Genomic DNA, 1,153,433 nt, shown 5'->3' on the forward strand with positions numbered 1-1,153,433 from the left:
TAGAACAGTCATATGGACTCTATGGGAGAGGGAGAGGGTGGGAAGATTTGGGAGAATGGCATTGAAACATGTAAAATATCATGTATGAAACGAGATGCCAGTCCAGGTTCGATGCACGATACTGGATGCTTGAGGCTAGTGCACTGGGACGACCCAGAGGGATGGTATGGGGAGGGAGGAGGGAGGAGGGTTCAGGATGGGGAACACATGTATACCTGTGGCGGATTCATTTTGGTATTTGGCAAAACTAATACAATTATGTAAAGTTTAAAAATAAAATTTTAAAAAAATTAAAAATAGTATTATGCTAAGTGAAATAAGTCAGCAAAAGACGAATAGTGCATGATCTCATGTATAATGTGGACTCTAAACATAGAAACAAACAAAACAGAAACAGATTCATAAACACAGAGAACAAACTGGCTGTTGCTAGAGGGCAGGAAGATAAGGGATTAGAAAACAGAGGTGAATGGGACTAAGAGGTGAAGACTTCCAGTTATTAAATAAACATATCATAGAGAAGTAACACACAGCATAAGTAACATGGTCAAAAATATTGTAATACTGTAATAACTGAATGATGACAGATGGTTACTAGACTTATTGTGGTACATATTTCATAATGTATTTATTTAAATGTCCAATCAGTACATTGTACACCTGAAAAATAACATAGCAGTGTACATCAACTATACTACAATTTAAAAAGTTGGGAAAATTTTTTTTTTAGTTACTGGTTTGAAAATTTTAAGCACATCATTAAGAATATCTTACTTGTTTACATTTTAACAAAAGCCTTCTAGTGACACACTTTGTCACTTTCATAGGTTTCAGTACATGATGAAAGAATAGTAGAAAGCCTGACAAACCCTTAATCACTACTTTTAAAAACACACACACATTTCTTTCATTTCTGTATAATGCAAGTCCAGAGGTCAACATTTCTCAAAAGATACCCTGGAATCCAGCTGCTGGAAGACAGGACAGACTTATGTTAGCATCCCATGTGGTGGAATCAGGGTTAAAGGAGCTATTCTTAGGTATCTACCACTCCTTCCTCCAATACCTTAGGTTACATCTCCTTACACTTGATGAGATCTGGAAAACACGTGGGCAAAATGTCCTTATTACATTCAGAGATAACAGAGGAGCCAGAAGGTGATTTAAAACCCCAAACTTAGCATATTAGGAACTGTGGTATTCTTCTCAACTGTGAGACTCAAGAATCCATGGAATGTCAAATCAAGCAGCATTTTATAAAACTGTGACAACACTGCATTGAGTGAAAGTTGCTAAATACGCTTACTATATTGCATTCTCTATTTTGAGAGAAAACATTAAAAATATATATGTAACATTTGGTGATTATATCTTTGCCAGTTTGATGTAAGAAAATGTTCAGTTTTTATTACTTGTATTTTAAATAATGAAAATGCATAGAATATATTGAATTAATCTCTCCAATATACTATAGTAATGACATAAAATATTACTATGGTATACCATGTATTGTGCATATAACTATGCTGCTGTTGCTTAGTCATTCAGTTGTGTCCAACTGTCTGTGGCCCCATGGACTGTAGCCTGCCAGGCTCTTTTGTCCACAGAATTTTCCAGGCTAGAATACTGGAGCCAACTGCCATCTCCAAACCCAGGAGATCTTCCTGATCCAGGGAATTAACCTGCATCTCTTCCATCTCCTGCATTGACAGGAGTATTCTTTACCACTAGTGCCACCTGGGAAGCCTGTATATAACTATACATAGCTACAGCTTGACCACTATGATTGTCTTTTCAAATTTAATCTTCATAAAATAGAAACTTTTCTGTGTTGCACACACTGTATCCCCTAAGGATGGCTATGTGTCAGGCATATATATGTATTCATTTAATAAATACACGTGACTACATACTATTAACAAGGAAACAAGTTACAGAGACTAATATACTCAGGTTCACATAGCTAGCCTACATTGATTAGAATTCAAGATTATACCTAAAGTAATTCATCATCACCACCAAGTAGGAGGAAAAAGTTTACAGTGACAGATAGAACTCTAGAACTCACACAAACCCCTAGGTCTACCCTAGAAGTGAATGTAAATGTATTAGTTGCTCAGTTGTATCCAACTCTTTGCAATCCCCTGCCAAGCTCCTCTGTCCATGAGATTCTCCAGGCAAGAATACTGGAGTGGGTTGCCATTCCCTTTTCCAGGGGATCTTCCTGACGCAGGGATAATACGCAGGTCTCCCATATTGCATACAGATACTTTACTGTCTGAGCCACCTGGGAAGCCCTAGAAGAGAGCCACTAGAAAATATTTTCAGTCACAGAATTTGAATCATTGTCAAGATCCATATCTCTACCTGCTTATATTATGGGTATTTTTGTTTCCAAAATATGTGACTTCATAAAGAATACACATTACGCCTTATTCATATACATTACTATGGAGCTAGTTGACACAAGAGACCTAGTAAAGTTCTAATGAATTGAATTAGAGATGAACAGTATGTTAGTGGCACAACTGATTATAGAAATGAATATCCTTTTTATAGGACAATGACAATCCATTAGACACATGTATGTACAGGCATGCAGATTGATCTACTATCAATACAGGATCAAACTCCAAACCAAAGGGTTATAAAGTGATGTTTCTCTCTGAATTTTATAGAAATAACCTGTGGTGGATTCCTTTTGATATTTGGCAAAACTAATACAATTATGTAAAGTTTAAAAATAAAATAAAATAAAATAAATAAAATAAAAATAAAACCAGCTTGAACATCAAAAAAAAAATAATTATAGAAATAAAACAAAACTGGATTTTCCATCAATGAAAGGAATACTTCCCATGAGTTGAAGCTGGCAGTGATGGGCCTGAATCTCAAACTAGACATAGATGCTGAGTTGTAAAAGGTACTTCAAAGGCAAATAGTATCGGAAAAGTCAACCAAGTAAAATATGGTGCAGGTAACAGGAACCATGGTTAGCATTGATGTAAATACATACCAGCACCTCCTATTGGACTTTCTTATACCATTAATATGCATGTATGTGTATATATACATGTGTGCAATACAGGTATGCTTGTATACAAAAAACACATAGCAACAGATAGATGGACAGAGAGGCTCACATTCAGAATTGAGTCTATCAGGCCAAAGGTAACAAGACCACCTATGTAGATCTGGCCTTTAGAAGGGATACAATTGGGAAGAAGAGAGATTATAGAAAAAGTTTATCAAAATAAAGAAATGCTCCATTCACAGAGGAAATGAAATATGAAGATATGTAGTCAAGCATAAAAGAGTAAAGCAGCTGTCCCAGCTACTCCAAGTTGGATTCAGAGCAAAAGCTTGTTCAGTGAATCAAGGGAGAAATCATTAACTTAAATGGAAGAAAATTAGGCAGAACCAAACCTGAAATATTGAAAAAAATGTTAAAATTTCTCACGTCTCTTTCTCTTTAAGTCTCTTTCTCATCTTTTTCTTTCTTATCTTCAATAGGAAAAGTAGGTACGGTACAAATTAAGGTCACAAATGACAAAACTGTAACATCATTTAAATAATTACAAGAGACAAGTAATGATGGGAACAATAATCATCTCAGACAACGAAGTCTAGGGAAATTCTTACTATTGTGCACAAAACCAAATGCTTATCTTTCAGGCATTCAAAGCAAAAGGGGAACATAATAGGATACATAGCTTTCAATAGCTAATAAGTAGAAAAACCAAATTATCAGGAAAGAGATATGCCCCTAGCTCTGAAATCTGAGAAGAAACACTGCATGGATCTACACTGAAACTTTTCAAAACCACACAGACAGTATTGCAATAAGGTCTTTAAGGAGGAGGGGAAAAAGTCATAAACTTTGGATGAAATGAGATGAAATCATAGAAATAAGATAGAAAAAAATCAGCAATGCAAGTGACAATGAGACATGTAAGACTAAAGAAGAGAGGCAGAAATAAATAATTACAAAAGGTAAAGAAGAACCAAGAAGATAAAAGTGGTAGAATCATTTTCACAATTGAACTGGACATGAAAAAAAATACAGATTTTAAAATGATACAAAATCCAGTGGCTAATATCTGTCATTGTAAATGTCTCCATTTTCCCTAGGAATGTATTCCTCATTTTCATATAGGTCTCTCTGGCAAAAAATCATTGCTTCATAATTATTATTTTAATGCAGTGGCTACTAACTTAAAATTTCAACTATTTTATAAAAATTCATTTATGTTATCTTTCAACATCTTGCTTTAAAAGATTGTTTTATTCTGAAATGCTATGTTATTTTGTAGAGTTGATCTTTCGCTAATCTGAACATGTAAGTGAAGGAACATAGGTTGTAGAATTAGATAGGTTTAGGTTTGAATTAAGCCCTTCAACTTAATGGCTGTTTGACTTTGAGCAAGTTAGCCAGCCCTTGGCCCTCTAAATTTACAATATGAAGTAAATAACTCCTATACCTCAGAGTTGTTTTTATTGTTAAATGAGATCATGTATATAATGTTCCCGGTAAGTTTCAAGGCAAGTATTAGATAAATGATACTGCTACTCTGATAGGCTTCAGATTCCATATCTTAAATAGGTAAATGAAATACACTTGTGGCAGGTAGTAAAAAAGAAACTTTCAAAGGAAATAATTTTTTAAATAAATACAATAAAATTTTTTAAATAAATACAATAAAAACAGCCTTAAGAAAATAACCTTAAAAAAAAAAAAGAAAATAACCTTAGTTTATAGTTTTTAAATTGTTTCACATTCAATGGTTCAATCACTGAATATCTAGTCAATATGAAAGGGATCTTACTGGGTAATATATGTACTAAAATAAATTTTAACTGCTTCCCCAAGAGTCTAATGGAGGACAGACATTTTAAACTAAATACTGAATGTTAGCCAAGTTTTGAGAAAGATACATGAGGCTGTGGAAAGTAGAACGAATGGGAAATTTTAGAGTAGTTCCAGAAAGAGTCAGGAAATACTCATGAATGTTCCTGATCAGCTGTACATTTAAATATTATGCATATTAATAAATGTATGCAGCACTGTAATGATTTTTGCTTCTCCCCACATTCCTCTCAAAAGGATTTCAGTGACTGTATGCTAAGAAATTCATAAGTACTAGGATACTTCAGTACAAAATCAGCAATATTTATACCCCTGCAAGTTTAACTTTAGTTTTCCCAAATCAGATTGGAGGTTTGATCTCTCCTTCTCTAATAAATACAAATCACATTTAGTGATTTTTTTATCCTTGCTCCACCACCTGAGACCCACCAGTTTCATAGAGCTGGGTTTTTTTTTTTTTTTTTTTCATTAAAATAAATCTCTGTAATACAGCAACCACACTATAGTTTAGTTCTATAAAATTATCTAAAGTTTTTTTTCATGATTTACTTTGTTATTTAGAAGATATTTCAAGATTATGGTTTATCTCTAGGTAACAGCAAATTTTTTCTTATAATTATTCAAGGAAGTTTTTCTAATTTCAAAAAATATCTGTGTGATATTTGTAATAACTTATTGACAGAGTATATAACTTGCCTGGGACCAAGGTGGGTTATAGAAAAGTAATTCCTTCAGCTCACTTACCATAGCTTCCCAAGGTTCCCATGAGTTGTATAAGGCTAGAGTCCTGCGGTTAGTTCAAAGGCTGGTTAGCCTATTGCAGAATTATTCTTGAAGTTTTAAGTGCTGAAGTGGAAGTAACAGTACATTCTAGGTTAAGCCACACAAACCAATTTCACTAAGGGAATGGAAAACTAATTCTAATGGAAAACCAAGGTGATATTTTTAGCCATTCATATGTTCAGTAAATATTTATTGAACATTGCTATATGCAGTTCCTGTTTTACTTGTGGAGAAATATCAATGAGTAAAACAGAAAAAGTTCTCATCCTCCAAGAGCTTACATTCTGATGGGGAGACAGTTATAAACCAAGGCCAACTTATCCATTCATAAAGAGCCTAAGGCCCATGGTACTTTAGGGCCCATAAATATGTTTTAATTTTGATTCATTTTAAAACTAGAAGAAAAATGTGAATGTTATAATAATGTACCCATCCTGCATTATATTTTTCTTTATATCAATGCAGCTGTAAAATATAATTTAAAAAATTTTTTTGAAGAAGGGGACCATTAAAGCAGAAGTGCCTTGAGACCATAAAAGTCATATAGCAGACCAGTAATAAACACATATGAACAACTAAATTATGTGGTATATCAGAAAGTGAGAAGTTCTGTGGAAGAAAAAAAAAAAGGAAGTGTGATGAGTCTGGGATAAAACTGTTGGCAATTTTAAATAGAGGTGAGGGAAAGCATCCCTGAGAAGTAACATTTGTGCACAGACTGGAAGGAAGCAGTGCAGACCTCTGCAGGTAAAGAGTGCTCTAGGTGCAAGGATGAGCAGATGCAAAGCCCTGAGACAGGAGTGTGCTTGGAAAGTGGATAAGCAGCAAGGAGGCTGTTACTGCTGCAGCAAAGTGATCTCTGGGGAAAGGAGCTAAAGGTCAGGCTTTAGGGGTGTTGGGAGTTAGACTGTATAGTGCTTGGAAGGCCACTCCAGACCTCTCTGAGTGATAAAGGAACAACTGGAAGATTTAAGGCAAGGCCACTGTTAGGTGTTAAATTGAGCACCCTAAAAAGTTACGCTGACGTCCTAACTCCAGGTACTCGTGAATTAGATATTTGGAAACAGGGTCTTTGTAGATATGATCAAGTTAAGACGAGGTCACTAGATTGAGTCCTATTCCAACATGACCATTGTCCTTATAAGAAAAGGAAAATAATATGGAAAGACAGAGACATACAGGGAGAATGCCATGTGATGACAGAGGCTAAATTTGGAGTGATGCAGCTGGCAACTGGAGAAGGCCAACAATTGATGGCCACCATCAGAAGCTAGGAAGAGGAAAGGCAGAATCCTATCCAGAGCCTCAGCAGGAGCATAGCTCTGCTGACATCCTGACTTCTAGCTTCTAGTAGAACCACTAGACAGTGAACTTCTGTTGTTTTAAGTTACCCAGCTTGTGGTACTTTCTTACAGTAGCTCTAGGAAACTAATACAGTCACTTTGCTCTCACAGTATGTATCTGACTAAGTGTCAAGAAAAAACTATAGCAAGGGCAAGTGTAGGAACTAGGAGGCTATCTTATGTCAAGTGTTCTGGGAAGCAGATTCTAAATCAAAGACTTGCAAACAGGTTTATCCAGAAGTATGCTCAGAAACAATACTGGGTGGGAATGGAGGTGGATGGGGGGATGAGGGACTCAGAACTAGGCAGGGGGAAGAGTGGAGCTTGCAAAACACCCAGGCAATTCAGTGGGTCTCACTGAATGTGAGATGGTCCTTCAGGGTCAACTTGAAGGAGGTGAGCCTACTATAAGTATCCCTGTGAAGGACACGTATTGAATTACTTTCCTGGGGAGGGAACATAATCTTGAGTTAGAGGTCTCCCTTCAGTAGCAGGAAGGAAATACTTGAGGAACTCCTCTGTGAGCAGCCCACATGCTTCAGGCTGTTGAAACAAATACTTTGGTCCTGGGGAGAAGGAATATGCAAGGTGCTTTATATCATCTCCAGAAGAGGATACTGCATTTATAGAAGAGAGATTCAAACAGCATGGGAAAACTGGAATTGGAGTATAGCTATGGAATTCTGTGTGTGTAAATGGTGTAGTTGTTTATGGGGGGTGTGTGTGTATGTGTGTGTGTGTATCCTAGCAAGGATCTTCCATTTGCACAGTACTCTAACTTTATAATATATGTAATTTGATGGCCACATTAACCTTATAGTGCAGGTAAGACAGGTTTTTAAAATACTAATTTCTACAATAAGGAAAACCCCTAGAAATATCAACTAATTGCCCAATACTTGGTGAGTTAATGGTAAAGGCAAGACTGAATATATGCTCTTCTGAATCCATGTTCTGAGTTGTTTGTTCCAAGTCATATGGCTTAAATATCACTTCAGATATGTGATAGTGATTGTACTACACCATTCTGCATATTCTTTTACACCTTGTTATGTTGCAGTACTCCAAGAAAGTATGTGGAAAGAACTACATAATTGTTTATCAAATTCACAGCAGTTTCTTCCTGGATCCAAAGCTAGACCACATTTGCCAACTTCCTTTACAATTAGTGTAGCCATATGACTGAGTTCTCATGAATGGAATCTGAGCAGTGATAAGGATCATTGTTGTTGTGATCTTATGGACTATAGCCTGCCAGGCTCCTCTGTCCATGAGATTTTCCAGGCAAGAATAGTGGAGCAGGTTGGTATTTCCTTCTTCGGGGATCTTCCCGGCATATGGATCAAATCCTTGTCTCCTGCATTAGCAGGAGGATTCTTTACAACTGAACCACCAAGGCAGCCCACCATACCATTCATTTGTGTGTGTGTGGGCATGCTCAGTCACATACAGACTGTAGCCTGCCAGGTTCCTCTGTCCATGGAATTGTCCAGGCAAGAATACTGGACTGGGTTGCCATTTCCTCCTCCAGGGGATCTTCCTAATCTAGGGATCGAAATCCCATCTCCTATGTCTCCTGCATTGCAGGAGAATTTTTACTGCTGAACCACCAGGGAAGACTGCAATAAGAATCCTGCAGGCGCATAAATAAAATGCTAGGGAATCATCCCTCTCTGTTCCCCAGGGTCTACCCAGTGCAAAGCCATGTGTTAAAGATGGACGAGTATCCACTAGCCTGGATCTCTGAGTGTTTGAAGGGAACAAAGATACCCATACACTAGCTCCTGTTTCAGTTTAGATTCCTAATCCAGTGATTTTTTTCTTTTTTTTTTTATGAGTAGAGAATTGGAAACACAATATGTTTACCTTAGTGTAAGATACGTAGTAGAGTTTGGGGGTTTTACTTCATGACATTTCACATAAGCCTAACTAATGTATCTTATTAAAATATAATGCTAAATAACTTAAGAATATACCAAGCTGTTTATATATGTATATTTAATTGTTTCACCATTTTGTGAGAAAATCATTATTTTATTTTTCTAGTTGTTAAATCCCTGAGAGATGAACTAATTAACTGATAACTAAGCAAACGTGAGTTTGAGTGAACTCCGGGAGATGTGATGGACAGGGAGGCCTGGCGTGCTGTGATTCATGGGATTGCAAAGAGTCGGACACGACTGAGTGGCTGAACTGAACTGAACTGAAGCAAACAAAAAACACTTGAGATTTAAACCATTCCAGCTTGAAAACACACCAGAGAAGGTGGGAAATTTACTCAGTGTTCATATTTTAAAAACTGCATGGAAGAACTCTGAATAGCCTGGCTTAAGTCACATGGCCATCTATAACAAAACACTGGGTAGAGCTGGTTACAATATGTGATTTGACCTGGTTCATCTGCCTTCCCTGGGTACCACAACGCACAGATCATTACCAATACATAAGTGCAGAGGAAAAGTACACCCAAGAAATAGGCATGCAATTTGCAAAAGCAGGAAGAGGGAAATGACCAGACAAAATCCATTGATGACTATGACTAAGTTATGCTGGCTTCATCAAAAAGGAGAATGTACTGTAACATCTCAAGGGCTGTTTTCCAGAAACTAAGTATAGCAATGTAGCTGGATCTTATAAAAGAAATAGAACTCATGTCCAGACAGCCATTTAAAAACGCTCTCTGCATTTCATGTAGACTCTTCTCTGTGCATATGTTTTATGACTCTTTCTGCAGATTATCATCATTTTCTTCACTTCTGCTGGGTGCCTAAAGGCAAGTTTAAATGGTGATAGAATAGTCCAGGTCTCCCATCAAACACGAACCATCTCTGATTCTTGAATTAAAATGGCAGGTAAATGAGGGCCATGTCACAATTTGGTAGCTTACCTGGCCTATTCAGAGAAACAATGACTCTCTCAAGGCCAATTCCCTGGAAACAAGACTTGTTTATCCTGCTAATCAAGCAACCTACCTCCTTCCCTTCCTGATTCAAAGAACCATAACCAAGGAGCAGTGTTCTCATTGGAAAAATTCACTTTCAGGATCTCTACGAATGTTGCCAAAGGTTTAATAAGATAAATGTGTCTAAATGCTGTACTCTATTAATACTAAATGTTCATCCTTGAGAAAGATATTATACTCTATGAATCTTAGTATCATTATTATTAAAGTAGAAATAATACCTATGTCGCTGGTTTCTTGGGAGGATTAGGCCTTGCCCATAGAAGGTGAGGATGAGAGATGGACATGAGTTTGAGTAAGCTCCAGAAGTTGGTGATGGACAGGGAAGCCTGGCATGCTTCAGTCCATGGGGTGGCAAAGAGTCAGACATGACTGAGTGACTGAATTGAGCTGATAGAAGGTGAGGGTCATTACTTTAAAAGAGTTTCAGTGCAAAAATAATCCACATAAAAATTAGTCATGCTTTATTTTGAACAACAAAACATATTTTTTCCTGGCTTGATGGCTAATTAGATGATTTCCAAGCTCTTTTCCAGTTCTTTAATGCAAGTGATTTTTTCCAGCGGACTCCAAACCATTAGCCAAAAAAACAGTGCTTTCAAAGCAAGAGATTCACTAATATCTCAAGGATATTCCAAAGCATGTCATAGCATAAAATTATTTCAGAGGATTCAATTTGTTTTAAGCAACAGCAGCCTCCCCTTGTCAAGGTGACTAACTTGAATTTGATAGCTTTAATTTAGATGTATAACTTTTATTAATATATAATCTTAATAGAGTGATATATAATATTAATCAGATATAACAGATAAATCTCATATATTTTATAACATATATAATACTTGCCTTGAATTTTTTCATCACCAAACATTTATTAAATATCTAATATGGTCCTGAGCACTATATTTTTAAGTAGACAATAACTATTATTTTTCCTACACTCTTCATTTTGCTTTTATAAGAAAAGAGGTGAGGTGTATGATTGAAGCATATATCAGAAATGAGAAAATTATCTAACTGGGAGTTAGATAACTATAAAAATATTATTATCAACATTCCAAGAGGAACAATGCAATATGTGTTCTACAAGCCAAGCTTATAGGAAAATCCAGCAGACAGTATTATAGGGAACCTAATTTCCTAGATATCACCATAATACAGGCTGCATGTTAGACTATAACATGTCCATACAGAATTTTCCCTCTGTGTACATCTTTATTAGGAGTTTAGATATAGATGCCAAATAAAAAATAATTTATTAAGGCTAGCAGTATTTTTAAGATCTGATTGCTTTCTTCAAGAATATATTGCACTAAATCAGTCTTAGATATATAGCAGAAAATGTGACCATGTACCCCTGATCCTCCACTATCAGGGGTGTTGAGACCCTTTGCATAATATAGTCTGAAAACTCCTAATGAAGGATACTGATTAGCAAAATTTGGGCCAGCTGCCCTTGCCTGGTCAAACATAGCCAAGGGACAGGGCCAAACGGTATGGCGAAAGCCTCCTCATACTTATGTTGAGGAACCACTCTGAGAGAAGGGGGAATAATGAGTCAGTCAGGAAGATCCCCTGGAGAAGGAAATGGCAATCCGCTCCAGTGTTCTTGCCTGGAAAATTCCATAGACTGAGGAGACTGGTAGGCTACAGTCCATGGGGTCTCAAAGAGTCGGACATGACTGAGCGATTTCACTTTCACTTTCATCTCCTATTGGTGTCTAAAAAGAATAAGGTTGAGGAGCAGAACCTAACAGGGTGCAATATTTTACAAAGAAACAAAAGTATTTCCCTTTTGTTCTAGGCCATGACAATCATTATTAAATACCTGGTTGACCATGGTATTTTAATTTGTAATGCATAAGCATGTTTGCCTTTATAAGAGGGAGATCTTAAGAAAACAGTTTTGGGTTTTGGAATATTTTTATATTTCTAGAGTCTAGAAGTTAGATACTGTGTTGTGATACTTTAACAGCAACCATGTTTATAAGAGTGCTGAATACTTCTCCAAGGGCCAGTGTTCTATTCGTAACATTTATAGTAAGTAGTTTAAAGCATTTGGTGTTGAACCTAATTTAAAGTTATGAAAGGTAATTTAATTGTGGGATCTAAGACAAAGTAGCAGGGAAAGTTAAAAAGAAAAAAACTAAAAAAGAAAAAGCTTGTTGTTTCTTTCACAGTCATGCAGAACTGGCATGCATGTATGCAAGCATTAGGGAAATTATGAAAAGGAGTTCTAGAGAGACTCTCCACTGAGAAGAAAAAAGGATATAAAAAGAATGTTAAACAATTAGGAGAAGCTCTTTATAGAAAGTATCTATATCTAGATTTATTTTATATGGGTCTATTGATAAATTTCCAGGTTATTTAGAATGTATAATACATAGATCCTCTTTTGTACCAAAAAAGACTAAGGCTGAATTGCTTTGAATCAAGGTAAGAATAGATGATACCAAATCAGTAGGGATATATAACCAACCTTTTAAAATGGGTCCTTTGATGTACATCCCAAGAAATGAAGAACATCACTGGATACTTCTTAGAATTAAACTATCCCTTAGTCAGTCAAATATGTTCTGATAGTATATATAATCTTCACTTGAGTCATCATTCTAGTGAACCCCAAATCCCTTAGACTTCTAATCATACCATGGCATACTAGGAATCTGAATATTAAGCTCTGGTACATACTTTGCTTGCAGGTATGATTAACGCTGCAGTGTATTTAGGCCCAGTAGCATTTAAGATGATACCTGTCTGCTGATAATTGATTAGGTATTAGAAAATATTTTTCCTAGTAACAAAAGCTTAGTAATTTATAATCTTGTGAAAGTTTACATCTGGTTGAAATACAAGGTCATTTCATGTGAAGGTGCATTGTCTAGTGTCTGCAGAAGGGACAGTTTGGTTACTAAAAGCCTCAAATATTTGAAGCTCAGCCCAGGGTAGTACATGTCAAGTCATAGGGTAAGGAAGAGTTGAATCATTAATGAATCCTGATTTTCACTTGCATGCATGCCTGCCTGGAATAGTCAACATTTCTCATTTTACTTGTAGCTGGGTGTTACCAGCTCACCATTTCAGAAAATGAAATGAAAGGGCAAATGGTGTGTGCAAGTTTAGGAAAATGTCTCTGGGTGTGTCTTTCTTTTCTTCCTTTTCTTCTCAGCTCCTGCAGTGTAGGCATGATAGCGAGAACTGGAATCAGGAATAACTACCCTGCGTGGCTGAGCAAGAAGATAAGGAAGGTGTCTATTATAGGTTGGAATGCTGCAACAGCCCAGGATCACTAAATACTATACTTTAACCTGAAAAAATAAATAAACTTTTATCTTATTTATTGTTGATGTGTGTTTCTGTTGCTTGCAGCCAAAGTGAATCCTAACTAATATAGAATAAATTATTAAAAAAAAAAAACTTTGTTAACTTTAACTAACTTCCCCTAATTGAATAACTATCAATTCCAATCAGGTAAGAAGGCATTTACTGAGTATGCAAAAACAAGGTATCTTACATACTTACTTTCTTTATACAACAATTACAACTGAGAGGTATGCCACTGTGCAAAAGCCTTGTCCATACCTCTGTTTATTTCTGTAGAAGTGACATCTGTGAATAGAAACCATGGATTAGTGACATATATTATTCTAGTAGGCAGTTGACATAATATCAGCTTTCTTTCTAGAAAAATTGTGTCAGTAAATATCACTAGCATAGAGGCAGGCATGTCTCAGTTCAGTTTTGTTAGAGTTTAGTAGTACGAAACTGCTATTTTTCAGCTAATTTCATGAGTGAAACAAAATGGATCTGGTACTTGTATATATTTTTACGTACTGGACTTACATTGACAGAATATATTTCCTTTTTTTTGGCCATTTGTATTTATATTGTGAACATGTTATGCATGTTCTTTTCCTACATATCATGTGCTGGAGATTTTAGTGTATTTATTTGAAAAGTCTTTTGGTCAGGAAATATTTTAAATTATTAAAATATTTTAATTGTGATTATCTTATTTGATTGGCTATTCAGCTTTTAAAAATTTTTGGGGGAGGGGTTCTTTTCAATTTTATAAATATTGATTTATTTTTCAATTTTAATGTAGTTAAAGTCAACAGTGGGAACTTTTTTTGAAAACCACTCTTGCACACAGAGCTACCACATATAATAGCTTCTTTGCTCAAACATCATCTGTCCCGAGAAGAAGGTGTTAAATAGAGTTGTGTAGCAAAGAGGGCATAGCATTTTATTTGATGGTATTTTCGTGGAAGGTTCACCTTAGAAAAATATTGGCAAGAGTCATGGATTTCCTGGCAATGGAGTATTGACACTTTGTATCTTAAATCAAATAGAGAAGACTATGCCCATCAGATTTAAAATGATTTGGAAGCATGAGGTTTGAACCTAAAGTACAGGGAGCTGCTGTAAAAATTGTTACCTTGACATTTGATTAAGTTGTATAAACCTTTAACCTATTCTTTTCTTTTTAGTGCTTTTCATTAACCATCAGCTATTTTTATTCACACATTTTTTCCCCTTTTTGGTTCTTTCTTCCTCATTATTTTGTTTGTAATTTTGTTTGTTTGAATCAACTCCTCTGTGGTGAATACTTTAAATTATTTATTTAACTTACAATGCTTAGTTTTCACTTCTTATATCTCGCATGTTGATAAACATATTAATTATATTTTAAAATTTATTTTTCTCACATATCCTACCAGACCTGCCATATCATGATGTCTGATTCTAAAAATTGGTCTATAGGTGCTGTTTATTTATATTTCTTCTGCTACCACTTATACCATTTAATATCTATATAGCACCTTTCATTCTATATTCTGTTCTATTACTTTTCTACATATCTACATTTGGGGGATGAATTGAGTACTTTCCATTTTTCCTCCTTTACAAATAAGAGCCTCTTGTCACAATTGGTTAGAGTCTACTCTTTCCAAAATCATTTAAGTAAAAGTGACTCCAGATGTCAGTTTACAGTTTCTTTAAGTACTCTGGGGAATTCATGGATGCCCCATATTAAGCAAATTCAAGTAGCCTAACTTAAGCCTGTGAATATTTAGTTGGTCAGAATTCAGCAATATCATTCAACCTCTTTCCCATTTTTTTTCCAAAATAAAAAGAATTATAATGTGCAAAATAATGTGGGTACAGATTAATCTTACACAGATGATTGAAATTTGTAATTTAAATTCCAGGAAGATACTCTAATGTGAGAAGGCATACAGCAAGCAACTAATACCTTTAAAAGAACAAGAAAAAACCAGAATGAGATGAGTGTAGAGATACAATCAAAGTGCTATGGGAATATAATAGAAGGGGTGATTATTTTGAATGGGTAGCAGTTGGTACTGGAATTGAGTTTTGAAGACTGAATGAGATTTTGATAGTCACTTGTATTGGGTTTGGTCTGTTAATTCGAATGCGGTTTTATGTTCTTCAGATGTTGACTCTACCTCCCTAATAACTGAGAGGGCATTAGATCATTCTGAATATATTATATACACTCAAATGTAATTTGGATATAATGTGCTTGTTGAATGCATATAATAAATCTTGGTTTCTCTTATAATTGCAACTCGAATGTACTGATACAGACAATAACACCTTAGCCATTTCAAATTATGAAATTTTAGAGCAGGAAAAGACCTTAGAAATTACCTACTTAACCCTCTAATTTACAAAGAAGGCAGAAAAGGGCTCAGTAATTGAACAAGGTCACTCAGTTAACTTGAACAGACTTTTCCTCCATCAAAAGGCACTGCTTTGGAAGCGACACCTTTCCATATCCATTATGGTAATTTTTACTGATGTGAAATAAAATCATTTAATCCCCACATCGGATTATCAGAAGATACTTTAACGACTACAATGAACTTGCACGCTGTGGTAAGTTTGAAGGAACATAAAATGGACCAAAGGCAGAAAACGCACTGGGACTGGAAACCTGCATAATGAAAATATGGAATAATTTGAACCTGTAAAAAGAGACGCTGGCAGTAGTTTCAATCTGATGTCACTTATTCACCTGGGGTGGAACGAAGGAAGAAGAGAAGAGAGAGAGGGAGGGGGGGAAGAAAGAAAGAGGGGAGAGGGAAGCTCGAAGGGGGAATGGGGGGGGCGAGAGAGAGGAGGAGGGAGAGGGAAAGGAAGACAGAGGGGGAGAGAGAGAGAGAGAGAGAGAGAGAGAGAGAGAGAGAGAGAGAGAGAGAGAGAGAGAGAAAGCTTGTCTCAAAGCCGCGAGGAGAGGTACCCTTTGTTTGACAAACCCTGAAAGGAAAGCCTCTTGTAGCAGCTCTCTCGTTCCCACCTCCAAGCGTTTGTCGAGCTGCTAGGTGGAGCCCGCGCGGCGGAGCCCGAGCGCACTCCAGATCCGGGTTTTGCCTCCCGCCACCCCTTCTCGCGGCGCGAGCCCCCTCTTCGGCTCTCGGCGCTCGCTTGCCCGCGGCTCATTCTGGGCTCGGCTAGGGCCCCGGCTGCGTCCGCGGCACGCAGGCTGCTCGGCCTCGGCGCGCCCGCGCTCCGACCGGTTCTCGGCGCGTCGCCCGGTTGTCTGCTCGCCCCAGTTCCCAGGAGCGGGGATGCAGATGGTGCCGCTGGTCCGGGTGGGCGCCGCCGCAGCCGCTGCCGCCTTTTCCCGGACTGCTCGTGGCCTCAGCTCCCGCAGCTGCCGCCTGTGACTCGCCCCCTCCCCTTTCTTTCTTCTCTTTTTGCCTCCGTCCTCTTTCTCCGGGTGTGCGCGCGCGCGGGTTGCACGGCTGGCTTTGGCAGAAGCTCGCTCGTGTGTGCGTGTGTGTGAGTGTGCGTGTCTGGAGAGCGCCAGAACCTTGCTCCCTCGCGGGGAGTCGAAGAAGAGAACGAAGCGAAGAGGCGGCGGAGGCAGCGGCGGCAGCGCCGAGCCCGGGGCCGCGCGATGAAGCTCCCACATGTCCGCAGCTGCCCGGCCGGGCCGACGAGCTAATCAGCCACCCTCCGGGCTCGGGGCTCCGCGGCCCCCGGGAAGCAGCCCTAGGCGGCCGGGCTCCCGCTCCGCCGGCAAGCCCCCGCTGTGCACCTGGGAAGGAGTTTGTGGGTCCCTCGCTCCCGCTCTCGGCGGAGGTTTCGGACGCGTGGGGGAGACCCTCGGCGGCGAGAGAACCCCGAGAGGAGAAGGAGGAGGGTTTGGCGGAGAAGGATCCACCCCTAGCCCTCGCGGCTCCCCCTACCTTTTCCATCGCTCCCGCTCTCCAGCGGAAAGGGGAGGACGAGGAAGAAGAAGAAAAAGAAAGGGGGTGGGGTGGGAGAACTGGATATAAAGATCGACTGGGGGGATGGTGGCAGATTTTTGGTCTCTTCAGCAGCGTGTTTCCTTAAGCGGTAGCAGCAGCAAGAGGAAAAGCAGCCCCAGCTATGACTGCCGCATGTTAATAGCTGCCGCTGGGGTCCCTCGGCTGCTGCTGGAGCCAGAGCCTGACTCCGAAGTTGTGCAACTGTGGACTGGGAGAGACATTTGAACCCTCCACTCTTTGCTCCGTTTTTACTCCCTTGGTGTGTGTGAAGCGAGGAAACGTAAAGGAAGACAAGCATTTGGCTCCCCCCGCCACCCCACCACCCCGTCGCTTTTCTTCATGGCTGTGTAGCAGAAGAAAAGGGGGAAGGAGACTTTTCGTTGTTTCCTTGGCCGGGGTCTCCACCCTCCCGCTGCCTTCTCTGCGCTCTGGTTATAATTCCTGGACGCGTGTGCTGGGGGTGTCTACGCTGGGGCTGCTCGGTATTTTGCCCCGGGCTCCATGGTTCGATTGTGGAAACTGCACCAGGCTGCAGGTTGTTGAGCAACTGATGGGACGAGCTCAGGGACCGGCGGTTACGAAAGGTAATTTATTCTTCTCACTCTTCCTAATAGTGGTGGCCCCGGCCCGGCGCAGGCGTCTGCGTCCGCGGGGCAGGCGACCGAGGGGGCGCAGGATTCTCGCACACTCAGCCTCCCACTTGCACACTAGCCCGCACACACACTCATCCAGTCGTGATGTGGGGCGGGAAGGGAATCTCAAGGCTGGTGGACGCTGGGGGTTGGCACGGGTTCGAGGTTTTTCCAGCTACTGGGCGGTTTGGCGGCTGAGAGAAATGAAGGGGAGAGTGGCCGGTGAGCATTCGCAGTCCAGCACTCTGGGGGATAGGAACGGTTTCCACCCTGGGAATTTTCCCTCCTGTCTCACCCCAGTGTCATTCCCCTGGTGGGAGCCCAAAGCAAACCAGGGGGCGCCTTCTCGCTGCCGGCCCGGAACCTGTGCCGCTTGAGGCCGGAGAGGGCTGGAGGACCCACAGGGACCTGGTGAGGAGCTCGGCTCAGGGGTGATGGGGACTGAGGGGACCCTCTCAAGACACCTGCCTGAAGCATCCATGGGGGTCGCGTTTGCCCAGTTCGTGTCCCGGAGTCGCGGAGCCTCACCACCTCCCCATACCCCGCCCGCTGTGTCCCCTTCACGGGCAGTTTGGTTTAGACCTGCTTGCTCTGGCTTTGTTAGGCGGTTTTGGCTGGAGAAAGCGGCTACTTTCGTGGGTGGCCGGGGGCGGCGTGGTGTTGGGAGTGGGCACTGGGCGGGGGTGGGGGCGGCGGTGTTGCAATAATCAGTCCGGCCGGGGCGCCGGGGCAGGGTGGTCAGAGCATTGGTGGCCGCGGTCGGCTAGGTTACAGGTAGGAACGCAGGCGCCCTGTATTTTTTCACCAGTGAAGGGAAAGCTCCGGGCTGCGGCGGAGCTTCAGTGTCACCGCACCCCGGGCGATGGTCCCGCGTCGGAGCTCAGAGGCTAAGCGTGCCAGGCCCCCTGGCACTATAGGTGGGTGGGTGTGTATGTGTGTGTGTGTGTATAGGAGGGAACCTCCGCTACCGGGGTTAATCGGCAGCGGGATCGGCGTGTTCAGGTCTACGTGTGCGCGCGTTAGTGCGCTCCGGGGATGGCCCGGAGATATTTGCCGGGATGACAGAGCTGATGATACTTGAGCTGAGCTTGCTTATCGAAATCGCCTGGGATCCGCTTAACCGGAAAATCTGGTTTGAGGAGGCCGAGAGGGAGGTAGGGGTTCTGAGGAAGCCCTACTGTGTCCCCTGTCCCCTAGTGAGCACCTCTAAGAGATGCGTGCTGCGCGTGAGAATCTCTGGTGCAGCGCGCGATGCACCCCAAATTGGCCCTGGTGAGGACCAAGCGATAGAGTAGTCCTCTTTCGGTCAGGTTGAAATAACCAAATCAAGCCCGTATAACCCTTGATCCTCAGAATTCTCTGGCCACTCTCAGATAGAAATGTGCGCTGCATAATTTATGGCCAGAGATATCACAGCAATTGGGCGAACTCGAGGCGTGTGAGCCACCTCTGGGTGTCTCCTTCCTGTGCCTGTGTGTGATCCTGCCTGCGGTAGTTAGAGCACATTGTAAACAACGGTGTAAGCAGCCCTGCCAGTCTCCTTCGGAGCCCGACCTGGTGATGTCTGTTGTGTTTACTTTCTTGGGTGGATTACTCATTAGGAAGTATAAGCCTTCTTGGACCTCCGATTTTACATCCTTTCAGCCAGCTGCTGGGGAAATGAGGAGATGCACAGACTCTGGCAGGAAGGAAAAATTGCCTTCTGTGTTTTGCTCTGAAGTAAATAGGCAGTCTGCTAATTTAGTGTCATATGGGCTATCAACACTAGTTAAAAGATGTCACTGTAGAATCTACAGAGAAATAGTTCTTCTGTAATTTTTCATTTGGAGAATGTACTTTGTTTCCCTGAGATTAAACAGAATTTAGCTAGATTTCCCTGGTATATTTTTCAATCTGTAATGGTACTAAATGACCTAGAGTTCCAGCATTCAATTTGTCTATATATGGATTATAGATAGAATTGTCAGTTCTTTTATAGAATCACCAAAAGAGATTCCCAGATATTTGTCTAGGAGTTAGAATATTTGTAGTGAAATATCTCACCTTTGTTTCACCCAATCTTTTGTTGTTGTTATTGTTGTTGCCAAGGGTTAAAAATGTACAAAGACAGTTTTAAAAAGTTGGAAAGCTAATTACTTTTCAGTTTCAATAATCAGAGACATGAAATTCTTTGTTGTAGATTAGCCCTGACTGCTTTCATGTTTGTTGTCCATGGTTTTGTTGAAAGAAAGTATAGCACTGTAAATGTAAAAGGGTACTTTGATTCTGGGTACCATCATTTTCATATTTCTTTCAATTTTAAGATACTGGCATCTTGGAATAGCTTAGATTACCCCTCAGTTCCCTCACCAAAAAAGGAATACTGAATCACTGATGCCTGATTTTGATTGTTATATTTGTATGGGATAGGGCTAGTGGAAAACTTAGGAAATTGTGATTTCATCCATGCGATTCTAGCTTCTTACATTTCTTTCCTTTCTAGAGGGTATGTGTTAAAGCCTTTGCCCTTGCAAGTATTTCTGAAGATTAAAGAGTACTTGTCCTCTTATTTTAGATCTAATCACAGTGATTCCAGGTCCTGTGTTAGAAGATTTGATCAGATCTGTTCTTTGTTTCCTAGCAGCATGTGTTTCCTAGCAGTCATACATTCCACAGGTCCTGATGTCATTAGAACTGTGTCTGTCAGGGTATTGTGCTGTCTTTAGCTGAAGGTGAATGTGTCACAAGTGCCTGAATGCCATTCCCTAGCACTTCTTCATAACTAAGTGTTCAGTAACCTGCTCTGTTGGTGTGCATGGTTGATGAGACTGTTTCCGTAAACTCAGGGTAGGAGGAATGATTACTATGAAGGTTTATGTGAACTATTTAAAAATTTTAGATAGATACATTAGGTTGCTCCAGGCATCCATGGCCTAAAGAGTGATAAGCCAGCATGTGATTTGCTTAATGGATAAATGCTTTTGATGTCTCATTTTAAGTTGCTTGGTGTGATTATCCTTCAGATTGGGAGCCCTCCATGAAAATATGAATGGAAGGTCTTTTAGAAATGAGTTTATTAATGATGATCTTCTTGCATTTTGGAGATTTTAAACATTCCTTTAAAACATTCCTTTGCACAGGGAATAATAGTGAGTATGAGACTTACTGGCTCCAGCTACTGTGCCTGGCATTGTTTCTAGTAATTAGGAAAGACAAATTTTTTATGGACTTGTTTTCCTTTTGATTTCTTGCTGAGCTCTAGTGAAGTTAATCCTAAATAGCAGATTTTAAAAAAAGTTATCAAATCGAAAGAATTGAAGTCAGTCAAATAATATTATGCTAAACTGAAATGTTTTTTCAGATTTCCTTTGGATAACTTTAACTGCTGGATGAAACTCTGTTTGAAAAGAGCTGCCAAGTAGGAGTGATAGTTACTGTTAGAAGTGGGGCATTTTTTGCCCAGAAATCAGCAAGGAAAACTGCTTGTGTACTTAAAAACAAAATAATTTTGAAAAATGCTGTGTAGCTTTAATTTAGCATGGTGTGAATGGCTATAGCATTTGGAATTAGAGGGAGAATATCTTTCCTTAAGTTTTGCAAATGACTATTTTCCCTTTGATTTCTTAGATTTGCATAGCATTCAAAATATACTCTTGTTCACATAGGGAGGAACCCTAAAGACAGAGGCTGTATTGTAATTTAGCATTTGTTTGCCTTCAAGGACATGTTTGCGCTTTGATCACTATTGCATTTATGTCTTTTTCTTTTATGCAAATGAATTTCCTACTAGAATATCCTATTTTATAATAAAATATAAACAAAAACTTTAAAATATGAGTAAGGGCTTCCTGACATGCTTCCTTTCTTATCTTTGAGTGTGTGTTATTAGGAATTTGCTGATCAGTGGGAGAAAAACTCAAATTTTTCGTTGATTATGATTTTGATATTGATGTTTATTAGCCAGTGTGAAAGAGTAGTACAGGTGTGCCTGTGAATAGCATTTATGAGCCCAAAGATGTGCACACTGTCCCCCAAATTCTTTCATGTCAGTACCCTGGTCTGAGTCTACGTGGCCCACTGAAATTAACTTTTCTACTGCATAAAGTAACCAGGTGTCATTTTTTTCTTAGAATTGTTAAGTGTGCCCATGAGCTCACAAATACAAATATATATATAAAAGACTTAGCTGTTCTACTCTGAGTTCATTGAAATTCTCCATCTGTTTTTAGAGAGTGGGTGAAAGGAAGAGTCCTTTCTGTATTTGATAATAACAGATTCTATGTGTGTTAGTCACTCAGTCATGTCTGACTCTTTGCAACCCCACAGACTGTACCCTGTCAGGCTCCGCTGTCCATGGGATTCTCCAGGCAAGAATACTGGAGTGGCTTGCCATACCCTTTTCCAGAGGATCTTCCTGACCCAGGGATTGTCTCCTGCATTTCAGGCAGATTCTTTACCCTTTGAGCTACAGGGAAATCCTAACAGATTCTATAGATCTTAATAATTTATGTCTTACTAATGTCTTGTTGACATTTAAAACAAGAATTTAGTTAAATATTAACGAATTTCTTCAGGAGTGATTACATATACACATTAGAAGTTGTTAGCATTTGGTCCATATTCAAGAACTTAAATGGAATACTGTTGGTGGTAATCATAGTTATTGTGAACATTATCTCTGGGATGGAGATTTGATTCATCCAACTGAATATTTCTTTCTGGTAAACTTCTGTGTCAGTTATTTTGTAGAGCAGACAAACTTCTCTTTTCAAACTTTATTCTGGAGAAATCTGTGGGTTTGTGGGACCCTTTCAGGGGTACTCTAAGAAGAAAACATTTTCACAAAAATGCTAAGATTTTTTTTTTAAACCTTTAAATCTCATACTTTAACAAGTTTATGGTAGAGTTTTCCAGAAGGTATACAATATGTGATGGCATCATTACTTTGATGGCATATGGCATGCTGGTGTATTCTTGTGTTTTAAAATTTTATGAGCTTAACTATTATTATTTAAATATTGATGGTTGTAACCAATATAATCAACAGTTGCTTTAGGTCACCAATTTTAAGTGTGTAAAAGGGTCCTGGAACCGGAGAATTTGAGAACCAGTGAAGTTGACTTTTCAAGATCTGCCTCCTTGTATTCCAAAGTTCACCTCACTGGACCATATAAAGAGTCATCTAGGATGAGAAAACAAATTGTTCAAGTTTTAAAAACACACAAGCCACACGGGTATTTTATTAATTATTTGACATTTTCACTTTTCCCTTCCCAGTGTAGAGAGCTTCTTTCTAGTTTCTTTGGTCCCCAGTTAGTGGAATGGAAACATTAAGGCTACGGGTCTCCAGGGAAAATTTAAAATCTAGGCCCCAATTCTTGATATTCTGCTGTCTGGACAGGCAGAACAGCTTGGTGGTGATGAGAAGGAACTCTGTGATGTGTTTGCCGAGGTTTGATAAATTATTTGATTTTTGCCAAGATATTGGATCTCTCTCTCTATGCCTTAATTTCCTGGTATGTTTTTATGGGTATAACAATTGTTCCTAATTCATAGGTTTTTCCCATTCTTAAAATTTAATGGGAAAATATATGCAAAGTGTTTGAAGCAGTTATAGGCACAATTGTAACTACTTGCTACTGTCATTATTATGATTTTTTAGGTCTCATGAGGGGCCCAGGAAACTTTAATCAATTCTCCATGTGACTATGTGATTGAAATTTACAATTATGTGTTATCTCATTGCTTTATAGCATACCTTAAAATGCGATTAAATTTGAAAATTTCATATAAAAGATAATCTTGGCTGTATTTTACACTTGCACTTGAAAACTTAAGAGTTACTGGATTTTTTTTTTTTTTTTTCCTGTATTGTAAGAATGAATCAAACACCTTTTTAGTCTGGGCCAAGTTTGAAGTTTGGTAGAGGATGAATGCCCAATTAAATTGAGATTTCAAAGACCCTAATTGAATATTTATGTATCTTGGGAATTATTAGGGAGGAAATCACTTTTCTGAAGTGATATCAAGACGATTCACTACACTCTTAGTCTGTTAATCACTATCTAAACAGGCCATTTTCAGTGAAAAACATCCTTGGGGTAATTATACACTGCAGTTCTGTTTGTGAGTGGTCATATGCTTGACGAGTAACAGAAACCCCACACAGAGATTACTTTTAATAGATGCTAAAGTTTAAAGATGACCTGTAATACTTCCGAATGGCACTTTGACATCTATTGGAAAACTTTCTCTCTCTCTCTCTTTAGTCACTAAGTTGTGTCCGACTCTTGAGACCCCATGGACTGTAGCCTGCCAGGCTCCTCTGTCCATGGGATTCTCCAGGCAAGAATGCTGGAGTGGGTTCCCATTTCCTTCTCCAGGGGATCTTCTTGACCCAGGAATTGAACCTAGTCTCCTGCATTGCAGGCAGATACTTTACCAACTGAGCTATGAGGGAAGCCCTAACCTTATAGAGATATTTATAAATTCCATACATATATTTGAACATATTTCATGGCTAGTTTTGGAGAAGGAAATGGCAACACAGTCCAGTACTCTTGCCTGGAAAATCCCATGGACAGAAAAGCCTGGTAAGCTATAGTCCAAGGGATTGCTAAGAGTCAGACACGACTGAGGGACTTCACTTTCACTTTTCACTTTCATGCATTGGAGAAGGAAATGGCAACCCATTCCAGTATTCTTGCCTGGAGAATCCCAGGGACAGAGGAGTCTGGTGTGCTGCCTTCTCTGGGGTTGCACAGAGTCGGACATGACTGAAGCAACTTAGCAGCAGCAGCAGCATGGTTAGTTTAATTTCTGACTTAGGGTGACCACTATGAAATGAGTGCTGTAGCACTGATCTCCAGCTCTTTGGCAAAACCTGACTTTTTCTGCAGAAACTATACTATACTCCTTAGATGGGCATACCTGGACAGTGTTCCTGATTATGAACTGCTTAGAAATGGTCTTTGGAAAGAGAGACACTTGAATACAGTCTCAGATCTGCAACTTTATAGCTATATCATCTCTCTTTGTGAAGTAAAGGTAATAAAATCTGCATTGCTGGTTTGGGGTGAGAAATAGGAAATGAGCAGAAAAGGACCTGATAGAGTGAGCATTTAATAAATGGTACCTATTATTATTAGAGTGATATTAGAAATGTCCTCCGCTACTGATATTAAGAAAACTTAGCTAAATCAAATATCATTTTTTTTATGGAAGAGTTCTCGATGAGCTATGAAAATCAATAGCATTTTCTTAAGAAATTGAGAAAGGTTTCACATGTATTTTTGTCTTTTCCATTATCTTTCCCTCTCTCTTGTTTTAATCTTTTAGTAAGTACCTATTTCTGAGCTCTTCCTTGTAATGTTAAAATGTTGTATGTACTTTGCTACTAATTCTGCCCCCCTCCATCATAATCCTGACAGGAAAATATTTTTGACAGCCACAAAGTGCTGTGTCTGAAGATTGACTTTAAATCAGGTATAAAATGAAAGTAGCAATTTAACTTAAGACATTTTAAATTAAACTCCTGATCATCTTTTCACATGGCGTCAGCAGCTCTTTAAGCTTTAACTGCATCAGAATATTCTACATGTTGTAACCAAATCATCATAAACTTCCAAGATTTAAGGATTTCTCATATTTTTGAAGGATTTATAATCTTAAAGTTTAGTCCTCATAAGATTGCTATAAATGCAGATGAACCCTTAAAATTCAGATCCCCAAATTGTTTTAAAGACTAGAAGTATAGAAGGGGTCATAAATAAGTCCATGTTTTAGAATGAACATGTGTATTTCAGTGACAGTTGCCATTAAGAGAAGCTATTAAAATGTGTGACTCATATCTAATCATTCAAAATGTATGTTAAAATGGAAAGAGTACAACATGGTTGGTGGTAAAAATGAATGAAATAATAAACTGCACGTTGAACGGCTGACTTGCTAAATTGTACCAGACTTAAGTGTCTTAAAGTATGACTCAAGAAAACGAAAGCCAAGTAGAAACGACCCCCCCTTTTGTTTGATCAGCTTGTGTTGGTGTTTATGCATCCCGCAGAGGCAAAGTGTGTTACTATTCAAGACAGCCCCAGTGGCTCCACAGTAGCCTGAGCCTGTGAGAATAGGGGAGAGACTTAAGCCCAGTTTTTGATGTTCTGCATGGGTGGGTAACCTGAATACTAAAGTGCATTCCATTGACAGCTGACCCTCTAAGAGGGTTTTCAACAGTCTCTTGTTTTGTTTTGGTCCCCCCTCCCCATTTTCCTTTCCTCAGAGTTCTTCCAAATACTTTTGGATAAGAGGAAATGGTCCTGACGGATGATTCTTTTTTTTGTATGAGATTTTATTTCTGGCCAGAACGGAAGGGCTCAACTGGTTAACATTTCTGTCTCTTGTTTTTTTTTTTTCATATTTTCAGTGTTGATTTGTCAGTGGCTGATGGTTGTTGTTTGAACCTTAACTCAGAATACTGATCATGACTTCAAGGAGTAGACAAAGAGTCTATTGAGAAATAGGTTTGTATTAGCATGAGGCATGTGTATATCTATAGACTTCTTTCTGCTGGCTTTAGTTGTTCAGTTGAATTTGTTGAGTTTTAATCATAATATTAACAGTAGTTGACTTTGGAAGAAGAACTTAGGAAATCCATTTTCTTTTAAAATAACATACCATCATGATTTGAATTTTAGGCATATTCAATTAAATTTCACTTTAGTTTTCAATAAATTTTATGTGTGACAGTTAAATATTATTTTGCAGTCATTCCAAATGAAGCATAGTTTATAACGTCTCAGTTGATGCTATATGATATATCATATGATAATATCTTCATTATTATGATTACATATGATAACCATCATATGATATATCATATGATAACATCACCATATGATAACATCTCAGTTGTCAAATGGACTTAAATTTAGCTTAAATGATTTAGCAGAATGGGTGTGCTCATTCTTTTTCTTTTAATTGCAGACACCTCCCACTAGCTTTAGGCCATAAATGATTAGGGGGAGGTTTTTGTGTTTCTCACCTGAAAAATCTTGGGGAAGGATGGAGGTTTACCTAGGCATCATAAAAAATTAGCACCTTGACTACCACTAGGATTCCGTTCCAGTTTCATGATCCTGAGCAGACTGTCTCTTCCTTCTCTCTGGCTTCACTCTGGATTCTTAACCTTTCACCACAGTCTTAATTAGGTATTCAGCTTTAGATCAATCTATTATCACCAGCTTATGGAGTCAGTAAGAACACTGCAGTTCCTCTGTCGATGGACTAATATCTAGAAGAAAGAAAGGCTCAATTAAGAGAGGGATATTGTCGACAGAAAAAGGTAGAGGGACTGATGAAACCTGAATGTCCACTGCAGTGATCCTTTGTTAACTCATATCAGGCATTAGGAGAATTGGTTAGAAAAGCCATTTAAAAGGGATGTATTCTTTTCTTTTCAGTAGCCAAAGTGATCATTGGATCTCCTTTTACTTGACTCAGAAAACACAACAAAAGCATGCTGATCAAAGGAATTCAAATTTTCAGATTCAAGAACATCTGTGAAACTGTCTAATTTGTCCAGGTTGTCCATGTCTGAAAAGCCATTAAATATCTGCAGATATTATTTACATAAACAGTGTATGCCATTCCATCATTTGATGGCAGAGTTGCCTTCCCACAATGCCGAACAGGGGACACTGGAGACAGATTCCTTGGTACACAGAGTGCTAACTTTTTGCTACTCTTCCCCACAGTGCTGATCTTACTGGTTAGATCGTTTAGGCATTGAGTCCTAAAATCCAGGTGAAAAATCCCCTAACGTGCCACTGGGCATGGAACTCATGGTTAGGTTAATTTATGTATAAGCTCCATTAGCCATATTTAGATGGTCCTTAATGAAAAGGAATAAATTGTTCCTAAACCAGAAATGGAAGTTTCACAGAATAAAAAGTTATCCCAGAAGAAATCAAAGAAACAAAAATTTATGTCATGGGATTAAATACAGCATAAAATAAATGCAAGTAGAAGTAAAAGGAGAAAAAAGTGGATTTACAGATATAAATCCATCCATCTGTTTGAAACATCTAATTATTTTACACTTGCTAGTGTACTCATTATGTCTTGCTACTGATGGGAATATATTTTTATTCAAATTAACCTTATGTTTAGAGGCAGATGTAGGATATTTCAAATAATTGAGTATAGATAGCTTTATTAGCTAAGCATCCAATGAAAATGTATCTTCAATGTATCCATTAATAATGTTATTGAAATGATAGACATCTAATTTGGATCCATGATCACAAAAACTAGAGCCTAGGTAGTGTTTAATCCTGACACTTGACCAGCTGAAGTTAAATGGTGCTTTAGAGCTATTATTTGTGTAAGATGGGAAATCTTAAATTTACTGTGTTTTATGTTTTTTGTATTCAAACAGAAAGTTATTGTTGACTTTTCTTTTAATATGACCAACTTGATATAAATAGTAACATAGGAAAATTTGGGAGAGTTTTTAAAGGTTGATAGAAGCCTTAGTTAGAAGAACTCCTGTGTACTTTCCTTATTGTTGTGTATCTTTGAAGAAGAAAGAGTCCTAAAAATTAGTAGGCTGTCAGCATTTTATTTTTGTGATCTGACGCTATTAAGCAAACTTTGGGAGTATTTCTTTTTGTGGTGCATTTGATTAAAGGTGTGATCTTATCTTGGTGAAATAGCCTGCTGGGCTGCAGACAGTAGTATTCAGAAACGAAATTTGCTTAGAGCCTCTGAGCAGACGTTTATTCATTGAGACCCTTACTGAATAATGGATGATAGTGAAATTGCAGGAGTGTGTATGTGTGTTTTCTTGCCTGAATATAAGGGTTGAGATAGAGCAACAACAAAAACGTAATGGTGTATGAAAGGTAGAATAGGTTTATAAATGAGAAATTAACCTACATTATTGCAAATGAATGGACTCTCTGTGTGGAGGACTCAGAGTATCATATCAGGATGGTGTGCTAGTCCATTTGCTTTGTTTCAGTATTCTTGCTGAGTTCCTTCCTTTTCTGCTATTCCTCATAGCTTGGTAGATGTTATTCTGGGATTTGTGCAACAATCTCAGTGTATATCCTTTATGTATGCTCTTTTGATTCTACTTGGGTGCCAGTGATAGCTGAATTTTGATTTCTATTCATTCTTCCTAGTGCAACTTATTCTACATTCTTAGTGATCACACTTAAAAATTTTTTTTTTCCTATGGCACATGCTCCTAATGAATACTTGTGAAATATAGTGATACATAAAGTCAAAACAGAAATCAACCAGTATATCATAATATAATACTACATTGCAGTGTTCACAGAGGTTATGTCACACATTTTTAGGCTGATTATCCATGTATTTATCTATGTATTATCTGCATTTTATGTGTGTTTGTGTCTTTGTTTTAGAAGAATTGAGGCTAAAATATATATAGTTTGTATAATTCTCTTCAGGTTCCCAATGGCATTAATTTTTTACAGCATCATTTTTAATGTTGTAAAATATTTATTTTGTAATGTGGATATACTCTGATTTATTTAAACATTTCCTGAGAAATTCCCTGACAGTCCAGGGGTTAGGACACTGTACTTCCACTGCAGGGGGTGTGGGTTCAATCCCTGGTCAGGGAACTGAGATCCCACATGCCACACGGTGTGGCTGAAAATAAATAAATAAATTTAAAAAAATAAAAAAATTTGGACATTTCCTTATTCATGTGAGTTGTATTTTGTGATGATAAATAATATGAAGCTTGGCCTATTCTCTGATCATTTTTGTGGTGGAGATTCCTTGAAGTACAGTTATTAAGACAGAGTAAATAATGACTGTTTGACTTTTACCACTTGGTTATAGTACTCCATATGCATCATTGTCTAACTGATTTTCATGGGAAATTTTGAAGAATTATCAACTGTTGATTGTGTAGAATTAGTAGTTATTAACTTTTCATTATTTATAAAGTTAGTAACAGTTGTAATAATTAACAAAGTTGTTTGATAATTCTAAAGAATTACTAACTCTCATATTAATGCATAAAAGCAGAGGTCAGTAAACTGCTCAGTAATAAAACAATTAAATATACTGGCTATTAATATTTAAATAAGAAAGGTAATGGCAAAGAATGCGCAACCACACAATTGCACTCATCTCACACACTAGTAAAGTAATGCTAAACATTCTCCAAGCCAGGCTTCAGCAATATGTGAACCGTGAAAATTCAGATGTTCAGGCTGGTTTTAGAAAAGGCAGAAGAACCAGAGATCAAATTGCCAACATCTGCTGGATCATCGAAAAAGCAAGAGAGTTCCAAAAAAACATCTATTTCTGCTTTATTGACTATGCCAAAGCCTTTGACTGTGTGGATCACAATAAACTGTGGAAAATTCTGAAAGAGATGGGAATACCAAACCACTTGACCTGCCTCTTGAGAAACCTGTATACAGGTCAGGAAGCAACAGTTAGAACTGGACATGGAACAGACTGGTTCCAAATAGGAGAAGGAGTACGTCAAGGCTGTATATTGTCACCCTGCTTATTTAACTTATATGCAGAGTACATCATGAGAAACACTGGGCTGGAAGAAGCACAAGCTGGAATTGAGATTGCTGGGAGAAATATAACCTCAGATATGCAGATGACACCACCCTTACGGCAGAAAGTGAAGAGGAACTAAAAAACCTCTTGATGAAAGTGAAAGAGGAGAGTGAAAAAGTTGACTTAAAGCTCAACATTTAGAAAACTAAGATCATGGCATCTGGTCCCATCACTTCATGGGAAATAGATGGTTAGACAGTGGAAACAGTGGAAACAGTGTCAGACTTTATTTTTTTGGGCTCCAAAATCACTGCAGATGGTGATTGCAGCCATGAAATTAAAAGACGCTTACTCCTTGGAAGGAAAGTTATGACCAACCTAGACAGCATATTCAAAAGCAGAGACATTACTTTGCCAACAAAGTTCCATCTAGTCAAGGCTATGGTTTTTCCAGTAGTCATGTATGGATTTGAGAGTTGGACTATAAAGAAAGCTGAGTGCCGAAGAATTGATGCTTTTGAACTGTGGTGTTGGAGAAGACTCTTCAGAGTCCCTTGGACAGCAAGGAGATCCAACTAGTCCATTCTAAAGGAGATGAGTCCTGGGTGTTCATTGGAGGGACTGATGTTGAAGCTGAAACTCCAGTACTTTGGCCACCTGATGCGAAGAGCTGACTCATTGGACAGGACCCTGATGCTGGGAAAGATATAGGGCAGGAGGAGAAGGGTTCGACAGAGGATGAGATGGCTGGATGGCATCACTGACACAATGGACATGGGTTTGGGTGGACTCCCGGAGTTGGTAATGGACAGGGATGCCTGGTGTGCTGCTGTTCATCGTGTTGCAGAGTCGGACACGACTGAATGACTGAACTGAACTGATCCTTAATGTCTTTGATTTTAACTTAATATTAAGGTAAAACCGGGCAATGAAACTAATTTATGAAGAATTAAGAAATCCACCATCCAGTTTATGTCCCCATAAAATTTCTTAGTTTTGTTCTCTGCTCTGAATTGACTTAATCTCTCAAGTTCATCTGTAAATATCAATTTTTAACAAAGCTCTTCTTTTCCAAACCTCTCATGGAGCAAGAAAATTGGTGGACTAGATTTGGGCTATTGTAAATTTTAAGAATGAAAAGCAGGAATAAACTGTCAATAAACACATTTATAGTAATTGAAGATTGCCTATAAAAGGGGAATGAGATCAGTAAAGAAAGTAACTGACTGAATAGTATGGCTCATAATTAGTAAATGTCAGCTCAGTTTTTGCTAGGTTTAAGTTTAGTTAGAGATCTGTCCATTGGATAAAAAATGACTACAAAATATTAATGTGTTCAGTAGCACTGAAGTGAAATAGAAGAGGAAAACAGTAGGTTTGTAATGCAAATTTTTATCATTTTAACAATAATGCCAATACCTACTGAGTTTAATTTCATTATTTCATTCTTTGTTCAGAGGGACCAGTTGTTCTATTTTTAACCATATCTTTTTGATTTCTGTGTCTGTCATAAAGACATTTATTTAGGATATACATCCTAGCAGTCAAGTTGGAGACCAGTTCTTACTTCACTTTCTATATTTTCTTTAAAAATACGTACCAGAACATAGTTATGGGACCGAGTTTAATGCTGGATTAATAATGAATGTATACCTGCATGAGTGTGCTTTATGGACCTAGAAGAAATAATTGAACATGAAAGCAGTTTTTGAAGTTACTGTTGCAGGATAAATTCAAGTGCCATTCAAAATTGCTTTGCACCTGCAAGTAGAATAATCAAGGCATAGAAGGAATCCTAAATGACACAGTCTTGCACACTTTGGTTCCTTGAAAAAAATTAAAATGTTGCTTAGCAATTCCCCGTTTACTAATCAATGTAACTATAACGTTTCAGTTATGAAAAATAAGTAAGTTCTAGAGCTCTGCTGAATAACATTATGTCTGTAGTTAATAATATTATATTGTCTGCTTAAACATGTTGTTAAGAGGGTAAATCTCAAAGGTTCTTACCATAGTAAATCTTTTTAAAAAGTGACATGTCTGATGACTATGAGCACATAGCCCGAGGCCTCCTAGAACCTAAAGACTGAAAATGTTAACTCCGGTGACACCACCTTGTTACCTATGTCAGAGAATTGTATCCATTCTGATCACATACCCTGTGACTCCCACTGCCCCTGCCTTTACCTGGCTTTTAAAGTTGCTTTGTTAAAACCCTTCAGGAGCTTGAGGCTTTTTAGGGCATGAGCCACTTCATTTCCTTGCATGGCCCTGCAATAAACCTTTCTCTGCTCCAAAAAAAAAAAAAAAAAAAAGTTACTTGTTAGGAATTGAACTGACTTGCCCAAAGTACCATGACTGGTTTATAGCATATGCTGCCTTTTGTTAAGTGTATGCATTGATGTATTTAGTGTATACTTAGATGTATACTTAGTGTTTCCTTTTCACTTGTTTTTTTCTCACATGGATGAATTTACTTACATAAAATTATTATAAATTATTGTAAGGTTTAAGTATTAACTTGCATTTAGTTCTATATTAATGCTCTTTACCCAAAGTAATAAATACACATGTGGAGAAATACAAAATACAAGAACATATAATGTATATTAATGAGAAGCAAAGTGGTAGAATAGCAGAAGCTTGGAGTCAGAAGTGCATGATTTCCAACCTGCTGTCTGTTGTGACTCTGAAAACGTGACTCAGCCTCTCCATGGCTTCGTGTAAAATGGGGATAAAAATAATGCTTACCTTTCCAAGTTATTTTGAGGATTAAATGAGATGATAAACATAAAACATATACCACACTGATAGCTTGTATAACTTGTGTTAGTTTTTCATAGATTTTTAAAGCGGATATCTTCTTTTAAGTAGGACTCTAAATCATTCTGCTTTTTCTGCAGTTCTCAAAAGACCAGCTTTATGAAGTCATTAATTTTGTCATTCACTATGTATTTGTTAGCACCAGATGTCTGCATGATGTTGGGGATGTGGAGCATAATATGGCAAAAAGAGCCTCTGACTTTAGTACTTGCACAGACATAGAAATAAAGAGGTATTAAGCAATGTATCTATCATGGATTGTTAAAATTCTGGTAAGTGCTACAAAGGTCAGGTTCAGGATACTATGAGATAGCAGCAGGATCAGACCTTGTCTGAGTTGACGGGGTGAGTGAGTCTGCAAAGACTTCCCAGAGCAAGGGGCATTTGAACTGAGATATGAAGGTTGAGTAGGCAGCCCTAGAGAACGTGCTGGTTCACTGCTTCCTTCACATTCTGTCATCAGAAGAGCTCATCACAGACCCAAGCATGTTCAAGTGGAGGAGGTTAATAGAGGTGAGTAAAGGGAAGAAAATCGAGCATAGTTACCTTGATTTGACAGTAGAGACAACACATTACAACACACCTGAATTGTTCATTTTACCTGAGTTAACACAGAGAATGGTTTAATATCAGTTGTCTGGCTATGATGCTAAATTTCAGAATGTCATAAACTGTCTAATGACCATAAAGTATGATCAGGCACTGTAGATTTGAGATGAGGAGAGTACTTAAAATATGTGTGGATACTGAAACCACAATTTCCTAGTTTAGCTTTAGGCATGTGTATCTGTGTGTGTGTGACCGGGAGAGAGTTTTACTCCAGAAGGTTGGTTTCTGTTCATTTTTATCCTAACTTCTCCCCTTGCCCATTGTCTTAGTAAGTGTGTGGTGTCTTTTTTCTGAAACTTTAGAAATGGAGGAACTAGTTTTAGGAATACCAGTTCGATAGTTTGGCAGTGGTTACAACTCTTTACTTGTCAAAGAAAAGTAGTAATACATCAATATGGAAAATGATTGTTAAGAGAGATATAGTATAATCATTTAGTAAAGACAGATTTTCTCTAGCATCTCTCCACTGTGAGGATTAAGCTTGTTATTTATTTTTTGAAAGCTTTCCACAGTATATGATGATAAAACTGGTTTTACTGTTATTTAGAACAAATCATTGAATGTTAATAAAGTAACAATGAAGTAAGTTCTACAAAAAAATGATATTAAAGTCTATGAATGAAAAGATAAATAAGTGTGGTTTAAGAAAATTATCTTAGAATAAAAAAATTAATATAGGACAAATGCTATAATAAGAAGATAGTAACTTTGGAATCATTAATCTTTTGCATCCGTTTATCAACATTTTACTGTGTACTTCCTGTATGATAAAATTAAACAGAATAGTGATAGAGATTAGAAAAAAGTAAATAGAATAATTGCCCCAAGAATCTCAGGCACTCCAGGTAAATGTTTTTCTCACCTTACCAAGCCCTGGAGGATTTGTAAGAACTGGCTAAGCAGACAATCTTCCTGCAGAGGGGATCCTCCAGTCTCAAGGCCTAGAGTGAGACTGGAGCTCAGCTCCTGTGAAGAACTCAGGGAAGGTTCTTGTGCTGGAACATCAGGATTGAGAGAGGCATGAAATATAGCTAAGGGAGTAAGTACGAGTCCAGAGTTTATAGGTTTCTTTTTCTTTTTTTAAGTATTTTGGATTTTATCCCAGGAGCAGTGGGAAAATCATGAAAGGTTTGAAGTGAAGTGAAGTTACATGAAGTTACTCCATTGTGTCCAACTCTTTGCGACCCCATGGACTGTAGCCTACCAGGCTCCTCGGTCCATGGGATTTTCCAGGCAAGAGTACTGGAGTGGGTTGCCATTTCCTTCTCCAGGGGATCTTCCTGACCTGGGAATCGAACCCAGGTCTCCCGCATTGTAGGCAGACGCTTTACCATCTGAGCTACCAGGGAGGCCCTAAAGGTTTGAAGCAGAGTAATAACAAGATCAGATTTTCATTTTACAAAGATCATGTTGGCTCTTCTGTGTAGATGTCATTGGGGGAGGCTTAGTGAGGGGATGTGAAGAGACCAGTTAGATGAGAGTCTAAGCTTCTGCCTCACCCCTTCTCAGTTGGGAAGTGTAGTCCAGAGCTTTATGTATAAGAAGGGAGTTTGTATTATATGATACCCCTTTCAACTCTAATATGCTGTGCTGTGCTTAGTCACTCAGTTGTGCCCAACGCTTTGTGACCTCATAGACTGTAGCCCACCAGGCTCCTCTATCCATGGGGATTCTCCAGGAAAGAATACTGGAGTGGGTAGCCTTTTCCTTCTCCAGGGGATCTTCCAAACCCAGGGACTGAACCTGGGTTTCCTGCATTGCAGGAAGATTCTTTACCTTCTGAGCTACTAGGGAGCCCAAAGTCATTCAAAGGAATTCCTGTTTTAATGACACCTGAAAAGACAGTACTATAGGTTTATTGCAACACTACAGTGGTGTGATAGTCTGAGTGACAAATGCAAAAATGTTGACAGGATATTATTTAAGAACTTCTAAGACATTTTGCCCCTTATACACTTCATTAACAATTTAAATACTATATTTTCCCCTTGTATTCTGTTTTCTAATTTCCCATAACACTTTTTAAATATCTCTTTTATATTTATAAATTTTATATTTATCTCCCAGCCTTCAGAATGGGAGAAAATAATAGCAAATGAAGCAACTGACAAACAACTAATCTCAAAAATATACAAGCAACTCCTACAGCTCAACTCCAGAAAAATAAACGACCCAATCAAAAAATGGGCCAAAGAACTAAATAGACATTTCTCCAAAGAAGACATACAGATGGCTAACAAACACATGAAAAGATGCTCAACATCACTCATTATCAGAGAAATGCAAATCAAAACCACTATGAGGTACCATTTCACACCAGTCAGAATGGCTGCGATCCAAAAGTCTACAAGCAATAAATGCTGGAGAGGGTGTGGAGAAAAGGGAACCCTCTTACACTGTTGGTGGGAATGCAAACTAGTACAGCCACTATGGAGAACAGTGTGGAGATTCCTTAAAAAACTGGAAATAGAACTGCCTTATGATCCAGCAATCCCACTGCTGGGCATACACACTGAGGAAACCAGAAGGGAAAGAGACACGTGTACCCCAATGTTCATCGCAGCACTGTTTATAATAGCCAAGACATGGAAGCAACCTAGATGTCCATCAGCAGCTGAATGGATAAGAAAGCAGTGGTACATATACACAATGGAGTATTACTCAGCCATTAAAAAGAATACATTTGAATCAGTTCTAATGAGGTGGATGAAACTGGAGCCTATTATACAGAGTGAAGTAAGCCAGAAGGAAAAACATAAATACCGTATACTAACGCATATATATGGAATTTAGAAAGATGGTAACAATAACCCTGTGTACGAGACAGCAAAAGAGACACTGATGTATAGAACAGTCTTATGGACTCTGTGGGAGAGGGAGAGGGTGGGAAGATTTGGGAGAATGGCAATGAAACATGTAAAATATCATCTAGGAAACGAGTTGCCAGTCCAGGTTCGATGCACGATGCTGGATGCTTGGGGCTGGTGCACTGGGACGGCCCAGAGGGATGGTATGGGGAGGGAGGAGGGAGGAGGGTTCGGGATGGGGAACACATGTATGCCTGTGGCGGATTCATTTTGATATTTGGCAAAACTAATACAATTATGTAAAGTTTAAAAATAAAATAAAATTAGAAAAAAAAAATCTCTTTTATAGAATTTATAACACTCTGCCGTGGTAAGTCACTTCAGTCTTTTCTGACTCTGTGCGACCCCATAGATGGCAGCCCACCAGGCTCCCCCATCCCTGGGATTCTCCAGGCAAGAACACTGGAGTGGGTTGCCATTTCCTTCTCCAATGCGTGAAAGTGAAAAGTGAAAGTGAAGTCGCTCAGTCCTATCCGACTCTTCGTGACCCCCTGGACTGCAGCATACCAGGCTCCTCCATCCGTGGTATTTTCCAGGCAAGAGTACTGGAGTGGGTTGCCATTGCTTTCTCCAATGTCGTTTGATTATTTGTCTTCTTGTCTTATACTTGTATGGAAATATAATTTCATTTATAGTTGGGACTGCTTTTAGTCTTTTGATAACCTAGAGTAGGTGATTATGTAAATAGAGTTTATGTTTTATATTGATAGGTTATTTTTTTTTAAGGATGGAGTTATAGTTGCTAGGTAAGCATCATTCATGAAATATATCTTGGGTGATTTAAAAAATTAATAGTATAACCTCTAATAACTTGACTGTGTCCATGAGACTTACTGTTTTAGAACATAGACTTTAGAGTCAGATGAACTTAAGTCTAAACTTTAGAGCTGCATACCAAGTAAGAGCTGTGTGATTTTGGGTCATTTTTTGAGTCTCAGTTTACTCTCTGTATCAATGGTTTAATGATATCTATTTCACAGTGATATTATGATAATTAGATTAGTTTCTGTTATATAATACAAGGTTTATATATTGCATATGAGAGTCAGATGGGAAAAATAGATACTGTCACGCTTGCATGTAGCAAGGAGTGAAACATGGTGGTTCAAGCCATCTCTTTTTATCCTTAAATCCCAAAATTTTTGCAAGATTGACATCACTTTACATCTTGTCTTCAATCTTCATGGCCTTCCATTTGGGATTATTTTGTCGTGTTCCTTCATATATACCATACTATTTTTTTTTTTAATCTCTGACTTACTATGAAAGGAATGATTATCTAGTAGTTTATGAGATACAAATGAAAGCCTAAAAAAAGAAACATTTTAAAATTTGAAGAAAGTTGCTTATTTTAAAAAGGGACAACTTAAGAAAATAGCATTACTCTCATAAAGAATTAACTCTTAGGAAGAATAGGGTATGAACTCAGTGTTGAATGGAATACAGTTTTATAAAAACCTGAAGCAATGGGGAATTATAATTAGGTAATAGTTACCAAAATTATTGGCGGTTTTGAAAAAAAATTGTACAGTTGGTATGCATAATAAGAGCAGTACAGTTTTCAAAAATATTTTGTAGCCAAGTATTCTGAGAACAATTGCAGATGTGTAAGAACTAGGGCTTGGTACCCTTTGTACTTAGCTTGTGAGAACTTGTTCTTCAGAGGTAGCCTTGTAGTATGTCAGTACTTGTATCCTCATGAAGAACTGCTCTTTCAATTTAAAGTGAAGTCGCTCATTGGAGCCCGACTCTTTAAAACCCCATGGAAAATAGTGTGCACCAAGCTCCTCAGTCCATGGGATTTCCTAGGCAAGAGTCCTAGAGTGGGTTGCTATTTCCTTCTCCAGGGAATCTTCCTAAACCAGGGATTGAACCCAGGTCTTCTGCAATGTAGACAGACGCTTTACCATCTGAGCCACCAAGGAAGTCCATTTCAATTTAAGATATTCTCTATTCTCTAATTGTACTGGGTAGAAGAGTTGCAATTTTAAAACTCTCTTGACAACTAAAAGGACTTTTTGAATGCAAGTAAAAACCCTAAGTTCTTCTTCTGGGTAATTGAATATCTAATATTATTTATAATCCTGCCTGCTCTAAACATGAATTAGTAATTTTTCCATAAGTTTTTGAGTCTTTCATTGGAATTAATATTTTATTCTGTAATTGTTTTATTGTTTTTTCTGAATGTTGTATTAAAAAGAACTGTTAAACACAGAATGACATAGTTAAGTATATCAAAAAAGAACTTATTTTGAATAATTTTGGGTAATTGTAGCAAACCAGATGTTGCTAAGTTCTTATTTAATCAAAGATAAAAAATATTCACAATATAGTTTTGTCTAGCTGTCAGCTTAGATAAATGAATCCATTTCAATCAGCATGCTCCTAGTGAAAAAAGGAGAGGATATAATAACATTTTTCTAGCTACATTTGTTGAAAATAAATATTAATCTTCTATGTGGTTAAAACCATGCTGAGCCAATTTCATCATAACCATAATTGCGGAGAAGCCATTTAGATTTTTTATTTTTATGAAGTTTGCTTCTTTTTCTCCTCTGGAGGCATTGAGTTAAATTCTACTTTTCATTTAGATTATATGTCCATGTAGGTTTGTGTTAATCGTATATAGTCTTGAGGCTACTTGTTAAGACACTATTGGGTGATTTATTCTCCAAATATAATGCTGTGACGTGGCCAAGATTTTTTTTTCCCTCCCAAACCTAAACTTATTTAAAAAAAATGTTGTAATTCTTGTGAGAAATTTAAATATTAATACTTTAAAGATTCCCTGTTCTCTTTTGTTCAGTGGCTTTAGTTAAGAGAAACTGCATCTTGAGCTGTGCTGATTTCTTAGAGAATGATGTATAAGATAAAATACTAAATGAAAACAAAAATCAACCTAATACAACAAAATAAAATAAGATGTTAGGCCAGGAAAAAAAAAGTTATTTTCAAGCTCCATTAGAAATGCCAGGGAGAAGAATGGCAGAAAAGGATGATAGGTTTCAGGACCAAGTTGGTAAGTAATGAGTTTATATGTTTTTGTCTTTTTATTGTGCAGTCAGGGAAGGTGGAAAGAAAAATCTCAGACCATAAAATGAATAATATCTTCTTAAGAAAGTATTAACAATGTCATACTTTCCTGAACTGATAAAAGTTTTGAATTTATGTGCTGTCTTAAGGGATTCCCAGATGGCACGGTGATAAAGAATCCACCTGTCAGTGCAGGAGATGCAAGAGACTTCAGTCCATTCCCCGGGTTGAGAAGATCCCCTGAAGGAGGGCATGGCAGCCCACTCTAGTATTCTTGCCTGGAGAATCCCATGGACAGAGAAGCCTGGTGGGCTACAGACCATGGGGTCTCAAAGAGTCTGACACGACTAAGCACACACACACACAAACACACTGGGCCTCCACTATTGTTGTATACAGGAGTTGTAGTGAGGGGTTTGATATTATGGTTGCAATTGTTGATTTTTATCAAATACATGGAATGCCTGTAGGGAAAATTGTTGGAGCCTTCTAAATGTGGCTCAGAGGGTAAGGAATCTGCCTCCAGTGCAGCAGACCCAAAATTTCTATGAGCTGTAATAATTGCCAGAACAAATTGATTGTTCCAGTTTATGCAGATGCTTGTCTAGGCTATTCATAGAGGAAATATAGAAAATAAAGATTGAGTTGCAATTTTATTTCTACCTCTAAGAATAATTCTTAAGGATGTGTCTTAGATTATTATTATTATTTTTTTTGAGTCAAACTCTTATCTCAGTTTTGTGTCCTTTTCAGAAAGCAAGTTTTAAAGTGTTCTTAATTGGTAGTTAGGAAATTGGTTGGAAACATCACAAAAATCTCTTTGGAGAGAGATTGGGATGCCAAGGAAGAAGGGGGAAATCATAGGTATAAATTTATCTCTTTTTACTTTTATTATGGAAGTTTGAGAGAAGAGCAGAAAGCATATTTAATGGTCTTTCTGAAGTTATGACTAGTAGTACAATTTGAGCAGTGAGAAGAGAGTGATGCAAAATTGTCCTTTTATGGATTTCTCATTGGTCTTGCCGCTTCAGTGACTTTGAGAGAGAAATAAAACAATTCTTTTTGCTTCTCCTGGAACACAGTGGTTTTGAATGTAGGTGTAGAACCAGATTGGTGAGTGGTGGTGTCAGTCAAATGCCTCTACTTGTGGTTAAGATTCATATGCCAACAATTGTGGGTGTTTTGCCCACACACTATGGGGTAACAACCTGTATTTGATTTTTATTTTCTTCCTACTGTGCTGAGGGTGTATGTCTGAGTGTTTGTGACTTACTGATTGTTCGGGCAGAAGAGTAGGTTTCTTTGAGGTACCTTGTCATTCTTATACTGCCTAGTTTCTGCCTGCCTCCCTATGCCTTTTGAAGCACAATAGAAATGACAATCTAGAACCAAGCAATCGGCTTCCAAGGGCAAATACTATCAGATCCCAGACTTTAAATGCATCTGAAGAAATCTCCAAATATTGCAATCAAAAATGTGATAGGAAAAAAGGTAAGTGTCTTTACATTTGCCACCCTCTCTTTTAAAACTCTTGCTGCTGCTTTGTTTTAAGTGGTCAGTACTTTTTTCACTCATAACTTTTTTATTGGTAAATTATAACTTATTTTTAAATACTGTTTACAAATCATACTTTAATTTTTTATTTCCAAAAATAATCCTTGCGTGAATATCTAAGTGGGGTCTCAAAGATGGATCTGATGAGAATTTCATATCTAACAAAGTCTTTATCATTACTCTTTTTTTTCCAGCTTTGAGAAAACTTTAAATATGTTTATTTTCCATAGTTATAATTTTTGGGGTGGACATACATATCTAAAATTTATTTAAGAGCCTTTATTTAGGTCTTTGTTGACAATGTATTCTACATGAATGTAGAATCCACTCTTTTGTTCTTTTAAAACTGATTATAATTTGATATAGTAGTGGCCAGAAACTTGAAATGTATGGATGTTCTTCTGGTATCATGATATGACATGAGTCATTTCCTGGCAGATACTATGGGCTAGTTAATTTCCAATCAAACACACCTTCCTGGAGTTGATAGCCCTGTGGCTGAAAGGGCTATGTAAGACTGAAACTTTTCGGAACATGTCCAGTTTTATGTAGTTGCTGGGTCAATGTCTGGTTTTCCCATTTCTTCCCTTCTTATCTCTATGCTGTTAGGGGCATTATCCTTTCTGCCTCATCTTCCTTAACCTCAGTGTTGTCCCCAGGCAATATAATATCACTTAACTATCCTCTGCTAGGGAAAAATAGTCCTAATACCATAGTCAGTGTTTCTCTGTGCAGATAATTACAAATATCACCTTGTTGTTCACCCTAGCTGTATGTAGCTTCATATATTTTAACAGGCATCTGGTTTTTTAGGCATCTCTTTTTACTTCCTTTGCTCTTTTAGTGACATCCAATTTAATTCCAGAGCTGAGCTTAGTTCATTCTTAGAGGAGCAGGGCCGTTTCTTCTGAGCCCTAGTCAACAATCAAAATTGGTCTTCCAGCAAGAACTCTGGCTCATCCAGTTATTTGGATTCAGTCCTATGTATCTATTGCTTTTCCTGGCCTATGGTCAGAGTGAAAATCCACTGACTGTTCCCCTGGTTTCATTTGTTAATAACATCTTTTCCATCACTGTTTTCTACCATCTTGTTATCTGACTTTTTTTTTGCTAGTAGCTCTCAAGTTCTCATTTTTCTCTAACAGCCTCTCAGAGTGCTCCCCACCCTTATTCTTTGTCTCCCCCAGAATAACTACCTAGAATTTATAATGACTCCTCATGGGTTATAGGAGAGTCACTTTGTCTAGCTTAGAGTTAGTTCTTTATTGTTCCTTTTCAATTCAAATATCAGCATATAAACATCAACATTTCTAAACCCAATTATAATTATCATGTTTTCCATCCAACCTTAGCACAACTTTTCCTCTTAGCTTGGTGATGGGTGTCTCAGTATCTGTAGTTATCCTAGTGGCTGAGCTTAAGGACCACTTCTTTAAAAGAAAACACTGAGAATCTATATTAGCTGTAACTGGACACATGTTAGAATTTGTAACAGTAAATAAATCATTTCACTTTGAAGTGTGGTAGGAAAAGTCTTTTTTTTTTTTTGAAATATCACATTGGTTTCCACATGGTCAGAAATCTCTTGTTTTTTGTGCATATATGATTATTTTAGCTTCAGGGTCATTGATAGAGCTGAGATTTTGATGAGTGGATAGCAGAAATTCATTCATTTTATGGGACTCATTTTAGATTTATGACTTTAGGTGAAATGCAAATACCACTACTTAGGTGAATAATCTCTGAATTATAAAGTAGGATATATTTGACCTTTGTTTATTGGCATCACTTTATGAGAAGATGGAGGAGGGGAAAACCCTGAGAGATTTTCTACTTTGACTGCAAATTGCCTAGCAAACAACTAGAGGGACAGCTCAGGTGGGAATGCGGCATGAAGTTGTCATTTCAACTCACTCTGGAGAAATGTGGGTGTCAATTAGAAAAAATTAATGGAAGGTAGATAGCCTATAAAATCCAACTCTTGTCTTCAATCCTCAGAATAATTTAAAGGTATATGAAAGTAGAGCCTCATTATCTTTGTAAATTGAGATTATTTAAGCTCAGTGACGAAGAAACAGAAAATATACCCTTCTGAGAAACCAAATTTAACTCTTTTAGGTATTTAAAACTAGATTATTTTACTAATTTGTGCTTTGGGAGCAAGTTATATATCAAAATGATAATATTTTTATTTAAGATTTTGTTTTCTGGAGCTCAACATGAATGGCAATACTAGCATATAATACATGCTTCATAAATGCACATTGATGAATGAAGAGGTAAAACTTTATTTTGCCTTAGCAAAGATATCTGGCAAAGATGGAGTGGGGAATTTTAACCTTTTCTTATGGCAATGTATTTCCTGTAAGTGTTTCTTTTCTTTTAGAATTATATTACAATCCTAATGGAAAAGTATAATCTATTCTTTAATTCTGCCCTTGGCTGAACTGAACCTTGGAATTGTATAACTAATGAGATACAGTGTTTTGCTTCTCAGGTTCAAATGTAGCACTTAGGTTTTCATTTTTCATTCATGGCTCTATCTTTGTAAAACCATTCCTTTGTCAAAAATCAAAGGTTAATAAGCCCTAATTGTTAAACACAGCCAGTAGAAGCTATGTTATGCTGGTATTCTAAAGCTCAGAATATTTGAAATGGTCTTCATTTGATGTTCTGTGACATCTGGACTGCTCAGCAAGCTACTCTAAAATTTTCTGTTAAAAGAACTGGCAATTTTCTTAAATGTTTTATTTTGGATCAATTTCAACTTAGAAGTTGTAAAAATAATAGAAGAGTTCCCATATACTCCTTAATTAGTGTCCCCTAATGTTATTGCTATGGTTTGAAGGTGTCCTAAATTTCATGTGTTGAAATCCTAATACCTAATGTAATGGTATTAGGAGATGAGGCCCGTAAGAGGTCTTAGGTCATGAAGGTGGAGCCTCATAAACCAATGGAATTTACGGTCTTATGAAAGAGACCCCTCAGAACTCCCTACTGCTATTGCTAAATCACTTCAGTCGTGTCCGAATCTGTGTGACCCCATAGACAGCAGCCCACCAGGCTCCCCCCGTCCCTGGGATTCCCCAGGCAAGAACACGAGTGGGTTGCCATTTCCTTCTCCATGAAAGTGAAAAGTGAAAGTGAAGTCGCTCAGTCGTGTCCCCGACCCTCAGCGACCACATGGACTGCAGCCTTCCAGGCTCCTCTGTCCATGGGATTTTCCAGGCAAGAGTACTGGAGTGGGGTGCCATTGCCTTCTCCCGAGCCACAGTGAAAAGACTACCATCTATGAACCAGGAAGCCCTACCAAACACTGAATCACTGCACCATGAACTTAGAAGTTCTATCTCCAGAACTGTGAGAAATAAATTTCTACTTTTATAAGCCACTGACATCTCTGGTATTTTGCTATAGTAGCTTGAACAGCCTAAAACAGTAACTATAGTTCAGTTATCAAATCTGGAAATTAATGTTGGTAAACTACTATTAACTAAATTCTGAGCAGATGTAAAATAGCTTATGCAAATCGAGTCATATAGCTAGTACATCTTTGAGGAAAATCTTTCAAATAGGTAGTAATTAGGCAATGAAAAGAGTTATTCAGGTAGTCATATCTAGACATTATTTGCTTCATAATATTGTTTTGAGAAAACTTGAATTTGTGGATAAGATTTTGTACATTTGAAATGTAATGTAGATGTCTCAGATTCACACTGGACATATGACTTTTTTAACTTAATTTTTTCTTTCAACCATACATGTATTAATTTTAATTTGTAAATATGTGAAAAAGAAGCCAGGCTAACATCAAATGAGTATGAATCGAAAATTCAGAATGTATTTTTAAAAAACTTATTTTGGTATCAGATATTTATGTGAGGGCTGAATAATGTGTGGAAGTCAAAATGTCCAAAGTATAGGCTGTGGCTCTGGCAATGGCTAGTTAGGTGATATTTGCACTTTCCTGTGTCTCTTGCAAGTTGGGAATACTAAATAGTACTTACATCCATAGTATTAAGATTCGTGAGACTATATATCTAAAACTTATAGCACAGTTTGGTCCACAATAAAAACAGTAAATATTAATTTTTATAATTCTTTAAAGAAGGCATCATTTTAGGATTTTAAATCACTGTATACCATATGACATGTTTTGAGAGAGAATCAAGGACAAATCAGCAGAGGTGTCATTGTTAGGTAATTAGAAGTTACATTGTTAAATTTTGGTATATTTTTATTATTTTCATTTTAGCTAAGGAAGATATTTGTTAACTTGCTATTGAATGAATTTAGAAATTATCATAACATGTAACTATTTTATCCAAGAATGGGTAGATAATCAGGAAGCCTTAGAAGTAAAGAGAAGTAGAGAGGTGGGAATAAATTAGAAGTGGTATGACAATAAGAAAAGAAGAAAACTATTAAATAATAGTGACTAATAAAATTTCCCCTTAGTATTGTAGTAGTTAAAATACTGCCATGTGCTCAGTTGTGTCCAACTCTTGTGACCCCATGGACTATAACCTACCAGTCTCCTCTGTCCATGGAATTTTCCAGGCAAGATTACTGGAGTTGGTCACCAGTTCCTACTCCAGGGTATCTTCCTGACCGAGGAATCAAACCCACATCTCTTGTGTCTCCTGCATTGGCAGGTGGATTCTTTACCACTCTGATACCTGGGAAGCCCTGAATATTGCCATAGAGGCATTTTAACTTTACCAGGCTCCTAGAATAAGAATATTGCCAATTCAACAAAGTAAAAATCCAGATAAGACAATGCATGCAAATACCTAGAGATTTAACTAAATATAGTTTTGATTTTTTTCATGCAAAAATAGTTCCAGAAGTGAGTAGTCCAGTGCTAGTGTAAAATGTTTTTGATGACAGTGAGACCGGAAGCTCCTATTGCTTAAGCCTAGTCATGTTGCTCTTACATCCTGTGTATTCTCATAGTTGGCCTTCACATCAGCCATGGGAAGAAGGAGAAAAAGTTGTGTGGAGGTATTGGAACTAGTAAAGGTAGAGGAAAACTTTTCTAGAAAATACTCAGTTTCTGTGTCTTTCAACAGTGGTGAGTCATAGGACCACTCCTAGCTAGAGGGGTGTCTGGGGAATTAAGTAATTTTTAAATAAGTGTATTCTTACTCTGAACAATGTGAAGTTTCTGCTACTTAGGAAAAGGGAGGTGAATGACAAGCAGCTAATACTGTCTGCAGAATCCCTTGGCACCGTTCTCAGCACCTAGTGAGTCCTCATCGTCTGATAGGCATTCTGCTTTGTTATTGTTGTTGCTCTGTTGCATGTAAATTCTTTCAGATCATCAGCATTAGACCCAGTTTGGTTAAATGAAACAGTACTTAGTAGAACTGTCAAGTGTTGTGAAAATATTCCAGATGTTTCAGTCTTTCCTTATCTTTTCTGAATTTCTAATGTGGGCTTCACTGCATAAGTTGTTAAGAAACTGTAGTAAGGTCGTTTCCCCAATTTCCTAAAACCCTTTCACCCCTGTTGTTGTTTTTTTATTTGTATGTTATGATTTGTAAAAAATGTATTATTGTTGAGCCCAACCACCTGTCACACGAGTTTCATAGTAGTAGAGCTTTATTTAACCATTCAACAAAATATTTATTGTGCACTAATTAGAAGTTTATATCATGATATGCCTAATAATATCTTGAGGCTTATCAAACTTGCAGATAGGTTGCAAAGATTTTAGTCCTAGATGAAAGCCAGTAGTTTCCTGGAGAGAAGTACTGATAAGAACTAGGTTAGTTGGCTTGGGCACTGTCCCAGGCAGTCCCCCAGCCCAAGCAGGTGTTGTTTGTGCTATACAAGGAGACTGAGGCAGCAGCCCAGTTGGATAAAATGGTCCAATGTGAGGATTGTTCTGTCTCTAGGAGACGATGGTTTCCGTGTGTGCAGGACTGAACTCAGGCATGCCAGATAAGCAGTTTCTTGCAATAAGGGTAGATTCATGTGCCTCCATGTGAGGTGGTTGTTATGCTTATCTTCTCTGGAGGCTGGGTAGGACAGAAATTAAAGTTGGAAGACATCTTATGATTCCAGGTGAGAGGTTTTGTAGAATGAAGAGGCCGCTAGCTAGTAATTCATGCAGGGAAATAATTTATGGAGGGTATTGGGAGGGGACAAAACACAAAAACAAAGCCTCTCCCAGAGTTTGGCCTTGAAAGTGAAAGCATTAGTCACTTAGCTGTGTCCGATTCTTTGTTATCCCATGGACTGTTATCTGCCAGGCTCTTCTGTTCATGGACTTCTCCAGGCAAGGATACTGATGGAGTGGGTAGCCATTCCCTTCTTCTGGGGATCTTCTTCACCCAGGGATCGAACTCTGGTCTCCTGCATTGCAGGCAGGTTGTTAATCATCTGAGCCACCAGGGAAGCCTGAGTTTGGCCTTGGTCTTTTCTTTTCTTCCCGGTATACTTTACTGTACTTCCATCTCTCCACCCTTCCCTCTTCACTGGGTGATTTCAGGCTTATCATTTAGGACTCAGTTTAGATGTCACTCAGCTCCCAAATCTGGATAAGATTATCCTTTTCTGCATTTCTTAGCAACTGCACTTTCTTTGCTGTAGCATTTCTTAAGGCTTTTTGTCGCTATCTACTTATTGTATTTTCCACAAATAGTATCTGTGTTCTACATTTTATCCCCTAGAGCAATCTCACTGCCTAGGACATGGTAAATGATAAACATAAGGTACCTGTGGTGTCAGATATCTGCATTGCAATGTACAATACCTGGATAGGAGTTTATTTGAATGTATAGCACTGAGGAGGTAATGGTGACTGTGCCATGCTATTATAATGCAAGAATGAGGCCATTAGATAGAAAGGAGGAAAGAAGCATTGTTCAACAGATAGAGGTGGGAAATTTAGAGATATGAACTTGTGCAAGTACTTAACCTCCCAGAGGCCCAGTGTCCTAATCTGAAAATGGTGGAGAGAATGGTGATTTCTCCCTCCTGGGATTGTGTGGAGATTAAATGTGATGATGTGTATGGAGAAATCAGAGAAAGGCTTGCTACAGAGTAAGTGATCAATTATTGTTACACATATTGTATTACACCTCTTATATATTCTTATCTAGATTTAAAGAGGTAGGATGTCTATTCTAATGTTTGCATAGGTTTGAATTCCAGTTCTTTCAGTTACTAGCAGTGTCACTTTAGAAAAGTAAGTTTATTCATCCTGAAAATGAGCTAATGATAGCAGCACCTTCACATTGCTGTTCTAAGGATTGACTGGCTTAAAGTATGTAACATGTTTAGAACCGGGCCTGGCATTTCGAAAATGTGCTTTAAGATAGTTGTTATTATAGCGAAAGTCTCTGAAAGTACTGTATTAAGAGACGGACCTTCTGCTTTCATTAGAGCACTCACCAGAATAGAGCCAAAGGAGGCCACACCATGTGTGTGGAACTGCCACCAGCACAACTCACCCAAAGGTGTCATCAGCCAAGATAATTTTGTTGCCTCTGTGTCAGCCTGAATGTAGATAGTGACAAAGCCTCAACATTCTGTAATATTGCTCTATTACAAAATTATTTGCTTGAGTATTTATTATTATAGACTTTTAAAACAAATTTAAAATTTTATAATTAGTACTAAAATTCATTATGAAAAAAGCCATTTGGTTTATTTGAGTACTCTAATGAAAAATCCCTTAATAATGATAACATGTGGCACAGTGGTAAAGAATCTGCCTGCCAGTGCAGGAGACACTAGAGATGTGGGTTTGATCCCTGGGTTGGGAAGATCTCCTAGAGGAGGAAATGGCAACCCATTGCATATTCTTGCCTGAGAAATTCCATGGACAGAGGAGCCTGGAGGGCTAAAGTCCATGGGGTCACAAGAGTCAGACATGACTGAGTGTGCACATGCACACACACACACAATAATAATAATAATAAAACCTTATATTCAACATATTAAACTTAATTTTAGTTAAGTGCTTCTGCACACATATTTTCATTTAGGACCAGGTCATCTCTTTAGGCCGTCGTGAGTGGTTGAAGTGATATGGGTTAAATTCCTACAGTTCTTCTTTTATAAACTATTCTCCTTTATTTTAGTTTCCTGTGCTTTTGTCTTCTTTCTTTTTAAAAAGGCTGTTGTGCACCCCTGCTTTATGCCATATATCTCTTCTATATTTTTTCTTCCTTTATCCCTTTGCTTGCAAGAGCGTTAGCTGTTCTTCCCAAGCTATACTGTTAGAATAATACAGTGTTTGTACTTACCATCTAGATCCTTCATTTTATAGACTAAAAAGTTGGAGTTGTGGAAAGGAGAAAGTATTGGAACAGAGTGCTCAGAGGAACACACAACAATAATGAAGTTACCCTGAAAGCCTGCATGTCTCCTGACCAGTCAGCAGCCCTTATGTCAGTGCTATCTCCGCTGTGGGAATTGGAGCCCTGGAGAAGGGTACTGAGTGGTGTTCAAAAAATCCCATGGGCAGAGGAGCCTGGCGGGCTACAGTGCATGGGGTTGCAAAGAGTTGGACACGACTGAGCGATTGAGCACGTAGCACTGGGTGGTGGGCTGTATGATATGCGAGACGATATAATAAGGTTGACTTCTCTGGTGCTGACCATGGGAACGTTCCCATCTTACAAGTACCATTTTCATCATAGATTACTGCTTATTAACCAGTTCAGACAAATAGGTGAAATGAAATTATGTATTTAATATACAACCAATGTATATTTGAGTACCTATTCAAAACCAGATGCTGATCTGGTTACTTGGGATGAGAAATGAGCAACAGCCAAAGATTACTGTCTTCCCAGAATGCTTTTCTGTGGTGGAGAATATATGTAGTAGTAAAGTTAAAAAGTGAGTGAATTACACTGCCTTTTGGAAGGTAATAAGTGCTCTAGAGAAAAGGCAGAGCAGGATAAGGGGATTAGAGGAATAGGTTGAGGGGAAAGGAAGGCAGGTTGTCATATTAAACAGGGTAGGCTTCATTGAGAAGGTCACATTTGAATAAAGACTTGGAGGATGTCAGAATGTATAAGGAAGTTTAATCCAAATTTCTACACAATTTTAGTAGTATAGAAGTTAGAAAATGAATAAGGAAGTTAAAGCATGTTACTTACAGTCTCTCCTGCTTGGGGCATTGAGATATATCATCCATAGCTATAGATATGAACTATGTTCTACAGGTAAATAGCCAAATTCAAGGCCATTTGTTAGGGAAAATTTTAATATTAATAAGGAGAGATGCATGTTTTGCTGACAGAATGAGAATGATATATAAAATGACCTGCTTACGTTAAGAATTTTGGCATTCTCCTTAGTCCCACAATGAAAAGGACCTCTTTGTAAAGGAAAGATTTTTTCTTTTGAAAAATTACATTTTCTTCACTTTATAGTAAGTTCATTATATCTTAAAATGTGTTTTGTATAACGGTTACTGTATATATCTTTAGTGACATTTGCATCAATGTTTGTATCCAGTTGGGTATGGAAGGCAGTGTTATGTTATCTGAGGGAATGCATGGCCTTGCTCTCAAGGCTCAGCATCAAATTTAAGTTGCTTCTTGACACTGGAAGTTATAGAATATCAGAAGTGCTTGCTAGTACCTCAGAGCAACATACTCACATATTCAGTATTCACAGTCTTAGTAACATTAGCATTCTATTGTCAGTGTAGGGGTTTATTATTATCGTGAGCTAAAACTGCTAAGAAATTCAGAAGTTCTCATATAGTAAGGTATGAGCCCTGTTATTACTGGTGGATGTAGATAGAAAGCTTCTTAATTTATGACAGTGAAGAACATGATAATACACTGTGTCCATAATTCTTGTTATGGTGGAAGTTGTGGTTTGGCAGTTGTGGTTTGGCATATCTAAACTGGCGACGTGAGAATTATTTCTGTTGACACTTAACTGAGAAGAGAACTCTGCAATTTTTATAATCATGCCTTGGTTTTAAAACATATTGTGGATCAGGTCAGTCAACAAAGAGGTTGAAATTGGCTTCCTGAGACTCCATTAGGTGTTGGATCAATGTGGCACTGACCTGAATATTGTGTTGAAAGGTGTAGCAGAAAGAGGATGAACTTTAGGATAAATCTGGTGTGTGTGCACAAGCATGGGTGTTGTATTGATGTGGTTTACAAGAGGGGTCTGGAATTCTGATGAATAAAGCTGGAGCGGTATGGGGACTTCCCTGGTGGTCCAGTGGCTAGGGCTCTAAGCTCGCAGTGCAGGGAGCCTGGGATGGATCCCTAGTCAGAGCACTAGATCTCACATGCTGCAACTAAGAGTTTGTACGCTCCAACTAAAGTTCCCAGATACTGCAGTGAAGATACTGTGTACCAAAGCTAAGATCTGGTACAGACAAATAGATAAATCAAATATATAGTTTCTAAAAAGCTAGAGAGGTGAGTTTGAGCCAGGTTCTGGGGCTTGGACTTTCTTGTGGTTAACAGGTGTAGGACATGGAGGATAAGAAGTTCTGCAAGAGGGGCCAGTCTTAGGTGCCTCTTGGCAAGATGTTAGGGACCTCACCAGGCAGTAGCCATGGGAATGGTGAGAAGGTTGTAAGAAAGTAAAATATTTCGGAGCTAATGACTAAATTGTGGATGGACAGTAAAGGAGAAGAAATCCAAGTTGATTATATGTTACCTGAGTGATAGAGAGGATGGTGGAATCATTTTATGGTGTTAGAGGACCATTAAAAAAAATGATGGGAAAGGTATTGTATTCAGTATAGGACGTTTCTTTCACTTCCTCATGGGTATGATCTGGAGATAGATTTCTGAAGCTATGGGGAGGATTTGGGCTAGAGATACAGATTTTGGCATCTTTGGGGTGGAGGTTGAGGCCAAGGTTATGGATTAAATTACTAGGAGGAGTCATAAAGTACAGGCACAGAAAATAGCCAAGGATAAATTCATGAGGAACTCTGAGGGATCCAGATAAGAAAAGGGAAACAAAAAGATATGGTCACAGAGTGTGGAGGAAAAACACTTAGATTTTAAAATAGAAGCAAAGAAAGAGTATTTCAGAAGTTCTTGTTCAAATCTAATTAGTGACCTTTTTCCAGAGTGTTTCAGTGAAAACTGGCACTGGCCAAAAAAGATCATTGCAGAGGGTTTGTGATTGAAGGAGAGGTGGGTAAGAACAGACAGCAAGTATAAATTATTTCCCCATTTGTTGGGAAGAGCAAGATAAATTTTTGGCAGTGTCCAGAGGAGAGTTATAGATGGCTGTGAGGGTTGGTTTTTTGTTTGCTGCATTGCTCACTTGCACTTTGAAGATAAGAGAGGGTGGAACATAATTGTGAGTTGTAGAAGTCAGTCTGAAGAGAATATGTGAGCAGACGAAGAACTTAGCTAACAAAGCAAGGTCTCAGGAACACTTGGAAGGAGAGGCTTAGCTTATTCTTCTGCTCATGGAGATAATGCCCACCCTATGTCTATAAGGAATTAATGAGAGAATAGGTTCTCATTTATCTAGTTATATGTCTAGAGGTAAGAGGCATTCAGTAAATGTTTGATCTATTCAGCTCCCAAATCCTTACTCCTGAAATGTGCTTGCTGACCTAGAGTTTGTATTGGCAGATATGTATTAAGTGTTGAACTGCACTCTGTTAAACATATGATAATCTTAAGAGGGTGGAACTAGTTGATCTGTAATTCTTAATTTGCTGTTCAACCCTGTTTTTTGGCTAATCTTTTTTATTACCACATCTTTTCTGGCTATGCCACTGATTGTACCAAGCTTTACAAATATAATCCTTACACTGCAGAATGATAGTGCAGTGTGTGAGAGCTTATAGACCAAAGTGTTGCTTATATAAGTAAGGAAGAAGGGAAATAAAAATTCCTCTAAAGGTGAGATAAGCACAGAATGGATAAAGCATAGGTGTGTAAAACTATCTCCAAAGTGACTGAATTGCACTTTGGCCTATAGCTCTTTGCTAGATTAAAGTATGATTAGATCTGATGAATACTGTGTCACTCAGGAGAAGAGCTGGTTAACTATGGTTGTGTAGAAAGGAAATTCTTCATCCATTGGTGAGACCATCTGCCCTTAGAGAAATGGGCTGATGGCTGAGACTCTAGTATCTGGGTCCCTGTGAAGGTTATTTCTCCTTGTAAGTTAGTAAGGTGATATTCTGCTTATCTATGTCAATCTCTGTGGGCTTGGATATAGTGAGTCTGCTTTTGAGAGGCCTTTTCTTCCACTCTAGATGTTCAGCTTTCATTAATGTTTCTAAGTATATGAGAATGAATCCTTCCTGTAAATGGTCAAGGAGGAGACATGCTTTTTTCTTTGGTGAATCCATCAGCCATTTTTCTACTCAACAGCACAGAGATAAAATAATACTACTGAAACTTTTCTTCTTTATTTTTTGGTATTTTATGAAAACAATCTTTACTAGATTGAACATGACTGTTATTCTAATAAAGCTTTTTAGGGCTTATACATATAAAATGAACTTTTATGAGCATGTATCAATATTATGATAGCCAACTAATTATTTTAGTGATTATTAGCATCTGTAAGTGGAGGTCTGTTTAAGAAAAGCATGGTAAATCCTAGTAATAATTCCTCTGAATAACAGTTGTCACATGAGGTTGTTTTGGAAAAAGTATTATTTATTTCATAATTCAATAAAGTGAATTAGAACTGAGTTTCCTCAGTGTAGTATATATCAAAACTTTTTTGTCCACCCAATGAAATCATAATTGTAAATCTGTCTAGGCTTGCTTTCTTCCTATCTTTTAAGATAAACAAGGCTATGAATTTGACTTTCTCTTTCAGATTTTACTACATTAATAGCTTTTGCTCTGCATGTGAATTTACATATAATTCTTTACTCATTCCTTTTTCAGAATGCAAAGATATTTATTCATCTGTAGTTGTGTTCCATCAGAGTTACAGTTTCATATTTTACTTTATTGTTGTTGCTGACTACTAAGAGATTGCTTAAGCTTATTTTCCCTAAAGTTTTTTCTTTTTTTTTTTTTTTTAATACATGAGCAGTACATTCTGAAGATGTTAAGAATCTTTTCATTTTCCAAGTGTATATTCATTTGGACTGCCAGGACTTTGACATAGATTGAACTTTTAAAATGTAAGGAATCCAGAAAAATGGTACCGATAAACCTATTTTCAGGGCAAGAATAGAGACACAGATGTAGAGAATTGGTATATGAATGTGGCGGGGGATAGAGAGAGGATGAACTGAGAGACTGGAATTGATATATATACGCTACCATGTGTAAGATAGATAGCTAGTGGGAAGCTGCTGTATGGAACATGGAGCTCAGTTTGCTGCTCAGCGATGACCTAACAGGGTGGGATATAGGGGTTGGGTGGAGGAGGGGAGGTCCAAGAGAGAGGGAATATATGTATACATATAGCTGATTCACTTTGTTGTACAATAGAAATTAAAACAGCATTGTAAAGCATCTATCATTTCAGTTCAGTCAGTCATGTCTGACTCTGTGATTCTATGGACTGCAGCATACCAGGCTTCCCTGTCCATCACCAACTTCTGGAATTTGCTCAAACTCATGTCTATCAAGTTGGTGATGCCATCCAACCATCTCATCTTCTGTCATCCCCTTTTCCTCTTGCCTTTAGGCTTTCCCAGCATCGGGGTCTTTTCCAATGAGTGTCTTGTCAAAGCTATGGTTTTTCCAGAGGTCATATGGATGTGAGAGTTGGACTATAAAGAAAGCTGAGCACCGAAGAATTGATGCTTTTGAACTGTGGTGTTGGAGAAGACTCTTGAGAGTCCTTTGGACTGTAAGCAGATCCAACCAGTCCATTCTAAAGGAGATAAGTCCTGGGTGTTCATTGGAGGGCCTGATGTTGAAGCTGAAACTCCAATATTTTGGTCACCTGATGTGAAGAGCTGACTCATTTGAAAAGACCCTGATGCTGGGAAAGATTGAGGGCAGGAGGAGAAGTGGACGATAGAAGATGAGATGGTTGGATGGCATCACTGACACAATGGACATGGGTTTGGGTGGGCTCTGGGAGTTGCTGATGGACAGGGAGGCCTGGCGTGCTGCAGTTCATGGGGTTGCAAAGAGTTGGACATGACTGAGCGACTGAACTGAACTGAACTGAAAGCATCTATACCCAGATGAGAAAAAAAAAATTAAGGAAAGCATTGCATGTATGTTTTCTATATCTTGCCATCCCTTATGCCACGATTTTTAGTTTTTTGGGGGTGGATTCCTGTTGAATATTTAAATAAACTTTTGGCCAACAGAGCTAGGTTAGCTGCATTTTCCCTCACTTTAGGGGGAAGGGGAGAAGGGAGACAGTAGGTTCCTAATAGTCTTTGTTTTTTGACACAGGGAAGAAGACAAAATGTGATGGAAGAGATCACCATTGACCAAATCCTAGATCTTTTGTCTGTACCAACTCCTTGAGTGAAGCTGAGAAATGCCATTTTTTTATTTGACCTGAAGTATAACCCTGTCTGCTTTTTAGATGTCGTGAATATTGATAAACATTATAAAAGATAGACCTATTGGTTAGCTTTTAAAAAAAAAGAAAGCAGCTGTATGATAATTAATGCAGCTGAGGTTTTCTGCAGTTATTAGTATTCTGGAAATACCTCACTAAGTTGCATTAGCTTTTTGAAAACTCTGCAACATCTATTTTTAAAATCTGGTTAGTAGTCATATCTCTAGTATATTAAATGTAAAACAAGATCTCCTTAAAAGGCAGATTATATTATAATATTGTATATAGAAATAATATGTAAGTGAATGGTCAGAGTGAAATATAAAAACAGAATAAAAAGCATTTCTCTTATAACAATGTGAATCCGTGTAGCTGAGGCATATATTAATAAATTGACACTAGCTCTTTTGCGCTCTTGATATTTCACTGGTATCAATTCATTGGAGGCTGACAACTTTCTCTTTTCAGTTGATTGATTTTGAATTTTTCAAACTGATTAATGTTTTCATTTGAATGGTAATGCTGACTTTGCAGAAGATGTGATCTTTTAATTAGCAGATGCTGAGATTAGCATTAGGGCTGAACAGTAATTAGCATTTGTTCTTATAGTACAAGAGCACAAACTAAGTGCTGAAGCAAATAGAGCTCCTGTGTCTACTTTCCATTGTTCTTTAGATCTCATTTATGAGAGAGGTTAACAATTATTGAAATACTTAATTACTGTGGCTCTAAAAACATTTTAATACATTGAGGATTCACTTAAGAGAAAAATATTTTCAATTCCTTAAGAATTTCTGTGTGTGTATATGTATTGTTTTGTTCAGTCGCTCAGTTGTGTATGACTCTTTGCAACCTCATGGATTGCAGCACACCAAATTTCCTTCTCCTTCACCATCTCCCGGAGTTCGCTCAAACTTATGTCCAATGAGTTGGTGATGCCATCCAGCTATCTCCTCTTCTGCTGTCCCTTTCTCCTCCTGCTTTCAATCTTTCCCTGTATTACAGTCTTTTCTAATGAGTTGGCTCTTCACGTGGCAATCCCACTCATAGGCATATACCCTGAGGAAACCAAAGTTGAAAAAGACACATGTATTCCTTATTCATTGCAGCCCTATATAGAATAGCCAGAACATGGAAGCAACCTAGATGTCCACTGACAGATGAATGGATAAAGAAGTTTTGGTACATATGCACATGGAATATTACTCAGCCATGAATAGGAACACATTTGAGTCAGTTCTAATGAGGTGGATGAACCTAGAGCCTATTCTACAGAGTTAAGTAGTACAGAGAAAGATAAATATTTCATCAGTCAGTTCAGTTCGGTCAGTTCAGTCACTCAGTCATGTCCGACTCTTTGCTACCCCATGAACTGCAGCATGCCAGGCCTCCCTGTTCATCACCAACTCCCGGAGTTCGCTCAAACTCTCGTCCATCGAGTCAGTGATGCCATCCAGCCATCTCATCCTCTGTCGTCCCCTTCTCCTCCTGCCCTCAATCCCTCCCAGCATCAGAGTCTTTTCCAATGAGTCAACTCTTTGCATGAGGTAGCCAAAGTACTGGAGTTTCAGCTTTAGCAGCATTCCTTCCAAAGATATCCCAGGGCTGATCTCCTTCAGAATGGACTGGTTGGATCTCCTTGCAGTCCAAGGGACTCTCAAGAGTCTTCTCCAACACCACAGTTCAAAAGCATCAATTCTTCAGCGCTCAGCTTTCTTCACAGTCCAACTCTGACATCCATACATGACTACTAGAAAAACCATAGTCTTGACTAGATGGACCTTTGTTGGCAAAGTAATGTCTCTGCTTTTGAATATGCTATCTAGGTTGGTCATAACTTTCCTTCCAAGGAGTAAGCATCTTTTAATTTCATGGCTGCAGTCACCATCTGCAGTGATTTTGGAGCCCCCAAAAATAAAGTCTGACACTGTTTCCACTGTTTAACCATCTATTTCCCATGAAGTGATGGGACCGGATGCCATGATCTTCGTTTTCTGAATATTGAGCTTTAAGCCAACTTTTTCACTCTTCTCTTTCACTTTCATCAAGAGGCTTTTTAGTTCCTGTTCACTTTCTGCAGTAAGGGTGGTGTCATCTGCATATCTGAGGTTATTGATATTTCTCCCGGCAGTCTTGATTCCAGCTTGTGCTTCTTCCAGCTCAGCTTTTCTCATGATGTATTCTGCATATAAGTTAAATAAGCAGGGTGACAATATACAGCCTTGACGTACTCCTTACTAACATATATATAGACCTTAGACAAATGGTACTGAAAAATTCATTTCTATGGCAGCAGTGGAGCAACAGACATACAGAATACACTTATGGACATGGGGAGAGGGGAGGAGAGGGTGAGATGTAGGGAGAGAATAACATGGAAACTTACATTACCATATGTAAAATAAATAGCCAATGGGAATTTTCTGTGTCTCAAGAAACTCAAACACCCTAGAAGGGTTAGATGGGGAGGGAGATGGGAAGGAAGTTCAAAAGGAAGGGGAAATATGTATATGTATGTCTGTTTCATGTTGAGGTTTGACAGAGAACAACAAAATTCTGTAAAGCAGCTATATGTCAACTAAAAAGTAAATAAAAAAAAATTGGGGTTTGGAATCAGACTTAGAGTAAAATCCCTACTATGATACTTTCGAGGGTGTATTACTTGACAGTTTTATTCACAGTGTCTTTGACTGTGAAAACGGAAGAGTGTAATAGAATTGCTATGAAGATTAAAACTGTATTTTACATAAAGCATGTGCATGCTGCATGCTAAGTTGCTTGTCATGTCCGACTCTGTGTGAACCCATGGACTGTAGTTCGCTAGGCTTCTCTGTCCATGGGATTCTCTAGGCGAGAATACTGGAGTGAGTTGCCATACTCTCTTCCAGGGAATCTTCCCTACCAAGGGATCCAATCCATGTCTGTTATGGCAGGACAGTTCTTTAACACATCCACCACCCAGGAAGTCCATATAAAGCATGTAGTATACATTAAATAATGAGTAACTATTACTGTTCTAGGGCTTCCCTCATAGCTCAGTTGGTAAAGAATCTGCCTGCAATGCAGGAGACCTGGGTTCAATTCCTGGGTCAGGAAGATCCCCTGGAGAAAGAATCCAATGGACAGATGAGCCCGGCAGGCTACAGTTCATAGCATCACAGGAGTTGGACACGACTTAGTGACTAAACCACCACCATTACTGTTCTAAAAAAACCTACTGTAAGTAATGTTAAGTAACATTATTTGGCAAGAGTACTAATTGGTGCCATTGCCTTCTCCGATTATATACATAATATAATCATATATATAAATATATGTATATACAAATTATATACATATAATATATATGTATAGTATCTATAAATATATAACATATAATGTATGTGTATGCAAATTATATACATATAATATATTTATAATATATAGTATAATGTTAGATAATATGAGATAGGAGAATGAGATGGTTAGATGGCAACACTGACTCAATGGACGTGAGTTTGAGTGAACTCTGGGAGATAGTGAAGGACAGTGAAGCCTGGCATGCTGCAGTTCATGGAGTCACAAAGAGTGGGACACAGCTTATCGACTGAACAACAACGTGATGACCTACATTTAAAAAATACAGAAACACCATTTATTTTAGCTTAGTTAAGCCTAACAAAGAAAATAAGTGATAAACACCTGTAGCCTAGCTAAATTCCCTTGCTGTACTCTCTTGTGAGCATCATGTATGCCTTTGCCTCCTCTCCAGAAAGCCTTGTTCTGCTGGTCATTGTATCCATCCTAGCTCTTCTTCATATAGGATTTCTTACAGATAAGCTGAGGTGTCCCCTCCAGAATTGCTGCCTAGCAGTGGCAGTTTCTGTTTTGTTTTTTATGTAAATGGTTTCCAGAACAAATGACAGGAGAAAATAATCAAACCATGAATGGTGAAATACTTATATAAACTGAAGGCTCTTTTTCCACATATACAGTGTGGACTGCATTTTTAGGCTAAAGGTAGAGAAGAGAGTGATAATGTATAGGGATGCTAAACATGTTGTTGACTCAATGTATATCAAACATCAACATCGTGAGAGTTTAGCCAATGACATTTAAAGGGAAAAGTGCCGCTAATCCCCAGTGCCTGGGAGACATGTTGCTATATAGAATTTTTTTTAATCTAGTCATACCATTTAAAATAGCCCTAAAGTAAGTGCTTTTACATCTGTTACTATGGATGTTAGTTTCTCCCAGGAGACATCAAACACAACACTTAAGCTGAGTGAGCAGAATAATTGACAATCTAGATCTCTATTCTCACAGTTTGCTGCCTGCCCACTTAAATACAAACAGAGGGAAAGAGCAAAAAATGAGTCAAAGAAGATTTCTAGAAAAGAAAAAAAAGAAGCTTCAAGATATAATGCTTTATTTCTTTGGAGGGTTTAAATGGTACTTGAATGTAATGAAATTTTAACATAGAGAGAATAAGATTTTCTTTCAGGGTATCACATCCATTGAAAATAGGTAAAACTAAATATGACATTGAAGCAGGAGAGTTTTTACTTTAGAATTAGAAAATAGTTGAGAACCACATTCTTGAGAAAAAAACTGGCTTAAGTTCGTAAACTGAAATATCTTTTTACTTGAGTGTGTATTTAGTTGAATATCAAAAGATAATAAGGTGATTGACTGTTTGGCAAGCATTTCAGTTTTCAGACCTAACTAACAGGAATGTTTCCAAATAGATCTCAGATTTCCTTTTCTGCTCATCTCGACAAGAACTTTTATTCCCTAAGTTCAATATAAAGAAAAGTCCATCTTCAGCACCATGTAAATCAATGAAGTTAGGACATTCCCTCACGCCATACACAAAAAATAAACTCAAAATGACTTAGAGACTTAAATGTAAGACATGGCACCATAAAACTCCTAGAAAAGAACATAGGCGAAACATTCTCTGACACATGTCATACCAATAATCTCTTAGGTCAGTCTCCTAAGGCAACAAAAAATAAATAGGACCAAATCAAGCTTATAAGCTAAAGGAAACTATAAATGAAACAAAAAGAACCTACAGAATGGGAGAAGATAACTGCAAACGATTTGACCAACAGCTTAATTTCTAAAATATACAAATAGTTCATACAGCTCAATAACAACAAAAAAACCGCAAGCAATCCAATCAAAAATGAGCAAAAGATCCAAATAGGTATTTCTTTAAAAAAGACATGGAGATGACCAATAGGCACATGAAAAGATGCTCACCATCTCTAATTATTAGATCAATGCAAATCAGAACTACAAAGAGATATTACTTCACACCAGTCAGAATGATCATTATGAAAAGATCTACAAATAACAAATGCTGGAGAGAGTGTGGAGATAAGGGAACCATTGAATACTGTTGGTGGGGATGTACACTGGCACAGCCACTATTGTAAATAATATGGAGGTTCCTAAAAAATCTAAAAATAGGGTTGCCACATGAGCCAGCAATCCTACTCTTGGGTATATATCCACAGAAAACTAATTTGAAAAGATACATACACCCCAACGTTCATAGCAGCACTGTTTTCAGTAGCCTCATACATGGAAGCAACCTTAATATCCATTGACAGATGAATAGATACAGCAAATGTGGTGTATATATGCAGTGGAATACTACACCACAACAAATGAAATAATGCCACTTGCTGAAACATGGATGGACCTCGAGATTATCACACTAAGCATATGTAATCTTGAATTAGGCATCAATATATTGAAATTACTTTTGTCAGTATCCATTTTAGCCAGGTTAATCTCTATGTGGCTTGGAAATGCTTTTGCTAGGCAATTACTTTTCCATAATTGTTTCTGTTTTTAGGATGGGTAATATAAAGGAAAAAAATTAAATTGTGCTTTCTATCAATACATTTGGTTTTTATAAAATTTGTAAATTACTTATAAGCAGAATATGTAGTTTGAATTGGGAGTGACCTCTCTTCCATTGTCCAATTTTACCTTAGTCTTTCTGGTACTTTAGTAAGCATCACCATATTTATCACTTGGTTATAGCATAATGTAACTTTTTTTACTTGTGCATACAAAAATACACTCGCTATACCATGTACTCTAGGCATGGTTTGAGATTTATATTCTCATATTTTGTTTAACAATATATTACTTGAGAGAAGTAGGTTTTATGTTTCTTAATATATGTAAATGTTAAAAGTTACTAAATTTGTTATGATATATGGCACAATTTATATTATTAGAATATTCCTGATCGTGTAATTCTGTGCTCACTACTCTCACCTAATTCCTTTTTTTCTGGGCAAACCTAAATCATAATTTTATTCGCTTGATTATCTGTTTAATATCTAGGACTTTATACCAGTTGTAACCTCAGTGAGGCTGGGATTTATGTCTATTATGTTGCACTGCTGTACTTCCAGTCCCTGTAGAGGACTGGGCATGTAGTTGGTGTTCAGTAAATATTTGTTAAATGAGGTGAATGAGTGCCTTTCAGACTGATGAAATTGTGCTTCAGTGTTTTTTAAACATTGTTAATTGCCACAAGGAAGCCTATGTATAATTATTAGAATGCTTCTGCAATTTTCCTTTTTCCCAGTATTTCATAAACTGATTTTTATTTGAATCAAAGGATATTTGCATTATTTTGAACATAAAATCTCTTATTTATATAAGCATAAAATTAGGAATAATGTCTGAAATCTCATGAAAAACCAAGGCCTGGGTTAATCAGTGAGGAGCTTTCCATTGAAAGACTTGTATAAATTTTTCATAAACATTAGAACTAGCAGTGCAGAAAATACATAGAAATTCCTAGTGCACAAGTTATCATTGCCTGAAGGCTGCTGGCTAACAGTTTCCCCTGAACTATTCAGGAATGCAGTCTTATTTGTTGGCTAAATAGAATATATATGATGAGTTCATTTTTACAGACTGTCATTCTCTTCATAACACATTCTTGATTTCAATATCCTCCCATTGAGGAATATATAAATTTTAGAATTTAATTTTACAATTATTGAACAGTTCCACGCAAGGCATTGTTTGAAAAACACACCAATAATTTATTGTCTCTGGCTTTATTTGTAAGCTAGTGAAGAAATAGAACAAGTGCTATAAGCAAACTACAAAGTGCCCTGGGAACATTGAGGAGAAAGTTAATTTCAACAAGAGAATCAATGAAATGTTTACTGAAATCGGTGATACTAGACATGAACATTTAAAGATGAGTAGAATTTCAGGAGGTGAATTGGTAAGAACACCGTGACCCCACTGTGTATTTGGTAGGGAGTTCAAATTCAAAACAAATGGGAAATAAACACAAGTCAGGTAGAGATCAAACCATCTACTTTATTATTACTGGTTATATATTACTTTATTATTATATCAATTAGAAACCACAGTCTGGCAAGGTAGCAGTGGAGATGCAGACAGAGAACAGACTTACGGACATGAAGGCGGGGTGTAGGATGAATGGAGAGAGTAGCATGGAAAGACACCATCATGTAAAATAGATCAGATAAGATCAGTCGCTCAGTCGTGTCCTACTCTTTGCGACCCCATGAATCGCAGCATGCCAGGCCTCCCTGTCCATCACCAACTCCCAGAGTTCACTCAGACTCACGTCCATCGAGTCAGTGATGCCATCCAGCCATCTCGTCCTCTGTCGTCCCCTTCTCCTCCTGCCCCCAATCCCTCCCAGCATCAGAGTCTTTTCCAATGAGTCAGCTCTTCGCATGAGGTGGCCAAAGTACTGAAATTTCAGCTTTAGCATCATTCCTTCCAAAGAAATCCCAGGGCTGATCTCCTTCAGAATGGACTGGTTGGATCTCCTTGCAGTCCAAGGGACTCTCAAGAGTCTTCTCCAACACCACAGTTCAAAAGCCTCAATTCTTTGGCGCTCAGCCTTCTTCACAGTCCAACTCTCACATCCGTACATGACCACAGGAAAAACCATAGCCTTGACTAGATGAACCTTTGTTGGCAAAGTAATGTCTCTGCTTTTGAATATGCTATCTAGGTTGGTCATAACTTTCCTTCCAAGGAGTAAGCATCTTTTAATTTCATGGCTGCAGTCACCATCTGCAGTGATTTTGGAGCCCAGAAAAATAAAGTCTGACACTGTTTCCACTGTTTCCCATGAAGTGGTGGGACCAGATGCCGTGATCTTCGTTTTCTGAATGTTTAAGCCAACTTTTTGACTGTCCACTTTCACTTTCATCAAGAGGCTTTTGAGTTCCTCTTCACTTTCTGCCATAAGGGTGGTGTCATCTACATATCTGAGGTTATTGATATTTCTCCCGGCAATCTTGATTCCAGCTTGTGTTTCTTCCAGTCCAGCGTTTCTCATGATGTACTCTGCATATTAGTTAAATAAACAGGGTGACAATATACAGCCTTGATGAATTCCTTTTGCTATTTGGAACCAGTCTGTTGTTCCATGTCCAGTTCTAACTGTTGCTTCCTGACCTGCATATAGGTTTCTCAAGAGGCAGGTTAGGTGGTCTGGTATTCCCATCTCTTTCAGAATTGTCCACAGTTTATTGTGATCCACACAGTCAAAGGCTTTGGCATAGTCAATAAAGCAGAAATAGATGTTTTTCTGGAACTCTCTTGCTTTTTCCTTGATCCAGTAGATGTTGGCAATTTGATCTCTGGTTCCTCTGGCTTTTCTAAAACCAGCTTGAACATCAGGAAGTTCACAGTTCACATATTGCTGAAGCCTGGCTTGGAGAATTTTGAGCATTACTTTACTAGTGTGTGAGATGAGTGCAATTGTGCGGTAGTTAAGCATTCTTGGCATTGCCTTTCTTTGGGACCGGAATGAAAACTGAATTTTTCCAGTCCTGTAGCCACTGCTGAGTTTTCCAAATTTGCTGGTATATTGAATGCAGCACTTTCACAGCATCATCTTTTAAGATTTGGAATAGCTCAACTGGAATTCCTTCACCTCCACTAGCTTTGTTTGTAGTGATGCTTTCTAAGGCCCACTTGACTTCACATTCCAGGATGTCTGGCTCTAGGTGAGTGATCACACCATCGTGATTATCTGAGTCATGAAGATCTTTTTTGTACAGTTCTTCTGTGTATTCTTGCCATCTCTTCTTAATATCTTCTGCTTCTGTTAGGTGCATACCATTTCTGTCCTTTATCGAGCTCATCTTTGCATGAAATGTTCCTTTGATATCTCTGATTTTCTTGAAGAGATCCCTAGTCTTTCCCATTCTGTTGTTTTCCTCTATTTCTTTGCATTGATCGCTGAAGAAGGCTTTCTTATCTCTTCTTGCTAATCTTTGGAACTCTGCATTCAGATGGGAATAATCTTTCCTTTTCTCCTTTGCTTTTCGCTTCTCTTCTTTTCACAGCTATTTGTAAGGCCTCCCCAGACAATCATTTTGCTTTTTTGCATTTCTTTTCCATGGGAATGGTCTTGATCCCTGTCTCCTCTACAGTGTCACAAACCTCATTCCATAGTTCATCAGGCACTCTATCTATCAGATCTAGGCCCTTAAATCTATTTCTCACTTCCACTATATAATCATAAGGGATTTGATTTAGGTCATACCTGAATGGTCTAGTGGTTTTCCCTACTTTCTTCAATTTAAGTCTGAATTTGGCAATAAGGAGTTCATGGTCTGAGCCACAGTCAGCTCGTGGTCTTGTTTTTGCTGACTGTATAGAGCTTCAGGGAACTCAAACCAGGGCTCTGTGACAACCTATAGATGTGGGGTGGGAGGTGGGATGGAGGCTCAACAGGAAGGGGACATATGGATACCTATGGCTGATCCATGTTGATGTATGGCAGAAACCAACATAATATTGTAATTATCCTTCAATTAAAATAAAAAAGAAATCACGGCCTGGACCTGCTGCCAAATGGCTTCTCAAATACTTCTTCCCTGGAGTTAAACTTATTCAGACCAAGTGGGAAAAGACACCCAGGTTTTGGGCAAACTTTTTACACCTTTTCTCACTAAATTGAAGTACATGAAATTACCCACTAAGTAATCTCTGCTTCTCGCAAGGGCAGCAGTGACTACAGAATGAAGAGATTGTTAAATATGTTTTCCTCTTGGGAGTAGAAATGTCAGCATGAGAGAGGGGATTATGGTTCCCCCTAATAGTAGGTATCTTGATAGAAACTAGCTTAAGCTTTAAATACTTACTAGTAATATTTAAAGAAAGCTTTATTAATTCTAATGTTGGCTTTTTTTTAGAGCTGTCATTTTGTTTTGATGGAAAGCTATTTAATATCCATTCTAGTTCCTTTTCCTTCAGAGACCTTTCAAGGGAAGTCATGTTTGTATTGGTGGAAATCTTCAGCAAATAAAATTAAAAGTCTCTTATGTCTGATTTGTGAATGAAATCCAAGGTTGATTTTAATACCATCATCATAAAATAAGTTAAAGGACATTATATCACTGTGCAATCAAATGAAGTTAACCATGCTATTAAGATTAATTTAAATTAAATTTTACTTCATTACTAAAATATTTTGATTAAATTCTATCCTTGGACTTATGATTTTTTTCTCCATTGAAAGTAAATTTGTACTGGCAATTTCAAATACAACTCATTGATAGAATACAAAAATTAGGATCATTTATTGCTGTCCAGATCTACCTAACTTTCCCAACCTGTCATATTTTATAGAGCAAATATTTGTGGGTTATGGAGTTCAGCATGAGACCTTTGCTTGTGAAAGTTTATTAGCTGACTCCAGTTACACTGATTTATGCAGTAGTAAATTTGATGAAAGGGGAGGGATTGTGTTTTACTGATCAGAAAACACATTGAGAGTTAAACTTGTATTTCAAGTCTTCTGGGGGAATATTTTCCTTATAAAAATGTTTTAATGACATAAATACCCATTTGATAGAATAGAAATAAAAGTCACTTAAATAGTATTATAGAAGAGTTGCTGACCTTGGTTTGCTTTTTCCATGAGGCCTAAATAACTGTACGAGTAATAAACATAAAACTGGTGTTTCCTTTTCTCTCTTTAACTAAATGTACGCATATGTAAATATATGTAGGGCATATTCTCTTATATTATGTGCCTCTGATCTGGTTTTCTTCTCTATTTTCTGCCACTCATCTTTGCTTTTTACACCTTATACTGTTTTTCTTTAATAAAATAATACTTGTTCAGAGAGATGTGAAGGGTTTTGAAGGGTTTATTAAGAGGGGTCCTTTCCACATCATCCTCTCCTTGCCCTACTCTTCTGCAGATCCTCGTGTGAAGAACTAAGATGTAAACAAGAGAGAGGATCGGGTAGTAGTAAATGGAGAGACAGCATCTTGGCATTGTCTTTCTTTCTCATCGTTTCTCCTCTGAAGCACATTCAATTTTTTTAAACAAATTTATTTTTTATTGATTTTTGGCTGTGCTAGATCTTCCCTGCTGTTAGGTTTTTCTCTAGTTGTTGTGAGCAAGGGTTACTCTTTGTTGGGGTGCGAGGGCTTCTCATTGTGGTGGCTTCTCTTGTAGGGGAGCACAGGCTTTAGGGCACGCGGATTTCAGTAGTTGTGGTACATGGGCTCAGAAGTTGTGGTTCCCTGGCTGCAGAGGACAGGCCCCATGGCTGTGGCCCAAGGGCTTAGTTTCTCCTCTGCAAGTGGGATCTTCCCAGACCAGGGATCAAACCGGTGTCCCCTGCATTGGCAGATGGATTCTTTACAATGAGCCACCAGGGAGGCCCCCAGCACATTCGGTTTTGCTGTCCTTACTCCTGCTTTCTTTGGCAGACTGTCAAGAACAGCTAAAGAAAACCAAATAGACTTGTGGATCAGTGCTATTACACATGTAAGGTTTTTAGCCTCAGCTGAACCTCAGCAGATCTTTCACTTGTCTCCCAGTCAGCTTCCTTTGCCCATCTATCATGGTGCTTATATTTGCATGTGCTATTCTTTTCCTGAAATATCTTTTTAAAAAGTTCCTCTTCAGATAAACCCCAGTCATCCTTCAAGACTGGCTGGAATGTTACTTGAATTTATGAAGTTTTGCAGCTTGCCCCTTTTTTCTTCCCATCTTCCCCAGGTCCTTCGCCTAGCCTAGCTACTGTCTTTCTTTTGCATGCTTTTAGTGTGTCACAGGTAGCATTGTTATTAGTGTTGAAACCTTTCTCTCCCACATGCAGTTTCTGGAGGCCATGTCCATGCTTCATTCATTTTCTAGTCCAGTGGAGGGCAGGGGGTGGGGGAAGCATGGTTGACATCAGTCTAGGTTTGCTGAGTTAACCAGTGCCTTTGAATAGGTTGTTGGTCTCAAAATATGGTCTGCTGGGGAAGCCAGAGTCATCGTCTTCTTGACCTTTGTCACAAATATCTACCTGTTTATAATGGCCATAGTTTATTTAAAACACATCACTGCATGGTAATAGCATTAAGTGGTAAACGGAAGGGTGAGGAAATAGTTCAAATAATAATCTAGCTTTGCTCCATTTAGATAAGGCAATAAAATACCTTCAGGCAGATATCTGTTTTTTTTTTTTTTTTAAACAAGGTCTCTCATTAGCTCCCATAATTTCTATAAGTAGTTCCTCCACTGTGTGTTCGCATCAGTAGGCTATTTCTCTGTGTTTCTCTTCTTCCTGTTTCTTTTCCACCCTCCTCTTTTTCCCTCTGTGCTACTCTCTGTTGCCTCCTGACTATGGCTCTCCTCTAAAAATCTACATAAAATCTATAACTCCTTTCAGATCTCTTTCCATCGGCCACCTGCCAGCTGTTGAGGCAACAGCTGATTCTCCTTATATAGTGAAAGGGTGGGGCCACAGATTCACAGGTGCCAGGCTTCTGGTTCTTTTCCCTCACCATATTGAAGACCCAAGTTCCTTATTACACAAAATAGCCCAGCTGCCATCTGTCTTGTTACTGGTGATCAGGGAGGAGTTTTCTGTAGAATGGTTCATAGTGGGACTCATTCTGGGGGGAGTAACTAGCAAAACTTACAAGTATCAGGCATTGGCATTGGAGGTAAGTTTAGTCATTGCTATCCTGCTGCAGTTTGGGACCCTAAAAGGGTATTGTATTATGAAAATGTTCACAAACCTTAATAATTGTTTGTCCATAATTATTTAGTTTCTCCATAAGTTTAAATTTAAATATGTATTTAGGTTGGAATTTGGCATTATGACTTTGACTATGTCTCAATCTGTAGCAAGTTTCAATTGATTTTGTCTTTTGTCATGTTATTACTTTAATTTTATTTTGCCCAGAACAAATGAAGATTACTTATATCCTAAATAATAGATTTATGCTAATAACCCTTTTCCTATACAATATTTTAACCAAGATGAGTTTTCAAATTTTTCAGGGGAGGGGGTAATGGATCAGAATTGGGGTGAATGTTTTTACTCTGATTACCTATTTGTGGAGCATCAAATTTTATCATATGCTTATAGGAAAGAAACTAGGTTTACAGTCTATAAGGCCACACAATTGAGTGCTTCTACTGATTATCTTTTAAGCAAACACTAATGATGTAACAATCTGAGATTGAGATGTTTCTAAAGAAAAAGAAAGGAAGCAAATAGTTAATTTTTTTCCATATGCTTTAGTTTCAGATATTTTTGTCAGGAGCATATTGGCTTTTTAAAGCATGATTGAAAGCAGGCACTTTTAGTTTTAGCTGAATTCATTTAGCCATTAATAAAAAATATAATGTTCCTGACACTGAGCTACATCGAGGGGATAGAGAAATGAGTACAGCAAACAAAGAGCCTTCATCATATTCTATTCCTATTCAGGGGGTGTTTTTATAAATAGAAATCTCCCTTGTATACTACCTGCTATGCTGCTGCTAAGTCACTTCAGTCGTGTCTGACTCTGTGCAACCCCATTGATGGCAGCCCAACAGGCTCCACCATCCCTGGGATTCTCCAGGCAAGAACACTGGAGTGGGTTGCCATTTCCTTCTCCAGTGCATGAAAGTGAAAAGTGAAAGTGAAGTCGCTCAGTCATATCCTACTCTTAGTGACCTCATGGACTGCAGCCTACCAGGCTCCTCCATGGGGTTTTCCAGGCAAGAGTATTGGAGTGGGGTGCCATTGTCTTCTCTGACTACCTCCTATAGGCAGACCAAAATGTATATGACAATTTGTGCATTGTAAGTTCTATAAAGTTTAGCTCTTTTGTAAAAGTTCATAGGGCATTTACTTTTTGATGGTGTGGATTGTAAAACTTAGGTAGGTTTTTAAATACCCCATCTGCATAATTTGTGATAGGAGTTAAAATATATTGAAGGGCATATTTTGCACTATGCTGCTGCTGCTGCTAAGTTGCTTCAGTCATGTCTGACTCTGTGCGACCCCATAGATGGCAGCCCACCAGGCTCCCCTGTCCTTGGGATTCCCCAGGCAAGAACACTGGAGTAGGTTGCCATTTCCTTCTCCAATGCATGAGAGTGAAAAGTGAAAGTGAAGTCGCTCAGTCGTGTCCAACCCTCCGTGACACCATAAACTGCAGCCTAACAGGCTCCTCCGTCCATGTGATTTTCCAGGCAAGAGTACTGGAGTGGGGTGCCATTGTCTTCTCCGATTTTGCACCATACTTCCCACCTAATGCCATAATTGACAGTTGTTCATTTTCTTGCCCCACAATGATATTTAAGTAATGACACTTTTTGCTAAATTTCAGTCAGTTGTGGGGTTTGAATAACAGAATAATTCTACCATTATTTACATTATATAGCATTTTATGTTTTAATGCATTTTCACATTAAAAAATCTGATTGCATTTTCCCAACCTCCATGAAATTTAGCTTTACCAGAAACTGTTATTCCTTTCCTTAAATAATAAAATGATACTCAAAGATGTTAATAATAATAATAATAATAATAGCAGCTTTTCCTTTTAGATCAAGAACAAAGGTTTGTCCAGAACAGTACCAGGAACAATACATCACAGTGGCTATGGAAGTTATGCATTATTAACTTTTTCTTTACAGTTGAAAAAATGGAAGAACAGCCATGGTAGATCCCGCCCTACTGCCTGGCTATATCAGGATTTGAACCTAGATCTATCTCAAACTTGATTGGAATGTCTTTATTATATATTCTAATATATTAAAATACGAATATTCTTTATTATATATTCTAATTATACCCTTCTGTCCCCCTTGTGTGAATTAATCAAGTCGTTCAGCCAGTTATTAGAGCTGGAATATCCAGATCTTATGGGACATAATCTGGTGCATTGTCATTCACTGACTCATTATTTATTCAAAGGTTATTTATGGCATGCAGACTTTATTTCTGTGATTGTGTCTTAGCTCACAGAGTTAAGAGCAAAGACACTGATGTGAATTTACAGTTTATTAGTAATGCTTTAAGGAAACATGAAACCGTTCAAAACAGAATTAATGTGATTTACGTTTTAGAGCTTTTCTATTTGTTCCAGACATCCCCCACAAGGAGAGCAGTAAACTAATTTGAATACCATTTAAAAGTTTCAGAGAGGGAGGGTCAAAAGGGAGGGCATATATGTATACCTATATCATGTTGAGGTTTGACAGAAAACAACAAAATTCTGTAAAGCAATTATCTTTCAATAAAAAGTAAATAAATTAAAAAAAGTTCCAGAGGGGTAAACTGCTACATGTGTGAAATGCAGTGTTGACTTAGTGAATTGAAGCTTTCTCATTTACTTGTCGTTGCTTCTTTAGCAGTTCGATCAAGTGGTACTATATATTTTTTGTCACTCTCATAGATTTTCAGATTATCTTCTAAAACAGACCCATGGTGAGTTGTTGAAATGCTTCATTTTAGAAAGTTACATATGACTAGGCATGCTGTAAATTGAAGTTAAATTACTATTATGTAACATTTCTTTCCAAGTATATTGAGTTTGATTTCCATTATTTTCTAAGCTATTTCCACTGCCTTAGTCTATTTGTTTGTTTAAAGTCTTTTAAAAAACAAATTTAACTGCTGATTTTATAATCAGTTGACTAAATGGCAAATACTGATATATTGATTGATATAATTTGATCTGCAGTAAAACCTAATCTGACGTGATTTTTCTGTGGGTTGATGATACATGGGCAGAAATGGGTAATAGCTAAAGCATCTAAAATTAGCTGTCTTATATTTGTCTAAAATACTCTTTTTTTAGACATCAACCAATTTTTCTTTTAACAGTACATCTAATCAGTTTCAAAGTGAAGAAAAATAAAGCCTGAGCCAGTTTTGAAAATTATTCCTCCTTGAAATGTTCTGAGTGTTGGAATTTATTTTACAGTTCCAGCTAAGTAGGCTTCTAGGCTGAAAAGAAGGGGATGAATAGTGTCTAAATCTGCTTTAGCAGAGAGCTTGTTTATCGAGCTACACCTCATTTTCCTTTATCTGTCACTGGGTAAATAATGGGTAGAATTTCTTGGTTGGTTGTATTGTACGTGCACAGCATAAAGCTTTGAGTCAACTAACTGTAGCATTTCTGATTCTTCCTCAAGCTGTCTTTAACTTGCTTAGCTCCCTTCTCCATCTCACCTCCCTGCCTGCAATATGATCCAAGCAGAATTATGCAGTTTAGACAATTATAGTCTTCAGTGTCTATCTTTAAATTTGTACATTCAATCTTGAAGTATAGATCCTTTGCCAGATGAAATAGAAATTACAGTGAAGTAGATTCTTAGGTATGAATTGAGTTTTAATTTTTTTAGGAGCTTTCAACATTTTGTTTGGCAATATTTTTCTGTAAAGGTAATACATTAGTAAGGATTTGCAGTGTCTCATAGCATTTATCAGAAAACCCAGCATGTTAGGAGCTTAAACAGTATAGAAGTTTCTCTGTCTTAGAAAAGAAATCTCTCAGTGGGCATACATGGTTGTAGGTTATTTCCATGGTCTTCAGAGACCAAGGCTCTTGCCTCCTTCCAACTTTTGACTCTGGCTTTCATTCTCAGGATCACCTTATGTTATGCCATGGCTTCTGGAGCTGAAGCGACCTCATCTACATTCCATATTGCAGGAAGGAAGGGAAAATGCAAAGCAGGAAGCACAAAAGGAATGCATTTTTCAGCTGAATCAAGGCCTTCTAGGAAATTCCACACAGCATGTATATATAGCCTGAATGTAATAACATGGCCACACCTAGCTACAAGGGTGGTTGGGAAGAAACCTAGTCTTTAAGTTGGGGACATTGCCCCCTTCGATGAAATAAAGAAAAAAAAGGAGAATGAATTTAATATGCAACTGTCATTGTTCATATACATGATGGTTGCTTCTCCAGTTTTCAGTTTTTTCAACTGTAATTTTGGCAAAAGAATATCCTCCCCATGGTGTTTGTGTGAGGGTTGAGGGAGATAGTGCATGCGTGATGCTTAGTCCTGGGACAGAGTAAACATCACCATGGTTACTTTTCTAATTCTCTTTCCCTTGTCATTATTGCAACATTAGAGCAGCAGGAAGTCTCAGGGCTTTATGGACACTTAGGATATGATGATCCACATTAACTTGTGAATTACTTCACTTTCGGGACTAATATGTGCTTTGTTTGCAATTGGTGTCTCCTTGTATTGTCTCTCTTCTATAATGCCTTACATAGCAAAGGCACATTCTATCTTCATGCCCTAAATATAACCGATAACTGGGGATTAGTCACCCTTTGAAGTGGAAAAGGATTAGCCACAGCCAGGATTAATCTATTCTGAAATTTTGGAGACTATGGAGTTTACTGAAATAATCAGTCTCCTTAAAGAAGCAGGCTGCTCTTTAGTCAAGGATTCTAAAAGAGTGTCAGTAAAGAAGGGCAGGCCTGGGCAAGCCACATGGCTAGTCTCCTTGTCAAAGGAGGCATTGGATTGGCTGATCTTTAAGGTCCTTCTTTTTAAATGATGTAATTGTAGAAATTCCATTCTCTTTAGGGCTGTTAAGACCATGTAGGTCTTTGTGGTGTTTGCTGATTTTTATATGAAGAAGGATAGTGAGGGTGGGCTGATCTGGTGGGCTTTAAGCAGCCCTCACAATTTTCTACCATTAAGTTTTGTTTCCTGAGGTATCAAATTGTTTATTTTCCTCTCTGGAGTTCTAAGAATTGCAGATTTAATCAGATTTGAGCTATTTCAAGAAAATACTCTTGAAAATAAAAGTTCAGTGGCATATACATTAATACATTTTTTTGTTACTGTAAAATGGTACATTATTTTCCTTTCAGTTCAGTTCAGTTCAGTTGCTCAGTTGTGTCCAATTATTTGCTACCCCATGAACCAGAGCACACCAGGCCTCCCTGTCCATCACCAACTCCTGGGGTTCACACAAACTCATGTCCATTGAGTCGATGTTGCCATCCAACCATCTCATCCTCTGTCATCCCCTTCTCCTCCTGCCCTCCATCTTTCCCAGCATCAGAGTCTTTTCAAATGAGTCAGCTCTCCGCATCAGGTGACCAAAGTGTTGGAGTTTCAGCTTCAACATCAGTCCCTCCAATGAACACCCAGGACTGATCTCCTTCAGGATGGACTGGTTGGATCTCCGTGCAGTTCAAAGGACTCTCAAGAGTCTTCTCCAACTCCACAGTTCAAAAGCATCAATTCTTCAGTGCTCAGCTTTCTTCACAGTCCAACTCTCACATCCATACATGAATGCTGGAAAAACCATAGCCTTGACTAGACGGACCTTTGTTGACAAAGTAACGTCTCTGCTTTTGAATATGCTATCTAGGTTGGTCATAACTTTCCTTCCAAGGAGCAAGTGTCTTTTAATTTTATGGCTGCAATCACCATCTGCAGTGATTTTGGAGTCCCCCAAAATAAAGTTGGCCACTGTTTCCACTGTTTCCCCATGTATTTGCCATGAAGTGATGGGACCTGGTACCATGATCTTAGTTTTCTGAATGTTGAGCTTTAAGCCAACTTTTTCACTCTCCTCTTTCACTTTCATCAAGAGGCACTTTAGTTGTTCCTCACTTTCTACCGTAAGGGTAGTGTCATCTGCATATCTGAGGTTATTGATATTTCTCCCAGCAATCTTGATTCCAGCTTGTGCTGCTTCCAGCCCAGTGTTTCTCATGATGTACTCTGCATATACGTTAAAGAAGTAGTGTGACAATATACATCCTTGATGTACTCCTTTTACTATTTGGAACCAGTCTGTTGTTCCATGTCCAGTTCTAACTGTTGCTTCCTGACCTGCATATAGGTTTCTCAAGAGGCAGATCAGGTGGTCTTGTATTCCCATCTCTTTCAGAATTTTCCACAGTTTATTGTGATCCACACAGTCAAAGGCTTTGGCATAGTCAATAAAGCAGAAATAGATGTTTTCTGGAACTCTCTTGCTTTTTCCATCACCCAGCGGATGTTGGCAATTTGGTCTTTGGTTCCTCTGCCTTTTCTAAAACTAGCTTGAACATCAGGAAGTTCACGGTTCATGTATTGCTGAAGCCTGGCTTGGAGAATTTTGAGCATTACTTTATTAGCGTGTGAAATGAGTACAGTTGTGCAGTAGTTTGAGCATTCTTTGGCATTGCCTTTCTTTGGGATTGGAATGCAAACTGACTTTTTCCAGTCCTGTGGCCACTGCTTTTTCCAAATTTGCTGACATATTGAGTTTAGCACTTTCACAGTATCATTTTCTAGGATTTGAAATAGCTCAACTGGAATTCCTTCACCTCCACTAGCTTTGTAGTGATGCTTCCTAAGGCCCACTTGACTCCACATTCCAGGATGTCTGGCTTTAGGTGAGTGATCTCACCATCGTGATTATTTGGGTCATGAAGATCTTTTTTATACAGTTCTTCTGTGTATTCTTGCCATCTCTTCTTAATATCTTCTGCTTCTGTTAGGTCCATACCATTTCTATCCTTTATTAATACATTTAATTTAAAAAAATTATTTATTTTCAATTGTAAGATAATTGCTTTAAAATACTGTGTTGGTTTCTGCCATACATCCATGTGAATCAGCCTTAGGTATACATATGTCCCCTTTCTCTCAAACCTTCTCCTCACCTCCCACTGCATCCCACCCATCTAGGTCATCACAGGTCACCCTTTTGAGTTCCCTGAGTCATGCAGCAAATCCCACTGGCTATCTATCTATATATAGTAGTGTATATGTATTTGACATGCACTTTTATGAAAGGAATTGGACTATTTTTCCTCCCAAATGAGCAATGGACTACTAATAACTAAATTCTTCCAAATAACTCCCAAGTAAATACTTGTTCTGGTATGTGTTCTGCCATTTTCAGAGACTACTTACTATCTCATCTGCATAAATGGGAATATTTATTATACTTGTTTTTTAGGTCAAGGAGGGAGAGTTAAAGAAAATCATGAATGTGAAGTTTGTTAACCATTTATCTGGAGCTAGAGATCATGACTATTTATTACTGGTACTAAATAGTATTCTTCCTATTATGGAAATGAACTTGATAGCTAGCTAATTTAATTGGGGAGATGATCATTTATCTACTGCTAAATAACAACTATCAATAACCTTTTTATTTTGCTCACACACTATATGGGCAGAATTCTGACAATATGCGGAGGGCTTGCCTCTGTCCCACACTTGTCCGGGCACTCAGTGGGGAAGATTCCAAAGGCTGAGTGTGCCTGAGGTCTGGGACCTGGATCATCTGGAGGCTCCTTCACTCACAGGTCTGGTTGCCGGGGTGTGGTGCCTTGAAGGCTATGTCCAGCTGTATGATTGACTAGAGAACCTATACATGGCCTCTCTGTGTGGCTTGGATTTCTCCCAGTATGACAGCTGTGTTTGGAAGGGGACATTCAGAGATCAAGTGTTCCAGGCGACCCAGGGGAAGTGGCATGGCACTTTTTGACCTTGCTTCAGAAGGCACGTAGCATCACTTCTGCCACATTCTATTAGTTGATGAATTCTCAAGCCCTCCCAGGTTCAGGGGGCAGGGCATAGACCTTCTGTGTCCTTGGAAAATGTGTCAAAGGACTGTAAGGCCATCCCCACTGCCCTCCTGTCCTTATAGAAGGTTGAAAGTGATGAGGGACAAGCATGATTTCATTTGAAGATAGTTTGTGTGTAAGTTATTCTCAGAAGTAATGAAACTCTAATCTGTCAACATTTTAATATGACCAAGCAGGTAAAGTTTTTCATCAAAGGTGTAAAATTGCTGAAAATACAATCCTAGCTTTTAATCCTGCTAATCTTCGACCTTTACACTCTCAACTCTATGATAAATCTTTTTCTAAAAGAAAATTTAAAAGTCATTGTGGTGGTCAGGCACATTTTATTTTTCTCATATAGGAGTTATATCTTCCTAAGGTTTTTGAAAAAATAATTTATTTGTTTATATTTATTTTTGGCTATACTGGGTCTTTGCTGTGCAGACTTTTCTCAACCGCAGTGAGTTGGGGCTACTTTCTAGTTGCAGTGTGTGGGCTTCTCATTGTGCTGGCTTCTCTTGTTGCGGAGCCCAGAATCTAGGGCACGTGGACTCAGCAGTTGTGGCTTCCAAGCTATAGAGCTCAGATCAGTAGTTGTAGAGTACTGGCTCAGTTGCTCCATGACATTGGTCCAGGAAAGGATTGAACCCATGTCTCCTGCATTGGCAGGCAGATTCTTTACCACTGAGCTACCAGGGAAGCCCCTAAGGTTTTAATGAAGATTAAATTGTCTATTTTTAAAATGCTTAGAACAGTACCAAGTATATATATTACAAATCCAAAATAAGTGCTTATTATACTTTAAAAAGGCTTTCCAGGTGACTCAGTGGTAAAGAACCTGCCTACCAATGTAGAAGATCTGGGTTTGATCCCTGGGTGCGGAAGATCCCCTGAAGGAGGAAATGGCAACTCTTTCCAGTATTCTTCTCTGTCTCCCATGGACAGAGGAGCCTGGTGGGCTATAGTCCATGGGGTCGCAAAGAGTCAAACACGACAGAGCGATTAAGCATGCACACATGCACGCATGCACACTTACAAAATGCTTGTAAATCCCTTTTAAAATGGCATAAGGAATAATTAAATTATTGTTAAATCAACATAATATTTACCAATATTTGTACCATCAGGATTGTTACTACATAATATTTCTGCAGATTTGATAAAAATGATTTTGTTAATTTGTTTTAAAGGTCAAAATTTATTGTCAACTAATTAGTGATTCTGATTTTTAAATTACAATGAATATTCTTTCTCAGATCTGTAGTTAAAATTATATTTCCAATGTGAATGTCTCATTAATTTTCCAAATTGATCTCACTTATTTTTTGGAAGCAACAGCATATCATCAAACTTGTTCAGATTTATTTTGGATCATTTCTGACTTGTATTTTAGTTTTCTCAAATTTAAAGTACATTTTCTGAGGGGCCCCAGTCGAATGTTTTAAAACCTGAGATTATAGCACCTGGTGGCTGATGATGCTCTTCTAAACTTACTCAAACCAGAAAGCAAACTTATTTACATCTAAATGACCATACTTTCTTTTGCTCAGTATCAAGCCTGCTGTTTCATTTTTATTTATAGTGACCTCATGCTTAGAGTACCTTGCATAAGTAGGAGTTTAAAAATTATTTGAATAGCCAGGATGAATATATCTTTTCTTGATGTTTTGATTTCTGAGTGAAGTGAGGATACTGAGGTTAAAATGTGTCGTGCATATTTTTTTAGTTATCACTCTCAGTCTAAGCCAGGCATATGGACAGTTCTGACAGTTAATTTTGTAAATCATTCAGGAATCTGACTGCTTTCTCAAAACATACCTGGGTCTTTCAGGCAGAAGTCTACAGGTGATTGCCCCTAGATATTTGCCTAGAGATGATTTAGAAAATTGGTGGGGAGCTTTGCTCTTCCCCAGCTATCAAAAATTAACCTGCCAGAAATTTGCAGACACAGCAATGATATGTTAATGATTCTGCACAGGATTTTTTTTTTTTTTAAGAAGTTGTCTATTCCAAATTTCAGAGATTCAGCATTTATTATTTGGTAATTTACTTCTTTATTTGCGCTATGAACAGGACATTAATTATCAGGCTCCTTGACTGTCTCAAACCTCTAGTGTACTGATTGTATTTATTGAACTCAGGTAACCAGCGTTCTGTTACTCCAGTGGTCAACATAGTTCTCATTTGCTGGGAGAAAAGAGAGGAAAATCTTTGCACCAACAACTTAACTCCAAGAGGGACTGTTGTCTGATTTCCAAACAGGCTGGGGAGTAGTACACTGTCCTGCCGGATCCCCTTTGGTATTCATTATAGCATCCTGACTGGGTCACAGGGTGAGAGCCCAGAGAGTGAGAGGGGCTGAGGTTGTGACGTTTTGTTTATATGTTCAGTTCCACTAAGTCATGTATTTATGACTTAGTATACCGTCAGAGCCTTTTATAAATTTAAAAATTAAAAAAAATCATTGCTAAAAATTTTATGTACTTTGTAATTAAAGTTAGCTTCAAATGCTTTGAGCTTTTACATGTGAGTTGGTTAATTTATCTCTGTGAGGATCGAACCAGGTGATCTCCAAAGGCAGTTCTAAATCCCTATGTTTCTATAATACTGGTTATTTTTCTAAACTTTAGCCTCCAGTTTGATTTTTTACCTTTGTTTAATTTTTGGCATAACCATTATTCTGATCAAAGTGCTGTACAAGCGATCAAGGTGCATTATCAATATTATTGGTTAAAACAGGAAAGCTTTTTACCTTTAGCTTTTGCTGTTTTAACTACTTTTCAACCTCCTTGTGCATTTTTTGTTTGCTTGTTTGTTTCATTTACGGGAGTTGATTTACATTCAGCATCTTCAGGGTTAGTCAAAGTGCGTGGTTACTCTTCCATCCCGCTTATACTCCTCATCCTATAGAAGTATGTGAGTGGCTCAGTCCTTTGAAAGTTTGAAATTTGATCATAAACTCAGAAGCTTCAAGATCTTAGCAGAGAGTCTTAATAAACTAGGAATATATTGTGTAAGTGCTGCCAGCTCCTCAGATTATTTTACTAGAAACTGGAAACCTAGATTTTTACTGTTACACATTTTACCTACTTGGTGCCATTTGAAATGATTTTAAAACTCTGAGGGAAGAAAGATAAAAGAAATTAAAAGTGATACGACTTTGGAAGACCAGGTCTACTAGTCCTTTAAGTTCTAAACCTTAAACCTTAAAAGGCACACTTTTCAGCTTTGTGCTGACTGCTACTCTGTTGTGAATCATTCCCCTCAGTAGACCCCTCCTCTGGGGACTCTCCATTCCTGAGTGCTATGTTTTACAAGTGTGAACTTGCCTAGGAACTATAATTATCCCTGGACTTCAACATGGGTTCCTCAGTAGTAGTTGCCATGCTTATTAAGTTCCTGAAAAATGTCTGTCTCCTGAACTAACATCAATTTCACAGGCATCCAGGATTGATGCTGATCCTTAGGTCATCCTCACACTCAAAGCTCTTCCTTTTTACTAGTCATTTGTCTTTCTGTCTTCCGGATCAACCTACAATATTTTGCATGTTTTCTGATTTATTCTTCATTTTTCAGAGTCATTGCCACTCCTGACTCAGTGCTCATCTCAGCACCAGTGATTGCTTTCATTCTTGTTATCTTTTCACTTCTGTCATTGTGTACTCCTTCTTACTACTTTTTACACTCTTGCACTTTCTACGTGAATGGAAAAAATGGAAGGGATAATGTCAATAAAGTAACTTAAGTTATAGCATAAATATAGCAACCACATGTTAGATTAAAGAAGGATGCTGTGGGTTGGTATTAGAATGACATTACCTGACCACTGAATGCATTTGTTTTTGGCAAATCAGGTTTGATATCCCATTGTTCTTCAACACAGACTTGCTCACTTTTGTGAAATTTTGAAAGTGGTAAGTTCTCAAGAAAAGAGCTTCTGTTCCTAGGTAGCTTTTACACACAGAAGTTACAGTATACACAGTATACTGTATATATTCAGTATTTATAGACTGGTGCATTAGAGGTCCTGAAATTGTTCAGCTGGCCCTCTTATTAAATGCTTTTTGGGTTTCTCTTACTAAACTTGGAGCATTTTAACACTCAGCTTCAGTCATATCCAACTCCTTGTGACCCTGTGGATTGTAGCCCTCCAGGCTCCTCTGTCCATAGGATTCTCCAGGCAGGAATACTGGAATGGTTTGTCATTTCCTCCTCCACGGGATCTTACTGACTCAGGAATCAAACCCACCTCCCTTATATCTCCTGCATTGGCAGGTGGGTTCTTTACTGCTAGCACCACCTGAGAAGCCTTGGCTTGATTTTATTTCTGTACATCCCATTGTGAGGACAGGACTGTCATGAGTGTTCTCACCAATTGCCTTGTGTTGTTGTTTAGTCTCTAAGTCATGCCCGACTCTTGTTGTTTAGTTGCTAAGTTGTGTCTGTCTGTTTTGACACCCCTTGGAATTGTATTCTGCTAGACTCCTCTGTTCGTGGGATTTTCCAGGAATACTGGAGTGGGTTGCCATTTCCTTCTCTGAGGAATCTTCCTGATTCAGGGATCGAACCCACGTATCCTGCATTAGCAGGTGGGTTCCTTACTGCTATGTCACTAGGGGTAGGACTGGTTAAACTCAGTCTTCTTTGCTTCCCTCTTTACATATCTGATATGTTTAGAAAGGATGATGTTGTAGTTAGAGATGCCATTTTTAATTATTTATACTGAAGAAGATGTGCATTATTGTTTTATGTCATCACTATTAAATACATTTATTTTTCATAACTCTGTTATGAAGAGGTCCTGTTATTACTGTTGTACAAATAGGAAATCAAATTGTAGGGAGTGGAAATTACTTGCCTGGATCACAGGTTGTACATAATTCCTGGGAGCTCTCACTATTCACCATTGTTCTGTGCTGTCTGTGTCTCAGTACTTCATTTCTGGTAACTCATGGTTAGTGTAGCCAGGTGGCCCCTGGTAAACAAGAAATCCTTTTCTAGCACCATGCAAATCAATTCCTAATAAGTTGTTATGTAAGCTTTTAAAAGAATAATGTAAAATTCTTATGTCAATATCTTGAAGAATTTACTGTTCTCTTCTTTTGCAAATTGAAAATGCATTTGTCTGAGTCTGCCTGGTGACTCAGACCCCTCTCCAATCTTTTAAGTTCCTTCAAAGATAACTGCGTTTGTTGGATCTATTTTGCAAGTCCTTTCAAATAATCTGCTCTTTAGTCAAATGGTCTAGGAGATTGGAATACTTTCCTAGTAATACAGTATTTCTCAACACATTTTCACATTTTCTTACCGTTAGCTCTACTTTTCCTTCTGACCAGTTTTTCTTCTGCTCTTTACAGTCAAGTGATTATTCTCTGATAGAGAATTCTGAGGCAACATGAATATTAGTTGTTTGGCTATCTTTTAATCATCCTTTTATATCCTTTATATCATTAATTTTAAAATGTATGTCTCCCTTGCCTTCCTTTGTGGGTATTTGCTTATTGCTTTAAGTTGTTGCAGCACATAGTTAGTATTTAGTTGTTAGAGAATTTAAAAGTAAATCAGAAATTATTTTCCTGCCAAACTGAATAGAATTTACTAGAATTATGAGTCTTCTCTGAGGTAGTATCAATAATTACAGACACTTTTTTTCCTCTGCATGAGTCAGTAAAAATACTCGACATTTTTAGGAACATCATATCTTTCAAGATAAATCTTCAAAGTTTAGCTTCTTTTGTTTGTTTGTTTTGTGTGAAGGAGTATTGTGAGTTAATCAACACTAAATCAACCTGAGAAAGCACATTTTTACTGTGCTTTGCCAGTGATTTACTTTGTGTTAATTTTTACCTTTCATTACTTGTAATCTAGAACAAACCAAGTTTATAAACTCTAAAGATGATGAAGGACATCCAGGGTAGAATCACATTTTAAAAATGCAAAGCCAGCTAAGTGTGTCATGCATTTGACTATGTGTATTCTCACATCCTGTCATTTGTATTTATGGAAAAATCTTTATATTTGAAAACTAACTTTAATAGGTGGTGCACTGTTAAAGAATCTACTTGCTAATGTAAGAGACACAAGAAATGTAGGTTTGATCCCTGGGTCAGTAATGACCTCTGGAGCAGGAAGTGGCAACCCACATCAATACTCTTGCCTGGGAAATCCTATGGACAGAGGAGCCTGGCAGGCTACAGTCCATGGGGTCCCAAAGAGTCAGACATGACTGAACACAGCATATACATTAAAAATTCTAACATTTTGGTGATTACTTTTCTCATTTCTTCTGTTTCTAGTCTTTTATACATACAATCAAATTTTAATATGAACTGAAATATGAAAATTATAATATTCCCAGCTGTACACAAAAGTACAGGAAAAAATCTTAACATGCTTAGAGTCCGTTTCATTGTAAAATATATTCAGTGCTTTTATTTCACCTTTCACTATTTTTAATTCTTTGGCATTGAAATCCAGTATTTCCATGAGGTCCATGTTTCCAAGTCTATTGCTAACATACTTGCCCTCCTACAAATAATATCATAGTAGTTTATGATAGATCACAATGTCAAAAAGATCACAAGGTCACACTGATCTTGGTCTAATTTTTTGCTCTGTTGAAAGAAATAAGAAATTCAGTTTGGCTCCAAATTTTGGAGAGAGGATAATGTTATTCAAACCAGTGAAGTGGCTCAGCTGTGTCTGACTCTTTGCTATCCTATGGACAGTAGCCCACCAGGCTTCTTCATCCATGGAATTTTCCAGGCAAGAGTACTGGAGTGGATTGCCATTTCCTTCTCCAGGTGTTATTCAAAACAATAGTTTAAATATTTACTCATGATATCTAATTAGTGCTATTTATAATTGTTATTTTAAAACCATAATATTCCTTTGGTATCAAGTTTATGTTATGGGGACCAGTGAACAACTAGGTATATATTTAGACAGATCTGTGTTCTTTGAACTTAGTTTTAGACACACTGACTAGGATAGCTTAGGAATACTTTAAATCTATTCTGTGAGTACCAAATTTAAATAGTGAAGATAAATATTAAAATTAAGTTAGAAAGCCTCACTACTGATGTTAACAGTCTTGAAATAAAAGTCAAATAAAACATTGTAATGCTCTTATGTTGTCCTTGCTGTTATATAGTTGTGTCATATGAACTTATTAAAGATTATTTCACTTTATAATATTTTTGGATCCATTTTTCTTACTGAAGGTATGGATGTGTGTGTGTGTGTGTGTACCTGTGTGTACATGTGCATGCACACTTTTGGGCAGAAGGCACAGTGGTTTGTGGGGAAAATGTGTATGTGGTTTCAACTGCCTGTTTTTCTCCAAAGTAAGAAGAGATGTATGAACAGGTACAGGTTAGAGTCCTTTAAGGTTAGGGCTACCAGCTGCCTGGGGAGCCCTAGGACAAATATTTTTGTAAACCTGAGTGTTAAAATTTCTACCCCACCAATACTAAAATGTTGGTAATACCAGGAGATCTTGCTTATTAGCACTGAATGAACTAATGGACCAGGTCCCTTGATAAAATTTAGTCTTGGTTCCAGTCAAAAAAAAAAAAAAAAAGCCCTTATAACATCAGAGGATCCCCAAATGAGGATATACTTCGCTCTATAAGCCTCCATGGTTTTGGTATTGATGATGATTTTTCCAACTGTAATAGAATCTGCATATTGCTTTTCCAATATTTAGGACCCACCAGAACCCTGGGGTGTGTTAGCATGTGTGTTACATCATCCTAATGTGGTTCATGTGGCCTTTGGATCAAGTTCTTGATCTATTCTGGGATGTGTGACATTGGGGATATTATTTTACCTCCTTGATTTCTACCTTGTAGAAGGGGAATACAAATAGTAACTGCTTCTCGATTATGTTAAATAACAGAATGCATATAAAGTGATTAGTTCTGTATCAGGGACATAGTAAGCGCTCAGTATTATTGAAATCAACTAATTGTCATTGACACTCCTGAGATGTTGTCCGACTGCTTGAAGAGTAAACTTACAGTACTATTCATAACTATTCATTGTAGACCCTAAACCTATAAAATTAATGTGTCCATAACAGTAGGTAAGGTGTTTACCTCAGGATTAATCATATATTCTTATATGAATATATAATAAAAATAAAGTAATTCAGTTTTGAAATATAGAGAGGTATTTGGGTATCACAAGTATTAAAAAAAAGCCCTCATAATGGCACCCCACTCCAGTACTCTTGCCTGGAAAATCCCATGGACGGAGGAGCCTGGTGGGCTGCAGTCTATGGGGTCGCTAATAGTCCGACACGACTGAGTAACTTCACTTTCACTTTTCACTTTTATGCATTGGAGAAGGAAATGGCAACCCACTCCAGTGTTCTTGCCTGGAGAATCCCAGGGACGGGGGAGCCTGGTGGGCTGCCGTCTATGGGGTCGCACAGAGTTGGACACGACTAAAGTGACTTAGCAGCAGCATACCTCATATACTAATACTTTGCATAATTAAATCCTATGTCTAAGATAAGAACATACAAACTAGTGCTTTCTTTTCTGTCATGCCAAGATTTTTAAGCATTCCCATATTTGCCTGATTCGCTCCCAGTATCACTTCAGGCATGCTTCTTCATCAATTGAATTTATTTCAAAACTAATTAATGATATATTCCAATAAAATCTTTCACCAGCATCCTCCCATTCCCACCATATTTAATTATTTTAAAATCAAGACAAATAACAATTTGATATAAGATCATCACTATTCAGAACTGGTCAGGCTTCTTCCTCAATGTAAGCAACTCAGCAAAGCAGTTTTCCTCACAGCCTGGAGTCTTGCAGTTTTATCCTCCCAGTGTTTGTGTTGCATAAAGTCTGACCGAAATGCAAGTTAGTCCTTGTGTCTCACTGACATGATGACATAAAGGAGAAAAATGGCATAATTAGCTTTTTGTATCTTGTACATTTTTTTCTTTGAACATATTTATGTTCTAAAACACTTACTTTCATTGGAAATATATGAGTTTCTGTTATAAAGCGATGCAAATCAATGCATACTCAAATAGGTTACCAAGATATATGCCATTGACACATTAGATTTCCTCTTTTCTACAGTTTCAAAAATCATTACTTTATGATTCAATTTAGAAGACATCTGAGTAAGTACTTAGTATCTAACATTGTGCTAGAGGCTTCAGGGATTTGCAAGGAAGTATAAAAATGCTTCTTGCAATCAAGGAACTTCAATAAGATGTATATGATTAAATGTTAAAATATATGATGAGCATGAAAGTGAAGTCATTCACTCGTGTCCGACTGTTTGCAACCCTATGGACTGTAGCCTACTAGGCTCCTCCGTCCATGGAATTTCCAGGCAAGAGTGGGTTACCATTCCCTTCTCCAGGGGATCCTCCCAACCCAGGAATCGAACCCAGGTCTTCCACATTGCAGGCAGATGCTTTACCTTCTGAGCCACCAGGGAAGGCCATGATGAGCATCAGATCAGATCAGATCAGTCGCTCAGTTGTGTCCGACTCTTTGTGACCCCATGAACCGCAGCACGCCAGGCTTCCCTGTCCATAGATATTAATACCATACAAGGTCAGAGTTGAAAGAGATCAGAATGATTTAGATATTTGAAGATGATTTCATTGCATATTAAACCTGTAAATTTGTGAAGCTTATGAAGAATATTGGAAAACTGATAATGGTTTAGTTGTTTTATACTTTTTGGACAAGAGAGAGACTAGATAGAGCCTCAAACTTTATATCTTCTACCAAAGCATTTAGCTAAAAGCTGTTTATAGAAGGAAACAAAATGTGCTTTTCTGTCTATTATTTTCCCTGGGCATTTCTTGATCTACTTGTTAATAAATAATGAAGCCTAGAGACAGTCTAGTACTTGATGGCAGAAGTGGAGTTAATGGTAAGATCACAGGCTTTGATGTAAACAATGTGATTTTGGCTCTTAATTTTGATACTTACTACCTTTCCAATTTTGGAAAACTTATTTAATATCATCATGTCTCTTTTTTCATACATAAATAGTATTTCATGGTAGTTGTGAGAATTAAATAAGTAAGTGAAAAGTACTTAGCAAAAAGTCTGGCACACAACACACCTCAACACATACAAATTTAGCTCTATGTTAAACTAAGAGCCTGGTTTAAGATCTTTGTAATCATATGAAACCAGATCTGGTTTTTTCATCTCTATGAAGAGAACAATAGTGATTTACCAAGGTGTTTCAAAGGATTGAAACATTGGTATTTTGAAATTGGCCATGGAGTGTGTATGTATGTGCAGTGGTGGCAGGAAGAGAATGTTTTGCCATGGAAATTGATAAACACTTCAAATTAGAGATCCTTATTTTTTTCAAGAGTTGACTTACAAGCACACTGCTGGATAAAAGAAACATACGATTAAAGAATCACTGTAAAAACTATGATACAACTGTAATGCAGTGTTTCAGTTTAGTATTTACAAGTACGTTGAAACCAGCCAGGAATGTCAAGGAAGAATATCTCCTTTGAAAAGAAGTAATGTCTATATTGAGGATTTGCCATGTGATAAGTGAGGACAACAGTTTCTGAAACAGAAGGAAATAACCTATGTGAGGTTCTAAAGCTAAGAGAGAATTGTTCTTTCAAACAGCTGAGTTAATTGGGGCTTGGTCTTAGACTTCTATGGAGATAGAGATGTTAGGAAAGGAGAGGTTGCAGAAGTAAAATAAAGATCAGGGAAGGACTTAGCCATGGTTAGAAGATTGACTTTTAACGTTATTCCATGTTAAAGTATAATAATCCAGCCTTATTCATGAGAATCATCTTTATAATAGTTATGAAATTTATTATTTGCAATTTTAAGCAGTTCCACAATCTGTGGTAATTCATAGCCATCTATGTGGTATAGTCATTCACCCATCTCTACATAATTATGATCTATTTTTCATTCTTTTGTATTATATATTTTATTTTTTTAAATGGAAGACTTTATGAAATTAAATATATGCATATCTGAGTTCTACCTGATAATATTAACTCTCAAAATTAGAAAATGAAGTTAGTTTGGTATGACTTTCCTAGGAACCTCTGTAAGTGGTAATTCTATTTTATACCTGTTTGAGTTTTGCTAGGAAGAAATATTAACCTCAGAATTGTGTTATTTTTGGGCTTCACTCTTCTGAAAAAAACTCAGCTAATGCTTTCTTTCACATTCACTAAAGAGCATATTAGTGATCACCACTGTTAGATCGTTAACTAACCTGGGCTGCTTCTTGCCTGGCCAACCACCCTGAATTAAAAATAAATAAATAAAAAAAAATCTGCCTTGGTTTCTTTTCATTATATTTTGAATTTGGAACACTAGTTTCTTCCTGATCATATTTATTTTATAATAGTTTTACAAGCATTTATCTTGTTATAGAAAGGAGAAAAAAAAATAAAAGTGAAGGACTTCTGTCTCCTCTAATTTTGCCCTACTTTATACAATGCCACCTATACATCAAGAACTAGACTTCTTGTCTGTTTTATTTTGAATAATAAGGAACCAGTTCATTATTTTTGTCCTGTGATGCACTACCACTCTTAAAAACTTCTATGACTCAACCATAAAGGAGTGTATCTTTTAAAATATTTCTGGAAAAATGATCAGCATATCAGCTGTCAAATGGTAATGCTAGGGAAGATTTAAAAAATAGTGCACAGATGTATTAGGAACTGTGCATATTTAGATGAGTTTAAGATGTAAAAGTGGGGATTCCATATTTAAAGTTTCTGAAAATTGTTCAATACAATCTTGATATAAAGAGTCATTGGGTAAATTATGAATTCCTGGATGGCTCAGTGGTAACGAATCCCCCTGCCAATGCAGGAGACTGTATTCCTGGGTCTGGACAGTTTCCTGGAGAAGGGAATGGGTACCTACTCCAGTATTCTTGTCTGGGAAATCCCGTTGACAAAGGAGCCTGGCAGGCTACAGTCCATGGGATTGCAAAAGAGTTGACTTAAGACATGACTTAGCCACTGAGCAACAACAACAAACTGAAAAGTTAGGTAAATGTAAAATCATTGCAGAAACAATTCATAGTCTGCTTTCTGCTGTGTTATTTTCCAAGTAAAGTATATACCATTTTGTTAGCATTATTAAATGAAAATAATTGGAATGAAATCAACAGTATGCAATATATTATTTAATAGGAATTGAACTTTGTAGTAAAGATATCCCTAATTTTCCCAGAGAGAGGGGATTTAAAATAGTTTATTAATTCACTTTGATATTTTGAAAAGTTAGGAAATTCTTAAGAGGAGGAACCTTGTGGTTGGGGTTTAATCTTTTTAATCTTATCTGTAATTAAATATTAATTATAAAACACTTGTCTTTATATATAGTACCTTATGGAACCTGGAAAATCTGGTTTCTTTGAATTTTTATGTATAGTTCTAGCTCTTCATTTTGCAGGAAGAAAAAATACTGCTAAAACTTTCATATTTGGATGGAATATCTGTCTACTCTGAAGTGCCAGAAAAAGCCTTAAATGACGTGTGATGTGCTGCTAGTCATCTAATGAGGCATTGAGTGCAATGTGATTATGACTACATTACATGGGTACTGTGGATACTGGTTTCTCAAATGAATCAAAAAAGTTTCCAGGACCTGCAAGTACTGAAATAGTGCTGCTGCTAAGTCGCTTCAGTCGTGTCCGACTCTGTGCCACCCCATAGACGGCAGCCCACCAGACTCTGTGATCCCTGGGATTCTCCAGGCAAGAACACTAGAGTGGGTGGCCATTTCCTTCTCCGATCCATGAAAGTGAAAAGTGAAAGTGAAGTTGCTCAGTCATGTCCGGCTCTTCGCGACCCCATGGACTGCAGCCTACGTCTGTCCATGGGTATTCTCCTGGCAAGAATACGAGAGTGGGTTGCCATGCCCTCCTGGAGGGGATCTTCCCGACCCAGGGATCGACCCAGGTCACTGGCCAACAGCAAATGTAATGGAGACAGCATTGTGATTGCAGATAAAACAGACTGTATTTGTCCATTTAGGGTGGACTTTTACTCATTTGCTTCAAGATAATTTTGACTTTCCTTGAAATAAATGGAAGTTATAGACTTGTTGGTATCTTTTATTATCCATGTGGTGTCTGCATGAAAGAAGAAGCAAGTAGATTTCAGGAAGTTTCCATAGCAGTAACAGATGCAATCAAACCGGCCAATATTGGGAATTATTGTTCCATAAGTAATTGTGGTTGGTTTCTAACTTTGATTTTATTCAGTCTAATAACAAGTATTGCTCTAGAGATAATTGTTGATGGTTGCAGACACTGATTTCATTCAATTAAGCTGGTAACCTTTTTAAGAAACTGCCTGGGAGAAAGCCAAGAATTCCAGTCAACTGATTTCTAGGGGAAGTGAATTGCAGTTGTCTTAGCCTAGAAAATGTTCCAGGTAGACCACAGCTGTGTTAATTAACCTTTTCTTTAAACTACCTTCTCTACACAGAACTCCAGATGAGCAACATAGCTGAGGACCATGTTATCTGGATTCAGATTTTGCTCAGAGTGATTATAAAGTTGGTAAGACTTATAAAATATGTTTGAGACATATACTAAGAGTGTGAAGGATGGTCTGTCTTTGTAAATCACATCAAAATTCAGATTCTCCCTCCTTTCTTCCTTTCTAAAAATCATTGATGTGTGTATTCAACAAAAGCAGAACCAGTGTGTATTATACAAAGGTTTGCTTTCTTTATGTCAAATTATAAATCCATAATGATAGATAATATGGTTGGAAGACATTGGAAACCTGGTCTGACATACTTTTTCTTAATGAAATGTAGAAATATTGGAGTAGTATAATTGGCTTATGACTAATGTGGACAATACTGAAACTTTGCTGTTTATATCTTTTTTGTTTCCTGGAATGGGAGAGTAAAAAATTCTTTGTGTTGAAAGTATACATTATATCTGGGGAAAAATGTTTCTTTAAATAAATGAAGCCTTTTGTGTAGGTACCAATGCAAAAGTCATAGGTCCCAGTGACCATGTGTGTCAATAAAAGGCATTTATGTGTCATAGCTACACCTAGTCATCTATGAAGTTATATTGTCCATCAAACTAGTAAGAGGCAGGGAAGTATTAATGTGATTCCACAACCATCCATCCTTGCCTAGGTAAGGTAGGAAGAAAACTGATAAACTCTTCAAAATATACTCATTTGAGTGATCTTTATATACAGAATCAGTTCAGTTTAGTTGCTCGGTTGTGTCTGACTCTTTGCGACCCCATGAGTTGCAGCACACCAGGCTTCCCTGTCCATTACCAACTCCTGGAGATCACTCAAACTCATGTCCATCGAGTCGGTTTGAGCTAAGTTTTATTAACTGTATCAACCTGATTAATATTTTTATATTTTTGAACAAATAGAATCTACCAAAGAACAACTTGCTAAAAAAAAAATATTCCTGACATTGCTATTGATACTGGGTTTTAGTAGGTGAAGATTCATCATCTGCTGATGATATTCAGGTTCACAATTAAAAAGATTATGTCCAAGATGATTTTGATTGATTGACTTTTCCCTGGCTCATGGCCAGGGTTGCCGCATATGTGTATGGCAACCCACTCCATTACTCTTGTCTGGAAAATCCCATGGACAGAGGAGCCTGGTAGGCTGCAGTCCATGGAGTCGCTAAGAGTTGTGCACGACAGAGTGACTTCACTTTCCCTTTTCACTTTCATGCATTGGAGAAGGGAATGGCAACCCCCTCCAGTGTTCTTGCCTGGAGAATCCCAGGGACGGGGGAGCCTGGTGGGCTGCCGTCTCTGGGGTCGCACAGAGTCGGACACGACTGAAGTGACTTAGCAGCAGTAGCAACAGGCTGTATCTTTTAGGTTTTGCTCTAACTCATGACAGCAGCAATTATTTTCTATCTTCCTGGGCTGAATAAAAGGAGGAGAGTAGTTAATAAGGTGACTTTGAACAGTGACAGAGGAATGTAGTGGGTATATGTTATGCTGTAAACAAGTTCTAATCTCTCTAAGAGTTGTAAGTAATATAAGATAAAAAGTATAAATCAGAAGTTTTTGCTCGGGGAGGGAAAAGTGAGATAATTGGCTAAAATGGACAAGTTTTGAATTTTACCAGCCTTAAACATGATGAGAAGTTTAATTTCAAACTGGCTTTTGAATTAAAGCAATATAGCATACTGTGGGGGTCAGTCAATTCCAGTAAGTGGGCGGTACTGGCACACATAATAAGATAATGTGAAAAATTAACTACAACCCAAGATTTTTGACCTTCAGTGCAACTTCAAAGTTGAAAGAGATTAACTTAAAATAATGATCTTTTTAATTTGCATTTTGGAATTTATCTTTTCCTTAGTTCTTGCAAAAGCACATTGATGCACATAGATATTTGGGATATTATCTATAGTGGTATAAAATTAATAAGGAATTTTATCATATTACCTTTTCAATTTTACATCTTTTAGTCTTTATGTGTTTCTAGAATTCTTCTTTAGGTAGTTACAATTTGATAACAAATCCAAAAGTAATTTGTAGCATTTCAGGTTAAGTTTTTATTTTGTAATGAATAGATTTTCAGAAAGTTTGTCTGGTCTTCCTCCTTCATGCCTCTGCTAGTCGCCTGGCACAACTATATCCAAAGGGCTTGGACTCGATTCTTCACGTTTTTTCTGACTCAGGACTACTTTAGAAAGAGCTCTGTTTTCTAGGCTTTTCCTGTGCTTCACTACAATATTACCTTTAAAAAGTGCATTTAGGGATACTTTAGAAAGATTAAATTGTACTCATACATATTCATAAGGCAGAATAAAGAGCTGACTCTTATTTGGGGTGACTTTTAGAGAGTAGGGATTCTAGACTCTTAAGAAGATGCCATTCAGTTTTAACATACTTTTGTAGGAAAGAAGATTTGTTATATATTGCTTTGATTCACTAAATCTTTACTGGATGTTTTTGGACATATTTGGACAAGCATTCATGACTGGAAAATCCCACAGATGGAGGAACCTAATGGGTTACAGTCCATAGGGTCGAAAAGAGTCGGACACGACTGAGTGTCCAAACACATAGGCTCGTGTGAACTAGGACAAGCATTTGTGGGCAGGGAATGTTCTACAGTGGATTTTATACTGTGATTTTTCTTACATACAATTTACAGACTGTTCTAAAAATATAGGGATAAAGATTCTCCCTTTATCTTTAAAAAAAGGAAGTAGTTTTTCTACTATAGTTGCTCATTCTTATAGAATGAAATAGTTTTATATATAAGAATAATCTAATCATTCCAAAAATATTTTATGCTTGACAAAAATTCTATTGATCCGAATTGGGGCTTCCCTGATTGGCTCAGATAATAAAGAATCTGTATGTAATATGGGAGACCTAGGTTCAATCCCTGGCTTGGGAAGATTCCTTTGAGAAAGGAATGGCTACCCACTCTAGCATTCTTGCCCGGAGATTTCCATGGACAGAAGAGTCTTGTGTGCTGCAGTCCATGGGGTCACAGAGAGTCAGATATGATTGACACTTTCACTTTCACATTGTAGTCCGCTAATTAAAGTAAGCCATAGGCTAGTGTCAGTGCCTTTGTTTTTAATAATAAACTCATAGAAACATTACTGCTGTAGAACAATGGAGAGTTAGTGTTCAGAATTGTATGTTCATTGATGAAAATGTCCTGGACTATTGCTAGTAAATGAATTCAGTTTAGTTTTGAATAGTATTTTTGTAAATATTCTTCATTTTGATGTATTGTATTTTGTCTAAGTATTATAATTCTGAGCTCAGTAGCAATTTTGATGTGTTGAATGCCATGTTTTTAAATACATTTAAAAGATTGAAACAAACTCAAACAAGTTACATAAATGAAAGCAATTGCAGTTCTTGTTGGAAAATTAAGGTTTCAACTCTGTTGGAATATATTTTTCATAACCTTTTCTAAAAGCAAACACCCTATACAATAAATTACTGGCGTGTGATATTTAAGAGACATCAATCAGGATTTCTTTTTTTTTCAGAGAGGGTCCCAGCTGCAACTTAGCATGAATAAAAATCTCTATCCCTTTCCCTCAGAAAGATTTATATGGTTAAAATATGAGTTATATAGTGAGTTCTTATATCACCACTGATCATCATTGATCTCAGAGACTGGCCAATCTGTAGACTTCGTCCTCATTTCTGCTGTACAGTAGGCCTGAGAAGTTGAGGCAGCCCGGATTTTATTCATTTGCATGTAGAGGGTCAGTTTTCTTATCCTTCTTTACCCTTCAGCATTCCAGTACAGACTAGAAAGAATATTTAAAGTGAGTTGATGTCAGTTTGGTAAAAAAGAAAAATACTGTCCGTCTACTAATACCATGGTTCAATTTAAAAAAAAAAAAAAAAGGAGGAAAAGGTGTTTTCTTTTCTCTGTCCCTCTCTTACGTACTTGCTCACAGAAACTGAGAGCTACTCAATTAAAAGGCAGGCTGAACATGGACTACGTCTCTCCATCTGTTTCAGTAAAGCATTGTCCACCTCAAATTTGGATAGGGTGTAGAATATTTTAGTTGTCTTCCCTTTTTATTTTGCTACTTTGATTCAAGTATTGTAATTATATAATAAATAGTGTACTGGTATTTTCGGGGAGGTATTGATGGAAATGCTTTTGAAAATACAGACTATTAAGTAAGTTTTGTGGAAGTATATGAGCATGCTCTTTGTCCAAAATCTTGGCAAGAAAATATTGATAACTGATTATTTAAATTATGAATATGTATAATTATTAGTGGCCAACATGCCATTTTTTAATGAGCCCATGTAAATGTTTGATTGATTTCCTAAAACATGGGCTTCACTTTTTAGTCTATAACATTTAGTTTGCTTTCGTTATGAATCCAATGTATTAACTGATCCAAAGGGAAAAAAATAAAGTAGTTTATGGAGAAGTTAATATTGCTTCAATTCTTTTGAAAGTTATTCATATTTTGAGTGGACAGTGTCCACTTATTAGTGTAAAAGTCACAGGCCTAATATTCCAATTTGAAATCATTGCAGGTATTCTCTTCTGAATTCAGTTTTTCCCTCTTTGTAGATGCAAGGTAAAGAACTTCATCCCAAGGTTAGCTATCTGTTTTTACTTGCTGATTCACCCAATTTATATCTTCCTACTATCAGGTATGTTTTAGTCTAGGGTCTAATAAAGTATATAAGAATTTATTGGACTAAGCTATTTTGAGCGAGGTAAATTCTATCGTTTAAGGAAGATATTTGTATATCATTATTTCCTGTGGAAATGCCCTGTGAAATATTTAGCATCAAGTTGCTAGCATACCTTTTTAGTACTTAGTACTAACAGCCTCCTCTAAAGAAAAAGAAATGGGCTTCCTTTTCTTTTTTTCTAGTTGTGTGTGATGTATTAAAATATGACCCATATTTGGGAAAAACATTATGTAAAATTAAATGTTAGACCTGTAGTACATCATTTATTAATTGGCAAGATAATTTCTTGAGAAACACTGCTACAATACTATAGAAAGTGTGACCGAGTTTCTCAGGTAGCAAAAACTATCTTAATTCTTTAAAACAAAGGACATTTATTTGGAGAGCACTCTTGGGAAAATGAATAATTTTGTCAACTCATTCATTATTTGCCCTTTATACTTAGGGCTTTAAGAAGTGAAAGGCAGGTGATAGTATATCCACTGTTTCTTGGTCATTCAGATGGTAACTTGTTCAATTAAAAATTCTTGTTAGGTCAGACATAATGGATTCTTGTTGTTACTTTAGTATTTATTCAATGAAAGGGATCAATATTTTGGGCCCGGGGGAGTAAAAACGGATAAGACACTCTGCAGTAAGTCTCTCTCTTCATTATAAACTTTTGGCTGGCAGGTGCAGTGTCTGCTGTAGGACTTATTTTAATTAGAAGATCAAGGTGGAATAAAAATTCACATATTCTTTTTCTCCCTTTTTAATAGCACATAAGCTTTGTTAGTGCATTTTACATTCTCCTCCCTGTTCTCTTCTCTGTGTGCTCTTTTTAGAAAGGATTTCTAAAAGAGAATTTGAGAACAATAGATCTGATTTTGAGAAATTTAACTATCGTGCATTTGAACTCTGTACAGAGCCCATTTGTTTCGAGTTTGAATAGATTAAATCTTATCGTGGTAATGTACACTCTGGTGGTACCTGATAGGTAGAGAAGTAATCATTCTTCATTAGCATAGTCACCTTTGCCAAGTTTTAAATGTATCTTTGTTTAAATTTAATGAAACTGATTTGTGATTTTTCTGAAGCATGGCATTAAATAAAGCTATAATAAATTCTATTTTGCTTTGCTAGTTGAAGTACTTTCCAAATATGGCCTAATGCTCTATTCAAGTAATAATGTCATTTGCAGAACAAGCTGTCAAATTTGACTTGCTCTAAATTTGGCAAGAGCCAGTATTTAAAAAATTAAACCAAAATGCAAGTCCTTGCCATTCTGCAGCAAAACCTTACTCAGACCATTACATTCAATCTAATAGATGATTTATTAACTTGCCATTTAATTCATCTAAGTAAAAGATTTAAATGAGATCATCGATCTGAGAGCTGGCACGAACCTTTCCAAATCCTTTAGTTCTGCTCCCTGGTTTTACAAATGGAGAAACTGAGACCAGGAGAAATTAAGTGGCATGCCTAAAATTACATAGCAAATTGTTGCCAGGAAAACCCGATTCCGTCAACCGAGTCTTCTTTTCAAATCATCATGTCAAAGAGATTGGTTGCTGTTTATAAGAAACAATAATGGTTTAAAATTTATTTATGTGAGGACTTCCTCGGTGGTCCTGGGGTTAAGACTTTGTCTTCTAATGCAGGGGGTGTGGGTTCGATCCCTGGTGGAGGAGGTAAGGTCCCAAATGCCCTTTGGCCATATATAATCAAAATATAAAGCAGAAGCAATATTATAACAAATTCAATAAAAATTAAAAATGGCCCACATCAAAAAAAGAAATATGTAAGCCAGTTTGTCTTCAGATCCCAATTTACTTAGAATTACCACAGTACAAATAATTTAGACATGTGCAGCTTGCAAAAACCATCATATTTAAGGGTCAGAATATGTAAAGAATAAAGGTTAGAGGCTCAGAAATGTTAGGTATACCCTATAAGACTAAATTTAAAATTATAGGCTCTTGAGTGCAGGGCCTCTTCCTGAGTGCAGGTTTACTTCCATGTCTTTATACAAGAAAACCTTTAGGGGTAAAATTCTAACAGGATGTTGTTGTATGACTGATTGAACTCCATAAAGAGTGAGAATTTGAGAAAATGTTACTTGTGACTAGCACCAATATTTCCCATATGGGAATCACATTATTTGTATCACTTTTCAGTTAATCTTCTTATTAAGAAAAATATTGTTTATCTGACATTAGACATTCCTGGAAACATATCCTTGTCTAATTGTGAAGGTCCTAAGCAACGTAGGAGAGTGGCAGTCATAGTAGTTTAGATTTGCTTGTGAGATAACACTGCATCAGAGGAAAGAAGTTTGAAATACAAAGGCACTTGGAGAGGTTGTCAGGAAATTAATGTTACCCGAAGCGTGTTTTTATTATTGCTGCCAATAGGCAGATGAAATGTAAGAATGGCCAAGAAAATCAGAATGTCCTAAACACCTGCCATTTATAGCAGCTAATGCAGTAAAAAAGCAAGCATTTCCTTAAATATGGAATCGAGCTCTTGCAATGCCATGAATATCTGATATTATTTGAATGACTTTTCTGATCACTTCCTTCATTGGCTACAGTTATGTTGAAACTTAATTTTGGAAGACTTGATGGTGGTAGGTGACAAATTCTTTTCATATCATGGGTATGGGAGATGATAATATTTGTATGGCATATGCATTCCTAGAAAACTCCATCTTGTAATAGACTGTCAAAACCTGGTAGTTAAAGGAAACAACAGAAAAGCAGTAGTGGTTATTGAGCATCTCTTATATGAGACGAATATGAACCCTTTTCTTGGAAAGTGATAAAGATGGGTATCAGTGTTCTTTTCCTATAAAATTAATGCTCAGGAAATACAGCTAAGAAGTAATAGAACAATAATTCAAATCCAGGTGTTTAGTATCCAAGTCAGGACTATATAAACTCAAATGCCTTTAGGAGACAAGAATGTAAAATGAAACTGAAATTTATATATGTTGTAAATCTTTGCTCTTACTATGGTATTATATTGATTGTCCAAGTCCTTGATCTTAGACAAAGATTTGACAGAATTGAATGTTACCCAGTTTTACAGATCTCTCAAATGAGGTCATACTATGGCATTAAAAATATAATTATCCTAGGGCTTTTGGTTTCTTAGAGTAAGCATTGTTTAGGTTTTGTTAGTATTTCAGATATTTAAATAAATGGGAAAAGTTTGTGAAATACAATCTATCGTATGTCCATAGCACTTCATGTACACATCATTGTGAAGTAGGTCTTTCTAAGATTGATTTTGTGGCATTTAAGAAAAGAAAGTAAATTACTAAAATCAGAAATGGATGTGGAAATGGAGAAGCCTACTCTTTTCTGAACTCTTTGCTGAAGGCAGCTGCACTGCATCCCATAGCTAACTAATTTATGGTAGAGTATTCACTGCTTTTGAGCTTCAGATTATTCAGAAGCAGCAATCAAGGCCAGCCCAGAATTAATGTGCAAGTGACCTTTCTCAGAACTGGGTCAGAGGAAAACATCACTTATCATTGGAAGAGGTAGATTTTCAGATGTCATGAACTTCTCTTGCCTCTGTTTGAGCTAAATGGTAGAAGGGTTTCCCTTTCATAGATGTTCATTCTCAGTAGAGAATGAATGGGTGATATAGATCCATCTAATTCTGAATTGTTGCTGTTCATTTGTGTGACGTTTAATGCAAAGCCATAGGGAAGAAAGTGATGTGTCCATTTAAAAAAGGACTTTTCAGTGCATATTAAGTTTACCATTAGAGGTGAAAATACATTGTTTTTTAAGTGCTTGATATTTGTGAGATCTTCAAATACAAGAACGAATTCAGTCAAGTCCAGGTAGTTTGAATATGTGGGAATTATTTGGAACATCTGATTTCTCTAAGTAACGGTATCTCATAGGACACTAAAACATTTAACTTTCTCATATAAATTTGTGCTTATGCTAAAATAGAGCTTCTAGAGTTTCAAACATGATATGGTTTTATGATACTAAGTTTAAAATTTTTGTGTTCATTTTTTTGATTTCTGTGACAAACTTAAAATGTTAATGAAAAAACTATGCCTGGAAGCAGAAGTATGTTCAGAAGTCATGATTTAAAAATAAGCAAAGAGAGTGAATCTAAAAAAAGGGGGAGGTAGGGTAATAACTTACATTTTTCAAATGAAATTAAAGTAATTGGTAAGATTAATGTTGCATTCATGTGTATAAATCAAATATCTGTGTAAGCCTTGCATTCTGTGTAATGAGGGCTTTGGATAGATTTTACTTTTTGAACAGCTTTTTAAAATTAGAAAACAATGCAGTCATGATTTTCATGGAAAAAAAAAAAAAAAAAACCTGTTCTAACATTTCTCCAAACAGCTTGGGATACACTGCTAGTGAGAATACTACAGACTTTTAAGTCTGGCCTCTACAGACTTTTAAGATGAGATGGTAACTAAAATCATCATGGATACAGCTATAATCCTAATTAATACTTAGAATGAAAAGTAGATTTTGAATAACTTTAACTGTCAGTCATATTGAATTTATTTTGATATTATTAAGATAAGACTCTTCATTTAAAGTAAATTAGGGAGATTTTGTGTAATCAAATGCCCACTGAAGAGCATTCAGACTGCTGTATAAAGTATATTCTTCATAGACAGTAAGTTGAAAATAAATAAACTTTGCTCTAAACTATTATATGGTATTCTGGAGTGATTTTTTGGGTTGACAAAGAAGTTCTATAACATCTTATGGAAAAACCCAACCAAATTTTATGGTCAATCCAATAATATATTTTGGATTCTATTGTCTACTGTCTAGATTTGCTTCCTTCCCAAACATGCTAGCTGTTTGAGTAAGTTACTGTCTCAAGTCTCAATATCCTCAGCAATATACAGGAGATAATGAGAAAAACTACTTTTGGCGGGACTTGGGGCTGGAATGGAGAGGGGAATGGCAAACCACTTCAGTATTCTTGACTTGAGAACCCCATGAACAGTATGAAAAGGCAAAAAGTTAGGACACTGAAAGATGAACTCCCCAGGTTGGTAGGTGCCCAATATGCTACTGGAGGTAAGTGGAGAAATAACTCCAGAAAGAATGAAGAGATGGAGCCAAAGGGAAAACAATACCCAGTTGTGGATGTGACTGTTGGCAGAATTAAAGTCCAATGCTGTAAAGAGCAGTATTGCATAGGAACGTGGAATGTTAGGTCCATGAATTGAAGGCAAAGTGGAGGTGGTCAAACAGGAGGTGGCAAGAGTGAACATCAACGTTTTAGGAATCAGTGAACTAAAATAAACTGGAATGGGTGATTTTAACTCAGATGACCATTATATCTACTACTGTGGGCTGGAATCCCTTAGAAGAAATGGAGTATCCATCATACTAAACAAAACAGTCCAAATGCAGTACTTGGATGCAATCTCAAAAACGACAGAATGATCTCTGTTCGTTTCCAAGGCAAACCGTTCAATATCACATTAACCCAAGTCTATGCCCCAACCAGTAATGCTGAAGAAGCTGAAGTTAAATGGTTCTATGAAGTCCTACAAGACCTTCTAGAACTAACACCCAAAAAAGATGTCCTTTACATTATAGGGGACTGGAATGCAAAAGTAGTAAGTCAAGAAATTCCTGGAGTAACAGGCAAATCTGGCCTTGGAGTACAGAATGAAGCAGGGCAAAGGATGATAGAGTTTTGCCAAGAGAACACACTGGTCATAGCAAACATCCTCTTCCAACAGCACAAGAAAAGATTCTGTATATGGACATCACCAGATGCTCAATGCAGAAATCCAACTGATTATATTCTCTGCATCCAAAGATGGAGAAGCTCTATACAATTAGCAAAAGCAAGACTGGGAGCTGACTGTGGCACAGACCATGAACTCCTTATTGCCAAATTCAGACTTAAATGGAAGAAAGTAGGGAAACCACTAAAGCATTCAGGTATGGCCTAAATCAAATCCCCTACGATTATACAGTGGAGTGACAAATAGATTAAAGGGATTAGACTTGATAGACTGAGTGCCTAAAGAACTATGGTTGGAGGTTCCTGACACTGTACAGGAGGCAGGGATCAAGACCAACACCTAGGAAAAGAAATGCAAAAAGGCACAATGGTTGCTGATGTGGCCTTACAAATAGCTGTGAATAGAAGAGAAGTGAAAGGCAAAGGAGAAAAGGAAAGATATACCCATTTGAATGCAGAGTTCCAAAGAAGAGCAAGGAGAGATAAGAAAGCCTTCCTCAATGGTAAGTACAAAGAAATAGAGGAAAATAACAGAATGGGAGACTAGAGATCTCTTCAAGAAAATTAGAGATACCAAGGGAACATTTCATGAAAAGAAGGGCTCAATAAAGGACGGAAATGGTGTGGACCTAACAGAAGCAGACAATATTAAGAAGAGGTGGCAATAATACACAGAAGAACTGTACCAAAAAGGTCTTCATGACCCAGAAGATCATGATGGATTGATCACTCACCTAGAGCCAGATATCCTGGAATGCGAAATCAAGTGGGCCTTAGGAAGCATCACTGTGAACAAAGCTAGTGGAGGTGATGAAATTCCAGTTGAGCTATTTCAAACTAAAAGATGATGCTGTGAAAGTGCTATACTCAATATGCCAGCAAATTTGGAAAACTCAGCAGTGGCCACAGGACTGGAAAGGTCAGTTTTCATTCCAATCCCAAAGAAAGGCAATGCCAAAGAATGCTCAAACTACCGCACAATTGCACTCATTTGACATGCTAGTAAAGTAATGCTCAAAATTCTCCAAGCCAGGCTTCAGCAGTACATGAACCGTGAACTTCCAGATGTTCAAGCTGATTTTAGAAAAGGTAGAGGAGCCAGAGATCAAATTGCCAACATCCCTTGGATCATCGAAAAAGTAAGAGAGTTCCATAAAAATGTATACTTCTGCTTTATTGAAAACACCAAAGCCTTTGACTGTGTGGACCACAACAAACTCTGAAAAATTCTTCAGGAGCTGAGAAAATCAGGCCACCTGACCTGCCTCTTGAGAAATCTGTATGCAAATCAGGAAACAAAAGTTAGAACTGGACATGGAACAGCAGACTGGTTCCAAATAGGGAAAGTAGTATGTCAAGGCTGTACATTGTCACCCTGCTTATTTAACTTATATACCAGTATATCATGAGAAATGCTGGGCTGGATGAAGCACAAGCTGGAATCAAGATTGCGGGAGAAATATCAATAACCTCAGATATGCAGATGATACCATCCTTATGGTAGAAAGCAAAGAAGAAGTAAAGATCTTCTTGATGAAAGTGAAAGAGGAGAGTGAAAAAGTTGGTTTAGAACTCAACATTCAGATTATTAAGATCATGGCATCTGGTCCCTTGATTTCATGGCAAATAAATGGGGAAATGGTGGAAACAGTGACAGACTTTATTTTTGGGGTTTCCAAAATCACTGCAGATGGTGTCACTGCAGAGATGAAATTAAAAGACACTTGCTCCTTGGAAGAAAAGTTATGACCAACCTAGGCAGCATATTAAAAAGCAGAAACATTACTTTACCAATAAAGGCCCATTTAGTCAAAGCTATGTTTTTTTCCGGTAGTCATGTATGGATGTGAGAGTTGGACTATAAAGAGAGCTGAGCGCTGAAGAACTGATGCTTTTGAACTGTGGTGTTGGAGAAGACTCTTGAGAGTCCCTTGGACAGCAAGGAGATCAAACCAGTCCATCCTAAAGGAAATCCATCCTGAATATTCATTGGAAGGAGTGATGCTGAAGCTGAAACTCCAATACTTTGGCCACTTGATATGAAGAATTGACTCATTTGTAAAGACCCTGATGCTGGGAAAGATTGAAGGCAGGAGGATAAGCGAACGACAGAGGATGAGATGGTTGGATAGCATCACCAACTCAATGGATATGAGTTTGAGTAAACTCCGGGAGTTTGTGATGGACAGGGAGGCCTGGCATGCTGCAGTCCATCAGGTCACAGAGAGTTGGACATGACTGAGTGACACTGAGTGACTGAGCTTAACGATGAAAAGTACTTCTTGGGGTGGAGTTGGGCTAGAATGAGGTAGATGGTGCGTGTAAATGCTTAGTACAATTTCTGGCATAAATGTTAACTCACTTATTGTTTTGTTTGCTGAAGTTGTTTTTAACAGAGTAAGGACACATGTTGATGCACTCAGAGCCAGATTTTAGTTTCCTTTGTTGAATTTATTTAATTTGGAAAGGAACATAAATATTTAAGTATGACCACTGTCATTAGCCCAAACCTCTCTTTCCTAAGTATCGTATTTGGAGGAAATTGTGCAGTATGTTGTCTTTCTGCAATTAGCAGAGGCAAGGCAGCACTAAGATCCGTGTCCTGTGTATGGAGAAAGCTGGAGTCATGCCTTTGCCTCCATATGAGTGGCAGAGTTGCCACTTTTGCTCCCATATGCTTGTCTATCCAGCTGATGTTGCAGAATTATACAAAGGTCCTGTATTTGCTGAAAAATATGCTTGTATGGAAAAGACTTTGTGACATACTTTGTGTCTTCGAATTACTTCCATCTGTTTCTTAGTCAATGTTAAAAGACAAAGAAAAAAAAAAGAGAAGTGGTGTTAGAAAATGGAAGTGTAGTTTCATAAAAACTGTGGTAAAATTTTTGTTTATGACCCATTCCCCACCCTCCACCATGAGACATTTGAGAGGAAAATGGCTGCCACACTCACAATTTCAATTTTACCAATTCACAGCTGCATATAATAAAAGCATTTAGAGGTTTTAAAGAATACCTTTGCTGTTAACTAACATCTATTCCCCCAAATGGAATTTGTGATGCAAGTCTTAAATGGTTCTTTGTTATTTACCTAATATATATTTTAAATGTATTTCCTCCTACAAATATATCTGTTCCTAGGCATAAAGAATGCCATTTTAAGATAAACTGATGTAATATATTTTAGTGGTTTTAAAAATTGTGAAAACTGTGACTTTTTCCGTATAATCTTCAGCAATATTGACTACAATAAAAGATTCTAAAATAACCTTCATCTTTTTAGTAAAAAGAGAATCTACATGCAACATAATAAAGAGAAATTAAGAAACTTTAAAGTGCATACGTAGCAATATTAGAAGAAAGTTTCTATAATTTGGAAAGATTTGGCAAGAAAAAGTTAAAGTGTGGAAGTCAGAAATATTCGATGACAGAGTTCTGGCAGGAGTGGTTTTTCCCTACCTTTCAACATGAAGAGTCTCTAGCAGTTTAATGAGCAAATATAAAAATGATAAATGTTGGCATTATTATATAAACCACAGGAGAGACTGCTATCTCCACTATGAAATTGAAGAGTTTTAAATCGTATCCGATTAGTGGAAGACAAGAAGGGAAGAATATGTTACAAGCCTTCAACTACATTGCCCCCAAGTTGTAGACATCTAATTCCCCAGGGTACTGCCTTTCCATGAGGGCAGGGCTGTTTATGTTGTGTTTAGCAACTTACACCCAGGGTCTAGCCTAGAACTCCTCAGTAAATGTGTTGAATGAATGACTGTATTTATCAGAATGAATGATTTAAAAACTAACGTGTTTAGGGTTCATAATCTGTCTTCTCTGTATGTTTCTTTTGTTATCGTAGGTGGAGTGCTGGTTAGGGAAGAATACAAGATGGACACTTAGAAATTGGTTCCTGGCTTTGCCCCTCACTGGTTTTGTGACTTTGAATAAGTCAGTTTCTTTTTCTGGGCTCTTTCCTGGAAGACATTGGTCTAGAATTAAAATTAGGAAAATTTTAACCTTCAGACTTGTTTCTTTCCTTCAGCTTTATTAAGATGTAATTTGTGTAAAACATTATGTAATTTTAAGATGTACACCATGTTGATTCGATTCATTGATAAACTACAAGATCATTACTGCCACCCAAAGGAGGTTTTAAATAAGGGTCCATTATATGGTTTAGGGCTACATGTGTGATTGTATTCATCTTCACCCTGGTCCTTAGCCTTCAGAGGATAGGACATCTGTATCTATGTCTGTATTGTCCCACAAACTACATGCTCTCCATACTGCTGGAACTAAGTGTTTATTCCTTTCTGTCAGTATTGCCTGCTGTACTACTTAAGCCTAAACTTCACTCCCTTGCATTATCAGATAACTATATTCTCCGTGACACTACAAGTTTATCTGAAGGTAGGAGTTTTGCCTTTATCAACTTTGAATGGTACCTGTGCTGTGTTACACCTAACGAAATACATTCTTCACTAACAACAAAAAGTACCTTTCGGTAATAATTATTTTTTCAAGAGCATCTGTACCAGCTGAAGGGTATTTGTTTCTAATTTCTCAGGTTGTGCATATACAAGTTCATATTGATAAAGGGTCTGCTACCGTGTCACTGTGTTATCTGAAAGGAAATACCAGGTCTCTAGTTCTTCTCTTTTCTCCAGGCATCACAGAATGTCCTACGGGGTCTACTCAGTCTGCAAAACTGTCTCTAGGTGCTCTTTACAGATTTTAATGAGATCCCTGTTGAGAAGCATGCGGGCTGTAGTGTACTTGAGTTTTCACTACTTCTCTTTGCTTCTGCCCTGTCCACTTGACTCATTTAAACAACCTGCCAGGTTCCTGCAGGGCCTTGTGTTTGAACCATGTCTAGACAGATCAGGGTGAGCATTCAGTTACTTACGTATCTAAAATAAAAGCGATGTCTGTTGGCCTCAGGGGACACTCTGTTGAATCTATTTATTCTCTTAAAAATAGAAGTAGAAAACTAAATAAGGATTTAAGAAGTAGGCATGTGTGTCTCTACATTTTTTATTTAAGCAAAAGGTCTGAGACTGTACCACAGGCCAAAGACAGATGTTAGGGAAAAGACAGTAAGCTGCCATCAGAGTTCATGATAGAAGAGTGTGTGCCCAAAACAGAAAGATAGGAGTTATTCTGCTAAATGAGGAGTAGGTACCTGAGGGCAAAGACTGAGAAAAGAAGTTGATCATCTTATTCAGCAAAACAATCTATTTCAATAAAGGTCCTGATGCTGGGCAGAAAGGAATATATGATTTTTAATATCTTCAAAACGTTGCTGTCCACAACAGAGGGTTCTTTCCTTATCTTAACTTCAGAGCTTTCCTGACCAACTCCGTTAAAAGCAAGTCATCCATAAATTTAGACATTTTAAAGCCATTTATGATTTCAGTCCATACAACTTCTTGGGTTCACATATAATGGTTTCAGTGTAGAGAATATGTCTTTTGTTTGTTATGTATTTACCTCTTTCAAACTTAAAAGAATGGCACTCAGTTCTACAATATGTGGCTATAGTAAATTCCATGTAGTCATGATTTTACAGATCAGATTTTGATTGTATTTATTTTTTTGTTTTTGGCTTTCTGGGCTATATGAAGTAGTTCATTCTTTAATGGAGTTTCCACAGATGTGTTTAAAAGATTATTTTATATCATAGATTTTAGAATTCTTGCTGTTCATTTATAATTCCTTTTAATCAACTTAGGTGGTAACGTATAACTGAGCTCTGAACTTTATTTTATCTTGATATGCCTATTTTTCTTATTTAGACAGTTTTCTCTATTCTTTTTTCAAGCTGACATGTTAGCAAGAAGATATCTCAAATTTAGAAAAAGCTTGCGTTTTATTTTTTCTCTAAAAATTTTTAACCATCAAATCTTAAGCTTATTACTTAACTTTTTAAAATGACAGTGCACTCATCTCTAAAATAGGGATAATATACAAATATTGGATTAGACAAAAAGTTCATCCAGATTTTTCTGTAAGACAACGTAGAAAAATCTGAATACAGTTTTTGGCCAACCCAATAGATACTGGTATATACATAATTTGCAATAATAGGTAATATACATAGCAGATATAACCAATACACATGCTATACATAGTAGATACTGTTGTGAGAATCAAATGATTTGTGAAATAAACTGGAAACTGAAGGACTAAATAAGTTGAAAAGTTTTTTTTTTCTTTTTTAATGTAGCTATTATTAAAAAATAATGTCTGGACATTCAGTTCAGTTCAGTTCAGTTGCTCAGTCATGTCCAACTCTTTGCGACCCCATGAACTGCACCACGCCAGGCCTCCCTGTCCATCACCAACTCCTGGAGTTCACTCAAACTCACATCCATCGAGTTGATGATGCCATCTAGCCATCTCATCCTCTGTCGTCCCCTTCTCGTCCTGCCGCCAATCCTTCCCAGCATCAGAGTCTTTTCCAATGAGTCAACTCTGCATGAGGTGGCGAAAGTATTGGAGTTTCAGCTTCAGCATCATTCCTTCCAAAGAACAACCAGGACTGATCTCCTTTAGAATGGACTGGTGGTAGTGATGCTTTCTAAGGCCCACTTGACTTCACATTCCAGGATATCTTATGCTATAAAGAGCAATATTGCATAGGAACCTGGAATGTTCGGTCCATGAATCAAGGCAAATTGGAAGTGGTCCAACAGGAGATGGCAAGAGTGAATGTTGACATTCTAGGAATCGATGAACTAAAATGGACTGGAATGGGTGAATTTAACTCAGATGACCATTATATCTACTACTGTGGGCAGGAATCCCTTAGAAGAAATGGAGTATCCATCATGGTCAACAAAAGAGTCTGGACATTCAGCAAGTGTTTTTTGATCATTTCTGGCTTCCTATGGGTGGGGTTTATAACATATACATTTTATTTACTCAAACTTTACTAGAGCCAGCAACCTGATTTCAGTTTCTGATATTGCCATATAATGATGTGCAATTTTGGGAAAAATAAGTCATTTAACTTCTTGAACCTCAAGTTATATATTTTGTGGATGATAAGATAGGACTGACTGATATGGGTTAGAATTATGCCTGTGAATCTTAGAATAGCACATGGATTAAAGTAGTTCAGCAGGGGTTGATGTTGATTTATCTTGATGAATGTGGGTAACATATAAAGCACCTAGCATGTGACAAGATCTAGGTGGACACACATCAATATTAATTGCTTCACTTTCTTGTGAAGTTATGGCATTTTTAAAAACTATGAATACCATTTTGGTCAAATTTTCATTTACTTCAATAAGAGTCAACATCTTGGCAAAGAATTTCAATAGAATCCAGAATCTAAAATCACAGGGATGTAGTGGAAAGAATGTTTGAATAGAGAGTCTCAAGATCTTAATTCCAGTCCCAGAGCCACACCTTACCAGCTGTGTTGTTCAGAACAATTTACTTTACCTTCCTGAAATCCACCTCTCATTTACAAAAATAGGATAATAATATCTATCCTATGTACCAGCAAAGATTGTTGTGAGAATTAAATGAAATAAATACATGTCAAAATGTTTCTTTAAGCTCCATTGCACTACAAATGATGCTATTGTTCCTATTAGGCCAAGCAATGCAAAAGTTAAGAAGGAACACTCAAAAGAAAATAGGTACACCCTCAGACCTGTAGAAGAAGCAGTGATGGGCTAATTCCATGAGGGAAGCCAGCCAAGAATTTATACCTGTGGGGTAAATTCTCAGTTGTAAGGGTCTGTGGCTGTGAGCAGTCAACAATTTTCAAGAGGCTGGTTAGGAAATTAAGAGAACAGATTAAAGTAAAATTGGGTAATGTTTCCCCTGGATCTTTATACTTGAAAATTTTCAACTGAGATACAGCTGATCCTTTCATTTATTTTTTAACGGTAGCTAAGTTTGGCTGCCTGCAGTGACACCATGAATCATGTTTATATTCTGAAAAAAATGGTCTCTTTCATCTGCCCTTTCCCTTGCCCCACAACATGCAACTAAGATCTAAAAGTATTTTTCCTCAAGGGAATTTTCTCATCAGATCAAAACTCTGAAGTTCTGTGCAAAGATAATGAGCTAGTAGCAAATTGAATTTTAGCTTTTCCAAGAGTATTGAAATATTTCTTACAGTATTTCTGGTAGGGTTCACAAGTGAAAATATGAAATATGACATTAAATTGCAAAATATCTTAGGAAACATTGCAGTGGTGTTTTGAAGGGAAAATGAAGCACTTCATTAGTAAGAAATGCTTTTGAATCCATATACAAAAGGACCAGATATGAGCATGTACAGTATCATTCTGATTTATACCACAGGTTTTAGTTCATTTTGTATACAGACATGCCAACTCTTAATTCACATTGAACAAGATTCCTTTAATAATAAAGTCCTTATGTGGCTACAATTTAGTGCCTTAAGTTTGTTGCTGCTCCATGTCTGTTCATGATCATAAAAGAAAAATATTTCAGACTCCAGCAGATTCTGTTTGTCTAGACTGGTTTCAAAAAAAGTATTGCTTTATTTGATAATGGAAGTTGTAATATTTCAGCTTAGAGGCAGTTCCTTTTAAAATATAGATCTATTTGGACTGTCTGGAGGCCAAAAATGTATCACTTCTGAAACTTAGTTTACTGGTACACAAGTAAACTGCTGCATTGAAAACTAGGTATTCATTGACATTTCTGAGTGGGCTTTTTTGTGTTTATTAAGTAAAAATATTTGTTTCCATGAATTAGATCCTTTGTTTTGTATTAGCCAGCCGACTGTCTTCCCGTTCATCTGTTCAGAGTACATTTACTGAACACCTTATACAAATGGCATAATAGCAGACGTTGTTGAGAGTGTGATCAAGGAAAGCATCTTTAAAGAGATGACATTTAAGGTCATGCCTAAAACATTAGAGCTGGCCCTTCATTTCTGTAAGGCTGAACTTAATGATATCTAAAGTCATATCTGTGATTCTGTGTGTGCCTGAGTAGTAGAATTATCTGCTGTGACTGACTTTATCATGTCTCGTTATGGCCTTATATTCCTTCCAGTTTGAGAACTTAAGAGGTTTCTGCTGATGTTTTTTCTTTGTTTTGCTTTTTGCCTCATTTTCCATCTATTATTTATTTTTTCCCATCTCCCCTTTCTCCCTTACCTTGTGACAGAAACTATTGGCTTTACGAGATTAATGTTAAATGTGTTGTTCTTATTTGGTTCTGTTAATAAATGTATGCTTATGGCCAAGTCACTTAACCTATTTGGGACAAAGTTTCCTCATCTGGAAAATGAAGGTAATTAAGCTTTGTAAACTACTTCAGAGTATTAGAAGGTTACTGATAGTTCAGTATTAAATATACTTGTGAAGGATTCTGAGAAGTATAAAATATGTGGGGAATATAATGTATGTTGGTAATTTCACCCCAGGAGACACTAACACTATCAAAGAAAATTTAAACCATTGGATGTATCGCTCTCTAAAATACATTTAAAGTATTATTTTTAAGAAAAAGGACAAATAAATGGAAGTAAAGTAGGTTTTTATATAAGGTACTGTTTGTTATCTCTAATCCATCTATATACAGCGTTGCCTTTATAAACAACACGTAATTTTGGGAGACATTAATAGGGATTACATATTGAATATGTAAATTAAATATTAACATTTTATTTATTTATTTTTTAAATGTTAACATTTTAATGTGAAATTAAAATCCCCTCTACAAAGTAGGGCTTCCAGGTGGCACAGTGGTAAAGAATCCTGCCACGTAGGAGATGCAAGAGATGCAGGTTCAATCCCTGGGTTGGGAAGATCCCCTGGAGGAGGAAATGGCAACTCACTCCAGTACTCTTGCCAAGAGAATTCCATGGACAGAGGATTCTGGAGGGCTACAGTTCATGGAGTTGTGAAGAGTTGGACACAACTGAGTGAGCATTCCAATGTATAGTTTGTTATTATCTGATATTATTTTTCCTGAGAAGATTATTTCAGAGTAGATAGGCTTTCTGAATTACAGCTTTGTTATTATTTAATGAATCAAAAGGTATATCTTTTTTTAAAACTGAAAGAAAACACAGAAGTCCATGAAAAGATATATATTTTAATAGCAAATATCAGAATCAATTTGTTTGCCTAACAGAAGAGCTTAATTAAATGTATTGTGAAACATTCACTTAGTGAAATGCTTTGCAGCAATTCAAACTTTTGATGCAAAATTTAAACATGCTGACCCAGAAAACAGCTATTAGTTGATTGACAGATAAATGTAAAAAGAAGATCTGGTATATTACACACACACACAATATTACTCAGCTTTAGTCTAGAAAAAAAAAAAAAGAATGAAATAGTGCCATATGCAACAGCATGGATGGGCCTGGAGATTATCATACTAAGTGAAATAAGCAAGACAAAGACAAACATCACATGATATTGTTTATATGTGAAATCTAAAAATATGATACAAATGAACTTATTTATAAAAATAGGCTCTAAAAAAATAATAGGCTCTAATACATAGAAAACAGTATTCTGGTAAGGAAGAGGAAGACAGGGATAAATTTGGAGTTTGGGATTAAAATATGCATGTGTGCTGTGCTTAGTTGCTCAGTCGTGTCTGACCCTTTATGACCCCATGGACTGTAGCCCCCCAGGCTCCTCTGTCCATGGGATTCTCCAGGCAAGAATACTGGAGTGGGTTGCCATGCCTTCCTCCAGGGTATATTCCCAACCCAGGGATCGAACCTAGGTCTCACACATTGCAGGCAGATTCTTTACCATCTGAGCCACCAGGGAAGCCTAAAATATGCGTACTGCTACTGCAGCTGCTGCTGCTAAGTTGCTTCAGTCATATCCGACTTTGTGCGACCCCACAGATGGCAGCCCCCCAGGCTCCCTCGTCCCTGGGATTCTCCAGGCAATAACACTGGAGTGGGTTGCCATTTCCTTCTCCAGTGCATGAAAGTGAAAAGTGAAAGTGAAGTTGCTCAGTTGTGTCCGACTGTTAGCGACCCCATGGACTGCAGCCTACCAGGCTCCTCTGTCCATGGGATTCCCCTTATCAGTCAAAACAATAAAGCTGCTTTCTGTTTTTCTTTTTCGTGGAAAGGCTTTTTATTTTAAATGTAGCAGTATGTGGATTGACATGAGTTTGAGCAAACTCTGGGAGATAGTAAGGAACAGGGAATCCTGGTGTACTCCAGTCTATGGGGTGACAAAGAGTTGGGCACAGTTTAGGACTGAACAACAGCAACAGTGTATACATGTCCATCCCAAATTCCCAAACTATCTCCCCACCCCTTCCCCCTTGGTAACTCTTAAGTTTGTTCTCTAAGTTGTGAGTCTGTTTCTATTTGGTAAAAAAGGTCCTTGAATCATTGTTACAGTTTCTTTGAAAAAAAAAAAAAAAAGATTGGACTGTTTGAATTACATTGGAATGTTACTCCAAAGACCAGTGAGATTACCATAGTCTAAACCAGATTTTTGTTGTGATTATTGTAGCAAGTATTTTTTAAGCTTTTCACATGTAAAGCTCCTTGTGTTATGATTCTTGCAGTATTTCTTTGATATAACCTTTTGGCACCTCAAGAATAGTATTTCTTGTGCATTAAATTGCATTGTGATGAGGAGGTAATATTTTAAGATGATTTAACATACTTGGGAGTAGTTATATTTTTTCAATAAGGAATTGTTAATTGTTAAGAATATCTATAGAGATTTTTTTCTTGGATGAAGCATTAAGAACAAGGTGTGGAAAAGAAGGCAGGATTTAGACTTTAGAATCTTCAGACTGAAACACTCCTTACCTTTGATTTCTTCTAAATGCCTTAAGGCCAAAGGAGCAAAGGCAGGAGAGAATCCTGAGAAGCAATTCTATAGAATTGGATTTTTTATATCTGGGCAAGTTGGGTGACCTCTACTGAGCCTTGGTTGTTTTTCTGGTTACAGTTTTCTTGTACAGCATTCCATTTCTTTTATTTGACAAAACCATAATAATGATTTGGGAAAAAGCATTTTTAATGAGAAATATTAAATTACAAAAGTAGGTATGTTTCAAAGTTGAGAAAATCTTTTCAGTTTGTTATTGTCAATATCTATTTAGAGTCACTGAAGTGAATGTGACTTTCAAAACACCTACTTAGATTCTCTGTGTTGATAAGGTACTTGGTCCTTATTCTCTAGGTCTTCCAATTCAGAACTATATCCAACCTATTTTTTATTTTGCTATCAAGATTCTAAATAGGGTACGGTATCTGCTTTTGCTTGCCTTTCAAAAGTGGAGCATTGTAGTAGACTCAGTTCAATTCAGTTGCTCAGTCATGTCTGACTCTTTGTGACCCCATGGATTATAGCACGCCAGACCTCCCTGTCCATTACCAACTCCCGGAGTTTACTCAAACTCATGTCCATTGAGTCGGTGATGGCATCCAACCATCTCATCCTCTGTTATCCCCTTCTCATCCCACCTTCAATCTTTCCTAGCTTCAGGATCTTTTCAAATGAGTCAGTTCTTCACATCAGGTGGCCAAAGTATTGGAGTTTCGGCTTCAGCATCAGTCCTTCCAATGAATATTCAGGATAGATTTCCTTTAGGATGGACTGATAGGATCTCCCTGCAGTCCAAGGGACTCTCAAGAGCTTTCTACAACACCACAGTTCAAAAGCATAAATTCTTTGGCCCTCAGCTTGCTTTAAAGTCCAACTCTCACACTCACACATGACCACTGGAAAAACCATAGCTTTGACTAAACTGATCTTTGTTGGCAAAGTAATGTCTCTGCTTTTTAATAAGATGTCTAGGTTGATCATTGGAGAAGGCAATGGCAACCCACTCCAGTACTCTTGCCTGGAAAACCTCATGGACGGCAGAGCCTGGTGGGCTGCCATCGATGGGGTCGCACAGAGTCAGACACGGTTGAAGTGACTTAACAGCAACAGCAGCAACAGGTTGATCATAGCTTTTCTTCCCAAGGAGCAAGTGTCTTTTAATTTCATGGCTGCAGTCAACATCTGCAGTGATTTTGGAGTGCCCAAAAATAAAGTCTGTGACTGCTTCCATTGTTTCCCAATCTATTTACCATGAAGTGATGGGACCAGATGCCCTGATCTTAGTATTCTGAATATTGAGTTTTAAGCCAACTTTTCACTCTCCTCTTTCAATTTCATCAGGAGACTCTTTAGTCCTTCTTTGCTTTCTGCCATAAGGTTACTATCATCTGCATGTCTGAGGTTATTGATATTTCTGCCGGCAATCTTGATTCCAGCTTGTGCTTCATCCAGCTCAGCATTTCTCATGATGTACTCTGTGTATAAGTTAAATAAGCAGGGTGACAATATACAGCCTGAAGTTCATCTGGAAGTTCATGGTTCACATACTGTTGAAGCCTGGCCTGGAGAATTTTGAGTATTACATTTCTAGTGTTTGGGATGGGTGCAATTATGTGGTAGTTTGAACATTCTTTGGCATTGCCTTTCTTTGGGATTGGAATGAAAAACTGACCTTTTCCAGTCCTGTGGCCACTGCTGAGTTTTCTAAATTTGCTAGCATATTGAGTGCAGAACTTTCACAGCATTATCTTTTAGGGTTTGACATAGCTCAATGGGAATTCTATCACCTCCACTAATTTTGTTTGTAGTAATGCTTCCTAAGGCCCACTTGACTTCTCCTTCCAGGATGTCTAGCTCTAGGTTGGTGATCACATCATCATGATTATCTGGGCCATGAAGATCTTTTCTGTATAGTTATTCTGTGTATTCTTGCCACCTGTTCCTAATATCTTCTGCTTCTGTTAGGTTCATACCATTTCTGTCCTTTATTGTGCCTATTTTTGCATGAAAAGTTCCCTTGGTATCTCTGATTTTCTTGAAGAGATCTCTAGACTTTCCCATTCTATCGTTTTCTTGTATTTCTTTTCTTTGATCACTGAGGAAAGCTTTCTTATGTCTTCTTGCTATTGTTTGGAACTCTGCATTCAAATGGGTGTATCTTTTCTGTTCTCCTTTGCCTTTCATTACTTTTCTTTTCATAACTGTAAGGCCTCCTCAGACAACCATTTGCCTTATTGCATTTCTTTTCCTTGGGGATGGTATTGATCCCTGCCTCCTGTACAGTGTCATGAACCTTGATCCATAGTTCTTCAGGTACTCTATCAAATCTAATCCCATGAATCTATTTGTCACTTCCACTGTATAGTCATAAGGGATTTGATTTAGGTCATACTTGAATGGTCTTAAAGAGATGGGAATACCAAGACCACCTGACCTGCCTCTTGAGAAATCTGTATGCAGGTCAGTAAGCAACAGTTAGAATTGGACATGGAACAACAGACTGGTTCCAAATAGGAAAAGGAGTATGTCAAAGCTGTATATTGTCACCCTACTTATTTAACTTATATGCAGAGTACATCATGAGAAACACTGGGCTGGAGGAAGCACAAGCTGGAATCAAGATTGCTGGGAGAAATGTCAATAGCCTCAGATATGCAGATGACACCACCCTTATGGCAGAAAGTGAAAAGAAACTAAAAAGCCTGTTGATGAAAGTGAAAGATGAGAGTGAAAACATTGGCTTAAAGCTCAACATTCAGAAAACGAAGATCATGGCATCTGGTCCCATCACTTCATGGCAAATAGACAGGGAAACAGTGGAAACAGTGTCTGACTTGATTTTTCTGGGCTCCAAAACACTGCAGATGGTGATTGCAGCAATGAAATAAGAAGATGCTTACTCCTTGGAAGGAAAGTTTTGACCAACCTAGACAGCATATTAAAAACAGAGATGTCACTTTGCCAACAAAGGTCTGTCTAGTAAAAGCTATGGTTTTTCTAGTAGTCATGTATGGATGTGAGAGTTGGACATAAAGAAAGCTGAGCACCAAAGAATTGACGCTTTTGAACTGTGGTGTTGGAGAAGACTCTTGAGAGTCCCTTGGACTGCAAGGAGATCCAACCAGTCCATCCTAAAGGAGATCAGTCCTGGGTGTTCATTGGAAGGATTGATGCTAAAGCTGAAACTCCAATTCTTTGGCCACCTGATGTGAAGAACTGACTCATTTGAAAAGACCTTGATGCTGGTGAGAGGAGAAGGGGACGACAGAGAATGAGATGGTTGCACGGTATCACCAACTCAATGGACATGAGTTTGAGTACACTCCGGGAGTTGGTAATGGACAGGGAGGCCTGGCATGCTGTAGTCCATGGGGTCACAAAGAGTCGGACAGTACTGTGCGACTGACCTGACTGATGTTTAACAGCTGCTCTCAGAAGATCAAATTCAGGACTGTATAATGAGGTTTTACCTCACATTTAAAATCTATCTTTGATTATTAAGTTGATTGGTAATATTTTAATTTTCATATTAGACAATTTTTGTGTTAGAGTTTTTTGGAGTATGTGGTAGTGTAGCATAATGGGAAGTTGGCTTTGAGATTGAGGAAGTTAGATTCATAATGCTTTTAATTCATAACATTTTAGGTGTTTTTTGAGTAAATTTTTTGGATATTTTGTGGATTCACTAAAGAGATCCCACACCTTTTATTATAATTAACCTGATATATCCTTTCTAGTTACTTTTTTTAGTAATCTTTTTATGTTATATCAGAGGAACTGTTTATCAATGGTGAATACGGTTGATATAAATAAAATCTGAAATTCTGCAGTAGCTGACATTCAAATTTGATCTTTAGACTCATAATTCAAATTTACTGAATAGTTGGAACCTTTTGCTTGGAGTGTGACAACCAGTGGTTATTTCATTCATTCACAATTACTTGGTAGACCTAAAGTTTTTGTTATTCATTGAAAGTCTTCGAATGTGAAGGACTTCCTCATAATATGACATAAATTTTCATATTTGAGATTGTTTTGTTTAATCATGGTCCAGCTACTTTTCATAGTGAAGAACACATCTCCTTTTTCCCCCATTGTTTAGTCATGGTCCTGCTATTAAAAAAAAAAAAAAATCTACACTGTTGTTTGTAATATGTTCTCATGCCAAAGAGAATCCTAATAGAAGGTTGCATTTAGCTTAGTAGCCAATCACACATTGTAAAGGTCTTCAATAAAGCCACCAATAATTCTATCACATATTGCCTAATATAATTTGGAAGAACGAAAGTACTCCTCTCTGATTCCTTTATGTTTATGTTTTTCTTGCAAATAAAGTAGTAAGTGTATAACTTTGGTTTATTGAAATTGATTAGCCTTCCTGCTCTTCATAACTATAGGTAGCACTGGCTTGATGGCTAAAACAGTCTTTCCTCAGAAATGGCTAATTAGCAATTGAGTTTTTTTTCAGGGACCCCTTTTCAGTGGTAGTCATGAATAGGACTTTCAGGTCTTTTAATTCCATCTTTTTCTATTTTTTAACTTTTTCTTTCTATTTTTTTCTTTTTGCAGCAGCTGCCTCACTCAGATGCTGATGATCTCAGTTAGACCTGCCCTAGTCTATTCCTTCTGCTCTGCTGCTTATAAATTCTGTTACCTTGTGCCTAGGAATTCAGAGACACTACTCTCTGTTAACTAAATTTCAGAAATGGTGCCAACTCTTCAATTCTCCAAAGTATAGTAGAGAATCGACTCCAGTGGTTCAGACTTTACTGATAAAGTTCAAGGATAACAAAAGAAAAATAACACACAGTACAATATAGATGTTGTTAAAGAAATTTCATGTCTCAAAGGCTTACGTTCATCCTAAGTCTTCTAGCTCCTTACCTGTTTCCAGAACCCTGGGGCAGCTTACTCTACTAAGTGGAGTACTTTATGCACCCACCTCACTGCCCTCTACATTTTGGTACAAATTTGAGAGGACCGTGCCCAGAGTCCTTAATCTCCCTGGATATTGAAATGATTCATAGGGCTAAGGTCCACACTCCAGAGCATCCCCCTACAATTATGTAACTATATGCACTTCATCCACAATTACACAGTTGTGGTCCTGTCCCTAATACATGATCGAAGCCAGTGCATTCTGGATTGTTTATTCTTAATAACATATCCTGACTATTTCAGTGTCTTTCCATGCATCTTAATTGATGTGAAGTGACACCGAATGGTCTTTAATTCCAGGTCTCCTACAAACATCTATTCAAACAAGCAGGAATTTTCATAGAGCCTTCTCCAGAAGGAACAAAACACCGTAACCTTGTAACACATTTATACTTAAGACATATGATTGACTTTCTTAACCAGAGTCCACTGTCTCTCTTTCTAAAATATCTGTATCCAGTGATTCTATTGCTTTTAAGTCTCCTGTGAGAAATAATGGACAGTTGTTCGCTTTATATTAACCTAATAGGGCCATATTCTGCACCTATATGTACAGAAAAGTGTATGGCAGATATAAATAAAAGCTCAGTGCCTACTCTCTACCAAAGCATCTCACCACATATTATTTATGAGCTACATATGAATGATGGATCCAGAGATATATTTTTCCTCATTCTAAAAGTATGCAGCATTTTATCTATTAATTGGTGTTTTTTGATTATCAAAGAAATCAGTTTCCTATTTATTAAAATATTTTCATTGTATTCCTATGGAAAGTTTAGAATCTATTATCAGTTGCTCTTAAATTAACTTTATCTAGCTGTAAAAATAATTTAACTTTATCTAGCTGTGAAAATAATTGGTGGAACATATCCAAAGTTTTAGCATTGGGGTATTCACTTATATTATATAATGGAAGAATTCATTGAAAGAATGTGTGTTTTCTTAAAATGTCTAAAGAAATAGTGAGATCTCATCATATTGACGTGGGTAGGAGATCAAACTGGAAAATATATCAGCATATGTGAATTGACAAGACACTATCTGTGCTTCCTTTCCTTCCTTTCTTTCCTCCCTCCCTCTATCCCTTCCTCTATTCGCCTTCAAGTTATCCTGAGTTCTCCCTATTTTATCGTCTTATTTTACCAATGGCTTTGTTTCATCATTCCATGTTAGCTTAATGATCTTAATGTTCAAAAATATGTATTTGTGAGATGGTTGGCCACAGGTAGATGGATATGGTTTCAGGCAATGAAAGAGAAACTACTTAATCTGTCAAGAAAGAAAGAAATATGACCCTGACTTTATTTAGTATAGTGCTTTAGCCAGCTGGAATACCGTACATTAAAAAAAAGAAAAAAGAAAAAATCCCGTCTCCAGATGCTAATTACAACAGAAGGGTTTACCACCTGCACTGATTAAATCAACCTTAAAAAATTATGCATTTATCTTACTGAGTAAAAATAGAGAATATTTATCAACAAATGGAAGAGCAGATATATGGGGATATATATATAACTTAAAACTGCTGAGTTTTAAGTTATACATGTAAAATGAGGGGTATATGTCTTACAATTTTTGTTGGTTGCTGGAAATAGTTAAGTAATTTTCTTGATGTTAAATTGGACAAAATATAATTTCTAAAATATAAAATGCATATCAGTACTTTTTTTCAGTTTCCCTGGCTGTGTATCTAGACTGATAAATAGTCCATGGATTGATCCTCATGCTGTCCCCTTGTGGAGCAGCCTCGTCCCTCAGTCCCACTTTGCAAATCCGAGTGTCAGTGTCTTGCTCAGCGCTTTTCTGTGCCACTAACTAAATCATGCTTCAGGCTTATGAAACAGGACAGTCATTCATTGTTGCAAACAAAGGAAAACGTGTTCTCCAGACTCACTTTTAACTTATCCTTGCTTCAGTCAGAGGTTTAAAGGGATCCAGTTTGGAGCTCAGCATTATATTAAAAATCATCTTAGGTTTTGTGAAATGCTTTCTCCTTTTGGTGCTTTCCCTGTGTTCCAGTGATCTTGAATTAATTAATATGGTACCATTAAGAACAAAGAGGGGCTATTCCTTCTTAGGAATTTAAAAATCATTTTCTTTTACTTGGTGCTTCCACTTGGACTTCTAGTTTAACTTTCCTTATCTTTTTTTTTTCTTTTTTTTCCTGCAACTCATGCATAGGAGAACTGAAGAAGAGTGTTTAATTCTCTTAAAATTAAAAAAAAAAATAAACATGATCTTAAATATATTAAAATAGTTTGATTTATTCTGCTGTAAAATTAATTCTCTTTGTGGTCAACTGTTTCACAGCATCTTGGCATGTGGATATATAGTGTGTTTTTAAAAATATAGTTATTTGAAACTTGATTTATCATTTTGGCTCAGATATGTGAACCCATAGAATATTTCACATGGATTGCAGTGCCAAATTCATGTCATCCCCCAGAACAAAACAACAAAGTTTGTTTTTTGATTGGAGCTTGGAGTCACTTGTTTAGTATTTTTTCTTTTTTTCCCAACATTTAAGATTTTTCACTTCGACATGAAAGCCGATGGGCCTTGGCAATGAACTTTTAAAATAATGTTTGACTTTTAACAATCCTGTTTTTTTGGAAGTAAAATTTAAAAGTTTTTTTCTAGAATATTTTAAAGCATTTCAGATGGTGACAGAAGTCATAAAATGAAAGAAGATAAATTCAGTCTGACACTTTAAGATGGTATCTGTGTAACTAAGGCAAATTGGTGAGTTGTATATAAATACCCAGTGAATTGGGAAACTGCAAATAGTTACATATAATAATTCAGTCCGACATGAATTTTTCCCTCTTTTGTATACCCAGACGAACCATGTGTATCTTTGTAAATTCTTTTGTAAATTCATCATATTCATTGAATTTTTTAGCAGTATGTTATTTCTAGAAGTCCTAATTTGAATAAAATAAGAAAAGGAGGGGAAAAATCCCCAAAATTCAGTACACACACATTCTTTCTCTCAATATATAGTGTTGGAAATAATATTTCTTTCAAAGTTATAACATCCACAATTTTTCTTTTTAAATGTGGTCACCAGTTTTATGCACATTTCTTCCCCCCCCCCCAAATTTTATCCTCTTGTTTTTGGTAAACAAGGTGTCTGTGAAGTGAAAGTTGCTCAGTTATGTCCGACTCTCTGCGACCTCATGGTCTATACAATCCATGGAATTCGAATACTGGAGTGGGTAGCCTTTCCCTTCTCCAGGGAATCTTCCCAGCCCAGGGATTGGACCAAGGTCTCCTGCATTGCAGGCAGATTCTTTACCAGCGGAGTCACAAGGGAAGCCCAAGATGTCTGTATTCTTTTATAATTACTAAAGGACTTAAAATTACTAAAGAAATTTTGTAATTACTAAAGTCAAAGGACTCCTTAAATTTATAAGAAAAAAAGCAGTGTCCAGCTTTACTTTCACTGACTCTTATTTAATGACTGAATATCAGCAATAAATATGGAGCTCTTTATAGTCATGATTTTGCATAGGTAGAAGAGACCAAGTTCTCAGTTCTTGAATAGAAGATACATTATAACACATCAAAGTAGAAACAGTCCAAGCGCAAACTACTTGTGGATATTGTGGTTATATTGTAGAAGTGTAGCTATGTAGAAGGTGCACTTCAATCATCATTTGCCCCCTTTAACATCTTAGTATTTTAATAATAGACCATTACTAATGTAGTCTTCTATACTGTGGTCTTGCACCAGAGCATAAATATGTTTGACGCTCTTGTTAAGGTGACACATCCTTTTCTTGTACATTGAGATTTTCATCTTAATGCATTATACCTGTCCGGTGAGGAAAACTGTAATGTGCTCTTCAGACGTGGGTTTGGGTGAACTCCAGGGGTTGGTGATGGACAGGGAGGCCTGGTGTGCTGCAGTTTATGGTGTTGCAAGGAGGTGGACACGACTGGGCGACTGAACTGAACTGAAACATTTAAAAAAAAACAAAAAACCTGGAAAGTAAAAATGTCCACTCTAAGGGATTAGAGGTAATTTTACTGTATTTTTTCTGTATTATAGAAAAATGATTGTTTGAATGAATGTTACTATTTTGTGTAGATTTATTAAATTGTATAAGAATTCTGTAAGCAGCTTTCTCAGTGGTGATCAAAAGCATAAAAATATGGGCTATGCTTGTGTGATGTTTTTCAAAGGTACTGTTTATAGCTCTGCCTCTTTAGGAGAAATTGAAAATATAGGATGATGGATACAGATTTTTTGCTAGCTTGAGAAAACTTATCTTTGAGGACAGATAGTACCTGTCTTTTGATATATAACTTTAGTAAGTTAAATTGTTTAATATGATTAATGGTTTTGAGGTATTATAGTTGAAGTAGTGATAATGATTTTAGGAACAGGTAAAAATCTGACCTAGGTAACTTGATAAAATATGTGAATGTATTGATTTTACTAGTGAGTTGAAGGATATATCTGGCTTCAAGCAGGATGATCAGAACTAGCATTTCTCTTTTTCTATTTCTTGGTGCTTCTCCCTCACTGTTGACTCTGTAGTCTAGTGACCCGAAGATAGTGTGGCCACAAGCTGTAGGACTACAGGATTTTTCTTCAAAATCCTGATCCAGAGGAGAAAAATCTGCTTCTCATATTGTTTTGTAAAAGTCCCAGGATCAATGCTATTGACTCCAACTGGCCTAACTGGGAGAAGAGACCTATCCCAGTCCATCTGTAGGTCAGTGAGGATGGCATGTACTAATTGACCTCAATCAATAAAGGGTTATATTTCAATGAGTATGAGACCAGTTTCCTATTGCTGAGAAATTTGGGGTACTATTTAGAAAAGATAATGGATGCAGGGTTGACAACCACAGATTTTCACTGTAGTCTTAATTGTTTTATTTTTAGAGCTCATGGACAGTGAGACTACTGATGGGTTGTGAGGGCTTAGCATACTTGTTTTTTAATGTTTTGAACACTGACATTCACCTCCTCGTCCTTATTGTTGTTTAGTCGCTAAGTAGTACCTGACTCTTTTGCAACTCCATGGACTATAGCCCACCAGGCTGCTCTGTCCATGGAATCCTCCAGGCAAGGATACTGGAATGGGTTGCCATTCCCTTCTCCAGGGGATCTTCCTGACTCAGGGACTGAACCTGGGTCTCCTGCATTGCAGACAAATTCTTTATGGTCTGAGCCACTAGGAAAGCCCAGAAGCAGACTATAACGTAATTCTTTTAGACCTTACCCTAATGGGCTGCTGGAGAGGACCATTTTCTCAGTTCTGTACCATCAATAGTAATAGTATGCCATCAGAAGTTCTGCTGGGAGAAAAATGTTTCTCTGTGCTTTCTAGCTGCAATGTGCCTCCCTTCATAAATGGATTTTTTAACCTAGTCCTTAAGATATCTCCTTGGTTTAGCAGCTTTTGGTTCTATATAACAGAAGATCAAGCTAGCAGTGACCTTATCCAAAGGACACTTGCTTACTTCAAAAGAATTCCGAAAGAAGGTGGTACCTGTGATTATTTGGTTTTTCAACTGAATCATCAAGGACCTTTTCTCTTTTCAGAGGCTTTGGTATATAATTTTGCTAACTCTAGGTAGTAAAATGGCTTTCAGATATCTTGGCATCAGGTCCTGACATAACAGCATTCAAAAACAGAAGTATAGTAAATTGCACAAATATTTTTCTAAAGTCACCCGATACTCCACCCCTGCCCCCAATTCCATATCATTAACTAGAACAATAGACCGTAAATAAATGTTATCATTTTGTATATTCATAATAGAGACTGCCAGGTAGAGTGTGACTGAGAGCAGTTGTGTGGCTGGTATCTCCCACAACTGCTCAAAGTAAATAGGAGATAATTGCTTCATTTTATGTAGAGTCATGGGGGTGAGAGACTAGTCCCATACTGAAGACTTTGTAATGAAAACCACTTTTTTATCTGTTTTAGTTCTTGTGCTTTTTCAGTGGTTCTGAATCTTTAGAATAATGTCATTTAACAAAGTATTTCACATAATAGAAGCAAGTTCTGCTAAACTTGTTATCCTTGCCTGCTTCCTCCATCAAGATGCTAATGATGAAAACAGGATAGGTCAAAATAAATTAGGCAAAAAATTAAAGTAAAATTATGCATATATGTACATGTATACACATAGAATGTTATACACACCTAGATATGTATATGTATTATCATGTATTTTGGAGGTGAGCATTGCCATGATGTAGCACAACTGAAGAATTCTAGTAATTTTAAATAGCCTTATCATGTTTTCCTTTCATTTGCTGATTTCCAAGATTTCTTCTTTCATAGGCTCAGATACTGCTCTCTTTCCATTCAAAATCACCCACAGAAAGTATTAGCATCATCTTAGAGAAGTGTTTGCTTATTACACTTTGCACCATCTTTCTGTTTCACTTCATGTTTGATTAATAAGATACTTATCATTGTACTAGACTTAAATAAATACAATGTAGATAATTTTGCTTCCCTGGTCACTTCCAACATTAGAAGACTATTAACATGTTGTGTACTAAATTATATAGATATAAATTATGGCAATAGTTGTCTTTATGACATGCTCATGATTTATATTATAAAATACATGTTTATAGATAAGTTATGGCAGAAAGTGAAGAGGAACTAAAAAGCCTCGATGAAAGTGAAAGAGGAGAGTGAAAAAGTTGGCTTAAAGCTCAACATTCAGGAAATTAAGATCATGGCATCTGGTCCCATCACTTCATGGGAAATAGATGGGAAAACAGTGGAAACAGTGTCAGACTTTATTTTTCTGGGCTCCAAAATCACTGCAGATGGTGACTGCAGCCATGAAATTAAAAGACGCTTACTCCTTGGAAGGAAAGTTATGACCAACCTAGATAGCATATTCAAAAGCAGAGACATTACTTTGCCAAGAAAGGTCATCTAGTCAAGTCTATGGTTTCTCCAGTGCTCATGTATGGATGTGAGAGTTGGTCTCTGAAGAAAGCTGAGCACCGAAGAATTGATGCTTTTTAACTGTGGTGTTGGAGAAGACTCTTGAGAGTCCCTTGGACTGCAAGGAGATCCAACCAATCCATTCTAAAGGAGATCAGCCCTGGAATTTCTTTGTAAGGAATGATGCTAAAGCTGAAACTCCAGTACTTTGGCCACCTCATGCGAAGAGTTGACTCATTGGAAAAGACTCTGATGCTGGGAGGGATTGGGGGCAGGAGGAAAAGTGGACGACAGAGGATGAGATGGCTGGATGGCATGATCGACTTGATGGATGTGAGTTTAAGTGAACTCCAGGAGTTAGTGATGGACAGGGAGGCCTGGTGTGCTGCAATTCATGGGTCGCAAAGAGTCGGATACGACTGAACGACTGAACTGAACTGAACATAATAGTATTTTTTTCTTATGCTATCAGATTCAGAACTTCTAAGTCAATTTTTTCAAACTTTTGAATGAGCCAGATATTTGGATGTTGCTACACGAAAATTTTTCTCCATGATTATTAATTTGTTCAGGTGAGATATATTTTTAAAAAGAAAGAAAAGGCAAATTTAGTGATTCCAATATAATGTAAGGAGATAGTAATAGGATACTAAAGACAAAATGTTTTAATTAACATTAATTTTTAAGTCTAATCTGCCTGCAATGCAGGAGACCTATGTTCAGTCCCTGGATGGAGAAGACGCCCTGGAGAAGGAAATGGCAACCCACTTCAGTATTCTTGCTTGGAGAATCCCCTGGACAGAGGAGCCTGGTGAGCTACAGTCCATGGGGTGGCAAAGAGTTGGACACAAGTTACCAACTAAACCACCACCTTCAATTTTTAAGTCATGCAACTAAGAAGGGTGAAGCAAAGAGTGCTCCCATTAGAGTAGAGTAAATGAGATGGAATTGGAGTTTCTCCAGTGTCCATTGACTGGTTTAGAGTTTGTAGGGTCAAAAGTATAGAGCCACAATTATAATGTAGTCAATATAAACCTCAGTACAGAAACAGTTATAACTTATAGAGTGTCCGTGATCTCTTCATAATTAAAACTACCTTATATATACTGAAATATACTTGTTTTTCATTATGGCTCATGTATAAAATATCGTTCTGGGTATTTAATCCAGTTTGTTTAGTTCAAAGAGAAAGTCTTCAAACTTTGATGAAAGAAAGCAAAGTAATAAAATAATCTCTGTGGGTTTGGGGACTATAGTTATAAAACTGGTAACATTTTTTGCGGTTTATCTAGAAAGTACCGATAGTGTTTGGAAATTAGATTATTGTTCACCTAGATGGCGAGCTTGTACATGTTTGTAATTACCTTTTGTTTATATGAAAATATAATTGTGTATGTATGTGTAACTTTGTATCCATAATTTGAGCATTAAAAAAAAAAAGCAGTCTTAAGACTGCCAACAATATAGTCTTCATGACTCTCCTATGTATCCAATGAGTGCATGGTGGGACAGGAGTGAATCAGTCAAATAAAGAAGGTCTGCCCCAAGGCTTTTCTTTGTTAATAGCAAAGTAAGAGACCTGGAGTCTGAGAAAATCCTGAAAGCTAGGAGGAAGCTGGAAGGCAGGAAATAATCTAGCTGACAAAGGAGGAGAATTTTAGAGACTTTTCTATGTTCTCTTAGATGCCTTTTCTCAAAATGCCTCTTTCTTCAGATTGCACCACTGGGAAAGCAAATAGAACCTCCTTGACCAACAACCAAGATTCATTTTAACAAAATATGTACCCAAGTGGCTTGACTATAGTTTCCTGAGACTACCTGTCCAATTTGAGGCTCCAAGGGAACAATAAGGAGAGATTTCACAGACTGTTCAGGTGAACCTCTTCTTCCTCTGTTTCAGTCACAAACACAGCTAGTTATCAGCACCAAGCACTTGCCTCAGCAAAGCCAGGATGTGCAGAAAACAGAGGTGGTGGATTGCTGAGATAGGTTATGTACCAGCTGGGGGTTTTGTGAAATGAAAGACACCAAGTCAAGGTATTTGGAGTGGAGAGAACAGTAGCATTCCCCTTCCTCTTTTGTCTTTTAAACCATTATGAAGCCTAAGATATTCTACTAGGTTTATATTAAATATGATTGTTGAATAAAGCTTTCTTGATTCACTTGCGAGTCATATGATTTAAAGCAGTTGCTCAGACATTTCCAAATGGATTTATTTTCATTTCCTCACAATGATATTGAAACTCTACCTTTTCCTGTAAATGGAAGTATTTAAATAGATGAGGTACTCAGAATTTAGACTTATGATTTATTTTACTTGTGATGATATATACTGCAGTACTGAATATGATGTTAGCTAATACCTTACCTGTCTGTGTGCATCACAACTGCATTCATTAATCAGAAATTAATAAACTCAGATAGGAATATTCTGATTGATGCTATACTAGTTGATAATACTTAGAAGAAAGTGACAAAATAGAGAGGTATAATCTATTGGCCCCAGGTATTTGTTTACTCGCTTTTTAATAAGTGAATCCAATTTCAAGTCTGTTGATGAGAATTCAGACCTAGCAAGCAGTAGGAATTGAGGAAGGTTTAACCAATGTGGGATTAATTTAACATCCTAACTGTAACCTTCCTAGTTGTTCTGTTAGAACACGTAAGTAAATCTCCCTCTGCCATTTTCTCTACTTTATAGGTATGAAATGCTGTCTTGTGGTTTTCAGGGATAAAACGTTAATGACCTTAAGAGTTTTGTACAGTGACTGGAACATACTATAATTTATCCACTCAAAGGCATACATTATATTCTTATTTTTGTGTATCTGAAAATGGATGCCTTATAATATTTGATAGTCTATCAATGTAATTGGTAACATGCATTTCCCCTTAATGGTGCATAAAATTATGTTCTATCATATAAGCAGTGGCATCATGTGTTTTTTGAAATATGAGTCATAAAATGGCTTCTAAAATAATACTCCACCCTATAATGAAAGGTGTCTTAATGTTTTACAAATGGAGAATAGATGTGCCCAAACTGTTAGTTCCCTTTCCTTTTCTGTAGAACTGTTATTTGATGTTAGACATTGTTCAATACTGATGGCTAATTTAAGCCTCAGTCTATGCTCCGTTTGTGATGTTTCAGATTATATATATGTGTGTGTGTGTGTGTGTGTGAATTATTTTTGATTAATAAATATAGACATCACAAATATGAAGCAAGTAATAAAAATAGTTAAATTCTTGTAATTGCACTTAATAATAGCTGTGCTTTGATAAAGATATTTTCACACATCACCAAGTTTATGATGAAACAGCTGATCTCTACATAAAACATGGGGGCTATAAACAGAGTGAAGAATGGCGTGGCAAACTACTCCAATATTCTTGCCTGGAGAATCCCACGGACAGAAGAGCCTGGTGGGCTACAGTCCATGGGTCACAAAGAGTTGGACACTAATGAAGCGACTTAGTGCTCACACATGCATTAACAGAGACTCTATTCAGTATGGAATTGATAATATATGTTATGTGTTTTTAAGTGGACTTTGCCATGGTGTCTCATCTAAAGTAAACTGGTTTTTGTGGCTGTGTTGTATGGATGTGTGCAGTATGAAAAGGATGCTATGAAATAGAGGCTATTGGATTTTTCTGATAAGAAACTAAACAAAGCTAGCTTAATAACACTGTTATTTTTTTTTTCCCTGCCACCTCAGCAGGTGATGTGATGAAGGAAACTTGAGTGCAGTGATGAAATATCAGGACAAGAACGTGAAAGGTTGAGTTATAGGAAATGAGACAGAAGGTAGACTGACTCTTTACCCAGATCAAATCTCAGGTTAACTGAAATTCTGGTGCTAGGAACAAAGAACAACTCATTGCCTTTTCATGGTAAATGTCTGTTAACCCAGTCGTGAGGGAACTTCTGAGAAGCCCTGGTGTGCTTTTCAACAGATTTGTAAATTCAGTCAATACATGAAATAAAAATCAGCAGTTGGGAGTCAGTGCTTTGCCTAATATTTTGGTAGATCAATTGCTTAAGGATTTAAAATCCATCCACAGTAAGGATGATACATACTGGATTAGAATTAAGGGATTTATTTGGTCTTCTTTTCCCAGAAAACCAGGATTACTTCATGTCAAAACAGTGTCTTGAGAAAGTGTAAATAGCAAAAGGCTTTACTTGAAACTTCATTTGGAGATGAAGACTTTTATTTCCAAAATATATTATCATTATAAGATGTGATTTTGTGTACCGGTATTTTTGAAAGTAAGTAGCTTACTTTATACAAAGCAAAGCTTGTTAAATTGTGTTTATAAAATGCTTCTTGTGAAAGTAGCAGTGCTCAAATACATAATTTATATCTCTCTTCTTTGGCTTCCTACTTTAAAGTTGTATTAATTATATCTATGGAATTAAAAATGCTTTATTATGGTATATTAGACATATTGATATTATTTGAAAACTTTCACCAAAGTATTTTGCAAAGAGAACATCAGTTTTATAGCAGTTGATATTCTCCCTATACCTCCTTAAACTATGCCTGTGTGTGTGTGTGCCTACTTGCTCAGTTGCTCAGTTGTGTCCAACTCTTTGCAACCCCATAGACTGTAGCCTATCAGGCTTTTCTGCCCATGAAAATTTCCAGGCAAGAACACTGAAGGGGTTACCATTTCCTTCACCAGGGGATCTTCCCAACCCAGTTATCAAACCTGAGTTTCTTGTGTCTCCTCCATTGGCAGGCAGATTCTTCACCACTGTGTGACCTTGGAAACTATAAATATTAATAACATGAAAACAATAGATCAGGCACCATGATTAATACTGTTTGTTGTGCTATTTAATTGCATAGGTAGCTATTTATTTTTAAAGTGTTGTTTTATTTCCTGGATAAAATGGATAATTCTGATTTCTGAATAGATACATTGAAAATCATTGCTGGATACCGGAAATGTTTCTGGGGTCCCTTTAATTGCATTGAATAGACTGCACCTTATCGGTTTTTGATTTCAAGTCGTTTGTCAATAGAATGGTGATGTTTATATGTACTTTGAAAACTGTAGGGAAGACAAAAACACTGAAAGTTTATTTCTAATTTATTAGTAATGGTGATAAAAATCTGCTGCATTTTTAAGTTTCTGCCTTGAATTTTTGTAAAGTGTGAGACTGCAGATCTTATGTACTAACATAAGATTAACAACAAAAGATTTTTCCCCTTCTGTTTGTTTTTTAAACAATTATTTATTTTTAATTGTAGGATGATTACTTCACAGTACTGTGTTGGTTTCTGCCGTGTGTGTGCATGCGCGTATGTGTGTTAGTCACTCAGTTGCGTCAGACTCTCTGTGACTCCATGAACTGTAGCCTGTCAAACTCTGCTGTCCATGGAATTCTCTAGGCAAGAATACTGGAGTGGGTTATGTATGTCCCCCTCCCTCTTGAACCTTCTTCTCACCTCCCACCCCATCCTACCCTACTAGGTTGACACAGAGCACTGGGTTGAGCTCCCTGAGTCACACAGCAAATTCCCAGTGGCTATCTACTTTTGAATATGGTAATGTATATGTTTCCATGCTACTCTGTCAATTCATCCCAGCCTCTCCCTCCCAAACTCTGTCCTCAAGTTTGTTCTCTATGTCTGCATCTTCATTGCCGCCCTACACATAGGAGCTGATCAGTACCATCCTTGTAGATTCCATTACATCCATTAATATATGATATTTGTCTTTCTCTTTCTGACCTACTTCACTCTGTAGCTTCATCCATCTTATTAGAACTGAATCAAGTGTGTTCCATTTTATGGCTGGATAATATTCCATTTTCTATATGTTCCAAGACCTTTTTAATCCATTCATCTGTCCATGGACATCTAGGTTGCTTCCATGTCCTAGCTATTGTAAATACTGCTGTGATGAACACTGAGGTACATGAGTCTTTTCCAGTTATGGTTTTCTGAGTGTATATGCCCAGTAGTGGGATTATTGGGTTATATGATAATTTTATTCCTAGTTTTTAAAAGAATCTCCATATTGTTCTCCGTAGTGGCTGTTGTCAATTTGCATTCCTGTTAACAGTGTAGGAGGGTTCACTTTTCTCCACACCCTCCCTAGCAATGAATGTTTGTAGGCTTTTTAGATGATGACCATTCTGACCCATGTGAGGTGATAACTCATTTTAATTTTCATTTGCATTTGTCTAATAATGAATGGTGTTGAGCATCTTTTCATGTGTTTATTAGGCATCTTTATGTCTTTGGAAAAACTGTCTCTTTATGTCTTCTGCCCAGTTTTTGACTGGGTTGTTTGTTTCTCTATTATTGAGCTGAGTGAACTGCTTGTATATTTTGGAGATTGACCCTTTGTCGGTTGTTTCCTTTGCTATTTTTTTTTATCCCATTCTGAAGGTTGTCTTTTCACCATATTTACAGCTTCCTTCACTGTGCAAAAACTTTTCATTTTAATTAGGTCCCATTTGTTGATTTTTGTTTTTATTTCCATTACTCTAGGAAGTGGGTCATAGAAAATCCTGCTGTGATTTATGTCAAAGGGTGTTCTGCCTGTGTTTCTCTTAAGAGTTTTATAGTTTCTGGTCTTACCTTTAGGTCTTTAATACGTTTTGAGTTTATCTTTGTGTATGGTGTTAGGTGGTGTCTTAATTTCATTCTTTTACACAAAGCTGTCTAGATTTTGCTGTACGACTTATTGAAGAGACTAAATTTTCTCCATTGTATATTTTTGCCTCCTTTGTTAAAGACAAGGTGCTCATTTGTATGTGGTTTAACTCTGGACTTTCCATCTTGTTCCATTGGTCTGTATTTCTGCTTCTGTGCTAGTGCCATACTGTCTTGATGACTGTAACTTTGTCTGAAGCCTGAAGTCGGGCAGGTTGATTGCTCCAGCTCCATTCTTCTTTTTCAAAATTTGTTTGGCTAACTGGGATCTTTTGTGTTTCCATATGAATCTTGAATTTTTTATTGTAGATCTGTGAAAAATATCATTGGTAGTTTGATAGGGATGGCATTTAATCTTTAGGTTGCTTTGGTCATTTTCACAATATTGATCCTTCCAATTTAGGAACATAATATATCTCTCCATCTGTTTGTATCATCTTAGATTTCTTTCATTAGCACTTTATAGTATTCTCCATACAGGCCTTTTAACTTGTTAGGTAGGTTTATCCTTGGTATTTTATTCTTTTTGTTGCAGTGATGAATGGGATTATTTCCTTAATGTCTCTTTCTTATTTTTCATTGTTAGTATATGATAATGCAAGGGATTTCTGTGTATTAATTTTATATCCTACAACTTTGCTATATTCATTGATTAGTTTTAGTAATTTTCTGGTGGCATCTTTAGGGTTTTCTATGTATAGTATCATGTCATCTGCAAACAGTGAGGGTTTTACTTCCACTTTTCCAATCTGGTTTCCTTTTATTTCTATTTCTTCTCTGATTGCTCTAGCTACGACTTCTAAAACTATGTTGAATCATAATGGGCACTCTTGCCTTGTACCTGATTTTACAGGAAATACTTTCATGACGGTGTGATCACTCACACTCACCTAGAGCCAAATATCCTGGAATGTGAAGTCAAGTGGGCCTTAGGAAGCATCACTACCAACAAAGCTAGTAGAGGTGATTGAATTCCAGTTGAGCTATTTCAAATCCTGAAAGATGATGCTGTGAAAGTGCTGCACTCAATATGCCAGCAAATTTAGAAAACTCAGCAGTGGCCACAGGACTGGAAAAGGTCAGTTTTCATTCCAATCCCAAAGAAAGGCAATGCCAAGAATGCTCAAACTACCGCACAATTGCACTCATCTCACACGCTAGTAAAGTAATGCTCAAAATTCTCTAAGCCAGGCTTCAGCAGTATGTGAACCATGCACTTTCAGATGTTCAAGCTGGTTTTATAAAAGGCAGAGGCACTAGAGATGAAATTGCCAACATCCGCTGGATCATGGAAAAAGCAAGAGAGTTCTAGAAAAACATCTATTTATTTCTGCTTTGTTGACTATGCCACAGCCTTTGGCTGTGTGGATCACAATAAACTGTGGAAAATTCTAAATGAAATGGTAATACCAGACCACCTGACCTGCCTCTTGAGAAACCTCTATGCAGGTCAGGAAGTTAGAACTGGACATGGAACAACAGACTAGTTCCAAATAGGAAAAGGAATACGTCAAGGCTGTATATTGTCACCCTGCTTATTTAACTTATATACAGAGTACATCATGAGAAATGCTGGACTGGAAGAAGCACAAGCTGGAATCAAGATTGCTGGGAGAAATATCAATAACCTCACATATGCAGATGATACCAGCCTTATGGCAGAAAGTGAAGAAGAACTAAAGAGCCCCTTGATGAAAGTGAAAGAGGAGAGTGAAAATGTTGGCTTAAAGCTCAACGCTCAGAAAACAAAGATCATGGCATCTGGTCCCATCACTTCATGGGAAATAGATGGGGAAACAGTGGAAACAGTGGCTGACTTTGTTTTTCTGGGCTCCAAAATCACTGCAGATGGTGATTGCATCCATGAAATTAAAAGATGCTTACTCCTTGGAAGGAAAGTTATGACCAACTTATACAGCATATTTAAAAGCTGAGACATTACTTTGTCAGCAAAGGTCCATCTAGTCAAGGCTATGGTTTTTCCAGTAGTCGTGTATGGATGTGAGAGTTGGACTATAGAGAAAGCTGAGCACCAAAGAATTGATGCTTTTGAACTGTGGTGTTGGTGAAGACTCTTGAGAGTCCCTTGGACTGCAAAGAGAACCAACCAGTCCATCTTAAAGGAGATCAGTCCTGAGTGTTCATTGGAAAGACTAATGTTGAAGCTGAAATCCAATACTTTGGCCACCAGATGCTTACAGCTGACTCATTTGAAAAGACCTTGATGCTGGGAAAGTTTGAATGTGGGGGAAGGGGACGACGGAGGATGAGATGGTTGTGTTGCATCACCGACTCAATGGACATGGGTTTGGGTAGACTCTGGCAGTTGTTGTTGGACAGGGAGGCCTGGCGTGCTGCAGTTCCTGGGGTCACAAAGAGTCAGACACGACTGAGCGACTAAACTGAACTGAAATGAACTTTCAGTTTTCACAACTGATAATGATGTTTGCTGTGGGATGTTGCATACAGTGTTTAATATGTTGAGGTATGTTCCTTCTATGCCTACTTTCTGCAGGGTTTTCATCATAAATGGTGTTGAATTTTATCAAAAGCTTTCTCTGCATCAATTGGGATGATCACATGAATTTTATCTTTCAATATGTTAATATGATGTATCTCACTGATTGATTTGTATATATTGAAGAATTCTTGCGTCCCTGGGATAAAGCCCACTTGATTATGATGTAAGATGCTTTTAATGTCTTGTTGGATTCTTTTTGCTAGAATTTGGTTAAGGATTTTTGCATCTATGTTCATCTGTGATATTGCCTTGTTTTGTTTTTTTTGTGGCATCTTTTCATGGCTTTGATGTCAGCATGATGGTGGCCTCATAGATTGTATTTGGGAGTTTTCCTTCCTCTGCTATTTTCTGAAGAACTTGAATAGGATAGGTGTTAGCTTTTTTCTAAACTTTTGGTAGAATTCACCTGTGAAGCCATATGGCCCTGGGCTTTTGTTTGTTGTTAAATTTTCTATTAGTTTAAATTTCTGTGCTTGTGATTGGTCTGTTTATATTTTCTGTTTCTTTCTGGTTCAGTTTTGGAAGGTTGTACTTTTCTAAGAATTTGTCCATTTCTTCCAGGTTGTCCATTTTATTGGCATATAGTTACTTGTTGGAGTCTCTTATGATCCTTAGTATTTCTCAGTTGTCTATTGTATCTTTTTCATGCTAATTTTATTGATTTGGGTCTTCTTTTTCTTGATGGATCTGGATAATAATTTGTTAATTTTGTTTATCTTCTCAAAGAATTAGCTTTTAGTTTTATTCATCTTTGCTATTGTCTCTTTCATTTCTTTTTACACTGATCTTTACAATTTATTTCCTTCTACTAACTTTGGGGTTTTCTTTTTTTCTTTTTCTAGTTGCTTTAGGTGTAAGGTTAGGTTGTTCGTTTGAAGTTTTTCTTGTTTCTTGAGATAGGTTTGTATTGTTATAAAATTCCCTGCTATAAACTTACCTCTTAATACTGCATGTATTGCATCCCATAGGTTTAGAGTTGCAGTGTTTTCATTGTCATTTGTTTCTTGGTATATTTTTGTTTCCTTTTTGATTTCTTCAGTGATCTGTTGGTTATTAAGCAACTCATTGTTTAGCCTCCATAAATTTTGTGGGTTTTTTGGGTTGTTTATTTCTTGTAGTTTTATATATTCTTATAGCATTCTGGTTAGAAAAGATTCTTGAAATAATTTCAGTTTTTTAAAATTTACCAAGACTTGATTTATGACCCAAGAAGTGATCTATCCTGTAGGCATTTCCATATGCACTTGAGAAAAAAGAGGAATCTATAATTCTAGTATTGGTACACTTAATAGTGTCCCAGAGATCTCTGAGATTGTCCCCATTTCTTTTTATCCTTTTTTTGCTGTATTCTGCTCTGCCTCAGTGTTTCCACCATTCTTTCTTCCAGTTCACTTATTCGTTCTTCTGCCTCAGATGAGACTACTATTAGTTTTATTGGTTCCCTTTAGTGTGTTTTTAATCTCAGTTATTGTGTTGCTCTTTGCTGATTGTCTGTTCTTTAATTATTATAGTTCTTTGTTAAACATTTCTTGTATCTTTTCTGATCTGTGCCGCCGATCTATTTATCTGTCCTCCATTTTATTTCCATGATTTTGGATCATTTTTGCTATTGTTACTCTGAGCTCTATTTTAGATAGACTGCTTATTTCCTCTTCATTTGCTTGGTGTTGTGGATTTTTACCATTTTCCTCCATCTGCTGCATGTCTCTCTGTCTTTTCGTTTTTTTTGATTTACTGTGTTTGGGGTCTCCTTTCTGCCTGCAGGGTCGGGGGTCATAGTTCCTTTTAATTGTGGAGTCTTTCCCCTCATGGGTGAGCTTGGAACAGTGACTTGTGAAGGTTTCTTTGTTGGGAGTACTTGTTCTGTGTTCTGGTGGATGGAGCTGCATATTATCTCTCTGAAGAGCATTGACATGTCCAGTAGTATGTCTTGGGGTGTCTGTGTGCTTGGTATCACTTTGAGTAACCTTTCTACTATGGGGGAGGGTTGTGTTTCTGTTTTGCTAATGGTTTGGCATGAGGCATTCAGCACTGGAGATTTCTGGCTCTGGGGCTTGGTTTTAATGCAGAGGTCCTATTGATTAATGGTCCATGATGTCAGGAGTTCTCTGGTAGTCTAAAGTCCTAGACTTGGATCTCCCACCTTGGGGATTCAGGCCTGACACTTTATTGTAGCATCAAGACTTCACAGGCCTCACAGCACAGAAGACAAAACCCCGAGGGTAACAATGAAAGCACCCCTCAATAGCCAAGGACACCCAAAGAAACTTGCACACTTACAAAGGGAAAATAAGAAAAAAAAAAAAAAAAAAAGAAGAAGAAGAAAAAAAAAAAGGATAAAAACAAGAGCCAAAAAAGAAGAGATCAATACTGTAGAAATAAGGGAGAACAATTAATGAATTTATTTAGAAATAAGACTTTTTTTTTAGGTAGTAAAAAATATATATTAAAAAATTTTTAATATAAATTTATTTATTTTAATTGGAGATTAATTACTTTATAGTATTGTATTGGTTTTGCCATACATCAACATGAATCCTCCACAGGTATACACATGTTCCCCATCATAAAAAGTAAGTTATAAAAAATAAAAATTAAAGACATAATAAAGAAGATGAACAATGTGAAAAAGAAAATACTAAAGGGAAAAAAGGAAGGAGAAAAATGTATATAAGTGGTAGTTCCACCTCCACCTCCCTAGAAGGCCCTCCAATACTATACTATTCTCTGGACCTGCTGTGGGGACAACTCAGACTCTAATTTGACTCCGCTTCTGTGTGTACTTGCCTCCAATGCCCAAAGTTGCCAGAGCTAGGGCTTTTTCTTTTGTGTGACCACTCATTGTCCTTTTATTTATTTTTTTCCCCATTTTTTCTCTTTTTATTTTTTAACTTTACAATATTATATTGGTTTTGCCATACATCAAAATGAATCCGCCACAGGTAGTCTACTTGGTTGATCATATGGATTTACTCTGCAGCTTGTACAGCTGGTGGAAAGTTTTTTGATCTTCTTCCTTAACTAGAGGACCCACATCCCTGTTGAGGTTATGTAGGGCTGCAGTACAGATTTTCTGTATGGTTCTCACTCCATTCAGACTGTCACAGATCAGCTGCTTCACTCTCCAAGATCCCATATGCCTCCTCTCTGTCCCAAACTATTACTTTGATGTGGGAATCTCACCCCTGCTTCAGTTCCTCTATCCCCCAGGTACAGGTCCAGCCCTGCTCTCTCTCCTCCTCTTTTCTCCTCCTCATTTTCCCTTCCTTCCTTTGCTCTACCAAGTTTTGTGTGGTTCCATATTCCTTTCTGGTGGTCAGGGACTCCTGCCAGCTTTCAGCTGGTGCTCTGTGAGATCCTCTGCTTTTGAATATGTATTCCTAATATATCCCTGGAGAGAGAAGTAGTCCATGTTCAGCTATTCCTCTGTCATCTTGGTGTCTTATTCCCTTCTGTATTTTTCCTGAATCATGTTTCTATAACTGAAGGCACAGGGTGTCCTGGGGAAAAGGAGGGTTTTTGAGGAGACAGAACTTACTGAATTTTACTACCTTATTTTTTACCTTAGTTAGAATACCCTCTTCTCTCCTTTCTGATGTGTGGGTATAAGGGAGGAAAAGTAATTTTCCCTCTACCGGTGTAAGTTCACAGCTGTGACTCCTGTAATAAAAGACAGATAACAAGAAAAAAACAAAAGAAGTTTATTACCTTGTATACCTCATGTGTATATAGGAGATATCCAGAGAAAAATGACTAGTAACTCCCTGAAGTGGCTTAGAATTCAGTCTTGAATGCCATCTTAATAGAGAAAGGGTAGAGGGATTTAGATCTATAAGTTGGAGAGAATAGATGATTTTAGGGAAGATGAATGGGCCCTTGGAAAAATAGATGTGGGGATGATAGTTTGAGACAAACTTTGGTTTGTCTTGGTGTGGTGTCAACTTTTAGTCCCCTATCCTGTGACAAAAGTCAGTCTTTCTTGGGGATGAAGTTCCCAGGAAGTGATTTCTGACGTTGAGTTCCTCTTGGGAGATCTATCATTAGGCAGATAAGAGAAATTCAGAGAAAGCCTGTCCCTGCATTTGCTGTTTTTCATATGCCTATAGCTGAAACTAATCAGTGTTTCAGAGCAGTATAATTTGTGGTAAGATATCTTGAACTCCTGTAGTCATATTTTGGGGTAGTATATTTTGATATCCTTCAAGGGTTTGTTTTAATTAAGTCAGGAGATTCTTGTGAAGTTTAAATAAGATACCTTCTAGAATGGTCCTTAATACTCATATATCACTGTTACCACCACCACTCAGTTATTAAAACACATACAATTTGCCAGGCTTTCTGTTATGTGTTTTATTTTTAGAATTTTGTATAATCTTCCAAATTGCCATTTTACATGCATGGAAAAAGGTTTGAGGAGAATCAGCTCCTCAAGATTACATAGTTAGTACATACTATAACCAAGGATTTCAGCTATTTAAAAAACAAACAAAAAACAACAACAACAAAAAATTTTTTAATGATTTTTGACATGTTTGTTGCAAACTAATTTGAGCATGTTTTAATTATTAAATGATCTGGAATTCATTATAAACTTGTTCATGTGAAAGTTATTTAAATTGTTCCTATTTCTATGTGCTTTTTTTCTTTTTGGTAAAAGCATGAAGATATTAAGAAAGCTGTCATGAGACTATCATAATAATATTAAGGGGATAGAATCAGATTAATACTATCTATGCTGTGTTAACCAGCCTACATTTGTGATCCATCTCCTTGGGCACACAAGCTGCTTGCTGTATTGTGCTGGTAAAGATAACCCTTAATTCCTCTGTATCCTGTTTTTGAATCATTTCATTAAACAAAAGCCTTTGAGTCTTCTTTTGTTGTGGAGAACAAATGGTTAGATTTTAGGAACTGTAGCTACTTTTGTTGTTCACAAATTCCAGAGCCTTTCAAAATTTATCATTCACATTCTCAGCTCTGCACACAATCAGTCATTATGTCAGCAGCTGCCCAGGGAGCCTCACTTCAATTCATTCAGCCAAATAATAACCATCAGGACAACCATTGCTACATTAAAAATAATAATAAAATCAAATCCTTAAATAGCAGAGTTCTTTACTTCTGTAGCTAAAAAGCTTATATTGAGTAGAAAACCCATTGTACATTTTGACAGGAAGAGAAAAGTAATATCTGTTGAAAGTTAAATTGATTAGATTGATATGTTTTAATACTAGGAAAGGTTAGAAAGGGTTCCATTTCCAAATAAATGACTTCAAATGATTTATTACAGGGTACCATAACTTAATCAGATGTTGGCTTTGGTTTTTATAGTCTAGAGAGCGAGCAATCAAAAATCTGTAACCATGTGAATAATTATACATTTTGAAATAACTTTAGCATAAACGCATATCTTTTGTACTTTTCTTCATTAGTGGTAATGGACACATTGTATATTGAACATTTACCTTGTTTTTGAATATGTGATATAATCTATTTGTAATTAAATAATTAAGAAAATAATTTCTAAAATTATAACTTGAGTGTTTGTCTCCATCCTTCTTCCACCGTGTACACTCTCCTCATCTTTTTTCTCTGCTTTCCTGTGATGTGTCACTTCCTACATTCCCTGGCATATCACTGTTTAGAACACTGAAGAAGCACTTCATATATTGCAGGCAAAGCATAAATATAAATATTAATTTATACAGCATCATTGTGAGGCTGTGTCAGGAACACTTTCACTGAACTGTTTTGTGTAATGTCAGGTTCTCCCTATTTTAAATGTCCTTGATCATGTTCTTTACTGGTGTCTTAAACGAAAACCTATGTTTTTGTCAGCATCTTCACTTAATTTCGTTCTCATGCTAGAAATAAAGAAAATGAGAGGTAAGTGCTGACTCAGATGATCAGTTTGCTGGCAACTTGCTTTTAAGTCACATGGAATTTGAGCCATTAATTTATGCACAATATTGCCACCTTTTGCATAAAACTTTACATCTTTGAAAAGATCTGTTTTACTTTCTGAGTTACTAATAACTTGAAAAAAAATGAGAGGTTTTATGTGAATTTAAATTCAGTTTTGGTTACATAAAAATTAGATGCATATGTCAGGTGACCTGAAGACTTGTTTCTTTTTTTTTTTGATATATGTAAGGTCTATTGTTAAGAATCTGGATACTTTTCCTTAAAGATTTATGTTGTATATTTTCTCAGCTATATGCAAAGACTTAGTAATTAAAATTTCACTGTTCATTAGCAAATCTGGTATAATAGATGTGATTTCTTAAAAGGTAACCAAGATAATTTTGGTGTTTATAGTAGAAAATCTATATGGTATCTTTTATTATTTATTATTATTATTACTCGAGTATCCAATGGGCAGAGAAGCTTGGTAGACTGCAGTCTATGGGATCGCAAAGAATTGTACATGACCAAGACACTGAGCCCCTGGATAAGGAAATGGCAATGCACTCCTGTATTCTTGCCTGGGGAATCCCATGGACAGAGGAGCTTGGTGGGCTACAGTCCTTGGGGTCACAAGAGTTGGATACCACTTAGTGACTATACCACCAGCACCAAGAGACTGAGCACAGCACAGTCTCTCTTATTATTATTTTTACCTTGAATGTTTTTAGTTACTGTCTCATTTACCATCAAATTTGGGATCCAGTTTTCTATTTTAGACAAGCATAGCAGCTTGCTGAAGAGTGGCTTTTTAAATTTAAGAATTATTTAGCTTATGCTTTTTAATAATGGATAATTCTGATATTTTCTTTTATTGATCTTGAAAGAAATAACTCATTTAGTTGAAATACAAGAACTTCTTAAGTTATATTTGCTAAGTATATCATTCTCATATATAATGCCAGTATTTTATCTCCATTTAATCTCAGGTTACTGCTGTCATAGCCTTCATTCAGTGTTTCAATGCAAATGTTTCTAAAGGGTTGCTATGATTTTGCAAATACTTTAAAATCTGCCAAACAAATGTACATGCTCTAAATGCATAAATCTTCCAAACAGATCTGATATGGGATTAACATGAAACTGGAATAGACCGGACTAGTGAATGCCAAACTTAATGTACAGTCTTTTTTGAATAAATTTTACAGGAGAATTGCAGAGTTTGTAAATTACATAGCCATCATAAATCAATACCCTTTAGATTGCTCTGCCTTAGATAAGGAGTTGCCTTGCAAGAGGCCATGACATACTTGAAAGTGAATGTGAAGAAAGCAGTTAAAAAGACAGAGGAACACCCATTAAGGAAAGGGAATGCTTAGGAAATTATTATAAAAGTTGAGGACACAAATTACACATTCCTGGGCACTGGTTATTTTATGCAGAGTGCATGGATGAATGAAATGGCTCATGCTGGATTTTACTCTAGACTGTTATAGGATTAAGATGTTTGAACTGGTCTTGTAAATTTGTCCTAATGCTTGAGAACGAGTCCTCAAATCTTAATGTTGTTAGTTTCTTAATAAAGATTTTGTACTTATTGATGAGGGGCTTCCCAGGTGATGCTAGTGTAAAGAACCTTCCTTTCCATTCAGGAGACATAAAACACGGGGTTTCTATCCTTGGGTTGGGAAGATCCACTGGAGGAGGGCATGGAGAATCTTATAGACAGAGGAACCTGGCGGGCTATAGTACACAGGGTTGCAAAGAATCAGACACTACTGAATCAATTTAGCACACACGTAGTTACTGATAAAGTTGTAGATCATGGTCTCTATTCTCATCTCAATGTTGTGTAAGAAAATTAACTTCCATGGAGGATACTGGTAATCTCTTAAAAATATTTCACTATGAGCCATCTAATCATTTTATTATAATAACTTACTCTGCCATCCACTTTATAATTTTACTGACTAAATGAAAAGTATTAGCAGAAAAAGATTGTAAGGTTAAAACACTACTTTTTAAAAATACTGTCTATAGTGGCAAAACAAGTTTTGTGAAGAGATGTGAACACTTTTTATTTTATTTTTTTTTTTTAAAAAGCGTTTTCACAGGATCAAATTAACTGCCAGAAAGTTTTGCCAAACAGATTTTAAGGGGAAAATCAGGCTATCCTAACTGTCCAAATGTTTTCTCACGTTTCAAACAAGCAGCTGCTGGGAGTTCATGCCAGTAGTAAACCTTTCAAGGCAGAATGTGAGCAGCTGTCAATCTTGTGTCAATATTTTAAATTCACTTACAACTATCTTAACTGGTGTAAAAATGTCTCTTTCCCCCAAAAGGACTAATAGATAATTCCTTTTCATACTTTGCCTCCTTTTACTTCCCTAGTGGTGAAATAGCCAAATAAGAAGCTTTGGAAGAGAAAGAGAGATTTCTTTTGAGTATTAGGAGTAAGAACAAATCTCAATTTGTCTCTTGATGAGGGTAAATAAAAAATACCAACAGCAACTAAAATATACTAACAATATGAAAAATGTTAAAAATTATAATCTATAAATAGTTTAGCAAATATTTGCATAATAAATTTTAGGGGTTATTGCTAGAACTTTTTTATTTTTATTTTTTTGTAAAGACAGTCTAGAATTTGACCTTCAGAAGCTTATAGGTAAAGATTGGCAGAAGAAAGAACAAAATGCTTAGAAATTAGTTTGAAGATATCTATTAAGCTTAAACACTGGTGCATAATTATCACCTTGACTCTTAGATTATAATACAAAGATTATATTGTAATCCTTGGTCTAAAGAAGTTTTCTTTAAAATAGATAAGACTCAAAAGTGCCAGATATTATTGTGTATGTAAATTGAGAGGAAAATGTAAAAGATTGTGCTTGAGATATGATTGTATAATTTTTGTTCACTAGAGTAGGAGGATTTTATTAAAAGCATGATGATGGATAATCGTAGGGTGAGTAATGAGGGGAAAAGATGAAGAAACAGCAAACTGAAGCCACTTGTTTGCCTGGAGAGTGAGGATTTGTACAGAGCTAATAATAGGGAAGTGAAGGCTATCGGTGGAGACACTGAAGCAAATGGTTAAATCTCATCCTATCCTTGAATGTTTTTATCTAACAAGTAGGCATTGGGGAATTTTTCTATAAAAAGCTGAATTATTTATGGAACTAAACATTGTTTACTTCTCCTTGAACAACTTTTCACTTTCTTTTTTTTCCCCCTGCTTAATACTGAAAAAAATTCCTTTAGTCATGGAAAATTTTTATAAGATTTGATTTTACCTCTAATGTTACATTTTTGCTATCCAGGTTCAAAAACTATTAACATACATCATTATGCATATTGATGATGGTTAAAAAGTAGCCATAAAACAAAATCCTAACTCATTATTCATATTGGATTATGAGATATAACTACAAAGTATGTGATTTAGGAAAAAAAACAAACTTTCATAATTGCAACAATTCATGCAAATAAGACAATCTTTTAAAATAGTCATTTTGAGATACTATACTCTTATTCTAGTGATAAGGATATTGCTAACCATTTTTGAACTTCTCACTGGAATTGTCTATAACTGGTAATAAATAAGAAAGTAAGAACCACTGTTTTGTCAATACTTATGAAATATTTCTGTCACATCATGATCTGACTTGGCTCAAAATATATTTAGCCTTTCAAACGTGAAATCTATTTCTTACAGTTACTATGAAATGTAATATGGACCTCATCAGTATCCCTGAAACTTTAGTGAGTAATGAATATGAAAATGAATTCTGTCAGAGGTGCTAAATTGAAAAAGGGGTTCCAGCATATCTTTTTAAAAAATTGATGGAAAAGTTGCTGTATTATTGCATAAATTTTTAAGGTAAGTTATAAGGAATCACATTCCTTATCATGTATAAATTCTAAGAAACTGTTAAAATTTTCTTTTATAGTATCAACTCATATGACTATGGGAGAAGGCAATGGCACCCCACTCCAGTACTCTTGCCTGGAAAATCCCATGGATGGAGGAGCCTGGTAGGCTGCAGTCCATGGGGTCACTGAGGGTCGGACACGACTGAGCGACTTCACTTTCACTTTTCACTTTCATGCATTGGAGAAGGCAGTGGCAACCCACTCCAGTGTTCTTGCCTGGGGAATCCCAGAGACGGGGGAGGCTGGTGGGCTGCCGTCTATGGGGTCGCACAGAGTCGGGCACGACTGAAGTGACTCAGCAGCATATGACTATTCAAATTTATAACTTTTCTTTATGGAGTGAAAACACCAAACATCTGCATCTTGAAAGAATAGTTTATATACTAGTTGTGTGGTACTTAGGCTCTCAGAGCTTGTGAGATAGAATGGCTACTTTGAAAGCCCAGCTTCAGCTTTTACTGAAAAAAGCCACCTTGGCTTCAGAGGTGGTGCTAGTGGTAAAGAACCTGCCTGCAAATGCAGGAGACACAAGAAACGTGGGTTCGATCTTCGACCCCTGGGTCAGGAAGATCCCCTGGAAGAGAGCATGGCAACCCACTCCAGTGTTCTTGCCCGGAGAATCCTATGAACAGAGGAGCCTAGTAGGCTACAGTCCGTAGTGTTGAAAAGAGTCAGACACAACTGAAGTGATTTAGCACGCAGCACACACATAACTTTTACATGCTGTGTGGTCTTAGGGGAAAAATATCACTTCTTCTTCCTGTAACTCCGATTCCTCATCTGTGTTTTGGGAATAACAAGAGTGTCTCATAGGTTTTAAAGATTAATAACAGTGTATGTGAAGTATTTAGAATGGTGCCCTGAACATGGGAAATGTTATCTAATGTTGACAGATGTTAATACTGATAAATTTGAATTTTTTTTTCTTCACCAGCAAATTTAATATTAAGTGATCCTATGTGTGATTTTCATCTGAAAGTAGTTATGACAGAAACTGTTTCTGGAAGAGTACTGTTATATGCCTAAATCTGTAATTTCCTTTGATAGTTAGGAGTCTTACACTTTTGTAGTAAAAAATTAATTAGATATTTATACATTTTTTTGCATTTCAGGTGGCATCATTAAATGCCAGAAATGTGAGATTTTTAAGTTTAGCATAGCTTTCTTTCTCAGGATTTTAAAGTAAATCATTCTGTGTTCATATACTACAGTAGTGAATTTTATGCATGGTTCCACAAACTACCTAGTATAGTTTGATTTCCTCATTTAATTTAGTAAATATTGAAGAGTGTACACCAATCTTGGATGGCTACCTAAAACATGGATGTGATGAAAAATAAAGATAGGTTAATCTTGCAGAAATCACAGTTTAACTGCAACACAGAATCTTTACTCTCTTCACAAGGCATTATGTTCAGTATTAGCAGATGATAATAGATAGCTTGTTTTTTCAAGGGTGTGAACATGTTCGTTTCTGTGCCTTGGGTAGCAGCTGTGGCTGCTGTGCACAGATGTAACAGACTCTCCAGGTAAATGAGAGCTACAATGTTGTTTGTGTAGCTGCTGCTGCTAATTGTAGAATATTTGTGCAGTAGCCCTGCTGCCTGACTCTTCTGCTGCTTTCATAGTGGTGAAGACCTCATTGTGTGATTGCTTTTGCCCTCATGTAATTGATTCACTCCTTGTTTTTTGTTTTGTAGTGAAATGCATTTGATTTTAATCCAGGAGTTGTGCAACTCTCAAGGGAATAGACATTGTTCTATTGTAGGTGAAATACTCCCTGTGCTCTTGAGGTCTTGGGACTTCCAGTTTGTTTGTTTATATTATTTGGTAAAGTGATTAAATACTTCACCCCTCCTTTAGGTTATGCCATTGAAAAACAAACTCCTGAATTGTAACAGGCAGTGAGGAGCCCTTATTTATTTATTTTTAATGTTTACGTTTTATACCTGAGGTCACTTTGTGCATTCTCACATTTAGTAGCTTTGAATGTTTTTTGGCTTTTGTATACTAATTAGTGCTTTCCTCTTCTTATGTTGGTTAAAATTTTCAGATTTTCATTTTAGAAGTTATTTGTGTGTGTGTGCGTGTGTGGTGCACATAGCGGAATGGTGAGTGCTTCCTTGTAATAACATGTTTCTGATCATTTCTGTTTTAACAAGCTCCAAAGGACCTTGGTATAATGTTTCCTGGGTGTCTTATTGATTTAAATCTCAGTATTAGTAATACAGTGAGTGTTTATGGAAAATCCCAGAGCAAAGGAATTTTGATAGGGAGGTTCTTCCCATCTTAAAAATCACCTGAAATAATCCTGGTAGTCTTAGCAGCGAATCAGTTTCAACAATGGAACACCAGTGCCTACCCTAGAATCCTTTGTCTTTGGCTCAAATTTTAGTCAAAAAAGCAGAGTTCTGTGTCATATGTATTAAGTTATGAGGCAAGATTAAATTGTTAAATTATGAAGTCAGATTCTGTTATTCAAAATCAATCAACTACTGTTTGTTATCAGTCCTAAGCCTTATGCCTCACATGAACCATTCACAGGAATAATTTGAACCATTGATTCTTTGAAACAAAAGATTTTACAAATTTTTTCCAACTATTTTACTTCAAGTATATAATAAACAAGACATAGTGTCCATGCTTAGTCACTTCAGTTGTGTCCAGTGACTTTTTAAGACCCCATGAACTATCGCCCGCCAGGCTCTTCCAGTATTCTTGCCAGGAAAATGGGATTTTCCTGGCAGAAATACTGGAGTGGGTTGCCATTTCCTTCTCCAGGGATTTTCTTGACCCAGGGATGGAACCTGTGTCTCCTGCATTGCAGGCAGATTCTTTACCACTGAACCACTAGGAAAGCCCCCATACGTCAGTTCCAACACTTAAATTGTGAATATTTTCCTTGAAAAGTGAGTTTTAATCTACATTTGGAGCTTTGGTAGTAAGAAATACTAATACTCATGTATTAAAATTTCTATATTATTATATCATTCCAGAACTTATAAAGTATCTCGTGCTCCTTCTAAGGAAAGTTCAAGTCTAAAGTAACAAAACAACTATATTATATATTGTTGTAGATTGTATTATAATATCAGTGAGAATTTGGTTCACAAAAGTATGGTATGTTGGTGTAGGAAATGCTAGAGTTGGTAGGGTCTGGGGAAACTCTAAAAGGTTCTCTTTTATTTGTCTTTCAGTTCAGTTAAGTTCAGTCGCTCAGTCGTGTCTGGCTCTTTGCAGCCTCATTGACTGCAGCATGTCAGGCTTCCCTGTCCATCACCAACTCCTGGTGCTTACTCAAACTTATGTCCATCTAGTTGATGATGCCATCCAACCTTCTCATCCTCTGCCGTCCCCTTCTCTTCCTGCTCCCAGTCTTTCCCAGCATCAGGGTCTTTTCAAATGAGCCAGTTCTTTGCATCAGGTGGTCAAAGTATTGGTGTTTCAGCTTCAGCATTAGTCCTTCCGATGAATATTCAGGTCTGATTTCCTTTAGGACTGATTTTTAAAGAAAAGTAGAGCATCTAGATTTCCAAGTAAACTTTCCTATTTTTTTAAAATTGTTTAATAATATGTGGTTCATAGAAGAAAAGATGTATCTTTCCAAAAAGTGTTTTGATTTTCTGACTCTCAGATTAGCTTGAATTTTTAAAAAATTGAGATGTAATTAACATGAAATATACACACCTCTTCAGAGAAGGCGATGGCACCCCACTCCAGTACTCTTGCCTAGAAAATTCCATGGATGGAGGAGCCTGCTAGGCTGCAGTCCATGGGATCTCGAAGAGTCAGACACGACTGAGCAACTTCACTTTCACTTTTCACTTTCATGCACTCGAGAAGGAAATGGCAACCCACTCCACTGTTCTTGCCTGGAGAATCCCAGGGACGGGGGAGCCTGGTGGGCTGCCATCTCTGGGGTCGCACAGAGTCAGACACGAATGAAGTGACTTAGCAGGAGCAGCAGCAGCAGCAGCATACACACCTCTTAAGACAGCTCTTTAATGACTTCTGACAGTATACATACAACTGGATAACCACCACTTAAAACCAGGTTTAGAACATTCTCACCACCCTAGACAGTTCCCTGGTGTACCTTTCCAGTCAATTCCCTATTCTCCAAGTGTGCAACCACTTTCTGGAACCTTATCATAAAGGACAAAGAAATTCTGTCTCTACATCAATCTTTAAAGCTCAAGGGCTAAAACTTCCAATGGCCATTTTCTGCTATAAAAGAAAACAAAATGAACTCAAAGTGAACTTCCTTTGGTCAAGGGAAGGAGGGAAAGAAAATAACATTTGTTTAATGCTTACTCTGTGCTGACCACTTTACATCCATTATTGAAGGCTTGTGTGCAAAATAATGCAGTTTTTAAAGCCTCTAGATGCAAGGACTGAGGCTTGTAATGAAACGATGACTTGCCCAGTGTCAACAATTAGTAGGTAAGGTGAGAAAGAAAAACCAGAATCATAATATTAAAGATTTATTTTTCCTAGTATAAACTTGGAAATGTGTTTTTGAAAATTAATATAATAATAAAAATGGTTTTCTATGGTTAGATTAACACATGGTGACAACAGCATCTAAAATATTACTATTGTTGTTCAGTTGCTCGGTCATGTCCAACTCTTTGCGACCCCATGGACTGCTGCACGTCAGGTTTCCCTGTCCTTCACCATCTCCCGGAGTTTGCTCAAACTCACATCCTTTGTGCTGATGATGGCATCCAACGCCCTCATGCTCTGTTGCTCCCTTCTTCTCCTGCCTTCAGTCTTTCCCAGCATCAGGGTCTTTTTCAAAGAGTCAGTTCTTCGCATTTAGGTATCCAAAGTATTGGAACTTCTGCTTCACCATCAGTCCTTCCAATGAATATTGAGGGTTGATTTCCTTTAGGATTGATTGGTTTGATCTCCTTTCAGTCCAAGAGCCTTCTCCAACACTGCAGTTCAAAAGTATCAGTTCTTTGGTGTGCAACTCTCTTTATGGTTCAACTGTCACATCCATACATGACTACTGGAAAAAATGATAGATTTAGCTATATGGACCTTTGTAGGCAAAGTGATGTCTCTGCTTGTTAATAAGCTATCTAGATTTGTCATAGCTTTTCTTCCAAGGAGCAAGCATCTTTTAATTTCATGGCTGCAGTCCCTATCTGCAGTGATTTTGGAGTCCAGGAATATACAGTCTGTCACTGTTTCCAATGTTTTCCCATCTATTTGCCATGAAGTGATGGGACTGGATGCCATGATCTTAGTTTGTGGAATGTTAAGTATTAAGCCAGCTTTTTTCTCACCTTCACCTTCAATAAAATATTAATATATTCATTTATTAATTGCCTGATGCTATTCTGACATACTAATTTTGACCTCACAATCAAATTTAAGAGGTAGTATTTTTATTTGTATTTCATAGATTAGGAAAATAAGGACTATAGAGTGTATAGTCAGGCCACTCAAAATGGCTGCTGTATGGCTTTCTGTATGTCTCCTTCCTGACATGGGCCTTGCTTCACTTGTATCCTACACATATGACTGACCTTCTTAGATACTTGCCCCAGGACCTAGCTAGTGATTGTTCTCATCTAAGGGGCTGTGAAGGCGTGGTGCCCATCTACTGGTTTCCCTGGTAACTAGTGAGCGCACCTGACATGAATTCCCCTCCCACTGGTAATCTCACCCCCCAGCATGCCCTATACTGCCACCGTGTCCTTCCTGCCTTGGGATGCAGAAGATGGGGTGTCGCTCTAGGATTTTGCTTCATCCATCCAAGCTTCCCTATCCATCTAAACGACTGATGTTTCTGTTGCTGACTCCAGTCTCTCTTATGTCTTAAATCTGGGCAAATACAGACCTTGTAGGCCTGGGGGTGGTGGTGCAGCCCAACAGAGTTATTAATTACCTTTTTCAAATTCACATATCAAATTAATCAATTAGCCAGAATTTAATCAGGGATCGTTAACTCTAAGGATTGTACTTTTTATAAAACTTTTGTTATTTGTTATATTTTATTGATTTAATATTACTGACTTTTACTTTGAAAGAAAACTTGACTTATTCTGTGACAAATGTTTATGGATTACAGATATCAATTTTAATGGGATATGAAGTGTGAAAGTACACAAACACTATAAATGTTTCTAAAAGTGTGGAAACGATATGGGTGAAAGATTATATATTTTATATATGTGTAATATAGTAAAAAAAACTGTTTAAAGTGCAATTAAGATGTATATCATAATTTACTGAATGGTGGTGTCTGTAGTCCAGATATTAAATAATTAGCAGTTTAATGTTTTGTCTCATTGGTGGGGTTGAATAGTACACAAGTCCACCCTTGGTTCTGTCTCATTTAGGAACTAATTGGCAAATTAAAATCAAATTATTTTTTGAATCATCAAGGCTAATTTAAGAGAAGGTAGCTTGAGTAAAATGTGCTGTTTTAAACTATCCCCCTGAAATGGTCTCACCTACCTCTTTATAGAGGAAGAAGCTGGAGAACCAAGATCTCCCGAAAGCAAGCTCAAGACTTGTCTTAGTAATTCTCTTCCCAGTGGGAAGAGAAAGATGCTTAAGGGCATAGTGGCGTGTGGAGAAGGGAAAGAGCCAGGGACAGACCCACATAGAAGTGTTACCTGAACATTTTTATCTCTGCTGAAATTGAGTACATAACGGACTTAAAGTTAGCGTCTTGCCAATTCTATTTCTCCTATTTGGGGAACAAATATAGGATGGAGACATAGTAGGATTTTCCAGTGATTCTGCCCCTGAGAGTGGAAGGGTGTTGAGGGAATGCAAGCACCTCCTTGGAAGGATGGCAGAGAACAGAGGGACGGAGGGAGGGTGGTCCTTTATTAACTATTCCTTATTGTTTTCATGTACCTTGAGGTTATGACACTAAAATGTTTGTGTATTTATAGTTTAATGTTTTTAAGACTTCCTTCGGGGACACTTGCTGTGCTTAACCTGCTTATTCACTTCAGTCAGCTGCTAGTGTGTTAATTCATCCTGACACTATAAGTGCATTTGAAGTTCACAATAAAATAAAAACCATTAGTGAAGGTATCAGTCAGTAATAAAAATAAGATCTGCAAAACTTGTACTTTAATTAAAAATGGGGGCTGTTGAAATGAGAGATTAATGGAGCCATAAAGTAGAAAAATTAAAATGCATATGTAAAACTGAATGGAGTAATAGTTCCGAAGATTTACCTTGTCTTAAAATGGTTTTTGAAACCTTACTCTCATTAGATTGTAATTCAGAAGGTCATGAAGCCACAGAAGCAGGAGTTTGCATAATCATCATTATTGGATTGATGATAGGTATTATAGTTTACTGTCTTATTTAAAAAGGTAATAGTGGAAAACAATACCATTTTGCCTTTTCATTTTATTTTTCTTAAAAACAAAGTAAAATATTTATTTGTTTGGCAAGTTCTTTAATTATATGTTTGTTGCACATATAGAGAAAAGACTCCTTCAAATTATATGGTCTCAAAGTATATCAAATGTTTTGAGACATTCAAATGTAAAGCTTTAAATGATGCTCATTTCTAATTGATTTTCCAAAAGGGAGAATGATAGGAAGGAAGAAGGAAAGTCACATCTGTCAATTACTTTCCTGGAAATCCATATGAATTTGATAAATTAAGAGATGTCTTGGTCCACTGTATGGGCCAGTATCTGAGGTCAGGACATCTGGTACCCTAATTTGGCTCTGTCATATTTGTACGGTGGAGATTTGAGTCAAACCATTTAAACACTTTTTGTTTTGCCCTCTACCAAGCCTCTACAGATAAACATGCTGGAGGGTAAAAGCTGGGGTATGATACTAGCATCTTATCTACTCCTTGTTTATGTCTGAAATTAATAAGACATTTACTTCCATTTTGATGCTTCCTTAGTGCTATATAGCAATGATCACTTATCGTACTAAAGAATCTCTGATACATGTACACAACTCTAATAAATCATGTTTAGCATAACAGTGTCTTCAGATAAGAATAACAACCTTATGCTTTAAAGAGGTTGCTGCTGCTGCTGCTGCTAAGTCGCTTTAGTCGTGTCTGATTCTGTGCGACCCCATAGATGGCAGCCCACCAGGCTCCCCCGTCCCTGGGATTCTCCAGGCAAGAACACTGGAGTGTTGCCATTTCCTTCTCCAATGCATGAAAGTGAAAAGTAAAGAGGTTAGCAGGAAAAAAAAAGATTGCTGATAATTCACTGGTTCAGAGTACTGGTTTTTAGGTATTTTCACCAGTGGACATTCTCCACAAAAACCTCCCTACACAGTCTTCCACCCCTCAGAAATGAAAGATATGAGTTGGTTATCCCATAAATCATCTTTCCAAGAAAGCGAGCTGTTCTTGCAATAGGATGGCAGATGGAACAGCTTTTTACCAGTGGGGGATTGTTCTCTGCTGCCAAGTATATTGAGGAAAGAAGGAATTATTTTAATTTGTCTGTTATTCTCCTTTGCAAGCAATTTTATATGTATAAGAAGCTCACTCATTTTGGGATCTAAGTTATTATTTTTGGCACTTTGTGTGATGAATGTATATGCACTGGTTAACCTTTAAACAGATATAAATGCAATACACTATTAAAGGGTCTTCTGCTTGTTGAATTTCAAAAAGTCATGGGAGGTTAAGGTGTAGAAAACATTATAGGTAGTCTCTCTTGCTGCCCAGTTTCTCAAATGTGCAGAGTAGGAAAACTCTTATGAGAGGAGAAGTTTTCTTTACCCTGGCTAAAGCCTAATGAAAAAATAAAAAATGGTCCAGCTCTTACTCTGATCAAGCATGTGAAGATTATTTTATTAAATGACCAGATTTATAGAGGGATAGAATGCTTCAGCTCTTGGTAAACTTTATTCGTGGTATTGACTTTTGATATACATACAGATAGTTTTACTGTCTCTCCTGACTTTATACAATGACTACTTAAATGCAGAATCTGTTTTCTTTCTGTGAAGTACAATACCAATGTTCTAATCTTTGCCAAGGGCATGGGTTATTCCAGGGTGTAGTCAAGTGAGCAGTCCATTGGGACACATAATTATATCCTGCTCTTTGGTGACTTCAAAGAGAATATTTTGAGAGAATTATTAGTTTTCTCAAACAGCCACACATGTATTGAAATAGCAAGATCAAGTCCAAAATCCTGTGAGCTCTTTTGCTAAAAAAGATAACATGTAAAATGCTGCACATCTTCACTATAGTTACTGCTTTCTAAGAAACCCCTTTTCCATGCTGTCTAAGATCAGCTTATTTTTTTAGAGTTCTTCTTTTTTTCTTTCATTTCTTTTTTCACTTGTCCCACTTGAGGGGAAGATAACTGAATCACCTCAGGCTCTGTGCTTGTGGACCCTATGAATTTAATGCCAATAAATAAATTATGCATGAGTATATTCCAGTCTAGGTTGTGATTTCAGGTGAGTAGTTAGTATCTTAGGTGTTTTGTGTTATTTGATAGGAAGGAGATAAAAAAGGATATCCAGATCTTAGGAAGGGACATTCTACATTGTGCCAGATTTTAACTTTAAGTAAAATACTATGCTTTAAAATAGTATTTTAAAATACTGTCTTCTGTGTTCTGAATGCGTATCAGGTGATTTTCTTGAATATTTCTCTAACACCTTATTTGTAGATCCAGGTTACTTCCATTGTGTTGTTATTCTTTCTGGAATATGTGGTTTCTAATATTGCTGTGGGGCTTCCCAGGTGGCTCAGTGGTAAAGAATCTGCCTGCCAAGCAGGAGATGAGGGTTCAATCCCTGGGTCGAGAAGATCCCCTGCAGAAGGAATGGCAACGCGCTCCAGTGTTCTTGCTTGGGATATCCCAGGGACAGAGGAGTATGGTGGGCTACAGTCCATGGGGTTGCAAAGAGTCGGGCATGGCTTAGTGACTAAATAACAACAACATTGCTATGGTAGTATAAAGAGAACTAGAAGACCAAGAACTGTATTTTGTGGGCCAGGTCTGACACATTTCATAATGCAAAACTTACTTATTCTGCAACCTCACTGCAAGGAGAACTGGGAATAGCCCTCTTTTGGTATGCCTAGGAAGTAGTAGCAATGGGTTACTAGGCTTCATTGTCTCTGCCAATAGTGCTTTTATAAATTCATAACACAACCTATAATATCATCATCAGAGTCAATTTCAAATTATGTTATTCACACCTGGATACATTATGTATCTTAGTGTTCATGAAACTCTAAGAGAAAACTAGAACTTAAGACTGACACTACTCAACTTCAAGATTTTACAAAGCTACAGGAGTTGAGGTAGTATGGTATTTGGTGAAGAGTGGACAGACTGTTTTTGTCAAGATTAATGGAACAGAAAGAAGAATCCAGAAGTAGACTCACAGAAATACAGTTAACTCATCATTCACAAAAGAGCAAAGGCACTTTAATGAAGAAAAGATAGCTTTTCAACAAATGGTAGTGCAGCAACTATATATCCACATGCAAAAAATAATGAAATTAGAAACAGCCCTTAAACCTGTCACAAAAATTAACTCAAAAATGGATCAAAGACTTAAGTGTAAAACCAGAAAAAACTCCTACTCGATCACATAGGATAAAGTCTAGGTGACCATGGGTTTGGTGAATAATTTATATACAACTAGAGCACAGTATCGGAGAAGGCAATGGCACCCACTCCAGTACTCTTGTCTGGAAAATCCCATGGATGGAGGAGCCTGGTAGGCTGCAGTCCACGGGGTCGCTAGGGGTCGGACACGACTGAGCGACTTCACTTTCACTTTTATGCATTGGAGAAGGAAATGGCAACCCACTCCAGTGTTCTTGCCTGGAGAATCCCAGGGATGTGGGAGCCTGGTGGGCTGTTGTCTCTGGGGTTGCACAGACTTGGACACGACTGAAGCAACTTAGCAGCAGCAGCAGAGCACAGTATATGAAAGAAAAATACTGACAAGTAAGGCTTCATGGAAATAAAATCTACTCTGTGAAAGACACTGTTAAGAGAAATGAAAAAAGAAATTATGCCTGGTAGAAAAATCTGTAAAACCTATTTGTGACAAAACTGATACCCATTATATACAAAACTCTTAAAAATGCAATATGAAAAAAAATCCAGTTAAAAAGTGGGGAAGAGAACTGAACAGACTGCTCTGTGAAGATGATATGTAGTTGATAAATAAGCCTATGAAAATATGCTGAGCATCATTTGTCACTAGAATATTCTAAATTAAGTATTCTATTTAATTACTATTACACACCTTTTAGAATGATTAAAATCCAAACCACTGACAACACCAGTTTGTTGACAAGGCAGTGGAGGAACAGGAACTCTAATTTGTTGCTGATGGGACTGCAAAATGATACAACTATTTAGAAGATAGTTAGTTTAACAGTTTTTTTAAACTGCATTATTACTGTGTGATACAGCAGTCATGATCCTTGGTATATATTCAAATCAACTGAAAACACATGTTACACAAAAACCTACTCACAAAAGTTGATAGAACCTTCATTCATAATTGCTAAAACTTGTTAGATATCCTTTAATAGATGCGTGTATAAACAAACTGTGGTACATCCAGACAATGGAATATTATTCACAGATAACAAGAAATGAGGTATCAGGGTGGTCCACTGGTTGAAATTTCACCTTCCAATGCAGGGAGTGTGGGTTTGATCTCTGGTTGGGGAGAGAAGATACCACATGCCTCATGACCAAAAAAACGAAGTATAAAACAGAAGCAATATTGTAACAAAATTAATAAAGACTTTAAAAAATGGTCCACATCAAAAATAAAATCTTAAAAAAACAATAAAATGAGCTATCAAGGCACAAAAAGACATGGAGAATTTTAAACACATGTTGCCCAGTAAAGAAGCAGTTTAATTCCACACAGTATGATTCCAACACTGTGGCATTCTTAAAAAGGCAAAACTTACCAGTAAAAAAATCAATGAGTGATGTTGAGCATCTTTTTATGTGTTTGTTAGCCATTTGTATGTCTTCTTTGGAGAAATGTGTGTTTAGTTTTTTGGCCCATTTTTTGATTGGGTTGTTTATTTTTCTGGAATTGAGCTGCAGGAGTGGTTTGTATATTTTTGAGATTAGTTCTTTGTCAGTTGCTTCATTTGCTATTTTCTCCTATTCTGAAGGCCATCTTTTCACCTTGCTTAGAGTTTCCTTTGTTGTACAGAAGCTTTTAATTTTAATTAGGTCCCATTTTTTAATTTTTGCTTTTATTTCCAGTATTCTGGGAGGTAGGTCATAGAGGATCCTGCTGTGATTTATGTTGGAGAGTGTTTTGCCTATGTTCTCCTCTAGGAGTTTTATAGTTTCTGGTCGTATGTTTAGATCTTTAATCCATTTTGAGTTTATTTTTGTGTATGGTGTTAGAAAGTGTTCTAGTTTCATTCTTTTACAAGTTGTTTACCAGTTTCCTCAGCACCACTTGTTAAAGAGATTGTCTTTTCTCCATTGTAGATTCTTGCCTCCTTTGTCAAAGTAAGGTGTCCAATAAATGCTGGAGAGGGTGTGGAGAAAAGGGAACCCTCTTACACTGTTAGTGGGAATGCAAACTAGTACAGCCATTATGGAGAACAGTGTGGAGATACCTTAAAAAACTGGAAATAGAACTGCCTTATGACCCAGCAATCCCACTGCTGGGCATACACACCGAGGAAACCAGAATTGAAAGAGACACGTGTACCCCAATGTTCATCACAGCACTGTTTATAATAGCCAGGACAAGAAAGCAACCTAGATGTCCATCAGCAGATGAATGGATAAGAAAGTGTGGTACATATACACAATGGAATATTTCTCAGCCATTAAAAAGAATACATTTGAATCAGTTCTAATGAGGTGGATGAAACTGGAGCCTATTATACAGAGTCAAGTAAGCCAGAAAGAAAAACGCCAATACAGTATACTAACACATATATATGGAATTTAGAAAGATGGTAACGATAACCCTGTATGCGAGACAGCAAAAGCGACACTGATATATAGAACAGTCTTTCGGACTCTTTGGGAGAGGGGGAGGGTGGGATGATTTGGGAGAATGGCATTGAAAGATGTATAATATCATATATGAAACGAATCGCCAGTCCAGGTTCGATGCAGGATACAGGATGCTTGGGGCTGGTGCACTGGGATGACCCAGAGGGATGGTATGGGGAGGGAGGTGGGAGAGGGGTTCAGGATGGGGAACATGTGTACACCCATGGCGGATTCATGTTGATGTATGGCAAAACCAGTACACTATTGTAAAGTAATTAGCTTCCAATTAAAATAAATAAATTTATATTAAAAAAAAAATCAATGGTTGCCAAGGACTCAGGAAAATGGGACAGGATGAACAGGTAGAGCACCAGGGAGCTTTAGGGCACTGAAAAGATTTCATAGGACACTCTACTGTTGGATCCATGTTACTATATATATATTTAAGTTCTAAGAGTGAAAGTTCTAAATATGAGATAGGAAAGATTATGGTGAGCAAAGGGTACTCCGAGTGCTGGTCACATTCTCAGAGATTGGTAAAAATCAGTTTAGATTTCTCAAGATGAGGAAGTCTGCTCAATTCTTGCCCAAGATCTTAACTCACAGTTGCCTTGTCTCTGAATCCCCTCCCTTCCTTCTAATCTGATATCTAAACCCTTGGTTGTCTATGGACAGTATGTGTTTGATCCTTTATCTCATTTCCATGACACAGAATTAATGACTATTCTTTTAAGTACCCCCAACCTATTCATGGGAGTTGAGTGGAAGTTCTTTCTAACTTAGATTAGTCACAAACACACTAGTGATCAGCCTTGGGATATTAGACAAAGGCTCTATATAACACCTTCTTCCCAGTGGCTCAGTTGGTAAAGAATCTGCCTGCAGTGCAGGAGGCCTGGATTTGATCCCTGGGTTGGGAAGATCTCCTGAAGAAGGAAATGGCAACTCCAGTATTCTTGCCTTGGAAATCCCATGGACAGAGGAGCCTAGCATGCTACAGTCCATGGGGTTGCAAACTACAATGAGGCCAGAGACTAAGTCTCCAATGGTAGTGTTAAAAGTGTAGTTAAGTGATCTTGAAGGAGGTGCTGGAGAGGCAAGGAATCAGGCTGGTCTTGATTTGAAGTCTTGGATATATAGATTAACAGGTACCTTTTGCCATCAACTTCTGGAAACCGTGAATGATCAAGGTTAAGGACCAAGAGTCATATATATGTACTAGGAGTTAGACTAGGTTGGATTTTGTGCAGCTCTTGACTGCTGTAAACAATCATAAGACCATATTCAGATCTCAGTCTAGGTACTAGAGTCGTCCAGATGACACTATTTTTTGGCAGCAAGTTAAGTGAACTAACAGAATAAATGTGTCTCATTTTCTCTCTGTTTTCAAGATATGTACCATGTGTAAAAATAGTTTTGAAATATAATTTAGAGTTTTCATAGATATTAATTGAGTATCTGCTATGTACCAAATAAGTTTGAGGCACTGGAATGTTGTTGTTGTTCAGTCACCAAGTTGTGTTCAACGTTCTGTGACCCCATGGACTGCAGCACACCAGGTTTCCCTGTCCTTCACCATCTTCCAGAGTTTCCCCTAGTGCATGTCCATTGCATCAGTGATACCATCCAGCCATCTCATCCTCTGTCACCCTCTTTTCCTTCTGCCTTCATTTTTTTCTCAGCATCAGTGTCTTTTCCAATGAATTGGCTGTTCTCATCAGCTGACCATAATATTGGAGCTTCAGCTTCAGAATCAGTCTTTCCAATGAAAATTCACGTTTGATTTCCTTTAATATTGAATATAACAGTAAGTAAAATTTACCCTTTCTGTCATAAAACTTCCTCTACTTGAGGAAGACTGATTATGGAAAACATTTATAAATAATCTAGTGAATAATTCCCAGAGAAGGCAATGGTAACCCACTCCATTGTTCTTGCCTGGAGGATCAGGGACAGAGGAGCTGGATGGGCTCCCGTCTATGGGGTCACACAGAGTCGGACACAACTAAAGCAACTTAGCAGCAGCAGCTTCTTTTTTATACATTTTTGGAAACTACATAAACGGAAGTAGAGAATTTTAGACCATTTTTACTGTCATTTTTCCAAGATGTGCTTTATTAAAAATATTAGGAAAATTATTGATAATGTAGAACTTGAGCAGTGTAAATTGATTTTTTTGAAGTTTTTTTCTTCAGGCTTGGGAAATTTTAAGCATTCACCCAGACTTACTTGTTGGGGGTATATATTTAATTATCCAGAAATTTATAAGACGGACACAAACTCTGAAACTTGTAGAAATAAAAGCAGTACTGAAAATTTTGGTCATGTTCTGATGTGTGACCGTTGTGGAATAAACCATGAGGCTGGATTGTCTGTGCTTTAAGAATGCTAGTACATTTTTGAGAGCTAAATCTGGGGGTGGATCTGGCAGACCAACATCCTAGCTTCTGGTATCACTAAAGAAGTAGCAATTATTTTCAATTTTTAAAATATAAAGCAGATTTTTGTTGGAAGCATGTGCAAGTACCCAAGTAGATTGCAGGACAGTTTTGGCCCAAAGATTAATGGGACCATTACAAAGGCTTTCACCAGGTTGTAATTCTAAGGGTGGTTAGAGTACATTCATTATGTAGTGCCAGGATCCTTAAGGGGTTTTTGGGAGAGCTGGAAATGGATCTTTCTACATCAAAAGCTATTAACTTGTTTTTCCCTTCTTATGTAAGGCATACATTAGTGACTTTTTAAAAAATGCATTGAATTGGTTACTTTTTTGAAGTGCAGAGTAAAAATGAATTGTGAAATATGAGTACAGATTAGTTGAGAGCAAATTAACTCAGTTCCCAACCATATTTTATCACTGGGTAAAGAAATGCAAAACTGAGAAGTGTATCTTCTATCTTTATAGAATAACGAGGGACTGTATTAGCTTTCCAGGCTGCCACACTGACAATTTAAATAACTGAATATCTTCTTAATTTCTTTTTTTTCCCTCTTCTGTACCCTGATGTAACACTCAAAAAGAGAGCTATTATTTCTGTGCACTATAGGAATAGGATATTATTGTAAATAAATGATTTTTTCAAATTCAGTCTACTCAACTTTGGAAGAAGATTGTTACAAACAACACCACATGAGGAGACTCAAAATAAGGATTTTAGCTCTGGTTTTGCTAATGGGCCAGATTATTACCTTCTTAGAAATCCAGTTCCCTTAGCAGCAAAAGGGCCATAGTATTAGTTTGCTGTGAACATAATTGTGGTTTCAGACCATGCATTTTAAATCATTATAACTATGCTCAAACAGATCTTTATTAATCAAAATAGGAACTCTTAAAATCAACATATTTTTGCCAATGAGAAATAAGTTTGTTTATTCCTGTAGTGTAAAAGTCATGCTTCAGGATTCAATGAACTCTTTGAAAGCATTTTCTGCCTCCTGTTGGCTGTGGAAGTGTTTTCGCTGAAAAATGTTGTTGAGATGCTTGCAGAAGTGGTCATTGGTTGGTGAGTGGTCAGAAGAATATGGCAGATAAGCAAATCTTTGTAGCCCAAACATTCAACTTTTGTAGCATTGAATGTGTGACATGCGGTTGGATGTTATCTTTGAGAAGAATTGTGCCCATTTTGTTGATGGATGCCGGCTGCAGGCCTTGAAGTTTTGGGGGCATCTCATCGATTTGCTGAGCGTACTTCTCAGATGTAATGGTTTCACAGTGAATTAGAAAGCTGTAGTGTACCAGCCCCAAGCTTCCTGTATCTTGCATTGAACCTGGACTGGCAATTCCTTTCTTATATTGTACATGTTTTAATGCCATTGAGGGATGGTATGGGGAGGGAGGTGGGAGGGGGTTTCAGGATAGGGAACACGTGTACACCCGTGGTGGATGCATGTTGATATATGGCAAAACCAATACAATATTGTAAAGTAAAATAATAATAATAAAAAATAAATAAATAATAAAAAAATAAAACTGTAGTGTTTCAGACCAGCAACAGATCACTAAACAGTGACCATCACCTTTTTTGTGTGCAAGTTTGGCTTTGGGAAGTGCTTTGGATCTTCTGTTCCATCCAGCCACTGAGCTGATCATTGCTGGTTGTCCCATGCAATTCACTTTTCATTGCAGTTCAAAATCCAATTGAGAAATGGTTTGTTGTTGTGTAGAATAAGATGACACTTCAAAACGGTGATTTTTTTTTTATTTTTGATCAGCTCATGAGGCTCCCACTTATCAAGCTTTTTACCTTTCCAATTTGCTTCAAACGCCAAATGACCATAGAATGGTATGGGTTGAGTTCTTGGGCAAGTTCTTGTGTAATTGTAAGAGGATCAGCCTCGATGATGCTCTAAGTTGGTCATTATCAACTTCTGATCACGGGCCAATACGCTTCTCTTCAAGGCTCTTGTTTCCTTGGCAAAACTTCTTGAACCACCACTGCACTGGACCTTTGTTAACAATTCTCAGGCCAAATGTGCTCTTGCTGGTGCAAGGTGTCTCTGGTGCTTTATGACCCATTTTGAACTTGAATAAAAAACTTGCTTGAATTTGGCTTTTATCTAACATTATTTCCCTAGTCTAAAATAAATATAAAATACACAGCAAGTAATAAGTCATTAGCAAAACAAAATAAAGCAAGAAATGTACATAAAGATTATGTGTGACATAGCCACATTTATTTAAGAATGTATTCCAATATAAAAAGGCTAAGCTCAACAATGCAAAACTGCAGTTACTTTGGCAGCAGCCTAATATATGCCTTGCCTTCATGTCAAGACGTTTTGAGGATCAAATGAGGTAATTCTTGGACAAGTTTGTGAATTATGAAGTAGTATAAAATCATTATAGTTTTCTTGATTTGAGTCATCACTCCTTTTCAGAAGAATTAGCCACACACTGCTGAAGTTTTGTTCTGTGGAGTTAACCCCTGGTAGTCGACAGAATGACAGAGGCACTATGAATTAGTCTTCAGATAAGCATCAGATCTCTCATCAGTGTAACAGCTCTGTAATCACCCCAAGACACTGCAAGTACAGTTATAGTGCACTGCTGCTGCTGCTGCTAAGTCGCTTCAGTTGTGTCCGACTCTGTGCGACCCCATAGACGGCAGCCCACCAGGCTTCCCCGTCCCTGGGATTCTCCAGGCAAGAACACTGGAGTGGGTTGCCATTCCCTTCTCCAATGCATGAAACTGAAAAGTGAAAGTGAAGTTGCTCAGTCGTTTCCAACTCTTAGCGACCCCATGGACTGCAGCCTACCAGGCTCCTCTGTCCATGGATTTTCCAGGCAAGAGTACTGGAGTGAGGTGCAATTGCCTTCTCCGGTTATAGTGCACAGTTTTGTCCTATTATAAACAGTTTCATTCTGCATATATGAAAACTCCCTCAGTTAAATATTCTGTTTTTTTTTTTTTTCTTGACAAATTTAATGTTCTAGAGAATTTGAAATATTTTAAATGGAATTATTATGTTGACAGTCACAATGCTAACTAAATGTCATATTTATTTAGTAATTATTGGTTGTCAGATATTTGACAAGTCCTGTAAATTCTCAAATTTAATCCTTACAACAACCTTGTATTATTATGCCCGTTTTACCTAAAAGAAATCTGAAACTTCAAGATATTAAATAACTTGTGCAGGTTACAACTGGTTAAATGGTGTAATTAAGAACCAGACTGCCTGGTTTTAAAATATGCCCTGAAATACTACGTTTTACTACCTTGCTAGAGTCATTTTCTGGTAAAAATATTTCAGAAAAAAATTAGATAGAAAGACAGCACTTTCATAAACTCAAAGAAAACACCACTTAAGAAAAACACATGATAGTTCTTCACTTTTATTTCGTTCTGGGGAGAGAAAATTTTAGTCCTCTCTACAAACACTTGGAATAAGTTATTAAGTCGTTTGATAAAAATCTTCACATCAGTATTACTTTCAGTCCCATGTGCCCAATATATTTAAAGTTTATCTTTTATTCTATTAAGAACTCTGGATATATTTACATATTTATACTTGACTTAGGATACTCTGAGCTAAGAAATAAATGGGAAACTGGATAATTCTTGAAAATTGACTTTATTATGTTAGTCTCTAGATTCTCCCACTTTCTCTCTCATATCACAGTTGATGATTAGTTCTGAATATGTAGAACCTATGGTATTTAGAATCAATGCATGTAGGCTCAATTCCAGCTTGCTCTTTGTGAGACTATAGTATTGAGATTTAGTGTATCCCACTGAATTCTAATTTGATCATACATAACATGAGAATAACTATTAAATTTTTCCTAATCTGAGAGAATTTTATAAAGTTTTAATGGTATATAAATTATATTATGTAATAAACTATAGGATTATAAGCAATTGAGTAAGAGAAGGTGTTCATATCTGTGTAACTGTCGTAAATTTTAAATATAAAAGCTACTAAAATATGTGCATGTGCTTTGAAGAACTGTTACTTCTCTGCTCTGGACTGAATTGTTCTCCATTCTTATGTTGAAGTCCTAACCCTAATAATGTGACTGCATTTGGAGTTAGGAGCAATCAAAGAGTGATAAAGGTTACAGGAGGCCATAAGTGTGTGGCACTAATTAAATACTGTCAATACCAGTGCCTTTATAAGAAGGGGGCTTCCCTGGTGACTCAGTGGTAAATAATCTGCCTGCCAACGCAGAGACATGAGTTCGATACCTGAGTCAGGAAGATACCTTGGAGGAGGAAGTGGCTACCCACTCCAATATTCTTGCCTGGTAAATGACATTGACAGACAAGCCTGGTGGGCTACAGTCCATAGGGTTCAAAGAGTTGGACACAACTGAGCACAGATGCATATACACATGCATGTGTATATGAGTAGGTGAGAGACAGCAGAGTTCCCTCTTCCATAAGAGGGCACAGTGGGAACCCAGCTGTCTGCAAGCCAGGAAGGGAGTCTCACCAGGAACCAAGTTGGCTTGCACTTCGATTTTGGACTCCTTAGCCTGTGAGATATAAATTTCTTTAAACCACCCAATCTGTGGTGTTTTGTTATGGCAGCCCAAGCTCACTAATATACCTTCCTAAGTATACTAATAAACCTAAGGATAGTTGTAATAAATAGAACTAGGAGCAAGTTACTTACTAGTAGTAAATTACATATATAGTGTGAGATTGGGTGAGGGGGGGAGAAAGAGACAGAGAGATTTTGACTTTAAGGAACTGGCTTAGTCTGGAGAGTCAGTCAGGTAAGAATTGATGTTGAATTTTTAAATTGCAAGACTGGTCATCAGAATTTCTATGTTGTATCCTAGAGGTAGAATATTTTATTCTTTGGGAAAACATAGTATGTGGTCCAAAGGCCTTCATCTTATTGTGTAAGACCCACCCGTTTTATGAAGAATATTCTGCTTTGCATAGTTGCTGCTGCTGCTAAGTCGCTTCAGTTGTGTCCAACTCTATGCGACCCCATAGACGGCAGCCCACCAGGCTCCGCCATCCCTGGGATCCTCCAGTCAAGAATACAGGAGTGGGTTGCCATTTCCTTCTCCCGTGCATGAAAGTGAAAGGTGAAAGTGAAGTGGCTCAGTCATGTCTGACTCCTAGGGACCCCATGGACTGCAGGCCTCCAGGCCCCTGCATCCACGGGATTTTCCAGTCAAGAGTACTGGAGTGGGCTTTGCGTAGTTAACTGATTATAAATGTAAATCACATTTATAAAGCACCTTTACAGGAACATCTAGTCTAGTATTTGGCCAAACAATTGGTAAACCATTTTGTTAGCCAAGTTAACATACAAAATTAACCATTGTATTGCTGTAATAAATAAGTATAAATTTAGTAGCTTAACAGCACAGATTATCTCACAGTCTGAAAGTCAGAAGTCTGAAATGGTTCTCAGTTGCCTAATACCAAGATGTTAGCAAGACACAACTTCTGGAGAAAATCCACTTCTTTGTCTTTTCCAGCATCTAGAGGCTGCCTCCATTTCTTTGCTCATGGTTTCATCCCTCTGTCTTTAAAACTAAGTATGTCTTACATTATCATCTCCCTATTTCTTTTCTTCTGCCTTTTCTTCCATTTGTAAGAATCTTTATGGTTACATTAGCCCTACACTGATAATCTTAGATATTCTCTTAATCTAACAGTCTGAAGAGTAAATTCCTTAATTCCATTTGTAATCTTAACTCCCCTTTGCTGTGTAATTTAAGATATTCACAAATTTGAAGGGTTTGGAACATGGATATCTTGTGGCGAGATGGGGTGGCTTCTTCTACTGACTTCACTAGCTGACTTATGTGGCCTAAGAAGGGTATGGTAGTTGTTGAGACCAGACATTTAAGCAAAAGCACCTAAGTTGGTAGTTCTAGCTCTTCCTTTGAGTTTAACAGGCAGATGACTTTATTTTTTCCCAGATTGAAGTGATAGTTGCTAAGTTATGTTTGACTCTTTGTGACCCCATGGAGTGTAGTCTGCCAGGCTCCTCTGTCAGTGGGATTCTCCAGGCAAGAATACTGGAATGGGTGGTCATTTCCTTCTCCAGGGGATCTTCCCAACCCGGGGATTGAACCTGGGTCTCCTGCATTGCAGGCAGATTCTTTACCATCTGAACCAAGAGGTTTGCTCATCTATAAATTGAACTGAAAGTGTTTGAAAGGATAAGTGGTTTGATACTTGTAAAGCATCTAGAGGAGTGATTAACACATAATAAGAAATCAGCTCATTTATCTGTTATTATTTTGATTACATAGTTCATCTGTGTTTTTTTAGAAAATTAAAAGTAATATAACTTGGTTCGGGGAAATGAGAGATATATAATTATTATCACTTTGTTCCATGACTTTTCTTTAGGTTTTATGCAGTCCAAGATAACTTACTTTTTCTGTTTTAAATTATCTTAAAATCTAGAGACACAATGATATTTTATGCATATACATATGCATCTAGTAAATAAAAGATACTTCATGCCTGGCAATGGAAACAGGAAAACAAAGCATCACCAAAAATATTGAGCACATTAAAATAAGAATTTGAAAGAAAATTGATTTTTTCCCACCGCCTTCTTCTGATTTGAAGGAGGTGGAAGTTTTAGAAAAAAGATAGAGTAAGGCAGACTTGATTATTTTTAAGAATATATAACATTATAATTAAATGTAAAATATTCTCAATAGAAAATCAAAAGCAAAACCAGACTATATTACAAAATCAACTTTAGTCATACATATGTGTTTGTGTGTGATTTTTATTGTTAGAAATGAGACTTAATCTGCCAAATGTTTTATCTGTTAGGCCCTGGCAGTTCAACAGACAAATATGGAAGCCACAAAAATGATATATCTTTATTACATTGAATTTATAAATATTTACAGAATATTTTGATGTGCACTTTTTAGATTTAATATTTTTGACAACAGCGGCCACATATTGAACTTTTCTATACTTTTTTTTCTTGGCTTTGACAATTCCTGTCTATAATAAATTTTGTGAATTTAGTTCTTGCATTGACATAGCTAGGTACCTGGGTAATGTAACCCATTAAATCATACATGAAATAGAATGTTAAATTCTGAAAGCCTCAAGTAATAACCTTATTATCACAATCACAATACAGTTCTTCTGTGTGGACCTCTCACTTATAGAGTACTGAATGCATTGCTTAAGAATAGTGTTTGCAAAATCTGTAACAGATTTTGTACTGATAATTTTATTTATGTTGTAGTCCAGTATTTAGATATTGATATATGGTCATATACTAAGGTGGAAGTACCTTAGTATATGAAATGTGAGTAGAAAAACATTTTTAGTAGCTTAATAGAAAGCTATCACTTTGAAAGTTACGTGTGAGTTCTCATTTTACAGGCTTTTTCTTTTAAATATTTTTCATTTAACAGATATTTGTTGAACATGTTCCAAAACAAATTCTACTGGTTGCTGCTGCTGCTAAGTCGCTTCAGTCGTGTCCGACTATGTGCGACCCCATAGACGGCAGCCCACCAGGCTCCCCCGTCCCTGGGATTCTCCAGGCAAGAGTACTGGAGTGGATTGCCATTGTCTTCTCTGCTAGTGGTCGAGAAGTTAATAAAATAGAAGACACACTTTTTCTATGCATCTTATATTCTAGCCTTTAAAAAAACCAATATGATGGCTTTTAACCTTTTCTGGTAATTTTATAGTAGTATTCCTCTGTTATTGGATTAGAGGAGTAAACATATATTTAATATAATTTATTATATAAAAAGTTAATTTTGAACTAATATGATTAAATAGATTGCTGTGAAATAGAGAAGGGCTTCCCAGGTGGTACAGTGGTAAAGAAACTGCCTGCTGAGGCAGAAAACATAGAGTTCGATCCCTCAATGGGGAACGTCCCCTGGTGGAGGGAATACACTCCAGTATTCTTGCCTGGAAAATTACATGGACAGAAGAATGTAATGGGCTATATAGTCCATGGAGTCGCACAGAGTTGGACATAACTGAGCATGCACAACCTCAAACCACAAAAAGAGAAGGGGATCATTGAGCAAATAGTTATTGATTACTTACATATTTAAAAGGATTATGTCCCTTTAGGAATACTAGAACCTATTATACTGAACAGTATAACTTCCTCATAGCAAACTAAGAAGTAGGGCCATACAGAAGCTGGGACCTTAGAAACTGAATTATTTGCTGTGGTTGTGCATTTGATGAAGCTGAGTCCAGAAACCAGGTATGTTTTATTCCAGGGTAGAATACTCTTGACCCAAGTGCAATGTGGTGTCTAAGTTTGTAAGTTTTTTAAAGTATTTTATTGAAATATCGTCGATTTACAGTGTTATGTTGATTTCTGCTGTGCAGCAAAGTGATTTATATATATATATATATACACACACACACACATATTATTTTTCATATTATTTACTATTATGGTTTGTCACAGGATATTGAATATAGTTCCCTATGCTACACAGTAGGACCTTGTTGTTTATCCGTCCTGTATATAATAGTTTGCACTTGATAATCTCAAACTCCCAGTCCTTAACTCCTGCACCCTCTTCCATGTTGGCAAGCATGATTCTGTTCTCTATATCTGTGTCTGTTGTGCTTCACAGATACATTCATTTGTGTTGTATTTTAGATTCCACATGTAAGTGGTATCATGTGGTTTGGTCTTTCTGATTTATTTCATTTGGTATAATAATCTCTAAGTCCATCTGTGTTGCTGCCAATAGCATTGTTTCATTCCTTTTTATGGCTGAGTAGTAGTCAACTCTATGTATGTGTGTATACGTGTGTGTGTGTGTGTGTATCGTACATCTCATATCTTCTTCATCCATTCATCTGTCGGTGGACATTTAGGTTGTTCCCATGACTTGGCTATGGTAAACAGTGGTTTTGCTGCAAACGTAGAAGTGTATGTATCTTTTGAAATTATAGTTTTGTCTGGATATCCCAGGAATGGGTTTGCTACAGCATGTACTAAGTTGCTTTAGTCATGTCTGACTCTTTGTGGCCCTGTGGACTTTAGCCTTCCAGGCTCCTTTGTCCATGGGATACTTTAGGCAAGAATACTGGAGTGGGTTGCCATGCCCTCTTCCAGGGTTTTTTCCCAACCTAAGGATTGAACCTGTGTCTTTTATTTCTCCTGTATTGGCAGGTGGTTCTTTACCACTAGTGCCAGCTGGGAGGCCCAGGTGCAGCATATGGCAACTCTATTTTTAGTGTTTTGAGGAACTTCCATGCTGTTTTCTATAATGGCTGTACCAGTTTACATTCAGTTTGGTTTGTAAATAACTCATTCTCTTGAGTGAGATGTTTCTACTTGTTAATATGTGTTGTGTTATGAAGAATTTGAAAGTCTCTTTGGCCATGGTGTTTGTATGTATTATCATACAGAAGAAGTCCTCTGACTTCAAGCCGTTATAACCTATTGGAATCCACATGCAGGGAAAAAAATGGTCTCTTTTATCTACACGTCAATGGGAATTCTAGGAAATATATGATTTGTATATAAATTTCAAGTGAGCACTTAAATATTTGAAAATTGTGTAGAAAAATTACTATTTATTACTTGTCTAAGTTGTAAGCTGTTTTTTAATCAACAAATTTAAATTTCTATAAGCATGAACTTATTTTCTGTAGTTGAAATTTATTTCTAGTTTTTCTCTTTAATTTTTCATACATGGAAAATTTTTGTCAATGTAATAAAAAGTTACTTTGTTTATGTGAAAAATACTACATGTTTAATATGTTGTTAATGTAAAAAAAATGGAGAAGGAAATGGCAACCCTCTCCAGTATTCTTGCTTGGAGAATTCCATGGACAGAGGAGCCTAGTAGGCTATAGTCCATGGGGTTGCAAAGTGGGAAATGACTGAGCTACTATCACTAATGTAAAAATACTACATGTATAATAAGATCTTATAGTAAGCATTTCTTGAGTAGTTACTCTTTGCTCTTTGCTGGATGTGAGGAGGTGAATTTGCCAATCTCTTTCCTCAGGGGGGAAATATTTAGGAATACAGTCATTTCATTCAAATGCTGTCTGAGACACAAAAATATGTATCTGGTCATATGCTATATTTTATTAGAATTTTTATCAGAGAAAGAATTTATAGTCATAACTATTTTGCTGTTTTAAAACTATTATAAAAATTAGAAAAATTTAGGTAGCTATCTGTTATTTCTCCTAATAGTAGACAAAATTAAGTTTAGTATGACAAAGTCTATGAAATTTTATTAAATTTTATTTAGAAGAATTAATTTAATCATGTTTTTTCAGTGTTAATAATCTTCAGCTACCCAGTTATTCCAGTTTAAAAATGTTATTACAAAAAGAATTTAAAATTTGATATTTAGAATATGTTTCACTCAGAATTACTGAGAATTAGTACCATCTGACTAATTTTTTGCCAAACTATCATAATAGTCAACAGAAAAGCATTTAGTGAAAGTTGCGTATTCTGGTAAGCACAAGATTACTAAGCCATCTAATTTTTGAGTGAAATCTCCAATTAAAATATTTGGAAGAGTTTCTCTATGAGATTAATCTTAATGGGCTATAGACCTATACTTATTAAAACTTGCTAGTCCTTTGTTTTTGCTTTGAAAATCGAATGCTTATTTTTATGGAGAAGAATTTATATTCTGAATTCAAGAATGGTGAATTGTAGTTATATCAGAAAAAGACAGATTTGTGTTGGAAAATTTTAAATTTCTTTTGGGGAGCTTTTGTTTACATGCTTTGGGGTAAATTTTCAACACAGTGTGTGTTAAGATTGAACCATGCAGCTCTCACTGATGTTATTGGGAATCTCTAGGCTACATTTGCTCATGCTGTGCTGAAAATGTACCTCCTAATGTTTGAGTAGTTTTCTGGCTATCATACATGCTAAAATAGAGTGATTATGGCCAACAGTATAAATATATACTTAGATAGTTTTAAAATATGTGTTTGATAAAGGGTTATATGAATTGTTATATAGAGCTCCAATCTAATACACTGCAACTTAACATTGAAAATAGTAGCATTCAGTGAACCATAGCTTATATTTCACCAGGACCAGATGATATGGTTCGTTTTGACTTCATTTTACTCCTTGCTATGATTCTGAACAGAAGCCACTATGGCACAAATGGAGAGCACCCCAATGGATTCGTTTATGAAATGCCATATGCTAAGAGAATTCTTAGAGCTTCCCCCTCTTTCCCCTTGTCCTTATTTTTAATCAGTACATCCAAGGCTTCAAGAACAAGGCTTCTATCTAGTGTAAGCTACACAATGAATTTTGCTAATTTTTATTCCTCATTTTGCTTGTTGAGGCAAAGTACAGAAGTATTTTCTGGAAAGTGTGTCCCTAGATTACTTTCTTTTTCTATTTAAGTGCAAGTAGATGCTTTATCATTAACATACTTGTCCATGATTGATTTAGAGAAATTAAAACTTATTGTAAAACTGATTTATCAGATATTTACTGTATTTTGTGTGATTTTTGAATGGTTTTATATACTTATAGAACTCTATGATTCTTTAAATAGTAAAAAGTCTATTTTTTTGGTCACTGAAGAATGATTATAGAATATTTCTTATCTAGTACTTTCAGGTTAGTAAGGTTCACATGAGAAGCATCCTAAGTTTTGCTTTGCTAGTTTTTAGTATTTATTCAAAGAAACATTGATATATGAAATTTTACAAGAAATATAAGAAAGAAATGTAACCTGAAAATATACCTATATTAAGCCATATGCATTTATTATTGTGATAAATTAAGGAAAAGGAAATGGAGAAGATTGATTTTTTTTTTTTTTTACTTTGGAAGACAAATCAGACTAATTCCACAACATGTCTGATTTTAAATGTTTGGCTTTCTCCATGTCAAAAATGTTTTCTCTTTTATACACTTTACTGAAGTTATTGAATATTACTATCCAGAACTAAAGTACCATTAGATACTCTCCAAGTTAGAAAGATGAATAAAGCCCTTGGAATTAGAGTAAGATTACACATTTAAGAGTGATGAAAATGAGTTTGGACTTCTTCAATTCATCAAGCCTCTTGATGCCATAAGGAAAATCTACCAGCCTGATTAAAATTGAATGTCCTGGATTTGGGGGGGGGGAAGTCAATTCAAGGGACAGATTTAGATGTCACAGAGTGGTAGCTGAAATTCTGGGATTAGAGTAGATCACTCAAAAAAGGAAGTAGAATAAGAAATGAAATGTCTAGGGAAACCATACAAATAAAGAGAAAGAGAAACAGAGAAAGACAAGCAGAATTTGAAGAGTTAAGAGACTGTGAAAATGATAGACAAGAAAGAAGCAATTTTAAGAAAATGAAGAGCTCAAATATCTAATGTTTCATGTTGTTTTTGGCATATTGAGTGAAAAAAGGGAATTTAATTAATTAATTCACGGAAATGTTTAGTAGCTTTAAAGAGATATAACTTGAGCCCTAAAATATTGAAGCTCAAATGGAAAATAAAATGGAAACTGTAATTAAGACTGTCAAAAATTATTTCAGTACATTGGTTAGTCCCTTAGACTGCAAGGAGATCAAACCCGACAATTCGTAAAGGAAATCAACCCTGAATATGCATTGGAAGGACTGATGCTGAAGCTGAAGCTCCTATACTTTGGCCACCTGATGCAAAGCGCTAAGTCAAGTGCTTGGAAAAGACCCTAATGCTGGGAAAGATTGAAGGCAGGAGGAGCAGAAGGCTGCAGAGGATGAGATGGTTTAATGGCATCATTGACTGAATGGACATGTGTTTGAGCAAATTCCAGGAGATAGTGAAAGGCAGGGAAGCCTGGTATGCTGCAATCCATGGGGTCGCAATGAGCTGGACACAGCTTAGTGACTGAACAACACTGGCCATGAGAAGAAGGAATCAAGTATAATGGTGGTATGAAACAGAGCAGGAGTTGTGAGAGGATGTTTTGATGTTGATTTATTTCTTTTTCACGGGCAAGATTTGCACTAATTTTTCACTAGGAAGATAATGTTAATTTATAGTCCACTGTCACCTCTGACAGTGAAAAGGGGCTATTAGTATTTGTTTCAGGATGATAGGCATATACAGGAACTCTGAGTAGCAAACTAGGATATAATAGTTACCCTATTAAGTAGAAGGAATTAAGCCTAATAATTTTCAGTTCTAGACAGACTAAGGTAGCATAAAAAGCTTTTAGGTGTCTGGATGACATAGAGAGCAGAAACATTGCCACATTCATTCCGGAGATAATTGGATCCAGTGACAGTTTCCCAATGATTGACTATAAAGTAGAGGCAAAACATATAAGGCCTATGCCAATTTTTTCATTATATATTTTAAAGAGTATCTTCTTTGCATGAAAGGGAAAGACAGAAACAGCATTTGACACTCTAAACAGTTGTTACAGAGGCATGTATACACAACCCATAAAGGAAAATGACAGAGAATATCATCCATTACAAAAGAAAGCAGCCAGATTTGCAGTTTTTTTTTTTCCTTCGTTTGTTTGTTTTTTAAGTTCAGGTTAACTATTTTGGATATATTAAAGGAAACTATATGAGATTTCAGTGAAACTTTATTTGCATATTTTAAGTTTTTTTTTTTTTTTTCTAAAGCAAAATGTTTTTCTGTAAATATGGTAGGAATGTTAGGTGATACAAATGGCCTCTCTTTATACTAAGAGGATCACATTTGGTTTGTTTTGTTACACTATTGAATTCTCCTGGTCCTCCTCCTGCTTTATTGTGTACTGTTCCCCATAGTCCCTCAAGCTGAAAATTGATCTCCAGTCAATAGTGTGCATTTATTCAACCTGCTTCGTAATCGGTCCTACTCTGTGAATGAAATTCATCGTGGGAGACTTGTTTACTATCTCTGTTAGGACTGACCTGGTTGAAAGCCCTGTCAAGCTGTCTGAATTTGGATGCTTTGGACGTTTGCCGTAAGGAATTCTTTGCTCACCAAAGGAGCTAAATTGAGCAGAGATGAAGGACTGGTGTTCATTGATTTTTTTTCCTCCTTGCTTCTGAACAGCTTAGAGGACAGGGTACAAATTTAAAAGCTGTACCATAAGCATTTAAATAAAATACTCTTCTACTCTTACAAGTCTAACTGATGTGGTTTATAAAATAAAACAGGTTTATAATTGGGAAAGCATTTAGCTGGCTAATAGAAATTCAAAGAAATCTTTGGCAATATTGTATCATTTCTTGTACCTGCTCTTGAAAGCTGTTAGTAATGCCAGGGTTTCCTTCTTAGAGGGATCAAACCATCCTTTGTTTGAAAATAAAATTCAGTCCTTTGATGTTTCACTGGGCCTTTTCTTCCTCTTGCTCTTTTCTTTTTTTTTTTGATTCTATTCTGATTTATTTTAATTGTAGAAATTCTATTTTTTCTGACATATAAAAAGATAAATGCTCAATGTAAAGCCAACAATACAGGAAATTAGAGAGGAGATAAAGTCATCTGACATGTCTGAAAAATTAATTTTGTTAAGCTTAGGTCACTATCCCTCTGTGCACATATATTGAATTGATGGTGTTCTGTAATCTGCTGTTTTTTATTTTTTTTAACTCAACAGTGTGTTGTGACCATTTTCTAGAACAATAAAGATAGGTCTGTGTTATCTTCCTATGACTTAAAGGATTCTGATTTACAGGATTCAGATATTTTACTGATTGTCTAAAGATGGACATTTCTAAAATCATAGAAGAATAACTTTGTGTTAATCCTTGTTTCATGTCAGAAGAGAGGTATTCAGGCTGTCTGAGCACAGGGGAATGTGTTAGCCAGGGACAGGTGCACCTCAGAGAACCTGAGGATATTCAGTACAGTTGGGTCTTCTTTAAAGTCTGGAATCAAGGAATAAATTTGGATTATTTTTTGGCACATTTCATTGTCTTAGCTTCTTTTCTTGCATCTGCTCACAGTGTTTACATCTCTGTGGTTGTTCAGTGGCCCAGTCGTGTTTGACTCTTCGTGACCCCATGGACTGCAGCATGACAGGCCTCCCTGTCCCTTATCATCTCCTGGAGTTTTCCCAAGTTCATGTCCATTGCATTGGTCATGGCATCCAGTCATCTCATCCTCTGACACCCTTTTCTGCCCTCAGTCTTTCCCAGCATCAGGGTCTTTTCCAATGATTTGGCTCTTCACATCAGGTGACCAAAATATTGGAGCTTCCGCTTCAGCATTAGTCCTTCCAATGAATATTCAGGGTTGATTTCCTTTAAGATTTACTGGTTTGATCTCCTGCAGTTCAAGGGACTCTCAAGAGTCTTCTCCAGCACACAGTTCAAAGGCATTAATTCTTTGAATGTCATGCTTTCTTTTGGGTCCTGCTCTCACAACCATATGTGACACTGAGAAGACCATAGCCTTGACAGTATGGACCTTTGTCAGCAAAGTGATGTATTTGTTTTTCAGCACACTGTCTAGGTTTGTCATAGCTTTCCTGCCAAGAAGCAATCATCTTCATGTCTGCTGTTACCATCCACGGTGATTTTAGAGCCTAAGAAGAGCAAATCTGTCACTGCTTCCACCTTTTCCCCTTCTATTTGCCATTAAGTGATGGAGACAGATGCAATGATCTTAACTTTCTTGTTTTTTAATATTTAAAAAACTGGCTGTTTCACACTCCTCCTTCACCTTCATCAAGAAGCTCTTTAGTTCCACTTTGTTTTCTTCCATAAGAGTGGTATTATCCACTTACCTGAGGTTCTTGATGTTTATTCTGCCAGTCTTAATTCCAGCTTGTATCTCTTCTAGCCCAGCATTTCTCATGATGTGCTCAGCATATAGGTTAAATAAACAGGGTGACAACAAAGAGCCTTGTTGTACTCCTTTCTTAATCCTGAACCGGTTAGTTGCTCCATACAGGGTTCTAACTGCTGTTTCTTGACCTGCGTACAGGTTTCCCAGGAGACAGGTAAGATGGTCTGGTAATTCCATCTCATTAAGAGTTTTCCACAGTTTATTGTGATCCACACACTTGAAGGTTTTAGCGTAGTTGATGAGACAGAGGTAGATAGTTTTCTGGAATTCCTTTGCTTTCTCTATGATCCAGAGAATGTTGGCAATTTTGTCTCTGGTTCCTCTGCCTTTTCTAAACCCAGCTTGGACATCTGGAAGTTCTTGGTTCCTGTAATGCTGAAGCAAAGCATGTAAGATTTTGAGCATTACCTTACTAGCATGGGAGATGAGTGCAACTGTCTGGTGGTCTGAACATTCTTTGTTACTACTCTTCTTAGGAATTGGGATGAGGATTGACTTTTTCCAGTCCTGTGGCCATTGCTGGGTCTTTCAGATTTGCTGACATGAGTGCAGCACTTTGATAGTATCATCTTTTAGTGTTTTAAATACCTCTACTATAATTCTATTGCATCCACTAGCTTTATTGAGGAGAAGGCAATGGCACCCCACTCCAGTACTCTTGCCTGGAAAATCTCATGGACAGAGGAGCCTGGTAGGCTGCAGTCCATGGGGTCGCTAAGAGTTGGACATGACTGAGCAACTTCACTTTCACTTTTCACTTTCATGCATTAGAGAAGGAAATGGCAACCCACTCCAGTGTTCTTTCCTAGAGAATCCCAGGGACGGGGGAGCCTGGTGGGCTGCTGTCTATGGGGTCACACAGAGTCGGACACGACTGAAGTGACTTAGCATAGCATAGCATAGCTTTATTGACAGCAGTGGTTCCTAGGGCCTAGTTGACTTCATACTCCAGAATGTCTGGCTCTGGGTAACTGACCTCATCATCGTGTTTATTTGGTTCCTTGATAGCTTTTTTGTGTGTGCAGTTTTCTGTGTCTGTGTATTCTTTCCATCTCTTCTTGATATCTTCTGCTTCTACTAGGTCTCTACCATTTCTGTCCTTTATTGTGTCCATCTTTGGGTGAGATTTTCCCTTGGTATTTCCAGTTTTCCTGAAGAGATCTCTAGTCTTTCCCCTTCTGTTGTTTTCCTCAATATCTTAGCATTGTTCATTGAACAAGGCCTTCTTGTCCCTCCTTGTTATTCTCTGCTGCTGCTGCTGCTAAGTCGCTTCAGTCGTGTCCGACTCTGTGCGACCCCATAGATGGCAGCCCACCAGGCTCCCCCGTCCCTGGGATTCTCCAGGCAAGAATACTGGAGTGGGATGCCATTGCCTTCTCCATGTTATTCTCTAGAACTCCACATTTAGTTGAGTGTAACTTTCCCTTTTCCCCTTACTTTCTACTTCTCTTCTTTCTTCAGCTCTTTGTAGAGCCCTCTCAGATAGTCAGTGTTTACACATTTTCCCAGGGTTTCTTCCTTCTGTTTAAATTTCACAGATGAATTTTTCTATGATCATCTTTGGCTCAATTTGCAGGGCCTTTTTTTCTTAACATTTGGGTTATTAATACATTATCATTGATTAGAAATTACTTTCCCACTTAGACTTTCAGCCTTGTTTATAATAGCTTTGCTATATGGGCATCTAAATTGTTTTATTTCAAAAGTTTTTAAGCATGACAAAATTTTGGGTTAGAGAAATATACATCCAAGTAAAATTAACTTTAGCTGTAAGTAGTAGTTTCTGTTATTGCTAGGTATAAGTTGCTAATGCCAATATATAGTCATTATTCTAACTTGAATGTACATTGCAATTCCAGACCAGTCTTTTCCTTTTTGATTTGGGGAAATAGGAGCACAAACTTAGAAGCTCCCTCATAGCACTGAGACTTAAAAAGGTGGGCACATTTACTGCGTTGAAAGTAGACGAATCTCTTAGATATCATGGGTTTCATCTCATCTGCTGTAAAGCAAGGCATTTGGAATTGTAATCTCTACCAATGTGTATTGAGCATCTATAATTTATTGGCTTATTTACATGTGCTCTTTATTTATTCATCATTTCAACTGCATAAGATGAGTGTTGCTACCTGCTTCCTATGTGTTGAGAATCTATGGTTCAGAGAAACAAATTAAACTTTATCATCATATATTTAATAAATGGTAGAATTGAAATGTGAATTTAGTTCTTTCAGAACTTAAAACCTGTTGTTTCCCTGATTATATCGTATATTTATGTTAATTTATATACCCTGTGTGCTCCAGAAACTTAGTTTCTAATTGGACAGAGGGAATATTGGGTTGGCCAAAAAGTTCATTTGAGTTCCCAGAGTAACTTTTTGACCAACCCAATATTTATTACTTGCCATCCAGACCAGTGATGCTTAACTAGAATGGTACCACCCCTGGAGCATTTGAGAATGTGGGAGAACATTTTCATTTGTCACATTGACTGGGAGTTGCCACTTGCATTTAGTGATTGAGGCCGCAGGAATATTAAACATTTTACAGTGTCTACTTCAGGCTCCTGGAACAAAGAATTTCCCCCTACAGTTGCGCCCTTGGTGCCCATGTTTAGAAACAGTATTTTTCTGTGATATCTGTGAGGGCAGGAGACATTTCTTCTTGTTGTATTATTACTGCCTAGTAGAAGTGTAATGCTTTAGTTTTTCATAATGTGTACTGAAAACTTCCTGGAGTCATAGCCACAAGTAGGAGTAGCCATACCAATAGGATAGTAATTATTACTACCACTTAACCTACAACCCAGAGTTTCAGTGCTGAGCACATTTGTTTACTAAGAGAATATCCAAAGCCTTCATGATGTTATAGATTTTACATCATAAACCCTCCTGTGATATTAATTGTTCTCTGCCAGAGTATTTCACTGGTTACTTCCTTCACACTTATATTCTGTTGATAGTATCTACCAAAGAAATTGTGCTCTTTCAGGTTGCCCTTTCTTGGGTCCTTTTTTTTCTATACTAGGAAGGGGAAGTGTTAGTCGTTCAGTTGTGCCCGACCCTTTGTGAGTACATGGAGTGTAGCCCACCAGGCTACTCTGTCCATGAGATTCTCCAGGCAAGAATACTGGGGTGGGTGGCCATTTTATTCTGCAGGGAATCTTCCTGACTCAGGGATCGAACTTTGCTCTCTCACTTTGCAGGCATTCTTTACCGCCTGAGCCAGATTCTCCTTTGGCGTGCAGTTCCCATTTTTTATTACCTTGGTAGACCTAACTCACTTTTCCTTATCTAGTTTAGGTATGTAGCTGTTCTTCTTGCACAATTCCAGAATACCCTGCTTGTACTGCTATTAAGGTGTTGACCGCAGTGCTGTGTTTTAGTTTTCTGATCTTGTTTTTCCTCTAGCCTGTAAGCTCCCTAAAGGTAAGGGACTGTGTTTACTTCAGTAGATAAAAGATTATAGGTTACTTTCCCCATAACTTGAACTATTCTTGATGAGAGCAGTTTTAGAATGAGTAGTCCTTCAGCCAGTTCAGACTATCCAAACTTTGTATTATGTCTTGGCATTCTTTTCATTGGAATGAGTCTTGTAAAAATCTTAGTGTATAGTCTCTTCACAGAAGATATATATATATACGGCTTTAAATCCATCACTGATTTTTAAATCTGTCATCATTGGGCAGTAGACACATTTTTTTTGGCTTAATAAGGCTAATTTTTTGTTAAAATTTACTCTCTGTAAAGGCTCCATTCCAAAAATATTTAAATCATTTGCTTTAAAAAAGCATTTAACCAGTATAGAAGATAACCGCATATACTTTGAAAGTAGAGTATGAACAGGAATTAACAACTGTGAATAGGAGAGAACACTTGAAAATTTATTATTTCTATTTTGTACTGCTATCACAAATTGACTTAAAAGCAAATTGTTTCTTGATTAAATCCTTAAAAGGAAATCTTTAGTGGGCCTGTGCCACTATTAAAAATGCAAATATTTTAAATTCAAACTTATGAGAAACCACTTATAAATAGAATTCTTGGATATTAACTGCTCTGACTTAAAGGATCTTCAAATTTATCACAATAAAGTATAAACTAGTTACCTCAATTTTTCAGTTGTATTAAAAATACTTCTATAATACTTTAGTCCATTAAATTAAGGATAGAACACTATAGAAATGATATATCCTCTTTGATTTAGGCTCTTACAATTTTTGAAACATGAAGTTCTTAATTGTAATTATGGGTTATAAACAGAATTATGTTGTACATTTCTTGAGTCTAGGATATACTCTGGGTGATAATGTTTTAAGAATAATAATTTATAATATACTTTCTTGTGATTTATCTTTCTCTTAAAAACTATGTACAATAAGAAAGAGTTTATCTTAGTTGGGACTTTGTTGATAATTAAGGTTTTAATATGTCTGTTAAATATAAGCTCATTTGCTGATGAGTGCTAATGACCAAAATGAACTATAGAAATATTAATTCAAATTAAGTGGTTAGAGGATGAGAAAAATAGTAAAGTATCACTAAAATTAATGAAACAGTCTTTCCTATTATGATATATATATATATATATATGTATGAACTTATTTTAGCTTAAAATTATGTATACTTACATACAGTAGTGAAGGAAATCAAGCTGTTCCATAATTCTCTTTAAAATGGTGTATTATTTTATTCTACTTTTTATAATTAAATTGAAATGATGTGTATAAACTGAACTTCAGTGAAAATAAAAGTGTCATCTCAAGCTTTGTGGATTTTGTCTCAAAAAAACACATGATTTAAACATGTTAGATCAAGGTTAATGGATGTATTGTCTTTGAAGGCTCTGACAGTTGAGTTGCTGGCATGGTAAAAGAATTTGTATTCCATTAATGGGTGAACTTCTTACCCATGTAATAAATAGTGTATTTTACAAAGAAGTAAAATGATGAATTTATTTCCTTTGCTTCAGGGAGATGAGGCAAGGTGCATATGGCTATCTTGATGGACAAAGTTGTCCCCTTATCAAGAAATGACACATAAAAATGGCTAAATTCCAAATCATGAGCACTTGAAAATATTTATTGAAATTTTATTTTATTTGAACTCCTTTGTATATAAGTAAAAAATAATACATTGTGAAATTTTAACTCTGATATAAACAATACTAATATTGTTGACAGTATTAATAACTTTGTTATAAGTTAAGTATATTCTATGTCTTTAGTACATAGAGCTGTGATAACTCAGGGAACATGGTTTGAAATCTGGAACTTTTGCACCCTTACAAATATGAACTAATGGAATTTTACTTTATTTTTTGTTCTGTTTCTCAAAGTACAGTAAAACAGCATGAAATAAGTAGTATAATAACTTGGGAATGTACTGAGTTAGAAGCTGCACTGTTTTATTTTGGAATGTCACTTAAATGTGTTGTGTTAAATCTGGGTACATTGAATTCTTACTTAACCTTTCAACTTTATTAAATGTCCTGATCTTATTCTCAAAATATCCTTTAATATAAATTTTATTTGCAAAAAATTAAAATAGATTTCCATAGTTTGCAGATAATTTAAATTTATTTCTCTCTTCAAGGGTTGGAATAGATTTTTCTGGAGCACTGGGGAGAGAACATCCACCCTCAGAACTAGTTGATCTCCTTCCTCTGATATGATCAGGAAAGCAGCTCTGAGAAAACTGTATTGTGAAGTGATATTAATTACATGTAGCAAAATGTAAAAGTGTGCATTTGGCATGAAATGAAAGTGAAAGGAAACATTTTAAACTTTAGATACCTAATGCATTCCAAGAAAAAAACAAGTGATGTGACTATCAAGAACCATCCGTAAGTGTTGTCAGGGACAGCCTTTTCTTCCTCATACAAAGTGATAATTCCCACAAATCTAGAAAATGTACCTTAGAAGCAAAGTTTTTCTAATTACATTTTAGGACACTAGGGAAGCTTCTGTAGATGTCTCTGCTTGCATTTTACTGTGTTAATCTCACCTTCCCTTCCCCTTTTTCTTTCTTTGGTTAGGAATAACCAGTGTGACTAGAACGTTATACATTTTAAAAAGACTCCTAGACAAGACTATAAAATATGTCTTTTTCAAATTCTTTTGAGTTAGATTTGTGACAGCTTTGGTTGAATTTTTCTATTTATCAAATTGGATTTAGAAAGAGATTTATCATCCTAATTGGTTAAATGGGGACAAAAATCTCATCTTAAGTTGTTTTCATTGAATAAAAGTTATCAAATTTATATAGTAGATACAATATTTGCTTCCTCATTGAAGAATGCCTATTATAATCCATACGAAAAATTCTTAACTCTTCCTTTTAACAGCACATTTATAAGCTATTCTTATGAAAAAAGTAGAATGATTTCTGTCTTTTCTTGGTGGAGATTGCTTAAAGTAATGAAACTGGTTTGTTAAAATACTAGTATAATGCTCAGTTAATAACCAATTATTGTGGTTTTTGTTTGAAGAAGAGACATTTAGACGAACCTCATCTCTTTGTAGAGAATATACCTCTGGGATATGACACTGGACTTTTCTCATATTTCTGGGTAATACCTAAAAAGCAGTGCCTAATGCATAGATTCCTTTTCATTCTGTTTAACTGTTAAAGTTATTCAGCTTTTAAAGGAATATCATTACTGCTTGAGATTATCCCTATAATGAGAAATCACAGCATGCATCTTGAAAAAATGGTTCCCCTTCATCTCTTCTCATTCATCTCCTTGTGAAATTATAAATGCATGAGTGCAGTGTATGGCTATTCAGGTCAAATTCTCTTTCAGGACTGATGTTCCTGTTATACAGTTTATCCATCTATTAGCATGCTGAAATGTCAAAAGCTTCATTTTTTGAGAGTAGAATGTCAGTTTCTTTTTTTACTTAGAGCAATTTACCCAGGGAAAAAGCAAGAGATTTGACAGTTATAGCCATCAGGGCAAAGTCTGGCTGATGATTTGAGAAAATAGGAGTAAATGTTCAAATACAGGGTGCTCTAAGTTTATATGTTTTCAGGATGGTGTATGAGGTAAAAGGGACAGTGCATGCAGTAAAAGGTAAATAGAGATCAGAATAATCTGTGCCTGTGTATATAAAAAGCTGCATCTCATTCCTAAATTTCAGGTTTTGAGAACTATTTTTTCACTCCTCTAAACTCTTGAATTCAAACTCTTGAGTGACTTTTGAATTGCAGCCAAGGGTATCATTGTGATTGCCTGTAAGTAAAGAAGTTTTCAGTTACCTGTTGTTTACATCTAAATATTTAAAACTGTGATTGAGAGCTTTTCATTGATAATTAGAATTTTATTTATTGTATGTATATGGGTAATTAAGAAACTAAAGATAGCATATGTATGTGGAAAAGAAGTTGGATAGAGTACAAAGATTCTGTATATTAATGTAGAATATATAAGATGTATTCAACAAGTACTTCATTAGAATATATAAAGTGAAATTATTTTTAAAATACTATAAATATGAATATTAACTCAGTTGTGTTGATCATTCAGTAGACAGTATTGAGATCAATGAACAATTACACAAGAGCACAGTTTTCAAGGTGCCAGTCAAAGCCAAACAATGAGCTTCCCCTCAAATTTCTGAAAATTCTCCCTTTGTGAGATAATGGATTGGGGTGCCTCTTTTTCTTTCCCACTTAAAAAGTCACTTGGCACTGAGGAATGATGTGGTTGTTATCCACATTCCACATGGATTGAAAATCCCTTCCTGCATGCCCATGCTCTGGGATCTGTATGAGTCCACGAGATCCTGTATGGTCTGTGAGCCTCTGCTCCTTTATGTTCTGTCTCTGGATGGGACTGTGCTGTCTTGAGAGGTCTATCTGTTGAGGGTATTTCCCCCATGAAAGGAAAGTGAAGAGCTTGGAGGGTAGCAGGTTATTTTGCAAGCTTCTGAGCCTCAGTGTATAAGTGTGTGAGGAGGTGTTAGGGTGGAAATTGGGCTCATTATGCTTTTCAGTTTATTCGTTTGTTGGTTCCCTGTCAACCTGCCAGCCTCTCTGTGGGACAACTGCCCTTTGTATCATAATCTGCCAACATTCATGGTGGTTGCATTCACTGTACCCATTGTACTTTGGAACTCCATTACAACTGGGGTTTGAATGCAAAGCTTCATGATATCTGGGTATATAGACAGTGTGCTGAGCCACAAAGGCACCCTTTGTATTTCTTAGTCTTATAATCCTTTAAAACAAAACAAAACACAAAAATGCCCAAACCAGCTTTGAAGAAGGGATTTTCTGAGAATAGGAAGGAAAATATGCTTTTACCATGCTGTTCCATACTTTCATAATACAGTGTTTGGGAAGAAGGGGAAATTTCTAATATTAAAGCTAGATTTGTTTCTTGGGCTAAAGTTGGCTATGTCTAAGACTAGTTTTCTACCTGTGGAGATGTGAGTGACTTTGCACCTGTCTTCATCTGTTACCTTGCCTAGGCAGGTGGCTACATTGATTATTTTTGGCATATGCTTTAGAAGTACCTCCATGACCCTTGTGAGTTCCTACTTTGTCCACAGTCCTGGACAATTCTTAACTTTGAACTTCCTTTTCAAAGGAAGATGTGCCTCTGACCTCTTTATGGTCACCTCCTCTGAGTCTTTTGTTTATCTTCTCTTTTCTGTGAGTGTGCAATTTGGTTTTGAGAATTAAGAATAACAGAATCTTCAATCGGCAGACAGGTGACAATTACAAATGAAATAAGGAAGGCTTGTTTTTCTTCGTTCCACACCCCCTCCCATTACTTTAGAGACAGAATTCCAGTTCTGAGGTATGAGGAAAAGCGACACAATTGGGATGCTACAGCAAGCTCAGATAAATGCTCTGCTCTGCTTCTGTCCTTCCTCCCTCTCCAGGGGCTGACGCAAGCTTTGTGAGGGTCAAGGTACTCTCTTCCTTTCTTCCTCCTTTCTGTTGAAATACTTGACATAATTGGGAATGATATGTTTACTCTTTTTGTTCAATATCAGTTTAAACTGATATTTAAGTTAGTGCATTAAAGCATTGAGCACTTGCCCAGTACTCTGGTTCACATGTACTTTTCTCATTTAACTGATAAACTTGCATAGGACCATGGAAGTCAGAGCTTCCTTTGGAGATTCTTTGGCTTCTTAAGAATCCTGAGTCTGTTCATGCTACTGTAGCTTGTTGTTTTGGCAGACCATTGACTTTCATAAATTCATACACATGCACACATGCGTGCACACACACACACACACAGAACACACTAGTTATAGTAGTGTCTGTTACGGTCTTCATCAGTATGAATACAAGCAGATCCTAGGTCCTTTAGTTACTGTAATTAAAAGAAAAGAAAGTCCCTGTTACATGGTGGTCTCTCTAGCATTGACTTTTACTAGAGTGGTATTTTCAGGACTTCAATGACAATATATAAAAGAAAGAAGGTGTCTTTCTGTTCTTCCTGTTTGTAGATGGTTCTCAAAATTTAGTGTGCATTTGGTTCACTTGTGTTATGGTATGTGTGACAGAGATAAGACTGATTTGATTTAATAGCTATTATGTGGCACAAAGATATGCATATTAAATAAACATTCTGATTTTCAGAAAAGAGGCTCAGAAGACACAGTTTGAGGACCACTGAGGAAAGCCTTCCTGTGTGGTCTCTAGTGTGTTATAAATGAATCATTCTGTGTGAGGCTTTGATCATCTAAGCTAGTTTATCATTTCTAAGTTTGATCACCATAAAGGCCATTTAATCTATACATAGTCATTATATATATGTATATATGTAAATATATTTTAGATAATATCCTATATTGGTTTCCATTCATAATTCAAAATTATTGAATAACTATTAAATGAATGTCAGTGTACAAATCATAATGAGCATTTTATGTGAATGTAGATTATTATAATCTTCTGACATTGTAGGTAAACTAAACGAATAGTACAGTATTATGAAATTGTCTTTTACATTAGGTAGAGCTTATCCAGTACCCTATTTCCATGTGTCTACAAACTTAACTCATGATCATTCCATTTCACACATATGTATGATTCCTAATCCTTACCTCCTTGCTCATTAATGAGTACTGAAAAAATTTGTTCTTTGTAGGCCCACCGATAAAATATTTAAGTGCCTTCTCATCAGACTGACTCTAGCAGTGATTGATACAAACTCACTCTTTTCTAGTCTTTGCTTAGGATCCTTAACTTCTCAGTTGTTGCTGTTGTTCAGTTACCCAGTCATGTCCGACTCTGTGAACTGATGGACTGCAGCACACCAGGCCTCTCTGTCCCTCTCCATCTCCTGAAGTTTGCCCAAGTTCATGTCTAGTAGCATCCAGCCATTTCATCCTCTTATGCCCTCTTCCCCTTTGCCCTCAATCTTTCCCAGCATCAAGGACTTTTCCAGTGAGTCAGCTGTTTGCATCAGATGACCAAAATACTGGAGTCTGATTCAGGGTTGATTTCCCTTAAGATTGACTGGTTTGATCTCTTGCTGACCAAGGGACTCCCAGGAGTCTTCTCCAGCACCATAGTTTGAAGACATCAGTTCTTCAGACAAGAGAGGGTGAGATGGTTGGGTGGCATCACTGACTCATTGGACATGAGCTTGAACAAGCTGTGGGACATGGTGATGGACAGGGAAGCCTGGCATGCTGCAGTCCATGGGGTCGCAAAGAGTCAGACACAACTGAGCAACTGAACAACAAAAACAACTGTCCAGCTCTCACAACCATACGTGACCAACGGGAAAGCCATAGCCTTGACTATATGGACCTTTGTCGGCCTTCTCAGTACTTGGCATTAAGAAATTACAAGAATAGTTCCAATTTACAGGTTTATTTTGATGCTTGATGAAAATATATTTGCAGAACCCTTAGCATAGTGCTTCACACATATTGAACCTTCCTTAAATGTTTAGTTAGGTGGTCAAGAGTGTCTAGGAAACACATACTGTCTCTGGATTTTTTATTTTTTTTGATTGTGGGTATCAGCAGTTTTGTTTTTATTTAGGTATTTGTTAAATTCAAGAAGGCAGTTAGATTGGTTTACTTTATACTAAAAGAGATCTTAGAGATTTTTAAGTGAACACCCATGCCACCATTTTTCATTTCAGAACCTGAGGAACTTCATGTAGAATAATTAATAAGCTGGCACTGAAAATGGTTTACTTGCTCCAGCTATGGAATACACATCTCCTAGCCTCATTATACTTCTGAATATTAAAGTATGGTGTTCGATGCATGATACAGGGTGCTCGGGGATGGTAAACTGGGATGACCCAGAGGAATGGGATGGGGAGGGAGGTAGAAGGGGGGTTCAGGATGGGGAACACATGTACACCCGTGGCAGATTCATGTCAATGTATGACAAAACCAATACAATATTATAAAGTAATTAGCTTCCAAAAAAAATAAAGTGAAAAAAAAAAAAAAAACATATGGTGCCTTAATTCACAGAAATTGGGCTATTGTCATCAAATAGCACACATTTGATAATCACTTACACTGTATAAGATATTTTGTGGTAGTGGTTGGTGGTTTAGTCATTCAGTCACGACTGACTCTTTGTGAACCTATGGACCATAGCCTGCCAGATTCCTGTTCATGGGATTCTGCAAGAATGCTGGAGTGGGTTGTCATTTCCTTTTCCAGGGGAACAAAGACATTTTGTATGTATTTTAAATATTTTCAGGAATATAAAACTGTTTTATACTAAATTTTTAACATTTTTCTCTTTGAAAAATGCTGTTGGGTCTAATAACAGCATACAGCATATATCAAACAGCCTTGTAACTACAATTGTCTTGCGCTTTGTATATTAATAAAAATTGGAAGACCCGGTTCTATAGTTTGGCAGTGGTTTTGCATGATGATGGAGCCCAGGGGGACAGTCTTAGACCTCTTGGTCCTTGAGTTTGTGAAGCTCAGGTGTTTTGGAGCCAGTTTGCTGCCAGCTGGCTTATTCTCAGAGGCGGTGCTCTGGCAATAATTCTTCAGACAGATAGAAGCAGTCAGATTGGTCAACAAAACTGAGAACCAAAGTTTTGGAATCCCTGTTCAGGATAATTCCTTTTCAGATGACACTGGCTGCCATGTAAAGAAAAGTACAAAGTTGGAGGGGTGTTGACAGACCTTGTTCTGTACTTCATAACATAACTCCATCTGAAGATGCAGTGCTTTATTTTGGCAGCTGTGATGTGGTGATTAGGCACATATTTTAGACAGGACATGCATCAGAGCCATCATCCCTCAGATTCAAATGGGCATTTTCCTCTAGGGAGTAATTCTGCCCTACTCACCACATCTTACTACTTGCCACTTATCAGAGAGTGGCCCAACTGGCCCAATTAATCCTCATTTTAAAGTCCAGACCAAAATATTACCTTCTCAGTAAACCCTTGTCCACTGTTCTCTTTTATACAATATCTGCCATGCTGCTCTCTATTTTAGCAATCACTGATTTCTAACTTTTTTGTCTGATTTTTGTCTCACAGTGTAAATGATTATCAGAAGGTTGTTATTTGATGACAAGTGTGAGATGGGCATTCTCACACTTTTACTGTACAGCTTTATTTTTGTTTTTCCAAGTCCCCAGTGTAATGTCAGGCACATTCTCAGTGCTTAATAACAGTGGAATGAATGAATGTGCCATTTGGATACTTCTTTGTAAGGTAGAATTTAATAGATATAACTGATCTTGAGTGAACAGTGTTGCTATTGTACAGTGTAATTAAATGTACTTTATGAAGTTCCATCTCAAACTTTCTTGCTCTGAAATAGTACAGATCATCTGGAAAATTTTGCTCAACTTTCTCCTTTAAAGACACTTTTACAAAGCCGTTTTTCACTATTATTTAACAGTAAATCAACATTCACAAAGCTAAGATCATGGCATCTGGTCCCAACACTTTATGGCAAATAGATGGGGAAAAAATGAAAAGAGGGACAGACTTTATTTTCTTGGGCTCCAAAAGTGACTGTGGTTGTTGACTGCAGCCATGAAATTAAAAGACACTTGCTCCTTGTAAGAAAAGCTATAAAAACCTAGACAGTATATTAGAAAGCAGAGACATTACATTGACAGCAAAGGACCACATAGTTGAACCTATGTTTTTTCCAGTAGTCATGTATGGATGTGAGAGTTGGACCATAAAGAAAGTTGACAAAGATCCCACAAAAAAAGAAAACTACAGGCCAATATCACTGATGAACATAGATGCAAAAATCCTTAACAAAATTCTAGCAATCAGAATCCAACAATACATTAAAAATATCATACACCATGACCAAGTGGGCTTTATCCCAGGGATGCAAGGATTCTTCAATATCCGCAAATCAATCAATGTAATACACCATATTAACAAATTGAAAAATAAAAACCATATGATTATCTCAATAGATGCAGAGAAAGCCTTTGACAAAATTCAACATCCATTTATGATAAAAACTCTCCAGAAAGCAGGAATAGAAGGAATATACCTCAACATAATAAAAGCTATATATGACAAACCCACAGCAAACATTATCCTCAATGGTGAAAAATTGAAAGCATTTCCTCTAAAGTCAGGACAAGGGTGCCCACTTTCACCATTACTGTTCAGCATAGTTTTGGAAGTTTTGGCCACAGCAATCAGAGCAGAAAAAGAAATAAAAGGAATCCAAATTGGAAAAGAAGAAGTAAAACTCTCACTATTTGCAGATGACATGATCCTCTATATAGAAAACCCTAAAGACTCCACCAGAAAATTACTAGAACTAATCAATGACTATAGTAAAGTTGCAGGATATAAAATCAACACACAGAAATCCCTTGTATTCCTATACACTAATAATGAGAAAACAGAAAGAGAAATTAAGGAAACAATTCCATTTACCATTGCAACGGAAAGAATAAAATACTTAGGAATATATCTACCTAAAGAAACTAAAGACGTATATATAGAAAACTATAAAACACTGGTGAAAGAAATCAAAGAGGACACTAATAGATGGAGGAATATACCATGTTCATGGATTGGAAGAATCAATATAGTGAAAATGAGTATACTACCCAAAGCAATTTATAGATTCAATGCAATCCCTATCAAGCTACCAACGATATTCTTCACAGAGCTAGAACAAATAATTTCACAATTTGTATGGAAATACAAAAAACCTTGAATAGCCAAAGCGATCTTGAGAAAGAAGAATGGAACTGGAGGAATCAACCTACCTGACTTCAGGCTCTACTACAAAGCCACAGTTATCAAGACAGTGTGGTACTGGCACAAAGACAGAAATATAGATCAATGGAACAAAATAGAAAGCCCAGCGATAAATCCACGCACATATGGACACCTTATCTTTGACAAAGGAGGCAAGAATATACAATGGATTAAAGACAATCTCTTTAACAAGTGGTGCTGGGAAAACTGGTCAACCACTTGTAAAAGAATGAAACTAGAACACTTTCTAACACCATACACAAAAATAAACTCAAAATGGATTAAAGATCTCAACGTAAGACCAGAAACTATAAAACTCCTAGAGGAGAACATAGGCAAAACACTCTCCGACATACATCACAGCAGGATCCTCTATGACCCACCTCCCAGAATATTGGAAATAAAAGCAAAAATAAACAAATGGGACCTAATTAACTTTAAATGCTTCTGCACATCAAAGGAAACTATTAGCAAGGTGAAAAGACAGCCTTCAGAATGGGAGAAAATAATAGCAAATGAAGCAACTGACAAACAACTAATCTCAAAAATATACAAGCAACTCCTACAGCTCAACTCCAGAAAAATAAATGACCCAATCAAAAAATGGGCCAAAGAACTAAATAGACATTTCTCCAAAGAAGACATACAGATGGCTAACAAACACATGAAAAGATGCTCAACATCACTCATTATCAGAGAAATGCAAATCAAAACCACTATGAGGTACCATCTCACACCAGTCAGAATGGCTGCAATCCAAAAGTCTACAAATAATAAATGCTGGAGAAGGTGTGGAGAAAAGGGAACCCTCTTACACTGTTGGTGGGAATGCAAACTAGTACAGCCACTATGGAGAACAGTGTGGAGATTCCTTAAAAAACTGGAAATAGAACTGCCTTATGATCCAGCAATCCCACTGCTGGGCATACACACTGAGGAAACCAGAAGGGAAAGAGACACGTGTACCCCAATGTTCATCACAGCACTGTTTATAATAGCCAGGACATGGAAGCAACCTAGATGTCCATCAGCAGATGAATGGATAAGAAAGCAGTGGTACATATACACAATGGAGTATTACTCAGCCATTAAAAAGAAAACATTTGAATCAGTTCTAATGAGGTGGATGAAACTGGAGCCTATTATACAGAGTGAAGTAAGCCAGAAGGAAAAACACCAATACAGTATACTAACGCATATATATGGAATTTAGAAAGATGGTAACAATAACCCTGTGTATGAGCCAGCAAAAGAGACAGTGATGTATAAAACAGTCTTATGGACTCTGAGGGAGAGGGAGAGGGTGGGAAGATTTGGGAGAATAGCACTGAAACATGTAAAATATCATGTATGAAACGAGATGCCAGTCCAGGTTCGATGCCCGATACTGGATGCTTGGGGCTAGTGCACTGGGACGACCCAGAAGGATGGTATGGGGAGGGAGGAGGGAGGAGGGTTCAGGATGGGGAACACATGTATACCTGTGGTGGATTCATTTTGATATTTGGCAAAACTAATACAATTTGTAAAGTTTAAAAATAAAATAAAATTAAAAAAAAAAGAAAGTTGAGAACTGAAGAATTGATGCTTTTCAAACTGTGGTGCTATAGAAGACTCTTGAGAGTCCCTTGTACTTCAAAGAGATCAAACCAGTGTATCCTAAATGAAATCAACCCTGGTATTCTTTGGAAGGACTGATGCTGAAGCTCCAGTACTTTGGCCACCTGATGTGAAGAACTGAGTTATTGGAAAAGACCCTGATGCTGGGAAAGATTGAAGGCAGGAGTAGAAGAGGATAGCAGAGGATGAAATGGTTAGATAGCATCACCAACTCAATGGACATGAGTTTGAGCGAATTCTGGGAGATAGTGAAGGATAGGAAGCCAGGTGTGCTGCAGTTCATGGGGTCATAAAGAGTTGGACATGACTGAGTTGACTGAACAATTGAAAGACAACAATAATAAATAATGATACACCAAGAGCCAAAGGACTTTCTTTAGTTTTTTTTGTTTGTTTGTTTTTATAGCTTTCTTTCTTTCTATTTTTAATGCAGTGTGTCTGTGTGCAAGGGGTCATGTGGTATGAACAGTGGCAACAACTGCATTAGTTTGAGGAATCAAGACAATTTTGAAGTGAAAGATTTAATATCAGTTCTTTAAAGGGAGTTTGCTTTAAATGTACCCTTAGATGAATTGTACCAAGGTAACATTGAGGTTTTTAAAATGCATATTTGGTCTAATGATGTGTGTGTGTGTGTGTGTGTGTATTTTTGTTGTTCTTATATTTATTGCAAAACTGTTTTGTTAAATCTATAATGTACTGGAATTAGTATAATTCTGAGGAATAGCTACTTTCATATTTCCAAAGCAGTTAATCTAAAGAGAATTTGTTAACATTGTGATAGTAGTTACTATTTCCTTTGGGAAATTTTAATTTTAATATATTATAATTACAAAACTAATTTATAAATACTTATAAAAATTAAGGACTACAGAAGTGTATCAAGTTGAGTAAAAATTAACAACCCTTCTTATTGGCCATAAGTAAATATGGTAAATGATTTAGTATGTATTTTTCTAGATTTTTCTTTATGTATACAGTCATGTGTGTGTTCAGTTGTGTCAAACTCTTTGTGACCCTTTACACTATAGCCCACCAGGCTCCTCTGTCCATGAAATTTTTCAGGCAAGAATAAAGAAGTGGGTTGCATTTTCCTCCTTCAGGGGGTCTTCCCGACCCATTGACTGAACCCACCTTGCCTCTGTCTCCTGCATTGCAGGCAGATTCTTTACCACTGAGGTATCAGGGAAGCCTTATATAGTCGTATATAGGGTAGTGTATTTATATATGGGCTTCCCAGGTGGCACAATGGTAAAGAATCCACCTGCCAATGCAGGAAATAGAAGCGATGTGGCCTCGATCTCTGGATCAGGAAGATCTCTTGGAGTAGGAAATGGCAACCCACTTCAATATTCTTGCTGGAAAATTCCTTGGACAGAAGAACTTGGCGGACTACAGTCCAAATGGTTGCAGAGTTGGACATGACCGAGCACACATATACACAAACACATTTATATATGCAATATATGCTGATACATATATGTGGTATATACCTATAAAGCCAATAGAATATTCATAAAAATGGAAATGGTATTGTTATTCATAACATTCTCAGATGTTTTTGTTGCTTCAAAACTTATCTTGGAAATCTTTCTGTCTTAGTGTAGATAAATTTGTTTCTTTCCTTTTTATCAGTCTCTGAAAGTGAAAGTTGCTCAGTCGTGTCTGACTCTTTGTGACTCCGTGGACTGTATAGTCCATGGAATTCTCTAGGCCAGAATACTGGAGTGGGTAGCCTTTCCCTTCTCGAGGGGATCTTCCCAATCCAGGGATTGAACCAAGTCTCCCACATTACAGGCAGATTCTTTACCAGCTGAGCCACAAGGGAAGCCCAGGAATACTGGAGTGGGTAGCCTATCCCTTCTCCAGGGGATCTTCCTGACCCAGGAATTGAACTGGAGTCTCCTGCATTGCAGGCAGATTCTTTACCAACTGAGCTATGCTCTAGTGGTTCTTTATTTACCAGGTCCACAGTATAGTGATTCAATCTCCTTTTCTTGGCCTTTTGCATTGTTTTCAGGTTTTTCCTACTTTGATTTCTGTTACAGCACACATCATGGGCATATTTATTGGTGCAAGTATTTTGGGAGATTATATTTGTAAAGTGGAATTATAGGGGAAATTATGAAATATATAATAAATGCTTTTGCTAAACACAATGCAAATGCATGAGTTCTTTCTTTCACATGGTCGTTTTAATAACAGGATCTTGCTATTTTAGAGTAAGTACACTTTTTTCTAATTATATAATAATGTATATCCATTATAGAGAATTTAGAATTATAGAAATGTTAAGGGATAAAAAGAAAAGCTGTCTAATCCTACCATCTAGAAATAAGCACTGTTGCTCTTTTGATACGTTTAGTTCCAATCCATATTTTCCTATGCATAATTTTTACTGTACTGATAGCTCAGATTTTCTTATTTATCATTATAGTGCATTTAACCCTGCATCCGGAGAAGGCAATGGCACCCCACTCCAGTAGTCCATCCCATGGATGGAGAAGCCTGGAAGGCTGCAGTCCATGGGGTCGCTGAGGGTTGGACAGAACTGAGCGAATTCACTTTTACATTTCACTTTCATGCATTGGAGAAGGCAACGGCAACCCACTCCAGTGTTCTTGCCTGGAGAATCCCAGGGATGGGGGAGCCTGGTGGGCTGCCGTCTATGGGGTCACACAGAGTCGGACACAACTGAAGTGACTTAGCAGCAGCAGCAACCCTGCATCATTAGAAATATTAAAACATTGATATACTGATTCCCTCATTATTCATTATATAGCACTAGCATGATACTTAAACTATATTTCTGTTTTATATTGATACTTAATATGTCTCCATTTTCAGCAGTCATAGATAGTAAGAAATATCTTTCATGTAAAGCTTTCTATGTGTTTTGTATTAGTCTCTTAGCACACATTAAAAGTCATGTAAATACTGGGTTAAATAGTAGTAATACTATGATGTATTTAGATGCCAAATTATTTCCCACAAAGACTGTATCAATTGCAGTCCTTTTTGTACGGTTTAAGTATGCCTATTTCAGCATTCTTAGGCTGCTACTGATGGGTTTTTATGATGTTTGGAAGGCTACGATCCATTTCATTTTTAGTCTTAGAATATTATTTCTTATTCGTTATAGGTACTCCCTTATGGTTTTGGCTTTAAGTTAAAACTTGTTTTAAACCTCTTGAACTTTGCCAGTTGGCCCAAATTATTAGACATTTCAGGACTATTTACTTATTGTGTAGTTTTACATGCATCATGTGTAGTGGGGTAATCAATGATGAACAATTCAATAACATAAATGTTTAATAGTAATAATGAAAACCTAGAGTCTCCAGAGAAATTCAGTATGCATGAAAGTTCCTTTCAACTTTGTGTGTTTCTTGGTGCTCCCTTCGGAGACCATGTCGTCTGCATCCATTCGTCATACACACTGTGCACCTCAGAGAAGGAAAAAGTGTGTAAGTTTCTTTTTCTGTTGCTGTTTCCTCCTTCATATATGTCTTCTTTTTGTGAAAAGCCATATTCCCTGGTGGCTCAGATGGTAAAGAATCTGCCTGCAATGTGGGAGACCCTGGTTCAATCCCTGGTTCAGGACAATCCTTTGGAGTAGGAAATGGCTACCCACTCCAGTATTCTTGCCTGGAGAAGTCCATGGACAGAGGAGCCTGGTGGGCTACTGTCCATGGAGATGCAAGATTCAGACACGACTGAGCGACTAACACTATGTTTTTTTGAAGCTTTTGCCACTGAGCTTTACCGCTTTTCTTTCCTTTTATTGTTGACATGACTGAGCTCTTATCATTTTCTAATTCAAGGAACCTTCTAGGATTATCTCATAGCTTTCAACTTACTGAACCTGTAACTTCAAACAGCCATGATTTCAATACAGCTCAGTTATTAAACTATCTCATATAAATTTACTCATATGCCATGATTATCATAAATCTTATCAACAGATTATTTCAGTTTTCAAAACCACAGAAACCAGACCTACCTCTGATTATAGTCTTCTCTTCTTCCAATTAACTTTCTCAGGTACTGTCATAATATCACTACCATTAATACGTTGATTTTTGCCCTCACCATGTTCGATTCATTGATCATCATTTTTCTTACAATCTTGCAAATACTCTCAAATTCCTTGTTGCTCTGTTTTCATCACACTAGCCTGGCAAGATGCCTTACCGTATGTCAAAAATGATGTGTTGGAAGGACCCTGGCCACATCAGGGTTTAGTCCTTGCTCTCTGTGCTGACTAACAATATAACCTTGGCAAGTCACTATACTAATCTAGCCTGTATAAATTTTAGTGTTTAGACTAGATCATCCTTTTCTAAAATATAATAGACACTAGATCCAGATGTTATATATAAAAATTTTCCATAGTCAAATATATTTGGTAACACAGCGTATTATTCCCTCTTACACATTCACTCTGCATAATAGCATTTTAAAGGCTCCGAGGAATCCTATGGGGAGGAAAAAGCAATTTGACATTATTTATCCTACTATTTCTCAAACTATTTGACTGTGGAGCCTCACACACTTAATTTCTATCTGCAGAACTTGAATCACATTGAGCACACATTTGGGATTGCTAGGCCAGATTATCTTTGGCATTGTTTATTTTTGGTCTTTAATTTTCATGATTCTGTAATTTGTTTTATGTGCTTGTTTTAGTCACTAAGCATATCTAGGATAGATACAATCCAGAGTGTCCATAATTCAGTGAGATGGATTTATACTACATATCACCCACAAATAGTGCTTGACAGTGGTCCTTCCTTAAGAAGTATTTTTTTTTAGATCAGTGGTATTCTATATACTGTATTAGAGAGGGAGAAAAAAATGCCTATGACTTATTAACTACAGTGTGGCAAGTAATCCCTTATTCCACAGTCATCAGTCAGTGAATAAGGTTTCTTTAAGTCCTTCCTTCAAAGTCACTTAAATGGAGAAGTAGATGCATTTTTGTGGGGGAGGCAATGCATATATGTAAGAATTGCCAATACTTGCTTTGCATAATGTAGTGATTCTGATAGGTTGCTGGAGTAAGTACAAGTTAAAGAGATGCATGCAAGTACAGGATTGTACAGTTCAAACGAAATGGAAACTTGATTAACAGAAGTCACTGTCATAGACTAATTGTAATTCTGCAGCATATGAATCCTTGAAAAATGTCCCCTAAAAGGTCAGCCAAAAGTCCTGCTTCTGTCTACTGTTCCCCTGAAGAGAATTTTCAAACTTAGGTATTTCCTGGCATGGTAAAAACCAAGGGACCTTTAAAATAATTTTTAAAATATTTATATAAGTTAAAACAACATGAGTTTAGTGGAAATGATAGTAGAGCCTTTCTGGTCATTAAGTAATATGAGATTTAGCTTTCAATTTATTTAACTAAATGTACTATATGCAGGAGACCTGGGTTCGATCCCTGGGTCATGAAGATACCCTGGAGAAGGAAATGGCAACCCACTCCAGCATTCTTGACTGGAAAATCCCATGGTCAGAGTAGCCTGATAGGTTACAGTCCATTGGGTCGCAAAGAGTCGGACACAACTAAGAGATTTCACTTTCATTATATGTGAATGAGAGCTCTTTAAACTATATATCTCTTTATTTTTTGTTCCTATGTTTCATTGTCTTTAATTTACTTTTTTGAGAAAATATTTCTAAATTTGTCCTTTTTCGTGTATTAAGTTAGCATATAAAAGATTCATGCAAATGTTATTAGTTATGCATTTTAAAATAATTATGTTGGTTTTATTATAAATATGGGATATAATTCCCCAAGAGCATGGCAGAAATAATGAATTAGTACTTAGAGATTTTTCTAGTGCTAATGATTAAATGATTGCTTCAGTAGTGTAATTTTTCAACTCTACATAATTAATGACTCTGAGTAAGCAATTAAATTATGTTTAATTTTGATAACTGTTATGATTAAATAATTACATATTTTGTTATTTCTAAAAATTAATTGTTTTATTGGCTGTGATGTTGATTGAGTCCTCACTTAATTTATTGATTTTTGTTGTATGGGAAATGTTTTTTAAGTCAAACAAATGCCCATGATACAACTAGGCAAAATCTCTACGCGTTTACTACAATAGGCAAGAATAAAAACTGTGGTTCAAATACAAGAGCAGTTCAATGTATTACTAACTGATTCACGAATTATACCAACAGGACGGTCATTGATATTTTCTGAAAGGAAATCCTTAAGTGGAATACTACACTTTTCTGTCTCTTTTGCCCTTTTATAAAAAGTTCAACATTTTATTAATGACTTGAAGAAAGACATCAAAGGGAATATTTTCAAGATTTGAGGAGGATATTTATTTGGTAGCAAAAAGTTATGTTTCAGAAATAAATTCCAAAATTAATCTCTATAGGCTATAAAATTTGTATGAGTTATACAAGAAGAGGTTTATGTCATCTTATTTCTTCAAGAAACCATCTGAGAAAATACTCTATCACGATGAAGTGAGTTAGGAGCTGCAGGGTGAGATAGGACTGAGGATTTTTTTATTCATTCATCAAACCTGATTGAGCGCTAACTACATGCTAGGTTCAGCTCTTCCTGAGCCCCTAAGGAACTCGTAGAACAGTTGAAACAGGTATTTGCTAAATGGTGGTGTTAGTGAAAATAGATGCTCTTTCAGAAGTAGAAGGTTTGTGTAGACACAAAATTAAGATAGTTTTAATACTGACATTACTTAGGATGTTTGAGGTTTCAATTACCGTACCACAGTTTGACCTTGTGGTGTTATCATTAATGACAATTATTAATATTATTCAGAATAAAATGTTGTATTGAAAATTGAAAAATTGAAACTTAAGAATTAGGGTCATTATTACAAACCCTAACTATGAAAAACACAGTGGTGTAGAAGGTCTAGACTGTATTATATAAAGAAATATTGAAAGACTGTTTAGCGTAAGCAAGAGAATGCTTAGGGATATGAAAGCTTTGTATTGATATGTGCAAATGCCATAATCCATGTTTTTATTATTCTTTGTGTTCTGAAGTGTAAGTGTCCTGAAGATGTGTGCGAGTTAGAACAGTTTTCAGTTTAAAACTGTTTAAGTTATATACAGTGAGGATATTAGGAACCATAAGCTTCTCTATTGGTATGTGAAACTTTCTTTGAAATGATTGTGAGGGAAATTGCTTTAAACTCTTTATGTACCTTTCATTACACCAAAGTGAATATTTCCAACTGTAGGAAGAAAGAAAAGAGGTATAAATATATATATACTTCATGATATTGAGTAGGAAGACAGTATATTCAATTTGATTAATCCTTGTAACTAAGTCTCTTCCTATTGCTATTGGAAGGCACATTAGCTCTTTTAGGCCAGCAGGTATCACTCAATGCATTATTCAAATAATAGAGCCCATTGGGTTATTAATGCACCAATCTGGTTTTCAGTATATAACTCATAACTACTTAGAATGGTTCTTAGAACTACAGTCTTCGAGTATGATGACTGAGTTCACCAAAACAAACAAACAAACAAAAAAATCAATGTATGCCTGGGTTAAACCTGATTCATGTTTAAAGTCTCAGGGAAAGCAATGACTTGATTCAGATCAAAGGACCTATCACAGGTACTTGAAAGTCTTAGATATTCTGTGAGGAAAATTGCTGAAGTTTTATACTTGCTCAAACCAAAATCAAGAGATGCCTTCACCAGTTTGAGCCATGCTGTATTTCTTCATTAACCCATATTTTTACATTTTATATATGGAGAGTTTGCATTTGTTTAATCATGGTAAACATTCAACTGGAGATACTTGTTAAAATATTATTAGAAATTTTATATCTTTATACTTTCTGTATCTATGGATATAAGCTCTATGCAGAATTTTTCTTCTTATATCTTAAGAAGAGTCTGTTAGTGAATTATTGGACCCCTAATGGATCATTTGTCTATCATTTATTGAAATCAGACAAACTGATTTGTTAATATTTCTTCATCACCTGAAACCACTGTAGAGCACTCTTAGAAAATTTTAGCACATTTTCTAAGCTTGTAATAAAAGCAGATATTATTGGAAAAGCAGAGAACACGATTACCAAAGAGAAGAAACCAAATCAAACCCCCAAACCCAAGGACAGACACTTTTTATTCTTAAATGCACATATGAATATTTTAATCAAAATGATTACAAAGTGATTATTTTCCTATGTAATTGATTCTTTATTGTGTATATATTTATATCATAGAATTTGAAATTACCTCGAGGGTAATTTTTGAATGTTCATTGAGATATTTGTTGATATTTTTATTTAAAACATAAGTCACAGTTGCTCATTCAAAATTTTGTAATATTCTTCCAGGAGTACTTTAATCAGATCATGTAATAAATATTCTTTATTACTGCAGAGCAGAGTTGTGGAGAAAGCATGGTATATTCAAATGAGTATCCTAGTAGTACTATCAGAATAAATCTATGTTCTTAAAACACAAAACTTATGTTCTTTGGAACGTGGAAGCCTAATTCCAAACTTAAATTTTTACAAGGCAGAATTAAGATTATTTAATTGGCAAAAATAAATTTCTATAATACAGAAAGCTTAAATCTGAGAAAATGAATAGTCAAAGGTGTAAAATATGGTAGATATAAAAATGAAATAAAAACTCATAGTAAATCATGACTCTGCCATTTTATTAAACTTTGTTTCATAAACTGGAAGACTTGGCAATCTGATAAATTTGCCTTTTAATATTCAGTGGTTAATTTTTAAAATAAATGATTCCTTTGTCTTCTACTGCAGTAGTTAGCTAAATCTGTCTTAAGGAATGTGGAAATCTGCAGTCTTGACTAAGTAATAATAGAAGATATAAGCAGAAAAGTTCTGGACTTAAATCCAGAACTGTTATTTTAACCGTATTCTTGATATGATTTAAGAAGAGAATTTGAAATGAAGATGACTAAGTTGGAAGGGTAGTTATTTAGGATATGTGCATTTCATTTAACTGCCTTAAGGTATTTCTATAAGATCTGATTATGTTTGAGTGCTAAGAAAAAAGCTTGTATCATGTTACTAGTTTCAAATACAAAGGCAGTGTTATTCTTAAAAACTTAAGGAACATTTTGAATCTTATAAAGTAGTGAAACTTGATAAACAGACTTTTGATTTTAGTATTTAGATATATGTTCCAGATTCCCTGGTGGCTCAGAGGGTAAAGAGTTTGCCTGCAATGTGGGAAACCTGAGTTAAATCCCTGGATTGGGCAGATACCTGAAGAAGAAAATGGCAACCCACTTTAGTATTCTTGCCTGGAAAAATCCCGTGGATGAAGGAGGAGCCTGGTGGGCTACAGTCCACAGGGTCGCAAAGAGCTGGACATCACTGAGCAACTTCACTTTCACTTTCCACTTTTGTATGTTGATTCCTTTCCTATATTCTCTGAATTGCAGAAAAGAATAACAATTTTTGAATATTTTCATTCTACCGAGAACCACTTATGATACATTTTTACTTTAAAGATAATTAAGCATTTGGTTATTGCTTTTCTGTGATTATAGAAAATACAATGCAACAATAATACCCTATGATTATTTTAGAAATAAACCTCTTCCCTCTTCCTAAAATGCCACACCATAATTATCTGTATTCTCTCTATTTGGGTCACCATACTATAATATAGAGTGTCCCTTTATAAACTTTGATCATGTCCAGAATCCTGGCTGCATCATACACAATGCTATGACTTACTTCTTTGATCATCTGTTGGACAGCACAATATTAGTACTTGTCTTGTGGGTTGTAGTGGGAAATGATGAAATAAGGCTTAATAAATACTAGTACCTTTACATAAAGTAACCAATCAAGAATGTTAGATGCCATTATTTTCCTTTAAATATGGGTGCATGGGGCTTCATTTTCTGTAATATTTATCCATGGCTTCCGAAATTGTGACTCCCTAGAGTCAATGATTTTTAAATGAATCAGAAAATAAATGAATGAGTGGTTCATAGATGGACTTTTCATTCTATACCTCACTCCTACTCATTTTTGAGATAGGCATTGAAAATTTAAAAACATGCTTTACTTCCTACATTTATTCTACAAATGTTTCTTGAATAATAACTTAGATCCATTGCACAGTCTGAGGTTGTCTATAAATTGGTGGTGGTGTTCAGTCGCTGAGTCATGTCTGACTCTTTGAGACCCCATGAACTGCAACACACGAGGCTTCCCTGTCCTTTACTATCTCCCAGAGTTTGCTCAAACTCATGTCCACTGAGTTGATGATACATCCTACCATCTCATCCTGTCACTCTCTTTTCCTCCTTCCCTCAATTTTTCCCAGCATCAGCATCTTTTCCAATGATTCAACTTTTCACATTGGGTGGCCAAAGTACTGGAGCTTCAGCTTCAGCATCCGTCTTTCCCATGAATATTCAGGGTTAATTTCTTTTAGGATTGACTGGTTTGATCTCCTAGCAGTCCAAGGGACTCTCAAATGTCTTCTCCAGCACCACAGTACAAATGCATCAATTCTTTGGCACTCAGCCTTCTTTATGATCCAGCTCTCACATCAGTACATGACTACTGGACAAACCATAGCTTTGACTGAACAGACCTTTGTTGGCAAAATGATGTGTCTACTTTTTAATAAGCTGTCTAGCTTTGTCATAGCTTTTCTTCCAAGGAGCAAGTGTCTTTTAATTTCATGGCAGCAGTCACCATCTGCAGTGATTTTGGAGCCCAAGAAAATAAAATCTCTCACTGTTTCTATTCCCCACCCCCCATCTATTTGCCATGAAGTGATGGGACTGAATTCCATTATCTTAGTGTTTTGAATATTGAGTTTTGAGCCAGTTTTTTCACTCTCTTCTTTCACCTTCCTCAAGAAGCTCTTTAGTTCCTCTTCGCTTTCTGCCATTAGGGTGGTGTCACCTCCATAGCTGAAGATACTGGTATTTCTCCTAGCAATCTTGATTCCAGCTTGAGTTTCATCCACAATGGCATTTTGGATGATACATTCTGAATATAAGTTAAATGAAATAGTAGATTAGGATGTATTTATTTATTTTAAAGGTTCAGTCATTTTATAAATACAAATTGAGTATTTACTGTCGGTTTGGGCCAGATGTGATAGAGAGTGTTTCAGAAGGGACTCAAACTGGAAACAGGGAAAAAAATTCAAACACAATGTTGATAAAAATTAGAGAACACTATTTGAGATCTGTTGTCAATGGAGCATGAATCCGTATCTGTAATATTTTCAGTTAATACAGACTTTATTTTCCTTTTTGTATTTTGAAATTTATACTGAAGAGTAATTGCAAAGAGAGTGTAATTTTTCCAAAAAAAGGATGCCTCCTCCCAAATATTCTCATATAGAATATTTTCTTTCTGTTTAGGCAGATGTATACCTTTATAATGATTGTTCTGTCAGAACTATAAAATTAAAAACAGTGAGGTGGTGCTCTTTTTGTTATTCATAAATACTACTTTAGTACATTCAGTCACCTAATGATTTAAGTTATGAATTGAAAGTACTTTTAAAGGTGGCTTAGAGGTAAAGAATCCACCTGCAATGCAGGAGATTTGGGTTTGATCCCTGGGTTAGGAAGATTCCCTGGAGAAGGAAATGGCAACCCACTCCAATATTCTTGCTTGGGAATTCCCATAGACAAAGAAGCCTGGGAGGCTACGGTCCTTGCTATTGCTGAGTCGGACACAACTGAGCATGCATGCATGAATTAAAATATTCAATGCATGTTAGTTTCCAGACATGTCATTTTGACATGACTGGAAAGGATCTGAGTCTCTCCATCTTTTTAATTCGTGGCTCAAAAGTCCCAAGAGAGAAGTCTTTTCTGTCTAACTACTATAGCTTAGGCTGGTCCTAGCATTTCCAAGGAGGATTTTGGTGATGTTCTGGGCAAAGTGCTCCAAGTTTTCTAAATTGTCATTTATTTGTGTGCTGTTTTTTTTTTTTTTTTCCTAAAGCCACATCACAAGACTTGTGGGATCTTAGTTCCCAACCAGAGATCAGATCTACGTCCCCTGTAGTGGACTACCAGGGAATTCCTTTGTGTGCTATTTTGAATAGGTGCTGCATGTACTTATATATTTGCATGCGTGCATATATATATATACACACATGTCTATGTGTGTATAGCTATGTACATATATAAATATACGTTACACCGTGCCATTTTACAGAATTTCTGTTTCTAGTGCATTTTAAATTTATAAGTTCAGTTCAGTTCACTCGCTCAGTCATGTCTGACTCTTTGCGACCCCATGAACTGTAGCACGCCAGGCCTCCCTGTCCATCACCAACTGCCGGAGTCTACCCAAACCCATGTCCATTGAGTCAGTGATGTTATCCAACTATCTCATCCTCTGTTGTCCCCTTCTCCTCCTGCCCTCAATCTTTCCCACCATCAGGGTCTTTTCCAATGAGTCAGCTCTTCGCATCAGGTGGGCAAAGTATTGGAGTTTCAGCTTCAGCATCAGTCCTTCCAATGAACACCCAGGACTGATCTCCTTTAGGGTAGACTGGTTGGATCTCCTTGCAGTCCAAGGGACTCTCAAGAGTCTTCGCCAACACCACAGTTCAAAAGCATCGATTCTTCGGCGCTCAGACTTCTTCACAGTCCAACTCTCACATCCATACATGACTACTGGAAAAACCATAGCCTTGACTAGATGGAACTTTGTTGACAAAGTAATGTCTCTGTTCTTTAATACGCTTGTCTAGGTTGGTCATAACTTTCCTTCCAAGGAGTAAGCGTCTTTTAATTTCATGGCTGCAGTCACCATTTGCAGTGGTTTTGGAGCCCCAAAACATAGCTATTTCCATAAAAAACCTTGTTAAAGGCCCATTGCTTGCTCAGTCACTTCAGTCATGTCTGACTCTCTGCAACCCCATGGACCATGGCCCGCCAGGCTCCCCTGTCCATGGAATTCTCCAGGCAAGAATGCTGGAGTGGGCTGCCATTTCCTTCTCCAGTGATAAAGTACGAAGTGAGTGAAGTGAAGTCACTCAATCGTGTCCGACTCTTTATGACCCCATGGACTGTTGCCTACAGGCTCCTCTGTCCATGCGATTTTCCAGGCAAGAGTACTGGAGTGGGTTGCCATTTCCTTCTCCAAAAGCCCGTTTAGTAGTTTAAAAATGTTTATGAACAAGGATTGTATGCTCAATCATGTCTGACTCTTTGTGACCTCGTGGACTGTAGCCTGCCAGGCTCCTCCATAGAATGTTCCAGGCAAGAATACTGGAGTGGTTTGCCATTTCCTTCTCCAGGGGATCTTCCCAAGCCAAGGATTGAACATGTGTCTCTTGTCTCCTGAATTAGCAGGTAGATTCTTTTACCGCTGTACCACCTGGGAAGCCCAGAGAAGAGAGAGAGATTTGTATTCATGTAGATTAAAAAAATCATATAAAATTACCATTAGTACCCCAAGGAGGTGCCTTAATAGGTAGCTTTATCTTTCAAACTGTTTTCATGAAAATATCTGTGTTAGTTTCTCTGGCCATTTTCTAGTCAATTTTGTATAATTTTCTAAGTTACTTACAACTTTGAGAATAAAAAGAAAACTATTTGGTTTTCTATATATCATTTTAATGTTTATATTAAGGTTTTGATATTAAATTTGTTAATGGATAATAGACAAATGAGGAATTTGATATGTGACATAACTGAATATAATTAATGAGAGTTGTAAATGTTAAGTGATTGGTAAGAATGTGAAACAGTTGTTCTGATCCTGTTTTGGGAAGTTGTGCTTCTTTTAGCAGGTGTGTTGAAAGAATTGAAAAACTTGGAAACATTTTGAAAAGTAATTTTGATTAGATTAATAAGTCTGGAAAAATGTTATATAAGTCTGAAATAATTGGTGGTTGTGGCATATTAATAAACTAGTTAAGATTAAATAGGAAAGATATAACATTAAAATGTACTACTGTGGGAGAAGCTCTCTTCTATACTAAAAAATCATTAAAAGCCATATTTAAATATTGACTATAAAGCATTTTAAGATACTTTTTTTAGACAAATCAGCAGTAAAAAATAAATTAATAATGTGTGATACTAAATAGTGATTGTTAAATCAGGTTTGAGAATAGAATGTTGGCTAAATAGAAAGTATTCTTGTTTTTTGATTATTGGGACTGAAAGGCATTCTGAATGTAGTTAAATTTAAAATAACCTCCAACCACCATTCTGAAAGAGATGAAGGGACAAGATACTTAGCAGTTTTCAATATGTAGATGATTTATATAAATTCATACTTAGCATTTTTCTCTACAATTCTCTAGCTGGAATTAATTTTTTGAAGTAATAATGTTTACCAGTATGATTTCCTACTTTTCTTTCTAATACCATAAATGGGTTAAAAGGATCATTTTCATTTTCTTGGTAGAACCTACCCCCAGCCATACTTTTATGTAATATAAAAGTAAAACTACCCCCATAGTTTTAGAGTCTCTCTTTTCTCTCAGAGACATACTATATAAATCATAACAAATACCAGACATTTAATTGGTTGCCATTTGCCAGATATTGTTTAAGTGATTGACTTCTGTTAAATCTTTAAATCCTCATAACATCCCTATGATACAAGTAATCATATATTGCTTTTTCAAAGGGGAACACCTTGATATACAGATAATCAAGTGGCTTATCTTAGGTTGCACATCTAGTCTTTGGGGCATCAGGGAATGGCGTCATTAGCCATCTAACTACATTGATCATGCTATGAACCATTGAACTATTCTGCTTCTTATGAAAAATTTTATTCCATCACAATATAAAATTTACATTACAAAATAAAATTTGCATTACAATATAAAATTTACTTCCAGAAACAAAATTAAGAAAAATGATATGTCAAGGGCAATGCAAATAATTGTAGAAATGAAGGAAAAGTTAATGGCCAAGATTGTTTATTTGGGTATCAAAGGATGATGGCATATGTTACATACTTCATATAAAGTTCTCTACTATCCACAGTGGATAAGACTTTTTTTTCCAGTGCTTTACTGACCCAAATAAAATTCTGACTTTGAACTCTGACTCAATAAACTATTGTAATATATATATAACATTTTAAAAATTACTAATCAGGAATGTGAATGATCTACCCATTACCTGTGGGTTCAGAGAGGCCAGGACAGTGGTTTCTGAAGAAATTAGCATGATTTATTAGTAGTTCCAGGTTGTATTCATTTCAATTTATCAGCATGACCTTGCTTAGACTCTTTAAAAAGCTTCTAGTTCACCTTGAGCCTCTGTTCTGCCTTGGTTTGAACAGTGGTATAGTTTTATGGCCTCTTTTCAGTTTATACTTACTAGAGCAGGTCAGTCTCTGGTTTCAACATTTCCTTCTGTCATAGTCTGAATTGATCGGAATACTTAAGGTCAATGGAGCAGAATAATTTGTCCTTGGCCCTTTCTTTAGTTCCTTAAAAGTAAAAATATAAAGGCTAGTTTCATTTTATAAAAATAGGAGTATAGAGATCTCCTTTCTCTTATCAATTCTTTAACTGCCTGATGGGTAATATTAGATGAGACACTTAACTAAGCAGGATTCATTCTCATCTGAAAGTCTGGTAAGATGAAAAGTTTACTATCAGAAATGTGAAACCCAAGTAAGATAAAACATATTCATCAGCTACAAACAAATCCCATATTGTATTATTAAATTATCATTATAACTGATTTTTGTTCTTTTTAAGCCTCTTCCAAAAAGACTTCCTCTAAGATACATATTTTGCTTTTATAATATATATATATTAGGATATATATATATTCTATGTATACTATGTATATATATATATGTGTGTGTATGTGTGTGTGTGTGTGTGTGTGTTTGGGGATGTTTGTGTAGTCTATCTTTTTTGATAATTTCTTAATCTTTTAATAATAGTAATATATTATTCATGTAAATTAGTTCCTGTTATATAAGCACAGCTATTGTGCTTGGTTTAAATGCATTTATAAGTTTTGAATGAAGAAGGTACATATCCAACTATGGAAATCTCCTTTGGTAAACTAGAAAAGTAATAGATAATATCTTTCTATGGTAAAGGAGTACCTTTCTAAGAAAGTTAATAGATGATATTTTTCTAAAAGTGACAATTTGGGAATTAAATTGAGTGTTTTCAATTTATGGAAGAAATGTAAATGAGTCCTTTTTGGCCATGTTTGTTGACAAAATATGCCTTGGCATTCAGAGCAGACATTGACCCACTCTCTTTAAGTATATATGTAGTTTTATTTGCTGATCATTTCATTTCTTAGCACAGCTATACTAACTTTCCTATGAGAGTAATGTATCTAGCAGAGAAGAAAAGGAATGAAAGATTTTCAATAAATGTTGCTTACGTGAATGAAGAGTAAATTCAAGTATATGTTTCACTGGTAGTCTGTGGCTTCAGAGATAATTTTCATGGTTATATTCAGATTTTAAAGTGTTATTCTAAATCTGTTACTTCAGTTCAGTTGCTCAGTCCTGTCCAACTCTTTGTGTCTCCATGAACCTCAGCACGCCAGGCCTCCCTGTCAATCACCAACTGCCGGAGTCTACCCAAACCCATGTCCATTGAGTCAGTGATGCCATCCAACCATTTCATCCTCTGTTGTCCCCTTCTCCTCCTGCCCTCAATCTTTCCCACCATCAGGGTCTTTTCCAAAGAGTCAGCTCTTCACATCAGGTGGCCGAGTATTGGAGTTTCAGCTTCAGCATCAGTCCTTTCAATGAACACCCAGGACTGATCTCCTTTAGGGTGGACTGGTTGGATCTCCTTGCAGTCCAAGGGACTCTCAAGAGTCTTGTCCAACACCTCAGTTCAAAAGCATCAGTTTTTTAGCACTCAGCTTTATAGTCCAAGTCTCACATCCATACATGACCACTGGAAAAACCATAGCCTTGACTAGATGGACCTTTGTTGACAAAGTAATGTCTCTGTTCTTTAATATGCTGTCTAGGTTGGTCGTAACTTTCCTTCCAAGGAGTAAGCGTCTTTTAATTTCATGGCTGCAGTCACCATCTGCAGTGATTTTGAAGCCCCAAAAAATAAAGTCAGCCACTGTTTCCCCTATTTCCCCATCTATTTGACATGAAGTGATGGGACTGGATACCATCTTAGTTTTCTGAATGTTGAGCTTTAAGCCAACTTTTTCACTCTCCTCTTTCACTTTCATCAAGAGGCTCTTTAGTTCTTCTTCACTTTCTGCCTTAAGGGTGGTGTCATCTGCATATCTGAAGTTGTTGATATTTCTCCCGGCAATCTTGATTCCAGCTTGTGCTTCTTCCAGCCCAGCGTTTCTCATGATGTACTCTGCATATAAGTTAACTAAGCAGGGTGACAATATACAGCCTTGATGTACTCCTTTTCCTATTTGGAACCAGTCTGTTGGTTCATGTCCAGTTCTAACTGTTGCTTCCTGACCTGCATACAGGTTTCTCAAGAGGCAGGTCAGATGGTCTGGTATTCCCATTTCTTTCAGAATTTTCCACAGTTTATTGTGATCCACACAGTTCAAAGGCTTTGGCATAGTCAATAAAGCAGAAATAGATGCTTTTCTGGAACTCTCTTGCTTTTTCGATGCTCCAGCGGATGTTGGCAATTAGAAAGCATCAATTCTTTGATTCTTAGCTTTCTTTATGGTTGAACTATGACATCTGTACATAACTACTGAACAAAAAACACAGCTTTGACTATATGGACATTGTCGGCAAAGCATTGTCTCTACTTTTTAATACTGTGTCTACGTTTGTCTTAGGTTTCCTTTCAAGGACCAGTGTATTTTAATTTTATGGCTGTAGTCACTGTCCGCAGTGATTTTGGAGCCCAAGAAAACCTCTGTCACTTTTTCTATTGTTTCTGCATCTATTTGCATGAAGTGATGGGACCGGATGTCGATGATCTTACTTTCTTAAATCTTGAGTTTCATGTCAGCTTTTTCACTCTACTCTTTCAGCTTCATCAAGAGGCTCTTTTATTTTTGCCATGAGAGTAGCATCATCTGCATATCTCTGGTTTTTGACATTTCTCTCAGCAATCTTGACTCCAGCTTGTGATTCATGCAGCCTGGCAATTTACATGCTGTACTCTGCATAGAAGTTGAATAAGCCAGGTGAGAGTAACAGCCTTGTTGTACTGCTTTCCCAATTTTGAACCAGTCTGTTGTTCCATGTCTGTTTCTAACTGTTGCATCTTGACTGGCATTAAGTTCTCTCAGGAGACATGTAAGGTGGTATGGTACTCCTATATCTTTAAGCATTTTCTGCAGTTTTTGTGATCCACACAGTCAAAGGCTTTCACGAAGTCAACAACGCAGGCATAGTTGTTTTCTGGAATTGCCTTGCTTTCTCAATGATCCAATGGATATGGGCAATTTGAACTCTGGTTCCTCTGTCTTTTCTAAACCTTTATATATCTGGAAGTTCTCTGTTCAGGTACATCTGAAACCTAGCTTGAAGAGTTTTGAGCATTACTTGACTAGCATGTGAAATGAGTGCAGTTGTATGGTAGTGTGAACATTCTTTCACATTGCTCTTCTTTAGAATTGGAATGAAAATTGACCTTTTCCAGTCCTCTGGTCTCTGCTGAGAGTTCCAAATTTGCTGACATATTTAGTGCAGCACTTTAACATCATCATCTTTTAAATATCTCAGCTGGAATTCTGTTACCATCTCTAGGTTTGTTAGTACTAATGTGTCCTAAGGCCCACTTGACTTCATACTCCTGGATGTCTGGCACTAGGTGAGTGACCATGCCATCATGGTTGTCCAGGTCATTAAGACTTTTCTTGTATAGTCCTTCTGTGTATTCTTGCCCCCTCTTCTTATTCTCTTCTGCTTCTGTTAGGTCCTTACGATTTCTGTCCTTTATCATGCCCATGCTTGATGTCTCCAGTTTTCATTGGAGACATCTTTAGTTTTCCCCATTCTATTTTTTCCCTCCATTTGTTTGCATTATTCATTTAAGAAGGCCTTCTTATCTCTTCTTGCTATTCTGTGGAACTCTGCATTCAGTTGGGTAAGTATATCTTTCCCTTTTTCTCTTGGCTTTTGCTTCTCTTCTTTCCTCAGATATTTGTAGAGTCACCTTGGACATCCATTTCACTTTCTTACATTTCTTTTTCTTTGGGTTACTTTTGATCACTGCCTCCTGTATGATATTATGAACCTCCATCCATAGTTCTTCAGGCCTTCTGTCTACCTGATCTAATCCTTTGACTCTAGTCATCACCTCCACTGTATAATCATAAGTGATTTGATTTAGGTCATGCCTGAATGACCTACTAGTTTTCCCTGTTTTCTTCAGTTTGAGCCTGAATTTTGCAATAATGTGCTCATGCTCTGAGCCACAGTAAGCTGCAGGTCTTTTTTTACTGACTGTATAGAGTTTTTACATCTTCAACTGCAAAGAACATAATCAGTCTAATTTCGCTATTGACCTTCTGGTGATGTCCATGTGTAGAGTCACCTCTTGTGTTGTTGGAAAGAGGTGTTTGCTAGGACCAGTGTGTTTTCTTGAATAATATAGATTAGTATATAGTAATATAGTTTATTGTTTCCACTGTTTCCCCATCTATTTGCCATGAAGTGATGGGACCAGATGCCATGATCTTAGACATAGGAATTTTAGACATAGGAATCTTTTTAGACATAGGAATCCTAAAAATGACCAAAACCCTTAGGAAAGATGATACATGTTAAATCTGTAAAAAATTGAGATATTTAGCCTGAAGAAGAGAAATGTCATACGGATATGACAAAGGGTATTGATGAAATGGTTTCTATAACTACCAAAAACAGAAAAAAGTAAGGTAAGAAATGATCTTTGGCCCCGATTGTATTATTTGCCTTTAAGATAGAATTGTTGAATATGAGGATATTAAAATAATAAAATTATCTATATAAGAAAATTATCTTTCCATGATCAGTTCAGTTCAGTAGTTCAGTCATGTCCGACTCTTTGTGACCCCATGAACTGTAGCATTCCAGGCTTCACTGTTCATCACCAACTCTCTGCTCCTGCTGCTGCTGCTAAGTTGCTTCAGTCGTGTCCAACACTGTGCGACTCCATAGATGGCAGTCCACCAGGCTCCCCCATCCCTGGGATTCTCCAGTCAAGAACACTGGAGTGAGTTGCCATTTCCTTCTCCAACGCATGAAAGTGAAAAGTGAAAGTTAAGTCGCTCAGTCGTGCCCATCACTTAGCGACCCCATGGACTGCAGCCTACCAGGCTCCTCTGTCCATAGAATTTTCCAGTCGAGTACTGGAGTGGGTTGCCATTGCCTTCTCCTACCAAATCCCTAGCTTGCTCAAACTCATGTCCATCGAGTCAGTGATGTCATCCAACCATCTCATCTGCTGTTGTCCCCTTCTCCTCCTGCCTTCAATCTTTCCCAGCATCAGGGTCTTTTCAATAGAGTCAGCTGTTTGCATAAGGCAGCAAAAGTATTGGAGTTTCAGCTCCAACATCAGTCCTTCCGATAAATATTCAGGACTGATTTCCTCTGCGATGGACTGGTTGGATCTCCTTGCAGTCCAAGGGACTCTTAAGAGTTTTCTCCACCACCATGGCTCAAAAGTATCAATTCTGTAGTGATCAGCTTTCTTTATGGGCCAACTCTCACATCCATACATGATTAAGGGAAAAAAAAACATAGCTTTGACTAGATGAATCTTTGTTGGCAAAGTAATGACTCTGCTTTTAAATATGCTGTCTAGGTTGATCGTAGCTTTTCTTCCAAGGAGCAAGCTTTTTTTAATGTCATGGCTTCAGTCGCCATCTACGGTAATTTTGGAGCCCAAAAAAATAAAGTTTGTCACTGTTTCCATTGTTTTCCCATCTATTAGCCATAAAGTGAAGGGACTGGGTGCCATGATCTTCATTTTTTGAATGTTGAGTTTGAAGCCAGCTTTTTCACTCTCTTTCAGTTTCATCAAGAGGCTCTTCAGTTCCTCTTCACTTTCTGCCATAAGGGTGGTGTCATCTGCATAACTGAGATTATTGATAATTCTCCTGGCAATCTTGGTTTCAGCTTGTGGCATCCAGCCCAGCATTTAGCATGATGTACTCTGCATATAAGTTAAATAAGCAGGGTGACAGTATACGGCCTTGATGTACTCCTTTCTCAATTTGGAACCAGTTTGTTGTTCCATGTCTGGTTCTAACTGTTTCTTCTTGACCTAAATACGGATTTCTCAGGAGGCAGGTAAGGTAGTGTGGTATTCCACTCTTTTAAGGATTCTCCACAATTTGTTGTCAAAGGCTTTGGCATAGTCAATAAATCAGAAGTAGATGTTTTTCTGGATCTCTCTAGCTTTTCCTATTATTATTCAATGGATGTTCGCAATTTGATCTTTGTTCCTCTGCTTTTTCTAAATCCATCTTTTACATCTGCACATTCTCGGTTCATGAACTGTTGAAGCCTTGCTTGGGGGAATTTTGCGCATTACTTTTCTAGCGTGTGAGATGAATGCAATTGTGTGGTAGTTTGAACATTCTTTGGCATTGCCTTTCTTTGGGATTGGAATGAACACTGACATTTTACAGTCCTGTGACCACTGCTGAGTATTCTATATTTGCTGGCATATTAAGTGCAGCTCTTTAATAGCATTATCTTTAGGACTTGAAATAACTCAGCTGAAATTCTATCATCTTCACTCTTTTTGTTCTTAGCTACGCTTCCTAAGTTCTGCTTGACTTCAGACTCTAAGATGTATGGCTCTTGGTGAGTGATCACACCATTGTGATTATCTGAGTCATGAAGATCTTTTTTGTGTAGTTCTTATGTGTATTCTTGCCACCTCTTCCTAATAAATCTGCTTCTGTTAGGTCCATTCAGTTTCTATCCTATATTGTGTCCATCTTTGCATGAGATGTTCCCTTGGTATCTCTAATTTTCTTATAGACATTTCTAGTCTTTCCCATTTTATTGTTTTTCTCTATTTATTTGCATTGATCACTGAGGAAGGCTTTCTTATCTCTCCTTGTTATTCTTTGGAACTCTGCATTCAGATGGGTATATCAGATGGGTATATCTTTCCTTTTCTCCTTTGTCTTTAGCTTCTCTTCTTTTCTCAGATATTTTTAAGGCCTCTTCAGACAACCATTTTGCCTTTTTGCATTTCTTTTTTAGGATATGGTCTTGATCACTGCCTTATGTACAATGTCAAGAACTTCTGTCCATAGTTCTTCAGGCACTCTGTCTATCAGATCTAATCTCTTAAATCTATTTGTCACTTTCACTGTATAATTATAAGGGATTTGATTTTTGTCATACCTGAATGGTCTATTGTTTTTCATTACTTTCTTCAATTTAAGTCTAAATTTTGCGATAAGGAGATCATGATCTATGCCACAGTCAGCTCATGGTCTTGTTTTTGCTGACTGTATATAGAGAATCTCCATCTTTGGCTGCAAAGAATATAATCAGTCTGATTTTGGCATTGGCCATCTGGTGATGTCCATGTGTGGAGTCGTCTCTTCTGTTGTTGGAAGGGGGTGTTTGCTATGACTAGTGCCGTCTCTTGAGAAAACTCTGTTAGCCTTTATCCTGCTTCATTTTGTACTCCAAGGCAAAACTTGCCTGTTATTCCAGGTATCTCTTGACTCCCAACTTTTGCCTTCCAGTCACCTGTGATGAAAAGGACATCTTTTTTCACGTTTCCATGATAGTTTTTTTTTTTTTTTTTTTTAATGAAAATCCTTTCCCTGAGATTTGGCTTTTCAATTCAGTTTAGTTGCTCAGTCTTGTCTGACTCTTTGTGACCCCGTGAATCACAGCACGCCAGGCCTCCCTGTCCCTCACCAACTCCCAGAGTTCACTCAGACTCACGTCCAGTGAGTCGGTGATGCCATCCAGCCATTTCATCCTCTGTCATCCCCTTTTGCTCCTGCCCCCAATCCCTCCCAGCATCAGAGTCTTTTCCAATGAGTCAACTCTTCTCATGAGGTGGCCAAAGTACTGGAGTTTCAGCTTTAGCATCATTCCTTCCAAAGAACACACAGGGCTGATCTCCTTTATTTTTTTCTTTTCTTTTTTAACTTTACAATATTGTATTGGTTTTGCCATATATCAACATGAATCCATCACAGGTATACACGTGTTCCCCATCCTGAACCCTCCTCCCTCCTTCCTCCCCGTACCATCCCTCTGGGTCATCCCAGTGCACCAGCCACAAGCATCCAGTATCGTGCATCAAACCTGGACTGGCGACTCGTTTCATGATCTCCAGTATTCTTGCCTGGAGAATCCCATGCACAGAGAAACCTGGTGGACTACAGAGCATAGGTTCACAAAGAGTCAGACAAGACTGAGTGACTTAACACTTCACATGATGTTGAGAGGATTCGATGAGTCCCTGCATGCAAAAAGGCTTAGTGCAGGGTCCAGCATATAATAAAGTTAGGCATTTTATTTACAAATTTACCTGTATTTTAGAACACATAAAGCAATAAACAGTGTGAATCAGTAGAGAATGGAGATATATTAGTAAAAAACTATGATCATGCTAAGTCGCTCAGTTGTGTTCAACTCTGTGACCCCATGGACTGTAGCCCACCAGGCTCCTCTGTCAATGGGATTCTCCAGGTAAGAATACTGGAGTGGGTTGCCATTTCCTTCTCTAAATAACGATGATATATTTTTATAAATTAAATTTAGCAAAAATGTTATTAAAAATACCACAGAGTTTACTTAACGTTTAAAAAAATAAACATAAATGGTGAAACATACATATTTGGTCATAATATTGAAGACAAATATACAGAAACAATTAAAGGAGTTATGAAATATTGTGTTAATGTAGAAAGTATTTTGAGGAAGGATGTATTTTCTTGTATGCTACTAGGATATATTTGAAAGTGCTATTTTTATTATATGTGTGTATGCAAAAAAGGTTACTTTCTAGTATTTCTGTTGTAATATATCCCAGGGTCTATTGTTAGTATCTGTTTTTAAAGTTTGTTGAGACATTTACCAATGACAAGCTCATGTTGCTGTGTTTTAATTCAGAGCATGACATTGATACCAGTGTCCGAGGGCTAGCCCTTAACTACTTTTTCTCTGATTTTAAATTCTATATTGTTAATACAACTGCCTATCATGAATAATTTAAAATATTTCTTTTGCTGCTGCTGCTGCTAAGTCAATTCAGTCGTGTCTGACTATGTGTGACCCCATAGATGGCAGCCTAACAGGCTCCTTTGTCCCTGGGATTCTCCAGGCAAGAATACTAGAGTGGGTTGCCATTTCCTTCTCCAATGCATGAAAGCGAAAAGGGAAAGTGAAGTCACTCAGTCGTGTCCTACTCTCAATGACCCCCTGGACTGCAGCCTACCTGGCTCCTCCATCCATGGGATTCTCCGGGCAAGAGTACTGAATTGGGTCGCCATTGCCTTCTCTGTACAATATTTCTTTTAGAACTTTATATTGGATGCATGTTCAGATCAGATCAGATCAGTCACTCAGTGGTGTCCGACTCTTTGCAACCCCATGAATCCCAACAGGCCAGGCCTCCCTGTCCATCACCAACTCCCAGAGTTCACTCAGACTCACGTCCATCGAGTCAGTGATGCCATCCAGCCATCTCCTCCTCTGTCGTCCCCTTCTCCTCCTGCCCCCAATCCCACCCAGCATCAGAGTCTTTTCCAATGAGTCAACTCTTCGCATGAGGTGGCCAAAGTACTGGAGTTTCAGCTTCAGCATCATTCCCTCCAAAGAAATCCCAGGGCTGATCTCCTTCAGAATGGACTGGTTGGATCTCCTTGCAGTCCAAAGGACTCTCAAGAGTATTCTCCAACACCACAGTTCAAAAGCATCAATTCTTCGGCGCTCAGCCTTCTTCACAGTCCAACTCTCACATCCATACATGACCACAGGAAAAACCATAGCCTTGACTAGACGAACCTTTGTTGGCAAAATAATGTCTCTGCTTTTGAATATGCTATCTAGGTTGGTCATAACTTTCCTTCCAAGGAGTAAGCGTCTTTTAATTTCATGGCTGCAGTCACCATCTGCAGTGATTTTGGAGCCCAGAAAAATAAAGTCTGACACTTTCCACTGTTGCCCCATCTATTTCCCATGAAGTTATGGGACCGGATGCCATGATCTTTGTTTTCTGAATGTTGAGCTTTAAGCCAACTTTTTCACTCTCCACTTCCACTTTCATCAAGAGGCTTTTTAGTTCCTCTTCACTTTCTGCCATAAGGGTGGTGTCATCTGCATATCTGAAGTTATTGATATTTCTCCCGGCAGTCTTGATTCCAGCTTGTGTTTCTTCCAGTCCAGCATTTCTCATGATGTACTCTGCATATAAGTTAAATAAACAGGGTGACAATATACAGCCTTGACAAACTCCTCTTCCTATTTGGAACCAGTCCGTTGTTCCATGTCCAGTTCTAACTGTTGCTCCCTGACCTGCATACAAATTTCTCAAGAGGCAGGTCAGCTGGTCTGGTATTCCCATCTCTTTAAGAATTTTCCACAGTTGATTGTGATCCACACAGTCAAAGGCTTTGGCATAGTCAATAAAGCAGAAATAGGTGCTTTTCTGGAACTCTCTTGCTTTTTCTATGATCCAGCGGATGTTGGCAATTTGATCTCTGGTTCCACTGCCTTTTCTAAAACCAGCTTGAACATCAGGAAGTTCACGGTTCACATATAGTTTCTCTTTAAACAATTTGTCAATACTCTGTATTTTTCTATCTAAATTTTATATGATATAGTCTTACTCCAGAAGACTGAAGATATTATCAATTTGAATATTTTATAATAGGCATAATATAAAATATCAGAAATGATTACTTAATGTTCTTGTTTGTTTACTAATAAAGAAGGCAATGATATCTATATTTTGTTTAGATCTCTGAGACAAGAGTCCCAATTAAAAAAAATCTAAAGCTAGTGGTATTTGAATATCTATGATTTTTTTTTAATGTCTGAAAAAGAATGTTTTCCTTTGTTTACTCTGGCTAGTTTTTTTTTTTTTTCTTGTAGTGATACTCACTTATTTCTTGAAATCGCTAGAATTGTAAGCCCATAACTTATGATACCCAGCATGATATAAGCATGTCATTTACTCTATCCTTTTTGAATACTGTAGATCTATATTATCTTTTGACTCTACCATTTAGTATTTATCTCATGTTTTGTAAGTTTTACATTCTCTATGCTGTAGATTCTTCATCTGTTGAATTGGTGGTACTCTTCTTTACTTTGTAAGCTCTAAAGTTTTAAAAAATAAAATAAAAACTTACACATAAAACATGGAGTGTAACTTTTATGGCCTTGATAGCAAAAAATAATTTGTGCCTATTATGTGCTGAAAAGGGTTCCAGGTTTTTCATATTGTTTATTTAAAATCTTCTCAATAACACTTTAAGATACTTCAAAATAGCTCATTTTCCCAGTTTTACAGATGAACAAATAGGAACATAAATAACTTAATCCAGTTATTGTCAGAGTTAGAATTTTAAATCAAGTAGCCTGGTTCCAGAGCATATATTTTATGTTTCTTTTTTTTTTTTACTGTTTTTACATAGATATTTCATATGTTGTATGTATAATTTATAAATAATTGGGGTGTAATAAATCACTCAGTAGTTATATATTGTGTGGTGCTTGAAATATGAAATAGAGTATACAGAACAACACGATATTATGCTTATCTTATATAAAATCCTATTGAACGTCTTTTCTGCTTTCAGTTCTTTTTCTAAAAAACAAGATATTTACCTTATGTTTTTGAATATTTATTTATACACGTTTCCTCTGTTGGGTGTGGAGCTTCTTAGTAAACCAGATTCTCATTTTTTATTTTGTATCACACATAGTAGCATAGTGACTTCCACCCAGTAGATTTTGAATACATTTTGTAGGATGAATGAGTGAACAAGAAAATGAAACCATTAGCATAAATGGAGAATTAGGAAAGGACAGTCTAAATGTTTCTCATGATATGTATAATACAAACAGTTTGGAGTTTGAAAGGGGGACATTTGCTAGATAACCAAAATGCAGTAGTAATACTAATGGTTACTGTAATGTGACTTGCAGTAGTCTTTTCATTAATAAGTGCACCTTGATGTTATCAAGTTTTGAACAGCTGTATTTTCGGTAATGTTGTAGTAGATGTAATACACAGTAATTGTGCACTTGTTCTTAAAATGATGAGATGGTTGAATGGCATCACTGACTCTATGGACATGAGACTGAGCAAGCTCTGGGGGTTGGTGTAGGACAGGGAAGCCTGGTGTGCTGCAGTCCATGGAGTTCCAAAGAGTTGGACATGACTGAGCGACTGAATGTTGTCATTCTTAAAACCATTGTAGCAAATATGATAAGCCTTACTTTAGCCTTAGTTTGTATTTATAGAGGGAACATTAAGCAGCAGAATATTCTCTAAATGACAAAAAAAAAAAAAACTTGTCTGGTAAAGGAAATGAAAGATAAAATATAAGCTGATATCATTATACTCAAGCCATTAAACAATAGTTATGATACGATTTTCGTGCAGATGCCACTGCACAGGTGTTCTAACTAAAGTTGGTTGTTCTAAACAGGAGAGGGGGAAAACATCACTTTTAGTCTTGAGTTTACTTGACAACTTGACTTTGGAGGTGACAATGCCAAATGCTACAAAACTTCAATCTACCACTAGAAGTTTGACTGACTTTTCTAAAATGTAAAAATGTATATTTTAGCTCTAAAGAGACTGCTGAAAAGACCAGTACTCTGGGAATTAAACACTTATAGAGAGCCTCTCAGCAAAGACAGGTTAATTGATGTTCAATATCATTTGAACTAAACTACATCAAAGGGAGAATTACAGGCTCCACGTACTGAAGACACTTACTGTGTCCTCGGTGCCACCCTTGCCATACATTTTCAGGTGGTACAGGGATAGTTTGCTGTCATCCTCTTGCACGTCAGAAACTCTCAGTTTTTGGATCAGCCAAAGTTTTGAGGGGGTACTTCATGGTAGCAAGCTAAAATTGCTTCTGCTTCAGAACTAAGAGCTATTCCTAGAACTCTTCAACTTTTGCACCACAATATTTTTTGTCTAAAATATATGTGTGTATGTGTGTGGGGAGCTGTGTCCGACTCTGCAACCTCATGGGCTGTAGCCCCCCACACTCCTGTGTCCATGGGATTTTCCATGCAAGAATACTGGAGTGGGTTGTCATGTTCTTCTCCATAGTATCTTCCTGACCCAGGGATTGGGTCTCTTGCATGCCCTGCATTGACAGGTGGATTCTTTGCCATTGTGCAGCCTGGGAGGTGCCTAAAGTGTAAACTGTAGAACAACAGTTAGTACCCTTAGAAGTTGCAAATGTTAACCCCAAAACTATTTTGCCTTCTCTCTTGCTCCCCAAAAAACATTAAAAAATGCTTATTTCTGTTTTGTAAGAATTCTATATAATGGCTGCAACATTTTCAACACATGATGAATATAAATTCATGAGAATAATGATGAAGGGAGGTTTAGGAAAGCTATTATTCTAATTGTGTTATGAAGTTCAGTGAGTTTTTCAACAAAGTAGACTACTTATTGAATAACTGATTTGAATGGGAGTTTACAATTTACAATATAATGAAATGCCAGATAATTTTTCCTAAAAGTAGGGTAGTAATTTTAGGGGGAGAAAATTCATTTTATTTTTTAAAAAGAGATAATGGTACTTAATAACTTTATTTTAAAACAACTCTTCTTCCAAATTGTATAGAATCACTAGAAAGGCTGGAAAGTTTTGAGATTTCTATAAAGCCATAATTTTATGGAACATTTAAGTGTCAGTAGTTTGACTAGCTGCCATAGACACATAAACATCAGTGTCTGTTGAGACACTGTAAAGGCACAAGTGGAATGTAGCCTGTCTTGGTACTGTCTGTGCTGGGTTTTAATAGTGCATCTGCACCTATTTTTCCCAGTGGAAAATGACTGCATGTCACATGGTAGTTTTTTTTTTTCTATAACTACTGTATAATAAAATATAGCCATGATAAATATCATCTAAGTGAATAAAGCAGATTTGGACTGAATCCATTTTGCCTTCATCACTCAGGCTTTGAAGTAGTTGTGTATCCTAAATCAGTTTAATTGGATCAAGTTGTATTTGCAGTGAAGTTGAGAAAGATTTTATTTGTTGTTTAGGTAATGTTTTCAGTTTAGTTTCCTCTACACTCCACTGTGTTTGTCCAGATTGTAATGTAAATTGCCATTTAAGGTAGTTGACCTCTTCAGCTATTTTTTTTTTCTTTTCTTTTTTGTTGTTACTATTATTATTGTTATTCTATTACTTTGCCAACAAAGGTCCGTCTAGTCAAGGCTATGGTTTTTCCTGTGGTCATGTATGGATGTGAGAGTTGGACTGTGAAGAAGGCTGAGCGCCTAAGAATTGACGCTTTTGAACTGTGGTGTTGGAGAAGACTCTTGAGAGTCCCTTGGACTGCAAGGAGAGCCAACCAGTCCATTCTGAAGGAGATCAGCCCTGGGATTTCTTTGGAGGGAATGATGCTGAAGCTGAAACTCCAGTACTTTGGCCACCTCATGTGAAGTGCTGACTCATTGGAGAAGACTCTGATGCTGGGAGGGATTGGGGGCAGGAGGGGAAGGGGATGACAGAGGGTGAGAGTCTGAGTGAACTCCGGGAGTTGGTGATGGACAGGGAGGCCTGGCGTGCTGTGGTTCATGGGGTCGCAAAGAGTCGGACACGACTGAGCAACTGAAATGAACTGAACTGAACTGAACTGAACTTAATGAAGGAAAGAAAGTGAAGTTGCTCAGTAGTGTCTGACTCTTTGTGACCCCGTGGACTGTTTGTTGCTTACCAGGCTGCTCCCTCCATGGGATTTTCCAGGCAAGAGTACTGGAGTGGGTTGCCATTTCCTTCTCCAGGGAATCCTCCCGACCCAGGGATCTAACCCGGATCTTCTGCATTGTAGGCAGACTCTTTATCATCTGAGCCGCCAGGGAAGATTCCTAATGCTGGTAATTAAATACCTCCAAGTTAGGATTTTGTACGTTGTTAAGAATTTGCACAATTGCTCTGAGTGTCCTGGGAACAGGAATAATGTTTGATTGAATTTTGTAGCTGTTACCTAACTCAGCGTCAGATTTTCTGTGGTTTTGTATATTGGATTGATTATTGAATGAAAATGACTATGAATAGTTTTCTTAGTTAAAAATCTAAATATATAAATAGTTTTGCTTTATAATATATGTAAACTTTCCATACACTTTAATGTAAAATTACAAGGTGAAAATATAGAATTTAATTTTGTGGGTGAAAAATGATTCCAGCCGTTTTTCAAACCCTTTCTTACTTACTCTTCCAAAAATACCTTATTCATCTTTGGTCTTGATTTTTAACTATGAAAAAACCATAGCATGCTATGTTTGCAGTTATAATAGGTCCATAATTGTCATATAAGAGGGATTAGATATATGACTGTGTTTTCTATAAGGCATGGTCTTTTAGTTCTAAATGCTGTTGGAAGGAATGAGAAACATTAAAAACTTTATTTTCATATAATAGTTAAAGGTAAATTTATATTTACATATTTTATCACATATGAATTTGAGAACTTAACTTTATTTTTTAAGAGGAAAATACAAAATTTTTGAACAGTTAGTATTAATATTTCCTGTATGTTTTGCCTCCTGAAAGCATAATTTACAGTAAATTGATTGTATTCAGTAACAGTGGAGACTAAAGTCAATTTCAAGTAAATTTTAAAAGCTCAATATTTAATTCAGTGATTTTCTTTGTGTTATAGTCTTTGATTTGTTAATCTGAAAAGTGCTGTTTTGGTTTGATCAACCTTGCTTTTTAAAGATTTGTGTTGATTGTTTGCAAGCAACATGTATTACTTTTAAAAGATCTGTGAATAAATATGCTTTCTGCCTGTTTCCTCCCAAAATCTCAACTAATTAAAAAAAAAAAAATTGCCTGGACAATATTTAGAAGAAGTGATATGAATTTCCCCCTTCATGGGTATGTGGTATTTAAATAACTTAAAATGTGGGTTTATATGCTCTTCTTTTGATATACATAATACATATAAATAAATTAGATATACTTAAAATCATGTCTTGAAAAGGCATGGACAAAACACACTTATGTATATACATATCCTTTAAACTTTATCAAGGGTGTTAACTTTTAATTGTATTTAATACCAGCATAGTTTGACCTTACTGAATTGAACATGAATAAAAATGCAGTTGTATAGAGTCTGGTTTGGATATTGTGTTCTTTGCAGAGAAAAACTTCCGAAAATTGGAAGCAACCCCCACCTGATAAAAATGGCAAAACTCCGAATGTTTGATACTTTGAATAAAACCATTTCCAAACTTCTTTGTGGGTAGATTTCAGTTTTCTTTAGAGCTTTAGGTGTTTGTGCGGGTGGTTAGTCTGTCAGTGTCATAGTGCTGCCTCTACTTCTGATTTCTACTTAATAGACCCTATAGAAAATAAACAATAAGAGTTGACTGAAGGCCTCTCTGTGAGTCAAGCTCATTGGGTTTTAGTGCACTGTATTTTCTTTTTACACCATATTTCATGATTAAGGACTGTGTGTTAGATTGATCCGATTTCCAGATGGTAGAGTCTCAGATAAGGAACTTATTGCAGTGGCATATAATGTATATCACTTTAAAGATCTCAGTGCTCAAAATTTTCTGCTTGAAATCTTACACAAAGTGAAGAATAAAGCTATAGGCAGTGTAAGAATGGAACAGGAAAAAAAAAAAAAGGAGAAAGCAGAGCAGTGTGGTACAATGGAAATCTGATATTTGATATGTTAGCTAATCTCTTTTGGTCCTGCAGCCAGATTTTTCTCTTTTTTTCTCTTGTGAGAAGCATTTCTTTATTTCTTTCTTTCTGCTTTTTGATCCCATACTCTGCCCCTTGCACAGTTGGAATGTCCCCAAAAGACTTTGGCAGAGGTCACTTCTCAGAGCTTTTTAAACTTTAGTTAGAATACATTTATTGATTTTTTTAATGACCAGTGGAATGAGAATTTTTGGAAAAAGCTCATCTGAGATTCAATGTCTGACTTGGCAGTCCGAACTCTTTTAAACCTTTGAGAACACTTCATTAGATGCCAGGTCTTCATCGTTAGTAAAACTCTGTGAGGATTCTGGCATATTGGATTTTCCTTGGGATTGGTATCAGCTGACAATTTGGCCTTACAGACATTGGAGAAAAAAATCATTTTTCTGGAGCTGACTGTCAGAAACTGCATAAGTATGTGAAGTTCAGTAACACTTTTTAAAAAAATTCAATCATGTGCCTGTTGACATTATTTCGTAGAAAGAGTTGACACGATAACTTGTTCTTAGACTCTTTTCCTTATTTATAATCATTTGAAATTAAGCTATTTTGTTTGTCTAAATTAGCCATAAAGGGAAAGTACATTTTTGTCAACCGAAAACCTGGTAACTAAGAATAGGATAATGCTTAAAGGAAAATATCTTTTTATATTTCAGCATTTCTGCTTCAGTGTACTTTAAAGATTTTTGTTAAATTTTTCAACATAAGATAAAACATGACAAAATTTTCTACATCCATATTTCTGAGATAATTCTCATATGAATCCATGAGTGTACTAGCTACTTTATTCAAGTTAATACCATTCTAACACTCATGCTTCATGTTAGGCTCTAGTGTCTGCTTGACTGGTATCAAAGGCAATGAGATGTATTGATTGGAGGGTATTTAAATAATATACATTGAGGGTTGATTATTATGCATTTTATTTAAATGTTATTTGGAGATCATTTAAATAGGAAATATCTGTAATATATTCAAAATGAATGAATTCATATGCAACCATTCAAAATTACCTATAAAGAATAAGGTGACTATTTTTTTTTTGTAATCCACCTTCAAAAGGATGCATTATGAGCTTTAAAATGTATATTCAAAGAAGCAGTGGCAATCAGTATCACTTTATTGAGGTATGTATTTTGAAAATTAATTCTGTATAATTTAGGAATCATAGTTTCATATTTTAAAAAGAATTCTGAGACCACATTTTTTCTAACTCCTGTATTTAGAAGAAAACATTTATTATTCAAAGTTTGATATTATATATTGCTACTGAAGTTGAAACAAATGGACATGGATCTAAATAATCCTCTTTTAAGAAAAATTCTTGGATAATCAATTATTGTATATTTCATTACTAATAATGCAAACTGTTCAAATTATTTTGCACTGCTCTGTTAGAAACCATATAAATATATATATTTTTAACAGCTGATACTTCATGATATCAGTAATGAAGTGGATTTTAGTGTATTCTACCAGAAAACAATTATTTAAAAGTATATAGAGTAGGCACTTTTTACTATAAATGACAGAAGCGAGATAACGCCTATTATTATAGAACTTGCAAATTATGACTAGGAAGCAAATATGTGTTATGGTTAAAACATAACCATTTTTGAGGGTTAGAAAGAGATTAAATTGGATGATTGTTTTTTATATTGATAACTTGAAAGCTATTTCTCAAGCAGAGAATGCAAAGAACATTCATTGCTTAGGAAATAATCTTCCTAGAACACCACCAACTCTTCTTAGGGTTAGAGCAATGGGCTGCTGACTACTTGTAATGCAGAAATGTTAAAAGGAAAGCAGAAAACCCTTCAGACATCAGCCATTAATCCATCTTCCCTACACAGAGTTTCTATTATGAACTGAGTCCTTTAAAGTATTGGTTCTAACCTTCAATAGTCACATCTGTTGTATATTTTACCAACTTTTCTCCCATCATGGGAACTTTCTCATTTTTCCTGTAAGCAATAGAGTGCTTGAACTCCTTTTGATGGTGAATTATTCACAGCAGGTCATATTTTCTTCCTTATGCCATAGGTTGATAGCTGCAGAGTTCCTTACATAGGAACAAGCTAAAGCATCTGTGACTCAGTGCTAGGCCAAGCCCTAAGAAGGAGGTACCTGTGGGTGTGAAAACTTGGGTGAGATTAATATTCTTGCCTTTTAGTATCATAATCAAGGCCAAAAGAATACAGTGAAAGCAGACCCCTGAAGGAATTGCCAGTCAAATGCAATGCCTTAACCAAGATGAGAGTTTCGGTATTATATATGCCATGAACTTTTAATTATCAGGAAATTACCATTTCTGTGGGGCAGAAACAATCTTTGTGTGTAATTGAATTACAAAGTAAAAGGCCTGTTCTTTGGTTTTGATTTTAATAAATAAAAACTTTAATAAATGCTGGGGAGGGTGTGGAGAAAAGGGAACCCTCTTACACTTTTGGTGGGAATGCAAACTAGTACAGCCACTATGGAGAACAGTGTGGAGATTCCTTAAAAAACTGGAACTAGAACTGCCTTATGATCCAGCAATCCCACTGCTGGGCATACACATTGAGGAAACCAGAATTGGAAGAGACACGTGTACCCCAATGTTCATCGCAGCACTGTTTATAATAGCTAGGATATGGAAGCAACCTAGATGTCCATCAGCAGCTGAATGGATAAGAAAGCAGTGGTACATATATACAATGGAGTATTACTCAGCCATTAAAAAGAATACATTTGAATCAGTTCTAATGAGGTGGATGAAACTGGAGCCTATTATACAGAGTGAAGTAAGCCAGAAAGAAAAACATCAATACAGTATACTAACGCATATATATGGAATTTAGAAAGATGGTAACAATAACCCTGTATACGAGACAGCAAAAGAGACACTGATGTATAGAACAGTCTTTTGGACTCTGTGGGAGAGGGAGAGGGTGGGATGATTTGGGAGAATGGCACTGAAATACGTATAATATCATATATGAAACGAGTCACCAGCCCAGGTTCGATTGCACGATACTGGATGCTTGGGGCACTGGGACGACCCAGAGGGATGGTATGGGGAGGGAGGAGGGAAGAGGGTTCAGGATGGGGAACACATGTATACCTGTGGCAGATTCATTTCGATATTTGGCAAAACCAATAGAATATTGTAAAGTTTAAAACTCAAAAAAAAAAAAAAAAAAAAAGACACCAAGATCAACATGCAAAAAAAAAAAAAAAACAAAAACCTGTTCTCTGTAAGAACTTCATATACACTGTTCTATTCCTTGATATTAACCACAGAGACTGGGTATACAGTGGACACAGATGAAGAGCTTTTCCCTTTCCTTCCATGTGTCTATTGACCCTATATTCTTCTACTTTATTTTATCTAACAATCCTATTAAAAATGCACTGGTCATAACAAACACCCTCTTCCAACAACACAAGAGAAGACTCTATACATGGACATCACCAGATGGTCAACACCAAAATCAGATTGATTATATTCTTTGCAGCCAAAGATGGAGAAGATCTATATAGTCAGCAAAAACAAGACCAGGAGCTGACTGTGGCTCAGACCATCAACTGCTTATTGCCAAATTCAGACTTAAATTGAAAAAAATAGGGAAAACCACTACACCATTCAGGTATGGCCTAAATCTAATCCCTTATGATTATACAGTGAAAGTGAGAAATAGATTTAAGGGCCTAGATCTGATAGACAGAGTGCCTGATGAACTATGGAATGAGGTTCGTGACATTGTACAGGAGACAGGGATCAAGACCATTCCCATAGAAAAGAAATGCAAAAAAGCAAAATGGCTGTCTGGGGAGGCCTTACAAATAGCTGTGAAAAGAAGAGAAGCAAAAAGCAAAGGAGAAAGGAAAGATATAAACATCTGAATGCAGTGTTCCAAAGAATAGCAAGAAGAGATAAGAAAGCCTTCTTAGGCAATCAATGCAAAGAAATAGAGGAAAACAACAGAATGGTAAAGACTAGAGATCTCTTCAAGAAAATCAGAGATACCAAAGGAACATTTCATGCAAAGATGGGCTCGATAAAGGACAGAAATGGTATGGACCTAACAGAAGCAGAAGATATTAAGAAGAGATGGCACGAATACACAGAAGAACTGTACAAAAAAGATCTTCATGACCCAGATAATCATGATGGTGTGATCACTGACTTAGAGCCAGACATCCTGGAACGTGAAGTCAAGTGGGCCTTAGAAAGCATCATTACGAACAAAGCTAGTGGAGGTGATGGAATTTCAGTTGAGCTATACCAAATCCTGAAAGATGATGCTCTGAAAGTGCTGCACTCAATATGCCAGCAAATTTGGAAAACTCAGCAGTGGCCACAGGACTGGAAAAGGTCAGTTCATTCCAATCCCAAAGAAAGGCAATGCCAAAGAATGCTCAAACTACTGCACAATTGCAGTCATCTCACACACTAGTAAAGTAATGCTCAAAATTCTCCAAGCCAGGCTTCAGCAATATGTGAACCGTGAACTTCCTGATATTCAAGCTGGTTTTAGAAAAGGCAGAGGAACCAGAGATCAAATTGCCAACATCCGCTGGATCATAGAAAAAGCAAGAGAGTTCCAGAAAAACATCTATTTCTGTTTATTGACTATGCCAAAGCCTTTAACTGTGTGGATCACAATAAACTGTGGACAATTCTGAAAGAGATGGGAATACCAGACCACCTGACCTGCCTCTTGAGAAACCTATATTCAGGTCAGGAAGCAACAGTTAGAACTGCACATGGAAGAACAGACTGGTTCCAAATAGGAAAAGGAGTTCGTCAAGGCTGTATATTGTCACCCTGTTTATTTAACTTATTACAGAGTACATCATGAGAAATGCTGGACTGGAAGAAACACAAGCTGGAATCAAGATTGCTGGGAGAAATATCAATAACCTCAGATATGCAGATGACACAACCCTTATGGCAGAAAGTGAAGAGGAACTCAAAAGCCTCTTGATGAAAGTGAAAGTGGAGAGTGAAAAAGTTGGCTTAAAGCTCAACATTCAGAAAATGAAGATCATGGCATCCGGTCCCACCACTTCATGGGAAATAGATAGAGAAACAGTGGAAACAGTGTCAGACTTTATTTTTCTGGGCTCCAAAATCACTGCAGATGGTGACTGCAGCCATGAAATTAAAAGACGCTTGGAAGGAAAGTTATGACCAACCTAGATAGCATATTCAAAAGCAGAGACATTACTTTGCCAACAAAGGTTCGTCTAGTCAAGGCTATGGTTTTTCCTGTGGTCATGTATGGATGTGAGAGTTGGACTGTGAAGAAGGCTGAGTGCCGAAGAATTAATGCTTTTGAACTGTGGTATTGGTGAAGACTCTTGAGAGTCCTTTGGACTGCAAGGAGATCCAACCAGTCCATTTTGAAGGAGATCAGCCCTGGGATTTCTTTGGAAGCAATGATGCTAAAGCTGTAACTCCAGTACTTTGGCCACCTCATGCGAAGAGTTGACTCATTGGAAAAGACTCTGATGCTGGGAGGGATTGGGGGCAGGAGGAGAAGGGGATGACAGAGGATGAGATGGCTGCATGGCATCACTGACTCGATGGATGTGAGTCTGAGTGAACTCTGGGAGTTGGTGAGGGACAGGGAGGCCTGGCGTGCTGCGATTCATGGGGTCGCAAAGAGTCGGACATGACTGAGCGACTGATCTGATCTGATTCTTTATATGTAGGCAACCAATGTATTTTTCACCATAATATTTCTTCCCTTGTCTTGTTTTAGTTATACTTTACTTTTTATTAATCTAAAGAAAATGTGAGAAATTCAGTATTTGACCAGTTAAAGTGTTGGATAATATATTGATCTTTGAAGATTATTGTCTATTTTGCATTATCTGTGTACTTTTCCCCTAATAAACTAAGAGTTGTCATATACTGTATATAATTTATACCCTTTGTAGGTCTGTTGACTGTTCCAAAAAATATGTTATATTTTTATTGATGGGGAAGAAGTTTATGACTAATTTATTCTAATTTATTAAAATTGAAGACACTTTAGGTCTTAAAAGACATGGATTTTTTTGTAACATAAAATATATAATTAGTGGGAGTGTGTTCATCTTAACGTTGGTGTTTGGTCAACATTATCCCTTCTTTCCTTTATTATTCTCTCATTTTTGTTAACTTTGCATTTAGTTTGCTCTTCTTGTCAGCTTAGTTATTGGTTTGGAAACTTCTTTTGTAATATAGGTGTTTAAAACTATATATTTGCTTTTAAGCAGTACTTTAGCTGCAATCCATAAACTTTGTCATGTCGTGTTTTAGTTTTTCATAGTTGAAAATATTTTTAAATTTCTCTTGTGATTTATTCTTTGATGCACTGGATATTTAGAAAAATTTTTAAAATTTCCAAATATCAGGGATTTTCCAAACTTCTTTCTTTTTGATTTTGATTTTAATTTTGTTTTGGTTTGACAAATGACTTTGTATACTTTTCTGTTCTTTTAAATTAGGAAAGAGATGGTAAAATTCCCAGATATAAATGCCACAGCATCCCTACTGTTCTTACCAAAAGTAGAATAGTTTTTCTGGCTTAAGCACTTAATCTGTTGTATAACTAGTCACTTTCCATGCTCCTGAAATAGCTAATTTTTGACAGTGTTGTCTAGTTTTATAATTGATTTAGAAGTCTGCCTTAAGACACTCTCCTTTATATGCGCTAAGTCACTTCAGTTGGGTCTGACTCGGTGTGACCCTATGTATAGTAGCCCACCAGGCTCCTCTGTCCATGGCGTTCTCCAGGCAAGAACACTGGAGTGGGTTGCCATTTCCTGTGTCAGGGGATCTTCCTCACCCAGGGATGGAACCCATGTCTCTTATGTCTCCTGCATTGGCAGGTGGGTTCTTTACTACTAGCACCACCTAGGATTTCTCCTTTTGACAATGGCATACATTCGTGAGTCCTTAAACTATCATGTGTGAAAAATATGGTGCATTTAGAACTAAAGTTTGTACTGTCAGTTTCAAATGCACCATGTTTAGAGATGTGTTTGTACCCGAAGTATTCAGGCTAAATTCATGGGGTTTACATTAACAAGGTACTCTATCTTAGCTGCATTCTGTCTGAGGAGCCAGCCAGCCAGCAACCCAAGCTGGCTGATGGGAAAATTCTATTTAATGGTATAGACAGTGTCAAAAAGACTCTATGGAAAATAATAGGGACATTTTTGGATTATTGAGGAAAATGAGACCTTAGATTATTCTGGCAGATAGATTTAAGAGAGGAATAGATGGTAATCCAAGAATATCAAGGCCTATTGCAGTATGACAGGAGGGGCCAGTGGTAACAATATGTAATAACAGGTGGCCAAACTAAGTGTCCACTGCTTTGGATTCCTATTTTGGCACTTTTACTTGATAGCCATGATAATCTTTATGAGTTGCCTTTTCTAATCTGTAAAATAGGAATTTTTTTTTTTTTTTTGTCTCTGCCTGCTTCACATGGCTGGGATGATTATGATACTGGAAACAGAGGTGAAAAACAAATCTAAAGACTGCACAGAGAGAATAATATAGTGGTGCATAGTAACACTCATCCATAAGGACTTAAAGTAGAAAATATTTGAAGATAACTCATAGACTAGTAGATTGAGAGATGAAAGATGGTAGTTGAAAAAATGATTTGAATAATATGATCTTATAGAGGTAGAATGTCAATAGTGTTGTTACTGTATCTATTTATAAAGCTTTATCTTTTATTTTCTTAACTTTCAAACAATTTGAAGTGATAGATATGAAGACTATACACTTCCTTTTACAGTAAGATAATAAATTGTGGTACCCAGTGTTTATTTATTTAATTTAAAAATGAATTGAGCTCTAACTCATAGATAAAAATTTGCCTTATGATAATTTGATTCATTGTATTTTTATATGAATCTAAGTTCTCATTAATCTTTTAAAAATATCTGTCCTGTTAGGCTGCAGATCATCTATTAATTGACATTAAAATGATCTTTTAATTATATGTTTGTGCATGTCACTTCTTTATCACTTCATGAACCTTTCCTGGGCAGTTGAGCAGGAGTTGTCAAATACTTTTGAATTAATGCCACACAAGGATATGGTGGCATTATAAAAAAATGTTATTTCATCTTAATTCCAGACTGATTTTTACTGAGATTTCCTGGGGAATCTCATTTAAGTATCAGAATATGAAGGTATCTTCTAATAGTCATGAATCCTAGGAAATTCTGAGATGACTATTTCCTGAAAAATTCACTTAAGGAAGCTTGTTTTCTGTCTTCCATTGTAAATGTGCTCTTAACATATATGGACAGTAATAATCAGTATTAATGCTATTTGAGCAGCTTGAGGGTTTAGACTCTGAATCTGGAATATTTGTGATCAAATTCTAATTTTACCATTCAGTGTCTCAGAATATTTATTTGTAAAATAAAGAAGATAACATTTATACCAACCTCAGAAAATTTTTCTAAAGATTAAGCAGAATATAAAATTTTACAGTATTTAAATATTTTTAAGTTCACTGAGAATATTAATTGTTCAGAAAATAATGTTTAAAGTTTAAAAATATTTTCAAAATGTCTTAAGAATATAAAGTCAAACTTACTCTCTTCCCCTTCCTCTCTTTTTCTCATTTTGTTCTTAGTTCCCATTGAGAACCAAGTCTAAACTCTGTAAGTGATATTTTTGTCTGTTTGGTTCATTTCTGAATCCATAGTACCTAGATCAGTGCCTTGACACAGGGTAAATAACTTAATTGCGTTTGGAAGAAAGGAAGGAAAAAAGGGAGAAACGAAAGAAGCTAGTCTATTTTTTAAACTTGCTATCTCAGGATCAGAAGATTTATCTTTAACTTTCATGTCTTTATCTTGGGTTTTTTTAAATTAGAGACTCAAACTTTATTGTTATGTTATTTTCCAATTTGATATATATGTGTTTATTTACATTTTATCAAGAGCAGGGTCTAATTTAACTTTATTTTTTAATTTAAGCACTCTAGTATTCATATCAGAGAAGGCAATGGCACCCCACTCCAGTACTCTTGCCTGGAAAACCCCATGGACAGAGAAGCCTGGTAGGCTTCAGTCCATAGGGTCGTGAAGAGTCGGACACGACTGAGCGACTTCACTTTCACTTTTCACTTTCATGCATTGGAGAAGGAAATGGCAACCCACTCCAGTGTTCTTGCCTGGAGAATCCCAGGGACGGGGGAGCCTGGTGGGCTGCCGTCTATGTGGTCGCACAGAGTTGGACACGACTGAAGCGACTTAGTAGCAGCAGCAGCAGTATGCATATCCAAAGTACTTCATCTAACTAACTCTTACAACTGACATTCAGTTTCAATAATTGATCATGAATTAGTTTTTATATAACTTTTATTTTTGGATAGGGAAAGTTTTCATTTTTAATAATGTTTTCTGGTGAACACTATAGAATTCCTATTTTAATGCTATCATATTTGCAAAATATTTAATTTAAAAATATACCTTCTTTTGACAGAAAAGAAAGACCCCAAAACAAATAGAACTGACTCCAAAAGTATATTTTTAAAGTAAATATTTTGCAAATTTGATAGCATTAAAATAGGAATTTGATGTTCATCAGAAAATATTATTAAAATTAGTGAAACGACAGGCCACAAATAGAAGGTATTTTTACCACTTAACCAAGAAAAGATTACTTTCAGAATTAGTATATAACCCTAAAAGTCAAAAGGGAAAGACAAAGGAAAGTTTATGGAAGTCATGAGTAGATACTTTATTAAATGTGAAAGGGCAATGAAATATTGCAGTGATACTCAGTTAATTGTATTTGTATAAATTTTGAACAGTAGTGAAAACATGTCAGTATAAATACATTGAACTGTTATATCCTCCTGTGAGTGTTTTCCTTCAAAGTAATCACTTTGATCAAAAATAATTCTAGCAACTCTTCTTTTAAAAATCCCTTTTAGACATGTTTACTAATTAGAAAGAAATTCAGCCTTATTGCTCTATACTGATAGAACAGTGTTATTTGGTGTGGTATCTCTGTTTGCTTTTCTAGTCCCTTTGTCAGGTCTGTTTGTTTTGCTCCTTTGGTTTTTGTCTTATTACAGCAAAGATTTCAAATGATGGACTAAAGGGTTTAAACCAACAGAGAAGTTACAGCTCAGTTGCAGCTCAAGCAGACAGAACTTTTGTTCAAGAGACCCTGCCAAGACATGGGAGCAGTCCAACCCTGAAGGAGTCATAAAGATCTCTCTTGGCTTCCTTTTTCATACTTCAATCTCATTTTCTCGGTTGTGCACTGTGTAAAACGGGACTTGTACCCATCACCAGTCAGGAAAGGGAGTGCAAATGGGTATATGTATGACTGACTGACAGTTGGCAAGCTTCCCTGGTAGCTCAGAGGTTAAAGCGTCTGCCTGCAATGCGGGAGACCAGGGTTCTATCCCTGAGTTGAGAAGATCCCCTGGAGAAGGAAATGGCAACCCACTCTAGTACTCTTGCCTGGAAAGTCCCATGGATGGAGGAGCGTGGTAGGCTAAGAGTCGAACACAACTGAGCGACTTCACTTTTCACTTTCTGTTGTGTAAGTCTTCTCAAAATTCAGTCTGTTATAATCAGATGTATGTATGTATATAAAAAGGAGCCTGGTAGGCTACAGTCCATGGGGTCGCAAAGAGTCGGACATGACTGAGCAACTTCACTTCAATGGGCTCTTAGCTGCCTAAGGTTACTTGAGGAAGCACCGGTAGTTTGTATCTACTGTGTGCCTCAGGCCCAAATTCAATAGTTGGAAAAGTCTCTGTGGGTTTTTTTTTTTTTTTTTTTGCAGCATTATCTGTGAGCTCTCCTGGGTGTGTCTGGGATGGGTTTTAAAGATCAGCTTGCAATCCTTTTCAGCTAGGCCACTCCTTGTTGCTCATGCCTAACATGAGTTGATGTTAATTGAAGAAAACAGCCAGTCCCATTGCTTTAATGTTTTTAAATCCTGAAATAAAATATAGTGCTTCTATTAGTGACTATTTTCCACTGGCTTTTTTCATATATATCTGATGGTAATCAATAATGTCTGTAAATAAAAACTCAATTTTTATTTTATGCTAATGGCTTTCTGCCTATAACTAATTCTTAATCCATTTGAGGGACAAGATACTAGAATAGATAATAGATTTTGTCATTGTTTTGGCATGTACATGATTACTTAACCTCTGCTAATAGCACAATACTAACAGCATAAAGAATACCAAATATTGTAATAATTGATATAGGTGATGCTTGTATAAAGCATTAAATGGACTCACTGTAAAGTTCAGAAATTAAACTTGTTGCATGACAGTGAAAACACTGAAATACGAAAGAAAATAACCTTGGAGGACATTATTCCTTTTAAAAATTTATGTGTGTGTGTGTTTATATTATTTCTTTTTTGATAAAATGTCTGACATTGATAGTACTTTAATAATAAGATAAATAGGAGAAACTATAGTAATTTAGAGAAAATAAAGACTAAAATTTGCCATTTAAGGAAACTTTAATGTTATTGTTTATTACTTCATAATATTCTTAAAGCCTGAATTTCTCTGAATTATTATAATCACATTCTGTGTGTGCTGTGCTGTGCTAAGTCAATTCAGTCATGTCCTACTCTTTGCAACCCTATGAACTGTAGCCCATAGGCTCCTCTCTCTGTGGGATTCTCCAGGCAAGAATAGTGGAGTAGATTGCCCTGCACTTCTTCCTTCTTCCCAACCCAGGGATCAAACCCTCATCTGTTATGTCTTCTGCATTGACAGGTGAGTTCTTTACCACTAGCACCACCTGGAGAATCCCAGAGACGGGGGAGCCTGGTGGGCTGTCGTCTGTGTGGTCACACAGAGTTGGACAGGACTGAAGGGACTTAGCAGCAGCAGCAGCACCACCACCACCAGCACCACCTGGGAAGCCCCTAAACACTATCTATTTATTCATAAATACACAGAGCATGTATATTTTGGGGGCTTGTGTGTATATGTATGATAGAGTAGCAAGATATACTAAGGCCTTCCTCCAGTATTTTCTCACAATAGTTCTAGTAATAAATGTGATTAAACATATCCCAGGATCTTAGCTAAAAGTCCCTATGGCAAGAAGTAAGAAAGTTTCTTGGAAATCTCAAAATTTATTTTAAAACCCTGTGTGTTCATTTAATTAGGAAAATATTTAAGCTCCATACCTATCAAATTCATTCACTTTTCCCACTGAACATTATAGTAAATTAGATGGTAAAGGAAGATAAATCACATGTGAATTGAATTTTGTTTTTATATGTGGTTCTGCTTCTCTGGACAGAGAAGCCTGGAGGGCTTGACATGACTTTGTGACTAGCTGCTATACCCTAACCTTTGTTGGAGAAATACATTTGACAAACGATAAGAAATACATGTCTACTCAAATAGTCCTACACCTATAACTATAAAGTGTATATTTTTTCTCATCATCTAATTAATTTTTTTTTTACAGAAATGTTTAAGTGTTCAGTAAATCGGAGGAAAAAAAACATGGAGTTTTAGCAACTGAAGCGCAAATTAAGGTAATTATTAGATTATTGCTGCCAATCATGATTGTTAGTAATTTCAAAGTATATTTACTATATTCAAGTTAGAATATGCTTTTATGTGTTTCACTGAAAGTTGAACATATTGTTTGATGGGCTACTGAAATGCAATTTTACATAGTTTTGGAAAATAAATTGACTGCTTGTGAACAAATATGTAAATAATATACTACAAAGTACTTGTTGTTGTGAAGAATTATACTCTAAATATTTGAACACTAATGGGCTGCTAAAAATAATTTCAGCAGTGTTCTACTTTTGAAAAGCATATGGCTATCTTACACTCCTATGTAATATTGGATAACTATACAGATTTTTTTAAAAAATTAGTACATGTATATGACAATTCATGAAAGTCACTTTTGCTTAATTCGTTCTATTTGCTCTCAATTACCTATCCATGATGGTGAAAATGTATATTAGGAAATAAAATGTATGGATCTTATAGATCAGACTATTTAATGTAAAGCACATTCTTTTCAAAAGTAATGTTTTTATTTATCATAAATATATGTATGCAGTTGAACATAAGAGCCTTTAAGGTGTATGACAGTAGGCCAGTACATGTAGTTTGTTTTGCAGCAAATCATTTGAAGACAAAATAATCAATGGTAAAATTGGAATATCCTTTCTTCTTGAAGTTACTAAAGTTAAACTCCTTAAAGTGATTTTGAAATTTCTAAAATGTACACTATTATAAACATGCAGCTTGAAAGTAGAAATATTAACTTTATTTTCTTTATAAAATCATATTAATCTAATTTTGAATTGAGGATATAATTGGTATGTATTATAAATCATTATAAGCCTGTCTTCAAAGATTCTGTATTTTGCTTTTTAGTCTAAGAAGAATATTGAGTGACCTAAGACTATAAAAGTATCGCACTCACCTTTGTAGATATAAATTTTCCCATTGATTTTGTTTCTTATAGATATTTTGTTTCAGTTTCTTTGTCACTGTTCTCTTCTGCCCGTTCCTTTACAAATGCAAGCAAATAACATTATCCCTCTTTTCCAGAATAGATATGATTTAATCTACTAGCTTATCTATACATTGACATATAAATTTCACAGAAGTTCTTTTATTGACTTGAGTAAAGTGGTTTTTCCAGCACTTAGTGAAAGAAATAAATTTTAAAACAGTCTGAATCATTTTTTAAAAAATTAATCCAAGATAAACTTAGATGTGCTTGCTATAGAGAAATTAAGGCTAATGAGAAAGACATGAAGGTCTATAGAAGTGATTATATATATTTTAAAAGCATCAGTAGCAAACTGCTAAGGACACAGACATGGGAGAGCTTACTTTTGCTGGAGGCCCTTAAAACCTTCATGCATGCTGTGAAATTCACTGAGAGGGGTTGCTGATACAGAGAAAGGGAGGCCATGTGGGAGACCATGCATTCCAGATCAACACAATACCTTTTGAAGGGGTGCATAAAGGAGAAAGGGATGGCCATTGAAGGACTGAGGGATTACACATGTGGCAGTACTATGTTAAGAGATGAGTCTGGAAAAGTAGATTTGGAGCAGCTCATATAATATATCGTGTTTACCAGACGAAAGCTTAATTTTCCATCTTAGCTGTCTCTAGAGTGCTTAAGTATCCATAAGGTTGTGAGGAAAAATTTTCAGAATCTCTCCTGATGCCTATTTTCGTTAAGAAATATAAGAAACAGCAAAAACCTTATAATATTTAATATCATGATTGCTACTGGCCCCCAAAATATGAAATTTCTGGAAAAGTTTTGAAATTTTTACAGTATTAAATAGTAGACAGTATTTGCTTCCTGGTTTTTTAATTGACCTATAATACATATACCATAGGTTCATCCTTTTAAAGTGTATAATTCTGTGATTTTTAGTGTATTTGCAGAGTTGTGTACCTGTCACCGCTATCTAATCTAGAAAAAGTTTCTCATTCCTAAAAGAAACATTGTACCCATAAGCAGTTACTCCCATTCTTCTCTCATCTCATCTGCAGGAAGCCATTAACATATCTTCTGCTTCTATGGATTTACCAAATAAAGGGAAGCATACAATATTTTTGTATCTGCTCTTTTCACTTAACATAATGTTTTCAAGTTTCAAGTCTTGTGTAAATTAGGACAATTATTTTATGCATGGATAATAGTAATGAAATCACATTTTGTTTATCCATTTATCAGTTGACGGACCTTGGGTTCATTAACACTTTCTGGCTATTATCAATAATGATGCTATGAACATATATGTCCGAGTTTTTGCATAGACATAATCGGACACGACTGAAGTGACTTAGCAGCAGTAGCAGCAGCATGTATTACTTTCTCTTGGGTGGATAGGTGGGGTGGAATGGTAACTGTATGTTTCACCTTTTGAGGAACTTCCAAATTGCTTTCCAAAGCAATTGGAAGGATTTTACATTCCCACCAAAATTATGTATGTTCTAATTTCATCATATTCTTGCCAAAAGTTTTTATTGTCATTTTGATTACAGCCATTCTAATGGATGTCAAGTGGCATCTCATTGGATTTTGATGGCAGTTGTATTTTTAAGAGTATTTTAGTATACTGCTGTTACAAGTGTTTTGATAAGTGTGTTAAGTAGAATCATTGTCTATTTTCAAGTAGACTGATTCTCATATTTAGACAATAGTCTTTACAAAAGTAAAAGTGAGAGTCACTCAGTCATGTCCAACCCCTTGCGACTCCATGGGCTATAGAGTCTGCGGAATTCTCCAGGCAAGAATATTGGAGTGGGTAGACTTTCCCTTCTCTAGGGGATCATCCCAACCCATGGATCAAACCCAGGTCTCCCACATTGTAAATGAATTCTTTACCAGGTGAGCTACAAGGGAAGCCCAAGAATACTGGACTGGGTAGCCTATCCCTTTTCTAGTGGCTCTTCCTGACCCAGAAATAGAACCGGAGTCTCCTGCATTGCAGGTGATTCTTTACCATCAGAGCCATCAGGGAAATTTGAGTTAAACTTATAAAGGTTATTTGATTAATCCCATGCATAAATTAACAACAAATGGTATAGCTGGCATTTTCTCTATTTTTATTAAAATATATTTTCAGATTCATTATAAGCATTGATAATCACCATAAATTTATTCAGGGTATCAAAAACAACATAATCTCTTATATGTGATTAAACTTGGCCTAAAAGCGTATTTGTCTTGAGGTATAGGTTAGTGACAGTACACAGCATCATTAATACCAAGATTTTAATAATATCTGGAACACAACTGCACCCCTTTCTGGGTTTTTCAGCAATGTTTGAAGTCATGCTCAATCTAGCCATTTACAAATTTTCACTAAATTTATGATAAATGTTTGGAAGTTGTATTTGAGATTTCCTGCAGGGAAGGAATGAAATCATTGGAGAAACCATAGTTCTTCCTGCTGTGGTAAAGATGGTTGAAATCACACAAGATAAATTACATGGCAACAAATAAAATTATGTTACTTTATCACTAAATATTCTTAGAAAATTACATGAGAAACATTGCTTTAACCAGAAAAAAAAAGTAATTGTAGAACAAATTATGTAGTATGAGAGATTTGTTTTGCCTTTGGACAAAACCTGTTTTTCCAATATCAATCAGTTTATGATATTTGCTAGATTGCTTGTTAAATTCATATTTATTGATACATAATTATGTATATTAAACATATTCTTTTTAATGTACAATTATATTTTGATGCAGAAAATTGTGTTAGAATGTACCACCAAAATCCAGATGTAGACTATATCCTTCACCACAGGTTCTCTTGTGCCTGTTTGTAGTCATTCCCTCCTGCCAGTATCATTCCTGGGAATCTCTAGATTCTTCTTTAGTAATGAAATACAACAAAACAAACAATAACCCGAGAGGAAGCTGACTGAAGAAGATGCTGATTAAGTTTTGAAGAAGGATTCTATATATGACCTTCAAGGTGTTACTTATCTTCTCTCTGCTTCAGTTTCTTTATTAGAAATATGGAGTTAACAACATCATCTACCACATATCATTTAGAGTAGAGCTAGGTATATTTAAACACTTCTGGACACTCATGTTTTTTTTTAAAATTAACTATAATTTTTTGAATCTTGTACGAAAGATTTATTGGAGTATATTTTCCACCGTAAATGACTTCTTAGTATCAATTCAGTCACAAAGAATCAAATCACATTTTTCAAAATAATACAAGTAATTCAGAACCATGATGATCACACAAGTTTTGGTTAATGGTTCCATTCTTCCAATTCCTTAGGCACAGATGCTAAGAGTGACTCTTGAATTTTCTTTCAATTGCATTGCATATCCATCAGCATCTTTTGTTGGGCTACTGAGTACCTCTTTTGCTACTACCTTCATCCAATCACAATCCACTTGACTGGAGAATTGCAGCAGTCTCCTGTTTTTCTTGCCTCACTGTTTTCTCTCTACAACACTCAGTCTTTCTTGCTCTACCTTCAACCTTATCTAAACTCCAACTGCCCTGACACCATTTTCATTCACTGACCACAGGAGCCCTCTCTACCAAGGAGCCTTATCCCAAGATATCCCATGGCTTATTTCCTAGGCTTCAGATACCCTCTTCTCATGGCAGCCTTCCTTGAACAACCTATTTAATATTGAAACTGTCTGGGGGCATACCCCACCCTCCTCTCTTGCTTTCTTTTTCTCCAGATCATATAATACCACATTACACACAATTCTGTTTATTGTCTCATCCTATTAGTCAATATATTTGAAATATTTCCTCTTTATAGCATTCTTTTAATTTTTACTTTAATGTGTCTTTTATATTGTTACACTGGCCTTGCTCATGACTTTGAATATTAGAAAATTAATTCTGGAGGCATGCAGTGTGGGGGATTGTCTGACTTGAGGCAGGAGAATTATCTGGGAAATATTTGCAATATCTCATGTAAGAGATAATAAAGATTTGATTTAAGGTGACAACACTGGGGATTGAGTAGTAATAATGCATTTGAGACTCTGTATTTAAAGAAAATTGACAAGTAATAGTGACTGATTATATTTGATTAGTGAGAGTTGAAATCTCAGTGGGACAAATCTCAAGAAGCTTGAAACTGATGTCTCCATGGATGGTGGCACCATTTACTGAGCTTTAGGGAGCAGGGTTCTAGAGAACCCTGTATGTTTCTTATAGAAAAACAATTATCTTCATAGGAATAATAGAGTTTGTTTTTTTACAGAAATTATTTCCAAAGCTAGATGTTAATTTTTATATCTAGGTAGGAATGATCTCTGAAAATAGAACACTTTTAACTGAAGGTCATTTCATTAATTGTCTCAAATTATTTACCCACTTGTTTATAGAAATTAAGAAAAAAATGTTTTTGTATGCTCTGAAAGTACATTTTTTAATTTCAAAACCACAGTCAGAAAGTGTAAGATGTATAAACTGGCCATGGGCAGAGTAAAAACACATTAATTATTCAGACAGTCATCCTTACTTATTCCATTCTTGGAGATATAGTGGCTGTCAGAATCTGTCAGCTGTATAGTTAGTACCCTTCAGAATTTACATGCATAAATGGTGACCTTTGGAAATTTGCATAAAGATAAGTCTGGCATTGGAATGATAGCTGCCAGTCAGTTTTGCAAGGCAAAAGTTGTCAGCCACCATTTAAACGACAAAATGGGCAATGAAGCAGGGATAGCAAATGGAGTATATACAAAAACAGCAATTATACCTATTTGACCAAAACAAAAATATAACTTGGTTATAACTAGAGCTTTATGAAGTTAAAAAAGTTATAACCAATTACTAGATATCTTTGGAACAGTATTTTTGCTTTTCTCACAACATATTCAAAGTTTTGTTTTATAATATCAGAATTTAAAAATTTAATTATTTAATATGTTTACTAGATTTTGTATTATAAAATCAGTGTATAATTATTATAGACAATTTAGAAATATTGCAAAGAAAGCTTATAATTATCTATAGCCTCACATTCAGAGAAAGCCATAGTTAATGTTTTAGTGTTAATTCTTATTTATCCTTTTAAATAGATAAATATACACATATATATTTATTTATTTAAATAGATAAGCATATTCATAGCCTCATAAATGGGCAAGGACTTTCTTACTGTCATTATACTATATTTTATTCATCATAAATATGACAGATAAACATGTATAAATCCTTTGATACATAGTGATTATTTTTTGAATAGATTTTTAGTGGTGGAATTATTTGATTTAATTTATGACTCTCTTTAAAACTTTTGATGTATATTAAAATTTCCTTACAGAAAGTCAATTTATTGAAATACCTTCTCCCTTTAATCATTTTCAGATGTTATATTTTAAATGTCTGATTAAAGATTGCCATTTAGGGAATGTTGTACTAAAATCAAAATCTATGTAAGGCATAAAATCATTTTCAACTAAAAGTATCTTTTCTTTTATTATTGTTACTAATTTCAATTTCTATGTTTCTATATATGCATGTCACTTACTACTTAACACACTCATCACCCTAAACCTGAAACATTCATATTTCAGAACAGTGCTGAATACCTAAACCAAAGTAAAAAATGAGAAACAAAATTTAAAAAATTTGTGCATTCAAAAGAATTATATATAAATCATGTGATTTATAGAATGTATAGAATATTGAGATTTGTCCCACTGAGACTTCAACTCTCACTAATCAAATACAACCAGTCACTAAGACTTGTCAGTTTTACCCTTTAAATACAGAGTCTTAAATGCAGTACTGTCACTCAGTCCCCAGTGTTGTCACCTTACACTAAATCTTTTTTATCCCTTACATGGGATATTGCAAATATTTCCCAGATAGTTCTCCTGCCTCAAGTCACACAATCCCCTACACTGCCTGCATAATTTATGGCGTTGAAAATATTGTGGTGGTTCAAAAAAGACTGGTCATTTCTGCCTGAATTAGAGATATTATGTGGAGTATAGAGAGGACTGCTCTATAATATGAATATTTATAAGTTGGAAGGAATGGAATTTTTGTTTTGTGCCATAGTGAAAAACTAAAAATAGTTTACTACTGACGATTTTTATTTATTTTTTGCAGGAGAGGGATTTTTAAATAATTTTTAAATTGAGTATATACATTTAAAATGTTTTCCTAAGTACATGTATTTCAAATTATGAAGTAATTTGAAAATACTGGAGGAATTTTATCAAATGTGTACACCCATGAAACTGTGACTGTTATTTGTCTGTCTTTATATCTGTCTATATATCTGACTATGTATCTATGCTTATAGTATTTGTTTTGTTTTCTACATTCTATTCTGAGATTTAAGACTTGTATAGAACTATGTTTTTATCACTATAAGTAGGATACAAAATAGTTATAGCACCTAAAAGTTTCTCCTTGCTGCCCATTTTTAGTCATTTTCTGCCTGTGTCTCTAATCTATAGCAACCACTATTATGTTCTTCATTCCTACATTTTTAGGTTTTTTAGAATACCATATAAATGAATCATACAATAAGCAGCCTTTTGAAACTGACTTCTTTCACACATCATAATGCCTTTGAGATTCATCCTTGTTTTTGAGTATATCAACAATTCATATGTTCTTTATTGTTGGCAGTATTCCAATCTATAGATGACTCACAGTTCATTTATCCATCTGTTCCCTTGTTGAAGATATTTGTGTTGTTCGTAGTTTTTGGTGAAATTAAAATTCCTGTAAAAATTCATATGTATGTGTGTGTGCATAAATTTTCATTTCTTTAGTATAAATACCTAAGGATTGTAGTGTTGTGTCATGGTAAGTGTATATATTATTTTTTTTTATTGTTTCTGTTTTGTATTTCCAAGTTTATTTTCTTCCTGTTGCTGTTTTATTTGTATCTTATGTGACGTTGTTATATAAATTGGTGCTATGCAAAGATTTTAATATTCAAGTGCTAAGTTAACCTGTTATTTTTTAATGCTAACTTCAAGACCTGCTTTTCTTTATCTCTGATTTTAAATAGAAAAAATTCTATCATCCAAGTGGAAAATGCTGCTTTCATGATATTTCCTTCCATAATATTTTTCACTTTTCTTTAGGATATGTCTTGTTTCCTTTAGTAATTGATCCCCAAACAATTAACCATAGGAACTGCAGTTTAACTGTTTATCCACTAGGTACAATATTAGCTTGTATTCTAATTAAGCAAATTAGTTTTATTCTAACTAAAGCACTTTTTACATAGAAAAGATCCTCACTGAAAAAAAAATACAATATATTTTAACAAATTTGGTCATTTAGCATTCAAGACTTAAGAAGTGAAAATTTTTAAAAAACCACATATAAAACTTTAGAAATACTAAAAGCTAAATGTTAATCTGTTTATCAAGTATGAGGCATGAATAGCCATTGAAAGTCATCATAAAAAATCTTGTAAATGTAGCAGTCTATTATATCTCAGAGTAAAGTTTCCATATGTACCTAAGAGTCTCTGAATTATACGTAGTTTAGAAATGTGGTTCCCATTAGGAACACCTCTGAATCAGGTTCTGTTCCCTCTAGGCTTGGTCTTGCCATTAACTTGCTATGAGACTCAGGGCACATCATATAATCTCTCTGGATTATAGTATTCTCCTTTGTCCAATTAGTGAGGGTAGTGCTAGATTATCCATAAAGGACCTTCTTGCTCTTAAAAAAAAAAAAAAAAATAGGATGCTGCAATTCTGTAGTGATCTTGGGTCATTGAGAAGAAAAGTTAGTTTGTGTGTGTTTAATATACTTTGTCAAAGGCAAGGATATATACAGTATGTTGTAAAAAACTTAAAAATATGTATAACTTTGAAAAACAGTTTTGGTACTTGGAAGAAATCCACTAACCTAGGAACCTTGACTATTATCAAATCATTAATTTTCTTACTATTTTTCAAAAGTTAAGTAATTTTAAAAATTCTAGAATTTGTTTTAAGTATTTACTTGAGTAAATATAAATTGATAACTCCTTTTTTAGTACAATAGAGCCTTATTGAAAATAGCATTTAATCATTTTTTCCCAGAATTTCTGTCAATACAAATTTATTGAATTAGTACCTCTCCTTAATTATGAAACATAGACTTCATAATGATTTCTCAAATTTTTTTCAGAGTAAATATGAGGTTTTTTTTTTTAAACAGAATTTTCACTTATATAATCACAAGGAAAGGGGACTGATTAAAAACATCATCTTTGGTTACATTTACTTAATGCTGGGTAACTACTACCTCATTAAGTAAAATATTTCAAATGCTGAAGAATGTCATTGTGAATCTTGAAGAGGAATAAAGGTTAAAATATTAAATTTGTTTTTAAAAAATTATTTAGTGGGTATTATGTTAATATCTGGGATACTTAAGACCTCTGGTGTGGTCTATAGGGATTGTGCTGTCCTTGTCCTGACACAGAGAAAATCACAACTCTAGCAGGGGATAAAGGATCATGTAAAACTAGCTACATTATAATGTCCTAAATACTATAATAGAAACATGAGAAAAAGGACATAATTAATTCTGAATAAAAGGCCTTAGGAAAGCTTTGCAAATTGCTAGCATATGGGAAGGATTTTACTTTCTGAGAACAGAGAATGGACATTCTAAAAGAACAGATATTCTTTATAAAATACTGTATTCATTAGAAAATAGTGAATATTCTATTTGAGGGACTGTAGGTTTCCTCAGTGATGGAGTATTAGGTAAAGATACCTGAGGAAATTTAAGAATAATAAGAGATCCTTTTGATATGATTATATATTAAGTAGAGAACTATATAGCTATATTGTCATGCTTTTTTTTTTTTTAAGAACAACATCTCTTGAAAGTGTTCGAGTTGCATTAAAGGTGGGATATAACCATCAGATAAGAAACATTAACTAGAGGGCTAGAACTGATAGCTATTGTCTTCTGTAAGCTGATCGGAAACACTAGTGTTTTTAGCATTGATGAATTCCAAGTGCTTAACTTCCTCCCCTGTATTTTTATATAAACCTTCGACATATATACCTTTAGAACATACTTAGTTGAGGGGGACTACAGTTTTTCTTCTTTAAAACATTATAAATTTTACACATAAATAAAAATTTCTTTCATATCTTTCCAATTCATCTCACGTACATTATATACATTTTGTTCTTGAGTCCTAAAATGTGTTAGTGGAGGAGAATTTAATTCTTTAAGAAAAAAGAATAAAGAAATTGAATTTCTTGGTTTGGCTTAGTGTTGCCTTCAATGTTCTGAGAACAATAATGCAATTAGATAAAATGTTTATCTACAAAATTTAATTCCTGGGGAGTAGCTTCTCAAATTGCCTGTTACAAGTGTAATGGAAGCAAGCAGTTGTTTGCTGGCTTTGTTGCCAAAAATTGTGAATGGCTAGATTTTTATAAAACGTGGTGGTAATGCATATATAATCATGTAAACTCTCCATTGTCAATTTGAATGAAGAAACTGAATTTTGTAGACAAACAGTTTTTGTTATATTGTCTCAGTGTTCTCAGCCATGAGTGAAGAAATCTTTGATGTTATTAATTATTCCACAAATGAAGTTCTTAATAGAGTTCTTTTTCATTTCAATTTAATTTCATCCTTGATTAAATACACTGAATTAGTACTATTTTGGATTGTTATTTTATGGATAATCTAGTAATAAGTAGTTGAAAAGGAAAGTTTGATATTTATTCTGGGAATATGTAAATATCCAAAGAAAACAAATGCTTCTTATCATTATACCTCTATCAATAAATATTGTAGCAGTAATTCCCTCCCATTAGCAGCTAATGATGACATAGCTGAATATATTTTAATTGGCATGAACTTCCATATAATGGACTTCCCCACTGGCTCAGAGGGTAAAAGCATCTGCCTACAATGCGGGAGACCTGGGTTCGATCCCTGGATTGGGAAGATCCCCTGGAGAAGGAAATGGCAACCCACTCCAGTATTCTTGCCTGGAAAATCCCATGGACCGAGGAGCCTGGCAGGCTATGGTCCATGGGGTCGCAAAGAGTTGGACACGACTGAGCGACTTTACTTCACTTCACTTCCATATAATGATAAGGAATAAATTTAATAGAAAACAATTTGGAAAACATTGATACGGAGGGGAATAGCCCAACCATTCATTTAGAAAGAGTGACAGACACAGTGAAAGTTGCTCAGTTTCCCCGACTCTTTGAGACCCCATGGGCTATACACTTCATGGAATTCTCCAGGCCAGAATACTGTGGTGGATAGCCTTTCCCTTCTCCAGGGAATATTCCCAACCCAGGGATTGAACCCAGGTCTCCCACATTACCACATTACCAGAGGATTCTTTGCCAGCTGAGAGACAAAGGAAATGCTTAGAAAGGGTAGCACTGTTTTTAGTCCCATCTTTAAGATTATCCCACCTTGCTGCTGCTGCTGCTAAGTCGCTTCAGTCGTGTCCAACTCTGTGCGACCCCATAGACAGCAGCCCACCAGACTCCCCCGTCCCTGGGCTAATGCTAACAGATCAACAAGGAATGAGCTAATGGAATGTCCAACAAACTGTATTCATCATAAATTGAAGACAACATCTGAACTGAGATCATTTCCAAATTGCACTTACTATAGCTTTTGTTACCTAAAGGGGAAAGGATGTGTTTCTGAAGTGCTATTATGTGTGTTTTTACTCAAATGCTTGATACATTTCCTGTACATACATGATGCCCACTGATAAAATTCTTTTAACTTTAATTACAGCAGAAAATAAACATCTAGCATAGTTTAAATTAATGAAATAATATTAGATTTTGTTATGATTATGTGTATTTGTCTTTAATATATTTAGAATGTAAACTCAAAGTTCTGGTCCATTTCTGCCATTAATGATGATAACGTCTTAAGTTTTATTTATGTATTGCTATCTTTCATAATGTCATAGATCAACAAAAATTGGGTACTCAGAAACTTTTTAAAGAACGTATATATATCAAGTTATATTAAAACACATTTCTTTTTTTGCCATTTAAAAATTTTATTTAATTTTATTGAAGGATAACTGCTTTACATAATTTTGTTGTTTTCTGTCAAACCTCAACATCAATCAATCATAGGTATACAAATACGCCCTCCCTTTTGAACCTCCCTCCCATCTCCCTGCCCATCCCACCTCTCTAGGTTGATGTAGAGCCCCTGTTTGAGTTTCCTGAGCCATACAGCAAATTCCCATGGGCTATCTATTTTACATATGGTATATAAGTTTCCGTGTTACTCTTTCCATACATCTTACCCTCTCTTCCCCTCTCCCCATGTCTGTAAGTCAATTCTCAGTGTCTGTTTCTCCATTGTCACCCTGTAAATATATTACTTTTGTTTTTATTTCCCTTACTGTAGGAGGTGGGTCATAAAGCATCTTGTTTGATCTTGTTCTGCCTATGTTTTCCTCTAAGAGTTTTATAGTTTCTGGTCTTACATTTAGGTCTTGAATCCACTTTGAGTTTATCTTTGTGTATGGTAGTGGAAGTGTTCTAATTTCATTCTTTTATGAATAGCTATCCAATTTTCTCAGCACCATTTATTGAAGAGGCTGTCTTTGCCCAATTGTATAATCTTGTCCCGTTTGTCAAAAATAAAGTACCCATAGGTGCATGGGTTTATTTCTGGGCTTTCTGTCTTGTTCCATTGGTTTATATTTCTGTTTCTATGCCAGTACCATATTGTCTTGATGGCATAGCTTTGTAGGATAATCTGAAATCAGGAAGGTTGATTCCTCCAGCTCCATTGTTCTTTCTCAAGACTGCTTTGGCTATTCGGGGTCTTTTGTGTTTCCATATGAATTGTGAAATTCTTTGCTGTAGTTCTGTGAAAAATGCTATTGGCAATTTGATAGGGATCACACTGAATCTGTAGATTGTATTTGGTAGTATAGTCATTTTCACAATATTGATTCCTCCTACCCAGGCACACGGAATGTCTCTCCATCAGTTTATGTCATCTTTGATTTCTTTCATCAGTGTCTTATAATTTTCTGTGTACAGTTCTTTTGTCTTCTTAGGTAAGTTTATTCCTGGATATTTAATTCTTTTTGTTGCAATGGTGAATGGGATTGATTTGTTAACTTCTTTTTCTGGTTTTTCATTGTTAGTATATAGAAATAGAAGTGATTTCTGTGTATTGATTTTATACTCCTGCAACTTTGCAACGGAGAAGGCAATGGCACCCCACTCCAGTACTCTTGCCTGGAAAATCCCATGAATGGAGGAGCCTGGTAGGCTGCATGCAGTCCATGAGGTCGCTAAGAGTCGGACACGACTGAACGACTTCACTTTCACTTTTCGCTTTCATGCATTGGAGAAGGAAGTGGCAACCCACTCCAGTGTTCTTGCCTGGATAATCCCAGGGACGGGGGAGCCTGGTGGGCTGCCGTCTATGGGGTCGCACAGAGTCGGACACGACTGAAGCGACTTAGCAGCAGCAGCAGCAACTTTGCAAATTCACTGATTAGCCCTAATAATTTTCTGATACTATCTTTAGGGTTTTCTATGTACAATATCATGTCATCTGCAAACAGTAAGAGCTTTACTTCTTTTCTGATCTGGATTCCTTTTATTTCTTTCTCTTCTCTGATTGCTGTAGCTAGGAATTCCAGAACTGTGTTGAATATCAGTGGCAAAAGTGGACACCCTTGTCTTGTTCCTGACCTTAGTGAGAGTGCTTTCAGTTTTTCACCGTTGAGAATAAAGTTTGCCATAGGCTTATCATACATGGCCTTTCCTATGTTGAAGTAGGTTCCTTCTGTGCCCATTTTTTGAAGAATTTCAATCATAAATGGGTGCTGAAATATGTCAGAGGCTTTTTCTGCATCTGTTGAGATTATCATATGGTTTTTGTCTTTCAATTTCTTAATATGGTGCATCACACTGTTTGATTTGCATATATTGAAGAATACGTACATCCCTGGAATAAACCCAACTTATTCATGGTATATGAACTTTTTGATGTGTTGCTCAATTCTGTTTGCTAAAATTTTGTTGAAGATTTTTAAATCTATGTTCATCAGTGATATTGGCCTGTAGTTTTCTTTTTTGTGTTATCTTTGCCTGGTTTTGGGTGATGGTGGCCTCATAGAGTGAGTTTGGTAGTGTTCCTTCCTCTGCAATTTGTTCAAAGTTTTAGAAGCATAGGCATTAGCTCTTCTCTAAATGTTTGATAGAATTCTCCTGTGAAGCCATCTGGTCCTGAGCTTTTGCTTTCTGGGAGATTTTTGATAACAGCTTCAATATCAGTGCTTGTGATTGGGTTGTTCATAATTTCTGTTTCTTCATAGTTCATTCTTTGAAGATTGAACTTTTCTAAAATCTGTCCATTTCTTCCAAGTTATCTATTATATTGCCATATACTTGTTCATAATAGCCTCTTATAATCCTTTGTATTTGTGCATTGTCTGTTGTAACCTCTCCTTTTACATTTCTAATTTTGTTGATTTGATTCTTCTCTCTTTTTTTCTTAATGAGTCTGGCTAAAGGTTTGTCAATTTTGTTTACCTTCTTAAAGAACCAACTTTTAGTTTTATTAATTTTTACTGTTGTTTCTTTCATTTCTTCTCAGTTTATTTCCACTTGGATCTTTATGATTTCTTTCCCTCTACTAATTTTGGGGTTTTATTGTTCTTTTTCCAGTTGTTTTAGGTGTAAAGTTAGGTTGTCTATTCGATGTTTTTCTTGTTTCTTGAGGTAGGATTGTATTGCTATAAACTTCTGTCTTAGAACTGCCTTTGCTGTATCCCATAGGTTTTGAGTTGTCATGTTTTTATTGTCATTTATTTCTAGAAATTTTTTGAATTCCCTTTTGATTTCTTTAGTAACCTGTTGGATATTTAGGAACATGTTGTTTAATTTTCATGTGTTTGTGTTTCTTACAGGTTTTTTTTTTTTTTTTCTTTCTTGTAATTGATATCTAGTCTCATAGCATTGTGGTTGGAGAAGATGCTTGATACTATTTCAGTTTTCTTAAATATACTGAGATTTGATTTGTGACCCAAGTTGTGGTCTGTCCTGGAGAATGTTCCATGTGTACTTGAGAAGAAGGTGTATTCTGCATTTGGATGGAATGCCCTGAAGATGTCAATGAAATCCATCATATCTAATGCATCATTTAAGACTTGTGTTTCCTTATTAATTTTCTGTTTTGATGATCTATCCATTGGTGTGAGTGGGGTTTTAATGCCTCCTACTACTATTGTGTTACTGTCAATTTCTCCTTTTATGTCTGTTGGCGTTTGTCTTATATATTGAGGTGCTCCTATGTTGGGTGCATAGAAATTTACAATTGTTATGTTTTCCGCTTGAATGATCCCTTGATTATTATGTAGTGTCCTTCCTTATCTCTTGTAATCTTCTTTAATTTAAGGTCTATTTTCTCTGATATGAGGACTGCTACTCCAGCTTCCTTTTGTTTCCCATTTCCATGAAATATATTTTTCCATGCTCTAACTTTCAGACTATATGTGTCTTGGGGTCTGAAGTGGTTTTCTTGTAAATAGCATTTATGTGGGTCCTGTTTTTGTATACATTCAGCCGTCTGTGTCTTTTGATTGGAGCATTTAATCCATTTACATTTAAAGTAATTCTGTTCAGTCACTCAGTCATGTCTGACTCTTTGCGATCCCATGAACCGCAGCACACCAGGCCTCACTGTCCATCACCAACTCCCGGAGTCCATCCAAACCCATGTCCATCAAGTTGATGAAGCCATCCAACCATCTTATCCTCTGTCATCCCCTTCTCCTCCTGCCCTCGATCTTTTCCAGCATCAGGGTCCTTTCCAATGAGTCAGCTCTTCACATCAGGTGGCCAAAGTATTGGAGTTTCAGCTTCAACATCAGTCCTTCCAATGAACACCCAGGACTGATCTCCTTTAGGATGGACTGGTTGGATCTCCTTGCAATCCAAGGGACTCTCAAGAGTCTTCTCCAACACCACAGTTCAAAAGCATCAATTCTTTAGTGCTCAGCTTTCTTCACAGTCCAACTCTCAAATCCATACATGACCACTGGAAAAACCATAGCCTTGACTAGACAAAACTTTGTTGGCAAAGTAATGTCTTTGCTTTTGAATATACTATCTAGGTTGGTCATAACTTTCCTTCCAAGGAGTAAGCGTCTTTTAATTTCATGGCTGCAATCACCATCTGCAGTTTATTTTGGAGCCTAGAAAAATAAAGTCAGCCACTGTTTGCACTGTTTCCCCATCTATCTGCCATGAAGTGATGGGACTGGATGCCAAGATCTTAGTTTTCTGAATGTTGAGCTTTAAGCCAACTTTTTTACTGTCCTCTTTCACTTTCATCAAGAGGCTCTTTAGTTCTTCACTTTCTGCCATAAAGGTGGTATCATCTGCATATCTGAGGTTATTGATATTTCGCTGGCAATCTTGATTCCAGCTTGTGCTTCCTCCAGCCCAGTGTTTCTCGTGATGTACTCTGCATATAAGTACAGGGTGACAATAATAATAATAATAATAATAAGCAGGGTGACAATATACAGCCTTAACATACTCCTTTTCCTATTTGGAACCAGTCCAGTTCCATGTCCAGTTCTAACTGTTGCTTCCTGATGATATATATGTTTGTATTTCTGTTTTCTTAATTTTGGGGGGTTGATTTTGTAGGTCTTTTCTCTTGTATTTCTTAACTATACAAGTTCTGTTAACATTTGTTGTAAAACTGAGTTCTCTTAACTTTTGCTTATCTGAAAAACTTTTTATTTCTCCATCAATTTTGAGTGAAATCCTTGCTGGGTACAGTAATCTTGGTTGTATATTTTTCCCTTTCAGTACTTTAAATATATCCTGCCATTAACTTCTTGCCTGCAGAGTTTCTGCTGAAAGATCAACTTAAGTGTATGTGGTTAAGTGTATGAGGTTTCCCTTGTATGTTATTTGTTGCTTCTCCCTTGCTGCTGTTAATATTCTTCCTTTGTGTTTAGTCTTTGTTAGTTTGATTAGTAAGTGTCTTGGCATGTTTCTCCTTGGGTTTATCCTGTATAGATCACTTTGTGCCTCTTCAACTTGATTGACTATCTCCTTTTCCATGTTGGAAAAATTGTCAATTATAATCTCTTCAAAAATTTTCTTATACCCTTTCTTTTTCTCTTCTTCTTCTGAGACCCTTATACTTCAAATGTTGGTGAATTTGGTATTGTCCCAGAGGTCTCTGAGACTATCCTCAGTTCTTTTCATTCTCTTTTCTTTATTCTGTTCTTCAGAAGTTATTACCACCATTTTATCTTCCAGCTCACTGATTGTTCTGCTTCAGATATTCTGCTATTAATTCCTTCTAGAGTATTTTTAATTTCAATAATTGTGTTGTTTGTCTCTGTTTGTTGATTCTTTAATTCTTCTAGGTCTTTGTTAATGGATTCTTGCATTTTCTCCATTTTGTTTTTAAGGTTTTTGATCACCTTTACTATCATTATTCTGAATTATTTTTCAGGTAGTTTGCCTATTTCCTCTTCATTTATTTGAATTTCTGTGTTTCTAGTTCGTCCTTTCATTTGTATAGTATTTCTCTACCTTTTCACTTTTTTTTTTAACTTATTGTGTTTGAGGTCTCCTTTTCCCAGGCTTTAAGGAAAGTTGAATTCTTTCCTTGAAGAAATTTGAATTCTTTCTTCCTCTTGGTTTCTGCCCTCCTAATGTTGGTCTAGTGGTTTGTGTAAGCTTTGAGTACAGTTTGTGCTGAGTTTTTGTTTGTTTGTTTTTCCTCTGATGGGCAAGGTGAGTGAGGTGATAATCCTGTCTGCTGAAGATTGGGGTTTGCATTTTTGTTTTGTTTGTTGTTCAGCTGAGGCATCCTGCACAGAGTGCTACTGGTAGTTGGGTGATACTGGGTCTTGTATTCAAGTGGTTTCGTTTGTGTGAGTTCTCACTATTTCTTACACCCTAGGATTAGTTCTCTAGTAGTGTAGGGTCTTGGAATCAGTGCTCCCACTCCAAAGGCTTGGGGCTTGTTCTCTTCTCTGTTTTCCAGTCTGTCTTGCACTCAGCCAGTGAGGCATGAAAGATTCCCAGTGAACAAATTAAAGACAATCACTTTCTCCTTAGGGTCAAGGGTCACTCCCTTCTGTCCCTGTAAGTTCTAGATCTCTGGCTCATTACAAAAGATTAATCTCAGTAACAGCCACATGGGAAAGGTGCAGTGTGGGCAAGGTCTGAGAGGGGAGGACTCTTTCCAGGCTGCCATTCTCCCCAAATCTCCACATGATCACCTGAAACACATTTTTAATATCAATCTTGGAAGAGAGATTTTTGACATATATGAAAATTATTGTCATCATGACTTGCACTGAATTTTTGAGTAGTTTATCATTTGAAAGGCTTTGATCTCTGACAACATATTGTGTAGTATAGGTAAAAATAAAGAGTAACCAAGACGCTTTGGCTTTCCCAGACACTGTATTTTCTGTAATATCCAAGTTTAACTCATCTAAGAAGAAAATTTTATTTGTTGTTTTATTAATGTATAATGTAGTTACTGAAAATTTATTCTAAATCTAGATTTTTTCCAGATAATAAATTAGTTTTTAAAGTTACATGGTAGCACGTATTTGTGTCATGCTTTGGTGTTTTTGATGTTTTTCACATTCAAATTGATATCGCTGAGTATATATTATTTTCCCAAATAGTAGGAAACATATTTTAATGAAATTTCTAGTAACTCATTACCTAGTAAAGAAGAGATTGTCACTCTAGACATTGCGAGGAATGGAAATTTGATTTAGTAGAATAACATTTGATATTTCATAATTAGTTTCCAATATAATAAAATTATATTAAAACTATAAAATAATACATAGCAATAACAATAATGCAGTTTACAGCATTTATTATTTATTATTATATTAAAAATTAATCAAATCATTACATCATCATTCACTAATTATTACAAAATTATATAAAGTTAGGATTTTTAAACGATGAACTTTTCTTTGTTGCATGTTGATATAACTTATGGTTTTTATCCTGTGGCAAAGCCTTCTTGTTCTCACAGAACTTTCTCAATTTAAAATTTAAATTGTTTTACAAGATCAGTTAAGGAATAGAACTAATGTGACTGAAACAGAATTCCCCTTCATTTCTGTGATCTGGCCAGCATTAAAAACCAAATGGTAAAAAAGATACCCAAAAGGGAAATGGGGCAAATGTGGGCATATGAAAATATGAATGTACATTTTGCCTTTTAAAACTCGTTTAGATACCGCCTTAATCCTCCAGAAAATTTTGAGTTTCATAGCATCTTCCTACCTCTTAGTTTCTAGTTAGCTATGTTGCCTATATCTTCACCAACTTTTCTTCCCTCTTTTGCATCACAAAGTCGAATGCCAGTATTTCTAAGATGGTCCTTGAGACTAGTCCTGTTCTATTCTTTGTGTTTTCTGAGTGCCACATGTGAGTACTATCTTTAGAAAAATTAAGTAACTGCAGGAGTTTCTAATCTGGAGTAAAAAAAATAAATAAATAAAAATAGTAAATGGTTTTTTCAGGCTCCAGGGAAGTATACTGAATTTCTTATCTCTTAAGAATCATTTCTTTAAAGAAGGAATTTTAAAGCATAAAGATTCAATTTCTCTTCTGTATTGAACTCCAAAGATATTTTGAATGTATATTTGTAGAAATAGAATGGATGAGTAATACATCGTTCACTGGAGAATAGTACTAAACCATGTTTTGAACAGGTAAATAAATCTGGAACTGTTGAAAGCTCTAGAGTGAATCATTTTTCATAATATTTTAGAAGACTTTATCACACCCAGGAGGTTAGACTCTGAATGATGAAATAATAAAGTTATGTTAGTTTTGATAAATTTATTTTGCCTTGAGAAAAAAATTCAATGAACATTTCACTAAACTAATCCTGAAAATTTGTCAGAGCTCTTTGTGAAATGTCTAAAATTAAAATTAAGTAAGGAGTCGAATGTGATAAAGTAATTAATTAAATAAGAAATCAGCCTTTGTGAAGCTGAAATTCCATATAAAATTTGAGATTTTAACTTTGGATTTTGATTGATTGAAAATACACATTTAAGCAGACCTTTCATTAGATATCAGAAGATGAGAAATTTTAGCCTCTGTAAATATATTGATGGTGCATAGCATCGCAGTTCAACTTGAACCATATTTTTTTTTCATTGAGATAAGTTATCTTATCTTTTTTCTTGTCTATTAGCATTTAAAGCATGGCAAAGAATTTCATTTAAAGTCATCATCTGAACTTGGTTAGCAAGTTCAATTCATGATAATCCTGTCCATCAACCTTACTCTGATTCAGTTAATACCTGGGAAAATAGTATCTTCTTTTCTACCTTTCCTGACTTCCCTAGGTTTGCTGACCACACCACCTTTTTGGCTTCCTTTGTACTTTTGCCTTCTGACACCATATATGGAGCCGGTAGTACTAAACACTTTCTACACTTTCTTTAAAAACATGTTTGACTTTATTGGTATACTTCTGAAATATGAACCAACATATTCAAAGGATCTGTCAAAATCTAATATTCAGTTAAAAAAGTGAATCAGATCTGATGTCTAGAACATTTAAATAAAGGAATCGTCTCTTTTTTCCTCTTCTCTTTTGCATTGTGTTTTTCTCCTTTCATAACTGTCTCCCTAACAAACACACATGCACATATACACACCCAAGTGCTTTTTTTACTCCTTTATTTTTTCTTACAGTAAAGAAAAGAATAATGTATACTAAAAATAACAGCAGTGAATGGACCATTTATAGGATAGGACAATTCCTTACTTGTAAGTAGAAAGTATATGGAAATAGAAATTGTCCACAGAATTGAACATTACTAAAATTATTCTTATTCAAATGTCAACAGGATATTTGATATGAAAGTATCTTAGTTCAGTTAGTATTCTGTTCTTCATTAATATATAAATAACATGAAATGAACTGTGTGAAACTCTCAGGAACAGAGATGATTTTTTTGTATGTTTCACAATAGAAATTAAGATTATTTAGGAAAGGGCACTGGTGAGTAGTTTGACATTGACTTTGAAAGTGTGTTTTCATGGCTAAAGATTTAATTTTTAAAGCAGATTATTTTCCATATGAAATCTAATTTTTAAATGATATAGACCATATATTAGACTAATTTATAGCAGAATTATTAATTCATTATTGTTTCATCTTTTTGGCTAATTTGATTAAGTTTCAAGATCTATTTTAAAAATACTATATATACTTTATATTTTTAAAGTTTAAAGTTTTTAGGTTTGTAAGCAAAAGTAGAAAAAGGTATCAATTAATAATAAGATATTTAACTCTTCATAGTGAATAAAAATGCTAAATGAGTATTTAAAACTACTAATACTGGTTCTTTCACTGTACATATTAAAGATAGGGTTTCACTTCCGTGGACTTGAGTTTCTGCTGTAACTTTGAGAGCACTGAACTTAATGACTGAGATATCTTTCTGATGTTAAATGTTTAATATTTAAATGTTCCTTTGTGCTCTACAAACTTAAACTCTTGCCTTTGGGAATTTAGAAGTGAGAAAGAATGTCATTTATGTTTGCTCTTATATATGATAAAGTAGACAAGAACTTCAGTCGGAATGACAGGGTATGATTTCCAAATTTAAAATGTTGCATTGACAAATGCAATAAATTTATACTTAGTTATAAGTAGAGGCAGTGAGTAGCAGGGCACATGATAAGTGCAAATATGCTCCTGAGATAATATAATTTTCTATAAATCAAAATAATCAAGAGAGCATATATTTAATGGATATGGAGAGTTTATCAGCTTGTATTAGAGTATTCATTTAAAATAAATGAAGAAAAGGGAAAAGATCTAGTTGAATTTTTAAATCTCAGTTAATTAGAAAAATTTTGCGTATATAATATCTTAATGATTAACATATCTGGAGAGATCAATTCCTTGTTGAAAGTAGTATAATAATGATAGAAATGAGTATGCTACTGCTACTACTAAGTCACTTCAGTCATGTCCGACTCTGTGCGACCCCATAGACGGCAGCCCACCAGGCTCTCCTGCCCCTGGGATTCTCCAGGCAAGAACACTGGAGTGGATTGCCATTTCCTTCTCTAATGCATGAAAGTGAAAAAGTGAAAGTGAAGTCGCTCAGTCGTGTCCGACTTTTAGTGCACCCATGGACTGCAGCCTACCAGGCTCCTCCATCCATGGGATTTTCCAGGCAAGAGTACTGGAGTGGGGTGCCATTGCCTTCTCCAAGAAATGAATATAATTATTATAAAAAGCTTTTGCTCCAGTGAAAGTCAAATGAAATATAAGAATTAAAGACTTACAGTATAAGAAGAAATAGGGTGTATATATATATATATATATATATATATTTTTTTTTTTTTTTTGTAAAGGAGACTAGTAAGACAACTAGAAATGATTCCTGTTAAAACCTGGCATTTAGTAAAAGAAGACTATCACTATATATTGTCTATGAGATTCCTTGTGAATAACTGGCAATGTGAGGCTATAGTAGTCAGAGCTCTTTATTCCTTCCAAACCAGTTATTGTGCTGCTAATTAGAATTGGATATTGCTGGTAGTGGAAATGAGGGAGACTATCAATGTTACTTTGTGTTAAATTTTAATCACACAAGTTAGGACATTCAGAATTATGGTTTCCGTGGTAACCACAACACTAAGCCCTGTGTGAAGGCATTACAGTGGGGGTCTTTGATTAAAAGAAAGTAAACCAGAAGTGAAACAAAATGCTCCATATGTGCAGCTAAAGTTACAAAAAAAAAAAAAAAAAGTTCAGTTCCCTTGTCCTTAATTATATTTGTTTAATAGTATGTCACGTGTTTGTGCAGTATACTGAAAGGTCTGTTGTAATTCTCATGTGGATGCTGTGTTTTCATTAGGTTTCAAATGATTATTTTTATAGCAGCTTTTGCATTTTTAAAATTTATTCAATTTATGATTTTCATTTTTAACATCTGCAGAATCCGACCCTAGGGAATTTGTGATAATTCATGTGGAAGAGAATTGTTTTTCAGCGAAAAATTTTTATAAAATGTGTAGATAGAATTGTGTGTTGTGTGCTAGTCGCTCAGTCATGTTCAACTGTTTGTGACCACATGGACTGTAGCCCACCAAGCTCCTCTTGTCAATAGGATTTCCGAGTCAAGAATATTGGAGTGGGCTGCCATTTCCTTCTCCAGGGGATCTTCCCAATCCAGGGATTGAACCCACGTCTCCCACATTGCAGGCAGATTCTTTATTGTGTGAGCCACCTGGACTTTTGCTTGTAAGGTTTTTATTTTTTTTTTAAATAAAAATAGGTTGACAGCTATTTAAAGTTCCATTTTTAGTAAGTTAATTTTTACCATCAAAGTGAAAAGAGTCCCAAGGAAGAAACGAGATTGACTAATTAAAGGCATTAAAGAGCATTGGAACCGTAAAGAGAATGTCCTGGTGGTCTAGTAGTTAGTAATCTGAGCCTTCACTTACAGGGGCTTGGGTTCAATCCCTGGCCAGGGAACTAACAACCTGCAAGCCAGGCATTGCAGCCAAAACAAAAACCAACAAAACAGTGAACCCATAAAGAGATTGGTATAGTTTAAAAGCAGTTGAAGACACCAATCACTATAGAAAAAATGTACTTACAGAAGATTTTATTTTTGAAGAATACATTTTGGTCAAGAATGGGGATAGAAATCACTAAACCATTGTGTCGCATTCATGTCTAATTTTTACAGAATATAATATTTAGCATATACTGGAAAACAAATGTGTTTCATACAGTTGAATAAAAATACACATATATGTATAAGCATGACAGAGTAATGTTTGTGCTGTAAAAATAGAGGAGATATACTCTGATGAGGATTTTTTCCTTTTACTATAGTGGTGATTTATTGAGCATCTATTATAGGGTTAATTATGCTAAATTTGTCATTATCGAAATTGAAATGCTTTAAGAAACAAATGATGTGGTGACATTTTTGACAAGAATAAGTAAAAATAAGAAAAATAGTTTTCTACATTTTCATCTGTAAATATAAAACATTCTAATCATACTATTACTTCCCATAAATATCTCAAAATATAGACTATAACATATATTCAAATCAGTAACGTAGATAAAGTACTTTTCTATGAATACATAATCATGAAAGAAATGCCAATGGGTCAGACTTGGGCCCATTTTTATACAGACATTTAGTCTGTTGCGATATCAGCAAACTTTTTCTATAAGGGCCAGATCAGATCAGATCAGATCAGTTGCTCAGTGGTGTCCGACTCTTTGCAACCCCATGAATCGCAGCATGCCAGGCCTCCCTGTCCCTCACCAACTCCCAGAGTTCACTGGGACTCATGTCCATCGAGTCAGTGATGCCATCCAGCCATCTCATCCTCTGTCGTCCCCTTCTCCTCTTGCTCCCAATCCCTCCCAGCATCAGAGTCTTTTCCGATGAGACAACTCTTCGCATGAGGTGGCCAAAGTACTGGAGTTTCAGCTTTAGCATTATTCCTTCCAAAGAAATCCCAGGGCTGATCTCCTTTAGGATGGACTAGTTGGATCTCCTTGCAGTCCAAGCGACTCTCAAGAGTCTTCTCCAACACCACAGTTCAAAAGCATCAATGCTTCGGCGCTCAGCCTTCTTCACAGTCCAACTCTCACATCCATACAAGACCACAGGAAAAACCATAGCCTTGATTAGATGAACCTTTGTTGGCAAAGTAATGTCTCTGCTTTTGAATATGCTATCTAGGTTGGTCATAACTTTCCTTCCAAGGAGTAAGCGTCTTTTAATTTCATGGCTGCAGTCACTATCTGCAGTGATTTTGGAGCCCAGAAAAATAAAGTCTGACACTGTTTCCACTGTTTCCCCATCTATTTCCCATGAAGTGATGGGACCGGATGCCATGATCTTTGTTTTCTGAATGTTGAGCTTTAAACCAACTTTTTCACTCTCCACTTTCACTTTCATCAAGAGGCTTTTAAGTTTCTCTTCACTTTCTGCCATAAGGGTGGTGTCATCTGCATATCTGAGGTTATTGATATTTCTCCTGGCAATCTTGATTCCAGCATGTGTTTCTTCCAGTCCAGCATTTCTCATGATGTTCTCTGCATAAAGGGCCAGATAGTAAACATTTAAGTTTTTGCATGACATATGGTGTCTGTCCTATCTTCTGAGCTCTGCTGTCATAGTGCAATGGCACCTGTAGTCAATATGTTAAAAAATAAGCATAGCTGAGTTCTAATAAAATTAAGTAGATGAAATTTGAGTTTCATCTAATTTTCACAACATGAAATCTTCTTCTTCTTTTAACTACTCTGAAAAATATAAAATAAATCTGAGTTTGTGAGATGTACAAAAACAGGAAACGTGGCAGGTTAGTCATGTGGGCTGTAGTTTTCCAAACCCTTGTCTTTATCACTTTCTGATATTTGTTTCATTGTTATATTTGGAAAGGGTTTGTTTCTTGGTTTATCAAAATACAAATATAATTTAAATACAAATATACTATCAACCTGCATGACAAAAATTAGTACTTAAAACACTAGACACTTATGTATTCAAAATTGCTTTTTAAAATTCTACATCAATTTCTGCTTATGATGTGAATATTTTATGACCCATTCTATTTTCAAACAATGGTAATATCATCTACCTAGCTTTAATAGTATCGCAAAATGGCAGTTTTTTCCCCCCACTTATGAAGTTTAATCAAGGTAAGAGCTAGGCAAATATTTGGGTAGGTGGAGATCAAAATGTGAATAAAGTGATTGGAGAAGGTAGTGTATACATATAGGTGCAGTGCGCATTGCAGCCCAGAATTAAGCAGATGAATACATATAGGCCTCCCCATGTAGATTGTTGCTGCTGTAAAATTTATTGAATGAAACACTGGAATCTGTGTTTCCAGTGTGTGTCTGGTTGCTCACAGATGGAAGAGAGAGAAGAAACTAGTCAGGTATGTCATGTTCCTTTTCTGAACTTGTCAGATAAGTCTAAAATGTTTTTTTTCCCCTACAGCAGAGTGAATAAAAGCTGGCAAATGACAGAAAGTTACATTAAATGCTGTTCTTTGTCTGAAAAAATACATTTAGAGGAAAGGCTTTTGTTTTTCCTATCTTTTATTCATTCATTTATTCAGTCATTCAACACATCTTTTTAGTTACCTACTCTATTAGTTGTAGTTACCTACTCTATTAGCCTTACAAATAGCTGTGAAAAGAAGAGAAGCAAAAGGCAAAGGAGAAAAGGAAAGGTATACCCATTTGAATTCAGAGTTCCAAAGAATGTCAAGGAGAGATAAGAAAGCTTTTCTCAGTGATCAATGCAACGAAATAGAGGAGAACAATAGAATGGGAAACACTAGAGATCTCTTCAGGAAAATTAGAGGTACCAAGGGAACTTTTCATACAAACATAGGCACAATGAAGGACAGAAATGGTATGGACCTAACAGAAGCAGAAGATATTAAGAATAGGTGGCAAGATTACACAGAAGAACTGTACAAAAAAGATCTTCATGACCCAGATAACCACGATGGTGTAATCACTCACCTAGAGCCAGACATCTTAGAATGCAAAGTCAATCAGGCCTTAGGAAGCATAACTAGGGAAAAAACTAGCAGAGGTGATGGAATTCCAGTTGAGCTATGTCAAATCCTAATAAATGATGCCATGAAAGTGCTGCACTCAGTATGCCAGCATATTTGGAGAACTCAGCACTGCCCACAGGACTGGAAAAGGTCAGTTTTCATTCCAGTCCCTAAGAAAGACAATGCCAAAAAGTGTTCCATCTAGTGGATAATTGCACTCATTTCATACGCTAGCAAAGTAATACTGACAATTCTCCAAGCAGGCTTCATCTGTACATGAACCGTGAACTTCCAGATGTTCCAGCTGGATTTAGAAAAAGCAGAGGAATCAGAGATCAAATTGCCAGCATCTGCTGGGTCATCAAAAAAGCAAGAGAGTTCCAGAAAAACATCTATTTCTGTTTTATTGATTACACCAAACCCTTTGACCATGTGATTTACAACTAACTGTGGAAAATTCTTAAAGAGATAGGAACACCAGACCACCTTACCTGCCTCCTGAGAAATCTATATGCAGGTCAAGAAGCAACAGTTAGAACTGGACATGGAACAACAGACTGGTTCCAAATCAGGAAAAGAATACATCAAAGCTGTATATTGTCACCCTGCTTATTTAACTTACGTGCAAAGTACATCATGAGAAATGCTGGACTAGATGAAGCACAAGCTGGAATCACAATTGCCAGGAGAAATATCAATAACCTCAGATATGTAGATGACACCACTCTTATGGCAGAAAACAAAGAACTAAAGAGTCTCTTGATGAAATAGAAAGAGAAGAGTGAAAAAGTTGGCTTAAAACTCAATATTCAGAAAACTAAGATCATGGCATCTGGTCCCATCACTTCATGGCAAATAAATGGGCAAACAATGGAAATAGTAATAGAGTTTATAGAGTTTATTTTTTTGGGCTCCAGGTCACTGTGGATGGTGACTCTAGATATGAAATTAAAAGACACTTTCTCCTTGCAAGAAAAGTTATAACCAACCTAGGCAGCATATTAGAAAGCATAAACAATCCTAACCTAGATAGGTTCAGAGAAGGTCTCCTTGAGGATTGAAGAGGAATCTTCTAAAGAAGAAAGCAGCTTGTGAAAAATAAAAAAAAAGTCCTGTTACAGTGGGGAGCATGCTCCTATAGTCTTTCTTGTTCAGTTACTATGGGGAATAGTACCTTGCTTTTTTCCAATTGTAGCTTAATTTTTGATCTGTATAAATGAAAAAAATAAATCCATAGTCTGAAAATATTTAGCTATATTTGAAACAAATTATCTGAAGAAATTTAGAATCACATCATTTGATATTTGTTTATCTTGGCTTTAATGCTTATTAACAGAGGATGCCTCAACTAGGTGTTGCTCCTACGAAGTAGAACATTCTTTCAATTGATCCATTTTTTATTACCACTTGGAATGCAATATAAAAATCCAGATAGTGTATATAAGTAGTTTAGTCTAAGCTGATATCGTATTTCCTCTTTTCCTTTGCAAAAAAAAAAAAAAAGAAAAAAAAAGTCTGGTTAATAGTCAAAGGGAAAAATCTATTATTATTTTAAAAATTCAAGTCAAAAATATCAGAATTTGATATTTTTGATCAGAATATCAGAATCATTAGATAATGTCTTAAATAAAAACTTTGTTTTTTTTTTTCTTGAACTCTAGTGTGTCAGTAGTCCTAATATTGCCAAAGAATATAAAATAGTTGAAATATTCATGAGAATAACATAGAAAGTGATGATAAATTCATATACCGACAACTGAGATATAACTAAAGATGTGGTGAAAGTGAAAGTGAAGTTGCTCAATTGTGTCTGACTCTTTGCGGCCCCATGGAATGTAGCCTACCAGGCTTCTCCATCCAGGCAAGAATACTGGAGTGGGTTACCATTTCCTTCCCCAGGGGATCTTCCCAACCCAGGGATCAAACCCAGGTCTCCCGCATTGGAGGCAGATGCTTTAACTTCTGAGCCACCAAGGGAAGCCCATATACTTAAAATGCTCTTCGTTTGACCAGTTCTTTGCTAAACGCTTTCCCAGACTGGAGCTTGGATAATTTTCATATAACTACTTACATCTTTGAAAAGAGATGGGGTTAATTGAAGAGGGAAGCTGTAGATGTCAAGAGTGTTTGGAAACACTGCTACTTGCTTATTATGGGGAATACTAAAATATTGACAGATTAAAAAACATGATTTTACAGTGAATAAACAATTCCATTTGGAAAGGAAGCATAAAATTTTATACACTTTGATAAATTTTTCCATGTGTGACAGAAGCTCAGTCTTAATTGCACTTAGTATTGTAGTAACTATTTACATTTCTTATTACTATATGTAAAAGGGCATAGTTCTGTAAGAGGTACAATTTATAGACTCTTAGCACTTAATCTCAGAGAAGGCAATGGCACCCCACTCCAGTACTCTAGCCTGGAAAACCCCATGGGTGGAGGAGCCTGGTAGGCTGCAGTCCATGGGGTTGCAAAGAGTTGGACACGACTGAGCGACTTCACTTTCACTTTTCACTTTCATGCATTGGAGAAGGGAATGGCAACCCACTCCAGTGTTCTTGCCTGGAGAATCCCAGGGACGGGGGAGCCTGGTGGGCTGCCATCTCTGGGGTCACACAGAGTCAGATAAGACTGAAGGGACGCAGCAGCAGCAGCACTTAATCTTAATTGTATTAGTTATGACCTACCTAGTCTAGATACATATCTGGAGTAATACCAAAGGAGTTCTTTAGCTTGAGATTTATGATGACAATAGCAACTTTTGTTCAGAGTGACTTAAGCATTCCTATGGCGTGAGAACTATCCATGAAGCCCAATGAAACACCAGGTAATATTTTGGTATACATCACTTATTGTAGTTGATTCAAATTCCTCCTAATTATGAAAAATATCTGATGTGAAATTACAAGTAAATATTAGTACTGACTATGAGACAGATTGTTTTTTGAAATTTAGGGATGCAAAATGAAATTTAGATGTGATCCTAAATTTATCAAATTCTTATGTTGAAAGGCTTCTTTGTATTAAATGCAAAATATATTTTTCAGATTGCCAAATGCTAACCTTTCTAAGTAATGAATGTTACTCCGTGGTCAGCCACAACAGGAAAATAATGCATTTTGATCTGTGTATTTCAACATCTGGTTGTCACTATGATGCTAAACCTATCAGAAATACTCTTTGCCAGATGTGACTTATGGTTATGTTATATTTTATTTAGTTCAGCAAAATGTATTTAAAAAGAAATCAAAGATATTACAGGGAATAAGCAAACCTAAGCAGTCTGTTCTGAAGGAGATCAGCCCTGGGATTTCTTTGGTTTTGGCCACCTCATGCGAAGAGTTGACTCATTGGAAAAGACTCTGATGCTGGGAGGGATTGGGGGCAGGAAGAGAAAGGGACGACAGAGGATGAGATGTCTGGGTGGCATCACTGACTCGATGGACGTGAGTCTGAATGAACTCCGGGAGTTGGTGATAGACAGGGAGGCCTGGCGTGCTGCGGTTCATGGGGTGCAAAGAGTCGGACATGGCTGAGCAACTGAACTGAACTGAACTGAAGCAGTTTATTCATTCATTAATTAAAACAGTAAAACATTCATAATGAAAACAGTTAACATTTATTGAGAAGGACCTACACACCTTCTATTTGTATACATAACAATTGTTTAATTTTTACATCAACTGTATGAGAGCAGATTCTATCTGTTCTTCATGGTATAGATGAGGAAACTAAAGAGAAAAACGTGGGTAGTCATATAGCTAATGTGGGCTTTCCCACATTATATGGCAAGCTTTGAATCTGAGCTGAGGCCAAAATGCTATACAATACAACCTCAGTGTATGCTGCTTTAGTTTCTACTTGACTTTGACCCTACCTAAAAGAAGAACAAATGGTTAAATTTTACAGGTCTAATGACTTTTTAATATTAATGACTATATGCTGCTTTTATGAATAACTAGTACATTTTAAAGATGGTACATATTGAGGGAGATAGATAAGGCAATATTTTATTAAGGTATTTTTCTCTGATGAACATATACCTTTTTTTCTGTATTTAAAATTATTTCTAACATGTGTTGATAGATAATGCACTTTTATTTCTAAAAGATCATTTCTTGATTTGTATTATTTTAAATTTAAGTCATTTTCTTTTATTTATCAAAATATAACAGGGTAAATAATGTGGCTGATAAATCATTGAAATTATTAAACATTTTCAATGTTACACATTCATGTTTGGAGAGGCAAAGGTAGTTCAAATATTTTAACTATAGTGTGTTTGTGGAGTAAAATATTCTGTGCAACTTATTCATCATGTCAATTTAGTAAAAATATAAAACACTGTTAGTATTGTTCTTTAATAGGTGAGCTTATCTAGTATAATTGCTGAATGATGTCATTGGTATTTCCCTTAGCTAAGAACAGTATGCGTTATGCCACAAATCATTCCATGGAACCAACTGTCATAAAATACTGTATAGGGTTTTACATTACAACTAAGGTTAAAAATAACAAAGTAGAATGTTATGAATTTGATTACTTTAGTCAGATTTGTATAGATTTTATTTCATTCCAATGGTATGCGAGTTAGGCAAATAATTGTATAAGTAATTCAACAGGACTTCTATACTTGGATTTCAGTGATAAAATTTATATTCAGTGCCTAAGTCTGATACAATGAAATCTCATAGTACTTTATTGTACTTTTGCAGAATTAATAATAAAGATAATTTGAGGTAATATTTTTCTAACTGGAAGCCAAGATTTGAGCAATATGGAAAAAACTATTGAAGAATTATACTAAAGAAATATGTTTAAAATAATTTATTTTGATATTGCAAAAGAGGATATGTCATTAGTCTTTCACATATTAATTTTCTCTTTGCTCAAATCATAATGATAGAATAGTGCCAGACCTTTAAGGTTTGGACTTCGTCTGACAGTGTAATTTAATAAATATAGTAGTTAATCCTTTAATTTCCCTCTTTTATATCCTATGAAACCCTCCAACTTCAAGGTTTGAGGTTCTCATAATCTTTCTTTATTTGTAACATCTTGATTATGTCTTAGAGTTGCCCATAAGAAACAAAAGAAAACGCCAGCTGTGTAAACCAATCCTGAGTTTACATTGCATCTGGTTTTACCTTCCAAACAAAGTTCTCTATAACAAGGTTCTCTGTCATCATCATAGCTTGAAGGATTGGGAAATAATAGAGAGTCGAATCCCAAGAGATGAAGGAGACTGGATTAGCTCATACATAATGTACATACTTTGCCATTAATTTCAGAAATGCCTGTACTTAAAGCTATAAAAATTATTGGGGACTTCCCTGGTGGTCCAGTAGCTAAGACTTCAGGCTCCCAATACAGGGGGCCTGGGTTTGATGCCTGGGTAGGGAGCTAGATCCCACATGCTGCAACTAACACCTGGCATGGCCAAATATATAAATAAAAATATTAAAAATTCTTTTGACTTGTATTCTCATGTTTATATGTGTATAAATTATAACTGAATGAATGAATTCATTAGAGAATGACAATATATTAGTAAATGAAGGGACTCTTATAAATCATAAATCACAGACTCAAATTGTAAATTAATTTTCCATAACAAACATTTTGTACACTATATTAATAGAAATGCATCTGAAAAAAAAGAAAAAAAAACATTTAAATAAAGAAGATGGTGAGCCTGCAGTGCATCATATTTTCTAACACAGAGGACAAAGGACAGGAGGGAGAAGGAAAGTAAAAAGATAAAACTTTAAAATAAGGAGTCTTAACTGCTGATTCTAAGATGAATCTGTGCTTCTCAAAGAAATTTTACAAATTTAACATCCAGCAAAGTTCTTTTGAACATTACACTAAATTGACTATTATACTCTTCAGTATTCTTACTTTTTTGTGTAAAGTTTCCCTGCTCTTTGCCTGTAATGGATTCCAAATGTGCTAGGCTTGTTAGTATGGCCCTTCTCTTCTGGGCCCCAGTTAACCAATGAGAAGGTTATTTTAAACTACTAAAGCTGCACCTGGGTGTTTGTAGCCCATGGAGATATTAGATCTTTCCCTTTCTTTCTTGCTTGTAGAGATTTGCCTGGGTGTATTAACAGACTATACAGAGATTAATTTGATCATTCCCTGCTTGTGAGAGGGAGAAGGCACTGGTGACCCACTCCAGTACTCTTGCCTGGAAAATCCCATAGACAGAGAAGCCTGGTAGGCTGCAGTCCATGGGGTCGCTAGGAGTGGACACGACTGGGTGACTTCACTTTCAGTTTTCACTTTCATGCTTGGAGAAGGAAATGGCAACCCACTCCAGTGTTCTTGCCTGGAGAATCCCAGGGACGGGGGAGCCTGGTGGGCTGACATCTATGGGGTCGCACAGAGTTGGACACAACTGATGCGACTTAGCAACAGCAGCAGCAGCAGCAGCAGCTGCTTGTGAGAATAGGTTACCGGAAGCTGCACATCAGTTTTTCCAGCTCTTACTGATTTTTTACTGAATCGTGGTTTTGCCTCTTTAAGCCTTGTGCAAATGTCCCATGCATACCAGTATTTAACTTGGAATTTGCTTTTTAAATGTAGATTATTCAATTTATATAAGTTTCATGATAATCAGTAATCATAAATCTCAAGATTCTTGAAACTAATATGTATGGTTTTAGATGGACTGAGGTTCAAACCTAGATTCAATGATAGCCTGATTTATTTTCCTGGAAGTTGAATAAGAAAACACTGAATTTAAATAATACCAAGGTGTTTATATTGTCTCTTGCTAAATCTAATATAGTATTGTGTGTGTGTGTGTGTGTGTGTGTGTGTGTGTGTTAGTCACTCAGTCATGTCTGACTCTTTGCGACCTCACAAACTGTAGCCCGCCAGAATTCTCTGTCCATGGAATTCTCCAGGCAAGAACACTGGAGTGGATTGCCATTCCCCTCTCCAGAAATATACTATTAAGTTTACTTTTTTCTGAGTTTTATAAATTATTCTTATAGATTAATTTAGAAGAGTCATTAGTAATGCAGAGAGCTGCTGATCAGATTTACATGTATTGACTTTTAAGTCTACATAATGTAGTTTACTTATTAATTTTGTCTTCTTTTCTCTTAGTGTGTCAGAGCAATTATTTTGTGTATGGAATTCAGATCTGGCATTTTATGCCTCATGACTAGCTCTGCCTGGTTCATTAGTTTGTTTTATTTTTTTCCCCAGTTTTTTGTATCTTATACCAGTATTTTATATTTTATTATATTATATATATTTATATTATTTATTATATAAATATTTTTATATTTATATATTTTGTATCTTATAAAACAAAGATATGTTTAGAAAAGTCACTAAAAATTCTAATTTTGTTGAAAAAATTTATGAAGATTATGTCTCTTCTCAAACTTTTCCTCTTAATATTTATCAAGTCGCTAAATCATGTCTGACTTTGCAACCCCATGGACCCCCTCCAGGCTCCTCCTCCTATGGAATTTACCAAGCAAGAATACTGGAGTGGTTTGCCATTTCCTTCTCCAAGGGATCTTCCTGACCCAGGAATCAAACTTGTGTCTCTTGCATTACAGACATTCTCCTGCATTGAAGGCAGAGTCTTTCTCATGGAGCCACCCAGGAAGTCCACACATCAAGCAGTATACATACCATTTATTTTACTTTTTGATATGTCTTAAAATTAGGCGTTGTTCTAATCCTAATTCATAACCCCAAAACTCTTGACGAGTTGAGCCAAAAAAAGGAAAGGCATCTTAAAAACAAAATTGTGTACAGAGTTCTAAATGTTTCAGTCATACACAAAGTGTTTTCCATTGAGTTAATTCCTTGCATCAGGTAGCCAAAGTATTGCAGTTTCTGCTTCAGCATCAATTCTTCCAATGAATATTCAGGACTGATTTCATTTACAGTTGCCTGGGTTGATGTCTTTGCAGTCCAAGGGACTCCCAAGAGTATTCTCCAACACCACAGTTCAGAAATATCAATTCTTTGGTGATCAGCTTTCTTTATGGTCTAGCTCTCACATCCATACCTGACTGCTGGAAAAACCATAGCTTTGACTAGATGTACCTTTGTCAGTAAAGTAATGTCTCTGCTTTTTTTTTTTAAAGCTTTGTCATAGCTTTTCTTCCAAGGAACAAGCACCTTTTAATTTCATGGCTGCAGTCACCATCTTCAGGGATTTTAGAGTTCAAGATAATAAAATCTGTTACTGTTTCCATGTTTCCATATCTATTTGCCATACAGTGATGGGACTGGATGCCATGATCTTTGTTTTTTGAATTTTGAGTTTTAAGGCAGTTTTTTACTCTCCTATTTCATCAAGCTTTCATCAAGAGGCTCCTTAGTTCTTCTTCCATCAATCAACAGAAAATTTGATTAAAGTTTTACTGAACATGGCCCTCCCCATCAGAGCAAGAACTAGATTCCCTCACAGCCAGTCCCTCTCATCAAGAAGCTTCCACAAGCCTCTTATCCATCAGAGGGCACACAAAATGTAAACCACAATTGCAGAATATTATGCAGACTGATCACTTGGATCACAGCCTTGTCTAACTCAATGAAACTATGAGCCATGCCATATAGGGCCACCCAAGATAGACAGGTAATGGTAGAGAGTTCTGAGAAAACATAGTGCACTGGAGAAGGGAATGGCAAGCCACTTCAGTGCTCTTGCCTTGAGAATCCCATGAACAGATTGAAAAGGCAAAAAGATATGACACTGAAAGATGAGATCCTCAGGTTGGAAGGTGCACAACGTGCTACCTGAGACAAGTTAAAAAATAGCTCCAGAAAGAATGAAGAGGTTGAGCCAAACGAGAACAACACCCAGTTGTGGATGTGACTGGTGTTGTAAGAAAAGTCCCAAAGCTGTAAAGAACAATATTGCATAGGGACCTAAGATGTTAAGTCCATGAATCAAGGTAAATTGGAAGTGGTCAAACATGAGATGGCAAGAATAAACATAGACATTTTAGGAATCATTGAACTAAAATGGACTGGAATGCACAAATTTAATTCAGATGGCCATTATATCTAGTACTGTGGGCAAGAATCCCTAAGAATAAATGCAATAACCCTCATAGTCAAAAAAAGAGTCTAAAATGTAGTACTTGGGTGCAGTCTCAAAAACAACAGAATGAAGTCTGTTTCCAAGGCAAACCATTCATTATCACAGTAATCCGAGTCTGTGCCCCAAAAACTAATGCCAAAGAAATTGAAGTCAAATGGTTCTGTGAAAACTTACAAAACCTTCTAGAATTAACAGCAAAAAAGATGTCCTTTTCATTCTAGGAACCTGGAATGCAAAAGTAGGAAGTCAAGAGATCCCTGGAGTAACAGGCAAGTTTGGCCTTGGAGTACAAGATGAAGCAGGACAAAGACTAAAAGGGTTTTGTGAGGAGAATGCACTAGTCATGGCAAACACCCTCTTCCAACAACACAATGGATGACTGTACACATGGACATCACCAAATGGTCAATACCAAAATCAGATTGATTATATTCTTTGCAGCTGAAGATGGAGAAGCTCTATACAGTCAGCAAAAACAGACTGGGACCTGAATGGGGCTCAGATTTTGAACTCCTTATTGCAAAATTCCCTCTTCTGTAAAGATGATATTGAAAAATCAGGATTCTTTCTTAAAAGTTTGCCACAGTTTTGTGCACCTCTTATGTGGATAACTGTCTGATTCACACTAATATAATGCATATTAACACAAGAGCAGTATTTAGCTTCTAGGTTTGAATCATTAATATTTCCAATCTTTCAGATTACAATTTTAGCCAGTACCTCTTTCAGTCTTTATATTTTTTGGATAAGTGATCAATTCTCTTTACCTTACCTTGAAATTTTATTCTTTACACTTTTCTGACTTGTCAGAAATTTCAAGTATATCTTAAGCTGAGCTGCTGAAATGACTCCTTATATGTAACTTACTGGACATCAGGATATACTTGGGAGATTTGAGAGATTTCCTGGACACTTTCAATTGTAGTGATATTACTGAGAAAACCACTTTAACAATTCAGCTAATGGAAGGATAATTCTATTTTAAGATGAGAACCAATTATTGAAATGATTTAAATATAAAGTCATTAAAACTTTTCTTAGTTTTTAAATTAAATAATAAGAATGTGTTAATATGAATGCTAGCACTCATTTATTCATGTTAATACACATGAATTGAGTTCTGGTAATACGTCACCTCTCAAATGTCCATGCTTGATGACTACATGCTGTGATACCTTTTTTCAAAAAGCTCAGTATTTGGCTAGAGTCATAGACAGGTAACTCAATAATTTTTGTTTAGTGGGGCTAATTCTTATGACAGGGGCAGGCAGAGGATGTTCCTGAAGCACTGATATGGGTGCCTGACTCAGCTTAAAAATGTACTGAAGTGTTGTTTCCCAGTAATATTGCCTGAATATTTAATAAATTTTAAAGGATGACTAGAGGCTGGGGGCCAGAGAAGGCAATGGCACCCCACTCCATTACTCTTGCCTGGCAAATCCCATGGACGGAGGAGCCTGGTGGGCTGCAGTCCATGGGGTCTCTGGGAGTCAGACACGACTGAGCGACTTCACTTTCACTTTTCACTTTCCTGCATCGGAGAAGGAAATGGCAACCCACTCCAGTGTTCTTGCCTGGAGAATCCCAGGGATGGGGGAGCCTGGTGGGCTGCCGTCTCTGGGGTTGCACAGAGTCGGACACAACTGAATCGACTTAGCAGCAGCAGCAGAGGCTGGGGGCAGCACTCTAAACAGAGTAAATAAATTGGAGATCTCATTCTTTTATCATCTCTAATGGTTATTCATTTTATAACATTGATTCTCCAAAAGAGGTTCCATATCTCCATGAAAATACTCCACCTAACTTATGCAGAAGCAGAAATTTAGGATTAGTAAATAATGTATGACCAACCTAGACAGCATATTAAAAAGCAGTGACATTATATTGCCAACAAAGTTCCATCTAGTTAAAGCTTTGGTTTTACCAGTAGTCATGTATGGATGTGAGAGTTGGACTATAAAGAAAGCTGAGCATCGAAGAATTGATGCTTTCGAACTGTGGTGTTGGAGAAGACTCTTTAGAGTCCCTTCGACTGCAAGGAGATCCAACCAGTCCATCCTAAAGGAAATCAGTCCTGAGTATTCATTGGAAGGATTGATGAAGCTGAAACTCCAATACTTTGGCCACCTGATGCAAAGAACTGACTCATTTGTAAAGACCCTGATGCTGGCAAAGATTGAAGGTGGGAGAAGGGGATCACAGAGGATGAGATGGTTGGATGGCATCACCAACTCAATGGATATGAATTTGAGTAAACTCCAGGAGTTGTTGATGGACAGGGAAGCCTGGCTTGCTGCAGTCCATGGGATCACAAAGAGTTGGACATGACTGAGTGACTGAACTGAACTGAACGGAGGTACACTGAATCTGTAACTAATGCTGCAGTGAATATGTGGATGCATATAACCTTTTTGAGTTAGTTTTTTTTTTGTATTATTTGAATACATAATCAATAATCAGAAGTGTAATTGCTTGATTATGTAACAGTTCTGTTCTTAATTTTTTAGCAACAGTCTTCATTTTGTTTTCCACTGTGGCTGAACCAATTTACATTCCCATCCACAGTGCACAAGCGTTCCCTTTCCTCCACATCCTTGTCAACACTTGTTTTTTCTTGTTTTTTGGTAAGAGCCATTCTAACAAGTGTGAGGTGATTATTCGTTGCAGTTTTGATCTGATCATCCCTGATGATTAGTGGGCTTTTACATTCTTACTTCACTCTGCTGCTGCTACTGCTGCTGCTAAGTCGCTTCAGTCGTGTCCGACTCTGTGCAACCCCAGAGACAGCAGCCCATTAGGCTCCCCCGTCCCTAGGATTCTCCAGGCAAAAACACTGGAGTGGGTTGCCATTTCCTTCTCCAATGGATGAAAGTGAAAAGTGAAAGTGAAGTCGCTCAGTCGTGTCTGACTCCCAGCGACCCCATGGACTGCAGCCCACCAGGCTCCTCTGTCCATACGATTTTCCAGGCAAGAGTGCTGGAGTGGGGTGCCATACTTCACTCTACTATAGTTTAAAGTAAAAAGTTAGATTTTTTTTAAGGTAGTCTTTTTATTTACTTGTTAATCTCAATTGAAGTCTCCCAAATGTTTTGGGTTTTCAAGGAAAGGGATTAAAAAGACGATGTGACTTTATTGCAACTAAGCCTTGATATCAAGCTTGTGATATTCCAAATAAACATCACCATCTTGGGGGAAATTTTTCCATACACCTTAAAAGTACATAAAATGTTTAATATAGTGAATAATTTAAAAAGTATATTCAGTTCAGTTCAGTCGCTCAGTTGTGTCCGACTCTTTGCGACCCCATGAACCACAGCACTCCAGGCCTCTCTGTCCGTCACCAACTCCCGGAGTCCACCCAAACCCATGTCCATTGAGTTGGTGATGCCATCCAACCATCTCATCCTCTGTCGTCCCCTTTTTCTCCTGTCCTTGATCTTTCCCAGCATCAGGGTCCTTTCCAATGAGTCAGCTCTTAACATCAGGTGGCCAAAGTATTGGAGTTTCAGCTTCAACATCAGTCCTTCCAATGAGCACCCAGGACTGATCTCCTTTAGGATGGACTGGTTAGATCTCCAGATAGCAGCCTATAACAGGAGGCTTAGATTTGATAATGCTTTTAAAATAATAAAAATATAAAATACTATAAAATTACCCACATTAAAATATTCCCACATATTAACTGAAAAATTTGGTTTATTGATTTCATACCAAGGATTTCAAGTACATCAAGTATATTCAATATATATTATTGCTTAATATTTCCATAGCATACAGTGTTTGGTATCAACCGTGTACTAAAAAATACAATGTTTTTTTTATTAAATTATATCAATTTTATAATCTACATGTAATTTTAAGTAGTATGTAAACAGAAAGAGACAGACATAATGCCTGAAGTTATCCTTACATCTTAAGAAATGATACCAACACTTTTTGCAATTTAAGAAATAATTAATGATGTGAAATTTATTCTTTTAAAGTAATACTATAAGTAATTTAATTGTCTAATAAATATATAATTACTTTTATTTAATTTAAAATTATGTATTATAAATGTTTCTATTTTGAAATACTGTATGTTTTATGTATATATCTAATATTAACAGTTGAATATGTATGCACATTTTGGAAATTTAATTATACAATTCCCCTAGGATTTACTGTACTAATCATTTTGGTAAATATTTGAACATTTTATTACTTAGATAAAATTTTTGATGTCATTTTGAAAATTATTGGAAGAACCTAATATTTGTATTAATTTACAAATATGCATAATTATAGTGCCTCATTATTCCATATTACAGTTCCTATTGAAGGCCCTGTAGTAAAGTATCATAAGCAAACATTGATTTAAACAAATTTTAATATTAATTTTTTATTTTGTTTTTTACTAAAACATACATACATTTTACAGATAGATGTAGGTTGACATGTAAGAAGTACAATGGAGAGACTTCCTTTACTAAGTTTTCCCCAATAGTGATACATGGCAGACTGCTGTAATTATAGACTGGGTGTGACATTGGTTCAGTGAAATACTTTTGCTTTGTATATGCCTATCTCCTTATATCAATATTTGAAGAGAATTTCTTATAGATACCATATCTGCCAATCTTTGTATTTAATTTGGTTTAAATTTTCATAGTATAATTATTTAATATGTTAAGGCTTGCATCTTCACTGTTGTTGGTTTTGTGGTGGCTGTACTGTACAACTTCTGGGATTTTAGTTTCTTGACCAGGGATTAAAACCTGGACTCTTGGCAGTAAGAGTGTGGAGTCCTAACCACTTTGTCTTTTATGTGTCTTTATATAATTGCTTTCTTTAGGCATTATATTATATATAAATAACATCATGGTGAACTTTTGTCAATTTTTCACCAGTACAAGTTTCTCCACCAAAATTGTCGAGACGTTATATCCCTTACGATCCCTTTACCCTCCCTCATGTATAAATAGTTGTCTTATTTTCTCTCCATACATTTAGAACCACATCAGTGTCAAAATTTTGCTACTAAAGTCAAATATAACTTAAGAAGAAATGGAAAATCTGTTTTATTAACACTTATTTTTATCTTACTGTTTTCCTTTGTAATCAGTGATTCCTACTTTTATTATTTCCATTCAATTTAGAGAACCACTTTCAGGCATCCTCTTAGAATAGTTTGTTTGGCAACACATTTCTTTAGGATACCTTTATTCCCTGTGATTCCTGAAGGAAATGTTCATATGTTCCTTGATATATAATGTAGTGTGTTCACAGGTTCCACTGATTAGTATTTGGTGGGGGTTGGGGGGAATTTTGTGTCTATCAAAATGAGGATAATAGATCTTTTATTATAGTTTCTAAGACTTTTCAAATTTTTGTTTTCATTTGTTTCTCCTCTGTGGTTTAAATTGGATAATTATTTTGCTGTATATAAAATTATATATCAGTTCAGTTCAGTCACTCAGTCGTGTCCGACTCTTTCCAACCCCATGAATTGCAGCACGCCAGGCCTCCATGTCCACCACCAATTCCCACAGTTCACTCAGACTCATGTCCATCGAGTCGTTGATGCCATCCAGCCATCTCATCCTCTGTCATCCCCTTCTCCTCCTGCCCCCAATCCCTCCCAGCATCAGAGTCTTTTCCAATGAGTCAACTCTTCGTACTGGAAAAACCATAGCCTTGACTAGACGGACTTTTGTTGGCAAAGTAATGTCTCTGCTTTTGAATATGCTATCTAGGTTGGTCATAACTTTCCTTCCAAGGAGTAAGCGTCTTTTAATTTCATGTCTGCAATCACCATCTTAAAAATCTTAAATTAAAAAAAAAAGATCACATGATATCAATGATGTGATGACATCTGACTAAGCTTTTAAGGTGACTATCACAAAAAATGTCCCAAGAGCAATTACAGAAAAACCTGAACCAAGAAAAAAAAAAATAGCAAAGAAACAAAAAGTTTCAGTAAAGAAACATAAGATGTAAAGAAGAAATAAACAGAAAATTTAAGGCAGAAAAATATAATAATCAAAATTTAAAAACTCAATGTATAACCCCAAGAGCCTAACAGATAATTCTCTTTTTTTATTTCTTTGAGATTTTATTGGTTATTCATATGATGAATAATTTTCTTTTAAACTTGAACATTTTGTGTATTATGTGATGAAGCTCTGGATTTTGTTTAAATCTTCTCTTTTAGCTGATTTCTTTGGTTACTGCCCCAACTGGGAAGATTGAGTACTGCTCTGTTATTTTATTATGGAGATAGAAGTACTCATTTGGCCATTGTTAAAACCTGAAGGGGAGCACCTTATCACTGCTGGATGAGGCTAGAATATGAAGTTCCCAGGAGTCCTCTACTGATATCTCCCTGACTGGGAGGAAGAAGAGTACTCCATTATTACTATCTATGTGGCTTCCACTTCCTGTGTGCACTGGTAAAATCTTGCTTGGCCTCTGCTCACCAACCTTATAAGGGGTATTTAATTACTCTTGTTGAGTGTGGGTATCCAAGTTCCCCATGTAGCTTTTATTGATAACATGGAGTTAAGAGTTCTTATTATTGCCTAGAGGGGATGAAAGTGTGACCTCCCCACTATACCTTCTCTGATATCACCCTTGTGGGGAGAGTATTGAGCTATATTGTTATAATCTAATAGGAGCTGAACTTTAGACATTTCTTGGTATTTGATGATGTCAATGGTGATGGGGTACAATGAGTTCAATGTTGTTTGCCTTGGATAGAGTGTTTTTGTTAAGTTTCCTGCATTGCTGTGATGCATTTTTCCTTATTCCTTGGTTCAAGAGAGGACGCTTTAGTTGAACAGTTTGTTGTTTGCATCTTTTCTTTTTATAGGTTCCTAGGTTTTTGTGTTCCAAGCCCAAACTCTATAAATCCAAGAGAAAACCCAAGGATTCACTACCATATTGTTCCTTGAATCTTGAGGACCATAGCTTGTCTGCCTCTTCTCTCTAGTTTTCAGGGTCTTCTTATATTTGTTTATGTATAGTGTCCATGGTTTTAAGTTTTACTTGACTGAAGAAATAAAAAACAAACAACAAAAAAAAAGCAACAACAGCAAAAACTCATGTACCTTCTCACTGGGATCAGAGTTCTCTTTACCTTGTTGTTAAGCAGATCAGTCCCAGATACTGCTCTAATTTCCAAACATCTATTCATTTGGATTTATTTAATATTCTGTGTGGACTCAGGATCAAGGAGAGTGAATTGGTTATTGCTAAATTTTTTACTATTAATGAAAATATATTAAAATCATGTCCCACTGATATGAAATATCTTTGTGTATAAAGACCAGATTAGTATGAAACTTTATATTTAATGGAATGCTTTCATGTTACCAATCTACAACTTTACTATTAGCTTCTAACTTTATATTGTTTTAATTTTATTTTTGTTATCTTATTCCCTTTCTATGAGAGTATTTACTTTAGTGATTCATACTAATTCAGGCTTTGACAAATTTTTCATTCTTAAAATATTTGTATGACCAAGTTTTTTTTTAAATCCTTGCTATTAATGTGCTAGCAGTTTAATGATAGATATGTTGAAGAATGAGAAATTATTGTGGTTTTTATTTTGAAAATATGAGAAAATATACATGTAAACTTAATTCCCTTCTATTTGCTTTCTATATTCTTTTTTTGTATTAAGTCTTGGTACCTCGGATTAAGAAACCAAATAAGAGTCAAATGTTCACATGGCATGTCATAAATCTTATTGTTTATTAAAGATATGCATTTTCAAATAGTAAATGTACATTTGGCAGCTATGTGTGATTTTCCTGTATTTATTGGGAATATTTATGCCCCAAAGTCCTATTTCTAATATTAAGTTAAACCATATTGGTGTGACTGAAATTCATCAACTTTGTGGAAAACATTTCAGAAAATTATCCCAGAAGACCCTCTTAGGCTGTCATAGATAATTGTGATGAGAAAAAAGCATTACATAGAAATAGGAGCCCAGAAGCTAATTCATCTGGAAAAATGGAAAAAATAATATGAAAGGATTTCACTTTCATAACAAGTTTCATAACTAGTGAAGTGAAAGTCACTCAGTCATGTCTGACTCTGTGGGACCCCATGGTATATACATCCATGGAATTCTCCAGGACAGAATACTGGAGTGGGTAGGCCTTCCCTTCTCCAGGGGATCTTCCCAACCTAGGGATTGAACCCAGGTCTCCTGTGTTGCAAGCGGTTTCTTTACCAGCTGAACTATGAGTGAGACAGATGAAGTTTAATGAACTCTTCAATAAAAATGCTTCACTAACTTAAGATACATCGTCCCTTGTATGTAATATAAAGAGGCACTGCCAAGACTATTCTTCCTACTACTCAGTGCATGTTAATTATTTTGAACATTGGAGCTGATAATTGAAGATTTGAAGATTTTATTTATTCTTTTATAAGTATATGTCACTCTTTTTCCAGAGAATAATTTTATTGCTTAAATTTTCTTCTCTTCTGGTAAAGGTAACATGATTCAAGTGAATATTATCAAAAGTTTTTATTATTATGTTTGATATTTTGCCTAACTCTTTGACTATTATTCTGTGCTCTGTGTCAGTTTTTGCATTTTGTGAGGGTTTCCTTTTTATTTATTTTGTTCTTATTCCACCTATAAGTGAAATCATACAGTATTTGTCTTTCTCCATCTGACATATTTTACTTAGCATAACACACTTTAAGTCCATCTGTGCTGTCGCAAAAGGCAGATATGTAGCATATCCTGTTTATCCATTTATCTATTGATGGGTACTTAGGTTGCTTCCATATCTTTACAGTAAATGATGCTGTGATGAACATAGAGCTGCATTTATCTTTTTCAATTAGTGTTTTCATATTCTTTGGATAAATAGCCAGAAGTTGAAATATGGATCATATGGTAGTTTTGTTTTTAATTTTTTGAGGAAACTCCATACTGTTTTCCATATTGGCTGCAGCAGTTTACATTCCCACAAACAGTGTATAAGGGTTCCCTTTCTCTATATCCTCGCCAGTATGTATCATCTTGCCATTTTGATAGTAGCTATTTTAACAGGCATGAGGTGATACCTCATTTTGGTTTAGATTTGCATTTCCCTATTAATTAGTGATTTTAATATCCTTTTACATGCCTATTACCCATCTATATGTCTTCTTTGGAAAAATGCCTGTTTAGCTCCTCTGCCCAATTTTGTTGTTGAGTTACATGGATTCTTTATACGTTTTGGATATTGGATATCCATTTTATTTGGATATATAATTTGAAAATATCATTTCCCATTCCATAGGTTGTCTCTTTGTTTTGTTATTCATTGTTTAGTTCCTGAAAAGTTATTAGTTAACCTGTGCTTATGCAGTTATATTAAGAGAAATGGAGGAGAGGAGGCAGCAACAAAGAAAATATGAGAATGGTTTTGTTTTTTGTTCGCACTAGTGGTAAAGAATTTGCCTGCCATTGCAGGAGATGCCAGATATGGGTTCAATCCCTGGGTTGGGAAGATTCCCTGGAGAAGGAAATGTCTACCTACTCTAGTATTCTTGCCTGGAAAATCTCATGAACAGAAGAAAGAGCCTGGTAGGCTACAGTCCATAAGTTTGCAAAGGGTCAGACACGACTGAACACACAAATACTTAACTTTGTCATAATATAGTAAATCCAAGAATTGTATTTATGAATTTTTCCTTTTGGTTTTTCTCTGCTTGTTTACAGGAGTTGATATTTGTTATAAACTGTAAAAGTGATTTTTCACCTAATTTTTTGTAAAAGACATAAAAATTTTATTTTTCCAACCTTAGTCATCAAAATAATGGTATGGAAGTTTTTCTGTTATTATTTCAGCTTAAATTCTCCAACCTTTCCTGGCAATCTTAAGCAAATACAATATTTACTTGGACTTCCTAGATTGCTCTGTGGTAAAAAATCCACCTGCCAACGCAGGAGACATGTGTTTGATCCCTGGGTCAGGAAGATCCCCTGGAGAAGAAAATGGTAACCAACCAACCAGTATTCTTGATTGTGAAATCCCATGGACAGAGGAGACTGTCAGGTTACAGACCATGAGGTCACAAAAAAGTCAGACATGACTTAGCAACAATAACAATAATATTTACTTAATCTACCTTATAGCTTTCTGGTTGTCGTAAAATAGTTGGAAATGTGCAAACCAATATTCTAAGTAGGTTTCTGAATTTTACCTGAGTGGAAGGAGTGTTTTTATTTCCAGCTATTTCTTGTTTTGTTTTGCTTTGACTTTAAATAAAGTTCTATATGTCTTGAATAAAAAGACGAGAGCCATTAAAATAGGCTTTACTAAGATATATCACTAAATGCTAACCAAATTTATTGTGGAATACTTTAATACAGTATCCTATGTCAATTATAGATAATTAAAACTAGGAATTGATTAAATTACAGCCTACTTCCTAGGAGTCACATAATAAGAAACTTATATTGATGTAGTTTACCTTTCACGTATTGGTAAATCACTTTTGAAAATTTTATTTATTTGTAAATAGTTGCCTATTTTCAGGAATTCTTTTTATTTTAGGAAGACTTTTTTAATGAGGAACTAATGAATTCTTGAGAAAAGACAAAAGTGGTTTTTTCTCCCCCCCAAAGTTGTGTATCTGAAGCAATTTTTGTAGAATGTTAATACTAGTTAGGAAAACTTTAGAAAGTTATCTCATGAAGGCAACAATAATTTAAATTTGTATCATCTACTACATCATTATTGAGGTGCTATTTTTATAAAGATGATAAAATTCTAATGAGTACTAGTAACACATATAATTGACCATTTTAAGTTTATCTCATTTTCCTCTATCTTTGTTTCTACTTCCTTTTGCCAATCTTTTCTTTTTCTATTTATTCCTCTTCTTCATCCCCATTAAAACAACGAAAACAAAAACACAAACCTCTGTTTAAAGTACCTTTTTTCCCCCAATATAGTATATATTTTCAGCTTTTCAAATAATCACTTTATAGAGCCAGGGACATACACTTCAATAATAGGGGCTGTGATATATCTCAGTGTAGGGAATCTAGATAGCATTTTTCCCGTGTTCTAACACTAACATATTATTCTCGTTTTTGAGCTATTCTCCAGCAGTGTTTCAGAAGTTAATAATGGTCTGTGCCTTTTAAAGGCAATTTTTCCCTTTCTTCTGTCTCTTTTGTGGTTTAATTAAGACATTCATCAAGATTCCTCAGTCTCACTAATAAGAAGCTTAGATTATTATAGAAAGTAATTTTCAGAATATTAAAAAATACATCTTTCGGTTGTGTTTTTCTATGTGCTCATTTTTAGAATTGGCAAATTATGTGAAATACATTATAATGTATTATTTGATGTTATTGTTAGTATATATTCACAGGCATAATATTGACTTACATCGGTCTCAATTTTGGCTGAAAACATAATGGGAGATAAGAAATTAGTACTTTTTCAGTAAAAGCTAAAATGTTGAGTATTTTTAATATTTATATACCTATTAGAAAAAATAAATAAATAACTATGAACTTCTTTCAAAAGTCATTGAACTTCCTTTTCTTCTTCATCCAAGCCTTCCCCAGATTCCTCAAAATGATGCTGCTTTATTCAGTTTCAACTTGTGATAAATAAAAAAGGATAATTGAGTACTAAACTGGGTCAACGTATGTAAGAATTATGTTTAGAAAAATATTTTTGCTTGTATTTTTAAATTCCAATACAAATGATTTTGAAAAATGGTATAATAAGTATGGGCTTTGGATCAATTCCAAAGTGCTAATAACTGCTTATTTCTAGTGTGCACCAAAGCAAGAAAAAATTGAGATTAATTTTTGGAAAGTGTTATTGCACTTTGATGTCTGTTGTAATCTCTAAACATATAATCAGTAGGCTTATTTTGTTGAGAGGGATGTATTTCATAAAAGAATTGGTCTGTGACACATTGTAATGAAAAAAAGAAGTCCTTCACCACAGATAGTTTGTAAAGCAGTGGTTTATAAAAACAGTACTCTGGTTTAGTTTGAATGGCTATTTTTGAGAAAACTTAGAAATGTTTTCCTTAGTGGTAAATATAATGATAGCAGATGTTGTAGTTTAAGTTAAATTTTATTTTTTAGTTTAAATCAAATTTTATTTTTTCATTATAAGAGGAGTTATATAGAAATATAATTGAGAATGCAATTTTGTGCTTAAACTCTGTCTACTCCATGACTGACTTACGGAGTTTGAACTTTGGTGAGGCAGATAGTTTTAGGGCAAAACCTTTGACTGCTGGAGTAATAGACCCAAAGGAATCAGATTGATTGCATGTTGATAGTATAGCAGTGAAGATTTTTGGTAAAATATAATTTCATTTTCAATGAGATACACATTTTAGGCACAAGTACTAGTTAGCAGTTGAACTTGGTCCAACCTGATTAAAGATAGAATTTAAAAGTTTTTACTATGATGAATCATACAGACACAGGGAAACAATGTAGTTTCCTAGGACTAAGCTTTTCTGTTGTCCTTAGTATGTAACCTTCATTCTCATGCGTGCAAACTGGTGACTGTCTAGTGCCAATCACCATGTTCTGGCTGGAAAGGGATGCAAAAAGCATATTTCATCTAAGGCTACCATTCATTTTGGAGATTTTCTAGATGTTGTGCTTAATAGCTTTCATATTGTATCCTTTTGTATCTGAAAGAGTTGAAAATATTAATTTTTATGCTTAGAACAGAGCTTCTGCCACAAGAAATGAAGTTCTGTTAGTAAGGAGACACTAGAGAAAGGATATTGGGTGATCATCTGGAAGTCTCTGTCATCGGAATGGCTTGATATTCCCCAGTTCAGCATATGTCGAGCTCTGAACATCTGGCCTGGTTTTGTCTTCAAAATGGAAGCAGATTGATATAAAATTTTGTTTAGGGTCATCTCTGTTCATTACTTCAGTATCTTGAGTGTTATCTTCTTTTTTTTTTTTTAATGTTCTTGCAGTACTTTATTCCTGACAGTCTTCCTGTTACCACCATATCTTTTTCATTTTTTGTTGGTTTTGGCAAGGGCTATGTTCTTTGATAAAATGATATGTATCGATAAATTATATAAAAGAAAATACTTTAAATGAAAACAGACCACTTGAATAGGGAAATAACATCCTGCTCAGAAAACTCTCAGTAACGCCCAATGTTTGTTTTGTTAATTTTTTCATAAAATGTTCTTTTCATATCAATATGCATTCATATAATACATCTAAGTACTAATTGTATTAACTGTGTTGAATATTCATGCTTCTATGAGTAGAGTTTAAGAGGAAATTCTTGATTGGATATACAGGTCAGATCAGATCAGATCAGATCAGTCACTCAGTCATGTCCAACTCTTTTCGACCCCATGAATCGCAGCACGCCAGGACTCCCTATCCATCACCAACTCCCGGAGTTCACCCAGACTCACGTCCAACGAGTCAGTGATGCCATCCAGCCATCTCATCCTCTGTCATCACCTTCTCCTCTTGCCCTCAATCTCTCCCAGCATCAGAGTCTTTTCCTTGAGTCAACTCTTCGCATGAGGTGGCCAAAGTACTGGAGTTTCAGCTTTAACATTATTCCTTCCAAAGAAATCCCAGGGCTGATCTCCTTCAGAATGGACTGGTTGGATCTCCTTGCAGTCCAAGGGACTCTCAATAGTCTTCTCCAACACCACAGTTCAAAAGCATCAATGCTTCAGCGATCAGCCTTCTTCACATTCCAACTCTCACATCCATACAAGACCACAGGAAAAACCATAGCCTTGACTAGATGAACCTTTGTTGGCAAAGTAATGTCTCTGCTTTTGAATATGCTATCTAGGTTGGTCATAACTTTCCTTCCAAAGAGTAAGCATCTTTTAATTTCATGGCTGCAGTCACCATCTGCAGTGATTTTGGAGTCCAGAAAAATAAAGTCTGACACTGTTTCCCCATCTATTTTCCATGAAGTGATGGGACCAGATGCCATGATCTTCGTTTTCTGAATGTTGAGCTTTAAGCCAACTTTTTCACTCTCCATTTTCACTTACATCAAGAGGCTTTTTAGTTCCTCTTCACTTTCTGCCATAAGGGTGGTGTCATCTGCATATCTGAGTTTATTGATATTTCTCCCGGCAGTCTTGATTCCAGCTTGTGTTTCTTCCAGTCCAGCGTTTCTCATGATGTACTCTGCATATAAGTTAACTAAGCAGGGTGACAGTATACAGCCTTGATGTACTCCTTTTCCTATTTGGAACCAGTCTATTGTTCCATGTCCAGTTCTAACTGTTGCTTCCTGACCTGCATACAAATTTTTCAAGAGGCAGATCAGCTGGTCTGGTATTCCCATCTCTTTCAGACTTTTCCACAGTTTTTTGTGATTCACACAGTCAAAGGCTTTGGCATAGTCAATAAAGCAGAAATAGATGTTTTTCTGGAACTCTCTTGCTTTTTCCATGATCCAGCGGATGTTGGCAATTTGATCTCTGGTTCCTCTTCCTTTTTTAAAACCAGCTTGAACATCAGGAAGTTCATGGTTCATATATTACTGACGCCTGGTTTGGAGAATTTTGAGCATTACTTGACCAGCGTGTGAGATGAATACAACTGTGCGGTAGTTTGAGCATTCTTTGGCATTGTCTTTCTTTGGGATTGGAATGAAAACTGACCTTTTCCAGTCCTGTGGCCACTGATGAGTTTTCCAAATTTGCTGGCATATTGAGTGCAGCACTTTCACAGCATCATGTTTCAGGATTTGGAATAGCTCAACTGGAATTCTGTCACCTCCACTAGCTTTGTTCATAGTGATGCTTTCTAAAGGCCCACTTGACTTCACATTCCAGGATGTCTTGCTCTAGGTCAGCGATCATACCATCGTGATTATATGGGTCATGAAGATCTTTTTTGTACAGTTCTTCTGTGTATTTGTGCCATCTCTTCTTAATATCTTCTGCTTCTGTTAGCTCCATACCATTTCTGTCCTTAATAGAGCCCATCTTTGCATGAAATATTCCTTTGATATCTCTGATTTTCTTGAAGATATCTCTAGTCTTTCCCATTCTGTTGTTTTCCTCTATTTCTTTGCATTGATTGCTGAAGAAGGCTTTCTTATCTCTTCTTACTATTCTTTGGAACCCTGCATTCAGATGTTTATATCTTTCCTTTTCTCCTTTGCTTTTAGCTTCTCTTCTTTTCACATCTATTTGTAAGGCCTCCCCAGACAGCCATTTTGCTTTTTTGCATTTCTTTTCCATGGGAATGGTCTTAATCCCTGTCTCCTGTACAATGTCACGAACCTCATTCCATAGTTCATCAGGCACTCTATCTATCAGATCTAGGCCCTTAAATCTATTTCTGACTTCCACTGTATAATCATAAGTATTTGATTTAGGTCATACCTGAATGGTCTAGTGGTTTTCCCTACTGAGCCACAGTCAGCTCCCAGTCTTGTTTTTGCTGACTGTATAGAGCTTCTCCATCTTTGGCTGCAAAGACAATAATCAATCTGATTTTGGTGTTGACCATCTGGTGATATCCATGTGTAGAGTCTTCTCTTGTGTTGTTGGATATGGGTGTTTGTTATGACCAGTGCATTTTCTTGGCAAAACTCTATTAGTCTTTGCCCTGCTTCATTCCATATTCCAAGGCCAAATTTGCCTGTTACTCCAGGTGTTTCTTGACTTCCTACTTTTGCGTTCCAGTCCCCTATAATGAAAAGGACATCTTTTTTGGGTGTTAGTTTGGAAAGGTCTTGTAGGTCTTCATAGAACCGTTCAACTTCAGCTTCTTCAGCGTTACTTGTTGGGGCATAGACTTGGATTACTGTGATATACAGTTAGCATACAGTAAAATTTAAAGACTCCATATTATTAATATATAGGAAGAAAAAGTATTTGATTTAATTCAAATACTATCTACATGCTACTTAATTCAGATACTCTCTACATGCTACTGATTATAAATTGAAATCATTTTTCATATGTCACAGTAGTATACTTGATTTAGAGTGGTTTCCATGGTTTTACACTTTTATAAATTCATATATGACACTTATTTTATTAAAAATGTATGTATAATACATTTGTGATACATGCAAGTAGATTTTTAGAATTATAATACTATATTTTGGTATTTTCAGAGAAATAAAATATATTCAGATATGTTAAAATATCTATGTTTTACAACTTGATATAGATCTGACTGTTCATGACTACAAAGTTAAAAGTTTTAAGATACACCTTTCTATTTTATTTTTTTTTTCTTTACATGGTATCTTTTACATTAGGGAGTATGGCTCTGTGAATGTGTATAAGAATTACTAATCAGGAATTTTAAAACATTTTGGTTTCTCTAAATGCACACATGGGTTAATGTATCTGTAGACATATTTTTATCATGATAAATTCTAATATAATACTAAAACATTTGCAGTGGATAAAAGTGTGGTAATTTATTCAAAATCTCATTTCTATAGATGAAGAAACTAAAGTATAAAGTAATTTGGAGTCATACCCAAGTTTATAAAAAGCGACTTATTGGGTGAGGTCAAGTAAAACGTCATCCTCTAAATCTTTATTTTTCTATCACCTGTCTTAAAGAGGAAATTTGCCTACCAGATAAGAAATGCCAGTCTGGTTGTTTTAGAATACTATTGGAAGACCTATCTTCAAGTTTTAGCTCTGGTTCTTAAGAACTGCGTAACTTGGAGCAAAATACATGTTATCAGTTTTCTGTGAAACTGGCAAGTGCCATCTTAGTAACAAATTCACACAATTGCTGTGAAGATCAAATAAGATGTGTGTGAAAAACACTAGAAGTCTTATAATAGTATCCACAACAAGAGTAATTCATATCTCTATGGCACTTTTAGAAAGTACTGTTTATTATTGCTCTCATGCCTAATTCATTTGACCTGCTTATTTATCTTTCACTTTATAGAATTGTTAGTTGAGTGTATTCTCCTTGGTTCCAACTCGTCTCAACAAAAATTTGAAGTGAAGGACGTTAAAGCCCTCAGTGCATCACAGCTCTTGGACAGACGGTGTTATAGCTCTGAGGTCTTGAACAGACCGTGTTATAGCTCTTAGACAGATCAGTGTTACAGCTCCATGTTACAGGTCAATTTTATTTAGAAAATAGCAGGAAAATACATCCCTGAGGCGTGAGGGCATGCAGACCCAAAGACTGGAAGAGAAGAAAGGGCGAGCATGTGAGTGCATGTGCTGGTGGTGGTGGGGGGGGCCGGAGAGAATGATCTCAGGAGAGAAAGAAACCCCTAGCCCTATGGCTTCTCTTTTTATATGTTTTTTTCCTCCCCCCAGGCCTACCTTATGTAAATTGGGCTAGCCAGGAGTGCTGTTTGTTCTACCTGCGGTCCTCACTCCAGTCCTCAGACATTCCTTTGACCTTCCATTGTTCTATTTTCCTGGACTTTTCCCTTCCTTGTCTTTTGGCCACTGCCATTTTGGACTCCAGTTTCCTATTCTAACTACCTAACAGGTGTATAGCCGTTTTTATGCAAGTGTTAATTTTAGTATCTCTAAAAAGGTTGGGTAAACTCTGGGAGTTGGTGATGGACAGGGAGGCCTGGAATGCTGCGATTCATGGGGTCGCAAAGAGTTGGACACAACTGAGCGAATGAACTGAACTGAACTGAAAAAGGTTACCAACTAGAATATCCTGTTTAAAACATCTTCCTTAATACATTCTTAAAATTTGGTTTTTCTAAATGTTAGTTTGATTTCTTCAGTTCAGTCACTCAGTCGTGTCTGACTCTTTGTAACCCATGGACTGCAGCACACCATGCCTCCCTATCCATCACTAACTCTTGGAGTTCACTCAAACTCATGACCATTGAGTCAGTGATGCCATCCAACCATCTCATGCTCAGTTGTCCCCTTCTCCTCCCACCTTCAATTTTTCCCAGCATCAGGGTCTTTTCCAATGAGTCAGTTATTTGCATCAAGTGGCCAAAGTATTGGAGTTTCAGCTTCAGCATCAGTCCTTCCAATAAATATTCAGGACTGATTTCCTCAGTCTATTTGATTTTTTGTCACGTATGTTCAGTTAAAATTTTAATAAACATACGTCATTATTATGCTTGTTAATATATGCAAACTTATTCACAAACATAGCCTGTTTATGTATACACACAGATAAGACAAAATGGTTTATGGTTAAATTATGGAGCATCTTACTTTTTACTAGGTTATTAAGTACTGGGGCTTCACTAGTGGCTCAGTGTTAAAATATCCAACTGCAGTACTGGAGATGTAGTTGACACAGGTTTGATCCTTGGGTTGGGAACATCCCCTGGAGGAGGAAGTGGCAACCCACTTCAGCATTCTTGGCTTGAAAATTCCATAGTTAGAGGAGCCTGCTGGGCTACAGTCCATGGGTTTGCAAAGATTCAGGCATGACTAAGCTGTAGAGCATATTGTGTACTAAGGATTCCAAGATATTTTTTAAAACATGATAAAATCAAAATTGATCTAAGATATTTTTCTGTGTAGTATATTCATATAAGAATTTTTGAGGCTAATATGAATGCTGCTGAATATCTAATTTATTGGTATTGTAAATTTTGATTAAATCTGGCATGGGGGTATTACATTGTCTAATTAATTAGTAAATGTTTGGTTATCACTGGTGGTTTTATTTTCTTATGAATAGTGTTCAGTTCAGTTCAGTTCAGTTCACTTCAGTCACTTAGTCGTGTCCGAGTCTTTGGATCACCTTGAATCGCAGCACGCCAGGCCTCCCTGTCCACCACCAACTCCCAGAGTTCACTGAAACTCACGTCCATCAAGTTGGTGATGCCATCCAGCCATCTCATCCTCTGTCATCCCCTTTTCCTCCTGCCCCCAATCCCTCCCAGCATCAGAGTCTTTTCCAATGAGTCAACTCTTCGCGTGAAGTGGCCAAAGTACTGGAGTTTCAGCTTTAGCATCATTCCTTCCAAAGAACTCCCAGGGCTGATCTCCTTCAGAATGGACTGGTTGGATCTCCTTGCAGTCCAAGGGACTCTCAAGAGTCTTCTCCAACACCACAGTTCAAAAGCATCAATTCTTCAGTGCTCAGCTTTCTTCACAGTCCAACTCTCACATCCATACATGACCACAGGAAAAACCATAGCCTTGACTAGACGAAACTTTGTTGGCAAAGTAATGTCTCTGCTTTTGAATATGCTATCTAGGTTGGTCATAACTTCCCTTTCATGAAGTAAGTGTCTTTTAATTTCACGGCTGCAGTCACCATCTGCAGTGATTTAGGAGCCCAGAAAAATAAAGTCTGACACTGTTTCCACTGTTTCCCCATCTATTTCCCATGAAGTGATGGGACCAGAGGCCATGATCTTCGTTTTCTGAATGTTGAGCTTTAAGCCAACTTTTTCACTCTCCTCTTTCACTTTCATCAAGAGGCTTTTTAGTTCCTCTTCACTTTCTGCCATAAGGGTAGTGTCGTCTGCATATCTGAGATCTTTGAGATTTCTCCCACCAATCTTGATTCCAGCTTGTGCTTCTTCCAGCCCAGCATTTCTCATGATGTACTCTGTATAGAAGTTAAATAAGCAGGGTGACAGTATACAGCCTTGATGTACTCCTTTTCCTATTTGGAACCAGTCTATTGTTCCATGTCCAGTTCTAACTGTTGCTTCCTGACCTGCATACAGGTTTCTCAAGAGGCAGATCAGGTGGTTTAGTATTCCCATCTCTTTCAGAATTTTCTAGTTTATTGTGATCTACACAGTCAAGGCTTTTGCATAGTCAATAAAGCAGAAATATATGTTTTTCAAGAACTCTCTTGCTTTTTCCATGATCCAGCGGATGTTGGCAATTTGATCTCTCATTCCTCTACCTTTTCTAAAACCAGCTTGAACATCTGGAAGTTCATGGTTCACATATTGTTGAAGCCTGGCTTGGAGAATCTTGAGCATTACTTTACCAGCATATGAGATGAGTGCAACTGTGCAGTAGTTTGAGCATTCTTTGATATTGCCTTTCTTTGGGATTAGAATGAAAACTGACCTTTTCCAGTCCTGTGGCCACTGATGAGTTTTCCAAATTTGCTGGCATATTGAGTGCAGCACTTTCACAGCATCATCTTTCAGGATTTGAAATAGCTCAACTGGAGTTCCATCACCTCCACTAGCTTTGTTCATAGTGATGCTTTCTAAGGCCCACTTGACTTCACATTCCAGGATGTCTGGCTCTAGGTGAGTGATCACACCATCGTGATTATCTGGGTCATGAAGATCTTTTTTGTACAGTTCTCTGTGTATTCCTTCAACCTCTTCTTAATATCTTCTGCTTCTGTTAGGTCCAAGCCATTTCTGTCCTTTATTGATCCCATTTTTGCATGAAATGTTCCCTTGGTATCTCTAATTTTCTTGAAGAGATCTCTAGTCTTTCCCTTCTGTTGTTTTCCTCTATTTCTTTGTATTGATCGCCGAAGACGGCTTTCTTATCTCTTCTTGCTATTCTTTGGAACCGTGCATTCAGATGGGTATATCTTTCCTTTTCTCCTTTGCTTTTTACTTCTCTTCTTTTCACAGCTATTTGTAAGGCCTCCCCAGACAGCCATTTTGTTTTTTTGCATTTCTTTTCCATGGGGATGGTCTTGATCCCTGTCTCCTGTACAATATCACGAACCTCATTCCATAGTTCATCAGGCACTCTATGAGATCTCGTCCCTTAATCTGTTTCTTACTTCCACTCTATAATCATAAGGGATTTGATATAGGTCATACCTGAATGGTCTAGTGGTTTTCTCTACTTTTTTCAATATAAGTCTGAATTTGGCAATAAGGATTTCATGATCTGAGCCACAGTCAGCTCCTGATCTTGTTTTTGCTGACTGTATAGAGCTTCTCAATCTTTGGCTGCAAAGAATATAATCAGTCTGATTTTGGTGTTGACCATCTGGTGATGTCCATGTTTAGAGTCTTCTAGAACACATATTATTCATATATAAACTATGCACATATGATTAAATATACTTAAGAATAGGTCATATGATTGAAAGAACAAAATTAGAAGTCACTGTTTTTCTTTAGCTAAAAAGTATTGTTAAACAGATAATAGGAAAAGTATCAATTTTAATTGTGAAATCTGATGAATATAAATGTAGGTGAAACATTCAATCTTAGCCTTAATATTATGAAGAGGTATTGCTAAAATTTCTATAGCGATTGTATTTTGTGATTTTTAGCATTATTTCTGGTGTGTGGGGAAGTTTGCATGAGACTTTTTAAAATTAATAGGAACTAGATTTTGTTTTGAGTTAATATATAGTTTGTGTTGGCTACATGTTGAATACTCCCAAAGTTTTATACTTCTTTAATCTGTTCTGCATAATATTTGTTTTGCACATAAACCTTGTATTTGAGAGTCAACTGCTCAGAAAAAAACAGCAAGAAAGGCATTGATCATTTCACTAAAGAAACTGAGCTATTAAAATTCTGTTAAGTAGATAAGTAACTGTGGGAACAGTAGGATAAAACAAGAAGCCATGAACTTTCTTTATATTTGGGGGAACGTTGAATCTAGTATGAAGCAGATTAGCAAGAGATGAGCTAGAAAGGTATACTGAGGTTGAATTTCAAGAGTTCTTTAATGTTATGGTAGGGAGTTTGGGTTTCATCCTACAGCAGTATGAAGTCATCTGAAACTTGATGAAGAGATAGGGAGAGGTCTTTTCAAATAAGCCTGGCTGATAGCAGTGTAGAAGATGAAAGTCAGACAAGAGTTCACAGGGCCCTGAACTTGTGGAATGACAGAAATCGAATGAAGGAGGTGGTGTTAAGAGGTATTCTGGATTTGGTTTAAAGGAATTCACAGGCTTACATGTGGAGAAGAAGGAGGAAGAGGGAAATCTCCACAATTATAGCAGGATTTGTAATGTGACTGACTAGAAGACCAGTGATGATATTTTAATAGGTTGAAATCACAGGATGTGAAAGAGTTGGATTACTGGGGGAGGGTGATGATTGTGGGATGTTTCAGAACTGCTGAAGATCTTGGTTGTTTTCTTCCTTACAAAGTTGGAAATGTGTTGTGTTGGAACTTAGAAACAAGACCACAGTTAAATTAAGATATGAAGAATGGGATGTACTGTTTATTTTTTTCATTTTTATTTTTTTTTAATTTTATTTTATTTTTAAACTTTACAATATTGTATTAGTTTTGCCAAATATCGAAATGAATCTGCCACAGGGGGATGTAGTGTTTACAGTAGCCATAAGCCACGGATGGACTGTAGGGTAAAACCATGTTTAAAAATGGAACTTTGATGAAAACCTTCATATAAAGATGAAGTAGAGGATGAGGCGTTAAGTGAAGGAAGCTGAGAAGGGTTAATATTAGAGATTCAGAAGGAAACACAGAAAGGGAGGACAATGTCACAGAGGTAATATTGAAGAAAGATTCACGGAAAACAACCCACAGTGTCAAAGGTTGCAAAAGTTAGATCTGAAAAGATTCTGTGGTCTGAAAATAGAGTTTGTATTTAGATATTGAGAAGAAGTATAATAGTATATCAAGTGAGAGTTAGCTCAAAATCCCAGGAAATAAAGGAGATTGGTGGTTGAAAATTTTAAAATGAAATTTAGCAAAGCAACTTTTGTTGCCTAAAAAAATACTTCCAGCAATGGCAAATTAAAGACACACAAGAGTATTTAATGAAATGTCACCCTCACGTTGTTTCCATTGCACCCTGTCACTCCAGAAAAGAGTGTGTGGGTAGAAAGCACGCTGAAAAATTAGAGGTAAAGGAAGATCAAGCATATGTTAAGTAAATAGAGAAAGAAGACTCTTCGGACGATCATCTTTAGTAGTATGTGGGTTCATATATTGGAGAAGGAAATGGCAACCCACTCCAGTGTTCTTGCCTGGAGAATCCCAGGGACAGAGGAGCCTGGTGGGCTTCCGTCTATGGGGTTGCACAGAGTCGGATACGACTATTGTATAAGATATATTATATTCTAAAATTGCATGTGGTCATTTTACATTCAATATAATTGAACTGATTTTTACCCCAGTACTCTTGTTTAGAGTTGGGGAAATGCTTATAGCTTTATCAGTTTTTCTGTGAACATAAGAGGAAGCTCTGTAAATTCTCATGTCTACATTTCAAGAATGTCAATAAATGGTTTTAAAGAAAGTTCCTGTTTGTAGGCATTATGAGTGAAGAAATTAGGGCATTAGCTTGCCTGAGTACTGGATATTCAGACTCTCAAGTTATTATCAATTACAGTTCAGAAATATGGATGGGAAATAGTCATTTTAATTAGGAAGAGACTCTTGGAAATGAAGTAATTTTTTAAGGTAATTTTCTTGGTGAATGATCACTTGAATTTATTTATCACATGAATGTCACAATGAAATAGATATTTATTGGGTAGTTTTTAATTAGAAATAATGGCTTGTGGAGTTGAAGTGCTGAATCATTTTATCTGTTTCATGGCTCAAGTGTCCCCTATTGAAAGATGATCCCATTGATAGGTTTGGAGTATCCTATCTTAATGCTTTGTCTTCTAAAACACAGATAAATCAGTCTTATATTGATATTCAAAAACTACATCAACAGTGAAGTACAAAGATAATCAAATTATTAACCTGTACTTTGGAAACAAACAGGTAATTTTGCCTTTCATCATAACTGAAGTACTTTATAAATTAATAGAAAAATAAGTTATATGGCTACCTATTTCTAAATGTAAATAGGATTGGAAGCGAATCAACCAACCTTGTCAAATTTATGAGCATGAGTGCAATAGTGTAACTGATGAGATGGCTTCACTGGATGAAGGATGTGTCATTCGGAAGGACACATTGATTCAAGTTAGTTCTTTTCTGTTTGTTTGCATTTAATTATGTCCTAAAAAGATTGGTATAGAGAATAAAATATACATGAACTAGCACTTCTGATTTATAAAAGTACATCAATGACATTTCAATTTTGAATACAACCTCTGTAGGGAGAATAGGACTGAACATGCAACTTGCATTAACAATATTGAATTCAAATGAAAATTTATTCCTATTTCTCATTCATCTTTTAGCCAAGATATTTCATCCATACTGAAATGTACATTTTAACATTGCTTGTACTTAAAACCCACAATCAATAAAACTGAGATACAAAAATAAATGAAATTGAAAAAATTATGTACTTAGTTTTATTATTTGTTCATCCTTTATATAAATGTGGTGTTTCTCAGTGCCCTTTAGGAAATAATGGGATTAAAGAATTGAATCTGCCACTAACTGATTATGGATAGTTAAAATTTTTCTTGTGAACACAGTATATATCTGATATGTTTATATCATATCAAAATATATTCTACCTAGTATTTTGATATTAAGGGTAGAAGAGGTTTAGTGGCAACATTAAAACCTCAAGCTCAGGAAAGCCTCAGGGTGATTATAAAAAGAATAATGAATGTTAAACAGTAGTTTCAATCATAATGTCTTAGATGTTTAAGTAGCCATTGAATGCTACTAACAGCCTTCTCCTTCCATAAGTCTTGGTTTGTTTCTCAAAAGTTTGTGCCCCACCAGGGTAAGATAAACTGGGTCTCTCTTTAATTGTAAATTATTTGTCTTTGTAATCATTATTATCATCACTTGAAACCAAAGAAAAGAGGTGGATTGGGAATGCAGTCTCGGTATATTTTCTGTCATTTTAATTGAAACAGTCTGTCTTTGTGAGGAATCTGAGGTAAACTGTACGAACCATGAAATAGGATCTTTGAAGTGCTTAAACAGTCCCTCTATAAAACAAAACCAATGGACGTGAGGGCCATCTGGCAGAAGCAGCTGTCCCCTGTCTCCCCTTCCTTAATGGGTATTCTCATTCCACAGTAGGTACCATTCCTTTGTCCAGGGAAGCTGTTGTCTCTTTTGAGACTGAACACTCAACACAAGATGGCCTACTGAGATAGAAAACTATTTTTTTGTAGGAGTTTTCAGCCTCAAAGGGGCTTGAGACTGATTCTGATGGATCAGACAGTAAAGAATCTGCCTGTATTGCAGGACACCCGGCTTCTATCCCTAGGTGGGAAAGATCACCTGGCAGAGGAAATGGCAACCCACTCGAGTATTCGTGCCTGGAGAATTAAATGGATAGAGGAGGCTGTCAGGTTACAGCCCATGGGGTTGCAAAGATTCAGACACAAATGAATGACTAACACTTTCAGTCTCAAGAGCCTGGACCTTTTTGTTACCTATAACAAGTTCTACTGATATTGAACTGTTCTAATTGTGTGTGTGTGTGTTATACAGAGAGCAAACTAAATATAGTTGACTATGGAACAATACCAGTTTAAACTGTGTAGGTATACTTATAGGAGTTTATTTTTCAACAGTAAATAACTCCAGTACTAAGTCCTTGATTGGTTTAAATTGTAGATGTAGGGGAATGGAGGTTACCTGCACTGAATATAAATTATAAGAGGATTAACCTCTGCATTGTTCATAGTTTATATGTATCAACAAAATGAACTGGGATAAACAAATGTCTATTGTAAATTCACCATGTAAGAAATGATTGGGAAAGAATGAAAGCAATAAAACCTGAAAAGATAGATTTTAATATTAAATTTTCCTCAGGAAGGAAGATATTTTAAGTCATATTTTTAATGTCAGTAGTAGCTTATAATGTACTTTTCTCATAGAGTCAGTATTTTAAAAATAACTATAAGCTCTTACCAACAAAGGTCCGTCTAGTCAAGACTATGGTTTTTCCAGTGGTCATGTATGGATGTGAGAGTTGGAATATAAAGAAAGCTGAGCACTGAAGAATTGATGCTTTTGAACAGTGGTGTTGTAGAAGACTCTTGAGAGTCCCTTGGACTGCAAGGAAATCCAACCAGTCCATCCTAAAGGAGATCAGTCCTGGGTGTTCATTGGGAGGACTGATGTTGAAGCTGAAGCTCCAATACTTTGGCCACCTGATATCAAGAGCTGACTCATTGGAAAAGACCCTGATGAGGTTGAGGGCAGGAGGAGAAGGGAACCACAGAGGATGAGATGATTGGATGGCATCACCGATTCGATGGACATGGGTTTGGGTGGACTCTGGGAGTTGGTGATGGACAGGGAGGCCTGGCGTGCTGCAGTTCATGGGGTCACAAAGAGTTGGACACAACTGAGCGACTGAACTGAACTGAACTTAATAAATTAATAGCAATGCTATCCCCTGTTTCAGTGACCATAGATAAGCTAATTAATTTATCTCTGCTTTGGATTTCTCATAAGTAAGATAGGGATAGTAGGTACTTTATAGTTTTGTCATGGCAATTGAGCCAGTATATGTTGAGTATTCAGAAGGGTTCTAGGGAAGTAAGTTAAGTATTTACTATTATTTTTTAAAATTAGTAGTAGCAGAATCACTTGTTTTGTTTGATGCATGTAAGCAAATTGATCTTTTCCCCTGAAGAATTAGTGTAAGACCAAGTTCTTGAAACTGGCTTATTTTAAAACATAATTGAAAATGTGCTGCCATTTTATGATTCTATAAATGTAATAAATTTTTGCTTATAGCAACTGTACATATAAAAGTTGACTCTTTTAAATCAAGTTATTATGTCATGTTGGCCTGGTTATGACTATTCAGCCATGATGTATTTCATCCATGCTCATCCATTTTTAGTCCATTTCACATGTCTAAATTACCCATTATGTAATAAGATTATAAGGCAGGCTTTAACTTTTAAAAGACAAGAGAAGCCTGATAAATAGCAGGTACATTAGACCTTGTCCTAATCCTAAATGAGTATCGCTAATGTCTCATTAATTATAATACTTTTCTTACTCACACTTGGTGTTTTCTGTGTTTCTAATGCTCCATTTAGGCATGAAGTTACTAACTTCCTTAAGCAAAGGATCAGGGTATGCTACAAGACCAACAGCCTTATAAGGGCTCTCTTAACATTTAGTAGTGGCAGTTCTAGAATAAAAATATATAGAATAGAGATATGATTATTTTCCTGCATTCCAATGATCCTGGTACTTCGTTTATGCACTGTTTCTATCTGGTATTTTCAGTGTTTCTTATGTATATTTTTTCATGATGTTTTGGGCTCATTATATGTAAGAATTGTATCTTGTGTATTATTCCTCTGAGTTGCCATCTCACAGCAGATGACGTGTCAGTAGAAACTTAATAAAAGTTTGTAAAGTTTAATTTATGAATGTATACATGGTGGATAAGATATGTAGGTATCATATTAGTGAAATGTTTACAAAGGCATGACATGATAATTTACAGAGTCAGGATTGTGAGTGGCTTTTTCTTTTTTAAATTAACCTAGCAAGTCACCTAACTCAGCACAAATCCTGTAACTTCTGTGTTGCTAAATATGATGGATAATCTCCAGTCTCATCTTAGTTAAGTCTCAGTAGTATTCAAAACACATAATAACTCCCCTTATTTCTGACACTTTTATTTTTTCATGCAATGAACTAAATCACATCTCTGGAATTTCCATATCAGTTTCAGGCACCACCATTCAGTATTCCCCTTTGCCTGTTTATTGAGTTCTTTCATTGAGTTTTTTTTATCCTCCTTGTCTTCTTGCATTCCTACTCTGTAAATACTATTTCTGGCTCACAAATTTGTATATATATGGTCTTAATTACAGACTCGTATTTAGCTATCCCCTGACATCTCAACTTGGGTATCTTATAGTCTTCAAGGGAACCTTTCATGCAAACATGGGATCGATAAAGGACAGAAAAGGTATGGACCTAAAAGAAGCAGAAGATATTAAGAAGAGGTGGCAAGAATACACAGAAGAACTGTACAAAAACAAATCTTCATGACCAGATAATCATGATGGTGTGATCACTCACCTAGAGCCAGACATCCTAGAATGTGAAGTCAAGTGGGCCTTAGAAAGCCTCACTACAAACTGGAATTCCAGTTGAGCTATTTCAAATCCTGAAAGATGATGCTGTGAAAGTGCTGCATTCAATATGCCAGCAAATTTGGAAAACTCAGCAGTGGCCACAGGACTGGAAAAGGTCAGTTTTCATTCCAATCCCAAAGAAACGTAATGCCAAAGAATTCTCAAACTACCACATAATTGCACTCATCTCACACGCTAGTCAAGTAATGCTCAAAATTCGCCAAGCCAGGCTTCAGCATTACATGAACCGTGAACTTCCAGATGCTCAAGCTGGTTTTAGAAAAGGCAGAGGAATCAGGGATCAAATTCTCAATATCTGCTGGATCATGGAAAAAGCAAGAGAGTTCATCTTGGAAAAAGCAAGAAAAACATCTATTTCTGCTTTATTGACTATGCCAAAGCCTTTGACCTTGTGGATTACTATAAACTGTGGAAAATTCTGAAAGAGATGGGAATACCAGATCACCTGACCTGCCTCTTGAGAATACTCTATGCAGGTCAGGAAGCAACAGTTAGAACTGGATATGGAACAACAGACTAGTTCCAAATAGGAAAAGGAGCACATCAAGGCTATATATTGTCACCCTGCTTATTTAATTTATATTCAGAGTACATCATGAGAAATGCTGGGCTGGAAGAAGCACAAGCTGGAATCAAGATTGCTGGGAGAAATAGCAATAACCTCAGGTATGCAGATGACATCACCCTTATGGCAGCAAGTGAAGAGCTAAAGAGCCTCTTTATGAACGTGAAAGAGAAGAGTGAAAAAGCTGGCTTAAAGTTCAACATTCAGAAAACTAAGATCATGACATCTGGTCCCATCACTTCATGGGAATTAGATGGGGAAACAATGGAATCAGTGTCATACTTTATATTTTTGGGCTCCAAAATCACTGCAGATGGTGATTGCAGCCATGAAATTAAAAGATGCTTACTCTTTGGAAGGAAAGTTATGACCAACCTAGATAGCATATTCAAAAGCAGAGACATTACTTTGCCAACAAAGGTCCGTCTAGTCAAGGCTCTGGTTTTTCCAGTGGTCATGTGTGGATGTGAGAGTTGGACTGTGGAGAAGGCTGAGTGCCAAAGAATTGATGCTTTTGAACTGTGGTGTTGGAGAAGACTCTTGAGAGTCCCTTGGACTGCAAGGAGATCCAACCAGTCCATCCTAAAGGAGATCAGTCCTGGGTGTTCATTGGAAGGACCGATGTTAAAGCTGAAACTCCAGTACTTTGGCCACCTCATGTGAAGAGTTGACTCATTGGAAAAGACTTTGATGCTGGGAGGGATTGGGGGCAGGAAGTGAAGGGGAAGAAAGAGGATGAGATGGCTGGATGGCATTACCGATGTGATGGACATGAGTTTGAGTGAACTCCAGGAGATGGTGATGGACAGAGAGGCCTGGCGTGCTGCGATTCATGGGGTCGCAAAGAGTTGGACATGATTGAATGTCTGAACTGATAGTCTTCTCAAGTTAACATTTTCAAAAAGATAAAAAGTAAAAAAAATCAAAAACAAAAAAACCCTCTCTTTCACACCTGTTCTAACTGCCAATCTTCCCATATCAATAAATAAAATTTCCATCGTGCCAAAGACTGTTGAATCATTTACGATAACTCTGTGTTGATTGGACACTGCCAGAATATGTCTTCAATGAATCTGATTTTCATTATATTTCTAAAAGCCATCTGCTTAGTCCAAGCCACTTAGTTTTCTGATTTAGTCTCCTTCACTAGATTATAACCTCTTAAGCACAATACTTAGATATTTTGAGGTTCTTGTTATTTTTCAAGTGATTAACCCAGCACCGGTCTCACAGTAGTTATTGGAATATATTTGTAAATGAATGTATTTGTTAGGGCTTCCTGGAGGAAACTCTTCTATAACAACTTGTAAATGATACTTTGATAAAATTTTGCCGCAGTCATGGTGGAAAGACTGCTGGCAGATAGTGTATTAATTGACTCTGATATTATTCAAAATAAATTCCAATGCCCTTTTGATGAAATCTCTCTAGAACTTTGACACAGTGATAAGTTTTGACAGAGCAATTCATGATTTAAATAAAATTGTTGTGAAAGCCATGAGCGTATATATCTTTAACTCAAAAATATATGAGTTAGCTTCATAGCTTCTCACTATGAAACTCCATACATTTAATAGTAATAAAGTCAGGTGATATGTGTACTAATATAATCAGATCATATTCTGATTTTAACCCTTTGTTTTATAGTCAGAATAGATAATGTAGTCATAGAATGTTTTCCTTCTTTAGCATAAATGAGAGCTTAATGATTATCCTGAATCCTGCTATTTTAAAACTTCTCAATTTGACATGTAGTAATTTTGAATCAGAAAGAATACTTTATACTACTGTATTTAGTGAATATTTATATTCTTATTCTTTGAGTAATTTCAAAATTAACCGAAGTACTTCAGATATGCTGTGTTTTTTTTTTTAGTTTTAGTTTTTTTTTTGTTAAAGCTGATTTTAAAACATACACATAGCTTGATTTTAACTAACATAAACTAGCAAAATGAAGATTTGTAAATTTGAAGATGTGCATTTAGCACTCCCATTTTTTGATTCAGTCAGACTTTACAAATATTTTTAAATATTAATTAATAATAATTTACATTTATAAAACAGAACTCATTCATTTGAGATATTTTCAATTGAGATAAATAATATGGCCACTGAGACTTAAAAATGATATCACTCAAGTTTTGAAGAGAAAGTTTTCAAACATTAAATTGAAGAACATAGATTTTATAATTCCATTTATTATAAATTGTGAAATAAAAACAATGTAATTCTTAGTTTTAAATGTAAGAACAATTTACCTTATTAATTATGTTATAAGTATTTTAATACTTTTATATTTTAATACTTTTAATATTTTTTGTTAATTTGTGTGATGTTACCATTTAAATGTAATATCCTTTATGTAGCTAGAACTATCATTTTTATGGATTGTAGACCCTCAAATTAAAAAAGAATAATTGATTTTGCCATTTATCTCATGTTTTTTCATGATTAGAACTATTTTTCACTGTCTATAAAGGAGTTCAAGGTTACTAATAAATATCAAAGAAAAAAATAATAGCAAATATAGAGAGTAAAATATAGAGATCCCTTTCTAATCCTCTGCTTAAATTTCAACTACCACCAGACATTCATGGATTCATCATAAATATAGTAAATTCTCTATACCAGTTGATTTCTTGGTTAATGTATCAATACATGTGCCCATTTTCAGTGTGAAAGTAGAAAGGTTAACTTAGGTTTCTATGTATTGTATAGGCTTGACAAGGTATTCTATTCTGTACAGTGTATTCTATTCTGTATTTTGTTGTCTATATAATATCATCTCTTTCTAAAATATGTATTAATCGGTATAGTATTCATCATCTCCTTTAATCAATGCATAATCTAGATGTTTAATCCTTCCCCTAGGAAACTGTACAAGTCTTCTTTCTGGTCCTCTACCTTGTTCCCAGACAGTCTTTCATCCTTAAAACAGCAAGTGAGGGAATTCCTTGGTGATCTAGTGTTTAGGACTTTGTGCTCTCATTGTCAAGGACCTGGGTTTGATCCCTGGTTGGGAAACTAAATTCCTTACAAGTCACATGGTATGGACAAAATAAATACACATAATATAAAACAGCAAAAGGAACCTCTCAATTTTTATAATCTAGCATATTTCAAAGAGTGTATTAAGAAGTTAAATTAATAGTAGTTCCAAACTTATAATATTTATACATAAATATAAACTTGCATAATAGACTCTGTTTATAAATTTGGAGTTTATTCTAGGAATTTAATTAGTATATAATTCTTGTAGACCTGATATACTCTGAATAACTTCATTAGTATGAAAAGCCAAAAAAAATTAATTTCATTTAACATGTAATCAAGAGTAAGCCAGGATGGGTATTGAATATAGCTTATGATTCTAGATGTCAGCAACTTTTCATAATAATAATTTTTTCAATACAGATTAATTCACATCATTAGCATCTATTCGTTGGTTGATTAAAATTTATTCTTTGTTTCTTGGGAAAATCAAAGATGACAGCTTCATTCATTTTTGCTTTTCTTTGAATTTTAAACTGTTTTAAAATTTTGATTTTATATATGGAATAAATGTTTGCTGCTGCTGCTGCTGCTAAGTTGCTTCAGTTGTGTCCAACTCTGTGCGACCCCAGAGATGGCAGCCCACCAGGCTCCCCTGTCTCTGGAATTCTCCAGACAAGAACACTGGAGTGGGTTGCCATTTCCTTCTCCAATTGAATAAATGTTTATGGATATACAATTTGATCAGTACCTCATGCTATAAAAGAACGTGATTAATAGATCACTCACCATGTGGATAAATTCATTCTGGTTCTTCTGTGTTCATTCACGTGTTCATCCATGAACAGTTCCTGAGTGTCAGTCTGTTTTCTATATCAGTACTTGTGATGCCCATCTGTCTCCTTCTACATAATACAAATATGTCCTTCTACATAACTTACACTTCAGACAGACTTTCTCCATACTTAGTTCATCCTTTTATTCCTGCTTACAATTTCCTTTGTCCTCCTCCCTCCCTTTGCAACACTTGCCCTCAGTTCACGCTCCAGATCATATCCTATTCTTCACTGGACATCAGTGACATTTTTCTCTGAATTCTTTTCAAACTCATCCACACTTAGAAGTTGATCCAAATGAATTGTTAACATTATTAACAAATCTCCATAATTGACTTCTCAGCCCTGTGTACCTTGTTTTTGCTAGCTACCTGGAAAACTCCACTAGGACTGGCTGCACATTTTTTTGTTCTTCTTGGAGTTCCTCATACTTAGTGTTTTGTCTGTCAAAATACAGTCTTTCTTTAAGCATTTTATGATAGAATGATAAGGCAAATGTGCCCTCAGTGAAGTGATGAATATGAATATGACATAGTGGAAAGAAGCTATGAATATTTTAATACACTTTTTAGGAATTTGCATGCTAAAATGCATGCAAACCTATAAAACTGTCTGTAGGTATTCAAGTCACTCTATCACTCTCTTTCACATTAACCTATTTCAGTTCCTTCAAAGTACTAAATATCAGGAATGAACTTATTTCTTTACATATTTAGTTGCATTTCTGTCTAGGTGATACATAGACTAGGCTCGATAGGAGACTTGTCTGTCTTCACTACTGTGTTTCCAGCACAAGCATAGTTAGTACCTGGAACTTAGTCAGTATAAGATTAAATTATTAATCAATTAACCAAGCAAAAATATACAATTTTAATACTCTAAGATGAGGCCTACAGATGAAATGATGTGCTTGTGCTCAGTGGCTAAGTCTTGCCTGACTATTCTATGACTCCATGCCCTGTGGCCTACCAGGCTCCCTTGTGCATAGAATTTCCCAGGCATGAATACTGGAGTTACCATTTCCTTCTACAGGGGATCGTCCCTACCCAGGAACTGAACCCTGCATTGCAGGTGGATTCTTTACCACACAGTCACCTGGGAATCGCTTCTCCAAAAATGATATTGAATACCAAATTTAAGGTATTTGGGAAAACATCATTATGTTGTAATAATCTCTTCAATTTAATCTTCCTAATTCAGACTTCATTTGATAAAGAAGTTTCTCTGTAAATCTTTCTGAGATGTATTAACTTTCCAGTCACTGTACTTTGAAATTATTGAAAGAGTAGAACAGACCCTTGGAGGTTGAAAGACAGTAGTTGATAAAACCAACTTTTTCTCAGCTCACATTTTTGTCAACATTTGGTCTCAAATAATTCTTGAGAGTGACCCCCTTATAAATAAAAGGTGACATTTTTCTTGTAAGAAAATGTATAAATATATTGGCTGAGTTTTTTTTTTAATTTTAAACAAATTCTTTTTTATCTTAAAAAGATGACCCTTAGAAAGATGCATTTCAAAAAAATATGCTACTTTTTCTTTTTTTCCTACACTCATTCTATACCTTCACTCCCTTTTTATCCATTTTGATACCTGTTTTACACATGCATATATACATAAATATATACACAAATAGATTGAACATGTATGTATGTCATATGCAATAAATATCATTGTATTAGTTGTTTCTATCAATTATATATCTGTCCTATCTTTCTTGTAATATAAAGTTTATGGTTCTTAAATTTAGAATATTTTTTTCACACTTCATATGGAAACTGACAAAGTTTAGAAGAAGCACTTAGTAATTGGGCTGCTCAAGTCATGTAACAGGTGATTCAAATCCTATTTATAAAACACCATCTGTTGTCTCAAGGGACTTCTCAGATGTATTAGCCATGTCAGTAGATTTCTTAAAGTTTGTCAGTGGCTTTTCTTAAGAGAGCATGAGGCAGATGATTTCATAAAAGGGTAACATCTGCAGATGGCAGAAGTTGAGTTGCTATTTGAAAATTTGAAGTAGAAATATATATAATGTATCATAATGTGCTGTTGACCTAAGATGTCCAACTCAGTTTTCCTATCATGGTTTGTATTGTGCTAAGTGTCCTGCACCAAATCACCTGACCTGCCTCTTGAGAAGTTTTTTTTTTCTTTTTTAAAAAAAAATATTTATTTTAATTGGAGGCAATTACTTTACAATATTGTAGTGGTTTTACCATACATTGATATGAATCAGACATGGGGGTACATGTGTTCCCTATCCTGAACTCTCCTTGAACCTCCCTCCCCATCCCATCCCTCTGGGTCATCCCAGTGCACCAGCCCTGAGCACCCTGTCTCATGCATCGAACCTGGACTGGTGATCTGTTTCATATATAATAATATACATGTTTCAATGCTATTCTCTCAGATCATCCCACCCTCGCTTTCTCCCACAGAGTCCAAAACTGTCCAATACATCTGTGTCTCTTTTGCTGTCTCGCATATTGGGTTATCGTTACCATCTTTGTAAATTCCAAATATATGCATTAGTATACTGTATTGGTGTTTTTCTTTCTTGCTTACTTCACTCTGTATAATAGGCTGCAGTTTCATCCACCTCATTAGAACTGATTCAAATGTATTCTATTTAATGGCTGAGTAATACTCCATTGTGTATATGTACCACAGCTTTCTTATCCATTCATCTGCTGATGGACATCTAGGTTGCTTCCATGTCCTGGCTATTATAAACAGTGCTGCGATGAACATTGGGGTACACAGGTCTCTTTCAATTCTGGTTTCCTCAGTGTATATGCCCAGCAGTGGGATTGCTGGGTCATAAGGCAGTTCTATTTCCAGTTTTTTAAGGAATCTCCACACTGTTCTCCATAGTGGCTGTACTAGTTTGCATTCCCACCAACAGTGTAAGAGGGTTCCCTTTTCTCCACACCCTCTCGAGCATTTATTGCTTGTAGACTTTTGCATCGCAGCCATTCTGACCAGCATGAGATGTTACCTCATTGTGGTTTTGATTTGCATTTATCTGATAATCAGTGATGTTGAACATCTTTAATGTGTTTGTTAGCCATCTGTGTGTCTTCTTTGGAGAACTGTCTGTTTAGTTCTTTGGCCTATTTTTTGATTGGGTCATTTATTTTTCTGGAATTGAGCTTCAGGAGTTGCTTGTATATTTTGGAGATTAATTCTTTGTCAGTTGCTTCATTTGCTATTATTTTCTCCCATTCTGAGGGCTGTCTTTTCACTTTGCTTATAGTTTCCTTTGTTGTGCAAAAGCCTTTAAGTTTAATTAGGTCCCATCTGTTTATTTTTGCTTTATTTCCATTACTTTGGTAGGTGGGTCATAGAGGATCCTGCTGTGATTTATGTCGGATAGTGTTTTGCCTATGTTTTCCTCTAGGAGTTTTATAGTTTCTTGTCTTACGTTTAGAAATTTAATCCATTTTGAGTTTATTTTTGTGTATGGTGTTAGAAAGTGTTCTAGTTTCATTCTTTTACAAGTGGTTGACCAGTTCTCCCAGCACCATTTATTAAAGAGATTGTCTTTTCTCCATTTTATATTCTTGCCTCCTTTGTGAAAGATAAGGTGTCCATAGGTGTGTGGATTTATCTCTTGGCTTTCTATTTTGTTCCATTGATCTATATTTCTGTCTTTGTGCCAGTACCATACTGTCTTGATGACTGTAGCTTTGTAGTAGAGCCTGAAGTCAGGCAGGTTGATTCCTCCTGTTTCATTCTTCTTTCTCAAGATTCACTGGTTCCAAATAGGGAAAGAAGTACATTAAGGCTGTATGTTGTCACCCTGCTTATTTAACTTATATGCAGAGTATGTCATGAGAAATGCTGGGCTGGATGAAGCACAAGCTGGAGTCAAGATCGCTGGGAGAAATATCAATAACCTCATATATGCAGATGACACCACCCTTATGGCAAAAAGTGAAGAAGAACTAAAGAGCCTCTTGATGAAGGTGAAAGAGGAGATTGAAAAAGTTGGCTTAAAGCTCAACATTCAGAAAACGAAGATCATGGCATCTGGTCTCATCACTTCATGGGAAATAGATGGGGAAACAGTGGAAACAGTGTCAGACTTTATTTTTCTGGGCTCCAAAATCACTACAGATGGTGACTACAGCCATGAAATTAAAAGACTCTTACTCCTTGGAATTAAAGTTATGAACAAACTAGACAGAATATTAAAAAGCAGAGACTTTACTTTGCCAACAAAGGTCCATCTATCAAGGCTATGGTTTTTCCAGTAGCCATGTATGGATGTGAGAGTTTGACTGTAAAGAAAGCTGAGCACCAAAGAATTGATGCTTTTGAACTATGATGTTGGAGAAGACTCTTGAGAGTCCTTTGGACTTCAAGGAGATCCAACCAGTCCATCCTAAAGGAAATTGGTCTTGAATATTCATGGAAAGGACTGATGTTGAAGCTGAAACCCCAATACTTTGGCCACCTGATATGAAGAACTGATTCATTTCAAAAGACCCTGATGTTTGGAAAGATTAAAGGGGGGAGGAGAAGGGGATGACAGAGGATGAGATTGTTGGATAGCATCACCGACTCAATGGACATGAATTTGAGTAAACTCTGGGAGTTGGTAATGGACAGGGAGGCCTGACGCTGCAGTCCATGGGGTCGCAATGAGTCAGACACGACTGAGTGACTGAACTGAACTGAAGTTGTCCTGATTCTCATTGTTCCTGCCTTTCCTCTTTTTGTCCCTGATGGTAGGGGATGTGATAATGATTATTATAACAATATAGCAACAACAGCAAAAAGTAATGATCAAATTGTGTTAAAAACTATAGTCCTAATATGTAATAGGTCATGTGGTATTTAATTTAAATATTGTGACAACTGATCATAATTACATTTTAAGACTTATGTTAAATTATTTGTGCAGTGCTTGTATGTTTAATCATTAAGTTGTATCTGACTCTTTGGTCTCATGTAGCGACCCCATGGTCTGTAGCCCACCTGGCTCCTGTGTTGATGGGATTTTTGCAGGCAGGATTACTGTAGTGGGTTGCCATTTCCTCCTTCAGGAGATCTTCCTGACCCAGGGATTGAGCTCTCGTGTCCTGAATTGGACATCCTGCATCTCCTGAATTGGAAGGCTGATTCTTTAAAACTGAGGCACCTGAGAAATACATTTGTCTTGTATTGTGCAACAACAATAATAATAATAATAATAATAATAAATATCAGAACCAGTGTCTGAGTTCAGTTCTCTTTGAGATCCTATAGAGTGACTCTCTAAACTTTATTTTTTCATTATTCCTCTTCTTTTTGTACTTTATATTTCCTGCCAAACTAATTCACTCTTACTTCATCAATTTTCATGTCTTTGTAGATAATTCTTAAATTGATATCTATAACCCCATTCCCCTCTTTTTTCTGACTTCTGCGTCTCCAAATCTGACCAATGCCTCTGCCTGAAAATACTCTAGAAATATCACAATCTTTCTACAGTATTTAAAATTAATTCTTCTTGGTTAAATCATCCTTATCCTTTTAAATACCCTTACTCAGGACATTGTCTTTGTCTCTGTTCTCTCTTTCAGTTGTTATCTACAAGCAGGAGGCACACAGTGTTGATTTTTATCTTGTTCCCTAGTTTCCTGCATTGTTATTCAGATGTATAGCATTTTTGTAAATATTATTGCTATTCAGCATGTTCTAAAGCCTACAAATAGCCCTACAAATTACGTCTATATGTCATTGCTGAATAATCTTTCTGAAATATTGAAAAGATTCTCTTTATGCTCTTAACAGTCTTCATTGCCTACACCTTTTCAAAAATAAATAGAGAGAGCATGTTTGCCATATTTCCATTTTGGTGTTTACTATCTTATGTAACTGCAAGCCAACACATATTGGTTACATCCAGAGATCTCCTTCACAATTCATAAACTGAAGCTGGACAACTTTTCATTACTTATCGATGTATCCAAGTCCTTGTGCATGACTCTTTCATCTTCCTGAATGTCCTATCCTCCCCACCCTCTGCCTTTCTGAATTCTACCCTTTATCCATTCTATTTAGGTAACTTTTCCAATGGGAAGTAATCTCTCCCATGAACAAATTGACCATGGTTGGCTGAACTTTGTTCTATCTGTTCTAGGTGTTTAATGAATGTCTATTGAATTGAACAGGCCTCATCTAAATTCTAACTTTGGCTATTAATATATAGATAATTTTACAGCTCTAAGATCACATATAATACTGTTTTTGCTGCCATCATATTAATTCTGATTTTGAGCATATTGTTTGAATATGCTTTCATTTTTTACTACATTAATATAGTTTGAGATGATGTTCATGAAACTCTTGTTTAAAAACTGAGAATATTTTTTACTATTTATTGAAAATTTGGAAGAGCAGTTTCAGCTAAAGGAATAATTTGATTGCAGTAAGCAAATACTTTTCTTCATCAAAACTATTAATATTTTATTTTAGTGCTTATAAAGTATTACTAAACTGTAAAACATACTAATTAATTTTTTTTTGATCTTGAGAAGATATTTAGAGCACTTAGTAGGTGCAGTGTTCTGAATGTCAGGAAGATGAAAAAGAAGCCCAGTCTATACTTAAAATAGAACTCCAATTATTAACAAAAATCCTTTGATAATAACTATAATACTAGTTCAAATAAAGTATTTGAGAAACACTGAATAGATACAGTTGGTTATTTCACAGAAAGAGTTATATCTGAGTTGAACCTTGAAGCATAAACCTGAGTATAGGAAAGACATTACAAGTAAAAAGTGTTAGTCAATCAGTCATATCTGATTCTGTGACCCTATGGACTGTAGCCCACCAGGCTCCTATGTCTATGGGATTTCCCAGGCAAGAATACTGTAGTGGTTAGCCATTCCCTTTTACAGGGGATCTTCCTGACCCAGGGATGGAATCCTGGTCTTCTGCAATGCACGTGGATTCTTTACCATCTGAACTAGCCAGGAAGCCCATTGCAAACAGACAGTTTTTGGAGGGATAACTAGTGTGTTGTGCTAGAGAAAAAGTAAGTCGAGCTGATGAGGTAGAGTATTAGATGTGTGTGAAAAAATGACAAGAGGTTAGGCTTAAAAGTAGGCTGGAATAGGTCAAAGAAAACCAGGCTCTTCTGTCCATGGAATTCTCAAGGCAGGAAACTGGAGTAGGTTGCTGTTTCCTTTTCCAGGGGATCTTCCCAACCCAGTGATCAAACTCGTGTCTCTCATGTCTCCTAGTTGGCAAGCAAGTTCTTTACCACTAGTGCCACCTGGGAAGCCACAAAGAAAGCCATTAGATCATTTTAGGCAGAGAGACAACAAAGTCCTAGTAACAGCATTATAAATTCTGGATTTGAGAGGGAGAACTGGTCAGAGAGATCATTTAGGAACCACTTCCAATAATTTTGGTAAGAATAACATGCGTAGACTGGGATTTAGAACAAGAATGGAATGAGACAAGTGTGGAAAGTCAAAGAAAATAGTACTCCCCTGAGTAAGGATTTAAAAGAGAGAGTTAGGTTTCATCTTGAACTCTGGCTGGGTCGTAATAATACTGCCTACTTAATAGAGAAAGCAGGGGAGTTTAGGAAGGGAAGCAATCATAATGAGTTTGTCTTGAGTTTATTAAATACTTAACTTTATATGTAGGTTCCTTGAAGTCAAAACATGCTTATGTATCTTAATCAGTTCAGTCATTCAGTCGTGTCTGACTCTTTGTGACCCCATGGACTGCAGCACGCCAGGCTTCCCTGTCCATCATCAACCCCAGACCTTACTCAAACTGATGGCCATCGAGTTGGTGATGCCATCCAACCATCTCATCCTCTGTTGTCCCCCTCTCCTCCCGCCTTCAATCTTTCCCAGTATCAAGGTCTTTTCACATAAGTCAGTTCTTCCCATCAGGTGGCTAAAGTATTGGAGCTTCAGCTTCAGCATCAGTCCTTCCAATGAATATTCAGGAGTATTCAAGACTCAGTTTTCCCCGCAGTCAGTCTTTCCCATCAGGAAGCTTCCATAAACCTCTTATCATTATCCATCAGAGGGTAGACAGAATGAAAATCAAAATCACAGAAAAGTAATCAAACTGATCACATGGACCACAGCCTTGTCTAATTCAATGAAACCATAAACCATGCTGTGTAGGGCCACCCAAGACAGACGGGTCATCGTGGAGAGTTCTGACAAAACATGGTCCACTGGAGAAGGGAATGGCAAACCACTTCAATATTCTTGCCTTGAAAACCCCATGAACAGTATGAAAAGGCAAAAAGATAGGACACTGAAAGATGAACTCCCCAGGTCGGTAGATGTCCAATATGGTGCTGGAGATCAGTGGAGAAATAATTTCAGAAAGAATGAAGAGCTAGAGCCAAAGCAAAATAAATAAATAAATAAACCACCCAGTTGTGGATGTGACTGGTGATGGAAGTAAAGTCTGATGCTGTAAAGAGCAATATTGCATAGGAACCTGGAATGTTAGGTCCATGAATCAAAGCAAATTGAAAGTGGGCAAACAGAGATGGCAAGAGTGAACATCGACATTTTAGGAATCAGTGAACTAAAAATGGACAGGAATGGGCAAATTTAACTCAGATGACCATTATATCTACAACTGTGGGTAAGACTTCCTTAGAAGAAACAGAGTAGCCCTCATAGTCAACAATAGAGTCTAAAATGCAGTACTTGGATACAGTCTCAAAAATGACAGAATGATCTCTGTTTCCAAGGCAAACCATTCAATATCACAATAATCCAAGTCTTTGCCCCAACCAGTAATGCTGAAGAAGCTAAAGGTGAACGATTCTATGAAGACTTATAAGACCTTCCAGAAATAGCACCCAAAACAGATGTCATTTTGATTATAGGGGACTGGAATGCAAAATTAGAAGTCAAGAGATACCTGGAGTAACAGGCACATTTGGCCTTGGAGTACAGAATGAAGCAGGGCAAAGGTTTATAGAGTTTTGCCAAGAGAACGCACTGGTCATAGCAAACACCCTCTTCCAACAACACAAGAGAAGACTCTACATGTGGACATAACCATATGGTCAATACCAAAATCAGACTGATTATATTCTTTGTGGCTGAAGCTGGAGAAGCTCTATGTCAGTCAGTTCAACCTCTCAGTCATGTCCAGCTCTTTGCGACCCCATGAACCACGGCATGCTAGGCTTCCCTGTCCATCACCAACTCCCAGAGTCCACCCAAACCAATGTCCATTGAGTCAATGATGCCATCCAACCATCTCATCCTCTGTCATCCCTTTCTCCTCCTGCCATCAATCTTCCCAGCAACAGGGTCTTTTCAAATCAGTCAGCTCTTCGCATCAGGTGGCCAAAGTACTGGAGTTTCAGCTTCAGTATCAGTCCTTCCAATGAACACCCAGGACTGATTTCCTTTAGCATGGACTGGTTTGATCTCCTTGCAGTCCAAGGGACTCGCAAGAGTCTTATCCAACACCACAGTTCAAAAACATCAATTCTTCAGTGTTCAGCTTTCTTTATAGTCCAACTCACATCCTTACATGACTACTGGAAAAACCATAGCCTTGACTAGACAGACCTTTGTTGGCAAAGTAATGTCTCTGCTTTTTAATATGCTATCTAGGTTGGTCATAACTTTCCTTCCAAAGAGTAAGCGTCTTTTAACCTCATAGTTGCATTCACCATCTGCAGTGCTTTTGGAGCCCAGAAAAATAAAGTCAGTCACCGTTTCCACTGTTTCCCCATCTATTTGCCATGAAGTGATGGGACTGGATGCCATGATCTTAGTTTTCTGAATGTTGAGCTTTAAGCCAAATTTTTCACTCTCCTCTTTCACTTTTATCAAGAGGCTATTTAGTTCTTCACGTTCTGCCATAAGGGTGGTGTCATCTGCATATCTGAGTTTATTGATATTTCTCAGGGCAATCTTGATTCCAGCTGTGCTTCTTCCAGACCAGGGTTTTCATAATGTACTCTGGATATAAGTTAAATAAACAGGGTGACTATATAAAGCCTTGACATACTCCTTTTCCTATTTGGAACCAGTCTGTTGTTCTATGTCTAGTTCTAACTGTTGCTTCCTGACCTGTATACAGGTTTCTCAAGAGGCAGCTTCTCAAGAGGAGAAGCTCTATATAGTCAGCTAAAAAAAGACTGAGAGCTGCTTGTGGCTCAGATCATGAACTCCTAAGGCTACCCACTCCAGTATTCTGGCCTGGAGAATTCAGGGTCACAAAGAGTCAGACAGGACTGAGCAACTTTCACTTTCACTTTCTACATTTTAATAACTCATACTTTAAAAAATACAACATAACCATTTACTTGTTAATAGAGTTTTCCATTCATAAGCTAGGATTTTTTTTTTTTAATTTTAATCAGGAAAAGGAAATGTAGAATATTTTTATTCAAGGCACTTACTGATATGGGGCATTTTTCAATTTGAATTCATTTTTATCTAATGTATCTTGCACTGTGTAGCATTTTAAACAGTAGTTGAAAGACTCTAATACAAAACCATTTTGTTCTAAATCTAGCGCACCATTTCTGACCCCTTTCCTACCAAATTCAGCCAGTGATATCAATGAAATCTTATAATTTTCTCAACTAAAGGCCACTTAGTTTTGTTTTATGCAAAACAGTCTGTTTACCAGCAAGTGAAGTAATTTTCCAAATCCCTTGCAGCTTACACAGCTACATTCTTTGCAATTACTCCACTTATTTTTAGATGTTAAATGAGGATTTACAGGAACTCATGCTCTAAAGAACATTTCAGGACTTGCTATTCAATCTTACTTAAAATTTAAGTAATTTTTTTTTTAAAGCATTAGGTTCCATGTAGTTTTATGTTTAACAGGGATGTTATATATTATCACTGTTCAGTCTTTATGGTTATTATCTTATCTAAGTAATCCTTTAAAAAGCCCAGGAACTTCCCTGGCAGTCCAGTAGTTAAGATTAAGTGCTGCCAATGCAAGAGGCATAGGGAAATGGGAACCCTCATGCCATACAGCAAGATAAGGAAAAATTAAAAACTCCAAATAAACTTAACATATAAACCAGCCAGCCTTTAATTCTGTTATTTAAAAATATTTCTTTAAATTTGAAGATATTTTTGATCATGTTTTTGCACTTCATGTGATTGTGGTTTTCCTTACTTCAGACCAGTGGTGTGTGAGCAGTATATTGGGTTTGCCAAAAAGTTTGTTTGGGTTTTTCTGTAACAACTTATGGGAAAAAACTAATGAAGTTTTTGACCGATGCAGTAAAAATTTGTTCACATGTTTTGGCCCTTCCTACTCTCTGTAGTCATTGAGTAAACCACCTATCAATTTTTCAAAGAAAAACAGAATGAAGATAAGCCATAACTAACGTCTAACATGAAAGCCTTTTGTTTTTGTTTACAGTAAATGTGTTTATAAGGACAGAATTTATTATGAATAATGTGAGATTTATATCAAAAACATTAATGTATTAACACTAAATTTGATGGTTTCATTCTCAATGGATATCACTTTAAAAACATTGCAGATATATCTGATTCTGATGGCTGAATCAGTGTGTGCTGTTAGATGAATAACAATGACAGGAATTTATATTATTCAGTATAGGCAAGGGACTCCCTCTATTTGCTGCAATAAAAAGGCATTCCTTGTTCATAGTATCAGATCAGTTCTATGCATTTAATAATCATAATAATTTGGGATGGAATGACATTCCATATATGAAGGCATATTTGCATTGCTTCTTGGTGTTTTTTCAGTGTAATGTCATTAATTCTTTCAGGTGAGCAGCTTTTAGAAGTACTTTGTCTCTGGTCATAGGCTTTTTATTCTTTTTTCCTAGCTTATGAATTGTTGAATCCTTAGCTCTGTCTCCTTTCCAAACTCTTGGATTGGTCTATGGACACCTTTATCACCATGTTCAGCCCTCCCCCTCAGGCACCAAATTCCGTAAGTGACTTTTATCTTGATATCTGGGCCCAGCCTCTGATTTGAACCCACTTTGGCTCAACCTGAATTTTGTTCCCATACTCCAGTCCCTGCATTCATCTCTTTTTTAATCTTCTAATTAATTACAAAGATTTTGGTCATAGTCCTAGATCTTACCCTAAGGTAATTCTTAGATTCTGTATATCATGTACTTACATAGTTTAATCTCCTATTATAGATATCCCTTTGGGTCACTTTTTCTCAGTTCACTCAACTTGTACTTTATTTTTTTATAATCCATCACTGGCATTCAACCGACCCAGTATGGTCTGTATTACCAGAGGCCATACCATGGTTATAAGCTCATCATGAACCAGGTTTCATGGTTTTTCCCCCCTTCAATAATTCTTGGTCTTAGGACAAATACTTTAGATTAGCTTTCTTGAACCTATGAGATGGTATTGACAGCTGACAAATTACTAAAATGTGGTTGTTCTATATGGAATTTCCTTTCATGTTTGTAGGTTCTGCATCTTGAAAGACAGTCTAAGCCCCAACCCAGTCTCAGTGCTAGTAGCACTGCCTGTTGGAAAACATGTATTCTGTGTGTCTGTCTAGGGTAGTTGAAGAAAATATAGATGAGCATGACGGAAGTCAGAGAAGATTTATATAAAGGCAAGGGCAAACTTCTTTTTGTTTAAATCCCAGAATTTTCCTCAGTGGCAGGCATAGAGCAGTGATACATATTGGTTGAAATCACTAATATTGTGCTGATATTACACATTACACAGGAGAAGCAGGAAGATTCTCCTGATTCCTTCTCAGTTGTTGGCAGCCAGGTGTATATTTATTTAACTGCTTTTAGGCTTAGCCTGGAACAACAGTAACAAAAAAATGTATTTGCCAGCAAATCGTTTGCTGCTACAAAGCTGATAATATACCTGTTAAGAAGAAGTGGACACAGGGACAATACTAAGAGATAGAAGACTTTGGACAATAATTCTAAGCAACCTAGCTGTTTAGGATGAGATTCTCTTGGGGGATTTTGGACAAGTGATTTTCCTGCTTGTGCTTTAGTTCGTCCCTTATTTGTGGAGTAAAAATAATAAAACTGCTATATAGATTATTGTGAGGGTTAAATGACAATTACAAGTGCTTAAAACACCTCTCAGGAGAAGGCAATGGCAACCCACTCCAGTACTCTTGCCTGGAAAGTCCCATGAATGGAGGAGCCTGGTAGACTCAAGTCCATGGGGTCATAAAGAGTCGGACACGACTGAGCGACTTCACTTTCACTTTTCACTTTCATGCATTGGAGAAGGAAATGGCAACCCACTCCAGTATTTTTTGCCTGGAGAATCCCAGGGATAGGGGAGCCTGGTGGGCTGCTGTCTATGGGGTCGCACAGAGTCGGCCACGACTGAAGCAATTTAGCAGCAGCAAAACACCTCTCAGCATATGCATCATTTGATCAATCTTACACCTTCTGTCCTGTGGACTTCAAACAATTAAGTTGAAATTTGATTCAAATGCACTTCATTAGCAGCTTTAAAGGGCAAAAATGGCATTGAAGATTGAGTGTTGGGAGGTTGAAAAACCCTTCATCACCTAATTTTTTTAAGCAGACCTAGATTCTTAACTCGTCTTGATAATTATTTAGTGACAAATTTAATTTAGAATTTATCTTGATAAACTGTTTCTAGAATTTGGAGTGATGCTGTTAGAATATATCAGGCCAGAGAATAATGTACATATAGGGAAAAAAAATAACCTATTGTTTTTCCACTCTTTTGGAGTCTTTGACCACAGGTATTTATAATCTGTAGAGCGTATGACTTGCTAAGAATAATGGTGTATGAAACCACCATTTCATTTACTTTGTCTTAAATGAAACAAAGTGAAGAACTTTGAGAACATATAGAATAATATATATATATATATATATATATATATATATATATATATATGTATTCTATTTCTCTCTGCTGATGTTCCATTTGATTTTTCTCATAGCAGTACAGTTTCAAAGTCAGTTAACAGAATATGTAATCTCAAATTTTGTACGACATTTTCATGGGCACTACTTTCTAATATTTGCAGGGTTCTCATGTACAATGTATAGTTTGTTTACTGTGCAAGTCAAGGAGGCAAATAAAGTCTGAAACCAGACTCTGCTTTACTTCCCAAGGCATATGCTCTAGTATGGGCTGAGTGTGCACAGACGGGGCATCTTTTTCAAATGAATTTGCAGTTACCCTATGGGACAGAAATGGTATGGACCTAACAGAAGCAGAAGATATTAAGAAGAGGTGGCAAGAATACACAGAACTGTACAAAAAAGATCTTCATGATCAAGATAATCACGATGGTATATTCACAGACCTAGAGCCAGACATCCTGGAATGTGAAGTCAAGTGGGCCTTAGAAAGCATCACTACAAAAAAAGCTAGTGGAGGTGATGGAATTCCAGTTGAGCTATTTCAAATCCTGAAAGATGATGCTGTGAAAGTGCTGCACTCAATATGCTAGCAAAATTGGAAAACTCAGCAGTGGCCACAGGACTGGAAAAGGTCAGTTTTCATTCTAATTCCAAAGAAAGGCAATACCAAAGGATGCTCAAACTACCGCACAATTACACTCACCTCACATGCTAGTTAAGTAATGCTCAAAATTCTCCAAGCCAGGCTTCAGCAATACATGAACCGTGAACTTCCAGATGTTCAAGCTGGTTTTAGAAAAGGCAGAGGAACCAGAGATCAAATTGCCAACATCCGCTGGATCATTGAAAAAGCAAGAGAGTTCCAGAAAAACATCTATTTCTGCTTTATTGACTATGCCAAAGCCTTTGACTGTGTGGATCACAATAAACTGTGGAAAATTCTGAAAGAGATGGGAACACCAGACCACCTGACCTGCCTCTTGAGAAACCTATATGCAGGTCAGGAAGCACCAGTTAGAACTGGACATGGAACAACAGACTGGTTCCAAATAGGAAAAGGAGTACGCCAAGGCTGTATATTGTCACCCTGCTTATTTAACTTCCATGCAGAGTACATCATGAGAAATGCTGGGCTGGAAGAAGCACAAGCTGAAATCAAGATTTCCGGGAGAAATATCAATAACCTCAGATATGCAGATGACACTACCCTTATGGCAGAAAATGAAGAGGAACTAAAAAGCCGCTTGATGTGAGTGAAAGAGAAGAGTGAAAAAGTTGGCTTAAAGCTCAACATTCAGAAAACGAAGATCATGGCATCTGGTCGCATCACTTCATGGGAAATAGATGGGGAAAGAGTGGAAACATTGTCAGACTTTATTTTTGGGGGCTCCAAAAGCACTGCAGATGGTGACTGCAGCCATGAAATTAAAGTACGCTTACTCCTTGGAAGGAAAGTTATGACCAACCTAGACAGCATATTAAAAAGCAGAGACATTACTTTGCCAACAAAGGTCCGTCTAGTCAAGGCTATGGTTTTTCCAGTGGTCATGTATGGATGTAAGAGTTGGACTGTGAAGAAAGCTGAGCACTAAAGAATTGATGCTTTTGAACTGTGGTGTTGGAGAAGACTCTTGAGAGTCCCTTGGACTGCAAGGAGATCCAACCAATCCATTTTGAAGGAGACCAGCCCTGGGATTTCTTTGGAAGGAATGATGCTAAAGCTGAAACTCCAGTACTTTGTCCACTTCATGCGAAGAGTCGACTCATTGGAAAAGACTCTGATGCTGGGAGGGATGTGGGCAGGAGGAAAAGGGGACAACAGAGGATAAGATGGCTGGATGGCATCACCGACTTGATGGACATGAGTTTGAGTGAACTCCGGGAGTTGGTGATGGACAGGGAGGCCTGGTGTGCTGCGATTCATGGGGTCACAAAGAGTCAGACACGACTCAGCAACTGAATTGAACTGAACTCTGGGCTAAGAGCAGCCCTTTATATTTGGGTTTTATATTCATCTAAGTCACAAATAACAGTAAGCATTAGATAATATAATTGAATTCTGTCACAGATGTGTTATGTTCTAGAGTTATTCAATGGCAGAGTTAATTATTCTACAGAAATACCACTCCCAAAATACATGGCACATTCTTATACTCTTCTTTAACTCTTTGGGAAGAAGAAAAGAAACTCTTCTTAGATATTTTATCATTCTCCCTCTGTTAAATAGATGAAGGTGGATCATGCACTTGTAATCATGACTAGAACTTAGTATTGTAATGTAGACCAAGAGTTGAATATTAAGATCAGCTTTTTTTTTCTTGACTGCTTTAGATTGATAAAATATTCAAACAAATAATATTAAAGGTCCTAGTAGAATGTTAAGAGAAAATGTCAGATTATAAGGCATTGATGTGTAATTTGTGAGAAAATTGAAATTTTTCATGTTTGTTTTTTTCACATTTCAAGGGAAGCAAAGGGAATTTAATGAAATATGGATAATTATGAAGAAGTGACTCTTAAGTGCAAACTTTATAGAATGAATAGAAATCATATAGCTTCTTTTACCTTCAGTGTGGATATACTCAGAGTTCCAGACTTTTAATATCATTGCAGAGTTTGATTTATAGCTCACTATTTGGTTAATTTACTTTGCTCCTTGGTTTCACAGTTTATAAAAATAAGATGATAATAGTGGATATTGTTTGGATTTTTCTAAGAGTTAAATATCATAATGTACATGAAGAACTAAAAACAATGCTAGTTAAAATTTGTAGACTCAAAATGTGAGGTATTATTTTTATAATTATTGGTTTTAACTACATCTTGCATAGCTGTTTATTTACTCTTTCATCTGTAAGTTTAAGCCAATGCTTATTTTAGCATTTTAATACCATACCATATAGTAAGATGATAGAAATACATATATTTTCTCTTCATTGTCACTTTCAATTTAATGAGAGCATTGGTGTTAGGGGTGTTTAAATAACAAATGAATAGACATGAAAAAAATAATCACCAAGAATTCATTCTTTAGAAGGAAATTATTGTATTATTATTACCTTCATCATGCTGTGTTGTGGTATGCTTAGTCACTCATGGTGTCTGACTCTTTGCAACCCCATGGACTCTAGCCCATCAGACTCCTCTGTCCAAGAGGCAAGAATACTAGAGTAGGTTGCTATGTATTCTTCCAGGGAATCTTCCTGAACCAGGGATCAAACCCAGGTCTCCTGCATTGCAGGCAGATTCTTTTCTGTCTTAGCCACCAGGGAAGCCCAAGTCGGGTGCCATGGACTACCATTCGCTGTATTTAGCGAAGGTGTTAAATATGAACACTTTACTTTTTGTTAGTTTCTAGAGTTCTTATTTAGTCAACTAAAAATTAGATATATAAAAAACCTTTAGCTAAAGAAATTACATTTCTGCTATCTAGATGATAACTTGTGTGAACATACTTTAAGTAATTTACATCATGTTAGAGAGTGTTACATACCACAGTGGTTATGTTCATGGTCCAGACTCGGCATACAGGAAGTTGCATGATTTTGAGCAAGTCGTATCTCTTTACTGAATCTAGTTATGCTTTGAATAAATAAGTGAGACTTAGAGTTTTCAAAATATCTTCCTAGTCACACAATCTGATATTTATTTTTAAAGACAGTCTCACAAAGGAAGGGGAACCTTTGTTCAGATTCAGGTTCCCCTGCCTTTAAATTCTAAGTGCTCTAAATAAATTATTTTGTCTCTTAAAATTTTCTTATTTAAAAAGGGAGGGAGCATAAATCACTATTAGGAACATTGTTTTCTTTCCCAAAATCTACCAATTATTTACTTTATTAGTTTTTGCCATTAGTCCTGTTTTCTATGAAGTTAGCATTTTGGAGCCACACAACTTATAATACAGTCTTTTTGTATAGATATATTCTTTTAAAAATATGTTACTTTTTGTTACATGACACAATTTTGTGACAGTATTTATTTTAGTCTTAACCTTTTATACAGTTTATCAATCTCTGCCTGTTGAATTGGCATATTGAGTTTTGTTGTTGTTGTTCATTCACTAAGACCTATCTGGCTCTTTGTGACCCCATATTCTGCAGCATGCCAGACTTGCTTGTCCTTCACTGTTTTCCAGAGTTTGCTCATATTCATGTCCATTGAGTCAGTGATGCTATCTAACCGCCTCACCCTCTGCTGTTCTCTTCTCCTTTTGCCTTCAGTCTCTCCCAGCATCAGGGTCTTTTCCAGTGAGTCAACTCTTCGCATCAGGTGATGAAAGTATTGGTGCTTCAGCTTCAGCATTATATCTAATATAATTATTTATTTTGGTATAAGACTATTATGTTCATGATTCATATCTATTTGCCCCATCTGTTTTTGTTCTCTCACCTCATTTAAAATGCAATTGTTTATTATTGAAATCTATGTTTAATAAAGGCATCTGATAAAAATAAAGATAGAAAGTTTCATTATATATAGATTTAATATGTATAAGCAAAAGAAATTTCAAATTTTGCTGTCTATAAATTTCTGTACACTACAGTCTTAGACGTTTCAAACATCTATGAATAATTAATAAAAATATTTGAAAACCATTTAATGATCACTTATTGTTTGCTGACTCTTTTGCTTATTATCTAACAGGTTAAATATTCTTGAAGGAGTAAATCTGATACAAGAATAGTCAGACAAGTCATTAGAATAGAATAGGTAGCCTAGAAATTGACCTTGATTTGTATGTGATCAGATTATATGATAAAATAGATGACTCAAACAAAAGAGATTGAAGTATTTCAGAACTGGTGCTCTGTTAATTTGTTAGACAGCTCTATAAAAATATATTTCCTCTCTTTCAAACTGTATAACTAATACATTTAAAAGACGTAACATTTTAATGGAAAAAAGGGGCAAAGGGCAATGCAGCACTTTCTCTGAATGGTGAAGGATGCTATGAGCTTGCAGGTAATGAAACGTATCACGAAAGCTGTACAACCACTGTGTTGAATATCAGTAGATTCAACAATTTCCAGATTGATGGATTGGCCAGGTTAGATACTGCTAAGGTACATAGAAGAGGTTACTTATATAGCATGTTTTTAAAAATCTCAGAACAGTCTGGGTACAGCGAGATGGGCAATATTTTCTATATAAATGGACATTCAGACTTTGAGCTCATGTTCCTCACCAGAGAATACAATGGAGAAGAAAGTAACATTTGTAAATATTACATTATGTCTTTGGAAATCCAACTGAAAACCTCCAACTCTCTCTATAGATGGATGCAAATGTCCACATGTTTGGAGTAGTCAGAATCATAGCCTAATCTGAACATATTCTGGACACCACTTCAACTGGCCAGCCTTCCTTAATTTTTTCTGCTCTATGTGGATCAGAAAAGGGGTCAGCTTCCCAGAAGTCACAAGAAGTCACAGTAACAAGACCAATAAAGAGTTTTTGCTAAAGTAGACTAAGGTTAATACGTACTGAACTCTGATTTTGTATCACATCATTTTCAAATCCCCTTATTTTCTCCCTACATAAAAGAGATCACTGATTGGTGATTTATGTTTTATACAGGGTCCAGAGTCCCCTCCTTTTGAGCTGATTCCCCTAATTGACTGGGGTGTGGCTGCTTTGGGCTGACAGCCAAATCTTTGAAGGAATTTTCCTTAGACATCAAGGTTTTGTCTCTGTCCTAAGGAAGTCTCCAATAAGTGATCCATGCTCGGGTACTCAGGCCTTCTCCCTTGCTGTACATGACTGCCCTTAAGGGCCATCTTGCTTTGAAGTCTCTTCATTATTAGGGTGAAGCCTCTGTATTCTTCTTACAATTCAGCCTTGTCCTCTGCTTAGCTCAGCTTTCCTAATTTCTCTTGGTTACCCCCCCTCCCCCTAGTATTCTTCCTGCAAATATATCTTGTACTCAAGGTGTGCTTCCCAGGGAATCTGACCTAGAACTCTAGTCATATTCATGATAATATTCCAAACCTTGCAGATACTATTTCAATTTTTGTTGATTCCTAGAACAGGAAGACAAACTTGTTCTTAGATGAACTTGGAGTGATGTTTGAGAATTTTTTAAATGTACCTTACTTAAGCTAAGCTAAGCTAAGTCACTTCAGTCGTGTCCGACTCTGTATGACCCCATAGACAGCAGCCCACCAGGCTTCCCCATCACTGGGATTCTCCAGGCAAGAACACTGGAGTGGGTGGCCATTTCCTTCTCCAGTGCATGAAAGTGAAAAGTGAAAGCGAAGTTGCTCAGTCGTGTCCGACCTCAGCAACCCCATGGACTGCAGCCCACCAGGCTCCACCGTCCCTGGGATTCTCCAGGCAAGAACACTGGAGTGGATTGCCATTTCCTTGTTTGAAATTATCGTTGGCATCTTTTTAATCCTTAGCAGGGCTTTACAGCACAAAACATGTAAGACTAATTCTGTATTCTCCTCATTCTCACTAAGATTGTACACATAACTAGAATGATTATGATGTGTTCACAATCTGTTTTGAGACTTGGAGTGTTTGTGACATGAAATTTCATGATGTACTTTTACTTGATAATGGAATAGGCAAGTGAGACAGCTCTTTTTTCACAAAATGCCTGAAACAAAGATGACAGAATGTAAAACAGCTTGGCAATTTATGGACAATTTGTTATTATTTTTTCTTGGTTTTTAAATTATATTTTATTGATTACTTTGGAGAAATTCTCCAGAAGTTTAATGTTGACTTTGCAATGACTTAGAGAGACATGCATATAGTCCTTGTTTAGGAATCATAAATGAGAACTGATTAAATTTGTAAGTGCTACTGTAGTTCAGAAGTATCATACTATATGATTGGGAGACTGTCATAAAAGAGAAGAGACTAGTTCAGTAGTGAAAGATTTGGATACAGCATTGGTAGAACATCTTAAGTTTGAATACAGTCAAGTAAGATGGAAGTAAGTTTAAAAGATTTTGACTGTTAGTCTAAGGATGCTGAACTTTACCTTTTAGGTAGTATGCAGTTTTAAACGATTTAAGAGGCAGGTTAGGTAATATATGAAAAATATATTACAGAAGAAAAAGTGATACAAAAGGGAACTGGTAAAGGAAGAGAATGGTGGAAGGGCCATATTTAGGATGGGATCACAATATGGCAGGATATAAGTCTTCTTGATGGTCATATTCTCAATTCCATTATTTGGAAATCTTACAAATATATTTATGTTACATATCCCTTGGAATGATTCCTATGGTTACTGTTGACGTGGACTATCTCAGATGATTGTGTGGCTGACAGACCCCTTTTAGGCAGTGGGACTAGTGATGTATTTGGTCACAAAATTATAATTTTGGGATATAATGGTTATATTATTGATTAAAATCAAAACAGCCACTGAAGTGCACAGATTAAATATACTGCTTTCTCCTTATCTTCATTGCCTCAGAATTTATCCCAGGAGAAAATTAAATTGGTTTGGAAACATTTATGTTTTACAAAGCCATGTTGGATTTACCTAGAATCTCATGCTTATGTAAATAATGGAAAATTGATTTGAACTTAGATATACATTAATCTGTACTTAAAATTATTGTCCATTTCTTATACAAAGACTCAGTTTATCACTAGATTTCTGTTGTCTCCACTATCTTGCTTATTTCATTTAAAGACATTTTGCTAGGTAGTAGCCCTAGGAACATGGACATGGAATAACAGACTGGTTCCAAATAGGAAAAGGAGTATGTCAAGGCTGTATACTGTCACCCTGCTTATTTAACTTCTATGCAGAGTACATCATGAGAAACGCTGGACTTGAAGAAGCACAAGCTGGATCAAGGTTGCACGGAGAAATACCAATAAAGTCATATATGCAGATGACACCACCCTTATGCAGAAAGTGAAGAGAAACTAAAAAGCCTCTTGATGAAAGTGAAAGAGGAGAGTGAAAAGTTTGGCTTAAAGCTCAACATTCAGAAAACAAAGATCATGGCACCTGGTCCCATCACTTCATGGCAAATAGATGGGGAAACAGTGGAAACATTTTCAGACTTTATTTTTTTGGGCTCCAAAATCACTGCAGATGGTGACTGCAGCCATGAAATTAAAAGATGCTTACTCCCTGGAAGGAAAGTTATGACCAACCTAGATAGCATATTGAAAAGCCGAGACATTACTTTGCCAACAAAGGTCCATCTAGTCAAGTCTATGGTTTTTCCAGTGGTCACGTATGGATGTCAGAGTTGGACTGTGAAGAAAGCTGAGCACTGAAGAATTGATGCTTTTGAACTGTGGTGTTGGAGAAGACTCTTGAGAGTCCCTTGGACTGCAAGGAGATCCAACCAGTCCATTCTAAAGGAGATCAGCCCTGGGTGTTCTTTGGAAGGAATGATGCTAAATCTGAAACTCCAGTACTTTGGCCACCTCATGCGAAGAGTTGACTCATTGGAAAAGATTCTGATGCTGGGAGGGATTGGGGGCAGGAGGAGAAGGGGACGACAGAGGATGAGATGGCTGGATGTCATTACTGACATGATGGACCTGAGTCTGGGTGAACTCCGGGGGTTGGTGATAGACAGGGAGGCCTGGTGTGCTGCGATTCATGGGGTCGCAAGAAGTCGGACATGACTGAGCGACTAAAGTGAACTGAACTGAATTGTATAACTATAAATGTAATACATTCAATGTAAAATGTATTACATTTATAATACATATACAAATATATATATTTATATTTATGATTGTATAAAAGTATACATTTATAAGGAGAAGGCAGTGGCAACCCACTGCAGTACTCTTGCCTGGAAAATCCCACGGACGGAGGAGCCTCGTGTGCTGCCGTTATGGGGCTGCACAGAGTCAGACACGACTGAAGTGACTTAGCAGCAGCAGCAGCATACATTTATAAATGTATTAATTTATACAAATAGAATTGCATTTATACAACATGTGTGTGTGTGTATAAATGTATATACCTGTACACCTGTGACTGATTCGTGTCGATGTGTGGGGAATACCAACATAATATTGTAGAGTAATGGCCTATTATTAAAAAAAAAAGTATGTGTTTATAAATGTATTACAATGTACACTTCTACAATTATAAATATATAAATATGCATATATATAAATGTATACACATGCATATATGTATTATAAATATAATACATTATATAATAAGTATATTACATTTATACAGTCACAAATGTATAAATATGTTTATATAGATATATATATTGACTTGAATTCCTTTGACATCAGATAGCTAGCATTTCAAATTTTAAAAAAATGTTTGGCATCTGCATTTATATTTCACTTTTCTAGATTCCATGAATTCACATTTGCTAACTTGTTTTCCATGTGGTTAATGGAAATAGTATTACCTTTCCAACTATAGGTAGGCATCATTCTTAATGAACTTGTATCTTCCTCATTCCCAGATCTGTCACTTAATTGTAAATATGTCATTATTAAAAGCTACGTGACTTATGTAAGCAGAGATCCTGTTTATGTTAACAGAGAGGTATCATTAAGAGATAAGTAAAAAGTAAAAACTTGAAGTATATGTAGGTAGAATCTTTCCAAACTATTTCCAACTGTGAATAGCAGCCCCAATGAGAAGTAATTATCAGGCTTGCCATGACTCTACAGTGGCTTGCTTTGTTCCACCGCTTCACCTAAGAATCAAGCAGCACATTTTATACTATTTTTTTCTGAAGTGTCATTTATTCTTAATTTTATGTATACAACATCAAGCTAGCTATTACTTACTAGCTATTTTGAATATAAAAAAAAGTTATTAATGCTCACAATTTTTAATATAATGTTCTAAGCAACAATTCTACCTGTGTGCTCATTGCTCAGTTGTGTCTGACTCTTTGAGACTCCATGGACTGTAGTGCTCCAGGGTCCTCTGTATATGCAATTTTATAGGCAAGAATACTAGAGTAGTTTACCATTTCCTACTCCATGATTTGACATTAATACATGTTCTTAGGGGGCTTCCCAGGTGGTACAGTGGCAAAGAATTCACCTGCCAATGCAGGAGATTCAAGAGACTCAGGCTAGATCCTTGGGTCAGGAGTATCCCCTGAAGAAGGAAATGGCAACCCACTCCAGTATTCTCACCTGGAAAATCCCATGGACAGAGGAATCTGGTGGGCTACAGACCATGGTGTCACAAAGAGTCAGAGATGACTGAGTGTGAGCATAAACATGATCATGAGCAAGAAATGTTTATAATGAAAAGTAAAATGTCAGAGTGAAGAGAATGGATGTGGAACATTCAGGTCTTAAATACTGGCCCTGCCAGCTACTTGGTGAGTGGCCTTGGGCAAGTCACTTATAGTCTCAGTTCTTCATCTTATTTGCATAAAGTTCAGGGATACTAAAAGTTCTACTTTGTAAGGTTGGGGTGAATATTAAATGGATTAACATATGAAGAGTGCTCAGCACAGTGCCTGTTACAGAGGAAAACTTCAGCTATCTTGTTGCCTATCCTGAGTTATAATTCTCCCTACAGCTGTAAATCTCCATGAGGCTTTATTTAAATAGCTCCTATAACTAAGTTTCACCTTCATTTAGTGAAATTGGAAAAGAATTGAAGAGAATACCCTAGCAGTCCAGCGGTTAGGACTCTGTGCTTTCACTGCAGGGGCCTTAGATTCCATCCCTGGTAAGATCCTATCAAGTGGCCCAGCAATTAAAAAAAAAAAAAAGAAGTTAAGAAAATAAATCTGTACTACTTTCTGAATACAGGTTTCACTGAGAGAAAAGAGAAGAACATCTTTAGGAAAGATAAATTCTTTTGCTCGATTTTTTTTTTTTTTGTTTCCTCGCTTGAGTTGTTTTTCATTCCTACCTTCTGTTTAGGATAATATTTAGATAAATTATAATATGACACAAATATTTTACATTTTAAATTCAAAAAAAAGATTTATTTTTAAAACAAAGCTATGAGAATGTATACAAGTAAGATGGGTTTTTTTTGCAAAAAATGTGATCTATTTTTACATTGTACTGGAATGTGAAGAGCTTGATTTATAACCATGGATAGTTAATATGAATAAATCATACATTACAACAGTGAGCTTCTTCTGAGATTTAGAATGCATTTTTTGCATATAATCAGAATGAATTTGGCTGAACAAGTGGTAGCTTTTTGTTTGTGTGATATATATATATATATTTGAGTGTGTGTGTATGTATGGTAAGTATATATGTATACGTACCTATAGTCTACAATCTTTTGTCCATGTAGATACATATATAAATATATATAATCACAAACTAAATCATACAAATATATGATTGGACAGAATGTAAGATTTTTTTTTTCCCCTTAATATGTGAGAGGAGTATTTATCTTTGGAATTTCTTTTGTTTAGAGCTCACTTTATCAGGAAGCATGAAGGCCTTTCACATTGGAAATCCTTCTTCAGTGACAGTGGTATTATAGTTTAAATATGAAAAACTTAATTATGTAGCCAGTAATATATTTTACCTGTTTGTTAAGGCAAAACAAAAGAAAACTCTTAAAAAGTGACTTCATGATTTTGGGCTTATATTTAGTCTATTTTCCTTTTGTGTAACTAAAAGTAATCAGTCAAACATGGTGGTGGGGTGGGAAAAGACATATTTTAGATTTGAAAGACTTCAACGACATTATTTTCTAACTAATGATGACAATTGCAACAGAAGGAATATCCCATTAAGGTTGGAGGACTGGACAAGGCAGTGGAGAAGCATCAAAGCACTATTATTAAAAATAAAAAAGAAGACTTAATCATAACTTTGGAATATTTTCAAATTTGAAGATGTTTTCCTATGACAGGGATTATAGATGATGAGACTTCTAACTAGAAAAGGTAAAAATACGGCCAGAGCTTAGCTATATCTTGAGGCTGAATGCCGAGACCATTGTATTCTAAGTAGTTTATTTATTTATTCAACAAATGAATATCAGCCATGTGCCTGGCCCAGAGAGTGTAGGTACGAACAAAATAGACAGCAAAAATGCTTTTCTGTAACTATTACTATATTACTATAGTATACACAGTATATATATATATATATACATATTATATGGAGTATGTATAGTATATAAGGTATATGCTATAGTAATATAATAATGGCCTATACATATTCAACTCTAGTAATAGTCATCTATTCAACTCAGCTATTTTTCTATTCTGTTCTATCCTATTCTACTACATTTTCTTCTTTATTTGGTTATAAAATAAAAGCATTTCCAGGTAATAGCCCTTTGGACTTAAAGAAACTCATTCTTTTACATAACTGAGGTATTTCAAATTGAATAAAACTGTTACTTCAAAATTAGATGTAAAACACTTTTGATCTATAACATTATAGATATATGTGTTTAGTTGTTTGGGGCTTCCCTCAAGCTCAGTTGGTAAAGAATCTGCCTGCAATGTAGGAAACCCTGGTTTGATTCCTGGGTCGGGAAAATCTGCTAGAGAAGGGATAGGCTACCAAGTCCAGTATTTTTGGGTTTCCCTTGTGGCTCAGCTGATAAAGATTTCATTTAGTTATTTGTTACAGACAAATTTCACTCAAGTACTAGGCCTTATATCTATATTATTTGTTTGATCTCTACTAAATTGTCTTTTTGTTTCACATGTATTTAATAATAAACCTGATGATTGAACAAAGTATTATGAAACAAATGTTAAAGGAGTTCAGTGACTTATTTATTCCATACGTACTACCTGTATTCAAATCTAAAATATGCCTCTTCCAACAACACAAGAGAAGACTCTACAAACGGACATCAACAGATGGTCAGCACCAAAATCAGATTGATTATATTCTTTACAGCCAAAGATGGAGAAGCTCTATACAGTCAGCAAAAACAAGACCAGGAGCTGACTGTGGCTCAGATCATGAACTCCTTATTGCCAAATTCAGACTTAAATTGAAGAAAGTAGGGAAAACCACTAGACCATTCAGGCATGACCTAAATCAAATCCCTTATGATTATAGAGTGGAAGTGAGAAATAGATTTAAGGGCCTAGATCTGATAGATAGAGTGCCTGATGAACTATGAAATGAGGTTTGTGACATTGTACAGGAGACAGGGATCAAGACCATCCCCATGGAAAAGGAATGCAAAAAAGCAAAATGGCTGTCTGGGGAGGTCTTACAAATAGCTGTGAAAAGAAGAGAAGTGAAAAGCAAAGGAGAAAAAGAAAGATATAAGCATCTGAATGCAGAGTTCCAAAGAATAGCAAGAAGAGATAAGAAAGCCTTCCTCAGCGATCAATGCAAAGAAATAGAGGAAAACAACAGAAAGGGAAAGACTAGACATCTCTCCAAAAAATTAGAGATAACAAGGGAATATTTCATGCAAAGATGGGCTCGATAAAGGACAGAAATGGTATGGACCTAACAGAAGCAGAAGATATTAAGAAGAGATGGCAAGAATACACAGAAGAACTGTACAAAAAAGATCTTCATGATCAAGATAATCACCATGGTGTGATCACTCACCTAGAGCCAGACATTCTGGAATGTGAAGTCTAGTGGGCCTTAGAAAGCATCACTATGAACAAAGCTAGTGGAGGTGATGGAATTCCTGTTGAGCTATTTCAAATACTAAAAGATGATGCCATGAAAGTGCTGCACTCAATATGCCAGCAAATTTGGAAAACTCAGCAGTGGCCACAGGACTGGAAAAGTTCAGTTTTCATTCCAATCCCAAAGAAAGGCAATGCCAAAGAAGGTTCAAATAACTGCACAATTGTACTCATCTCACACACTAATAGGTAATGCTCAAAATTCTCCAAGCCAGGCTTCAACAATAGGTGAACCCTGAACTTCTGGATGTTCAAGCTGGTTTTAGAAAAGGCAGAGGAACCAGAGATCAAATTGCCAACATCTGCTTGGATCATCGAAAAAGCAAGAGAGTTCCAGGAAAACATCTATTTCTGCTTTATTGACTATGCCAAAGCCTTTGACTGTTTGGATCACAATAAACTGTGGAAAATTCTGAAAGAGATGGGAATACCAGACCACCTGACCTGCCTCTTGAGAAACCTATATGCAGGTCAGGAAGCAACAGTTAGAACTGGAAATGGAACAACAGACTGGTTCCAAATCAGAAAAGTAGTATGTCAAGGCTGTATATTGTCACCCTGCTTATTTAACTTCTATGCAGAGTACATCATGAGAAACGCTGGGCTGGAAGAGGCACAAGGTGGAATCAAGATTGCCAGGAGAAATACCAATCACCTCAGATATGCAGATGACACCACCCTTATGGCAGAAAGTGAAGAGGAACTAAAAAGCCTCTTGATAAAAGTGAAAGAAGAGAGTGAAAAGGTTGGCTTAAAGCTCAACATTCAGAAAACTAAGATCATGGCATCTGGTCCCATCACTTCATGGCAAATAGATGGGGAAAGAGTAGAAACAGTGTCAGACTTTATTTTTTTGGACTCCAAAATCACTGCAGACGGTGATTGCAGCCATGAAATTAAAAGACGTTTACTCCCTGGAAGGAAAGTTATGACCAACCTAGATACCATATTCTAAAGCAGAGACATTACTTTGCCAATAAAGGTCCATAGTCAAGGCTATGGTTTTTCCTGTGGTCATTTATGGATGTGAGAGTTGGACTGTGAAAAAAGCTGAGCACCGAAGAACTGATGCTTTTGAATTGTGGTGTTGGAGAAGACTCTTGAGAGTCCCATGGACTGCAAGGAGATCCAACCAGTCTATTCTAAAGGAGATCAGTCCTTGGTGTTCTTTGGAAGGAATGATGCTAAAGCTGAAACTCCAGTACTTTGGCCACCTCATGTGAAGCGTTGACTCATTGGAAAAGACTCTGATGCTGGGAGGGATTGGGGGCAGGAAGAAAAGGGGACAACAGAGGATGAGATGGAATCAGGGACTCAATGGACAGGAGTTTGAGTGAACTCCGGAAGTTGGTGATGGACAGGGAGGCCTGGCATGCTGCAATTCATGGGGTCTCAAAATGTCGGACACGACTAAGCAACTGAACTGAACTGACTGCCTGTCTTTACTTTGTTGCTTAGACAGGTCAAATATAATGTAAAACACAGTCCCTCAGATTTTGGGAGGGCTTCACTGATGGCTCAGTTGTTAAGAATGCACCTGCAAGGCAGGAGACTGTGGTCCATCCCTGGGTTGGGAAGATCCCTGGAGCGGGAAGTGGCAACAGACTCCAGTATTCTTGCCTGTGAAATCCCATGGACACGTGAGCTTTGTGGGCTGCAGTCCATGGGGTCCCAGAAGAATGAGTCACAGCTTAGCTTCTCAGCAACAACAACAGAGTTTTGGGAACAAGTGAGGACAGACAAAATGATATATTGGTCAGATAAAAGTATGTAGGTTTACTTTTGGGTCTAGAAGAGTTAAATAAAGGTTTTTACAAATTGTGTAATGAGGTGAGTCTCAAAATTTGCATAAGGATTTGTTGAAAAGCAAAGATGTTTAAAATTTAGTCATACAAATTTTATTATATAATAAAATGTCGAGCTTTCCCTGGAGCTCAGTGGTAAAGAACCTGCCTTCAATACAGGAGACACAGGAGACTTGAGTTTGTGTCCTGGTGAGGAAGATTCTCTGGAGTAGCGAATGCTTCCTTGGAGAATCCCATAGACAAAGGAGCCTATGTCTACCAGTCTGTGTTGTTGCAAAGAGTCGGACATGACTGAGTGAGCACTCACAGCACAAAATGTAGGGAGTTATATTATTTACTTTCTCTCTAAATTCCTTTTTGATGTTTTCTACCAGTGACTATCATTTATATTTTGATATACATTTTAGTCTTCTGAAAAAAAAATGTACCCATGATATTTTTTTCTAATATAGAGTCATTATAGATGAGCATGCATGCAAAGGTTGTATCTTTTACTTATGTCAAAATATATCATGAAGTACTCTGCATCCCCATAAATGTTTTTCAAAATGTTATTCAGTGGCTGTTTGCATTGTTTCTAGTGTCCCTTTATTAAACCATGGTTTGAAAATATATAATTGCCCAAGTTAATATATTTTCCAATGTAAAATGGTTACATAGTAATTAAAAATTTTATTTCACTCAATTGTATGTAGTTATCCTGAAATACTTAGGGGTTGGCATATGGTGGTCATAGTGCTTAATTTGGAAAATGGTTGGAAATTGATCATTAAACATAAATTAACAAAAATATAATTTTAATTAAATTACTTACCATCTTATATATTAACAAAAAGTCAAGAAAAATTTAAAATTCAGAAGACTCTGTTCATTGTCTTACTCTTTTCTGAGAATACAATTTTGAAAGCAGAGCCCCCCACCTTAAATCATGTAATAGTCATGTTCTGAAGTAGATTAGTTTGAAAACCTATGTTAAGATACAATTACATAGTTTAATAATGGAAATGTAATCAAACTAATGGAGACTTAATTTACATTTTTAATTCCTTCTGACTTGTTTTTTGTTCTTTGTGACTGGTTAGATTCAGTATATTATTCTGAAATATAAACTGGCAATTAAGATTCATGTATTGGCTTTTAAGGTCTGTGTCAATTTTCGGAAAGTCATTTAGCATTTCTTATTTTACTAACATAAAATGATTCGATTGGACAAGGTTAGAATTTCTTAGTTATTCACAAAGATCTTGAGTTTTTGGAGTTCCTAATTCCCCAATATAAATAAATAAACATTGATTTATAATGCCTCTTGCAAATATAGAATTCAGTCTTTCTGGAAGTGTTCAGATTTCATGAAATGCTTTTTGCCATAAATTTGTCAAGATGCTTTGTCAGAGTTAATGTGTTTGTACATGGTAACTATCTAATAATAGTTTGCATATGATAACATTCTTCTTTTTGTCATAATAAGAGGGGTAGTTTGCAATATGATTTTTGACCACTGCAGTTTAATTTGTATCTTTTTCATGGGAAGTGAAAATAACTAATTGGATATGTCCATAGATATGAATAGTGGTGTTTTAATTCATTAAAATATCATAAAACAATTGTTAGTTAATGTATAAAAATAAAAGTGTTCTTTATTTAAAAAATCTGAATAAAATGAATTATTCTGCTTGATTTTCATGGAGATTTCTAAAAATGCAGTAAGTAAAATCTTCATTGTTTGGTTAGAAGAATTAATATAATTTCAAGACTAGAAATATCAACTCCAATGATGTTTATTTTTACATTAAATATGTTCTAGATATATGATTTATAAATGTTCTTAAAATATGAGTGTGATCTAATAATATTCACCTTTGCTTTCAAATAGTGATGTGTCTTATTTATTTGGAAAAATAATAGAAATAGATAAATTCCTAAAATTTAATCCTTGGATACCCATTTAACTTAAAAAAAAAAAAACATTTTCTTGCCCTGTAACTGAATTTTACCTTATCAAATTACCCAACACAAATTATTCAGGTCATCTAATATTACTGACCAAAATTAATTTTAAATTATATAAGAAATACAATTTTAAATTATGGATCTTTTATTTGTTTTCTTTTTGGAAACCCATTATCCCTAAGTGTTCTTGAGACAATTTATTTTTTGAAATAGTGATATTGTAATGTGACTTGGTTGACACTAGCATCTCAGAAATTCAGTTCCATTTATTTTTCTAATTCCTATTTTTCATGTTTACTTTTAAAGGATTTGATACTTTTAGAATAGCACCAAGAAGATAGTTATTCAAAAACATGTTTATATTTAGTGATATAATGGTAATTTTTTAAGGCTGAACTTTATATCACAGTCAAAATAAATATTTCTCTTATTTAGCTCATCTTCTACTGTATAGAGATTATCTTTATAAATTTGTCTATTAGATATTAAGGATATACATTTAATCCTAAGTTTTAAACCTTTTCTCATTTTTTGACATTATATTTTTGGGTATTTATCTTAAAAATCAGTAGTAATTAAAAAAGTCATTAGGAACTGAATTGTTTCATCTTTCTAAGTCACCAGCACAGATCTTAGTAGACACCATATTTCATGGATCTATATAAATGTGGTATGGTAACAAATAAAACCCAAGTTGAATCAATGATTCACCTCCAGATCACACCTAGTGTAAGTTCCATGTGTGATAGCTGATATGTCAGCTTATAAGTGCATTCTTTATTTTTTGTTTCATCTGTTCAGAGAGGCTGCCTATTCCTAATCAAGGAAAAGAGTAATTAAAAAAAATCAAAAACATCATAAATGCCTGAGCATGTATTATTAACTGCATGAGGTAGAGTAAAATGCAATATTTATACATGTAATTAAATAGCATCTTATTATAAAATTTACATTTGACCTTTAATTTTTATAGCCCTTTTAGGAGCCTGGTTATCTTCATTGCATATGTAAATGGGGATAGGAAGAAGTATGATTTCATCAAGTGTTTCTAATTTGACCTGTTCTTAATAATAGCCTAGTAAATTGTTGTCTATTGTTATTTCTCAAGGGTTCCAGAAGGGCCCTGGATCCACTAATCCTTTCTGCTCTGATGAATTTAATGCCCAATAAGATAAATTCTTGGTTTTCATTGAAATGCAGATGTTCCAGGGGAGGATAACAACTTGAGCCCTAGAAGAACTTTATGCTTTATAAAGGAACTATTCACATTATCCTTAAGTAAGGCAGGTAAGAAAGGAGTGAGAATTTGAGAAAAGGGTGCCTTTAAAGGAAAAAGACTTAGTGTGGGGACAATAAGTTTGAAATAGAGGATACTGGGCATCAGTCCCCTGGATGCTTTGGGCTTGGTTTGGTCCAGTTCACCAAATCAGTAAAAAAAAATTGTTACGTACTAAAACATAAACTAAAACTCAAACTACTGCACAATTGAACTCATCTCACAGGCTAGTAAAGTAATGCTCAAAATTCTCCAAGCCAGGCTTCAACAATACATAAACCCTGAACTTCCAGATGGTCAAGCTGGTTTTAGAAAAGGCAGAGGAACGAGATATCAAATTGCCAACATCCGCTGGATCATTGAAAAAGCAAGAGAGTTCCAGAAAAACATCTATTTCTGCTTTATTGACTATGCCAAAGCCTTTGACTGTGTGGATCACAATAAACTGTGGAAAATTCTGAAAAAGATGGGAATACCAAACCATCTGACTTGCCTCTTGAGAAACCTATATGCAGATCAGGAAGCAACAGTTAGAACTGGACATGAACCAACTGACTGGTTCCAAATAGGAGAAGGAGTACATCAAGGCTGTATATTGTCACCCTGATTATTTAACTTATACGCAGAGTACATCATGAGAAACGCTGGGCTGGAAGAAGCACAAGCTGGAATCAAGATTGCCGGGAGAAATATCAATAACCTCAGATATTCAGATGACACCACCCTTAAGGCAGAAAGTGAAGAGGAACTAAAAAGCCTTTTGATAAAAGTGAAATAGGAGAGTGAAAAAATTGGCTTAAAGCTCAACATTCAGAAAACGAAGATCATTGCAACCACTCCTATCACTTCATGGCAAATAGATGGGGAAACAGTGTCAGACTTTATTTTTCTGGGCTCCAAAATCACTGCAGATGGTGACTGCAGCCATGAAATTAAAAGACACTTACTCCTTGGAAGGAAAGTTATGACCAACCTAGATAACATATTGAAAAGCAGAGACCTTACTTTGCCAACAAAGGTCCATCTAGTCAAGGCTATGGTTTTTCCAATGGTCATGTATGGATGTGAGAGTTGGACTGTGAAGAAGGCTGAGCGCCGAAAAATTGATGCTTTTGAACTGTGGTGTTGGAGAAGATGCTTGAGAGTCCCTTGGACTGCAAGGAGATCCATCCTGTTTATCCGAAAGGAGATCAGTCCTGGGTGTTCTTTGAAAGGAATGATGCTAAAGCTGAAACTCTAGTACTTTGGCCACCTCATTCGAAGAATTGACTCATTGGAAAAGTCTCTGATGCTGGGAGGGATTGGGGGCAGGAGGAGAAGGGGATGACAGAGGATGAGATGGCTGGATGGCATCACTGACTTGATGGACATGAGTTTGAGTGATCTCCAGGGGTTGGTGATGGATGGGAAAGCCTGGCATGCTGCAATTCATGGGGTTGCAATGAGTTGGACATGAGGGAGCGACTGAACTGAACTGAAAACATAATTAGGCAAAGGTATGATGACTTGAGAGTGTCCTTGTCCCTTGATAAACTGTTTCTTTACTGTCAACAGCAGGAAGTAATGGATCTGATTATTTGAGAGAAATTAAAAAAAAATAGTAGAGAAAGAAAATAAAAAACTTTTGTTGAGTTTTGTTTTTGCCTTGCCCTAGTATATTGGGCGAGTCAGCCCAGCCAGATTACATGGTGTTACTTAGGATACGCAGTCATTGTTCATTGAGTATAATCGTTGTACAGTACCTGCTTCTTGGCAAAAGGCAAAAGCCAAATCCAAGTAGCACAGTCCCTACAACCAAGGAGATTAATACTCAGTCACATTGGGGGCTAATCAGAACTGTTTCAATGGCCTCCTGCTCAGATGTTTGCTTATTCCCACCTCCAGGGTGTTTGGTAGAAAACTATAAGCCTTAGTTACACAGCTAATAGTCTTTCCAAGGTGGAATAATTTAAAAGTAAAGTGAATGTAGAAAGGCAATGTGAAAAGGAGCAGATGAAGCCCCTTTTAATTTTTCTCTTTGGAAGTTCAAGGGATTGGCAGGGTATGTGTTGCTGCTGCTGCTAAGTCGCTTCAGTCGTGTCCAGCTCTGTGCGACCCCAAAGACGGCAGCCCATGAGGCTCCCCCGTCCCTGGGATTCTCCTGGCAAGAACACCAGAGTGGGTTGCCATTTCCTTCTCCAGTGCATGAAAGTGAAAGATGAAAGTGAAGTTGCTCAGTCGTGTCTGACTCTTAGCGACCCCTGGCAATACTCAAGACATACAGTTATACACCATTTAAAGTATATGCTGTTCCCTTGTAACTAAAATTTTCTAGCATCCTGCATATTTTACTATAATCTGGCAATCCACATTTAGGGGACAAATTAAAAAAAATAATAAAGCAACAAAATACACACAATTCATGTGGTACTTTACCTTGAAAAAGATTTTAAATTTTTTATGGAAGTGGGGGTTAGTTTGTGAGTTGTGAGGAAAGAACTGATATAAAGTGTATGTGAAAATGAGAAGGACATGGCAAACCACTCCAGATTCTTGCCTGGAGAATTCCAAGGGCAGAGGAGCCCAGTGGGCTATAGTCCATGGGGTCGCAAAGAGTCAGACACGACTGAGCGACTAACACTTATGTGAAATTGGATAGAAAGTTTCAACATCATATTAGATCCTGAAGCCACCTGTGGACATTTGAAGTTGTGTCTGTTCATTTTCCTTGAGCTAGAAAAGGCTGTGGTCCAAGTGATCAGTTTGGTTAGTTTTCTGTGAGTGTGGTTTTCATTCTGTCTGCCCTCTGATGGATAAGTATAAGAGGCTTATGGAAACTTCTGATGGGAGAGACTGTAAGGGGGAAACTGGGTTTTGTTTTGATGGGCAGAGCCAAGTTCAGTAAATCTTTAATCCAGTTTTCTGTTGATGGGTGGGGCTGTATTCCCTCTCTGTTACTTGATTTGAAGCCAAATGTGGTGGAAGTAATGAAGATAATGGTGACCTCCTTCAAAAGGTCCCATGCACCCACTGCCGCACTCAGTGCCTCCGACCCTGCAGTAGGCCAGTGCGGACCCAAGCCTCCACTGGAGACGTCTGGACACTGATGGGCATGTCTGGATCAATTTCTTGTGGGGTCACTGCTCCTTTCTCCTGGGCCTTGGTGTACACAATGTTTTGTTTGTGCCCTCCAAGAGTCTGTTTCCTCAGTTCAGTACAGTTCAGTCATTCAGTTGTTTCCGATTCTTTGCAACCCCATGGACTACAGCACACCAGGCATCCTGTCCATCAACAATTCCCAAAATTTAACCAAACTTATGTCCATTGAGTTGGTGATGCCATCGATCCATCTCATCCTCTATCGTCCTCTTATCCTCCCACATTCAATCTTTCCCAGCAACAGGGTCTTTTCAAATGATTCAGCTCTTTGCATCAGGTGGCCAGAAGTTTCAGCCGTAAGATCAGTGCTTCCAATGAACACTCAGGACGGCTCTCCTTTAGGATGGACTGGTTAAATCTCTTTGAAGTCCAAGGGACTCTCAAGAGTCTTCTCCAACATGACAGTTCAAAAGCATCAATTCTTTGATGCTCAGCTTTTTTTATAGTCTAATTCTCAAAGCCATACATGACTACTGGGAACACTATAACTTTGACTAGACAGACCTTTGTTGGCAAAGTAATGTGTCTGCTTTTTAATATGCTGTCTAGCTTGGCCATAAATGTCCTTCCAAGGAGTAAGCTTCCTTTAATTTCATGGCAGTAGTCACCATCTGCACTGATTTTGGAGCCCCCAAGATAAACTCAGCCACCGTTTCCACTGTTTCCCCATCTATTTGCCATGAAGTGATGGTACCAGATGCCATGATCTTAGTTTTCTGAATGTTGAGTTTTAAGCCAACTTTTTTACTCTCCACTTTCACTTTCATCATGATGGTCTTTATTTCTTCTTCACTTTCTGCCATAAGGGTGATTTCATCAGTGTATCTGAGGTTATTGATATTTCTCCTGGCAATCATGATTCCATCTTGTGCTTCATCCAGCCTGGCATTTTGGCCATGTAATCTGCATATAAGTTAAATAAGCAAGGTGACAATATACACCCTTGACATACCCCTTTTCCTGTTTAGAACCAGTCTGTTGTTCTATGTCCACTTCTAACTGATGCTTCCTGACCTGCACACAGGTTTCTCAGGAGGCAAGTCAGGTGGTCTGGTATTCCCATCTGTTGAAGAATTTCTCAAAGTTTATTGTGATCCACACAGTCAAAGGCTTTGGCATAGTCAATAAAGCAGAAATAAATTTTTTTCTGGAACTCTCTTGCTTTTTCAATGATCCAATGGATGTTGGCAATTTGATCTCTTGTTCCTCTGCCTTTTCTAAAACCAGGTTAAAAATCCAGAAGTTCATGGTTCACATATTGCTGAAGCTTTGCTTGGAGAATTTTGAGCATTGCTTTCTAGCATGTGAGATGAGTACAATTATGCAGTAATTGATTTCTTTGGCATTGCTTTTCTTTGAGATTGGAATGAAAACTAACCTTTTCCAGTCCTGTGGCCACTGCTGAGTTTTCCAAACTTGCTGGCATATTGAGTGCAGCACTTTCATAGCATCATCTTTTCGGATTCAACTGGAATTCCATCACCTCCACTAGCTTTGTTCGTAGTGATACTTCCTAAGGCCCACTTGACTTCAGATTCCATGATGTCTGGCTCTAGGAGAGTGATCACAGTATCGTGATTATCTTGGTCATGAAGATCTCTTTTGTACAGTTCTGTATATTCTTGTCACCTCTTCTTAACATCTTCTGCTTCTGTTAGCTTCATACCATTTCTGTCATTTTTTAGATTGCATCCAAGTACTGCATTTTGGACTCTTTTGTTGACTATGATGGCTACTCCATTTCTTCTAGGGAATTTTTGACTACAATGTTAGATATAATGGTCATCTGAGTTAAATTCACCCATTCCATTCTGTTTTAGATTGCTGATTCCTGAAATGTCGACATTCACTCTTGCCATCTCCTGTTTGACCACTTCCAATTTGGCTTGATTCATGGAGCTAACATTCTAGGTTTCTATGCAATATTGCTCTTTACAGCATCAGACCTTGCTTCCATATCCAGTTACATCCACCATTGGGGGTTGTTTTTCCTTTGGCTCCGTCTCTTCATTCTTTCTGGAGTTATTTCTCCGCTGATCTCCAGTAGCATATTGAGCACCTACTGACCTGGGGAGTTCATCTTTCAGTGTCCTGTCTTTTTGCCTTTTCATACTGTTCATGAGGTTCTCAAGGCAAGTACACTGAAGTGGTTTGCCATTCCCTTCTTTGGTCAGTCCTCTGCAAGTTCTGTTGGTTCCATTGTGGGATTAATAGCAACCTCCTCCAAGAGGGCTTATGCTATACTCAGGTCTGCTGCACCCAGAGCCCCTGTACCAGGCCACTGCTGACCTGTGCCCTTCCGAGGTCTGAGAACCTCAGGCGACCAGGTGCTTGGTGAGCTCACTGTCCTAGGTGGGCCATGCGTCTCAATCACTTCCTTGGGCCCCACTGCTCAGTTTCCCAGGTGTGCTGTGGGAGCACTGTCTCAGGTGTGCCCTATGTCTCCTCTGGAACGCTTGAGGAATCACTAAGAACAAAGCTAGTGGAGGTGATGGAATTCCTGTTGAGCTATTTCAGATCCTAAGATGATGCTGTTAAAGTGTTGCGCTCAATATGTCAGCAAATCTGGAAAACACAGCAGTGACCACAGGACTGGAAAAGGTCAGTTTTCATTCCAATCCCAAAGAAAAGCAATGCCAAAGAAATTCAAACTATGGCACAATTGTACTCAGCTCACACACTAGCAAAGTTATGCTGAAAATTCTCCAAGCCAGGCTTCAACAGTATGTGAACTGTGAACTTCAAGATATTCAAGCTGGGTTTAGAAAAGGCATAGGAACCAGAGATCAAATTCTCAACAGCTGTTGGATCATTGAAAAAAAATACAGCTCCAGAAAAACACCTTCTTTTGCTTTATTGTCTATACTAAAGCCTTTAATTGTGTGGATCACATCAAACTGTGGAAAATTCTTAAAGAGATGGGAATATCAGACCACCTGATCTGTCTTTCAAGAAATCTGTATGTAGATCAGGAAGCAAAAGTTACAACTGGACCTGGAACAGATTGGTTCCAAATAGGGAAAGGGTTACGTCAAGCCTGTTTATTGTCACCCTGCTTATTTAACTTATATGCATAGTATATCATGCAAAATGCCAGGCTGGAAGAAGCACAAGCTGTAATCAAGATTGCTGGGAGAAATATCAATAACATCAGATACTTTGATGAGATCACCCTTATGGCAGAAAGTGAAGAAGAAATAAAGAGCCTCTTGATGCAAGTGAAAGTGGAGAGTGAAAAAGTTGGCTTAAAACTCAACGTTCAGAAAAGTAAGATCATGGCATTCTGTCCCATCACTTCACACTAAATAGATGGGGAAACAATGGAAATTATGACAGACTTTATTTTTTGTGGCTCCACAATCACTGCAGATGGTGACTGCAGCCATGAAATTAAAAGATGCTTGTTCCTTGGAAGAAAAGCTATGACTAACCTAGACAGCATATTAAAAAGCGGAGACATTACTTTACCAACAGAGGTCCGTCTAGTCAAAGCTATGATTTCCCAGTAGTCATGTATGGATGTGAGAGATGGACTATGAAGGCTGAGTGCCAAAGAATTGATGCTTTTGAACTGTGGTGTTGGAGAAGACTCTTGAACGTCCCTTGGACTTGAAGGAAATCCAACCAGTCCATCCTAAAGGAAATCAGTCCTGAATGTTCTTTGGAAAGACTGATGCTGAAGCTGAAACTCCTACACTTTGGCCACCTGGTGCAAGGAACCGACTCATTGAGAAATACCCTGATGTTGGGAAGGATTGACTTCGGGAGGAAAAGGGGACGACAGAGGATAAGATGATTGGATGGCATCACCTGCATGATGGACATCAGTTTGCGTAGGTTCCAGGAGTTGATGATAGACTGGGAAGCTTGTATTGCTGCAGTCCATGGATTCGAAAAGAGTTGGACAAGACTGAGCGACTGAATTGAACTGAACTGAACTGTTCATTTTGTGTGTTCTTCTGCAGGTGAGTTCAGTTTAGTGCAGCCATTTACCTAAGGGGCTAGAGAGGTCAGTTAAAGTTATTGGACCTTTAAGCCTGAAAGTAGTAGACAATACATGAAATGATGGTCCTGGCTGTCTTCCAATAAAACTTTTTTTTAAAATGAAAACATGTCACTGCTGATTTCACATGAGTTTGTAGATTTTGGCTTAAAGTTTTCTGCCTACCAATTCTTAAATAAGCAAATCTAAAAATTGCATTATGTTTAAATGGTTCCTGAACCACATCAGTTGCATCAGAACAAATTTATGTTTTCAAACTGAGTTTTCAATTTCATTCTTAAGTTTGGCATATTGGAGTACATGGACATATGTATATAGCAAAAGAGTAAAACTTCAAGAGTCATTAATGCCTGTACTAGGAATATAAATATGAACATTTGTTCACTGCAACATGCTAAGTCAGGTTACTCTCTCTGCCAAGGTGTCTTCATATTTTCATTTGTTACATTTAATTTCTTAAATTTAACTTTTGGCTTACAGTGTTTAAGTATGTGGTATTTAAAAGTATCTATTTACTCTAGCAAGCTTGGTAGTGCCTTTTGCATTTAATTTAGACATTTGGAAACATTTTAACTAAAGTTATAAAATCCAAACATTTAAAATATATATTTCTATTATTTTAAAATAACATATAACTAATATTATAATGCCTAAAGAATGTTTGTTTTGTAATACACATTTTAATATTGGAACTAGATATATGTATTGCTTGCATTTGATATGGAAGGTATTCTTTCTTCACCTCCTGATTTAAAATTGCTTTATAATTTAGGTAGCATATTTATTAATTATATATTCCTTAGAAAACTTATCAAGGTTGGAACATATGAATACTTTGTTTACAACCTTCTAATGCAGGCAAGCAGCTTGTGTTTATGATATGTATCATATCATGCAAATATGTTTTCTTTGTGGGCATATATATTCAAATATAAAAATAGTGTTATTTGCAAGACTGAAAATATATTTCATTTTAATAAATATTTTTTTTGTTTTAAAATTAGTAAAGCTTGTCCAGAAGAAGATGGGAAGGATTTTAGGAAATAATTGCAAGAAATTTTTAAATAGTCTAAATACAACCTACAAATAGCTACCTTTTTGTCCTAAACAAACAGATTAATCAGCTGTAATACAGTTCATAATCCTATGATTAAATATAATTGGGATACAATTGCAAATATATTTATTTGTCCACTTTATAAATAATCTTGATGAATTTTTATTGTAGTTTATTGGAAAAATACAAATATTCTTTCTATGTATATTTCTTATAATTTTAAAATTAAATGTTCAAAAAAGTCCGGTAATTACTTGAGTATGAATTATTTCTAACTGCCAAATGATTTTTCCAAAAAGTTATTTTTTCTTGGTAAGTTAAGTTAGTTCAACAGGATTGTTGAAAATTAAAGTGTGGTTTGTTTTGCGTTTTCGGGCTGGTTCTTGAATGGTTCAGTTTGGTTCAGTTCAGTTCAATCACTCAGATGTGTCCAACTCTTTGTGACCCCATGAATCGCAGCACGCCAGGCCTCCCTGTCCATCACCAACTCCCAGAGTTTACTCAAACTCACGTCCATCAAGTCAGTGATGCCATCCAGCCATCTCATCCTCTGTTGTCCCCTTCTCCTCCTGCCCCCAATCCCTCCCAGCATCAAAGACTCATCAAAGAGATGAGTCAACTCTTCGCATGAGGTGGCCAAAGTACTGGAGTTTCAGCTTTAGCATCATTCCTTCCAAAGCAATCCCAGGGCTGATCTCCTTCAGAATGGACTGGTTGGATCTCCTTGCAGTCCAAGGGACTCTCAAGAGTCTTCTCCAACACCACAGTTCAAAAGCATCAATTCTTCAGTGCTCAGCTTTCTTCACAGTCCAGCTCTCACAGCCATACCTGACCACTGGAAAAACCATAGCCTTGACTAGACGGACCTTTGTTGGCAAAGTAATGTCTCTGCAGTAATATACATTTAAATATGAGATACATAGTTTAGACACATTGTATCCCATTCAGTAAAGATTACTTCACCTTTAATGTGAGAACTAAAATTATTTAATATTTGACAGTAATATTTAAAATAATTTCCACTTACTGATCCTTTTCAATCTTATTTCTAGATTGTCTCATACATTAGCCAGTATCAGAAAACAAAGCCATGGGGAAATACGTCATCTCTAAAATGACTGTAAAATACTTTTCATACATTATTTTCTTATATGAAAAATTTTTTTAAAAATTCTGAACATTTTGTATCTTTAGTGTCTCATGTGAATATAAAGAATGATGAACACTGGATAATTCTGCTGTAGTTTTTCTAGTTTGGTAGACCAGGGAGGATACAAAAATCAGATTATGGATGAGTATGATTTACATTACCTTCTTCATGTTATTAAATTGCCAGTCAATGTGTCTAATACCATTGGAAAATTCAGTATCCTCAAGAGACTGTATGTTCCATAAGCTCAGAGACTGCTAGCTTCATTCCCTGCTCTCTCCCCACTTAGAATGTCTGGTATAAAGTAGGCACTGAGTAAATATTTGTTGAATGAATGATGTCTTCCTGTGTTTGTTAGACCAATAAAAGTTCAATTAAACAAATAAATCATTTGTGAAAATTTAGTGTATGAAAAACGATGGAGTCAATTTAAAATCAAATAGAACCCAGCTTGACTGTTAGCTGTGTTGATTTTAGAAAAGCACCTGAGTGGCCACATTAATAAAGTATGGATGATGATATGTAAATTATAAAACTATTATAAGGGCCAAATGAAAAAAAAAAACATGATTTTAAAGCATTTAACAGTGTGTGTATAAGATAGAAGGGCTTCCCAGGTGGGTCAGTGGTAAAGAATTAGTGCAGGAAACACAGGAGCAATGGGTTTGATCAGAAAGATACCCTGGAGAAGGAAATGGCAACCTACTCCAGTATTCTTGCCTGGAAAATCCTTTGAACAGAGGAACTGGAGGGCTACTGTCAATGGGGTCACAAAGAGTCAGACAATACTTAACAACTAAACATCAATAGACCATACAATTAGTTTAAGCATTCCAACGCATAATACACATTTAAAGAAATTGTGTCTACTGCTCTATAAATAATTTTTGAATGAATGAATAAACTTATTAATGTGAGGTTTGATTGAATTTCAAGTGTGAACACAGTGAGTGAGTTAGTGAATGAAAGTCACTCAGTCATATCTGACTCTTTGCAACCCCATGGACTGTAGCCTGCCAGGTTCCTCTGTCCATGGAATTCTCTAGTCAAGAATACTGGAGTGGGTTGTCATTTCCTTCTCTAGGAGATCTTCCCCACCCAGGGATCAAATCCAGGTCTCCCATATTGAAAGAGGAATCTTAACCATTTGAGCCATCAGGGAAGCACATATATATGTGAATAAATGAAATTTGAGGCTTATATAGTTGGAGAACAGTTTCTTTGAGAAGTGAGGCAGTGAAATACACTCTTATTTCAAGTTAGAACACTAAAGTAGAAGTGATCTGTAGTTCTCTTCTCACAGTTAATATGAATGTAGCTCAATCACCACCTAATTATTTTATACCTTTTTCTCCCATTTGTAACTTTGCAGATCTTACTTTGTTTGAATATTTTCCCTTTTTCATTAAAAAAAAAAAAATCTTTGATTTATTTTCACGGTTCTCCACCTCTTCCTCTCTTTCTCTCTTTTCCTCCCTCCTCCCCTTCCTCTTTCCTTTCATCAATTTTTGATTTTTGGACCACTGTAAATATTTATGAAAAACCACCTATATTTTCTTCTCTATGCATGACTACTGGCTGCGTGTTTGTCTGTCTATGTCTGTCTTATTAATCACTGAATTGACATGTACACTTGGAAAAATGTTCTAATTATTGTAGAAAATTATGTTCTTATTTCCTGAAAATGTTTTGTCACATCTTTGACCTTTGTCAAAGGAAGGATAGATTAGACCTTAGGTAAGGCAAGTATACCATGATATCTCAGGTAACACAGATAAAAAGGGACATGGAGAAGAACACAGGTGTCCAGAGAAGAGAACTTGGGGTAAGGGGGTGAACTGGAATAAGAAGTAGCTACCTTAGATATGATCTATCAAGCATTTGTCAATAAGACAAATGTGTGAGACACATGTTCATGTTTTAAACTTTGGGGTAATCTGGCTGGTCAAAGTGTCTCTTTTATATGAATAAGTCATAACTGTGGAAAAAAGCCAACATAAAACCTTGAGAAAGCTTTAAAATGGTAGCATTGAATATTGATGCAAAGTTTTAAAGATATCAATCAAATTATTTGTCTTTGTTTGTTTTTCTGTTGCCATCCTTACAAAATATTGAGTTGTAGAAGATCACATATAATAGTTTTATGCTATGTATAATGTACAGTAATTTAGGATTAAGTAATTGAAGATACATGGACTTATGTTCTGACACATTCATATGTAATACTTATTACTTTCCTTTACTTGTATGTTAGGGAAGCAATAAATAGCTAGGCTCCAACAGGTTTTTGCCCTGTAGTCTTTATACTTATAAAATCACTTCAGAGTAACAGCTTTCTAAATCATAGCAGCATATAGTATATTGCAACAGGTGCTACGGAGGAAATAAGCATAAAAGGGAATAAAACAAAGTAAAAACCCCATTGTTGAAAAACAGTTATTACCTCAGGCATAATTTCTTCCACACCTTCTCCTGAGCCCCTGCCTGTATAACCATCCCAGTCTCTTAAGCAGCAGTCAGGTCACTTTGTGAAACTGTATCTATGTTTTACTGCCTAGCATATAAATACCAGGTAGCTCAGCTTTAGCAGTTGTTTTCCTGACTTCATAGCTTTGCTAAATCATTATGAGGTGCAACTGGGATGCCAGTGCTAGAAGGCTAGAGAGGGATCTCTTTTTTCAAAAAGGTCTGCTTTTGTCAAATCACCCTGAAAGGAACTGTTTTTCTCAAAAAGACTTTTTCAGAATGTCCCAAATAGTCTGTCATATATAGGGTGACTAGAGTTTAGAGAAAGATTTCACTTTATCAACAACATCTTAAACTCAACTGAATTCAAATTCTTTCCTTTGTCCAGAATAATAGTGTCTTAGGAAGCCACATGTTGGAAATAGTAGAGAGCAAACTGAGCGAGACTTACACCAAAGGCTGGAAATAGGACTAGGATGATGATTAACTGTAAGAAGCCATTGTTTCTTATTTAATGGACTTAATAAAAAGGGCTCTGTTGCAGTGACTAGCATCAATAGAGGGAGTGTCATTTAGCAGAGCCTGCACTGTAACCTCAACCATGGAAAGGACACAACTTTTCAACTTCAATCATTGGCTATGAACCCAATCACCTCTTAGTACTGACAGAACTTCTCATTTCTCAAATGAAAGTGAAAATGAAGTAACTCAGTTGTGTCCGACTCTTTGGGACCCGATAGACTGTAGCCTATCAGGCTCCTCTGTCCATGGGATTTTCCAGGCAGTAGTACTGGAGTGGATTGCCATTTCCTTCTCCCGGGGATCTTCCAAACCCAGGGCTCAAACCCGGGTCTCCTGCATTGTAGACAGACGCTTTACAGTCTGAGCCAAATAGGTAAAATGGAAAATAAAAGTAAAATAGGTTACCAAATTATAAATATGTTGTAATTAAACTCTTCCTACTTCTTGGTGTCCCTGGAGCCAGACTCAGATTTCTGGCTTGTGTGCTCTATTTGGCTGAGCTTTGTCGTCTTACCCTGCCCTCACTCCAGGGAGCATGGCATTTTTCTCTGTTCTTATGAGAGGTCCAGCTACCATTACTCCTTGCTGATTCCCAGTCTTTGGATCTTAAAAGGAAAGGCAGTACACTGCCTTGTGGTCCTGAGTTTAGACTCGAATCAGACTACCTGGTTTGAATCCCTTTTTGGCCACTGTGTGACTATATGGACAGAGATGTCTTCTTTGAAAATTCTTAATTGTTCTATATTTCAATTTTTTTAATCCATAAAGTGATGAAAATAATGTTTAAAGAATGTTTATGAAGAATGAATTAATTAACCTTTGTCAGGTATTTTGAATGAAGTTGAGTACACTGTAGGTATTCAGATAGGAAAGGCTTTCCTAATTAAAAACTTCTGCTTATGAGCACACAGCCCCATAGATTTCTGTTTAGAAGCACTGGTCAGAGTTGCACCTTTCTGTTTGTGTGTGCATATGTGTGCGTTTGTGTGATTCAATTTTGTCCCTTCATTTGAAAGCTATGCTCTTTGACATTTAAAAACCTGTTTTATATTAAAACTTGTTTTTTGCATCATCCTAATAACATTTTATCCCTTGTAAAATATTTTCAGTTTCTCTTTGGAGATTGAATTTAGAAAAAAGAGATAAATTTGGCTGTACGAAGATTCATAATTTTTAAATGCTATCTATTTTCAAGACCAATTGTAATTTACATCAAGAGAATATTACACAGAATACAAGTGACAAGAGAATATATAATGTGGACATTAATTTAGGATATAGTTATTTATGAATTGTTTTGAGAAGTCAAATACAACTCTATTGTTTGTGCTTAGGAAGGAGAAGATATTATCTTATTTCAGATAGGTCAGGAGGTTGTGTCCTCCATAAGACCGTTTACCTGTCTTATTTGTTTAAAGAAGAAAAATACACTGAAGGAATGCTTTGATATTCTACCAGGTGGGTGCCTTATTTTTCACTATTAACTATATACATTGATTAGGTAAGGCAAATTTAAATGCTGCTTTTTCATTCTAATCACTTTGTCACACTTTTAGACAGTACATCATAGTAAGATTCTAGACAGCTCATAGGAAAGGCTTTTCCTAAAATTGGAAAAAAAAAAAAACTATGATTTTGAACATCTGTTTCTCCTTTATTGACTATGCCAAAGACTTTGACTGTGTGGATCATAATAAACTGTGGAAAATTCTGAAAGAGATGGGAATACCAGACTACCTGACCTGCCTCTTGAGAAACCTATATGTAGGTGAAGAAGCACCAGTTTGAACTGGACATGGAACAACAGACTGGTTCCAAATCGGAAAAGGAGTACGTCAAGGCTGTGTATTGTCACCCTGCTTATTTAACTTCTATGCAGAGTACATCATGAGAAACGCTGGGCTGGAAGAAGCACAAGCTGGAATCAAGATTGCCGGGAGAAATCTCAATAACCTCAGATATGCAGATGACACCATCCTTATGGCAGAAACTGAAGAGGAACTAAAAGCCTCTTGATGAAAGTGAAAGAGGAGAGTGGAAAAAGTTGGCTTAAAGCTCAACATTCAGAAAACGAAGATCATGGCATCTGGTCCCATCACTTCATGGGAAATAGATGGGGAAAGAGTGGAAACAGTGTCAGACTTTATTTTTGGGGGCTCCAAAATCACTGCAGATGGTGATTGCAGCCATGAAATTAAAAGACACTTGCTTACTCCTTGGGAGGAAAGTTATGACCAACCTAGATAGCATATTCAAAAGCAGAGACATTACTTTGCCAACAAAGGTTCCTCTAGTCAAGGCTATGGTTTTTCCAGTGTGAAGAGTTGACTCATTGGAAAAGACTCTGATGCTGGGAGGGATTGGGGGCAGGAGGAGAAGGGGACGACAGAGGATGAGATGGCTGGATGGCATCACCAACTCGATGGACATGAGTTTTAGTGAACTCCGGGAGTTGGTGATGGACAGGGAGGCCTGGTGTGCTGCGATTCATGGGGTCGCAGACATGGACACAACTGAGCGACTGAACTGAACTTAACTGATAATTTTGAATGGGGAGAAAAATCTTGATCCTCAGTATTTTTTGAGGCAGAGTCATTTTAAAAATTGAACAGGTTGAATTTTAGGTTCTGGAAATTGATTATCTTAAAGCTATCTGAATCCTATACCTTTTAGAGAGTCTTTCCGTATTCCCAGAGTAGGCGTACCTGAGTTTATTTTACAGCTTCGGTAACAACTGAAAATAGCAGTAGAGCCAATGATACAGGATGGCTCTTATCTGATTTACAAAACATTTACGTAACAGTGATTTCATAGAATTGCAGAAATCTTCAAGGTAAATATTATTGTACAGAATTTTTGTTATTTTTGAACATTTTAAAATAATATTTAAATACCTATTCTAGGGTTGCAAATGTTCCAATAACAAATAGCAGAAGGAAACCACTGTTTATATTTGAGAAACAGTAAACCAGTTAACACAAACTGGAAGACTTTGGTTGTCTTTGGGTAATAGACTCAGTATTTTTAACATATCTGTGTTTGTTATTATTTTTATGACATTGCTTATTGGGACATTGAGTAACAGAAAAACATGATGTGTGTGCTGGTGTTGGAAGGATAATGGAGTAGAACAATACAAAATGGGGTGAAGAGATACTTGAATTAATAATATTACAAGTAGTTTCAGGATAAGATGTATTATCTTTGATGCATGAGAAAAAATTACTCAAAAATAAGCATATTCTTGTAGTTCTGTGGGTTATGAGCCTTAGTATTACTTACTTGAGTGTCTCTAGCTTTGTCTCTCTCAAGAGATTGCAGTCAGGCTATTGGACACAGTCTCATCTTTAGGCTCAATTGGACGAGAATCCACTACTAAGCTTATTCACTTGGGACTCTCTACTGGCTACATCATAACGTCATGACATCATACCAATAACATCATGACCTTACATCATATATCATGAGGTGGCAGTTGGATACCTCCAGAGTAAACAACACAAAAGGCCTAAGACAAAACCGCAGGATTTTTATAATCTGATCTTTAAAGTGACATCCTATCACTTCTGCCATTCTGTTTATTTGAAGTGAGTCAGTAGATTCAGTTCACCTACAAGGGGATGGATTACACGCGAGTATAGATACCTGCAGGCAAGAATCACTGGGGGTTCATCTTGAGGCTGCCCACCACAGATATGAAAGCCTGAGATGTAGATTTGGTAAAAGTACTGAAACAAAGATCTATGTTGAAGAAAGTATTAATAGACTTTGAAAAGATAGCCCTAAATTTTAAACATAACTCTGTGTCAACTCAAGATATGACCTCGAAAGAGTTAACTTAAGAGTTCCCATTGTAAAGTGAAATGTTGGGTTCAATTATACCTGTTTTCATTATTATTTCATATTATTTCCTTTTATCCTTTGTATATCATTGAATTTTAGGAACCAAGGAATCTGAGTGGTATAAAGGTCTTCTGTGCTACTAATACATGAAATAGATTGAAAACTATGAAGAGACTGCCGGATTTGACAATTAGGGAATTTTTTGACAGAATTCTCAGTGAGTGAAGAAGACAGACCTGACTGGAAGTAATTAGAGGGTGAAGTGGCTGTGAGGTATTGGAACCAATAATTTTTGGTTGCTAAGGTGAGAAATTTGACAGTGAAATGAAAAAGATATGTATGTTTTTGAATGTATGTCTTTTTTTTTAAGCACTAGAGACTTTCAATATTTCTGAGAAAGATGGTGACCAGAGAGCCTCAGCTTGATTCACCTTTGTGCCTTAGATACTTGTGTAATGCCTGAAGCAAAGCAAATGCAGGACAAGGGGATGGTCGACGAATGAAAGCAGCTTTTCCTTCTCCCTTCATTAGAGGCAGGGCTGTGTGCCTAAGAACAGGCACTAGATTGAGATTGCTTGGACTGAATTAGTTTGGTGACACGTATTTGAGCAAGTTCCTTAAAGGTTTTGTGGCTCAGCTTTTCCATTAGTAAAATGGGTATAATTCCAGACTGAACAAGAGACAAATGAAGAAAAACAAAGACAAACCAAAAACATTTATATTGTTTATAATAGGGCATAAGACCTTGATATGTGATTAATTTTATTATTAAATACTTTTATTTAGGAAAAATATTTAGAGTCATTTTCTCTTTGACCTAACCAACTCTTAACTTTTCTTTTATCTGAAACTTTAATCATTTGCTTAATTCTACTACATACTAGTGAAGCAGAAATTTATTCACCTTCTATTAGATGCCAAGCTTTGTGCTAGTTGATGCAAATGTAGAAATGAATGAAATATGACCATGTATTTTTGGCCTGTTCTCTAGGAAGAGACACATATACGTGAACAAATGAGAATAGTAAAATATTCTTGACTTTGTGATACAATTGTGAATAGAAATTTTTATGAAATTGTCAGAAAAAAATTTACAGGGAAAGAGATTTGTAAATATTATAGAAGTAAGATTTACTTTGTAATCGACAAGATTAATGAATGTATTATTAATACTGATGATTACGGAGCTATTGCTGAATCTTTAATTTTACAATAGAGCAAGCAGAAAATTTTGCAAGGCTCAAGTTCTAGTGTACAATAAGAATGTTAGGATTCTGATGTACAATAAGAAGTTAGGATTCTGATGTACAATACGAATGTGGTACAAATCCCTCTGAAATATTAACAATGTAATCTTGACATTTAGGTACAACTGTCTTATATGAATAACATTTAACTAAAGGAAAGAAAATAATTTGAAGATCCTATTTTATCTTTTGTGAATCACAGTGAAAGCAATTAATTTGAGTCTTTTCTATGGGAGGCTTTGTTTTTCCATCAGATCAGAGATCAGATCAGTTGTTCAGTCATGTCAGACTCTTTGCGACCCCATGAATTGCAGCACGCCAGGCCTCCCTGTCCATCACCAACTCCCAGAGTTCACTCAAACTCATGTCCATCAAGTCAGTAATGCCATCCAGCCATCTCATCCTCTGTCGTCCCCTTCTCCTCTTGCCCCCTATCCCTCCCAGCATCAGAGTCTTTTCCAACGAGTCAATTCTTCGCATGAGGTGGCCAAAGTACTAGAATTTCAGCTTTAGTGTCATTCCTTCCAAAGAAATCCCAGGGCTGATCTCCTTCAGAATGGACTGGTTGGATCTCCTTGCAGTCCAAGGGACTCTCAAGAGTCTTCTCCAACACCACAGTTCAAAAGCATCAATTCTTCGGTGCTCAGCTTTCTTCACAGTCCAACTCTCACATCCATACATGACCACAGGAAAAACCATAGCCTTGACTAGACCAACCTTTGTGGCAAAGTAATGTCTCTGCTTTTGAATATGGTGTCTAGGTTGGTCATAACTTGCCTTCCAAGGAATAAGCGTACTTTAATTTCATGGCTGCAGTCGCCATCTGCAGTGATTTTGGAGCCCAGAAAAATAAAGTCTGACACTGTTTCCGCTGTTTCCCTATCTATTTCCCATGAAGTGATGGGACCAGTTGCCATAATCTTCGTTTCTGAATGTTGAGCTTTAAGCCAACTTTTTCACTCTCCACTTTTACTTTCATCAAGAGGCTTTTTAGTTCCTCTTCACTTTCTGCCATAAGGATGGTGTCATCTGCATATCTGAGGTTATTGATATTTCTCCCGGCAATCTTCATTCCACCTTGTGCTTCTTCCATCCCAGCGTTTCTCATGATGTACTCTGCGTATAAGTTAAATAAGCAGGGTGACAATATACAGCCTTGACGAACTCCTTTTCCTATTTGGAACCAGTCTGTTATTCCATGTCCAGTTCTGGTGCTTCCTGGCCTGCATACAGATTTCTCAAGAGGCAGGTCAGGTGATCTGGTATTCCCATCTCTTTCAGAATTTTCCACAGTGATCCACGCAGTCAAAGGCTTTGGCATAGTCAATAAAGCAGAAATAGATGTTCTTCTGGAACTCCCTTGCTTTTTCCATGATCCAGCGGATGTTGGCAATTTGATCTCTGGTTCCTCTGCCTTTTCTAAAACCAGCTTGAACATCAGGAAGTTCATGGTTCACATATTGCTGAAGCCTGGCTTAGAGAATTTTGAGCATTACTTTACTAGCGTGTGAGATGAGTGCAATTGTGCGGTAGTTTGAGCCTTCTTTGGCATTGCCTTTCTTTGCGATTGGGATGAAAACTGACCTTTTCCAGTCCTGTGGCCACTGCTGAGTTTTCCAAATTTGCTGGCATATTGAGTGCAGCACTTCCACAGCATCATGTTTCAGGATTTGGAATAGCTCAACTGGAATTCTATCACCTCCACTAGCTTTGTTCGTAGTGATGCTTTCTAAGGCCCACTTGACTTCACATTCCAGGATGTCTGGCTCCTGGTCAGTGATCACACCATCGTGATTATCTGGGTCATGAAGATCTTTTTTGTACAGTTCTAAAAGTTAAGGACACGTAACAACAACAACAACAACAACAAAATCAGTGAGTGTTACGGTAAATAGTACTTTTGTGACACAGAGATGGCTTATTTACATTATTTTTTTTACCACAAAGGTTTTATAGAATATTATTAGTTGCTAAATTCATAGGAAACAACGTTATATCATTGAACTTAAATGCTGATAATTTTTTTTTAAGGGAGAACCTGTAACAAGAAGGTAGAGTGAGAACATTTCAAATAATAAACAAAAAATGAGAAAAGTCCTCATTGTTTTATTTTTACAGTTTTTCACCCTAAATAGTAATGAGTATATTAACTTCATCAATTCCGTAATAGATTTTATTAACAGGAAAAGAACTGCCTATCTCAAAGCTATAGCAATAAGGAATTACCTGCTGTTTAGTATCTAAAGCATAAATGTATTTCACTTGAGTGCTATTATACTTCATCTATTTATCCAAATGTAGTGTATCTCCTCCAAAGATAAATCTATTTTTCCCTGCAGGACTTTGTTGCTGATTAAATTAATATAAATTGCTGTCCAACTCTCATTAAGTCACTGTTGTCCAATTGTACAAAGTTACATTTTACTTGAAATGATTATTTTCTCTCTAAAGAACGTGTGTGCTTAAAAACAATCCAACTATTTTAGGCTAATCTAACAAACTATTTTAGAATGCGATGGAAAATGTAAAATAAGTATCTTCTCACTGTGCTCTAATTGAACATTCTGAAGAGAATTTTCACAAGCTGGGGCATTTTCTTGTGCTTCTTTTTTTTTTACTATTGATTTGTTCTATAGCAGTATCTATTGCATGTCACATGTCAAAGGGTCCCTTGATTCTCTGTGTAAAAGATAATGATATTTGAATCATGGAATTTTAAGCATTTTTTATCAGAACCTGAAGGAGATAAAATAAATTGGGATACTGTTAACAGCACTGCTGTATTACTTTAGCTAAGAGAAAAAGAATACGGTTCATTATGATTGAATTCAGGGCTCATTTCTAAAAGTGACATAGATTTATAGTTTCTTTTCTGTCCGTCCTGCTTGGTCCCCATGGTACTAGATCTTTTTTGAAGTATGTAAGAAAGAGTTAGTGCTAATGGCAAGATTTTTTTCTATAAAGTTGTATTTTAAAGTTAGATTTGGGAAATGTTAGCAAAACGACTCTGATTTTTTGAAACTGATGAATTATGACTACCAAATATAGGTTTTGATTAATATTCATAAGGCAGATCTTACATTTTCTTTGTTTTTTCAAAATACTTGCCAAGATCTTATGTTAACTGCTGCAACCATAGAGATTCCTTAGAAACCTTGATAATATTTCAGGGATTTAAACTTCAGTTCAAGAATATTAAATCAGGGGTAAATGAAGCTTCTAAATTCTATTACCTCAGTAGATTTACAGACCATGTGTGTTTAGTGAAATCTATAGACATCATCCTATTCATATTGAAGCAAATATGTAGACTGTATAATGATGAAAAAAATAATGACAGCTTTTAATTTCAAAAAGCACATGATGTTACACAAGAATTTTAGTTAAGAATTTAGACTTTACTCTTACAAGATTAAATGGCTTTTCAGAAAAATCTGGCAGCATCACAATCAGTCTTGGCCCAGGGGCATTTTGTGGGTTGTGTTCAGTTTGGGTCATAAGGTTCCCAATATTTATCATTGTATTTATACATCAGATTTTCTGTTGTGCAATAGCTACTCTTCTATCTTCTGGTGAATTCCTTTCTATATTAAGTATTTGAAAACCTTCATTAACATAATCAAGTATTCAACAAATATCCTTGCATATCAGTACTTTTTAAGAGTGAGTATTTCTTCTCGGGAATTTCAGTCCCACCTCCTACTTCCCATTTTATTTATTTATTAAGCAAGAACTTGAACTCAGCTCATGCAAAAAATACTGATGACATATACAGAAATAAATGAAAAGATAATGCACTAAATCTTTGTAGTTTGGAAAAGAAATGTATTGTAATATGTCTGATACCTAATTTTAAAAATCTTTTATAGCTTTTCAATAATTTTTTGTTCAATTTATCCAGTTTCAACTACAGTGTAGGTCTCCATGTATGTGCAGGCTTGACTCTTGCAATCCCACGGACTCTAACCTGCCAGGCTCTTCTATCCATGGTGTTTCCCAGGCATGATTACTGGAGTGGGTTCCTTCTCCAGGGGATCTTCTCCTACATTGGCAGGCAGATTTGTTTTACCAAGAGATACTTGGGAACCCCATAAAAATAGTATAAAATCAACAAAGTCAACTGAATTAGAAACATTAATGAAATTCCTCATTATTATGTTAGAGTATTCATGGTCAGAATTTTTATCTGGTAATATGGTCAAGCTTTGGCTTGGTGGCCATTTATGTTTTGTTATTAATAAGCTGCAATAACATTTACTTTATTTAAAGAGGTAATGATCCATATCAATAATTATCAAAAAGAGTTGAACCAAAAAAGCCTGAAACTTTTTTTTTTCTTTGTAAAATCATTAATGTTACAAGAACAATTTAATTCTCTGAACAAAACTACTTGGTACAAAAATGTGTGGAATCAAGAATTTGAACTATACCCTTTAGCTCCTTGGCTTCCCTGATAGCTCAATTGGTAAAGAAGCCTTCTGCAAAGCAGGAGACCTGAGTTGGATTCCTGGGTTGGGAAGATCCCCTGGAGAAGGGAAAGGCTACCCACTCCAGCATTTTGGCCTGGAGAATTCCATAGACTGTATAGTACATGGGGATGCAAAGAGTCTTGGACAAGACTGAGCAACTTTCACTCTCACTTTAGCTCCTTGTAAACAGAAATCTATTCTTACTGTATTTATATTTTCTTTGTAAATGTGTTTCAATACTAGGAAGCATGTATAGGGGAAGGATGCAGAGAGCTTAGGGAAGTTTATAACATTATCTCCTTCTCACTTGGCTTAGGGGATTTAAAAGTTTGTGCATACATACCGCTGTATATAAAATAAACAACAAGGATCTACTGTATTGCACAGGGACCTATATTCAGTATCTGGTTAATAACTTATCATGGGAAAGAATTTGAAAAAGAATAGATAGATGTGGGGGAGTGGGGATTGGGGTGTGTTTGTGTGTGTGTGTATAAAATTGAGTCACTTTGCTGTTTACCTTAAACTAATACAGCATTTTAAATACACTATACTTCAGTTAACAATTATTTTGAAATATATTTTGTGTTTGAGTTACTACTTTCTATCTTAGTCTTATAGTTCCTCTTTATCTTTATTAATTTAAAAACTATATTTTGGCATACAATGTATAAGAGCTCATTGACTTTTAATGTTTAATTCATTTCATTTCTCCTCTTTAAAAAAGGCTTGAAGAAGATGATTGCAAGAGTTTTCCTTTGTTCTGACACATCAAAATTACCCAAATATGGAGTTTGCACTTTTTACATATATAAAATAATTTCTAGTTAATTTCTCCATAGAGTATCTTAAGTGTCATATGTTTCATTTTTATTTCCTTATAAATTTTCTTTGCGAATAGAGCATAGAATAATAATTACTTCACTTGCAATGTGATCTCCCAAAACCAATAAATTGTTGATCCTTATCAGAGTAATTTTTATAGGTGTCTAGGATTAACACTATGCTAAAAGGATTAATGCTATATTTCTTTCCAGATAATTTTGTGTCTTCTGATTAATTTTTAAGATACACACTCTCACACTGAGACATGTATTTGTATCAGAGGGTGATTCTGGTAATGGGGTTAGTGATCCTTTGCTTCCTTGGCTAGACCACTGTAAGTCAACAAAGCAAAAGATGAAGAAAAAAAGAAGGAAACTTAGTGGGGTCATGTCTGAGAGGGGCTAATGGATGCTTTTGGTTTAATGATATCTGAAATGTATTTTTCAATGCTCCTTAGAATTCAAAGAAACTTTTCCATTAACTGTTTTAGTCCCAGGGAATACTGATGTTCTCCTCAATGCCATTGTTTCTGCTATGTATTTTCATTTCTGAATCTTTTATATTTAAGAAATCCATTGTGGGGCTATTTGACTCTTTTCTGTTTGAGATGAAGTGAATCATTTCTGTATCTTTGTCTTGGATTTGCATGGTGAAATTGTTTTACATTGGATGTTTACTGGCAATATTCAGCAAATTTTCCCTTAAGTACTAATTTGTAATAATACATCCATTTCCATCTAAGATTTTTAAAGGTGCCTGTGAGTACACATGTGTGTATGTCTTATGTTCAAATGAAATAATAATATTATTTCAGGTAATATTTCACTGATGTAGAAAATGTATAGATACACTGTAAAAAATGTTCTTTTCTTTCTATAGCATGGGTCACATAGGAAATATTCACTGTCTTTTCACTGTTTGATTGGTTGGTTAATATTTGTTGGTATACTTCAGCTGAACTGGTGAAGTGTTTCCTTTTTTTTTTTTTCTTAGTTATGGGCAGATTAACTCTATACAAGATTGTCAAATAGATGCCCCTTTGACATCTTGATTCCCAAATAATTTTTTTCTTTTTTGACACCAGGCTCCCAAATAGATTGAAATTTTTCTGTTAGAAGAAAGTTAATAAACCACAAATACCTTAGTATAAATCAACTACTCATGCTTTGTTGTTATTGTTGTTCAGTCACAGAACCTTTCGAGCTCTTTGTGACCCATGGGCTGCAGCATGCCAGGCTTTGCTGTCCTTCACTATTGCACTGAGTTTGATCAAACTCATATCCATTGAGTCAGTGATGCCATCCTACCATTTCATTCTCTGTCACCTGTTTCTCCTCCTACCCTCAATCTTTCCCAGCATCAGGGTCTTTTCCAGAGTAGACTCTTTGCATCAGGTGGCCAAAGTATAGGAGACTCAGCATCAGTCCTTCCAATGAATAGTCAAGGTTGATGTCCTTTCAGTTCAGTTGCAAAGTTATGGGTAACTCTTTGTGACCCCCCGGACTGTAACACACCAGGCTTCCCTGTCCATTACCAACTCCCGGAGCTTGCTCAAACTCATGTCCATCCAGTCAGTGATGCCATCCAGCCATCTCATCTTCTGTCTTCCCCTTCTCCTGCTTTCAATCTTTCCCAGCATCAGGGTTTTTTTTCCTAAGGAGTCAGTTCTGGGCATCAGGTGGCCGAAGTATTGGAGTTTCAGCTTCAGCAAGTGTCCTTCCAATGAATATTCAGGGCTGATTTCCTTTACGATTGACTGGTTTGATCTTGCAATCCAAGGGACTCTCAAGAGTCTTCTCCAGCACCACAGTTCAAAACTATCAATTCTAAAGTACTGAACCTTCGTTATGATCTAACTCTCACATCAGTACATGAGAACTGGAAAAATTAAAAAGCAACAACAACAAAACAACCATAGCTTTGACTGTATGGACTTTTGTTGGCAAAGTGTTGTCTCTGCTTTTTAATCACTGTCCTGGTTTGTCATAGCTTTCCTTCTACAGAGCAAAAGTCTTAAGTTCATGGCTGCATTCACCACCCACAGTGATTTTGGAGCTGAAGAAAATAAACTCTGTCACTGCTTTCACTCTTTCTCCTTTTATTTACCATGAAGTGATTGGACTGGATGCTATGATCTTAGTTTTTTCACTGTTGAGTTTTAAGTTAGCTTTTCCATTCTTCTCTTCACCCTCGTTAACAAGCTCTTTAGTTCCTCTTCACTTTCTGATATGAGAGTGATATCATCTGCATCTGAGGTTGTTAATATATCTCCCTACAATCTTGATTCCGGCTTGTGATTTATCCAGCCTGGCAATTTTGCATGATGTACTCTGCAAAGAAGATAAATAAGGAGGGTGACAATATACAGGCTTGTCATACTCCTTTCCCATTTTTGAACTAGATTGTTCTATTTCTGGTTCTAACTGTTGCTTCTTAACCAGCATACAGATTTCTCAGGAGACAGATAAGGTGATCTGGTGTTCCAATCTCTTTAAGAACTTTCCTTGTTCATTGTCATCCACACAAAGTCTTTAGAGTAGTCAATGAAGAAAAAGTAGATGTTTTTCTGGAACTCCCTTACTTTCTCCATAATCCAATGAATGTTGGAAATTTGATCTCTGGTTTGAGAGTGTATTTATCTGTGTGTTTTTTTTTTTTCCTGTTTTATTAGATAAAATTGACATAATGTTCAGTTGAACATTAAGTTGTACAGCATAATGATTTTATATATATATAAATTTCATATAAATATAAAAATTATTTATATATAAAACATATATATAAATGATTTATATATATGTTATGATACATATATATACTGCTACTGCTAAGTCACTTCAGTCATGTCCAACTCTGTGTGACCCCATAGATGGCAGCCCACCAGGTTCCCCCGTCCCTGAGATTCTCTAGGCAAGAACACTGGAGTGGGTTGCCATTTCCTTCTCCAATGCATGAAAATGAAAAGTGAAAGTGAAGTCACTCAGTCATGTCTGACCCTCAGCGACCCCAGAACTGCAGCTCTCCAGGCTCCTCCATCCATGGGATTTTCCAGGCAAGAGTACTGGAGTGGGTTGCCATTGCCTTCTCCAATATATCATATATATATATGTTTATATATATATATATATATATATATATATATATATAAATAAAATATAATGATTGCCACAATAAATTTAGTGAACATCTATTGCCTCATACTGGTATAATAATTAAAACGATTCTTTTTTTTTTTGCAATGAGAACTCTTAGGATTTACTCTGTTGATAATTTTCATAGATAAATACAACAGAGTTAATTATATTGATTGTGCATTATATCTCTAGTATTCATTTATCTTATAACTGGAACTTTGTGTCTTTTGACTACCTTTGTTCCTATACAAAGATACTAAATTGTTATTGACTATGTTACCCCTCTGTACATTTCATCCTTCTAACTCATTTATTTTGTAATTAGAAGGATCAGATACTAAACTATACATTTTCATTAAAGGTAATAAATAAGACTTAACATAAAGAAAAAAAGAAAGAAGAGACCCTTTTCAAAAGGCCATTATTTTATTTGACTAAATAATCTTGTTGCTTTACAAAGAAAAATAATTATCTGCCTTTTAAGAGGTTTAGGAAAGAAAAATAAGGGCTATAAGCTTTGTTTTTAAACTGTGTTATGTTTCATGAATAACATTAAAAATTATTGCAATGGTAAATATTCCTAAAAGCAAGACTATGTTTCTTTGGAAATTCAAGTTTCTGAGATACTCAGAGCATACCTTATTTTTTTTAATATCCTTGAAAGGTAAATCAATGTCTCCAAAACAAGAAGAAATAGTCTTTTGGGTGCTTTCAAGTATATCTTATTCAGTAGTCATAGATGTACTAGGAAATGAAAAAGCCAGAACATAGATAATTGTTGCTTCTAAAAAGTAAAGTTTTGTAATTATTCTAATTCACAAAATTTTAACTGCTCCAAAGTTAGTGCAAATATAGTTATTGTTTCAAAAAATATTTTTAACCTAAAGATGCCTCAGCAGTTTGCATGGTAGAAAATCATGTACTTTGGCTCTTTATCTGCCTTCACTATGAATTATATTAGAAGAATAGTTAAATAAAATGTTGGTTAAAAAGGTCCAGATATTACTGTGTATAGTAGTCTTCCAGCTTTGTTGTTTCTGATGGATTTTCCATCACAGTTGATCTGTGTTTCTTTACTATATTTCTAGCTAGAGCCAAGTGTTGAACAATTACGCTATATATCTTTTTTGTACAATTTGCCAATTTTGGTTATTTTAGAACCTAGGTGTTCCTGAATTGTCCTTGTGAATCATCACCATTCTGCAGAGAAAGGACTGAAGAAAGAAATGATTTATGTACTGAAGCATCAATGTGATTTTTAAACTACATAACTCAAAGATATTTTTACCAAAGACAGGGAGAAAAGCTTTTTCTAGGGGATCAAAACTGCAGTATCTTTAAATAAATAGAAGCCATTAAGCCATTTTAGAAATATTAATTATTAAGAAAGTCAAATTTTATGAAGAAAGTTTTTTACAGGCAATATCTTAAATAGTACTCTTTGTCCCAATAATTTTAGGCAGCTACTTTTGTACTGCTCGTTTCCAAGTTTTGTTTCCTTATGCTTTTTCAATTGCATAGTTTCTAGAATGGATTACTTTTAGCCTAAACTCAGTTAAATATAACTTAGAAGTACTTCTATAGCATCCTCTTATCTAATGGGAAATAAAAAAACAGTTACTGTATATAAAAGAGTATCTTGCTCAAATTTCATTTGATTTCATTGATGTGTGTAGATTTTGAACACTTTGAAAAGTATAGACAACCAGAGGATGGAGTGTAAAGACTTCTAGGTGAGATGTGTATGGTTTGTGTGGCTTGGTCTTCATTCATTTTCACAGGTCTTAATGGGACTATTTTTTTCCACAACAACAAGAACAACTTGGTTATTCTTCCCACTAAACAAGACTCTCTTTTTTTCCTTTGTTTTTACCAGTTGTCTTAATTAAATCACCATATTTGATTGATTTAATTATCTTTCTACATCAGAAAATGTGTGCTGTTATTTGTGTAGACATCTTTAGGAGTCATTCAGTTTAATTTTTTAAATGAAAAGTCTTGACATTATTATAATTTAAGATGACACTTATTTTTATCATTATAAAATATTCCAGATATATAGAAAGTACACTGAGAGTTAGAAATTGACTATTTGAATGATAAGTTTCCAGTACTCTTGCCTGGAAAATCCCATGGACTGAAAAGCCTGGTAGGCTTGGGGTCCCAAAGAGTCGGACAGGATTGAGCGACTTCACTTTCACTTTGTTTTATCTATTCATATGCATTCTGTTTTATTAGGTTACTAAAATAATAATATTTATTGAATAAAATGAATATGATAAAATATATGTTATCATTGTGTTAATATTATATATTTATATAAATTGTTACATATATATGAATCAATAAATTAGTATATTAATGACTAAGTATAATAAGTTCTGTTATAAAATTCTTTAATTATGGGAATCTTAACAGAACCTGACTTACTGACTTACTTTTTTTTTGTTTGTCTAAATACATCCTTTATTATTCTATAGTTAAGGACATTACTGAAACCTGTTTAGGGTTTCCTTTTCTGTTGAGGTACTGCCACTAGGAAATTTTCAATTTCTTTCTTTTCCTTGACATTTTCTTTCCCAGGCTGTTGGTTACTGATTCCCAGATGTAATTGCTTTTTAGATTTTTCCCATGTTGCTCAGGTCAGCTTCTATAGTGATAGGGCTAGAAATATGATGAATGGAACATAAAGATGATTTCATTCTTGTTTTGTTTAATTCCTGTTGACCGTTTTGCCTACTAGTTAAACCCTGGAAGTTGAGGAAATGTTGCTGATATGAAAATACATTTCTTTACCCTAAGCAGCAATACCCATAGCTCCATCATATACTTGTTTTATAATTCCTGAAGAATAGATGTTATAATGATTATTATTTCTACTAAATTATACATATTTTATTATAAAGATTAAATAGAGTTTAGATATAATTTTCTTCCCCATGAAGAATATACTTTGAGGTACAAGCAGCTGTCTTAAAAGTTGAGTTTTGTAAAATGACTGTTTCATAATTTGGTAGCTACCTGTAAATGCTATACCATCAAAATATTAATATAAAAATGTATTGATGCATTCAAATTTTTAATCTGTGTTTTGGTGTTGTATTAAACCAGACTATGGTAGCTATTGATTTTAAAACCATTAAGTGTATATTTAAATAAACTCTCAGTCATATTAAAGTTACAGCATAAATATTGCATCATATGCTACAACCTTAGAAACTCTCCCTTAGCATTAATGGTCCCTGACTCCCTTTGGGTATTTCAGGAATTGATACTCCATAATGGGCCATTAAGGAAGATGTTTAATTTGAGACCTATCCAGGTGCACCCTACTGAGATGAGATAATTTCAAAACCTCTGATTTTCCTCCTGCCTAGTTACTACTGATACACTAACTGCAAGGAATGAAACATAGCAAAGTTATCTGTATGACTCTTAAAGGGCACTACATTTCTTTCATAATCTCAAGAACAAGGCATGTAGAATATATAGATATCCTTATGTTAGGAGGTTCTAAAGGAATTATTTTTAGACCTTATCTGTTACACATTTTTTTTAATCCACTATTGTATAGTAATCTCTTTATTATCAATACTTGTTTAAACGTCTTTTGAAAAGATACATACTGATCTTTTTCTTTTTAATGTGAATATCAAGGGTTTAAAGTCAAACTGTTTATATGAAAGAGATGAATGGGACTGACTAGTCATGATAACTAAACCCCAGTGAAACTCTGATATAAGCATCTAGCTCATAACGAGATTTAGCTCCCCCTGCATTCCACTTGGTTTTGGAAAGTCTTCAAAGAAACTGTAAGTAGATGTGTAGTTTTTTTTTTTTTTTTTTTTTTCTTGTGTGCCTGAAGGAATTGGAATAGAATGATAGAATGAATTTGATATTACTACCTCAGTTCTGTAGCTTTCTTATTCTAGAATTTACTTTTAATTAAGTCAGTTATTTAGTAACTGTCATTGTTTTCAGAGAAGTAGTGTTAAGATTCCCCACCCTCCCCATTCAGCCTTCTAAACTCATTCTACAGCTTGATATGAGTCTAGCATCTAAGTTGACTTTTAAAGTTTATTGTTCCCAGCTATGCAAATAGCTTTTTACCATTGTCAACTGTATTACTATCTGCATTGGTATGATATTTTTAAATTTTGCTAGAGAAAACATAATCATGTTTTCTATTTCTCCAGCAAACCCTGGTACTTAATTTGTAACTAAAACTTACGCTAGATAGAATATATTATCATGATTGTCAATTATGAAGTACCCAGGTGATTTCAGTTATAAAATTGTCAAAAAGAAAGCAACATAAGACAGTACTAATCTATCCCAATCATGGAGTCAGGGCAGAAAATAAAAATCCAATAAATATTAGAAATGTTTGAGGTTCGTGACCTAATCACCTCTCAAAGCCCTCACCTACAAATTCCATCACATTGGTATTTGTATTCAACATATAACTCCTTGGGGAAGGGGGACAAACATGCAGTTTATAGTATGTAGGTTGTAGAGTCAGTAGTCAATGGGAGTGATGAGAGAGAGTAGGATCTTAAGAATGAAAGTACACACCATGTATCTAGACTGCTGCTGCTGCTAAGTCGCTTCAGTCGTGTCCGACTCTGTGCGACCCCATAGACGGCAGCCCACCAGGCTCCCCCGTCCCTGGGATTCTCTAGGCAAGAACACTGGAGTGGGTTGCCATTTCCTTCTCCAATGCATGAAAGTAAAAAGTGAAAGTGAAGTCGCTCAGTCATGTCCAACTCTTAGCGACCCCATGGACTGCAGCCTACCAGGCTCCTCTGTCCATGGGATTTTCCAGGCAAGAGTACTGGAGTGGGGTGCCATTGCCTTCTTTATTCAGGTGCAAATCTGAGCATTTATTTTTAGCTTTGTGACCTCAGCAAACTCTTTAACCTCTTGGTCTTGCAATTTCCTCATTTGCCAGTTAGGAATAGCAATAGCCCCTTTATTTGAAGTTGTTACAGAATTAATATTAATGTTTATTTTTAAAATAAATTAAGGGTATTAAAACAGTACCTGATAGTAAGGAATCAGTAAATGTTCATTGTTATTATGAGGAGGACTATTATTTTGCCTCATGCTCTAGATTTTGGAATAGATTCACCTTCTCCTGTCAGAAGTAGAATTACTTACTTTGAAATAGAAACCCGATGAATCTGCATGTGTTAAATATAGCTTGCTTGCCTTTGTTAATTTCTACTTCCCTTGGAAATAGAAACCAGTCCTTGAATATTATCATAAATGACATTATAAAACAGTTGTTGATTTTTTGAATATCCTTTTAAATAATGGCTGTGTTCATCAGGCTTATTTTTAACAGCTAATATTGATGATAAAAGTTTGAGATTCTATTGATGACAAAAGTTTTCATTTGTAGAGACCATAGTATCTATTTTACAAATCATCTACATGAAAAGAGTGTGAGATCTGGTTTTCAGTTTTCCTTATCTCATTTCAAATAGCATTATTTCTCAAACTGGTTGCATTAATGCTATTATTTATACTTAGGTTAATTTCAAACTCACTGATTTTATTTCCTATTGAACATATCAATGGAGGCAAATATCTTATCCAAAGCCTATTGGAAATAACCAGATGCTTTGTAGAATCTCAGGGAAAAGGTTAATTCAAGGACACTTTGCAAGGAAATGATCCTTAGTAAAACATCAATCTATTTCATGGTTAAATGATATGCTGCCCTAAAGCTAAAAATAGCATTGCTCATTAAATCCAAATTTGTTCCCAAACATTAATAGACACTTGTTAGATCATAACATCATCTGAAAGACAATTAGATGGGACTTTTACTCTAGAGGACTTTCTTATAAAAGTTACCTTTCTGGATTACCTGTTTTCTTACATAATATCAAATTATGTTTGAAATATAATTATAAGGCAATATGTGTTTTACTTAAGCAGTAGAAAATACTTTGTTAGGATTTCAGACAATGGGTAGAGACTTAGCATTTCATTGTTTGAAAAGTGTGGTGGGTAAATTAAAAAAATTAATTGAATACAAATGGATCTTTTTTCTTATCACTTTGTAGTTTGTGGGACAATAGTAGGGAAGGAATGAGGAAAGAATGAAGACTTCAGGAAAGTTATAGTGAAAATGTAGTTTTACTTTTGGACTATTCTAACTCTAATGTTTTTTTCCTGTATCTTCTTAACTATCTTCTATTTTTTTCTTTTTATTTTTCATCCTGATTTATTCTTTTTCTTTCCACCCTTACAAAATATATAACTTTGATATTCTGTAATATGAGAAATTGTTGTCTTGACTTTCTTCAAGTAATCTATACTTTAAATCACAGTCCTACACTTGGAGGTGACTGTGAACTCCCAAAGTTCATACTCCGGTAATATTGTTACTAATACCACTAGCCTAATTTTCTTTCCTCTCCATTTTCTTCTCGGTATGCCAGGACGAATTTAATCTTCTAAAAGTGTGGTGTTTACATTATACTTTCTGATTCTATCCCAGTTCTCACACAACCAATCATCCATTCCTATTGAACACTCTTCTGTCTCAGTCACCACCAAATGTAATCTCTTCTACCATTTATAATCCTACTTTTGAATATAAAACCCTTCATTAAATCAAAACATGGATTTTTCTTACATTTTGAATGCCTGCTCTTGCCAGGTATCTTTATAGGTCATGTATGTGTATAACTTTTATTTAAGCCTTCTAACCATATGGTGGAATAAGTATTAATTTTAGGTGTGAACATTAGAGTATAGAAAAATTAAGTCATCTGCCTGTGGTCATACAGCTCACAGCTTGAAGAGAGAACTTTAAAACTTTCTCACTCCAAAGCTCATATTATGCCTTCTATTCGTGCTGATTCTGATGGCTCTGTTTAATACTTGATAATAGGAGTTTTTTTTTTTTTTTAATGTGCAGAAAAAAGGGACTAAGAAAGATATGGCCGCATCTAGTTCTAGGTCAATTCAAACATATACTTAGTGTATGTGGAATTTCTTCCAGGTTGTATTTGTCTTGAATGTGTTATAAAATATGCATCTGAACAGATAAGTAGCAGAGTTAAACACATAGTCTATTATTTGGTTGTAATACACTTCTGAGTGCACACCACTGCCATTGTATCTGAAAGTGTGGTAATTTTCTGAAATCAGTATTTTATCTCAGATAGCATAACAGCTGCTTAGAGATGTTATGCAAGTTTAGAACCCTGATAAATGCATCATATTATGAAAATGCAAAGTCTCTGATATTTTTGTGTGGTGTCATGTTAGGTACTACCTAAATACTAATTAGTTTATTAATTTGACGGTTCACTTAATACTTCTATTTTATTTAATATCTTAACTCAGTTTCTCTATATCAAACCAAAGATGATTCACATAAATTACTTTCAGAGCAAAATGCTCAAATGTTTAAGAGTAATTTAGAAGATTAAAAAAATTTTTAAATATACTTTGTATAAATATTTGACTTCCCTGGCTGCTCAGATGATAAATAATCTGCCTACAATGTTAGAGACCCAGGTTCAATCCCTGGGTTGGGATGATCCCCTGGAGAAGGGAATGGTTACCCACTCCAGTATTCCTGGGGCTTTCATGGTGACTCAGAAGGTAAAGAAACTGCCTGCAATTCAGGAGACCTAGGTTTGATCCCTCCGTGGGAAAGATACCTTGGAGAAAGGAAGGGCTACCCACTACAGTATTCTTGCCTGGAGAATTCCGTGAATTGACTAACACTTTCACTGGAAATATATACCCTCATTTTTGAAAGATAATGTTTGCAGTGATTTTTATTTATGCAAATTGTGCTTTTAAAATAAAGAAATTAAAATTTCAAAATTCATCATTGGAAACTAAGTAAATTGAATTCAAATTCTTTGTATAGCTTTCACAACCTTTTCTCTTCTACCCAAATCCTTCTTTATATGATATTCCCTTGCTCCTTACTTACTCAGTAGACCTCACATACTAGACAAATTAGAGTTCTATAGCATGCTGTTTTTTATCTGCTCTTAACTTTCTTCATAACAACTCATAACCTAGAAAAATCCTTCTCCAACCACTGTTTAGTCAAATTTTATCTACTCATGCTCTAGCACAAGTATCCTTACAAACTTAAAAATTCCATAGTCTACTCAAATGCACTCTCATTTGAGAAGTTATATATAATAATTCTCTTGGCAAGCAGCAAGAAAACTTTAAAGAAAAAGTACTCTTTTTTAAGTTTTAGACATTGTGCTGCTACTGCTAAGTCGCTTCAGTCGTGTCCGACTCTGTGCAGTCCCATAGACAGCAGCCCACCATGCTTCCCTGTCCCTGGGATTCTCCAGGCAAGACCACTGGAGTGGGTTGCCATTTCCTTCTCCAATGCATGAAAGTGAAAAGTGAAAGTGAAGTCGCTCAGTCCTGTCTGACTCTAAGCAACCCCATGGACTTCAGCCTACCTGGCTCCTCCATCCATGGAATTTTCCATGCAAGAGTACTGGAGTGGGGTGCCATCGCCTTCTCCATTAGACATTGTAAATTATAGCTAATATTTTTAAAATATGTATTTTACTCAATCTGATCTTTAAACCTTATTTTGCTTCTACTCAGTGATCATTAACACCAGACGTTTAAATATTTTATAGGATGGTGATTGGGAGAAGTTGTGTAATAGTCATCTAATTTTTCATTTTACTGCTCTACTTCTTTTCCCTAAGAGTTAATTATAACTTGGAGCATCCATTCACAGCAGAATGAGTCTTCCATGTAGAACCATGTTAGAAAGACATGTTTGTGAGAATAGATACCATGTATCGTTTTATAGGACATGGATTATGGAGCACTGACCTGTATGTGCTTATGATTATATAATATTAATAAATCATGGAAATATTGCCATATTAAATTTGAATATTTAGCACTTAAACTCCTTATCTAAGCATCTATGCATAATTAAATACTCTATTTGAAATATATTTTCCATCCTTGTTAAATATTTCTCAGAGACACTTGATTCTTTTTGGTTAATATGGATAAACTTTTTTTGAAAATGTATCACTTTCATTAAGTTACCATATGTCAGTTTTATATTGCTAAGAAGTTAATATTTGTTAATGAATGTAATTGCAAATCATTCAAATTTCAAAATCTGTCTAATAACCTGGAAGAATACAGATTACACTCAAACAATATTTATAAACATTTCTAAAGTAAGAGGATTTTTTTTTGCGGGGGGGAGGGCGGAAATAGCTGCAGTTTAGCTATTTGGAATGGGGAAATGTTGCTGAATGGGAAACTGTTGTTTTATAATTAGCAATGGTGTTATAGGACTATGTACCAATCAGTTATTAAAACAGTGCCACAAGGCATTTTAAACATTCGGCATGTGCCAAACATGTAAAAAAAATCAAGCTCTAAAAACACTTAAATGGCAAACATGTAAATATATAAAATGAAATGTGGATTAATATAAATTTTTAAGGTAGATATGAAATGCAATTTGTAGTTAGCAGAATTTGTAATAAGTGAATATTTAACCGGTGGAACCAATACAATATTGTAAATTAAAAAATAATTAAAATAAATAAAAAGAGGATATAAAAACATTGTAAAGAAGATATTATAGTGTCTTTAGTAGGTTATTATGAGGGAAAAGTACAATAATGACATGCAATTTAATTTGGAAAAGATTGAGGTTAAGATATTTTATAGATATGTACTTAAGAATAGCTTAAAAGTAGAAGCAACAATTCCAAGATGAATGGCATTCACAGGCTAATACTAATCTTTATTTAGAGTATAGAAAGATAGCAAATATAAAATAAAATTTCAAATATGATTTGAGAAGGATGTATGAAAAAATTAAATTGAGAAAAAATTATGCCATCAGAATTTAAGGTATCAGTTTCCTCAAAGTAAATCAATGTCCAAGTTCAGAAGAACTTTTATTTCAGCAGTAACAAAAAAAAATAGTTTTAGCATATAATTATGCTAGATATGAATTAAGTTTAATCTGAATTAAATAAATTTTATTAAATTTTAATCTGAACAAATAAGGAATTTTCCATGTAATTTATGAGGAAAGATTTTACTTTCATAAAGCATTTATAGAATGTTTTCCATATTGTGAATTTTTTTTTAATGTTTAGTTGAAAATGAGTCAAATCACAGTTTCCTAACTATAATCTTAAATATTAGTGATATAAATTAGAACACTTTCATCAACCTCAATTTTTCCTTTATAATATTGTTAAGTGTAGTGAAGTTATATAGTTTTGATGGAGGACAGATTACCTAATCAAGATAAATATATTCCTTCCAAGTTTTTGAGAGCTTCTCTGGTGGCTCAGACAGTAAAGAATCTGCCTGCACTGCAGGAGACCCAGGTTTGATCCCTGGGTTGGGAAGATCCCCTGGAGAAGGAAATGGCAACCCACTCCATTATTCTTGCCTGGAGAATTCCATGAACAGAGGAGGTTGATGGGCTACAGTCCATGGGTTGCAAAGAGTCCTTCATGACTGAGCGACTTTCACTCACTCCAGATTTTTGATACCATAACAGGGAAAACTGTCTGCCATCTTCTGATAATCTTTGATATATCTTAGAAACTATCTTTCAGTAGTAATTTTTAAAGCAACTTAATTTTAAATTAATTTAATATGTTTTATTACTAGAAATTAATATCCTAAGTAACATAGTGTGTTTCAAACAAGAAGAACATACTGAAAATTCTTTTTAAAAAATAAAATCTTACATTGTCTTAGTATCCATTACTCATTCATAGCTTTCTTTAGGACAGTGCGCATCTATCTCAAGGAGACTGTGTATGATTTTCCTAAATATGTAAGTGAGATTTAAGGTGTGGGAGTCAAGCATATGGTCTGTTCCTCAGTTCTGAAGAAATTAAGGAAACAAAGGAATTGGTGAGTGACAAACAAGCATTGGTAGACATGCATGATGACATGACATCTCTGCATCATGCAATGTGTGTGCTAAGTTGCTTCAGTCTGACTCTGTGGACACTATTGACCATAGCCCGCTAGACTTCTCTGTCCATGGGGATTCTCCAGGCAAGAATACTGGAGTGGCTTGTCATACCCTTCTCCAGGGGCTCTTCCCAACCCAGGAACTGAACCTGCGTCTCTTACGTCACCTGCATTTGCATGTGGGTTCTTTACCAGTAGTGCCACCTGGGAAGCCCCAGTAATTTATGGTATGCTAATCTTCTCAGCAAAATACAGGTGTATATTTTTCTCTTATGCAGTTGAAGAAACTGAAATTCAGAGAGCTTTGTAAACTTGCCTAGCACCAGAATGTTCAGTCAGCATGTTTTTAAGTCCTTTGCTGTTTTTTTCAAAAGACTTTTTGGCAAGTTGTGTGTGTGTGTGCACATGTTTCTAGAATATCTCACTTAACACATATCACATTTTGCACAGCACTTTAAATTATTGGTGAGTACACCTTCTGGCATCCATATTTTACTAGAAGTTTTTTAAAAATAGTGATATTTTAGACTCTCAGCCACATTCTCCTATTTTGACCCATAGTATTAACATAGAGCTTTGTACATGGAAAAGTTTAAAGAAATTCTTTAGAGTTGGAAATATATGTTGAACTTGACTTGTCAAATTCTTTTTGTTAGTAGTAAATTTTTTTGAGTAATCATTTTGTTCAAGAGTTATTTAATGAGTCTTATATCTTTTCTTGGTTTTTCTCCTTTATGTGTTTTTGAAGAGCTATGTTTCCAAAATGATTTGAGTAAAAATCCCCTTTATATGAAAACTGATTGGTTTGGCTAATAACAACGTGTAATTGGAAAAGAAAAACATTCCAAAAAGTTTTCTTTCTTTCTTTTTTTTAATGTTAGTATTGAAGGAGTAATGGCTTATTTTTCTGTAGATTATCAACAGTCTGGTCTGGAACATTATCTACTAAAATTTCTATATTATTATTTGTACCTCCAAATTAGCATATTATTGTGGGACTGTGAGTGAAAGGTCCATGGATGGTGAGGCTAGAGTGTGAGAACATGTCACTGTCGTCAAATAACAGCTTCCATTCATCTAAATTCCTTTCCTCACCTCTGTTTACACACAGGTGTTTACATAGTAAACAGTACATGGTTACACTGTAATTGTGAAAACAAATTTTTATGCATAAATCAAGTTCAAAGTAATCTTAGTAGACATGACTTTATGCCCTGCCATGATATCCTAAAATAAGTCATTATTATAGATAATCACTTTCTTATACTTCCTATCATTTTCTCCTGTCCCTTCATCAAGTTGAAAATACATGAAATAAACTGCTGGTTTTCACTAAAACTGGACTTAATTTACTTCATAATTGTGTTACTCATATTTCACTATGGAAATAATTTTTTGATTCCTTCAAAGGGTGCAATATTATAATTTGTCCAGTTTCCTTTTAAGCATGTCTATCTTCTTCTTTCTCTTTGTCCCTCCAGACCTACTTCATATATCCATGCTGTTCCTTTGTTCTTTACTCAGCACAATTGGGTAACATGTTTAAGCAAAGCCTAAGTCTTTCATCAAAACTTGCTATATTTTGTCTATTCCTTTCCACAAGTAACACCCCTGATTATGATCATAAGTAAGTAAGTGTTATTCGCTCAGTAGTGCCTGACTCTGCGACCCCATGGACTGCAGCCCACCAGGGTCCTCTTGTCCATGATATTTTCCAGGCAAGGATACTGGAATGGGTTGCCATTTCCTTCTCCAGGGGATTTTCCCAACCCAGGGATCGAACCCGGGTTTCCTGCACTGGAGGCAGATTCTTTACCAACTGAGCTATAAGGGAAGTTCCATACATCTTGTTTATTTCTACCATAGAGAGAAGAAAGAGCACTGATGTTGGAGGCAGACGTTCAGTTTGAAATTCTTGCTCAGTAACATGTCTGATTTCCTTCTCAGTAGACATGAGACAATATTATCTGCATGATAGATCTGTATGGATAATTTAATCATATAATTGTGTAAATACCTATAAAATTAGTTGTCATATGAAAAGAACTGAAAAATGTTAATTCTTCTCTTTATATTGAGACTTCATGTATTATGATTTTCCCATTACAGGAGAAGTTGTGGGAAAAATTTTTCTACTTTAATTACATTCTCAATAGTATCCACCAAGGAAGATATTTAGTATATATTTTTGAAATAGTGAATAAATAACTCACCTAGAAGAGTTGCTATTAAATTAGTATTGTATATATTTATCTTCTTCATACACGTGTGTGTGCGTGTGTTTGTGTGTATTTGTTTGTGTACATATACATGTCCCTTGATGCTATAGAGGGGAAGAAAAGATAATTGAATGTTGAGGGGGATTGTTTACTTATTGATGGGTCAGTCAATTTATGTATCCTTATTTAAGTATCCATAATCATATTCATGTAAAAGAAGGCTATTTTAAATTAGTACCTGCTTTCAAATTTATTTTCAGAAAGAGTTATATACTTGTGACATGACAATTAAATATAAGTTCTAAATGTTTTCTTATAAGTCACAGTGTTAATTAAAAAAACAAGCAAAATGTTACACAGAAATTCTTTTCACATTATTTATCTCAACCTCATTTTTTCTTGTCAATGCTTTCTCTGTTTGTAAAAGTAAAATGTTATGAGAGTGTTTATTATGAGCTTAGTTTTTCTATTATGTCTGTGAGTTTAGAAAGAAAATTATTATATCTGTTGTTTCCAGATTTAGTTTATTCCATGCCTATCTTTACAATTGTGACTCAGTAAATAGTTTTGCTTGAATTTTCAAATGTCTTGCTTCTTACACAACCACATTAAAAAGTAAAAGTAAGATAAAATTGAAAACTCATGAGATGTATAAGAATTGTTAATATATATAGCACTTTCATACTTACTGTTCTGAACAACACATATTTTTATGTATTGCATATAATATGTGACAAATTTTAACATAGTTAATGTTCATGTAACCATATGAATTAAGTAACATTGCTTCCCCACCATTAACAGACAGGAAATCAAGGAGCTGAATGCTTAAATGACTTACCCAAAGTCTTAGTACTAGTAGAGTTGTGTGTATGTTAGTTGCTCAGTTGTGCCCGACTCTTCGCAACCCCATGGACTGTAGCCTGCCAGGCTCTGCTGTCCATGGACTTCTCCAGGCAAGAACACTGGAGTGGGTTGCCATTCCCTTCTCCAGGGGATCATCCCAACCCAAGGACTGAACCTGGGTCTCCTAAATTGCAGGCAGATTTTCTTTACTGTCTGAGCCACCAGGGAAGCCCACTAGTAGAGCTAATAATTCAAATTAGATGGTCTTGCTTCAGAACATGTGCTCTTACTTACATACTGTGAATAGTAGTGCCAGAAATTCAGATAAATCTGTGTAATTTTGCCTTATAATGAATGTGAGCACTTCAGAAATATTTTCCAATGTGTTTTGATAGAATGAAGGTTATTATAATCCTCAGTAAACTATCTCTATTTTGAATATTTCTTTCCAGAAAAAAATTTAGATTTATACTCAAAATATGAAATATATTTCACACTATTTCACAATAGTGAAATATATACTATCAATAATTACTTGAATAGAGGGAAAGAGAGAGGAAAGAAAAGAAAGAAAGAAAAGGAATACCTAGTTAGTACTTGATTGATCAGTTTTAAAGATGTTCACTGTAAAAAACAACATCTTCAAAATTGAGGTCATGTACCTTCAATACTTTTACTTTCTAACATATATATCTGCAAACTTTAAAGAGAGGGCAGCTATATCAGTTTGATTCAGTGAAATAACTTTACAATGCTTAAAATTTTTAGTGTCTTCTATATGTATTTAACACTTTTAAGCAAAATTCGTCATTTTGAGTTGTAGGATCCTGGAAGATAGGTTGCATGTTTTATTCAATATTTTGCCCTATTTTCTTAGCACTGTACTTTGTAATTTAGAGGACACTCAGTAAACTTTTGCTAAATGAATTGATTATGATTGAGCATAATTAATTAACATAAATTATAATTTTCACAAATTTAATTACAAAAATAATTAGAAAAGTAATATAGTTAAAATTTAGAATAATTTCTGAATTATTCTCAGGGTCTAGAATGAAAGTAGGACTCATACATTTAACTTTTTTGTTCACACATATAGTAATCATAATGAATGGTTTTTTAAAAACTTTTCTGTTATTAGTAAAAATTATATTTGTGGATAATATTTACCCTAAGTAAACACCAAATGTTTAAACCTATTGACAAATTATACAAATTAATTATTATACTAATGAGTATAGTTTATTTATATTAATTTGTCCAGTGAGACTGAATTACTTGTGTCAGTAAGTTTGGGGGTTGGGAAATAAATACTGTGGTAATACGTAAGTTAATAATGTCTTTTAGGTTACTTACTTATTTTTATGTATGATGTGTGTATTGATTACAATGAGGAAGGGAGGAGGTATACAGATGTTCTTGTCAGCAAGGAAACTTTCAAGGAAATGATAAAACCTATATTTAATAACTTTTTTTTTTTTCTTGTTTGCAGGATTCTGAATTGGGTATTGGTGTTTCTGTTTTGAAGAATATTTCTTTTTGAGCTGTTTTATTTTTAATCATCCATCTTGGGATACAGAAAAAGAATCAGAAAGACACTTATTTTAAGTTTAGAATACTCACTCCTGAGGCATCCTCACTGCCGAGCTCACGACAATGTGGCCATCACAGCTACTAGTCTTCATGATGCTCTTAGCACCGATAATTCATGGTAAGACTTTTAATTATATTTTTCTGTGACACTTAATGTTGTCTCAGTAATTTACATTAGATCCTTTATTTTAAATTTTTGTGCTATGATTTTTCAGTTTTTGCCTACCATGTAATAATAGCTGTAAGTAATGTACTTTAAGCTGTAATAAATAGAATGTTGAGTTTTATTTCTTAAAATACCATTTAAAATGTGTATCTAACCAAATTATTTTTTTAATTTCATGTTTTATTATTTTTTATCACCCTTAAAGAGTATCATTTAAATTATTAACTATCATTTATTATGAATTTAAATGACCTGTTTTGCTAAGTAAAATAGCTTTTAATATAGTAAATGCCCTTTCGAAAGAAAACACTCCCAAATTCTACTTTCCTGAACCCAGTAATTATTTGTTTCTGAGTGTTTAGTAACATGCTCAATCCTTAACACACAAAATTAAATTGAAACCTCTCATTAAGACAGAATTGTGATATCCCTTTTAACGAGAAAAGAGATAAAAAGCATTATCAAAACAGTATCAACATAAGCAAAAATGTATTTTTCCTGAAACATGCTAATATACTCATGAAAGACTGTATACATGTTCATTTAGACATCTTGGTACTTATAGCATGAGTATGATAGTTAAGAAATAATCTATCTTTCTTTGCAAATTTTTATAAAACATCTAATTAGTCAATAAATAAGCAAAACAAATTCTGTACCACTTAGAATAATATTTATTTAATCCCTCTAAAAATTGCCAGATTAAAGTCTATACATATGTTACTTTTTCCCAATTTAAAGTTTTCTACTGATTATCATTGGTTTTGCCCTTAGATTAAAATGGCATAATACAGTCACTGTCGCATATGTTAATGATAATTATAGCAAAGAAAAAAGGACACAGCTGTACTTGCCACTGCTTAGGAGGTCTCAGAGTATTAGAGTTTAGCAGGCAGCTGAAATGACTTTTTAGCCTCCTTGGCTCATTTTTGGTTTTTAATTGACTGTAGAAATCTATTGTAGTTTTTCAGTGATGCAGTTCTTAATTTGACTCATTCATATGTTTTAACATGAATTGCATTCTACTGTCATTATAAAAATGGGATAAAATCACTTGTCTTTTGACATTTCCCCTAAAGTTTCCCTGCTTTCACAACTTTATTTCTAACAAATTGCTATAAGATAGTGCTTTTTTAAAAAATAAAAGTAAAATTATACAACCATCTCATTTTAAACAATGTAAAATTGTTAAATATTTCAAATTTTTCCCTCAATTCTTATACTGATGTGACACTTGCACATTCATATACTTGGGCATGTATAACATTTTGTGATATGGCACAGTATAGGAATTATGTTCTTTTAAACAAATGCTTTTCTAATTGTCAGTGTACCTAAAGATGATTCTACTTAGCCTTTTTGATATTATGAAAATGTCTCACTCGTAAGTTTATTTGAAGATTAAATAAATAGGATATGTAAAAAATCTAGCACAGAACATGACTGATATTAAGTGATTGAACATGTTAATTTCCTTCATCATACTATCTACCCTTCCCGTATATTTTTGTTCTAGTAAATTGTAACAGCTAAGAATTAGCTTACCCTGAGAGCTTCTTCATTTGATACTGATATTCAGGAAAAAAACCTCTTAAGTATATGTACAATTCATGTTTACAAAGTCAGTCTAAAATTGTACTATTAGAGCAAGGTAGGTTAAAAATAGCAGAAATACACATTGTAAGAAAGACTTTCTTTTCAGAGGTGCAGTTTCTGGTCTCCTAAACCTGACACCTACTTTGTACCTCATGGGTCCCAAAGATCACTGAGCCTTACACCATGATTCTTGAGTTGAGACCTGTATTGAATAAGCATACAGAAACACACATATAATCTCTTCAAGCAACTCTAATAAGTATTTAAAAACTAATAAAGTACAGAAACTATTGACCCTGGTATATAAAAATATATAAAATATTTTGACTAAAAAACTAAAATAATGTTTTCATTTTCTGTGAACTACTTTATATCATCCTATGCATATCAGGCTAAACAGTATAGAAACTTTCCACTTATAAACTTTATTCTTATTACCTTGTGTAAGTATTTTAAAATTTTTCACCAGAGAAAATACAAGTCAGTTTTGACTGCCTTCTGTGGAAGGCTTTCTCCATTGCCTTGTGATGCCACTTCAAACTTGTAAATGAAGGGCTCCATGTAAGCAGATTTTTTGAGTTCAGCTTGCTCATAAACAGAAAGTGTGTGTGCCTTTGATCAGTGCAGAAATATAATGGAATTAGACATTTTTGGAGTCCCCACCAGTCTTGGCTTGAAGGAATACCATATAGCTTGAAACCTGAGAGGACTGAAATAAAATAGATGTCTTAGTAATAGAGGTACTTTTTTTCCAAAACATCCCTGGATAGCATGTCCTTGCCTACTGTTGATGCAACGCCTAGCTATATTTCTTCTCCTGATCAGAGAGAATTAACTTTTCTGGACATGACCCAAATTTCTGGCCTTTTCTCCAGAGTATATAATAATGATGACTACTTCCCTGGTGTCTCACACAGTAAAGAATCCACCTGCAATGCAGGAGACCCGGGTTTGAGACCTAGATCAAGGAGATCACCTGGAGAAGGGAATGTCTACCCACTCCAGTATTCTCGCCTGAAGAATTCCAAGGACAGTGGAGCCTGGCATGTTACAGTCCATGGGGTCACAAAGAGTTGGCCATGACTGAGTGACAAGGACATAGTGATTCAATAGCCATAAACTTTAAATGTATTTGGTACAATTAATTATCACAGCATTCTCATGGGTTTAATATTACTTATTATTATCATCACTACTTTGTATATAACTTTTTATAGTGAAAGTATTGGGGTACCAAGTGACCAAACAACTTGACTAAAGTTGCACATGAGACCCAGAGAGGTCTTAAAATGAAGGATTTAGCTTCTTGAGCTCTGGTCTTAACTGCAGGTAAATAATCAGTTCCTATTAAAGCCATTCTTCCCTGTAGAAAATTCCACATCAGCTCTCCTGGTTCTTGTGAACAGATGAGGTAAAAAGGTAGATTTCTGCCTCTTCCATGTTCTGGGCATAGACCAACTGGGCTTTGAAGTCTTAACAGATCTGAGATAAAATTTCAGCTCTACTGCCTACAAGTTCTGTAACAGTTACTTGGTAAATTAGGTAACAAATAACATTTATCATAGACTGTGAGTCAGATGACTGTGCTAGCTACTAAAGCTATGGTAATGAACAAGGGATTCTAAATTCTTCCCTCAAGCTTATAGTAACTTAAAATTTGTAATCCTGCTTTTCATCTGTAAGAACAAACACTCCATGTAGGGTTATTTTAAGAAATGAATGATATACACATAGTTCTAACATAGTGCTTGGCACTCAGTTAATCTTTTTTCTGTTTTATTTTCCTACCCCTAATTACTTTGAAATAGAGCTAAACCTCTCAGCATTAGATAAGGAATATATACAATTATCCTTATTCTTACCCTGAGAATTGAAGTCTTTTGCTACTAGAACCTCAGCATTTTGATTTTGCCAGAAAATTTTAATACTAGAATCTAAACAAAATTATTGTCAAACTGATTATATATATCAGATATATATATAAAGACTTAATATATAATTGTCAGTATATTATATTTTAGTATATAATTCTCTATTGTCAGTGGTAGTAGTATGTAATTGTAAGTGATGCATTTTTTGCATGATTTCTGCATGGGTAAAATTAGAAACTAAGCTAAATAATTAATTCTGAATAATATTTACACTAGTTGAGTAATCTCCCACATCATCCTAGAGAGTCTGGCCAGTATTTTTTATAGGAAAATAAACTTAATTAGTATATCCACATTTTGTGTATATATATATATATATATATATATATATATACAACTTTAAACTTAAGAAATGTCTCTGGTTCTATGTTTATCTGTCCATATTTTATGTCTCTGTGTACCTCTGTATTTCTATTTTTCTGTTTTCCATGACTGTGTCTCCTTCCTGTATAACCATAAAATCCTTATCTATAATGCAATGAGACCTGGCAGAAGTAAAGAGAAGTAGTGAAAGCAGATGGCCAGTTCTTTGGTGTTAACTAATGTAGTGTTGCATGAAGATAAAAGACTTTTTTGTTCTAATGATGTGGTTGGGAGCAAGGGAAAATAGAGAGATCAGAGAACAAAAATCCAGTGATACCATGAGCACCTGGGACTCATCCTGACTGGCGGTAAAACAATATCATGGTTCAGTATAGGACCCACACTAGGAGACCTGTTCTTGGGAGGTACGTCACCCAAGCCATAATGGGTTGGGAGTTGAGAAGGTGATTGCGATGCTCAAATATTTTAACTGCATCTTGTGTTCATTAAACTGTACTTAGCAAGTGTATCACAATGATAGAGATAGAAAACAGGATCATTGTAGCTTACTATATGTAAAAGGAAACAGTATTTTTAATGATATCTTTGCAGAAAAAAGTAGAATTTAGAAAATTCTTTCATGAGCCACCATATATGTACTTTTTCCCAAGTTTATTTTGTGTTGGTAAAGTTGCATGTGTATTTATATATTAATGAACTTTAAAGCTAACAAATTAGTTATTATAAACAGTTCTTAGCAGGGACAAAACAATGATCAAACACATATATATTGTACTATTATGGTTTTTGTAATTTGTTTTATTATTAATCTATTTTTAGTTATAGTAATATTTAATGTGCCAATGATTTAAAATAATAATTCAAAATATTTTAACCTCTAATAATATGTGAAGCTTGAGAAAGTACCAAATTATATTTTACCACAGAAAATATTACCATATAAATTTTTTTATGAAGTCATGTTTTATTAATGGTGAAAGTGGTAGGTTGACTTCTAAGCTCTGCTTAGCTATTTTTTTTCTAGAAATTAATCATCCTTTAAATGTTTATAATGCTTGCCAGCCTAGATAATTTGTAATACTTGCAGTAATATCACTATCTGTATGGTCAAATATGTTATACTGAGAAATCTTTGTCATCATCATGATACATGAGATTATTGAGAACACATCCAATAGCATCTATTAATGCATTAGCCACTTGGTACTGAAATTCAAAATAAATATTAATATATATTTCAAAAGTTAACTATGCAGTCTCTAATACAACAGTATGTACTACCAATATGTACATCTGACAGCTTTCCTTTGTAAGAATGTGTTTAGGAGCCTTCTCTGTGCATTCAGTATGCAGTTTGGCAATTGGAAAATAATTTTATTTTGTCTTTGCATCTGCAAAACATGTTATGTGTGAATTTTATTGTGGTAATACTCCTCTACAAGTAAGAAATGTGCACTTTGAGAGCAAAGTAGCATTTTCTATCTTCAGATTTTATGTACTATGACTGTTTCAAGGGTTTAGAATCATATATTATTTTTTGTGCTTCTTGGCTTTGGGGTAAACTGATTATACTAGGATGGTCGTTGTGCACTTGATGTTGAATACATTTCAAGTAGTTTGATGTGTAATATATAAGTATCTAATTGTCTCCCTCTTCTTTGCATTGCTATTTATTTTCATTCTCAATGTAAGAATAGTGCTCTTACATTTATAATTTCATGTAAATAGCCATAGGGCATTTTTCATACAATTATTTCCTGCATTCAGATTGGAAAATAATTGCTTAATGACCAATCAAAAAATTGAAATGCAATAGGAAAGAGTCTTATCATGCAAATAAGATGCTATATATCAATGTTACATTATGATCTGTTTTGACAGTTCAGAATAAGGCCCTGTTGAAAACTAGAGTTAAGTCATTCTCTAATTTATTTCAGATTTTTAATTGATGAATTAAAAATAAACTTTATTTTAATAATTATATTTTTATTTTATTTGAATCTATGTTTCTTTACCATCATAGCAGAACTAGTTTCTTTAAATATAAAAACTTGTCTTTGTATCAGAAAAACTGTGTATGAATTATTTGACCAAAGGAGTTAGGCTAGCTAAGGATTTGCAAGAGAAATATGCTGGTTGTAATTTCCAAAAGTAATGGCTAGACACCTTCAAACAAAACTAGGCTCTCACAGTGACACTTGATAAACTTTCTGTGTTTATTTGATCTATGCACACTGTAGTTTGTGGTGATATGAATGTCATGAAGTCAAGGTTATAGCTTGATAAAGTATAAGAACATAGTCTCGTATATTTCTTTGTCTGTCATTACCAGTGTCACCTATTTTATTGTTTAAGTAATCCTCTTCAAACAAATTTATATCAGAAGGCAAAAATTCAATAATCCCATGACCTGGTGGTACAATTAATACTAATGGTTGTTAGATATTTTTTGCAGTCGTGCAAGCGCATATTTTTAAAAAGTGGATTAACTTTAGAAATAAAAGTTGTGTCTTTAATACTGATTTCACCTTAAAATTAAGACATTTCTAGCCCTTCATTAAAGTTTAAAAAATTATGAATGCATGTTATATAAGAAATAATTGTGTATATAACCATAGATTATTGGCTCAGCACTGAAGGTCATTGATACATTACAGTTACAAATCGCAGTATAAGGGAACATGGTTGTATATAAAATTTGACTGTATCTTTGTACCCATAGAAGAAAATCTCTTGATAATATGGAAAGTAAAAGAATGACTCATTTTTGACTCACAACTATATAAAATAAATGGTCATAAATGATCAAAACAGCCTTACTTATTATCACCACCATTTATTTAAAATAATTCCACAAGTTTTGGCTACTATAATAATCAACAAATGTAAACAAGAATAAATATTCAAATATTAAGATATAATTGTTATTTGCAGGTAGATTATGATGCATTCAGAAAATCAATAATATAATAACTTTCCAGAATCAATGAAAGCACTAAGTTCAGGTTTATGATTCATACATGCATATATGATTACATCACAGTAGAAATGAAATGCCTGAGTTACTTAGGAAATATAGGAGGAGCTACATTAAACCTAGGAGAAGAAAACTGTGAAACTTACTGTGAATTATAAAATAAAACACCCAATATACCATGTTCCTGAATAAAAAAAGACTAGGAACAGCAAAATTGTAAGTTATTTCCAAGTTAAATTTTATGTATGTTCACACAACTGCTTTCAGAGTACTGATGTGAGCTTTTCCATGTAGAAATTTAACAAAATTATTCTAAAATATATATTGATATATATATATAGAATATTAAGCAAAATTTTACAAAAGTGAAAAGAATAATAGGTAGATATAAATTTAACATATATATTATGAAAGAACAGTAATTAAGATATAATATCAAAATTAGTGTAATTGATCAATTTTGAAAATGAGATTCCTGAAAAATCACTGCACTCTATATTTGTATTGTAATTTTCAAGGAATGACTCAGAAAATCAAATATCTAAGACAAGAAAGAGTCAAATAAGGATCAAATCAATTGTGTGTGTATGTGTTTCGAATTATATACTATGGAACTTCTGGAGAAAGACTTCTTTGAGTTGCCTACTTTAATTTCCATTCTTAATGTATTAGATAGCGTAAACTTTGGCTGTGGTCACAGTAGAATTCAAAATGAATAATAGCTTCTAGAGAATATATTCTTGTTCACCAAACGTTTCAAGAAAGATAAATGTTTCTGGTTGGGCAGTATATGTGTGTGTGTGTGTGTGTGTGTGTGTGTGTGTGTGTGTGTGTGTTTGTGCACGTGTGTGCATATCTCTGTGTTTGAAGGACAGAGGGGATGCCATTCTCTTGTTCTCACAGTTATTTATAGACTCAGTCTATTAATGGCACAAGAGTTCCAATATCTTTCTGAGGCTCATTGTCATTCCCATCCACAGAAGGAAGAAGAGTATTGGGAGGATTCCAGTGGGAGGTTCTTATATGGATATGCTTGGAAATAGTGCGCATTACTTTTGTTTCCGCTTCCATTAATTAAAACTCTGCCTCATAGCCACACCTATAAATAAGTTTGAAAATCTTGTCCTCTTGTGATGAAGGAAGAAGAAAATATTTTTAAAATATATGGTAGTTTTTTAAAAATTAGATTTGATGCATCAATATCTTTTTTAATGTATAAATGGGTACTTAAAATATCTTTCTTGAGATATATTTCATATACCATAAAATTTAGTTTAGTGGATTTTAGTGTTTGCATAGTCGTGCACCTTTTAGAGTGTAATTAGTCCTCCAAAAAGAAATCCTATATCCATTAGTAGTCACATCCATCTTCCCCTTGGGAAGACCCAGTCCCTGACCATCAGTAATCATTGTATCTATGCTTTTCCCTATTGTAGACATTGCAACTTGCTTCTTTCATTTAGCATAATATTTTAAAAATATATGTATACCATGGCATGTATCAGTGGTTCTTGTTTGTTTCCAAGTAATCTGTTGTATAAATATACCACATTATATTTATCTGTGGATGGAAATTTGGATTATTCCCCACTTTTGGCTATTCTGTATAATGTTTTTATGAAAATTCATGCATAAATTTTTGTGTGGACGTTTTCACTTTTCTTGGGTATAAACCTAGGAGTGGACTTGCTGAGTCACATGATTACTATATTTAACATTTTGAGGAAGTGCTAAACTACTTTCCAAAGTGGTTGCACAGTGATACGTTGCAAACATTCTTGCATTCTCAACTATATTTGTTACTGTCTTTTTTCTTTTAATCAATCTGGTCAAAATGAAGTAGTATCTCATTGTATAATTTTTTTTTTTTTTTTCTACTCAGTAGTTTCTTTTTGATGATCTATTTTAAATATAGTAGTTTGTACATGTCAATCCTAAACTCCCAATCTTGACTTACATTTGTCTAATGTATAATCTTGAGCTCATTTTCGTGTACTTGGTTATTTGCATATCTTACTTGAAGAAATATGATTTAATCATTTCTTAATTTTTATTTTTCATTTCTAAGTATTCTTTATATAAATATATTTTTTGTAAAAAGGTCACAGGGTACCATTGTTACAGTACATTTGGATTTAAGAAATCTTTAGATGCATTTTCTAAGAGGCTTTTTGCTTGGATTTGCCCACTTAAATCTCAGCTATTTTAAATTCACTTTGAAATCATATATCATTTGTCTAGCCCCACTCCACCTTCTTTTTTACTTATTCCTAAAAATAGTTCATTAACTTGTTTTTTTATGATTGCAAAAACTACTAATTGACAATGATTGAAACTTTATTCTGATATGTGAATTGAATAGTGGTGAATGATACACAGAATAGTTAGGTAATTCATTGAATTCTTCTAGTTAGTTTCCAATTACTCCTCCTTAAGAAAATGATAAAGAACATTAAGCTTTAATTTGATGGCCAGAAGCATTTCTATTTTTGTTCTAGTCTGAATTCTTCTACCAGATTCGGAAAGCCCTCTTTTTTACATTTTTTGTGTCTTTGCTCAAATTATAAACAGTGCATCTTTTATTTCCATACACTTATTTTCTCTGGTATGTTCTACAAACAACTCAATGCCTCTTTAAATCTTAAGAAAGTTATGCTATTTCTTGTGTCTGTCAAATCTACACATGTTACTTAGTATCCTTTGGACTCACTCATATCACATCTTTAAACAGAAAAAGATGAGAAATGGAAAAGGACTTGAAATATTATTTGGAAAGAATCCTAGTCAACTTGCACTATTTCAGCCCACTGGACTTATCTGAAATAATACTATTTCAGGAGAAAAGATTAGGACTAAATAAAGATAATGATTTATAAATGTTATTACTGAACAGCTGTTACATTTTTAAGAAACCTTGAATAAAGGAAGATGTCCTATTTAGAAAATAATGCTTACATGAAGCCCAGAACTGAAGTTTACAGTATTATTCAATTTAAACTGCTTTGGAATTCTAATTTGCATGGTTCTATTGAATGAAGTGAAAAGATTTCAGGCCTTAGAATCTAATTCCAATTCTGTTACTTCCAAGAAACATGACCTTAACCATGTGAATCACGGTTTTCTTATTTTTTATAAGGGTAATTAGGCCTACTTTGTTGTACTATGAGGATTAAGTAAAATAATGTATAGAAAGGCCTTAGAACCAAGCTTCACACATTTAATCTTGGGAAAATGTGGTCATTAAAACATACCTTTAAGAATTAGACCTAAAAACCAAATGACCTGGATAGTTAGCAAATTTTAAAATACTACACTGTCTTGGGTCACTTACTTTCCATAGTGTTTTTCAAATACTGCATTGTATATTCTTAACCCCCAAATGTGACAGTTTCTCTAATTATGAGTCTACACATTTGTACACACATTCCATCATTATATTCAGGACTCACCACTGAACTGTAACTAAGTCTTTAATGAGTTACTAATGAACATCTTAAGCTTAGATAAGCAAAAAAAGAAAAAAAAGTTTGAGCGTTTTGAAAAACTATTCATAGTTAAGCCTGTTGCTTTTAATTAGGCTATAAGCCCAGTGAAATTTCCTGTCTTTACTAATCTTCCCAGGTTTGAAGAAATTGAATAATAAGTGACAGATGTACCCTCCCTTTGATATTATTAATGTGAGGTAAAAAGGGATAAATACATTGAGCTAAATTAGAGAAATCATTGTTTGATTAAACACAAAGATAATATACAAATTCAAAATAGTATATTTCAATGATTCATTTTTTTCCTTAGACTCTGATAACTTCAAAACCAGTTAATTTTGTTGTTGAATTAGAAAATAACAGATGTCATGAGGAAAAAAGATCCAGAGATGATTAGACCTTGTAGATGAAAAAAAAATCCTCTATATGGATGAAAGAGCAAACAGCTTTTACATATAACTGCTTCTCTCCAAGCTGTTAGAGATACTGTGAAAATAGTGATCACAGACACTACCTGAATTAGATCAGGACTATTATTTTCTGTAGCTCTTGTTATAAATCAACAATGGTGGTGACTGTTTAGCAATGATCCATTTAAAAAATTCCTTTTGATAGTGAAGTTGATGAAACCATGCAGACCTTAAGGGCACATGATTAAATAATGAAGACAGATAATACATAAAATTCAAAGCAACAGGATGGCATGATGCTCCCTCCAGGGAACACTCATATTTGTTTAAAAGGAACCCTTTTATATCAGTCACAGTGGCTCAGGACAGTGGGAAGAGCTGAGATAGCCCAGATGTTTTACGGGTTACACACTGTTGTTAGAGGCAAGCTTGACATCATGCCTCTGTACACAAATTAAAAATCAGCATGTCAGTTTTTAAAAGTAAGTGTCCAATAATAATTACACTCTCTATATATGTATCATAATATAAAAACACAGTCAGTTGTTTTGACCTGTGAGACTGTTAACATGTCTGCTTGCTTGTGAACCAGCATTTAGGCATTCATTTTGTATATGTGCTGAGGATGGGGTTGATTGGTAAAAGTCCCTTATTATTTGGAAAAATAATACCAAAAACATTTTCATTCTTCTCAACTACCTTCAGAAATGCCAGTTATGATTAGCTTAGGATGGGGAGAAAGCACTCACTAACAAGACAGATCTCTGTCAAAATATGTATAATTTTTGCTGCTTTTTTTTTTTTTTTTCCTACATGTCAAGTACAGGTGTCAATGGGATTAAGGTAAAGTGCCTCATTACTATCGTTATAAAGATTTTCAAAGAAATTATCTGGAATATTCTGAAGGCACATTTTCTCTACCATTAAAATGTTAACATTCTTTAAGAGGAGAGTAGACGAAGGGAAATTAAAGGAATATTTGTATTCTCCAAAGAATAAATTCCAGAGTTATACTTTTGTTATCATTAATTGAAATCTGTTTGCATTATGTTTGCAAAGAGACAGTTGTGACATTTTATTTAATTTAAATGAAAATAATGTGCTTTCAAGAGCTGATTTTTTTTCAAATTTGTATCAGTACCAGAATTTTATTCTCTGCTTATTCATTTTAACAAATATTTGAGATATTTCTATTGCAGTATTTCAGTATACGCAACCACAGTGAGCCACAATTTTTCTTTTATTTTTAGAACATGGAAGATATCATGGTTGAAAGACAATTAAAAATAATCTTTTAATGTTGTTTCTTTTGTTTTTTAACACTGGGAATTTAATTTCCCTTTAGCTTTATTCATAACAGGTGTTTGCTTTTTCCACTAGTCTCAGGATGTCTTATATTGCTTTCAGAACTTGAAAGTTCAGTCTTTTGATGAAAGTTTAAAACATTTAAAAGTGTTTATTTTCCTGTAACAAGCTCTGTTTTAGAAAAGAGCAAGAAACTCAGTTTGCAAGGAAAGATGCATGTACACATAGAGCATATGAACACTACATAAGACAAGGAATAATCTGTTGAGTTAAATAATATATGCATATACTCTAAAGGTTGCTTCGTCATATACAGGTAGAAAAGTCATCACTTCTGAGCCATTTCTTCTAAGACCCAGAATTAAATCAGAGTTTTCTCTGTATTAGAACTCCCATGATGTAGTTTCTACCTGGTATTTTCTACCTTAGTCAGGTAGAAGTGGAACATTTATGACAATTGTTAGAGATTACTTTGTTGTTGTTAAATTGCTAAGTCGTATCTGGCTCTTTGCCACCCTGTGGACAGCAGCACCACAGGCTTTCCTGTCCTTCACCATCTCCCGGAATTTGCTCAGATTCATGTCCCTTCACTCAGTGAAGATATCTAACCATTTCATCCTCTGCTGCCCTCTTCTCCTTTTGCCTTCAATCTTTCTCAACATCAGGGTCTCCAATGAGTCAGTTCTTCACATCAGGTGGCCAAAGTATCGGAGCTTCAGCTACAACATCAGTCCTTCCAATGAATATTCAGGGTTGATTTCCTTTAGGATTGACTGGTTTGATTTCTTTACAATCCAAGGAACTCTCAAGAGTCAAGGGACTCTCCAGCACCACAACTTGAAATCATCAATTCTTTGGTGCTAAGCCTTCCTTATGGTCCGAGTCTTATATCCATACATCACTACTGGAAAAATCATAACTTTAACTATATGGACCTTTGTCAGCAAGGTAATGTCTTTACTTTTTAGGTTTGTTATAGCTTTCCTTCCAGGGAGCAGGTGTCATTTAATTTCATGGCTGCACTCACCATTCACAATCATTTTGGAGCCCAAGGAAATAAAATCTGTTACAGCTTCCACTTCTTCCCCATCCATTTGTCATAAAGTGATGGAACTGGATGCCGTGATCATAGTTTTTTGCATGTTGAGTTTTAAGGCAGCTTTTTCACTCTCTGCCATTAGACTGGTATCATCTGCATATTGGAGTTTGTGACTAGTTCTCCTGGCAGTCTTGATTATAGCTTTTGATTCATTCAGCCTGGCATTTTGCATGATGTACCCTAAATATAAGTTAAATAAACAGGGTGACACTAGAGCCTTTTCTTATTCCTTTCCCAATTTTGAATCAGTCTGTTATTCCATTAAGGTTCCAACTTTTGCTTCTTGACCTGCATACAGATTTCTCAGGTAGCAGGTAAGGTGAGCAGGCAGGTAAGGTCTCATATTCTTATCTTTTTAAGAATTTTCCAGTTTGTTGTGATCCACACAGTCAGTGGCTTTAGCATAGTCAATGAAGCTGAAGTAGATGTTTTTCTGGAATTTGCTTGCTTTGTCTATTGCCCAAGAAATGTTGGCAATTTGATCTCCGGTTCCTCTGCCTTTTCTAAATCCAGTTTGTACATCTGGAAGTTCTCAGTTCACATAGTGCTGAAGCCTAGCTTGAAGGATTTTGAGAATAACCTTACTAGCATACAAAATGAGTGCAATTGTACCCAGCCTATAAAGCAATTTTGCAGCTGTCATACTTACTTTAGGGAGAAATCAGGAAAGAAGTAATTTATTAATACAGCCAAGATGAAGGTGATGGCAGGAAGGTAGAGTCTTTCAGTTATGCATAAAGAAACACAAAAAAATGGGAAATGACAGTTACTTAAAAGCAAAGAAATAATAGCAGTCATCTCTCTCTCTCTCCTCCCTTTCCTTCCTGCTTCCTCCCTCCTCTTCTACCCTTTCTCTATGGATAGATAGATAGATATAGATATGGCACTAAATTGGATTAGGTATTTTGTATCACTCAGTCATTTTTTGATAACAAGCATTTCAATATAATTTGTAGCATTTATGTAGCATGTTGCCATTAGTTGAACACTTTTTCACACAAAAGCTCAGTGACTACTCATAGCAACTCTTTGAATCATACATAGTAATATCATTAATTCTAAGATGCACAAATAAACTTGGAACTGTCAATCTAATGATGTAATGACATTTCACATAGTTATTAGAAGAGAAACTCAAATCAAAATCCCTTAACCAGCTCTTAGAGGCTTCTCCCAAAGCATTTTAATAACCTGTTGAGAATCACCTTATTTTGTAGACCTGTGATTTTAATTAGAAATAAACCATCAGAGCAGCACATGTTAATAGAAGAATGAAGTAGAAATAAAAGAAGAAAAGGAAAGAAGTAAAGTTTGATTTAAGGAAAACGATATTGTATTTGCTTAAATCTTGTAAATAAAAAGACAAATATTTGAAGACAGGTGTCTTCTAGAACTAGATTAATGTGTTTTATACATAGCCTATTTGCACTGAATTTAGACAAGTGGGTAGAGAATGCCATAGTACAGATATCACATGTTTCTCAACATGAAGAAGGACTTGTTTCTTCATATGTAATTGGGTGGGTGGCTCAAGAACAGAGTGAATTTGTAGTCACAGTTTCCTCATATGAAACTTAGTGATTTTTAGCAGACATAATCTTAGAGTTATTATCTATTGTGTGAGTTGAATGGTTCTTTCCAGACTTGAGATTGCATATTTTTAATGGAATGCCAGACATATAACTGCAATATTTATCTTGAAGACTTAGTTTTATAATAGCTTCAGGAAGAAAAATTTGATTTATATTTATAACTCAAATATTTCCCCAGAATTTATATAATAACTTAGGGGATAACATATACACTATTTTTTTAAAACAAAACTTAAGATTTTAGCTCTGTTCTAAGAATATTAGAGATACCAAGGGAACATTTCATGCAAAGATGGGCTCAATAAAGGAAAGAAATGGTAGAGACCTAACAGAAGCAGAAGATATTAAGAAGAGGTGGAAAGAATACACAGAAGAACTGAACAAAAAAGATCTTCACAAGCCAGATAATCACCATGGTATGATCATTCATCTAGAGCCAGACATCCTGGAATGTGAAGTCAAGTGGGCCTTAAAGCATCACTACGAACAAAGCTAGTAGAGGTGATGGAATTTCAGTTGAGCTATTCCAAATCCTAAAAGATGATGCTGTGAAAGTGCTGCACTCAATATACCAGCAAATTTGAAAAACTCAGCAGTGGCCACAGGATTGGAAAAGGTCAGTTTTCATTCCAATCCCAAAGAAAGGAAATGCCAAAGAATGCTCAAAGTACCACACAATTGCACTCATCTCACACACTAGTAAAGTAATGCTCAAAATTCTCCAAGCCAGGCTTCTGCAATACGTGAACCGTGAACTTCCAGATGTTCAAGCTGGTTTTAGAAAAGGCAAAAGAACCAGAGATCAAATTGCCAACATCCACTGGAAAAAGCAAGAGAGTTCCAGAAAAACATCTATTTCTGCTTTATTGACTATGCCAAACCTTTGACTGTGTGGATCACAATAAACTGTGGAAAATTCTGAAGGAGATGGGAATTCCAGACCATCTGACCTGCCTCTTGAGAAACCTATATGAAGGTCAGGAAGCAACAGTTAGAACTGTCATGGAACAACAGACTGGTTCCAAATAGGAAAAGGAGTACGTCAAGGCTGTATATTGTCACCCTGCTTATTTAACTTATATGCAGAGTACATCATGAGAAACACTGGGCTAGAGGAAGCACAAGCTGGAATCAAGATTGCCGGGAGAAATATCAATAACCTCAGATATGCAGATGACACCACCCTTATGGCAGAAAGTGAAGAGGAACTAAAAAGCCTCTGGATGAAAGTGAAAGAGGAGATTGAAAAAGTTGGCTTAATGCTCAACATTCAGAAAACTAAGATCATGGCATCTGATCCCATCACTTCATGGCAAATAGATGTGGAAACGGTGGAAACAGTGACAGACTTTATTTTGGGGGCTCCAAAATCACTGTAGATGGTGACTGCAGCCATGAAATTAAAAGTCTCTTACTCCTTGAAAGGAAAGTTATAACCAGCATAGACAGAATATTAAAAAGCAGAGGCATTACTTTGTCAACAAAGGTCCATCTACTCAAAGCTCTGGTTTTTCCAGTAATCATGTTTCATTGTGAATGTTGGACTCCAAAGAAAGCTGAGTGCTGATGAATGGATGCTTTTGAACTGTGGTGTTGGACAAGACTCCTGAGAGTCCCTTGGACAGCAAGGAGATCCAACCAGTCCATCCTAAAAGAGATCAGTCCTGGGTGTTCATTGGAAGGACTAATGTTGAAGGTGAAACTCCAATACTTTGGCCACCTGATGCGAATAGCTGCCTCATTTGAAAAGACCTTGATACCTGGAAAGATTGAGGTCAGGAGAAGGGGACGACAGAGGATGAGATGGTTGGATGGCATCACTGACTCATTGGTCATGGGTTTGGGTGGTCTCCGGGAGTTGGTGATGAACAGGGAGGACTGGTGTGCTGCGGTGCATTGGGTCGCAAAGAGTCTGACATGACTGAGTGACTGAACCGAACTGAACAGACTTCGTCCATGTGGGCCGTGTTACAGCCCCTCCACTTTTGCTGCTAGTGGTCGGTGACTCAGATTCCTTTGTAGAGATGGTCAGTTTAAAGATTAGTTTGATCTATTCACACAAGATACCCCGACTTCATGGAACACCTTGCAGTCTAGTCTCCTTCAATTTAAGAGTCAAAATCTATTTAAATTCACAGTATTTTTGTGCTTCTCCATCTTACCACATGAAATAATTTTATCATCTGATCCAGACCTATTCTTTGTAGGTCCACAGACCTTGCTTTCTGGTAGTTTAAGCACTCTTATTTCTTGTTTAAGGTGAGATTCTTTCATTTAATGCAGACACTCATATTTTTCAACTGACAGTGAGTCCATTCCACATGCGTTTTCAATCACAGTTTTCTGCCTACTCTAGCATTTTACCTTTCCTGAAATAATTGATCTCTAGTTCCGTTCTTATGTCTTTTTCCCTTTCCTGCCCTAGTCCTTTTTTCCCTAGAAGCTCTATTCAGTATCCTAACCAAGTGGCTGGTTGTTCCCAAACTAAACTCCTTAACCTGGTTTACAATGCCAATGATCTGGCTGTTGCTCACCTCTCTGATCTCAGCCCAGAACATTCTTATCCCAGTCCTGTACAGATTCATTGGCCATTGTGATAATTCTTGATCAGCCCAAGGCGATTCCAGATTGAGGCCTTCGGAATGCTCTTTACTCCTGAGTTTTTATGACTAGCAACTTCTAATTTTGCTTCCATATGTAAATCTGTAAAAATCTAAACATAGTAGCATTTATTATTCTATTTAAACTTTCTGTGGATTACTCATATCTATATGATAGTAAAATTATTTATGTATTTGCATCTTCTCTGTCTTCCATACAAGAATGGGTGATTCATTAAAGTAGGTATGTAATCTCTCTTTTTCACTAAAATCTCCAGTACCTAGAAAAGGACTTGACATATAATTGCAACTCGAAACATATTTGTTGAATGAATGAACAAGTAAATGCATGCTCCATCACTCCAGATCTTCTTGCTAATTTGGCTGAGGGTGAAATCTCTCAACTTTATTATAACTGAAGCTTGAAGGATACATAATAGCTTCATAATCTTTTCCTAATTCCTTCCATAGACCATAGATATTTTAGGGAAAATATACCTGTATATATGTTCATGTGGCCTTCCCTGGTGGCTCAGCAGTAAATAATTTACCCCCAGTACAGGAGACATGGATTTAATCCCTGGGTCAGAAAGATCCCCTGGAGAAGGAAATGGCAACCCACTCCAGTGTTCTTGCCTGGGAAATCCCATGGACAGAGGAGCCTGGTGGGTTACAGTCCACAGGATCACAAAGAATCAGACATGATTGAGTGATTGAGCATGCACATGTTCAAAGAATCAGACATGATTGAGCGATTGAGCACGCACATGTTCATGTAAAAATAATTTAAAAAATAGTCACATTGTCAACTTGGGTATAAGGAGAATGATATTTTGGAAGTTGAAAGATTGGAAAAGATGTCACTGGAGGTGATTTTTTAGATATTTTCATTTTTGTCACAGCTGTATTTGGCCTTAAAACTTGCTACTTCTTTTGATACCTTTTCATTCACACAAACTGTCAAAATAGCATTCAGATTAACTTTTGGCTAGATATTTTAGTGTACATACATTATAATGAGTTTAAATAAAAATTTGTTTTAGGGTGGTGCCTTAAAGATATATTTTAAACTTTGTCATTGTGGACAAATTTCTTAATATCATTTTTGCTTTTTATAAGAGCTATATCATTTGTCATGATTTGGAGGAGAATGTGTTTTTCACTCTTAATTTTCAAATACTTTAGACACCAAGAAGTTGTAGCACTACTGTATAAGCTTCTAGTATTAGAAAGATGATTATAAAATTCTCTTACTTTATCGGATTTCTTAGTTTCTCTCCTGACTGTTGAATGGTAGCCATATAGAATCCTTATCATGTTTTTAATATGCATGTTATGTTAAAATAATTGTGTAATGCAAAATTGTTTTCCCTGTAAAGTCTTTTTCTTTCTGTTAGCAAGAACATTATCATTATTACTCCTATTTATTACACTAGTTGCAATTAGTATAGAAAAGTGTATCTGTAGCAATTCACACACAAAAAAAGAAGTCCTGTACTTAAACCGTTCTGTTTTTCATAGCATAAAATGTATGGCTGTTCTGTGAATATTAAAAAATAATCATGTGTGTGTAATTTTATTTTTTCATTATTGTCTTGGTCTTCCATATTTATCCATTTATGTAATATGTACCATTTGTCAGTAAAATCACTGTGTATATATATGGCAAAAATGTATGTATATATTTTTCATCCTAATGTCCATCACAAACCTTAGTACAGCATCTTTCCAAAAATGTTAAATAACCTGAAACATATAAATAAATATAAAACAATCCATGTAACAATTCCACAAACAAAATTAATAAAAAACTTTCTGAAAGTTTCTTCACCCATTATTATATCAAGCTTTTTGTGTGTAAATATTTAATTCAATAACCAATATTTTCATTGACACAAACATGAGTGCCCATAAATTAGAACAGAATGCTGTGAATCTATAACAAATATAATCATTATATTTTTTTCAGGCAGCTTTTTCTGCTTTCCATAATTATAGTTAATTTTCTAATGGTTGTTAGGAGTTAGGATGAGGTTTTTGGCTTACTTAAGATCGTGATTAACTAGGACAGAGTTACACAGTCCATATCACACTAGCAACCAGGAGATGTGAGCTCCTTAGCTCCAGGGTTGCCTGTGGGGCCTGGGGTGGTGGAGTCCACGGCCTAGGGCCTTCAGCAGAGAGCAGCCTTGGAAATAGCCCCAGTAGGGCTCCTCTGAGGCTGGCCTGAGCTAAGCGGAGTCTGATGGTGCGCCCTGCGGTCCCCGCAGGTGGCAAACACAGTGAGCGACATCCAGCCCTTGCTTCTCCACTGCGACATGCTGAGCGCGGCCCAGGAGGCGCTCTACCTCCCAGACATCTCCTTCAGCAGCCAGCTGCGGAGCGCGCCACTGCTCATCGCGGACCAGGGCCCCGTGGAGCTACCAGAGGAGTTCGTGGTCCAGGTGCCCATGGAGCTCAGATCTCAGCCCAAGGTGCGGCCAGCGGTGGGGAGAGAGGGCTGGGGGTGGCTGGGTAGGGGCCCCTAGGAGGCTCGGCCCCAGGCAGTGCCCAAAACGTGTCTTCTCATAGATCTCTGCATTCACTCATGTGGCTGATGTTTACACCCAGTGAGACACTGACATGTTGTTGAACAATGCATGCTTGTTCTACATTAGAACCTCATTGCTATTTCAAAATGTTTGACTTTAAATTTCCTATTCGGTTTGAAATATTTTCACTGCAAGTTTAAAATTACTCTTAGTGACCATGTCAACGGTTGTAAATTTGAATGGTTGTAAAAGACACATTTTAACATTTCCGATCATCTGTTTGAAAATATATTCCCATCAATGGAAACTGGAAAGAGTTTTGAGATTATGGTGAAAACATCTTGATTAGGAATTGTGTGTAGTCATTTAAAGAATACATCCTGATAGGAAAGTGATAGTTGCAGAAGCAACCAAATTTTTTAATGGAAATGTTGGAAAGTGCTTTCTTTTTATTATTGTCTCTTCAGTTGGCAAGTACAGTGTGAGACACCCAGCCTTTGAAGTTCCAATGAGGAAAGTTATATAATATTTTTAGAAAATCCAGTTTTATTCTTTTCCTCAGTACTTCATATATATATATATATTTTATCTTTACATAATATTTAGTCAATAGAGTTTTTTTCTTTTCACTCATCAAACTTTATGAAGACTGTCTTATCTCTCTAATTTCCCTCAGGGAACATAATATGTATAATGTAATATGAAATAATATATACACTATTATGTGCTTATTATACACTATTTATATACTTTATTTATAATTTTCTTTGTGTCTGCAACATGAAGAAGGTTGAGAAACATTTGGCAGGTGGAACCATGAGTATCAAGCTTTATCCCAAAACACACATCTCCTACACCATAATTTAATAATACAGGAAATACTGTCTAAGGAATCTGAAATGCCGCTATATTAACTGAGCTTATCTTCTGAGCACCATTACAGAACTCTCTGGTAAAATATGTTGGAATACTGTATTTTAGTTCAGCGACAAAGGGTTATTCAACACCTTTTTATCAATTTGAGATTTAAGAGACCTGTGATATTTAAACCTAATTCTTCAATTACTTCAGCCATGTAGAGTAAGTGTGTGGTGATGTTGGCACTCACAGTGGCTCCTTCCACTCAATCACATATTTTAATCAGTGGCCAAGAGTCTTTCAATTCGGATTAGCACTACTCCCCTGATAGCGATGATTGGGGGTCATTGCTGGGAGGTAAGTGCATGTATTTCTACAGAAGCACATAGAATTGACTCCAGAGTGTTTAGAAAAATCGCAGAAAAGATATAATAAATATTCTTTAAGAATTCATTTTTTTTTCTGTTTTGTATTATCATTTTAAATCTGAAATTCTCTAAATTGAGTACAGTTATATTTTTCACAAAATGTGCTTTAGCAATCAGAAAGTTTTCATCATGACATTGGCTTTTGATTTATATTATGAAAGAGTAACACAACATTAATGTTTTTTTTTAATTTGCTCAACTACATATGTGTTCATCACAATTTCTAGTACTAGTGAAGAAGAAATCTAGAAATTAATTTTACTTTTTGAGTAGATGTTATAAATGTTTAAATCAGCAACTGTAACATAAACACAGAAACACACACAAACACCTGCTGGCAATTCAAAATAGCAGTCAATTAGCTTCCTTTTTTTCCTATAGTACTTTTACTAATATGTTGGCTGAATTTATACATTCCCCAGCTTTTACAGCTTAATAAGATTTTTCTGTATTACTAGCTTTTACTTTTTGCCATGTGTGTGTCAGGTTACATTGTAGTAAGGGGATTAAGTCACATTTTTCTATCTATTTACAAATAGGAAAATTGAATTATATTCTATTTTGGGCAAAGACAAAAATGAGGGTATCAGGAAACCTTTACTTGATCTTGTAAATGAACACTTAGGTAAATATCATGTGATTTAAAACGAGCCTAGGTTATTATGTTAATCTGCTATGATGAGGTAATACTTTCTGAGAGTCACTTTTGTGCAAAAGTAATTTTATCAGTCAGAGAGCAACTAAAGGTCATCTTTGAAAGCTCTCTATAGAAAGAATAAAGAAGATGAAGTAAATATTACAGGGGCATAATCTTTATTGATATGGAAAATAGTACATACAGCTAGAACACATGAACTGGTATTAAATATGAAATTAAAATAAGAGATATCACATTACTTTGAGCTCTTCAAACTGAAAAAACATGAAAGAATTCAAACTGGAAAATGTCAATGAACTCCAGCTTCCTCCCTTCTTCTACCTGCCTTTCTAAAAGAGAAACAACAGTCTGTTATAGAAACAAGATATTTTAAGATACAGAAAACTCAGAAAAATATAAATAGTAAAGCTTGATATTAATGCAGTCTTTGATTGGAATACAAAATTGATATTACGTTAAAAAAAGTTAACCTCTGTTCTGTAGATAGCCAAAAGAGCAAATAGAAACACAACAAACTCAGCCTTCACAGCATAACAAAAACCCTTTTATTTGTTTGAAATTAAACTTTGCCATTTTTTCCCCCTTTATATTCAATTCCAGATAGCTAATAGCAGTTCTTGAGAGTTAACGAGTGTTTGGATTCACAGGAATTAGGACTTCACAGTAGAGCAGCAAAGCATAAAGAATTAAAAAATATTGTTCTCAGAAGACATTTTTCTCTTTAGCATATTAAGGCAGAAGGATGTCTGAGGGCAGATTGCATGCTTAATGACTAGATATCAAGACTTTTCCTTGAAGCTAAAGGAATGTTAATGTGTTTTTTATCAGCATTTTCCTTGCTTTAATTGTGATTTTCATGCAGATGCATAGAAAGTTCATTGAGATGATCTACAAATAAGCCTCCTGCAAGCCACATGTATAGTGTGCAGGGTTCATACAGGTGTTCTCTCGGAGTATAGCTGAAGCATTTCAATCCTGACAGGTCATAAAAACTCTAGAAGTCTGTGATCATTTTTAAGCTTACCTTTTGCAGGAGTCAAAATGCTTTTACAAGTGGCTTGTGTAGTCTCTCAGTCTCTTGAGGAATCACATCCACCTCTGCCATCACTATTTTTTTTTTCCATTTTCTCCCGTTCTTTCTTCCATCTTTTTATGTTTATAGATGAGAATTCTTTCATGCTAATTAAGCTCCATTTGATTTTTTTTTTATTGCTTTACACAAGTAAGTCTTTAAATTAGTCTGCTGTTGTTGCTCCTAAGTCACTTCAGTTGTATCTGACTCTGTGCAACCCCCTAGACGGCAGCCCACCAGGCTGTGCCATCCCTGGGATTCTCCAGGCAAGAACACTAGAGTGGGTTGCCATTTCCTTATCCAATTAAATTAGTCTGAATACTGGTAATTCCTTTATTCATTCTTACCTTCATTATGTTTTCCTCTTTTGATTGTTCATAGATGCATGCTGGGCCTTGCTCTAAAGTGGCAGGAAGGCAGAGATGGAGAACTAACAAACTTTAATGGTACTGGGAGATAAAAATAATACATTGTGACAAAAGTTTGCTAGAGGATATCTTTTCCTTGCACCCAAAGAGCCAAGAGCTTTGTTTGTAAAGTAGTGATTAACTTATGTCTTTGTATGTGTGTGTGTGTATTTGATGGTAGGTGATACCTGTAGGAGCAGTGTTTTAAGAATTCATAATTCTGACTTCCCTGGTGGTCCAGTGGTTATGCAATGAAGGGAACACTGGTTTGATCCTGGATCAGGGAAGATCCCACACGCTGCGAAGCAACTAAGCACACATGCCATGACAATTGAACACATGGGCCAGAACCCTTGAGCTGCAGGAGAGAAGCCACCACAATGAGAAGCCCTCACAATGCAACTAAGAGTAGCCCAAGAGCTTGCTTGCTGCAAGTAGAGAAAGTAAAAGTGAAGTCACTCAGTCGTGTCTGACTCTTTGCGACCCCATGGACTGTAGCCCACCAGGCTCCTCCATCCATGGGATTCTCCAGGCAAAAATACTGGAGTGGGTTGCCATTTCCTTCTCCAGGAGATCTTCCCAACCCAGGGATTGAACCCGGGTCTCCCACATTGTAGACAGTTGCTTTATTTACCATCTTAGCCACCAGGGAAGTCAAGTAGAGAAAGTTCAAGAGCAAAATGAAGATGGAGCACAGCCAGTAAATAAATAATTAATTCATTAAAAAAAAAAAAAAACATAATTCTTATGGAAATCTAAGGACTATTAAGCCCTGGACCTTGGTGATCAGTAAATGATACCAGGGAATTTTTTTTTTTTTCCCCCAATGGGCCTAGTTCCTCTTTGATTCTTCTCTAGCTTTCTGACAGCTTTCTTTGCTCATTAACATTGTAAATGACTGCCTTCCTGAATTGTACACCACTGCCCTTAGCAATAGCACTAAGCACCAACTAGCACTTGTCTTACCTTTTAGTTTGAATTTCCAAAAATAATATTTAATCTTCATTGGTTAGGCCTGATTAAACCCCTGATTTAATTATTCATGTCCCTGGCCATCTTAGGATGTAGGGCCACATAGAAGCAGTTTTGTAGCAAAGAGGAACTACAGAGACCCTATTACAAAAGTGAGTATAAAGTCCTATGGTACACGTAAGGAGAGTATCAACTCAGTTTTGGAAGATTGGAAGAGATGCTTGTGAAGAAACATGACATTTAACCTGGGATCTGACAGCCAAATAGTAGTTAACCAAGTATAGCGGTAGAAAAAGAAAGATACTATTAATTTTTAAAGAAATGGTACCAGACCACCTTACCTATCTCCTAAAAAACCTGTATGCAGATTAAGAGATAACAGCTAGAACCAGATATGGAATAACTGACTGGTTCAAAATTGGGAAAGGAGTACAACAAGGCTATATGTTGCCATCCTGCTTATTTAATTTATATGCAGAGTACATCATGTGAAATGCCAGGCTAGATGAATCATGTGGGGAGAAATATCAACCTTAGATACACAAATGATACCACTCTCATGGTAGAGCGTGAAGAGGAATTAAAAAGTCTCTTGATGAGGATAAAAGAGGAGGCTTGAAACTCAGCATTCAGAAAACTAATGGCATCTGGTCTCATCACTTTATGGCAAACAGAAGAAGAAAGAGTGTAAGCAGTGACAGATTTTCTTCTTTGGGGCTCCAGAATCACTGCAGATGGTGACTCTAGTCATGATATTAAAAGACACTTGCTCCTTGAAAGGAAAGCTATGACAAAGCTAGACAGTGTATTAGACAGTAGACATTGCTGACAATGACCATATAGTTCAAGCTATGGTTTTTCCAGTAATCATGTATGGTTGTGAGAGTTGGAACATAAAGAAGGCTAAATGCTGAAGAAATGATGCTTTTGAATTGCAGTGCTGAAGACTCTTGAGAGTCCCTTGGACTTCAGGGAGATCCATCAGTCAATACTAAAGGAAATCCATCCTGAATATTTATTGGAAGGACTGATGCTGTAACTGAAGCGTCAGTACTTTGGCTACCTGATGCGAAGAGCCAACTCATTAGAAAAGACCCTAATGCTGGGCAAGGTTGAAGGCAAAGGGAGAAGGGGGCGGCATAAGATGAGATAGGTAGATAGTATCACTGACTCAATAGACATAAATTTGAGCAAACTTTGGGAGTTAGTGGATGACAGAGGAGCCTCGTGTTCTGTGGGGATGCAAAGAGTTGGATATGACTCAGCAACTGAACAACAGCAACTAATATAGATAGGAAACAGTAGTACACAGGCCTAGTTCAGAAAGGATAATTTCTATTTGTTTGCCCAGAAATAATCTACAGAAGGTAAATCTGGCATGATATAATGTTATGAGGAGTTTGGAATTTCTCTGATGGCAGTAAGGGTAATATTAAGTTAATTTTAGAGGAATTGAGGGAGGAATGAACTGCCACCTGCATTTGACAAATAAACTAGAGGCTTCAAGGCTTGAAATGGGAGATTATTCTATTAATTCAGATAAGAAATGATGTGGCACTGACTCTGGGAACCAATGACATTGGTGATAATGAGGATCTATTGACAGGAGTTATAGGATTCATTGGGTAAGTGAGTAAGACAGAGGGAAAACCCAAAGAAGACTACCAGGTTTCTATCTTGCATGAGTATATGAGGAATGATCCTATCACTTCCTGAGATAAGAAAGACAAGAGGAGACAGAGAATGTTGATAAGGAATGATGGTGGTGTTACCCAAACATTTATAAATGACTTCTTCAATATATTCCTGTGAATAGAAACCCAGGTTTCTGGCTCTGAATTTAAGAATGCTCAACTTAAAAATAATATGTTAGTCTGAAAATATAAATATAAATGCTATTAATTGAGCATGACATTCTCATTAAAAAGAAGAAAAATATTATTATTCTTCATTAGGTATTCTATTTTGCCTTAGGTATAATAAGGTTCTTCAACAAATGAGCATCTGGTAGGCATTCAGGCATTCCTTCTATCTAATACTTGCCAGTAATACCTAGCAGGGCTATAATGGAGCCAAGATGAGATTTGATTTTGAGCTCTCCTGTGTTGCCATGAAACAGCTGGAAGAATTCTTCCTATATATATTCTTTTGGAATGTATACTTTTCAGTACTATGGCAAAGAGGCAAATTGAATGAGGTTAAGACAGTTGATCTGCAGGCCTAAATATATTTGGCATTCATTCAGTTCTTAGTACAATGTTCCATGGCAAAATTCAGAAAGAAAGTAGGAGACTAGTCTCCTCATATTTGGGCTCGTTAACAATGTAACAGAGAGCATAGTTTAATGAAATAATAACAAAAAATAATCTTCATGTGCATGTGAGAATACCTCAGAAATGAATCTTTATTTATACTTTTGCCTAATTAAAAATGATTAATAAAACAGAATATCTCTTAATGTCATTGTAAAATGATGTTTTATCTTAAGGAAATATTTAATCAATTATTACTCAGCTATTAAAAAGAATACATTTGAGTCAGTTCTAATGAGGTGGATGAAACTGGAGTCTATTATACAGAGTGAAGTAAGTCAGAAAGAAAAACACCAATAGAGTATATTAATGCATATATATGGAATTTAGAAAGAGGGTAACAATGACCCTATATGTGAGACAGCAAAAGAGACACAGATGTAAAGAACAGACTTTTGGACTCTGTGGGAGAACGCAAGGGTGGGATGATTTGAGAGGATAGCATTGAAACATGTATATTGTCATATGTGAAATAGATCACCAGTCTAGGTTCGATGCATGAGACAGGGTGCTCAGGGCTGATGCACTGGGATGACCCTGAGGAATGGGATGGGGAGTGAGGTGGGAGTGGGGTTCAGGATGGGGAGTGGGGTGGGAGGGGGGTGCAGGATGGGGAGTACATGTAAACCCATGGCTGATTCATGTCAATGTATGGCAAAAACCACTACAGTATTATAAAGTAATTAGCATCCAATTAAAATAAATAAATTAATTTTTAAAAACAATTGATTAAAAGTCTCAAAAAATAAAAGCTGCACTCCCCCAAAAATAAACACTTTCAAGTCATAGATCACGACCACAGCTGCAGAACTCACCTAGTTGTACATATGAAGGCATTAATATAAACTGATGGAGGCAGGGGGAGGTTAGCAAAAACTCATTTACTGTGATAGTTGTAAGACAGTGATTTGGAAATGGAGCCAGTTATACCATGATCTCATCAACATGATAGGGGAGGTCATGGACACTGGAATAAGTGAAGAACAGGAAGAGGTAACATGGGATGCTTTAAAACTTACAAGCCAAAGTACATGCATCCAGTAAATGAGATTAGTACATGCATGCTCAGTCATTCAGTTGTGTTGAACTCTTTTTAACCCTGTGGGCCATGAGATAATCCAGGCAAGAATCCTGGAGTGGGTTGCCATTCACCACTCCAGGGGATCTTCCAGACTCAAGGATCAAACCAGCAGCTCCTGCATTGGAAGGCAGATTCTTTGCCATTGAGCCACCTGAGAAACCCAAAACAAGATTAGTAGGTAGCACACTTTTTTCTTACCTCACACTACATCTCCTTCCACACATTTCTTATCTTTCAATCCCATGGAGTTTCTAACAATTTGTTAGATAAGCCCTTCCCCCTTCCTTCCACATCTTTGGCAAGTGATCTTATTTTTGCTGGTTGGCATGTCCTATACTACCTGAGTCCTCTTCAGCTCAGCTAAAAAGTCAATGTAGGACAGCCCTGAATTGATTTTTCTCTCCTTGCACTCATCCTTAGCTGTATTCTTGACCAAACAATTTCTATCCTCCCTCTAATTCTGAATTAGAGTGGCCTGAAGATGTGTGTGTGTGTGCATTTGGTAAATAACTTCTCTTCACTTCCTCCTTGCTTTTATATTTTCATTTTATATAAGTAATGATCACAGGAAAACCTGAGACTTTTTTACTCTTAATATGTTTTTATATGTGTTATTTATATTGACTTTGATGAGTTATCCTTCTAGCATGTTCTAATGTTCTTACTCCCCAAGTTCTGAAAATCTGATTTTTATTTTGTTATTACATTGCAGTCTGAAGTGTATAGGTTAAGTCCCAGAATTCAGGGGGAGCTAGAGAGATGAAAGAACTTATAACAGAACAGAGATAAATGTTGCTACAAAAATAGAAACCCTCTGTTTTACAATCTCAGTCTTTTGGATATAACTGTTACTGCAAGTGAATAGTATAACATGACCTTCAAAGTGCTGTGTTAGCTTCTTGTTTTACATGAAAATATAATATTTCAGATGAAAGCCCCTGTTCATATTTGTTTCTTTTAGTGAGGTTTGCCAGTTTAAACAAAATGTCAGGTCTAATTGATATGCAAGATTTATCATGTGGACACCACCCTTTAGAATTATTGTGTGTGTGTGCTAAGTTACTTCAGCCATTTCCGACTCTTTGCAACCCTATGAACTGTAGCCTGCCAGGCTTCTCTGCCTGTGGGATTCTCCAGGCAAGAATACTGGAGTGGGTTGCCATGCCCTCCTTCAGAGGATTTTCCCTACCAAGGGATTGGACCTGAGTCTCTTAAGTCTCCTGCATTGACAGCCAGGTTCTTTACTACTAGGCACTAACTGGAAAGCCCTTTAGAATTATTAGGTACACAATATTATATTTTTATATGGGAAGGATAATAGGTATTTAGAAAAATAGGTATTTAGTTTAAAAAAATAATAAAATTTCTGGCCTAAAACATGATATTTTAAAACATTTCTTTAGGATCTTGTTTCTGTCCCCAAATAGTATAATACTAGAATGATGTATACAATGGAAAATAAATGTATTAATGAGATTGGCCTTCAGATATTTCCAGGAAAATATGATAAACACTTTTGTTTCTTTATGTTGCATAAATTATATTTTCCCTTTCCATCTGACAAGTAAATTTTTAGTAGCTTTTCAAAATGCTCATAGAAATTATATTTTTTGCCACTGAAATTTTCTTGTTACCAAGAATTTGTATCATGAAAAAATTCAAATCCTTGACATTCTAGCCCCAAAAGAGTTACTTAGGGATATATAAATTGTTTCATTATTTTATTGTTTGCCACATAATAACAATTGTGTATATGTTCCAAAGAAATAGGTTTTACCCTTCCAGTCACAGGTGCTTTTCAGAATAAATTATTTACTGGAAAATCTTTTCCTTTTTCTTATGTTTCCCTTCAACTCAAATAATACGTGATAATGAGAAAGATCTGAAGTATATTCCAGATATAGAGAGGAAGCTTCCATTATTTTTATAAAAGCCTTACTTCAAATTAAGATGAAAGGGAAGAGGAGGGCAGGTGTTGTTTTGCATAGAATATCATACATTCATAGATTGGTTTATGTCTGGTTTTTAGATTTTTGCATTATTCATGTATGTCTCCAGCACAGAAATGCAAACATTTGGCCAGGCACTCTAATTTATTATTTTTCTCTTTCATATGTATAGTTAGCCAAATTGATAATTTCCCTCCCGAGTAATACATCCTAAAGAAGCAATTCTTTTTTCTTAGTCATTATACATGTCTTTAACTCTTCACCATTTTGTTTTTATTGCTATTGAGAGAGTAGTATTATGGAATTACAGTAACTATATGAAATTTAGAGTCTGACAGATTTGAGTTCATTCTCACCAGGGGCTTCCCTGGTGGCTCAGATGGTAAAGAACCCACCTGCAATGCAGGGACCAGGGCTCAATCCCTGGGTTGAGAAGATTCTCTGGAGAAGAAAATGGCAGCACACTCCCATATTCTTGCTGGGAAATCCCATGGACAGAGGAGCCTGGCCAGTATAGTCCATGGGGTCACAAAGAGTTGGACACAACTGAGCAACTAACAATTTCAGCTTTATTGTTTATTAACTGTATCAACTGAGGCCAAGGTCTTACATTTTAAAAAATCTTTGTTATCTCATCCATATAGTGTACTAATAAAAGTATATACATTGTTGTTCTTATGATTAAGCATCGTATGTAAATATATCAAATATGATTAAGCTCATAGTTTTTGAGACCTAGTATGCATTCCTTTTTTTGGTGTCATTTTATAATAATCTTACCATAGATAAATAATGCAAGATCCATGAAAATTTTTCAGTGAACTGTTTAGTTTCTTTTAATATTTTTGTTGACTTTGGAAGAGACAAAATGCTGTACTCAATTACTGGCTTCATGTTTCTGTCACAATCATGGGTTCATAGCTAGGGTAATTGAACACTGAGTGTAAGTATTCTGATGAGAAAATAACTTCAGTTAGTTTACATGTTGTTTTTTTTCTATAATGCACATAGAACCCTCTATAAGGCTATTTCTTTCCTCAAGGATTTACAGTCAGTTGCTGGTGACAGAGAGAGTTGGCAAACCATAGGCATTCGACTCAATGATTTGGTGAAATGGGTGTCATACAACCCCCGGAGAATGGAATGGCTACCCACTCTACTCTTCTTGTTAGGAGAATCCATGGACAGAGGAGCCTGGTGGGTTACATTACCATGGAGTAATACAAATGCTGTAGTATTTTAAAGGAGGAAGAAATGGCTTCCCTGGTATGAGCTGGGGATTTTGGAGAAAGGAGTACAGGTAAAGCTAAGACAATGTGGTATTTTTTTATTTCTAGATTTTGATGTGAAGCCTTTATTGAATTTCTTATGATATTGCTTCTGTTTTCTGTTTTGGTTTTGGCTGCAAGGCATGTGGGATCTTAGCTCCCTGACCAGGGATTGAGCCCACATGTCCTGCATTGGAAGGCAAAGTCTTGAAGCACTGGACTGCCAGGAAAGTCCTGATAATGTGATATTTTAACAAACTCTTGAAAAGTCCCCAGAATCATTTGCAGCCTTAGATGGGAGGTGCTGGCAGTGGACGATGCTCCAGGGAATTGAATTATGTGAACAAAGTTATAGGTGAAGAAAATTATGACATTTTCATCAAACAGTGAATAGTTTAACCCACAATAAGGGAATGAGAAAAGAAGTAGTGAGGCAGGAAGTTTGAAAAGTAGTCCGTAGCCATATTATAGGGGGTCTTAAATGCCTGGGTGAGACTTTGTATGTAATTTTGTCTGTAATAGGGATTGTTTAGAAGCTTTTGATCAGAGTTGCAGTTCAGAACTTGTCAGGATTATGTAGGAAGGTTTGTGGTAGAGAGAGACTTGAGCATGGAGAGATCAGTTAGGTTGTTGCCCTAGGGCAAAAGGTAATGAGTGACTGAACTGGGGAGAAAGCAATGGGGATGGAAAGAAGAGGAACGATATGAGAGATGCACAGAAATTGAATCTGCAGTGGTTGACTACTAATTGGATGTAGGGAGTGAGGATAAGGGAAAAGTCAAAGATGGCTAGATGACTAGGCCATTCATAGAATTAGGATGACAAGAGTAAGCTTTGGTTTTCAGGGGGAAAATGATGAATCTGATCTTAGAAATATTGAGTTAGATATATAAATGAGAACCAGACTTTGAAACATTAATCTAAATATTGGGAGAAGTTATTGCTAGTAATAGAAGTTAGACACTTTCAACATAAAGGTGATGGATAGTTAAGGTTACTGGGGTTTAGGAGATTGTCAGCGCAGAAAAGAGAATGAGCAAGAAGATATCCTGGGGGCACACTTTCGTTTAGAGGAGGGAATATTATAAGCCAGTGGAGGGGTAATCATATCATAGGTTGATACAACTGGCAAAGGGAAGTCCCAAACTTTTAATATGCTTTACCACTCTGGCAGTCTCTGCTGATGTGAATCCACAGAAAGTTCATAAATGCATGATAAGATGATGAGAGAGTGTGAGCTAATAAGTGACAAAATGCAAGTATTTTTGATTCTCACTGATAGATTTGTGATGTGGCAATCTTTCTCAAATATCCTCTACCAAGTAGAGCATATGATAGATGATTAGATTTATTAGTATGTATGTTAGAATTGGGGGGGGGAATGATTATGTCTAGTGATTTTCTTCTATTTTGGAATTTTCACATATTCTTTTCTCATCATGGTTTAGTTGTGAATCATCAGGCTAAAGTAGTGCTGGAGTGGACACATGTTACAAGTATGTAAAATTTTTTAAAATTTTAATTTCTAGAATGTTGTAATACTGTTTGAGATTCATAGAAAAATGCTGGGATTTTTTTGATGAGACTTGGAAATCAGTAATTAAGCTAAAAATTATATACTGTAATAAGTTTTGACTGGCTGAATCTAAATATATGCAGTCAATAGCAAAAAAAAAAAACTTGTTTAAACACTTATATCACTTTAAAATTTAAGAATTATACAAAGCAGATTGATTTTTAAATTTTATTTGAAACTGCTGATCTTGTGAAAGAGTAACTTATTCCCACAGTTCACATCTGAAAGGAAAAAGATACCATTTGTTCATCTGGTATTTATAAATTTTCTTTTATTTATATTAAGTAATGTGATTATTTATAGCATTAGAAAACTAATATGATTATATTGGGAAGATATTCTACCAGAATTATTTGACTAGCCTATGAAGATGTGTGTTTTGTTGGTTTTCTTCTTACTCCTTACCTATATTTTATTTGTCCTGTTATACAGATTGATTTACCATCTTAAACATCTATGACAGCATAGTATTGTTGAAAAGCTACTTGTATGAGGTCCATTTTTTCATTTCTCACGTTTTTAGTCAACATACACATAAATGCATATTCACAGGAATTTAAACAAAATAAACACGGTTATGTAACCCATGGATAGGACTACGCTAGATTAGATGTAAGTTAAAAATCTTTATTTGTATTCATTGTAGTTCGGAGAACGTGAAATTTTTATAAGATATTGCCTTACATTAAAGGAAAGTCGTCACTAATTGAAAACTTCAAGGCTTGTTTTATTTTTTGCGTTTCATTCTGCATGATGTATTCACTTGTTTTCCCCTAAAAATATTGTAATGTACACATTGAGTTATGGGGACACCTGACAAGGAAGGTGATGAGGCATTTTGATAAAGCCTAAGGTAATCTCAGTTTCTGCTGCTGCTGCTAAGTCGCTTCAGTCGTGTCCGACTCTGTGCTACCCCATGGACGGCAGCCCACCAGGCTCCCCCGTCCCTGGGATTCTCCAGGCAAGAACACGGAAGTGGGTTGCCATTTCCTTCTCCAATGGATGAAAGTGAAAAATGAAAGTGAAGTTGCCCAGTCGTGTCCAACTCCTATCGACCCCATGGACTGCAGCCTAGCAGGCTCCTCCATCCATGGGATTTTCCATGCAAGAGTACTAGAGTGGGGTGCCATTGCCTTCTCCCCTCATATCTGTGCCATGTTTTGAACTCTGTTGAAATATGGTGGTTGTCTTCATTTGGATTCTCACTATGCACTTTTCTCCCTTTTTTGCATTTCTAATTCCCATTCATATTGTAGTGCTTGGCACCTGGGATATGACAGTGTAATTTGGTGATGAAGAGGGTGGTTTCTTGGACCAGAATGCTCTGCATTCAGTCCTGACTCTTCTACTCTACTTCATAGAGATGTGTCACCTCTCTATGCCTTCCTTCTCTTATTTTTCAGATAGGAGTAATAGCAATACTAATTCATAGGGTTGTTATGAGGACTGATATAGAAAATGGTACAGCATGCAGTAACAATAAATGTTAGTCCTTGTTTCCTTCTTTTCTGTTTTGTTCTATACTGTATCCTTTTGTGTCCCTTTCTCCGCAAAGCCTTCCTTGATCCCGGGAGGCTAGGATATAACAACATTATTGTATCTTGTCTGTTTACTCATGTGTTTTCCTCTTTGGACTCTGTTTAAGAATAGAGGCTATGTCTTTCATTTTTATATCCCAGGCACCCAGAAATGAGCATACTGGGTGGTAGACACTCATATTTGTTGAATGAGTAAATAAATTAATGAGATTTTAGAGATATGTGCTGTTGTGTGGGAATTTATATCAGTGCAGTAAAAGCCTCTACATAAACTACCAGACAAGTGAAATTATGACTGCAAGGCACACAGACCAAGGCATCAAGATTCTGGAATTACATGCTTTATATATTCTGTCATCGGAAGCCCATTACAAAGCTGTAGGATACATTTGCACAGATAGGAAGAGTTCCATTGGATGGTTGGAAAGGTCACACTTTCTTAATTCTGTTTATGCAGTGTCGCAATATCCTCATTCACTTTCTGCTTCATCAGCTATTTCTGCTACTGATGTGATTACAAAAAACAGATAAACAAGGAAGTTCAATGTTTGGGAAGTATCTACAGGTAACACTAGCTTAGTTTATTGGAGAGATGCAGAGACTTGTACACTTGACTGCAGCTATACCCTGCTGTTTAATGTATTGGGCTGCTGTGGCTTATATCTGCCTTTTTCAAGAGAAGAACACATGGAATCAGAAATGGACCATAACAGATGTAACTAAGAGGTGCAGATGTAGCTGCTGCTAGTCACTTCAGTCGTGTCTGACTCTATGCAACCCCATAGATGGCAGCCCACCAGGCTCCCCCGTCCCTGGGATTCTCCAGGCAAGAATACTGGAGTGGGTTGCTATTACCTTCTCCAATGCATGAAAGTGAAAAGTGAAAGTGAAGTCGCTCAGTTGTGTCTGACTCCTAGGGACCCCATGGACTGCAGCCCACCAGGCTCCTCTGTCCGTAGGATTTTCCAGGCAAGAGTACTAGAGTGGGTTGTCATTGCCTTCTCCTCAGATGTAGAGGGGAGGTAACTATTAATCTAGAGGTGATATAATCTGGGCTTTATGAGTGTTTAAGATGTATGGTCTTTATATCCCTTTCTAAGTAACACTCTTATTTGTTCCATTCTTGTAATTGTTTCATTAATTCTGTAACATGTGTAAGGGTTAGTAACTTACTCATTTTATAAATTTTGCCTGTATCTCCCAAGTTACTTGCTTATACTTAATGTATATTTAACATATAAATTTTACCTATACATTTGTTTCTTATATCTATAGCAGATTAAATGTTCTCAATTGAAGTAGCAAATACACACTGCATGTGTTATGGCTAACCATAATCTCTGGTTTCCAAAGAGACCCAGTTTATACCTGTTGTCCTCCAATAATCCTTAATAGTATCCTCTCCCATTCTCAAAAGTGTCCTGTTTTAAATGATAATGTATTGGGTTGGCCAAAAATTTTGTCTGGGTTTTTTCATATGATGGTGCAGAAAATCTGAATGAACTTATTGGCCCACCCAAAATATTGCCACCTTAGTATTAATCCACCATCTGTTACTTGTGAAACTATGTAAATTGAGGTAAGTTATGGAATACCCCATCTATACAATTAGTGGATTAGCTGTTATTTGTAAGCCCTTGTGAAATCCAAAAGTCTTTGATACTTAGGAAAAAATGTATAAACCATTTTACTTCATTGAGTCTATTCATATAACTACTACCCTAAAGACAAGAACATTTTTCCATTAGAACTGGACCTAAATGAAGGTTACATGTAAATGTTTGCATTAACTACTTTGAATTGTACAAAATTACAGTTTTAATTTATACTTGAGGTGAAATATTTGAGACATTGTGACCATCGACTTAAGTTGAAAAACTAAAAGCACTTTTATTAATTTGTTTAAAAATGGAGTATATTAAATATAACACTTTGAAACTATTATATGTGGTTTTTAAAATACTTTATGGCTATGAGTTCAACCTCTGCTTGTATTCTATCTATATATTGAATTAAATGGTTGGCAAGGAATACTGTTTTTTGAGGAAGGTAATAACTTCAGTTTTCAATGTGATATATTTTCAGATATCCATAGCCAGTTCTGTAGGGATTTTGAGAATAATGAGAATTAAAGTAAATCAGATTTTTAGCAACAGATTTGTATGTCACCTACAGAGAGGAAATCACATAAATATATGAATTGTCCCAGAAGGGTTAGTGTAGATGTAGAAGGGAAGTGAAGAAAAATTTGGATAGCACATTTTTTACCGGTGAATTAATTCTTGCCTTGTGGATCTTTCAAGATTGACAACTAAAAATCTTACCAGAGAGTAACTGAATTTTCTCTACTCTGTAAAAAGAAATCTTCCTGGAATATATGGATATCTGAACTATTTCGTTTTAATGCAACACTGTTTATTTTAGTTTTTTTCATGGGTAGAAAATCCCATGGCCCAGGATTGAGTTTGTTGAACACAGATTATCGAGAGGTTTTGCTGTTTGGAATTTTGCACTTATATATGGTTATTCCAATTTGAAGGGGCTGGGAAAATACAGTCAATGTTATTCAAGTGTCCCTACTCCCTTGCTTAGCTGATAACCTGATACCACTGAAAAAAATGATTCTACCAGTGTGCTCTTGTACCACATTAAATTTGAAAATACCAGGAGATTTGATGGGTGATTAAATGACTTGAGCTCAGCGGAAACCCTCCTTTTTGTAGGTGGATGGAGAAGCAAGATTGATGGAAATATATTGATCTGTGTGTACATAGCAGTTTATAGGAATTCGTATAGGTGTAGATGGTAACACTTGGCACTCAAATGTAGTAGAGAATTTATCACATTGTCACATTATAGTTATTTATATATGTACCTTTTCCTCCTTACCTGATTATAAAAGTCTTGAGGAACTTTTATTCATCATGCATTTGCCTAGTTTCTTAATATTATATTATCTATGGCTTTGGGTATTTATCCAATAAATATGTCTCTAATCATATATTAACTGTAATACAACCAGTTGGTGATGGACAGGGATGCCTGGTGTGCTGAGATTCATGGGGTCGCAAAGAGTCGGACACGACTGAGCGACTGAACTGAACTGAACTGAACTGTAATACAAAGAGCACAATGTTTGTGAGCTGTAGACAACCATTTATGAAAGCAGGAGCTAACTGATAAAATACTGATATTCTTGTATGGCGTATCACTGACAAGCGTATTAAGCAAATAAAACGAGTGTGCGTGTTTGCACACATGTTCTTTCACAGACCCGAATCTCACTTAAATAATTAGATGCTTTGCTCCCATCTCTACCCTGCAGGAAACATGTTTTTCTCCTGGTTTAACTTGTGTTATACTAACAGGCTGCAGTTCTGATTTTAGTTGTTTGCTTCTGGGCTTTGTGGAAGCTGCTCATTAATTCCTTTGGGGTTGTGGAGGGGAGGAAAGGTAAGTACCTTTCATCATTCTGTGATAGCCTCGGGGGTTCATTCAAGAACCTTAGTGGCATGCTGTGGTGAGAGCAATGAACAGCTCTCCAGTTGGAAAGACATTATAATTAAAGCATTTCATTTCCTTCATTCAGCAGGCATTTACTATGAACCTAGTGTGTGCAAATGAATGACTCTCTTTACATAAATAATAGGGATCTGAAGATGTGACTCCTGCTTGGGAAGAAATGATAAACCAATAAATAAGACAGAAGATGGAATAGAGAGGAGAGCAACCCTGTTGTAAATCATTAGAGGAAAAGGGATAATTATTGGAATAAAATTCCCATATATGATGTGCTCTCTGATTTTCTAATAGTATGTCTTGTGTTTCCTCCTGTTTGCATGACTTTGCCCTTAGTAATTCCTAAGAAAAGCAGACAGGTCTTGTTATTCTCTAGTATACTTTTGTTAGCCTGTGGAAGTATTATGTTTTACCTCCCATGATACAGTGTCTGTGTTTCAAATTAAGGTGGTATGTTTTCTACCACATGCATGTAAAATAAGGAAAGGATCATTTTGGCTGTCTGAGCAAATTACTTATTTGATTCAGTTCTGTCTGTTTTATAATACCGATCGTTAACAAGCTAAAACAAGCTAAAAATATTTGGCAGAGTTGGTGATCCCTTTCCTTAGGTGAGATCTTGGAATCAGAAATCGTGCCTCAATTTATATGAAGGTCACCGGTTTATACTGAGTGTGTGAGGAAAGGAGGCAGTCAGATATGCATGGCTGCATCTGGACAGGAAAAGCATTGCACATATAGCCACACCAGCTCTTGCTTTATCTTCAAAGTTGGAATAAAAGCTTGTGTGACTTGGAGTGAAAAAAAGTTTATCAGCAAGATCATTAATAACTTGGTACTCAGCTTTTCAAGTTACAATTAGCTGCTCAACAGCTGTGACCTTCAAGAACTACTCATTATTGTTGGTCTGATTGTTCACTCCCACTCAAGTTCTCCTTTCAGAAATAGTTTCTCTGACATCATTGACCCCAAGGGGTCAGAGTGAGAAATGAGTCTTCAAGCATCCATTTGTAAGTCTTGCTTTTGCAGAATGCTATACATGTGTGGATGTGTGTGTGTGTATGAGGAATTCAGCCGATGGTTAATGTTTCACTGTAAATCCAGCTGTTTGGTCAGATCCCAATTAGGATGATGCCTGTTGGAAGAGGGGGCACCCCTGGGAGTAGGGAGAAGATTTAGTGGCCTCAAAAACAAAGTAAAACTGATGGTAACACAGACTCCATTTTATTTAGATTTTTTTTTTTTTTTTTGAAGTCTCAGTGTACATGCTTGCCAAACTCTGTCATGCACTGTGTAGCATCTCAACGGATCAGCAGGGATTTTAAACATGCTGTGTGTTTGGCATACACTGCAACCCAAAGAGAAAGTGAGGATTAGAGCAACTGTAGTGAAGTATGAAATGAAAGCTCAGCTGGAAAAGGAGGACTGGATTATGTTCAGCTTCTTTGCCTCAGTTCCTTTGGATATTAAGAACATGGTGCTCTTAGTAAAAAGGGGTTTGCTTTCTCAAGGTGCAGCGCCTAATCTCTGTGTTCTGAAAGGAGGCTTAATTAGGGAAAAGCTATCTGTCATAAAACAAAGAATGAACAAATCGACAAGAAGGTTGATAGAATTTGATGATGAAAAGGACTTTTTTGCCCAATTATGACTCAAAATCCTATCTTTTAGTCTTTAGGGAGTCTGGTCAGTAAAATGTATATATAATGAAGTTCGTGAAAATGCAGCCTTGGCAGTTTCAACCTAAGATTTCAAACATGTGAAGTCATTGTGACTCTGGATGGAGATGTCTGGAGAGGACAAGATGGTCTGGTTTCTAGTTCTGACTCATTTGCTTCTACATCATGTGGTCCAGGACAGCATCTCTGGCCTGTGTGCTTTTTAGTTTGCATTTGAGAAGATGGTGGGACTTGGTTAGACTTGCATAGTTGGTGAAGTTTTTGAGGAACTGCAGTTCTTGGCATTGTAATCTCTCTGAATGCAGTTGTATTTCTCTATCGCCTCTATTTTAACCATATTCACTGGTTTTACTATTATTAGCTTTAGTGACCAAAAGAACCACCAAATAAAATCTAAATAAATTTCAAAGGTCTCTTCCTTTGTTCTCTGACTTTAGCCTTTCTACCACAAATCTGTCATTTCTTTTCATGTCTAATATCAAATGGTTAGGTTACTATTTTCTATTTTTTGAAATGTCCATATTCATGAATTTTTTCATATAATGATTTCTAAAGCACAGCTTTTTCATACCGTTCATGGGGTTCTCAAGGCAAGAATACTGAAGTGGTTTGCCATTCCCTTCATGAGAAATGCTGGGCTGGATGAAGCACAAGCTGGAATCAAGATTGCCAGGAGAAATATCACTAACTTCAGATATGCAGATGACACTACCCTTATTGCAGAAAATGAAGAAGAACTAAAGACCCTCTTGGTGAAAGTGAAAGGGGAGAGTGAAAAAGTTGGCTTAAAGCTCAGCATCCAGAAAACTAACATCATGGCATCTGGTCCCATCACTTCATGGCAAATAAATGGGGAAACAGTGGCAGACTTTTTTTGGGGGGGCCCCCAAATCACTGCAGATGGTGGCTACAGCTATGAAATTAAAAGACACTTACTCCTTGGAAGGAAAGTTATGAAATAGACAGCATTTTAAAAAGCAGAGACTTTACTATGAAAACAAAGTTTCGTTTAGTCAGGGCTATGGTTTTTCTAGTAGTCATGTATGGATGTGAGTTGGACTATAAAGAAAGCTGAGTGCTGAAAAATTGATGCTTTTGAACTGTGGTGTTGGAGAAGACTCTTGAGAGTCCCTTGGACTAACCAGTCCATCGTAAAGGAAATCAGTCCTGAATATTCATTGGAAGGACTGATGATGAAGCTGAAACTCCAATACTTTGGCCACCTGATGTGAAGAGCTGACTCATTTGAAAAGATCCTGATGCTGGGAAAGATTGAAGTCAGGAGGAGAAGGGGACCACAGAAGATGAGATGGTTGGATGGCATCACTGACTCAATGGACTTGAGTTTGAGTAAACTCTGGGAATTGGTGATGTACAGGGAGGCCTGGCGTGCTGCAGTCCATGGGTTCTCAAAGAGTCGGACATGACTGAGCGACTGAACTGAACTGAACTGAAAGCATGGCTTTGCATTCAAATATCTAAGTATCCTCTAAAACATAACTTATTATGATGAAATTGAAACTTCATCATTAAAGTTGATACTTTCAGCTAAAAGACTGTACAGATGAACAGCAGCAGCAATAAAAATAGCTTGCTTATTAAAAGTGTACTGTGTACTGGGTGCTTTTTGTTAAGTACTTCACATTAATATATGTATTTCATGCCAACCTATGCTGTAGGGACTATTTTTATTCCTTTTACAAATTAAGAAATTGAGACACAAAGAAATAACTTATTCAAAGTCTTGCAGAAGTAAGACTTAACCCCAGGCAATCTGTAGCAAAGTCTGAAATCCTTTCCTCTATAACCATACTAATATTGAGTGAAATACAATGGACTTTCTTCAGGAAATCTAAGATTTCCATATGTTTTAGATATTAGAATTATTAAACACATCCCTAAAACTGAATTAAATATAGTAAACTTTTGAGGGATAAGATTTGAGAATGTAGCAAAATTGTCAAGATGAATTCATTGCATTTGAAGATTAACCTGAATTTAATACCCCAAGTTGATATTTCAAAGGTATATTTTAAGAAAGTTTATATTTGTGCATATTGGAAATCTATCACTGATTACTACAACTGATTAATGTAGAAAGGAAGTTGAAATATACAACGTTCATTCACTAGATTTTTATCAAAGGTTTCATATGGTAAAAAGGGAAATAGTCACCAAAATAAAGAAAAAAAAAATAGCCACACACCTTTAGTCACAATGTAATTAGGATCAGCTGGGTTGAGCTGGGGCACTAATGACTTTGAAGCTTGGTATGTAAGCAGAAACCTCTGCTGCTGCTGCTGCTAAGTCGCTTCAGTCGTGTCTGACTCTTCACAATCCCATGGACTGCAGCCTACCAGGCTCCTCTGTCCATGGGATTTTCCAGGCAAGAGTACTGGAGTGGGTTGCCCTTGCCTTCTCCCAAGCGGAAACCTCTAGGACATTGTTATCAGAGACAGAATAGGAGAAACATTCCAAGTTCATAGAAACTGCTGGCAGCCTAAAGAGTCCTAGGAAATGAAGGTCCAGGGCAAGATGGGCAGGAGTTCGTGGCCCCAGCAGCAAAGGAAAAGCACTGAAGCAGCTTGATTGCTCACTGTTGGCCTGTTTTTATTTGTTTCACCCCCAGTGAGAGTTAATCCTGAGAGAACCTGGCCAGCAGGTGAGAATAACTGAAAACAGCTGGCTGTTATGAGGGCAGGGCTAGAGCAGATGCTATTTTCTGGTAGATTTTTTTTTTTTTTTTTTTTGACAATTGGATAAGTCACATGTAGTTTACTCTTTTAGCCAGACATTTTAGTGGTTCTTCCAATAATCCCATGCCCACAAGCCTGCCATTCTTATGTGCTTGAAGCCTGATCTAAGGCATTATAAAGGAAGGACTGGGAATGAAGCATTGATATTCTTCAGTAAGGTTGATTTACTTCCATCTCATAGTTAACCTCCAAAGTCACCTTGACAGGGAAGCTCTCATTGGAAAGAGGAAGAGAGCTCCCAAGAAAGCGAGAAGGAATAAGTGTGAGTTCTGTTCAGCTGGACTACCTGGAGAGCAGTTCCTCTGTACATTTCCAGAGGGAGCTCTGGGCTAAAAGAACTAGATGATGATACAGAGTTCCCTTGAGCCTGTAAATGTATCCTCTTCCCTCTTTTCAAAGCAAGCAATCTATAAAGAAAGACAACCAACCAGGCAGATGAAATGGATATATTGAGACATATATACATATCCTAGTATTTCAGTGTCCATGCTGGTTGAGTTTTGAAACCTTTTTATTTTATTTATATTTATTTTGAATTTTATTTTTTATTTTTATCACCAAAAACATTTTGTATTGGGATATAGGAGAAGGCAATGGCAACTCACTCCAGTACTCTTGCCTGGAAAATCCCATGGACGGAGGAGCCTGGTGGGCTGTAGTCCATGGGGTCGCAAAGAGTCAGACAGGACTGAGAGACTTCACTTTCTCTTTTCACCTTCACGCATTGGAGAAGGAAATGGCAACCCACTCCAGTGTTCCTGCCTGGAGAATCCCAGGGACTGGGGAGCCTGGTGGGTTGCTGTCTATGGGGTCGCACAGAGTCGGACACGACTGAAGTGACTTACCAGCAGCAGCATAGCTGATTAACAATATTGTGATCATTTCAGGTGAACAGCAAAGGTACTCAGCCATACATACACATGTATCCATTCTCTCCTAAAACCCCTCCCAACCAGGCTGGCACGTAACAGTGAGAAGAATTCCATGTGCTATACAATAGGTCTTTGTTGATTATCCATTTTAAGTATAGAAGTGTATACATGACCTTCCCAAAGTCCCTAACTATCCTTTCCACCCCACCCTCTGGCAACCGTAAGTTCATTTTCTAAGTCTGTCTCCTTCTGTTTTGTAGGTAAGTTCATTTGTATAATTTCTTTTAGATTGCACATATAAGGTATGCTATATGATATTATTTAAATTGGCTTGTCTGTCCTTGCCTGTGACCATATTTAGTGACGTAGTACTGTGGGGTTATGGCAAGTGCATCCAAACTGTCACAAGCACTAATTACCAGAAGTGTAGTCAATGAGAGTGTCTTTTTTTCTGATGATTTTTGATCTAGGTAAATTATATGACTTTCTTAGTGTGAATATATAATAATTTATTCATCATTTGAAGTTGACAAGTAATGCCATGTCTGCACATAAATATCATTTCATTTGTTCCAGTGTATTTTTTAGATAAATCTTTGAAATTTGAATTGCAGGCTACACAGGTAAAATGTGTGTATTCATTTCACTAGTTATTTCCAAACCAGCTAGATCTGAGCGTGTTTGCTCTACCATAGCCCCACCAAAAGAATATACTGTCAAAGTTTTAGGTTTTCCAATCTGATAGTAGATAAAGGAATATTTCAATGAGTTTTAGTTAGCAGTTTTCTTAATGTGAGAAGGCTGGACAGTTTTTTTATCATGAAAGGCTTGGGATTAGTTTCTTAAGGTTCAGGTCCATTTCCATTTCTTTTTTGTGTGGACTATCTATTTCTATAATGTTGTTGGCTTTATCATCTTTGTTTTTAGAAGTTTTATATACTAGGGATATCAACACTGTAAGTTGTCATTATTCCCAGTTCTTCATTTATCTTTTATAGAATTTTATATAAATAAAATTTTTATAAATATTTTATAGAAACAAAAATCTCTGTTTTCCTATTTGAAAGTAGGAATGTAATTTGAATCTGGATATTCTCAAAAATATTTAAGCTTAGAAGGGTCGTTTGAGATCATGTCTATAATCCACTTATTTATAAATGAGAAAATTGTGGCTCAGAAGCTTCATGTAATTTCCCCATAGTTAATGGGCTGACACCAGACCCAGTTTGATCTCTAAACAAGTTTTAGTTTCTTTATTGTGAACACATATGCTTTTTAAGTGAACTAATTATATTTTCATTTTAGTTGTTTAAACAAAAACAATTTTGAGGAATCTAGCTATGTCTAAACATTTACATTATTTCTAGAAATTAAAAAAATAATTCATGTGCATAATATTGGTAAAACGTAGGAAACTTAAAGAAAAAAGCATATATCTAGCTGCTATAGGCAATCATTATGAAGAGCTCTACATACTTTTTTTATCTTTTTATCTATGCTGTTTATGTATCTATGTATTTAATGCAGTTGTGATTATACTATAGTTTTTATCTTTTTTCAAGAGTTTGAAAACATCAGACTGGTTCAAAGTGTTTACAAAGTTATATTTGCATGATATTCCATTAAGAAATAGAATAATTTGTGTGTTGTCTACTTTTGTGACATTTCATTTTTACTAATAGACTTTTGCATAATATAAATACATCTTAGAGAAGTGACATTGTGTTTTCACACCATTGCTACACCTAACATTCTCCTTAGTTTTAATTAATTAATTAAATTCACTTTAATTCAGATTAATTCAATTTAATCCTGCATTCTTTGCTACCACTGTACTCAGATTGCTTTTTTTAAGTTCACCAAGAATTTCCATTTTGTCAAATTCACCGTTTGTTCCCTCTGTCATCGTCTTAACTGACTTTTCAGCATCATCTGACATAGCTGATAACACCACAGTCTCATAGTCCTCTTTTTTCTACACTATTTTAGGATATCAGGTTACAGAGCATTCAGATATTATTTGATTCCTCATGGGTATCACACTATCATCACTCTTCCAGCTTGTTCAATCTTTGTTTTTATTTATTCATTTTTATCTTTCCCTGTGGGGGGCAGAATAATGGCTTCCCTAAGTGGTCATCATTCTAATTAATTTCTAACTACTGTAAATCCCTAACTACTTCCCTAACTACTCCAGAAAGGAACACAGCCCTACTGGATTTTAGCCTGTTGAGAACCACAGCAAATTTCTGACTAGAGAACTGTAGAATGACATTTGTGTTGTTACAAGCCAGTTAGTTCATGGTAATTTGTTACTTCAGAAGTAGAAAACCAATATATGCTTCTCATCTTCCTTTCTCAAACTAATTCTCCTTCTCCACTCTAGTGCTTTGGATATATATTCTTTTAGTCATACTTTCCACATTTGTTTAAATGTACCTATATTCTTATAAAATTAGGAAATATTTCATGAGTTTTTTTTTTTTTTTTTTACATACATGAATGCAGAGATGGTATTGTGCTATTCATCTTATTTATTACTTTTTTTTCACTCACTATTATTGTTGAGCTTTATCCATATTGCTGTAATGTTTGTTCAGTTATTCAAACATACTCCATCATCAAGTATTCCACTGTTGTATCATATTTCATCATATGAATGTACTGCATTTACCCATCCAATCTTGTAGTGATTCTGTCTGCTTATCTTAGCCCATCATATGGGTGGTTCACATTTTACTAATCCAATAATGGATACTTTGCATGCTTCTAACTCTTCATAATCAAAACCAATGTGCTACACATTGTCCTAGTTGTCTCTTTGTGTATCAGTATAAGTTTCCTTGGGAATAAATACATTCCACACAGATAGATCACACACAGATAACTAACTTCACTAAGCAGCAACAAGTTGCTCTTCAGAATGGTTGCAGCAGTTTTCACTTCAACAAACAGGTCAGAATTTTTCTTTCAAGCTTAATTATAGAAGCCAGCGTTTTATTTTGTCTATGGATAGATATTAAGTGGTATTTCAGTGTTTTAATTTGGATTTCTCTGATTACTAGTGAGATTGAATATTCTCTTTCAAAATTAATTGTCCAATTGGACAGTAACTTCTGTAAATTGACTCTTCACAGTCATTACCTGTTTTTCTCCGGGGTTGTTTTTTTTTCCCCCTAGGTTGTAAGAACTCTAATGGTAAGTCTTTGAGATTTTTAATTGTGCAAATATCTTCTTCCTCTCTTTTGACATTTAGATAGATTTGAGCATAAATCTTTCATTGAAATATAGTCCGAAGATGCCATTTTCTCCCTTTTGGTTTGTGATTAAGAGGTATTTCAAAACCATTCCTCACCCAATATCATACATATTTTACCTTTCACATTTAGAGCCACTCCTAAAATTCAAATAAATTAGCTTGAAGTTTTTAATATGTTATGAGCTAGAAATAAAATATTTTTTGAATGTAGTGAGCCAATTTTTTTCAATACACATTACCAAATAATACAAGCTGTCTTCAGTGGTTTGTGATGTTATTTCTGTATAACAAATTCTCGTGTACTCATACCTTTTTATTCTCTTTCATTGGTTCATTAGCCAGCATCTAATCCAGTATGCCACTATGACTTTGTAAAACTCTTGTAGGAGCAAATTCCTTCCTTTTACTCCTTTTTAAAATCGGCTTAAATTTTTTAAACTAGATTTTCAAGTTTCCGTCCAGATTTTATGATTAAGTTTTAATTAGAAATACACTGAATTTAGATTGACCTGTGGGACACTGATAAAGTGAATCATATTAATAGCTAGTAAAAATTCTAGAAGTTCTCTTCAATTTTTATTTTTGTTTACCTCCTACTAATGCTATGTTATCTTTAATATTTGTGGAGCTAGAACAGGGGCTTATGTGGAAGCCTGCATATCATACATTCTAGTTGAAAGTTATCAATTAAGCTATCTTCCATACTCTGCCCATGTTACTACCCTGAAATATAGAGGCTAAAGGAGTTCCCCTCCTTGTGGGGCAAATGATAATAAGCTTGAGGGTGGTTCTGTTCTGCTTGTAGGAGATGCTAGGAAGCTGGGCTTATCCAGGATCTACCCAGAGGCAGGACTGATACTATCAAACTTTAATGAGACAGGGTGGGTAATGCCTTTCCTCTGTATCTCACTTTTCCCACTTCGGGTTTCCAAGCAGTTCTAGGTTCTTCCAAGCAGAGGGGAAAAGAGAAGGAACTCTGTCTTCCTAGACATTGATTTCAGCTAATTTGAGAAAGACAACTTTAAGCAAGAGTTGTTTAAGCACTCTTTTCTCTGATTTTCTACTGCAGAGTTTTTCCTCAGTTCTCTCCTTCTACCACCACTGTCCCACCCTTCCCTTCCAGTGCTCAGACTTGCAAGTACTTTGGAGACAGTTCCTGTATCTTTCCCAGTGATTCTCTTTGGGTATGGAGCTTTCAAAAACTCTTTCTTATGACCTACAAAGGAGTTTCTGTGAATGTTAGATGTGGATCTTCTTAGCTCGACCCAAGGCCTCTGCTGCCTCCACTTCAATCCATCAATAAGTCAAGTTCCCTCCAAAACATCATTGCAATGAGTACTTTCTTCCCTAAGCCATTATTATCTCTCACCTAGGCTTTTATAGTAACTTCTTTCTGGTCTCCCCGTATCTGTTTTTATGTTTTGGGAATTAATTCTCCAGAGTACTGAGAAGGAATGTTTTAGAATACAAATTGTTACAGCTCTCCCCTGATTCCCACACTCTAGTGGTTTTTCCTTGTTCTTTCAATTAAATAAAAGCTCCATCCATTGGTTTATAAAACCTTTACTGGCTATGTCCCTGTTTATATCTGCAGCCTTATTTATATCACCTTATATCAACATTGAACTGGAGTTGGCTTGTACTGACTGTGAGAATGAATTGATAAATTTTCAAAAAATTTGCAAGTCAGTTGTTAAAATAAACTATTAAAATATTATCTAATCTTACAATAAATTAAATTACATGGTAAACAATAACTAGTTCAAGCTCATCACTTCCTAATTATTTTATTGCATTTTATTATACTATTGTTTAAGCTCTTGGGGTCTTTTCATGTATATTGTATGGGTATGGTTGAATATTTTCTAATGGTTTTACTTAGTGTATAGTGAAGTCATGTTGATAGCTTGATATCAGCTCTTGAGAGAGAATTTTCACCATAGAAAAGAACAAATATTACAAATCAGTGCTTACTTAATGTTTTGTTGATTGTCTAGACCTAAAAATGTGTTGTAAACAGTTGTTAATGCATAGTAAACTATGAGCGGGGCTTCCCTGGTGGCTCAGATGGTAAAGAATCTGCAGTGCAGGAGACCAGGGTTCAGTCCCTGTGTTGGGAATATCCCCTGGAGAAAGGAATGCCTACCCACTCCAGTATTCTTGCCTGGAGACTTCCATGGGCAGAGAAGCAAAGTAGGCTATAGTCCATGGGTTGCAAGGAGTTGGACACAACTTGAGGGACTAACACTTTCACTTCACTTCAAACCATGGATAGCACAAAAATTTGAGGAGCTATTCCAGAATTTAGAAGCTACTGTGCAATATAACACAGAAGTTACATTACTAATGAACTAGTCAAGTTTCAACATTTGTCTTTTTTATGTTTTCATCTTGCTCATTAAATAAATAGAAATATCAATCAACATTAACTTTAACTACACTTGTTCATCAGTTACAACTTACTTTGGCTACAGATATAAGAAGTTAGTGACAGAATTCCGTGAGAGTCAATTGGTTGTATGTAATTTATAACATAGGGTATTGTATACGTTACTATTGTTTACAGATTGTACACTGTACATCTTTTATATCAGTAACATTTATAACAAATTTAATATTTGTATTATACCCATGGTTTTCTAGAAAGCCAGTCAAACATTTGTTAGCACATCATTGCTCTTCATGCAGTATTTTTATCTTTGTAAGTAATATTTTTTTATTAGAATCATTTTACTTTGGAATTCAGTTAAAGTCCAAGAGATAAGTAAATTCATGGAACTAAGTTGTTTTTTCTTCTATTGTGGTTTCCGAGTTAAGAAAATTAACTGAAGGGTGCTAAAAAAAGACAATACTGTTAATAATGAGAGAGTCAGCATGACAAATTGCTCCCCAGGTTGCTCACTGGTAAATAATATGCCTGGCAATGCAGGAGACATAGGAGATGCATGTTTGAATCCTGGAAAGATTCCCTGGAGGGGGAAGTGGCAACCTACTCCAGTATTCTAGCCTGGAGAATCCCATGGACAGAGGAGCCTGGTGGGCTAAGTCCACAGGGTCACAGAGTTGGACACAACTGAGCAGCTGAGCACACACACATATAGTGTGATAAAGTAATTCACTTTTCTTAGATAATTTTGAGCTTGTGTACTTTTGTTATCAACCCTCTCACATTGTTCCTCAGCAAGAATCCTTCTGCCTAGTATTGTTTGAGCTAAGAGAATGAGACTGAGTTTGGTTCAGAAACAAAGGAATGTTTCATTCTTTGATCAGAGGATGGAGGGATGCTAGCTCATCTTTAGTCCACGCTCTTTCCCACAGGCTGTGGGCAGAGCTGCTCATAGGGCTGTCTTTAGTGGGGAGTGGTTGCTTTGGGCAGGGGCAGCTGTGCTTGCTTCCCCTTCAGATCGCAGCGCCAGGCACAGTGTTTTGTCTTCTTGCCTGCTGACATCATCTTGAGTCTGTGTGTCCTCTGCTTTGCTTCTGCACAAACCTGTCCGTTTAGGTATCGGGCACAGCCATTTTGTAGGAGGAACTCTGGTCTGAAGTAAAGGGTTTGAGGCCCCTGTGCTCAGCACCCTATGAACGCAAAGGAAAAGGAAGAAAAAGCTGAGACTTTGTCTTATTACCCAGATTGTTTTTATTTCTTGAGAAGTCTTAATGGATTTTGCCACTGACACTTCCTCAAAAGAGGCATGCCTTATTTGTATAGGAATTTATATGCTGATTCACACATGTGTGTGTTTTCTGATAGGCCAACAAAATATTAAAGGAATACAGATTGCTTCAATGTCCTATAATCTTTGTTGATTCACTTTATGAAGCAACAGACAAAACATTTTATATATTTTGCTGTGGTGACTGGTGAATCAATGATAAAGGTGCTGAGTCCAGGATAACAAAGAAAGGTGTGTATTGATAAATATGATTCCAGAAGTATTCTTACTTGTGAAGCTAACTGATTTTGAGGGGCTGACTAAGGCATAGTTTTAAAGTTGCAATATATTTATTAATTTATGGGTCATTAATCTAGGGAGCTGGCCAACTAACTAGTTATCCTGTTAAATAATAGCACTATAAATCTAGGTAATTCTTAAATATCTCACTATTTACATTATAAATTATACTGCTCATGTGATCTTTCAATTCTCAACTGTCAGCTCGTGTGTGTGTATGTGTGTGTTTATGTGTGTGATTAGACACTTTTAAATTTTTACATTAATAATATTTATCACATTGTATTGATAGCTAAATAATACTTACTCATTTCAACTCCACAGTTAGTATGCTGTAGCTAAACACCTGATTGAAGAGTCACTGTGCATATTTTTTTGTAGATTAAGGACTCTATGGCTATTTTTCTAGCATCAGGTCTTGAGGCATGTAACTATTTGAAATTATATAGTTCAGTTCAGTTCAGTCGCTCAATCGTGTCTGACTCTTTGCGACCCCATGAACCACAGCACGCCAGGCCTCCCTGTCTATCACCAACTCTTGAGTTTACCCAAACTCATGTCCATTGAATCGGTGATGCCATCCAACTATCTCATCCTCTGTCGTCTCCTTCTCCTCCTGTCCTCAATTTTTCCCAGCATCAGAGTCTTTTCAAATGAGTCAGTCCTTCCAGGTGGCCAAAGTATTGGAGTTTCAGCTTCAACATCAGTCCTTCCAATGAACACCAGGACTGATCTCCTTTAGGATGGACTGGTTGGATCTCCTTGCAGTCCAAGGGACTCTCAAGAGTCTTTTCCAACACCACAGTTCAAAAGCATCAATTCTCCAGCGCTCAGCTTTCTTTATAGTACAACTCTCACATCCACACGTGACTACTGGAAAAACCATAGCCTTGACTAGATGGACCTTTGTTGACAAAGTAATGTCTCTGCTTTTTAATATGCTATCTAGGTTGGTAAATCCTGATTAATTATTTAGAAACTTGCCTATCAAGTATTAGCAAATTCCTAGTGATGTTTTGTGTAATTATAAAGCCAGTTATGTGCTTGTTGGGGAAGAAAATTTTTTCTTTCTTCCCTTTTAGGTTCTTTGGTCAAATAATTAAGTTGATATAAAACAGATTAACAGGAGGAATACAGATAAAACTGCATGTATATGCAGGAGCCCTATAAAGATGAAGACTCAAAAGGCAGCCAGGTAATTGAAGATTATATAACATCCTAAGCTAAGGAAAGGGCTAAGAATATAGGGATACAGAATGGTGGAAGGCCATACATATGAAAGCAGAGATGTTTAGAAAACAAAGGTTGCTGTTATCAGTTTCTTAGGTAAAAAGATAATTCTGTTAACAGCTCTCTTCCTGATACAGGCCCCTTTTTCCAATGGAAATTAAGGCTATTGGGGGGGTATAGAGAATTGTTCCTCAATCTGTTGCGTTTTTGATTACCTTTCACTGAAAATAATCTTCCGGCAAAACCACCATATTTTAGGAGGACTGACAAAATCTGTTCCCTCATGGTCAATGAAAAAACGTGCACCTCAAAGGTCATAATTTGAATTCTTCATTTTAGCTAGAGTTGAAAGTATTTACAAAATCATGATACTGTGGATATTTTAATGTTAAAAATATTTTGGTCTTCTTCTTTGCTTTCAAATATGAAAATTAAGAGTAATAAGTATGGAGGAGACTGAAGGGACTGTGATGACTGAGAAACACTGAACATTTTATTCATAGAAGGTACTGTCAACATTTATATAAGGTGTGATTGCATTTATACATAACTCATTACTGTTGACCCTTTATCAACATGGTTTAACTGCTCACATCCACTTTTGCAGACTTTTTTCAGAAGGTAACATGTGCTAAATACTAAAGGACTACACTATCCATGGTTGGTTGAATTAGAAGATGTAGAATAGTGGAAATATAGAAACTGTACATATAGAGAACCAACTGTAAGTTATATACAGGTATTTGAGGGCACAGAGCTTTGTGCCCCTAACCTCCATATTGTTCAATGGCCAACTCTATATAAAGACTTAGAAGATCAGAAATATAGCTTCATAGGTGAATTCTATCAAATATTTAGAGAAGAGCTAACACCTTTCCTCAAAACTTCCAAAAAATTGCAAAGGGAAGAACACTCCCAACCTTAAGAGGCCACTATCACCCTGATACCAAAATCAGACACAGTATCACAAAAAGAAAATTACAGTCAAAATCACCAATAAACACAGATGCAGACAGCCTCAACAAGATACTAGCAAACTGGGATTTTATCCCAGGGAGGCTAGAAAACTTCACTATATGCAGATCAATCAATGTGATGCATCATATTATTAAGGGTTCCTTTGGACTTATTCACATAGTTACATTTTCGAAGATGTTTCAAGTGAAACTGGACCTTATAAATTCTGTGTCTGATAATTTAGAGAATTTTTCTTTTCAGTTGTTCAAGAAACAACAGTATTTATATCACCCACAGATCTCCTTTGTCAAAGTTAATTTTTATTTAAGTCCTATCTGGAATCACCTTCTTTTGCTCAGAGGCAAAGAGCTGGGAGGTGGCTCTTTGGAAAAGAGGTAACTGCCAATTTGTAAGCCCTTGGGATAAGTTGGACAAGAAAGGCAATTAAATAAATTTCATCTTGATGCTCTCAGGCCATAACAGCTACTTTGAAAAGACTGCATTAAGTCTTTTAGGATGAAATCTTTGAAGAGAACTCAGGATGCAATTGGTAAAGAATTTGCCTGCAAATGCAGGAGATGCTAGAGGCATGGGTTCTCAAGTTCGATTCCTGGGTCAGGAAGATCCCCTGGAGGAGGAAATGACAACTTGCTCAGCATAATACTGAATACCTACCCACAGCAAATATTCTCAGTGGTGAAAAACTGTAAGCATCTCCTGCTTGGCCACGTCCAATTTACCTTGATTTATGGACCTTACCTTCCAGGTTCCTGTGCAATATTGTTCTTTGCTACTTTGGATTTTAGTTTGACCACCAGATATACCCACAACTGAATGTCATTTCTACTTTTGGCCCAGCCAATTCATTCTTTTCTGGAGCTATTAGTAATCTGCTCTTTGCTCTTCCCCAGTAGCATATTGGACACCTCCAACCTGGGGTGCTCATCTTCTGGTGTCACATATTTTTGCCTTTTTGTACTGTTTATAGGATTCTCATGGCAAGAATACTGCAGTGGTTTGCCATTCTGTCCTGCAGTGGGTCACATTTTTCAGAACTCTTCGTTGTGACCTATCCTTCTTGGATGGCCTTGCCCAGCATGGCTTATAGCTTCATTGAGTTTTATGCAAGCTCCTTAGCCACAGCAAGGCTGTGACTCATGAAGGGGACATAAACACTGCTGTATTTAAAAATTTTTAATCCAGATCAAAACAAACAATAAAAATAAGAATAAATGTTTTCAATGCATAGGTAAAATGGAAAAATAAATATAGATTTGTTTTAGGAAGAGGAGAAAGAATTATTTTAGCTGGATAAAATATTATAGCACAACTATTAATTACGCTCCCACAAACATACAAATTATAAAACTTCTCAGAATGCTAAATGAAGAAAATTAAAATGTATAAATGATTTAGCATTAAAATGGAGCCAACCTCCCCAGTTGATTATACAACTTGTCAATTTCTGTGACTTTTCACCATCATTTAGTTTTATTTTTTCCCATATGGACTAATTAATTATTGGCTAACCTTGCAGTATAATAGGGCATCACTAGTGGTTAAAATGGAAAAGAATCTGCCTGCAATGCAAGAGACCTGGGTTCAATCCCTGGGTCAGGATGATCCCCTGGAGAAGGGAATGGCAACCTATTCTAGTATTCTTGCCAGGAGGATCTCATGGACAGAGAAGCCTGGCGGGCTACAGTCCGTGGAGTCACAGAGTCAGACATGATTGAGCAACTAGCATTTTCACAATATAATAGAAGGGATGGTTTTTAAGTATTAAGATCAAGTGTAAGCATAAAATAAATGACAATAATTCTCATTCATTGGGCATTTTTCTATCATGTTCTCTATGATAGATTGCCAGATATTTCTCTAGCAAAGATAGATTTATTCAGAATCAGCAAACAATTATAATTTGGCATCTGTGACAGTGGTGAACCACAGGCAGTTAGGTATACAGCAAGGAAAGAGAAAGGAAAACTTTTTTTTCTTTAAGGAAAGCACTTTTTTAGAGGAGAAAAGGAAGTTGGGAGAGCTCAAAGTGTCTGGAAGAAGAGGTGCTTTTTTTTTTTTCCAATATAGGGCTCTGTTATCATCATAAGGCATGAGAGCTCCTCCTTCTGGTTTCTCAACTCTATTTAAATGAGGATTCTGTATTAAACTTTCACACTGTTGTTCTAAACACCTCACCAAGTGGCAGTATTTGGTTAATTAGTGGCTAGGCAACAGGATGATTTGTAGACTTGCTAAAAATTTTCTGAACTTCTCAATTAACTTCTGCAATTGATATCTTTGGGTTTTTAGATTCTCAATCTTGAAACAGAGTAAAAATCCCATTTTTAAATTAGCTTATGCAAATGAAGAGTATTTGAGGGAAGCAATCAGAATTTACATATCAATGATATGTGGAATTTCCTTTAAATTAGCGCTGGGGTAGTGCCTCTACTTGTTGGAGGACCCTGGAGAAAGTTTTTGAGTGAAAGCTATTAAAAGGAGAAGTGAAGTGTCCATTTTTTCAGTCTTTGTTTTAGGGATTCATTGTAATCCTCATTAATTCATGGTTATTAAGAAATACTTTTAGCTCAGTTTGGAATGATAGTTCTTTAATGAGTACCTCAAAGTCATATTAGCTACAGACTTTTTTTCTGTAAATTAGACTTGGACCTTTAAAATGTTTGATTCTATTTACTTGTAAAAAATTTTCTCTCCTGATTTAGGTTTTTAGTTCTGTCATTTATATTCATATTTTCTGCTTTTTCCTAATCCACCATCTGTGTGTGTGTATGTGTGTGTGTGTGTGTTCCTGAGAGTGAAAAACTGAAAAAAGGTGAAAGAAGAAAATTTGATTATATATCTAAGTGTTTAAAAACAATTACAGGGTTTTTTTATTTTATGGCATTTCTACACTTTAATTTCAGGGTCACATTGAATTAAACTGTATGTCAGAGACTTCCCTGGTGCTCCAGTGATTAAGACTTCATACTACCAGTACCCAGTCAGGAAACTAACTTTCTGCATGCCATAAGGCACAGCCAAAAAAAAAAAAAAAGTCAGTATAATTGAGGGTAAATCTTTTCTTTCTGCTTTCTTAGATTCAATATTTGGAGCCTTCACATTAAAGTGACACAGGACAGATTAGCAGGAGAGAAGGTGTATGCATATGCATATTCATATGCATACAAGGGGACAACACAGAAAAGAAATTAAATGTCCCCAAATGAGAAATATGTGGGTGCTTACATACCATTTTAACAAAGCATGATAAAGTGTGGATAAGGGACTTTTTATAGGAAATGCTTTGGGGATTCTGGTGGAGAGAAAGAATTGTAGGAAGGTGACTGAGAAAGGTAGGGTAATGAGGGCTTTCTAGACAGATTTGTTGTCCAGTCATCTCAGATAAGAGTTGTCTCCAGATTTGTACTCACACTCCTGGAAAGGGAGAGGAGGACACATTTACAAATGGAAATTTCCTTGATATTTTCTCTGCAGAAAGGAAATGTATCTCCTGCTTTTAGGTAGAAAGTGGAAGGACAACTCCTCCTGAGTTTTGTTGTTGTTGTTCAGTTGTTCCGTTGTGCCTGACTCTTTGCGACCCTGTGAACTGCAGCATGTCAGCCTTCTATGTCCTTCACAAACTCCTGGAGGTTGCTCAAACTCATATCCATTGAGTCAGCTTTTTCTTAATAGCTTTCAGCTCAAGATAATCCTTACACCAATGTGGCTTATTTTGGGGTGACATGTTCTGGTCCTTTTCATCTGCTTTAGAATGTCACTGAGTGTCCAGTAAGGGAATTTTCTCCCAGTGAATATAGGTATGCTTTAATTTTAACATATTGTATACCTTAGCTGTTTGTGCATGCTAAGTGGCTTCAGTGTTGTTAGACTCTTTGCACCCATCAAGACTGGCCTGCCAGGCTCCTCTGCCCATGGGATTTCCAGGAAAGGATACTGTAGTGGTTTGCCATGCCCTCCTCCAGGGGATCTTCCTGACCCAGGGATCAAACCTCAATCTCATGTCTCCTGAATTGGCCTGTGGGTTCTTTACCAGTAGTACCACCTTAGCTCTTTATTTCCTATCTTAAAAGTAGCAGAAATCTATATTTTAGTGAATGCAAATGACAAATGAGCCTATTAAAAAATAAAGCCAGGGTTATATACATTCTGCCTTTTTTCAGTAAATATTAATTGATTCCCATTGTACTCTAGGAGCTCTTTTAGATACAAGAACAAAATAATGGGATAGAAATAAGCAGTAGACAATATTCTGTTTTCTTCAGTAGGCAGCCTTGGGAGAGCAGATAGAGAAAACAAGATTGGAAATAAAATTCATTGGTATACTATATCAAAGGAAAATATTCATATACCATTCTAGCTTCTTCTGGTATTATAGAACCTAACTTTCATCCATGTCTGATACACAGCAAAACAGTTTACTGACACTAAGAAAATTATAGCATTTAATGCAGGGTACCAAGCAGGGAGAATGGACAACTCTTTTCAAATTACTTGAGCTACCTGATGACTTTCATAGATGGGTTTTTAAAGGCAATGTCTTGAGTTAAGGTTACAGGATACATTACTTTCTTCTGATTGGTTGGTGATGATGTAACAGGTGGTATTTTGGGAATCTCAATCATTAACCTTATAGTTCCAACTAGTCTGGGGTCTACATGCTTATGGTCACCATATTCCCCCAAGATAGAGGTCTCAGTTTTTGCCTAGGAACTTAACGTTATATATCACATTGTTATATGTATCTTTTGAGGAGGAACTGGGCTCTTATTTAAAGGCTGAACTACTGTTCAAGCTGCCTTGTTTAACTTCTTTTCCTTTGTTTATGCATTCCCTCACTTCTCTATTTAGTAGCTGCTCTTTGGAACTCAGCAAAAGCCTAGGAGATTAAAACCTTTTTTCTGCAAATAAGAAATGAGGGACATGGAAGAGATTTTGTACCTGGGAGGGTTTGTAGGGACCAGATTGGTTTCAATGCCCTCTCTTTTGATACTCCTTTATCCTAGGGGGAACAAGGGTGGGATAAAAAAGGAATGAAGTTTTGAATAGAGAAGTTAATCATAAGCTTGGCAGGGGAACTTGGTTTTAGGGGGACTCTGTTTCACTGGATGTTCTAAGAATAAAACTGACATGAGACATGAACACAAGAAAATTGAATTTAATTTCATACATGCATTAACCCCATATACATGAGAGGTTCAGAGACAGAATGGTAAAATGAACTATACATGACATCCTGGGCTAAAGAATGGGATAAGGGCCTGAAATTCTCAAGGACATTGAGGGTCATTCACAGTGCAATAAAAAGAACAGATATTGGGTAATTAGATGTTTGCTCTGCCATACAGATGGAATCATTTAAATAAAATTTCTCTCTGGTAATAATTCTGTTTTGGAAAAAAAAAAAAAACACAAATTCTTCTAGGTAGTTAAAAGGAGGGCAGTGATTTCTCTTGAACCTCAAGGTCTCCATTGCCTTTAGCATAAAATAATCCACATACCAAGTTGATATGTCTCTGGGAGGCCTGTTCTGAAGCTCTGCAATGAAAATGAAAGTGTTAGTAACTTGGTCATGTCCAGCTCTTTGCAACCCCATGGACTGTAGCCTGCCAGGCTCCTCTGTCCATGGAATTCTCCAGGCAGGAATACTGGAGTGGGTTGCCATTTCCTTCTCCAGGGGATCTTCCCAACCCAGAGATTGAGGCTGGGTTGCCTGCACTGCAGGCAGATTCTTTACAGTCTGAGCCACCAGGGAAGCCCATGCAATATCGTATATCAAAAACCATGGTGTATCATACATCAAAAAGTAATATAAAGAAAAATGTTAGGGTAGATGGAAAAGGTTGCAAATATAAAGAATATAGTCAGAAAAGAATTTAATGAAAAAGTGACTTCTGATCAATATCTTGGGGGAGATCATTCCAGACAGAAGGAACAAACAGAAAAAGAAGGCTGAGAAAGGAGTGTATTGAAGAACAGCAAGGAGATTGATGTAACTAAAGCAGAATGAGCAAATGGATGATTGTTGCAGAATGGGAGAATTATGGAAATGGGAGTTGTGTGTTGAGGGGGTTGGTTGGGTCAGAGTAAGGAGTTTGCATCTAAGGAAAATGAGACTTTTAGTAACAGGACTTGGCTACCATGTTTCCAAGGATCATTCTGTCTATTATATAGAGAACAGTAGGGAAGGACCTTCCTTATTTTGAGATGGAAAGTTTTCCTAAAGCTCCTTGGAGAAGGAAATGGCAACCCACTCCAATATTCTTGCTGGAGAATCCCATGGACAGAGGAGCTTGGTGGGCTACAGTCCACCAGGTCGCAAAGAGTTGGATAGGACTTCACTTTCACTTTCTACTGAAACACTTAGATGCCTCTAGGGCTTGGAGTTAACATAAAAGAGTAAAGCTTAGTATTGAAAGCAACTGTTAAAAGGATTAAGGAAATGGGTGCTTTGCCTCAGTGATAAGCATTTTACTTGTGGTGAATGAGGAAGCACATTATGAAAGGGCTGTCATTGCTCACCTCCAGTTTTCACAAAATGATAACATAGGCCCAAGTGTTTCTAGGTCTTCAGATTTTTTACAAGAAGCCAAAAAAATATTAATTTTTATGTTAAATCTGCTGATCTTTAGAAGTATGGCCTTTCACTCATATTTAAAACACTCAATCACCCACACTATCTGAGCTGATTATAACATTTCTGAGGGAAGGGTTTAAAGGAAGGTTTCCAGTTTGCATTTTCTAATCTATATGTAGCAAGATGAAGCTGGTGGGTTCAACAATGATAAATAAGAGATGAGATAAAGATGAAGGGAGAGAGATCTGCTCTTATATTCTGATCTTTTTAGGTAAAAGGCTTATGAAAATTTTCTTCTTAGACATATTTTGTCATAATCCAATATTGAGTATGACCTAAATTATTTTACCTTTAATATTCTTCAATTTTTATCACAATAAAATGATTCTTAACACATTCAAACACTATAAGACTTTATCCTTAAATAAGAGGAACTCATATGTATGTGTAATATCTAAAACAAATTTTTATTATGGACCCTTAATGAATGCAAGATACAGTCTTTTTTTTTTATCACTAAAAATACATCATTGATTCACAGGCATGAGGCATCAGGAAGTGCTAGAATTCAAAGACTTACTATGTGGTTTTGTTAAAAATAAGATGGTAAAAGTAGATAACCCACTTATTATCAATGTGTACCATCTACAGAATTGGGTATTTTAATGATGCACTGCCTGTTCCTATGGATAAAGCTGTCTAACAGGCATTTATAAGTTATCACCAGTGAAAAATTACCTAGCAGGTTGACTGCATTTTACTGTGTAATGCTAAGGTGCTGTAGGTCCCCAAAGTTGCAATTAGTAAGAGCACTTGAATACTAACTTTTGGAATCTCTCACAGAGTGTGGTTTCTTTAGAATAAAAGTATATGTGTCTGTATATATACTTTGCTTATTTTACCTTGAATCATTGATTGGATTTTTTGTAGTCTTTTTTTTTTTTTTTTTTAATAAAAAAATCTTAAAGAACTGTAATTGACTCCAGCACTTTTTCATGAGAAGGGATTAACAGATTGGCTGGATAACAATATTTACAAAACAGATGAGGTAATATGGATCTTTACTGTAAAATCTTGTGGGAAACTATTGGGTAAAAATGGCACCTTTGATGTAATGGCTTGTGAAATATGATTTAAAAAGTGCCCTAAGTTTGGGGAATTTCACAATATATACCTTGAGTTTTATTAAAGTACCCCTGTTTAGTTCAGATTTTGAGGTTATTGATTTATATTCTTTCCCATCACAACATATTTAAATTTCTGGTTACAAAATATGATGATAGTCTGTTTGAATGGAGCTTTGATAGAACTCTAATATTGTTAAATCATTTTTCTTTTGTGTTTCTAGCTCCTTTCCTCATGGACTTTCCCAGTCTATATTTGATGACCACTTTAGAAGCTGAGTGGAAAAAAGTAACACTGTGAGACTGGTGTTTAGCCCTTTGGTAAACCTCTAACAGGGATGGGGGAGCCTGGTGGGCTGCCATCTATGGGGTCGCACAGAATCAGACACTACTGAAGCAACTTAGCAGGAGCAGGAGCAAACCTCTAATATATAATATTGCTTTTAGTTCTACTCTCTTTTACCAGTACCAGACATAAGATAGAACTCTCCTTTTTTCCTAGGTACCTATCTATCTGCATAGATTCACTGCCTATAAAATTGCTTGGAGAAATTATTGTTATTATCCAGTTGTTTTTCAAACAATCTCAAAATTCCTCCAATATAAACTTTTTATTTTAAAAATGGATCATTTTAAGCTTCTGGCTGAAATAGGTACTATTTCTAGGTCCTGAAGGAAGTATTTGACATATTCAAGTGTCTTATAAAGTTTCAGAGTGCCTTGAACAGTGGCGGATGATTTGAACTTTCTGAGTGGACTTGAACTTTCTTCTTTTCTCATTGGGAAATGCAGATTCGAATACCCCTCAGGTTATCATAAGCATTAAAGGAGCATACTATGTGTGCATAAGAATCATATGCAAATTAAATGAGATTAATGGTTTGCCCAAGTCCTGGTGCAGGATAACTGCTTCGTCATACTTTGGGATTATTATCACATATTGTGCTATACATAGCATAAATGAGACAGGTTGCATAATCCGTTTAATGCTGTGTTTTGCACAATGTAAGCTCTCTGTAGTGATAGCTTCTTATAATTGCCACCACCACCATCATCCCTGACCATTGGCACTTTCTCCGTATATAAATTCATATTTTTTTTATTAAGAATTAAAATAATCTATTTGTAGAAACATGGGACAGTCGGTACAACTGGTTTAATTCCCTTTAATTTTCATGTGGTGACTTGAAAGTCTTCTGTAAGTTGTTCTCCCTTTGCCAATATAAGCTGCTTTTGTTTATGGCCTAGCTGAATACTTAAATAAAAATTAGAAAATGAAAAAGTTTAAAAATAAAACCTTGGCTTGCACCCAGCATGGCATTTAGTGTTATTAGGCTGAATTTGGCTCGTTCTTGTCTACTAATAGTCAGTGCATCTGACACACTGGCAGTAGGTTTTTCCAGCACAAATGTTCATGCCTTGTAATATTTTGTACTCAATGTGTGGACATATTTGTTATGTGTTACTTTTTTTTGGCAGTACCATAAGGGGATGAAAGTGTGACTAAAAATGTTGGAAACAAGAAAAGCATGAGTAAAATATTTGTGTCTTTCTTCCTTATTTGCTTATGTCCATATTAGGGTGTATAGTCCACTGACCTAAAGAGGAAATAATGGGATAGTTACACATAATTATAATTATGTTATTTTTATTCTAGTTTTATAGAACAAAAATGAGCTTTGATGGAATTGTGGAACTGAATATGATATGCGATGTATGTGTTACCCTTTGCAAGTGCTGTATTCATTCATGCCTATTCTGTCTGTGTAACATTCTCTTCTTTGATCCTTAACCATACCCCTCTGATTCACATGACAAACTCCTAATTATCTTTCAAGATTCAGCTTCAAGACTCATTATATCCTCCTGTGCTATTACTTCTTCCCGGGGCAGGAAGATTAGAGAGCTCTCTCTCTGCTCTCATGGCTTGCCTTCCACAGTCTGTTATGACACTTAGCCTGTTATATTGTTATTGATTACTTGCCTGAAGCAAAATAAAAGTATGAACTGGGGAAGAATGCTGGATGTGTCTTTCTGTTGTTTTAAATCTATTATGCCTAGCACAGTGATTAATTTATGATATACAATAAATGATTGTTTTATGAAACAGTGCATGCTAACTATAATAGTTAATAAGGTATCTTTTATGTATCCAGAAATTAGAGTAATATAATGTAATTTCCCTACAAGTAAAAATGATAATAACTAATGGTAAACTATGTTTGACCTTTAACTGACCAAGAGACTCTAAATGTCCAAGTATATTATATCCTCAAATTGTTGTGATGGTTAGCTTTCTTTTTTGGGAAATGGTGTGAAAATCTGAGCACGTAAAGTGATTATGGTGGATACCTGCCTTTGGATGTCACTAAGTGTATAGGGATTGAGAAAACCAGTCCTACCAAATATGTCCAATATTTCAGATCGCACTGCAAAAGCCTTGTTTTTTTAAACCTTACTTTAAAGAAAGTAATCTTTAGGAGATTAACCTACTAGTGTCCTAATTAGTAATCTACCCCTTCATAAGGAAGGGGTGTAGTCTACTCCTTCATAAGGAAGGGGTGTAGTCTACCCCTTCATAAGAACCTAAATAAGTCTTTTATCTTCATCTGGCTGATTTCACATGGCCTCCACACTTAGGCTTGCTATCCATGGATCTCTTTTACTGTGACAATAAGACAGTGGGAAACAGATATGCCTATTTGTTCTCCAGTCATAGTTTTGTTTTCATTGTCACTAAAATATAGACTCTTTGATTTATTTATGGTTGCAGCAGTTTTCTTTTAGATGAAATGTCATGATAACTTGTGTTGCTAATAACTTTAAAAAAATTGAGAAAGATAGAGTACCATATAGATAAATTAACATAGTAACTTTTATTTTAACTTTCAAGGTGCTTAAGGAATAGAATATGCTTTATTAATAATACTGATCAGTACATATATTCTAAGGTTTTATATCAATTTTTTTTGCCATCCAGGGAAAATTAATTCTGCCATTCAAGACTCATTTCTATTGGGATTCAGGGCTCCATGTTGAATACCTTCTTTGGCAGTAGATAAAAGAAAAATTAATTCTGCTTGTCTTATTTAACAATGCCATTTAAAAATAATTTCAAAAGAACACATTTTGTTGCCATTATTCTTACTGAGAAAAATGTCAAGAAAAGAATACATGTTTTGGATGAGGATAGATATTTTAATTATTGATATTTAATTATTTCAATGTATATCTCATTTATAATCTCATTTACCTCTAGGTACATTAGATGTCTTGATACATATTTTCTTCAGAAAGAAAAATAAGTAATTTACTGCTTTCTTTTTTTAAAACAGATGATTCAAGGAAATGGGTAAATTTTGAATACCTGAAATTTTCATAGCCTTATTCTAAATAGTTATTAGTTAATTCCTTACACAGAAAGCAGATATTCTCTGCATGTTTCTTTCTATTATGGAACATACTAACAATTGTTCCATTTCTACTTTATGGAAATTATAAATTACAGTCTATAAATCTCATAAATCTGCCAAATAAACAGGAATTATTGGTTTACTTCTCAGTAAGGTTGACTTTATAAATTATTTTTTGTTATATATCATAATGTTTGCTTTTATCTTGTCATTTCATCTATCCTGTGGTTTATTAATTCTAAGCTCAGGCTTGCCATCTTGAGAATTTATGTATTACTCATAAGATGACCCTAACTCTTAGTGTTCTGAGTAAAGACTTGTAACTTATATTTAATCACATATTATTTTGGCACTCTTGATGATCACTTTAGTTCAGTTAGTCACTCATTTGTGTCCTACTCTTCGCAACCCCATGGACCACAGCACGCCAGGCCTCCCTGTCCATCACCAACTCCTGGAGTCTACTCAAACTCATCTCCATTTGTTGGTGATGAAATCCAACCATTTCCTCTTCTGTCGTCCCCTTCTCCTCCTGCCTTCAATCTTTCCCAGCATCAGGGTCTTTTCAGATGAGTCAGTTCTTTGCATCATGTGGCCAAAGTGTTGGAGTTTCAGCTTCAGCATTAATCCTTCCAGTTAATTTGCCTGGGCTGCTGTAATAAAGTATCACATAGTTGGTGGCTTGAACAACAGAAAGTTATTTTCTCTTCAGTTCTGGAGACCACGAATCTGGTAGCAAGGTATCCCCAAAATTCTTTTCCTCTAAGTTCTGGGAGGGAAGGACCTATCCCAGGCCTCTCTTCAACTTATTGATGGCTGGCTTCTCTCTGTGTTTCTTCACGGAATCTCCCCTCTATGTTTTGTCTCTGTGTCCACATTTTCTCTTATAGGGACATCAGTCATATTTGATTTCACTCTATCCTAGTAGCTTCATTTTAATTTGATTATATTTGTAAAGATCCTATCTCCAAATAAGGTCACATTCTGAGATGCTGAGGGTTAGGACTTTAACATAGAAAATTTCCTTCAATATGTGTAACAGGATGGGAAATTTGCATTTCAGAAAAACATCTGCAGCTTTTTTTCCTAGTGGGCTGGATCTGCTATTTAAAGTTTTTTTTTTTTTTTTTAATATGAACAATTTTTCTTGATATCTGTTAGAAGAGATTTAACAAAATGTGTTTCGGCATAGACTCAATAGTTTTATTGTGTCTGATGATGGTAAGACATGTATGGTTAATAAATAAAATTAAATATTATTTATAAATTCAGTCTTGACACTTTATGCAAGAAATTTTTGTTCTTAAAGGATATTTTAAAAATAATTTAGTATAAACTTGTATAATTTTGCTATCATTAGTAACACATGTGTGCTCCTTTTTATTAAAGAAATGAGTTCTTTATATGAGTAAATATGATCTATTTGCTCAACAGAAATATGGCATTTTAACTCATAGAATATGGAACTGCCTGTATTTTATCCGTCACCTATTCTACTTGAACTCGAAGCTTGGACAACATTCTTAATCATTTATTTACCATGTTTAATGAGAAGGAAATAGATTCCTGAAGCAGAGAAGCAGCTTGTCAGATGCTATGCAATTAGTCGAAAATGTCCGGTAAGAAACCAAAAATCATAGAATAAAAATCCAACAAATTTTACAACTTTAAATGACCTTTGAGTTCATCGGCTTTGTAATTTTCCAAATGAGGGAACTAAGGCTCAGAGAAGTTGAATAATTAGTCAAAATCATACAGTTAATTCAGTGGCAGAGTAAATACTAAAATGCACGTTTAATTAGTGCACTCATTTCAAAATCAGTTCAAGCAAGATCAATCTCATGGGGTGTTTTAGGGGCCACTAGCCCCTAGGCCACTAATCTACTCTGATCATCATCACCCCTTCCTCCAAAGACCCCTATAGGTAAATGCTAAAAATAGTTAAGCAAATATATACATAGGTAGGGAAAATAGGCAGAGTATTTGCAGTCTTCACACTATTGAAGTCACAGCTCAATTTGTACTACCACTGGTATCAATAGCCAGTCATTAGGAAGAAAAGTATATTAAAATTTAAGGACAAGACCCTATGTTCTTCTACCTTCTAATTATCCAAGTAGATTGATAGTCCTTAGCCCCATCTGAAATCTCTATTGAATTAACTGATGGTTCCCATACACCATTCTTTTCAAGGCAGTAAGTAAATTAAGTTGAATTATTAATTTGTTTTGTTGTGATTTTTCTTCTTATTATGGTGCCTTATATTTTTCCTCATTCAGTTTCCATTTATCTTCTAATCTACCTAATTATATTAGTATATGATCTGATTTTGTTTGAAAACTTCCTTTCCTATCAATATGTAAACTTATCTCCTTTCATTTTGAATCTTTTTGCATGGCCCCATACCAAATATTTATAAACACTTTAAGAATTCTCCAGCAAATAAGCAAAGAAAACAAAATAGTAGCAATTATAATTTCTAAAATCTGTCTACCATACCCTTCAACCTATTTTCCGCTGCTACTTTTACATCAAATCATACTAATAATTTGAAACTAAATTTATTCTTTATCTTTTGTGGGTTTAAATTCCTGTTTTTTGTTCTTTTAACTATACTATAAAACCAATTCTTGTAACGTGGAAGCAGTAGAAGAAAGGAATTCTGAAATTGTTCACACTCATAGTTGAAGCTCTGAGGAATTGAGAAATTATTCAATGGTTATAAACTGAACAAGTGGTAAGTCAGAACTCGGTAAAAAAGAATTTTTCCAGAGTTCATAGTAGTCCCACTGTAATATATTAATGCAAATCTATCAACTAAATGTCTTAGTCCGTTTGGACTGCTATAGCAGTTATATACCATGGATGGGGTGATTTACAAACAGTAGAAGATTGTTTCTCATAGTTCTGGCGAGTAGAAAGTCTAAGATCAAGGTGCTGGCATGTTTGTTGTTTGATGAGGACCTGCTTTATGATTCATAGATGGCCATCTTTTTGCTGTATTCTCTCATGGTATTAGTGATAGGTGGAAAAATCATCTCTGGAATCTTTTTTTTATTAGGGAACTAATCCCATGTGTGAACGCTTTGCCCTACTGATTTAATCACCTCCCAAAGACTTCCCACCTGCAAATACTATCATATTGGGAATTAGATTTCAACGTACGGATTTGAGGGGAAAGGAGACACAAACATTTAGCCTGTAGCACTAAGTTATAGGTCTTTTTCACGCTTCATCATCAGTGAAAATTCTACATTACTTGATATTAATTGCTAGTTCTTTCATGATCCCCTTCACTCTATCTGATTTTGTAAAGTATAACCATGGTTCTCCTCTTGCTTCTTTAACTCTCTTTTCCCTTCACAATTCCTTCTTCTATTTTTACCCCTTCTCCTCTGAATGAATCTACTTCTGAGGATAATCCTCAGCTTTCTTATCTTTTCTAGAATTGTGTGTGTGTGTGTTTTTTTTTTTTTATCTGTAGATTATGATTGATGATTGATTTAGAAGCTCAATCTAAAGGGTTGATATTAGAATTATTTTAATGTACAACAATAGAATAAATCTCATATAGTGAGCATAGGGGTCGCTAAGAGTCCGACACGACTGAGTGACTTCACTTTCACTTTTCACTTTCATGCATTGGAGAAGGAAATGGCAACCCACTCCAGTGTTCTTGCCTGGAGAATCTCAGGGACGGGGGAGCCTGGTGGGCTGCCGTCTATGGGGTCACACAGAGTCGGACACCACTGAAGTGACTTAGCATAGGAGTGAGCATCAGTATTAGTTGGAGAGGCTTCTTTCCACTGTGTGTGTGTGTGTGTGTGTGTGTGTGTGTGTGTGTGTATGAGAGAGAGAGAGAGAACTTTGTATTGGGTTAAGTAAAAATGTATTTATTTCTAGAGAGTCATGGTCAAAAAAGTTTCAGAAATACCCCCCTGTATAGATTGTCTTCCTTGGCAACTGAAAAAAATAGCTTTATTTAAAAGTAGTTCACATGCAGTAAAATCTATCCTCATAAAATACACAATTCAGTGATTTTTCGTATATTCACAGAATTGAGCAAGTGTCATCACACAGAATTTAGAATATTTCATCATCACCATAGAAAATCTATAAGTATTAGCAGTCACTCACCATTTTTTTTTTTCAAATTCCCAAGTGCTAAGCAACCAATAATCTACTTTCTGTCTCTATGGATATGACTGTCTGTATATTTAATATAGATATAATAATACAGTATATTGTATCTTACAAACTGGCTTCTTTTACTTGGCACAGTGTTTTCAAAGTTCATATAAGTTATAGCATGTATCAGTACTTTAATTTTTATTTTTCTACTGACGTGAAAGTCACATAAAGTCAGCCATTTAAAACTGAACACTTATATGGCATTTAATACATTCATTATGATGTGCAATAACTATATATATCAAGTTCTAAAAGTTTTCGTCATTCCATTCCTAGTTATTGCTGAAAGATCTTCTGCATTTTGTTTATCATTCATCAGTTGGTGAACATTTGTTTTGTTTTCATTTTTGGCTATGACTATTGCTGCTATGAACATTTGCATAACATTTTTAATGGCAACTTTTTACAACTGTTGTACTTCATGTATTATTTTTAATTCAGGTGATTAACACATGTCGCCCAAGATTGATTTACACAAGCACTTGAAATTTAAGGGCTAAATAGTTACTGAGTCTTTATGTATATAAAAACTTAAAGTGAACTTATCTTTGTCTCCTTTTCCACCATTTTGAAAACTCCTGCGTTTTCCTTTCTCTGCTACTAATACAGCCATCTCTATCTACTTTGACACCATCCTACCCTTTCTTCTCACTATTGAAGGTCAATCAGTTCAGTTCAGTTGCTCGGTCGTGTCCGATTCTTTGCAACCCCATGAATCACAGCACGCCAGGCCTCCCTGTCCATCACCAACCCCAGAGTTCACTCAAACTCATGTCCATCTAGTTGGTGATGCCATCCAGCCATCTCATCCTCTGCCTCCCCTTCTCCTCCTGCCCCCAGTCTCTCCCAGCATCAGAGTCTTTTCCAATGAGTCAACTCTTTGCATGAGGTGGCCAAAGTACTTGAGTTTCAACTTTAGCATCTGTCCTTCCAATGAACACTCAGGACTGATCTCCTTTAGAATGGACTGGTTGGATCTCCTTGCAGTCCAAGGGACTCTCAAGAGTCTTCTCCAACACCACAGTTCAAAAGCATCAATTCTTCTGCACTCAGCTTTCTTCACAGTCCAATTCTCACATCCATACATGACCACTGGAAAAACCGTAGCCTTGATTAGACGGGACATTTCTTGGCAAAATAATGTCTCTGCTTTTCAATATGCTATCTATGTTGGTCATAACTTTCCTTCCAAGGTATAAGCGTCTTTTAATTTCATGGCTTCAATCACCATCTGCAGTGATTTTGGAGCCCAGAAAAATAAAGTCAGCCACTGTTTCCACTGTTTCCCCATCTATTTCCCATGAAGTGATGGGACCGGATGCCATGATCTTCGTTTTCTGAATGTTGAGCTTTAAGCCAACTTTTTCACTCTCCTCTTTCACTTTCATCAAGAGGCTCTTTAGTTCCTCTTCACTTTCTGCCATAAGGGTGGTGTCATCTGCATATCTGAAGTTGTTGATGTCCTGGCAATCTTGATTCCAGCTTGTGGTTCTCCCAGCCCAGCGTTTCTCATGATGTACTCTGCATATAAGTTAAATAAGCAGGGTGACAATATACAGCCTTGACATACTCCTTTTCCTATTTGGAACCAGTCTGTTGTTCCATGTCCAGTTCTAACTGTTGCTTCCTGACCTGCATATAGGTTTCTCAAGAGGCAGGTCAGGTGGTCTGGTATTCCCATCTCTTTCAGAATTATCCGCAGTTTATTGTGATCCGCACAGTCAAAGACTTTGGCATAGTCAATAAAGCAGAAATAGATTTTTTCCTGCAAGGCTCTGTTTTTCTTTATTAACACTGTCATTTCTTCTTATCTGGATGATTACAATTAGCATCTTGTTTTTTGTTTGTTTTACCATTTTTCACTGTAAATTCTCTCAAATCTGTCTTGCGCATCTCAAGCAGATTATTTTTCTTAATGTGCAATTGTGACCAAATCGAGACTCCATGCAAAGATCTCAATGCCTCACATCTGAAACAACTCCTTGTCCCTCAGAGTCTGTGTTCCCTGGGTCTGAAGCCTACTGATGGTCGTGCTCTCAACTAGGAACACCAGAGACATTTACTTGAGCATGTATTATTTATAGTTAGCCCCACAGATATTACTGGGCCATTGTCATGGCTGAAAGGGCCTTGTGCTTCTTTCTGTTATCTGAGGAATCAACTCAGCAAAAACATCCAAGGGACTCTGAAGAACAAAATTTATTGCTCAGAGGTGCTCCAGGGCACATAGTACATGCAGGAGCCACACAGGAAAGTTGTAGGAGACGGAGGGCAAACATGGACCTGGGGCTTTGCCTTTATTAGTATCCCTGGGTTCACTTTATTGGCTAAGTTGAACTATAAAAGTGGGAATTAAGGTCCAGGAAGGGAGACGCAGAGTCACTCAAGCAGTTAGTTTTCTAGATTACCAAGGGTTTTCTAAAAGAAGGATCTTAATGGATGGGGGTGGCCTAGTTCCTTATCTGATTGTGTCACACACCTGGGGAATATGTTTATTGAAGATGATTGTCTTTTGAAATGGGCACCTCAAAATCAAAAGTTTAGCATCAGACACTTGCACTGTAATCAGAAAGATTGTCAGGATCAAACACTGCAGTCTGTTATATTTTTTGCCATTATACTTACCATTAATGGACACAACATAAATTTATGGTTCATTTTCTATCTCCCCCAATCATTAGTTAGGCTCCATGAGGTTAGATATTTTTTTCTGTTAGTTTACTGCTATGCTCCAGCTTTTTGGATGGTGTGTAGGAACTCAGTAATTATTTGTTGAATGAAGTAAAAATCAAACCCAGACCTCTCTTTAACATAAACTATTATATATTTTCACTAGTAGCATGTATTATTTCTTGCCTTATACCTGTAACTATAGCAAAAGTAGACCTCGTGCCATTTCCTAAATTAATTTCTGTGTTAATTTCAATTTAAATCAATTGGAGAAGTGGGTGGTAATGGAAATTACTGAGGCTAGAGGCTATGGCTCTGGATTACGAAAGAGGGTTGATCAAAGTCGTTCTGAGATTAAGGTTATCTGGAAAGCCATCGTTAGACAGTGGAAACACAGAAAAAGACATAAGTATGATCTTAAAAAAAAGCGTGAAAACCAAAGGAGATTTATACTGAAGTGGAGACCATAAACATAGGGTATTATATAGTAGACATCAAGGCAATTAGTGGGCTCGGATTAGAGGAGTGTGAGAGTTTGGGGCAGCATGAAAGCAGGTAGCTGTTTTACTGGATGCCTGTGTAAACCTCCCAGGCCCCAAGATAATGCTCTACAGCTTTATTTATACCATCTAATCTACTAGGAATTATTTTGTGTATAATTCTCATATTCACTTAAAACTCAGGCAGTATTGAAATTTACAAGATGTGTAACTTTGATCAAGCACTTATTATGTTCCTGGCACTATGCTTGACAATTGACTTAATTCCTATGAAGGAGATTCAAATTATTATCCTCATTTAATACAGAAGAAGACTACTACTTGAAAAGTTTGAGAAGGTTGTTCATGAATAGATAGCTTTGGATAGGAAACATGACATTTATATTCATTACACTCATATTCATCTTGCTGAAAATAAAGCTTATTTCTTGGCATATAATAAAAATCAACAGCTGTTTGTTGAGTTAACGGCTGAGTAGATAGATAAATAAATTGTATTAGCTTACAAATAATAATAATAAGATGTTCACATCAGATGATGTTTCCCAAATGACGAGTTTGGGTGTTTTTGAATATTTTAATAATATTTGTTAGAGAGTTTTCAAAAATTTTTTGGCTTGTTTTAAATCCTTTTTCTTGGCAAAACTTGTTTTAATCGATTTAGTGTTATGGTAAACAGGCCCATAAACCATAGAAAACACTATAATTATGCAATTCACCACTTTTTAAAAAGTGCAAATATTATTCCAATGGGCTTATATTTTCTCTACAGTAACTGATCAGGGGACCACAAATATTGAAGAAAAGAAACTTCAGCTTTTCATGAATCCTATCTGTGCAGTTATTCTTACTTGTGTTATTTTTTTGCTTCAGTGAAGACCACTTTTAATTCAGCCTCACTTGGTCTTCTGTTTTGTCTTGTAGACCAATTTATAGCCCAGTTTGTCCTTAGACTTAATAGTTAAAATTCGTTTATCCAGATATTGTAATGTGAGAAAACAAATATGGTTTAAATGCTTATGTTTTTAAAAAGAGCAATTTATGAGACTGTGAATTATCTAAGGGACTACAGATGAATCCCTTTTTAGTATATACTTTTAAACATATAAAACCCTATCTTAGAAAACCTAAAGCATGTGACATGATATTCATGGCAATGTGGTATCTCAAAATAGTATAAATTAAATAATATACCAGCAACTTCTCATTTATAAAAATGTCACTATTTCACAATTTCCCCCCTAAATAACACTGCATTAATTTGTGTCATGTGAAATTAAATATGGCAGAGATTATTACATATGTGACAATTGCGTGTGTTCTCAAGGCCCCATTCTGTGATATGACCTCTTCTTTGAGACCACTGAAATAAAGAAGTGCCTTTGACAATTCGAATCTCCAGGCATCTTTATGTAAATGATCATCTTTTGCCAAAAGTTCAGGATATCTGTGACAAATTCTTAGTGTATTTCTGAAGTAAGATTTATAGGCCATCTGAGCAAAGCTGTAGGACCAAAATAACAGTTGTTCATTAATGCAGAAAATCAGCAATAGAAATACACTTATTCAGTAATATGTGCTAAGCATAGTACTAGGCATTGGGATCTGGTATTATTAGGTATTATATTTTTTGAAAATTAAATCAAAGATCTGAAAATCATTTGTTTACAAATGTCAGCATTTCTATCAAATTTGTTTAAACATACTTGTAAAATGATATGGTTTGATTGAAGTGGGATCAATATTGCAATTTATCCCTTCATTTTTTTTGGCATGAATCATAGAAAGCCAATTATGAATATAATCATCCTTTTTGCTCTGTTCTTCAACAACTTATTGATTAAAGTCAATGTCTGTTTATAACAATACATTTTTGAAAGCTTCCTCTAATAAGAATTTGAGCAAGACTTAATGAAATTATTTTAAATAACATTGAGCTCTATACGATTTTAAAATTGTGTTTTAGTAACTTTAAAAACAATCTTGTTAAAATCATTTTCAGTTCATTTCAGTTCAGTTCAGTTGCTCAGTTGTGTCTGACTCTTTGAGACCCAATGAATCGCAGCACGCCAGGCCTCCCTGTCCATCGTCAACTCCCGGAGTTCACCCAGACTCAGGTCCATCGAGTCAGTGATGCCATCCAGCCATCTCCTCCTCTGTTGTCCCCTTCTCCTCCTGCCCCCAATCTCTCCCAGCATCAGAGTCTTTTCCAATGAGTCAACTCTTCTCATGAGGTGGCCAAAGTACTGGAGTTTCAGCTTTAGCATCATTCTTTCCAAAGAAATCCCAGGGCTGATCTCCTTCAGAATGGACTGGTTGGATCTCCTTGCAGTCCAAGGGACTCTCAAGAGTCTTCTCCAACACCACAGTTCAAAAGCATCAATTCTTCGGCGCTCAGCCTTCTTCACAGTCCAACTCTCACATCCATACATGACCACAGGAAAAACCATAGCCTTGACTAGACGCAACTTTGTTGGCAAAGTAATGTTTCTGCTTTTGAATATGCTGTCTAGGTTGGTCATAACTTTCCTTCCAAGAAGTAAGCGTCTTTTAATTTCATGGCTTCAATCACCATCTGCAGTGATTTTGGAGCCCAAAAAAATAAAGTCTGACACTGTTTCCACTGTTTCCCCATCTATTTCCCATGAAATGATGGGACCAGATGCCATGGTCTTCGTTTTCTGAATGTTGAGCTTTAAGCCAACTTTTTCACTCTCCTCTTTCACTTTCATCAAGAGGCTTTGTAGTTCCTCTTCACTTTCTTCCATAAGGGTGGTGTCATCTGCATATCTGAGGTTACTGATGTTTCTCCCGGCAATCTTGATTCCAGCTTGTGTTTCTTCCAGTCCAGCATTTCTCATGATGTACTCTGCATATAAGTTAAATAAGCAGGGTGACAATATGCAGCCTTGACAGATATTTGTTCAGGCTTCAGTTGGTGAAACTATGCTGTGTTCTCTCAAAGTATCATTTTTTTTTTCATTTCTTTTTTCTTTCATAGTCTTCGTGATTATCTGGGGGTTAGTTAACCACTTACATATTTAATTGTTCTTAATGTGTATTCCTTTCTCCCATTTATGTTATAAATTCCCTAAGGTCATGAATCAGTGTTTTATTGACCACTGAATACCCACAACCTGGAACAGTGTTCGGTACTTCCTTTAATGATCAATTTATTTTTGTTGAATGAACAGATGAAATTAATCACTGATTGATATTTATCTTTTAAGCATGTCACAATATGTATTTCTCAAACATCACCTTGACAGTTTTTATTTCACAGCTTTCTTGTTTAATGATTTGAGGAAGACATCAAGGTGGATGTTTAGAACTTTATTTCTTTGGTTTTAATCTATTTCAAAAAGTTGCTGTGTGGTTCTGAAAATACATAAATACTTTGTATTAACTTTTTTTAATAGGTGGGAAAATTTTATTAACCTCAATAATGTATTTTGAGGTTGAGCTGAACAAATAAAATAGAATCCTGGATATGTCTTATATAATTTCATGACACATACACAATTTTCATCCACATATACAATATTCTTTGGTATAGCCTTTATCACCTGTTTTCTGTGATTTTTTTAAAATGTGATTTTTGAAGGCAGTTCATAAGAATTTTGAAACTTAAGTGTGTGAGGTGAGTTTCTTCCTTCAGGATATTTTTGTTGTATTTATTGTTAGAGAAAAGAGAAAAATCTATTCAGAATCCTTTTGATGGCTTTGCCGCAAAGTTGGGGAGAGATGAAATTTCACTTCTGACCCAGCCCCATGTATTACATTTTCACTCAAAAGATCTTCCCTAATGTTCAGAATTATTCAACGTGTGCTTGGGATTTTTGTTTGTATGTTGCTTCGCTTAAGACTTACAGTTTCATTTTAGCTAGATTTTTTCTACATTCTGATTCCTTTTTTTTCCTAATTTGGAGAAGAAATCATCATCAATATTTATGAAAAAGCATGTTACTATTCTTCCTAATCCTACAGTCTGCATGTTTAGCAAATATCTGAACATTCATAGGCTTAGAGGTTTTGTTAGTATATTGCTCATTTACTGATATCACTTAGTATTGATTTCACTGTATTTAAAACTAGAATTTACATTCAGTATTTAGTGTTTAGTCAACTTCTTAATAAAATATGTTCATTTAAAAGAATTGTTAATAAAATATTCACTGGGAATAAAGAATAATTCATTTTGCAAACAGCATTGTCCATTTGCAACATTTGTTAGCTTCTGTAAACAGGTAGTAGGAAATTTGGGCAAAAAATCCAATGAACATGTAGATGTGGATTTGGTCAGGCTCTTCTTGATTAGATTTTTTTGTTCTAATCTCTGGTGTATTACACAGACAGTAATGCTCAGCACTGATTTGGCGAGTTTATATATGTGAAAGCTGTTGTAAATCTTGTGGATAAAGAAATTATAAATATTGTTCTATATGTTTTTTGATACTGAAGATTACCAAAGAGGATATTACAAGGTCTTATCTGTTGATGATTTGTGCTGCTGAATTAGAAAGAGATGTCTTAGCATTGCTTTCCTTAAGGATAAAACAAAACAAAAACATATAAGCCACTGAAAGCTCTTTACCCTTTCCGGTGAATGTACTGTGTTTGCAGGATAGTCGGAGGAGGGGAAAAATGTGAGTAGGTGCTGCTTGTGTATTTCTGAATGGTATTTGCAGTGCATTTGAGTTCATTCACTGTTTAGAAACCCCTTCCCTTTACAATTGAACATCATTTGGTCTTAACCTGTGACATCACTGTTTGTTCAAAACTGATATATATCCTTCACTAAATTTCCCGTCTATTTCTTATTACAATCTGTATGACTGCAGATATTCTCTGGTGTATGACAAGAAAAACATATATTTTAAACTTGGTGATTTGCAATAAAGAAAGTCATTTATTTATATACTGTAGTAAAAATATAATTGCATTCGAAAATTAATGCCTTATTTTAAAATCAGTGATTTTCCATCTTACCACAGTAGATTTTCACACAAAGGAAATTTTCATCTTAGTTTTTGTGATATAATATTGAAATGTATTAAATGTTAGAAAGAAATTTTAAGATTCTTGAAATAATAATAGTATACTGTTGTATTTTGTGCTATTAAAAAAGGGCTCTGTCAGACACAGTAAGTGGAATAATAACTTGAATTTCGATTCAGACATTAGGCTTAATTTCACTAAAGAAATGGCAATCCATAAATTTTACACTATTAATAACTAGTGTGATATTGTCACATTGCCTTATGTATCTCCTGATATAATCCCCCTTCCTTTGTTCTCTGTGAAACATACAAAGAGAGTCATTGCATCTTTTTTCCTATATGAATTTCTAGTTAAATCCTCAATCTTGCTATTTTAAACTAACCCATTTGCCTGGAGAATCCCACGGACAAGGGAGCCTGGTGGGCTGCAGTCCGTAGGGTCGCAAAGAGTCGGACGTGACTGAGCAACTAACACATAGTTTCTTGGTGTACACTAAATAGGGATGATGATGTTGACAAGCTTTAGAGTTTGAAATACAATGATATATAAGAAAATAAAATTATACTTTTAAAGCACCTGATACATGTTAGCTTACCATCATCATATGATCTTATAGCTTATTGCAGTATTTGTTTCATCAATTTCTAGATGTTATTTTTCACTCTGGTCTTTTTGAATAATCTTTTGGCTAGGGCTTTTAGGATTATTTTAATTAATATTATGTTATTCTTTTAGGCTGTAATTTTCCACTACCCTATATCAGTTCAATTAAGTTGCTCATTTGTGTCTGACTTTTTGCGACCCCATGAACCGCAGCACGCCAGGCCTCCCAGTCCATCACCAACTCCTGGAGTTCACCCAAACCCATGTACATTGAGTGAGTGATGCCATCCAACCATCTCATCCTCTGTCGTCCCCTTCTTCTCCTGCCCTCAATCTTTTCCAGCATCAGGGTCTTTTCAATGAGTCAGCTCTTCCCATTAGGTGGCCAAAGTATTGGAGTTTCAGCTTCAACATCAGTCCTTTCAATGAACACCCAGGACTGATCTCCTTTAGGATGGACTGGTTGGATCTCCTTGCAGTCCAAGGGACTCTCAAGAGTCTTCTCCAACACCATAGTTCAAAAGCATCAACTCTTCAGCACTCAGCTTTCTTCACAGTCCAACTCTCACATCCATTCATGACCACGGGAAAAACCATAGCCTTGACTAGACGGACCTTTGTTGGCAAAGTAATGTCTCTGCTTTTATTAAAAAGACATGCCGTCTAGGGTGGTCATAACAGAGACATGCTGTCTAAGTTGATCATAACTTTCCTTCCAAGGTGTAAGCGTCTTTTAATTTCATGGCTGCAGTCACCATCTGCAGTGATTTTGGAGCTCAGAAAAATAAAGTCAGCTACTGTTTCCACTGTTTCCCCATCTATTTCCCATGAAATGATGGGACCAGATGCCACGATCTTCGTTTTCTGAATGTTGAGCTTTAAGCCAACTTTTTCACTCTCCTCTTTCACTTTCATCAAGAGGCTCTTTGGTTCCTCTTCACTTTCTGCCATAAGCATGGTGTCATCTGCATATCTGAGGTTATTGAGATTTCTCCAGGCAATCTTGATTCCAGCTTGTGTTTCTTCCAGTCCAGCGTTTCTCATGATGTACTCTGCATATAAGTTAAATAAACAGGGTGACAATATACAGCCTTGACGTACTCCTTCTCCTATTTGGAACCAGTCTGTTGTTCCATGTCCAGTTCTAACTGTTGCTTCCTGACCTGCACACAGGTTTCTCAAGAGGCAGGTCAGATGGTCTGGTATTCCCATCTCTTTCAGAATTTTCCACTGTTTATTGTGATCCACACAGTCAAGGGCTTTGGTATAGTCAATAAAGCAGAAATAGATGTTTTTCTGGAACTCTCTTGCTTTTTCAATGATCCAGCAGATGTTGGCAATTTGACCTCTGGTTCCTCTGCCTTTTCCAAAACCAGCTTGAAAATCTGGAAATTCATGGTTCACATATTGCTGAAGCCTAGCTTGGAGAATTTTAAGCATTACTTTACTAGTGGGTGAGATGAGTGCAATTGTGTGGTAGTTTGACCATTCTTTGGCATTGCCTTTCTTTGGGATTGGAATGAAAACTGACCTTTTCCAGTCCTGTGGCCACTGCTGCATTTTTCAAATTTGCTGGCATATTGAGTGCAGCACTTTCATAGTGTCATCTCTCAGTATTTGAAATAGCTTAACTGATATTCCATTACCTCCACTAGCTTTGTTCGTAGTGATGCTTCCTAAGGCCCACTTGATTTCCCATTCCAGGATGTCTGTCTCTAGTTGAGTCATTACACCATCGTGATTATCTGGGTTCTGGGCATCTTTTTTGTACAGTTCTGTGTATTCTTGCCACCTCTTCTTAATATCCTATATGATTTGGACTATATTCTGGATCTGATTTCAAGACTCTTTCTGAGTTAACTACTGTTTAGTTCTTTCTGCCATCTACTGACCTTCTTGTGAATATGTCTCCTCTTTCTCACATTTGTTGGGATAGAGTTGATAACATTATGTTTGTTTAAGGTATACAATATGTTGATGTCATACACATGTATTTTGTGAAGTGATTACCATAATAAAGTTAGTTAATACCTTCATCATCTCACATAATTGTGATCTGATTTTTGTTATGGGAACATTTAAAGTCTACACTCAGCAAATTTCAAGTATATAATACAGTTTTGTTAATTGTACTCACCATGCTGTACATTAGATTTTCAGAATTTATCCATCTTATAAATACTAGAAATTTAAACCCTTTGGTAATATATCTCCATTTCCTTAACCCCCAGCCCCCAGAGACCACTAATCCATTCTCTGTTTCTATCAGTTTGCCATTTTAGATTCCATATATCAATTCTGTTAAGTCACTCAGTAGTGTCTGACTCTTTGTGACCACATGGACTGCAGCAAGCAAGACCTTCCTGTCCATCACCAACTCCCATAGCTTACCCAAACTACTGTCCATTGAGTTGGTGATGCATTCCAACCATATCATCCTCTGTCATCCCCTCCTCCTCCTGCCTTCAGTCATTCCCAGCATCAGGGTCTTTTCCAACCAGTCACTTCTTTACATCAGGTGGCCAAAGTATTGGAGTTTCAGTTTCAGCATCAGTCCCTCCAATGAATATTCAGGATTGACTTCCTTTAGGATTGACTGGTTTAATCTTCTTGAAGTCCAAGAGACTCAAGAGTCTTCTGCAACACCGAAGTTCAAAAGCATCAATTCTTCAGAGCTCTGCTTTCTTTAGGGTCCAACTTTTACATCCATACATGACTACTGGAAAAACCATAACTTTGACTATATGGACTTTTGTCAGCTAAGTAATGTCTGTACTTTTTAATACACTGTCTAGGTTTGTCATAGCTTTCTTCAAATGAGGAAACATTTTTTAAATTTCAAGGCTGCAGTCACCATCTGCAATGATTTTGGAGCCCAAGAAAATAAACTCTCACTCTTTCCATTGTTTCCTCATCTATTTGCCATGAAGTGATGGGATCCGATGTCATGACCTTTGTTTGCTGAATGCTGAGCTTTAAGCCAGTTTTTTCACTCTTCTCTTTCACTTTCATCAAGAGGCTCTTTAGCTCCTCTTCATTTTCTGTTGTAAGGGTGGTGTCATCTGCATATCTGAGATTATTGATATTTCTCTTAGCCATTTTCATTCCAGCTTGTGCTTCATCCAGCCCAGTATTTCGAACGATGTACTCTGCATATAAGTTAAACAAGCAGGGTGACACTATACCAACTTGATGTACTCCTTTCCCAGTTTGGAACCAGACCATTGTTCATGTCCAGTTCTAACTGTTGCATCTTGACCTGCATACAGATTTCTCAGGAGGCTGGTAATGTAGTCTGATCTTATCTCTTTAAGAATTTTACACAGATTGTTGTGATCCACACAGTCAAAGGCTTTGGCGTAGTCAATAAAGCACAAGTAGTTGTTTTTCTGGAACTCTTTTGCTTTTTTAATGATCCAACAGTGTTGGCAGTTTGATCTATGGTTCCTCTGCCCCTTCCAAATCCAACCTGAACATCTGGAAGTTCATGGTTCATGTACTGTTGAAGCCTAACTTATAAATTATGAGCATTACTTTGCTAGCATGTGCTGCTGCTGCTGCTGCTGCTGCTGCTAAGTCGCTTCAGTCATGTCTGACTCTGTGCAACCCCATAGATGGCAGCCCACCAGGCTCCCCCATCCCACCAGGTTAGAACACTGGAGGTGGTTGCCATTTCCTTCTCCAATGCATGAAAGTGAAAAGTGAAAGTGAAGTGAGATGAGTACAATTATGTGATAGTTTGAACATTCTTTTGCTTTGCCTTTCTTTGGGATTGAAATGAAAACTGACCTTTTCCAGTGCTGTGGCCACTGCTAAATTTTCCAAATTTGCTGGCATATTGAGTGCAGCACTTTCTTAGCATCATGTTTTAGAATTTGAAATAGCTTAACTGGAATACCATCACCTCCACTAGCTTTGTTTGACCTCTACAGACCACTTGACTTCTCATTCCAGGATATCCGTCTCTAGGTGAGTGATCATACCATCGTGGTTATCTTGGTCATTATGATCTTTTTTGTATAGTTCTTCTGTGTATCCTTAAGTTGTATTATACAGTAGTTGACTTTCTCTCATCTGACTTTCCTTACTTAGCATAATGTCCTCAAGTTCCATCAGTTTTGCAAATGATGTGATTTCCTTTTTTCACATGAGTGAATGATATTCCATTGTGTACATATACCACATCTGCTCTATTCATCCATCCATCATTTTTTACATTGTAATATAATCACACTGTTTCCAATTTTTGACTATTGAAAATATGCTGTAATGTAAAAGGGGGTAGAGGCATCTCCTGAGATCATTACTCAGGATGTTGAATATATCTTTCTTTGCTCCGAACTTCTGCCTGGAATATTTTATTCTCTTTTCTCCTATATTCACTTATTATTTCATCTTTAAAGGATATCTCAAGTTTGCTTCCTTAAGAAATCCATCTTAAGCACCCAAACATTGCTTCATTACTTGGTATTTGTTTCCCATTTTCCTTGTATTTTGGTTTGGTTAAACTTTTCATAGGTTGTGCATTTTCTTATCAACTATAAACTTCCAGAGTGGCAGGAAACACTTAGGAAGATTCTCAGTTCTTTTGCTGTGGACCATCTGTCTGTCTGCTCTCTCCTGCTATGAAGTTTTACCCATCGGATCTTGTTGCCATTATTCTATAACCTTTGGTTTTGGTAATCATGGATACTTTCTTTTGGCTTTGGGGATTTTGCCACACTCACATCATTAGGTCTCTCTAGATTGTTTTCCATTTATATTCATGAGGAATGAAATTTCTAAGCTGTCATATTTCACATATCACATTATCCATATCATCTTTATATCAAGTCTATCTCTATTATCTGTATTTATGTTTATCTGTCTATTAAGAGATCAATATGGAGAAATTTATAATGAGGGATTGACTCACACAATTATGAAGGCTGAGAAATCCCGTGATTTGCTGGTTTGCAAGCTGGCAGCCTGGGAAATGCAGTGATATAGTTCCAGTCCAGTTTTCAGGTTTGTAAACCTGAAAAGCAGAGTGTCACTGATATACGTCCTGGCCTGTGACTGAGGGCCTGTGATCTTGGAGCACCAGTGTTAGAGGGTGGAAGATACTTATTCCAGCTCATGCAGAGAGAAAATTTATACTTCCCCATTTTTGTTGTATTCAGACCCTCAATAGCCCACCTTAAATTGGTGACAGTGATTAGTCTTCAGAATCAAATGCTAAAGTTTGTTAATCTTTTCTAGAGAGGGCCTAATGATACTCTCAGAAATACAGTTTGAGCAGCTACCTGGAGCATCCCTTTACCCAGTCACATTGACACAAACAATTAATCATCATGTACAAATGTCTGTCATTTTCTTGATTTCATATGATAGCTCTGGAGGTCTTTTTGCCCGACTTTTGGAATCCCATTCTGTAGAGGACCACTGCTAGGCCTGAGATAATCACCCACGTGGATGGAGAATTTAAACAGCATCCATGTCTTATGTTTGGTAACACCCAGCAGCCGCCTTGTTGTTCAGTTGCCCAGTCATGTCCAACTCTTTGCAACCCCATCGACTGCAGCATACCAGGCCTCCCTGCCCTTCAGCATCTCTCAGAGTTTTCTCAAGTTCATGTCCATTGCATTGGTGATGCCGTCCAGCCGTCTCAGCCTCTTACACCCTCTTCTCCTTCTGTCCTCAATCTTTCCCAGCATCTGGGACTTTTCCAATGAGTCGTCTGTTCACAGCCACCCTGTAATTGATAAATATACATTTGAAATTAAATTGGCATATCTTTTAAAATCTTTTGAATTGTATATTATTTTTTAGTAGACTCTCGTTTATCTTGAAATTATAATTTTTAGTCTTAAGAACATTTTGAACAGCCAGGTTGGTGTTTTTGACATTTAGAAAAAGACTGGGATAATTGTGATATGTGAAATTTGACACAGTTTTAGACATTTTATCCCTCATGAATATAATTGGAAGGAATGTCGAATATAATTTTATTAAATGTTGAAACTTATAACAAGTATATATGAACTCATTTAGTCAGACACTTGATACATTTTTTAGGCAACCTCCATGTGGATAATTTCACTTAAAGGTCACCAATTTGTATATGTATCTTTAAAAAGAATGATTAATGTTACTCTCATGTTGAAGCTCGATAATTCAAAAGGATAGCTTTGCATTAATTGTTTCATGATATTAATCTCTTTAGAATACTTTTTCCTGTAATTTCAGAATTGTAATTTTCATGCTTTATTTTTTCTTTAACCTCAGACCATAATTGCCTTTGGTTATTTCTTTATGATGTCAGTTCTAATTGTCACTATTACACTTAATTAAATACTAAAGTATTTAAATGATATGTATTCTTTATTGAAGTAGACTTGTTGAAATTCAGTGTATTGGATGCTTGCTGGTAGGAGATGTACTTTTATATACAGTAGATGATAGGTTGATATTTCACTGGGTTTCCAATATTATTTTTGCAGCCAAACATTTCAGACTAGATCTTCAGAGCACATTTTTAAAAATTTGGATAAGTATGTTGGCATGTAAAACAACACAGAGAAACTACACATATTTAAGAACATTATGTCATAGGCTCTGTTGAAACTTAGAATTGGGAATATTTGCTTTTTGGAGCTTGGTGGGCTGCAGTCCATGGGGTCGCAAAGAGTCAGACACGACTGAGCGACTTGACTTTCACTTTTCACTTTCATGCATTGGAGAAGGAAATGGCAACCCACTCCAGTGTTCTTGCCTGGAGAATCCCAGGGACAGGGGAGCCTGGTGGGCTGCCGTCTCTGGGGTCGCACAGAGTCGGACACGACTGAAGCAACTTAGCAGCAGCAGCAGCAGCAGCTTTTTGGCAGCATTTAAGTAATGAAGTATTTTTAAAAGTCATTACTGATAATTTATGGTAGAAAGTAGCCCACTCCCAGATATGTTCTTATTCTCTATAATTAAATTCCTTTAAAATCATTAGCTTTGACTTATAAATGATTTATTTTTATTTATTTTTATTTTTTTTACTTTACAATATTGTATTGGTTCTGCCACACATCAACATGAATCCATCACGGGCATACGCGTGTTCCCATTCTGAACCCCACTTAACTTACTTCTTTCTCTTAAGGAAAGAGATCTATATCTATATATATATATAGATATTTTATTTTAAAGTTTCCAATAGAACTTTTCTGTTTTTTTTCTTTTTCTTTTATTATCATTGGAATAGAGAGGACAAAAATTAACACCTATTAGTAATCTGTTTATGGTACCGAAAATTGATTATGTATTATAAATAATATAAAAATATGTGTATGATAAATTGAATAATAAAATACAATTATATATATAGTTGTATTTTTAAAAATTAATTGCCTGAACTACGTTTAAGCAAAGGGATGGTAATATTAGACTGCCTGTGTGGGTCATTCATAATATTTTTCTTTTATTGATTTTGTAATTCTTCAATATCATCCAACAGTTTTAATATCCACTCTTTAAGCATTCCTTCGGACCTGATTCTACACTCTATTATTAATAGATAGCTCCAAAATTACTGGCTTAAAAGAATAAACATTTATTATTTTCTATGGTTTCTTTAGGTTAGGTATCTGGAAGTAGCTTAGTTTGCATTTGCTGGTTCTGGTTCAGTCTCTCATGGGTTTGTAGTTCTTTCTGGTGGCTGAAAGGTCAGCCTCCAAGATGCCTCACTCACCTGCCTTACGAGTTCATTCTAGCTGTCAGCATAGTGTTCAGTTCCTTTTCCGGACCTCTCCTTGGGGCTGCTTGAATGGTTTCAAGATTTGATAACTACCTTTGTACAAAGTGAGTGGTTCGAGACAGAGGTTAAAGCTGCAGTGTCTTGTTAATGAACTATTCTTGGAAAGCGTACACTCTCATGTCTATCAAGCTATGTTCATTTGAAGTGAATTACTACAGAGGATAAGATGGTTGGATGGCATCACTGACTCAATGGGCATTGATTTGGGTGGACTCTGGGAGTTGGTGATGGACAGGGAGGCCTGGCGTGCTGCGCTTCATGGGGTCGCAAAGAGCTGGACACGACTGAGCGACTGAACTGAACCGAACTAAGTAAAGCACACGTTCAGGGTAAGGACGATGAAACTGGAGAAGTAGCAAAAAATTATGAACATATTTTAAAACTGCCATATAGACCTCTTTAGTAAAATCTGTTCTCCCTCTTCTGGGTTGTTTTTATTTACTGCTTTGGTTTTAAGTACTACTTTACAATTCTCAAATTTATAAAGATCTCTTTTCTAAATCATGACCTTTTCAACTTCCTAATAGATTTTGTTCATGGCACTGTACTCTAACTTGCTTCTTCCAGAAACCTGGTAGTCATCCTTGTCACCCTCACTTTTACCCTTCATGTTCAACCAGTCATTAGTCATGTAATTTTTTTTGTCCCTAAACATAGATATATTATCTGTTATTACCATTTAAAGCAACCATTTTATCTTTATTACTGCAAATATCCTTCTAATATGCATTTTCCTCTCTATGCTTAATTTTTTCTTAGTAAATTTAATTTTGTTTAATACATGGGATAATATGCTTCTCAGGTGGTGCAGGAGAGAATCTGCCTGCCAATGCAGGGGACACAAAGACGCAGGTTCAATCCCTGGGTTGGGAAAATTCCCTGGAGAAGGAAATTGCAACCTGCTCCAATATTTCTTTTCTGGAAAACTCCATGGACAAGGAGACGGGTAGGCTATAGTTCATGGGGTCACAAAGAGTCAGTTGCGACTGAAGTGATTGAGCATGCATGTAGTCACACATACTTGATTCATCTGTCCTAAAGCTAAGTGGTAGTGGCAGGTATATTAGTCCTTTTAGGCAAAATCTTCTTTAAGTAGATAAATAGTGCATTTCTCTATGTTATAGATATCCAGCATCTAATCAATACACTCATCTATGTGTCTTCTGAGGCCACTGATACTCCAACTTCTTCATTTATCCTCTTCTACTCTATATGTACTCCTCAAGCTATTTTATGTCATTACCATGGTTTTAGCCTATATTCTATTCTTAAATTCTAGACTCATGAATCCAAATGAGAATTAAACATTCCTGAGTATTATCCTGACACTTAAATTCAATGTGTTTAAAAACTTAGTTAAATTATACTAGATTAATGCCCTCAACCAACTAACTGATCACTTGCCTCTTAATCTGTTCAGTCTTTTACTTAGTTGCTATCTTTTGTCCTGCAATCCTGTTTAAAGTTCCACCCCCTTCTTTGAGTGTTCCCCTCTATAAAGCTCTAAAGTTATCCTAGCAAGACTCTGACCCCTGTTCTTGAGTCCAGGTGGAAGCAATTAACTCTCCTGTGGTCATTAGCTTTTAGCACCCAGTTCCCAACCTCACCAACCACCTCCCCGTGCCTCCCACCACCAACCCCGTCCTGCCCAGGCAATCCTTAGATTGGTATCTTTAGTTACCCAAAACTCACCAATAATTTTAAGTATTTTGAGTCAAATGTCATCAACCCAGCATTATGATGGGAAAGCAACAAGAGGCTTCAATAGCAGAGTGGCCGAAGTCTCAGAAAATGAAGAATCAGAGTGATTTGTGCTGAACCAAGTGAGCAAAAACTGGGATCTAATTTTCTTGTTGTTTAATCCCTGGCTAGGATCACTTTTAATTAAGGATGTTTTTCACATAGAACTTGGGCACTTTCTGAGGTTCAGGCCATTGGTAGCAGAGAAGTTCCTTTCCTTTGTGTCCCCTTTGTCCCATGGTCAGTGGGTAGTAACAAACTGTAGTACCTATCAGAAGTCTACCAGGTTTCACATTTAGTTTTTCCAATTTATTCTGTCAAAGTCTGTCTATCACATACATAATAGGTAACACTCTTATAACTACAGATTAACTCATGGTAAGAAAGTGAGATGGAGCTCAAGAATATGTCTTCTTTGCCCTGTATTATTTTTCTATAGCCGCTTCACAATGCCCAGTGCAATATATCCTGATTAAAAATATGGTAGATTATTTCACTGGATAAATGCAGTAAATATACTATGAAAATACTATGACATTTTCCATGTCATAGCATTTTTCCATAGTAACCAAAGTCTCTCCATTGTTATCATGATAACTGAATGGAAAGCAAGACAAAGTGATGAAAATAAAAACTTTTAAGCATTTTATTTTTACATTTGAATTGCTCACTGATTAGAGTATTTAGCAACATAATTAGAAGTAATTTAAGTAGCTAATCAGATAATGTTATAAAATAGTTTCCAGTGATACATTCCTTTAAACAAAGCATACACATTTAGGAATGTAATTTATCACTGAGTTATTGATACAAATGCAATTATATGTTACATAGAAGAAAGCATTCACAAATCAACCGTGGTACCTTGTAAAAATGTCCATATCTATAACTTTTGGGTAATTCTCATAGGGTTAAAAGAGATACATGGGAAACTAGCCCTCCACATTTTAGCTCTCTTTGCCATTTTTTAGTGTCTGGTTCTAAATCATATTTTGACAGTTAAAGACAGATAAAGCTATGTCTGTGTGTGTACTTGTTTTAGTAAAATTGACTGATGAGTTTAATCAGTCAAATTGTCCACTTAGACAAATGCTTTGACTGTATGATTTGCTAATTTGTTTTTCTTTCTTTATTAAATTAACTTGTTTTAAACAATTTGATTTAATTGGTTAGGTTAACAAAACATAGCAAGATCAACTCAATGTTTGGAAACAGTTTCGATGTGATTTTTTTAAATAGTTATACCGAAGTTAAGAAAAAAACTGTCTCTTAGCAAATGCTCAAGAGTTTACTGTACAACATTCAGAAAAATTCAGATTTCAAGAACGTTTTGTAAATAAACAAGCAAAAAGTGTCTGTTATTCTATTTTAACTGATCAAAGTTATGTAACTAGATTGCAAAATTGGAGCATGTTTATTGTTCAACGATTTTATTAATTAAAATACTATATACATTAATGAAAATGTCTTTTTCCTTGAAAGAATCTCATTATTAAAAAGAACTTCAGGTTTAAAATAGGTGTCTAGTTTCTAAATAATATATATATATATTTTTTATATTACGAACCATAGAAATGCGCATTTTAGAGATTCAGTGTCTGTTGTGAGACAACCCTGTAAAATATTGACTCGAGATCAAACTTTAAAAATAATGTTACCTCCAATCTGTATGTTCATTCTCTTTGATCAGTGCTGTGGCTGTGATAGATTTGTGTGTGTGTGTGTGTTTGCCTGTGTGTATCTGTCTCTCTGTGTTTAAAGGTGATGGAGGACAGAATAAGAAGGATGCTGAATGAAAAGAATGGAATTAACTGTACAGTTTGGCTTGAGTGACTTACTTACTCGGAAGTTATGCATGGGGTCTTTGGGGGTATTTATGGTTTTTCCAAAGTAGTATTGAGATAAAAACTAATATCAGTCTCAATTTAGAAATGAGTTATGGTTTCATACAACAAATCAGTATTTTCTCTAAGTTTCAAGTGAAAATGTTTATAGTAATAAAATCTCATTTCCCCATTACAACTCTTTTTACACTTTCTTGTTTCTCTTCTCTCTTCTTTGCTTTTTAGGTTTCATACTTAATGTAAAAGCAGTAAGAAAAGTTGAATGTATTTCTTTAAATACATTTTTATGTATGTACACACTGAGTTAATCAACCATCAATTAAAATGTAATGGTATCATGTGTTTATCTCTATAATTAATTCTGTTATATGAATATCAACTTACTAATTGGTTGGTAAACACTTAATTTTGGAATTTCAGTCATGTGCTTTTAAAAGAAGACTTGTTGAGTTATTCCAATTAAACATTTGACTCTCTTGCAATAATGTACTGATTATGTTCACAGTCTTAGATTATGAAATTGTTAAATCTGACATGAAAAGATAGACGGTTTGCTGTATGAAAATGAAATATATATGCACAGCAAATATCTGAAACCAAACCGCAAATGAGAAAAACACAAAGGACAAAATTTCAATTTTCTTGCTATGCAAAAAAGTTTTGCAATAACAAACTACAAATGTGAGCAAGCAGTTCACAAATGAAATATGTGTGGAGGATTAATAAACATATGACAATATATTTCATTGTATAAATAAAATGGTGAAAATTAAAATAATGATTGTTGTATCATTATTTGTCTATCACTGGCAAAATATAAAAGAATTGGTAATCTGTAGTTTTTTCTTTATAGATAGAACTAGAAAACTTTATTAAAAGCTATTAAAAAAAAATCCAACCCAAATAGAGTGATAAGACTGAAGTGACTTAGCAGCAGCAGCAGCAGTTTTAAAGAAGAAAGTATTGCTTATATATAGAACAGTCTTATGGACTCTGTGGGAGAGGGAGAGGGTGGGAAGATTTGGGAGAATGGCATTGAAACATGTAAAATATCATGTATGAAACGATATGCCAGTCCAGGTTCGATGCACGATACTGGATGCTTGGGGCTAGTGCACTGGGACGACCCAGAGGGATGGTATGGGAGGGAGGAGGGTTCAGGATGGGGAACATATGTATACCTGTGGCGGATTCATTTTGATATTTGGCAAAACTAATACAATTATGTAAAGTTTAAAAATAAAATAAAATTAAAAAAAAAAGAAGTATGCATTTATATTAAGCTTTTTGGACATTTAGTTGTTGATATTTGGCAAACTTCATATATATTTACCCCCTATAAATTTTATTTATAGACATAGGCCATAAAATATATTTAGATAATTATATTTTTTCTAAAGTATCATAGCCAAGTACACAGGTTTGTACTTCTTTACAATATTATGACCCAAAAACACTGGGACATTTCTAAGTACCTGTTAACATAAGACCAATTAAATAACATTTTATGTGTATATGTATGTGCAATGCAGGTGTTAAAAATGTGAGATTCAACTAGGAATGAAAAGATTTCCACCATATATTGTTAAATTAATAAGTAAAATAAATCAGTGTATCAAGCAGTATGTATAGTGTGATGCTACCTGACTGAAAGTTACTTAAGTAAAATTTAAAAAGGGAGGGGAAGAAAAATACAATGTTTTTTTTCTGTAGACAGTTTTTATAGGAAGATCACCACATTGTTAACTAGTTACCTCCTGACATTGAAAGATAGATGCGAAGGAATTGTAATTTGTCTCCTTACAAATCTCTATCTTCTAAAAGAACATTCACTATTTCTATCATTAACTGAAAAAGTATACTGATTTATTTTCATTATTTATTGAAACAATAAAACAGTTTTAAAATTGAAATAGATTACCTTTTTAAGTAAGTATCTATAAGCTCAAGAACAGTACTTTTTTGGAGAGGGGTAATGGTTTCCATAGAAAAATGAAACAGATACAGTATTCCTGAGGTTAATTTGAGACTCTTGTTTTACAAATTGGATGATATTTCTGTATAGTCTTTAACTCATCTACCAGCCAGTGCTTTAGAAAATCCAGAGTGCTTTGTTTCCATTTATAAGGCGGGAAATCAAACAAACAGACTGTAAGACTAGGTTTTTAAGAAACAATTGTTATAGTTAGATTTTTAACATTTTATTTGGTTTTTTAACATCTTAAAAACATTTTGTACTGGAGTATAGCTGATTAACAATGTTGTGCTAGTTTCAGGTGAGCAGTGAAGGGACTAAGCCATACATATTCATGTATCCTTTCTATCCCAAATCTCATTCCCTTCCAGGCTGGCACATAACATTGAGCAGAGTTCCATGTGCTGTACAATAGGTTCTTGTTGCTTATCCATTTTAAATATAGCAATGTGTACATTTGCTTCCCAGAGTCTTAACTGTGCCTTCCACTGGCAACCATGAGTTCATTTTCTAAGTCTGTGAGTCTCTGTTTTGCAAGTAAGTTAACTTGTATAATTAGATTTTTAAAAATCCTGTCAAGTTACTAAAGTAAAATGCTCCATTTGTAGTAAAATTTATGAATTGAGGTTGCTTTATTCCTTACTATTAGTAGACCAAAAACACATATTTTTCCTTTGTATGTAACAAAGATGTTTTATTTTTCTTCCTCCTTTTGGTAGCTTTCAGCCGTGCCCCCATTCCGATGGCTGTGGTTCGCAGAGAGCTCTCCTGTGAGAGTTACCCCATTGAGCTTCGCTGTCCAGGAACAGATGTCATCATGATTGAAAGTGCCAACTATGGGAGGACTGATGACAAAATCTGTGACTCTGACCCTGCTCAGATGGAGAATATACGATGCTATCTGCCTGATGCCTATAAGATTATGTCTCAAAGGTAGGATATTTCTAATATTCTTTCTGCATTTAGTATAGACAGTCAACATGCATCTGTGTGACATATTAAGCATAGGTAAGAACATAAAATCCTGTACTTTAGAATACTTTACAGAGCTTTTTCAATATCAAACTGTTCCCCATATCACTAAAATGCTAGTGCCATAAATTGCAAATGGCATTGGAAAATATTAAAATGTATTATTTATTGTTTCATGTGTTCTCTTCTGCATTCTCTAGACCTAGATTCATTAGTTGAGAAATCAAATTAATTTTTCAGTTTTCAAAAACAGAATTATGTAATTTTATCCAGAAATTACAGAAAAATATGTTACTACTAACAATGCTTTTCCATTAGTGTGGCAAAAGCAAATAAAATTTAGATTCATGGGCAATTTTATAAAAAATATATAGTAAAGACTATTGATTAATGATTATTTGACCTTGGAAAGCAATTTTAAAAGTTTTCCTTAGATATCTAGTATATGAATTAATTCATTTAATACATTTAAACTGTCTGAAGTATTACAATATTGAAATAAATATAAATTAGAGTATCATACAATATCATTGGATAGGTAAAAGAAAATCTTCAATTCTAAAGAGACTGGTTAATTCAAATTTATGGTTTAGAAAGTTTATATTAGAATTTCTTAATGTTGTTATTCAGTTGTATCTGATTCTTTGTGACTCCCTGGACTGCAGGCTTCCCTGTCCTTCACTGTCTTCCTGAGTTTGCCCAAACTCATGTCCATTGAGTTGATGATGCCATCCAACCATCTCATTCTCTGTTGCCCCCTTCCCCTCCTGCCCTCAATCTCTCCCAGCATCAGAGCATTTTCCAGTGAGTTGACTCTTCACAACAGGTGGTTTAGTATTTCTTAATAAATTAGTTAAATACTAAATATCATTCATATATTTGCTCACTATTGTGATTTGTCAGAAATCAGTAACGAAGTGATTCATCTTTGACAAACCTTTATACTGTCTGACTACTTACTCACAAGGTATTTTTTTAAAACTTAATGAACGATTTAGTGAATTTGTTTTTAATTAGAATTTCTATTCAGGCATTTCTTTCTTTTGTTTAAGGATTTCTTAAAATATGGAGGAAATCATACCATATGTAAAAATAAATTGAATTAAACCTGCAAAAACAGTGATTTTCAGGATTATCTTTCCTGTACTTACGAAAGATTGCCTTATTTTTAACCTTCTTGATACTTAAAATTCAGATACATAAGTCTCTATTTTTATAAATTACTGTTGTGTAAATTATTCAGAGAAATTATATCATGCCAGGATTCTGATGATAGAGCATCTGGGGTGTAATGGAAGGATAGTGGTCTCTGGGCAAATCTGAGGGCTCTTATTTGTCTGTTTCTAAAATGCTGGCTCATGGTAAGATGAGTGTTAATGGGAAATAAGATTTTAAAATTAGGAATTCCATTTGATACAAGTTTGGTGATTAGAAAACTAATCATTTTGTTGCATATAGGTGTTAATATCATCTTTCAAGAGCAGTTTTTCCACAAGTGGTATGGAATTGGCACAATGACTAAATTGTTATTTTATTTGTTTTGGTTAGAAAACCAAACATAGGATTTTTCAGAATCCTTTTTGGGAGTGGGTTGAGGAGGAATTTCTGCTTTTCTGTGATTATGTTTTCATTTAAAATGTAGAGAAGCATTAACTTCTCTAGCTCTTTGATCTCTATATGATTTTTCACAAAAAATTGTCTTAATCCTTTCATTGATATTATTAATGGCTCCCAAAATAAGCCCTTAATCTTATAATTATTGCAAAAAACATTGTTACAATGGATCTTCTGGAGCTACTGAATTAGATGGGATGCATCTGTAAAGTGACAAATCTGCAGAGGAAAATTGCTTTAAGCACCCTGAGTAAATCATTTATAGAATCCTTGCTAGGGGGCTCTCAAATAAGAATTGTCAGTTAACTGTAATAGCTGTGGCTAATTCTCCATGGAGGCAAGATTCTTGCTTGTATTTGAATTATTAAATGTACTACATTTACACCTGTCCAAAATAAATGGAGAGAAGATATCTGGTTCCATTTTGTAAGCTCCCAAGATATGGGATGATCACGTCCACTTAAGCTGCTTCATAATGAACTCTCACTGTCATGCCAATGCTAGCATGTTTAATAATGCTCAAAATTACTAAGTAGCAAATTAATTATGATGTTGAAAGTTTAAATAATATGTTTGAATTAAAACCATAATAGAAAACATCTTTTTAAAAGGTATTTTAGATTAATTATTGTGTTTTCTTTTATTTAAACTTCTAGAAGGACATTTTATCAGAGTCTACAATTTTTAAGCATGTCTCTAATGGGTGAATTATTACTGAAGTCAAAAAATTATATATGTATCTTTGCAAAACCTTGTTAAAAAAGGCTTCATAACTTCAACCTCATAAATTAGACAGATGTCACAGACAAGGACAGGCATGACATGTTATTTCTGTGGATGTTTGAATACACATTGAATGAATGCATAAATAAATTGTATGCTAATATGTATGTATGGTGTGAAAAATTGGGGACTTGTATCAAAAAGGGTATGACACATGATTTCTACATTTTTTCCCCCAATAGAACTATAGAATCTGCTCTGGAGAGTTCAGTTTCCTCAGTGCCTTTCAGATTAAGCCTGCTGTTCTCAAACCCAAGTGTGTTTTCATACCATTCTTCCCCCAGTTCCTCTGTGTATTTTGTGCCTTTTTTTTTTTTCATTATATTGCTTGAAGATTCGTTAAAATGTCAGAACACATTTATTTTCCCTTCTCAGAACTTCTCATGCCGCCCCTCACCTATTATCATCTACATCCATTTCTTTTGCATCTAAATAATAGATGCGTATTACCATATTTTAGATCATTTCCTTGTCTAAAGCAAATAGTAGGCTTCTAGAGTGCAGACTTGCTCTTGATTTTACCTAAAAGTAAAATTTGAATGTAGTAATCATAAATATGTATATATTTCAAGTCAAGTCAAATATATATATCTTAAATCAAATCAAATCAATGTATTAATGAAGAAATACATATGCTGTCCAATTTTGTCATGCCAATCAGAAGCTTTCTTAAATTTATTATCTGATTCATTTTTGTTTATTTGCATTTTATGTTTATACAGTTGAGTTTAAAATACAATACATACAATTTTGAATCTAAATGAACATGACTGGCAACTAATAACTGCAGGACTTTTACATTTTGAATGCACCTGTTATCACCAGCTATTAATGGAAATACTTGTGTTTTTTAATTCTACCAATATCTGAAAGTTCATGATATGAAGTACACTGTGAGAGTTACTCTGGAGTTTGGTGGATAAAAACATCAGTCATGATTCTGATTCATAAAACTATATATTTTTGTTCAATAAAAACTAAATTGCTATATCATTTGTTCAGTAATTTATTTTTATCTTATTTACATTAATTGAAGAGTTCAAAACAGGAAGTTCTCTGTTACCTACATGGTATTAGGGAGCATACAGCTGAAATGGAAGTGTTAGACTGGTCTTTGAAGGATTGCAACATTAGTGGAACTGGAAGAGACCAAAGTGATGTTAGATATAGAAGTGGCTGAATACTGAAAAAGAACACGGGGAGCAGCTTCTATTCAATAACCATTCACCCATTCTTTTCTGTCAGGAGTTCATATGATTATTGATGTCTGATGTGCACAACTTAATCTCTCTAGATCCTCTTCCCAATGGGCCTGAGGCCAGCATCTCACACCAACCATTCCTGTAGATTCAACACATACGCTCTTAGGAAGCCTTGACGATACGACAGTAAAGTAGCTTGGATGCTATTCCCTTGTTAATAAAACTACCACTGTCCATTTTATAAACTAAACACAAATTCCAAGTAAATATGGGAAGTTTGAAAATCATATTTTATGACATCCTCAGCCAATTTTTGACAAGTATTTTAAGTATCTGATATAATAGCCTTACGTTACATACAATTGCCCATAATGTTAAAGTTGAAAAGGAAATTTAAATAAGCATATGTATATGAATGGGCTTCCCTGGTGGCTTAGCTGGTAAAGAATCCTACTGCATTGCTGGAGACCCGGGTTCAGGACACCTGGGTTCAATCCCTGGGTTGGGAAGATCCCCTGGAGAAGGGAATGGCTACCCACTGCAGTATTCTGGCCTGGAGAATTCCACGGACTAGTCCATGGGGTCACAGAGTCAGACACGACTGAGCAACTTTCACAGTATGTATATGAATATGTATAGGAGGGATTCCCTCATAGCTAGTTGGTAAAGAATACACCTGCAATGCAGGAGACCCCAGTTCAATTCCTGGGTCAGGAAGATCCACTGGAGAAGGGATAGACTACCCACTCCAGTATTCTTGGACTTCCCTTGTAGCTCAGCTGGTAAAGAATCCGCTTGCAATGTGGGAGACCTGGGTTTGATCCCTGGGTTGGGAAGATCCCCTGGAGAAGGAAAAGGCTACCCACTTCAGTATTCTGGCCTGGAGAATTCCATGGATTGTATAGTCCATGGGGTCGCAAAGAGTCTACAGGACTGAGCAACTTTCACTTTCAATATGTATATGAAATACTGTGATTTATTGCAGTATAACATACATACTGCTAATTGCACACTGCTGTTGTTCAGTTGCTAAGTCATGTTGGGCTCTTTGTGACCTCATGGACTGCAGCACACAAGCCTTCCCTGTCCTTCACTATCTCCCAGAGTTTCCTTAAACTCATGTCCGTTGAGTTGGTGATGCCATCCATCAGTCTCACCATCTACTGCCCCCTTTTCCTCATGCCCTCAATCTTTCCTAGCATCAGGGTCTTTTCCAATGAGTAGGCACTTTGCACAGGTGGCCAAAGTATTGGAGTTTCAGCTTCAGCATCACTCCTTCCAATGAATATTCAGGGTTGATTTCCTTAGTATTCTCTGGTTTGATCTCCTTGCTCCAAGGGAGTCTTGAGAATCTTTTCCAGCAACACAATTTGAAAGCATCAATTGTTTGGCACATAGCCTTCTGTATGGTCCAATTCTCACATCTGTACATGACTGCTAAAAAAAACATGGTTTTGACTAGACATATCTTTGTCACCAAAGTGATGTCTCTGTTTTTAATATGCTGTCTAGGTTGGTCATAGCTTTTCTGCCAAGGAGCAAGCATCTTTTAATTTCACGGCTGCAGTCACCATCTTCAGTGATTTTGAAGCCCAAGAAAAGGAAATCTGCCACTATTCCATTTTTGCTCCATCTATTTGCCTTGCAGTGATGGGACCGGATGCCTTGTCTTAGTTTTTTGAATGTTGAGTTTAAGCCAGCTTTTTCACTCTTCTCTTTCACCTTCATCAAGAGGCTCTTTAGTTCCTCATTTGTTTCTGGCATTAAGTCGGTATCATCTGCATATATGAGGTTTTTAATATTTCTCCTAACAGTCTTGATTCTAGATTGTGATTCATCCAACCCGACATTTCACATGATGTACTCTACATATAAGTTAAATAAGCAGGGTGACAGTATACAACATTAATGTACTCCTTTCCAATTTGGAGCCAGTTCATTATTCCATGTCTGGTTCTAACTGTTGCTTCTTGACCTGCATACAGTTTTCTCAGGAGGCAAGTAAGCTGATTGGTATTCCCATCTTTTTAAGAATTTTCCAATTCATTATTATCCACCCAGACAAAGGTATTAAGATAGTCAATGAGGCAGAAGTGGATTTATTTTATTTTATTTTATTTTATTGCCTTTTCTGTGGTCCAGTGGATGTTGGTAATTTAATCTCTGGTTCCTCTGCCTTTTCTAAATCCAGCTTGAACATCTGGAAATTCCAAGGTTCATGTACTGTTGAAGCCTATCTTGAAGGTTTTGAATGCTACCTTGCTAGCATGTGAAATGAGTGTCATTCTACAGTACTTTGAATATTCTTTGGCATTGCCTTCTTTGGGATTGGAATGAAAACTGACCTTTTCCAGTCCTGTGACCACTGCTGACTTCTCCAAATTTGCTGCAATATTGAGTGCAACACTTTAAGCACATCATCTTTTAGGATTTGAAATAGCTCAGCTAGAATTCCATGACCTTCACTAGCTTTGTTCGTAGTAATGTTTCCTAAGACCCACTTGTTTTACAGTCCAGGATGTCTGCCTCTAGGTGAGTGACCACACCATTGTAGTTATCTGGGTCATTAAGACCTTTTTTGTATGGTACTTCTGTGTATTTTTGCCACCTCTTCTTAATCTCATAAGTGTGCATCTCACTGAATTTTTACAAACCAAGCTCATCTAACAGCAACCAAGTGAAGACAGAATATTAAGTATATCTCATATATCCCACCTTGTGCTCTGCACCAGCCATATTCCCCGCAACCAAGAATTACTGTTACTGTATTGTCTATTACCTTAAATTAGTTTTGTTCAATTTAAATTCAAATAAATTGATTCATATAGTATATGATTTTTGGTGTCTAGCTTCTCTCACTCAGTGTGTTCATTTTAAAATATAACTTTATTGAAGCATTTTTATATACTGTGTAATTCACTCATTTTGCATGTATGATAACTTTTTTCTACTTTGTTTATCAAGAGGTGCAATCATTTCCATAAATCAGTTTTAGGATGTTTACATCACCACATTAAGATTATTCATGCTTTTCATTGTTAATCTCCATCTGCTTCTGTACCCCATGTTGTCTCTACTGTATCTTGTCTTTGTGTCTAACCTTAATGCATTCTTTTTAAAGCTAAAACCTGAATATTAAATCTAAATATTTAAATTAAATATTAAATATCTAAATATTTAGATTTTACATCTAAAATCTAAAGTCCAGTTAGATTTAGTGGGTGTTTCAATGGGGATATTATCAAAGAAATATTAGCAGTTGTTTCTGGAGGCATGAACATAAATATGTTTATTACCTTTTGAATGATCTTGGAATCAAATATCATGAATCTAGACATTTAAGAAGTACCCTCTTTAGAGTTTTCTATCAAGAGGAGATGTTAAATGTATAAAGTAGTAATTTTTTCTATTTAAATAAATGATTTAAGTTTTACTTTTAACCTGCCAGCACCATTTTAGCAATATTACATTTCCACATGTCATAGTTACATCAGGAATATGCAAAAAAAAAAAAAAAAATGGTGGGAGAAAGAGAGAAAATTGTTTCTCACATTTCTGAAAAAGTTCTGTTTCAGTTTATATCAGTACCACTGCAGGGGATTTTACAGTGTACAAAAAGGGCTTTGTTTTTGTTGCAGTCAATCCTAGTGATGTTAAGAACTCTTTCAATATCAGTAAAGGAGGAAATGCCAAAGTGATAGTTTTTGTATGTACATAGAAGGAAATGGCAACCCACTCCAGTGTTCTTGCCTGGAGAATCTCAGGGACAGGGGAGCTTGGTGGGCTGCCATCTATCGGGTGGCACAGAGTTGGACACGACTGAAGCGACTTAGCAGCAGCAGCAGCTGAATATATTCTGTAATAACTTTGTATATAGACATGAATTTTTCAGTTTGAGTATTCTCCTTTGCTCCCTTGACAGATTCATTGCATTATGTCCTGTATTTCTCTTGGAAATTATAACATATCAAAAACAATTCCACATTTTCAGGAATTTTTTCATTGAATACATATTTTAATGCAATAAAAAGAACAAAAGAATATAAGCATATAAATGGTAATATATAACTCTTTGCTGTAAGTATGAACAGTAATGTTCATATGTATGCTTATTAAGGAAACACAAAGGGAAAAAAGAAGAGTGAAGGAAATGAAGAAAGGAAGAAAAGTCCCATTCCCAAAGCCCAAATGTAGAGAATATGGAAAAAACTGAAAAGTTTATATCTGAAAGGCATTTATCTCTTCTCTTATATTTTGTTGCATTTTGATTTTGAGAATACCTATTTGATAGTACTCTGCTAAAGTACTTCCTGGTCCTCCTCACTGGTCATCTGATTTTGAATGAAATTATATTATGTATGTGTAATTTGAAATTTAAAAATCAGTAAATTTTTAAGTGTTTCAGGAAAGATTAGGGAAAAGTTAAAGGGGGTTGTGTTGGCTGTCTCTTATAGGCCTTGGGAGTGTTAACGCCTTGTGCAGCCACTCTCTAACACTGTTCATGGAAACTTGTAATCCTTGGGTTCTTTCTTGACATTCCGCAACATCAAAGCTATTTTCATAAAAATTCTGACATTATATTTGCCATTTTCATCGTATTTAGTGCAGGTACTGATGGTGCAAAAGCAGTGGTAGGTAACATTAGCAGGGATCAAGGCACTAGCAACAATGAACTTTTAAAAATATCTCAGTTATTTAATTTCTAATATGGTAAATATTGATAGATATAACTCATATAAACTGATAGTTTGGAAATCTTAATTATTTTAAGAGTTTAGAAAAATTGATGATTAATTTTAAAATTAAAAATTTAGAAAAATTGATGATTTTCCAAAGATTTTTTTTTCATTTCTAATAATTGGGTGAAATTAGTGATTTATGTTCTGTTTTAATTATTTTTACATTGCGTAATACTCATCCTATTTGTTTTAAAATCATGTAGACATTTTCTATAAGTGAGTTATTTTTGAAGGGATTAATATCTCTGTGTTATACAGTACCCTCTGCTAATATAAAATCAAATGAGAATTAGACTCATGCCTAAAACTTACTAACATAATTTTCTGTTCAGATACTCATAACTTACATAAAATTACAAAACCTGCTAAAATTACAAATAAAGTGATTAAAACAATAGAAAGTTAGAATAGCTATTTTTTGAATAAAATTACTACACAGGTTAGCAGTATGATTTTGTGGGAATGGCGAGATAGCCCTGTTATGATATTATCCTAAACACAAATATTTTAGAGAAACTGAATTTATATAAGTATGTATAGTGGAAAATATTTTTCATTTTTGTGTATTGTTGCTATCAGTTTTCTTTTTCAAAAAGAGTCAGCCTTGTAAAGACAGAATTGACGAATGTTTGGGCAACTGTTCCCTGGCACTCTGTATTTTCTGAGTTCTTTTTAATTGTTTTAATTCATGGTAATTCCAGTGCCTGAAGCCATTAGCAAATGCATTGGGAAATATGCTAAACAAAATAAACCTAAAAGCGACCTCGAAATAGAGGTAGAGTGAGAATGATAGATTTACCTAGGATTTGTTCTGTTTCACATTTGATTAATAAAATATAAGAATAATTTTTTCATTCATAGTGAAAGATCATCATATTGTTTCTGCATTTCTAGAATTTTTAGAAATTTTACACCCTGTGGTCACTATGTAGAACTTGACATCTTGTATAAAATGTTTAGCAGATACTAATAAGGGAAGAAGGATAAGAATTTTCTGAAAATTAGAGAACATAGGATAAAAACACTGAAGCTATTGAGTATAATTTCAATTGAAATGGAAAACAACTAACAATTTATGAGCATAAATTTTGTTACTGATTAATGCAATGTAACTGGACTCTGGAGGAAAATAAGTTATAGTGATATGTAGCAGATATTCAGAATAAATACCTCAGTTTCTCTTATCGTTACAGTGATTTTAAAAGTTGCTGAGGATATTGTGGGAGTGGCTTTCAGAATATATTTACTGTCTTTCATTTTTCATTTTACTGATGAGGAGGCTGAGTTGTACAGAGTTAAGAAATTTATCTGAAATTACTTACTATATGATTGTGCAAACATACCTGCTCTCTTTGGGCACAAAGCCTATGATTTTTTTTTTTTTTTTTTTGCTGTGCTCATTTGTCTTCTTCTAAGACACTAAGAATACTTTTTTATCTTTGTAAATTTATGTGTAGTTGATTTACACAATTATGTTAGTTTCAACTATATAGCAAAGTGATTCAGTTATACAGATGTATATATATATAAATATATATTTCTGATTATTTTCCAACTATAGGTTATTATATGATATTGAATATTGTTCCCTGTGTCATACAGGAAATCTTTATTGCTTATCTATTTATACATAGTAGGTTATATTAATATATGTTAATCCTATACACCTAATTTACCCCACCTTTCCTTTTGTCACTATAAGTTTGACTTCTATTTCTCTGAGTCTGTTTCCCTTTTGGATACAGATTCATTTGTGAGACTTTCCCAGCAGTCCAGCGGTTAAGACTTCATGCTTCCAGTGCAGGGGGTGCAGGTTCGATACCTGGTTAAAGAACTAAGATCCTATAGGCCATGTGGTATGGACAAAAAAAAAAAAAAAAGATTTGTTTGTATTATTTTTAGATTCCACATATAAGTGATACAATATTTTGTCTTTGACTAACTTCCCTCAGTATGATAATCTCTAGTTCAGTATCAATTTAAAAAGGATTATTTCATTCTTTTTACAGCTGAAAAATGTTCACATCTTCTTTTACCCATTCATCTGCTGATAGACACTTAGATTGACTTTTGGCTTTTTTAAATACTGCTGCTGTGAACATTGGGTTAAAGTATCCTTTTAAATTAGAGTTTTGTTTTGTTTTTTTTTCCTGGATGTATGCCCATGAGTGGGAACACTGAATCATATGGTAGCTCTATTTTTTGTTTTTTAAGAAATCTCCATACTGTTTTCCATAGTTGCTGCACCAATTTGCATTCCTACCAACAGAATAGGATAGTTATTATTTGTAAACTTCTTGATGATATCTGCTCTGACTGGTATGAGTTGATAACTCAGTGTGGTTTTGATTTGCATTTCTTTGGTAATTAGTGATATACTAAGAATAATTTCTATCATAAGGAAAGGTCTTTTTACTTTTTTAGTATATCAGAAAAAGCAAGTGAAATATTCAAATCTATCCACATTTCATATAATTCAATCTGTTGTTCAAGCAAAAGAAGGGTTTTAAGGAAACCAACCTTACAAAATTGAACAATATAGCCATTTAGTTTCATCTTTGGAAAAATATCCTTTCTTACTGATTTTTACCTTTTGATGGAGTATTAATGTCTAGAATATTATGTGCGTGAACAAATAGAAAGCATATTTAGTTGTTATTGATAATAATACCTGGATATGTGTAAGGATGCTTTTTATTTGATATATATTCTGGTAGTGATTTGTACCTTTCATTCACTCGTATATTCCTCTCAATAACACTAGGAAATACATTTTATTATTATTTCCATTATACAAATAGATTATTAAAGCATATAGAAATTAACTTATTTTAGAATTTATTTTAAGCCCACTTTTAACTAGAAGTGCCTTAGTTGAGAAATTTGGGGTTTTGTTTGCTATAGGAAGAATAATAAAGTATTAAGATTAGTTAAGAACAGTACTCCTGTGTTCATGATGGTGAGTAAAGAAACTCATTACCTCTCATGGAAACACTCAACCAAATATTGGGTTGGTTTAGCTCAGGTTTTATTAATATTCAATTATAGCCACAAATTTTTATCATTGACGTTTTTGATAGAAAAATTTATTCTTTGTGAATCTGACACTGTCCAGCTTCTCAACCCCTTGTTTATTTGAATCAATTATATTTATAGAATGTTTAGTACAATGTTATGTATCTTGTATTGACAGATACATGCACTGATAGAACAAATCTGATTGAGTTACTAAATATTACAGCTATAACCATATATCAAGCAATATTTATTGAGAACTTCATATTAGCCAGACAGTATTCTAAGCACATTACATGAACTAACATATTTAATTCTTCTCTCACTTATATAAAATGGGTACTATTATCATTCTTCCTTTACTGATCTGGGAACTAAAGCATAGAGAGTTTGATTAGCATCCCAAAGCTGCAGTTTTAACATAATAAATCCAGCTTCAAGATCATGATAACTACTACAATCTATTGCCTGATGTGCTCTGTCTGAAATATGTACTATTTTTAATAAAAGGCCTTACCCAGGAAAGAAGTATGAACCAGTCACTGTTCCTGAAAAGAAATCAAACACACATATATGTGTGCATGTTCACCCCGCATACATATGTATACATTAGTGCTTAGCTGTCATCAGTTCAGTTCAGTTCAGTTCAGTCGCTCAGTCGTGTCCGACTCTTTGCGACCCCATGAATCGCAGCACGCCAGGCCTCCCCGTCCATCACCAACTCCTGGAGTCTACCCAAATTCATATCCATCGAGTTGGTGATGCCATCCAGCCATCTTATCCTCTGTCGTCCCCTTCTCCTCCTGCCCCCAATCCCTCCCAGCATCGGGGTCTTTTCCAGTGATTCAACTCTTCACATGAGGTGGCCAAAGTATTGGAGTTTCAGCTTCAGCATCAATCCTTCCAATGAACATCCAGCACTGGTCTCCTTCAGGATGGACTGGTTGGATCTCCTTGCAGTCCAAGGACTCTCAAGAGTCTTCTCCAACACTGCAGTTCAAAAGCATCAATTCTTTGGTGCTCAGCTTTCTTCAGAGTCCATCTCTCACATCCACACATGACCACTGGAAAAACCATAGCCTAGACTAGACAGACCTTTGTTGGAAAAGTAATGTCTCTGCTTTTTAATATGCTATCTAGGTTGGTCATAACTTGAAACATGGCATGAAGCTTATTAAATTATATGATATTTTCTCCCTAAGGATAAGTTTTCAAAAAAAAATCACTCAATTGCAAGACGTTTTTTCTTAAAAAATAATGAAATCAAATTCTGTTATTCTTTTTAATGTTTTAGAGTTTATAGGGAAACAATTATCCATGGAAATACTTCAGTAAAGATGAACTTATAGGTAATAATGGGGAATAATATACCAGTTTTTGTATGTGTATGGAAATAAAAGGAAATAGATATCAGTTGATGCGCAGACTTTAGCAAAGTGAGGCTCATGAATTAGAAACTACATATATCACATAGGAATTTGAAATACTTATAAAAGAAAATCTATCATGTCAATCTTTTTAAAATCAAACTTGAGTAACACAATACATTAAAATTTCTAATGTTTTATGTAATGAGATTTTAGGTAGCACAATTCTCTATAAGGCTTTTGATAATAGTTATAGAAAAAAAATGGGTCTTTATTTGTGCTACACTATGGTAAGTTTGTTTTATTTGTGGTCAGTTTATGCTCATTTTCTATTTTATTTTGCATATTCTGCCACATCATGCTGAAAACATATTGGTAATTTTGCCTCCGTGAATACTGTGTTAGACACAAGCTTAAACTGATTTATTTTCTCTTCATTAACAAGTCATTCTGTGTAATACATTTTGAATTTCTCATTATGTTATGTGATTAATTTATTAAAAAATGGTATTTCCCAAGTCATTGGAGAATAACCATTACTCTAGCATTTGTTAGTATGAAAAATTGAATTAATTGATACCAGTTTCTGTGAAATTAGGTATTTACAATACTTTGTCACATATGTTAAGCAAGATATGTAAATCATATTTATCTGTAATTAGACTTACAAATGGTAAAAGCAAAAATATGTTTTTTTTTCATGCATATGGGCTTATTTCCATATATAAATATATGTTGAGAGTTTTGGCTTGAAAAGACTTTGATCTTTCCAAAACTGTTAGTTATCAACCTTATGAAAATAAACATTTGGAGCTGTTTCTTGGACATGTTAGTTCATTGAGGAAGTACTATTAGGAAAATAATATAATTCTACAAAAATATTGCCATATGAAAGAGAAAAGCATACTTCAAAAGTATTATAAAAAACAAGAGGATATGGTTATGAGCTAATATGAAAAGAGGAATATAAATGGCTATGGGTTTGAAGTTAACAGTATAGTAATGTTACATGAAAGATTTATAAGTCTTCTACCAATATGAACATCTTACTAAATATACTATTCTAATATTATTTACTGATTTAACATTGAGTTTCTTATTTCATAGTAATTGGTTTTGCTTTAATTTCAGGATTATGCCCACCAAGTTCTGGCAACATGCTACGTCCTTGAGCATTTCTGTTGTATATTATTCAATTATTTCTTCCAACAGCATTTCCCTACTGTGACATTAAAAGAAAACACTGCAACTATAACAACAATAATTATATAAAATATTTTAATGAAAGTCATAGAAAGTATAAATTAATAAAAAAGCACAAATCCACATGGGTATTAGAATGGAATATGACCCTTATCCTGCAAACTAATGGAAAGAAAAATGTGTCGTAGTGTAAGTTATGAGGTACATAACATATATCTCAAATGTTACATTATTGCATGTAAATGAAAAGATGATTTTCCTATATAATTGGATATATATTTTATAGCTGTAATTGCATTATAATAACCTGTGAGCAACAAATGACCAAAAAGGAGCTGCAATATAAGAAATATCTTCCAGAGTCCTTTAGTCTGTTGTTCCACAGTTTCTTGCAGGAACCAGTGAAGAACACGTTGCTTTGATGGTTGTGGTATGAACTCAGTGTACCCTTAGTTTTGAAACTATTATGTCAGCAGTGTTGGCATGTACACAGATATAAATAAATAATATAACTTCTGAGACATAAGTGTATAGAGCATTTATTTTATGTATTTCTTGGATGTTGATTGATTTTAGGAAAAAAAAATGTGTCTGCCCTGGAATCACGTTGTTATATCATTATCAAAATTTAATGTTTACTTTTTCTTTCATTTATTGATAATTAGAGGGATATGTTTCTCATCCATTTCTTTATTTTATTTTAAAATATATGTTATTTGTTTTAGGATGATGGAGAAGACATTTACTGTATTTTACTATTTATGATACTGATACTCAAAGATAAAATGATTAATCCAGAGTTAAATATGATCCTGTGCCTTGAAGTTTAGATATAGATTAATCTGTTTTCATAGCTAGTTTATTTGGGAAGCAGACTGACTTATCTTTAGTTTTATTAATAAAAGGATGTCTTTTGTTTATTAACAAAATGAAAAAAAACAGTTTAAATTCTTAGACTTTTGAATTCAAAAGTAAAATTTCCTAATTATAAGTGGAAACAAATTGGAAATGAGATATTCAGCAATGGTATAGAGACATTTTAAGAAAATATGTCTTTTGAAGCTCCAAAATCATATTAATACCCTTAAAAAGACATTTAGAAACCACCCCCTTACTCTCAGATATGTATGTCCCCTCTTGTAGGTTCAATGCATTGATTGTTTTGCTTTGAGATCTTTGAAGCAGACTTTGGTTTCAAATCCAAGCCATGTGTCCCATTACACATGGATTTCTGAGCAAGTTAGATTTAAAATATTTGCCTTGAAGGGCCATAATGAGAATAGAAAGTTTGTGGGTTTTTTCACATGTGAAATAGCATGATGCCAAAGTGATTGTTATTATGACTAGAGAAATGTTTTCTATATTATCTTCTATTGTTGAATAAGAGGTGTTAGTCTGGATTTGATGTTTGTTTTCTTATGAATGTCAAAGTTTTAAATAATTCCTGTCTCCCTCTATCATCAAGTTCATATTCCAAAGAAATATGATAGGATGTGTTTATATTTGTAGATGTTTTTCTTGCTGTAGTTTCTAAAAATGTTATGGTCACTGTGTAAAGAGTTCTGGTTCTGGGAAAATCCTTAAAGCACATGAAGTTTATCTTTAAAGCCAGAAAAATTTTTAGGGGTGGATGTGTTGCAGACTTTTACTTCTTTATGTTCTGGGACCTTAGACCTCATTGTTTTAGTATGTTTAGTCTCTCTTCCCTACCCCACTCCTTGCTTTATAGTCCTCTATAAGAATGCTATTACTTTCTTACTTTAAAATTACCTCTGAAACTAAAAATTGTTCTAATTTCAGGTGAAGCACATGCCTCATAATGAGGGAAGAATGCTAACCAAAGGTTTATCTGTCTGGAAAGGAAAAAGAGAAATGCATGCTAAGGAGATAATCCAAACTAGCCACCCCTGTTCCAAAGACAAATTTGAATTTATGTGGAATATCACAAAATGATTTATCTTTTGTGGCTCAGCTGGTAAAGAACCTTCCTGCAAAGCCGGAGACCAGGGTTCCATCCCTGGGTTGGGAAGATCCCCTGGAGAAGGGAACGGCTACCCACTCCAGTATTCTGGCCTGGAGAATTCCATGTGCTGTGTAGTCCATGGGATCACAGAGTTTGACAAGACTGAGCGACTTTCACGTGACTAGATTAATAACAGGCATAATACTGTACAATATGTTACAGATATAAGCAAAGCTATTATTTCTTGAAAGTGTTTGTTTCTCTATTAAGAGTTCACCTACATACTTATAAGAGGCTATATTTTGCATTATGAAAATGTCACTTGTCTGCAAAGAAATGTGGCCTCTGAATGTCTTTACAAGTCACTCCTTTAGTCTTATCATTGAATAATCAAGCTTTGTAGATTTTTTCTCTTCTATTTAAATATTATATTTCAAGCAGTAATCTTTGTAAATTTTTAAAGGAAGTCTTGTTAATTTTGTCTTACCAGTGTCATTTTATTCTGTCAATATTGTTGGAAACATCTTGATAGACTACATAAGGAATAGTCACACACACACTGTTTACATTAGTAATAAACAGAGATAGAATTTTAGGAGGGAGTATAGGCAATATGATCTTTACAGAATCTTCCTCTTAATGAAGGAACTAGCACAATGGAGAGTCAGCTGTATTTTTAAACCCAACAAACAAAAGCGTGAAATAGAAACGATTAAGTGTCAGAAGAAAGGGTCTGAATATAAAGTTTGCTAAAACTGAGCATGATAAGTTCTCCTCTAAGGAAATACCTCTTGGGCAATCCAGTCTCAGTTCAGTTCAGTCGCTCAGTCGTGTACGACTCTTTGCCACCCCATGTATCGCAGCACGCCAGGCCTCCCTGTCCATCACCAACTCCCAGAGTTCACCGAGACTCATGTGCATCGAGTCAGTGATGCCATCCAGCCATCTCATCCTCTGTCGTCCCCTTCTCCTCCTGCCCCCAATCCCTCCCAGCATCAGAGTCTTTTCCAATGAGTCAACTCTTTGCATGAGGTGGCCAAAGTACTGGAGTTTCAGCTTTAGTATCATTCCTTCCAAAGAAATCCCAGGGCTGATCTCCTTCAGAATGGACTGGTTGGATCTCCTTGCAGTCCAAGGGACTCTCAAGAGTCTTCTCCAACACCACAGTTCAAAAGCATCAATTCTTCGGCGCTCAGCCTTCTTCACAGTCCAACTCTCACATCCATACATGACCACAGGAAAAACCATAGCCTTGACTAGACGGACCTTTGTTGGCAAAGTAATGTCTCTGCTTTTGAATATGCTATCTAGGTTGGTCATAACTTTCCTTCCAAGGAGTAAGCGTCTTTTAATTTCATGGCTGCAGTCACCATCTGCAGTGATTTTGGAGCCCAAAAAAATAAAGTCTGACACTGTTTCCACTGTTTCCCCATCTATTTCCCATGAAGTGATGGGACCAGATGCCATGATCTTCGTTTTCTGAATGTTGAGCTTTAAGCCAACTTTTTCACTCTCCACTTTCACTTTCATCAAGAGGCTTTTTAGTTCCTCTTCACTTTCTGCCATAAGGGTGCCATAATATGCCATAATCTGCATATCTGAGGTTATTGATATTTCTTCTGGCAATCTTGATTCCAGCTTGTGCTTCTTGCAGCCCAGAGTTTCTCATGATGTTCTCTGCATAGAAGTTAAATAAGCAGGGTGACAATATACAGCCTTGATGTACTCCTTTTCCTATTTGGAACCAGTCTGTTGTTCCATGTCCAGTTCTAACTGTTGCTTCCTGACCTGTGTACAGATTTCTCAAGAGGCAGATCAGGTGGTCTGGTATTCCCATCTCTTAAAGAATTTTCCATAGCTTATTGTGATCCACACAGTCAAAGACTTTGGCATAGTCAATAAAGCAGAAATAGATGTTTTTCTGGAACTCTCTTGCTTTTTCCATGATCCAGTAGATATCGACAATTTGATCTCTGGTTCCTCTGCCTTTTCTAAAACCAGCTTGAACATCAGGAAGTTCACGGTTCACATATTGCTGAAGCATGGCTTGGAGAATTTTGAGCATTACTTTACTAGCGTGTGAGATGAGTGCAATTGTGCAGTAGTTTGAGCATTCTTTGGCATTGCCTTTCTTTGAGGTTGGAATGAAAACTGACCTTTTCCAGTCCTCTGGCCACTGCTGAGTTTTCTAAATTTGCTGGCATATTGAGTGCAGCACTTTCACAGCATCATCTTTCAGGATTTGAAATAGCTCAACTGGAATCCCATCACCTCCACTAGCTTTGTTCGTAGTCATGCTCTCTAAGGCCCACTTGACTTCACATTCCAGGATGTCTGGCTCTAGGTCAGTGATCACACCATCGTGATTATCTGGGTCATGAAGATCTTTTTTGTACAGTTCTTCTGTGTATTCCTGCCATCTCTTCTTAATATCTTCTGCTTCTGTTACTGCTGCTGCTACTGCTAAGTCGCTTCAGTCGTGTCCAACTCTGTGCGACCCCATAGACGGCAGCCCACCAGGCTCCCCCATCCCCGGGATTCTCTAGGCAAGAACACTGGAGTGGGTTGCCATTTCCTTCTCCAATGCATGAAAGTGAAAAGTTAAAGTGAAATCACTCAGTCGTGTCTGACTCTTAGTGACCCCATGGACTGCAGCCTACGAGGGTCCTCCATCAATGGGATTTTCCAGGCAAGAGTACTGGAGTGGGGTGCCATTGCCTTCTCCCTGCTTCTCTCCCATTCCATATTTGTCCTTTATCGAGCCCATCTTTGCATGAAATATTCCTTCGGTATCTCTAATTTTCTTGAAGAGATCTCTAGTCTTTCTCATTCTGTTGTTTTCCTCTATTTCTTGGCACTGATTGCTGAAGAAGGCTTTCATATCTCTTCTTGCTATTCTTTGGAAATCTGCATTCAGATGCTTACATCTTTCCAAATTCACATTGCCACACAATTTCTAGTATAGCTGGACACTTTGTAGGCTAAGGCCACAAAGCCTAAATAGAATTTATAATAAGATACTTAATTATCTTTGAATTCTGAAGACCCTCCTCCATAAGACTAAAACCAGAATTATTTAAGTAGGCTCTTTTACATATGCCCATAGGTTTGGGAATAAAGTAGTTATCTCTTCTGCATTGAGATATTTCCAGAAGGAAAAATTGAACAAGAAAGCAGCAGCTATTTAAACTTACTCCCACTTCTCTTATTTTTCCTCCCTTTCCTGACATCTGGCCTTTGGTTAATAGCACCAATGGCTAAAAATGATTCTGATCTCAGAGAGGCTCATGGCTACAAATAAGGGAAGAACACTCACCACTGCAAATCTGTATATTCTTGAAAGAAAATGAGGGATAGATGGTGGGGTGCATGTGCGTGCTGGTTCCTTCAGTCGTCTGACTCTTTGCAGCCCCATGGACTGTAGCCTGCCAGGCTCCTCTCTGTCCATGGGATTCTCCAAGCAAGAGTACTGGAGTTGGTTGCCATGCCTTTCTCCAGGGGAATCTTCCCAACCCAGGGATCTAACCCATGTCTCTTATGTCTCTCTCCTGTTGTGGTCTTATTTTTGCTTTCTGTATAAAACTTCTCTATCTTCGGCTTCAAGAAATATAATCAGTCTGATATTTGTACTGACCATCTGGTGATGTCCATGTGTAAAGTTGTCTCTTGTATTGTTGGAAAAGGGAGTTTGCTATGACCAGTGTATTCTCTTGGCAAAACACTGTTAGCTTTTGCCCTGCTTCATTTTGTACTCCAAGGTCAAACTTGCCTGTTACTCCAGGTATCTCTTGACTTCCTACTTTTGAATTCCAGTCCCCTCTGATGAAAAGGATATATGGATGCATATGTCTTTCTGAATTATAGTTTTGTCTCAATATATTCCCAGGAGTGGGATGGCTGGATCAAAATGGTAATTCTATTTTTAGTTTTCTGTGGAAACTCCATATTGTTCTGCAATAGTGGCTGTGGCAGCTTACATACCCACCAACACTGTACAAGGATTCCCATTTTTCCATATCCTCTCCATATTTTTTATTTATAGATTTTTTAATGATGGTCTTTCTGACCAGTGTAAGGTGTATTGTAGTTTTAATCTGCATTTTTCTAATAATTACTAGTGTTAAACATATTTTCATGTGCCTACTGACCATCTGTATGTCTGGATAAATATCTATTAAGGTCTTTTTCCTATTTTTCAGTTTTTTTTTAATTGTTGTTGAATTGTATCATCTATTTGTTTATTTTGGAGAATAAGCCCTTGTCTGTTGCATACTTTGCAAATATTGATATTTTCTCCTACTCAGTACATTATCATTTTGGTTTTTTATGGTTTTATTTGCTAGGCAAAAGCTTGTAAGTTAGGATTATGTCCCATTTTTTAATTTTTATTGACTTGGAAGACTTAAAAAAATAAAAGTGCAATTTATATCAGAGATCGTTTTGACTATGTTGTCTTCTAGGAATTTTATGTTGTCATGTCTTATGTTTAAGTATTGAGGACATTTTAGTTCCTTGTATCACCTCAACAGAACTTTTGCCAGGCTCTCCTCTTACCTTTTGTGATTTGACTATGGTTCTTTTTGGCAAAACGCTTTGATTGATAAAATGTAATGTGGAACACAGGATCCACTGGGGTGGATAGGGAAAAAAAAAAAAAGAAAGAAAATACCAAAGTAACTTAAAGAATTTGTATCATTGAAAGGTGATTTTTTTCACTTTTTGTGTATATTCATTGAGTAAATAAAATTGTTATTTTTATTTTGTTAGAGAGACACCTTGATGTTTCATCAATTCAGTTCAGTTCAGTAGCTCAGTCATGACAACTCTTTGTGACCCCACAGACTGCAGCATGACAGCCTTTCTTGTCCATCATCAACCCACAGAGCTTGATCAAACTCATGTCCATCGAGCTGGTGATGCCACCCACTCATCTCATCTACTGTCATCCCCTTCTCCTCGTGCCTTCAGTCTTTCCCAGCATCAGGGTCTTTTCCCATGAGTTGGCTCTTCATATCAGGTGGCCAAAGTGTTGGAACTTCAGGTTCAGCATCAGTACTTCCTATGGATATTCAGGGTTGATTTCCTTTAGGATTTACTGGTGGTTTGGTATTCCCATCTCTTTAAGAATTTTCCACAGATTTTTGTGATCCACATAGTCAAAGGCTTTTGCGTAGTCACTAAAGCACAAGTAGATGTTTTTCTGGAACTCTCTTGCTTTATCAGTGATCCAACGGATGTTGGCTATTTCATCTTTGCTTCTTCTGCCTTTTCTAAATCCAGCTTGATCATCTGGAGGTTCACGGTTCACATACTGTTGAAGCCTAGCTTGGAGAATTTTGATCATTACTTTGATATTTTGTGAAATGAGTACAATTGTGTGATAGTTTGAGCATTCTTTGACATTGCCTTTCTTTGGAATTGGAATGAAAACTGAACTTTTTCAGTCCTGTGGCCACTGCTGAGTTCTCCAGATTTGTTGGCATATTGAGTACAACACTTTCACAGCATCATCTTTTAGGAAATGAAATACCTCAACTGGAATTCCATCACCTCCACTAGCTTTGTTTAGTGATGCTTCCTAAGGCCCACTTGACTTTGCATTCTAGGATGTCTGGCTCTAGGTGAGTGATCACACCATCAGGGTTATCTGGGTCATGAAGATCTTTTTTGTACAGTTCTTCCATGTATCCTTGCCACCTCTTAATGTCTTCTGCTTCTGTTAGGTCCATAGCAGTTCTTTCCTTTATTATGCCTATCTTTGCAGGAAATATTTCCTTGGTATTTCTAAATTTCTTGAAAAGATCTCTAGTCTTTATTCTATTTTTTCCTCTCTTTCTTTGCATTGATTACTTAGGAAGGCTTTCTTACCTCTCCTTGCTATTCTTTGAAACTCTTTGGAACTTATAGGGATATGATTGTATTATGGGTAGTTCAAGATCCTTAATTTCAAACTAAATGCATAAGAAAAACAAAAAGCCTGCCATTTTATTTTGTCAATAAAATTACTTTCATACAAGGAGTGCAAGTTTTACTTTTCAAACATTTAACGAATAGCCAGGGTTTCTATATTGCAGTTGACCTTTATAGAAAGCTTATATATATGAAATGAGTATTGAAAGCTGAGGCTGAGCAAGTCCAGGCTTGATGGCACAGATACATTAAATTAACCATAGAAATAAGCTATTCCTAAAGATTCTCCCACTTAATGCTACTATGTCAGGAATCTTGATAAGTGCTAGGCATTTAAGCATGACTAAAATAGTCCTTCATTATAAGGAGGTTTAATGGAGAAGATTATATAAGCAATTACATTGAAAAAATGTGGTAGATGCAGTAAGAATGATGTGGATAATTGATACATTATCTATTTATTATTATTGCAGACACATGTTTGCTATTGAGAATTGTTATGAATCAAGGTGTCTCCCTCACAAAATAAACAATCTTATTTACTCAATGGATATACACAAAAAGTGAAAAAGATTATTTTTTAGTGATACAAATATTTTAACATCTAAACAAAAGAACTCCTGTAGTAGACTGGGAAGCCTAAAGTGTGAAATCTTAGCTAAATCTTAAAGTGTACATGAAAAATCATCAGAAGAACATTCAGGGTTAAGGAGAGTTACGGGATTGCATAGATGGGAAGGGAAGTAAAAACTAATGCAGTTCAGTGACACTGAAATTCAGTCTAAGAAAAGATGAGGTATATAGACACAAAATAATGGCCTTGACTATCATGTTCAGAATGCTGGATTTTATAATGGCTGTAGTAATTTGCTAGGACTGCCATAAGAAAATGCCACAAACTGTGTGGCTTAAACAAAAAGACATTTAACTCTGAACAGTTCTGGAAGCTAGTTGTTTAAGACCCAGATGTTGGGAGGTTTGCTTTCTCCTGAGGCCTCTCACCTTGACTTGCATATGGCTTCTGTGTGCTCTCTCACAGTCTTTTTTCTGTGTATATGCATCCCTGGTCTCTTCCTATTCCTATAAGTACTTCATTCCTATTGAATTATTGAATTGAATAATGGAAGCCTGAGAACAAGTTAGAATTCCTATTGAATTATAGCCTCATTTAATTTTAGCTCTTTAAAGCCCTTATTTCCAAATATGGAGTTTAGTGCTTCAACGTATGATTTGGAGGGACACAGATTTGTCTACAATGATAAACATGAAGAGAGTCGACTGAAAGATTTTAAGAGAAGAAGCACATTCCTACATTTGTAAAATTTGTGTCTAGATACATAATGAAGATAGATTTGAAGGTAAAAAATAATGGAGGCTTGAGGACAAGTTTGAAACATAAAACAAGCTGTCTGTTATGAAAAACTTCATCTAGAGCAGTTGTAGCATGAACAGAGAATGGCAGACTGAGTTGAGAGAAATGTATCACTAATTGGATGCAGATGAGAAGGGAATTAAAAAATAAAAGTCCCAACATCTGTCTTACAAAAATAGTATTTCTACCTTAAGAGTACAGGTTAACATGGAAAGAGAATTAAAAAATGGCCTTCAAAGCTGGACCAACCTGCCTCCATTTCCCGCCTCCCACACTTGCCTACACAGCTTTGCTTCTTTGATCTTGTCTCTTTGTACTCCCAGTCTTGCTCCTTCTAATCCAGAGGTGATTGTGCCCTTGAAAAAGACTGACACGAATGCTATTCTTCAATTAATCAAGTTAACAGCATAAGTATTGTTTTTGTTACCTTAATGTGGAATGCTGTAGACAGTTTCAAAAGTATATACAGAAAAATAGAAAAACCTCCTAAGTACAGTCAACATTATAAATAAACCAAGGAAAAAAAAATCCCCAATCAAACAAAAACTGAGGCAATATTAGAAATGCAAAAGCAAAAGAAAACCAGCACTTTGCAGACTCATTCAATCAACATTTGTTTATTTATGTATTGAATTATAAAGACAGACTGTTAGCTTTAGGGTGGTAATGATAAGGAATGTGTTAAACCTAAGATATGTATACTCTTTAGAGGTTTACTGTAGGAATGCTAGCCATGTGCAGCTAACCTTTTTATTTTTAAAAAGAAGTCAGAAATTGGACTTTTACAAAAATCTCCTAAATTTTTGAATCAATTAAGGTGTGGGTTGAACAAACTATCTGAAGAAGAGATTTACCTTGTATTTGACTCCTGTCTACTAGAATCTGGGAAATCAAATATGAATTATCATGGATAATGATTATTACATCAAGAAGTCAGTAAACAAGGCTCTATTTAACCTTCTGTTTAAAATACATTTCAATCATTCAAGGATTTTAATAAGTGTAGACAATCTCTTAAGTTCACAGAACCGACAATCTCAGGGTTTGTTTGAGTTTACTTTCAAATTCAGTTAGCATGCACATAAGTTCCAAGATTCTGGGTGGTGGTAATGAAAGGAAGAGTAAAGAGCATCAGAGTATAGCTTTGAAACACAAACTGGAGTTATGTCAAAGCTATGTTTTCATAATTACATTTGGTTAGCACCAGATAGCAAAATAATAAATGATTATAGGCTTATTAGAAATGTTTTCCCTCAGACATGATGTCATTAGAAACGGTATGCCTTCACTTATTTGTAATTTGAGAAGATGCTGCCTAAGTAGAGCAAATGAGGCAGGACAAATTGTCTTTGATTTATCATAGTTGAAAAATATAGACACATGCTATTTATAAATTTTCAAATATAACTTAGCTATTTAGGAATGAAAAACCTCAGATTTGTTACAGAGTATTCTTTTATTGATTTGGTTCTTTTGCTGGCATTTTCACATACTTTACCCTATGTATGCATATGTGTAAGAGTGAGAAGGAGTTGAAATTTTTATCTACTAGTATTATCTTTTAAACCTCTTCCTGTTTAACTTTATAAGGTAAGTCATTTACGGGAAGCATTGGAAGTTCATGGGTATATGGAATTTACTATATACTTAGAATATTGAGAATAGTCTAAATCATTGATATATACAATATCATAAAGATGTGACTTAGATTATAAATATACCTGCTGGTATTGTTAGTGGCATCTAGTCAGCTCAATAATATGGCAATGTTTGAAACAATGTATTATCTTTTATGGAAAATTAATAATTCACTGACTTACCCATGAACTTATTTGTAATTTCTTGCTTAGGATTATGATTAGAAAAAACTGATAGTTATTTTTGTGTTAAAATTGTGCCCTTATTTTGCATTTTACAGTTTAGCATTCTGTTAAATACATGATAATGTTTATTTGTTTCTGTTTATGTAGATAGGCCTTATCAACTGTGAAGCTATTAACTGTGTAGAGGGAGGCACAGCAGGCATGAGGCAAGGAAAGTCCTTGCCAACAGTATTCTTATTGGTTATTCTGTTTGCCAATATTACAATGAAAAAGATACCTGAGTTCCAAATTTTTTAATGTTGAGATTAATTAAAATTTACTCATCAGTATTCCCAGAGAAATCTACACTATGTGTTATTCTGCACCTTCTGAAATAATAAATTCTAACTCTGAAGACTTGTACAAATACATAATTAATAATCAAGGTACAATATGCTGCATATACTATTTTGGACTACACCCTAAAGGCTATTTTAAAACCTTTATTGGGTTTCATAAAGTCATTTATGAGTAAGAATGTGCCTGATTAATTTTCATAGCTATTAATATTTAATAGCATAGCTCTTAAAATTAAAGAAGTAAACATGGTTCATGGGGAAAACACCCCGAATATCTGGAATTCATTTTTGAAGAATTGTTTCATACATATTATTAGCATATTATTTAGTTCAGTTTCTCTGTATTTTAAGAATTTCAGAATTCTGCTTTCTGAACTTTCTTTCCAATATTTATATATACAGTCCTGATTAAGCAGCCTAGCTTCACCTAATATTATTATGTCTTAATCTTTCTTCCCTTTGGCATGCCCCATGTTACTTTCAAATGTGTAATATTATGATAACAAATATTTCAAATTAGGATCCTCTAGCTTCTGATATGAATTTTAAAAATTGCCGATGAGTAGCTGGTTTTAATGGAGAAGGCAATGGCACCCCACTCCAGTACTCTTGCCTGGAAAATACCATGGACGGAGGAGCCTGGTAGGCTGCAGTCCATGGGGTAGTGAAGAGTCAGACATGACTGAGTGACTTCACTTTCACTTTTCACTTTCATGCATTGGAGAAGGAAATGGCAACCCACTCCAGTATTCTTGCCTGGAGAATCCTAGGGACCGGGGAGCCTGGTGGGCTGCCGTCTCTGGGGTCACACAGAGTCGGACACAACTGAAGCGACTTAGCAGCAGCAGCAGCTGGTTTTAATATGCAGATAAAATGGGCATAAATTATCAATGGTTCTTTTTGCTGCCTGAGATAAACTCTCCTCCCACAAAAGAAAATGATATGAAACAAATATATAATAGTTACTAAAGACATGTCACATGTAGGCTGATACATATTTTTGTTTAAAGAAAGACATTTTAGAAAGTCAAAGTAGGCATTGTTAGTAATTATGTCAAGATTACAGGAGTATACAAGTAGCGTGTGTGCTAAGTCACTTCAGTCGTGTCTGACTCTTTGTAAACCTATGGACTGTAGCCCACCAGGCTCCTCTGTCCATGGGATTCTCCAGGCAAGACTACTGGAGTGGGTAGCTTTTCCCTTCTCCAGGGGATCTTCCCAACCCAGCGATGGGACCCAGGTCTCCCGCATTGCAGGCAGATTCTTTACCAGCTGAGCCACAAGGAAAGCTGAAGAATACTGAAGTGGGTAGCCTATCCCTTCTCCAGCGGATCTTCCCTACCCGTGAGTCAAACCGAGGTCTCCTGCATTGCAGGCAAATTTCTTACCAACTGGGCTATGAGGGAAACCCGCTGCATTGGCAAGCGGGTTCTTTAACTAGGACATGTGTATAATATCTAGCTTCCAGAATTAATTATCTTTTTATGAGCATTTCACGTTAAAATAAGAGAAGTGATACATGTGTCTCTTTTATAAAAGAAACTGATTTTACTTTTATTTTAATGCAGGAAAATCTATGATTTGAACATTTGATTATAGATTTACTGACTCTCTGACTTAGTACTTTTCTTTAAGACAAATGTCACATTCCTAAAATCCATTCTTAATTTAAAACTTATTTTAGTAATGCATTGATTCTTCATGTCTAATGGATCATATTGCCAAAGATTGCCCAAAGTCAGCAAACTACATTTTAGAAGATGCATAATTTCAAATTTGTACATATTAACTTACTTTCTTATATCAGAACTGATCTTTAAAGGGTGTCCTTGACCTCAGGGAAATACCACTTAATGTTTTGATACTGTAAGTGATCTGGCAAATTAAAAGAACAACCAAAATATAAGTATTTGTTGAAGAGAAAGCCTCTGAACATAATTTCATGGAGATAATAGTGAGATGGTCAAGTGATTAGAGTGGATCATATTTTCCCTTGATTTTTAGCAAGAATATAGACAAACATTCAGATGTTTCAATTTAATTCTTCTAACGTTATCTGCTTGTCAGTGCAAAGAGAAAAGAAAATGGTTTTAACCATGGGGAACAGAACACTACATGAGTACTTTGAAAGAGAAAGTCTTTTATTTCTTTTAGCTTAGAAATTCATTTCCTAGAGGTCAAAAAATAAATACTAAATAGATAGTGAGGTGAAGAATGTTTGCATATAATCAGCATTAGCAATTTTTTCTGAAAAGCGACAACTACTTATAAAAATCTTTTAATATTCCTTGGCATAGGGAAAATATTGTTTCTTTTTGTTTCTCAAGTCCATTATGTCAAAAATGTCAGTATATTCAGGGGTATTCTCTTTTAGGGAAATGGTAGATGCTCTCACAAATAAACCCCAAATCTTTAGAGGCTTAACACACTGAAGTGTGTTTCTTGTTCTTATAAGACTTCAGAGCTGATATTTTGGCAGGCTATTTTCTTTCATATGGTTATCAAAGAACCTGGGCTCCCTCTAACTGTGATTCCCATCTTCTCTGGTGCCTAAGAATTCCCTCCATCCAGCTGGCACAGTAGACAGGGGACATGGACTAGATACAGAGGAACCCCCCAGAATTGAAGGTGTTAGTTGTTCAGTCGTGTCTGACTCTTTGTGACCCCGTGGACTGAAGCCCACCAGGCTCCTCTGTCCATGGGGTTCTCCAGGCAAAAATACTGGAGAGGGTTGCCATTCTCTTCTGCTGGAGATCTTCGTGACCCAGGATTGAACTTGAGTCTCCTGCATTGCAGGAGGATACTTTGCCATCTGAGCCACCAGGGAAGCCCTACAGCTCCTCAAAACTGTGACCTGGAAAGGTCATCTCTTCCAATCATGATACTCTGGCAAGAACAAGTCACATAGCCAAGAATAAAGAAATAAACAGTCATATAGACAACTCCTGATAAAGCTGTCTTGCTGGCCTGTAGTTTCTATGAGTGGCTACTTCCCACACTCTGGAGTAAAGAACACAATTTTTTGTTGAATAACTAACTGTCTCTATCAGAGTAACTATGATAAATTTAATTTGATAGTGAAGGTCCATTCCAAAGATGAGTATTAACAAGCAATCAGAACGGTACCTCTAGGTGGAGTAAGCTGAGTCCCCAAGGGGAAGGATACCTTCAGTTACTACCTTTTCACAGTTTGAACTAATACCATGTGTGTGAATTATTAATTATATTTTAAAATGTTTCTCTATAAATTTAATGGAAAAGAATTTTAGTAATCAGTAACTCATCTACCCTAGTGTTTTATTGTATATCATACACATTTTCCATTTACTTAGCCATTACAAAGTGGGAATTTGATGATTTGAAGAGATTAAAGTTAAAAAGATGAAATAGGATTTGCTTAATTTTCCTGTTAGAAAACATTTCTGTTAGTTCACATGATGAAAGAAAAAAATCCCTTTATTCTGGTCAGATTGAAATCTGGCCAACTTAAGTATATGATAAGTAATTTAGACACAAAAGCAGATATAGCACAATACAGTATAATTGGCATGATTTTGATATTTTTCAGTCTTTCATCCATGAGATCATTGTGAATTTTATCAACTGAAGGATTTACTGGTGGGGAGTCTGCTCTCTTTACCTTTGAGAAATCTGCAAGTGATTCATTCTGCTAAAAGACTCATGAGAAAACAGAGATGATACTCAAAGGCTCGCTAGACATTAGATAGTAAAGGTAATCACAGTTACTCTTGTAATTTGTCTTGAAAACATACACCTTAACTTATTTGTGCATCAACCCATAATATGAAGAGTCTTTTAACTAGTTCTAAATAATTTACCATACAGTAATGACTTTTTCTTTACTTTTACAAGATGATTATCACCCTTGTTAGAGGTGGTAATATTCTTTGAGAGAGAATTAAAAGATGAAGGCACTCAAAAAATCCTTTAATACAAATGTCAGTCAGTCTCTTTTGCCATTTAGAAAATGGATTATATTACTATCTACAAACAGGGATGGACTTAGGCTTTTGCGATGTAGTATGCAAAGGTCCGTCTAGTCAAGGCTATGGTTTTTCCAGTGGTCATGTATGGATGTGAGAGTTGGACTGTGAAGAAAGCTGAGTGCAGAAGAACTGATGCTTTTGAACTGTGGTGTTGGAGAAGACTCTTGAGAGTCCCTTGCACTGCAAGGAGATCAAACCAGTCCATTTTAAAGGAGATCATTTCTGGATGTTCATTGGAAGGACTGATGCTAAAACTAAAACTCCTATACTTTGGCCACCTCATGCGGAGTTGACTCATTGGAAAAGACCCTAATGCTGGGAAGGATTCGGGGTGGGAGGAGAAGGGGACAACAGAGGATGAGATGGCTGGATGGCATCACTGACTCGATGGACATGATTTGAGTGAACTCTGGGAGTTGGTGATGTACAGGGAGGCCTGGCATGCTGTGATTTATGGGTTGCAAAGAGTCGGACACGACTGAGTGACTGAACTGAACTGAACTGATGCAGAATAAAGGACCAGTATAGATTTCACTACTCAGAACTGCTAAATTATTGATTGTTAAACATGGGATGTCTCAAATTGTATACTCACCAGTTTAGTCTAGCCAATGTATACATAAAATTGGCAGTCCCACATAAAGTAACCTCAAGAGCATAAATGGAAGCTGATATTTGCTTTAGAGAAGAAAGGGGAGAAAAGGAAATCTTAAAGCTTCTTAAAATCTCAAGACGGTTAATTTATTTGTCTTTTTATTTTCGTCATCCCAAATCATTGTATAGGAAATATATGTATAATTTAGGCCAAGTCTTTACCCTCATAGAGCTGAAGTAATTTAACAAAAAATGTTGAAGGAGCAGATTATCCCTTAAATTATCATATTTTTCTGACTTACCATGGCCCTTTAGACTCAATATGATATGGACTACTGTCTCACTTATCTCCTAACCATAATCCCTATTCTTCCCATATTCCCTTTGAATGTTATGATCCTATATTTGCCCCTTTAATGTTTTCTTTGTGTTGGTCTGGGGAAGCTTTGAAGCTGGCTTAAATAAGAGCATAATTTTAATTTCTTTTCTCTATTTTTCTTTTTTTGCATATTTTACTGCAAAGTGGTATATTTAAGGCCTAAGCATAAAATTCTGAGTTCTTATGAAAATTTTCACTGATGTTTTTGATGAACTATTTCCTTTAAAAAATTGATCAAGAGTGGGTCCTGGAGACGTGTTGCAGTAGTAGATTTAATTTTAATCAGTACAGTGTTACATAAAATACATAAACTGAGATTCAATTATGGAAACATTTGTTTTGTTCAGTCACTCAGTTGTGTCTGACTCTTTGCAATCCCATGGATTATAGCACGCCAGGCTTCCCTGTCCCTCACCATCTCCTGGAGTTTGTTCAAACTCATGTCCATTGAGTCAGTGATGTCATCCAACCATCTTATCCTCTGTCCTATTATGGAAACACGTGTGAAAATGTACAATGTGATAGCAGTGCTGCAACTTGACACTATTGAGAACAAAATTCCAACTGCGAAGACACAGGTGCTTGTTAAATTCCTAAATGGTATATGCATCAAAATCATCAGTGTGAATTTGTCCAGAATTTAATGGTGAGGATGCATTATGGGTAGTGAATTAATTCCCCACATGTTTAATTTTTAATAAAGTTGAAAACAATTATTTTTACAAAAGAAATAAAATATCCAGGTCTCAAGAAAAATATTGCAAAGTAAAAAGGCCCTACTGCTAACTGTATTTGCAATATTCACAGCCACAGAACTGAAAGCTGTTGCTGGAAGACTCAAAAGCTGCCAGCATACAGTACTCTCACTAATAGCATTATGCATGCTTACATTGAGAGTGATCTCAAAAAATTGAATTTATCCCAAGTGGCAAACTTCAGAAGGCTCTCTTTCCAAACTTCATAGCATGCAGTTCAGAAAGTGATTGATCTTATTAAGCAGCTGCTGTTGTCTGCTATGAGGCAGTGATGCTTAAGGTCACTGCTTATTCTGTGCACCATTTATCCATACTGAGAATATTTGCACTGCAGGATGTGAGCAATCAATTGGGATCATGATGGCTAAAATATAAAGGCTAGCTTCTGATAGTCTCAATAAGCTGCACTAGATTTAAAGTACATTTTAGCATAGTAATCACCCTAGTGCTCTGAGAATTCAGATAAATTCATCAAGTCTAATACAGAGAAAAAATCCAGGATGCCAAGAAATGATGTATTGGATGTGGAATGATACTTTAGTCTCTGCTTAAAAATCATCTCTTAAAGACTTCTTTCCTGACCTCCGTGTCTGAAAGAACAGTGGTGACCCCTATCCCCAAACACACTTATTTTTGTTTCCATCTTCTCAATTATTTTTCTTCAGATATGATTACCAATTTGTATAACTATTTAAATGTATGCATGTATGTGTATGTCTCATCTGACTAGAGTATCATCTCTATGAGGGTAAGGACTTTGTCTTTCTTAGCTTACTGCAAAATGCTGTTGCCTAAAACAGTACCTGGAGTATAAGAGACACTTTAAACATAAAAGACTGTTGTGGAGTAAAAAGGAATGTATTATCCTTTTTTTTCACTGGAGCTGAAGTAAGGAATTTTTTTTTTATAAACATTCTCAGAGTATAGAAAAGAGTTTTACAGAGAACCCTTTAAAATGGACGAAAAGCTATTAATGTATAAGATAATGATAAAAATACAGTTTGAGAGAAAAAAAATGAATATTTATATGAGATATACATAAGGATGAAGATTTTAAGAAATCTAACATCTTGAATTATGATTGCTGTACATTGACTTTTAGTAATTATTAAATTATCCCTACTATACCTGACATTACTTTAGACCTTATGCATAATAAGATTAATAGAGCATATGTCCTGCCCTTCAAAGGTCCACTATCTGGAGAGAGTTGAAAGCAGCTATAGTATATTTGAATCAATAATGTATATGTTAAAATAGAAGCTAGTATAAGGCACTTTGGGAACAAAGTGAGGAAATGCCTTGCTATTTTGAGGGAAAGCTTTCAGAAAGAAGAGCTATTTAAATTTAATTTTGAAATATGAGATTTGTGTATCGGTTAGACATAAATTCTTTCTCTAGGTGTGAGAAAGAATTTGCGTATTCTGGTCAGAATCATGTGTGTATGTGATAGACCGACAGGAGACTGATAAAGAGGGAACAAATTATGGTTTTGAGTATCAGATTAAGAGAGTACATTTTCATTTTATTCTCTAGGTGATAGGAAGCTGTCAAAGAATTTTAAGCAAGGGAATATAACTTGAACAAAATTATATTTTTTAAAAATGATTTCTATGTCCAGAATGTGGTGAATACATTGGAGGGAGACAGTGGCAAGGTGGGAAATTGATATCTTAGACCTCTGGTTTTCCCCCAAAATTTTTTCAGTGGCATGCTCGCTTTGGGGAATGTCTGTTGAGAGTGGGTGAAAAAAATATTGCAAGGTTAGCTATGTTTTGGGAATATTAAGCAAAGATAAAAAGTTTATTATTTGCTTTATTATTTTATAATTGCTATTACTATTATTATTATTACAGAACTTCTTAGCAAATTCAGTACAGTTCTGTGCCTCATGAATCTCTGAGTTGGGGGAATGTTATGTCATATTTCCAAACATGATTAACCATGGAACGATGTATCTTCCTTCCTCCTGTAAACTGCCACCTCCAGTCTTATCATCTATGACATTCTTGAATCATCATTAGAGCTAGTATTCAGGAAGACTCTCTCAGCTGGGCTTCCATGAGAAATTAAGTCCTAAAGAAAGTTATTTGAGTTAGTCTTTTGGCAATTTTTCCAGTGGTTCATAGGTAACACCATTCTAGATTCGTAAAAGATAAGCTAATTCCTTACATGCAGTGAATGCCCTTGGATATTAGAAATTGATTCTTTAATGATCTCTTTAATTAATGAGAATTCTTTAATTCTCTCAATTGAGAGAACACACTTTAAGGGCTAGAGTTAAAGCAGTAGGAGTGTTAAGAAAGAGGCTATGCCAAATACTTTAGTAAGTTATTTTGATATGGAGAGGAATTTATGGCTTGGATAGACAGCTGTTATCATAGATTTTTTTTTGTTATTAAAGATAAATGAATAATGCACCAAAAATAATCTCGATACGTATATGTTTCAATTTAAAAGTCTGACATTTCTTCCTCATATTTACATGGAATCAAGGCAGAGTTCTGTTCTAAATGATGTAGAGACATTTTAATATAAAGAACAAACTTTTTCTATAGAAAATGATGGGTAAGGAATGTTTGCATCTCAGAGAGTCTGGGAACATATGTTTCAACAAAACTGAACATTTTGTTGAATCACAGGAAGGGCATAAAAAATATACTAAAGCTCCCATTGGAAATTATGAGAAAATTAGTCCCTGAGAAAAATGGTCCAAAATATTTATTTTTTAAGGTTGACAATATAAGTGGTAGGAAAAGAAAACATGGACTCAAGATATTTGATCAAAATGATTAATTGTTGCATAATAGCTGTGAAGTAGGGACATGTTGAAAAAAAACATTATTAGAAACAAAGCTTTTTAAAATCAATGTCTTATGAAAATATTAGAATTTGCATAGCAGATGCCTGAACCTGATGCAATTAACATTATAAACTATAAGGTCATTTATATTTTTATTTTCAGAGTGAAAGCCATTGGATAGTTTAGTGGGAAAAAACAATTTTATCACTACTGAAAATTAATTTTCACTTCTGTAATCAAAGAAAGGATTTAAAATTTTCTGTCCTTCAAAGATGTTGTATAGAATTTTAAGCAACACAAAGACCGCACGAGAAGGCTTGTTTTTCACAAGCAGCTTGATTGATGGAAGATTTCTTTTTCTTTTAAGTAGTGCTGTCTTGCTAGTGAGATAGTCGCAATTCAATTATTGATACAACCTCCCCATGTTGACAAAGATTTTTTTTTTCTTTTTAATTTTTATGATTTTGATTGGTACCTGGAAGGAAAAGCTAGATTTCTGATACTACTTTTTTTACTTTCAATTCTGTTATCCATACTATACAGTGTGACTGATGTTTAAAAAATAAGCTTTTATAAGTATGTTGTATTCTTTTAGGGTAGTATCCAAAATTAGAAAAAAAAGTAGCAATAGGTGGGTTGCTAATATTTAAACATTATCCTATAATTTTTGCTTTCTTCCTATATAAAAATCTTATCATTATGATACAGTGGATATTTATTTTGTTTAATCCATTTCATGAAAATCGGGAATTACTGGGATACTTTCATAGATATGGGATTAATTAATTTTGATTTCTAAGGAATTTGATCACAGATGCAAATGATCTGTATTGTTTATTGGAATGATTTTCCCTTTGTACTAAATGTGTGAAAATACAAATTACACATAGGAATACTGCATTTTTTTTAATAGTGGGCTTATCAAGTTTGGTGTTTATACTATTCAGGACAAATACTGGCCTTTAGAATTTCTGATAATTGCTTGAATACATTCATTTTTCCATATTGTATTTATTTTTTTAAACTTTTGTTCCCATTATATGATTCATATTTTCTTAGGCTTCAAAACCCCTAAGCATCTACTTTATCTCAGCTGTTTCAATGAGCACTTCCTTTCTAGGTGTTTAATTCCTCTCATTATTTTTGGTGGTCATTCCACCTCTTGCTTTTTCCCCCAAATTAGTTTGAGTGCTTCCAGTAAGACTGGTACCTCTCAATCGAAAAGAACCTTATTTTCAAAGTTGCTCCAAATATAAAATGTTAAAGTATGAGGCAGCCAAAAATTCAAACAGCATCTGCCTCATCTCAAGTCACTTGAATGCTTCTTGTTCAGCAACTCTATTTTTATTTTTTCAATATGAATCTTATTGACATAGCTTGAATTCTGAAGATGTGCTTAATATTTCACCCTGACCTATCTGTTCTGTTAATTTCTGTTATAGACTCTACTTGAGTATCTACTTACTTCTGTTATTTACCTTAAGGTCTCTCTGACTGCTCTCTGTCAAAACAGGGAACTTGTTCTAGTAAATTAAGCTCAGTAACATCATACGAATATCTACTATTTTAGAATCTTTAACTGGCCTGAGTTATTAGAACTCACTGACAATATGACATCTTCCTGTCTTTGAAGAGTTAAAAATCTAGTAAAAGTCACATATATGGATATCTTCAGCCTAATATTTTAAGCCTTGAAATTATAGGTGTGATCAGGATTCTGTTGTAATCTAGAAATAAATTATTTGCTCAATATTGAAATTGAAGACTAACAGGTTAGTGCAAATATAATTGTGGTTTTGGACTGTGCAATTTAAATCATTATAACTAGGTTCATACACATTTTTATTAATCAAAATAGGAACCATTGCAATCAACACATTTTTGCCAACAATAAGTTTATTTCTGTAGCATAAAAATCTTTACTTTGGGATTCGACAGACTCTTGGAAAGCATTTTCTGCCTCTTGCTGATTGTGAAAGCATTTTCCTCCAAAAATTTGTCGAGATGCTTAAAGAAGTGGCACTCAGTTGTTGAGAGGTCAGGTAATATGGTGGATGAGGCAAGACTTTATAGCCCAGTTCATTAAACTTTTGAAGCTTTGGTTGTTTGATGTGTGAGTGGGTGTTGTCCTGGAGAAGAATTGGGCCCTTTCTGTTGACCAATACTAGCTGCAGGCATTGCAGTTTTCTGTGTGTCTCATTGATTTTCTGAGTATACTTTTCAGATGTAATGGTTTTGCCAGAATTCAGAAAGTTATAGTAGATCAAATGGGCAACAGATAACCAAAGAGTGACCATGACCGTTTTTGATGAAAAATTGGCTTTGGGGAATGCTTTGAAGCTTCTTCTCAGTCCAACCACTGAGCTGGTCGTCACTATTTGTTGTGTAAAGTACACTTTTCATCACCCAACACAATCCAATAGAGGAATTGTTTGTTGTTGTTGTGTAGAATAAGAGAATATGACATATCAAAACTGTTACCAAGCCCAAGCTCATTCTGCTCACCAAACAACAGGTCGCCAAACAATCAGGAGACTAGTTGTTGGAACAAGGAGTGATGGCTTTAATTGAAAGGCCAGCAGACCAAGGAGATGGCAGACTAGCATCTGGTTGAACCATCTTATCTCAATCAGGATACAGAGTCCTTTTATATTCTATGCAGAGAGGGGGAAGGGACTTTCAGTTGCACCAAACAATGGCAGAGTACGACTGTTAACTGGTTGCTGCTTGACAGTTGCTCACTTGGTTGGGAGGGGGGCCCACCGGGGTGCCCAGTCAATGGCTGAGTAGGATTGTTATAGCTGATGTCTGTCTCAGTGGAGCATGCCAGCCAGAGTGAAGGACAGAAAGGCCCCTTATGTCTTGGGTCCCATCTGAGACCACCACCTTGTGGTCAGCTCATGAGGCACTCACTTATTAAGCTTCATCTTCCCAATTTGCTTCAAATGCCAAATAACCTTATAATGGTTGACACTGAGTTCCTCAGCAGCAGCAGCAGCAACAAAACAAACATGAAGCAAGAAATGTGCAATAAAATGATGTATAATGTTCCAAAAGTTATTAGAATGTATTCCAACATGAATTGACAGATTTCAGCAGTGAAAAACCATGATTACTTTTGCAGCAATCTAATAGCTTCCTAAGAAACATTCTACCTTGGAAAAGTAAGCAAGATATAGGAAGATATTTCTAATAGCAGAAGCCCAGATATGAAACAGAATGAATGTGAGAAAAACTATAAGGTTTATATTTTTATTTAATTTATAAATTTTTGTATTGTTATTAATACTTACTTTAAAATGTTATTTTTAAAAGTGAAATTTAATAAAAATAAGATAGTGCATAAAATTGCCATATCAGGAGTTACTATTTAACAAATCATCCCAAAACTTAGTGTCTTAAAATGATAAATATTTATCAAAATCGCAATTTTGTTGGTCAGCTGTGTGATTTTTTTGATCAGATCTTGGCCTGCTAGGCTGAGGCTTGATGGTCTACAATAGCACACCTATCATAGGTGGTAGTGGTTGGCAGAGAAAGTCCATTCGTTAGAGGAGAGTTGGAGGGATTAGATGGAACTGGTTGTCTGAACTTTTCCTGGCCTTCAGTTCTCCAGGCTTCTTTAAAAGGTGGTCTCAAGGTTCCAAGGGACTGCAAGCCAGAGTAAGTTCCAGTATTCTAGCACTTTTCAAATCTCTGCTTGAGTCATATTTTTTAAAAGTGAACTATTAGCCAAACAAAGTCACTTTGGCCAATCCCAGAGACAATTGTGGAGAAAGAAGCTTCACCTCTTTTTAAGGGAATAGTTGCAATTCAGATTTCAAACATTATTTGTATATAGATAGAAATGATCTGTGGCTATATTTGTAATTTACAGTCACCCTGTAGATTTTAATTTTTATCATTTTATTATTTTTTTCTTATTTCATTGTTGTTTTTTTTTTCATATTGAAAATTACATTCCAGTTTGTCTCAGGATTAATTATTAGTTATACATTTACAGTATGAAGAGTGGATCTGTTCTTTTTTCCTTTTATTTTATTGGTTTCCCTTTTTATTTGAATGTTAAATTATCTGTATTTTATTTTTAGTTGGAGGGTAATTGCTTTGCAATGTGTTGGTTTCTTCCACAGAACAAGGCACATCAGCCATAAGTATAAATATACCTCCTCCCTCTTGAACCTCCCTCCCTCTCCCCATCCTTGCCAAAGGAATGAATGTGAATCAGTTGAATTCAGGTGGATGAACCTAGAGTTTGTTATACAGAGTGAAGTAAGTCAGAAAGAGAAAATAAAATACTTATATTGGCACATATATATGGAATCTAAAAATATGATACTGATGAACCTATTTGTACAGGATTAGAGACACAGACATTTGTTTGCTTTTGTTACTATTAATTGAACACATTTGCTTCCTTACAGACCTCCTTTATTCTTTCTACTTGGTCTTTTTAAATGCACTCTTCCATAAAAAGATTTCCCCAAGTAGATTTTTTTCTAGAAATCAAAGTAAAAAAATAATTATTTTCTTTGGAATGAGATAGTAAAATTATTTTTAAAAGACATTGTGTGCTACTAAGTATCCACATTTGAAATATTCTGTTTTTGTTTGGTAGCTTTAGTGCTAGGCTTCTGCAGAGTATGTGGTGTGTGTGTGTGTGTGTGTGTGTGTGTGTATGTAGTCATGCTTTTGGATATATAGCGACTCTGATGATATTTTTTATCCTGTTTGCCCCCAGGTGTCCAAAGTAGTCCTAACTAGTGATTGAAGCTCACAAGGCTCATTGCTACTTTCTGGCCACTCGGGTGCCATTCAGAGCAGAGACACTGTAGCCACTGCAGTTCACACTTGGAAGTTCTAGGGACTGAAACTTACCTCACTTTTTTCTTTCTTTCTCTACTTAAAATATACCATCAGTTTCAAAAGAAACATATCCTTCCAAACGAGTTTATATTCTGGAGAAAACAAGTTTAATATCAAGAGGTTACTGCTGATTAATCAAAAATATGCTGCTACTCATCCTAGTAAAGAAAAAATAGTTAAAATTTCTCTGCATCAAGTTTCTGGTGGAGTTTTTACCAGTAAAAAAGAGACAAGTGGAGTAAAATTATAAGCGGAATATTTAAAATCTGTTCTTAGATACTTTTGGATAATTTTTTTGATATTTTAGAGATATATATATATATGTACATATATATACATGTATTTAATGTAGATGTATATATACATATACATGTATGTATAAATAAAATGAAGCCTGCTTTTAGGCTTTTTTCTTAAATTGTTGGGAGTTCTTTAATAATATAGGAAAGTACAAACAAGAACAATTTCTATTATATTTAGCAGATTTAACTCATACAACAAACTGCTTTCCCTTCTGAAAATCATAGTAATGACAGTGAAGAGATTTTTTTTAAGATGTAAATTCTACAAGAATGGAAAGAAAATAAAGAAAAAGTAGCTAGGCAGTTTTTGAAGCAGGAAAGCAGATGGATGAATAGTAAATAACTATTTGAGTATAACTGAGAAATTTCAGTTCTAAACTAATGTTGCAGAAAGCCTAAAATCAATCCCATCCAGAGGTCTTAAGGAACCAATGGTACTGGTCCAACTGGAGGTGGAAAAGAAAATAAAAATAGCTATTTAATAAGCCACACTCGCAGAGAAGCCTGGACACTTGAATCTACACAAGTGTCTCTAGTTTGCCTTTTATTCTTTCGCTCATCTCTTAAGCAGTAATAGATAAAGAAATAGTTTGGCTGACTTATTTTCTACTCTTGTGTATAATGTATGTAGTATAAATTTTGCCTTCCTGTAGAATAGTTCATTTCTGTATCTAATTTTATGGATTTACTTGGCTTTTTTCTTTCTTTCTTCTCTGTTTTCCTCTTTAGTTTTTTGTTTGTTCTGTTTTAAACAATTAAGCCTTCATTGGACTGTGGAAGATTCCCCTCATTCAAAGAGTGTAAGTCAATAATGAACAGTCTTACGGCTTTATTTAGTATTGATTAATGATTAATGCTACCAGAGGTTCAAGATGGACTTAGAAAAGACTCCCAACATTTGTTGGATCATCAATAAAGCAAGAGAGTTCCAGGAAAATATCTACTTCTGCTTTCTTGACTATACCAAAGCCTTTGACTGTGTGGATTACAACAAATTGTGGAAAATTCTTAAAGAGATGGGAATGTCAAACCACCTTACCTGCCTCCTAAGAAGTTTGTATGCAGGTCAAGAAACAACAGTTAGAACTGGACATGGAACAACAGACTGCTTCCAAATAGGAAAAGGAGTACGTCAAGGCTGTATATTATCACCCTGCTTATTTAACTTAAATGCAGAATACATCATGTGAAATGCCAGGCTGGAAGAAGCACAAAATGGAATCAAGATTGCTGGGAGAAATATTAATAACCTCAGATATGCAGATGATACCACCCTTATGACAGAAAGTGAAGAGGAACTAAAGGGCCTCTTAATGAAAGTGAAAGAAGAGAGTGAAAAAGCTGGCTTAAAACTCATGACATTCGGTCCCATCACTTCATGGCAAACAGATGGGGAAACAATGGAAACAGCGACAAACTTTATTTTTTCAGGCTCCAAAATCACTGAGGATCATGACTGCAGCCATGAAATTAAAAGACAGTTGCTCCTGGAACACAAGTTATGACCAACCTAGACAGCATATTAAAAAGCAAAGACATTAAATTACTTTGCTGACAAAGGTCTGTCTAGTCAAAGCTATGGTTTTTCCAGCAATCATGTATGGATGTGAGGGTTGGACTATAAGCTGAGTGCTGAAGAATTGATGCTTTTGAACTATGGTGTTAAGAGAAGACTCTTGAGAGTCCCTTGGACTGAAAGGAGATTAAGCCAGTCCATCCTAAAGGAAATCAGTCCTGGATATTCATTGGAAGAACTGATGCTGAAACTGAAACTCCAGTACTTTGGCCACCTAATGTGAAGAACTGACTTATTGGAAAAGACCTTGATGCTGGCAAAGATTGAAGGCAGGAGGAGAAGGGGACAACAGAGGATGAGGTGGTTGGATGACATTACCAACTCAATGGACATGAGTTTGAGTAAAGTCCAGGAGTTGGTGATGGACAGGGAAGCCTGGCATGCAGCAGTGCATGGGGTCACAGAGTCAGACACAACTGAGTGACTGAATTGAACTGAACTGAATTGAATGCATTTCAATCTTGTTTTTATATTCTATCTTTTCCCCTAACTTCTTCTTTACCTATATCCTTTCTTTATTATATAGCTTATTTTAATAACATGGATGAATTGAAGCCGATGATTACAATGAAATTATCACAGATTAAATTCTTATCTGGAATTTAAATAATAACAGTGATGACAAGCACACAGTGATCTCTAAAAAGATGGTTCATGCCCCACCTGCACCCTGTTACCCCAGTGGACCTCAAGTTTCAGTTGGCTTTTTAGAAATTTCTTAGTGCTTTTAAGTGTGACAATACTTTAATAAATTAATTAATTTATTTTTGGCAACTCTGGGTCTGTTGCTGTGTATGGGTTTTCTCTAATTGGAGTGAGTTGGGGCTAGTGTGGGTATGTGGCTTCTCACTGCAGTGGCCCCCCTTATTGCAGAGCATAAGCTCTAGGAGTTAGGCTCAGTAGTTGTGACAGACAGGTCTAATTGTTCCATGGACACGTTGAATCTCCCAGATCAGGGGATCAAGCCCTTGTTGCTTGCATTGGCAGACATATTCTTAACTACTGGACCGACAGAAATCCTAGGAAAACTTTCTATAGTAAATTTGTAAAATTTGCGTGGAAAGGAAATTTTGTTAATCTTGAATTTTATTTTGTCTTAAAAATTCTTCAATGTTGGGATTTTATCATATGTTTTAACATTTTGCTCCTCTTCACTGAACTGTTTAAAAAAGTATTATACACTTAATAACAATAAAAGTCTTTGTAAGTATAGTGTTTGTTCTCAGTATAACCAACATTATCCATTATTGCTCATGTGTGCTTAGTGAATTCTTCTAACAGCTAATTTTCCTTTTACATACTGTCACTAGGACAGCAGAGCTAATTAATTTGTGTGCAAAAAGGCAATTTTTAGGTTTTTTTATGCTTTTAATTTTTGCTGTGAAATTTAAAATTAAAGAAAAAAATAGTTGTATATTTCATTTCCTGTTATAAAATGGGAAAAGGGCAATTAATTTTTACTTACATAATTTATTCAAAGGTGGAAGGGTAAAATAAATCGCTGTTTTCATCTATCTGTACTTGTAAGCAAAATTTTAGTCAGACAATTAGACCACTTTAATTATTCATCAAGACACTGCTTATATTTTTGTGACTGCTGTTGGTATATTTATATCAAAGTAGTCAGTATTTCTTTAGCATTTTCTGAGAGTTTATAGAACCAAATTTGAGGTATATGCACAAAACAAAGTTTGGAAGTGCATCTCTTTTATATATTGAAAAAAAAATATCCTAAAGGAAAATGATATAATCATTGATCTGATATTAGTCAGCCAGTTGTATTTATTTTCATTCAAAAAATTCTATAAATTCTATTGAGGGTATTCCGTTAAAGTAAGATAACAGTAATCTAAACCAATATTGATATTATAGCTGCAGGGTTAAAAATTGTTCATATGAAGTCCTCCTTGAGCATTATAAAGTGGTCTATCTTAACATGCTCATCATTGCCTCCCATTTCCCCAAAGCTCTTATAAATTCAGTCTGATTTGTTAAGATAACTTTTTATACATTTTGTAGGATAATAATATTAAAATAAGAATACACTAATAATATGAAAATCATGATGAAGGTGAAAAGAATAGTTAGAATTTATTAAATATTTGGTACATGCAGGCATTCTAGCAGGTGCTTAATGTGAACATCTGCATTTAATCTTCATAATTAAGTAGATAAAAATTTTGTTTCCATTTAAAACAACTAGAGCAGGGAAAATTTTTAAATATTTCAAAAGTCATAAGTCTAGTGAGCAAAGAAGCTGAGATTGAAATCGAAGCAGTCATTTTCAAGGATATACTATAACCATAACATTCTTCTTTTCCTCCTTCGTGGCAATTTAGTCCAATCATAATGTAACTATAATGATGCCATTTTTCTCAGAAAAAATTATGAAAAACTGAGAAAACCAACTGCTCAGTTCTCAGTCTTTACATCTCAGAAGAAAAAAGAAAATATTGAAAAATAAATGTTTAGTTTCCTTCAATGGTCATATTAATAGGAGAGTGAATAGGAAAATGTGTTAAAAGCTAATTTGAAGTTGACAGTTAACCAGGATCATTCTTACCCATCATGGCCTAAAGTAACATTTTTGCAGTTAAAGAAAATGACTCAGTCATACCTCTTTTAAGCCTTATTCTACTGTCTTATTATGTCTTTGCCACATATCTTCTCTAATGTAAGGTCCTAACTTCTTCCCTAACTTATTTTATCTATTTGCTTATTGCTAGTAAAACCAGAGCTTACTCAGCAGTCTTAATTTTCTAAGACCCTGTCCTTCAAAGCAAAAGATAACTTGAAAAAATGAAAAAGAACAGGACCATGTTCAAACATAGCTGAGCTTGAACTCTAGGTCACAACTCTACAACTTAAAAAGATTTTAATATGAATTTATTGTCAAACACAAAAATCCTCTTAATATCTTACTTCATGTTTGAATCATATGATGTAATTCTTTCTAAAATAATTTTTACGTTTTTTCAAAGATAAAACACATTCAAACTTCGAGAACTGATACAGTTTCTTCCATCATTACCTGTCAGTCAGTTCAGTTGTTTAGTCATGTCCAGCTCTTTACGAACCCATGGACTGCAGCACGCCAGGCTCCCCTGTCTGTCACCAACTCCTGGAGCTTACACAAAGTCATGTCCATTGACTTGGTGATGCCATCCAACCATCTCATCCTCTGTTGTCCCCTTCTCTTCCTGCCTTCAATCTTTCCCAGCATCAGGGTCTTTTCCAGTTAATCAGTTCTTCACATCAATTGGCCAACGTATTTCTGCTTAAGCCTCAGCAGCATCCCTCTAATGAATATTCAGAATCGATTCCTTTAGGATTGACTGGTTTAATCTCCTTTCAGTCCAAGGTACTCTGAAGAGTCTTCTCCAACACCACAATTCAAAAGCATCAATTTTTTTTGGTTCTCAGCCTCCTTTATGGTCCAAATCTCACATCCAACATGACTGCTGGAAAAACCATAGCTTTTACTATATGGACCTTTGTCAGCAAAGTAGTATCTTTGCTTTTTAATATGTTGTCTAGTTTGGTCATAGATTTTCTTCCAAGGTGCAAGAATCTTTTAATTTCATGGCTGCAGTCACCATATGCAATGATTTTGGAGACTAAGAATATAAAGTCTGTCATCGTTTCCCCATCTGTTTGCCATTAAGTGATGGAACTAAATGCCATGATCTTAGTTTTTTGAATGTTGAGTTTTAAACCAGCTTTTTGACTATGCTCTTTCACTTTCATTAAGAGACTTTAGTTCCTCTTTGCTTTCTGCTATTGCTTTCTCCACTTTGCTTTCTGCTTTCTGTGGTATCATCTGCATATCTGAGATTATTGATATTTCTCCTGGCGATCTTGATTGTAGCTTATGCTTCATCCAACCCAGCATTTTGCTTGATGTACTCTGCATATAAGTTAAATAAGCAGGGTGACAATATACAACCTTGGCATACTCCTTTCCCAATTTTGACCCCATCCATTGTTCTATGTCTGGCTCTAACTATTACTTCTCAATCTGCTACCACTTTCTCAGGAGGCAGGTAAGGTGGTCTATTATTCCAGTCTCTGTAAGAATTTTCCACAGTTTATTGTGATCCACACAGTCAAATGCTTTAGTGTAGTCAATAAAGCAGAAGTAGATGTTTTTCTGGAACTCCCTTGCTTTTTCCATGATCCAGCGGATGTTGGCAATTTGATATCTGGTTCCTCTGCCTTTTCTAAATCTAGCTTGAACATCTGGACGTTCTTGGTTCACGTACTGTTTAAGCCTAGCTTGGAGAATTTTGAGCATTACTTTGCTAGCATGTAAAGTGAGTGTAATTGTGCAGTTGTTTGAAGATTCTTTGGCTTTGCCTTTCTTTGGGATTGAAGTGAAAACTGACCTTTTCCAGTCCTGTGGCCAGTGCTGAGTTTTCCAAATTTGTTAGCATATTGAGTGCAGCACTTTCACAGCATCATCTTTTAAGATTTGAAATAGCTCATTTGAAATTCTTTCACCTCCACTAGCTTTGTTCATTGTGGTGATTCCTAAGGCCAACTTAACTTCTCACAACCAAGATGTCTGGCTCTATGTAAGTGATCACACCATTGTGGTTATCTGGGTCATGAAGATCTTTTTTGTATAATTCTTCTATGTATTCTTGCCACCTCTTCTTAACATCTTCTCCTGTTGTTAGGTCCATACCATTTCTTTCCTTTATCAAGCCCATCTTTGCATGAAATGTTCCCTTGGTATCTCTAATTTTCTTGAAGAGATCTCTAGCCTTTCCCATTCTATTGTTTTCCTCTATTTCTTTGCATTAATCACTGAGGAAAGTTTTCTTATCTCTTTTTTAGCTCATGATGAGACTAGCTATAATAAATTGATTGTATTTAATAACTATGATACCTCAGAAACAGCTTATATATTTTATTATATATAATTAAGTTGTATCTTTTAAAAACTCATAAAATATGTCCTTAAGAATTATACTATAAGACTTCCCTGATAGCTCAGTGATAAAGAATCTGCCTTGCAATGCAGGAAACTTGGGTTTGATCCCTGGTCTGGAAAGATTCCACATCCTGCAGGGGAAATAAGCAGGTATATCACAACTAAGACCAAGGCAGCCAAAAAAAAAACACACTATAATAGTAGATATGCATCAGTAATGTAGGCTTTCTCATGCTTTAGAGACAAAATTTTTCTTATTTAAAATGTAAACGTTACATATTTAAACATTCTTTTTGAAGTATGCATAGGTTACTATTTTGAAGTGTAAAACTGGAAATTATTTTTAAAAATTGTCCATTTGGTGATAAAGACCCCAAAAAAGACTTAAATGTTGAAAATGAAATGTCTAAAAAATTAAACAATGGCATTTGAACTTTGAACTTTAGATGTAATTATATTAAAGTATTATTTTTCATCCAGTCATTCAGTAGCTTTATTTATCATCCAGTCATTCAGTATTTATTTAGTGCTTGGTATATGCCAGGGAGTATTTATGGCACTGGCATAAATCTGTGAACAAACTAGATAAAATGAATGCTTGTATGTGGGGTAGGCCAGATTGCTATTTATATAACATGTTCAGAAAAGTTCTTGTTAAAATATCATAAACAAGATGGATATTATTTGGTTCAAAAAGTATATGGACTTAGCTTATAAACTAGGTACTTTTTGCTATTTTTTTGTTCTTTTTTTGGATAATAAACTTAGATGTTAGAATAATGCCTGTATATATTTATTAGTATGTAGAAGCCTACATGGGAGAAGGCGATGGCACCCCACTCCAGTACTCTTGCCTGGAAAATCCCATGGATGAGGAGCCTGGTGGGCTGCAGTCCATGAGGTCGCTAAGAGTCGGACACGACTGAGCAACTTCACTTTCACTTTTTACTTTCCTGCATTGGAGAAGGAAATGGCGACCCACTCCAGTGTTTTTGCCTGGAGAATCCCAGGGACGGGGGAGCCTGGTGGGCTGCTGTCTATGGGGTTGCATAGAGTCGGACACGAATGAAGTGACTCAGCAGCAGCAACAGCTGCAGCAGCAGCAGCAGCAGCAGAAACTTACATATTGGTTACAATAGATAATTTTTAAAATATTTTAACAACACTTAGATGATTTCCCCTTTTTAATTTAAATATTTTTGAATTTGACAATCTGACCATTCACAGGCCAGATATACCTGATATATTAAGACACATAATACAATCTGAGAACTTGGAGGGGGCTTGACTTAACATGGATGTAGGAAAGGACTCTTCACAGAGAACATATTAGCTACTTGATGGAAGAAAACAGTTCATTATAAGTGTGGCTGTAGGCACTCTATGTATATTATTAAAACTATTTTTTAATGGTTATTAAGTATATGTGGAAAGCATTGCATCAATTGACAGTATTTTATTTTGCTCTATTTTATATACTTCTGTATACCTTAGAATGGAGATCCTATTTGGTTCTACAAATAGTAAATATTTATTAAGTAAAACCCTATGTATTTGCAGAGTAAGTTAAATTTGCCTTGAAAATGAAGGTTTGAAGTGAATGAGTCCACTTATACATAGATTTTTTTTTCACTATATGTACATATACTTATTGTCGGTTGAATTGATGGATACAGACTCCATGGATATGGATGAGTGACAATGGGCTTGAGTATCTGCAGAGTTTAGTATCTGAAATAGATCTCAGGGCCAATCACTTATGGATACTGAGGGACAACTGTATGTTTCTCACCATTTTATAGTGTAAGGTATATGTTTATAGAGCCTTTTATTTAATTTTCATATCAAATAAGAAAACTGTAGGTAGAAATAATAATCCCTCACTTTAAATGTCTGTAAGAATCTAATGAATTATTTTTACATGATTTAATGATTAATTTTATTCAGAAATATTACTGTTTTAGTGACTAAGTGAATGTTTCACACACAATAACTTATGTCTGTGTTTGTCTTCAGCTCCATTTCCTCTCCTCTAGATACCTATTTATTTGGATTAAGCCACTTACCATCAAGTATTTCTATTTTCATACAATTCTTGATTTAGCATATTTCTTCAAACAGAAAAGTTAGATTGGAAACAAGTTAGAGTCATTGACTATATGATACTTCTATTCTCCTCAAACTTTTTTTTTCTTGATATTCATTTTTATTGTTGTAGCTCAATATTTTTTTGATTAAGAGCCCAAGCTTTAGTTACCAACAAATTATTTTTTATTTTGTTCATCTATATTCGATAAGGAAAACTATTTCAAAAATGAATCAAAGCTACATATTATTATTGTTTTTCTTTTATACTCTAATAACAGAGCCTGTTTTATCTATTAAAAGCATATTCTTTGCCCTTTTTTTTATAACATGTTGATACATAAACATACACCCACATATCCATATATGCATTCATATACATTTCTCTAAGAATACAACTGTATGTATACATATTGAGAATTGTAACCCATATGTGTACAAGTATATATTGGTCTCCTTTGTACAGCATAGTATCAGAATTTTTGTTTACTCTTCATGGGCAATGATACATATGAAGATAAAATTATTTTTATTAATAAATAAGACTTCTGGAAACAATGTTGGTGATCCATAGGGATGATATGAGGAGTTCCCAGTGAAATGGAAATGCACATTTACATGATACATTTTATATACTACATAATCTGCTTTGTGTTAAGTAATTTTACTAATAATAACTAAATGAGGGACATTACTATCCACATTTAAATGAGGCAATAGAAACATGTTATTCTTTTCACTTCATACAAATAATAAAATGCTGAGATTTAAATCTACTATTTGGAGTGGAAGAGTAACTGAATTCATTCAATACAAAGATGAAACAGGAACAAAACCACCTTCAGGAAAACCAGGTTACTAAAAATGGATATAGATGTTATTTAGGAATCATTTTACAAGAGTTGAAACCATGATCATATTTTCATCTCCTTATTACCAATATTCTTGTAGCCTGAAATTTAGATTAAAATAGTGTATATAACTACTACTACTAGCATTCGTTTTAAAATCATTTGCTTTTTTTCTATTTTTTAAATTTTATTTTGTATTGGGATGTAGCCAATTTCCAATAGTTCATTGTAATAGTTTCAGATGAACAGCAAAAGGATTCAACTTTAAATAAGCATCTATCCATTCTCCCTCAAACTCCCCTCCTATCCAGGCTGCCACATAACAGTAGCAGAGTTCATGTGCTATACAGTAAGACCTTGTTGGTTATCCATTTTAAATATAGCAATGTGTACATGTCCATCCCAAAGTCCCTAACTATTCCGTCTCCCCATCCTTCCTCCCTGCAACCACAAGTTCATTCTCTAAGTCTGTGAGTCTCTTTCTGTTTTCTAAGTAGATTTATTTGTATCATTTCTTTTTAGATTCCATATAAAAGGGATATCATACAATATTTCTCCTTCTCTAACTTACTTCACTCAGTATGACAATCTAGAGCCTCAAACTTTTTAAAAGATGTATGTATTTCTCTATTGATTTGTGTTTTACTATCCTGTTAGTGTTGTCTACCCTCTGGCAAGGTTGAAGAAGTAAAAATGTTTCCTCCTCAAGAGGGATCAAATGCAAAAACAAATATTAATCATTAATTAAATTTTATGTTTCAGGACACTTCCTGAATTATGTTTATAAATTTCATAATTTCTAATTTCATTTCTATTATATTGTTATGTAAGAAAATTCTATGTTTATTACTAATGAATTAATGAACACTGACTTTAAAGTGATGTACACTTAAAGTTAATAATAATTTTATTTGTGAAACTGCCTTTGTTTAATCTTTGTGGTTATTACTATCTTAATCTATAAAATGGAAAATGTAATATCAAACATATGGGTTTTATGAAAATTAAAGAAAATATAATATACAAGTCATCTTGCAATCTACCTGATATAAAGGTAGTACACAATTGTATTTCCTTTTGAGTTTTCATCCTCATTTATTAGAACAATGATATACCATATCAGTTTATGTTTTTAGTATGGACATGCCCTTTTCCAAAGAAATTGGGGGAAAACTACTCTTCCGATTTTCTTCTGATATTAACATTTTTATTATCCTGTCCCTTATATATCAAGTGAAATGATTATTCTGATATTCTGTCGAATTTTTCATCTTTACTATACCTTATATTCATTTTACCTTATTTAAAATTTGTCTTTTCTGCTTGTACTTTGTGAAAAATAATAATCATCTTTCTCTAAATGTTCCTTTGAGCTGGTACATTGGTAACTGTTAACATCAAATCCTAACTCTCAGTATATTGTAAGTATAACAGATTGCATTAGAAAAAGTAGAATAGTTGTCAGTGCTTGGCTACTTCAAGGGTACAGTACTCTCCTTAGCCCCCTTTGCTTGCTTATAGTGCCTTAATTTTCCAATCATTTAAACCATTTTTTGCATTAAGGTTTCTTTTAAAGTATGACCACATTATATTAAAGATTATCTTTGAGTCACTATCTTATATTTTGTGAAAGGTTGGCATAGTGACGCAAGAGAGGAAAGGACAAGATGCAGAAATGAGAGTATAGAGATAGAATGTAAACCTGAGTAAACATGACTCTTGGACCAAATAGGTGTATGTTTTATGGTAGCTCCCCTTAGAGTTAACTTGATAGCGTGGTAGGAAGAGATACACAGTGTAGTAATAATGATAATAATAACTGCAGCTAATGCATAAAAAAGCTATTTAGGACTTAATGATTAGTGGGACAAAATACTGCATGTTTCAGATTCTTTGAGAAAGTATTTGTTTTAAAAGAAAGGAGTTCTTGGAGAATAATGGGTATTTATAATTTGGTTTACCCATGACTGAGTACATTAAGAAATTTCATTTAATATTATGCATCTCATTGATGATAACTTTTAGTTAAGTTCAGTTCAGTTCGTCGCTCAGCCGTGTCCAATTCTTTGTGACCACATGGACCCAATGACCCATGACACCATGCAGGTCAGGAACTGTTGCTTCCTGACCTGCATAACGATTTCTCAAGAGGCAGGTCAGGTGGTCTGGTATGCCCATCTCTTTAAGAATTTTCCACAATTTATTGTGATCCACACAGTCATAGGCTTTGGGATAGTCAATAAAGCAGAAATAGATGTTTTTCTGGAACTCTCTTGCTTTTTTGATGATCCAGCGGATGCTGGAAATTTGATATCTGGTTCCTCTACCTTTTCTAAAACCAGCTTGAACATCAGGAAGTTCACAGTTCACATATTGCTAAAGCCTGGCTTGGAGAATTTTTACCACTACTTTGCTAGCATGTAAGATGAGTACAATTGTTGGTAGTTTGAGCATTCTTTGGCATTGCCTTTCTTAGGGATTGGAATGAAAACTGACCTTTACCAGTCCTGTGGCCACTGATGAGTTTTCCAAATTTGCTGGCATACTGAGTGTAGTACTTTCACAGTATCATATTTTAGGATTTGAAATAGCTCAACTGGAATTCCATCACCTCCACTAGCTTTGTTCATAGTGATGCTTCCTAAGGCCCACTTGACTTCATATTCCAGGATATCGGGCTCTAGGTGAGTGATCACACCATCGTGATTATCTGGGTCATGAAGATCTTTTTTTGTACAGTTCTGTGATTCTTGCCACTTCTTCTTAATATCTTCTGCTTCTGTTAGGTCCATATGATTTCTGTCCTTTGTTGAGCCCATCTCTGCATGATATGTTCCCATGGTATCTCTAAATTTCTTGAAGAAATCTCTATTCTTTCCCATTCTGTTGTTTTCCTCTATTTCTTTGCACAGATAACTGAGGATGGCTTTCTTATCTCTCCTTGCTATTCCTAGGAACTCTGCATTCAAATGGGTATATCTTTCCTTTTCTCTTTTGCTTTTCACTTCCCATTTTCTCACAGCTATTTGTAAGGCCTCCTCAGACAGCCATTTTGCTTTTTTTGTATTTCTTTTTCTTGGGGAAGGTCTTGATCCCTGTCTCCTGTACAATGTCACAAACCTCCGTCCATAGTTCATCAGGCACTCTGTCTATCAGATCTAGTCCCTTAAATCTATTTCTCATCTCCATTGTATAATTGTTAGAGATTTGATTTATGTCATACCTGAATGGTCTAGTGGTTTTCCCCACTTTCTTCAAGTTAAGTCTGAATTTGGTAATAAGGAGTTCACGATCTGAACCACGATCAGCTCCCAGCCTTGTTTTTGCTGACTGTATAGAGCTTCTCTATCTTTGGCTGCAAAGAATATAATCAGTCTGATTTCGGTGTTGACCATCTGGTGATGTCCATGTGTAGAGTCTTCTCTTGCATTCTTGGAAGAGGGTGTTTGTTATGACCAGCGCATTCTCTTGTCAGAACTCTATTAGCCTTTGCCCTGCTTCATTCTGTACACCTAGGCCAAATCTGCCCCATTTATTCCAGGTGTTTCTTGTCAGTCACTCAGTCATATCCAACTCTTTGGGACCCCATGGACTGCAGTATTCCAGACCTCCCTGTCCATCATCAAGTCCCAGAGTTTACCCAAACTGATGTGCATTGAGTTGGTAATGCCATCCAACCATCTCATCTTGTGTCGTACCCTTCTCCTCCTGCCTTAAATCTTTCCCAGTATCAGAGTCTTTTCAAATGAGTCAGCTCTTTGCATCAGGTGGCCAAAATATTGGAGTTTCAGCTTCAATATCAGTCCTTCCAATGGACACCCAGGACTGATTTCCTTTAGGATGGACTGATTGGATCTCCTTGCAGTCCAAGGGACTCTCAAGAGTCTTCTCCAATACCACAGTTCAAAAGCATCAATTTTTTGGCACTCAGCTTTCTTTATAGTCCAACTCTCACATCCATATATAACTACTGGAAAAACCATTGCCTTGACTAGATGGACCTTTTTTGGCAAAGTAAAGTCTCTGCTTTTTAATATGCTATCTGGGTTGGTCATAACTTTCCTTCCAATGAGTAAGCGTCTTTCAATTTCATGGCTGTAATCACCATCTGCAGTGATTTTGGAGACCAAAAATATAAAGTCAGCCACTGTTTCCACTATTTCCCCATTTATTTGCCATTAAGTGTTGGGACCAGATGCCATGATCTTAGTTTTCTGAATGTTGAGTTTTAACCCAACTTTTTCACTCTCCTCTTTCACTTCCATCAAGAGGCTCTTTAGTAATTATAAATGAGCAATAAGGGCTTAAATTACAGTGTGACATCTTAACCTGCTTGCAGGGAAAAATCTGTTTGGCTCTCTAGTATGAAAGATGGTTGCTTCTTTCCCCTCACATTTTATTCTTTATGTTTTTTCTTGTTCTTTTAAAGTTTTGAGGACAGTGTTTATTTCTGAAAGAGATGGCTATAAGGAGGTTGAGAACTGTTTTGCTATAACTCAACTTTTTTCTGCTTCAAAATATAGCTTAGGGACAGTCCCACTTAATAATCTTCATTTTTAAGAAATAAAATTGGACCTTGTTCTTTTTTGATAATATGTAAATTACCTGGAGAATAAGTGCTGCCACAGAATAGCTGTGGTGATTTCTGTTTACATAGCACCTATTCCTGCAAAGCAAATACAACCTTGCTTGCATGAGAACCTCTGGGTCTCTGAAATGTGACATCTTGCTACCTCACTCAACTAACAAATCCATGCAGAAAACACAAGTGAGACTTTAGTGAGAATGATATGATTTGCAGATCTGCAAAGTGAGAATAAGTGAAACTTACCATATACAGATGGAGATTCTCTTTAGGAACAATTTTGCCTTGAAAGTGCTGTGCCAATAGAAACAGTTCCTTTTCATTTTGTAAAAGGACAACTTGTAATAATCACAGGCAACTGGTGCCGATACTATTAGAAATTCATAGGGCTAAAATGTATATTTCATGCTGATGTAGAAAGATTAGTTATTTCTGTCTCCATTGTTACTTATTTTGTGAACTTGCATTTTTAGTTCAGTAACATACATCTTTCATTGTAGGGCCATACATTATTAGTATCTGAAGAGGTACTACATGTTTTTCCTCCATCTTTAAAGCAAAAATCCAAGAAATTTGGATTCACCTAAAAATCGTGATGCAGATTGCCAGAATCAGTCATTTGCATTGAACATGTGTCTTAATTATATCCATGTGTTGGCACGATATTCTGTAGAGACTAATTCTAATCAATTCTGTCTAAACATTCTGGATTTCCCATAAATTACTATGCTAAATCGTTGACAGAATTCCTGCCAGTCTTTGGGCAAATGCTTCCCAATACTGCTATTTTAATATCCCAGAATGAGAGCAGCTTGACAGATCTCTTTGTCTATGTATTTTACATACCCACCTTATTTAAATGTGAAAGATTACTCCTGTGAAATCACTACTTCAAGAGTATTATATTTTTCATGGATTTTATTGTACTGTGTATATTTGACCCATATATTATGCTATTTTTTGAACTGAATTGGCAATTGAAATATTAAAGCAGATTTATACTTATGTAACATTCAGGCACATTTTAACTTTCTAACTAGCATGCATGAATGAATTCTAAGTCATTTAAGTTGTGTCCAATTCTTAGGGATCCTATGAAGTATAACTCACTAGGTTTCTTTGTCTGGGAGATTTCACAGGCATGAATACTGGAGTGGGTTGCCATGACCTCCTTTAGGGGACTTTCCTGACCCAGGGATTGAATCCGCATCTCTTACATCTCTTACATTAGCAAGGGAATTCTTTACCACTAGCACCACCTGGGAAACCCTCTAAATAATATAATGCTAATCAAAAGGTGAAGTTAAATTCAGTCAAGTCGCTCAGTCGTGTCTGACTCTTTGCGACCCCATGAATTGCAGCACGCCAGGCCTCCCTGTCCATCACCAACTCCTGGAGTTCACTCAAACTCATGTCCATCAAGTTGGTGGTGCCATCCAGCCATCTCATCCTCTGTCGTCCTCTTCTCCCCCTGCCCCCAATCCTTCCCAGCATCAGAGTCTTTTCATATGAGTCAACTCTTTGCATGAGGCGGCCAAAGTACTGGAGTTTCAGCTTTAGTGTCAGTCCTTCCAAAGAACACCCAGGATTGATCTCCTTTAGAATGGACTGGTTGGATCTCCTTGCTGTCCAAGGGACTCTCAAGATCCTTCTCCAATACCACAGTTCAGAAGCATCAATTCTTCAGCCCTCAGCTTTCTGCACAGTCCAACTTTCACATCCATACATGACCACAGGAAAAACAATAGCCTTGACTAGATGGACTTTTGTTGGCAAAATAATGTCTCTGCTTTTGAATATGCTATCTAGGTTGGTCATAACTTTCCTTCCAAGGAGTAAGCATCTTTTAATTTCATGGCTGCAATCAACATCTGCAGTGATTTTGGAGCCCCCCCCAAAAAAGTCTGACACTGTTTCCACTGTTTCCCCATCTATTTCCCATGAAATGATGGGACTAGATGCCATGATCTTCGTTTTCTCAATGTTGAGCTTTAAGCCAACTTTTTCACTCTCTTCTTTCACTTTCATCAGGAGGCTTTTTAGTTCCTCTTCACTTTCTGCCATAAGGGTGGTGTCATCTGCATATCTGAGGTTATTGATATTTCTACCAGCAATCTTGATTCCAGCTTGTAGTTCTCCCAGCCCAGCGTTTCTCATGATGTACTCTGCATAGAAGTTAAATAAGCAGGGTGACAATATACAGCCTTGATGTACTCCTTTTCCTATTTGGAACCAGTCTGTTGTTCCATGTCCAGTTCTAACTGTTGCTTCCTGACCTGCATACAGCTTTCTCAAGAGGCAGATCAGATGTTCTGGTATTCCCATCTCTTTCAGAATTTTCCATAGTTTATTGTGATCCACACAGTCAGTTTTCCATTATTGGCATTGAAGGCTTTGTTAACCACTCACATTGTTGTAATTTCATATATATATATAATATTATCCATGACATTTCTCTTTTAATCATAGACCTTTTTAGTGAAAGAAATAGGATCTTAGTAAAAGTAGTTTGATTGAGAAAGTAATTATTTTTTAGAAATATATTGTGTTGTCTACTGAGTTTACATTTTCCTGAAACAAAGAACTGTTAAAACTTCATAGAGTCAGTAAGTTATGGGTCTTTCTCTCTTCCACGTCCTTTCTCATTTTTTTTTCCATTACTCTATAATTCTATTTTTTTTTTTTCGCTTAGTTTTCCAATGTCCAATGTTTCTTACAGTTACTCTGTATAAGGATTGAAAAAAATCCCATTGAAATCAAGTTTACATGTCTGCAGTTCAAGAAACCAGCCAAAACTGGCTAGCCAAGCACCCAGGGAAGAATACTTAGGTTGGATTGTAAACCTTGGTCACAGAGAGTCACACATTCATTTTCACATGAATGTGTGAAAAGCTCATACATAAATATGGAGCCTTTTTAATGGACAATGATATAGGTGGCAGTTCTCAAAGAAGAGGTGGGCAGACACCATAAAAGGTGTTCAGTTATATTATCTTTTCAAGAATGCTGTATTCAGTCATTAAACTATGATACATGGAACTAGATGATAGTTTATTCCTCAGTGGCTGCCTATCTAGCCTAAATAATTCTGAATTCTAAATAAATATTTATTGTTTGATTAAATGAATGAAGTAATAGTTGGCAAGCTGACATACCTATTGGTATCTCAATTTGTGTTGATGACTTCATTATTTTCCCATTCCCCAGGCTAAACAACATGACAGTTATCTCCTTTATGCCTCTTTAGTACACTCTCAGACATTTTTCTTGTTTCTGTCCCTTCAGTATGCTTAATGAATTTGTACCTTTCTCAGTATTTCCAATGGCATCTCCTTAATCCTGACTTCTCCTAGATCAGCACTTTCTAAATTGAATTTTGTGGAATAGTCATATCCAGTGAGATATTAATGTGATGTGTGTTCTGGGAAAAAATAATAAAAGGTTTCTATTTTCAAGTAAATTTGGAAAAGATGCATACTCTATCACCCCTTGGATATTCACAGTGAACATTAGTGCTTTGATAAATCATACAATAAAGAAACTGTTTTTAATGTTCATTATTCTACCATTTCTTTAAACATTTGACCAATTAACTCTTTTATCATGGAGTGTCTGTTTGAATCTCATGAGACTGGTGTTCTATATATCAGTGTTTGGGAAATGTTGAGGTGTAGTGTGTTAGAAGGAATTAACCACTTTCTCTTTGTTTCTTGTCTTGTTGAGTCTCTGCACCCTATACTTTCCTATTGAAACAATAATTATGAAATAGCACTATGTAATGGACATATAGAAAGTAGTTACTAATTCTGTTGACCGTATTTAACACCTAGAGAAAAAAGAAAATGAGTTTAATTAAAATCAGATATTATTTGCTAGAATATAACATTTATTACTTACTTAAAATAAGCTTAAGGTAATTTCAAAAAAGATAACTAGTACTGTCTTCTTTTAAAAAAAACCTAATTATTTATGTATCTAAATGAGTAAAGTTCTTATAAGGGAACTATGAAACAAAATATCTAAATAGCTTCTTATACATACCATCTCAAAAGTAATAATTGCTACTGGGACAAAATCAAACTGCAGTCATTTTGTTCATAACTTCCTTAACATTTAGTTGCCTCTGTATGTGTTATTTTATTTTGAATGATGATATTGGGAAATGTTCTACATTTTAAAATTCCTGTCCAGAAAATATATTTATTTATTTTTGTGTACCAGAAATATTAAGGTCATAATATTTTTCCATTTTAAATAAAACATTTCTCTAAGTATTGTGAAAGTCACACTAAGATTTTGTTATTGAGCCTTCAAATCTTCATGAGTATTAGCTTGTTCCTTTAAGTTAATGAAAAGAAGCAATAGTGATCATCAAAGCATGCAGTATTTAAAAAACAATAAGGGATCTGCTCTCTGTTTTTCTCTTTGCCCTTTAATTTTTTTTTTTCCCTCTGCCTTGAAGCTTAGGAAGACTCTTTTTTGAGCACTTAGATGCACAGTCTGGTGTCATACCTATTAAGTTCATGATAAAAATGAACCACGGTCTCAGTCTAACCTAGATACTGGTCCTTGATGTTTTATACCTGGAAGGTAATTATTGTTTCGCTCTTCAGAGCTTCATTACCCCCCAAACAACTTTCCTCTGCTCATGCTTATTTTGTTCCTCTTGCTAAGGATGATTGCATATAGTTTTTATTGGTGTCCTTAAAGGTGTATATATAAATTATCTATACAATGTAATTGTTGGCTGAGGTAAATGACCTTTCTGGGTTTCCAGAATGTTTTCACCTTAATTGATCTACCATATATGGCTGCATTGATTTACTATATGTGAATTCACATTATTAATAATTTAAAAGGTTCCTTACTTTTTGTAGGAAATATCATTGATAATTTTGAAGTTTGGAGCTCCCGATAATAACAGTGATGTTCGCAGATTATATTTGAAAGTAATTTACATATTTGTAGATGTGCTTTCACATATATTATCTTATCTTGTCCTTGCAGCAACACTGAAGATCATAAATATTATTATTCCAAATAATGAAGGGATGAACTCATTATTGGAGAGTCAATTACATTGTGTCCTCATACATATAGTAAGTTTTGGAGCTGGGATTCCAAAGCCTGTATTCCTTACTCCTTTATTCCTGAAGTAGTAATTTAATAACACTGACCCATGTTACAATTTTTTGTTTTAAAGGATGATTATTGTTTGGCATACACACTTAGGTTTAACATCTACTTCATGTACAGTCCTGAATTTGTTTTACCTTTTGCAACTTAGTTTTACAATGCAAAAATCAAGTGGAGAGAACCCCAACATTAATGATAATTTATTTCTGAGTTACCATACTTTGTAAGCATATGATTTCACATATTCTAAAGGCAAAGAAAAGAAACAAATATTAGGGCACTAGGAAGTAAAAGCAGTATTCTGATTAAGATTGAGGGCAGGAGGAGAAGGGGACGACAGAGGATGAGATGGTTGGATGGTGTCACCGACTCAGTGAACATGGGTTTGGGTGGACTCCGGGCGTTGGTAATGGACAGGGGGGCCTGGCATGCTGCAGTTCATGGCATCTCAAAGATTCGGACATGACTGAGTGACTGGACTGAACTGAACTGAACTGATCAAGATAACCTAGAAAGTCAGACCACATGGGTTTTAATTCACTCCTTCTAAGTGAGCTTTGTGATCTGGCCTACGTTGCTTAAGACTCATTTTTCTTACATGTAAAGGGAATGCCATAAAAGCATTTTCCTTGTTAAATTGTTCTGAAAATGAAATGACATAATATGTGTGCTGTGTGTGTTTAGTCACTCAGGCATGTTACCCCATAGACTGTAACCTGACAGGCTCCTCTGTCCATGAGGAGACAACCCTCTCCAGCCAAGAATACTGGAGTGAGTTGCCATCCCCTCCTCCAGGGGATTTTCCCAACCCAGGGATCGAACCCAGGTCTCTCACATTGCAGGCAGATTCTTTACCATCTGAGCCACCAGGATAGCCCATAATATGTGTAATTCACTTAATACAGTGTTTCTACTTAGTAAACACTTGCTAATTTTTAGCCATGAAAAAAGTAATGGAATTGTCTTGTTGGTCCTATTCATAATGCTAGTTGTCTTGCCGTTCACAGTGTTCACTCTGTTCACTGAACCCAGGGTAGGCAAGGTATGGTCTAGGAGGCTAGAAGAAGACTCTAGGAGCCATAGGAATTGCAGACATATTTATTTTCTCCTGGCTGGCACAGCAGCCATACACAGCCTCTCTCCTGGCTGATGCAGCAACTGTAGCAACAGCCATAACATAAGCATAACTTAGCCATAATGTGGCCATAACATAACCTTGTATAATGTAACCATGGTATTGCTCCAATGTAGCCCTGATGCAGCAGCAGCCAGGGCTTTCATGGTGAAGCTCATACAGGCATATTGCACACAGTAGCCCATGAGCAAGTGAGTACCTCGTGACATTCATGTACAGTGGTATAAGTGATCTCAGATCTCAGCTGTTACATAATCATTATTTACAAAACATGGGGCAAGAGTGAGAGGCTGTGGGGCAAGAGAGCCTGACCATGCCACCTTGGCTAATTTGCTATTTCCCTATAGGAATGAAAACTTGAAACTATATTGAGACCACTGGAACATCAAAGCATACAGGCATGCAGAGAAGGGGGAAATGAAAAGGGAAACAGGGGAATGAGATAGGGTAATTAAAAAGAAGTGCAAAGGGGCTGCTATTTCTAATGAGGATGTACAGTGTTGCAGGGGAATGTCCCTCCAAACCTAACAAGGAAAAACAAGCTGAATAAACTATAAAATCAGTAAGTTTAGCCCATCAAAGAATCAGGCCCAAAGCAATTGAATAAATTAAAATCCAAAATTTGGCAAACCTCTCTTAGGATATATAGCTGCTTTCATTTTTGAAATGTGGGAGGAGGAACTCACTAAAGTAAAAATAAAGCAGCTGAACTTTTAAATTTTTAAATGCTGAATGTGGGCTGAGCGTAGGAGTTTAGAATTTCTAGGAGTCCTAAATACAAGAGGAATCTTTGCTCTCTCCTCATCTTCTTTCTCATTGGCCTTCACTTGAGAGCCCATGAGAAAGGTCAGGATAAGGTCAGGAGAACTGAGAAGTGCATCTTACGAGAAGGCTCACCAGGTTTGCTATAGTCTCCATGTGCTAATGAGAACTAAGAGAAATGCTTCTGCATTCGGGGACTCATGTTCGATAAGCAGCAGAAGCAGTCTGCCTCAGGAGAGATCCCCACTGCCCCCGTCTGAGGTTCATTGGCATAAGGCTGAGGCAGTGTATGGTGGTAGGGAGGTCTAGCAGAGCTGAGACTTCCTGTAGAGCCCGCTTAAGTTTGAGGGCAGGCAGAATGAAGAGAAGCCCAAAGGCACCCTCCCCTGAGTAAGTCAATATCTGTCTTCCTTTAGAAGAGGGAGAAGAGAGTTGAGAAAGAAGTTTCCTAAGTCACAGGTGCAGAGATGCTATTGAATGAAGTCTGAAGATGGAGAAGGAATGGGTGTCACCAGTGCACTGGGGTTAAGATCAGAACTGAGAGAACTCTGACAGGCACTCTGGGCCCTTGCTCTTAAGAGTACCAGGAAGCGTTTTTATACCACTGGGATAGGAAAAAGATTGCTGAGATATACCTCTGGGACATCTGAAAGCAGAGTATGACAACTAAGACAAAATCTGCCATCACTTAGACTGTAAAGTGAGTTTCTAATTCTACTTTCAACATTTAAGCCTGTAGTAGACTGAATTTAAACAACACCAAAGCTCTGGTGCATTGTACTAGTTTGATAGATACGCTATAAAAAACAACTATCGCCTGAGTGACTTAACAGAAACTGATTTTCTCATGATTTTGAAAGCTGAAAGACTGAGATCAAGGTGTCATCAGAGTTGGTTTCATCTGAGGCCTTTTTTCTTTGGATCATAGATAACAGACTTCACCAACTGCCTTCAAATGGTTTTCCTTTATGTGTTTCTGTGTGCAGATTTCCTCTTCTTAGAAGGATACTAGTCATAATGAGACAGGATCCAGCCTAATGAGTACCTAAATTCTAACGTAGCTATTTAAAGACCCTTTATTTAATCACAATCATATTCTGAAGTACTAGGAGTTAGGGTTTCAACATATAAATTTTGAGGTTACACACTTTATAATGTCTTTGTAAATTGTTCCAACTTCCAGTCCAAACAAGAGGTGTACCCTTTTCTTTGTATGAATATTATTCATCTCAGTCCTTATTGTTTTTTCATATGATGTTAATTTTCAATCCAAAAATTACAATACATAAGAAAATATCCTTTGTCAAAGGAGGAAAGAATCAATAGGAGATCCAAGACATTGCAGTTATCAGACTGGATTTTAAAATATCTCTAATAACACAGACATCAATAACAGGTTTGTGGACACAGCAAGGGGAGGAGAGAATTGGACAAATTGATGTAGTAGCATTGACATATGTGCAATATCATGTGTAAAATAGATAGCTAGTGGGAAGCTGCTATATAACACAAACAGCCCAGTCTGGCACCTCTCTGGGAGGGGTACAGGAGGCTCAAGAGGGAGGGGGTATATATATATATATATATATATATATATATATATATGACTGATTTGTGTTGCTGTACAGCAGAAACCGACACAACATTACAAAGCAATTATCCTCCTGTTAAAAAAATTTTTTAAATACCTTTAATGTATTAAGTAATTTTCTTGAACAAAGGACAACATATGTGAGCAGATAGGGAATTTCAGCAGATAGAAACTATCAAAAAAAAAATCAAATGTGAATGCTGGAAACAAACAAACAAAAAATACTGCATTGGAGTTAAATAGTTCTTGTGATCTTTTCAGTAATCTAATATATGAAATAGTGATTCTGGCCAACATTGAGCAATATAAATTTTCTAGCTTAAAGCACAGGAAGAAATATAACAAAGTGACTAATTTCTGTAAGACTATGTTTAATTAGCATCCCAAGATATAAAAAGAAAGAGAATGAGAGAAGAAATACTTGAATAAAAATTGATAATTTTCCAACATTAATGAAAAACATCAACCACAGATCAAAACACTAGAGAACTTCAATCAGTGTAAATTCAAAGAAAAACATACCTCCAATATCCTAATCAAACACTGAAAATCAAAAATAAGAAAGAAAACTCAAGGAGGCAACCAGAGAAAAAAGTATTAAATATAGGACAAGTGATGCAAATGATGTTATTTTTCGTCAGATGCAGTGGAATCCATGAAATAACAGAATAGCATCTTTAAAGTTCTGAAAGATAGATCTGGCAACATAGAATTAACACCTCACAAAAATATTTTTCAGAAAAGAAATTGAATTGAAGACTTTTTTTCTAAATTAAAAAAGCCAAAATTTTCTCTGAGTTCTCCATTACAGATATGTTAAAAATAAAAAGGGGAAAAAAAAAGATTCTTCAGACTCTTGGGAAATGATAGCAGATATGTATCTGGTTTGCTTTTAGGTGAAGAATACCTTAAAGATATGAAATATATACATATGAATATATATATACAGGAATAGGTATGCATGTAATATATACATATATTTTATATAGTACATAGAAAGACGTTAAATATATTATCAATCTAGTTAGACATTTGTGTGATTAAGGAAAAATAATGGCAATATAGTATGTCTCTAACATCTATAGAAGTTAAACATATGATAATAAAGAGTACAGAAAATGGGTGGATGGTAATTGGAAATATATGGTTGTAAAGTTTTTATGTTTTATTTTTATAAGTAGTGATAAATTAAAAATGCATATTGTAATGTTTTGAGCAATAACTGAAGTAAACAGAGCAAGGCATTTATATGGACTGAATTCTTTCATCTCCCCAAATTCAATTCCTAACCCCAGTATCTCAGAATGTACCCTTCTTTAGAAATAGCATCATTGCAGGGGTGATTAATTAAGATGAAGTTCTATCGCAGTAGAGTGGACCCTTCATTCAATGTGAGTGTGTGCTTAGTCAGTCAACCATGTCTGACTCTTTGCAACCCTACTGATTGTAGTCATCAGCCTCTTCTGTCCATGGGGATTCTCCAGCAAGGTATACTGGAGTGGGTTGCCACGCCCTCCTCCAGGGGATCTTCCCAACCTAGGAATTGAACACAGGTCTCCTGCACTAAGGCGGATTCTTTACCATCTGAGCCACCAGGGAATCTGTATAAAAAGGGGAAATTTGGACACTGACAGGAACGCTGGAGAATGCCATTTGAAGATGAAGTTAGAAATAATGGTGATGTTTCAACAAGCCAAGGAACACCAAAGATCACCAGCAAACCACCAGAAGGAAGGGAAAGGATATAGGACAGATTCCCTAGCAAATTAATGAAGGCACAAATAAAAAGTCAGTAGAGAAGATAAAATGGAATACTAAAAATATTTGGTTAACGCATGCCCAAAACAAGAGAGGAAGAAGAAAGAGGAAAGAAGGAAGAGAGAAACAATACAGATCGCATGAAACAAAATCAAACACCTGAATAGTAAATTAAATTAAAATGGTGCAGTAATTGCAATGAAGATAAATGGACTCCAATTAAAAGTCAGAAATTGCCAGACTGGATCATAACAGTTTGTCAGATTCTTTTAAAAGTTAACATGTATCAACTTTATGACAGTAATTCCAATCCTAATGAAAAATGAAGATAAATATCCACAAAAATATTTGTGTACAAGGATGTTCATACTAGATTTATTGATAATAGCCCCAAACAGGAAATAGCCAACATGTTTATCCATAGGAGGATGAATAAACAAACTGTGGTATATTGCTAGAATATGCGATTACTCACTGATGAAAAGGAACAAACCACTGATGGATGCCACAGAAAGTAAAACTCTTAAAAACATTGTTGAGTAAAGGAAACAAGACTGCTAAATATATACTGTTTGATTTCTTGGTAACAGAAATCAGATGAGTTGTTTGTTTGTTTTAAATGTGTGTTCCAGCAGCGTGGGGATGCAGTGAGAAAGGCATATGTGGGTCCTGGGGTAATGGGAATAACCCATGTTTCATAGTGGTGTGGGTTAGGTGAATCTAGACATCTGCCAAAATTGATTGAAATACATTTAAGATCTCTTTATGTATACAACTTGAAAAAATTGGAATAAGAAACACATTTACTTATATTGGCATGCAGTCAATTTTTACTTGACTTTATCTTGAGTGAACAATGTGCACTATGTTTTAATCCAGTTACTACTACCACAACTAGGGCTTCCTTGGTAGCTCAGACAGTAAAGCATCTGCCTACAACGTGGGAGACCTGGATTCGATCCCTGAGTTGGGAAGATCCCCTGGAGAAGGAAATGGCAACCCACTCTAGTACTCTTGCCTGGAAAATCCCATGGATGAAGGAGCCTCGTAGGCCACAGTCCATGGGGTCGCAAAGAGTCAGACATGACTGAGCGACTTCATTTTCTTTCTTTCTCTTTCTACTACTACCACAAATATTTAATATAAATGTTTATACTGAGTTTCAGTTTACAAAGTATTCTGCATATATAGTATTTGACTTGGGCTTAAAAATCACTCCAAGTTAAACAGGAAAGGCTCAGTATGATTATCCCTGTTTTATAGAGGGGATGATGTCACTCATGTTTATTATTCCAGAATCAGTGAGATGATCAGTGGACAAAATGAATCTTAAATGAAAATATTTTGACTCTGTCTCATTTCAGTGAATTTCTTCTACTGAAAACATAATTGTATGTAAATTGAGTTCCTCCACTTCTCAACTCTCACTTAACCTGCCTGCTTATGTTTCATTTATGTAAAGTAGTTCTCTTGGAGCACTGAGTGCCAAAGGGCTTGGTGGTTTATTGCACTGATCCTGTGTTCTAGGACTTCCCAGATGGCTCAGATGGTAAAGAATCTGCCTTCAATACAGGACACTGAGTTGTCCTAAGCCAGTCATATTGCACCTCTGTGTCCCTAAATCAAACCTAGTTATTGAAAACAGCCAATGACAAGAGTGAGATTATTTTGTTTGTGCGTGTAATAGGTTTAGAAGTGGAAGAAATGCCAACTCAATATGTCTTTGTACTCTAAAGTATGAAACCTATATGTTTTTTAACCATATTTTTTTCCTGTTACCCTCCTTCCTCAACCTCCCCAAGGCTGTTAGATGTGTTGTGATGATTTTTTTTTTTAAGTATTTATTTATTTGGCTGCATTGGTTCTTAGTTGCAGCACTCTAGATCTTTCTGTGTCATGCAGGATCTTTAGTTGTGTAGCAGTAACTCTAGTTGTGGTGTGCGCGCGAGCTCAGTAGTCGCAGTGCATGGGCCTAGCTGGTCCACAACATGTGGGATTCTAGTCCCCTAACCCAGATCGAATCCATGTCCCCTGCCTTGCAAGGCAGATTGTTAACCACTGGACCACCTGGGAAGTCCCTGTTGTGATGATTATTAAAAGATCTTGGGTTGTTGACACATTAGGTCTTAACAACTTTCTTAAGAGAAATGTAAAACTTTGGAATAATGTTTAATGTAGTATGTGAATAATGTATATCTTAATAAGTAAAATGATATGCACAATTAAAAAAAATGGAAAATGTATCTCCCAAAGTAGTATAAAACATTACTGCTATGTTCTGAAATCAGTCATAAAACTTATATACTGGTGAGATCATAGAAATGACATTTCAAGAGTTACATTTGTAACTCAAAACAGGAAAGAGTGAATATAAATTAGAATCTCACTGGAAAGTAGGTTTATCATGCAAAATAGGACAGATTCATTAGGGGGATTTATTTTACTCAATTAATAAAATATAATATCCTGCTGAAGACAATGGCTGAACAAGTATAAACTGGTAGCAGAGAGGTCATAAAATCTCATTAAAAAGGATTTTTAAATTGTAGTCTCAGTAGTGAGTTAAATTAAAGAAAATGAGTCCAGATATTTCTCACCCAGAATTATGTGTTCATAACCATAATTTTTAAACTTTAGTCATAGAGGCCAGATTAAGTTCTAATTAATATTGACCATTTTCTCAAATAATTTTAGTATCTATCTAGATTTCTACTTAGTCTTTCGTGTTACAGATTACATAAAAAAACAATTGAGACCATCTGTATTTCACAGAGGCTAACGTGTACTCCACGCTCATTAAAGGAAAATGGAATTGTCTGAATAAATTACTTCTGACTTTACTCCTGACAGCTGGAATCTAGAGAACAGTTCAGAGTGTAATATCCTTACCTCCCTAGACAAGAAGTGGTCAGAATAGTTAAACCTCTTTTTACTTTTTGCAAACTTACTACTTAAGAATAATTTAAACTGCTGTGATCAGATAATCAGATAGTATCATGCTACTGCCACCGACTAAATCTGTTCAGAAAGCAGAATATGAAAGAGGAAAAAAAAATATGTCTTAATTCTGTATAGAAAAAAAGTAAAGGAAGTAGTAATTACAATGACATGTTTTTTTTTAGCAGATGTCATCTTTTGAGAATAAGTTACATAACAGATCCTTCTGCCAGTGACAGTATCCATTGGAGGATACTTCTGCCTTCTGTAGTGTGAACTAAGGTTAATGCTACCCTGCAGAAGATTGCTGTTATCTAGTTAGTCATAATTGCCTTTTTAGGGCACACAGTTTCATAAAAAGTGGGCTTTTGGGAGCAAACCCTGGTTCACTGTATTCTCCATATGACCATATAGTTGTGACAGTATCCATCATATACTTTTTAAATCTATTTGTCCATATCCATGTCTTCTCCATAGCATAACACTGGGTGTGAAAATTCCTTTTTATTAATTTATCAGTTATAGTGATCTCTGTTAGAACTTTGTGACACATACTAGATACTCAATAGATAGTTTTTATTTGTATGTGACACTTTTTCTTAAAATAATAATTGATTTCCACAAGTCAGTACCTAGAAAAAGATACTCTTTGTATAGGTCATTGGGTATCATTATCATTCTTGAGTTCTGCTTGGATGGGCTTTTTTTTTTTCCCTCAAAAAACCAAAAATGATTTATTTTTCTAGAATAAATTTGTTTTCCTTTGTGAATTAACCAGAGTTTGACAAAGCTGTTTCATTTTCTGTTTCACTATTCAGTGTTTGAGATTAATGGATATAGATCTTAAAAAAAAAAAATTGCTTTTGTAATTTTTTAAAAGCAGGTTTAGGTTAACAAATCAAGAGGAAGAGATTTTCCTTATACCTACTCATACCCCCTGTACTCCACAGCCTCCCTATCATCAGCCTCATTCACCAGATACTTTTTTTTTTTTTAAATTAAGGGTGAACCTATATTGACACATTATAATTATCCACAGTCCATAGTGTACTTTAAAGTTTCCCTTTGGTGTTATATAATCTATGGGCTTGGACAAAAATATACTCACATACATGAATCATCATAGTATCATAAAGAATATTTTCACTGCCCTAAAAGTTCTTTGTGATCTTCCCACCCACCCCCACCATCAACCATTGATCACAGTTTTTATTGTCTTTATAATTTTACCTTTTACAGAAGGTCATATAGTTGGAATCATACTGTCTGTACCCCTTGTGGATTGGCTTATTTTACTTAGTCATCCACATTTAAGGTATTTCCACGTCTTTTCCTGGTTTGAGAGCTGTTTTGTTTTTATAGCTGAATAATGTTTATCGTTTGGATTTGTGAGAGTCTATCCACTCACCTAAAGAAGGCCATCTTGTGTGCTTCTGAGTCTTGGCAGTTATGAGTAAAGCTGCTATATTCATCTGTGTGCAGACTTTTGTATGGACGTAAGTTTTCAGTTCATCTGAGTAATTATCAAGGAAAGTGATTGTTGGATCCTCTAGTATGTTTGTTTTGTAAGATACTGGCTAACTGGCTTCCAAAGTTGGTTATAAATTTTGCATTCGTACCAGCAGTGTATGAGAGTTCCTTTGGCTCCACATGCATGCCATCATTTAGTGTTGCCTGTGTTCTGGTTTTTGATCATTCTAATATGTGTGTAGTAGTATCTGGTTTTGGAGAAGGATATGGCAACCTACTCCAGTGTTCCTGCCTGGAGAATCCCATGGACAGAGAAGCCTGGTAGGCTGCAGTCCATGGGGTCGCACAGAGTCGGACACGACTGAAGCGACTTGGCAGCAGGCAGCAGCAGTATCTGGTTTTATTTTTCTCTAGTGGCATAGGATGTGGAACACCTTTTCATATGTTTATTTTCCATCTCTATATGGTCTTTGATGAGATGACTTTTATGATTTTTGGCTCATTTCTTATTGTGTTGTTTTCAACAGTTCTTTTATATTTAGGATGCATGCGTGTGTGCTCAGTTGCTTCAGTTAAGTGTGACCCTGTGTGAACCTATGGACTGTAGCCCATCAGGATGCTCTGTCCATGGAATTTGCCAGGCAAGAATAGTAGAATGGGTTGCCATGCTTTCTTGCAGGGGACCTTCCAGACCCAGGGATCAAACCCATGTCTCCTGCATTGCAGGCAGATTCTTTACCCACTGAACCACCTGGGAAGCCCATGTTTAGGATAGCAGTCCTTAATCAGATGTTTATTTTTCAAGTATTCTCTCCTACTCCATAGACTGTCTCTTCATTCTCTTGGCATTGTCCTTTGCCGAACAAAAAATTTTTATCTAAAATTTTGGTGAGTAGATTTGAAGAATTGGGAAATTAAATCTGCATATAGTTTTTAAATATTTTTTTTTATTTTTTAACTTTACAATATTGTATTGATTTTGCCATATATCAACATGAATCCGCCACAGGTATACACGTGTTCCCCATCCTGAACCCTCCTCCCTCCTCCCTCCCCGTACCATCCCTCTGGGTCGTACCAGTGCACCAGCCCCAAGCATCCAGTATAATGCATCGAACCTGGACTGGTGGCTCATTTCATATATGATATTATACATATTTCAATGCCATTCACCCAAATCATCCCACCCTCTCCCTCTCCCACAGAGTCCAAAAGACTGTTCTATACATCAGTGTATCTTTTGCCATCTCATATACAGGTTTATTGTTGCCATCTTTCTAAATTCCATATATATGCATTAGTATACTATATTAGTGTTTTTCTTTCTGGCTTACTTCACTCTGTATAATAGGCTCCAGTTTCATCCACCTCATTCGAACTGATTCAAGTGTATTCTTTTTAATGGCTGAGTAATACTCCATTATGTATATGTACCACAGCTTTCTTATCCATTCATCTGCTGATGGACATCTAGGTTGCTTCCATGTCCTGGCTATTATAAACAGTGCTGTGATGAACATTGGGGTACACGTGTCTCTTTCAATTCTGGTTTCCTCAGTGTGTATGCCCAGCAGTGGGATTGCTGGGTCATATATTTTTAAGTAGAAAATAGCTCTTAATGAGTCACTTCCTGTTCAGCAGTGTTGGAATGACACATTCCTTTCTCAGATACTCAGTTAATCAAGTTAAGGATTTGTCCCATTACCATTCCTATCAGTTACAGGTATCATTGGTATGAGGAGGGCTTTGTTTTGTTTTTTGGTTTTTAAAAAAAGCCTTCTCCTCTTTCAAGTCTATGAAGCTACATATCTAATAAGCTATGTGTCTATTCTCTAATTACGGGAGAAAAAACAGTCTAGAATATGAATACTATTGACTTTCACTAATGAAAATGGGAGGAAAATGACTAAACTGGCATTCATGAAGTAACTGCTGTGTGCCAGACACTGTTAAGCACTTTTCATATATTATTTCAATTGCTACCCATCTAAGTCAGGCATTTAGATGAAGAAATTCAATTTTATTGATGAAGAAATTGAGGCTCATTGGATGTGATAACTTTTAAAAACAGCTTTTCACCTTAAAAGTACTAGGGACATAGTAAGAACAGTTTCCTAGGACTTCAGCCTTCTCTTTCCATTATTCTTTATACTATCTTTCTCCCTCTTAAGTAATTTAACTTACAGAAGTAATGCCCCCCCCCCAAAAAAAAAACACATTTTAATCCTTTTAAGTAACCACTTTTAACAATCAGATATAAATATATTTAAGAAAATGAGATCTTACTCTATACATTGTTCAAGATATAAAACAGTTAAAATGGATATTAGCTATTAAAATAAGTTTTGGAAAAGAGTGCTAGTAAAAATAATGCTATCTAATTTTTTTCTGGTAGTTACATATAGAAGAATCATCACTGACTAGTTAATAAAAAAAATCAAATTCATAAATTTCTATAATAATATAACAGGATGTATCCTTCTGATATTTGGTATTTTATTAATAAGATAAACATCTCTAATTAATTCATCCTTAGGAGTCACAATATCTAAATTTGCCAAATAAATTTTTAAAGCTTTAGGCCTCTTACTTTGGGCGTGTTTATGTTTTATTTGTATGCCTTCAGTTCTCAGTAAATTTATAGGTTCAACTTTGCTTTGTTTTTTTATATTATTATTTATTTTTTAGAGGTTTTTCATTTCTGAGAATAAAAAGAGGTTGTTTATTTATTTTGTGCAAGGGTTTAACCTTTTGTCACATCTCTTTATTTTAATGATCTATGATTTTTTTTAAGCTCTAGGCAAAATACAGAATGTCTTTTGGGCTAACGCTAATGATTGGTTTCTTATCATTTTACACCCTTTGTTGTTTAAGATGAAAGTTTTAGAGAAAGTTCATTACTTTTTCTTAGATGAGAAAATTAACATATCAATATATTTCTTTGACCTGTAAATACCAAAGTTAGAAGCACTCTCTAGTTATTATCTCTGGAAGATATCCATCTACATACAAACATGAAATTGAGTCCACATCTCAATTTGCATTCCTATTACAGAAATCCTTCAAAATTTAGGAGAGAATTGTGATTCTTATTCCAGTAAATATGGCATACCTTTACTAATCTAACCTTGTCTAGCCTTCACTGTGACCTTTTTCAGGTTGGGCAGTTGGAGTTGGAGTTGCAATCCATTGTTTGGTGTCTTTTCCGCCCTTTTAGAACAGTATTGTTAATAATTATGTATAGTAAAACCAGCTAAAGGCGTGAAAATGAAGAAGCAACTTAGGGCAATTAAATCTACCAAAAATAATAAAACCTTTTAATCTTTGTCTTAAAAATAGTAAATATATTTGTATATTTTATGTTATAGGAATTACAAAGAAAATTTATTAAGGAAGATAATCAATGAAATGCAATGCTGTTTTAAAAAGTATAATCAAAATTAGACTTTGATTCTTACTCAAAATACTACATTTTAAGAAATAAATTATAATTGTTGGGAATACATACTCCATAACTTTAGGAAAAATGTATTGAATGGAAGCATATTATAAGACCTCCAAAAGTTTTATCAGATTCCATATGCAACGATCTTGTAAGCACTCTTTATCTTGTCTGAATTTTCTCTATTTTATATTTTGTAATGATGCATTCCTAAAACTTTTGTAATGGTATATTCCTAAAACTTAAATAGTGAAGACCAACTTTAATGATTTCATAACTGTTTATTTTAAAAGTTATGACTACTACCCCTCGTGTTTCTGTGTTTGGCATTTTTATTTTAATATGTATTTTGGGGTTTTATGTTAATTTTTTTGTTTTGCAATTTTTTGGCCATAGGTGACTATCAAGTGAACTAGTAAATAAATGATATTAATTTGACCTGTATCCTTATCAATTGAAGAAGAAGAATCTGACTTTCTAACTACAAAGTCATGACGGAGAATATCAGCTATCGTCACCTTAACCATAGTATATAAAATAATCAAATAAAATAAACTATGAAAATAGTGAAAATTAATGTAGGCCCTATATTTATACATGAGTCATCAGTGACCTGGCAAAATCTATGCTGATTGTGGCCAATGAGCAATAAATAATTTTTCAGTTCAGTTAGTTGCTTAGTTGTGTCCTACTATTTGCGACCACATGGATTGTAGCATGCCACCCTCCGCTGTCCATTACCAACTCCCAGAACATGTTCAAACTCATGTCCATCGAGTGGGTGATGCCATCAAACCATCTTATCCTCTGTCATCCCCTTCTCCTCTTGCCTTCAATCTTTCCCAGCATCGGAGTCTTTTCTAATGAATCAGTTCTTTGCATCAGGTGGTCAAAGTATTGGAGCTTCAGTTCAGCATCAATCCTTCCAATGAATATTTAGGATTGATTTCCTTTAGGATTGACTAATTTGATTTCCTTGCAGTCCAAGGGACTCTCAAGAGCCTTCTCCAACACCACAGTTCAAAAGCATCAATTCTTCGGCGCTCAGCTTTCTTTATGGTCCAACTCTCACATCCATACATGACTACTGTAAAAACCATAGCTTTGACTAGATGGACCTTTGTTGGCATAGTAATCCTCTGTTTTTTAATATACTGTCTCAATTGGTCATAGCTTTTCTTCCAAGGAGCAGGATCTTTTAATTTCATGGCTACAGTCACCGTCTGCATTGATTTTGAAGTTCAAGAAAATAAAGTCTGTCACTGTTTCCACTCTTTTCCCATCTATTTGCCATGAAGTATGGGACTAGATGCCATGATCTTATTTTTATTAATGTTCAGTCTTAAGCCAGCTTTTTCACTGTCCTCTTTTACTTTCATCAAGAGGTTCTTTAAGGGTATTTTTTGAATATCTGATTGCCTGCTTAAGAAAAACAAAAAGTAAGAATAATAATAATAATGATAGTAAAAAGACAGGGATCAATGACATGACAAAAGATATTTAAATAATCAATCAATATGATTCTTGAATAAAATAATTTTTTCCCACTAATGTTGTAGTTTTAAAATGTTGGGAGGAAAGGTTTTAGCTTATGCAGGCACTTTCCATATGAGAATGAGGTTAAAAATCTTAGCAACTCATTACTGGTCCATTAGAAAGAAAAAATGATAATTTTTTGGATCATATTACATGGATAATTGCAATCACCAAACAATGCAAATGGGATGATGAAATGATGAAAACTGATAAATAAGCTAATAAATGTGCACAATGACTATAAATCCTTTCTTTGTCTTTAAACTGTTTCCTAAATCACTAAAATACCACTAGATATATTTACATTATTTATTGAATCAGTAAAAAAAAAATTGACTGAATTATTACCATGTATTGTCATTAATTGCTGTATGAGAGCATTTCTAATATCCTTATCTAATAGCCTTATCAACCAGCTACAAATTTGAAAATATATTCCAGGTAGTTTTGCTGTTTAGTGCTTTTTACACAGAGACCAGTATTACTTTGGGAAGGGCTTAAAAGTTATATTGAGTAATGTTTTAAAATAAATTACTTATTAAGATAATATTTAAGATAATTTTAACATTTTAAAAACAAAATTGTTATTAAAAATATTTAAGCCAAAGAAGGCAATATAATTGAATTAACTTATTTTTCAATCTTTCTGACAAAGTTTGCATATGCATATTAAAAGTAATTTCCTTAATACCATCTAAAGGAATTGAAAAGTGTATAGCAGAAAGCTTAATTTATTCTCTATGTTGTGCCAAGCATCTAAGGGGTAGCCTTAGTACAATTAACTTCAACAGAATATCACAGAATACTGAAATGTTTTTTGTTGTTGCTGATAGTGGTTGTGTTTTTTGTTTGTTTTGTATTAGATATCAATATCTGCATGGAATGCAAAGCTATATAATTTTAAATTGGGGGAAATTTTAAAAGTATTAATTAATGGTGGAATGCTTTGGATTTTAATAAATATCGTTCACCTTATTTTTCACCCAGTCAAAAGTTAAAGGTAGCTATTATGGCTGAAATCAAAAAAAGAGGGTTCTTTAGGTTCATTGATTAAAAATCAGGGGAGATCAAGCAATGGCCCTCATTCCAAACTAGACCTGTAGTAACACAACGTATGTATTTGTTTTTTGTCTGTGGAGACTTTCTTGATACAATGACAGAGCTGAATAGTTGTGACAGAACCCATCAATCCCATAAGGTGTAAAATATTTACCACCTGAACTTTAAAGCAAATTTATGCTGACTTCTCAAAGGAATACATACATGTATATCATATATAGATTATTGCCATATTATAGTGTGTTTTAGAAATCATTTTGAAGAAAGACATTTGGCTACAGAATATATAAACTCTTCTAAGACTATCTCTGTTTATGCTTCCCTGGTCTACAATATTTGTATTTCTGTCATAATTATAATCATCTTTTTTCTTGTAAGAGCATGTTTTATATAATGTCTGCCAATGAAATAATTAATTAATGCATTAATTACTGAACACTTGCTAGATACAAAAAATGTAAGTACTAATGATATCAAAGTGAATAATTTTGTTCACAATCCACTGAGAGAGTCAGAGATAATCTGAATCAACACGTGCATTATATGCACGGGGCAAGATGTAGTCAGGCCTGAAGGAAACTCAGCTGTTTACTGCTCTAAACTGCAGGGAGCTCAAGCCTAACTTAAAATGACTTACAGAGAAAGGAATTACTCTCTTACCTGCAAAGCCCCGGGTTTAATTGACTTTAGGTCTCTCTTCATCTACGTGCTCAAGTGAAGCCGCCAGAAATCTGTCTTTCTCCACTTCTGTTGTACTTTGTATTGGGCTTCATTTTTAAGTGTTAGCATATTGGCTTTAAGCAGCAGCAGGATTATGTACTTGAACTTTTAATCTCAGTTTTAGGTTACTAGCATTTTTTTTTTCCCCAGTGTTTTCAGCAAAAATTCCAAGCTTGGATATTATCGACTTCTGTTGGATTGCAAGCCCATCCCTGATTCAGTCAGTGAGACCAGGGAGCTTCATTAAGCAGATGTGGCTCACATGTCTAAAGAGACTGAGCTTGTGAGCAGTGATTCTGCAGAACAAAATTTTCTGCAGAGCAAAATCCAGATGCTCTTACAGGTGTGAGTGCTAGGTGGACAAATTGATATTGACTGCATTCAGTTAACCTGAAAACCTCTTCTAGGGAAACTTTTCAATAATATGTCATTCTATATAACTAGGATTTTCTTTGTGATATTTTGGGCTAAAAATAATATGACTTTTATATCTGGTCATGGAGAATCAATCAATAGGGAGTAGACTACACTATTTTTTGGTAAAAGTTTGTATTATGTATATCCTGGTGATTAATTAATTTAGAAATTTGAAACATTTTTTAAAAGTTTCAATTTTTCTGTATCACTGATAATTAAAAATTTATAATGAATATGACTTACATTACTATATATATTCATATATATATACACATACATATATATGTGTGTATGTATATATATATATATATATATATATATATATATATGTAGGAACATCTTAGTACCCAAATTTAGGTATAAATATAAATACATTAGATTGAATTCTCTATTTCATTATTCCTTATGAGGTAAGATCAAAGTATTTCTGTGTTCAGTTGTGTCTGACTCTTTGTAACCCTTTTGACTGTAGCCCTCCAGGATCCTTACAGGGGATTTTTCAGGCAAGGATACTGGAATAAACTGCCATTTCCTCCTCCAAGGAATCTTCCTGACCCAGGGGTCAAACTTGTGCTTTTCCTGCATCTCCTGCATTACAGGCAAATTTTTTACCTGCTGAGACATCAGGGAAGACCAGAAATATTCCCAGGGGAATATATAAGATTATTAATATACTGTAAGATAAGTACCAAGTTGAAAATTAAACATGAAAGTGATTTTAACACTTCTGTATTTCTTAGAATTCTCTTCCATGCTCTATTACTTCCTAAAATAAAACTGATTATAAAATTTATATTATATAGCAAAAGACCTGATATTGTATATATAAGTATATAAAGAAAACTGGAAAAGAAACTATTTTGAAAATGCAGTTATTCTAGGATAATCATGACTTTTTTAAATGAGCTGCCTTATCTATATATTTATATATATATATATATATATATATATATATTTTTTTTTTTTTTGGCATGGCTTTTGCTATCAGCACTATTAATACCTAAAAGAAAGTGTCTTCTTTTTAAGCAATATTGTACTTACACTTACTTATACTATATGGTTGGCCTCTTTTACTTCATACAGGAGCCCTGTGAAATGTGGGTACTATTATCTCTATTATATAGATTAGGAGTTTGAGGCTTGGAGAGGTTAAGTAACTTATATAAACTATAATAGCTGATAATTGACCTGTGATAGATTCTCAAGTTTGCATAATTTTTAAGCAAATGTTTTTAACTTAAGCAAGACTTCCTCCAATTTCACGGCAAATAGATGGGGAAACAACGGAAAAAGTTAAAGACTTTACTTTTGGGGGCTGCGAGATCACTGCAGATAGTAACTGCAGCCATGAAATTAAAAGATGCTTGCTCCTTCTCTGGTGGCTCAGAAGGTAAAGTGTCTGCCTGCAATGCGAGATCTCTGACCCAGATCTCTGACCCGGGTTCAATTTCTGGATTGGGAAGATCCCCTGGAGAAGGAAATGGCAACCCACTCCAGTACTCTTGCCTGGGAAATCCCATGGACAGAGAAGCCTGGCAGGCTTACAGTCCATGGGTTGCAAAGAGTCGGATACTACAGAGCTACTTCAGTTTCAGTTTGCTTCTTGGAAGAAAAGTTATGACCAACTTAACATATTAAAAAGCAGGGACATTATTTTGCCAACAAAGGTCCATCTAGTCAAAGCTATGATTTTTCCAGTAATCGTGTATGGATGTGAGAGTTGGACCATAAAGAAAGCTGAGCACCAAAGAATCAATGCTTTTGAACTGTGGTGTTGGAGAAGACTCTTGAGAGTCCCTTGGACTGCAAGGAGATCCAACCAGTCCATCCTAAAGGAAACCAGTCCTGAATATTCATTGGAAGGACTGATGTTGAAGCTGAAACTCCAATACTTTGGCCACCTGATGTGAGGAACTGACTCATTGGAAAAGACCCTGATGCTGGGAAGGATTGGGGGGCAGGAGGAGAAGGGGACGACAGAGGATGAGATGGTTGGATGGCAGCAACAACTCAATGGACATGAGTTTGAGTAAGCTCTGGGAGTTGGTGATGGACAGGGAGGCTTGGTGTGCTGCAGTCCATGGGGTCTCAAAGAGTCGGACGCGACTGAGCTACATAACTGAACTGAGCCTCCAATTACCTCTGTCATGTAATTTGAAAACATGAATTTGAAAATATTTATAATAAAAGTGATACTATATATATAAAGTCTTCATTCAGTTCAGTTCAGTTCTGTTGTTCAGTCAGAAAAGGAAAGATGTACCCATTTGAATGCAGAGTTCCAAAGAATAGCAAGGAGAGATAAGGAAAGCCTTCCTCAGTGATCAATGAAAAGAAATAGAGGAAAACAACAGAATGGAAAAGTTTAGACATCTCTTCAAGAAAATTAGAGATTAAGAGATGGAAATACCAGACCACCTGACCTGCCTCTTGAGAAACCTATATGCAGGTCAGGAAGCAACAGTTAGAACTGGACATGGAACTGCAGACTGGTTCCAAATGGGAAAGGAGTATGTCAAGGCTGTATATTATTACCCTGCTTTTTTAACTCTTGAGAGTCCCTTGGACTGCAAGAAGATCCAACCAGTCCATTCTAAAGGAGATCAGTCCTGGGTGTCCTTTGGAAGGAATGATGCTAAAGCTCAAACTCCAGTACTTTGGCCACCTCATGCGAAGAGTTGACTCTGATGCTGGGAGGGATTGGGGGCAGGAGGAAAAGGGGACAACAGAGGATGAGATGGCTGGATGGCATCACCAATTAGATGGATGTGAGTTTGAGTGAACTCTGGGAGTCGGTGATCGACAGGGAGGCCTGGCATGCTGCAATTCATGGGGTCACAAAGAGTCAGATATGACTTGAATTTAATTCAAATAAAATACATGTGATGTTACCATAGCTTTAAATTTTGAATAAAAACATGTATTTCCTTTAAATGTATGAGATTCTATTTATATACGGAATATATTTTTCTAACTGTTATTAAAAAAAAAATACCTTCTTCCTTGTTAATGTTAAAATTCAAGATCATTGGTTGACTTGGTCCCAGCTGTTTGGTTTTCTCCAGTGGCTTTTCATGCATTTTTCTTAATCATGTTTTTAATGTTGAAGTAAAGCATTAAGTGTTCATTGTATTGCTGAAAGGATGCTTATTGTTTTAGTGAGTCATATATCTCATCTTTCAGCAGACAGAGATACAAATTTCATGAATGTCCCTTAGTACTCTCTTTTGGTATGACAACTTATATGTATTATTGCTTAAATCAACATCTTAAAAATCTTTAAAAGATTAGTATGAATCTGTAGTTCAGTTTTTTCTCTATGAAATTAAAGTTATATATGATCATTTGTTGAGTGAAATAACTTGCATTGCATATACATAAATTGGTTGAAACATATAAAAAGTGTTTCTTGTTAAACTTTTTTTTTTCATTTACTGATGCATGTAGTGAACTCAAGTCCTTGACGATAGGAATAAATATTTATTGGAACCCATATCCCTTAATTTTGAAATATAAAATTTAAAACTGCATGTTATAAATGACTATATAAATGAGTTGTTTTGTCCCTAGGTAAAATTGAGTTCAGAAAAAGTTTCTTTTGTTTTTATCTCACTAGTTTGTAAATTTTGACAAGTTGAGATGCAGTAGTTATATCCTACACCTCTAGAGTGGGTCTCCATTGATGGGGACAAAAAAAGCCAATGTATAATATAGAAAAAGCAATGAATTTCCTAACTTTTTCTGCCTCCTCACCCAGGTTATACTTGTTAGTTGACTCCTTGTTCATGTCCACTTAGATATTTCAGATTCACTTAGCCATTGCTGCTACCTAACTTTTATCCCCTGCTATTTCTCTCTTTGCTGAACTTCCACTGATTTTCTCTGTTGATGTGCTAGTAATGGCAGTCTCCCAGTACTCTTCTCCCCTTGTAAAAGCTGCAAACACATCCTTCAGTTTGCATATATTCACCAAATGTTGACCCTTTTGATATATTTTTAAAAGTCTATTTACTTATCAGGTGAATTTAAATTCTTGAAATATGGTAAGCAGTAAAAAGCATAATTTTTTTTCACCTTTGCTTCTGTCCATTCTTATACTTTCCTTCAGGCTTCTCCATTTTCTTTCCATCATTTTTATGTAACTTGCTTCCAGCTGAAAAGCCTCAATGGGAGTGCCTTTCCCTCAAACTGAGGAAAGTATTGCTGTATAATTAGACCACAGGGAATGCTGCAGAAGGAAACAGCCACCTTCTTCCCTGTCTTTAGGGATTGCCTATCATCTCTGCAACATGCTCAGACATTATAATCCTCAAGAGCTAATGCTACAGACATACATATATGCCTTATAAATGGTTATTTATAATTGCATATGTTCAAAAATATATAGCTAGCTGATAGTAACTTTAATCAATATCTGACAGTATGGGATTTTATTCACTTAGGTACTGTTCTCTCTGGAGACCCAATTCTTTAAAATCTGTTGTAAAAATTCTCATTTAACACCAAAGCCAAGAAACAAGATTGTGCTTTTAATTCAGTAGCTTACTGTCTGCGCCAACCATTTCTAATGTTTGTTCTTCTAAGAAATGTGAATCTTTCTGACTAATTTTGAAAATGTTTCTTTCTTTGGAGAATGAACAAACAACAAAATCTGGTTATTTGAATGTGTATATAGCAATAGAAATTGTTAAACATTTCATATTATGTATTAGAAATCCAAAAGGTGTATACCCCAGATATTTCTGTTGACATATGAGATTTAGGTTTATATCTTAATCTCTTTAAGGATAATGGTAAACATTGGAGAACAAGGGAGTCTGTTTGGAGTCTGTTTAACAGAGTGATACCTTACAGCAGAATATAGCAGAGAAACAGCGCTTGCTGAGGGACATTGGAGGTTTTACCATCAGCTATTTAGAGTTCCTGTTGTGTACAGGGGCTTCTCTGGTGGCTCAGATGGTAAAGAATCTGCCTGCAATGCAGAAGCCCTGAGTTCGATGCCTGGTTGGGAAGATCAATCCCCTGGAGAAAGGAATGGCTACCCACTCCTGTATTCTGGCCTGGAGAATTCCATGGACAGAGGGGCCTGGCAGGCTACCATTCATGGGGTCACGAAATACACGTCAACACAGAACCAGTGCTTCATGTATCATGTTCCTAATGTAGATCTACTATAAATTATGCCCCTTCTTGTGTTCTCTGCCTTCTTTTTAATTTTTTAAATAATTGGAGCATAATTGCTTTATAATGTTGTATTGTTTCTGCCATACAGCAACATGAATGAGTCAAAAGTATAGATATATCCCCTCCTTCTATTCTCTGCCTTCTTGTGTTGTTCCACCACCAGACATTTAATTTCCAAAGCTAGAGTCTTCAACCTTGGTTCCTCCCTCCTTTTAAGTCTTGACATTTCAAGCAATTATCAAGACTTTTCAGTTTTGCCACCTTAAATATATTTTGAATCCACCTATTTCTCCATCTCTGTTATACAATCCCCACGCCTATAGGCCTGTACTTCACAGATTCATTTTCTATAGAAATGTCAGATTAACCTATATCAAAAGTAATGAGAGTTTATTATTGGATGGACAAAAAAGTTCATTTGGGTTTTCCCATATGATGTTATGGAAATCCTGAACAAACTTTTTTGCCAACCCAATACTTCCTTGCTTATAACACATTCTAGGATCTCACTTAACCAAATAGACTGACTCCAGACTCCTTTAATAACTAACTGGATAATGTGTACACAAATAACAATTTTTCAAAGCCTTGCTTTTCTCATATGCACATGTATACAATCGTATTAAGGTCATTGTGAAGATTGTTACAAGATAACGCACATAGAGCACTTTGCACAGTGTTGAACTCGGAGGAAGCGATAGATTCATGTTAGCTACTCTCTTTATTAACATGTTATACAAAATCTCTGTGTTTGAGCCTCTGTTTGCCTCTCTGACCTCTTCTGTTGTCAGACTGTGTCTTCTACTCCAAGGGCACAAAGTGGCTTCTAGATCTGTATGTAGTTTCAATTTTCTTTCTCTTGTCATCTGTCTGAAATGCCTGCTCTTTTCTTCTACTAATTTCACCAAGGTGACTATTATTCATCTCTTAACACTCAATTCTGATGTCATATCCAGGAAAGCTGCCCTGATATCCACTGTTCTGTCCCATTAGATATCTGTATTTCCTAGGGCTGCCAAAATAAAGTACCACAAACTAGGTGGCTTAAAACAATGAAAATTCTGTCACTGTTCTGAAAGTCAGATGTGCTAGATGTCATGGGTTTGAGGTCCTAGATAGAATCCTTCCTTGCCTTCCTAGCTTCTGGTGGTAGCCATCAAACTTGGTACTCCTTGGTTTGCAGCCTCATCACTCTAATCTGTGCCTCAGTTATAGAATGATGTTCTTTCTACCTGTGTGTCCAAATTTCCCTATACTGTGATATTGGATTAAAGGCCCACCCTACTCCAGGCTGACCTCATTTTTCCTAGTTGCATCTGCAGCAAGTCTAAGTCCAAATTAGGCCTTATTCTTAGGTACTTGGGGATTAGCACTTAAACACATTTTTTGAGAGACAATTCCACCAACAATAGTGACTCTCATGTGTACTTTCATATCACCTGTCATACAACTGTTTTTGCATTTAACTCATCATGTGTTAATAACCTGTTCATGTATCTCCTCTAATAGATTTCAAACTCTCTAGAGCATGCACCAAGTCTAATCTCTTTGTCTTCCTAGCACAGGACACATGATAAGCTTTTAATACATGTCAATTAAGTAAGCATATTATTGTTCACTATTTAAAAATAGGTTTTGTGATACAAAAGATTACAAGAATTGATAATGTCACATAATACCTAATAATCTGATTTTTTACTTTCTCATTACTACAAAGAGAAAGAATATAGAAATACCTTGAATCAGAAACAAAGAGAATATACTTCTTTCCCCTGGGTCCTCATTGTTAGTGTAGCTTTGGGGAAAATATCTAACTACTTCATGTTTATCTATAAAATATAAATGAAAGAAATTATAACTTACTGATTCATTTTCAGGCATCATACGCTTTTCCTTCCAGAACCGTCAGAGACTTAATTTAATCAGAAAGTAGAGTCTACTTATAAAGGGACTGATGTGTCATGTTTAGTTTTCAATCTGAAGGAAATAAAGGACCATGAAAGTCAAGTAAGGATTATGAGAAAAGCTGAGATAAAGCAGCAGTAGTGAATCTGGTTAAGAAGGGATACTGGAGATGGGGTTGAACACAGAGGTATGGGGCTGATTAAATGTTGGGAAAGACGAGAAAGAGGTTTAGGAAGCAGTGTTGAATGAATTTTTGAACTTGTTATCAAATGGGAGATATCATGATATGGATGTGTGAGTGTGCTCAGTCATTTCTGAACTCTTGTGCCTCCACGGACTATAGCCCACCAGACTCCTTTGTCCATGGAATTGTCTCCTTTGTCCAAAAATACTGGAGTGTGTTGCCATTTCTTATGCATATGTTAGTCGCTTCCAGTTCCAGTTCAGTCACTCAGTCGTATCCGACTCTTTGTGACCCCATGAATCGCAGCACGCCAGGCCTCCCTGTCCATCACCAACTCCCGGAGTTCACTCCAACTCACGTCCATCCAGTCGGTGATGCCATCCAGCCATCTCATCCTCTGTCGTCTCCTTCTCCTCCTGCCCCCAATCCATCGCAGCATCAGGGTCTTTTCCAATGAGTCAACTCTTCACATGAGGTGGCCAAAGTACTGGAGTTTCAGCTTTAGCATCAGTCCTTCCAATGAACACCCAGGACTGCTCTCCTTTAGAATGGACTGGTTGGATCTCCTTGCAGTCCAAAGGACTCTCAAGAGTTTTCTCCAACACCATAGTTAAAAAGCATCAATTCTTCGGTGCTCAGCTTTCTTCACAGTCCAACTCTCTCATCCATACATGACTACTGGGAAAACCATAGCCTTGACTAGATGGACCTTTGTTGGCAAAGTAATGTCTCTGCTTTTTAATATGCTACCTAGGTTAATCACTTAGTCATGTCCAAATCTTTGTGATCCATGGACTATAGCCTGCTAGACTCCTCTGTTCATGGGATTCTTCAGGCAAAAATACTGGAGTGGGATGCCATTCCCTTCTCCAGGGAATCTTACTAACCCAGGGATCAAACCCAGGTCTCCTGCTTCACAGGCAGATTCTTCATCATCTGAAGGGAAGCCATTTCCTACACTGAAATCTAAAATTTTAGAATTCAGTAGAATGATATTTTTGAAAATATAAGAGGTTTTACATGCCTTTCTCTGTAAATGTGTACCTCAGTGAGACCTCTGAAGTTATTATAATAACTTGAAGTTATTATACCCTGTAATTATAAAATATTTACATTTTCTTCACTATTCCCCATTTCATGCCTTTCATATAAGGAGGACCTGTAACAGTTGTTTTACACATGAGTGGAATAAAACTCAGGATAAATGGTTTGCTTGCATAATTGTTACTTTGAAAATGGTCTTTTAATTTAAATTTTTTTCTTAAAGCTTATATGTAATTTTAGTCTTTCTTTCTCCAACTTCATCTACATGTATTAGTTCCTTTTTCAACTAATAATCAACAACTGTTTCTTAATCATTTTCTGTTTTCATGGATTATTCTATAACTGTTGAAAATATTGTGTATTTTTGGAGATGGGTAGGGTCTTCAAATGCAGCACAATTCTCCAAACCCAAACTAAATAGCTTCCTAATTTTGTCCCCATTAATCAAGAGTATTTTAATTAATCTGTCATGAAGAAGATCTAATAGCACAGTGATATAAAGGTCACAATATATTAATAACTTTTATTGACAGAAGAGAATTGAATTGAAGTGCACAGTGGCTTCTTAGTTGAAGAAGCTTAGTGTCTTCTTTCTTCTGAGTAACTTTCTGCATTGAGCCAGCTTTTTAAAAATGAAATTGTGAGGTTTCAACATATAGTGCTTTGCTTGGTTGTCAGTGGATTTGTTTCATTTTACTTGGAATTCCAAAGTGAAGACTTTGTAGAATTCATTCATTTTGTTTTATATTTTCAATAATTTCTTACATTTTTAATATTAATTATCATATATCTTTGATTCAGGAATCCAGCATTTATGAGTACCTACACCATCCTGTGTTATATATTGCATTATCCTATGTAGTATTGTTTTTGAGTCTTTAAATAATCACAGATTATAATTAGAAATATGTAGAAAGTGAGACCCTGAGAGACTACATATTTTGTCTTGTTTTTCACCATAGTATAGGTTCAAAGATAGGCTTCTGAGCTTACTTCTAGGATATTTTCTATATTGCTAATGGTATCTAAACTCTTGGCTGTGGACTTTTTAAGTACCTTAAAATTATTCCACATTTCAAGCATTCTCCATAACCTGAAATCTTCCTTTGTGCATTTTGCATATTTTCAAGTGTGTATAAGATTATTTGACTGATTTAATATAAATACATTTAAAAACAGTAAAAATAAAATGATCAATTCCCATGGTAGGTTTTTTAATCAAAAAACAATGAAACCAAAACTACTATTCTATAGTAGCACAGAATTTTTCTTAAAAAGGAAGTCTATATCCTTGAAGAAAATTAGAAACCATTGGCTTACATCAGAACATTCTCTTGGTTAACTGCTGTATTTGAATAATAAGAAGTCTAGTACATGGTAGGCACAAAGTAGGTATCCATAAAGAACTGTTTTTATTGTATGTTTAATAGTTCTAAATATATTTATAAATGTCTTTCTCTAAAAGGAAGCAATTCTTAAAGAGTAATGTAACCAATGTTTAATTATATTTATATTTACTGATTTTTTGTCTCTCAAGTTTAAGACATAAGGTAATAATTGTATGTTTCATTATAAATATTTTAGAATTGTGCCTTATGCATTATATTACATATTTTATTTCTATTTCATATATGTGATTTCAAATTAATAAAGGATGTTAATAAAGCATGTATTTCATCTTTTTGGGTTCATTAATACAAAGTCCTTTCACTTAAACTTAAAAATGTTTAGATTATTTGTTAAATATCTATCTATCTATCTGTATCTATCTATCTGTCTATGATCCTAAATGCAAAAAGAAGCACCAAGTGCCAGTCATTGAAAATGGCAATCTGGAAACCAAGAAAATAAATAAATTGTGTTTACCTTTTGCTTACTATCTTTAAAGGAAAGCTATTTTACCAGATTTTTTTCTTCCTTTTTGCTTTTACTGCAAAGCTTAAATTATTGGTGGCTTTCCCAACCATGCATAAATTCTGAATCATATATCTCAGATAATCACTGTGTTGGATTGAGTAGTATAGTCCACTTGAATATATTTCTCTCATATATGGAATAAAGACCACAACTTTCAAAAGGCAAATGTGAAAAGTCCCTGAACACAATGAATGCATTTAAAGTTGTCAGAAATTTTCATCATAGTCATTCTAAGATGAATCAACCAACATTGTTATCATCTTAAGTTCCTTCGAAAATGTTGCAGAGATTATCCAGCTATGAATGATATGTATAAGCTTTCCAGACATGTGGCAAGATAGGTTTTCATTATGCCAGAGTTCCTAGGTGACCTACACCTGTACATTATCTCTAGAAAGGCTATTTCTCCCCTCAATACTAAAAATAAATGTAATGTTTTACAGGGAGAGAGATGTACAATAAATATAGGAGAAACTTTGTTTTATAGAAAAAAAAACTTAAGAAATTAAAAGACGCTTGCTCCTTGGAAGAAAAGCTATGACCAACCTAGACAGCATATTAAAAAGCAGAGACATTACTTTGCCAACAAAAGTCCATCTAGTCAAAGCTATGGTTTTTCCAGTAATCATGTATGAATGTGGGAATTGGACTATAAAGAAAGCTGAGAGCTGAAGAATTGATGCTTTTGAACTGTGATGTTGGAGAAGACTCTTAAGAATCCTTTGGACTACAGGGAGATCCAACCAGTCAATCCTGAAAGAAATCAGTCCTGAATATTCACTGGAAGGACTAATGCTGAAGCTGAAACTCCAATACTTTGGCCACCTTATGCAAAGAACTGACTCATTTGAAAAGAGCCTGATGCTGGGAAAGATTGAAGGCAGGAGGAGAGGGGACAACAGAGGATGAGATGGTTGGATGGCATCACCGATTCAATGGACAAGAGTTTGAGTAAACTCTGGGAATTGGTGATGGACAGGGAGACCTGGTGTGCTGTAGTCTGTGGGTTCGCAAAGAATCGGACACAACTGAGTGACTGAATTGAAACTGAACTTAAGAAAGCTGTACTGTATAGATGACATTACATAAAATTTTTGGAGTTAAAATTTGTCAGAATATGAAGTAGTATGGATAATCTTAAAAATTTTCATTTTATATGAATTTTATGTACACTTTGAAGCATAAATATTCACTTTGAAATATTCACATGAAACAGTAAATTTTCACTTTGTTTTAAAAAGCATAATATCTATTAAGAAATTGAGAACTCACACTTATTCCATATCTCATTGATAATCACTGTTGCTGCAGATCCTTTCTAGATATTCCCTAAATTTATGCATATATTCAACTATACACGTTTAATGTTTTTATTTAAAAATGTAAATCTGGAGGTTTTGCTTTCTTTTCAGATTAGTAAAGGAAGAGTTGCTTCACCATTAAATGCTGTCTAGCATCCCACAATAGGCATGCATTTTAATATATTTAACCAGACTGTGTACCTTAGAATGCATAAACTATATACATGCTTTCAAAATAAACTGTTGTGTTTTAAATTTGAATAAAGACTTATTTTTATGTCCTAATATTTTTGATAGCTGTGCTGAAGACTTTACAATATTTTAAATATGAGATGCTTTTCACTAAAGAAGGAATCTTGAGAGAATGGTATATCTATACATTTGCTTGTGACAAACCCATCCTCACTAGCAACCACAATTTATTCCCTCTTCTGTAAGTGGCTAGTGCATCAAAGGAGACTGCTTGCCTCTCTAGCCCTCTGATGAAGAGCCATCACTGGGTAAAACCAGTCATGTGGATTCCCCTTGTTTTAGGCATAGGACTTTTTTTTTTAATTTGGGCCATTGTTCTTTTTTTAATATAAATTTATTTATTTTAATTGGAGGTTAATTACTTTACAATATTGTATTGGTTTTGCCATACATCAACATGAATCCGCCGCGGGTGTACACGTGCTCCCCATCCTGAATCCTCCTCCCTCCTCCCTCCCCGTAAGGGCTGCCTATGGAGTGGCTTTTGGTGTAGAACATCCTTACTCTTAAAATGAGACACAAGGTAGGAACTTTACTTTTTTGGATTTAACTTATTCATGTAAGAACTACAAATACAGTGTCCATTTTAAGACTATAGGACATAAATCCAATAAAATTTCACAGAATCCAAGTCATATACATGATGCTAAATGTTCAGTGTTAAATCTCTGAATTAATGAACTTGAATCAATTCATCTTCCAAATTTAATATATGAGACGATACAACCCTTATTTTTAAGCTACTTTAATTTTCATTTGATTTTTTTTTTTAACAGCCTAAAGTAGAAATGCCCTTGCATTTATCTTGTACTTACTGCTTCCCGGAAATACCTTAATTCACAGCAGGTAGGATGTACACTATAGAATGTACTGTGTAGTGTACATGAATTAGGTCATGACTGGACCTAATTCAAAAGAGCCAGCCCAAACAGGACAGGTACCAGAAAGGAGAGATGAAGCATCTTAGAGGAGATGGACCTGTGAGATTTAGTGGTCTTCAGAAACTGGCATGTGTGGACTTTCTTTCACAGTTTATTATGCTGTACCATGTATATTATACTTACAAACCATAAAGATGGCTAAACTTATTTTTTTGTAATATAAATCTTACTCTTATACTCTTCAAAAAGTCCATGTATGAAGACAGTTAGACATGAACGTTTATTTCTGCTATATAGTCTCCTTTGGAAGTCTTCTTATGTATCCTAATATAGGCATGTGCACACATACAAAGTTATTCATTTGCTTTTATTTGGCACTTCACTGAAAGCAAATGTGAAGAAATCAAAGACATCTTTCTGAGCTCATGTCGTTCCTTTCATAGGCTTTCATGTTAAGTGATTTCAGGAGCCAACATTAGTAAAATACCATTTCTTTGCAATTTTCTTTCTCTGGATTTGATTTTATTCCTTTTTATTTTTATCACATATAAATAGTTTGATCTGAAAATATTACACATTGAGAAGACAAAAGACTAAACTGAATTCGTATGATGTCTCTAGTCTTAGTCCTGTCATGGCAGCTAGGACGTTCTTGTAGCTTGGGGAAGAGAAGAATGCTTTGCAGCACTCACAGGAAGTGTAATCAATTATGTCTGTTTTTAACTTAAAAAAAGAAAATCTGTCTGCGAAGTGAACATTGTCTTCAATAAGAAAAATACATACATGCAAATATTGTTCCTCTTTTAGAAGAAAACAAGTTATACCTCCATTTACTGTACTTTAAGATAATGTATTCAGACACACACTGATTTATTTGGTTAACCAAACATGCAGCTTCAAAAATGTTCAGTTCTGATATGCAGCTGCAAGTAGATGGTTAATAAACTAATATAGAGGCAATTCCTATAATTCTATATATCCATTGTTGTAACATTCAGCTAGTACTAGAAGATTACAGCTTAGAAATCACTGGCACATAACTCAGAACTGAAATGCTTTTCCAAGCAATGCTTCTGAGCATATTAATTTTAAATGTACATTTCCATTTATTGTGAATGCATGCTCTATGAGTTGTATTCATGTCTGACATAGCTAATCATTTTGTTTTTGGAATGGGCTCCATAAGTATTCTGTGGATGGTGACTGATGATTATGATAATTTGTTCTATCAAATATTACCCAGAGATGTGTGTAATATTTGGCAGTTGGACTTCCTTGCAAGATTTTCAAACATATTTTTGTATTTTCAGAATATTACTAATATTACTAAGGCAATTTGAAAAAAAATTCCCAGTAATAAAACCCGTAAGGTTCATAAACTTGTTCATACTATAGTAAGACAATCTGAAAATTTTTCTTTTTTTAAATTGCCACAGAAATAGTTTAGAGCACAGGCAAATAGTATCTTTTTAGTGCAGTAGAAAATTAGTATATTAAATTGAATTTTGTCAAACTAAAACTGCTTACTTAAGTTGTAAACATGAAATAGTCACTTTTTATTTATTTGTGTAAACATATAATAACACAGATATATGAATTAATACATCAGTTGGGTCTCATTAATAATTTCTTAATGTTTGATATTTCACATTTTATGAAGTTTTATTTGTGATATTTTATACTTTATGAAATAAAATTTGAAACAATGACCTAGTTTCTGTAAAATGCTTTAATAATTGCCTTTGTTGGTCAGGCAAACCTAGCTCATTTTCTCACATCTATTGCAATAAGCTTTATCCACTGAAAATCCCATTGTGATCCAAAAAAAAACAAGCATAACATGATGTCTTTTAGCCAAGCTGTAATCAAAACATTTGCTTGCACTGAAACATATATGTAAGTATAGGCCTATACATCATTTTAATAAATAAAACTGTATATTATGGAAATGTTAAACATCTTAGCTCTACTAAACATGCTCTACTATAACAACATGCATCTTCCTGTGTAAGAGTTCTATAAAGTGACTGCCACAGGAAGCAATTTCAGTGAGTCTTTTTGCTTAAGTGCTTAATGGTAGGCTGTATAATACCTCTTCAATGGTCTTGACATCTTCATTCCCATAGCCTGTGAATTTTACTTTATATGGATAAAAGATTTTTATGTATGCAACAATATTAAGACTTTTGAGGTGGAGGCATCATCCAGGTTTATGGAGATGGGCCTTAAATATGATCACAGTGTCCTTATAGAGGGAAGCAAGAAGGTCAAAGAAGGAAGAAGGTAGCGCTGGTCAGAATCAGGGTGAAAGAGGTGATGTGGTGTGGGGCTGCAAGCCAAAGGAATGAGGGAAAGCCTCTAGAAACTGGAAAAAAAAAAAAGGCAAGAGAACAGATTCTTCTCAGACCCTTTATGGAACCAACTCTGCCAACACCTTTGTCTTAGTCGTAGAAGACTATTTTGGACTTCTACCGCCAGACCTGTTTTGTGGTAATTTGTTCCAGAAGCAACAAGAAAACGAACAGAGTATCCTAGTTTCTGTGGTCCTCCTTACTCCTCATTTTGGTCATGTTTTTACTTGCTTGTGTCATATCACCTTTGTAATGTAAAGAGTATGAAATAAAATATAAAAATACAAAATATGAATGACTTGGGGTTAAAGAATTACCTTGTGAATCATAGAACTTGATTTAAATTCATTGTTACAGTGTCTTCTGTAAAACATTACAGTACTTTTAGTTTATGGTTTAGAATCAATGTTTCAAAAATATAAACAGCAAATAAGAACCTTATCACTTTTGTTGCTCTTTTTAAATTGTCAAAAAAGCTGTACATTCAGAAAACTAAGATCATGGCCTCTGGTCCCATCACTTCATGGGAAATAGATGGGGAAACAGTGGAAACAGTGTCAGACGTTTATTTTTCTGGGCTCCAAAATCACTGCAGATGGTGATTGCAGCCATGAAATTAAAAGACACTTACTCCTTGGAAGGAAAGTTATGACCAACCTAGATAGCATATTCAAAAGCAGAGACATTACTTTTCCAACAAAGGTCCATCTAGTTGAGGCTGTGGTTTTTCCAGTGGTCGTGTATGGATGTGAGAGTTGGACTGTTAAGAAAGCTGAGCACCGAAGAATTGATGCTTTTGAACTGTGGTGTTGGAGAAGACCCTTGAGAGTCCCTTGGACTGCAAGGAGATCCAACCAGTCCATCCTGAAGGAGAGCAGTCCTGGGTGTTCATTGGAAGGACTGATGCTAAAGCTGAAACTCCAATACTTTGGCCACCTCATGCGAAGAGTTGACTCACTGGAAAAGACTCTGATGTTGGGAGGGATTGGGGGCAGTAGGAGAAGGGGACGACAGAGGATGAGATGGCTGGATGGCATCACCAACTCAATGGACATGAGTTTGAGTGAACTCCAGGAATTGGTGATGGACAGGGAGGCCTGGCGTGCTGCAATTCACGGGGCCTCAAAGAGTCGGACACGACTGAGCGACTGAACTGAACTGAATATAATATATATAATATTTATTTCAATCTTATAATTACTTGAGATTAACAATAGTATTTTATTTATAGAATATTTAAATATAATCTTGTTTTCATCATGTATATTTTCATTTTTCAGTATTTCTACTTTTAATTCATTCCTGATAATAGCTGATTTTTCTGTAACGATCTGGATATAACTGAGTTTATATAGCTGCTCACTGTATAAAATCCTGACACAGATTTAGGATTTTATCTTTTCAAGGTGTGATGTTAAAACTGTATTTCTTAACTGCAAAAAAAAAAAAAGTCATGTCTTTTAACTTAAGACAACTTTCTCAAAGGGTTTTTCTATGTAATAGGAAAGTACTGCTGATTTTAAAAAATGTTAATACACTAAAATATTTGCACCACCTATTTTCTGTGTATGTTGGTGACAGCCACATTTATGTTAATGTTATTAACATTATCAATTGTTTGATAATCATTCTTAGACCTAAATCTATGCAAGAGAATTTTATAGTATGCTGACCATCAGAATTAGCTGTTATTCTATACTGCCTGTTGAGTATGGAATATTGACCTTTATTACTCTTCATTTTCAATACAAAATATATTTTTAAGTTAAAGCATTCACTAATGAATCCATTTTAATTTAGGTAATAAATAAAATCCTCATTATGCCTGACAAATGGTAGCCTCAAGTAAACTCAAACCATTTTCACTATAAATCAAAATGAGTTCTGCCCTAAATACGCCTTATACAGCTAGTATCCTAGCAAGGATTCAGAGGTATAGGTCATACCAGGAAATGAAACATATCATTAAGAAAATAATAAAAAAATAATAAGAAAGAAATAAAGATACAGAGAGAGAGAAAATCTAGCTTGAGATATATTTCTGAGAAAAGTAAAATGAGAACATAAAGCAAATGACAGCGAGAATGTCTCATACTGTGTACTTAGCAATACTCTTTTGGGTAGGAGAAGCCATATATTTTTTTTTCCATAGGAATGTCTACTTATTGATAAATTATTGAGTTAAAAAGATTTTGAGTAAAATTTGCTATAACGAGGATGCTCTGAAATTGAGTGTCTTTTTCAGAGCCAAAATAATTTTCATTATATGTATATTTACCCATGAGTAAATCTAGGTAACCCAGATCTGTTTAAAAAGCCACAAAAGATGCCTAATTTGTTTTTCTATTTCATTAGTAATGTCTGATCTTTCTCTTTGGTGATTTTAAGTTATTTTAAATTATAAGATGCTGACATTTGTGAATAGCAGTCTGCAACATTAATGTCATTATTTGGCTGATCATGAGGAATATAAGAGTACGTTCTTAAAAATAGTCTTACTTATGGGATTATGTATTTTTACACTAATTTGTATAAATTAAATTCTTAGATATATTTTGATATTTAAATATTGACTTTTTACTGTTTATTTTTATTTTTTAGGTATAGCTAAAAGTGTTTCAAAAACATATGTTCACTGCCTATAAAAGTGATATGAAAATCAGTGAATTTATTTTACTACTGCCTAATAAAGTTCTGAGAGAAGGCAATGGCACCCCACTCCAGTACTTTTGCCTAGAAAATCCCATGGACGGAGGAGCCTGGTAGGCTGCAGTCCATGGGGTCGCAAAGAGTCGGACAGGACTGAGCGACTTCACTTTCACTTTCATGCATTGGAGAAGGAAATGGCAACCCACTCCAGTATTCTTGCCTGGAGAATCCCAGGGACGGGGGAGCCTGGTGGGTTGCCGTGTATGGGGTCACACAGAGTCGGACACGACTGAAGCGACTTAGCAGCAGCAGCAGCAGCAATAAAGTTCTGTGGTTCTATTTTCTTAATTATTATTATTTATTTATATAATGAGAGTATTTTCCTACCAAATAGTCCTGTCTTCACATTGACAATATCCTATGGGCCAGTTAATGTTGCTTAAGCTGTATTTTAACTTCTAACTCAATACTGTGCTGTGCTCATTCTAATATTCAATTAGTTACTATGAATAAACTGAATGAATTTTTTAGTGTCTAGCTTTTTAAAGTATACTATAGACATTACCTTAGTAAGCCTAAAACCCTGAATTACCCAAAACCTTGCTTAAATCTGTGTAATTAGAAAGTATTTATTAGATAAAATTTGTATTTATGTTTATAATTACTTAACTATATAGACACTTATTATTTTTCTTCTCCTTTGACTTTAGGTGCAATAACAGAACCCAATGTGCAGTGGTGGCAGGTCCTGATGTTTTTCCAGACCCTTGTCCAGGAACCTATAAATACCTTGAAGTGCAGTATGAATGTGTTCCTTACAGTATGTATATTCTTGTACTTCTTTTAAAAAAGGAAAGATATTAAGCATTGTTTTGCATGCATTGACAACATATTCTCTATAAAACATAAAAATAATCACATAAATTATATTAAAAACTGGATAATTTTAATTTTTCAAGGTCATACATTATCCTCACACTGGACTAATTCGATGTTGCCTAAATGATCTTGCAGCATTTAATTTTGACTATATTTTTCTATATATCGGTCAGTACTTATTCTAAAACTCTTTTCTTATTGCAAGAATATAAAATATTTAGGAAAAAGGATGAATGAATGATATGTCAGTACTATATCCCTGTAGTTCCAACAAACAGCAGTAAAAGTGAATAATATGCTTGTATATATAGTAGCATAGAAATTGATACATTTTCAATTTGATAGAAGCAATTAAATCTAAGCTTCCTCTGCTGCCAACATATTGAGAATTAAAAATATTCATCCAGAGGGAACAGACTGGATAGAAATTGCAAGAATTACATGAACTAAAGTACTCTTTAGAATGTATCTTTTGTACTCCCAAGAAGTTAGTCTTTACAACCCTTATGTCAGAAAAAATATATACCAACAACTTATTTTTTTTCCTTCAGGAATAATGAAAAATCAAACATTCAAAAATGGAACATTTTTGTTCCTTTTTTTAAAATTCAAAGGTAGAATCACCATCTCAAAAGAAAAATTTTTGATCTAACTAGTTAATTATTCATGGAATACCTTAGTGAAGATAACTTAGGAAATCCTATATTCTCATGCTAAATATGCAGCTCATCCTAGAGGCAGAAAACTCCTGGGATCAAAAACAAATTCCAGGTTCCAATATCCTTTGACATCTCAGAAGAAACGAACTGTCGGGGGATCAGCAAATATACTGTGCTTAGAGATATTTCTATGCTTCACTCATTTCTGTTTATTTAAAAAGTATGGCAAAACCAATACACTATTGTAAAGTAATTAGCCTCCAATTAAAATAAATAAATTTAAATTAAAAAGAAAATAAAATAAAAAGCAGTGTGTTGCTTATGAGCTGTAAGTGTTCATACTCTGATAATAGAGAGAAATTTGGCCAGCAAGAAATGAATTAAAATGTAAAAGTAATAGTGAAAGCAATCAGGAGAAAATACCATTGTTTGTTTATTTTAGATGTGATTGATTAGAAGTATATCTAGTGAAGTTTTATAGGCTAACTTTGTTATACAGAAGCATAAGTATATAGGTTTTATTGAAATCCCAGTTGAGGTTCCCCATCTTATATTGTTATCTCCAGGGACTGACCATTCTATAAAAATATAAAGCTAAATGACCATTTATTGTTCATCAGTGATATTGTAAAGAACTAAAATTTGTAGTCTGTTTTAGAACTGTGACAATTATACTTGGATTGCATAATAATAATATCTATGTGAAAAATGTAGAATAGCTACTTCCAAAGGCATTTTTTTTTAAAGTATGAATTAAGGTGTTCTTCAGTCTTAAAGACAGTTTTAAGAAACTTACATTCATATTTTTGAAACATGAAAGCTGAAGAAGGCTTGTTGAATATTTGTTTTTTACACAATTTTTAAAAATTAAAGAATTTCACAGCTGTTTTTTCCATTTTATGTACTTTTTCCAAATTTCTTTCAGGATAAGTACTCCAAAATCCTGTGCCAAACTCATTCTGAAAAAATCATTTTCTTAATTCATTTTGATATAAATGAGAACTTGCTCCGACACAGTTGTATAAAGGGATTGTGATTTATCAGATTTCCTCTCATAAATTTTTAGAGTTGGGCAATTTGATTCCTGAATATCCTGTATTTACATGTTTCTGATAATCCTAAAAATGTACCGATTACTTTAGAAGTATATCCATATTATATTAGAATATTTATCTGATTATTTCATTAAATAAGAATTATAAACACAGGTGCAACCACTATGCAGGTTATACATGGTTTAATTTATATGATATAGTATGATTATGTTTGTTTGAAGTATCTTCAGTCTGTTTCAGTTAAAAATATAATGAATAACTAGAAATTCATTTAGTAAATTTAACTTGAATTTAAAAGAAAAGAATCCAAAAGAAGTTGAAAACCATAAAATAAAATAGAGTGACTCGTTTGAAAGGTAGGATAGTTTAGTAAAAAAATGACCAGGTAGCAGGACCCTGGTTAATTTAACAAAAATCTGGATTTTTTAGCTTAGGTAAGCTGTTAAAATTTTTTTAATCTCACCTTACCAACATTCCCTCATCTATAGTACAGTCATCCATTTTATCTGTGGTTTCATTTTCCATGATTTCAGTTACCCGTTGTCAACCTCAGTCTGAAATTATTAAATGGAAAACTCTAGAAATAAACAATTTGCAAGTGTTAAATAATATGCCATTCTAGGTAGCTGGATGAAATCTGCTGTCCTACCGCAGACATGAATCCTCCTCTTCTCTAGTATACTTACTGCATTCACTACCCACTTGTTAGTGTCTTAGTAGTCATCTGGGTCATCACTTCAGCTGTCTAGTGATGATAGCTGTCATGCCATCATAGTACTTGTGTTCGAGTAATCGATATTTTACTTAGTAAAGGGCCCCAAAGTGCACGAGGAGTGATGCTGGAAATATGGATTTTTTTTTTACTATGACTAATTAATAAATTAAATGTTATCATAGATATGTATAGGAAGAAAAACAGTATATTTGGGGTTTGGTGCTATTTGCAGTTTTAGGGATCCACTGAGGTCTTAGAATATATTCCCCTTAGAATGGTCTTGGCATGCGTAAGTCAGTGGGAGACTATTACAAGTCTTGATTTAGGTGATGATAAGCTCCTTTACTTTTCTCCAGAATAAAAAAGCACTGTTTGTTGTTGTTGTTGTTTTCCCAAAAATAAAAATATTCACTTATAAAAAGAGCTGACATTTATTAACATTTACTACATGCCATTTACTACACTGGTTTTAGAACTCTTTACGGGTGACCCTATGGACTACACAGTCCATGGAATTCTCCAGGCCAGAATACTGGAGTGGGTAGCCTTTCCCTTCTCCAGGGGATCTTCCCAACCCAGGGATTGAACCCAGGTCTCCCACATTGCAGTAAGATTCTTTACTAGCTGAGCCACAAGGGAAGCCCAAGAATATTGGAGTGGGTAGCCTATCCCTTTTCCAGCGGATCTTCCTGACCCAGAAATCAAACCGGGATCTCTTGCATTGCAGATGGAATCATTACCAACTGAGCTATCAGGGAAGCCCTTTATGTTTACATACCCTCTTTTATTTAATTCTCATAATCTCCTCCCTGTTAGATATGTGTGTCACAGCTTTACTAAAGAAGAAACAAACTCAGTAAGATAGGTAGAGTGTTTCTTATAAAGTGTAGAATAGCTAGAAAATGGCAGAGCCAAGAGTTGAGTCAGTTTGTAATATTTGTTCTGAAGGACCCAACTCTACTTCCACACATAGATTTTCCCCTTTATATTTTCATGAGTTATTCAGTGGTGTTCAGTATTCAGCTTTCATCAGTACAGTAATGGCACGTGATGAAGAAAGAGCTTCAAGAACCCAGGCCCTTTTTCTCAGTTCTTTTGCTACTTACTTTTAAGAGGTTTGTATTATTCTCTTAAAGCAGGTGAATCGCTGCAAACTTTTATTTTCCCAAACACCTAGTGAAGCTTTATGGCAAAGACTAATTTGCGCTCTAAAAATACTACCCACAATTTAGAATGAGGCTCTTACCTACATAGTAACTTTAAAAGTTGTTTAAATTACCTGCATTATAAGAAAAAAAAAAATCCTTGTACTTAATTAAAATGCTTGTTAAAAGACCTCATTGTATTAGTAGAAGACAGACTTCATATTTAAGATTCAGTATTAATATTTTTAACTTTTCTAACTGTACCACTGAATAAACAACCAAACAAGAGATGCTGTTAGGTTCTGTTTGTCATGTAGTTTTATAATATCCATTTTAATTTTGAATTTAAGATGATATTTTAAAATGTATGTGGTGATATATTTTATATTTATGAATGCTTTGATCTTGATGTATGGGAAAATATTAATATTTTATATTTATTTGTATATATATATATATTATATGTATACACACACTGTATTTTTCCATGGTAATATTGATTTTTAAGGTGATGCTTTTTCTTGTTAAAATATAGAAAAGAAGGAAATATAGAAATACAGGGGAAAACAAAATTATGTATAAAAACATATCAATATTAATTATATATAAACATATGAGAGGTAATATAGAAAAATTCAACAAAGTCTCTTGTATCACATAGGAGAAAGAAAGTTGAAAATATCTAAGATAAGCTTGCAATAATTTTTGCACAGAGTTTTAGAAGTCAGTAAATAGGTGGATAATTGAGCAATAAGTTTTAAAAGGACCTTTGCCTGAATCAATCAAATGTTATGACTTCTTTTGAAAAGATGACAGTAGGAAATAAAATAAGGAAAATGAGTAATTGTTAACAATGTAGTGAGGCTACTGAATTGTCCTATACTGAATTTTTGGATCTCTTGTACTCAGTTTTTTTTTTCAGATTGTAAAAGTTGGATTTAATCTTTTTTTCCTACTATTTATATTCTCTTGTTTGGTTTTATAGGTACCCTGTTTTGGGGTAAGATGAATTAATATTTTTTCTGTTGCTGTTACACCTTAGTTCCACTGTGGCTTTTATAGCTTTTGCCTTTCCTTCTGCGACTTGATTTTCCTCCTTTGTGATATTTTCTCTCCAAGAGATGACCCAGATATTCAAGAGGTTAAACCTCAGCCTTTACCAGTGCCACATATTTGCTCTCTCATCTTCTCACCCTACCCCATGACTTCTAGCCTGATTTGGATAAAAAATTGTAAGCATCTTTAAGTAGAGTTTCCTTCATTTAGCCAATTTACAGGGATGACTTGAGTTAGAAAGAAAACAATAAAACAACTAACCACCTACACAGAGTATTTCTGAGCAAAAATATCTTTACTTTATATCCTGCTGACAATTTGTCTTTCTTCCAAGGCATGCAATTTCACGCACATTACACTCAAAAAGTGCTTGTCTTCTCTCACAGTCCAGCTTTTCTATTCAGTTGTTTCTTCTTTTTAAAACTACAAAGCACAATTTACTTATTCTAGTAATCTTCTCCTCTGGTAGCTTTTCTTAGGAGATAGATGTGGGAAGCACACAATTGGAGAAGTACTAGAAACAAGTGTTTGGTTAAACCAGTCTTATTTTATAGCACTTACAGACTTTTTCACCATTCACATTAGCCATCTGGAGTTATGTATAAGATTGGCTTTATAGAAAGACTTGCAAAAAGGGCATTATCAGAAATTAATATTCATAATTAATTATATAATCCTTTTTTTAACTGAAAAAATGCCATACTTTCAACATTTAAAGTGAACAAAGCCTTTAAATATTTAATTATAAATAACTCAATATATTTTAGGGCTTCTCTTGTATTTCAGTTGGTAAAGAATATGCCTGTAGTGCACGAGATCCAGGTTCAATCCCTGGGTTGGGAAGATACTTTGGTGAAGGAAATGACAAACCACTCCAGTGTCCTTGCCTAGAAAATCCAATGGACAGAGGAGCCTGGTGGGCTGCAGTCCATGGGGTCACAAAGAGTCAGGCATGACTGAGTTACAAACACACACACAAATATATTTTACAAGTAATGTTTAACTGAGTATATATTTTAAAATGTGCACACATTGACTTCCTACTGGTATTTATTATGTAAGTAAATCTTTATATATTTTAAAGCTCATTGTACTGAAATTAACCCATAGGTTTAAGTTTTTAAATATCCAAAAATGTCAAGATATAATTTGATTTCCAATGGCTCAGTACATTTTCCAGTTTGATACATAGGAGATATTCAATAAATATGTATTGAATGATTGAAAGAAGAAAGGAAATGTGATAAAAGTATTATGTTCATTGCTAGAATGATAAGCAAAAGAAACTCTTATCTACAAGAGAGACCTTATTAACTCAAAGATCTATGGTAAAAAAAAATATATATATATATTAATTTTAGTTTCTCCAAGTTATTTGATGTTTGTTACTATATCCCTCAAGAAATCTATGTTGTGCTGTGCTAAGTTGCTTCGGTCATGTCCGTCTCTTTGCAATCCTATGGACTATAGCTTGCCAGGCTCCTCCGTCCATGGGATTCCCCAGGCAAGAATACTGGAGTGATCATTTCCTTCTCCTGGAGATCTTCCCAACCCAGGAATCAAACTGGTGTCTCTATGCCTCCTGCATTGGCGGGCATGTTCTTTACCACTAGTGCCACCTGAGAAGTGCCTCAAGAATGCTACTAGCAACCAATTTGTTTTCCATATTATTATTTTATACCTTCTTATAATATAGCAAGTATTATCCTTCTATAAGAAGAATATCACTTATCTAAATTCTCTGTTTTTAGAATGATACTTAAAAGAACATCAAAATTCTTCCTTTCCTTTCTCCTTTTTCTCCCCACTAGTTTCTTTCTTAAATATTTTCTCTATACTTGACAGTATCTTGCACCTAACATACAATTTATAAAGCTTTTGTAAGTCAGATTATTTAGCAGTTAATTAAAACTTTTATTGTATATAATAAATAAGAAATATACATAAAAATTGCTATTATACGTTTGAAAAACAGGAAGGATGAGTGGACTATATACTTTCTTAGAAGTTCTTATCCAAAATTCTCTCATACTTTTGTCTAACTGCTTCACATTTTTATGGAAATTAGTTTCAACTAGATGATATCAGTTGCTTTCAAGATCTCCCTCTTTTACAGTCCTATCCTCAATCAGTTTATATTGCAAACCAGACACTGTGCTAAATAGTTGGTAGAAAGCTAAGATAAAAATTCTGTCGTTGAGGAATTTAGCCAAATGAGACTCAAGGTCCCCAAAGTTACACTGTTACTTGTTCAGCAAAGTAGTTGAGCACTTCATATTCACAGCGCGCTAAGGAGATACGCCTGTCTCATAGCGCTTGATGTTTGTAACGGGTGGGTACGAAGGTTTTCTGAAAGACATGACCCTTGAGTGAGCCTTAAAGAACGAGCAGACTTTAGTGAGAAGGGCAATCAGTTTGGGCTGATGGGGCAATGACAGATAAGAAACTGTTATGGTGAATATAAAATGAAAACAATTCGGTATTTGTATAAAAACAAAATACAAGAGTGACAGGAAATGAAACCATAGATTGGCAGGGTAGGAATCCTGATGTCGCTCTATGCTGGGATTGAGTCCTGATACTCATCACAGTGAGGAACACAAAGATAGAAAATTATTTTTAATGTAATTAACTAATACATTAACTAGAAATACTTGTTTGCAATCTGCAAAAAACAATTTTGACTAAGTTGAAAAACAGTCTTTTGCGGGGAGAGAGGGTTGGGAAATAACACAGTAATAGTTCCAGAATCAAAAGAGAAAAAGGTAAAACTCAAGTCTGAAAAAATAAGATCCAGTGATCTAGAGAGTGTTAGTGGACAGCAAGGACTCTTTGTTTGGATAAATCAGTTCCAAAAATGGTCTGTGTACTCTAAGTCCTGTAAAGATCTCTACAGGGACATCAGTGTTAGTTGCTCAGTCATTTCCGAGTCTTTGCGACCCTATGGACTATAGCCTGACAGGGTCCTCTGTCCCTGGAATTCTCCAGAAAACAATACTGGTGGTGGTGGTGATTTAGTCACTAACTTGTGTCCAACTCTTGTGACCCCATGGACTGTAGCCCTCCAGGCTCCTCTGTCCATGGCGTTCTCCCGGCAAGAATACTGGAGTGGGTTGCCATGCCCTACTCCAGGGATCTTTCCAACCCAGAGATCAAACATGTGTCTTCTGCATTGCAGGTGGATTCTTTACCATCTGAGCCACCAGGGAAGGCCTGGGGCATCAGGACTGCATGAAATTCATTTGTTTCCAAGGAAGGAGAATGGGGTTGTCAAAGAGCCTACATGTAATTAAAAAGAAGCAAACTCCTCAGTAGACTGTGCAATTCAGTCACTCAGTCACGTCTGACTCTTTGCGACCCCATGAGCTGCAGCATGCCAGACTTCTCTGTCCATCACCAAATCCCGGAGCTTGCCCTGTGCTAAATACAGCCTGCAGGGGATTTCTTTAGGCCTCTCAGATATCAACAAGTCAATTTTAACATTAAGTCTGGAGAATACTTGACTGGTATTCCCTTGAGCAACTGCAGACCAGAGCTGAGTGTGTGCTGCACCTTTTAAACAGGGTCTGTTCTTTGCTACTTCGTGTAATTTCCATTCCTTTTGGTATTGTTATCTGGTTCACTATGGGCTCCCCAGGTGGTGCACCCTCTTCCAACAACACAAGAGAAGACTCTACACGTGGACATCAGCAGATGATAAACACCGAAATCAGATTGATTATAGTCTTTGCAGCCAAAGATGGAGAAGCTCTATACAGTTGGCAAAAACAAGACTGGGAGCTGACTGTGGCTCAGATCATGAACTCCTTATTGCCAAATTCAGACTTAAATTGAAGAAAGTAGGGAAAACCACTAGACCATTTCAGGTAAGACCTAAATCAAATCCCTTATGATTATACAGTGGAAGTGAGAAATAGATTTAAGGAACTAGATCTGATAGACAGAGTGCCTGATGAACTATGTACAGAGGTTTGTGACATTGTACAGGAGACAGAGATTAAGAGCATCCCCATGGAAAGGAAAGGCAAAAAAGCAAAATGGCTGTCTGAGGCAGCCTTATAAATAGCTGTAAAAAGAAGAGAAGCAAAAAGCAAAGGAGAAAAGGAAAGATTATTCCCATCTGAATGCAGAGTTCCAAAGAATAACAAGGAGAGATAAGAAAGCCTTCCTCAGTGATCAGTGCAAAGAAATAGAGGAAAACAACAGATTGGGAAAGACTAGAGATCTCTTTAAGAAAATTAGAGATACCAAGGGAACATTTTATGCAAAGATGGTACAATAAAGGACAGAAATGGTATGGACCTAAGAGAAGCAGAAGATGTTAAGAAGAGGTAGCAAGAATACAAAAAGAATTGTACAAAAAAGATCTTCACAACCAAGATAATCACGATGGTGTGATCACTCACTTAGAGCCAGACATCCTGGAATGTGAAGTCAAGTGGGCCTTAGAAAGCATCACTACGAACAAAGCTAATGGAGGTGAAGGAATTCCCGTTGAGCTATTTCAAAACCTGAAAAATGATGCTGTGAAAGTGCTGCACTCAATATGCCAGCAAATTTGGAAAATTCAGCAGTGGCCACAGGACTGGAAAAGGTAAAGAAAGGCAATGCCAAAGAATGCTCAAACTACTACACAATTGCACTCATCTCACACGCTAGTAAAGTCATGCCAAGAATTTTCCAAGCCAGGCTCCAGCAATACATGAACCGTGAACTTCCAGGTGTTTAAGCTGGTTTTAAAAAAGGCAGAGGAACCAGAGATCAAATTGCCAACATCTGCTGCGTCATCGAAAAAGCAAGAGATTTCCAGAAAAACATCTACTTTTGCTTTATTGACTATGCCAAAGCCTTTGACTGTGTGGATCACAATAAACTGTGGAAAATTCTGAAAGAGATGGGCATACCAGACCACCTGACCTGCCTCTTGAGAAACCTATATTCAGGTCAGGAAGCAACAGTGAGAACTGTACATGGAACAACAGACTGGTTCCAAATTGGAAAAGGAGTACATCAAGGCTGTATATTGTCACGCTGCTTATTTAACTTATATGCAGAGTACATCATGAGAAACACTGGATAGGGAGAAGCACAAGCTGGAATCAAGATTGCTGGGAGAAATATCAATAACCTCAGATATGCAAATGACAGCACCCTTAGGACAGAAAGTGAAGAGGAACTAAAAAGCCTCTTGATGAAAGTGAAATAGGAGAGTGAAAAAGTTGGCTTAAAGCTCAACATTCAGAAAATGAAGATCATGGCATCCGGTCCCACCACTTCATGGGAAATAGATGGGGAAACAGTGGAAACAGTGTTAGACTTTATTTTTCTGGGCTCCAGAATCATGGCAGATGGTGATTTCAGCCATGAAATTAAAAGACACTCCTTGGAAGGAAAGTTATGACCATCCTCTATAGCATATCCAAAAGCAGAGACATTACTTTGCCAACCAAGGTCCGTCTAGTCAATGCTATGGTTTTTCCATTGGTCATGTATGGATTTGAGAGTTGGACTGTGAAGAAGGCTGAGCACCAAAGAATTGATGCTTTTGAACTGTGATGTTGGAGAAGACTCTTGAGAGTCCCTTGGACTTCAGGGAGATCCAACCAGTCCATTCTGAAGGAGATCAGTCCTGGGTGTTCATTGAAAGGACTGATGCTAAAGTTGAAACTCCAGTATTTTGGCCACCTGATGCGAAGAGTTGACTCATTGGAAAAGACTCTGATGCTGGGAGGGATTGGGGGCAGGAGGAGAAGGGGATGACAGAGGATGAGATGCCTGGATGGCATCACCGACTCAATGGACATGAGTTTGAGTGAATTCCGGGAGTTGGTGATGGACAGGGAGGCCTGGTATGCAATTCATGGGGTCGCAAAGAGTTGGACATGACTGAGTGACTGAACTGAACTGAATAATATGTAAATGTAAACATGACGCTAATTATCAGTAAACAAGATGAATTACATTTCAGTTCAGTTCAGTTGCTTAGTCATGTCCGGCTGTTAGCGACCCCATGTATCACAGCTCACCAGGCCTCCCTGTCCATCACCAGTCCCCGGAGTTCACTCAAACTCATATCCATCGAGTCGGCGATGCCATCCAGCTATCTCATCCTCTGTCTTCCCCTCTCTTCCTGCCCCCAATCCCTCCCAGCCTCAGGGTCTTTTCCAATGAGTCAACTCTTCAAGGATTTAAAATTAATTGGATTTGGAGAGTTAGGAAAGTATTTCATTTAGGAAGCAAACTGTTATTATAGACTTACAGTTTGAGAGGTTAACTTACCCATGCTCGCTCACTTACTTCATTTGAAATAGTAAGATTGTATAACTAAGGCACTTAAACTTAATTCAAATAAAATTTTATAAGACCCTCAAATTGAATAACATAAACCTGACGTTTAAAGAAACATGGAATATAACATTTTGTTTTTAAAATATACAGCATATGGAACAAAAAGTAGTGAAAACATGTGAAAGTGAAGGTTTTCTTTCCAAAGTGTTTGCTACTAGGAACATCTTATAGCAAATATGATGTGTGAGATCTTCGGAGTTTATTTTTCAGAAAAATTTTTTCTAAATTCTTGTAAAATCAATTGAAATACTGTGAAAGGATATTATTGTATTATAATCATTAATTTTATGAAAGCAGAAAAAATAATTGTGTAGAAAGTACTTAATCCAAATATTAAAATTTTCACATAATAGTACCTCAGTAAAATGTGTAATTAGTAAAGGGAAAAATGTATATAAAGTTTAATGTTTTGTTTTATTTTTGAATAATTTCTCAAATTCCGTCTATCTGTGATAGGAGATCACAGATCCTGTGAATCTTGTAAATTTTATTAAATTGCTTAAAATTTTTTCAAAGCCCTGCTATTAAAGCCAAATTATTTTATACAATTAAATACTTATATGGTAGACTCAATATGTTCCCTTAAAGAATCCATATCTTAATCCCATGGTTAGGTGTTTATAAGTGTCAGAGAGACTTTGCCGATTTGATTTCAGACTCTGAAGATCTTGAGATGAGGACATTATTCTGGATTATCCATGGAGACCCAATCTAATCATAAGTGTCCTTATAAAAAGGAGGCAGGACATTAACAGATGAATGGATAAAGAAGTTTTGGTACATATATACAAGGCAATATTACTCAGCCATAAAAGGAGTGAATTTGATTCTGTTCTAGTAAGGTGGATGAACATAGGGCCTGTTAACGCAGAATGAAGTAAGCCAGAAAGAAAAAAACAAATATCATATATTAATTCATATATATATATATATATATATATATATATATATATATAAAATCTCAAAACAAATGGTACTGATAAACTTATTTGCAGGTAGTAATAGAGACACAGACATAGAAAAGAGACTTGTGGGCATAGTGAAGGAAGGTGAGGGTAAGAAAAACTGAGTGAGTAGCACTGAAACATATACATTACTATATGAAAAATAAATCTAGTGGGAAGTTGGTATATAACAGAGGGTGTTCAGCCTAGTGCTCTGTGACAAACTAGAGGGGTGGGATGGGGTGGGGTGTAGGGGGAGGTTTAAGAGGAGAGGGACATATATATACGTATGGCTGATTCACTTTGTTGTATGGCAGAAACCAACATGACGTTGTAAACAATTATCCTCCAATTAAAAATAAAATTTAAAAAAGAAAGTAATAAGTAATATTCAAAAGAAGAGATATGACAACAGAAGCAGAGATTGGAGGGATGCACATTGAATATGGAGGCAGGGGCTACTGGCCAAGGAATGCAGGTGTCCTGTAAGAAGCTGGAAAGAACAGGGACATAGACGTTCCCCTTGAGCATCCAGAATGAACACAATTCTGCTGACCACTTAATTTTAGCCCTTAAGACCCATTTCGAACTTCTGACAATGTATGTTGTTTAAAATCACCAAGTTTGTGGTATTTTGTTATGGCACCACTAGAATTCTAAGTATAACCTGTTACAATTTTTTTCTGACATGATTAACATATTTGGAAAAAAAAACATTGTTTACTTATGACATAAACTAGTGAAGACAGTTTTATTTTCTGAATAAAGATTGTTGTGTATTTCTCTAGTGATATTTTTAAAAGGTAAACATGGAAACTGTCTCTGCCATGGACTGGCTGGATATGAGATGCATAACATGTTGTTATAGACAGACATCATTTTAATTCTATGAATATAGCAAGCCTAAAGCAAACCAAAGTCAAGTCAATGGTTCAAAAAATCAATTTTAATGTATTACATATATCTACTGCTTATAATAGGCAGCAAAAATATTGAATGGGTGAATAAGTGGTTTATGGTAAACATATGAGCTAATCAGATATGGTGAATAAATGCAGTGAGTTTCCATTTAAATTTTCTTGTACTTTAAACAAAGAAGAATTTTTTATAGTAACTGACTTGTAATACTTGGATTAAATCCATTATTTATGAACTTCCAAGTCAACCCTGCATGTATTAATTTAATTCCATTTTATCAGCACTTAGTTGCTCAGTCATGTCTGACTCTGTGACCCCGTGAACTGTAGCCTGCCGGTCTCTGTCCATGGGATTCTCTAGGCAAGAATACTAAAGTGGGTTGCTATTTCCTTTTCCAGGGGATCTTTCTGACCCAGAGATCAAACCCTGGTCTCCTAAATTCCAGGCAGTTTCTTTACCATCTGAGCCACCAGGGAAGCCCAATAGAAACCTAATTATCTTCAAAATTTTGCACAATATCTAAATGCCCCCAATATTATAAATATGATTGTTTTCTAATTTCCAAGAAACCATAATCGTCTCATAATTCTGTCATCCTTAGAGTAATCATATTAACATTGAATCAGAAAGGGAAAGGAACTCAGTATTCCTTTGTTTTTATAATTGTGTTTTAATAATATATTTTGTCCTCTGTGCTAATTGCTTTTATACTTCAATTGGAATAGAAACCAATGCAGGATAGAATAATAAGTGACATAGAGACAAAAGAAGTGGCTCCCTCCAAGTGTTCTTCATGGCAATGACATATTTCTAATTATTACTTAGGCACATGGCAGGTCCTGTCACATTTTCCATTCCCTTACCAGTTCTCTCAAGCATGAGACTATAACAGTGAGAGTGAGAACCTTAGAATTTATGTTCTGATTTTGCTAATTAATAGCTGTTTTCTAGTGAAATGACTTTGTTGCTCTGTGAATGAGTCTTTTCACATAGAAAGTAGGGATCATAATCAATTCATATAGTGTCTGTGAAAATTAAAATTAAATATACATAAGATTTATCCAGTGACGGCCATATTAAATTAAATTCCCAGTATATATATTAAATTCTGAGAATATCATAGCTATTAAAATTAAGATGGTTGTGACATTTCACCCATTTCTGAAGTTTTTGACAATCAGTGCTATGGTGTATTTGGACTTAGAATTGTTATGCTTTTAATTTATCCCAGGAAGCCCTGGGTATCCTAGCCATCTCTATTGCTCTAGACTGTCAGTACAGATTCACAGACAAGATTTTTTGTCTTTGTTTTTGTTCTTTTTTTTTTTTAAATCACCTCAGGATTTTGAGTCCTTCTTAAAACTAGTTACAGAGCAATCTGTCCTTTGATTTAGCTCTTGAACCAGTGCTATTTTATGCAGTTGTTATCTTTGACCCCAAGGTGGTACTAAGACACATCAAACAAATTTTCTCATCTACCCTCGATTCTGTGCATTCTTTTAGCACATATTCCCTACTCTGCATCCTCTTTAGACTAACCTTAAACAGAAAATTGGATTAAACATTTACTGAACATGGTAAACATTTACTGAACATTTATTTGCCCATCAGAACAAGATCTAGTTTCCCCCTCCGTCAGTCTCTCCCATCAGGAAGCTTCCATAAGCCTCTTACCCTTCTCCAGCAGAGGGCAGACAGACTGAAAACCACAGTCATGAAAAACTAACCAATCTGAACACATGGACCACAGCCTTATCTAACTCAATGAAACTATGAGCCATGCAGTGTAGGGCCACACAAGATGGATGGGTCATGGTGGAGAGTTCTGACAAAAAATGGTTCACTGGAGAAGGGAATAGCAAACCACTTCAGTATTCTTGCCTTGAGAACCCCATGACGAGTATGAAAGGTGAAAATATAGGACACTGAAAGATGAACTTCCCAGGTCGGTAGGTTCCCAATATGCAACTGGAGATCAGTGGAGAAATAAATCCAGAAAAACTGAAGAGACGGAGCCAAAGCAAAAGCAACACCCAGTTGTGGATGTGATTCCTGATGGAAGTAAAGTCCAATGCTGTAAAGAGCAACATTGCATAGGAACCTGGAATGTTAGGTCCATGAATCAAGGCAAATGGGAAGTGGTCAAACAGGATGGCAAGAGTGAACATCGACATTTTAGGAATCAGCAAACTAAAATGGACTGGAATGGGTGAATTTAACTCAGATGACCATTATATCTACTACTGTGGGCAAGAATCCCTTAGAGGAAATGGAGTAGCCATCATAGTCAACAAAAGAGTCCTACATGCAGTACTTGGATACAATCTCAAAAATGACAGAATGATCTCTATTCATTTCCAAGACAAGCAATTCAATATCACAGTAATCCAAGTCTGCCCGAGCAGTAGTACTGAAGAAGCTGAATTTAAATGGTCTATGAAGACCTTCAAGACCTTCTACAACTAATACCCAAAAGAGATGTCCTTTTCATTATAGGGGACTGAAATGAAAAAGTGGGAAGTCAAGACATACTTGGGGTAATGAGCAAATATGGCCTTGGTGTACAGAATGAAGAGGGCAAAAGCTAACAGGGTTTGCCAAGAAAACACACTGGTCATAGCAAACACCCTCTTCCAACAACACAAGAGAAGACTACTCTATAAATGGACATCAACAGATGGTCAATACTGAAATCAGATTGATTATATTTTTTGCAGCCATAGAAGGAAAAGCTCTATACAGTCAGCAAAAACAGAACCAGAAGCTAACTCTGGCTCAGATCATGAACTCCTTATTGCCAAATTCATACTTAAATTGAAGAAAGTAGGGGAAATTGCTTTTTCTAGGGATTAGACAGAGTGCCTGATAGAGTACCTAAACTATGGATGTAGGTTTTTGACATTATACAGGAAGCAGTGATCAAGAACATCTCCAAGAAAAAGAAATGAAAAAAGGCAAAATGGTTGTCTGAGGAGGCCTTACAAACAGCTATGAAAAGCAGAAAAGTGAAAGGCAAAGGAGAAAAGAATAGATATACCCATTTGAATGCAGAGTTCCAAAGAATAGCAAGGAGAGATAAAAAAGGCTTCCTCTGTGATCAATACAAAGAAATAGAGGAAAACAATAGAATGGGAAAGACTAAAGATCTCTTCAAGAAAATTAGAGATAGCAAGGGAACTTTTTATGCAAAGATGTGCACAATAAAGGACGGAAATGGTATGGACCTAACAGGAGCAGAAGATATTAAGAAGAGATGGCAAGAATACATAGAAGAACTGTACAGAAAAGATCTTCATGACCCAGATAATCACGATGGGTTGATCATTCACCTAGAACCAGACATCTTAGAATACTAAGTCAATTGGGCCTTAGGAAGCATCACTATGAACAAAACTAGTGGAAGTGGTGGAATTCCGGTTGGGGTATTTCAAATCCCGAAAGTTGATGCTGTGAAAGTGCTGCACTCAATATGCCAGCACATTTGGAAAACTCAACAGTGGTCACAGGAATGGAAAAGGTCAGTTTTCATTCCAATCCCAAAGAAAGGCAATGCCAAAGAATGCTCAAACTACCGCACAATTACACTTATCTCACACGCTAGCAAAGTAATGCTGAAAATTCTCCAAGCCTGGCTTCAACAATACGTGAATCATGAACTTCCAGATGTTCAAGCTGGGTTTAGAAAAGGCAGAGGAACCAGAGATTATATTGCCAGCATCCGCTGGATCATTGAAAAAGCAAGAGAGTCCCAGAAAACCATCTACTTCTGCTTTATTGACTATGCCAAATTCTTTGACTGTGGATCACAACAAACTGTAGAAAATTCTGAAAGTGATGGGAATACCAGACCACTTGCCTGCCTCCTGAGAAATCTGTATGTGGGTCAAGAAACAACAGTAGAACTGGACATGGAACAGACTGGTTCCTAATTGGGAAAGGAGTATGTCAAGGCTGTATGTTGTTGCCCTGCTTATTTAATGTAAATGCAGAGTACATCGTGAGAAATGCTGGACTGGATGAACCACAAGCTTGAATCAAGATTGCCGGGAGAAATATCAATAACCTCAGAAAATGAGATGATGCCACCCTTATGGCAGAAATTGAAGAAAAACTAAAGAGCCTCTTGATGAAAGTGAAAGAAGAGAGTGAAAATGTTTGTTTAAAACTCAACATTCAGAATGACATCTGGTCCCATCACTTTGTGGCAAATAGATGGGGAAACACTGGAAGCAGTGACAGACCATATATATATATATATATATATATATATATATATATATGTATTTTTTTTTTTTGGCTCCAAAATCACTGCAGATGGTGACTGCAGCCATGAAATTAAAAGACACTTGCTCCTTGGATGGAAAGTTATGACCAACCTAGACAGTTTATTAAAAAGCAGATACATTACTTTGCCAAAAATGGTCCATCTAGTCAAAGCTCTTGTTTGTCCAGTAGTCATGTATGGATGTGAGAGTTGGACTATAAAGAAAGCTGAGCGCCAAATAATTGATGCTTTTGAATTGTGGTGTTGGAGAAGACTCTTGAGAGTCTTCTCCCTTGGACAGCAGAGATATTCTGCCAGTCCATGCTAGAGGAAAGCAGTCCTGAACATTCATTGGAAGGACTAATGCTGAAGCTGAAACTCCAATATTCTGGCCACCTGATGCAAAGAACTGACTCATTTGAAAAGACCCTGGTGCTGGAAAAGATTGACGGTGGGAGGAGAAGGGGAAGACAGAGGATGAGATTGTTGGATGGCATCACCGACTCAGTGGACATGAGTTTGAGTAAACTCTGGGAGTTGACGATGGACAGGGAGACCTGAAGTGGTGCAGTCCATGGGGTTGCAAAGAGTCGGACACGACTGAGCAATTGAACTGAACTGAATAGTGCTGGAAATTGCATGAATCACACCCAATCTTACTATGGATTTGTGCATTGTGTCCTTTAGAGTCATGTGTTTCTCACTGATGTTAACTTTTTAGTGCTAGTTTATTCACCTCCAGACCCATTTTTCTCCATAGATTGCAATAGATAGTGAAAGTGTTAGTCTCTCAGTCATGGCTGACACTTGGTGACCCCTTGAACTACATGTAGCCCACCAGGCAAATCTGTTCGTGGGATTCTCCAGGTAAGAATACTATATTTTCCCATTCCCTTCTCCACGGAAGATCCCAACAAGGGATTGAACTCGGGTCTCCCACGTTGCAAGAAGATTCTTTACTCTCTGAGCCACCAGGGAAGCCCAACACTAGATAGGATGTCAGTGTCCTCCAGCACCTCCAGGTGGATCCTGGCCACGTTCAGTTATTTCACTCAACAAATATTGGTGCAGCCCTTATTATATGAGTTTTCACATATGGGCTCTAGGTTAATAACGCTAGTGAATAATTATGAAGCAATCTAAACTTTTTTGGGGGGGGAGGGTAAACATCCTAAAAGTCAGAGTATAGTTATATAGTATGATTGTATAGTTATATGTAAATTGAGCTGTCCTTTCCTCATTCTGGTAGACTTCCCTGGTGGCTCAGATGGTAAAGAATCTGTCTACAATGAGGGAGACCCAGATTTGATCCCTGGTTTGGGAAGATCCCCTGGAGAAGGAAATGGCAATCCACTCCAGTACTATTGCTTGGAAAATCCCAGACAGAGGAACCTGGTAGGCTACAGTCCATGGGGTTGCAAAGAGTCGGACATGAATGAGCGACTTCACTTTCTGACTTCACTTTCTTCATTTACTCTGTTTCTTTAAATTTCTGAATAGTTTTATGTAGCCTTAGAAAACAATAAAATAGGAAAGACTAGAGATCTCTCCAGGAAAATTAGAGATAACAAGGGAACATTTCATGGAAAGATGTACACAGTAAAGGACAGAAATGTTATGGACCTAACAGAAGCAGAAGATATTAAGAAGAGATGGCAAGAATATACAGAAGAACTATACAAAAAAGATCATAATTGCCCGGATAAACACAATGATGTGATCACTCCCCTAGAGCCAGACATCCTGGAGTGTGAAGTCAAGTGGGCCTTAGGAAGAATCACTATGAACAAAGTTAGTGGAGGTGATGGAATTCCAGCTGAGCTGTTCAAATCCTAAAAGATGATGCAGGCAAATTGCTGCACTCAATATGCCAGCAAATTTGGAAAACACAGCAGTGACCACAGGACTGGAAAAGGTCAATTTTCATTCCAATCCCAAGTAACGGGAATGCCAAAGAATTTTCAAACTACTGCATAATTGCACTCATTTTATATGCTAGCAAAGTAATGTTCAAAAGCCTTCAAGCTAGGCTTCAACAGTTCTAGAACCAAGAACTTTGAGATATTCAAACTCCATTTAGAAAAGGCAGAGAAACCAGAGAACAAATAGCTAACATTCATTGGAACATAGAAAAAGCAAGGGGATTTTAGGAAAACATCTAGTTCTGCTTCATTGACTACACTAAAGACTTTGACTGTGTGGATCACAACAAACTCTGGAAAATTTTTAAGGAGATGGGAATACCAGACCACCTTACCTGCCTCCTGCGAAACCTGTATGCAGAACAAGAAGCAACCATTAGAACTGAACTTGGAACAATGGACTGGTTCAAAATTGGGAAAGGAGTACGTCAAGGCTGTATATGGTCACCCTGCTTATTCAACTTAAATGCAGAGTACATCATGTGAAATGCTGTAATGGATGAAGCTTAAGCTGGTATCAAGATTTCCAGGAGAAATATCAATAACCTCAGATATGAAGACAACACCACCCTTATAGCAGAAAGCGAAGAAGAACTAAAGAGCGTCTTGATGAAAGTAAAAGAGAAGAGTGAAAAAGTTTGCTTAAAACTCAACATTCAGGAAAAACTAAGATCATGGCTTCTAGTCCCATGACTTCATGAGGGAATATGGAAACATGAGGAAACAATGGAAACAGTGACAGACTTCATTTTCTTGGGCTCCCAAATCACTGCAGGCCATGAGTGCAGCCATAAAATTAAAAGATGTTTCCTTCTTGGAAGGAAAGCTATGACAAACCTAAGTGTATTAAAATGCAGAGACATTACTTTGTCAGCAAAGGTCCATATACTCAAAACTATGGTTTTTCCAGTGGTCATGTATGAATACAAGAGTTGAACCCTAAAGAAAGCTGAGCACCAAAGAATTGATGCTTTTGAACTGTGGTGTTGGAGAAGACTCTTGAGAATCCCTTGAACTACAAGGAGATCAAACCAGTCAATCCTAAAGGACATCAACCCTAAATATTCATTGGAAGGACTGATGCTGAAGCTGAAGCTCCAATACTTTGACCAACAGATGCAAGCAGCAGACTCATTGGAAAAAACCCTGATGTTGGGAATGATTGAGGTTAGGAAGAGAAGGGGATGACAGAGGATGAGATCATTGGAGGCATCATCAATTCAGTGATCATGTTTGAGCAAACTCAGGAAGATAGTAAAGTTAAAGGAAGCCTGGCCTGTTGCAGTCCATGGGGTCACAAAGAGTCAGACATGACTGAACAACTGAACAACAGAACAACAGTAATAGACAGGAGGAGTGAGTAAGGCCTTCTTTAACAGATATAAGTTTAAAATGTATCCCCTTTAATTGCTGTTTGGCATTCTAATTCAGCTTCTCATATTAATTAAAATTCCTCCATGAAGATTTCAAAATTCAAAATTGCCCTCATGTGAATAACTTGGTTATTTTGTGTTTCTTTACCTTCAGTATAGCCTATATTAATACAATTTGCTGTTACTGCTACTGCTAAGTCGCGTCAGTAGTGTCCTACTCTGTGCGACCCCATAGACGCAGCCCACCAGGCTCCTCTGTCCCTGGGATTCTCCAGGCAAGAATACTGGAGTGGGTTGCCATTTCCTTTTCCATAATACAATTTAGGATAGCATATTGAGACATCAAAAAACCCAACTTTCTCAATATCATGAAAGAGCAATCTTTTGTGCATATAGCTTGATTTCAAGTCTTATAACATGTCTCAAGTTTATTTCAAAATTACCTAGAGAAAGCCAATAAGTGGACATTTTAAGAGAAGGTGGGGTGTGCCATTTCCTTTTATGTTCACTATAGGCTGTTTACTTTTGGAAGCTTTCAAATTTACATCCAAATTTCTGCAGCAAATCCTTTCTCATTTTAGTTTTTAAAGTAGGTTGAAATAGATTCACTACTCAGTTACATTGAGATTTAATAGTTTCTAAAAACTGTCTGCAGTTAAAAACAACCAAACAAAACCCAGCAAATGTAATTATGGAGACAAGAAAGGAATGAATCTCTCTCAAAAGGCAGAGAGGAATGATTCTCTCTCAAAAGGCTTTCCTATACTGTTGTTTTCCTTGACTTGCTCTCTTTCCTATTCTTAATCTTAGAAAATTCATTGTTAAGTTTATCAAGACAAAAGGAAAAATTCAGATGAAGACCATATTCAAATTTGTTGGAAACAAAATGCGTTTATTTCTACAACAACACTTTTGAGGGATTTTTTTGTTTGTTTGTTTTTTTACCTTCTGTATTCATTCTGTTTTCTCAAGTACTGATTGAACTGGTAGTTGGCTGTGTGCATCAAATTCTAACAAACTTTTCTTATGGCTGTATTCTGGCTTTATCCTGATCTGTTCTATCCTACTTATTGAGCTATTTACCCAAGGCTTAATTCCAGGAAAAGTGCTTGCCTAGTCAAAGAATATTGTGGAGATTATCAAGGACTAATACTCATATTGAATTAGTTTCAAATATCAAGTTCAGATCTCATAAATTATGAAATGACTGCCCTGCAACAGATGGTATGTGTTACTCTTTTAAAGAATGAGTGATAAGTGTAAAGTGAAAAACATAAACTATCCTTTGTCTTTAGGACCCAGCAGTCTTTCAGTCATTTTTCAACATTTGCCTACATTTGTGATTAGCACTGATTCTAACACAAAATTCAAGAGTTTATGATGTTATATTACTTGATTGAATCTTACCAGCTGCTGCTCCTTGGTGGTGTCAGATGATATTTTCTAAAATGTTGAAATGCCTTTTCTTTATCATCAGGGAGTAGCTTAAACACTGGCAGTGACTCTTCACTAAAAATCCCATTTGTCATTGGTTCTGAAAGTGCTGAAGATTCAGAACTAATAGGGACCAATGTATGAAGGTCATTTTATTTTACTTAAGTATTAGAAAGCTGGGATCTTGTCTGCCTCATTGATGAAAAATAGAGTTGAAGAGTCTCACTGTTTACCAGAAATATTCAAATGAATCTAGTGTTTTAAAATATGATTTATCTTTTCAATGTAAGCACTTACATTAGTTATTTTGACTCTTCAAATAGCTATACACACAAAAGAATAAAATAGGTTCTGGCATGTAATTAGTGCTTGATAAAAATTTGCTATTAATATTTTAATCTTTCATACAATATGGGTAGAGAGCTTGTCTATTGTTGAAAACACCAAATAAATAATAAAATTCTGAACTATTGTTGTTCTTTAGTCACTAAGTTGTGTCCTACTCTTTGTGACCACATGGACTGGGGCCCACAAAGTTCCTCTCTGTCCATGGGATTTTCCAGGCAAGAATACCGGGGTGGGTTGCCATTTCCTTCTTCAGGGGATTTTTCAGAACTAGGGATTGAACCCACATCATTCTTTACTGCTGAACCACCAAGGGAATCCCCGAGCTAGAAATAGTAATGTACTTTCCTGATTCGGGCTCTTGAGATATTCTACCTGAGTGTGTTTTTAAGAGTTAAAATTCTGATATGGACTAGTATTCATCTATCTTTGAATTATTTCAGTATATACTGTATACTTTAACAGAAACTCAAATCTAATTTTATATTAGTGATGGTTGCTAGGTAACTATTTAATGCAAATAGTTCTGAAATATTTAGCAGATCATTCTCTGATTGGAGTGGAAACTGGAGTGACTTAGAAGCTGATGGTCCAGGAAACGATTGAGAAAGAACATTGTGGAGTGTTTAATAAAAATAGACTGTAACTCTTCTACTTGATTTTCTTTCTCTTTGTCAAAATTAAATATAAAAGGGAGAAATCACTAGAGAAAAATGAAGTATTTTTCCTGAATGGTAGATATTGTTCTCTGAGCAAGTACCAAGTGTTGACACTATGCTAAATACTTTGTATACAGTATCATTTCCTAACAGCAAGGCCAAGGGCAGCCTTTAGCATTCAGTTGCTTCTGTGTGCCATTACCGCTCACCCTGTTACCAGGCAACAGGTCCCACTCAGCCATTGGTCTGCACCACAGAGAGCCCTCTCACAGGCAACCAACTGTCAATAAGTGACCCTTAGTGGTCATGCTGAGCCTCTGGTCAGCACTACAGTGGACCCCACTCACAAGCAGCCAACTGCCAAGGAGTGTCTGTTAGGAAGAGGATTTTAGCCAAAGGTTGGTGAAGTGGTGGCCTTAGTGGAGAGTGAGGTAAGATGTGGATCCCAGCCTTCTCCCTGGGGCCCTCCAGCTCACCCAGCCTTGAAACAGATTAACAGAAACATCATTATTGACTTCAAGAACAAAGGATCTGACAACAAGAAGTTTGCAACAACTAACCACTCCCATCTCTCACCTTTCCTAGAAAAGGGCTTTGCTAAAGCTTTCGGGAATTTGGTTTTTTTTTAAGGCATGAGCCACCCATCTCCTTTGTTCCAGACTCTGACATTCTGGTATTGTTTGGTCTCACTGTGCATCAGGCACACAACTTGCTTTTGGTAACGGTTTTGTCCTATAGCAGTTTGTTTATTTATGTAATATAGTTCCCATTTAAAAAATAAGGAACACAGAAAAATATTCTTAGTCCTTATTTTGTCCAAGTTCCCATGCTTAGTAGATGGGTGGAAAGAAGGGGTGGGGATTTTAATACAGGTCCCTTTGACTTGTGGAATTCTGTTCATTTTATTAAAGGCTGGTAAAAATAGCTTCTTATCTGGGCATTGATAATTTTTATCAGCTATCTTTTGCAAAATGTTTTACTATTCTTTAGGGCGATACCTAAAAATTAGAGTCATGTTTGCTGAAGTTAGCTTGACATGAAAACAATTTCCATCAGGAGGTGAAAATCATTGTTAGGAACCTGTGTTAGTACAAGGGTACACAAGAGAAACTCATTAGTGAGTAGGGTGATCACTGTCACTTATGCTGTATCATTTTATTCTTATAGCAGTTTTTTTATTTATGTAGTATAATTCCCATTTTAAAAATCTTGCAAGTCTTTCTGTGAACTGAATCTGATATATAATGCTTTGTTTCTGTTAATAATTGTTAAACACTTGCATTAGTTTTCTACTGCCACTATATTGCAACATAGTGATAATTTTATTCCCTTACAGATGTGAAAGTCAGAAGTCTAAAATAAGGTTATTGATAGAATCCGTTTCTATTAGAGGAGTCTATTCCCTTGACTTTTCCAGCTTCTGAAGGGTACCTGAATTCTATGACTTGTGGCCCCTTCGTCCATCTTCAGAGCATATCATGCCACCCTCTGCTTCTGTCCTCAGGTCTCTTCTCTGACACTGACCCTCTTGCTTCTCTTTCATACGGACCCATTATGGGCTCACCTGGATGACTCAGGATTGTCTTCTCATCTCAAAATCCTTAACTTAATCACACCTGTAAAAGTTCATTTTGCAATGAAAATTAAAACATGCACAGGCTCAGGGGATTATGGTATGGACAGTTGAGAAAGAGGGCATTATTCATCCTTCCACAATTTTTTTTTTTTAATTAAAGTGCATGATTTTATTTTAAAAAGAGTATAGTGCAGTATAGAATATACTTCAAGAATATACTTCAAGAATTTATGTCAAGCTCTATTGCTCTATTGCATAATGACCAAATATACTTGTTTATCAAATATCAGCTCTCATAGAATGCTCATATCTCATATTATCTAGGAGAAAATGGGCAGTCCATGGCTGATTTCAGATTGACGGATTAAATTGAACCCAGTCTGCTTACCTTTTTCTTCTGCAGCAAAGTGTCTTTTTTTCTGATTACATAAATAAAGAATAAGTGATCATTTAATAAAAATATTACAAAAATATAAATGAAGATGAAAGTAAAATTTACTTGAGTTTCTATAACTGGAGGTAATTTCAACTATCTTTGGTCCCAACCATTTTAGGTGTTGCTTTATACATTTATATATACACATGTGATTTTACAAGAATGGAATATATATATATATATTATATATATTATACATATATATATAACCTTAATGATATTCCTTAAGCAGTTAGTAGCTATTTCCCCACCATATTTTTCCTCCACTGATTTACTGATAATATTTTATCAAAAACTGTATGAAACTTTTCTTTGAGTCAAATTTTATTTTCTCAGAACTTGCTTTTCAATATCTCCACAATAGTTGTGACCATTTACTATTTCCTTCGTTACTAAGCTCTCCCTTTTGACTTATCAATATTTCTTTAAATTTTGAAGCACTCTCACCAATTCAATCTCATAATTTTTTTGTTGAATTTCTTATACTTTGAATAATGCAATGATCCTAATCCTTCCACAGACATGTTGCAAGTAGCTTCAGTGTATTCTTGACTACTCATGGAAACATGTGAGTTCTTATCTTGAAAATTAACATACTCCAGTCCTTTTGCTCCTTTGCAATTTCTTCATCTTCCCAAACTATTATATAATTTCATTTTTAGAAAGCATCCCAGTGTGATAGTAATTTAGAACCCAGGGAAAAATGCCAGAATCCATGAATGAGAATACTTAAGGACAATTTTTCTTTCATTCTTATTTTTGTGAGGTTTAATGATCTTCACTTTTGTGAAAAGATTAGAATAATAACAGAAAGTGTATGCTTTTGTTTTATGCTCTTCTATTATCATACTTTAACTCAATTTAGCCACTGTTATTTAGTTTCTTACACAAAATAACCAGATTAACCTTTAAACTGTCACATTCACTCTTTTCAAGCTTCAAAGGAAATGGATCACTTTAGCACCAAGCAAAATTTATTCCATTTTTTGTGATAGTTTTAGACAAACCAACAATTTAGCATGCCAGAATTCTAACTGGCATGCCTAAAGCTTTTAATGTTATACCCTTAAATTTACTGTTATTAAATCACCAAGAAGTTTCAAAGGGGTAGAAAAAGATTATGTTAAGTCTGAAATTAAGCTGTCACATCATAGTAATTTGATTTTAAGTCTGGCTCCACCACCTCCATTAGTAATCACATCTTTGACAGAGACAAAGTTCATCCAATATGAGTTCTTATTGCAGATGAAGTACTGATGATTTTGTGTTACTTTGGTCAGTCAATAAAGTTAAAAGGATAAAGTTTATTTAGTTTTCAACTTGAAGTCAAATGTCTATTTAATTAAATTTTCCAGTATTTGGCAAGAAAGAACTAGTCACGTCATCTTTCTTCAGCTTGATATTAAATAGCATATTGTGAAGGTTGGTAAAGAATATCTACATTAATATGAAACAGATATACTTGGAATCTATTTAGAAGAGCATCAGGAAGTCCAACTTCTTTGTTAAGATAGTTGATAACTTCTGATAATCCCCTAATGCTAAAATTTTGTATTACATCTGCAGGTTTTAAGTATGATATGCATTTTCTAATTGGCTTATGTTACTCTCTAGTATTCTACTTGTTCAAATATTGAGTGTATATATCTATATATCCATATCTATATATATCTTTTATAATTCACAAAATAATTTCTGAACCAAGCAGATGATAATGATTTTAAAACAGTATGTCTTCTACATTTCATTTCTAATCCAGACACCTATCACATAATCATCTCTTCTACACTGTGCTATTGAAAATTTACAGTGCCTTTTTTAATATACTGATGATGTATGTCAAGAAAAAGTAAGTAGAAAATATACTATTAATAATGTGGTCACGTTATATTTACTTGACAAGATAAAGAACCCACCTGCCAGTGGAGGAGACTTAAGAGACATGGGTTCGATCCCTTGGTCAGGAAGATCCCCTGGAGGAAGGCATGGCAACCCACTCTGGTATCGTTGCCTGAAGAATTTGATGGCCAGAGAAGTCTGGCAAGCTTTGGTCCTTAGGGTCACAAAGAGTTGGGCACTACTAAAGTAACTTAGCATGCATGCATATATCATATCACTAAATATATATTATACTTAGTATATATTCAGTGACCAATTGAAGACTAACTACAAAGATAACCTTAATATCCTTAAAAAGCTTATAACCAATTTCATGAGAAAATACAAATTCCTGAATTACTCTTATAGTTTTATATGTGCAAAATAAAAATTCTCATGAGCCAGTTTCTATAGAAGTAGAAAGAAATATTCAAAAACAAAAATTGGCAAAGATTCAGGGTAGAAGAATACAGTGAAGTGAGTTAAAAAATTAGTTGTAATAATATTTTAAGTCAGAAAGTATTTAATATTATTTGAAAATTGATAAAAAAAAAAAATAGGTGGGAACATCCAAAAGCTCAGTGAAACAGCAGAGGACCCTATGCAAGAAGTGGTAGTGATAGAGATGTTTCCAAGAAAACACTATCAACTTTTTCTGTCCATTTCTGAATTCTCTAGAAACTGGCCTAATAATTGTAGCATATAGTGGTTATGTGTAGGGTACATTACTTTGTCTTTGAATTTTAGCTAGTATTCTCTTTGTAAACTCACAAAACTTCTGTATGAGTTCTTCTTGAGATGGCCTATACTGTTAGCATGGAACTTCATTTACTAATCTCAAGTTATTCTATTATGTGCATCACTTAACCACAGAGAAATTTCTGCCACAGGAAAGCCAGGAGTGATTACAAGACTAGAGTAAATCAATCTGATCTATACCCTTATCTCTTAGCTATGGAGTAATATTTAAAATTACTAAATACTAGAGTTAGACAGAGGACCAAAACTGATGCTTTCAAACTTTGGGGCTGGAGAAGATTCTTGAGAGTCCCTTAGACAGCAAGACAATCAGACCAGTCAATCCTAAAGGAAATCAACCCTGAATATTCATTGGAAGGACTGATACTGAAGCTGAAGCTCCAATACTTTGGCCACCTAATGTGATGAGCCAACTCATTGGAAAAGAACCTGATATTTGGAAAGATTGAGGTCAGGAGGAGGAAGGGGACAACAGAGGATGAGATGGTTGGGTAGCATCGCTGACTCAATGGACGTGAGTTTGAGCAAACTATGGCAGATGGTGAAGTACGGGGAGGCCTGGCACGCTGCAGACCATGGAGTTGCAAACAGTTGGACATGACTTAGTGAGTGAACAACAAAAGACTATTCAGGGAGCCTCCCACCATTCAGGATTAGGAGCCATAGAGAAGAATATTACTCATCTTAGTTTTCTATTTTAACTTTAATGAAATTAAAAGACGCTCGCTCCTTGGAAGAAAAGCTATGACCAACCTAGACAGCATATTAAAAAGCAGAGACATTACTTTGCCAACAAAGGTCCATCTTGTCAAAGCTGTGGTTTTTCCAATAGTCATGTATGGATGTGACAGTTTGACTATAAAGAAAGTTGAGTGCTGAAGAATTGATGCTTTTGAACTGTGGTGTTGAAAAAGACTGAGAGTCCCTTGTACTGCAAGGAGATCCAACCAGTCGATCCTAAAGGAAATCAGTCCTGAATATTCATTGGAAGGATTGATGTTGAAGCTGAAACTCCAATACTTTGGCCACCTTATGCAAAGAACTGACTCACTGGGAAGACCCTGATGCTGGAAAAGATTAAAGACTGGAGAAGGGGACGACAGAGGATGAGATGGTTGGATGGCATCACCGATGTGATGCACATGAGTTGTGTAGGCTCCGGGTGTTGGTGATGGACAGGGAAGCCTTGCGTGCTCCAGTCCTCAGAGTTGCAAAGAATCGAACAGAGACTGAGCGACTGAACTGAACTGAACTAGTTTTCTGTTTGGTTTCTGACTCATTCTTTGAGACAGTGGTATCAAAACTTATTCCGTTACGTGAAATTATAAAGTATTAATGATTGTAAAAATCATGATTTATTTTTAAAAAGGCATTTACTGAGTTTCAGTGCTATATGCTAGGCACTTAGTGAAATGCTGAAGCAAAAAGTGAAAAAAATAGTGGGTCACTGACCTTACAGAATGAAAAGAGGTTACGCACATTTAAGTTCTTGTGATATTTTCAAATGCTTAGTTTTTAAATTCCACTAATTCCGACCCAGGGATTGAACCCGGGTCTCCCGTATTGTAGGCAGATGTTTTACCATCTGAGCCACTAGAGAAGTCAGTAATTATACATTAAATAAATTATTTAGAGTTGTTTATTTAGTATGTGAGATTATCTCAAGAAAAAATGTCATTAAATATCATAATCATTTTGGTGTGTTCTTCTTCATTCCATCACAGTGTATTATTGCAATCTTTGATTCCAGCCCCAGCTTATAAAATGAGGTAACTGCATATTACATAGAGTTCCAGAAAATCCACTTTAAATTATGTCTTATGTAAATGGCAGGCTGTTCTTTTGCAATGGGTGGCATTATTTAATCCAGTTAAAATTACTTTCTTTTTAACTCTGGAGCTTTGACTTAAATTAGTTTATCCTCAGGCTTCAGCATCTCACTTAAACCATTAGTGTTCTTCTTCCTCTAGGGACTCCCATTTATACTTTCCCATCCAGAATGTAATCCTATCAGAAATGGTAATTATACTTTATACTCAGTAATATCTTTCATCCAGAGAAGTCTTGAGCATTTTAAAATATGACCTTGTTAATGTTTTCCACCTCCCTGAGATGTAGCCACTAGCTGAGAAGAATTTCTGCAGTTTTACAGATGGAAAAAGGGGGTGAAGGAGAAAAATAGAGTTCTCCAAACATGATTTTAAATATGAGAAGGTATAAGTTGAATATCAGAGGTACTCCACAAGAATATAAAATTTTTTAGAAATATAAGCAATTATAAAATTTAATTTTCATTTAAAAAATAATTTTCCAGTCATTATTCATTAACTGGCTACTCTGGCCCAGTGGTATGCTAAACACTGAGTACAGCAGAAAGCAAAACAAAACCAGGTGAAGTGGGACAAGAAGACACAGGTTTCAGATCCTACAAGGCCTATGGGCCACGAAAAGGGTTTTAGACTTGGTTTAAGTTTGTTGAAGGGCTTAGAGCATGTTTAAGTTTTAAAAAAGAATCATCCCCAATAGAATGTGAAATAGGGGATTTAAGACAGTGAGCAGAGAAAATCCATTAGAATTTTTATTTCCAATGTTGTATATTGGTTGTTTTTGCTCTAAAACTTCACCATGTGCTCAGTGGTTCCTGAACATATAATAATAACTTCTAGAAATCTGTGCAATTATATAGGAATAAGTAATGTTGAATGTATTGAATTTTCTAATAAAATATGCTGCTTTGTTTATTGAGGAGCTTCTTGAAAATTGTTTAACTTGGGAGAAAGTATTGTAGATAAATCATGCTTTTATGAAATTGTAGATTGATTGGAAAGTTTAGATCTGTACTCAGATAACAAGTATCTACCTATCTATGTGTCTTATTGGCTAGATAGGGTATTATAGGAGTTCTAAAAAGAAAGTCATCACTTAAGGGGAAAATGACCAGCAAAAGAGAAAGAGGCTATATATTATGTGAATCAGTTCATGAAAGTATGTTTAAAAACTCACAAATAGTCATGTCATTTATTTCCCAAACACTATGGAAAGTTATAAAGAGGATGTAAATGTGTTACATTGTGTTTGTATTCAGTCAGGTGTCAAGGGCTAGTGACTCAATAATGTCTGACTCTTGTGACCCCATGGACTGTAGCCCACCAGGCTCCTCTGTCCATGAATTCTCCAGGTAAGAATACTGGAGTGGGTTGCCATTTCTTTCTCCAGGGGATCTTCCCGACCCAGGGGCTGAAGCCAGGTCTCCAGCATTGTAGGCAGTCTTTACCAACTGAACCACCAGAGAAGACTTTGTATTCAGTGGTCATAGTCTATTGGAAGAACTGCATACTTGCCCAAAACTCTAATGCTAGGCACACTACCAGAAGTACCACAAAATAGAATATGAAAGAAGAAATTTAATCTAACTGCAGAAACAAAGCAGTTTTTAAATTTGAGAATAGTAGACAATAAAATATCAAGTTTTCATTCAAGACAGAACAGATTTTACCTTAAATATCAGTTTGAAAGAAGACAATAGATCAGAGAATTTTAGAAAATGCTGTGAAAGTTGCATTCAAGTGCCTTAAATTCCAGAAAGAATAGTTAAGTAGATGTATGCCACCATCTAGGTGTTCAGTGATTCCTCCTAAACTAAAGTGCTGATGATGGTGAGGGGGAGAAATGAGATTAGGGTGAAGTGGTGAAGAAAATTTGACAGAAACTAATAAATTCTTGAGTGTGGCTTTAAAAAAAAAGCAAGTACTGAGTTTTGAGCCATAGTGATTATGCAAGTGGCAGTACTATTATTTAAAATAGGAAAGTGAAGAATTCAGTAGAATGTAGAGTTCAGTGAAGTGGGATTGGAAGTAAGTTCTTAAAATCTGAAGTTTGAGGTGCTGGGGAAATTTATAGTGTTCAGCAGTGATCATATCCCTGGGTTTAGAAAAGAGCTTGAGGCAGGAAAGAAAAGATATTTGAGGCATTTTTCCTGAAACCTAACTTAATTCTCAAACCCAAGGTCATACAGCTAATAAGTAGACCTGAAGTTTAACCTCCTTCACCATCATTTTTTTTTAACCAAACCACTATGCTTCCACTTCAGAAGGAACTAAATATTTGAGAATCAATTGTAGAGAGGTACGAGTGGAATTTTGAGAGTGGTGCAAGTATCTGAAACAAACCAAAGGGTTGGTGGGAGGAGCAGGGAGTGTAGAGAACAAAAATTTTGAAAACAGAATGGAGATATATATGCAGAAGGTTTGTCAAAGTTGAAAGACGCTAGTCCAGAACCTAGGGAAAAGGCTATTGTCACAAAAACTAGGAGAATAAAATTTACAGAAAAAAAGAAACACATTAACTTGTAGAATTCTGTAAAGCAGTATTTCTCAAAATATGTTCTATGGAACATTAGCCATGCAACATAATTGAGAAGTGCAAAGGAAAGATTACATCTATCATATCAAGTAAGTTTGTAAGACACAAAATAATAGGCTATCACAACCGTCTTTCTCCTCATCTTCTAGAATCACAGTGTAAATTAGCATTAAAACTATAGAGAAATATGAAATTTAACTTCATCTTAGTGAGCATCTTTTTTTTTTAATGTTTTAAACCTAGGAATTACATATTTGAAAATATTTTTAAGAAAAGAATCATTTAGGGGTAGGATGAAGATTCTTAAAGAGGGGGCTCTTGAGTCACTAGAATCTAAGAAATGTTAAAAGAGGTGTTGCAGAGATAAAAGGACAGTTTAAATCTGGACATAGGAATTGGGGTAAACAATGAAAGAGAGTTGTGGAATTGTAGAATTAGAAGGAAAGGGTGAGGCCCACTAGGTTAATGACTAGTTATTAACTAGTCATTAACATTGACTAATGTTAAAATTACCCTGGAGCCAGATTGATGACAAAGCTGACTACTACTAGGACTCTGGGCTGTGTAAAGGTTGATAGGAATACCAGTCCCTGAACTATTCTGTCCTGGCAATGACTCCAGTTTCTCACTCCATGGTTTCTAGACTCCACTCCTTTCAAGTTTCAATCTTTGAACTCGTCCACCTTGATTACGTTGATCTCAAAAAGTATTGCTGAGAACTGAAGACAGAACCCCTTGCCTTTCTCTAGGGTACTGTGTGTTTCGTCTTTTCTGACAACATGATCAGAGGGTGGGTTCTCTTTGAAGTTTATTCAGTTGTGTTTAATTTATATGAATCTTTAAAATTCTTCTAGTAGCTATCCAACTTTTGTACATGAATGAAACACCTTTTTAAGGTTATTTTATAACTTTGCATTACAATTTGCATTTACATTTTATTAGTATCAGCCCTTTATCCTTGCCTGGTATTTAAAGGACTTTTTCAAATATTCATCCTGACTTTCTTTTTATGGAAGCCCCTAGCTTTGTGTGAATTGCAGATTTTACTTTTATGCCTTTGATTTCTCCAACTGAATATTAATATTAGAGTGATCAGCATGAAGGACAAAGGTTTGCTGAAAGCTGCTATAATCGTTGTCCAACTTTAACTTACCCAGAAATCTCTTCAAGTGCAGTTATTAATTGCATCCAGCTCATTGGGTGTGGCTTTTTCTCTTAAATTAATCATCTCTGTTGTTTTATTTCTACAATCTATCCACTTACATATTAGGATAAGCTTTTTCAAAGCCATGTGGTGTCCTGTAAAATCTTTATTCCTGCATTTCCTGATTTTCTATGAAGACAGCGGTATTACTTTGATATAATTTGTGATTCTGTTTTCATGTACTTAGTACCCATCTCATCATTCTAGAATCTTGCTTATACCCTAAGTCAGTATCACTAAAATGTTTCTCTAAACATACATTTCTCCCTTTCTACTAAAGGCATGTGTCTTTCCTCTTGCTTCCCCACAACTTTCCTTTGTATTTTTTTATTCTATTTTTAAGGTAGTTTATCATAGTGGCTTTAGAATCTTCATTTATGCACTCAAATTCTTTCAACTTCAGTTTCCAGATCATTGTGAGAATTAAATAAACTTAAATGCTGGAATGTACTTTGCACAGTAAATGCTCAACAAATCCTGGATATTATTCTTTCAGCACCCTAGTCTTGACTAAGAACCTAGATCCATTTACAAACCTAGGGTGAAAGTAATTTTGGGAACTGTAAGTCATTGAATACATACAAAAGTTTCTTTCAATTACTAAGCTTAAGGAGTGTGAGACTTATGCTGGGAACTTAGTCTTTAATTGTTTCTACAAAAACAGCTTGTGGGAGACATCTTTCCAGTAAAAAATATGTAATAGTAAAGGAATCTGTTTATCCATTCAACATCTTAAAATAACTTTCTGAATTTAAAGTTACAGTGCCAAGTATCAGAAAAATAGGGTATGGTTTTAGGAAAAATGGATCAATTTATAAAAGAGATAGACATCAAGACTGTTCTTTCCATTGTTAGGGAGAGCAAATTAGGACAGTCTTGCTGGGCAGTGACTCAGAGAGGCAGATGACAGAGAAAATGGGTACTAAAAAAAGACCAAACCTTGTCACCACAGAATTTACATCCACTTCCTTCAACAGGCCATAGGATACTCTTTTATGATATATCTCATCTATTGTTTGCTTTGATATTTAACTATTTTTCTTTATGTAAATGTCTTTATATAAAGACATTTGTTTACAGGCCAGAATGGAGAAGAGATGAGGAATAGTATCTGCACCTTAGGGAAGTGGTTTCTTATCACTGGGGGCTCAGAATTGCTTGCTTCAAAAGTTGAGTGGAGATACTTTCTTTGGGGGTAGCATCTATATTCACTAGACAATGTATAGCAGTCTTTGGAAACTCATTAACAACGCTTCAAGGGGCAATGCTATTACCAGCTGAAGGATTTTAAGGGGAACATAAAAAGTTATTGCTAAAGGAGGTCAAGTGGGCCCAGGCTTTGATATCACAGCACATCCAAGACTGATTGGAAAATATGTATCAAAGTCTCTCCATGTATCAATAAATAAACATTTCCATAGGAGTACAAATATTTGGAAAGGAAGATAAACTATAAAGTATTTTGATTCAAAAAAATAACAGTGTGTTGATTTCTTTTTAATGTTTCTATATCTTTTCAATGATTTGATTTATTTTTGTTGACGTATATTTGCTTTACACTGCTGTGTCAATTCCTGCTGCATAGCAAAGTGAATTAGCCATACCTATACATATACCCCTCTTTTTTAGAATTTCCTTCCCACTTAGATCACCACAGAGCACCAAGTTGAGTTCCCTGTGCTACACAGTAGGTTGTTATTAGTTTTCTACTTTATACACAGTAGTGAATGTATATCAATCCTAATCTCCCTATTTACACCTGCCTTTACCCTTGTATCCATACATTTGTTCTCTAAGTCTGTATCCTATTTCTGCTTTGCAAATAAGGTCAGCTATACCTCTTTTGTAAATTACACATATATGGGTTAATATACAATATTTGTTTTTCTCTTTCTAACTTAACTTCACTCTGTATAACCACCTTTAGATCCACCCACATCTCTGCAAATGACACAGTCCTCTTACTTTTTTATAGCTGAGTAATATTCTGTTGTACTTACGTAGCACATCTTCTTTATCTGTTCCTCTGTTGATGGACATTTAGATTACTTCCATTTTGAATCATAGTTTTCTCTGGGTATATGCCCAGGAGTGGGATTGCTGGATCATATGGTAGTTCTGTTTTTGTTTTTTTAAGGAAAGTCCATACTGCTCTTCATAGTGGCTCTGCCAACTTACATTCCCACTAACAGTTTAAGAGGGTTCCATTTTCTCCACATAGTCTCCAGCATTTATTATTTATAGATTTTTTGACTGTGGCCATTCTGACCATGTGAGGTAATACTTCATTGTAGTTTTGATTTGCATGTCTCTAATAATTAGTGATATTAAACATGTTTTCATGTGTTTGTTGGCCATCCAGCATCCTTGCCTTGAAAATCCTATGGATAGAGGAGCCTGGTGGGCAACAGTCCATGGGGGTCACGAAAGAGTCGGACACAACTTAGCAACTAAACAATAATGTATTCTTTAGAGAAATGTCTATTTAGATCTTCTGCTCATTTTTTAATTGTGTTGTTTGTTTGTTTTTGATTCTGAACTGCATGAGCTGTTTGTGTATTTTGGAAATTAATCCCTCCCAGTTTCCATGGAGGCAGAAGCTGGAAGATGAGGAAGTGGGTTAATGGCTGCCATGCCCCTTGCATGCCACTCAATATCAATGCTTTGCTTCTGTGGTGCCAGGGCTTCTTCCACAAACTTTTCCAAGGTCTTAATCTTTTTTATTCCTCTTTTTTTTTCTTTCTTTCTTTCATCTTACCTGTTCTGAAGGTATTTTTCTTGTCATTTTAGATTTCCGAAATCTTCCACTTATGTTCAGCAGGTCCTTTCTGAGAATTGTCCCTTTTGTAGATGTATTCTTGATGTATGTATTTGTGAGGAGAGACAAACTACACATCCTCCTATTCTGCCATCTTGACTCCTCCCCTCATCAATGATTTTAAATGTGTTTGTTTGACTTTGACTTTTTTAAAGCCTTATTTAGTTTAGCTTTTTTCAAACATGTAAACATCTCTAGCTATCTAATCAGATCTTAGAGACACTTTTCAGCATGATTAAGTGTACTGAGAAATTTTTTAAGCAAACAAAGAAGAATTATGAGAAAGAAATTAAAACCCTTAAGCTTCATGTGCTTGTCTCTCCTCATATGTAACCCAGCATATACTCCTTGGTGTGTGAGATTGTCTGCTGTTTAAGACCTCCTGATGAAAGGCCCATAAGTGTTTGCATATTGGCTGCAAGTCTACCAGGACCCCAATATGAGCACTGCGGAGGGCTTAACTCACCATGTCACTGCCCGTACTACTTTATTTCAAGCTTACTGTGGGTCACTTCATCTTACTTTCATTCTTTACCCCCTTTTGTGGCTATAATGTATAATTTAAGTATGTTTTCTTCAGAATATTGCATTCAACATTACCCCAATTTCAGACATTTTTTTCTGAAATTCAAGCTTCCTGGGTCATTTGGCACAGTTATTGGCTTATTTCCAAACTTGCCATCTCCCTTTTGTTTAGAATTGCTGACATTTTCATGCTTATTCATGAAAAATACCATGTGAATTTACACTGGCACTGGGAGAAAATGGTTGTGGTGCCAACAGTCAGTGTCATTTGGATTACAGAGGAATTTAAGGCTGTAATAAATTCTCTCATTCTAAATAAGGTAATGTATCAGAGTAATAAATCTTACCTTTCAAATGCCTTTCTTTAATTGCAATGGCTGTTTTTTTTCCTACACCACTAGCAAGAAAACTTTGATTATTCACAAGTTTTTAATGGTACTGTTTTCTGCCCTGTTACTGTTTTTTTAAACTCTTAAGGTCTTAGTTTTTTAATGTGGTTTCCAAGTTGAAAATTTAGACTCTCTTTGATCTAGGTGGTTTTTTTTTTGTTTTTTATTTTTTTAAGTAGGAACTGAAAAACTCAATAAAAATTTTAGAAAACACATGATACTTTCTACTTTTATTTTTTAAGTTATAAATGAAAATTGATCAAAATTAAAAGGTAAATTCTAAGATTTTTAACATTTCTTAATCTTTCAGTTTCAGTCCCACCTTACCAACAGAACACTTCATAGAGTTATATCCATTTTGATATTACACCCTTCTTACAATTTATAGCTCAATTGTATCTACTTAAATTTAGCCCTTTATTTTAGGCCATTTTATTTTATCTCGAGTTATATTAGGTTGGTGCAAAAGTAATTGCAGTTTCAGACTGTGAATTTTAAATCATTATAACTAGGCTCAAACATACATTGATTAATCAAAATAGGAACCATTCATCAATACACTTTGCCAACAATAAATAAGTTTGTTTATTCCTGTAGCATAAAAATCCATGTGTTGGGATTCTGTGAACTCTTGGAAAGCTTTTTCTGCATCCTGCTGGATATAGAACATTTTCCATGCAAAAAGCTGCCAAGATTCTTGAAGTAGTGGTAGTCAATTGGTGAGAGGCCAGGTGAATATGGCAGATGAGGCAAAATTTTGTAGTCCAATTCATTCAGCTTTTGAAGTGTTGGTTGTGTGATGCGCAGTTGAGTGTTGTCATGGAAAAGAATTGGGCCCTTTCTGTTGACGAATGCTGTCTGTAGGCATTGCAGTTTCCAGTGTATCTCATCGATCTCTTGGCATACTTCTCAGATACAATGGCTTCACTGGGATTCAGATCTGTTGTGGATCAGATCAGCAGCAGACCACTAAACAGTGACCATGATCTCTTTTTGGTGCGGTTTTGGCTTTGGAAGTGTCTTGGAGCTTCTTCTCAGCCCAGCCACTAATCTGGTCATCACTGGTTGTCATAATAAAACCCACTTTAATCACAGGTCACAATCTGATTGAGAAATGGTTCATTGTTGTTGCATAGAATAAGCAAAGATAGCACTTCAAAAATTACATTTTTTTGATTTGCAGTCAGCTTATTAGGCATCTACTTATAGAGCTTTTTCACCTTTCTGACTTGCTTCAAATGCCAAAGATCTGTAGAATGGTCAGTGTTGAGTTCTTTGGCAACTTCTCATGAAGTTTTACGTAAGAGGATCGTTTTGATGTTGCTCTAGGTTGTTGTCAACTATCCATGGCCCACCACTATGCTCCTCATCTTCAAGGTTCTCGTCTCCTTTGCAAAACCTCTTGAACCATCACTGTACTGTACATTTATTGGCAGTTCCTGGGCCTAATGCATTTTGATTCTATGAATTGTCTCCACTACTTTGTGACCCATGTTGAACTAGAATAAAAAAATCACTCAAATTTGCTTTCTATCTAACATCATTTCCATAGTCTAAAATACATATAAAATAAATAGCAAGTAATAATGCATTAGCAAAAAAGCATAAAGCAGGAAAGTTACATTAAAATGATGTATAACATAACCACATTTATTTAAGAATGTATTCCAATATCAAATGGCAAAGTTCAACAATGAAAAATTGTAATTACTTTTGCACCAATGTAAGTATTTATTCTGGCAATTTATTTCATATTTAAATATCACTTAATTTCCCATGTATTTAAACTTCTAATTATTCAATTAGTAGAAATAATATCTTTAGCAAAATTACAAAAATCATAAAAGGGACTCATAAACTTCCCTGGTGGTTCAGTGGTAAAGAATCCACCTGCCAGTGCAGGAGATTCGGGTTGAATCCCTGGATCAGGAAGATCCCCTGGAGAAAAGCTAATGGATTAGTCTTGGAGAATGGACATGAATCCAGTCTTCAGCTTTATAATACCCTTAAATTTATGCCATAAAAGATCACTTTTCAAAATGCCTATTTAATTGCCTGGAGACCCTCACCTGCAGGATGTTGTTCCCTTTATCTTGAATCATAGATCCTTTGATTCTTCTGCCCAGATGACACACCAACAGGAGTATAGCATTCTGTTGAACATCTGCATTCCCAGACAGAATTTTATAAGCACTGTACTGGGTAAGGTTATTGCAGATTACACCTAGAGTATATATTAATGATTCTGGACCTGTGTGTATATGTATATATATTCAGATCAGATCAGATCAGATCAGTCGCTCAGTCGTGTCCGACTCTTTGCGACCCCATGAATCGCAGCACACCAGTCCTCCCTGTCCATCACCAATACCAGAATCATGGTGGGTCTCTTGAATGAATTCAAGTTAATTCAAATATACAGCACTGTATATTCACTTTAGTGTGTTCCCATCTCAACATAATACTTTTCTGGACTGCTATCCTTATACACATGTAAAATTATTTTATACATTTCAAGTAAATATTAATGATTTGGATTTTTCTTTTTTAATTAACTTTTCTTTTTATTGAAGGATAATTGCTTTACAGAATTTTGCTGTTTTCTGTCAAACCTCAACATGAATCAGCCATAGGTATACATATCAGTTCACTTCAGTTCAGTTCAGTCGCTCAGTCATGTCAGACTCTGTGACCCCATGGACTGCAGCATGCCAGGCCTCCCTGTCCATCGCCAACTCCCAGAGTTTACTCAAACTCATGTCCATTGAGTTGGTGATGAGTTCCAACCATCTCATCCTCTGTCTTCCCCTTCTCCTCCCACCTTCTTTCTTTCTCAGCATCAGGGTCTTTTCATATAAGTCAGCTCTAAGCATCAGGTGGCCAAAGTATTGGGTTTCAGCTTCAACATCAGTCCTTCCAATGAATATTCAGGACTGATTTCCTTTAGGATGGACTGGTTGGATCTCCTTGCAGTCCAAGGGACTCTCAAGAGTCTTCTCCACACCACAGTTCAAAAGTATCAATTAGTCAATGCTCAGCTTTCTTTGGAGTCCAACTCTCACACTGATACATGACTACGGGAAAATCCGTAGCTTTGAGTAGGTGGACCTGTGTTGGCAAAGTAATGTCTCTGCTTTTTAATATTCTGTGTATGTTGGTCATAACTTTCCTTCAAGGAGTAAGCGTCTTTTAATTTCATGGCTGCAATCACCATCTGCAGTGATTTTGGAGCCCAAACAAATAAAGTCTGACACTGTTTCCCCATCTATTTCCCATGAAGTGATGGGACCGGATGCCATGATCTTCATTTTCTGAATGTTGAGTTTTAAGCCAACTTTTTCACTCTCTTCTTTCACTTTCATCAAAAGGCTCTTTAGTTCTTCACTTTCTGCCATAAGGGTGGTATCATCTGTATATCTGAGGTTATTGATATTTCTCCTGGCAATCCTGATACCAGCTTGTGCTTTCTCATGATGTACCCTGCATATAAACTTAAATAAGCAGGGTGACAGTATACAGCCTTGACGTACTCCTTTTCCTATTTGGAACCAGTCTGTTGTTCCATGTCCAGTTCTAACTGTTGCTTCCTGACCTGCATACAGGTTTCTCAAAAGGCAGATCAGGTGGTCTGGCATTCCCATCTGTTGAAGAATTTCCCACAGTTTATTGTGATCCACACAGTCAAAGGCTTTGGTATAGTCACTAAAGCAGAAATAGATGTTTTTCTGGAACCCTCTTGCTTTTTTGATGATCCCACGGATGTTGGCATTTGATCTCTGCTTCCTCTGCCTTTTCTAAATCTAACTTGAATATCTGGAAGTACATAGTTCATGTATTCTTGAAGCCTGGCTTGAAGAATTTTGAGCATTACTTTCCTAGCGTGTGAGATGAGTGCTATTGTGTGATAGTTTGAGCATTCTTTGGCATTGCCTTTCTTTTGGATTGGCTTGAAAACTGACCTTTTCCAGTCCTGTGGCCACTGCTGAGTTTTCCAAATTTGCTGGCATATTGACTGCAGCACTTTCACAGCATCATCTTTCAGGATCTGATATACTCAGCTGGAATTCCATCACCTCCACTAGCTTTGTTCATAGTGATGCTTCCTAAGGCCCCCTTGACTTCACAATACTGGAGGTCTGGCTCTAGATGAGTGATCACATCATCGTGATTATCTGGGCCCTGAAGATCTTTTTTGTGTAGTTCTTATGTGTATTCTTGCCACCTCATTTTAATATCTTCTACTTCTGTTATGTCCATACCATTCTGTCCTTTACTGAGCCCATCTTTGCATGAAATTGTTCCCTTGGTATCTCTTGTTTTCTTGAAGAGCTCTCTAGTCTTTCCCATTCTATTACTTTCATCTATTTCTTTGCATTGATCACTCAGGAAGGCTTTCTTATATCCCCTCCCTTTTGAAGCTCCCTCCCATTTCCCTCCCCATCCCACCCCCTAGGTTGATTGAAAATATGTTTATTTTGGAAGGTTTTATTTTTGACAGTGGCTGTATCCTATGTGTTATCACATGACTCCACTGTATTTAACATTTTATCCAGTGGAATTATGTTTCTCAGTTATATTATGATAATGATTTTGCACACTGATCAAAATTTGGCACAACATCTGTAAAGCATTTGTGATATATTATGAATTCTATAGATCTTTTTTTTTGAATTCTATAGATTTTTCAGACTGTTCATAAAAGTCAGCACACATGGGCCTTATATCTAAGAGACAACTCCCTAAATTTCAATGACCTGATTAGATCCTTTTAAAAAAAAAGTACAGTCTCTTCTTATATCAGAGATTGCTTTATGGTAGTGTGACTATGGTAGTCAACAGTATTATTTGCCTGTTACAATTTGAATGGAAAATGTTATTCACTACACTAGCTGTATATGATACTTGGTTTGCAGTATTGAGTTGCTCTTAAATAAAGAATATGCAAAGACTGCTAGTGCTTCTTTTTATCCTTCTTGTCTGTTACTAAAGTTAGGATCCATTTGGCTGCAACTATGAACCTAACAGTGCTGTCTTAAAACATATGCTTCAGAGATTTTGCAGTAATAGTACAATTATAGAATTAATAGATGCAACTATTAGTAAATTATCAGTAAATTAATGAGAATACCATTAGCTTTAAACAGTGTCAGGAAAAAAACATTTTTGAGGGTTTTTGGAATCATCACAAGTGAAATTATATTTTACATTTGCATTTCATTCTGTATTCTATCCACAAATAAACGTATAGCATTTTGGTTAGAATGTAGTTTTTTTATCTGACAGATCATTTATTAACAAATAATTTTTTATTGTCTGACAAATCATTTATTAAAAATGTGCCATGACAAGTCCACCATAAGTATATCCTGATTATGCAATCATTTGTGTTAAAAATCATAACTTTTCTATATTTCATGGATTTACTCTGATTATCAGTATCTCATTTTCAATTTTAACTAATTTTTGGAAGAATATAGGTTTTTTAATCCTACATATCTGGATCGAAATATCAAGCTTGTCGATCACAATTGTATGATTTATATACTTGGACTACTTAGTTCACTGAGCTTCCATAAGGAAATGAAGACCTTAACCTGAGTGTTTTTACCAAGATTGATAAAGAATAGGAATCTGTGGGAAAACACGAGAGGACAAAATGTTTGAATGAAGATTGGTAAACCGGAGGTAACTTAGGCCTCTTCTTTTGGATTCTTCTATCATCTCTCTGTCTTCTGGGAATGAATAAGGCACCTCTCACAAGACGGCCTTATGACCTACTTCAGGAGAGAAAAGGAAGGTCAGAGAGTCCTTCCTGCACCTGAGGTTTCTTAAAATATTTAATATGTCAAGGCACCATGTCTTAGGGTTGCATATTCAGATCCCCTTCGTGTCCATACAGTTACATAGCTGATATCACAATGGGAACATTCTTGCCACCTGTTGAAATTCAGGGGATGGTTGGCATCTGCACAAAGGCAAATGGAGCCTTCTTCACTGTGGTTTTGGTTGCTTTTGTCTCTTGAAGTCGCATGTCTCTGTATACACTTACGTTCCATGTTTCTTCTTGGAATGTTTTGTTTTCAAACTAAAATTGCCGTTTTTGAAAAAAGTGACTATCATATGCTTTCAAAATTGGCCATCAGTTAAACATGGGTATCTGAGTTGCACAACACCCAGATACATGGAAAATGATGAGGACTGATATTGCAGTTACTTCCAAATACCCTCCTCATTACAAAGTAATAATATATTCCTGTAATAAGACTTTATTAAAATTATTTTAGTGTGTAAGTATGAATGTCTATTACTATATTACTAGCCTGATTCTGTAGGTACTTTTACATTAATAAACATAATGTCATTTTATAATAATTATACAAATAGTTAATGGTTGTTGGTACTTATTTCCTCCAGTGAGAAACCAATTATGCTTGTATGACCAGCACTGAGTTCACTCTTTTTTTCTCCCCTTCAGTATGTTCTTTCTCTGTCTAGAAATTAGTTCTTATTAACTCATCATTATGTTCATTAAATCAATAACTTAGCAAATATTTACTGTGTAACCAGTGCTCAAGAAAGCACACATTTTGTTGCCTTTAAATTGCTTACAAATATTTTAGGTTGCTTCGTAATTTACTGTGGTAGATTAATCGACTTTGATCTACTACTTCTCAGTTTAAATGATGTCCTCTCGGAATCTTAAAATTTGCATGGGCTCACTTTTCTGTTTATGAGTTAGTAAATGAAAATATATGAGTTAAAATGGCCAGCATTGCCCATCTTTTCATTCTTTATTCAAGAATTTTAGGTTCCTTTAATCATCCTGAACTGAACGTGATTTATTAAAATAACTTCACATGCTGTATTTTAAATGGCCAAGAAGTAGGACACCCAAAAATGAATAATGGTTTGTACATAGGTAGTATTTGAATAGTTTCTTATGACGAAGGTCTATCTAAACACATTTTCTCTTAAGAAAATAGGAAGGACTATCAAAAGGCTAAATTTAAATGAATGTCATAAAAAGTAGCAGAAAAGAATTATTACATCTGTTGAATCCCTCCTTGTCCACTGGGTCCTAGCTGCTTGTGAAGTGAGAATATGTGATCTAGGTGATTTATCTTTCTCTTTATATGTTCCCAGAATTCACATGAGAATAGACAGAATCAGCCACAAGTTCTGTTTTTCCCCTTTCTATGTCTGCAGCAGGGGTTCTGCGGAATGTGTAAATTTTAGACCTCAGCTATACTTCTTTTCTGAACTTTTCTCTCAGCTGCATGTAACCAGAAAGGATGTTACAAAAATAAGCTAGTAATATTACAGTAGTAAATATTTTTTTTTTTTGTGGTGGTTAGGAGAAGGAGTGAAGAAAAACTGCTATGTAAAATGTCATATGAGTAACTATCTTTTCCTATATCCAAAATTGAAGGGACTACTAAGTAAATTTGAAACTCAGTATTATGAGTTAATGGAAGTAAAAGATTAAGGTTTAGGTACTGTTTTTGTTTATGTACATGCATATACACATCCTGGTGGCTCAGACAGTAAATATTCCGCCTGCAATGCAAGAGACCTGGGTTGGATCGATCCCCTGGGGAAGGGAACAGCTACCCACTCCAGTATTCTCTCTCTCTCTCTCTCTCTCTCTCTCACACACACACACAGAGGCACTTAGCAGATGCCTCTGACATACATATAGCAACCCCTTGGCTCAACTGTTGACCATTTGGTGATGTCCATGTGTAGAGTCTTCTTTTGTGTTGTTGGAAGAGGGTGTTTGCTATGACCAGTGCATTTTCTTGGCAAAACTCTATTAGTCTTTGCCCTGCTTCATTCCATATTCCAAGGCCAAATTTGCCTGTTACTCCAGGTGTTTCCTGACTTCCTGCTTTTGCATTCCAGTCCTCTATAATGAAAAGGACATCTTTTTTGGGTGTTAGTTCTAAAAGGTCTTGTAGGTCTACATTGAACCGTTAAACTTCAGCTTCTTCAGTGTTACTGTTTGGGGCATAGACTTGGATTACTGTGATATTGAATGGTTTGCCTTGGAAATGAACAGAGATCATTCTGTCGTTTTTGAGTTGCATCGAAGTACTGCATTTCGGACTCTTTTGTTGATCATGATGGCTACTCCATTTCTTCTGAGGGATTCCTGCCTTCAGTAGTAGATATAATAGTCATCTGAGTTAAATTCACCCATTCCAGTCCATTTGAGTTCACTGATTCTTAGAATGTCGACGTTCACTCTTGCCATCTCTTGTTTGACCACTTCCAATTTGCCTTGATTCATGGACCTGACATTCCAGGTTCCTATGCAATATTGCTCTTTACAGCATCAGATCTTGCTTCTATTACCAGTCACATCCACAACTGGGTATTGTTTTTGCTTTGGCTCTATCCCTTCATTCTTTCTGGAGTTATTTCTCCACTGATCTCCAGTAGCATATTGGGCATCTACTGATCTGGGGAGTTCCTCTTTCAGTATCCTATCATTTTGCCTTTTCATACTGTTCATGGGGTTCTCAAGGCAAGAATACTGAAGTGGTTTGCCATTCCCTTCTCCAGTGAACCACACTCTGTCAGACCTCTCCACCATGACCTGCCCATCTTGGGTGGCCCCATGGGCATGGCTTAGTTTCATTGAGTTAGACAAGGCTGATGGAGAAGCTCTATACAGTCAACAAAAACAAGACCAAGAGCTGACTGTGGCTCAGATCATGAACTCCTTATTGGCAAATTCAGACTGAAATTGAAGAAAGTAGGGAAAACCACTAGACCATTCACGTATGACCTAATCAAATCCCTTATGGTTATACAGGGGAAGTGAGAAGTAGATTTAAGGGACTAGATCTGATAGATAGGGTGCCTGATGAACTATGGGCTGATGTACGTGACATTGTACAGGAGACAGGGATCAAGACCATCCCCATGGAAAAGAAATGCAAAAAAGCAAAATGGCTGTTTGGGGAGGCCAAAGAAGAGAAGCGAAAAGCAAAGGAGAAAAGGAAAGATATAAGCATCTGAATGCAGAGTTCCAAAGAATAGCAAGAAGATATAAGAAAGCCTTCCTCAGCGATCAATGCAAAGAAATAGAGGAAAACAACAGAGTAGGAAAGATTAGAGATCTCTTTAACAAAATTAGAGATATCAAGGGAGCATTTCATGCAAAGATGGGCTCGATAAAGGACAGAAATGGTATGCACCTAACAGAAGCAGAAGATATTAAGAAGACGTGGCAAGAATACACAGAAGAACTATACAAAAGAGATCTTCATGAACCAGATAAACACGATGGTGTGATCACTCACCTAGTCAGACATCCTGGAATGTGAAGTCAAGTGGGCCTTAGAAAGCATCACTACGAACAAAGCTATTGGAGGTGATGGAATTCCAGTTGAGCTATTTCAAATCCTGAAAGATGATGCTGTGAAAGTGCTGCACTCAATATGCCAGCAAACTTGGAAAACTCAGCAGTGGCCAGAGGACTGGAAAAGGTCAATTTTCATTCCAATCCCAAAGAAAGGCAATGCCAAAGAATACTCAAACTACCACACAATTGCACTCATCTCAAATGCTGGTAAGCTAATGCTCAAAATTCTCCAAGCCAGGCTTCAGCAATATGTGAACCGTGAACTTCCAGATGTTCAAGCTGGTTTTAGAAAAGGCAGAGGAACCAGAGATCAAATTGTCAATATCTACTGGATCATGGAAAAAGCAAGAGAATTCCAGAAAAACATCTATTTCTGCTCTATTGACTATGCTAAATCCTTTGACTGTGTGGATCACAATAAACTGTGGAAAGTTCTGAAAGAGATGGGCATACCAGACCACCTGACCTGCCTCTTGAGAAACCTATATGCAGGTCAGGAAGCACCAGTTAGAACTGTACATGGAACAACAGACTGGTTCCAAATAGGAAAAGGAGTATGCCAAGGCTGTATATTGTCACCCTGTTTATTTAACTTATATGCAGAGTACATCATGAGAAACGCTGGGCTGCAAGAAGCACAAGCTGGAATCAAGATTGCCGGGAGAAATATCAATAACCTGAGATATGCAGATAACACCACCCCTATGGCACAAAGTGAAGAGGGACTAAATAGCCTCTTGATGAAGGTGAAAGAGGAGAGTGAAAAAGTTGGCTTAAAACTCAACATTCAGAAAATGAAGATCATGGCATCGGGTCCCATCACTTCATGGAAAATAGATGGGGAAACAGTGGAAACAGTGTCAGACTTTGGGCTCCCAAATCACTGCAAATGGTGATTGCAGCCTTGAAATTAAAAGACGCTTACTCCTTGGAAGGAAAGTTATAACCAACCTAGATAGCATATTGAAAAGCAGAGACATTACTTTGCCAAGAAAGGTCCATCTAGTCAATGCTATGGTTTTTCCAGTGGTCATGTATGGATGTAAGAGTTGGACTGTGAAGAAAGCTGAGCACTGAAGAATTGATGCTTTTGAACTGTGGTGTTGGAGAAGACTCTTGAGAGTCCCTTGCGCTGCAAGGAGATCCAACCAGTCCATTCTGAAGATCAGCCCTGGGATTTCTTTGGAAGGACTGATGCTAAAGCTGAAACTCCAGTACTTTGGCCACCTCATGCGAAGAGTTGACTCATTAGAAAAGACTCTGATGCTGGGAGGGATTGGGGGCAGGAGGAGCAGGGGACGACAGAGGATGAGATGGCTGGATGGCACCACTGACTCGATGGACGTGAGTCTGAGTGAACTCCGGGAGTTGTTGAGGAACAGGGAGGCCTGACGTGCTGTGAGTCATGGGGTCACAAAGAGTCGGACAGAACTCAGTGACTGAACTGAACTGGCTAAACTGTAAATTTACCTTTTTCCTGAGTGAAAGTCACTCAGTTTGCAACTCCATGGACTGTAGCCCACTAGGCTCCTCTTTCTATGGAGTACTCTGGGAAAGAATACTGCCATGGGTTGCCATTCTCTTCTCCTGGGGATCTTCCTGGCAGAGGGATCAATCCCAGAATTCTGCATTGCAGGCAGATTCTTTACCATCTGAGCCACCAGGGCTGCCAAAATTTTACCCAGACCCAAAGTAAACTCTTTTGTGGGCACTCAGGCCTACCTCAGTTACCTCATTCTCACCTTCTGTGCTTTCTCTTTGTCTTGTAATATTCTGCGATAAGACTTTCCCCAAGTCTACAAGCTTCTATGATTGGCACTGAGCCATTCACTTGAATGCAAGGGAGTTCATCTCGTGAAGATCATCCTCAACCACTGGGGAGAAGGGCCTGTGTATCATTACCCCAGATTTATATTACTCACAGAACTATCTCAGAGATCTGGAAAGAATTTGGGTTTCTTTGCCAAAAGTGGCAATTCCAATAATAATGTGTAGTGTGACTTTTCTTCCTTTTCAGTTTTTCTCTCCCCGTTCCTTCCAACTGCTTTCCTGGAATCACCCCCTGAGTATACTACCTACATCAAAGTTCTTATCTCAGGCTCTACTTTTCAGAGATCCCAAATTAAGATACCAAACCACATAAGATTTCTTGGAATTATTATGTTTGAATAACTCAAAACATTTGTAGGCATCATCTGTCAGTATCTACCTATCATTATATAATTATTTAGTGTTATAAAAATATTGCATAGCCTTTTGTGTAAGTTTGATTTTCAAAATATTAATCATCTCACTACCTCTTTTAATATTTACCATATTACATACCTTCTTCGAAAGCAGCTATAATCTTGCTGAAGAAGTAATAAGCTTTACATGTTTGAAACAGTTGATCAATGCTCCTCTATTATTCTACTGAATACTGAATTTCTTGTTAACATACAAATTGAAGTGGTGTCTTACTCCAGATCTCCCAAAGTGAACAATTTCTGCAAAATCTTCTTCCTAAGGCTTATTTTTCAAATGCAGGCTTTCCTAAAAGCTGTGTTTCACATAGGAAGTTGTTGAAAACCTCATAAGAAGGGGTGGGATTTCAACTAATCTTAGGTAAATGTATTGGAGAATGGGAAAGTCAGTATTAAATGATAAGTGGTATGTGCATTGTTTAGTTGCTAAGTTGTGTCTGACTCTCTTGCAACCCCATGGACTGCAGCCCTCCAGGCTCCTCCATCCATGGGATTCTCTAGGCAAGAATACTGGAGTGGGTTGCCATTGCCTTCTCTAGTGGTATGTGCATGGGCACAGCTATAAGAGAATCATTGTGTTTCATTTCAAAAGAGATAGCTTGAGAGAGAGTGACCCTATAACCAACTTGCTTTTTCTTATGTAAAAGACAAGTTTGTGTGCAATAAAATAGTATATAAAAATGAAAGCAAGGCGTCAATTCACACACAGCTTTTCAAAAGTAAAATCAAATATATCATAATAAAAATTCTGGCATTTATCTACTGAGACATATTTTGTACTTATGCTAGGTATGTAAAATATATAGTATAGTTATGTTACAGCTGTGGGCATGTTCTGATTTAGTAAACATCAATATTGTCATAATCAAGGATAAGATGATTGCCACATAGAACTGGGAGAGAGCAGGTTTTATTATCTGTGAGCATCTATTCTGACTGTTGCATACTTGACCAATTGCTCAGAATGGCTCTAGGGGATTGATTATGTAAGCTTATCTATAACCATCTTCTGTGGGAGGTAAGGGACTGTAACAGGGCAGAGTTTGTCTACCTTCAAAATAAAAAATGTTTTCCTCTATAATACTATTAAGGGAAGTACTGACTATTTCCAACATTTTGTTTAATCCCTCAATTATCAGTTTAAGAATATTGGACTAAATTTGTTTTTACTTTATTTTTATGGAAATAATCTAGGCTTGTCAATAAGCCATTGTTATAGTAAATTTAAGAAAAGCATCAAACTAACATTATAAAATTCAGTCAGTTAAGCTCTCTTGCCTCTTTCTATACTGAAGAGTTGTATGGCTTGAGAAACAATAGATTGAATCTTTTAAAGTCTTAATATACTCCTCATTTTCTCTTTTCTTAATATTCCCAAGTATATATCAGAAATATATATCTAGTCCTATTAAACATTTACAAAGTAGCATTTCTGTCAGGGACCAAAAAAAAAGGGCGGGGGGAATAACCTATCTTTCTGCCTTCTTGAAGGTTGCAAGATAAATATTTACTGATTTTAAATTAAAGTGAACATCAGCAAGCTAGACAGATTTATAGAGTTATCTTGTGGAAAAGGAGCTTGCTCTATTTTCACATGCTTTTTCTGGTAGCAAATGTTTTAATCTATTGATGCCATGGAGAAATGCTACATTAGCTGTAAAGCAGAAAGAGAACACTGTTCAGAGACAGGACTGATAATGTATATAGTGCAGGAACGACTTTGCAAGAATTTAATGGCCCTGAATTCAAATAGACAATATATAGTTTACCAGTCTGAGAGAGAAGATTCATAAAAGACGAGTGCATTCTCCAAATGCATAAACTAAACTTAGATATGAAATTAAGATAATATTTTTTACAGTGGCGGTAGAAATTAGTTGATTTGAAAAAGAAGGAAAATTCATTTTCATAGCTTGCTACACACTAGAATTTTGCACTCTGTTCTTTTCATAGTATAAGCATTTGACCTTCATTTTTGCTACTAAAGGATTTATAATTTTCCATCACAAATCTCTCCTCTAAAATTTTTAGGCACAGTAGAACATAGTTCCTCACTGTTTTCTAATGAATCCATGGTACATGCATAACAAATGAACTGATGCTAAGAGAAGACTGGTGAGTTGAGATGCTGCTGCTGCTGCTGCTGCTGCTGCTAAGTCACTTTAGTCGTGTCCAACTCTGTGTGACCCCATAGACGGCAGCCCACCAGGCTCCCCCGTCCCTGGGATTCTCCAGGCAAGAACACTAGAGTGGGTTGCCATTTCCCTTTCCAATGCATGAAAGTGAAAAGTGAAAGTGAAGTCGCTTAGTCGTGTCCGACTCCTAGCAACCCCATGGACTTCAGCCTACTAGGCTCCTCCGTCCATGGGATTTTCCAGGCAAGAGTACTAGACTGGGTTGCCATTGCCTTATCTGGAGTTGAGATGGTATTGTTTGAAACAAGAAAATATCAACTGGAGAAATCTAAGAAACCTTATGCTCTCTTTCCAAATGTACATGTCATTTATTTGAAAGTGGATACCAAATTCTGTAGGTCACATACTTTTCATGTAAGTGGTAAATCAGCCAACATTCACAACTTGAGAATTCACTCAAAATATCATAGTTTTGAATCTAACTTTTCAAATTTATTGACATTTAAAATGGGCATCAAACTGTTGTGTTACTTTATTTTCTGAGTGAGAAACTTTAGTCAGTACAAACTGATAAGTAATTCTCAGGAGACCATGTAGAACCATCTGATGAGAATAAGCTTTTGGAGTCAGATTGTCCTTTTTCAAATTCTAGCTCTTTTTCTTACTAAATTTGCAACCTTAAGCAAATAATTTCTCCTTATACTTCATCTGTAAACTGCTGTTTGTACCTGGTGGCTCAGACAGAAAGGAATCTGCCTGTAGTGCAGGAGACCAGGGTTCAATCCCTGGGTCAGGAAGATCCCCTGGAGAAGTGAATGGCTACCCACTCCAGTATTCTTGCCTGGAGAATTCATGGACACAGGAGCCTGGCAGACTGCAATCCATGGGGTTGCAAAGAGTTGGACAAAATTGAGCGATTAACACTTTTTCACTTTCATACTTACTTTAATGAGTTGTTTTGATAATTAAATGAGTTCATAGTAGGGGTTTCCACATAGTACACATTCAGTAACTGTTAACTGTTGTTACTATAAATGCTTCTTGTTTCAAATTATGCAGTTATTGCTATGTTTTAAAATGCCAAAAAATGTAAATGACTTTGTTTTCAGTGTTCATTATTTTTAAATGCAGTGTTTTTTTTTTCTTTTTTAAGTAATTAAATATTAATCTAAAATATCAAATGGGTTTATTAATTAAACATCATATGTAGAAAATATTTACTTCAGTGTAGCAATTACACAATCTACATATATCAGTTAATTTTTTTTCCTTTCATCTTATCTTGGATGATTTAAGTTTTACCAGTTATTCAAGAGCATTGTAGATCGAGATCGTTTGTATTGATTTAACAAATTCAGAATATTTATTGAATAGCTTCTATATTCTAGACACTGTTCTAGGAGCTAGGACAGAGCAATGAATAAATGAAAGAGGGACCTTGAATATATACAGCTAACTTTCTAGTAGATTAATAGAGAATGCCATAATATGGATGCTTCTGAGAAAATATATAGTTTCTATTTGAAATTTATTTTTGGTCTTTAGTATTTTTTAATCACTATCTGTGGCAGATTCAATAATATTTTTATGTTCTACCTGTAAACATGAAATTAAAAATTTTAATAATTATCATCTATAGTCAGTTTGTAGGAAAAAAAAAAAAAAGTAAAAGTGAAAGTGTTAGTCACCAAGTCTTGTCAGACTCATTGCCATCACGTGAACTGTAGCCTGTCAGGCTCCTCCGTCCATGGAATTTCTTCAGACACAAATTCTTCAGGCAAGGATACTGGAGTGGGTTGCCATACCCTTCTCCACAGGATCTTCCCAACCCAGGATCGAACTGCACTTCAGGGGTCTCCTGCATTGCAGGCAGATTCTTTACTGTCTGATCCAACAGGAAGCCCATTGTCAGTTTACAAGTTAGCTTTTTTTTTCTTTTGGTGTTTGTTTATAGGAAGTTTTTAAATTAAAAAGTGAGAAAATTATACATAATAATGTTATATTGTTGAGAGTTCCTTCCTGAATGCTCTAACCAGGAAATTTATGTTTTATGATCCTTCTACAGATAGCTTTTAAGACAAAATTAACTAACAGACAAACAACTGTAGTCAAGTTAAACTGTAAGTATCTTGCCAGTGTCCACTAGAGTAAAAAATGGAGTGATTATTTATTTTATTCTGTGAAACTTGCCTTTCATTTAATTTGACATATTTTACTAAAACAAACTAAATACTACATTTAGTGAATTACTGAACAGATGTTGGCTGGGTATTATAAAGAATGGGATAACACACTTTATGCTGTTCATATTTATTTTAAATTTAATGTCTGTACTTTGGGTGTTGTAAACAGTATATCCATTTGAAGAACTTCCTGCTTATTATTTCCTTTTGCAACTTTCACCTGGCTAATTTGCAACACATCTTTTAAGGAATATTAATTCCTTCTGTTATTGTATCTCAAAGGAAGAACATAATATGACAAGGAAAGGAAGGAAGAATATGTTCTGGTTATTAAGAGCATAAGAATTTGACATAAGAATACTTCTTATGTTAAATATAACATTGCAGAGCTAAACACCATTATGAATGCTCTCACCTATGGGTGAGAAAAAAGTAGGAACTTTTCACTATACAATTAGCTATGTTTAACTAGACTAAAATGAAATATTGCTGCTAAATTGTCATAGGCATGCTATGATGGACACTGAAGAATAAAGAAACAGAATGAAGAGTAAAGAAACTTCTCCTATGAGAAGTATGCTATGTCTACAGTTTAGGATGCATAATTAATAAAACATAGTTTTTCTTTCTAGTAGGAAAAAAAGTAGCAGATAGTTTTATGTGTATCTATCAACTTTATTATCGTATCCTTAATTATTCTACCTCTGCGTTTCTTTCAAATCTCTCTGACATTATTGATTTAGGTCAGAAGCTGGCTCCTGCCTTTACAGGTGACCTGTGTGTGCCTTATGAGTCTGGGATGTGACACTGCCCTAAAAGGCATGAAAAAAGAAAGGATCTTGTCACAAAAGTGATCTTAAATAGGCAGCTTTGAGAAGAGATTCTTAGGCAAAAATCAGTAAAATACTTTTGTTCAAGTTAAGTTATTGCTAGTTATTAATACTAACCTTTCAAAGGTTTTGGTTGTTGTGGAAATCACATATTTTTCTTGTGGGAAGGAAATCATTTTTTTATATCTGGTGAGTATAATTTAGTGGATAAAGCACTACTGGCATTTAGAAAGTAATAGGGATAACTGAGATACTATTCCTCAACTGATGGATTTATTCAGCAATAGTTTGCACTTGAAAGATACTGATTAGCACTGAGGTTCTTGTGTCAGAGGCCTGGCATTGGATTCTGAGTCTGCTACTTACTATTAATTTATCTTATCTTCATCTAGTTTCCTTCTTAATACTGAAATAATAATGCTGCCATTTTATAATGGTAATGTGACTATTGTATGAATTGTTGTTGTTGAATAGTCCCTAAATTGTGTCTGACTCTTTATGACCCCATGGACTGTAGCAAGCTAAACTCCTCTGTCCTCCAGTAACTCTGAACTTTGCTTAAATTCGTGTGTGTTGAGTTAGTATTTCTATCTATATATGAATCAGATCAGATCAGTCATTCAGTCATGTCCGACTCTTTTCAAACCCATGAATTGCAGCACGCCAGGCCTCCCTGTCCATCACCAACTCCCAGTGTTCACTGAGACTCACGTCCATCGAGTCAGCGATGCCATCCAGCCACCTCATCCTCTGTCGTCCCCCTCTCCTTCTGCCCCCAATCCCTCCCAGCATCAGAGTCTTTTCCAATGAGTCAACTCTTCACATGAGGTGGCCAAAGTACTGGAGTTTCAGCTTTAGCATCAGTCCTTCCAAAGAAATCCCAGGGCTGATCTCCTTCAGAATGGACTGGTTGGATCTCCTTGCAGTCCAAGGGACTCTCAAGAGTCTTCTCCAACACCACAGTTCAAAAGCATCAATTTTTTGGCGCTCAGCCTTCTTCACAGTCCAACTCTCACATCCATACATGACCACAGGAAAAATCATAGCCTTGACTAGACAGACCTTTGTTGGCAAAGTAAAGTCTCTGCTTTTGAATATGCTATCTAGGTTGGTCATAACTTTCCTTCCAAGGAGTAAGCGTCTTTTAATTTCATGGCTGCAGTCACCATCTGCAGTGATTTTGGAGCCCAGAAAAATAAAGTCTGACACTGTTTCCACTGTTTCCCCATCTATTTCCCATGAAGTGATGGGACCGGATGCCATGATCTTTGTTTTCTAAATGTTGAGCTTTAAGCCAACTTTTTCCCTCTCCACTTTCACTTTCATCAAGAGGCTTTTGAGTTCCTCTTCACTTTCTGCCATAAGGGTGGTGTCATCTGCATATCTGAGGTTATTGATATTTCTTCCAGCAATCTTGATTCCAGTTTGTGTTTCTTCCAGGCAAGCATTTCTCATGATGTACTCTGCATATAAGTTAAATAAGCAGGGTGACAATATACAGCCTTGACGTACTCCTTTTCCTATTTGGAACCAGTCTGTTGTTCCATGTCCAGTTCTAACTGTTGCTTCCTGACCTGCATACAAATTTCTCAAGAGGCAGATCAGGTGCTCTGGTATTCCCATCTCTTTCAGAATTTTCCACAGTTTATTGGGATCCACACAGTCAAAGGCTTTGGCATAGTCAATAAAGCAGAAATAGATGTTTTTCTGGAACTCTCTTGCTTTTTCTATGATCCAGCGGATGTTGGGAATTTGATCTCTGGTTCCTCTGCCTTTTCTAAAACCAGCTTGAACATCAGGAAGTTCACGGTTCACATATTGCTGAAGCCTATCTTGGAGAATTTTGAGCATTACTTTACTAGCGTGTGAGATGAGTGCAATTGTGCAGTAGTTTGAGCATTCTTTGTATATGTAAATTATTTTAAACAATAGATCATCAATAATTAGTAAGCCCACAGATGATATTAGTTATCCTCATTATTATTTTCATCATCATCAGTTTCTTGTTTGCTGGAGAGCATAGCATAGAGGTTAAGAGTGCAAGCCCAGAAGTTCAAATAGCAGCTCTACCAACTGCTAATTATGTGAACTCTGAACTCACCTGTATAACTCTGACAACATTCTCATCAGGGTTGTGGTGAGGATTAAATAAAATAATCTAGATAAAGTATTCACAAATAGCCTGATAAAGGGAAAGTATTAAATAAATATTTTAAAAATTAGAAAATCATTTTTTTTCAATGTCATTAAGGAGAAATTCCACAGAAATTACAAGATGTTTCTTAGTAATTGATTGTAGAAGAAACGTTTTGCTGTGTACAATCATTTTGGTAGACAGTGAGAGTTACAATGGACTCTATTATAGAAAGATAGTAAGTGGGATCTAAGGGGAATTTTGTCTGTTTACCGGAAGTACTTCACTGTCTGTAAGATTTGCCCCTTCTCTTTTGTGCACATCATCAAATAAAGCATATCAAGTTCATATTTGGAACTATTTGCCTGTGATTTTAAAAGTGTATCAGTGCCAGCATTTTTTGACCAGCAGTTATAGCAAGACATTAAGCTAGACCCTTATAATCCCTGAGTGAGTGATACAGCGTTTTGGGGCTTCAAGAACTTCCAAGTTCAGTTGATCCTTGAATAACTTGGGGATTAATCTGAGTATAACTTATGGATGGCCCTCTGTATCCACTGATTCAACCAACCATGGACCATGGAGTACCATAATATTTACTATTGAAATATATCTGTGTATAAGTAGTCTTGCATAGTTCAAACTCACATTGTTTAAGGGTCAGCTGTGATTCCAGAAGAAGGATAGAAGGTTAAAATACCAAGGGCCAGGAGAATAATAAATGAGACAGTAATTAAATAGAATAGATATTAGCAAACTGTGGCCAAGGGATAAATCCCCAGTGGGTTGTCTACATACTGGCCCATGAGCTAAGAATATCTTTTACAATTTTATAGATTTGTTTCAAAAAAAGGGAGACAAAGACAACTGTGTGACAAAGCTTATAGGTGGCTCAAAAACCGAAATCACTAATTGGCTGTTTGTAAAAAGTTTGCCAATCATCGGACTGGGACATTATAGAATACCATCCTTCATAAACTCTGTTGGAATTATATACATATTCAATATGGACCTAGAAAATAATTATTAGTAGTGCTTATGAAGGAATGACCTAAACACAGAGTTTGACTTACTGAGATATATTGTGTGAGGCATTCTGGGTAGGGGCTACAGAGTGAGTAAAAGTTGAAAAATAAATATAAGTATAAAGTATATTGAAAAATAAATATAGGTGATAAGCATATGAAGGAAAATGAAAAAAAAATACTGTGACAAAATAGTAAAACACAAAATGAGAATAATAACATAACACATTTTTTGAAATTTATAGCAATGAAACTAAAGACCTAAAATTTATTCAGATGAATTGGTATTATTGGCATGTTAACTTTATCAAATTCAAAAATCTAAATGAGCAAGTATCTTAAATCTACTTTTCAAGAAATTCATATGACATATATAGGATATTTTTGGTATATATTTTCTACTAATGAATTCTGGATCTAACTATTTTTATTTATAGTTATAGTTTCATAATTCTATTATTAATCTTATTCTTATTAACCATGCTATTCCCAAATACAAAATGTTTTCTGCTCTTTGGCTACTGGATCTAGTCCAGTTTGGTTGGGATATTTGGAAGAGTCATACCAAGTAACAGATTATGTAGCAGCTCTTCAGATCCCTAAGCTATTTCTCAAAATGTTATTTTCTTTTTTCCTTACTGAATGTCATTGTGAGTTTTGTTGTCTTATTCCCTTGCACCAAGTGATTATACAAATTTTCAATTCCAAGAATAAGTCACAAGATCTTAAGAACTCCAGTGAAAACTAAAAGAATAATATTTAGACAAAAGTAAAGTAATTGGACTTCCTTCAGCTTCTGTTTTTTTGCATCAATATGATTATGACAAATAGATTCAAGGGATTAGATTTGATAGACAGAGTGCCTGAAGAACTATGGACGGAGGTTTGTGACATTATATAGGAAGCAGTGATCAAGACCATGCCCCCCAAAAAAGGAATGCAAAAAGTCAAAATGGTTGACTGAGGAGGACTTACAAAGAGCTGTGAAAAGAAGAGAAGAGAAAGGCAAAGGAGAAAAGGAAAGATTCACCCATTTGAATGCAGAGTTCCAAAGAATAGCAAGGAGAGATTAGAAAGCCTTCTTCAGTGATCAATACAAAGAAATAGAGGAAAACAACAGAATGGGAAAGACTAGAGATGTCTTCAAGAAAATTAGAGATATCAAGGGAACATCTCATGTAAAGATGGGTACAATAAAGGACAGAAATGGTATGGACCTAACAGAAGCAGAATATATTAAGAAGAGGTAGCAAGAATACACAGAACTATACAAATAAATTTTCATGACCCAGATAACCTAGTGATGTGATCACTCACCTAGAGCCAAACCTCCAGTAGTGTGAAGTCAAGTGGGCCTTAGGAGGCATCACTATGAACAAAGCTAGTGGAGATGTTGCACTTCCATCTGTGCAATATCAAATCCTAAAAGATGATGCTGTGAAAGTACTTCACTCAATATACCAGCAAATTTGGAAAACTCAGCAGTGGCCACAGGACTGGAAAAGGTCAGTTTTCATTCCAATCCCAAAGAAAGGCAATGCCAAAGGATGCTCAAACTATTACATAATAGCATACATCTCACACGCTAGCAAAGTAATGCTCAAAATTCTCCAAGCCAGGCTTCAGCAATATGTGAACTAAGAATTTCCAGATGTTTAAGTTGGATTTAGAAAAGGCAGAGGAACCAGAGATCAAACTGCCAACATCGCTGTATCATCAGAACAGCAAGAGAGTTCCAGAAAAACTTCCACTTCTGCTTTATTGACTATGCCAGTGCCTTTGACTGTGTGGATCACAACAAACTCTGGAAAATTCTGAAAGTGATGGGCATACCAGACCACCTTACCTGCCTCCTGAGAAATCTGTATGCAAGTCAGGAAGGAACAGTTAAAACCAGACATGGAACAATGGACTGGTTCCAAATTAGGGAAGGAGTAGGTCAAAGCTGTATATTGTCACCCTGCTTATTTAACTTCTATGCAAAGTACATCATGCAGAATGCTGGACTGGATGAAGCTAGGAGAAATATCAAGTACCTCAGATACGCAGGTGACACCACCCTTATGGCAGAAATGAAGATGAACTAAAGAGCCTCTTGATGAAAGTGAAAGAGGAGAGTGAAAAACCTGACTTAAAACTCAGCATTCAAAAAACAAAGATTATGGCATCCAGTCCCATCACACCATGGAAAATAGATGGAAAAACAAGGGAAACAGTGACAGACTGTTTTCTTGGGCTCCAAAGTCACTGCAGATGGTGACTACAGCCATGAAATTAAAAAGATCCTTGCTCCTTGGAAGTAAAGCTATGACCAACCTAGACAGCATATTAAAAAGCAAAGACATTACTTTGCAGACAAATGTCTATCTAATTAAAGCTCTGGTTTGTCCAGTAGTCATGTATGGATATGAGAGTTGGACTATAATGAGAGCTGAGTGCCACAATATTGATGCTTTTGAACTGTGATGTTGGCGAAGACTCTTGACAGTTCTTTGAACTTCAAGGAGATCACATGACTGAGCAGCTGAACTGAACTGGAGATTAGGATAGCCATTTTTGCCCTTACAATGCATAGCATTAAGTGACTCAAAAAGAAAATCACTTTTCTTATTGATTTAATACTATTGAGTTAAAAAGTAAACTGAGTTGAGACTGATATATTAATTCTCTGGCTTCCTTTTTCTAATTTATAACATTTTTACTGTGACTAGATAATAATTTAAAAAAATACCGTTCAGCTGTAAAACCCAAGGAGAATTAATTGTATTTACTAACTGTTTGAGATTAGATTTAGATTCACTTTGAAATATATTTTATTTTTAAATATACAGAGCTGGATCCATAGAACCTAGTAACAGGCATCAATCAAAAATATATTTCTCAAGAGCAAATGGATGACATTTTCCATAGGAAATTTGATCATAGTCAAACTGTTATGCCTTGTGTTTGTAACTCCAGTTTCTCATAACAGTTCCCCCTTTCTCTGCTCTTCACTTCTATTCTTTTTTATCTTTCTATATGAGTTCCTTTGAAGACATTTAGAAAGAACTTATTGGTAAAAAACTATTTTGAAAATCACCAGTTATTGGATTGTAAGCTTCCCTAAGGCAAAAATCAGTACTTCCTTTGTAACATGTTCATAAAAGTACAACCAAGTTCATCTTTTTGAGGATTAAATTAAATGATCTCCTGAGTAATTATTCACATAATACGTGTTCGGTGATTGTTAGGTATTTTGATTGTTATTACTTATTTCTGTGTTCACATCTCTGAGGCCCCCCATAGCAGATACATTTAGTGAATCTAATATATAAATATGGATGTATAGTCGAAGACACTCTGATGGGACTTTGCCTTTGCTTTTTTTTTTTAAATAAATCTAATTGCCACATGGTTGTTACATAGTGTGACAAATTATTATGATAAGGGTATATCCTTGCTGAACCAAATGTGATGTTGACTTTGCTGTTACCAATAATAACTTTGAAAATTATTATCTTTTACTAGAAACTATTACTAATAGAGTCACAAAAGAGTCAACCAGTAGCACCATTTTATTGAAAGGGTCTAAATTAATAGTTGAAGGATTTTACAAGTCCATCAATGGAATAGAGAGTTAATACAAAATAAGAGACAGTCTCAGTTTCTGTGGCATCTATAGATATTGTATTTAAGTGCTTAAATTATAATGTGGCTAGTGAAAGGATTTTATGAATTATTGATATTTTCAATCTACACATTCCAGGATGAAATTCATTAAGAGGTGATAGTTTAGGAAACACATTATATAAAGGCATTGTAATACAAGCTGATTGAGCAGCAATTTTATTCACTGGTACATGGGTATCATTTAAAAACATAATTTAGATGCTGAGCTGCAGAGATTACCCTTGTCTTTCATTAAAAAAAAAAAGTATTAGCACTTTATTTATGGAAAGAGACAGATGTCTTTCAAAATTTTTGATACACAGTATACCAAAAATTAATGAACATCACAGATCTTTTTATTTCTGTTTACTGAAGTGCTTTTGTATTTTCTTGGTGGATGTAAAATGCATGAGGAGAGAATTTTCTCTGCTTCAGAATAATAATTAATAGGACATGAGTTACTTAGCACTGGTTTGTTTCTGGTGATAAGAAATATCTTGTTTCCTTGGCCAAGAAATGAGGATGCCATTTTTTTTTCTGTTATTTTATCTTCTCCAGAGAGATGCATTACATCACCATTCTGAAGCCTGCTAGCACTGGAAAGTATGACATTCAGTTCCTTTCTTTGAAAATACCACAGTACAATTTATCATTGCGTGGTGGTGTGAGAAATATTAATTGAGCTATTTCTGTGTGCTGGGTATTGAAGATGCAGTGATGAATAAGACCAGAACTTGGTTTTGAATTTCAATTCTACTACTACTTAATAAAAGAGCCATATATCTTTGTACCTGTTTTGTCATTTGAAAAATTAAGATAATGAAATATATACCTCATAAGTATGTTGTGAGATGATTAAATTAGTATATATGCAATACTGAAATATGGGACATGCTTAATTGTTGTTCAGTCACTCAATTATGTCCGACTCTTTGCAACATCATGGGCTGCAGCACGCCAGGCCTGCCTGTCCTTCATTATTTCCTGGAGTTTGCTCAAACTCATGTCCATTGAGTTGGCAATGCCATCCAACCATCTCATCCCCTTCTCTTCTTGCCTTCAATCTTTCCTAGGATCAGATTCTTTTCCAAAGAGTCAGCACTTCACATGAAGTGGCCAAAGTATTGGGGCTTCAGCTTTAGCATCAGTCCTTACAATGAATATTCAGGGTTGATTTCCTTTAGGATTGACTGGTTTGATTAACATGCTTAATGAATGTTGAGCTTATAGCAGACACAGTGCCTGCCCTTAGGGAGATTCCATTTGTGTTATTTATCTCCTCTACACCCCTCTTGGATTTGGTGACAGAAAGGAAATGGAGAGCAAAAATGCAATAGTGTTTCATTAAGTTTAAATGTTGTGAGAACCAGTATATGATATTGGACAAGTGCTAGGAGTCTGAAACCTACCAGTGTTGATCTTGGTTAAGTTTTTAAACCTTTTAAGTTTTGGTTGACTTTTATGTTTGATATGGTAGTAACTAGGACCATGTCACATCAAAATATTTTGTTAACTTCAGTTCAGTCACTCAATCATGTCAGATTCTTTGTGACCCCATGGACTGCAACATGCCAGGCTTCCCTCTCCATCACCAATTCCTGGAGCTTACACAAACTCGTGTCTATTGAGTTGGTGATGCCATCCAACCATCTCATCCTCTGTGTTCCCCTTCTCCTCCTGCCTTCAAACTTTCCCAGCATTAAGGTCTTTTCCAATAAATTAGTTCTTCACATCATATGGCCAAAGTATTGGAGTTTCAGCTTCAGTATCAGTTTTTCCAATGAATATTCAGGATTGATTTCCTTTAGGATCGACTGCTTAGAAACTACTGTACTTTCTAATACTTTCTAATATAAAATATTATTATGAGCTTTTGGTTATCCGCTTATAGGAGATTTTCTTTGTAAATAATGCACTAGCAAATTTTTTTTAGAAGACTAATTTGTTTATTACTTTTGTGTGCTTTTAGCTTAACTACTCAGCTGTCCTGAGAAGTTCAGTTCAGTTCAGTAGCTCAGTCATGTAGAACTATTTGTGACCCCATGAACTGCAGCATGCCAGGCCTCCCTGTACATCATCAACTCCCGGAGTTTACCCAAACTCATGTCCATTGAGTCGGAGATGCCATTTAACCATCTCATCCTCTGTCATCTCCTTCTCCTCCTGTGTTTACTCCTTCCCAACTTCAGGGTCTTTTCAAATGAGTCTGCTCTAAGCATCCGGTGGCCAAAGTATTGGATTTTCAGCTTCAACATCAGTGCTTCTAATGAACACCCAGAACTGATTTCCTTTAGGATGGACTGGTTGGATCTCCTTGCAGTCTTAGGGACTCTCAAGAGTCTTCTCCAACACCACAGTTCAAAAGCATCAGTTCTTCTTTGCTCATCTTTCTTTATAGTCCAACTCTCACATCCATACATGACTACTAGAAAAACCATTGCCTTGACTAGACAGACCTTTGTTGACAAAGTAATGTCTCTGCTTTTTAATATGCTGTCTAGGTTGGTCATAACTATGTTTCCAAGGAGTAAGTGTCTCTTAATTTTATATCTTTAATCTGCAGTGATTTTGGAGCCCCAAATAATAAAGTCAGCCCACTGTTTCCCCATCTGTTTGCCATGAAGTTATGGGACCGGATGCCATGATCTTCGTTTTCTGAATGTTGAGCGTTAAGCCAACTTTTTCACTCTCCTCTTTCACTTTCATCAAGAGGCTTGTAGTTCTTCACTTTCTGCCATAAGGGTGGTGTCATCTGCATATCTGAGGTTATTGATATTTCTCCCTGCAGTCTTGATTCCAGCTTGTGATTCCTCCAGCCCAGCATGTCTCATAATGTACTCTGCATGTAAGGTAAATAAGCAGGGTGACAATATACAGCCTTGACATACTCCTTTTCCTATTTGGAACCAGTCTGTTGTTCCATGTCCAGTTCTAACTGTTGCTTCCTGACCTGCATACAGGTTTCTCAAGAGGCAGGTCAGGTGGTCTGGTGTTCCCATCTCTTTCAGAATGTTCCAGAGTTTATTGTGATCCACACAGTCAAAGGCTTTGTCATAGTCAATAAAGCAGAAATAGAAGGTTTTCTGGAACTCTCTTGCTTTTTCTATGATCCAGCAAATGTTGGCAATTTGATCTCTGGTTCCTCTGTCTTTTCTAAAACCAGCTTGAACATCTGGAAGTTCACGGTTCACATATTAGTGAAGCCTGGCTTGGAGAATTTTGAGCTTTACTTTACTAGTGTGTGAAATGAGTGCAATTGTGCTGTAGTTTGAGCATTCTTTGGCATTGCCTTTCTTTGGGATTGGAATGAAAACTGACCTTTTCCAGTCCTGTGGCCACTGCTGAGTTTTCCAAATTTGCTGGTATATTGAGTGCAGCACTTTCACAGGATCATCTTTTAAGATTTGATATAGCTCAGCTGGAATTCCATCACCTCCACTAGCTTTGTTCGTAGTGATACTTCCTAAGGCCCGCTTGACTTCACATTCCAGGATGTCTGACTAGGTGAGTGATCACACCATCGTGTTTATCTGGTTCATGAAGATCTCTTTTGTATAGTTCTTCTGTGTATTCTTGCCACCTCTTCTTAATATCTTCTGCTTCTGTTAGGTCCATACCATTTCTGTCCTTTATTGAGCCCATCTTTGCACACAATGTTCCCTTGGTATCTCTAATTTTCTTGAAGACATCTCTTAGTCTTTCCCATTCTACTGTTTTCCTTTATTTCTTTGCACTGATCACTGAGGAAGGCTTTCTTATCTCACCTTGTTATTCTTTGGAACTCTGCATTCAAATGGGTATATCTTTCCTTTTCTCCTTTGCTTTTCACATCTTTTATTTTCACAGCTATTTGTAAGGCCTCCTCAGATAGCCATTTTCCTTTTTTGCATTTATTTTTCTTGGGAATAGTCTTGATCCCTGTCTCCTGTACAATGTCATGAAGCTCTGTTCATAGTTCATCAGGCACTCTATCTATCAGATCTAGTCCCTTATATCTATTTGTCACTTCCACTGTATAATCATAAGTGATATGATTTAAGTCATACTTGAATTCTCTCGTGGTTTTCCCCACTGTCTTCAATTTAAGTCTGAATTTGGCAATAAGGAGATCATGATCTGAGCCACAGTCAGTTCCCGGTCTTGTTTTTGCTGACTTGTGTTTGCTGTCCTGTGAAAAGTGTACCCAAATGCTTTTTAATAATCTAAGCCAAATGTAACCAAGAAAATAGTTTGGTTCAAAATACTACTACATTTCAATAATAAAAATATTTTTATAATTATTAAATATTTTACAACTCTCTTATTCTCTTCATAAATGTCATTTCTATATATTAGATTAGATGCATTAATTACATAAAATTCTGCTCATTTAGAATGTTTAAATTTTAGATAGAAAATGGGTTGTATGACTTGCAGTTTAAAAGGAAAGAAATTTTAAGCTACATTAGCATTAGATACAATTTCATAGTTCTCAGTTATGGCAATTTAGTTCTACCAATTTTTGGTAAGCGACAATTTTATTTCTCTGTAATTTGTAACACTATTTGAAAAAGGTTGACAATGCATGCATATGCTCATCCATACATTTTCTAATTAAAGAATGCAATCCCAAATATTGCATATGGTACAGATATGGACAGAACTAATATAGAACTAATAACATCTTATTTCTTCTAAACAATAACATGACTGTATTATATTTTATGAATTGTTGTGGAATGAAGTGGAAATTTGCTAGTCTTTTTTTTTTTTTTACTGTTTCTTCCTTTTATTCAGAATGCAGTTACCCTTAATTTGAATTTGCCCTGTAGCTAACCACAGGCTGTAGCTTGTGACATTAAGTTTGACAAAGGACAACAAGAAAATCACTTTAAGGCAACATATAAACATATTTATGGAGGTTGCATGAATGAAAAAAGTAGTTTGGGTATTAAAATTGAAGACAGAAAAGTAGAGGAACTACTTCCAAGGAGGTTTGGAAATGAACAGCAACGGCTAAAATGTCAGAATTCAGGATATTGGATCGGAGTAACAGACAAGAGGTCCTGAAGAAGACCTAGCAGGGTTGTCATCATACAATCATTTATTCATGATCCCATAACAGAGAGAAGAAAAGGGAGTGTTTTCCACTTGTGTTTCTAGATTGTCATAGACTGCTTTATAGTGACCAATTTCTCTTGCCATTATAACCTCAAGACCATGCTTTTTTTTTTTTTTTTTCCTTTTTTTTCTTTGGTTTTACATTTAATGAGTTGAAGATGCAAATTGCTTATAAATTTACTTTCCTCCCCATCCTTTAAAATATTCAAAGACATCATCCCATGTATGATTCTATATAGCAAATCCAGATTCTTCTTTGCCGTTTTTTTCTTCTTATCACATACCTTAAATATCTACAAAACAGAATTAATTATCTCTATGTGGATTGTGTATTAATTCAGTGGATGTTCATTGAGTATGCATTACATGCCAGGCATTGTGAGCTTGTGAAGGATACAGGGGTAAGCATGGTTTTTATATGCAGGCAGTTTGTTTGCATTTACTTCTTCAGGTGAGGGAAGCATCTAGAATTAGATGATGAAGAATGACTGGAGAACCCTAAATGTTACTTAGCTTTTCAGTGACAAATTATGTTTGCCATACTAGTTTTTGTTATGGGAATATGATTTGTATGTACTTTAACTCAACTTAAATTATAGGATTGTTTTACTTTAGTCTTAGAAATGGCAAATAAATGATGAATGAGCTACAGCCAGTCATGACATAGGCAACACCATAATTTTCTCTGAAATAGAATTGCCTAATAAATCTTAATTTAAAGTCACAAGCAGTGCCAGAGGTGCACTTTACTTGGGCTACAGTTTATGACAGTTTCTTCAAATTAGACCAGGACCAGAGAATTAAAAGTTAAACTTTGCCTAATGACAGTTGAGAAAATAAAGGTAAAATTTATTTGAAAAATAAAAATCTCCATTAAATTATAAGATAGTAGTTATAAATTATAATAAATATACCTTATTAATACTTTTTGCCACATATCCATCTTGTTCATTAAGCATTTGTTGGAGAGAGAAATACTAGTCACCAAGAAGTTAAAGTAATTGCACACAAAAATAAGATGAATTTTATATGGAATAAGACTAAAGTTGTGTGATTGTACATTTTATGTTGTATAATATAACCAGCTTCATATATAATCCAAAGCATATATATTTAGAGCTATTTCAAAGAACGAAATTAGTTCTAGGAATCCCTTGGTAGGCTAGTCCTTGACAAATGTCAACTTCAGCGTAAGACCCCACTCTCAGCCTCCACTTTCATTGTGAAATGAGCCTCCAGTACAAACATTTTGAGACTATTGATTAATTTTTAAAGTGCTTACTTCCGTTTCTTCTACTTGTCAGAGTGAGCTCAGGTTTGTTAGTAATCTAGTCATGAAGTTCATCTCTTAGGTAAAGTATTTAAGTGAACTATATTGAAGTATACAGTCCAGTAAATACTACATTTACTTGATATAGGTTTAATTAATGATGATGATGATAAATTATAATAATATAAGAGTATCATAGTTTTTTAAAAAGTCCTAAAAATCCTATTAAAAATAAGATTTGTCAATTAATGACATATCTTAAAAAGGATAACCCCATTTACAACTTCCTAAACATAAGTTTTCCTATATACCATTTTTGTCTTCTAACGCATGTGATTTTGAGCTTTCAAAAAAGTCAAGGAGAGAAATGAGTGTGATTTTGCTGGTAATTGAAGACATGAGCTTAGGTCAAAGCACAAAATCTTACCTGAAAGTAAATATCCAAAAGAGTATTTCTCCCTTGTTTTAAAATGTTCCTAGAGTTTTATTTATTGTACATAGTAGCTCAGTTTATCCCTTCCACTGAAATTATCTTAGATTTATATCACTTGGAACCTATTATTTTTCTTTTTAATGTTTGTATCATGAGCCCATTTTCTTTTGAGTCTTTCCCTCTTTCTTCCCCACTGATCCTTTTTTTTTTGTTTGTTTCCTTGTTGTGTGGCAAATTCTCCCTATAGAGACCAATATTAATTAGAAAAAGAAGATGTCGCTTGATGAGTTTCCTGAATGTGTTACAGTTTCTCAAAATTTTCCTCTACTTGTAATAATTGATACCTTAAAATCATAATGGAATCTAATTTGAAAGATACATAACCATAACGTGTTGGAGAATCTCAATTTATTCTTAAAAGACTTTGTTGAAAGACTTGCTTTAGAATTTCAGAAAAGCCCAGAGCAGGTGGCTCATTATTTGTATCATCCTTTGGATATATTTTTTCCTGAAGATAGTATTTTTCCACAGTAACATAAAATACTGATGAGTGGGAGGAAGAAAAGCTTCTTCAGTAAGGATTCTAAATATATTTATTCAGGATGAGAGCATTTCCTGTTAATGTGTCACCTCGCAAGGTACATTTCTCATTAACTACAGAAAATATTAGGCCCTAAGAGATGAGTTACAGAGTAGTTTCTTCCAAAGAGATCAATTCTTGAGATGGGTAAAAAGCAAGACCATTTTGTTAAGTAGTGGTATAAACAATAATTAATAAATGAGACTATCAAAACTATCTGAAAGCTTTCTATATATAATTACCAACCTATCTTTCAAATAGAAAATCCTTGTGTTATTATTATGAATATTGTATTTCCTGTGTCTATAGTTTGGAATGATATGTTAATTCAATCTTAGCTTAACTTTTGCCTTATTTTTTTTTTCAAACTTATACTGTATTTTTAAGCTTATAATGTGGTTGTTTCTTAAAAAATAATTTTATAGAGGAATGGGTTCTTTTAAGAAAGACATGATGTTCAATAAATCAAGTTTGAGTGCAATAAATTATTTACTTTCAGTTTGCAAGAGGTGAATAAAAAGTGCTTGGCCAATATCGTACCATTAATCTATTCTCTTTTCTCCTTTCTCTCTTTACTTCTCTCTCTCCAATAGAAGTGGAACAAAAAGGTAATTAAATACCTTTCATAAATTATATACTATTTATAGGCTAAGTTATTTAACAGTTTAACATCTAGTTAAAATAATTGTTATTAATTTTTATCTATTTTCTGAAAATTTATTTACTACTTCTGCTGCTCAACTTCACTTTAATCTGTTGTACTGACCAGTGCTGGTTTGATTATTTTTATCCTAAAACAGTTTAATAGTGTAAAGTTTTAAACCATGCATTTTATTCCTCTTTATTTTTAAATGAGTAGTTAGAAATCCAGTAGATGCTGATGCATAATGACTGCTTCATATTTGTTTTTATTTCTAGACTAGATAATTTTCCATAGCTCTGGAGTGATTCCCTGTTCTTTTGATTTTTAACTATTAAGGGAAAAGGGGAGATGGTTTTCTGAAATACATTAAAATAAATTGCTTTTGTAAGCAAAGGCTGATTATTAACTAACATAAAGTTTATATACAATTTTGACAAGAATACCTACCCATCCTTTATAATTATAAACATCATATTGCGTGTGTGCTAAGTCACTTCAGTCGTGTCCAATTCTTTATGACCCTATGGACTGTAGCCCACCGGGCTCCTCTGTCCATGTAATTCTCCAGGCAAGAAGATGTAATGAGTTGCCATTTCCTCCTCCAGGGGATCTTCCTGACCCAGGGATGGAACCTTCATCTCTTATGTCTCTCACATTGGTTGGCGGGTTCTTTACCAGCAGCACCACCTGGGAAGCCCAGGCATCATATTAGAGTCCTGAAAAATTCTTCCAATAATGAATTTTATTATTAATTATAATTTGATGATGATCCTCTATCCTTGCTATGGAAGATTTTGACAGTTAAATTTTCCCCTAAATGTCTCATTTTCCCAAAATTGAAACTTTGGACATTTTAACAATGTACTTTTGTTTTTAATAACCTGCAAACCCTAGTTGAGTTTCATCTTAGATTTTCTCTTAGATGTAGGTTTATAATTGCTGTTAAAGAGCTAATCACTAATATCAAGAGAATAATACTTTAATCATTAAAATACGAATCAACCTCCAGATTTCTTGTGATTTCTTAATTTCTCTTCCCAATATACTTCTAATCATTTCAAACATAACAGTGAACTGCATGATTATTTTGCAGTGTGTTTGCTCTACAAAAATATTGGAGCAGTGTTTCCCATAGCAGGTTCAGAAGAAAATTACATCCCATCAGGCTCTGTAGAAAGGGTTCTGTGATCAAATTAATTTGTGTAAATTTGCTCACACTTCCTTCTTCTGCCTTGCGGAGTCACTAATGTACCTCAGCACTTAGAATCCTGATATTATTTTAATTAGATATTTCTTAAGCATGTGTGGCTAGGAATCCCTGTTTTTGTGTTGGGTTTTTTTCTGTGTATTATATATCTAAACCATATAAATAGGTATTTCAAGGACCTCCTTTTGGGAAACATTGCTTTTTAGCCCCTTTGTTACAGATGAATCAGTCAAGCTTTCCTTACCACCACTCACATGATGTGCTACTGAAAAATAAAATTAATCAGACAAGTCCTGCCCATTTTCAGTCTGAAGTATGAGCAGCAAAATATTGTAGCAAGTAATCTTGTTTTTTTAATGTTCTTCTCATGTAACAGTAAAAGGTACATGTTTTTAAGTTCCAATTCTACTGTATTTAACAGGACATTTTTAACTGATTAAAATCTAGATCTTGGGTTCTTCTCTGTAACTTTTCACCTTTTCTTCTTCCCTTATTTCTTCTTTCCTTTCTTTTTCTTCCTTTCTCTTTTTCCTTCCAGTATCCATCCATCACTCATTTTTAATTGTGTGAGTTGCATGCTCTGTGTGTGCTGTAGCAGCTTTAAGGGCTTTTTTGCTATAAGATTCAGTGGCCTGTATTACAAGGTTTTTCTTTTCCCTTATTATGTTTTTAATTACTTTTGTATTTTAATTTGCTTCTTAATGACAAGTATAGAGTAGTTACTAGCATCAGAGTGAAAACAATATTTTTTAAAAACTTTCAAATAAGATATATGAAACTATCACGTGTAAATGTTTGTATTTGGTATATGTCCATAGAATACACAGACATAAGTCACATCTATATAGATAGCATATCCAAAATTATTGAAACACTCTTGCAAAGGTAAAATGCAAAAGAAAGCACAGCCACTCATGAAAAGGCCAAATTTCATCAGCAAATCAAATCAGAATGATTCTAAAGAAATGTCAAAATTAATGTGGAAAAATACTTTATGTTCTCAGAAGAATGCAGCGAAATAATTAAGTGGTGGTGGGTATTTCTTATTAGAGTTGAATTCCACTTGGTGAAAAGTAAGAATATATGACAAAATATTTAAATTAATATAATTATTATTTTGACTCTTTCCCAATTGACAGTTTTTCTTTGTCCTGGACTACTAAAAGGAGTATACCAGAGTGAACATTTGTTTGAATCTGACCACCAATCTGGGGCATGGTGCAAAGACCCTCTTCAGGCTTCTGACAAGATTTATTATATGCCCTGGACCCCATACAGAACTGATACCCTGACTGAGTACTCATCCAAGGATGACTTCATTGCTGGAAGGCCAACTACAACCTACAAGCTCCCTCACAGGGTGGATGGCACAGGATTTGTAGTGTATGATGGAGCTTTGTTCTTCAATAAAGAGCGCACCAGAAACATAGTAAAGTTTGATTTGCGGACTAGGATAAAGAGTGGAGAAGCTATCATAGCAAATGCCAATTACCATGATACCTCCCCTTACCGCTGGGGAGGCAAATCTGACATAGACTTGGCAGTGGACGAGAATGGGCTATGGGTCATCTATGCAACAGAACAAAACAATGGTAAAATTGTCATTAGTCAATTGAACCCTTACACCCTACGGATTGAAGGGACATGGGATACTGCATATGATAAAAGATCAGCTTCCAATGCATTCATGATATGTGGAATTCTGTATGTGGTCAAATCTGTCTATGAGGATGACGACAATGAGGCCACGGGAAATAAGATTGACTATATTTACAACACTGACCAAAGTAAGGACAGTTTGGTGGATGTGCCCTTTCCTAATTCATACCAGTACATAGCAGCTGTGGATTACAACCCCCGGGACAACCTTCTTTATGTGTGGAATAACTATCACGTCGTGAAATATTCTTTGGATTTTGGACCTCTGGATAGTAGATCAGGTAAGTTTGACTTTTGATGGTACTTTAAAGGGAACTATTTACAGCTTGAACTTAGTAAGTTTATTGTGTATTTTTATTAGACTTCTTTCTCCTGGTTTTTCTTCTGGCCTGTGTTTTGAAAGTTATTCATTTTCTTATTAGCTAAAAAATGTTGCTGTTAATCACTGTTAAAAAAAAAATTTATAGGCATGAGAATCCAACTCTTACTCCTCTATGCAGCTAGTCTCCAACTTTCATCCCTTCTTTGAAGGGCATTTTCATTATCAGCTAGTTAGTTTGTGTGCCTGTGTGTGTAGTGAACTATAGAAAACCTTTGCAAAAATAGAATGCTATCCCACCTAATTAATTGTGACATGCCCTACAAAGTGCCCTCTACTTGAAAATGCCAAAGGGTTGGCTTGATATAATTCTTCAGGAGCCCTATACCAATATATTCAACTCACTGAGCACATCATATATGACCACCCCTACTGGGAATATTGTCAGTTTATTCATATGTATAAGTGTACCTAATTGATATATACAGAAAAATGTTCATAACTGATACAGATAAAAGAATAGATCTCAATTGTAAAAGAAAAAACAGTACAAAACTCAGCTTAAAAAAGAAAAAAAGACATTTCAACTCCCTTTCTTTAAAAGTATCTTTTCTTCTCCAGGAAATACTGTTTACTTTTAGTATTGTTTGAAGACAGTCATCAATTGATCCATCTTTTACATTTTTAGTTGCATAACTGAGCAGATTTATCTTAGTTTAGAAGTTAAATTATTTTAGCTAGCAATTTTACTGTTCAGTTTAGTTCAGTCTCTTAGTCGTATCTGACTCTTTGCAACCCAATGGACTGCAGCATACCAGGCTTCCCTGACCATCACCAACTCTCAGAGCTTGCTCAAACTCATGTCCGTTGAGTTGGTAATGGCATCCAACCATCTCATCTTCTGTCATCCCCTTCTCCTCCTGCCTTCAGTCTTTCCCAGCATCAGGGCCTTCTACTGAGAGTCAGTTCTTCACATCAGCTGCCCAAAGTACTGGAGTTTCAGCTTCAACATCAGTCCTTTCAATGACGATTCAGGACTGATTTCCTTTAGGACAGACTGGTTTGATCTCCTTGCAGTCTAAGGGACTCAAGAGTCTTCTCCAACACCACAGTTCAAAAACATCAATTCTTCAGTGCTCAGCTTTCTTTATAGTCCAACTCTCACATCCATACATGACTACTGGAAAAACCATAGCTTTGACTAGATGGACATTTGTTGGCAAAGTAATGTCTCTGCTTTTTAATATGCTGTCTATGTCGGTCATAGCTTTTCTTCCAAAGAGCAAGCTTCTTTTAATTTAATTTCATGGCTGTAGTCACCATCTCCAGTGATTTTGAAGCCCCCAAAAATAAAGTCTCTCACTGTTCTCATTTTTTCCCATTCCATTTCCCTGAATTAATGGAAACAGTGATAATATTGTTCTTCCTGATAAAATATAATGGAAAAGTAAGATATAAGTGTCTGAATTTTCATAGTGACATAGCAATTCAAAGTTCATTTTTTTAAAATTCTTACAAGTTATTATTTCTTATTTTCTGCATTGTTTTTACCATGCTTTTACTAGCATGTCATTTTGCTTTATTAACTTACTTCATTATATACTTATCATCATACAATTAGAGTCTAAGTGCCATATAGCTAGTAATCTTGCTTTACTTATCCTTTTATTATTTTTCATCTGACCATTATTTCTGCCTTCTTAGATCCTAGTGTACTATATAGCATAAAGATAATACTCAATAATTCTTTGCTGAGTGAATGAATGGATGAAAGCATGAATGGATGCCTTTCTATTTCTCACTATGATAGAATGTCAAATTGGGTGGCATTTTCTCTAATGCCTGAGAAGCTTCTACAAGACTGAGAGCTGTTCTTTCCATGGGCAGCATGTTGATATTATGTTGAACTGCTTTTTGTAGAAGAAAAACCCTAATAGGCAATAGTAGCAAAAGCAACTTCTCATTATTAGTCCTGAAAAATCTCCTAGACCTAGCTAACCTCTGTACAGGTAAGGTTTCTTAAACCAAAACACCTTTCAGTTAAAAAGCTAAGCATCTGAAATATTCTGGGAAGACAATTCTTTCAGACCTGTGATATTCTTGAGTATTTTGCCAGTGGAAACTCTATTGTTGAGTGGTTCTTAGCCTTTTTTGACTTTTAATTGTAACCAAAGTAATTTCTAATTGCCTTAAAAGAAATGATACATAGTAACATAATCATCATTTGGTGTTAGTGAAATAAGGGCAGTAAAATACCTTAATTTTATTTATTGGTAAAATCATGCATTATTTTTTAGACTAATGATAAGTTTAAATTAATTAGTATTCCAGATTTTAACTCAATGAACTAAAGCAAATTCTTAACTTACTTTTTGTAAATTATCCTTAAAGATGATACTATAGCCCCATGTATTTAGAGACTTGCCAAAAATATTTCTGGCATACATTAATAAAATTATATTTTTACCCCATACATATATCCCTATGCATAATAATTCATTGTAATCATGGACACAGGAAAATTATACCACTCGCTTAATACTTTTTGTTTGTTTGCTTATAGAATTAGATTATGAGCCATCTTGCCCACTTATAATAGTTATCATATTTGTTAAAAGGATATTATTAAAGTGGCAAACACTAAGAAATGAAAAAGCTCAGCTTTTGAAACAAATCACTATCTTAATTCAGGAAATTCAGTTTTCATTCTTTTTAAATGACAGTGAAATTGCTTCTGTTTTCCAAAAAGTGAGACTTCAGCTATATTAAACTTGTATATGTAATCACAAGGAAAATGACCAATTTTCATGTATGAATGCTCAAATTAAAAAGCTAGAACTTTGGTGTGTTACTATAGTGGAGAGGCAGAAAGAAAAAGTAGAGAATAAGAATGTGTACATTTTATGCATCAATATGAGAATTTCAACTAGCATTAATGGAAGTTAGTTGTTCACCCTATTATACAAAAACAGTTTCAACTGAGTGTTTTTCTTTAGTATAAATTACACTGACATTTTTCAAAGAAATTTCCTTTTGACTTGTTTTTATGGACATTTTTATGTGTCTGTGTATGGAAACCAACTTACTGTAAATATTTAGGGTCAAAAAAACTACTCTGTAAATTAAAATTTCTGGGTATTGGAAGTTGAGACAAATATGTTCCCCCTGATGTATAAAAATCCCCAGGTGAGACATCCATAGAGGTAGCATACTGCTTCTGAACATAAGTCTGGGAGCCAAAGAACTTGGGTTTTAATTCTGCCTCTAGTGCTTTTTGGATTGTGGGCCTCTTGGTCTTAGTTACCTCAACTATAAAATGTAAAAATAATAATAATAATAATACCTGTGTCCAAAGATTGAGTTTCCCTGGTGGTTCAGTCATAAAGAATTTGCCAGCAGTGCAGGAGACCTGGGTTCAATCCCTGAGTTGGGAAGATCCCCTGAAGAAGGGAATGGCTACCCATTCCAGTATTCTGGCTTGGAGAATTCCATGGACAGAGTTGTCTAGCAGGCTAAAGTCCATGAAAATTATTGTTAGATTTTAATGAGATGATATATGTATAGATATAGCAAAATTAACATAAAACTACATATCAACCCTACATGGACCTTTATTATCCATGTTATCTAATTGAGGGGCTTAAGGCACTACTGCTCATATAATTTTATTAAAAATCACCAGCTACTACAATGCAGCATGAACTTCAAAGTCATGGTCCCTTCTGTGACACTAGAAGTGGAAAGTATGCTTACTGAAACAATGTGTCCAAATTCATTCATTTGATGGAAGTGATCTCAGTATCCCCATGTGCCAGGCACTCTCCAGATGTCAATCTAATTTGTAGATCTCATGATTGGATAATTACCATAGATCTGCACTCCAAAAAAAGTGCTTCTGATTTTCAGTGGTGAAATCATGTACTCTATGAAGATTTGCTAAATAATTTAAGAAATAAATCAATGAATTATAATATATACATACATATTTTATATCTTATTATTCAGAATATTATGGTAATTGGAGTAATAGTCCAATAATGTATTTTATTAAGATTATACATATGCTTCCCTTCACTGTTGGCCATGCACTCCTGTGATCTGGAAGTTATTATCTGGAAGTCACCCCAGTTATTCCCCACCCACCACACACACACACTTCTCTTATCTTCATTCAGATCGTAGTGATATTTGGTAATATAAAGGAAGGTTGGTGTGGTAAGATGTGCCTAAGCACGTTACAGGACCTAGTGCATTTTCTTCTGGAAGTAATTATAGAATTACTCAATAGTTTTACAATGGCAAAGAAAATGAGCAACTATTCAATGGATTCTGTTTTCAGAACATCTCAGATTTTTCCATTGATGAACTGCATGAATCTTTTCAGCTTAGAGAAAATGAAAAGTGTATCCATTGAATACACCTGTGTATTCAAGTGAATAAGTGTGTTTCTTTGAAAATATATTTTGTCTGCAGAATAGGTGGTTAAGTTTTGGACACCAGAATCTTAAATATTTGTAAGCATTATCACCTGAGCTAAAAAGTAAGTATGTGAAATTGTTTTTTTTTTTTTTTTTTCTGAACCGAGGACTAGCAAATCTACAATTTTCCTGAAATGTACTTTTAACTGAGCCTTTTTCCTCTCTTATAAAATATGATAAATTATGCATTCATCATTTCCTTTAATGGCTATCTTTTGTAAGATATACTTTTAAAACTTCCAAACAGTACTTAGCTATTTCACATGTTATTTGAGTGATTCTCATGTTGCCATCATGATTCTAAAATTCTACTTGATATCTTCATATGTCTGGTGTGAGGGAATCAAGTAGTTACTTTACTTGTCGTTAGTTCACTGCTGTTGAATGACTCTTACTCTTGGAGTTCTTTCTCTCAAATCATCTTGTGCTGAGTTCATAATTCATTAATAAAAAAGAGATGTGAGGTATTATCTTTTACTCTCTCATTTTGTCTCTAAACTGTTGACTAAACAATCTAAATGTTCTTTGTCAAATATACAAATATTTTCCACTATCTCATCCTGAAGAAGGAAGAAATATGTACAGGTTGATAATAAGAATATACAGAGAAGGTAAAGGCCAAAATTCCTAAAATTAGTATGTCTAACAGATCTACAACCCTATTGGTTGAGATTTAGTGAAACACACCAGGCAGTCAGTATGAACATCAGATGACAATGACATGTAGCTGTTGTCTAGTGCCTGCTCTTCTACTTCCCAAACACAATCCAAATTTTGAAAGCCATTTTATATTATGTAAATGTAATCATTTTGTATATGCTGAAGATAGTAGAATCTAAACCAACAAAAAGCCTACACATAACACTTTAATAATGCAGATAAGGTGAACCTTCTGTCCTTATAATATGCTAATTAAGTGCATTTGTGTCTCCAGTAAAAGCTGTGGCTATGTAGTGATGAATAAGAACTTTAAACACACATGACACCTCGTTAAAATGTAATTTTCACATCATATATCTGAGCCCTTTACTTTGACAGCTGAGTAATGTGAATGCTGGGCAGAGAATCTTGAACATTTTGAAGCTGTCACGTGCTTAATAGGTAGCCGAATCTGCTTCCTGAACGGTTTATTTAAATATGTTGCATCCTAGTCACAAAATAGAGCCTGAAAGTAGTGGGATGTTAAATCAAACTTGCCCTCAGCATATAGGTTATGATTGCCTCATGGTTCCACTGGAGATATCACATTGTCTCTAAAGTTTAATTGACGTAAATCTCAGTAGCTGAGTGAACTTCACAGAAAGAAAAAATAGTCAGCTACTTGTTGCTAATTTCATCCAGGTCTTTATTTTTATGCATCAGCTGTTTGGCTGTCTGCAGAGGCGCCCCCTCTCTTTCTCTCCACTCCTGCTTCTTTGCTTTTAGTGACAGCTGCTGACGGAAGGGCATTGCTGCTGGTGAGTTGTCAGGGAGCACAGCCAAAACTTACAAATTTTGCAAAAGCTATTCTATTGCCACTTAATGTCAGCTGAATTCTCTTATGTTTGTTTTTACATTTCTTATATTTTTCTTCTTTGTCATTTTAAGGCTAAACCTTTCCAGAATGACACCCTCTGCTTTTCAGGCTCTTAATATCAAAATCTCAGTCCTGTCGGGTTTCTACAACCAAACCCAGTGTTAGCCTTTCATCCCACATAGAGGTGACCCTCTTAATAAAGGAGACAGATACAAGGGATAAAAATGTTCAAAATTTTTATTAATTTTTTTCCTACATAGTGACATCCCTGAAAAATGTATAATTATTAGAACAGTAATCAGAATTATTTCTACATGTAGCTCACAGTCATACAAGATGACTTACTTGTGAATAAGCTTCCCACTCACACCAGCTGTCTTTTCTGTAACCATTTCACTGCTCATTAGCACGTCCACCAGAGGGCAGACAGGTGGAACTGAAACAGTTTGGCTGTTGATTATTAGCACATCTTGTCAGGGATGGCAGAAGTGATTAAAATGGGATTTCTGATTATCAAGAGATTCCACTTTAGAATACTCTACTTCCATCTGTATTACCATAGGTAAGTCAGAACTGACTTTATTAGTAAAGTCTGATTTTTGCTTTATTTTTCCGTTTTTTTTTTTTTTTAATTTTAACAATCAGAATAGGGTTACCAAGCAAAAATACAAATTTAAGCAGAAAAATATTTCCCCCTTAATAACTACTTTTACACCACAAAGCTACATTCTCAGATAATAATGATGAATGACCAAAAATTTAAGATACCTAAATTACAGGTATAATCTACCATGCTATATAATTTTATGGAATGAGACATGTTGTCAGATATCTCTGAAAACAAATGGATTATGTATTTTTGTTTAATAATAATTCTTCCTGATTTTCTTCATGCCCTTCAGTAGTACAAATCCTTGGCCAAACTCTATGTATCCACTTACGCCAAAGAAGACACAAATTGAAATTGCCTACTGTCATGTGACTGAAGTATTCTAGCCTTAGAATTTGGATTTTAAAAACTAATTGTTAAAAAATAAAATTCTACCAAAAATATACAAATGCACGTGAAATTAGGTATTTGTTGATTTCATGGCTTAGAATTATCTCTTTGAGAAAAAATGGCACTTTATTTGTAAATGCTTTGTTCCATAAAAATACAAAATGATACACTTTAAAAATTTTTTAAACAAACTTTTCAAAATCTATGAAAATTTTGCTATGTAGTATACATATTTGCATATTAAAAATATACTTTTATGTTTTATAGAGAAGCCCACTGAGATAAATCTGAGAGAAATAGCAATAATAGTGGGGAGCAGTTCTGAAAATTCATTCTTCATTTTGATACAAAAAAAAATAAATCCCTTAACCTGTTTGTGGAGAGGAAGCTTGAAAGTGGAATTGAAAAATATTAAGATAGAGGTGAAAAGTGAAATTCAGGCACAAAATCAAGCCTGCTATAGAAGGCCAAAGCAGCCAAACTGGGCTTAATTCGGAAGTCCAATGATTAATAGTTGTTTCTTCCCCTCTTTCTCCCTTCTTCCTCCCTTCTTTCTTTCCTTTCATTTTTCAAGACACATGTCTTTAGGTAGCTGAGGTATGCTCTGTGGTTACAGTTGTTGAACAGGCCAGGCATTGACCCTGCTCTCATGGAGTTTATAGAATAGGGAAAACTTAGAAGAAGAAACAGAAGGAGAAAGGGGGACGGTGTGTCAGAAAACAGTGTTACTGATTAGCTACTAATTTTTGAGTATTTTACTTTCTGGCCTTTTACATAGATTATCAAATTTAATCCTAACAAAAATCTTGCCAAAAAAGCATTAGCTTCATTTCCAGTTAAAGAAATTTAGGATCAGAGACAGTAAGTAACTCAAATGTCACATACATAGTCCAGAGTTGCAGTTAAAGTATTAATTGTCAGACTTTCCACTGTGTCGTGTTGCCTCCCTTGGTAATTAAAAAGAATACAGGTGCCATAGTTACAGAGCAAGGGGAAAGCAGGAAGGCAGTGTACAGATAGTACATAGAATATAAGTAAAGCAGATAAAGTGAAGTAGCAAATGCAAAGCCGAAAGGCCACATCAAACTCATTTAGAACAAGGACAAGCAAACAGCAGCTAGTGTTGCAAAGCACCTAGTGAACAGTGCCCCGTGTCTGCTTTCTGTGCAGTGGGGTAGGGCCTTCCTTTGCATCTGCTCTGCCCGAGTGCTTGGCAAGCAGTATTAGCATATGACAACGGGGCAGCTGTCAGACAAGCAGACCTTCCTCACCTTGATCTCTGGTTTCATTTGCCTGAAGGATAAAAGCAAGCAGTCTACTGCTTTCCTGTGAACTCTGCTCACCTGGCTGAGATCTGCTGTCATAAAATTGAGGTGCACTGGTCTTGTCAGGCGGAGAAGGCAATGGCACCCCCCTCCAGTACTCTTGCCTGGAAAATCCCATGGACGGAAAAGCCTGGTAGGCTGCAGTCCATGGCGTCACTCAGAGTCGGACATGACTGAGCGACTTCATTTTCACTTTTCACTTTCATGCATTGGAGAAGGAAATGGCAACCCACTCCAATGTTCTTGCCTGGAGAATCCCAGGGAAGGGGGAGCCTGGTGGGCTGCCGTCTCAGGGGTCGCACAGAGTGGACATGACTGAAGCGACTTAGCAGCAGCAGCAGCAGCAGGTCTTGTCAGGAAGAAGGTGTAGGCTGAGGAGCTACAGGTGTTTCTGCAGAGAGATTTGGAGAATTGAAGAGATCATTCCAGAACACTTCTGTTTTCTAAAAGAAGCACCTGCCATCCCTCCACATTGCACTAGGTTTCACATACATGCCTTAACACTTAAAAAAATACTGTGAAGTGCAGATGTGAAAACTAAGATTCAGAAATGTAAAGTCATCTGTCTGGAGAAACCCAGTTTGTGAACATAGATGTGAACTTTAAAGAAGCCCAGGTTTATTTAACTAAATCATGAAGCTGAGACACTTTGTATTTACAATGAAAAAATTCTAATGTACACAAATATACAGTAGAATGTGATATAATGGTGTATGGTTTTTCTGTGTGCATGTGTGCGTGTGTCTTCTTATAAATGCTTGAAGAAACAGATTTAATTATTGAAGGATTATAAGACTTAGAAACTTGCAGAAATTCTGAGCAATTTAAAAGACTTTAGAGATTTGGGGACTGGCTCTTTATTAGATTTACTTAGCATGTTAATTCCATTTTTTTAATCTAGATGTTTTGCTAGCAATACTTTAATGGTTACTATCTATGAGCAAGATTAGTAAAATGGGGAAAAATGAATAAAAGAAAGGAGGTGGTGAGGCAAGAAATGAGGGAAATAAACATTTTTATCCTAAAACTAAATGGACAAGAAATGAATGAGTTCTTTTACTTCAAGAAGAAAGTGGTGAAAAAGCATGAATTTAAAAATGTTATTTTCCAAGATTGATTTAAGAAATAACCTCAAGTGGTTAAAGATAAACTTAAAGACAAAATGTGGCATACTTATGCCTTGCTGGTTGAAATATAAATTGTTGTTAACCACTTTTGAGGGAAACTTGGCAATATCTAGTAAAGTGCATGGAGCTTCCCAGGTGACTCAAATGGTCAAGAATCTACCTGCCAATGCAGGAGACACAGGTTGGATCCTTGAGTCAGGGAGATCCCCTGAAGGAAGACATGGCAACCCACTCCAGAATTCTTGCCTGGGAAGTCCTATGGACAGAGGAACCTGGTAGGCTACAGTCCATGAGGTCGCAAAAAAGTCAGATAAGACTGAGTGACTAAGCATGCATTTAGTAGAGCCCATGTCTAAGTGATACCTTATATACTAGTAAGGGGCTTCCCTGGTGGCTCAGATGGTATGGAATCTGCCTGCAATGCAGGAGACCCAGGTTTGATCCCTAGGTCATGAAGAACCCTGGAGAAGGGAATGGCAACCCATTCCAGTACTCTTGTTTGGGGAATTCCATGGAGAGGAGCTTGGAGGGCTGCAGTCCACTGGTTCGCAAAGAATCAGACTTGATTGACTGACTAACACACACAAATACTAGCAAATCCGCTTTTAGATTTGCTTCTGGAGAAACTTTCTTACTTTTGTCCTAAGAGAGCAAGGTTTGTGTGTGGTTGCCCAAGTGAATAATAAGCAGCTAGAATAGGAGATATGAATGTGACACCTATCTTCACTGGCACCAAAAATTATAAAAGCCCTGGTCAGTGTTGAAAAGTGAAAGTGTTAGTAGTTCAGTCAACTCTTTGCAACCCCATCCTATAATCCCCCAGGCTCCTCTGTCCATGAAATTCTCCAGGCAAGAATACTGGAGTAGGTATAACAGTTCCCTTCTCCTTGGATCTTCTCAAACCAGGGCTCGAACCCAGGTCTCCTGCATTGCAGGCAGATTATTTACCATCTGAGTCACCAGGTCAGTGTTGAAGGTAGAGGGAAGCATTATGTGATCAGTTATCTTAGAAAGAAATATACCAAGTCAAGTACTGGTACCCATGGAATGATAAATAAGAAAAAATCTTATCCTGAGATTTACCCTTTCTAGTAATAGCATCCATCTGGTTTCACGCTGGCTATAATAACTCAAAGAAGCCAGAATTACAGTTTCCCAGGCACCAACAGCCTTTAACTTCTGTAACTCTTTCTCAGAAATCATTGCACTGTTAGTGAAAGAAGCCCTCTCTTGTCAGAAAAGGAAATTTTACTCTGAAATTTTAATTGAGTGTGACTTATTATAGTAACTCATGTGTTTCAGCCACTGTGCATGTTAAACAATTTTTAAGATTTAATTGCTCTAAAATTTGTTTTATATCACCTTCACTGAATTTTCCCCTGAGTTTGAATAGATTAACCTGCTATACATTCTAGTCTGCCATATATTCTGTATTCTTATAACAGCTTTTAGTATAATGATAATTTTAAGCTGTCAGGATCATGGCAAAATACTTCAGGGGCTGAACAAGATGACTGAGTTGGTTGATCATATTCGAGTTAAGAATTTGCAATGCCATGACATCAGCTCAAGAGCCCAGTTTTTGAAAGCATGGAAAATATAAAATTTTCTAAACCGAATAGGGAACTAGAGGATTTACATGTGAATGAAAGTTGAGGTTTTAATTCTCTGAGTTACAATAGAAAAAGCTGAGTTAGTCAGAAGAGATTTGTGCCATAAAAATATTGTATTTCAGGACAGAATATCACATAAGGAATTTAAAAAATAATTATCTAGTAGAGTTGAAAGGTATATTGGGTTAGATTCTAAAACCATCTATTAAAGTAAAATTAAATATTACCAAACCTATTTTTGAACCTCCTGTAGTAGTTTATAAAATATAATGAGATTTTAAAAAATATATATCCCTAGAGTACAGAGATAACATTATATGTTATAGTGTAATGTATATTGTACATAATAAATTGTACCTTTACAAAGTATACTTTTACAGTAATTTAATTACATAACAGAACTGCATGAGTTCATGTAAATTGAGTGTAATATCTGTGATACAATTCCTTTGTATTAAAAAAAGAGTTCCATAGTTACTCCTGTGTAAATCATTTACATGAGAACTTTTTCCCCAAACATATATTGATTTGTACTTTCCCATTAAACTTATATGGAAGTATTAGAACACTTATTAAGTGCCTAAATGATACAACTACAAAAGTATTGTGGTATAAGAATATTTAATGATATGAGAAATGTTCATTATATATTGCTAATTCTTTTTAAAGCAGGTTTAAATGATTTAGAATTTAGGTCATTATACATTTTTCTACTTTCATTTGTGTTTGAAAAATTTTACACAAAGCTTTTAAAAATGCTTTATGTGGAATAAATCTACTCATTATATCTAGTACAGTTATTGACAAGCATAGAATCCAAAGGTTTAATGGTAGCTAATTCTTTTTTATTGGCCTTGCCATGAGACATGTAGGATCTTCCTCCACCAGGGATCCTACCCACCTACCCTTGTTGGGAGTGCAAAGTCTTAACCACTTAATTTCTTATGGGTTCAGATTTGAGCTTATCTGGGATTCTTCAGATTTCTTTAGTGAATATGTGCGGTCTTCAAAATATATGAAACACATTTCTTAAAATTAATATTCCGCATTACTGGCGTATAATAATCTTTAGAATTCTATGATGAGATATTAAAAGGCCTTCTAGTTCTGTTCAGGACAATTGCCCAACTGACTGATTCTCACCCACGTGTGACTAGGACACACAAACCAGAATGTGCCAAAATATTCTTGAGAGAATGAAACTGAAGGAGGGGAGCCTTACTCTATTTCTAGCTTTTTTTTTTCTTTGCTGTAGAAGAAACTTTGTAGTTCTTAAAAGTATTGGGTATTCCTAGAAGCTTTACCTCTACCCCTGATTACTGAGACATTATTTGGTTTAGTGGTACTTTCTGTCAATTTTGACTTTTAAACTTTTTTAACCATCAGTTTTCACCAGTTGTTTATAAAGGTTAAAATTGAAAAGGAAAAAAAAAAAAGAGAACCATGTATTTAAATGTATTGAATAAAAGAGTCAACCTTCCTAATCAGAGATGCAACTTAAATATTTTACTTTTAGCTTTGACAGTAAGGCAGGTTAATTTGCTCATCTATGACATTCAGTATTATTATGTATACAACTGTCCCCTTTTTGTGGGCCCCCCTAGATGACTCAGCAGTAAAGAATCTGCCTGCCAGTGTAGGAGACGCAGGTTCAATCCCTGGGTTGGGAAGATGCCCTGGAGAAGGAAGTGGCAACTCACTCCAGTATTCTTCCTTGGGAACTCCCATGGACAGAAGAGCGTGGCGGGCTATAGTCCAATGGGTCACAAAAGAATTGGACACAATTTAGCAAGTAAACAAGAACAACATGCTTATATTTTCTAAGAAGTAGAAAATAAATATGTTTATTGAATAGCGACTGTTCAGTTCAGTTCAGTTGCTTGGTCATGTCCAACTCTTTGTGACCCCATGGACTGCAGCTTACCAGGCCTCTCTGTCCATCACCAACTCCCGGAGTTTTCTCAAACTCATACCCGTTGAATCAGTGTTGTCATCCAACCATCTCATCCTCTGTCGTCCCCTTTTCCTCCACCTTCAATCTTTCCCAGCATCAGGGTATTTTCAAATGAGTCAGCTCTTTGCAAGAGGTGGCCAAAGTATTAGAGTTTCAGCTTCAGCATCAGTCCTTCCATGAATATTCAGGACTGATTTCCTTTAGGATGGACTGGTTGGATCTCCTTACAGTCCAAGGGACTCTCAAGAGTCTTCTCCAACACCACAGTTCCATTAAAATAAGATATCCAAGACATACTTTAGATGACTGAGAAGCACTAACGGTTGTTATCTTTGTGTAATTATATTAAAAACTGTTGACAAAACTTTTAGAATATTTTGCTGCAGTTTTATGTAATTATTTTGGGAGACAAATAATTTTGTTCTAGTGATCAGTGAGTTTAAACACTCTGATGAATTAAAGCCTCTTTTTATATTTCTTTGTATAATAAAACTTCAGTATTTGCAAGTAGGTTATAGGCAAGAGATTGCTAAGTTATATAGCATAATGGATCTCAAAACATAGTCCAACAGAAATTTTTTAAAATGCAAGTTCTCAGGTTTCACCCCAAATTAAATCAGAAACTCTGGGGGTGAACTCAGTAATCTATTTTTAATAGGCAGCTAAATTTGAGAATTACTATATAGGCCATAATCCCTCAATTATATAAGCTAGGGTAGTATATACTACAAAGTACAATAAAAATATTACACTACATTTTTTATTTTTTTGCTTTCTAAATTTCTGATTGCCTTTAAGTGTTTCCCAATCCCCTGTCTGAAAGAAGCTATATAAATCACTAAGGGAACACGTTAAAATGCAGATTTCCTATCTCTCTCAAATCACAGCCCTAAGATGTTGATTCAGCGTCAAGTGAGACCTGGGGACAGTATTTTTAAAAAGTGATTCTGGGTTTGAAAAAATATATCACTGCTTTAGATTCCCTAAGGTATAAATAAAATTTGTATCTTAGCAGGAATGTTATTTTAATGCATTAAGAATCTGTGGAGCGATATATACTATCTACCTTCTCTCTGAGTTAAGGCTGTTCTGGCAGTGAAATGCATCACTTTTTTTTTTATTAAATGACCCTGTTTTGTGTCCTCATAGAATTACTACCTGTGTGGTTGACAGAAAAGAACAGTAGCCTAATACAGGATTGACACGTCCCCTCACAGGCTTGTTCTGGCAAAGCAAAGTGCCATTCATCTTCACCTTGGGTAGCTGGAATAAATTAACACACTGAGAAGAGCAATGAGACACTTTGTAGTCATGCAGGGCCTTAGGAACACTCATGGTATAATCATGTGTTGGCAAACAAACACCAAAGGTAAGAAAAGGGGCAGGAAAACAAGTAAGGCCTTTCCCTATAGTTGAAAGAATGTATAGTATAATCCTATGAGCAATACCTCAAACTTCCAAATTTTAATTTAAGGCTAAGTTATATTTCATACTCAAAGGTAATGTTAGCTAGAATTCTGAATTTTTCATTAATGTTCATAATTTTCCAAGTATATTAACACATAGTCAGGAATACGTGATATGTCCTTCTGCTAACTTTCATAAATATGGACAGATGATGAGATGTTTTGAAATGCTATTTTGCTCTCTGAGTCTGATCACCCTTTATGACTATTTCTTCTGGCTATTCAAGGCAGGCATGAATGGCACTCAGCTTTGGCAGCTGAGATCTGAGTGAAATCAGAAAATGTGCCCATGCTGAATCAAACTGATGTGTAAACTTTCTTTTGTCCAGCCCCCTGCTGCTCTCCATTTTTTCTTTTTTAAGATAGAAACATCTGGTGGCTTTGACTCAATAAGGATGTAAAATTTAAAAGCACATTTTCAAATATGAACCTGTTGAATAAATATGCTAACTCACTTAAAAGGCACTCAAAATTTTATATCATTTTAATTTTTAAATTAAAATTGTGCTTGGAAGTGCTGTGCCACTAAACAAAGTAACTATTTTTAAGAAAAAACTTTTCTTTATGTTAAATTCTCCCTTCATTTTTAAAAATATATCTATTATTAGAGTTATCCCTAGAAATGTTTGCCTTAGTAACTAGGTTGAGTAGTAGTTGTTTATTCTGAAGATATTTTTGTTCACTTTCCTCTAATTCTTTAAATTTTATACTGTCTCTTCCCCCAATTTAAAGCTGAAAATGCAGTCATTCATTCTTCTTGCACTGAAGTTCGATTTATTTGTTCTGAATGTACTCTATTCTGATTAGGATGAAAGGTAATTCTGCTATTTTTCCTCTTTAAAATAATATGAAATAGTAAAGTAATAAAATAATATGAAGCTTCACACAAGCCTTTGGGATTTTTTGCATTCTTAAACTGTAGGAAAAAGGAAAATCTAAGAGATGGAATATCTAAAAATCATGTTTCACTAATAGCCATCATGATTACCTATTTTAGATTCTAAGTATATCCTCTTTGAGATAATTCAGAGGCTTTTTAGATTTCTTTAATTATTTTACATAATAAGGCTAAAATTTTTATGTAATTCAATCTGTTAACAAATAGTTATTGAATTCTTATGCCCAGCTCTGTACTCAAGATTCTTAAATTAATTAGAATGAATATGTGATAGAATTGATCCTTTTAAATTTCAAAGCAATTCATTTAAGTGTTAAAGTGGACTGATTATACTGCTTGAAATGGGATGAGGACACAGTTATCATTTTGCAGAGTATCGATGGGTACTGTAAGCAGAGGATGTAACACTGGCTGCATCCTAAATATATGAGCTCCCTGATATTTTGATATGCTAAGGTTTTACCAGATTCATTTATTTTTCCATTAATGAGAAGGAATAATATTCACTGATTCAGTCTGTAGTACTTGGCCATTATATGCTGAGCTGTATAAACAATGAGCAACTGTATCATTGTTTATATTACATGATTTTGTTTATTCATTAAAAAATTTTATGACAGCAGTATGGCTTGGCAGCATGCTTATGGTAATGAAGAAGTTAATTAGTAATGTTGAGCAGAATTTCAAGAAATGACTTTTAGTAAGTAATACTGAAAATATTATAGTAGTCATCCACAGATAAACACAAGCTTTAGACAAATGGGAAACATGGTCAGATTACAAAAATCATATTAGAATCCTTTCGCTTTAAGTTTCCACAGAATAGTACAGATAAACATACTCACCCACATACCATAATTTCCCTGGGGTTTTTTTTTTCCCTAACAGTAAACTAAAGTAAGCAATCATCTTTAAATAATAAATTCACTCTGATAGAAGACGATGACTCTGCCAGTAAAAGAAGCAGACGGCTTACCAAAAATTCTGGAATTGCATGAGCTTTCCAGTCCAGAAATATTGATAGACATAGTCTGAGTGTGTTAGTCTGCTTCATTTTAGAGCCAAAGAAGTCTTAATTCAAGCACTAGGAAATCCATAATTGGAAAGAATCCCACAGTCACTGCTGATATTTTCCTCTAATTATAAGTGACTTTGTGTGTCATAAGTCCACTTAAGAACTCTGGATTCTGATAAGAAAAGTATTCTCAGTCTCCATTTACTAGATCTGGTGTTATCAGAAATTCACTTCTGCTGGCTATGCATTAGAGTGCCATGTAGTATTTGATACAATGATATGAAAATGCTTATATTGGTGTATTTTAATGCAGCGTCAATTTTTGCCTGAAGGCTAAACAGAGGTTAAACTTACATTTCTTGATATTTGTAATTTAGTGGATGCTATGACTCATTCAGGAATTCATTGTGATTGTGGCAGGTGACGTTACTTTATTCTTGTGTCATGTCACCATCACCAGTAACTCCATATCTGGGCCAAGCCCACTGGATTAAATATGGATTCAATTCTCATAGACCTGAAGAGGTTACTTTTAATGAGGAAAAAAGGTATTTTTTTTCTTGTTTATAAATATCATAGATGTGTGTGTGTGTGTGTGTGTGTGTGTGTGTGTGTCTCATCTGAGTGGGAAGTGCCAAAGTTATTAAAGCCAAGAGATGTTAGAAGCTTGGTGATATGAGATATTTTGAAAAGAGATACTGCCAGGAAATTGTACATAAAACCTCTCAAGATTTTTTAGTTGGATGGGTTATGAGCACACTCAAAATATCAGATTTTATTTATTCAACATTTCATGAGTATTTACTATGTGCAAAATACTTGGCAGAAATGGCTAGAAAAGGAGAGAAGAGAAAGAGATTATTGATAAATAAATAGAATGGTTTAGGAGAGAAATCAGAGGTGCCTTCAAAGACCTGAAGTCTGTGGATGAGAAGATATTCATACTTCATTCTTCCTACAGTGAGCACGAGCAAGTAGTTAGAAACCATAGGGTGAAGACAGATCACATTATGTTGTAAAATATAACTTAAAATTTAAAAAATTAGTCAATTATAATTTTGAAGTCCTTTCCTCCTTCCTAAATTTTGGTAATTTCTAAAATGATGCAGAATTGGAAAAAGTTAGCTTCAGCAACCCTGCAACCTGACAGCTTTCATGCGAACTAGGTGGCAGTGTTTTTAAGGTCTAAACAAATTTCAGAAATATTGTCAACTCCAAATATGGAAACAAAGTTTATTCTAATAATGGTTTGGAAAGTAACTGAGTACATGCCATGTGAGGGCATGACTGCCTACTAACTGATAATATAGCTGGTAACCAGAGGTGGTAAGGTCCTTGTTCCAGCAGTGGTTCTGCCAGAGATTATCTGAATATATTCAAATAATTTTCTTAGCCTCTGTTTTTCTATAACCAAATAAAATCTCATCAGTACAGTGCTATTACTAAGATTTCTTATAGTAACAGATCCTACTGTGGCAATTTGTCCTTGGATTATTCTTATTGGATTTACTGAAACCTCTCTTGGTAACATTAATATAATGTAACATTTTCAAAGTAAAACCATGGTTATGAATAAAGAGGAGCTTTTGGAATGGTGTTTTTAAAAATTATTTCCTTAAAAGGGAATTGTTTTTTTTTCCCCCCCTTGGTATTCTAAGCCTACAATATTTTTAGGTTATCCAAAAATAATCCAGAAAAATAAATGTTAGCACATCCACTTGAAGGCTATATTCCTTAGATAATTGTATGTATACTAGCTGCAGTATCACAGCTTCATCTATAGAATGTTAGTGCTGTGTCTCCACTGATGCATATCTACATTTATGCTACTAGAAAGCTATTTAAGGTTGATTTGACTGTTTTCAAAATGGCCAATTTCCCCCTATTAGGCACATGTAAGGTTAAGGTTGTGATTAGTAAGCAGTCAATTTTTGGCATTCAGTAAGTTCTCTTATTCATAATTAAGTTCACTTACTCATCTTCATACAGAGAAAGAACAGGAAGAACATTCATAAAATGATGATATAATACTCAAAAATGAAAAAGGCATGAATGACTCTGGGAGAAGGAGAGATATGAGATATTTGGTGAGATACTCATTCCTTAGTTGCTTTTACCCAACAAAGTATTTTATTTCTCATAGTTTTATATATATTTTATTTTTTAACCAATAACCTATCCAAAAGGGTATTATATTAAGTAGTATAAAGACTGGATTTTTAAAAATTGCAGTTCTTGCTCACAGATGAGCTTATAAACTAACAATATATTTTTACCCTAAATAAGTTCTTGGTCCGGTTCAGTTCAGTTCAGTTCAGCCACTCAGTCATGTATGACTCTGTGACCCAACAGACTGCAGCATACCAGGCCTCCCTGTCCATCACCAACTCCCAGAGTTTACTCAAACTCGTGTCCATGTGTCAGTGATGCCATTCAACCATCTCATCCTCTGTCATCCCCTTCTCCTCCTACCTTCAATCTTTCCCAGCATCAGGGTCTTTTCAAATGAGTTAGCTCTAAGCATCAGGTGGCCAAAGTATTGAAGTTTCAGCTTCAATATCAGTCCTTCCAATAAACAGTCAGAATTGATCACCTTTAGGATGGACTGGTTGGATCTCCTTGCATTCAGAGGGGCTCTCAAGAGTCTTATCCAATACCCAATTCAAAAGCATCAATTCTTCATTGCTCAACTTTCTTTAGAGTCCAACTCTCACATCCATACATTACTACTGGATAAAACATAGCCTTGACTATCTGGACTTTTGTTGGCAAAGCTATGTCTCTGCTTTTTAATATGCTGTATAGGTTGGTCATAACTTTCCTTCCAAGGAGTGAGTGCTTTTAATTTAATGGCTGCCGTCACAATCTGCAGTGATTTTGGAGCTCCCAAAAATAAAGCCAGACACTGTTTCCCCATCTATTTGCTATGAAGTGATGGGACTGGATGCCATGATCTTAGTTTTCTGAATGTTGAGCTTTAAGCCAACTTTTTCACACTCCTCTTTTACTTTCATCAAGAGGCTCTTAGTTCTTATTTATTTTCTGCCATAAGGGTGATGTCATCTGCATACCTGAGGTTACTGATATTTCTCCCAGCAAACTTGATTCCAGCTTGTGTTTCATCTAGCCCACTGTTTCCCATGATGTCCTTTGATTGCAAGTCAAATAAGCAGGGTGACAATATACAACCTTGACATACTCCTTTTCCTATTTGGAAACAATCTGTTGTTCCTTGTCCAATTCTAACTGTTGCTTCTTCACCTGCATACAGATTTCTCAAGAGGCAGATAAGGTGGCCTGGTATACCCATCCCTTCAAGAGTTTCCCACAGTTTATTGTGATATACACAGTCAAAGGCTTTGGCATAGTCAATAAAGCAGAGATAGATGTTTTTTCTGGAACTCTTGCTTTTTCGATGATCCAGCAGATGTTGGCAATTTGATCTCTGGTTCCTCTGCCTTTTCTAAATACAGCTTGAACATCTGGAAGTTCGTGGTTCACATATTGCTGAAGCCTGTCTTGGAGAATTTTGAGCATTACTTTGCTAGCGTGTGAGATGAGTGCAATTGTGTGGTAGTTTGAGCATTCTTTGGCATTGCCTTTCTTTGGGATTGGAATGAAAACTGACCTTTTCCAGTCCTGTGGCCATTGCTGAATTTTCCAAATGTGCTGGCATATTGAGTGCAGCACTTTCACAGCATCATCTTTTAGGATTTGAGACAGCTCAACGGGAATTCCATCACTTCCACTCAGTTCAGTTCAGTTGCTCAGTCATGTCCGACTCTTTGTGACCCCATGAATCGCAGCACACCAGGCCTCCTTGTCCATCACCAACTCCCTGAGTTTACCCAAACTCATGTCCATCGAGTCAGTGATGCCATGCAGCCATCTCATCCTCTGTCGTCCCCTTTTCCTCCTGTTCCCAATCCCTCCCAGCATCAGAGTCTTTTCCAATGAGTCAACTCTTCGCATGAGGTGGCCAAAATATTGGAGTTTCAGCTTCAGCATCAGTCCTTCCAATGAATACCCAGGACTAATCTCCTTTAGGATGGACTGGTTGGATCTCCTTGCAATCCAAGGGACTCTCAAGAGTCTTCTCCAACACCACAGTTCAAAAGCATCAATTCTTTGGTGCTTACCTTTCTTCACAGTCCAACTCTCACATCTGTACATGACCACTGGAAAAACCTTCCACTTCCACTAGTTTTATCCAGAAAATATTCTAAAGCTTGCCCATTATTTTTTCATGTATTTTTTGTAATATAATTTCTTAATTGATGCTTTTATTGAGAGTCATTCAGCTATCTGAATAAAACAGGCAGTGGTTTAGTAGCTAAGTCGTATCCAGCTCTTGGGACCCCATAGACTGCAGCCCACCAGACTCTTCTGTTCAGGAGACTTCCTGGGCAAAAATACTGAAGTGGGTTGCCGTTTACTTCTCCAGGAGATCTACTAGACCCAAGGATAGATCCCTGGTCTCCTGTTATGCAACCATATTCTTTACCGACTGAGCCACCATGTGGTATCCCCCAAATACCCTTTATATTGTGACTGTGATAAGCCTTACATCCGAAATAGTCCTGTTATTGATAAAAGCAAATGCTTTATATTTAAGAATTTTCACTTTAAATATGAATAACAAAAATTAGATTTTTGTGAAGTCTTATCCTGATTACTTGAGTTTCTTTAGTATTAAAAAAGGAAAAAACAAAATTTGTCTTACAAAGTGATGCTAATTCTTTTGGCATTCACCAGTATACAAATGATAAAGAAAAATCAAGAATATAAATTAATTAATTACAAAATGCATTAAGTTTTCTTAATTTCTCATACTAAATATGCCCTGGGAGGTTGCTGGGGCATGTGACACTCCTCTGTCCATGGGGATTCTCCAGGCAATAATATTGGAATAGGTTGCTATGCCCTCCTCTAGGGGATCTTCCCAAGATTTCAAATCCAGGTTTCCCACTTTGCTGGCAGATTCTTTACCATCTGACCCACCAGAGAAGCCCCCTTAAAAAATATTGTTTTCTTAATTTCCCATACTAGATATGCCCTGTGAGGTTGCTATAAGAAAGGAAATTGCTGTAATATCTTATAAATGTCAAAATTTGTAAATAATTGACTAACTTCACAATGGAAGGTATCATTTCTTTGATTGATATGTCATATAAGATTTAAAACCAAAAATAACATAATGGATTTTTAAAAGTATAGAGCTATATAGGGCTTCCCTTTTGACTCAGATGATAAAAAATCTGCCTGCATTGCAAGAAACCTGGGTTTGATCCCTGGGTAAGGGAGATTCCCTGAAGAAGGGAATGGCCACCAATCCAGTATTCTTGCCTGGAGAATTCCATGGGCAAAGGAGCCTGGCAAGCTCTTGGGTCACAAAGATTGGGACACGACTGAGAGCTAACACATTTCACTTTTTCATAGGACCATATAAGACTGAATTGGGATTAAATAATATTTTGCTACTGTGTTCTTTGAAAATCTTATTGTATGTGCCTTCAATATTATAAAGTAACATCATAAAAAGTGTTTGACAGATTTCAGTATTAGCTTAAGCTTGTGAAAGAAGAAAACAATCCAGTGAAATTTAATATCGAAAACAAACCCATTCCAAATAATTCTGTTTTTCTTGAAGTTTATCATTCATTGAAAGTTTGCCAGAACTCCTTGTATGTTATATTCCTTATTTTTTTTTTACTAAGGCCCTACCTTACTTAAAAAAGATTTTGTTATTTTTTTAAAGAATTTAATAAATTATATACTTTATATTATATAAATTTATAATTTATAAATATAAATTATTTATATATTTATATAAATATATAAATTATATACAAATTCACCACTTTAGTATGGGTTTCTGTAAATTTTATAAAATGTTGTTTTAAATTCACTACTATAATCAAGATATAGAATTGTTATTGTTCAGTCGCTATATAATGTCCTACTCTTTGCAACCCCATAGACTATATATAGCATGCCAGGCTTCCCTGAGTTTGCTCAAACTCATGTCCATTGAGTCAGTATGCCATCCAATCATCTTATCCTCTGTCATCCCCTTCTCTTCCTGCCTTCAGTCTTCCCCAGGATCAGGATCTTTTCCAATGAGTCGGCTCTTTGCATCAGGTGGCCAAAATATTGGAGCTTCAGCTTCAGTCTTTCCAGTGAATATTCAGGGTTGATTTCCTTTAGGATTCATTGGTTTGATCTCGTTGCAGTCGAAGGGACTCTCAGGAGTTTACTCCAGCAACACAGTTCAAAAACATTAATTCTTTAGCATTCAACTCTCTTTATGGTTCAACTCTCACATCCATACATAACACTGGAAAAACCATAGCTTTGACCATACGGACCTTTGTCAGCAAAATGATGTCTCTTCTTTTTAAAATGCTGCTAGCTTTTTCATAGCTTTCCTTCTAAGGAGCAAGCATCTTTTAATTTCATGGCTGCAGTCACCATCCACAGTGTTTAAAATCTATTCTGTTCCCATTGTTTCCCCATCTGTTTGCCATGAAGTGACAGGACCAGATGCCATTATCTTTATTTTTTGAATGTTGAGTTTTAAGCCAGATTTTTCACTCTCCTCTTTCACCTTCATCAGGAGGCTCTTTAGTACATAGAGTTAGGAGCACATAAATAAAAACTGAAAAGGACTAAGAAAAAAAAATTAAAAATACAGTGAAGAAGGTAATGTCCAACAGATGTAAAGAAGAGTCTTTTGGACTCTGTGGGAGAGGTGAGGGTGCGATGATTTGAGAGAATAGTATTGAAACATGTATATTATCATATGTGGAATAGATCACTAGTCCAGGTTCAATGCATGAGACAAGGTGCTCTGGGCTGGTGCACTGGGGTGACCCTGAGGGATGAGATGGGAAGGGAGGTGGGAGGGGGTTCAGGATGGGGAATTCATGTACACCCATGGCTGATTCATGTGAATGTTTGGCAAAAACCACTACAATATTATAAAGTAATTAGTCTCCAATTAAATAAATTTAAAAAAAGAAAGTAATGTCTAAAAAGACATATTACATAATCTAATATCTGGCCACAAATTTGACCGTAAAGATCTTTTCCAATTGATGAGAATATCATAAAAATATTATTTGTGTATGTTTATGTAACTGAATTATCAAATATTGCATTCAAAAATCATTAAATGTTTTTATATGTATTATATATATTATATTATGTATTTAATATATATATTCCATTTCTGAGAATGGATTCCAATGTCAAGAACTGATTCCATTGTTTCAGTGCAATAATTTTTTCCTTATATGAAGTCAATTTCTTTTACCAGTTTAAAAGATGTGTTCTACTTCCCTTTGGAGCAAGATGTACAGATTCAACTTCCCTTTAAAAATAATGTTCATCACAAATGTAATAATTGCTTATTTTCAGTCTTCTTCTCCAGTCTGAACATCCTTAGTGTTCATTCATGTATCATCATAACAATGTTCTTAAGACTCCTTTTCACCTTTTCTCTTTCTGTTCTCAAAACTGGGCACCACATAGAGATATAATGAGACCACCAATATACAGGTGGTTTGACTATCATCAATGGTTCACCACTAAAATTTATTGAGCTTTTCCAATGAACTGTGAAGTTGCATTTTTTTTTCCTTTTTATATATAAAGAAACTGGAATTTACAAAAATTGAACTGTATCTCTGTGATCATATAACTCAGCTTAAGAACTGAGATTTCAATCTACATTTAACTTTGTGGAGAATACTAAATCATTATAATTCAGACTGAGTAATCAGAATTTAAGCATCTGTATTGTTCCATTGATTCATGACGAATTTATGGTTAAGAAACCAAGTACTATAAAACTTCCCAATATATGATTTCTTTATTTGAAATATAAGAGTATGTCTCCTCAATCCTATATATACATGTACAATCCACATTTTAAAACAAATTCAGAATAATTATGAGATCTTAAATGAAGGAATTCTTTAAAAACTTAAGTAGAGAATAGGAAATACTTTACTAAATTTTCACCTTGGATTCAGAATATTAGAAATTTATATATTTATGGCATGAACACATGTGTTAAAGCAGTGGTATTTATCTTGACTGTGTTTTTAGTTTTTCCTCAAAATATTTTTGTTAAAATATATCTTAAATTTTATCTATTATTGGAATGAAAAGCAAGTGTTTATATAGTGAATTTATATTTTCCTGGAATACTTTTCACTAAATTATACAAATAAAATTATAGATATAAGTATTTATTAACAAAGGAAGAAAATTTCAAATGTCCTTTGAAGACTTAATATGACACAAACACATACCAATTAATTGTCAAATGTGCTAAGTAAAGTAATTGCTTTGTCACTTGCTAAAGGAAAATCTTACATTCCACATCACTTTTTCTAAGGCTTATTATATATGTGGGCAGATATTTCAGGAATCTTATACATTTTAAACTTTATTTTTTTCTTCAGAATTTAAAATGTATTATTGTTTTAGATTTTCTAATTATGCATGAGATAATATTACTAAGTAGTATGCTAAGCTTCCCTTTAATTGACAGGTTTGAACTTTAAGTATTTAATTGGTACTTCATAATAAAAATGACTGAAAGTCCACTTTCAGAGAATTCTCTAAGGGATGAAATGTCTTCATTACCAGCAAGATGTAATTAATTTTAAATTATTTCCACTTTTGCCAAGATATATTCATATACTAGAATATACATTCCATAACTCCAGTGGTAAAGATTCCAAAATGACACTGAAACAATGTTGCATAATCAAAACTGGAATGTGCAATATAAAGTGTAAATTCATAAATGAACCATGCCCTTTTATTGGTACCTGTTATTAAAACTGGAATGAAAGTTTTCCTATTTGAATCTCACAGAAAATGAGTCATTTTGAATAGCTGAATTCTCTGTCTAAATGAGAATGTTTAAGTAGCCAGAACATTTAAGACACATTTTAATCTTTTTGAAGAAATTCCTTCTGTAAATTATTCTATACACTATATATATTTAGCCACCCTTTTTTTTCCTGTAGCCAAGCTAGCTCAACTTGAATTGACTGTTCTAGATTATCATTATGTTTTGTGGCTTTTGACCTGACTTACATATATTTCTTATATAAATTCCTGGTTTCAAAGTAAGTGGGTTATACACAAACTGGAAGCAAGATTGCCGGGAGAAATATCGATAACCCCAGATATGCAGATGACACCACCCTTATGGCAGAAAGTGAAGAGGAACTCAAAAGCCTCTTGATGAAAGTGAAAGTGGAGAGTGAAAAAGTTGGCTTAAAGCTCAACATTTAGAAAACTAAGATCATGGCATCCGGTCCCACCACTTCATGGGAAATAGATGGGGAAACAGTGGAAACAGTGTCAGACTTTATTTTTCTGGGCTCCAAAATCACTACAGATGGTGACTGCAGCCATGAAATTAAAAGACGCTTACTCCTTGGAAGGAAAGCTATGACTGACCTAGGTAGCACATTGAAAAGCAGAGACTACTTTGCCAACAAAGGTTCGTCTAGTCAAGGCTATGGTTTTTCCTGTGGTCATGTATGGATGTCAGAGTTGGACTGTGAAGAAGGCTGAGCACCGAAGAATTGATGCTTTTGAACTGTGGTGTTGGAGAAGACTCTTGAGAGTCCCTTGGACTGCAAGGAGATCCAACCAGTCCATTCTGAAGGAGATCAGCCCTGGGATTTCTTTGGAAGGAATGATGGTAAAGCTGAAACTCCAGTACTTTGGCTACCTCATGCGAAGAGTTGATTCATTGGAAAAGACTCTGATGGTGGGAGGGATTGGGGGCAGGAGGAGAAGGGGACGACAGAGGATGAGATGGCTGGATGGCATCCTGACTTGATGGACGTGAGTCTGGGTGAACTCCAGGAGTTGGTGATGGACAGGGAGGCCTGGCGTGCTGCGATTCATGGGGTGGCAAAGAGTTGGACATGACTGAGCGACTGATCTGATCTGATCTGATGGGAAATTAAGTGCCTATGACTAGAAACATATATATTCATTACAAACATTTATAGTTCTAAATTAAACTTTGACAGCTCCTATGACAGTAGATGGCTGTACATTTATTTGTGTAATCATAAGTTACTTGGATTACATTGAATGAATGCATTTGTCATATTATTTCAAATAATCAAAAACTGAAGCTAGAACAGTATTGTTATAGTGAATTACCTCACTTGCATCCATTCTCTTTAAATTCTGGGATACTAGATTTATTTATATTTTTTACAATTACATAACCTTGGTGTCCCCCCTTTTACCCCACTGACACTGTTTTACTTCAGTCCATTGATCCTCTATTCAGGTGGGAGTAGGGGTATTACACAGAGAAGGAAATGGCACCCCACTCCAGTACTCTTGCCTGGAAAATCCCATGGATGGAGGAGCCTGGTGGGCTGCCATCTATGGGGTCGCACAGAGTTGGACACGACTGAAACAACTTAAGAGCAGCAGCAGCAGGGGTATTAGAAATTATGTATTACAGTCACCTGAACACATGAAGATTCCAAAACCGCCTCATCCTCCAGAGTTTCACCTGTTGATAATTATTGCTGGGTGAATCACTGTTTTTGATGGAAGTGTGTCTTCCTTACATATTTAGAGACTGAAATGTGGGAGATTGGTTGAGGCTCCCAACGTCACTTTCCTATCATCTTGTAGCAACTGATTGATGCTTCAACTTATAGTCTCAACAGACTCCTCTCCACCCTCATTCCCACTGTCAATCCGTCCTCCACACAGCTACCAGATAATTCTAAAACTCAAAACAATCATTTAAATCCTATAGTTTATTTTCTTGACTTCCTATTGCTTTTATGATTAACCTTACAAACCATATCATGAAAAATATAACCTCAATATATTGTCTTCATCATAAACAATGTGTTGTCATAATTTCATCTAAATTTATACTGTAAATTAGAATACATTTTATATATTTAGCTTCTAAATAAGAATATTAAGGTAAGCTTATTTTAATAGATTTTAAATACATTAAAGACCTGGAAAAGCTAGAATAATTCCCTGATAATGATCTGCATATTCTTTGTGCTCATGCTCAGTCACTCAGTCATGTCCAACCCTTTGCCACCCTGTAGACTGTAGCCTGCCAGACCCCTCTATCCACAGGATTTTGCAGTCAAGAATATGGGAGTGGGTTGTCGTTTCATAGGAAATATGTTTTACGAGAAAGGATGCTAGGTGCCATCTCCATGATGTCATAACCTATTTTGCAGACAGTCATAGTTGATAAATTTATATTGCCTTTAGAGAACCAAGTAGATTATATTTATTTTTGTAGCTAAAAGAGTCTTAAACATGTGATGTACTCTAGTCGACAATATCCACACAAAATTAGCCGTTTTTCCTACTTATAAGTTTGTTTACCATTGGAGAGTGGGGGTGGATTCACTGTCACCTGAACATTGGCTGTGGGTAATTTTATCCCACAAAAGTAAAGATGTAAGTGGATGGATTATTACAGCATACAGTCTTTAGTATTTTTCCACTGTAGAAGTTTATACTTTTGTGATGTCCATTACAAACTTCAAAACAAGAAGGAAATTTCTGCTTGTAATACTTTCTAAAAAGAACAAATTGGTTAGTTTTAAAACCAATTAATCTAAAAATGAGAACACCTGTCTCTTCTTAAATAGTGTGATGTTTTCCTATGAATTCAGTTTGAGATAATGCAAATCTGAATAGCCATGATTCATTTCTAGTTGTCTGTTTCTTCCAGTTTGAAACAAATGAAAGCTTCCTGTTATTGAGTTTCCTGGAAAGGAAAGACAAGTGATTGTTCAGTTGCCTGTGGAGATATTCTTAGTGAAGAGGAACTCAAATGCACTTGGCGATGATTGACTGACTTTAAGAATAAGGTAGCAGAGTTTAAGAGGCACTTGCTCATTTGTAAGTCGTAGAGTCTAAATGAGGAAAACCATTAGGTGATGGCTTCTTCAGTTTTCTGTCATGTTTGCTTGTGAACTAATGACCATTTTAAGCATAGATCTTAACTGAAAATTATTCTAAAGAAAGTCATTCATCACGGTTGCATTCACAATTACTTCCACATGAATAACTTCTTATCTCTTAACCTCTTTTCATGCCTAAGCAGCTCAAAAAATTCATATGCAATAAATGCATTTTACATGAATGGCTTTATGTCAGGCCACTGAGGAGAAATTGAAGAGCTATTCATTGGATTTTTCTGTATATCAAATAGAAACAATAATAGCTATTTTCTAAAAATGAAAAAAAAAATCAGTGTGAGCTCAACCTAGATTTAAAAAAAGAATGTATCAAGAATGATTAAAGAGTAACTACTGATTAGAATTCTTGAGTTTCATTTCTTTCAGTTTATATGTGACCTTGAGGAAACCATTTGCACTCATCTCTGTTTAACTATGACTAGAAAGTACATACATTATGCAAAATTTGAAAATAAAATATAGAAACATAAAGGAAATGAATCACTTTTTCAGCTTATCAGCTACCGTCTGCAAGTGAATACTTTACAGCTGCTGCTGCTACTGCTAAGTCACTTCAGTCGTGTCCGACTCTGTGTGACCCCATAGATGGCAGCCCACCAGGCTCCTCCATCCCTGGGATTTTCCAGGCAAGAGTACTGGAGTGGGTTGCCATTTCCTTCTCCAATGCAGTAAAGTGAAAAGTGAAAGTGAAGTCACTCAGTTGTGTCGGACCCTTAGCAACCCAGTGGACTGCAGCCGACCAGGCTCCTCTGTCCATGGGATTTTCCTGGCAAGAGTACTCACAGTAAATAGAAGTCACTTTTCCAGATTATCAGCTAATCTGTTCAAAGGAACACTTTTCAGCTATTCATAGGGGGGTTTTATTGTTTCTTAGAATTATATGTAGTTCAGAAAAAAAACCCAAAGATCCTTTTTGGAAAAGGGTTTTTTTTTTTTTTTCACTCCCCCAAAAGATTATTCTGTGACCTTTTCAGAAAATATATCCAAAATCTGCTCCTGCTTATGTCTCTTATCCCACGTCCCACTCCCTTGCAGTTGGCACTCAGTGCAAAGATGGCCCTGTGCTACTTCATGTAAATGAACTTCCCCGTGTTCTGGTACCTTGATGCTGCCTTTCTTTCTTCACTCAGGAAGCCAAGTCCTCTGTACCTTTTGTGATTGGGATGATCATAGAATTAATCACCCAAATTGGGACACTTGACAAGAAAAGGACAGCTAGTGAGACAGGAAGTGTGAAAATAGATGTCAACAGCGCCGTATGGAACCATTATTTAAGAGCCATCTAAAATATTAGCTCCTCTGTGATGGTTTCTCCCCAAACAGAAATGCTTGTCTCTTGTTTTTATTGCTGTTGACCTCCATTATGACACTTAACACATTGTATTGGGTTGGCCAGAAAGTTCATTCAGGTTTTTCCGTAACATCCTTGGAATAGTTTAAACAGTAATAGATTTCATCCTAACAAAGTAGAAACAAATTTCAAAAGGAAAAAAGAAAACAGTTTGCATCCCTTCTGGTGTTTTCAGTTTTATAATCGAACAATTTGATTTTGTGGTAGAGTTGTTTTCCCCTATTCTTTAGAATTTTTAAAAGGTCAGCACTTAACAGCCTGTGTTTTTTCTTCTCTCAGGATCACTTTATTTTTTCTTCTAAAACACAGCACTCTTTGCTTTTCCAAAGAATTAAATAGATTTCTCAGAAGTTCTTGGCCTTTTTTCCTTACATGGACAATTAAAATGAAATTTGGTACTACTTTCCTTCTTTCAGTTCTTTGATAGCTTTTCATCCACACAGAAGTTAAGCAATGAAAATTTATAACAGAAGAAATTCGAAACTCTGGTGCCTAAGAAGGATATTCAGACTCTATGCCACATGATAAAGAATATTTTAAAGTATCAACTGTTTAATTTTAGACCAATGTTAAGTACCCTACAAAAGAGTATATCCAAATTAAAGTCCTTACTTTTATTTTTTTTAATTTTATTTTATTTTTAAACTTTACATAATTGTATTAGTTTTGCCAAATATCAAAATGAATCTGCCACGGGTCCTTAGTTTTAATTTGAAGGTTATACTTTCTTAAAAATTACTACAAATTTGGGGCAGAGAATATGGGGGCAAAACATTTAAACTGAGACTCAGTTGCCTCGTTTGTTAAACACTGATAACTAGAGCAATTACTGTTTTGATTTGTTGTAAGGATAAACATAGATTTATAAAATCCTTAATAGAGAATTTAGCAAAGTGTTAGATATTTAACAAATATCACCAACATTATCATTATCCTTATTTTTATATTATCTTTTATAGCAGTTTATCATTACCCAAACCAATTGATAAACCAGTTGAATTGGTTTATTGAATATATAACAAAATGTCCACACTATCAGGGGAAAAACCCAAAACACATATTCCTTTTTAGATTAAATTTGACCACGTGAACAAGAATGTGAATGTGAAAGTCACTCAGTCGTGTCTGATTCTTTGCGACCCCAAGGACTATATAGTCCATGGAATTCTCCAGGCTAGAATACTGGAGTCGGTAACCTTTCCCTTCTCCAGAGGATCTTCCCAACCAAGGGATCAAACTCAGGTCTCCCATATTGTGGGCAGATTCTTTACCAACTGAGCCACAGTGGAAGCCGAAATTTGACCACAGTTCAGTTCAGTTCAGTCACTCAGTCATGTCCGACTCTTTGCAAACCCCATGACTCGCAGCACGCCAGGCCTCCCTGTTCCTCACCAACTCCCGGAGTTCACTCAGACTTATGTCCATTGAGTCAGTGATGCCATCCAGCCATCTCATCCTCTGTTGTCCCCTTCTCCTCCTGCACCGAATTCCTCCCAGCATCAGAGTCTTTTCCAGTGAGTCAACTCTTTGCATGAGATGGCCAAAGTACTGGAGTTTCAGCTTTAGCATCATTCCTTCCAAAGAAATCCCAGGGCTGATCTCCTTCAGAATGGACTGGTTGGATCTCCTTGCAGTCCAAGGGACTCTCAAGAGTCTTCTTCAACACCACAGTTCAAAAGCATCAATTCTTCGGCGCTCAGCCTTCTTCACAGTCCAACTCTGACATCCATACGTGACCACAGGAAAAACCGTAGCTTTGACTAGATGGACCTTTCTTGGCAAAGTCATGTCTCTGCTTTTTAATGTGCTATCTAGGTTGGTCATAACTTTCCTTCCAAAGAGTAAGCATCTTTTAATTTCATGGCTGCAGTCACCATTTGCAGTGATTTGGGAGCCCCCAGAAATAAACTCTGACACTGTTTCCACTGTTTCCCCATCTATTTCCCATGAAGTGATGGGACTGGATGCCATGATCTTCGTTTTCTGAATGTTGAGCTTTAAGCCAACTTTTTCACTCTCCACTTTCACTTTCATCAAGAGGCTTTTGAGTTCCTCTTCACTTTCTGCCATAAGGGTGGTGTCATCCGTATATCTGAGGTTATTGATATTTCTCCCGGCAATCTTGATTCCAGCTTGTGCTTCTTCCAGCCCAGCGTTTCTCATGATGTACTCTGCATAGAAGTTAAATAAGCAGGATGACAATATACAGCCTTGACGTACTCCTTTTCCTATTTGGAATCAGTGTGTTGTTCCACGTCCAGTTCTAACTGTTGCTTCCTGACGTGCATACAAATTTCTCAAGAGGCAGGTCAGGTGCTCTGGTATTCCCATCTCTTTCAGAATTTTCCACAGTTTACTGGGATCCACACAGTCCAAGGCTTTGGCATAGTCAATAAAGTAGAAATAGATGTTTTTCTGGAACTCTCTTGCTTTTTCCATGATCCAGCAGATGTTGCATTTTGATCTCTCGTTCTTCTGCCTTTTCTAAAACCAGCTTGAACATCTGGAAGTTAACGGTTCATGTATTGCTGAAGCCTGGCTTGGAGAATTTTGAGCATTACTTTACTAGCATGTGAGATGAGTGCAATTGTGCGGTAGTTTGAACATTCTATGGCATTGCCTTTCTTTGGGATTGGAATCAAAACTGACCTTTTCCAGTCCTGTGGCCACTGCTGAGTTTTCCAAATTTGCTGGCATATGGAGTGCAGCAACATATATGAATTCTCAGTTCCTATCATGTCCTAATCACCAAGTTAAACTCCTCCATGCTCAAAGGGTTTAATGAACAGTAATGATACTTCTCCTTTGTCTCAGAGAAAACAAATGTAAAATAGCCATGACACAAACAGTAATGATGACAAATGTTTAACATTCGGGCCTTATTATGTGGCAGGCACTCTGCTTCATATTTGTGATTTTTTTTTTTTTTTAACCCTCACCACAATCCTAAGAAATGTAAATGCTATTGTTTTCTTTTTGTAGATGAAATGGACACTGAAAGACTAATACACCCACTCCCCAGCATCCATAAGTGATATAACTGTATGAGTACCCACAGGTCTTGTGTCTCTACAACCTGTGTTCATAACCATGGTACTACAGTGCCTCACTACTGAAACCCATGTGTTCTGGGATATGTGGCTTTGATTAGAATTAGTGAAACATAGCTCAGCCTTGTAAGTGTGGTCTAACAAAGACTAGCTTCTTAACCATCTAGTAACAATGAGCTAGGAATGCAATAAATAAACGGAAAAAAAACTACACACATACATTCATGTATATTTATCTTTATAAGATTCCCTTAGTACAACTGAAGCAAGACATATGCTGTCAACATGAGATTCAGCAGGAGTGATTGTTGTATAGGGATATTGAATAATACTTTAAGACTAAGCAACTTGTCAAAATTCATTAGCTAATTATTTTCGTATTACTTCATATTAATTCTGCTGTAGGAGGTCCATTGATTTAGATCATACCTGAATGGTCTAGTGGTTTTCCCTACTTTCTTCAATTTCAGTCTGAATTTGGCAAGAAGGAGTTCATGATCTGAGCCACAGTCAGATCCTGGTCTTGTTTTTGTTGACTTTATAGAGCTTCTCCATCTTTGGCTGCAAAGAATATAATCAATCTGATTTCGGCGTTGACCATCTGGTGATGTCCATGTATAGAATCTTCTCTTGTGTTGTTGGAAGAGGGTGTTTGCTATGACCAATACATTTTATTGGCAAAACTCTATTAGTCTTTGCCCTGCTTCATTCCATATTCCAAAGATTATACAGTGGAAGTGAGAAATAGATTTAAGGGACTAGATCTGATAGAGTGCCTGATGAACTATGGATGGAGGTTCAAGACATTGTACAGGAGACAGGGATCAAGACCATCCCCATGGAAAAGAAATGCAAAAAAGCAAAATAGCTGTCTGAGGAGGCCTTACAAGCATCTGAATGCAGAGTTCCAAAGAATAGCAAGAAGAGATAAGAAAGCCTTCCTCAGCGATCAATGCAAAGAAATAGAGGAAAACAACAGAATGGGAAAGACTGGAGATCTCTTCAAGAAAATTAGAGATACCAAGGGAACATTTCATGCAAAGATGGGATCGATAAAGGACAGAAATGGTATGCACCTAACAGAAGCAGAAGATATTAAGAAGAGGTGGCAAGAATACACAGAAGAACTGTACAAAAAAGATCTTCACGACCCAGATAATCACGATGGTGTGAGCCAGACATCCTGGAATGTGAAGTCAAGTGGGCCTTAGAAAGCATCACTACAAACAAAGCTAGTGGAGGTGATGGAATTCCAGTTGAGCTATTCCAAATCCTGAAAGATGATGCTGTGAAAGTGCTGCACTCAATATGCCAGCAAACTTGGAAAACTCAGCAGTGGCCACAGGACTGGAAAAGGTTAGTTTTCATTCCAATCCCAAAGAAAGGCAATGCCAAAGAATGCTCAAACTACCGCACAATTGCACTTATCTCACATGCTAGTAAAGTAATGCTCAAAATTCTCCAAGCCAGGCTTCAGCAATACATGAACCGTGAACTTCCAGATGTTCAAGCTGGTTTTAGAAAAGGCAGAGGAACCAAAGATCAAATTGTCAATATCCGCAGGATCATGGAAAAAGCAAGACAATTCCAGAAAAACATCTATTTCTGCTTTACTGACTATGCCAAAGCCTTTGACTATGTGGATCACGATAAACTGTGGAAAATTCTGAAAGAGATGGGAATACCAGAGCACCTGACCTGCCTCTTGAGAAATTTGTATGCACGTCAGGAAGCAACAGTTAGAACTGGACATGGAACAACACACTGATTCCAAATAGGAAAAGGAGTTCATCAAGGCTGTATATTGTCACCCTGCTTATTTAACTTCTATGCAGAGTACATCATGAGAAACACTGGGCTGGAAGAAGCACAAGCTGGAATCAAGATTGCCGGGAGAAATATCAATAAGCTCAGATATGCAGATGACACCACCCTTATGGCAGAAAGTGAAGAGGAACTCAAAAGCCTCTTGATGAAAGTGAAAGTGGAGAGTGAAAAAGTTGGCTTAAAGCTCAACATTCAGAAAACGAAGATCATGGCATCCAGTCCCATCACTTCATGGGAAATAGATGGGGAAACAGTGGAAACAGTGTTGGACTTCCTTTTTTTTGGACTCCAAAATCACTGCAAATGGTGACTGCAGCCATGAAATTAAAAGATGCTTACTCCTTGGAAGGTAAGTTATGACCAACCTAGATAGCACATTGAAAAGCAGAGACATGACTTTGCCAAGAAAGGTCCATCTAGTCAAGGCTATGGTTTTTCCTGTGGTCATGTATAGATGTGAGAGTTGGATTGTGAAGAAGGCTCAGCGCCAAAAAATTGATGCTTTTGAACTGTGGTGTTGAAGAAGACTCTTGAGAGTCCCTTGGACTGCAAGGAGATCCAACCAGTCCATTCTGAAGGAGATCAGCCCTGGGATTTCTTTGGAAGGAATGATGCTAAAGCTGAAACTCCAGTACTTTGGTCACCTCATGCGAAGAGCTGACTCATTGGAAAAGACTCTGATGCTGGGAGGGATGGGGGCAGGAGGAGAAGGGGACGACAGAGGATGAGATGGCTAGATGGCATCACTGACTCAATGGACGTGAGTCTGAGTGAACTCCGGGAGTTGGTGTTGGACAGGGAGCCCTGGCGTGCTGCAAGTCATGAGGTCGTAAAGAGTTGGACACGACTGTGGGACTGAACTGAACTGAACTGAACTGAGGGGGTCCATTCTTCCCTGCACCCTTTTTGGCTGTTGCTTGATAAGAAGAGTGGTATTTAAATAAGGATAATTCGTAAAGTTTCCAACCTCATAAATTCAGGTCAGAAAAAATTATAACGTGTCTGGTCTTTGGTGTATTGAAAATCATTAACTCAGAGCTGAGATAATGACAACAGAAGTTCAGTATATAACTGAAACCCTTCATGTTGTTTTTATAAGTAACCCTGCATGATCAAGAAGTTCCCCTGGAGTTCTCCTGAACTATAATTGAAGATATTTGTTTAAACAACTTTGGTCATATTCTAATAATATAATTTCCTTTAATGAATTATGAACATCTAGGCTTGGGCTTCCTTGGTTGCTCATCTGATAAAGAACCCACCTGTAATGCGGGAGACATGGGTTTGATCCCTGGGTTGGGAAGATCTCCTGGAGAAGGGAACGGCTACCCACTCCAGTATTCTGGCCTGAAGAATACCATGGACTGTATAGTCCTTGGGGTCGCAAAGAGTCAGACACTACTGAGCAGCTTTCACTTTCATGCTTGGACTAAACTCATCTGGAGCCAGTTGTAGGCCATCAATCGTAATTCTAAGAAGGATTCTCATGAAAATAGTCCTTCCATGTGTATAATATAATATAGATAATGTGATAACCATATTCTGTAATAACCACTTACTGTTTTTCCTTTAATAGTGCACTTTATGGCACAAAAGTCAAATTGCTTTTTTGTGACCAACTTTTATTTTCTCAGCCATATTCTAGTACTGATGTTCTCCTTCATACTGACATATAGGACTCCTGTCCTATGCAGTTAACTGTGCGATTTGATCAGACTGAAGAGATAATTGAGGATCCACTAGCCTCAAACCTTCCATGAAGTTAGCACAGTGTCACCTTTGATATTCAGTGGGAGACAACTCAGCCCATCAATATTCAATATTGCCATTTTGGTTTTGAAACTGTAGGTATGACCTCATGCTCTACTGCACAGATAATCTACTTGAGAATATGTTTATTTTCAGAAATAAGATTAGTGATGGGTAATCTTATTTGGGTTATGGTAAGATGGGTAATCAGTAAAGTCATCACTAAAGTAGAGGCTATAGATAGTCGCTTTTGGAAGGTTTATGTGATTTTTTTCTTGAGATAACATTTCTATGAGCATTTAGAACATAATGGCTATTTGAGTACAGCACTAGCACTTGATGTAAAATATTAATGGTAAGACACAATGATTTGTATATACCAAAACATGGAAGAAACTTTGAATTAAATTGAAAGGATTTGAATTCTATTCATTCTCTAGCTATTATTTTTTAATAGATTCTCACATTTATCTCACAGAAATAAGATGTTGGATTCTAGAGTACAGTGAAGAATTCTAGAATTCTTTGTCATTGTAGCAATGAAATATAAAAAAAGAAAAGTAAAATTATTATGATGCCTCATGGTATCATGATGGTGGTTGTGGTTTAATCACAAAACAGTGTCTGACTCTGCAACCCCATGGACTGTAGGCAACCAGGCTTCTCTGTCCATGTGATTTTTCAGGCAAGGATACTGGAGTAGGTTACCATTTCCTTTTCCAAGGGATCTTCCCGGCCCAGGGATCAACACTTGTTTTCTGCATTGCAGGCAGTTTCTTTACCAACTGAGCCACCAGAGAAGCCCTTTGTGTCATAAAATAAGGCTAAATTACTTGTTCTGTACTAAAGGAGGATACAGTAACAAAGTCCAGCACTTCTATATAATATTAGCAGCTCATAGTAGGATTTAACAATATTGATTGATCCCTAATGTCCCTAAAAGTGCATTTTCAAGATATAAAAGTATTTCAATATAGTTAATTTCCAGAAATGAATATTCTCCTTAATGAGTTAATGCTTTATCATCACCAAAATTTAGTGATTTAGCTAGTTTCTCCATTTTTTGTAAATATTTTTGTCTGAACTTTCTAAGGCATCTCCCCTTTATTGACAGTTAATAAGCACTTTAGGAGGTATGATAATAAGCAATTTTTTTTAAATTGTATATTAGCTGTCTATATATTCCCATTCAAAAAGTGATAAATTAAGATGTGTTACTTGAGTTATAGGTGGTTGAATTAATTGAATCATGGCTATGTTAGTAAGTTTTTGAATGGCCAAGGGAAAAAAGCTGAAGTGATTAGCTTCCTTTTGTAAGGTGTGCTTATTAAGGGAAGAAAATACTTCTGCTACCCAGACACACAGACACATTTCTACACAAACAAGATGATTTTATTTAAATTAAGAAAAACTCAATTCAAATTGGCTAAAGCTAAAGGAAGGAATTAGATGTCTGACATACGTAGACTTCCAAAGACAGAGGCTTGCTTCAGACCTAAAAAGGAAGTGTTCATTTGTATTATCAAGGCTCTATCTCACTCATCCAGAAGCTCAGCTTGCTTGTGATTGACTCCTGTTTCATGACTTCCTCCACATGCAGCGAGATGATCACTGGCATCTCCAAACATAAGTTTTTCATGGAGCTCAAGTTCTTTTCAAAAGAATGTTCTTTCTGTCTGCCGGGAGCCGGCATATTGCATATTGAGTGCATATTGCATATTGCATATTGAGTGCAGCACTTTCCACAGCATCATCTTTCAGGATCTGGAATAGCTCAACTGGAATTCTGTCACTGCCGGGAGCCAGCGTGAGGAGCTCTACCCATGACAAAGGTCATGAGGAAGGAGGCTCGGCATACACAAAGGCGGGATCGAGCCTCAGGAGTCCCCCTGGAAATTCTCGAGCATTTACACCCAAAACCAGAGTCTGCCTACTTTCTGCTTTGTGCTTTCACCTACACCTCTGACTTTACGGGGGGCTGTCCCCCGCTACCTCTCTGAAAAAAGAGTTAGCTTACAGCTCCAGTTAATAATTCCTGGGTGTGACAGTGTTTCAACCTACAAACTCCTTTGGAAATCCTCTAGCCTGCCTGAATAGGTTTCTCTGGCCACATGTGATTGTTCAGAGCCTCCCAACTGTGAGAGGCAGGAGATGTTCTGAACTGTCTAAACACAGATTCTTTTGAGCAGTTAAAAGATTGATTTTAGAAATTGTATTGGTGAAGGGATTTTCACTTGTTGGGCCAATGTTTGCTGCTAAGTTTCCATATCCCTTACCTGCTGTGTCCCTGGCGGTGTATTGATTAATATAATTGTAGTAGCTTTAATGTTTGTAGTAGCTTTAATGTTTGTAACCTGGGACCCTTGAATTAATTCTTTTTCTTGTTATAGCCCACCACACCTTTGCTCTGTAGGAATGCAGCTTTATCTAATGCTTTTGGAGGGTGGCTCCTGACCAATCACCTTTAGAGAAAAATAAGTTTTCTGAAGAAAGGGTCTTAAAATGTTAACAGGCCTCCGGGCCAGAAGATGATGCAAATCACCTAAGCTTTTGCATATGATAAGTTTACAGAAAGAAAGCCTGGCTTGCTGCCTGACTCTACCCCTTCCCCCATTATCCTCTATGCATAACTTAAGGTATAAAAACTACTTTGGAAAATAAAGTGCGGGCCTTGTTCACCGAAACTTGATCTCACCATGTCCTTCTTTCTCTTACCTTCTGGCTGAATTATTCAGCCTCTTTTCTCCACTAAATTTCCTCACTGAGCTATCCTTATTTCAGCCTCTTTTCTTCACTGAATTTTCCTACTGAGCTATCCTCATTCTATTACTCTTTATATCTTTGATAAATATTTAAATAAATAGGTCGCCTATGCCGTCTCTCCTTCGAATACCCTGGATCAGCTGGGGCTGGACCCCGGCATCTGTCTATTAACACTAGCAAGTTCCAGGGAAAATCGTAATAGGATCTTCTGATATATTTGATAGAACTGTCCGAGTAACCAAGTTCACTTCAGTTGTTCAGTCATGTCCGACACTTTGCAACCCCATGGACTGCAGCAGGCCAGGCCTCCCTGTCCATAACCAACTCTCGGAGTTTACTCAAACTCATGTCCATTGAGTCCGTGATGCCATCCAACCATCTCATCCTCTGTTGTCCCCTTCTCCACCTGCCCTCAATCTTCCCCAGCATCAGGGTCTTTTCAAATGAGTCAGCTCTTCGCATCAGGTGGCCAAAATATTGGAGTTTCAGCTTCAGCATCAGTCCTTCCAATGAGTATTCAGGACTGATTTCCTTTAGGATGGACTGGTTGGATCTCCTTGCAGTCTAAGGGACTCTCAAGAGTCTTCTCCAAAGCCATAGTTCAAAAGCATCAATTCTTTGGTGCTCAGCTTTCCTCATGGTCCAACTCTCACATCTATACATGACCACTGGAAAAACCATAGCCTTGACTAGACGGACCTTTCTTGGCAAAGTAATGTCTCTGCTTTTGAATATGCTGTCTAGGTTGGTCATAACTTTCCTTCCAAGGAGTAAGTGCCTTTTAATTTCATGGCTGCAATAACCATCCGCAGTGATTGTGCAGCCCCAAGAAATAAAGTCTGTCACTGTTTCAACCATTTCCCCATCTATTTGCCATGAATTGACGGGACCTGATGCCATGATCTTAGTTTTATGAATGTTGAGCTTTAAGCCAACTTTTTCACTCTCTTTTACTTTCAGCAAGAGGCTCTTTAGTTCTTCTTTACTTTCTGCCATAAGTGTGGTGTCATCTGCATATCTGAGGTTATTGATATTTCTCCCAGCAATCAAACTCTATACTTTTACTTTATAAATATTTTCACTTTTATGACAACTTTAACTTTTCATAGATAACTATAATATAAATGCCAAGTACCTCTAAATTATGCTAATAGTGCTTTGCTATTCTTTGAGTGTAAAGCTAAATTCTAATTTTTTCAAATTCTTTTGATTAAGACTGCAAACATAAAAGTGGGATAAATCTGCCAAAAATGAACAATTTGCACAAAGAGTTCAGACTTTTCAGCTGACAGCATTTTAGCACACAGAGGGGTGTTGTCAAAATTTCGCTACAGGCAGTTTCATTCTATACAATGATATAGTTTAGAGTTTATGAAAAGAATTACGTGGTAAAATTCACTGTCGTCATCCTTGGAGACTATCCATACCCTTTTATTTCTTGGTGTAAAAATCTAGTCTTATCATATTTGAAGCACTCTGGTCCCACTATTGGAAGCCTATACATGGGATACCTTTTGCACAGAAATTTCTGAATTCATGTCTTTTGTGGGTGTATATTGATCTCCAACAACTAACTGAACATGCTGGCAGGTCCTGCTGGGCTCTCTTCATGATCGATCCTCTCACAGATTCCATGGATTAATGAAAAGAGAGGAGAACAGTTCTGAGCTAATTGGCCTGATTGTGGGGAAAATAAGCATCTCCTTATTTCTTTTCTTTGGAGAAAAAAAACTAATTTTATGATCAAAGTGAAAGTAAAGTCTCTCAGTTGTTTCCGACTCTGAGACCCCATGGCCTGTAGCCTGCCAAGCCCCTCTGTCCATGGAATTCTCCAGGCCAGAATATTGGAATGGGTAGCCATTCCCTTTTCCAGGGGATCTTCCCAACCCAGAGATCAAACCCAGGTCTCCCTCACTGCAGGGGGATTCTTAACCCTCTGAGCCTCCTCTTCCTGACATAGAAATTGAACCTGGGTCTCCTGCAGTGCAGGCAGATACTTACTGCTGAGCCACCAGGGAAGCAACTATATCATTACACATATAAAGAACTTCTTTGATCCTGGACCCATAATTAATATATTTGAAATTTTCAACTCCTTTCAATTGAGAAATAACTTGTGGTAAATTTCTTATACTACAGTATCCAAAGTTCTCATTCTAATTCTCCTATAGGTATGCCTTCTCTAATTTTTACTGACTCAGGAGCTGTGAGGAAAAATGCCTGAAGGGCATCATTTGAGAGTAACACATGCTCAGTAGCTTTTACTTGGAGACCTGTGCTGTCTCACTTCTCCATTTATAGCATTTATTCAACCAAATCCAGGCTGCTCCTCTTCATATTCTGTACCCTTCCATGGGGACCAGGGCTAAGCGCAAAGTGTAAGCATTTTTTGCCATCCACCTATGAACTTTTTTTTCAAGTACATTTAATGTGCTTTATCATTCTACTTTGTGAATAAGTGTTGCTGTATATTTTCTATTAGAGGGGAGGAAAAGAAAATTTAACATGTTATGTTTTTCTTAGCATGCTAGGATAATCTTTGAAGCAGAACTCTAAAAATACAAGCACAGCAGGCCATCTTCCTGGCTCTGTACTCCAGGGAACAAACTTCTTTATTGTGAAAACCCTAATCTATACTTTTCTTGTTGTTGCTTGCTTCTGTGATCCTAGAAGCAAATTTTCATTTGCTAGTTCTCATTTGAAGTAATTTGAATAACACTTTTCAGGCACCATAACCCTTTATTTTTGGGGGCTCCAAAATCACAGCAGATGGTGACTGCAACCATGAAATTAAAAGACAGTTACTCCTTGGAAGGAAAGTTATGACCAGCCTAGATAGCATATTGAAAAGCAGAGACATTACTTTGCCAACAAAGGTCCATCTAGTCAAGGCTATGGTTTTTCCTGTGGTCATGTATGGATGTGAGAGTTGGGCTGTGAAGAAAGCTGAGCACCAAAGAATTGATGCTTTTGAATTGTGGTGTTGGAGAAGACTCTTGAGAGTCCCTTGGACTGCAAGGAGATCCAACCAATCCATTCTGAAGGAGATCAGCCCTGGGATTTTTTTGGAAGGAATGATGCTAAAGCTGAAACTCCAGTACTTTGGCCACCTCATGCGAAGAGTTGACTCATTGGAAAGACTTTGATGGTTGGAGGGATTGGGGGGGGCAGGAGGAGAAGGGGACAACAGAGGATGAGATGGCTGGATGGCATCACTTACTCGATGGATGTGAATTTGGGTGAACTCCAGGAGTTGGTGTTGGACAGGGAGGCCTGGCGTGCTACGATTCATGGGGTCGCAAAGAGTCGGACACAACTGAGCGACTGAACTGAACTGAACTGAACCTTTTATCCTAAATACACAGTTCTAGTCTTTCCTTTATGGCATTAAATATGTTCAATTCATTAAATACAGATAAATAAATAGAATTATAGTGTCAATTTATCCAATTTTTTACAATTTATTGTAATTATGTAATTGTCACCTACTTAATAAATGTTTTGAGGGGAGTAAAATTGATAAAGTTACAATAGAAGGTTTTTTTCCCCTGCTTTTTATTTTGTGTTGGGTTATAGCCAATTAACAATATTGTGACATTTTCATGTGAACAGCTAGGAACTCAGTCAGACACGTACATGTATCCATTCTCTCCAAACAGAAGAGTGTTTTTAAAAAGATCTACTTTACATAAACACATTGGGTTAAAGTCTGTACTTGGAGAATTGCTGTGTATCTCATTTGATAGAGACATCTTCAAGAGCCCCATAAATGTTTTCTGCTAGAAATGGACAAGATGAGAGAGGTGAAATAGTTATAAATTTGTAACACTTTTTAATTAAGCAAAATTAGTTGCACTGTGAATTTATTTCCATATGTGATGGAAATTTTCCCAGAGTTTTACTATTTGCCTTGTTTATGATTTGAAGCGTAGTGTTTTTAACATTCATCTTGATTGTCTATGTCTTTATTGTGAATTTTCACCAGATGAAAATGAATTTTCATCAGAAATGCATTGACAATGGCACCCCACTCCGGTACTCTTGCCTGGAAAATCCCATGGACGGAGGAGCCTGGTGGGCTGCAGACCATGGGGTCGCAAAGAGTCGGACAGGACTGAGAGACTTCACTTTCACTTTTCCCTTTCATGCATTGGAGAAGGAAATGGCAACCCACTCCAGTGTTCTTGCCTGGAGAATCCCAGGGACGGGGGAGCCTGGTGGGCCGCCATCTATGGGGTCGCACAAAGTCGGACACGACTGAAGCGACTTAGCAGCGGTAGCAGCAAAACATTCAAGTGAGTCCTAGAACAGCACAGAAGACATGGAAACTGAAGTTGTTATCCTTCCAGCTCTCATGGAGTCTTATACCTGGATTGTCCTATGTAAAGTCTTTGTGTGTTCAGTGAGCTTACTCTTCCAGTAAAGGCAGGGAAGCCTGGTGTGCTGCAGTCCATGGGGTCGCAAAGAGACATGATTGAGCAACTGAACAACAAGGCAAATTAGAGAAGTGAAAGGGTGTTTCAGTTTAATATTTATAAAATTTTAACAAATGTTTAAACAAGTTTAGAAATCCTAGAATAATTTGAGGGTGTGTGTTTATGTGTGCATGTGACAATAAATATAAATATGCACACAATTGCTACTCATATTTTCCCACATAGCACACAACTTCTGGAGAACATACATTTATAAATATTATGTAAGTTTTCATTACATAAAATGAGTATAAAGCCAACATCATCTTTTTTATTCTTTAGAATTTGATACCTAGGCTGCATGTTGAAAATCAGGTTAAATAATTGTTATCTTTTTGATATTATTTTGATAGTTGAATTTAATTATAAGAAAATAAGTGGATTCAAGAGATGAAAAGACTATGCCCTTTATGCATTTCTTGCCATAAATCAGATGCCATGGAAAACACCTCTTCTTCTCTCTCTTAAAAAACACTTTTAAATATTGTGAATCATATTTCCAAATATCATAAGAGAATTAGGAGAGTGAACATGACAATTTTAGTCTTACAGAGTCACAGTATCTGCCTTGTGCTGGTCCCCTGCCAGTCTTTCCTGAGTCACCCGAGGAGCTTTTACTTGTTAATAATCAAGGTCATTTTTGTCTTTCTTATAGATGCAATTAATAAATATTTGTTGAACAATTACTCTGAGACACACACATATTTATTGGGCTCCCTTTACCTTAACAAGTTGATTTTTCACTTAAATCCCATAGTTTTTACCTCTGATTATAGATTTCAAGAGTTAACAGTTTACTTATTTCCAACACTTGGTATCAGTCATATGAGTGAAAGTCACTTAGGCATGTCCAACTCTTTGTGACCCCATGGACTATACAGTCCATGGAATTCTCCAAACCAGAATACTAAAGTGGGTAGCCTTTCCCTTTTCCAGGGGATCTTCCCAACCCGAGGATCGAACCCAGGTCTCCTGCATTACAGGCAGATTCTTTACCAGCTGAGCCACAAGGTATAGTAGGCATTCATTAAATATTTGTCCTAATGAATAAATGAGTAATTGAGGATATTAATGAGAGCTACTCACCATTTCTTTTTATTTTGCCATTATTTGAGATAAAGAGTTATTTTACTCAGTTTTTGCAAGTTCCATGATCAATAACTGGTATAAAACTAACATTTGGTATTTTATTTTAAAAATTTACAAACTCTTGGACAATGATATATCATCAAGAACATCATAATCACTTTATTACCACAATGCTGCACAAAATTATATTCTTAACATGCCAGATATATCTAATAGTAACAAGAAATTCAGCAGATACATAATAGCCCACATTTTAATATCCCACTGCACAATTAGATTCTGAATGTTGGAAAACATGACAAAGAATGATTCCAGTTTAATCCGAAATTTTCATGTCTTAATTTCCTCCTCGTCAAAATTAGATAATAAAAAAGCAATTTTAAAAAATAAATTATTTTTCATTACTTACACTTATCATTTATATTGACTGATGAATTAGGTATCAGAAAATCACCACACAACAATGAAATAAGCCAAAAGGAAATAGTAAAGGGGTAGGAGTGGTAAAGTAATGTGTGTTTAATGAACCTTGATTCTATACTAGACACTAGTCATCTTTATGTCACTATTGATTTCATTCTCACTGTAAATCTGTGACCTAGATAATTTTGTGAAAGTGGATTGACTCCATGTCTCCCTTTTATATAAAACTTAATTTTCCTATAATGCAGCATTCCTGGCATTATTTTGTCCAGCCAAGTTTCTACACTTTCTCCATTCTCTGTCATAAAAATAAGAGAAATAAAGGAGAAGAAAGGATGAGTCAGCAAAGCACAGAGAATTTTTAGGGTTGTCAGTTCAGTTCAGTCACTCAGTCGTGTCCGACTCTTTGTGACCCCATGAATTGCAACACGCCAGGCCTCCCTGTCCATCACCAACTCCTGGAGTTCACTCAAACTCACATCCATTGAGTCAGTGATGCCATCTAGCTATCTCATCCTCTGTTGTCCCCTTCTCCTCCTGCCCCCAATCCCTCCCAGCATCAGAGTCTTTTCCAATGAGTCAACTCTTTGCATGAGGTAGCCAAAGTACTGGAGTTTCAGCTTTAGCATCATTCCTTCCAAAGAACACCCAGGACTGATCTCCTTTAGAATGGACTGGTTGGATCTCCTTGCAGTCCAAGGGACTCTCAAGAGTCTTCTCCAACACCACAGTTCAAAAGCATCAATTCTTCAGCGCTCAGCTTTCTTCACAGTCCAACTCTCACATCCATACATGACTACTGGAAAAACCATAGCCTTGACTAGATGGACCTTTGTTGGCAAAGTAATGTCTCTGCTTTTCAATATGCTATCTAGATTGGTCATAACTTTCCTTCCAAAGAGTAAGCATCTTTTAATTTCATAGCTGCAATCACCATTTGCATAGGAATCTGGAATGTTAGGTCTATGAATCAAGGCAAATTGGAAGTGGTCAAACAGGAGATGGCAAGAGTGAACGTCGACATTCTAGTAATCAGCAAACTGAAATGGACTGGAATGGGTGAATTTAACACAGATGACCATTATATCTACTACTGCAGGCAGGAATCCCTTAGAAGAAATGGAGTAGCCATCATGCTCAACAAAAGAGTCTGAAATGTAGTACTTGGATACAATCTCAAAAATGAGACAATGATCTCTGTTCATTTCCAAGGCAAACCATTCAGTATCACAGTATTCCAAGTCTATGCCCCAACCAGTAATGCTGAAGAAGCTGAAGTTGAACAGTTCTATGAAGACCTACAAGACCTTTTAGAGCTAACACCCAAAAGAGATGTCCTTTTCATTATAGGGGACTGGAATGCAAAAGTAGGAAGTCAAGAAACACCTGGAGTAACAGGCAAATTTGGCCTTGGAATACGGAATGAAGCAGGGCAAAGGCTAAAAGAGTTTTGCTAAGAGAATGCACTGGTCATAGCAAACATCCTCTTCCAACAACACAAGAGAAGACTCAACATGGACATCATCAGATGGTCAACACCAGAATCGGATTGATTATATTCTTTGCAGCCAAAGATGGAGAAGCTCTATACAGTCAGCAAAAACAAGACTGGGAGCTGACTATGGCTCAGATCATGAACTCCTTATTGCCAAATTTAGGGCTGTGAAAATACTGATATGATACCATAATCGTGGACTGATATCATTATACATTTGTCCAAATCTGTTGGCTATACAACACCTAAAATGAGCCCTAATACTAAATGGACTTTGGGCAATTATAAAGTGACAGAGTCAGTTCATCAGTTGTAATAAATGTACCACTGTGGTGGGGAGCATGGATAATGGCTACACCTGTGTGGGACAGGATATATAGGAAAGCTCTACCTCTTCCTTAATTTTGCTGTAAATGTTTAACTTTTGTAAAATTCCTCATAAAAAATGATAAAAAGACAGAATACTAAAATTTGTATAATTATTATGCTATGTCTGTCTCTGCCCTTAACTAGAGGGTGACCTTAGGTGAGTCCTATATCTTCAGTTCAGTTGCCTAGTCATGTCCTGACTCTTTGAGACCCCATAGACTGCAGCACACCAGGCTTCCCCATTCATGCTATTTCCTGTAAATCACAAGAGTTGGGCTAGATGATTTCCAAGGAAAGTATCCCATCTCTGATTTTTGTTTTGCCTAGTTTTGTATAGTTGTGTTTTATGCTTATCATTTATTTACAGTCATCAAGTTATGTTGCCTTGTGAAATGATCTCTTTTTTGATTAAAAGAACTTTGTCCTATCTATACTATTGGCTGTATTTTAGATGATTGTACATTCTTAATAATGTGATGCAGGAATTTGTATGCATTATAAACATGTGGTTAAGCAGTTGAAGCTCTAGAACTGTCATTTAGAGCAGTCCTGACAAAATGCAGAATCTCAGTGTGTTATAATATGGCAGCAATTCAAATAAATAAATACATGGTAGATTGTGTATATGTGAGTGTATTATAAGGGCATAGAATAACTCCAGAATGATATACTAGATAAAAGAGATTGCCTGTGGGAAGTATCAATATGATTAATCCTATCATTTTATCGCAGTTAAATGTGTACCACATCCATGTATTAGCTATTCAAATAATTAGTTCATTAATATGAACGGAATGTGTTTAAGATATATATATAAGGCTTCCCTGGTGGATCAGATGATAAAAAAGCTGCCTGCAGTGCAGGAGGTCTGGGTTTGATCCCTGGGTCAGAAAGATCCCCTGGAAAAGGGAATGGAGACCCACTCCAGTATTCTTTTCTAGAGAATCCCATGGGCAGAGCAGCCTGATGGGCTACAGTCCATGGCGTCTCAAAGAGTCAGACATGACTGAGCAACTAAGCACATCACTATTTATTGTATCGTGTCTTAGTTTTCTATCACTGATGGAACAAAGTACCACAAACTTAGAAGGATAAACAATGGTAATTTGTTATTTCTTTATATTTCTCTAAGATGGAAGTTCGACATAGGTCTTATTAGACTAAAAGTAGTTCTTTCTGTAGACTGTAAAGAATCTTTATGTTTATCAATTCTAGAAGCAGCCCTGATTCCTTGATTCAGGTCCCCTTCTTCCATCTTAAATGCCAGAAATGACTTATTTAGTGTTTCTCACATTGCATCAATCTGACTTACTCTTCTGCCTCCCTTTTTGACTTTCAAGAACTACTGACATAAGGATAATCTCTCTATCACCACCATAATCACATCTATAAAGTCCTTCCTGCCATATAAAATAACATATTCACAGATTCTGAAGATTAGGAGATAGGCATCTTTGAAGAGATGTTGTTCTATCTTCCATAAGCTATAAGCAGAATATCTGAGGAGACTATAATTCCTAAATCAGAATTGCTCTGAAAGAGAAAAAGTCTTAGAAACAGCCTCTTGTATGGCCTGTGCTGATTGATCAACTGAAGTTTATGACCCCTGTTTTCATGCTAACATCACAATTCTGGTCATTAGGTTAGCCTATGTTTTTTTCCAATCTAGCTTTTCACAGTTCTGCACCCTGAACACATACTGTCAGTGGAATAGGTCTGAATATTACCTACTTCAATTGTATTTTCTTCTATGCAGAGCATGGGGTTAGTACAATGATGATAAACATTAGGAAAGAAAGAGTTGTGTATGGAGAGGAAGACTGCCTCAAAAGTCTTTTTTTCTAACTGTTGGATTCAAAATGATTCAAGGAGATCTGTGTTACTGAACCTTATCATTTTTAACACCTCCATTAAAATAAAATTAAAAATTCCAAGGGAAGACTAATACAGTTAACCTATTATTAAATAGTACATAATGTTTTGTCCATTGTTTGAGGAAAATAATTTTAGAATCCCAATTGTTCTGTGATTTAGTAATGTAAATACTTAGTTTTAGGTTAGCTTAGAAAAGGAGAACTAAAAATTTCAAAATTTTAGTGTATTTGCCTCTCTCCGCCCTCGTGGGTATATTTATAGGATGTGGAGGCAGTAAGCTATATTCTAAGAACATGGTCTCTGGACTTGAAACCTGATTCCCACCCACACTGTTGTGTAACCTTTGAAAATACACTTAACCTTATAAAGCTTTAGTTACTGCATTTCTATAATAGGAAGCAACATTTACCTCACATGGTGCTTCTTGATATTAGTCTTGTAGAAAATATTCATTTTAATTAATATGTTCTTCAGTATTCAAAGTGTTCATTCCTCTTTGTTCTTATAGGACTATAAAAACTACTAACAGAGGACTGTAGTTTTTCTGTAAACACTAGAAATTCAGGAAAGAGAAATGCTCTGATTCATTTTCCTTTTTTTATTCTCTTTCTAGTTTATTTTTGTAAACCTTGCTACAATAGGTTTTTGAGACTTCAAGGAATAATTTTGAAGTGATGCCTCCAAAATTCAGTGTTTGTCATTTTAACCACCAAGTCTATTTTTCACACTTGTGAAAGAAAGGGAAGCATTTGTATGGTTTTGTAAAATAGATTCCCCCTCTATATCTGTGAGCACCTGAAATTCATCATCAATATAAAACATTCCTCCATCCAATACAATTTCAAACCTACAACCAATGAGGTATTTTGCAGGCCGACAGGTTTCATTTCTCTCGGATATGAAAGGCAATTCTTCCTGAAAATTGCTCCATTGAATTTTACATTAAATTCCTTTCACAGTGTATCTTCTTAATTTTTAGGTATCATAATGGTATTGTGGTTGTTTTAAAGAACTCTTATTTTAAAGACACATACTCAAGTAATTTACAGATGAAATTATATGATATTTGGGGTTTGCATCCCATATTCTGGGTGGGATGGGGAAAGAGGCTTGGGAGGAGACCAGTGAAACAATATAGGCCATGATATCGGAAACAACATTGCCTCCAAAAATATGACTCAGGGAATTGACCATTGTAAGACAAAAAGGTATGAACTTGGAGCAGTTAGTGAAGAAGTAACAAGGCTTGTTTATGCAGCTTTCTCAGCCCTGTCTCTGGGACAGTGATGCCTTCTGTCTTCCTGGTGCAGAGAGGATACCTTTCGCATGGGAGATTTATGTCCTGCTTTCAGGGAGACCAAGAAGGGCCAGAGTATCTTTATGTATCATTTCTTTCTCAAGTAACTTTAATTCAGATAAATCAGAGTGGCATGCTTTGGGGTGGTATAGTCTATTCTCCTTCACATGTATTTTTTAATTCTTTCCTTTTTAATACATTTTTCAATTTTTATATTATTTTAATTGGCTTTTTCTGTCTACCCTCCTTTGTGGATTCCTGTCCTGTATCCCTCCCACTCATTTTATTGGCAGGCGTTACCTCATATCCTTCCTTCTACTGCCGGGTGCCTGCCATGCTCATTAACTACATTGCTACTTGCTGTTCCCTCAGTCTCATCTTTCTTCAGATCCTGTTCTTCCCTCACTTCACTTTCTTCAGTCCAGTGCTATTGTTGTGCTCTGACTCTCACCTCTATCTGGGTACGTATCATACTTCATTGCAATTACCTAAACATGTGTTCAAGCTGCAATCTTTTTATTGAATCATTCTAGTTTCTTGTTTCTATGGTTACTGTTAATACTGATCACAGAATGGGATCGGGTAATGAAGAAATATTTGCTGGATGAAATACACACCAAACATAAACAAAACACACAGAAGTTACCTTCAAATTACTCTATTTGTTTTCTGTGTGGCAAGTGATATCTACAGAGAATCCCATCAATGACCTTTGAGCCTCCTTCAATGACTTTATATCCTCAATAAGTGTAGTTGTTTCTCTGTTACCTCATATGTTAGTAAAGTCACTGAAAATAAGTGTGAGTAATTGGATGAGGGGGGGAATGGAAGCCAGAGTGAAAAATAGTCATTAAATTGGCAAATTTACAACTCTTTTCTTCAGTAATTACCTTTGATTGGTGTTACATCTTCACCTGAAAGCTAGCTTTTTGAATGCCAGACAGTTATAGTCAGACTATATGAAGACAGAAAAGCAAGCTGTTGTAATACTAGGCACACCCAGTTTTCCATCAGCACATACAACACACTGATCTCTGCTATTTTTTTTTTTAAATCAGTAGCTGAGATTATTTACCCAGTTTTCCATCAGCACATACAACACACTGATCTCTGCTATTTTTTTTTTTTAAATCAGTAGCTGAGATTATTTTCAACAACAACAAAAAAATTAAGCTCTTTTTTGAGGAGGCTCATCTACTTTCAGAGTATTTGAAAAACTTAGAAAAAACCTCATATGCCATTCTTGAAGGCAGTGTAGTGTGTGTCGCCCCCCTGCGCCCTTTCACGGGTCACTTCTCGTGGTGATGGGCCTTGCATAACTCAGTGAAGCTGTGAGCCATATTGAGCAGGGCCATCCAAGACAGGTCAAAGTGAAGTGTTCTAACAAATGTGCTCCACCAGAGGAGGAAATGGCAACCCACTACAGTATTCTTGCCTCAGGAACCCCATGAACAATATGAAAAGACAAAAAGATACAACACCGGAGATGAGCACCTCAGGTCAGGAAGTGTCCACTGTGCTACTGGGGAAGAGCAGAGGACAGTTACTATAATAGCTCCAAAAAGAATGAAGAGGCCAAGGTGGAAATGACACTCAGTTGTGGATGTGTCTGGTGATGAAAAAGCTGGCTTGAAATTCAACATTCAAAAAACTAAGATTATGACATCCCATCTCATCACTCATGGCAAGTAGAAGGGGAAAAAGTGGATGCAGTAACAGATTTTATTTTCTTGGGTTCCAGAATCACTGTGGATGGTGACTGCAGCCATGAAAGTAAAAGATGCTTCCTCTTTGGAAGGAAAGCTATGACAAACCCAGACAGCATATTAAAAAGTACAGACATCACTTTGCCGACAAGGGTGCATATAGTCAAAGCTGTGATTTTTTCCAGTAGTCATGTATGGATGTGAAGGTTGGACCATAAACAAGACTGACCACAGAGGAATTGATGCTTTTGAATTGTGGTATTGTAGAAGACTCTTGAGAGTCTTTTGGATTGCAAGGAGGTCAAACTAGTCAATCCTAAAGGAAATCAACCCTGAATATTAATTGGAAGGACTGTTGCTGAACCTTAAGCTCCAATACTTTGGCTATCTTATGTGAAGAATTGTCTCGCTGGAAAAGACCCTGATTCTGGAAAAGATTGAGGGCAAAAAAGATGGGGCTGGTAGTGTATGAGATGGTTAGATAGCGTCACTAACTCAATAGACATGAATTTGAACAAACTCTGTGACGTAGTGGAGTTTAGGGAAGGCTGGCATGCTACAGTCCATGGGATCACAAAGAGCTGCACATGACTTATTGACTGAACAACAATGATAGGTTCCCACCTTCCACATGGAATCATTATTATAGTAGGGCAGAGAAATGGAGAGGTATCACTTGCTATCATTCTAAAGCTTGTAAAAGGAAAATGAATCTCATTAAAAACCCCATGAACAAAAATATGAGATCTATATTATTGTTTGTAAGAAGGGTAAAATGTCATATCTCTAGAGGAAATAATTAAGTTCAGAAGTTGAAAATTTAAAGCAAACAAAAAGAAGGCATGAAATGTTCCTCGATGGCCATAAACTATTAAATTTGTTTACAGCACTGTATAGAAAATGAGGAAAATTTGATTTGAAAGTTGGTGTAACTGGAGAAACCAGTGGGGACTTTGTTATTAAAGTGTGTTTTTATTTCAGGAACAAAGTTGTATTGCCAACTACATACTGCTATATTTTATTTGTGTGCTCTTTTACTTATAAGTGACATTATTAATGTGTCTGTGTGTAAAATTTGAAATAAATATGTTAGGAAAACCATCTGATAGCAGCACATTTTGGTCTTTCATTCTTAATTAATAGAAATAGATTTGGACTCATCCATATTTTTATCTTTTTACAATTTCCTATAAAAGTCAGATAGTATCTCTTGCCTTTTCTTGAACTTTTCAAATGCTATTCATAGAAATTAAATTAGGCCTTCCAGATTATTGTTTAAAATTGCAACCTGCCAGTCCCACTTCAGTTCCCCTTTAGCCTATTTTAATTTGTTTCCATTGCCTTCAGCATCTCACATATATAATATTTGTTGTATTAATTGCTTATTGCCTATCTTCCCCTATGTAAGAGTGTGGATTATCATTTGTTATGTGCTACCTAAGAAGGCACCTGTCACATATTAGGGACTCCATTTATTTTGTGTGATGAATTAATGAATGAATGAATTTATAATAGTAATAATCATAAAGCTAAAAATTCTAAGCAATTTGCCACGCACCAAGCACTGTTCTAATTGCTGTAAGTGTGTTAGTTCCTCAGTCGTATCCAACCCTGTAACTCTGTGGACTGTAGTCAGCTAGGCTCCTCTGTCCATGGAATTCTCCATGTAAGAATACTAGAGTGGGTTACCAGTCCATTCTCCGGGGCACCTTCCCAACCCAGGGATCAAACCCTAGTCTCCTGCATTGAAGACAAATTCTTTACCATCTGAACCACCAGGGAAGCCCTATATGTATAAATTTAATTTTCAGAATACCCTATGAGCTCCGTGCTATTATAATCCCCCTTATCCAAATGAGGAAATTAAGGCACATAGAAGTTAAACAGCTCTATAGTTACTAGCTAATAACTTATGTTGTTAATAATTCTATGGCTCAAATGTGGCAGAATCCCAATACTATGATAGGCAGTTCTGTGTCCTGGGCATGATTTTACCTGTTACACTAAGCTGACTTTAGTTTACAGACCTAGCCAAATAGAAAAAAAAAAAAAAGTACATATTTTTGTAAATAAATAGTTTTCAACCCTTTAAGGTGTCTACACACCTGAAAGTTGATGACCCAAACACCTTGAGAATAATAGCTTGCTGAGACTTCAGAGGTAAGAGGGAGTTGAGGGCAGTTTTCTGCAGGCTACTGTATCCCCTTTATCACTGTTCCTCTAACATCACTCTTGACAACCACTGGTTTGATTTGGCTTTTGAAAGTCACCAATTTCTCAAGATGTCAGTTTTCTTATTCTAAAATGTTTGGGACTATATGCTATCAAATGTCTTCAGACGTCCAAATTCTATGGTTCTAAAAATGTATTTCTGTGTTCTGATGTGCAAGTAAGGTATTGACAGAAAGAGAGGGGAAAAGCCTTTTCCTGTACCTAGTGCTGGCCAAGTCTTTTCTATATTTGAACTTCAGTAGAAATCACACAGAATTCCTAAATGAGATGCAAATTAAATGAAACTTGAAAGAGAGATTGAAGATAGAAAAAAATGGCTTTTCCAAAATGCAAAATGGCCCTTCAGGTTCTGCTAACAAGCACCCTTAATTTTTCTATATTTTGGGCATGCCTAACACTGGATGGTTCATACATTTTCACTTCAGAATATAAGCTGCTCTTTCTCTTTCTTTTCCTGTGTATATGTGTACTTTTTGGCCAGATCATTTTTTCCTCTTCTCTCTCAATGTGGATGACCGAAATCTTGTTTCTATGTTTATTTGGTGAGATTATTCCCTTCCCAGTTGTCTTAATATTAATTATTTCAAGGTTTTACCAATCCTAATTTAACTACACTATCAGCTTAAAATGAACAAACAAGCAAAAGACCCTGAAAACCATCTCTGTGATAGGGGAACCCTAATATGTCCCTAATGAAAAGTAAAATGGTACCTGTCGGCTCAGCGGTAAAGAATCCGCCTGCCAGTGCAGGAGACACAGGTTTAATCCCTAATCCAGGAAGATCCCCTAAAGAAGGAAATGGCTACCCACTCCAGTATTCTTGCCTTTGAAATCCTATAAACACAGGGGCCTGGGCACAGGGGGATATATCCACAGGATTGCAAAGAGTCAGATGCAACTTAGTGACTAATAACTGCTTCTTTAGAAATCATTTCCACAAAAGTTTAAAACATAGAATTTACTGTGTGACCCAGCAATTCCAATTCTAGGTATATATATTCAAGAAAATTGCAACATATGCCTACACAGAAGCTTGTAGATGAAGGTTCATAGCAGAATTTTTCATAGTAGTCAAAAGGTGGAAATTATTCCCAAAGTCCATCAACTGATTAATGGATACAAAATATATGGTATGTTTTACAATGAAATATCTCCGATTTCCTTGAAGAGATCTCTAGTCTATGTACATACATGTGTATACATAAATGCATATATATGATACCTTCATACAAATGACATCTTCATACAAATGACATCTTCATACAATGCAATCATACAATGCCATCTTCATACAAATGCATACAAATGTATTCATACAAATGCATACAAATGTATGCAAGTGAATCTTAACCTGGGAATATATTTCTTATAAGAAACAAAGATCACAGATCATAATCAAAATGCTATTTTAAGTGTATATAGCTCTAAGGATCTATTAAGGTAGAATCAATAACTAATTATAACAATGAAGGTCAAAAAATATAAGTGAAAGTCACCAAGAAAATTTAGAAATATTGTTAAAAATAGGGAAAATAGAATACTTGCACAATGAAATATTCTTATAACCAAAGTATAGACAACTTCAAAAATATTTTTATTAAAAAGCAATTCAAACAAAAGTCAATTTAAAATATATGAAGACAAACTATTTAGAATGTCTATTCTTCAAACTGTTTACAGAATTAATGTAATTCTTATAAACTTTCAGTATGATTTTTTTTGCTTTGAAATTTAGAAAACTGCATTAAAATCAGAAGGAAAAATAATCAGATAATATCCTTTTTAATTTGGAAAAGTAAGGAGAATATCATATATTTAGATATACAAAGCTGTGGTTACAAGGATGAGGTGAAACTAGGTATCAGTTCAGTTCACCTTCTCAGTCCTGTCCGACTCTATGATCCCATGGACTGCAGCACACCAGGCTTCCCTGTTCATCACCAACTCCTGGAGCTTGCTGATGCCATCTAACCATCTCATCCTCGGTCATCCCCTTTTCCTCCTTCCTCCTAGTCTTTCCCAGCATCAGGGTCTTTTCCAATGAGTCAGTTCTTCACATCAGGTGGCCAAAGTATTGGATTTTCAGCTTTAACATCAGTCCTTCCAATGACTATGTAGGACTGATTTCCTTTAGGATTGACTGGTTTGATCTACTTGCAGTCCAAGGGAGCCTCAAGAGTCTTCTAGAACACCACAGTTCAAAGGCATCAATCCTTCTGTGCTCAGCTTTTTTTATAGTCCAACTCTCACATCCACACATGACCACTGGAAAAACTACAGCTTTGACTAGATGGACCTTTGTTGGCATAGTGATGTCTCTTATTTTTAATATGCTCTCTAGGTTAGTCATAGCTTTTCTTGCAAGGAGCAAGTGTTTTTTAATTTCATGGCTGCAGTCATCATCTGCAGTGATTTCGGAGCCCCCCAAAATAAAGTCTGTCACTGTTTCCATTGTTTCCCCATCTATTTCTCATGAAGTGATGGGATGGATGCCATGATCTTAGTTTTCTGAATGTTGAGTTTTAAGCCAACTCTTTCACTCTCCTCTTTCACTTTCATCAAGAGGCTCTTTAGTTCTTCACTTTCTGCCATAAGGATGATGTCATCTGTGTATCTGAGGTTATTGATATTTCTCCTGGCAATCTTGATTCCAGCTACTAGGTATAAGACTAGGTATAAGACTAAATTATGGAGGAAAATGTGTCAGATGTTTAAAAACATGTATTTGATATGCTTTTTACTCTCTTTGCTCTTTTTGAAGCTGACCACATTTTTCTTATTGAATATTATTCACCACAAATCCACGAGAAAATTTTATGGCAGTTAATTATGGTTTTAGCTGGTCCTGGGGTCATTATCTGACTGATGATGGGCAGGGCTGGAGCCTGGTATGTTTGGCCACAGGGACCTAGGGTCCCAGGACTAGTGCCTGTGCACTGATATGAAGGACCATATCCTGGGCTATCTGGTATACAGGGTGGTATCCTGGGGAGGCTGTGGGCTCAGGGGATCTTAAGGCAGCCCCACCCAGTTAGTTACTTGTCCTGATGCATCCCAGTACTGATGTAAACATGCTGGTGGTCAGGGCGAGGTCCCAGTGCTAAGAGACTTCAGGAAAGATTCCAAACTGGCACTTACCAGTACCATTGTCCACGTGTAAGAATGACTGCCACCAGTGTCTATATCTTGACAGTGAGCTTTAGTTTCCTTCTGCCTCTTCTCAACGTTCTTCAAGGTGAGCTAGTGGGTCTGACCTAAAATTACTGCTTCTGCCTTGAGTCCTAGAATGTGAGAGACTGTGTGTGTGTCCTTTTAGAGGGGAGTTTCTCTTTCCCACCGCCCTCTGACATTAAGCCCCTACTGGCCTTCAAAACTAAAATTGTTCTAGGGGTTGGTACAATACTCTCAGACTGCGGAGCCTAATGTGGCGCTCAGACCTCTCACTCCTTGGAGAGAACCTGTGCAATTGTAATTACCCTACCCCTGCACTGCCTAAAATATGTGGGTGGAGCACTCTGAAGTTACATGATTATCCCAAGAGCAGAGGCAAATGTGCCATTTAAAGGGACCATTTACTTCAGTTTGAATATAGAGGTGACAGTTTCAAAGCAGTTACTTGTCAGAATTTAATCACTGAAATCTACACACATTACTTCCAGGTTTAGTATACTTTCTTTGAGAAACATAATACAGAAGAACAAACTTCAAATTTGTTTGTCAAATGCTTTTGTCAAAAGTCAAAATGCTGCTGGCCTTGCTCTTTGCCTATTAGTTACTTACATTTTTTATTTAAAATTTTTATTACATTTTTTATTTAAAAATATGTGTATACTTATATAGTACCTACCTTTGAAACCTTATAGTGATACTGGTTGCATAAAATGAGATGCTGTATGTATGAATACGTAGTGGCTGTTATGATATGTAGTAAAAGCCATGTTCCTTAGTTAGACATAAAATCAACACTTTTATATGCTGAGGTTATTTCGAACCAATATGAAATGACTCTTATTTTCATTTACATGATCAATAAAGTTTGAAACTGATTCATTTGTAACAACACAGGACCTTAAAAATAAAAATGTTTTTGCAACAAAGTATGTAACATAAGTAAACATCCGATGTTTTTATAATTAATATAATATGAAATTTTTAATATGCTCTATTACACATGAACTTGATAATAGTGCACAATTGCTCTCTTATTACTTTTATAATAGTCCTTTTAGTATTCCACTGAAACATGGCCAGTGAATGCACAATATTCTTAGCTACCATTATGAGGGGCTTTGTATATTACAACCTTTTCACTGTGTCTGCTGTTAGCTAGAAAAATGCTGGGAGCAACAGCAGCTACTATCAACAGGGAGCCATATTAATTATTTGAAATGTGCCTCATAAGAGGAATCAGCAGACTTTATTACAAGTCGAATATTACTTGAAACGGGAAGGTTACTCTAACTGTTACCATAATCTATATATCGTTAACTTTCCTTGTTTAGGAAAAGAGATTAACAACCCTGTAAAGTGCTTTAGTAAATGTATAAAATACAACTGCATATCCCTTGTAGAAAGAAAATGATGGGTTCTCTACTTGTACCCAATATTTTTTTCATATAAAGTGGCTTTAGTAATTGAACTCCGTAATTATACTTTCTTGCCTTAAAATTCAAATTGTTTACTGGATTATCAGTCTATAAGCTATAGCTACTTTGAGCATTAGAAAATCCTTTTGTTTTTAAGTTAGAATTGTTTGTTTTTTTTTTGCCAGTCAGCAATTTGGTCTTCAAAGGAACTTTAACACTTTAACTCATACAACAAAAAGTGTATTACAAGTTTGTGTGTGAGCTGACAAAATACAAGAAACAGAATGAATCCATCTACCTGCTTTTTATATTGTGGGTAGTTATTATTTTTCCATCAAATACAATAAGCAAGTAGAAATAGTTTTTAAACAATAAGTAAAATGTTGAAAAGTAATAATAAATATAAAGTTAATTAGGATTGTAAATAAGTGCTATTAAAAGTGTTATCTGACATGGATGCCTGTCTGCAGATTGTTACTGATCTTCCTTGAAATAAGTGCCAAAATCAAAAGTCAGTGTTTAGAAACATTTAAAGCAAAGAGAGTATTTAATGTCTCTTTAGAAATGAAAAATGGGGACTGTATTTTATATGTCTTGTTTTCAGTTTTTATATTTCATTTTTCTTGCCAGTCACTTTTATGGTGTTTTTCAAAGTGTCATTTCACAATAAACATGATTTAAAAGCAACAAGTTCAAAATTGGAGAAGGAAATGGCAACCCACTCCTATATTCTTGCCTGGGAAATCACATGGAGAAAGGAGCCTGGTGTGGTTGAGTCCATGGTGTCACAACAGAGTCAGACACTACTGGCAACTAAACAACAACAATAAAATTAGCTTAAGAAGGACTGTTTTAATTGGTTGACGTTTCGATGACGCATAATGTTTGCATTCTATAAGGCTATGAATTCAGTGTAAAGAGAGATGTGTGAAATCATAAAACTAACCAAAAAGTATAAAAACATTATTATAGTATTTTAACATTTATTTTTGGGTCCACAGGGCAGGCACATCATGGACAGGTATCATACATCTCTCCACCAATTCACCTTGACTCTGACCTGGAAAGACCCCCTGTTAGAGGTGAGTTGTTGTATTCTTTTTTTTTATATATTATTATTTAAAGAAAAAGAGAGTCTATTCATTATTTGATGAAGACAATTAATTAAAGATGATTATAAATATGTATGTTACAGTGCAGTGCCTGTTTAAAAAAAACAGGAGGAAAATGGTTTGTAATGATAACAGAGAGTAAGTCTTATTTATAAAATAAGATGTGAAATATTTTTTTGAGAAATGCTTGTAAACCAAATAAAAGATGTGGCTCCATAGTGAAAGACTAGTTGAAAACCAGCCTAGATTTAAAGATTATTATATAATCATTTCCTTTTTTATTGGAACTTTCTTCTTCTACTATCTTTTTATATATTTTTTTTAGTAAATTAAGATGTCTTAAACTAAGTTACATTGACAAATTTATTTCCTTGCAAATTGATGTTTTATGTTTTATTTTTCTTTTAAAAAGTCATTTTAGTATTAATAACATTTATTTTTAAATTGTATAAATTTAAATTATATATTTAAATTGATGCCATATGTTTAAAGATTTTTAAAAATAACTAATCATACAAAACAGAAATTAAAAGTAACATTTATCTTATCTACAGAATTTATCTTTCTACTTTTAAAGGATTATTAATAAATTTTAATGTTGTATAATGTTTAATCTGATGTAATAATAGATACAACTTTTAGTTTCATAAATACCAAATATCCTAAGGTTATTTTTTTTATTTAAAGTAATATAGTATATTTTCTTATACTTTTAAAAATATGCAATAAAAATCACTGGATCTGTCTTTTATGAGCATGTTCTCCATACAGTTTCCTCTGCTAGGAGTCTCAATTTTTTCTTTGCTACCCGTTAAGTTTCTACCAGTGTTTCAATGCCCTGCTTTATCTTCAGTTCCTCTGTTAAGCCTTTGCTGACTATGTATTAGGCAGAAGCTAAGTGCATGCCTCTGTCCTCTGCGCCTGCCTCAGTTATTGTACCTAAAGCAGTGCATTTTATTTTTTCAGGCTAAATGTTTCCCTTTCTTTTTTGTAAGGTCCTTGAGGGCAAAAGTGTCATAATTATTATTTCTCCTCCAACCACTGGTCTGTGCTTGACACATAATGGGAAGTCATACAATGATTTCTGAATGTGACAACCTATATTGTGAAGGATGCATCCTCATTTTTTTAAAGAAGTAAGCTGAGCAGGAATAATAAGAAATTTCACAAAGAGGACACAGAATGTACCAAAATATGGGTTTGTAAAGGTTGTGATATTTTTAAGGAAATATGCTAGGTGCACAGTAAAATGAAAGCAGTTTTAGACGAAGAAACTGGAAAGATGTAATGAGGCAGACTGTAAAGGATTCTGTTTCATATGCCAAGAAGTTTGTCTTTTATCCTGGAAAAACAAAGTCATCAAATATTTTTAGATAAGTTAGTGGGGTGTTACATTATAACATCACCAGTTCTTGATATTGGAAAAATATCACTGTTAATGTAGATGATGCAAGATTGACAGAGAGAGGCTGATTCAATAATCTAGGTAAAAGATGAATAGGAAATTAACAGTGTATTGGTGGCAGGGGTAGGGTCTGAAAAGTATTTTGAAGAAACATAGTATTGATTGAACAGATTTAAGGGAAAGAGCAGAAATACCTCTAAGATTGCTTTACTGATTAATTACCTGAATGCTTATAATGTAATTTCTCCTCATGAGGGAAATATGAGTTATGAAAGGATGTCTTGTTTTAACCTTGCTAATTCTTAGTAGAATGTCATTTCCACCAGGGGTGGAGGCCTACTTATGCAAGTTAGTGACTTTAATTCAGTTCTTCATACATAGTCCTAGTATAAATTGGGAAGCATACTGTACAGTCATGAGTAGAATAGTGTAATAATCCACTCTGGAATTTAGTGGCTTAAATCAAGAAACATTTTTTATAGTTCTCAGAGTTGGTTGCATTACATGTGTACTGCCTTGACTGAGACTGGATATTTAGTACTTAGCAGACTGGTCGGTTTTTCAGGGGAGGAAACTCACTAACAGGTTTGATAGCCATCTTGATGTCATCTTGGGGCTTCCCTTGTGGCTCAGACGGTAAAGCATCTACTGCAGTGGGGAGACCCAGGTTTGATCCCTGGGCCAGGAAGATACACTGGAGAAGGAAATGGCAACCCACTCCAGCACTCTTGCCTGGAAAATCCCATGGACGGAGGAGCCCGGTAGACTGCAGTCCATGGGGTCGCAAAGAGTTGGACACAACTGAGCAACTTCACTTTCTTTATTTGATATCATCTGGGTGGTAGCCATATGACTCTCATCTAGCAGGCTAGCACCAGCTCATTCCCATTGTGACAGGATTCCCAGCAGTAAGGAGGAAAGTCCCAAAGTTCAGGTATTGTTCAAGACTGCTTGTGCCATGTTTGTTATGTCCTATTGGCCCAAGTCAGTCACATAATCATCCCCAGACTTAAGAAATAGACTACATCTCTTGAAGAAGGAACCACAGTCTGAAGGACTATGGACAGAAGAAGGAGAGCAATTCGGGCCATGTCAACCTATAGTATTCTTGCCTGGAGAATCCCATGGACAGAGGAGTCTGGCAGGCTACGATCCATAGGGTCGCAGAGTTGTACATGACTGAAGTGACTGACCACACCTACAAGCAACCTACTATAGCTAGACAGATAGAATAAAATAAGTTTAGAATAAAATTTGACAAAAATTGAGTGATAAAGGGATTTAGAGACAATAATTTTAAACTTGGGAGTTCTAGAACTTTCTTGTCTTTAATTCCTCAACTGCTACACAGAAGACAGAAATAAGCACTCAACAATGTCTTTGTGAGGATTAGGGATAATATAGACTAGAGTCTGGCATTTGATAAGCCCTAGATAAATTGTGGCTATTAGTATGTACTTTTGGGTTTGCTGTTGTGGCATATAGGAAGAAATTTGGCATGGAGGCCAGGCAGACCTACATGACCTTAAGCAGCTTCTGTCTGTCATCTGTAACGCAAGGATAGTAATGCAACCCTGGCAAGTTTATAAGTGAAATAGTGTCAATTCCTGGCAAATAACTTGACATAAACTAGACTCTGAAGAGTCGGTTGGCATTATTAAGAACTTCACTTTAAAGTGGCATCATCTTAGTAAAAGTAGTGATGATACTGACGTGGTGAAGAATGAATTACTGGAATCCAACAGTGTCCTGCTTTATGAAAAAGTGAAAGTATTGGTCCCTCAGTCATGTCTGACTTTTTGTGACCCCATGGGCTGCAACCCACCTGGCTTCTCTGTTCTTGGAATTCTCCAGGCAAGAATACTGGAGTAGGTAGCCATTCTCTTCTCCAGAGGATCTTCCCAACCCAGGGCTCAAACTCAGGTCTCCTGCACTGGAGGTAGTTTTATTTTTTTACCATCTGAGCCACCTCAAATTGTGTCCTCGACCTTAGAAGGATTGTCCTGATAACTTGTAGGTCTCAAATCTTTCTACTATATGCCCAAGACCCTCTTAAACTATGCTGATTAATACAATTACAGTTATAGTTATAGGCTCATGTGTTATAGTTCTGAACCTTTTTTAAATGAACATTTAATTAAAGAGGTTTGTATAAATCACCAAAATTGTAGTACAAAAGATCTTGTGTTTTTAATTAAAACTATCTAATATTTAATTTAAAACAAATATTGGAAATAGTGTAGAGTAGGCAATATCATTACTTTGGAACCAAAAATATTTCAACTATCACTCATTTATCGTCATTTACTATTTTTAATTACACTGTATATTTTTTATGTTTTTATGAAGTCAAATGACACAAATGACCTATAAATGATCTTTATATATAGAGAGAGTCTCTCATGCATGTTATAGATTTTTATTTGAATATATGCAAAAAGATAAATGAAGTTCTTTATTTTGGAATTCTATAATAATTTTTGTTAGATTATATAGCAATATACTTTGAACTACCTGAAAAACCACACTGCTATTTTAGCTTTTCTTTTTCTATTTTCCTTCCATAATTTTATAAATGTTGAGACTATGAGAGCTATGTCCTGATATTCCCCTCCCACCCACTAAATTACAGTTCACTGTATTATTTCTCTCTCTTCCTATACCAGTTTCCATTAGTGTACATGAATGTCCATGTTTTAAGAATTCTTGCTATATACATATTAATTCCTTGAGTATTTTACAGACTTGACTATATTTTCATAGAATATCATACTTAAGTTATTGACATCAAAAAAGCAATACAAAATGATATTTAGAATGTAGGAAAGAAAGCTGTGACAAAGCTAGACAGCACATTAAAAAGCAGAGACATCACTTTGCCCACAAAATTCCATATAGTCAAGGCTATGATTTTTCCAGTAGTCATGGACAGATGTGAGAGTTAGACCATAAAGTAGGCTAGGTACCGAAGAATTCATCCTTTCAAACTGTGATACTGGAGAAGACCCTTGAGAGTTCCATGGACTGCAAGGAGATCACACCAGTCAGTCCTAAAGAAATCAACCCAAAATATCCATCGAAGGATTGTTTCTGTAGCTGAAGCTCGAAAACTTTGACCACTTGAAGTGAAGAGCCAGCTCATTGGAAAAGAGCCTAACGATTGAAATGAATGAAGGCAAAAGATGGGAGCGGCAGAGGATGAGATTAGTTAGCATCACTGACTCAATGGATATGTGTTTGAGCAAACTCCAGGAAGATAATGGAAGTCAGAGAAGCCTGGTGTGCATGGGGTCACAAACAGCAGGACACAACTTAACAAATGAAAAACAGTAATAACAATACATTTACTAATGTTTTCACTGGGGATTTTTCAGTAGAAAGTATCATTTATCCAACATACAATTATGTATCAGATTGCTTCTGATATTTTGCCATTTTATACTATTCTCACCCCAAACATTTTGTATTACTTGCCACTTTTTTTTAAATAATGATTTTGCTTTTAGTATTTGAGATAGTGAACTAATTATTGGTAATTTTGGAATTATTTTTAAACTGATATTTTAAAAAATAATTATATAATTGTTTTCAGATATCTATATTACATTTTCATTTATTTTTCATGGTTTTAAATTTTATATAATGTATGAATCATTCCAGCTTTAATCTACATGTCACCATACTACCTCCTTTCAGTTTTCTTGATTTCTTTCGCTTTTGCTCTCATTTTTAGGGGGAAAAAGTGTATCTTTCAAAACTGATGCATTTGTTTGTCATAATATATTTCTTCTTTGATAATGTGTATTCTGTGACCAACATGCTTATTGTAACCATATGGATAATATAGTAGCACGTTACCAAATAACCTTGAATAAAATGTTGAAATTTATATTTCAAAGTAGCTGAAGTATATAAATTCAGTAGCACTTAACCCACTGATGAGTAAATTTGAGAGATGCTGTTCTTTAAATCTAATGTGATCATACATGGCATTTGGTCACATAATTTATACCTGTGATGATTATATATGCATTCTGCAATTTACAGATTTTATTACTGAACAGGGGTGTAAATTCCAATAGTTTACTAGTACATTAATGTCACAATACATTACAAGGTAGGTAACCAGAGCTGCCACTATAAATAGAAAAATAGTCACAGCCCTCACTATAAACTACTTAATAAAAATAAGATCCTGAATCAGCATTCACCATTACAGTAATTTTACTCACCACACATCTCATTAATCAGGACTTAAAAAGAAATAGTTTCATCTAGAAGCCTTATTATTTTTAAGCCCTACATTATTAAAATGTTTGTTACAATTTGTACTGAATTTAATGGGGTTGATTATATATTTCTTATGCATATACATTCTCTATGCTTTTCAGACATATTTCCCAATTTTAGTATTACAATTGGAAATGAAAGTCTACTTTTGTAATTTTGTAGCAGATTTGTAAATAAGAACAAGGGAATTCTTCAGTTCAGTTCAGTTCAGTTGCTAGTCATCTCCGACTCTTTGCGACCCCATGAATCACAGCGGGCCAGGCCTCCCTGTCTATCACCAGAGTTCACCCAAACTCATATCCATGGAGTTGGTGATGCCATCCAGCCATCTCATCCTCTGCCATACACTTCTCCACCTACCCCCAATCCCTCTCAGCATCAGAGTCTTTTACAATGAGTCAGCTCTTCTCATGAGGTGGCCAAAGTATTGGAGTTTTAGCTTTAGCATGAGTCCTTCCAAAGAACACCCAGGACTGATCTCCTTTAGAATGGACTGATTGGATCTCCTTGCAATCCAAGGGACTCTCAAGAGTCTTCTCCAACACCACAGTTCAAAAGCATCAATTCTTTGGTTCTCAGCTTTCTTCACATTCCAACTCTCACATCCATACATGACTACTGGAAAAACCATAGCCTTGACTAGACAGACCTTTGTTGGCAAAGTAATGTCTCTGCTTTTCAATATGCTATCTAGATTGGTCATAACTTTCCTTCCAAGGAGTAAGTGTCTTTGAATTTCATGGCTGCAGTCACCATCTGCAGTGATTTTGGAGCCCCCCAAAATAAAGTCTGACACTGTTTCCACTGTTCCCCCATCTATTTTCCATGAAGTGATGGGACCGGATGCCATGATCTTCGTTTTCTGAATGTTGAACTTTAAGCCAACTTTTTCACTCTCCACTTTCACTTTCATCAAGAGGCTTTTTAGTTCCTCTTCACTTTCTGCCATAAGGGTGGTGTCATCTGCATATCTGAGGTTATTGATATTTCTCCTGGCAATCTTGATTCCAGCTTGTGCTTCTTCCAGCCCAGCATTTCTCATGATGTACTCTTCATATAAGAATAAGCAGGGTGACAGTATTCAGCCTTGACGTACTCCTTTTCCTATTTGGAACCAGTCTGTTGTTCAATGTCCAGTTCTAACTGTTGCTTCCTGACCTGCATATAGGTTTCTCAAGAGGCAGGTCAGGTGGTCTGGTATGCCCATCTCTTTCAGATTTTTCCACAGTTTATTGTGATCCACACAGTCAAAGGCTTTGGCATAGTCAATAAAGCAGAAATAGATGTTTTTCTGGAACTTTCCTGCTTTTTCCATTATCCAGCGGATGTTGGCAATTTGATTTCTGGTTCCTCTGCCTTTTCTAAAACCAGCTTGAACATCTGGAAGTTCACGGTTCACATATTGCTGAAGCCTGGCTTGGAGAATTTTGAGCATTACTCTAGTAGCTTGTGAGATGAGTGCAATTGTGTGGTAGTTTGAGCATAGCAGGGCTCAATAGAAGCTGCAGTTCTGAAGGTCATGTGTCCACACCAAGGATCCTTTCTCCCTAACCTTTATTTTGCTTCCTAACTACTCACAAAATACTCTGCACCAGAATAAGATCTATCACAGACAGAATCACTCAAATTCTTAGTGTTTAGGAGGGAGTTTGTTTGGGGAGCTGCGTCAGAATCCTAAGCAGAGTTGAATATTGACATTCAGCTATACCAGTTGAGGCACCCTCTTCAGTTGAAACTGTTGTTTTATTGTTTGGTTTGGTTTGGTTTCATTGTGTTTTCTATAAAATTGGCTGACAGCTTTAGCAGTTAATGATGGAACCCTTCCTATAAATTCTTCACAACATCATTAGCAATTCAATTCAGATAAGTTCCTGTCAATAACCAAGGAAAGACATTAACTTCTGAGAAATGTCTTCCTAGTATGTAACTAACAGTGATATTTTGAATATTATGCTGCAGAAAAATTTGACTGTTCCCAGATACATTCTGCCTTCCAATATGATAAGACACTAGTAATAAAGCTGGCAAAGAACATTGTTATATTTTGTATACTATTGTGTATAATCTTCTTTTAGGTAGGTTCTTATATTTGATCATAAGCCTAATGTGATGTGAACTGCTAAGTCGCTTCAGTCGTGTCCGACTCTGTGCGACCCCATAGACGGCAGCCCACCAGGCTCCCCCATCCCTGGGATTCTCCAGGCAAGAACACTGGAGTGGGTTGCCATTTCCTTCTCCAGTGCATGAAAGTGAAAAGTGAAAGTGAAGTTGCTCAGTCGTGTCCAACTCTAGCAACCCCATGGAGTGCAGCCTACCAGGCTCCTCTGTCCATGGGATTTTCTAGGCAAAAGTACTGGAGTGGGGTGCCATAGCCTTCTCCAGTGTGACGTGAACAGTCATGTCCAACTCTGCAACCCTTAAACTGTAGCCTGCCAAGCTCCTCTGTCTGTTGGATTCTCCAGGCAAGAATACTGGAGTGGGTTGTCGTTCCCTTCTCCAGGGGATCTTCCCAACCCAGAGATAGAACCTGGATCTCCTGCTTTGCAGTCAGATTCTTTACCATCTAACTACCAGGGAAGCCCCAAAGGGGATGTTGCATTAATCTAATAATACTCAATACTAAAGGGTGTGTTGCATAAGCCTAATACTCAGTACTCAATACCAATTTATACATTTTTAAACTTCTTTTTCTGTAGTAAAATGAGTAATATAAACATGGTTCCATTGGCAGATAATCAATGAATAGAATAATGTCAGGCATTAAGTTTCACTTCCAAACTGAATTACATTCAGCAAATCCACACACAGAAAATATTGTTTCAGCTCAAAATAAACAAATGGTCCTGTGTAGTGCATATATATATAAAGTAGACTATAGCCAAAGATATAGAGTCACAAATTTGAGATGTTAACACACAACATTATTTAGTGAAATATAAAAACATTTTATATTGATTAAAATAAAATAAGTTCAACACATCTGGCATTCTTACTGAGGAGTCTCCAGGCTTCTTTAATGTGCTATGATAATGTTTTTCTAACTTATTTGGTTAACAAATATTATGGTGAAACATAATTGCCAAGTTTTATCCACCCTTATCCTAAGGTAATAAAAATTAAATTTGCATATAATGAAGTACTTTGACCATGTTGGATAAACTGCCTACAGTTGCAAATGCCAAGCTTTTTTTGTTCTGTTTATAGTACACTGTGAACACATACAAAATAGATACAGAGAGTATATAGCTTGTTATTATTAATGGTAAACACCACTCCCTTTCATTAAGTATGTATCTTATGTCAGACACAGGAAAAAATATTTTATACACATTGTCTTCTTTAGTCTTATAAGGATCCTGTCACTTTTCATTCAGGCTTATTGGTCATCATCATTCTATTTCTAACATCAAGCATACAACTATAATACAATAAATTAATAATTGAATTTGGGCTGAATTTAAGTGAAGTTAAATTCTAACTCAATGGTAAAATGTACTTTTTTCTCAATATCTTTAGGAATAAGTCGGAGGGTTTTGTAAATTGTAATCTACTTTCAAAATATAAATTATTGTTGAAAAGTCAACATTTATCATTTGAATTAATTTAGTATACTCCTGCAGGTCCCTTGTGGAAGATAGTTTATGTGTTGAGAATAAGTATCCAGAGAATAGTGTGATCTGGTAGGTTATCTCATTAGGTTCCTAGTCAGCTTATCTTGGTGTTCTCTCCGTGAGCCTGATTGAGAAGAGAGCTTGTTTGAACTCTCCTTCCCCATCGGTTGATTAAATAATATTCTTAGTATCCAAAGGGTATTAAGTGAAGACAGAAGCTTGATACTGTTATGATATGTACATTCTCCTTCAGATTTGGTGTGCCTAATGGCAGATCCAGTGATAATGGTCCTTGACTTGAATGTGAAGATTCCTCCATTGGAGCTATTGTTCAAGGCAAGCAAATGTCTATGGTATTAGGATATCTCTAAGAAGCTATGACCATGATTCAGTTCACTGAACTTCACGCTTCCCCACACCTCCCAACCACCCCTGGCTCTCTGTGCTCCCTCTTAAGATTGCTCAATGGCCCAGCTTTCCTAGGAATGCTACTATAGGTTCCAGTACTTACTTCTCTTTGTCTTGTTTTAGTTTTAGTCTCATTAAGATACATGAGGGTAGAACTGCTTTATTTTGTTCAGAAATAAAATATTTAATGTTTTCCAGATGTCATAACTTTACAGTGAGGTAATACTAGTCATTAATAATAATAGCTAACATTGATTATACAAATTAACCTTAAGACATATGATCACCTAAAAAGTATCCATATGATCCCCTTTCTCCCAATTCTCAAAGACAGTTTCTCATAGTTTTCATCAGGATGTTCCAGTAGATACTACTTTTTTGAGTTGACTTGGTATGAACACTTGATATTTATATTTAGTGTTTGTCAAGCTCTATTCTAAGTACTTGACGTGGATTAGTACTTCAATAAGTTCCCAAATCCCATGAATCAGATAGTATTATTGTTGTAACTTTATGAATGAAAAAACTGAGACATAGAGAATTTCTTTAACTTCACAAATGCCATACAAGTATTAACTATTGGAACCAAGATTCAAATTGAGATATCTGAAATCTGGTATAACAGTTTTTCATTTATACAAACTGACTTAATTTCTAAAACTATGTATTACAGCAAGTATTTAGTAATAAAATATCATCAGCAAGCAATGGGAGTCTGACCATTCATAGTAGAGTATTTTTTAAAACAAATTCACCACTCTCAGTATTCATCTCAAGAACACAATATGATACAAGCAGTTCAGACACTTATGTACTACTGCTCAATGAGAAATAATTTGTATGTGTGTGTTTCTTTCTCTATAAAATAGAATATTTTGTTCTGTTGTCATTCTTGTTACCTTCTACTCTTCATAAAATGTGTTACTTTTTCCTCACAAAAGGAGTGTATACTGTGTTTTCCAGTATTCTCTCCCCAAAATGGTTATTTATGTAATCACTAAAAAAAATGTTATACATGTATACTCAAAATAATTGTACTGCCAGGAGCAGACTGCTATCAGTTGTATTAACCACCACCACCAGAGCCTGGGATGGGGAAGAAGGAATTGTCTTGAACTCCAAATATAGCAGTCACCTGCATCCCTACCTGCTGAATACTCACAGCTGCAAGGTTCTCATTTCTTGGTATACCCCCACAATACATGCATACAAATACATATGCCATTCAGAAGTACCATCTTTAAAAACAATTCTTGACAATAGATTTAGAAGATTGGTATGATAAATTTAAGATATATAGTAAATCCTAAAACTTTAAAATATCTTCTACTTTTACTGTCAGTTGCCTGAGATGTGATAAAATCTCTTTTCTCCAGGTTCATCTTTTTTTATCTAGATGGTAGTAGGTGAGGCTGTCACAGATACATCATATATATCATAGAAATGAGGAAAGTGAGGATCATGTTTTCTTAGTTCTAAAAGATATATGTATGGGAAGCATTGACTTTGGGTATTATTAATCCCATGACACCCAAAAGCAGCATTGCCTTTACACTAACAGGCACTTGGCACCCTCAGTGCTGAGAAACACTTTTCTCTTAGCTAATTATAGCTTTGGGTCCAGCAATAATTTCCAGTTCTTCAGAGGCCAGCGGGGAAAAAAAAAAAAAATTCCCTCACTGGAGTAGTTAGTCCTGTTGTTTGGCATCAGGATTTTCTGGGTGGAATATTATGAAAGTATGCAGCTACAATTCTAATTCTTGTATTTAATCATGATAACCTTAGTTTATGTTAGGCTCAAAATCTTGCAAGCTAACTCAGCAGTATGTGAACTGAGAACTACCAGAAGTATAAGCTAGATTTTGAAGAGGCAGAGGAATCAGAGATCGTAGAGAAAGCAAGGGAGACTCGGGAAAAAAAAAAAAAAATCTACTTTGCTACACTGACTATGCTAAAACCTCTGACGGTGTGGAATACAACAAACTGTAGGAAAGTATTTAAGAGATGGGGGTACCAGACGACCTTACCTGTCTCCTGAGAAACCCGTATGCAGATCAAGAAACAAGAGTTAAAACCAGACATTGAACAACTGACTGATTCAGTGTTAGGAAAGGAGTTCATCAAGGCTGTATATTGTCACCCTGCTTATTTAACTTATATGCAGAGTACTTCATGCAAAATGCCAGGCTTAATGAATCACAAACTTGAATCAAGATTGTTGGAAGAAATATCAACAACTTTAGATATACAGATGATACCACTCTAATGGCAGAAAGTGAAGTGGAGCTAAGGAGCCTCTTGATGAAAGGGAAAAAGCTGGCTTAAAACTCAACATTCAAAAAACTAAAATCATGGCATCTGTTCCTATCACTTCATGGCAAATAGAAGGGGAAAAGATAGAAGTAGTGACAGATTTTCTTTTTGGGGGCTCAAAACACTGTGAACTTTGACTGCAGCCATGAAATTAAAAGATGCTTGCTCCTTGAAGAAAAGCTATGACCAACCTAGGCAGCATATTAAAAAGCAGAGACGTTTCTTTGTTGTTGAAGGGTCTTATAGTCAAAGCTATGGTTTTTCCAGTAGTCATGAAGGGTTGTGAGATTTGGACCATGAAGTAGGCTAAGCACAGAATTGACGCTTTCAAACTGTGGTGCTCCAGAAAACTCTTGAGAGCCCCTTGGACTGCAAGGAGACCAAACCAGTCAATCCTAAAGGAAATCAACCCTGAATATTCGTTGGACGTACTTATGCTGAAGCTAAAGTTCCAATCTTTGGTAACCTGATGCGAAGAGTGGACTTATTGGAAAAGACCCTGATTCTGGGAAAGATTGAAGGCAAAAGGAGAAGGGGATGGCAGAGGATAAGATGGTTAGATAACATCATCGACTCAATGGACATGAATTTGAGCACACTCCAGAGATAATGGAGTTCAGAGGATCCTGGCATTTATAGTCCATGGTGTTGCAAAGTGCTGGACATTACTTAGTGATTAAACAACAATAACAAACCTTAGTTTGCTAACTATATATGATCATGGACAAATCCAATAACAGCAACAAACTCTCTCCCAAGATTTTTTTAAGTATCAAACACCAAATATGACACTATATGTGAAAGTGCCTCATACACTATAGATTGCTGTACATATATTATTAATATAATTTAGCACCAGTGCTTTATTGCTTTAGTCTAAATCTCATTATACCTCATACACATTAAGATCCAGAATATAAGTCCTCAAGAGGGTTTACAATGTTTTAATACTCCTTAAATCCTATTGGCATATCTATGAAATTTTCACATTAAAAATATCCATGTTTACCCTGTGAATTTATGTACATTTAAAATCTCAAAAATGTATCAGACAATAAAGCTATACATCAGCTTTTTTGTCCTTTCCTGAAAGACTGATTTTTATTTAATATTCTGTGCTGTTACATCTTATGAATAGGTTAGGTTCTGCGTTTATAGAGTAAGACTAGAAAAAACCCACAAAACCCACCTTGAGATACCCTCAAAATTATGTATAAAATATAGTTTATCCAACACTGAGTTGGATGTCAGAAAATGTGAATAAAAATACCTCAATTTTCTCTTGGAAGTAGAGGTATTTTTGTGATGATCGTGTGGGAAGACATAGAACCAAGGAAACATAGCTCTTGAGGTCACTCTGGGCCATGTGTCCCTTGAGTAAAATGGCAAATGGACTCTTCTCTCAAATCTTTTTTGAGTTAATGTCGTTGAATTTAAGTCAAGTTAATTTTGCAATGACTATACTATAGGGAATAATTAGGAGAAGGCAATGGCACCCTACTCCAGTATTCTTGCCTGGAAAATCCCATGGGTGGAGGAGCCTGGTAGGCTGCAGTCCACGGGGTGGCTAAGAGTCGGACACGACTGAGAGACTTCACTTTTTACTTTTATGCATTGGAGAAGGAAATGGCAACCCACTCCAGTGTTCTTGCTTGGAGAATCCCAGGGATGGGGGAGCCTGATGGGCTGTCGTTTATGGGGTGGCATAGAGTCGGACAGTACTGAAGCGACTTAGCAGCAGCAGCAGGGAATAATTATTATGTGCCGAACACTGTACAGGAGATGGACAATACAGTGATAAACAGGAGAGAAAACCTGGGCTTAACCTGGTAGTGGAAGAAGTTACCAGTATATAAATATAGATTCAACAACCAAGGTTATGAATAGGTTATGATTAGATGTATAAAGGTGGTATATAAGTGGATGGTCAATAAAAACAGTTCTAGAGAGATAAATATTGACCTGAACTGTGAGATCAGAATGAAAATGAGTTAGCCATGATTAAAGTTGAAGGATAGTGTAATCAAAGCCCCTGACATAGACAAGTCATGGTGTTATTTTTTTACTAAGCAAATACTGATTAGAGCTTCATATGTGCCAGGCACTCCTGGGACTGTGCAGTTTAAAGGTCTGTCAACACTTCTGTTCTCATGGAACGTACACTCTAGACAGTGAAAGACATAGTAAATGAACAAAATAATTAACAAATATGTGGATGTGATTAGTTCTGAACGTAGAGGGAGGACTGGGGATATAGGCAATGCATTTAGTCAGGACTCAGACTATACAAGACTTTTTCAAGGAAAAACCAGAGCTTGACAGTAAAGTGGTTAAAATGTTTCTTTTTTAGAACTATTGCAGTAGAATAAAGACCCTGGTATAGACGGGGCCTGCTCTTCAAATACAGCATAAACTAGTGAGAATTTATAGCCAAGGAACAGGGCAGGGATCAGTGGATGGAAAATTACTAAGAGGAAACATCAGAGGTGAGGGTAATTCTGAAACCAACTTCATAGGATTCTAGCTGAAGACGGTTCAGGGAGATTGGACATCATCAGATGTCCAGTGGTGGAGGATGAGGAATATGATCAGATATGGAAGGCAAGCAGATACTGAGGGTGGGGTTCTAATTAAACTAATTTAGCAGAGTCATTGTTAAAACTGGATTTTACAAGTGCATGGATGGACCTGAAAGAAGGTTCAGGAGTTAATTAAAGTTGGTTCAAGCAAAGAATCTCCGTTGGCCTTGTAGGCCATGCAAGGAGTTTGGGTTTTATATTAAGATCTTTAAGGATCCCTGAGTAATTTTTACACAGAATTTTGCATAATCTGGTTTTGATTTATAAAAAATCACTCTAGATACAGTGTGGAAAATGGCATAGGATCCAACCATATCGTTGTGTCCCTTATTTAAATTTCATTTAGAGAATTCCCTCCTGTCACTTGATTTTTTTTTTTTTTTTTTCCTTAAGATTGTCTTTTCTACTTCCCACTCCATTTTTCACCTTATTGGCCTTTGGGTAATGTGTGACTTCTCTGATCCAGAAGTAGAGAAGAATTTGGAAATTTGCTGTAGGGCTAACTGCTGAGCCCTTTAGAAGCAGAACCTGAGGGAACACATGCCTGGATTCCAGAAATGCATGGGAGTTATAGTCCCTAGAGGGAAGAAGGGCATTAACTGATAACAGATAGCCCAGGAAAACACTGTATTTGCTATGCCCAGTCTGGGTACACTGAATATTGACCCTGTTAAAGCAAGAACAGCCTTAGATTCTTGACTGGTGATTACTAGACTGTTAACCTATTGGTCAGGTTGGTCTGCATTGCATCTGGAACTGGGAAAGCCTTCAGTGTTCACAGTTGATCTGATGTGAAATGAAAAGACAGAAGCTACATGAGGGATTATAGCAGATCTTTGTGTACTAATCCCAGCCATTCAGTTTATCCTATAGAAACTAAAAATTACTTTGGGTATAGAAGGCTTCCCAGGTGGCACTAATGGTAAAGACCCCACCTGCCAATGCAGGAAATTTTAAGATATGCGGTTCCATCCCTGGGTGGGGAAGATCCCTTGGAGGAGAAAATGACAACCTACTCCAGTATTCATATTGCCTGGAGAATCCCATGGACAGAGGAGACTGGCAGGGTACAGTCCATAGGGTCGCAAAGAGCCAGAAACGAGTGAAGCAACCTAGCACACATGCATAGGAGGCATTAATACCACTATTTTGCATAGGAATTTTGACTACTTTGTTTAGGATTAGATTGGGAATAAAGAAAATTAGTAGGCTATTTCAAGAAAGGATTCTTGGGACTGCAAACTTAAAGACAGTAGGTTTGGGAATACAGATGACATGATGGATTCATAGACTCTGCAGTTAAAGTTATAATAGCATGGTGGGTTTTTGGATATATTGGGGAGAAAAAATATGTAATTCCTTGATTTATAATTCAGATAATTTGGGTGAATATTGATACTGTCCTGGAAGACAAGGGAAATTCGTATTCAAACTAAAGATCACCTATTATTAATTATTTGAATATACATGCAAAATGAAACGTGATTGGAGCTTGTTTCCTTTCAGTCCACAGGAGATACGAAAAATAATTTCAGGGGTGTCTGAGACCTTTAACCTTTTACAAGTAATTGAATTGGCCCTTTGGTCACCAGGTGGTTAGTTATCCCAGGATGTAATTTATTTAGAAGAGTATGACTAGTGAATTTATGGGATACTGAGTCTGATAAAGTTCTTTCCTGGAACCTGAAAGGCATGCCTGCCAGATTTTATTTAGGTTTTAATGAATGAATAAATGAAGGCAAGGCTATAGAGTGAAAACCACCTCTGGTCATCAAATGGTCCATGCCTTTCCTTTGTTTCACTCTTTTGAACAATTGTACTCCTTCATTTCCAGTGTGTATGTTCATTTGAGAGGGGCACCTCAGGGCATACGTGTTTCCTTTTTTTTTAGATAAAACCATTCTTGAAGATGAAACACAGAACATACAGGCTGCACTGCAAGCACATAAAACCTGGGATACCAGCTGGAAAATGTCTTAGCCTTGTACTTCTGATTTCTTAAAGTTAAAAAAAAGGGGGAGTGGTAGTGGATAAACATTCACGTTTTGTGTCTGTTGTTTTTCTCTGTTATATAGAAAGGTGATGTTGATGTCTTACAGAACAAGACTTTTTAGAAGCAAATTCTCAGAATTTTAACACCCCCCAAAATATGTGGTATTATTTTTCTTTGTAAAATCTATCCAGCTAAAATATTTTCTGATAAGTTTAAATGTATATGAATTAATGCCCTGGAGAGTTTCTTGAGTACTTCATTTTGCATTTTACTGAAATGTGTATTTTGAAAACATTGGTGAAATTTGTCATTTCCCACCTTGCCCCAGCAGCAGCTGGAGCCTGGACCATTTTCAATGGCTGAAGCTCAGGCAGCACTAATCTAAGGCAAATGACATATTAAAAGCTACCTCACCACCTCTTCTTCTATTAGATGTGCCTAAGGTGAAAGAAAGAGGATAATATTGTATTGAAGTTCCAGCCATTTTCCTTTTTCTCCTCTTCCCTTTCCATTCCTATTACCTTAAAACTATTAACTACTGGTCATGCTCTTAACATCAAAATACTTACAGGAAAAGATTTGTTTTGAATGAGCAGATGGACCAGTTCTAAGACAAGCTGCTATATTAATAAACATGTGTGGTGCTTTATCTGCAAAGGAGCCTATTTTGACATTTCTCCTGGATGATTTGTATAACCTATCACTATCACACCTGGAGCAGGGACAATAAATGGGCACTTAATAGTCAAGCAGTGTGTGAACACCTTCATTATAACTTCATTATGTCAGATATAATCATCTATTACTGAATGTCAGGCATTTAATTTATGAACAGTTACCCTACAGAGTTAGTGGCCATACAAATGAATGGGCCATTCATGTCCCTTTTACTGTAAATTTCCTTCTCCCAGTACCATCTCCTTTTTTATACATACAGTATTAATTTGACATCTTTTGGGGATTTTAGAATATAAGATGTGTTGTTTATATTTATGAAATTTGAGAAGAGGGTAAATGTGAATCACATGTGATGTACAATTGCATATATTAATATGCATATCTATTTACAATAATAGTACAGTTCTATCATTTACTTATGAACTTTTATTTGATTTTGATAAAGAAGTGATAATGCTCTTAGGAAAAAGCAAAAGTTTCCCCAGAAATCTATAATGATATAAGGTGCATATCATTAATAATACTGTTGTTTAGTCATTAAGTCATGTCAGATTCCTTTGCAACCCCATGGATTGTGTCCAGACTCCTCTGTCCATAGGATTTCCCAGGTAAGAATACTGGACTGGGTTGCCATTTCTTTCTCCAGGAGATCTTCTGAACCCAGGGATTGAACCCATGTCTCCTGCATTGGCAGGTTGATTATTTATCAGCAAGCACCAGAAAAGCCCTAACAATGCTGTACTGTGCATCTAAATGTTCATTGAGAGTAAATTTTTATTCTATGTATTTTTAGCACAAAATAATAATAATACCAACAATAATAATAATTCCATTGGACCATAATCAGTAGTCAAAAGTAAAAGTTGCTCAGTCGTGTCCAACTCTTTGCAACCCCATGGACTATATACAGTCCATGGAATTCTCCAGACAAGAAGACTGGAGTGGGTAGCCTTTCCTTCTCCAGGGGATCTTCCCAACCCTGGAATAGAACTCAGGTCTCCAGCATTGCAGGCAGATTCTTTACCAGTTGAGCCACAAGGGAAGCCCAAGAATACTGGAGTGGGTAGCCTATCCCTTCTCCAGCAGATCTTCCCAACCCAGGAATCGAACCAGGATCTCCTGCATTGCAGGCAGATTTGTTACCAACTGGCCTATGAAATTAAAAGACGCTTACTCTTTGGAAGGAAAGTTATGACCAACCTAGATAGCATATTCAAAAGCAGAGACATTACTTTGCCAACAAAGGTTCGTCTAGTCGAAGCTATGGTTTTTCCTGTGGTCATGTATGGATGTGGACTGTGAAGAAAGCTGAGCACCAAAGAATTGATGCTTTTAAACTGTGGTGTTGGAGAAGACTCTTGAGAGTCCCTTGAACTGCAAGGAGATCCAACCAGTCCATTCTGAAGGAGATCAGCCCTGGGATTTCTTTGGAAGGAATGATACTAAAGCTGAAACTCCAGTACTTTGGCCACCTCATGCAAAGAGTTGACTCATTGGAAAAGACTCTGATGCTGGGAGGGATTGGGGGCAAGAGCAGAAGGGGACGACAGAGGATGAGATGGCTGGATGGCATCACTGATTCGATGGACGTGAGTCTGAGTGAACTCTAGGAGTTGGTGATGGACAGGAAGGCCTGGCGTGCTGCTATTCATGGGGTCGCAAAGAGTCGGACACAACTGAGCGACTGTTCTGATCTGATCTGAACTATAAGGGAAGCCCAATCAGCAGTGGCACTACCTAAATGATATGTATAAGAGAGATAGTGAAAAGAGAAGCTTCAGTTTGTGAGAGAGAAGCTGAGGGAAATAGGAGAACCAGAACTAGCATTTTGTAGTTTTTCATAATTGATGTTCTTACTGGCATCTACAGAACCCTTCAGCCCTTTTCTCTGGACTTAAGAAAATACAGCCAGAGCTTCACCATATCTGTTTCCAAGTTCAGTATTAGAGAGAGCTTCAGTTGTTATGAAGACTCCAGATCTTCAAACTGAAATTACTATCTGTGAGAAAGTTCTTTCAGAGGTGTCTCAACTGCTGTCTGTTTAGAAACTTAGGACTGGGGTGATGGTAGGATCCAGTACATGGAAAGAGAAATCTCAAAGTCTATTGAACAATCAGTGCCACTATTAGACTTTGACCTCTCAGATTAGAACAACATGAATAATACAGACAGAAAATTATTAACAAACTGACAACAGAATTAAATGGTATGAGGATGAATCTACATTAATACCAAAACCATATTACAATTGCCTTTGGCTGTTTGAAAGGTTGGTGCTGCCAACAAGAAGCTTCCTCCTATATATTAATAATACAGACCTGCTTTTCTTCCACCCAGTTCCAGCTTTTAATGTGATGAATGGTAGCATTCACACAGGAAACTAGGTGGCAGAAGATTATGAATTTCTTCATTAGAATTATAAACTTAAAGAAACCATGTATTTTGGAAGGATGTCTCACATAACTGAAAAATATCATTGAGGATAAAGAAGGGGAGGATATTTAGTTTTAATATCCGAAAGAAACAAAGGCTCTGGTAGTGTGACAGAATGCATTTGCAAAACCTGACTACACTGACACATCTCTAATTGGCATGGACATAGCTGCCTTTGATTTCTGTTCTCTATAGATATCAGTGATCAATAGTCATATTAGTCTATAGACTATTTCATTGACTTGAATGACTGGAAAGTTCATTAAGGGACCTGAGTTGTACAAGGTGATCTTTTAACAACCAACCCAAATACTATGGTTAAGATTTATGTGATGAAAACTCATGCTGAAGATGACATAGAATGATTTTGGCCAAGACTCTTCAGGGATGCAAGCTCCCCAAATGAACTGATTAGACTTCTCTCTTTTACAGATCTAAACCCTTGAGCAAGTGTAACCAGAATCATGGGAGGCTGGTATGAAGGCTCAGTTGGTTGGCAAAAAAATTTCCAAACCTTCAGAGTAAGCTTCACATAGGAGGGCCCTGAGATAGTCAAAGCACTAGATGGCTGACTAGACCTCAGTGCCTATTCTAAACTACCAGACTGCACTTTGCAGGAATCTCATTCACTTACTTTCCTTTCCCCTTTGTCTTACATGTATCTTTCTCACAACTTCATTAGATCTCCATTATCAAAGATTTACATCATTTGGGACCATATTGGAGCATATATCATGATATATAATTGGTAGGCAAAATATGGGTTACCCTGAAATTTCGTGTAAAATTCACTAGCATAATTTTTGCAGGGACACTTGGTTCATACTACATTTAAAAATGTACAAAGGTGAATACCTTGCCTTTTTGCTTTCAGCTATTATTACAATCTTTAAAATCCATGTTACTGAGTAACTTTAGTTATCATCCATACTGAAAGTGGGCTTAACTCCTGCTAAGATACAGGAGCCTGGCACGCTGCAGTCCATGGGGTCACAAACAGTCCAATACTACTTAGAGACTGAACAATAAGATACAAAGAAAATTCAAGAAAATATATGATCAAAGATTTTACATGTTTAATAAGAGAAGTGGAAATGTTAATCAAAAGAGAAATGTTTTTTAAAAACATTTAATGAAATAGTTCATGGATGGTAGAAAATAGTACAATAGTAATCTGTAATAATAACAGTGGAAGTCTGTGATCTAACTATAATTTTTTCAAGGTGTGTACAATCACAGTGAAAAGACTATAAATTTACAAATCTTACCTTGAACACTAACCATTTGACAAATGTTTATGGAATTTAACAGAAAATTTTAAGATACAGCATCTATTTTAGGCCATAGGGTAGCAAAATGTAAATTGCTTTCCATCAGCAAAAAAATGGAATAATTCTAAAATGTAAGCAAAATTCTTTTCCCTCTAATATAGTTAGAATCATTATTAAATCAGATACATTAAACTGCTGGGAATTTGGGGACAATAATTAGATTTATTTACAGAAGTTGATTGACATATACCCAGTCTAATGAAAAATTACATACATTTTTGAGAATTAAAGCTTTTTACTGATTTTTTTCTTTTTTCATGTTTCAAATAGTTTGGGGCTTAATCTTTTCATCTTCTAAACTAGAAATAGTTGCTTGATTAAAGCTCCAAAATTCTATGTTCTCTGAGGAACAAATATTGTATAATTAGGGTCCTATCAAATTATGTAAACTCATTATTGTATGCACTGTTGAATAATATATGCGATGCAAATAATTGAAACCTTGGAGTCATAAAGTTGTAAAAGCTAAGTGAAAACAATTTAAGTGCATTCTTTCTTTTATCAAAAGCACTAGAATTTTTTTTTTTTCCTTTTTGTAGTCTATGTTTTAGAATAGCCAATGTTAGATTACTGACATGAAATGTTATATTCTCTTGATCATTTTACCAATAAAATTTGAATATGTGATATTCAGGCCATTATGCATTTCTAAATCTGAAGTACCCATAATTTCAAATCAAGAGACATGTAAAACCCAAATGTCTTCCTTATGCTAATATTTTTCCTTGAATAAAAATATTATTCATGAATGCTTATTATAGTACTCATTAACATTTCATATTTAAGTGACTGTATTTATCATGAAACAAATTTATTTTTGTGGAACTTTTTGATGTCTTCTCAATTAAGAAAGGAATTGGTGAGTGGTTTTTATTTATTCTGTCATGTGAAATCTTTGCCTTTGAACACATGTAATTTAAAATGACTTTTACTCAGCTTCTATCCAACTGCAACTGTAGGAGTAGTACTGCATAATAGAAGAAAATCTGAAATCTAATACTTAGGAAATATCTTTAGAAATGCTATTAGCAAATAAAATAAGAACAAGAAAGGTCACCACCAACTGAATGGCAGTTTTAAACCTGGTACAGTATTTGGTGCTTCACATAGGTTATTTCTAATTCTTATGAAAACTTGGGAAAGTAGGTCTCTTTATCCTCTTTACAGGAATAAGCTGAGACTTAGAGAAGATGCTGTAACTCATCCAGTGTTGTACAGCTATTAAGTGCTAGAGCTGGAATCCTGCAGAAGATTCCAAGCAGCTGCTGCTGTTGTGTTCAGTTGCTAAGTTGTGTCCGATTCTTTGCGACCCCATAGCACGCCAGGCTTCCCTCTCCTTCACTGTCTCCCAGAGTTTGCTCAAACTCAGGTCCATTGAACTGGTGATGCCATCCCATCATCTCATCCTCTGTCGCCCCCTTCTCTTCTTGCCCTCAATCTTCCCCAGCATCAGGGCCTTTTCCAATGAATCAGCTCTTCACATCATGTGGCCAGTGTTGGAGCTTCAGCTTCAGCATCCGTCCTTCCAATGAATAGTCAGGACTGAATTCCTTTAGAATAGACCAGTTTTATCTCTTTGCAGTCCAAAGGACTCTCAAGAGTCTTCTCCAGCACCACAGTTCAAAAACATCAATTCTTCAGCCCTCAGCCTTCTTTGTAGTCAAATTCTCACATCCATACATGACGACTGGAAAAAACATAGCTTTGACTATATGGACCTTTGTCACTAAAGCAATGTCTCTGCTTTTTAATATGCTTCAGTATTCTTGCCTTGAGAAACCCCCCCCCCCCCGCCACCAAAAAAAAAAATTCCAAGCAGTAACCATATTCTTATAGTCAGTAAAATATATAATAATAGTAGCAAAATACCAATATCTCTTAGGAAACAATGTAAAAACAAAAACAATTGTGATAACCTTCTAGAAAGTAAAGATCACACACTATTATCAGGTATTAGTAATCTCCCAGACATGGAGCTTGAAAGAATGGTATTGAATTATTATTTTAAAGTGAAATGAATCCCATTTGTCAGGATGTACTAAATGCAGTTAGGAGTAAGCTTTAGAACTGTCTTGTTTGTTGCTGTTGATAACTTTTGTTTCTCATCAAACTCTCATTATCATTGGTCACATTTCCCAGACCCCAAGTTGTAGCTATATGTAATCCACATTTTGTTGGTATTAGTAATAATTACACTTGCTGGATTATATCATGGGGCAAAGAGGAAGAAATGTGTTCATAAATCTCTTTGGTCATTTCATTATATATAAAGTTAAGTATCCAGTTAAAAATCAAGAAACCTTGTGAAGTTTCTGAAAAATCAGTGCTATTTTATTTGGGTTCATGGTAGTTTAAAATTACTTAAATGTGAACCTGTCTCTGTAAAAAGGAAACAGAAATGAATAGGAAATTTTTCATAAGTTTCTCATAGCAATTTAGCATTTGTCATATTTAAAGAAAGATTGTCAAGCAGGTAAATTCGAGACCATTCTTGTATTTGTTGAAACTTCGGTTTTGCTTCTATGAAGTAAATTAGAGCTACATACAAACATGTACAATTGAGTTACTTTGGTTACATATGGATATAGGTTTATCTAATATGTGGAACATCTTGAAGAATCCCCAACTCTGTTTATATTAATGAGTGAAGTTTTAACACAAGCAAAGCTGTAACTTCTCTGGCGGGAAGTAAAACAAGGTCTGTGCCATTTATCTTTAAGAAAATGTCTGAATATGCAAATTCATTTAATTTCTTCTCTTTGTTATATTTTATTGTGAAGGAGATAAGGGAGTTGGTTTAATTTAATGACAAAATAAAAGGCTCTGTCTGTAACTCTCATTCATTCATGTGTCTTAAGTGTCTAGAAAAAATGGAAATGACCTTTTAAGACCTGAGTTGAATACTAGTGAGACTAGTACAGAGGTGTTCTGCTGCTGCTGCTGCTGCTGCGTAGCTTCAGTCGTGTCCGACCCTGTGCAACCCCATAGACGGCAGCCCACCCCCCATCCCTGGGATTCTCCAGGCAAGAACACTGGAGTGGGTTGCCATTTCCTTCCCCAGAATCACTTAATATAAAGGGTTGTATTGATAGCTGCTATTGCTGCTAAGTTGCTTCAGTCGTGTCTGACTCTGTGCAACCCAACAGATGGCAGCCCACCAGGCTCCTCCATGCCTGGGATTCTCCAGGCAAGAATACTGGAGTGGGTTACCATTTCCTTCTCCAGTGCATGCATGCATGCTAAGTCGCTTCAGTCTTGTCTGACTTTGTGCGATCCCATGGACAGCAGCCCACCAGGCTCTCTGTCCACGGGATTCTCTAGGCAAGAATACTGAATGATTTTCTATTAAGGAAACTTCATGGGTAGGGTGGAGTGAGGGAGAGCAGGAAGGAAGAAGGCATGTGCTGGACTATTTAAAACTCTCATACTTTGTGCAGTAGTTCTAAAATTCTTTGTTTTTATATAACTATAAAATTTATAGTTGAAAAAAGAAAAAAATTCCATAAGAATACATTTTTTCTTGTTAGTATTCTTATGCTTTTTTTTCTTTTTAATTGTCATAATTTTCCAGGTTTTCTTCTTTTTAATGATTTGGTTACTTTTGATTTACTTATAGGTTTTTAGAGATAAGCAATATGAAAAGTTACAGATTATAAAAGTATGGTTCTCATGTAATGGTATAGAATGTCATCTATTTAACTTTCCCAAAGATATCTAATGTGATTAAAAAATCCAATTTACATATGTTAAAAGATAAACTAAGACATATTAAAATTTAAGAATTTGTTGAAAAAAAAATTGATCAAATCAGGCAACATACAATCTAGCACATAGAAAGGAGATTTGAGGAGCTATACAAAATGAAAGACTTTTACAGGCAGAAGGGAGTGAAATCAAGAAAGTTATACTAGGCAAAAATGCAGACTAATTATTGCGAGGTTACTTTCCTTTAGGGGATGGCAAGGGTCTATCAGCAGATTATCTAACTAGTGTGCATGCCTGTGTGTCCTCAGTTGTGCCCAACTCTGTGATTCCATGGACAGTAGCCCACCAGGGTCCTCTGTCCATGGGATTATCCTGGCAAGAATACTAGAGTGTGTAGCAATTTCCTTCTCCAGGGCATTTTCCCTACCCAGGGACCAAACCCACATCTCCTGCATTGGCAGGCAGGTTCTGTACCACTGCACCACCTGGGAAGCTATTGGGCAATTCCCAGCTGACTGATTTAAGACTCCATTTCTGGGAGAGACAAAACTGTACTGGGACTTACCATAAGCAGTTCCATTTGGGGCTTGTTGTCTTTTTTTTTTTCCACATATAAGGAAAGGGAATCTCTAAGAGTTTGTGACTGATAATAACACATTTTGACTATACTACCCTTTGTAAGTCTAAGTCTGAGCTAACTCTTCTGAATCAACAAGCAGCTCCATGTATTGCCTTTCAGTCAGTTCAGTTCAGTCGCTCAGTCATGTCCGACTCTTTGTGACCCCATGAACCGCAGTACACCAGGCTTCCCTGTCCATCACCAACTCCTGGAGTCCACCCAAATCCATGTCCATTGAGTTGGTGATGCCATCCAGCTATCTCATCCTCTGTCATCACCTTCTCCTCCTGCCCTCAATCTTTCCCAGCATCCGGGTCTTTTCCAATGAGTCAGAACCTCGCATCAGGTGGCCAAAGTATTGGAGTTTCAGCTTCAACATCAGTCCTTCCAATGAACCCCCAGGACTGATCTCCTTTAGGATGGACTACTTGGATCTCCTTGGAATCCAAGGGACTCTCAGAGTCTTCTCCAACACCACAGTTCAAAAGCATCGATTCTTCAGTGCTCAGCTTTCTTTATAATCCAACTCTCATATCCATACATGACCACTGGAAAAACCATAGCCTTGACTAGACGGGCCTTTGTTGGCAAACTAATGTCTCTGCTTTTTAATATGCTGTCTAGATTGGTCATAACTTTTCTTCCAAGGAGTAAGCATCTTTTAATTTCATGGCTGCAATTACCATCCGTAGTGATTTTGGAGCCCAGAAAAATAAAGTCAGCCACTGTTTCCACTATTTGCCCATCTATTTGCCATGAAGTAATGGAATCAGATGCCATGATCTTAGTTTTCTGAATGTTGAGCTTTAAGCCAACTTTTTCACTCTCCTCTTTCACTTTCAGCAAGAGGCCCTTTAGTTCTTCACTTTCTGCCATAATGTATTGCCTTTAACTGACCTTTTCTAGCTTTGCTTTTCTTTTTCATTGTTTTATTTTACTAGTTACTGTTCTAGGGCCTTTAGTAATAGTAATAGTAGTGTTAGTTACTCAGTCGTGTCTGACTCTTTGTGATCCCATAGAATGTAGCCTACCAGGCTCCTCTGTCCATGGGATTCTCCAGGAAGAATACTGGAATGGCCCATGCCCTTCTCCAGTGGATCTTCCCAAACCAGGGATCAAACCCAGGACTCCTGCATTGTACACAGATTCTTTACCATCTGAACACTGAAGCCTTTAGGAGGTTATAATAGAGGTGTTTGTTGTTTGCTTAGTTTTCTTGCTGTCCCATCTTGAAATGACATTTTTTCCCAAAAAGAATGGGTCAGATAATTAGGGAAAGCTATATTCCTGGGTTTACATCTGGATTTGGATGAAGGAAAAGGTTGAAGAATGCCTCTGGATGATCTATCAAAATATGCTACTTAAGGAAGTGATTACACCTTCAGCCAAGGGGAGAGATGGTTTGTGTGTTTTGGTTTAGATTATGTTTTCTTAAAGGATTGCTTCCTTCCATCCTTCCTTCTCTTTTTATTTTCCAAGGCTAATAAAAATTTCCTTCTCAAACTTCCTCTAATTTCTAGGGAAAGTAATAACTAAATTCCAGGTGTCCTTTATCAGTATAAACGGAAAATGTACACTGGCTAATTTTTAAAGTCAAATATTCCATATTTTACATTAAAGGCAGCCTTTCTGCCACCAGCCTCCCCTTTTCTTTCTTCACTAGGGTTTCTCCTTTTTTTTTTTTCCCTCCTCTGTTTTGCCTAAACAAATGCAACCATGACAACAATAAAAATCCTGGTTCAAACCTTCAACATTTGAAAACTCAAAAGTATGACAGTCTTATGGCAAAACTGAAAATCATTGGTCTCCATCAGTCCTTTCCAATATGCTGGAGGCTCACTTAAGTATTTGCATATAAATTATGTAGTTTCTTAAATTTTCATATACATCCTGAGGCCTAACAGATAGTCTCAGATGATTTTCAAGTCAAAATCACAATAACCAGTACCCTTAAGGAAGTTCTTTTAAACTTTTCTGTTCTCCCTACCTTTTCATCTCACTGCTCATCTTAATTGACTCAAAACTTCATGTCAGCGCCACATAGCTGGTAGAGATTTTGAGAATGAAAAATGAGGGAAAAAGTTAACAAAGCAACACAGATTTGTTACTAAGAATATTTTACAGAATATTTTACAGAAGAAGGACAAATAGTCTTTCCAGAGAGGAAGGAACAACATCCGTTGTTGTTGTTTAATCGCCGTCATGCCTGACTTGTTGAGACCCCGTGGACTGCACCTTGTCAGGCTTCGCTGTCCTTCACTGTGTCCCATAGTTTTCTCAAACTCATGTTCATTGAGTTGATGATACCATTCAACCATGTCATCCTCATTCCTCCCCTTTTACTCCTGATCATTTAAAACCATGAGATAATTTCAAAATTGTAGAATGGGAGAAAAAAAATTTTATTGGACAAATAAATTATCATGAGGAAAAAAATTCCACAGTGAAATCATTTGTACCTGCTTGCTATTTTCTTGAATATTTGAGTTCCTTGCTGCCTAAAGGACTTTACTCTTATCTTTGCAAACACTGCTATTAGAGTAATACTTGTAGTGGGAAAGGAGAGGGCATGGGAAGAGGCCAGCATGTATAGAGATAAATGACTGAAATTTGACTGTAGTTATCCCTTGTAGAAGCCAGCAAAGTTGACACTGTGGGTATTTTGCAATCATTTGTTTAATTAGCTGAAACTCCTAAGGGAAAATTTTATGAAATGGCAAACTTCCAAAGACTAATTTAAATCTGTTTTTCTATGTATGACAGAATTTTTGTAATACAGAGCTGTTAAAAAGGTACCAGTGTATAAAAGTCCATACAGTCAAAACCTTTAATAGCAAAAGCAATATTTTACAGAGAAATGTGAAAGTAAGTTAAAATAAAGGTTAATATAGGGTAAAATATTATTCACCTGAGAGAATTGAGATACATGCTTGCAGGTGGCTAAGAAAATCATATTTTGACTAAGAGGATTATTTTTAACAGTCTCCACCCCCACCCCCAAGCCTTTCTTGTTTCCTTTGGATTTTTCTGTGTAGGTAAGTATATAATTAAGTTTACATTCTGTTTTTACCTAGTGGGTTTTTCAAGCTACAAGATAATTCATTTTTGTAACAACTAGAGGCTATTAAGTTTTCATCATCCCACTTTAGTACTTTCAGAGTTTAGATTTAGGTAACTGGTTGATTCGGAGAAGGCAATGGAAACCTACTCCAATACTCTTGCCTGGAAAATCCCATGGACGGAGGAGCCTTGTAGGCTGCAGTCCATGGGGTTGCTAGGAGTCGGACGCAACTGAGTGACTTCACTTTCACTTTTCACTTTCATGCATTGGAGAAGGAAATGGCAACCCACTCCAGTGTTCTTGCCTGGAGAATCCAAGGGACAGGAGAGCCTGGTGGGCTGCTGTCTATGGGGTCACACAGAGTCAGACACGACTGAAGTGACTTAGCAGCAGCAGCAGCAACTGGTTGATTAGAGGCTAGAGAACTAGGTTTTCCTTTGCATTTGGTTACAAAGACACAAAAATACTGTGAGTCATCCTCCTAGGGGATAAAACAGCAGCTGGCCATAAAACCAACTCCTCAGGTGTTTTTAGTTGTTGTTTTTTTTTTTTTTTTTTAATCTACTGTATCATTTAGAAAATCAAAATCTTATTAATGTACTGATTGCAGTTGAATAAAATCCATTAGATTTGTTATAATCCTGAAGTTAGAGGAAGACTTTATACAAGCTCTGGTTGAAAGCAGTTTGCATTTTGTGTGAAGCTGCATCATTTGTTGTCTGCAGTAGCTGATGATTTTCTTGAAAAGATCAGCTAAATGGAAGCTTCTAGTCATGAATGCATGTAGTATACAATGAAGATGTAGTTTACACACTGGAGATTGGAAACAGGTGTTCCGGAACTGGTTCTATATGGGATTGCTTTCAGTAGGAGCCTATGAGGAAACACACAAGAAAAAGAGCAACTCATAATTCTTATGATTATTACCTCATTCATACAAGTGCCAAATGACTCAAATGGAAAAAGGGTACCATAGGAGTAAAGCTTTCAAAACGTAGGCCTAGGTGGGAAGGGTGTGACAGTACAGACACAGACAGAATCATTGTTCATGCTATGAAATAGTTTCATTTCCTTCACTCTCAGAAGTTGTCTAGTTGACATCATTTCTAAATTTATAGATATAAACATATAGATATGTAAAATCCATGTAGCAGAGACAACTGGATGTCCAGTGCCTGTTTACCTTTTCTTCAGTGGTAATGGGGCCTTCATTTACAGCTGGACCCTTGGCTACTGGGAATAAAGAGATTTTCCCTTACAGTTAAGATATGTCCTAGCCAACAGTATATAAGTAGAGGTGATTTGTGAAACTTCTAAGAAGTGTTCTTGGATGAAGGTGGCATTCTCCTTCCCTTCTTTTGTCCTCCCCACTGCCTGGTTGTAATATTCTAGGGGAGCCATTATAGATCACAAAGTAGATTTTTATGTATTAGAGAAGTGATGAATGTGATAAAAGGTACCTGCTTCCATATTAGCCCAGGAAAACTGTTTTGTCTTGAGAGAGAGAGAATATGGTCTCTTGGGTTAACCATTCTTAGGTTGGATTTTTTTATCACCAACAACTGAATCTCATCCTGTTATACTCTAACATGAGATCCAATAATAATTTCACTAGTAGACTGTGCCTATTGTCAATTCATGAGGGTCTCTGATTCTCAGAAGTGTATAAAAATGCAAAAAGTATATTTTTATGTGGTTTCTCTTTCATCTTTGCTTTCCTTTCTTTTTTTGCAGTTCTAGTTTTACCATAGCAATTGCATTCAAAAAAGTTTTCAGAGAAAAAATTAATTAAAAGCTATATATTTATCTTATTAATGTACAAGTTGGGAAAAGACTGGCTAAAAGTAAATAATGGCAATAAATTTTCTGTTTGGTAGGTTGAGCATTACTGCTTTAAAGATTGTCATTGATGTAGCCTTTGTATCCATTCCAACTGTCCTTGCCTTTTGCAAACCTCTTCATATCTTTATGTGGTGGCTCAGTTGTAAAGAATCCCCCTGCCAATGCAGGAAGCACAAGAGTAACGGGTTCGATCCCTGGTTTGGGAAGATACCCTGGAGAAGGAAAAGTGAACCCACTCCTGTGTTCTTGACTGGAAAATCCCATGGACAGAGGAGCCTGGCGGGCTAATGTCCATGGGGTGGCAATCGGGCAACTGAGCACATAAGTACCAGCCTTATATCCATTCCAACTGTCCTTGCCTTTTCTGCAAAACTTCTTCATATCTTCATAGATATATAATTTTAAAAATTTATTGTAGTACAATTGCTTTACAATGTGTTAGCTCCAGATGTACAGCAAAGTGAGCCAGTTATACATATAAATATAGCCACTCTTTTTTTTTTTTTTTTCCTCTATAGGTTGTTACAGAGTGTTGAGTAGAGTTCAGTTCAGTTCAGTTCAGTTGCCCAGTCATGTCCAGCTCTTTGCGACCCCATGAGTAGAGTTCCCTGTGCTAAACAGCAGGTTCTTGTTAGTTACCTTTTTTATATGTAATCGTGTGTATATATCACTCCCAAACTCCTAGTTTAGCCCTCCTCACCTTATTCCCTAGTAACCATAAATTTGTTTTCTGCATCTGTGACAGTACTTCTGTTTTATACATAAGTTCATTTGTACCTCTTTTTTTTTTTTCCAGATTCCACATATAAGCCATTATCAAATGCTATTTGTCTTTCTGTGTCTGACTTACTTGACTCAGTCTGACAGTCTCTAGGTACATCCAGGATGCTGCAAATGGCATTATTTTGTTCTTTTTATTTGCAGTATTCCAGGAGACTCAAACTGCATTCATAGCTTTCGGCCTATTTTCTTTGCCTTATCTGACCAGCTTCCTCATTGCCTTGTGCTGTGGTGTATCTCTTTCACAGTTAACAATACTCTGTGTTGTGACTATTTACATGCCACATGTAAATGTGACTATTTACATGCCAGTCAAAAACAATGGAAATGTTAGTTCCTACATGCCTGTTATCTGTCCAGACTAATGGGCACATAGTAGCTACCCATTAAATGTTAGGAAAGAAAAAGAGATGGAAGATAGGAAAGAAGAAAGGGGTTGTCCTTAGAGTAAGTCAGCTTTCTTCTTAATATTAATCAGAAGTATTATGTGGATAAGTGTAGTCGTCATATACACTACTAGTGTGTACAATAAACTTTTTTATTACAGTTTTGTGTTTTGATAGTTTAATTCTTGGTGTCTTAATTTTATTTTTTAGACATAAATTCTCTTGGAATGATCCCTTTTCATTTTTGGAAAATTTCTTGTGAGGAAAAGTAAGAAACTATTCATAACTATTGATCATAAGTCCTGTTATATGTTTCTTCTTTTTATTAACAATTATTATACTCCACTATGCTCTATTTAATGACCCAGAATTTGCTTAGTGGTAATATTAATCCTTAATGACAGAAATCAATAACTATTGTGGGAAAAGTGTGGCATTTGGAGGAAAATTGAAGAGATTATAAGGATACAGTAAAATAGTTAAACTGAAACAGTGTGAATATTTATATGATGAGATGTAAACCAATTTCTGTGAACAATTACCTCCACCAGTACTATTCTATTAATGTATACTGCTCAGTGCACTTTTATAATATTTATTGTCATTACATTATTTTATCAGTGATTCTTCCATTCTTTCGTTACAAAACTTTATATTTGCATAATATCTTCATTAAAAATTATATACTTGCTCATGTAGGACATGTTAAAAATTAAAAAAGAGTAAAATTAAAAATTACTCATATATACACTTCCCACAAAATTGCAGTGTTGTCATTTTAGTGTATAGCCACCTTACCTTCTGTTTTGTTTGTACAGGGAATATTATTATACATTCTATTTTTCAATCTATTTTATTAACTTCAAAATAAGTCATGAAAAAAAGTTTACATCAACGAATATTTTTCTACAGTATTATTTGTGTTTGTATTATATTTCATTTGTATGGGTATATTTAACTGTTCTCATATTATGAGATATTTAGTATAATTCCAATTAACTCATATTATAAATAGCTCTGCAGTGAATATTCTTGCAAAGTGTGTGATTATATCTTTTGTGCCCATCTGTGATTGTGTCCTTAGACTAAACTCCTATTTAATGAAATTCCTAAATTTAAGGATAAGCATAATGCTACCACAACTTTTAAAATATTCATTGACAGTTGTCCTGCAGAAATGTTACACTGATATACAATCTAAGTAGGGCTCTCCCCCACATCTCACTATTTAGAACCACTTAGAAAAATGTTTAACAATTTAAGTAGAGGGGTGTGCGTGTGTGTGTATATCACTTGAAAGTAGATACTATACTTTTTGTATGAAGAATCATTAAATTTTTATCTTAGAATTCTATTTGCTTCAAAGTCCCAGTTGGGAATTTATGTTAAGTGAAATAATATTTATGTATTAAATAGTAGTAGAATGGAAGAATATTTTTAAACCATGTACTGTATCTAAAAATCTAATATTATAAACCACAGTCTTTTTTTTTTTTTTTTTTTTGGTGCTGAAATATATTAGCTCTTCTAACTCTGAAACCACATAAGTTAGTTTCCTAAGGAGGCTATAATAAATAATCACCATGTTTTTTAATGGCTTCAAACAACAAATTTATTCACTCCATAGTTCTAGAAGCTAGAAGTTCAAAGTCAAGATGTCAGCTGGACTATAATCTCTTCAAAGCTTCTAGAACAAGATCCTTTATTGCCTCTTAGCTCCAGAAGTTCCTTAGCTAGAGGCAGCATAATTCCAATCTCTGCCTCCATCTTCACACACTGTCTTCCCTGTGTACCTCTATCTCTAAGTGCCAGTCAAAAAAAGAAAAAAAAAGATAAACACCAGTAAAGTTGGATTTAGCACCACCCTTCTCTAGTATGACCTCATCTTAACTTGATTACACCTGAAAAGATTCTTTTTTTAATAAAGTCAAACCACATTCACACAGGGTCAGAAGTTTCAGCCAAGCTCTCTTTGGAGGACATATTTTAACCCATTACCCCATATATCTTAAAACTTATCCTCAATTATTATCTATTTTGATAATGAGGTAATAGTGGTTCTTACTTGTGGGTCAATACTTTTAATAGTATTATCTCATACAATGATAAATCAATTCAATCACCAAACCCTTCACCTTGTGACTACTTTCTGTTCCAGAGACCCTCTTATATACAAATAATAGGAAAATCAAAGTTCACTGAGGATTTTCTGAGACATGCCACTGATATCACAGGTGACTAGATTATGACAGACAGCAATGAATAAAGTTCCAACCCATTCAATCTTCTGTTCATACCAGTTTGTAGAGAAGTACTTTATCAAACTGTCCAAATACTTTAAAATAACCAAACCAACTCACATAGATAGTATATGCATTTTAACAAGTTCAGCTTTTAACAATATACAGTAAAGTTATAGTTATGTTTTCTTCTAGTGAAAAATCTTAGCCACTGTTACAAAAAAATTCATATTTAGCTGATCTGAATATCTTTTTTCTCTGCTTTAAGTTCTATTGATTCTTTTCTTATTTTGAAAAAAAAAAATTCAACTATTTTTTTTTAAATAAGGGCACTTAACCATTCTCTATAAAAGTCCTGTGTGCTATCCAGTGATGTTTAGCTTTGTATTACCAATGAATTATTGCTTCCTTAGGGCACAAACTTCTAAATGCTGTCTGCTATATTTGCTACCTGGCTTCAGTTAGTGTCAAGTTCTCTGTATCATTAGGATAGATTCTAATGCATATTCTGCTTTCCTGTAAAAAGGAATATTGTATATACTTTTTGTGAGATGTGGCTCAAAAACTGGATCCCCCTTCTTTCATCAGGCACAGACTGGTATATATTAACTCTTACTATGTAACCCCATTCAACAGTGCTTGTTGGGGGTCTTTTTATCCATTTTATATAGAAGTTATATATGTAACCTTTAGAACAGTTCTTGTTCTCATCTCTGATTTTAATTGTCTTTAGGTTAAGTTTTCAATTCTTTCTTACAAATATTGTATTCGTTTAATATCTAAATGCCAGCAACAACTTTATTTCTTACAAAAACCAAGTGCAATCAGCATAACCAAACACATTTAGTTTATTCTTAATTTGAGGACTGCTTAAAATATTTTCATACTCCAGTGAATATTGCCATGATTGTTTTAGGTATAAACACATTACATGTAAACAAAATGCTTCTGCAAAGCAGATTGACTTGAAAAATATTCCTTTGAATTATGATATAGCATATTTAAGCAATTTTTGGCATTATTTTATTTTCCTAGTTTCTCTTACTGAAGACATCAGAATCTAACTCCTAAGAGATAAGTAGTAACATCCTCTGATCCAGGTCTTGATGAAAACAGTAACTAGTAATTCTTTAACTCAGGACAGTGGCTGGTCAGTCTATACTCTCTTAATATTTATTAGGCACATGCCATGGGCCACATGCACTCTGCTTCTTAACCTTATGATTATCTCCTTTTATCCTCACAATAATTCTGAAATATGATTATTATTAATTTTTCCATTTAAAAGATGCAGACAGTGAATCTTAGAGAAACTGTATTTTCTTTCCTAGCTTTATTATTCAATTTACTAGATAGTTTACCATCAGTGAAATACAATAAGTAGGACAGTTTTGATATCAGACTTTAGATTGTCTTATCATTATTATATGATAGCTTTAGTGACTAAGTTAATAGTACTGATCCATTTTAGATCCTTTGTCCTAATTTTAATTCTAGGCTTAAAAGTTTCAAATTATGCAGGCAAACTGTATTGTTAATGATAGAAAATGTCAGCATAATTGTGCTAGTTTCCTGGGATCCTTCTAGAACGCATTTTCTTTGCAGCATTTTGCCCTTAAAGAACATACAAACATTAAATACTGAAGAGGCTCTGGAGAAAAGAGAAGCCTCTTGATTGTTGGTGGGAATGTAAATTGATATAGACACAGTGGATAACTGTATGAGTTTCCTTAAAAAATGAATAAAACCACCATATAACCAATAACCCAGTACTGAGCATATACCCTGAGGAAACCATAATTGAAAAAGACACATGTACCTCAATGTTCATTGCAGCACTATTTACGATAGCCAGGACATAGAAACAACCTAGATGTCCATCAACAGATGAGTGGATAAAGAAGTTGTGGTACAAATATATAATGCAATGTTACTCAGCCATGAAAAGAGATACATCTGAATCAGTTCCAATGAGGTAGATGAATCTAGAGCCTATTATACAGAGTGAAGTAAGTCAGAAAAATATTGTATATTAATGCATATATATGGAATACAGAAAGATAATACCGATGAACTTAACTGCAGGGCAGCAGTGGAGATGCAGACATAGAGATTATACTTGTGGACACACTGGAGAAGGAGAAGTTGGGACAAATTGAGAGAGTAGCATTGAAACATATATATTACCATACGTAAAGCAGAAAGCCTGTGAAAATTTGCTTTATGACACACGGAACTCAAACCTGGTGCTCTGTGACAACCTAGGGAGATGGGATGGGGTGGGTATATTAAATAAATTGATTAAAAGCACAAGCAAAACAAATAAACCAAAAAAGGAAGATACTCTGGACCAGGCTATTACTTCTTTATAATAGCACTAATTTTTTTCCATGTTATATAGGATTGTACTTAAGTGGAAATTTAAATATAGATAGAAAAATCTGAATTTTTTTGTCAGTAATATATATAAAAATTATCCTCTGTGCACCAAAAGGGAAGATAAAAAAATGCTTTAGATACAACAAAATATAAATTATCCCCATCAAGATATATTGCTATTGAAAATTCTGTCCCCAAACCGAATCATCTTTGCCAGTAGCATTCCCCATTGAAATAAACAAAAGCATATTCCCTAATAATGAAAGTGAATTAAAAAGTGAACCAATGTCATTTTTCATCATTCATTAGTAGAGATTTGAAGAGTTGACTCATTGGAAAAGACTCTGATGCTGGGAGGGATTGGGGGCAAGAGGAGAAGGGGACGACAGAGGATGAGATGGCTGGGTGGCATCACTGACTCGATGGACGTGAGTCTCAGTGAACTCCGGGAGTTGGTGATGGACAGGGAGGCCTGGCGTGCTGCAATTCATGGGGGTGCAAAGAGTCCGACATGACTGAGCGACTGATCTAATCTGAGTAGAGATTTGAATTGAATGCTTGTATAGTTTATTCTAAAACAGACATAACTTTATCTTCTTTATCTGCTATTTTTATTATTTATATTACCTTGATATTCAAGTCTTTTATCTATTTCTTTTTAAATATAGTGATTTATCCAAAAGTCATATTATGCAGAGAAATTATGAAATCTTTAGTATTAAGTGAACAAAGATGTATAGATCAGTAAAGATATATATTAATTTCAAGAGCATTTATTAAGTACTTATAATGTGAATAACAAATTAAGGTTCTTATTCAATGCATTCAAGTGGCACTTTTAGGGGGTAGTTACTACAGTAACTTTGATCTTGTTAAAAATTTCACCTTAGCTCCATTTCTCCTGATATTATATTTAAAATTATTTTTTTCATTTAAAGTATTATATAGAATAAACCTCTCCAATGACATGTGATACTGTTTGTGTTTTTAATATAACATAATGAATATAGTGGATTTACTTCTTTAAATTTTGAAAGACATTGTCAACATACTATAGTAAAGATTTGTTTTGCTATACAACTAGAAAAAACATAGACAGCTTTTACTTTGTCAGGAACTGATGATATAATTCGGAGAAGGCAATGGCACCCCACTCCAGTACTCTTACCTGGAAAATCCCATGGATGGAGGAGCCTGGTGGGCTGCAGTCCCTGGGGTCGTGAAGAGTCAGACACGACTCAGCGACTTCCCTTTCACTTTTCACTTTCATGCATTGGAGAAGGAAATGGCAACCCACTCCAGTGTTCTTGCCTGGAGAATCCCAGGGACGGGGGAGTCTGGTGGGCTGCTGTCTATGTCGCCCAGAGTCGGACACGAATGAAGTGACTTAGCAGTAGCAGATGACATAATTATGTGTTTATGGAGGAAAAAAAAATGTCATAGCTAAAATATATATTGTTAATGTCCAAATTTTTCCTAAGCAATTTTAAATTTGAATCTTTAAGTTTGCATGTTAGGAGACTGCCAGGATGGTGGCCATATTATTAGGTTTTTGTTTACTTAGGACGGTTTTTTAAGATATTTTATTTATTTATTTTTTAATAAAAAAAGTGGGGGGGGGAGTGCGGAGTTTGTCTGATTTCTCTAAACTCTACTTCGTTAACACTATTATATTGGTGTGCTACTTAATACAATTAATGTAGATGCCATGGTTATTTAATCTGCTTGTTTCATTTAGTTCAAATGTGTGAAGTTTAAAGTGGAAAACTTTTATGAATGAAGGTTCAAAATATGTGGAATTATCAGACAGATATTTCTGCCAACAGTTCAGTTCAGTTTGTTTAGAACTCACCTTCTTCTTAGAACTACTTCTAACTTTCATCTTTTGAAACCACCAGCTACTGACTCTAGAAGAAAGACACTTGTTTTGTGCCCTGGAGGTGTATGCATGTCAGAGCTTATCCCTCTTTGTACTCCTGTTCTTAATTAGCACAGTGTCCAGGCCAGAGGTGGGGGTAGAGTTTCACACTGGCAAGATTTACTAATCTGGTATTCACTGATGGCCTTAAGCAATCCCTGTTTCTTAAAGAAATATAAACATATAGGATAAATGTAAACCAGTATCTGTTTAAGGATCTCCTGGGTTTCACACTGCAATATCCTTAAGAAATACCTGGCATGCAGATTCCCAGGATCCATCTCCCAGATTGTAACCCTTTAGACTTATGACGTAGAGAAGGAAATGGCAACCCGCTCCAGTACTCTTGCCTGGAAAATTCCATGGATAGGGGAGCCTGGTAGGCTAGTCCATGGAGTCACAAAGAGTCGGACACGACTAAGCAACTAACACACACACACACACACACACAGACTCATGATGGTGGAATAGAATTTGCATTGTTAATAATGTTGATAATTGTAGCTGATTTATCTCTCTGATCTGGAAAAATGAAGTAAAAGTCGCTAAGTCATGTCCCAGTCTTTATGATCCCATGGACTGTACATGCCACGGAATTCTCCAGGCCAGAATACTGGAGTGGGTGGCCTTTCCTTTCTCCAGGGGATCTTCCCAAACTCATGTCTCAAACCCAGGTCTCCCACATTACAGGCAGATTCTTTACCAGCTGAGCCACATCCCTGTAAAACTACTATTATTATTGACAGTTTGTGTTACAACTGTTTATTAAATACTTGTCATGTGCTTGACAACATAGCATGTACTTTTTAAAGTTGTTATTGTTGTTCTGTTCAGTTTATAAGTCATGTCCAACTCTTTGCAGTCCCACAGACTGCAGCATGCCAGGCTCCTCTGTCCTCCTCTATCTCCTTGAGTTCACTCAGATTCATGTTGATTAAGTCAGTGATATTATCTAACCATCTCATTCTCTACTTGCCCCCTTCTCCTTTTGCCTTCAGTATTTCCCAGAATCAGTGTCTTTTCCAGTGAGTCACCTCTTCACATTAAATGGCAAAAGTATTGCAGTTTATGCTCCAGCAACAATCTTTCCAGTGAATATTGAGGGTTGTTTTCCTTTAAGATTAACTGGTTTGATCTCCTTGCCGTCCAGTCTCCATCACCACAATTTGAAAACATCAGTTCTTTGGCCCTCAACCTTCTTTATGGACCAACTCTCACATCTGTACGTGACTACAGGAAAAGCAATAGCTTTGACTCTAGGGACCTTTCTCGACAAGGTGATGTCTCTGTTTTTTAATATACTGTCTAGGTTGGTCATAGCTTTCCTTCCGAGGAGCAAACATGTTTTAATTTCATGACTGCAGTCAGTGTCCATAGTGGTTTTGGAGCCCAGGAAAATAAAATCTGTCACTGCTTCCACTTTTTCCCCTTCCATTTGTCATGAAGTGATAGGACCAGATGACATGGTCTTAGCTATTTGAATGTTGAGTTTCAAGCCAGCTTTTTCACCCTCCTCATTCACGCTCATCAAGAGGCTCTTTAGTTCCACTTCACTTTCTGCAATTAGAGTGGTATCATCTGTATTTATGAGGTTGTTGATATTTCTCCCAGTGGTCTTTTTTCCAGCTTGTATTCCATCCAGCCTGACATTTTACATGATGTATGTTGCATACTAGTTAAATAAGCAAGGTGACAATACACAGCTTTGCTGTACTCCTTTCACAGTTTTGAACCAGTCACTTCTTCCATGTCTGATTCTAACTGCTGCTTCTTGACCTGCATACAGGTTTCTCAGGGGACAAGTAGGTGATCTGGTACTCCCATCTCTTTTAAGAATTTTCCACAATTTATTGTAATCCACACAGTCAAAGGCTTTTGCATAGTTAGTGAAGCAAAGTTCAGTTCAGTTCAGTCGCTTAGTCATGTCTGACTCGGCAACCCCACGGACTGCAGCATGCCAATTCTCCCTATCCATCACCAACTCCAGGAGCTTGTCCAAACTCATGTCCGTCGAGTCGGTGATGCCATCCCGCCATGTGTTGTTCCCTTCTCCTTCTGCCTTCAATCTTTCCCAGCATCAGGGTCTTTTCCAAGGAGTTAGTTCTTCGCATCAGGTGGTCAAAGTATTGGAGCTTTGGCTTCAGCATCAGTCCTTCCAAAAGTAGATGCTTTTCTGGAGTTCCCTTGCTTGCTCTATGGTTGATCCACTCTTGGCAATTTGATCTCTGCTTCCTCTGCCTCTTCAAAACCCAGCTTGAACCAAAGTTCATGGTTCATGTACTGCTGAAAGCCTAGCTTGAAGAATTTTGAGCATACTAGCATGCTTCCATGGTGCTGCTGCTGCTGCTAAGTCGCTTCAGTCGTGTCCAACTTTGCGACCCCATAGACAGCAGCCCACCAGGCTCCCCCATCCCTGGGATTCTCCAGGCAAGAATACTGGAGTGGGTTGCTATTTCCTTCTCCAATGCAGGAAAGTAAAAAGTGAAAGTGAAGTTGCTCAGTCATGTCCAACTCTTAGAGACCCCATGGACTGCAGCACACCAGGCTCCTCCGTCCATGGGAGTTTCCAGGAAAGAGTACTGGAGTGGGTTGCCATTGTCTTCTCCAGCTTCCATGGTGGCTCAGTGGTAAAAGAATCTGCCTAAAATACAGAAGACTCAGAAGGAGCCACAGGTTTGATCCCTAGATGGGAAAGATCCCCTGAAGAAGGAAATGGCAACCCACTCTAGTATTCTTGCCTACAAATTCCCATGGACAGAGGAGCCTGGCAGGCTATAGTCCATGGGGTTGCAAAGAGTCTGACATGACTTAGTGACTAAATACAATTTCTAGCATGTGAAATAAGTGCAATTGTACAGTAGCTTGAACATTCTTTGTCAATGCCGTTTTTGGGACTGGAATGAAAGCTGAGTTTTCCAGTCCTGTGGCCACTGCTATTTTCCAAACTTGCTGACATATTGAGTACAGCACTTTCAGAGCATCATCTTTAGTTTTTTAAGTAGCTCAGCTGGAATTCCATCACCTCCAGTAGCTTTCTTCATAATAATGCTTCCTAAGGACCACTTGACTTCACACTCCAAGATGTCTGACTCTAGGTGAGTGACCATAGCATTGTGGTTGTCTGGGTCATTAAGAGTTTTAGTGTATAGTGTATTCTCTGTATTCTTGCCACTTCTTCTTAATCTCTTCTGCTTCTCTTAGGTCCTTGCTGTTTCTGTCCTTTATTGTACCAATCTTTGCATGAAATGTTTCCTTGGTATTTCTAATTTTCTTGAAGAGATCTCTAGTCTTTCCTATTTATTGTTTTCCTCTATTTTTTGCATTGTTCACATAGGAAAGCTTTCTTGTCTCTTTTTGCTATTTTCTGGAACTCTGAATTCAGCTGAGTATAACATTTCCTCTCTCCCTGCCTTTCACTTCTTTTCTTTTCTCAGCTGTTTCTAAAGCCTCCTTAGACAACCATTTTGCCTTCTTGTATTTCTTTTTCTTTGGGATGGTTTTGGTCACTGTCTCCTGCACATTGCTACAAATTTCAGTCCACAGTTCTTCAGAAACTCTGTCCACCAGATCTAATCCTTCAAAACTATCTGTCACCTCCATTGTATGTTTATAAAGAATTTGATTTAGGTCATACCTGAATGGCCAAGTGGTTTTCCCTACTTTCTTCAATTTAAGCCTGAATTTTGAAATAAGGAGCTGATAATCTGAGCCACAGTCAGCTCCAGATATTGTTTTTTGCTGGAACAAAAAAACTGTATACAGCTTCTCCGTATTCAGCTGCAAAGAATATAATCAATCTGATTTTGGTATTGACCATTTGGTGAGGTACATTTGTAGAATCATCTCTTAGGTTGTTGGAAAAGGATATTGTCTATGCCCATGGTGTTCTTTTGACAAAACTCTGTTATCCCTTGTCCTTCTTCATTTTTAACTCCAGGGTGAAAAATGCCTGTTACTCCAAGTATCTCTTGACTTCTTACTTTTGCATTCCAATACCCTATGATGAAAAGCATGACTTTTATTGATGTTAGTTCTAGGTCTTGTAGGTCTTCATAAAACCAGTCCACTTCAGCTTCTTTGACAACAGTGGTTGGGATTTAGACTTGGATTGCTATTGTTGAATGGTTTGCCTTGAAAAGGAACCAAAGTTATTCTGTCATTTTGAAATTGCACCCAAGTACTACATATCAGGTTTTTGTTGTTAAATATGAGGGCTACTCCATTTCTTCTAAGGGACTCTTGCCCACAGTAGTTGATATAATGGTCATCTGCATTAAATTCTTCCATTCCCATCCATTTTAGTTCACTGAGTCCTACAATGTCAGTGTTCAATCTTGCCATCTCCTGCTTGACCATGGCCAATCTTTCCTTGATTCATGGACCTAACATTCCAGGTTCCTACGCAATATTGTTCGTTACAGCATCAGACTTTACTTTCACCACCAGACATATCCACAACTGAGGGTCATTTCTACTTTGCCCAGTCATTCATTCCTTCTGAGGCTATTATTAATTGCCCTTGCCTCTTCCCCAGTAACATATTGGACACCTTCTAAACTGGGGGATTCATCTTCTGACTTCATATCTTTTTGCCTTTTTGTACTGTCCATGGTGTTGTCTATGCAAGAATACTCAAGGGAGTTGCCAATTCCTGTGGATCATGTTTTGTCAGAACTCTTCACTATGTACTTTTTAAAGCACTCCAAGTGGAGAAGATCCCCTGGAGAAGGGCATGGCCACACACTCCAGTATTCTTGCATGGAGAATCCCATGGACAGAGGAGTCTGGCAGGCTACAGTCCATAGTGTTGCATAGAGTCAGACATGATTGAAACGACTTAGCATACACTGCTTTTATATCCTTCTGACAACTATTTCTGGTAGAACTATTTCTCCCCATTTTATAGATCATGGTTACCTTCCCCAAAATAGCAAAATTAATAAGTTGATTTATAGAAATCCCTCACTTAAATTTCTTAACATTTATTTGAGTAATCATGCTCTCAAATGATTTTCACAAGAAGAATGAAACAAACAAAACAGTAAACCCAGACTACTCTCACATACACGTTCTATGTCTGCCATGTGATATCCACTTAACAATGGTTTAACTTGTCTCATTAGAATAGCACTGATTTTTAATGTAAAAGTTTGACAAAAATCCCTTTAAATTCAGTTTTTCTTTAGGTTCTGACCCACTTTGGTCTAATTAAACATCCCATCTTGTGCTATAAATGAGTTCTTCACAATCAAGAATGTGCACAGTCAGCAGTAGTCTTCATGAAATTTAGCAGTTATTAAGTAACTTAAAGAAATGTGAATGAATACTTTGCTTTTCAGTGATAAATAATACTGAACGTATTTATCCAGCTTTGTGTTCCACCCTTGCTGCTGCTGCTGCTGCTACTGCTGCTAAGTCGCTTCGGTCGTGTCCGACTCTGTGCGACCCCATAGACGGCAGCCCATCAGGCTCCTCCGTCCCTGGGATTCTCCAGGCAAGAACACTGGAGTGGGTTGCCATTTCCTTCTCCAGTGCAGGAAAGTGAAAAGTGAAAGGGAAGTCGCTCAGTCATGTCCGACTCTTAGCGACCCCACGGACTGCAGCCTAGCAGGCTCCTCCGTCCGTGGGAGTTTCTAGGCAAGAGTACTGGAGTGGGTTGCCAGTGCCACCCTTGCTACCTAATATATTATTATCCTTAACATAGTTCACCCAAACTATTCTAACAGTGTATGTTATATGCCCTACAAGAGCCTTTTTCTCACTAGTAAAACTTAACCAACCATATATATATATATGTATATATAAATCAAGGATGATAAATCAAGAATGACAACATTTTTGCCAATAAGGATATTAATTATATGTGTATATTTTAAAAATTTATTGGCATCAGTTTCATAAGAAGAAAGAACATTTTAGTCCCTGTTCCAGTGATGAAAATGAGAATAAAATCATAATCTCAGAGTAAAAGATGTTACTTTAAGTTATGGATGGAAGTGACATGGATTGGTATATGTTCCTTCACGGGCTCTTCACAACCGCTGCTTTAGGCAGGTACTGGGTTTGTCTTTTCAAGAGCTTCCTAATGACTTATTCCATTGCTTTTGTACTTACTTATAAAAAGCCACCCTTCAAATTTTCAACAGTTTTTTGATTAATGCAATATTTAACATTTCTTTTTGAATTTAAGGTTTTGTAGCATCATTGCTATGATGCATCATTTCCTCTCTAAGTGGCAAGCAATCTGTAGTGGTTTTTAAATTTCTATAAAAGTGCATTCCTAGTGCTTTTCTCTCAGTCTTCTACTTCCTTTTTAGACTAAAAGCATACTTATTATGCTATTGGTGTCTAATATTATCTTTAAAAAAGGATAAAGAAGTTCTCATTTGCAATTTCAAAATAATACCAATAGTTCTTTTGTTTCTATTTCTTTTTCTTACTACTACTGCAGTAGTAAAGAATCTGCCTGCCAACTCAGGAAACACAGAGACACAGGTTAGATAGATCCCTGGGTCAGGAAAATCCCCTGGAGTAGGAAATGGCAACCCACTCCAGTATTCTTCAGTGGAAAATTCCATGGACAGAGGAGCCTGGCGGGCTACAACCCATGGGACTGCAAAGAGTTGGACACGACTGAGCGACTGCACACACGCTACACTGAAGGCACTAAGAAAAGGAATTCTGGAATTAGAATATTTAGGGACTGTATGGTGTGCTCAGTCACTCAGTCATATATGACTCTTTGAGACCCTGTGTCCAACCCTGGACTGTAGCCTGCCAGGCTTTTCTGTCTGTAGGATTTTTCCTGGCAATAATGCTGGAGTGGGTTGCCATTTCCTTCTTCAGGACTACATGGTATATCTTTCATTTTTTAAAGTATGTTTTCATATCGTTTGTGTGTATTGTTTTCTGACACAACTCCCAAGACTGTCCCCACTCAGATGCCAGCCACAAAAGAGTGCCTGACCTACCCACACTTCTGCCTGCCCGACTACAAATTCAAGGGGTAACTATGATTCCCTTCCCCATTGCAGGTTCAATAATTCTGTAGAGCAACCCGTGAAACTCTGAACTCATGAAAATGCTCTATTATTATTTAGGATTATAGCTTTAGATGCAACTCAAGCCAAATTGAAGTAAGAAGATGTGTGGGGTTCTGCACAGCCTCAGTATCCTCTCTGGGTGTCACCTCCCAGCACATTAATGTGTTCATCTAATCTAGAAATTTTCAGAATCCTAGAATTCAACAGTTTTTATAACCAACTCTCCAGTCCCCTTTCCTCTCCCAGGAGGTTAGACAAAAAGGCCTAAAATTCCCACCCTCTAATCCTGTGTTTGGTCTTTCTGTAACCAGCCCCCTCCATCAAGAGACCCCATTCTGAGTCACTTCTATTAGGATGAACTCAGAATTTGTTATTAGTGAGAAAAGACATTCACAATTCTGAGAATTTTAGGAGTTCAGTGACAGGAACTAGGGATCAAGACCAAATATATATATATATATATATATATATATATATATATATATATATATAATTTTTTTTTTTTTTTTACCAGAGTTTGTTTTCTGAAGTGAGTGGAATATTATGATCAGATTTTCCTCTCCAGAAGCATCAGTAAGCATTCATAGTGTGTTTACTGTCTCATCATCTGGTAATTTTCTTATGTTCTACTACACAATTTCACTTTTGTCTGCAGCATAATGGCTACAAAAATACTTGGAGAAATTAAAAAGTACTCTCTACTATGAAGTATTATTATTACTTTAATAATTTTGAAGAACATTGCTCCCCTGAGTCACTAAAGAAGCATGTTTGTGTCCCTTGCCTCTGACCCATAAGAAGGTAAACTCAAAGCCACCTGCTGAAGCTTTTTTGTTGTTGTTATATGATTTGCCTTCCTTGAGTTGATGTTTATATATAGTTCCTAATATTTGAAATATATTCTTAATTTCCAGGAGTCCCAGTATCCATCATAAGAATCAGGTTCATTTGTAAAACTCAATATGGGAGAGCCAGATATGGAAAGTATGAACCATGATTACTGTACATAATTTTTATAGAAAAGGGTTCTTTTCAATAGCCCAGACTTGAGATCTATACTTTGAAAGCATTTTTTTTTTGGTGGTAGTTATGGATTTTGATATGTTACAGTTTTCATTTGCACATATGATTTAGTTTATTTGCTAAGAAATCTTCTTTCTTAGCATATTTATAAGCCAGAGTACTTGGGAACTTTTTGTTGTTCAGTCACTCAGTTATGTCTAACTCTTTGCAGCCCTATGGACTGCAGCATGCCAAGCTTCCCTGTCCTTCACCATCTCCCAGGGCTTGCTCAAACTCATGTCCATTGAGTTGGTGGGAATTTATTGCCTCTTTATTGGTAGAACTACATATGTGTGACTATGCTTATACTCGTATTCTTAGAAGGAGTGATGGAATAATGGTGGGCATCCAGAAAGTTGACTAGTCAATATCTTCCTTGCATAATTGAAACCAACCTCAAAAATAAAAGAAACCATGTAGCACTTGATTTCTGAAATGATTCTCCAGTCAAGGAACCAGCTCCTTGGAGGAATGTCCAATTCTGGGACTAAGGCAAAAAGTATACAGAACAAGCCTGGAAAATCTTACAGTGACAGAAAGTAAAGAAAGTCTCAAAAACTAAAACAATGGTGATGTGTCAAAGAGAGATGAGAGTGACCAAGAGGGAAGAGCTCCGATGGCCAAAGTGGAAACAATTTGTGCAACAGACTAAATTATGTAACGTTGGAATACAACTTAACAATACAAGAGGAATATCCATGAATTCATACTAATACAAGTAAATGATTAAACAAGTAAATAAATGGAGGGGGAGAGACTGATTTCCTTTAGTAACTTGCTATCAAAGAATACAATATGGAAGGGGCGGGAGGGAAACCCAAGTAAGTTTACAGTGGAGAAATTTGGGAAGCACTACTTCACTCATAGGATCGATGCTAATATCTTCACCAGTCAGACATGTTAATAGCACATACACTTGACATGATGTGATTGAAATGACACTTCACTTCTGTGGCCATCTTTCTAAAAGACTACATTCCCAGTCTAATCATGAGACAGGGCAAGAGACAAGCCCTAATTTAGGGACATTCTACACATTATCTGACCAGAACTCAAAATTATCAACATCCTTAAAAACATGCAAAATGCAGGAAAATGTCACAGTCCAGAGAAAGTTGCAGAGATGTGGCAACTAAATGTAAAGTGACATCCTGGGTGTGATCCTATAACAGGAAAAAGACATTTAGGAAAAGCTAATAAACTGGTGTTTATTTAAACTGAATATTCATTGGAAGCTCTATTGCTGAAGCTCCAATATTTTGGCTACATAATGCGAAAAGACTCACTGGAAAAAGCCCTAATGCTGAGAAAGATTGAAGGCAAAAGGAGACGGGGAGGCAAAGGATGACATGGTTATAGCATCACCAATTAAAGTACATGAATTTGAGCAAAATCCAGGAGACAGTGATGGACAGAGGAGCCTGGCATGCTGCAGTCCATGGGGTTGCCAAGAGTCGGACGTGATTTAGCGACTGAACAGCAACAACAAATTAGTTATGATAAGTGTCCTACACATTACCTACCGTAATGTAAGATGTTAAAAATTAGGGAAACTGAGTTCTGGGTATGTAGGAAACCAGTTGCAAAGTAATCTTTGCAAACTTTATGTAGTAAACTAGAAACCATTTTTAATTGTAAAATAAAAAATTAAGAGAAAAAAACATGAAACAAAAAATCTCACATTTATAGAGTTGCCTGGGATTTTATATAGAAGAACATTTCTGGAAGCAATCAAATACAGAAACTGAAAAGATTATGGTGTTTGCTTGCTTTCAACAGAAAGGAGTTCTGATTTAAAGACACTGTTTTGTGAGTGAATTGACAATCAATGAAGTATATTGAGATAACAATAGGGGATATCAATAAAGATTATTTTTCACTTTTACCAATTTTTCTGGGCTATTTAAAAGATCATGACAGTTTTAATTTTGTTATTTAGATATCAGCAGTTTGTTACTAATAAAATGCACAACTGTCCCACACTGGGACTTTAATAATCCACTTTAAATCATCTTAAAGTAGTTTAATGACAGTTATGTGCTATGAGTGAAGAAAATACTTTCCTAATATTCACTGAAAGGTGAAAGATATAATTCCTTTAGTTTTTTCCAACAAACATTAATTGAATGCCTACCAGTTGTTAGGCTCTGGAGATACAAACTTAATCCCTAATTTCAAAGAAGTTATGGTCTAGTAGAGGGCAATAGGCATATAATCAATAACAGTAATTAAGTAAACTATGCCTTGGTCCATTGAGAGCACTGAAGAAGGATTCATCAATTGCAGAGGACAGGGACAGTTTAAAAAGGCTTTGCAGAACAGGTTATTCCAGAGCTTAAACATCTTTCATCACGCTAAAAATGTTGGGAAACAAATGCTTAGTCTGAAGCCTGAAAGTAGTATATTAGATTCAGGCAACTGCTAGTATTTGAGAACTTCTCAGCCACAGTCAGAGTAGAAATTCTATAAGAGAAAAGCCTAGAAATACGGCCATACCCCAGGCTATAGGGAGCTTTATAAACTTGGCTAGAGTTTTAAATACCAGAATAAAATAATCAAGTTATTCTAGCAGCTCTTTGTCAAGGACAGTGAAGGTGGCTTGCCTATGAGAAAGTGTTGGGGCCTTATTTTAACTTTTTACCACCTAAGCACTGCTAATTTCCTCCACTATGATGAAGGAGTACACCTAAGTGTGGCATTACAACAGCCGTTAAATGTGTTGGGGTGAAACACTGAAGAAACCTTTGGAAGAGCATAAAATTATAGACAGCTGAGATTAGATGTTGAATGACTGTTTTAATAGTCCACATGAGAGATCCAAATTAAGTTTTAGCGATAATGACAGAGAGGAAGACAAATTTGGGATAATTTGATGAGGCAAAATCATTTGGAATTTAATCATTGATAAATAGTGAGAATAAAGATGTCCCAAATGAGTTTTCATTATTGAAAGGAACAGAAGTTGGCTTGTGAGGAAAGATAATGAATTAAGTTTTAGCATATTGAGTTTGAGATACCAATGGGAAGCAGAAGTGACATACCCAAAAGGTAATGAATAACATGATCTAGAGCAGGAGTTGCAATTTTTTACTGCAAAGGACTAGATAATAACTCTTTTAGTCTTTGAAGGCTACTGTCTCTGTCACAGCTACTTAGTTCTGTTGTTGAAACTGGGAAGCAGCCAGGGTCACTATGTAAACAAACTAAGAGAGGCAATAAAACCTTAAAACACTAAAATTTGATTTCATATCATTTTCATGTCATGTAGTATTGTTTCTTTTTTCTAACTATTAAAAAAAAGAACAAAAAAAACTCTGCTCTCATCGACCATTCAAAAACAGACTGGGGGTAGGGGTGGGAGGGTGGGCAGATTTGGCCCCAAATCCTGTAATTCGCTGACTTTTGATCTAGAAAGAGGTCTGGCTTAGAGATGGGAACTTTTTGTTGTTGTTGGTATTAACCTATACAGAGAAGTCTGAAGTGATGGTTGTGAATACCATGATGTCTATATATTGATGGAGAAAAGAGCATGGCTAGTATGTGGTTAGGGAACCAGAGTTTATGGACTAGGGGTCAGTAATGAGATTTGAGAGGTATCAATAAATGAGATCTGGAAAGTATTAATAAAACAAATCCTATATTTTTAATGAATAATCCTATAATCATTATTTTTTACATATACTATGACTCTGAATACTATCAGCATATAAACTATACTGCTATTTCCATTTTTCTGTGTATTTTTCACTGCTTAGTGTACCACCTACAGTAGAATTTGCATTTGAAAATTGTCTAAAGGAGGATGGATGGTTAGTAAAATATTTTAAAAACCCTTATTTAGAACCGTTTGATTTAACTTAGGAAGTTGTAGGTTGTGTTCTTTTTCTACCTATTAATCTAGATAAGCAAAAAGGAAACTAAATGAAAAGCTTAGAACTTTAAAATAACTTGTACGTTAAGTAATAATAAAATAATTAGTAATGGTAATATTGCAAATTAGTGGTTACGTTTACTTTTTTCAGACTTCAGTCATGATGGTCTTAAGTGTTTATGTTTTTATTAATTCCTTGATGGTGAAAAATGATTAACTAAAACATTTGTTAATGAAGTTCCTCACCATTACGTAGGTTTCAGTGACCCAAAGCCCCATATTTTTTCAGTGTTCTCTTTCCAATTTGTAAGTTGTTAAAAAGCATGACATAGTAATAATAACCGCATGCAGTTCTGTAAGAAGTAGAAGAAATTCAAATGTCAAAAAGTTAAAAACGTTATTAAATGATGTTTATAATTTAGTTCTGATAAAATGCTAGGAAATTAATGTGATTATGAATCCACAGTAATGATCTGTTTCAGCAGTGTGTGGTATTAAAGTGGCATTATTCTTACTAAAGAGGCAACTACTAAACAGAACTAGTTATCTCATCAGTGAAACCAATTTTAAAGAAAGATAGTGCCTAATTATGTTAGCAAAATAAATGATGTTATGTTTTTCGGATGCTTGTCTGAGTTAGAGAAATATGATCTTATTGCCTTTAGGTTAATAAAATACCACTATACTAAAAGCTGTTTTTCAGAGCACAAATCCTCATACTTAACTTAAAAAATAGAAGTAAATGTGTGTGTGTGTTTATATATGTATAGTCATTATTTTGGAATAAAACTTTTAACGACAGGGTATATTTCAGGTTTACCTGTGGAGACATTTGATTCTGTAGCTTCAGAGTGGCAGGGCTTTGTAATTTTTAAAGCTCTCCACGGGTTTTCTAACTTGCATGTCAAAGGTAAGAGACACAGTTGTGCTCTGTGCAAGTATATGTACAAGTCTGTGTATTGTTTACTTCCTTCCCTGCAACTGGCTTTGGACAGCTAACCTGAGAACAGTGCCATTCTCTTCTCTTTCTTTTCCTTAACAATATGGAAATAAACTGAAGCCAGATGAACATTTACGTACCAACATTGTCCAAAATCATATTATCAGAATTGAAGTGAAATGTGGAATTATTTGCCATGCTGATCAGAAAGTGAACAAATTTACCCACAAGCAGAGATAGATAACAGCAGCTGTCAGCTAATCCTTTCTTTATTTTATCTCTCTGAATCTGGGTGGAGTAGACTTTTATGATGCTGGCATCAGTGCACTGTGCTGATGCCAATATCTTGGTCCTTTTGTTAATGCCAACATTATACAAATCTTCTCATCCACTTTACTTCATCTACAGTACTTCCCCTGGGTGCCACATCTAAGAGTTGTCACTGAATGCCTGATTCCCATGCAGTTGCCTCTCAGAGTTCTTTCAGGTTGTTAATAGCTGCTATGAGAGTGCCTGCCATGTGGCAACTACTCTTTGGAGCACTTTATGACTTCTTATTCAATAATTGTCACTGTATTACAAGACAGCTAACATCATCATCTAAGGAAAGGCAAAATTCAGGGGAGATGAATGAGACTCTCCCTTTTGATAAGGGCATGGCAAGGTAGAGTAGCCAAACCTCTTTGTTTCCCCAGGACTTAGAGAGTTACCATGACATGAGCCTTTCCGCTTTAAAACTGGGAATGTCCCAGGAAAGCCATGATATGTTGGTTTCTCTATGGTAAGCCCAAGTTCACAAGAGCATTTAGAATAAGATAACTGTTGCTCAAGATATAATCTGTGCCAAAAACGGAAACCATGGGACAGAGCTATAACTATGAGAAGCCAGAGTCCAGATCAGCCAAGGCATAAACATTTATACGGTTCAGCTGGCCTGACCCACTTTTAGCTAGAGATGTTGGTTGACATTGTCTAATGTGGTTTAGAAGAGAAAGAGACTCATCTATGATAGGATATTGAATAACCTGACCCTGGATGAAAACAAAGCAAACCATTCATTGTCCCCTCACACATGCTCCTTGGTGCTCTGTGTAGCAGCACTGCCAGTAGTATCCTTGGGGAAAACCTCAACTCTGCGTTTCTGCTTGTGTCAGTGGCCTTGCTCGCCATAACAAAGCAATTCAGAAAGTGATCTCTGGACCCCTAGGATTAGCCTCCCCAGGACCTTGTTAGAACTACAAATTCCTGAACTCTATCTCAGACTAAATCGGAACCACTCTGAGATAACACAGGAATCGGTTTAAATTCACTCTTCAGGTGTCTATGATGTTCAACAAAGTGTGAAAAACATGGCTCCAGCAAAAATACTCCAGCACAACTAGTAGGTTTGTAGTTCTCATTCTGGTTATGCATCCAAATAATTTTTTTTTTTTGGTGGGGGAGCAGGATAAGAGGTATATATATATTCTTTAATTTTATTTTATTTTTTAACTTTACAATATTGTATTGGAGGTATATTTTTAAATCAGACAAAAATCAGCTTCCTAAGTTGCATTACTAAGGTGAGTCTGATTTAGTATATTCAGGAACCAGTAGATAGGCAAAAGAACACAGGATTTGAATTTCAGAAGCCAATATTTGCAGCCCAGCTTTGCTACTTAAATACTGTGTGACTCCTCTCTGAAAGAACAGGTTGAACCAGATGAGCAGAATGAACTTTTTCTGTTCTTACATTCTGTAATATGCTTGATATCCTGAACCCACTAACAAAGACCAAACATTACTGACAAGGAAACATTCTACTTCACTTAGTGTCTGGACGTCATTCATGCTCAGTAATTCCAGTTCTACATCTTTTACTGTGGTAAATTGGATACTTATGTGGGTAGCAGTAGACAGACAAACACACTCAAGTATACATGAATTATTTTATTTTCAAACATTATTTAACAAAAGTCTTGCAAATATATCACCTTAGTTGGGGAGGAAGTTAGATATTTTATAACTTTAGGGCTATAATTTATTATTGGCAACAAAATGAAAAAACCTCACTGCCAGCATGTGGGCACAGTTTGAAGCGATTGAAATCATACAAACATCACTTAATAAGCATTGATTTTGAGTAGCATAGCTTCAGAAAGGATTGATTTTTAAAGGATATTTTAATTATGCTCTAACAGGTGTTCAGAATGAAATGCTATATTTCAATTATCCATATGAAGGTTTAGTCAGCATTGATTATTCTGAATGTCTAGCTTTGCAAGAGAGCAAAAAGGAAAATGGTTTTAAATAGACTCTTCTGGCACATATTTTATACTACTAGTAGTTACAGTGTCATCAAACCTTGAAAATAGTCTCAATGTATATAAGTGAAAGATGGTGGACACTAAGCCTTTATAGAAATAAGCTGTATCTTTGTAGGTTATCTAAGACATTAAATTCCTGAGTTAAAATTCTAAAGAAAAGGTACCAGTGAACTTTTCTATAAAACAAAACTAGAGTTATGGATGTAGAAAATAAACTTACAGTTACCAGAGGGTAATGAGGTTAGGTATAAACTGGGAGATTGGGATTGACATATGCATACTACTGTATAAAAAACAGATGACTAATGAGAACTTACTTACAGCACAGGGAACTATATCTAATTCTCTGTTATCACCAATATGGGAAAAGAATCTAAAAAAGAGTGGATGTATATATAACTGATTCATTTTGCTGTTTAGCAGAAACAAACACAATACACAAAAGAACTATACAAAAAAGATCTTCATGACCCAGATAATCATGATGCTATGATCACTCACCTAGAGCCTGACATCCTAGAATGTGAAGTCAAGTGGGCCTTAGGAAGCATTACTACAAACAAAGCTAGTGGGGGTGATGGAATTCCAGTTGAACTATTTCAAATCCTAAAAGGTGATGCTGTAAAAGTGCTGCACTCAGTATGCCAGCAAATTTGGAAAACTCAGCAGTGGCCACAGGACTGGAAAAGGTCAGTTTTCCTTCCAATCCCAAAGAAAGGCAATGCCAAAGAATGCTCAAACTACCGCACAATTGCACTCATCTCACATGCTAGAAATTAATGCTCAAAATTCCCAAGCTAAGCTTCAACAGTACATGAACCATGAACTTCCAGATGTTCAATCTGGTTTTAGAAAAGGCAGAGGAAGCAGAGATCAAATTGCCATCTGCTGGATCATTAAAAAAGCAAGAGAGTTCTAGAAAATCATCTATTTCTGCTTTATTGATTATGCCAAAGCCTTTGACTGTGTGGATCATAATAAACTGTGGAAAATTCTTAAAGAGATGGGAATACCAGACCACTTGACCTGTCACTTGAGAAATCTGTATGCAGTTCAGGAAGCAACAGTTAGAACTAGACATAGAACAACAGACTAGTTCCAAATTGGGGAAGGAATACGTCAAGGCTATATGTTGTCACCCTGCTCATTTAACTTGTATGCAGAGTACATCATGAGAAACTCTGGGCTGGAGGAAACACAAGCTGGAATCAAGATTGCCGGGAGAAATATCAATAACCTCAGATATACAGATGACACCACCCTTATGGCAGAAAGTGAAGAAGAACTAAAAGCTTCTTGATGAAAGTGAAAGGGGAGAGTGAAAAATTTGGCTTAAAGCTCAACATTCAGAAAACAAAAATCATGGCATCCGGTCCCATCACTTCATGACAAATAGATGTGGAAACAATGGAAACAGTGACAGACTATTTTTTTGGGCTCCAAAATCACTGCAGATGGTGATTGCAGCCATGAAATTGAAAGACGCTTACTCCTTGGAAGGAAAGTTATGACCAACATAGACAGCATATTAAAAAGCAGAGACATTACTTTACCAACAAAGGTCCATCTAATCAAGGCTATGGTTTTTCCAGTAGTCATATGAGAGTTGGACTATAAAGAAAGCTGAGAGCCAAGGAATTGATGCTTTTGAACTGTGGTGTTGGAGAAGACTCTTGTGAGTCCCTTGGACTGCAAGGAGATCCAACCAGTCCATCCTAAAGGAAATCAGTCTTGAATATTCATTGGAAGGACTGATGTTGAAGCTGAAACTCCAATATTTTGGCCACCTGATGTGAAGAACTGACTCATTTGAAAAGACCCTGTTGCTGGGAAAGTTTGAAGGCAGGAGAAGGGGATGACAGAGGATGAGATGATTGGATGGCATCACTGACTCAATGGACAAGTGTTTGAGTAAATTCTGGGTGTTGGTGATGGACAGGGAGGCCTGGCGTGCTGCAGTCCATGGGGTCACAAAGAGTCGGATATGAATGAGCACTTAACTGGACACAATACAATACCGTAAATTACCTATATGCCAATAACATTTTTTTCAGATTTAGAAACTAAAAATCCATTTAGACTTTCTCTTCAGACCAGTTTTCTCATAAATGATTCTCAGATATTCATTTGAATTTATGAAATTAGCATGAAATGTTGGGAACTGATCTTTAAAAATAGGTTCTCTAAACCAATAAAAATTTCCCTGCTGAATTCAAGTCCTTGATCAGAATAGGAAAGCCAACTAACTAGTTTTCCTCTCAGTGCAAAAGGCCTTTTAGGAGCCTCAGTAAATATTAGCAAGTCCAGCATAAAACCTTGCTTCTTCCTGATCTTGCATTTGATTTGAACATTTCAAAACCCCAGAGTATCAGATATTTAAGTTAAACTGAGCTCACCAGAAAACCAAGCTTTTAGATGTTATTGTGATATTACGACAGTTACTTACTGCCTAAATCACATGCAGAAACTATAGTAATGCTGGCTTTAGAAGATCAGAATTTTGATCTACTATTTCCTTTTGTTTGTGGTAGAATAACTTTATGCTACTGTGGCAACAAATAAAGCCAAGGTCACTAGCAGAAACTGGAGTAAATAATGGAATTTTCAAGCAAGATTCTTTTGAATCTGGTGTTAAACTGACTGAGGGGAAAAATGTTACATTTACTGAATATATAGAGTTCTGTGAATAGTGCCCCAAAGACACATTCAAAGAACAGGTTAGAAAAACTGGTAAAGCTGTGAAACTGTTGAACTAAAATGCAGTCATTAGAAGCATAGTATATAATGTTTCATTTAACTGTATTTTGAGGTTATTTTCTTTGATGGACATACACTATCACATGATACGTACTTTGATCCAGAAAGACCCAAATATCTTAATAATGATGCAGAACCTAGTGATTTTTAGCCTGTTTGGAGAAAATGTAGAGAGTATTACTTATATATGAATGTTTGTAATCCACTTAATTATTTATATCTCACTGAATGAGGTTGGCTTAAACTAAGCGTAAACTATGAAATAAAATTTTAGTCTAGAATAAAATGAGTATTTTAGATAAGAAACTTGAACCATTCACGAGGGCTTAAAAAAAAAAAAAAAAAACAGAATTAAATGTATTGGTTTCTTCAGGGCCTTCATCTAGCTGTCCTGTATCCTGGGCTTCCCAGATGGTGTTTGTGGTAAAGAGCCTGCCTGCCAATGCAGGGGACATAAGAAATGGGGGTTTGGTCCCTGGGTAGGGAAAATACCTGGAGAAGGACATGGCAGCCGACTCCAGCACTCTTGCCTGGAGAAGCCCGTGAACAGAGGAGCCTGACAGGCTACCATCCATAGGGTCGCAAAGAGTTGGACACCACTGAAGTGACTTAGCACAGCATACTGTTGTATCCTGTATGATTTCACTCAGGATGTAGATTCCCAGGAAGTCTAACTGACCTAGCTTGACTCAGACCAGAGAGGGTCAGGGCATCTTGAGTGGCATTTCACAAGTTTATATACACAAGCTATATAGTTCTACAAAGCAAAATTGAGATGCTTTTCCAAGCAGAAGTGAAAGTCAGGAAAGCAAAAACAATAAATATTCAACACAGAAAGCAAAGTGAGAATTAATTTTTATTAGTCCTGCTAATTTAGGATAGTTTTTGTAACCAGTCTGACACTTTTCCACTTCAGTTAACAGATTATCAACTATCCCTGAAACACACGCACATTCTTTGTTTGCTAGCAAAAATCCAAAAATGCTTATATCTGTTCCTTCTCCCTATTACCTACTGCGAAATTCCTCACCTTCCACACTTCTGGCAGGTGCCCATTTGGCATCTTGACATCTGGGGCAGGATGATTCTTTGTGTAGGGTGCTGTCTTGTGTATTGTGGGATGTTGAACAGCATCTCTGCCCTCTACCCACCGGATGCCATCCCTCTTGGTTGTTACAACCAAAAATCTCTAAATATTGATGAGTGTCCTCTAGAGGACACCATCATCCCATTGGTACTCAGTGAACTCTTTGACCATATTTGAAGAAAATCTCTTTTTTTTTTTCTTAATGAAAATAAATAGTAAGCCTTCTAATACATTTTAGCTATTTGAAAGAAATTTCATATAGAGAAAGATTGCCCAATATACTATTATTAACATTTCTTTTTGTCATAGTCTGTATTCACACATTAACTAAAGGTTCTGAGTCTAATCATAAAACACCTTTTGTTCTAATCCTACCATATTTCTTTCCTGCCTTTAGAGCCCCCTTTGCCCCACAATCATCATTTCAGCCCAAAGAATAATCTGATTTTTGAAGTTTCAATTTCCATTTACAGTTCCATATGATAGCAAAATTTCCAAAGTTCATTCACAGTAAAATTTCTTCCCAACTTTCCCTCTCCTCGATGCTATAGGAAGCTTGCTGTGTGAACTGGGTGCCTAGCCTGCTTCCTCTCTGTTTTTCCACTGAACATTTTCCTTGTCTTCTGTGGGACAGACTGCCTCTAGCTCCCAATGGTTTAGCATCACAGGTGAGGAAGAGAGGACAGCTGAGGCATAGGGATCATCTTATGTGATAGATTCAGATTGGGCAGCCGATAGTTTCTCCTTAGGAAGATACATAAAATGAATCTGTCTTGGGCAGATATCTGAAAGCTGAAAGGTCCCACTGATAAATATTTGACTGTGTTCCATGTGAAAACAAATGATGCACATTCTTCCAGCTGGATGACCATTCATGATTCCTCCTTATGCCCCTGGAAATTCCTTTGTACACCTCTTCTACTAATACCATTTTTCACCTCCAAAAAGTCATCTTGGGCTTCCAGGCTGCACCCTTCCCTGGTCCTTGAGAACTTATGCAGCCTTGCTGTCATCTTGAGAGTAGAGCTATAACCAGTTCTCTGTGCATCTTGGTCTCTTTTCTCTGCTTTGTCAACAAACTCTGGGGCATACATATTAAGCACCTGTGAATCCTTTCTCATTAGCTTTAAATGAGAGAGAAACAATGACAACCCTTCAGTAACTTGATCACACTTGATGGTGGCATATCTCACGGTTCTCACTGTAGTATATTCCTCAGGTTCATATCACTTGTACAAATTGCCAGGCCAGGAGTGCAGAGAACTTCCTTAGGGCTGTCTGCAATTTAATGACAGATTTGTCTGCTCTGGAGCTAGTTAGCCTGTCCTCAGCATATATGTTCTCTGTGGCAGGAGGAATTCAGATTCTATTGGTACTGGCCTAAAGCTACCTCATTCATTTCTTTCGTGTCTATAGTAAGTCTGGAAAACACTCGGATTTCCAAATACCTCCAAGCTTTCCAGTATAACTTCTGAAACCTTATAATTAAGGAACTCCCTGTTCAGCAAGTCTTTTCATTGAAGACTCCTTTTACTTCCTGGCATTAACTAAAATGCATGTCTCCCCTGAGCACACCCTCAAGTCCTCTTTTGAAGGAAAACTATTTTCTTGTGTCTGTTGTAATTCTATTTTAGGGATTAAAGGTAGTGTCACATAGATCAATCTTCCACATGCTTGTTGAATAACAATATTAAACAGGACAAAAAAAAAAAAAACAAAGTAAAAACCTCCTCTGTTCTTATGAAGCTCATGGCATTCAACTGTTTTCCCTGAGAATCAACTACAGGCCAGAGAAGGCAATGGTACCCCACCAGTACTCTTGCCTGGAAAATCCCATGGATGGAGGAGCCTGGTAGGCTGCAGTCCATGGAGTCGCAAAGAGTCAGACACGACTGAGCGACTTAACTTTCACTTTTCACTTTCCTGCACTGGAGAAGGAAATGGCAACCCACTCCAGTGTTCTTGCCTGGAGAATCCCAGGGATGGCGGAGCCTGGTGGGCTGCCGTCTCTGGGGTCACACAGAGTTGGACACGACTGAAGCGACTTAGCAGCAGCAGCAGCAGCAACTACAGGCACAGTAGAGATTATGTACAGACTATAAGAATTGTATTGACTTTCTTACAGAATTTTTTTTTTCATTACAACATGAAAAATTCTTGTGTACTTGGCCTTCAAATTCTGTTTCTTAGGTTAAACATCATAAAAAAGGGATTTTGATATTAGCTTATATCTGCTTCTTAACAGATATGCTAAGGAATATTTGCATTATTACTAGTTAGATTAAACCAAACAGAAACCAGAAACTTACATCTAAAGGCAAAATTTTTTGAGATCATCATATCAGCACCTGATAGTAAGTTAAAGAATTAAATTTAAAAATTGAAGAGGAAGAAGACCATTATGAGGGGAAGAGAGGCAGGAGGAGAAAAAGGTTAAGTGTGTGAGAAGGTATTCAGCCAGGTGAAATCAAAGCAAGAAATGAGAAAGGTAGTTAATAAAACATGAGCAGATTCAACCTGATTAAGTATAGGAGTCAGATAGATCTTATTTTGACTCCCTGCAATACTTCTAAGAAGTTGTATTTGGAGTTACTAGCATTGCCTTCCAAATGACAGTAAGGTTTTTTGTTGTTTTTTTTCCCCCCCAAAAAAGCATTACCGAGTAATTTAAGTGAAGTTGATTTTAAGGAGGATCTGGTGGAGTCTAAGATCAAATAGTGTGTATATACTTTCAAGTAGGAGCAGTAAAATGCAACTTAATTTTGCATTAATAGTACAGAGAGTCGTTTAAGCAACACATTTAAACTAGTAGATTCGACCAATGTTTATAGTAAAATATAAGCAAATATTTTATTTTGCTATATGAAAGTGTTCCAGTGAGAAAGAATGGTATCATTTGTTTATTTTTTAAAGTTATCTGAATAACCCTTATGTTAAAGTTTTACCAAATGCATTTAGAGTAATTGATAAGAGGTAATGGATTTTTGCTTTCATGATAAAGGTGAATTTATATACTTTTTCTTCTCTATGGGAAATGTCACTTAATCAAAATGTTGCCATTGTATGTTTTTGATGACATTTATTTGTCTGAATATATGCCATATTCCGAAAAAGAAATATAAATGAACTTCTTTTAATACAAGGTACAGCAGAGAACCTTTCAAAATTACTTTCACATTCTGTGTCTTTTATTACATACAAGTTGACATGAAATGTCAATCTTTTATTAGGTCAATGCCATATATGACAGATTGATTTATGTTTTTGTTAAGTTTCTGATTAAATATGTAGGATAATAAGTGATAATATAAATAATATAAATGTTACCATTTACTTTGATAACAGTATTTAGATTTTTCACACTAAAATCAGAGTAACTTAAAATATGTTCACAGGCAGGATGAGAAAAGTGTAAAATTTTTCTTTAGATTAAAATGTTTAGGCCTAAAATGTGAACATAATGTGACTAGAGTTTATTTTGTTCTCTTAAGGCAAAAATCTATTTATCAAGCCATAAGGAAATTACAAGCCCGGCTTTCAGTTCTTTGTCTAAAATGCACTGTAGTGCAGTATGATTTGCATGTTAATGATGTGAATCCAACTGTATAATAAATGAGAAGGGGAAGATATAAACTAGTTTCATGTAGCGGACTTTTTTGTTTTTCATAATTTATTCCTTAAATGTTTAACTTGAGAAGACTTCTATGATATATGTTTATGTGAAAGCTGATAATTTGTGGTCATCAAATGCAGTGGCATTGACGCCAGAAGTTTCATTCTCAGATTTCTTGCTCAGAAAGTAACTGGACACTAAAGGCATTTGAACATCTTTGGAAGGCAGATCTAATATAGTCAACAAGAGTCTCACAGAGTTTATTCTGTGCAGTGTGATCACTGAAATCAGAAAACATGAAACTACCACGGTTTTTCTTTCTCTCACCAATTTTCCCCGCCCTTGATCCAATTCAAGCATGCAATTGAGATGCTTTGTGTTTTGTGTTTTTCATTAATTTCCTAGTATGCTGTTATGTCTATTCTCCTTAAGTAAAAAAGCAAAATACAGCCATTTTTTAGATATTAATGTGTGATTTATGGAAATGTGTTTTAGAAGCATGGAATCACTAGAAATTGAAAAGCATAATCTGTATTTTTGAAAGCCATCCAATTTCCTTTATGTACAGACTTTGACTCATTTCACAAATTGAAAAGCAACCATCCAGCCATTTCATGTTTAGATTAATATATGTTTAAAATATTCTAAAACCATTATCAGCATGCAGTAGCCCTCTCATTGAATAAGTATAGGTAAGAGGTAAATGAAGAAATTCCTGCAAATCAATGGTTCTCAAATGGAGGTGATTTTGCCAAAAAGGTTATTTGGCTGTCTCTAAAAAAAGACTCTGAAGCTAAGAGGGATTGAGGGCAGGAGGAGAAGGGGATGACAGAGGATGAGATGGCTGGATGGCATCACCGACTAGATGGACGTGAGTTTGAGTGAACTCCGGGAATTGGTGATGGACGGGGAGGCCTGGTGTGCTGCAGTTCATGGGGTTGCAAAGAGTCGGACCCGACTGAGCGACTGAACTGAACTGGAAGTTATGTTTGATGGTCACAACTAAGAGCAGTGAGTACTACTGGCATCTAGTGCATGAAGTCCAAGTCCAAGGATGTTGTTAAAACCCTAACATGCACAGGACAAACCCCACTCCCTAAGACACACACACAAACCCACACACACACCAAAGTGTCAGTAGTATCACTGTTGGGAATTCTTGTTCTCAATAAAGTTGTGGAACCAAATCATACCTTAAATTTTAAATTCTAAATCACATACAACTGTGACAACAGTTAGAACTTTTGTTATCTACTGGTATATAACAAGGTATCTACAGGGGCTCTTCCCGACTCAGGGACGGAACCCAGGTCTCCTGGGTTCGCAGGCAGATTCTTTACTGCTGAGCCACCAGGGAAGCTCCACAAATAACTATAGTTCTTTCTGTTTACTGTTTGATCTATTAGCTATACTATAAAAGACATATTCTATGGTACTTAATACATATGTGATGACTGATAAAATTGCATTTTGATAGATATCAAGTATATTTTTCACATTCATAGAATTCAGAGTTTCTATTTTATAGAAAATATACTCATAATGCGTAATTTTGGGGACATGAAAATTATATAGTCAAATAGAATTTTCTGTTTCTTTCAAATAACTTCATTGGACATTTGAGCCATTTGCATATCTTACATGGATTTCACACATACACAAAATGTTTATTAAGCACCTATTATCTAACAGGAACTGGGTACTAGGTGTGCAATATTTCATTCTCATTCGTAAGTCTATCTTACCCATTTTTTAAAAAAGGGAACGAATACTTTTCCTGGTTTAGAGGTTTGCCCAAAGTTTCAAAGCTAGAAAGTGCAACAGCTGGTACTCATATGCAAACGTCCTTTCATGTGGTTCTTCCTAACTGGTGGTGTTAAAAAAAAAAAACACTCTGAGATGAATGAAATCTTGAACTCTCAGTCTAAATTAATGTCCTAAAATAATAAACATACACTGAATACAATTATGAGTCATCTAAAAATGATCATTTCTTTCACTCTTCCTCCTTTTCTGATTGCAATCATTACAAATCACAGCTATCATTATGATTAGGGATTTAGCGAAATGAAGTGGGATATGAAAGGGAAAAAATAGTTAAGACTGAGAAGAGTATGTTCCAGAAAGAAACATTTGGATCACTGAAGTTGACAGGGAGCCTTTTTGGGACAGGAAGTAAATCCAGGATTATTAGAAGGGAGAGAACAAGGGCAGGGTGGCTTCAGTGATGCTTAAGAAGTAGGCAGGATGAGGATTAGAGGCCTTTTAAAATCATGTTTAAGCATGTCAAATTTATAATAATATCAGTTGGGAGCTTTTAAAGGCAACAACATTATATTTGCATTTTTCAGAAATCACTCAGGTAAAAGGTGAAAGATTGCAGGTATTTTCGTGATGACTTAACTATTGATAACTGCAACTACCTGGGTGGACCTGATGGGGAATACATGTATACCTGTGGCGGATTCATTTTGATATTTGGCAAAACTAATACAATTACGTAAAGTTTAAAAATAAAATAAAATTTAAAAAAAATAAAGAAAAAAAGTAGTCTCAAAAGTTTCATGCTTATGATTCTACTTACATATCATTCTTGAAAGGTTGAAAGTATAAAGATGCAGAATAGTTAAGAGGTTGCTAGGAAATAGGGATGAGAGGGGAGTGTATAGGTATGAATACAGATAGAACATTCCTGTATCATTCAGGTGTAGACAAACATGTCTACATGAGATACAATCATGCTGAACTATATGCAGATGTGCATAAATGAGTGCAGGTGAAGAACAGTGAAAATTAAACAGTTCTGTACCAATGCCCATTTCCTGGCTTTGACATTATACTGTGGTTACATAAGGATTCACCATTGGAGGGAAGATAAAGGAAGGGACTCTTTGTACTATTTTTTGCAACTTCCTATGAGTCTATGCTTATTTCAAAATAAAAAAGAGTTCTAAAAGGCTATCATAATAGAATAGGCTTAGGTTAGAATGGAATGATAGTAAAGAACAAGAAAGGCAATGTCCTCTAGGCTCAATGACAATCACATTTGCGAGTCCCAATGTTAAGATTTTGTAATGAATCAAAGCAGTTGATGCTAGAGTGCTTTTATTGAACAAATACTAATTGAACAGCCTCTCTGTGTCCCAGGCTGTTGCAGGCACTGAGAATCATTGTTGGGCAAAACAGCAAGAGCCTGTCTTTAATGGGGCTTTTGGGCTATCAGGTGTCTAAAACATGCCTGCAGAGTGTTACAAAATTTTGGCACTCTCCTATATAAAGACCAGGCTGTGCTTCTAAGAGATCAAGCTACTGATTGAATTTTATTATGATTTGTGGACTCCTAAATTATGTGGGCCATCTGTAATTTTGATTTTACAGTAGTTTGATCTTATTCATATCATATATTTGAATATTGATTTAAAATATTGATTTCCTTTTTCTCTCCACTTTGAAACTAAAATCCCTCCGATTTTACTTTTAAAGCTAATTATTGAATTTAACTTTATTGGGATAAAATGATTTGTTATACCCTGTATGCTCCCAAATTTCATGTTCTGAAATACCACAGAGCAGACAAATAATTTTGAAGAAATATTTTCTCCTTATTTAAATTATTCTTACTTAAAAAATATATATATATTTCCCATTGGAGTGCAAGTAACAATATCCTATATCTTTTCTAAAGCTGGTTTGGATAAACTAGGTAGTAGATTACTAGTGGGGTTTTAAATGTCCTTCAGAGCTTGAGGTGAAAAAGATAAACTTTATGACTATACTTCAGGCTGGTCTAATTTCAGTTCTTGTTATATAAATTCAGGAAATAGTTCAACCTTCTAAATTAGGTGGCTGTTTATAACTTTCCTGAAACAGAGTCAGTGGCATGTTAGGATAACCTGAATTTGATTATAATAATGTTACGTTATGTGTGCGCTTAGTCGCTAGTTGTGTCCAACTCTTTGCAACCCCATGGACTGGAACCAACCAGGTTCCTTTGTCCATGGGGATTCTCCAGGCAAAAATTCAGGAGTGGGTTGCCATGCCTTCCTCCAGGGAATCTTCCCAACTCAGGGACTGAACCCAGGTCTCCCACATTGCAGGCAGATTCTTTACCATCTGAGCCACCAAGGAAGCCCAAGAATACTTTAGTGGGTAGCCTATACTTTCTCCAGGGAGTCTTCATGACCCAGGCATCACACCAGGGTCTCCAGCATTGCAGGCAGACTCTTTACCAGATGATCTACCGGGATTGTTGCTGAATATCTATTGTAAGTCTGTATTATTTTTAATAATTTGAACACATTATAACATGTAATATATTGTATGTCCTATATTCAAGTGAATATAGGAATCCACATCTTTAAAGCTTTAATTTTTGCTTTCTGGAGAATTAACTTGACCAAATCCACACAGCTAGTAGATGATTATCCAATATTTGAAGTTAAAATGAATGTTCTTTCCAGTACACCTCAGTGTCTTTAAATTTTTTAATATACTGTTTTATGAAGCCTTTGGGTTCTCTTCATAGGCCTCTGAAAATGAACATAATTCTTTTGGAGTTAAAAAAAAAAAACTCAGTATAATCAGTATCCATTTTATTTGCTTGTTTCCCTAGCAATTTAAAATATATGTGAGATGTGCATATGCATGTATTTGTGTATGTTTATGCATATGTGTGTGTGTGTGTATATATATATATGTATATCCATATATTTTAGTAGAGAAACCTCAAAATTATTATTCCAAATTGTAATTTTTTCCTAACAATTTGCTTCTCTGATCCATTTATTACTACCTGTGAAATGCATGACTCCATCTTATTGAAAGAAAAATCACCAGGAGAAAGCAAACTGGGGAGGTTTTTATTATACTATCTGGAATGTGTTCAGTAGGCATGGTTGGCATGATAGTAAAAAGAAAATAAACTATTTGGTATATATTTGAGTGAGGAGAAATTACTAAGTTCCCAACATGAGGACTAGTCAAAACATTTGCCTTAGAGATAAATGTCCTGAATTTTTTTCTTGAATATAAAACAGAAAATACCTTGGCCTAATCATTCAAACACTTAATTCTCTCAAGATAGACAATTTCTATGCAGTATTATTCTTTATAGCATCAGACTTTACTTTCACCACCAGACACATCCACATTATCAGTTATTAGTGAAGTCGCTCAGTCGTGTCCAACTTGTTGCGACCCCATGGACTGTAACCTACTAGGCTCCTCCGTCCGGGGGATTTTCCAGACAAGAGTACTGGAGTGTGTTGCCATTTCCTTCTCCAGGGGATCTTCCCAGCCCAAGGATCGAACCCGGGTATCCCACATTGTAGGTAGACTCTTTATCATCTGAGCCACCAGGGAGTCCCACATCCACAACTGAGTGTCATTTTCACTGCCCTCCACTCTTCCTCAGTAGCGTATTTGGACACATTCTGACCTGGGGGGCTTAACTTCTGGTGTCATATCTTTTTGCCTTTTCATGCTGTTCCTGTTCATGGGGTTCTTATGGCAAGAATAGTGGAGTCCATGGGGTCGCAAAGACCCAGACACGATTTAGCAACTGAACAACAATAAAGACAATTTCTACCCCTTCCTTTATTTTAGAGGAAATTAATGGAATTACCAGTATCTATATAAATATGTAAGTTTCTCAAGAGTCTAGGTCTGTATTTTCTGATACTAATCTTATGGCTTAATATTATGGAAGTAAAAGTTTGAAACTCCTGTAAATTAAATCATACAAAATTTAATCTGGAATGAACAATTAAATTATTTAATCCAACTGTATTGAAACCTTAATGTAATGAGATACAGTTACATATATACATATATCTGAACATACTTTCAAAATAAAGCATAGATAATTATTATATCATGCACTCATCATGAATTACTGAGTATTTAATATATGTCAGATAGTATATTTGTATGGAAAAGAGAGTAGAATATCAAATTTCCTTGCATTCAATAAGCTATAGAGTTGAAGAGTTTAAATGTGGTTTTGGAAGGATGAATTACTTTATCAAGTCTGTAATCTATATGCTGATTATTAAGTGACTTAGAAGAATGTTTATGTTTTTACTTGAAATTAAGTATCATTTATATGACGATTATGCAGCTCTCTTTCTTTTTTATAATTTTAATTACCTGAGGAAAATGAAATGTTTAGTGGTCTTATCAGTGTTAGAGAGATGATAGGCACAGTGAAGAGCCAAGATTTGACTGTCTACAACTCATAGTACAATAAGCCTGATTACCCTACCCTATAAACTCCTTGAGGAGAGGGGCCATGTCATATTCAATCTTGTATTCCTATTCCAGCAATGAGTTGGATCTCCCATTTGTGTCACTGTTAGGTTCTTTGGTTAAAAAAAAAAAAAAATACTTGAGTTTGTTTAATTGTTGCTTTTAAGAAAGTGCTTAGAATACAATCTAATGACCTTCTTTTTTCCAGACTCTAGACATAAACAGCAAAACAAATAGCTGAGAACTTCAGCCACCTTGAACAAAGGCCTTACATTTTATCAGTTTCTTAGGAATTTGTGCATATATAACAGGGATGACAACATATATATTACTTTAAGCATCTGCAATAGATCAAAGTTTCTAAAATTACATTCTTAAAAAAAAAAAAAAAAACTGGAGCTTAAATTATGAGCTCTTCTTCCCTATTCACTTTGAGTGTTTCATTTCCAGAAACAGAATAATTTTCTTTTTCCTGAATTTAACTTCATACTTATAAATAAATCATGTATAACCCATATATTTTGGAACCACTTTGTCTTCATAGGTAAACTACAATTCACAAGTTAATAATAAAACATATGTCACTGCAAATATTAGGTGATAACTTCAGTAACTAGATGTTACTGATGTTACATCATTCAGTAACAATGATGTCAAAACTAGGGAAATAAAATACAATATTGAGGCTGTAAGTAAGGAATTATTCTAAATCCTAATACCAATTCAGCAGCATTACACTCTGAATGTTTTGCTGCTTGATGAGAAATCAGTAAATTCAATTCAGTTGAATTTATTCCCCCAGTTTTTGTGTGTGCATAGTTTTGTAACCAACAAAATGTACTTAATATTCTCATAAATCAAAACTTCTGGAAATTTTACTGTAATGAGAAAATCAACATAACTCTGCTGATTATAACTCAGGAATTCTCAGAAATACGTTCATACTGTTTGAAGTTAATATGTCTATGTGGTCGTTTCAATTTTAAGTAAATAATAGTATTCGAGATGAAGCTGAAGAAGAGTTTACTTGAGAAGGACTAACTCTTCTTTTGTTAAAATAAAGACTCAGGCATTGACTCAATTCCACCAACATTATTGAAGGCCTAGTATGTACCAATGAGGAGCATAGTATCCATACTCAAAAGCCATCACCTCTCTTACAGCCCCATGTTCTCGTCTGTATGCATGTGACCCATAGTATTCCAGTCATCTTCATCACCACTGAACCCTCAAATATATGGTCACATAGGAACTTGTTCTCCCTACTTCCATTTCATTTACTCTTGAACACAACAACTGAACTGAACCTAAGTCAGATCATATCTTTCCTCTGCTCAGAACTTACTGTGGCTTCCCACACCAGACAGAGTGAATATTGAAGTCCTCCCCATACCTGTAAAGTCCTATATGCTCAGTCCCTCAACACCTCTGTGCTCTCATCTCATACTGGTTTTCCCTCATGTTGCTCCAGCCACACTGGCCATCTCACTGCATAGAGACTTTTGCAGATGCTTTTCCCTCTACCTGGAAAGCTCCCCCGTTATTCACATCTCTCAGTCTTCCACTTCCTTCAGGTCTTCCTTGTCACCTTAACAGCCAAGCAAAACCTGACACCCTATTAAAAATTGCAATTCCCTCTTCTAACACTTCTGATTATTTTCCCGTTTTTCTTTTCTACTTGTCATTAGCACTTTTAAATATTTAATATGCTATATATTCTAATTTCTGTCCTGTTTATCATACTAAAATATGAGCTCTTTGAGGGCAGGAGTTTTTACTTTTTGTTGTTTTTGTTGTTCATATCAGTATCCCAGTGTTTAGAACAGCACGTGGTAAGCAATCAATAATTCTCAGTTGTGTTGAGGAATAAATAACAATATCATGTCCTGTGCTAAGTCACTTCAGTCATGTGTGTCCAACACTTTGCAACCTCATGGACTGTAGCCCACAAGGCTCCTCTGTCCATGGGATTCTCCAGGCAAGAATACTGGAGTGGGTTTCCAGTCCCTTCTCCAGCAATACCATGACTGATAGTAAATGTTTATTAATCTGTTGTTCTCTGTCATTTACTTTGCCAAGTGTGTTGGTAACACTCTTTAATAAATGTAGATCTTTCCCCACAGCATCTACCAATAAAAGGTTGTTTCTTGGGTGCTGGCCACAACATGTATATATCACTAGTTGTACTTACTCTTCCAAAAGCTGGCATTGAGCAGAGCCCTTGTGAAGTCTTACATGGCAGTAAATGGAAGGGAAGGGATGAAGGATCAGAGACAGCTTTGGAAATAGACTTTTATTCTGCTTAAAGTCAAACAGAAAGATATGACCCTGCTTGTAGACATCTCTCTGAAGCACAGCTCTGAGGGAAAAAGTTCTATACTGATCCTTAACATTAGTATTTCTGTATTAAACTAAATGAAGTCCTTACAATGTACTTCATAACAAATTAAACATAAAAATATAATTTTTATCAGTGTTAATGCTTCACAAAAATAATTCAATTTAAATATGATTGTTCTGAGATAAGAATTTTCTTAATGGAGAGTAAAATGCATTGATAAAATATATTTTCCAGCCCATCAACTGTAGATATTCTTAGATGCCCTGCTTGCTGTTTTCCCCATTTATCCATTCCTATCTATTGTGAAGTTTTACAGTGGGGCCCTCCCCTGCTTCCTTGACCTATCCCTGATGGTCATCTATATTGGCTGGGAGCTTATTAACTCTTAGACACAAGGCTAAAAGTTGAGAAAATAATTTTTTCGTAACACATTGTAACACATAATCCTGTCATGTTAAATTTGAAAAGGTCTCTTGATGGAGATTGTATCCAATCCAAACTCCACAGAATACATAGGAATTATCAGATGGAAATGAGGGTAGGAATACTGTAGCATATGCAAAGACCCTGGGGCCAAAAGAACAGGACAGCTGGGAAACTACTGGTGATTTCCTATGGTTTAAGAGAAGAAGTAAAGATGAAAAAACATTGTACATGAGCTGAAGGAAGAAACTCCTAAGGGCTATAGGCATGAAGAAAAAGCGATCAGCCTTTGTTTGGAAGGCAGATGGAAAACATTCAAGGATTTTAATCTGGTGAGTCACCTATTCCAGTGTATACCCTAAGAATGCCCCTGGCAAAAGGTAGAGAATGGTTTGGATAGTGAAATTTTAAAGAAAAATAAAGAACATTGATTTTCATTATGTGATGCTATTGCTAAATATAGTTTGGTAGGATACTGTAGTCGCTAAAAATCTGAAATCTGGATCATTTAAATAAAGCATAATGATCATATTAAATCAATGCTAAAAGACAAATACATTCAAATTTGGCAAGTCTGGAATTATAGCAAGCAAAATCTTGTGATAATGTCATTACTCCTTGTGCATTAACCATGTAATTGACACAGTAAGCTGAAGAATCTTCTCACCACACATGTGATGCACATGTAATGGTGCAGCATCTTTATCAGAGCAAACATGATTGCAAACAAATCTCTTCTCTCAGAGCGTTGTATGTTAATTAAAATATCTAACTGAAGAAGGATGTATTTATTCAGAAAGCATTCGTTAGTACCTACATAATTCTCAAGAAGAAAAGGAGGACGGTTGAAAATCAATGACTGAACTAGAAGACAAAGAACTCAAAATGCTTTGCTTGAAACAAAAACTGTAGCTCACTATCAATGAGAAGATTTACAGTTCCTTTCAAAAATTTGTTATTCAAAACGGCTCCTTCAAAAGTCCAAATGAGAGATGGCATTATTGAAATTGGAATCAGAAAAGATAACTTGAAATTGATTTTTAACTATTGCCTTACTACTCCATCAAGCAGTAAGAAGTCAAAAAAGAACTTTTTCCATCAGCTGGAAAAATTTGCACAGAAAATGTGTTAACATCCCAGCAATGACACCACTGACACACATTTTTAAACCTATTGCTTAATATTAATAAAATTATATCACTTAATTTTAACATTAATTAATATCAATACATAATTTTTAAACTTCAAGTTTTTATTATTAAATTTTCTTAATTTTATGTTTTCTTTTTGAAACATCCAGATAATTTTATATGCAAAAAACATATATTAAAATCATTTTTACTGTTGATTATTTTAAGAATTCAGTTTCACTTAGTATTTTAAAATATGTTGCTAAATTTTATATTTGAATTGAATTAAATGCTGGGTCAATAATTTTACTTTATAAATCCTGAATTTGTATTTTGCAAAAGTAGCTAGTGAAATACTACTGTTCACATTTTTTGCTTTTATTAGTAAAATGTTAAAAGACTGCTGTTTTCATTCACTGATGATGATAGGCTGAGCGTAGGTAATGATGACTGGGAAGAAAAAAAAGTTTTTTAATGAGACAGAATCAGCCAGACCTGACAATTTAAGTATATGTGTATAAGGCAAAAGAAGGGAAAAGAGAATACTCTGCTTTCTTGTATGAACTTTGAGTAAATGTAGTTATGAACATTACCATTCCCATAGAGAGAGGAGACACAAGAGAAAAAGGAGGAAGAGAGGAAACAGAAAAATAAGCAAGAAAACAAAATAGCAAATAGCACCTCTGTCCTGTTTTATACCCCAAATGCACTGTGATGGATTTGGCAACTCTGCTGGATTAGCAGAGTCTAGTTGATGGCACAGTAAAGCAGACCATGAATGGCAAACAGAAGGTTCATCACAGGACTCTCTACAGTTTCTTAATCCTGAGATACTTTGAATCTGACTGGAGCCAGTGCCCCTACTGTTTGTTGCCTGTAAGTGAGGCTGAGTAGTTTCTAACCTTACAGTTAGAAAAGCAGTGTATGTATGTGGAGGGCTGGTATATGCTTGTATTCCTATGATGGGAATCTGACTGTATTATACCAGAAAGATGATTCTCTGCAGTGGTTATTTCTATAATATTATTAGGACATTCCTTTGTATACATTATAGATTTAATAACCTGTTAATATCTAGGCTTCACTGTTAGCTCAGATGATAAAGCACCTGCCTGCAATGCAGGAGACCTGAGTTCAATCCCTTGGTGGGAAGATCCTCTGGAGAAAGGAATGGCTACCCACTCCAGTATTCTTGCCTGGAGAATGCAGTGCAGAGTGGAGCCTGACGGGATACAGTCCATGGGGTCACAAAGAGTTGGACGTGATTGAGCAACTAACACTTTCACTTTTCACTTAATATTTCGTCAAATAGCCTAACCACTTTCATTTGGATTTTGGAGTACATTGGGAATAACCACTTTCATTTGGATTTTGGAGTACATTGGGAAAATGCCAATTAAAAAAATCTAGTTAGTAAATAATTTATGAACACACCAATAGGAAACTACTTATGGAGATAGTGAATGACAGGGAAGAATAGCACGCTGCTGTCCATGGGGTCTCAAAAAGTAGGCACGACTTAGTGACTGAACAACAAATATCAAGCTTGAAAGTTCTGATACAATGGGTCAGTTTTTAACAGCATCAGAGTAAAATCACCAAGCTACTCCAATTTGTGTTAAGGAGATTCAGAATTGCTCTTTTACTTTTTAGTTTGTAAGCACTTAAATTTCTGATTTTTTTTTTTTTTTTTTTTGGTCTCTCCTCTATTTGCAACAGTTTAGAAACTCATGTTACAGTTAATGTGGAAAGAATACTGTTTTCAGTATATAGCTCCCTCCCTATCTATACTGAGTTTGAAAATGGTACAGAGAGGGCTTTAAAATATTTAATCCCCTAATTGTTGAAAAGTCCTGAAGCTTCTTAAAGCTTACTGAAGAGTTGAATTGCGCTGTAACTTTGTTTTCTATAATTGAAGTCGAAGAGAACCACAGACAAGACTACATTTAACATTAGTCAAATGACTTGTTTTGATACTCAAGTGGCACTCTCAAATTTTGACATTGGTTTATCTTTCCCATGTTTAAAGCTCCTTGAATCGTCAAATAAAGAAGACTTCTGACATATTAGGATGTCTTTAGGTCCTACTGTGAACCAGCAATGCAGGTGTTTTCTTCTGGATTTTATTTCAGAAATCTCTACCACAGGACCTCTTGGCACGGGAAGTACCACCACCAGTACCACCCTTCGGACCACAACCTGGAGCCCAGGCAGGAGTACCACCCCCTCAGTGTCAGGAAGAAGAAACCGGAGTACCAGCACCCCATCTCCAGCTATCGAGGTGCTTAATGACATTACCACACACCTTCCATCAGCATCGCCCCAAATCCCAGCTCTGGAAGAGAGCTGTGAGGCTGTGGAAGCTCGTGAAATCATGTGGTTTAAGACGCGTCAAGGACAGATGGCGAAGCAGCCATGCCCTGCAGGAACTATAGGTAAGTTTGTCCTGCAAAACTAAGCTAAAGGTGTATTGCTAGTTTGGCTTGCTTTACTAGCATTTTCTTGTCTTGTTTATTTGTTGTCGGTGTGGTTTGGGGTTTGTTTGTTTGTTTTTTCTCATGACATATTTTAACATTTGATTACATTCTGGATTCAGCTGAATTACAATTGAAAGCAAAATATTGCCAGAGTTTGAGAATGCACCCTAAAGAAGTCACAGGTGAGAATCTGCTGGTAATATTTATGAGACCAGTAGTTCTCACCCATGCCGTGCAGTTTATAGGTCAAGTTTCAATTAAGCTCCAAAGGGACTTCCCTGGTGGCTCAGATGGTAAAGAATCCACCTGCAATCGGAGAGACCTGGGTTCAATCCCTGGGTTGGGAAGATCCCCTGGAGGAGGGCATGACAACCCATTCCAGTAGTCTTGCCTGGAGAATCCCATGGACAGAGGAGCCTGGGAGGTTGCAGTCCATGGGGTCACAAAGAGTTGGACAACTGAGCAACTACACACGGCACAGCACAAGTTCCAAAGAGCCAGCTCTTCTACACAAAAGCTCAGAGTTAAATCACTGGGTTGGTGGGCACTAGTTCTCATGCTTGTTACCATCAAATATATATTACACAAAACTAGGCTGAGGACTTCTATATTAGATAATCATTGGAACTACATATCATTTAACAAGAGAAAAGATTTAACTATCTTTTATTACCAGTCCTCATAGCCGGCCTTAATAATCAGAGGCTCTTTGTTGTCAGGGATGATGCTGGGAGGAGCCAACCTCCTCTTACCCAGCAACCACTGGAGACATCAATCCTGCATCGTTTTCTGTAGGGAACAGTCAAGAATTGGATAGCTCTTTGCCCTCCACCACCACATCCCCACCCCCTGCTTTTTTCACGCTTAACAATTCATAATATCCCAAACTCAGAAATAGTTTGATTTCTTATTGTTACATATAAATCATCATAAAATTAATACTTGATACCCTGCATAAAATTTGAATTATTCCATAAAATATGTAAATAAAACAAATAGGCAATAGATGTCATTAGACTAACATTGTTAGGACTCTGTCTCTGGGTTTTATTGATTTGATTACTTCAACAGGTTTGTCTTAACAAAGTTTCAATGTGGACGTGTACTTTTGAATTCCATGGTATATGAAGTGATGGGAAGATCAGAAGATGCATATTGATTTCTATAAAAGTGCACATTTAATTTTTTTCAGCAAAGTGTTTAAAATTATTCTGAAATCGTTCTTCCCGTTATGAAGGTGCACAGTGTTTAGTCCCATTGTTTTCTATGGTATTGGAATCAGAAAACATTTTTAATTTCTCTAGAACTGTCTCCCTAATTTTAGACTCAATTCCTTTATCTCTAAAAGAGAAATAATAATAGCACCAACTTCTTCAGATGTTTGTTGTAGAGCTTAGTGAAGTACTTTTTCTTTGAAAGCAGTTAGCAAACTGTAAAGACCTACAGAAATATTTCGTTATATTTCTGTGAAAATGAAGAAAGAGATTTAAAGAAAACCTGAAACCCTCCCTCCCAGGTGACTGTGTTATGCTGTGGTCTTACTTTTACCCTTTGTCTGTCCCCTGTGCTGATCCTGTGTTCAGGCCCACACAGTCTTTTCTCACTTGAATTATTGTGATAGCTTCCTCATAGCCCCCGCATCACTCCCCGAAATTCATCCTCCATCCTGCTGCCACAGATATCTTTCTAAAACCTAAATCAGCCCATTTGTCTCCTCTGCTTAATGGCCTTCATTGATTTTCCAACACCCGCAGATGACAGACAAGGGCGTTTACGATCTGGCTCTGCCAGCCTTTCCAACTCCATTAAATACAACTCCCCTACCCAGCAGACCTCAATTCAAAACACTTGATTCCCAAAGACACCATATTTTTCCTTTGCCTGGAATGCCCTTACCCACCTTGCAGAGTGATTCCTTTATGACTCAGCTGCTACCTTACATCTGAAAACTCAAGCAATAAGCCCCATGGAGGCTTATTCATTTAATTCATGAAATTATTCCCTGTACCTGGTGTAGTTGTCCGTAAATGCTTTAAAAATACTGAGTGTTTGTTGTGTTATGATTTTCTAATGATAGTTGCTTTGCTTGCCAGGTACTGTAAATGGTACTTTAATAGTCATTACCTCAGTTCAATGATCACAATCTTATCTTTTGCTCATATGTAAAAATATCATGGACATAAAGTCATTATAATGAAGATTGTTTGAATATTTGAAGCAGACCTATTTCTCTCATTATTTTAGGAGTATCAACTTATCTCTGCCTGGCTCCTGATGGAATCTGGGACCCCCAGGGACCAGACCTTAGCAACTGTTCTTCTCCTTGGGTCAACCATATAACACAGAAGGTAAACCATGTGACTGTCAAGGAAGGCTTTGCCAGTTCTAGATCCTCGGTTGTTGAACATAACAGCTAAAAACAAAATAGTCAATATTTGTTTTAATTAATGTGGAAAAATTCTCCCATTTTATTTTAACTCAAGATTTAATGACAGTTCTAATATGCTGTGAGCTAATTCTAGAATTTTTTTGTTCATAAAGGGCAAATCTGTGTATTTCCCCTAAACTGGCATTATGGCTTATAATAGTTTTATTATTAATACAAATTTTATTGTATTGTGAACTACAGATATAAAAGTCCAAGAGGTATTATAAATCAAACAAGCAAAAGCTTCTAGTATTCATACATATGGATTTTCCTGTGGAAATAATAATTACCAAAAGAAAAAAAATCTACCTTTGGAATCTTAATCCATTTGATAAATGTTCTGTAACCTATTCATTTATCAGTGTTAAAAGTATACACATGTGTGACAGAATCTTGCAGACTCAAATTTGCAGGGCTTATTTGGTTGCAATATGTTGAACATTTTTATTATTAATGCACTGTGGAGCTTTGAATTGATTTCATTACAAACAGAGACCAGATGTGCATTTATGCCAAAAGGGCTATGGGATGAATCCTTATTATAGCAATTTGTGCAGATTTATGCACTCCTAAAATGGAGAGTCCTTCTATAGCACATTAGCTATGCTGAGGAATTTTTGAAAGAGATTTTTCCTGAGAAATATTACAAGTGATGGCCTCACTAAAAGCCTGTCTGTGCCATTTGCTCTTTTCTCTATTTGTTTTTAACCAGGCTTATCCTCAATAATATACTGTATAATAATCCATAAATATCTACCCAGTAGATCATTTAGCAGATGAGCCATAACTATCTATTTACCCTAAATCATGGAAGACCAGTGGTTATATTGACTCCAGTTACCCTCTTACATATGCATCTCCATACTTGTTGCTATTCATAATGATGCTTCTCCAATTTCAGTACTGTTCCTGCCACAGTTTTTATGTTCTTTGATTTTATTACAATGTAGCTTAGACCCCAGGGCAAATAACTTACTGGATGTGATCAGAGTAAAAGATCAGTAGCATATCACCTTACATTAGCAACTTTTAAAAAATATTCCCTACATACTTAGCCTGGGGTTAACATTAATTCAGCAATAATTCACCTGGAAAGCTGTGTTTTCATGATAATTCTTGAATATGGTTGGCGTATTTCATTGCAGAAATTACCGGTGACTTTAACTGATAACATTGCTTAATTCTTTCCTTTCCTCTGCAGACCTTCTAATCTTATGACAAAAGACACAGTTCCTTGCAAAGACCAGACAGTTGTTGCCCATTTGATTTAGGGATGGAATGTTTTTATTTTATAACAGATATGTTCCATTCTTTTGGAAGGTTTCTGTATACTCCTATAGCATCTGTAAAAATATATTAAGATTATATAGTTTAGATAGTTGAAATTTATAATGCCTTAGCTAGATTACTTATAAATTTGTAGAATTGTCAAACGTTTAATCCCTGCAAATCGACTTATGTGCTTATTGCCAGGTCAGCGTTGGAGCTGGTGTTTAACTGGGTCTACCTTTAACAAGATGTCATGCTTAGCAACAATACCAGCTACACAGTGAATAGATCATGATGGCCTTTATATCCCATACCCACTTGGCTAGTCTCTCTTCACTTGTCTCCACTCTTTTCCTTGGTGTATCCATTATACCTCCAACTATTTATCCCATTCATTAAACATAATGGTAGTTGAACAGGCTACCACAAAACTCCAACATATTTAAATATTGATGTTGTAAACCTCTGAGAGAGAATCTGCATGCACTTCCCATAGTGATTTTTCTCTGTTTTCTCTCCCTCCTTCCCAAAACATCTTCCACAGAATTCATCCTTTTACTCGTTTCCTCCCTCAGTACCCAAGTCCCAACAGCAAACAGATGGAACCTGGGCAGAAAACTTGTTTACAGTGGTATTGAGGGAACAAAGGTGAACTGCAAGGGATTAAGAGGAATTCCAATGCTAGGAACACAGATGGAGCTTTCCCCAACCCCAGGCCTATGGTTGCCAGATCAAAGGAATGGTGGAAAATTGGTAACAGAGTGTCCAACTCTGTGCAACCCCATAGACGGCAGCCCACCAGACTCCCCCGTCCCTGGGATTCTCCAGGCAGGAACACTGGAGTGGGTTGCCATTGCCTTCTCCAATGCATGAAAGTGAAAAGTGAAAGTGAAGTCGCTCAGTCGTGTCCGATTCTTCCCGACCCCATGGACTGCAGCCTACCAGGCTCCTCTGCCCATGGGATTTTTCAGGCAAGAGTACTGGAGTGAGTTGCCATTGCCTTCTCCAAGCCTCCCCACTAGCCAAACCCAAACAAAAGCCAAAGGGAGAGATGTTGTCTTAAACGTATCATGTAAGTCCATTTCTTAAGACAGAGAAAAGGATGGAGGAGGATGGAAAGTGGTCTTCTCTGACTTAAGAAATGGAAAGTATCCAGCAGAGTTCAGTTTTTCTTTACTTCTCTCACCCCTCCTCCCTTTCCCATCCTTCTCTTCCTCTCTTCACTGCCTCTCTCTTCCCTCCTTCCTTTCTCTTGCTCCATCCTCTTTCCTCTGCTCTGACCTCCCCATTTTTCTTATGTTTTATGTCATGTTGAAAAACTTAAAGTGAAATAGGTATCTGATCTATTCCTCCCCTCCTCCACTCACTGTGGTTCTGAGAATTTTTAAAGTAGAGGAACACTGTTTACCCCCAATAACAGTATAGATGGGGAAAAATAAAGAGGGAGTGATTCTCTCATTTGAACAGTATATTCAGTTTCCCCTACCCAAGTTTGTGGTACCATTATAGGCTGCAAATATGAATAAATAAATGGATCACGATGCTCACTTTAGTTGGAAAAAGCAAACATTATCATTTTTCTTAAGAAATTAGTTGTGTTTTTTCTTCCTGCAGTCAGGCAAAGAGGGAAGAACCAAGCACAGAATTTTGATCATTTTGTGATTCACAAATGAAGTCAGGCCACTTCATATGGGTGAAATGATAGATTGAATTTTGAGTGGTATTATAGAGTAGATTACATTTCACTAGAGAAAATGTAAGCCTTTAAAGTCAGAAGAAGTTTGTTAAATGCTGGCCATAATACTTTCATAGTCATGAGATTTAATAAAAAGCCAAATTTGTGTAGAAAGGAAAAGCAAAATACAAAAAGGAAAATTTACCTCAGCAGCAATGGGGAAGTGTAGGGGCAGAGAAAGAAGGAGAAACTGGTAAGTGAGTGGACAAATCGATGGGCAGGTGGACAGAAAGGTAGATACAATGATAAATAGATGGTTGGATAAAAAGATTAGATAGTGAAGCTGAGTACATACGTCTTCAAATTAATGTTTTAAAAACATTTTCCTGTTTATGGAAGCCAACAAATTAGTTTAGAGCTCTGCCTTCTCAGATACATGTGATGAAATATCTGATTTTCTTACCTTTCTCAAAGACTGTTCACTGAAACCATAATCTCTGGCTTTAGTTTGACCTGTAGTTTGGACTCAAGTCTTCAAAAAGGAGTTTATATTTTCTATTTTTGCATATCTGTAAAGAATTCATTGTACTTTATAATCCCTCATATCTTTTTTTTCAATTGAAAACTGTGAAATTATAAATGTGAAGACCCTCCATATTTATAATATTTCCATGTAAAGTGAGATCTGCTTCCTACTTCATTAACTGGTCCAAGTATTATATGCAAAAGAAACACCTGAATTGTTACTGGGAAATAGTCTTACTGTTTCTAGCAAACTAAAGTATCTTTTCTTTTGTCTGCACACAAGTTACTGACAGATTTTGAGATAATGTAAGGTTCTTCCTGCATTTTCTAAAGAAGGATGTGTAGATCTAGAAATGGTGTTGCTGTTTTATATTATGTGCGTGCTAAGTTGCTTCAATCATGTCCAATTCTGTGCAACCCTATGGACTGTAGCCCTACAGGCTCCTGTCCATGGCGATTCTCCAGGCAAGAATACTGGAGTGTGTTGCCAGGCCCTTCTCCAGGGGATCTTCCCGACCCAGGGATCGAACTCACATCTCTCATGTCTGCTGCATTTGCGAGATCTTTACCACTAGCACAACCCGGGAAGCCCCAGGTGCAGGTTACAGTACAGAATAAACCAACTGTTTGTTCTGAAACTCTGGCTGAATCTTGTACCCGGATCTTAATTTCACCATTCTTTTCGAACCCATAGATCTACTATGGAATAAAAGTAAATTTCTTATTATTTTTATCAGAGATTTGTGGCATTTCCACATCTTCAAGCTTAATTAGCCTACATTCAATTGTAAGGTAGAGGCATTTTATTGTCTATAAACCCACTTGGCTCAGATTCACAGAAAAATAGGTAGATCTTTCAAAGAAATGGTAGCTTTGTACTTAAACACTGTAACTCCTCCATGAATTGTTTTGCCACCTAATTAATGTTTGATGTATAAAATCCCATGAAATGTCAAAGCTTATTTCAAATAAAATGGTTTTTTCTTGTGTTAAAATTTGAAATGCAAATAGTATCCATCTCTGTCATAATTATTATCCTTAACTACAGCAGCAGGGTTTCCCCTCCTTTATTCAAGCCTTAGGTATAATCCCACCATTTCAATACAGGCATTAATTTACTAATCCTCACAAAACTTATAAGATTTCTCAGTATGCATGTACTTATTTCTGAGGAATAATTTTAGCAGAATTTATTAAAAGAATTGTTAGAGATAGACATTGTAATGATGTCTTTAAGCTAGAATAAGCGAAATAACTATTTCAGTCTTGCTTCTTTGCATAGAAGACTTGAGGCAGATGTAAGATATGTGTATATTTTTGTATGGAAATAAGATAATAATAACTGTGGTGAGTGAAATAAATAGGACAATCAAAAAAAAGAGTAGCTTCTGGATGCCACTGGAAAGACTATGATTCATGCAGGCCTGATCTGGATAGGCAACCTTTGAATTGAGCTTGAACCTTAAAGTCATAGTAGCTATCAGTCAGTCAGTTTACTCAGTTGTGTCCGACCCTTTGCAACCCCATGGACTGCAGCACACCAGGCCTCTCTGTCCATCACCAACTCCCAGAGTTTACTCAAACTCATGCCCATTGAGTCAGTGATGCCATCCAGCCGTTTCATGCTCTGTCCTCCCCTTTTCGTCCCGCCTTCAATCTTTGCCAGCATCAAGGTCTTTTCCAATGAGTGAGTTCTATGCATCAGGTGGCCAAAGTATTGGAGTTTCAGCTTCAAATTTAGTCCTTCCGATGAACATTCAGGACTGATTTCCTTTAGGATGAATTGGTTGGATCTCCTTGCAGTCGAAAGGACTCTCCAGAGTCCTCTCCAACACCACAGTTCAAAAGCATCAATTCTTTGGCACTCAACTTTCCTTATAGTCCAACTCTGACATCCATAAAAGCCATAGCATTGACTGGATGGACCTTTGTTGGCAAGGTAATGTCTCTGCTTTTTAATATGCTGTCTAGGTTGGTCATAACTTTTCTACCAAAGAACAAGCATCTTTTAATTTCATAGCTGCAGTCACCATCTGCAGTGATTTTGGAGCCTCAAAAATTAAAGTCTGCCACTGTTTCCACCGTTTCTCCAGCTATTTGCCTTGAAATCATGGGAATGGATGCCATGATCTTTGTTTTCTGAATGTTGAGCTTTAAACCAACTTTTTCCCTCTCCTCTTTCACTTTCATCAAGATGCTTTTTAGTTCCTCTTCACTTTCTGCCATGAAGGTGGTATCATCTGCATATCTGAGGTTACTGATATTTCTCCTGGCAAACTTGATTCCAGCTTGTGCTTCATCCAGCCCAGTGTTTCTCATGATGTCCTCTGCATACAAGTTAAATAATCAGGGTGACAATATACAACCTCAAAATACTCCTTTCCTAATTTGGAACCAGTCTGTTGTTCTGTGTTTAGTTCTAACTGTTGTTTCCCGACCTGCATACAGACTTCTCAAGAGGCAGGTCAGGTGCTCTGGTATTCCCATCTCTTGAAGAATTTTCCACAGTTTACTGTGATCCACACAGTCAAAGGCTTTGGCATAGTCAATAAAGCAAAAATAGATGTTTCTCAGGAACTCTCTTGCTTTTTTGATGATCCAACAGATTTGGCAATTTGATCTCTGGTTCCTCTGCCTTTTCTAAAACCGGCTTGATCATCTAGAAGTTCATGGTTCATGTACTGTTGAAGCGTGGCTTGGAGAGGTTTGAGCATTACTTTACCAGTGTGTGAGATGAGTGCAATTGTGCATTAGTTTGAGCATTCTTTGGCATCACCTTTCTTAGGCATTGGAATGAAAAGTAACCTTTTCCAGTCCTATGGCCACTGCTGAGTTTTCCAAATTTGCTGGCATATTGAGTGCAGCACTTCACAGCATCATGTTTTAGGATTTGAAATAGCTCAACTGGGATTCCATCACCTCCACTAGCTTTGTTCATAGTGATGCTTCCTAAGGCCCACTTGACTTCACATTCCAGGATATCTGGCCTAGGTGAGTGGTGACACTATCGTGATTATCTGGGTCATGAAGATCTTTTTTATACAGTTCTTCTGTGTATCCTTGCCACCTCTTCTTAGTATCTTCTGCTTCTGTTAGGTCCATACCATTTCTGTCCTTTATTGAGCCCATCATTGCATTGTTACCTTGGTATCTCTAATTTTCTTGAAGAGATCTCTAGTCTTTCCCATTCTGTTTTCCTTTATTTCTTTGCACTGATCACTGAGGAAGGCTTTCTTATCTCTCCTTGCTATTCTTTAGAACTCTACATTCAAATGGGCATATCTTTCCTTTTCTCCTTTGTTTTTCACTTCTCTTCTTCTTACAACTATTTGTAAGGCCTCCTCAGACAGCCATTTTGCTTTTTTGCATTTCTTTTTCTTGGGGATGGCCTTGCTCCCTGTGTCCTGTACAATGTCCCAAATTTCCGTCCGTAGTTCATCAGGCACTCTATCAGATCTAGTCCCTTAAATCTATTTCTCCTTTCCACTGTATAATCATTAAGGATTTGATTTAGGTCACACCTGAATGGTCTAGTGGTTTTCCCTACTTTCTTCAACTGAAGTCTGAATTTGGCAAGAAGGAGTTCATGCTCTGAACCATAGTCATCTCTTGGTCTTGTTTTTGCTGACTATAGAGCTTCTCCATCTTTGAGTGCAAAGAATAGTAGCTATGGGAGAATCCAATTTATGGCATCACTGCCATTAACAAGAAGCCTAGAAATGACTCTTGGTGCCTCTCTCTCATTTCACTCACACATCCAATCAGAGTGTAAGCCTGTCTGTACTTGTAAATCTCTACCAAATCAGGCCACTCTTCATTTTCCCTGCTGCTCCAACCCTAATCCACAACAGCTTTTTCTACTGTGTTAGCTTCATAGTAGGTCCCCTTTCACTCACTCCTGAACCCTCTAATCCATTCCACTGAGTTCCATAAGCCTGAGTAGACCACTCCTATTTAGATTCTTTAATACCTTCAGATTGCTCTTGGCACAATTTCTCAAAATCATCATCACACCTTCCAAGTGGTACTACTGCTCTGCTCCTGCTCGTATCTCCAGCTGCCTGAACCCCAGTCACAAGTACCCTCGTGCAGCGCCCTTAAGTCTCCCTGCACCTCTTTCCTAAAAGCTTCTCTCTCTGCCTAGAAGCTCCTATCCTCATCCCAACCTAATTTTCTCTTTTCTATTTGTCTTCAGATTAAACATTCTTTCTCAGAGAAGTATTTCCTAAATTATTCCCTAACTTCAAACACCAGGCTAAACTGCCTTTAGGGCTTCCCTGGTGGTCCAGTGGTTAAGAATCTGCCTTGCAATGCAAGAGACACCTGTTCGATTCCTGATCTGAGAAGGTCCCACCTGTGTCAGGGCAGTTGAGCCCGTGTGCCACAACTAGCGAGCCCGCGCTCTGGATCCTGTGAGCTGCAACTAGTAATCCCGTGCATCACAACTACTGAAGCCTGAACGCCCTAGATCCTGTGCTCCACAAGAGAGGTCACCACAAGGAGAAGCCTGTGCACGGCAACCAGAGAAAGTCTGGAAGCAGCAACAAAAACCCAGCACAGCCAAAAATAAACAAATATTAAAAAAAAAAAAAACACAAAAAAGTTGTCTTTAAATTTGATCAACTGCACTGGGATTCTGGATTGAATTCAAAAAAATTAAAATTAAATAATTGTGCAGTTAATTTATTAATAGCTCTTTCCAGATCCTATTATGGGAAACCACTTTATTTACCATTTTATCCCCAGACATTAGTATAGTGTTATTCATAGAAATTCAAATTGTGGTTAAATAACAAATGAACATATAGAATGATAGAACAGTTTTTGAAATTAGAAATGTTTTATTCTTTAAAACTGTATATATATATATGTATGAGTATATATACATGTGTACATGTATACATATACACAATTTATGCTATGTTGGTAGTAGATTGAATTCTAAAGGTATAAAATTTTTTTTTTTAATTTCTTTCCCACTTTTAGTACCCTATCTTCCCAAAGCATGGTTATTCTAGACATCACTTACTTATATAGCATCCTCTTGGCTCCCTCCACAGTCCCCATCAGAATTTTATCTTACTGGGTCACTCTCAACTTGTCTGCTAACTTTCAACTTATTTGATATTTTCTGTTGCTTTCTTACATAGTCTCCATGTCTTTATTACCCCTGTACTATATTCCCATAAAACCTCACAGACATTATCTTATAATTGCATTTTTGAATTAATACCATCTGCTTTTATGTACCCCGCATACCAAGCAGTAGAATGTGAGGTTCCTGAATGTGAGCAAAACTACATATAACATTTGACTTTATTTCTTTAGGAAATAAGTGTCCAAATGATTGTTTAATGAATGAAATATTTTTTAATATTTTTTAATTTTTTTAATATTACTACTACAGTTTCTTCAATTTTAAGAGGAAAAGGGGATCATAATAAATAACTAGTTATATCCATTTTTATTTTACTTTAAATATGGTTTCACATTTTTATTTTAAACATTTTTTTATAATTTATCTGTACTTTAGGTTTTTTTTTTTTTTTTTTCTGTTGCAGCTTTCTTGTTGGTGAACCTTGAGTTCCAGACTTCTTTAGTGGAATTAATTCAGTTTATTCTTCATAAATAAACACTTCTTGAATGCTAAAACATAATAACTATTTTTAAGATAAATTACTGATGATTTTTGTATTTGACTCACCATTTACAACAACACACTATCTGTCATTGACACATACATTGGCAACATCATTATCTTTTATGTTAAAAACAGTTATATTTTGACTTGTCATCTATATTTTCAGCTTTTTCATTACTGTATTTTTTTAAAAATTTAAATATTTATATTAGGGAATTATATAGGCCTTCTTTTTTAGCTTATCATATCCTACCCCAATATTATAATACTTAATGTTGAAAACAACATTTGTACAACTACGCAGAACCAAAAAAATAAATTGAATTGCAATATGAAAATACCTATTATTTTTTTCTGTTTGTTAAGTAATTTTTCTTTTTATAATGTTCCCTGATAGCTGTAATGAAAGTCAGTACTTGAATCTTTAGTTTTGAAGATAATGTGTTAAAGCCTATTATTTATTCTAGTAGATCCCAGCCTTTTTCCAAAAGGACTCATTTAACTGAATCACAAGACTCCAGAGGTCCATATGCCTTGACATTTTCTCATAGAAAAAATACTATGTGGTAATAAAGACATAGAAGCAAACAATACAATAATAATGATAATAGTAACAATGGTAATAAAACAATTACACAAGAGCACAATGCTTAACAAACTAAAACAATAGTAATTTCACAAATATATTCATTTTTATGAGAACAGCATAGGTGGAACACAATAGCAAATGCAAGACTCTGTGCATGGTGCACTGATTTAAAGAATATTCCTTTGGAATATTATAGGAACTCCAGCTATCTGGATACTCATGTGCACAGGGGTTTTGTAACATTGCTAAGCAATTGTATCAGGTGTTTAGACTTAATTGATGGAATGATGAATCTGAACACTTTATGCATACTAGCATTTTACCAATTTAATTAATGAATACTGAATTTTATAAATCATTAAGTGAGTTAATAGATTACCAGTAAATAGCTCTAAATTGTATATAATGATTAAATATATGGATTATAATCACTTTTATGTCACTTTGTGACTGCTTCAAAGTACTTTCACGATCCATAGGTGGGTCATGAATGCTACTTTGATCTACATTGACTCTGTTACACATTTATCCTTGAACCTTATAATGTATTCCATTTGGTGTTACAAGTATCTTAGTTTTTCAGGCCCTGATATTTTACAAATTCAATAAACTTAGTGCAGGTGTTTTTCTCTTTTTTTCATTTTAAAAGTTTTTAAAAATACCAATTAACCATATAATACTTTAACATATTCTTCTTACACTATATATTCTTATAAAATTTAAGCATTGAACAAAATGATTCTTCTCTCGATTTCCATCTTTCAATTTTGTCCTACGTGTTTAAACATACACATATATATATATAAACATACAAAATATCTACATATAATATTTATTTTTCATAGCATGTTTATATGCTACTCAAGTAGCATTCATATTTCACAAATACCATGCCTATATATATTAGTATATATTTATAATTTTTATACTTGCATTTAAGTCAATATTACATGTTGAAGATTGATGTTAACAATATTGTTCTCTTTATTACAAAGCTGTTTATAGTATTCCATAATTTTTATATGTATGTCCAGTTTTGTACAGACATAACCCATTTTGTTTTCTATTATAAGCAAGCTGGAATGAATATCTTTGAACATTTCCCTTTCATAACAGTGGGATTATTTTTTTACTGCTCATAGTGATAAGAAAAATCTCTGTCTTCTACAGTCTTCAAATTTCAGAGTTTAATAGACACTATAATTTACATAGGAAGTATACAAATATACACATCAAGTAGTAGTTTATGACTGTCATATGTATACAAATCTTTGTCAACACTTGGTTACTAAGCTGTTTTTGCGTATTTGAATTAGGATTTTATATAAACTTAAGAGTGTGATTGTTAACAATTTAGGTATTCCAATTGCTCCAATTTATTCATTTATTTCTTTAACATTTGGTCCTGCTACAAATATATTAAGTATCCCTGCATAAACAGTGGTAAGCAGTTTGAGTTTTTTAGGGTACCCCTTACAGCTTTCTGAATATCGATTAGGAAGATAGCCTTACAAAGAGAGGCCCTTTCTATTTGTGATCCTAAATTCTATATATGACTGTTAAAAACAGAAAAAGAGAAGCAAAGAAAATGTTCTAAATAATGACACTTTTGTATAAGTAATAGTAGGGCAGACTAAAATTAGGAAAGATATATGCCGAACCATTAACAATCTCTACAAAATGGGAATGTATAGAGTCAAAAGAAGAGACACTCATTATTTTTGCATTGCATACCTATATCTATATTGCATAAATGTGTTATAATTGTACTTTAGTTTAATTTTAAAAAAGATAAAGGACGTGATAACTTGGAAAATTACACTTATTTACCTTTTTAAAAAAAGTTTTACAAGCCTTCCTTACAAATTAATATATATTCCTATCTTATTACCCAAAGCTGTCAAATTTGTTCAAGTGATCGTAGCATATAAGTTTTATCTCTTTTAACATCTTTGGATTGTTGACAATTTGAACAATTCTTATAGAATATACTTAAAAAATCAGCATGTAGTTTTAGAGAAGGAAAATGCTAGAAACTAAGCATTAGTTTGCTACCAAGTACATGGGGGTGAAATCTTTTACTTAGTAAGAAGATGAAGACCATTTTAAAAAGCAGAGTTTTTATTTGGAATTACATTTTCACAGAGCTTAGCAGACAGTGAGTATTCGTTGTGAACTAAGTGTTAAACTAGACATAATGGAAAATTTGTATTGTCCTCTGAGAACACAGTTGTCCACAACACAAACTCATCAATGTTCAATTTAGAAATACATAGAGAAAAATCACTGGGCAAACCTTAGACTTAACCCCTCAGATGGGTAAAGTGAGAATCATTTCTAGAAGTTAGAGTCCTCAAGAGGAGCTTCCTAAAGGCATGACTTTCAAGTTAGTTATTAAAGAAAATAATGGATTAGCAGGAAAACTCAGGGAATGTATACCAAATAAAGAGGGAGTTTAATAACTTACTTACCTCAATGATTATAACATATGCAAAAACAATTGTCCAAAGAAGCCAATAAAATTACTTAAGATCTCTTTCCTTTTTGTTCTGTTTTCAAAATTGTAGTTGAAATCTGGAGAGACAGCCGCCAACATTGCTAGAGAACTGGCTGAACAGACACGAAATCATTTGAATGCTGGAGATATCACTTATTCTGTCCGGGCCATGGATCAGTTGGTAGGCCTCCTAGATGTACAGCTCCGGAACTTGACTCCAGGTGGAAAAGATAGTGCTGCACGAAGTTTGAACAAGGTAAGGACCTTAGTTACATGCATCTTTAAAGTTGTAGTAAAATCAGTGAGAATTCCCTGATTAATTTCCCTCTCCATAAAATCAAATCATTCTAAAGAAAACTGCTAGCTATATTCAATTCACTTCACTGTCTCATTATAATAATGCCCTTATTTGACTTTCAATCTAAGGAACAATAAATGATAATCTCTTTGCATATATTTTGAATCATAATTCATTTTCTGTAGAATTCTGTTCTGGATGCTAAATTCTGACATGGTTAATATAGATAAATGCCGCTTCTTTTGTTTCTTTTTTTTTTTTATCCCTTTCAAGCCTTTATTAATATGATTAATAGTAAAACAAATATCTAATCAATAAAGAGAAATTTAGAAAATAACAGTGAGAAAAGATATAAATAATACATTATAGATTAAAAAAATAATTTAACCTAATTCATATTACATTTAAAAGCTCATTGGACAAAGTGTTTTAATTTTCCTTTTTATTTTTAAGTAACTTATTTTGCATCACTACCATTATAACTTAATAGGTTTTAATGTGTTTCAGCAACTTTGAATTGTAAGTAATAAAAATGCTTTTAAATTGTAAGGAATTTTATGTGTTTTAATTTATAGCTATAAATCTACAATATATGTTTATATACATTATATACACATATGTAAACATTTGGTATATAACTTATACAGATATAAGCATTGTATTTACTTAAATGTATAAAATATGTTTTATATATATTTATAAGGAGTATCGTTTATGTAACAAAATTTCACATTGTGAAAAGATAATAGAATTGCTGCCATTAGATAACATATATTCTCTTAATGGCATTTTTGTAATAAAGATGATCAGTTATTGAAACTGGATTTTAAGGCCTTAAATATCAGGGATAATCTTAATATCAGGGATACTTCAAACAGCAAGAATTTGGCAGCAACAGACTAATATCCTGTATGGAATTCACTGAATGAATATTCCCCTTTAGAATGAAAAAATAACTTTACAGAGTGGTCTTTGTTGTGTTTATTTCTTTTCTGTCTTATTTGACTAAGAGTATCATGAGATGGAAGACATTTTTAAAATGATGATTGTTTGACATTAAAGAAAAAAAAAAGCTAGATATTTTATCCAGCAGTTTTTTCTGCAACTTCATCCTCAGAAAATAGATTCAGTTTTATCAGTTAGATAGAATTTATTACTAAGGTATTTTTTTTTTTGGTTATTTTCATGCTGAGTGAAAAGGAATTATTTTGTCACTCACATCCATGATAGAATCTCAGCCCAGCCCCTGACAGAATATAATCCACAGCTGTCTATGTAATCTGGGCATGCTGTGATTTTACCAAGGTTTACTGGATGCTGTTAATGAATATCGCTGCCAGCTATTGTTATTATAATGTACTAGAAGTAGTAATTTCTATTAATGCTACATATCCATAACACTACTTGTTATAGAATATTTTGTATCTTTATTTATAAATGATGTTGATGTCTGGCAATATCAGGTAAAGCTGGCAATTAATGTCACATTCTAACAGGCTACAGCTAATCAGCTTGCCTAGTCTGAATATTAAATAACTACATAATGGGCAAATTTCCATTTGTGAAGCTTTTTAATGCTCTCTTTTGTTTCTTATTTAGCTCTTTTCAGTTGTTTATATAATGTGGTTTGTCATATGTTAATTTGCATGATGGGGTAAAGAGATGGGATGGCAAAGGTTATTCACATGCTTCCTGGCTTGCTACCATTTCCCGTGGTTCCCACTGTTCCCTGAAGCAGTTATAACCCAACAGATTTGCAAAGTCAACTCAGTACAAATCAATTGTGCTCCACATTGAAATTCTGAAGAGTTTAGAGACCTTTTAAACCAAGATGCTAGTCAGTAATCCAATGACAACACTGGCAATTTACTTGTACTGATTACTCACTTAATTCTTTAGAGGAGTAACTACTCTATGCTCACTGAAGAATGTATGAATTAAAGTTGAGAGAGTATTAGCCACACAAAAGGTATCAGAGTAACTGCTTCTTAAAATGGGTAATTTTCTCCTTCAACAATCAAGGCTACTGAAGGAAAAAAAATACTAGAAAAGGAGGAAAACTACAATCTAATTTATAAATTTTGCAGTCATTTATTTAAACCGAACAAATATATGTATTAATAATTCATTTTATCACCAGGAAAAAAAAAATATTTGGTACTGAATACGAGTTGCTGTTAATCTTTTTCCCAAAAAAACATCATTCTATATGCAAATAAATAAATACAGTCTTGTTATTCCACAAAAGTTTCTAAAATGTGTAAAATCTTTTGGTCAAAACCATTAAAAGAAATTCTTCAAGAAATAAAAACAGAGATAAATCAGAAGATTAATCACATTCTTTTAATCAGAAGTTACTTATCTCTTGGTATTTGTCCCTTAGAATCAACGAGTCAAATGAATATGCATTTCTATTTTCTCAATAAATGGAACTTTTTATATGTATGAACAAATGGTTTGTGGTACATGTTAACTACCTAAATTATCTTTAAACCACAAGCAATTTACTATCTTTAAAAAATGGGTTTCAAATCCTTGACATAATTTAATTACTTAACACATCTTCGTCTGTGGCCCACAAGTTAATAACTAACCTCATATGAAATGAATCATGTCAAAAAATAAAGCATATTGATTTTTACTAATTTCTACTAAATTTATTCTAAGATTTCTTTCCATCATTAACAGCTTTATACCATCCAGTTATCACTTGGGTTCTGGAAAGGTATTGGTTACTATTTTTCAAGCCAATGCTGACATTTTGCTGCTGCTTAGCTGTCATTCTCTTCTAGGAAGTAGTGCACAACAATATAAGGTGTTTGTGTAGGTGTGTTCTTTTATTTTTCTTGTTTTCTTCTGTCACTAACTTGTTTTTTCTATTCTGTGTTTAATCTGCTGTCTTAATGGATTCAGCTTCAGAAAAGAGAGCGCTCTTGCAGAGCCTATGTCCAGGTACTTTCTGCGTTTTTATAAATGTGTTAAGTTGTTGAATTGTCTCTGTTGGCAATAGCATGTATGGGAATCTGACAGAAAGATGATAATGTATTGAACTTGAAGAATTTCAGGGTGGTATAGAGGGTGGGAATGGAAAGCTATATGAAAGAGCATGTGCTAAAAAGAAATTTGAAAAGTGACAGTGCTCTATCATACAAGAGGATCACAGACTAGCTAAGAGGTGCAACTTTGGTGTGAGAATTTTGATCATCATTGAAAGGTGAGTTGGATATAATATATAAATCTCCAATTTCTTCAGAGGGGGCTATGAAAACATTTCATTCATATATTGATCTGGTTAATATTTGATTAACAAGTTATCCAGAAATGGCACTCAATCAAATAAGACAACAGTTCCAGGATACTTGGAATGTTATACTTCTGTACCAAATTGATCAAGACATGCTGTAACGATCTTATTCTTCCACTCATTATAAGCACATGAATCCCAATGTGAATGTTTTAGTTAACGTTGTAATTTGTTTCTAAGCAAGGTTAAAAAAAAAAAAAAAAGTTTCTATGTTTATGAGTTCTTGTGGAAAGGAATCCCTGAAGCCAGCTTCATAGTTATTTTTAGAAGGAAAAGAAGGGTGGGGATATCAGAAGATAGGAGAGAGAAGAAAGGAGAGAGGTGAAGGAAAGAACAAAGGAAGGGAGGCAAGGTCAAACAACAAAATACTTTAGTAATGACTTCATTCTGCTTTATTCAAGGTAAATCAATCCACGGGTTGCCAGAATCAGTGCCTCACCATCAGTAGCACACTCTTCCTGAGGGATATTGGGCAAGAGTTAGTTTTATGGAGACAACTCGAAACAGGGATTGCAAAGGAAGTTGGGGATTTCCTTATAAGGCTAGCAGATCCAGTTTTCTAGGGTAAAGTGAGCTGGGTTAGAGGATTGTGATTGGCTCCTTGACAATCATTTCCCATAAATGCAGGTTTAGATTTGTGATATGGGCCAGGCTACTGAGGCAGCTTCCATTCTGTGGGTTCCAATATACAAATTAACTTTATCAGAAGGAAGAAAAATATGAAACTGTGTAGCTGTAAATGTTATTCCCTATGTGGATATATCAGCATTTTTAAAGGGGAAGGTCAACTACATTTGTAAAGAAGGATGTCCTCAAGACCCATGTTACTAGTTCTCAGATTGGTAGTCCAGAAATTAAACTGTATCCATTTATTCACAATAAGGGCATTGTGCGAGACAGTCATTTAAAGCGGGGGGGAAATCTGCATAACAGAGGTTAGGAAGAAAACCTTTTAATTTGTATTCTTTCTTATAAAATAATGAACTGTTGTATATAAGCAACTGTTCAGGTTTTTCTCATATTTTGGAAAAGAAATTACTTTGGGAGGTATATGTATATATACTTCTTTGTGTGTGCAACAGATGGAAAAATTGAAGTACTCTTCAGAACTGAAAGCTGAGGATCATTTTTGAGCAACATTAGTATTGTTTTTGATTGCAATCTATGTTATCCTTTTAATAGGGCCTTGGAAATAATTAGAATTAGCCTTTCAGTATTTAAATCTCTATGAAATGCATGGCCATTCAAACAAGAATCTCTGATGGAAAATTAATAGCACAGTTTATTCAATGGCTGATTTCCTGTCGTTATAATTGACTGGCTATGAATAAATGTTTCAGCTATTGACTAAACATCTGATAAGACCAAATACAAACAGAATATTGGTGAAGTGGAAATGCTCTGCTTGCTAATACATGACATTATTTCTATTCCTTTTGTATAGATCATTATTCTGTGAAATTCTAGACTGAATAATACCTAAATCTTTAGTCTATTTGGCTTTTAAAGACATGTTCTCTATTATTTCTATATTCAGAGCACATTCTAAGCTACCTGTGAAATAGGAATGAAATATACCAGAAAGGTTTTTTGCACTAAATTTGAAAAAAAATATTTATTATAAGATACTTAATTTTTTTTTTCCTTTCCATGGGCACAAGCAGTGATTCTTCTAGATATGATTTTGACCATCTAAATACATTTAACATTTAATTATTTAGAAGTACAGTGTCTATTTTATGAATTATCTAGATCCATTCATTACTTCTTGCTTCCCACTTTTTATTTCACACACACACACAATAACAGTGAAATCTGGACTGTCGATAGTCAGCTATGATAACTGATCTATAAGTGAGCAATTAAAAGTTAGTTGCTTTGATTTTTTAAAATAATATATGAATCTCCTAAAACTTATTATGCTTTTATATCAAGAAGTTTAATGAAAATAAAAAAACTGGGTCCAATATATTTTATTTTTCCTTATTCAGTTGTAATTTTAGATTACCCTAAAAGTTTTGTTGACTATTAAAATATAGGTATTCACATATGTCAAATTAAAATATCATTACCATATCCCAGACACAATGCATATCTTCATTTAGAAGAGGGTTTTAAGTTTTATGCCAGAGAAGACAAGTAAGGCTTGTGTTCCATATGCATATTAATATATATGTTACCATATATATTATTACCAGGAGGGGCCATAGAGGTGAAGATGAGTGAATTGAAATATGGAGAGATCCAATGACTGGAACTAGGTCACACAGCTGGCACTGATGGCACTAATGCTTCTATCCTGGTGCATCCAGTGCTTCTTCAACACCATCTTAAGAATAACAGTGATGTAATATGAAGAATAAATCATTTATTAGGCATTGTGACCGTCACTGAAAAGCATTTTGCATAAATTCTTATTTCATATTCTTTTGCAGGAACTATTAAAATTTACTGACATTCATTTTTTTCCATTTTAAATGCTTTAAAAGCAGGACATTTTCCTAGTTAAGAAATATGTTTTGACTTTTGCCAGCAGTTTCCTTTCTCCTCCAAATCCCATAGGTGGCATGGACTCCCTGGAGACTCACAGTCAATCTTGCTTGATGGTAATGGAGTCTGCCTGCCAATGTAGGAGATGTGGGAGATGGGGGTTCAATACCTGGGTCATAAAGATCCCCTGGAGGAGAAAATGGCAACCTACTCCAGTATTCTTGCTTGGAAAATCCCATGGAGAGAGGAGCCTGCCAGGCTACAGTCCATGGGGTTGCAAAGAGCTGGACACAACTGAGTGACTGAGCACACATGCATCGTTATTGATGTGAATCTTTTGAGTCATTCTTTGGAAACCACTATTATTTGCATACTTAGGCCAAGGATTGATTTAACAATTAGTAAATAAGTGCAAATTTTTTTTTAAAGACACACACCTGGTTTCTTCTCTTCTTCACATTCTTCCTTCCATTTTTCATTTTTTTAAAAGGCAGATAGTCTATGTTTTAAGTCTTACAAAGTATTGGAAATAAGCCCTCTTTTTATTAGATTTTACTTATTTTATTTTATTTGGACTTAATATTTACTTATTTATTTATTTATTTTGTTTGTTTCACCTTCATTATCCACTAGAAATCTGTATCCTAGGTATTAGTGCCGGGGTCCAGCCCCGGTGGATCCAGGGAATTCAAAGTGGGGACGGCGTCGGCAAGGATCAGGAAACAACTGCTTAATTAAACTTTAATTAAGGACATAAAGAGTAATAGAATAAGGATAGCTCAGTGAGGAAATTCAGTGGAGAAAAGAGGCTGAAATAAGGATAGCTCAGTGAGGAAATTCAGTGGAGAAAAGAGGCTGAATAATTCAGCCAGAAGGTAAGAGAAAGAACGACATGGTGAGATCAAGTTTCAGTGAACAAGGCCCGCACTTTATTTTCCAAAGTAGTTTTTATACCTTAAGTTATGCATAGAGGATAATGGGGGAAGGGGTAGAGTCATGCAGCAAGCCAGGCTTTCTTCCTGCAAACTTATCATATGCAAAAGCTTAGGTGATTTGCATCATCTTCTGGCCCGGAGGCCTGTTAACATTTTAAGACCCTTTCTTCAGAAAACTTATTTTTCTCTAAAGGTGATAAGTCAAGCGCCACCCTCCAAAAGCATTAGATAAAGCTGCATTCCTACAGAGCAAAGGTGTGGTGGGCTATAACAAGAAAAAGAATTAACTCAAGGGTCCCAGGTTACAAACATTAAAGCTACTATTTACACCAATTATATTAATCAATACACTGCCAGGGACACAGGAGGTAAGGGATATGGAGACTTAGCAGCAAACATTGGCCCAACAAGTGAAAATCCCTTCACCAATACAATTTCTAATCAATCTTTTAACTGCTCAAAAGAATCTGTGTTTAGACAGTTTAGAACATCTCATGCCTCTCACAGTTGGGAGGCTCTGAACAATCACATGTGGCCGGAAAAACCTATTCAGGCAGGCTAGAGGACTTCCAAGGGAGTTTGTAGGTTGAAACACTGTCACACCCAGGAATTATTAACTGGAGCTGTAAGCTAACTCTTTTTTCAGAGAGAGGTAGTGGAGGACAGTCCCCCGTAAAGTCAGAGGTGTAGGTGAAAACACAAAGCAGAAAGTAGGCAGACTCTGGTTTTGGGGGTAGATTGCTCGAGAATTTCCAGGGAGACTCCTGAGGCTTGATCCCACCTTTGCGTATGCCAAGCCTCCTTCCTCATGACCTTTGCCAGGGGCGGAGCTCGCTCCCCGCATATTAGCACAGTAAAAGCAACCTCAGCTTCAACTGTAAAAAAAATAATAATAAACTCACACAGTAGTTAACAAAAACATTCAAGAATTACTAGTTGAGCGCATTTGCACAATAATCCTCTCAGTACTGGGAATACAGCAGTGCCCACAACAGGTCAAAATCCCTGTTCACTCTCCTAGGGTGAAATATCTAGTAGCAGAATATAAACAGTAAATATATGGTATGTGAGATGATAATAAATGTTATGGAGAAAAACAGAGCAAGAAATGCATCACTGAGGTGAGGTGACATTTGAGAAAAACTATGAAGGGGTGAACTGTGAAGATATGTAGGAAAAAGCACTCTAGCAAAGAAAACAGAAAGTTTCTGAGATAGAAATAAGCCTGTGTTGTCTAGGAAGCCAATGCAACTGGAATGAAGTGAAAGAGAAAAGGATGACAGGACGTCAAGGGCCCAGATCTGACAGACCTTTGTAAGGACTTCAGCTTGTATTCATAGAGAGGAAACCACTCCAGGGTTCTGAGCAGAGGGATGACATGGTCTGATACGTTTTAAAATTAGAAAATAGATGATAACAGGAAAAGTAAGGACTGAAAGAGGGTAACTATTTGGGCAATAACAACTACTTAAAACAGGATATGAGTATGGGATGCTCAAATAATTTTTCTGGTTCAAGGTTTTTTTTCAAAGTGGAACAAATAGGATTTACTGTGTGGATCACAATAAACTGTGGAAAATTCTGAGAGAGATGGGAATACCGGACCACCGGACCTGCCTCTTAAGAAACCTGTATGCAGGTCAGGAAGCAACAGTTAGAACTGGACATGGAACAACAGACTGGTTCCAAATAGGAAAAGGAGTACATCAAGGCTGTATATTGTCACCCTGCTTATTTAACTTATATGCAGAGTACATCATGAGAAACACTGGGCTGGACGAAGCACAAGCTGGAATCAAGATTGCCAGGAGAAATATCAATAACCTCAGATATGCAGATGACACCACCCTTATGGCAGAAAGTGAAGAGGAACTAAAGAGCCTCTTGATGAAAGTGAAAGAGGAGAGTGAAAAAGTTGGCTTAAAGTTCAACATTCAGAAAACAAAGATCATGGCATCTGGTCCCATCACTTCATGGCAAATAGATGGGGAAACAGTGGAAACAGTGTCAGACTTTATTTTTTGGGGCTCCAAAATCACTGCAGATGGTGACTGCAGCCATGAAATTAAAAGACGCTTACTCCTTGGAAGGTAAGTTATGACCAACCTAGACAGCACATTAAAAAGCAGAGACATTACTTTGTCAACAAAGGTCCATATGGCCAAGGCTATGGTTTTTCCAGTGGTCATGTATGGATGTGAGAGTTGGACTATAAAGAAAGCTGAGTGCCGAAGAATTGATGCTTTTGAACTGTGGTGTTGGAGAAGACTCTTGAGAGTCCCTTGGACTGTAAGGAGATCCAGGCAGTCCATCCTAAAGGAGATCAGTCCTGAGTGTTCATTGGAAGGACTGGTGTTGAAGCTGAAACTCCAATACTTTGGCCACCTGATGCGAAGAGCTGACTCATTGGAAAAGACCCTGATGCTGGGAGGGATTGGGGGCAGGAGGAGAAGGGGACGACAGAGGATGAGATGGTTGGATGGCATCACCGGCTCAATGGACATGGGTTTGGGTGGACTCCGGGAGTTGGTGATGGACAGGAAGGCATGGTGTGCTGCAGTTCATGGGGTCATAAAGAGTTGGACACGACTGAGCAACTGAACTGAACTGAAGGGATTGTAAGGTGAAGTGTCTGGAAAAGAGAGGTGTTGGAATGACCCACAGTGTTTTGCCTGAGCAACTGGAAGAATGAATTTGCCCGTTACTGAAATGGTCTATCTGTGACCAATTTGGGAGGAACATGAAAAGAACCTCACTAAAAGTATGTTAAGTTTCTTATCAGATATGCAATATTGATGGTAAATTTGCAGTTAGGTATATGAGCTTAAAATTTAGCTGAATGTTCACGCTAGAAGTAATCATTTAGTAATGTTTCAGGAACCAGTCAATCCTAAAGGAAATCAATCCTGAATATTCATTAGAAGACTGATTCTGAAACTTAAGCTCCAGTACTTCAGCCACTTGAGGCGAAGGGCCAACTCATTAGATAAGACCCTGATTCTGGGAAAGACTGAAGCCAGGAGGAGAAGGGCGTGACAGAGGATGGGATGGTTTGATGGTCTCTCTGATTCAATGAACATGAGTTTAAGCAAGCTCCAGGAGATAGTGAAGGGCAGGGAAGCCTGGCATGCTGCAGTCTTTGGGAAGGCAAAGAGTAGGACATGACTGAGCGACTGGAAAACAACAAAAACAAAAACAATGTGAGAGTGGCATTTTCAGTCAATGTTTCATTTCCTAGATGAGTTTATCAAGGAAATGAGTATAGAGAGGAAGGAATCTAGGGCTGAGACCCAGGACACTGTCATATGATGAGGTCTGGGAGAGGAAGAGTAACCAGCAGCAGAGAAGGAGGAGGACCTGAAGAGTATGGCATCCAGGAGTCAACTCAAGTTCTTATCTCACACAAAAGAAAAAGATGTCAGGTGCTGCTGAATCTGCTCAGAAACACAAATACAGCTTTTCAGTGATAAAAGTAATGTCAACATTTGATGAATTTTAAAAGATTCTAAAGCCCGGATACATAAACATTTCTACCTATTGCTTCTTTTTTTTCTCTCTCTTTAATACAGGCTTTCTGTGAACCTAAGTTGCTACTTGCACCTTTGACAAAGTGAAAATTGAATTATGCCAGTTTTACTTGTGTGCCTTTGGTGGATGAGACAAGAAAAGATTCTAACCTCCATTTATACTCCTAGGAAGAAATTAATGAGTATTTTCAAGTTCCTTGTTTGGTCACTTAATTGGCTGTGTGACAAAGAGCTCCGTGGTGCATGTCAAACAAGTTTTTGAGTCTTCTAATGATTTGTGCTTTGCTTGACTTGTGATACTATTCTTTGTGGCCTGTGAGGCTGGATATCCTTGTTAAAGTGGCTAGAATAAATTGGCTAGTGGTGTGCATACAACGTAGTATATTAACTATAGCAATGGGGAGTACTTTTAGCAACTCTTTCAAGAGATTTCAGTGTTTGCCCATAAGCATCAAAGCCAACTCAAACTTTCATTTAATATAATTAAAAGGACATCTGAAAGTAGTTTGAATCACGCCAGGTTCTTGAGATTTGGTAACCCTTTGTTAAAACACTATGAACTTAATGTATTTCACAGCTTGATAAATCTGCACTTGATTTGTGTAAGAGAGAAAATATAAATCTGTACCCTGCATGTTTCTGGTGCTCTGAACCTATTGCTAAAAGACATTGAGATCAAAGAAAGTGACTTCCGTGTAAAAGTAGTTTTCTTTAGATAAAGAAGAGATATGAATTCTTTTTTATACATTGTAGTCATTAAATAAGGCAATTGTTGAATCAAAAGATAGTAAAACCATATGTAATATAAGCAGTGTAAATTATACAGGCTATTATTTAAGATCTTGGACAGGTCAGTTCATAAATCTAGTGATTTGAAAACTTCCAAAGGATAATGACAGATATTGATGATGGACTTTCTGCTTTGACGTGCAAAGAACATCATTTTGGGAATCTCTCAAAATCCTCGTGGCTAGTGTGTCAGATCAGGCAGAGATGGCTGCTTTACAAAGTTATTTCCAACTCTTCCGTTTTGCACATTTCCTATAAATCAACAAAATGTTCCTGTTTACATATATACATATATATATATATATATATATATAGCTAGAATATATATGTGATTTATATATATGGAATATATATAAAATAAATATAGAATATATATATATATATATATGGTTTGTAAATGCTTCAGGAAGTAATTCTAATAAGGGTGGGAGAAAAAGGCCTTTTATTTCTATATAAAATACTTTCACCTAAAACAAAAGTATTTTCTCACTTTTTTCCACCAAATTTTATTCTCTCCTTTCTTGATTAAAGCCTGGATCATTATTTAATTGTAAAATTGTTTCTTTAAAGTCCATTCTAGTTCATCATTGCTCTCTGAACATGAGTTTACCTTCAAAGAAGTTTTAAATACACAGAACATAAATATATATTATTTCTATGCAAACATAAGAGAGTACACATCAATTTACCTTACTATGTGTCTTTAAAAGCCTTATGATCATATACCTAACCAGAAGGAAAAAAATACACTTAAAATAACATTAGAGATTTAAAATCCTACTTTCTGAACCTATCATAAGCATTTCTGGTGCAGGTTAGACAAGAAATGAAAGCTTTAAGGTGTCATTTGCAGTAAAGTAGTTGCCTAATGACTTGGAACCAAACAAATGATTTTTTTATTCTACTACTAACAGAATTATAATTTTTATATTTTCACTTATCTCATGTATGAACTTTTTACAGCCAGTAGTCACAGAAACTTAACTATGGTAACTTAAACTAGGACTTTATTTTCATAAATAAAAAGGAAATACAGTTGAAGCAGTTCAAGATTAGTATGAACACTCCATTTCAGAGACCAAGGCTTCATCTGTTTTTCTGCTATATTGTATTTAGCACCTGGGCTTATCTTCAAAATGACAAGATGCTTACTTAGCATCCAATCATCACTTCATGCTAATTTCTACACAGAGAGAAGGACAGTAAACTATTCATTTCTGTTACAACTTTCCAAAAATCTCACCCAACTACATTTAATCATTTCTCCTACTCCTAACTGTATCCCTTGGCTGTTTAGTTTACATAAGTAAATTCTTCTTTGATAGATACAGTTTTGCAGCTGGGCATAGTGTCCAATGATTCTGTGTCTAAAACAAGAGAATTATTGGGAAGTAGTGTTCTTAGATGAAATAAAAAAAATTTTTTTTTTCATATTTGATGGTACATATTGATATATTCATCCAGTTTTGATATGATATCTGCCAGAAAGTTATGATGATACAATACCAATGGTTACTTTTAAATCCTAAGTAGAGATTAAAATGTCCTTTTGATTGTTATATTCTGAAGGCAATCATTTTTGTTCAAAGGAAAAAAAAACAAGGTTATTTCAAATTATTTCCAGATGGCATTTCTTTCTTTATAAGTACTTTTCTGAATGGATAATATAGGTATATGTTACAAAATTCAAAAAGTGGAATAATAGATATGTCTCCTTCCCACTCAGGCCACATAGCTAACTCCAAGGCATGCCACTGATGTTGTGATGTATTTCAGTGGTGTCCCCTCGGAGTTGAATGGTGCAAGCAGCCCTGCCTCTCTCCCTAGTAATTCATATCTCTTTCCTCAAAACAATTACTGTATCAACCTCTTAAATATCTTACCATGGAAGACTAGTTTTGCTCACATCCATATTTTTATAATGTTTCTTTATAAATCTTGTCATACAATTGCAAAACAGTGTTTGTTCTCCTCGCCTATGACTAGGACATTGAGAGTAGCTGTGGCAAACTCATGTTATGTGGTAGCATTCCACTACTGAAAGAATGAACATATACTGATGATCAAAGGCAGTCTTGCATCACAGTTTATATCAATAAAACAAGTTTATCAGTAGGAAACCAGTTGAATAAAATGCTACACCAAATAGTTGAATACTCTCTAGCCACAGAAATGTTTTTAAAATGCAGATTGATCAAGACTTGATCCCACTCAAAGACTGTCTTTTTCCCTTAAAAAAAAAGTCCTGTTTTGGACTATAGTGTTTGAGAATTTGACTCCTCTTGCTGATTTCCCACATCTTAGCTGGCCTCTTCCATAAACTTGGAGTCTACACTCCCAAATGACCTAAGGACTTGCATTTCATATTTCTGTGCCTTTGTAGTCACAGTGCCTTCTACTTGGATTCCTTCTCTACTTCTCCTTCCCTTCTTCTCAGTAGCATTCACTTATCTGACAACATTTAGTTGATGCATGAATAGGATTATTCCTGTTTCCTGAAGACCATTTAAATTGTACTTAGCACATGAAAAATGACCTCTAAATATTTACCATTTAATTTAGGCCTTCGTCTAATGTTTCCAATTGCTTGATGGTATTTGCACTGAAGAGTATGAAAGGCAAAAAGATATGACACCAAAAGATGAGCCTTCCAGGTCAGTAGGTGGTCGATATGCTACTGAGGAAGAACAGAGAAATAGCTCTGGAAAGAATGAAGAAGCTGCATTAAAACAGGAATGGATCCAGTTGTGGATGTGTCTGGTGGTGAAAGTAAAGTCTGATATTGTAATAAAAATATTGTCCAGGATCTGGGATGTTAGGTCTATGAATCAAGGTGAATTGGACATGGTGAAGCAGATGATGAAAAGAGTGAACTTCAGCATTCTAGGAATCAGTGAACTGAAATGGATGGGAATGGGCAAATTTAATTTAGATGACCATTATATCTACTACTGTGGACAAGAATCCCTTAGAAGAATTGGAGTAGCCCTCGTAGTCAACAAAAGAGTCTGAAATGCAGTACTTGGGGGCAATCTGAAAAATGACGGAACGGCCTCTCTCTGTTTCCAAGGCAAACCATTTAACATCACAGCAATGCACATCTATGCCCCAACAACTAATACTAAAGAAACTGAAGTTGAGCAGTTCTGTGAAGATATACAAGACCGTCTAGAACTAACACCAAACAAAGATGTCCTTTTCATCATAGGGTATTGGAATGTAAAAGTAGGAAGTCAAGAGATACCTGTGTGACAGATAAGTTTGGCCTTGGAATACAAAATGAAGCAGGACAAAGGCTAACAGAGTTTTGTCAAGAGAGCACACTGGTCATAGCAAACATCCTCTTCTAACAACACAAGAGACAACTTTACACATGGACATCACCAGATGGTCAATACCCAAATCAGATTAATTATATTCTTTGCAGCTGAAAGGGGAGAGGTTCTATATAGTGAGCAAAAATAAGACCTGGAGCTGACTGTGGCTCACATAATGAGCTTGTTTTTGCAAAATTCAGGCTTAAATTGAAGAACATAGGGAAAACCACTAGGCCTTTCAGATGTTTCCTTAATCAAATCCCTTATGATAGTTGACTAATAGATTCAAGGGGCTAGATCTGGTAGAGAATGCCTGAAGAACTATGGGCAGAGCTTCATCACATTATACAAAGGCAGTGACCAAAACCATCCCAAAGAAAATTAAATGGAAGAAGACAAATTGCTTGTTTGAGCTGAGAAAATAAGAGAAGCTGAGAAAAGAGAAGCAAAAAGAGGAAAAGACATAACCAACTGAATGAAGAGTTTCAGAGAATAGCAAGGACAGATGTGAAAGCCTTTTTAATTGAACATTGCAAAGAAATCAGAGGAAATCAAAGAATAGGAAAGACAAGAGGTCTCTTAAAGAAAATTGAAGATACCAAAGAAACATGTCATGCAAAGACAGGCACAATAAAGGACAGAAATAGTAAGGACATAACAGAAGTTGAAGAGATTAAGAAGAGATGACAAGAATACACGGAAGAACTATACAAAAAAAGGTCTTAATGACCTGGATAACCACATGGTGTGGTTACTAACCTAGAGCCAGACACCCTGGAATGTGATGTCAAGTGTGCCTTATGAAGCATTACTATGAAAAAAGCTAGTGGAGGTGATGAAATTCCAGCTGAGCTATTTCAAATCCTAAAAGATGATCTGTAAAAGTGCTGGACTCCATATGTCAGCAAATTTAGAAAAGTCAGCAGTGGCCACAGGACTGGAAAATGAATGTAATGATACAGAAGTTTTGAACATTCTTGGTTCATAGATAAAGCAAGTGGATTCCAGAAAGATATCTACTTCTGCTGCATTGACTACACTCAAAGCCTTTGATTGTGGGGATCACAACAAACTGTGGAAAATTCTCCACAAGAGATGGGAATGCCAGACCACTTTACCTGCCTCTTGAGAAACCTGTATGCAGGTCAAGAAGCAAGAGTTAGAACTCTACATGTAACAACAGACTGGTTCAAAGTTAAAAAAGTAACACATCAAAGCTGCATATTGTCACCCTGCTCATTTAACTTATATCCCGAATACATCACACGAAATGCCAGGTTGGATGAAGCACAAGCTGGAATCAAGATTGCTAGGAGAAATAGCAACAACCTTAGATATGAGGATAATACCACTCTAATGACTTAAAGCTAAGAGGAACTAAAGAGTCTCTTCATGTGGTAAAAGAGGAGAGTGAAAAACTAGCTTAAATTAAACATTCAAAAAAACTAAGATCATGACATCCAGTCCTATCACTCCACTTCATGGCAAATAGAAGGGAAACAAGTGCAAACAGTGACAGATTTTATTCTCTTGGGTTCTAGAATCACTGAAAATGGTGACTGCAGGCATGACATTAAAAGACGCTTGCTACTTGTAAGCAAAGCTATGACAAACCTAGTGTGTGCATGCTAATTGCTTCAGTCAGGTCTGACTCTTTGTAACTCTCTGGACTGTAGCCTTCCAGGCTCCTCTATCCATGGCATTCTCCAGGCAAGAATTCTGAAATGGGTTGCCATTTCCTCCTACAGGGGATCTTCCTGACTCAGGAATCAAACCCATGTCTCTTACATCTCCTGCACTGGCAGACATGTTCTTTACTACTAGCACCACCCAGAAAAATCCTAGACAAATCTAAACAGCATATTAAAAAGCAGAGACATCATGGTGCCAACAGAGGTCCATGTAGGCAAAGCTATGGTTTTTCTTGTAGTTACGTACAGATATGAGAGTTGGACCGTAAAGAAGACTCAGTGCTGAAGAATCGATGCTTTCCAATTGTGGTGTGGAGAATACTCTTGAGAGTCTCTTGGACAGCAAAGGGATAAAACCAATACATCCTCAAGGACATCAACCCTGAATATTCATCAGAAGGGCTGATGCTGAAGCTGTAGCTCCAATACTCTGGCTACCTGATTAGAGGAGCCGACTCATTGGAAAAGACTCTGATGCTGGAAAAGACTGAGGGCAGGAGGAGATCGGAGCTACAGAGGATGAGATGGTTGCATGACATCTCTGACTCAGTGGAAATGAGTTTGAGCAAGCTCCGAGAGATAGTGAAGGGCGGGGACGTCTGTTGTGTGGCAGTCCATGGATTCACAAAGAGTTGGACACTTCTTAGCTACTGAACAACAACAGCAACAACATTTCCACCACAGTAGAAATTCTCAAAACACTTCTCTACATCACTGTCACCAGCCCCTCTCCTTTTACTGTCTCTTAATTTCATCTCATCAGACTTTGCCCTCACTACCTTACTGCAGCTGTACTAGTTGAGGTCATTAATGATTTCATGCTGATGAACTCTGTAGTCAGATGTCAATTAACTGTACTTAACCAGTCAGAAGACACAGTTGATTTCTTTGTCTTCTTTAATACACTATCCTGAAGAAAACCCATTCTCTTGATTTTCCTCCTCTTGATGCTTCTTTGCAGTCTCCTTTCTTCACTCCTTTTCTTCTAAATCCATGGGTTTGGGTGCCTCTTAGCTCAGTCGGCTCTTGTTTGCTCTTTGTTCTGACACTCCTATGTGATCTAGTTGATTTAAGTGGCACCTATGTGCCTAAGACTCACAGATGTTATCTACAGCACAGACCACTTTCGTGAACTCCAAAATTAGTTTGAAGGTAACTTTTCAAATCTTCACTTTTTTTTTAAATAGGCATCAAATTCATAACTGAATTCCCAGTCTTCACCTGAAAACTAGTTTCATGTGCAGTGTTCACCTACTCAATTGATTTGGTTCACCCCCGCCACCTCCTGTTTTCTAAATAAAGCTTGAAACATGGGCCTCTCTAAGATTTTGAAATATGCAAAGCATATTTCCACTTGTTGAATTGCATTCTGTTTATTCACCCTTTTGGAATACCTCCTCCAAATATCTACATGGATAACTCTCTCAGCAACTTTGTCTTTTTAAAATCATTACATTTTCAAGGAGGCCCACTTGGACCATCCTAAGTAAAATCAAAAGCCACCCTGTCCCCAACCCTACCCCTAACTCTGAATCCCCCATCATGTATATTTTCCTTTTATTTTACATGATAAATAGATAGATGATTGGTAGGAAGACCTGATTTACCCCTTGTCTGTTTGGTTAATGTTGTATTTAAGCTTGAAATTCTCATGGAGCCGTTCTAATACAAAGCTTGTACTTCATGTTTCTACTATTATAATGCTTGTCATGCTGTATTTTACTTGTTTATTTCCCTGGCTTCACTCTATTGTTATCACTTTGAAGGAAGGAAGAATAACTATCTCTCTTTGCAGTATCTCAGTTAAAGGCACTTAATTAATATTTGTTGAATGAATGTTGAGTAAGTAAAAAGTTAATGGCAACCCACTCTAGTATTTTTTCCTGGAGAATCTCCATGGGCGGAGAAGCCTGGTGGGCTACATCCATAGGGTTACAAAGAGTTGGACGTGACTGAAGGGACTTAGCAAAATTTCTCTAACACAACATAGATTTGACAGCATTCAATCATTTAATTTTATATAAGATTTAAAAATAATACAGTCAGTTACAGTTTGTTAAATATATTTTTAAATAAGAAGTTTCTTGAAGAGGCAGAGTCTTTTGTAAAATTTCTGTTTTATCTTGTTCTACTATTAAAGGTTCTTATTACTATATTCAAGTCAGTTGTATTATACAGTCATTTTTATTAAGACTTGAAAATGCCAACATTTCTCTGTAATATAAAAGGGAGTTCAGAGATTAGTGGTTTTTATATGCTTAGTAATATTAAATAACAGTGATTATTAAAAAAATCTTAGGTTTATTGATCAGATGTGTAAATATCAGTCACTCAGCTTGACTTCTAGTAAAAAAACTTTAAGTTTAAAACTGTTTTGAAGACTTCTAACATTTGCCCTTTAAAATTTTGATTTAAATCAATGTCTAAACATAGACTGGAGTACAATGTGCCCTATTCAGGAATGATGTTAAACTTTTGCTCTATTTTATTTTATTCTCAAATGACAAACTTATTACAAAGTCAAAAATGAAGAGTTAAGGTTTTTAAAAATTTTAATTATAAATCAATGTAAATTATATATATATATATATATAGATATATATAGATTATATATTATATATATATCTATATTAGATATATATATATAGATATATATATAGATATATAGATAGATAGATAGATAGATATAGATATATCTATATCTATATATAGATATAGATATATAATATATATATAGAGAGAGAGAGTCAGAGAGTCAGAAAGCAAGAAATTGGAGCATAGAAGATCTGAATACTTATTTTTCTTTCTCTACATAGCCTGAGATTTATACGTGACATATATTAAACATGGAGAAGGAAATGGCAACCCACTCCAGTATTCTAGCTTGGAAAATCCCATGGGCAGAGGAGCCTGGCAGGCTACAGTCCATAGGTCACAAGAGTAGGACACGACTTAGCACTATCTTTCTTTCTTTCTATTAAACATAAATATATATATATATATATATATATATAATATAGTAAGAGAAACAATGTTCAGCATGATTACTGTATATATTGATAAAAAATATTGTGTTCATGAGAACACAGGAAAAAGATAAAGATGTGGAGATAAAAAATAAAATTTCACTTTTCAAAAGGATGTCAGCAACTTAATTTAAATTTATCCACTAAGGGGAGATAATTGCTCTTAACATTCTAATGGGCTGCCTAATGATTATATACATATATATGAACATATGCTTCAACACAAAAGAAAAAAAATGAAAATTCATTAAAAAATAATGAATGACCTCAAGAACTTAAGATCTAAGTTTATAAATCCTTTATGTAAATATACTTAATGGCTGTAGATTTTCTACACAATACAGCCCAAACTGCTATCATACTGAAAATCTTCTAAGATCTGAATTATACTCACCATTTCTCTCACTTTACTCTTTTTACACTTTTTTTTAATCTATCTTTTCTTACATCATGCATTCTTCTCACCCCAAGCACAAACCATTTCTTGCCTCAATACCTTCGTTTTTGTCTTTTTTAATCCTTAACTTGCTTATTATGTTCTTCAGCCTCAAATTTCCTTCTCTTAGGTAAAAAAAGCTTATTTATCTTTTAGTGTCTGATTCAAAACCAAACACCTCTAGGATCTTTTATCCTTCTCAGCAAGAATTCAGTACACTCTGTCCCATGCTATATGTTTACCTTCTGCTTTGGAGTGTAGGCAAATTGAGAACAGATTTTCTTATTTTTCCTAACCTCACCCAGCAGTGATTTCCCTAGTTCTTTGCATATCATACATATTTAATAAAATATGAGTTGCATTGAAAGTTAAAATGAATTACCCTTCATTCTCTGCAACTCATTCTGCCTTCCTTCCAAACCATGCTGATATCTGGTCATTCAGAAGACTTCTTGGGTGACATAGCAAAAAGTTACAGGAGTAAAAAAAGATGTTTTCAGTTTCCCTATTATATTAATGATTTGATAGTAAAAGTAGGATATTTTTGTTTAATGAGCCTTTATAGAATACTAAAATGTCTCAAAACACTAAAATTTACCCTGGAAAAATGAAAATGAACGTGATATGTCCCCTGAGGACATCAGAATCTAGTAAGAAAGCCAGACCCACATATGAATAATTCTATTAAAGGTGAATAAGTACTAAAAATGGGAGCCCATTTTGACATCGAGTCTCTGATGATAATGATTTGGATAATACTGGCTTAGTTAATAGATCTTTTCATTTGTACTTAATCTTTGCTCTTATAAAATCAGAGATTTTTTTTTTTTTTCCTACTGATATGAAAAGGGAGAAAACTCACTTTCATGTGAATCTTCACCAGATGGCAATAATTCAGCAAAGAGTTATTGAACACTTACTGTGTGCCGGGCGGTTTTGGGCACTTACAAATGACACAATCACTACCTTCATGAAGTTTACCTTTTTCTGAGTGAGTGATCTCCCAGTTAAATAGTTTTTTTAGGTAAATAAATATCTGACACACCTTAGATAATGATACCTGTTACAAAGAAGACAAAACAGATAATGGATTTAAGTGGGTGACTCTCCTTAGATATGCTGCTAAAGGAAGACCTATATGAGCAGCTGATCCCTGAGCTAAAACCTGAATGAGATCATGATTAAAAAGCTTGTCTTCAAAAAAACTACTATGATGGTATAGTTGTATATCCTTTCAAAGGCATTCATTCTGTTTGGATCTTTATTTTAATGGTTTTCAAACAGAGAAGAAGGGTAACTAAGTTTCCCAGGTGATTTGGTTACCTAGTTACCTAGTTTAAGATTTAGAATTTACCTTGGTAAGAAATGCCATTGATACATTTCTCACCATGGACCCTTTTATGTATTCTTGCTAAGGAATTCTAGACTATTTCACAAGGACATTCTCCTAGAAAAATGATGAAAATTGATATTGGAAGATATACAGCTATTTTTCACCAAAATTTCACAGTAGTTAACAACAAATAAAAACACTGTCCCTTTTGAAATATATGAAGTGTGATTAAACAGTTTAAAACACCTTTTAACAAACATGCTATAGTTAAATGCTCAGTGTAAAATTAGTCAAATGAATTTGCTTAAGATCTGAATTTAATGATGAGGGGTCAGATAATATTGTGCAATGCCAATATATGTCAGGAAAGATATGGGATGTCCATAATTCTGGTATGAATCTAACTGACTTTTCACACTTTCTAATTTATGTTTGATTTTTAGGAAGGCAAAAGTGACTTTAGAGTCTAGTCTGTAAACTGTTTAATAAGAAAAGTAGTATCTTATATAGTATGCCCCTAACCACACTCAAATTGAAATATGATGCATCTTATTTTCTTATGCAGTTCACACTTTGTTAATTGGTTAGAAAACATCAAATTGCCCAAAGGCACACTGAAATGTGTGGTGAAACCAGAATATAAATTCCCAGGTCCATCTCCTATTCAGTTTCTTGTGTTTTGAAAATATAGTGGGGTGAATTAACATTTAGTTTCTGGCAAAGATATTTTAATTAAATTAACATCCCCAAATTTTAGATTATTTCAGTCTATAATGTCAAAACCGTTAGGTATTTTTGTTTTCCCTTTTCAACCTTTTGTGGTTAGAATATATTTTAAGATTTATCCAGAATTAGTCTTATTTATTATAACTTTAGAATATAAATCTTAGGTCAATAAAAAAAAAATGATAGCAGATGAGAAATTGATGAGAGCCATTGATCAATGTCCCATTACCTCACTTTAATCAAATGCATTGTGTATTTCCTGTTCAACTTTGGTTCTAAACTGTAGTTAAGTTCATTTCTTTGGAACCAAATAAAATGAAAAAGCAACTTGTATTTTAAAGAAATGTTTTTGAGGTAGTGAAAGCAATACAATAACTAGTTTGACCAGAAAACCCCCCAAAATGAAAGCTTTATTACCAAATGTCATCATTTGTGTGTAAAATATATAAATGTATGAATATATATAGGGAAAATGAAATATAGATGTTATTTTGCTGTTGAATATTGTGACTGTTTATTTGGTCTTCATGAAACTAGTAACAGGGACATGTTGAAAGGTTGTTGTTGAATCACGCGAATACACCAGGATTCTTGGCCCCCGGAGGAGAAGAATTCAATCCGGGGCCAGAGACGAGGCTTGATCGCTCAGAGCTTTTGTGTAATAAAGTTTTATTAAAGTATAAAGGAGATAGAGAAAGCTTCTGACATAGGCATCAGAAGGGGGCAGAAAGAGTACCCCCCTGCTAGTCTTCAGCTGGATGTTATATAGTCACTAGCAGTCTGTTAATGAAAGAAAGGAATGTCTTAAAATTCAGAATGGCACCAGGCCCCTCACCCGTAAGATGCATTTTGGGATAATCTTGGCACCAAATGGTTTATCCTGGGCCATAAAATGATTAACTTGAATCTTGAAGAAGGGCAGACCACCATACAAATAGTTGCATTTACATAGATTAGGGGAACAATATCTGAGTATAACATACTGGTTTGTCAAGTAGGTTCTGGGCCAAGAGGCGGAACCGACTTGGAGACAGAGTTTGGGGTAAAGGCATAGTACATTAGCATAGCTTAAGACAAACATTTCCATAAGAAAAAGGCATTGGTTATCTCTAGGCGAAACCAAGTGTCATTATGGCAACACAGTATTTTAAGAGAAACCTCCCTTTAAATTTGTATAGAGAAGGAAAAAATATTGTTTTAAGAGAGATAAAAATGTCTGACACTTGCAGGCTATTTCCTCCATTTGGAGACCCCTGGCCTTCCTGCCTGTTACCCTCTCAATGTCAACAACCTTTGGAAAGCTTACACAAATTGTATTAATTATAAAGCTATTAAATTGACTTAATTATGCTATCTCACTAGCAGAAAACAAATAAGTTAGTTCAAGCCTCTAGAATACATATTATGAATTTTTTAAAAAATCATGTATCTATTTTTTACAGTTAGTCTTTGTTGCTATGTGTGGGTGTTCTCTAGTTGCGGTGAGTGGGGGCTGGTCTTCTTTGCAGAGCATGGGCATCTCATTGTGGTGGATTCCCCTACTGTGGAGCACAGGCTCTAGGGCACACAGGCTTCAGTAGTTGTGGCACACGGGCTCAATAGCTGAAGCTTGTGCGCTCTAGATAGCACAGGCTCAGTAGTTGTGCATGGGCTTAATTGCTCCATGGCATGTGGAATCTTCCTCTACCAGGGATCAAACCCTTGTCCTGTCCAATGGTAGGTGGATTCTTACCCACTGTACCACCAGGGAATATTATGAACTATCAAATACACATGTTCTTCCCATTCCTCCATAGTAGTTAAGTTGTGTATCAGTTCTGCTTATGAGATTGGGTTGTAGAAGAGGCATTCCTTCCAGATCTCACTTCAGTGTGAATATTTTGCAATTATCAGGGATGACTTGTGCTTTATTCAGTGAATACCTCTCTCCTTCCCACACTGAACTTTGATATCAAATTAAAATACAGATAGGATTGCACCTAAACACTTGTTATGAGCCAGGAGACCTTATGAAATGATTTCATTATCATCTCTAATTTACAGAAGAGTACAAAAAAGTTAAAAAACTTGCCCAATAGCACACAACTAGTAAGGTGGCAAAGTACAATTGCAGACTCAGCAGATCTGGTTCCAAATCCCACACTGATTTTAGCATCTGAGAATTCTGTCTCAATTCATGTGTTGACATTTCCTATTATATACTTAGGCAATCATAATAGGTGCTATTTTAAAAATAAATAAATACTAGGTTTGTGTCTTAACCCACCCAGATTTTAGGACCTGTCATTTCTGCAATAAACTTGGAAATCATTTAGGCTTTAATAGAAAACTTCTATTAAACCTTACCTCAGGGAACATTTTGGGAAGATAAAGCAATGTTTCTGTTCTGCCCTCTATAGATTTTTTTTTTTTTTAATTTAACAATGCAAAAGGAAAAGAAGCAACTATAGTCAACTCTGAGATGTTCTAAATAGGAAACTGTTTACAAATGGGGTGCTTTAGCTAAAATACTGAGTCTTTAAACTGACAGTAAATACATCAGACACACTCCTTATTATCTTAGTTTTGCAATTGAAAATGTATAAGGTGCAATATTTTTTCATTATATATTTTGAGCATATTTTAACAACTGCTTTGTGGGACAAAAATATTGCACCTTATACATTTTCAGTTGCAAAACTAAGATAATAAGGAGTGTGTCTGATGTATTTACTGTCAGTTTAAAGACTCAGTATTTTAGCTAAAGCACCCCATTTGTAAACAGTTTCCTATTTAGAACATCTCAGAGTTGACTATAGTTGCTTCTTTTCCTTTGGAATTTTTAAATTAAAAAAAAAATAAAATCTATAGAGGGCAGAACAGAAACATTGCTTTATCTTCCCAAAATGTTCCCTGAGGTAAGGTTTAATCAATGTAAGGTGCTTCACTAATGTTAAAATGGTTGGTCCATAAAGAACTGGCATAGGTTTTGTCACATATGGAGCTTTCAGAGCATTTCTAATGAATTAAGAAGATCAGTGAATCCCAGAAAGAATACTTCCTTGCACTCAAGAGGTCAATGTCCTCTGTTTGGCTTCAGAGAATACATAAACTTTTTTGTTGTTTGATTTCTATCCGGCACCTCCTTTTTTTGGCATGTCCTGTTGGCATCACCCCATAGAGAACTTCCTGGAAAGCAGATCAGATTGCTGTGATCCAGAAATGCTTTTGTCTGGTTTCTAGGTCATGTTTTAAACACAGAACAAATGACAGAGCTAAGCATACTATGTGGAGATACTCAGTCATTAAACTCATGAGGGACTTTTTTTTTTTTTTTTTTTAACAATGCAAAGTACTCAACTTGCAAGTAGAACTATTTTATGTACAAAGCCAGTGATGTAGATTTTTAGCCAGAACTTGGAAAAGCTGGGAAAAATATCAAGAAAAACTTTTATCAAAAGGCAGATTAGTTTTTGAAGTTGGTGTTAATTGGCAGCAAGGTGTTTCATTATGAAGCTGAATTTTTAACAGTTGTTACTTGGTTACTATGAAAACACCAGCCAGAAGAAAACACTGCAGCTTAAGGGGTATTCCCCCAGTCTCTGCCACTCCCTCTCCCAATGTGTCAATACTGTGAGTCCTGTTTTAGAACACCAATGTACTGCCTGGAAAGTGCCTGTGTTTGCTGTTTATTCAACTTATTTCCGGATTAGATGCATATTTCATAATCAACAGGTTCAAGGAAGATCACTTTCAAACTGCCAGTGGTGTATTTTTCTGTTGTGCAATTCTCTATGTTTGAGTGAAATCTTAAGACCTTAATGGAAAATTGTCTTTTCTTGCAACCCAGAGTATTGAGCTAACCGTGGGAAATATATAAATTGTAACTAGAAAGACAGTTCTTTTGGATGAAGCAGAGAGAACCTTGGTACTTTATCTCTATGTGTGAGTGTACTTACTGCTGATTTTTTTTTTTTTTTTTAAGGAAAAATGCTCAAAGGCCATAGGTAGCAAGCTCCAAGTGCTTACTCTCCTTCCTAGTAGTAAACAGCACAAATGTTTCTCTTCCAAAGCCCTGGGAGTATGTATGCTTTGATATTTTTCCCATAGTGACATTTTACTAGCTGGCTAAGAAAAAAATTGGTTTGCTTAGTGAGTTCTTTGGAGAAGGCAATGGCACCCCACTCCAGTACTCTTGCTTGGAGAATCCCAGGGACAGAGGAGCCTGGTGGGCTGAAGTCTATAAGGTTGCTAAGAGTTGGACACGACTGAGCAACTTCACTTTCACTTTTCACTTTCATGCATTGGAGAAGGAAATGGCAACCCACTCCAGTGTTCTTGCCTGGAGAATCCCAGGGACAGAGGAGCCTGGTGGGCTGCTGTCTATGGGGTCGCTCAGAGTCGGACACGATTGAAGCAACTTAGCAGCAGCAGCAGGAGCAGAGAGTTCTTAACCTATACATAACAAATTCTTGTATTGTCCTGTCTTTAGTCATCCTTTTGATTTCTATTATGTTCAGCATCTAGTTTTATGGTGATGTATAGAGGAAATCATTTTTGTGGTGATGTGATGGAAGTGTTAGTTTGAATTACTTGCCAACAGTTTCCCAGCCAAATAATTTAATTATGTGATTATAGTCTTATTGAAGCCTTTGCTATTGATTTTAAGAAAGAAGCATAGCTCTATTTGTTGTCCTTCAGAACAAAAAGCAGGTTTTCCTGTTGTCTTGCAAAGTCTCAGCTAGGATTTTACAGCACAAAATAATGAATGCTTCCACTGCAGCATGTCACAGGGGAGGCTGGGACAATACTGAACTCATGCACACCAGTGATTCTTACTTGCTGGGCAGCATGTATGCCTGGATTTCTGACAGCCCTGTGGGTTCACTAGAGACCTCTGTCATTCTGTTCATCTTCTTATAGGCAATGGTCGAGACAGTTAACAACCTCCTCCAGCCACAAGCCTTGAATGCCTGGAGAGACCTGACTACAAGTGATCAACTGCGTGCAGCCACCATGTTGCTTGACACTGTGGAGGAAAGTGCCTTTGTGCTGGCCGATAACCTTTTGAAGACGGACATTGTCAGGGAGAACACAGACAATATTCGTAAGTGGCTTTTGTTATACAGAAGGGCCAGAGAAGGACAAGAAAGAACTATCATCTTGTTCAGCAGAAGAGGGAAAAGAAAAAAGTATCATCTATGGTGGACCACATATTATGAGTGGTACTTTATTTCAGGGGAGATAAGTTATTGTTTTTTCTATACTTAGGAGGGTATCACTTGTTGTTAACTTAGGAGTGTCCTCATAATCACACATGAGTATTTCCAAGGACATTTCAATACTGACTATATTAGCCTGACCTGAGATCAAGGACAGTGAGACCCCCCCCCCCCTTTTTTTTTTTTTCAATTTTTATGTATGAAACTGATGTATACATATAAGTTTCTATCTATGGAGGGTAGTATTTTAAATTTTACCCTACGGGTCACTTCAGTTATAATAAGAATCTCTCTGAATTATAAACTATAAAGAAGGTAGTAATTTAAGTTAAAGTGTTAAAAATAATTTTTGATAATTGTGTTGCTAGCTCATAAAAAGTATAAATCTAATTAGTGTGTTTAAGGATGTAGCTGACAGTTTTATTTCAGAAGACTTGATAAAATTATTTCAAAGTTATTAGGTTTAAAGATAAATCAATATTGATATAATAGTAGAGTGCCAGATTATAAAAAGATTTCACTTAATTCATAAAATAAAGATAACATTTTGAAAGTAAACTGATAGTCAATGACAAATTGTATTTGAGCTTTAATTTTAAATTCTAGGCTTTATAATTGATAGTCTTACTTATCTGATTTTTAATAATTTTATTTGCTTTATTTTGAAAAAAATTGAAATACTAAAAAAAAAAGAATTTCTATAAACACTGAACTACTATAAAGTAGAGCAGATGAAGATCAGTTCTAGTGTTTTGATTTCAGAAATGTTTCAGTAATTAGATTATCTTAACTTTGGCATGTTTCTCAATGAGTACTGACATCTTTTTACCATTAATAGAATTGGAAGTTGCAAGGCTGAGCACAGAAGGAAACTTAGAGGACCTGAAATTTCCAGAAAACACCGGTCATGGAAGCACTATCCAGCTTTCTGCAAATACTCTAAAACAAAATGGCCGAAATGGTAAGTTAGAATGTGTCTATTAAGTTTGATGGAATTGAACTTGTCATTAATTCATTGAGTCTTAGGTTGGAATTTTAGATGGACTTGAACTTGTCATTAATTCATTGAGTTTTAGGTTGGAATTTTAGATCTGCTATCTAAAATCTTCTCTCTCCTCTCACTCCACTGATCTCTTTCTTCTCCTCTTTCTTAGCTTCTGCACTAACAATATTTTAATGATATTTGCTCTACAAAATTCCCAGTTATATTTGGAAATTGTTGTTACCTTTCAGATGTAGAAAAATATCAGAAACTTGAATGTGAGGAAAATTGATAGACAACAAAATCCAGAAGTTCTGACTTTTTCCTTTGGAAGGAGTAACACCCACCAACTTGACAGATTTTGCTTCTAACATTTCTAGTGGAAATTTTATTTATAATTTAAAAATTATAAATAAATCATTTGCTATAAACTGCATGGACTTTGAGGGCATTATGCTAAGTGAAATAAGTCAGATAGAGAAACACAAGTATCTCATTTACATGTGGAATCTTAAGAAAAAACAAACTAGCTAACTGATAAAGAAAACAGACTACTGGTGGCTAGAAGTGAAGGGTGAGGGTAAGCAAAATGAGGGTAAAATGTAAAGACTTCTATTTATGAAATAAATAAGTCATGAGGATGGTGACTATCATTAATGATGCTAGATTACCTGTTTTGAAAATTGATAAAACAATAGATTTTAAAACTTCTCTCAAGAAAAAGAAAATTAACTCTCTATGGTGATGAATGCTAACTAGACTTATTGTGGTGTCATTTCATAATATATACAAATATCAAGTCACCATGTTGTACACCTTAAACTAACATAATGTTATATGCCAATTATATCTCAATTTAAAAAAGAAATCAAGACTGGACTGTCTAGATCACAGAGAGCATGCTAAAAACGGAGAGGAGCTGGAGCAGCTGAGGCAGGAAGGAATTGGACTAGGGAGCATGTGATAGGTCTGTGAAGTCATTTTATTTCTTCCTAAGTGTAAGCTGGGATGAAGAACTCTCTGTCAACACATGTATACCTGTGGCGGATTCATTTGGATATTTGGCAAAACTAATACAATTATGTAAAGTTTAAAAATAAAATAAAATTAGAAAAAAAAAAGAAAAGAAAAAAAAATTAAATTAAAAAAAAAAAAGTAAAAGATAAAAAAAAAAAAAAAAGAACTCTCTGTCAGTAGGATAAACTGATGTGGGCCAAGAGCCAAAGAAGGGAAACCATTAGGAAGAATCAGGAATCTGATTTCGCTCTACAGAAAATCTTAGCACTGCCTCAATATTCACACTTAGTAACAAAATAAATACAATTTTAAGTTAGGGCTGATAAAATTTCCAATACTAAAGAATTTTGTTCTGCTGGCAACAAACATAATCTGTTTTTCTTGATATTATTTAAGTCTCTTCTTTTTCAAAACGATTTACCTTGTAATATGAAACATCAGCTCTGAGCTGGTTGTACAACATGAAGTCATCTTCCTATCACATAGCAGGTTAAAAGATATCACCTCCTTATTTAAAAATGTTAATATTAGTGAGGCTTGAGACATACTGTCTATGAGATTATTTTTTTAATATTTATTTAATTTTAATTATACTCAGTTACTATAATCTAGTACTAAATTGATCTGTATCTACTGGTTCCATTGTCCAAAAGCATCTATTTACATTTTCTGTATGCTTTGCAAAGGAAAAGCATAGAAACATCATCAAAAATAAGTTAATAAGGATCTCCATGAGAACAAGAAGCTTTCCCAATATGTTCTGTGCCTGGCACATGGATGCAATCACTAAGGGTTTATCAAATAAATGTATGGATTTTCAGATATAAAGCCAATGAAGATTGAAATATGTCTACATTAGTCATATAGACATATAGTTTACATAGTTACATAGTTTTGAACTCATTTTATTTGCTAAATTAATGTGTGCATGTGTATGTGTGTGTTTTAGGCCACATTTAAGCATGAATTCTGGAGTGGAGATTTTGTAACAATTATATATGTTAAATTTCACTGGTAAAGCAAGGTGGGATGACAGTCTGATGCCATTCCACAAGGGGAAATTGGTATGAATTATCACCAGTTATAAGCCAATTAAAATAGCCGTTGTTTCTGTCAATGAGAAAAATACATAGCCATTCCTAAAGTTTAGCCCCCCAAAAATTAACATTTTTATGTTAAATATAGAGGAAAAGAACTAAAATTAAATGCTATGTTGTAACAGTCAAAAAGTATTTAGTACATTATTGTTTGTATTAGAAAGTATAAGAATGCCCCTTTCCGTTATGTGGTCAGATAATAATCTCTTTACTGGATTAGAAATCTTATAGTATTACTGAGACAGCTAGATAATCAGGTCCAGAAAACATACAAGATCAAGGAGGCCGACAGAAGCCTGTGTCATCACAAAGAAACAGTTCTGTGAGACGTCACTGCTGCCACAAGGGAAGGGGCTGCTGCTGCTGCTCCACCTCCTACTTCCTTGAGTCACTAATTCCCCATCTGAAATCTGAGGCTAGTGCATCTGACTGGACACGTTGAACTTATGTGCCCTGAGCAACCTCTTTGAAAGGCAAGCTGGGAAAGCAAATATATGTCCCTTTTGTGTCTGTAAGTATCTAAGAGTAGGGCATTTCCCAAACGTGGGAGTGCAATTTAGATATTGGACAGCCCCCTCCTTCCTCAAAAAATGTATTAATTTTTATCTTTATTCCCACTTCACTTTACAATTCAGGGATTTCCATGTCAGTTACTACAGTGGTCAGGACAGTGCCTGTCTCTTGGGGAACCAAAATGGATTTATACTGGAAGGAAGACATAGGGCTTTAAGAAAGGAAATTATGTAAAATTTAAGAGAAACATACTAAAAAGTTAATTTTACAGGGGATTTATATGTAAGAGATTGTCATAAGAGAAAAAATAAGGTAGAAGGACATAAGAAGATGTCATCTTGAATATGATAGTTGAGGTTTAAGACAGGTAAGGAATTTTTAAAATTCATTGAAATAGTTAATTTACAGTGTTATATTTACAATATAAATATCCATTGTTTTCCATTATGGTGTATTGCAGGATATTAAATATGCTGCACTCTATAGTAGGGCATTGTTGTTTAATCATTCTCTACCTAATTTGTATCTGCTAATCTCAAACTCCCAATCCTTCCCTCTCCCAGACTCCCTCCCCTTCAGTAACCACAGGTAAAGATTTTGAATATTTTATTTTGTTTTAATTGAAATTGAGAAATAATTGGAATATAATAATGTACTTAAGTGTTTGATCTCCTTGCTTGATCTGATCTGACAGCAAACAGATCAAACAAGTCAGTCCTAAAGGAAATCAACCCTGAATACTCACTGGAAGGACTGATGCTGAAGCTGAAGCTCCAATACTTTGGCCACCTGATGCAAAGAGCTGACTCATTGAAAAAGACCCTGATGCTGGGAAAGACTGAAGGCAGAAGGAAAAGAGTGGAGCAGAAGATGAGATGGTTGGATAGCATCACAGATGCAATGAACACGAACATGGGCAAGTTCCAGGAGATGGTGAGGGACAGGGAAGCCTGGCGTGCTGCAATCTGTGGAGTCACAAAGAGTCGGACATGACTTGGCGACTGAACAACAGGATCTTAAGTATTTAGCTTGATGAATTTGACAGTTATACATTCCTCTGTTACATCACATGAAATAAGATGAGTGATGTTTTTAAAGTGCTGCACTCAATATGGCAGCAAATTTGGAAAACTCAGCAGTCACAGGACTGGAAAATTTCAGTTTCATTCCAATCCCAAAGAAGGGCAATGTCAAAGAATGTTCAAATTTTTGTACAGTTGTGTTCATTTCACATTCCAGTAGGTTATGCTTCAAGCTAGGCTTCAGCGGTGTGTGAACTGAGAACTTCCAGATGTAAAAGCTGGGTTTAGAAAAGGCAGAGGACACAGAGATCTTATTGCTAGCATTTACTGATCATAAAGAAAGCAAGGGGATTCCAGCAAAGCATCTACTTCTACTTCATTGACTCAACTAAAGCCTTTAACTTATATAACATATAAGTTATATATAACTTTATAAGTTATATAAGTTATAACTTTAACTTATATAACATATAAGTTATATAAGCATATAACAACAAACTGTTGGAAAATTCTTAAAGAGATAGTAATACCAGACCACCTTACCTGTCACCTGAGTAATTTATATGCAGTTAAAGAGGTTCATGACATTGTACAGGAGACAGGGATCAAGACCATGCCCAAGAAAAAGAAATGTAAAAAAGCAAAATGGCTATGTGAGGAGGGCCTCACATGTAGCTAAGAAAATAAGAGAAACGAAAAGCAAAGGAGAAAAGGAAAGATATACCCATTTGAATGTAGAGTTCCAAAGAATAGCAAGGAGAGATAAGAAAGCCTTCCTCAGGGATTAATGCAAATAAATAGAGGAAAACAATAGAATGGGAAAGACTAGAGATCTCTTCAAGAAAATTAGAGATGCCAAGGAAATATTTCATGCAAAGATGGGCTCAATAAAGGACAGAAATGATATGGACCTAACAGAAGCAGAAGATATTAAGAAGAGGTGGCAAGAATACACAGAAGAACTATACAAAAAAGATCATCACAACCCAGATAATCATGATGATGTGATCACTCACCTAGAGCCAGTCATCCTGGAATGTGAAGTTAAGTAGGCCTTAGGAAACATCAGTACGAAAAAAGCTGGTGGAGGTGATGGAATTCCAGTTGAGTTATATAAAATCTTAAAAGATGATGCTGTGAAAGTGCTGCACTCAATATGCCAGCAAATTTGGAAAACTCAGCAGTGGCCACAGGACTGGAAAAGGCCACTTTTCATTCCAATCCCAAAGAAAGGCAATGCCAAAGAATGCTCAAACTACCTCTCAATTGCACTCATTCACACACTGGTAAAGTAATGCTCAAAATTCTCCAAGCCAGGCTTCAGCAATATGTGAACCGTGAACTTCCTGATGTTCAAGCTGGTTTTAGAAAAGGCAGAGGAACCAGAGATCAAATTGCCAACATCCGCTGGATCATGGAAAAAGCAAGAGAGTTCCAGAAAAGCATCTATTTCTGCTTTATTGACTATGCCAAAGCCTTTGACTGTGTGGATCACAGCAAACTGGAAAATTCTGAAAGAGATGGGAATACCAGACCACCTGACCTGCCTCTTGAGAAATCTGTATGCAGGTCAGAAAGCAGCAGTTAGAACTAACTGGACATAGGATAACAGACTGGTTCTAAATCAGGAAAGGAATACATCAGGCTATATATTGTCACCCTGCTTATTTAACTTATATGCAAAGTACATCATGAGAAATGCTGAGCTGAATGAAACCCAAGCTGGAATCAAAATTTCCAGGAGAAATATCAATAACCTCAGATATGCAGATGACACTACCCTTATGGCAGAAAGTGAGGAAGAACTAAAGAGCCTCTTCATGAAAGTGAAAGAGGAGAGTGAAAAAGTTGGCTTAAATCTCACCATCAGAAAAGTAAGATCATGGCATCTGGTCCCATCACTTCATGGCAAATAGATGGGGAAACAGTGGCAGACTTTATTTTTGGGGTTCCAAAATCACTGCAGATGGTAACTGCAGCTATGAAATTAAAAGATGCTTACTTCTTGGAAGAAAAGTTATGACCAACCTAGACAGCATATTAAAAAACAGAGACATTACTTTGTCAACAAAGGTCCATCTAGTCAAAGCTATGGTTTTTCCAGTAGTCATGTATGGATGTGAGAGCTGGACTATAAAGAAATCTGAGGGCCACAGAATTGATACTTTTGAACTGTGGTGTTGAACACTCTTGAGAGTCCCTTGGACTGCAAGGAGATCCAACCAGTCCATCCTAAAGGAAATCAGTCCTGAATGTTCATTGAAACGACTGATGTTGAAGCTGAAACTCCAATAATTTGGCCACCTAAAGTAAAGAACTGACTCATTTGAAAAGATCCTGATGCTGGGAAAGATTGAATGCTGGAAGAAGGGCACGACAGAAAATGAAATGGTTGGATCACATCACTGACTCAAAGGACATGAGTTTGGGTAAACTCCAGGAATTTGTGATGGACAGGGAGGCCTGGTGTGCTGCAGTCCATGGAGTCACAAAGAGCTGGACCTGACTGAGTGACTGAACTGAATTGAACTAAAAGTAGCAACAGTTAGAACTGGACATGGAACAACATATTGGTTCAGAATTGGGAAAGGAGTACAACAAGCCTATATATTGTTTCTCTGCTTATTTAACTTCTGTGTAGAATATATCATGTGAAATATTTGACTAGATGAATCATAATCTGGAATTAAGATTGCCAGGAGAAATATCAACAACCTCAGATATGCAGATAATACCACTCTAATGGCAGAAATTGAGGAGGACCTAAAGAATCTCTTGATGAGGGTGAAAGAGGAGAATGAAAAAGCTAGTTTGAAACTCAACAAAAAACTAAGATCATGGCATGTGGTCCCATCACTTCATGGCAAATAGAAGGAGAAACTGTAAGCAGTGATAGACTTTAATTTCTTTTGCTCCAAAATCACTGTAGATAGTGACACCAGCCATGAAATTAAAAGGTGCTTATTCCTTGGAAGGCAAGCTATGACAAAGCTAGACATCAGAGACATCACTTTGCAGATGAAAGTCCATACAGTCAAAGCTATGTTTTTTCTAGTAATCATGTACAGATATGAGAGTTGGACTATAAAAAAAGGCTAAATGCCAAAGAATTGACATTTTTGAATCACGGTGCTGGAGAAGTCCCTTGGACTGCAAAAAGATCAAACCAGTCAATCCTAAAGGAAATCAACCCCGAATATGCATTTAAAGGACTGATGCTGAGCTCTAATACTTTGGCCAACTGATAAGAAGAGCTGACTCACTAGAAAAGACCCTGATTCTGGAAAAGACTGAATTCAAAAGGAGAAGGGGTGCCAGAGGAAGAGGCGGTTAGAGAGCATCACCAACTCAATGGACATGGATTTGAGCAGACTTCAGGAGATAGTGTAGGACATGGAACCTGGCATGCTGTAGTCCATGGGATTGCAAAAAGTTGGACATGACTTATCAACTGAACAGCAACCCAGAAAATGTCCTGATGTCTCTTTCTGCTTTTCTCACCCCATCTCCCGACCTGATGAACTGCTTTATTCTCATATTTCTAATTACAAATTTTATCTGTTCTTAGACTGGAATAATAAAGTGTGTACTCTTTCCATCTGTATTCTTTAACTCTGTATAATATTTTGTGGATTCAGTCATGATGCTCCATCTATCATTTGTTTGTTCTTTATTGATGTATAGTAATTCTGTTATTTTAATAAGCCATAATTTGTTTATTCTCCTATTGACATACTTTGAGTTGTTTCTATTTTTGGACTTTTGTGAATAAGGTAGCTATAAACATGCTTTATACAACCTTTTCTTTCTTTGTGTATATATGTTTCCATGTATCTAGCAAGGGTAGATATATGTTTAACTTTATAAGAAATTGCCAAATATTTTTCCAAATAGTTGAACTCCCACCAATAGTATGCAGAGGTTCATTTGTTCCACACTTTTACCAACATTAGTGTGGCTAGTCTTTTGTAGTGTGAGTTGTGGAGATTCTAGTGGGTATTGCTATCTCAATATTATTTTGATTTTTACTTCCCTAATTATGAATAATGTTGACAGTTTTTCTTGTATCTATTAGCTTTTTACATATCTATAATAAAGTATAATAATACTTTGTAATAATTTTATGTGTTTTGCCATTTTAGTATGAAATTAATTATTTGTTGAGTAGAAGAAATGCTTTATGTATTTATGAGTCATATGCATTTATATTTCCTAGTTTGTGGCTATCTTATTAATTTTCTTAATATTGTATTTGGTAGACACAGATTTTCAATTTTGATAAAGTTTAGTTTGCCATCTTTTTCTTTTATAATTAGTGGCTTTCAGGTCCTATCCAAAGAATCTTTGCTTTCCCCAAGATCACATAAATATCTGATATTTTGTTCCAGACTCTCTTTGATTTGAATGAGATAGGGATTGAGGGTTTTGTTTTTTTTTTTTTTTTAGTACTGATATGTTATTTTCGTATCATTAGACTCTCCTTTCCTCATGAATGACTGGCACTTTGGTTGAAATGAATGTTTGAATTTTGTTGTGAATATATATAATATAATATAAATTTGATTATAATCTAATTAGAAACATCTAGTCTAAAAAGGATGTACAAGCTAATTAGTTTCTTCCCAATTTATATGTACTTATTTTAGGAGAGATCAGAGTGGCCTTTGTCCTTTATAACAACTTGGGTCCTTATTTGTCCACGGAGAATGCCAGCATGAAGTTAGGAACAGAGGCCATGTCCACCAATCATTCTGTTATCGTCAATTCTCCAGTTATTACAGCAGCCATAAACAAAGAGTTCAGTAATAAGGTTTATTTGGCTGATCCTGTGGTGTTCACTGTTAAACACATCAAGGTAAGAAAATGTTTATCCACATTATATTTGTTGTAAGTATGAAGTACATTAATTTCCTTTCATTGTCCCTATTATTTGACATATAGAGATCCATTTTCTATAAAATAGTGACTTTTTTCCCCAAAGTGAGGGAGGAGAGTAATTCTTATATATGTATATCAATTCAGTTCAGTTCAGTCGCTCAATCGTGTCTAACTCTTTGTAACCCTATGGACTGCAGCATGCCAGGCTTCTCTGTCCATTACCAACTCCTGGAGCTTGCTCTCAAACTCATGTCCATCGAATCAGTGATTCCATCTAACCATCTCATCCACCATTGCCCCCTTCTTTTCCTGCCCTCAATCATTCCCAGCATTAGGGTATTTTCCATTGAGTCAGTTCTTCGAATCAGGTGGCCAAAGTATTGGAGCTTCAGCTTCAGTGTCAGTCCTTCCAATGAATATTCAGGATTGATTTCCTTTAGCCTTGACTGGTTTGATCTCTATGCAGTCCAAGGGATTCTCAAGAATCTCTCCAACACCACAGTTCAAAAGTAGCAATTAGGTAAAAGTATAGATGGATTTATAAATACTTAATTGTAATTAAAAAGAACTAGAAATATGTTCAGTGGAACTGGGCATAACTACACATCTGACATTACAAGTAATTATGCCCTTTGTGTGTAGATATAATTTTATGCATATGCAAAGATTGTAGTGTAAATTGAATGAAAAATTTTAAAAACTGTTCTCTCAGAGAGGCTTTCCTGGTGACTCAGATGGTAAAAAATCTGCCTGCAATGCAGGATTCCCAAGTTTGATCCTGGGGTTGAGAAAATCCCCTGTAGAACAGAATGACAACCCATAGTTCTTAGAGTACTAAGTATCTTTGCCTAGAGAATTTCATGGACAGAGAAGTCTGGTGGGCTACAGTCCATGGTATAGCAAAGAATCAAACAAGACTGAGCAATTTTCACTTTCACTTTTCTTCCACTTTCACTTTTATCATCTCAGAAGTTTATTATATACAGCAATTCTTTGCTTTGTAGGATATATTAATTGATGTGATTCTGAGATAATACTAGTATCTCTTCAATATTATTTTTAAATGAATTCACCTGGAATCAAGGGGAATAAATAACATATATTCATATATTCACATTTATTTAGAATTGATAAGCCCCACTTAATATGAAAACATTGGTAGACATCTCCAGAAATATTGGAACATAGTATGAAATTTTGTTAGATGTAAATAAAATGCCTACTTAATTTGCATGATCATAAAGTAGTTATTGGCTTTACTGATTTTTTTTGTTTGTTTTTTTCTGTAGCAGTCTGAGGAAAACTTCAATCCTAACTGTTCATTTTGGAGCTATTCCAAGCGCACAATGACAGGTTACTGGTCAACCCAAGGCTGTCGGCTCCTGACAACAAATAAGACACATACTACATGCTCTTGTAACCACCTAACCAATTTTGCAGTACTGATGGCACATGTGGAAGTTAAGGTAAGATATATAGCGTATGATAAAATTCCTTAGCATACAGTTAAGACACTAACTATAAAAAGTCTTACCTCTGCACCTATCTTAGTATTCTAGCTTTTGTAGTAATTCTATTCAAGAACTCTATGATGTTCAACCCATACCATAGTAGATGATTCAAATAACTCCTTTTTTTCTAGTATCAATATAGTTCATAATATTGAAATCTGATATGAAATAAAATTTTGCTGATAAAACTTCCCCTGTTATTCCCTGCTTTTATTTTGTATGAATAAATGTCAGACCATATCCTCATGATCTGGACAAGATAGGACCTCAGCATTACAGGCCAGGGCAATGGGGTTAAGAAGCTAGAATCTGTTAGGCTGAAGACTAAGGAGCCATGCATGAGATCAAATACTCTCAAAATGAGTGTTGGGAAAATAGCCATTAAACACATTGTAATAATGGTTCTGCCCATTCAAAAGACACAATTATAAGGAAAAATTCAGGTAATGGATTGTTTCCAAAATCATAAACATGACTAACTTGGATGCATCAGTCTCTTTCTAGGTGATTGGTTGTCATGGAAGGCAGGATGAGTATTTAGATTTCCGATATAGCTAGGATATAAAAATACAAAGGGATTACTAACTTGGCTATAGAGATTGATAGATGGGTTATAACAAGAAATTATGACTGTGAATTCTCTTCTCATCTTCCTGATGTGAATAAAAATAGAGGAAGTATCATTGGTTTTCCAATGCATCTTAAAACATGAAAACCATGGCAAAAATTTTATCTACCTGATATCATCAATCCAATAATTTTATCCAAAATTTTATTTGGCTCTGTCGAAGTTAAAAATGATAAAGGTAGAAGAAAACAAAATCCAAGCCCACTCAGCACCTAATAAATTACCTTAGCTGTGTCAACACAGTCAAATTTGGTCTTTTAAGGACTACAAACAGTATTTTGTCAGAACTTCACAAATTGATAAGCTAAGCAAGATTGGCCACACTAACAAATATTAGATTTAAACCTGGAATGTGTTCGTATGACTCTAGGATTCTCTCTTTTCAGCTTAGGGTATAAATTCAAACACAGGAAAATGTATCATATTTCAAGGAAGAAGAAAATACAATTTTTTGCTCAGTTCATTGCAATAACAATCTCTACTCAGTCCATTACACAAGAATCTTGACTGTGACCATTATTGTATGTCAAAAAGAGATAAAATAAATGGAAATCAGTATTTTCCTTCAGCAGTCAGTAACAAAGTATGCCCTGGATTTCTTATATCACAATCTCTTGAAGTTATGAGAATCATTCCCATCTTGATCATGCAATGTGAATTTGACACTTGAAAAACGAGAAGCAAACAGAATGATCATCTCTGAAAGTCCAAAAGAAAATGCAGCAACCAAACTTACATTAGACTAATGTCTAGAAATGAAGGCTAGTTTATTCATGCACAGTGAGATATGCAATAGCCAGTTAGAATAGATATTTACATTGTCTAGTTATCATTCTCTAATTCCACAGGAAAATCTATAAAGAAAACAAAATTACATTGGAGAATTTTGCTTGATTAGCTTGAAAAGAGCAAGAAGAATTAGCTGAGTCTAGATGCTGTTGCTATTAATCTGTGGTGCCCTGATGTATCTTCACTCCAGGGCTCTACCGATGTACTGAGTTGCTCTTTTCTATCATCTGTGTTATCCCTGCAATTCATTCAGTACTTCCTTCTTTCTTTTAAAGAATATTTTTCAAGCACCTAAGTAAAGATATTGATGTGTTACACAATAGGTTCTGAATAAATGTAACTCCCTCCTTCTAATCTGCCAGAGATACCAGAAGATTCTAGCATTCCAATGGAACTTAGGTCATTCATGATGCTTACACTTTTAAGGGGAAGGAAAGGGCAGAGAAATGAAGCTTCAGTCATAATTGTGATAAGCCTTATAATTGATACCTACACTGTGATTGAGGACACAGAAGGGGTTCATCTAAGGCAGGACTGATCAGAGAGAGGGCTTATCAAAAAAGTGACCTACGCTGAAGGATAAGTAGGATGAATTTAGTAAGGTAAACTGTGTAAAACTTGCATCAACCACATTCTTGGAACAGTTTGCCTTGGGTGCACTATTCTCTCTTATCTCTTTCCTACCTCAGCAACTGGTCCTTTTGAGCTTCCTTTGCTGGTGCCTCCCCATCTCCACAGCCTCTTGTGTTGCCCTGGCCAGGAGTGTAATCCTAGATGTACTCCAGGCACTATCCATTTCTCTGTAGTTGATCTCATATGGTGGTATGCTATAACCATCATCTCATGATCCCCAGGTTGCATCTCCATTTCTTAACTCCAGACTCCTAGATTCAATAGTTAACTTGATATATCCATCTAGACTTCTAATCAGTGTCAAAATTCCAGAACAACGCTTTTGGTGTTTTCCTACCAGTCTTTTCTTTCTTAGTAAATGGTTACTCTGTCTTTCCAAAAGCTCTGGAATAACCCATCCCCACAAAAGACTGTGCGAAGTAAGAGAAAGGAGGTCACTGGCCTCAGCCAATTTACAGTTTATCAAGGGAGAGAAGCATTAAGACTGATTTTTGAAGGAAAGGGATGCACTAAAGTGACAATAGGTCTTCCCAGGCGGTGCTAATGGTAAAGAACTCACCTGCCAGTGCAGGAGAAATAAGGGTTCGATCCCTGGGTTGGGAAGATCCCCTGGAGGAAGGCATGGTAACCCACTCCAGCATTCTTGCCTGGAGAATCCCACGGTCTGAGGAGTCCATAGGGTCACAATAGTCAGACACAACTGAAGTGACTTAGTACGCACACACATGAAGTGACAATATTACTGAAAACCTGCCTCTGTGCACCAGTACCAAAATGAATCTCAGATGCAGAATTTTGGGCGATTTAGGAAAGAACATTGCTTTACCAAGTAAAGGGGGCCACTGCAGGTTAATGCCCTCAAAATTGTGCAAGCCCACAATTGTGCATCCCTACAATGTGCTGTGAGGAGTCTTATATTTAGAGTTTGTAGGCAGGGTTGCTGATGAGGATCAGGGTGCATGCGGGGCCTGCATTCCTTCAATCCAGAGGTCATCTGGCATCAGGTGGTCTTTGGATGAGCTTCTGTGGTTTTTGAGGTTCTTCTGTGACCTTCTGTCTGCAATGAAGGAGGCTTCATTAAGTTAACAACTTCCATTTGGTGGGGGTTTTGGTTCTGTACAGAACTCAAAGACATTGCTATGTATATGCCTTAAGGAGGAACCAGAACCCTTTCCCAAGCCTGCACTATTATTTCTTGACTGCTCCTTCCTTGTCTCTTCATCTCTTCCCTTTTCTTATTAGCAACTGTTTGAATCTGTCCTTTGGAACTCAGGGAAGATCATGGAGGCTGAGTGAAGCCTGTTTCATATTAGAAATGGGGAACATGGAAAGACATTTTTGCCTGGGAGCCCCACAGGGTCCTGCTCAGTCCTACACAGCTGATTAACTACTTTTGAGTTTTCTCTGCTTCTCTTGTCTATGGAAACATTTGATTTTCTTCTCTTTTAGATTTTCTTCTCTTTCCATTATGAAAGTTTATATAATATAGTTTTATACCAAACTGTGGTAGTATGTATGGCATTTTAAAAAAACTTTTCATTATTGAAATCATGTGCAGATTTGTCTGCTGTTCCGTAAAATGTTGAATACACTAAATTCAAATATCTGTCTCTTCTCCTACTAGTAATTCTCTTTGTGAACAATCTATTTGGGAGGAGTATTTTAGTTTGCAGGATCATAAGTTTCAAACTAATTGACTAACGTTTCTACTGTGGTTTTTGAGAACACAGTAACAAATGCTTTAGAAATCACCGATAGCTGTTTCCTCTACTCAAATGATAATTCTTTGGGAGAGAATTTAAAAAGTCCCCGTGATCATTCCTGTCAGTTCAACTTGATGTTGATTTTTATTATGTTTAAAAGGCTTCATTTTCCTTAGTTTGATGCTTGCATCTCTCTTTTGCCCTCTCTTTTCTTTTTAGCTTAGTATATCCTATTGCTTCTACCTCAACATTACCCCAGTCCAAGTATAGGTATTATTTTTCTGTTTAAAAACATTGTATTTTTTAATTTAATATTGATTTAAAACAATTTGAACAATTTCAAACAATTTTGAAATTTTTAACTTCATACCATGGTTTCTGTGTGTCAGGTATTTTATAACTAGATTTTCTAAATTAGAAGGAAATACACTGTAGGGTTCTGCAGTGGGACATGAAGAAAAGTACTTGCTTTTTAAAAAGTCTAATTTTATTTTTAAAGTCCAAAAGAAAAGTTAAGAGTTTAAGAGAGGATTTTATTAGTGAAAAATAGAATGTTTAATGTTTGTTGATAAAGGTTGTACACTTTCATTCCCAGTTTTTTTATTCTCATTTTATATATTGTCATCTGTACTGTAATGGGTTTGAGGTGAAAGTAGAGATTAAAACTCATAACTGCTCTTGGGCTCCAAAATCCATGTGGATTGTGACTGCAGCCGTGAAAATAAAAGATGCTTCCTCCTTGGAAGAAGAGCTGTGACAAACCTAGACAGGGTATTAAAAATCAGAAACATCACTTTGCAGACAAAGGTCCATCTAGTCAAAGCTGTGATTTTCCCAGTAGTCATGTATGTATGTGAAAGTTAGACTATAAAGAAAGCTGAGCACTGAAGAATTGATGCTTTTGAACTGTGGTGTTGGAGAAGACTCTTCAGAGTCCATTGGACAGCAAGATCAAACCAGTCATTCCTAAAGGAAATCAGTCCTGAATATTCACTGGGAGGACTGATGCTGAAGTTGAAGCTCCAGTACTTTGGCCATCTGACACGAAGAGCTGACTCATTGGAAAAGATCATGATGCTGGGAAAGACTGAGGACAGAGAAGGGGGTGGCAGAGCTGAGATGGTTGGATGGCATCACTGACTCAATGGACATTAGTTTGAGCATACTCAGGGAGATAGTGAAGGACCGAGAAGCCTGGCATGCTGCAGTTCATGGGATCACAGTCAGACATGAGTTAGAGACTGAACAACAAGAGTATATAATACTTTAATTGATGTATTTATTCAGAGGGGAAAAAAAAAAACAAAAAACCAACTAGGTAACTCACAAATTGAATACCCTCCAAATATGTAAAATTCCATGAAAACAAAATGGTTTTAAAAATGTAAAATTTTATTGTATAATCTTAAATATTAACTCTATCAAAATTTTTGACAACTTCTTAGAACCAAGAATTATTATTAGATTTTCTTATCAAACAATTTCATAGTAATATGTTTCCTTCATAGATTTATTAAAATATGAAATTATTTATTTGCTAGTATGCTGTTTTATTGGAGAAGGCAATGGCACCCCACTCCAGTACTCTTGCCTGGAAAATCCCACGGACAGAGGAACCTGGTAGGCTGCAGTCCATGGGGTCGCTAAGAGTCGGACACGACTGAACGACTTCACTTTCACTTTTCACTTTCACGCATTGGAGAAGGAAATGGCAACCCACTCCAGTGTTCTTGCCTGGAGAATCCCAGGGACGGGGGAGCCTGGTGGGCTGCTGTCTTTGGGGTCGCACAGAGTCCGACACGACTGAAGCAACTTAGCAGCAGTAGCAGCAGCATGCTGTTTTATTGTCTGCCTCCTCTACTAGACCCTAAGCTCAGTATTATGAACAGAAACCTGAAAGAAATGAGAATCAGTCTTACAGATCATCTGGGGAAAGACTCTTCTAGGCAGAAGGGACAAGAACAAAATCCTGAACTGGGGGTAATTCTGATGTGAACTGCAAGAACAGTGTAGTTGGAGTGGAAAAAAAAAATTTTCGTTACTTATTTTCTCCACTCTTTATAGAACTTTAATAGAAAAAGATGAAACAGTGGTAAACACCCACATACTCCTTATTTGGAATTACATTTAAATTTTTGACACATTTGACTTTAACTTTTCTCTGTATGTACATAGCATATATAATGTATTATTTGACTCCTTGAAAGTAAATTGCTGATTTTATAACATTTAATTCCTAAATCTTGCAGCAAATGTGTTTCAGGAAAAGTCTCTACCGTTAAAACACACAAGAAATTTAACTTTGACTCAGTATTATCATCTACTGTATAATTCATACACAGGTGTTCTAGTTATCCTGATAAATTGCTTTATAGCCATTGTGTTTCCACTTAGGACCTAGTCAAACATCATGCATTACCTTTAGTTGTGACATTTCTTTGGTTTTCTTTAGAAGTAACGCCACCTATTTTTGTCTTTCATGAAAATGACATGTTGCAGAGTTCAGGTTATTTGTCCTATAGAATGTTTCACAATCTCAGTCTCTCTTATTGTTTCCTCATAGTTAGATCCAGGTTACATTTTTTGGGCAAAATAATACCTTGTAGGAGATGCTGTATCCTTCCCATTGTGTAGCTCACACGGTGAAAAATCTGCCTGCAATGCTGGAGACCTGAGTTCAATCTCTGGGTGGAGAAGATCCCTTGGAGAAGGGCATGGCAATTCACTCTAGGATTCTTGCCTGGAAAATCCCATGGACAGAGGAGCTTGGTGGGCTACAGTCTATGGGACTGCAGAGTCAGGCGCAACTGAGCGACTAACACTTTCACTCCCACTGGAAAAGGAAGCCACTTATAGGAGTCACTAAGTTTGATCACCTTGTTAAAGTTACATTGTATGGGAACATTTAAGTTTTTAATTAAGAGAAACGTGGATGAAAAGTTAGTTTTATCAATCTCAATTTATTTCATTGTAAATCACTTTATCCCACCCTTCATTTGTTCCTCAAATATTTAAGTACTGTTTTTGGGACGGACACAATTTGTGATCTAGTTTGTAATACAGATAAGTAATCAGCAAAATTAGTGTCTTATGAGAAATGTCTTATTGTTGTGTTAGAGAATGCTGTAGAAACACATGGTGGGCATGCTATTATTCAGTCAAGTCTGATTTTTTGCGACCCCATGAAAAATAGTTGGCCACCTCCCTCTGTCTATGGAATTTTCCTGTCAAGAATACCACAGTGATTTGCCATTTCCTCCTCCAGGTAGAAACACATAGGGGAAAGCCTTAATTTGACCTTAAGAGATTGAAGAAGATGCTCTAGATGAAATGCCATAACTTTAAGCAAAATGAGTGATGGGGTTGAGGTAGCATGAAATAGGGTTCAATTTTTTATGGTGTGTATTTTCAGTAAATTTTATATTATTTTAGAGAGTATTAGTTGCATTCTTCCTCTTATTTGTTTTATTTCTGAGACATAGCATTTTTAAGCAAAAAAAAAAAAAAAAACCTGCAATCTTCTAACACATCCTAAATCCTTACCCTTAAATTTCTCAGGTTCTTGATTGTCTTCAGTATATAAACATGGCTAAAAATAGCAGCTGGAGCTGCATCTGCAATTCTAGTGAGAAATACTTTATAAGAAAAATAAGTAATCAAGTTTAAGGAGATTGCAAAAAGTAGAGATTTGATAAGGACTTCAAGCCTCAGAGAGGCCAGTGATGGTAGGAACTAATATAATTTCTTTAATGTCTACTTACATTGTCTTATTTGATCCATAGCACCATAATAGGTATTGTCATCATAATTTATTTCCTTGTTTTATAATCTGAAGGGAAGTTAGGATAAGAAAATTTAGGAAACTTAGTGTCCTGATTCCAGCTAATTGCCTCTTCTTCTACAGCACATTATCTGAACTCACTGTACCCATTATTAATCAGGTAAATGAGGGTAATAAAATTATTTTCTAACATTGTCTCAGGGTTAAATTAGTGATTGAACAGCAAAATCTATTAAAATCTTGTTGAGAATTATAAAGATTTCTGAAAATATAAATTTTTAATTCACTGTATACTCAAGTGCCCTCAAAACCTTTGAGCTTTTCATCCTAGGAGTAGTTAACTATCAAGACTCCAATATTTAATTGAGTTTCTAATAATAAATAGTCCTCTACTGGTACATGAAAGAAAGACATTTAGACCAGTGCTTTGCATCACTGTTCAAAGTGACAGATTATTTTTTTTTACAATGAAATTGTCAAGTTATAAATAGATTTACAGCAAGATATCATCATAACTGCCCAAAACTTCCCAACGCTTCAAAATGGTTATGTGGACATTGTGAATTCCTATAATGTCAGCACCACCAAATTCAATTTAACTACAATCATAAGTTAGTACTAAGTATACATAATCCTTTCATTGATTGGATTTCTTCTTCATGTGTGAGATGATTTTTAAGATAGACCAAATGATGAAAAGACACTTGCTCCTTGGAAGAAAAGTTATGACCAGCCTAGATGGCATATTAAAAAGCAGAGACATAACTTTGCCAACAAAGGTCTGTCTAGATAAAGCTATGGTATTTCCAGTAGTCATGTATGGATGTGACAGTTGGACTATAATGAAAGCTGAGCACCGAAGAATTGATGCTCTTGAACTGTGGTGTTGGAGAAGAATTTTGAGAGTCGTTTGGACAGCAAGTAGATCCAACCAGTCCATCCTAAAGGAAGTCAGTCCTGAGTATTCATTGGAAGGACTGATACTGAAGCTAAAACTCCAATATTTTGGCCACCTGATATGAAGAACTGACTCACTGGGAAAGATTGAAGGTGGGAGGAGAAATATCACTATTTCCTTCTTTTTTATGTTTGAATAATTTTCCATTGTGTATACTATATCTTCTTTATTCATTCTTCTGTCAGTAGACTTTTATGTTGCTTCCATGTCTTCACTTCAGTACAGTCGCTCAGTCGTGTCCAACTCTTTGTGACCCCATAGACTGCAGCACCCAGGCTTCCCTGTCTACCACCAACTCCCAGAACTTGCTCGAACTTGCTCATGTCCATCAAGTCAATGACACCATCCAACCATCTCATCCTATGTCGTGCCCTTCTCCTTCTGCCTTCAATCTTTCCCAGCATCAGGGTCTTTTCCAGTGAGTCAGCTTTTCACGTCAGGTGGCCAAAATATTGGAGCTTCTGCTTCAGCATCAGTCCTTCCAATGAATATTCAGGACTGATTTCCTTTAGGATTGATTGGTTGGATCTCTTTGCAGTCCGAAGGACTCTCCAGAGTCTTCTCCAACCATTGTTCAAATGCATCAATTCTTCAGTGCTGAGCTTTCTTTATGGTCAGCTCTCACATCTGTACATGACTACTAGAAAAACCATAGCTTTGACTAGACAGAATTTGTCTGCAAAGTAATGCCTCTGCTTTTTAATATGCTGTCTAGATTTGTCATAGCTTTTCTTCCAAGGAGCAAGTGTCTTTTAATTGCATGGCTGTAGTCACCATCTGCAGTGATTTTGGAGCCCAAGAAAATAAACTCTGTTACTGTTTCCATTGTTTTCCCATCTATTTGCCATGAAATGATGCGACTGGATACCATGATCTTCTTTTGTTGAATGTTGAGTTTTAAGCCAGCCTTTTCATTCTCCTCTTTCACTTTCATCAAGAGGCCCTTTAGTTATTCTTAGCTTTCTGCCATAAGGGTGGTGGCATCTGCATACCTGAGGTTATTGGTATTTCTCCCAGAAATCTTGATTCCAGCTTGTGCTTCATCCAGACGGGCATTTCCCATGAAGTATTCTTGCATATAACTTAAATAGACAGAATGACAATATACAACCTTTACATACTCCTTTCCCTATTTGGAACCAGTCCATTGTTCCACTCTGGGTCTAACTGTTGCTTCTTGACCTGCATACAGGTTTCGCAGGAGGCAGGTAAGGTGGTCTGGTATTCCCATCTCTTGAAGAATTTTCTACAGTTTATTGTGATCTAACAGTTGAAGGCTTTGGCATAGTCAATAAAGCAAAAGTAGACGTTTTTCTGGAAATCTCGTGCTTTTTCTATTATCAAATTGATGTTGGCAATTTGATTTCTGGTTCCTCTGCCTTTTCTAACACCAGCTTGAACATCTGGAAGTTTTTGGTTCACATACTGTTGAAACCTTGCTTGGAGAATTTTGAGCATTTCTTTGCTAGCATGTGAGATGAATGCAATTGTGTGGTTGTTTGAACATTCTTTGGTATTGCTTTTCTTTGGGATTGGAATGAAAACTGACCTTTTCCAATCCTGTGGCCACTGCTGAGTTTTCCAAATTTGCTGACACATTGAGTGCAGCACTCTAACAGCATCATATTTTAGGATTTGAAATAGCTCAGCCTGAATTCCATCACCTCCACTAGCTTTGTTTGTTGTGATGCTTCCTAAGGCTACTTGACTTCGGAATCCAGGATGTCTGGCTCCAGGTGAGTGATCACACCTGGGTCCTTAAGATCTTTTTTGTACAGTTCTTCTGTGTATTCTTGCCTCCTCTTCTTAATATCTTTTGCTTCTCTTAGGTCCATACAATTTCTGTCCTTTTTTATGCCCATCTTTGCATTAAAAGTTTCCTTGGTATCTTTAATTTTCTTTAAGAGGTCTCTAGTCTTCCTGATTTTATTATTTTCCTCTATTTCTTTACATTGATCACTGAGGAAGGCTTTCTTATCTCTCCTTGCTATTCTCTGGAACTCTGTATTCAGACGGGTATATCTTTCCTTTTTACTTTGCCTTTGGCTTCTCTTCTTTTCTCAGTTATTTGTAAGGCTTCCTCAGACCTCCATTTTGACTTTTTGCATTTCTATTTTTGAGGGGGATGTTCTTGATTGACACCTCCTGTACAATGTCACAAATCTCCATCCATACTTCTTCAGGCACTGTATCAGATTAATCCCTTGAATTTGTCACATCCACTGTATAATCATAAAGGATTTGTTTTAGGTCATACCTGAATCGTCTAGTGATTTTATCTACTTTCTTCAATTTAAGTATGAATTTGGCAATAAGAAGTTCATGACCACATCAGCTCCTGGTCCTGTTTTTGCTGACTGAATAGCTTCTCCATCTTCGGCTGCAGAATATAATCAATCTGACTTCAGAATTGAGCGTCTGGTGACATCCATGTGTAGAGTTGTCTCTTGTGTTGTTGGAAGAGGGTGTTTGCTATGACCAGTGTGTTCTCTTGGCAAAACTCTTTTAGCCTTTGTGCTGCTTCATTTTGTACTCCAAGGCCAAATTTGCCTATTGCTGCAGGTTTCTCTTGACTTCCTTCTTGTGCATTCCAGTCCTCTCTGATGAAAAGGACATGTTTTTATTTGGCGTTAATTCTAGAAGGTCTTGTATGTCTTCATAGAACCATTCAAGTTCAACTTCTTCGGAATAGTGGTTGGGGCATAGACTTGGATTACTATGATATTGAATGATTTGCCTTGGAAACAAACTGAGATCATTCTGTCGTTTTTGAGATTGCACCCAAGTACTGCGTTTTTGGACTCTTTTGTTGACTATGAGGGCTACTCCATTTCTTCTAAGGGATTCTTGACCTCAGTAGTAGATACAAAGGTCATGTGAATTAATTTCACCCATTCTGGTCCATTTTAATTCACTGATTCCTAAAATGTCGACGTCAACTCTTGCCATCTCCTGTTTGATCACTTCCAATTTACCTTGATTCATGGATCTAACATTCCGGGTTCTTATGTAATATTGTTCTTTATTGCCTTGGACTTTATTTCCATCACCAGTCATATCCATAGCTGGGCACTGTTTTCACTTTGGTTCCATCTCTTCTTTCTTTCTCAAGTTATTTCTCCATTCTTCTCCAGTAACATATTGGGCACCTACCAACCTGGGGAGTTCATCTTTCAGTGTCCTATCTTTTTGCCTTTTCATACTGTCCATGGGGTTCCCAAGGCAAGAATATTGAAGTGATTTGCCATTCTCTTCTCCAGTGGACCACGTTTTATCAGAACTCTCCACCATGATCCATCCATCTTGGGTGGCCCCACATGGCAAGGCTCCTAGTTTCATTGGGCTAGACAAGACTGTGGTCCTTGTGATCAGTTTGGTTAGTTTTCTGTGAATGTACTTTCATTCTGTCTGCCCTCTGATAAATAAGGATAAGAGGCTATGGTAGCTTCCTGATGAGAGAGACTGACTGTGGGGGAAACTGGGTCTTGTTCTGATGGGTGGGGCCATGCTCAGTAAATCTTTAATCCAATTTTCTGTTGATGGACAGGACTATGTTCCCTCCTAGTTTTTTGTCCTGAACCCAAACTATGTTAGGGGTAATGAAGGTAATGGTGATCTCTTTCAAAACAACTTGTGCATGCACCTTTTTATTCAGTGCCCCGACCCTATAGCAGGCCACTGTGGACCCTTGCCCCCACCGGAGACTCCTGGACACTCACAAGTTAGTCTGGCTCAGTCTATCGTGGGGACACTGCTCCTTTCTACTGGTGTCCAGGGCACACAAGGTTTGTTTGTGTCCTCCAAGAGTCTGTTTCCCCAGGCCTGTGGAAGTTTTGTGACCAAATCCCACTGGCTTCCTAAGTCAAATTCCCAGGGGATTCTCAGTCCCTTTGCCAGATCTTCGGGTTGGAAAATTTGTTGTAGATCCTAGAACTTTCTTAACAGTGTAAGAATTTCTTTGGTATAACTGTTCTGCAATTGTTATTACTACCTAAAAGTTACAGTTACTACTTAAAAGTTACAGTTAGTATTTAATACTAATTAGTAGTAGTGCTAATATTGTGAAAACCTATAATTATATTTTTAAATGTTTCTTTCTGTCCTCTGATACAGCAAAAATATTTACTGTATATTTAAATTTTTAGGCTATATTATTACACATTTTATAAATGTGAGAATTAAATAAGCTAGTACAACAAAATAATTAAACAGATACGATATATGTTTAATAAAAATAACTATGACATGTTTTTTTCTATGTGTAGTCTTTATCCTTTTTTTGATAGTGTTAAAACTGAATATACTGTATAGTAAAATTCACTCTAACCTGTAGTTTTCATCTTATGAAACCAGATTACATTAATTCTTAATGTCAATACAATATGATGGCATCAAAATAAATATCTTCTCAACAAAACTTTTCAGCAAATACTTAGGACTTTACTTAATCACTTTGCTTAGTAGGTTTTTAGACTTGTGGGTATTAGTTCCCAGCTCTCCAAAAATTCCCATTCACTTTATATGTACAGGCTTTTTTTGGTAAACCAGCTGTTTTTCAATTTATTCCTTTGCATCTCTGAATTTACCATATAGTCTGTCCATGTCCAAAATATTCATGATTTAGAACCATTTTCAAGCACGTCGAATGTCAGCATAAGATAAAACACTATTAGAGATAATGGCTTTAAAGTACTTAAATAGTTGTGAAATTATGAAATAAAGATTGGAATCCAATAAAGTTTTAGTTTTAATATAGAAATCATAAAGTCCTATTTAACATAACTGCTCTTTTCTGGTGAGTTATTTTTTGTAAATAAGCTTAAATCCCAAAAATAAGCAATGTTTTTCTCTGTAATTTTTTTTTTTTTCCTAACCTACACAGAAGTTCACACAACTCAGGTAGAATAAGATAGAGTATCTTTTATCAGATTCCCTATAGCCGCTTCAGAGCTCATCAAACAGTTTTGGAAAAACATATAAATGTGTCATATTATAATATTTTTCTCCATTGTCATCTGTCATATATATAAAATTTAGAGAAAGACATTTTCCTTGCTTTCCATACTTTGAAAATAGGATTTTATGAAAGTCAGTATTATAGCATCTTGTCTATGGCCAGCCCCAGTAATAGTCATCCTGAAGGCACATGTCTCAAGGAGACTGTCTCCTTCCATTTTCAGAAAGTGAAAAGGCTCATTAAGTACTTCTACACACTTTGAGGAAACTGAAAAGTGACCAAATAATTTCATTATGAATCCTCATTATCACAAATAAGCAAATCACATCCCTTTTTAGAAGCCTTTTCTACAAGGTGTACAGGACATTAAGTGGGTAAGAGCTGTTCATTTTCTTTTGTAAAGAGTTTATAGGCTGAATTACATTTTCCAAAATTTACATTTGCAATGTCTATCGAATATGCAGATTGATAAGCAAAGTCTGTTTTATGTCTGGACAAGATATTAACAGTCTTTTGTGTCTTCTGAAGTTTAATCAAAATCTTTATGGAAATCAAGAAGACAATTGAAACTTCATTTTTCAAATTGAAATATATAAGACGTAGGGGAAACGTTATTTTGTTTCTGAGATTAAACACATCATTTTTTTGTCATTAGTAAGATCTGACAGAATCAGCTCTACACTGCTGCTGCTGCTGCTAAGTCACTTCAGTCGTGTCCGACTCTGTTCGACCCCATAGATGGCAGCCCACCAGGCTCCCCTGTCCCTGGGATTCTCCAGGCAAGAACACTGGAGTGGGTTGCCATTTCCTTCTCCAATACATGAAAGTGAAAAGTGAAAGTGAAGTCGCTCAGTCGTATCCGACTCTTAGCGACCCCATGGACCTCAGCCTGCCACTATAAGGAAGCAAAACATTGATTATCAAAATTTCCCCTTTTGTCTACCCATAGGACATTTCATTTGCAACCTCTGAATCTGGAAAAGTACATCAGGAAAAATGCACCTTTACAGGTGTACAGACAAATCAAGGGAACAAAGCATTAATGCATGTTTACTTTTTTGGAATACTCAAGCTTATCCCATCGTTCACTTCTTTCAAACTGAACCTATCTCTGATCTCTGGAATAGTATCATTGTCTTGGAGAACATTTTCCCAGGGTACCAAATTTTATTGCTAAAACTAGGACATTCCTGAGCAAACCTGGATAGGTAGTCACTCTGCCATTGATGCTGTATCTGCCACATTACTAGTTGAATAATCTTGGGTAAATTACTTCTCTGTGCGCCAGTTTCTTCATCTGTAAATTGGAAGTAATAATAGTATAATGTCATATTGTTTTATAGGACTAAGTGACTACCCTAATAAAATAAATTAGCACTTGTAGAAGAATCTGGTATTTTGAAAGTTGTGTGTCAGCTATCATCATCATTATTGTTATCACCATCATCATCATCACTGTCAGAAATGTTAAAGATGAAATTTTCTCTCTACCTCACTTCATTTCTTACCCTCACCCCAGTTCTCTAAAATCTTTTTCTTATTTACTGCTTGATTACATCATTTACTTAAAAATATTCTAATTGGCCAGTAACTTTTTTTTTTTAATCAACTGTACTTTTTAAAAACCTATATCCCCATGTAATTCTCAGCTACTGTAGGATACTTAGCTTCCACATTTCCTACTATTTTTTTTTTTCTGTTTCCTTCATTAATGTAGTGGTGAATCTGGCTCACCAAATGTGATGAAATTTAAAAAATAATAATTCAAATCAAGTAAATCTTACATAACTTAGGCATACAATGCTGTGCTTCTAAAACCAAAGAGATATTCTGAGTAAGTTCTGTTGAACTCTGAAGACAGTGGATATGTATGTTTTTGTGTGCTCTTACTTGCCAGTGTTTCTCTCAGCAATTAAAGTCTGAAAATATTTGATTGATTTTTTTTCAATTTGATATAAATTTGGAAATTACTGCTGAGTTATTTTGGTTAATTTACTGTAAAAATCATAAGAGGTGCAGCCTAATCATTCTTTTTATTGTTACTCAACTTTGACCTTCACCCTATTCCACAAAGAAAATCCTTATTTCCTCAAACCATTGAGCCCTTTATTTTGCCAAGTATTTGTAGGGTGACCTTTGTGTTTGATGATCTGTTAGAGCAATGCAAGAAACTATTTCACAGAGTTCTTACCACATTTATCAGAAAATAGGACTTTCATAACAACACTGGCTTCAGTAAAATTCTTGAGTCAGAACAATGCCTTATGCTGATGTGATACATTAATAACAAATCTAGTGCTCCTACATTGGCAAAGAATAAAAAAATGAAACTCATTTTAGCTATAATGCAAGTACTTCAGAACAAGATATGTTTGAGAGGCAATTTAAAAACCATTTTATTATACCTTAGTAACTCTGACTCAACATTAAAATAATACATTTTAATACAGAAAGTAAAACAGATTCTTGAAAATTACTGGCCAACAATTAATAATTATTATAGGGTAATTGTTTAAGTAGTGTCTGGAAAATTCAGCTTTCTAAAAATATATAAAAGAGAAAACATCCAGAAGGGTTCAGAATTAATTCATACAGTTTGTGTCCCATCTGGAAACACTCATGAAGTTAAAATGAAAAGCATTTCAAAATCTATTTCTCCATCTTGTTTGCTGACTTACTTTTTGGAAAATAAAGTTGGAAATATCAAAATTTACATAAGGGTCTTAGTTGACTCAGATTGAGTTATTTTTATATCATGAGGCAAAAACCACATTTCCCTATTCCATGAATTTGGGCTTTGTTTCATTAAATATACCTATTGGTTTATTTAAGAGTTTTATATTGACAGAGTGAGTTTCATAAAACATCATTGTTTAAGCCATCTTTTTCCTTTGTTGAAGTACTTATTCCTTTTGTGGTATTTGAATTACTCAGTAACCCAACAGTGATAGCACAAAGCAGATTCATAGAGATGAAGATAAAAGGGAAATCAGAAACTTTCTGAAATATCTGCATTTCATATGTGAATATAAACTTCATAAAAAGCTGGAAAAACAAATGTTATTTTCATAAAAATTTCTTTCTAAAATGGAAGAGTCAGTGAATTTCCTGGAAGTATATTCTGATGAATCATTCTGCTTGTAAGATTTTCTCTCATAGTTCTCCATCATCTTTAAGATGTTAATTGTCTTGAAGTTTTTTCATTCTTTTTATTTTTTGTGAATTTTCCAAATGTTTATAGTAACGAACAGTTTATGGTACAACTCTGGAAAAATAGGTATAGAGGTGAAATTAAGTACTTTTGGGCTTTGTTATTTAAACTTCATAAACACAATTGTATAGTAATGAAGGGCTTCCCAAGTGGTCCTAGTGGTAAAGAACCCTTCTGCCAATGCAGGACTTAAGAGATGAAGGTTCAATCCCTGACCTGGGAAGATCCCTTGGAGAAGGGTATGGCAAATGACTCCAGTATTCTTGCCTAGAGAATCCCATGGACTAAGGAGCCTGGCAGGCTATAGTCCATAGGGTCACAAAGAGTTGGACACGACTGAGGCAACTTAGCACACACATATAGCAATAAAGGTTGAATTCAGATTCTAAAGTTAAAATCTGTCTCCTCATATGCTATGGATATATTTTGCTCTTAATTTATAATAACCCAAATATTATTAATGATATAAAGTAAACTTACAATGTTATAAGAAGAAATTAGGTAATTAATTAGTCGGTTGCAATAATGTTTGATATCTTTAGGCAAAATAACATTAACATTTGTTCTTGTTACAGTTATTATTTTTCTGTTCTACCCTGTGTTATTCATATAGACTTTTGACTTTTAAATGAAGTTTGCTGTCAAGCATGAAAAAATTTAAGATTATTTTTAGATTGCTGCTGTTGCTGCTAAGTCGCTTCAGTCATGTCTGACTCAGTGCGACCCCATAGACAGCAGCTCACCAGGCTCCCTCGTCCCTGGGATTCTCCAGGCAAGAACACTGGAGTGGGTTGCCATCTCCTTCTCCAATGCATGAAAGTGAAAAGTGAAAGTGAAGTCGCTCAGTTGTGTCCAACTCTTAGGGACCCCATGGACTGCAGCCTACCAGGCTCCTCCGTCCATGGGATTTTCCAGGCAAGAGGGATGCCATTACCTTCTCCATTTTTAGATTAACCAAGAACAAAGAAACATTGACTTCCTTACTTTAACATATATTATCTTACTTACCACACAATAACCTGAATCCTCTGTTATTTTATCTCTATGTATATGAGGTTTTGATACTGTAAAGGGTAGGTGGTTGTTCAAGATAACAATTGCAAAATTAGAGTGACAAGGTTAAATCCACATCTTTTAACTCTCAGATTTACTCTGTGGTCCTCTTATTTCCATGCAGATTTTTGCCTTTCTTGTCATAATTGACCCCTTGATATATCCACATATTTTAAGATACTGTGGTTTAACAGCCTCCTCATTCTCCAGCTCTATTTTTTTTTTAATATCTTGCTCAAGATTTTAGAGCAGATGATTTATGAACCAAAATGGGAGTTCCCTGCTGGTCCAATGGTTAAGACTGTGCTTCTACTGCAGGGGCAGGGATTCAATCCTTGGTCAGGGACGTAAGATCCCACATTCCTGCATGTCACGTGCCATGCGATGTGGCCAAAAAAAGTCCCAAAGATTGGGCAGCATGATACAACTTTTAGTTTATAATATAAGGCCATTTCAGAAGAGAGGGATAATTAGAATTTAATTTATTCAGTTCATATATTAATTGTGCATCTACTCTAGGATGCAACTTTATAGGACCTGGGGATACATTGGGGATCAGAAGATAAAACAACTTATTCTCTTGGAGTGCAATTTCTAGTAGAGGCCACAGATGATAAACAAATACTAATAAAATATCTAATATAGGTAAATGTTAAGGGGAAAAATAATGCAGGAAAAGTAATAGAGTCAGTTGGTTAAATGAATTTTGCAGTTTTTGATGGGATGATTCAAACGAAGCTCTGTGAGAAGGTGACATTTGAATGAAGTAGTGAATGAAGGTAGTGGATTAAGTCACACAGCTATCTTTTGGAAGAGCATTCCCAACCAAGAGAACATCAAGTACAAAGTTTGTGAAGTTGGAATGTGCTTGACATATTCATGGGCCAGAGGAGGCCAACTGGGGTTGAGTAAACTGAACGAAGGGGAGAATAGAAAATGTTTCCACAGAAGTGCAGACTTCTGGGACCTTGTAGATCTTTGTAAAGACTTTGGTTTTTACTTTTATTGAAATGGGAGACGTTGGATGCTTCCATCAATGAGTCTTATTATCTGACTCGCTGATGGAAGCATCCAATGTCTCTATCTTGTTGAATAGAGAGGAAAGGGCAATACATGAGGGTCAAAGTAGGGAATTCATTTAGGAGGCTGTTAAAAAAAAATCAGGTGGTTCTAACCAGTGTGGTACAATTGAGATGACTGGCAGCTGTCAGATAGAAGACAGGATCTATGAGATTTCTTGATGGATTAAGAGTAATTTTTGCGTGTGTGTGTAAAAGGAATCAATACGATTCTTAAGTTGGCCAGAAAACTTCAAAGAATGAAGTGTTGCTATTTACTGAAATTAGTAAAACAGAGGGAAATGTAGATTTGGGAGTGAGAGTGGAGGGAGAAACAGGATAAGGGACTCAGTTTTGAACATAATGTTTGATACTGATCCTTTTTAAATTCCAATGGAGAGTAAATGGAAGCTAAAGCTATACTGATGTAAGAGGGTCCAGCTCCTAGGACATTTGGTCTAAATGGTGCAGGGTTATAACCATTCAAAAACAAATATTAAGCATTTTTTATGTGGCATATCAAGTACTGAGTGCTAGAATATAATAATAAGATATAAGCTTAAAAAGATCTCAAGTCACATAATGATATGTAGTTCATGTCAAAGGTGATTTGAGTCATATAGTGTTCACAAACATGAAACCTTGGAAATAAGAATACTTGATCTGTTATAGCATTGTTAAAGCTATACTAGGAGTTTTAGTCAATTGACCATCCTCTTGAAAAAGGGTTGGTTTTTATCATGGTTTGGTCTCCTGAAATTTCTGTTATGACAGATATAAAGAACGCTAAACTCATAGATCTTGTTCACATTTAATGCCCGTCATTCTTTCTCTTTCATCTTACTGATAAAATTCAAGTGGTGAGTTGCATTTGATCATAGTATGGTATATATAAGGTTGTTGATGTTTGTTTTCTGAGCTAGACAGTATTACCTGAAAGATGATTATTAATTAATTGCTAGACTTTTTTGTTCCTCGTTTGAGTGTTTTGTACTTTTTGTACTGTTGTTTTGACATTTGGTATTCTTCTCTTAACAACTGTGCATGAGGTTTTTAAAAGACGTGTGAAGGCACTGAGTAAAGTATATATACGTTTCTAATAAGGCAACTACCCAGGAAAGGCAGAAGTTATTTGGTTTCCTTTTTTCTTTTTTTTTTAGTTTTATAGGTCTTTAGGATACCTTTGAGAATGTATTATATATGCCATTATGGAAGACTGCTGTGCTGAACGTTGGTACTTGATATTCAATTACAGCATCTTTCCTTTAAGTCAAAGAAGAGAGCAAATAGCCCTCTGTTCAAGGAACCAGTAGCACTAACCACTCTCCAATAGTAACAGTAATTTAAGCTGTCAGAGACCAACACTAGTCTGTGTCCCCTGGAGAAAAAAGCAGTTAAAGCAAAATTTCATGTGGTTTTTCTTTCATGATTTGAGCTCCTTCTGAGAAATACATCTAGAGTTATGCAGGAATATATCAAAACTGTTTCATTGACAGTGTCCTAGCAGAGTTCTTTATCAGATAACAACTGTGAAGTTGTATCTGGCGGTATGTGAAGTGCTGTGATGCAGGTTGCAGCATGGTGGCTCACTTGTAAGGAGAATTTCCACATTCAGAATAATCTTTATATGAAGTTTCCATAAAACATAAAAGGACAAAGTCTGGATAAAATAAAAAATTAAAAAAAACTGTATGTATGTATATATTTCTAAGGTGAGCTAACAATGTGGGAGACAATGAAATGTAAATAGTAACTCCATCCTAAAACAAAAATCAATGTGTATGATCTCTACAGTTAAAAAGATGTCAATTAGAAACACATCTCTTTGTTTTCTACTAAAAAATTTGCTATGCACATGTTATTCTTTTTTCTTTTCTTTTTTTAAAATTTTATTTTATTTTTAAACTTTACATAATTGTATTAGTTTTGCCAAATATCAAAATGAATCCATCACAGGTATACATGTGCTCCCCATCCTGAACACTCCTCCTTCCTCCCTTTATGCATAGATCCATAAAAATCAATGTAACTGAATTGTATCTTTTAAAATTTTACATAAATGGAATCATACTGTATAGGTACTTTTTCTACTTGCATTTTTTTAAGTCTAATATTAGATTTTTGAGAAGTATTCATGTTTGGGAGTGTACCTCTAGAACACTAATTTTCTATTCCTCTTTTGAATATCATTTCCTAAGAATCAACAAATATTTATTTATTCCCCTTTTGATGGAAGTTGGGTCTTTATGACTTTTCAAGAAACCTAGAAAGAAAAAAGGAATTGACAGATAATTTCTCAAGTCTGCTCCAACATGTTGGCACATAAATGTGTTGGGTTACTGTAAATTCTAAAGCTTCACAGAGTGGTTTTGGATGGGGGCAAACTATCATAGAGTAGAAATAGAGTTTTGAATCTTAGAACAAAGACACAAATGAGATTGTGGAAAAACCTAGAAACATGTCAGGTATGGAACTCACAGGTCTATAAAAGAGCCACCAAATGCAGTTTCAGTGTGGAAGGTCTCATGAGCATATTTCTTTTTTCATAATTCTATTATCTGTTTTGGGCTTCTTATATAGTATAGTGATTTTGAATGCTTATTTTCCATCTGTATGTAACAGGTTCTATTCATGTAAAACCTTACAGGGATCACAATTCTTGATCTCTTTAAGCCCTTCAGTATGAATATAAATCCAAGGACTATCCTTTTTCTTTTAGATCTTCTACTAAATAAATGGTACACATATGTGACTGTCCTTCAGAATTAACTGGGCATCTTTATAAAATCACATACTTTTATAAACTCAACCTTGGAAATTCTGATAAAGGATTTATAGAACAGATAAATTATAATTTTTATTTAAAAAACAACAATAATTCAGAGAACATTTCAATTAAGATACCACTTCCCTAAATGTATAACAATTTTTAAAGAAAATATTCCCTAGCAAGAGTTGTTTAAAAAAAAGTTGTAAAAAAGCAACATGGTGTAGAAAAATGAAAAGCTTTGCCTTGAAATCTTTGGCTGGAACTAAGTTGTTTTGCTTCAACTATTTATATGCTGAAAATGAACATATCTAGGAAATGTGTGAACACTACTGACAAACTGATTCACACCTCAGAGTAAAGATAAAATGCCTTACCTGTGGACTAGGAAAAAATAAATAAGTCTTCTTACTCATTGTTTGTGTGGAGGATTTTTAGTACATTTTTAAAATCATGTTTCATGAATCCAGGCCCTTATAAAGCTTTGTAATTGTTATGTATGACTGGAACTTATGTATTTTCCATCATGTTTCCAGCATAGTGATGCTGTCCATGACCTCCTTCTGGATGTGATCACCTGGGTTGGAATTTTGCTGTCCCTTGTGTGCCTCCTGATTTGCATCTTCACATTTTGCTTTTTCCGTGGGCTCCAGAGTGACCGTAACACCATCCATAAGAACCTCTGCATCAGCCTTTTTGTAGCAGAACTGCTCTTCTTGATTGGGATCAACAGAACAGATCAACCAGTAAGCAACTTATGTTGTTATTAGAAAACAATTTCTCCACTTGTAGCTTTCCAGTTCTCAAAATATTCTTGTTTGAAAGTGTCCTCTCTTCCAGTTGTCTTAGTTATGAATTTTCATATCTTATTCAGTTTTCCCTTTTTCATGTCAATTGTCATAAAGGAGTAGTGAGTATATGGATGTATGAATGTACATTTCTTGAGAAATTCTGTTCATAAATTTGCCTTTCTAAAGAACCATGTTTCTTTATTAGTCTTTATTTTTTAATCACAGAGCTGAATATTGAGGAGAGTTAAGTCATTTAAGGAATGGAGGAGTATCTTTTCTAACACGTATTTGTTGTTCTTTCATAACAAACTTTTTAAAGACAATGGAAATTATGTTGAAAATTGCATGTCTAACATGACTTTTTTAAAATATAAATTTATTTATTTCAATTGGAGGCTAATTACTTTACAATATTGTATTGGTTTTGTCATACATCAACATGAATCTGCCATGGATGTACACATGTTCCCCATCCTGAACTCCCCTCCCACCTCCCTCCCCATACCATCCCTCTGGGTCATCCCAGCAAAAGAGACACAGATGTATAGAACAGTCTTTTGGACTCTGTGGGAGAGGGCGAGGGTGGAATGATTTGGGAGAATGACATTGAAACATGTATAATATCATATGTGAAATGAATTGCCAGTCTAGGTTCTATGCATGATACAGGATGCTAACATGACTTTTCTAATTGACTTATTTTGGAAAATAGTTCAAACTATATATTGTTTTTATAATTTATATACTCATCTCAAGTTTTGTTTTACACTTTTTATTTTTTCAAGTTCTGTTTACATTTTAAATGCTAATGTCATACTTTATTACTAATGACATTTAGCCATATCAAGAAAGGAAGGGAAGGAGGGAGAGAAGAAGGGAGGAAGGAAGGGAGGAAAAGAAAGAAAAGAGGATAACAAGGAATAGTACCAGCCAACTGTTCTTGATAAAAACCAAACAAAAAATATGATCAGTAGATAATATCTAATATATTAAACAAACTTTATGCCCACTTGTAACTTTTGTGAGGCCCTTTCTATGTCCTTGAGATTCATGAAAATAGCACATTTGTTCTCATGACTAAAACTACAAATGAAAACTCATCTTTTAGAAGACTTTTAGGCATAATAAATAATTCATTCACTTAATGCTGTTCTCTGGTATGAGTCCATATGTACAGTCTTTACAATGAAAAAGCAGTTGAATTCATGTTTGTGATTACACATTCATGATTAATTAAAGGGTGCAATTACAGTGATTATACTTTTAATTGGTTATCATATACAAATGTGACAATTTTTCTCAGAAATGCATATAGATGAATAAGCAATCAAAGTACACATTTTTTTCTCCAAAAACTACTCTCTGATAACAAAAGTTAATAGTTGAAGCCCTAACTCTAAAAATCAAGAAACTGTGATATTTCCCAAGAAGAAATCATTTCATTCTCTTTTTAACCTGCAATTCAACTGCTCTTTGATTTTTCCTTTCATTTAGAAACCTTCTTATTCTTGCTTCCTGATGATACATATGGTATGATAAACTTCTCCAAATTTTGCAGACTGCACAAAACTAATTTCTGACAGTAGCATGAGGACAATGATTGATATGAAACTTGGATAGGTGCAGCTCAGCCCAACTGTCTTTACTCTTGTTGCTGGATATGTGTCCTCTTCCTGCATCTTATATGGCAGTTAGGCTTTGCTTTCTCTCTCTGTGGGCCTCCCTGGTGGCTTAGACGTTAAGGAATCTGCCGGCAATGCTGGGGACACGGACTCAATTCCTGGGTTGGGAAGATCATCTGGAGAATGGAATGACAACCCACTCTAATATTCTTGCCTGGAAAATCCCATGGACAGAAGAGCCTGGTAGGCTTCTAAAGCCCATGGGGTTGCAAAGTGTAATACACAACTGAGTGACTTTCACTTCCCTTTTCTTTCTCTAGCTCCTTTGGTGCCTGACTTCCTTATCACCCCTTCATCATCATCTCTCTAACCCAAGGATATAGACCTGCCTTTGGCCTCATTTCTCAAGGATCATACTCATCATTGAATCCATACTAATCAGATCATTTGTATGAATTTGTTGCCTTTTTTTTTATAGGAACCACAGATTTTACTTAGGACTCATAAAAAATAAAGACTTCCCCTCCAGAAGAATGAGAATTTCAGAAACAGACATAAGAAAATTAATATATGGTCAGCTGAAACTTGTAGTACCTTAGAAAATATGACAGAGTAAGGTCCAACTGCCTTTTTTACCAAGCTTGTGTAGACTAGCATTTAGTAAAATAACACAAAAAATAAGAAAATGAAAGCACTTATGGAACAGTTTATTTTTACCAGATCTACTTTTACATCTTTGCAGTACAAACTTCACAATTCAGCTTAAATCCTTTCTGAAACAAGGCAAGGAAGAAATAAACAATAATAAGTAATAATCTCATAAACTATTTTAATTATTATATTTTTATTTTGGGCTATTTTTCTCCTTGGTTTTAGTGTTTCTCCTTCATTTACATTGAAGAATTTAGTATGTTAATAAATACAGGATTATTTATACAGGACCAAGAAAAAAATTTGTGAGATCTATTTTAAAACCTTTAGACTAATCTCTAGTATAATTATCAATAGAATCTTCTTAGAACCTTTTCTTACATGTTATACTTTTTTCTTATTATAATGCTTTGCTTTCATCCATATATATTATTAATCAAATGTTAAATATGGCAAATAGATGAAGAAACAGTGGAAACAGTGACAGACTTTATTTTTGGGGGCTCCAAAATCACTGCAGATGTGACTGCAGCTATGAAATTAAAAGATGCTTGCTCCTTGGAAGAAAGTTATGACCAACCTAAACAGCATATTAAAAAGCAGAGACATTACTTTGCCAACAAAAGTCTGTTTAGTCAAAGCTATGGTTTTTCCATTAGTCATGTATGGATGTGAGAGTTGGACTATAAAGAAGGCTGAGTGCTGAGAATTGATGCTTTTGAGCTGTGGTGTTGGAGAGGACTCTTGAGAGTCCCTTGGACTTCAGGGAGATCCAGCCAGTCCATCCTAAAGGAAATTAGTCCTGAATATTCATTGGAAAGACTGATGCTGAAGCTGAAACTGAAACTCAATTACTTTGGCCACCTGATGCGAAAAACTGGATCATTTGAAAAGACCTTGATGCTGGGAAAGATTGAACACAAGAGGAGAAGGGGACGACAGAGGATGAGATGGTTAGATGGCATCACTGACTCAATGGATATGAGTTTGAGTAGACTCTAGGAGTTGTCATTGAACAGGGAGGCCTGGCATGCTGCAGTCCATGGGGTCGCAAAGAGTCGGACACGACTGAGTGACTGAACTGAACTGAACTGATGATTTTTAAATATAGGTTATATTTGATTAGGTTTTAATATATGAATTAAGTATATGAATTTTAAGAATCTTGTCTCAATTCTTTTGCAGACCTATTTTACTACTGTAGTCTTGATAAATATTTATTTTAACTTTATGGCAATTGAAACTTCATTTGATAGTTATCTGACTGACTCATGTGTTCCTTTCCCTAGATTGCCTGTGCAGTTTTTGCTGCCCTATTGCATTTCTTCTTCTTGGCTGCCTTCACCTGGATGTTCCTGGAGGGAGTGCAGCTCTATATCATGCTGGTAGAGGTTTTTGAGAGTGAACATTCACGAAGGAAATACTTCTACCTGGTTGGCTATGGGATGCCTGCCCTCATTGTGGCTGTGTCAGCTGCTGTAGACTATAGGAGTTATGGAACTGATAAAGTGTGAGTTTATGTTTTCTTTCCTTTTTTCTCTTCTTTTTAAATCTAGTTGAAATTGAAACTTTGAATTTTCTCAGAAACTAAGATCTTTATATCACCTTACAGCAATAAATGACAGAACTATAGAAGCAAATGAGGATAATTCAATTCATGGGTTGTACTTTTGTTATTATGTAAAAAGAGATAGTATTCCGAGATTCCACATCTACATCACAAACTTGAGTAATTGTAAAGGGACGATACTTTTAATATCTTTCAGAGCATTGAGACTTTTGCCAAATCAAGAATTAGCTATGTTAAACATGTGTATTCAGAGGAGACTTTAGTCTCTGACACTGAAACCTTGTCTCCTTCCTGACATATCAATTCTAGTCACTAGAAAGTAACTTATACCATTAATAGAAAGGTAGACTTATAGGATCAGGGGCAACTTGTGGTTTCTCTTTTTTCCCTGGGTAGCTACTGGGGTCTAGTGATGACCTTTATTTTCAACATACCTTCAAACTGGTGAGACATACCCATAGAGATGTTAAGCATAATTATGGAAAGAAATTCAGTGAAAAATATTCCTGTAATTCACATCATTATAATAACTGGGATCCTGAGAATTAATTAGTTTTCAGAGAAGAAAGTTTAGAAAGAAGAACAAGACATCTCTGATGAATACTCACATTTAAGTCATAGATTGAGGAAGGAAATTAAAAATAGAGAATGAAGAGAGGTGAAAAATAAAGCCTCTGAACTATGGAGAAAGTGAGAAAAAGTTTCAAGGTGGGACTTTATGTCCAAGATAATGTAAGTAGGGTAAGCATGGAGGAAAAATCATTTGTCCTATTTTGATAAAGTGCTAGAAACAGAAGCCAAATTGGAAGATGTGAAGAGATAAGTCAGTGGCAATAGAGTAGAATCTTCATGTGTTAACTACAGCTTGAAAACATTTGATTGAGAAATAGTACAAATATTAATTTATGATACCAGTGATGAAGAATTCTTAAAAGTGAAGGTGCAAGAACATCTAGGGTGTGAAGAATCAAGTTGGAAAGAGGAGATTAGCAGACAGAAAGTATCTTGTGCCTCATTTGTATTCAACATATATAGGCTGAATGAAAAGGAAAGGTCCCAGGGGGATAGAAAAGCATAGATTAGACATAAGATGAGAAAAACCTTGATTCAGTACTGAAAGTGGCCTTAGAATTCACCTAGTCCAAGGCATTAATTTTACAGATGAAAAAATCAGGAGCCAGGTAAATTGCCTTGCCCATGATGATAGAAGTAGATGGTGGCAGACATGTAATGAAATAAGTCAGATTTATTTCCACTAAAACTAGGATGTTTTTGAAATAGTCAGATGACCCCTGTCTTCTGAGGTGTGAAGAAAATAACAGGTAAGATAAATTTGGAAGTGGAGGAATTTTTCCATCAAGTAGGAGATGCTGATCTTTGCTGAATGAGCAGGTGAGGTCATGTTGAAAAGACAGGAGATTTGAAAAGCTTTGAAATGAGCACTTTGGAAAATGTGTTAAGGAGCCAATTAGATATTAATAAAAAGATTTCCAAGCAATAGTGAAGGCCCAGATGAGGTTAGATAACATCAATTTATACAGAAGTTAATAAGCCAAATTTCATGACTTTCCACCAGCAGTCAGCAGCCTCAATATGCTAGCAATAAAGCAGCTCATTTCCCAGAAGAGAAGATTCAGGAGGGAATGACAAGAGGACTCCACAGTTACAAGGAGCATAGTTAAAATAGAACATGCTTTGGTGTAGAAGCACCAACAGTGTATTTAAAAGAAGACCATATCACTTCTGTTGAATTTTTTATTGAGAACAGTGACAGGCTACATAAAACCATTTGCCTAATATTGCTAGTAGTAATTATTTTTTAATCTAAACCTTGTGAATTGTAGTCAAATCTAAGGTCATTTTGTGTATCTCGGTGGCAATCATGGACCAGATTAGGATTAGATAAAATTATTGTCTATATTTTGCTGTAAAGACATTTTAGGAGATGGAGATTAGATAGATGATAGAATTTAATTTAAAATCTTTTATTGATATAATTTACATGCCATAAAGTTCACCCTTTTAAAGAATATGCTTCCATTGTTTTTAGTATATTCAGTGTTAGGCATCCATCACCACTATCTAATTTTAGAATATTTTTATCCTTTCTGAAAGAAACCCATTAGCAGACATTGCCCTTAAATCATAGGATTTTTGTTTTAATTAATATGTTTCCACTCTAATATATTAAATTGACTGACATAGTTATTTGTTATCTATCTTTTCTTAGAATCAATACTATATATTCTCTTGTGACTTTGTTAAAGCCTTGGGTATCATTGCTTTAATTTCCTGTACCATACCTGGAAGCTCTCATTTACTGACATTATTACTTTGTAAGAATAGAGGCTAATTTATTTCCCAGGCACTGATTTGAAACAAGCCTTAATGGTAATTCAGTTTCACCATTATGATTTTTCCCAAAACAAGGAGAAGTAAAACAGATACAGATAAAATAATGGATAAATGAAAGAAGTATAGAAAAGGATAGGGAAAATTGTACTAAAACTCTATCACAGGTGGGCATAGAGCAGTTAGTGCCTCATTTTTATATTTTCAATAAATTGTCCAGAGACAGACCTTCAAAATACATGGAAAAAAATTTTTGACTTACCCCTTTGGGACTTCATCTAGCCCAGTGTCTATAGAGTTCTGTTTTGCTCTTTGAAGAAGCACGTGTTGAAAAAGAAATGTTATTCAGTCATTTGTATGTACTTGATAAGCTGAAATGAACAGACCTGTTTTTCTAGGGAGTTTAATCAAGATATTGTTTAAAAATACATATAAGCAAAGAATTTCTATACAACCAGAAGAATTTCTGTATATAGAATTATGTATCTTATTGCTTATTATTTTTTTAAATTATTTATATTAATTGGAGGCCAATTACTTTACAATATTGAATTGATTTTGCCATACATCAACATGAATCCACCACGGGTGTACATGTGTTCCCCTTCCTGAACACCCCTCCCACATCCCTCCCCGTACCATCTCTCTGGGTCATCCCAGTGCACCAGCCCCAAGTATCCTGTACCCTACATCCGACTTGGACTGGTGATTCGTTTCTTATATGATATTATACATGTTTCAATGCCATTCTCCCAAATCATCCCACCCTCTCCCTCTCCCACAGAGTCCAAAAGACTGTTCCATACATCAGTGTCTCTTTTGCTGTCTCTCATACAGGGTTATCGTTACCATCTTTCTAAATTCCATATATATGCGTTAGTATACTATATTGGTGTTTTTCTTTCTGGCTTACTTGATTCTGTATAATAGGCTCCAGTTTCATCTACCTCATTAGAACTGATTCAAACGTATTCCTTTTAATGGCTGAGTAATACTCCATTGTGTATATGTACCACTGCTTTCTTATCCATTCATCTTCTGATGGACATCTAGGTTGCTTCCATGTCCTGGCTATTATAAACAGAGCTGTGATGAACATTGGGGTACACGTGTCTCTTTCAATTCTAGTTTCCTCGGTGTGTATGCCCAGCAGTGGGATTGCTGGGTCATAAGGCAGTTCTATTTCCAGCTTTTTAAGGAATTTCCACAATGTTCTCCATAGTGGTTGTACTAGTTTGCATTCCCACCAACAGTGTAAGAGGATTCCCTTTTCTCCACACCCTCTCTAGCATTTATTGCTTGTAGAATTTTGGATCACAGCCATTCTGACTGGTGTGAAATGGTACCTCATTGTGGTTTTGATTTGCATTTCTCTGATAATGAGTGATGTTGAGCATCTTTTCATGTGTTTGTTAGCCATCTGTATGTCTTCTTTGGAGAAATGTCTGTTTAGTTCTTTGGCCCATTTTTTTGATTGGGTCGTTTATTTTTCTGGAATTGAGCTGTAGCAGTTGCTTGTATATTTTTGAGATTAGTTGTTTGTCAGTTGCTTCATTTGCTATTATTTTCTTCCATTCTGAAGGCTGTCTTTTCACCTTGCTTATGGTTTCCTTTGTTGTGCAGAAGCTTTTAATTTTAATTAGGTCCCATTTGTTTATTTTTGCTTTTATTTCCAATATTCTGGGAGGTGGGTCATAGAGGATCCTTCTGTGATTTATGTCAGAGAGTGTTTTGCCTATGTTCTCCTCTAGGAGTTTTATAGTTTCTGGTCTTACATTTAGATCTTTAATCCATTGAGTTTATTTTTGTGTATGGTGTTAGAAAGCGTTCCAGTTTCATTCTTTTACAAGTGGTTGACCAGTTTTCCCAGCACCACTTGTTAAAGAGATTGTCTTTTCTCCATTGTATATTCTTGCCTCCTTTGTCAAAGATAAGGTGTCCATAGATGCGTGGATTTATCTCTGGGCTTTCTATTTTGTTCCATTAATCTATATTTCTGTCTTTGTGCCAGTACCATACTGTCTTGATGACTGTGGCTTTGTAGTAGAGCCTGAAGTCAGGCAGATTGATTCCTCCAGTTCCATTCTTCTTTCTCAAGATTGCTTTGGCTATTCGAGGTGTTTTGTATTTCCATACAAATTGTGAAATTATTTGTTCCTGCTCTGTGAAAAATACTGTTGGTAGCTTGATAGGGATTGCATTAAATCTATAGATTGCTTTGGGTATTATACTCATTTTCACTATATTGATTCTTCCAATCCATGAACATGGTATATTTTTCCATCTATTAGTGTCCTCTTTGATTTCTTTCACCAGTGTTTTATAGTTTTCTATATATAGGTCTTTAGTTTCTTTAGGTAGATATATTCCTAAGTATTTTATTCTTTTCGTTGCAATGGTGAATGGAATTGTTTCCTTCATTTCTCTTTCTGTTTTCTCTTTATTAGTATATAGGAATGCAAGGGATTTCTGTGTGTTGATTTTATATCCTGCAACTTTACTATATTCATTGATTAGCTATAGTAATTTTCTGGCAGAGTCTTTAAGGTTTCCTATGTAGAGGATCATGTCATCTGCAAACAGTGAGAGTTTTACTTCTTTTCCAACTTGGATTCCTTCTATTTCTTTTTCTGCTCTGATTTCTGTGGCCAAAACTTCCAAAACTATGTTGAATAGTAGTGGTGAAAGTGGGCACCCTTGTCTCGTTCCTGACTTTAGGAGAAATGCTTTCAATTTTTCACCATTGAGGATAATGTTTGTTGTGGGTTTGTCATATATAGTTTTTATTATGTTGAGGTATGTTCCTTCTACTCCTGCTTTCTGGAGAGTTTTTATCATACATGGATGTTGAATGTTGTCAAAGGCTTTCTCTGCATCTATTGAGATAATCATATGGTTTTTATTTTTCAATTTGTTAATGTGGTGTATTACATTGATTGATTTGCGGATATTGAAGAATCCTTGCATCCCTGGGATAAAGCCCACTTGGTCATGGTGTATAATCTTTTTAATGTGTTGTTGGACTCTGATTGCTAGAATTTTGTTAAGGATTTTTGCATCTATGTTCATCAGTGATATTGGCCTGTAGTTTTCTTTTTTTGTGGGGTCTTTGTCAGGTTTTGGTATTAGGGTGATGGTGGCCTCATAGAATGAGTTTGAAAGTTTACCTTCCTCTGTAATTTTCTGGAAGAGTTTGAGTAGGATAGGTGTTAGCTCTTCTCTAAATTTTAGGTAGAATTCAGCTTTGAAGCCATCTGGACCTGGGCTTTTGTTTGCTGGAAGAATTCTGATTACAGTTTCAATTTCCATGCTTGTGATGTGTCTGTTAAGATTTTCTATTTCTTCCTGGTTCAGTTTTGGAAAGTTGTACTTTTCTAAGAATTTGTCCATTTCTTCCACATTGTCCATTTTATTGGCATATAATTGCTGACAGTAGTCTCTTATGATCTTTTGTATTTCTGTGTTGCCTGTTGTGATCTCTTCATTTTCATTTCTAATTTTATTGATTTGACTTTTCTCCCTTTGTTTCTTGATAAGTCTGGGTAATGGTTTGTCAATTTTATTTATCCTTTCAAAGGATTTGGCTTTGTTGATTTTTGCTATGGTCTCTTTTGTTTCTTTTACATTTATTTCTGCCCTAATTTTTAAGATTTCTTTCCTTCTACTAATCCTGGGGTTCTTCATTTCTTCCTTTTCTAGTTGCTATAGGTGTAGAATTAGGTTTTTTATTTGACTTTTTTCTTGTTTCTTGAGGTATGCCTATATTGCTATGAACTTTCCCCTTAGCACTGCTTTTACAGTGTCCTACAAGTTTTGGGTTGTTGTGTTTTCATTTTCATTTGTTTCTATGCGTATTTTGATTTCTTTTTTTATTTCTTCTGTGATTTGTTGGTTATTCAGCAGCGTGTTATTCAGCCTCCATATGTTGGAATTTTTAATAGTTTTTCTCCTGTAACTGAGATCTAATCTTACTGCATTGTGGTCAGAAAAGATGCTTGGAATGATTTCAATTTTTTTTTTAATTTACCAAGGCTAGCTTTATGGCCCAGGATGTGATCTATCCTGGAGAAGGTTCCATGCACACTTGAGAAAAAGGTGAAATTCATTGTTTTGGGGTGAAATGTCCTATAGATATCAATTAGGTCTAACTGGTCTATTGTATCATTTAAAGTTTGTGTTTCCTTGTTAATTTTCTGTTTAGTTGATCTATCCATAGGTGTGAGTGGGGTATTAAAGTCTCCCACTATTATTGTGTTATTGTTAATTTCCCCTTTCATACTTGTTAGCATTTGTCTTACATATTGCAGTGCTCCTATGTTGGGTGCATATATATTTATAATTTTTATATCTTCTTCTTGGATTGATCCTATGATCATTATGTAGTGTCCTTCTTTGTCTCTTTTCACAGCCTTTGTTTTAAAGTCCATTTTATCTGATAAGAGTATTGCTACTCCTGCTTTATTTTGGTCTCTATTTGTGTGGAGTATCTTCTTCCAGCCCTTCACTTTCAGTCTGTATGTGTCCCCTGTTTTGAGGTGGGTCTCTTATAGACAACATATGTAGGGGTCTTGTTTTTGTATCCATTCAGCCAGTCTTTGTCTTTTGGTTGGGGCATTCAACCCATTTACATTCAAGGATAATTATTTATAAGTATGATCCCATTGCTCTTTACTTGATTATTTTGGGTTCGAGTTTATACATCCTTTTTGTGTTTCCTGTCTAGAGAATATCCTTTAGCATTTGTTGGAGAGCTGGTTTGGTGGTGCTGAATTCTCTTATCAGACTTTATTTTTGGGGGCTCTAAAATCACTGCAGATGGTAACTGCAGCCATGAAATTAAAAGACGCTTACTCCTAGGAAGGAAAGTTATGACCAACCTAGATAGCATATTCAAAAGCAGAGACATTACTTTGCCAACAAAGGTTCGTCTAGTCAAGGCTATGGTTTTTCCTGTGGTCATGTATGGATGTGAAAGTTGGACTGTGAAGAAGGCTGAGCACCGAAGAATTGATGCTTTTGAACTGTGGTGTTGGAGAAGACTCTTGAGAGTCCCTTGGACTGCAAGGAGATCCAACCAGTCCATTCTGAAGGAGATCAGCCCTGGGATTTCTTTGGAAGGAATGATGCTAAAGCTGAAACTCCAGTACTTTGGCCACCTCATGCGAAGAGTTGATTCATTGGAAAAGACTCTGATGCTGGGAGGGATTGGGGGCAGGAGGAAAAGGGGACAACAGAGGATGAGATGGCTGGATGGCATCACTGACTCGATGGACGTGAGTCTGAGTGAACTCCGGGAGTTGGTGATAGACAGGGAGGCCTGGCGTGCTGCGATTCATGGGATGGCAAAGAGTCGGACACGACTGAGCGACTGAACTGAACTGAAAGCTTTTGATTTCTCCTTCATATTTGAATGAGATCCTTGCTGGGTACAGTAATCTGGACTGTAGGTTATTTTCTTTCATCACTTTAAGTATGTCTTGCCATTCCCTTCTGGACTGAAGAGTTTCTATTGAAAGATCAGCTGTTATCCTTATGGGAATCCACTTGTGTGTTATTTGTTGTTTTTCCCTTGCTGCTTTTAATATTTGTTCTTTGTGTTTGATCTTTGTTAATTTGATTAATATGTGTCTTAGAGTGTTTTGCCTTGGGACTCTCTGGGTTTCTTGGACTGGGGTGATTATTTCATTCCCCGTTTTAGGGAAGTTTTCAAGCTTATTATTAAATTTGTCTTTTTGTCTCATTTCTGTTACTATTGCTTATTTCTTTTATTTCTAATGGCATTTCCTTCTTCCTGCTCATCATACTTAAGTGTTTATTTGGGGGTTTTTTTGCCAATGTTACCTCCTTATATGCTACATTGATGTTTTTAGTACAAATATGTAAGTCCACAGTCATAATAAACAGCAGTTAGCCAGAAATCAAAGACATATTGTCACACATTTTTTTGTAAATTGTCATTAAAATTGATACAGTAAAATTTTTGTCTTAGATGTCTATTTTACTTATTTTTGGAATTTTATTATCATGCATTTTTACTTGTTAGCTTCAACTGCTTGATTACATCTAGAATAAAACCATTGAATATATATTACAATATTCCAAATAACAGGTTTCTCTTTCTTTTTTTCTCATCTTAGTGTTCTTAATGTATTTTATTATAGTAGCCATGAGGTTTTATTTCTGAAATCTTTAATAATAATAGCTTAAATTTCCAAAAAGTACAGACAGAATCATATCAATGGTAGGAGATAAAATTGGAGACAAAACTGTTTTTGTAGATTAAATAAATGTTATTTTGATACAGATGAGGTAACTATCATATTCCATCTGGCTGATGGATTATGATGTGTTTTTCTATGAAAGTTATTAGAGTTGTTGAATTGATTATTATGTACAAAACACATACTGACACACAAAGCATACATAATTTGATTTTGAGAAATTGCTTAGTGTGCCATCAATTTGCAAAGTTTATAAGAGAATCTCATTATTTCATGATAGTGTTTAATGAAATCTTTTAATCTGTGTTGACATTATTCTTGAGACAATTTACTTAGAATTACATTTAGTCACAATTATAAGACACTTAGAAAATCAAATTAAAATTTCAATACAATTGTTAAAAAAAAAAAAAAAAAAAACCCTCAGCTAGTAGACCACAGGTCTAAATTGTACTAACTATGGGATTTTTTCCATTTTCTGTCTTCTTTTATATCTTCCTTTAATCTCTCTTATACTGTTATTTCGGGCTTTCCCAGTGGCTCAGCAGTAAAGAATCCACCTGTAATGCACGAGATGCAGGAGTCACCGGTTTGATCCCTGGTTTGGGAAGGTCCCTTGGAGGAGGGCATGGCAACCTATTCCAGCATTCTTGCCTGGAGAATCCATGAACAGAGAAGCCTGGCGGGCTACAGTCCATAGGATCACACAGTGTCAGACATGACTTAAGCGACTTAGCATGCAGGCATGCATCCATACTACTATTTATATAGATATTCAGTGAAGCCATTGGGTATGATTCTGTCAAAAGATAAAAAGTTGACTTAATTAAAACAGAACTGATGTGGAAATTCTGTGATAAATAGTTTGATTTTATGACCTGAAACTAATCAGTTCCTGTAAACTTTATTTACCTCAGTATTACCTCCCCAAATGTAAACTGTTTGAACAGTTAATTTTTATTCAAAGGAAAAAAATGCATTTATATTTTATAGCACTTTCCTTGAAATCTAAGTTTAGGGCAGTAAAAGCAGTGGTTAAAGTGATGGGTAGATTGAAAAAGGGCTGTAAGGAAGTCGGTTCCAACAGGAGGAGAAGGGAGAGTGCTGGGAAGTAGTAAACCTCAGAGAATAGCCCAGGAATTAAAGTGCAAGTTCAAAAATTGGTAAGAGGTTTCTGAAAGACGTTGATTAGGTCATGAACATTTATAATGGACCAGAACATCCTTGAGTTCTTGAAGCATAACTGAGCTCTTAAAGATAATTGAAATCAATTTTATGATCTGAAAATTATTATAAATCATCTATTAAGTCTTAGATTTGTCTTCCTAGCAAGCTTAACAACAGCTCTAAAAAGCATAGTCTCTCCTCTGCTAGTTAAAATCCCCCCTCCAGTTTCTTTATTTTAGTTTCATTCTCTAACCTGCATAATCATTTGAACAGAAAATTGATTATTGATTTTTAAAATACTGGATTATATTATCATTCAAGAAGGAAGCCAGCCAAGGAACATTATCCTTGATAGTATCTGAAAGTTATATGCATAGGTTTATTCAATACATTTACAATGTCTAAGCACTTCATCCTACACATAGAACATTATATATTCATCTGAAATATTTATCTAATCATATTATTATATATAAAATATTCCTACTTTTAATATTGCATTAACATGAAGCATTTACCTCATTGAATATGTTGTCACCAGGCATGTTTGACTTTAAGTTGGCCAGGGGGAGATAATGTAGATAATGAACCAGTATTTATCATCGACATATATCAAGCTAATCATTCAATATGTGTGTGAGGAGTGCTCTGTGTGTTATATGTTATGTTGTTAAAGCCAAGAGCATGCTTTATGTATGAATTACAGAGACTGAGGGCTTATTATATCATCATTTCATCACCCAGGAACCTGCATTGAGCATGAGATTATCACTGTATGCAGTATATAAGAATTTAGGATTCAGCATATTTTTTTTTTGTTTGTTTAAAGATTCAGCTCTATCACAGAACATCAAGACTACTGTCTTGTTATTTAGAAAATGTGACTGATGTCAAATGTAGGACTTAACTTCTTACTGGAACCAAAGAAGTATAATATCTTATCAAGTGATCAATTTATAATTGCAAAGATCTAATATTTTTACTTGGGCAATCTGTGATTTATGTGCAACATATACATTTATCATCTAATCATTTAGAATTTATAATTGTCAACAAAACTTAGATTTTATTATTTTATATCTTGTGTGTTTATTCTTTTTGAGAAACACTAGGTTAAAGGACTTTGGAGTCAGGTAGACTAGAATCAAATTCAGGCTCAACTAATTATGAGTGATGTGGCTGTGAACAAGTTAGTTTCATTTTCTAATTTGTAATATGAGGGCTATTATATAAGTACCTTGCAAAACTACTGCAATATTTGAAATTGTGTGTGTATGAGTAAGTACATATGTGTATGTATGTGTGGGCATATATATATATATATATAAATATTTAATTATGTGTGCATGTGGGCTTCCCTGGTGAGTCAGTGGTAAAGAATTTGCCTGCCAATTCAGGAGATGGAAGTTTGATCCCTGGGTCAAGAGGATCCCCTGGAGAAGGAAATGGAAACCCACTCCAGTATTCTTCCCTGGGAAATCCCATGGACAGAATAACCCGGCAGGCTGCAATCCATGGGGTCTCAAAAGAGTCAAACATGACTTAGTGGCTAGACAACAACAGCAACAAATGAGTGTATGTAAAATATCTGGCATATATAAACATTTACTGTATATTACTGGTGCTATTATTCAACTGGGATACAAACTATGATTAGCAACATAGTTTTAATTGCAAAATAAATTTTATTAAAAGCATCCATTTATAAAAGTAATGATTGCAATTCTTATGCTACTGCCTCCTGTTAATTTAAGCAACATGGGACTATAGGGATTATTCCAGTATTTACTATTAATAAATTATAATAGCACTTTTCTTACCTTTGTAGTCCACCATAAAGTTATAGGATGTATTTTGCTGAAGAAATAATGAATCACTTATTTTTAAAAAATAAGTGCATATTGGGTATATGAAGACAACATAACCTATATTTGGTGTATGAGATGTATCAGATGCAAAAGTAGAGCTGAACTACAGATGCTAATCTGGAGTACCAGTGGATCACATTCTATTCCTACATCACTCTGCCAATCTATTTTCCAGTTTATGCACTTGCAAAGTATTTCAAGTTTAGATGGAACAGTGTATTGTGATATAAATTACATTAAAAAAATCCTTAGCAGGTGTATTATTCAGTAAGCTTAGAACTAGATTTATGCTTGAAGTATATATCTGTCCTTTTTCCTCTTCTCTCCTTTCTTCCTTCAATTCTCCTTATTCCTTCTTTTCTCTCTCAATCTTGCCAGATATATGTAGTACAAATATACAGAGATCTGCATATGTTACAGAAAAAAGACAAATATGTACTTTACAAACTTTCATAAACAACCTGATATGATGAGACCATGTAAAGTTTATGATCTACCAGTAGCGAAGATTGTTTACTGGTTACATTTAATACTTCATCAAGGGCAGTTTTGTCTGTGATTTAGAGTTTGCAGAAAATGAAGCAAATACCATTGTTAATTTACATTACTTCAAAAAAATGGTTCATAGTTAGATGTCTACTTTGATAAAAGTGAATAAATAGGCAAAAAAATACAGTGCACCATGGCCTCTTAATTAAGCGGCACTGTATTAAACATGGTAACTTTGAATAAGGAACTGTACTAATGCAGTGTTTCTGGATTCTAAAAGCATTATAAGTCATATGTTTTTGGTAACATTTATATATATTGGGCAATTGGTTTTACCATTTTTCTAAACACAGAATCATTCATGTTTTTGTGTGTGTGTGTTCATTAATTTATTTTTTATTGAAGGATAATTGCTTTACAAAATTTTGCTGTTTTCTATTAAACTCATCATGAATCAGCCATAGGTATACATATATCCCCTCCGTTTTGGAACTCCTTCCCATCTCTCTCCCCATCCCACCCCTCTAGGTTGTTACAGAGCCCCTGTTTGAGTTTCCTGAGCTATACGGCAAATTCCCAAATTCCTGTTGGCTATCTGTTTTACACATGGTAATGTAAGTTTCCATGTTTCTCTTTCCATACATCTCATCCTCTCCTCCCCTCCCCTTGCCCAGTGTCCATAAGTCTCTTCTCTACATCTGTTTCTTCATTGTTGCCCTGTAAATAAATTCTTCAGTACCGTTTTTCTTGTGAAAGAAGGGCTTCCCTCATAGCTCAGTTGGTAATGAATCTGCCTGTGATGCAGGAGATTCTGTTCGATTCCTGGGTTGGGAAAATCCCCTGGAGAAGGGAAAAGCTACCCACTCCAGTATTCTGGCCTGGAGAAGTCCATGGACTATATAGTCCATGGGGTTGCAAAGAGTAAAAGAAAACCAGTGAGGAATATTTTAGTAGAAGAGAATTAGCTTTAGAAGTATGGTTTTCTCTGGTCTTGTTTTGAGAAATGAATTTGTTTCATTATTTTTATTTTTCTGTTTTCTGGGTAAACTTTAAGGTAGTACTTGCTGGATTGGTAATTGATATTTTTATGTGAGACTGATCCAGATATCAATACCTGTCAGTTCAGTTCAGTTCAGTCGCTCAGTCGTGTCCGACTCTTTGCGATCCCATGAATCACAGCACGCCAGCCCTCCCTGTCCATCACCAACTCCCGGAGTTCACTCAGACTCACGTCCATTGAGTCAGTGATGCCATCCAGCCATCTCATCCTCTGTCGTCCCCTTCTCCTCCTGCTCCCAATTCCTCCCAGCATCAGAGTCTTTTCCAATGAGTCAACTCTTTGCATGAGGTGGCCAAATTATCATGTAATTTGCAAATGTTTCTTATATTTTGGAAGAAGACAGTTCTAGAAGAAAATGATAATTTAGCTATGTAAATTAGCATTACTTCTTTAGCATATTAAACCAATAAACTTGAATTAATGTAGTAAGACTTTTTCAAATATTTAGCAATATATGCTGATTTTATAATTTTTTAAAATTGCTACAAAAATTTGATGACATCTTTGTATAGGTACATGGGAGGAAAAGTCAAAGTTTATGGTTTGTGACAAGTTCTCTTTTAATTACAGGATATATCTGGTCTTACAAGGTTTTCCAAACTTGAGTCAAATAAGCATGTTGTGTCATCAGAATACACTTGCTCTTTCAACAGCGGATTATCTCTCTCGTTATAGTACTGCTATAAACCTAATGTACAGATTATATATAAATGACAGAAGTTCGTTAGAAAAGAATTGATATAATCTTAAAAATTAAACAAAAGTGGCTTCCTGGTGGCTCAGATGGTAAAGAATCTGCATGCAATGCAGGAGACCTGGATTCAGTCCCTGGGTTGGGAAGATCCCCTGGAGGAAGGCATGGCAACCCACTCCAGTATTCTTGCCTAGAGAATCCCCATGGACGAAGGAGCCTGGTTGGCTACAGTCCGTGGGGTCACAAAGAGTTGGACATGATTGAGTGACTAAGTACAAAATTAACAATTTCACAAATTAAATGATGCTTAGTGAATAAAGGAAATTTTCAGATAAATCATATTTTTCAGTGGCAGATCTATGCAGTCATTTGCAAACTAGACTTTAATGTGTTTAGTGCCATACATTGTTCCTTTAACATTTGTCTTTCCTTAATTAATGGTTTTACATTGTATCTAAGTGACATTGAATTGTCTAGACTTTTGGAATACTATGAGGTGGACTGTATGTGTCCAGGCATGTAAAAACACCCACATAATACAGCTGGCCTTCCAGATCCATGGGTTCAGCATCTATGAAAAAGGAGGACCAGCTGTAAGGGACCTGAGCATCTGTGGATTGAGGGTTTGGGGTCCTAGAACCAATTCCCATGGATACTGAGAGATGTCTGTATTCTCCCTGACCTTAAAGCCAGGGTGAGTTCTTTCAACACTGGCATAGGAAACTCAGGGCACAAATCACACAAACTTTTGAGATAGTTAATGAGAAAGAGAGGAAATACAGAAACTTTTGAGAAAGCCAGCGTGCAGCCAGAAACAGCAGGTATGGCCATATGGCAATTGAATTAGAAAAGGAATTCTTGCCACATTGCCTTCCAGAAGATAGTCAGGCCCAGGCAGCCCTTAGGGATGGATGATTTATTCAGCACATGTTAAGTCTTTCATATTGCCTCATTCGCTGTTTAGTTCTCCAGGGAATTTAAATCTATTGTACTGAAAAGACATTGAAGAATTTTCTTTCAAAAAAATTTAAAATAACACTTATATAGTAATTTTATTTATACCAAATAGATATTGAAGAATTTTTTTTACCCTCCTCCCCAAAGAAAACTTCTAAAGTAATTTCACTTCTACATTTAGAGATCACTATGCCAAAAGCACATCTATTTCCAAACAAAGCATTTGCTAAGTAGAGAAGACATTTTTTTCAAAAAAGTATAAAAGTTTTGTAAGACTAAAATTTAATATGTTATTTTAACAACACATTTGGTGAGATTATGTAAAGTTTTTTAAATTTCCTACTTAATCCAAGATACTCTGCAATATTGTAATTAAAACTACTATACTTAACCTGTGCAGTAACTGTTCTCAGAAATCCTCGAAATACATTTCTCTTTGAAAAAATTTGCAGAGAATGTGTTTTGGTTCTCAGATTAACTCTCAAAAACTTGTTTGACCTCCACATGAACAGGGGCTATACTAATAACAGGCATTCTTAAATGTGCTGTTAGAATATCATGCTGCTATAATTTCAGAGGTCTTCCCTGGTAACTCAGATGGTAAAATATCTGCCTGCAATGCAGGAGACCTGGGTTCAATCCCTGGCTTGGGAAGACCCCTTGGAGAAGGAAATAGCAACCCTGTCCAGTATTCTTTCCTGGGGAATCCCATGGACAGAGGAGCCTGGCTTTTTAGCAACATTCTTGGACTCTGTGTCTGTGTGTATATGTGTGTGTGTGCACGTGTGCTTATGTATGTTTTAATCTGGGAAAATATTCATGCTTTGTCCTTTATTGATCTTAATTTGTGGGAAAATATAATCCTTGTTGAAAACCCTGAAAGACCCATGGATATTTCCTCTGCTTTGGTCTCCTGGCAACACACACAAACTCATTATTAGAGGGGTGACAAACTAGCCTACAGTCAGAATGAAGACAGTGTTCGTATTTCAACCGTTGAGTTCTCTGGTTTGTTTCTGCTTATTGCCAATACCACACTTTTATTTTTCCATGGCCAAACTTTGTTAACAACAGCACAATAAAAAGTTTACTAAGTACTCAAACAAATTAATGGCTTAGTAGTTTGAGTATTGATTGCTTCTCTAACATTTTTTCAAATATGATTATTATGTTTATTGTGAATGAAGAAAAATTATGTAAAAAGATGAACTTGTAGTCAGTTTCTTATTGGACTGCAAATATATCCCAGTGTAAATTATTTTGCAAATATTTTACTTTATAGAATAAAGCCCAATTTTCTTGTTTTAAAATCAGGTTTTTTCAGGGCATTTGATTATTTCTTTACTTAAAAAATCTAACTTTTAACCTTTATAAAAAATTTAAGTTACTTAAAAGTAAAAAGAAAAAAAAATAATAAACCTCACTGGCCCTATTGCTCAGATGATAAAACTGTTAGTATTTTGGCAGGTAGCTTTCAGGAATTTGAAAAATGAAGCATATAGCTAACACCTCTTTTGTGCATTTCTAGTCCTCTGTACACCCATATGAGAGGCAATCACTAACCTGAGTTTGGTGATTTTTTCCCAAATAATTTAAAAAATTGCATTCATATTTAAATATATCTGTCAAAATATGAATATTATAGTTCATATAGATATATCACTTTAGTTTTTCACTAAACTTTGTTCCTGTGATCTATTTTACTGACATATAAAGACCCTTACTCTTCACTACTTTATAACATTTCATCACATGTATAGAAAAATTTTTTTAATTTGTTGCTGTATTGACATACATAAATTTCTTCATAGCTTTTCTGGTTCTCCATTATTGTTGAGATTTAATGAGTAGTTACATAATGAGAAATATTTACATACTTCAGACAACATACATGCTGTTTTAGAATGCTTAGCACACCACTGAACTATTTTCTAGTTTGTTTTTTTTTTAATTATGCTTCAAATATATCCACATGGCAAATAATTTAAGATATGATTTTTAACATCAAAGGTAATTTATTCAAGATTTACATTAATCTTTCTCATAATAGTCACTTCCATTTTGTCTTCCTGTCATCCTGAAGAAAGAAAATGTAATTTCCCAAAGGCTTTAAGAATTGGGGGAGTATTAAATGTAACTGAAATTAAGTGATTAATAATTTACTTTTGGGTCATGAATCAACTTCATGGAATGCTAAGGATCATTTGCAACCTCAGAAGCACTAGCAGTAACAATGCACTTTTTAAGACTCAAGAACTCTCAAAGGTTGGCTGCCCAACCTAATTAAACTTCAGTCTTCTGATACCAAATTTATTTCTTCTTTGTACTGAATCTCCTCAGATCTTCTTGACAGGAAAATGTCACTTTAGCTGACAGCTGATAGACAGGTTATGTAGCACCATAATTGGAGAGAAAAGGATAGCTTAAAGCTACTCGACTTAATGGCTATATGTACGGCTCTTTCTTTCTTTCTTTTCTTAAGATTTCTGTGACAGACACAAAAGGCCCCAGCAAATAGGCCCAGTGCCATTTATTCCTGCTTCCTCCAGGGGTAATTATCTTATTCCATCAATAGTGCTGTCAGAAATTGGGCACATAATTCAGCATTTAAATGAACAAGCAGTGTAATATTTCCTGTCTCCCAGTGGAATGCTTTGCAGCTCACATTCTTCTCTGTCACTCACTCACTCTTGATGTATGTCCCATAGCCAGTCTTTGAATGCCTTCTCTCCCTGTGTTTCATTGCAGATGTTGGCTCCGACTTGACACCTACTTCATTTGGAGTTTTATAGGACCAGCGACCTTGATAATTATGGTGAGAACTCCTAATTAACTATGTGTTTCCCAGGTCAAGAAATAAAACTTTCACTCTCCCTATGCTGGCTATCTTTAATTTACATAGATTAATTTGGGGGTAAGCATGTATTTATTTGACACTACATAACTCAAGCAATTAGACACTCATTAGTCTACTTTTATATTGTAAAATGCTTAATCAAAACCCTCGGGAGCAGAAAACATGCATTTGCACAAGTTTATGCAGTTATTATAGCTCCTCAGGAACCTGATCTAGCATAATCCATTTGGTTTTATAGGTTTTAAACAGTGATGACTTTGTTTGACAGTAGTACATTTTCTTTCTTTTTCATTTGGATAATTTGAATTATGAATGGAATCAAATTGGAAATGTGGCAAAAAAATAAATAAATAACCTTCCTGTTCCTTCCAATTCTGTTTTTATATAAATTTCAAAAACTTTAAAATTTAAGAGGATTTTACTTGAGAATGACAAATAAGTTAGGCAAACATTCTGGAATCATGCTTTCTTTTTTATTTTTAAATGCATAGTATCTTTCAAATATGAATTGTTTATCCTAATTTAGATACTATTGTTGGTATCATTATTTATGCTTATCATTTTAAAATACAAGGTTGCCCCAAGTTCTGAAGTATAAACAAAGCAGGTAACAAGGGCATTTTAACATGTGGTTTGTTTTGTTTTATTTGCAGTCATATGGTCTGTCTTGGTCCAGTGATATAAAAATGTCATTGGGGGTGCCCACTACTTTAATTCTAGTTTGTTGTAGCATGAGAATTTAACCAGCATTTTATAACCCTTTTGATCTAGCTATTCACAAATATTATGATTTTGAATATTAGTTTTGTAATGCAGCATTTGAACAATAAGTTAAGGTCCATGTTTGGAGGGTGGATATAATATCAACCTGGAATAGATATTGTCTTTTTTATAAACATATACTTGACTTTGAATTGTTTTATAGTTCTACAGCATCATTCCAACTGCTGCTGATTTTCTATTTGCATTTGGCATATCAATGCTTTGTAATCCTCTGGTATCTCAAGTTTCCAAGCTGCCTTTACAAAAAGACTAGATGATTATCTGTGATCCAATTATTTTATGAGAGCTAATTTCCCAGAACAACTCATCTGTCATAGAAAATAGACTTACTTTTTTTTCTACTCCAGTTATGCTACATAACAGTACCTTTTACATTCCAGCTTAATGTAATCTTCCTTGGGATTGCTTTATATAAAATGTTTCATCACACTGCCATTCTGAAACCTGAATCTGGCTGTCTTGATAATATCAAGTAAGTAACTTTTCTTTTGCTTTTCTTTAGTCTACCTTACCTTGATACACTAAACTATTCAAGCTTTTAATTGTATTGAGATATTTATGACAAAATGATAAAGATCAATGTGTTTTATTTGCTGAATAAGATCATTTACTGACTGCTGCGGTGACTTGATCTGCCTGAAAATAAGTATAGTGAAGCTTTGTCTTCAAAGAGACTTTTTCCCCCCTAAATTATAATTTAAAAAATGATAAGTTTTTTATTGAAACTGTGTTAGTCTCTCAGTCATACATGACTCTTTGTGACCCCATGATCTTCCCAACCCAGGGATCGAACCTGGGTTTCCTACACTGCAGTTACATTCTTTACCAACTTAGCTACCAGGGAAGACCAAGTTTTTATTAGATGCATTTATTTATTTTGTCCAAGAAGCAAATACGTAGTTACTATATTGGGCAGACTCCTGTTTTGTAGAGTAATAGCCACACCAGTGCTCAACATTCCATCTCCTACTTCAGAGCAGTGGGAAGAGAGCAAGATGGTGCCACCTGCAAGTACCAAAGGAGGATGTTTATACTACAGGGGAGGAACCCAGAAATTATTAATCTGGGTGTTTACGGAGGAATTCTTATACTGCTGCCCTTCTGTCCTCCTGAGAGAGAGAGAAACTTAACATCTCCCTAATGTAAAATCCTATGGTATACAAATGTAATGCTCCAGATTTTACCTTCTTTGAAATGTTAACAAATCTCTTGGGAAGTAAACCCCACCAGAAGACTCTCAGTATGCAATCATCTTTTAACTCTCAAGGTTTATCCTTTAACGAAAATCTGCTTTTTTATGCTCAAAAAATCTGAAACATGCCGAGATAAGAAAATATCCACATTCCTTTCCTCCCTAGTAGTACTTCTTTTATATATACACAAAAAGAATCCAATTTACATTTTCTGGAAAAAAAAAAAAGTTCTTTAGTATAACCAAGAACTTTGTCTTATTCCCTTAAAGGGTGTGACATTTGAGAAAGAATAGTATGACTCTGTTGCAGAGGGAGAGGGTAGGAAGATTTGGGAGAATGGCATTGAAACATGTATAATATCATGTATGAAACGAGTTGCCAGTCCAGGTTCGATGCATGATACTGGATGCTTGGGGCTAGTGCACTGGGACGACCCAGAAGGATGGTATGGGGAGGGAGGATGGAGGAGGGTTCAGGATGGGGAACACATGTATACCTGTGGCGGATTCATTTTGATATTTGGCAAAACTAATACAATTTGTAAAGTTTAAAAATAAAATAAAAATTAAAAAAAAAAGAATAGTATGGAGATGTACTTTAGTTATTAACATATAGTCTGTATTAAGTAGCTTTTGTAAGTGATTGCCTATGCTACGTATAAACTGGTTAAATGTTTTTATTTAAATGAATGTACTTTCAGAGGTTTAATGAGGTTGCCTGTAACTTTCATGTGCTGCTGACATTCTCCTTGAACTACCTCAGATAGCAGCTCTGTCACCCATTTCTCATCGACTTACGTTTAGCACCTGACATAGTTCCTTGCCCACAGTTAGTCCTCAATGTGTTTTCAGAATAAAGTAATGCATTAAAGACTGTAGTGACAAAAGTGCATTGAAATTAAGTGCTTAATTTGGTTTAAGGGATCTTCTGTCTATAACAGTTGAAAAAGTAGCTAAAGGGTTAGAAAAAATAAAAATATAATGTAGTAAACTAGAACTTATCTACTGTGAGTAATAGTCTTTTGTAGTTTAATATTACTTAGTTGAGTCATTACACTTTTGAATTATGTACAACTAGACTGCCCTTCTAAAATGTCATTATGGTTCCTTGGACTCTTTGTTCCTAATGGTATTGAATTTAGATCAATTATATAGGCACATAAAATATAACTTCTTTATCTTAGCATATTTGTACTCACTTTCATACAAATTATATCTTTATATGTATCTTTATGTAATATAAAAATGCATTTAATATTTTATTATCATTTTTGTTACATTTTAAAGTACTATCAGAAATAAGTGAATAACACTTTGATATTTATGTGACAGCTTTTACCAAATTAAAAATTTTAGAAATGTCTTGAACTTAGTACAGTCACATATTTTAAAAGATATATTTGTTTTCTCATTATTCATATGTATTTCTTTAGGTAAGATGAGTTGAATCTCTGTGATATTACTAATTAGAAAAACAAGCACACAAAAGTGATAATTACATGTCATAGTATAGAAGGCATCAAATTTTATATTATGAAGCAAAATAAAGCCTTAAATGATGCTGTCTTGATTTGAATTCTGTATAAATTCCTTTATAGTTTACAGCCATTGGCAAGTTTGAGCCTTTCTCTCTTCTTTAAAATGGGTACAATAATGAAGCATACATACCATCAAATGAGCAGAGGAATGTAATCATGAATGTAATGATGATGGTTTTTAAGGAAAAGTCAATAAAGTACAAGGAGATAAATAAGGTAGCTGTTATAGAGAATACAGAGGGTAGTTTTAAGATGGAAAGATATGCATATGGATATGCTGATAGGAAAGAACCAGTTTTAAAAGTGGTTAGAAATAGAGGAAAGGGAATATGTGCTATAATCATGATCCAAGGAACATAGGGGAATGAGATCCAGAATAGTGGGACAATAATTCCACTTCATTCGATTTCATGAGACACTTTTGTACTGAGATACCATAAACCAGCCAGGGGAATTCTTTTCTACTCAGAATGGATAAAATAGTTAATAGGTATGATGTACATATGTGGTAGAACCAGAGTGGAACAGTAAATTGAGGAATTTCTGTCTATTCTCCTCTACAAAGTAAGAAAAATGGTCATCTACAGGTTATGAGGACATGTGGGATAGAGAAAATTAAAAAAAAAGTCTCAAGAAAATATTTCTTAGAACTTTATAGAATTTGAAGAACATTTTATTTCATTCAAAATATGTTAACTATTTAATAGGTGCTTGTAAAAAAATCACCAGGGCATAATTAAAAAGAAAAAAAGAGAATTTAAGAAAAAGCAAAATACAAAATCTGGCATCCTTTTTGTTTTTAGTAAAAATAAGGATCTGTATAATATAAATTTTTAAGTGGTATGGATGATATGAGGGTATTTATTTTAAAGGCATAGCATGATTTATTTGGAAAATCTTTTTTAGTATGGACAGAGGGCATAAAAATGTATGTTTTCTTATTATGTTTTGTTTTGTAAAGTAATGAATAAGATCCACCACCTTACACAGTTTGCTGAGAAAATAAGCTCACCATGTAAGACCTTTTGCCAGACAGTGTCTTTCTAAAACTATTCATTCATTTATTAAATATGTGTTATTTTTATTATATATGTTCTTTCACAGAGAAGAAATATCTTCTTTATCCAAAATTTGTTGCTTCTTCCCATATTCACTACCACCACTTCCTTTTATGCCACAGTGAACTTCTGCAAAGCTGCTTCAGTGGTCTTCTGACATTTTCCCCCACACTGATTCTTGCCCCTGCCTCCATTAGCTAGAACGATCTCTTGAAAAGTTTAAATCTGATCATGCACCTCTCTTGGGTAAAACTCATCGGTGGTTTCCTGTTACTCTAACACCGAAGTCCAAATTTCCTACCATGGCCCACTAAGCCTTCCTAATCTAGTTGCCCCTTTCTTTCTACAGCTTCATTTTAAGCCATTTTAAGGGCCATTTAAGCCCCTCTGGCCATTCTAGATGCACTCACTTTTCCTTCAGGTCTTATCTGCTATTTCTCTACAGACTTTCTTTTCCCTAACACTGCATGACTGATACTACCCTAATTAATTAATCATCTAAAAACTATTGTTATATTTTAATTTTAATTTACTTCATAGTCATCATATTAATAATACTTTTTTGTTGTTGTTGTTATGGGGAGAATATTTGCTAACCAGCTGACATGAAGTGTTCCAGCCTACTTGACAGTTAATTCTTATTATAAGTGGATAAATTAGTGTTTGAATTATAAAAAATAAGTAAATAAATACATTTTGATGTTAGTATATGGTATTCATTTGGTTTGATAATGACTATATTAATGATATACTCTGGGAAAAAATAATAATATATTAAATTGCTATAGTTAACATACTTATGGAGGTAGAGGTACTCCACGTCTCAGATATAACCAAAAAAATACTTAAAACTACATTTCTGTTTGCTCTTTTCTTACTTGTCCTTTGTCTTCTTTTCATCAAAATAGGTAATTATATTTGGAGGAAAAAAATAACTCCAGTCACTTGAATTTTGGGGTTGAATTTCAGACATAAGGAAAATCTAGCCTAATTTTTTAAAATATATATATATATAAATATAATAAAGCAATTAATGAAATGTTATCAGCACAAAAGTAATTTATAGTATTGCTGAAGCATTATGACATGTATAACTTTAATTTTTGAGGAACATTTATAGCACCTGTGACATTTCCCTTAGAAATAAAAATTGATCATTTCTATAGTTATCAACTACTTGTATTGTTGAAAAACTATTTAACAGCATCACAATGACTTTGAATAATAAAAATAAATAATAGAATTTTTTAGGGCAAAGAAAGAAAATTGGTGCCCATATGGAGAGAAAAAGAATCTGCTAAACTTCCCTTTTCTATATCTGTCCCTTTGCCCTTTTCCAGGGACAGATATCTTCTGCATCCAGACTTCTTATCTTGACCTAGTCCTGTTTTCCAATTTCTGGTATCTCCCCTTCATTATGGTTTTGCATGAGTGATGGATTGGCAAACACAATGTCAGATAGTTTAAAGAAACAGTTTTCACTTTCCTTCCTTCCTCCCTGTGCTCTGATTCCTAACGGAAGGTATAATGTTGAAGAGAAATAACAACTCATGTTATACACAATTTCAATTTGAATTGGTTATATGATCTCACAAGTTACATCATGGCTCTAAAGTCTTAGGATCTCCTCAGAATTAGGAATAATTGATTCTGCTTTATTGAGTTTTGTTATAATTAAAACTATCATATATATAAAGAATACAAAACATAATTTAGTGTTCATATAGTATGGTTTGATTATTTTTAACCAATCTATGTGGAAATACATTTCTGCCTTTCATTCTTAGTGTTTTTCTTAGTGAAATTTGCTCATTCTCTTATCGAAATCTCATTAGAATTTGACTGGCTTTGTTTCTCATGTAGAACTGGCCTGATATGATCCTCTTTTTTTTTTTTCCCCTTTTAAAGCAAAAGTTATCCTATTATGAAAGAATTAGGCTCCAGGAGTGAAATGCTCATTTGATTAATAAGTAACAAGTTCTGTAGTTAGTTTTAAATTAGGGGGGAAAAGAAGTGTCTCAGTGAACTTAGACATCTGCCACACATAAAGAAATCTAAGAAGGCTTCTGAGTAGCTTCAGGGATGAATAGAAAAATGTTTTACCTTACTGGTATCCATAGTAACTTACTTATTCCTTAACAAGGTAATTTTTGCTGTGTACTGTATTTCTAGATATTTGTAGAAATAATTAAGTCATTTACCTTTGCTAGTACTACATTAGTACTTCATGGAGTTAAATGTGGTAGGTTCTTAAAAACTGAAGGTGGAAAAGTAGAATGATATAATCATTAAAAATGTAACAGTATCACAAAACTTTCAATACTCTGATTTTTCTTCTTTATGTTAATATATTAAGATGGAATATATATATATTCCCTGCTTTTTAAAGTGGTATCATTTTTATACTGAAGTCAGTGCAGTATCTTAAAAAGAATTTGATCCTTTATGAAAACTGGAAACCTAGTTCTGAATTATATGTAATAAATATATTTGCCCACTTCAATGACTTCTGGATGAGTTATGAGGAAAATATAGTACTTTCTCATTCTTCTTAAAATATTAACTTGTTGTTCAGTCACTAATTCGTGTCTGACTCTTTGCGACCCCATGGACTGCAGCATGCCAGGCTTGCCTGTCCTTAACAGAAGTTTGAGTTTGCTCAAACTTATGTCCATTGAGTCAATGATGCTATCTAAACATCTCATCCCTTGCTGCCCTCTTTGCCTTTTGCCTTCAACCTTTCCCAGCATCAGAGTCTTTTCCAATGAGTCAGCTGTTTACATCAGTTGGCCAAAGTATTGGAGCTTCAGCATCAGTCCTTCCAGGGAATACTCAGGGTTGATTTCCAGGTTCCTATGCAATATTGTTCTTTACAATATTGGGTTTTGCTTTCACCACCAGACACATCCGCAACTGAACATCATTTCTGCTTAGGCCAGCAACTTCATTCTTTCTGGAACTATTAGTAATTGCCCTCTGCTCTTCACCAGTAGCATATTGGGCACCTTCCATCCTGGGGGCTCATCTTCCAGTGTCATAACTTTTTGCCTATTCATACTGTCCATGGGGTTCTCTTGGCAAGAATACTGGAATGATTTGCCATTCTCTCCTCCAGTGGACCATGTTTTGTCAGAACTCTTCACTGTCACCTGTCCGTCTTGAGTGGCCCTGCACAGCATAACTCATAGCTTCATTGAGTTACTCAAGCCCTCTCACCATGGCAAAGTTGTGAGCCATAAAGGGAAAAATATTAGCTGTGAATTAAAAGGTTGAAATATTGTTTTGGACTTTTATAAAGGAAGCTCAGTATAGTTTATATAGTCCATGAAGACTTGGAAAAAAAAAAACAAAAAAAACTTGTATCTCTATTCAGCTAATTTTATTCATTGTTTACCTTCCACCACCCAAACTACCACATTTAAATGAACATGCCATAGATTTCTAATTATTTTAAGCATTTAAAGATGTGTTTAGAAACTGTCACCTCTTGTAAAAAAAATTCCTCGGCCAACACACTTTACTGAGATGTGTTTTTCCAAAACTTTTTAATCAAATATAATTGTCAATACCCACACACACTGTGAACACTTTAGTCCTTAAAAGGGAACTAGTAGTTGACTTACTTTATTCACTGTAATAAAATAATTTTTAAGAATATTCTGAAAAGAATATCATTCAGTATCTCATTTTCCCCACCTTCCCTCCATTTCCTTGGTCTGTGGTTAAACATCACTGAAAATGTTCCACAAAGTTATCTTAAATGATCGAGGTATATTTGAAGAATAATACAATCTAAACAGCACTGTTTGGAGTTCTGTGTATTTTTATGACACCACTAGATTTACTTCAAATAAGTTAAGATTTTCCTCAGGTTTTAGTTAGTCCTTTACTGATTAACTTAATTTCAACTGCAAACATTTAACAATCACTTCTATGGAAAATTAACGTTAGCCACCAGTTCACAAAGCTGTGCATTCAGCCAGTCTTGTTGCCAATCTCACTGTATCATGCATTTTAGGCTGTAGTTTTAAGTTTTGTGAAATATTAAAAGTGTTAGTCTCTTTTTTCAGGCTTTCTCTTTAAAATGCATTCAGATCCCCATGAGATCTTTCTAGAACCAGGTGTTTTTTACATCACTGTGTTTGGCATACTTCATTTTCTGGGAGCTGACACTGAGAGAGAAAAAAAAAAAAAACAGTTTGAAGGATGACTGTCACGGGCTCACTGGAAAACTGTTAGGCATTTTACCTTGAGATCAAATAATTTTCACTTTTTCCCAAAATGATCAGGTTATATCAGGATTAGGATAATCAATTACAGCCTAAGGATGAGAAAGCCTAAAAGACTACCTAAGGGGGGGAAAAATTATTCTTTATGAGCAAAACTTAAAAGCTGGTAACTCCTGTGTTCTTTATATGTTGACTAAACTCAGATTTCCTTTGTATCCTATATGAAATGTGCAGTCAGACTTTGGGAAAGCTTGGTAATCAGAATTGTTTTATGAAACCAGCATTTCTGTAGTAATTATACACATAACAACAAAATTAATCTAAAATAAGCAGTTATAACAAGGCTGTAGTTTTTCCCCCAAAATAATTAGGAGACAATATTCACTTAAACTTTCATTAGGTTGGAAGAAATACAAAAAAATTATAAATAAATAATATTTATATTCCATATTATTCATATATTTTATTTGTTTAATGTATAAACACATTTTATTTTTGTCTTTTACTCATTAATTTATTTAATAAATGAAAAGTCATAAAATTTTGGATACGTATTGAAGATATAACTTACTGAATTGATAATTTATTTACACAGACTATAAGAGAAAGGTTCTTATGCAATATTGCTCTGTACAGCATCGGACCTTGCTTCTATCACTAGTCACATCCACAGCTGGGTATTGTTTTTGCTTTGGCTCCATCCCTTCATTCTTTCTCGAGTTATATCTCCACTGATCTCCAGTAGCATATTGGGCACCTACTGACCTGGGGAGTTCCTCTTTCAGTATTCTATCATTTTGCCTTTTCATACTGTTCATGGGGTTCTCAAGGCAAGAATACTGAAGTGGTTTGCCATTCCCTTCTCCAGTGGACCACATTCTGTCAGATATCTCCATCATGACCCGCCCATCTTGGGTTGCCCCACAGGCATGGCTTAGTTTCATTGAGTTAGACAAGGCTGTGGTCCTAGTGTGATTAGATTGACTAGTTTTCTGTGAGTATGGTTTCAGTGTGTCTGCCCTCTGAAGCCCTCTTGCAACACCTACCGTCTTACTTGGGTTTCTCTTACCTAGGGCGTGGGGTATCTCTTCACAGCTGCTCCAGAAAAGCGCAGCCATTGCTCCTGACCTTGGACGAGGGATATCTCCTCACCACCGCCCTTCCTGACCTTCAACTTGGGATAGCTCCTCTAGGCCCTCCTGCGCCCGTGCAGCCAGGGCTCCTTGGACATGGGGTTGGTCCTCCCAGCCACTGCCCCTGGCCTCAGGCGTTGGGTAGCTCCTCCCGCCCGCTGCCGGTGGCCTCGGGCTCCCATCACTTCATGGGAAATAGATGGGGAAACAGTGGAAACAGTGTCAGACTTTATTTTTCTGGGCTCCAAAATCACTGCAGGTGGTGACTGCAGCCATGAAATTAAAAGACGCTTACTCCTTGGAAGGAAAGTTATGACCAACCTAGATAGCATATTGAAAAGCAGAGACATTACTTTGCCAACCAAGTTATTCTAGTCAAGGCTATGGTTTCTCCTGTGGTCATGTATGGATGTGAGAGTTGGACTGTGAAGAAGGCTGAGCACCGAAGAATTGATGCTTTTGAACTGTGGTGTTGGAGAAGACGCTTGAGAGTCCCTTGGACTGCAAGCAGATCCAACCAGTTCATTCTGAAGGAGATCAGCCCTGGGATTTCTTTGGAAGGAATGATGCTAAAGCTGAAACTCCAGTACTTTGGCCACCTCATGCGAAGAGTTGACTCATTGGAAAAGACTCTGATGCTGGGAGGGATTGGGGGCAAGAGGAGAAGGGGACGACAGAGGATGAGATGGCTGGATGGCATCACTGACTCAATGGACATGAGTCTGAGTGAACTCCGGGAGTTGGTGATGGACAGGGAGGCCTGGCGTGCTGAGATTCATGGGGTCGCAAAAAGTCGGACACAACTGAGCGACTGATCTGATATGATCTGATAAGAGAAAGGAGTAGAGTGTGATTCCAAGATTTTTGGCATTGGGTATTGAGATATGACTGTAGAAAAAAGACACACTGGGGGCAGGTTAGCAGATTTGGGAGGGGAGTTGAACAACATAAGTTTGAAAGATTTACTAGATATTGCAGTGTAGATGATGCATAAGAAGTTGGAATAATGAAGAGAGCTGAAGATTTAAATTTGAAATCATTGGTATATAGATTTGATTTGATTTTTGCATTTAGTGTTTTTTAGGTATTAAATATTGATTTTGTTTTATATATCTTTATTCCTTTCTATAGTGGTAAATGATTCTGCTTTTTTTTTCCATTTATGACAATGATATATTTCCTGTTAAACCATTAAGCAAAGTGAGATGATTTTTAAAAAATTAATAATGTAAAGGTGGTATGCAGACATGACAAAAGCTTAAGATAGTGATTTTCCAGTCAGATTGGTTTGTGTCACTTGTCATGGTATGTTACTGTTAGGATATCCTTGCTGTGAGTATCTACATCATAATGCTTCTAATGAGTAATAAAAACTGAAATCCAGAAGTAGGTGTCTTTGTAGCTGGTTTAATAGCTCAGTGATGTTAGTAAGTACCTTAGCTGTTTCCATCATTTATCACCCTTAGCATATTGGATATTGTCACTCACAGTGTCAACTTGTGGTCCAGGAATGTCTCCTTCAGTTTCCACCATCTCATCTTTAGCAATTGTGTTCAAAAGCAAAAGCAAGGAGAGAAAAGAGTGTTTTCATCAAAAGCCTCTTCTATACAATGTTACAAACCTCTGTCCTTAGTACCTCAGGCACTCAGTCTATCAGATCTAATCCTTTGAATCTGTTTGTTACTTCCACTGTTTAATCATAATGGATTTGATTTAGGTCATGACTGAATGGCCTAGTGGTTTTCCCTACTTTCTTCAATTTAAGTCTGAATTTGGCAATAAGGAGTTCATGATCTGAGCCACAGTCAGCTCACAGTATTGTTTTTGCTGACTATATAGAGCTTCTCCATCTTTGGCTATAAAGAATATAATCATTCTGATTTTGGAACTGACCGTCTGGTGATGTCCATGTGTAGAGTCATCTCTTGTGTTGTTGGAAGAGGGTGTTTGCTATGACTAGTACATTCTCTTGGCCAAACTATTAGCCTTTGCCCTGCTTCATTTTGTATTCCAAGGCCAAACTTGTCTGTTACTCCAGGTATCTCTTGACTTCCTAATTTGCATTCCAGTCCCCTTTGATGAAAAGGATATCTTTTATTAGTATTAGTTCTTGAAGGTTTTGTAGGACATCATAGAACTGTTCAACTTCAGCTTCTTCAGCATTAGAGGTTGTGGTATAGACTTGGATCACTGTGATATTGAATCATTTGTCTTGGAAATGAACAGAGATCATTCTGTCATTTTTGAGATTGCACCCAAATACTTCATTTCAGGATCTTTTGTTGATTATGAGACCTACTCCATTTCTTCTAAGGGATTCTTGCCCACAGTAGTAGATATAACGGTCATCTGAATTAAATTTGCCCACTCCCGTTCATTTTAGTTCACTGATTCCTAAAATGTCAGTGTTCACTCTTACCATCTCCTGTTTCAACACTTCTAATTTACCTTTACTCACAGACCTAACATCCCAGGTTCCTATGAAATACTGTTTTTTATAGCAGCAGACTTTTCTTCCACCACCAGTCACATGCAAAACTGGACATTGTTTCCCCTTTGGCTCAGCCACTTCATTCTTTCTGGAGCTATTTTCTCTGCTCTTGTCTAGTAGCATATTGGGCACCTACCAACCTGGGGAGTTCATTGTTCTGTGTCATATCTTTCTGCCTTTTCATACTCTTCATGGGTTCTTAAGGCAATAATACTGAAGTGCTTTGCCATTCCCTTCTCTAAGGAACCGTGTTTTATCAGAACTCTCCACCATGCCCTGTCCATCTTGGGTGGCCCTACACAGCATGGCTCATAGATTCATTGAGTTAGACAAGCCTGTAATCCACGTGATCAGTTTGTTTTGTTTTATGTAAATTGTAGTTTTCATTCTGTCTGCCCTCTGATGGATAAAGACTAGAAGCTTATGAAAGCTTCCTGATGGGAAGGACTGACTGTGGGAAAATTGGAGTCTTGCTCAGATGGGTGGGGCCATGCTCAGTAAATCTTTTTTTTGTTTGTTTGTTTTTGTTTTTGTTTTTTTTCACATTATATATTTTTTTAAATTTTATTTTATTTTTAAACTTTACAATATTGTATTAGTTTTGCCAAATATCGAAATGAATCCACCACAGGTATACCCACGTTCCCCATCCTGAACCCTCCTCCCTCCTCCCTCCCCTACCCTCCCTCTGGGTTGTCCCAGTGCACCAGCCCCAAGCATCCAGTACCGTGCATCAAACCTGGACTGGCGACTCGTTTCATACATGATATTATACATGTTTCAATGCTATTCTCCCAAATCTCCCCACCCTCTCCCTCTCCCACAGAGTCCATAAGACTGATCTATACATCGGTGTCTCTTTTGCAGTCTCGTACACAGGGTTATTGTTACCATCTTTCTAAATTCCATATATATGCATTAGTATACTGTATTGGTGTTTTTCTTTCTGGCTTACTTCACTCTGTATAATAGGTTCCAGTTTCATCCATCTCATTAGAACTGATTCAAATGTATTCTTTTTAATGGCTGAGTAATACTCCATTGTGTATATGTACCACTGCTTTCTTATCCATTCATCTGCTGATGGGCATCTAGGTTGCTTCCATGTCCTGGCTATTATAAACAGTGCTGCAATGAACATTGGGGTACACGTGTCTCTTTCCCTTCTGGTTTCCTCAGTGTGTATGCCCAGCAGTGGGATTGCTGGATCATAAGGCAGTTCTATTTCCAGTTTTTTAAGGAATCTCCACACTGTTCTCCATAGTGGCTGTACTAGTTTGCATTCCCACCAACAGTGTAAGAGAGTTCCCTTTTCTCCACACCCTCTCCAGCATTTATTGCTTGTAGACTTTTGGATCACAGCCATTCTGACTGGCGTGAAATGGTACCTCATAGTGGTTTTGATTTGCATTTCTCTGATAATGAGTGATGTTGAGCATCTTTTCATGTGTTTGTTAGCCATCTGTATGTCTTCTTTGGAGAAATGTCTATTTAGTTCTTTGGCCCATTTTTTGATTGGGTCATTTATTTTTCTGGAGTTGAGCTGTAGGAGTTGCTTGTATATTTTTGAGATTAGTTGTTTGTCAGTTGCTTCATTTGCTATTATTTTCTCCCATTCTGAAGGCTGCCTTTTCACCTTGCTAATAGTTTCCTTTGTTGTGCAGAAGCTTTTAATTTTAATTAGGTCCCATTTGTTTATTTTTGCTTTTATTTCCAATATTCTGGGAGGTGGGTCATAGAGGATCCTGCTGTGATGTATGTCGGAGAGTGTTTTGCCTATGTTCTCCTCTAGGAGTTTTATAGTTTCTGGTCTTACGTTTAGAAAATCTTTAATCCTATTTTCTATTGATGGGTGGGGTTGTTTCCCCTACTAGTAATAATGGAGGTAATGATGACCTCCTTTTAAAGGACTTATCACAAAAAAAAAAAAAAAGGACTTATCCCAGGACTACTGTATTCAGTGCCCCTTACACCATGCAGGCCACTGTCAACCCACACCTCCACTGGAGACTCCTGGACACTCACAGGCAAGTCTGGCTCAGTCTCATGTGGGGTAACTGCTCCTTTCTCGGTCCTGGTACGCACAAGGTTTTGTTTGTGCCCTCCAAAGTCTGTTTCTCCAGTCCTGTGGAAGTCCTGTAATCAAATCCCACTGTCCTTCAAAGTCAAATTCCCTCGGTTCTCAGTCCCTTTGCCAGATCCCCAGATTGGGAAATCTTCTGTGGGCCCTAGAACTTTCACCACAGTGCAAGAACTTCTTTGATATAATTGTTCCCCAGTTTTTTCTCATGTCTAATTATCTGTTATTAAATGTCTGCTGTGGATATGTCTACATTATAAAAATTCAAGTAAATCTTATGAAAATGGAAGTATTATGTTATTGTAGTTCATTCATCCCCAAGTTTTTTGACAGATAGAACTTATTCTAGTCTTTGCTTTTATTTATACCATAGAAGAGATTAATGTAAGAATCTGTTTATTATTTAGGAATTAAAAATGTTGAAATTTACTGTTTTAATCTTTTTTGTTCATTTTTTAAAAATGCAGTTGCTGTGCACTGTCCAAACAGGTACTTGTATTTGGCATTATCTTGTTTAATTCTATATTGTAAAACTTAATCTTGCTTGCTGTTGGTTAAACTCACAAATTCTATCCTAAAGTGTTTTCATTAATTTGTAATATATTTATTTTAATATACTTTCAGCTTATAAACAATTATACAAGGAAATAATAGATTTGGAACTATATATTTCAAATATAAATAAAGAGATTTGAGTCACTTTGATTTATTTCCACAAAGATCATCTTTCTTTTAAACATATAAGTCAGTTTTTGCACCAGTGACTACTTAAGGTCATAATTCTTTAAAATATAAAGTGAAAACTATGATCGCTTAAAGGCTGAATGAAATATACGAAATCTCATGGATGTCACAATTATGTGGCTTTTAAGAGCTGTCTTGGTTGTTATAATCAGAACCAACTAGTAATAACATTTTTGCCTAATATAACTATAAAGTGACTCTGAGAGAGTCAGACATGACTGAGCGACTCAGCACAGAACAGCACAAAGTGACACAAATTATTTTAAACTGAAAATTCTATTTACTACAATGATTATCAGCATATAAATTTGTCTGAAAGTTGACCAAAACTTATGATTTAAAAAATTTGATGTGAGAAATTTTGCATAAATATTATTGGGCTCAAAGACATTTTTACTTGCAAATCCTAATCAACCCATATTTAAAATGTTTCTTGGAGATGTTTAAAGAAAATTTACGGGTAATATTAAGTTAAATATTGAATTGCATTTTGAGTCACATACTGCAGATAAAAATTTAGTCATAGATTCTGAAATAAATGACCTAAACCCTCTGGTTCTGCCCTTCAGTTCAGTTCAGTCACTCAGTCATGTTGTACTCTTTGCAACCCCATGGACTGCAGCACACCAGGCCTCCCTGTCCATAGCCAACCCCTTCAGTTTACTCAAACTCATGTCCATTGAGTTGGTGATGCTATCAACCATCTCATCCTCTGTTGTCCCCTTCTCCTCCTGCCTTCAATCATTCCCAGCATCAGAATCTTTTCAAATGAGTCAGTTCTTCGCATCAGGTGGCCAAAGTGTTGGAGTTTCAGCTTCAGATTCAGACCTTCCAATGAATATTTAGGACTGATTTCCTTTAGGATGGACTGACTGGATCTCCTTGCAGTCCAAGGGACTCTCAAGAGTCTTCTCCAACACCACAGTTCAAGAGCAACAATTCTTTGGCTCTCAGCTTTCTTTATTGTCCAACTCTTACATCCATGCAGCTACTGGAAATACCATAGCACTGACTAGACAGACTTTTGTTAACAAAGTACTGTCTCCGCTTTTTAACATGCTGTCTATATTGGTCATAACTTTCCTTCCAAAGAGCAAGCGTCTTTTAATTTCATGGCTGCAGTCACCATCGGCAGTGATTTTGGAGCCCAAGAAAAGAAAATCTGTCACTGTTTCCACTGTTTCCCCATCTATTTCCTATGAAGTTATGGGACCAGATGCCATGATCTTAGTTTTCTGAATGTTGAGCTTTAAGCCAACTTGTTCACTCTCCTCTTTCACTTTCATCAAGAGGCTCTTCAGTTCCTATTCACTTTCTGCCATAAGGGTGATGTCATCTGCATATCTGAGGTTATTGATATTTCTCCCGGCAATCTTGATTCCAGCTTGTGCTTCCTCCAGCCCAGTGTTTCTCAAGATGTACTCTGCACATAAGTTAAATAAGCAGGGTGACAATAGTCAGCTTTGACATACTCATTTCCCAATATGGAATCAGTCTGTTGTTCCATGTCCAGTTCTAACTGTTGCTTCCTGATCTGCATACAGGTTTCTCAAGAGGCAGGTCAGGTGGTCTGATATTCCCATCTGAACTCCCCAGGTCGGTAGGTGCCCAGTTTGCTACTGGAGATCAGTGAAAAAATAACTCCAGAAAGAATGAAGAGATGGAGCCAAAGAAAAAACAACATCCAGTTGTGGATGTGCCTGGTGATGGAAGTAAAGATGATGCTGTAAAGAGCAATACTGCATAGGAATCTGGAAAGTTAGGTCCATGAATCAAGGCAAATTGGAAGTGGTCAAACAGGAGATGGTTAGAGTGAACACTGACATTTTAGGAAACTAAATTGGACTAACATTTAGCAAACTAAAATGGACTGTAATGGATTAGTTTAACTCAAATGACCATTATATCTACTACTGTGGGCAAGAATACCTTATAAGAAATGGAGTAGCCCTCATAGTCAACAAGAGAGTCTGAAATGCAGTACTTGGATACAATCTCAAAAACAGAAGAATGATCTTTGTTCGTTTCCAAGGCAAACCATTTAGTGTCACAGTAATACAAGTCTATGCCCCAACTAGTAATGCTGAAGAAGCTGAAGTTGAATGGTTGTATGAAAACCTACGAGACCTTCTAGAACTAACACCCAAAAAAGATGCCCTTTTCATTATAGGGGACTGGAAAGCAAAAGTAGGAAGTCAAGGACTACCTAGAGTAACAGGCAAAATTTGGCTTTGGAGTACAAAATGAATCAGGGGAAAGCCTAATAGAGTTTTGCCAAAAGAACACAGTGGTCATAGCAAACACCCTTTTCCAACAACACAAGAGAAGACTCTACACATGGACATCACCAGATGGTCAGTACTGACATCAAATTGATTATATTCTTTACAGCCAAAGATGGAGAAGTTCTATACAGTCAGCAAACACAAGACCAGGAGCTGACTGTGGCTCAGATCATGAACTCCTTATTGCCAAATTCAGACTTAAATTGAAGAAAGTAGGGAAAACCACTAGACCATTCTGGTGTGACCTAAATCAAATCCCTTACAGTTATACAGTGGAAGTGACAAATAGATTCAGGGGATTAGATCTGATAGACAAAGTGCCTGAAGAACTATGGACGAAGGTCGTGATCGTACAGGAGGTAAGGATCAAGACCATCCCCAAGGAAAAGAAATTAAAAAAGGCAAAATGGTTGTCTGACGAGGCCTTACAAATAGCTGTGAATAGAAGAGAAGAGAAAAGCAAAGTAGGAAATGAAAGATATACCTATTTGAATGGAGAGTTCCAAAGAATAGCAAGTAGAGATAAGAAAGCCTCCCTTAGTGATCTATGCAAAGAAATAGAGAAAAACAATACAATAGAAAAGACTAGAGATCTCTTCAAGAAAATTAGAGATACCCATGGAAAATTTCATGCAAAGATGGGCACAATAAAGGACAGAAATGGTAGGGACCTAACAGAAGCAGAAAATATTAAGAAGAGGTTGAAAGAATACCCAGAAAACTATACAATAAAGATCTTCACAACCCAGATAATCACAATGATGTGATCACCAGTGTAGAGCCAGACATCCTGGAACGTGAAGTCAAGTGTGCCTTAGGAAGCCACACTATGAACAAAGGTACTGGAGGTGATGGGATTCCTGTTGAGCTATTTCAAATCCTAAAAGATGATGCTGTGAAAGTGCTGCATGCAATATGCCAGCCAATTTGGAAAACTCAGCAGTGGCCACAGGACTGGAAAAAGTCAGTTTTCATTCCATTCCCAAAGAAAGGCAATGCCAAAGAATGGTCAAACTCCCACGTAATTGCCCTCATCTCACATGCTAGCAAAGTAATACTCAAAATTCTCCAAGCCAGGCTTCATCAGTAGGTGAACTATGAACTTCCAGATGTTCAAGTTGGATTTCGAAAAGGCAGAGGAACCAGAGATCAAACTGCCTACATCCTTTGGATCATTGAAAAAGCAAGAGAGTTCTAGAAAAACATCTACTTCTGCTTTATTGACTATGCCAAAGACTTTGACGGTGTGGTTCTGCCCTTAATCAGCCCTAATAGTTGCATTTGATCCAACATCAGTTTAAGATTTCATGTGTTTTGTCTATTTGAAACTGTGAGTGAAATAATGAGACATACTTATGTATTGAAGTTTTGCTATATATCAGGCACAGTTCTGCACCCTCTACATGTGTAAATTTAATCTTTGTAATAGCTCTTTGAGATTTCAAAAGGGATAATTAACTTACCTTGAGACCTTACAGATAGTTAGTGCCAAACCTTGTATTCCAATAGGCTGTCTGGTTTGAGTCCATTTCCTAATTATTACCATATATTCCTTATTCTATTACATTGTACATCTACAAATAAACTGTGCTTCACTTGAGTTTTTCCTAAGGATCATTTTAGAATGAAGACATGCTTAAAGATTTAAATTCAAATATGGACTGGAATACATGACTGAAGAACCCCATCTTCAAAATCCTGTGATTATTTTAATATTTTAAATAATGAGCTGAAAAATAAGGTTAGTAAAGTGCAGTTTTCAGGAATCTTAATGTAACAGTGGTCTTAGAATTAGAGATAGAGATTTCAGAGTACCTAGAATTTAAAGTGAATTACTGAATGAAGCTACCCAAGAAGGATGTGGTTTTGGTAAACAGTCACTTTGGTGACTCAGAAAGTATAGTCAACATGGTAAATAAAAAATTATGTCATAGAAGCCAAAAAATAGAAGGGGATGATCAACTATAGGATGTTCCTGAGTACTCAAGTATGATGAGATGGAAAAGTTGACAAGGGATTTGACAATGACAGGACATTGTGGAGTTAAGAGGAATGTGTGCCTAAGTAGAGTGGCTTTTATGAAAATGAGAAGTGAGCCTGTATGAATTATATGTTTAGAAAACTCTTGACAAATTTTTCAGTAAAGATAACACCAAAGATTCTTGGAGAATCTATGGGATCAAAAGGTGTTTTGTTTTGTTTTTTAAAGTACTGAAGTATGTTTGCTGATGGGAATGAACCTATAGACGAGGAGATGATTCATAAAAAGCAGGAGAGAACAATCCTCAAAGGAGCACAGTTCTTGAGAAGCATAAGAATGAATGGATATGTTGCCATAATAAGAAAGAGGCATTTCTCTCATTATAAAAGGAGGGAACACAGTGTGTGTGGGTACTGTTGAAAGTAGTTTATAGATTTGGTTTCAGAAACGTGAGGATGTTTCTGTCAGTAGTCTCGATTGAGTTCTCCCAGAAGTGGACTCTGAGCCAAGGATTCAGCACAAACAATTAATGAAGGAATTCCTTTAATAGGAAATCAATAAGAAAGTAAGGGGAAGCAGGATAGATAATAGGAAGAAGCTATGCAAGGTTGTCATTCTGGTGAAGTCTCAGACTGACCCTGATCCCAAAGGGAGCTCTGGAGTGTAAATAACACTTTGGAACTGTCCAGTGTTAAGGCATAGGAACTGGAATTCTATAATTTCAGACCTGTTAGTAATTGACTACAGTCTTGCTGAGGGACAAGGGATGGGTTGTGAGAGTGGAATGTAAACTCCCAGGCACTTCTGGCTGTATGGGCCTAGTAGCTCTGGTACACAAAAACAGTCATCTGCAGGTCATGGCACAAATCTTTATCAGCTAAGCGTGCAGCAGATGAGGGATCAAGTCAGGATCTGTACAAGGGATTGTGAAGTCCAGACAGTGCACCAATGCATTTGCAACTATCAGATTGCTTTAAGTAAATAGGAGGCAATATTCAGTTGAAGGTGTTGGGATAAAAAGGAAGTTTGAGGTACAAGGAAGATGTTCAATATTCCTCATGGGGTAGGGGAAAGCACATTGATAGGGGAGTTTAGTTGACCTTCTGGGTATTGTTAAATGTTATTAGACATTTGTTTTGTTCAATACTCATCTATTCAGGGTTGCATATTTTTTCAAATCATTAAAGATGAGAGGAGATGCAAGAAGTTAAAGGTTATAGAATCTAGGCTGGTCAAGCAGGAAAGGATGAATACAAAACGGGGGATATATAGTGAAAGTGTGGAGGGGTCGAAAAATGAGATGTCTGGAGATGCTAGTATATAACAACAACAAAAAAAATAGGAAATAAATGGTGGTAGTAGATATTTGATGGCAAGACTCTCAGAGGAGCTGGGTTTTTGACAGAGGTAAAAGTCATGGTTTGGCAGTATTACTTCTACTGCCTGAGTTGTAGGAAAACCAATATTTGAGTTTGTGTGGTCTTCAGGGAAAGCACTGTAAGCAGACAACACTTAAAGCATGAAGGTGACAAAAACACACCCAGGATGGAATATTAGAATGGAGGGGAATTTGTTGATATTAGATTCTGAATTTCAAGGGACAGGATGGAATTGGGGGAGAACAAGGGAAATGGTGGACATTTGGATTGAATTAAATTACATTTTAAGTAATTAGATGGAGCAAGCTTGGGACCATTTTTGTGGTCCCCATTCATTATTTACTATCTTTTTGCAGTCACTTATAATCTTAGATAATAGATTTTGTACCCATAGAATGGAAAAATCCCCCTAGAAAGATGAAAACACTACTTACACTCTGCCTTAGATACATACATTTCTCCTCAAATTCTAGAAAATATCAAGGTACTTAATCTTAAAAATCACATCTCAAGCTATTTAATTATATTCAATTCATTAAAGGAGACTGAAATGCTCTATGATTAAAGATATTATTATATTATTATTATTACAGATGATCGCTGACAGGCAAACTAATCATCACAAATTATGGTTTACACAATCAGGCTGAAAAACTTACTAGCACACTCTGGGTGCATATCAGTATCCCCTAATTCCAAGGGAATACCTCTCATTTAAATAAGAACAACATTAAAGCAAAAACACTTTTTTAAATTTCAGCTTTTCTCATTCTCCTACTTTCAGGAGTACTTTTTTAATAGGAGGGTTACTTTGTTTTTAATAAGTTTACCTCATATTAAGAAGTAGTGAAACAATGTAAGTCACAGTTATTTTAAATAAAAGACTGTGTAGTAAATCACTGGATTTGTAAATAAAATGTGCAGACAGTATAGTGGAATGTTAGGTGTCTTGAGCTGCTCAGTCCACGCTTGAAAATTTCCTAATCTAATTTTCTCTTGGCTGAGTCCCAATTGTTGCTGGATTTTTTCCACTATATACAATTATGTATTTTAAAAAGATCTGTCATCCAAGTCCCCTGGCTCTTTTATAAATGTATATTTGAGCATGTATTCTAGAATACTCAGAAATGTTGTTTATAGAAGTTCATATTTTCAATCAGACATTTAAACATGCTAACACAAAAATCCTCTCAGTTCCAGAACTGAGATTAACGGTTTTAGCTTTAATTTCAAACTGTTTATGAGATAAAGCAAGCAAGCCATGAGTATAAAAAGTAGTAATATATCAGTGAAAAATATTGACATAATTGAATATTAACATTACATATGCCAAGAAGTAAAAAAAATGGCGAGTTTTCTTTGTGATAGTCATTATCATTGCATTTTTCTCATTTTTCTGCCTTCTTTGAATTTACAACATCTTGTTCAGTTAGCTGTAGAAAGATATCTAAAATTACCAGATCTTCCACTCAGTTACTTTCGTTAATGTAATATATAAAAACTTAAAGCAATAAAACAATAAATATTCAACATCTCAGTTCATACTTACAGGAACCCTATTAGTAAAATGATTATGGTCATTTGTTTCTATTTTTAATCTTCCTAAAATCATTTTCATTTCCCCTCCTTTTTTTTTTCAATGAGCCTTTCTGTAAACTTTCTCATTTACTTGCTAATATAAAGTTTGAATACTTCGGTTATTGCATGTAGCTTCTCCATTTGTCATGTCTCTGTTGATTCTTGTTTTACTACAGAGAACAATATTATATATTTAAACCATCAACTTTTCCTCTATAGTGTGTGATTTTGAGGTCTTTGGAGGACATGTTGTATTCCTAATATGATCAGCCAAATTTCCAACATTGTTCGCAAAATAATCCATCCTTTTCCTCAAGATTTTTGCTGCTACACTGTCCCAAACCAAATCTCTGTGTGCTCTCTTCTATTCCATGGACATAAACTTCATTTCTCTACCATTACTTCATTATTACCAACCTTGCTTAGTATCTGGTAGCATGAGTCCTCCCATTTTGATCATCTTTCAAAATTGCTTTATCTTCTCTTAGACTTTTATTTTTCTTCAATGTAAATTTCAGAATCAGTTTTTAAAGTTCTTCTTCACCATTATGCAATAATTAATCATGATGTTTATGCACCATTAGATTTTGCTATCTAATAGCTTATTTAGGATTTTCAAGTAAGATTTTAAATAAAATATTCTAATTTATTCTTTTATTCTCTTAAATTTTACCTACCTAGTAAGTTATAGTAGTCTCATAAAGCTTTTCTTCTTTTTCACTTAGGCCTGACCTATATGAAAAAAGGATTATTTGTTGTTTTAATATTAAATAGAACTTATTTGTAAAATATTAGGGTCTTGAGGTTTCTTTGGAGATGTAGCAGCATATGGATAATTGTTCATGTATATCTATGCATATTTTATAAGTTATTTATTTCAAGATTTAATGTCACTGCATCAGAGAATGCAGTTGGTTTGATATTAATTCTTAGTATTTTATTAATGTTGCCCTTTGGCCTAATGTGTGACTGATTTAAGAACTGTTATTTTGGTATTTGGAGTTTGTATGTCTTTAAAGTTTGATTTATGTGTATATTTGCTTAAATTTTCTATACCATTTCTCAATGTTTTCTTGTTGACATAATTTTAAGATTATATTCAGATTTCTAGTTATAAATATATTTAGGGGCTACAACATCTCACAGAGCTTCTGTGTTAGAAGCAGACTAGAAGTAGAGATTGTGGGTCATTACCTAGGTCTACTCACTATTCAAGAAACTAGTTGAGGCATAGACTATTCTTTCCTTGGTTGCATTCAATTCTAAAAAGATCACAGTAAGACACTCCAGTATTCTTGACTGGAGAATTCCATGGACAGAGGAGCCTGGAGGGCTAAAATCTATGGGGTCACAGAGAGTCTGACACAACTGAAGTGACTGAGCATGCATGCATGCAAGATTATCTCATTCATTGTTAAAGTGAGTAAACTAGGCCTAATGAAAGTTACATCACTTGACCAACATTAAATGAGACTTGTCTGTATCCTATTGTGTTTCAAGGTCTGCCTTGGTTCCATTTATTAGAATCTTTAGTAAATACCAACATGTTTAAAATACACAGTTGTACTTTTTTATGTTTTAGTTGTTCATACAAGTAGTTTATAATAAGGTGTTTATTCACAGATAGGATATGATGAATGCTTCTGTTGCAAGTTGTTGAAATGAGAGGTGATGATAACATATGGTATGAGAAAGATATAACAATTCAATGTGTCAAAACACATTTGGCAAGAATATCTAAAAGCTATCAATTTTTCTCTCATTTTACTTAACTTAAAAGTTTTTATATCTTCTAAATTGAAAAAAGAAACCTTGAAAGTATGTTATACCTTTAAAGTACCTTTAAAGTACTTCCTGTCCTTGCATTCTAATGATCAAGCTTATCAGCTTGAAAAACATTGGTCCTTAAATAATAAGCCAGGAAACATGATTCTATCTGTAAGTTTTAAAATATAAAAGATGTCAATTTGTTGCCATTATTTTAAGATCTTGAGATATTTCTATCACATACTAGAACCACAGTTTTCATAGATTATAAGACAAAAATCATTAGTAAGAAATGCAAACTTCTTTTTATATAGTCATTTACTTTATCCTATTCAGAGTTTCAAGTTTTCAAAAAATCACAAGAAACTATGAAATTCAATTTTATAACAGATATCTTAATGAATTTTCATGAACATTTCACATATAATTTTATGTTGTTTATGTCTTACTTGATGATCAAAGGGTTACGTTTAGTGAAATATTGCGGTTATTAGTGTACTTTTTGACACTGAAGATACAATATATTTATCAATTAAATTTGTATTTCTCATGTAATACAAAGAACTATTGGTTTCTATTTTAATGTTCATTAGGAATCTGGATATATACCCCAGTTCAAATGAAAATGTAGAATTTCATAGCATATACTAAGCCTAAAGAAATCCAGAATAAAACATCAAATAGACTGAAGCTTTCTCAATCTAAATATTGATTTCAGAAAAAGGCAGTGATTCTCCCTTGCTCTTTGGATGTCTAGTTAATATATGAATTTCCAAAACACTTAAAAGAAAAACACTTTTTTCCCTGTAGCTCTTTTTTTGAGGTCAGAAGGTCAGTACACAACAGCAAATGTAATAACAAATATGTGTATGGTACTTTTGTATATTAAAGTTATACGTTGTTGAGTAATTTTTTGCATTTTAAGTAAAAGGAGCTTTTTGGAACTTTTATTTAATACACACAACAGCCCTATGAACAAAGATCTATATTTATACACATTTCAAAGATGAAGCTTGTGAGGGTGAGAGTAGATGAATAATGTGCCCAATGTTGTAAAATGCCCATCTAAGTGCAGGCAGGATGATTCACAAATCAGTGCTTTCAGTTACTAAGATACACTATCTTTCATGATTAATACTGATAATCATACAATGATCTTATTTGCTTCCAATGTGATTCCAAAATTTTATATCTTAATTGCACATGTATATTTGTGATTAGTTGCTCAGTCATGTCCAACTCTTTACAACCCCATGAACTGTAGCCTGCCAGGCTGCTCTGTCCGTGAGATTGCCCAGACAAGAATACTGGAGTAGGTTGCCATTTCCTTCTCCAGGAAATCTTCCAGACCCAGGGATTGAACCCATGTCTCCTGCATTGCAGGAGGATTCTTTACTGTCTAAGCCACTAGGGGGAAGCATCTTATTTTCATGGAAACTACCAATTCATTTTTATAAATTTTCATAAATTCATTTTTATAAACCTACTAGTTCATTTTATAAATCTGATAGATGGAGATACTAAAGTGTGATAAATTTTTTGCTGTTTGTGTCCAATATACTAATTCATTTTTCATTCTCATAATTGATGCTCCTAATGTCTTTTGTATATAAGTTAGCTCTTTGACCATATTGTACTGAGTTATAAGAATTTGTATAGCATTAAGTTGGGGAGATAATATAATTAAAGTTTTATTAGTCATTTATTTAATATTTATTAATCCAGGCAAGAATATTGGAGTGGGTTGCCATGTCCTTATCCAGGGGATCTTCCTGACCCTGGGATTGAACCCATGTGTCTTATGTCTCCTACATTAGCAAGAGCAACTTCCCTGGTGGCTCAGACGGTAAAGAATCTGCCTACAATGCGGGACACCCAGGTTCAGTCCCTGGATTGGGAAGATCTCCTGGAGAAGGAAATGGCAACCCTCTTCAGTATTGTTGCCTGGAAAATCCTATGGACAGAGGAGCCTGGTAGGCTACAGTCCATGGGGCCGCAAAGAGTCAGACACGACTAAGCGACTTCACTTCTCACTTTTCTTTACCACTAGCACCCCTAAAAATTCTCTACCATAGAGGCCCCTAAAAATTCTGAACTTTATTCTAAGGATCACTCTTAAAGATAATATTATGACCTTAATATTTAAAATTTTGAATTTTAGATGTAAGGATAAAATGATAAATGTCTGATAAAAGGAAAATGTACTTACTAAGAAAAATGTATATTTTTTTCTTATTTGTACCTTGAAAACTATACAATATGTTTTATTTCATTTTCCATGTCACAATTTGTAAATTCTAAGATAACTTGTAAGTTCCTATTAACATCACCAAGAACATCTTAAGCCCTTGTGTCCATATTTTCATAAAACCTTAAAATAATTACAGTAAAATTGTTTCAGTCTTACAACCTGGGATGAATTTTTGAATCAGTGGACTTTCATTGGTGAATCAGAATGAAAATTATTCAACTTTAGAAGCTAGCTGTGTAGATTTTTTTTAATAAAAAGTGAATCAATAGCATATATCTTTGTCACCATAACATGTGGCAATATTATCATCAATTTAATTTAGATTTGATGGAAAGACATTCTGAAACTAGATTCTTTAAGCCAGTAGAATATCTGACAACATGATGGAAAATAACTGACAGATTATAGATAAAGTTTAGTGATATTTAGATTTTAAACTATTGTATATTATTCATGTCATTCTGGAGGTAAAATTAATGAATAGTTCTTTGTCATTAGCATGAATTTCTATATTGCATGTGAATTGCTGCCGCTGCTGGTAAGTCACTTCAGTCGTGTCTGACTCTGTGCGACCCCATGGACTGCAGCCCACCAGGCTTCCCTGTCCCTGGGATTCTCCAGGCAAGAGTACTGGAGTGGGGTGCCATTGCCTTCTCCGATATTGCATGTGAACTAGGGATTCTTATAGCTAAAACCTGCTTTAGTAATTATTGCAAAGGCTAAGCCACGATAAAAATTACTCTAAATTACAGTAGCTTAAATTTACATTAGAGTATAGAAATAGGTGATCTAAATCTAAAAGGTGGCTCCCCATCAATAAACAGACTTCCTTTTAGATCTGAGGCTGTACTGTCAATGTCTCCTAGGAAAAGAGAAGGATAAAAAGGTCCAGGGAAGCCCAGTTCCAATCTTTTAATTGCCAAGACCCAGAAATGTCACAGTTCACCTATGTTCATATTCTCGTGAATTAAACACATTGCCATCAGTTCAGTTCAGTCACTCAGTCCTGTCCGACTCTGCAAAACCAAGGACTGGATCACTCCAGGCTTACCTGTCCATCACCAGCTCCTGGAGCTTGCTCAAACTCATGTCCATTGAGTCAGTGATGCCATCCAACCATCTCATCCTCTGTCGTCCCCTTCTGCCTTCAATCTTTACCAGCATCAGGGTCTTTTCCAAGGAGTCAGTTCTTCACATCAAGTGGCCAGAGTATTGGAGTTTCAGCTTTAGCATCAGTCCTTCCAATGAATATTCAGGACCGATTTCCCTTAGAATTCACTGGTTTGATTTCCTTGCTGTCCAAGAGACTCTCAAGCATCTTCTCCAACACCACAGTTCAAAAGCATAAATTATTTGGTGCTCAGCTTTCTTTATAGTCCAACTCTCACATCCATACATGACTTCTGGAAAAACATAGTTTTAAATTGATGGGCCTTTCTTGGCAAAGTAATGTCTCTGCTTTTAATATGCTGTCTACAGTTGTCGTAACTTTTCTTCCAAGGAGCAAACATCTTTTAATTTCATGGCTGCAGTCACCATCTGCAGTGACTTTGGAGCCCAAGAAAATAAAGTCTCTCACTGTTTCCCTACTTTCCCCGTCTATTTGCCATTAAGTGATGGGACCAATGCTATGATCCTCATTTTTTTGAATGTTGAATTTTAAGCCAGCTTTTTCACTCTCCTCTTTCACTTTCATCAAGAGGCTCTTAATGAGGTTCATCTTCGGTTTCTGCCATAAGGGTGGTGTTATCGCCATATCTAAGGTTATTGATACTTCTCCCGGCAATCTTGATTCCAGCTTATGCTTCATCCAGCTCAGCATTTCTCATGATGTCCTCTACATATAAGTTAAATAAGCAGAGTGACAATATATAGCCTTGACGTACTCCTTTCCCATTTTGGAACTGTTCTGTTGTTCCACATCTGGGTTCTGTTGCTTCTTGATCTGCATACAAATTTCTCAGAAGGCAGGTAAGGAGGTCTGGTATTCTCATCTCTTTAAGAATTTTCCAGTATTTGTTGCAATCCACACAGTAAAAGACTTTGGCATAGACAATAAAGCAGAAGTAAATCTTTCTGGAACTCTCTGGCTTTTTCTGTGATACAATGGATGTTGGCATTTTGATCTCTGGTTCTTCTGCCTTTTCTAAATCCAACTTGAACATCTGATAGTTCTCGGTTCATATACTGTTGAAGCCTCACTGAGAATTTTCAGCATTACTTTGCTGTCATGGGAGATGAGAGCAGTTGTGTGGTCGTTTGAACATTCTTTTACCTTTGCCTTTCTTTGGTATTGGAATGAAACCTGACCTTTTTCAGTCCTGTGGCCACTGCTGAGTTTTCCAAATTTGCTGACATATTGAGTGCAGCACTTTAACAGCATCATCTTTTAAGACTTGAAATAGCTCAACTGGAATTCCATCACCTCCACTAGCTTTGCTCATAGTGATGCTTCCTAAGGCCCACTTGACTTCGGACTCTAGGGTGTCTGGCTGTAGGTGAGTGATAACACCATCGTGGTTATCTGGGTCAGGAAGATCTTTTTTTGTGCAGTTCTGTGTATTCTTGCCACTGTTTCTTAATATCTTCTGCTTCTGTTAGGTCCATACCATTTTTATCCTTTATTGTGCCCATCTTTGCATGAAATGTTCATTTGGTATCTCTAACTTTCTTGAAGAGTTCTCTGCATTCAAATGGGTATATCTTTCCTTTCCTCCTTTGCTTTGGCTTTTCTTCTTTTCTCAGCTATTTGTTAGGTCTCCTCAGACAACCATTTTACCTTTTTGAATTTCTTTTTCTTGGGAATGGTCTTGATACCACCACCTGTACAGTGTCAGGAACCTCTTTCTGTAGTTCTTCAGGCCCTCTGTCTATCAGATCTAATCCCTTGAATCTATTTGTCACTTCCACTGTATAATCATAAGGGATTTGATTTAGGTCATGCCTAAATGGTCTAGTGGTTTTCTCTACTTTCTTCAATTTAAGTCTGAATTAGGCAATAAGGAGTTCATAATCTGAGCCACAGTCAGCTCCCAGTCTTGTTTTTACTGACTGTATAGAGCCTCTCTATCTTTGGCTGCAAAGGATATAATCAATCTGATTTCAGTATTGACCATCTGGTGATGTCCATGTGTGGAGTCATCTCTTGTGTTGTTGGAAGAGGGTGTTAGCTATGATCAGTGCATTCTCTTAGCAAAACTCTGTTAGCCTTTGCCCTGCTTCATTTTGTACCCCAACTGCAAACTTGCCTGTTACTCCAGGTATCTCTTGTTTTCCTACTTTTGCATTCTAGTCCCCTATGATGAAAAGGACATTTTTTTTTTTGGTGTTAGTTCTAGAAGTTCTTTAGGAGTTCATAGAACCATTCAACTTCAGCTTATTCTGCATTAGTTGTTGGGGCATCGTGGATTACTGTTACATTGACTGTTTTGCCTTGGAACGAACAGAGATCATTCTGTCATTTTTGAGATTGCACCCAACTGCTGAATTTCAGACTCTTTTGTTGATTATGGGGGCTACTTCATTTCTTCTAAGGGATTCTTGCCCACAGTAGAAGATATAATGATCTGAATTAAATTTGCCCATTCCAGTCCATTTTAGTTCACTGATTCGTAAAATGTCAGTGTTCACTCTTGTCATCTCCTATTTGACCACTTCCAATTTATCTTGATTCATAGACCTAACAATCTGGGTTCCTATGTAATATTGTTCTTTACTGCATTGGACTTTTACTTCCATCACCAGTTCCATCCACAACTGGGCATTATTTCCACTTTGGCTCTGTTTCTTCCTTCTTTCTGGAGTTATTTCTCTGATCTCCAGTAACGTGTTACTGACATGAAAGAGTTCATCTTTCAGTGCCCTATCTTTTTGCCTTTTGATACTGTTCATGGAGCTCTCAAGGCAAGAATACTGAAGTGGTTTGCCAATTCCCTTCTCCAGTGGACCACGTTTTATCAGAACTCTGCACCATGACCCGTCCATCTTGGGTGGCCCTACAGCCCTACATGGCTCAAGTTTTATTGAATTAGGCAATGTGGTCCTTGTGATCAGTTTGGTTAGTTTTCTGTGACTGTTTTTCATTTTGTCTGCCCTCTGATGAATTTGCTCAGTAAATCATTAATCTAGTTTTCTGTTAATGGGTAAGGCTGTGTTCCCTCCCTGTTGTTCGGCTTAATGCCAAACTGTCAACCCATGCCTCCACTGGAGACTCCTGGCACTCACAGGCAAATCTGACTCAGTCTCTTGTGGGGACACTGCTCCTTTCTCCTGGCTCCTGTGTGTACAAGGTTTTGTTTGTGCCCTCCAAGAGTCTGTTTCTCCGATCCTGTGTAAGTTCTACAATCAAATCCCACTGGCCTCCATAGTCAAATTCCCTAGGGCTTCTCCATCCCTTTGCCAGATCCCCAGTTTGGGAAGTCTGTTGTGGGTCCTAGAACTTTCTAAACAGTTCAAGAATTTCTGTGGTATAATTTTTCTGCAGTTTGTGTGTAGATAACTCTAAGTAAAATTGGAATTGGAATTGCAGTCTTTGCTACTGAGTATAGCAAGCAGCTGATCCCCAGAGTTGCCAACAAAAATCACAGAATAGCACCCTGATATCTCTCTCTTTTGGTATTTCTCATTAAGGCAGACATCTCACTCTAGCAATTATAGTCTAAGTTCTATATATGTATATATATATGTGTGTGTGTGTGTGTGTGTGTGTATGTATAACATTTTTAGTGACCCATAGTTGCTTTACAATGTTGTGTTAGCATCTGCTGTACAGCAAAGAGAATCAACTGTATATTGTTTTTGAAACATTTAGGTAGCTTAATATAATTTTGTATAGCCCTTTGTAGGTATCCCTACATGTTAACCTCTGTAACTTTCTTTACCTAATATTGTACTGTATAAATTAAAATAGAGTCATTCTAATCATAAATTTAGCATCATAGATGGAAAATATTGATACCATGGGGATGCATATAGTAGAATAAATATCATGCTATTATCTTCTGTAAGTTTTCAATATTAATATAAGTACAGGATTTTCTTTTTAGGCACAATTTACAAGTGTTAAATATGATTGATTCTTAGAAATTCTTCTCTTTATCTTTTTACATATCCATGGCATTATTTAAATATTTTAGAATTTCATTTCCTGGCTAAAAACTCTCTTTGACTCTTCTAGTTCAGCACTGTCCAATAGAACTTTCTGTGATGACAGAAATATGTTCTAGAACTGCTGTGTTCAATATGGTAGCTATTGAAATTTCTAAGTATTTGTAATGTAACTATTGTGACCAAAGGAAATGAATGTTAAACTTAATCTCCTTTTAATTAATTTAAATTTAACTATAAATAAATCCATGTGGCCAGTAACTCCATATTAGACATAGTTAGTCACTCCCTGCTCCATCTCCAAACTTATTTTCACCACATCTATTTTACAGCATAATATTTACTCCTGAAGCATCATCAAATGAATTTAACTGTTCAACATGTATTATTTTCTATTATATTCTTTGGGGTGGTAAGAAATTCTGTATTTTCAGAATGAAAATAGTCTAATAGTAACTACGGGGAATTTATCAAACAATGTGTCGGGTACTATTCTGAGCACTTGATACATAATGTATCATTTCATTATCACAGGAAACTTACATTATAATTATCACCATTTTATAGATGTAAAAATTGACACAACCTAAGGTAAATTATTAATAATTTTTGCCTAATATCAAATAGCTAGTAAGTGACTAAATTAGGATGTAAACCTCAGGCAAACTGGCTTCAAATCCCAGGCTGTCACTCTGTTCTTTACTCTTTTATCACCCTGGAGAGTGAGACTTTTTTATCTGTGGTTCGCTTTGTTCAAAATGCATCACAGTTGGAGCCTTTCTAAGAGCTTTACTTTGTATGCATGATATCAGAAACCATTGCCTCTGGCAAGAGGTAAGAGAATAGAGGATCAAGCTTTCTGTTTCTTTTCAGTCCTGTCACAATTCACTCAGAAGCAACTATGTTTAAAAAAAAAAAAATCCAAAATATCCCCTAACTAATCTCTACTAATTTGGTGCTTGGATCTCATTTTGTGTGGATGATACTAAATAGTACATACAAGTGATAATGGACAGGTGCTGTCTGTTTGCTCCTATTACTACATAAGATTGTTCAAAAATTTTTCTCAGTGAGCCATCAGAAATAATTTTAAAATAGTCTTGTTGATTATTTTCAATGGGCTATAATGTTCTGATTTAACTCAGGTCAATCATCTGCAAGTTAAAATTACTCAGAAGTGTACTGTCCATAATTAAGTAATCTCACCTACTAATATTATAGAATAAGGAGACCTTTAGATGACATGAAATCTATCATTTTAAGTATGCCCCCAAGCCTTTTCCAGGTTGCTCATAAGATTTCTCATTCTCTAGAGAAATGTGTTCTCTTAGAAATAAATGTCTCTGTCAAGTCACAAGTAATATGTGCACATGATGAAAAAAAAAATGGAATTTTTTAGTCTCCTAAGGGATATTACAGTATTGTAAAATTGATTTTGTTCCTTGTTATTTAGGTTCTCATGGTCATTTTAGGATTTACCTTCTGGATATAAAGGGAAGATTATGATGCCTTCTAGGGAGGTGGGCGACAGAGGCCTTTGGGAACCAGGAGAATATTTTTCATATGAAATTCTTTGTCATAAAATGCTAATGTTGGTGTTCTTGTCTTTATGTCTATGCATTCTTTAGCTATGAGGATAACAGACCCTTCATCAAGTAAGAATGACCTGAATGGCTGATAAATTCCATTTATCAGTGTGGTCCCATGAACCAGCTGTCAGATCAGTACTGGAAAATCATTAGAACTTCTGTCATTCACATTGAGGCAGAAGAGCAAACTGTGCAGGAAAATAATCAGGCATACAACTTCTCTGCAGAATAAATATGCTGCAGGTGTATTGCCAGGAAAATTCTGCTTCACCTCTTTTAATTGGATAGCACCTGAACTTAGTGCCACAGTAATAGCAACTTCATGTGGTACAGACTTGTTTTGCTTTTATTGGCTTTCTCCTTTCATTGTGATGTGCTCCTCTGTGCTGCATATGTCGTCATTTCTGTTGCTTGTTCGGACATCATTCATCTAAAACTATTTCATGATTTAGTGTTATTTCTTCAAATGATTTTCTGGATATGAAACTACCAAGTTACAAATGATACTAATGAAGTTCTTAGGCTAAATATCCAAAAGAAGGGGAAATACCTCCTTCAAAAATTAAATCTTGCATTGCCAAATAATCTCTTTCAAATTTGACACATATCTTGATTATTGATCATATCTTTTAAGCTTCTGAAACAAAGCTACAAGTCTGTACTAATCTAATAAAAATAAACCTAAATATTAAGATTTGGGCTTTTTCTCCTTTGTACATTTTAAAATTCTATGTCCTGCAGCAATAAACAAGATTGGCAACCTTTCGGTGATCTTGCTGTAGACTTTCAGTTTGTTCTTCTGGTGAAGAGTCCTTTGTTTTCATTTTCTCCAGTACCATTTCACTTACTTCTTCATGCTCTTCTTTTTTCTTTAGAATTTGGGCTCATCACTGTTTTATATCATTAACACTTGAGCCCATTATGTGTTTTCTAGTGGATAGCTGACTTGAATATTTTATCCTATCATTTTATTTCTAAAGCTGAATAACAATTTTGTCTTGGTTTAATGGCAACTCTTCCCATTTTTCCTTTTTCCAATATCTGTAAAAAACTGAGAGCTTTATCTTGAAAGTTCTCATACTTCTGAATCTGCTTTTGAAACAAGATATTAACTTCTAAGATGTTTTCTAATTTGTATATACAAACATGTCACATACATGTTTGTGGCATGGCAAACTTCCTTTAGGGATTCTTTATTCAAGATTATTAATTTTTTAATTAAGCACATTAAATTTAGTGGATGTTTCCATCTGAAATATAGTGGCTGATGGTTATAGAAGGAAAATGGTAAATATTTGAGATTAACTTTAATAAGACTTTAATAATATTTAACTACTCTGGGACATATCTTTCTTAAAATGTAGTTCTCTCTGAAAATTTATTAAACCCAGCTTCAGATTATAGTAAATATATGCAATTTTCCATCCTTTGTTTTGCAAAGTTTCAATCCCTGTAAATATTCATTTCTTAGACAATGTAAGTAGAGGATAGTAGTCTGCTGAAAAGAAATATTAGTTTACCATGTTCAGGAAGGTATACTGGGAAAGGAAAAGATGGGCTAAGACTATAGAAATCTAGACTGTTTTGGTCCTATCATATGTACATAGAAGTTGAGAAGATTACACTTTCAATTATTGGATTCCTATCTATTGGAAAGATTTATTTTATGTTGATAGTGAATACATAACCACAAATATATGAACTTTTGTCACCCATTTACTAGTATTGTGAATGGCAGCTTGGAGGAAACTAAGGGAATGGAGTGAGAGTGAGAATTTGTCTTCCGTTCTGGACTACTTTGTTCATACCTCTCCATCCCATTTTCAACTTCATTTTCTCCCATGAGTTTACAGACACTTCAAAGACATGAAGGTGTCCTGAGCCTTTGGGCTTCTTTTCAACAAAGCTGCCAATTGCCTGATTTCCAAAGTCTAGTCCAACATAACCCAGAAGACAGCAATCCAAAGGCTGAAAGAGTAGATGGTGATCTAGAGGGGAACTATTTTTTTTTCCATCTACTGTATATCACATTTGTTCTACATAACTACAGAATCAGACAGAAATTTATATGTGTTCCATATATTGGTTCCTTCTGTTTTTATCAGTACACATTAAATTTTTTATGGAAAAAGAGGAAATTTGGAAAAATGGGGTAAAAGTGTATCAGGTGAAGCACTAATGGAGAGTCTAGTCAAATAAATGTTATCATACCAATGAGACCAGTGGAGACTAACATAACTTTACAGACTTTCCCCCTTGCCATTAACCATAACTACATCTCCATATCATTCACATATGTGCTGCAAATACGTGAATAGTTTAATAGTACAAATCTGCTTTGCTTAAATGAATTTCTGTGTTCATAACATTTTCATTCATGTATATCTCCTCAAGCTTGAAAACTTGTAAGTTCTCATTAAAATCTTGAAGTACTTATACCACCTGTCTTACATTTCCTGTCAATAAACTTACCGTAACATTTTTTTCAGTGTCAGTATTGTTGATACAATATGACTATGTTAACTAAAGACAAACTATTTGATAACTCTTAATTTTCTCTTCTCTTTGCAGGTCATGGGTTATAGGTGCAATAGCTCTTCTCTGCCTATTAGGATTGACCTGGGCCTTTGGACTCATGTATATTAATGAAAGCACAGTCATCATGGCGTATCTCTTCACCATTTTCAATTCTCTACAGGGAATGTTTATATTCATTTTCCATTGTGTCCTACAAAAGAAGGTAAGCTAGAATTCTCTGTTCAGGAACAAATGGCATACAAAAAAAAAAAGAATAAATGGCATATATTCTATGATAACAAAACACCGTAATATAAATCATTCTTGATCCTTTTGTCTCTGAAAAATAAATATATGATTTGGTTAATTTCATTTTTATAATAGAAGAGAAAAACAGACATAAAATGCAATTGTAAAAGTTGATGAATGTGTTAACAACAAAAGACAGAATCATATTTTGATTTAGACAGTGCACAAAAATAATATTCTTATAGATTTGACCTTATTGTCTTTGATATTATTGGCAGACACATGGAATTGTATATTAGGAAGTAGATGTTCTAAGATGTATGGAGGCAAAGAATATACATATGTATATATTATATAGCATGGCATAGGAAATATATATTTTTCTATTTTTAAAAAAACTAGTTGTATATTCTAAGAAATATAAATATCTAAACAATTTATGATAGAAAGCATTTATTATTTTAATGAATGGTAAAACACTTAGTAAATATCTCTATGTGTGTGTTAGTTGCTCAGTCATGTCTAACTCTTTGTGACCCTATGGACTTAGGCCCACCATGCTCCTCTGTCCATGGGATTCTCCAAGCAAGAATACTGGAGTGACTTGCCATTCCCTTTTCAAGGGGATCTTCCTGACCCAGGAATTAAACCCAGGTCTCCTGCATTGCACACAGATTCTTTACTGTCTGAGACACCAGGGAAACCTGAAGATCTCTGAACTTCTTTAAAAGCATATTTTATTAAAATTTATGATTTTGATGATTAGAATGCAATATTTAATTTTTATAATGGTCTATTTTTTATTATTTTTCACATCTACCAAGACCTAAAGTACTCATTTTAAAAGTTAATTTTAGCAACTAAACACTTACATTGCTTTTTTTTAAATCTCAACATTGATTTTCTCATCTTATACTTTTTAACTCAATTAAAAATGTGGTCTTTATAGTTCTGATCACATAGACCCCTGAGCCAAGACTGTGTCCGAATCCTAGTTCCTCTACTTAATGGCTTATGTGACTTTGGGCCATTTAATTAGCATGCATGTGCTCCAGTTTCCTCATGTATAAAGTGGAGCTAATAAAATAATTATGATATATTGAGATGTGGCACTGAAGATGAAATGGGAAAATGTGATTTTTTTTTTCCCTAAGCAACAACAAGATCCACAGTTTTTCTTTGGAAAATGAAGAGTAAATATATCACTCTATATGATTTTGGGTTTGAAAGACTAAACAAATTAGAGAAATGTGTGTCCACTTATTGAGATGAGTTCAGTTTTATCCTGTTTTCAGCTTTATATCATGTTAGATATTAAAAATATGCTGGCATGATATTAAATGTAGGCTAGAATAACAATGTTGACTTAGGCCAGTTAATGTAGGTTACAGAAAACAGGTTAAGATGTTAGAATGGATGAATCTTCCTAAATACTTAATGTGCATACACCCCAATTGCAATCATTTAACCTAATAAATGTTTATTCTTTTTTACTCATGGCCCAATTGATGCAGGTGCCTAATGGAGGGACACAGCCAGTGACAGCTCAACTAACCTCACTATTTTATTTCCATAGTGATACCAACACCTTTACTAACACTTTGGATGTTGGTATCCAGCAGATAATCTGAGAAAAAGAGAGGGGACCTTGTATAAAAAGTCTGGAAATGGTTCATATCATTTCCACTCACATTCCATCAGATAGGACACTGTCAGTAGTACCACTCAAACTGCAAGCAAGGCTGGGAAACATAGTCTACCTCTTACACCCCAAGAAGATGAAGAATTGGGTATTATAATACAAACAGCTAGCAGGTGATGACACTTGGTCAGTGTGAAGACTTGGAGACATGAGCGATGAGTAAGAATAGAAATGGAAGAAAGTGTCTGAGGAGAAGAATGAAAAGATAGTATCTGAATTAAAGATAGGGGGAAGTGTCCAGAAGTAAACAGTGGTCAGTATTATAAAACACTGCAGAAAAGTCAGAAAGACTTGAAAAGATTTCTAGATTTTGTTAGAAAGGAGCCATAACTGATTGTCAAGAGAAATATGTAAAAAGGTGGAAGCAAAATCAGGAAAAGGTAGCATTTGTTCATGTAAATAAGGGAATATTGGGCCATCATAGGTAGTTATACTAACATTTTCAAATAAAGTAAACTGGATTTGCCGATTCTTTTCTATATTAGCTGGAAATTTTGTATGTGTGTATTGAAATTTTCTATAGAACAGAAAAGATTTTTGTGCTTTATGCATGAATTATTTTGATTGGAATTATCTTCATTAGCTAGTACCTATTAGAGTTTTCCCTTATTATTTTATTATGTCCAAAATACACATCACTGTTTTGATATCCAGGTAGAGATACCAAACCTTAGAATCCAAAAACAAATTATGGGTTTTAGTATATGGAACGTATTTAACAGAGGTGAATTTTTAAAAACTACATGTGATCAAGTTCAATTTTGTGATTCATTACAACAGAGTACAGCAAACTATAGTTTTCTTCTTGATTCATTCATTCACTGATGGACAGTTTGGTTACTTCCATATGTTGGCTGTTGTGAATAGTGCTTCAGTGAATATGGGCATGCAGATATCTCTTTAAGATCCTGATTTTTGTGTTCTTGGGATATAAGCCCAGAAGTGGGATTGCTGAATCATATGGTAGTTCTATTTTCAATTTTGTAAGGCACTTTCATATTGCTTTCCATAACAGTTGTATTTATTTATATTCCCACCAACAGGGCATAATACCTCTCTTTCTTCCATATTCTCACCAATTCTTATTGTGATTTAGTCTCTAAGTCATGTCCAACTCTTTGCAACCCTATGGGCTATAGCCCACCAAGCTCCTCTATCCATGAAATTTCCCAGGCAAAAATACTGGAGTGGGTTGCCATTTCCTTCTCCAGAGGATCTTCCTGACCCAGGGATGGAACATATGTCTCCTGTGTCTCCTGCATTGCGGCAGATTATTTACCCCTGAGATAGCAGAGAAGCACCAATTCTTATCTCTTGTTTTCTTCATGATAGCCATTCTAACATATGTGAAGTGATATCTAATTGTGATTTTGATTTTCATTTTTCTAATTAGTTATGTTGAGCATCTTTTCAAGCTAGCCATTTGCATGTCTTCTTAGAAAAAATGTCTATTCACTTCTTTAGTCCATTTTTAGTTGGACTGGGGGGGCTACTTTTGAGTAGGTGGGGCTACTTTTGAGTTGTATGAGTGCTTTGCATATTATTGGTGTTAACTACTTATCAGATGTATGATTGGCAAATATTTTCTTCCATTCTGTAGATAGCCATTCAACTCTGTTGTTTCTTTTGCTGTGCAGCAGCTTTTTAGTTTGATATAGTACAACTTATTACTTTTTCTTTTGTTGCTTGTTCTTTCTATGTGTGTGTGTTAGTCGCAGAGTCGTGTCCAAGTCTTTGCGATCCCTGTTCATGGAATTCCTCCAGGCAAGAATACTAAAGAGTAGGTTGCCATTTCTTCCTCCAGAGGATCTTCCCAACCCAGGGATTGAACCCAGGTCTCCCATATTTGGTGAGGTGTAGTCCTCTCCACTAGTCCACAGATAGCTTCTTTTATATTGGAACCCACCTCATGTCCAGCACAGTTGCAGCTGCTCATGCGACCAGACTTCAGGAGAAAAGAGGCTCATTTACTTATGTATAAGCAGAAGCAGCCTAAGGGGCAGGTGTCTAACTTAACATGTACTTCCAAGAGCTTTTGGATGCCCCCCAGTGAGGGCACCAGGGGTGCCATCTTTGGTGTATCCCTCTACCTGCTCTAGCTCTGGGGTGCCATCTTTTTTTCCTCTCCACAGGTGTCTTAAATTTGTAAAAAAAATTGATTGATTGATTTAATGAAGCAATGGCACCCCACTCCAGTACTCTTGCCTGGAAAATCCCATGGATGGAGGAACCTGGTAGGCTGCTGTCCATGGGGTTGCGAAGAGTCGGACACGACTGAGCGACTTCCCTTTTACTTTTCACTTTCATGCATTGGAGAAGGAAATGGCAACCCACTCCAGTGTTCTTGCCTGGAGAATCCCAGGGATGGGGGAGCCTGGTGGGCTGCCGTCTGTGGGGTCGCACAGAGTCGGACATGACTGAAGTGCCTTAGTAGTAGTAGTAGGCCTGGGAATTCCCTGGTGGTCCAGTGGCCAAGACCCAGCACTCCCAATGCAGGGGTCCCTGTTTGATCCCGAGTCAGGTAACTAGGTCTCACACACGGCAACTAAGAGTTCGCAAATTAGATGTTGTGTATGGTATAAGATAGTGAGGTTCAGTTTCATTCATTTACATCTGGTTATCCAGTTTTCCTAATGCCATTTATTAAGAGACTATATTTTCCCCATTATTTATTCATAGCTTTCTTATCGATATTAGTTAACCATATCAGTCCAGTTCAGTTGCTCAGTCCTGTCCAATCTTTGCAACCCATGGACTGCAGCACCTCAGGCTTCCCTGTCCATCACCAGCTCTCAAGCTTGCTCAAACTCATGTCCATCTTGTCGATGATGCCATCCAACCATCTCATCCTCTGTTGCCCAATTCTCCTCTGACCTTAAATCTTTCCCAGAATCAGGGTCTTTTCCAAGGAGTCAATTCTTCGCATCAAGTGGCCAAACTATTTGGTGGCCAAAGAGTTTCAGCTTCAGCATCAGTCCTTCCAATGAATATTCAGGACTGATTTCCCTTAGGATTCACTGGTTGGATCTCCTGGCAGTCCAACGGACTCTCGAGAGTCTTCTCCAACACCACAGCTCAAAACCATTAATTCTTTGGCACTCAGCTTTATTTATAGTCCAACTCTCACATCCATACATGACAACTGGAAAATCATAGCTTTGACTAGATGGACCTTTGTTGGCAAAGTAATGTCTCTGCTTTTTAATACTAGGTTTGTCATAGCTTTTCTTCCAAGGAGCAAGCATCTTTTAATTCCATGGCTGCAGTCACCATCTGCAGTGACTTTGGAGTCCTCCAAAAAATAAAGTCTGTCCCTGTTTTCCATAGTTTCCCCATCTATTTGTCATGAAGTAATGGGACTGGATGCCATGATCTTCGTTTTTGAATGTTGAGTTTTAAGCCAGCTTTTTCACTCTTCTTTTTCACTTTCATCAAGAGGTTCTTTAGTTCCTCTTCACTTTCTGCCGTAAGGGTAGTGTCATCTGCATATATGAGGTTATTGATATTTCTCCCAGCAATTTTGATTCCAGCTTGTGCCTCATCCAGCCTGGCATTTCTCATGATGTCTGTATATAAGTTAAATAAGCAGGGTGACAATACTTGACATACTGCTTTCATGATTTGGACTAGTCTGTTGTTCCACATCCGGTTCTAACTGATGCTTCTTGACCTGCATACAGATTTCTCAGGAGGCAGGTACCAAAGAGATGGTTTGGTACTCCATCTCTTTAAGAATTTTCCACAGTTTATTGTGATCTACACAGTCAAAGGCTTTGCCATAATCAGTAAAGCAGAACTAGATGTTTTTCTGATATTCTCTTGCTTTTTCTATGATGCAGTGTTGGCAATATAATCTCTGGTTCCTCTGCCTTTTCTAAAACTAGCTTGAACATCTGGAAGTTCATGGTTTATGTACTGTTGAAGCCTCACTGGGAGAATTTTGAGCATTACTTTGCTAGTGTGTGTGATGAGTGCAATTGTGCCGTAGTTTGAACGTTCTTTACCATTGCCTTTCTGTGGGATTGGAATGAAAAGTGACCTGTTCCAGTCCTGTGGCCACTGCTGAGTTTTCCAAATATTGAATGCAACACTTTCACAGCATCATCTTTTAGGATTTGAAATAGGTCAACTGTAATTCCATCACCTCCACTAGCTTTGTTCGTAGTGATGCTTCCTAAGGTCCACTTGACTTCACATTCCAGGATGTCTGGCTCTAGGTGAGTGATCACAACATTGTGGTTACCTGGGTTATGAAGATCTTTTTGGTGTAGTTCTGTGTATTCTTGCCAACTCTTCTTAATATCTTCTACATCTGTTAGGTGCATACCATTTCTGTCCTTTATTGTGGCCATCTTCGCATGAAATATTTCCTTGGCATCTCTGACTTTCTTGAAGAGATCTCTAGTCTTTCCCATTCTATTGTTTTCCTCTATTTCTTTGCATTGATCACTGAGGAAGCCTTTCTTATCTCTCCTTGCTATTCATTGGAACTCTGGATTCAAATGGGTATGTGTTTCCTTTCCTCCTTTGCCTTTCATCTCTTTTTTTCAGCTATTTGTAAAGCCACCTCAGACAATGGTTTTACCTTTTTGCATTTCTTTTTCTTGGGGATGGTCTTGATAACTGCCTTCTGTTCAATGTCATGAACCACCATCCATAGTTCTTCAGGCTCTCTGTCTGTCAGGTCTAATCCCTTGAATCTATTTGTCACTTCCACTGTGTAATCATAAGGGATTCAATTTAAGTCAAGCCTGAATGGTCTGGTTTCCCTACTTTCTTCAATATAAGTCTGAATTTGGCAATAAGGAGTTCATGATCTGAGCCACAGTCAGCTCCTGGTCTTGTGTTTGCTGACTGTATAGAGCCTCTGTAACTTTGGCTGCAAATAATATAATCAATTTGATTTTGGTATTGACTATCTGGTGATGTCCATGTGTAGAGTCATCTCTTGTGTGTTGGAAGAGGATGTTTTTACTATGAGCAGGTATAGACAAGGGTTTATTTATGGGCTCACAATCTGTTCCATTGGGCTTGCATTGTAGCTCAGCTGGTAAAGAATTTGCCTGCAATGCGGGAGACCTGGGCTTGATCCCTGTGTTGCAAAGATCCCCTGGAAAAGGGAAAGGCTACCCACTCCAGTATTCTGGCCTGGAGAATGCATGGACTGTATAGTCCATGGGGTCAGATAGAGTCAGAAACGACTGAGTGACTTTCACTTCAGAATCTGATCCTTTGCCTATTGATCTATTTTTCCAATACTGTGCTGTTGTGATTACTATAGTTTTGTGCTATGGTGTGCAGTCTGCAACGTGATGCCTCCATCTTTGTTCTTTCTTCTCAGGATTGCTTTGGCTGTTTGGAGTCTTTGGTGGTTCTGTATACATTTAAGGATATCTTTTTCTGTATCTGTGAAAAATATTGGAACTTTTATAGAAACTGCATTGAACCTATGGATAGCTTTGGTTCTTATGGACATTTTAACAGTCTTATTTCTTGTAGGAGGTTTTTCTTAAGCCATCTGACTGATTTCAATAATATGCTCATCTTATGTAGTTACTCATATTTGAGTAGAGAAATGTAAAATATTCCATTTTTGAGATCATTGTTTTATAGGATTATTTGTTGATTGATTCAACTCATTAGTAACAAAAAAAATCAAACTTTGAATTGTCAGTCATTTTCTAGAGTGTAGGTTGTATGATTATGTCACCAGCATCTCTACTTTATCATTAAGGTTGTCAAGTTTTCTTTGTTGTTAATTATGTGAAACATCTCAGAAAGTTTCATAATGATTTTATTTCTGATCAGAGAGTATAAAAGAAATATTCTTTGGGCAGGTATATTTTCTTTTCCATCTTTATTTTAGAACAACCTCATGTTGAATAATCACATGCCATATCTGATTGGGATAAGATGTTGTATCATGTGAAATAGTGGATTAGAATATGCAAATGACTAAATTGTCAAATACATTATATTATAATATGAAGAGATACCTCTCATGGAGATGGTGCATGTTATTTGTGCTTTTTGCTTTTTAACATACATGCTCACCACTTCAGATCTAATCATAGAAAAATTAAGTCTGTAATGATTCAGTAAGTAATATAGCTAAATGTGGGACTAGGTATCACAAGATATCTTTATTTACTGGTTAGTTATATAATCAGTTCAGAATATTTAACATTTTTTGGTATATTTTCATGGTGAATTCCTTCTTATATAATACTGTTCCCTTTGAAAGTAACAGAAATGGAAGTGGTTCCCTTTCTTCTTCTTTCTCTAATAGCCTCTCTCTCCCCAAAATATCTGTTTAGGTTTAAATCACTTCACTAAAAAACACTTCTTATTCTAAGGAGAAAAGCATCATTTGTTGAGTTCATTAAGAAAAACAAAATAGGATATAGGTTATGGTGAAAATTTAGGTTCTAGGAGATATTTCATAAATTGAATACAAATTACTAAACTGTAATTGATAATGCCTCCATATGGGTGGAGATTTTTAACTTTCCTAAATTCTAATTAAATATTTGTCCTCATTTTCTCCAGAGACAAAGAATGAGATAATCTAATAGATAATAATATATAATACCTTATGTTGGTTATATCAATAATAGAAATGCAGCATCTTAGTGAGCGCTTTCTGATCACAGAGCACCCATGAGATTTGGATATTTTCACATAATGCATATCACTTAACCTTTTCAGTCTTTCAGTTTACTTTCATTGCTTAATCTTTTTAGTGTTCTTATTTGTAAAATGTCAGTAATAATTACTTCCTAGATTCATTTTGAGTGAGGAGCCTAGCATCAGATCAGATCAGATCAGATCAGATCAGTAACTCAGTCGTGTCCAACTCTTTGCAACACCATGAATCGCAGCACGCCAGGCCTCCCTGTCCATCACCAACTCCCAGAGTTCACTCAGACTCACGTCCATTGAGTCAGTGAGGCCATCCAGCCATCTCATCCTCTGTCGTCCCCTTCTCCTCCTGCCCCCAATCCCTCTCAGCATCAGAGTCTTTTCCAATGAGTCAACTCTTCGCATGAGATGGCCAAAGTACTGGAGTTTCAGCTTTAGCATCATTCCTTCCAAAGAAATCCCAGGGCTGATCTCCTTCAGAATGGACTGGTTGGATCTCCTTGCAGTCCAAGGGACTCTCAAGAGTCTTCTCCAACACCACAGTTCAAAAGCATCAATTCTTCGGTGCTCAGCCTTCTTCACAGTCCAACTCTCACATCTGTACATGACCACAGGAAAAACCATAGCCTTGACTACAAGAACCTTTGTTCGTAAAGTAATGTCTCTGCTTTTGAATATGCTATCTAGGTTGGTCATAACTTTCCTTCCAAGGAGTAAGTGTCTTTTAATTTCATGGCTGCAGTCACCATCTGCCCAGAAAAATAGTCTGACACTGTTTCCACTATTTCCCCATCTATTTCCCATGAAGTGGTGGGACCGGATGCCATGATCTTCGTTTTCTGAGTGTTGAGCTTTAAGCCAACTTTTTCACTCTCCTCTTTCACTTTCATCAAGAGGCTTTTTAGTTCCTCTTCACTTTCTGCCATAAGGGTGGCATCATCTGCGTATCTGAGGTTATTGATATTTCTCCCGGCAATCTTGATTCCAGCTTGTGTTTCTTCCAGTCCAGCGTTTCTCATGATGTACTCTGCATATAAGTTAAATAAACAGGGTGACAATATACAGCCTTGACGTACTCCTTTTCCGATTTGGAACCAGTCTATTGTTCCATGTCCAGTCTAACTGTTGCTTCCTGACCTGCATACAGATTTCTCAAGAGGCATGTCAAGTGGTTTGGTATTCCCATCTCTTTCAGAATTTTCCACAGTTTGTTGTGATCCACACAGTCAAAGGCTTTGGCATAGTCAATAAAGCAGACATAGATGTTTTCTGGAACTCTCTTGCTTTTTCCATGATCCAGCGGATGTTGGCAATTTGATCTCTGGTTCCTCTGCCTTTTCTAAAACCAGCTTGAGCATCAGGAAGTTCACGGTTCACATATTGCTGAAGCCTGGCTTGGAGAAGTTTGAGCCTTACTTTACTAGCGTGTGAGATGAGTGCAATTGTGAGGTAGTTTGAGCATTCTTTGGCATTGCCTTCTTTGGGATTGGAATGAAAACTGACCTTTTCCAGTCCTGTGGCCACTGCTGAGTTTTCCAAGTTTGCTGGCATATTGAGTGCAGCACTTTCACAGCATCATCTTTCAGGATTTGAAATAGCTCCACTGGAATTCCATCACCTCCACTAGCTTTGTTCATAGTGATGCTTTCTAAGGCCCACTGTACTTCACATTCCAGGATGTCTGGCTCTAGGTCAGTGATCACACCATCGTGATTATCTGGGTCATGAAGATCTTTTTTGTACAGTTCTTCTGTGTATTCTTGCCATCTCTTCTTAATATCTTCTGCTTCTGTTAGGTCCATACCATTTCTGTCCTTTATCGAGCTCATCTTTGCATGAAATGTTCCTTTGGTATCTCTGATTTTCTTGAAGAGATCTCTAGTCTTTCCCATTCTGTTGTTTTCCTCTATTTCTTTGCATTGATCACTGAAGAAGGCTTTCTTATCTCTTCTTGCTATTCTTTGGAACTCTGCATTCAGATGTTTATCTTGCCTTTTCTCCTTTGCTTTTCGCTTCTCTTCTTTTCACAGCTATTTGTAAGGCCTCCCCAGACTGCCATTTTGCTTTTTTGCATTTCTTTTCTATGGGAATGGTCTTGATCCCTGTCTCCTGTACAATGTCACGAACCTTATTCCATATTTCATCAGGCACTCTATCTATCAGATCTAGGCCCTTAAATCTATTTATCACTTCCACTGTATAATCATAAGCGATTTGATTTAGGTCATACCTGAATGGTCTAGTGGTTTTCCCTACTTTCTTCAGTTTAAGTCTGAATTTGGCAATAAGGAGTTCATGGTCTGAGCCACAGTCAGCTCCTGATCTTGTTTTTGCTGACTGTATAGAGCTTCTCCATCTTTGGCTGCAAAGAATATAATCAATCTGATTTCAGTGTTGACTATCTGGTGATGTCCATGTATAGGGTCTTCTCTTGTGTTGTTGGAAGAGGGTGTTTGTTATGACCAGTGCATTTTCTTGGCAAAACTCTATCAGTCTTTGCCCTGCTTCATTCCGTATTCCAAGGCCAAATTTGCCTGTTACTCCAGGTGTTTCTTGACTTCCTACTTTTGCATTCCAGTCCCCTATAATGAAAAGGACATCTTTTTTGGGTGTTAGTTCTAAAAAGTCTTGTAGGTCTTTAGAAAACCGTTCAACTTCAGCTTCTTCAGCGTTACTGGTTGGGGCATAGACTTGGATTACTGTGATATTCAATGGTTTGCCTTGGAAACGAACAGAGATCATTCTGTCTTTTTTGAGATTGTATCCAAGTACTGCATTTTGGATTCTTTTGTTGACCATGATGGCCACTCCATTTCTTCTGAGGGATTCCTGCTCTCAGTAGTAGATATAATGGTCATCTGAGTTAAATTCACCCATTCCAGTCCATTTCAGTTCGCTGATTCCTAGAATGTTGACGTTCACTCTTGCCATCTCTTGTTTGACCACTTCCAATTTGCCTTGATTCATGGACCTGACATTCCAGGTTCCTATGCAATATGGCTCTTTACAGCATCGGACCTTGCTTCTATCACCAGTCACATCCACAGCTGGGTATTGTTTTTGCTTTGGCTCCATCCCTTCATTCTTTCTGGAGTTATTTCTCCACTGATCTCCAGTAGCATATTGGGCACCTACTGACCTGGGGAGTTCCTCTTTCAGTATCCTATCATTTTGCCTTTTCATACGGTTCATGGGGCTCTCAAGGCAAGAATACTGAAGTGGTTTGCCATTCCCTTCTCCAGTGGACCACATTCTGTCAGATCTCTCCACCATGACCCTCCCGTCTTGGGTTGCCCCACGGGCATGGCTTAGTTTCATTGAGTTAGACAAGGCTGTGGTCCTAGTGTGATTAGAATGACTAGTTTTCTGTGAGTATGGTTTCAGTGTGTTTGCCCTCTAATGCCCTCTTGCAACACCTACCGTCTTACTTGGGTTTCTCTTACCTTGGGCATGGGGTATCTCTTCATGGCTGCTCCAGCAAAGCGCAGCCATTGCTCCTTACCTTGGACAAGGGGTATCTCTCACTTTGCTAGGAGCCTAGCATAGTTCCTAGCAAAGAATGTTTAAGATGGAGAAGCTTCCTCATCTCACCCTCCTATCTCACCCTCACGCATATCTTCAACAAACACACACAGAGAAGTTGTCACAGACTTATTTTAAAGAACAAAATATGAATTGGCTTGTAAATAATGAATAAAAATGATGGTTTGTAATTAATGATAAATGGCATAAAAACTTGGTTGGAAACAATATAATTTAAATATATTAAAATATGTAGTTTTGGCATAACCAGTGAAAGGCTTTAAAGATTAGCACATCATGCCTCTTTGTTCTGCTCACACTGAGCACCTTTTTTATCTTATCTATCCTATCTTTCAACTTAATTCACTAAACCAACAAATTCCAACATATATATATATTTTTTAATTAATTTATTTTTTAATTGAAGGATAATTGCTTTACAGAATTTTGTTGATTTCTTTCAAACCTCAACATGTATCAGCCATTGGTATACATGTGAAGATTATTTCAGCAGTCTTCTCTGGGAAGCCTTTCTTGGTCCCTCTCTACTTCTATCAGGCACTCCTTCTCCATGCTTTGATTCACATGACTTTGTATCACTGTTCCTATCACATGATTTAGTGAATGTGAGTTCTTCAAACAAATCTGAATCTAGTCAGTCTCTGATTTTGCCATATTATAGATGGAATGAACTGTAATATATTTAGATAATGTTTAATTTCAAATACTAACTTTAATATATCATACACACTCCTTATTTTTCTCTTGATTCTAAGTAAAATTTCTCAGAAAAGCATGTTTTTATAAGTTTGTTTTAAATAATATTACATTGTCACAAATTCTGGAAACTATGAACTCATGTGAAATCAATGAAATGCTAAAGACAATATATATACAATATCATTTCATAATGAATATAAACTTTGTGAATATAAAACCAGTAAGTTGTCCTATAATGTGTTTTAATTGAGGAACAAGTAATTGGCATTTATTTTTCTTGATGTCACTAGTGGAGATATGATTTAGAACAATTTCTGTTTATTTTTGTAAGTCTTGTTTGATTAAATTGATTTCCCCCAGAATTGTTGATATATTTTCTTATCTGAAATATCAGCTAAAAAATGTGTATCTCCTTTTATATTGTGATTTTTATGCTACAACAAGGATTAATTAGTTAATTGCAGTCCTATATAGGAAAGCAATCATATTTCTCTGTAATTATTTAATAGAACTATTTTGATGAAAGTCTTCCCTCATAGTTCAGTTGGTAAAGACTCTGCAATGCAGGAGACCCAGGTTCAATTCCTGGATTGGGAAGATTCCCTGGAGAAGGAAATGGCAACCCATTCCAGTATTCTTGCCTGAAAAATACCATTGACAGAGGAGACTGGCAGGCTATAGTCCATGGTGTTGTAAGAGTTGGAGATGACTTAGTGACTAAACCACCACCATTTTGAGGGAATAAATTTTAAATATTTTGAATTTTATATTCTCAAATTGACAGTTTACCTCTTTTAAGAGAAATACATTTCAAAGAAATATAAATTATTTTAAAATGCTTAGCCCAACACATTCTTTTTTTCTGCTCTGTCTTTAAATATTTTGTCTCTTCTTTCTCTCTCACCTGTTTCCATTTCCTCTTCTCTCTAACTTCCTGGCTAGACCTCTGCCTAAATGATAGTTGCACCAATAGGGATACTTTGTATCAGATCTATGAAGCTAAAAATAGTGTAGAAAAGTCTTTTAAGTTTTTGTTTTTTCAACTAAGAGATTATATCATTATGGTGTGATTGGGCATATGTGTGTTTATGTGTTTTAAAAAGTCCAGTTATACAAATTTCAATCTTCACAGTATGGATATTATTTTATATTGGGTTCAATGCACAATACTGGATGCTTGGGGCTAGTGCACTGGGACGACCCAGAGGGATGGTATGGGGAGGGAGGAGGGAGGAGGGTTCAGGATGGGGAGCACATGTATACCTGTGATGGATTCATTTTGATATTTGGCAAAACTAATACAATTATGTAAAGTTTAAAAATAAAATTAAAAAAAAAAAACATAAAATATATTCTGAACAGACTTTCTTATTTATATCTGTAGGGCAAAATGTTTTAATTATCTGAAAATAAAACTCACGTACATTTTATATTTCTAGCTGAAATGAAGTCTTTGCTAATAGAGGTTAATGTTTTTGACTAGGTACGAAAAGAGTATGGGAAATGCCTGCGAACACACTGCTGTAGTGGCAGAAGTACAGAGAGCTCCATCGGCTCAGGGAAAACATCTGGTTCTCGGACTCCTGGGCGCTACTCCACAGGCTCACAGGTAAACAATATTTGTTAATTAAAATGAAATAGCTCTTATCTGTATTCGATTATGAGTTGCTGTCCTTTCTTGATGAGATTTATTTTCTATCCCCAGCATTTAACAAAACACAATTTTGTTGTTTTGTATTAGTGTGTCTCAAATGAAAATGGTTATGACAGAAATTTAAGAAACCAAACTGCAAAAAAATTTGAAGTTTAGAGTCTAAGTTTGAATAGTAATTCATGATTTCAGATTGTTCCTAGTTGAATGAAAAATGAACGTGAGGAAAGGAATTTGACATATAACCTAAAATTTTAAGAAAGTAATACTTTACATAAATGTTCTTAATTACTTCTTTTAATTAGTCTAATAATTCTTTATTGTATACTGAAAATATTTACTTATTAAATAGGTTTAATAGAAAGTTATAACTCATTTCATGTTGTATGCTAGTAGATCAAAGGGCAATTCAGAATACCAAAGTAGCATCATTGATTTAACTGGTTAAAGTGCTTGCTTCCATGAGTCCAGAACTTCAGTTCAGTTCAGTTCATTTTAGTCTCTCAGTCTTGTCTGATTCTTTGTGACCCCATGAACTGCAGCATGTCAGGCCTCTCTGTCCATCACTGACTCTTGGAGTTTACCCAAACTCACGTCCATTGAGTCGGTGATGCCATCAACCATCTCATCCTCTGTCGTCCCCTTCTTCTCCTGCCTCAATCTTTTCCAGCATCAGGGTCTTTTCAAATGAGTCAGCTCTTTGCATCTGGTGGCCAAAGTATTGGAGTTTCAGCTTCAACATCAGCACTAGATATATTAATAATGACTGCATCACCCCTCTCAAAGGAAATTCTGAACTTCTAAGTAACTTGTCTTCTATTTTCTACACAATGTCAGTCCAAAGATTACTATGTAGAAATTTCAGCAACTCTAGGATGCTAAAATGCACCAAATAAAAGACATATGTGTGTCATGCATGAGTGAGTTTGAGTTCCAATTACCAAACTAATATTTCTAAGAATATATGATTCAGTGGGAAAAACAATCATTTTGTAGTGTTGTTAACTGAAATTTTCTGAAGAAGACTTGAATTGAAATTCCAAAATAAATTTATAAATCAAGAGCATATTTTAACTCTATTAACGCAACCTTCTAAATTATTTATTTTAATTTGGTAAGTATTTATATACACATATATATAATAAAAAAGATCATTTGTTCTTTGACTAATTCCAATTGGCTTATAAATATAATAGGTTCAGTTTCCCTAGACAATTCCATTCATATGCTTAGAAAATTAAATATCCTTGTAACCTTTAATTATAATATCACTTGCCAAGCTAATATATCTTATTCTCTAAAACACATTCATTGTCAGGCTGGACAGTTGTACACACTGAACTAGCACTTGAAAAACTCTTATAAACCAAAGATAATAAACAATATTCTCAGAAATGTTTTCATCACACTAAAGGAGTTATGTTTTATTTTATAAATAAAACCACATATCTACTATCAATCTAATAGTTCCAACTAAACATTTTAAAACAAACATGTAACTGTCAAACCTATCAGTTATATGTTAGTTTTAGAATGTTTATTTTTATTTTGACAAGTTATCTTGACATTTAACAACCACAAATTATCATAATAATCATGGAACTTATTCCCACATATAAGAATAGGCAGTTATTTAAAATTTGAATTTATTTTCTTATTTCTATGGCTTAGTAAGGTTGAAAAGTTGTAAATTACGGAAGCAAATGTACCAAATTAGATGGACTAAGATTTCTGAGTCAGGACTAGTAAATTTTCATTCCGAATCTGAGTTTCATGTAAGAGTACAGCCACACCTGGATACTTTCTGTATGACCTTCTTGTGATCCAGTCCTTCATTTTCAACCTGATAAATTCTTACCTCTCTTTTTTGTAACAGTCTTTTCAACAATTTTAAATTGAAATTTCTGAGATTCTGTATGTCATTTAACTTGATCTGTTTCTGCATTCCTTTCATATAACTGAGCTCATCAACCATTATCCCACAGCCATTTTATTGACAAATGTCTTCAGTGAAATCATAGTATTTCGGAGCTTCATGCATTATATTAGAACAGAGTTGTGCAATGTTTAGCATTACTTCTAACCCACAAGATAAAATACTGCAGTTTAAAAGAACAATCATAAACTTTGTGAGTGTGTAGACCTTGTTTTAATTCTAGCCTTGCCATATTCCTACCAGCTGTGACACAAAACAAGTCATTAAATCTCATTAGCCCTCAATTTTTTCATAAGTAAAGTGTTTTCTGATTTCTTACATCATTAGGAAGATTAAGCTAATGTGTACAAACATGACAAATTGTGTATGCTCAAAAAGTTGGAATAGATATCACTTACTAGTGGCATTATTGCAGACTATAATTTCAGGTATATATTTTAAAGCCGTGTCTTTTTTTTTTTTTGTACTTTTATAGTTATAACATCACAATTATAATATTGGGAAGAAAAACCTCACATTGTTTTCTTGTGCTTAATATAATATCAATTCTGTTTAACTTTGACAGTCTGACACTACACAGAGTACTATTACTTAAATATAGTCTGTTTAGGTAGAAATAGTAAACATTTTACATTAACTGTGAAATTCCATGCGCAACATCTAAAACATTCACTGATATTGAGGTAATATTTTGAGAGTATAGGTGTCTTTTTCCACATCAGAGAACTTCTAAAATAACAATCATTATTTTTTGTTGTTAAGAAACATTGGATTTATGTTATAAAATGCCAAGCAATATTATAAGCTCTGGTGATAAAATGGTTAAAAGACAACTTCATCCAAGATCTGGGGCTTTCATACTAACTGTAAAAGGCAGAAAATTTATTAACAATCAAATAAACCAACAGAAAATATCAGATTATAAAAGTTGCTGCAGAACCAAATATAGCCATATGATGCATAAAGTCCAGGTGGTTACTTGGATTAAGTGCTAGGCCAAGACTGTTGGGAGAAATGACAGGAAGGGTGTTCAGGGAAAGAGAATTTCAGGTGAGAGTGCATCAAATATAAAGCCACTTAGGTGGGTAAGAACTTGAAACTTTGGGAGTAGGAAGAATGTCATTGGTTCAAGTGGTGTGTGAATGGGAAATGAAGAAAGCTGGAGACGGATCCTTAGGTATTTGTAAGAGAACTGGAGTTTTGATTTTATTTTGACTATTTAGAAAGTTAAGGATATAATTTAGAAAAGGAGGTGACAGGAAATCACCCACATATAATAAAATCATGTGGCTACTGTGTAGGTAATGGAGGGATGTGATTTTCAAGACTAAAAAGTAAAAATCCTCTCCATCTGTTAATCTCCCAGTGGTAATCACTTATAAAAGATTGGTTTATAAAAACTCTGACTGAAGTATTGTTCTTTCCACCTTGACCTTTCATTAATTGTTCTGTCATCTATTCTCAGTTGTTTTGTTGAATTTGTAGATGTATTTACTTTTGTTATATAGTATTTTAAACCAAAAATATATGTACCATAGATTAAATTGTGAAGTGTAGTAATAAAATCAACACCTGTGAACTCATCATCAAACTTAGGAAATAGAGTATTTGCCATATGTTTTTCCCTTCTTGAAACTTCTCCCTAAGCAATCCCTGTATCTCCCTACCAGAGACAATCTACTAACCTTTTGTTTGTCATTTTCATGACTTATTCTAAAAATTTCTTCACCTCTCCAAAAGATGTTAATTACTTCACCTAAAATATTTCTTTTTTTTTTTAAATTTTTTATTCCTTTATTTCTCATGTGTTCCCCATCCTGAACCCTCCTCCCTCCTCCCTCCCCATACCACCCCTCTGGGTCGTCCCAGTGCACCAGCCCCAAGCATCCAGCATCGTGCATTGAACCTGGACTGGCATCTCGTTTCATACATGACATTTCACATGTTTCAATGCCATTCTCCCAAATCTTCCCACCCTCTCCCTCTCCCACAGAGTCCATAAGCCTGTTCTATACATCAGTGTCTCTTTTGCTGTCTCGTATACAGGGTTATCGTTACCATCTTTCTAAATTCCATATATATGCGTTAGTATACTGTATTGGTGTTTTTCCTTCTGGCTTACTTCACTCTGTATAATAGGCTCCAGTTTCATCCACCTCATTAGAACTGATTCAAATGTATTCTTTTTAACGGCTGAGTAATACTCCATTGTGTATATGTACCACAGCTTTCTTATCCATTCATCTGCTGATGTACATCTAGGTTGCTTCCATGTCCTGGCTATTATAAACAGTGCTGCGATGAACATTGGGGTACACGTGTCTCTTTCCCTTCTGGTTTCCTCAGTGTGTATGCCCAGCAGTGGGATTGCTAGATCATAAGGCAGTTCTATTTCCAGTTTTTTAAGGAATCTCCACACTGTTCTCCATTCAGAGCAGAAAAAGAAATAAAAGGAATCCAAATTGGAAAAGAAGAAGTAAAACTCTCACTATTTGCAGATGACATGATCCTCTACATAGAAAACCCTAAAGACTCCACCAGAAAATTACTAGAACTAATCAATGATTATAGTAAAGTTGCAGGATATAAAATCAACACACAGAAATCCCTTGCATTCCTATACACTAATAATGAGAAAACAGAAAGAGAAATTAAGGAAACAATTCCATTCACCATTGCAACGAAAAGAATAAAATACTTAGGAATATATCTACCTAAAGAAACTAAAGACCTATATATAGAAAACTATAAAACACTGGTGAAAGAAATCAAAGAGGACACTAATAAATGGAGAAATATACCATGTTCATGGATTGGAAGAATCAATATAGTGAAAATGTGTATACTACCCAAAGCAATTTATAGATTCAATGCAATCTCTATCAAGCTACCAACAGTATTCTTCACAGAGCTAGAACAAATAATTTCACAATTTGTATGGAAATACAAAAAAACCTCGAATAGCCAAAGCGATCTTGAGAAAGAAAAATGGAACTGGAGGAATCAACCTACCTGACTTCAGGCTCTACTACAAAGCCACAGTTATCAAGACAGTATGGTACTGGCACAAAGACAGAAATATAGATCAATGGAACAAAATAGAAAGCCCAGAGATAAATCCACGCACATATGGACACCTTATCTTTGACAAAGGAGGCAAGAATATACAATGGATTAAAGACAATCTCTTTAACAAGTGGTGCTGGGAAATCTGGTCAACCACTTGTAAAAGAATGAAACTAGAACACTTTCTAACACCATATACAAAAATATTTCTTTAAAATGATATCTTATTGTGTGTAATCCTCTGTGACTTGCTTTCTTCATTGGCATATTCTAAAGCTTGTCCTGGTCCTTTCCATGAACACTTAAGTATAAGCTTAATGCTACATATTATATATTTTTCTCTGCTTGCAATACTTTACCCTTTTCTCCTTTTAAAATTATTATTTGATATAGTATAATAAGTTATAATCTCCTAAATCAGGAGCCAAATGATTGAAGTCAAATATTGGTTATACCACTTATTAGGTCTGTGATATTGTACATGTTAACCTCTAAACCTCAATTTTGTAATGAATAAGCGAGTACATACCTCAGGGAATTCTTGGGAGATTTCAGTGAGTGAATACATGAAAAACACATGAGAGAACCTAGAAGAATTAATTGAAATATTTGTTATATTTATAATATATGTTTTATATACACACACAATAATTATTATATATCAGGTACCATTTCAGGTGAACAAAAAAGGACAGAATTTTTATTTTACTTTTTTCTTTTGGCTGCCTCATGCGGCCAATGGAATCTTAGTTCCCTGACCAGGAAATGAACCTGGACCCTCAGCAGTGAAAGCGTGTATTCCTAACCATTCAACCACCAGGAAACTCCCAAACTTTCTGTTTTTCTAGAGCCTCAAACCTATATGCAGACATTGGACATTACTGATTGGACATTAAATATAAATATAATAAATAACTATATTATAATAATATGTTGTATGTAGAAAATGGTAAAGCTATGAGGGCAAAAAGTTGCAGAGTTGGGTACATGAAATACAACTTCTATATAGGATGATCAAGTTAGGTCTCTTTAAGGAGAAAGTATTTGAGCAAAGATAGAGATGTAAGAGTTATCCATACCCATATCTGGGGAAAGAGTACTCCATGCAGAAGAAATAATCATACAAAACCGAAGGCAGAAGCATGCTTGGCTTGTTATGTAAGAGCAGGGGAACAGGTGTGGCAAGCCCAGGTTGAGAGACTAATGCTGCTGCTGCTAAGTCACTTCAGTCGTGTCCGACTCTGTGTGACCCCATGGATGGCAGCCCACCAGGCTCCCCCGTCCCTGGGACTCTCCAGGCAAGAACACTGGAGTGGGTTGCCATTTCCTTCTCCAATGCATGAAAGTGAAAAGTGAAAGCAAAGTCGCTCAGTCATGTGTGACCCTCAGCGACCCCATGGACTGCAGCCCACCAGGCTCCTCCATCCATGGGATTTTCCAGGCAAGAGTACTGGAGTGGGGTGCCATTGCCTTCGAGAGAGAGAGAGAGAGACTAATAGAAGATAATAATAATAGAAGATAATGGGGCCAGCTCAATAAATGTCACCTAAAAATAGGCAGGGAGGCCTGGTGTGCTGCTATTCATGAGGTCACAAAGAGTCGGACGCGACTGAACTGAACTGAAAAATAGGCAGGCTTCCCAGGTGGCTCAATGGTAAAGAATTTGCCTGTTAATGCAGAAGGCACAGGAGACATGGGTGGGCAAGAGCCTCTGGAGGAAGGAAATGACAACCCACTCCCTATTCGTGCCTGGAAAATTCCATGGACAGAGGAGCCTGGCAGGCTACAGCCCATGGAGTCACAGAGTCAGACACAATTGAGCACACATGCAAAAATGGTCATAATTCCATCAACTCTCAGTTGAGATGTCACTTCTTCACTGCAGTGTTCTCAGATTTACTTGGTTCAGTTCAGTCGTTCAGTCATGTCCAACTCTTTGTGACCCCATGAATCACAGCACACCAGGCCTCCCTGTACATCACCACCTCCCAGAGTTCACTCAAACGCACATCCATCTAGTTGGTGATGCCATCCAGCCATCTCATCCTCTGTCGTCCCCTTCTCCTCCTGTACGCAATCCCTCCAAGCATCAGAGTCTTTTCCAATGAGTCAACTCTTCGCATGAGGTGGCCAAAGTACTGGAGTTTCAGCTTCAGCATCATTCCTTCCAAAGAAATCCCAGGGCTGATCTTCAGAATGGACTGGTTGGATCTCCTTGCAGTCCAAGGGACTCTCAAGAGTCTTCTCCAACACCACAGTTCAAAAGCATCAATTCTTCAGTACTCAGCTTTCTTCACAGTCCGACTCTCACTACATACATGACCACTGGAAAAACCATAGCCTTGATTAGACGGGACATTTCTTGGCAAAGTAATGTTTCTGCTTTTCAATATGCTATCTAGTTTGGTCATACTTTCCTTCCAAGGAGTAAGTGTCTTTTCATTTCATGGCTGCAATCACAATCTGCAGTGATTGGAGCCCCCCCCCCCGCCAAAAAAGTCTGACACTGTTTCCATGTTTCCCCATCTATTTCCCATGAAGTGATGGGACCAGATGCCATGATATTTGTTTTCTGAATGTTGAGCTTTAAGCCAACTTTTTCACTCTCCTCTTTCACTTTCATCAAGAGGCTTTTTAGTTCCACTTCACTTTCTGCCATAAGGGTGGTGTCATCTGCATATCTGAAGTTTTTGATATTTCTCCTGGCAGTCTTGATTCCAGCTTGTGCTTCTTCCAGCCCAGCATTTCTCATGATATACTCTGCATATAAGTTAAATAAGCAGGGTGACAATATACAACCTTGACGTACTCCTTTTCCTATTTGGAACCAGTCTGTTGTTCCATGTCCAGTTCTAACTATTGCTTCCTAACCTGCATATAGGTTTCTCAAGAGGCAGGTCAGGTGGTCTGGTATTCCCATCTCTTTCAGAATTTTCCACAGTTTATTGTGATCCACACAGTCAAAGGCTTTGGCATAGTCAATAAAGCAGAAATAGATGTTTTTCTGGAACTCTCTTGCTTTTTCCATATCCAGCAGATGTTGGCAATTTGATCTTTGGTTCCTCTGCCTTTTCTAAAACCAGCTTGAACATCTGGAAGTTCACAGTTCATGTATTGCTGAAGCCTGACTTGGAGAATTTTGAGCATTACTTTACTAGTGTGTGAGATGAGTGCAATTGTGTGGTAGTTTGAGCATTCTTTGGCATTGCCTTTCTTTGGGATTGGAAGGAACACTGACCTTTTCCAGTCCAGTGGCCACTGCTGAGTTTTCCAAATTTGCTGGCATATTGAGTGCAGCACTTTCACAGCATCATCTTTCAGGTTTTGAAATAGCTCCACTGGAATTCCATCACCTCCACTGCCTTTGTTCATAGTGATGCTTTCTAAGGCCCACTTGACTTCACATTTCAGGATGTCTGGCTCTAGGTGAGTGATCATACCATCGTATGGTATGAACTCATGATCTTGGTCATGAAGATCTTTTTTGTACAGTTCTTCTATGTATTCTTGCCACCTCTTCTTAATATCTTCTGCTTCTGTTAGGTCCATACCATTTCTGTCCTTTATTGATCCCATTTTTGCTGAAATGTTCCCTTGGTATCTCTAATTTTCTTGAAGAGATCTCTAGTCTTTCCCATTCTGTTGTTTTCCTCTATTTCTTTGCATTGACCACTGAGGAAGGCTTTCTTATCTCTTCTTGCTATTCTTTGGAACTCTGCATTCAGATGCTTATATTTTTCCTTTTTCCTTTGCTTTTCATTTCAAAGCTATTTGTAAGGCCTCCCCAGACAGCCATTTTGCTTTTTTGCATTTATTTTCCATGGGGATGATCTTGATCCCTGTCTCCTGTACAATGTCACGAACCTCAGTCCATAGTTCATCAGGCACTCTTCTAGGCCCTTAAATCTATTTCTCACTTCCACTGTATAATCATAAGGGATTTGATTTAGGTCATACCTGAATGGTCTACTGGTTTTCCCTACTTTCTTCAATTTAAGTCTGAATTTGGCAATAAGGAGCTCATGATCTGAGCCACAGTCAGCTCCCAGTCTTGTTTTTGCTGACTGTATAGAGATTCTCCCTCTTTGGCTGCAAAGAATATAATCAATGTGATTTCAGTGTTGACCATCTGGTGATGTCTATGTGTAGAATCTTCTCTTGTGTTGTTGGAAGAGGGTGTTTGCTATGACCAGTGCGTTCTCTTGACAAAACTCTATTAGTCTTTGCCCTGCTTCATTCCATATTCCAAGGCCCAATTTGCCTGTTACTCCAGGTGTTTCTTGACTTCCTACTTTTGCATTCCAGTCCCCTATAATGAAAAGGACATCTTTTTTGGGTGTTAGTTCTGAACGGTCTTGTAGGTCTTTATAAAACCGTTCAACTTCAGCTTCTTCAGCGTTACTGGTTGGGGCATAGACTTGGATTACTGTGATATTCAATGGTTTGCCTTGGAAACGAACAGAGATCATTCTGTCGTTTTTGAGATTGCATTCAAGTACTGCATTTCGGACTCCTTTGTTGAGCATGATGGCTACTCCATTTCTTCTAAGGGATTCCTGCCTGCAGTAGTAGATATAATGGTCATCTGAGTTAAATTCACCCATTCCAATCCATTTTAGTTCGCTGATGCCTAGAATATCGACATTCACTCTTGCCATCTCTTGTTTGACCACTTCCAATTTGCCTTGATTCATGGACCTGACATTCCAGGTTCCTATGCAATATTGCTCTTTACAGCATCGGACCTTGCTTCTATCACCAGTCACATCCAGAACTGAGTATTGTGTTTACTTTGGCTCCATCCCTTCATTCTTTCTGGAGTTATTTCTCCACTGATCTCCAGTAGCATATTGGTTTCAGATTTCCTAGACAAGGACATATTCTTTTGTTATATGCACTTAAAAATTATTTTAATTGTGTATCATAACAGATATTAACAAAACCACACAAAATTTAAGTGTATGGCACTTTTTATTTTATTTTATTTTTTTTTTTTTTTAATTTAAAAAATAATTTTTTTTTTTTTTTAATTTCAGGTATACACATGCTCCCTATCCTGAACCCTCCTCCCTCCCCCCTCCCCATACCATCCCCCTGGGCCGTCCCAGCGCACCAGCCCCAAGCATCCAGCATCGTGCATTGAACCTGGACTGGCATCTCGTTTCATACATGACATTTCACATGTTTCAATGCCATTCTCCCAAATCTTCCCACCCTCTCCCTCTCCCACAGAGTCCATAAGACTGTTCTATACATCAGTGTCTCTTTTGCTGTCTCGTATACAGGGTTATCGTTACCATCTTTCTAAATTCCATATATATATAAGTATGGCACTTGGATTTATCCTTCCCCAGATCAATTATTAGAATATTGGCAGTAACTTAGAAACCCTTTGAATGCTTCTTAATCAGTCATCTCAAGACATAATCACTATCTTAACAGTAGCTTTTCTTTTGCATGTATTTGATACTTATCCACATGAAATCATCTAGTACATATTCTTTTATGTTTTCCTTCTTTCCTTGGGCATTATGTTGCTGCAGGTGACTCTGTTGCTCTTTTGTTTTCATTACTCTGTGTGTTCAGTCCATTCAGTCATGTCCGATCTTTGTGACTTCATGGACTCTTGCCCACAAGGCTCATCTGTCAATGGGATTCTCTAGGCAAGAATACTGGAATGGGTTCCCATACCTTCCTCCACGGGATCTTCCCAACTGCCAGATTGAACCTGTGTCTGCCTGCATTTCCTGCCTTACAAGCGAATTTTTTACCCACTGAGCCGCCTGGGAAACCCTTCATCACCATACATTATTCTATGATTTATGTGTCCATCATACCATTGATAGGCATTGAATTGTTCACAGTTTTCAGCTATAATTAGTAATGCTTCTGTAGAGATTTGTGGACATATTGTACTTTTGCATTTATTTTGTTAATTTATATGTGATTAATCTGTCATGTATTAGTCTAACATCTCCATGAAGGCAAAGATGTTTGTGTTTGCCTTTCCCCTTTGTATTTTTTACATTAAAGAGGCCAATTAATATGTTTATAGTTAATTAGCCAATAAAACAAATGTGAGAAATTGATTCCAAGTATTTCAGTTTGAATTTTGAAGTATTCTTCAATAGAAAAATTTTTTATGTGTCAGGTTTAATGCATCGGTTTTCTTATTGTATTTTATTATTTTTGCTTTTTTTGTATGTGTAATATGTGTATTTTCTGATCTATATAACAAAATAGTATTTCCAAAGGATAAACATGACCCAATGTTCATAAAACCAATCGTCTAATATTTGAGGATTAGGTACTCCTATTATTTGAGTTCAGATATATTTGGAATATAACCCTTTTGTGAGCCTTGGTTTCACCATTAGTACTAGTTAATACTAGTTAGTATTATAACTTTTTCATCCTTGGAAAAGCTTCTTAAAATATTTTGTTTCCTGTTCACAAGACTGTTATTTCTTTTTTGATCCCTAACTCTAATAAAGTAACTAAACAGTAAACCAGAAAAAGTCTCCCCCCAGAGTGGAAAAATCTTTCTTGAATTATCAGACACTTAAAAAATTGAATTTGAGAATTTATATAATGATGTAAGAATTTCAGTTCTCTATAAAACTTCCTACTGTATGGAAATGAATAAAGATCAATTGAATTCCTTTGTTTCCTTCAAAAGATAGAGAAGTCAAGATAGTATGTAACCTGTAAAATTACATTGCTCTTCTTACAAAATGTATCGAAAATGTTAAGTTCCAGTTCAGTTCAGTCCCTCAGTCATGTGTTACTCTTCGCGACCCCATGAATCGCAGCACACCAGGCCTCCCTGTCCATCACCAACTCCTGGAGTTCATTCAGACTCACGTCCATCACGTCAGTGATGCCAACCAGCCATCTCATCCTCTGTCGTCCCCTTCTCCTCCTGCCCCCAATCCCTCCCAGCATCAGAGTCTTTTCCAATGAGTCAACTCTTCGCATGAGGTGGCCAAAGTACTGGAGTTTCAGCTTCAGCATCATTCCCTCCAAAGAAATCCCAGGGCTGATCTCCTTCAGAATGGACTGGTTGGATCTCCTTACAGTCCAAGGGACTCTCAAGAGTCTTCTCCAACACCACAGTTCAAAAGCATCAATTCTTCGGCACTCAGCCTTCTTCACAGTCCAACTCTCACATCCATACATGACCACAGGAAAAACCATAGCCTTGACTAGACGGACTTTTGTTGGCAAAGTAATGTCTCTGCTTTTGAATATGATATCTAGGTTGGTCATAACTTTCCTTCCAAGGAGTAAGTGTCTTTTAATTTCATGGCTGCAGTCACCATCTGCAGTGATTTTGGAGCTCAAAAAAATAAAGTCTGACACTTTTTCCACTGTTTCCCCATCTATTTCCCATGAAGTGATGGGACCAGATGTCATGATCTTTGTTTTCTGACTGTTGAGCTTTAAGCCAACTTTTTCACTCTCCTCTTTCACTTTCATGAAGAGGCTTTTTAGTTCCACTTCACTTTCTGCCATAAGGGTGGTGTCATCTGCATATCTGAAGTTTTTGATATTTCTCCCAGCAATCTTGACTCCAGCTTGTGCTTCTTGTGATCTACACAGTCAAAGGCTTTGGCATAGTCAATAAAGCAGAAATAGATGTTTTTCTGGAACTCTCTTGCTTTTTCCATGATCCAGCGGATGTTGGCAATTTGATCTCTGGTTCCTCTGCCTTTTCTAAAACCAGCTTGAACATCAGGAAGTTCATGGTTCATGTATTGCAGAAGCCTGGCTTGGAGAATTTTGAGCATTACTTTACTAGTGTGTGAGATGATTGCAATTGTGCGGTAGTTTGAGCATTCTTTGGCATTGCCTTTCTTTGGGATTGGAATGAAAACTGACCTCTTCCAGTCCTGTGGCCACTGCTGAGTTTTCCAAATTTAGTAGCATGTTAATAATACTTGTTCTTTTCATCCCAAACTATTTCTTCTTATAAAATTCTGAATTAAGTAAAATTTTTGTTACTAAAGCTTTAATGCACATTTAAACATTACATTCCCATAAAATTACAGTGTAAATAATTTTTTTTACCTTAGAAATTGAAATTACTAAATTCTATCTAGAGTACACTTCTATGTATCTTCATATGTATCTTCCATGTATCTATACATGTATCATATGTATCTTTTATATTGGCATATCATATTACATTTGGGGCTTCCTTGGTGGCTCAATTGGTAAAGAATCCTCCTGCTATGCAGGAGACTGCCTGCAATACAGGAGACACAGGTTTGATCCCTGGGTCAGAAGAAGGAAATGGCAACCCACTCCAGTGTTCTTGCCTGGAAAATTCTATGAACATAGGAGCCTGGTGGGCACAGTCCATAAAGTTGTGAAGCATCAGACACAACTGACCTACTAAACCACCACCATTACATTTATTTTAAATAGTTATAATGACTTCTGGCATACGCATTTAAGAATACACTTAATAAGAACCAATGATTATCATTAATTTAGTTCCTGATGTTCTCATGCTCCTGTACTACAAGCATGTGTAAGCTGTGTATTTGCCAGATGCCAGAAATAAAAGCCTCATATAAGCCTATATTACAGAAATAAAATAAAAGAGTGACTTGTGCAAAGGTTCACTGTATAGTGGTTTTATTTCCTTTTTCCTTTTTCTTCATCCAGAGCCGAATTCGTAGAATGTGGAATGATACGGTCCGAAAGCAGTCAGAGTCTTCCTTCATTACTGGAGATATAAACAGTTCAGCGTCACTCAACAGAGGTAATTAGAAATAATTTTTCATATTTATTCTTTTTGTGATTACTTTAAGAAGTTCCTAAATACATTTCTTTATTTGCAACTTCTGGACTTTGTTCCATGTGATAGGAATATTGCAAATATATAAAATGTGGTTGAGTGTAGCAGTGTATTCCATTATTCATAAGGCTTCTTTTCTCAATCCTGAATTTTCAGATCTTTTTTGAAAGTAAGTTAAAAAGTGAGAAATTTCTTTCTCTAATCATCTGCCACTGCTGTAAACTGGTGAGTTGTCAGGCCTCATTGGAAGCTGTGAAAATGGGCAATTATGTGGCTATATAGTCTGCTAAGCATCATAGAGTTTCACATTGTCCCAGGTATAGAGCAATTTCTTAGTCTTTGTGGAAGTAAAATTATACTGTCTAATATACTTAAGGCAACCTGTGTATTTGTGGAAAAATCCTGTCTAATCTTAATATCAGTAAGATGTGTTCAGATAATATTGGATATTTAAAGATACAGAAGGAAAAACCCACTATATGTAAATTTTATACATATATGTATATAATAATTCTTTCGGTGTGTATATGCTTCTGGTTAAAATTTTTCTGGAATATCATTTAGATTTTAAAAACGGTGTTCCCTTAACTACTATTTTGTTTGTGCTTGATCTTTCTTATTCCCTCTGTCTCTCTCCCTCTCACTTTCTCCCGCTCCTCCCCTTCCCCATCATAAGTGTATGTGTGAGTGTGTGAGAGAGAGATTAAAATTAAATTGACTAAAAAAAAAAAAAATTAAATTGACTGCAGTAAAAATGGGTAGAAACAATGTTTGTGCAGAGCTGGGGTACACTACAGTCTGTGCTGGGAGATCTTTGGAACATAGTTTTATCTTGGGGATGGTGCTGGCATGAGCACATTTTAATCAGACTGTCCTAAAAGAGACATTTTTTGATGCATACATTCGGTGGTTATTTTCATGACTTTTTTATGATCAATATTGTTATTTTTATTAGCTCCAAACTAGAATTGTTTGCTTTAAACCTGCTTCTGTCTACTTTTTGTTACATCAAATGCTACTTAGAAACAACTAATTCACTAATTATGGCTTATGATTAAGAATGATTCAAATACTGGTGTTCTTGATTACTTTCAGTCAAATAAGTTGCATCTTGTTTATATAAAAGAAGTTATAAAAAATAGTGTCTAAGTTAAATTTGATTTAGGGATTCATCCATGTTGTATAAATCTTGATTGACTTCCATGCTTATATGTGTGGTAGTGATAAAGTAACTATAACCTAGTGATGATATTAAATTTTCTACAACACTTTTGCTTAAGTAGAATGGTGAGTGCAAATATTCTTGCAAATATGAAGAAAATACATTAAAATAAAACAATTACCTTCTTGTATTTTTTTTCAGTTTATTTTACATAGTATCTCACAAGTGTTCTCTTTTTAAGTTTACTTTTATGATTAGTTTTATGAAAATTTAAATATGAATACTCTTAACTCTTTGACACACTTTCTAAATCAGATCAAATATATTGTCTACACATCCCTCCAAAGTTTAGGAAATAAATTGCTTTCATAGTGACAGATTTTCTTTTTACTTTAAATAATATATAGAAATAATACATTGAAAATGTATGGCGGATTCATTTTGATATTTGGCAAAACTAATACAATTTGTAAAGTTTAAAAATAAAACAAAATTAAAAAAAAAAGAAAATGTATAGTATGCTCCTTTAAGAAAACTATTCTTTTATTCAAAGCTATTCTTATTAATAAGATTTTTTGTTAGTATCTTGTATCTAATGATCACAGAAAGCATAGAATGTATTATTTAAACAAAAGATGAGGTTTGATTGTAATAATGCAGCATTTATTTGCTTACTGTGAAGACAGAGAACATGTAAACTACTTGGCTTAGCATTGTGATCTAGATTTATATTGACATGAAAGCATGTAGCTTTATTAAAAATTATTTTAAATGAATAATTTTTATGACCTTGATTTTAAGGTCAATTGCACTATGTAAGATTGCTTTGCTCTTTTTAGTTCCTTCTCAGAAATTTCATCAACTTGGAATATGTGCTATGTATGACTAGGTCAATTTAAAATATATTTAAAGAAAATAATAATATTTTATATTGTCTGATTATATATTAAATCTGTTTTTAAAAATCTTTAGTTTTAAAGGATACTTCTTAAAGTTATTGAAGAAAGCATACAAAATTTCTTGTGATACCCAGTAAGTTATTTGATGATGACTTTGGGGAGAGGGTAAAACTGACTTTATGGTTTGTTTGAAGTATGCCTATGCAGTGATCTTTTCCTTCAGGATATATATTCTTCCTTTCACTCAGTGACTTTAATGGGGAGACATCATAGTGATCTTCCTGATCTCCTGTATTAATTTCCTAGTCCCCCGAGTCAGAAACTCCTCATTTTGTTCTCATCTCATTATTTTTTATCTTAGATGAGTGCAGTACTTTAAAATTTTATTTCTTCATATAGTATCTCTGAAGCTAGTCTTTAACTTCCTTCTTTAATCTTGTCTTGTTCCCCAGGGTCCTATCTTCCCTGCATTCAGGCGTGTGTATCATATTTAGGTAGGTGGCATATAAGATTCACCCTTCCAGATAAACACTTCAGTCACCTCAGCACATAATTATTTACATCTATGTATTCAAAAGATTATATTCTCTATTATTAAAATAAAAATGTTAGGCACTACATCTTTACATCTTCATATATTCTAACTTCCCATTCATTCTTAGTTTCTTACAGTTATAAGTTTTTAATTTCCAACTTCATTTTCCTTTCTTTCTAAATTAGATATTTTAAATCTCTTATGTTTGTCTTTAGAGTGCTTCTGACCTTTGAAAACTACAAGAAGTTGTCTAAAAATTAGTCTTATTTTCAATTCAGGATTTCTTTTCTATTCATACCACTGTCCAATTCATTTAAAGAAAATTATCTTAAATTTCTGTATGTCTTATCATCTGTTCTTCCAAATAAGAACCATTATTATCATCTTTGGGATTCATTAAGAATAGAAGATCTACCATGCGGTGAATAAATCCTTCTCAATGGTTTATATTTTTTCAAATTATCTCTAATGTTGGTTCTTGAACAAACTAGTTATATCCTATGTATCAGATTATTTGTCTAGAATCCTCAATGTGATAAATTTGATTACCATTGGGATTGTACTCCTTGGAATCAAGCAAGACTTTGGAAGATTTATTGATAATTTTCAAATTTATGAAATCATTCTTAGACATTCTCTTGGGGATTTTGTTATTTGGTCACCTCATCTCTTTAAAAGCTTTCATTACATTGTCCTTGGAATATCTATATTTTGAAGATGTTTTCCAAGTGCTCAGTATACATTTTCAGACATTTTTCTTCTGATGACTTGTTTGCCACAATGCTACACACTCATACAAATCCAGAATTTCATGAAACCAATTCCCCAAATCCCAGAACTAACATCAAGTTAACTTCACCCATGCCTCTGTATACACAGGGAGAAGGAGCTTTTTGAGAGCCCTGAGGTGATGGTTGTTTACAGAGAGTTTCAGAGAAAGCTAACTCTGATCAAGCCATGTTTCACAAACCCCACAGGACAGTTTGTTCCTTTGTTCATTTAAATATATACAATTTGCATATACCGTGAAGTCATCCTCAGTTCTCAAGCTGCTCCCAGGACAATGGAACGCTAATTCAAATTTTTGGTAGCTCGGAACTCCTGATAGTAGTAGAAACAATTGGTAGCTAAGGTTAGGTTTCCCACCTGTATCCCCTACCCAGTCTCTACTGGCCAAACTGAATTCTGAGTATTTAGATTAGCAAACTTGAGTTTGATCCAGATATGTAGCATTTGATGAGAAATTCTCTGGTAGTTCAGTTATAATAATTGTTACATGTTTCCACTCTTTTTGTAGATATATATAGAAATTGTGATATTTTCTGAAATGAGATCTTATTAGGCTCTATCATCATGAATAATATTTACAGCTTTCATTTTCTTTTTAATAGTTGAATTGACATCAGAAATTTCAATTTAGAAACAAGGTTTGGTAGGTAGCTGCTACCAATATGTCTGAATTATCAAAAGGTGCCTCCCCCGCTCCCAGCTGTGGACTGCAAAAATGTGCCCCATTTGAGTGGGAGAACCACCAAAAAGGCATTTGTCCTGGAACAATGACTTGGCTAGTACTGTGAATTTTATTTTCCCTTACTTCCCATTCTCCATCCCATCAACATCCCACACAATGTAGATTTTTCTTCATGCAGATATGACCAGTAAAGCTGTATTTATGTAAGCCAAGTTTAAGTGTTATGTGGCAGAAGACTGTCTAATCTGTAGCTGTATTTTACATAGCAGCTTTGATTATGAAGTGTTAACCCAGGAACTTTCAGTAAATTGCTGAACTTTTCAGTGTCTTTGCAGTACGGATATAAATAGTACCCACTTCAGAGGGACCTTGAAAGGATCGAGTTAATATATCATAGTTGCTTACAACATGCCAGGAACATAATAAGTACTATTATTATTATTGTATTCACAAGTTTATTAATATTTTCTAACAACTGAAAACTGATTCTTGCCAATGCTCTCAAGTAATCAGATATTAAAATTCATCATTCATTGCAAAGGTTTCTTTTACTTTGTAGTTTCTAGTAATAGGTGGGAGGAATGAAGTAATTACCTGAATGTCAAGTAAAAGAAATAATTTACCTAGTATGGTGCTTCCCTTGACACTAACAAAAGGAAATAAACTAATAAAACTGAATTGTCTCTTTTGAATTAGAAATTAAATGCAAATTACACCTATGTAGTTGCATTTTCTATTTTTGATTTGTATCTATATTTTAGCATTGAGGAAATAAATGTAAAATATTTTTTCTCCCTACCTTAGATAGTATAAACAAGCACAACCTTCTCTTTCCTCCAAGCCCTCCTGTGCTTCAGAGGCTTCGAGACACTAGCTCAATGTAGACCGGTCCTCTAGATAACCAGATACATAGCAGAGTAGGAATATGACTTGTTCCCTTTTTAAATTCATGTCTTCTCAGAACCTATATTGTCTTTCCCAGGAAATCGGTCATTGGGACAGATGAAACTTCACAAGAAATCACTGGCTGTCTCCTTAAAATTTAGGCTACTAAACATATTTTATTTTTATATTTTTAAGAAAAATGCAAATGAAAAATATAAGTGGTCTTTCACTGTAATTAATGATTCATATATATTAAAACTACTAGGGTGAATACTCAAACTCATTCATCACCTTATTAATGTCAGTAAGTATAATTTGGCTTACATGCATATGATATGTCTTATTGCCCCCAAAGCCTTGCTGTTTTGAAGGATTATAAAATCATTGGCTGTAAATATTAACCAGATTCTATTATAATTTGATATCTATTTGTGAAATTTGTAGACACCGTTAATTATATGCCTAAGAGAACTTGCATAGCTAACAGATCAGACTGGGCTATATAACAAATTACTTTGTTATGAATAAGTATTATGATGACATGAGTGCAAATGCAGTAAGTATCCTATGCATGGACACATTTTATATTTGAGATTCACCATTTTATTTATATCTAGTATTTTTCACTTTTATATTTGTGATTGTTAATGAGGCAACAGTGATTTCTGTGTTTCTTTTCCTTTCTATGTGTCTTCAATATTCCGAAAGTATATGGTAAAATAAGAGTATCTCCTGTTTTAGGAAAATCAGTTCAATACACAAAAGCAAAATGGATACAGATTTTAAAAGTGAAATATTGCATCAAATAGATAATGTAACAATGCTACTAATAACCTGATTCCTTGATTCCTCAAGGAAGACCAAGTAACTTTCAGAATGAACTTCCCATTGCAATATGAGATATATTAAATATTGATCTCTAGTCAGTCTGGGGCATATGTTCTTGCTATAAATTGTTAGCAGGAACTGAAAAAGAAAAACCTTTAAAATGCTTGCCCAGTGAGTCCTGCTTATGTTTTGCTCTTAACTTTGTCCGTTTGTTAGGAATCCTTGAAATCATCCAGGCTGTTGCAGCCAACTGTACAATAGTAAAAATGGCGTTATTACTATTGTTATTATTATTATAATTTTTAAAGATCTCTTCACAAAGAGGGTTATTTATGTAGAGTAGATTTCTTATTTTTGTAGAATATGATCTTTCTCCCTTTATATTTAATTTATAGTTAGCAGTATCCCATACTGCTTTGTTATAAACCAAACAAGCCACAGTGAGATACCTTGATAACTTCTAAATATGGTGCTATAGAACATTTCCAATTAGTTTTAAAATACTACTATTTTGTGTAAGTTGCTGAGGATGTAATTTTTTTATTTTAGAGAACAGTATCTTTTTTGAGAACTAAATATGAATACTCCAACTTATCTTCAGAAATTACTAGTGTTCTTTTCTCTGCTAGAACACAATATGCTCCTTTTTAGCCTTCATAAATTTGAAATTTCTCCATAATTGTGTGTAACTGTCATTTTCTTATTGTACACTGTTCACTATTTATTATCCATTGTCTTTATATCGATGAAGAACTTGGGTTTCTTGGTAACTTGTCCAAAATCATGTGGTTAATAAAGTACAAAATCTAAATTCCAAACAAGGTCTTTCTGACCAGAGAGCCCTACTTACAGCAATAAAAATTTTCATTATTTTCTTATGATGACAACTTTTCAGGAAGCTTACTGAGGATTAGAATTAGAGATTTTTTCCAAGAATGTATTTCAGAATGATTTTTATTACCTTGTATGGAAATAAGTTGTTCTTAAAGCACAGTTATTCACATCTTTATTTCTTAATTGCCTTGATATAATATTCATTTCCTTTCACTTTATTTTGTTCTAAGCACAGTTCTTTAGTATGGATTCATTCATCCTACTCACTTAGGGAAACTGTAAGATATTGTGAGTAAATTGGGAGATGGATTGACAATACCATTGTTTTACAAAATGATTTGATACTGAATATGCAGAATTACTAACTGTTTAACTATATGTTTAAATATAACTGCAGGACTTAGGTTGCAAGAATTTATGATCATTCTTTTTCCTGGAAGTTCTCAAATACCCAAAATATCAAGAAATTTTATTAGTAGAATCCTTTTCTCTTTTATTTTTAATTTCTTGTGTTTCAGTAAAAGGATGAATATTTTGATTAGAGAAAAGATTATGTTAAAAAAAAGCTTGTAAATAGCTTCTGCCTATAATAATTTAATAATAGAACCAAAGATATAACTTTTCCACATCTCTATATTCCTGAATTTGATGTTCCTTGAACTGTGTTCTCTCAGAGGGCAGTATAATAATACTGAGAAAAAAATTGAAAATTTATTTGAGTTGATTTCAATTAGGCAGTGTTAATGTTGTAAGTTAAACTTATTAGTTTCATGTGCTAATTTCAAGTTGAAAAAAATCTATGAAACATCTTCTAATTCAAAATCTAAAAACAAAACAAGACTGAACCTCTCATCTGGAAAAATGGTCCTACTATATTATAAACATAAAAGTTGTAATGGCATAAATGCAATATATAATATCCAAAGTTAATTGAGTCATCACTTGTTCAGATTTTTTCTAAGAAATAGATTATATTAATTTATATCTGCTATTCTGAAAGTGAATAGAAGCTAGTTCATTTACATGGAAAATTAAAATGTGGAAATAGGATATATTTTTAGCATAAATAAAGTCTTATTAGGAAAAAAAAATACTTAAATTGTCATTGCCAATAATTCTGTAGTATCCAAAAGCCCCTGTTTATTGCATAGTGAATCTTTCATTTTATATAGTTCAACCTTATATACAACATGCCATTTAAAAGTAAGTATTTATGTGATAGGCACTCCTTTGATCTTGTAATAGGCTTTCCTTATAACTTATTATTATAAAGGATGTGGGTTCTTCAAAAACCAAAACAAGTTACCCATCACATTCATAGAGTAATTTACAACCCCAGAAAATCACTGGAGAACCAAGATAGGTTTAAGATGATATTACAGATTCAAGGAAGAGAGTTAGTCTTGATGTAGGAAAATAGAAACAATATGTTTCCTGAAATAGCCTCAATCTAAAAACAGAGCTGAGCTGATTATGATTATATGAGAAAATAAGTTTTCTCTGAAAAACATTATCAAGAATCTCTGTATTCATAGACACGTTGTTTTAATTCATATCTACTTTTCTCTATATACTTTTTAAATAATGTTTCCAAATTTAAAATTCAAACTTTAGCTGGTATAGGCTTCCCCTTGTGGCTCAGACAGTAAAAAATCTGCCTGCAATACAGGAAACCTGAGTTTGATCCCTGGGTTGGGAAGATTCCCTGGAGAAGGGAATAGCAGCCCACTTCAGTATTCTTGCCTGGAGAATTCCATGGACAAAGGAGTCTGGCAGACTACAGTCCATGGGGTCTCAAAGAGTTGGATATGACTGAGCAACTAACACTAACTTTCACAGACTTTCTGCATGTGAGTTTGGATAATTTGCACACTATAAGTATGCCAATATAGGGCAAAAAAATCTATGAAAAGTTATATTTTCTTCAAATTGGTATTTTAGGTTGTTTAATTATTATATTTTCCTTTGTTCTAAAATTTGTTTCATTCAGCAAAAAATCACAAGAAGTTTGTGATTTACAAATGAATATAACTGTGGGAATAACTACATACCACATTCTATACACTACATTCTTACTAAAAAGAAATGTGATTTACTGCTTTTTTACCTGTGGTTAAGCACTTTGGGCCTATTATATTTGGGCTCAGTATTCTTGTTTTGAGTACTATGCCAAAGTATTCAAAATGTCTAAGTTAAAAGCATACAGAAATATATGGCTCTGACCACAAAAGATGAGTTTTAGAGATGAATGACTGAGTAGTATAGGTTCATCATTTCTACTTGCAGAGCATCCACCTCCTATTTTGTGAAGCAAAGACTCACCAAGAATTCTGATTTCCAACCCTGCCACCATTGACTTGAGTAGTCAAAAAACATAAGATCTCTGAGAAAGCTTGCTTTCAGCTAATTATGTAAAAAACAACAATGAATACCTAATGGCATAAGTTTCTTCAATAAAGTACAACCAGGTTGTGTTGCATTGCAGAGCAAAAAAAAAAAAAATATATATATATATATACACACACACATACACATATATATACACATACATAAAATAATACCTTAAAGCTTTTAGAAGAAAATATATTTTAGATTTTAGATTAAAGGAGTTCTTAAAAATAAAATAACAAACATAAACTACAAGAAAAAGATAATATTCTCAGCTCAAAATTTAAACAGTACTCAAAAAAGGTGAGCTACTAGAAGGAGATGTAAACAGTACATGTAACAACAAAATGTTAATGCCTACATTGCAATGAATGTCTTCAAATTAATATATAAAATTCAACAGTCTAATATGTATGTGGGAAAAAGATATGAATCAGCAATTCTCAGAATAAAGAACACTTACAATCAACAAATATATGAAAAATTACTCCATCTCTCTAGTATTCAGGAAAATGCAAAGTATAAGGGTAGTATGATATATTTCATACTCTATCAAATTGGCAAAATGTCAGCCAAACAATACTAAATCCTGGCAAAAATTTAAGAAATATGGACTACTTGTGAAAGTGTGCATTGATACACATGTATTTGAAAAAACGGAAAATGTGGGCAACATATGACCCAGTAATTTTACTTCTAAGTATGTATTGTAGAAAAACTCATGTATCTGGACAAGAAGACATGTTTAAAGCCAATTAGCACAAAATAAGGGAAAAGAGAACAGGTAAAATCTAGGCCTCCTGACTCTAAAGCTCTGAATTTACATATTAAAATAGAGGCAACACCTCTACATTCAGAATATTCCATTTTATACTGAACTAACAATAATCCAGTCTTTACTCTGGAGACAACATGTCATTGAAATCCATATTAATAGATTTCCAGTGAATGAATTAGCTATTAAAAGAAACTGAAGTATCTCTCAACCATTTGAAAGAAATTTAATAGGCAGGTTGATTAAAATTTAATAGCAAACTTGTTGGCTATTAAAAGTGCATAGTGTGATAAATCAAGATGTCAGCTCTTCAATTTATGACTTTGGGAAAAAGTGATGAACGAGCTTTTGAGTTTCAATAAAACATCTCTTCTTTGACACTTTGTAATTTAATTAATTGTTTGAATAAAAACAGTGGAAAATATAAAGATATGGTTTCTATGGTTTTAAAATTTGTATCACTTTTAAGGACACCATGCAGATTATTTTACTTATATCATTATAAAAATCTTGTTCTTAATATGTCTGTCTCTATTTTATAAAGTAGCCCTTTAAAATTGATTTAATCATTGCTAGCACTTTCAGTAGATTACATTTGTGTACTGATATTGTTTTGTTACACAAAAAAGCAGAAAAGTAGGAAACAAAATATTTCAAATAGAAACTGCCTATTGAATCAGTTCTCCATAGTTCTAGAGGTCTCTTTTATCTACTTTTATTTGTTATATAAATTAATATGTGAATATGAAAAATAAACTAACCAAATTTACAGAAAAGCATATGATGAAAAAGTAATACACTACTATAAGGTTGCTAATAAAATTTTGTTGAAACGTATTTTTGGAGAAGATGCTAAAATATGTTTGAAAGTCATTGACTTAAATATATTTAAGAAAAACTACCAGAGTAATTTTGGCCACCTGATGTGAAGAGCTGACTCATTTGAAAAGACCCTGATGTTGGGAAAGATTGAATGCAGGAGAAGAAGATGACAGAGGAAGAGATGATTAGATGGCATCACCGACTCGATGGACATGAGGGGTCTGGGTAAACTCCTGGAGTTGGTGATGGACAGGGAGGCCTGGTGTGCTGCGGTTCATGGGGTTGCAAAGAGTCGGACACGACTGAGGAACAGAACTGATAGCTACTGATACTGACCAGAGTCATGTGTGACCTTGAATAAATCATGAATGTCTCTGAACCTGTGTTTCTTTACATATAGTGTGATGATGGTCAGTTCAGTTCAGTTCAGTCACTCAGTCATGTCCAACTCTTAGCGACCCCATGAACTGCAGCACGCCAGGCCTCCCAGTCCATCACCAACTCCTGGTGTCCACCCAAACCCATGTCCATCGAGTCAGTGATGCCATCCAACCATCTCATCCTCTGTCATCCCCTTCTCCTCCTGCCCTCAATCTTTCCCAGCATCAGGGTCTTTTCAAATGAGTCAGTTCTTTGCATCAGGTGGCCAAAGTATTGCAGTTTCAGCTTCAACATCAGTCCCTCCAATGAACACCCATGACTGATCTCCTTTAGGATGGACTGGTTGGATCTCTTTGCAGTGGAAGGGACTCTCAAGAGTCTTCTCTAACACCACAGTTCAAAAAAGATTTAGATAATGTTAAAATCTCATTCCATTGTAAATTCTTGGTTATAACCTTTTTTCCATTGTTACATTGCCATTGATTAGGTGATATTTACATATGTAAGGTATACTTTGGATATTTCTGAATCATTTCTTCCAGATTTCTTGTTTATTTTAGGTCCCTTGTTAAAGAAAAAGACATGTTTTTTTTTTTTTCCTGTATACCACTTTTCTTAAATATTTAAAAAGGAAGTAAAAGCCACAGTACTTGCATTCTTGTATGAGCACAGTTGAGCACACAAACATACACCTATTTTGCGTTTAATTTTCACAACTTTGTAGAGACCATTTCCTGCTGAAAGAGTCCTTGCTTTACACTGCAATTAGTATTCTAAATTTCTATAGAAAATACATTATTGGTGAAACTTTTTATTTATACAAAATGAAGTCTCTGCTGTGGGACAGTATTATTATCTGAAGACAAAAGCACAAAGACATCACTCAGGCGTAACTCTGCTTTGTGTAAAACTATGACTTATATGCATTGGTCAATATATATAATGAAAATGACATCATAGAAGACAAAACAAAACTATGCCAAACCAAAGGAGAGAGAACGATGAGGGAATTGAATGGAGGATGAGGTATATTAAGCAGGGAGGAATCATCTGGGTAAAGCTATTTTATTGAATAAACCAAACAGAACATTTACTATGCTGTATATTTATACATAAGAATTTGAAAATTGACGTATATTGATATGTGACTAATAGAGAATGTTTGTATTCAATTGGTTCATTGAATCACCACAGTCTTAAATTATACAATTTTGTCCATTTAATATGATCAGTGTGAATGTAAGTGCACTTTTTTTTAATGAAGTGTGAGGGGCGAAGGAGAGTGATAGTTCTAGTTATTTTAAGAGCTTTTCAGTATACTTTTGTTAGCCTGCTGTCAAGAAGAAACGTTGTTTGAATTATGTTTCTGAATCATATAATATAGATTCAAGTGATATCCAACTGTGATCTTGTTTCAGATCTGTTCTTTCCTTCACAGTTTCAAAGCAGGTGAATCTGCCTTAGATTTTCAGTCCTCAATTACAGGTATCACATTGAACTAGCCTAGGCAGTGCTGTCATTCAGGGCCTCCCAGTGTCAGAACACATAGTTTAGTTTCCTAAGGAAAGAAATGTAGCAGGTTTGCGGTAAAAGACTACACATTTGAAAAGAATATACTCATTATTCCATTCGAACTTTACTCATTCAAAAACTTTTATATCAACCTCAATATTTAGATTTTTTTTTTAAAAAAAAAACCTCTTCTTAAAATGACTACCTTTGATTTTACACTTAGTCTTTTTCAGTAGCACAGGGTCTGACAAAAAACTGTCAGAAAAACCTCTAAGTTTTCAGTGTGGAATATGAAAATCCTATTTTGTTTTCTATCATGCTTTTACCAAAAGTAAAGATTTTGTGCTTAGTCCTCTGTTGACAGCCTTCTTAATGAGCCATGTATGTTGAAATTCAATACTAATTCCTTTCCTATGGTTTTATTAAAGAGCAACCCCTTGTTTCTGATAGCAAATAATCAAGTTTGACTAGACTGTAGTCAGGATGTAATGAGTCAAAGAATTAAAGAACAGCTATTTTTACATAGCCGCCTTAAACCGTTTTACCCTATTTAAGTTTTTTGAGTCATAGCAGTCTGTTCTGTTTTTTTCCCCTCTAATTATTATCTGCAGTTAATATTCAGGTAGCATTTACTATTTACAAATAATTACATGAATATTGTCTTTGCTTTAATAATTTCAGTATTTCATGGCAGGCAGTGCTGTTTCCCCACCCCCCTCTAATTATTATCTGCAGTCAATATTCAGGTAGCATTTACCATTTCCAAATAATTATATGAATATTTATCTTTGCTTTAATAGTTTCAGTATTATGGTCATCAGTGTAGTATTGGAAGGAAAATAATCACAGTAGATGGCGAAATAGGTGGAGAAACAGTGGAAACAGTGGCTGACTTAATTTTTTGGGCTGCAGAATCGCTGCAGATGGTGATTGCAGCCATGAAATTAAAAGATGCTTACTCCTTGAAAGGAAAGTTATGACCAACCTAGACAGCATATTAGAAGGCAGAGACATTACTTTGTCAACAAAGGTCCGTCTAGTCAAGGCTATGGTTTTTCCAGTAGTCATGTATGGATGTAAGAGTTGGACTATAAAAAAAGCTGAGCGCTAAAGAATTGATACTTTTAAACTGTGGTGTTGGAGAAGACTCTTGAGAGTCCCTTGGACTGCAAGGAGATCCAACCAGTCCATTCTAAAGGAGATCAGTCCTGGGTGTTCATTGGAAGGACTGATGTTGAAGCTGAAACTCCAATGTTTTGGCCACCTGATGTGAAGAGCTGACTCATTTGAAAAGACACTGATGTTGGGAAAGATTGAAGGCAGGAAGAGAAGGGGATGACAGAGGATGAGATGGTTGGATGACATAACCGATTCAATGGACATGAGTTTGGGTAAACTCCAGGAGTTGGTGATGGACAGGGAGGACTGGCGTGCTGCAGTTCATGGGGTTGCAAAGAGTGGGACACGGCTGAGTGACTGAACTGAAATCACAGTAGGAATTATACAAATGACACTCTTAAAAATTTTAATCAAAGTATAAAACTACTTAGAGTTGAAAAAAATGATTTTGTTTTAGTTTTCATCTTTTCACAATGTCATGGATTTCACATAAGTTTTTTCTTTAATTAAGGAAATATTTATTGATCTCTTAACAACTATCCTAGACATGAGATACAGAGCAGTGAAAAAAACCCTATGTATTCTCTGTTTTCTGGGGTTTACATTACAGTGAAATTAGCACATGAACAGGATTTTCCCATACATAGTGTTATAACTATCTTCCTCTCCACCTCCCACTATCAATTTATTTCTGTCTTCAAACTGACTAACCAGTAGGCTTAACATTTTAGTGGCAAATTAGTGACAGATGGTCTGTAAACTTTGATCTTCTTGGAAGTCTTCAGCAATTTCACAGTTATTAGAAGGGGAGTTTACAAATCAGTAGCTATTTGGAGGGAAAAGGAAAAGACAGGTTAGACAGAACCTTGGAAAACAGTATCAGAATTCAAAGTGACCCAATTAAATTGGAGAAGCAGCCAGAAGCAAACAGAACAGACTTGGGCAAAAGACAAATGAAATGCGGTGCAGCTACAGAGAAAAGACATAGGCATAACTGTGCACATAAAAGATGAAGGAAGATAGATTCTGTGCAGGTGTTTAGATAAAAGATTGGGCATTAGCAACAAGCAGAGTTTTTTAGTACAGCCAGTGCTATCTTTCATAACTTAAATGCCTAAATGTGAGTGGGTACTGTGAAAGTAAAACTGTTGGTCCCTCAGTCATGCCTGATTCTCTGTGACCCCATGGACTGTAGCCCTCCAGATTCCTCTGTCCATGGGATTCTCCAGGCAAGAATACTGAAGTGGGTTTCCATTTGCTTCTCCAGGGGATCTTCACAACCCAGGGATTGAACTTGGGTCTTTTCTCATCGCAGGCAGATTCTTTACCACAGAGCCACCAGGGAAGCCCAAAGATAGGCATCACATTCTAGGAAAATTGCACTTGTTTGGCACGCCAACAGGAAACACGGCCTTTTGAGATTACAACAGCTATGCGTGTCCATGAAAAGGTATTAACTTCTTACACAAGGTGAATCGAATGAAGCATAATTGTTGAGTTATTCAGATATCTCCCTCAAAATTTCAAACTAGCAAACTCATAGAGCTTATCCAAAACCTTATAGTCTTTGCAAAACATTGATCACCAAACTGCGCATCCTGCTCTGTAGTTCCTATAACTGAGCCCATACTTCTTATAACTCTTCGGTTTCAGGACTAAAGTCAGTTTTAGTGACACTAATTATATTAGTTTTAAATGGTGCATGAGGTATAAAAATGAATGATAGTAAAAAAAGCCAACAATGTAAATAGTGATTCTTTTTCTGTCAGGAAGAAGGGTCCTTAACACCAACGATAAAGAGAAAGCTGATTTTAGTTTTAAGTTTAATTTTTTTTAAAGTTTTTATCTGGTTTTAGATTCAACAGCAGGTGGATCTCCAATAATGTCACTCATTAGGACTGTAGTTTAGTAGCTGATTCTTCCTTGCCCTCAGACTTGAAACAGCCTACCAAACTCTTGTGGTAGAGATGGATAGTGTACCATTTCAGCAACACTGTATCAAATACAGCTGTATGCCAATCCATTGCTGCTATTATTGCTGGCCTTTTCTAACTTAGCAGGAATTGATGATAAATAACAAAGCTTTAAAATTCAGTCTTCCCACATTAGTAGATTTCACTGATAAAAGTGCTTTAAATTTAAAATACATTTAAAGATTAGGAAACCCCTAAGAAAAACAGAACAAAAACTTTATGCTAGGAAAGCTAGAACCAGATGGATTATCTGTACAAATTTTGATATGGAACTCCACTTTTTGTTCTCTTATTATTAGCTTTTTTGAAAACCAAATTCTGAACAGAAACCAAAATTTGAGTCACCTGCTTCCTGCTTATGCTTGATTCTTCCCAACTCAATTGTTTACTTGTTCTCTAGGTCGTCTTTTTTAAATTATATTTTTATTATTTATTAAAGTTCAGGTAAATTGACATATTAGTTTTCAGTGTATGGCATAATTAACTTCTTGTATATATTATGAAATGGTCACCATAATGAATCTAGTTCATATTCATTACCATACATAATTAGTTTTCTTATGATGGTAACTTTTAAGCAGATTATCTTTTACATAGGCATAGGAAAAAAAAGGGATATTTTCTTTTATAAGCTATGTGAAGTAAGGAAAAAAAGTGACAAGCCATCTTCCCAGCCTACTATTTGTTTTCCTGTTACTTTAAATAATGTGTAGGAATGAGGGGAAATATATAGAAATGCACATGTAAGTCCCAGCGATAAAGATCTTACCCTTATTTGATCTATGAGAAAATATAGAGTTTGAATAATTTCATATTTTTAAGTTTTACCCTAGTTCATTTTAAGTTCTTATACCTTTCATTTTTTATTTAAATTTTCATTCATAGTAACTTTAGAAAACAATTACTTGTATTAGAAGACTAACCTTTTTTATTTGAGAAAAGGCTGCAATAATAAATATTACATAAATACAATTTACAGGTAGTTTGTTTTTTAAAAATGTTGGGCAAATCAAATCCTGTCTCAGTCAGTTTATCTTAAATTTGTGCAACATCAGCAATGTCCGTGTTTAAGATTAACAGTATTCAGTTTCTTATCTGAAAGACCACTATAGCCAACTCATTTTAGCTTTCCTTACTAATATACCATGTATTCAATTCATCAATGAAAAATAATATCCTGATGTACCCATTTTATAATAAGCTGAAGATCTGCCATCTCACTGTGTAAAGACATGTAAATGTATATGAAATACAAGTTTAACAAATACTCATCAAGCATATAGTAAGTGAAAACTTGTGTGCCAGTTCTTTGCAGAAGGTGTAGGATGTAAACATATGGCTTATTTCCTAATATAACTGAAACCTTGCAGCTCTACAGATCAGACAAGCTTTGCCTGGCCATGAAATTCTCCTGGCCAGAATATTGGAGTGAGTAGCCCTTCTCAGGGTATCTTCCCAACTCAGAGATCGAACCCAGGTCTCCCACATTGCAGGCGGATTGTTTACTGTCTGAGTCACCAGGGAAACCCAAGACAAGGTTTATTGTCCTTTAAATCAAGAGTTCACTTTCCCAATTTTGAGGTTAAAATATTTATTTGACTGGTAATTTACTGTATAACAGTATGATTAAAAAAATTAAAACTGCCATGGAAAGTTTTCCCTTTTCACTTTTTTAACATTTCTGTGAGCAACTGAATGTTCCTATTTTATGCATTCAGTATAGATTACTTTTTGAGACAGTTGTAGATTCACTTGCAGTTGTAATGAAATACTACAGAGAGCATGTACCTTTTTCCCAGTTTCCCTCAATAATATCTTGTAAAAGTATGCTACAGTGTCACAGCCAGCATATTGACATTGAAATTTCCCACCAATTTTGCTCAGATTACTTCAGTTTTACTTGTATTTAATTGTATTTGTGTGTATGTGTGTGTATTTAGTTCCCTGTAATTCTATCATAAGAATGAGTGAATGAGTGAGTGAGTGAAAGTCGTTCAGTTGTGTCCAGCTCTTTGCGACCTCATGAGTAGGTTTGTTTATCCACCACCATAGTCAAGATACAGAGTCATTCCATCAAGGATGCCTCATGTTGCCCTTTATGACCATGCCCACCTCCTTCCCACTTGCATTTTTCAACCCTGGAAGCCACTAGGGTGGCTTATGCAGAAATGCATAATGTTCTGCATTTCTATAATTTTGTCATTTCTAGATTATTATATACATATTTATGGAATCATTCAGTGTAAATCTTTTGAATTGTCTCTTTTACCCAGTATAATTCTCTAGCAACTCATCCAGGTCATTATGTGTATTGATAGTTGTTCAGCTTTATTTCCGAGTAGTATTCCATGGTATGGATGTGCCACAGATTGTTTAACCACTCACCAGATGAAGGACATCTGGACACTTCCCCATTATGGACTATTAAGAATAAAGCTGCCATGAATCTGTAGGTTTTTGTGCCAGCATGAATTTCCAATTCTCTGGGATAAAAGTCCAAGAGTACAGTAGCTGGGTGGTATGGTAATTGTACATTTACGTTTTTTTAATTAATTTATTTATTTTAATTGGAGGCTACTTTACAATATTGTACATTTAGTTTTATAAGAAAGTCCAAACTACTTTTCAGAATAGCTGTACTACTGTATACTTCCATCAGCAAAGTATGAGTGATCTCATTTCTCTTTATCCATGCCAACATTTGATGTCATCACCATTTTTAAGTGTATAGTGATATCTCATTATGGTTTTAACCTGTTATTTTCCTAAAGCATTCTTTCTCCTTTTCTCATTATGAACTTGTTTGCCGCCTGTATACACTTTTCCATGACACATCTGTTTATACCTTTGGTCCATTTTCTAATTGAATTGTTTTCGGTTTTGTTTGTTGTTGATTGTTTTTTACTGTTGACTTTTTGGAGTTCTCCAAAGTCCCAGATATCCCAGATACTAGTCCTTGTTGGACTGCAAACATTTGTAAATTGGCTTGCAAATATTTTCTCCTGTTCTATATGTTATATTTTCATTTTCTAATATTTATATATTTAAATTAATATACAGTGTTTTCAACCTACCCTTATACAGTTTGTATTTTTCTTTCTTCAGTGATTTTTCATTTATCATCTAACATAAATACATATATATCTATGATTTTCGTATATGGCCTAATTCTATTTAATAAAACTGTTTTCTAAAGTTTTTGCCTTTTTGGTTAAATTGCTATGAAAGATGGGAAGTTGTAATGCATGCTGACAGTTTGGTAGAGACTAAGTACTTCTATTCATAAAGAAATGAAAGAGTTTAACTTTCTTACTTTGCTATGCCAAAACCCACCAGTTGGAAAATGGAAAATGTAATTATATGTATTGGTTGATACCAAGAACTTAATATTTAATTTAAAGTATTTTAGAATAATATCCTTATGATCATTTTATCAGATTTGAAAGTTCACCTAATGCTTACTATGGTGAACTAACAAGTATGATTGCATTTTATTTTATTTCAATTTGAATAAGTCTTCTTCATAGAATTGTAAGTAATGTCAAAATCTTCTGTTGTGTCCACAACTGCTCTCCAAATGAGTGTTTTATCATAAATGTTGCCTTTTATTATTTTCATTGGAAACAACCCAGTGGTTTCTGTGATTGAATGAATATTTTATTTTAGCTTTTCTTTCTGTGTTTTAAACTTTCTTTAAGCTTTTGTGTTTTGTGTTTTGTTTATATGGAAGACTATATTTTGCTTTTTTAAAAAATCTTTCATTTTTAGCAAGCATGGGAATATATTCTTGCTTACACTCTGGGAAAGAGAACACCCTAAATGTGGCTTAACATTAAAAATCATCTTCTTTCTTTCCCATTGACTCAGATATGTGCATTGTTGGAAACATGTGTGCTTTAAGTGGCATATATTTTTGAGTCTGACTAGCTGCCTGCCTGTGATCAGGACTATATCAACTGTTATCATTCTAAATGTTTCCTTTCTTTTTTTCAAACACATTTGCCTGATTGACCTTTTTTTTTTTTTTTCTCTGTCTTTCTATGGGACTGCTCCAGGAGCCATGGCTAATCATCTTATAAGCAATGCTCTGCTTCGTCCGCATGGTACTAACAATCCCTATAATACATTGCTTGGGGAACCGGCGGTCTGTAACAACCCTTCTGTCAGCATGTACAACGCACAAGGTGTGCTGGAGTTTATCTTAATTTTTTCAAGTGAAAGTCCCATTTTATGTAGCTTTTATGGCCACATTCTATTTTTCTTTCCTTCTTCCTGCCTTTTCTTTCTTTTGGAAGCAGACACACAGACTCTTTTCACCTTTCACCCTTCTAGGTGCTTTTATTTTCCATTTTCCTTAGGTTTTCTTTAGTAAGAAATGGATTTTTTCCTTCTGATAAACAAATGCTTGATTCACCAATATGTGTTTGTTCTCTGTAATGTTATAAAATGTTTTGTGGTTTGTCAGTACTTTTCTTGTTGTTGATTGATTTCCATACTAAATACCTATGTATTCATTTTGAGAAATGAGCTATTTGCCTAAGGTAAGTAAGATAAAGAAGACTTGATTCAGTGATCTTAATGCTATAAGATCAAGAAAGTAATCTTACTCTCTTCTACCATGAAACACACTCTAGGCACAAATATCAGTACTAAAGAAAGCACTTAGATCAACTTCATGGAAAACACTGAAATAAGCTGTGGAGGAAAGAACAGTGAACTGAACAGTAACAGATCAAGTTCTACCCGATCTTAATATTGCCTATATGCAGTGACTCAGGAAGGTCGTGAAATGCTTTTTCTACTGTGGCTGCATGTTAACAGCAAGGGTTTTGGATATGGCTCCTCTGTATATCCTCCAACTTTAAATTATATCTCAGATAAGCATGTCTCTTTAAAACCACTTACAATCTAAGCATTTGTATGTGACACTATCTTTTTTAAGATAAAAATATATTGGGGCACAAGAAATTAAAAATATTCATATCATAAGTAAAGTGACCACATAAAAAAATTACTCAAGTAAAAGTTTTATAAAAGAAAAAATTTAGTCAGTGATCCAACTATTTAAAATTATATTTGAAAATAACTCACTATAACAAAGAGACTTCAATAGTTCCTTCAAGCTGGACATGATAGATTAGATATATTTTAACTTTCCTAGGCAATCTTGAGTAAAATGTCTATTATCCTTTTTTGGGAATATGTGTGTGTGTGTGTGTGTGTGTGTGTTTCCTTCTCAGAGGTGAAAAATTACTGGCATGAATGTGAAAACTTGGTGTGAATGTTTATTCCAAAAAAAAGCATTTTTGTTGCAACATGGTCTTTGGATATCTCTCTAAAATCATCTGAGTTTCCTAGGTGACAGAGACTTGTTAGATACAAAAGACGATTATAAATGGTTTCAAAAATTTCAAAGCCAATAATTCAGAAGTGACTTCAGGAATATAGTCAAGTGGTTTGTCAGTAGGAAAAATAATTAAGCAAACTGTTAATTTTATCCAGTTTCTTAAGATTTACACCTGAGAATCATAGACCTAGAATTAAAAGAAGGGAGAGAACACACTGAATCCTCTTTGCTGTACTATGGACATTCTGTCAGCGTGTGCTTAAGTATTTCCTCTAATGATGCCCTTCCTAGCTCAGGATCTTAAATATTCAATTGTTGAAATGTTCCATTTGTTATAAATATTTTTCTTTCCACCAAGCCGAAATTTGCCTCTGGCCATGATGCTTAGCTTTGCCTTCTCGAACAAAGATGAGCAAAGCATTTTTCTGCTGTCTGTGGCATCCTTAAATACTTGAAAGTAGTTAATCTGGCTTCTTTTAGTCACCTTTTTATTCTAGTAAAGCAGCCTTAGTGCTATCAATGGAAGAAAGTTTCTTCATGGTTATCCCCCTTTATATCATTTACCGTTTGCCAATATCCTTATTTCGTTTTAGCATTCAGTGGTGTGTATATTACACAATGCACCAAATGTGGTTTGGCAGAACAATTCTGCAGACTTTACGAAGGCTTGTCTGGGGCTTTTCTTTATTTTCATTAGTCTAAATGACAGATAACCGTGTCATTAGAAGCATTTTAAAGTGTGCTGACATATTAAGTTTTGAATGATACTAAATGAAGATTTACACCATATTTGCAAATTATATCTGTTCTACATTATTCACCTTACACGAAGAATTGTTGGAAATTGGTTTAAAATAAGTAATAAATTTAGATCACATTTTATTTAGCTCTTTTGACTATTCAGATATAATTTCTAATGTCATACATAATGAAAAAGTAACAATCATTAATCTGTGTTTTCCCTAATTCAGTATTTGCCTTCTTGACTTACTTTATTACTGTCATTCTAAATTAGATTTTTCTAAGGATGGAACACTATTATATAAACACTTTCAAAGTGAATTTTTCATGACAAAATTTAAAATAATACCATATAAATCCAAAGTTTTATTCCCGTCAAGCCTATTACTGAATATTACTATTAAGATTATCAATAAATACACAAAGGTTACTTCTGAATGGATTTGTTGTTTATGCCAGTAAACTACATTTGGCTGACTTTTCTTAAAAATAGAAGTAAATAATTTTATTATTGGTTTTCAGAATCAGAAATGGAATTGTTCAACTACTTTATGTTTTAGTATTTTTTAAGATGTTAAGAAAATCTGGTAGTGCTTAAAATGATGTTTTACCACTGACCAAAAATAAACTTGGTGACTATCATATTGCTACTAATCTTATGCTTTCAGATGAATGCACTTATATTCTTACTGGCAAGGTGAAATCTTACATGAAATATAGGTGGCTCGGTATGTACTGGAGTGGTTTATGTTGAATTACGACTTGGTTCTGTTCTGTTGGTCCTTTAATTCTGTTATACCAATGCCATCCAAGCAAAGAAGCATTTGGATTTAAAGTATCCATTTTTGTTTTTTATATTTTTATTTAAAATATGTAAAGATATGTTATAGTGTTCCTGATGCATATAGACTTAGGAACAAAAATGAATAATATACCTTTGTTAGATTGGATTCAGATTCTCTTTGTGGAAATATTTAAAACTTCGTGCATAGTATTTCTGGACCATTATCTTCCTATCAGTATTGGATAGTTCAGTTTTTGTTAGATAAATCTTATTATAGATTAACCTGTCAACAAAATGAAATATATAGAGAAGTCATGCTTTTACAAGTTAATTTACATTTTAAGGTGACTTAATTCAATTCTAAAACTTTAAAGAAAGACATATCTTTAGGATGGGATACATGAAGAATACATTATAGTTGTCAAGAATACAAGGTTATAGTATAAAGTATATAATTAAATATTCTGTTACAGCTTTCAAAGTCTAATGCAAGATGTGAAGAGAAGAAGGTAGAGGAGAGTAGTGCATGAAGTCAATCAAGATTCCCCTTCTGATCCCAGTTCTGCCACTGTTAGCAGAGGGGTGTTAGATAAGGCTCAGTCTCTCTTGGCTGCAGCTTCCTCATCTTGCAAAGCAGGAGCTGAACTTCAGTTACCTCTCCTGTGCTTTCCACTTCTAAAACGTTATCATTTACAGAAGGGGCCATAATGAGCCTACAAGCAATTTACATCTGTTGCTATACTAATTTGGCTTTTTATTTCAAATTCTTCTTCTTTAAAAGAAATTTTCTCTGCATTTTGACATATTGTTGGTCTTTTGCTGAGAAGCAAATCAACTTTTAAAGTACAAAAACAGTACCTCTAAAGCAGTGGTTAAATTGTAACAAGTCTGCATCTCTTGAAATTATCTAGCCCAGCGACTTTGCTGGTTTTTATTTTGTGATGATTTAATCCTCTTATAAAGAAAATCAGCAAGAGCAGTTTTTTGACTGGATTAAAATATGAGAATTTTTTAAAATAATGTTTTTATAGTTGTTTTTAAAGTATTAACTTTTAAAATGTTTGATTGCATATGACTATGCAACAATCCAGAGGAAAACTTGATATTGATTGGTGATTTTTTTCCCTTCACATTTTCATGATACAGAATAATGGTTGGATTTAACATTTTTCTTTCTCCATAGTTATACAACTTTTGAATATGAGCTCCAGAAATGACAGTATTGATCAGTATTATTTATAAATGATAAAAAGCATTTGTATAGGTACAGTGGGAAAAAAATAACCTTTGTACATGAGAAGATACATAAGAAAACAAACATAAAAACTAAGAAAAGTGTTTTTCTTTTCTCTCTATACAAACTAAAGAATTTACTAACAATCTAACTGAAAAAAACTTAAAGTGACATTCCTTAGAAGCAAGTATGTCCTAACACGTACACACAAATATATATGTAATATTGAATTAAAATTGTGGAAAATGTCATGGCTTGCCCTCAGGATTTTACTCTCTTTGGTTGGTGTGATAATTTTAACTTTAAAATAAATGTGTATTTGTTTGAAATTTACAAACTGACTAAACGCTTATTACTCATTTTATTAGCATGTGTTATGGGGGTTTCTTATTTTCTAACATTTCAGTATTTTTAATTATGATAAGCCATGTAACACAGACTCATGAATTTTGGGGCAGTGGAATTATTTCCTTTGACTCTTTTTTCTGCATATCATCAATTTGCTTTTTACTCATGTTTCTTCTACTGTCGCTGTAAGCTTACTTGTTGTTTTTTCTTTCCTTTTCTCCATGCTGTCGTTTAGAGCCCTACAGAGAGACAAGTATGGGAGTAAAGCTAAACATTGCATATCAAATGTAATTTTTTTTAGTTCACTTTTATTGCATCACATATAGATGATGTAGTTATTAAAAACAGTTCATCTCACAATTTAAAAACTAAAGAACCTATAAATCAACTTATATAAATATATGTTAACAGAGATTAGACGCTTTTGTTGTCTGATTCTTTTATCGTGTCACGTAACATAGTTGTTAAGTCTCATGTAATGTTTGTGTGAGTTAAATTGTTTTTAAATTAAGCATTTATTTTTGCTAAGTAATTCATAAACTTTTAATTTTCATTACTACATTCCATCACACAAATACATGTCACATAGAATGTATCCACCTTCTTTTAGTATGGCTGTTTTCAACCTGTACCTAATGCATTGACAACAGAAATAATAAACACGTTTCAATGCATCAGTTGCTCAACCATAACCATCAAGCATACCATAGCAGCCTCTGCAGCAGCAATCACCCATCACATATGGCCCTTTAAAAAACATTTACTTTTATTTTTTCTTAACATCGTGGATTTGTCTACAAGATATCTTATAACATGAAAATAAATCGCTTCACCCTATGTCTGTGATGGCTGCTTTTTTAATGTATTCAGTGCATTGTTATTTTTGAAAACTGTGTTACTTGAATACAGAGTATGCATCAGAAGTCCATATAAAAATTGATATATTTGGAACACTTTATTTAAACCAGTAATGAACTAGCTCACTTTTGGTAAACATAACTGCATCACAGATATAGAATGAATGCTATATTTTCACAAGTTAATGATGTATTGAGAAGTTTAATGGAATTCTTAAAAAAAAATTGTTCTATAAAGAAGTACCCTTATTTAGCAGTATTGGTTAAATGTTTGTGTTTTATTTTATTTTGTGGTTGCATTTGAAGTAATTTATGTAACTATTATTGATTCTTGGTTTCTTGTTCATTCAAGAAAATGCAAAAATCTTGAAGAAGCATATGGTCAGATTTATATCACTGCAGCTGTATCTTCCCAGAATAAGATGTTTAATCTCTTTTAAACCCAAAGTTTAATATGCACACAAAGTCATCACTCATTATGAAATGGAACCTTAAATACTGACACTATGTTTTTAGGAATTAGATCCCATGTTTTATACATTCTTTTGTAGAATTATCTAATGACCCTAACAATTACTAATGGATATATAATAGTAATCAAAGTGCTTATAACAGAAAAAAAAAAGGAAAGTAAATCAAAATATTTCTGTTTTGAAAGTTCCCATTTGCAAATTATTTTGGTGTGCCATTTATTTACCTAGGCATTATTTAATAACTATATCATTCTGACAAATTTAACATAATCCTTTTGTGGTTTTTGTGTAGGGATTTCTCAGTTTTACAAAATTACATACCAAATTATTAGACAGTGCTTGAATCTTCTACTTTGATTAGTACATTCAAAGTACCACACCATGAATTATGTTAATTCTATACCTATTTCAATGTTAAGACAACACATAAAATTAAAAGGTAATGAATTATTGATTGACTTTGGTGTGTATAAATTGAAAGCTGTGAATGGCTACAGAAAATTTTGTGTTTTTTTCCTAACATAACCAAATACATTTCAAATAGTGTCAGGCAATGTTTGTATGGAACGTTATAGGGTTTTGTGCAAATTTATAGAGTTTTAAAATTCTTTTAGAGATTTACTGTAAATACTTATTTTCTATTTAAAAGATTTCTATCAATTGTCCAAGTATATGTATATATATTTATATAGATATGTATATATAGATTTAATAGTACTTTTTTATTTCCAAACATTTTATACTTAATTCAAATTGCTACCAATTTATACATACTTCATAGTCGGGTGTTTCTGCTTTTGTGTCTCTGTGTATGTGTTCTATGGCCAATTGGACATGAATGTCATAATGTTTTGTGATCTTTTTCAGAGGGGCTTCTGAACAATGCCAGGGATACAAGTGTCATGGATACTCTACCACTGAATGGTAACCATGGCAATAGTTACAGCATTGCCAGTGGTGAATACCTGAGCAACTGTGTGCAAATCATAGACCGTGGCTATAACCATAACGAGACCGCCCTAGAGAAAAAGATTCTGAAGGAACTCACTTCCAACTATATCCCGTCTTACCTGAATAACCATGAGCGCTCCAGCGAACAGAACAGGAATCTGATGAACAAGCTGGTGAACAACCTGGGCAGTGGGAGTGAAGATGATGCCATTGTCCTGGATGATGCCACCTCCTTTAACCATGAGGAAAGTCTGGGCCTGGAATTGATTCATGAGGAATCAGATGCTCCTTTGCTGCCCCCAAGAGTCTACTCCACAGAGAACCATCAGCTACACCATTATACCAGAAGGCGGATCCCCCAAGACCACAGTGAGAGCTTTTTCCCTTTGCTAACCAACGAGCACACAGAAGATCTCCAGTCACCCCACAGGGACTCTCTCTACACCAGCATGCCAGCGCTGGCTGGTGTGCCCACTGCAGAGAGTGTTACCACCAGCACCCAGACCGAACCCCCACCGGCCAAATGTGGCGATGCTGAAGATGTTTACTACAAAAGCATGCCAAACCTAGGCTCCAGAAACCACGTCCATCAGCTGCACACCTACTACCAGCTAGGTCGCGGTAGCAGTGATGGGTTTATAGTTCCTCCAAACAAAGATGGGACCCCTCCAGAGGGAAGTTCAAAAGGACCAGCTCATTTGGTCACTAGCCTATAGAAGATGACAGAAATTTAAGCCAACAAGACTGCTAACACCTGATAGACTGTGCTGAGTTGATATACGCAGTGGTAATAATGTGTGTTCTTTTAAATCTTTATGCTGTTCTTGAACGACAAACACAAACTCTCAGACTCCTTTTTTTTTTTCTTTTTTTTTAAACTGGGATTTTTAGGTCAGCCCAGGGGAGAAAGATAACTGCTGAAATTCCCCTGTGCCCTCTCCTTTCTTGCCCTTCACCCCCCGCACCCAAGATGGAGACTTCATTATGTTAATGAACGAGATTTGAAGAAAATGGCACTCATTGTGGCCTTGTTGAATTATGTTGTGTTTGTTCTAACATCTCTGATGCTCTGTTACTATAATTACAAGGACCTGATTTTTTCAAAGGCCAGAGCAGTTGTTCGGAGTTAGTAACAATGCTGCATCTAGACTGGAGTGTTGCACAAACATAAAAGCAAAGCAAACTGTGTCACATAGTGGTTTTTAGTCATTCACAACCTGAATTCACCACAGTGGGAATAGCTGTGGTGTGCAAAATCAAACAACAAAATCAATAATGAAATGGAGGGGAATTCTAGAATTATATGCTAAATGCATATTTTATGATTTGCTGTATTAACTGATGATAAACTAATGGCAGAAAAAAAACTGAACAATTTCTATGTAATGTACAGATACTAGCATTGCACATGTAGTCTGCTTTCTGTTCCTCCAGAATTTGAGTCCTGTTAATGTAGTGGGAAAAAAAAGAAATTTTCTTTTTCTTTTGTGCTGGTCTTGCAAGTTTGTCTACCAGTAAGAGCAAAGTTTCCTTCCTTTCTTCTTTCTTTTCTTTCTTTCTTCATTTCTTTCTTTTCTTTTCTTTCTTTCGTTCCCTTTTTCTTTAAAATTTCACCTGGCAAAAAATAAATAAATAAATGAAGCTATCACTTTATAAGAATCATTTTCTAGTAATGCAAACAAATTATTTTTTACAAAAAAATAAAATAAATAAAATTAGACTTCCTTCCCTCACTATATATCTTTATTCAGTCAGAATATTTCCAAGAGCATTTTTGCAAGTTAGAGCAGGAAGAACTTTTATGTTTACAGTGCACATCTGTTGTAATGCAAAGCATATTTGGCAAGCAGTTCATCACTAAGACAGTAGCTATGATTCTAGAAGTCAAGAGATGTCAGTAGAACTAGTGGGGCTTCTGCATGTGAAAAACGGTATCCCATAGGTGTGAAAGTGCTGAATACTCAGTCTGATCCCTAAGTGGGCACCTGCACTACCAATTTTTAAAGGAAATACACTCAATTGTAGAAAGAATCAAAAGGTCAAGTTATTTTGAAGTGATTTAAAAAAGAAAACTCTTCTGTTTATTAACAGGAAAATTATTTATTTGACATGATTTTAAGTAATGTAGGATTATAAGAGGTAAATTAGCAGCACATACAATTTTTTTTTAAATTTATGATCCATTTTGTATGGTCTCAAAGTTGGATGACCTCATTACTAATATTTGTTGTAAAAGTGAAACTTGTTTGCCAACCAATAAACAACTGATTGAGATTTAGAAGATATTGTATTGATGTATGTACTATATGATTAATTATTCTTTTCATTTTTCTCACCTTTCTTCTGTTTTCAGTATATAAATTCTGCTAATCCTCTGTGGCCCAAATGAGCCGTGCTAAAGAAATCAATCTGCCTAGGTGAATAAACTAAGCACAAAATTAGTTTTTGCAGACAAAATATAAGAGAATAATGAGATGGGCATTTTTATGTTGGCTGAAATAAGATGCATAACTTACTTTCAAGCAGGTTAATATGTAGATTACTATGTGCTTATTTATAAGCCAGCTTCAGTCACACGGCTTATTATAAAAGTCAGCTTCAATCAGAGATTTAAAGTATTTGGAAAAGAAGGATCATATTTTTTCCTCCATTGTATTCTTCATTTTGATGTTAAATATTTAAATTCATTCCATTAGCTAAAAGTGCAAGAATAATGGCAAAGAGAATACCCATTTTATAAACATAAGACATTTTTATGCTATTTTTTGGTTGTTTTTCTATGTATAGATAAAATGAGAGGGAAAAAGTCCTTTCAAAGAAACTTTCTAGATCTCCAATTACTGAAGAATCTTTACCAGCAGTGTGCAAGCATGGGGACCCTCCTAGGGCAAAGTTAGAATGAATTTGCCAAATTATAATTTCTAATTGTATTGTATGATTTCTTGGTGATTTTTTTTCTTTATTTTTTTCAAAAAATTTAAACATCAGCCACCTATAAATTAATTTCTTGAATTAAGGTTAGAAAGAGTAGTTTAGAGAGTAGCCAGTAATCTATGTATTCAGTTTTAATATAAAACGAAAGAAAAAATTCTGTACTGGGCCAGAGTACATCATAACCTTAAATTAATATCACCTCAAAATATCTTATGCATCATTCCTTTTAGTCACTTGACGTAAATATTTTTTAAGTCTACACTTGTCTCTAAGTTACAGGAGAACCACAAGCTTTATGAGTAATTAGGTTTTCAATTACCACATATGGCAATATTAGCTCCTAAAAGGTGGTTAGTCTATCTGGTATATAGAATACATTTGATAATGAACGAATCCCTTTTAGACATGCTTAAGGTGATTTCAGAAACACAAATGTAGTCTGTGGATTTATGAGTACTTACGCTAGTTTTGCCAAACCAAAAGTAATCTATATGAAAACAACTCCATCAATAAGAAGCTAGTTTCACAGAATAATGGGGAAACTACCTCAATTCAGCTTGCTGATGATGCCAATTCTGATTTTCTGCTATTGCTACCTCCCTGACCATTATTTTTTGTGTTTCATTATATGGAAATTTGAAGCTGATAATCTCCCAGCTCTACATAGTCCAAGTTGAAGAAGATCACTTGAATACATAGACTGATGTGGAAAGCCCTTCAGTCCTGTTGGTAACCACCAAGCGCTTATGTCAAGATGAAAGGGTCAGATTTTTGAACTTACATACATCATAATTGGTGTGCTTTCAGAGAGACTTAGGATCCCAAAGACTTTCACAAGAAGAGATTATTCCCCCAAATTGAATGTGACTATAGTGAAGACAAAATAGTGGATTAAAGAGTTAACTATGTATACATTTCAATAGAAATTTGTGGATGTCTATCATATATTCCTCTAGTCCTCGTTATACTAGCAAGGGTTGAATTCCTGAATTTGAATCTTCTTTCATGTGCATTTTCATGTGTGGCAATTGATAATAACTTTAAAATTTTCTTAATCATATTTGGCTGACCCTATATTTTCAGTACTCTGTGACATTCATCACCCTTTTATTTGCATATTTTGGTGTATTTATCTGATTTTCCATCAAAAAGTAAACTTTCACCAAACATACTATACTACATTGTACATTATTTGGAGAACTGGAAGTAAAAGTTATGCAGTGAAACAAGTTATTATTTCCAAGTAAAATAACATTTTTATAACATTTTACAATTTTGTTTCCTTTTTGAGGTCTGTTTCACATGATACTTTAATAGGGCATTAGCTTACAAACCTCATGTCTAGTTGATTTAGAAAATGTTGGATTGTTGCATAGCCCATGTTCCTAATTGATAATATTTATGGAGAAATGTAAATTTTGTGAGGAGAAATAGGCAGGAATTCCAATTAAGTTTTTGAGCATCTTTTGTTTTCACTCTATTAAAATTAAAAATACTATAGTTAAATAATAAATTGTTATGCTAAAATAATCATAATGGCAAAAAATAATTGGCATGAAAAATTATCTTGAAGTTAAAAATAGTCAATATAATGTAGTAATTAAATGCAGGTAAAGGACAGCCCTTCACCTCCTGTAATACAAATTTATAATGACTGAAATGAAAATGTAGTTGTGATTTGTATTTTTAAATTACCATTAGCCTAAAAATGTTGACATTATGAGGAAAGGTTTTTAAGATTTCATATTTAAATTTTTTAATATTAACTTAGTTGGTATAACAAAAGTTTTCATAATAATGGAAAAAAGGATATATTATAAATGAATTATTTAAGAACCCATAAACTTAAAGTCAGGCAATATCTGCAGCTTTTTCCCTCAAACCTGTTCAAATCCATTGTAATTTGCCTGCTTTAAAAAATGACATTAAAAACTTCAAAGACTAACTTCTTGTTTAATTGTGGAGACCAAAAGGGAGAGAAAAATATTTCTTCTAGGTTGTCTTAAGATTGACTTCAAAATCATCACCTCCTACTAGTGAAAGAATAATTCATTTTTTTAGAAGCTGTCCATCAGTACTGTACCAAAGTGCAACTGCTTATGGCATTTTTCAAAAACCACTGTAGAACTAGTCTGTAATCAGTTCATATTTAGAGAGAGAAAAATGTAGAAAGAAAAAAATAAAAACCCAAATCTTAATTTGATTTGATTTTGAGTAACTCTGAAAATGCTGACAAGAATGTCCTTTCTTCTTTAACAAATATATATTTTATATAAAATAGCAATATGTATGATCTCCCCAATGTACTATAATAATAGTATCAAGATATTAAGAATTAATTAGCTCATGTTTAACAATTCCTAATTATAGCTCACTACGTAAGTAATTATGCATTTCTAAGTAATACTTTAAATATGTCTTATGTTAGATTTCTACACAAAAATTAGTAACATGGAAGCACAAAAGTGAAGCAGCAACATTGCAAAATAGCTTATGGAAGCATTTTTGTGCAAATGAATTCTACATGAGAATCATCTTTGAGCTTGTAAAATAAATTCGATGGATCCCAACCATAAATTCAATTTTGTAATCAGTAGTAAAAAGGTCCCTATATAATCATCTGAAGAATATTGACAAATATCTAAATTTTCATTTCTAGACTAAAATAAGTTCAAGTGTTGATAGCTTCTTCTTTCCTGCTTAGGCCAGAAGAGGAACTTTCCTATTTGCTAATTAACTTGATTACTTCCTCTTTGCTTTAAAAAGGAAATCAGTCAACTTTCATCTGTACACATACTTCCATATGCCATTTATTTTATTTCCTGTTTGCAGAGGAAATAGCTTGTTTACATTATTGCAAACTTTGTGATTTTTGCAATGAAACAGATAGTTGTTATGGTTTTGCATCTTCTCATTTGAAATAAAGTTATTGCCATTCCCTATTCTTAAGAAGTTAAAAGCCAGCAATTCTTTAATATCTACGATCTTTAAGTTATTATTCAAATGTGTTGGTTTCAACATTTCTGTCTCTTAATAGTACATCACACAAATCTTTCTAAACTCATATCCCCGTAAAGTATTTCAAAGGTAAATACAAACTATGGTTTTTAAGAAGGCGTCTGAAAGGAGAACTTTGATTTATGTGAAGAAGTCATAGAAGACTATATAAGGAAAAAAACCTCTGTTGAAGTAATAAAGTGTTTTCAACCACAATATGTACAGAAGAGCAGAACCAAGTTGAATTCATGGTGAGGTAACTAGAACTAAATTAGAGATACAGAGAAAAATTATCTAGGAAAAAATAATAAAATTACTTAGAGTGATAAAAATCTTAAACACTGTACCAAATGTTATTGATGTATTAAAAAAAATCAAATTTAAGTTTACCATATTATAATTTTTACCACAGAAAACACTAAACACTTTTAACCCTCTTTAGATATTTCTTGTTTAGTCTTGTCTCAAGGAAACATGAATATTTTATAAATGTCTCTTAAATAGAAGTATTTTTGCCTCAATTCACAGTCACGCTGTAGTCTGCTTACTCTATTGTATGTCAACATAGTTAATGCTACTAGTAACTTTGTACCTTTTAGAGCTTTATTATGAATCTTTCTAATAACATTAAATTAACATTAAATTGGAATTATGTACATTGTGCAAAACAATTCATAACTAAGCAATAATCATTAATTCATTATATATATATATGAATAAACTTTGAGACTGAATAATACAAATAATTAACAATGCTGAAAATAGTACTCTCAAGTCCTTCTCTCTCTTCAGTTATTGTAGTCAATTCATAAAATTCTGCAGACAGTTGTACACATGACGTGTTATCAAAGTACTCCATAATCCAGGTATGCTAAAAGTTCCCAGTGCTTCTTTCATTCTAAAATGCCAAACGAAAGAGCTTGAAAGAAGAAGAAAGTAATGCCTTCTAAGTTTCTTATTTAGGTAAACATTGTCATTCAGAATGAATAATTTTAAAAGGAAAATGTTCCATTTTGTGGTCTGAGGGAAAGGTTATTAAAGTCTACAGTTAGCCCAATGTTGGATAATTTTAAATTTTAAAGGAGTTAAGTTTGTCTCAATGGCCCAAGAGTGCAGAATTTCACAATATATTGGCAGGGAAATAGGTATAAAATCCATACCCAAATTGGCTTTTAAATGTTAAGAATTCCTCTGATTCTTCTGAAAGTGGAGCAGGTAAAATAGAGCCAGATTCAAAATGAAATATATTGGTTGACCTCAAAAGGCAAAATAGCAACAACTCTTTGGTAGTAGGTAGAGGTCTTTGGGGATGGAACTCAGGATACAGTGACTAAACAGAATGTCTTCTTACGCTGACCACTGCCTTGTCCTCTAGTGCATTTTTTAATGCCTTGAATTTCAATTTGTCACCATGTCTTATGTTTTGAATGACATCATGAATCAAGAGATTAGGAAAAAACATTTAAAATTGATTTTCATGCCTCATTTGAAAATAGAGATTTCCTTTACCATCCTAAATAATATAAGATGATATGTCTTGAAGCAGCTGTGGACAATCAGAATGTGTTCATTTATAAACAGGTCTTATTTGTATATTCTAACACTGATCTTTGCCTATGAACTACAAAGTCAAGAATTGTAGAGAGGGTCAACTTGATTTCCCTTAATGGTTTCTGTGAATATATTGGAAAATGGAAGGATAATTAAAAAAGTTTTTTCATACTGTTTTCCCACTTGCCAAGCATTAAATCTAATTCAAAATACATCTTTTTAAAAATGATAGTTTATTTTAAAAACTAACAAATAATGAACCATTTCTCATTGATAAAAATCACTTTTTTAGATACTAGAATATAGCTATTGCAGGCTTTGGTCTCTTACATTCTCATATATTTACACATGGCATTAAAATTATCATGCACACTTAACAGATTTCAATCTATTGGATTTTTCCCTTGTACAACGTTTCCAACTTTTTTTTCCCCCTTAAATCTTCTGTACAATCACATGTAAAATCATAAGCTACAAACCTCAATAAAAAATATCAGTAAACAATAAGTGATGTAGTCACTGTTATTATATGGTAATACCCAAACTCTGGTTTGGAAACAGTATTTCAACTGCAAGATAATAATTGAAACATGGACTCTTACTATCCCCACCCCTTTAATCTCCTCTGACAAGCTGAAAATAAAACAAGAAACTTTTGTTTATGTTTTCAGAAAACTGCTGCCATCTGAGGTGTCTATGAGTTGATTCGTTATTGCCAGGAAAACAGAAAGTTAAATTCAGAACTTAGTGTTTGCTCTTAAAGTTTGCCAATGATGTGATATAATCAAATGCAGTCCTGTATCTGCTGCCTGATCAATTTCTTTTTCCTCCTCTCAAACTGGCAAGTAGGGGAATCAGTCACCAATGAAACTTTGGCTCAAAGGAGAATTAGGTGCTCTGTGAAAATGAAGGTGTTAGTTGCTCAGTTGTGTTGGACTCTTTGCGACCCCGTGGACTGTAGCCCACCATGAAATGCTTCAGGCGAGAATACTGGGGTGGGTAGCCACTCCCTTCTCCAGGGAATTCTCCCAACCCCGGAACTGAACCTGGTCTTCTGTATTGCAGGCAGAGTCTTTATCATCTGAGCCACCACTATTCTTCTTTTGAATAAAAGGCATGATAAATAGTAAATGTTGTAGATCGCAAAGGTAGACGTTGTATAATCATCATTCTGTACTGTCAGGGATTCTGATTATTTGGTTTACTAACTCTTAACATCAGTACAAATTTCAGCTAGAGGAAATGTAATTTAGATGCGTCTACTTTGTAATGTTGAAAATACATTTTCATTTAAAAAAAAAAATACTTTGAAAAGGAAACAGAAATCAGGAACTCTTGAGTGGCTAGTGTATACCTGACACTTTACAGTGCCTCATTTGATCTTTCCAATCATATGGTGAAATGGATTTTTTCACACAAAGGAAATTGAAATTCATACCTCAGAGTCATAGAGCTAGTGAGTTTTGAGCCAAAATCTCTTTTTTGGTTCAAAAAAGAGATTTTTGGGGTCAAAGTCCATTGTATTAATCTCATCAACTAAATGATTAGTTGAAAAGAGGTAGCTCAGACGGTGAAGAATCTGCCTGCAATGCAAGAGACCTGGGTTGGATCCCTGGGTCAGGAAGATCCCCTAGAGAAGGGAATGACAACCCACTCCAGTGTTCTTGCCTGGACAGTTCCATGGACAGAGGAGCCTGGTGGTCTACAGTCCACTGGGTCACAGAGTTAGACATGACTGAGTGACTAACACTTCTACTTTCACTTCTTATTTAAATAAAGGAGTGAAAACAGATATTCAAGGAAACTTTCAGAAAAACATGAAGCCTGCTTTTTAAAGAGCTAAAAGTTTATGCAAACTCCATTTTACTAAGCAGTTGGCAGAAATAGAGAAGTGTCACTGACTGTACACTTCTGAAAAATTACTTTTCTAAGAATAGAGCATCTCATCTCTAAAGTAAATCCAATACCTAATTTGTATGGGATATATAATGTACTTGACACACATGAAATTCTCAAAAAAAAAAAAAAAATCTTAAAACAGATTTTTCGTACTAAATAAATTCTATGTGTGTGCTGTTTTTCAGCAAGTCTCATTTGATGAAAAAAAAATGTCTTTGAGTTTAAACATTTTGGGGAGATGTCAGGCTAAACAAGGTAACATAACTTTTTATCATAAGATTTCAGAGAATGTACTGCAGAGTAAAAGAGGAGTATTTATTGTGTTGTTTCCTAAACTTATTTGGCCCTAAAATCCTGAAGGAATCTGAAGAGCAACAATTTAAAACTATTAACCTATGGAACTCAGTTGGTAAAACACTGCCCAAAACACTTTTGTTACAACTGCATTTTTTATTTCTCCTGAGTATTTTACATCAATGAAATGTTGTAGGTGTGACTCCTTCAATATTAATTGGTTTTATAACTCATCATAAAATGTTACAAAAGTATTGGCCCTAAATGTCTGGTCCCATTCCGTAGGTGGAGAAAGAGCAATTAAGATGAATGACACCTTAAGAATTCTGCCTAGTCATAGAATCCCTTTATTTAAATATACCTTCCTATCTTCTAACATCAAATATCCATTTGGCAACAGACACTGGAGACAAAGAATTTTACTCAACAATCGTGTTTCTCATTTACAAAGAGAGACTGATTCAAATCCCTACGAAACACAATAATTGTGCTACATTTCGTTCTCTTATTTTGAAGAGGATGATTAAACTTCTCTTGCTATTTTCCTATGTTATTATAAAGGTCAATAAAATAGCTCAGTATTTCTCAGCCCTGTCATCAATGAGAATCACCTAGGGTATATTAGGAAAAGAAAGGAAAACAAACACACACCTCATTCCATAGCAATTAAATCTGAATCTCTGGGTGGTGACCAAGTATAAATTAATCTTCAGAGCCCACAGGTGACTTAATATGCAACTTGAGCTGAGAATCACAGAGTTAACAGTTTAATAAATACTGGTAAGTATTAACATTAATAAAATGTTTGCTGCTAAGTCGCTTTAGTCGTGTCCGACTCTGTACGACCCCATAGACGGCAGCCCACCAGGCTCCCTGGTCCCTGGGATTCTCCAGGCAAGAACGCTGGAGTGGGTTGCCATTTTCTTCTCCAATGCATGAAAATGAAAAGTGAAAGTGAAGTCGCTCAGTCGTGTCTGACTCTTAGCGACCCCATGGACTGCAGCTTACCAGGCTCCTCTGTCCATGGATTCTCCAGGCAAGAACACTGGAATGAATGGGTTGCCATTTCCTTCTCCAAATAAAATGTTTAAATATGCTCAAAATTTATAAAGTTTATCTTTAAAGCAGAAATGATATACAGAAAATTACAAAGAAAATTTCTTATCTTCATGTGAGTCTGATTAATCATCTAAATGGTTTTTCTCTCAATTTATGAAGATAAATTATATATTGTTCAAATATAAATCAACTGGATTATTAAATATATTTTTCATTTTTTAATTCATAGATGAAAAACTCTTGTTCAGAATATCTGGGTTTCTATCACCATTTTCAAGTCCATGAATATTATCATATAGAAAGAAGTCAGTTATTAGTTTTAGATCATGCAGAATTCAAAGATAAATACCAGGAATTAACTTCATGGAACAAAAGTTTCTTCAAGTTTTTCCTGGAAATTTGACGACTACCAAACCATATATGTACCTGGTATTTTGCACAGCTATTTACAAATGTAGCTATTCAAAAATCTACTCACTGTAAAAATGAGTTGCTTGTAAAATGAAGGATATACATTTTTACTATTAACAATGCATAACAGTAAATTAAGTTTCTTCAATATAATGCCCAGCTAATATTTACCTGGTGGTCATCCAATTCACATTTTTATTTTAAGTTCTAGTAAACAACTAATATTGATTCCTAAACGTTTCTCTAATCAGGAATAGCAGGAAGGACCCCATGGAAGGTAAGAGAAAAATCAGTAACCATTCATTAGAGATAACCACTTACGCTGGGTTCTCACAACCACTAGTGTTCTCCTTCAATGGTTAGCAATAATACCTAGAATTAATACATCTAAATTACCAACCTACTTAACACATAACTTTCATGGATAAAATGATAGGATGTCAAATAGTTTTTATTCTAGTGACAACTGATCAAATGTTAATGTCTGCTTGGAACACACCTTTTGAAAGCTGCATCTAAGATTAGTAAGAAGGAATCCCATAGTGAATTTTTTACGTCTGCTGTAGTAAGGGGAAAAAAAACCACAGGGGTAATAAATCAACTCATGTGCAATTTATATATTTATATAAACATATAGTATATAGAGAGAGTCTGGTGGGCTCTAGTCCATGGGTTGCAAAGAGTTGGACATGACTGAGCAACTAACACTTTCAATTTCACTTTTCATCTCTTATATACAAGTTGTTAATACAAATATCTGATACATATTTTAGAAGAATCCAGAGTCCTAACTCCTTTTTGATGATAGCTATTTCAGTTATGCAATGATAGAAAATATTTTACAAGGGGAGCAGAAAAATTATTTATAATCATTCATTCCACCTCTTTCTCATGTTATTTTCACAAAGCTATACCTAAGCTCTCCTCTCCTCTATCTAGTCTTTACTTCCATTTTACCACAACCCTGTCTGGTCTCCCTCATATTCAGGCTATATTCTATCTGCTGCTGCTGCTGCTGCTAAGTCGCTTCAGTCGTGTCCAACTCTGCACAACCCCATAGATGGCAGCCCACCAGGCTCCCCCTTCCCTGGGATTCTCCAGGCAAGAACACTGGGTTGCCACTTCCTTCTCCAGTGCATGAAAGTGAAAAGTGAAGTTGCTCAGTCCTGTCCGACTCTTCACGACCCCATGGATTGCAGCCTACCAAGCTCCTCCATCCATGGGATTTTCCAGGCAAGAGTACTGGAGTGGGTTGCCATTGCCTTCTCTAATTCTATCTAATCTCATAGAAAATATGAGATCTCTTTTCTCTTTAATATTTTCCGCCTTATCAATCTCATTCTCAGTCTCTCTGTTATCTTTACTTGTGGTCTTACTCACTTTCCCCTCTTAGGTCTGTGTTTCACAAATGTCATTTCTGCCTTATCTAATGTTTCTTACCAACAGCATCTTCTCCCACTCAGTCAAAAGATTCACTCATCAGCCAATCCTTTCTTTTGTTTCCCTTCTTTTCCTTTCAATATTCCCAGACCCACTTTTGTGTTAGTCCTCAACCAAAAATTTTTTTCTAGGTCATTTTCATCCATCTCTCTGGACTTCTCTACTCATCACTCTAAGTCATTTGTGTCCCCAGTGTACAGGGTAAATTCACAGAATTGCAGACCTGAGACAAGTCTTGAAATCATTCAGTTCCATCCTTTTACTTCACAGATAAGTAAACTGAGGACTACAGAGGACATGGAAGTGTTCAATGTCATAAGATTCATGCTGGAGCTAATTCTTGAATCAGGGTTTCTTGATTAGCACATTTTATACAATATTATTTTTAAAATGTTTTCCTGGTTTACCCTTCCTATGGCAATATGTCTGCCTTACATGTGATATAGTTTCTCCTCTCTTTCTATAATTTAAAGATCTTTTTTTTTTTTTAAGCAACAGAACCAAAACTCAATCTTTCTTAAGCTAAACCAATAAAAAAATATTTAATGGGATTTATTGATTCATGTAATCATGGAGGAAAAGGGTGAAGACAAACCTAATTGGGAACGAGGACAATGAACACAGTAAAGACTTGTTCTGTGTCTTATTTTTATCTACTTTTCCCTATGTGCTAGCTTGATTCCCTACTGAGAAGCAGTATCTGATGGTGGCTGAGTTTCCAGACTTTGAACCTACACTGCTTGAGTTAAAAGCCTGCTTCTCCATTTTCTAGTCCTGTGATTATGAGCAAGTTCTCTATAGTTCAGTCCCCTCCTCTGTTAATATGTGAGATAATACAGTAAAATTATAAGTTAATAAAATGCTTTTAGAACAGTGCCTTACATGTAATACATGCTTAAAAACTGTTTCCTATTCTTTCTGTTGCAACTAGACAGTCTCTTTTTATAGAGAGTCATGTTTGGCAGCAGCTTTGGATTTTGAATCAAACAGAGCCATGAAAATCTAAAAGAGCATTTGGTTAGAAAAATCACAAGGAAGGATTCAGATTCACCATGCTTGGTTCTCATAGCTTACCCTGGACCAGTTTTCCCTCTGGGATTATGTACCATGATTGGAATAGCCTAGGTTACTGTTCCTATCTCCTCTAGGATAACAAAGTCTTAACAGGAGCTAATGTAAGGGATGCTGGAAAAACACACTTGGAGTAGAATCAGTTCTTACAGTGCTGTGTCTCATCCAGTCCATCTGAGACATGGGCCTTGTAAATGTCACTCTTTCACAGCTAAATCCTGCTTTACATCTGACTGATCTTAACTGATTATTTTGATTTAGTTTCAGTTCTATCTCACAAAAGCATCTAGTAAACCCATAATCCAATCAATATTACAGAAGTGGTATATTTCCCTCAGTTACAATTAATTTCTCTCCTCTCCTTAATAAGTCTAATTATAAACATTAGAAAATCAGAAATGAATGTTTCATTCTTCTTATTCTTCTCTCAGTTGATTCCTGAATTTTACTTTGTAAGTTTGAAAATTTCAAGTAGAGAAATACTACTTTTTCTTACACTTATGTGTCCTTGAAAAGATAATTAAATTGGTTTTGATGAAAAAACTCTTTCTCAAAAAAAGGTGGAGATGAAAATGCTATTAGATTTAATCCAGGATTAGCAAGAGACAGCCAGAGAAGCTGTTATTCTCATCCAGCATGAAGGTTTAAAACTGAGGGATACACCCCACTACAATACATACATCTGTACAAAAAAATAATTACATTTCAATTCTGACATGCTACCACCAGTTGGAAACAGTCTTTCAGATAAAATGGTCAGGACTTTTCCCAAGGTATGCCTTGCACAAAAAGCAGTTTATTTGAATATGGAATGCAGATCTTATCTTCCAACACACGTACAAACAATCAACTATTGGGAGGAAAATGAGAAAAAAATATATGTGTGTGTGTGTGTGTGTGCGCGCGCAAGCATGCGCTAAGTTGCTTCAGTCATGACCAACTTTGTGACCCCATGGACTGCAGCCTTCCAGGCTCAGTGGGATTTTCCAGGCAAGAATACTGGAGTGAGTTTCCATTTCCTACTCCAATATATATATAATTCTAGCAAACAAAAGCAAATCCTATCAGCTTTCCACCAATTTCACTGCTGCTACTGCTAAGTCACTTCAGTCATGTCCAACTCTGTGCGACCCTATGGACAGCAGCCCTCCAGGCTCCTCTGTCCACAGGATTCTCCAGGCAAGAATACTAGAGCGGATTGCCATTTCCAGTTTCACTAAGGAGGAATATATATGCGTTATACTCTGGGGTGTTCTATATTCTTTAGGTTAAAGAAAAGATCCAACCCCTTGTATAATGCCATAGGATTTTCAGTTCTACCAAAAGAAGTCAAAAGTGAAACACAATTACAGTCCTACCTCTTCTGCTTCATGATCCATATAACTGTATAGTTGTGTTTTATTAGTTTCTTCAGTTTTAAGTGGAAGTAATTATTGAGATTTTTGTGAATAAACAAACTAGAAGTGCTACTAAATTTTGATTTTTCTTTTGAAGCATTTCCAGAAATATTAAAAGCTAGACAAAAATAAAAACTAATTGAGTGGTCTAATTTAAAAAAAAATAGTTTAAAGTGTTCCAAATCTGAGATGCAAAAAATTGGATATACATCAGAGGAAATTACTATTTCCAGTAGACTTAATTTCAAACAAGCTAGAGGGGAGACCATCATAAGGAAATGATGCAAATCTTTAATTAGAAAAAATTAAAGCCTAATAGTGATTTAATTACAGATAAGATTAAGTTTTGCCATTTAAAAATAAAAATCAATTAAATGCTAATGCTCTATTGGGAGTTTGCTAGATTTAAAAGCCTGGATTTTGGAATTTTGGAACTTGATTACTAAAAAAGACCTCATCCTTTATCTATACAGGCTTTACATTAAAGCAGTTGCATAATCTCAGTATGCTAAAGTTTTTAAGATGATAGAATGTTCAACCATTTCCTGTCACCCTACCTAAATACTAACAATATACAAAGACAACACATACTTTCACTTTTCTTGGAGGAATATCAGCTTCAAGAACAAGGGAAAATACTGAGGATTAAATCACACTTGGGGCTTATAGAGTTGCATGCTCCAAGTGTTTGAAAACACTTTCAAGAGAAGGGAATACAGAAAAGGATTTTAACTCTCAAGACTATTGTAACTTAAGCATATTGTGCTGCAAATAAATCCTGATGTGACTGTCATGGAAAATAGATGCTGTAAAGACCATTCTTTAGAGGGTAAATACAAACTGTCTATGCAAATAATAAAAACTTTTTGATTAAATGAGCTGAAGCTCAGCTGTCTCTTGAGTTTTAGAATGTTCTTCAGCAATTCTGTCCCTCAGTTCAGTTCAGTTCAGTCACTCAGTTGTGTCCGACTCTTTGCGACCCCATGAATCACAGCATGCCAGGCCTCCCTATCCATCACAAACTCCTGGAGTTCACTCAAACTCATGTCCATTGAGTCGGTGATGCCATCCAGCCATCTCATCCTCTGTCATCCCCTTCTCCTCCTGCCCTGAGTCCCTCCCAGCATCAGAGTCTTTTCCAATGAATCAACTCTTCTCATGAGGTGGCCAAAGTATTGGAGTTTCAGATTTAGCATCATTCCTTCCAAAATTACGTCCCTAGTGAGATTTAATTATCTCATTAGATATTTATTTACTACTATATATTAAGTTTCAGTGCACCATTATAGTTTGTGGACTAACAAATACATAACTGCTACTAGATAGAAACAAGTTACCCAAATAAGTATTTCCAATTATTAATATTTCACAAATATATAACAGTATCCCCAGAGCAATCAGTTTGAAGTACATTAAGGAGGCTTGTGGATGGAATATAACATAGAGGAACAGAAGATTGTAGAGGGTCACTTACAGGTAAGTGACTTTTTAAATACATCCTGCTAGGGTTATTTTTTTCTCTCAAAAGCTACCCTAGCTTGGCAAAAGAATGTTTAAGATGTTAAAAACTAAGACACAAAGGACTAGAGATAAAGCTTTTGAATAACTATTTCCTTTTTGTAATTCTTAGAGGGAAAAAAAATGATCTACTATCCTCCAGTAAATGACTGTTTATCTTACACCTCTTATTCAAAGAGTTTGGAAACATTATCAGGCCTTCAAAATAATCTCTATCATGATGACATTTCTGCAGCAATGAAGTGTAAGAAAGTTACTATAACACTTAAGTCAGTGTTTCCCAAACTATTCTGATAATCTTCGGTTCTTTGCGATATTATGTATGTGTGGGGGGTGGGCATGGAAAGGAGGATTTTCTGTGAGTCAAATAAATTCAGATTAAACAAATTGAAACACATTTTTTAACCCAAGGTTTTCAAAATCTGTAATATTTTTGTGTTTTCGCCAAAACAGCATAAACTAAATATTCAGTTCAGTTCAGTCACTCAGTCGTGTCCGATCTTTGTGACCCCATGAATTGCAGCACGCCAGGCCTCCCTGTCCATCACCAACTCCCAGAGTTCACTCAAACTCACGTCCATCAAGTCTGTGATGCCATCCAACCATCTCATCCTCTGTAGGCCCCTTTTCCTCTTGCCCCCAATCCCTCCCAGCATCAGTCTTTTCCAACGAGTCAACTTTTCACATGAGGTGGCCAAAGTACTGGAGTTTCAGCTTTGGCATCAGTCCTTCCAAAGAACACCCAGGACCAATCTCCTTTAGAATGGACTGGTTGGATCTCCTTGCAGTCCAAGGGACTCTCAAGAGTCTTCTCCGACACCAAAGTTCAAAACCATCAATTCTCCGGTGCTCAGCTTTCTTCACAGTCCAACTCTCGCATCCATACATGACCACAGGAAAAACCACAGCCTTGACTAGATGGACTTTTGTTGGCAAAATAATGTCTCTGCTTTTCAATATGCTATCTAGTTTGGTCATAACTTTCCTTCCAAGGACTAAGTGTCTTTTAATTTTATGGCAGCAATCACCATCTTTAGTTATTTTGGAGCCCAAAAAATAAACTCTGACACTGTTTCCACTGTTCCCCCATCTATTTGCCATGAAGTGATGGGACCAGATGCCATGATCTTAGTTTTCTGAATGTTGAGCTTTAAGCCAACTTTTTCACTCTTCTCATTCACTTTCATCAAGAGGCTTTTTAGTTCCTCTTCACTTTCTGCCATAAGGGTGATGTCATCTGCATATCTGAGGTTATTGATATTTCTCCCGCAATCTTGATTCCAGCTTGTGCTTCTTCCAGCCCAGCATTTCTCATGATGTACTCTGCATAGAAGTTAAATAAGCAGGGTGACAATATATACCCTTGACGTACTCCTTTTCCTATTTGGAACTAAATATTAAGAAAATAATATTCAGGGTTATGATGGGATAGAAAAGAAGGAAATTAAAGTAGAAAGAATGGTAGTGATTACTAAGTCCATGATTCTAAACCTATTTCTGGATCAGCAAGATCTCAAGCCTACTCTGTTTTGTACAAAGATACCTAAGAGGAGTAACAGAACAGACTTAGTCTTTGGTAAATAAGCAACTGCATGTTACCTACCCAGTCATCCTTGTCCCTCTTAAAAGAAGTGAGATGGATATTTGTCAGGGATAAACTAAAATAACTGAAGCTATTACTGGAACACAGGCACATGCATTCAATTTGTGTCTTTTATTGCTGCTTCTGGTTACAAATGTAGAGTTGAATAATTGTACAGACCCCTTACAGCTGTCAAGACTAAAATATTAAGTATCTGGCTCTTTTTAAAGAAAAATCTTTATTTAATGCCAACTCCAGCATTAGTAGTTAGGGGTACACATTCTGAAACAAGAAATCAAGCTTCAAATCTTAGACTGTTTCTGATTTAGGTAAGTTACTCAGTCCTTCAGTGCCTCAGTTTCCTTATCCACAAAACATGGGTAATAATTTTACCTCTCCCATAGAATTTTTATAAGAATGAAAGATGTTAATCTATGAAAGCACTTAGAATATGTGATGCATATCTGTGCCTGACACACACACAGTATATGTAAGTACTAAACTATTATTACTATTACTAATAAAATCCTGATATTATATTACCATTGCAGTTTGCTGAGGTACAAGTCAATATTACTCACCCTTTCTTGTGGCTGAAGGTGTTTAATGAGATATTGATAAAAATTATTGATATTGCTTCCAAGAAGTCTCTGTTAAAGTGATTGCCTCGGCTAGGCATTGTGTCTTTCATCATTCCTTCTCTTCCCTCCTATGATGGTAGGAACTTTAGCAGTCATCTTGGACCATTCAGTTCATTTCAGTCACTCAGTCGTGCCTGACTCTGCGACCCCATGGACTACAGCACGCCAGGCTTCCCTGTCCATCACCAACTCCCAGAATTTGCTCAAACTCACATCCATCGAGTTGGTGACGCCATCCAACCAACTCATCTTCTGTCAACCCCTTCTCCTCCTGCCTTCAATCTTTCAATCATCAAGGTCTTTTCCAATGACTCAGTTCTTCATCAGGTGGCCAAAGTACTGGAGTTTCAGCTTCAGCATCAGTCTTTCCAATGAATACTCAGGACCGATTTCCTTTAGGATTGACTGATTTGATCTCCTTGCAGTCCTAGGGACTCTCAAGAGTCTTCTCCAACACCACATTTCAAAAGCATCAATTCTTTGGTGCTCGACTTTCTTTATGGTCCAACTGTCACATCCATACTGAAGAAAACATAGCTTTGACTAGACAGACCTTTGTCGGCAAAGTAATGTTTCTGCTTTTTCATATGCTGTCTAGGTTGGTCATAACTTTTCTTCCAAGGAGCAAGCGTATTTTAATTTCATAGCTGCAGTCACCATCTGCAGTGATTTTGAAGCCCAAGAAAATAAACTCTGTTACTGTTTCCATTGTTTCTCCATCTCTTTGCCATGAAGTGATGGGACTGGATGCCATGATCTTAGTTCTCTGAATGTTGAGTTTTAAGCCAGCATTTTCACTCTCCTCTTTCACTTAGGCAATCTTTAAAAGACAGCTATATGTTAAAGATGGCAGAGCAAGAGATTAAAGGAGCATGAATCCCTGCTGAATATGCTGCTTCTGTAGGACCCTGAACTGTCTACTTTCAGACTTCTTTCACCTGAGCAAAACTAAATCTCTATCTTTTTTAGTTATCGTTACTTAGATTTTTCTCTCACATGCAACTAAACATAACTCCGAACTGATACAGCAGTGAATCAATTAAAATTATTATTTATTTCCTTTTTTTGAGAAGAGTGGGAAAAGATAATAATGCCATTTTTTTTTTTTTTTAAGAAAAATAAGGAAAGAGTGTGAAAGGTTTTTGCTGAACCACAAAAGATGCTGAGATTCTTGGCCTCCAGAAGAGAAGGATTCAATCCAGTCCCAGAGATGAGGCTTGATTGCTCAGAGTTTTTGTGCAATAAAGTTTTATTAAAATATAAAAGAGATAGAGAAAGCTTCTGACATAGACATCAGAAGGGGGCAGAAAGAATGTCCCCTTGCTAGTGTTAGCAATGGAGTTACATACCTTTTAATTAGTTATTACTGTGAATCAAAAGAATGTCTGGAGGTTGTAAAGACCTTACTAGACCCACTCCCATAATTTACATTTTAAGATTACAGGATTAGCCAGAAGGTTTTTTCCAGAAACTGTCCTCAAGCAGGATATATTATTGTTATATAATCCTAAGTAATGTAGAGGGGAAAAAAACGTTTGTCCTTTCTTCTTCCTTGATAATTTCAGACCCCTCTCTCCTTGGGGACCCCCAGTTCTTGATAAGAACCTGAGGTTCTTCCTAGGAATTGACTCTCTCAAGTGGTAGGGCTTTACACTTCAACATTAAACTACAGCTTTGCAGGATGGTCTTATTTTAGACTGCTTAAAACAGGACTATTCAATTTAACTCTAATCTCTTCATGGAATATATATATATATATTATTGTAGGAAAATCTCAGCTATCATTTAGCTCCAGCACAGCATGATTTCTCATTACTAGCCTACAGTTATCAGAGGAGTTTCCTTTCAAAGTTGTAATCATCATGAAAATGAAGTGAAGTGAAGTGAAGTCACTCAGTCATGTCCAACTTTTTCGACCCTGTGGACTGTAGCCTACCAGGCTCCTCCGTCCATGGGATTTTCCAAGCAAGAGTACTGGAATGGGTTGCCAATTCCTTTTCCAGGGGATCTTCCCAACCCAGGGATCAAACCCAGGTCTCCCACATTGTAGGCAGACACTTTACTGTCTGAGCCACTAGGGAAGTCCATTGTGAAAATGGCAATGTACTATTTAGTCAAAAGATAGTGAAGTTCAATTAAAACTTGATAGCAACACAAATCTTTCTTATCTCATGCATGAAAGCTGTTTATATCAACATTTGACTACTCAGTTAAAAATGAGCACTAGAAAAAGTTTAGCAAGAGTCATAATAGCAAACACATCAGGAAATGGCTATTTAACCAATACTACAGTATCTTAATAGGGGGTGTGATGATCAGGTATGTGTTTTTTTTCCTCTTGATAAAGCCATGCCATTTTACCCAAAGATATCAGTAAGGTAAAACTCTGTCCTAGTAACACAGGACATGCATCATATGATGCAATCACTTGCAAATGATAAACAATTGGTTGGTAAAATCACTTTGGGATAAAAGTATTGCTTAGAGGGACATTTCTGAATGTCTCTGCACACATACAAGTAACTCTGTTACTTGAACTTAAGAGGAATAAACAGGAAAAGTATAATTAAGTGTACTAGTAGGTGAAGAAACTAGTTTTAACAAATGATTACAAGGAAAAATAGTGAAGATCGTTAGAGCTTAACACATAAGTATTTATAAGTGACTGAAGGATTGATGTGATAGGTTCTCAAACAGATTACTGCCAACTGACAGCCAGGTGAATGCTTTCCTTTTCTGCAAATGGTCACACTTCCAAATTAAATGAAGACAACCACAGATGTCTTTTATAAGCATCAGTGTTTTCTTTTTTTTTTTTATTTAAATTCATTTATTTTAATTGGAGGCTAATTACTTTACAATATTGTATTGGTTTTGCCATACATCAACATGAATCTACCACGGGTGTAAACGTGCTCCCCATCCTGAACCCCCCTCCCACCTCCCTTCCCTTACCATCCCTCTGGGTCATCCCAGTGCACTAGCCCCAAGCATCCTGTATCCTGCATCGAACCTGGACTGGCGATTCATTTCTTACATGATATTATACATGTTTCAATGCCATTCTCCCAAATCATCCTCCCCTCTCCCTCTCCCACAGAGTCCAAAAGACTGTTCTATACATCTGTGTCTCTTTTGCTGTCTCGCATACAGGGTTATTGTTACCATCTTTCTAAATTCCATATATATGCATTAGTATACTGTATTGGTGTTTTTCTTTCTGGCTTACTTCACTCTGTATAATAGGTTCCAGTTTCATCCACCTCATTAGAACTGATTCAAATGTATTCTTTTTAATGGCTAATACTCCATTGTGTATATGTACCACAGCTTTCTTATCCATTCATCTGCTGATGGACACCTAGGTTGCTTCCATGTCCTGGCTATTATAAGCAGTGCTGCAATGAACATTGGGGTACACATGTCTCTTTCAATTCTGGTTTCCTCGGTGTGTATGCCCAGCAGTTGGATTGCTGGGTCATAAGGCAGTTCTATTTCCAGGTTTTTAAGGAATCTCCACACTGTTCTCCATAGTGGCTATACTAGTTTGCATTCCCACCAACAGTCTAAGAGGGTTCCCTTTTCTCCACACCCTCTCCAGCATTTATTGCTTGTAGACTTTTGGATCACAGCCATTCTGACTGGCGTGAAATGGTACTTCATTGTGGTTTTGATTTGCATTTCTCTGATAATGAGTGATGTTGAGCATCTTTTCATGTATTTGTTAGCCATCTGTATGTCTTCTTTGGAGAAATGTCTACTTAGTTCTTTGGCCCATTTTTTGATTGGGTCGTTTATTTTTCTGGAATTGAGCTGCAGGAGTTGCTTGTATATTTTTGAGATTAGTTGTTTGTCAGTTGCTTCATTTGCTATTATTTTCTCCCATTCTGAAGGCTGTCTTTTCACCTTGTTTATAGTTTCCTTTGTTGTGCAGAAGCTTTTAATTTTAATTAGGTCCCATTTGTTTATTTTTGCTTTTATTTCCAATATTCTGGGAGGTGGGTCATAGAGGATCCTGCTGTGATTTATGTCGGACAGTATTTTGCCTATGTTCTCCTCTAGCAGTTTTATAGTTTCTGGTCTTACATTTAGATCTTTAATCCATTTTGAGTTTATTTTTGTGTATGGTGTTAGAAAGTGTTCTAGTTTCATTCTTTTACAAGTGGTTGACCAGTTTTCCAAGCACTACTTGTTAAAAGAGATTGTCTTTTCTCCATTGTATATTCTTGCCTCCTTTGTCAAAGATAAAGTGTCCATAGGTGTGTGGATTTATCTCTGGGCTTTCTATTTTGTTCCATTGATCTATATTTCTGTCTTTGTGCCAGTACCATACTGTCTTGATGACTGTGGCTTTGTAGTAGATACTGAAGTCAGGCAGGTTGATTCCTCCAGTTCCATTCTTCTTTCTCAAGATTGCTTTGGCTATTAGAGGTTTTTTGTATTTCCATACAAATTGTGAAATTATTTGTTCTAGCTCTGTGAAAAATACCGTTGGTAGCTTGATAGGGATCTATAGATTGCTTTGGGTAGTATACTCATTTTCACTATATTGATTCTTCTGATCCATGAACATGGTATATTTCTCCATCTATTTGTGTCCTCTTTGATTTCTTTCACCAGTGTTTTATAGTTTTCTATATATAGGTCTTTAGTTTCTTTAGGTAGATATATTCCTAAGTATTTTATTCTTTTCATTGCAATGGTGAATGGAATTGTTTCCTTAATTTCTCTTTCTATTTTCTGATTATTAGTGTATAGGAATGCAAGGGATTTCTGTGTATTGATTTTATATCCTGCAACTTTACTATATTCATCAGTATTTTCATGTGCAAATGATACAAACTTAAAAAGCACCAAAAGAGCTACATAAGAAAAATCCCCAAACTTGTATTGCAAATACAATAAAACATGTCCTGTGGCCTGTTTCACCTCAGATCAGACCAGATCAGTCGTTCAGTTGTGTCTGACTCTTTGCGACCCCATGAATCGCAGCACGCCAGGCCTCCCTGTCCATCACCAACTCCCAGAGTTCACTCAGACTCACGTCCTTCGAGTCAGTGATGCCATCCAGCCATCTCATCCTCTGTCGTCCCCTTCTCCTCTTGCCACCAATCCCTCCCAGCATCAGAGTCTTTTCCAATGAGTCAACTTTTTGCATGAGGTGGCCAAAGTACTGGAGTTTCAGCTTTAGCATTATTCCTTCCAAGGAAATCCCAGGGCTGATCTCCTTCAGAATGGACTGGTTGGATCTCCTTGCAGTCCAAGGGACTCTCAAGAGTTTTCTCCAACACCACGGTTCAGATTTATGTCTGTGCTATTTATTAGTGTATTCCCAGTACCTGGAATAGTATATGGCATGTGGCAGCACTAAATAAATATTTGATAAATAATAGGTCAATGAATGGATCGGGAATAATGAAAAACTTTAAAATAGCATATTATAAAATTTTCCACTGGTATCAATTTGCTGTGTATTCCTTCTAAAAATTTTCTAGGGATATGCCAATGTATATATGTGGCCTAGGTATACATCCATACATGTGTATGTATGCTTACCTGCAGGTATAGGCATGCTTTATACTTTATATAATTATATATTTTACATTGACTTACATTTATATATTAGCATTTAATATGTTACTTATTTTCAGCAAATGGTCATTTTTTTTTTTTACACATTTTGAGTAGTTCAATGACAGCTTCCTATGTGATACATGAATGTTTCTATTATTTTTTATAACAGTAAATTTTTCCAACCAGGTTCAACCTCCAATTTAAGTTAATTCTAGCTTTTTGTCATTCTTTTTACACATAATCTTTACACTATATTAATGTATCTATAGATAAACTCCTAGAACCAAAATTGCCAAGTCAAAGATGTGTGCTGTTTTAAATGTGTTATAATAGATAAACATAAACCCCCAAGTACTTCCCAACCTCCACTATCATCAAGCATTGGCCAGTGTGTTCATCTATATCTCTATCCATCTCCTTCCTTCCCATTTTATTTTGAAATAATTTTTGTGATTTACTTTCCTTTTCATGAAGCAAATCATGCAATTATATCCATACATATATGTCTCTTTAAGAGATTACTGTTTCATTTAGACATAATTGTGATATCATTTACATGCCTTAAAATAAAAGAATAATTCTTTTAAAATTCTCGAATACCTAGTCAGTGTTTATATATTCAACTGCCAATTGTTTGGAGAAGGCAATGGCACCCCACTCCAGTACTCTTGCTTAGAAAATCCCATGGACAGAAGAGCCTGGTAGGCTGCAGTCTATGGGGTCGCTCAGAGTCGGACACGACTGAGCAAATTCACTTTCACTTTTCACTTCCATGCATTGGAGAAGGAAATGGCAACCCACTCCAGTGTTCTTGCCTGGAGAATCCCAGGGACGGGGGAGCCTGGTGGGCTGCCGTCTTAGGGGTCACACAGAGTCGGACATGACTAAGCGATTTAGCAGCAGCAGCAGCCAATTGTTTTACATGTTTTGGAATCAAGAATCAGATAAGTCACTCACTAAGGCTGATTAGGTCTTTAAGCCATTTTTTCCCCCTTGATTAAAAAAAATAAATTTTGTTTTTTGTTTGTTTGCTTTGTTATTTGTTTGCAACAATCAAGGTTTTACTTGATGCATCACTATGATGTCTTTTACTAGTTTCCTCCACTCTCTGCACTTCTTCTACAATGAGTGTTGGATCCAGAAGCTTGAGTAGATTCATGTACAGTGATTTAAAAAAGATTACTTCATAGGTGATGTTTCACTCTTTTCTTTCATCATCAGGAAGTAAATCATATCTGTTTGTCTCTCTATATATAGTATGAGTAGCCATTGATAATGACATCAATATTCATGTCAATATATGTGCAGTCATTTTCATTATCTGAGGCTTATTTCCCTAATGGATTTCTCAGGAAGGGGCATGTGCATTAGAACTGAGTTCAAAGAAGATTTAAGAAGCTGAACTGTGACTTTTATACTAAAAAATTTGGCAAGAAAAACAGAGTCAAATTTGCTTTTCTTGAGTATCTGAAATATGATGAATATACCACTCCTTTGTCTTTTGGCATAAAATGCTGCTATTGACAATTAGGTGACAATCGGGTCTTCTTTACTCATATGTAGCTTGGTCGTTTTGACTTAATATTCACAGGACTTTTTTTTTCTTAAAATTTCTATGATGTTATTAAAATATGTCTTCAAGGGTGGCCATCCTGGGTCAAGTTTTTCAGTATGCATTTCTTTTCAATATGGCTTGTATTTTCAGATAGTTTTCCTGAATTATAACTCTTGGCATTTTTTTTTTTTTTCATTTCTTGGAATTGATTTTGTTTTTGTTGAGGACATCTATTACAGCTTACCTCTATTTCATTCCACTGTTTTCTTCTTTAGGGATTACAATTAAAGATATATTGAAACTCATTTACCCACATCTTTATCTGTGTTTTCCTTAATTTCTTATTGCTTTCTTCACTTTTTGTTTTTACAATTTTCCTTTTTTCTTTGTATTTCTTTTAAGAAGTTATCTATTAAGTTTAGTAGCTCAGATATTCTTTATAATTATTTTTATTACTGAATAAATTTTTATTTCTATTGTTTTAAGTTCAATCACCTTGTCTGAACTTTTAAAATCCTAATATATATTGTTCTTTCACAACTTATCATTTTATTATTTATTCCACTTTATTTTAAAATTTTAGGTTATAATTTTTATCTTTTTGGAGCATATCTGTCCTGCTTTAATGTCTGTGGGAAGTTCTGCTCCACATTCTTTCCTTACTTCCAAAAGTTTTGTATGAGTTTCAAACCAATCCCTGTCTGTGTCCCATTTTTATCTGAAATTAGTTTTCCTAAACTTTTAGAAAGGAGAGGTGGATCAGAATTTTTGTTTTAGCTTAGTAGTTTCAGGGGTCCTTCTCATTGCCATAAAGTGTTATGAGAAATATGATTTTCTGAACTCTTCTGATCTGGCACCCTTCTATTTTTACTCAGACCTTCACTTTTCTTACCTTGTCCCTGTCTTGCTCACTTGGAATCTATTCCCCAAACTTCCTTCTCACTGTGGGACTTTGTTCTAGATGGTAGCTTTGCCTGGTTAGTTTTGAATGTTCATAGAGACCATACTGCTCCATCCTGTCAGAACTTACCATGGAACTTGTGCACCCAAGAATTGGAATGTACAACAACTCCCCCACTTTTAGCTCCTGTGCTTTCTGGTAAAAATCTTTTGTAATTCTGGAGTTCTCCTCCTTTCAGATCATTCAGATTCCCTTTTGCTTAATTTTCATCCCTTTAATGAATGCTATGAATTGTAGTTTATAATTATTGGTGATCTACTCCCATCTGCTAGTATTTTGGAGTCCATGGAAATACTTTGTCAATTTTATTGTAGCTGCTAGCTGTGAGGTTTGGGGTTTTACTATGCAGTTTCTGCATCTCTTTTTATAATGGGATTTTGGAAGGTCCAACATTGCACCACTACAACCATCATTTCATAATATTCTAGCAAAGATGGTACATGGATTTTTAATTTTGACGGGTGGGACAAATTTCCCTTAACAAATTCTTAGTCCTTGTACTCTCATATATAGTTTATGAGAGTTTCTTTCCCCATCCCATGGCTAACATTAGATATTATTGTTTTTCATCTTTGGCAGTCTATCAAATGAACAGTTGTAGATCACTGTATTATGTTTCCTTTCATGAATGCAATTTATGAAGAAGGGGTGTTGGGCTGTATTCATAGATATACCAGACAATCATGTTTATTTCCTGTGAACTAATGTTTTACATATCCTTTGAATGTATTTCTAACAGGGCTGCCTGGTCTTGTTTGTACTGGTTTATTAATTTAATATATCAATAAATTGGTTAAATCATTTAGAGAATTTTAATGTAGTAATCCATATTGTCTTAAGTGTTCCATGTCATTTGTTTTTCACGGATAATTTTGTTGTTTAAACCTTATTATCCAAATATTTTGTTTTCTTCCATGGTTTGAAATTCCACATGTATTATTCTCAAACTGCAGAACTCTATTTGGATTAATTAATGAGCATTTAATTCTAATTCACTGACATGCCTGCCTACTCTTTTTTCTATTAAAATCCAATTAATAAATTGTAAAATTATTACAACATATAAGGCATAATGTAAAATTATCTACACAGCATATTTTAATCTATAAGGACTATGTTCCTCTAAACATTTTTTCCTTAATGTTTCTTTCCATTATGTGAAACTTAATTGTAATTTTTGCTTTTTAAGGAAGTAAAAGGCTTGCCTGAGGATACATAGCTCAGGGTGGGCAGAGGCAGCATTTGAAATAAAATCTGCCTGACTCCAAAATTTATACTCTATATACATAGTTCTTGTTTTTAAAAAATTCAATTCACTCAGCAAGAAAAACAACTCTGTCGTGTGTACTATGTGCCGGATTCTGTGTTAACTGCTAATGCTACAAAGATAAATTATTTTGTTTTTGAGCTTGAGAGGTTATTGCTTAATATCCTATTGTAATCCTTTTTTATTGCCAATTTCCCTCCAGAAAAATTATATATAAATCTTTATAAAATCTTTTAAAACCAAAGAAGTAGTCATTTTAAATATCATAAATACATCAGTTGGGCACAGAGACAGTTTCTAAAATAATTTTTGTTTGGAATCATTTTTATGAGAGCAGAATACTTAAAAAAACAGAAGCAAGCTTTATATTTTAAAAATAACAGAATAAGTATAATCTCTTCTACAAAACAGCCTCTTTAGAGTTTATACCTAAAGACCCTAATTCATGTTCCTTAATTCTCCTTTAAAGATTGTCTAAGCTATTGGAAAACATGGCTCAAAAACCTCAAAAGGTTTCAAATCCTTCCTCCTTATATTAGTTATTTATAGCTGCATAAAATATTACCCTGGATTGCCTAAAGACAACAATGTTTATTATCTCACGGCTTTTAGTCAGTGGCTGCTTTCAATTCCTTGCCACTTGGACCTCTCTATAGTGCAACTCAAAACAGGGCACCTTGCTTCATCAGAACTATCAAGCAAGAAGACAAGAGAAAGGTGTGTCAGCAAATGGCAGACAGATTTGAATCTAGTCTTGGTAGTACCATCCCATGGCCTTTGTTGGGTTCAAATCATTAGAAGTAGACTATTAGGTTCACCCCACATACAAGTAAAGGGGATCATAAAATGATATAAATAACAGGAGGCAGGCGTTACTACAGATCATCTTAGAAGTCTGCTTACAACTATCCTCTCTGTACTGATTCTGCTACCCTGACTTGTCTGTGTAACACAGTAATAGAAGAAAAGAAATAATTTACAAATTATTATCAATAAAATTAAATCTAGATATTCTTAGAATAAAGTTTTGTCAATATATTCTTTAGTTTTGCTATTACTGATAAACTTAACAGGTATTTAATGACTTACTGCATGGCCAGTGGTGAACTAAATTTTGTATAAGTTTATCTCTTTTAGTATTCACATTAGGTTACTAATAGCCTTAAGAGTTAGGTGATCACTATTCCCCCATATTAATTTGACAAAACCAGGGCACAGAGAATCTAAGTAACTTGGCTCAGGTCATACAACCAGTAAAACAACTATCTCCAACTCCATAACTGCCATCACTACATTATAAACAGAAAAATGTGTTTATTTTTAAACTCTCTCTAAATATTGTGAGCTGGACACTCTCTACTACATTTCTGGTGACTAATTCTGAGACCAAAATCATCATCTAGGTAGGACTTAGGGTATCTGTTTGAAAAAAATAAGTAAAAGCCGACTATGAGTTAAAGTTCAGATATATATCCTATAGTAAGACTTTGCTGCACAGAAATTTTATAAGCCTGCAGCAGTTATTAGCCTGAACTGTGAAAAAACCTGAACAGACACAAACCATTTGCAGATAATTGTGCTGTCATTCCTACTTCATTACTTTTAATAGAATTGAATTTGTGGTGCTCATGCCCAGATTCATGAGTGCTACCTTTAGGACGAAGACATGTCAGGTGTCTTTATTCCTAGGTGAATGGAATGCTTTGGGGAGGAAGTCACTGTGCAGCACAAAAGACACATTCATTTAACTAAGGGACCATCTTCATTAAAATAAAATAATTTTTTAAATGGTTTCAGATGACCCTGTATATCTAGCCTGGCTCTTGGTACAAGAGATGTGATGATAGAAAACAATTATACAATGGAGCTCTCAGGGCAAATTTGGTATCTGTTCCAATAAATATCAAGCAGGGATTACATAATCCACTCTTTTAAACTCTGAGAGGGAATGAAACCTGAGTCAAACAAATATATATATTTGAAAAGGGTTACTTTTGTATTCAATCAGTGATGAGATTAAAAAAATAAAACTTTAAAACATTTTATAGGAAATGAATTTAATTAATAAAGCTAAACAGATAAACATAATACTCAGGTTCCTTTGCCTATCCAAATGAACTTTTTCATAGCCTTGAACTCACTCCATTTTGTCGTTTAAGTCACTTTATCAAATGAATATCTGTTCAATAAGTTGTACTTCCCAGATGGTGCTAGTGGTAAAGAATCTGCCTGCCAATGCAGGAGACACAAGAGACCTGGGTTAGATCCCTGAGTTGAGAGGAGCCTCTGGAGGAGGAAATGGGAAACCCACTCCAGTATTCTTGCCTGGTAAATCCCATGGACAGAGGAGCCTGGTGGGCTACAGTCCATGGGCTCACAAAGGGTCAGACACAACAAGCAACTTAGCACACACACAACCAGATGACCAAAACACATGTTAAAAATGTTGAAGAATTTAAACTTCCTGACTTGCAGCTAGTTATCAAGACAATAGGATAGTTGCATAAGGATTGACATAATCCATATCAATGGAATAGAATTTAAGCTCCAGAAATAAACCTTTATTTGCTGTCAATTGATTTTGACAAGGGTGCCAAATCAATTCATTTGTGGGGAGGATTGGTGGGAAGAACAGAAGTCTTTCTATAAATGTGTGCATATGTTTAGTTGCTCAATCATTTCTGATTATTTGTGACTGTAGCCCTCTAGGCTCCTCTGTTCATGGGATTTTCCAGGCAAGAACACTGAAGTGGGTTGCCATTTTCCTCTTCCATGGGATATTCCTGACCTAGGGATCAAACCTGTGTCTCCTGTGTCTCTTGCATTGGCAGGTGGATTCTTTACCCACTGAGTCATTGGGGGTGCTGGAGCAATGAGACATCCAGATGTCTACCTCACATCATACATAAAAACTAACTAAAAATGAATCAAGATCTAAATTTAAAAGTTCAATATATGAAACTCTTAGAAGAAAACACAGAAGCCAGTTTTCATGACCTTGCATTAGTAAATGGTTTCTTAGTTATAATGCTCAAAGCACAAATAACAAAAGAGAAAATAGATAACTTAGGCTTCTTAAAAAAAAGTTTGTGCTTTAGTACCACCAAAGAAGTGAAAAAACAGCCTGCAGAATGGAAGGAAATATTTGCAAGTCATAAGGAATTTGTATCCTAAATATATTAAAAAAGAATCACAACTCAATAAGAAGAGGTTAAATAATGTAATTAAATAATAGGTAAAAATTTAAAAGACATTTCTCCATAGAAGATATACAAGTAGTAAATAAACACATGAAAACATGAAAAGAGAGGCTAGTATCCCTAGCCATTCAGATCAGATCAGTCGCTCAGTCGTGTCTGACTCTTTGTGACCCCATGAATCACAGCACACCAGGCCTCCCTATCCATCACCAACTCCCGGAGTTCACTCAGACTCACGTCCATTGAGTCAGTGATGCCATCCAGCCATCTCATCCTCTGTCATCCCCTGCTCCTCCTGCCCCCAATCCCTCCCGGCATCAGAGTCTTTTCCAATGAGTCAACTCTTCACATGAGGTGGCCAAAGTACTGGAGTTTCAGCTTTAGCCATTAGGGAAAGACAAAACTACCATGAGATGCCCCTTCACAAGCACTAGAATGACTGAAACAAAAAAAGACACACAATAACAAGTTCTGGCAAGGATGTCGACAAATTAAAACAATTAAACACTGCTTGTGAAATTGTAAAATGTGCAGGTGCAAAGGATGGTAGTTTGGCAGTTCCCCCAAAAGACTAAATAAACAAAGGCTACTATATGTGGCAGTGGTTCTAAGGATGTACCAAAGAGCATGGAAACATGACCATACACAAAATTACACACACATTTTCATAGCAGCATTGTTTGTAAGAGTCAAAAAATGGAAACAAACCAAATTCCACTAACATAAATGGTTGAACAAAATGTGGTATATTCATACAATGGAATATTATTCACTTATAAAAAGGAATGAAGTATTGGTACATGCTAAAACCTGGATGAACCTCAAAAATATCATGCTATGTAAAAGAAGCCAGTTACAAAAGACCAAATATTGTATTTTCATTTAAATGAAATCTCCAGAATTTGTGAATCCATAGAGAGAGTGGTTATTAACTGCCAAAGGCTTAAGGAAAGAGAAATTTTGTGGTGACTGCTAATGTGTATGGAGTTTCTTTGAAGTGTGAATAAAAAAAAAGATCTTGAAATTAGTGATTTTATTTGCACAATTCTGTGAACATTAAAAACTATATTTCAGACAAGTGAATTTTATGTTATGTGAATTACATCCCATAGAAGTTTATAAGAAAATTGTACTTGTCTCATTATGTGTCTATTTTTTCTAATTACATTGTAAGTTTTTGTTTTTGCCTGAATATTAAAAATTCATTAAAATTAAAGGATTATGTTTCTCTGGAAAATTATACTTATTGTCTTCAATAACTAACCATCAGTTCAGTTCAGTCACTCAGTCATGCCCAACTCTTTGTGACCCCATAGACTGCAGCATGCAAGGCTTCCTTGACCATCACCATCTCCCTGAGCTTACTCAAACTCATGTCCATTGAGTCAGTGATGCCATCCAACCATCTGATCCTCTTTTGTCCCCTTCTCCTCCCACCTTCAATCATTGCCAGCATCAGGGTCTTTTCAAAGAGTCAGTTCTTCATCAGGTGGCCAAAGTAATGGAGTTTCAGCTTCACAAACAGTACTTCCAATGAATATAGAGGACTGATTTCCTTTAATATGGACTGGTTGGATCTCCTTTCAGTTCAAAGGACTTTAAAGAGCCTTCTCCAACACCACAGTTCAAAAGCATCAATTCTTCAGCACTCACCTTTCTTTATTTTTTTTATTTTTTTATTTCTTTATTTTATTCTTTATTACTCCAAATTTCACATCCATACATGACCACTGGAAAAACCATAACCTTGACTAAATGGACGTTTTTTGGCAAAGTAATATCTCTTCTTTTTAATATGCTATCTAAGTTGGTCATAACTTTTCTTTAAAGGAGTAAGCGTCTTTTAATTTTATGGCTGCAATCACCATCTGCAGTGATTTTGGAGCTCAGAAAAATTAAGTCAGCCACTGTTTTCAGTGTTTCCCCATCTATTTCCCATGAAGTATTGGGACCAGATGCCATGAGCTTCGTTTTCTGAATGTTGTGCTTTAAGCCAACTTTTTCACTCTCCTCTTTCACTTTCATCAACAGGCTTTTTAGTTCCTCTTCACTTTCTGACCTAAGGGTGGTGTCATCTGCATATCTGAGGTGATTGATATTTCTCCCAGCAATCTTGATTCCAGCTTGTGCTTTCTCCAGACTAGCATTTCTCATGATGTACTCTGCATAGAAGTTAAATAAGCAGGGTGACAATATACAGCCTTGACGTACTCCTTTTCCTATTTGGAACCAGTCTGTTGTTCCATGTCCAGTTCTAACTATTGCCTCCTGACCTGCCTACAGGTTTCTCAAGAGGCAGGTCAGGTGGTCTGGTATTCCTATCTCCTTCAGAATTTTTCACAGTTTATTGTGATCCACACAGTCAAAGGCTTTGGCATAGTCAATGAAGCAGAATAGATGTTTTTCTGGAACACTCTTGCTTTTTCATTGATCCAGTGGATGTTGGCAATTTTATCTCTGGTTCCTCTGTTTTTTCTAAAACCAGCTTGAACATCTGGAAGTTCACAGTTCACGTATTGCTGAAGCCTGGCTTGGAGAATTTTAAGCATTACTTTACCATCCTGTGAGACGAGGGCAATCATGCGGTAGTTTGAGCATTCTTTGGCATTGCCTTTCTTTGGGATTGGAATGAAAACTGGCCTTTTCCAGTCCTGTGGCCACTGCTGAGTTTTCCAAATTTGCTGGCATATTGAATGCAGCACTTTCACAGCATCATCTTTCAGGATTTGAAATAGCTCCACTGGAATTCCATCACCTCCATGAGCTTTGTTCATAGTGATGCTTTCTAAGGCCCACTTGACTTCACATTCCAGGATATCTGGCTTTAGTTGAGTGATCACGCCATCGTCATTATCTGGGTCGTGAAGATCTCTTTTGTACAGTTCTTCTGTGTATTCTTGCCACCTCTTCTTAAAATCTGCTTCTGTTAGGTCCATACCATTTCTGTCCTTTATCTAGCCAATCTTTGCATGAAATGTTCCTTTGATATCTCTAATTTTCTTGAAGAGATCTCTAGTCTTTTCCATTCTGCTGTTTTCCTCTATTTCTTTGCATTGATCCCTGAGGAAGGCTTTCTTAACTCTTCTTGCTATTCTTTGGAAATCTGCATTCAAATGGGAAGATCTTCTCTTTTCTCCCCTTGCTTTTTGCTTCTCTTCTTTTCACAGCTATTTGTAAGGCCTCCTGAGACAGCCATTTTACTTTTTTGCATTTCTTTTCCATGGGGATGGTCTTGAGCCCTGTCTCCTGTACAATATCACAAACCTCCATCCATAGTTCATCAGGCACTTTATCAGATCTAGTCCCTTAAATCTATTTCTCACTTCCACTGTATAATCATAAGCGATTTGATTTAGGTCATAGAGTTGACTCATTGGAAAAGACTCTGATGCTGGGAAGGACTGGGGGCAGGAGGAGAAGGGGATGACAGAGGATAAGATGGCTGGAGTTTGGGTGAACTCCGGGAGCTCTTGATGGACAGGGAGGCCTGGTGTGCTGCAATTCATGGGGTCGCAAAGAGTTGGACACGACTGAGTGACTGAACTGAACTGAACTGAATGGTCTAGTGGTTTCCCCTACTTTCTTCAATTTAAGTCTGAATTTGGCAATAAAGAGTTCATGATCTGAGCCACAGTCAGCTCCCAGTCTTGTTTTTGTTAACTGTATAGAGCTTCTCCATCTTTGGCTGCAAAGAATATAATCAATCTGATTTCGGTGTTGACCATCTAATGATGTTCATGTGTAGAGTCTTCTCTTGGGTTGTTAGAAGAGGGTGTTTGCTATGACCAAGGTGTTCTCTTGGCAAAACTCTATTAGCGTTTGCCCTGCTTCATTCCGTACTCCAAGGCCAAATTTGCCTATTACTCCAGGTGTTTCTTGACTTCCTACTTTTGCATTCCAGTCCCCTATAATGAAAAGGACATCTTTTTTGGGTGTTAGTTCTAAAAGGTCTTGTAGGTCTTCACAGAACCGTTGAACTTGAGGTTCTTCAGCATTACTGGTTGGGGCATAGGGTTGGATTACTGTGATATTGAATGGTTTGCCTTGGAAATGAACAGAGATCATTCTGTCATTTTTGAGATTGCATCCAAATACTGCATTTCGGACTCTTTTGTTGACCATGATAGCTACTCCATTTCTTCTAAGGAATTCCTGCCCACAGTAGTAGATATAATGGTCATCTGATTTAAAGTCACCCATTCCAGTCCATTTAGTTCGCTGATTCCTAGAATGTCAACGTTCACTCTTGCCATCTCCTGTTTGACCACTTCCTATTTTCCTTGATTCATGGACCTGACATTCTAGGTTCCTATGCAATATTGCTCTTTACAGCATCAGACCTTGCTTCTATCACCAGTCACATCCACAACTGGGTATTGTTTTTGTTTTGGCTCCATCCCTTCATTCTTTCTGGTGTTATTTCTCCATTGATCTCCAGTAGTATATTGGCATCGACCTGGGGAGTTCCTCTTTCAGTATCCTATCATTTTGCCTTTTCATACTGTTCATGGTGTTCTCAAGGCAAGAATACTGAAGTGGTTTGCCATTTCCTTCTCCAGTGGACCACATTCTGTCAGACCTCTCCACCATGACCCATCTGTCTTGGGTTGCCTCACACAGCGTGGATTAGTTTCATTGAGTTAGACAAGACGGTGGTCTGTGTGATCAGATTGGCTAGTTTTATGTGGTTATGTTTTCAGTATGTCTGCCCTCAGATGCCCTCTCACAGTACCTACCATCTTACTTGGGTTTCTCTTACCTTGGATGTGGGGTATCTCTTCATGGCTGCCCCAGCAAAGTGCAGCCGCTGCTCCTTACCTTGGACGAGTCACCCCTCCTGACCTTGAACATGGAGTAGCTCCTCTGGGCCCTCCTGTGCCCGTGCAGCCGCCGCTCCTTGGACGTGGGGTTGCTCCTCTTGGCCGCCGTCCCTGACCTCAGACATGGGGTAGCTCCTCTTGGCTGCTGCCTCTCCCTCAGACGTGGGGTAGCTCCTCTCGGCCACTCCTGTGCCATTGCAGCCTGGCACTTTCAGTTGATGCCCCTGACCTTGGGCATGGGGTAGCTCCTCTTGACCGCGCTTCCTGTGTGTGAGATGAGTGCAACTGTGCAGTAGTTTGAGCATTCTTTGCCATTGCCTTTCTTTGGGATTGGAATGAAAACTGGCCTTTTCCAGTCCTGTGACCACTGCTGAGTTTTCCAAATTTGCTGGCATATTGAGTGCAGCACTTTCACAGCATCGTCTTTCAGGATTTGAAATAGCTCAACTGGAATTCCATCACCTCCACTAGCTTTGTTTGTAGTGATGCTTTCTAAGGCCCACTTGACTTCACATTCCAGGATGTCTGGCTTTAGGTGAGTGATCACACCATCATGGTTATCTGGGTCAGGAAGATCTTTTTTGTGTAGTTCTTCTGTATATTCTTGGCCACGTCTTCTTAATATCTTCTGCTTCTTTTAGGTCCAAACCATTTCTGAACTTTATTGTGCCCATCTTGGCCTGAAATGTTCCCTTGGTATCTCTAATTTTCTTGAAAACATCTCTAGCCTCTCCTATTCTGTTGTTTTCCTCTATTTCTTTGCACTGATCATTGAGGAAGGCTTTCTTATCTTTCCTTGCTATTCTTTGGAACTCTGCATTCAAATGGGTATATCTTTCCTTTTCTCCTTTGCCTTTCACTTCTCTTCATTTCACAGCTATTTATAAGGCCTCCTCAGACAACCATTTTGCCTTTTTGCATTTCTTTTTCTTGGGGATCGACTTGATAACTGCCTCCTGTACAATGTCATGAACCTCCGTCCATAGTTTTTTAGGGACTCTGTCTATCAGATTATATTTTTCTGGAAAATTATACTTATTCTCTTCAATAACTAGCTATACTTTTTGACATAAAGTCTATTTTGTATTATTTATTCAACTGCATCCACTTTCTTTCTTAAGAATATGGTGAATTATAACTTTTTAAGAATTCTTTTTTTTCAAGTATCTATTTTCCAATTCTAGACCTTTCTCCTATCAGTCACAAAGCCCTTTGAAAGTCCTTAAACAATGTATTCATTTACCTTATGTTTTGATTAAATTTTCAGTAAAAGGTTTTTTGACTGTAATTGACTGATTGTTACTTTTTTCCACTCAGTTTTTCTGCAGTCATACTTCCCTAACTGGTCAATGTCAGTAGCATGGCCATGGAACTTTGGGGAATTCAGCTAAGGAGATAAGTATTTCGGGAGTAGAGAATTTTGTTTATGTGGTTTATAGAGTTACTTTCTTGGATTTTTAATTCTTGTTTGTCTTGTTGGTGTGGGAATGCCTTCTAAGAGTTCTCCAGCCACATATGGTATAGTCTTACCTGGCTTCACCACACAGAACTTATGGCCCTGAGGCTGCACTGCCATATGAACTTTCCTACAGTCCATAGCAACAAAGATATATGTGAAGTGGAGGAGAAAAATGTTTGGCAAAACATGAATGTAGGAACTTACTTATTAAAAAAAAAAATCTTCCAATCAAATTTTAAGTATAAGATGTCGTCCTTCTTGGTGCTTACTCAAAACAGAAGCTGTGTCCTGTCTGGTACATATCCAATAATTTACATGTACAATTATAAATACACACTTTTTAAAAAAGTACCTTACATAACAGAATTCAGTGTTCAGTAGGGTACAAACCTATAAACATGCTGTAAATAAGTACACTAGCGTGTCCACCCTTGTTTTATGCATCTCAACACGTGGGAGCACATCTTAGTATATTTGATGCATTTGTCTTTTAAGTTGCAGCTGTATGGCTCATGCTAAAAAAAGAAAGGTTTCCTGCTGATGTGACCCAAAATACTAACATTGATGAATATACCATAAAATATGCCACACAATGAGTCTGTAAGTAATTTGATTAATGAATACATAATTCTTTAATGTATTCCCCTTTACAAGAAGATTTTAAAGGCTCTGAAACCTCACAGCTCATATATAAAACAAACAGGTTTTCCTAATTTTAACAACCACCACCAAAAAAAAAAGTCTAAATGATATTACTAATGATAAGCCATAAAATTGAAACTTTTCTACTTTACCAATATTAGAAACAAACTTCAATCACGCTTAAAAAATTGGAATTGTTTTTCTTTCTGTTCACTAAAAATTTCCCAAAATCTTTATTCTATGTATACCTGTGATGGATTCATTTTGATGTTTGGCAAAACTAATACAATTATGTAAAATTTAAAAATAAAATAAAATTAAAAAAAAAAAAAAGAAAAGAAAAGCAATACAAAATATTCAGCCAAAAAGTTTAGGACATATAAAGATATGTCCAAAAGGAGACTTTTAAAGTTCATTTGTTTGTTTTGGCTTATGGTATTTGTGATGTGTGTGTGCTAAGTCACTTCATTTGTGTCTGACTCTCGGTGACCCTATAGACAACAGCCCATTAGGCCTTTCTGTCCATGGGATTCTCCAGGGAAGAATACTGGAGTGAGTTACCATGTCTTCCTCCAGGGGATCTAACCCACTTCTCTTAAGTCTCCTGCATTGGCAGGCAAGTTTTACCACTAGCGTCAGGTGGGAAGCCCACTTGTGGTTTTTGCCAGCTCTTAAAACATAATTTGTTATGATTTTTCATTCTAAATAAATATTAAATTTTATACCAGATTTGTTATTAGTTATTCTTTATATCTTTTTCTTAGAGAATCCCAAATTAAATAAGCCCCTGGATTCTTACAAAATCTGTATTTCTGTCTATTATTTATTTTATTTTTGTCACATAGTATATATAAAAGTATTTCACTGCAAACTTTTTCCTGCATTTCCATGTCCACTGCTAATATTTTTATTGGTCATGTGAATTTTTTTTTTGAAAATTTTCCATCCATTTTGACCATTTATTTTATCATTTAAAATATTTTCATATTTTACTTTGTGAAAGTCTTTTTATATGTAACATCTTAGTACTTCATTAAGTATATTGCAAATATTTTCTCCCACTTTGCAACATTTTGATTTACTTTAAAACATCTTTTGATAAATACGTTCTCAGTTTTGATGTAGTTAGATTTATGTTTTTTTATTTATTTATGGTCAACTCTTTTTTTCTAAAGGTTTTATGTTTATTTTCCATTTTTACCACTACTGACATGTTGCAAAAACAGTGCAGACTAACCTGGCTACCTTTGCAGGACTTGGCAATGATTCAAAACTAGTTTAGTTAAAAAAAAAAGGAACATATTTTGTAATCTATCTTCAAGGTCTTCAGGAGAAGGTTTGAATTCTATACGTTATTATTAAGCTAACAATTCAGGACTAATATATCTCTCATCTTAAAATAATTATTTTATTTATAATAATAATTATTAAAATAATTTATAATAATAACTTTCTGTCCAGAGGTTTAAAAAAAAAAAAAACAGGAAAGAAAAGAAAAATTAGATTTCCCACTGGCTGGCAGTGTGGCCATCGCCCCAGCTCTACTTGGCAGTGACAGTGTTCTCCATTAAAGGCTCTGTAGGGGCCCAAGTCCCTGTGGGACTGTGGCTGGTCCCTTGACCGTTCTGCTGAGGGCTGTCCCCCACCAGGCTTTCCTCCTCCTCCTGGGCCAGCGGACCCTGTAAGGACATGACAGGGACACATACCCTGACCCGCTGGCCCCTGCAGGGACCAGAGGACCTCTGACTCTGCTTACAGGCACTAACTTCTGAGAGTTAGGATGTTCAGAACAGGAGCAGAGTGGGGGAGATGGAAAAGGCTGCAGAGTCCAGAGGAGACCAGCCAGACTTCATTTGGGGGCATTTTCAACAAAGCAGAGAACTCAGTACTGAGAAGGTAAGCGTCTGGGAGACCGGGCACAGCCACAGATAGGTGCGGGTCTGGAGGCGGGGACAAGGGCTGCTCTAGGAGAGCCTGTATTCCCAGGGACCCACTTTTTGAAGCCTCTCTGTTTCCCGTCAGCCTCAGGCTCCCAGGAGATGCACACCTCAGCAACCCCCAGAGTCAGGGTGGATGTTGAGCACGGGCAGCCCTGCCTCATCCACACTGGGGGGTCCTCAGAATTCTGGGCAAAGCGGGGCCAGGGATGTCACCATAGCAGTGGAGGACTGGACTGGTGTTAGGGCCTGCATGCTCGCCTTTGCTGCCGCAGCAACCAAGGAGTCTGACAGGCTGCTCCTGTGAAGCTCCGCCTTGTAGGGAGGGGCAGGGCTGCAGTGGGTTTCTAGAATCCTCAAGCTTCCTGGTACCTGGCTGATACCCGATGCAAAACTGCTGGGGCAGTGGAGGCCAGGGAGCAAGATAACTGGCCAGTGGGGTTAAACACACCAAGGTGGGAGATCAGGGCAGGAGCCTGCTCTGCCTTCTGTACCTGCACACCCACAGGGTGACACGACACATTTGTCACCAGCAGTAGGTGGCAAACATACCTTGACCTGTTCTACCATAAATAGGGTGTTTTCTAAAAGGAGTCCAAGGCACTGGTCTTCCCACAGGCACCCTCAGACAGCAGTGCACCAGCCTCTGTCTGTCACCCAGGGTGTCCCTTAGAGACACTCTGATTGACAAGGCAGGACCCTACTCACGTGAGATGTACAGATTTTTGGGGTCTGGTCCCAGCCAAAGTGACTGGCACATCTGTGCTTCTGAGCTTACAGGAACTGGTCCACACAGTAAATAGAAGTGGAGACTCTGAACACAACATGCTTCCCCCACCTCCGCCCAGGGTCCTACCTGCCATAAAGGAAGAGGCAAAAAGTTCTGAAGTGGGAACACAGGTGAGGGCAGAACAAGATTAAAGATATTTAGCATCATTTTTCTGGACATGAACACTAACCCTTGACTCCGGATCCCATACTCTAGTTGGACTTGAATATACCACGTACTCCAAGCCAGCCAGGGCCTTAAGGAAGAAGCCCCAGAAACATGAACACAGAGCTGGTTTTCCCTGGGCGGAGGTGGGGGAAGCATGTTGTGTTCAGATGGTGACTGCAGCCATGAAATTAAAAGATGCTTACTCCTTGGAAGCAAAGTTATGACCAACCTAGATAGCATGTTCAAAAGCAGAGACATTACTTTGCCAACAAAGGTTCGTCTAGTCAAGGCTATGGTTTTTCCTGTGGTCATGTATGGATGTGAGAGTTGGACTGTGAAGATGGCTGAGCGCCGAAGAATTGATGCTTTTGAACTGTGGTGTTGGAGAAGACTCTTGAGAGTCCCTTGTAATGCAAGGAGATCCAACCAGTCCATTCTGAAGGAGATCAGCCCTGGGATTTCTTTGGAAGGAATGATGCTAAAGCTGAAACTCCAGTATTTTGGCCACCTTATGCGAAGAGCTGACTCATTGGAAAAGACTCTGATGCTGGGAGGGATTGGGGGCAAGAGGAGAAGGGGACGACAGAGGATGAGATGGCTGGATGGCATCACTGACTCGATGGATGTGAGTCTGGGTGAACTCCGGTAGTTGGTGATGGACAGGGAGGCCTGGCGTGCTGCAATTCATGGGGTCGCAAAGAGTCAGACATGACTGAGCGACTGATCTGATCTGATCTGATCTGATATATATAAATATATATCAAGTTTCAGTCATAGCTCTAAGGCAAAGTTACATTTCTCACATGGACAAAAATGAGATACCTAAAGTCGGACGTTAAGGAGGTGGGTTCACACGTCCCTCACAGCACCTTGGCCTGGATGACGATTTCTGGGTTCTCTATGTCCTTCTTGCTCTGGATCATCCTCAGCTCCAACTGGGCCAGGCTGTGTTTCAGTCCTTCCCCAAAGTGGCTTTTGCACATTTTTTGATGGTCAGCTGTGGAACATGGGGCATGGCCAATGGAGTCTTCTTGCAGGCCACCTTGAGATTGTTGGGGACCACAGGTCTGAGCTGGTGATGATCACCCTGTCAGTGCCCACTGAGTGCAGCATATCTATCACCACTAAGGCTTTTACCTGGCTTTATCCCACCCAGCAACTCAGCCTCAGACTAGTTGGGGGTGATGATGTCTGCAACTTGCACGACTTCTCTATGTAAACAGGGAGATCCCCAGGGTGGCACATGGACCTTCTCCGTTCCACGTGTGTCCCATCTCGGGGTCTCTTGTGCACACAAGCCTGGAGTTCTGCTGCTTCAGCTCTGCACGATGCCCACCACCATGGCCAGGAAGAACAAGCCTTTTGTGTAACTGGGAGCATGTAGTCATACTGGTTCACCTTGTTCAGCTTTAGCCCGTCTTATAGCTCCTGGAGCTCTTCTGAGTTTAGCTCTTGGCCCTTCCCGTGTGAGTAGCCTGTGTGGTTTGACTACTAAACCGTTTAGGGCATCTACCTCAAACTGCAAAAACTGCAGCAGGAACGTGGTCACAGAGCTGTGAACCTTGTTGCACCTGGCATACCTCCACGCAGTGGGGGTGGGGCGGGGCGGAGGGGAAGTGGGATTCAAGGCAGAGGCCGGGCGGGGTCAACGTCTCAGCCACAAGCAGGGTCTGGGCTCTGGACAAGCTCTGAGTGGGCGTGCCAGACAATCTTCCTCTCTAGAGGTATTTTATTTATTTAAAAAAATACATGTATTTATTTAGTTTCCACTGTGTTGTTGGGTCTTAGTTATGGCAGCCGAGCTCTCCCTTTTAGCCCCGTGGACTCTTCCTTGCAGCTGGCTGGCTTGACTCTCGTTGTGGCCCACAGCGCAGCGGGCTCCATAGTTTGCAGCTGGCGGCTCTCTAGTTGAGGCACGGCAGGCTTAGTTTCCACAAGGCATGTGGAATGTTAGCTCACGACCAGAGATGGAGCCCCTGTACCCAGCATTGGACGGCAGATTGTTAACCACTGGACCGCTAGGGAAGTCCCTAAAGGCATTTTTTAGAAATTTTCATGGCCCTAAATCTAAAATCTTTTAAAATAGGTTCTTCTACCAGACACTTAAAACATTTCATTTTTGACATTTAAGTCCTTAAATTTTTGCATTCTATGTTTATACATGGAATGAAGTCGATTCAAATTTTATCTTTTTTCCATATGGATAGTCATTTTTCCCTAAACATTTTCCTTTCCCAACTAATCTGAAATTTAACCTCTGTCATGTATCAACATGTGTGGCTATGTTTCTTAGTTTTCTATTTCAGTTGTTATTAATATTTTGTTTATCCTTGTACAAGTTTACACTTCTCACTTATTGTAGCTCTATAATAATTACTGATAACTTTCTGGACAGTGCCTTTCACTCTGTTCTCTGGCTCTTACTGGCCTTTCAGTCCTCCACATAAAGTTTTAGGATCAGATTATGTTTCATGAATAACCTTGGTGTACATTGGAATTGTACTGGATATAATCTTTATCAGGAGATATATTATTTCCAAATATCAGTCTTTCGACCACAGACATGATATATTACTCCATATATTTAGTTGTTAACAAACACCTGTTTATAAAGCTTTAAAAATTTCCGTTAGCAGTCTTAAACATTTAAAAAGATTATTGATATAGTATTGTAAATTATGGTATCTCATTGTATTTTCAAAATGTTTATTACTGTTAATATATTTCCTATTTTACATTTGATGTCTCATTCTTTTTCTTATTACACTTGCTTAAGACTTCAAATCAATGTTTCATAAAAGTATTGGTACTTTGTGTACTTGTCTTAGTCCTGATTATAAAGAAAACTATTCTAATATTTCAGGATGGTATTTATCTTAGATCTGTTCTCTTTATAAGATTCAGGATGTTCTGCTATAAATTCTTGCTTACTAATAATATTCATTATGATGTGTATTGGATTTTATTAAACACTTTTTTCAATCTAAATAGATGATCACGTTTCCCCCCTATAACCTGTTAATGTGTTGAATTAAATGTATGACTGAAAATATTGACCTAATCTCCCATAACTGGTATATCTTTTTGGCCAACAGATATTATTTGAAAAATACATTTGGATTCCATTTGCTAATATTCTATTTAGGATATCGCTGCTGCTGCTAAGTCGCTTCAGTCGTGTCCGACTCTGTGCGACCCCATGGACTGCAGCCTACCAGGCTTCTCCGTCCATGGGATTCTCCAGGCAAGAACACTGGAGTGGGTTGCCATTTCCTTCTCCAATGCATGAAAGTGGAAAGTGAAAGTGAAGTCACTCAGTCATGTCCGACTCTTCACGACCCCATGGACTGCAGCCCACCAGGCTCCTCCATCCATGGGATTTTCCGGGCAACAGTACTGGAGTGGGGTGCCATTGCCTTCTCTCATTTACGATATTGCATCTACATTAATGAGTGAAACAGTTCTGGAATTTTCTTTTCTGATAATATATTTTTCTGGGTTTAATATCCGGCATATCCATGAATAGTAGAATGATTTTGGAGGATTTTCTCTTTTTGATTGTCTGTGATATTTGGTGTGATCTGTTTTTTTGAAAAATTGAAAGAACTCTATCTCCTGGTTTCTATTTTTATTATTAAGAAGTAAACTATCTAGTGTTTATTCCTTTGAAAAGAACCTTTTTCCTCTAATTGTAATATTTTTATCTTTTTACTTGCTGTCTGAAGTTTCATTAAAATATTTCTTTGTATGGATTTCTTTAATTTATTCTGTAAACCCTACACTTTGAATCTTTTTGAATCTTTTGTTTGGCATCTTACATTAGTTATAGAATACTCTCAGCCACACTCCGTTAGAACTACTTATGTTTTAGGGGGAAATTATCCATGAGAATTCTGAGCCCTAAAATGAAGCTTTTCCCCTCTAGAGAAGATTTTCATTTGTTTCTTTCAAATCCCTAGTAGCACTAGAAATCTCCATCATCTTTACCGTAAATTTATGACACATTTTAATATATTAGCTGTACAGTATGAATTTTTGGCCTCAAAGTCACCTTGGGAGCAGTCTGAGTTACTACTTCACAAAGTCAATTCTATGTTATAGATTGGCTCTGGAAATTTAATTTTGCTGATTTATTTAAACAATGTTATTGGTTGTGTTTAGGATTAACAACCATGCTTTGAGTTTGCACTTCAGTTAGTCTAAACACTTGAGAAATAGGACGTTTGTTCTTTCCTTCAGATCCCAGTTTGTTACAGCTCTATAATACCTGTGTTACTGAAATGATCTGATTGTTATATAGGTGTGAATTCAGTTTAAGATTAAGGTTGGATGGGTTTATTAGCTATTCAATTATAGAATTCATCATTGAATGTTTACAGAAAGTTGATTTGGCTCGAGTCCAAAATGTGGAGATGTTTTTATGGCATTGCTTATTTGTAAATGTTTTGCTTAATCAGGCTAAACTTTTAAGCAGTTAAATATGAATAGATACTGTGAATAATAATCTAAGCACCAGAGTAGTTTAAAATACCTTTATCTGAAGGAAAATTCCATTCTGGTGCCTTTGTTCGCAATCAACATGTATTTAACGTAAGATTTTTCATCATCGTAATTAACTACTGAGCTTCTGAAAGCTGAAACACACATTTTTAAAAAGCAGTTTGCCTAGCTTACAAAGATATAATATTCAGTCTTATATATCACTTAATAGATTTTTCTATCATTGCACATCTTTAAGTTTAATGATTGCTATCTTTATTTATTTAGAACCAAATATAAAGCAGCAGATGTACTGAAATAATATATTTGATGCAAATATTCATTACAACAGTGTGCATGTAATATATATTGCTATATACATACTTGTGCCTACTTAGCACAGACTTCCAGCACTACATATAAATGAGGCAACTATGATTATGACTCCCAAGCTCATGTGCTTTTAGATGTATAATGATAAAGTACATTACACCTCAGAGTATAAAGTTAGCAGTCCTTAGGTTGTATGAAACGGAAACTTTCTCAGCTTGAGCAAAAAGCTAATTTGTTAGGACAGCTGTGTATTTGGGCCTCGGGGATAGAAATTAGAATGGGAACACACTAAAGAATACATTAAGTTAATCCCTTGGTGCCTCTTATGTCTATCTTTCTCTGAACATCATGCTTTATTTTTCTCCTTCATTGAAAGACAGTTTTTGTCTTGCCCATCCTCTCGGTAGAAAATGACACCAGCATTTGCTCTGGAATTTATGTAAAGTCATGAGGTAATTGAGAAAGACTAAATTGGCTCTCTCTGGGTCTCAGTTCTCAATATTTGACAAGGAACTGATTGGCTGAGTTATGAGCTCACTCCTGGGGTGTGAATCAAAGAGAATCTTGATGGTTTCCACTGTACCAGGGTTGCTAGAGAGAAAAGGGAATATTTGGAGGAAAGAGTTGCTGGACAACAATTTAGTAGTATCTCTTATATTTAATCGGAGGCTGCATTCCCTAACTCCTTACCACTCAAAACGTGGTTGGTGGAATAATAGCGCTGGTATTACCAGGGAGCTTGTCAGAAATTTAGAATCTCTGCTGCACGGTGTCTCTTATGAAATTTGGATTTGCATTTAACAAGATCCTCAGGTCATTTGAATGCAGATTAAAAATTAAAACATGGTTCTAATCTGGTAAAAAGTCAGGACCAGGTGTATAAAAATTGATTTTATTCAAGTATCTTTTACTCTTTTAGCTTCCTAAGTTAACCTTTTAACATTCTGGCAGAATCCCCAACAACTGCTATACATATATTTAATATATATGTATATATATTTAATTATAAAAGTAATCTTGACAGTGTGTCAATCATTGCAAATTCATTTTCATTAATGGAAAAATCAGTTTAAGATTTAGATCCTAATAATTCAGGTCAATAGTTCCAGTTTTATACATGGAGGATGGCATAATGTGTCTATTGACAATGTATTTCTAATATTTTAAAATTTTACAGATACGACTCATTTATATTAATTTCCAGAGAAGGGAATGGAAATCCACTTCAGTATTCTTGCCTGGAAAATCCCAAGGACAGAGGAGCCTGGGGGGCTACAATCCATGGGGTCGCAAGAGTCAGACATGACTTAGCAACTAAACAACCACCACAACCATATTAATTTTCAAAAAAGAAAAATAACTGATTGGACAACTCAGATGGAAACAACTAATTCAGGTAACCTTGATGAAGATGTTTAAGATCATGAAAATCATCAGCTCTTAGGTTATCATATACTTTAATTTTTCTGTAAGCACATCTTATGGAATAAAATATTGGCTGAGTGTCATTAATGTTTATTACACACTAAAACCTTCCTAAATAATATATATAGATTTTTCTGGTTTATATTTTGTGGTGTTCAGATTGTGACCTGCCATTAACTGAACATTTACAAATATAATTATTTTTATCTAGGCTTTCTTTTCTTTCTTTATTATAGTGCTATACATTTTAACTTGGGCTTGGGATATGGAGCTGGACTGACTTGGATTTGGGTTTAACTTCTTGCTAGTTTCATGGTCTTGGGCTACTTACATCAGCTACCTAAGCCTTGGATCCTTGTTTGTAGAGTAGAAATAATCATTATAATTTTTTTCTATAGAATTATGAGACTTGAAAGAGACAATGATTATGTCCTTGCAGAGAGTTAGCATGCTGTTTGGTCAGGCCACTCAAGATGGCTGTGTTCTTGTTCTCTGTATATCCCTCGCTCGAGTAGTCCACACTACATGTATACCCTACTGACATGAACATGTTTGCCCTCAACCCCAGCTAGTGATTGTTCTGATCCTTAGGGCAGATGCAGCTCACCTGATAGTTCATTAAAGTGAAAGTCCTTGTGATGAGCCATATTATAGCCTCCTTCTGCTCAGAGTAGCAAAGATGGCTGCCTATCCTGTCTATTTGCTGTCCATACTAAGATATCACTCCAGAATATTTTGCTGAGGACAGGTAAAATTCCCTGTCTAGTATGCCATCCAGGGTTTCCCTGGTGTCTCAGTAGTAAGGAATCCACCTGCCAATGCAGGAGATGCAGGAAACATGGGTTTGATCCCTGCTTCAGGAAGATCCCGTGGAGAAAGAAATGGCAACCCATTTCAGTATTCTTGACTGGGAAACCCAAGGACAGAAGAGCCTGGTGGGCTATAGTCCATGGGGTTGCAAAGAGTCAAGACAAGACTGAGCACACACACATGCTGTCAACATCTCTATCACTGTCTTCCAGCTCTTTCATCGGCCTTGGGGCTGGGCAACAATAGCTCAACACGTCAGTAAAAATTTGTTGTGGTTATTATTTGGCTAATGGGTCTTCATTGCTGTGAGCAGGATTTCTCTAGTTGGAGTGAGTGGGGGCTACTCTCTAGTTGAGGAGCACAGGTGTCTCATAGTAGTGGCTTCTCTTACTGTGGAGGGTAGGCTCTATAGCACATGGACTTAGTTGCCCCTCAGCATGTAGAATCTTCCCAGACCAAAGATCAACCCTGTGTCCCCTGCCTTGCAGGGTGAATTCTTAACCACTGGGCCACTAGGAAAGTCCACAATTAGTTCCTATTATAATTATTTACCTTTATATGCTCACCTTAACTTTTTTCATTTGGTTCTTGACAGCAAGTTTTTTCATGTTCCTTTTGGAAACATTTTTACCTTATCTAATCACCAACAAAAGAAAGCTTTCTTCTTTGTTCACACTGTTTTTTACTCAGTGGCTAGTTTGGGTTAGAAATTTATTGCCAATACATCTTCTTGAATGGGACTTTGATAATCGTATGTGTTGCCTGTATTTGGTTATAAACTCCACTGCAGTTTTCAACTTGATTCTTACTTCAGTTGATTTCATGTAATCATATACCATTGTATATACTGTATCAGAAACAGGTAAGCAGAGAAAAGTCAACATGGAAGGCATTGTTTGATGTATATATATATATATATATATTTTTTAAACACAAATAAATCTCTAGCTTCCTTACTTCCTGATTCATTATTAGATTTGCCACAGATAATTCATGAAACATTTTAGAAGTTGGAACCTCCAGGTTAGAAGTTTTGTAGTAAATTTACACTTTTCTATAATCATAAAGGCAATCATTGATCTCAGAAATGTTTATCTTTGCAAATATCCTTTTACTATTTAGGTGAAATATTTTTCTGATTCAATATTGTTATTTCTCATGTATTTCCTAGGATGAAAAATTCAGGTAGAATGTATCTCACATTCAAACACACTGAATTTTCATTTTTCGCAGTTTATTCTTTTTTTCAAGTTTGGAACCAGTGGAGAGAGAGACTTAAGGTCAGACAAAAAGCAAAATGTCACACTCATTTGTCTCATGAGTAACTGGAAAAGGTAAATTTAGATGTAAAGCTAAATAAGCTTACTAATAATCCATCTCTATATTAGACTAACTCACACCATTAATGGGAAAACTGTATAATCCCAGAGTGGACATATCAGACTTTTCCCCTCTTGTGAATAAGACAATAAATAGACAGAATACATGCTTTCAGCAAACACAATAGAAGCACAGAAATTGCCAAGAGACTTGTACTTCTTTCTTGCAGCACCATATCCTCATGAACATCATTTCCCCTTCTATGATCAAGGTAATTTGAGTTTTACTTTTTTTAAAGGTAATACAGAGAAATAGCACAAAACTTTAATATTACCTTGGAATTGAAGACATCTTTAGTGCTGGTAAATAATTGCATTCTAACATTCTGGTGAGTTTTTAAAATCTAAGCATAGATTATCCACTTTAAATATATTATCATTTTAAACTTCAGTCAGTTCAGTTCAGTCACTCAGTCGTGTCCGACTCTTTGCAACCTCATGAATCGCAGCACGCCAGGCCTCCCTGTCCATCACCAACTCCCAGGGTTCAATCAAAATCACGTCCATCGAGTCAGTGATGCCATCCAGCCATCTCATTCTCTGTTGTCCCCTTCTCCTCCTGCTCCCAATCCTTCCCAGCATCAGAGTCTTTTCCAATGAGTCACTCTTCGCATGAGGTGGCCAAGTACTGGAGTTTCAGCTTTAGCATCATTCCTTCCAAAGAACACCCAGAGCTGATCTCTTTTGGAGTGGATGGGTTGGATCTCCTTGCAATCCAAGGGACTCTCAGGAGTCTTCTTCAGCACCTCAGTTCAAAAGCATCAATTCTTCAGCACTCAACTTTCTTCACAGTCCAACTCTCGCATCCATACATGACCACTGGAAAAACCATAGACTTGACTAGATGGACCTTTGTTGGCAAAGTAATGTCTCTGCTTTTCAATATGCTATCTAGGTTGGTCATAACTTTCCTTCCAAGGAGTAAGCGTCTTTTAATTTCATGTCTGCAGTCACCATCCGCAGTGATTTTGGAGCCCCCCAAAATAAAGTCTGACACTGTTTCCACTGTTTCCCCATCTATTTCCCATGAAGTGATGGGACTGGATGCCATGATCTTCGTTTTCTGAATGTTGAACTTTAAGCCAACTTTTTCCTCTCCTCTTTCACTTTCATCAAGAGGCTTTTTAGTTCCTCTTCACTTTCTGCCATAAGGGTGGCATCATCTGCATATCTGAGGTTATTGATATTTCTCCTGGCAAACTTGATTCCAGCTTGTGTTTCTTCCAGCCCAGCGTTTCTCATGATGTACTCTGCATAGAAGTTAAATAAGCAGGGTGACAATATACAGCCTTGACGTACTCCTTTTCTTATTTGGAACCAGTCTGTTGTTCCATGTCCAGGTCTAACTGTTGCTTCCTGACCTGCATATAGGTTTCTCAAGAGGCAGGTCAGGTGGTCTGGTATTCCCGTCTCTTTCAGAATTTTCCACAGTTTATTGTGATCCACACAGTCAAAGGCTTTGGCATAGATAAAGCAGAAATAGATGTTTTTCTGGAACTCTCTTGCTTTTTCCATGATCCAGCGGATGTTGACAATTTGATCTCTGGTTCCTCTGCCTTGAACCCTCTTGAACATCTGGAAGTTCACAATTCACGTATTACTGAAGCCTGGCTTGGAGAATTTTGAGCATTACTTTACTACCATGTGAGATGAGTGCAATTGTGCAGCAGTTTGAGCATTCTTTGGCATTGCCTCTCTTTGGGATTGGAATGAAAACTGACCTTTTCCAGTCCTGAGGCCACTGCTGAGTTTTCCAAATTTGCTGGCACATTGAATGCAGCACTTTGACAGCATCATCTTTCAGGATTTGAAATAGCTCCACTGGAATTCCATCACCTCCACTAGCTTTGTTCATAGTGATGCTTTCTAAGGCCCATTTGACTTCACATTCCAGGATGTCAGGCTCTAGGTGAGTGATCATACCATTGTGATTATCTTGGTCATGAAGATTTTTTTGTACAGTTCTTCTGTGTATTCTTGCTACCTCTTCTTAATATCTTCTGCTTCTGTTAGGTCCATACCATTTCTGTCCTTTATCGAGCCCATCTTTGCATGAAATGTTCCTTTGGTATTTCTAATTTTCTTGAAGAGATCTCTAGTCTTTCCCATTCTGTTGTTTTCCTCTATTTCTTTGCATTGATCACTGAGGAAGGCTTTCTTAACTCTTCTTGCTATTCTTTGGAACTCTGCATTCAGATGCTTATATCTTTCCTTTTTTCCTTTGCTTTTTGCTTCTCTTCATTTCACAGCTATTTGTAAGGCCTCCCCAGACAGCCATTTTGCTTTTTTGCATTTCTTTTCCATGGGGATGGTCTTGAGCCCTGTCTCCTGTATAATGTCACGAACCTTCGTCCATAGTTCATCAGGCAATCTATCAGATCTAGTCCCTTAAATCTATTTCTTACTTCCACTGTATAATCATAAGTGATATGATTTAGGTCATACCTGAATGGTCTGGTGGTTTTCCCTACTTTCTTCAATTTAAGTCTGAATTTGGCAATAAGGGGCTCTAAGCTTATGTAAGATCACATAGAAATTTGTGACACCCTCACAAAAGTAAAATCTAGCCCATTCTTTGGAACTATCAATTCAAACTTTTTTTAACTTTGAATGTTTAATTAAAATGCTGTACATTTCCTCTTACCATTGGGAAATGGTGTACCTTCTTTACTACATCTCTGCTAACTTCAAATATTTCCTTCCGCCCAACTTTTTTTTCCCCTAGTGTATCGATAGTTTCAGAGTGGGAGGAATCTCACTAGGTAGGATTCATGGCAAACTATTAATTACAATGAAATTGCACTGATAAAAATCTCAAATCTCAAATTTTAAATTTATTTTTACATTTTTTCTTCTTTGGATCAACTCAGTGTACTTTGATTCCTCTGGCTCCAACCTGAGTTAGACTCATTATATCACTGTAAGAAGCTAATCTCTTCCCATGACATTATGTACATGGAATGCATAAGAAAATCACAAAGACAAGATTTATTTGTCAAATCTCTAGCTCTAAGGTTTCAAGAGTGGACAAAGAAGTTGAAGTTTTGTTTGTCCTTTCCATTTTTATATCTTAATTTTAGTTTTCAGGATATTGTTTCCCCTCCCCCCCCCCCCTTTTTTAAGGAAAACCTACAACTTTTATCATTTAGTTTAACTGAACATCATCTGAACAGATTTGAGGATATCATTTTTTTTCCAATATAAATACCCATTTAAAAATACACATGTTGGTTATTAGTTACATTCTTAAAGATGATTAAACTATCCTCTCTGGACAGTTTAACAGCCTTATTACTGCATTCACATTCAACCATCTGGTTTACCTAAAGAAAATTTAAAGGATGATGTCACCAGAGTACCTCATCTACATTGAAAGAATTACACTGCATACACAAGAGTATTATTAGAAACATATGTTTAGTTTAAAGACGCCTTACATTTCATTCACTGTGAGCCAGATTCTATCAGTGACAAACATTTCTCAGGAAGTTAGATAACATTTGAATTTGTTAAATTACCACTAAAAGGCACAGCACCTTAAAACTAGTTTCAAATATCTATTGCACCAATCAAAACTCTTGATTTACTCTAAGGGGAACTTTCTACTCTTAAAACAAATAGAATGAAACAACACAACTGTATTATAGTTGAGAAGGCATAGCAAAGATTTATACAATGTACCAGCATGTATATTGTCTCATATTTAAAGAAAGGGAGATCAGTATTTAATCTCACAGTGAAATTATTGACCTATTTCCACAGAGAGTTAAAAAATTGAAAAATTGACTGGCTTCAGAGAAGAAATGCAAAAGATATAGTGGAACATCTGAAATAAGCAATCAGAACAAAGCATTCTTTGAGGGCTGACCTAGTGTTTCAGCGACTTAATTTTAAAAGAAAGAGCTGTCTATAATATTATTTTAGAACTCCCTCCTCTAAATCAGTTGTTCATAATCTCTTTTTATGATATTTTTTCCTAACAGACAAAAAACTTTAGCAAAACTTATCTTACTTTAAAAAAATAGTCTGTCACTAGCCTGGAAGAGGGGTGGTAGATATCAAACAACATCATATCTCTAAGAACAAGGATAAAGATGGAATGATTTTTAGATAGGCAGGCAACTACATCTGCTTCTAAGGGCTTATATGAAATCAGTTTTAATGTATTCAAATTATTCAGGGTACTTGAAGTAGTATAATGTTACTACATTATACATTAATGTATTAATTGCTGTATTTCTTGTGAAAGCTACATCTCTCAATGGAAAATGCCCTTATATTTTCCAATGTAAAATGACAAGATAAGACTATACCTTAAAGCCAATGAAATTGATAATATGGTACAAGATATAAGTGACCTACAAATAATGAGGTCTCCTAAAAGATTTTGGTTTGTTGACAAGTTAGGTTACATATATAGAATGGTCTGTGACTTACCAAATATTATAAATTTAATGTCATATTAAAATGTTTATTCTGTAGGCTTGTAAGTATCCAAAAATTTTACCTACTTCCAGACTGGGATACTTTTAAGAGATAATGCAGTAAAGTGAATGGCCCATGGGTTTGGAAAAACAAGCAAACAAAAAGCCCCCAAACAACAGCCTGAGTTTTAATCCTAGTCTCTTTATATACTAAGAGTATGGATCAGAATGAGTCATATAATCTATTTGAGCCTGTTTCCTGTTCTGTAAAATGAGAAAATGTTAAGGTGCTATGTATATGACATGGGCTTCCCAGGAGATATTAGGAGTAAAGAACCCTCCTGACAATGCAGGAGACATAAGAGATACAGGTTCAGTCCCTGCATCAGGAAGATCCCCAGGAGGAGGGCATGGCAACCAACTTCAGTTTTCTTGCCTGGAGAATCCCATGGACAGAGGATCCTGGTGGTCTATAGTCCATAGTTGCAAAGAGTCAGACACAACTGAAGTGACGTAGCACACACGGACGTATATGACATATACTTATTCCACTTTCTAAAGTTATGACCAACCTAGATAGCATATTGAAAAGCAGAGACATTACTTTGCCAATAAAGGTCCGTCTAGTCAAGGCTATAGTTTTTCCAGTGGTCATGTATGGATGCGACAGTTGGACTGTGAAGAAAGCTGAGCGACGAAGAATTGATGCTTTTGAACTGTGGTGTTGGAGAAGACTCTTGAGAGTCCCTTGGACTGCAAGGAGATCCAACCAGTCCATTCTAAAGGAGATCAGCCCTGGGTGTTCTTTGAAAGGAATGATGCTAAAGCTGAAACTCCAGTACTTTGGCCACCTCATGCGAAGAGTTGACTCATTGGAAAAGACTCTGATGCTGGGAAGGATTGGGGGCAGGAGGAAAAGGGGACGACAGAGGATGAGATGGCTGGATGGCATCACCGACTCGATGGACATGAGTTTGAGTGAACTCCGGGAGATGGTGATGGACAGGGAGGCCTGGCGTGCTGCGATTCATGGGGTCGCAAAGAGTCGGACATGACTGAGCAACTGAACTGAACTGAAGGCTTCTTAACAAATCACCCCAAAACTTAATGGTGTACAGTCGTCCATGTGTTCTGTGGCTCCAGAATTCAGCCACGTCACAGTGGGGATGGTTTTTTAAATGCTTTTCTGTCCTTCACCTTAGCAATTATCTCTTCCCATGAACATCTCCTTCATGTTGGGCTTCCCAGATGGTAATGAACCTACCTGCCCAGTGCAGAAGAGGTAAGAAATGTGGGTTCAATCCCTGAGTTGGGAAGTTCCCCTGGAGGAGGTCATGGTAACCCATGCCAGTATTCTTGCTGGAAAAGCATAACACACACATGGCATGATGTCTGGGTTGCTAGAATGAGTGTCCTGAGAGAGCGAACTCAGTAAGATTATTCTACCATACTCCATTTGTTAGAGCACTTACAAGTCCTTGCCCAGACAAAATGGAACAATACCTCTTGATGGGAAGATTTTCAGTCACATAGTATGAACATGTGGGATGGGTTACATACATTGTGTGACCATTTTTAGAAAAAAGAATCGCCTGCAGCACTCAACATGTAGAAGCTATTTTTATATAGTATGGAATTGTGGAAAAGGCATGGATTTGGGATCAGGATATTTTACCACTTAAAAATTCTTGTTATGTATGTCTCTTACAAATTCTTCACCTATTAAATTAGTATGATACACTTATTTTGAAAGTTTTTTGGTGAGGATTAAAGAAATAATATGCAGAAGTATTTGACAAATACTGCATGCTCAGTAAATGCTTCTCCAGATTTTGCCTTAGCAGGTAATGGCACTAAAATTGCCTCAGTCTGAGTCTGCTACAAAATCAAAGTTCCCAACAATGCAAAGCAGTTGTGAATAGGCCAAATGGATGGATTTCTGTTTAGAATCAAGCTTTGAGCAGTGTATTCAGAACCAGCAAAATATAACTTTCTATCTGGAAAAGTCCAGTGTCATCCACAAGCTTAAGGAACAAATTGAATCACAGACTCCTAGAATCTTAGAGAAGTAAGTTGGCTGATAGGGCAAACTCCACATTTTATAGATAAGAGAATCAAGAGAGGTTAAATTGCTTATTCAAGGTTTCTCTAAGGAGAAAGTGTGTGGCTGAAATTCATGTCTGCTAACTTGTAGGTTCAAATCTTTAATAGTCAACTATGCATATTATGAACTTTATACCTTTTTTCCTCTGGAATGGAATCCTACATTAATTACAGCTAAGCATATTATGTGTGTGAATATAATAATAACATGATTGCAATAGTTAATAATATGACTAATGAGAGTTTTTCAAAATCTTTATTAGAAGAAATAATTATTCTATTATGGGAAACAATCAGGAAACTGAAGCTGAAAAATATTTTCCAACTTTCCAAAAATATACCTTTTCAGTTTTAAATGTTTGATATTGATTAATCAAAAACACAAATATGATTGTATCCATGTCTTGCTCAGCCACTAAATCATGTCTAACTCTCTGTGACCCATGGACTATAGCCTGCCAGGCTCCTCTGTCCATGAGATTTCCAGACAAGAACACTGGAGTGGGTTGCCATTTCCCCCTTCGGGGGATCTCCCTGACCCAGGGATTGAACCCACGTCTCCTGCATCTTCTACATTGGCAGGTAGATTCTTTGCTACTGAGCAACCTGAATTGATCATAGGTATGTACTGAGCACGTCAGTCAGTTTTCCCATGGAATCAGACTTCCAGGACTGGATGCAGACAACTGAACTCTACTTCCAATCATAGTTGGTACATTGAGTAGTTGTGAGGACTTAGTAGTATATTAGTTCCCTGTTGTAGTTGTATTACTACAACTTAGTGGCCGAAAGCAATACAAATGTATTTTCTTACAGTTCTAGACTCAGAAGTCCTAAACAAGTTTCATTTGGTTAAAATCAAAGTGTTGGCAGGTTTCTCTGGAGGCTCTTAGGAGATTTTTTTTTTTTCTGTTTTTCAACTTCTAGTAGCCATCTACATTCCTTGTGATTATATTTAGAACCACATAGATAATCTAGAATAATCTTTCCACCTCAAGATATTTAATCACATCTATAAAGTCCCTTTGGTCATATTAGAAGACATTCACAGGTCCTAGATGTAGGAGTCTTTATTCAGCCTACCAGAAGTGGCATGATACATACTTATTAGTTTACCTCTTGCCTGGCTCTAAGTGAAGGCTCAATAAAAAGTAACAGATTATTATGTAATACAGTGATTTTGTATTTATACACATAGTCATCATTTGCATCCCTTGAAAGCCACACTGTTGTGTGATATTATTCAAAGACTGTGGTTGCCAAAACAATAAAGTTAAAAATTGTCTCTGAGCATCACCTAGTGGAATGATTAGAAACCAGGAACACTCCAAAGCCCTTCCCACTCCTCCTCACATGATCTTAAGAAGGCACCTCTGTATTCTATGCATTTTTAAACCTTCTTTCCACTTCTCCCCTGGTTCTCACTCTTGATACCTTGATCTGCAGAGATATCCGCCTTCACCTTTTCCTGTGTCATTGCTATTTTATCTCTTCTGCCATTGCATCATACCTCTGTCCCTGCCAACTGGATTTGCTCCACTCTCCAGGGAAAGAAATTGGGTGAAATTCCCAACTCCTTTCTCTCTTCATCACTCTGATGATTCAACATTAGTTTTGAGCCCTTCTCTTCCCCTAGATTTTTATTTTTTCTTTCTTTTAGCAACTTGACTGTTGTATGCTCCTTTATTATTAATAATTGCTATCTATAGATCTCTTATAGCTGTCTCTTGCAGAACACTTTAAGCAGCTTTCCCTAGGCTAAAATGGAGGACATTACCATCAGCTGTTTCACTGACACAAGTTCAAGATGAAGCCATTCTTTTCCCAAACACAGAGTGAGTTTTATGTTGTTCAAGGATGTGAATAATGATTTAAAATTTAGTGTGTATCTATTGTGTGTTGATAAACATGGAATCCACAGTCTCTGCCCAAGAAGTTTGTTAGTATGGGAAATAGAAAAAAAATCAAAACATAATACAGATAATTATAATCCATAGTGACATGCTAGAAAATGTTAGACATTCAGGGTGTGATAGAAGCGTGTAGGAGAGGCAACTATTGCTGATTTGAAGGGTCAGAATTTGGTTCCTCTAGAAAATGTTCTGTATGAGGAGACTTCAAGAATCAACACTCCTTAGACTAATGAAGAGCAGGAGAGGATAGGACCAATGGATGCATGGAGAATGCAGTTTTCAAAGGAAAAAGAAAAGCCTAAAGCAGAGACTTGGAGGATAAGAGAAGGTGTTGTGTGTAAAGTTCTGAGTGAATTTCAGGATGCTGAAGCATTGAGTATGACAGGAGAATGGAAGAAAGAAGGCTGGATAGGTTCACAAGATCCCAAGGGCCTTGAGAGTGATTATAAGAAGTTTAGATTTTATATAAAGGTCAAAGAGGAATTCCTGAAGTAAAGTGGTATTTTAGGAGTGGTGTTTAGGAAGATCGTTATTTGACTCATACTGCAATGGAAAAAGGCAAAAGGGAAGACTGGAGGTAAATTGGGTGGGGCAGGGTAGAACTTATTACAGTAAAACATTTGAACTTCATTCTAAACTGGTGATTGTGACAGGTTAAAGTGGAGAAATGGTTAGAGGTAAATCTCACAGTATTTAATGCTTGTTTGAATGTGAATGTTATGGTGAAATTAGAGAGAGAGGTGTTCCTGGTACCTGTCATATATAGATTCTTGGTTGTGAGGTTACTTGTCAGACTTTAGGATCCTTTCTCAATTTGTCTAAGGTCTGCATTTTTTCATTTTTCATTTTGTCTTCATTTTTGCACGAAAAGAATTGACAAGCTGGAGATCATGGTGCACTCACAGATTTTGCCCTTCAATTAGGCCCCTGTTGCACATCTACTTTTTTTTTAATGTTCCTTATTGTTTAACCATTGCATGGGATTCATTTCTCCAACCCTCCCATAGAATTGGATGAAACTGATCCTCACAAGTCTCACAAATCAAGAATAAGATAGGAAACATATGACTACAAATTAGTCAGAAAGGCTAGTTATTTAGGAAACCAGGGTGTTTTGGTGAGGCCCCTGGGAATCTTTCAGCTAAGATACCTTGACGGTTTCCTTCTGCTCTTTAGGAGGTATCAGAGGCGATGGTCTTGTTAGACACAGTGAGGCAGAATTTTCCTACTCAGCTCCTGTCTATTTTCAGGGTCATTTCCTGATGTGATGCCAGAATGTTTTAAGGTGCTGAATTATTAGTAAATTCAAACCAAAAGGTAGAGTAAAAGATTTCATAACTAGGACATGAGAGAAAAATCTTTATCCAATGGATTATTTCTTCTCCCTCCTGAGGAATGATCTTAGACTGTCAGATCATATCCAACATGACCACAACACATACTACATAACCATTAGGAATTCATCTCCTGTTATGACAGGAATTGGTAAGATCTGTGGTTGCAAAGCTCTATAGATGGCTAGCCTTTGCAAACAGGGGAGAAGCATGACTCGTGGGTTTCTCAAGTGTGACAGAATTCTTTAATTTTTCATTAAAGGATGTGAACAGTTTACACAGTTGTCTGAATTTTCTAACAGAGAAAATCAAGCAGACAAATTTCAGAAAAATATGAAGTACTCTTTTGGCATGCCAATGTATTTTTCTTTGTATGCCCTCTGGAGGACAATGAACAAATACTATAATATTACTATTCAAGAAATATAAAACAAAATGAAAGCAAAACAATAAACAATACAAATATAAATATGTGGATAATTTTTTGATTGTATTACATGGAGGACTTTTAAAAGCACAAAAGAAAGAAATTAGAAACATTTCTGTACACAAATGTTCATCAAATCAAATGTAATGACAAACTAGAAAGAAAAGATATGATTAAGAAATTTGACATAAATATAGTCTAGAACCTTAAGCTCTTATTCTTTAAAAAAAAAAATCCACAAGAAAATTTTAATACTTCAGGACATAACTTGGAAATAACTCACAGAGAAATACCAATAGCCTTTAAGTATATTGTGACTACCATTTGTTTTTCCTCAAACCCTCTAGCAGTTTTTTTCTTCTCTTCTGACATCACTCCATGAAGTTCATTTGAGGAATCTCTTCCACACCCCCTACCCCAGTGTTGAACCACGTAGTCTAAGCTCAAGCCAGTCAATAGTTCAGGGCTGGGCACATGTCCTAAGACCATCCATTCAATTCCTAGACTGTTTCTGGGGTCTGCCTGTAAACAAGCTTTTCCACTGAACTTGAACCCAAGAATATATGATGTTTCAGTTACTGCAGTTATCTTGCCACTCTGAGAATAAAGTGTACATATAGAAGAAAGAAGAGCATAGCAGGTAAACAAATAAAAAGAGACTAGGAAAGGATGACATTGTTTGGAGTCTAGAAATTCAGCTGTGCTTGGAAAGTAGTTACAACCTTTCTGCAGAACAATATGTTAATATTAGGTTATATGACTCAGAACATATGTTAATACACTAAAATGTTAATAAAATCATATTGCATATATCTGGTTGATATAATTAGTAATCCTTTTAATTTCTTTTTTAAAAATTTTATTTTATTTAACTTTACAATATTGTATTGGTTTTGCCATATATCAAAATGAATCTGCCACAGGTATACATGTGTTCCCCATCCTGAACCCTCCTCCCACCTCCCTCCCCATACCATCCCTCTGGGTCGTCCCAGTGCACCAGCCCCAAGCATCCAGTATCGTGCATCGAACCTGGACTGGTGACTCGTTTCATATATGATATTATACATATTTCAATGCCATTCTCCCAAATCATCCCACCCTTTCCCTCTCCCACAGAGACTGTTCTATACATCAGTGTCTCTTTTGCTGTCTCGTATACAGGGTTATTGTTACCATCTTTCTAAATTCCATATATATGCGTTAGTATACTGTATTGGTGTTTTTCTTTCTGGTTTACTTCACTCTGTATAATAGGCTCCAGTTTCATCCACCTCATTAGAACTGATTCAAATGTATTCTTTTTAATGGCTGAGTTTTTTTATATTCCATTTTATTTCTTAAATTTTTCTAAAATTACATGTATTTTGTTCTTTACTTTTTACTTTTTATATTCGGAGAAGGCAATGGCAACTTTTACAAATTGGAAAGAATATGTTATTAATTATATTAATGCTAATTAATTTGATCAGTTGTATGAGCAACATGACTATATATGAATTTAGTTAGACTCAAAAAACATTTATTCTCATAAATATGGTAAAATTATACAAGTTATCCATATTGTGAAGTTTGAGGATACATACTTCTGGACTACCAATTCTTCCCAAGACTTCTGATATCAACTGCAAGTTTTGGAGGTTACCATAATCAGTCTAAATTTGAGCAATTAGCTAGAAGAACTCATAGCACTTGCTGAAAGCCAGTATACTCACGATTTCAGATGACTACAGGGAAAGACAATATATGAAAATAACAGCCAAGGTAAGAGATGCATAGGGCAGAGTCTGCGAGGGTTCCAGATATGAAACTTCTGTTGACTTCTGGAAGATCTACACTCCATGCATTGATGGCGACAGTACACCTGAAATATTGTCAAACAGAGTTCACCTGAGTTTCAGTGTCCAGAGTTTTTACTGAGGCTTTGTTACATGGGTATATAATTGATTGATTGCCCATGTGGTTAACTCAGCCACCAGGTAGATTATTCTGCTTGGACTGCCATAACAAAATACCACAGACGGGATAACTTAAACAACAGAAATTTATTTATTCTAGTTCTGGGAGGCTGGGATGTCCAAGATACAATGTCTTGGTAAGGTAGATATCATTTTGAGGCTTCTTTTCCCAATTTTTAATCACCATCTTGCTCCGGGCTCACAGAGAAAGAGCTACCTGATGTCTCTTATAAGAGCACCAGTCTCATTAGCCCAGGGCCCCACCCTCATGAACTCATCTAACCAAAATTTCCCCCCCAAGGCCCCATCTCTAGATACCATCAAGTTGCAGTTTAGGAGTTCAAAATATTAATTTTGGAAGAACAAAAACATTTAACTGATAATGCTGGGTCAACTGATACCATGAAATTCCAAAGCTCCCACCTATCATTCCATTCTTGATATATGTGCTGTTGAAGCAAGCACAAAACCCCTACTCCAAATCACATGGTTGGTTTTCTAGCCAGGACCAGCACCACAGTAAGGTCCAGTGTGGTCAAAGACCCCATCTTTGAACAAAGACATAAAACACCTGTCACAAGCATAGGACAAAGGCCAACCTCTTTGGGGGCAAGGTCAAATTCTTTACCACACAGAAGAGCTAGTTTTATAAAAATAGTTTAGCTTAGTAAAGTACAATAAAAGAACAGCTTTGTTCTTTCCCCTTTTCTGTGTTTTAATATAGGCTCTTTTTCCTGACCTGATGGCAATGTCTGTGGCAGATCATGCGGCTATATAGTCACTGTCAACTATAAAAATGGTCTTATTTAATATTAATTTTTTTTAAAGTTTTTCCTCTCCCTTTCCTCACACCAAATCTGTGGACTATTTCTTCTGTTTTTTTTTTTGTTTGTTTTTTTTTTTTGCTTTTGTTGTTAGGTGTCTAAGGGTTTATGATGTCTGTCTTTGTGAATTTTACCTTTTATCATTAAAACATTCATCTTTGTTTCATTAAAATAAATAAATTCAAACAAACAAACCAACGAATTGACTCTCTCACTGCCAAGGTAAGGTTTAGATGTAACAGAGAAATAGAGTAGATATTTTCACTGGTTGGATACTGGTATAAACTGATTCTCAATACACTCTGACATATCAGGCCTGCATAGGTTTATGTAGGCTCTTACACAATAGATAATCGTTTGTGCTGGTCTCTTTCACCCTTTTATTAGTCTTGTCCCCCAGTCACTCTGTCCCCTAGTCCACAACTCCAGATCAAGCCACTTACCCACAGTGGTATCCTTGTGGTCCAAGGGAACTTATGCCTTCTAACTTATAAAATGCCAAGTTTAGTTAAATTTTTCAAGTTGATAGGAAATACCCTATTCAGCATCCCATCAAATGTCCCATAACATATGGCATATGTTACTATGCTCATTTACTGCCCAGAAGAACTAAGGCATATGGCTGCCTGCTTACTGTACCATCCTCTCCCTTTGCCTTGTCACTAAATGTTACCAAGGCTGGCATCATCCTCTCCTCTGAATTTCCCAAGAGAAGTATGTATAGTCTTTCTCTTCACATTACCCACAAATCCAGAAGACTCACATCAGTTTTTCTTAAGAATTCTCTCATGCTTTATGTCATTAGATCTGTAGTTTCACAAGCATAAGATACAAATAATGAGAGTGATGCTGTAGAAAATTCTTATTTATATGAATAATTTTGGGGTTTGCCTGTCTTTACTTGGTGGTAGTGGGACAGTCGGAGAAGGTGATGGCACCCCACTCCAATACTCTTGCCTGGAAAATCCTATGGATGAAGGAGCCTGGTGGGCTGCAGTCCATGGGGTCGCTAGGAGTCGGACACGACTGAGCGACTTCACTTTCACTTTTCACTTTCATGCATTGGAGAAGGAAATGGCAACCCACTCCAGTGTTCTTGCCTGGAGAATCCCAGGGACGGGGGAGCCTGGTGGGCTGCCGTCTCTGGGGTCTCACAGAGTCGGACACGACAGAAGTGACTTAGCAGCAGCAGCAGTGGGACAGTGGATACAGTCTTTCCTTTCCACAGAGTGAGGCACAGGCTTCTCTATTCTTATGAATTTCCTTCAAGTAATTTCCTCATGAATCTTCCAATCATTTTTAACAAAGACTGAAAGTGGGTGGTGGGAGTTGATAGTCAAAGAACCAATTTAATCTCATGTTATTAAGTTCTGTGGGAATATGTAGCTCTCTTTGAGTGAGGGAGTTACATATCATCTACTGTCTACAGCTTTAGGGATTTCACCAATTTGTAAAAGTTGAATTGAAATATCCCATTCAGCATCTTAAAGCATGTGACACACATGACTGTGCTCATTTGCTGCCCCCCAAATCTAAAACCTATTGAACTAACATAGACTTAGGAAAAGTATCACTTCTGATTGATATGTCTTATTCTAATCTAGAATGTCTTAATGCTGCTTTAGAGGACTCTTCTAATGGAGGGATTCTCAGGCTTCTGACATAATAAGATTCTGAGAAATCACAACAATGATCTGTACCTAACCACCCCAAAATTCAGTGGATTGAAATAACACATTTAATCTTGTGTATCTTTTTGTCTTTTGGGGCTTGGCTGATCTCAGTTGAACTTGACTAGATGGTGCTCTGCAGACAGTGGTACCACAGATCCTGCTTCTAATTAAAGGTCAAAGGCAAAGTGGGCATATTCAGTGTCTCTCATTTTCCTTGTGTCAGAGATGTCCCTTCCTCTCATAGCATTGGCATAGGGGTGCAAGAGAATAAGCGCAACAGGTACCCTGCTAAGATCCAGGCTTGGCACTGGCATATTATTGCCTCTGCCCATAGACCCTTAGTAAAAGGAAGTCATACGGCCAAGCCAGAGTCAAAGGGTGGTGAAACATACTCATGATGAGGCCATGGAAAAGTGTGGATGATTGAGGGAAGAAGAATCAGGGCAGTAATTCAATTCAATCTAAAACAGCATTGTTTGATGAATATTTTACAAACTTTAGGCTTCCCTGTGGCTTAGCTGGTAAAGAATCTGCCTGCGATGTGGGAGACCTGGGTTCTATCCCTGGGTTGGGAAGATTCCCCAGAGAAGGGAAAGGCTACCTACTCCAGTATTCTGGCCTGGAGAATTCCATGGACTGTACAGCCCATGGGGTCACAAAGAGTCAGACAGACTGAGCGACTTTCACTTTCTCTTTTAGTCATGAATGACTCTTTTTGACCCCATGGACTATAGCCTACCAGGCTCCTCTGTCCATGGAATTCTAAAGCTGACCACCAAAGAATTGATGCTTTTGAATTTCAGTGCTAGAGAAGAGGCATATTTTGGGGTAGCATATTCTTATAACCTTCACATTACTTATTACAATGACAAGGTTATATTTCTTTGTGTGATTGTTTAATTAATGTTTCTGTTACTAACTTGAATATGGGCTCCAAGAAGACAGGAAACATGCTGTATTTAGTTACTGTGATATCACTAATGTCTTGTGCAAACCACCTCCCCCAAATTCAGGAAATACATTTATTGAATTATTTTGACTTATTTCTTATAGTGTAGGATAAAAATAGTTCAGGATGGGGAACACATATATGCCTGTGGCAGATTCATTTTGATATATGGCAAAACCAATACAATATTGTAAAGTTAAATAAAATAAAATTAAAAAAATAAAATAAAGTAAATAGTTTATAATATCTGAGGTTATATTATTGTGGCATGAGTGAAAAAAAGGAGGTATCTTGTATAGATATTCATATATTGTCATGGAATGATTCCAACTTTCCCCTAGTCTTGTTTCCTTTTTAAATCAAGTTTTCTCTTAAATTAAACCTCACCAAAGAGGTTCCATCTTTATAACTTCTCTTTTTTCCTTCTTTCACATCATCCTGTTCTTTTATCTTTAAAACTATGTTTTAATACTAAACCGTAAACTAACCTGATTCCAAACCCTAAAAGCCTGAATTTTGGTAAATCTCAAGGGCTTCCCCATCAAGCTAAAGAAAAACACTGATTTGCATGACTGGATAAAGTTTTACCATCTCAAATTCCTGTTATAATTAGTTTCAGAACAGTAGATCCATGTTATGTCTATTTCTGTTCCTTTCCTCATCTGTGGCAAGGGAATGAGTCATTAGAATTTTAATGTTTGCATTACATGCCAGCAGTGGTCTGTTGTTATGCTTTTACTTAAATATTCTGAATTCTGACTGGCTAATCCATTCTACCTTTAACTGTAAGAAAACTGGAATGGGCTGCTAACTCAAACAAGAGAGCCTGGAAAAGGTCAAATGAGTGCAAAATCAGCTGTCAATCATCAAATGGTGACAGAATTAGAAGGCTTGCTTTTGTGACTAAGATTGAAATTGAAACATAGAATGTCACCACATGAATTCTCTAACATTCACAATGAATGTGGTTGGAGTAATAACAGGGAAGACCTAACAATTTTAAAAGGATTATGTTGCATTTGATTCTAAATTCCAAAAGGACACATTCTTTAACCATATGAAATGGCTCAAATGATAATGGGGTGGTGATAGTGTGCTGTTCTGAACTTATTCAAATGCAGATTTTTGAAAATAATTTTATTTATTTGATTTTTATTATCTTTGGCTGTGGTGGGTCTTTGTTGTTGCACAGGACTTTTTCTCCAGTTGCTGCAAGTGGGGGCTGCTCTCTAGTTGAGGTGCACTGGCTTCTCATCGTGGTGGCTCCTCTTGTTGCTAAGATGGGCTCAAGAGTATGCAGGCTTCAGTAGTTGTAGCTCCCAGGTGCTAGATGCTGGCTCAATAGTTGTGGTGCATGGGTTTAGCCACTCCATGTCATGTGGGATTTTCCTGGGATCAGGGATCGAACCTGTGTCTCATGCATTGGCAGGTGGACTCTTCACCACTGAGCAACCAAGGAAGCCTCAAATGCAAAACATTTTTGATAAACATCTAAAAAGACACCAAAGCCTATTCTTGAAGCAATTCATAAATTTCACTACTAATATATTATACCTTTTCAATTTGGTCTAGTGTTTATATTTTTTTAATTTATAAATAATTGTTCTGATTTGTAAATTATAGGTGCTATTTTTAGAAATGAATTTGCTTTAATTTTATTTACTTTTTGGCTACATTTTAATCTTCAGACTCACTTTTTTTTTTTCCAGAAAGGCTGCCAAATAATACTCCTTTAGGTTTCTAATTTATCATGTATTTAAATAGACTTTCAAAAAATAATTGTACACGTTGTCATTTCTTTTGCTGTGGATTAGTTCAAATTTTTCATTGCTTTTAAAAGTCACAAAAATAGATCTCTGCCATCATTTCAGGGCTGAAAGCAATGTAGCAGTCACAAATTTAGTGCTTTTTTTTTTTTTTTTAACACTCATGTTATCTGTGGACTATTTAGAATAATTGTTTTTCCTTTCACTCTCTTCTGCAAGTTTCCTTTTCTTGCCATGCTACATTTCTGAACCTTCATTGTAGGAAAAGAAGTTTCAGTCTAATGATTGAATGGAATTTGCAGTGTTACCTGTATGGTTTGGTCTCCTGCTCCCTCTATCTCCCTAAGTCTTTGGCAATTAAATTTATTTAATTCTTTGCCAGGTGTTGAGACTATTATCAAGCTCAGGTTTGGCTGCTTGCCCCTCAAAAGATGATACTCTAGAGGCAAGTGTTGGTTGAAAGGAAAGGTTGCTTTAATCAGAAGGCTGATAATCTGGGTGGACTCCTGTATCCAAAACCAATTCTGAAAATTCTAGTTCATGGAGAGTTTTTAAAGGACAAAGCGGGAAAGAATCTCAGTGTACTGTTGAGGCAGGAAGTTAGATTTTGTATCAGTCTCCATTACATGCAGACTGACTCCTCATTATCTTTCTTCAGATTTTATCTAGACTGCATGATCTGCCTGCGTGATTGCTGAGGAGATTTTGAGGAGTAAAGAGCTAGTCATTCTTTAATTACTTAATTCTTCATTCCCACTTCTTTTAATCTAGGAAAATAGTCCACAGGTTTGGTAATGTATGGTGTGCAGTCAGTGTGCATAAATCAGCAATTAGGCTAAGTTGCCTAGTGATCTAATTTCTATATTTAGGTTCTTCTAAGGTTAAAGGGGAATGAACAGGAAAGGGCAAACAGCAAAGGGGCAAAAGAGTTGCTTTCAAGATTTTCAAGGTCATCTGAAAGGATCTTTTCATATATGGATAACAACTCATAGCACTTGACTGTTTATCATATCATAATATCTTTGGCTTAGCAATTGCTTTGTTACTCAGCAGGCTCAGAGAAAAAATTTTTGATCATTGGTGTTGTCCACAGACATGCAATCTGTAACAGCAATAGAAATATTGGAAGTTGAAAAGCAGCTGTAAATAGAAGTATGAGATAAATTATTGTTATTCTCATAACAAAAGTAAAGAGCTAAATTAGCTGATCCAGGAGAAAATCAGAACTTTGTGCTTAAGGATATAATTTTGTATTTCATGGAAGTTGAGAGGTAAACAACAAAATCTTATGTGCCAACTAATAGAAAAATAGAGAAGGCCCAGAAAATAGAAGTTACTATTAAAGTGTGTGATTTATAGGTCTGCCAGAGGGGACCAGAGAGTCTCGATTTCAGTGAAATTATTTGAAAAATCTATTCAGAGATGTGCTATGTCGAGGGCCAGGGAAGAGTGGAATAAAATTGATAGAATCCTTCATCTTCACATGCTCAACATATGACTTAAAGGCTCAGTAAAAGAGCAGTTGGCAGTATTTTAAGTCCATGATATGTAAAGGAAGCCGTGTTACCATTATGAGTCCTCATTAAAACTGACTAAAATTCACAGTCAGATTAAGCAAGTTCAGTTTGTTCACTATGTATGCATATTGATTATAGTGCTCTTTCTGACATTGCAGAGGGAAAAATAATCAAACTTGTAGAATGCTGTGGACCTTGGACTTCATGTTTATAGATCCAATTTTCTTTTCATTACACCCCCCTTTACATTGTTTTAGTCTTGGTCCATAAGATGAATGGATCAAATAAAGGAATTCTTTGTGGGTATGGATTACCAAAAGTAAAAAAAAAACTAAGAATATGAAAAGCATAATTTGATAAGGGATGAGCAATATATGTGCTGTGGTAATAGAGTGTGGCTCAGATGTAACAACAGACATTTGATAATTACAAATATCTAATTTAATGTACTATTTCAGCCTTGCTGAGTCTGAAACATGAATTAGAACATCTTACATCACTGGCCATGGTTGGAGGAGTCTAGGTCACTTTGTCAGTTGCAGCTCTTTAATGACAATAAATTCATTAGTTCAGTAAGACTGAAGTGAGAATTAAAAGTAATCACAAAAATATACTATTTCTATGGGCTTCGAGTTTTTAAAGGGCTCTTAGAGGTAGCTGACAGAGAAGGCAACGGCAACCCACTCCAGTATTCTTGCCTGGAAACTCCCCTAGATGGAGGACCCTGGTAGGCTGCAGTCCATGGGGTTGCGAAGAGTCGGGTATGACTGAGCGACTTCACTTTCACTTTTCACTTTCATGCATTGGAGAAGGAAATGGAAACCCATTCCAATATTCTTGCCTGGAGAATCCCAGGGACAGAGGAACCTAGTGCACTGCCGTCTATGGGGTCGCACACAGTCGGACACGACTGAAGCGACTTAGCAGCAGCAGTAGAGGTAGCTGAAGAAGCAATCTGTCAAAAGAATTGAGTACCTGTTAAGCTATGGGCATTGTGTCAGGTGCATAAATGGACTACAAATAAACCATAAAACGCAGTCAAGAATCTGAAACAACAGACTATCTTGCTTGAAAAATAAAATCTGAAGAAACAATAAAGAGCAATTCAAATCTCTGAGATATAGCCTATCAGTGCCTAGAATATACTGACCATCATTAAACGTTGAGTAAGATTCACTCTTTCATTCATTCAAGGACTGAAAACACCACTGGTTGGGCATAAAAGTACATACTACCTTGTGAGGAGGAATTTGCATAGGGGTTGGCAAGAATGACCTTTCAATAATCTCTATTTAACTCAATTGCACTTGGAAATTAGTGTGAAAAATAAAGAATATAGATGTAGAGGACGAAAGATAATGTTTCCTCTGAGAGCCAGACATCCTGGAATGTGAAGTCAAGTGGGGCTTAGAAAGCATCACTATGAACAAAGCTAGTGGAGGTGATGGAATTCCAGTTAAGCTATTTCAAATCCTGAAAGATGATGCTGTCAAAGTGCTGCACTCAATATGCCAGCAGATTTGGAAAACTCAGCAGTGGCCACAGGACTGGAAAAGGTCAGTTTTCATTCCAAACCCAAAGAAAGGCAATGCCAAAGAATGCTCAAACTACTGCACAATTGCAATCATGCCATACGCTAGAAAAATAATGCTTAAAATTCTCCAAGCCAGGCTTCAACAATACGTGAACCATGAACTTCCAGATGTTCAAGCTGGATTTAGAAAAGGCAGAGGAACCAGAGATCAAATTGCCAACATCTGCTGGATATCAAAAAAGCAAGAGAGTTCCAGAAAAACATCTATTTCTGCTTTATTGACTATGACAAACCCTTTGACTGTGTGGATCACAATAAACTGAAAAGTCTGAAAGAGATGGGAATACAAGACCACCTGACCTGCCTCTTGAGAAATGTGTATGCAGGTCAAGAAACAACAGTTAGAACTGGACATGGAACAACAGATTGGTTCCAAATAGAAAAAGGATTACGTAAAGGCTGTATATTGTTACCCTGCTTATTTAACTTATATGCAGAGTACATCATGAGAAACACTGGGCTGGAAGAAACACAAGCTGGAATCAAGATTGCCAGGAGAAATATCAATAACCTCAGATATGCAGATGACACCACCCTTATGGCAGAAAGTGAAGAGGAACTAAAAAGCCTCTTGATGAAAGTGAAAGTGGAGAGTGAAAAAGTTGGCTTAAAGCTCAACATTCAGAAAACGAAGATCATGGCATCTGGTCCCATCACTTCATGGGAAATAGATGGGGAAACAGTGGAAACAGTGTCAGATTTTATTTTTCTGGGCTCCAAACACTGCAGATGGTGATTGCAGCCATGAAATTAAAAGATGCTTACTCCTTGGAAGGAAACTTATGACCAACCTAGATAGCATATTCAAAAGCAGAGATATTACTTTGCCAACAAAGGCCCATCTAGTCAAGGCTATGGTTTTTCCAGTGGTCATGTATGGATCTGAGAGCTGGACTGTGAAGAAAGCTGAGCACTGAAGAATTGATGCTTTTGAACTGTGGTGTTGAAGAAGACTCTTGAGAATCCCTTGGACTGCAAGAAGTTCCAACCAGTCCATTCTAAAGGAGATCAGTCCTGCGTGTTCATTGGAAGGACTGATGCTGAAGCTGAAACTCTAATACTTTGGCCACCTCATGCGAAGAGTTGACTCATTGGAAAAGACTCTGATGCTGAGAGGGATTGGGGGCATTAAGAGAAGGGGATGACAGAGGATGAGATGGCTGGATGGCATCACCATCTCAATGGACGTGAGTTTGAGTGAACTCTAGGAGTTGGTGATGGACAGGGAGGCCTGTTGTGCTGCAATTCATGGGGTCGCAAAGAGTCGGACACGACTGAGGGACTGAACTAACTGAACTGACTGAGTTCTTGACTAAGACCCTGTAATAAAAGAATAACAAAAGAAAAACAAGTTTATTAATGTGTACAACTCATATATTGCGGTAGGAAATGGGAACCTACTTCAGTATTCTTGCCTAGAAAATTTCATGGACAGAAGAGCCTAGTAGTCTACAGTCCATGCGATTGCAAAGAGTCAGATACAACTGACTGGGAGCAATAACTACTTGTGTATACCTAAAAGATCCAGGAAAAACTGACTAATGCTCTGGATTGGTTTAGAACTCAACCTTGAGTATCATTTTAAGCCAAAGATAAAAGAAAGAAAGGTGTGCATTTGATGGAGGCCAGTTTTGGAGAGGTTACTAGGAAAGCTTGATAAATAAGGATAAGGTTTGTTAGGAAGACTTAAGCAGGTGCTTTCTCTATTGATAAGATTCTCTTGTGACTTTAGAATCATCTTCCTCTTTCTGGTATAGAGAGGGAGATGCCTTTACAAATCAAGATATGAAGATTTGATTTATACATGTAAAATTCTCTTTCAAAAGGGTACTTTCTACTTCTTTACAGATCTTTTCCTATTGTGCTATTTCTCCAAATAATGTATTATGCCAAAGAGGTATATTTTGAGGTGGAATATTCTTATATCCTTTATAAGAAGAATATTTTTCTTCCCTGGTGGCTCAGACATAAAGAATCTGCCTGCAATGCAGGAGTCTGGGTTCAGTCCCTGGATTGAGAAGATCCCCTGGAGAAGGGAATGGCTACCCACTCCAGTATTCTTACCTGGAGAATCCCATGTACAGAAGGAGCCTGGTGTGCTACAATACATGGGGTTGCAAAGAGCTGGACACAACTGAGCTTAATTAAATTAAACTTACTTATATAGGTCATTATAATCTAGAAGAAAATTTAAATTGCACTTATATGTTTTAATTTAATTAATTTTGTTTTTGTTTTTTTGAATTTACAGGAAAAGTTTGTAAACGTGTTAAGCAGTTAATGAATACAAATACTCCCCCCCCCTCATTTTTATGTTTGTGCCACAATCAACTTTTTGAAAGATGTTGGTTTGTTTTTCTTCAGTTGTTGTTGTTTAGTCACTAAGTCATGTCCAACTCTTTGGGACCCCATGGACTACAGCACGCCAGGCTTCCCAGTCCTTCACTATCTCTGGTGTGTGTGTGTTAGTTGCTCAGTCTTGTCTTGAGTCCTTACAACCCCATGGACTGTATGTAGCCTGCCAAGATTCTCTGTCCATGAGATTTTCCAGGCAAGAACTCTGCAGTGGGTTGCCATTTCCTTCTCCAGGGAATTTTCCTAACCCAGGGATCAAACCCAGGCCTCCAGCATTGCAAGCAGACTGTACCATCTGAGCCACCAGGGAAGCCTCATAGTTTGCTCAAACTCATGTCCATTGAGTCAGTAATGCTACCTAATCATCTCATCCTCTTCTGCCCCCTTCTCCTCTTGCCTTCAATCTTTCCCAGCATCAGAATATTTTTCAGTGAGTCAGCTCTTCACATCAGGTGGCCAGAGTTTTGGAGCTTCAGCATCAGCATCAGTCCTTTTAATGACTATTTAGAGTTGATTTCCTTTAGGATTGATTAGTTTGTTCTCCTTTTCTTCAGTAAAGTCCCCCAAATTATATGAATATTAGGCCTCATAAAATTTATTCATCCCTTATAAATATTTAGCAATAATAATTAATAAATACATTTGGTTAAAAAACATGAACTCTTAGTTAACCAGATATAAATTAGGTTTTTGGCATAGTTTTCTATTAAGCTTGTGATAATGAACCTATAATATTGACCCAGAAATGACGGAAGTGCCACTGTAGCTAACAGGGAAGTTAGTTATTAGGGTCATTAGATAAATAGGAAAAAGTTCATAAAAATGGAAGTGTTATGAGTATCACTGGATAATCATGTATATAAAACTTGCCACATACTTGCATGAAAAGTCTCAATATAGGTAAACCCATATTAATATCTATTAAAGTATAATTATTTGAACTCCTCAACATCATCTTATTTTTAAAAACTGATTTTATAATTTTTTATCATCAGGGTTCATCAAAACTCAAAGGTCAGTGCCTTTGAAATAACTTAGGAGCTTTGACAGAAATTCTTTCATAATAATTTTCTAAAAACAAAAAATTTCCAAAAGAATTGGTCTATAATCATATTTTCCTAGACAGTGTATGGTATGATGTATACATTTTTTAAATAGTGGTAAACACATCAGGCTCTAATGTGAGGCTGATACTTATCTTTTTTATATCATTATTTTGAGTTTATAGTGCTGTGATTTTTGATTATTGTGGTGTTTGGAAAAATAAATCTGCATTTACAGAAGTGATTCTTTCATCCAACCATGTCTCCCTACAATTGTTCTTCTATTCTTCAAATTCCACTTCTCAAAGACTTCCCCACTGACCCTCTTTAACTCTCTCTCTCTTCTGAAATCTTATATTACTTATTGCTTTACAAATACTCTTTATAAATTATTCCTCACTGCTGTCTAAATCTTTCATTTTTCAAATCTAATCTCCCCAATTAGCTTTTAATCTCTATCAAGACATGGTCTGTGTCTTTGGACTTCTTGGTACTGCTCACGGTAATATGTAAGTAATTAATATTTAATGTGATTGAATTTAATTTAGTTTGATGTAAATTCCAATGGATTTTTTTCCGATAAGATGGTGTGAGATTTTTAACTATTAAAAATATGTAACTATTACTAATTTCAGCCCATTAAGTGTAAAACTTATCCAAAAGATGAGCCAAGACTTGTTATATTTTGCAGTCTTGAGATACACTTCACAGACTCTTCATCTAATCACTGTTCTATTCATCTTGTACAAATCCCAGCCATAAAATATAACATGCCATTGGCTCAGCTTGGATTTATTATAAATCCTTGTTCTACAAGAAACCATGTATTTATATATTCATGAAAAAATATTATTAACTATAGAAGAAAGGACATATTGATAAAAATTTAAATATATTATTCAAGAAAAGAGATAAAAAGTGTATCAGGCCAGATTTTAGTACTGCAGAGAGGGGATAACTTCTGGATGGGGGGGAATCTGATCACTGGTGTCTGCCCCTTTCACAATTTGACTACTTTCTTCAAACATTTAAAAAAAATAGATATATATTTCAAGCCATTTAAGTTTTATATAACCAATTTGTTGAGCTGTATAAGTTTAACTGTTAAAAAAAATGAAACCGCTTTATTTTTCTTTAATCACTGTCATTAGCTGTGCTGTAACATATCTCCTTTCCTGGTCCCTTAAACAATATTTAAGAGAGATTCCCTAGTCCCAGTCAATCTCACTTACTATATAACCAGTGAAGTTAGAAAATTAAACCATAAACTCTTTTTAAATCTCATCTCTGGGACTTCTCTGGTGGTCCAGTGGTTAAGAATTCACCTGCCAGATGAATGGATAAGGAAGTTTTGGTACATATACACAATGGAATATTACTCAGCTATAAAAAAGAAAACATTTTAGTCAGTTCTAATGAGGTGGATGAAACTTGAGCCTATTATACAAAGTGAAGTAAGTCAGAAAGAGAAACACCAATGCAGTATATTAACACATATATATGGAATTTAGAAAGACAGTAATGACAACCCTATATGCAAGACAACAAAAGAGACACATTTGTAAAGAACAGACTTTTGGACTATGTGGGAGAAGGTGAGGGTGGAATTTCTTGAGACAATAGCATTGAAACATGTATATTACCATATGTAAAATAGATGATCAGTGAAACTTCCATGATGAAGCAGGGCACTCAAAGCTGGTGCTCTGGGACAACCCAGAAGGATAGGGTAGGGAGAGAGGTTGGGGGAGGGATTCAGGATGGGGGATGCATATACACCCATGGCTGATCATGTTGCTATATGGCAAAAATCACCACAATATTGTAATTAGCCTCCAATTAAAACAAACAAAAAAGAATCCACCTGCCAATGCAGAGGACGTGGGTTTGATCCCTGGTCTGAGAAGATTCCATATGCCTCAGGACAACTAAGCTTGTGGGCTACTTCTGAGCCTGAGTGCTGAAACAACTGTGCTCTGCAACAAAAGAAGCCACCACAATGAAGAGTAGCCCCAACTTGCGGCAACTAGAGAAGGTTCATGTGCAGCAACAAAGACCCAGCATTGCCAAGAAATAAAATAAGTTAAATCTCATCTCCTCACCTCTACTTGTTGCGGAAGATTCCTGGCTCCATTACCTGAAGGGAATGCTGAGGAGTACAGCTCTGGAATACATCCATCCCCTCTCTCTTCCAGGTCCAGATTTTTTTTTTTTTTTTTCTGTCAGGAATTGAAGATACAGTTTAGGGAACAAGATTATCCTCATCATTTCAGAGGGAAGAGATAAAGTGTCCCCCTTTTTCTTTTTTTGATATAAAACTTTTCAGGATAGTTGGCAATTGGATGAATAATTATCCTAAAAAGATATGTCCAAGTCCTAGCCCCTGGCACCTATGAATGTGACCACATTTGGAAAGAGGGTGTTTGCAGATGTAACTGAGGATCTTGAGATGAGATCATTCTAATTTTATAGGAAGGCCCCTAAATCCAATGATGTGTATCCTTGTAAGAGAAAGAAAAGGGGAAGACACAGGGACATACAGAGAAGGGTGTCATTTGGCAATGGTGATAGAGATTAGAGTTTTATATCTGCAAGTCAAGGAACTTCAAGTATTGCTGGCAGGAGAGAGAAACAAGGAATGAATGCATTCTTCCTCAAAGCTCAAAGGATGCTTATTCTCTTTCTCAAAGCTTCCAAAAGGATCCAACACTTCAGACACTTTGATTTTGGACTTCTGGACTCCAGAACCAGTGGTAATAAGTTTCACTTGGTGTAAGTCACCTAGTTTGTGGTAAATTGTTATGACAGCCATGGGAAACTAATGCAGACTTATTCTTGATGCCTGTGTGTGGCAAATGTTTGCCCTGTCAGGGTGTATTTGCAAATTCTTAAGATAATTCTAGGCCATTTCCACTGTCATTTCCTGAATCTGAAAGGTCAGCTTCAAGTTCAAATTTCCCTCCTAGTCTTAATCCCTGTAGAAGACAGTATATTCAAAAGTTTGTGCTGCTCTCATCCTCTTGCCTTGAGGTCAATCCTCATTTATGGCTTACTGAGAAGATAGCTAAGACATTCTGTTGTATTCCACCGACAAACTCTGAAAACAGGTTGCTCTAATTATTTTGTTTCTGTCAGTTCAGTCGCTCAGTCGTGTCCGACTCTTTGCGACCCCATGAACCGCAGCACATCAGGCCTCCCTGTCTATCACCAACTCCCGGCGTCCACCCAAACCCATGCCCACATAATTGATGATGCCATCCAACCATCTCAACCTCTGTCACTCCTTCTCCTCCTGCCCTCAATCTTTCCCAGCATCAGGGTCTTTTCCAATGAGTCAGCTCTTCGCATCAGGTGGCCAAAGTACTGGAATTTCAGCTTCAACATCAGTCCTTCCAATGAACAGCCAGGACTGATCTCCTTTAGGATGGACTGTTTGGATCTCAATACAGTCCAAGTGATTCTCAAGAGTCTACTCTAGCACCACAGTTCAAAAGCATCAATTCTTTGGTGCACATCCATACATGACCACTGGAAAAACCATAGCCTTGACTAGATGGACCTTTGTTGGCAAAGTGATGTCTCTGCTTTTGAATATGCTATCTAGGTTGGTCATAACTTTCCTTCCAGGAGTAAGCATCTTTTAATTTCATGGCTGCAGTCACCATCTGCAGTGATTTTGGAGCCCAAAAAAATAAAGTCTGACACTGTTTCCACTGTTTCCTCATCTATTTCCCATGAAGTGATGGGACTGGATGCCATGATCTTCGTTTTCTGAATGTTGAGTTTTAAGCCAACTTTTTTACTCTCTTCTTTCACTTTCATCAAAAGCCTCTAGTTCTTCTCCACTTTCGCCATAAGGATGGTGTCATCTGCATATCAGGTTATTTATATTTCTCCCGGCAATCTTGATTCCAGCTTGTGCTTCTTCCAGCCCAGCATTTCTCATGATGTACTCTGCATAGAAGTTAAATAAGCAGGGTGACAATATACAGCCTTGATGTACTTCTTTTCTTATTTGGAACCAGTCTGTTGTTCCATGTCTAGTTCTGTTGCTTCCTGATGTGCATACAGGTTTCTCAAGAGGCAGGTCAGGTGGTCTGGTATTCCCATCTCTTTCAGAATTTTCAACAGTTTATTGTGATCCACACAGTCAAAGGCTTTGGCATAGTTAATAAAGCAGAAATAGATGTTTTTCTGGAACTCTTTTGCTTTTGCCATGATCCACCAGATGTTGGCAATTTGCTCTCTGAATCCTCTGCCTTTTCTAAATCCAGCTTGAACATCTGGAAGTTCACGGTTCATGTATTGCTGAAGCCTGGCTTGGAGAATATTAAGCATTACTTTTCTAGCGTGTGACATGAGTGCAATTGTGCGGTAGTTTGAGCATTCTTTGGCATTGCCTTTCTTTGGGATTGGAATGAAAAGTGACTTTTTGCAGTCCTGTGGCCACTGCTGAGTTTTCCAAATTTGCTGACATATTGAGTGCAGCACTTTCACAGTGTCATCATTCATTTCTGTACCTGTCCCTAATTTTATTTTCTTGCTCGGAGGAACTAGTGCCTAACAGACAACTGACCTGGGAATGGAATGCCAGCTCTTTCTCTTGCAGGACAGTCATTTCTAGGGTACTTCATAGTTTCAGATTTTTTGAGAAGCAGCACCTTCTTCCCTGTTGTGGTCGTAGAAGTAGTAAAATTTCTCTAAGAAATTATGGGTTCTACAAGAAAAAAATAACCTATCTTTCTCTCTTGTACTTCATATGGAGCCACCCTCTTTCTTAGATTTGGGAAGAAGATGGAATAACAGTTTGTGGTAGTTGAAACTGGTTCTCCAAACTCATAATTAACTCAGGAGTTGGGGTGGGGGTAGACAGCATCTGCCCTCAACTGCTGACCAGCCCTCCTTAGAATATATGGTAGTTAGTGTTTCTTTGGAGAAGGAAATGGCAACGCACTCCAATATTCTTGCCTGGAGAATCCCAGGGACAGAGCAGCCTGGTGGGCTGCCATCTGTGGGGTCGCATAGAGTCGGACACAACTGAAGCGACACAGCAGCAGCAGCAGTGTTTCTTTGTCTTCAATTTTGGATGCTGTGATTTGGGGGGCACTGGGAACCATTTTACTCAATAACATTACATGCACTTTACATGAACTCTCTCCATTAGTTATATGTAAGTGTGTGGATTTAAATCTTTAATGTGAAAAAACAGCAAGATTTGCTTTTACTATTTATTTGATACCCAATTGACCTCTGCAGTTTACTTCTTTGTAAAATAAGAGAATTGGACAAAAATCAGTTATTTCATACTCGAGTGATTTTAAGAGATAGAAGGGAAAATAGACACACAAAGTCATTGTGAATGGGGGCTGTGACCAACTTAAAAAGTGTCAGTACTTACCGCATATATTAACATTGTTTGCAAGCCAGTTTTTATCCTCTGCTGGTTAGCCTTTAACGGCCATTTCACATTAAATTGTCCATTCGTCTATTTCCATAGATCTATGCTCTTTACACAATCTGAGAGCATTTTTTTTCTTGTCATAATGATTGGAAGTGGGAGATACTAGTCTCTTTTAGTGAGAAGAGACCAGAAATATTATATATGCAATTCACCTTTGTTCCACATGATTTTCAAATGACTAACAGGGCATTCATGTGGGGGACATATTTGTTCATATTTATTCAGATTGAAACTCAATTCTGTTTTTTATATAGAGAGATATAGATAAAGACTTCTTGCATAATTTTATAGAGATACTTTTCCAGAAATATACATTACTGTGTATTTGAGGAATTATTGCACTTTATTTTGTTTAAAATCTTATCCAGCATTATTTAGTATCAGTCACTTTTTGACAAAATCATTTCAGCAACAGCAAGCTATTCATAGAATTTGAGTCTCCAGTGCTTCACACCTGAATCAGGTAGCATTTGTCATTTAGCATTTATGAAGTTATATGGACAAAGGCCAGCATCTATTTCATGAAATCTTATGTAGTTATGCCTAGGAGTGTACATAATGATCTTTAGATTTTTTTCTAAATAAAGTGTTTTTTTATTATTTATGTGTAAATAGCAGATATGAGTTTGAATAAACTCCAGGAGTTGGTGATGGACAGTCAGGCCTGGCATGCTGCAGTCCATGGGGTCACAAAGAGTTGGACATGACTGAGTGACTGAGCTGAACTGAAAAAGCAGATAGGGCATTATATAGATTTTTAGAAAAAAAAAAAAAAAAAACTACATGTAGTTAGATTTTCATATCTATGATCTTAACATTTAGGTGATAAAGCTGATATTGCAAATTATTTGCTGTAAAAAGGGGAAATTGGTTTGATAAAACTAATCTACACCTACCTCCAGAGAGCTGAAAAGTTTCAAAGGTCATCAGAATTCTAGTGTACATGTATATATACATATATGGATCTTCACTTATTCCTTGCAGTATACATGTTCAATGTCCTCTACCATGCCATTGTCCTCACACTATGAAATTCTTTTTGGAGTCACCAGGGGTTTAAAATAGTCTATTTTAAAATACTGTATTACTATTTAAAATGTGTGTGTGAAAGTCACTCAGTTGTGTTTGACTCTTTGTGACCCCATGGACTGTATAGTCTGTGGCATTCTCCAGGGCAGAATACTGGAGTGGGTAGCCTTTCCCTTCTCCAGGGGATCTTCCCAATCCAGGGATCAAACCCAGGTCTCCTGTGTTGCAGGCGGATTCTTTACCAACTGAGCTATCAGGGAACTTCAACCTGATACCAACTTCCAGATAACCTATTAGTTTGATGGTTTCCTGAATAGAAGCAGTTTTTCAATTTTCATCTTAATATGAGAGAAGTATAGCTTCCTAAATATTGTCTATGGTTATTTTTAGATTTTTACAAAATTATTTTTTCCACAATTACAATATTTATTAGACTGAAGAGTTTTAAAATTTAAATTAATAAATTGGAAACTCAGTATTAAATGACAAAGTATTTTCAGCATTATAATGAGAAAGGGTCATTTTATTTTCAAATCCTTTTTCTTTCTAACTGAATTTATAATTAGTGAGCACATGTTAAAAAAAGGTGAGATATTCTCATAGAATGAGGTCAAATATTATATATATATATATATATATTTGTACATATATTACAAAGAAAATTCTCATTATGGAAGATAATTGTCATTTGTCACAGAAAATTTCCGTAGAATTACAGGTGGCATAAAATTACAAGAAGCTATTTATCTGATCTCTTCCCTTTCAGTTATTTACTCCCTTTTGTCTATAAATGTATCTTCCCATTTGCTCACAACTTTACTTCCCTTTACTTACAACTAAAACATATAGAGAACAATTTCTACTACAATTTTAAACTAAAATCTGAGGATTCTGCAAACATGTGATGAGTACTTGATATAGTTGAAAGTTAATGGAGATGTAGTCAGTGATAGAAAGTGTCAGAGAAGCTTTATATCTCTTAGTTTTCTCCATTCTGCAATTATAAAATAGATAATTCACATTTTTAAAAATTCACATATTTGTTTTATTTATTAAGTTGGACAACAAAAACAAAGTGTTTTTTAGGATAGGTATTTCTGTATCATCTTTATCCTAGTATTTTCATTCTTTTTACATTATTTTCACTTCTTTCATAAAGTTATAGATATCTGTGATATATGCATAAATTTGGAAATTGAAATAAAACCCAGGTTGACATTAATGTATGAGCATGAGTATAATTCAGAAAGAATACCTTTATATTGTTCATAATTGTTTCTATTTTGGGCTGTAATTATTAAGGGAATCTGCTAACAGAAGACTGTTTGGCAGAGAATTTAACTACAGTGTTCTGTAACACACAAATTGCTCCTAAAGGTAGAAACCTAGCTTGAAGGAACCTAGAATTGTCATGTCCTTGAGGGGTGCTTAATCTCGAGTTCATGGCTGAAATTGTAGGCCATATTTTAAACATTGTTCTGTGTGTGTATGTGTGTTTGTGTTTTTTAAGTGTGGGGTAGGGTGTAGCCTATTTAGTATTTTTAGGCTCTCAAATCTGATGGCCTATGACCCTCTACACCTTAAGATTGCTGAAATCTCAGCTTTCTGCCTCTAGATAATTTACAGGAAGATATTTATTTTCCCCTCTATTTTAAATATTTCACTGAATAAATAAATTATCCTTCCCTTTAATTGATAAAGGTGATACACTCGTTTGGTCATTAAAATCATCTAACACTATTGGCTTTAACAGGCTTTACTCAAATAAAAGCTAGTTCCATTTCATTTTTAAAGCCATTAAGCTTTATCCAAGTAACATTCCTGAAAGCTGTACATTTCATTTGTGCATTCTAATGGCTTAATTTAGTAACTTAATAAGCTTATCTCCAGTCAAAGATAAAATGGCATTTATATAGACTCTAGGGAATGTGTTAGGACTGAATTCTTCCTGCTTCAGTTTCAAACTAGACTCGATTTTGATGGTATCAGATACCAAAGTGAGTGTAAGACAAATCTACCCATGAAGATTTTCAAATAAATGGATTAAGAACCTACTCTTTTATTTCTTGAACATCTCATGGACTTGGACATTATGAAGATGGTCACAGGGTGAAGAGAGGATCTTATGAAAGGGATTAGTAAAGAGGTTTCTCTGGAGCTGTTGTACTGCTTGGTTGCTCCATCCTCTTTTGAGGGAGAGGCTTTAGGCAGGGAGTTACTCTCCAACCCCAGGCTTGAAGAGGGCAGGCTTCTAGGCTAGCAATTCTTGTCCTTTGAAATAGTCAGGAAACTTTGACTATTTGTGCCTGACCAAAACAAAGCAAGGTAAAGCAGAACGAACTCCTGAGTTTCTTCCTGCTCAAGAAATCCAGTGGAGGAAAGAAGGTCCTATTAACAACTTTGGTGGCTGCACTGGGATAGGCCCACCCTCACCAGTCTTGCCGAGGTAAGAGAGGTCTGATTGTTTCTGAGTCAGATGTGAACCACTCAATGAGGATTTGGTGGGGGGTGGGGTGAGAAGTGTCCACTCGGATATCAGGAGGAAGCAATATGGGCTGGAAGTGTACTCTGGATGCTCTGGGTCTGGGGCTGAGTCATAAGTCCACGTGTAGTAGAGACAGATCCACCGAGGACAATGGCATTTCAGGCAAGAGGAGGAGCATGGAAGCATTCTGAAGCTCATAAAAGAAGATTATGAGAGAAGGAGGTGGCTTTGTTTATCAGCTGGGTATGCTGAATTCACCGAGAGATTTACCTATCTATTCCACCAGGAGAATCCCCTGGTGGCTCAGAGGTTAAAGGGTCTGCCTCCAATGCGGGAGACCGGGGTTCGATCCCTGGGTCGGGAAGATCCCCTGGAGAAGGAAATGGTAACCCACTCCAGTATTCTTTCCTGGAGAATCCCGCGGACGGATAAGCCTGGTAGGCTACAGTCCAAGGGGTCGCAAAGAGTTGGACACGACTGAGCGACTTCACTTTCACTTTCACTTTCCACCCAGACAGCACAGAGTCACCCAGTCAAGCAAATCTGGTAAGAAGCTAAACTGCAGCTTTGCAAGTAAAGAGAGAAGGTAATAGAGAAGTGGCGATTACCACACTCATGAAGCTTCCTTGAGCTTTCAGTTTGTGGAAGAAGAGATTTCAAGCAACGTCAGGATTGAACTGTTTTGAGTATCTGATAGTAGATATTCTAATCACTGAAATAAAATGTATTTGTAAACCGAAGTGACCATATTGTGATTTACTCCCCTTAAATGTGCAAAAAAACCTTGGGACCTCCTGAGCTTCCATCCACAGCTACAGGAAGATGGTCTTTATTATAGAAAGTTTGAAGGGATGGTGGGAGAGCAAAAGAAAGTTTGTGTTTTATTTATGTCTTAGGTTCTGTTTGTTCATCATACTAGTTATGCTGCTGACAAGGAATTCAGGCCATTAGTACTTCTTGAAACTGATTCTTTTTTTGTGCAACATACATTTTTTTTTTTTTTTAACAGTGCCTTAGATGAATAGATGGGTAGAATCTAATAGTACTTAGCTTTCAACAGGTATGTTTTAGTCTCCATCATTTTCATTATTATTCAATAAACATAAGCCATGTATGCTTTATCCTTGATATCTGTGCCATACTATTTCAGGTTATGATATAGTTCATTTCCATTCTTGATTCTCAGAAGAACATAATCACTTATGTTAGTGAGAGTGTGTCATCCCGGGTCAGTACTCATGACTCATGGGAGACACAGCTATGTCTCCCACCTCACTAGCTGGAGATGAGAAAACTCTGACTTTTAGAGACAGACTGTCTGAAAGTCATAATGTAAAACTGCTTTCTAAACTAATTCAGCTAAATAATATTTAATATCAGATTTTAGTGACTTTCTCATGACTGTTTGTCAGCTCCCACATGACACTTTAATTAATTGTTCCTCCCTTAGTGGCTCGTTTTTGGTCAGATCCCTTTCCTTAGAGCAGCGTTCCCCCACACCCTTTATACACACCATGGCAGAAATGTTGTCTGAGATTCCACTATCGTTAAATGTAGCCCAGTATCATTTAAATATGTTACCTTGATGATGGTGATGTCACTCAGGTAGTTGGCCTACAAGGAACTAGCACAATTTCACTTATTTCATTTTAATGGGTCCCCTTGGCTTTGAGGCTATAAACTAAAATACCACTGCAGTCTCCTCCAGCAATCTCAAACTTAATTATTCCACTCCAGGAAGCCGTCTGATGGCCCTGCAGAGACTTGCTTTTGCTCTCAAATGCAGTCCCTTATTGTGTAGCCAAATTACCTTTGTTTCTTTCTTTTTTTTTTTTAATTTATTTACAAACAGCATGGAAAACTACTCCTCAGCACAATTTAATAGGTGATTAGCACAAATATGATTTTAAGAATTTAGATTGGGTATTTGTCAGGGTTTTCTTTTTATTCTTTCCCATGTAATCACTAAGACTTCTTACATACCATTCCAAGTACTGGGCATTGTGGGTAATATGGTATAAATTGCTAGGAGAGCTGACTCAGATCTTTTCCTCTACTAAGTTTTGATATTATTTATTAAGTTTCACAGTTCAGATGACACTTCTTATATGCCTATCTCTACCAATATCTTTTTTTGCTGCTTTGAGCAAATTTAGTTTTCTAAGCTAAAATTTCTAACTGATTTTGCAGAAAACAGAAGAGAGACAGAGACACATTGCAGGAGAAAGAGCCAGAGAGGTCAGAGATTTGCAGATATTGTCATCTGCAATACACATTTATCTATGAAAATGGAAATAGTCACTAACATATTTGACGAGTGATGGAAATTTTTTAAAATTTCACATTTATAATATGAAATAATAGTAATATGAATATTTTCACAATTTGAATAATAACAAAGAAAAATTCAGCTCACAGTCAAAAAGAAGACTGAACTGAAACCCAGAAACTCTGTAATAATATACAAAGGAATATTTGGACTCTATTCAATACTTTGTTCTATGAAGACTAATAGGAATCTTATTTCTTTCTTCTGTCTTGCAGTCTTTAAAGATAAAGGGGTAGCTCTACATATGCTGTGTTTCCTACTAATAAAATTTTCTTTCTATTGCTAGTCTTAGGCTTTAGGGAAGAAATGGTAAGATGAGAGAGGAGAAAGTGAAAAAGCCTGGCTTTATTGTACTTTATGTGTGCAAGTAGTTTTTAATTTTGTTCTTTTCAGCACAATGCTTTCATCTGTGCAAGAAATTAAGTGCATGAGAATTAATATGCTCCAGTCAATAGAAGAAGCAATAAAATATAACTGAAGAGAAAGGACCCCCATCATGTACATGCTTTACAGACATTTACTTCCCCATGTGGATGCAATATTTACTTCCCTGGATTGAAGCTTCACACAAAACAAGAATTAGATTTTCTTCATTTTGAGCTTACAAGCCTACTTCATTTAACAACTGTGGACTGGGAAAGAAAAACAGATGGAGGGACAGATAATATTTGGAAAAAGAGCCAGAATGAAGTCGAATTCCGCTTGTTTATTTTGGGTTTTGGAGAATGTGGAGAAAAAGAGATTGAATTTAAACACACGAAACCTATAAACACTTTTTCTAAAACTCATTTTAGTTTATCCTCCATGAACAAACTGAACAATATTTATGAAACTTTGTCTTAGTCCCAATGACCACTTTTGAATTACTGGATGGTCAGGAGAGAATCGGTGAGCATATCAAAGATTGGCAAGTCATTGCAGACTGAGCAGGCTGATGCAGGTGTTACATAATCTATTGATTCAGCATGAATGATTCCCTATAAAATGAGTTCCTATACTTTTCAGACACATTGAAAAACATACAGGTATTGATAGATGTTATTTGCTTAGGCTTAGAGACAAATAAAAGCAAATATTAAGATTTTATTTTTAAGAAATGCCAATTTAAATAATCTCCCTATGACCTAATATCAAATACTTTATGATTGAAGGCCAGTATACCAAAATATAAAGTCTATATATTGTTACCAAGTAAGTGAAACATATAGTTTCCGACTCAAAGGGAACTAACAGGTTAAAATGACACAAAAGTCTTGACAAAACTTTGAAAATATTTAAATAAACCTACAGTTTGGGCTTTCATTTTGATCACAATAAATTTCACCCTCTTACAACTCTTGCAGAGAGGTTATTTTCCATATTCAACAAAGTAAAACATATTTTAAGCAAGTATTTTTCTATTATGAGGAATGATTTAGTCAACAAATATTAATTAATGGCACCTGGTGCTGTTTGACTAAGTATTTTTCACTCCTGGTCCATCAAACAGAAAAATTTTAGGGAGGACGGATACCATTTTGTCATGTCTGAAGTTTCTAAAACTTTAAAGAAATGAAGTACAGAATTTCAAACACATACTCACAGGGTACCTCCTAGGTTCTTGGAAGGGATGTGGTACAGTGTGGATCCCAAATTTTAAGCTGTGTTAGCCTCATAGTTAAGCTTACCCTGGTCTCTTGTGATCTGACAGAAAGCACGATTCTCCTGTTCTGTGAATTGGCAACAAATGGCAGCAACATGAAAAAAAAAAAAAAAAAGAAAGAGAGAAAAAAATGCACTCTCCTTTGCTTTTCAGTACAGGGATTAAAAAAGTTTTATTCAACTTCCAAGCATCAAATTGTTATAAGTATGCCTTTCCCTACTTCTTTAGTGGTATTACCACAGGGACATGTTTTTTGGGGGCTATATGTGCTCAGTTGCTTCAGTTACATCTAACTCTCTGTGACCCCATGGACTGTAGCCTGCCAGGCTATTCTGTTCACAGGATTCTCTAGGCAAAAATACTGGAGTGAGTTGCTGTGCCATCCTCCAGGGGATCTTCCTGACCCAGGGATCAGACCTGCATGTCCTGCATTGCAGGAAGATTCTGTATCACTGAGTCATCAAGGAAGGGCAATTGAGCTAACCAACAGGTAGCAGGAGGTGAATCCCACAGCATCAGAAAGTGCATTATGGAGATATAGTCTAATAGAAGCAACTTCAGTTCAGTTCAGTCACTCGGTCATGTCCGACTCTTTGTGACTTCATGGACTGCAGCACGCCAGGCCTCCCTGTCCATCACCAACTCCCAGAGTTTACCCAAACCCATGTCCATTGAGTCAGTGATGCCATTTAACCATCTTATCCTCTGTCATCCCCTTCTCCTCCTGCCCTCAATCGTTCCCAGCATTAGGGTCTTTTCCAATGAGTCAAAGTATTGGAGTTTCAGCTTCAACATCAGTCCTTCCAATGAACACCCAGGACTGATTTCCTTTAGGATGGACTGGTTGGATCTCCTTGCAGTGGAAGGGACTCTCAAGAGTCTTCTCCAATACCACAGTTCAAAAGCATCAATTCTTCGGTGCTCAGCTTTCTTTATAGTCCAACTTTCACATCCATACATGACTACTGGAAAAACCATAGCCTTGACTAGATGGACCTTTGCTGACAAAGTAATGTCTCTGCTCTTTAATATGCTGTACAGGTTGGTCATAACTTTCCTTCTAAGGAGTAAGTGTCTTTTAATTTCATGGATGCAATCACCATCTGCAGTGATTTTGGAGCCCAGAAAAATAGTCGGACATTGTTTCCACTGTTTCCCCATCTTTTTTGCCATGAAGTGACGGGACCAGATGCCATGATCTTAGTTTTCTGAATGTTGAGCTTTAAGTCAACTTTTTCACTCTCCTCTTTCACTTTCATCAAGAGACTCTTTAGTTCCTCTTCAATTTCTGCCATAAGGGTGGTGTCATCTGCATATGTGAGGTTATTGATATTTCTCCCGGCAATCGTGATTCCAGCTTGTGCTTCTTCCAGCCCAGTGTTTCTCATGATGTACTCCGCATATAAGTTAAATAAGCAGGGTAATAATACACAGCCTTGACGTACTCCTTTTCCTATTTGGAATCAGTCTGTTGTTCCATGTCCAGGTCTAACTATTGCTTCCTGACCTGCATACAGGTTTCTCAAGAGGCAGGTCAGGTAGTCTTGTATTCCCATCAACTTAAGACCCTGTAAATATTAAGAAATAGTGTGGAGCACAAACCAAGAGTGAACCTAGGGTGTCAGAGCAGGGATTCAGGCTAGGGAAAATGAGGTCATGACAATTACTCACTTACTGAGACTGGGTTTTGATAGCACATTTATGGAGAACCTATTTATTGGCCATGTGTTATGCTAGGCCCTAAAGATGTACATATAACTAAAACTGACTATCAGGGAATTACAAATCTTGTGGGAGAAGTACCTTCTCCAACATGTAGCATAAGTGGTTTCTAAATTATAAAAATCTATATAAATCATGAAGTGCCTTCAGTGATTATAATTTGTTTACTTAATTCAGAAATCACTCCATTCCTCCACTCTACCTGCAACCTTGATTCAGGAGGCACATCTTTGATTACCTCCACTGCCATTTCATCCAATCTCTATGCCATTTCAGTTTTTCACAGATGCTGGAACTTGGTTAGCTCTTAGAAGGTGCACCTGGGGCAGGATTTGCTTTGCATGGTAAAGTTAGTTGTCCCACATTTGGATGTGAGAAAAATTAAAGAATAGAGAGATGGATCATTTTATTGGCATGCTTCCTTCACTATAGAAATGATGGGATATCTGGCTTCATGATGTCGGGAAAGAGGAGGTTCCTGGTTTCCTTCTTCAAATGAGACTACCCTTCCCTAGAAAGTCACCCCATAGTCTCTGGAGAGAAGATGCCTTCATGGTGCTTTGCGCTCCTTGCAGCTTTGGACAACACCAGTGACTTTAGTTAAATGCTGACTTCATCCATCAGCATTGTAGGGGAGGAAAAAGTGTTCCTCAATCCTCTTACAGGCCCTTAGCTGGTCTGAAAATTAAGCTAACAAGAAGCAATTAACAGTAGAAAAGTACACAAACTATGTAACACAGGAGATTTCATTAAGGAAATGAAGACCCTAAGAAATATACCTGAGTATTTTATTGCTAGGTTTGATGAAGAATACACAGTTGTGCAGATACACAGTAGGTCAGAATATGAGATTATAGCTCACAGAGGAAACAGCACAGACTGTTCAGATTCTTCTTGGTGTCCCATTATCTTTGGAGATAAGGATGCTTGTTTCCTCTGGGTATAGGGAGATCACCTCTCACATAGATATTTCATGGTCTGTTTCAGGGAAAAGGGGCAAGGTTGAAGTTGGAGTATCTTCCTGCATTTGCCATTTTCTGAGACTCCGTCAGCTTAAAATATTCAATATGCTGAGGTTACATGTTTTAGGTTAGCAAGTCCTGAGCCCCATCAGCAGCATTGCAAACATTTGATCACACCCTTCTCCTTAAAACATTTTCTTCTTCTGACTTCTGGGACAAAGTTCTCTCCTGGTTCTACTCTACCTCATGAAGTTATTCCTCCTGAGTCTACTCTGTTAGTTTCATTCTTCTCAATGTCTACAAGTTGGAGTGCTTGAGACTCATTCTTGAAGCAACCTATCCTGTCAACCTATTGAGACACTTCCAGTGATCTCATCAGATCACTTAAATGGCTTCAAATAACACTGATACTGTGATGACTCTAAAATTTATATCTCCAGCCTGAACCACTTCCACGGAATCCAGAAATGTATGTCAAACTTCCATAGACACCTCCACCTGCTGCTGCTGCTAAGTCACTTTATTTGTGTCCGACTCTGTGTGACCCCATAGATGGCAGCCCACCAGGCTCCCCCGTCCCTGGGATTCTCCAGGCAAGAACACTGGAGTGGGTTGCCATTTCCTTCTCCAATGTATGAAGGTGAAAAGTGAAAGTGAAGTCGCTCAGTCGTGTCCGACTCTTAGCGGCCCCATGAACTGCAGCCTACCAGGCTCCTCTGTCCATGGGATTTTCCAGGCAAGAGTACTGGAGTGGGGTGCCATTGCCTTCTCCTCATGTCCACCTGGATTTGTCAAATTAATGTATCAAAAATTGTGTTCCTGATTTTCCTTCTTAAACTAATTTTATCACCTATAATCCTACCTTCTAGTCAGTCAATTCCATTAGTCTGACTACTCAGACAAAAACTTTGAAATTATCATTGATTTCTCTCTACCCTACATCCAAAACAACAGTAAATTCAGTCATCTCTATTTTTGCAGTCCAATATACATATTAATTTTTACCATTTCCATTGCTAACATCCACATCCAAAACAACATTATTTCTTGCCTAGACTTTTGCAGTAGCCTCATAATTGGTTTCTGTTGTCACTTTTGTCTTACTACAGATTCGTCTCTTCACATCGTCAGGGTGATTATTTCTGACATGTCAGAATACATCATCCCCTACAAAGCCCTACAGTGGTTATCCATCTCCACAAGGCTAAAATCTAAAGTCCCAATTATGAGTATCATCACATTTTTATACTCTCAACTCCTCTTATCCTACTTGCTTGCTTAGGTCCAGGTATACTGTCCAACTTGCAGCTTCTTGAACATGTAAAACATGTTTCAACCTCAGGACTTCTGCATTTGTTCTCATTGTGTTCTTCACCAAGATATTTACATATATCATGCCTTACTTGATTCTTAACTATCCTCAGACAGAGAAAAGACAACACCTACCACCTGGAATGCCCTATTCATCTTACCTGATTTATTTCTCTTTGTACAAGTTGTCATCATTTAGCTTATCACATATATTGTTTTAAGTTTTATTGACATATGAATTTGTGTAAGTTTATGGTGTACTGTATAAGATTTGATATGCTCATTTTGCAAAATAACTACCACAGCAGGGTTACTTAACATCTCCATCACCTCATATAATTACCATTTCTTTCTTTGTGGTGAGAATATTTGAGATCTACTCTCTTAGCAATTTTCAAGTATATAACACAGTTATTACGAACTATAATCACCATGCTGTACATTATATCTCCAGAGCTTTTTATCCTATAACTGGGAGTTTGTACCCTCTGACTGACATTTCCCCATTTTTTCCACCCTCAGCCCCTGGGAACTATCATTCTACTTTTTCTATGAATGTGATTTTCTTTTTCCAGATTCCATAAAATAGTGATATATACAGTATTGGTCTTCCTCCTTCTGACTTATTTCTCTTAGCATAATGTCCTCATGGTCCATCCATGTTGCCACAAATGATAAGATTTCCTTCTTTCTCTCGGCTGAATAATATTCCATTGTACATATGTACCTTATCTTCTTCATCTCCTAATCCATTGAAGAACACTTAGGTTGTTTCATATCTTAGCTACTATGAATACTGCTGCAATGAACATGATAGTGCAGGTATCTTTTGGGGATCTTGATTTTATATCTTTTGGATTTATACGCAGAAGTGGGATTGCTGGATCACTTGTTAGTTCTAGTTTTAACTTTGTGAAGAAACTCGGTACTGTCTTCCATAGTGGCTGACCCAGTATACATTCCCATCAACAGTACACCAGGGACTCCTTTTCTTCTCATCCTCACCAACATTTCTATCTTTTGTCTTTTCAGTAATAGCCATTCTAGCACTAATAAGATGTCATCTTGTTGTGATTTTGATTTGCATTCCTCTGATGAGTAGTAGTGGAGAAGGCAATGGCACCCCACTCCAGTACTCTTGCCTGGGAAATCCCATGGATGGAGGAGCCTGGCGGGCTGCAGTCCATGGGGCCGCTAAGAGTCGGACACGACTGAGCGACTTCACTTTCACTTTTCACCTTCATGCATTGGAGAAGGAAATGGCAACCCACTCCAGTGTTCTTGCCTAGAGTATCCCAGGGACGGGGGAGCCTGGTGGGCTGCCATCTATGAGGTCTCACAGAGTCGGACATGACAGAAGTGACTTAGCAGCAGCAGCAGCAGATGATTAGTAGTGTTGAACATGTTTTCATTTACATTTTGGCCATTTAGATGTCTTTATTGGAGAGGTGCCTATATGAGATCCTCTGGATGAAGGATGATCCTCTGTCCATTTTAACATCAGATTTTTTTTTTCTTCTATTGAGCTGTATGTTTCATATATATTTTAGATGGTAATCCCTTATCAAATAATAGATTTGCAATTATTTTCTTACATTATATAAGTTGCCTTTTTATTTTGTTGATTGTTTCCTTGGTGTGCAGAGGTTTTTTTGTTTGTTTTTAGTTTATTGTAATCTCATTAATTTTTGCTTTTGTTTCTTGTGCTTTTAGTGCCAGTTTTAAAAACTCATCTCCAAGACCAATGTAAGAGAGTTTTCCCCCAATGTTTTCTTCTAGAAGTTTTATAGTTTCTGGTCTTATGTTTAAGTTTTTAATCAGTTTTGTGTTAATTTTTGCATGATATAAGGTAAGGGTTTTATTTCATTTCATGTGATTATCCAGTTTTATCAACACTATATATTGAAGACACTACCTTTTCAACATTTATTATTCTTGGTTCTCTTGTTAAAAATTAGTTGATCATATCAGTAAAGAATCCACTTGCAATGCAGGAGACTCCAATTTGATTGCTGGGTTGGAAAGATCCCCTGGAGAAGGGATAGGCTACCCACTCCAGTATTCTTGGGCTTCCCCGGCACCTCAGATGGGAAAGAATCCACCTGCAATATGGGAGACCTGGGTTCGATCCATGCATTGGGAAGATCCCCAGGAGGAGGGCATGGCAATCTCCCTGTATTCTTGCCAGGTCCCCATGGACAGAGGACCTGGTGGGTTAGAGTCCATGGGGTTGCAAAGAGTCAGACATGACTGAGCGACTAAGCACATAGCACACATATAACTGAAGCTCTACTTCTGGGCTGTTGAGTCTGTACCATTGTCTATGTATCTATTATTATGCAAATTCCAACTGTTTTGATTACTATAATTTTCTAATATAGTTTTGAAATCAAGAGTGCTTCCCTTGTGACTCAGCTGGTAAAGAATCTGCCTGTAATGCGGGAGACCTGAGTTCAATCCCTAGGTTGGGAAGATCCCCTGGAGAAGGGAAAGGCTACCCACTCCAGTATTCTGGCCTGGAGAATTTCATGGACTGTATAGTCCATGGGGTCACAAAGAGTCAGACACAACTGAGCAACTTTCACTTTCACTTGAAATCAAGAAGTATGATACTTCCAGTTTTTTTGCTTTATCATGATTACTTTGGCTATTTGGAGTATTTCGTGATTCCATATAAATTTTAGAATTCTTTTTTCTATTACTGTGAAAAATGCCATTGGAATTTTGATAAGAATTCTATTGAATCTATAAATGCCTTTGAGTAGTATGACCATTTAAACTATATTAGCAATATTTGTTAACAATATATAGAATTAGCCATAATATTTGCCATATGTCTTAAAGGATGCTTAAAAAGATTTGGAAAAAATAATTCTAATATCTTATTATTAACAAAAAAAAACAGTCTTAATGTATTTTCAGGAAAAGAGTTCTAAAAGAATATGCCTTAAATGAAAGGGGCTATTTTCTGGACAGTGTAAATAATGGAATGTAGAATAACTTCTTAGCCATCTGGCTTTTCCATCTTCTATAGCATGCATGAAGAAGTCCCATGTCAAATTGGTCAGTCACTGTGTTGCTGATGGTATATTTCCTTTTTAACTTTAGCAGATTTTATTTGAATAGATGGCATGCAAACATATTTCTATGATAAGCTGGTGTTGATCACTTTGTTTACAAACACCCAGGGATGTTGGGTTTAGAAGCTGCGAAGACATTCAGCATCCATGAGGCTCTTTTTGCTCTGTGTTATATTTACTTCTCAGGTGGGGTTAATGATGATTCTTTCAAGAACTTGACAGTTGTATTTCCAGTATGCAAAGAATGTTTCTAACTGCTTTTAGTGATAGGCTTAATCTAAGAGTAACAAAAAAAAATCTCATTTTTCCTCCCCTGGGGCCCTTCAACACTTTAACCTGTGGAACCAAGAAACTGTCTTTTTTAAGAAGTGACAGAAATTGCAAGTATCTCTGGCAATTTTGGGGAAATATCATCTGTGAAAATAGTTTCATTATTCAACACTTCTGAAATGTGAAAATGAAATACACAAAACCAAACCAAAAGCACCATGGGACTGAAGAGTTTGTAAAATAGAATGTAATATAGAAGAATAGAAAATAAAGCCTGCATATTATTTATTGGTGGCTTCATATTCTTAACATGGGGCCAATACAGAAGAGCATAAGCAGATGTCTTCATGACAATATACCAGGAAAATAAACCTATAAATACTGATTTTTATTCTGTACCTACCTACCGTGCAGAATTTGTCAAATTTCTTAAGCTTATATTTGTCAGAAATATCTGTAAAACAGTTGTGTGGCTTCCTTAAATTTTAACTTAATGTTAGATATATTTTTACTTGTTATGATGGAGTTGAAGGGCAATTCCATTATGCTTTATAATTACAAAATATTTTTGTAAAACAGAAACTTAAAATTTAGAAAGATTGAAAAAGGTAAAAAATCTTGAAAGGTCTTTGAAAGGTCTTTCTTTAATTTTATAAGGAAGTGAAACTTAAGATCAGTTTGTCAATGAAACAATTTAAAGTATAGGGCCTAATTTTGGTTCATTCTCGATTGTCTATGGCACCCCACTCCAGTACTCTTGCCTGGAAAATCCCATGGATGGAGGAGCCTGGTGGGCTGCAGTCCATGGAGTCGCTAAGAGTCGGGCATAACTGAGCGACTTCACTTTCACTTCTCACTTTTATGCACCGGAGAAGGAAATGGCAACCCACTCCAGTATTCTTGCCTGGAGAATCCCAGGGACGGGGGAGCCTGGTGGGTTGCCATCTCTGGGGTCGCACAGAGTCGGATATGACTGACTCAACTTAGCAGCAGCAGCAGCAACATATCTTAATAGTACTACTGATTAAATATTAATCTTTTAAACTATCTTAAATATCTTTTAAAATTCTGGTTCTCTCTAATATAACTTATATTAAATATTAGATAGAAGGCAGACATAAGATGATAAGTCTTTTAAGGGAAATATATTTACTTCACATATGTTTTCTACTCTTCAAAATAATCCCAAATTTCTGTATATTTTCAATATAATCTGACAGGTTTTGGTATAACATATGGTTAATCAGTCTGGATTCTGGATTGCAAGCCACACTAATAGTTAGCTAATTTATCTGAAAAGGAATTTCTTGGAAATATATCAGGCCATCAGGCTTCCCACATGGTTCAATGGTAAAGAAGCTGCTTGCCAATGTAAAAGATGCAGGTTTGATTCTTGGGTAGGGAAGACCCCCTGGAGTAAGAAATGGCAACCCACTCCAGTCTTCTTGCCTGGAAAATTCCATGGACAGAGGAGCCTGGTGAGCTAAGTCCATGAGGTTTCAAAGAGCTGGACACAACTGGATGACTGAGAACACCTACACATATAGGCCATCACTCAGATTTATTGGGCAGACTAAAGAACCAGGCTCAGAGAATGAATAAGAAACAAGGAAGGTTCAGCATCAAGATTCCTAGCTCTGGTCACACTGCGAAGTTGTATGATCTGATCTCCATGACAAAATGCTGATGCTAGTGAAAGTTGCCCCTTGAGAATATATTAAAACTTAGGCCTTTGTCTTCACACCCACAAGATTTCATGTCCATCCTAAGACTCAGTATTATAAGTAATACCATTCACTTGACTGGTACTAGGTCAAGTGCCTGGACCCTTACTCTCAAGATAATGGAGAAACAGTATCTGATCTCTTCAGCGTGACAATGTACATTTCATCCAAGACTTAAACAATGGAAGAATCCCCTCCACCAAATAAGAAGAAACACTGAATGATGGGAAACTAAAGATGTCCTTTAAACTTGGCATTCTATAGTATATAGTGTTAGTGTTACTCAGTCATGTCTGACTCTTTGTGACCCTATGGACTGTAGCCTGCCAGGTTCCTCTGTCCATGGAATTCTCCAGGCAAGAATACTGGAGTGGGTGACCATTCCCTTCTCAGGGGATCTTCCCAACCCAGGGATCGAACTCGGGTATCCTACATCACAGGCAGTTTCTTTACTGTCTGAGCTACCAGGGAAGCTCATGGTATATCATCTTTCATATACTAAAAAATTTTTGTTTAGTATATAAAATTTTATATATATAAAAATGTGGATTATTGTTATCCACATTTTTATGTTCTATAAAGTCTCCTTTAACACTGAATTAACCAATACTAAGCATTGCAGTTAGGGACAAATGCAGAATCAGGTTCTTTTGAGCCTCTGGCTACATCATTTTCCTCAATCAATCAATGTATAACTTTTCTTTGTTTTTATGTGTAAAGACAAATTTATTTACATTGTATTTACAACAGTACATTGTTGATTGATTAACCCTTGACTCATGACCAGCAGCACTACAACTGATGTCTGAATGAAGCTTGTCTAATGCATGTATTTTCTCCATAAGACATATCACAGCTTTTTTGACATTTGTAACACGAGATAGCACTTTGGAACTGTGCTTGCAGGCTATTTTAAACACCAAAATCATCAACAAAAGCACAAAAATGGAAAAACTGTGGTGCTAAATCAACTGTGAAAAGAACACTTGCTTATAGTATGAAAGCTAAAACAAGAAGGTAGAATGTTGCTTTGTTCAATTTCCAAAGGAAATGTGAGTGCTAGTACTGAACATTTTTTGCTGCTCTGTGCTTGAGTATGTCTGCAAATGACAACAAAGATACCACAAGTATTGATTTGGGGTTTAAAATAAATTTCAGCTAGTGTATGGATTAAAAAAGATGAAATTTGTGAACAATGAAGATACAGTATATATATATATATATATACACACTGTATATATACACTATACTATACACTAGTGTAGTATATGTATATACTACACTATATGTGTGTGTGTATATATGTATACACTTCCCTGATGGCTCAGACAGTAAAGAATCTGCCTGCAATCCTGGAGACCTGGGTTTGATCCCTGGGTTGGGAAGATCCCCTGGAGAAGGGAAAGACTACCTACTCTAGTATTCTTCCTGGGAAATCCCATGGACAGAGGAGCCTGATGGGCTACAGTCCATGGGGTCACAAAGAGTCAGATATGACTGAACAACTAACACATAAATATATGAAGTTAACAAGTAGTGCTATGATTTTGCTATGATTTTTTACATATGCATGTAAAAACTGCAATTATTAGTAGTGTAAGTCAGTGATCTAACATACTTGAAAATTCTTTATTGGCATTGATACCTTTCAACATTTAAAATTTAGTTTATTTTATTACTGGATAAATATGATAATGTGGGAAGTTATATAACTTCTCTATTTGGTAGTCTATGTTAATTCCTAATACTTTAAAAAATTTTTTACATCTATGAATTTGCTTATCCCTTGTAGGTTTTAGTTTTGCTTCATTATGTCAAATCTCTTAGCCATTATTTGGATATTTATTACAAAAAGCTAGTACCCAAGTTCTGTATACTATTTTCAATCTCTAAACTACATTTAAAAGTGATCATCTAACTAGTTACTTGCTCTCTTTGTTCAAGAATACTAATTGAAATTGAATTTTTTTTATTTTTTATTTTGTGTATCTGATGAGTTGGATAGATCTCATTGGTCCAAATTCCTTTCCAGAGCATCTGGCAAATTAAAGATATCAAAGCATAAATAAGGCTAATTCCTGTCAACATTGTCACTTTTGATTTCTTTCTGGACTTTTGCAGAAAGTTGGTGTGACTTAGTGCTCTCAGTATGTTAATGTTTTTGGTCTTTTTCAGCTTTTTCTTTGATCACTGACTTTTGACCTTTGGTTTATGTCAATGAAAATGATAATAAGAAATCTATTTTATAAAGAAATGAGAAATAACTCTCAGGTCCAAAAAACATGTTCTAGATGAGAAACCTTGCCACCCCTATAGTTAATGTTGGTATTGTTGATAACTCTGGCAAAGGTGGATCAAAAGGATAGCATTAGGACTGGTTTGAAGCAAAGGTTTTGATCAGGGATATAGTAGACTTTTACATCAGTGTGAGGCTGAATAAAAAAATCACTATAGGTAGCAGTGGTATGGTAGACATCTTGAATCTAGACTCTAAAGAAATTTCCCCTGAAGTATATCAAATGGTAGAACATCTCAGAAATCAGAGAATGAATATGACTGCTTCTAGAAATTACAGCCTGGTTGGCCTCTGCTCCATTTTATATTACCTCTTGGAGTGAGTAGGCTTGAGTCTTAAGATATCATTTTAAGCAAAAAAAAAAAAAAAAAAAGGGTCAGGAGCTTGCAGGAGAAGGTCAGACATGCTAAAATAATCTTTTTAAAATAATAGGTCTACAATAACATTAGGTACAAGTGTATGAATTTCTGAAGGGAAGTGAATTCAGTTTTGGAAAATAATGAAAAATGGAGAAGGCTCTAAGACCTAATATCAATATTTCATACATTCATTTATCTGAAATGAAAGCAATTTTTTATGTCTAAAATAAAGAAGAACTATTGTAATTCATTGATTCTAAGATGCACTTTTTCACATTTTTAACATCTCTGAAACATGGAAGCATCTTACAATCAGTGGCACCCTACAATTAAAATTGAATAATGTTTTTCTTTGTGAAGTGTAAAATAATGAGATGTGTTACAACTGAACATAACTTTGATTTGATTAAATACAGTAATATGTCCAAATTTAGAAAAAGATATTCATTAATAAAAATAAGATTAATAAGCTATACAAAATAAACATTTAAAAACAAATTTAGCAGAATATGTTACAGTTTAACCCTAGAGCACAATGGACCCCTTTTAAAGATCAACTTTCTGTCATTTTGTACCCAATTCTTTTTGTATATGTGTATGTGTATTTTTCTCCATAGTCTGTAGTTTTCATCCAGTACTAACTTGGTATAATGTAGTAGTGTTAGTCTCTCAGTCATGTCCAACGCTTTCTACCCTACGGACTGTAGCCCAGCAGGTTCCTCTGTCCATGGGATTCTCCAGGCAAGAATACTGCAATGGGTATCCATTCCCTTCTCCAGGGGATTTTCCCAACCCAGGAATCAAACCCGGGTCTCCTGAACTACAGGCAGATTCTTTACCATCTGAGCTACAGGGAAGCCCACAACACTGGAGTGGGTAGCCGTGGGTAGCCATTCCCTTCCCCAGGGGATCTTCCTGATCCAGGGATCCCACCTGCATCTTTTGTGTGTCCTGCATTGGTAGGAGGATTCGTTACCACTGCACTACCTGGGAAGCGGGTTCTAAGTTGGTATTCAAAAACTGAAAAAGATCTTAAATAATTAAGATGATTAATTATAATATTCCAAATAATGATTATGTAGTAGATATTTTCTAACTATTACATTAATCAGTTTATATAGGTAGCATTTTTTCTTTTTTGATTTTTCGTTGCTCTTCTAAGATCACACAGCCTAATAGTCATGAATCCACCTAAATGTGTAGTTCAGTCTATCACTTACACACAGGAAGAAAAAGTAGAAAGGACCTTCTACTGTTCAAGTTCTCAAATATATCTCTACATTATATTATAGTGTCTAGAAACTGTCAATTTTCATTTTGACATCTAAAAAACTAAGTTGAATAATAATTTAGAATAATATCTCCTAATTTTAGAATAATATCTTCTAATTTTAAAAATGATATCTTTGTGGGAAAAATATATACAATGGGAAAAAATATCAAACAAAATTGAATTGTCTTCACACTGTCATTTTAGGGGGAAAAAGCACTAATTAGGGGTAGATAAATTTTTTTAAGATGGAAAAATAGAATAATAGTCTTTTAGTAGTTATGAATTTCAAGCACCAGACTGCTTTGGAGAAGTAACAAAAATGGTCTTTCTTTCAAAGAGTAACAGGAATTTAGAGTTGTTCTTTGCCTATCAAAGACACAAGAGGGATGAAACTGGTTTGCCTCAAAAGATTCCAGACACAGAGGAAATGGGAAAGGTGGCCTTAAAATGGAAACAGCTAAGTGAGGAACTGGAGAACAAAGAGAGGAACATGACTGTAAGAGATCTTTTGTGGCAGAGATGGCTAGGAATCTAGGGGCAATACTGGCTGCCATTTTATCTTTAACCTTTGTTTTTTTTTTTGTTCTGTAGTAATGGTGTTCCAGTATTCCATGAATTTGGTTGATGGTTCACACAACACCATTATGTAAATTGCACCTTGGGGAATGGAGGCAGCACAGACATGTTTCAGAGTGCAACCTTTGCAGCCAGGCTTGCCTGGATTCAGATCCTGACTCCATGTATAGCTGTCAGCCTTTCTGTGCTTCATTTATCTTAGCCCCAAAAATGGGAGTAAAGTGTTCTTAATCCATGGAGTTGTTTTTAAGATTCAGTGTGTTAATGCAAAGAAAGTTCTTATACCAATGCAAGGTCTAGTGTTAAAATTAAAAACAAGTTTTGGCATAAAAATCACACACAGATTCCTGAAACACCCTGAGGTAGCATTGGGTTTTACTAAGTAATTTAAAATTGAACTGGGAACAGGGGTTTAGATTAAAGCATCTGTGCAAGTCTAAGGGTCCCTTCTGCAAGTGTCCCTTCTAATTCTGTGTGGTGTCTCAGGAATGCTCAGAAATAGTCAGCAGAAGAATGAACCTGTTCCCTTTTCATGGAGTGAAGACTTAAATTGACTTTTTAAGGCTATTAATGAAGGATAACTCAGGCGTGCTGCAACTCATGGGGTCGCAAAGAGTCAGACATGACTGAGTGACTGAACTGAACTGAACTGAACTGAACTCAGGAAGAATGCATTATATCAGACTCTTCTGGTTATATATGTAACATGGGAAATGAAATATCCCAGTCATCTTGCTCTCAGAAATACCCTCTGTTGAGAATTTAATGTACAGAATATGTGTTTTTGCATACTCTTAATAAAATTATTTTACTTTTAAAGGAAGAAAAATATGTGCCCAATAATCATTTTTATTTTCCTGAATTGACCCCTCTGTTTTCATTACATACAAGGTAAGATGCTGCTTTGAAAACTGGAAGGCATAATGTTACCAAACCAAACTTAGGTGCACTCACCTATACATGATAAAGCTCATTTACTGTCATTGGGTGGTGCTGACGGGAAGGGCAACATTCATTGCAGGGCATCCATCAGTTAGTTCAGGGCAACTAGTGCTCAAAATACCCAAACCTCCAATGGAATTCAGGAAAGCGTTTTTAAAGGTAAGGTGAGAGGGGGGCATCTTGGAATGAGAAGTCAAGTGGGCCTTCGGAAGCATCACTATGAACAAAGCTAGTGGAGGTGATGGAATTCCAGTGGAGCTATTTCAAATCCTGAAAGATGATGCTGTGAAAGTGCTCCACTCAGTATGTCAGCAAATTTGGAAAACTCAGCAGTGGCCACAGGACTGGAAAAGGTCACTTTTCATTCCAATCCCAAAGAAAGGTAATGCCAAAGAATGCTCAAACTACCACACAATTGCACTCATCTCACATGGTAGTAAAGTAATGCTCAAAATTCTCCAAGCCAGGCTTCAGCCATACTTGAACCATGAACTTCCAGATGTTCAAGCTGGTTTTAGAAAAGGCAGAGGAACCAGAGATCAAATTGCCAATATCTGCTGGATCATGAAAAAGCAAGAGAGTTCCAGAAAAACATCTATTTCTGCTTTCTTGACTATGCCAAAGCCTTTGACTGTGTGGATCACAATAAACTGGAAAATTCTGAAAGAGATGGGAATACCAGACCACATGACCTGCCTCTTGAGAAATCTGTCTGCAGGTCAGGAAGCAACAGTTAGAACTGAACATGGAACAACAGACTGGTTCCAAATCGGAAAAGGAGTACGTCAAGGCTGTATATTGTCACCCTGCTTATTTAACTTATATGCAAAGTACATCATGAAAAACGCTGGGCTGGAAGAAGCACAAGCTGAAATCAAGATTGCCGGGAGAAATATCAATAAACTCAGATAGGCAGATGACACCACCCTTATGGCAGAAAGTGAAGAAAAACTAAAGAACCTCTTGATAAAAGTGAAAGAGGAAAGTGAAAAAGTTGGCTTAAAGTTCAACATTCAGAAAACTAAGATCATGGCATCTGGCCCCATCACTTCATGGGAAATAGATGGGGAAACAGTGGAAACAGTGGCTGACTTTATTTTTCTGGGCTCCAAAATCACTGCAGATGGTGATTGCAGCCATAAAATTAAAAGACACTTACTCCTTGAAAGGAAAGTTATGACCAACCTGGACAGCATATTAAAGAGCAGAGACATTACTTTGTTAACAAGCGTTCATCTTGTCAGGCTATGGTTTTTCCAGTAGTCATGTATGGATGTGAGAGTTGGGCTATAAAGAAATCTGAGCACTGAAGAGTTGATGCTTTTGAACTGTGTTGTTGGAAAAGACTCTTGAGAGTCCCTTGGATTGCAAGGAGATCTAGCCAGTCCATGCTAAAGGAGATCAATCCTGGGTATCCATTGCTAGGACTGATGTTGAAGCTGAAACTGCAATACTTTGGCCACCTGATGCGAAGAGCTGACTCATTTGAAAAGACCCTGATGCTGGGAAAGACTGAAGGCAGGAGGAGAAGGGGATGACAGAGGATGAGATGATTGGATGGTATCACTGACTCAATGGGCATGGGTTTGGGTGGACTCCGGGAGTTGGTGATGGACAGGGAGGCCTGGCATGCTGCAGTTCATGGGGTAGCAAAGAGTTGGACATGACTGAGTGACTGAACTGAACTGAATTGAGAGAGCAGCATGTCAGAATATGTAATCAGTTTCTGCAGAATTCTTTGGTTGTTGGTGATGATGTAATAGGATGATGTCACAGGGGGTTAACATTGTAAATCCCTAGGCTCCAGTAGGCCTGGGGGCTGTGTACTAACGGTCATCAAGTAGTTAATGTTTTCCAGTGGTGTGGGTAAAAGTGTGTGTAAAATCAAGAGGTATCTAAGTTTTTCAGAGGGGAGCTAAAGTACAGGATATGGGGGGAGGAGTCTGTCCCAGGAAGGTCCCATAGAGTCCTGCTTGGTTATAATAGGTCTTCTGGTTTTAACTTGCATTATTCTATATAAATTGTTTTTTATTTCAAGGACCCAATTTCATCGTATTTTAAATGAAAATATTTAGCAGATCTTCCCTGAAGCACCTTCCAATCTAAAATTATATAATTTTAAGTGTTCAATAAGTAATTTGGTTGATTGGATTATAGCAAAAGGGTTTTTACATCTAAAAACAAGTATTTCTTTTTTTGAAAAAATGGTTACTTAATAGCCCATAGTCCACAACTTCTAGGTTTTTCCAAACAAATCACAAGTCTAAATACTTCAGGTAACTGAGAATGTGATTCTTAATGATTTTTCTCTGTATTTGGTAACATTACATCTCCATTGTATTTAATTTCATACCTCTTCATTCTTTTACTTGTGAAAAATTTGATGAGAGGTTGAGTTTTTAATCTAATAGCTGTACTTGGCTACAAGTACACATGAGAGTTTCAGTAAACTAGAGCCCACTCGATTGAGGTGGACTTGTGGCAGGAAGTGGGCCCCTTCCATGATCTGAGAGTGGGCTCTTGTCCAACATTTGGAAATGAATTGTTAAGGAGACACACGTGCTGACAAAGCAAGAGACTATTATTGGGAAGGGGCAACTGGGCAAAACGCAGGAGGGTAAAGGGGCCCAGAAGAACTGTCCCGCCACATGGCTCTCAGTCTCAAGTTTTACGGTGATGGTATTAGTTTACAGGTTGTCTTTGGGCAGTCATTCTAACTCAGGGTCTTTGCTGGTGGTGCTTATATTGCTTACTTGGCCAAGATGGATTCCAGCAAGAAGGATTCTGGGAGGACACATGGACTGCTGTCTACTGTCTCCTTTTGATCTTTCTTCTGGTTGATGGTGGTTTGTTATTAATATTAATAGTTTAATGTTCCTTACTAGGACCTCCTATCGTAATATAACTCATGCAAATGGGCTACTGCCCAGGGTGTGTGGTTTCAGTCAGTTTCCCCTAACAGATTAACTTACCCTATTTATTTTTAAAAAGATTTCAGTCAGAATGATCAATTTACAACAATTGGTGTTATGACAGGTGGTATCAGTAGAAGAGGAAGCAGACAGCTCTATAGCATAATCTGGGAAAATAAAAGGAAAAGAAAGGTTTAGTCAGAGATTACAGTAGATAAAACATTAATTGCTAGAATTTTTTTCTCCAGCCTCTTATAGATTTTGCTTTAGTTATCCACGTTGACTTAAAAAATATACACAGCCTAAAAGTTGAGTTATAGTTTATTTGGTGGAAGTTTTTAGGTCTTCAAGCCTGGGAAGCAGCATCTCAAAGCAACCTGAGAGAACTGCTCTAAGGAGGTGAGGTGGGACGAGCCAGGTTATATAGAAGTTTTGTAACAAAGGGCAGGTAGTCTGGATGTCAAAAAATGATTGTAAGTTAAAGAAAATGAGATATGTTAAGGAATTTAGCACTTTTCTAGTGTGAGAAGATGGAAGAGTCTGGGCTCACTGAAATTCTTTCTTTGATATGCACCTCAGCTATCTGGGGCCAGTATCCTGTGTTTTCACATCCTGTGTTTTCACATCCTGAGTTTCCTCAAGGTTCACCATAGGGAGTGACTGCAGTCTAATGGCTGTTAGATGGCCATATTCTTTCCTTCCTGAGTTTCCTCAGGGATCACTGGCTCATATTGGAGCGCTGCATGGCTGCAATTGTTGATGACTGAGACAACCTTTGTTTACTGATATGTAGGAAATATCCCATTTCTCATCCATCACCACCTAGTCTGCTGTTGTGGTATGATTTGCTGTAGGTAGATGTTCTTTAGAATGAGTAGCACGTAAAGACATTATTCATTTAACTATTAGCATTTAAGTTATCATGTTTGTTTTTAGCATCAGGACTAGTAAACGGAGACAACTTTGGGGACTATTGTGGGAATCCAGAGTTGGGAGGGTCCATGGTAAGTAGATACTGAATGAGAATTATAGACACATTGGTGAGTATCAGGATTAGTATGAAGAGAAGGTGCATGGAGGAAAGAGAAACTCGCAACTGCACAAGTTCTCTGAAAATTACCTTTGAATTTTAATTATCTCTGAAAGTTGGCCCCCAGAATTCCAAAGGAAACTGGGCTAATTCAAAATGTAGATGCTCTAGTCTGAGATGCTTTGAATTTGTTTATTCAGCTCAAGGCATTTGCTCTCTACATATGTTAGTTTAGGATTATGATGCCAGATGTTTCTTATGGAGGATGCTGGCAATGAAATTCTTCACATATTTACCTTTTGATTTTTATCTAGGAGGCTTTGACTGAATGCCACATGATCAGAATTAAAATAAATACACAATCAAGTTTTTTAAACTTAAGATTTAGTAACTCTTCTCACAGAGATATTCTTGTTAAACTTAATGTCATTTATAGTAGGCAATTCTCTCAGTTTTGTTGATTTTATCTTGTCTGCAATTATATGCTGTGAAATAAAATTAAAAATATATAATTACAGCCCTCTTGGTAGGCTGTTGACTATTTTGAGTTAAAAAGCATTCTGTGCTGGCAGCAGAAACACAGCAGCAGTGGTCTAATTTCCTCTAATCCACTAGGTGCCTGTTTAATTACAATCTTCCATTTACTAGCTCTTTGGCTATATTCCATCTTTGCTTGTATATTTTTTTCATTCAGTTTATTGTCCATTTCTATTTCATCAAGTAATGTATAATACAGACTTTGCCTGTTTTGCTCCCTCAGTTGCAAACGTTGTTGAATCATTTCTATATTTTGCTATTTAATTGATTTTAACTTTTATTTTTTATTGGGAGAAGAAACATATTCATAATAAAGTTTAGTATTTAAAGTTTTTTTTTTTTTTTTTTAAGTCAGAACATTATGGAAAGTAACAGAGGAGTTTAAAAGTCATTTCATCTGTCAGATTGATGAGTTAGGTGGTAGATACTGCAAAAAAAAAGAAAACATATTGATGAAGGAGTTTTGTTGTCATATAATATAATTTGTTAATTGGTTTAATGAAAGACTCAACTAGTTTTAAAATGTTATGTATGTATAATGATTATATAATTCTTAAAACCAAAAAAATTAATTTAAAAAATCAATTGAAATGTAGTGGATTTACAATGTGATGTAATTGAATTAATTAAATAAATGAAAAGCATACAATTTTTTATTCAATTAACGTACAGTGATTATGTAGATACATATTGATTATGGGCTTTTAATTATATACATGTTAAATATATGGAGTTTCTATCTGCTGAAACAGTTTTGTGATTTTTGTGGTGTTAGATTTGTATGGGATGTGTGAGAGTCAATAGAATTAATGGTAAAGGATTTGGTTTACAGTAAATTTATTCAACTTAGATTGTAAGATCCCCACGTAAGGGTGGGGATCTTGTCAAACTTTAGCATCATAGTCTGAGACTAGTGCTAAATACAATACCTGGCAAATAGTATGAGGATTTAAGTAAATCTTTCCTTTACAGGCATAAGACCTGCACTTATAGATTTAACAGCAATACACAGCCAGATATACACAATGAAGTTTGGTCAAATACAGAATAAGTTTAACCTTGTGAAGTCTGTTGTCAGCAGTTAGAAGACAAAATCAGGAAAGTAGAGAAAAGCAATCAGGAAGGTAGAGAGAAGCAATGACAAAAATTCTATCAAGAGTTAGAAGCTCCTGGTAAAATGTTAGCTTTTATAGGGACTTCCCAGGTGATAAAAATAATTCTGCCTGCTAATGCAGTAGATGCAAGACACAGGTTCAATTCCTGAGTTGGGAAGATCCTCTGGAGAAGGAAATGGCAACCCATTCCAGCATTTTTAGATTAAAAAAGTTTAAAACACAAATATTAACTTTTCTTAGATTAAAATAAATGATAGCTAGGAGTTAGGGAGAAGGAAACGGCAACCCACTCCGGTGTTCTTGCCTGGAGAATCCCAGGGATGGGGGAGCCTGGTGGGCTGCCATCTACGGGGACACACAGAGTTGAACACGACTGAAGTGACTTAGCAGTAGCAGGAGTTAGGGAGATATCAAATAGAAAGGGGAACAAAAAATTATTTTAAAGTGATGAACATGTTTTGTATCTAAATTGTGATGGTGGTTACATATATGTACAACATTTCCAGAACTCAGAACTATTCACTTGAAATGGGTACTTTTTACTGTTTGTGGGTTATATTTTTCAGTATGGTTGATTTAAAGAATGTTCTTAGAGAGATGAATAGATAGGTGATGCCTGATAATCTGCCTTGTAAAAAACTTTAGCCTAAGAAACATTTTACAACCTGACTGGAAGCCTAACCTGGAAATAATTTGTTGACTAGAAAATCAATGACTGTCATTTTCATTTTATTTTTTCACCTTTCCTGGCTATTAGTCACTGTGGAAGCAATGCATAGAAAATAGTAAAGGCTCAAAAGGACCAAGAAATCTCCTTAAGCTCTTTAATTACTATTAGAGAGTGAGTTAGAAAATAAGATCACTCGATATAACTCATTGCAATTCTGAACAGACATTTTTGTGATGACATAAAAACTCTTTTTTTTTTTTCTTTGAAGAGAGTTATTTTATCTCTAGTTTTGCTGTAATTGCTCACTTTTATTTATTCAGAACAGACCTGCCTCATTTTCTGGGACTGTACTATGAGAGTCTGGTCATAAAGTCCTGTCTGACTTCAAATTATGTGCTTCTTTAAGCTTTCCCACTGGAATGCAAGCTCACTCTTCTAACTTTAGTGCTTAGCAATGAAGTCATCATGTTATATGCTGCAAATAAATAATGTGGAAAAGTTAATTACTCTCTTCAGCAGAATTTTTTTAACTTCCAGTGAGATAATCTAGATCAGACAAGCTGGGGTTTTGTTTTGTTTGCTTCTATATTCTACAAAAAAGTATGTAATATATTCTCATTTGAATTTTAGTCTCCATTATCTTAAATTAAATGACAATTCCATTTGAATCTAGGATCTCTGGGTATGTTGTAATGACCATTTTTCATACTCAATGATTGTCCACCACATTTTGAAAACTCCTTTTCATCTTGGGGGAATATTCTTTATAAGCCTTGTATTCTTTTTTCTAAATTAATTAGTTAATTTTAATTGGAGGCTAATTACTTTACAATATTGTAGTGGTTTTTGTCATACAAAGTCTTGTCTTCTTAATAGATTACCAGGAATTATTTTTTTAGCCTCCCTTGAAAATAAGCCATGAAATTAGAGGTCTCTGTCAATTAGAAGCATCCATTCAAAAGTCTGATTTGTAAGAGGAGCCAGCATTACATGTTGGACATTACCTGGAGTGCCAAGCTTCCACCATCACATGAGTTTATTCATTCCATTAATGCATACCTAAGATTGCATAAGAAGGTCCCAATGGGTAATTGACAGAGGAAGAAAAAAAAAAAAAACAAAAAACTGAGTTCGGTTTGGTTTATAGACCATCCTGCATGGTATATCAGAAATGTGGACCTCTGCAGTGTTACAGTAGTACTCAGGGATATTCCTAAATGAGAGTGGCAATGAATTAATATCTCAATGGGGAGAATTTGGGGCTACACTTCTAATTGTTCATTTGTCTTAGAAGGAAAGAAGACATTAGACACCTTTCACACCCACTCACAGATGCTGAATAATAATAAGGTTGTATCAGTTCAGTTCAGTTCAGTCGCTCAGTCGTGTCCGACTCTTTGTGATCCCATGGACTGCAGCATGCCAGGCCTCCCTGTCAATCACCAACTCCCGGAGTTTGTTCAAACTCATGTCCATTGATTGAGTCGGTGATGCCATCAACCATCTCATCCTCTGTTGTCCCCTTCTCCTGCCTTCAATCTTCCCCAACATCAGGGTCTTTTCAAATGAGTCAGTTCTTCACATCAGGTGGCCAAAGTATTGGAAGTTTCAACTTCGGCATCAGTCTTTCCAATGAATATTCAGGACTGATTTCCTTTAGAATGGACTGGTTGGATCTCCTTGGAGTCCAAGGGACACTCAAGAGTCTTCTCCAATACCACAGTACAAAAGCATCAATTATTTGGTGCTCAGCTTTCTTTATAGTCCAACTATCACATCCATACATGACTACTGGAAAAACCATACCTTTGAGTAGATGGTCCTTTGTTGGCAAAGTAATGTTTCTGCTTTTGATATGCTATCTAGGTAGGTCATAACTTTTCTTTCAAGGAGCAAGTGTCTTAATTTCATGGCTGTAATCACCATCTTCAGTGATTTTGGAGCTCCCCCAAAATAAAGTCAGTCACTGTTTCCCCATCTATTTGCCATGAAGTGATGGGACCAGATGCCATGATCTTAGTTTTCTGAATATTGAGTTTTAAGTCAACTTTTTCACTCTCCTCTTTCACTTTCATCAAGAGGCTCTTTAGTTCTTCTTCACTTTCTGCCATAAGTGTGGTGTCATCTGCATATATGAGGTTATTGATATTTCTCCCAGCAATCGTGATTCCAGCTTGTGCTTCATCAAGTCCAGCATTTCTCATGATGTACTCTGCATATAAGTTAAATAAACAGGGTGACAATATAAAGCCTTGATGTACTCCTTTCCCAATTTGGAACCAGTCTGTTGTATAAGTTGTATAGGCAAGGGCTTTTGAAGGAAAAATAATGGTGGATTGCTGGCATGGCATTTTAAGGAAGGGCTGTTTAGATAGGAAATAAAATTTACCTAGAGTGTGAGATTATTTGTTTCCCATTAAAATGATGAAACTAAGCATGCTTTCTGTGAAGGAGTTTATTAATACTCAGATACAGAGGATGACAGCTAATACAAATGTGAGTATCCATGCCAATACAAATGAGTTCAGTTCTTGTTTTCAAAAGAAAGATATGCATGGAATCAGCAAGTCTTTCTGTTAACACAATCTGACTAGTTTCTGACTGTGTTAGATTTCTGGTTCACCAACCTCGTAAGATAAAACCCTTACCCCCTACATATAGATACCATCCATACTTGAGGGTAGAGTGCAAACTAGCCAAGAAGGGATAGATGACTTACCGTGAACCGTACAACTTGGCCTTACTAGATTTGGCCTTACTGGAATAAATTACTCTTTGAAATCTGTATTTGCCTTCTCTCTTTTCCATAATTAATATATGTGGCTAATTGAGTGCCTAGTCTTCCACTATGATATCCATGTACCAGTGCTTCTGATCCTGAAACTGATTTTATAGGAACAGAATTAAGGCACAGATATATATTCACTGGGTTTGTAGGTCTAGCTATGTACTGTGTCAACCAAAAGTTGCTGATCTTGCTGTGTGCAAGATTGTTGAAGACACATTATGGCACCAATCTTATGAGGCCATTCTGCCATCTTGCAGAATATGGCATCTGTTATATACCACATGGTGATATAAGGTGTTTTTTCTTAGAATCTGTGAGTAAAGAAATTGGGAGTCAGAATATAAGCTCTCACTTTTATACCTTATGATCTATTGACAAAAATTATAGTTCATGATCCATGATTTTTGGCTTTGTTGATTCAGAAGTCTTAGTAGTCAAGAAAAGATTATTTCCACCCTGGGACACAACTGTGTGTGTGCTCAGTCACTCAGTCATGTCTGATTCTTTGTGTCCTCATGGACTGCAGCATGCAGGCTTCCCTATCCTTCACTATCTCCCAGAGTTTGCTCAAAGTCATTTCCATTGAGTCAGTGATTCCATCTAATCATCTTATCCTCTGTCACCCCTTATCCTTCTCCCCTCAGTCTTTCCCAGTATAAGGGTCTTTTCCAGTGAGTCAGCTTTTTGCATCAGATGACCAAAGCATTGGAGCTTCAGCTTCAACATAAGTCCTTCTGATGAGTATTCAGAGTTGATAGGGGAAAAAGTGGAAGTAGTGACAGGTTTTATTTTCTTGGACCCAAAATCACCGTGGATGGTGATTGTAGCCATGGATTTAAAAGATGCTTGCTCCTTGGAAAAAATCTGTTAGAAACCTAGGCAGCATATTAAAATGCAGAGACATCACTTTGCTGACAAATGTCCGTATAGTCAAAGTTATGATTTTCCCAGTTGTCATGTACAGATGTGACAGTGGGATCATAAAGAAGGCTGAGTGCTGAAGAATTCAGGCTTCTGAATTGTGGTGCTGGAGAAGACTTAAGACTCTCTTGGACAGTAAGGAGATCAAACCAGTCAATCCTAAATGAAATCAACCATGACTATTAATTGGAAGAACTGATGCTAAAGCTGAAGATCTAATACTCTGGCCACCTGATGTGAAGAGCTGACTCATTGGAAAAGACCTTGATGCTTAGAAAGATTGAAGACAGGAGGAGAAGGGGGTTGCAGAGGATGAGATGGTTAGATAGCATCACCAACTGAAAGGACATGAATTTGAGCAAACTCCAGGAGATAGTGGAGGACAGAAGAACCTGGCGTGCTGCAGTCCATGGGCTTGTGAAAAGTTGGACGCAGCTTAGTGACTGAACAATAACAAAGCACTTACTAATTTTTTTTGTATTGCAATCATGCATACATAATTTATGAAAATAAATTTATGTAAAACATACTCTAGTAAATGTTCGCTATGATTTCTTCTGGCTCATCAAGCCCCCTTACTCAGTAAATGAATTGTACAGATTTTGAGTGAATTAAGGAGCATCTAAAACAGTAAGTTATTAACCATTTAAGCGAATAGGTGTGTGCTCAGTTGTTTCAGTTATGTCTCACCCTTTGTGAACCTGTGGACTGTAGCCTGCCAGCCTCTGTCCATGGGATTCTCCAGGCAATAATACTGGAGTGGTTTGCCATCCCTCATCCAGGGGCTCTTCCTGACCCAGGGATCCAACCCATATCTCCTGTGTCTCTGCCTTGTAGGTGGATTCTTTATCACCGAGCCACTGGGAAAGCCCATTTTAGCAAGTAGATCATGTCAAAGACAACCTTTTCATTTGTTCCACCCAAGCTAATAAACTGCTCATGTTCTAGTGTGGTGCTTGTCTCTGAATGGCCAGGTTCTCACTCAGGATGCTCTTGTTCTTCAGCCTTTACTAGGCTCTCACACCTCAGTTAGAAATCCGAGAGGCACAATCTGTGCAGGTTTATATGCCTAAGGGATGGTAGTGTTTCTTCTGCAGTTTAGAGTGGAAACTATTCACAAAAAGTGAAAAAAAAAAAAAAAAACCAGAAACAAAACAAAACTCCGGACAACAGAGAGCTTTCATAATGTCTACTTTCAGGCCTCTTGCCACTTCAATATGTCTTTTTCTGGATGTTCTGCCTTTGTTTGTTCTGTTTTCTAGTGCTTCCTTTTATTCAAGCATTTAAAGACAAAGTACTTACATAGACCAAAGGAATCCTGTTTTAGGTGGATAGATTCAAGACTTCAGTTCTGTTGTCTTCGGGGCACACAGAGCGAAACAACTGAGCCTAAAAAGGTTTTGGGAAAGTGCAAGGAGCCTGGAAATAATCCATCTCTTCACATCAGGGTTTGTGTGTACTTCTGTCATCAGCAGGGATTACATGTGAAGTCTCTACTTTTCTCACTGGCTGCTCAACAGGCACAGCATTAAATCTCCTCATCTCTTCTACTTGTGAATTTTAGTTGGTGAGGCTGGTACACAGCATAAAGCCATTTTGGCAAAAATGACATGTGTGGGCGTTTAAACAAGAATGGCAATTTTAATTTTATTTTCACTCTAAATTAGAAAGGCAAAAAAGAAAAAAGAAGAAGAAAGAAAATCTTTCTTGGTCAAACAAAAGGGGGTAGTTTTTGTTTTTTTCATTTGGGTTTCAGGAATACAGAAAAAAAAAAAAACTTAAAACTTGTCTATGTCCTTTTAAAGCAGTTGGTTAATAAGCTTTGGCTTACAATTTCAATGTGGAATTTCCCTAGACTACTCTATTTATAATAGAGGCTGGATATTATAGTGGCGTTTTATGTGCCTGGTCTACATTTTAAAGCCCATCTCTGTTGTTTAGGACCAGAAGTGGACACAATTTAATTCTGTTTATTATAGAAATCAAGTGCTTTTGGAGAGAGACTTGTGAGCAGCTGTTTAATATTGTCTTTCGGCTAATATAGAGGTTCATTTCTCTTTCCCTCCAAGGAAATAGCAATTCATGATATTTCTAGAGGTTCTTTTCTACAGAAATGCAGGTCTGCTGCCAGGATTTAGGAGGGAAAAAGATATGCTGTTAATTGGTGGGGCTGGCTGTTTCTGACAGGTGTCAATTTAAGACCTGTATTGCAGTAGGATTTCAGAGGATTCTGCAAAGAAGATATCAATAATCAAAATAGAAAAGGAAAACATATTTTTGTTATATAATTTTTCAGCTATTTTTAAACTTCTTGTAGCTAAATTTAATAGGAAGGATGTTTTGAAACAAAGATGGGCAAGAATTATCTGCATTCCTTGGAGACTATGTTCAATAGTTAAGGAAAATAATTTTCTTTTGAAAACAGTATGGTTAAAATAATTGAGCAAGTTTTAAGGTGAGATGATTGAACAATTATATTTATGGTGGTAAATAACTGAAATGGTCTCTTGAAACAGGGCCTTGAATATAGCATTAGATGTGTTTTACAGTGATGTAGAGGAGACTATTAGACTTGGAAAATTAAATGACATATGGTTCTTTGTTTGGTGTATATATATGAATAAAAAAGGTACCTCCAGGAGGAGACATTCTCATATTCTCTTTAAGGGCCAGTTCTGGCTCTAGATTCACTATCTTAAATCTTAGGGTCCATTTTGTTAGTGTTAAGAGAGAGACAGCCAACTGACTAAGAATTTCAGTGATGCTCTGAGTCAAAGAATAACAGTATCCAGATAATTGCCTTATTTTTCAGTGGATTGTATGAATATAAACTAAATGTGAACTACTTTGATAGTTGGAATAATACTGAGGAATTATTAAATGGAGTAGGATTTGTACTACACATAAAGTTTGGGCCAAATGTCCATTTAAGATAGGTCTTGAGAGCATATATCGGTAGATTTCTACAAGAACGTGGGTGGTCTCATAGGTGTGTGTGCTTTCTGCATTAAGACTATGTGGAGTGAGGTTATTTCTTTTTGTGTTCCATGATTACTTTTTTTTTTTTTTTAATTGTACATGATTTTGGATGAACTAGTTTGGGTTTCTTCTCTCATGTTCTTTCTTTCCATTAAAAAAAAGTTACTAAATTTAAAATCTATTGCATAAACATCACATTTTGACTGAGTTGTGTAAAATGATTCAGAAGTAAATTGTTTAAGAGTCAAGGTAGCGTTTGCCACCTGCCTGCCTGATAAGCTGATGTATCAGAATATAGATTTTCTCTCTTACTGTGGGAAGCACCTTGTGAAAATGCATTCCGAGAGTCTGCTTTCCGTTTCCAACTCAAAGAAGAAGTATTACTGAATTAGGTGGTAATCAAAATATATAGGATGTTTACCTTGAAAACTTGGCTTGCAAAGAAAGCTCTTTGAAATAAAAGATAATAGGTATATGTTATTTTATGGAAAATAAAAATTTTAATAAGAAATTTTGGTTCATGAGGATTTTTGGATTTCAAGGAAGTGTGAAATCTCAAGCTCTCAGAAGCAAGGATGTTGGAATAAAAGGGAGGAGAAACTTGGGAACTTGATGATGTGTTGCTGCCATCTCCATCTCGGACTATCTGTTAGATTTACAATATTTCATTGTTGCTGTTAAGCCCTATAAGCTCTGTTTCATTGTGTTGTTATATAAAGGTGAACACAATACCAACTGAAACATTTACCCAAGCAAATTGGAATGGGCAAACTGCATGAATCTGTCTCTCTGTGTTTCTCTCTCACTTTCCCTCTCATCTCCTCTCCTTTTGGGTTGGAAAGTGAGGTGTCATAGTCATACACACACCAAAATACACTTCAAATAAAATGAAATAAAGCTTAACTTTAAGTTTTAGTCTTTGAATACACATGTAACAATTCTTGCTTCTCTATATGTAAAGAAATTGAGTGTTTAAGTTGGTTGTTTTCACAACTTAGGAGAAAGCTATCATCTGAACTGTTCACTTTTTACTCCCTTGAACTGCCATAAGGGAATGCATTTATAACAACTTGAACTTTGTATATGAGCATGATCCAACTTTAGTCTTGTCCTGTATTTCAAAAACATGTGGGCAATTTTCATCGATTACTTTTACATATGTTTCTAGTCCTCTGTTATGGCTATATCAAGAAGCAAAACTTGTAGAAATAGTACCAGGCAGTGATCCTGTTTTAATAAGATTTTTAATCTAATTATATGTGTTGTAAAGTTCAAATAACATTTGGATCAACTGCCAAATTTTAGGGGTGCTTAGCTGAATTGAACTTCTGAACTTAGGAACAAGTTCACTTTTCAATGCCTAAAATGACTCTTCTCGTGAAAGCAAATCCTTTGCTCTGGTCAGAATTTATATATATATATATATATATATATATATATATATATATATATTTAAAGTCTAGCCTGCTACATTTGACCTATATATTAATATATTTATACATAGTCTATTTATCTTACTACTAAGGAAGTGGAACCATTAATTTCAGAAAATAGAACGTATTTATTTTTCTAAGATGGTGAATATATATTTTGAATGGTGTCCTATTATGTTCAGATTGGGAAAGAAAATATTTCCTTTTTTATGTTTGTAATTTAAGTTAAGTTGATGGCCAGATGATGTCATCTCTGACTATCAAAGATAATGTTTTCCAGTTATGGACAACAAGCAAGCTCTATATGGATTTTATAATGCCCTCCCCATTTGTTTTAATACATATGTGATGCTAACAGCTCCCTGTAAAATTTCTTATTAATCATGTTTTACAGGAAATATAGGAGTATTAGAGGTATAATGACTGAATGAGCATCTGAGTTAGTTGTTGAATTGAGATCATATGACTCTTGGTCCATTTTTCATTCCATTGTGCTGCAACTACCTCACGTGATTAGTCTTTTTCAAGAAACATAAGAAAACACAATGATTAATATGGAAACAGATAAATTTTTTTGTGAGGTACCAAGTGGCAAGTTTCGGAGAAGGCAATGGCACCCCACTCCAGTGTTCATGCCTGAAGAATCCCAGGGACGGGGGAGCCTGGTGGGCTGCCGTCTCTGGGGTTGTAGAGAGTCAGACACGACTGAAGCGACTTAGCAGCAGCAGAAGCAGCAGCAAGTGGCAAGTTTAAGTAAAGATGGACTCTGAGCCAGCTAAGCCATACACAAATCAAAATTATGGGGGAGGAGAAGTTGTGATTGACAGGAAGTGCCTCCAACAAGACAGAGGAGGTGGCCCAAATTTTCTATTTTCTAACTCCAGTCTGTGTACCACCTGAACTATGAGGTTCTTCTCTACAATTGTTTTTTTTTTTTTAAATAAAAAGAATAGCAACATAAGGTTCTGATGTTCTTCAGTAAGTAATAGATTCAAAAGGCATTTAAAATTTTATTTTAATTTTTAGAAGGTTGAAAAATAGCTTTCTTTCCAACATCTCCACCCAAAGAAAATTTTAAAATTCTAAAGTATTTAAATGATTTAAACTAAATATAGAAAACCAGTCATTCAAATGCTGTCATAGATCCAGTTATTATATTATTATGAATTATTGCAATTGCTTGAAAAATATTTCTCTGGCTGAGTTCAACCACTTAAAGGTGTCTCTAAATACAATCTCAGGCAACTGTTTCCTCTTCTCTGAGGATTCTTCTGAAATTACAGAAAAACCTTAACAAAACAACAGACACAATATTGTCCTTTTGTTGTTATTTAGTCACTAAGCTAAGTGGTGTCTGGCTCTTTGGAGACCCCATGGACTGAAACCCTCCAGGCACTTCTGTCTATGGGATCTCCCAGGCAAGAATACTAGAAAATCAAGAAAAGGTTTTGCCAGAACAACAAAAGGTTAAAGGGATTCTTGAAGGATAGAAAGCAAGCAATGAGCCTGAAGGAGAAAACAAAGACTGGCCCTGGGCACTAGACATAAGCTTAGATCCTCTCCAGAAACTCCAAGATCCAGATCTACATGTACAAGTGGTACAGAGCCAGCCAGGGACCCGCACAGTGATCATTACAGCACTGCCTCTTTCTCCTGTGAATAAATAGGCTGCCAGTAATGACTTTTACCCTTGGGCACAAGCCAGGGAACTGCTCTGGAGAGAGTTTGTCATTGGCCTCAGGGGTGAATTTATTGAGTCCAGAGAGAGAGAGATAAAGAGAGAGGAGAGAAGCACAGTGGAATTTGAGGTTAACAGATTCAAACAGTGTATGCAAAAAAAGACTCCCCTATCTTCCCCCACATCAAAAATTCCCCAAAACTATATATTCTCTTTAATTTGTAAAGTGTTGTTGGAGGGGAGTTTCCGGTTGCCTACCTAGTGGTTCTTTATTCATGTACCCTGTTGGCAAATTTGTCACTAGAGCCGGTCCAATAAACTAAAACCACCAATTAGTGTCTCCCATTCAAAGAATGTGGTTCATTAAGGGAAGAAAAGTCTATTTGTCTATCTATCTTTGATATCTCTACTGTCTCTGTCTCATCATCTATGTACAGAGAAAACTCATGCAAGCTGACTTACTAACAAACATAGTGTTTAATTCAAAGTACCACTGACTCCATGTGTAGTAGGTACATTAGACAAGAAAAATTCACAAGTTATAATCATGAAAGCAACTTTATTTTCATCTTCCACTGTCCTTTTTATCCTACTGGTCAGGCAGAATAGATTTTCCTGACTCTTTCATGAAAAGTCATGATTCTTCCATTCATTCTCCAGTGACAGAAAAGTGTTTTGGTTGCTATAAATAGTCTGGATTCATGCCTTAAAGTTTCTAGTTTATTTTATTAATTGACTCTTCAATATTTGTTCCAAGATAAGACTTCCCAGATCCCTCAGTGTCTGTGGGTGGGCTGCCTGCTTTAAAGAAAGGGATTATTTCAATTTCTTTCTCTCTCTCACTTCTTTCTCTTCTGATAAACTTTTCTACCTCACCCTTCAAAAGTTTTAGACAAAATATAGTGGTAAAATATCACTTAGCTCATAATATTGTTGTGAGAAATGAACTTATAAGCCATATTTAGAATCTAGACTCTAATGATTGTAAACCATGCTTATTTTATATACCACTAAAATAGGAAAAATGAATTTTGCCACTTAAACTATGACACACACTTTTAAAATCTCTTCTACTTTTTTATTAACACCCTTTCCACTTCTCAAAAGAATGTTCCATTACTTTTATGGTATTTATCCTTCTTAAAAATTTCAATGAAGGTTTCTTCTTAATCTTATCAAAAGTTATCAACAAATGGGTTTTAGACAACAATCAGAATTCACATATTTTTTTCTTGAAAGATCCTTAAATAGTTTATTGGTTAAAATATTTAGAGGGGCAGTTGTCTAGTTATTCCATTCAATTATGCCATAGAAGTAACCAAATAAAGTTATGACAGACAATGACAGCTGCAGTAAAGGCTAATTAAGAGTGAACCATAGAACTCTACTGTTAGATACATCTGGATTTCAGAAGTGTTACAATATGAGAATGTAGACATCTTGAAGTTGATGCACTAAAATGTACACACTCCTGTATGTGTGTGAGCATGTGTGAATCATGTCTGGCCATGGTTAAACCTTCTATATGTATCAACTACAATTACTGTTATTATTATTTCAATCTGAATGATACTCTAGAAGGGTGGTTTTGTGTGCTCTGGGACAGATATGTATTTAAAACTAACTTTTTCTATTCCAGGAAATTGTGAAGGAATTTTGAAGCTTAGAAAAATGTGACTCTACTCTGTGATATGGTTGATGCATTTCTCTCTAGCTGCCAACTGTTCACTTTTTGTCAGTCCTACACAGATATTCTTTCTTGTAGGCCTATAGCACCCTCCCATTATTGGGAAGGATTTAAAACTTCCTTCTCTTATATATAGTGTACCTCTGGTCCATGAGAAACATTCAGGAATCCTGTAACCAACCTAATCAGAAATCAGACTGATCTTAAGGGAGTATCTATTCTCCACTTTGCCCCTTTGCAAAGCAGCTGACCAGTACAACATTCTGCATCTATATTTTCAGAATACAAGTCATACCCAGTTCTGTTCAGTTAGTTCAGTCACTCAGTTGTGTGCAACTCTTTGAGACCCATGGCCTGCAGCCTGCCAGGCTTCTCTATCCATCACCAATTCTTGGAGCCTGCTCAAACTCATGTCCATTGAGTTGGTAAAACAATCCAACCATCTCATCCTCTGTTGTCCTCTTCTCCTCCCACCTTCAATCTTTCTCAGCATCAGGGTCTTTTCAAATAAGTCAGGTGGGAGAAATATCAATAACATCAGATATGCAGATGACACCACCGTTACAGCAGAAAGCAAAGAGGAGCCAAAGTATTCGAACTTCAGCTTCAGCATCAGTCCTTCCAGTGAATATTCAGAACCGATTTTATTTAGGATTGACTGGTTTGACTCCTTTCTGTCCAAGAAACTCTCAAGAGTCTTCTTCAAGACCACAGTTCAAAAGCATCAATTCTTTGGCACTCAGATTTCTTTATGATCCAACTCTCACATTGATACATGTCTACTGGAAAACCCATGGCTTTGACTATATGGACCTTTGTCAGCAAATTAATGTCCATGCCTATTAATATACTGTTCAAGTTTGTCATAGCTTTTCTTCCAATGAGCAACTGTCTTTTAATTTCATGGTTGCAGTCACTATCTGCAGTGATTTTGGAGCTCAAGAAAATAATCTCTCACTGTTTCCATTGTTTTCCCATCTATTTACCATGAAGTGATGGAACCAGATGTCATGATCTTAATTTTTTGAATGTTGAGTTCTAAGCCAGCTTTTTCTCTTTCCTCTTTCACTTTCATCAAAAGGCCTTTTAGGTCCTCTTTGCTTCCTGCTGTAAGGGTGGTGTCATCTGCATATCTGAAGTTATTGATATTTCTCCCACCAGTCTTGATTCCAGCTTGTGCTTCATCCAGCCCAGCATTCCACATGATGTACTTTGTATATAAGTTAAATAATCAGGGTGACAATGAACAGCCTTGAGGTACTCCTTTCCCAATTTGGAACCAGTCTGTTCCATGTCTGGTTCTAACTGTTGCTTCTTGAGTTGCATATAGATTTCTCAGGAGGCAGGTGAGGTGGTCTAGTAGTCCGCACTCTAAGAATTTTCCACAGTTTTGTGAACCAGATAATCAAAGGCTTTGGCATAGTCCATAAAACAGAGATAGATATTTTTTCTGGAATTCTCTTGCTTTTTCTATGATCCCACAGATGTTGGCAGTTTGATCTCTGGTTCTCCTGTCTTTTCTAAATCCAGCTTTAACATCTGGAAGTTCTCAGTTCATATACTGTTGAAGCCTAGCTTGGAGGAATTTGAGCATTACTTTGCTTGTGTGTGAAATGAGTGCAATTGTGTGGTAGTCTCAACATTCTTTGGCATTGCCTTTCTTTGGAATTGCAAAGAAGACTGACCTCTTCCAGGGAGCATCATTCCTTCCAAAGAAATCCCAGGGCAGATCTCCTTCAGAATGGACTGGTTGGGTCTCCTTGCAGTCCAAGGGACTCTCAAGAGTCTTCTCCAACACCACACTTCAAAAGCATCAATTCTTTGGCACTCAGCTTTCTTCACAGTCCAACTCTCACATCCATACATGACCCACAGGAAAAACCATAGCCTTGACTAGACGCAAATGTAAGGACATCACTAGTAGTCATTAAAAATGCCATTGAAGGACTGATGCTAAAGCTGAAACTCCAGTACGTTGGCCACCTCATGCGAAGAGCTGAATCATTGGAAAAGACTCTGATGCTGGGAGGGATTGGGGGCAGGAGGGGAAGGGGACGACAGAGGATGAGATGGCTGGATGGCATCACTGACTCGATGGACGTCAGTTTGAGTGACCTCCGGGAGTTGGTGATGGACAGGGAGGCCTGGCGTGCTGCGATTCATGGGTTCGCAGAGTCGGACACAACTGACCGACTGAACTGAACTGAACTTGCTTGAAATGTTCCCTTGGTATCTCTAATTTTCTTGAAGGGATCTCCTGTTTTCCCCATTTTATTGTTTTTCTCTATTTCTTTTCATTATTCACTTTAAAAACTGTCTTGTCTTTCCTTGGTATTCTCTGGAACTCTTCGTTCAGATGGGTATTTTTTCCTTTTCTTCTTTGCCTTTTGCTTTTCTTATTTTCTGAGCTATATTTAAGGCCTCCTCTGACAACCGTTTTGCTTTCTGCATTTCTTTTTCTTGGGTTTGGTTTTGATCATAGCCTCCTGTACAGTGTTATGAACCTCCATCCATAGTTTGCCACGTTCGCATGTCTCAAATAAGTATGCAGGGTAAAAGTGCAGTGTATGTCACAAGATTGTCTACAGTGTCTATCTAATTATTTATGACCTTTTGATCATTAAAATACATCTTGACTCTGTCAAGTAAATCATATCTCAAATGTACAGTTCCTTCTCCTAGAGGAATAATTAGTTTTTGAATATACCTGTGACCAAAAATATTTTTCTGTTAATACTTAAAATTTTTTTTTAATAGATGAGAATGATTAGTCAAAAAGGAGAAATTTTCAGAAAGGAAAATGCTGAAAATATTTGTAAACTTTTGGAAAAATTTTTCTCTCCCTCTTTTTACATTAGTATAAAGTATAAGAACCCTCATGTACTAAACTTGCAGCTTCTGTGGGTCAAATACGGAGCTGTACTTAGAAACAGATGAATCTCCAACAATATAAAATTATTTGGTTTGTCCTGAAAATAATAAATCTCCCAGCTCCCCAGTTCCAAACAGATTATTTTGAGGTATTGCTAATTCACACAGTAGATAGTGCATCAAGCAAGAGAGACATGTGCTTGCTTTCAAGGTTTATTCTTAAGGGGTTTAAGTTTAAGTGGTATTTGTTATATGTCTTCCTGAGTGACTTGGAGGAGTGGTTTTTCTTTGGAGTTGACCCAGGGTTTGAGTGAGACCAAGATGTGCAAAGATGATATAATCTTGTTCTTCTGGCAACCAAATAAGTTGGTTTTCAAATTAGGGTCACATCAGGTCACTTCAGGAAACAGAGTGGTGAGTGATCTCAGCACCTAGTAGCTACCACTAATACCACATTTGAGAGATTTTGCTGTGGCAGCTGAATCAACAGCTGGGATTCTAAAATCCCTAACTTGCACATAGGATTTAGCTTTCTCACCCACAAAATTATGGTCCTATATTTACCATCTGTGTGTCATTTTATATTTATGAAATTATAAAAATGAGGATTTCTTGGGAAAGAAATATTTTTGAAAATAATTTAAAAGCATAATTCTTGATAAGACATGGTCCATTAGACATAACAATAGCTCATTAACAAAGAGTTGCTATTAGCTAATAATTTTTGAAAGAAATCATTATTAATTAAAAAAAATGACGAGTTGTTGAAAAGACTATGTCCTTTTCCAGTAATAGCAAAAAGCCTTCAAAATTACTGCAGAGCTCATCCAATGCTTTATTCTTTTTAACTATATCAATGTCAGCGTACAATGGAAAGAACAGTAAAAGCTAACCTTGTGCCACCCTTGAATGTCTTTTGTTTTTTGTCTTGTATTCAAAGGGCAAATACTTTTTGCTAGAGGGTTTGAATTGAAGGAACTGGCTGCCAAAATGCAGGTCACTTTGTCAGGTGGAGGACAGTTTGAGAAACAAAGAAACATGATTCTACCAGGCTAATATACACAGGTGAGACGCAAATCTCCTACCAGTTGTTCCCATTTGTGTCATTAGCCCTCCTGTCCATAAATAAACACCCTCTCTGTGAAAAAGCTTCTAGGTACTATGCCGTGCCTTCTGAGCTCTATCAACCTGCAAACCAAGAAAGAGTGATCAGAGAGAAAGTGTTCCCCAAATAGGCTGTCACTGTAGACTGAGACACGGTGCTGATCTTGGGAACAGACGGCATGACTTCTAGGTGCTTCTATGGGGAAGTGTGTCAGTTTTCATATATACTCTTCTCTTAATAAGGAATCAGTAATTGTTGGTACATCTCTGCAGTACGGTTATCTTGTGTTCACTGTTTATAGTATTTCATAGCTATGAGGAAACTTACAGATTCACCTCTCACAGAGGAGAAATATTTTCACATTTGCCTTTTCCAGGAACTTATTTTTCTTATTGCAGATGACTGACTTCAAGTGAGAGTGGATTTTTTTTTTTATTTGCATTTGGGGTATTATCAATTGAAGCATATGTTTAGTGCAGGGAAGAGAAAAACTAGGTAGAATTCTACTTGAAATATTCAGCTACTCTTTCTACAGATTTTTAGAAATAACATTAACTTTTACAAAGACACATTTTCATTGTTTCAAAATAGCTTTAAGTTTTTAATCTGATGTTAAAATTTTTTAATAATCAGAGATGATTTTGTTTTTCATGAAAGATTTCCTGTATTGGTAATTCCATAAGTGTATGGTCCTAATTTAACATAATTGCCCTGAACTAAAAATAAGCAACTATGTATCTGTAGGGTTTAAAACAAGGGCAGCCTTCCAAGTAAATTGTAAACAAATTGACTATCTTAAGATTTTCATTCTTATCTAAAAACTCATTCTTTGCCAGTAAGGTTCATAATTTTCTTTGTGGCTAGAAAAGCATAGTTCTTAAATGGCTCAGTATCCTTAGCCTTCTTGATCTAGACAAGTAAATGCAAGCCCAAGCCTCATGAAGAATGATTGATCTAGTTACATGAGTATAATTGTTCCATTAGGAAGAATCAGTTTGTTAAAGCTTTAGGGGAATACATATAAATTTCTTTACTCTTACAATATCAACTTGCTGCTATAAGATGCTCCTTTATCCCTTGTAAACCTCAGTAAAACAACCTTATCTACAAAGAGAAGTCTGCCTTGGCAGTATTTATAAAATATAAATACTAGCAGCTAGATGTAGCTAGACATGGAGACAATCAAGTGAGGGGAAATCAATTGGCATCTATTTAATACTCTATGATGTGTGAAAACTATTCCAAGAAATTGTTTCTTTTTCCTTTTTTTTCCTCTCAACAGGTAGAAATCAGTACTTTTAGTAAAAATTTACATCCGATTTTTAAAATAGAGTTAAGAGGATTTAAAGGTATATTAAGACTCTTGAGAGAGAGAGAGAGAGCTTCATTCTAATTTATATTTTATAAATACTGCCAAGGCAGACTTCTCTTTGTAGATAAAGTTGTTTTACTGAGGTTTACAAGGTATAAAGGAGCATCTTATAGAAGCAAGTTGATATTGTAAGAGTAAAGAAATGTATATGTATATAAAACTCTTATTCTGTGGGCATTATGATATACCACTAATAGATTTACAGGGTTATAGGGCTTTATAACAATACATTGAATTTTGCAGTTTTTGCAGGGATATGCATTTTCACAGAGACACTGCAATTTAGCCACTTCTATGCAATCCCAATTACTCATGTGGAAACCAAATTTCAAGGTCATCTTGACTGTGGTAACCAAACCCGGACCTAGAGGATATCTAGGTAATCTTATTATTTTATATTTAATGAAATAAAAATTTTGAGATTGTTCAAGATCATAGCTTAAGTTTACTCATATTAAGAGAAGCTTTACTGAATCATTTAAGAATTTATAAATGCATTTTATTATAAAGAACTTAAACTATATGCATTCAAAATTTATTGGGTTGGCCAAAAAGTTCATTTGAGATTTTCCACAAGATTCTTGGCCAGTCCAGTGAAACAGGAAGTCATCTTTTTTCTCAGTCTACAACTTTTGTCAGATTGCTGTGAAACATTTCAGACACAGCCATATGGATTTAACCACAAAGGAACATGTCTAAATACATACATGTAGCCTCTCTCCCACACAGTGTCTGATTCATTTATTTATAAAATTAGTAATATTTTTATGTTTTTTTCTGTAACCTGGTTTTTAACCTTAATATGTAGAGAAATTATTATATTTAGAATAGCTATATTATTCTTTAAAATTACTACAAATATTACATAATATTCTAAGAGAACACACTAGTTATAGCAAAACCCTCTTCCACAACACGACTCTACACATGGTTAGCACCAGATGCTCAAACCAAAATCAAATTGATTATATTCTTTGCACCCAAAGATGGAGAAGCTCAATACAGTGAGCAAAAATAGGACGGGGAACTGACTGTGGCTCAGACCATGAACTCCTTATTGTCAAATTCAGACTTCAATTGGAGAAAGTAGGGAAAACCACTAGGAAATTCAGGTATGACCTAAATCAAATTCCTTATGATTATACAGTGGAAGTGACAGATTCAAGGGATTAGATCTGATAGAGTGCCTAAAGAACTAAGGACGGAGGTTCGTGACATTGTACAGGAGGCAGTGATCAAGACCATCCCCAAGAAAAAGAAATGCAAGAAGGTAAAGTGGTTGTCTGGGGAGGCCTTACAAATAGCTGAGAAAAGAGAAGTGAAAGGCAAAGGAAGAAAGGAAATATATAGCCATCTGAATGCAGACTTTCAAAGAATAGCAAGGAGAGATAGAAAAGTCTTCCTCAGTGATCAATGCATAGAAATAGAGGACAATGGGAAAGATGAGAGATCTCTTCAAGAAAATTAGAGATACCAAGGGGACATTTCAGGCAAAGATGGGCACAATAAAGGTCAGAAATGGTTTGAACCTAAAAGAAGCAGAAGATATTAAAAAGAGGTGCCAAGAATACACAGAAGAACCATCCAAAAAAGATCTTCATGACCCAGATAACCATGATGGTGTGATCACTCACCTAGAACCAGACATCCTGGAATGGGAAGTCAAATGGCCTTAAGAAGCATCACTAAAAACAAAGTTAGTGGAGGTGATGGAATTCCAGTTGAGCTATTACAAATGGTAAAAGATGATGCTGTTTAAGTGTTGCACTCAATATGCCCACAAATTTGGAAAACTCAGCAGTGGCAACGGGACTGAAAAAGGTCAGTTTTCTTTCCAATCCCAAAGAAAGGCAATGCCAAAAATGTTCAAATTCCCGCACAATTGCACTCATCTCACACACTAGCAAAGTAATACTCAAATTTCTCCAAGCTAGCCTTAAGTAGTACATGAATTGAGAATTTCCAGATATTCAAGCTGGATTTAGAAAAGGCAGAAGAACCAGAGATCAAATTGCCAACATCTGTTGGATCATAGAACAAGCAAGAGATTTCCAGAAAAACTTCTACTTCTGCTTTGTCGTCTATGCAGAAGCCTTTGTGCGGATCACAACAAACTGTGGAAAATTCTTAAAGAGATGGGAATACCAAATCACCTTATCTGCCTCCTGAGAAACCTATATGCAGGTTAAGAAGCAACAGTTAGAATTGGACACAGAACAGCAGACTGGTTCCAAATTGGGAAAGGAGTACTTCAAGGCTGTATATTTCCACACTGCTTATTTAACTTTTATTCAGAGTACATTATGCAAAATGCCAGGCTGAATGAAGCACAAGCTGGAATCAAGATTGCCAGGAGAAATATCAATAACCTCAGATATGCAGATGACACCACCCTTATGGTAGAAAGCAAAGAAGAACTAAAGAGCCTATTGATGAAAGTGAAAGAAGAATGAAGAACCTGGCTTAAAACTCAGCATTCAAAAAATGAAGATCATGGCATCCAGTCCCATCACTTCATGACAAATAGATGGGGAAACAATGGAAACAGTGAGAGGCTTTATTTTCTTGGGCCCCAAAATCACTGCTGATGGTGACTGCAGCCTTGAAATTAAAAGACATTTTTTCCTTGGCAGAAAAGCTATCACCAACCTAGGCAGCCTTTTAAAAAGTAGAGACATTACTTTGCTGACAAAGGTCTATCTTGTCAAAGCTATGGTTTGTCCAGTAGTCATGTATGGTTGTGAGAGTACGACTATAAAGAAAGCTAAGGGCCAATGAATTGATTCTTTTAAACCGCTGGGTTGGAGAAGACTCTTGAGAGTTCCTTGGACTGCATGGAGGTCCAATCAGTCTATCCTAAAGGAAATCAATCCTGAATATTCATTGGAATGACTGATGCTGAAGCTGAAGCTCCAATACTTTGGCCACCTGATGTGAAGAACTGACTCATTGGAAAAGATTGTGATGCTGAGAAAGATTGAATGCAGAAGGAGAAGGGGACGACAGAAGAGGAGATGTTTGGATGGCATTGTTGACTCAATGGATGTGAATTTGAGCAAGCTCCGGGAATTGGTGATGGACAGGAAGCCTGGTGTGCTACAGTCCATGGGGTCACAAAGAGTTGAACATGACTGAGACTGAACTGACTACATAATAGTTGCATGTGTCCTAAGTTGCTTCAGTTGTGTCCAGCTATTTGCGACCCTATGGACTGAAGTCCACCAGGCTCCTCTGTCCAAGGGATTCTCCAGGCAAGAATACTGGAGGGGTTGCCATGCCCTCCTCCAAGCATTATTGCTGACTCATGGATCAAACCCACATCTCTTATGTCTCTTGCATTGGCAGGTGAGTTCTTTACCACTAGGGCCACTTGGGAAACCCCTGCTGCTAAGTCACTTCAGTCGTGTTCGACTCTGTGTGACCCCATAGATGGTAGCCCACCAGGCTCCCGCGTCCCTGGGTTTCTCCAGGCAAGAACACTGGAATGGGTTGCCATTTCCTTCTCCAATACATGAAAGTGAAAAGTGAAAGGGAAGTCGCTGAGTCGTGTCTGACTCTTCACGACCCCATGGACTGCAGCCCACCAGGCTCCTCCATCCATGGGATTTTCCAGGCAAGAGTACTGGAGTGGGGTGCCATTGCCTTAATAGATAAAACCCCTTATTTATGTGATATCTAAACTACGTGTTAAATAAACTCTACATTTCCTACTGATTTCAAAGGTCAACTCAGCAATGTATTAATTTCTTTCTTATATATAACATGAAGTGTATAATCCTATGATTGGGTCTGAGTCTTTTCGTGAGCCTGTACTTCTGGACTGTGTACTTGACAAGTGTGTCTCAGCACCCCTCGCCCCCGCCCAGCCCTGCCCCGTTAGGTGGCATAGCATGGCTAGAGTGGACTGGAATTGAATATTTTCTGTCTCCAGCTTGGTAATAGAAATTTCCCTTGCCCAGGTCAGTTAGGCTCTGATAATACCTAGCAGGTTAAGCTTTGTTAACTGGTTTCCCCTGAGGGCAACCTTGTGAAGGAAGACAGAGAGCTCTGGTATATTTTACAGTGTCTCCTTTTCTCCTCCCTTTTGCAGGATATTTAAGGGTATTTTCCTAAAATATATACTGTGGGAATCTGGTCAAGCCCCTAGGTAAAGCTCACAGTCTCACGGAGCCCTCATCTTAGAGGATTTCCTTGGGTCTTTTAGGGGTCAGAGTTGCCTAGTTCAAGCAGTTGGTCAGTTACACTTTAGGTTTTCCTCTCAGGGCACTGCTTCTGGCTGCATGTGTCTTTTGCTCCAGGAAGAAACCATTCCCTCTATTCACCTGTCTCTCCAGTTTTGGGGGGCTGCAGATTGTCCTTTCTTAAGAATCCTTGAAGAGCTGTTGATTTTTTTGAGTCTGTTCAGCTTTTTATTTGTTGATAGGGTGGTGTGGCAACTTGTGAACAGTATGTTTTCTTTTATATCTGATTGTTATTTATAGGAAGATATTGATTTTCACCTGATTAGTATATGGTGAATTTGATAATTAATAAATTTAATACTGTTTCAGTTTATATTTCTATATTCAAGATAGAAAATTATATCTATAAAAATGATAATTCTCATTTTCTTTTAAGTTTGTTTATATATTTTTGTTTGTTAAAAAGCCAATTTGGTTTTATTAATATCTTCTGTTGTTTATTCTAGTTTGCTTTTTTATTTTATAGTTTAAGAATTTGTGCTTTAAGATTTGTTAATTTCCTTCTGTGTCTTTGAACTCCTTTTCTTGTACATCTGAAAACATTTCAACTTGGGGGATTGTTTTGATTGAATTCAAAGTTAAAAGAAAATATGTTCCAGGATTCAATATTATTGATGAAAGGATAGCAAGATGACTCTGATTCTTTGTAAGTATCCTAGGTTAAAAGAAAGAGATAGCAACTCTTCCCACCCCAAAAAAGGCTGTTATGAAATGCAAATAAGGGAAACTCCAATGACCAACAGTTACATGAAAAGATACTCCCATAACCTAAAATATGCTGTTGCACTCTCAGACTGGAGAAAAAAAATGATAGTTTTAAAATAATGGGAGATATTTAGATAGAAATCTTGTGCACTGTGTTGAAAAGACAAACTGGTTCAACCACATTGACAAGATATCTTATATCACTTGATGAAATTATGTGTGCCCTCACCAAAATCCAGCAATCTAGCTCCTAAGTCTATATCCCAGAGAAATTCTATAAAGCATGTAAGGAGTCATTGATGATGATTTGTAGTAGCAGAGAGTTAGAGGCAATTGTCTTTCACTGGGAGAGTGAATGTGTGTGATGTGGTGGTTACACTCTAAAATGTACCATAAAGTAGCTAGAAGCAATGACTAGATATATACATAAAATCTGATAGCTCTTTGGGAGAGTGTTGCATGAAAAAAAAAAAAAGAAAGAAAACAAAACATAAGGCTTCTAACAAAATGCTATATATATGTTTTAAACATTTAAATTCAGAACATAAAACTTTATATGCTCTTATTAATATGGAAAGTAAAAGGCCAAGAATAATCAAGATGTTTCTGAAGGATGAAATTAAGGATAGAAGACTAGTCCTACAAAATATGTTGAGGGCTTATTTTGAAGCTTCAGTCATTAAAAGAGGTGCTCTTGTAAGGAACAAAATAGAAGATTGGGAAACGGACACATGCATTGATTGTATTTCAATTTATGACAGAAGTGACATCATAAATGAAGACTGGAAGGACATTTAATTAGTGAATTATAAAAATGCTTATTGATATGGAAATATCAGCATGGTGAAGTAAAAACTATGTGCCCAGCAAAAAGGGAAAAATAGAATATTCATGAAAAATCCTAATTATTACTAAAATTATATTCTAAACAATCAGACATTTAAGTTCTTGTGTATTTTTAAATTTAAGAATAGTTTAAGATAATATTTCCAGTTGGTTAGATACTTTGTTAATAAATTTAAAAAATTTTCAGAATGATAACATAGTTAGCTGAGTCTGTAGTTTAAAATATAATTTGTAAATTTATTTTTTTATGATGAAAAATTTTTTTTTATTTTACTTTTTAACTTTACAATATTGTATTGGTTTTGCAATATATCAACATGAATCCGCCACAGGTATACATGTGTTCCCCATCCTGAACCCTCCTCCCTCGTCCCTCCCCGTACCATCCCTCTGGGTCGTCCCAGTGCACCAGCCCCAAGCAAAAAAATAAAATAAATAAAATAAAATATAATTTGTAAATTATTGAGGATTTCATATGATCAATGTGTATACATGTTCCACCATCTGTTGAAAAGAAAATGTGATATCTATTATCATGGTAGTATGTTTCTGTTCAATATGAATTATATGTCATACTTCTGTCATTTATATTTTCTGTTTTAGTGTTTTGCTTACAGATTCTGCCATTTTTTTTAATATTTTTATTTTTTGGATTCTTTCTATTTCTACTATTTTGAGAGTTTATACTTTTATTTTGGTACTCATTGAAAGTAAATTTATAAATTTCTATAATATGCTTAAACATCTATATGATTTATAGACCTAGAGAGTGTCTTCTATTGACTATCTACTATGATGGTTAAAATAGTACATTTAGTGTCCCTTCATATCTCTTTATGCCCACTCCAGTTATTTGATTATTTTGTTGATTTTCATAGATATTGAACACCGTTGAATAAATTAGTACAAAGCAGAACAATTATGGATCTGTTTTTATCTTGTCACACAATGCCCCTTCCTCAGTTCTTTGCAGATCGGGCTGTGGAAAAATGATGATTGCAGTTTTGATCCTTGCACTTATCCTTTTATAAGTTTGTTGAAAGTTCTACTTTGAGGTTCAGTTGTGAACCTCACGAGATAACTTGTGATCTTAAAATTGTCTTTGTATTTTCTTCATTTTTCCCCTCCACTTAAGTCATTAGCTTCATTGAATACATCACTTCTTTCAGTCAGAAGATGCAGAAGATGGTAGAACTGAGGTCTCTGGCCAAGGAGCTAGTAGGGAAGAACATAGGAAATGGAGTATCCTTGAACCTTTTGCTCTTAGTCATTCATTCCCTTAGAGCTTCTGCTCTATTTTCTCTTTTGATCTCTGTTCCAACTGAATGTGGTTTTCAAGATTCAGGCAAATGTTTATTTTATTTAAAAAATAGCATTTTAAGTCTTATTTTTAATGAAAAATAAACATATTCAAAATAAAAAAATTATATAATATATCCCATATATTCCTCACCCAGCTTCTTGTAATTATCAACTCATGTCAGTTGGATTTATTTATTCTCCTTTCCTGTTGCTCTTCTTTCTCTTGGATTACTTTGGAGAAAGTATCACATATCATCCCACTTTGTGTGTATTTTCAATGTATCTCTAAAAGATGACTCATTTCAAAATATAACCTTTCTTATTACATAAATGGCTAGGAGATATTCCTTAATATAATTGAACATACAAAGATTGTTTAGGTTCCCACAATTATATATCACTTTTTTAAAACAGTTTAGTTCCATCATGATCCAAATAAATTCCATGTGCAGCAATTGGTAGATAGGTCTTTTAAGTCTCTTTTAATTTATAGCTTCTACCTTCATCTCACTAGTATTTTTCTCACAATTATTTGTTGAAGAAACCTTATAGCTTGTGTTATAGAATTTTCCACAGTCTAAATTTTCTGATTGCATCCTGTGATATATTGAAATGGGTCCTTTTTTTTTTTTTTCCTGTAAATTGATCAGACTGAGGCTTGATGCTTTTGGACAAAGCTACTTGATAGGTGAGGCTATATTTTCATTAGAAGTGTCCTTATGGTGAATTTAGCAGATGACCCCTTAGATCCATTATTTTATAAAGGGTTGTAAAAGGGTAGCATTTTAATTCATTCATTCCTTTTCAATTATTATTTGAAAAGCTTAGTTGAATAAAGCATTCTCCCCTATGAACCCTTTGTTTATGTGAATTCAGAGCATATGGAGATACAACTACAGGGGCAATGCTTGAGCCCTTTCTCTGTTTACTGGATTTCTAGATAATGTGTTGGCTTTTTAGCATCTGGAAAAAACATGAATTAGTTTTTTAAAATGTATTTTTAAAAAGCTTATGCATTTAAACATTTGATGGGCTTTGAGCATTTCAAATTACTATTCTTATTTATTTTCAAATTTTCCTAGATTTGGATAGTAAGAGTATCCCCCAGTTAGCTTCTGAGTCCTTTTGACATTATCTCAGTAGTGTTTGCTTTCTTACTGTTTAGTTTGACAGCATGCTCCCACCTCAACTCACATTTTCTACCCCAGCTTGAAATTAAAAAATTTTTGAGGCATTCCAGTTTCTTTTGGATAAATGGTATTTGAAAACCAAAAAGATTTTTATTGTTCTTGTGTAGGTCTTTTAGTGAAATGACATATTTTAAAAGATCATTTATTCATGTTTATACTCCAATTAAAATTTAATGAATTTAGTAATTCTTGATTTTTACTTAACCAAATTCTTTTTACATGTAAGTTTTCTTTTCTCATGACCAAAATTCCAATTTTCAATGACATCATTATTATCATTCATTTGTCCTATATAGCACACTAAGGGAAACGATACTAGCTCTCAAAAATATGATTACTGAAAATAGTTTGATAATTCTTTTCACTTTTTTTTCCCTTTTAGTGTACATCTCATTAGAAAAGAACACTTGATTTATTGTGCTTTAAAAATCACTTGAAACAAATACTTCCTCCAAGCATAGTTATTTTATCAGCTACACAAGGCTGTGCTCATTTTTTTTTAATCTTCTGTTGGGATTTTAAGATTGTTTAAGTTATTTTTTGTATTTATGGAAACTGCTTGCCATTGTATCAACTCTTATTTTTTTTTCCAAAAACTTTTTTGTTGTTTTTATTTCCTCATTAAAAAAAAAATATAAGCAAATATGTTCTCTTTGGTCAATGGTAGGTTTTAAAACATCTTTAATGATGAATAACATCTGTGTGTGTGTTTGTGCATAGTGTTTATGTATGAGAGGTGGGGGGGGAGAGAGAGAAAGGGAGAGCAAAAAAAGAGAAAAAGCACAGTTTCAAGAATGTGTGCTAAAATTTGGCATGGCAAGCAAATTTGAATTTATGGGAACTTTTCAAGATGTGTTCACTGCACACATATTTATAAGTAGGAGTCTGTTTGATGTTAAATTTAATTTGACCTTAAATTTAATTTGACATTTGAAATTAATAATTTACATGACTTTTTTCTAACATATCCTCTGAGATTATTTACTTTACAAAGCCTATGTTATTTCAGTGAGTTTGTTTAAATAATTGTGAATATTATCTTCATTTATGTTTTAATGAGTAAAAATATCTTTGACAAACACAAGTTCATTTGGAAATATTTTATTAAAATGTTGCAATTTATAGTTATGAGTTGAATGTGACTTGATAATATTTACTTTTAACTGAGAATGAAATAAGCCTATCATTATTTTATATAAACACTACTATATTGATTCTTCAACTTTGACCTAACATAGCTCTAATCTTTGAGAATATTTTTGCTAGTTTGCCTATTTTATGATAGCCAATGATCTTCGCCTCCTGGTATTTATACCCTTAAGTTGTCTCCCTCCACCTTAGACACAGCTTGATTCAGTAAACTTTTCTCACTAATTGCTCATTGCTTTTAATATGTGTTATCAGTTCAGTTTAGTTGCTTAGTCATGTCCAACTCTTTGCAACCCCATTGACTGAAGCACAGCAGGCTTCCCTGTTTATCACCAGTTCCTGGAGACTGCTCAAACTCAAGTCCATGGAGTCAGTGGTGACATCCAACCATCTCATCCTCTGTCGTCCTCTTCTCATCCTACCTTCAATCTTTCCCAGCATCAGGGTCTTTTCCACTGAGTCAGTTCTTTGCATCAGGTGGCCAAAGTATTGGAGCTTCAGCTTCAGCATCAGTCCTTTCGATGAATATTCAGGATTGATTTCCTTTAGGATTAACTGGTTGGATCTCCTTGCAGTCCTAGGGACTTTCAAGAGTCTTCTCCAACACCACAATTCAAAAACACCAATTCTGCGGTGCTGAGATTTCTGTATGGTTCAACTCTCATGTCCATACATGACTACTAGAAAAACCATAGCTTTGACTATATGGATCTTTGCTGGTAAAGTAATGTCTCTGCTTTTTAATTTGCTGTCTAGTTTGGTAATAACTTTTCTTCCAAGGAGCAAGTGTCTTTTAATTTCATGGCTACAATCATCATCTTCAGTGATTTTTGAATTCAAGAAAATAGTCTCTGACTGTTTCCATTGTTTTACCACCTATTAGCCATGAAGTGATGTGACTGGATGCCGTGATCTTCGTTTTTTGAATGTTGAGTTTTAAGCCAGGTTTTTCACTCTCCTCTTTCACTTTCATCAACAGGCTCTTTAGTTCTTCTTTGCTTTCTTCCATAAGGGTGGTGACATCTGCATATCTGAGGTTATTGATATTTCTCCTTGCAATCTTGATTCCAGCTTGTGCTTCATTCAAGCCCGGCATTTTGCATGACGTACTCTGCATATAAGTTAAATAAGCTGGGTGACAATATACAGCCTTGATGTACTCCGTTCCCAATTTGGAACCAGTCTGTTGTTCTATGTTTGGTTTTACTGTTGCTTCTTGAGTTGCATACAGATTTCTCAGGAGGCAGGTAAGGTAGTCTGGTATTACCATCTCTTAAAGAATTTTTCACAGTTTGTTGTGATCCACCAAAGTCTTTAGCGTAATGAAGCAGAAGTAGATATTTTTTTCCTGAAATTCTCTTGCTTTTCCTGTGATCCAGTGAATGTTGGCAATTTGATCTCTGGTTCCTCTGCCTTTTCTAAATTCAGCTTGAGCATCTGGGAGTTCTTGGTTCACATATTCTAAAAGCCTTACTTGAAGGATTTTGAGCATTACTTTGTTAACATGTGAGATGAGTGCAATTGTGCAGTAGTTTGAACGTTTTTTGGCATTGCTTTTCTTTAGGATTGGAATGAAAATTGACCTTTTCAGTCCTATGACCACTGCTGAGTTTTCCAAATTTGTTGGCATGTTGAGTGAAGCACTTTCTCAGCATCATCTTTTAACATTTGAAATAGCTCAGCTGGAATTCCATCACCTCCACTAGCTTTGTTCATAGTGATGCTTCCAAAGGACCACCTGACCTCATACTCCAGGATGTCTGGCTCCAGGTGAGTGATCACATATCATGGATATCTTGGTTATTATGATATTTTTTGTATGGTTTTTCTGTGTATTCTTGCCACCTCTTCTTGCTAATCAGCTTCTTTTAGGTCCATACCATTCTGTCCTTTATTGTGCCCATCTTTAAATGAAATGTTCCCTTGATATCCCTAATTTTCTTGAAGAATCTCTAGTACTTAAATTCTATTTTTTCCCCCTCTATTTCTTTGCATTGATCACTTAGAAGGCTTTCTTATCTCTCCTTGATATTCTTTGGAACTCTGCATTCAGATGAATATACCTTTCCTTTTCTCCTTTGCCTTTCGCTTGTCTTCTTTTCTCAGCTATTTGTAAGGCCTCCTCAGACAACCATTTTTCTGTTTGCACTTCTTCTTGGGGATGGTTTTGATCACTGCCTCCCATAGAATGTTACAGACTTTTCATAGCTCTTCAGGAGTTCTATCTGTCAGATCTAAACCCTTGGATCTGTTGGTCACCTCCACTGTATATTCATGAGGGATTTGGTTTATGTCATTACTTGTTATAGTAGTTACATATATTGATAACTGTCAGATCAATGACATGTTAAAAAGAAGACTTTATTTACTATGATTCTAGGCCAAATGCTCAAGAAATTCAATTAATGGATGATTGACGACACTTTCCAAGTGACTCGTCATGGTTGAAAATATGTCAAGATCTGGAGGAAATGTGGTGAGAGGTGAGCATTGTGACAGTGTAGTAGTGTGGAGACAGGGTGGAAGGGAAGAGAAGTTCTTAATACCTTGGAGCTGGAACTTGGGAGCATGAGAGTCTAAAGGAAATTATATATATGTGTATATATATATACACATACACACACACACATATGCTTACCAGTGTGATGGCACAGTTTGTGATATTTTTGGCCATACATTCAAGACAATCTATAGTCAGACCCTTCTGACTGGTCAGTATGTAAAGAATTAAACTCATATTTCTTTGTGGTAGATCCTGGTTTTTGCAGCCAGTGCATGCTGGCCTAGACTTACATAAATTTTACCTATTGTTTCATCTTTCTTCTTCCCTGAACTCATCCTAGCCACAGTTCACATTTGCTCTTCTGACCCTCTGTATCAATGCATGAAGATACCATCCAACTGAGGACTCAAAATGGAAACAAAACAGCTATCCTTAACATTTGCCTTCTTTTTATTTACATATTCATTGAGTCTTGGCAAGATTCTTGCTAAAATACCTCTCAGATTTGTCCTCTCTGATCACAACCTCACAGACATTGTTTTAACTTAGTAACTCCACAGCTGTGTTGCAATCTATTAAAATAGCTTCCTGATTCTTGTGCCTGTGTTCAGAAGCTGTCTAGTTCTAAACTATTCTCTCCACTTTAATTAATTTTTGTTGCAAAGCATAGATAAAATAACTCCAAATTTTAGATGAAAATCTTAAATGGCATTGAATTACCAACTGTTAGAAGTGCAGATACCTCAGGATGTCATGCAGGTTTTATTCCATTGGCACTATATATCTTTTTAAAATTAATTTTTATTGTAATATAGTCACTTTACAATGTTATGTTAGTTTCGACTATACAGCAAAGTGAATCAGCTATACATATACATATATCCCCTCACTTTTAAATTTCCTTTCCATTTAGGTCACCACAGAAAATTGAGTAGAATTCCCTGTGCTGTACAACAGGTTCTCAGTAGTTATCTATTTTATACACAGTAGGGTATATATATCAATCCCAATCTTCCAGTTCATTCCCTGCTTCTCCCTTTGGTATCCACATGTTTGTTCTCTACATCGGTGTTTCTGCTTTACAAATAAGTTCACATGTACCATTTTTCTAGGTTCTACATATAAGTGATATTATATAATATTTGATTTTACTTCCCTGGTGGCTCAGAGGGTAAAGTATCTGTCTACATTGCAGGAGACCCGGCTTCAATTCCTGGGTCGGGAAGATATCCTGGAGAAGGAAATGTCAACACACTCCAGTATTCTTGTCTGGAAAATCCCATAGACAGAGGAACCTGGTAGGCTACAGTGCATGGGGTCGCAAAGAGTCAGACATGACCGAGCGACTTCACTTTCTTTCTTTCTGACAATTCCCTCAGTATGACAAATCTCTAGGTCCATTCACATCTCTGCAAATGGCATAATTGTGTTCGTTTTTATGACTGAGTAATATTCCATTGTATTTTATACACACACACACACACACACACACACACACACATGCACATACCATATCTTCTTTATTCTTCTGGTGATGGATGTTTAGCTTGCTGCCATGTCCTGGCTATTGCAAATAGTGCCACAGTTAACATTCAGTTCAGTTCAGTTCAGTTGCTTAGTCGTGTCTGACTCTTTGCAACCCCATGAATTCCAGCACACCAGGCCTCCCTGTCCATCACCAACTCCTGGAGTTCACTCAAACTCATGTCCATCGAGTCAGTGATGCCATCCAGCCATCTCATCCTCTGTCGTCCCCTTCTCCTCCTGCCCCCAATTCCTCCCAGAATCAGAGTCTTTTCAAATGAGTCAACTCTTCGCATGAGGTGGCCAAAGTATTGGAGTTTCAGCTTTAGCATCATTCCTTCCAAAGAACACCCAGGACCGATCTCCTTTAGAATGGACTGTTTGGATCTCTTTGCAGTCCAAGGGACTCTCAAGAGTCTTCTCCAACACCACAGTTCAAAAGCATCAATTCTGCAGCACTCAACTTTCTTCACAGTCCAACTCTCACATCCATACATGACCACTGGAAAAACCATAGCCTTGACTAGATGGACCTTTGTTGGCAAAGTAATGTCTCTGCTTTTGAATATGCTATCTAGGTTGGTCATAACTTTCCTTCCAAGGAGTAACGTGAATGAACGTGAAGTCGCTCAGTTGTGTCTGACTCTTTGCAACCCCATGGACTGTAGACTACCAGGCTCCTCTGTCCATGGGATATTCCAGGCAATAGTACTGGAGTGGATTGCCATTTCCTTCTCCAAGGGATCTTCCCAACCCAGGGATCGAACCCAGGACTCCCGCATCATAGACAGACGCTTTACCGTCTGAGCCACCAGGGAAGTCCTCCAAGGAGTAAGTGTCTTTTAATTTCATGGCTGCAGTCACCATCTGCAGTGATTTTGGAGCCCAAAAAAACAAAGTCAGCCAATGTTTCCACTGTTTCCCCATCTATTTCCCATGAAGTGATAGGCTCAAATGCCATGATCTTAGTTTTCTGAATGTTGAGCTTTAAGCCAACTTTTTCACTCTCCTCTTTCACTTTCATCAAGAGGCTTTTTAGTTCTTCTTCACTTTCTGCCATAAGGGTGGTGTGATCTGCATATCTGAAGTTATTGATATTTCTCCAGTTAACATTGGGGTGCATGCATGTTTTTAAATTATGGTGTTCTCTGGATATATGCAGAGGAGTAAAATCCATGTTTCCATACTATTTCCAGGATCTTGGATCATCTTTACTATCATTACTCTGAGTTTGTTCTCAGGTAGATTGCCTATTTTCTCTTCAATTATTTGTTCTTATGGGCAGAAAGTGAAGAGGAACTAAAAAGCCTCCTGATGAAAGTGAAAGTAGAGAGTGAAAAAGTTGGCTTAAAGCTCAACATTCAGAAAATGAAGATCATGGCATCCGGTCCCATCACTTCATGGGAAATAGATGGGGAAACAGTGGAAACAGTTTCAGACTTTATTTTTCTGGGCTACAAAATCATTGCAGATGGTGACTGCAGCCATGAAATTAAAAGATGCTTACTCCTTGGAAGGAAAGTTATGACCAACCTAGATAGCATATTCAAAAGCAGAGACATTACTTTGCCAACAAAGGTCCATCTAGTCAAGGCTATGGTTTTTCCAGTGGTCATCTATGGATGTGAGAGTTGGACTGTGAAGAAGGCTGAGTGCCGAAGAATTGATGCTTTTGAACTGTGGTGTTGGAGAAGACTCTTGAGAGTCCCATGGACTGCAAGGAGATCCAACCAGTCCATTCTGAAGGAGATCAGCCCTGGGATTTCTTTGGAAGGAATGATGCTAAATCTGAAACTCCAGTACTTTGGCCACCTCATGCGAAGAGTTGACTCATTGGAAAAGACTCTGATTCTGGGAGGGATTGGGGGCAGGAGGAGAAGGGGACAACAGAGGATGAGATGGCTGGATGGCATCACTGACTCGATGGACGTGAGTCTAAGTGAACTCCGGGAGTTGGTGTTGGACAGGGAGGCCTGGCGTGCTGCGATTCATGGAGTTGCAAAGAGTCGGACACGACTGAGTGACTGATCTGATCTGATCTGATGGGTTTTTACCTTGCTCCTTCATCTGCAATATATTTTTCTGTTGTCTCATTTCATCTAACTTCCTGTGTTTGTGTTCTCATTTCTGCAGGCTGTGGGATCTTGTTCCTTTTGTTTCTCGTGTCTATCCCCTGGTAGGTGAGGTCAGTCCAGGGGCTTGTGTAGGCTTCCTGGTGGGAAGGACTAGTGCCTGTGTCCTAGTGGATGGAGCTGAGTCTTGTCCCTCATATAGACAGGGCCACATCAAGGGGTGTATTTTGGGCTGTTTGTGAACATAGTGTGACTTTTGGCAGCCTGTTTGCTGATAGGTGTGGCTGTGTGCCTATCTTGCTGTTTGTTTGACCTGAGGCATCTGGTATTGGAACCTGCCGGCAGTTGTGACCCAGTATATCTTTGGGGATTACGCTACTATCCAAAAGAATTCCCTAACTGTATAGAGAATCTATTACTGAGGGTCTTGGTAGCATTTGATTGGTCCAGGGATGGGCAAAAAACAATGCAAAGGCAAACCAAACCCCTTTTTTGGCGGGGAAATGGGAAAAAAATTTGGAGTTGGGCTAAGGGCATGGATATAGAGAAATATAGAGATTGAAACTTTATCTCTCCACTTATGACTTGACCTCTTTCACATAAATTTAAGGGACTGTTGGCAGTCATCTTCCTTCTTTCATGTGACCTGAGTAGTATCAGTAGTAGGTATGTGGAGAAAAATCATTTAGACAGGTTATCAGAAGAAGCAAATATGCAAATTACAGACCTTGCTCCTCAGGACCCTTGAAACCATCTAGTTGCTAATTTCCTGATACATGGGTTTCTACTTGTTATGGAAAAAAGAAAAAAAAATTACGCCAATGAATATAGTGGTATTGGGGAAAAATAAAAGATATAAGTAATTCTGCTAATTACTAACTGAGAAGGATAAATTTATTTGCTTGTTCAATTTTAACACAGAGATAATTAAATTTAACACACAGATAATTTAAATTAAATTTAACCCACAGAGATTTGAAATTTATTTTCTCTGTATAAAAAGTTATATATGTGTATATATATGTGCATTTATATGTTTATTATATTGATTGTTAAAGTTAGATAAGGAAGCCATTAACAGGACAGTTATTCACTTGTCCTTTTCTTTTGTTTATCTGAAAATTTAATCTTTGCTATTAGTTCAGAAAAAAATTTTTTTTTCTCTGCAAACAATACTTAATGTGTAATTGGAATGAGGTGTATTTTCTCAGCCAGGTGTGAATCAAGGCAAACTATGCCCTTTACTCCACCTTTAGCTTACCTATTCTGGAGAAGGCAATGGCAACCCACTCCAGTACTCTTGCCTGGAAAATCCCATGGGCAGAGGAGCCTGGTAGGCTGCAGTCCATAGGGTCGCTAAGAGTCGGACATGACTGAGCGACTTCACTTTCACTTTTCACTTTCATGCACCGGAGAAGGAAATGGCAACCCACTCCAGTGTTCTTGCCTGGAGAATCCCAGGGATAGGGGAGCCTGATGGGCTGCAGTCTATGTGTTGCACAGAGTCGGACACAACTGAAGCGACTTAGCAGCAGCAGCAGCAGCTTACCTATTCATGATTACATGTTAGATTCTTGTCAAATAATAATGTCAGTGAAAGCTATGTGGAACTTCTCTGTTGTCCCCAGACGTATAAGTATAAGACTTAATGCTGAAGATAAATGGGCTCTAAGTACCCAATTTCTAAAAAAAAAAAAACAAAAAACAAAAACAAAAACCTACTGTCAGTTAAGTTTAGAATCTTCCCACATTTCCCACTCTAATTCCTGGATATTCATCTTGAGGCATGTCTCCTATATTGGCTAGACTGTAGTGGAGACAGATATAAATATGTAACTAGTGATTTAATTAATTTCTGAGAGTGATAAGTACTCTGAAGGCTACAAACACTGAATGTGATAGAATGTGACAGGGGCAGAGATTTGGGGTAGGGTAGTCACAAAAACACTGAAAAGATAACAGTGGGCTGAGATCTGAGTGATGAGATGGATTCATCTGCCTGAACACTCATAGGAAGAGTATTTCCTCCAGAGGAACAAGTGCAAATATTAGGAAGTTGGAACTTATCTGAAGTAATTGCAGGACAGAAAGAAGATCAAGCGACATCCAAGAGGCATCAAGCAAAAAAGTTAGTTTCATGACTTTTAGTGTATTTGTTAAGATAAATCTGACTATAGTAATATAAACCGTTTGGCCTTTTCAGTGTTTTAGTGTTTATGGACTGTAATCCTTCAGGCTCCTTTGTCTGTGGGATTTCCCAGGCAAGAATACTGGAGTACGTTACCATTCCCTTCTCCAGGAGATCTTCCCAACCTAGGGATAGAACCTGGGTCTTCTGAATTGCAGGCAGATCCTTTATGGTCTGAACCCCCAGGGAATCCCCATTTGAATTATTATGATTAATTACAAAAACTGTGAACGATTCTTAGATACTCTTTGCATGATCAAGTAGTGTGTTCTAAAGATAGAATAAAGCCTTGTTTTCATAGGAAGTACATTTTGTTATAGGCATGATATCCAGAGATTTTATATAACATTCTATTTAGCACTTTACAGTGAGAAAAGAAATAGTCAATATCATTCAAATACTTTTGTTTAAATATAAAAGAAAATAATATCTATTCATCATGTCAACTATCCTGAACAGTTTGAACTTGCTAACCTAATGTGGTTACCAGGTAGGATTTTTCTCTTTTTTGAGGGGGTCAAAACACAAATTTCTTTTCCTTTCCCTAGAGGAGTTGGCAAGTATATACTTTTAAACTTACTATCAAACTTTAAAAGTCATCACTTTGAATAGATCTTTATTTTAAGATCTTAAGAAGACTATCAGTGACTGATAAAGTAACACAGGAGTTTATTCTGTTGATGACTTGCAGGAAGTTATTGTGAGTCAATATACAAGATTCATCAGCACACTGTCTAACGCAGCAGAAATTGACTTGCGGGCATAGGTGTACTTCAGTACTGTAGTTATTAGCTCCATTTGTCAATATGGAGAAATGAAAGCTAAGAAAGATTAATTGGGTTTGCCAGGGTTACAAAACATTGGAGTGACAGAACCAGAAAAAGAGCCTGTGTTGTCTGACACCCAAATCTTAGCTCAGCGTCCTACATAATTTTGCCTCCAGCTAAATACTACTGGTTTGGTGGATAGCAGGCTCAATGCATTGCTTTTTATTGTGACTTTTGGGTAATTAATAACTAGGAATGCCTTTTCTGTTCTTTCTAAGACATTAAACTGTTTCTCAGTGAGTTCTCAGTCATGAATCTTTGTTCTGTACTTGCCTATATTTCTCGCCCCATTGACTTCACAGCGAGATGGAATACAGGAAAGATGTAAAGCCTCTGCCCTTTTTTCCATTAGGGGCAATATTTTTCCAGTTCAGTTACAGGTTTAAACATAGGCTCTTTGTTAGCCAATTCATCCAACACCTCACTCACATACAGCCCAAACTTACAAATGCTTCCTAAATCTTTATGTTCTTATTCTATTAATTTCAGAGAAAAAGTAATGCAATGGTTTTACACTGTGTCTTTTTATCATGACATAGATGAGTTCTGCAGTAACTTATAGAAAAAATGGGTTACCAAGGATTGTTGGTTAAATCCTATTCATTTGTGAATGACTACATTTTAACCCCATTTCTCATGGGCCAGGATTTGTTTCATAAATCAGATATGCCTTTGGAAATGTAGCAATATTTTGAGAAATGTAAATAATGACATTGAAGTTTTCCAGTCAATAGTATAATATATTTAATTACTTTTTTTACCACTTCCCAAGGGCAATTGAAAATGGAGGATTTTCCCTGTTCAAAATATGCTGAACCCACTTACAGTAGTATATATATCTCGATTTAAAAAAAAAAAAAAGAATATGGCAAGGTGCAAAGGAAAGAAAATGCAATAAAATGCTTGTTGCTCTGGGAGCAAAAGTACCTGGATAATAAGATGCCAGTCAATTGAGATTTCACCCGAGATAACAGAACAAAACATTAGTAAAACTAAAGCTGGAGAGAATATACCCATAGTTGGTTCTTAATTTGTGACTTTTTAAATATTTGAGTGATTTATTTGTCATTTGTAGCTTTTCTTTTAAAATACATGTATTTGAAATCCTGATTTCATCTAAAAGATTTGAAATTAAGGTTTATTTTTCAGAAATTTCACATACTTTGTCATTGCATTTAACCAACCTGGTTTATAGTTAACATGCCTGATCCATACAGTTTCGTTTTATTACATGTAATTTAATTAACAGTATTTCAACAAAATGAATAATACTCATTAAGTTTTTCAGAATATGCTCTTCTGGTTATTACAGTACCTAGATTTTTCTTGCATGGAGACTATTTGACATAACTACATGCATCTGTGAAAAAGTTAATATCTAATCTAAAGAATTTTTTTCTCCTTTGATTGATGGACAATTTGTAAAGAATGTAGATTGTCAAGAAGCCTTTCCCTTTTCCTTCCTGAAATCCCTCTTTTAAACCATTGCTAGCAATTTCCTGTCTGTGCTGGCATTCAAGGCATAAGATATCCTTGTCTTTGACAGCAAAGGACATTTGTTTTGTTTGAGCTGCATTCTTATCAGTGACAACAATAAAATTGTCAAGTGTGTTATTTGAAACATCAAATTCAATAAGAACCTTTGTGTAAGTAAGGGACATTGGATATAATGTTTTCTTTCTTAACCAATGGAATATACAGTTAGACTTTGGAATATTTGGATTAAATGATAAATACAATATAATTACAAAAGAATGTAGTTACAAGGAACCAAGGAAGATATTTCTGTAAATGATAGAGTAGAATTTAAATTTGTTGAATTATATATTTGGAATCAAGGGAACTGTAACAACATTTGCATTTAAAAATGCAAATAAATTTGCTTCTCAACAAAGATTTGAAATTAAGTATCTGAGATGCCACTAAAAAAGTGAATGAAATAAGATAAAATTTACTCTCCTATATCTCTTTCTATTTAGAAAATCTCACTGTCAATTGGAAATAATAATAGTCATTCATTCATTTTCCATATTGGTTGAATCCATGTCCTTCCAACCCAGCTTAGACCCATATTTCTGAATGAATTCAGTCTTTGTAAATAAAAGAAAATATACCTAAGTATCTTATGACTTTTTGAGGTAAATTAGAAGAAAAGAAGTTTAAAGATTAAATTTAAGATTCACAAATTTTAAAGTTTTAAGATTTGTTCTACTTCTGGCAAAAATCATAATGATATTAAATTTTAGAAGAAAATTCAGTTAGAATAAAATTCATAGTTTTATGAACATGTAACTATATTCTGTTAAATTAAAATAGTGCTAAATCTGTTCACAGTACAAGATCCTATGCACAGCGTAATAATTGTGGAATTATTAAAACAGTTACTAGTAATTTTTATTTTTATTGTCTGTGCTGCACCTCTAAATTACATGAATAATTATAAGTAGATCATATTTTTATTTTACAAGCACAGACATACTTTGGTCTTTATCGGTTTCTTGCTTTGCAAAATTCCTAAAACATAAATTTAGACAATGTACCTTAAAATACAAAATTAATTAACATATATAATAGGGATAGGATTATAAGTATATTTTCTTATTTAAATTACATTTTCTTGGAACACTATAGCCAAAAGAGAAAATAAAATACATGATATTGTAATCCTTACCAAAAAAATTTAGGTAAGAATTATCATATCATTTTTTTCTTTAGCATAGCTAAAAAGTACCCTCTGAAGTTCTGTTCCTTCTGGAGTAATGTAAAAGCTACATGGGTACAAGAAGACAACTTCTGTTCAATAGATGGGGGTGGGGTGGGGTATAATGTATTAGGGCTTCCCTGATAGCTCAGTTGGTAAAGAATCCACCTGCAATGCAGGAGATCCTGGTTCAATTCCTGGGTCGGGAAGTTCTGCTGGAGAAGGGATAGGCTACCCACCCCAGTGTTCTTGGGCTTCCCTTGTGGCTCAGCTGGTAAAGAATCCACTTGCAAAGTGGGAGACCTGGGTTCAGTACCTGGATTGGGAGGATCCCCTGGAGAAGGGAAAGGCTACCGGCTCCAGTGTTCTGGCCTGCAGAATTCCATGGACTATATATATAGTCTATGGGGTCACAATGAGTTGGACATGACTGAGTGACTTTCACTTTCATTTTCATAATGTATTAACTTATTTCCTATGGGCAAATACATCTGAAGGGGTGTCCAGAATAGAATCCACTAATGTTTAAACTGTACCTGGGGTTGCTTGTGTCTAAAGTGGAGAAAAGGAAAGGGTAAGATTCTTATCATTATAATTCTTTCTCTTCTTCATTCTATTTCTTCTTTGCTCGTGTCTTCCTCACTCACTTGTTCACCTGTGTACACTCCTGACCATATGCAGTCCAAGACTGATGGCCAGATTCATTTCTAGATTTGCTACTGAATTGAATCAGTTTCTCTGCTACTGAATGAACAAACTGCAGGAAACTATTTAGGCATGTGGGAAATAATGATTTTATTTTTAAAGATTTTACTGAGAAAGAGTATTAGCTCTGAATTTTGTTGTTGTTGTTGTTAAGTTGCCTAGTCATGACCAACTCTTTGTGACTCCATGAACAGCAGCATGGCAGGCCTCCTTGTCCCTCACCATCTCCTGAAGTTTGCACAAGTTCATGTCCATTGCGTCGGTGATGCCATCCAGCCATCTCATTCTCTGATGCCCTGCTCTCCTTCTGCCATCAAATTTTCCCTGAATTAGAGGATGTTTTAGAAGTTGAAATTAATAAGTGAATGCATAATTAAAGTTACTTATTTTTAGAGCCATATATCCTTCAAGGTTTTTTTTAGCCATGAGATATTTAATGGTAAAGTACATCAGAACGAAAATGTCTCAGACCCATTTACTCTTTATTTTTAAGATTTTTAAAATTATTTTTGGCTGTGCTGGATCTTCATTGCTATGCATGCTTTGCTCTAGTTGTGGGAGCAGGGGCTACTCTCTCGTTCCAGTGTGCGGGCTTCTCATTGTAGTGGCTTTTCTTGTTGTGGAGCATGGGCTCTAGGGCACAACGGGCTTCAGAAGTTGTGGCTCTGGGGCTCTAGAGCACAGGCTGGATAGCTCTGGTGCATGGGCTTAGTTGCTCTTTGGGTATGTGGAATCCCCCCACATCAAGGATCCAACCCAAGTCTCCTGCATTGCAAGGTGGGTCCTTTACCACCAAGTCACCAGGGATGCCCTCCATTTACTCTTTTAAAATGTGTTAATATGTATTAGTAACAAGTATATGTGTTATGTATGAAATTACTAATCTAATGATAGTGTCAGCCAAATATCCTAGAATTTATTCAATAATCACATGATTTTTCCCTCTCATGCACAGTGTACAAATAGTTGCTATTTCACCTATGATATGTCCAGACTTTTACCAGATTACCCTACTTCTGGCAATCTTCAGAGAATGTATATATATCTGTTCTATTCCCTGTTTGCACACAAGCAGCCACCTGGCTCTAGAATCTAACTCTCCACCTGCTCAGTTTACCATGTGCTCTGTAGTTTGTCATCTCACCCTTTGTCTTAAGACTAACTTCTCTCAGGTGACTATTATTGCTCCAAACTACTTCATTTTCATTTGGGCAGAGAGCTGGCTTTTCGGCTCCCCTCAGGAATCACTGAGAACAGGTTGTAATGTTTAACACTTTACTGAAGACTTGGGAACAATGGAAGAAAAATTTAACATGAAGAACTTATAAAAAGGTGTTTTCTAGAACCACTCTCAGTAGAAGCCAGGATCAATTCAGTTCCTCCTACACCTACCACAGACTCTGATACAGAAAGGTGCTGGGTCAGTGATGTTTTTGTGAATTCCTTAATGGAATTAAATGTTTGTAAAATTCACATATTCAAATATATTCACAGAAGTTTTGAATTAGGAGCCTCTTGACCACTAATCTGCCAACTTGCTTCAGAGTTCAGTTTATGTCCTCTCTGAAAGAATGACTTTGAGAAATTCTCTAATCCAGGCTTATCTCTCGAAAGCTAGCAGTAACTAAGCCATTTTCTGCTCCTCTTCCAAGTAAGAAAATTACTTCTGAAGTACTGATTGTGATAATGCATTCATTATTCTAATATCTGCCATTGTTGTTGTTTGGTTGCTAAGTCATGTCCAACTCTTCTGTGACCCCACCAAGCTCCTCTGCCTGTGGGATTCTTCAGGCAAGGATATTGGAGTGGGTTGCCATTTCCTTCTCCAGGGGATCTTCCCAACCCAGGGATTGAACCTGTGGCTCCTGCCACATCTTCTACATTGCAGGCAGTTTCTTAACCTCTGAGCCACGGCAGAAGCCCCCAGTAGAATGATACATTTAAGTACAAACAAGCACATGTTGTTTTAATTGGTGTGATATCAGTCAGCAACTCCATTCCCTTTTTGAATTTCTTTCCCTTTACTCTGCCTGAGTGAGTGATAGTCGCTCAGTTGTGTCCAACTCTTTGCAACCTCATGGACTGAATTCTTCAGGCAAGAATACTGGAGTGGGTTGCCATTTCCTTCTCCAGGGGATCTTACTGACCCAGGGGTCTAACATGGGTCTCCTGCATTGCAGGCAGATTATTTACCATCTGATCCACCAAGGAAGCCTTTCCTCTGCCTGCCCCCCATTTAGTTTTCTGACTCAATCACCCTTGAAACTTGGTACTCTCACTGTCAGGCCCTTAACAATTTGTCTCCACATAGTTCCTACCAGTTTCATTTCTCCATGATCCCCTCCTGTCTGGAAACCTTAGCAACTCTCCAAGTTCATCTTTCATCCAAAGAAGGGGAGAAATTAGATCAAAATAAGGGATATTCTGTAATCAAATAGTCTGCAAAATTGCCCTTAAGAAATTTCCCAAGAACTTATGTCAGGATAAATAAACATGCCAAGGAATTCTGAAGCCTGTGTAGATCACAATAAACTGTGGAAAATTCTGAAAGAGATGGGAATACCAGACCACCTGACCTGCCTCTTGAGAAATTTGTATGCAGGTCAGGAAGCAACAGTTAGAACTGGACATGGGACAACAGACTGGTTCCAAATAGGAAAAGGAGTACGTTAAGGCTGTATATTGTCACCCTGCTTATTTAACTTATATGCAGAGTACATCATGAGAAATGCTGGGCTGGAAGAAGCATAAGCTGGAATCAAGATTGCCAGGAGAAATATTAATAACCTCAGATATGCAGATGACACCACCCTTATGGCAGAAAGTGAAGAAGAACTAAAAAGCCTCTTGATGAAGATGAAAGAGGAGAGTGAAAAAGTTGGCTTAAAGCTCAACATTCAGAAAACTAAGATTATGGCATCTGGTCCCATCACTTCATGGAAAATAGATGGGGAAACAGTGGAAACAGTGTCAGACTTTACTTTCTTGGGCTCCAAAATCACTGCAGATGGTGACTGCAGCCATGAAATCAAAAGATGCTTACTCCTTGGAAGCAAAGTTATGCCCAACCTAGATAGCATACTGAAAAGCAGAGACATTACTTTGCCAACAAAGGTCCATCTAGTCAAGGCTATGGTTTTTCCAGTGGTCATGTATGGATGTGAGAGTTGAACTGTGAAGAAAGTTGAGCGCTGAAGAATTGATGCTTTTGAACATGTTGGAGAAGACTCTTGAGAGTCCCTTGGACTGCAAGGAGATCCAACCAGTCCATTCTGAAGGAGATCAGCCCTGGGATTTCTTTGGAAGGAATGATGCTAAATCTGAAACTCCAGTACTTTGGCCACCTCATGCGAAGAGTTGACTCATTGGAAAAGACTCTGATGCTGGGAGGGATTGGGGGCAGGAGGAGAAGGGGACGACAGAGGATGAGATGGCTGGATGGCATCACTGACTCGATGGACGTGAGTCTGAGTGAACTCTAGGAGTTGGTGATGGACAGGAAGGCCTGGCGTGCTGCAGTTCATGGGGTCGCAAAGAGTCGGACACAACTAAGCGACTGAACTGAATTGAATGAGCCCAGCTCTTCCAGAATTGGGAATTCATTCTGAGTCTGCCTTGGGTGTACTGGACTGAAGTTAAAGGGAGCAACTGAGCCTGAAGCAGCCATCAGCTTAAGTTATCATGATGAATACTGATGCACAGGCACATATGAGCATTGATGTTTTACTTGACATTTTGTTTAAAGTAAAATTACTTGTGTTTTCATGATTTCTAACACAGTATTAATATACAGTAAACTGCTACCAACTTTTTGTATTTAGCTATTTCTTTAAGAAGCTTTGAGTGTGCATATACTTTATTTAATAATCTTTGAATTTTCTATAAAAATGGATTATAAAGATTAGAGAATTACAAAATTTATCACTAATAACATTTCTTGATTTGCTTATTCACTACTCATTAAAAAAAATGTATCATTTACTCATGCAGATTATCAAAGGAATGGTGTTTGGGTCCTTTGGGAGAGTAGTTTTGATTTTCCCCAAAGTGAAGCAGAACTCTGGTCAGTGTTAGAGGTAGGAAAGAATTTAATATTATTTTTTAATTGAAGTATAGTTGATTGCAGGTTATATTATTTTTGGATGTACAACATAGTGATTTGATATTTTTATAGATCATATTCAATTTAAAGTTTTTATAAAAATTATATTCCCTGTGCAATATATTACATCCTTGTATCTTATTTACTTATTTTTTTTGTTTGTTTGTTTTATTTATTCATTTTTTTGGCAATATGGCTTGTGGGATCTTAATTCCCCAACTAGGGATTGAACCCAGGCCCACAGCAGAGAAAGCACCAAGTCCTAATCACTGGACCACTAGAGAATTCCTGTTTTTCATTTATTTTAAGCCTTGTAGTTTGTACCCCTTGATCTTTTTGCCCTATCGCACCCTCCCACCCACTGGGAGGCATTGGTTAGATTTATGTATGAATCTGTTTCTGCTTTGTTGCATTATTTCATTTTCTTTTAGATTCTACATGTAAGTGAAAACATACATATTTGTGTTTGTCTGACTTACTTTGCTAAATATAATAATCCTTAGGTCCGTCTATGTCATTATAAATCAAAATTTCATTATTTTCTATGGGTGAGTGATATTCCATTGTCTGTGTATCTGTTTGTGTGTACATATGTATGTCACATCTTATTTATCTATTTGTTTGTTGATTGATATTTAGGCTTCTTCCATGTCTTGGCTACTGTAAATAATGCTGTCTGAACATTGGGGTTCATGTATTTTTTGAAGTAATGTTTTCTTCAAAGAGAATTTAGAGACAGCAGTATAAATTAGTTAGCCAAAGCAGCCAGAGAAGGCAATGGAAACCCACTGCACTACCCTTGCCTGGAAAATCCCATGGACAAAGGAGCCTGGTAGGCCGCAGTCCACGGGGTCACGAAGATTTGGATACAAATGAGTGACTTCACTTTCACTTTTCACTTTCATGCATTGGAGAAGGAAATGGCAACCCACTCCAGTATTCTTGCCTGGAGAATCCCAGGGACGGTGGAGCCTGGTGGACTGCCGTCTATGGGGTCTCACAGAGTCAGACATGACTGAAACGACTTAGCAGCAGTAACAGCAGCAGCCAAGGCAGCAGTGGGTATTGGAGAGTGATGGGAGGTACATTTGGATTAATATGATTCTCATTTTAAAGTCAGTATATAAATTTTTTTTTGAAGGAAGCAGGAAATATTGAGTTCAAAAGCTTTTAGTTAAAGAAATTATAGAAATTTTACAACTTTTTAGTGTTATTTAAAATTGTATATTATACTCTCATAACAAAAGGAATTAAGGAATAAAAATGTATGCCTCTGTCCATTCTAGAGTTGAAATTGTGGTGGGGGACCCTATTACTTACATAAAGTTCCATAGTAAAACTTAAAAATGATAAATTTGGGGGAAATATCCAAACCTCATGAAATTAAAAGACGCTTACTCCTTGGAAGCAAAGTTATGACCAACCTAGATAGCATATTCAAAATCAGAGACTTTACTTTGCCAACAAAGGTTCATCTAGTTAAGGCTATGGTTTTTCCTGTGGTCATGTATGGATGTGAGAGTTGGACTGTGAAGAAAGCTGAGCACCGAAGAACTGATGCTTTTGAACTGTGGTATTGGAGAAGACTCTTGAGAGTCCCTTGGACTGCAAGGAGATCCAACCAGTCCATTCTTAAGGAGATCAGCCCTGGGATTTCTTTGGAAGGAATGATGCTAAAGCTGAAACTCCAGTACTTTGGCCACCTCATGCGAAGAGTTGACTCATTGGAAAAGACTGATGCTGGGAGGGATTGGGGGCAGGAGGAGAAGGGGACAACAGAGGATGAGATGGCTGGATGGCATCACTGACTCGATGGACATGAGTCTGAGTGAACTCTGGGAGTTGATGATGGACAGGGAGGCCTGGTGTGCTGTGATTCAGGGGGTCACAAAGAGTCGGACACAACTGAGTGACTGATCTGATCTGATCTGATCTGAAGTAAAACTCAAGTGACAAGTATTTAGGACACAAATCCCAAGTGCAAAAGTTTTTGTGAAAAAAATGTTCTGAATCATTTTCAAACATTGGATAGAAGCTGTGAATCTCCTTTGTGAAGCTATAAGAGAAAAAAATGTAATGATAGCAACTGAAAGTTAGCATCTACTTAGTAAATAAAAATATTCCTCTATATGTACTGTTTGTGTGTGTGTGTGTGTGTGTGTGTGTGTGTGTGTACACTAGATCTTGGTTTTGATTTTGTTACTAATGTAGAAAGCATCATAAGTCCAAGCATCCTATGACAGCTAGAGAGATACAAACTAGGAGTATATTCTTATTTCAACTTTGTGACAAATATCGTTGCAGGTGCCAAAATAGGTGCAAAATTTTCAAATTATCACCTGTATTTGTTTACAAGAAGGAAAAGTGTCATGCTGCTTAGTGGAATGTTATAGCATTGTGATGCTAACATCTATACTCTGTGCAAGACAAAACTTTAAACTCTTCCATCTGTGATAGTACCATATTTTGTTGAGAAGAATTTGTGCCAATTGTACAGCTGTGTGATGGCAGCCAAAAATAAAGAGATTTTGTAGTTCAAGGATTATAATCTATTAAATATCTTAATTTTAGAAACTAGGGATACATTTTGGTTTCTTTAGACCATGGATTTGTTGGATTTCTAAAAACAGCCCACAGTTGAATCAGTGAAGGATTCTCTGTTCATACCTTCAGTCCTAAATTAAACCTATATACCAGAGTAAAAAGAGAACAGGATTGTCATTCTTTCTTCTTAACATGAATGTATTTCACTGACTTATTCTAGATACTCACAGGCTGGTTAATTAGCTATATTAACACTCCTAATGTAATTGACTGCTCACATTGAAAGTGTAACCATTTGCTTGTGTGGCACTGTTCTTGGGAGCTATTGATACTCATAAAAGACAAAGAAATATAGTGCATTTAGATGTTGGAAAATCTTATGCATTATGTAATATCCAAATGTAACAATAAGAGTGAATATTGATAAGGGGCCTATGTGCCCTCATTGTTCTACTAACCTGTCAGTTTTAGAAACAATCATGCATCCATTTCACATTGGTATGAAATGTCTATGAATTGCTACAAGAAATAGTCTACAAATTAAAAAGTTATTAAGCATGTCTGTCCAGATGGGTAGAAGCAGGAGGAATTTGGAATTTTAAAGTTTGCATGATCTGTATAATGGCTGGCTGCCCATGAGCTGTCTGCCAGTTCCATCACCTTGATTTTGCTTTCTATCTCCTGACTACTCATTGTACTTTATTTAAACATTTCTTAATGACTCACTCAATGTCAATATAGCTCCTTTCTCTCTCATGAAAGCCCCTCAAGGTTCTCCATAGCTTTGACCATTCGTTACTCATTCGTTACCCATCTAATGCTCTATTTCATACAACCAGCGTCACTTACTCTATTTTATGCTTTGGAGAAGGAAATGGAAACCCATTCCAGTATTCTTGCCTGGGGAATCCCATGGACTGTAGCTTCCTAGGCTCCTCTGTCCATGGGGTCACAAGAGTTGGACACAATTTAGCCACTAAACCACCATGATGCTTTATTCTCCCTTCAACTGAATGTGCAGAACCAAATATATCTGGCATCTGGATATAGAGTGTACTATGTATCTTCAGATTTAAATTTCATCAACCAAAGTACTTATAAGTTCTGGTTAGATTGACATGCTGTTTATGTTATGGTTTGCATATTAAATGTCTGTAAATGTATTACTTTGAATATGTTGTCATACAACTGTCACATTAAGAGTAAAATAATTCTTGCATCTTTATCTTTTTGCCTTGTGCCCATTTTTATTTCCATCACCATTTTACATATATATATATATGTATATATATATACATATATATATTTACACACACACACATTCCCCAAATCCCTCAGTGAATTAGATCTGGGGAAGAATCCCTTATGATGCTGCATAGAAGAGAACAGAAATTTTTACCATCACTGAACTGTAGTTTGGAGCCTGAATTTATTTTCTATGAGCCTCTTGAACTACTAATTTAGAAAAAGGATAGACTATTTAATGCTAGCAGCTTTCAACTATTTTTGCTTTAGACTTGTTGAATATTATTACATTTTCAGTTGCATTGGCTTTATAAATTGATCCCTGTGGAACTATCATTTCCAGAGGTAGTATGCCTTCTTTCAAGCCTGGATTAATGCCACTGAATTCACCCTTTGATGTTAGTAATTAAAAAAGAATAAATACTCTTTGTGGATTTTTTCTTCAATGTAATTTAAGCTTCATTTCTTTCTCAGTAATATCTATCTGATAAGATTTACATCAATGATGAAGACTAGTTGGAGCCTGTAGTTCATTTTTGAATTGTTGGCAATAATACTAAGTGTGTTTTTGTAGTCTCTCTGGATTCATGAGGCTCTGTACAGAAAATCTGTTGATTTTCTCTATGTATATTTGGTTTTATTCAATCTAGAAGTATATACTGTGCATGAGCCATTTTAACTGGTGCTATGTAGGAACCAAAACAAAAGATATATGGTAACTTTCTCAAGTTATTGCAATGCATTAGGGAATATAGGTAGTGGCAAATAACTGCATTAAAAATAAAACAAAGAATATGTTCTAAAAATGATAAAATTCATTGTAGGAGTAGAGACAGGATAGTTTTTTGTTGCTGTTCATTCCCAAGTAATAACCTATGAGTAGTCCTAACATATTTGAGGTTTATTATGGCAAAAAAGTGAAGAGGAACTAAAAAGCCTCTTGATGAAAGTGAAAGTGGAGAGTGAAAAAGTTGGCTTAAAGTTCAGCATCCGGTCCCATCACTTCGTGGGAAATAGATGGGGAAACAGTGGAAACAGTGCCAGACTTTATTTTTGGGGGCTCCAAAATCACTGTAGATGGTGACTGCAGCCATGAAATTAAAAGACGCTTGCTCCTTGGAAGAAAAGTTATGACCAACCTAGATAGCGTATTCAAAAGCAGAGACATTACTTTGAACAAAGGTCCATCTAGTCAAGGCTGTGGTTTTTCCAGTGGTCATGTATGGATGTGAGAGTTGGACTGTGAAGAAAGCTGAGCGCCAAAGAATTGATGCTTTTGAAGTGTGGTGTTGGAGAAGACTCTTGAGAGTCCCTTGGACTGCAAGGAGATCCAACCAGTCCATTCTGAAGGAGATCAGCCCTGGGATTTCTTTGGAAGGAATGATGCTAAAGCTGAAACTCCAGTACTTTGGCCACCTCATGTGAAGAGTTGACTCATTGGAAAAGACTCTGATGCTGGGAGGGATTGGGGGCAGGAGGAGAAGGGGACGACAGAGGATGAGATGGCTGGATGGCATCACTGACTCGATGGACGTGAGTCTGAGTGAACTCTGGGAGCTGGTGATGGACAGGGAGGCCTGGCATGCTGCAATTCATGGGGTCACAAACAGTGGGACATGACTGAGTGACTGAACTAAACTAAACTAAACTAAACTAAACTATGGCAATTCATTTTAAAGTTATCCTCTTCAACTTGTACTAAATAACCACATTCTTGCTTTCAAAATATTCTTGGAGAAAAGCTACTTGTAAATTCAATGCCTCTGATTTAAAAGTATACAATTGTTTCTTTTACTTGACTTTAATATAGAGAAAACACTGTAGAATATCCTAGATAGAGTATATAACTGAAAAAGTCTAATGTGAGTTTTAATCTCACATAAATTATTATAAATTGATGAAGGTGGAAACCACTGGTATAAAAAATTTCATCTCATTGAATAATATTATGACTCATTGATGAAATGCTGGGCCATTTGTCTGTTTTCAGAAACCCAATGGTATTGAAACTAATACAGCTACACGGAAATGAAAAAAACGTGAAAAGCCTGTAGGAGATACACAGTGGTACTAGACGTTTCATTAAGTACAGCTTTAGGGCCAGAAATCTTGTTTGTGAACTTACCTTGTAGCTGTGTTTACTTAGGAAGTCCATTATTTTTCCTTATAGTATAGATGTGTTCGAATGGCTGGGGGCTGACCGAGAACTGGGAGTGAGAAACCCCATCTTCACGACAACCCACGTCATAACCCCTGCATGAGATCATTAATTGAAGATTTTATTGCATTAAATAACCTAACTTATGATTTGTATCTTGGGGGAATTTTCCATTGGCCTGAACAACTGAAATTACTTTCAATGGCACTAACTGAGAAAGAATATTTTTTACAACATAGTATTTGATATCCTTCCTTAATAAGCATGTTTTCAACATGCACATCTCACCTGGAATTTCACATGATCTCTGATAAATGTGATACATTTCCTATACTGTTATGGTGAATTTGCTCTTTAGACAAATTCTAGTTTGGGGCATGTTTTAGTTTCAGAAGTCTGCTATTACAAAATACCACAGACTGAGTGGCTTTAAGCAACAGTTCATTTTCTCATAGTTCTGGAGGTTTGAAGTATAAGACCAAAGATGTCAGAAGTTTTGCTTTCTCTAGAAACCTCTGTTTTTGGCTTGCAGAGTGGACACCATCTCATGGCGTCCTCACATGGCCTTTCTCTGGTGTCTCACCTTGTAGGTCCTAATCTCTTCCTCTTATAGGAACACCAGACATATTGGACCCTATGACCTCATTAATTGTCATTATCTCTTTGAAAGGCCTGTGTCCAAATGTAGGCATGTTGTGGGCTAGGGCTTCAACATATGAATTTGAGGGGGACATGCTAATGCTAAGTCGCTTCAGTCGTGTCCGACTCTATGTGACCCCATAGACAGCAGCCCAGTAGGCTCCTCTGTCCCTGGGATTCTCCAGGCAAGAATACTGGAGTGGGTTGCCATTTCCCTCTCCAGTGCATGAAAATGAAAAATGAAAGTGAAGTCACTCAGTTATGCCCGACTCTTAGCGACCCCATGGACTGCAGCCTACCAGGCTCCTCCGTCCATGGGATTTTCCAGGCAAGGGTACTGGAGTGGGTTGCCATTGCTTCTACCCATTTCCCTTGTTCCTTACAGAACTGGTCTAATTGTAGAACAGTATTGTACTTAAGAGACCCTCCAACTGGCCACAGTTCTCCATCCTCCAATGGATACCATGGCCATGCAGCATCACATAGGAAGACCAGGTGAATCTCCTTTAAGCCCTGGGGATCAAATCTATCCCAGTTTTTCAGGATACAATTCAAAGGAATGAGGCTGGAATTGTTAGCTCCCATCTTGTCCTGAAGGATCCCGGACGAGCCCCCATGATGAAAGGTTGTTGTTTGAATCATGCAAAGACACCGGGATTCTTGGCCCCTGGAGGAGAAGAATTCAATTCAGGGCCAGAGACAAGTCTTGATTGCTCAGAGCTTTCGTGTAATAAAGCTTTATTAAAGTATAAAGGAGACAGAGAAAGCTTCTGACACAGGCATCAGAAGGGGGCAGAAAGAGTAGTTCAGTCCATAACAAAGAGTTAAGGGGCTTGGATTTGCTGAACAATAAGAAACTCTAAAAAGTACCCCAAGTAACTAAGGAAATAGTATAAGCTATGAAAAGAGGCTTTGCCTAATATTTATGGCTGTTTGTTTTGCACATGAAGAATGGCAACAGTTGTTCAAATTAGAACTCTTTGAGTCATTCATTACTCTTCACTCTACTGCTATTTAGTGAATTACTTGGGAGAATAAAATCTCTTCTAAAGATCTGTCCAGTCCTTCAGGTTTCCTCCAGTCTTAGTGCGGATATGTTAACTTACATCATCACTAGATTAATATGGAAATTTCCCCATTAGTATTGATATTTCTATCATGATATTTCTATCATTCTCCTAATTTTAAATCCTTCCAATTCATTCTCAGTTCAACATCTAAAGCATTTTACCTTGACCACAGAACTGAGTGAAACTCCCAGCATAATTTAATAAGCTTCTGTCAATGTCTGTACCCTCATCCTCTGTCTCCTTTGCCACTCTTTTCTTTTCTTGCTCACCTCTTACATTCTATGTTTCAGCAGACTAAGCTGGCATTTCTTGAGAAAGATAATGTTCCCTCTTGTCTCTGATACTTTATATTGCACAATGTATATACTTTACACATGTGGAAATTTTAGCCTGAAGCCCTTTCTGCCAAGAATCTTGTTCATATTTAAGGTCTTAGGTAAGATAACATTTTCTCTAGGGAACCTTTCAAGTAAAAAAAAAGTGAAAGTGTTAGTCGCTTAGTCATGCCCGACTCTTTGTGACCCTATGGACTGTAGCCCACCAGGTTCCTCTGTCCATAGGATTCACCAGGCAAGAATACTGCAGTGGATAGCCATTCCTTCTCCAAGGGATCTTCCCAACCCAAGGATCGAACCTGGATCTCCTGCATTTCAGGCAGATCCTTTACCATCAGAGCCACCAGGGAAGCCCATTGGAAGCCTTTATTGACCCTCAAATCTGGGTAAGATGCTTTTTTAAGTTACCACCAGAACCTTTTATTTGTATTTAGTTGATCCCTACTTCTCTCATAGTATTTCTCTGATTACATTGGAATTACTGTTTTGTTTTTTTTTAATAGTATTAAAATATAAGCTCCTTGAGAAATAGCAATCCTGTCTTACTCTCTGCTTTATCCTAGCATTATTGTTTAGCCTGGCACATGGTAGGTCTTCAGTAGGATGAAGTTACTGAAGCAATAATTAGATTATGAAAGTTCTTCTAAGCTATATAAATTCTTAATAGGTCAGAGATTGATGGCAGGGTAATAATTCCAAAATTATAAGTTCTCTTTAATTATATTGCTTTTGCTGCATATTCTTCTGTTTCTGTCATTTTATATACTGGAGAATGTTCTATATTTTTGATCCCAAGAATTAGGTCACCACTTTTTTTTTTTTTCTTTCACCTTGCATGATACAAAGTAAAGCTTGAAAGATGGTGATACAGTGTATAAACTGACAACTGGGATGAATTGAAAAACTGAAGCCCAGCGACCAAATTAACTGAGAGGAAGAAAGTAAAAGGACAGTCTGTGTGTCACAGGGAATGCTTCAGGGCGGCTGAGGCTGCTGCCGTCAAGTTTCTGACTGATAACAGAGCTGGTAGCTATCATTACCAGATTGCTTTCAGAAGACAGGAGACTCTGCAGCTGTATGTACGTGTGCATTTTAAGAGAAGAAATGTCCACCCAAACATCAAGGCTGTAAATTGTATGTGGCAATGAATTAGAGCTTTATTCTTCAAACAATGAAACTGAAATGTGATTGAAAGTGAGTGAAGCATGAAAAAGGAACTTACATGCAAAACACTCCAGGAAGAAAGCTGTGTAATGACTGTGCTAAAAATGTATCATTTCTAAATATATGTTATCAGTTTCATCAGGAATTGGGTCCTGGTTTGTAAACATTTAATCGAATAATACATTACAGAATAAAATTACTTTTTGCTTTAGATAAAGACTTAGACTATATAATTACTATGAGAAATGCTTGTGATCTTTGTTCCTTGTGTCTTATATGCCCTGAATTCTTTAGAAACCTTTATGATATTTTGCTACTGTATTCTTTTAAATAAAGTATATATTGAGCATATCAAGTCCTCTGTGGACTGTGAGTGAAAATGTTTGCTAGTCATACAGACCTTGCTGCTTTTGTGAGTCTAAAGAAATTGCCTTGTTGCCCCTGAGAAGAAAGTTTACCTTTTGGACTACATGGGTTGAGGTAATGTCCTATTATGGTAATTTTACACCTGGAAAGGGAAATCTTTGATAAGCAAAGTACACGTGACTAGAGAAAATATTTGTCCAATCAGAAGTAAGAGACCAACTGTTTAAATCTTCCCCCAAAGAACTAGAGCATCGCCAGTAGTAGGCTTAATGTTGCCTTCAGTGTACTGTTTTCATAACTACTTTGATATCAATAAACACATTTATCAAGTAATTACTGTGATGTTTAAGATGGTGTTGGGCAATGGAGACGCAAAAATAAAGATTCTAGATATTATTCTTGCCATCAGCTTGCTCACATTCCTTTGGAAAGCTTGTGATTTTTCTTAATAATATTGTCTTTTCAAAATTTTAGTCTCATCATGATACTTTGTTGTTAGCCTTCAATGTTTTCCCTTTGCATCTGGAATAAACTAAACTAGACACCGTGGTTTATAAGACAGCAACTGACCTAGTCTAAGTTTGTGGTCTCTCCCATCATCTCATGCCTCACTGTGTTCTTTCCGGTCTTTGTGTGGTCATTACTCACAGTGTTATTCTCTGTTGCATGTTTCTTCCTCAGCGAGATTTTCCTTCATCATGATATTTAACAATCACTCGTGGCTCAGTGGTAAAGAATCTGCTTGATAATGCAGGAGATCTGGGTTTGATTTGTGGTTTGGGAAGATCCCTTGGAGAAGAAAATAGCAACCCACTCCAGTATTATTGCCTGGGAAATCCCATGGACAGAGAAGCCTCAGGCTACAGTCCATGAGGTTGCAGAAGAGTGGGACACAGCTTAGCGACTGAACAACAGCTGCCCTCTACACACCCTTAAGTCAGTGACTATCTCGTTTCACTGCTTAATATTCTTAATAGCTTTTATCACTATCTGAAATGTTTGGTTACCTTAAGAAAAGTCCCAATGAAATTAAGTTTGATGGGGAGTAGATTTTCTGGTAACTGCTGAACTTGTGTCATATAAATGTGTGGCTTATAGAAGGTGCTTGATGAGTATTGTTATGTGAATGAATGACATTCTTGAGAGGGTTTGGTGGTTCAACATATGGTGCCACAGTCATCCATACACCAGTAGTTTCCATACAACTGCAGAAGTGGAAGAAGCTCAGGAAGTCAATCAAAGCATTTATGTAAAATAGTTTATCAAGTCTCCCATTAAATGCATATTTATAAAATATAACTGGACACTTAGATGTAGGAAGAGATACAGAATTTCCCCTCAGTGAAGTCCTCAATACTGAAAGACTTACATTGGCATGAGATCTTTCCCATAAAATTATACATCAGATGAAGTCCTGAACATCCATTTCTTGAAAATGAACATATTCCTAAAACCTTGGTTATGAAATCAACTTTTACAATATATTTTTAAAAATCATGAATTTGGATCAATAGATCTCATATTAGTGTGCTATTTATAAAAATATATAGATATTCAGAAAGTGTATTTTCATGTAAGAATTTCTTAGAATATATCCGTAATAGGTATATATGTTGTAAAATTAAAGTGACACTTCTGATTAACTTAAAGCATGGCCAGGTTTCAAACTTTACAAATGCCTTACTACAGTGAAGCATTTTAAAATTGGTTTAAATTTTAAAAAGTAGTTTGGAGTAAATATATGCATGTTAGGCACTGTAGCACATGCTGTTTAAACTGCATCCCTCTTATTAAAGACTTCACTTGCAAATACTAAGGGTGCATTGAAAATGTTTGTTATCTACCAATTTTCTTTTTAGCTCGAGAGACAGTATTCAATATGATAAATTACCTTTATGGTAGAAAATCCATTCTAGAAAAGCCCTCTGAAGTGAATACCTGTTAAACTAGAAGAGCTTTAAAATGAATAATACATTTTATAATGAGAAAAAGGAATTGAAAGATGAAGCACTGAAATAAAATGCCTGATGCTTGAAGGAAAAAATGAAACTGGATAACATGTAAAATTTACCTTTCTGAGTCATACCTCATTAAAAAAAAAAGATATAACAGTAGAGGTAACATGAAATGGCAAATGTCATGTTCAAATAGGTTTTTGCTGCATGTAATTATGTTATTTTAGTCCATATGATTAAACTGTAGGCTTATAGGTTGCTATGAGTTAACTTTAAAAATCTGATATTGTAAACTCAGTTTTGGGGAGGACATGATTTGTGGATAAGTTTCCAGTTGCTCCACTGGGTAACACCCAGATTGAAGTCTTCTATTTTCCATCTATCCTTCAGGTTCCTCAGAGCAAGTATTGTTGAAAAACATGCCTTGGTAATATTTCCTTAGAAACATAGTCACTTCTGGATAGAAAAATAGCCTATAACATCTAAATAAGTTGCTTCTGTGCAAACCTCTCTCATTCCCTTTCCCACCTCCTTTCCACCCTCCTCCCCAAGTCTGTCTCCTCAAACTTCCTTTCTGACAAGTTACCTTTAAAGTGACTCAGTGGCTGTTTTCTCATTCAAGTTTCAAGTCAGATGCAGTGGGGTTTGTCAGAAGGAAGTCACTCCTGAACTGCTGTAATAAGAGAAGCTCTCCTAACTTGAAGTTTGCAACATAAAAGCTCTCTAGGAAGAATGAAATGGCAGCTGGGAACAGCACTTCAGGCATTGGAAGCAATATAACAGCTGTTAGTGGACAGCATTGCTCTTATAGACCTCTATGTAATTTTCTTAGCCAGGGCCACATCTGCAGGGCATTATGAATCTGCCAGAAGATTAAAAAATTCGTTTACCCTTATCGAAATGTCTGAGGGAACTGTTTGAAGGGTAAGAGTCCTTTGTAGCTTTTATGAGGAGGCCTTTTTGGCAGCAAGAAAAGTCATGTATTAGAAAGGCCAGTTTTAAATTTAAACTAAAAAAAAAAATCTTATTTTAGGACCTGAGTAGTAGAGTGAATGTTAAAAAGTGAAAAAAAAAATGTAGCTTCTATGAGCTGACAAGATTATTATTAGTAAAAAGATATCAATAGTCAAAATTCTTTTAATATTCCAACTGAGGTTATCATTTATGTATTAATTTCTATCTCTGAATATATACATATATGTATACATATAATGCACATAGATATTCTAACATAGTACACACCTGAGACATCTGCTCATATTATGTAAATTGTATTTACATAAGGCTTTTATGATTTTCAAAAAAAATTTAATTTAAAATTTAAACTTCAAAATAGAAAGGTAAAATAGGGCAAATATTTTTGTTTTCATACTACAGACTGGGATACTGACGTTATGAGAATTTGTCTTTTGTTCTCCAAAATCGCCACAGCAATTGAATGTAATACTTCTAGTTCTAAGTCAGTGTGATGCCTAGTACAATACCTAACACAGAGTAGTATCCATTTGTTTTACATTAAAGAGAAATATTGTTAATATTGAAAATTATAACATGAAAAATATAATTTAATAATATCAGTTATATTGTTGTAGGAAGGGATACCCCTTTCAGAGCCGAAGGGTGGGCTCTTGTCTAACACTTGGAAATGAATTGTTCAAGGAGATATACTTGCTGACAGACCAAGAGACTTTGGAAAGGGGCATCAAGGTGGAGGACAGCAGGGTAAGGGAGCACAGGAGAACAGCTCTGCCACGTGGCTGGCAGTCTTGGATTTTATGGTAATGTGGTTAATTTCTGGATTGTTTCTGCCCAATCATTCTGACTCAGGGTTCTTCCTGGTGGTATGCATATTGGTCAGCCAAGTTGGATTCCAGTAAGAAGGATTCTGGGAGGTTGGTAAGATGTATGGACTGGCATCTCCTCTCTCCTTTTGACCTTTCTCAAATCCTTCTAGTTGGTGGTAGCTTGTTGGTTCCTTTTTGCTTATCAGGACCTCCTGTTGTGAAGTCATTCAAGTGGTTACTATTGGGCCTGGGCAGGGTGGGCATCTTTGGTCAGTAGTTTCCCTAACAATAATAGCATTCGTAAACATAAAAATATTGAAAATAAATTCATGTGACTTTTGATGGAATTTACCCTGTTCTTGGAGAAAGATAGGTAAGTGGTCACAGGTTACTGCTTAATATATATGACTAGAAGATCAAGAAGGGGCATGTATTAATATTAGTGGAGGTCCCCTGCCTCCATAGAAAGTTATGTTCTCTTGCTTATAAAGTTCCTAGATATGAGACAATTCTCAGACCCAGAAATCATAGACTGAACATCAGTGATCTCCCTACCATCTCCCCTAAAAGACCTAGGACCACTTATTTAGGTAACCATACAGTGGGGGATGGGGAATAATAGAGGACTCTTGGATGTAGGATCTGAATTGATGCTGACCTGAAGTGCTGTCATGGAGGGTTGAAAAAGATCAGGTACCAAATAGAGCTGAGGTCCATCTCACAGTGGGCCCACTGGATCAATTTTGGCTCTTTTCTCTGGTACATAAATGGATATTTTAAGTTGTTGGCACAACCCTCATACTTCTTTCTTGACCTAATAGAGTAATAGCTAGAAGTAAAGAACTAGAAGTCTTGAAACTTACCCTTCAAGATAGTAAACTAAAAAACACTGGCTATTCTTTAACTGGCAGTGAGATGTGGCCAACTCTTCTGGGCAGTGATATCCCCAAGCTTCCCTATAGGATCAGATTGAAGCTAGTCTCTAGCTGAGACCACATTCTTACTATGCCTTTTTCCTCTATGCTTCCCACTTTGAGTGCTTGCATTCTCCTGGGAGCATTTTCCCATTAAGTCATCTGAACGTTAATTCTAGATTTAGATTCATCTCTAGGGAACCTATATATTTTTTAAAATTTTTATTTTATATTGTAGTAGAGTTGATTCCCAATATTGTGTTAGTTTCCTGTGTACAGCAAAGTGATTTAGTTATACATATTCATATATCTATTCTTTTTCAGATTCTTTTCCCACATAGGTTATTACAGAGTATTGAGTACAGTTCTCTGTGCTAAATGTTAGGTCCTTGTTGATTGTCTATTTTTCTTAGAGTAGTGTGCATATGCCAATCCCAGGGACCTCCAAGGTGGCTCTAGTGGTAAAGAATTTGCCTGCCAATACAGGAGACACAAGAGACGTAGGTCTGATCTTTGGGTCAGGAAGATCCCCTAGAGTAGGAATTCCCACTACAGTATTCTTGTCTGGAAAATTCCATAGGCAGAGGAGCCTGGTGTGCTACAGTCCATGGGGTCACAAAGAGCCTGACACAATTTAGCGACTGGCACATTTTCTAATCCCAACCTTTCAATTCATTGCCTTTCCCTGTCTTTCCCCCTTGGCAGCCACAAGCCCACCTTCTAAGTCTTTAAGCTGGTTTCTGCATCCCTTTTATTTCACCTGTATCATCTTTTTTAAAGATTCCATGTATAAGTGGTATCATATGGTATTTGTCTTTCTCTGTCTGACTTACTTCACTTAGTATGATAATCTCTAGGTTCATCCATGTTGCAAATGTCATTTTTCATTCTATTTTGTGGCTGAATAATATTCCGTTGTATATGTACCACATCTTCTCTGTCCATTCATCTGTTGATGGACATTTAGGTTGCTTTCATGTGCTCGCTATTATAAAGAGTGATACAATGAACATTGAGGTGAATATATCTTTTTGAATTATTTTTTTCCAGATATAAGCCTAGAAGTGGGATTGCTGATTAAATAGTAGCTCTATTTTTAGTTTCTTAAGGAACCTCCATACTGTTCTCTATAGTGGCTGTACCGATTTATGTCCCCACTAAGGAGGGGCATATCTATAATATTCGAAATAACATCCTCTGCTCTCTACCACCTTTCATATTGTATCCTATCACCTATTTTAATTTTGCTTTTTACATACCTCACAGTTACTTTATACTGTTTTTCAGTGGGTAGTTTGCTAATTTATTCTTAAAAGGGATATTTAGTAATTCAGTTTAACATATACTTTTTCTATTCTTATTGTATGTATAGATTTGAAGAGGAATAAAATTAAATAAAGCCATAAGTAAGAACTTAGGAATCTATATTATTATAAGTTTAATCTAGTTTTGGGCTTCCCTTGTGGCTCAGCTGATAAAGAATCCTCCTGCAGTGTGGGAGACGTGGGTTCAATCCCTGGGTTGGGAAGATCCCCTGGAGAAGGGAAAGGCAACCCACTCCAGTATTCTCGCCTAGATAATTCCATGGACTGTATAGACCATGGAGTCAAAAAGAGTAGGACACGACTGAGTGACTTTCACACACACTCACAATCTAGCTCTAAACTTAGATTATTTTTCCATATTGAAAACATGAGTTCTTTCCTTTTTATGTTGATAATCTTTATCTTGGATTACCTGGAATGCAAAAGTAGGAAGTCAAGAAACACCTGGAGGAACAGGCAAATTTGGCCTTGGAATACGGAATGAAGCAGGGCAAAGACTTATAGAGTTTTGCCAAGAAAATGCACTGGTCATAACAAACACCCTCTTCCAACAACACAAGAGAAGACTGTATACATGGACATCACCAGATGGTCAACACTGAAATCAGATTGATTATATTCTTTGCAGCCAAAGATGGAGAAGCTCTATACAGTCAGCAAAAACAAGACCAGGAGCTGACTGTGGCTCAGATCATGAACTCCTTATTGCCAAATTCAGACTGAAATTGAAGAAAGTAGGGAAAACCACTAGACCATTCAGGTATGACCTAAATTAAATCCCTTATGGTTGTACAGTAGAAGTGAGAAATAGATTTAAGGGAGTAGATCTGATAGATAGAGTGCCTGATAAACTATGGAATGAGGTTTGTGACATTGTATAGGGGACAGGGATCAAGACCATCCCCATGGAAAAGAAATGCAAAAAAGCAAAATGGTTGTCTGGGGAGGACTTACAAATAGCTGTGAAAAGAAGAGAAGTGAAAAGCAAAGGAGAAAAGGAAAGATATAAGCATCAGAATGCAGAGTTCCAAAGAATAGCAAGAAGAGATAAGAAAGCCTTCTTCAGTGATCAATGCAAAGAAATAAAGGAAAACAACAGAATGGAAAAGACTAGAGATCTCTTCAAGAAAATTAGATACCAAGGGAACATTCCATGCAGAGATGGGCTCGATAAAGGACAGAAATGGTATGGACCTAACAGAAACAGAAGATATTAAGAAGAAATGGCAAGAATACACAGAAGAACTGTACAAAAAAGATCTTCACGACCCAGATAATCACGATGGTGTGATCACTGACCTGGAGCCAGACATCCTGGAATGTGAAGTCAAGCGGGTCTTAGAAAGCATCACTACAAACAAAGCTAGTGGAGGTGATGGAATTCCAGTTGAGCTATCTCAAATCTTGAAAGATGATGCTGTGAAAGTGCTGCACTCAATATGCCAGCAAATTTGGAAAACTCAGCCTTGGCCACAGAACTAGAAAAGGCCAGTTTTCATTCCAATCCCAAAGAAAGGCAATGCCAAAGAATGCTCAAACTATCACACAATTGCACTCATCTCACACGCTAGTAAAGTAATGCTCAAAATTCTCCAGGCCGGGCTTCAGCAATATGTGAATCGTGAACTTTATTTTTCTGGGCTCCAAAATCACTTCAGATGGTGACTGCAGCCATGAAATTAAAAGATGCTTACTCCTTGGAAGGAAAGTTATGACCAACCTAGATAGCATATTCAAAAGCAGAGACATTACTTTGCCAACAAAGGTCCATCTAGTCAAGGCTATGGTTTTTCCTGTGGTCATGTATGGATGTGAGAGTTGGACTGTGAAGAAGGCTGAGCGCCAAAGAATTGATGCTTTTGAACTGTGGTGTTGGAGAAGACTCTTGAGAGTCCCTTGGACTGCAAGGAGATCCAACCAGTCCATTCTGAAGGAGATCAGCCCTGGGATTTCTTTGGAAGGAATGATGCTAAAGCTGAAACTCCAGTACTTTGGCCACCTCATGCGAAGAGTTGACTCATTGGAAAAGACTCTGATGCTGGGAGGGATTGGGGGCAGGAGGAGAAGGGGACAACAGAGGATGAGATAACTGGATGGCATCACTGACTGATGGACGTGAGTCTCAGTGAACTCCGGGAGTTGGTGATGGACAGGGAGGTTTGGTGTGCTGCGATTCATGGGGTCGAAAAGAGTCGGACACGACTGAGTGACTGAACTGAACTGAACTTAAGATATATCATATATCTTAAATACTATGGTATACCTGTACTCTAAAATACAGCATGTTCCTAATTGCTCCCTATTGGTTAACAGTCCTTTTATAAATAGTGTAGTATGATCTTTAACTGTCCCAAGATGCCATCCATCTAAAGAATGTCAACTTTTTGCACATTTAAGCTTCTGAAACATGTAAAAGGTAGTGGATATAGTTTATTATACTGAGTAAGTTTTTAAAACCCTTATAATTTTTGGAATTGAATAGACTTTTAAAATTGTTATAGTCTTTATAGCAATATTAACTTTGATAAATATATCTTTTTCTCACTTTGATTGAAGTATTTCAGAAAATATTTTATAGTAACCTTTAAAATATAGTGACACAACTTAAAAATATAGCACATTAATCAAGAAGTCTACATATACTTAGAGAAAGCAGACCCTCTGAGTTTATCTGAAGTTGTCTTGCATATTGTTTTTGTTGTTTAGTTGCTAAGTAGTGTCTGACTCTTTTGTAACCCCATGTACTATAGCCCACGAGATTCCTCTGTCCATAGGATTTCTCAGCCAAGTCTATTGGAGTGGGTTTGCCATTTCGTTCTCCAGGAGGTCTTGCTAAACCCAGGATTGAACCCGCATCTCTTGCATTACTGGTGGATTCTTTATTACTAGCCATCAGGGAAACCTGTCCTGCATATTACAAAGCCTAAAAATTTAAAACCTTGAGACAGTGTTGTTTTGGTGGGAGTTTATAGGAAACAACAACCTGAACAAAGACAGGACAATTCAGCACTTTTAAAAGTATTAATATCATCAAAGAATTAAGTCCACTAATGGAAGCATTAGAACGATTTTTCCTTTGCTTTGTCTTGCTAGATGATCTGAGATATAAATATTGTCATCAAAAAAGGGGTTTTTTTTGATCAACATTGAATGAATGATAATATAAATTGCTACTTACTGTGTTTTTCCTCCACTCCACTCTTTGCTTTAATCCCAGGCATGAGTCCATTTGAGTTACAAGGTCACAGTTGCTCGTATGGCCACAGTTGGCAAACCAGTAAATAGAAACTGTACATGTTTGATTTTTAAATAACAGTCTATGGATGAAATTAAGAGATCTGGAAGAATCCTTCCAGGATGCTTCCCACTGAGTGTTTGTAATTCCCCAAATTCATATATTAAATCCTAACTCTAAATGTGATGGTATTAGGAGATAAGACCTTTGTGATGTGATTAGCTCATGGGAGGAGGACCATCATGAATGGGATTAGTGGCTTTATAAAGAGACCCCAGAGAGTTCCCTTGTCTCTTCTGTCACATGAAAATACAGCCAAAAGGAGCCATATATGAATCAAAGAAGAGGCTCTGTGCTCTAACCCCTCAACCCCTGAGACTTACCATTCAAGTTTGGGATAATAAAACTGCCAGATAAATTTGGGCAGCTATGAGTTTAAATGAGCTGTGCTTTCCAAATTTATCTGTAAACTGGAAAACTGCAGCCTTGCAGGCATTTGCTATACCATTATGGCATGAGAACAAGAGAAGATAGATGGTTATCAGAGTTGGATACAGGGTAATTACACAGCCTGGTTTGCCCAGGACAGTCCTGATTTACATCTGCTTTTCAATAGCATTTGTCTCAGACAACATGTCCCAGTTTGAGATGATAAATTAGATGATCACTCTTGCTGTAAATTGCAAATAGGATTTGAAGTAGCCCTGTGAAATTTCCCATAGCACTGGATTGGAGTGAGAATGTGGCTGCATTTTGCTGTTTCTTATTCTATTTAAGGAGAGGCAACAGTTGAAAGAGGCATACATAAGGAGACTGCATTTAACTCTGGGCACCTAGATGAACAGAGAGATGCCCACAACCACGTCAAAATTTACCTGGCAGTAGATACAAGTGGCAGCATAGTAAACAGTATAACAAAATAGTATTACCCCTGTCCGTTAATGTCACCATGGCACTGTCAAATACCTGTAAAGGGAGCCTAAATTCACTGCAGATGGCGATTGCAGCCATGAAATTAAAAGATGCTTGCTGCTTGGAACAAAGGATATGACCAAACTAGACAGACCCAGAGGGATGGTGTGGGGAGGGAGGAGGGAGGAGGATTCAGGATGGGGAACACATGTATACCTGTGGTGGATTCATTTTGATATTTGGCAAAACTAATACAATTATGTAAAGTTTAAAAATAAAATAAAATTAAAAAAAAATAAAAACACTATTAAAAAAAAAAAAAAAAAGTAGAGATATTACTTTGCTGACAAAGGTCCATCTAGGCAAAGTTATGGTTTTTCCAGTAGTCATGTATGGATGTGAGAGTTGGACCATAAAGAAAGCTGAGCACCAAAGAACTGATGCTTTTGAACTGTGGTGTTGGGGAAGACTCTTGAGAGTCCCTTGAACTGCAAAGAGTTCAAACCAGTCCATCCTAAAGGAAATCAATCCTGAATGTTCATTGGAAAGACTGATGCTGAAGCTAAAATTCCAATACTTTGGCCACCTAATGCAAATAACTGACTCATTGGAAAAGACCTTGATGCTGGGAAAGAGTGAAGGCAGGAGAAGGGGATGACAGAGGATGAGATAGTTGGGTGGCATCTCTGACTCGATGAACATGAGTTTGAGCAAGCTCTGGGAGTTGGTGATGGACATGGAAGCCTGGTGTGCTTATAATCCATGGGATCGCAAAGAGTTGGACATGACTGAGCAACTGAACTGACCTAAAATGAGTGTTTATCTGAGATTGAATCAGATTATGTTTTTAGCTATCTTTGGAAACTAGGTTCAAACTAAGTTCAGTTACAGTTTAAAAGGAAAAAAAAAAAAAAGTGAATATAGGTTAAGGAATGTGTTACCAACTAACTACATGTGTTTTTCAAACTGTTCTCTGAGAAGGTCTATAGGACTGGTCCTCAGAGTGATGTCAGGGGCAATGGGGTACCTTGAATGAGGTATCTGAGCTCACCACCCCTGCTTAAATTAGTTTGATTCTGTTCCTACTTGTTTTAAAAAAAGGCTTAATTGAAGAAAATATTTTCTACTAATATAATGATATTAGAATCACCCGTATTCCTCTATGTTTCTCACAGCCCACAACCAACACAAATTTTACTGCTTCTGTTTTCAAAAGTTTGATCATTTCTTGCTCTCTCCACTGTTAACCACCATGTTCAAAACTATGATCATTTCTCACTGGGGTTAATGCAAGAACCTCCCAACTGATTCCCTTTTCCTACCTTTGTAACCCAATAGCTTGTTCTCAAAAGACCAGCTGGAATGATCCTTCTAAAAAGATAAGTAAAATCGGGTCATTTCTGTGCTCATGTATCTTCTATAGTATCCCATCCTCTTAAGCCCTACACAGCATGCCCCATATGGTACCTCCTGTCACAAGGCCCTATTTGAGCTGCCCTCTTCTACCTACTATCTCGCTGATCTTGTCCTTTTCTACACTTTCTTATTCTCTCTGTTCAGTTGATTTCTGAGTATCACTGTTTACACAAATATGCTCATTATTTATCCACTTTAGAGTTTTTGCATTTTTCTATTCACTCTGACTAGCCCACCCTTCCCCCAGAGCAGGCATTAAAAAATAAGTTTAAAGACGACTAGACTCAGTTATTTCTATAAAATCATTTTTATGACTTTAGTTTTGTAATTATAAAAAACTTATTCATTGCAATACCTGGAATTGAACCAAATGTTCTCTTAAAACCTCTAAAGTTGAAGAACTCTGAATCTGTTATATGGTTTTATGGTGTCAGTTTCCAAAATGTCTATTTATCTCCTGATAGAAGAATTTGGGACCATTGATGTCAGTATTAAAGAAATTACAAATAGCATAGATTCAACTACCAATATTTATAGGATAAGGATACCTTGGCTATCTTATGTCATATAACAAAGAATTTAAATTGCATTTGTTAAAATTTACAGACTTTAAATCTTAACCATAATAAATTCAAGGAACTCTGTTTTGTGTTCATGTTAGTCTTTCTTGTAGTCCTCACATATTTAGACATTGCTTCTAAAATTAATTTTAAGATCAAGCCAAAACTACTGTCCAAAAATGTTAAGTAACCGTGTATTATTTCTAGAAATAAACCGTTGAATGCAAACTTCTCAAGAGAACAGTGTTCAAATGATCAAGTCAGTGAGCTTTTTGAGGACCCAGCTAATTTGTTTTTCTCATATGGTAGGCAGCCACAATGGAAAAGGCAATGGCAACCCACTCCAGTACTCTTGCCTGGAGAATCCCATGGATGGAGGAGCCTGGTAGGCTGCAGTCCATGGGGTTGCTAAGAGTCAGACACGACTGAACGACTTAACTTTCACTTTTTGCTTTCCTGCATTGGAGAAGGAAATGGCAACCCACTCCAGTTTCTTGCCTGTAGGCTCCCAGGGACAGAGGAGCCTGTTAAGGCTGCGGTCTATGGGGTCGCACAGAGTCGGACACGACTGACGCGACTTAGCAGCAGTAGCAGCAGGCAGCCACAACAATGGCCCTGGATTGTTCACATCTCCCAGTGTTCACACACTTGTATAATCTTACTCCCTTGACTGTGAGATGGACTTAATTCTGATGAATAGAATATAAGAAATGATACATGGTCATTTTTGAAATTAGGTTATAAAAAGTCTATGTCTCTGTCTTGGGTTCTCTCCCTTTCGGGTGCTCTCTTACCTTGGTGGTTCTGGGAGAGGTCAGTCTGATATCCTGAAGCAGCCCTTTGGAGGATCCTACCTGACTGAGCTTCGAAGGAGATCTTCTGAGCCCTGTCAAAAACTATGTGAGTGAATTTGGACACATATCTTCTGTAGGCTGAGAACCTTGTGAGTGGACTTGGAAACAGCTCTTCCCAGCTGACTCTTGATATAATACAGCAGTCCTAGCTGCCATATTGATTGAAGCTTTGTGAGACCTGCTGTGATATAAACACTCAGCTAAGCACTTCCCTGGTGACTCAGACAGTAAAGAGTCTGCATACAGTGCAGGTCCTATTCCTGGGTTGGGAAGATCCCTTGGAGAAGGAAATAGCAATCCACTCCAGTATTCTTGCCTGGAGAATCCCATGGACTGAGGAACCTGGTGGGCTACAGTCCATGGGGTCTGAAAGAGTCGGACATGGCTGAGTGACTAACCACTCTTGAATCACTAACCATTAGAAACTATGACATAATAAATGTCTGTTTTCACACAATATCATGAGAATATCATGCTAGGGGTATGCTATCTAAGGATGACATTACATATTACTGTAAAGTTCTTTCTTAAATCCTGCCCTGCTTTTTGGGAATTATCAGGCTATAAGAACTGTTATTCTCACTAGTGAAAGCGAAGTTGCTCAGTCGTGTCTGATTCTTTGTTATTCTCACTAGTCAGAGAGTAAAAATAAAAAACGAGAGGAAATGTGATTTTGCATTGTGATAAAACTCTTAAATGGCCAACTGGGCACATAAAATATGTTTATATGAATTTCTTCCTAAAACTCGAGACTTTTCAAAAGTTGATTTCCTACTTCACTTGCCCATCTTTAGTGGTGGTGATAAAATTAAGACAATCAAGCCTGAGTGACTCCTCTAGCCCTCTTGTATAAGAAAGGTCACCAAAGGTCACCCAGAGGAGACTCAGTTCTATTGAGATCAGGGCTGCCTCAAAAGGACAGCAGTAGACAGGATGGTGAGGAGGCAGTGGCCTTGATCTTCATGACTGCTGTCCTAACATTCAAAACTTACACCAATGCCCTTTGAAGTAACATAGTTTGATCCTTCTGGTCTGTCCACATTGGTAAGGTTTTAATTGGTCAGAGTCCATTGATATCAATCCATCACTCATGGCCTTGCTATATTATGGCTCTGGTACCAGGGACCTCTAGCATCACTGATCTTTTTATTTGTATAAAAGGAGAAATCTTTCAACATTATTTATATAACTAGGACCTCCATGACTCAAAGCAGCAGCCTGCAGCCTCAGCTTTATTCCAGTCTTTCACAGTTTTCTGAGTATATGAAAGTGTCAGTATTTTTATCTCTACCATTTTCTCTTAGCTGACCTTCAGTGTGCATTTATGTATTATATACATATATATATGTATATAATATACAGGCAAATATGATCATACACTTACACAAATATAAGATTTTTTTTAATTTTATCCAACTAAATGCAGTGTAATAATTATGTGACAGTTAATAAAGTACATAAACTAATAATTGCAGTAGTTTTGATATAAAATAGATGAAACTTTATATTAAAATGTACAGAAGCACCTTAACTATAGAAAATCAATCTGTTTTTCTAACCCCACAAAATAGAAAATAATAGAAAGTTGTCTATTCACACACACTTGCATGCACACACGTGCACACACACACACACACATGCACTTTTCTCCTTGGAGAACATTTACCAACAACATTCTATTATTTGTTCAAGTATTTGCATAAGTAAATCATCTTTAGCATTCTCTGATAATAGTCCCTCAGTGCGTTTCTTGGGTTATTTTTAGCTGGGTGTTGACATATTATATGCTAGCAATTCTCAGCTTGCATATGTTTGAAAAATGCTGGTTTGAACAAGGTGAAATAAAAGTTGTCATTTCAGGAAATTTTAGATTTTAATATGCTTATATATACTATGAAGGTGCAATGGGGGACTGCAGGATGCAGCATTCCTTAGAAGAATGAATCAATAAATTGTTTAGAGAAAACATATTTGGGAAAGGAAAAGGAAGAAAAGAGAGAAAGAAAGAGGAAGCAAGGAAAAAAGAAAGGAAGGACAAAGGAAAGAAGGGGAGAAAGATGAAAAGGGGACATATATTATTTTTCAAATCAATTAAAAGATGGAAAAAATAGATTATTTGCTGGCTGAAATCTACCTAGCATGTTATTGAGCTTTTACATATGTAACTATCATTTTGTAAGTGGCTCTAGAGACAGCTATTAATGTGAGAAAGAGTGAGGGAAAGGGAGGGAGGGAGGGAGTGAGAGAGAGAGAGAGAGAGGGACTTACACTTTTTAGATGAAGCACTGAAGCATTTAGGAGAAGTAGAAAATTGTTAGAGGACATATTTAGCTCCTCTTCTAACTATTGAGCAACTGGAGGTCAGACTTGGGTGCGGTGCAAAAATAAACATTATTCATTGCAGACTTAGGATGGGAGCAAGGTGGTAAGAATACACAATACATTTTTCCCACTTAGCCATTTTGCTTAGACCTTTAAATAAATGTCATTTTTGTCTTATAAAAATGATCTATTAGAATACTTAATTATATAAAATATTTTTATCACATAAAGTATTCACTTGATGATGTAAGCTTTCTTGAATAGGTTCTTGTGGTAGAATATCGATAGGTACACAAAACATGATCAGTAAATAGTTGTTTAATACAATGGCTGAAATCCTGAAAGTGTTCATGAATTTCTTTCTCTGTTGAACCCATCTCTTAAATCCTTCTGCAATATTAGCAGTATCTCCATCGGCTAATCTCATACCCTCCTTACTTCCCTTCTACACTCTTGTCCCTATCTCATCTTCCTGCATGCAGCTTTATCCCTCTACAACCATTTTCTACTTTATCATCAGAATTTTTTTCTCAAGTGAAATCTGATTATGTTGCTTCAGTGCTTATCTGTAGTGGCTCTCTGTTACCTACAAGGGAAAGTCTAAACTATTATGTTGTGTGTATACATTATTGTAATAGTTCAATTATTTCACAACTTTATGCTTTTCTACCTCCCCTTCCTAGTTTAAAATGCCCGCTCTAAAAAAATAAATAAATAAAATGCCCTCTCTAGTTCTATGCACTTGATGAGTTCCTACAACTACTTTAAAAAAATTGAGATTTTTTTTTTTTAAGAAACATAATGGGTAAAAGCTCCTTAAGGTGTGCATATAACCTTTTTAACAGGCTTGTTTTCAAGCTGAACCCTTATTTACATTCTTAAAGACATCTTCATTTCTTTTTTGTTCTTTGGAGAAAGCTTTAAATCACATCAATGACCTTCAATTATAAATAGCCCCCATGATTCTAGGAAATAAAATAAAAATATTATTAACCAGTTCTCCAACTTGAGAGACATGAGAGAGTTCAGAGAGAGTAAGAACTCCAAGTGTTTAATGAAGATATGAAATGTGAAACACCTAGTTAAGTAGTTCTTAATAATAATTATGACCAACCCAGTATGTTGTCAATTGGTATTTTATTATGCTATAAATCTTGTAGCCACTTTCCTACATAAATACTACAGTGTGCAATTTAAAGTATTTGCTGAAAGGGCTTGCCAGAAGCTACACAAAGGAAAAATAAAACGAAACACCAAACAATTACTTTTATAAACAGAAGAATTCATTCTAACACCTCACTTTCCAATTCAGCTAGCACAGTGTAGGTTCATTTTTTCCTGAGCTGTTTAAGATATTTGTGCATATAGTATTCTTGAGTGAATTAATTGAGAGGAGGGATCATGGCACATAAAGATGATTTGGTATTATAAGAATGTCAGTCACTTGAGGCACTACAAAGACTGAATATAATATTAAATGGAAGTTTAGCCTCAATTACATCAGTGAAAAGATACAGTCAAATCTATGCAGGCCACCTTTATGATTGTCTTATGCAGACAAAAGAATAGGTTTTCATTTCAACATCTTGGCTTGGGTTATCTGTAAAATGAAGCATTTCTCATGGCTATATTTCCATCCACTTCCCCTCAAAATGACAGTGGAGCAATAGGTACTTTTTTACATGTATTAAAACATTTGAGCTCCTTCCCGTGGGAGCTGCCATCTTCCAATAATTTGCCAAAGTGATTAACACAGAGAAAGGACAGGCACCTGCTATGTATTTTCTAGGTCTTTTAGAAAACATGGAGTTGTTCTTTTGGCAATTTTCAGGAAAGATGATATGGTAAACATTGAGGGAATAGACACTGTTCAGAAAGAAATATGCCACAAAGTCTACCATGGCAAAACTAGAAGATTTTGGAGTACACCCCGCAGGCTGTTAGCACTGCTATAACAAGTTAAGCTCAATATTCTTGCCAAAAGAAAGAAAGAAGCCAAAGCGAAAGATATCTGGGTTCACTTGAAGCCCCAGCCTGTTCCACCCAGAGGAGCACAGTTTGTGAGCACCCATCTAAAGAGCCTGAGTGACTGGAACATCTTCCCTGTGAATTCATGGATCGTAAAAGTTAGGTCATTTTTTTCCCCTTAATTGAATAGAACACAGTCTCTTCTCCCCCAAAGAAATACTTACAGCAAACCTTATGTCCTAATTAATTAATTATGTACTATTAATTTAATAGTAATATCTTTACTATTAAAATTTAGCGTTTTTCTTGCTTAACAAAAAGAAGCTTGAGCTACTCTCTGGTTTGCATAGAACTGTATGATTTAAACATTCTGCTGCCTTTCTGGCTCAAGGAGTCACCATGAACCGAAAATGTGCTGAATGGGGCAGATATGGCTTCTTTGAGTCATTTTGCTCTTTCTTATCATACAAAACCTCCCTTGTTTGTCAGATCTATTTACTTCCTTCTGTTATTTTTATCTTGTTAATTATTAACATCCATTTTCCCTACTAATCTCTTCCCTCTGGATTTTTTCTTTAGAACTCCACTCATATTTAGTGAACTTCACCCATATTGTTTACCACTCCTGGAGATGAGGAAAAGATAAACAAACATAATTGCAGAGATTAAAAAGATAAACCAGAGATCTAGGGGTAGTGCTAAAGAAGCCAGAAATATAATGGGAAGCAAATTGTAGAGATACAGCTGAAGCTTTTTCTCTCTAGAGGAAACACAATTCAATTCACAGATTAATAACTTGTTCTCCCTTCTGCCTGATACAAATTCTTCTAAATCAATGTGTGCTCAACCCTTTCTTATAAGTTAGGACTCAGCTATAAATTGCTTTCTTTGAGCAGCTTTTCTTAATTTTCCCAATATAAAATAATGCCCCTTCATCACTTATATTACATCAGCATCTTTTAATGTCTGTACATCACTTGAGGTTATCTGAATATACTTGATATCATCATATATTGGCTTTCTCCTTCAAATAAAAAGTAACCTCTATAGGGACTAGATTCTTGTGTTGTTTTTTATTAAACTCTCTGTCACTAGTATCTAAAGAAAAGACATACTCTTTATAAAGGTAACTGTTTCTTTTCGTAGAAAGCTATAATTTAATTACAGAGTGGAATAACTAGGAAAAAACTTAATAGTACAAAGCACCTTGTGAGCCATCAGTCCAGCTTCAAGGATGAGAGAAGTTGATAAGGCTAAAAACATTTGGGGAAGTCTTCACATGGGGTGTGAACATTAAAAGGGCCTCTGAACAGGCAAGGAGAAGAAAGAACATTCCCAGGGAGGGGAATAACATGCACAGAGATACTGGGGTAAGGGGAATAACATGCACAGAGATACTGGGGTAAGAATTAGCCTCAAATACTACTAAGTGGTTTATTTCACATTACCCACTTCTAATTTCTGTCATGTAAGAGTTCCACTTGAGATTATCCTCTGAATTTTTATAACTATGAAGCCAGATATTTAACATCATGGCTTCCTCAAGGACCTGGATGTAAAACCATCCCTTGTCTTTGTGCTCAAGTGCAGTGCTCAATTAGCCTGTGTTCAATGAGGTGCTGTCTTTCTGACAAGGCAGATGCGGCAGCAACATTGTGAGTAGCACTGTCGACTGTGTGGGCTGGGGCTTTCACACCAAGGGTTTGTCAGACTAGTCTGGATTTCATTTGGAAAATCTTAAGCACATTTTTATGAGGATGTCTACCCGGACTGGCATGAGAGTTTCTCACTATCGGCCAGGCCAGAGTATACACATAGCCTTCACTCAGCTTTTGATTTGGAGGGTGACTGTCAATTTCCCGCTTTCTCCATCAGATAAAGCCCCTGTCTAAGGATCATTTTATTCCACAGGGTGTTTAGTTAGTGGAAGGGAGGCAGCTAAGTACAAAATTTTTCATATTGGAGAGCAGGGAATTGACACAACTCACTTTTTTCTTGCAACTACCTTGGATATTGTGTATTTGTGACTTTGTGTGGATGCATGTGTGTGTTTTATGTTTGTGTGTGTATGTGTGAGCATGTGTTTTCCTGCTCATTTTCTTCTTTTATTGCCATAACGACAGAACTTTGCCCTTCTGGGACTGCACAAGGTCAAAATAGAAAGCAACCCATTTTGAAATGGCTGTTTCAAAGAATAAATGCCTGGTGAAGATGTTGCCACTGGTAGGAAAGAAAAGGAATACAGATAGTAAACTACTAAGTATCTGAATGTTACAGCCATTAAGGATATTGAGACATTAACAATATTAAGATGTTTTGATTTACTAAATAACAAGGAAAGTCTATATCGGAAGCATCATTTTCTTCATTTTTTCTTGGCCACACCCTGTAGCATGTGGGATCATATTTCTCCAATCAAGAATTGAACCTGTGCCCACTGCAGTGGAAGCACAGATTCTTAACCTCTGGATCACCTGGGAAATCTTCTTTATTTCTCATTAAAAAAATATTAGGGCTGACATAGAGGCTAAGGGTACCACAATACTCAGAAAAGATAATCTTTTGAAAGTTTCTATCATTCAGTTCAGTTCAGTTCAGTCCCTCAGTTGTGTCCGACTCTTTGTGACCCCATGAATCCCAGCACACCAGGCCTCCCTGTCCATCACCAACTTCCAGAGTTCACTCACGTCCTTCGAGTCAGTGATGCCATCCAGCCGTCTCATCCTCTGTCGTCCCCTTTTCCTCCTGCCCCCAATCCCTCCCAGCATCAGAGTCTTTTCTAATGAGTCAACTTTTCGCATGAGGTGGCCAAAGTACTATAGTTTCAGCTTTAGCATCATTCCTTCAATGGCATTTTTAATGGCTACTAGTGATGTCCTTACATTTTCTGTAAAACACTTCCAAAAATTATGATGATAAGCTGAATATTGGGTTAACTGTTATTTAAAAATCTTTCCCCAATGTGCATATACTCACATATGTTCAAGTATATGTTATTGTGGCATATTTCTATAAATGTACTGTGGAGTTTCTAAATACAGTTCAGTTCAGTCACTCAGTCATGTCCAACTCTTTGCAACTGCATGGACTGCAGCATGCCAGGATTCCCTGTCCATCACCAACTCCCAGAGCTTGCCCAAACTCATGTCCATTGAGTTGGTGATGCCATCCAACCATCTCATCCTCTGTCGTCCCCTTCTCCTCTTGCCTTCAATCTTTCCCAGCATCAAGGTCTTTTCCAGTGAGTCAGTACTGATTTCCTTTAGGATTGACTGGTTTGATCTCCTTGCAGTCCAAGGTACCCTCAAGATTCTTCTCCAACACCACAGTTCAAAAGCATCAATTATTTGGCACTTAGCTTTCTTTATGGCCCAACTCTCACATCCATACATGACTACTTGAAAAAAACCATAGCTTTGACTAGACAGATCTTTACAGCTGTCATTCAAAGTGAAGAGTTGCTTTCTATGATGAATATTGGATGACATTTAAAAAATAAAAATAGCAGCAATATTTAAATATTTTTAGAGATATTTTCCTTTGAAAGAAAACGTTGTAGAAAAAGGTAAATTAAGCAATGGTATTCTGAGTTTACATTAAATGTAAATGGTAAAGCAGGATAAAATAACCAACTTAGTGCACTTGGTTTAATAAACTCATAACTTGGAAATGTGTCACTGGTGCTTTCAAAATATAAGCAATTTTGTGTGAACATTTAAAGAAATTGTGGAGAAATAACTATAAAATTTTAAAAATCCCATCACAAATGAAATATATTTACTTTGAAATGTTATATAATTATTTCAAATTAGTGGATTTGATAGAACAGAGAAAGTAAAAATGCTGAAAAGATTTCTAGCATTCAGACATCATTACAGCATATCTTCCCAATTGTGATCAAAGATTTACAGGCTAAAGTACAGAACTGTGCTTAATTGTCTTTTTGTTTATTCACTTATTCAATTCTTCCCGCATTTAAAGTTTCATTGTGTTTGTTAATAGAGTATTTGGTTAGCTAATTGAACTAATTAGTTTATTTAGCCTAAGTTAGGAATTTCCTAATTGCTTCTGGTTGGATTTGGGCCAAAATTTCCATGATTTCCTTCATAAAAGACGTTATGGTCTGTTTACTAGTTCTGGCTCACCTAAATGTTAAATGGAACAATAAAATACATTTGTCTTTTATGACTACTGTTTTGCTTTCTGAATGTTTTCTCACTGTTCTTCCATATTCCCTGTATTTACTGATACTTGCATCCTCAAACATATCTTCTCTGCTCTTTGTTAGTCACTTTATATAATGTAAGTATTTCACTTGTTAACAATAGCTATAATTTTGGAATGCTACATTTTTCCCTGTTAAGAGAAAGCCAAGCTTTAAGTAGCTAGTGGTATAGAATTGGGGGAGGTAGAAGTGAATTGTGGTATTTAGAAGTGTCTGCTTCATAGGGGAAAATACTAAAGGAAAAAGGTAAACTAACATTTATTAAGTCCTATTATAATGTATGGGCTTCTCAGGTGGCGCTAGTAGTAAAGAATTCACCTGCTAATGCAGGAGATGCAAGAAATGTAGGTTTGATCTCTGTGTCTAGAAGATCCCCTGGAAAAGGAAATGGCAGCCCACTCCAGAATTCTTGCTGGGATTCTTGATGGCTACAGTCCACGGAGTTGCAGAGTCAGACACAACTGAGCTTATTATTATGTAGTAGTTACCCTGAACATGCATTTATCTATTCTATTTTATTTGATGCTCAAAACAATCCCATTAGCTTTGAATTATTGTCATCATGTTATAAGCCATATATATTTTTGGTAATGAAATCTAAAAAATTTACCTGAGATGGCTTCAGAGATATGACAACATGCTATAAAAAATTCAAGCTCCATAAGTCAAGAGTTCCATGATGGAACACAGTTCACTTTGTAAACGGATGTTATATAATCTCTTTATGTTGCCCTGTGGGAATTTGTAACTACGGAATTGACATAGGAATGTGGATGCTCTGGCTAATGCTAATGTTGTGAGTAATACACTCTTCTTCTCTGACCCAAGAGTCTCATGTCTTCTACCAGTGTTCACGAAACTGTGGAAAGCCAATTTGTTAGGTTCCAAATACAGTAAAATTGTGCACTCTTTACAGTTTTTAACAATGATTTCATAATTTAACTGGTACCTTTATTTTCTTAGTGGTACATGAAATAATGGTATATTGAAAAAGTAATGGTTTCTTGGATTCAATGACCTGTTAAATCTGAATATATATTCTAACACCATAATTGGTATCAGTGACATCCATACTTTCTCTCTAAGAATCCTGTCAGATTTCAAGTTCTTAAGTGCAGAGCTGACCAGAACATTGTATGTTCCCAATATTTTCTTTTAAAATTAGACCTAGAGAGAAATGTCACATTAGCTTTAAAGGTGAGCTCTTCTTAAACCCTGCTTGAGTTCTGCTTTGGAAAGCAGATTCCCATGTGGCATCAGTGGTAAGAGAATCCACCTGCCAATTCAGGAGACATAAGAGATGAGGTTCAATCCACAACTGAAGTGACTTAGCACTCACTCAGTTAATTGACTCATAGTTTTATTTTCTCTTTCTATTCCTACCTCGATATAGTCTCCTGAGAAACTTCCTTGGAGGAAATTTGAGAAAGCTGGCTTTAGGAATTTTTGGCTGTGATACTATCTTCCTTACTCTTTCTTAATGAAATCTACAGGAAAATTTATAACTTGAGTGAGAAATAACTGTGAAAGAGCCAAGACACTCTGTCTTTATACATTATCTCCCTGTGGACAAGCATCATGGGAAGACACAGCATCATTACAAGGTTTTATGGTAGGCACAGAATTAGAATAAACAGTATTAATGTCATTATGTTGTTTACTAGCATCTGATTGGGAAAACACACACACACACACACACACACACACACACACAAATAGCAAAACCCACTGATATCCTTTCCCCGGGATGCCAGTGCCCAGTGTATCACTTGTGCCATTGACTTAAACCTTATCTCGATGGTTTCATTTCTTCAGCATAAGTGCATTGGTTTTGGACAGGAGAAAAAATTCAAGCTATTAAGATATGAAAGGGAGGAGACTGGGGATTTCTGAAAAAGATAAATATTTCCTGTGGGCATTGTTTGGAATGGGCATTTGCAGATGTCTGGAAATGGAGTAGCCATCTTCAACTGTGTTCAGAAGTAGCCTGCAGAAAAGGTCAAAATATTCAGAGGTAGCAAGATGGAAACAGTAAACTTCCAAATCACTAGACACCAATTCTGTCACTCTATGTATGTGCAGCAGATAACTTTCCTGGGCTAACCCTGTGTCTTTTTTATTTTTTGCCTTCCTTCCCTGGCAGGATTTGAGGGGAGTAGTGGGATAGAATATATTTGAGTAAAAGATGGTGATACATGGCTCTCACTTATTTCTTATCACAGTTCTTTTCATTAATTGTCAGCCTAGATTAATTCTTCTCTAGCTGAGAAAAGAGATATCAGTTTCCTTAATTCACATGTAATCACTGATCTTTTTTTTCTTCCTTGCTGATTCCAGGCATAGAATTATTTTAATATTGAAGATTATTACCATAGGGTTCTTTTCCTTCAATGTCCTTTTGAGGGACAGGAAAAGAGTATTGAATGGAAATGAAAATAAACCAGTGTTTGATATAGCAAATTTCTAACAGCCACAAATGCATGATCTATGTATTATATTTCCATATATGTCATTAGCCATTATTGTTGTTGTTGTTTAGTCACTTAGTAGTATCTGACTCTATGCACCCCTGTGGACTGTAGCCTGGCAGGTTCCTCTGTCCAGGAAATTATCCAGGCAAGAATACTGGAATGGATTGCCGTTTCCTTCGTCAAAGGATCTTCCTGGCCTAGGGATCAAGCTCACATCCTCTGTAGGTCTCCTGTATTGCAGGTTGATTCTTTACCACTGAGCCACCAGGAAGCCTTTCTATATATGTCATTAGCCATTACACTTTCCTATTATTTTTGGACTTTTAATCATTATTCCTCTAAACAAACTATGGCTTTGTGCATTTCTTACTCTATTTTACGTAATTTCTGTTAGTTCTTATAAATTTTATCATACTTCTTTGCTTTCATAAATGTGTTATTACATTTATTCTATGGTAGCTGATTGAAAGTTACAACATATTAGATACTGAAACTCATATTTTTCAGACCATTGCTCTTAATGGACTTATTATCTGATTGAATTTTTTTTTCTGTTTTACACTTTAGTATTTGTTCTTACTGATAATCATAGAAGTTACAAGTAAAAAATAATTTTCCCATTTCATCCATGCTAGGTGCATTGTTCTATAGGGAATAATTCTCTTTCAAAATCACAAAAGTGCCCCTGAAGATAGTTTTGTACAATTTCTTTTGAAAGGGTCTTTTGAAGCACAATATTTTCATGACCACATATAATTTCCTGAAGCCTCTTCATAACAGGCTAAATGGTAGCTTTTATCTCGCTTTCTTGATACAATTTTTCACATGTCTATCACAGGTTTTAATTTTCTTTCAGCAACTTTATTTTTAAACTTCAAATAGTGGTAGAATTCTATGTCACTTCCAAACCATTGATCAGGCTATTATAAGTAACACTTCATTCTCCATCATGACTCTCTGCTACTTTACTTCACACTCACCACAGTTATAAATGAAAGAAGGGTCGGAGTGAGATCACTGCAATTGCTTTGAATATGGGTGAATAGTGACCTCTGCAAGGTAGAGCCAAAGCTTGCTGTTTGAGGATGGCAACAAATAAAGAGACCTGTTAATTGTAGGGTGCCAATCAATAAGTGAGCCAGAGTAAGTTAAATACTGAGGATCAATAAACAGGCCAGCAAGACTAAATAGATTTGGAAATACGTTTGAATTGAGTTCTAGATCCAAGAAGCTGTCACCATTATTATTTGATAGGGTCTGAAAAGTCCTGCCAATACAATAAGATAGTACATAATAAGTGGTTAAAAAAGAAAAAGATGGTCATTATTTACAAATAATATAGCTATTTGTTTGAAATTGCATCTCACATTACAGTCCTGAAAAATAGTGGTTTAGAAAATTGGTGTTTATTGTTACTATTATTATTATTGCACGTAAAGAATACCAGGGGTAGAATTTTACTATTGATGAGTTTTCCTGACATCATCAGAGAATGAAGCTTCTGTTTTTTTTTCTCCTTCTTCCTTAAGGTGTGATTGTTGTTAATGTTTTCAAAATAGCTACTGGACAGGAAGGATGAGGACAAAGGGAAAGAAAAAAAAGAAAGATGATACTAGATGAGTCTGTCCTGCTCTTTAAATACTTTTTTTTTTTTTCCTGGAAAGTTCATTTAAAATTTTCAGCTTATATAGACTGTGTCCCATGATCTTCTCTACTCTCCAAGTGAGACTGAAAAACAGCATTTAAAACTGCAGTGACATACCAAATAACATCAGAGATTTTTTAAGAAAAGAGAGGAGGATGACTATTGATTAGGAAAAAAAAATGGTCTCTGCCAGAATTAAACATTAGAAAACCAAAGAGAATAAACTGAAAACTCAAAAATAATGAGAACACTTACTATATGAATTATGGTTAAGACAGATACACAAAATCAAAATGCATTTTTATATGCCAGAAGTTGAAATATAGAAATAATAACAGGTACTATCCAAAATAAACTGCAAATACTTGAAAATTACTCTAAAAATTTCACAATACTTGTATGAAGCTCTTCACACAATTCTCTAGAGAAATGTAAGACCATGTTAGAATGATTAGAAACATGCCATGTTCTTGGATGAAAAATAGAATGTTTTCAAAATATTAATTATTTCAAAATTAGTTTATTAGCTTAGTATAAAGCTGATGAAATGCCAATTTCCCCCTCTTCAATTTGATTCTCAAAATTAATAGGAGAAATAATGACAGATTATTAAGATGGTTTTAAATTGTGACAAGGATGGATTTGCCTACAAAATATAAAAGCATGTTATCATGTTATAAAGACAAAATGATACAATTATGAAAATATCATAGTACTGAGTAAGCTTTAGAAACCAGATCAATAGAACAGAACAGGTTGTCATGAAACAAAGTAAAATATATGCATATATTGTATTTATCATATTCTATCATTTTCTTAGAATATAATAAGGGCTTCCCAGGTGGTGCTAAGATATCATTACAAACTATTAGGAATGAAGTACAGATTTTTCAACAAATATCTGAAAAAGTGTATGGTCAGGGAGGCCTGGCGTGCTGCGATTCATGGGGTCGCAAAGAATCGGACATGACTGAGCGACTGAACTGAACTGAAAGTTGGATAATCAAATCAGACCATCTTTCTATCCAAAACACCCAAACTCCAAATGAATTGAAGTATTGAAAGTAAAATACATAAAAAAAAAAAAAAACAAATGAATTTTAAAAATCTACAAAATGCTGTTAATTTCATGATCTTAAATCAGAAAGGGCTTTTTGAGAAAATTGTGTCACAAAGAAAAGACTGATAAGTTTGTTAGATTAAAAATTTTGAAACTATCTTGATATTAAAATATCAATGCCATAGAAAACACTTGAATGTTCAGAAACATATTTGAAGTAAACATGAGAAAGAAAGAGGATATAGAGACATGATGACTGAAGACCAGACACTGGGAAATGGAGTCCAGGTTACAGAAAGAGCTGGCAAGGATTTTACTGATGTCATAGTATAATTAAGCACCGCAACAATTTGTGGAAAAACCTTAATTTCAATTTGTATAGGACTTGTAATTGGCAGGTTTTTACACATTATTAATAGGTTTTCTCACTATGGACATATCCATGACATGTACATAATTTAATCACCCTGAATTATAGTAAATCATAGCTTAAATCTCATAAATTCTGATAGAACAATTCAGTGGCATTTGTCCTAATGTATATATGAAACATCAGGTGTACAAGCTTGTTCATCTGCTTTATTACTTCTCAAGTTCTGTTACTATGTTCTCCCCATTGGTGTATTTTAGCTTAGTATATTTTATTGCTTTGCTGCCATCCAAGAGATTTCTAGAGTTCTCATATTTCTGTTTATTCTTAAAGTGCCTATATTTTATTTTGACAACTATAAAATGTTTGCTAACTACTTGAAACTTATTACATTTTGGAAAAGAAAACCACTTTTAAATCAAATTGAATATGTATGGATCTTTAAAAGGTCTGACCTTATTTGAACAAATGTTACCTTAGCAGAACAGTTGATCTGAAGGAGAATCAATTATGATAAAAATCACTAACTTCAAAAGAGAAGTCTTGTCTTTGGAAATGACCATGAAATTATTTCTTTGAATTCTAATAATGCACATGCCACTGGAAAAATGAAATATTTTTTACCACAAAGAAGACATGGAAATGTATGTGAGAGAATTCATTATGTAATAATTAGTTTCTTGCTCTTTACTTTCATTAGTATTATTCATGGAATAAATAGACCATATATGCCAGAATGAGATCTTTTCTAATTAATGGCTTTATTTTGGTTAAAGTTAATTCAAGATCTAAACTGATCACTTTTCTGGATATATTGTTTTTGAACATATTAGGGAATGAAATACTTCTTTCAAATAAGAGAACTATTTGTAGATATAACTGTAAAATAATATATCTTTACTATTGTTAAAACAGTGGCAAAAATTCTCATTTACTATGTTATCTTACTTGCTGAAAGTAAAACTGAGTCATATCCACACAAGCTAACATATTTAAGTGAAAATAAAAAGTTTATTTTAAACTGCATAAATATTTGTAATTAACCAAATATGTGGAGTTAAGAAAATAGGCTCTTAACTCATTGCTTATGTATTACACAAAATTTAACAGCAATTAAATGGTTGAACTTTCATTCTCTTCCACATTTCTAGCTTGTGTGAAAGTTGCTCAGTCATGTCTGACTCTTTGCAACCCCATGGACTGTAGCCTGCCAGGCTCCTCTGTCCTTGGAATTCTCCAGGCCAGAATATTGGAGTGGGTAGTCTTTCCCTTCTCCAGGGGATCTTCCCAACCCAGGGATCAAACCCAGGTCTCCCACATTGCAGGTGAATTCTTTACCATCTGAGCCTCAAGGAAAGCCCCATTCTAGCTTAAACACATTTTTATACACATATTTAAAATTTAGTAGATATTTTAATAAGTTAAATGAATTTGTCTTTTCAAAAACATACCTTGTTCATAGGAAAATGCCTTTTCCTTTAAGGGAAGATATAGGTGCATATAATACTCACAGCTTGTGGGGCATAGACTGTTAGAGTTTTATGATTATGAGTTTGAAATGATTAAATGAAAGCCATTCCTAAATTTCTGTAGTTTAAGACTGATAAGAAGGCAATTTAATGGGCTTTCAAAAGAAATGTTATGATGTCCCTGTTTGGCCAGTGTAGTTGTATTTCCTGCTTTAGACCTTGAATTAGTTTGCTAGGGTTTCCATAACAAAATAGCATTTACTGTGTTGTTTGCCTTGGAAATGAACAGAGATCATTCTGTTGTTTTTAAGATTGCATCCTAGTACTGCATTTTGGACTTTTGTTGACTATGATGGCTACTCCATTTCTTCTAAGGGATTCTTGCCCACAGTAGTAGATATAATGGTTATCTGAGTTAAATTCACCCATTCCAGTCCATTTTAGTTCACTGATTCCTAGAGTTCAAGAGTGTCGATGTTCACTCTTGCCATCTCCTGTTTGACCACTTTGAATTTGCCTTTATTCATGGACCTAACATTCCAGGTTTCTATGCAATATTGCTCTTTACAGCATTGGACTTTACTTCCATCACCAGTCATATCCACAACTGGGTATTGTTTTTGCTTTGGCTCCATCTCCTCATTCTTTTTGGAGTTATTTCTCCACTGATCTCCAGTAGCATATTGGGTACCTACCAACTTGGGGAGTTCATCTGTCAGTGTCCTATCTTTTTGCCTTTCCATATTGTTCATGAAATTCTCAAGGCAAGAATACTGAAGCGGTTTGCATTCCCTTCACCAATTAATCACGTTTTGTCAGAACTCTCAGCCATGACCCACCCATCTTGGGTGGCCCTACACAGCATGGCTCATAGTTTCATTGAGTTAGGCTGTGATCCATGTGATCAGATTGGTTAGTTTTTTTGTGTGTGTGCTTGTGGTTTTCAGTCTGTCTGCCCTCTGATGGAGGAGGATAAGAGGCTTATGGAAACTTCCTGATGGGAGAGACTGACAGGGGGAAACTGGGTCTTTGTTCTGATGGATGGGACCATGCTCAGTAAATCTTTAATCCAATTTTCTGATAAAGGGTGGGACTGTGTTCCCTCCCTCTTATTTGAACTGAGACCAAACTATGGTGGAGGGAATGGAGATAATGGAAACCTCCTTCAAAAGGTCTCATGTGCCCGCTTCTACACTCAGTGCTTCCAACCCTGCAGCAGGCCATCACCAACCCACACCTTCACCAGAGACTCCTGGGCACTCACAGGCAAGAAGTTGAAGTTGGACAGATCTATGAAGACCTATAAGACCTTCTAGAACTAACACACAAAAAAGATGTCTTTTTCATTTTGGGGACTTGAATGCAAAAGTAAGACATCAAGAAATATCTGGAGTAACAGGCAAATTTGGCCTTGGGGTATGGAATGAAGCAGGGCAAAGGCTAATAGAGTTTTGCCAAGAGAACACACTGGTCGTAGCAAACACCATTTTTTCAACAGAAGAAAAGACTCTACACATTACCAAATGGTCAATGCCGAAATCAAATTGATTATATTCTTTGCAGCCAAAGATGGAGAAGCACTATACAGTCAGCAAAAACAAGACTGGGAGCTGACTGTGGCTCAGATCATGAACTCCTCATTGCCAAATTCAGATTTAAATTGAAGAAAGTAGGGGAAACCAGTACACCATTCAGGTATGACATAAATCCTTTGTGATTATACAGTGGGAGTAACAAATATATTCAAAGGATTAGATCTGATAGTCAGCGTGCCTAAAGAACTATGGATGGAGGTTCCTGATATTGTATAGGAGGTGGTGATCAAGACCATCCCAAAGAAAAAGAAATGTACAAAGGCAAAATGGTTTTCTGAGGAGGCCTTACAAATAGCTATGAAGTGAAGAGAAGTGAAAGGCAAAGGAGAAAGGGAAAGATATAACCATATGAATGCAGAGTTCCAAGGAACAGCAAGGAGAGATAAAAAAAAAACTTCCTCAGTGGTCAATGCAAAGAAATAGAGGAAAACAACAGAATGGGAAAGACTAGAGATCTCTTCAAGGAAATTATAGATACCAGGGGAACATTTATGCAAAGATGGGCTCAAAAAAGGACAGAAACAGTATGGACCTAACAGAAGCAGAAGATTTTAAGAAGAGCTGGCAAGAATACACAGAAAAACTACACAAAAAAGATCTTCATGACCCAAATAATCACAATGGTGTGATCACTCATCTGGAGCCAGGCATCTTGGAATGTGAAGTCAGGTGGCCTTAGGAAGCATCACTATGAACAAAGCTAGTGAAGGTGATGGAATTCCAGTTAAGCCATTTCAAATCCTAAAAGATGATGCTGTGAAAGTGTTGCACTCAATATGCCAGCAAATTTGGAAGACTCAGCAATGGCCACAGGACTAGAAAAAGTCAGTTTTCATTCCAATCCCGAAGAAAGGCAATGGCAAGGAATGCTCAAACTACTGCACATTTGCATTCATCTCATATGCTAGGAAAGTGAGCTCAAAATTCTCCAAGCTAGGCTTCAACAGTACATGTATTGTGAACATCCAGATGTTCAAGCTGGTTTTAGAAAAGGCAGAAGAATCAGAGATCAAATTGTCAACATCTGGTGGATCATCAAAATAGCAAGTAGTTCCAGAAAAACACCTACTTCTGCGTTGTTGACTATGCCAAAACCTTTGACTGTGTGGTTCACAGCAAACTGTGGAAAATTCTGAAAGAGATGGGACTATCAGACCACTTGACCTGCCTCCTGAGAAATCTGTATGCATGTCAAGAAGCAATAGTTAGAACTGAACATGGAACAACAGACTGATTCCAAATCGGGAAAGAGGGTATGTCAAGGCTGTATATTGTCACCCTGCTTATTTAACTTACATGCAGAGTACATCATGAGAAACGCTGGGCTGGATTAAGCACAAGCTGGAATCAAGATTGCCAGGAGGAATATCAATAACCTCAGATATGCAGATGACACCACACTTAAGGCAGAAAGTGAAGAAGAACTAAAGAGCCTCCTGATGAAAGCGAAAGAGGAGAGTGAAAAAGTTGGCTTAACGCTCAACATTCAGAAAACTAAGATCATGGCATCTGGTCTCATCACATAATAGGAAATAGATGGGGAAACAGTGGAAACAGTGACAGATTTTATTTTGGGGGGCTCCAAAATCACTGCAGATGGTGACTGCAGTCATGAAATTAATAGACGTTGGAAGAAAAGTTATGACCAACCTAGACAGCATATTAAAAAGCAGAGACATTACTTTATCAACAAAAGTCCATCTATTCAATGCAGTAGTCATGTATGGATGTTAGAGTTGGACTATAAAGAAGGCTGAATGCTGAAGAATTGATGCTTTTGTACTGTGGTGTTGGAGAAGACTCTTGAGAGTGCCTTGGACTGCAATGAGATCCAACCAGTCCATCCTAAAGGAAATAAGCCCTGAATTTTCACTGGAAGGACTGATGCTGAAACTCCAATATTTTGGCCAACTGATGCAGAGAACTTACTCATTTGAAACACCCTGATGCTAGGAAAAATTGAAGGCAGGAGAAGGGGAAAACAGAGGGTGAGATGGTTGGATGGCATCACCAACTTAATGGACATGAGTTTGAGTAAACTCTGGGAGTCTGTGTTGGACATGGAGGCCTGGTGTGCTGCAGTCCATGGGGTCTCAGAGAGTTGGACATTACTGAGCGACTAAACTGACTGACTGCATTGTTTGAACACAGAAATTTATTGTCTCATAGTTTTGGAGGCTAGAAGTCCAAGATCAAAGTCTCAGCAGGTTTGATTTATTTTGAGCCATCTCTCTGACTTAGAGATACCCATCTTTTCTTTGTATCTTTGCATGTTCTTTTCTTCATGCCCGCCTGTGTTCTAAATCTTTTCTTCTTATAAGAACACCAGTTATGAAGAATTAGAATCAACATCAATGACCTCATTTAACTTTAATTGCCTTTTTAACAGCTTTATCTCCTAAATAGTCACATTCTGAGGTACTGGGAATTAGCATTTCAACATATGAAGTTTGGAGGGACATAATTCAGCTCATACCCTGAACAAGAAATGAGTCCATCTGCCAAAGGAATTTAAACATTTCTGTCATCATCATGGTAGGCAAAACTGTGATGACGATGATAATGCTAACTAGGGAATAAAGAATATAGCTTGTAATCAGCACAGAGTAAGAAAGCTGAAATTAAAGAGTATATCAATATCCCACCATTCTTTTCAATTAAAGAAGCTGGCAGTCACTATTTTGGATAACATATTGCAAGGAAGGAAACTGATGTGATTAGTTCTACTAACTTAAGGTGTGAGGAATATTATGTTTAGTTATTTGCCTACACACCAGAATGCCCAAATGGTCCTAGAAGACACCAAGATCAGGTGGCAAAGACACCAAATAATCAGGTGGCATGTGCTTTGGTCTTATAAAGTGAAGTGCTACATACTTATAACAGACATACAAATGAAGAGGTCAAAACTCAACTTTGTGATCATTGATTCACTAGCTACCTCATGCTCAAAGGTTGAGCTTGGGAATTAGAAGGAAGATTTTTTTTTCAGGAGAGGCTTATACTTGTTTTGCAAGAGGTAGGGGAGATTATGCTTTACTTCACCGCAAGTCATGAGTGATGGTCTTGACTTTGGTGCCTGAAGTTTGGGAGCATATTGAACTGTTATCAGATGCATGTCTAAACACTCTTCCTACTTATATTCTCTCAACAAGTTTAGAGGACAGAGGCTTGGTGAAATGGCCTATAGCATCAGAATAGAGTGCTGTATTAGTACAGTAATTGCACTAATTCCCAACAAAATAGACCAAAACTATATGTTCTTTGTGGACCAAAACTGGGCCATATACACAAGAGAGAGCTGGCCATGGGCTCACTTAGATACAATCCAAGAGCATGAGACATCTCAAGTAATGGGAAAGAATCCGGAGAACCATAATGCTACTCTGTGAAAAAAAGTGATAGCTTTAAATACATTCCTGGTCCAGAATGTACCATGACTCTCCTAAGAGTACTAGCCATATTTGACCTTCCTACTAGCATCATGCCTAAGTTAGGGAAGAAGGGAAACATTAAAATGTAATTAAGATTTCTGACTAAGAGACATAATAGACATTTAAATTCTTTGTGTGTGCAAAGTAGCTCTTTGCAACCCCATGGACTGCAACCCCATCAGGCTCTTCTGTCTATGGGATTTTTCAAAATACTGGAGTCTATTTCCATTTCCTTCTCCAGGTGATCTTCCCAAACCAGAGACAGAACCCAGGTTTCCTGCATTGCAGGCAGATTCTTTACCACTGAGCCACCTGGGAATTGTATAAATGAGATTAAACTCATAACTAAAAATGAATTGAAAGCTTTTATTTTCTGAGTCAGAATACAGGATTTAAGGACTGCCCAATATGTCACTTGGTGACAGGAAGCAATAACACCTCAGGATAGCTTTGAATGCATACTAAGGAGGAAAGAATATTGGTTCCTGAATTACGTGCAGGTCTCCATTGTTTAATTAATGCTTGTGTATGTGCTCAGTCACTCAGTCATGCCTGACTTTCTGCAATTCTATGGACTGTAGACCTCCAGGCTCATCTGTCCATGGGATTCTCCAGCAAGAATACTGAAGTGGGTTGCCATTTCCTTCTTCAGGGGATCTTCCTGGGTAGCCCTAGGTGATTCCAAGTGGCCCAGTGGTAAAGAATCTACCTACAAATGCAGGAGACCCAAGAGACATGGGTTTGATCCCTGGATGAGGAAATGGTTAAACAAAATTAAATTCTGCTGAAGTCTCTGGCATTATGAAGGTATTCTTGTAGGGCTCCCTTCTTGCTGGATTGTCCCAGAAACCTGACAGGGTTTCAAAAGGTAGAAAGTCCACTTTATACGTGTTTGTGGATTTGGATTTACCTTTCTGTGTTTCTCTAAGTTATTGTGACAACTTCCATGTTTTTCCATGGTTGAGTCTTCACTATATGCAGTGCATGAAATTTGTCTAGGCTCTAGTTCCCAGGAGAAGCTAACATGACCCCTTGAGGGTGAAGAATTGTACTTGTTTATGTTATTATCCGGGAGAAGGCAATGGCACCCCACTCCAGTACTGTTGCCGGGAAAATCCCATGGATGGAGGAGCCTGGTGGGCTGCAGTCCATGGGGTCGCTAAGAGTCGGACATGACTGAGTGACTTCACTTTCACTTTCCACTTTCATGCATTGGAGCAGGAAATGGCAACCCCATCCAGTGTTCTTGCCTAGAGAATCCTATGGACAGAGAAGCCTGGTAGGCTGCAGTCCATGGGATTACACAGAGTCAGACATGACTGAAGTGACTTAGCAGCAGGCAGCAGCAGCATGTTATTATCCACTCAGAAAAGTTCAGGTAGATTACAGCCTGTTGTCTTCTGTGATGTTTAACAATATGCTTAGACATCATTGACTACACTAAAGCCTTTGATTGTGGGGATTGCAGCAAACTGTGGAAAATTATTAAAGAGATGGGAATACCAGATCACCTTAACTCTCTCCTGAAAAACCTGTGTGCAGGTCTAGAAGCCACGGAACAATGGATTGGCTCAAAATTAGGAAAGGAGTGAAAGTGCTATGCTCAATATGCCAGCAAATTTGGAAAACTCAGCAGTGGCCACAGGGCTGGAAAAGGTCAATTTTCATTCCAATCCCAAAGAAAGGTAATGCCAAGGAATGCTCAAACTACCACACAGTTGCACTCTTCTCACACACTAATAAAGTAATGCTCAAAATTCTCCAAGCCAGGCTTTAGCAATACGTGAACTGTGAACTTCCAGATGTTCAAGCTGGTTTTAGAAAAGGCAGAGGAATCAGAGATCAAGTTGCCAACATCCGCTGGGTCATGGAAAAAGCAAGAGAGTTACAGAAAAACATCTACTTCTGCTTTATAGACTATGCCAAAGTCTTTGACTGTGTGGATCACAATAAACTGTGGAAAATTCTGAAAGAGATGGGAATACCAGACCACCTGACCTGCCTCTTGAGAAACCTATATGCAGGTCAGGAAGCAACAGTTAGAACTAGACATGGAACAACAGACTGGTTCCAAATAGGAAAAGGGGTTCGTCAAGGCTGTATATTGTCACCCTGCTTATTTAACTTATATACAGAGTATATCATGAGAAACGCTGGACTGGAAGACGCACAAGCTTGAATCAAGATTGCCGGGAGAAATATCAATAACCTCAGATATGCAGATGACACCACCCTTATGGAAGAAAGTGAAGAGGAACTAAAAAGCCTCTTGATGAAGGTGAAAGAGGAGAGTCAAAAAGTTTACTTAAAGCTCAATATTCAGAAAACTAAGATCATGGCATCTGGTCCCATCACTTCATGGGAAATAGATGGGGAAACAGTGGAAACAGTGTCAGGCTTTATTTTTTTGGGCTCCAAAATCTCTGCAGATAGTGACTGCAGCCATGAAATTAAAAGATGCCTACTCCTTGGAAGGAAAGTTATGACTAACCTAGATAGCATATTCAGAAGAAGAGACATTACTTTGTCAACAAATGTCCATATCTAGTCAAGGCTATGGTTTTTCCAGTGGTCATGTACGGATGTGAGAGTTGTACTGTGAAGAAAGCTGAGCACCGAAAAATTGATGCTTTTGAACTGTGGTGTTGGAGAAGACCCTTGAGAGTCCCTTGGACTGCAAGGAGATCCAACTAGTCCATCCTAAACATCAGTCCTGGGTGTTCATTGGAAGGACTGATGCTAAAGCTGAAACTCCAATACTTTGGCCACCTCATGGAATGATTTGACTCATTGGAAAAGACTCTGATGCTGGGAGGGATTGCGGGCAGGAGGAGAAGGGGACGACAGAGGATGAGATGGCTGGATGGCATCACTTAACTTGATGGACATGAGTTTGAGTGAACTCCGGGAGTTGGTGATGGACAGGGAGGTCTGGCGTGCTGCAATTCATGGGATGGCAAAGAACTGGACACAACTGAGTGAATGAACTGAACTGATGTCAAGGCTGTATATTGTCATCCTGCTTATTTAACTTCTATGTAGATTACATCATATGAAATGCTGGGCTAGATGAAGCACAAGCTGGAATCAAGATTGCTGGGAGAAGTACGAACAACAAGTATGCAGATGATACTACTCTAATGGCAGAAAGCAAAGAAGAACTAAAGAGCTTCTAGATGAGGGCAAAAGCGGAGAGTGAAAATGGTCAGCATTCGAAAAATTAAGATCATGGAATCCAGTCCCATTACTTCATAGCAAATAGATGGGGAAAAATTGGAAACAGTGACACATTTTTATTTTCTTGTGCACCAAAATCTCTGCAGATGGTGACTGTAGCCACAAAATTCAAAGATGCTTGCTCTTTGGAAGAAAAGCTATGACAAACCTAGACAGTGTATTAAAAAGCAGAGACATCACTTTGCTGACAAAGGTGCAAGTAGTCAAAAGTATAGTTTTTCCAGTAGTCATGCATGGGTATTAGGGTTGGATCATAAAAAAGGCTGAGTGCTGAAGAATTGATGCTTACGGATTGTGGTGTTGGAGAAGATTCTTGAGAGTCCCTTGAACAGCAAAGAGATCAAACCAGTCAGTCCTAAAGGAAATCAATCCTGATTATTCATTGGAAGCACTGACACTGAAGCTGAAGCTCCAGTACTTTGGCCACCTGATACAAACAGCTGACTCATTGGAAAAGACCCTGATGCTGGGAAAGATTGAGCGAATGAGGAGAAGGGGACAACAGAGCATGCTATGATAAGATGGCATCATCGACTCAATGGACACGAGTTTGAGCAAACTCCAAGAGATGGTGAAGGGTAGTCCATGGGTGTGCTCTAGTCCATGGGTTGCTGTAGTCCATGGGGTTGCAAAGTGTCAGACATGACTTAGCAACTGAACAACAACAACATAGATATCATTTTCATTCACCCTGCCATCTTTCAGATGCTATACCAGAGAGTCCAGCAAGATGCTTTTATTGCTGCCATCCATCCTAGAAGATCAGACAGATTTCAGTTGGCTGCCATTCAAGGATGGCAGTCAGTAACCCTGATTCCCTCCTGAAGAGGTACAATCTTGTCATTCCTGCCCTAGGTTTCCCATCCCCCTCCACTGCTAGTAGATATTCATAGATAAAGATGCAGAAATAAATTACAGCTCTCTTGGTCCTCAATGAATCACTCTACTACATCAACTTTTTAAAGAACTGGAGCTTGATTTCTTTCCTTTCAACAAATACATTTGCAAATAGTAATAAGGTCCTTAAAAAAAAGTATACATCCTATTGTAGACAGTCTGGGGCCAACTACAACTGGACCCAACTTGTAACAGGAAGTAACGATTTGAAACTTTCATAAAGAAATCCATACCAGATCAGAATAGAAAGAATAATCTTAACAATACTATTTAAAGATCATTAAGTTTCCTTACTGAGAAAGTGAAACAGATTTGAGAAATTTCTAAACATCACATTCACATATGCATAGTATTCTAAATTTTGTTATCTCATTATGTGATCATAATCCATTCACTTTCAATAAACACTTTTATCATCTTCATAAAATGATGTTAAAAAATTGTTGGTTTAGGAAGTGGCCATCCTGCAGGGGTGAAATCCATTTGATACGTTGTCTTGGTTGAAGTATATTAAAAAAATCTGGCCTCACAGATATCAAATTAAAGAATGGAGAACCCCAGACAACCTTGGACCACATTTTGAAATTCACTGATGTGCAGGAAATTCAAAATAATTAAGATTAGGAATTAAAGGATTGCCTTCATTTAGAATGGGAAAGAATAAAAGCAGGAGGAAAAAAAAAGAGAATCACAGCAGGGAAAAAAAAAAGCAGAAAAAATATAATCAGAAATGAAAAAGAAAGTACTCACTAGATCCTCATAAATCACATAATTATTCCTTTTCTGTTCATCTGATGGCTCCACCCCACCTCCCCCCCTCCCCAAATAAGGCAAGCCCAGGCAGCTCTCAGTGAAAATCCAACAGCAAGTCAAAAAGCAAACTGTATTAAACTTTTGTACCTAAAATTAGAAGAACTGGAGAATCAAAATATATTACAGAATAATGTATTCAAGAGGTTAAATTCCACCTGGTGTCAACATAATGGCAAAATACATTCCATGGTTATAATTGTCTATATTAAGCTAGAAAACTTAATTATGACTGGCAGATGAATTTTTATGCTGAAGCAAGTATATTTGTAAAAATATTAAAAATGCTAGGGAAGGTAGATAGCTATCTAAATTTGCATCTGATTTATTAAATACTAAATACTTTGGAAAGATGGGATGAATTTGCACTAAAACCTAATTGATCTTGATTAAACACATAAAAGTCTTCAGCATTGATAAAATTGATCTGAGGAGTTAGAACCAGGACCAATACATAAAGTACTCTGGTAAGCAATATTCTCTAAGCAACAATTAGTTCCTTTTCAGCCCCTCAGATATTTGCTGTATTATAAGCTCAACACAAGAATTAGGAGTACAGAAAACAGGAACTAATTAAGCAAAACTAAGTATAAACAATTTATAAAGAAACTATTGGGGTTGGAGTGGCTGAAGTGTATCATGGATATTATGTGTACAACATAACTTTATTTATAAGAGTTTTCATAGCTTTTAAAAGGAAACAGAATATTATAGTTTAGAAGGGGGGAAACCCTAGGAAAAATTCGCAGTGTTCTATTCTCTATGTTTTCATATATTTTCCAGAAAGAAATGATAACCAAAATAACAAAACACATTTACCAAACCTCCATATTCTTTACATTGTAGACAGTGAGGTAGAGAAAAACGATAAACAGGGAAAATAGTAATATATTAGAAGACAATATCTTAAAGGGGAAGGAAGCAAACAGAACAGTGTTCTTGAAATATTGCATGCCACTAATGCATTTGTTTCTTTCTTCAAAATTTCTGTACTCTGAGAACCTCTTATAAAATTCATCATTTTTTTTGTGTGTGTGTGTGATGGCAGCAGCAGAAGAGCAATTGAGTGGTCACATTCTGATTGTCTTCAGTAACACACAAATAACATTAACACAATCCTTGGTCTAAGGCAACCGACTATGATGTACCAGAAAACACTAATCAATCAGAATTTGAGTTCCCTTTATTCTGACAAGGTTTCCTAATCTAAGTCATCAAAAGTAGTTTAAAACTCAGTAGTCTTGCCACCCTGTTTGTAATAGAAAAGGTACATACCTCAGCTGCTGTCTTTTCCTTTATTGAAAAACTGACAAAGCATTACCAAATATGTCTGCCTGAAATATTTGAGGCTAAGTACAAAACATCAAGATACATGATAATAAATGCATCTGTGATGATGTGCAGTGAAAAAAATTATCCATAAAACTGTCAAAGGCCAACAAAGCAAAACCTCCCCCAACTTGGAGAGCAGTATTGAAGTTAGAAAAATAATTTTGCCCAGAAGGCAAAAATTTAATGGAAAATAAAGGCTGCAGGGTGACATGACTTCTACTCTTTCCGTGAGGAGCTAAAACCTGGATAATATAGGCAAGTTGCTAAGTCTCTCCAGACTTTCCTGCACACATTTAGAAAATAAGGAGGCAGACTGGAATGATTTCCAGGGTTCCTTTCAAAGTCTTATGAATTTTTAGTGGTTTACAATTATTAGGAAGAAGAAAAGAAAATTTGGATTCTTAACAATCCTCAGTTGAAAATGAAGTTTTCTTTTTTAACTCCTAGGGATTATAATTGAAATACAATGGCCACAACTTTCTATACATGTATTTTTTGCAGCTTATTTTTCTAACACTTTATGAAGAAAATAAAATGAGCTAGATGTATGCAGATGTATTTCTAGTTAACTGATTTTCCTTTCCTATTATAGGGAGTTTGCCTTCTTTGTTATGTGATTAACAGCCACCAGTTTAAAATAAATGCTCAGCCTGGACAACTGGACACCTATTCCCATACCCAACACAGAAAGCAGCTTAACCCAATAGATGTAACTTCTGTGTTGTTCCATCCTGTCCTAGTATGTTCCATTTCTATTTAAAGTTGGAATTTAAAATATCAAAATGGATCTCTAGGGCAAAATCTGCAGATAAAATTTCCTATTTTAAGTAGTGTACTGGATGATGAAATATTTAATATATATGAGAAAGGCTGATTAATATTAATTTGATATATTTTTTGCCTTCCTATAAAGACTTGTACTGAGATAGGGTGAGTTTTGAGACAATACTATCCCTTACCTTTTATTATTTGGATTTTCTTTATTAGGCACTTTTTGGAGATATATTACCTGAAAATATAATATGATTAGTGGAGAAGGAAGATTAGTGAATGAGTGCCAGACTAGACATGGTCTCCCATAGGAAACTGACAAGCCCTTGTTTTTCTGTGCAACAGCTTTTGAAACAAAGAGCACCCTAGGTTGTTTGCAATTCCCCATTTCATTGTGTGAATAAAAATTAGCTTTTCCAGGTCATCATTCTTTGGGGACTCTTCTTGTTCTATGTTGAAACTCTCTAGTTGCCACTTGAGATGGAGTGAACTCAATCTTGTGGATCCGTGCTGTTTATTGCTTACTTAGTTGCGTGCAACTTGACCTTTGAGTTAGGCACTCAACCTAGTTTTGAGGGAAATTAGTACCTTCTAACATGACACAGAGAATAGACAATTATTAGTGGTCAGACCTGAAATTGAATCCCAGTTCCAAACCATACTAATACTTCCATTACCAAAAATAAAAATCATGATAATAAGAGCTACTGTGAATTGTTTTAGGCAAGTGCAAAATGCTTTACATGTTTTTCAATTAATATTTGCAATAATCCATGGAGGCAAGTACTG

At 36.1% G+C, this 1,153,433-nt stretch overlaps 1 protein-coding gene, 1 non-coding gene and 1 pseudogene across 22 annotated transcripts; 1 reads left to right on the forward strand and 2 right to left on the reverse strand.

Annotated features, from left to right (window-relative positions):
• The first annotated feature begins 17,319 nt into the window (after positions 1–17,319).
• On the forward strand, positions 17,320–960,485 carry ADGRL3 (adhesion G protein-coupled receptor L3). Of its 21 annotated transcripts, XM_070791494.1 has the most exons (29): positions 17,320–17,822; positions 90,093–90,166; positions 234,650–234,719; positions 351,422–351,626; positions 376,541–376,759; positions 396,397–396,600; positions 467,157–467,370; positions 560,819–560,928; positions 631,712–632,512; positions 692,251–692,331; positions 765,284–765,586; positions 767,873–767,976; positions 780,323–780,508; positions 783,464–783,502; positions 807,027–807,210; positions 808,164–808,286; positions 816,603–816,811; positions 818,124–818,300; positions 840,420–840,629; positions 844,237–844,457; positions 862,074–862,140; positions 863,346–863,437; positions 895,406–895,432; positions 897,938–898,106; positions 912,202–912,327; positions 926,045–926,141; positions 945,817–945,945; positions 950,451–950,468; positions 952,413–960,485. In XM_070791494.1, exons 5-29 carry the CDS (start codon positions 376,705–376,707, stop codon positions 953,210–953,212), a joined length of 4,746 nt encoding a protein of 1,581 aa, XP_070647595.1. In that variant the 5' UTR covers positions 17,320–17,822; positions 90,093–90,166; positions 234,650–234,719; positions 351,422–351,626; positions 376,541–376,704; the 3' UTR covers positions 953,213–960,485. The 21 variants fall into 21 exon arrangements, with proteins under 21 accessions (XP_070647595.1, XP_070647594.1, XP_070647596.1 ...); XM_070791493.1 differs by lacking the exons at positions 90,093–90,166; positions 351,422–351,626; XM_070791495.1 differs by lacking the exons at positions 90,093–90,166; positions 351,422–351,626 and having other exon boundaries at positions 765,299–765,586.
• On the reverse strand, positions 35,113–35,185 carry TRNAC-ACA (transfer RNA cysteine (anticodon ACA)). The gene has a single exon. It is a non-coding gene; the product is annotated as a tRNA-Cys (tRNA).
• Positions 960,486–994,502: 34,017 nt separating the features above from the next.
• LOC109560033 (pyridoxal kinase pseudogene) lies at positions 994,503–1,001,297 on the reverse strand (annotated as a pseudogene).
• Between the last annotated feature and the right edge of the window lie 152,136 nt (positions 1,001,298–1,153,433).

This window comes from Bos indicus, chromosome 6, assembly GCF_029378745.1.
Source record: "Bos indicus isolate NIAB-ARS_2022 breed Sahiwal x Tharparkar chromosome 6, NIAB-ARS_B.indTharparkar_mat_pri_1.0, whole genome shotgun sequence".
Classification (NCBI taxonomy): Eukaryota; Metazoa; Chordata; class Mammalia; order Artiodactyla; family Bovidae; genus Bos; species Bos indicus.

What these genes read in the sequence shown, in the direction of transcription:
- ADGRL3 (XM_070791494.1), top strand. Translation starts at nt 376,705, where the DNA reads ATGTGGCCATCACAGCTACTAGTCTTCATGATGCTCTTAGCACCGATA. An exon ending in CTTAGCACCGATAATTCATG is followed by an intron (nt 376,760 to 396,396) that starts GTAAGACTTTTA and finishes CGGTCCCCGCAG; the next exon opens with GTGGCAAACACAGTGAGCGA. An exon ending in CTTGCAGAGCCTATGTCCAG is followed by an intron (nt 783,503 to 807,026) that starts GTACTTTCTGCG and finishes ATCTTCTTATAG; the next exon opens with GCAATGGTCGAGACAGTTAA.